We start from the raw sequence: 1,153,433 nt of genomic DNA on the forward strand, positions 1-1,153,433 counted from the left end.
AGGGGTACCGACTTTTTTCCAGGGCTATTTAAGCTCCCACATTAACCATTGGGAGCAATCATTTGGCAATTTGGGGCGCAGTGTCCTCCGTATGCTGGTGGAACAATTTATCTGTAACATCTGAATCAGAAGCAGCTGTGCAAACCTTGGACCAGTGGCTGGACTCAGCGATGGGTTGGACGAGGGCCAACAAACTGAATCTGAATCCTGGCAAGGCAGAGGTGCTGTGAGTGTCCAGTTCTCCAGCTGGGACAATTGCTTGCATACTCCCCTCTGAAAGAGTAAGTTTGTGAATCCAGGGATTTGCCTGCATCATCTGTGTCGCTAGAAGCCCAGCTGTCCTCAGTGGCCAGGAGTTCCTTTCACCAGCTGTGCTGGTAAACTGCCAGGCTGGATTACAGCAATGCTCTCTGTGTGGTTGGCCTGGAACCTGCAGCAGCAGTGCAAAAAGCAGCAGCTGGACTGCTCCCTGGGGGCAGAATATTGGCTTCATTGTTAGTTACACCAGTGCTGAAGGCCTTGAACCCGCTGCCAATTAGTTGCGGGACTAAGTTTAATGCGTTGCTCCTGGTATACGAAGCCCTATGCGGCTCAGTACCAGGATAATCTAAGAGAGCGTCTTGCCCCTTATATACTCAGGCTGGTAGCTCAGTAGAGCTTGAGGCAATCTCAAGGTTGTGGGTTCAAGGCCCACGTTGTGGTCCCCTTCCAACCGTACAATTCTATGAATCTATAACATGCTTTGCAGACTAGACTTTGTGTTGCAGATAGAAGATCTGTCTCCCCACATGATGCAGGAATCAGGCCTTTAGTGTGGCAGCGCCACAACCCTTCAGAGCTCCTTCCCATTTTTAGCTTCGCTTCTCAAGAAGTCTTTTAATTGGATCTTCCCCCTGCCCCCCCTCCACCGCAAGTCTGTGTACTGAAATTGCTTTGACTGTTGATCTTTTATTATTGTTAATTGCTATGAGGCGTTTCTTGGGAAGCAGTGCATAAATTAAGCAAATAAGCAAGTGGTGTTTGATTCTTTAAGAACCACAGGTTTGTATATATATATGTATTGCCTCTTATAAAAAGTATGGGGCAGGGGGACCTCAGAGCCCCGGGTGCAAACCCGTTTTTGGGTTCTGCCATCTGGGGCGGAAAAATAAATTACAAGCAAGGTTACCGGCGCCATCTGCTGGCAGAGTGCAATTATAAGCCTCCTCACTTGTAGTGTAAGCAATTTCAAGCCGAGCAATAGATTTCTGAAACAAATTTTAAAGTCAAGAGTACCCAAGTGGAGAGGGAAATTTGGGGCTGGCTTTGACCTTTCAAATTTCAGCGGCACCCTCTCTGCAAGGCCCAAATTTGACGCCTCTCCTGCCTCTCGCCTTCCATTCTATTCAATTCACTACATCAGTGGCTCCCAATTGGCCAAGTACTGCAGACCACCACCCCCCCTTTTCAAAAGCAAAGCCACTGACCCATTACTTTTGAAACTTTTATATCTCGGTGGTAGCTTTTGCTATGTGAATGGGTGCCAAGGACCCCTTAGGTGGCTTACGCAGACCCCCTGGGGACCAACAATTGGGAACCACTGCATTATGTCATAGTTGCGATACCAGCAAGTGGAACCTAAACATCTAGGCCGCAACATCTCCCCGTCTCCCCAAGAGTCGCTGCTCGTCTTGGGAGGCTGTGAGGACTGGGGCCTCCTTTTGGGGCAGCCTCTTCAATCTCTCCCATGAGGCCTGCCCTTGCCGGGGGCTGAGAGGGGACTCGGCTGTGAGGAGGCACCTCTTGCCTCATGCCAGACTTGTTTTCCCTCATGGTGAACGGAGCGGGGTGGGTTTTGGTTGTGAAATGCCAGCGTGCTGCTCGAAAAGGCTCCGCTTGGGCAGAAGGGGCCGTACGGGTCACCTGCCAGCCCAGCTGGGCTCCGTGCGAGAGAAGGCACTACAAAGAGCAATGTTTTGGCAGCTGGGAAAGAGTTTGGAGGCCTCTCTTAGGAGATGCTTGTATTGCCAAGGCAGGGCAGTTGTGTCTCCCCTCCCCTCGCTATATGTACGTGGTCCTAGAGTGGGATAATTTAGGGAAGAACCAGTGAGTCTTCATGGCGGCCCGGAGTGCAACCCCACTCCTGGCTTCTTGGCAGAGGTGGCATCAAATGGACGAAAGGGGAAGGCTGCTGCTTAGCGTGGCACTGGTGTTGCCCCAAAGTGGGCATCTGCCACCTATGCTCTCAAAAACTGTTCTGGACCTTATCCTGCTGTTATAAGAATTCTAAGGTCTCACGTATAAATTAAAATGTTCATAAATGTACAAGGCAAACACAACAACAACAACAACAACAACAACAACAACAACAACAACAACAACAACAACTTATTATTTATACCCCGCCCATCTGGCTGTGTTTCCCTAGCCACTCCGGGCGGCTTTCAACAAAACAGTAAAATACAATTTTATTTTGTGTCTGAAATAGTACAGGAGAGCAATCCTGAAGCCATTTTGACTCTCCCAAATTGACCTCAAATATTTCTCTGCAAGGAAGAAGGAAATGGGAAAGCCTCCCCATTGTCTTTTCCTTACAAATCTTGTCTTCAGGGCATATTTGTGTATGAATAGGGTGAGCCTGTGACCTGCATTCAGGAACTAAAGTATTAACCATCACAAAATAATGGCCAGGCTGCTTAGGTAAAGCAATCAGTGACCATTATCAGGTATCCTGGCAGGTAGGATTTCTGCTCTAGAACGCCTCCCCTGCTGTAGACTCCTCCTTCTGTGATGTATGCATGATGCTTTAGAGGGGTAGTCTTGGGCTACAGGGTGGGCAATTTCAAAAGTCTATATAAGGGCTTGCGCTCCATTGTTCAGGGTGCTCCTCCCTCCTGCGTGTGGTGAGCAGGGACCCTGTTGTAACAGTTTAAGAAAGATCTGGCTTACTAGCCGCTTTGCTTCTCAATATACTCTGGTTGGCCTCTGTTATTTTCTCCTACCAATAGGGGACCCACTTAAGGACTCTATACGGGCTCTTGGGTACCCCATAAGACAGGCACCCCCAAACTCAGCCCTCCAGATGTTTTGGAACTACAACTCCCACCATCCCTATCTAACAGGACCAGTGGTCAGGGATGATGGGAATTGTAGCCCCAAAACTTCTGGAGGGCCAAGTTTGGAGATGCCTGCCATAAGATAAAAGGAGCAGTTTTATTTTTCTTATAACACTGCCATTGTCGGAGATCTTCCCTCCATGTCCTCCGTCTCAACGCTTGGAGAAACTTCTTGGTTCATCTCCACACTGCTGCAGTGCCGACTGACGTCCGTTTGTGTCGGAAGATGCCACCGTCATGGGCCAAAGGCGATGAGCAGCCAAGGGGAAGGCAGGAGGGCACAGGCAACCCCCACTCACTGCTGCCAGCCTCTTCATGACGCACCTCTCCGGGCCGCACCTTCTCAAGAAGGTCTCCCTTCATTAGCTTTCCGCTGCGGCTCCTCCGAGTGCAGGTTGATGCTTTTGTCACTGGCAATTTGTTGAAGGAGAAGGAGAAGAAGGGTTTGTTGTGAGCAATGAGGTCGCGCCGTCTCCACACAGACCTAATTACTTTGCGCTAAAGCAAAATGAAATGAGGCCCATGAGTCACCGAGGAGGAGATGGAGGGAGCAGGCCGGAGGAGGCAGCAGGCTCCTCTCCCATCAAGAGAGAGCTGTCAATCTATTGGAGACCGGCATGCCGATTAATCACCCAACTTTCCGACTCCCGCAGCGATTAGAAGAAGCCTGTTGGGTGAGAGCAAAGGTGGCCCACCTAGCCTCTTCTTCTCACAGTGGGCAACATGGGAATCATGGAATTGTAGCGTTGGAAGGGACCCCAGGGGTCATCTAGTCCAGTGTTTCTCAACCTTTTTTGGGCCACGGCACACTTGTTCCGTGAAAAAAATCACGAGGCACACCACCATTAAAAAAGTTTTAAAAATTAACTCTGTGCCACCCTATATTATAATTATGACTGTAAGAAACACTTGCCAAATATTGCTTTCCGGCGGGTCAGCGCTGCCGAGTTCTTAAAAGATCCGGGTTTCTGATCCACCCCACCCGACCCCGCCGTCCCGTATCTTACCCTGTGCGTGTTCTCGGACTTGTGAGAGGACGATTTGGTCTTCATGCCTCCGTGAATTAGCAACAAACTACCTTTTGAATGATGGAGATTGAATATTTTAAAAGTAGCTACTTGAAGAGTAGCTACTTGAAGTCACCAGCAGATTTGGCTGGTGACTTATCTGGTCTCTGGTCAAACAGGCGTTTTGGATTTTTGAAATACTGTACTACAAAACCTACAAACCTGTTTGAACTGAGATGACAGCAGGCTGAAGGAATAAATGTATTGCACCCGAACACACACACTGACCATTCTGCCCTGGCCCTTTCCTCTCCCTAGAACAGCTTTCCCCAACCTGACGCCCCCGCATATGTTTTGGACTATAATTCCCAGCAGCAGCATCATACAGCTGTGCCGGCTGAGGTTGATGGGAGCTGTGATCCAAAACATCTGAAGGGCAGCAAGCCGGGGACACTCCCAGACCTTTGTGCTTTCTGAATATTTCAATGGGACTATTTTGACAGGTGGGGAGAATAAATGACCTGAATAATTAGAAGCACCTGCTTTGAAAGCAAAAGGTCCACGTTTCATCCTCAGAAGCCCAATCCCCAGGAGGTTGGTGCAAGGGGGCAATGCGCTCCACACAATTCATGACACTCACAGCACCTCCTCTGGGCCTTCCCTCCCTTTGCCTCAATCTTTGGACCTAGAGGAGGCCCAATCAGCCAGGCCGGCTCTCCCATGAGGCAAGATGAGGCACCCGCCTCAGGCAACAGAATCCACTGGGGCAGCAGATCCCAATATGGATCTTTTTTCCCACCCCACCCCTTCTTCCCTGGCAGAGAGGGAGGTGCCATTTTGGGGCCTGCTTCATGGGCCCAAATATCTTGGGCCAGCCATGCCAATCAGGGACTAAAAGTGGGTATCTTTAGTAGGAGGAAACTGAGAAACTGGACCAGTGGAGTTCATCACCAGGTGACCATTGAGGAATCGTACTTCTTTTCACATAACAGGCACTCGGCTATCTGTGGCAACCCCACAGTCCCTGCCTAGAGGGACTCCCCTTTTTTTTGCCTCTGCCCTTTTCTGGTCATACTCTCACCGGCCCTCAAGAGTGGGGCAAGCACGGCCAAATGACCGGCTCAGTGTCGTTGCCAACATCCCCACACAAGACCAACGTTGCTGGCATGGTGCACCTCAGCAGCCTGAGATGAACATATCACCCTTGTGCACTTTGGACATAGAATCATGGTTGTGTACATGTTGATATTTTATAATGCCGTGGCAGATCACCTATATCCCTCTTGCATGAGGCATCGGCAAGCGGGGAAAGGGAAGACGGCAAAAACGAAATGGGGAAAAGTCCACCGAGAACTTCATCTCAACTTTCCTTGATGCGAAGAAGTTGAAATCGGATCTGTCATTCCCTCCTCGTGCGCTTCACCCTTTTGGCGTGGCAGCTTCAAACATTCTCATTCTCATTCATCCATCTTCCCAAAGGATGGAGGGGGGAGAGGTGAGAAAAAGCGCAATCCGTTCAGTCCCAGATCCTTTGCGTCAGGCCTGCCCAGGTTCATAAATCAGCCATTTCAATACTCTGCCCATTTCAAATGACGTCCAGCTCTTTCATTAAGCTCATGATTTATCGCTGGAAGGTGCTCTCTTTTATTTTATGCCCGATTTATAAACTCCCCCCCCCTGCTCTTCCCCCACCCCACCCCACCCCTCGTCGGAGATCATGTTCACTTTGTCCACCGGGCAACGAGACAGTAAATTTATTGTCTGAGAACCGCTACTCTGAAAGATGACATCAATGCGAAAAGCGTGCTTGCGTTTCTACTTCCACGGACGAGACAGCCATTGGAGAATCCGCGCTGGGTGGAGCCGGGGGGCGTCATGAAGTCACTCACCATCACGGGTGGACCTGTGGCATAAAAGCACATGATGGGGGCAACAGCAGGAGAAGACACATCGGCCAGGAGGCATGATGGACAAGCTGGGCTGGATCTGCCTCTCCCTTGCCAGTCTGTCTGGCCCACTCTGGGCAATCCCTGTGGCCAGCGAAGGGTCCTACTGGCTCCCAGGTAAGTCCCCTCCCTTTCCATTCACTCAGTAAGACGTTGCTTTGTTGTGGAAGAATAGGTTTAGGAGAACCAGAAAAGCCAAGGGAGAGAGATTTGGGGAACTATCTCCCCCACTGTGGGGCAACCAGTCACACTGCTTCTTTTAGGGAACAGGTAAGACCAGGCATCCCCAAACTTGGCCCTCCAGATGTTTTGGGACTACAACTCCCATCATCCCTAGCTAACAGGACCAGTGGGCAAGGATGATGGGAATTGTAGTCCCAAAACATCTGGAGGGCCAAGATTGGGGATGCCTGGGTAAGACCATCGGTAGGCAAACTAAGGCCCGGGGGCCTTATCCAGTCCAATCGCCTTCTAAATCCGGCCCACGGATGGTTCAGGAATCAGTGTGTTTTTACATGAGTAGAATGTGTCCTTTTAATAAAATGCATCTCTGGGTTATTTGTGGGGCCTGCCTGGTGTTTTTACATGAGTACAATGTGTGCTTTTATTTAACATGCATCTCTGGGTTATTTGTGGGGCATAGGAATTCGTTCACCCCCCCAAAAAAATATAGTCTGCCCCCCCAATGTCTGAGGGACAGTGGACTGGCCCGCTGCTGAAAAGGTTTGCTGACCCCTGGGTAAGACACACCTCTTCCAGCAGGAGTTTGCCCTCATGCCTCAGTGGCAAAGCTTCTGCCTTGCATGCAGAAGGTCCCTGGTTCAATCCCCGCTGGCCTGAGACCTTGGAGAGCTGCTGTCAGCCAGTGTGGACAACACTAAGTCAGACGGTCCAACAGTCTGATACAGCGTAAGGCAGCTTCTCATGTTCACAATGAGAGGAACGGCCAATAAATTTATGAATGGGTCAACATTCCTGCTTTAAATAGGATTTGGGTTGATACAATTGTTTTAAGTTCTTGTGTTGGGTGGTTATTGCATCGTTTATTATTATGACAGGAACTGCCCTGAGGGCCTTTGGGCAAAGCATATCAATTTCCTAATATTAATAAATGGATAAAAATCCCAGTTCACAAAGGTGTGCCGATTGCTTGAGGACTAGAAGCTGGGTGTTGGCTTATGGGAGCCCCCTGGTGCCCTAAATAAACCTTCAAGGGATGATCAACAGGCCCATGGGGGAACTGGCAAGCCCTTTGCTGGGAACTTGTCAGGAAACAGAATCATAGAATCGTAAAATTGTAAAGTTCTCACCTGCCCCCCCCTAACCCACTGGAAATGGTTCCTGCACTTGGCACTGCCAAATAAGAAGATCTTTGAAAGAGCATCAATCCATCCATATACAGGATTTTCCTCCTGACGTTTAATAATGACAGAAGAAAATGAATCCCCATGAAAGCCATTGTAGCTGCCTTTGTAGGTTGCCAAGATCTGCTCTTTTTCTGCTCCTTGCCAAAGGACAAGGTGGGTGGTTGACGGTGCTGGAGCCCTGCGGAAAGAAACTTGGGGGGACTGTGGCTGCAGAGGAGTGCCAGACCCCGACACGATCCTTTCTGGCTGGGGTGTGGAGGGAGGCAAAGGTTTTGAGCCACAATTCTTCACTTGCAGCAGGACAGGTCTGACCCAAGGAAGCCTAATTAACTTACGGAACTCCTTGCCACAAGCAGCTTAGATGGCCTTTTAAAAAAGGCATGTCCGGAGGCAGGCTGAACCTCTCAGAGGCCCGGCTTTTGACTTCCCTACCCATAATGAAAATTAAAAACGGTGAGCCAGCACAGAAAAACAAAATAGGGCATTCAAAAACCAAAAGCTGCCTCCTTTTATTGCTCCAGACTCAGAGCAGTCAATAAAAATGATCTGCCTGAGAGCATGTCTGAGTACTAAATGCACAGACTGGATGGGAGAAATTGGCATTGGAAACTCCTGATTCTCAAATATTTTGGAAGCAATTCTAAGCCCACTCACCTGGGAGTAAGCCCCACTGAATTCAATAAAACTTACTTCTGAGTAGGTATGTTTAGGTTCATGCTTCAAATTGCTGTGCAAATGGCATTTTAAAAATATTGTGAAAAATTAAAGGAAGATACTACTGCCCAGGGGAATGTGATTATAATTTTTGTGTACAAAGCACATACCGCCGTTACCTCTCTGTGCATCTTCCTTGTGTGCACATAGGAGTTTTATAGTCAAGATTCACACATGAGGTGTATTGAAAGATTCACACACAGAGGTTTATAAAAAGTGAGGAATATATTTTCAAAAAACCACAAACAACAGGAACAACAACAAGCTACAGAGGTCCATAAATCCAGGGCCACAAGCCTGTGGGCTTCAGTTCACACACCCTTTTCAGTACAGGCAGGCAGACCCCATCAGAACCTGGAATTTCCCCCAATGTAAATAGGTATCAGTTAACAACAAAAAAATATCATTTTACTAGACCACATATCTTCTTTGCTTAAATTTGCAGTAATAAGCTCTCTCTCTCTCTCTCTCTCTCTCTCTCTCTCTCTCTCTCTCTCTCTCTCTCTCTCTCTGTGTGTGTGTGTGTGTGTGTGTGTGTGTGTGAGAGAGACAGACAGACAGACAGACAGACAGACAGACAGACAGACAGACAGACAGACAGACAGACAGACAGGTTTGGTCCGATGTGCATAAAAGTAAGTTTATCCAATGTCCAAAAATTGGCATCTAACTGAGGGGGCCCTTGAGGCCCTGGGTCCTAGATGCAGGGGCCCTCTGAAGAGCAGAGGGTGAGCCCACCAGGGTAGCAGGGGGCAAGCTGCCCAATAGACAGTGGAGGACTTTGGTCTGATCTTACACTCTTAAAGGTGACAGAATAATGCAGGGGGACTCCCTTTTGCAGGGAAAGAGAGAAGAGGGTGGGTGGATTGTGCAGAGCCCCTTTGGGGGGATCTACTACCACACGAGTCTCAATTGCCTCCCAACCAACCCGAGTCTCAATTGCCTCCCAACCAACCCACCACCCACTGTGCCTCAGTTGGTCCGTGGCAAGGCAGAGGGTCCCCCCTCAGGCTGTGTGATGCCTCCCTCTCGTGTCCTTCTCTTCTTACAGCCACTGATGAAGACGCTAGGATAGCTCTGGAGGCCCTGAGCAGCAGGAGCAGAGGGTCCTCCCTCATGCAGACCCCGCAGGGATTAGTGGGAGCGCAGGTGGAAGACACTCTGAGGAAAGCAGGTAAGACAGAGACACGCCCCCCCCAGCCTCTGGAAGAGCAAGCCAGACAAGGGCATTCTGCAGCACTTGCAACGCAGACAGCCAAACTGCTGCTGCTCTCTGGAGATGCCCCTGCTTCCCAGTGGATCCTGCTCCAAGGGTTGAAGCCGCCCACACCATACCTGCCCAGGGACCACCTGTTCACCTTCTTTCGCACTCCATGCAGCCTAGCCAACCAGGGAGCATTCGAAACAGAGCCAGGGGGGTCTTCTGACTGGTGGGTCAGGACCTATGGCCTGATCCAAGGCTGGGTGCAACTGCAGCAGGTGGATCTGAAAGGGCGGAAGACCCCCCCTGGTGTAGTGGTTAGGGGGCTAAACCAGGAATCGGGAGCCCAGGCTTCGAATCTCTGCTTGGCCACAAACTCTCACTGGGTGATCTTGGGCCAGTCCCTGCTTCTCAGTCTAACCTACCTCTTGACAGGGTTGTTTTTAGGACCAAGTGGGAAGAAAGTCACCTTGGGGGATAGAAAAGGTGAGATAAGGGAGTCCTGATAAGCAAGCTGCTGGGGAGGGGGGCAGAATAGGGAAATGCCTGGTATTCTGCAAGGCTGGGTTTCGTTACTTTTAATTTGGAAAACTCCCATCCAAAGAGTAGCAGCGTACAGCAGAGGCTCTTCTTCTTCCTCTCTAGGATTAAGAGAGCTGGCAAACTGGTTTGACTAGCACAAACCATGAGCTGAGAGCATGGGCACACCCACCCCCTTGCCCCCTTTGACTCTCTCTGCCCACTCCTGTCCTAGGAAGCAACATCCAAAAGCTCCCACCAAGGGCAGCTGGGGAAGGGGACCAAACCGAGGGCGGAAAATGGCCCACGACCCAAGCCGGCCTCACCTTTCCAAAGGAGAAAGCAATAATAATAATAATAATAATAATAATAATAATAATAATAATAATAATAATAATTTATTATTTATACCCCGCCCATCTGGCCGGGTTCCCCCAGCCACTCTGGGTGGCTTCCAACAAAACATTAAAATACAGAAATCAAACATTAAAAGCTTCCCTAAACAGGGCTGCCTTGAGATGCCTTCTAAAGGTCTGGTAATTGTTGTTCTCTTTGACCTCTGGTGGGAGGGCATTCCACAGGGTGGGTGCCACTACCGAGAAGGCCCTCTGCCTGGTTCCCTGTAACTTGGCTTCTCGTAGTGAGGGAACTGCCAGAAGACCCTCGGCGCTGGACCTCAGTGTCCGGGCAGAACAATGGCGGTGGACCAAATATACTGGACCGAAGCAAGACCTGAATGTATCTTCTTTTCTTTTTGTTCCAGGTCTCCAGCCCAGAGGCTTTATGCCATCGAGGGAAAATGTCAAAGAGGTGAGAGGCCCCCCACCCCCAAGGCCATTTGAAAGCTTTCCTCCTGGTTATGGGTGCTATGGCTCTGCTAGGTTCTCAGCGTGTGGCCAAGGCCTCCCCTTCCTTACATGACTCAACATGCCTTCCCCCATATTTCTGTTCGCTTTCTTAGGCACTCTTCAGAAACCTCCCCCAGAACACATTGCTGAGCCGCTTGCTAGCCACAGACAGGAAGCAGTACAAGAAGCGTGGCAACCTCTCCGAATGCTTCTGGAAATACTGTGTGTAACTGATGGTCAACTGGACAACCCCCCCCCCCCCAACTCTGGCTCCTTTATTTATGTCATCAAGAAAAATCCTCTAGACCCCACATATAGATTTGTGCATATTTAAAACATTAAAATAAAGAAATGTGAAGCTGGCAAAAACAAACCACACTCCAAATCACAACCTCTATGATCCCTGCTGTTCGCGAGAGGAATAAATCCTATCTGGTTTGCTAAGATCTTGTAAGCAAAGAATTGTTTTCTTCCTTCGGTGGTTCCTGTTTGCATTTCAGCAGGGAGCAAGGCCCCTGCGTGGAGAGTCTTTCTTTGTGTGTTATGCCAGCGGAAAGGAGGCAGGAAAAACACTTAGTAGTTTCTCTATGGGGGGGGAGCACTGGGAAAGGAAGGCCAGACATTTCTGTCCCAATTAAGGAAAGCAGTGGAGATGGCAGGCTTCAACTATGTCACTGAGTCTGCTGGCATTGAACTGGATGTCCCTAGACTGACCACTCCTTTATGACAATCAAACCCAATTAACTCTCTTTAAAAAGGCTCTCTACCCCCTGCAACCCCTGCTCTCATTTTTAGGCACAGACATGACAGCCTGTCCCTCGATCTCAGATGAAGTGTGGAGCTGGCAGTGATGAATGGGCGGCAGCTCTTGGGAAGATGCCCGTCATAAATCTCTGCCTCTCTAGCGGGAGCATCATGCTGCAATCAGATAAAATGCATGGAAAGTTGATGTGATTTAATAAGAAGAACCAGCTCCGCTGAAGGGAGCACTCCCACACTTCCTCTCTATGGCTTTGACATACCGGTACTTTGGGAAGATTTGCAGCGTCTCTCAAAGAGTAAACAAGCGCTGGCCTCAGATGGAACAGCGAGCAAATGCAAGGTCCTTCTTAGAATCAAAACAATTAAGTGTAGCCATCAACTTGGATGAAATTACGAGTTCTTCTCTGTTGCTGCTGCCAATTTCAGCATTTTACTTATTTTGAAGCAGGTTCTGCAATCCCTCATCCTGTGTTTTTCACTCAAAATATGTAAGCACTGAAACTAATTAAACTCCCCCCCCACCCCTGACAAGGCTCCCCTTCGCTTCCCCCAATGATGGGAAGGTCCAACAGCAGAAAGGCACCATGTTGTTGCTGGTGCTGGGGTTGATCTGTGCATTTTAAATCGCAAAATGACACTCAGGAGGAAGATTTTCACATTTTATTTTGTTTCCAAAAGAGAAAAATTCTCCCCATCTCACGCACAAACAGGTCACCTTTTAAAAATGCACATATTGAAAAGCATGATACAAGCAAGTTTATTGCCCCAAAGCCAGTTTATAAATCCCACTGATAACCAATTGGCAGTATATATTCTACATTGTGGCTTGCAATGGTGTGTGTGTGTGTGTGTGTGTGTGTGTGTGTGTGTGTGTGTGTGTGTCCCATTCCTAGAGCAAATCCTCCTGAGCTGCTGCAGGTGACATGGTCTCTATCAGCAGGATCAACATTATATATACTGGGTTGTAGCACATGAGTCCTACTCAGAAGGTCCACAGAAGTCAAAATGTCCTGGCTATGTTAGGTGCATGAATGGGTCTACTCTGAAGAATACTTAGTTGGTGACAACTTTTTCTTCTTTTAAAAAAGCGATTCCCAAGGAAGGGAAAAATTACTCTCCCTTCCTTTCCCGGCTAATTGCCAGGCACCGCACCAAGCCAAAAGAAGGCAGATCCAGGGTGTAATTCAAAGGCAGAAATAAGGGAACTCCAGGAGGAGAATTTTGTCAGTTTAAAATGCTATTTCTACTTCTGAAAAATCTGACAGCCCTCAATGACGATAACCCTAATATATTCCTTGGTGGGCCAAAATTGATTCAACAAAAGTAGTAGAGCATCGTCTACAAAGAGCTGCCTGAAAGTCCCACAGTTGGCTTCAAACAGAAAAGCATCACCTGACGCCACTATGACATCAAGTGGGCGGCCCTCCAGGGGTGGGAGAGAGGAAAATCTGGCTCTCTGCCATGAAAAGGAAGGACTAGACGAGATCTGGCCAGATGATCTCCAAGCTTTAATCCAGCTCCAATGGGGAAGCCCTATTGGTGAAAAGTGTGTGTGTGTATAATGAGCACCGGCGCACCTGACTACTAATGGATTCTGGGAACCAACTGGTCATTTATAGAGGGGCCCTTGCCGCTTCATCCCAAATAAGAACCAACTATTAGTTGCCATAATTTCAGAAATTTTGGGGTGGTGTGAGGGGTGAGCCTTTGGAAGCAGCATTTTGGACAGCCAGGGGGAAAGATGAGCTGGGCCAAGTGCACAGGAAGGGCTGACTTCTCTAGGGCGGTGCCTGTGGTGGAAGCAGCGTTGTCTCATCAAGGTTCTTGCTGTCCTCTTGGGGATCTCTGTCCTCCAGCCCAGCAACGACATTCAAGCCGGCATTCCTGTTGTCACACATGATGCAGCCCTAGCAAGGGAAGGAAGTTGGTGAGTAACGTGGAAGAATGGAGCCCTCCTGGGCAGGACGAAAGGTCCACCTGCTCCAGCTTAGAGATGTAAAATTTCCAGAAATTTTGAAGCCAAGAGAAAAAAAAAGTTCCCCCCATTTTTCCCCAGAAAAAATTAGAAGCTTTGAAAAAATTGAAAAAAAGTTCCGTGTGGAGTAGTTTTACAAATTGTGTGAATAGCAATAAAACAGGCAACCCCCCCTTTCCCTCAAAAGCAACAAAAAAAAGCAAAACCATCAACATAAAAAATAATCAGATTTGCCACTTAGCACCAACAGCAAAAACTGTAAAGTTAAGGTCCACCTCAATACTTTAGTTCCATAGGTCTACCCTTTGAGTAGCGCTTTAAAAAACAAACCCAGAAGACACAACATATACATGCAGTTCATTCTATCTCATTTTCTGAACTACTGCTATCATTTTCCATTTCTTTTTCCTCTTAATCATTTTTCTCATAGACTTCTAAAAAACTGCTTTGGGGAAAAATGGGGAAAACTGCCCCCCCCCATTATCCCGGTTTCCCCCCCAGGCCTTCCCATCTCTACTTGAGGACAGTTACTGAATAGTATGTTGCGCTAAGGCTCAAACTCTATTTGAAAGGAAAAGGAGTGTGTGTGTGTGTGTGTGTGTGTTTTTAAATTGAATTTGTTGTTAAATATTATAAACCATGTGATGGTAAGAGAGCTTCTAAACAGTTTACAAAAATATGCAACCGAACATTAAAATGACTGATAAAACACAGTTAAATGCAGGTATTTAAGAGTATTCAGAAGATGACTGAAGTCAGCAGTGGTTAAAAGGAAGTAAATCGCATGCAGCTTCTACGTGTTCAGATGGGCTGGCCCTAACAAAAATGTTTTGAGCAGCTGCCGGAAAGAGTACAGTGAGAGCACATGGATTTGAAACCCACAGTACCAGCTTCCATGCACCCAGGCTTCCTTACTTGGGTGTCAATTTCTTGGGGGACAGTCTGGGTGCGAATCCAGGGGTGGACCTCTGCCAGCTCCTCCTTCTGCGCTTCCGAGAAACAGGGCTGCTTGCTCTCCAGGGTGGCCAGCTTCTCCAGGTCCTCTTTCAGCACCTCCTCTGCAATTCTGCAAGAGATGAGAAGCTGGCTAGATAAAAAGGCACCAGTCCGACAAAGCCAAAATCCTGGCATCACCTCCTCCTCCTCCAATATTCTGCATAAAGTTCAGCTAGTTTTCACCACCCAGAGTCCTAGAGAGAAGGTGTGGCACCCTCCAAAATCTTAGAAGCCTTGAAACAACATTAGCTGCAAAAGCTATAAAAGAGCAGGCCTCTCGTACCCCAGCCATGCCTGGAGGGCAGCAACTCCCATTGCCGTTGTCCCTGGTCATTGATCCTGCTGGACGCTAGGGCGGAGTTTAGATCATCCAACATCTGGAGGCCCAACAGATCCCTTCTGAACTGAATCTTCCCTGCTTTCCAATCACAAGCTCTCTGCCACCTATATTTTGCACTTGGATGCAAAACCTAAGCCCCACCCAAAGCATTTCTCTTTTCTGTATAAGCCTTTCCTCAAATTGGTCCATCCCTTTAGGTTCCTGAAAACAACTCCAAAGACATTTCAGGGCTGCCTCTGCCTTCTCTTCAACAGCCTAAGGAATAGGCAGCAGAGTGATGAGAGGACCTCCCAACTGTAACTCCAAAGACTCTGCATGAAATGCAGATCTGCCCCTTGGCAACACATCCACCCACCCACCTGGGACTGGGCTGCACATGGCTCTCTTTTCCTCCATTTACCTCTCTTCCTGGCCCATTATTAAAAAAAGCAAAAACATTCTGCATTTCATCCATTGTGTTAAGATGCTCACAGAACATTCTCTTTCTTGATTGAGGTTGAATCCTGACAAGACAGAAGTACTGTTTGTGGGGGGCAGGAGGCAGGCAGGTGTGGAGGACTCCCTGGTCCTGAATGAGGTAACTGTGCCCCTGAAGGACCAGGTGCGCAGCCTGAGTCATTTTGGACTCACAGCTGTCTGTGGAGGCGCAGGTCAATTTTGTGTCCAGGGCAGCTGTCTATCAGCTCCATCTGGTACGCAGGCTGAGACCCTACCTGCCTGCAGACTGTCTCGCCAGAGTGGTGCATGCTCTAGTTATCTCTCGCTTGGACTACTGCAATGCGCTCTACGTGGGGCTACCTTTGAAGGTGACTCGGAAACTACAACTAATTCAGAATGTGACAGCTAGACTGGTCACTGGGAGCGGCCGCCGAGACCACATAACACCGGTCTTGAAAGATCTACATTGGGTCCCAGTATGTTTCCGAGCACAGTTCAAAGTGTTGGTGCTGACCTTTAAAGCCCTAAACGGCCTCGGTCCAGTATACCTGAAGGAGCGTCTCCACCTCCATCGTTCTGCCTGGACACTGAGGTCCAGCACCGAGGGCCTTCTGGTGGTTCCCTCATTGCGAGAAGCCAAGTTGCAGGGAACTAGGCAGAGGGCCTTTTCGGTAGTGGCGCCCGCCCTGTGGAACGTCCTCCCATCAGATGTCAAAGAGAAAAACAACTACCAGACTTTTAGAAGACATCTGAAGGCAGCCCTGTTTAGGGAGGCTTTTAATGTTTAATAGATCACTGTGTTTTATTTTTCTGTTGGAAGCCGCCCAGAGTGGCTGGGGTATAAATAATAAATTATTATTATTATTATTATTATTATTATTATTATTTCTGCTCCAGTGCAGAGACAGACCGGGATGGTGCCTGTGAGAGTTTCAGGAGATTTTCCTTAATGGAGAAGACTTCCATCAATAGCCACCACTCCCAGTAACAATAAAAACCTAATGTGTCCAGCACCTCACAAGGGGGCAAACATCATGGGGTCTGCTGGTGACTAAGCTACGGAAATCCTATTTTGCTCCCCTTCCTGAACCGCTTGCCCTTCCCCCTCCCAATTTTCCCAGCAGGAAAATTTTCTGGAAGGCAGGAGGACCTACCTACCGGTAGTTTGGAGAAGTAGCAATCAATCAATCAATCAATCAATCAATCAAAGCAAAGCAAAGGCATTTTCTCACCGCTTTGGCATTTGGTAGGTCATCTGGATTGGCTCAGGCAAACTATTCACTGTCCTCCACACCAACCTGGCTGGCCGCAGTGGCCGTTCCGCCTCTTCACCTCCTTCTTGGCTGTTCGTTCCCCTTTTTGAGACCTCGGAGGAATCATTGCTGGCAAAGTATTTGCTGCTGTTTCCGCTGCCTGTTTGGAGACAGGTGGGTGGACACGAATGAGATGTGGGTTTCTGCACAGGCCAATCTCAAGGCAGGGAGGAGGGTGGCTGTTCTCCTGCAAGCAAATCCCTCTGGGCTTCTCTTTGTGTGGAAGCCAACACACACAGCACTTCGTCTCCTTCTACGTTGTGGCCTAGTCGCTCGAGAAAAAGGGGCTGCAGAGATCCCAAGGCAAATTCTTTGCATCTGTCTTCACAGTGGGAGACACTGGGCAGATCCCTCCTGTTCCTGAACTACTTTCACAGGAAGGGAGTCTGAGGAACTGAAGCAAACAGCAGTGACAAGGGGCAGTTTTTATTGACAAATTAAAGACTGACAAATCACTGGGTCTGGATAACATGCACCCGAGAGCAAAAACATGGAATTGCTGTGGAGTGATCCTCCTGTAGATAAGGAACTTGTCAAGCAGCATGAAGCAGACAGCATGAATCAAGGACAGTCCTCCAAAAGGAGAGATTTAGAATTCTCCTAGGATTGGTACTGGGACCTGTGTTTTTAACTTGTTCACAAATGATCTAGAGTTGAGGTGAGCACTCAGGTAGACTTGTTTGCTGTTGATGCCAAAATTGTTCAAAGTGGTTAAAACGAAGAGGGATTTGTGAGGAGCTCCAATGTGGGGTCTCTCCCATAATACTAGCTACTGTGGACATCAGAAGAAGATGAATGTTGGAAGATTCAGGACAGGCAAAGGAAGTCCTCCTTCGCACAGCACATTGTAAGGCACTGGGCTTGCCCCATCCATGGACTAACACTTGCCACCATCAAATATTTCAGGGTCTCCCTCTCGTGCCCAGCCTGCCTTACCTGTGCCACAACCAGATGTTTCGTTGGAGCTGGAGCCATTGGACCCAGAGACCAAGGAGCTGGACTCAGCAGACCCACTAGCAGAGGCCGCTGAGCTACTTCCAGACTGGGAATCTTCCAGTAGCAAAAGGTCGAAGAGCTCCCTGGAGATGGAGGGAGATGGATTGTTCACGCTGTCCTCCCCATCCTCATCCTGCAAAGGAAATGGGACAAATCCATCCACACAAAGTCACTGCCGGGCTCAAGGAGAGATGGCGGTGCTTTCTGCAGGCACCCAGGTGGGGTCAGGATTAGCAACTGGTACCAGCTCAGCTGGTTCTGAAAGTAAAAGACTCCTGCCGTGAAGACCAATAATGTGGTCGCGCGAATACGGCCCGTGAGCCCTGCAAACTTCCTTAACCCGTCCTCCAGATTATTTGGATTACAACTCCCAGTGTACTACAGACAGGCTGGCAGGGGCTGATACGAACCCGAAACATCTGGAGGGCTGGGTGCCTTAAACCCAAGGATTTCTCCTGCCAACAGAGACCAAACAAGCTTCCTGCTGCTGCCTCATACGGCGCAATGCAGCCACAGATGCGAAGCACATGCTAGACGACAACACACAATACACACAAAGGGGGTCTCATTTCCACAGTCGGCTGTGCCCAACTCACAGCTACAGCAGCTGTATGCGCCTGGGACCCTCTGCCCATCCAAAGTGCAGCTGCCAATACATTTCCCCCCTCCTTGCCTGCGGAACTCAGATTCCCACCTCTGAGAACACAGCGGAACGGAAACCGACCCAACGCAGGAAGTCCCTGTTCTTCACTCTTCACTAGCTGCATCCCTGGGAGACAGAGGGCGTAATTAGAACAACCACCGCCTGCTGTTAGGAATGAATTGCCATGTTCGCAGCTGCCATGCCCCATATGCAGAGCACCACCCAAACCCATGTGGAATAAGCTGCATGGACTGCAAGGGACCTCTGGGTGGGATGCCCCACCGCCAGCTTCACAAGGCCCCACAGATCTGTGAGGGAGAAGCTCCTTCTGCGGCCCACGGAGCAAGAAAACAGCCGGGGTTGGGGGGGAGTGGCATTCCTTGTGCACTATGTTATTTCGCCCCTGAATCTGCCACCATCGGCAGCCAACCCTTCCCAAAACCTGACCCGGGATCCCCCTTGCAGGAACTTACACACATGGCCCCTGTGCCTGCCAGGGGGGTCTGTGCTGTGCCGGACAGCTCCAGTGGTTTCGGCAGCTCTTCTTGAAGCAGGTCCAGCTGCAGAGGGGAGCTGCTCCAGGAGTTGCTGAAGAGTCTCTGGTGGGGCGGGTCCCCCGAGGATGCAGGCTGCTCTTCCTCGGCAGCAGACACTGGGGTGGAGGGGGGCGAAGGGTGCTCCATGGGGCCTGGCGCTGCCATGGGGAGAGTGGAAGGAGGGCGCGGGGGCATCACAGGGCAGGGGTAGGAGGCAGCAGAGGGGCAGGGGAAGAGCTGAGCAGGGAAGGAAGGCGGAGGGGGGGAAAGAAGCGGTGGTGGCGGAGGATATGCTGGGAAATTCTGAAAGAGGACAGTCATGAAGCCGCCCATGTATGGAGCAGGGGATGCTGGGAGGGGCTGGATGCTGCAGGGCAGGTAAAGTGGGGTGGCTACAGTTGCTGCAGTGGCAGAAGGCGGCAAGACAGGGCTTCCTTCCAGAGAGGCAGCAGGGAAACCAGGCGTTGCTGCATAAGGATCGGCAGGGAGGGTGAAGCTTGGGGCCCCAGAGTGGGGTCCTTGGGAAGCGTCCACCTCCCAAGCACCGCTCCTGCTGTCGGGGGAGCCCAGTGGTTTCTGGCGCTTGAACTTCCCTGGCTTGGTCTTCCTTTTCCAGCCCACTGGCCTGGTCTGCTTTGGAGAGACGTCGTCTGCGGAGGAAGAAGCCAAAAGCGGGGAATTTGTGACGAGAGAGAGAGGCAGGCGGGAGCAGCACCCTTTGTTTAGGTGACCAAGTCCAAGACTGACCGCTCAAGGACGGGTTAAGCCAAGAGTGCTTTTGCCATAGACAGTAGGGGAGGCGCAGAAGCAGCACCGGTTCCCAGTTGTGGATGGAAAGCAGGCAGTCGCACTGTCCAGCCTGAAACCTGCCGGACCCTAAGGCCCTCTCCCATCCCCCTCTCCTGCAGTCCTTCCCCCAGCAGGTGCTCCCTACCCAGGGGAAGAGAGTTGGAGCCCAACAGCAACTAGAGGGTAACAGTTTGGCTGCTCTGGCAAGGTGGCACCACTTTGTGGTTTCAGGTACAGTCCTTTTGGCATTCTCTCTACTGCTCGGCTCTTGGGCCTGCAGAAGTCCTAGCTGGGAGCCTCTTTGCGCACCCCTGAACTGCTTCTCTCAAGGGGCTGTCAGGAGACGAATGCCAGGAGAGGCCTGGCTCTTTGGGGGGCCTCGTTCTGCCCTCAACAAAGCCTGCCTGCCAGAAGCCTCCTCTTGCCGCTGAAAGACCTTCGTTCCCCCACCCTTACCCCTTGACGTTTTTCTTAGATATAAGGAGGGAAACTCTCTCACTTTCCAGCCTCCTTTGCCTCATTGCTGCTCACTTCCTGTTCCCTTCCTCCCTTCTCAGAGACAGTCAATCCAAAAACTACCATTCATTTTACTCCCACAATAAAGATGTGCCTTTGGCTGTGCCTCTGCTGCTCCCTTATGAGCGCAATCTGCAACCTAGGCTACAATTGTAACGTGGCACAGGCTGTATTCTTGGGTACAGTAGCAAGCAAGCTGGCTTCTAGCAGACTCATAGCACCCTGTTCCCTAGCCAAATAGAGAGACCCCTCTAAGCCCCTAAGCTAAATTCTTCCCCAACACACACCGTTCAAGAATATGGGGAGGGCTATTTCCCTGAACACAGAGAAGCAGATTTCAGAGAGAGAGAGAGAGCGCACTATGGGGAGCTGCCACAGCTCTGCCTCCCCCATCATTGCTTCTCACTTGGTTCCTACCTTGGTCCTGGGAAGGAGGCTGGCTGCTCCTGGCCCCTCCATGCTGGAGGTAGGTTGGCCGGTATGAGGACAGCAGGGCCCTCTGGCGGAAGTGGTCCACATATTCCTGCTCCTCCTTCTGCGTGTGAGCCGACAAGACCTCTTTGGTCAGCCCCACTAGCCTGACTTCCTCCAAGGTGGCTCCGGCCCCAGTTGCGCTGGGCATGGGGTTGGCCAGCGATGGCTCCATCTGCTCGCCTTGCAGAGTGGCTTCTTCGAGTGCCATGGCTTCTGCGAGGGGGAGGAGGAGGACAGTCAACCACACTTTCCCGAGGAGGCAGCCGGCAACATTTGGGAACCTCCTTCTCTGCTACCCAAATATTCACCTAATTGTTGTGCAGGGCTACCGGAAGGGATTATTCAGGCTGCAAAAGGGGGAGCCACATGCCACATGGAAGGCAACTCAGATACCGTTTGATTGACAGCATCTGAATCAAAGTTATCCCGCCGAGAATCAGCTGCACACGAATGATATGGGGAAAAAGAGGAGGAGGAGGAAGTGGTGGTGGTGGTGAAGGCGTTTGGGACTCTCGGCTGGTTGGGCACTGGGCCTCCCTCTTCTACTTCTGCCCAAATTTCTAGCCAGGCAAAGAAAGGAAGGCTAGAGGAACTCTAAGCACTGCTGTGAGTAAGCGTGCTCCCTGGAACAGAACTGGAAGGTTCCTGCCTGAGAAGGCGGCTGGTGCTCATTGCAATGGATGTCTCCTATAAACAGGCAGCAATTTGTCCCCCACAATCACTGAGTGAGGTTCCGACACCGCTGCAGGAGGACAGGGACAGCATCCAGCTCCCATCCTCCCAAAGCCTTTGAGGAGGGCATGGCTCATTTGTTTGTGCTGAGACCCCAAGACGAGAGAGCAGAACGAGCAGCCCTGCCTGGAGCCTCATCCGTTCTAACTGGATGTGATTTATGTAGGCAAACACCGCTTGCTTGGGAGAGGAGGCAGGTGTGTAACCAAAGGAGCTCAGAGGTTTTTGTGTTTTTCTCAGGAGAGAAGCAAGATCCATCTGCCAACCTACCTGACTCCGGGTGTGGGAAGTGGACCAGGGTGCTGCTGTAGCTGCACTGGCTGGTTGTGGACACCACACTCAATGCTTTGGCAGTCAGCGCCAGGTCAGTCATTGCAGCAGCGCCGGCCACCACCCTCGCTGGGGACTGCTGCTCTATGTCGCCTTCCAGCTTGGGCGTCACAGGTGGCTGGGAATCAACCAAGGGCAGCTCAGCAGCATCTAGTAGGGGAAGAATCATAGAACTGCCAAGTTGGAAGGGACCCCCAAGCATCGTCTGGCCCACCCCCCCTTGCAATGCAGGGATCTCAACTACAACATCCATGACAGATGGCCACCCAACCTCCGCTTGAAAACCTCAAAGCAAATGCTTTCAAAGATACGACGTAACAGAAACACAGCCAAGACAAGCGAAGCTGATCAATTTAAATGTGGGGCTTTTGAATAGGAAAAATGGTATCTGGGTAGGAAGTCATTTCCAAAAAGCACATGAAGCTCTGGAGCATATTGGCAGAAACAGCCATTAGCACAGCCACGAGCAAACTGAAACCCCTTGAAAACCCTTCCTGCGCTCCCTCTCACCTTCCAAGATTTGCTTGTCATTCTGGCTTAGCTGAGCTTGCTTGTCGTCATCAGAGGATGAAGAGGATGCATTGGTAGAGGACTCACATTTCCTTTTCAGGGCGGGACTGTTGCAACTCTCCAGGTATCTGCAATCAGGAGCCTGGCATTAGCATCTTCCTATTCTAAGTCCATGAATATAAGCAGGGCTGTTCTCCCAACCAGTCAGAATGGGAGTGAAGCAGTAGGCAAGTTTCAGCTGCCTGAAGAGCCTTGTCAGGGCAGCTCAACCAAAGTGACCGCACTTAAATGCTCATTCATTTTAAAAAGTGTGTGTGTGTGTGTGTGTGTGTGTGTGTGTGTGTGACAAGTAGACATTTCAGAAGCCATTCATGCTATTGCATGCTTTATGGATACAGCTATAAATTACCGAAACATATAGCAGAAAGCTAAAGGAAACTGGTTTTAACAGCAAGGAAGACCCACCCCACACTTCTCATTTATTGACAGATGTCCTTAAAAGACTGGCTTTGGCTTCACCCCGTGCCCATTTCCCATCGTCACACAAACCTGTACAAAACCAGAAGGCTCAACAAAGATCAGGATCAATCCAACCCTCTGTTTCATTGTATTTATGCAGGTATTCCCACCCCCCCCATGGTCCTCTGACACTTTAGAAAGTGGGGGGAAAGAATTCTATCAAGCACTTCTATGCATAATACATTGGTCTGTTTGGGAGAACATAAAACACCACACTCAAAAATACAAACAGAATGGTCTAATGATGCCAACAGGAGAGCAAACTTTTCTATTTACAGCCGCACCTTGGAAGTCGAACGGAATCCGTTCCGGAAGTCCGTTCGACTTCCACAACGTTCAAAAACCAAAGCACTGCTTCTGATTGGCTGCAGGACGTTCGGCTTCTAAAAATAGTTTGCAAACCGGAACATTCGGGAGCCAAAACGTTCGAGAACTAAGCTGTTCGAAAACCAAGGTAGGACTGTATTTATGTCTCCCCCTGCCCCATCCTGCTTTGGGAGCCCTGAGGCTGTAGAGAGGAAAGCTAAGTAGTACAAAACAACAGAAAAAGGGGAAATAACATCCTTCACCAAAGAAAGCAGCACAACCTTACTCCGAGTGCCTCACAGACAAATCACTCTTTTCTTTTTACAATGAGGTACAGAAACTGAATTTTGCTGGCATAAGAAATGCCTAGCAGGGACTGAGGAGGAAGTCAGACTTCAGGAGCATCGACACCTGCTGAGAAGCCATGTTGTTATTACCTGATGATGCTGTCCATACAGTTAATTTGCTGATAGGACAGGACGTGGTTGGTGCTTCTCAAAGCATCACAAGATTCAGCTGGTGGGTCAATGATAGTCGAAGGGGGAGCACCTGGCTTCTTGTCTAGAAAATTGGGAGATGGGGAGGGGGAGAGAGAAAGTCCCTTACAACGGAGTGGGACAACCAACACCACATGGCCACTTGCCCCTGGTCTCAATTTCTTTCCCATTGGCTCCATTTTCCAGATTATAATGTTTGTTGTCCCCAAAGATCAATCTGTCTTGGACCATTTCCCCCGTCTTGAGGCAGGCACCCTCGATGATGCATCCCTTCCTCTCCCTGGCCATGGTCGCCCCCATGAACTCACCTCCTGGATGCTGTGCCCTGGGAGTCCCCTCTTGAGGCTTACTGTGGGATTCAATGTACACTTGCTGACCCACATTCTTGAGTCTGTTGGCATCCACAAAGATCTGCTGTAAGGACATCTGGGGCGGAGGGGGGGGGGAGACAAAGGATGAATGAGGCAAAGGTAGCAGTGTTGGTCCTTAAGAGAAACCTCCCAAAGCCACAGCTGGCCAAGACTTTCATTAGGACCAAGCAAGCCATTGCAAAGGTGTGTGGGGATTTCACGTTCTCTCCAGGCCTCTTCAACAGGCAAGATGTTACACAAAAGCAAGGGTGGGTGGGGAGGAAACAGTGGAACACAAACAGCAGTACAAAAAAATGGCAGGATGTTGTAGCCATGGTCAGGTTGTAGACTTGGCCCCGTTACTGGGTATATTTAATGGCAGAGGGCCTCTCTCTCTGACAAAGAGCAGTTTACAAATAACTTTAAAAATAAATAGAATAAAATACCCATAACTCAAACCCCTCAAAATCAATTTCCTTTATAAGCTTCCTTGCCGGTTAACAGGCAAGAGGCACCCCAGCAACCCCCACCCACCCACCCGCTGCCCACACTGCAGGCTGGTTGTGAATGACCAGAGACTCACCAGTTCTCTCTGTATTTCCTCCGCACAGTTCCCATTGGAGTCACTGGAAGATGCCACACTGATGTAGTGCTCGTAAGATCCATTGCTAATAAGGCTTCCGTAACCGCTAGAACCGTTGCTATAAACAGGCTGGAAATAAAGAAAAACAGAGGTCTTCCAAAGCCTGGGAAGGGTCGCAGCAATCGTTCCTGTCAGCTGCATGCCTCTGGATCACTCAGAGGGGGAAATGCTGACATGCACCCTGCCCCCATCCGGCAGAAGGCGTCCCTGCTTGGAGCTGCATTCCCCTCCTTACTTGCAGAAGCAGCTTATAGATCTGTCCTTGGAGCTCCCAGATCTCCTTGTCAACCCTGTCCATCCCCTTGCTTCTTGCTGCAAAGACATCTTCATTCAGAGGGCTCCTGCAAAGCATGAATGGAAGCAGAGCGTCATCTTGACACTAGATGAGGAAAGGTCTGTATCACAAGATTACAGGAGTGGGTTATTCAAGGAAAGGGATTAGCTCTGCAGCCGAGTTCTTCTGGCTCCCCAAGCTGGATAACGTTAGACAGACTGATGAAAGAGTAAACCCAGAGGTTTGTATCCAATGCTAGTCCTACTCAGAGTTGGACCACTGTAGTGAATGAACATGATTAACTTAGGGTAGACCTGAGTAGTACATACTTAGCTGGATACACAAAGAAATCTGTTCCTGCCCAGGGGGGGGGGGGGAGGAAACAACTAGCCTTATCTGCTGATGGCACAAATTGAAAATGAATTTTCAGAATATCTAAGAAACAAAACTCTTTTCCAAGTAAGGAGCTCTCCTACATAAGGCCTGAATTAAAGCAGAGCTTGAGAAATGTCTGTGAGCTTGGATTTCTCAGAGCTTGAGAAATCCAAGGAAGCCCAAGCAGGCTAGAGCAGGGCTAAGAACCCTGGCAGCAAGCGGAGGGGGCTCATGAGAAGACTTTATTTCAACAATGAACAATTTGCATACAAAACAGAAATTCTATGTAATAATATCTGGCATGGCATCCTTTCTTTTGCTGCAGCGAAGGCAAATTTTAACGAAGTGTCAGGATCTTGCCTAACCCAAACCCCACGAAAAGCTTTTCTGAGGAAGAAGCCTGGAGCCCAGCAGTCTTGAGGCAGCCTGAAGAGCTCCATCTCACAGATGCCTCACTTGAGCCCCCAATAGCCCCTCTGAGCCCCTCCCAAGCCCTGCCTGGATCCCTGATTCTTCACACTCTCCTCCCCCAGCCTCAGGAGTGAAGGAAGCAGCAGACTCAGTGTGAAGCTCAGAGTTGCTGGCCTGCTTCCCTGCCAGAAGGCTCCAGCACCAGGGTCTTTTTGGAAGGAAGGGTCTACTAAGAATGAAAAGATCCAACTGCAAACACCCAGCATGTGATCAGTCAGAAGTCAGCTGACAGCAAGAATCTGAGTCCCTCAGTCTCCTCTGCGCTCCCTGTCTAGCTCCAGCCTCCAGGTACTGGCCACAAGCATTTCGCTAGCCAGAATCTTCCTACGTTTGGACTTTGTGGCTTATAAAACAATGCAAGTCAGATCTGCTCTGGCCATAGCAAAGGGGAGGTGCACATGCTTTACAGACACATGATCCCAGGCTCAACGCTTGGCATCTCAACAGGTCCTGGAGAGCAGAGTCAGAATAAACAGCAGTGCCTTAGCTTAGCACTCCTGGGCAATTGCTACTGCTGCACCATGCAAGATGCTGACTGGACCTGCTCCGATAAATTGGCATCATCTTAATTTAAAGCCCTTTTAACATGCCACATGTCTCACCATCTTTGTTTTGTATTCACATCAGTCTTACTCAGAGGAGACCCGTTTAAAATGAACAGACCCAAGCTATCCACGGCCATTGATTTTAATGGTTGTACTCTGAGTAGGACTAACACAGGCCTTTGCTTTATTGGCACTCTTGACAAACCCAAATTATTACACCAGTTCTACAGGCTCTCACACACAGGAGCACAGTATCAATCCAATCTGAATTCTCCTTATTGGCTCTGGGTGTCAAGGGAAAGGGGGCAAACCCCAAACACGCTGGCTTCAAGAGGCTTACGTTCTGACTTTGTGCCGCCCAACGATGAAGACGACCTTCCGGCTCCATGGATTCACAAAACTGGACCAGCTGGTATCCAGGATGACGTAGTCCCCGTTCTGAGTACAAAATCGGATGGGCAAGTGCTCAAAGGGAGGGCGGCCCGCAAACTTCAGAACTGAGTAAAAGCCAGAGACAAAGACAAGGTTGGATTGGCAGCAGCCAATGGAAGCACACAAAGGCCTGCGCACACCTAGTTCCCCATAACTAGAACTGGAACTGGCTTAATGCAAAGTTCTATCATTCTTCTCAGCCAGAAGGAGAGAGGTTATGGGGGGTGGAACCAGTGGTAGAGTGTCTGCTTTGCATGTAGAATATCCCAAGTTCAATCCTCAGCATCTGGCATCCTGGATAGCTCAGTTGGATAAAGCCAAGGTTGCAGGTTCGATCCCTATGTGGGACAGCTACATATTCCTGCATTGCAGGGGGTTGGACTTAGATGATCCTCAGATGGTCGCTTCCAAATCTATGATTCTATGATTTCCAGGTAAGGTTGGGAGAGCCACTGCCGGTACAGAATACAGGTGTCTCCCCACTTACACATGTTCTACTCAAGTGTGGCCCGGAAATAATTAAATCAATTTAAACTGCCAAAAGGGCAAAAATGGCCCCAAAAGAGCAGGAAAATGCAAAATGGCATGAAAAGAGCAGGAAAACGGTTAGCAATCGCAGGAGCCTTTGCAGTTGCAATTGCAATCCCATGAGCCTTTGCTATGGGTTCTATATCATGAATGAAGTTAAGAAATAAATTGAAATAAAATCCAGAATGGGTTGAAGTTAATAAACATACAGAACAAATGGTCCCCAAAATAAGTCCCATAGATGAGGAAGTGGCTACCCCTACAGGCACTACCCCATGGGAGTGGAAGCCTCCACTCCTGTAAGGGAAAAGAAATTAAAGCCTCTGGGGTTTGATGGGAACCTCATCAAGTCCCTGCACTTTCTAATCAAACATGAGGAGGGGGAGAGAGAGAGGGAGCAAAGGCCTCATTGCTCCAAAACAGCAGAACCCTCTTTCCTGCATGCAGCTTGTCTGACCATGGAATGGGAGCTGAGCAGGGAACAATCTACTCCCTTCCTCTTGTGACATTGAGGACATTCCCTCCACCCACATCAGGTCCAAAGGAAGATGAGAGACCGAAACTTACCTTTACGATGAATGGCTACCATGATGGGTCGATCGTCCGGGTGAAGGTACCGCAAGATGGACGTCCCAAGCAAATCCTGGGGCAGGTATCCCAACAGAGGCACCGCCCTGAAATCGAGCAATGCAGCGGCCAATTGACAAAAGCACAGTGCAAATACCAGCCTTGTAAGGGAGCCTTTTGTGACATAGAAACTGAGGTGGGGAGGGGGCGGGCTTTTTAAACATCAATAAAGTGGCACTCTTAAGCACATGTTGACTATGATCTCGGTCAACCACCCAGAAAGGCCATTCCCATCACCACCGATTCATGAACGGCTCCACCCCAGGAGGGCTGTGTTTTTTCAGCTGTTCGCTGAACGTTTCATGAGTTCAGGGTGTTTTCAAAAGCCTTCAGGAGACAGCTATTTGGTTTACTATTAGGATAAGACAAAGCGATACATCCATTGAGTGGGGAACACCTGTGCCCTCCAGGTGTTGCTAGACTCCAACTCCCACCGCCATCTTGGACCCCTGACCACGCTGCCTGCTGCGACATTCACAGATGGAGTCCAACAAGCTCTGGAGGGCCACAGAGGGGCACACCCCATGCCTGCAGCAGACAAAGCATCAGCCTCTAATGGCATTTCTCTCCGGCATTGCCAGCAACACATCTCATATGTATGAGCAAGATAAAAGTCATCACCTGTCATCCACCTCCAGAAAGAGACAGCCTGGGGTATGGGTGGTGGTGAAAATCCTCTTTTCTACAGGAATTCGAGGAGCTAACAATTTTAAAGAAAGGAACACAAAGCATCAATGACAGCTCAAGATCCACTTAGAGGCTCATGTGAACCCAATCAACTTTCCTTTCTGACAGTGGACCCACAACACTCAACACTTTCAGGAACTCTCTCTCTGAGTTTCAGGAGCCCTTCCTTATCAAAAGAGGCTGAGAAAAGAGAAGAGATCCTGTTCCATCTAGAACCTCCCTTTGCTCACAAAATTAGATTCATGGCATTTTTATCCAGGGTTAGTGCCTTTCAGAGCAGACCCACTGCAGTTAACGGATATGACTAACTTTAAAGGTAAAGGGACCCCTGACCATTAGGTCCAGTCGTGACCGACTCTGGGGTTGCGTGCTCATCTCGCATTATTGGCCGAGGGAGCCGGCGTACAGCTTCCAGGTCATGTGGCCAGCATGACAAAGCCGCTTCTGCGAACCAGAGCAGCACACGGAAACGCCGTTTACCTTCCTGCTGTAGCGGTTCCTATTTATCTACTTGCACTTTGATGTGCTTTTGAATTGCTAGGTTGGCAGGAGCTGGGACCGAGCAACGGGAGCTCACCCCATCACAGGGATTCAAACCGCCGACCTTCTGATCAGCAAGCCCTAGGCTCTGTGGTTTAACCCACAGCACCAGTGGATCTACTTGGCTACAGTCCATATTCCCTTGCATGCTGACCAGGAAGTTGGAATGTTCTGTCAAACTGGCTGACACACACAAGAATTGAAAGCATCCGCCTTGTCTACATCCCCACACATCCACGAGACCCACACAGCCCATTTAACAGGGGTGCTGGGTGCAATCCAGTCCCAAAGTTAATCCCCAGAAGATGGGGTGGAAACATTACAGCAGGGGTCAGCAAACTGTTTCAGCCATCCCTCAGACCATGTGGTGGGCCGGACTATATTTTTTGGGGGGGAATGAACAAATTCCTATGCCCCACAAATAACCCAGAGATGCATTTTAAATAAAAGGACACATTCTACTCATGTAAAAACACGCTGATTTCTGGACCGTCTGCGGGCTGGATTGAGAAGGCGATTGGGCTGCATCCGGCCCACGGGGCTTAGGTTGCCTACCCCTGCATAACAGGATCTAGCATGATACACTTGGGTTTTAGCCCGGCCAATTTTAACTGGAGTTCCCCTTTTCTTGCCTTCATAGCCAGAGTGGATTTTTTCAGCTAGAGCCAAGCAACAAGACATCGTCCCACTGGCGTCAGAGACAGAGAAGTTGATCAAATAAGGGGTCATCCGGAATGGGTAGTAGTGTTTCCCTTTGCCTCCCCTGCAAACAAAACAACAAAAAACCATCGATTTGTCAGCTACAGGTGAAGTTTACTCCAAATGGCAAGGGATTGTCTGGGTTTCTGGCTAGAAGGAAGAGGAAGCTGCTGTCCTGTTAATTCACTGATGCTTCATTCCTTTGTCTCCTCTGAAGAGCAGCATTTTAGCATCAAAGTGTTATAACAGTAGGAACAGTCTACAACAAAAACGCTTCCTTTGAGTAGGAAACTGGATCACCTTGTAGTCACAGATTCTACTCCGTACTACTGGGGGGTGGGGGAGGACTATTTCCAGTTAATCTCATAAAATGAAGCAGGGTGGTGATAGGAAGAAATGGCACCACTACCATCCTAAAATGCTTGGGCATCAACATGCACACAGAAAAGTTGTGTTGAAAATAGCTTGTAACACCCCTCTTATGGATACCAGCCATAATCCTGCATAATACTCACCTTATTCTGCAGAAAAAGGACTTCACTTGTGCATATTCATAAAGTGAGTCTGTAAGGGCAAAAATACATGAAGAGACCAACATTTGTTTATTAATTCTCCTCGTTCTCAGCATGCTCAGCTTGGTGTCCTCTCACCCCCCCAGGTCCTACTTCAAAAACTAAGATGGCCTCCACCCCCCCCCCCCCAGACCAGAAAAGATGGGAGTGGAAGTATATTTCGCTCTAGGAGGCTTAGTTTGGTTAGAACGGAGTATACACCTCTAGAGTTAACGCTAAATACATTACTTCTGGTAAATGAGCCACCATAGCTGCGAAAATTTGTGCCCCAGACTTTTTAGACTCGTCTACCCATGTACTATCTGAACCCAAAGAGCTGTACTAGTTGCCAAATGTGAAATGTATTAGCATTATTTTCGGCTCTCCTATGCCACTAAAAGCTCACGCTCAGCTCCCATTCCATGGTCAGGTGAGCTGCATGCAAGGAAGACCAACTACTTCTTTGTGCCCTTGACCTACCCACCCCTCCACCCTCAGCCAATTTCTGCCAGGATTAGTCTCTGAACTTTCCGTGCTGCAAGAGTGTGCACAAGTTTTTAACGACATTATCTGTCCCCAACCCCACAGGCCAACTATGATAGGTGAGCGAGTCAAGTACCAGATGTCCTGTCAGATGACAGACAGGTTGTCATGCCCACCTGTCAAAGTCCTTCCCAACCACCCAGCAGCCAGCTGGTGAGGAACAACAGGAATCAGCTTCGTGATCAAGTTCCTTGAGCGGAACTCAAGTAAGTTGCCCGGCCCAGCAGGGGTAAACTCAGTGCCCTTCAGCCAATGCTTTCTGTCCTGTGAGCAACTTGGCTGCACAGCCAACTCAGTCACATCTCTACCTGTCCCATACAGATGTCACAGGTGACATCAGGTATGTGGAAGCTGAAACAGCCACTCAAAAATTGGGACACATGTCGGGTCAAATCTGGCCTGCAGATTGGAGGGTTCCCCCCTCCCCCCCATTGGGTTAGGTAGTGACTATGTGCTGCAATATTGTAATAGCAACACAAGAATTACTGGTAAACCAGATAATTCTCTGCATTTATCTGAAGCACAATATTTACAATTCATCCAAGTGTTTTGCATTTTATACAACCTTGCACATAAGATGAAATTTCCCCGGGCAGAGCAAGTCACCTTTGGGGGCCTCCAAGTTCCAAAGTGGCAGGTGAGCCTGGTTGGTGTGAGTGTAGAAGACGCCCACATCCTGGGGAGCCAACAGCTCTGCAAAGCGGCAGGACTCCAAGCATTTCCTTTTGCAATTCAGGACAGAGGCAGCTTGCTCAGAGACATGCACTGTCTGCCCGGAGAGCAATGAAAAGACAGCTACAAAGGTGTCCTGGAGAAAGAGAAGCACAATCCTCAAGCACAGCCAGAACATCAGGAGCCACTTGGCAAGCCAACAAGATCAGAGAGAGACACAGGAGTTCAGTCTTCACATTACAAATCGGGATCCAGTTGCCACCTGCCGCTTCTCAGCTACATGATATGTCCTAACACCAGAGGCAAAGGCCCTTAAGGTCCAAGGGTCAAATGTTGCCCTCCATGCCTCCCTCTCTCAGGACTCTCCTCAAGCCCTGCTCCTCTACCAGCAGCCCCACACCATGCTCTCCACCAAGTGCTTCTTGCCTAGAGGAATGAGTCCTGAAGTGTGAGAAGACTTCCTGGGGATGGGGATGGCGATATGCATGTTTAAGAAATTCTCTGGTTGACATGTAGCCAGCTGTATAAAGCCAAGGGACACATCTCTTGCTCTGCCTCGCTTTCAGCTTCTGGTCCCACCTACTAGGGAATGTGGCCGTGCTTCATCTTAAAGGTCCCCCCCCCACCTGATTCAGGATGGAGATAGGTTACTGACATCAACACAGAACTTTCGTGGCCTTGTGTTTTCCAGAGGCTGAGAAACGAAAGTGTCCCAGGGACCTGCACACAGATCCCCCCATTCCTGCTCACTGCTTTTATCACCCATTAGTACTTCTTGGGAGGTCTCTCTCATCCCTTCTCTAAGAGTGAAGCAGAGATGCAGCTTTACAGCGAAGGAAGACAACAGCCATTTTGTGGTGGTTACGTTTTAAGAAGCATCTTTGAGCTGCTGCTATCTCTTTGACCAGTACACCTGAAATGGGCAAAGACACCCCCCCCCATTAGCATTTGGGTCACTTACTGTGTTTTTGGGGGCGTGTTCAGACATGATGGCTGCCAGCTCTTCCACTCCATACACAGGAGCATCCGTCCGATGTGCTCCATGCTCACCAAAAGCCTTGGAAACTTTGTTGTCAGCTGGTGAGGAGGCAAGGGAAGCAAGAGGCAGAGGGGAGAAATCAGCAATGAGCAGGTGGCAAATCTGGATATTTCTTATGTAACCCTGTTTGTAAAATGACGATGCCAGATTCAAGATCTGTCACTGTACACCACGGGTGGCCAGTGGGCCCTTCCTGAAAGCCCAACATATTTTGTGTGCCCTCTCATAGTCCCTGCCTTGGCAGGTGCATCCTCCTGGGTTCCACTGCTTACTCATGTGAGAGAGCACAAGAGAGATGGAACCCAGGAAACTGCCATTGCATGCACTACCCTTCAGCACCCTCCAGAACACTAGACTCAATCCCCAGCATCATACAGCCATGCCAACGGATGGGAGTTGGAGCACAGGCCAACACGTGCAGTGCGGGGTTTCTTCAAATGCACCCACGTACCTTGGATCTGCTGGACACACTTGAGAGCGTAGTTCAGGGCACAGAGGGTGCTGGCCTTGCCGCAACTCTCCACCTGCTCTGCAGGGAGATATTGTTTCATTTCCTGGACTAGCAGCTTCAGCTTTCTATTATTACCTTGGTTCCAACAAAGCAGCTTGCTGCAGATGAATACAAAAAACCCCACAAAAAACACAATAGCACATTTTAGAAAGAAAGGCCTTTCTTAGGTGATATCTGCTTTGGATGGGCAGAAGCTGAAAGCCATGTTTGCTCCAGCACAAAGAAAGGTTGCTCCTTGTGCTGTAAAGAAGGATCTGGAGCTCTGTCATTTAACAGGACCAGCACATGTGGGCAAGGCTGGCACATGGAACCCTATTTGCTTATGGCACTTCGCACATTCCAGGCTCTATGTTTCTTGTCACGAGCCTCATAAACACTTCAGACTGCCTGGCCCTCAACTAATATACCTTAGGGCACTGAAGCATGCCTTTAAAAGCCATTATGGCCCAAGACAATAGTGCCCTCTGTATGGACTCCTATGCCCCCACTTTGAACCCTGCTCCATACCCTGCTTTCCAAGAGGCATGGTTAGGAGCATGGCCTTTTCTGCAACTGCCTCCAGAGCTGTAGAATGGCCTCTCTAGGAAGGCCAGGAACAGTTCTTTCTTTCCCCGGGGTTTTGAATTTTTTAAAAGTATGTATTCTGGTGGCTTTTGAAGTCTCCTATGGTTTAATTTACTTACTTGCTGTGCCTCACTAATGTGGTTTTAAATTTTTATTGCAACTGTGAAATGCTGTCCCAAGCAAGGTCTCCCCTAGCATCAAACTTTTCAGTGCCAAGTTAAGACTTACCTCTACCTGCAGACATTTGAGGAATGGATTCCTATTTATTTATCATCACGCTGGTCAGTGTTAAACTGTGCCAGTGAAGTTTCAGCAGATTTACAGGTCACAGTAGTTTGTTAATTTATGCTGCAATTCTATTTTAAATTATTCTGTTTGTACTTCTTGTAAGCCACTTAGACCCTTCATTTGTAGCTGGCAACTAAGAAATCAAGTTAAACAAATTTTAAATCAGTTTCTAGGCAAACTGCTTTGGGCCCACGGTAATAAAATATTCCACAAATCATGCACGAGTGTGCCTGTGGGGGACATGCTTGCTTAATGTATGTTTCATTTACAGGCCACATTGTTCAAACTTAATCTACTCCCTGCCCCCCCCATGCCAATCATATGCACAATTGCGGGAAGTCTGCTGCTGCATGAAAGGATCTGTGGATTAAGGGATTAACCCACTTTTACTCCAAGGCAACTGGCAGGCACTAGGCTGGCCAAGGCTGCATTAACCCAACACTGCCTTTAGAAGGGCATTTCTGCCCTGAGTGGAGGGAATCAGCTGGCAACTCTTTCGTATTTCACTCCTGCCAAATCTGGTTAATATGATGGGGATGCCTTCATCCCAAATCAAGCACAACATGGGTCAGTGAAGGTTACCCAATTTGGGGGGGGGGGATTGGGCCCACCCAATTCTTGGATGGTGGAGATGAAGGGAGGATGGAGTCACCTGCTCCTCCCTGGAACTTTGCATCTATTCATCCCCCAAGTGTCACTCTGTGACCACAATCTACTGGTCTATACTTGAATACCTCCAAATGTGCCCCAAAGATATGGTGCTTGGCTCCTAAATTCAGGCACAGCAGTTCCAGCAGCTCCTGGTTTCAACCCTGGGACATTACAAGCGCCAACTTTAGAATCAGAATGTGGCCAAGCTTTTCAGCAAACTGGCAAAAAGAGTTACCTGCTGCAGCTGCTGCTGCTACCACTGCCACCTACAGATCTGTCCTGCCCATCAGGATTTCTGGCCAAGCTGCTATTTGATTCAAGGCCGTGAGTGCTGGTCCCGATGGACTCATTTCCAATGGAGCTGCTTTCTGTACTTCCACCACAACGCATCTGTGCGGCAGCTTCTTCACAGGTAGCATTCTGCTCATCGAGAGTATCGCCTTCCCAGTTCTGAATTGCAGCCAAGTTGGCCGGCAACCAGCTTTCCTGCTGGTCCAAGAAGTCATCCTGGAGCAGGTCCTCATTCATAGTGACCGGACAAAGGGCTACAGTAAGGGGGCTTCTATTGCCATGGCCTGGTTCACTGTCAAATTCAAGTTCTCCCTTCTAAGCCACCTTGAAAACCGCATGAATCTGGCATTAGCAATCGGCCCCTTTTCATTTTACTGTTGAAAACAATGCGTGCGTGTGACGCCTCTGGATGGGCACGGTGTCCAGAATCACTGCATCCTCTCAGCCTGAAGGTGACCCAATGACCCCAGATTTTTGTGGGGAGTTAGCTTTAGACAGCTCTCCCAACTGAGAGCTGCAGAAGCCTTTGGTTGCAACGACTCCATCTCCCCTTCGCCTTCATCCCGCAGTGCCTTCATCCTGGTAAAACAGAAGCCAAGTGGAGAGAGAGTGAGAGAGAAAGACAAGCAAATGATGATGAACAGCTCGGCTAAGTGAGAAGAATAGCCCATAACCATGATGATGCCTCTTACTCGTTCTGAAATCTCAGCCCTGAAGCCAGACTGCTGCATTTCCATAACCACATTTGGGTCCATCAGAAGACCTGATTACCTCTGCAGCCATGGGAAGGGGAAGCCCAGCGCCCCGACACACAATTGTCCCCATATTTCTAGCACTCCTGGAGGCTCCTCCTGAGATATGGAACTTCGACTGTGCTCACTGCACAATCACAGGAGGGAAAAGAACAGCCAAAGAGAGATTTTGCTTGGTGGAATTCAGCAAACTTGCTTTTTCGAATATATCCTTGTGGTGAATAGCTGGCTGACCCCACACACAGAACTATCCCCAGAGTGTCACATGGGAGCAGGCGGAGCTTGGTTCTCAGTGCTGCTGCTGCTCCACCACACACTTGCAGGCGGTTCACCAATACTTGGTGAACAGAAACTGGAGTCAACCTGCTGAAAGGCTGCAGGCAACAGACTCCCTTTCTAATTAAATTGAGGGGTGTTGCCACCTTGTTAGGCAGCCTCCTCAAGAAAAATGCATCACAAGCCAAAGAAAAAGTAAGTGCCTTGATGATCATGTGTATCTAAGCTAGAACACCTGAACAGCACAACTTGAAAGGTATTCTTCAACAAAGAAAAGACGAGTTTACAGTAAGAACAATAAATTCTGCTATAACTGAAAGTAAAGGTACCATAAAAGGCTTTTTCACATAGACTGTCCGAGTTAATACATTGCAAGCTAAAAAAATCTGGGCAAAAAGCATGCAGTACAATCCTCAGCATGTTTACTGAAAAGGGAGCACAGTGGATTCTCTGCCTATCAACTGTGCTAGCACCCTTATAAATTAAGATGTGGCTTGTAGAGGAGAATCTCTCTCCTCTGCCTTCACCAACTTTGAGCTCTTCAGGCACATGAAGTGATGCCAACAGAAACTGAGAAACAGCCAATACCAACAAATCACATTTCCTAATAAAGGGGACCATCCTTATATAGAAGAATCCTTCATCAGCGTGTCATGTCTACTGTATCCCACATATGCCCCCTTTGATCTGCGGATTCAGCACTGTTGCAGCTGCCACATAGGTAATACTTGTTCCTCATTTGTAAGAAATCAGTCTGGCAGCACCCACACTTTGGAACTCTCCGCCTATTGACACCACACAGGACCTTCACTGTACTCTTTCGAGTACCTGCTCAAAACATTTTTGTTTAGACAACCCTACCCATGTAGAATGTTGGTTTGTGTTTTAATCTGGCTTTTAGCTTACCATTCACTTATTTACAGTTAGTTTTAAATAGTTTTGTAAAACTATTTTTTTTCCTGATCATGTCAGTATTTGATTCTTTTTGTAAACTACTTTGAATGGTCTGGGGTTGTTTTTTGTTTTTTTACATTTTAATAAATAAAATAATACACAGGTGGATTTAGAAGTTTTACTTTTGAAACTGCCACAGATTCCACTGCAAGATCTGTTCACAACAGCTCCCAGGACACTCCAGGAGACTCTGCCTCGAGTCTCATGCTCCTCTCCATGATTACATAATGCTTGTTGACACCCAACCTGAAATTCTTCTTATTGACACATGGCTTGCTTGCCAAACCCAAGCAGAGGGACATGATGTGCAAGAGTCCCAGCTTCACATTGTTTGCAGCTTCATCCTGGGACCAACAAAACAAATATTTGTGTAAGCAAGAAATAAAATTCAAACCAAAAACAGGACCATGTCATGTTTTAAATGGTTTGCTAAGAGTGCCTTTTGCCTGAGCTGCTTCCTCAGGTCACAACAATGACCGCTTATGGCAGGGGCAGGGAGCCTGTTGCTGCTGGATTTCGGCTCCCACCAGCCCCAGAAGCCAGGATGGTTGAAAATAGGAGCTGCAGGCCTGAAACGTTTGGAGGGGCACAGGTGCCCCACCCCAGAAAATGAGCTCAGGAGGATATTCCTGGACTTGAGACTCTCCCCACCCCACCCCACCCCACCCAAAGACTCTAGTGCAGTTGAGAGAGTGAAAGCATCCAAGGGAAGGGGGGGGGCAAGGAATCCACACCTTATTACAGGAGTACAGTGGAACCTCGGTTTATGAACACCTCGGTTTATGAATTTTCGGTTTATGAACGCTGCGGACCCATCCGGAACGGATTAATTCACTTTCCATTACTTTCAATGGGAAAGTTTGCTTCAGTTTATGAACGCTTCAGTTTATGAACAGACTTCCGGAACCAATTACACCCATGCTTCAGTTTATGAACGCTTCAGTTTAAGTACTCCGCGGACCCGTCTGGAACGGATTAATCCACTTTCCCTTACTTTCAATGGGAAAGTTTGCTTCAGTTTATGAACGCTTACTCCGCGGACCGTCTGGAACGGATTAATTCACTTTCCATTACTTTCAATGGGAAAGTTCGCTTCAGTTTATGAACGCTTCAGTTTATGAACAGACTTCCGGAACCAATTGTGTTCATAAACCGAGGTACCACTGTATAACCAAAGCAGGAGATCCAATCTGCAGATAAGTGCGTAGGTGTGGAGACGACCCCTCCTTTGGGCAAAGTTGGACCAGCAAAATGGTCTCAAATATGGCCACCCAGGTGTTGCTGGGCTACAACTTCCACCCTCCCTGACCATCGGTCACGTTGTCTGGAGCTGGAGGCGAACAACACTTGGGAGGGCCAGTCACTCCCCACCACTTTTCTACAATGTTGTACAACGCTAACATTGGGCATTAACTTCCGCCAAGGAAGCAACACGAAAAAGTAAGGGTAGCTGTGGTGGTGGTTAAGGGAAAAACAAACCCACAAATCCTCCATAGGGCATGACCTTTATTGGGGCAACCAAAATATCACAAAATAGTACGCAAGCTTTTGAGTGCTCCAGAACTCTTCACCAAGAGAGATGGTAAAGAGAGCTCCTCAGGTCTTCTCCCAGGCTGCAGGTTGGCCCACAAGGAGGCACGCCAATCAGGACTGACTTGCCACGTGCCGCCATAAATTCCTATGAATTACTTTCAGGCCATTTTTTCACTTGCTTATATAACACTAGATGAAGCAATGGAACAGTGAAATTTATTTGCTAATTGTTAATCTGGGGCCCAGGTGGCGCTGTGGTTAAACCACTGAGCCTAGGGCTTGCTGATCAGAAGGTCGGCGGTTTGAATCCCTGTGACGGGGTGAGCTCCCGTTGCTTGGTCCCAGCTCCTGCCAACCTAGCAGTTCGAAAGCACGTCAAAATGCAAGTAGATAAATAGGAGCCGCTACAGCGGGAAGGTAAACGGCGTTTCCATGTGCTGCTCTGGTTTGCCAGAAGCGGCTTAGTCATGCTGGCCACATGACCTGGAAGCTATACGGCGGCTCCCTCGGCCAATAATGCGAGATGAGCACGCAACCCCAGAGTCGGTCACGACTGGACCTAATGGTCAGGGGTCCCTTTACCTTACCTTAGTCTGGTACAGGACCATAAACACCAACAGCTCCACAGTCCAACTTCAGCGGCTTGTAATGTTTCATCAAAGTCCATACTGTGCATCAAGCCTCTTATTTTCCTCTAACAGGGTGGGCTTCCTCTTGGGAGGCAGGATTAATAATTTTTTTAAGCCAGTGCAACAGAGGAAAGCAAGCTTGAAAAGCACTCTCAGAAAAGCTTGTGGCCAGTGATGTCACAAAAGACGAGCGATCAACTCTAAGCAAGAAAATAATAAATCCAAGCTGAATTGGGAGGGGGAGTGATGGGGAGAAAAATTCACTGCACAACAGCCCTTTTCTGGCAATAGTCCTGAACAGGGTAACACAACTTGCATAGAAGTTTCACACCAGATCTGCCTGCAAGGGATCTTGTGCACTCCACATCTTATTAAAGGGGGACTCTTAAATGAGATGGGGCAGGAGGAGAGGCTTTTAAGTTTTCACCCAAACATGCTTGAAAGTCTCATATGAGGCAGGTTGGGGGTTGAGCGGCACCTAGTAACACTGGGGGCATGGAGACCTAGTATGAACAGGAGTGGGGGGGGGGAACAGGGCAGTGTGCCCCAGACATCAGTGTGTGTGTCTTAAAATTGAGGAACTGGAAATACAGTAGTCTGACATGGTAGCTAAGACCAAGCAAATTAGGCCTGCAGATTAGATAATGCAGATTATGCAGAGACCATTGCTTAATTTCAAAAGATGTTTTGCAGCCAACTGTTTAATTCTCTTCCTCTCCCCGCCCTGGAATTGATCAGAAACACATGTCTTCTTGTGACAGGTGAAGGACCATACCTGTAAAGAACTGTTAAAGATGAAGGGAACAAAGAGTGTGTGTGCGTACATACATACCAAATTATTTATCATTCCTGGGAAGTGGTTTGGGGGGAGAGAAAGAGGTGGAGACCTGGGAGGAGTTCTATACTGTACTTTTGATTGCAATGTTTAAATAATTAAATTTAAATAAATTAAATCTTTTCACCACCACCGCAAGGCACCGTGAGGCTGCTGTGCTGGTCTCTCCCAGCCCTTTCTCCGCCCCCCGCCCCCGAGGTTTGGAGGCTTTTAACGCAACCGAGCAGCAGAAAACGACTCCCGGCGAAGTTTCTCTCCGTCCTAGAGAAAGCAAAGCAGCCCCCGCCTCCCCCCAAAAAAACCCCCACAGAAGCAAAACAGATTTCTACTGCTCCCTATCCTGGAGGGTCGGGGCTCTGGGAGTAAACGCAATCTTCAGATGAACGACTGGGGAGAAAGAGCAAAAGCCAGGCAAGGAGAGAGACCTCAAGACAAAGGGGGCCACGGCTACAACCAGGTCGGAGAAACATTTGACTGCGATCATTACGGCAAACCCCGCTCTTTTATCTGTCCTAGAGTTGGAAGGTACCCCAGGGTCATCTAGTCCAACCCGCTACAATGCAGGTGGGGCTCGAACCCACGACCCTTATATTAATAGACCCTAGCGGCTCTGCCGACTGAGCTGAATTGAAATTCGTGTCTTTCAGCTTATTCCTCCTCAAAACAAACCAACTGGCAACTCTTTACCTCTACTCCTCCCCGCTCCCCCACAAAAACGATCGCGTCCAGCCAAACTGCTAGTCCTCAGGACGCACGTGGTGGAGGGGGGCAATCCGGGTCTGGGCGCCCCACTTCTCCCATTCACTCACCCGCCATCGGCATCAGCGCCCGACCTTCTCCTCCGTTCGCTCTTTCCCCTCACACTTTACACACATCTGCGCAACGTGACAGGAGCCCCGCCCCCAGGGCCCGTAGGAGGGCGCGCCTTCCGCATAAGTGCCCTGATTGGATCGGCGAGCGGAGGGGCGCGACCGAAAGGGCGGAGCCTTGAAGGTGGCCGTAGTTGCTATTGGTAGCGAGAGGGAGGAGCCCGCGGGAAGTCGCGCTTCCATGCCGCGTGCTTGAGGAGGGTGTCACGCCCACCACCGCCAGCTCTCGGAACACGGGGAGCCGAAAAGGGAGTTTTACGTGTGGTGTGCACATGCGCACTCACTCCTCCCCCGCGCGCATGCTCGGGAGTGAACGGTGGTTAAGCGGGTGAGGCGGCTGCCCTTTGCTGCGCATGCTCAGCAACGGCCGCTTCGCCGTAAACATGTTTGCGAGGCGCTCCCAGCTGCTGCCCGCACTCTTCCTTGCGAGCGCGTCCTCCTCAGGAGGGAAGCGGCTGTTCCTAGCGATCTCCTGCCCAGGCGGCTTTGGCTGCCCGTTGCCAATCTCTGTCGGTCTCCAAGGCCGTCTGCAAAACTCACGAGCATAGAAAGGCGATTAAAAACGAAAAAATAAAATTTTCAAAAGTTCGGGTCCCAAGTTCAGCAATTCCAAAAAGGGAGCTGGTTCCACTCCGCAGTTTCCTCCTTTTACAAGACAAAACTACTGTTGTTGTTTTACTAGTTTTCAATTGCAATCCAATAATAGCCCCATTATAACATTACCAAATTATAATACAATTACAAATCGTTCACAGAGTTATATAATTTAAATGCCCCCCACCCACATGGTAAAAGTGATGGTTTGATGATTTTATTTCTGTGTTCCAAAATCTTACTTATTTCAATTACATTCCAGGAAACTCTTGAGGTTGCGGTTCAGATATTCTTCAACTAATTCAGTGAACTTCACAAAACTAGTTTGCTCCAAGTGCTGAAAGTGTCTCACTGTCCGTGGGCATGCCAATGCCAGGATGTTTGCGTTATCGACCCATCTGGGCTGGTGTGTTGTGTTTTGTCAAAGAATATGCAATGTCTGTATTTTCCGGCCTCTTATTTTCATCCGACCTCAAACACTGACGCACACAGCTTTGCAACCCCATTTGCAGCCCTTCATGCATCTGGTCAAGGGGGCTGCAGCCCACAGAAGAGCTTCTGCCAGCCTTGCCCCTACATGGACCCCCTCCAGATGTTTTAAGCTCTCAGCTGCCATCCGCATCAGACCACTGTGCTTGGCTTGCATCTAAAACTCCTGGAGGGCACCATTTGGGGGGAAGAAGGGAAGGCTGGCCTGGGCCCTGAATGGAGAAAGCAACTGTGATCCCACAGCTGCTGCCATGCTTCCAACTCCCAGCCTGCCTAATGGTCAGGGGTGGCAGTGGGCAATATCTGGAGGGTGACAGGTGCCACACCAGCCCTTGGGGGGGGGGGGAGACCAGCAGTGCCTCCTATCCTCTGGTAGGCTGCTGTGAAGGTGGTATGGTGGTGCTGCCAAGGAGGCAGAAGATTTGGCCTCCAAGGAGCACCACACAACTGTTGCTTCCGCCTTTCTTGGAGGCCAGATCTGCTGCTCCTGTGGTCCTTCACCTTGCCCCATGGGTGCTCTCCAGCCTCTGCTTGCAGGCTGCCAGGAGCCGTCTGGTTGACCAACGTTGGGGTAGATGGACTTTTAGGTCTGTGGCAGGTGCAGGGCTCATTAGGTGGGTCCACAGCTGGTCTGTGCACATGGCAACCTTATGACAAGAGCATGCGCCAAGCCAGGATTGGCCAACAAAAAGAAGCTGAGGCTTACTGGCACAAAGTTAGCTATTAAAAAAGGGGGAGGGGAACCTTCAAAGGAAAAGTTGCTGCAGAATTTGAGACAAAGCTTTTCCTGGACAGTTAGTCTGTCACTTTCTGGAGTGACACAGCACTCTTCACTTGAGAACTTCAAAAGAGCTGGAGCAGGCTGTTACAAGAAAAAAAAAAACTTCTCCCTTTCCCTTATGGGGTACCCAAGAGCCCATATACAGGCCTTATGTAGGTTCTTTATCGGTAGGAGAAAATAACAGAGGCCAACCAGAGAATATTGAGAAGCAAAGCAGCTAGTAAGCCTGATCTTTATTAAACTGTTGCAACAGGGTGCTCATCCCCGCATGCAGGAGGAAGGAGAGGAAACCCGAACAATGGTGTGCCAGCCCTTATATAGACTTTTTGAAATTGCCCACTCTGGACCCCAAGACGCCCCAATACAGCATACATACATCACTGAAGGGGCGGTCTAAAGCAGAAATACATTACAGGCGGTCTACAGCGGAAATCCTGTCTGGCAGGAAACCTGTTGATGGGTTTACCTGTGGTGATAAATACTTAATTCCTGAGTCCAGGTCACAGGCTCACCCTATTCATATCTTAAATGTGCCCTTAAGGCAGGATTTGTGAGCAAAGAGACAACCTGGAGGTTTTCCCCCTTTCCTCCCTCCTTACAGAGAAAAATTTGGTCAGTTTGGGAGAGTCAAAATGGTTTCAGGACTGTCTTCCTGTACTGACATGTGGATTATATATTTATGTACATGTTTGCCTTGTACATTTATTTTATATCCAAGTCCTTATTGGGAACCTGCAAGAATGACCTGAGTGCAACAACAGCGGAGCTCTCCCCGCTCTTGAATCCCAGCAACTGCCCTCCAAAGTATACTGTCTCTGACAGTGGAATTGAAACCAACGGCATCATGACCAGCAGAAAGCAGAAGTGAAGGGAGCAGGAAAATCCTCTGCAGCTTCTCTTCCACTTTTACTTTACTCCTTTTTTTAAAAAAAAAAAGAATGCACACCAGAAGCGACTTATAATCCACTTTTTATTAAGCAGTTGCAAAGAAGGCTTCTCTTTGCCCTGTTAATAATGCCAGGAAGTTGTGTGAAGCTTTGTGCCCTGGCCAAGACATACACACACATACACAAAACAAGGCTGGATTTCAGTCAAGGCACTGGCAAGTCTTACAAGGCAAAATTCACATCCAGTGTTTGGTTAAGCTTGAAGTTTAAAGAAATGTTTTAATAACATTTTATACAGTAAGAGGATTGATAACACATGAATAATCAAACATTTTCGAAATCATTACCATAATTCTTATATTCCCGGCGTATATTCCACCTTCCCCTTAAAACTAGCAGGTTAATAACTATCGCAGGACAAGTTTCAAGAAAAAGACTCCTTATAAAGTGCCTGCCAATTTGGATTTTGCTTGGAGTTCTTTAAGGCAGACCAACCTATTCTTCATTCATCTTCACTACCCCTTTAAAACTCTAGTTTTCTAGCAATTTGCACAACAATTATGTAAAAAAAGGGGGGGGGATCAGCAAGGAACCGAGGACTACGTGTTTGGCAATGCTGGTAAACAGTACAGACCCGGTCTCATTCATATATGCAGTTTTCGCAGAGGGCCACAAGGAGAACAGAAGACCCAAAGGGGTGGGGTGTTGTGCGAAGGGTGCAAGGGGATGGGTGGGAAGCGAAAGTGAATCACCCAGAAGGCACGCAATCGGCATGGGCCACCCTAAGCAACATGAGATGCAAGTCAAAAGTACTTTCAAGGTTGCTTTTGATCCTCATTTCCCCAACAGATAATATATTCTGCTGGTATGTTGAGGAAGCCTTTCTTGCCGGTTTTAGTTTTGCCAGAACCTCCAATGCCGAAACGTTAGTTAAATTCAACCAGAAATAAGTTTTCAAAAATACTTTTATAATATTTGTTCGGGTCCAGGCAAAAGGGGAACAGCAGCTTACTATAAGAAGAGCAGAAAGCACAGTGTTTTGTCCCAAATACTGCAAAGGGTGTATTGGCACTTAAGTGCTTGGAGTGTGAAATTTTCATGGTTGCTCCCCACCAGATCAGGAGATATTATCTAATTAAGGCAACAATGACTCCAAAATGGCACAAGAGAAAAAAATTCCTCCAGAAAGCACAAATGAAAGCTAGTGTCCTTCCCTGTCCAGGTATAGGAGGTGAAACAGATTTAAAAAAATACCCATGATCTATGAAACCCCACACAGAAACTCACAGCTTCAGTATAGATCATGATGCCCCCAAGCCTTAAGATGTTTCGCCCTCACTCATACAGGTCTTAGCAGTCTCAGCCAACTGCAACAGCATTTACAAGTTGAAGCGCATCATTTGAATAAAGGCACATTTGTCTACAGGCTACAGAGTTAACATTTCTATCCAAAATAAACGTTTGATTTGTGCACCCGTAGGAAAGCTTGGTATGGAGGAGACTGGTGTCTCTTGTTGAAAACTGCTTCAAGTTCCAGGGTTTCCTCAAACGGCTCATGAGGACACACTCCAAACTATGTATTTAAAAAAAATAATAATCAAAGGTTTGGGAGGAGAAACATTATTTTATGCTTCAAATCAAAGAATGCCTGCAAAACTATTTATATTTGAGTGTTCCCTTAAGTGTTCCCTTTATAAAAAGTGGTCATTATCTGACACTGGGCAGCTAGAAAACTGGCCACCACAGAATGATTGCAAATCACTTGCGATTCACTTCCCGTTAAGAACAAACTCAACAAAAGGAATTGGGGCAGCTGTTTTACCCTCCAAAACTGCAAGTTGTTGGGACTTCAACCACATGAAGTCAACAGCCTTCAAACCAGCAAGTTATCTGCAGAATCTTGAGTCAATTCCTACATGAATCAGGGCACAGAGGCATTTGAGACAGCTGTTCCACAGTGCCAGGGAACTATTTCCCCTGAAAACAGAGGTGGCCCTCTGGAGGCTGCTGAATTGCTGCTTCAATCATCCTTGACCATTGGCCATGCTGGCTGAGGGCGATGAGAGTCCAGCAACATCTGGCAGCCCCTCCTCGCTCCTTAGCCTGGCGATTGAGAAGAGCTAAAAGATCTTCCTATTTGAGCAGTGTTACTACTAGATCATTGTACCTGGGGAAATACCATCTTGGAGCGCTTTTACACGCAACCTTTTAGAAGAGATCTCAGTCTGCAGTGGGTCCACTGGGATCGGAACAGAATATGTAATACCTGGCTCCTCTTTACTACAAATCCCACGAGAGATCATAGCTGCCAAGTTATCCCTTTTTAAAAGGGATTTTCCCTTATGCTGAATAGGCTTCCTCGCGAGAAAAGGGAAAACTTGGCAGCTATGCGAAAGACAGACAGAAGAAAGCCACCTGACTGCATTACCAGTGGCCTTCCAATGGAGACTCACAAGTTCTTTCTTTGAAGACATTTTTTAGGGGCCCAAATGGCAAATGAAGCAGAGAGGTCCAATATATCAGTGAGTCCCAGGCTAAGGAGCAAGGGGTCTCCAATTCCAAGGCCGCTATCTGATTATGGATGCCTTTGCTAACCTCCAGTTGTTTTGGACTACAACTCCCATCAGCCACAGCCATATTTGCAAGGTCTGATGGGAGTTGTAGTCCAAGGAAACTGCAGGGAAACATGTTGGTGAAGGTTGGGCGATGATATTCCATGCCTAACCAGGACTCAAAACACTTACTGATGATGATGATTAAGAGAACGACCACCACTGCAATCAGAATGGCCCACATCTGCCAAGAGAGAGAAACAGAGCAGAGCTATTAAATCTGCGAGCCACCACCATAATTTGCAAGTTTAATCTAGTATACTAGTTTTGTCTAATTGCAATCATTCAACAGATACTGCCATTTAACATCATTTGGGAACTGGGAATTTCTTTTAAAAGTAGCAGCCTACTAATACAAGGATTCCTGTCAATGTGATTTAGCAGTATATATTTTTACCAAAAAATAAAATAAAAACCATCCAGGACCAGGGAAATTGTGTGCATTGGTTAACAGGGAGTAAAACGCATAATTATAGAATTGTAGTTGGAAAGGAGCCCAAGGGTCATCCCTGCAATGCAGGAATCTCAACTGAAGAATCCATGACAAGTGGCCATCTGACCTCTACTTAAAGGAGAGTCCACCACCTTCCAAGGGAGTCCGTTCCACTGTCAAACAGCTCTTACTGTCAGAAAGTTCTTCCAGATATTTAGTTAGAATCCCCTTTCTTTTAATTGAAGCCATCGGGGCCAGTCCTACCCTCTGGAACCGGAGAAAATAAACTTTCCACTGGTGTCCCTTTCCTGACCCCCTACAGGTCTTCAGTTTCCAAGAGACTCCCTCAATCATCCTTTGCAGCTGTCCAAGGACCCAAGGGGAACCCCGTATCTTCTACCAACCTGGTTCCCTCCAGATGTTCTGGACCTCAGCTGTTCAGTGGTACCTCGGGTTAAGAACTTAATTCATTCTGGAGGTCCGTTCTTAACCTGAAACTGTTCTTAACCTGAGGTACCACTTTAGCTAATGGGGCCTCCTGCCGCTGCGGCGCGATTTCTGTTCTCATCCTGAAGTAAAGTTCTTAACCCGAGGTACTATTTCTGGGTTAGTGGAGTCTGTAACCTGAAGTGTCTGTAACCTGAAGCGTCTGTAACCCGAGGTACCACTGTATTCCAAAACACCTGGAGGGCCCCAGGCTGACGAAGGCTGCTGCAGCCCAGTCAGAGTTACCTTGCAATTCTTCCACCAGTACTTCCTCTTCAGCTTGGCAGCGTTTGTCTCAAACTGGGCAGCTCCGGCTTGCAGGGCATCCACGCGGTCATCCAGCACGGACAGCTTCTCATCCCTTTCCAAAACCTTGTCCACGTTGACTCTCATGATATCCACCACCTGAGAAGTCAGAATGATTCTTAGCATGCATGTGTATGCCTCTATCATTTCTTTATATATTCAGCAGTTGGCGTCTCTGTAGGGCATATACTTCCATGGACTAAGACCACTGGCAGAGGAAAGCTTGTGCCAGCCTTGCCCACAGCCTAGTGCCTTCCAGATGGTATTGGACCCCCAAACCCAGCAGCCAGTGATGAGTTGGGAGGTGACGAACATCTGGAAGGCTGGTTTGTGCCATAATAAATTGTAGTTGGCAACACAAGACCCTGTGTTGATTTCACGGGAGCAGATGGCCAAGCTGAACCCCCCTGGAAACAGAAAAACCACGACAGGGTGCCAAATTGCTTGGCACTTAGAAGCCACAGTAACTTTACACCAGCTAGACACCCCCCCTTGAACGTCACCCCCACACCGAGTAGGTAGTCTACAGCAGGCACCCCCAAACTCGACCTTCCGGATGTTTTGGGACTACAACTCCCATCACCCCTAGCTAACAGGACCAGTGGTCAGGGATGATGGGAATTGTAGTCCGAAAATATCTGAAAGGCCGAGTTTGGGGGTGCCTAGTCTACAGTATGCATCTTGCTGCAGCTCCATGCAATGTAGCCACAGAGAAGAGGAAGGAAGAGGGCAGATGATGGCCAGCTTTGCTCACATCTTGCAAGAGACAGATGAACCCCACCCCACCAGAATGCCCAGGTGCTCAGGGGAGCCACAATGGTGCCACACCTACCTCATCCACCTGGTTCTGGGTTTGGTGAAGCCGGTTGCTGCCTGGGGCAGAGGCAGCCCCTGAGGGGCCACTGGTTGACCTGCAAATCAGAGGCAACAAAGTCAGGTTATCACGGCCTGCTGTATGCTTGGTCAGGACAGAATTCCAGTGGTAAAGAATCCCCCCCCCCCCGCATGCGTTGCTTCTTAGATTCATGTCCATTGTACCAACTGGTGTCTTGAAAGCAGCTCAGAATGAGCATTTAGAGTTAAAAACACCTGATTTCATTTTTTAAAATAAAAAGAACCCCCATATCTTTACACCTTTAAAAATTAAAACCATGAAAGAAGAAGCTTCCAAAAGACAGAGACTGGGGGAAGGAGAAATGAAAACAAATGTCAGCGGCATTTGAGAGTGCAAAGTTTCAAACTGGAGGATTAGCTACTGAAAAAACAGTGATTTAAAGCAGGCATCCCCAAACTGCGGCCCTCCAGATGTTTTGGCCTACAACTCCCATGATCCCTAGCTAACAGGACCAGTGGTCAGGGAAGATGGGAATTGTAGTCCAAAACATCTGGAGGACCGAAGTTTGGGGATCTCTGATTTAAAGTTTAAGGAAGTGACCTTTAGCTCTCTTAGACCTCACTGTCTTTAGGATTTCAGCTCATGGCTGAATCATGTCTTCCTGCCAATTAAGTGTCAAGACACTTGCATGTTATTAAAATCTCAGTCTAGGTGCCATTTGTGATACTGAAGTGGAAGGCCAAGTGTCAGGAGGGGGGCACCAGCTGAAGCGCCCATCATGCTGGGTGTAGCTGATGGGTCTTGGGAGTCCAACAGGGCCCACCCCTCTAATAAGGGAAAGCCACCACAAGTTGCCAGGAGGCTGCCAACACAGTGACACCGCTGACCCATAATAGGCTCAAAGACTGGATGTGATGATTTGCCCATAACAGTTAAGTCCTTTAAAGTCTGCAGGTTTGTTTCTCTTGCATCAAATCCCCACCTGAAAACTAAATTATCAGGGCAACACTCTCCACAAAAAACTTCTGGAAGCAACCAGTTTTGAAAGGGCACGATCCATCACACTGATCACTCTCTTGTTAATGCCTTGCAGTTGACCAAGGAGGCTGCCCCAAACGTCCCTAGCACAAGTGTTACGTACACATGCAAGAAAGCCCTATTTTAAGTTTGATGGAGGTTTTACATTAAACTGCTAATATGTAAGTGTGGAACTTCCAGTGTTGTGTGGAGGTCTCTCTATGCCAAGACAGAATGGTGTAAAATCCTGTCCACGTCGACTGATAAACAACCTCCAAAAGTGTCCAATATGGCTAACCCTTCCTTTGTAACCATTTTGAACTGCAATGCTGGGACACAGTTTTTAGGGAGGAAAGCCCCATTAAGTCAGACTGTGGCTTTGCTTAGGAGTAGCATTTATGCGAGTTTTATACAGTGGTGCCTCGCTTAACGAATGCCCTGCTTAACGAAATTTTCGCTTAACGAAAGGTTTTTTCTAGCGGAGGTTGCCTCGCTAGACGAATTCGTTTTCGTCTAGCGAATCGCGGTTTCCCATAGGAATGCACTGAAATTCAATTAATGCATTCCTATGGGCAAAAATAAATCCAAAAAAATCAATGCATTCCTATGGGATTCGCTAGACGAATTTTTTCGTTATAAGAAAAGACCCGTGGAACGAATTAAATCCGTCTAGCGAGGCACCACTGTATTGCTTTTTCCACCTAATTAGGAGCAAAATGTAATTAAAGCCATCAACACAAACGAATTCACACCTCCATTAAAATACCTAAGGGCACAAGTTTCTAAAACAGCAGTCTAATGGCTGTACAATAGTTGGGTCCCTGGGGATTTAACCCCTAAAGGCCTGGGTGAATAAATATTTTGTCAGCATCTGAAGACTATCAGTGAAGAGAAACAATTCCATTTCCCAAGGGAGGGCCACAGTCAGGTGATGGGGCCATGCCACTGAGAATCCTGGTTAAACATATACATGGGATAGCACTGAAACCCTCTTTCACTTTCACAGCTGAACAGCCATCTCTTTCCGAAAGTGAGTTTTGGAAATTCACTGGGATGTTTCTGCCCGGCAGTATTGTTAAGAGAAGAGAAAGGACTTGCCAGGTTGGCAAGTCTAGCTGACTCTTCCTGCTGGTTGGTTGGTTTTCAATGGCACAGAGCCATCGTGCCAAGTTGGGCCCCAACAGCCCAGATGTGTGATTTTTTTCTAAACTCCTCCCAGCTGAATTCTGGTCCAGGTGGGTAAGAGAAACAGCTGTTTAACAGCTGGCACCAGAAGAAAAGGGAGAGAGCCTCATTTCATAGGGTGACCTGTATCCCACATGTTCACCCTGAACCACTTGAAATTCAACAGGGAACACTTTGTTTTTAAGAGAAAATTAGAATATACAACACACATTGCAAAGTGGCGACATTGCTCAAGTTCAGCCTGTGGTTGATTCTTCGAGAGAGGGCTCCTGACCGTGATTCACAGGGGCTGAGCCCCCAAAACAAATTAAGCACCAATTTCCCCCGCCACACTGAAAGCCTGAAAGATTATTCTTCGTTTGCCTTACAAGGAAACAGGCACGGTACTACATCCCTTTCCTTTAAGGCTTCCGCCCTAACCCAGCATTGAATTCAAGCGGATTTACTGCCAAACAGACATGGGGCTGCTTTCCAAAAAGTTTTCCTTGGAGCAAGCGCAGTGAAATTAATGTACTTAAGCCAGTCGCGTCTACTCCGAGGAGGACTAGCCTTGGAGAGGCGTTAGAAACCAGACCCAACTTCGGCAGTGCGCCACTTTAGGGCTGCAGCCGTTCTGTGCGTCGGTGGAGACGCGCCCCCGAAGGCACTCTGCCTATGCCCCAGAGGCCGCACTTCTGTCCACGCCACGCAAGCCCGGGAAAAGAAACGAGAGAGTGTCCGGCCGACTTTTACTACGCCCCGTGGCGGCCAGGAGCAACAGGACCCCGCTCCAGCCGAGCCAGCGCGCCGGGGGCAGCAAAAGCGAAAGGGAGGGAGAGCAACCAGGCTGCGGGCCGGGGCCTAAGGCCGGGGAGGCGCCGCCCCAAGCAGGGCAGCTAGCGGGGAGCCCTGACGCCCGCCCACCGCCCCCAGATCAGGACCGGTCGCCCGACGGGTCACGGGGCTTACATGGTGACGTTGGGGCTGGTGGTGGCGCAGCAGCGGCTCTCTCCGAAGAACTTCTCCTGATCTCCGGGCTGTTGCTGTTGCCGCTTCAGGCTGCAACTTTTGCAGGCGCGGCCGCTGGGTGGGGCCCTGGGAAGCTCCGCCCCGCCGGCCGGGGAAAGCCCCCAGCCCCAGGAGCAGGAGGCGGAGGAAGGGGAAGCTGCTACCGGTGGGCGCCTTCGAGAGCGTAACCCGCGGAGGGGGAAACCTGCCCGACGGCAAGGAGCAGCAGGGGAGCCTTGCAAGCGCTTGAGCGCGCTCAGCCGACGACTTCTGGGCTTCTGAACCCGCTGGCCGCGGCGCCCGACTGTCCCGGGTCTCTTCTAGGGCTTCTTCGGAAACTCTTGATTTGTGGCGTCTTCTTTCCCTGGACTGCAGTGACTGGAAGGCTGCTAGGCACGGTGGCCCTTCCCCGCTCCCAGACGCAGCAATGCATCTGAACGGCTGTTGTTGAAAGCTACAGGAAGGGACAAGGGCTGAGGGCTCTTGCGCTCGGGTCCTACTTGCGCGTTTTCCACTGCTCCGCTGGACAGTGCACTCGATAGATCACTGGCTTGATCCACCAGGGCTCTCCTTACTGTATGTTCTTTAGTGCATTGCGCTGGAGTGAGGCTGGTGAGCCTCTGGTGCTGCTCGTCCTACTCAGAGGAGATCCGCTCAAGTTAAGAACGGAGCAGTCCTTCACCAGCTGCATATGGGAGTACGCTTGATGTCAAATATGATGCCTGGTGCTGGGCAGGTGGGCATTGGGGGGGGGACACACCCTGCCTGCTTTTGATTTAGAAAAAGGCTGTGGCCACAAACAAGCTAACAAGGAATTCTCTGGAAGTAGTGATGGTCACCAACCTGGATGGCTTTATAAGAGGATTAGGCCCATTCATAATTCTTCTAAATGCTGGTTGCTGGAAGCCACAGGCAGGGAGAGTGCCCTTGTGCTTGTGTCCTGCTTGCAGGCTTCCCATGGGCATCTGGCCAGTCACTGTGAGAACAGGATGCTGGATCAGATGGTCCCCTTTTACCCTAATCCGGCAGGACTTGCCTTATGTTCTTAGAACAAGGCATGACAGACTATGCTCATCTCCTTTTGTTGATGAGTCCCTAGTCTGATAGATCAGGGGAATGCTGTGGACATTGGAGTACAGCAGTGCTTTTTGACAATTTCCCCCCATGGCACTCTTGTTATCTACTGGTATCTAAGGAACTGTATTTAAAGAGCATTTACAAATGCATCTTTGTTTACCTGGGGGAGAGTGCCGTGCAGGGTTTGATCCTGGGTCTGCTGTCGCTTAACACCTTTATAAATGACTGAGCAAAGAAATGGAAATGGAAATCTGCAGATGACACCGAACTGGGTGGAGTAGCTAAACGTTGGAAGACGGAAACAAGAAGACAGAGAAGTGGCCAAAACTATCAATAAGACTTGAAGAATGCAGCCAGCTTGTTAAAATGGAGTCGAAAAATAAACTGTGATCATATTCCACCCCACGTGACAAGTTTTGACCTTGGCAGGACTGAAATATGTCAACAAAAAAGTGTTCCCCTGAGTTCCAGCGGTCTGTTTTGACCTTAATGTGGGAAACAAGAATAGAGTTATGTCAAGAGGAGACACGACGGCAAGAGTTACAGGAAAAATTCCAGGAGGTGATGGCGGAATATGATTTTTTAGGAGATGAAGCTTTTGACGCTGAAAAAGATGAATGTGAGAATGACAATGATGGGGAAGGAAAAGAAGAAGATGAGGATTGTGATGATTCAACACAAAATGAAGCACACCACGAAAAAAATGATGACTTTACTCTACAAAAAGTTGGATGGAGTGCCCTGCTTTTGAGGGGGGCACGATTGGTATCATTGGAACTCCAGAACGCCCACAGGGAAGAAGGAAAAAATATGCAGAGAAGAGAAGAAATTCAGGGGTCCTGTATGGTGGCCTGGATGACAAAAGACTGTAAACAGGGGGTGGGGTGAAGGGAAAGTGATGTTGTGATTAAGGATGGATTAACAGGTTTATAACTGGTCTGCTGATTTTGGAATTTGCTGGATTGGGGGGGGAAGCCGGCAATCGGGGATGTAAGGTTAAATTGAGAATAGTTATAGTTTTAAAAGTGAATGGATTTTGGAAAATGTGAAAATATGGAGGCTTATAGAGGGAGAAAAAACAAAAAATTAGGCACGGGAAGAGAAAATGGGAGTTTGATTTCTCAGTGATTTGAATATTAGATGAAAATGTTAACAATTGATTTATAAGTTGTATAAGATGCAAAGGTGTATTTTTATAAAGTAAGAAACTGTTGCAGATGATAAAAAAGGGATGAAAACCGGGGAAGGGGGGGGGAGGGGAAGCCCACAAAATATGGTTTTACAACTATGAATGCAAGAAAAATTTTTTGTTTTGTATTGTTTTTTCTTTTTTCTTTTTTCGCCCTTTCTTTTTTTTCCCCTTTTTTCCTATTTCTATTTTTCTCTTTTTTTTTTTTTTGGTATGACAATAGATGGTTGGATGGATGTCCTCCTGCGTACTGCCCTGGTTTGCTGGAGCTCCCTGGTGGCAGGGGGGGGCTTTGGGGCCAGGGGAGGGGGGGGAGGACAGAAACCCAAGCATAAAATGGACCATCTCTGACTGTTCACATACATGGGATACTTCTGTGGCAGGGGAGGACCCATGTGGGTGGGTAGGAAGGAGGTGGAAAAGGGGTTTAAGTATGTACCTTTTTTTTTTGCTTTTTTGTATTTTGTAAAATTAATAAAAAGTATGTTCAAAAAAAAAAAAAACTATCAAAACAAATGTCAACAGAGATAAATGTAGAGTTCAGTATGGAAGGTAGGCAAAACCTGGGGCACATATGCAAGATGGCTGACTCACGGCACAACCTGTCACTCAGCCAGTCTTCCAAAGCCCAGAAAGTATTTCCACACAGAAGGCTTAGAAGCAGCTCTGACGTGGCCTTAGCATTGCTAATGGAAAGCTAGCCTAGACTGGGCAGAAAGTGCATTTGCATTGCAAAAGCCTTTCCTGTGATTCAGCATGGAAAAAGAGCACTGAGGGCAATTCAAGCCTGGCATGTACAAAATACTACTGAGAATCTTCATTGCTGGAGCCCTCTGTAATGCCAGAAGAACAGCACTGATTATTTTGAGAGGTATGGCCTGGAGAACAGGTCCTATGAGGAAAGGTGTTGGGTATGTCTAGCCAGGAAATGATATTAAAATGTTAAGAGGACAGAGTCAATTTGTTTTCTGTTGCTTCAGAGCTGGAGGATGGGGTGGGGGTCCTGCAGACCTCCAGATATTGTTGAACCACCACCACCACCAACCAACATGCCCAGAAATGATGGGAATAGTAGTGGAACCACATCATAGATTCTCCAACTGCTGCTCTAGAGGGAAGGCCATGAACCATGGGGCTTGAAACATTTTAAATGAAACATCACAAAATTTCCTGATGGTATGAGGACTTTGACAGGCCAACAGACTGCTGCCTTGCAGGGCCGGCTCACCGGCAGTTGCCTCAAGCGGCAGGCTGGGGAGCGTCAGCAGTCAGTTGATCACATGCACTTGTTGCCTGTATCTGCCACCTAGAAAGAACAGGGCTGCTGGCTTCTAGTTTCCTGTGTGCCAGGGGATGGATGCCTCTCCTGACACCATGGAGAGAGACAGATAATCTGCATTTTCTGCATTCTTCTTCAGTTGGAAGAGGAACCTGGCTCTCACCTGCAGTTTGCCTGGCACTTGCCTTCCCGATGGAATGCGAGGGCAGACAAAGGCACTGGCTACATGGAGCACTCCAGCTACCATGACCCCCCAATCGCATTCTAAGAAGCACAGCTTATCCTGCTAATTGGGTTTTTTAAAACTACAGGTGTGTGCTAGAGATGATGAGATAAGAAACTGCAAAAAGGAACCCAGCTACAAGGATTTAAAAGGTTTGGATTGAGAGCAGATTTCATTCGGATGATGGGGGGATGGGAGCCCACAGTTTGCTTATATCAAAGATTTTCTCTATGTTTATGATACAGTAACCCTTCACGGAATGCAAGTTTTTGCTTAAAAAGAAGTGAGGGAGGAAGAAATTGGAATATAAATATGAAATTTAACAAAACTGGAACTGCCTGTGTGAGAGAAAGGAACTGAGAGGGAAGAGGGCGGAACGCTACACTTTGAAAATATGGAGCAAAGCCTCCCTTAGCCACAAAGGAGTGTGTTTGAAATAAGGATTATTGGCCATAAATCAGCAGCAGGGAAGAAAGGAGTCTATCAGCTGTGGGAATAGAAGCTTTTGGATTACCTATTTGCAGTCTGGATTCAGACCGTTCTTCCTAGGCTGGAAAAACTCTGAAGGTGGCTTGTCGACTGGAAGCCAAATAACAGGACGAAGTGATGCAGTGACTTTTGGAAACTGAGAGATAACCGCTTCTCCTGAGGCATGACGGGAACCATTAACAGTTGTAGGAATGAAGGATATAACACCATATATGGACAGGAAAACGTCATGGGGAGGGAGAACTGTCACACGCAGGATTACAGTTAAGAGTTCCTCACTTGAAACTTTATAAATTACCTAATAAACCAACATGAACGAAAACAAAAGTTTGTAGCTGTTATATAAGGGATTATTATATCTGAATGGAATATACTGTAATGGAAATTATAAAGATTTTGGAACGCAGAAAAAATGTAGAAGAATGAAGAAGCAGTCAAATCCAGCACACAGGGAGGCCAGTTTGATTAAATGGTATAATTTGACATTGGATTAAGTGGAATTAATAATTGTATTTATTGGATAAAATTGGTATTGTTCTAATGAGGCTGCTATTGGAACGATATTGAAAACCAATACAAACATTTTTTTAAAAAAATTGAGCAGGGTTGCTGTCACTTACTCCTCTTTGGCCTCACTTTCTGTCTCCTGCCATGGCAGGGGGGCACCATTTTCTGTTTTGCCTCAAGGGACAAAATGTCGTGGGCCAGCCCTGCTGCTTGGAAAGTGGTGGCCCGCCCTTGTTCAGGGGTTTTGAGAGGTGGCTGGGCGGCCCACCTGTCAGGGAGGCTGTTGTTCGAGTGGGTTGCCTGCATTGGCAAAGGGGACTGAACTAGGTGACCTGAGAATATCCTTCCAACCTTATGAGTCTCTCCTAGGTTGCTTCTGCTCAAATGCTGCCATGAAAAAAAACCTTACCAACTGCTACTACCCAAGATTCCAGCTGTGCACGGCCTGTAAGAAAAGCCAGTGTCTGGAGGCATGTCCTGTGTTGTCACAGGGGCTCATGAGAAGCAAAAATGTCCCCCTCAATCATGGAAATGGGTATAGTTTTAATAACAACCCTTCTCACTTATGTCCATTTTGCACTCCTGAACAGGTGCCTGAACCTGACAGTGAGTTTTATCCAAGGCTAGCCTGACTTAAGAGTAAACCCACTGAAGTTAATGAACATGACTAACTTAGGTCCATTGATTTCAGTGGGTCTGCTCTGAGCAGGATCTAGTCAGTGGCAACCCTGTGCATTGAAATAGGAGTAGCTATATAAATACATGCATAGCTTAAAAAAGAACAGACTTCAAATGGGGAAATTTTCTTCATTTTTAATTTACAGCAGAAAGAATATAAAGCATTCAGAAAACATTTTCCATATTTTAAGGGCAATTCAAAACATTTTGCATGGTTCCAGCAGCTGAGTTCTTCAACAGATCCATTGATTCAGTGATGCTTTTAACATGCACAGTTACAAAAATAAAACTTACAAAAAGAGACATCTATACTAGGTTTACATGCAAGTCTCGGGGACCCCCCCTCCCCTCTGTTTGGGCGCCAACTGCTGTGTGGAACTGCCATTAAGCGTGCAACCATAGAGGGGGTTCATGTTATATTCTTTATTTCGTTCACACAGGATCGTTCGTTTCATACGTGATGTCACACAAAGGAGCAATTCTGGGTTTTGGGGAGACATACAAGAGGGTCCTGGACTCAGGCGCTCAGGCACCTCGATGATTCAGGAAGGTGGCCCGAGGGGGTCTTCCTGTTTCTAACTGAGTCGCGCAACCCAGGAAAGGGCAAGCAAAATATTTTTTTATTTATTTAAAAAAACCGATATACTGTCTTGGGAGCGTTCTCAAACCAAACATGCCCGAGGTCATTGATATGCCCAAAGGTGATGGCCCTGATTCAGCAAGGCCTTTTGGCACGTGTCAAACTGGAATAAACACACAGGTTGTTCCAATAAGGACCCCACCTGGAGCTCTCTGAGGAACAAGGGGAGGGGGGAAATGACAGCCATGACCCTCAACCTGCCTTGTAGGTCCCAAGCAAGGGCTTCTTGCTCCAGCCTGCGCAGCACCTTGAGAGCCAGGCTGACACTCGGTCAACGCAACACCAAGCCTGCGGATCTGGAAGGGTTGAAGCGGAAACACCTCAAGGTAGCCCTGACTTTGAAGAACCCCCTTTTAGGACAAACGGAGGGGACAGGCTTCAAAAACCGCTACTTGGGTCGTGACTGGTGAGGACGGAAAGCAACAAGGGTCAGCCCAAAATGAGACAACAAGCGCACCGTTTGAAAAACGGCAAGCAGAGGGTGCTGCCAAGTTGGCGCCCGCTTCTGGCTCCTTGCTCCTCTTTGCCCCCCTGTGCAAAGGGCCCAGGAAGCCCAGGGCCTGGCCTGAAAGGGCAGCAGCAGGAGCTGAGGTCTCCTCTGCCCGCCTGCCCTGCTTTGAGCTTTTCTGTGTTTCCCCCCCTTTACTGAACTGGGCCACAAAACAGCACTTAACAAACGTACAGAGGGGGTCTAAGCAGGAGCTTCAGCACACACACCGCATTATTTTTCAGTCTTGGCAGTGAAATAAAGGAATTAAAAAGAGAAAGAGAGATATACAATTTCAATGAGAGAAAAGGCACGGAGAGCTCTGACCCCAGGTTGGCTTTTGTCTTTTTTTGTTGCCACAATCTTTGTGTGTGTTAACTCTTCTTTTATAAAGACACCAGTTTAAAAGCTTCACAGAATTGTGAGTATTTTTAGGCTTCACAACAAGCCTCTGAGCAAAGACTACACATTGCATCTGGTGGCTGGGATCAAGCAAGAACAATTACTCTTCCATAAAGCAAAACGCCTAGAAAGGCCAGGCCAAGCGACCAACCCACTGGCAACGTTTCAACTGGCACTAGCAGGATACAGGGCATTGGGGGGGGGGAGGCGTGCGGGATGGACGGAGGTAGCCAGGCAGAGCTGGACGGGCAGGCTGGCGGCCCCCCACCGCCACCTCTGACCTGAGCTACACCCAGTCAAAAGCCAAAATAATCCATCTGACTTCAGGCGCAGCGGAGTGTAGTTCAAAATCAAGATTTGCCCACCCCCTCGCCCCTCGCCCCACTTCCCAGCGTCTACATTTCACATCAGCTTCCATATCGAAATGACTCTTCTAAAACAGATTTCTTTGGCTCCTGTCTATGTGGAAATAGCAATATACCATGACACCCCTACAAAACCTGCTTGCATCTTTTAAACTTTTACTCTTTTTTAAAATTTTGTGCAATTTTTAGTACATTGTCTGTCTTCCAGCAGGAAATATGGATATGTGAAACATATTTTTTTCTACTTTCATACTATTTCTTTTTCTTTTATTTTTATTTTTTTATTTTATGTTCATTCTAAGTGTTCTTTATTGGAGTGAGAGTGTATGGTGTTAAGCTAGATACAATTTTGTATTCTTATGATTATCTGCTTTGCAAAATAACTTAATTTTTCTTAAGCAATATTAGCATTCACTTTACTTGGCACCATTGGCAAAAAAAGGAGAAATTAAATAAAATATTAAAAAGGTAACCAAGAAGGTTAAAAGAAATTTAAATAAACTCCTGGTAGCCAAAATCAAATGTAAACATAACTCTTTTTTTAAAAGTAATGTTACTTTGCCGTTTTTTCCTAAGTCTAAATACATTTTAGCTCTTCTGCTTCTGCAGTTTAGTCATGCGTTAGCAAAATGTTCTTCTAAAGAACATTTAAAATAAAGTTTCTTATAGTGAAATAAAGTTTTTTTGTTTCATTTTACAGACCATAAGCCACTAATGCTTTGCTTTTTCATGTCTTCTTTTTGTCCTTGAATTCATGCACATCTGTTTTAGTATATACAATATGTACAAACATCCACACTCTTCTCGCTCATTCAGACAAAACTATACAAATACGCAAATTTCTCTTGCCAAGTTATTGACCCTTTGTGAATAAAATAGTTAGCAATTAATCAATATATTCCCTTTCAAATATTTATTTCTCATTTCCATTTCTACCTTCTCTCTATGTACAGAAACTGCCTAGGTTTTCTTCTTCTTCTTCTTTTGAGATGAAATAGCCAAAACAAGAGATTTACTGGCCGGAATGCAGCACCCGACTGCTCGCTCCCTTGGGTGGTAGAAATGTCCAGTCAGCTTATTTGCATGTGACTCTTCGGTCGAACAAGAGGTCTGCAGGTTACCAAAATGCTTTACAAATCATCATTGTTATTAAAGAAGTAAAAATCTTGCGTGAAGTAAGGCCAGAAAATAAAGTGCCAAATATGAGAAGTGCATATGGCAGCTGAGATACTTGAAGGCTCGAGAGAGAGAGAGAGAGAGAACAAGAGAGAAAGAGAGAGAGACAGAGAGAAAGAAAAAGGAAAACCACCGAACCAAAAGGATCTTTTTGCTTGAACTGCTCACCCATTCTCTCTCCCCCGCCCCGCACCCCACCCTCTTGCAAAATACCCGTTTGCCTTAAAAACACTGACAGCTTTCTGGGAAAAGTCCCACGGGATACATTTAAAACCAGCAGATCTAAAAAGTTGCAGAGAGAGATTCGATGAAGAACAAAAAGACACAGGTGTGCAAAGGAGGTGATGGAGGAGGGAAGATGGAGGCCCCGCGCAAGACGGAAGGAAGGTGAGCAGCGCCTTTCCACAGGAAATCCCAACGGTTCCGGGTCTTGGAGATGATTGACAGGTGCAGGAATAGCATTCTTGGGTTGTGGGGTTTTTGCTTTTTTTGGTATTATTATTTGTACAGTTCCACACATTGTTTGTTTTGTTTTAATACAGCCCTATATGAAAAGGATAATTAATTGCTTCTCTTTTTTTTCATATTTGAGAGGAACGAAGCAACTCATGAAAACGCCTTCCGGGTGTCACTTCCCCCCCCATGATCCAACCAAAGATTTGAGTTCCAAGATGTCTTGCTGAACAAATTAAAAGTTGTCCATGAAAGTGCAAATGTAATGACTAAACATTACCATTAAAATCCTGCAGCCGAAATTCTCGGCACTGCAGTCAGTTTCTTTTTTTTTTTTATAATTTTTTTTGTAGTTGTTGCATGTTTCTGCTAAAAACAGAAAATGAAAACAGTCTGAAAAGCAATGTCACATTGCTACGGGATGCTGCCGCCGCCGCCTCTTTCTTCAAGTTCCTTGGCCTTTTTCAATTCTTTCGCTCTGAAATGAGAGAAAAGGGAAAATGGGGAAAGGTATGACGTTTCTGCTTCCAAAACCCTTGGTGTGAAAAATGAAAAGGCATTCTGCATTTCTTTGTTGTTATTTTTTGGGAGAGGAAGTAACCACCTCATTTTTCTCCCATATTTCACTAATAATTTAAGAAAAGAAAGAAATTAACTGTATACAATAGTCCCAAAAGGCAAGTGTCATTTGAAGCAACTTCTAGGAAAAAGCTGGGGGGGGGGGGGAAAATAATAGCTTGAACTCTGAGAAGACAGAAGGCTGGTAGTTCCCATGTCTAGAATATATGCCAGTCACCTGTTCGGATGCTGCTATGCTTCTTCTGAAAGAACAGGTTTGCAGTTTGGGAGTGCTTATGAATCCACCTTTGTCCCTAGAAGCTCAGGAGGCCTCAGGAGCTAGGAATGCCTTTTACCAGCCTTGTTGGTATGTCAAATACAGGTGTTCTTGGACAGGGACAGTCTGGCTATGGTGATTTATGCACTGGAAACCTCAATACTTGATTACTGCAATGCATCTACATGAAGCTACCCTCAGGCCTTGTCCAGAGGCTGCAGCTGGTGCCAAACACTGTGGCTAGACTATCGTTGGGGATCTGACTGTCGCCAGCACGAACCTTTGGTGCTCAAGTTTGCACTGGCTGCCCATTCGCAACTGGGCCAGTTTCAAGGTTCTTGTATTAATTTACAAGGTGTTTTAAGAATTTGGCTGCAAGACACCTGAAGGATGACCTAATCCCTTATATCCTTGTTCGATCACTGAGGTCTTTGGGGGGCATCGCTGTTAGCAGTCCCATGTGGCTCAGATGCATGTAGCCGCACATTTAGCGTGGGCCCAATTTTATGGAACTCCTAATTGCAGTCAGACAGGTCCCCTGCCTACTGAACTTCTCGTACCGACTAAAAATATATATTTTTTTAATCCCAGCTGGTCTTTTAATTGAAGTTTGATTTTATAGTTTTAACTTTTTTATAGTTTTATACTTTTTGTACTGCATATTTATAAACTGCTTAGACTATTGTAGTTAAGTAGTATATAAATGAATTGTTTAAATAAGTAACATTTAAATGTACATTAAAAAAATAACAATCCAGAGGGGTTATGGTGCTTGATCCATAGCAGAATCCCAATAGGTAGCATGTATGAGCTGTGGTTAAACCACTGAGCCTAGGGCTTGCTGATCAGAAGGTCAGCTTTCCAATCGACATTACAGTCTCTCATTCCCGCCAAGGCCTCTGTCCCTCCGTTTTAGGCTGAGCAAAGATAGGAGAGAGAGATTGGGGTTATTGGGAGTAGGTAGGTGAGTGACCTAATGGTCAGGGACGCGGGTGGCGCTGTGGGTTAAACCACTGAGCCTAGGGCTTGCCGATCAGAAGGTCGGCGGTTTGAATCCCTGTGACGGGGTGAGCTCCCGTTGCTTGGTCCCAGCTCCTGCCAACCTAGCAGTTCAAAAGCTGGTTTGTGTACTTTTAACCCTTTGCCTTCTGCTGTGATCCCAATTAGGACCCCATACCTGCAGTTGGCATGCAGGAATAAAGCTCTTATCTAAGCAAACAGGTGTTTTCACCCAAATTCCCTGCTGCTCACCAAGCAAGGTTCCTGATCTGGATTGCCCCTTCAGACACATAGCATTGTGTGTAAAAAAAGACCAGCTACACGTAAAAGGTACAGCTACGCAGTGGCAGAAACATAGCAAGGGCTTCTTGTCTCTCCCTCAGCCCCACCTCTGGTCAACAGCTGGCCAAGATAAGTTCAACATAAAGACCAGCCTTTCTCTTGGACAACCTTCTGTTGCAATCAGCTGCTTATGTGGGAGCTCAAGGTATGCACAGGAACTCTCCATGAGACCAAGAATGATGCTCATTTCAAGGTGGGTTCAGACAACCTGCTCACAACCAGCTTGGCCATCTTTGCTGGACAGCGAGCATGCTGAAGAGATGAAAATATCATCTAGCAATGCACCCCCACTGGCTGAAGGAATGGGCAAGTTGTCCAGCGCCAACTGAAATTGTCAGACGAGTAACTCTTCCTTCTGACAGACTTATCCTGTCTTTTCTCTCTTTATGTGCCTCTGTTGGAGACAACACTGGTCTGCCAGGCTTCCCAACTGGCTCCTTGGCCAAGACAGAGGTTGGAATGACCTTTCCTTTTTTGCCCCATGAAGCTAGAAACCTTTCCCTCTCTTTTATAGTTCTTGTCACTGTCCACAAAGCCCTTTTGTCAAGCGTCTTCCCACCTCTCTCTTGACTTGCTACCTGGCTGGGTAGGCACACCATGTTCACAGTGAGTTGAGGTAATAGACATGTTAAATTCAGAAAGAGGAGATACATGTGTCAGGCCAGGCGTGCTTTTCCCATGCAAAGCCCACATTTTCCCATCGTGGACCCATTCACGGAGGTAGAAGACCCACCTGCTATGGGGTCTCATTGAGGACATGCATGATCAATCGAAGCTGGTAGCTCCTTTGCAGACATGCTGAGTCATGCAAAGTCTAGGCTAACAGAGCACTTCTGCTGGCGTGGAGGGGATGCAAGTCATGCTTTGGTGGCACCATCTGTCATCATCAGCATGCAGTGTCTGGACTGGTGGAGACCAGTTGCCATTGTCTGGAAAATGCATGCGGATTCTCGCCACATTCCACATTTGTGCGAGTACAGATGTCATCTAGAAATTTACACAATGCCTTTCTTGGGACCAAATCAGGTGGCCGACTTGCTTGAATGCTGAGATTTAAACACCAGACCAACTACTTAATGGATAGACAATTGTTGACTCTTGAGGTATTAAGAGCTTTGTGATGCTCCGTAGCTGAAATGGATGTAGACTTGAGAGCTGCAGTTTCTGATGTGACCACAAGATGTAACAATGGCCTTTAACGTGAGCCTCACCTCCATACACCTGATGCAGACTCAACTTGATGTAATGGATGTGTTGGTGATAAATGGGTGGCTCCTTGCTGTCTAGGCTTGCTGGCTGCGTGCAACCAGGTTGGGCTAGAGGTGGATCAGGCCCCTTTTCCTGTGTGGGTGCCAGGGCAGGGGAGTGATACTAACTTGCTTTGAGGAACTGTTTCAAACACAGGTAGGTTTAAAATAATTTTATGCTTTGTTGGAAACACTATATCCAGTTTTACAACTATGTGCAGAGTACTAAATCGATAATATATAGTGCTAATCGAACTGCAGGTTCAATACAACCATGACACCACCAGCCAAAATCACATCCTTACTCTCCTTCCTCCTCAATGCAAAGACACTTCTCCTCCCCATTTTGCAAAAGACTCAATATCGATTTATCTTATTCAGCAAATTGTATATACCACTTAGTCGAATCTCCTAACATTGCTCCCACTTTTGGTTTTGTTGCTATTTTCTCTTATTTTGCAAAAACATTAAGCTGAAAACATTTGAAGAGCACTTTGACTTTTCTGGCATATGTTCAGAAAAAGGCCTCCATTCCCAGCAGACCATGGCTATGTTCTTGAGCTATCCTACCGTTTCAGTGGAGATGGTGGTGAGGCTCAACAGGCCTAGCCAGCACTCCATGGAAGGGAATGCACATCCTCAAACTTATCCCCCAATCTTCTGCAGCAGTAGGAAGTAATTTTGGAGACCACTTAGGCCATTCTGAATAGGGGACACGGGCATGTTTCTCCTCCCAAATGTATAAGCATAAAAATATCCCTTCCATCCACTCCCCCCAATGTTTTATTGTGCAATCCTATTCACACTTACATCTGTGTACGCACCATGGAGAACACTGTGATTTACTGATGAAGAAGCATAGGAATCAACTACAAGATACATTAGCAAGAGAAATCTAGTTCAAATATACTGTAGTTGAAAACACCCTGATTAGTTGAAAAGTCTAAAGAAGTGGAGTGGGTTTTTGTACACTTAGTGGTCAAACCCTGAGGCATGAAGATTACACTACAACAGAGGCAGACATCTAGACACCATAGAGTTAAACAAGCCCCACATAGAGCAGAATACTGGGAGTGGGATCTTCCATCTCCTTTCCCCATTCTAATCTGATGAGGGTTGGGGGGTTGCCTCCAGTACCAGCCAGAACACCTTACTTGTGGGATAGAAGCTTCATTTACAATTTAGATGATATGGATGCAGCTGAGAACTTTAAACTAGAAACACTTTCACTGTGCATACTTTCAATAAAGGATGTTGTCACACCCCCACACCCCGCTGCCAAGTAGATGCCTCACTTCCCCTCCAAGCAGAGAATTTCCTTTGCTGCTTTCTTTGATGAATCACAACAAGGGGGTTGCATAACATATTGAAGAAGCAATGGCAGAAGCAGAAGCCCTGAAAAGCCACCTGCGGACAAAGCCCTCTGCCCATTTATCCACCTTCCCACCCCAACTTCAGATGGCGATATTGTGAGCAAAATGAGTTAGGTCTAGTTAGGCGGGGGAAATAACTTTGTAAGAGCAGAGAAATGGCTGAGTGAGTAAAAAGCACATTGCAAAGCTGTCTTGCATCACAGCGGACTCCAAAATGCCCAGCCAAAGAAATGCTGGATGAAGTGGACAGCAGAACTGGTTGGGGCAATGCAGAAGGTCAGAAACTGACCGGTGAAGGAAAAGGAGCAGAGGGTGGCAGTGGAGTGGGTGGAGCCCCAGGGTGGGACTTTAGAATCAGTTACCTGTTTCTCTTAGAGCAGTAATGGCTCGTGGGAAATTTGGGAAATGGGGGCTCCTCCCTTTTTCCAGATCTCTCATTTGGGTTGCAAAGCAAAAAGAGAGAGAAGGCCCAATAAGAGAGACACCCCAGAGCATGTGGCCTGCAACTTAACACACTGATTTGTACTTCGAAAGAATTCAGCTCCTGAAAGAGGCAAATGGAACAAGATTACTTTGGAAATGGTGGCTGTGGCTGCCTTGACGCAGACTGCATGTGATGCGTTATATCCCTGCTCTCTTGGACAAGTTTCAACAAATGGTGACGGGTGTCTTAAGTCACATGGACTTCTTGAGAACTGGGCGGCAGCAACCCTTTCTCCCTCCCTCCTTCCCCAGCCTAATTCCAAGCCAAACTTCCTCTTCCTATCCCTCTTCTTTGTGTAGTGAAAGGCATTTGTCTGCTGGCTGTTTCCCTCCCTCCCAGCCTTTCAGAGTTTCTCAAGAGTTCCTCCTACTGCTCCTATTACTGGCTTCTCTCTGTGCTCCCACCTGCCCTGCCTCCTTGGGTGGCTTTCTTGCACTTAACCCCAGGTTGGCTTTCCAACAACAAATCCACCATTCTCTTTAACTTCACTCTTGGCCTTTGAAAGTCTCTCCCTGGTGTTGTTTCCACCTCGCTGAAGGATCTCAGGCCCTGATGCTGCAGGGAGATGCTGGATTTGCCCAAGGCATGAGAATTCCAGGTTAAACAAGAAAGAAAGAAAGACACCGTCTAACTGTGCACCCTCAAGGTGGCACAAGAACTGGGAAGCTGATGAGACTTCAGAAGAAACCAAAAATCCAGTGTCACATATAAATGGCTAGTGGTTAATTCAGATTTCAAACATAGTAAGAGACATACTTACCAAAACACACTATTGACAGTACTCAATCACCCTTATTGAACACTGTATAGCAATGAATATACTACAACCTGTTTAAATACAGATGCTGCTATCAGTGGGACCACTCCCAGATCTGGAAAATTTATCTTTGCACCTGAGGAAGCTGCACAGCATAGGTAGCCAATCAGAAAATGTTGGACTCCAATTCCCACCAGCCCTAGCCAGCATGGCCAAAATCAATGGAGAACTGTGAAAAGAGCAGCTCTGAAAGGTTTGCCTGTGGGAACCCTTCAGACATGTGTCCTTTGTGGAGCTGTTAAGTTGTACACTTTGGCTAGAGAGGTATTTTTTTATTCAACAATATTCAAGAGAGGGCTGCACATATAAGGAAACTTACTCACTGAACTTAGAGAGTATATCTATCTTTTTGCCAATTGCCCATTTTTCTTCTTTAACATGAAAAGGCAGCAAGAACTAAGCCTGCTTTGATATGCAAAAGTGCAAGGAACCCCTTACACAGCTATGACAGAGGTACCCTGAGCAGCCCCCAAGGGCTTGTGTGGCCAAGACAGTGTTGCCTTGCCAGCAGGGAACCCCACACCTTTCCAAAACAATTAGAAATTCCTCACACAGCTGAGCTATATGCTTCCCTCCTCCACTGCTTCCAGGGAATGCCCTGTGTGTAAGTGCAGGGGCCAGGACCCCACTCCTGTGCAAAGCTCACAGGACAGTGCCAGAGCATCGTTGCACTAGGTATGGAGGGTCACCGCTGGCAGAGGACACATGAAACCCCATTGTAGGAGCTCTGGAAACAGCCATGCTGAACTACAGATCTGGTCCCAGCTAAGGCTTCTCCACTCCAGGTCAGAGCTGTGGACAGCCATTCCTGCATCCAGACCAGTGGTGCATATTCTCAAGCCCAAAGATGCCTCGGAGGTCAGTCACTGGAGCTGAGAGCTGGAGCAGGCAGACCATAGTGCTCTGCTGAGCAGGCAGAGGAAGAAAGCCCAGAGTCCCAGGACTTCTGTTACGTCTGTCCAATCCAGAGGCTTCATCTAGCCAGCCGATCACACTGACTCTGAGGCTTATGCATGGACACACATATACAGTACACACTCATGGATGGGTTATTAGGTTAGGCCCAGGTTTCAAACCTCAAAATCTTCCTATGCATTGTGACTCCTTGTCATGGCAAAAGCAGCTGCTGCAGCATTTGCCCACTCCTGAACCAGGACAGAGACCTGGACAAGAGAAGCCAGATGAGGCCTGCCTCAGAGCTTCTAACTAAAAGAGGCCAGCAGTGTGTGCTTTCTGTGAGGTGCAAGGGGGCTGTACAAATTCTCATAGCAACTGGGAAGGAGCAGCCGCAGCATTCAGAGATGTGAGCATGTTCCGCGCATGCACAGCAACGGCAGTCGCAGCCGCAGCAGGTGTGGCCTTGTATAGGAGGGCAGAGCAGCAGCAGCTCCCTCTTGTTTGCTCTTGTGTGGAAATCAAAGCAGCAGAGATGGTCAAGGCTGCCTGAAGCAGAAGCCCTGGGGGTTGCAATGTGAGGAGGTGGTGGAGGCACAGGAGTGGGTCTGGGCTGATATGAACCATGCTAAAAACAGGTGCCCAAAGCCACCTTAACATGCAACCATCCAATTCTCCCTGAAGGGATGGACCACGGCACAGGTGGCTCCTATTCCTCACTTCCACACACCTTTGCCCCTGGCTCAGAATACCCAGGCAGAGTAGAACCATTTGGAACAACAGACATGACTAAGTTAGGACCATTAATTTTCATTATTATATTTATTTATATCCCACCTTTCTCCCTGACAGGGACTCAAAGCAGCTTACAGAGAACTGGAAACAACTTAAAATATGTATTTTAAAAAAAGCAATGGGCCTATGCTGAGTAAAACTTATTTGATGGGTGGGGTATAAATAAAATCAGCACCACCACCCAACATTCTAGCGTAGTGTTTTTATCTCCATTTTGATCTGTATACTCACTCCCTATTTTATATATTCATTTTGCATAAAACTGCTGAATTCGATTACTGGGCTTTTCTGAATCCTGGATACCTTCAAGGGCGGGTGATCCATCCCCCGACATTGGACTATACAACTGTTGTTAAGGCACCTGGGAAAGCAGGAGGGGTGACAGTCTGAAGTTGTCAAGTAGGAGACGGGGGAGTTCATCTAGCTGTTTTCCTACTCCTGAAATCAACAGAGAGCAGTGGGAATCCTATACCCTGCCCCAAGTGACATACATGGTTTTCTTTTTTCAAATCCCAGCTCAGCAGCGCACAACTGTTCTAAAGGTATTGTATAAAAGGAAAGGCTCCCTCACCTTTACCAAATGTGCCAATAGATTTTGCAATGGGAGAGTCAAATGGCATCAAAATGGGTCCCACTGTCCAAAACCGGTGTCCACACAGCATTGAGCAGACCCTGCCATGCACACACACTTGTTACAAAGTGTGTTCACATAGGCGTGAGGCCATTCTCCAGCCCCCTTCAAAAACAATTCTTCTGCATCAGTCTAGCCTTGCATTTGTGAATGGGAGGCTTCCTTGCCCACAGTACTGAGGCAGTGGACAGACTCCCATGAAGCCATACACACACAATGGTGTCAGCCACAACCCAGATCTTTCCTGTAGTTTCTTGAGAAATACTGTATTTGGATGTATTGTTACCCAAACCAGCTTCAATCTGGAATCATAAGCTTTTTGAAGCCATCCCTGCCCAGGTGGGCAACTTGGAAGCACATCCCAGCTGTATTGATACATACAAGAAAGTACACAGCTGAAATGCAGCTGGGGGAACTGGGGTCAACCTTGCTGCATTTTAGGCCAGCAATGTGTTCACAGCCTGAAGTTCAGCTGGAAGAACTTGCTCTAGCACATTGCTCTTCCCACTGTTTCTGTATATGCACATCGACCCTATAAGCATGCATGGACCTTCTGTCAGTTTAACTATCACAAGTTCCTCAGCAAGGGATTCTGGGTATTGTTCTGATGGTGGCGTTGAGAAATTATCTTGCTGGGGAACTTTAGGATTCCAACACAGAACGACCTGCCAAATAGTTCCCTGAGCAGAGGGAACGGCTATTAATCCAATTAAAAAACTACCATGTAGCTAATAAGCTCCTGCTAGACAGCCACAGAAAGAAATGTGATAAGCTCAACACCTGCAACAACATAGGAATACATATTCAATTTTTGGGAAGATGTGGTCACCACTTGAGATGTAAGACTTTCACAACTGTTGTGGGGTGTGGGTTTTTTTTTGGGGGGGGGTTGAGGAGAGGGCTCTTTCTGGACAAACATCAGTGGGTTTGTTCACACCAGTTTGTGTGTTTGCAGCCGTTTGCTTTCCCATTTAATTTGCATTATCCACACGATGTTACCCTCAAACACCAATCTTGATGCTTTGCCCCTATATATTCGAGTTTTCCCGATACAGGGGGAATGTGACGTTGGGGAAAATTGGGCTCCAAACTACTGCACTTGGAATGGCAAACTATTTATTTAGGGATGGGCAGATCTATTATCACTTTCTGCTACTCACCTTTCCATGCTCAGTACTATCTCAATACCTTCATTTCTTTTCCAGTCATGTTCTTAATTATTTCCACTGCACTCCCGAAGGGTGTACAGCCTTGTGGTTTTTTCCCTTTTGATCTCTCAAATTTGCATAAAACCAGAAAACTGTACAAGCAAACCACACACACACACAAAATCTGCACCAAATACTGCACAGTATTAATGTCAAAGTATGTGCTGAAAAACATACAATTGCTTTTTCTTTTCTTTTCTGGCACACTCCCGAATGGAGGAGTGTAGCCTTCGATATTTTCTTTTGATCCTTCAGATTTGCATAAAGTCAGAAAACTACAAAAGTGTGTGCTAAGAATTAAAAATGGTCTGCCCAGTTATCTGTGCACATGCCCTGTCAGTATTTATGTGACAAAACTGAATCAGCAAATTAGAAGGCAGGGAAAAACACAAAAAGGAATGCCTACTGACATGAACAGGAAAGATAAAAGTTCTTCCTCATAGGCACATTCATGTATACGCAGCCGTGGACTCATTCAAATGTGGGGCGGGGGAAAAGTGCATTAACAGCTCAATTGTGGACAAACCCCATGATTAAGCCACTAAAGGACTCAGTAGAGAATGGAAAGAAAGCTATACAAAAAAATCTTAAGGATGATTTTCTTCATCACTGCTGTGAATTCTAGGTGGAATGTTGCCATTGAATCTTGCTGGCTACTCTGATATGGCCCACATTTTAAAATAATGATATAACTAAAAGAATGTATGAAATAAAATCTCATATCTGAGGCAGTCCCAAGAACAAGATGCCCAACAAACTGGAAGATTGGCTGGGTGGAGAACAGACCCCCCCCACAATAAATGAGGAACAAGAACGGTATATCCTGTAACTGTGCAGAAAACAGATAAGATGAGGTGCTTGGTCCTCCAGGTCTTCCCCAGCACTGCTGCTGCTGCTGGAGATGGACATTTTGCATGCAAAGCATGTGCTCTCCTGCTCCAGACATATGAAACTACCTGATTGTAAGACAGGCAGTGGATATTCCTTGCTGCTCAGTGCTGCCTGCTCTGATTGGCAGCAAGGGCTCTGCTGAGTCTCTTTCCCAGTCCTGCAATCCAGCAGCTCACATCCAGCCCTCCTCTCTTTAGCCCCTACATTTCCACTGACTTTCAGAAGTCATTCATGGAGCAAGACGTCGGCTTTGTAAGGACATGGAAGGAAAAAGAGAGCTTGCATGATGCCAATGCAGTTGTGTGTGTTGCTCTGAGGTCAGACCTGGGCTGCCTGATCCAGGCTGGGGGCTTCTTCCAGATCTTGAACTATAGTAGACAGCAGCTACGGTTAGGCTATCAGTATTCATCAAATCCATAGACTTCATACTACCTGCCACCAGCACCCCAGTTCCTGATTCTTGGCCTGAAGTGCTGAGAGCCAGCGCTTCCTAGGCTAGAGCAGGAAGCTCTCACTCCTTTCTTCTCTTCCAGGCAGAAGAGGAGAAAGTCTGTTGAACAAAGCACTGGGGTCTTGTGCTGGATGGAGCATCACTTTCAGGCTATGGGCAATTTTGTATAGACTGAAGCAGATACTGTCCACAGAGAATGTAGCTAGGTAGGCTCAGTACAGCTGCTACTGGGGGTGGGGGGCAATGGGACAGAGATTTCTGCCCCATTCCCTCTCATTGATCAGCATGCCCCATGATGGATGGACAGGAGTACTCCCTCCCCACCCCTGCTCTGTTCATGCATCTGTAACAGCTACTGCAGGTAGTACGAAGCAGCGGTGTTAGCAACCGCAACAGTTAGTTCTGGCATGGTCAGTTTCCCCGATTCAGAGAGAATTCAATGGATGTGAAACTTCATGGTCATCATCTCAGCTGCAGCCCCATGCAAGCAAGCAGAAAGCAAAGAGAGAGAGAGACATATATATGTGTGTGTATATATGTATATATATATAGTTAGATATATATAGATATATCATTTTAAATGGAAGAGAAACAGTCCAGCAGGCAGCTAAACTCACCCTTTTGTACCGCCTATGGTCCACCAGAGGGCTTCAGATGCGCAAAACGATAGCAAAGAGCTATTAGCATATAGATGGCAACAGGTAGACACCTTTTATTCAACAGCTTCAGATCAAGGAGGATAGGCAAGCTCCCTGCTCTGGGGAAGGGAGAGGAGAGGGTGGCCATGGTGGGGGTGTCAGATCTCAGGGGCCAGCTTGCAACAACCTACGTGCTGGGAGGGTGGGGCCGGTTGAGTAGCACCATACAATATTGAGCAAAACCCAAAGGCAGTTCTATTTTATTAGAGCTGGGTGGGAAGCAGCATTGAGGTTCCAAGACCCTCCTTCTCTGACTCAGAAGACTAGAACAAGTTTTCTTTGAAAGACTATGTGATAATCAGAAAGAATGTGTTCCTTAACTGTAACCCCAGGGATATGGTGGGCTACGAACGCAGCAAGAAGTATCTAAGCCATTGTCAAAACCTTGCAGCCTTCTTGGCTCACTGACCCAAACTTCACTTTCTTACCAAGGTTCAAATTAAGTACCTGTAATGAAAATCCATTAATCAGAATCAAAATTCTGATTAACATCAGATCCAGCAGAAGGGTGCTGGCCACTTTTCCAAAGGGCCCCCTTCCCTTTGCTTCTTGATCCCAATATGCTGTTGCCACCTGAGATGTTTTCTGCTGGAAAAAGCTAGTCATGCCTTATTACTTGTTTCAAAGCCAAACTAGTCATTTGCTGTGCATAGGATGTCAAGAAACACCAGCAGATGGGGCTACAGGTATGACATCTAGACTGCCAATTGGTAACCTGCTAGCCCCTGGTGTACACCCTTAAAAAGTGCTGTCAAGTTCAAAGCATATTCAGGGCTTTTCCAAACTTCCTCTTGTTCCGCTGCTTTCCTCTGGGGAAAACCGCTCTTTAGCACTCATTGGGAGTGCAATTTGGGTTTTCTCTGGATTGACGTTTGCTCTGACTTAGAGGTTTTCTGTAGGAAAGGAGTGAGACAAGTGGAAGTGTTGATGAGCCCTTGGAGGCAGGCTATCACAAGCTAAAGAGGCTACCACTTTGCTTTGTCATATCGCCATTTGTCCCTTCCATAAGAGGGTTTTTTGGGGTGGGGTGGGGTGGGGTAAGGTTTGCATCTTTCCCTCACATATGGTGGGAAGAATGGTACAAAATACACAAACAAACACAGAGGCCATTATGGGAGCAACTCCTATAAACCAGAATGTTGCCAACTAATATATGGGCAGTGGTTATTTTGAAGGTAGTATATACTTGGAGCTCCAAAATCTTTTAACAGAGTCTGTCAAACAAAGGTTCTTTGAGTAAATGGATCAGAGATGGCAATACAAGTGAATTAGTATCCAGTTAAAAAACAAAAGACACCAGATGAGAAGGGTCTGCTGGATCAGGCCAGTGGCCCATCTAGTCCAGCATCGTATTCTCACAGTGGCCAACTGGATGGTTATGGGAAGCCTACAAGCAGGACTTAAAAGCAGTCTCCCCTCTTGCAGTTTTCCAGCGACTTGTATTCAGAAGTATTACTGTCTCCAATTGGGGAGGCGGAGTATAACCACACTGGCTATTAGCCACTGATAGCCTTGTCACTGGTAGCCTTATCTTGAATTTGTCCTCTTTTTAAGCCATCCAAATTTGTGGCCCTCAATGCCTCCCATGGGAACAAATTCCATAGTTTAATTATACACTGTCTGAAGGAGCACTTTTGTTTGTCTGTCCTGGATCCTCTAACATCCAACATCCAACTTGATTGGATGTCCACGAATTCTAGTGTTACAAGAGATGGTTATTACATCAAGATAATATTGGGGTCTTTTGTTAGGACTAATCAGAATGGACCAAACAAACCTTAGAATTCTCCAGAACTCTCTGAACTATTCAGGGTAGACCCACTGAAGTTCATGGGCATGACTAACTAAGGTTCATTAACTTACACGGGCTTACTCTAAAAAGAGCTTAGTTGGAATATCCCAAAGGTTGTACTGTTTGGGGGCTTCTTAGTTTAGATAACAGAAGAGTAAGAAGTAAGTAGGGATGAGATGGGGTGAAATTAGGCAGAGGGTTTTCCTTCCTTCTCCTCTCACAACAGTATAATTTGGGGTCGCTCTGAACTTGGTGGGCAGTAGATTCAGGACAGACAAAAGAAATTACTTTTGACACAGCATGTAGTTAGCTTGTGGAATCTGATTCTACCAAATATGGCTTCTGTGCGTTTAAGAAGGGATCAGGCAAATTCATGGAGGATGAAGAGGCCTGCATTACTGATTTCAATACTGTAATGGGTTGTATCTAATGCTAGTCCAACTCGGAGTACACTCATTGAAATTAAGGCAACAAATTGAGCCATGGCTATTAATTTCAATGGGTCTATTATGAGTAGGGCACAACTCAATAGTTTTAAAACTCATTTCCTCGGTTGTATTTCCTGAAAAATGTGCACACTCATTAGTTGCTATAACCATTAAAGCATCTTGGTCTGTGACTGAAAAGTGCTTTTATGTACCACAAAGCCTGTTGCTCTCTCTGTGCGCGTGTAAAAAAACAAAAACATAGAATATGACTTACTTGAAGACTAAGGAGGCCCCATTTCAGCTAGAAGGAGCTGGTAACAATATGATTCTACAGATTCAGCCCCATTGAGTTCAATGGAGCTTCTTTATAAGTAAGTGGGTATAGGATTGCAGACTCATTGCCTTGAGCAGCTTTGAACTGTTGCTGGGAGCCATGAAGGCATCATACAGAGGCTTGTCAACCTAAGACAGCTTCTGCACTTAAGTGACTTCCCACCACCCCAGCCAAAGTGCAGGTGAAGTGCACAATTCCAGCCTAGCAGCAATTCTACTTGAAGCTTGGCTCCCCATTCAAACCCCACAATCTTTGTTGGTTGCACTCATTTGCACTCTGCAGTTTCCAGCATCACCCAACTAGTCCTAAATCTGAAATGGCATACTTCATCCTGGGTCATATGCAGAAAAGCTCTTAGTTCCCCTTTTGTTCCTTCTTAGCACATCCACCCAGCCACTTTCCTCTTGCCTCCCCTCCTCATGTGCCAAACTCTGAAATTTCAGATGGCCTTTCTTCTTCCTGAAGCAACAGGAGCACCCCCTCTATACCCACTGCTTGGACTGACACTACTCTAGGGATGGATCCCACAGAAGCATGTCCTGGGGGTACCACAGACTTACACTGTCCTGGGAGGGAAACACAGGGGGCATTTTTGAACCTAAGAAACAATTTCTGCAGACATTGAGCCTGTCAGGAAAGGTGCTGGGTTCCTATTGACCCATGCCCACATCATCAAAGCATCAACCACACAATAAACTGCCAGGGCAGTTTAGTATCTATTTTTTGAAACGATCCTTAATATTTTTATAAGGTAAAGGGAACCACTAATATAGATATACAGTATACATCTGTATATGTTTAAAGGCAGGCAGCTCCCCTGAAGCATGTAAGAGGATCCAAACCAAGAGCAGATCTAGCACTCAACAATGATGTTATAAAACCAGATTTACACTGCAGGCAAAGGTTCACATGGCTGCAGCCAAGAGTTGTTGTGCCTGCCTTTGCCCTCAGAGGCCCAAGTCAGCTTCCCATGGACAACATCCATGGGCAAACCAACACTCATGATCCAACCAGGCCCCAATCCTCTGGGGAGCACCTGAACTTTGTTTCTTGGCACAACCATTTGCAGCCCCCCATGTGATTGTCCCCACTACCTTCCAATCCTTGGTCTGTAGCCCCCAACTAGGAATCTTGGTGAGGGCACACCTAGAAACTGAACACTGGTGATGTCTCACCTGTGGCGGCAGCGTCGTAAAAAACGCATGATCTTGCGAGCAGCTTGGTCCTGCTTCTTGGTGAGCAAGCTGCTTCTGCAAGAAAGGAAGGAAGGAAGAGAACATCAGGGTCCAGGAGATACCAAGGAGGATGTGGGGAGGGGAAAAGGCCATCTAAGTAAGTGGTAGTAGAGCATCTGCTTTCAATGCTGAAGATCTCAAGTTCAATCCCAGACATCTCCAGTTAGGCTGGGAAAGACTCTCTCCCCCTTTCTGGAACCCTAGAGAGCCTCTGCCAGTCAGTGCAAACAAAACTGAGCTATATGGACCAACTGCCTGCCTGTGGTATATAGAGTAGCTTAATACTCCTATGAGGGGTACTCAAGTGCATAAGCACCAACCTCTGCCTTACACCCCCTTCCATCCATCCATCCACTCTGCCTGGTATTGGCTGGCAAGTCAATTTGGTTGGGGACTGCCCAAGATCAGTGAGGACTAGCCCCTTGCCCTGCCTACCTTCTCTAGCATGCCCACCTCACCTGAGCTTCTGCTGCACGAGAGCAGCCGTCCTGCGACTTTGTCTCCTCTTCCCACATTCCTTGTAGCTGCGGTAGAACTGCTGGATTAGGACAGCAGCTCTCCGGCTCTGCTGGAATTTCTTCTGTTCGTAGTAGCTTCGGAATTTGCTCTGGATGAGGATGGCAGCTTGTATCATCTTTTTATAAAGTGCATACTGCAAGGGGAAGAGAGAGAAAGAGAGAAAGAGGCTGAAGCACCCCCAAAGGCAAAAATAACAGTCACTCGAGGAAAATCCAGAGATGGGCACAGAAGAATTTCACTGCAATAACAGAAAAAGTACTCCTCCTGCCAAATACTTTTACTAAGCAGGGCACATAATAGGGGAAAAGATTGCATCTATAAATTCCATTCCTTGTTACCCTTAACCCCCTCCCTTGCACTAGTTCTCCACACAAAATAGCTCAATCCCTTGAGGATGGGCAGCTGAATGTGCAGAAAGGCTCTGCCCTGAAAATGCAGAAAGTATCTCAATGCAAGGTGGATCATCTGTGGCAGCCCTTCCACACCTGTGAGTCATCTCTCTGGATGGTGCACATGTATGTTCCACAAGCTGGAAGCTGACTGGACTAGGACTTTTAGGAAATATTAATCTTTCCCAATTAAGAGTGCTTTCTATGGACAATGACAAAAATATTTCAACTACTCCTCAGAGCATGGGGGAAATGTGTTTGTTTGTTTTTTAATTTAATCTGCTCTAAGACTTGGTTTCCATTTATTGTGTATGTGTAAGAGACAGAGAAAGCACACAAACCTGCACACTACCGGTAGGCCAAATACTTCACCAATTTTCAACCTGATAGTGTGCTGATTCAAACATCATGCTATGCGGTTGGTCATGTTTAACATGAATGAGCAGCATTCAATGCAAGGGTGGACAAGATTTCCAGCTCCGTGGGCCAGGCCCCCATGGACCAACTTTGACAGGTAGGTGAGGACAACCCACATGCCAATCAAATGATGTCATAATGATGTCATATGGGTTATCCCACTTGCACCGGGGAACCCCTGTACAAAGTGGTCTGCAAGCCCTGAGCAGCTGATCCAGCAGGCTTTCATTCTCTCACCGAACAGCTGATGCACAGGAAAGCTGGCACCTGTTTTCCCTTGGCATTGTACAATTAGGGTTTCCAACCTGCCTGGAGCCAAGAGGAGCAAGCTTTGTGCCTACTTGACACACAAGGGCTTTGTGCCTACTTGACACACAAGGCTTGCCACCATGCTAGACTGGGCCAATGGTTGATCTAGCCCCTACTGTCTGACACATGGGTCACTGAATGGGGAAACTGGCAAGATAAAGCTGCCACTCCTTGTTTCCTGGCCACGTAAGCTACCTCTTGGGGGTAGAGTCATAGCTGCCAAGTTTTCCCTTTTCTCGCGAGGAAGCCTATTCAGCATAAGGGAAAATCCCTGTAAAAAAGGGATAACTTGGCAGCTATGGGTAGAGTGCCTCTAAACCAGCAAAGCGTACAGAACAGTTGGTGTTTGAACCTCTCCTCCCAAATTGCCTAAACTGCACAGCTGCCAGATGATGTTCTCTCTCAATTATCCTTATCAAGGAAGGAAATTGGTACCTTCTCCATATGGGGAGCAGTTTAGGGGGCCACCACACTTGTAGGTGAAGGAAGAAGGTGCTGGGAAAGAGGGGTTAGAAGAGGACTCAGGCCCCCATTCTGGCCCATCCGTGGCAAATTTTGTGTGCCTGTGAAATGGTAGGAATGGAAGGCCAGTGTGCCAAACTGGAGGTGGGCTTCCAGGGACCAGACAACTTCCCTGAATTTTCAGCTTTCATTTTTAAATTAAAAAGCACCTAGCCCACTTCATTTATATAAGCTTAAAGGAAAATGGGCAGGCTGTCTTTGAGCCAGTTTCTTTCCCTGCCATCCAGAGCTTTGGCCATTGAGTGCAAAAACATACAAACAAAAAAGCTAAGGAAATTAAATTGGACTTCATGATCTTAACAACTTTAAATTTAACTATTTAGCTACTTGTAGAAGTCCTTCCTTGCTTTGCAGTGATTTGCAGTCTCTCCCTCCGGCATGCACCCCAAGTGTAACTCCCTCCCCAGCAAATTCTGTGGTGCCAGGCAAGGCCCTGAAGATGTGCCCCTTTCATAAGGGACAGGTTGCCATTCATAACAAAGCAGGACTGCTGGCATGCACACTCCACAGCAGGATGCGACCCTTGTGTGCTCTAGCAAAATGGACAGACCCTCTCCTTGGCTTGCAATGAAAGTGAAAAGCTCATGAGCCCAAATGCTGGGCGTTTTCAGTCATTACCTTCAAGGCTATCCAAGTAAGCTTGGGAGGGGGAGAAACAGAAAATACAAGATTAACGTTCAACGGCCTGCCATGTCAGTCATCATCAGCACAGAGTGAGGGGGCTCTGCCTCTTTAGGAGGCCTGGGTGCCCCCAGAAGAGATTCTCTCAAAGCAAGTGGGTGCTGCTGGAGGCCAACAGCCACATTCAGGTTCACCCACAACAGGGAGGGAGGAGGGTGTGCAGTTGCTGCTGCTGCTGCAGCAATTCCCTGGGGAGTCCTGCTGTGGGCTGAATGTAAGATGGCTGGGAAAGGGCTCTTTGCTTGGGACCTGCAGAGTTGAGCTTGACCAGTTTCCTCAGATAAAGCTCTGCCATTGGTGGTTGAGAACTCAACCTAAATATGTGGGCCATGGGCAAGCCTCTGAAGGAAGCCATTCCTCAGCTTTTTTTTTTTAAAAAAAGAGATTCTCTCTCTCTCTCTCTCCTGTCTTGAAAGTTAAACACCATAGCAATACCCCAGCTTTATTGGCTACTGGGGAGAGCTGCAGCAACATAACATGGAAATAAACTAGCTCTCACCCTCTCTCTGCGGTGAATCTCAAGCAAAACCAGTGGGTTGACAATGGCTAGGATCCAAAGTGCTGTGCACACTGAGTAGATATTGTCACAGTGGCCGGAGTGGGCTACTTCAGAGTAACGACTCTACACAGCTCTGCATTTTATCTTTTTATTGGTGCTGCGTATTTACAGTGCTAAAGGCAGTGCTATTTACAGAGACACATCTTAACTGCTTGAATCAGAACCTCCGAATGGCGTTTGGCGCGTTTTTCTCCAACATAATAACTTGGGGAGACCCATCCTCTTCCCCCTACGTTTTCTGCGCAATTCCGGAGTTGGGGGGACAGGTCTGCCCCCCTTGCTTCCCCCTTCCTGTCCCACCTGGGACGCTGGCTCCGCTACCCTGTCTGAGCCTCGGACACCACTTCCTGCTTCCCCACTTGAGACGGAGCTCTCCCTGCTTTCCCCTGCGCTCGGGGATGGGCTGGAACTCAGGAGGGGAGGGACTTCGCGATATCCCCTGTCCCTCACAGATATCTTTAGAGTCCTCCTCATAACCTCTGCTGTTCTACATGATGACACCAGAGCATGAAGCATGGCAGTTTGGAAACAAAAGCAGGGTGCTGGCAGCTACAGTAAATACAGCTACTTACTTGATGTATGCATCACCTCAAAAACTACCAGAATCTCAGGGCTTCAAGGCAAAAAAAAAGGCCATCAACGTGTGTTCAAAACTGTTCCTGGGCTGTTCAGATGGCAGGGTGGGGTGAAGATTGCTGAACTGAATGGGGTTGGGGACTAGCATGTCAGACAGATGGCTAGGACAGAATACTGTATTTCCCCCAATAGCAGATTTCCTAAAGTCCTGCTTATACATTCCTTTCCACATAAAGAGGGCCCTCCCCTCCCTCACAACCTATCTGGCCCATTAGCTCCCACACCTTGCCACCACCTTGAATATGTACGTTTACTCAAATACAGAAAAAAATGCAAGTTGAGCTTCCATGCACATATTTACAGAAGTTCGACTCAACACATTGATCTTGGGGATTACTCTGAGGCTTCAGGTGGAGAAGAAAGGATGAACAGGACTGAGGTCTAGTGAGCTTTTTTTTAAGGTGTCATGCTACTGATTCCCACCCCAACCTCTGGTCTGAAGTGGTGCTGAAACTGTTTGAGCATGCAATGAGCTGTTGGACCAGAGGGCCTCTCTCTTTGGGATGCTTAATTTTTTTCACAAGAGGTGTGAGGAAGCAGAAGTAACACAGGCTCCCTCACTTGTGGAGGCTGAAAATTGGACACACTCTGTCTTTGAAACTTCTGAAGTAGCTCTCTGCTGAGTTATAAGAAACAAAGCAGTCCAGGGTGCCTTCTCACACTTGCCTGGTGGTACCAATGTAAAGCCGTCTGCAGCTCACCTGTTTGTATTTCCGGTAACAACGCTGAATGACAGCAGCGGCCACTTCCTGTTGCTCCCGGAGGGGGCGTCCCTGCAAGGGAAGGGGACAAATGGTAGAGGGAATGGGACTGCAAGCAGGACCTGAGTGCCACAGCACATAAGTGCAACTGTGTCAAGGCTGTAGATTGTTCTCTGAATACCTCAGAGAAGCACCCTGTGAGAACTGGAACTCAAAGCATGGAAAGAAGATCAGGCTGCCCAATGCAGAAGCCTCTAGAGCACCACCTGACACAACCATGAAGTTCATTTTCCTGCTCCTGCCAGTGGCAGCTCATGTTTTGTAGAGGGGAAACAAACACTACAGGAGAACATAGAGCAAACTGAACAATATATTCGCAGCATCAGCAGGGGAGGAGGGCACCTCCTTGAATCTTCCTGGGCCATTTTCGTTGCTGCCTCCTTTAACAAATGCAGGGCAGATTGGACAATCATGTGCCAAACACCAGCCCTGGGCTTCCACTTCACTAGCCACTGTGCTCTAAAGTAACTTCTTTCTGTCAGCTGGCATCAGAGTGCCACTGATTCCCAAGGGCGGTTGGGAGACTTCCACACACCCTGATGCTATCCTATCTCCCTGCACCTACCCCTACCAACAGTGACTTCTGCCCTTCACCTTGTATTTCCTGAAGACCGTCTGGACCAGCTTGGCAGCCTCGTAGAGCTCTCTCTGCTCGTGGTCGGAGAGGGTCAGCTGCGCAAACTCGTTTTCGACTTTCTCGCTGGTGGAGGCGCTTAGGAATTCTGTCCAGTCTGTTGCCGAAGGGAGGCTGGGCTTCTCAAAAGCCATTTCATTGACTGGTGAGCTTGCGGGGCTCAGGCTGGTGTTGGAAGAAGGGGTCAGGGGTCCAATGTACAGGCTTCTGCAAAAAGAGGCACAGGGGGAAGAAGGTCATAGCTGCACAAACACCAAGACATGCTGGCTGGCTGGAGACAAAGAAGAAATCCAGGATTTGGTTCGGATTAAGGGTGCAGAGAGACAAGTGAGTTGGTCACATCTGAGCCATACAGTGAAAGCACATAGTTTCCCCAAAGAATCATCGGGCTGTAGTTTACCTCCTTACACAGCTATGATTCCCAGCACCGTTAAACTACACTTCACAGGGTTCTTTATTTGGGAGGCAGTGTTAACTCATTGACCAAAATACCATTCTTACTCATGGACTGGACCATGATGGTAGAGGTGCTTCAGCTGGCTGGTTCATGACTTAGTGCTGTGTTTCAGGTCAGGGAGAGGACCATCACCCTCTCTGAGGCAGGGGCTAGGTCTTGGTGACCCAGAATGTGCCAACCCTTGTTGAAACAGCATGAAAACATGCTGCAAGCTTACAATTTAGCATTCCAGCGATGTTTATTTCACAGTACTTGAGGATTAAGGGTTGAAACTTTGTTGTAACTACTTAACTTGCTCCACACCCAGCGAACCTGAATGGAACCTGTTTCGGGGGTGCTCTGAACCTTTATTGGCTTGACTCAGAAAAACAAAGTGGATTAATTTTATCTGCTGCAACCCAAAATTCAGAAATGAAGTAAAGCATCTAACGGCTGGGCACTGGTAGGTTCCCCCCCCCCATATAACAGCACCAGCAGCAACGAGGAGCCCCCCTCTTGCCTGGTGGGTTTTCAGTTTCGCAAGGTGAGGGGCAGAAAAGTTAATATGGGCCAGTGGGTATCACAAGCTCGACCAGTCCTAGTAATACAAGGCCACAGACCTTATTTGAGCAGCACTTGGTAAGTGGTCGACATCCGCGAGGTAACTGGCCAGCCAGCTCATTGAAGTGCTAATGGTGGCGCTCTCCGTCCTATCGGCTGGTGGCACCTCCATCGGCACAAAGTTTTCCCGCTTGATCCTCTCTGGGGTCGCCTCGATGATGTGCTCTGCCAGAGTCATCATGGTCACCTGTGAAGTGAGAAGGAAAGCTTTTCAGGGACACGTGGGTGGAAGCAAGGTGAGAACAGCACTTCACACCACCTCCCTTCCTGTCGGGTCCCAGAACCTGCTCCTGTCAGACCAAGGAGGAACGCTGTACAGTGGAACCTCGGTTTATGAACACCCCGGTTTACGAATTTTCAGTTTACGAACGCCGCGGACCCATCTGGAACGGATTAATCCACTTTCCATTACTTTCAATGGGAAAGTTCGCTTCAGTTTATGAACAGACTTCTGGAACCAATTGTGTTCATAAACCGAGGTATCACTGTACATAAAATGCTTGTGCTTGGGTTTTGAACATAAAAAGTATTCTGCAATTGGCCAAGGTCGAGGCCTTGTCCCATTACACAACATTACAAGCCTGTTTAGCAGTAGCTGGTGATAACAAGAGAATCTTATTATGCTTGGTTCAGGTAAATTCATTCTGATTGGTCTGTGTGGCTGACAGCAGACTCTGATTGGCTGGAGATTCTCATCAGTTGGGAGTTAAATGTCAGTTGGGCCCCATTTGCCCTCTACATTTAAACCATTTTAAACTGCCATGGCTTCACTCAAAGCATCATGGGAACTGCAGCTTGTGAAGGCTGCAGAGAGTTGTCAGAAGACCTATTCCTCGCACATGGCTATAATTCCCAGAATGGTTTAAGAATCAATTCCTCTTCCCAGGAAAACTCTGGGAATAGAAGCTCTCTGAAAGAGGGGGAAAGGGGTGTCCTAATAACTCTCTGCACTTTTATCAAACTTAACAGTTCTCGAGATTCTTTGGGGGAAGAAGCCATGCCTGTTTAAAGTCTTGAAGTTTTTTCTTAATGTTTAAATTATCTCTTGCATAGCTAGTCATTTTTATGATTGTTTTGTTTGCAGTGCTTTTTATATTGGACGGTTCACAGCCCTGGTGTGTGTTTTATGAAGGCTCACCTGCAGGTCATCCATGTGATGCAAGCAGTCCTCACTTTCTGTGCCGTCCCGGAAGGAGAGGAGCTCTGCGTCAGCCACCTCCCGCTCCGCCATCATCAGCACGCTCATCTGCTCCCGCGGATGGAGCCGCTGGGCCCCTGAGTCCTTCCCCAGCCCCTTGGGGCTGCCTGCCACCTGCATCGCAGGCACGCCAATATACGCCTCCTTTGGGCTCCACTTGGCCCCTGCCTGTGTGCCAGTGCCATGATAGCCAGCCACTTCGGAGACAAGCTCCCGCGCATAGTCCCGCACCCCATGCCTGGGGCTGATTGTCTCTGGGAGGGATTGCTTAGCACTGGAGCTTGGCTTCCGGGCACTCGGCTGCTCCAGGCTCAGGGCGGTGGAAAGAAGCTTCTCCTGCCGAGCACAGAAGTAGTCGGGGTTCAGTTTGTGTTTTTTGGGCGCGGGGTACTCCTTCTGGCTCTCGCTGCTGTAGTAACTGGAGGGCTCGGACCGGGGCCGCCTCAGCTCTGGAACCAAACAGAAGACAAGTCAGGACTCAGCCATGCGAGTGTGGATGTGCATGCGCTGCTCCTATGAAATGTGCCCTGCGTTCACTCTGCCAAAGGGACCATGAGGCTCTGGAGGCCTGGCAAGCAAGTGCCCAAGGTGGGGAACAGCAGAGCACCTCTGCATCAGCTCTGTATGGAGACGCACACAGGCCCCCTCCTTATGACAGAGGGAGCAGGCACCTTAGTTTCCCCACATATGTGAATAGCACCCTTGTGTAAAAGGGCACATTTGGTGGACACTGTTGGGAGGGAGCAAAACTGGTCTCTAAACTGGCCTCATCCTGAGTCTGTTTCTAGATCCTAACAGGAAGGCAAGGGTCTAGTTGTGATAAACCAAGAGGACTCAATCACCTGTGTAGCTGCACTAGATGGACAGAACTCATTAAGCTGGGGTTGTGCCTGTGTTCTGCTGTTGCCTCCTCAGTACCAGATGTCAGGGGTAAAGTAACCATAGCTTCCCATTCCATATAAACCAGGAAACCATGGTTGTCAGGCCTGGCACAAACCAGGATCTGAAACCACAGTAGAAGTTTGTCTCAAAACCTGGTGTGCCCCCACCCTACCAACCAGCATTTCCTGGTTTGGACAGAAAAGGAAACAATGGTTAACCCAGGAAGTCTTCGTGGTGTGCAGCAAGAGCAGAAGAGAGAAGTGGATGGAGCCAGCAGGTAGAAGGTTTATGCATAGCTCAGCTTATTGAGCCAGGATACTGACGTCCAAAGTTAGCCACTGTGTGATCGTCCTAAGTTTGTGGGAAACAAATGAAGGAGGAGGAGAATGGACCAAACCTTTCCTCCAAGGAATGTGATGGAGGCCTTTAAAACAAAACAAAACAAAACAAAACAAAACAAAACAACATCCTACCTGTATTGGAATTGGAAATCACGGTGACTCCCTTCTGGGGCTCCTGAGAGGCCACCATCTCACTGTGCCACTGGGCGATCCAGTTCTCACTGCTGGGTTCCTCATGCGAAGGACAGGGGATCCGGGGGGTTTGCCTGAGTTGGGCTTGCTCCTCCCGCTGCAGGTGCTCGAGGCACTCGGCCAGCTTCACGTGGCCCCGAGAACGAGCAATAGCCAAGGGGAGCCTCCCGAGGGAGTCGGGGATGGAGATAGCGCGGCGGTCCCACTTGTAAAGGACCACAGCTGCATCCACGTGGCCCAGCGCGCATGCCCACATCTGGAAGAAAAAAGAGGTTGGGTGGGCAAGGAAGAAAAGGAGAGGGGAATGTGGCAGAGTACAGGACCCACTCACAGAACTATCTGTTTGTAGGCTTGTCAAGTCTTGGTGTGTGCACCCCAGGATTTGACAGCTCCATTGTTTCACATTCAAGTCTCATGGGGTTGGACACAGCTGGTAAGCCTACTCCATCGCATATGCTCAGGGAAAGGGAGTGGCATGTTAAGGATGCAAAACTTGTGCAATGATCCCAATGGAAAACTCATGCCCCCCCTCTCCCTGGTTACCACAAGCTGCAAAGAAAAGCGACTTTGAGCACCTCGTGGGCAGGGCGTGGCTACTTACCAGCGGCGTGCAGGAGAAATGATCCACGTTCAAGGGGTCCACTTCCAGCTCTAGGTCGATGCTGTCGGCATGCTTGGTACTGGGGGCCCAAGAAGGAGAGTAGTCATTTGGGGCTGCTTACTGAGGGGAGGGGGGATTTTTGCCCCAAAGAGAATGTGGGTGGCAGCTCAACTGTGGTGTTTTTTAAAAATTAAGTTACTTACAATTTTTTTTGTACTTTTGAGTTACATATTGAAGAGGGGGAAATCGCAAACTAAACATCCTCCTTAGCACCCCCCTTTTACCCCACCTAAATATCTAAATAATAACAGCAAAGTTTGTATAAACAATGGAGTGGAGAGAGTCCAAAGGTTGCTAATGTCAATATAAAGAAAAATGTTTTTTTAATAGAAAGTGCCATTTCCCAAATTACACTGTACCATTTTAATACATTTAAACACTTTGTTTCTTTTCAATTTCTGGCTAGCAATGTTCTTGCTGCCATTTACTAAGCCTTAGTTCGTCTCTGCTGAATACACCTAACAATGCTATTTCTAGTGGTTTCTTTCTTCTTCTTTTTACAGGTTTCCCCAGTATTTTTGTTACTTCTACAAATATTTCATCCCAGAACTGGGCAGCTTTGGCACGTTACAACCACATGTGTGTGAAGGAACCATGAACTGGACGTCCCCTGCAGCAAGCAACTGAGCAGGATTTTAGTGCTTTTTTAAAAGGCATTAAATGCCATTTTTGTATTATTTTCAAAGAATTTTATTTTAGTCTTGCTGAATTTGTTTTACAAGGATTTTTTTTCTCCCATAGCTGCCCAATCTTCATCCAAAATAGTTCAATTCTAGACAGTTTCTCACATTCCAGACACTGTGACTTTCAATCGAGCTTCCCCAAGCGGCAAAGGCCACATACCCAGAGTGCTCAGGGATTTAAGAGTTTCTTTTTTCTTTTTGGCTTATTTGGACCCAATAAGAGATTGCACCCATGTACTGTGAAGATACAGCTACCACAGCAATGGGAGAAATCATTTGCATAGGGGGTAGTCAACTAGTCACTTGAAGCCTTCAACAGCCCTTAAGGGGTTCCTACCAAGTCCCCAGGACAGCCCTGAACCCCAGGACAGCTGCCTCCTCCTATGGAAGAGGGATAGCCAAGTGCGCATCCCCAGAGCCTGCCACTGCACCCCCCCCCGGGTTCTTACCGCCATTTAAGGAGAGTCTGGATGAGGGTCGCATAGCCCTGGGCTGCTGCCAGGTGCAGGAGGGTCATCCCCCGGAAGGTCTTGGAGTGGATGAGGTGCTTGGATTTGGCCCAGCAGGCCCTGCTCATCATCTTCTCACACACAACCACCACACGGCTCTCAAAGCAGTTCCCCAAGGTGGCTGCTCCCGAGACGCACTGCAAGGGAGAGATGCGCTGGGCTCAGGGGCTAGCTCTCAGGAGAGCAAGCCAAGCAGCGTGGGCAGAGAGGGAGCAAAGTCTAAGGCTTCTTAATGGATTTTGCCATGAACAAATGACAGCCTGAAGGGGGAAGAGTCTGTCCTCAAACAGCTGGGTGGGGCTTGTTGGCTCTGTGCTATGAATGGGTCATGTCCCTCAAACATGGGAAAACACAAGGAAGTGCAAGTCTGAGCTAGTAAGAAAGGACAGGCTGCCAGCTAGGACACTCCCTGTGCTTGTCTTCAGGACCATTGCAGCCTTCCCCAAGAATACAGCTGGGAAGGGCCCAGGGAGCTATTGCGGAAAAAACTCTTCTTCTTCTTCTTGTTGCTTTTTTTTTTTAAACTGTCTTTGCATTATTTTCCCTCTTCAGAATGAGCAACCAATTACACTAACTACAATATTAGTGGCTCTTATTTCTGAGCATTTTAGCTTCTTTAATTTCTACATAGTAGCACATCTCTCTCCTTACTCGTTGTCTTCAAGAGGCAACTGATAAACTGAAGACGGACTATAGCTCAATGCTGAAGCAGCTGCTTTGCATTGCATTCAATCCCTAATGGCATCTCCAAGAAAAAAACCCTCCCTGAAACTGTGGAGAGCCACCAACAGTCAAAACTGAGCTAAACGAACCAATGGCCTGCTTTTTGCACCCAAAATGGACTATGCATCTTCTTGATCAACACAGGCCATAGAAAATAAATAGGAAGCTGCCTTTTGCTGAGTCTGACCATTGGTCCATCTAGCTCAGTACTGTCTACACTGACTGGCAGCAACACTTCAGGGTTTCAAGCAGGAGACATTTCCAGTCCCACCTTGGAGATACCATGGGAGATTGAGCCTGGAACCTTCAGCATGAAAAGGAGGGGCTCTACCACTGACCTACAGTGGGTGGTCCAGCATCATGGAGCACAAAGCCTCTATCTTAAATGTTCCCCTCCTCCCAGTTGATGCTGGCGGGTTTTTTTGTTTAGCACCATCAGCAGCGACTTCAAAGTCAAGAGGGAGAAAGCCTCTCTATAAAATAATAATAATAATAATAATAATAATAATAATAATAATAATTTATTATTTATACCCCGCCCATCTGGCTGGGTTTCCCCAGCCACTCTGGGCATCTTCCAACAGAAAAATGAAATAAAATAATCTATTAAACATTAAAAGCCTTCCTAAACAGGGCTGCCTTCAGATGTCTTCTAAAAATCTGGTAGCTGTTTTTCTCTTTGACATCTGATGGGAGGGCGTTCCACAGGGTGGGCGCCACCACTGAGAAGGCCCTCTGCCTGCAACTCCCTGGTTCTCTAGAGTGGCACAAAAGACTGAAGAGACTGCAAAAGCCTCTTGAACGTAAAGTACTCCTGTGGGGCACCCAGGAACACAGCCAGGGGGCTCAGCATGTACCTGTGCTTGGCTACCTCCATTGCCGCTGCCGTTGCCCCCACCACCACCTACGCCTTGCTTGTGCTGCTGCTGCTGCTGGGACCCAGTCATTTCGGCCATCCTCCGCTCCATCTGCTCAAGTCGCTCCAGGATAGACATCCTGAACTGGTTCTCTGCGGCAACACAGGAGAGAAACAAAGAGAAAGAGTGTGAATCAGAGAGGTACCCCCATTCCCGCCATGGGGAGCAAAAGCAAGACAGGAGAGGCAAGCCACTGACAAAAGGGTCTCAAGTCTTCAGAAGTCTGTAACCACAAGGATGTGTGTGAAGGAATCTGGGGGAAATCAATATGCTAGGAATTCTTCTTCTGCTCTTTGGCATCACACTGTCCTGCTTCTGAGTGCTTTCTTGGCTTTTCTCAACCACCCAAAACAGAATCAGCTTCTGTATTTAAACATTCTCAAAAAGAAAGCAATGCATGCCCAGGGTCTTTGGCCCTCTTGGCATCTTCCAGTGGATAGACCCAACAACAGATAGCAGGCATGTAGGCTAAATGGGCCCTCCAGGTCGCAGGAGTTTATCTTTGGACATCAAGGCACTGAGGATGGCCAGCTTGCATCCTTCCGAAGGCCTCAGTGAAACAGTGAGGAACCTCAGGCCAGTGAGGAACCAATAGAGCCACGTAAGTCTCTTGCTTGCCCAGATTTCATGTAGAAACCCTTCAGCCAACCATGTTACTTTTGAGTCATTGACTCGGCTTCTCTCTTGGGTGGGGGAATAGTGAAGGAATTATATATAGGGTACTAATGCCTTCGGAAGACTGACACACAAATGCAGAATGCCGCTGCTGGATTGGTGGGCGGGGCAGCCCCAAGGGGCCAAGCATCACCATCCTGAAAGTGCTGCCCTGGCTGCCCAAAACAACCAGGACCCAAGTACCTCCCCTGCAAATATCAACCATCTCAAGCCCTACAATTGGTGCTGCCACTTCTGGTAGTTGCTCAACTGGCACTGACCACCAACAGGGCCCCTTTGGTGGTGGTTCCCCATCTGTAGTCCTCCCTGGTGAGATTCTTCTGTCTCTCTCAATACGTACTAACATTTAGGAAGAGTTTTGAAACATTTCTATTTGATAGCTGAGAAATTCTGATTCTAGCAAGCTTGAAATTATTAGCTGTTGTTTTCAGATGTCCTTAATCACTTTAAATAAGTTTTATTTTTAACTGCACTGTCTTCCTGTGCTTTGTTGTTTGCCTCCCTGGGATCTTGGTGGTGCTGGGGGGGGGAATTTGACAAGCAAATAAATATAACCTAGTTGGCCACTCCCCTACCCCAGATTCTTCCAGGCATCACCCACATGTTTGAGGGCCTAATATCTGCAGCCTGGAGGAAAAGGACCTTGCTGTACAGCACAATGATAGAATGACAGAGTTGCAGGACATCTAGCCCAACCTTGTGCAAGGCAGGGATCTGCAACTACAGCACCCAAGACAGTACCCGAACAGGATAGATAAAGCCCATCACCCCCAGAACTGCTTGTACCATGAGGCTATTCCTCCATTCCATTTGCACCCTTGGCCTTTGGGCCTGCCCTCTGGAGCAAGGGAGATAATCCACACCTTAGGTTGTGGTCATTAAGTGATGAACCTGCCTGGAGGAAAACCAGCTCTCCAATGCCCCATGATGAATCCAGCTGGGGACTGAGATCCCCGACACTGTCAGATTTCGAGGGGGGGGGCACTCCCTCTCTTGGGATTTCGCTCCACTTCCAGGGTGGCAAACCAAGACAGGCGGTTCCACAGGCCACCTCTTCAGGCCGAGTAGCCTATTTTGGGGGAGGACAGTTTGCAAAAATCACCCGCCCGCCAGCTGTATACTAATCACACTACTGTCTAAAAAGCAGCCCCAACCAGTTCAAGGAGGCCTGGCACTTCCTTGAGGCGGGGGGCGGGGGCGGGGCAGGCTTCACCACTTTCTTGCTCCAAATCGCTTTCTCTCCCCGTCCCCCGCATTTCAAAATACGTTTTCTTACATTTCGGACGCCCCGAGGGAGAGGTCGCCGCTGCTGCTGGCGGTGGGAGATCGGGAGCCTCTAGGCGGCTCTTCTGTGCCCCGTCCCGAAGTAGGGGATAGGGAGGAACTTCCGTGGGGCGGAGGGAGGGGGAGAAGAGGGCGCGTTCCTTCCCCCACGTGCGGCTGGGAACTTTCCCCGCTCCTCGTCCGCGCCTGGCGCTCCCCTGGAGTCCGCTCCCACCTTCCGCGCGGGCCCCGCGGTGGCGCAAAAAAGGTGGGCAGGGCGGGAGCGAGGCGCACTTATCGGCCAGCCAGCTCGCCCACCCGCGGGTCCCTTCGGACGCAGCCCGAGCGAGGGAGCGAGCGGCCGGTCAGCCCGCCGGGCTCTTTGGACAGCCCTCCTTTTCCTTCCCCGCCTCTGCGCGGCCAATCCGCAGCGCGGAAAGTGACATCAGCCCCCGCTGCCGCCGGGGAGCGCCCGCTCGCCACACGCGCGCCGGAGCCAATGAGGAGCCGTCGGGGCAGCGCAACAGGTGCCCGGCCCGGGACGCCCCGCGCCGCCGCCCACCTCGCCCGCGGAGCCCAGCCCAGCCCTGCCTTGCCTGCGCCGTCCGTCGCGGCCCCGCCATGCCCGGCCGGAGCGCACGAAAAGGAGGAGAAGGAGGATGCGCTCGCCCCGGAGAGCGAGCGACCTGGCCAGTCCCGCTCGGTCTTGCCGCCGCTCTGCGCCCGCAATGCAGCCGCCGGGGAGGGGGCGCTCCGCATTATGACAAAGCGCGGCTGGAGCCGCCTCCGCGCGGCAACGCCGCCCCCCTCCCGCCGGGCTGAGCCTCCCGCCTCGCCCCTTCGCCGGCCCTGGCTGGCTGTCGGCCGTCGCCCTCCAAGCTGCAAGTCGCTATGCCTTGCGCCGTCCTCCTCCCTTCTCCTCCGCGGGCTGAAAAGTGCCCCCCGCCACGGCTTGCCTTCGGGTTGCTCCTGCCCCCCCCCCAAATTCCTGCGGGTGGGCTTTGGCGGGAGTCTCCTCCAACTCTTGTGCCTGGGCACCCGTGAAGCAAAGGGAGGGTCTGCGCGGCAAGGACGCATGGCTAAACTGGGGTGGGATCGACGTTGGGACGGCCTTCCCTTGGACAGGCCCCCTTCAGCGTCCGGAGCAGAGCCGAGCCGGCAAGGCAATCCTTCCCCCTTTTCCTAGATCAGATATACCTTCCTCTCCTCCCACCCCCAAATCACACCAGAGCCATTATTCCCTGCCTTCCCCTCCCGCATGGCCGTGCCCCGCTCAGCCAAGCCAAGCCTGAGAAATGGCTTTGGGCATTCCTGCGTTTCAGGGTGTGAAACGCTCCCCATTTTGAAGGCTGCCTCAGGAGATGATGGGCTCTCCTTGGCTGGAGGTGGAATGGTCACCAGCAAAGGATGCTGCTGTTGCAGATCCTGCACTGAGCCAGGCATCACGTGTTTCCAAGCTCCCTCCCAAGTCTATAATACAACTTGTCTACATCATTCTTAAGAGTGTGGCACTCATACCTGGACACAGTCCTCCAGACCAGGCTGGACTACTGCCGAATAAATTAGAACTATTACTTCCCAGGACTTGGAAACTATGATCCTATTCATGTTGCTTAAAATTACCCACCCACCCCACTTTTTTTTGCAACCGTATCACAGTGCTGGCTCATGTTTAGGTTGTAGCTGATTACAATTCTGAGATCCTTTTTACATGTATTGCTGCCAAGGCAGGTTCCCCCCAAACGACAACAACAACAAAACCTCAGGGTGCACCTCACCAAATATAGAACTTTGCTGTAAAATTCTTTTTTAATTAGTTTTGGCCCAGTTTCCTGTTCTCTCAAGGTCTGCGGTGATAGTAGCTCTCCCTCACAGTTTTGCATCATCTGCAAATGCTCATTGTGTCTTTGAGCAACCCTCATGCTTGCAAGGATAGTGGCCTAGTTCTTGCTAAGGTATTACAGCCAAGCCTGGCTATAGTACATCAGATTGCATGATTAAATGTACCTGGGGGATCCTCTGATTAACTGATCCTTCCCCAAGAAGAAGAAATGTGTGCAGAAGGAGGCCAGAGCCCTTCTTCTCCCCAACAGTTTTCCACAGGAAGGGTTTGTTGTTTTGGCATGCAGGGACATTTAGTCACGTCTGGCGTGATGCAGCCCAGAGACAGCTCAGAGCCCCAAAGCAGAGCTGCTTTGCAGGAGCTGCACCTCCTCCCAGGTGTTTCCCTCCCCGGGCAGGTATTCCTCACTGCTCACTGCTAGCAAGTCGGGTTTCCTGGATTTGCTGGAAGTGTTTGAAAAGAAAGCTCCCTGGACTGTCTTTTACCTGCCTTGCTGTTTGGCAGACTTTTATGGCTTTGATTCTTGTTGCATTTGAATGGTAATCATTTCCTACCCCCCCACCACCATTCCTGTGCAAACGGAGCCCATAAAATTTGGAGAAAGGGGATCTCTGTAGCACCCTCCATCTCTCCCACTCACATCTTTTAGCTTGGTAAGCCTCAGTTCCTCCAGGAAACCTGAGCAGTGCAGTTTCATTTCACCCTGTAAGCTACAGAAAATCCAGGTTGCCTGAGTCAGCTGGAGGTAGAACTCTTTGAAGAGTCGCCTGGGAACAATCTGGGTCAGCTTCCCCACCTCCAAGGAAATTAATAGACCGAGCCTCTGGCAGAGCATGGCTTTTTCCACACAGGAGGTAGCACACAGATAGCAGGAGGAGCAGAGCCCCTGCCATCCTCCCGCTCATTTGCACAGCCTTCCTCAAGCTGGTGCCTTCTAAATGTTTGGGCTACAACCTTCCTCACATTCCCTAACCTTTGGTCATGCTGGCTGCTGGGTTGGAGGCCACAAAACTTTGGAAGGCTGGTGGATGTGGTGGCCTAGGGGAGGCACTGTTTTTGAATTCATAGAATCATGGAATTGTACAGTTGGAAGGGACCACTCAGATCATCTAGTGCAACCCCCCTGCAATGCAAGAATCTTTTGCTCAACATGGGGCTTGAACCCACAACCCTGAGATTAACAGTCTCATGTTCTACCAACTGAGCTATCTTAGAACTTGTGGCATCCCTGCTACTGATAGAGCACACCTGGGGTTGCAGAGTTCTGAAGTACCCCAGAAACACTTGTGATTGCCCTTGCAGCCACTTCTGGTTCTATACATCATTCTTGGATTCTGGGCTTGCTTTGGAAGGAGATTTATCACTCGGGAGTGCTCCAAAGTCACAGGGGCTGAGACCTGCAGGTGGATGGGCTGGTTAAGGTATCTTTTACAAGACAAAACCGAAGGCAACAGCTCTACTTGCAAGGAAGGGATTCGCCAGCGATGAAGCCTGATACTTTCCCCATCTTCAGGAGACTGGAGCCCCCACTGCACAGTCTGACCTCCTGCCCCCAAGACCACCCACCACTCTGGGAGCCATGTTTGCATTTCTCACCATCCAGGGACAGCCAGTCGTGCTGAGAGGAAGGCAAGGGTGGCAGTGCCCGTGCTTTGTACTCAAAGACCACCGAGTTGGAGATGATCTGGTTGTTGAAGGCCACTTGCAGAGTGACGAGCCCCGTGTCATGAGCTGAAAGGCAAAGGGAGATGGTGGCTTTTAAGAAAGTGATCCCAACACACGGAAGCCTTCACTGGGCACCTGCAAAACACACCTTTCTCAGTGTGTTGGGGACTATGGCGACCCCCTCTCCTCCCCACCACCTGCCCTTTCTGGAAGCAGAGGCTGGCTCTCTGTCTGCTGCAAGGTGGTAAGGTAAAGTACCCCCAGACAGTTAAGTCCAGTGAAACTTGACTATGGGATTCGGCACTCATCTCGCTTCAGGCCGAGGGAGCCTGCGTTTGTTCGCAGACAGCTTTTCAGGTCATGTGGCCAGCATGACTATTTAAACAACAAACTAGACAATAGGACAACTTAAACAATGCAATAAAACTGGGACGGCAGCAGCAGATGGGGAAAAAATCTATATGAAAAGCAACAGATCAGAAGACAGATCTACCGACACAACAGTCAAATTGAACCTCTATGCTCAGAGGCTGTGTACCTACAAATAACAGATGCTGGAAATGAATGTCGGGGAGGGCCTCTTTACTCCTCATAGGTTTCCAGGAACCTGGCATGCTGTGGTTGGAAGCCAAAGGCTTGCACTTTGCAGCAAAGTGGCTCCTGAATTCTGAAGCAAGGATTACAAGTGTGTAAAGGTGCCCCAGCTCTTTCTGATGCGATGCCTCCAGCACAGGGGCTTTAAACACACACACACACACACACACACACACTCCTGGATTTCTCACCTGGGCAATAACAGCGCAGCACCCCCGGCTGTATCAAGGAGGCCGGCACTGAGATCTGGTCAAACAGGCAGCTGTAGTTATTGCTGGCCTCCTGCCAGGGCCCTGTGATCAGCACCTTCACGCCCCCCTGCAGAGGAGAAAAGCAAGCAGAGCAGGGAATGGGTCAGGAGGCGTCAGTCTTGGACCACTCTTGGCTGCCTCCACTCCTCAGGGGGCTATCTTCTCCTCCTGCCCCACAAAGTGACTGACATTTGCCACAGAGAGATGAAATAAGAGCAGGAGTCATATGAATGTCAAGGGGCTCTCAGCCCTGGCGGCCAGCCAATGCCTGCTGCATGTGGGACAACCAAGACCAGGCAAGCAAGCAGGGCTCCATGGCGAGGTAGGGGGGGCTCCCCTATCTATGAGGTGGCTTTCAGTTGGGAACTGGAAGTGTGGAGCTGTGAGTGGTTCAAGGTGCCCAGCTGAGGCTTTGGGCTACAACTCCCATCATCCCCAGCTCTCACGGCCATATTGTAGCCCAAACATTGGAAAGGCACCACTCAGCAAAGGCTAGCTTCGTGGGAACCGGAGAACAACCATGTGCCGCTCCATCAGATACTGTCTTCCTTATTTTCTCCAACCAAGTCCTGTAACCAATGCCACCTAGTAGACAGGAAGCTACTGTATTTTTCGCTCCATAAGATGCATTTTTTCCCTCCTAAAAAGTAAGAGGAAATGTCTGTGCGTCTTATGGAGCGAATGCGTGGGCCCTGGAGCCGAATTGCCCAGGGGCGATCCATGTTTTTTTTTTTTAAAAAAGAAAGAGCTAAAGGCTAACAAGAGGGGAAGAGAGTGTTGAAAGGAACCCGCTCAGCAGCTGATTGCAAGAGATCGGGGAGGGAGATAAGAGGAAGGCTGTTTGTTTCCCCAGTGACATGTGACTGTCTGATTAGATTATCTGTCTGGAAACTGTAGAAATGGGTCCCTTTCCTTTCCTATAGAAGCTGCAGAACTGTGAGTTGAACCCCGTAAAAACAGGATTCCCCCCCCTTTGCAAGGTAAGCTCAACAACTTTGAGCTGATCCTAAAAAATGGAATTTTCCCCCTTTGCAAAAAAGATGCACAAATGTGAGCTCCCCCCCCAAAAAACGGGGCTTTTCCCATTTGCAAAAAAAAGCTGTACAACTTTGAGCTGCTCCTCAAAAAAATGGAGCTTTCCCCCTTTGCAAAAGAAGCTTCCTCAAATATTTAATGGGGGGGGGGCAAAGGCACCTAGGCCTCTAGGAGTTGGCTGCTATGCCTAGGACAATTCAAGAAAGCAAAAAATTTTTTCTTGTTTTCCTCCTCTAAAAACTAGGTGCGTCCTAGTTTTTACCGTGAAAAATACGGTAAATGTGGCAGATGTGAGCTGGTATTCAACTAAGACCTATGCAGAGCGTAGACCCACTGAAATTAATGAACCTAAGTTGCTCATGTCTGTTAACTTTGATGGGCCTACTCTGAGTAGGACTAGCATTGGACACCACCACCAGGGGTTCAAATACCACCCCCGGCTTCAGTTGACTCTGTGGCCTAGAGAAGTCGCTATTTGCCTCAGTTCCCCATCTGATGAATGTTATCAGGCATGTTCACCACCCAGCTTTCTCCCCAATAAGGACCTCAAAGCTTGTTGCCATTCCACCTGAAGGAAAGCCCCTTGAAGGAAGCAGGAGAAATAAAAACCAATCCATCAGTACTGGAACCACAACACAGGAGAGGGACATTCAGATTTCCTTTCCAATGCCTTTCCAGAAGAAGGGAGCTGCTGCTGAAAAGGTCCCTCTCCGTTCGCCTGCAGCTTCTGAGTCAGGCTGAGATTCTCAGGGCCCAGTTGACAGTATGAGAGAGAGAAGTGGATCACAGGCTCCTGATTTTGCTAAAAAATGTAAAAGACCCTGGAGGAGCGGCAACAGGGGAGGGTCACCTTAACCCACTCTCCCTCCGCCTGTTTTTCAGAACAATATTGTGCCCCAACTCACCATGAGGAAAAGATAAATATTTCCCGCTATGGGCATTTTCAGTGAGAAATAGCTCTGTGGGGAAAGCCATGGTAGCTTCCTACAGCTGCTACTTATTCTGCAAAGAAAACTGATGCGTGTGACCCTTGATTCCGAAGGGAGGACTTGTTTTAGCCTAAGTTGCCCGGGAGAGAGAATCAAATGTGGGCCGGGGGAAGGAGAGGCCTCTGTCCCACTGCTGCCTCTGTCCAAGCAAGTAGCACAAGAAGCATCTTCAGGTTGCAGAGCCGCCCTGCATTGGCTTCTGCTGTCACATTTGGGCAGGAGATCTAAAAACCTGGAGAGAATCTGAAATATGCTTCTCCTGTGCTGACCCCCAGTGGCAGAAAGGCAGAAAAACACTTTTCAAAAAAGCAATTTTACCAGCTTGGATTGGGAGGCCCTCGACACACACACATTGTTAGTACTTTTCAAATCTACTTCTCTAAAAAGTTAGAAGTGGGGCTGCTGTGAGCAGGTCTGGTTGCAGCACCTTGGCCAGTGCACATTTAGTGTCCAACCTGGGAGTCTTGGCGTGTAGTTGGAGAAAGGTAACACAGAGGGATGTGTTTCATGAAAGGCACGAAGGCACTTTGCTCTGGGGATGGACTGGTTTATTTCTGGGGTTAAGATGTATGGCTTTAGGAAACAGGGCAGAAATGTTCACCTGCCCACCTTGGTTTGGTTTTGTGATGTCACCATATGGCTAAAGCCGATTGGTTGCGTGGCACTGCCAGGAGGCCAGCTCTCTACTGCCTTTCATCCAAGGTGCACTTTGTACTTTTCTGCCCGAAGAAATGCTCTACACAGTTCTATATAGAGAAGCGGGTAGCAGGGCAGCATTCTGGCCGGTTCAAAATATTTCTAGGCTGAAGCTGGCGACTGTGTCACTCACCTAAAGGTAAAGGGACCCCTGACCATTAGGTCCAGTCTTGACCGACTCTGGGGTTGCAGCGCTCATCTCGTGTTATTGGCCGAGGGAGCTGGCGTACAGCTTCCAGGTCCCACTTCTGGCAAACCAGAGCAGCACACTGAAATGCCATTTACCTTCCCGCTGTAGCGGTACCTATTTATCTACTTGCACTTTGACGTGCTTTCAAACTGCTAGGTTGGCAGGAGCTGGGACCGAGCAACGGGAGCTCATCCCGTTGTGGGGATTCGAACCGCCAACCTTCTCATCGGCAAGCCCTAGGCTCAGTGGTTTAACCCACAGCGCCACCCACGTCCCTGACCATTAGGTCACTCACCCACCTACTCCCAATAACCCCAATCTCTCTCTCCCATCTTTGCTCAGCCTAAAACAGGGAGGGACAGAGGCCTTGGCGGGAATGAGAGACTGTAATGTCGATTGGAAAGGAGACTATAGGAGCACCAGAGAAGCCCAGCAGCAGCTCAATCAGGTCTTAGGGACCCAACGAGCCCAGAATCCTGTTCTCGCAGTGGTCAACCAGATGTTTCTTCTGGGAAGCCCACAAGCAGGACACGAGCCCAACAGCAGCAGCAGCAGCAGCAGCAGCAGCAGCAGCCTCCCTACTTGTGGCTCCCAGGACTGGCATTCAGAGGCTTACAACCTCTGACAGCAGAAGCTCCCTCTCCCTTGCATGCTGCGGTTTCAGTTTTCCTTCCTTTCCAACTTCCCTGGAGCACAGATGGGACAGTCAGGTAGAGAGGTGGGGCCCTCCCCTCCTTGGCAGGCCAAATTATCTCATTTCCAAAACCCAGGGCTCCCCCCCCCATTGGAACTCAGTTCTGGCATCTCTCAGGTGGGCGCCATTGCCATTCTAAGAGAACAAGGGAGGTGTTCATCATGGTGAGTTCCTGCACCTCTTTTTCTAGAAAAAAATAGCACTGCCAAAAGCCACCAAGGGCTGAAAAGCCAAACAGCTCACCTCTGGATAAGACCACTCGGGCGAGTAATCCGTCACCATGAAAAGGCGCCCGCTCTGCTGGAGCATGCCCAGGGTGCCCTGAGCAGCAGCAGCGGCTGCTGCTGCCGCCGACACCACCTCAGTCACGTGCATGTAGGCCAGAGTGCTTGCCCCGTTCTCTGTGCCGCTGCTGAGGTGCAGGCTGGCTTGCTGGGGGCTGCAGCAGGGGATACACATCTCTGCCTGGCTGTAGGAGGCCCGGTTGGCGTCCTCCGGCTGGGGCAGCCCACTGCTCTCGCCTGATACCAGCTGGTGCCCGTAGATGGTGTTGCTCCCACCTTCCACCGAGATGAAATCATTGATCAGGTCAGAGAACTGGTTGCTAAAGGAGATGTCAAAGTGGTCCAAGCTCAGCTCCATGTTGGAGGAGTTGTTCAAACCCGGGTGGGCTACTGGGTAGAGGCCTTGCACCATGTTCCCTTGGAGGATGGGAAGGCTGTTCCCATTCCGCAAGCTGCCCCCGTTGGTCTCGGGCTGCATGTAGTGCTCCGTCCCACCACAGGCCTGGAGCTCCCCCGTCTTCAGCAGGTTCTCATTCCCATCCGCCTGCGGCGAGGTCTCCATCGGGACCTCGCCTTCAGCCGACATAGCCTGGAAGTTTGCCTGGAACTGCATGAGCTGGAGCGAAGAGGTGGACTCGATGCGAGCTTCCACCGTGCCGTTGCAGTTGGAGGTGTTCTGGGAGGAAGCCTCCGTCTTCACGTTGGGGAGCCCTAAAGGGTTGACAAAGGAACTGCTTGCATCGTTCAGGTTGTTGTGGCTGTTTTGCTCCAGCGGCAGAGGTTTGCTGGCATCCTGCAGGAAGAAACTGGGGGAAGGGGTCTGGTGGACGTGGGGGCTCTGGACCGCTTGGTTGAAACCAGAGGAGTAATCTTTGTTGGAATCGATTGCACTAAAGTCCATTTGTTCCAAGGTGGTACTGGGGCTGAGGCCTCCGCCGGATGGGAGCAAACTGGAACCGGTCGTAAGGGTGAGCGAGTTGGACGAGGAAGAGGAGGAGAACGCTTCTTTCGACATCTGCTGCTCAAAGGACGTGTCCTCCGTCTTAATCTCCTTGGTGAGGGCTGCGCTGAAGTTGAACCCACGCTCTGTCGTTGGTGACTGCCTGATGTTGGGGCCCAGGCAATCTGCCTTGGGACCTCCTCCTCCATACGTCTGCCCCTGCTTGGGATTGTTAAGGAAGCAGTCCGGGTCGAAATTCATAGTGGTTTCTGGGATCTTCCGGCTACTGTCCAGAGTGGTGGAGAGCACCAGCTCTTCGGAGACGCTGGCGGGCAGCATGGACAGGCCCTCCGAGCTGCTGGCGGTGGGGAAGGTGAACTTGTGGCCATCCGAGCTCACGGCCAGGACCAGCCCTTGGGCAGCTGCGTCCGAGGAGAGGAGGTGCTGATTGGGACCCGCGGTGGGTGACATTGTGTAGACGGCCTCGCTGGTCACATCCGACATGAAGACTGTGGCGTTTTGTGACAGGTTGCCCATCACTGAGGCAACGGCCATGCTGGAGACCCCAGTGACAGCCGGGCTGTCCGCCACATCGGGGTCACTGTTCAACCCACTGCTGATGGACACGGGGGAGTTCTGCGTGGTGTCAGGGACTTCCACCTGATTGGTCGAGGAGACCTCTGTGCTGTTCTGATGCAGCAGGACCGGCTTGGCCACTTTGCCGTTCCTTTTCTCCCGGCTGGAGGACTTGCCATGGCTGTGCTCGTTCTTCCCTTCGGAGACATCGTTGTTCTGCACCTCGGAGTGGGCGCTGTACCCGCCTGACCTCGGCTCGACCTTTGGTGAGATGATGCGGTGTTTGGCACTGTTGCACTTGTGGTGCACACTGCTACCTGCGCCTGTCCAAAGCAGAAACAGAAGGTTAATCGTGGACTGGAACACAAGCCAGCTGGTCCTTATGCCAGAAGTTTCTCTGTATTACTTTCTATTGCAAAAGGGATGGCTGGGACTGAACAGCTGAAGCTTTCTACAGCCATCAGCCTTAGAGCAAGATCAAGATGGGCAAAAACACCATGAAAGGATCAACCTGTTGGGGGACTTCAGAGCTTCAGCCTGAACATGTTTTGCCTACAGCTAGATTTGTGCCTCTTGGACCAGAGGTAACTAAGCTTTCCGTTGATTTTGATATGAGACTATACTATGAGGCATCCTGTCTTTGTTGGTTGAAGGAATGGATGGTATTAGAGAATTCACATATTCTAGACTTAGAAGGTCATGATAATATTTTTGGTTGGCACACTTATTTATGGTATGAAGAGGTGAAAGTACATAAAGGATTTACAAATAATATAATTAGGAAAAATTTGTATAGAGTATGGGATAAATACAAACATTTATTAGAGGTAAAAACACCACTTTGGCTCTCACTGTTGGAAGCTATAGCAGTAAAGAAAAAGAATATGATAGAAGGGTGGACAACTTATAGAAATTTATTAAAACAAGAGGGAGGAGAGTATAAATTAAAAGAATTTAAGGAACCACAGAAAGAAGGTGAAGTCAAGTTTTGAAATGTTAAAATGACTAAAATGACTAAAATGTATAAATCTGAAAATCATAAAAAATTCATAGTTTAGGTTAAAATGCATTCAAAAATAAGTATTTTAAAATAAAATGTGTACAAAACACATATTTTAAGTTAGAATAGACAAAAATAATGCAATTCTTTGTATGATAATTTAAAAGAGGTTTGTAGCCTGAAGAAGAAACAGGACAGAACGTATGTCTGAAATTTGGGGGACATACAAAATGTCCCCTTTTATTGGTGGGGTAAGGATTCAGTCGTATCCTGGCAAGTGCAGGCCGTGCTATTATAGTCAATTTCCAGCTCTTGCACAGACCTGTTTCCTCAAAAGACTGGACTTTTTGCACTAAACAAAGTGACCAGCAAATATGCTGGGAAGCAAAATAATGTGACCTTCCCACCAGCAAATCAGGCTGAATGCTCAGTAAAGGGGCAAACTGGAAGTTACCTCCCCAAGTAGCCTAGGAATCAGCTGATCTGTCTGCCTCTGATGTCTAATGGAGGGTCCTGCTTAAGGTATTATGGCTAAGAGCCCTTCAACCCTCCTGGCCCATAGGGACATGGGTAGTGCAGGCAGGACTGGCCCAAGACATTTTGACACTCGAAATGAACTACAAAATGGTGTTCCCCTTTCCACCAGGGAAGAAGGGGAAAGTGAAGCTTGACATCAGGAACAAAGGAGGAATAACGGTCTGCTGCCCCTGTGGATTCTGCCACCTGAGGCAGTTGCTTCACTTTATCTCAGGAGTGGGCTGGCCCTGAGCACAGGAAGTCAGAGCATTGGTCCATCCATGTCAGTGTTGTCCACATGGACTGGCTGTGGCTCTTCAAGTTTTTCAGGCAGAGGACCTTCCTACCCCTGTGACCCTCTTGCATGCAAAGCAGGTGCCTTGCTTCCCGCCCCCCAGCTGCATCCCACCCTGATTCCGCCCTCCCACAAATCCAGCACTTTGTGGCATTCCAAAACTGGGAGAGTGCAGAACGCTTTTGCTCCACTTTGGGCCCTGCAAGCTCCTGCTCCTCACCCAAGTTGCCAGTGCAGAGGCAATTGTGCGTCCGAGGCTGCGGTTTGGTCTGGTGGCTGTCCAGGATCTGCTGCACCAGCTGCTCCACAGAGAAGCCCGAACTGCTGTTCCCATTGCTGCATGTCCACTTGATGCCGTGAACTGTGGAGAGAGAGAGAGAGAGAGAGAGAGAGAGAGAGAGAAAGGCAAGAGGTGAGGTGGAAGCAGCAGCAGCAGCAGCAGCCGGACGACCAGCAGTTGTCCTGGCAGATCCTTTGCTCTGGAGGACCTTTGGTTGGGGACAGACTATGTGGAACCACGTGCTTCGTCACCTCATTTCCCATTAGGGTAATTAGAGTTGGGAGTGAGAGGATGCCCCTTTCCCCCTTCCATGTTTCTCCAGGGGGCTTTGCCCTGCTTCCCGCTCCTCCTTTGCTGGAATAACTCCTAAAATAAATCCCAGGACAGGAGTATACACCCTTTGCCAAAGATTCAACTCCTTTCAGCTTCTTTGCATTGCCCCCACCCCTCTGTGTACCAACCTATAGAAATATGTGCAGGGATAATTCTTTTGTTTTTTTCCTTCTGTGCCCCCCACCCTGCAAAAGCGCTCTTGGCATGAATGTGCGCATGGTTTCCTGCAGGTGAGTTTTGCTGCGTTTCAGCCGGGCACAGAAGTGCAGAGACGCAACCTCTGGCCAAAGAGCATCTTGGGGCAATCAGGTCACACTGAAGCTGCTCTCTTGTGCAAGGTTTTCATAGCCAGTAGGCACCACACCCGTCCTTCAAACATCTGTGAAATATGTCTTTGTTTCCAGAAAAGTCTGGCAGTCTTTTAGGTGGAACTAAGCTTTGCATAGCCTGGGTGCAAGCAGATCAGAGCCAATGTTCAATCAGTGGTTGGCCTGGGGGACTACCGCCTCCTCCATAACTTTGCAGGGGCTCTGGAATCCTTGGGCTTGTGATAGCTTCTGGGCTGGGTGCAAAAGTGTGACGTCACAGATTCCAGAGCTATGTTTCTCTTGCGGTGCACGTACGGTTCTGCGTCCTGCTGTTGACGTAAACTTGGAAGGGACCCGTTTTTTGCTGCTCCAGAAGGTACGGCTGTGTTTTGTGAGGTGATTTGGGGGGGGGAGACTTGCAAGGCCTCTTCAATTTGGCTCTGAGTCTGTACAGAATAGGGAGAGGCCCCTCCGCTGGAGCATCCCCAGCTCTCTGAAGAAGAACAATGCTGGCCTTCAACTTTGCTGCTTTTGGGCCACAAATCCTGTACCCGTGCCCCACCTTTCCCTCACTGGGTCACCAAGCTAGGCTGCTGCTCCTCCTTCTCCAAATGAGCTTCTTTTTCTGCTGCTGCTCCCCCTTCTGTTGTGAAGGTTATACGATGAAAACCCACTGAAGGGTGACAGATTGCAAGGAGAGAATTTCAGGATGCTTAATGTAAATTACCGACTGTCTTGGCACATCCAATATGCAGATTGTCTCGCTTTCCTTGCGCAGCGCAACAAACCCCCCCCCCCCCGCTTTTTAAAGAAAACCTCCTCTGAGCCAGCGAGTTGTTAGCACTGAATATAAAATACTATCAAGATGGCTTTTAACATGTCACGCTTGGCTTCCTGACACATAATGAATCAGTGGGAAGGGGTGGGAGGGGGGGGGAAAAGAGAGCATTATGAAGGGAAGGTTAATAAAACAGCCCATTGCCACCTCCCTCCTAGAAAGGCTGGAAGATCAAAACTGCTTGGAAAGCACACCAGATCTCATTGGAGTTTGGGTAGAGAGGTGAATAAATAGAGAAACGAAAGCATCCCCCTGGATCCTTTGCTGTCACTTGAGGCTCAGGTGGCTCAGGTGGCTTCGGTGGCCCGGAGTGCCTTCCATCACCTTCAGCTGGTGGCCCAGCTACGCCCCTATCCGGACAGGGATAGCCTAACTACTGTTGTCTATGCTCTGGTAATCTCAAGGTTAGATTACCGCAATGCGTTATACGTAGGGCGGTTCGGAAACTTCAGCTAGTGCAGAATTCAGCAGCCAGGTTGCTCATCACAGCAAGACAGTTTGAGCATATTACACTGGTCTGACTGCACTGCCTACCAATTAGTTTCTGGGCCCAATTCAAAGTGCTAGGTTTGCAGGAAAAAAACCCAGCCAGAATTTTACTATCCCAAAGATGGAAAAGCGACAAAATACCAACGAAAGAACATTGGCAAGAAAAGTTGATGGAATACGCTGAAATGGTGAAGCTAACCGAGAGACTTAAAGATAAGGACAATCGCAACTTTAAAAAAAGATTGGGAACCTTTTGTGATGTATATACAGAAACAATGCACTGAAATGAACTCACTGGCAGGATTGGAGTAGTACACTTACAATGGACAAATACAAACAGAAAGTATAATTATGAGGTAAAAATGAGAAGAATAGATAAATGATGCAACCTTAATTTTAATATACAAGGAATACAAAATTATAATCAGAAGAAACAGGTATGCTATAAACCAGGAAGGGAAGTTGGGAGAATTCGTGGGGGGGGGGGGAAGTTAGCTGAAATTGAAAAATGTAATTTGAATGTTTGATTATGCTAAAATTTCTTCAATAAAATTAAAAATGTTAAAACAACAACAAAGTGCAGGGTTTGACCTGTAAAGCTTTAAATGGCTCAGGACTGCCTCTTTCCATATGAAACTACCTGGACCCTGAAATCATCTTCTGAGGCCCTTCTTTGTGTGCTTCCTCCTCAAGAGGTCTGGAGGGCGGCAACACGAGAACGGGCCTTTTCTGCAGTGGCTTCCCATCTGTGGAATGCTCTCCCCAGGGAAGTCCACCTGGCACCTTCATTTAGGCACCAGGCAAAAAAGTTCTTTTTTAACCAGGCCTTTGGTTGATTTGATTGACACCCAATGCCCTTTTTAAATGTTTTTTTGGGGGGGGTGAGTTTATTGGGTTGTTGTTTTTATTTTGATTATTTATTTTGTGGTCTTATATTTTGATTTTGCCCTGAGACCTCCGGGTATAGGGCAGTATATTAATAATAATAATAATAATAACAACAATAATATACTTTGCAGCTGCACCACACACATACCCTCTCATGCACACACATATAGACTAGACCCAAAGGCATCTATCTGAAGGCAGCCCTGTTTAGGGAAGTTTTATTGTTTGATGTTTTATTGTGTTTTTAATATTCTGTTGGGAGCCACACAGACTGGCTGGGGAAACCCAGCCAGATGGGCGGGGTATTATTATTATTATCATCATCATCATCATCATCATCATCATCATCATCTTTCACACAGATCCATTTCACCTATGCACAGCCATGCATACAACTTTCCCTCTGCCTCTCACAAACCACACACCCACAAAATATATAAGCAAAATAAAAACAACAACCCAATATCCCCCCACCCCCCAAAAACCCCACAACCACATTTTAAAAGGGCATAGGATATCAGCTGGGGAGAAACACATTTCTGTGCTACACACATATATGACTGCAGTAACACCTACAACAGCCCTGTAAAGTGGGGCAGCATTTTTTATCATCTCTGGGGCTGATGCTGAGAGAATATTGTTCTCATTGTTCCTTGCTCTGGGATTGAAAATAGTCAATACAGACCTGGTTACAACTATTTGGAAATAAATAAAATAAAATAAAATAACGGCTTACTTAAAACTCCCTGACCTTAAAACCAGGACTTTGTGGCTTACCCCATGACCCTTATGTAGCCATTCCTGTCTTTATGACTTCCATGGAAATATAAAACCACACATGTGAGAAGCAGGGCTCAGCTGCAGACTACGAGTTTTGCATGAAAAGGTCCCAGGTTCATCCCCTGGCATACCCCCTCAGGGAGGGCTGTGGAGAAACTCCTGTTCGAAATCCTAGGCAGCCACTGCTGGTCAGAAGTTGGATGGCCTGCTGGTCTCAGTATAAGGCAGCTTCCTCCATTTCTCCTGTGTTTCCAAGAAAAAAACCTACTACCCTGTCTCCAAAGCCCCTAACTGTGGACACACAACAGCCGGGGTCTCCTTGGCGACTGCCCATTTGAAAAAGTAGCATGTGCCTTTTCATTCCCGACTCCCCACAAGTTTTAATTGACAGAAATAAAGGGATCACTTCTGGTTTTTCTCAACTGGATTAAACTTTAATTAGATTTCTCTTTTCATACCTCCGAACACCTACACAATAACAACTTTCAAATCCTGGCATGTGGTGTCTCCCACCCTTTTGTGGGTTGTGAAAACCCACCTGGCTGTGCATTGCTGAGCGAGCAGACTTGAAACAATGTCCCTGTCTGGGGTTCCTTTTGCAATCCTTTCTTTTCCAGCAACCGCTGCTCATTCCAACATCTCCTTAGAAACCCGGCGAAGTCTGTCATTTGCTCCTTAATTGCAGCTGCGGGTCAAGCAAGGCAGAGCATTCTCTTTTAACTACAAAAAGGCAATTAGAAATGTAGCTGCCTCTTTGTGAAAGTCTGCGGTCTGCGGCTATAACTGCATCACGTTCGTCTCCCAAACCAAGTGCCTAAAGAGATTGCCCCTTCTGAGCCATGTGGTGCCTAGCTGAAAGCCCTCGGCTTCCCCAGGGTTAATCAAGGAGCTCTGAGCAAGTAATGGTGGGGACCAGGGACGGGAAGAAAGTCATCCTATGCATTTATCGCAGTGGACTGACCCAATTTGACCTGCTTGGAATGAAACGATCCCTTGGATTACACACTTCTCGAGTGCGGGATATACGGTAGTTCTGGTCTCCAAAAGGGGCACACAAATAACTATCGATCTATCTACAAAAGTTTTGCGTTAGGGGAGAATGCACCAAAAACAATGGGAGTAGGGTGCACTTTGCAGGAAGGAGGCTTCCATAACATGCAGATATTTTGCGTGTCAGAGGCAGGGAGGGCGAGAGGGAGAGAAACAAGCCTTTGGTGGAACGCCAGGTCCATCTCTGGAAGGGGCTGCAGTTATTAAACAGTAAATTCCCCAAAAGGGCCTGATTGTGCAGAAAAGACACGGTGAATGTTATGGGATAGTATGTAGAGGAACGAGAAGCTTGCCGTTTCCTTACATTTACAGGCCTCTCCCCACTTATGCGCATTTGACTTGCACGCGGCTGCGTATATGCGTGGCGCTGAGAAATAATGAAACAAATTGACTTAAACTGCAAAAAGGCGTGAAAAAGGCAAAGACGGCCAGAAAAAGAGCAGGAAAATTGCAAAAACATGGCAAAAAGAGAGGGAAAATGGCCACAACCAAGCCCTGCAGGGTATTGGTCTACCTTTGAATCACAGCCAGGCACTTACGGGGGACTGGTCTACCTGCCTTGTTTCCACATCGTCCTCCAGCAATGAAGAAGACAGTCACTATTGCCACCATTCATGCCAGTCTGGTAAGTGCTGCTGGTTTTTAAAAGGGGTTTTCGAGGGTTTCCAGAGGTTTAGAGGGCACTTACAGGTTTTTTGGATGGTGTTCCCGACTCTGCACATTTTCACTTACTCTGCACACTTTCACACGGCCCACCCGGAAACAAAACCCCACGTAAGTGGGGGAGATGCCTGTACTGTATTTAAAAGTTCTACTGTCAGGACCAAGGAGAGTGAAAAACTCAAGCAGCCCCTACTCCTTATTAAAGTTTCTCAGCTAATTTGCACTGCAGGACCAACCCAGCCTTTTCTGGTCGTAATTTTCCAAGAATATTAAAGTGTTGGAAACAATTTGTCCTCGCTTTGGAGACACAGCGCTTCAAGGGTTACTCTAGAGGGCTGTTTCCCAGATGGGCAACTGGAGTCCCTTTGGCACAACCTTGGCTAACCTGGTTCCCTCCAGGCTTTTCGGACTACAACACCCATCAGCCCCAACTGGCATGTGTCCTCTGGGGATCATGGGAGTTGTAGTCCAAAACAGCTTGAGCACACCAGGCTGGGGAGAGCTGCTATGGAGAAATAGACTTGGTCAGGAAGGTATGTGTGTGTGGTGTGCCTTTGAGACAGTGTGTGTACAGTATATTTTGTGTAGTGGCGTTGGGTGAGCTGCAGAAACAGAGGTGTTTTTTGTTGTTTGGCTGGGGTTGCCTGACCTGTTGTTTATTTCTGAGTCATCTAAACAATTCTATTCTGGAGAACGTGACATTGAGCTCACTGGGGTTTACTCCTAAGTAGGTGGGCCCAGGACTACACTCCCAAAGTCACAGGTTCTCAGTGATGCACAGAGGAGCAGCGGGCAGTGGCGATATCCACACCACAGCTGGTCCTCCTTAATCTCCAGCACATCAGAGCATAGCTGCCAAGTCCCGGTTAGAAAAATACGGGATCAGCACCACCGGCACCAGAAGTCGCTTCTACGCATGTCCAGACATGTGTAGAAGCAACTTCCGGTGCCAGCACTGCCCGATTTCCAGTGCCTAGACATGGGCAGAGCGGCACCGGAAGAAATCCGGGGGAATTACGGGATATTTTGCCATTTGGGATGACAGCGGGAAACAGCTTTAAAAACGGGGGTTTCCCGGGGGAAACGGGAGACTTGGCCGCTATGAATCAGAGGCCTTGCTCAGTTGCTCCTGGGCTGGCAAACAGGGGATTTTGTTGTGTGTGTGCAGAAGCTCCCCTCCTAGTTTGGTGCTCTCTCCTGAACCTCTATACCAGGTACACAAACTGGCAAAGTGCTGAGCGGCTGCCACACGGCTCCTTTATGACTCCTGCGGCAGGAGCCATTAATTCCTCTCTCCTCCTCCTCCTCCTCTGGTGCCCATTGCAAGGCCCCTTTATGGCTTCCCACAAACCCACAAGCTCGACATCAGCAAAAGCAAAGCACCGGCTTGGCTGTGGCACACCTGGGACACCTCTCCCCGCTTCCAGGCCAGACAGGCGGGCTCAGCCTGCAAAGCATCTCTAGACAAGAGAGGCCACCTCTGCCTGCCTGCCTATTGGCCGGTTTGCCTGTTATTTATAGGCTGCCCCACCACAAAATGGTTCTTTGAGTTGGGTCTCGAATTAAAAGAGCAAATTATAAAGCAAATGTCTCAGCAAGGAGCACTTTCCCTCTGTTTCAAAGTGGGTAGAAAGGTGGCATTTAAATGGGGGGGGGGGAATAAACAAATGGTTTTTCGAAAAATCAAATGTTATTAGCTGCTGGTTGCTTTTGATTCCCAGCATCAGCATCACACTTAAGAACAAGAAGTGTCCTGAAGCAGCAGCAGCAGCTGGATCAGGATCCGACCACAGGGGGCCCATCTCTTCCTCCAGCTTCTCCTCTTCCTCCAGCTTCTTGTTCTCACAGTAGCCAACCAGATGTCTCAACGGGAAGAAGATGAGAGAGGAATTGGCACCATTACAGGTGCCACATAATACCCGTTCCACATTTGTAAGAACTTGACCGTTGAGTGTGGCAGCACCTGAACTTTGGAACTCCCTGCCTATTGAGATCAAGCACTTGCCTTCACTATACTCTTCTGGTGCCTGCTAAAAAAAATTTCTTCTTTAGACAAGCCTACCCGGATACTTGGACCCAGGTGGCGCTGTGGGTTAAACCACTGAGTCTAGGGCTTGCTGATCAGAAGGTCAGCAGTTCGAATCCCTGTGACGGGGTGAGCTCCTGTTGCTAGGTCCCAGCTCCTGCCAACCTAGCAGTTCGAAAGCACGTCAAAATGCAAGTAGATAAATAGGAACCGCTACAGCGGGAAGGTAAACGGCGTTTCCATGTGCTGCTCTGGTTTGCCAGAAGCGGCTTTGTCATGCTGGCCACATGACCTGGAAGCTGTACGCCGGCTCCCTCGGCCAATAATGCGAGATGAGCGCGCAACCCCAGAGTCGGTCACGACTGGACCTAATGGTCAGGGGTCCCTTTACCTTTACCTTTACCTTTACCCGGATACTTAGAAAGTTGAGGTCATTTTAGTACGTACATTTTAGTATTTTAATTTTTGCGTGTTTTAAAGTATGGTTGTGATTTTACTTCTTTTTGATTTTCTTGTTTTGTCTTTTTGTAAATTGCTTTGAGGTTGCTGTTGGTTTCTTTTTCCAATCAAGCGGGTATATAAATTTTATGAAACAAACAGGAACATCAATAAATAAATAAATATCATGCAACCTCTTACATTTTCTCTAAACTACAGTTCACAAACACTGGCACATCCCTGGATTTCGCAACACGTCAGGGCATGTTGCTGAATGCATGACCTGACCGGGAAGATCTGCCTGTGGTGACTTGATCTCTGATAGCTCTTTGCTAAGCATCTGTATCCCTGCTATTTATACAAATACCCGAGTGTTGCCAATACAGAAGACCCGGAGGGAGGGAGGCGGATAAACAAAGAGGCATTTGTAATACAAATGAGCATTGTGGCCCATGCCAGGGTTCCACAGCGATTAGAAAGAAATGGAAGCCGGAACAGTTTTCAAGCCTTGCGTGCCCTGTGCAGATAATAAATCCTGATTTGGTTGGCTTGGGGCACTTGCAAGACGGTCATTATTTTCAGGGTAGGATTCAATTGCCTATTAGCAAATTCAGGCGGCAGTCAAGTGGGAGACTTTGAGCAAGAGATCCGCTCCCCCGTCCGCTCGACATGAATGCTATAAGAAAAGGGTCAGGAAAATGTGGGATAATTCTTGCAACATCGTCTCACCTCCCCACAAACAAATCAAGAGAGAATGAATCCTCGCTGGGTGAAGCTGTGCTGAAGCAGAGCAGCGTGGAAACAACCCCCCCTCCTCCAGCCCCAATTTTATAGGAAAAAAAAAGATTCATTCTTATTGCTAGCCACATGGTGGAGCTCCTTGACCAGGCTGTGATGAGGCTCTGCTTGCTTTGATACATAAATGAAAGCTTTTGCTGTTAGTGGTCAACCCCCCACCCTTTAAATATTCTATAATCACCAAGATTACAGACTTAAGAATTCCGTTGGCTGTTTCAGGTCTGTGCTTTGAATAATTAGGAGAAAACAAGAACACAGTGATTACGGATGACTGACATGGAGTAGCATTTGCTGGAGGTGCGAGCTCGGCCTTTGATGCACGGAAGTGCAACGTGGCAGGCGGACAGAGATTCAGTTGTCAAACCACACTGTGCAAAAGAGCAGACAACGTCGTGTGTGACAAGAGAGTTCCCTGAACATTCGACGTCACCGAGGGCTGAGATGGAGATGATCCCCTTGAGAGGAGGACGGGGAAGCCCTTTGGCCCAATGGATGCTATTGAGAACATAAGAAGAGCTTGCAGGATCTGGCCAAAGGGGGCCCATCCAGTCCAGCATCCTGTTCTCACAGTGGCCAACCACATGCTTCTTCTGGGAAGCTGACCCTGAGCACAAGAGCACACTTCTCTCCTGTGTTTCCCAGGAAATGGCGTTCAGAAGCATTTCTGCCACGGATAGCTGTGGGTGCAGAACGTAAGGGTTTGGGGTCTGCAAAGATCTGGCCTTGTAATAGGCTGGAGCACATTCAGCTCCTACATTCTTATATTCTCTCTTAGCGTGTAAAAAAGAAAGTAGGTGAAAGAACGGAGCATGTCATGTCAAAGGTTTTGACTTCAGCAAGGATGATTTCCCCACATTTCTCCTGTAAAGCTAGTTCCCTGTGGTTTCTTATTAACTAGTTGTGACAACTTTGTCATCCATATAAAAAGCTGTTAGCTCCATATGTAAGCAGAAAGCCCTATTGATCGGTTCAATAGAGATTCTGGCTGATAGGTGGTGGGGCATCACAAAATGCAATAGCCTTAAGAAACAAGAGTCTTAGTCAACGTGAAGGCTTGATTTCCTTCCACAGTGGAAGCATAGCATAGTCACCATGACTAGTAGCCACTGATAGACTTGTTCTCCTTCACGAATTTTTCCAATCCTCTTTTAACGCCATCCAAGTTGGTGGTCATCACTGCCTCCTGTGGGAACGGGTTCCATCATTTAAATCTGCTGCATGAAGAACTTTCTTTTATCTGTCCCGAGTCTTCCAACATTTAGCTGTCTGGAAGAACTTCCACCCCCTCACACCACACACTTCATCCAGCACCTCCAAGATCCAATCTCATGCAGGACCACTCCAGGTCTGTCCCATCCTGGGTCTCATCTTCTGACAGCTGCTGGACAGGTGCCTCTTCCATGCTTACAAGCAGGGCGTGGAGGTGATGTCATTTGTGCATTGGGTATCCAGAGCTGTACACTGCCCTTGAACATGGAGGTTCCACTTAGCTAGCACGGGTAGCAGTGGTTGGGAGCCTTCTCATCCATGAATTCATCTAGACTAGGGTGGTCCAACATACGGCCCTTGATGGTTTGCATTGTTTTAAACATCATCATCATCATCATCTTATTTGTATGCTGCTTTTCCACAGTTAAAAACAATGCTCAAGGCGGCTTACAACATGACAAGATTTACATAATTACAAAAGTCATGAACAATAAATAAACTACATCCAAAAAATACACAACCAAATGGAAAACAAATTCCACATAAATCAAAATCTAAAACTAAGAATACAGCATTAATATCACAGTTTGAATGACATACCGTAGGTAAAAAATAGCAGCAATTTAAACAAAAACCAAAAACAAAAATGGAGCCTTCTCTGCCCAGCAGCAGCAGCAGAAGTCCTTTATGGAGCCCGTCAGGCCCCACCCTAGGCCAGGTGGTAAGTGGCAGGACTGGGGCCCTCAGGTGTTCAGCAGGGGAGTCCTCTTGAGTAGCAACTTCATCTTCTTGTGAGTCTCCTTGAGGCTTTGGTAGAAGGCGACTAATACGTCTAATGAAGCACCATCATTATCAAAAGCTCCCCAAAGAACAATGAGTTTTAAAACTCAGTAGCAGTAGTAGGTGATATATATATATATATATATATATATATATATATATATATATATATAACCATCTGGTCTAGATACAAAAGATTAATAAAACATCACTCCACCGTGTACTGGAAATGCGAAAATGAGAGAGGTGATCCCCACCATCTGCTGGGAATGTGATGTTTCAAAACAGTATTGGAATCCCAGCATGTTGGATAATTATCCACTGGCTTCCAATAATCCATTTCTGGGCAAGGTACTGAAGCATGTGGTGGCGCCACATCTCCAGAGGTTTCTGGATGAGATGGATTTTCTAGATTCATTTCGACATGGTTTTAGGCCTGTTCTGGGACAGAGATGGCTTGGGGTCGCCTTGGTGAATGACTTGTGCCAGACATTGGACAAGGGGAGTGTGTCCCAGTTGGTTCAGCTGGACTTCTCAGTGGCTTTCGAAACCATGAATCATGATATTCGTCTGATCCACCTTGCTGGGATGGGAGCTGAAAGCACTTTTTTTACAGTGGCTCCATGCCTTCCTGGGTGAGCAAACCCAGAAGCTGGTGCTGAGGGACTCCTGTCTGATGCCTTGGCCGTTGGCCTGCAGGGTGCCACAGGGTTCTGTCCTGTCCCCCAGGTTATTTCACATTTACATGAAACCACTGGTAGAGGTCTTCCAGAGCTTTGGGGTTGGGTGGCACCGGTACAGTGGTACCTTGGGTTAAGTACTTAATTGGTTCCGGAAGTCCGTACTTAACCTGAAGCGTACTTAACCTGAAATGAACCTTCCCATTGAAAGTAATGGAAAGTGGATTAATCCGTTCCAGACGGGTCCGCAGAGTACTTAAACCGAAAGTATTCAAACCGAAGCTTACTTACACCGAGGTATGACTGTATGCTGATGACACCTAGCTCTATTTCACCTTTCCACCTAAATCCAAGGAAGCTGCCTTGGTTCTAAACCAACGTCTGTCATCAGCAACTGACAGGAGGAGGGTGAACAAATTGAAACTTTATCCAGGCAAGACAGAGGTACTCTTGGTCAGTCAGAAGGTGGAACAATAGGGCTCAGCCTGTAATGGATGGGGACACTCCTTGAAGGCAGTTTGGGCATGCCCAGATCTCTGTGGTGGCCAAGAGTGCATTTGTCTGATCTGGCCCCAGTGGCACACACCTTAGCTTCACCACATCTGGAATACTGTAATGTGCTGTATGTGGAACTGCCTTTGAAAAGTGCTTGAAACCTTCTGCTGGCCTAGAGAGCTGCAACCAGACTATTAGCTGGGGACAGCATAGGAATCCCTTCTTACAACAGCTCCACTGCCTTCCGGTCTGTTTCCGGACACAATTTGAAGTGCTGGTTATGACCTATAAAGCTCTTTACATACCCAGGCTATCTGTCAGGAATGCTTTGATGGTGTTTCCTGCTTGGCAGGGGGTTGGACTGGATGGCCCTTGTGGTCTCTTCCAACTCTATGATTCTATGATTCTATGAAGGACATTATTCTCCCATATGAACCCGCCCAGGCTCCGAGATCTCCTGGGAAGGCCCTGCTCTCAGTCCCACTCCCCTCACAGGCATGTTTGGTAGGGATGAAGGAGAGGACCTTTCTGGTGGCCACTCCAAGACTTTCTGTGTTTTATTTGTGTTTGTTTTAACTTTTGTGAGCTGTCTTGAGTTCCATTTCTGGTTATTCAGAAACAGAAGCAAAGGGACAAAAGCTGCTTTGGGAGAAAATGGAACAGTTTTGTTGAATACAGCAAAAATTAGTGGTTGTGGCCGAATGCAATGCCTCGGTTTGTATTTCACGAAGAATGATCCAGTTAGTGTATTTTAAGTTAGCAATGCTGAGTCTTCAGCAGGACAATATTTTTTCCTTCATAATAATAGTAAATTGTGTTCTGTTTAAGCTTGAAATTTTATAATGTATTACATAAATGCTGATATGTTGTGTTGATGATGATTCTTATGGAAAAAATACTTTAAACCAACCAACCAACCAAGCACAACCAACCAAATGATGGGTGAGTAATGCTATTTCAGAACTTCTGAATCCTGCTCCAGAAATGGCCACATTGAAAAGTTTGCCACAATTTCCATTAACTGCTATACGTATATATATATCATTGTCCTGGACTTAAATATCCTTGTTGCTGTTATCTCACTTCCATCAACCAAGTCTAGTGCATCTTCCGCATTCTCTTTCTGGCACTTCCCATCAACCCATTCCTTGCCTTCTCAACAAATCCATGTTATGCAAGCAAATACTTTGAAGGCCACCTTATGCTTGGATGCCAAAGCCCATGACAAGTGGAAAAAACGGCAGTGCTAAAGAAGAACTGTAGGAGATGCAGAGCGGCCGATTGTTTGTCTGTGGAAATCTGGGGCTTGGGGCTTTGGAAATTGAGACTGGAGCATGGAATTCCTCCTGCGGACGCCGTGCACTCCTCAGGACTAAACACCACATTTGCTGTGACAGTGGCAACTGGTCCTCAGGGCAAGGCAGAGGGAAAGCACAGGCCCTAAATTTTCACAATTCCATTATAAAACAACAACAACCTGTAAAGTCGGTAAAATTTGTGACAGCAGCACCCGAGGTATGAGACCCAGAGAAAAGCATGTGTGACTAAATCTCAGGGTCTGTGGCAGCCTGCTGTGAAAACCCAGCTGGCCTTTCCTTTATCTTCTGCCTTCCCTTGCATTCTTTTAATGTTCTGCCAGAGCAAGCCATCCAAATCTGCCTAACATTTTAGTTTAGGTGACTATTTCCACACATACCATCAAGCACCCTCGGCCAATATGGACTCCTTCCTGCCTGCCTGGGAGAGGCCCCATCACAGCTACAACTGCCGCAGAACCTGCAACCCTCTGGGGTCTTGCTTTACAGAACTGGAAAGACGGTGGCAGTGTCAAGGCCACCATCGCAGCTCTCCTGGCTCAGTTGCCTTGCAGTGCTGCTGATCAGATGGCCTGGCTGGAGCACATGGAGTTCTGCTTTGCTAATCTTGTTTCATCTACCAGATGCCTCCAAGGGCATCTGCAGATCAGCTTGGAGAGCTCTCAAAGCAAGGATAGCGGGGAGCAGGAGGGGAAACAATTAAGCACAACGGCAGGCTGAAGGCCGAGTGCTTGGAAGTAGCTGACAGGTGCCAACTGCCAGGGACTCGCACTGTTTCTAGCTCGTGATAGCAGCTCCCTCCACAACTCTCTGGAAGTGGGCTCCTCCTTTCCAAATACGGCCATTTTGCCTGACCCCAAGTGCCACCTGACCCAGGCTTCAAAATCTATCCCCTTCACAAACCCTGGGTGCCACCCAACAGCAACAGCCTAGCACAGTGCTACACGAACCCTCTAGTTCACTTGTCCTGTGCAAGGCTCAAGGGAACCTCCAATGTCTTGTCTCCTTCCGGCCATTACCATCCTCACTGCCTTCCCTTTGGCTGTTTGTGCAAGACATGACCCACCTTCTGATCGGAGAGCCAGGCTGCCTGGCCACCCAACCCTTGGTAGCCACACAAGTCTAGCCTTGAAGTCCGCAAAGAAACTTGGTACTCCTCCTGCTCTTCTCGGAAAAGGCCCATTTTGGCATTTTCTCTCTCTGATCATGTCTCTCTGGGTCTCTCTTCTCGCCTCCCCACCACATGTGCCTCTAGGGCTCGGTTGCCCCCTGCCAGACCTCTTTTGCCCTCTGCCCCTCTCCTTTCTCCTGGCTTTCCCTTTTCCACATGACACGTCCACTGAGCTGTCAGTTCAGGCCATGTCTGAGCTTCAGAAGCCTGCACATCTTCAGCTGTATCCACTCTGCAGACCTGCTAACCGATTCCTGTTTTGTAATACTATACATGCAGATTGGGTTGCTCACCAAGAGCTGCAGCTAGCCTGCATCCTATGGCTGATCTACCCCTGTTAATAACGTAGAATGTGCCTTCCTTCCCTGTGGCTTATTGTGACTCTTGGCTCAAGATTCTGAACGGCACACCTTCCCTGGTAGTGACATGTGTTGGCATCCATGTGTGGGTGTGCACATGTGATAATGGACATGCATCAACACGCCCTGTCTCTTTTTCCCTGCCTCCTGCTTTCAAAATCTAGACCAGCCTTCCCCAACCTCCCTTCTCCAGATGTTGCTGTTGGGCTCAGACTCCCAGCAGCCCTAGCAGCCGGCATGGTCAGTGGACAGGGAGGATTATGGGAGTTGTAGTCCAAGGTCAGGTGAGCACCATGGCTCTACCCTTGATGCAATTTGCTGCCCTCTTTGATGGCACTATATACAAATAGCGAAGTTGAGAGGCAGATTCCCTCTTGTATATAAATAAATCATCATCATCATCATCATCATCATCATCATCATCATCATCATCATCATGTGTTTCTACTACTGGCTAATTCCACTTCATTTTCAACAGATCAAAGCACCTGCATGATCTGCCCTGCCCTGCCCAGCGAGCTTCCTCTGTGGCCAGGACAGCAGGCACCCTTCCTTGCCAAGGGAAGTTTCCTTCTCCTGCCTGAAATTAAAAGCCATTTCTGGAGGGCCGATAAATTCTGCTTGAATCTGCCCCCAAGGAGGCAGCATCTGGACCCCGTAATTAAGTGGCTGGTGGCAGCGGAGGCTCGGCCAGGTCCAGGCACCAGAAGAGAGAGGGCTGACTCTGAGGCAGGGCAGGGAATCAAAGCTCACCTGCAGAAGTCTGTGCTTCAGAGGCCTGGAAGAATGAAGGTAATTGGGGTGGGAGGAAGGAGACTGAGCTGCATTATGCAACAGGTGAATGGCGGGGGGTTGGGGGCGGAGGAAGAAGAAGCCTCGCCAGTGAAAGCCTGCCCTGGACTCCTGGAGGAGAGGAGGAGGAGGAGGAGCAGGCAACACATTCAGATTCAATCACGGGCTAATCTCCTTCAGGGCAGAGAAATTTGGAAACATCAGGAAATCAAACTGTGAAGCCTGCGATAGAATGTGATTTATGTGGAAATGTGATGAAGCTAATGGGCTTGGCTCCTGGACTGAGCAGCAGGGCTCTGCTCTGGAACCCAATCGCAGGCCTGCCTGGCGAGGAGAGCGCTTGGCGCCCCCGGAATGTGCTCAGCCAAGCTCCACGCTCCCCCCTCCCCGCCGCACCGGAAGCCTGATCAGAATCTAAAGCTCCCACCCCGCAAATGCACACACACACACACACACACACACACACACACACATCCCCTTTCCAACCCGAGCTGCATTTCCACGGGAGACTCTCCCAGGATGCGCATCCATAAACAGGGACGTGCAGATGCCTAAGCAGGCCGAATAATTGGGCAGAACTTTGCGCTTCCCTCCCAAGGCATAAAAGAGATTTACAGCCGGCTTGGTGTCATCCGCACGTCGTTTTTCCTGACGCACTGCAGATTTTAAAGCCGGCTGCCACTTTCCCCCTCCTGAGGTGCCCGGCAGGCCTTGGATTGATATCAGAGATGCCCTCAAAAGTTTTCCAGCTCCACATCTCCAGCCCTGGGGGGCAGTTTGGCCCCTCTCTTTAAGGTCAGGGCTGCGCCGATGCCGCCTGTCACTCTGGCAGAGTGGAGCAGCAGCCCCAGCTGTTGTGTGCGCAGGAGCCAGGAAAAGGCAGAATCGGGGATTCTAGGGCCGCCCACCCAGTTTCTTGAGACTCTCGGCTTCTGTATGTTGTGGGGAGGGGAGCCTTCCGAGTGTAATAGCCCCTGATAGCTGCAGAATACACTTTCCATTGCACAGGCAATGCTGGAAACCGCAGAGCTTAAACAACACTACTGGGCGAGAACTGAGTCTGGGACCAGTCCTGTGAAGGAGCCTGAGTTGGGGATCAGAGAGGACAAAAAGACACCTGTGCCGTCAGCCACACACGTGTGAGAGACATTGTGGTGTAGTGGTTAGAGTGTCGGGCTAGGACCTGGGAGACCAGGGTTCAAACCCCCACCTTGGCCAAGTCACTGGCTCTCAGCCTACCTCACAGGGTTGTTGTAAGGAGCAAATGAGGATGTACACCACCTCGAGCTGCTTGGAGAAAAAGCGGAGATAGAAATGCAACAAATAAATAAGCTGTACTCCTGATCTCCCTTACTGGGACCTTCCAGAGTTTGCAAAGTTGCAGCTCCCCGCACCCCAAAGGCTCGCAGAGAGGACATGGCGGCCCAGGCTGATACATCCCCAGCTGGTTCACTGGACCAAGTTCCCTTGTGGGGAGGTGGCGCTGTGGTTGTAATGCAGCAAACTGGACAGCAAACTAGTAGTATCCTCGGTCTTTCTCTGTGGTCCATCACCATAAGCAGTCCCTTGATTGCAGAGATGATGTGGGTGGATCTTCTGGCAGAGGAGGTGGGGTTTTTATGGATAACTACAACCCACCATCTCTCCCCACCCTTCCGACTTCAAATGGTGTTGCAGCAAATACTCAGGTAGGTATACTGGATTAGCATGGGGCCATCCAGGTCTCAGTTATACACACCAGATTGCCCCCCCTCAACCACAATTGGATTGTGCATATACAGGTATACGATATCTGTATTCTGAAGATGCACCTCTTTACCCTGAGATACATATTTTAGAACCCACCCTATCCTTCTGATTTTGAAGTTAATCAATTTTAATATTGCATCTTTCTATTGTTGTAACCCCCACCCCAGGACCTTATACCATGAAGGCAGTTAAGAAATCAAATAAATAGTCTGTCTACGCTGACCGACAGTGATATTCTCCAGGGTTTCAGGCAGGATTCTCTCCCAGCCTTGGAGTTGATGAATCTTGGACCTTCTGCATGCAAAGCAGCTGCTCTTCCCATTATGGGCTCTGCCGCTTTCAGCCCAGCAAGGAAGCGGCCGCACTTTCTGGGTGTTCCGAAGCTGGGGTTGGCCGATGGATGGTGCTCCCTTCACTCTCCCCCGAAGTCCGCTTGCAATCTGTCCAGGCACTCCTTCTGCAAACACAGCCCTAGGCTCAGCAGGATTCAGAGGGGAAACACTTGCAATATCCTGGGAACGAGGCTCAGAAGCAATGAAGGGGACAACTTTGTCTTGGCCAGGGAGGTGGATCTGGCCTGGCTCATTCTCAGCACTTTATCCCGTTTCTGAGCCTTTTGCACAGGGGCGGAGATGCTGGAGGGCTAAAGCAAAGCAGCCGCTCTCTGTACGGGAGGAAGAGCTGCTCCAAAATGCTCTTTGCACTTCAATCAGTGGGCAGCCAGGAGGGGAAGGAGCCAAGGCAGCCCCCGCAGAGGGCAGCAGGAGGCAGGAGCCTAACAAGGAAATGCTTGTCAAGGCAACAAGTCAAACCTGCGTGGAACAGGCACATCTCTCTGTGTGAAGGCCAGGCGAGGGAGCCAGGCCCCGGGGCACAGAGGCCCTGGCTGTGTGGGCGCAGGTGTGGGTGCCTCCATTTGCCTCCCTGCATTTTGTCCTGCATGTGAGGAAGCCTCATCAGGAACCCGCTGCAGCATCCTTGGTTTGCTTTGAGGCAGCAGGCGACTGTTGTTATCGATGGCAGAATGGTTTTGATATCTGCAAGGCATGTAATGATTCTCACAAACGGCAAACGTAGGCAGCCTTTTGCTTTTCGGAGAAGGTGTTTCTTGGGCAAGTGCTGATTGCATCACCATGACTCCCAGGAGGCATAAAAAGGAGCCACTCAGACACGCTTTCCTTTTCCGTTCTTCAACGAGCAAAAAAGACTCACTAGGCCTTGAAATCTGGCTCTGAGAGGTGACATGATGGCCATCTTCAAATATCTGATGGGCTGCCATGTGGAAGATGGAGCAGGCTTGTTGTCTGCCGCTGCAGAGGGGAGGACCCAAGCCAATGGGTCCAAATGGCAAGGCAGTCCTAAACATTAGGAAGAACTTTCTGACAGTAAGAGCTGTTTTGACGGTGGGACCGACTCCCTTGGGAGGTGGTGGCCTCTCCTTCATTGGAGGTTTTTAAACAGAAGTGGGATGGCCATTTGCCAGGGATTCTTTAGTTGTGAATTCTGCATTGCAGGACTGGGTAACCCCCCCTGGGGTCCTTTCTCACTCTGCAATTCCATGAGTCTATCTCTTCTTCTTCTTGCACCCCTTGCACTGCTGAAATTGAGACAGGTATCTAATGGGACGGCAGCCAGCCAGTTTGTAGCTCAGTCGGTAGAGCAGGAGGCTCTTAATTTCAGGGTCGTGGGTTCGAGCCCCATGCTGGGCAAAAGATTCCTTCATTGCAGGGGGTTGGACTAGATGGCCCTTGTGGTAACTTCTGATTCTACTCTTCAATGATTCTATGACTCATAATTCTCCTCCTGCAAATTCTGCAGGGTGCAGGTTTGCAACTGAAGTGCATGCTGAGTGTATCAGCTACCTTATCCACGTGCAGGGGAAGCTCCCCTGTACCCACTCAGCAAGCAAACAAACAAACAAACAAACAAACAAACAAACAAAACCCCACAGGGTCCTACTGCTTCTGCGGCCCCAAGCACAGCAGGCCCTACTCACACATTGGCTTCAGCTGGCCAATCAGCTCCTCTTTCGTCCATTTCGCCCACTCCTTCTTGTCGGTGTTGATGGAGCACAGGATGGGGCCACAGGGCTTTCCACAGTCCTCGATGGCGGGTACATTCAAGTAGTGGACCAGCACAATGTCCGGGTTCTGCAGGAAGAATGGTAGAGAACACACATTGTCATCACCATCGCCAATATATTCTAAAAGACCTATTAGCATCATTATTTCTTAGCAAAATCATACCCGGCATCACCCGGGAATTCTAAGGCAAATTAAATAAACAAATCAGCGCAGTTTTGAAGCCAGCGGTTGAAATCAGCGCCGTTATGAGAAGTTAAAAGTCCATCATCTTAATTCAAAACAGCTGAGAATTGCACCTTGATCTCGGGAACCATCATACAAAATTTGGTCACAGTATATAAAGAAGTGTCCAAATACAGAATGAGCAGTCAAACCGCTTCCTGGAATATACAGCAGTTCTTCAACCTTTTTGAGTCCAAGACTCCCTACATTCTTCCTGCGGCACCCCTGCAGGGCTCAGGAGCCCAGTTATGTCACCCCTTGCCTGCAGAGCTGGCAGCCTCTCACCCCTTTTCAAACACCTTTCCCTTGTGGAATGTCCCCTCAGCCTCCTCTTCCTTTTCCTTGGGAGTCCTCTGGACAGATGCCACTGCTGGTCTCTGAGCTGGCCCCCCCTGCCCCCAAAAGAGATGTCTCATCACACTGCCCTACAAGGGCCAGGGACTTGTCTGTCCATTCCCAACAGCAAGGGCTGGTGGATTGGCTGGCTGGGCTCCCTTGCCCGCTTGCTTGCTTGCTTACTCCAAGGCCGCCTCAGCTCCTGGCAACGAGCACCCCCTGACCAGCCCCAGAGGCACCATTCATCTGGGCAGCTTGTAGCCAGGGCTGCTGCAACAAACAGCTGTGCAAGCCTTTGGGAGGCAGAGATGCAAGAGGCCATCAGAGAAGGGAGGGAAGGAAAGAGGGACAGAGGCCAGTGTTGCTCGCGGCACCCCTGACCATCATTCAAGGCACCCCAGGGTACCACAGCACACTGGCTGGAAACCACTAGATGATGATACCTTCCGGTCTATAAAAGCTCAAAAGGAGGTTTGCAACAAAAGCTGACAACATTAAACAACAAAACCGCTTCAGTTCCAGTTACAGGTAGGTAGCCGTGTTGGTCTGAGTCGAAGCAAAATAGAAAAATTCCTTCAGTAGCACCTTAAAGACCAACTAAGTTTTTATTTTGGTATGAGCTTTCGTGTGCATGCACACTTCTTCAGATACACACTTCTTCAGATACAGTGTGTATCTGAAGAAGTGTGCATGCACACGAAAGCTCATACCAAAATAAAAACTTAGTTGGTCTTTAAGGTGCTACTGAAGGAATTTTTCTATTTCGCTTCAGTTCCATTTCCCCCATTTCTGCATTAATTCGCAAACCATTCTTAGGAAAGAAGTTATGCACGCAAATTTACACACGCACACAAACTTATGTGCCATCTTGTACTCCTTTCCCTCATGAATGCATTTTGGCGAATATATACACACTTTTGCAAGAACACCCCCTAACATATAGTAGTTTTCTATGCTATTTTGGGGAGTATCTGCATTTCTGTGCTGCCTCGCAACATTCAACAAGGTTGCCAAAGGATGGTTGTGTGTCGGTTGGTGTATCTGTTTGGAAACTGTGGGAGCAGGAGGTTCGTGTAAAAATGCAAATGGGGCATGGATTTGCTCCCCAGCCCTGAGTTCCCTTTTCTCATCCCCAAACCGCTTCAAGGCTTACTCTGGGCTTGGCTCTATCCCAGGCTTTGGGCTCCACATTAAGAACTTTGCTGCCTGTATGGAAAGTTCCTTGGGGTTCTGCCCCAAGGAACCAGTGGACCCCCAGAAGGCATCTCCAGCTGGTGGTGCTTGGCTTCAAGCCAGGTGGCAATAATTTATTGCACCTGTGAGAGTAGTTTGGTCCCCGGGATGCAAATGGGAGCCCCAGAATGGGACGTCTACCCCTTTCCTCTGAGTTCAGTTTGTGCCCCTTCCCCCCAAGAAATAAACAATAAAGCAGCAGTATGAAAAACCAGGCTGCAATATAAAGAGCAGCAGGTTCAAGGACCCAGTAAAAAACAAAACAAAAAAGTTTTCGCCTGGCACTGGAAAGAGGTCAGAGGACATGACCAAGGGGGGGGGGTGAGGACCACAACTGGGCCCAATGCACAGTCATCACCTGCCCACCTCTAGACAAGGGGGTGGGCAGTCTGTAAGAGCACCCATGGGTGTGGTGGTGGGAAAGAGGTGCTGTTTTCCCTTAGGGGGATCCCTGCCTGAGGCAGACTAGGTGGGGCCCAAGATGTTTAAATGTAAGAGACGGCAAGTGGCAAACAGCTTATTTGTAGCAATCCACGTTTCATGCATCTTTGTTTTAAAATATATAAACTGCACAAAGGAAGAATCCAGGTTTTACCATTGTAACCAAGGTGACTCCATTTATATGTGACAAACCTGTTCTAGAGAGGCTGGGCATTTTCAAGAGGCACAAGAGGTGTTTTCAAGAGGCACAAGAGGCGTTTTGATGGGCTCTTCCCTTGTAAGGTGAAGCCAATGGAAAGTTTTTTTTTAAGCCTGAGAAGGTCAGCTTGGATGGGTGCGAAAAGGGCAACGGCCACTGAAATCTCAGAAGCTGGTGGGGTGGCCAGATTCTGGCTCTGAATTATGTAAAACAGGAAAAATGGCAGGATGAGTTATGCATGGGAAGAGAAATAAGAGGAATTGGGCAAATGGTTCTGTTTGTATATTCCAGGCAGGGTTGGTCATGCTCTGCTTTTCCTGGAGCAGAATCTGGATGTGTCTGAGCAGCCACCCAGCACCCCTAGCCCAGAGGGGAGAGGAGAACAGGACGGAAGACTGGCAGCCTCAGACATTTGCAGGACCTCAGCATACTCCTAGAACTGGGGGCCAGAGAGCTGGCAGCAACCACAGAAAGTCTGGTCCCGCCACAACAAACTTTCCGACAAAGAAACTTCTTCAACTTGGATGGTGGATAAATGAATAGTCTTAAGAACAACAAGGCAACCAGGAAAGAACCCCCACGACAGACAACAACGAGATTGAAAACTTGATTCCTCTCCCTGAAGTCATTTGCTCCTAAATTCCACAAACTTTAATGACTGTTCTGGAATTATTTATAAAAATAAATAGGATAATGGTGTAATTAAAACTCTAATGTTTCATTAATGTTGCTAGAGCAGGGCTTGGGAGGGGGATGGGGGGTCTGTGTCTGCACCAAGCAGCTCCCCCCCCCCGCCCGACCTCGCCAAAAGGGAGTCGCTTTGCTGCTGGTGGAAGGTAGCAGACCAGCAAATCAGCTCCCACACTAACGAGCATTTCTTCACTAATGAAAAAGATGCCGCCAGGCAATTAATTGCTTGTCCTTCAGATGGTTTAAACACACACCGGGGGCCTGAACTATAGGCTGAGACCAAGGACAGCAGGGAAACTGCCAAGGGGGCAAAACTGAAGCAGGGTGGTGGGGAAAGCCCTCTTTGCCACAAGTGAGTGGGGGCACAGGCAGGAACTGAGAGGTCGCCGGCCTTCCTCCCCGCAGAAGCTATCAAGGAAAAGCACACTCTGGGGTTGCTTCTCCACCCAGATGGGGGAGAGGACCTTGAAGGCAATCAATTAGAAAACAAATCACTTCATCTTCCTGCCCTGAAGAAGGGTGTCTTAAACATGCATTTGGGTGGTGTGATTCAACTCTCAATTCAGGACAAGGAGGGGGGCCTGATCCAGCCCCCTGCCCCAGTCAATTAGTTGCAGCCTGCAGAATGGCCAGGAGGACCAGGGAGCATTAGAAAGAACTTTCTGCTGGCGAGAGCTGTTTGACAGTGGAAGGACTGTCCTTCATGGGCTGTTAAGAAACCTAGTTTGTGTGGCCCCATTCTTTAGCTGTGATTCCTGCATTGCAGGGGGCTGGACTGGGTGACCCTCGGGGTTCCTTTTAGTTTGATAGTTCTATGATTCCATGATTCCCCTCTATAAGCTAGCCTGGTCCCCAGAGCAGGACCCTCCACCTGCTTCCAGCAACTGGCCTCAGATGCCGACTTTGGGATGCCTTGCGAGAAGGTGGTTTGAACTCCTCATGGCTCAGTCCCCTTTCCAAGCAGAGGCTTTAGATGTGAAATATCCGAGTGGGGTGGTAGAGGCCTCTTCTTCCGCAAGTGTGCTTGCAATCAGATGTGATGATGCAGGTGGGGCACTTAAGGCACACTGCAATGCACTCAGGCGGCAGTTGGACACACTGTAGATGCTGAGCTTCCAGATTCATAGAATCATAGAACTGGAGAGTTGGAAGTGACCCCTGCCGGTCATCTAGTCCAACCTCCTGCAAGGCAGGTATCTCAGCTAAAGCATCCATGACAGATGGCCATCCAGCCTCTACTTAAAAATGTCCAAGGAAGGAGAGTCCACCACCTCCCAAGGTTATAGGGCAATTATCTCCCCCCCCGCATCTTAATCCAAAGAGGAGGAACAACCTCTTGACCTTTCAATCAGTAGAGGAGGACAGCAAATCCAGCAGAGCCTGCAGCCATGCGTCCAGAGGGGGAAGGCAGTGTATGGCGGCCACAGGCAATTCAGCTTGCTTGAGGAACGGGAAGTGCCACCTATGGGTGTCCAACACTGACCTTAAGCTGGAGGAGAAGAGGACCTTTCAATCTGGACCCCCGAAGCTGCTGGGCACAGCCTCAGGAAGAGACCTGTTGCCTCTCCCGAGCCTCAGTTTCATGGATGTTTCATCCTCTGTAGTTTTTATCCAGCCCTTATTTGAAGGGCTTTGGAAGGGCATCTGGTGGGAATTTTGCCTCCTAACAGACCCATAAAGTGAGCAAATCAACCCAATGCTCGTGGGGCGGGGGGGGGGAGGCAATCACTAACCCAGCGTTTAGAAAAAGCAATCCTGAAAGTTCCCAAAGGCAAAGAGAGCTCCTCATCTCCTTTCTCGCCTCCATTCGTTTTACTATAATGGGAGTTATTAGAAATGTATCATATTTATTGTCCTGTTATTGTGAATTAATACTGCCCTGGATGCAGGTATTTCAAGGAGGCTGCGGAACGGCTCACCCCAATCGGCTTTTATGATCGCCGAAACGCATCCTCCCGCCTTCCTCATCATGCAGAGTCCTTCGCTCACCCCACCTTGATGACCTAGTAGGCAAACTTCATAAACGGCACCACGGTGCCCAATCAAAGCAAGCCCCATCATCTTTGAACTCTTTATTTACCTGATGCCGAGGGCTTGGAGCGGAGTACAGGTTTTTTTTTAAAAAAATAGAACTCACGACGGGTGTTAGTTAAATATCAAGCTATATAACATCTCCGTCTTGGGAGCAGCTCTGACTGCTAAATGCCAGTCCAGACAGAGAGGCTTCCAAGAGGCAAGAGTCACTGGGTAAGTTCAGTTTCCCTACACAACCTTGAGCGGAACACTTCTGCAGAAAATTGAGCTGCCGGTTCGGATTTCTGCTGCTTCCAAGACTGCATGTCAACCCCTCTCTTTCAGTTAAAGCTCTGCTCCCTTGTCAACCACCCTCATACTGAGGCAGCAACTCTGTTCCCAGTTACCTTAGGAGTAAGGCCCACTGATGTCACTGGGACACAAGAACATCAGAAGATCTTGCTGGATCAGGCCAATGGCCCATCAAGTCCAGCATCCTGTTCTCACGGTGGCCAACCAGGTGCCTATGGGAAACCAGGGAGCAGAACGTTGAGCAAAAGAGCCCTCTCTCTTCCTGTGGTTTCCAGCAACTGGTATTCGGAAGCATCGCTGTGGAGGCAGAGCATAGTCATTGTGGCTAGCAGCGTCTCAACACGACCTGCTCATGCTTGGGAAGTGTGTCTGTGCACATGCTCTCATTGGCCCAGGGGGAGAACATGGCTCAAGTAGGCAAGCGCTAGAGTTTCAGAGGAGAGATTTTCCTTAGGACCACCACCGGGGAGGGGAAGGCTGACCCCACTCCCCATAATTAGCAGCCAGGTGATGCTGCTTGCATGGAAAATTTTAAAAAAACTCCTGCATGTTACATTTAATGACACCTGCCATTTGTCCATGAGACACATCAGGGCAAACAAACAGCAGCTGGAGGCCAGAGGCCTTTGGAAATGTATGCTGAGGATTCGAGGCAGGTCCGAAAGCACTTTAAGAGCCATGCATAAAACAAAGGATTAATTTTATCTATTTATTTAAAGGGATTTATCGACCTGCCTAATCAAAAAAGATGACCCTCTAAACCGCTCACATAACGGAGCATAAAAATGCGGATCAAATCAACAAACTGTAAAAAAATAATAATATACATAATTAAATTATCCAAAAGCACAGAGGAAGTCAACAGAATTTAAAAACAAGCATACGTAATCAAATTACACGTCTGGGAAGTCTTCCCTAAACATAAAAAGTTTTTAGCAGGTGCTAGAAACAGCACAGAGAAGGTACCAGCCACCGGGTGTCAATGGACAGGGAGTCTTAGAGTGAGACCTGCTGTTGTCACACTGAGAGACTGATCCCTCATAGACACAGAGCAAGCATTCTGTGGCCCCTGGCAAAATGGTTGCAGATCAGCCATATATGTATTGAAGTATATCGCCATTCCTTTGAAAGAGAGGCCAAGAGAATAAAAACACAAAATATAAGAATAAAACCCGTATCAACAAAACATCCGTTACAACCACAGGGTACTACTAAGCGGCCAGGAAAATCCAGGGTGAAGAGGGGGTGCTTTCAGTTGCTGGTGGAAGCACCCAAATGTCAGCACCTGTCTGTCTGGCGACTGTCTCTTGGTCACACTGGGCTTCCTGTGCAGCACACTCTCCTCCAGGTAGTACACCTCAGAGGCAAGGGGAGTGAGAGGTTCCTGCTGCACAAGAGTTGGGGCACAAGGGGACAGGGTGAGGTGAAGAACCTGCTCTGTGCCTGATGCAGCTGGTGTTTGCTACTGGCAGGAACTGCCTGGGAATTGAGTGGCATTATTCACTAGGACTGGGAGGATATGGGGTGAGGAGGTAGGGAGCCTTTTTGGTGCTGTGGGCCAGATTACTATCAGATCCCAGCTGGCCAGATTTGACCCACCATTCAATCACCTGGTATCACAATGGCATCAGGTGACTGGGTGCTTTGACGTCCCGATTTGGAGACTTCAAAGGGCCCACGCTGGTCTTGCAAAGAGCCCTGTGTGGTGCTTAAAGCACCCAAGGCTTGGGCTTGACTGCCCATCAGCTGTTGGTGATACATCCAAAGCTGCTTTCGATTGCCAAGGCACCGTCGAGGCTGCACTTTAAGCTACAAGTCTGTGCTCAGAGGCACCTTTACATTTACCAAGACCCAACTCTGGCAAGGAAGCACACTTCTGTTTTTCTAAACCTGGTAGTTCCTGACACAAAGAAAACATTTGGCTCCACTTTTGTGCTCTTCCCCTTTAGCTTGGTTGTGCACGATAAGCAGAAACCAGCTCAAGACCTGGTTAAAAATGCAAAAAGCTGTTCCCTTTGATAAAGAGAAATGCAGTGGCAACAGCTGTTTGAGTCGTGGTTGCAGCTTCATCAATGCTAAGTGGTCAATAAATCAAGCTGGCGTGGCGTTACGTTTCTTCTGCGGCTGCGTCATTAATCTCGTGCCACTTCTTATGAAAAATGAAGGAGCAAGGGGCTGGGTGATAGTGAAAATGTATACATTATCCAGAAAGTAATAATGGCTTGTAATGGTGCTGTGGACCTCCTGGCACAGGCGCCGGCAGGAAGGCGCATGCGCTAGGCTCTCTTTCGGCTGTGCCAGCCTGTGAAAATTAGGGGAGTAAATCAGCCATTGTTTGTTCCACCAACCCATTTTATTTCCCACATTAACATTGGTTAAGGAGGAACTTTCTCCCCAGGCCCCAGAGCAAGCAAAGTGCTTCCCCCCTAAGTTTTGAAATAAGAAACATAAAACAGAGCAAGAGTCTCCAGGACACAAGGGCATCTTAGCAAGGCATAAATAAATAACCATGCCAAGGCCGGTGGATTTGACAGCTGCTGGCATGGAAGCAGCAGGGGCTGGGGGTGGGTGGGGGTGGCGGCCGGTAGCAAGGGACAGGCATAAGCTCCTGGGTCCCACCTCACCCCTGAGAATTTCAGCTGCAAGACCTTTAGGCAGGAAAGGTTCTCCAGTCATGCTTATCAATGGAGAGCTAGTAGGAGAGAAATTTATTGAGAAAAGAAGGAAGAAAATAGCGCTGCCAGCCTCTTTTGTGGGTAAACAAAGCTTGGAAACAGGGCCTGTGCTCACACCAACAGAACCTTTCCATTACATCAAGTAGACTTCTTCAGGGACCTAAAAAATAACCACTGTTATTATTACATTGATACTGCAAATAGCTGCTGTCCATCTCAAAATGTCTGCACAGCACCCATTTGTTTCAGGACCCTTATTATCACCACCTACAAGTGGAAAATAAAAAAGGGATAGGGCCCATTTTAGTATTTTCTCCTTTCAGGGAAATGCTGAGTCTTAATAATGGAGCAATTCCATCCTGGAATCAGGAAATACTATAAGTTATTGATATGTATGGGCACTCTTTGGGCATTTTGAACTCATCAGATTTTGAGATGGCATATTGCCACATAAACTTTTGTATTCTAAAACATGATTTTTGTGCTGATTGTACTTCTGCCTGCTTGTCTAAATATCCCCCTTGGTATACCAAACTACCCATTCAGACTCCTTGCCATCACAATGCCAAATGGAGAGATGCATTTGTGGCTCTGAAAATACCATCTATGCCAGGGGTCAGCAAACTTTTTCAGCAGGGGGGCGGTCCATTGTCCCTCAGACCTTGGGGGGGGCAGACTCTTTTTTTAAAAATATGAACGAATTCCTATGCCCCCCAAATAACCCAGAGATGCATTTTAAATACAAGGACACATTCTACTCATGTAAAAACACCAGCCAGGCCCCACAAATAACCCAGAGATGCATATTAAATAAAAGGACACATTCTACTCATGTAAAACATGCTGATTCCCGGACAATCCGTGGGCCAGATTTAGAAGGCTATTGCCCGATTCTGTACGAAGAGTTTCTGTCCACGTGGGGTCATCTGTCTTAAGATGTACCTAACTACTTCCTTGCTTGCAATCTGCGAGGACTTAAGAGCAGCCTTGCTCAAAGATTTAAAATCTCTCAGCGGAGAGATGGATTGGGTACTTGATTAACATTTTACTGAGCGACAGGCCCTCTCACACTTCTGAAAAGATATCCGGTTTCATCTTTTGGAGTGGAAATTTTAAGGAGAAAAGTCTGTAGCGATGATAAGCCAAATTCTTCAGGAGAGCAAATTCCTATCCGATGGAATGCCTGGTTTTAATAATTATCTTACCTGTGTAATGCGTTTCATTTTGTCTTGTGTATCTTGTTTTTCATAATGGCTTTGGCTACACAAATAAAGACTATTTGTATCACCCACCACCTTAAGAGCTGCATTTAGCTACAGCCAAGATCCACATTCCACCCTGGAACCATCCTGCACATGGGCATTGGAGGGAGGACACACAAGAAGCTGTCAGATCCTTGCTCCATCTAGTCCAGTATTGCATACCCTCCAACATTTATCCAATGGAAATAGGGGCGCCCTACCATTCCCTCCAACATTGCACCCATGAAAATATGGATGTCCTAAGTGGGAGATTCTGGGATCAAATCAGAAACCAGGACGGCTTCTGTAAATCCGGGACTGTCTTTGGAAAACAGCGATACCTTCTCCCTGCAGAGCAGGCGCCCTGTTGCTCCAGAGCTACTCCAGAGTGACTGATCATGTGTTTGGCTGACAAAAGCACCATGATAGAGCAGGAGGGGCAAATCCCAGCCCATCTTTTCTCTCCTCGTCCCAGAAGTCGAGCTCTTCTCCTCCCAGCCTGGATTTCAGGTGAGCCCGCCTCTCCCTGGAGCTGCCAGCAATGACAGCTTCCCAGGGCGATGTTTATGCCACCTCCGTGGTAATCGCAGAATTGCCCACATTTGTTTTCAAGAAAATGGGAGCTGTGTGGCTCCTTTTTAATACCTTTGTAGGACAAAAGGAAGCCTAATCACTGGAGTGAGGGTGGTGCTGTACATTTTATGACTAAGGGGTTAGAGAGCCGCTGCAGGGCAGGGCTTGGATTAGGAAATCAGAGTTCTGCCTTCTTGTTCACTGCCTCCTTAATCCTTCTTTATCTCCACGCTCCCTCCAGTCACTCCTGGCATTTGCTGATAACCTAGGAAGCTTCCTTCACATCGCAAGCCCCATTTGTGGCAATACCTGCTCACTAACACCATCTGAGCGTCCCAGATGACATGAGCTCCCCCTTCCCTTCCACAACCTCCCCGCAGGACAAGGCAGCAAATCTGCATCCTTGTGCGAAAGCCAAGACAGCTCAGAAGCTTCTCCTCCTTTAGATGCCAACAAGGGGACATGCCACTCATTTTCAGAGACCTGAAAAGGACGCCGGGGAGGCGGGGCAGGTCCCAAGATGGGTCTTCTGATTCAGCCATGGGGTGGGGATGTCAAGGCTCGCTGTTCTTATTTTTAAAATGCATATCCCATATTTCTTATAAAAGAACTGAAGGTGAGAACAACATACCGGTACCAGGATAATCAACGACACAACAGTCAGTCAATCAATAGTCCCCTAAAAGCATTCATAAAGACTGACTGACTCTCCAAAGGAGAGAAGAATTCAAAGACAGTTCTTCCTTCGCCTTGCAGGGAGGTTTTGGGCGGCCTGCCCTACTCAGACTCCTTTCCAGGCAGCATTGTTCAAACGTTTCTTACACAGGGGCAGGATTTTCAGGTGGCCTCCAAACAGACCTCAGTAGAAGTTTCCTTTCTTTCTTAACCTCTGTGGGACTGAGTAAAACAAAACAAAACCCAGTGCAGGGCCCTGAAGGACACGCTGAGGCAGAAGGGAGCAGGGGGTGGTCACCCTCTTTATTTATAGATGATGCTGAAGTCTGTAGTTATCTGTAGGCTTTGGGGAAGAATGGTGTTTTTTTTTCCTCATCAAGAAAACAGAGGCAAGGGGGGGGGGAGGACTGCAGCAAAGAACACATTTGGACTGGGATGTTTCTCAGAGTTTAGGGAGATGGCGTCTGGGATTGCCAGTTTCCTAGGGTTCCCGAGCTTCCTCCTGCTTCTTTAAAAAACAGGTGCAGCTTTGAGGGGTGGTTGAAAATAATAAGGTGTAGCGTAACATTATACAGTGGAACCTCAGTTTCTGAACTTAATCAGTTCCGGAAGACCATTCTGACTTCCGAAATGTTCGAAAACCGAAACCTACATTTCCGGAAGCATTTTCATCTGGAAAACACAATACGGAAGCCGCGTGGCATGTTTGGCTCCCGAAAAGCGTTTGAAAACGGAAGCATTTACTTCTGGGTTTTCGGCGTTCAAAAGCCGAAACGTTCGACTTCTGAGACGCTCAGAAACCGAGGTTCCACTGTAGTAGTCTTTTTAGGAATTTTGAAAGAAAGTCATAAAAAAGGAGTTTTCTCTGATGGTGCTCAGAGCTGCTGCCCCGATTCAGTCTATAACTGGAGTGTGTTGTTGCTGTTGTTAGGCTTTTGCTACTCAGAGCTCAGCCCTCCTGGGCTGCTTCAACCCACAGACAGGGCCATAGGTGCCTCTCTGCCCCCTTATCAGGATCTCTTGTGCCCCAGCTTCTCCCTTCCCCACTTCAGCCCATAAGAAGCTAGTAAAACTGGGGGTCAACTTAGCAACCCAAATGCCATTTTTATCAGTCAGCAATCTCTGCATGAGCAGAGAAGTCTGCTCTGTCATTGAAACCTCACGCTGGTGGTGTGGAGTGCCGTGGTCTTCCCTACCTAGCAGACCCTCGATGCTGACCACACTTGATGCCCCTCCACCAGCCTGGCAGCTCGCAGGGACCACCAAGGCCAGGCAGACCCCCTTGGCCCCTCGGCCTCATGCAAAAACACTGCCACCCTCTGCCCCCTAGCACAGAGCTGACTTTCATTCTTCACCTGGATAAAGAACCCAGGAGATAAGATGACAATGGGAACTCTTTGCCTTTTCTCCCTGTGCGCTAATTGAAAAAGGTCTCATTAATCTCTTTGGGGCCCCTCCACCAAATTTGCATAAGGAATCGCTCCAGCGCAAGCTGCTCCTAGATAATGCTGTGCATCGTTCCCCGGGAGCCTGCAGCAAAACAGTTTCTATGGGTTTGACTTTGCAATGTGCATGAGTCGAGCAGCAATAAACACAACTTTTGTGGAGGAAAGGCACTCCACCGAACGCTGACGAGGCTGAGCCAAAATGTTTCAGGGAAATAATTTCCTGATTAAAAGAATAACCAGACTCCCTATGCAGTTGCAGAGTTTCAGTCCCGCCCCCCCGCCCCCCAGACAATATTGGGTGGCATCTCATCTTGAACACCTTGAGCCCTTTTTTTTGATGAAGCCAAGCTCTGATGTTTCCAAAGACTGGCTGCATGGGTCCCTTCACCCAAAGACTTACAATTGAAAAAGAGTCCCAAGAGAGAGACAAAGGAAGTGGGATTGTGTGGCGGGGAGGGTGGAGAGGGGAAAGGAGAAAACATGCAATGGCTGCAGTTACATGCAGTGAGGCTGAGTTCCTGTGGGATGCCTTGGGCCTGAGGACAAGAGGCTCAGGCCAAAGATGAGTTTTAAGCAGGAATTTGAAGGGTCATGCAGAGGGGGTTCTGGCTGGCATCTCCAGCTATCAGGGAAGAAGGATGGGAAGATTTGAAGGGGCAGGAGAATTTGAACCATTGAGAGCAGTAGGCGAGTGTGGGTCACAGGCAGGGAAGTATGGGTGATATAAGGAGCAGGGGGCACAAGGCAAGAGAAGCAGAGATGTTTGTGCAGCATCTGGGAGCAGAGAGAAAGCCAGGGCAAGGATTTATGGCTGAGACAATCAGGGGGCTGATTTGGGCAGCAGGGTGTAGGATGGACACAAGAAGACTACAGCAAGGCTACGGAAGGCCAAAGAGAAGGAGACAGCAGTAGTCAAGGCAAGAGATGGCCCTGGGCAGCAACCGGATATTTTTCCTGAGGGGAAAGCGAGAAAGGGGCTCAGTTCGGCAATGTCAAAGCTGAAGGGAAGGGCAATGGAGATAGCCTGATGATGGACTGAGTGTGAGGGGCAAAGGAAAAAAGAGGATCTAAGAAAAAGAACAGGGCTGTCCATTGTAATTAGCCATAGCAGCTGAACTGACCCATGTTGAGAGGGTGAATATCTCCGAATATCACCTGGGAAGAAACAGCAAGGAGGGAACCTGTTACCTCCATGTCCTGGCTCTGGGCTTCTCAAGTCTCTCTTGGCTGCACTAGATGGGACTCAGAAAGGGTCTTCTTATGTTCTTACCTGGTTGCCAAATACCTGCCGCCCCCGCCCCATGCCTGCCTTAGCTCATGCCCCACTGGGCTGCTTCTCTAGGGTTGGCCGGCCTTTGCCCTGCCTAGTGTAGCTCCCAGGATGCAGCTGTGGCATTTCTCCATTTGGAGCAGAACACCGCCACTCCCCCCCCCCAACACACTCTGCCTTTCAAACAGATGGAGCTCCATTTACAACTCTCCCACCCCTTCCACCGCTTAGAAATGCCAGTATTATACCGCAAGCCCCCAAGTGGCTCTTCCCCTTCCTTCCCCAGCTAACTCGAGGTTGCGATGGAACAATAGACGCAACAAAACAGGAGATATTTTAATTTCAAAGCCGGGCTGACATTCACCGAGAGCTCTCAAGGTTTATATCAACAGCAGGCTCCGCTGGAAAATTTGGCTTTTCAATTCAGACACTTCCACCTCTTATCAGTCGCAAGCTGAGGGCTCAGCGGCTTCATTAGTGGTATTAATCTTGATTATTATTATTTTACCTTTTTTTTTTTTAAAAAAAGAAAGAAACCAAGACATTGCTAAGCGGAGAGAACAATAAAATAATAACCATAATAATTAAAAACTTGGAGCTAGAAGTTCAGCCAAGGAACAGAAAGTCAAAGGGACTTCGCCAGTTGTCCCTCTAAAGCAGCTTCTATGTCCCAGCCATGACGTGGCCATTAAAGAACCACAGAACTGTAGAGTTGGAAGGGACCACAAGGGTAATCTAGTTTATCCCCTGCAATGTAGGAAGACTTCCCATGCAGCAGTGGCTCCTTGCTGGACTTGGGAGTGTGTGTTAGAAGCAACAAGGCACCATCTGATATCCACCCATCTACTAATACCCAGCTGCCTTTGCGCCTGGATTTTCCATTGAGCCACTGGATCTAAAGCTTCCCACCTCCACTCTAAGGAGATGGTGGGCAGACCTCCTTTTTCTTAAGCACCCTGTCCCTCCAACTGGGGCTTGCAAATGACATGCTAATGAAGACCAGAGCCACATGCCTGCACCACCCCATCCATGGCAAGGCAGAACAAGACAGGACAGGACCCTGGACAGCTCCCATTGGCTCCTACTGTCTGTATTAGGGAAGATACGATCTCTCAAGCAGAGGGCAGAGTCACTTGAGAGCTTCAGGGGCTGTCAGGGCTTTCCCTCCCAGTGGCTCCTTAGCCCTTGGGAAGGTGGCAAGCTCTCTTTAACCAATGGCTGGATTACTGCAATGCACTCTATGTGGGACTACCCTCGAGGTTGGACCAGAGCCTACAGCTGCTGCAGGTTGTGGTGACTAGGTTGCTTGTGGAGGCAAACTTGCTTGAGGGATTTGCCCTGGCTGCCGATTTGCTACTGGGCCAAGTTCAAGGCTTTGGTGCTAACAACTTTGTCCCTATACAGCTCAGGTGACCAGGTTACTTTAGAGACAGCTTTATCCCTTATAGAATTCCCAGGAAATTGGTGCACTCTGCGGGAGAGTCTTTCCTACAAGCGCCAAAGATCGCTGAAGCCTGCTTCACGATAACTCAGAGCAGGGCCTTTAGAGTGACTGCCCCTGTTCTGCAGAGCAGAATTCCCATCGAGATACAACAGGCACCCACTATCTGTGCTTCCTGGAAACAATCAAAGGCATTTTCATTCTGATAGGATTTCCCAGCTGGATAAAGGGATCTTTTGCCACGTGTCTATTTTGGATGGCTTGGGTTATGTTTTGTTTCTTAAATATTACTGCTGGGGTTGTTTTTTGTTGTTGCAATTTTTATTTTAGATCACCTTGAGATGCTCGTGTGAAGTTAGTGAATGAATGCATGCATTACAGCAAACAACAACAGCCAACTCTGCAGTTGCATGCTTCCCTCATGAAAGTAAACCACCTTTTTAGCAATTTAGTAATAAGTCTAATCCAGGCACCCCCAAACTGCGGCCCTCCAGATGTTATGGCCTACAACTCCCATGATCCCTAGCTAACAGGACCAGTGGTCGGGGAAGATGGGAATTGTAGTCCAAAACATCTGGAGGGCCGAAGTTTGGGGATGCCTGGTCTAATCTAACCAACACCACCTGGTGCTGCTGGGCTCTCAACTCCCATCAGTCCCCCTCTCCCAGTGGTCAGGGATACGCTCCTTGTGCTGGAATCTGCAGCGCTATGCTAGATCTGATTCTCCACCGAGAGACCTGCTCTGTAGGCAGGCTAATGAGTGCCAGGACTGTGAGGGGATGGAGGAAGGATGAAATGGATTTCCAGTTCAAGCCACTGGCCCCAAAGGATCAGGACTAGATGCCACCAGCCTCCTTTTCCAGACCCAACCTCCACCGCACAGAGGGCCTGTCTACTTCCACGACTTGCAACCTCAAGCGCTGAAGACTCCCGTCATCAAAGACGGGCAAATCCTCCTTTTCATTCGACCATTCAGCTCCTTGAGGAGCCGAGTTGCCTGCTAACAGCTGAGATAACCCAGAAATGGAGCGGTAAGTGCCGAACCCAGAGCGGAATGGAGGGCTGATTAAAGTTTAACAAGGGAGCGTTTGAAGTTGGGAGGATGTAAGGGAGGCTGAGCGCAGATCAAAGGTTCCTTTAGGCTTCTGGCATCCACAGAATCTAAAGAAGCATCTGAGAAGGAGCAGGTAACACAGAGGAATAAACAGCTACCTGAAGTCTTTTAGCAAGCTGGGGGAAGAGGCATGTAGTCCAATGTGCAATGGGATAGCCCTTTTGCTGAGCAAACATTCCCCTCTCCAAGCAGGCAGGTAACCCAGAAAAACTCCATCCACCTGTGCCTGATTTCATAGTGCAGAAACAGGTGATAGGATGAAGCCCAGAACTGTCATGGTGGACCCATCTTGTTGAATACAGTTTCCAATAGATGCCATGCCTCTGAGGAAGGTTGCAAATGCTGGATGTCCAGGGGACAGTTTGTGGCTTGTCCCTCTCATCTAGACAATGCTGCTGCTTGGTGGAATTGCAGCTACTGGATGGACATAAGAACACAAGAAGAGCCCTGATGGATCAGGCTGGTGCTCCATCTATTCCAGCATCCTGTTCTCATAGTGGCCAACCAGATGCCTGTGGGAAACCAGCAAGCAGGATTCAAGCACAAGACCACTCTCCCCTTCTGCGGTTTCCAGCAATGGACTGTAACCAAGAGTTCTCACCAATGGCTCCTCATCCACCTGGTGACAAGCGACAAGGTGGAAGCTTTATGCTTCTGCCCTGGGCCTGAAAGGAGTGGAGGGGGATGCTGATAGGATTCTCAGATGACACCATGTTGGGTGGAGAAGCTAAATGGCATTTATGGGTTGATCAATCAGCTTGACAGCAGTGCCTTCAAAAAGGACCTTGTGGTTTTAGTGCACCCCCCCCCCACGCTAAGCATGAGTCAGCAGTGCTAGGGGGTGGCTAAAAAGGCTACTGCAATTCTAGGTTGTGTCAAGGAAAGCATAGCGACCAGAAAAGTCACAGCCAGTGTGGTGTAGTGGTTAAGAGCAGTAGACTCATAATCTGGGGAACCGGGTTCACTTCCCTGCTCCTCCACATGCAGCTGTTGGGTGACCTTGGGCTACTCACACGTCTCTGAAGTCTCTCAGCCCCACTCACCTCACAGAGTGTTTGTTGTGGGGGAGGAAGGGAAAGGAGAATGTTAGCCGCTTGGAGACTCCTTTGGGTCTCAAAAGCGGGATATCAAGTCCAAACTGTTCTTCTCCTTCTATAGTCTCCTTTGATGAGACCCCAATTGGTACATTGGGTCCCACCTCAGAGGAGCATGGCAAGGGTGAGTGGCAGTGGAGCTCCTGGGCTGTGTTATAGAAAAAAATAAGGGGGGGGAATTAGCTTTCGCAGCCCAACTCCCCAAGGGACTGAGTCCCCTAAGTCCATGACTGGTCAGACATGAATGGGTGGAGGCAAGATCCATAGAAAGCAAGGCAGATCTTTGTTTTTCTGTTGCAACAGAGTTCCCTCCCCTCCTGGCAAGGAGGTAAGAGAGACCCAGAACAATGAAGCTTTTGAAATTGCCCCCCAAGACCACCCCCAAGACCACCCCCCAAAGCATCATGCATACATCAGAGAAGGAGGTGGTCTCCAGCAGAAATTTGAGTCTTGCTTCTCTCCTGTCTGTCAGGATACCTGATAATGCCTTACTTGACTGCATTTGCTGGGTAGCCTGGCCATTCCTTTGAGATGGTAAATCCTGAATCTCTTACACATATTGATAGTTTGCTCAGCTTGATAGATACTTGCCAGACTGTATTTGCAGGGAGGTGTTAGACAGTCCAAAGAAAATTGGAAAGCTTTCCCTATTTCCTTCCTCCTTGCAGAGAAATATTTGAAGTCAATTTGCATAGCTGCCAAGTCTCCCGTTTTTTTGCGGGAAACCCCTGTATTTAAACCTGTGTCCCGCTGTTATCCCGAATAGAGAAAAATCCCGTAAATCCCCCGGATTTCCTACTTGCCAGGGAGGCTCCTTCTGCGCATGTCTGGACATGCGCAGAACCGATTTTGGGTGCCGTTCTGCCCATGTCTGGGCACTGGAAATCGGGCAGCGCCGGCACTGGAAGTCTGGACATGCGTAGAAGCGACTTCCGGTGCCGCGCCACTGCTGATCCCGCATTTTTCTTACAGGGAGTTGGAGGGTATGCAGTTTGGGAGAGTCAAAATGCCTTCAGGATTGCTCTCCTGTACCATTTAAAACACGTGGTTTATATACTTATGTATGTGTTTGCCTTGTGCATTTTATGAACATTTATTCTATATTTGAGACCTTAGAATTCTTGCAACAGTTGACTCCAACTAAGTCCTACTCAGACTAGACTGATGGAAATCAATGGACCCTATTTAGTTTTGACTATCGAGTTCAATGGGTCTACTCTTAGTAAGGCTAGCAGTGACTATAACCCCCTGTGATGAAAAGTGGAAGCAGCTGGGGTATTATCGCCAGGAGAAGAGGCATTTAAAAGGTATAGGAGTCATCTTCAAAGAACTGCCCCTTAGACAGTGGAGCAAATTTGTTTTCTGTTGCTTCAGAGGTTAGGACCCAAAACCATGAGCTTAACTTACATTAAGGTGGGTTCCATATGCATTGCTGCAAAAGATGGAGTCACAGTAACATCAGCAAACAAAGGAATCCAGTCCATAAAAGCTTATTATGCCATCATAAATTTGTCCCTGCTTTAATGACTCCTTGTTGATGTGACTCTGGAAGAGCAACCTGCCTAACCCCTCTGGATATTACTTACTTCCTCCAGCTGATTTCCAAACAAGGAGGCTGGAGAAAGACCTGAGGTCCACTAGGGGTCTTCTCCTAGGCTTCCAGCAGCTCCCTGCCCCCAGGCCAGGACAATTTAGATGCTTCCTATCATCTTGATGCAAATGAGGTATTTTGGGGACAGGATTAATGTTGACATCAACTTTCTTAACGGGCTTATTCACATGCAAAGCGCTGGAAAATATCTGAGCCTAGCGTTTTCTTTCCTCCCAAGACAAAAGGAAACAACATCTGTTGGTTTTTAAATCCTTGCCTTGACACCTCCCAGAGGGAAGAGCTGGGGAAGGACAAAAGAGCCCCTGCTCTTGGTGGGGGTAGAGCAGCACCTTAAGAAAATTTAGAGGGGTGGGTTGAAGCCACTGCCCTCTTTAAGAAGGATGCACCCACTTCTCATAATGAGGAGAGACAAATCATCCAGACTCTGCTCTCCATAAGTTTGGGATTGCAACTCCCACCAGCCCCAGTTAGCACTGCAGAGGACAATTGGAGCTGTAGTCCCAACAACTAGAAGGAACCATCCTGGGAGAATCTGACTTAAAATTCAGGTGAAGGGTTTTCTTGCCAACGAGATGAGGGAGAATTAGGGCAGGATAATGGCCATGCTGCAAAATCAGATGTGCCTGGCAGAATCTTCATGCCCATCTGCCACTTACCATGAACTCAACCGTGGCCCTGCAGGTGAGGATCTGATCTGGGACCAGCCAGGGCACCTGAAGGGCTGCCTACCGTAACTGTGCACAAACCTCTTAGTCTGCTGAGATGACTGGTGGAAGTTGAGTTCCAGAGGGGGAGTGGGCAGTGGCAGGACCTTTCCAGTTCCTGTGCCCCATTTCTGGTGCAGCCACCCTAGGGAAACTGGGTGAGCACCACTCCTTTTCCATTAGGGAGCAGCAGCTGGGAGATGTCTCCCTGGAATGACTGCTATCCTTTTGTCGCATGCTCCAAGTTCCAGTTCTTCTGATTTTATTCTGACACTGGTACTGGTTTGCTTGTTTGCTTAAATACCTTCACATGCGCTTCTGCTTTGTTAACGGTGAAATAACGTCTAAAATAAGAAACAATATAAGCCACCACCTCTCATTGTAATCTGCAATAAAAGGGGAGAATAATGCTGAACTGCTTTGCAGGGTTGTCGGCGTGATTACTGAAAGGAGGGGTGCAAAGCGGTTCGGGGATGCAAAAGCTCTGCATCATATGTGATGACATCGCTGGCCTAAAATACCCTCTTTTTTCCCTGGCTTGACACCCCTTCTTTGCTCAAGCACGCAGATATGAAAGGGAGCCTGTCTCTACCTTTCGTGGCATCTACCTGCATTGCTGCTCAGGTCTTCCTCAGCAGCCGTTTCAAATGAATGGAGGATGTTGAGGAGGTTGGAGAGGAAATTCCAGGGGGTGGAAGAAAGGAGCTGAACAGCTGCTGCTCAGATCTCTAACTTGCCAGTGGGGGCACATTTTGGGGGCACCGAGAGGAAGGCTGTTCCAGAAGCTTTCTCAAGCAGATAATACTTGGGATTCTGGCGAGTGGGGAAACTCTGGCCTGGGATTATTTTGTGCCTGCAATCAGCTGGCGTTGGGAAGCTGTGCAGGATATACATATATATTTTTCTCTTCCTTCTCCTCCCTGAGCAGCAAAAGAAGCACCAGCTCCCTGCCTGCCACATCAAAAGAAGGTAAAGGAGCTTTTCTGATGTGTGGGTCGGGTGGGAGTCAGAGGATGTTGTTCAGCCCCCCACAAACACAGGGAGTGACTTCAGGCATGATCTTGTTTAGGTGATGGCCCCCTGGACAGCAGTGCAGACCAGCCTTTGGAAAGCCAAGACTGGCTGAGGCAAGATGTCTCTTTACATGGCTCCATTTTTGCTGCAGAAGGGTACACTCTTGTAAGGAAAACATCACGCGAGAAAGTGCAACGGGGGACAAATTCAATTCAGTCCACATTTAAAGGGAAACCAACCCAATTCATACTTTTCAAAACAAACCATGAACCAAACCATGTTCGTCTTGCAAAGTTCACACTTCTCTGAATTTTACAATGTGGTTCCCTAGCCATGTTTAATGTATAAAAATGTATATACCGCAGTGCATAAGATTCATATGCTGGTGAAAAGATCGCACAAAAATGCATTGGGTTAAGGAAAAGAACTTGCAAAAATGTGTAGATTAGGCAAAATTGTGTACCGATATTAGAAGTTTTGAATTATGGTGCTGGAGGAGACTCTTGAGAGTCCCCCTGGACTGCAAGAAGATCAAACCTATCCATTCTTAAGGAAATCAGCCCTGAGTGCTCACTGGAAGGACAGATCCTGAAGCTGAGGCTCCAATACTTTGGCCACATCATGAGAAGAGAAGACTCCCTGGAAAAGACCCTGATGCTGGGAAAGATTGAGGGCACAAGGAGAAGGGGACGACAGAGGATGAGATGGTTGGACAGTGTTCTCGAAGCCACCAACATGAGTGACCAAACTGTGGAAGACAGGGGTGCCTGGCGTGCTCTGGTCCATGGGGTCACGAAGGGTCGGACACAACTAAACGACTAAACGACAACAATTAGAAGTTCACACTAAGATGCTGACAAATTTTCACAAGGAATTTTTCAAAAATTGCAAGCTGGTGTGGAAATGTGGAGAAAGCTATTTAAGATGGGGAAAATGAGAAACAGAGAGAAATCGACCGATCAGCCCATCCCTAGTGGGAAAAAGCCCTTGGAAGGGAGTCGCAGGAAGAGGGTGGTTGGAGACAGGAAGTCACCTTCTGCTTTTACCATTGCTTTCCACCAGAGGGAAACAGTCACACCGGTTCTACATGAACCACCTTGGTGCCTGCCCTGGTGAAAGGTATTTGCAATCTATATTTCAGCAGATAATGGGCAAGGGAGAGAAAAGGATGAGAGAGGCATGATGCCTCATGAAGACGAGCCACAGCTGAGAAGAGTTCCTGTCCTCCCTTGAAGGCCAGTTCCAGCATGTGAAGGGATCCTGCTTGGCTTCCTGGATTCCAGTGCCCCACAGGGACACAACTTGCCCACCCCATTGTTTAATGTCCCCATGGAGTTATTGGGAGAGATTTGGGCTGCATTGTCACCAGCATATCTTTTCATTCTACTTTGAGGAAGCTGTGGGTATTCTCAGGGCTGCACCTGGTCTTAAGAAACTGAGGCTATATCTGGATAAGACAGAACTTCTGGTCAGAAATGGGATGGACTTGAAAATAAGGATTAAAACTGTCCAGGGGGGAGCAGGACTCTGCCTGAAGGTTCTGGTGTGCAGTGCAGGGAGAGGTGAGCTCTCAGATTTAGATTTCACATCTGGATGCAAGAAGATCTGCTGCAATGAGATCAAAGTAGAAAGGGGAAAAAGACTCAGCAGAGCAGCAACCGTGTCCCTTGCAAATATGCAAAAAGGCTCCACAGATTTTGCAATTGCGCTTCATGCAATTTTCATGCATGCAAAATGCAAATGGCATCTTGCAGTCTGAAGGCTTTGAAAAGTTGTCCGTCAGGGCTTGCTGTTCAGCTGTGCCTCGACGTTATTTGCATTCTTCCTCTGGGATTGCTGAGTTCTTTTCGCACAGTCAGGACAGAGAATGGGGGATTGGGAAGGTGATTTATGGGAAATAAAAATGGCGCCTGGCATCTGCCTGGAGGAGCAGCAAGAGGAGCTGCTGCTGCAAAGCAGAAAAAAAGGGGGGGCATTTTCCGAAACATTCAGCTCAGTTGTGCAAAGAATGACAAGCTTGGAAAAAGATCTAATGAAAGTATTAATGACTGCCCTTAATGGCAAAATGTTGGATAGCCTTGGGGACAAAGGAGTGCCCTGCAGCATCCCACATCAGGGGCGAATGAGCATTCCCCCAGGGTTACACTCTGGACCTGATCCCGCAGGTAGGAATAGAGCCACCGCAGCATGTGCTACGGACACCCATTTTGCCGTCGGTCCAGAAAGATACCATGGTCGATAGTATCAAAAGGTGCTGAGACATTGAGCAGAAGGAACAGGGTTGCCCTCCCCCTGACCTTCCCTCTATAAAGGTCACCAATCAGGGTAATCAAGGCCGATTCAGCCCCAAATCTAGGCCTGAACCCAGACAGGCACAGATCTATAGCAGTTGTAATGTAAGTGCAGTTACAGTTAATGCCACCAGTTGGCGCTATGTAAGGTGTACCAAGAAAAGGAGTGCCTGCTCCTTCCTACACAGCACCCCCTGGGTCCAGGGTCCAGGCACGGCTGCCCATGGCTCTGTGGGTTCTCTGATTGACAGCACAACTGCAGCCGTGTCTCCGTAAAAGCCAGTCCTATTGAATTCAAAGGGGCTTCCTCCTGGATAATTGAGGTTAGGACGTCTCTCCTCTGCCTTGCTGCCCTTGCTCCTGCCGACAGAGGTCTAAGGAGGAGGTTCGGTGAAACAGAGCGCAAATCCCGCATCTCGCTCAGAGCAGGTACCACATCCTGCAAGGTAATGGAAGCACGTAGGCACTTGTGTCTTTAAATCCCAGCCTGGCCTAGTTTCAACACGGGGAAGAATAAAACGCCAACCCCACTCTCGCCATCGACGAATAAATATTTAATGGCGACAGAACTGCAGGTGTTAGCCAAAATCCTCTCTAAGATGCTGGGAATAGGATTGCTTGGCTGACGGGGGCATTTTCTCTTCCCCCTCCGTTTGCTGCATGGAGTTCATTTACTGATTTCAGTTTTTAAGCCCGGGTTTCGGAAGGAGGGGCTGGGCACCGTTTTCCTGCCCCCGGCACCCATTTTAGTGGGCCACTTGCACTAAACTCCAGTCAAAAGCAGGGAGATTGGGGTGGTGGTTATTTTTTTTTACTGTGAGGTCCCAACTATGTCCAAAAAAAGGTACCATTCCCCAAACTTTTCATCCCTGGGGAAGAAGGGTGTTATTTTTCCTGAACTAAAATGGGAGGGACACTCCACTCTTACACTCCAAAAGGCACTCAGGCATTTGTTTTTTCCTTGATCAACCACCCGACTTGCAATTGTGAGATGGCCCAGTTAATCTTCCCTCCTGGAGTCCTGTCCTCCTCTCTGCAAAGTGTCACAATCCTGTCCTCATGCCAAGTGGGGCTGCCCAAAGACCTGCCCCCTTCCCTGTCCTCATGGCACATTGTGGAAGGCTCCAATTTCCCAGCTGCCTGCCAGTCTGCTTGAAAACATAGCAGGGAAACACAACTGTCTTACAATGTGCTCTCAACAGATGCATCTCAAAATGCATCTCCTACAGCATCCCTGGTTGGTGGGCAATCCAGCCTCTGCTTTGAAATCTCTGAGGCAGACTGTGCCATTCTCACACAGCTTGGACCACCAGAATATTAGAATTGTAGAGTTGGAAGGGACCCCGAGAGTCATCTAGTCCAACCCCCTGCAATGCAGGCATCTCAGCTAAAGCATCCATGACAGATGGCCATCCAACCTCTGCTTTAAAACCTCCAAGGAAGGAGAGTTCACAACCTCCCGAGGGGGACCATTCAGCTGTTGAACAGCTCTTACTGTCAGAAAGTTTTTCTGTGTGCTTAGTCAGAATTTTCTTCCTTGTAAATTGAAGTAATTGGTTCAAGTCCTACCCTCCAGAGCAGGAGAAAACAAGCCTGATCCCTCTTCCATGTGACAGCCCTTAAGATATTTGAAGATGGCTATCATATCTCCTCTTAGTCTCCTCTTTTTCCAGGCTAAACATACCCAGCTCCTTCAAGCGCTCCCCATAAGGCTTGGTTTCAAGACCCTCGATCATCTTGGTTGCCCTCCTCTGCACACAGCTTGTCAACACCCTTCTTAAATTGTGGTGCCTAGAATTGGACACAGTATTCCAGGTGTGGCCTGACCAAGGCAGAATAGAGTGGTACTATTACTTCCCTAGATCTGGACACTGTTGTTGTTTAGTCGTTTAGTCATGTCCGACTCTTCGTGACCCCATGGACCATAGCACGCCATGCACTCCTGTCTTGCACTGCCTCCCACAGTTTGGTCAAACTCATGTTCGTCATGGTCAAAACTCTCCACTATGACCTGTCCATCTTGGGTGGCCCTGCATAGCATAGCTCATAGCTTCTCTGAGTTATTCAAGCCCCTTCGCCACGACAAGGCATTGATCCATGAAGGGGGATCTGGACACTAAACTTCTGTATCATCTCTCTCTCTCTCTCTCTCTCTCTCTCTCTCTCTCTCTCTCTCTCTCTCTCTCTCTCTCATCTATCTATCATCTATCTATCTATCTATCTATCTATCTATCTATCTATCTATCTATCATCTATCTATCATCTATCTATGCAGAAATTCTGAGTCCTAGGCAAAGAGTAAGTAGACTAACACATTGCTGCTATTATCATTATCATTGTCATAATCATTATCACCACCACCATCAACAATTAAATTTGTATATCGCCCTTCATCCAAAGATCCCAGGGTGGTTCACATCAGAAAAATACAAAATGAGAACAAAAAGGACATGATGAAACAAAAACAAAAATGAATCAAGAACTGCCCTTCCACAAACGCTTTGCAAACCAAGCAGGTTTGGCCGAGGTCTTAATGTAGGGGATCAGTTGCCAATCCACAGATTCACAGCAATTTTTATACTGCAATCCCTTCGTTTTCATTACAGCCCTTCAAATCACAACCTTCAGGTTCAACTCAAATAATCCTGGAGATCTCATCAGTTTATCCACTGTATCTGACTTAGCTTTAGCCTAGAGTGGCCAATATAACCAGCTGCACGGTTGTCTACGATGCTTGTGGACTAGTTACTTGCTAGGCTATTTTAGGAGTGCTTTCTGGAAGTGAAACAGTTTCATCTCACCTTGATTCCTTGACTCTCCCCCCCCCTCCAGCTGCAGGTAGGATGAGTCAAGCGTGCTGTGGCAGTTTGAGTGTTAGGTAGCTTTGTGCCAATCCCACTCCCTCCGACTAACTTTCCTTGCAGGGTTGTTGTGTGGATAACACAATGTGTGTTTGTGGAGGAGGGAGGGAAAATCCATACACTGCCTTAAATTCCTTGGAGGAGGGGCAAGATAAAAATGTGTGACATAGAAACAAAGGGATCCCAAGGGTAATCTAGTCCAACCCCCCTACTCCAACAGTGATCATCCAGAGATGGAACTGGATTCTGCTTTTGTTCAGGAGCGCTGTCTTCCTTATGACTCCCCAAGTCTTGCTGTAGTCCTGGGTGTGGGGAGGACATAGAAGGAGAACTTTGCGATACCACCTCGCCAGTTCCAGGAGGCCTCTGACGCTCCTCTCTCCCTCTTAGGAGCAGACACAAGCACCCAGAGATAGGGGCTGGCGGTGGAGAAATGGAATCTAAAAAGCACTGTCAACTTGAATGATTTTCCCGGCGCCTGTCACTAAACAACCATCACCCTTCAGAGCTGAAGCCAGGCAATAAAACCGATAGAACTAATAAAGGGGAAGGCAAGTGGCACTTGACAGATCTGAGCGGCCCTGGCAGCTGACACTCAATTTCACCCAGGGGCAGATTGAAGCTGCGACAGAACGTGTCTGCGGATGCAGCGACCCTGAGAAAGGCGGCACAGGCTGTTAATCCTCAAGAAGCCTCTCTCTCTCTCTCTCTCTCTCTCTCTCTCTTTCTCTGTGATGCTTGCTCTTTGGTAAGTTCCGCTTCAAGTTGGTGTTGATGATGATGAGGAAGCCTGACATTTGGACCAGGGACCCAGCACTAGAGTAAGCGAATTAATCATTCGCAAGAGCTGGTAGAGCCTAACGCTTAAGAGATGGGGTGGGGAACCTTCAACCCAGCAACGAAATGTGGCCTTCTGCACATCTCTACCAGTTCCTCAGGACTCTTCCCAGGCTCCCCCTCTCCCCAGCCACTTGCAGGTTCGATCCCCGTATGAGACAGCTGCCTATTCCTGCATTGCAGGGGGTTGCACTACTAGACAGTCCTCAGGGTCCCTTCCAACTCTACAATTCTATGTCCTCAATCATGCCTCTTGCTTGCTTGTTTGTAGGGTGGAGCAAGGGATGTGTGCATGAGTGTAAAGCTGACTTCTGCATGCCTGGAGTGCCAGGACGTCTGATGCTCCACCCACTTTTCCCTCTGGGCCCGCCCACCGCTGGTATGTGCACCCCAGAAAACTGCCCCTGGGGAAACACGGCTCTCACTCTGAGAAAGGTTCCCCACCCCTGGGTGAGGAGACACGTCTGCCCACGAGCCCAGAAAGCCTCTCTGCCTTCCTCACAATACAAGAATCATCACACTACCCCTACCTTAAAGGCTTGTTTAAGAAGGACAGTATATGTGAGGCTCTTCCAACATTCCAAAGAGTCTGTAAGAAGCAGGATTGGATTAGATACTGGACCTGGACTAAGGGACCAGTTATGTTCATTCTGTAATTTTATAAATTATGCAACTTTGTTGCTCCATTATTATTTTTTTAAACATTTTTTTTAAAAAAATGTATTGTGGCATTTCAGGGATTGCAACTTTGCTGTTCTTTTTATTGATTATAGCCTAGCAATGATTTATTGTAACCGGCGAGAGTGAATTACTGTTTAATTATGACTCGCTGACATTCTGAGAGTTAATTTAATTGTGTAGTATTATATTCTAAACGGCTTATTGAATATTACTTTATTTGATGTAAGTTGCTTATCTTAAAGCCAGTGTTTTATTATTCTGGCTTACTTGCGTTGGGTCGGATTGTTGTAGGATGTGTGATCTTGGTTACAATACCTTGTTGCTTCTATACTGCCCTGTGCATAGCAATGTAGAAAGGTTGCATACAAATTATTAGTGAAATGAAATGAAATGTTTCGTTTGTCCTCTTTTGCCTTCCTTGCCAAGGGTTTGCTCCTTGTAAGCTCCTTGCAGCAGGGACCCTTTATTAGATCCACCCCCCTTACCTGGCCAGCTTCTAGGTCAAAGGGCTGAGAGCTTTCAGGCGAGCACAAGCCCCAACACCTCTCCATTCACTAATTAAGCACTCCAGGTGGCTTCTTAAACCTTCAGCCACTTAACATACAACCCAGCCCTCGCTCACTAATTGCTCTTTAATTCCCTTTCGGAGAGCGATAATAAAGCAGACCCGAACATAGGCGCTGTGCTCTCTGTCCCACACCTGTGCTCCAGGAATGACACCTGTGCACAGTGATGCCTTGATTAGCCGCTGAGGCTTTGAAGTGCCTTTTTTTTAAAGGGAGGGCGGCAGGAGGCAAGAAAGGAGGCAGAGCAAGGGCCCACTGGAAACTTTCCAACTCACACCCCCCACCCTCCACGATGCAATGCAGAGGTGCCAACGGACAGGGCTAATTAACAGACAGTTTGCTGCTCTCCCCCCACTTTCTGGCTCTTGCAGATGGCGGCAAGAAGCTACACGTCTTCTTGCCCCATGCCAGCAGATTCACACGATCGTTTCTTCATTCTCCTCGACTGAAGAGCCACAAGGACTCCCAGGGAACATTTGGGGCCCCAGACCCTGGATCACCCTCTGCTGCAGGCGACTCATGGGGGCTCCAGACCCCAGGCGCTTGTACCACCCTCTTGAAGTGGTGGGGCTCAATTCCAGCCTACGCTCCTGGGAATGCCACCAGAGCTTAAGCCCTAGAGCAGGCATGTCAAACCTGCGGCCCTCCAGATGTTTTGGACTACAATTCCCATCTTCCCCAACCACTGGTCCTGCTAGCTGGGGATCATGGGAGTTGTAGGCCAAAACATCTGGAGGGCCACAGGTTTGACACGCCTGCCCTAGAGCAAGGGAAAGCCCTTCCCTCTTGCCACTCAAGGCCTGGGGGTGGATGCCATGTGGGGGTCTTGAGCAACGCAAGCCGCCAGCTCTGCCATGGAGCTATAAGCCCCCTCCACCCCCCCCAAAGCCTTGCAAAACTCACTCTGTTTTCACCTGCCTCGTCCCATCCACAAAACTGAAGACTTGCCCTTCCTTTAGCAGTTCAAAACCACCCCATAGCAAACACAAAGGAAAGAGAATTGCCACTGTTGAAGTCACTTGGGCAGAAAACAACAACAACAACAACAGCGGAGAGATTTCCTTGTCCATCCTAATCATCACGCCATGAAAAGTGAAGTGACTTCACTGCGTGGCTCCCAAACAGCATCCAGCAGAGAAACACCCTCAGCCCCCGCTTCCACCCCCCCCATGGGCCAAAACGGCACCTCCTCCCATCCACAACACATGTTACTAGAGTGGGGTGCCTAGCCACTGATGGCATAAACAGGGAGGCACAATGTGATTCCTGCTAAGAAGAAAGGGTTCCTTTAAACTGACCCAACACAAGAGCCGCCCCTCTCTTCATTTGCATTTCTTTAAAAAGCCCCAAAGAACTGATTAGAAGTTTTAATTGTTTCCAGAAACTTTGAAGCCGTCAAGCTGAGTGGCGGGGCCCTGCTTTAAACATGCCACGATAAAAGCTAGCTCCCAAAACCCTGGCCTTAATTTATCCGAGAACTTGTTAAGATTCCCCCTGTGCCGCTGCCGAACGAATGCACTTTTGAAGTCATTTACTTACTAATAAATTACAATGGTCTGAAATCATTAGCGGCAAAGTAAATTGTTTTAATTGATCTGAACTTCGTTACGACCCGGGAACCTCGTTTCTGCGCAACTGCACTTTCCAAAGGGCTGAAATAACAAATTAATCTCTCTTGAAGCTTGTCATTTTGAGACGGAGCCTTGCTCCGAGAGAGGAACAAAAGAGGCAGATCAGCAGCCAAAGGAGCGAGGGTGAAGGAGGGGGCTTTCGAAGCTGGAGATGACACCCTCACTTGAAAGGCTCTTTGGTCCAGGGCTAGGCAGTGGCCATGTAGGGCTCTTGGCAGGACAACCAGCTCCTTGACACCATTTGTTAATTACCTAATGCTCTCTCCATTTCGGCTTCCTTCCACCTCATACTCAGGAGATGAGGATGCTATACAGAATCACACACAACTCCATTGGATTCCCTTTCCAAACGGTACAGAAATGCGACTCGAACCACAATATTTCACCATCCACAGGGGTCCTAACCAGGGCAGAAGGAAAATTCAGGGGTGCTCTGGAGCCTCTCTCCACCCATCTGTTTGATGGACAGCTTCCAATGTTCTCTCTCTTGGATGCAAACTCCCCATCATTCCGTAACAGTCAAATATGGTGGCGCTGTGGTTAAACCACTGAGCCTAGGGCTTGCTGATCAGAAGGTCAGCGGTTCGAATCCCTGTGACGGGGTGAGCTCCCGTTGCTCGGTCCCAGCTCCTGCCAACCTAGCAGTTCGAAAGCACGTCAAAATGCAAGTAGATAAATAGGAACCGCTACAGCGGGAAGGTAAACGGCGTTTCCATGTGCCGCTCTGGCCACATGACCTGGAAGCTATACGCCGGCTCCCTCGGCCAATATTGCGAGATGAGCGCGCAACCCCAGAGTCGGTCACGACTGGAACTAATGGTCAGGGGTCCCTTTACCTTTACCTTTACAAATATGGCTAAGGAATGGGGCCCAGGGTGGGGCTATGCAGATGAAGGGGGAGGGGCTTGGTTTATTACTATCATTACCATTACCGAAGTTTCTATACTGCCCCTTCACATGAGGATCGCAGGGTGGTTTGCAATATAAAAACTCAAAAATAGCATATCACAATAACAAGCAAAAAGCAATGCACCCCATAAGGATTGACACTTCTCAGAGGAATGTGTTGAGTTCTGTAGGACAAATTAAGCAGGGAAATAGCTCTGGCAGGATCACTCAGAGGTTTCTGGCTAGCATGGGCAGTGCTTAGGATTGTGGGGTGAGGGACTGGCCTTGCTTTGGGGTTCAAAACACCTGCTTCAGCACCTGCTTGTAACTTGCACAGCCAGTGGGTTTGTTCATGGCAAAACATCTTTTCAGCTTCCACTATGCTCTTGTTGAAAAAGAAACCAGCTCTCAGCTGCCCTAGAACGTTCCAGCATCAGGATCAATCCAGGTGAGCAAAGAGAAGATTCATTTGTGAAGCATAAACGGAGATGAACAGATTTTCCCAGCTCAGATTGTTCCCCAGGTCCGCTCTGCCCTAGGTTCCACTCCTTCTGAATACCAATTTAATCTGGAGAACTTCTAAAATTAATTTCAGAAGCAGAGTGTGCACAGATTCCTCCCATCAATTTGCCTCCCTTCCCCCCCCCCTTTGAAAATTAGTGGTGCACAGGTACACGCTGATGGAAAGATGCCCAGAAAAAAAGAAGGGGAGGGGGGGGAAATGACAATATTTGGCTGTGAAATGCCCGATTGCCATTATTTTTGTGCAATGTTCCACTGATGTGCAGTTGCACACTGACAAAACGTGGCATCAAAGCATTAGATGTGGCAGGAAGCTGTGGCTCATGGAACATGTACAGCCCTTCATACAAAACTGCGATGTTCAAAAACGGGAAAATGGAGAATGCCCAATGCACTTTGGAAGCTCGGCTGGGTAAGCTTGAACTCCCAAGAGCTGGGGAGGAGATTGGTCAAAGAGACTTCTTTCAAGCATCTTCCAAAAGCAGCCTCACATAGCCTGCATTTCTCGTTGCTACTGATGAGATGGACAGGTACCCAGGATGCTTTGGGGGGCGGGTAATCTACTGTCTAAAAATTGTTCATTGTCTTAGCTGAAAACACACCAATTTTTGTCCCAGAGAGGTAAATCCAGCAAAGGGTCCAGAGCAGCTTCTGCCAGGTTTGATTTGGGAGCGAGTAACCATATTAAGAATGACAAGCAAGCACCAGTCTGTGCCTCTTTCTGAAGAGGGGAAAGGATCCCATCTAGTAATGGTCAGCCCCTTCCCACAGATACCCTCTTCCTAAACAGCATGAAAGGTGCTTACATCAGCTGGAGGAGCAGAAAGCTGCCTATGTGTCAAAGCCACTCATTTGGCCAAACCATGATTGATAGTGATGCTAAGCTGTTCCTGTGACAGGCTGGAACCTAGCTCAACTCAGTGCCACATCTTTCTTGCTAAAACAGAACTGTGCATGTGCTCGCATGCATGCATGCATGCACGCACACGCACGCACACACACACACACATACCAATGTTGCAGAAACACAAGTTGCAACACACACAGGGTGAATATATTCTCTCTCTTTGACAAGGAGGATGATTCCCTTCATTAGACTGCTTAGCTTTCCAAACACACACCATCCTAATTAGATTTTGCATTTAATTTCTTCGAGTAGCTTGTGATGAGGAGACGGCATTTGTCCTAGATAAATGTATTCATTAATAGAGTCTATTATAGTGTTTCCCCACTCTGATTCCTTCTGGTAGGAGAATGGCAATTAAACATGACCTTGGATGGAGATATATATGCATGCTGGCCATAGCTGGCTTGCTCTCGTCCTGCTAAGCCAGAAGCCCAACCACAGACCCGTGAATCTGGATGCAGGAGTTCTAGTGCATGGCCCCCTCGGTTGGATGATCACCTGGAATCTGACCCTTCGAACAGGAACCATTAACCCCAGGATTGTACAAGATATCCCTAGTGCAGGGGTAACCAATGCTGTGCCTTCTAAATGTTGTCCGACTACAACTCCCATCAGCGCCAGCCAGCTAATGATCAGGGATGATGGGAGCTGAAGTTCATCAACATCTGGAGGGCACAATGGGTAGTCTCAGTTGTCTAAGTCCTACTCGGAGTACACCTGTTGAAATCAACGGACCTAAGCTGGTCAGGCTGCTCATTAACTTCAATGTGCCTACTCTGAATAGGGCTAGTATGGTGGCTATCACAAGGAGAGGACAATTTCTCTGCTATCCCAGAACCAAATACTGTAGGGGAATATAGTGGAAGTAGGCCCATTTGCCTAGAAGCTCCATGGCCCAGGTTTCTTGGGCAGTGTAGGCTTGTGTTTTTCTGCCCCCAAGAAGCATGCTAGATACAACTGTCTGCACTCCAAGTAACAGATCTGTTATCCCAGGCTTCCTCAACCTCAGCCCTCCAGATGTTTTTGGCCTACAACTCCCATGATCCTTAGCTAGCAGGACCAGTGGTTAGGGATGATGGGAATTGTAGTCTCAAAACATCTGGAGGGCCGAGGTTGAGGAAACCTCTGTTATCCCCTCTGCAAACCTGATCCTATTCCTGTGCCATTCCTTTCAATGGGCTTAGGGGCGACTTGCTCTGCAAAGAGTTGTGGCTTCAGGCCTTAGGTACATCTCTCTTGGACACACATGAGATGAATGGATGAAATGTAACTTTAGGTGCCTATGCCCAAATCCATCATCCCCACAGCTCCCCCAAGCACCACCAATATTGCAGAGAAGAGAAAGGGTGCTTCTCCCTCCCTCCCTCCTCCTCTCAGTGTTTTGTCTGGAGTGGGACTTGTTCCATAGGCCCTTCGAACATCACCATGAGGAACTGCTGCTGCCATGCAGACCAAGGAATGCCCAGGAGTGCTGACGCTGGAGATGTGTTTTGTGGATGTCAGCCTTTCAGATAAACACAGTGGGTGGTTGTGGGGGTGGGGTGGGGTGGGAGGAGACCGGCCCCTTTGCCTCCTCTCCATGTAAACACAGAGTTGACGCCAAGTAAGCAACATTAGGCCTGATGTGCAGAGGCTGCAAGGCATTAGTCACCCTGATAAGTTTAATGTATAATTTAGAAACAGATCATCAAAATGGAAAGGAGAGGAGCTCTTAAATAACTCTGAAGGGTGTTCAGCTCAGGGTTTGCACACAACAGTTAATGTTTCAAGAGGAGCGCCTGAGCCCCGGGCGTGCATTTTAGCTGGGGAACAGAGTAATTTGATTTGGAAGGCAAGGACGCTTTCGGAAGAGAACTTGCTCATATCTGTCCACAGGCCTGGTGGGCACTCGGTGGCTCCATCCAACTTTGCCCAAGAGGCCTCCGGTTCTGAAATGCAAGGCCCTCAAAATGCATTGCTTGGGGAGAGACGAGTGCACAACTTCTCCCTGACCGTGGCCAAGCCAGCCATGCAAAATCTTGCCACAAGGGCCCTGCAAAGAACTATGTCAGCTCTAGAGAGTTACCCATCAGGGCTATATGAATGTTGTTCATCTGCTGATGGCTCTACTCTGTGCTTCTGTGGTCAGAGGCAGCAATGCTTCTGAATACCAGTTGTTGGAAACCACAGGTCTTGCGCTCAGGTCCTGCTTGTGAGTTTCCCACAGTGGACATCTGCTTGGCCACTGTGAGAACAGGATGCTGGACTAGATGGGCCATTGGCCGGACCCAGCAGGCTCTTCTTATGTTCTCATATTCTTGGGGGAGGGAGGGACACCAAAAAGTTGCAGAAATGTGGCATTGATAGGGTGGAAAATTCAACCTCCCAATGAACTCTCCTGGGTGCCTTGCAGTTGCCTGGCTAGGTCAACCCTTGACACCTGCTGGCCCCAAATACACCTGGCACCTTGGAAGTCGAATGCCTTGCCAGTTGAACGTTTTGGCTCCCGAACGTCGCACCCCCGGAAGTGATTGTTCCAGTTTGAGAATGTTATTTGGAACCCAAACGTCCATTGCGGCATTGGATTGGTTGCAGGAGCTTCCTGCAGCCAATCTGAAGTCGCGCCTTGGTTCCAGAACATTTTGGAAGTCAAATGAATTTCCGAAATGTATACTGTTCGACTTCAGAGGTACCACTGTACCTCTTTTCTTTCCCATAAATAATTATTTCCTTTCTGGGTACTGTGAGACATCACATTTTTCTTCCAGGAATCTGGAAGGAATTTCTTAGGGCAGAGAGAAAGTGCAAGAAGGACAGCTCCTCATGCTGCCAACTTTGTGAATGGCTTTATCACGTCTTTTTAGTCCTGACAAAACTCACTCTCCTACTTAAAAAAACAACAACAAACCCATTCTTCTTGCCTGTGCACCTCAGGCCTCCTGGCAGTTAATCTCCCTCAAACCCTAAAGCATTGGCGAGAATGAAAAATGGAGGTCCCAGCCTCGCCCAGCCTCAAAAGACTATTGTTAGAAATGAGATTGTGGCAGTTGTCAGCAAGGGAGGAAAGAGAGCAGGAGGGGAAGAGGAAAGGGACATTTAGGGCGATGCATCTCTGACACTCTGACAGCAACAGGAACCAGGATCAAGAGGAGCACATCCAAACTGTCAGGGCAGAGGTGTAAACTTCCCTGGAAGATAATGTGATTTGGATTGTTGGCTCTCGCCAAAAAGAAGAAGAAGAAGAAGAAGAAGAAGAAGAAGAAGAAGAAGAAGAAGAAGAAGAAGAAGAAGAAGAAGAAGAAGAAGGAAATTATGTGCATCCAGGTGATACTCTATTTCTCTACACTAATTCATGGGTGATTACTAACCATGCTGGCTATATTCTGTGCCTCCACGGTCAGAGGCAGCAATGCTTCTGAATATCAATTGCTAGAAACTGCAGGAGAGGGGAGTGCTCTTGTGCTTGGGTCTCGCTTGCCAATTCCCCTTTGGGCATCTGGCTGGCCAATGCGAGAACAGGATAATGGACTTAGATGGGTCCCCTTCAGCCTCATCAAAGCTGCAGGGTTCTTATTACATTCTGATGGCATCATGTTGACAAGGGCTTGGACTTGGATATGCCTTGATGCCTTTAAAGATCTTGCGATAGGCCTCTCTCCCATTGCCTCCCATCAACTGTGCCTTCTTTGGGTAGAATCTCTACTTGGGGCCTCTCCAAGACTGCCGTCTATGGCTGGTCCACCCCTTTCATGTACTGCCCCAACCATCAGCTGCAATGGAAAGGAAGGTCATTTGGGGGAGACACTGGGCATGCTGTCAGGAGAGCAGCTTCTGCCTGGGGTATTGTGTGTGTGAGAGAGAGAAGTGGAGGTAGGGAAAGAGAGAGAGATGGGCATGTCTTGACAGTGATCTTCACAGGACCATCTGTACCACATGAGGATCTTTAGATATGGGCAAGGGGCACAGAACAGGGAGCCTTGTAAGCTCTTTTCTCAGATGAACAAGAAGTGAGTGAGTGAGTGAGTGAGTGAGTGAGAGAGAGAGATTGGGGGTGGGGAACCAATTTATGGGAGGTAAAAATAGCCAGCCTTTGCGCAGGGAGGGCTTCTTTTTTTAGAAGAGCGGAAAACATGGAACTCTTCTCCAGCTGGAGCCAAAAGGCAGCATTCTGTGAATAACAAAGTGGGAATCTGCTCTGATCCACTAACCCACTTTAGGGCAGCTTGAGAACAAAAGAGGAGGGGAAATTCAAGCTGGATGGTGGCGATTCGGCACTCCTGGCATAAGCCCAGCTGGCCTGGCTCCCACCTGAAGCCATCAGGACTTTGGGTCCTCTTTAAAGAATCAGTAATGAAATAGAGCAGTTGAAGGAGAATAAACAATTACAGTTCACAAAGAAGAAGAAGAAGAAGAAGAAGAAGAAGAAGAAGAAGAAGAAGAAGAAGAAGAAGAAGAAGAAGAAGAAGAAGATTGTTTTTGATGTGCGGAGCTGTGTGCCTGCTCCCAGGATGCTTTGGGGGAAGCCATGGTGGTCAGAGTGATGTAAGGCTACTTTCCATGTACAGTACCACAGCTTGCATTGTGATATACTTCAGTTGAGAATTTGCAGGGTGTGTGTGTGAGAGAGAGCATCACTATTTAATTTTGATGAGTTTGCATGTTTTGAGTTCTGATGAAATTTGGCTAGCCCATAGACAGCATGGCAGAAGAGATGTGGGCTTATGGGGGGAGAGAGAGAGAAGAGATGGGGAAGGGGAGAAGGGGGCACATTCAGACTTGTGGGACAGATGAGGACCCCTTCACCTTTTTGTAAGTGTCTCCACAGAGATTCGAACTCCAGCATCATTAATTCCTGTTTTGGGTCTTGGGTACACCAGGTACCACATCAATGACGGGGAAGGCAGACATTTATTCTGGCCCACAGACATATTTTGGTATTGATTCTACATACATGAACAGTCGCTGCAGAGACACAAAAATGAGTGGGGAAATTGCTAATGGCGGTGTTGCTCTATCAAGCTCCACAAGCCATTGATAACTCTCGATATAATGAAAAGCGATCACAAGTCACACAATAGTGTGACCAACATTCCATTGCATGATAGCACATCTAAGAAACAGAAACCAGGCAGGGGCAGATGAACAGGGTAGATAGCTAGTGGTGAGAGGGGGGCAGGGGCCACCCCAGTGGTGTCCCTTCCAGCCGTGTAAGGGAAATTACACAGCTATTCTTTAGGGCCTTCTTGAAATAAGGGCAAAATCTGCCCCCCCTCTTTCTCTCTCTCTATCCTGTGTTTCACCAAGTAGGTCTCAGGTGGCTTACAGGGATGAAATTTACAATACGCAATATTAAAAGCATAAATTAAACCTCAATGTAAGATCTCAACAGGAGGGCCTGGATAGCTCAGTTGGTTAGAGTGTGGTGCTGATAGCGCCCCCCGTATGACACAGCTGCATTGCAGGGGGTTGGACTAGAAGATCCTCAGGGCCTCTTCCAACTCTACAATTCTATGATAAGCAAAGCATCTGAGAAGCATTTAGAGTGCCAAAGCCTCCTGAAAGGAAACTGTTTTGAGCAGGTGCCTGGAGCTCACTACGGACAGTGCCTGAGCGATGATGGGCAGGTGCAACAAACAGGGAGAGGAGTCCTCTCTTGCCAGGGTTTCTCCAGGTGCCATGATGTACTCCCTGCCCCCCCCCCCACTGCTCACAGAGACACTCTGCACATGCACACACCATACTGCCCTCTTGACAGTGTTCTAGGGTGCCAGCGGAGCAGCTCGTCAGGCCTGATGGAATGAAAGCCTTTCGTGCAACCATCCTGGCTCCCGCAGAGAATTTATGGGGCTGTGAAAGGTCCAAAGAGCTGCCGGCGGCTCGTCCTCAGCACCCTGCGCCTCCCTACCCCCTGCACATGCTCTTCGCTTCAGCACCATCGCCATTTTGAGCACATCCCTGCCCAGCCAGACCAAGCCTGTAAACAACCTCACACTTCATCATCCCTTCGATTCTGGCAGCTCGGCTGCCTTTGATGTAGCTGGCCTGAGCCCCCTCTATGCGGGGCTCCTTGCTCTAAGTGCGTTTTAATAATGCAGCTCCTCTGTGCAGTGGTGCCCGTGGAAGTGCAGCGCTGGAGAGCAGCTGGGATCTGTGGTGAAACCGGAGAGGTGATCTGGGGATGAGCCAGGCAGCCTCCCAAGTTTAGCAGTTATTAATTACGGAGACTTTCCTGGAGAACCATTGGAAGGAAAACAATAACTGCACTCGGAGTTTGGGCATAATAAGCAAAGACTCTTTGGGATAGGGGAGGTGTATGCACCGTAGCTGGCTTCTATTCAACCTTAAGTAGGTCTCCTCAGAGTGTAACAGATAATTTGAGGAATTCTAAGAAGTATTATGACTGTACTGTATGACCAAAGGGAAAATGAAAAAGTAAAAGTAAATTGTTTGTCAAATGTAGAGCTTCCATGTGCAGAAATTGTCTATCTGAGGTCAGGTTTTGAATTGGATTTATTTGGTTACAAGGCTTGATTTCCATAAGATCAGCCAAGATCCTCCGATTTCTCGTGTGTGTGTGTGTGTGTGTGTGTGTGTGTGTGTGTGTGTGTGTGTCTTTTTGCCCTATAACTGCAGGTCTCAGGACAGTTCACAAGATAAAATTACAATATACAAACACAAAATACAAAAAAAAGCAATCCAATAACCCGCTCCAACACATTTTAAAATGGCATTGGATCATTATTTTTTTATGTTTTTAAAAACTCTTTAGAAGTTGCAAGTCTCAAGTCCTTTCCCATTAATATAAGAAATTGTAAATAACACGATTAAAGCAGAAGGGGGAGTGAAATCTGAATCTGAAAAAGCCAAGGCACATTATTTACAACAACCTTATCACAGGTTCTCAAGACTCTAAAGCAGTCATGGGCAAACTTGGCCCTCCAGATGTTTTGGGGCTTCAATTCCCATCATCCTTGACCCCTGGTCCTGTTAGCTAGGGATGATGGGAGTTGTAGTCCCAAAACATCTGGAGGGCCAAGTTTGCCCATGCCTGCTCCAAAGAGAGAAGAAAGAGCCTCAGCACAGATATATATATATATAAAATGCTGTAATTATATTATAACAGATGTAAGATTAAAGCAGGGGGAATTTTGGCCAATGCAAATTCTCCGGTGTGGTGTAGTGGTTAAGAGTGGTAGACTCATGATCTGGTGAACCGGGTTCGCGTCTCCGCTCCTCCACATGCAGCTGCTGGGTGACCTTGGGCTAGTCACATTTCTCTGAAGTCTCTCAGCCCCACTCACCTCACAGAGTGTTTGTTGTGGGGGAGGAAGGGAAAGGAGAATGTTAGCCGCTTTGAGATTCCTTCGGGTAGTGATAAAGCAGGATATCAAATCCAAACTCTTCTTCTTCTTCTTCTCCCTCACACTCAAAGAACTCACCACTCAAAGAACTCTGGCATACCTCTCCTCAAGTCCTCCCTAGGTTGGGAATGATAGAGGTGCCTGTGAAGCCTGGTGTGAAGCCCTCCCTCTCACCTTCCCTACCACAGTGCCACAACCTTTTGGGCGGTTTTGGGGAGAGGAGAAAGGGGAGGAGATCTGGGGCCAATGCAAAAGACCTGGGGGGTGGGTGGGGGCGTCTGCAGCTGGGCCACCCCTTGACAACAGCCATGCATTGGACCAAAGCCTGAGAACCTTTGAGACTTTGGAGATACGCAAAACTTTCAAGAGAACTTCCTATTATCTTCTCACCACAACTCTTTTTCACTCCTCCCTTAAACTCCTACCAATGTTTTAATTGACTGGCCCTACCAAATCTACAGTAAATTCCCCTATAGGGGAAATTCAGTGGGGGAAGTGCTACCTGGCTGAGCAACTGTGGATTTTCCTACCTGTGAAACCGGAGGGAGTCACAGCACAGTTCTGGTGCTGCTACTGTCTTGTTTGTGAAATCACGGCTTTATGGTGCTTTATTGCATTGTTTTATATACATCACCTTGAACTTTGGAAAGGAAGGAGGGAAAGAGAAAGAGATAGATAGAGAGGGAGGGAGAGGTCTTGAGATCCAGCTACTGTCTGATGATAAGGGAGGGTAAAGTGAAATTATTACTAGGAGTATTTATTACCTGCCCTTCACCTCAAGGTCCCAGGGCGGGTTACAGTGATTAAAACACAGTATTAAAGACAGTTTAAATCTAACTGCAACAACAGAAATAAGATGGGTCCTAAACACACACATCTCAAGTGTCAAAAGCCAGGATGCATCTTCAGCGTTCAGCAAATGCTGTAGAGTGAAGGTGCCAGATGCACTTCAGTGGGGAGGGAGTCCCACAGTTTAGGGGCCACCACAGAGAAGGCCCTCTCCACAGCCGCCACCCCCAAGCTTCTGAGGGTGGGGGAATGACCAAGAGGTGCTCCTCTGCTGAGCTCAGCACCCAAGAGGGTCTGTAGGGAAGGAGGCGGCCTTTCAGGCATTTGGGGCCAAGCCGTTTAGGGCTTTGAACACTAACATGAGCACCATGAATTGGGGTTATATGAGATCTAAACAGAACCCCTGCCAGACATCTGGCAGCTGCATTTTGGACCAACTTATGTTCCCCAGTTGTCTTCAAAAGCAGCCCCGTATGGAGCACATTGCAATAATCGAATCTGGAAGTGATCAAAACACGGAGTGCAGTGGCAAAGTCATCGCTTTCCAAAAGGGGTGTTGCTGGCAAACCAGCTGGGGTTGAAAAAAGGCACTCCTAACCAACACAGTAGAGCAGTAGCAGCACAGCCCTGTTAGGGGGTCATCAGGTAGACCACACCTGTCCTGGAAGCAAAACATACTTCTTCCTAGCCTGCCTCCTTTGACCAGAGCTGGAGGAACACCCAGGCTGCATCCCTGCCTTGACAACCCTCAGGTCCCAGGTTTAGCATATTCTACACCAGTCTACCTGAATCTCACTTGGCCCCTACAGTGCAAGCATCTGCTTGGCTCAGGTTTGCTCTCACCAGCCCTGCCTTGACTACAAAAGCAGCCTTGCACAGCTCCTGATCTCATGCTTCCTTGTGCCCAGGTAAAACCCTCATCTTCTCTCTTTCTCTCTCACACACTGCTGCTGCCACTTCTGGCTCTTGCACAGGTTCACTGTTGCAAATTCCAGAGCTGCTTCTTGGGCAAAAAGAGTTAATTTCCAAGCCAAGCATGGGCGAGGGTCTCCCCATGGGATGCAGTAATGAAACCACTGGTGCCGGTTTCAAAACAAATAGATAAATCAATGTTTCAATTTGCTCCGTGTGAGTGAACGGACTGCAGTTGCTTAGTGATGCAAAGAAGAGCGTATTCCTCAGGAACTCTGTACTCAACCAAACTTACCAGGTTTGCGTGCATAATTTTTTTTTTGAGGAGGGGGGTGCTGGGGGAGCCTGCGCTCTAACAGCAACAGCAAAGTCAAACTTGCAAAAAAGGGGGGCTTTAAATCATCTCCCCCCCCCCCGCCCCTGTCCCGGCTTGCAACCAGCTGCATAACTAATTTGCAGCACAGCATGCTGGGAAATACCAGGAGACCCCAGCTTTGTGTACTAAAAGGTAAAGGGAGGTTTTAATCAATAATGCTTGGTATTTATGCAGCACTTCCTTTGAACGGCCAGACTGCTCTGTGGACATTTTCGGAGTAATCTGAAAGCCCCAAATGGGAGGCCAGTGTTATGATTCTTCTCTGTTATAGAGACAGAGTACAGTGGCTCAGTTCACATCTGAAATATGGACCAGCCTGCAACTAAAAGGGGAAGGAAAGTCACTCACATCTTCCTAGCCTTGTCGGCATTGGAGCAAGGCTGGCTTGAGAAATTTTGCTGCCAGAAGGGAAGGAAAAGGTTCCGAAATGGGCATCCAAGAGGAACAAAGGGATGGAGCAGCGTTTGGGACCTTCGAGTTTAGAGGAAAGGCAAGAGGTGACACAACTGATGCTTATAAAACTATGCACATTATGGAGAAAGTGGACCAATAAAACATTTTCTTCCTCTCTTATAGCTCCAGAATGTTTGATGAAGCTGAACGATGGAAGATTCAGGACAGATAAAAGCAACAGCACTTAGCTAAACTATGGAACCTGTTCCCACAGGGGGGAAGTGGTGGGCCCACCAACATAGGTGGAGGAGAATAAGGCCATTGATGGCTACTAGCTAGGATGGCTATGCTCTCCTCCGGAGGGAGAGCTTCTGAATGCCAGTTGCTGGAAGCCAGAGGGTGCTGTGGTGCTCAGATCCTGCTTCCTGCTTTCCCACTGGTTGGCTGCTGTGAGAACAGTCTGCTGGGCTAGATGGGCCACTGGCCTCACCCAGCATGCACTTCTTATATTCTTATGAAGGAAAAGATGGGGGCATTCCCCTGCACAAATCCCAGGTACAGAACCCGAATGGCATCTCAGTTCAGCACCAGTAAAAGGGGCAACATCCTCCCCTTTTCCTGAAGGCAGTAGAGGAGCTTATTTCCTGGGCATGCAGCATACCCAGCCCTGTCCTCCACAGCTGCCCTTCAGTGCCTGCTGCCTGAGGCAGCCAGCAGCCACCTCACTCTGCCAATGGGAGGGCCGGGCCCACCATCAGGAACCAGATGCTTTTGGCTGGCTTCAGCACCTGGCAAAATTTGTTTGGGACAGATGGAAACAGTGGCAATCAGAGACTGGGAAAAATAAGCAAGCAGAGGCTGGGTACTTTCTTTTCCTTTGACAGGATTCCTACTTGAAATGATGACACTTCTCTGCAAGTTTGTTTGCATTTTCTAATGAATATATAACAGCTGCATTTCAACCACTTGAGGATCTTTTGCTTAAACTCCATGTGTCTTACAAGTAATCATCACTGCGTTCAATGGAGCTTACTCTCCATGTTGCTATGCGATTGCGATTATGCTGATCCCAATAAACTGGGGTGCTGTGCTATACACAGTTGTTCTTCATGTGTGTGTGTGTGTGTGTGTGTGTGTGTGTGTGTGTGTGTGTAGTGTCAAGCTCTTGCACTTCAAAATCAACCATTGCACCACTGGAGGCAGAAACCATAGCCCCATCAATTGCATGGAAATGAACTAGAGATTACAACTAGATTGACTTTCATATAGTCATGTCTACACAACAGGCTTACATAAGTTTTGGGATGATGTACCTGGCCTGGGTTTCCTAAGGGAAAGCCATGGGAAGAGTGCTGAGAATGTTCTGTTCATGTTAACACTTCCCCTCCTCAAGAAACACATTCCACTGGAAAGGTAGACTGTTGGAACTCAAGGTTGCAATAGTCTTGAACTTGTGGGAGATCATTACAGCCAAACCAAGACTTCATGTTTTGCCAGATAGATGCATGAAGGGGCTGAGGATCACAGAGCTTTCCTGTAAATTTGCTAGAAAGAACTCAGTGAGGTCACTTCCTTTGTCTGCCTTGGCAGGAAGCTTTAACGCTACATCCTTTCTTTCTGACTGGGCAGCCTCATCTTTCTTCATCATGCTTCCAAGCTGACGACATGCACATGTCTGAGCTCTGTAGCTTAGACACCATTTTTAAACTTACATTTTGTACCATTTTGTAACTTAGTAGTTTTAAACCTGCCTTCATTTTGTTACCATAACTCCTGCTTCAAGACCTAGATTATGTAAGTAAATGTGACTTTTATTTCTTCACAAAACAATGTGTGTGTGATTGTTGTTTTCAAGAGGAAAAAAAGAGGCAATACTGGGGAAAACCCAGTCTGCCTTAAAGCAAACTGGAATATTGTTCTGAGAAGGTTAAATCAACCTTGCCTTAGCTTCCAAGTTTAAGCTGCAAAAGATGGTACTCTGCTGTTCTCACTAATGTGAGCAAGCAAGGATAACAAACCATATACCCACTCCTAGTGCCTAAATCCATTCCCACAGAACTGGCAACCTTAAGGATGCCAGTCAAAATTCCACCTGTGCCAGGAAGGCTCCCTGTCCCAACAGACCAGAGCCAGGCAAGGCAATCTTTCCCTGGCCTCTGTCAAAGGGTCCCAAGATGGTTGGAGCAATGTGGAGATGATGCCTGATCTTGGTGCATTTAGTCCAAGCCAACAGAAGCCCCCCAGGGGAAAATGTGCCAGGCCTCAATTGACCTGGGAGTCAAGGGGCCTGTGCAGGCAAAGCTCCTCTTGCCATGACTTTGCTCTCTCATCTCTGCCTGACGCCAAGCAAATGCCTGGATATGCTCGGCTATTGTTGCCCGGCTCTTGATTCTGCTCTCCTGGCCCTCATCGGCCGAGTGCCAATGTGGGCACCTGGCAGCTGGTGATGCCGCTGTGAGCCGGACGGAGATTCTCAGCCCCGACCAATGAGTGAGTCACTTCCTTTCCTTTGGACAAAAATAACACTCTGCATCGCCTTTGTATTCTCTGTTTTGATTACTGCCAGGGGTGTGTGTGTGTGTGTGTGTGTGCGTGCGTACGAGGAGAGCTGAGCAAGGTGGCTGATCTGGATTGTACCAAAATGGCACACCTTGAGGAAAGGGCAGCAGATAGCAAGGCTCAGACAAGGCTGCCGTGTGTGTGAAGCTGCTGCTTTCGTGACGGGATCCCCCTGCTAGAAATGCAATTCTGCAGCCTTGCCAAGCACAACGTTTCTGTCAAATGAGCACCAGAGGGCGCTGTGACTTTGGCTAGAACACAGCAGAGGATTCCTTAATTTCTGAATGCTCATGGCTGGGGCAGGATTGCACTCCCCCCCACCCTTGCCCCCAGCAAAGGGGTCCCTGGAACAAATCTGCCTGCATCATGTCACACAGCGGCCAAGTGGCTTCGTACCTGATTGCTGCTGCTGCTGCCATGATGTCACCTGGAATACCCAAGCACTGGGGTCCCCCCCCCATACCAAAGAGCATCCCTTCCCCTTTACCAAATGCTTGGGGGAAAATGCCGCGCAGCTGAAAGCGGAACCGATTTCGATTCTTGAAGCATACAGTCAAAAGGTGGGGCAGGAAAGGCGCAGAAGATTTTGCTGAGTCCAGAGGGAAATGTGGCCTGAGATACTTGGCAAGTTTTGGGACGGGTGAAAATGAAAGCAGAGGGTGAATTGCTCAGGTTATGTTCAGGAAAAAGAACAGCTGTGCCCAAACAGGCCTTTTTGGTCTTGAGGCCGTTGAGGTCTTATCAAGATAACCAGGCCTGGTTCACACAGACCTGCATGGGTGTCCCTCTGCATGTGTGAATGCACCACTGCAGATCAAAAGTGGATAGGAGTTCCTCATCGCCTTCCTCTACACAATCAAGTGGTGCCCTGAAGCCTGCCTTGCTTGATCTTGGAACGGCTCTGTTTGGAATAGGCTTCTGACATTTTCAAAGGGAACTCATGGAAATGCCTGCTTCTGCTCACAGACCTCTCTCCCAGACCTGATGCCCTTTTCAAAGCTTTTTTCTTCATCAGTGGTCAAAAAGCACCTCCATACTTCCGTGGGTTTTCAATTGTCCCTCACCCCCTCCTGCAAATTTCATCCGAGGCCCAAGCCTAATCACAAGCCTAATCATAGCTCAGAGAAGGGTGCTACCCATAAGCTAATGACTTACAAAAGGCATGGGCCTCTGGGAAGTTTCTTAGAAGTGAGGACACTCTGCAATCCTGGAGCTTTTCTAGCAAATCTCAGGAAAGTCCAAGCTCTTATGGAGGTATATCTTATGGAGAGCCCCTTTATCGGCATTCTGTGAATCCTCTAGTTAAAGCTGGCAGCTCTGACTGCAATTAACCCTTGTTTTAAAACAGCCACCCTGGTTGCCAGTGACTTTCTGGGCCTAATTTAAAATGCTCACCTTAGTGTTTAAAGCCCAAAATGACTTACTGCTGTAACTCAACCTGAGACTTTCTAGTGAAGGACATGTAACAAATCTAATTACTACTACTAATACAGTCACATGGTTGGGAGGAGGGTTTTACAGAGAGTATACAAAAGGGACTCAGCCTAAATGCCAGGCTGGGGGAGGGTGCATGAAAATTGCAAGCATTTTTTGGGGGGGTGTTTGCGCTTGCGTGAGTGTTGTTAGCATCACATTCCCCATAGGTCTGAAGGGGTCACAACTGCAGCCTTCTGGCATGCAGAAGTTTGCAGGTTTCGTCTCCAGAATCTCAAACTAAAAGGATCCTGGTCATCAGGGCTGCAGAAAAACGTTCCTTTCCAGTGACATAACAAAAGACTTTTGAATCAGGCCAGTGGGAGACTCATTTGTCTCAGCATCCTGTTCTCACAGTGGCCAACCAGATGCCCCAATGGGAAACCCACATGCAGGACCTGGGAACAAGAGCACCCTTTGCTCCTGTGGCTTCCGGCAGCTGGTATTCAGTAGCATGACTGTCTCCAACCGTGGAGGCCAAACACAGCTATCGTGGCAAGTAGCCATCTAGATCAGGCATCCCCAAACTTCGGCCCTCCAGATGTTTTGGCCTACAACTCCCATGATCCCCAGCTAAGAAGACCAGTGGTCAGGGATGATGGGAACTGTAGTCCAAAACATCTGGAGGGCCGAAGTTTGTGGATGCCTGATCTAGAGCAAGTATCCCCAAACTTGGGTCCTCCAGATGTTTTGGACTACAATTCCCATCTTCCCCGACCACTGGTCCTGTTAGCTAGGGATCATGGGAGTTGTAGGCCAAAACATCTGGAGGGCCACAGTTTGGGGATGCCTGATCTAGAGCTTCCATGAATTTGTCCACTCTTCTTTCAAAGCCATCCAGTTTGGTGGCCTTCACTGGCTCCTGTGGGAGGGGGTTCCATAGTTTAACTCTGTGCTTTGTGAATAAGTCCTTTTTTTGGTTTTGTTTTGCCTGTCCTGAATCTTCCAACAAGGTCCACAAGGTCTGATGTTATGAGAGAGGGAGAAAACCTTTTTCCTCTATCCACTTACTTCAGATGGTGCATCTTGTCTAAACTTCTTTCATGCCACCATTTCCCCAACCCCAAACTAAAAAGTCCAAAACGCTGTAACCTTCATGGACCACAAAGAGCTGCCAGCCGGTCAGATAAGACAAGATTGGGCAAAGGGTCTTCTTCCTATGCTTATTGGCTGGTTACGATCCAACATGGAAGAATGTGTTTATCTTTGCATGTGATCATTTGTCTTCCACCAACTAACCCCTGTGATTTCTCCCACCCCCTTTGGATGAGAAGTCCTCCCCCCTGCAAGCTCACAAGTCCTCAAGTCATCCTGTTTCTGCCACTCTCACTCAGATGCTGCTGCCGCCGCCTCTGCAGCTATCTGTTGCCTATACCCATGCCTTCACTAAAATGCAAATGTGTTTAAATCAACGAGAAAATGATTTAATCTGTTGGCGTTCCAGGTCTGAAACCACCAGGCTTCTCAAGTGATTCCTCACCTCTACAGTGGAGCCAATGTGCTAAAGTGAAGCCAGATAAGACATGGAGGAAACAGAGGGAAATGACACTGGGAATTGAAGGAAGCCTCTCCAAAAGGGAGGTGATAACAGTGCTGAGAATTGTGAGGAACATGACAGAGGAACAACAGCAGACTGTCAGGTAATATGCACATAATGCGGGGGGGAGGAGGGAGGTGTGGGAGGGAAAGGGGGGGCCTGAAGTATATGCAGCGCATAGGCAGGTTGGGATTCTGCGGTGTGGCAGGAAGCCTTTGGTCTCTGAAGCAACTAAAGCATCGATTATACCAACCGCGGCTGCGTCCCCCTTGCATTGCTGCCACAAAAGGAGCTGAAATCAAACAGAGCTAATCGAGCCCCTTTGTGCCTGTTCAAGCAGGTTGCTGAGACTCCCAAAGTTTAAAAAGCATTTGTCTGATGTACATAGAATCGTAGAGTTGGAAGGGACCACAAGGAGCATCTAGTAAAACCCCCTGCAATGCAGGAATCCTTCACCCAATGTGGGACTCAAACCCACGTCCCTGAGATTAAGTGTCATGTAATGCAGTGTTTCCCAACCAGTGTGCCTCCAGATGTTTTGGGACTACAACTCCCATCATTCCTGACCACTGGTCTTGCTAGCTAGGGATGATGGGAGTTGTAGTCCCAAAACATCTGGAGGCACACTGGTTGGGAAACACTGATGTAATGTACTGACTGAGCTATCCTCCCTACATTAAAGATATGAGCATACATTTTCCAACCTAGTGGTTGTAGCTAAGGCCGCAGAAACCAGGGCTATGTGACCCCCCCATTCCTTTTTTGTGGGGAGGGGGTTGAGTTTCTTGAAGAGATCTTGATCAACAAGACACGTGCACTGCAGGTTGTTTAAATAGGGTTCAGTGCAGCCTCCCTCACACCTGGCACCTTTCTCAATGTTGCCAGACTAGATTTCCCATCATCCCTGACTCTTGGCTGGGGCTGATGGGAGCTGTTGTCCAACAACAGCACCTGGCAGGCTGCTTTAGTAAATTATAATCCCAAATGCAGAAGCCTGTATGTCACAAACCACTTCATCCCACACAAGGCCTCCCTAGGGTCACAGGGATGCAAATTCTTGATAGGGCTGCTTTTGTCCTAAAGCCCCTGGAATTAAGAGTCATGCAAAAGCAGCAGCAGTGGCAGCAATGAACTTTTTGAGTGTTCCAACATGCGCGTACACACACACACACACACACACACACACACAATCTCATTCACCCAAACAACCACCCTGAAAGCTTCACCAGCATTACAATCACTCACATTTTGCAGGTGGGGGTGTGAAGCAGGGGTAATAACTTTTATTTCTATTATTATTATTTTTTTTAAAAGAAATCATATGGCTGATGTTCAAAGAAACTCAGGTTGGTACACAAACTAAAACACACGAGGAGATAATAGCGCTATAATAACCCCCCCATCCAATAAATCACAGCTATGGACGGAGGGCGGACGATCTGCAGTAGAGCTTTCTGCATATATCGGTGGCACTGAAACTCTGGGAAATGATGAGGCTGCCTGGGTGGGGGGGCAAGGCATCTAGGGAGAATTTGGAGGGAGAAATAATAGAGTCCAGAGGGGCCCCAGTGGTAGAGAGAGGGAAAGCCTCCCCTCTGTGGAGACACTGGAAGAGGCTGGAAGAGGGCAGCATAGTGGGGACCTTTGGCGCTCCATTCCTCAAGAATAGCAGAAGAGCCTTGCAGCAGGATCCGGCAAAAGGAGGCCCATCTAATGCAGCTTCTTGTTTTCACAGTGGCCAACCAGGCACCATTTTGGGGAAGCCCACAAGACTTGTGTGCAACAAGCGGCAGCCTCCCCACCTGTGATTTCCATGCTTCCTCCAACAGCGGTGGCTGAGCATAACTATGGTGGCCACTGGTAGCCTTCTCCTCCATGAATTTCTCAGCCATTAATTCACCACATGACCCAAGACAAGCCATGCTTGCCATCGCTCTCCTCTCTGCAATGCAAAGATGATCCCACTAGGCTATTGCACTAAGGAAACATGAACAAAGGCTCTAGACGTGCCAGTGACAATTTACCAACCTGGCAACCTCCAGAAAGTCTTGGACTACAACTCTTATCAGCCCCAGCCAGCACATCTGTCCAAAACATCTGTATGGCACCAGGTTTGCCAAGGTTGATTTAGTGGACTTGGTTCTTGGGGAAAACGAGGGCTATTTGACAATGACAGCAGGCCCTCTGCTAGCAAATGTTAATCAGCAGTAGGGATGCGGGTGGCACTGTGGTCTAAACCACTGAGCCTCTTGGGCTTGCTGATCAGAAGGTCGGCGGTTCGAATCCCCACGACGGGGTGAGCTCCCATTGCTCTGTCCCAGCTCCTGCCAACCTAGCAGTTCGAAAGCATGCCAGTGCAAGTAGATAAATAGGTACTGCTGCGGTAGGAAGGTAAACAGGGCTGTCTCGAGCAGGTCGGGTGCCCTGGCGCTGAGGCGCGGAGATCGCTCCGGCGCCTCTGCCCTCGCAGCACGCAGCACGGCTTTTGCGCGGCTTCGCCGTGCAGTGCCCCCCCTGCTGGCCCGCCGCCCCGCCGCCCCGCACCACCAGGACTGCACTTAGAGCCGGGCCTGAAGGTAAACAGCGTTTCTATGTGCTCTGGTTTCTGTCACGGTGTCCCATTGCACCAGAAGCAGTCTAGTCATGTTGGCCACATGACCCGGAAAGCTGTCTGTGGACAAACGCTGGCTCCCTCAGCCTGAAAGCAAGATGAGCGCTGCAATCCCATAGTCACCTTTGACTGGACTTAACCATCCAGGGGTCCTTTACCTTTTACCTAATCAGCAGTGCAATTCCCAAGTTGCAGTCCTTGGAAATCCCTTGATGTGGTGAGGATTTGCCTTCCAATTCGTGCAGGAATGCTCCATTGCAACCCACACAATCAACTTCCACGTCCCCACCCTGCATGATAGGAATGCAGAAGTTGCAAGACAGAATTTGGTCTCGGCATGGAGGGTTGTTGTCACCATGAATCGCCTGTCCCCAAGGAAGGGAAGGATACAAAGCACTCAGGGCCATGGTAGGATTGAAAACAAGCACCTTTCTGCCGCTGCCGTGCCAGTCCTTGCTCGCCTGCCTGCCTGGCTTGCCATAAATCATTTGTTCCCAGGCCAGGGAGGGAGTTTCAGCCACTGTGCTGGGGATGTATGAGTCCTGTTTGCTGCTCCCTGCAGGTGATGTGAGCATTGGTGCTATCCAGATGCTGAATTGCTCCCAGAAGGAGAACATTAACATTTCTCCCCCCCCCATCCCCCGGTTGCTCGCTGTCAAGCGTTCCTGGCGTCACAACCCCTTTCATCAAGCTGACATGTGGTTTTCTGGGAATCACTCACATTTAGTGTCAGAAGACACGCTCCCCCTCGGGGGGTCCCAGCCTGAGGCTTGCAAGGAGAGCAAATGGCAGAGGCTGGCAGGGACGGCAAAAGCACACATAGATCCCTACTGGAAGAAGAGGAGATGCGGCAATCCCAGCCGTGGAAGAACAGAGCTATGAGCAAGGGAAAGGGTTGGGCCAAGGGGCGAAAAGGGCGCCCAGAGGGTGTGTATGTGTGTTCCCCAGGTAGCAAACTGTGCCGAGGGAGAGAGGAGAGGAGAAATTTGGGGGAGCTGCCTAAGTTGCACTCCCACTCCCGAACAAAATGCAAACCTAAACATTCCCATCCTGAAAAATGCATCCGTCTTCAAATTTTGCAATGCCGTTCTCCAGCCAATGAATGTGTACAAAAAAAAAGACATTGGCCGAATGTGAATAAATAAAATAAAATAAATAAAACCTGTATATTAATGAAAATGCACGATATTGCAGGTAGTTTGTGACAGGCAGGCCTGTTTTATTCATTGATGATGGCTACATTGATTTGCAATCTTGTATTCATTTTTGGGAAATGCATGGAGGCTGTTTTAGTAGTAGTAGTAGTAGTAATAATAATAATAATAATAATAATAATAATAATGTTTCCCATTGAATGGTGTCTTCCCATTCCATGCTGACTTATTCTACTGGATTTTGCTCCCTTCCTGGGTGATTATGCTACTTTTGTCAGTGGATGGTTTTTAAACAGAGCATTCTCAGAGTATGAGCAGCTAAATAGTGGCAGCAAAACCCAGCGGCTCTGTAAAAGCCTCAAAAGGTGCTGGCAGAGGGGGTTGAGCAGGAGGTCAAGGGACACCTCTGGACCCACTGTGCTCCATAGAGGTGCTTTGCACACCCTAGTGGGATCCTTGTCACTGAAGCCCAGGTCACCCAAGATCAAGGCTAATGGATACTTGCCCCCTCTCCTACAATGTTGTCCCCAAGTGTGAATGAGGGGGCTGAATGGCAGCCATTTGCTTACAGGGCAGAAAGTAATGAGTTTGGTCAGGGACACTACCAACCCTGGTGTGTATGTTGAGGTTTAGTCTGCCCCTGGAGACCCTAAGAAACAGGAGACAGGCAGGTTTCAGGCTTGTTGGAGCTACTTTCCTCTCCCCCCCCAATCTTTTTCAACAGAACTCTGAGCTCTCCCAAGTGAGGCCGGGTGAAAAGACATAGAATTTAAGGACCAGGCAGCGCCTCTGAGCCTAGTATGAACTGAGTGATTTCTTTTCAGCAGAACTGAGCTCACCCTGCTTTTTCATAAAACATCCACACTCCTGGTTAGCTTCCTTTATTTTGGGAGCCGAATTTAATTTTGCTGTTGCTAGGTCAGAAACCTTTGCCGATTTGCTGCAAATCATTCCAAGGCCGAACTACCTGTTGCTTTGAAATAATAATAATAATTAATAATAATAATAATAATAATAATAATTTTTGTACCCTGCCCATCTGGCTGGGTTTCCTCAGCCACTCTGGGCGGACATGAACATGTCACACATTAAAAACTTCCCTAAACAGGGCTGCCTTCAGATGTCTTCTAAATGTCAGGTAGTTGTTTATCTCTTTGACATCTGATGGGAGGGTGTTCCACAGGGCGGGCGCCACTGTGGAAACCACCCTTCTGCAAAAAGTCTGCACTGAGGCTCAAGAGACCCCAGGCTGTGCATGCAGAATGTCTCAGGCTGAACCCCAGTGAGCTTAGGGATGGAGAAGACTTCTGCCTGAGACATAGGCAGTCACTGTCAAATGGTGTAGGCACCAGTGAAGTACATGGACCAATGGCCTAATGCTAAAAGACAGCTTCCTATGTTCTTATGACATAAAGGAGGGAGCGTTGGGCAGAATGATGGAAACTGGTTTTATAGGCTGCAATTATTTTATGCAATGCAGAAACACACATGCACACACCTCCCAGCAGTGGGGAGGTTGATGCCTCCAGCGCTTTGTGCTAGTCTTGGATGGGAAAATGCGGGAGGGTCTTTTTTTCCAAGGCCTGAATTTGTCATTTGCAGCTGCAGGGACAAAAGCCACCGTGAGTATTTGCATAAACACCTGGCACCAAGCAGCTGTCAACACCATAATTCTTCCAGTCCCACATTTCATTTCTCCTGAAGTAGAAAACAGTGGGGGAGTGATGGATGGCCTTCTGCCGCCGAATGGGGGCCTGTTTGCTGCGCAAGAAGCAGGGCAGGTGGGGGCCCTTCCTTCACTCCCCCCCTCCTTAGCTGGCCTGGAGGTTTTATTGCATCACCTTTGCTGGGCAAAAGGGAAGACCTTCCCTTCCTGCTTTGAGCTGAGAAGAGCCTTCTGTGGCTCCGGCCTCACTGGAACTTGACACTTGACACTTGAGTATCTGCCAGTCCCAGAGCCCAGAATAACACATGATCAGGGGTGATGGGAGCTGGGAGCCGAACCACACTTGAAGGACATTTTATTGGCCACCGAAGAAGAAGAAGAAGAAGAAGAAGAAGAAGAGGAGTTTGGATTTGATATCCTGCTTTATCATTACCCGAAGGAGTCTCAAAGCGGCTAACATTCCCCTTTCCCTTCCTCCCCCACAACAAACACTCTGTGAGGTGAGTGGGGCTGAGAGACAGCCAGCAGTTGCCATTGGGGAGGTTTGCTTCCCCAGGTCAGAAAGTCTGGATCCTGGAGCTTCAACAAGGAAGCTCAGGTTGGGACCTCAGCTAGAAGTTTGAGGCCCTGATCTAAGTATGTGTTTCCGCTTCCTCCTCACTGGCCTCATACACACCCAGCTGGGCACTTTGGCAGCAGCCCTGAAGCAATTTCCTCAATCAGCATCTCCTCCATTCCTGTGGCTGGTGGTGGTGGGGAGTTAAGGGGGCTCTGGGAGCTGGGCAGAAACCCAGGCAGTTGGTGTGAGGACCTCCAGTCCTCTTGGGCCAGGTATGTAGAGATCCAAGCACCCTTCATATTCATTGGCAGGGTGGAGATCTCCTGAGGTGTGATGGTGGTGACTCCTTCTCCGAGAGACCTCAGTTTCCAAGCAACTGGCCAGAGATGAGCCTTTTCTGCAGCTCACGACTGAACAAGGCTCATCTCTGGCCAGTGTTCAGTCGGCTTTGGAGCAAGACTTATGCCAATCAAGTGCTAGTCTTTGGTCTTCTTCACAGCCCAAAGCTTTTAGAATACCAGGAAACCACTTGGGCTCCACTATGCCAGAGAGGAGCCCATATCATCTCACCATCCCATAATGAGACCAGGGCTTCAACAGCACCATCTGCTTTCTCCCTTGGAAAATTCCCCCACCCTCGAGTGTTCAATGACACCTTTATAGATGCATGATCATTCTCAACTCACTACCTACGGTAGTCATCGTTCCTCCGCAGGAGTTGGTGCAAAGGTAACTATTGCTTAAAACAACTTGTTTTTGTTTTTTGTTTTGTTTTACTTATTGCATTTGACCACCCTGTTTCTTTTATTTTTGCATGGCTCGGGGAGGAGGGATGCAGAACCTTGAGCATCTGAGCTGCTAGTGACGGCTCTGCTTCCGCTTTTATCTTCTCCTGTCCGGAGCTGACACACTCCTCACTAACCTTCTCCCTCAAGCAAACCATTTATCTCCAAAGAAGATCTACTTGAAAGCTCCCTCCTGGGGCACCTGAGATGCAGGCAGGTGGTCCCTGGTTCAGCCTGTGACAGCTCCTCTTACAAGGATGTCAAGGGGGAACAGCAGCAGGAGAGTTGAGCTGTTTCTCAGGGCAAATGAATGGACAGCCATAGGCACCTATCCAGGTACAGTATCTGACAGGGTCCATGCTCCATGTGCTTGCACATCAGACAGAGAGAGCACAGGCTGGACCTGCAAAGCCTAGCAGCCAAAATAAGAGAACTTGATTATGACTGTTTTATGGAAGAATGGAAGCCTTTTCCGGGCTATTTAAAGAAATATTATAATATGATGAATATTGTAATATGATGATGATGAGCAGGATTTGAACTATAGAGCAATAGAAATAATTAGAGATTATTGTATTATAGTTATGACAAAAACGAGTGAAGACAGGGTAAAGCAAGGAGATAGAATAATAATAATAAAACCCCCACAGAAAATGAGATGGGAAGTCAGTAAAACAAAAGAAAAAAATATTATGTATTGGAATTTCATGTGAAATTTGTGGAATTTTTAAAAATAAAATAGAAAGAAAGAAAGAAAGAAAGAAAGAAAGAAAGAAAGAAAGAGTGAGCACAGGCTGGAAGTTTCCTCTGTGGAAGCAAACAAACATGTCTTGTCATCCCTGGTGAAATTTGCTTATTTTAGAGGTGCCTGGTGTTGATTCTGCGGAGATTTGTGTAAGGAAGGCTTCAGTGAACACAATGTGCAGGTTACTGTCCCCCTCGCCTCCTCCCCTCGCATTCCTGGGTTTTCTTTTCTGCTTTTAAATCCAATTAAATTAAGATACCAGAACCAAATAAGGATCTGTTGCTCATTAACGGGCCTTTTATCTTAATGACTACAGCGACCAAAATTACTCTCTAATTCTGACGGTATTGTTTTGCTGCCTGCCTCTATATCAGAGGACATTAATTTCAACCTGCGACAATAAGTGGGCAGGGTGGAAGGAAACTGCTTCAAATTAAGGGGGGGGGGAGAGCGAGTGAGCGAGCAAATGAACAGGTGGCCACCTCGTCCACCGGTCCTCGTCCAGGGGGCACTGGGCAACAAGCCTCCTCATCAGCTCCTCTCTCAGCCTGAGGGGATCCTCAGCCAGCCACTACCAGCCAAGGGAGTCCCGGGTCCCAGGGGCAGCGGAAGCCTTGCTGCAAAACCCAAGGCACAAAGCTGAAAAAAGACTGAACCACAGCTCCCATTGCAACTGTGTCACCTGCTTGGTGGTCCTTCAGCTTGCTAACTGGACGAGGAGGGTTTGGCATGTTCTTCATGCGGCCAGAGGTGCAGGGGCCTGGGGTGTGGTGGTGGTGTTCAAAAAGCCATTCTTATTTCTGCAGGTGAGTCCCTCCCCCAATCAACATGAAAGGGGATCTTTCTAGCCACTGAGAAGACGTCTTCTCCTTCCCTTGTGCTGTTTGGAGCCAATCAGAGCAAAAGGGGGTGAGGATTGGCTCCTAGGGCCACTCTCTGGAGGAGGCATGTGGGAAGAACAAATGAGGAATCAGACTGGATGGCTCAGTTGTTTTGAGCGTGATGCTGATAGCGCCGAGGTTGCAGGTTCAGTCCCCATCTGGGGGGCAGCTCTGCATCCTCCTGCATTGCAGGGGGGTTGGACTAGATCATCCTCAGGGTGCCTTCCAACTCTATGATTCTATGAATCATCGTTCTGTACTCTCCAAGAGCGAAGCATTTAGGCACGCTGAAAAAGCAAGGAGGGCTTCACAAGAGAGCGGTGCGCAAGTTCTGTCACGTGTAATGGGACTTTGGGGAAAGCGCAACTTAAGTCACTCGGAAAAAAGAAACTGGAGTAGTCCAAACCATTTGCCCGTGTATGTGCACAGGAAATTGTAGATGTAGTGGAAAGGGAACACGCGGAGATCTGTTGCAATGCATGCCTAATTATTATTATTGTGTTACTCTTAGAAGGTTGCATAATCTCAGAAGTGGGCATGGTTGTGAGGGTGTGTTGCTGTGAGTACCATGAATCTGCCACTCCCCTCCTGCATGTCACTCACATTCACACATGACGGGCAGTCCTAGTATGCCTGGCAGGATCAGAAACCCTCCAATCTCAGCAGCACGGATGGAGTTAATGTGCATGAATTTAGGAAGACACACACAAAAAATGTCCCTAAATACATTTTAATGAGTTTCCTTAGAGGAAGGGGATGGGAGTTAAAACTTCAAGGGACAGCGAGGGCTGAACTCATCCTTTGTGCCTTGGTGGGGGAAGTTAGTGCTGCTCATCACTCTTCTGCCTCTTGAAAGGGAAGGAAAAATCTCTCCCCTTACCCGACATTCAGGTGGAGGTGACTGTTTTCTCTCTCCCTCTTTTCAAACTCCACATGCGAGCCTAATAGAGCTGTCTAGGTCAAACTCCCCAGACGCGTTGCTTGTTTCTTCAATTTCTGAGCACTTCAGAAAAGAAAGGAAAAGGTGATCTGGGGAACCGAGAGCGCTCATCTCCGCAGAGCCCTCATTTGTAACTGCGCCACTGAAGGCACCACCAAATGGAGGGAATGGGGGGAGGGGGCTGCCTGGGACCCCAAACCAATGGCAGGTGCTTCTGGAAGGAATCGAGGAAGATGAAGGTGGAAGACACCCAGGGAACAAGAAAGCCAGGACAGAGTGTTTTCCTGTGATATGTGTGTTGCTCTGTTTATCTTTCTTTCTCTCTTTCTTTCTCTCTCACTCACTCTCTCACTCACACATTCCAGCAGGACTCTGCTGCCTGGAGATGGGCCTTGCACCCCCAGGCCCATTCAAATCCTCCCAGGAGAGGCGATAGCAAAGGTCATCTCATGGACCTCACAGCTCCCTGGCCTGTTTCCTGTTAAATGGACTTGAGAGAGTCCCTTCAGCATGAGGACCACTTTTGCAGCCACGGCTCAAGGCTGGTCAAGAGGAGGCAGGGGAATTTTCAAAGGTCTCCAGGGGGCTCAACCCCTCCCCCCATGTAAGGATGCCAACTTGAACAAAATAGGGGGGCAGGTAAGGCCCCACCCCACATAATTGATCACAAGACACGGTGCATGTACACCATTTGAATGTCAATGCCCATCAACTTTGAGGAGGGCCAGCCCTCTCAAATATTTTATTGGGGGGCGTGTGAAAGGACTTTGGTCCCTAGGAGATGGCTCCTATCCCCCATGTCTTCTGTATTCACCCCCAAATCTCCTACCTCATCTTTCCATTTTTCAGAATTCATTTTTTCCCCAACTAAAAACACCCCCCCCTTTAAAACCAATTTCTCCCTTTTTACTTTGTTCACCAAGGTGCCTGGGGGTCTGCAAAGCACTAGGCTGGTGAGTGCCCCCCCCTCACCCAATACCAGTCTATGCCATCCTCATTTGCCCCAAGGCACTCTTTACATGCACGTCATGGGCCTATGCTCAGAGGCCTCATAAGTACCTAGCAACACCCCCTATTCACAAGTTAGTCAGAGCAAATAAAGCAGTCAGTTCTCTTTGCAGCAATGTTCAACTTGAAAGCCATCTGGCTAAATAAAGCTGCCCTGAACCTGTTAAAGAGCCAATTGCAGGAGGGGGTCCACTTCTTGCCCTCCCCAAGAGCCTAGCAGCATCCCTCTCTGGACTTTCCTTGGGCTGTAATGGAAGGGAATGAAGAAAAGAGCTGCCTTCAGCAAGCTCCCCACCCCCATCCTCCAAAAAGAAAAGAAAAACATCTTCCATTGGTTGCCAGTAGCTACCACCTACAAGTGTTTGGATGACAGAAATACTGGAGCAGTTGCTCAGAAAAGCTTCAGAGAAATTATCTGGGATAACTTTCCTGCCGCGTGGGTGTGAAAACCGATACCTCATAGGGTGAAAAAAATATCCCACGACAACAAAAGACAAATGAAGCACAGAAATCTATTGGGCTGGCAGATCTGGGAATCACAGGAACGCACACAAAGCCAACTTATTCCAAAACAAACCAGACCAGCAGCAGTGGCTCTCTAGGATTTCAGATGAGGGTGTTTTCCAATCCTACCCGGAGATGTCGTTGGGGAATGTGGCTCTTTAGGAGGGAGAACTGTGGTTTGATTGGACTTAGGAGCATGTTCGCAGGAGAAACCTTGAAAATGTCAGGTTAAACAAACTCTGGAGTGTGCACAGTTACCTTTGATTTACATACCTTCGAGTTAGGAAGATAGAAAATAAATTGCAATGCATCCACGTCTCGTTAAGAGATCCAAAAAGCTTTGAAATATTGATTACATCTAATAGACAAGCCAAGGGAGTTCTGAGCGAGATATAAAAGCCATTCACTAATCTAGAACCTTCATGCTGTAAATATCAGGCAAACGGTAGCAAGGGTTGCTATTAGCAGTTCCAACAGGTAAGGTTTGAAGATAGGGTCCTACCTTACACATGTATCTCTAACGCTTTTAAAAAGAAAACAAACAAACAAACAAACAGATAGTACACAGCATCAGTTTGACCGAATGAAATATACCCAGAAGACAGCGACCACGGTAGGTACCAGTAATGTAAAATGCGCAGAGCAAATCTAGCTCACATTATGAGGACCGGTCCAAAAAGCCAAACACTTTGGAATTCTGTATTGATTGAACTGAGAAATATTTTAGATCATGACCTCCTGGGATATCCAACAGTAATATCATTTGGATATCTCAAGGATAAAACACCAGAGGAAGATCTAGAAATGATTCCTCGTTTGCTAACCAAGGCCAGGATAGCTGTGTATGTCGCAACTGGAGAACAAGTTCTCCTATAGAATCCTGGTTAGTTAAAATCTGGGGCATCACATAGATGACAAAGTTAATCAACTTGGTTAAAGTCAGAGAGGTTAAGAAAAGGAATTCTGGTGTTTGAAGAAGAAGAAGAAGAAGAAGAAGAAGAAGAAGAAGAAGAAGAAGAAGAAGAAGAAGAAGAAGAAGTTGTTTTTATTTGTATCCCGCCCTCCCTGGCTGGAGCCAGGCTCAGAGCAGCTTATCTCTTAATGGAACAATGAAGAACAAAGCCATATTCTTTCTTGGGAGAAGTTTAATGCTATATAACTAGCTGAAGTGTGGGAGTTTAGATCAGGCAGTATGAACTCAAGAAGCACAGAAAAATGGAGGAGAAATGACTAATATCTCTTTTTATATCTCTTTTGGTATATATTTGATTCATGTATATACTTGACTGATGGAATTCCTTATCGAACTATGAATATTCTATTTCCAACAACATTATAGAAACCTTAGTGCCTTAAATATCATTAACTGTATATTATCTGTATTTATATTTGTATTCGACTTCTTATATGCATTTCATAATTAGAAAAAAAATGCTAAAAAGAAGAGATAGAAAGGCAGGGTAGAATTCCTTTGCATAAATGACAAAATTATGGGGAGGAGGACTCAATTTTGGTTTCTCTCAATTTCATGTTTTTCCAGTCTTACGTTTTCATCATATCTCTGTATCAATTTGCTTTTTTTAAAAAAATAAAGAGATCCTCATAAAAATGCACCAGCATTTAATATGCATATTTTGTATGCAGTTATGCCCAATGTAAACATTTTTACAAGTACTTTCCCCTAATACAATGTTTGTCTGTATGATGTTTTCACTAACATTTGAAATTTTAATGTACATGTTCTCCAAATATATGCACATTTGTTGTTGTTGTTGTTGTTGTTGTTGTTGTTGTTTGTTACAATGTATTTCCTGCCTTTCACTCTAAGGTCCCATGGTGGGTAACAAGAGTTAGAATCATAGGATGATAGAATTGTAGAGCTGGAAGGGACCCCAAGGGCCATCTAGTCCAACCCCCTGCAATGCAGGAATCTAAACTAAGCATCTGTGACAGATGGCCATCCAACCTATGCTTGAAAACCTCCAATGAAGGAGAGTCTATCACCTCTCGTGGGAGTCTGTTCCATTGTCGAACAGCTCTTACCATCAGAAAGTTCTTCCTGTTGTTTATTCAGAAACTCCTTTCTTGTAACTTGGAGCCATTGGTTCAGGTCCTACCCCCACAGAGCAGGAGAAAACATCTTCCACGTGACAGCCCTTGAGATATTTGAAGACAGCAATCATATATCCTCTCGGTCTCCTGTTATCCAAGCATTTTCAAATATCTCAAGGGCTGTCACATGGAAGGTGGGGCAAGCTTGTTTTCTCCTGCTCTGGAGGGTTGGACCTGAATCAATGGCTTCAAGGAGATTCTGACTAAAGATCAGGAAGAACTTTCTGATGGTAGGAGTTGTCCGGCAGTGGAACCAACTCCCACAAGAGGTGGTGGACTCTCCTTCACTGGAGGTTTTTAAACAGAGGTTGGATGGTCACCTGTCATGGATGCTTTAGTTGAGATTCCTGCATTACAAGGGGTTGGACCAAAGGACCCTTGCAAGCCCTTCCAGCTCTACAATTCTATGATTCTATGAAACATGCACAAAAGAGTGTTGCTACCAAAAGCACTTTGACACGTGTTGGAAACATAACCAGGTTTTGCTGGTGGAGGGACACATCCATGGGTGCTAGGAGACCACCTGCACACCCCTAAACTTCCAGTTTGGCACTCAAGAGGTGAAACAGGAGCTGCAGCCTAAGCATGCCCCCTCCTTGTGCCTGCCTGGGCAGCTCCATCTCCTGCTTTTTGCCATCTGCAAACGGGCCTGTGCTTTCCACGCCCCGCATCTGAATAAAACTTGCAATTGGGAAAAATGTGTGAGCCTCTGAGCTACGTGATCAATAACATGCTACAATAATTCCAGCAAGGCAGGATTAGCTTTGTGCTGGCATCCGATCACAGTGACTTTATTCCCCCACTAATGTGCTCAGGACCGTCACAATGCACCTGTTTCACTTCAATCAATTTGTAGTTATTGAACAAACATCATGGCCTGACTGGTCCTTCTGAAAGGCCCTCCTCCTCCTCCTTCCAACTACCTTGGATGGCACCCAGGGATCATGGCTTCTCCTCTTTCACCCTGCTAAGACTGATAGCCACCAGGCCATGTTGAGGACATAATGACGCTTTAATCCAATGGCCAAACCATGGCCTGTCCAGGACGTTCTTAAGTGACATTTCCTTATGAGAAGCAAAGTACTCAGATATGGTGTTTGAAGGACTCTTTCTTCACCCACAGCCCCAGCCCAGCTTTGTAGCTGGTGTCACAAACCTGCAGAACTTCAGTTCAAACCTTTTCATTCAGTCCAGGCTCCCAGACATCTCTTTTTGTTTGGTCTCTTGAATGCTTTTCAATGCCCAGTTTTAACAGTCCTTTATTGATAATTTTAATGTTTTCTTTCTTTCTTTTTTGACAACCCCCTTCGAAGTTTTATTACAATCAAGCGGGATATGAAAATTGTTAAGTAAAATGAATGAAACAAGCACTCACAGGCTCAGTAAACTGCTTCCCATGGCCAAAGAAGTATGCTTGGAAATGTTTGGGCGCAGTGTGGAATAAATCCCATTTTTTTCTGTCCAAATTCTCACCATCCATTCCAGGAGTGCCAGTGGCCTTGGAGGGGACAAGACCCCTCCCTTGGCCACTTTCCTTTCAAGTTGTTCTTTTTCTTTAAACCACACTTGAGCCTGACAACCCTTCAAACTGTCCTCTGTTAGAGACTGGGAACTGGGTGAAACTATCAGTTTCAGTTTCTCCCACATTCTCACTTTCCTCATCTTAAGTTCAGTTTGCTACATCAGTTTTAAAGTCTTCATGGACTTTTTTTTTATTCAGTGCACATTTTCCCTAATACACGTAGGTCCCGCTTTCCAAACAGAACATCATTCAATAAGCAAGTGTTTGCATAGCAAGCAAGCTGATGGTTTCATTATTTCCTATGGGGCCATTTCTAATCTGTGCTTTGTCCGATCTCCCTCCCTCCCATCATGGTTTCTGCCCGAAACTGCTGCAGCCAACCAGCAAAAGCCAAGCAAAGGAAAAATCAATTTGTCTGATCTCCCTCCCACATTCCAGGGTTTCTGCCTGAAATGGCTTCTGCCAATCAGCCAACCTCAAACTAGTAAGGAAGTGGGCAAACTCTGGCTGTTTGGATATCTGAATCAGCCGTTCATGTAGTGAGGTTTGGATATAATTCTTTGTGTTCAGATAATTGAGATTTCAGATAACTAGCATTCTGATAGCAGGACTTGCCTGTATAAACATTATTATTGTATGCAATTTTGCATAATTTATACACACTCTGCAGACATTTTCTCCTAATGAAATGCATTTTGTAAATAATTTTCAGTAACATGTGGTACCCTGGATTCATGCATTCAGGTATACATTTCTCTGTTTGGGGAATGGCATTTCAAAATTCAGAGAAGCGCAAATTTCAAAGGCCAGCTGCTTTTCAGCCCATGCATTGTTTCGGGAAGTGAGGTTTAGCTAGGTTTGAATTAACATGCAAATTGAACCAAGTTTCTCCTTCTATCCCAGATGGGGTAGAAGCATTTAAGAAACAGGCCCCTGATCTTCTTTGTCCCCGGTGGGTTCTGGAGACCTTCCAGAAATACACGAGGCTTTGCACAAAATGTGAGGAATGTTCCCAGCCAAGATTCTAAATGGGGTGGAAGGTTCCCTGTCTCTGGAGTGGAGCTGGGGGAGGTGTGTTAGTGACAGCACAAGTACTGGACAGTAGGCACTAACCACAGACGTCCTTTCCTCTGCTCAAACCGAATCAAGCTGGAAACAACAAAGCCATTCCCTCCCACCCCAAACATGCCTAATATGGGACCCAGGTGGTGCTGTGGGTTAAACCACAGGGTCTAGGGCTTGCTGATCAGAAGATTGGCAGTTCGAATCCCTGCAACGGGGTGAGCTCCCGTTGCTCGGTCCCAGCTCCTGCCCACCTAGCAGTTCGAAAGCACATCAAAGTGCAAGTAGATAAATAGAAACCGCTACAGCGGGAAGGTAAACAGCGTTTCCGTGCGCTGCTCTGGTTCACCAGAAGCAGCTTTGTCATGCTGGCCACATGACCTGGAAGCTGTCTGCGGACAAACGCCGTCTCCCTTGGCCTATAGAGTGAGATGAGCGCCGCAACCCCAGAGTCGGACACGACTGGACCTGATGGTCAGGTGCCCCTTTACCTTTCTTTAAAGTGCTAATGCTCCTCTTCACCCTATAAATCACCTAGCAGGGACCACAGATTTGCTCTAATACACTAAAAGCAGAAGAACCAAAGAGAGAGGAGAAGCAGGGAATGAGGAGAAAACAAAACAAAACCCCAGAGAGCAAGAAAGGAATAAATTAACACGATGGTGACAGTGTAATGATGCTGCCATGCAAACCAAGGTTGAATGGCCCTTGAAGGTCACCTCGCATCCTCCTCGCTGTGCCTACGATAGAGTTGATGCTTTCCCTCCACTTCCAGGTTCTGAGGTTAACGCAAGCAGAACCAGTCGGGGCGCCGAGCCAAGCTGTTCCGTGCCCGGCTTGTTTTCGAGAGAGAGCAACGACCTTCTCGGAGTTTCTGCAGAGAAGCAACTTTCTGTAACTAATGAACTAATTCGTTAAACTTCCGAGAGGCCCTTCTGCAAAGAAGCTCGCAGGATCCCGTCAATTAATCATGCCGCTAAAGTTGAGCTCGGTGTTTAGGCCTTAACAATCGCTTATGTGACCTTTCTGACCGCTTACAGGTCCCTTGCCGGCCTTTAACCCGATGCATTATTCATGACCAACTGTCCAGCTGCTTGCCACCTGCACCAGGGACTGGGCGAAGAGGAGAAGGAAGGGGCCGTTTCGATGCAAGCCGATACACGCGAGGATTCGAACCACGGAGTGCAGAGAGTCCAGCTGCCTTTTCCAGACGCCACCACTTCTTTCTCCATCCCCAGGAAACTGGAGTTACTTCCTGCGTGGCAGGCCTGATAGGTCATGCCAGAAGTTCGCTGGTGATTGGGTTATAATTTATGGCTTTCCCGGGGATCATTCCTCTAACTATCAAGGTGGGGAAGGGGAGGAGCAGTGGAGCCCCTTTGCCTGTGCAGTTATCAAGTTAATGTGATGTGACTTCCTTCCAGAGCCATTAGCTTCTGCTGGCGGGAGAGGAGAGGTGGTGGTGATGGGGAACTGTGCTTCCTTGATTTGAGAGAGGGCTGTGCCACCCCCATGATAAACTTTGCCCAGTCTCAAAGAAACCATTTCCTCTGCCCTCAGAATTCCTCCTCCTCAGCCTCTGAACTCATCACCACTCAACAGGAGCCTCGAGTCACCCAGTGCTGGCAGAAAACAATTGGTGGGGTGATGGGTACCAACTCCATGGCGCAAAAAGTCCCAGCTTCTATCTGTAATGGCCTCTCCAGGTAGGGCTGAGAAAGACTCCCTGCCTGAAACCCCAAGAGCCGCAGCCAATCAGTGTCAACAACCCTGAGCTAAATGGACTCTTTAGCAAGGTAGCTTCCCATGTTCCTATTTTACTGCTTGAAGTGGGGCAGCCAAGGGGCAGAGGAGGCCTGCCAAGTTATTTTGAGCAATGGAGTAGGCAGAAAAACACATAGAATCATAGAATCATAGAGTTGGAAGAGACCACAAGGGCCATCCAGTCCAACCCCCTCCCCCCCGCTACCTCCCTCCCCCCCGCCATGAAAATGCAACTACAAATTAAATAATTAACCATTTGCTGTCTTTTCAGGACACCAAAAGGAGAAAGAGAAGGCATAGGAGGTATTTTGCTACCGAGCAGTGCTTCCCTTAATACTGACCTGAGCAAATTTTGGGCAGCCATGTGTCCTATTTTGCTGAGGACAGCCCCCTGGTTGAAAGGCTGTCAGATCAAGAACCTCCAGAAGGGACATCAGAGAGGGGCCTTGAAGTGAGCAAAACAAGCAGGCACAGCACAGTTGGCTTAGGAAACTTGGTTTGTTTCAATGATGACCCGGCATCACACCCTTCCTTAACCAAGCCTCCACTCCACCCCAGACATCGCCAAGCTACAAAGGCATGAGGCAAGAGCAGCGTGAAAGCAAGCCACATTTTTGAGAAGCGAGCCGTGGTTTGTTGGATCATCTGTGTGGTTAACTCATGGTTTGTTAAACCATGTTAGGTGCAAATCGGACCAACCTGTCTCCTGACTTGGGAAAAGGTCACTGGGCATGGGTGGTATCGAACTAAGTTCTACTTAAAGTAGACCCATTAAAATGAATGGGCCCATGTTAGTCATGCCTATTAATTTAAATGAATCTACTCTGAGTGTCATTAACATAGGAGACTCTGCATTTTGTTTGTTTGTTGCTGTGATGACCAATAGCCTTAACACTGAAGTCTGCTACGTAGCTAAGCTGGAGATGAACTCCTAGATTCAGGCTTCAATCATTGTGGGTAAAAAACAAAACAAAAAACCATTGCCACCTAACAGGATCCACACAGCCAGCAACAGTGATGGTGGGTTCCTCTGATCTGATCTGCCATCTCATGCTCTGTAAGGCTATGGAAGCCAGGGCCAAAAGGTAGAGAAGAGGAGGGAAACTCCCATTGAATTTTGCTATCCACAAACTCGCTCCCGTCACCTTCCCTAATTCTGTCTGTCTGACCAATTATGGAGGCATAAGCACATAATTACATTCAGAAAGGCCTGAAATTGCAGGTTAATGACATTTAGAAAAGTAAATTTAGGAAATGATTCAAGGACAGAGAAAGCAAACACACCGCTCTGATAAAAATTTGTCTTGATGGGGATGGAAATGAGGATGCAGAGGTGTTTAGATCACTGGTTGGTCACAGAAACATTCTCCTCCTCTCAGGAATTGCTACAGAAGCCAGGAATCTAGAGTTGATCCTCATGCTGCAAACCTGCCCCTTCTGATGTTCTGGACCAAAGTTCACATCAGCCCAGCGAACATCCAGAGGGCACCAGGTTGGGAGAAGGTGGTCTATACCCTCTGTTCTCAGGTTCCTTCTTATGCCCAGAAAGGAATGGAAGGAGGATCTTAAGCATCAGCCCCAGGGCATAGCTATGTTAAGGAACTGGCTCCCACAGGGGGAAGTGATGGCCACCAACTAGAGGGATCAGGCAAATCCATGGAGGAGAAGGCTACCAACAGCTCCTAGCCATGATGGCTATGCTTTGCCTCCACGGCTGGAGGCAGTAATGCTTCGGAATACCAATTGCTGGGAATCATAGAATTGTAGAGTTGGAAGGGACCTTGAGGGTCATCAACCCTCTGCAATGAAAGGATATGCAGCTGTCCCATATGGGGATAGAACCTGCAACCTTGGCGTTATCAGCACCAGGCTCAAACCGACTGAGCCATCTAGTGGAACCACAAGTGGGGAGTGTTGTTCTTGCACTCGGGCCCTGCTTGCAGACCTCCCACATGCACCTGGTTGGCCACCGTGACAACAGAATGCTGGACTAGATGGGCCCCCATTGGCCGATCCAGCAGAATCTTCTTATGTTCTTAGTGGCAAGCAGCACGATACTTCTGCATTGGACAGGCCTTGCATACATACCAGAAATTAGGCCATGGACCCTTTCCTGGTCCTCAGAGCAGGACCTTCTTCTCCATTTCAAACTCCAGTGTCTCCATTTCCAGAGAGGCCTCTGGGGGCCCCTGGATCCAGGAGCCCTGGGTTTAGTAATGACCACACCAGATCTTGCCCAAATTGCAAGCTGGTTTGGACTGTACACACGGAAGGTTTTTCTTATATAATACCAGCCAGCATGTCAAAAACAAAGATGAAAAAAGGCCACGTCTCTTTCAGGCAGGAAGGAGAAAGAAAGAAAGAAAAATGAAAAGCAACTCAGGGTCAGCTAGACAAGAAAATTAACTTTGGATCTACAAGGACCCTCCCCCGCCTGCAGGCCTGTGAGCCTGTTTCTGCAGCCACATCCCCCTGTATTTGTCTCAAAAATAGCTGCCAGCAGGCACTCCGGTAATTAATTACAGATTGTGGTGACTTGTGCCGCGGTGAGGGAAGCTCCAGGAAGGAGACACCCGAGAGAGAGAGAAAGAGAGAGCGCGCGCAAGACATACGATAATTAAGGGAAGAGGCCGGCATCCATCTCTCTGCCCTACAGCTTGGCACCCTTCAGTGAGAACAGCCTGACTTGAGTTGGCTTCATTAGGGATTGCCTAGGATGCAAACTGTCATTTGCTCATTATAAGACACTCTTAAGAGTTTGATCTAACTCGCTCCTCCAGCGAGAAAGAGCTCTGGCCGGGTGGAAAGGCTCCCGTCCCACTTCCCTGAATGTGGGAAGGAACATGATCAGATCCCAGCCTTGCAAAGCGGCTTGGGGAGGGCAGCATGAGAAGGATGCCATGCGCCCTTCAACCCCAGCTTTGCCCTCAAGGGACTGGGATCGAAGGGTGAATGGCTGCTGTGTCCTTCTTATGTCAACCTCCCCGAGCCACTTTGCAAGGCTGGGATCTGATCGGATCCCAGTCTCGCAAAGCGGTGCAGGGCTAGCTCGGGGAGGGTGGCATGAGCAGCGCTCCCCCCCATGCACCTGGGACGATCACCCGGGTCCCCCCTGCTTTCTTCTGCCCTCCATGCTGAGGTCTCCATGAATCTAAATGGCAGAGGAGGGACCTTCCTGCCGGAAGTGTTGGAAAGGCAAATGCGGAGAAGACAGTGCTCGCTAGCAAAACAGAGAAGGATCTGCTGGTCAATTTTATTCCTTACACTGATTGGCAGTGGCTGTCCAGGGTTTCAGGCAGGGGGCATTCTGGGTCCTACCTGGAGATGAAACCTGGGACCTTCTAAAAGGCAAGGGAGGTGTTCCATCAACAAGCCATGCCCTTTCCCCCATACAGTGCTGTTGAGCTCAGCATCTGAAGGCATAAGAATGCCAGCCACGTGTCCTATAGTAATGCTCACAGCATTCTACATCTGGTCTCAGCAATCCACGCAGCAGCCCTGCAAGGCATGTATCCCTATACTCTCTCTGTGCACAAGAGGCTAAGGTCAAAAGAATGATGTTTTTTCCTGATGGCCAGCTATCCAGCACATGGGAGGAAAACATGGCAAGTGTGCTCGGAGTGGGTAGGGGTGGGCCTGATCCACATTTCCATGATGCACTTAAGTATCTCTTGCTTGGATTGTTCAGTCTGGGTCTGTGGCGACTCAATTTCAGCCCTAGAGGAAAATTAAGGGCAAACATTTTATTCTGTCATTAAAAAGGGGGAAGTTTTAAAAGAGAGAGAAAAATACGTTCTGTCCATCATTCTTCAAGAAAGAGAAAAAATTAGTTTCCAATTATCGTATCTAAAATTCATGATTCCCCCTAAATTTCTGACTAATCAGGGATATCATAAGTCTAATCATTTAAGGTAATTATCTAAAAAAATGTAATTTGTTCTATATTTCAAAACATAATGAGCTCCCAGGCGTATCCAGAATGGAGAGATGGTGAAAGTTACAGATGTTACTGAGAGAGAGAGAGAGAGAGAGAGAGAGAGAGAGAGAGAGAGAGAGAGAGAGAGAGAGACCCCTCCTCTATCTTTTTCTCTATAACAATATGCTGTAGATAAAAATGGGTGCTCTAATTCCAGCTAATTTGATGCAGGGGGCCAGGAGAAGCATCTGTGGTTGTGTCCAACCCTTGACAGGCTGCTCTTCAGGCAAGAGTAGTTCTGACACCAAGCTGAGGGTGTCATCATCGGATAACTGACCACACATAATGAGGAACCTGATAAACATCAGACCATCACACTTAAATGCTGAAGAAGAAGGACCTCGGACTCAAGAGCAGTCAACTAGGGGGTAAATCTATTTTTAGATTGCACCACTTCAGACTGCAGGTGTGTGGGGGATGTCACAATACAGAATGCTCCTCCACAGAAGCAAAGTTCCCTGCACATAGAAAAACAGCATGTCTGGAGTGGGGGGGGGAGGGGAGAAGAAGGCAAGGCTAGAGCTGTTCTCCCGGTATACTAGTTTTCTACATGCAGGATTTAGAAAAGTTGAGGCGGGGGTATTGGAAAGCATTCAGCCATAGGAGCACCCACATGCAACGGAAGTAGTTTAGCCCCAAAAGTTTTGTTTCCTCGCCTGCTGTTTAAGGGTTTGTTTGCTGGTCCGGATGCCCCAATGGGAAGCCCCCAAGCAGGGCATGAGCACCACAGCAGCACTCTCCCCAACTGAGCAACTGGCATTCAGAGGCACACTGCCTCCAATGGAGGAGGGAGAATGTAGCCATTGAGACTAGCAGCCTGGCGGGAGCTTGTGAACGCAAGGCCCTCGAGTGCATTTTCCCTAGGAGTGGCTACAAATAGCCATCAACTCTCCATTCAAAACAGCTGCATTCTTGCCCAGGCAATTCCCACCCACCAGCCTTATTAAAATAATGTTTTCCCTAGAATTTCTCAGATGTTTCACCTATGCATAAGAAACTCCAAATCCACCTCTGTGTTCCCCTTCCCCCTTCCTTCCCTTCCCCCTTCCCTGGTCCTGAATGGGGTAACTGTGCCCCTGAAAGACCAGGTGCGCAGCCTGGGAGTCATTTTAGACTCACAGCTGTCCATGGAGGCACAGGTCAACTCCGTGTCCAAGGCAGCTGTTTATCAGCTCCATCTGGTACGCAGGCTGAGTCCCTACCTGCCCACTGACTGTCTCTCCAGAGTGGTGCATGCTCTAGTTATCTCTCGCTTGGACTACTGCAATGTGCTCTACGTGGGGCTACCTTTGAAGGTGACCCGGAAACTACAACTAATCCAGAATGCGGCAGCTAGACTGGTGACTGGGAGCGGCCGCTGAGACCACATAACACCGGTCCTGAAAGACCTACATTGGCTCCCAGTACGTTTCCGAGCACAATTCAAAGTGTTGGTGTTGACCTTTAAAGCCCTAAACGGCCTCGGCCCTGTATACCTGAAGGAGCGTCTCCACCCCCATTGCTCGGCCCGGACACTGAGGTCCAGCTCCGAGGGCCTTCTGGCGGTTCCCTCACTACGAGAAGCCAAGTTACAGGGAACCAGGCAGAGGGCCTTCTCGGTAGTGGCACCCACCCTGTGGAATGCCCTCCCACTAGAGGTCAAAGAGAACAACAACTACCAGACCTTTAGAAGGCACCTCAAGGCAGCCCTGTTTAGGGAAGCTTTTAATGTGTGATGGATTTCAGTATTTTAATGTTTGATGGATTTCTGTATTTTAGAATTTCTGTTTTGTTGGAAGCCGCCCAGAGTGGCTGGGGGAACCCGGCCAGATGGGTGGGGTATAAATAATAATTATTATTATTATTATTATTATTATTATTATTATTATTATTATTATTTCCTTTCATCTTCTGTACCCGCCAAAGGGGAGTGGAAGTCTTTCCTCACCAAGCCCCCAATTGCAAGTGGAGGATTGGAAGGAGACACAAAAGAGGACTGTGGAACTTTATACAAGCTGGGTCTGTGAGGTTGCCCTGATGAATGCTAAAACTCTCCTCCTCCTCCTCCTCCTCCTCCTCCTCCTCCTCCTCCTCCTCCTCCTCCTCCTCCTCCTCCTCCTCCTCCTCCTCCTCCTCCTCCTCCTCCTCCTCCTCCTCTTCTTCTTCTTCTTCTTCTTCTTCTTCTTCTTCTTCTTCTTCTTCTTCTTCTTCTTCTTCTTCTTCTTCTTCCAAGACAAAGCTGCAGAAAACTGTCCGCCACTGAGATCAATGCTGTGCCCGAAACCATTTAGAGGAGGCACATGTGCCCCTCAAAGCCTCTTCCACAAGTTCCTCACCCGCTTGACAGTTCATGTGTGCAAAATGTTGAGGTGTGTGTGTGTGTGTGTGTGTGTGTGTGTGTGTGTGTGTGTGTGTGGAAGCCGAGCTGATCGAGCCCTCTCTCCTCCTGAGCCCTTGGAGAGCCACTGCCCATCCAAAGGTGGGGCTGCCAGGCCGCAGGAGGGTCTGGGGGCCTGGCCGAGTCAGAGGCGGTTTCTGCTCACATAACCCCATTGACTCGAGGCTCCCATCCATCTTGCGTTTAGCTGATGTTATTATGATTCTCACGTAAAAGGAAGACTAATGGATTTCTTCCTTGAGGCAATTAAAAAGTGATTTGTCACCCGCCAAGATGTATGGCTTAGTATCGGCAGATATTACTTTGCTGTGCCACTGACTGAGGCGGGGGGGGGGTGGAGAAAGAGAGAGAGAGAGAGAGAGAGAGAGAGAGAGAGAGAGAGAGAGAGACGGAGAGCGAACACATTAGGGGGTGACAGGGAAGTTCAGCTTGTTGCTGACAAAACAGGAAAGGCCTCACTTGGCAACTTTCATCACCTTTGAGAACCAGCCACAGCTGGCACAGAGAACTTTTGCAAGGGCAGTGGCTGGGGGGGGGATGTTGCCAAGGAAAGAAGCAATCCAGCGGTTTGCAGATGTCCCATCTTGTGTCAAGGGGTCAGTGCTGTCCAGATCTCGAATCTGAAGTCTCCCCGGGGGTAGCAGGACACCCCCCTCAGTACATCCCCAGGCAGCCACTTGTGGTCCTGAGGAGACATTTGAGCTGGACATCCCCTGCTACAGTACCAGCGTTCCCCCCTGGTTGGGGGTTGAAGGATACCTAGAGGAGGCCCATAGAAGACACCTAACCCTGATTGACACTCCTTAATATTGGCTTTGGGTTCACTCTAAGAATAGTTTCAGGGTCAGGGTTTGCTTCTGTTTGCATCAGAAGCCGAGTATGTCAAATTCACACTTTCCAAAACAATTGTGCGAACCGAAATGTAGCCATCCTAAAAAACAAACAAACCCCAAAAAACCACACGCATCTGAATTTTGCGATGCGGCTCTCTGACCAACCGACGTTTACAAAAATGCACATGTTAAGGGAAACTGTGTACAGTATAAAGCTATTAGGGAAAATGACAACAAGAACAACAATAACAACAACAACAACAAAAATGCATTCCTTTAGGAGAAATTGCTTGGGGAGAAAAGTGTACATTAGTCAAAACATCAAAGAATAATGTGTTTGTAAGGTGAAAAGCCCTCTACAATGTTGATGAATTTTCATGAGGATTTTTTTTTAAATAACCCCCCCCCCCGAATTGCTGCAAAATGTAGAGAACTGAATTTAAGACGGGGGCGGGATTAGAGAGGAGTGAACTTGTCAGGTCCTTCCACCCCTAGTTGTAGAACACGACACCTATGAATGCTGGCTTTGGGTTTGTTTCGGCTGCAGAATCCAAGGTTGCCAGTTGGATCATCTGCATTTCAATGAATGGCTGCAGTTTGGCCATTTGGGGGCATCCTTCCCATTATTGGTTAGGGTAGCCACCAGTACTTCCGTCCTGTCTGCGAGAGGAGGCCTTGCACTTTCGTGGATCAAAAGGGCCCTTGTTAATGCACATGGTAACCTTCCCTTTCAAAATCCTTTGATCCCCTCAAGGCTCCCAGCTCATCAAACTTTAAAGGACTGGCATTATTTCTGAGCACACAACAATACCAAAGTTCAAGGCACATCTTTTTATCTCTCTTAAAGAAAAAAAAGAAAAGAAAAAAGAGAAAACCCTGGAACTTTAAGTCCAAAAACGGAGCTGTAAGCAAACGTTCTCCAGCTTTCACCCATTAATGGTTCATAGGGATATTTTCTTAAAAAGAAAGGAGACCCCCCCCCACCCCCAGCTTCCTTTTATTTGTAGCAAGTGACCTTGTGGTAACCTTGCAGCCTCGATGCCGCCACCCTCCCCTTTTCTCCATCTCCTTGGGGGGGAAATGGCTTGAAAGCTGATGAAAGACCCTCCTCCGCTCTTTGGGATTGTTTTATGGAACTTTCTGGGCCTTTTTTTTTTAAAAAAAAGAGGATGTCGCAGCACATCAAAACCCTTCCCTCACATAAAGGGAAGCAAGCGGAAATCACTTGATGTTAAAAAACCCCCACCAAAAAGCTTTGCTGAAGGTGTCTTTCCTTTACTGCCATCAAATACTGCTGGCGTCCAGGATGTTCCTCTTTCTCATTTTAAACACAGCTCTTGAACGTCACCCAGACACCCTTGAGTGATGTAACTCAGGGCCAGTTATGTTCCCCATGTAATGTTGCTTGGGAGTTGTGCTCATATACGCCACCCCAGAGACAAAAGGCATAATCTGTGAAGGACTTACACTTTGGCTTTCCTATAAATCACCCGAAGGAGCCCGCCTGGTATTTTCAGAGCGCCAGTGTATTAGCTGCAGATGGCTCCAAAATGTTGAATCCCTCTCCCAGGGGAGCCTGGGGTTCCAAAACTCCTAGTTCCCAAAGCGAAACTGACGGGATTAGGAATGCTCTGTGTGGTTCTGTTTGTTCTTATTTTTGGCTACCCAACAAAGCCTCGTGGATAGGCAGTTTGCCACACCCCACCTTCCGACAATTCATCTCTTCCAACACACAACTACCGATGAAAATGTGCAAATGACTCCATCAGGCAAGGCCTCCTTCCACCTGCCTTGCCTCGCCCCCTCCGGCCCTGGGACTCCTCATAAGGAAGCTGTGCCTGGAGGAAGAACTTGTGAGGGGAGAGACTCCATCAGGCAAGGCCTCTTTCCACCTGCCTTGCCTCACCCTCCAGTCTCTATTTTTCAATTTGTATTGTATTGTTTTATGCACTGTGGCTTGCTGTTGTTTTATTGATTATTGTTTTGAAATTATTTATTGTAAATGTTAAGAGTGGGTTTCTGTTTAATTTTCATATGCTGATATTACTCTATACTATTGTAATGATTGTTGAACGTTACATTATTTGATTGCTTATTTTAAAGCTATGTTTTGTTATCATATTTTTGTGTTGCATTGGATTGTTATAAGGCATAGCTGCCAAGTTTTCCCTTTTCTCGCGAGGAAGCCTATTCAGCATAAGGGAAAATCCCTTTAAAAAAGGGATAACTTGGCAGCTATGTTATAAGGTTGTTTTGTATTTTATGAGATTCTGTTTCTTCAGCTTGTAAACCGCTTTGAGTATTGTATGATAGAAAGGCGGTATACAAATTAAAAGTGATGATGATGATCGGCAACAACGCTGCAAAACTGTCGGTTTTTTTTGTGGTTGTACATACAGAGCTACTCTCCTGGTGTTTCCCAATGCAGAAGAGAGCACCGACAGATCAGTGAAACAATAGGCCCTGGTGCATTGGCCTGATCCAGCAATGGTCTTACATTCTTATGCCCCATTTCTGGCACTGTCCTGGCTCATGGGACTGTGGCTCTCAAAACCGCCTTTCACACCAGCTTTCTACATTACTTTAAGATCACTTTTCCAATCATACCTTGTTCATTAATTCAGAATCTACATCAAAAGTACTCCAACACCCTACAAGGCCCGGGCAAACTGGCTCGTCTTTGCTTGGCACCAGCAATCTAACAGTGTCTGCGCCAATCGTACTTCCAAGGGGAACATTGCACATTCCCACCACGGTCACTTTCACACTTGGGCCGCACTCAGCTCTGACAGGCAGCCCTGTGCAGTTTCGGTGGCTTTCAGCTGCTATTTCAGCTGCTCCTATTGTTTATGCCGATTTACAGTTTATGGCTGTTTTAATGGCTCTTATGTAATTTCTGATCTGCAGCCCACCCCCGGGGACCACGGCGATGGAGGGCGGGTAGTAAATCTGCACGACAGATAAATAAATAAAGCCGAGGGCGCCTCTCATGTTTGTTTTAGACACTCTCCTGCTCAAACTAACATCCAGGTGGCAGCCCACAAAACGGCAGCAGCAGAAGGACGAGAATGGAACTGGGGGGAAGTAAACCCACTTCATTGCATCACATGGAACTCTGTGTGACCAGAAGGCATTCCTTTGTCTTCCTCTAAAAATAAAAAAAGCAGCTTTGGTGCCATTGAGGATGCCATTTGGATCAGGGCCATAATGCAGGGCTTTGCCCCAGGGCCTCTTTTTGCAGGAGAAAGAGGAATGCCCGTCCGCACTGTCAGCACCTTTAAGGTGGCTATAAACCTTTGCAGAGATAACACATTTCCAAATGCAGCCAGTAGGGCGCCTTGGTAGCTCTCTGGGCCTGGAATTTATGGCCATTCCCCTTACAGGCCCAATGCCACAGCAAAACAAGACACTCAAAACAGGCACCAAAATGTGTTGCTCTCTCAGTTGCACCAATGGAATGTCCCTGCACCCCTTCTCCTGCAGCCTGATGAAATGACCGGCTTCTGCAGGTAGAATTGTGGGGAAGGGCCATAACTCAATAGCAGAACATTTGCCTTGCATGCAGGATGTTCCAAATTCAATCCCTAGCATCTCCAAGTAGGAAATAATGAAGATCGTGGGGAGCGGCTTTCATTCAGCATCGATAATGCTGCTCCTTAGGCTGGGAGAGGGCATTGCATTGCAAAGCATGCCCTCTGCTCCTGAGCACTGCATCCCCACCCCACCCAAAGTTGGCAAGCAGAAGCCCCCTCCCCTGACCAACTTCTCCTGGAAACCTGGCCTGACTTCCAGAGGCAGCGATGCAAATCATTCCTCCTCTCTCCCTCCTCCTGCCGCTCAGCTTATCGGTGTCCTTCGCCGCACTCCCAACACTTGCGCTCGAAGGGAAACTATTTGTAAGAAATATTTCTAATTTGCAGGCCTGTTTTTCACCAACTATTGTTTTCCTGAACAAGAGACATTTATTAAGATTAATGCCAGGAAAAATCAGATTCTTCTTTTCTCTGATTTCCCCCAGGCCCTCCTTGCACTTCCCAGTATATTGATGGAACAGAGGGCCTGCAGGAAACTCAGAGTTTTCTCATATAATAGATATGCTTTATATATAATGTACTAGCTAAGGGTCCATCAGTATGACAGGCAGTGAGGGGTGTTGAACCACCTTCCTCATGCCCCCAAGCGCCCCTCCTGCAGCATTTAAGCCAATTTATGCACCAATCTGAAACCTAACATACTTAGGAGTAAATCACTCTCTTTCTTGCAAACTCCTCCTGGCCTCTCTTCTTCCCTGCTTTTACTCTTGGTGTACCAGTGCCTAAATGGCTTTCATATTCTGATCCCATGCCTGCCTCAGTCCACAGCGTCATGTCCCTTCCAGCTGCCATTGGCTCAGTTGCTATGATGTCACAGAGGGTGCGGCTGCTTGAGCACTTGGGTGGGCGGAGGAACTTTAGAATATGGAGCACACGAATAAACATGATGACCTAGGATATGGAGTCACTGTGGAGGCCCCAGAGGTGAGCTGTGTGGCTCAAGGTGGGTATGGAAGATGCTCCAAGGGCAGCAGGCAAAGGGCCCAGGAGAACAAAATGTGCAAGAGATGACATCTCAGAAGAAGCCAAGGAAGGAGCTGGGTGGTGCCATTTGAAACAGAGTGGTGGAGGTGTTGTGCCAGGAAGGTCAGGTTCTACTAGACAGCTGTACCAAGCAAGGCCTCCTGGTGAGCAGGCAAGGTGAGCAAATTTTGAGGGCTTTACAGAGACAGGTGATGGAGGAGAGGTAGTGGTCCTACAGCATTTCTGAAGTCCATGGTTCCATCTGCCAGGCTCATGGATGAATGAGTAGCAATTGAAGGAAGGTGGAAGAGCTTTGTGCTGGGCTGGTGAGACTCACTACCCCAAGAAGCTTCCGTGGCTCCCCACGGAAAAAGCCATGCCTTCCCAAGCCATGACCAGGGGACAGTTGTCCATCAGAACAAGGCCTGTTTGAGAAGTCCAGCCATGCTCTTCTGCCTTGGGAGAAGAACCCCAAAGGAATGAAGTGTTCACCTTCGCCAGATTCGGACGCTCATTTGAATCTAGAGAGAGGTGGGTTGGGAGCAAAGCCCCTCACTCCTGGTTGCTTCGCCTGATGCATTGCCAGCTCTTTGAGAGCATCATGGACAGGCAACTGGTGCAGACCCAATGCTTTTCTCTGCCACTCCAGAGTGTCGTATGCCAACCACGGCGCTGCATTCATGGGCAACAAAAGAGTTTGGGGGTTTATTTCCCACCGCCGTTCTTGTCATCATCTCAGCTCCACGCCGAGCCGCTTGTTTCTCAACAAACAAAGCCCCAGCCTCAAAAGCAGTGGCACATTGCTGCAATTTGTCTCTTTTATTACATTTTGGAAGAAAGGCACTTCTGTATGAATCGGGAGTCGGCAGAATCAATGAATTCCCAGTCTGTTATTCTGTTTATGATTGAGCTCTTGAGTGAGATGCTCCCTGCCGTGCGTGGTGTGTGTGTGTGTGTGTGTTTGATTTTAAGATGAAGCCATTGAAAGGGAAGGCAGGTGTGAACTAGGCTGCTTTGTGTTCCTGCTCTGCCTGGTGGGGGTGAGCTGGACTTCATGGGAAACACTAAACCATGATATAGGGGAAGGACAATTGCAGATCAGTGGGCTGTGTGTGTCTGGCTTGCAAAAAAGAGGTTCCCAGGTTCAGTCCCCAATGGATTATCCAGGTAGGATTGGGTGAGACCCCTTGGCTGAAACCTTGGAGGGACACTGACAATTAGCACAGATAATACTAGATGGAAGAACGCTTTGAGCAACAGGCTGTGTCCATATCTTCTTAATCATTTCTTCCCCAGGTTTCTGCGCAACTCATTAATTGAACCCAAACCCCTCTGCGCAAGGGGTACGGGGCAGTTTGTGGCAACAACCCACCACAAAACTTCCTAGCCTGCATAACGCAGCAGAATAATTGAATGGTACAGTCCTGAACTGGCAGGGTGAAGTGTACCATTTCAGACAGCTGGTGGGGGGGGGGCTCTTTCTATAGCTTTTAGTAGTGTGCCCTGTTGAAAACAAAACAAAACACAAAACAAAACAAAACAAAAAACCCCAAACAAACCTGAAAGAAAACTAAGGCACTAGGGAGAAATGCCCTGGTTCAGCTCTATCTCCTTCTTGGAGAGTGCTTTTTCTTTAAATAAAAGTTGGCAAGCATTTTTTTTTTTAAAGGAGGGGGCTTCCTCTGGAGTGGCATAGCTCGGTTTCCCACATTTGGACTCTTGCCTGTCCTGATCTGGCTATCTCTTTGGGTCAAAAGTCAACTGGTCTACAGTGGAAACAAAAAACAATTCCTTCCAGTAGCACCTTAGAGACCAACTAAGTTTGTCATTGGTATGAGCTTTCGTGTGCATGCTACACTGAAGCAGAAGTCATCAGACCCTTATGTATCAACTGGTTTACCACTCGTCGTCAACAGGTTTACCACTCCTATCAGCCAATCACCCATTCCCACCACCCTTCTGAGTAATACCCTCCCACCCTCTGACTATACATAAGGGTCTGGTGACTTCTGTTTCAGTGTATCTGAAGAAGTGTGTATGCACACGAAAGCTCATGCCAATGACAAACTTAGTTGGTCTCTAAGGTGCTACTGGAAGGATTTTTTTTATTTTTTGTTTCGACTACGTCAGACCAACACGGCTACCTACCTGTAACTGGTCTACAATGGGCAGCACGATTTATAGTTTATGGCTGTTTTAATGGCTCTTATGTAATTTCTGATCTGCAGCCCACCCCGGGGACCACGGCGATGGAGGGCGGGCAGTAAATCTGCACGACAGATAAATAAATAAAGCCGAGTCCGCCTCTCATGTTTGTTTTAGACACTCTCCTGCTCAAACTAAAATCCAGGTGGCAGCCCACAAAAAATGCTGAGAGGCCCATGCCCTGTTGGTGGCTTCCCCAAATTTCCAAGTGATAAAGCAACCAACTGTACTTCCCCCTGCCATTTCAGAATGACATCCAATAATTCTCCATTTCTCAATGTAGCCTGAGAGATTCTCCTGATCACAGAGTAGGGAGCAGGTATATATATAATATCAGCTTCCTACAGTTCTCTCCTGCTCAGCTGAATGCCACCCCAGCACCTGACAGAAGGAGAAAAAACGTTGGAGGGGATGAATGCTGACAGCTCAATATGAAGAGCTATAGAGGTCTCGCGTGCAAGAAGGCTACAGGCTGACAGCAGATATTAAACACCAGGGATGGTGGCAAGGAGGGCTTCTTCCTGGTCTTCACCAGGAGGAGGGGGCTCATGTGGTGCCGGCGGGGAAGAAACTTACTTTGTCAAGAATGCTAGACAGCTCCAGCAGTCAAGGGCTGGGAAACCCTTTCAGCCCCAGAGCTGCATTCTCCCATGGTCACCCCCTTCTGGATGGTGGTGGTGGTGGAGGCTAGAGCAAAAATGGACAGAGGCCAAGAGGTACGACCCGGACCATGGTGCAAGAGGCTACGTCAACTGTGCAAAAGCCGGAGGTTTCTACAACCCATCCACACACTTTTCCATCCTGGCAAACAAGAGGTTTCATTTCAGTTCCAAGACATCCAATGAAGTCAAACGTTGGAAGATTCAGGGCAGATAAAAGAAATTACTTTATTCAGAACCATGAGGGCTTGCATCTTGCTTCATATTTTATAGGAAGGACTGCTGCCCAGTGGCAGAGCACTGGCTCTGCATGCAAAAGGTTCCAGCCTCCAGGCTCACCATCCTTGGCATCTACAGGTAGGACTGGGAAGGACCGCTGCCTGAAATCTTGGAGAGTCGCTAACAGTGAAGAAGAAAGGGTCTTCAACATTTGCTACCTTTCCTCATCTGCCAGGGTACTCCTGAAAACCACAGGGCACTCTCTGGACACATTCTGTTTTTTTGGGGGGGCACTGGACAGATTGGGGGGCAGCTTTTTATTATTTTTAAAAAACCCAATTCTTTGCAGACTCTTCTGCATGTTTACTCAAAACGAAGACTCACAGTGGAGTTCAGTGAGGCTTCCTCCCCTGGGGACTCCAGGACCCTTTCCCCCTTAGGAGTGTGCAAAGGATTACCCCTTTAAAGTGCTTTGAAGCGCTACCCTTTCCCATTTTTATCCAGCCCCTGCAAGCAAGCAAGAAGCTGAACTGGCCTTGTGAAGTTTTAATAATAAGTACAACCAGCTCCATTGTGAACCAAACAATCTAGTACACAGTCTTGTGTTCTGAAAGACAAGCACCCTTAAAACACACACACACACACACACACACACACACACACACACACACACCACAGCACATCTCTTTGAGAAGCCAATGCAGGGTCATTCTACAGAGGATTAGATGAATGCAAGCCATGCTGAGTGGCGAAATGTTTTGGCAGCGTGCAACATGGAGCGCACAATTTCACATGCTAGCAAGGTTATGCTTAAAATTCTACAAGGCAGGCTTAGGCAGTATGTGGACCGAGAACTCCCAGAAGAGCAAGCTGGATTTCGAAGGGGCAGAGGAACCATAGACCAAATAGCAAACATGCGCTGGATTATGGAGAAAGCTAGAGAGTTCCAGAAAAACATCTACTTCTGCTTCATCGACTATGCAAAAGCCTTTGACTGTGTCAACCACAGCAAACTATGGCAAGTTCTTAAAGAAAAGGGAGTGCCTGATCACCTCATCTGTCTCCTGAGAAATCTCTATGTGGGACAAGAAGCTACAGTTAGAACTGGATATGGAACAACTGACTGGTTCAAAATTGGGAAAGGAGTACGACAAGGCTGTATATTGTCTCCCTGCTTATTTAACTTATATGCAGAATTCATCATGCGAAAGGCTGGACTGGATTAATCCCAAACCGGAATTAAGATTGCCGGAAGAAATATCAACAACCTCAAATATGCAGATGACACAACCTTGATGGCAGAAAGTGAGGAGGAATTAAAGAACCTTTTAATGAGGGTGAAAGAGGAGAGCGCAAAATATGGTCTGAAGCTCAACATCAAAAAAACCAAGATCATGGCCACTGGTCCCATCACCTCCTGGCAAATAGAAGGGGAAGAAATGGAGGCAGTGAGAGATTTTACTTTCCTGGGCTCCTTGATCACTGCAGATGGTGACAGCAGTCACGGAATTAAAAGACGCCTGCTTCTTGGGAGAAAAGCAATGACAAACCTAGACAACATCTTAAAAAGCAGAGACATCACCTTGCCGACAAAGGTCCGTATAGTTAAAGCTATGGTTTTCCCAGTAGTGATGTATGGAAGTGAGAGCTAGAAGGCTGATCACTGAAGAATTGATGCTTTTGAACTATGGTGCTGGAGGAGACTCTTGAGAGTCCCATGGACTGCAAGAAGATCAAACCTATCCATTCTTAAGGAAATCAGCCCTGAGTGCTCACTGGAAGGACAGACCCTGAAGCTGAGGCTCCAATACTTTGGCCACCTCATGAGAAGAGAAGACTCCCTGGAAAAGACCCTGACGTTGGGAAAGATGGAGGGCACAAAGAGAAGGGGACGACAGAGGACGAGATGGTTGGATAGTGTTCTCGAAGCTACGAACATGAGTCTGACCAAACTGCGGGAGGCAGTGGAAGATAGGAGTGCCTGGCGTGCTCTGGTCCATGGGGTCACAAAGAGTCGGACACGACTAAACGACTAAACAAACAACAACAAACGTGGAGGTGTTACAAATCCACAAAAGTGTCTGGCTTCCATGTGAGAAATGCTGGGAGCCACGCCATTCTGGTCTGAAATAACCCGGGCCTTGTGGGGTTATTAGAGGACAAGGGACACCCCTCATCACCAGGCCTTGGCTGGTGTCACTAACACATGTTGGCACAATGGCCACAGGAAGGGGTGCCATGTGGGTGGAGCTTTCTGTAACACACACACCTCTGTGTGCTCTCAATATTCCACCTGGCCAGATTTTCCACCTTGCCAGATTCCAGAATCTGTGTCATTGGATTTGGGTTGCATCCTTATGCAAATGACTCAATGGTCTGGTAAATCCCCAACCCCTAAGGTGGGAGAAACACATCAAACTAACGGCTTCCTGGCAAGGTGTGGAGATGGAGATTTGGACATATTTGTCATTAGCTACCTGATCATCACCTCACCCAATCCCAAGCCGAGAATGAGCACAACTGGAGACGCAAAACTCTGAAAGCTGCTGACAGATCCCCCCCCATTTCATGCTTCTCTGACTGCTCTCCGCCTCAGAGGAATCCCGACAGCTGGCAAGGAAGCCTCCTGTGAAAAGCTTTGCAGGCCTGCAAGCAGTGGCCATGTCTCTCGGGCCTCCAGAGCTCCCACCCCATTAGTGCCGGTGAGGGGAATCTGGGAAGTGTCCAATCCACAGGGAGTCCAGGGTGCTCGGGCCTCTTGCTGGGGGGGGGGATTCCACATTCAACACCCGCCAGCATTTTGCTCTGTGGAAGAAGCTGAGCATTTAATAAGAGCAAACAGTCCTTCAGGAGTAAAAGAATCACAGGCATCCAGGCATCCAAAGTGCTTTCTCTCTCCCCGCCAAGCGATAAAACACCGAAGAAGAGACCTGCTGGGCCAGGCCAGTGGTCCATCTAGTACAGCATCCTGTTCTCACAGCAGCCAACCAGATGCCCCGGTGGGAAACCCACAAGCAGGATTCGAGCACAAGAACACTTTCCCTTCCTGTGGCTTCCAGCAACTGGTATTCAGAAGCATTGCTGCCTCCGACTGTGAAGGAAGAGCATAGCCATTGTGTCCAGCAGCCGTTGATAGCCTCCCCCTCCATGAATCGGTCTAATTCTCTAAGCCATCCAAGTTGGTGAGTAGCCCAGCCCATCGCAGTCAGCAGCCCCCTATTCAATGGAGGTTAGGGACACAGCTTCTAATGCAGAGGGAATGGCTTCCAGAACAGGCATGGACCTCCAAGGTTGTGGTGCTACCAATGAATCTGTGCTAATCTCAGCTTCTGGAGGGGCTTTGGGCAAGAAGAGCTCCCTCCCTTACTTAGTCCATCTGCTCTGGCCTATCACCTTCTCATCTGCCACACAGAGAACCAATGAGCAAACAGGCTGTGGTATCAACAGCTCCTCCTCCTCCTCCTTCCTGCCACTGGCGTCTCAGCCAAGCAGGCTGCACTGATGAATGGAGGAGTCAATGGGTCCCTTCCTGGGATGCATGCCTTTTTTGGGGGGGTGCCCAGATTTTCCCAAACTGGACAACTGCCCACCCTGGACAGGGTTGCACTCCCTTGGAAGGAGCTTGGTTGAGCAGCTCAGATCTGCCTCTCTCCATTCGCAACTCCCATGACCTCTGACCATGGGGCACGCTGGGTTGGAACTACAGTACTGGGAGCTGGACTCCCAATCACCTGGAAGAAAAAGAAGGAGAAGGAGAAGAAGAAGGAGAAGAAGAAGAAGAGGAGGAGTAGGAGTAGGAGTAGGAGTAGTAGTTTGGATTTGATATCCCGCTTTATCACTAACACTCTGTGAGGTGAGTGGGGCTGAGAGACTTCAAGGAAGTGTGACTAGCCCAAGGTCACCCAGCAGCTGCATGTGGAGGAGCGGAGACATGAACGATTACAAGTCTACCGCTCGTAACCACTACACCACACTGGCTCTCCGGAGGAGACCAGTTTGGGGGAAAGGCTGATGCACTGTGCAGAATGGCCCTGAGACCTTGTTGGGAGCCCCTTCCTTGTCAGTCCTCCGGAAAGAATGTTCTCCCTTCAGGACCTTTGCTGAGGAACCTGCCTCCCTGTTGCCTCTCTGATGATTAATGGAAAGCTGGCAGCCCCCCTCCCTCTGCTCAGCCCCCACTTTCTTCAGCTCTTGTGAGACAAGGCCTCACCTCACTGCCCAGGCCGCTAATTGGATGACAATCAGTTCCAATTTATTCCATTTGGCCCTTCATTTGGGCACAGCCAGCAGCACGGAGGCCGATTTCAGTCTTTTCTGAGAAAGAGGAAAGCAAAATAAAAAGCCGCAAAGCCAGAAGCTCATCAGGCTTCTGCTAAACAGAACCAAATACCTTCTCTCTCTCTCTCTCTCTCTCTCTCTCTCTCTCTCTCTCTCTCTCTCTCTCTCTCTCTCTCTCTCCCCAACTCCCCCCCCCCCCAAAGCTGATTGCTGTGTTAATGAAGACAACTGGCCTTGGCATTTAGGAGTTTGCAAGCTTGGTGGTTTGGCTTCTGTCTCCCAAGCATGAAGACACAATTTTAACAAGTGTCAAAACAGAGCTCAACAAACCAGCAACAGGACACAGGCACACCCCTATCGTGTGTGCAAGGATTACCAATGTCGTTATTCACGCCTTGCCAATGAGAAGGTTCCTTTCTGACTTCAATTCAAGATGCTGGCTGGCTGCAATCCTGGTCCTGCTTACCTGGGAGGAAACCCCATTGAAATCACTGGGTCTTACTTCTGAGGTGACGCAGGTTGCAATCCTAAGCACACAGACTAGTGAGAAAGATCTTTGGAGATGAGTGAGACTCACTTCCAAGTGAACAGGCGTGAAGGCCAGGCTTGCGTGCCTATAAAAATGTCATTTCTTATCTCTTAACTTGTTTTGCTGTTTCTTATCGCACTGCACTGCTGAAGGACTTATATTGCCTTGCTGGTGATTAGGAAGACGGATACTGCAGCTTTACAGGTTCCCCCCCCTCTCCTTTCAAACAAGATGACTAGGGAAGAAGAGAATTCTGCATTTCATCACTGGCAAAGTTAGATGTACCTCTAGCCCAGCCTTGCCCAACCCGGTGCCCTTTTGCAATACAACTCCCATCAGCCCCAGTAGTTCTGGCTGGGGCTGATGGGAGTTGTAAGCCAAAACATCTGGGGGAGGGAAACGACTTCTTTTGCACACCTGGAAGTTTTAGCCTCTCTTCTGTCTTCTAATTTATCCAGGGATTGCAAGAAAGGCATTTCGTACATGCTCAGGGAAGCATACACCATTCCGACATTACAAAGAATTGGGTCTCCCTATGTTTTACACTTGCTTCCATAACTTTCACCCAAGCAGGGAAAAAACTGAAGCTAGAAGGTGTCCCAATTTAGCACACGGCTTACATATATGATCTATTTTTTCCCTACTTCTCCCTGTCCTTGTAAAGCTTGCAGTACATTATGGTTATTTATTTATTTGTGCCATCCCACAAGGCACAAGAACGCTGGCAATGCTCAAGGTTTGGGAGCCGTCGCTGGAGACATCGCACTGCAATGCATTTCTGCACCGGGAGCCGGGGATCCAAACAATGGATTGTGCCGTTAAGGTTACACATCAAACTTAACCGCGAACTTGCAGCGCTCAAGGGAACAATCACATTATGGCATGTTTTATACGTTTCCCGACACTCTTGAAAATGGGTGCCGAGGCTGGACTTGAAATATAGAATTGTCGGTGTCTAATCTACCAACCTGGATGGCTTTAAAAGAGGGTTAGGAAAATTCACGGAGGATAAAGCTAGGAATGGCTCCTGACTCTCACGGCTATGTTCTGCTTCCACCACTGGAGGCTACCAGTTGGCTGGGAATCACAAATGGAGAGAACACTGCTGTTGTGCTCAATTCCAGCTTGGGGGCTTCCCATGGGGGCACCTGGTTGGCCACTGTGAGAACAGGATGCTGGACTAGGTGGGCTCCTGGCCTGCCTGATCCAGAAGCATTGCCTTACATTCTTATGTTCAGAAAGTGCAGCCAGGCACCAGGCAGATGATTTGCAGAACATGGACCACTTATAAATGCCACCTACAGCTCCTCGAAAGATTCCATCAACAGTGTCTCCGAAATTTTTTACGCATCACTTGGGAAGACAGGCAAACTAATGCTAGTGTACTGGAAGAAGCAAAGATCACCACTGTCAAAACAATGATTCTTCAACATCAATTTCGTTGGACTAGTCATGTTGTGCGGATGCCTGATGATCGTCTTCCAAAGCAACTACTCTATTCTGAACTTAAAAATGGAAAGCGCAACGCTGGTGGTCAACAAAAGAGGTTTAAAGACTCTCTCAAGGCAAATCTTAAAAAAATGTAGTATAAACACCAGCAACTGGGAAACACTGGCCTGCAAGTGCTCCAGTTGGAGAACAGTCTTTACCAAAGGTGTCATGGGCTTTGAAGACGGTTGAACTCAGGACGAAAGGGAGAAATGTGCTAGGAGGAAGGCACACTTGGCAAACCCTCACCATGATCATCTCCTGCCCAGAAACTTATGTCCCCACTGTGGAAGGACGTGTGGATCCAGAATTGCCCTTTGCAGTCACTTATGGACTCACTGTTAAAACTGTGTTTATGGAAGACAATGTTACTCGGGTACGAGTGATTGCAGAAGAAAGAAGAAGAAGAAGAAGAAGAAGAAGAAGAAGAAGAAGAAGACGACTCACAAAACCCGCTCAGTCACCTTGAAAGTAAGGTAGGCACAATAAAGGCCACAAACCCCCGCCCATTGAGATTTGACTGAAAATTTCTCTCCCCTTTTGCTAATTTTCAAGTGCAATTTCCTTTCTCATTAAAAATGGATGGAGAATAGTTGAATTAATCCCCCCCTTTTAAGAGCACCACAAAAAACACCCCTGCCCTGCATAAACATAAACATGAACTAAAATTGCATCACACACACACACACACACCATATCAATACAGCAAAGTCTAAACAGCAACAGTCTAAACATCAGCCTTGTGGCTGCCTTGATATTCTTGAGCACACTCTGAAGCCAAAGAGGCACAGCAGCAAGTGGAGAACTCCCTGAAGAGGGAGCCCCTCTCCTGGCAGCAAGGCGGGAGCATAGCTTTGTTTTTTGCTGATCTCCCTAAAGGAATTGACAGGCTGGGTTCCTCCTGCCTTTGCTGCTAAGAGAACTGACAGCCTGACTAGTCACAAGCTCTCTCTCGCGCGCGCACACACACACGGGCTCCATACCATTCCCAAACACCTTGTGAACACACACACCTTTCAAAGGTCAAGTGACTTCCTCACAGAAACCCTCCCCAAACGTCACATGGTTTCTCCCTGAGCTGTGTTCGGAAGAAAGATCCAGCAGAGAAGTGAGGGGTTGAGAAACTTTTGACCAGCCCTAGCAAAAAGCAGCCTTTCACTTTGCTTCCGGGAGTGAACTAGAAGCCAGCCACATTCTCCTGCCCTGACAAGAAGCCAGTCCACCGCTGCCCCCAAATACTGTGTCCCTCAAACAGTCGCCACTGCGGCTGAGCTGCATCTGCTCCAGGTGGGCCATTTCAGAATGGTCCCAATTCAAGCTAGTTCATTTAGTCCTTATTTAAGCTGGGGATCAGTTTGGATTGGGCCACACACACACACACACCCGTAATGGAGCCCTGGGGTCTCCCTTGTCCCATACATACCTTGGGCAAGGCAGCATGGTTGGAAGCACTTTGGAGCAGCCTCAGCCCTTAAGGTGAATGCCTGGGCATTGCGGTACACCCCATGGCAAGACCCAGGGTCATGGGGAAAGTGGGGCACTGCTTTCTGCAAACCCTCAAAAGCATATTGAGGAGCAGCAGGGCTCCTCTTCCCCCATAGCTGCTGGTGAGTAAGTCTGGGTCAAGCTGCGGTGGCACGGAGGGCTTGAAGCCGAGACCTCTCTTTGGAAGGGACAGGGTAAGTCCTGCTGGGCCCAAACTCTCAGGGGGTTTGTATGTCATTCAACGTAGGCTAAGGGGGAAGAACACAGGCATTCATGGGTTTAATCCACGAATTGCTCCCCCTAGTTCACAGTTGGTTAGTCAGGCTCAGCAGATTGGACAGCTTGGAGGGGAAGGAGAGGTCAGTCAAAGCTCCTTGACCCTTTGGACATCAGTGGGGCAGATGCAGGCAGGACTGGATCCTGCAATACAGTTGCCTGCACCTCAGTCTGAATGATCTTTGCCTGCCAGAATCTCTCCTCATCACCACCTAGCCTCCAATGTGGCACTTCTTCACCCGCAACTTGCAGGCTCGTTCCAGCTCCTCGGATGGCATAAAAATCAACAACATTAAAATGTCATGATTGTCCCACATTAATTATGCACCTAATGCATAATTAGCCGTGGACACCTTTGACACGTTTTGGTCACTACCTGCATTTGTGTGTGCATGCGAGAGGGAGAGAAAAATCCCTCCGTGGGGGTAGCAAACAAGGCCATCCACGCTGCTGTCTAACAGAGAGGGAGACAGAGAGAGAGAGTTCTGCATGCAGGCACCCTCGGCTGGAGAAGCACCGGTCTCAATTTCCCAGGCTCATCTTCTTTGCAAACAAGGTGGGGGTGAAGAGAAAGCAAACCCGCATGGTGATTGTGAAGAAAATTGCTTAGCCGGAGCGGCAGCAGCGGCAGAGCAAGCGCCTCTTGTCAAATTCATTAGAATTGCAGAAGTCCTGGAACGGCTGTGACAAGGCGGGGGGGGGGAGTGCAGCGGAGCCCCAGCTCTAAACTCCTCGCCTCGTCTCAGTGTCAACTGTTTAGCTTCCGTTGCTATAACGACAGGAAACATCTCTATATTGCTTTCGTGGCGCGCTCCATATTTCCGCACAATCTCTCTCTCTCTCTCTCCAACCCCCCTAGCTTTCTCACTTTCTGCCTCAAAGTATTATTTGATGTGATGTGGAAACAATGAGACCAGCTTTCCATTGGAGGGAGATTCGTAGCAGACAGGGCAAAGTAAACCTTTCGCTTTGCTTCCAGCAGACAAACTGGAAGACAAACGGCCACAGAGGCACTGAGAAGGAAGCCCGGGATGCTTTCAGGCACATTCAAGACCGGCCCTGTCATTGGGCACAGTGAAGGAGCCGCCTAGGGCAGCTGGTTCGGAGTCCCCTCAAAGGACAGCAAATTGTTACGCTATTTAATTGGCCATTACTGTGTTTTTACTATCAGATGCTCGTGGGCTTCTCTGCCTCTGGGGCTGGAATAACTTGGCTGCCCTTGGGTGTTAATCCTTGGGGAGAGCAATAGGGAGCCCTTGGCTGCTCACCTCAGGCAAGAAATGGTCTTGGGCACATCTGGGATCGAGAGAGAGGAAGGGCTTGCCTCCAGATCTTTGCAGAATGTAAGAGCCAGCTCTTGCCAGACTTTATTTTTCTGTCAATGGGTACATTCCTGGTGATCCGCAGGCAGGATAAAGTTTATTGGGGGGGGGGCAGGAATAAAGATGCTTAGCTTTGACAGGCTTGGGAAGAGATGCTGACCCACCTGCCTTTGGCAACTGAAGGTCTCCTCCAGCTGGCCAGGAAAGGCCAGAGTTCTAGGGTAGGCCATCCCATCCAGGCTGAATCAAAGCTTTCAGCACCATGGACAGCTCCCAGGCTCTGGACACTTCTGAAGGTTCACCATATCAATTCTCCTAAAAATCCTTCCAGTGCTGTTATCCCCATGTTGTGAGAGGTGGGGAAGGCAGCTGAAAGAAAACCAGCTGCTCTAGACCACAGAGGGTGGTGCCTGCATGCAGGGGTATGTGTGGCTATGGGCATGAGGTGGCCCATGTGGCATGCTGTTGAAAAGCATTTGTCATTGGTATTTGTCATGCAGCAAGCCAGACAGTAAAGCATACGGTTCAATGTTGAAGTTAACTCTTTGTTAGAGAAACACAAACTTCACAGGTTTGGCTGGGTTTCAGGCCTAATGAGCACAAGCAGTTCATGCCCTGTAGGCCCTACTCCATGAAATCAGTTCCTGCACTTGCCGCTACACCATTGCTCATTCCTCAGAATTAAAATGCCATCCGTTTCATAAGTATGAGCCTAAATAAGGAGTCCTTGCTGGTGATAAACCTATGAGCACCAGAAAGCCATTATTCTACCTGCCCACCCACCCTAGCCATCCCCTAGGAACAATCGTTCACAAAGATGTAGTATTGTTCCCAAGGGATTATGGGAAATAAAAATGGCAGCCGCCCAGAAATGCCTCATGGTGAAACCAGAGGCAGAAACAGCAGCAGCAAAACATGAGAAGGAAAGAAAAACACAACAGTATGCCAGGAATGGAGGGGTGTGTGTGTGGAGAGGCTCAGGTTTTTTGTTCCCCCAATTTTGAGCGGAAAGTTCTCACAGAGCAACTTTTGGCTCAGTTTCTACTTCCAGAAGCCGATCTGTTATTTCTTGGCACGAGAGAGAAAAGCCCCGATTTCTCCCTCGCTGGTCTTTGAGCTGCCTCTGCCAGAAGGTTGCAACATGATGGCAGTTAATGAACAAAACATGCCCTAATATTTAGAATAAGGGGACACATTAAAAAGGGTACAAAAGGCCAGAATTGCTGGCAGATTGAGCACTAAAACAAAGGCAGAAAGCAACAGATGTTTCTCGCTCCTAATTTAGTCCTCTAGGATCTCCTCCAGATAAAACACAACAGCGTTTTGCTTCTTAATGAAGCATTTTCATCTTTCTGTACAGCAACGGTTAAAAAAAAGAAAAGAAGGACAGAAGACTCCCCAAGGGCTAAAATGCACCAGAATCTGGCAGTCCTGAATCGCTGCCTTTGGATTTTGCAAAGAGAAGTTCTCTCTCCCTTAGTTGGAAATGAAAATGAGGATGGGAGAGTGTGAGAGATAAGTCTTTCCCCCAGATTCGGACCCTGGCCAATTCATGGTGGCTACAAAAAATGGAAACGCAGAAGGGAACCTAGGAGATCTGGTTCTCATATTTGCACCTGTGAGTAATATGAGTTTGAGCCTAATATCCTGACAGGTTAAACTTATATTTCCTTTTGAGGGTTGAAGAAGGGTTGAAATTCCTGCTGTAAGGAAAGCCTGCCATCCTCACCCCGCTGTTAGTAGACACAATTCACTATAAAGGATCTTAGTCAAATCCATTAGTTTCTGTAAGGTGTGGGGCCGTTCTTAAAGTTAGTAAAAGCAAAGTTATTCCCTTCTTCTTCTTCTTCTTCTTCTTCTTCTTCTTCTTCTTCTTCTTCTTCTTCTTCTTCTTCTTCTTCTTCTTCTTCAGGAGTTGACTCTCTTGCTAGAGCCTCTGAGAGTTGAACCTCAGGCTGGGGAACATCTAGTGCCAAAGTGTGAAGTTGACCAGTCTGCCATTTCATATGCAGTTATGGACCACCAGAAATTTGCACAAAACCTTCACTTGCTAATTTTATATGTATAGATGCAACTTTCAAAATTAATAAAAACAAAAGAGGTATACTGTACATCTCCCCATAGCAGGGAGGGAAGACTGTGGGTGGGCAATTTCTATTGATGAGACTCTCCTCCGTAAAGCTGGCCACGTGGCCACAAGGCTCACCTTGTTGCAACTGAGGTCTCTTTGGGCCGTCCATTGTAGGACAACTGGGACTTCCTGGTAATCTATAGCCAAGAGAAAAATTGCCCTTCCAGGCCTTTGAGTCAGCAGAAGAGAGGGGATGGCAGGCGGAGTGGAGGAATGTTTTACCTAACCCAAGCTCTTGAGATGGGTAGTTCATGGTGGCACCTTCAAAAACAAGCTTTCTGTTCTTGCCTCTTTCTGACACTCCCTTTTCAGATGCTCTCTGCTATTCTGCACTGATGTATCTTTTATCCTGGGTAAGGGTGGCAGTTCCACCATTTCCAGCCTCCAAGTTCCAGCCTGGCACCAAGTTCTCTATGTGGGAAAGAATCTGAAGATCCTGCACCAAGGGAGACAAGCTGGATCCTGTGAGCCAGTGAATTCCACAATAGCTCTAACTCTGTGTGATTTATTTATGATGTGATCTTTATGACTTTCCATAATTTATTCTGGCTTGGCTCCTGATGGACAGGGGCCTTGAGCAATTCTGGAACCAGTTTCCCCTCCTCTTGCTGTCCCCTCTTGCTTTCTCCCAACTAAAAAGCATGAGAAGGAAAGAGAAAAGAACGACAAGCAAAGCTAGGATCTTGGTGGGAAAATATTGACGTTTGGACCCAGGTGAAGTGAGATTAAAGGTGAGCCTTCCTTATAAAACCAGCATCATTACACCTGCCAAAATGTCTGCGGCAGTTACGTTATGCATTATGCATGTAAGAGTGGATTGTGCTGGTTCTTTTTTGTTGTTGTTGGGGGGGCAGGCCTTAGATTAGAAATAGTGGGCAGTACAAAGGATGGAAAGAAGAAGAAAGACGGTAAAAACATCCTCCCTAAAGGCTGTAATTCAATATGACTTACAAAACAACAGCAGCAAACCGCCCGCCCCCCATTTTAATGGATTCTTGTGGCGTTTGCAGCACCTGAAACGAAATTTTATAGGGTGTTCCTTACAAGGCAGCATTCTGGAGGCGAAATGAATGCAGCACTCTCTGTAATAAACTTAAGAGGAATGCATTTCCAAGGCACAAAGAGGGATGCAGAAGCAAAGGGAGGAGGGGACCCTCCCTGGACTCTTCCTTCCCTTCCTTCATGTACAGGGGTGGGAAGGGGAGGCAAAAGGAAGCAGCCCACCACCTTCCAGGCAGTGGACTCCCAATTTGCCTCCCTTTCATTTGCAAGCTGTGCCTTTCGAAGCAGAAACTTGGGCATCATACTCCAATACTGATCAGCATGGTGGAATGAGAACCCCACCCTGCCTCCAGGTTTGCCACTGAGTCTACACTGAACAGGAAGCAGAAGGCTAGCATAACTTCTTCACAGACCTTCCAAGTGTCCCTGTTTTCCAGAGACAGTTCTGGATTTACAGAGGCCATCCTGGTTTCTGATTTGGTCTCACTTTTCCTTAGGATGTCCCTATTTTCATCGAAGAAATGTTGAAGGGTATGGAGTTATGCAACCCCCGAGCAAAGACATCTGAAGGCAGCCCTGCATAGGGAAGTTTTATTTTAATGTTTAATGTTTTATTATGTTTTTAATATATCTTGGAAGCTGCCCAGAGTGGCTGGGGCAACCCAGTCAGATGGGCAGGGTATCAATAATATAATTATAATTGAATAAAGGTAAAGGGCCCCCTGACCGTCAGGTCCAGTCGTGTCCGACTCTGGGGTTGTGGCGCTCATCTCGCTCTATAGGCCAAGGGAACCGGCGTTTGTCCGCAGACAGCTTCCGGGTCATGTGGCCAGCATGACAAAGCTGCTTCTGGCGAACCAGAGCAGCACACGGAAACGCCGTTTACCTTCCCGCCGGAGCGGTCCCTATTTATCTACTTGCACTTTGATGTGCTTTCGAACTGCTAGGTGGGCAGGAGCTGGGACCGAGCAACGGGAGCTCACCCCATTGCAGGGATTCGAACCGCCGACCTTCTGATCAGCAAGCCCTAGACTCTGTGGTTTAACCCACAGCGCCACCTGGGTCCCTTTATAATTGAATAGGATGACCCAATTTTCATCTGAGAATTGTTGGGGTGTTTGCCTTCATGGTGAGTGGACCTGCATGATACTCAAGCACATATTTGCCCCATCGACATGTTACATTTTTAGGACTGTACTAAAAGTGCTCTGACGACTGAGTGGAACATTCCTACAACTTGCTTCCACTTTGCAGGTAAGCAAATGAGGTTTCATATCAAGATCACCTTGACGAACATTAATGATTGCTGCTTCCTGCCTGGCAGGGGCTACTCATGAACTGAGAAAGTGAAGAGCCCTCTCTGTCTTCACTTTGTACAACAATCAATATGCCCTGCTCCCAGTCTCACGCACAGAAACACCCCCATTATATGGCCAAAAGATTTTAATTCCCCTCCCTCTCCAAAGTGCAAGACGCAGTTGGTCTATTCTGGGTGTTGGCGCACAGTGAAAGTTTTATGGCCAAGTTATAAAGCTCTGAAAAATGGGGTTTATAATAGAAACTCTGACTCCATCTAAAAATATAGCTGCGCTGTTGGGTGCAGCTATAATACAGCCCTAATTTATAAAGCACTCAGGAATCCGTTGCTGTTTCCAAACTTATGGATAATAATCCAGCTAAAAAAGAGTAAACCAGAAGGGGGAGAAATGGCCCCAGTGCCTGCGAGTGACGACAACCAAGGCCAGTGAGCCATTTGGAATTTGTGCTGGATGCCTTGATCCACGGAATCTCGGACCATCATGCAATAAAAACAGGCTTTGCCAAGTATGTGGGCATATTTCACCCCCCATGACGGGTGATTTTACTTGCTTTGGTGCTGCTTTTCTATAGCAAGGGAGGAGGGGGCAGCAACATAGGATGCTTTCCACACATTTTGGGGGTTGACATAATAGATGTTACTGCAAGAAGGACTGCAATGTGGGGGAGGGAGTGAGTTGGGGATGGTGGTGTAGAATAAACCAATTGTTTACTCACTGGAGACTCCAGATTATCACTAAAAGCTAGCCAGGAGCTCTCCCTCTTAGAGGTCCTCCAGCTTTCCGCTAAGAGGTATTGGAAAGGCAATCACTCACTGACGCAGGTCCTCCATCTCCTCCATCAGGACCCAGGAGCAGGGATGGTCAGCATTGGTTTTCCTCCCTCAGCTCGGCCAGGAACTTGTTCCAAGAAATCTTTAAAAGGATGCTGAGATGCTAAGAGCACAAGCCACTGCCAGGGCTCCTCGGGGGTTAAGGCAGGTTGGGAGAAGAAGCTTCTCTCAGTCGCTCCTGAGGCCTTCCTTATTGCCACCATCTCAATGCAGCATTGTGGGTTACACACACACACACACACACACACACACACGTATCTGGGGGAAAGGAGACTAGCACACTTCTCTGGGCCTCAGCTCTGAAGAGGCCAGATTTTGCCCAAAGCGTCATTTCCTGGCCAACAGAATGAAACCCCAAGCAGGAGACCCTCCTCAGGCATTTCAAGATGTGGGTAGGGTTAGCCATGTTTTCTGGAGGCTGGTGGGAAGGTCGCCTCACCTGGGGAGGCTGCTTCATCAAGGTAAATGGGGCACTGCCCCAACAAACTCAGTCTGGCCTGAGGCAGCCCTCACCTGCCTGCCTTCTGACTTACAACTGGTTCATGAGGTGGACCTGCCTGTCACCTTCCTCTCAGGTGTTGTCCTTATGATCGTGGAGAAGAATGGGGACAAATCTAGAATAACTTGGCTCTGCCTGCCATTGGCTCTGGTGCCACCAACTCTTTGGGCTCTCCGACTTCCGTCTGACTGGTCCTAATGGGCACCAGCCACTGCTGGGTATCATCCCCCCCAAAATATTTACACTGGCTGTATCTGGAAATCTGATCTAATTCCAGGCAGCAAGACATTTAAGAAATAAGCACATACAGTAAAATATTGGGATTCTTCCATTTCCCGCCCCAGTGAAAAGCTTCTTTGAAAATCCTACAAGCGGCAGGAAAAAGTCTATCAAAACAACAGTAAACTACCAATGGGGCCCAGACATGGTTTGTTTGGAACAACACGACCCTGGCATTCATTTGGCAAAATGCACCCTCCTCGCAGCAAGTACCCAGGTGCCACTGGAGATAACCAGGCAAGGATGTCAGTCCCCTGCCAACTGACTCCAGTCTGGTTTCCAGAGGTAGACTGCCCCTGAGCTATGAAGTTCTACTTAGATATAATGGCTGGGAGTTGTCAAGTCAAGCTCGATCTCCTCTGTGAATTTGTCATAACTTCTCCTATGCAAGGCCTTTGCTGCTGCTCCGGCCACTGTTTAAGAAAATGTTGCACTGTAACCAGCAGAAGTGGGGAGAGAGAAAGGCCCGCCAACATGGCCATGGATGCTGGCTGGAGCCACACACCCTCAAGCGCTGCCTTAATCCCCTAAGTGGATTTGGGCAAAGGATTTCTGACAGATGACCCTGGCAAGTTTGAGACGACAGCATCGGCTGCTGAGCGAAAGGAGCATCCTTTTAGCTTTTTAATTGAAAATTACAGAAAAGAGGCACACGGCATTGGGCCTGGGATGTGCCTGTCCCAGGAAATGCTGGCAGGTGGTTCTGCTCAGCAAAGGGTTCCTAACCAGAAGTTAGGAATGGCTAAACAGCTGGTGCTGACTTCAGAGAAGTTTTGTGGCTCTCCAGAACGTGTCCCTGTTGCCAATCTAACAGTCAAAGGCGGAAGATAAAAACCACAATGCATAATGAGGCATTGGAGAGGTAGACATACACACAGATAGATGATAGATAGATAGATAGATAGATAGATAGATAGATAGATAGATAGAACCTGAAACCCAAGAAGGCACATGGGGAGTGGCTATTCTTCCATTTTTGAAATGTTGTTTGTCTGCATCTTAGCAGCACTTTGGAAATTAGCAGTTCACTTCCTGGAGGCTCCTGTGTCTTTAAGAGTGTGTGTATTGGGGGGGGGGAGTCAGCTGCATCCATAGGGACCTCGTGGCTTTGTTGCAATGTGCCTTACCAAGAGAGCACACAGAAAATCAGGCCACCCTCCTGAAGTCCGGGAAAACTAGTGCTGAACTAAAAGTTATATTCAGTTCAGAAGTACTGTAGGTGGCTCACCCCCCCCCCCTTTTTGCCACTACCTATTTCATGGTCACAAATGACAATTGGGCCCCTAGAAGTTCCAGTTGCTGAAAGGCAACTTTTTTTTTGCACACAAGGCTACAGAGTGAGGGCACGAAATCTCTGCCCTTTCTCCGAACTGGCTTTATGGTAATGCCTCACCCCTTCATGGCATCTCCACAAAACAATCATTCTTGCAGGGTAAAAGAAATGGCACCAGACATTCTGACTGGTTACTCCTTCATTCCTCTTATCGCCTTGCTCCCCAAGTCACTAAAATACCGCCACCCCACCCCACCCATCTCTGGCTGTGAACAGTGTGGCAATCTTTGGGTTGGCGGTGGCTTAGCACAGTGTTTCTCAACCTTTTTTGGGCCACGGCACACTTGTTCCGTGAAAAAAATCATGAGGCACACCACCATTAAAAAAGTTAAAACATTTAACTCTGTGCCGCCCTATATTATTATTATGACTGTAAGAAACACTTGCCAAATATTGCTTTCCGGCGGGTCAGCGCCGTGTATTGGTGGCCGCCAGGCTCGTTTGCACTGAGCTTTGGGAAAGAGGTGGAGAAATATTGCTTTCCGGCGGGTCGTGACAATGCAAATTGCCCTTCTCGCCGCCGCACATCGCGGCACACCAGCCAGCGTCTCGCGGCACACTAGTGTGCCGCGGAACAGTGGTTGAGAAACGCTGGCTTAGCAAGCAGACTACAGAGGCACTGCTTACAACCACATGAACGGCCTTTTTTTTGTGTGTGCTAGCATAACATAATAAATGTTTAAATGAGCAGGCAATCAACCTATTCAGGAGGGACCCAGTTCTTCTAGAAACAAATGGTTGCATGGGAGCTGCCACACTGAGCTCATTCCGGAGCGAGTGATTAGATCCTGTTCCTGTTCTTGATAAGTCTCTGCCTTGCTCTGATAAGAGCTCGAGTGGATGGGCAGCTGGGGTCCACTTCAAGCTGACCCAAATCACACAGGAAATGGCCACGTTCCTCTTCAGCTAAGGAAAAGCCCCCTGAAGGTCTAGTGGCAGCAAGGAAATCTGTCTGCAGAGCCTCCAGCCTCCCCCCCCCCAAAAAAAGCACTTGAGTATAGCAGGTCCACAGGAGAAGAGGAGGAGAATGTTGTTCCTTTTCCCACAGAAGCACTTCTCCAGTCAGTCTGGGCCATTTGCTGTGATGAATAAGAGGAAGCTGCCGGATAATGTCTCTGAGAGGACCAAGGTGCAGGCCTCATCGTTCTTGATGTGAAACAAACAAGCTACGCAGGTCTGAAGGAGGCAGAAGACTGGCTTCTGAACTCTCTGTGGTCTACTGGGGAGGGGGGATGGGTCGATTCTCCTCTCTGCCACCGAGCTAGGGTGCGGCAAGCATGTCACTGTTTGTTTCCAAAGCTCATTCCATCTTGTCAGAAGCTCAGGTTATGCACAGTGATGACGTTAACTGCAAAATCAGACATGGAAGAGCCGGACTGTCTTTCTACTTATTTAGCATCCCAGGGATTGAGATTTGCGATCTCCCAGGTGATGCTGCAGGGAAGGGCCATGTTTAACTGAGCACAGGGCAAGAGGAGCTTCCTGGCTTAACTGTACAACAGTTTCCATGTTGGCTCATTTTTATAGGGATCCAGTGTGGAACTAGGAAACCACAGGCCAGTAAACCGGATGTTAGTTGTGGGAGAAAGCCCCCTCTACTCAGTTCCAAATTGGGTTAGCAATTTCAGGAGCCATTAGAGAGCACCAAGGGGGTGAAAAGACCATCTATTTTTGAGATATCTAAAGTGACTCACAGCATTGGCCGGACTTTATTGTTTTCAGCTGCCCTTCAAAACTTTATTCTTTTGCCTTGATCGTGACACCAATTACAATTTGGTCAGAGCAGTGCAAATACCTCCAAGGAAGGATTGTGAAGATCTGTGGGGAAGCCTAAGGCAGCAATGAAGTCTTGGTGACAAGCAGCTGTGCAACCTCTGAACTTGTCAAACTGAATACCCCAGTCTGCAAGTCTTACGTGCAGCTTGTTATCCCTCCCTTTAAGCTCCATTTTCTTGCTTGTTTTAGCTGATGGTGAATTTCCCACAAGCCTCAGCAGTAATGCAAATTAGATGCTTTTAGCATTAGAACTGTAGCAAAAGCAATAGGCGACAAAAGGCATCCTTTTAAATGCAACTGCTGATTATTTTCCCACTCTGACCAAAAGCCCAAATGCAAACTCGATGCTTCCACTTGACCAGGTGTGAGGAACCTCTGGCCATCCAGATGTGGCTGAACTCATTATCCCTGACCTTAGGCCAGGCATCCCCAAACTTCGGCCCTCCAGATGTTTGGGACCACAATTCCCATCATCCCTGACAACTGGTCCTGTTAGCTAGGGATCATGGGAGTTGTAGGCCAAAACATCTGGAGGGCCGCAGTTTGGGGATGCCTGCCTTAGGCTATCCTTGCTGGGGCTGATGGGAGTTGTAGTTCAGCAGTAACTGGAGCGCCAAAGGTTCTCCGTCCCTCCACCAGACACTAGTGACTACAGAGACTTAGCTACAAATCTCTTGCAAACAAACTGTAGCAAAGTCAAGTCATTGTTATGACATTGTTGGGTTGCAGTGAAGATTAGTGGAGACACCACCTTCAGCTCACTGGAAGTGTGAGAGAGACAGCTAGATAGATAGGAAACAAACCATCAGCTTTTGTTTCATCTTACTTATCAGTAACAACTGAATCCTGCTTTTCCAATAGTGGACTTCTCGTCTCTCAACTAGAGAGGCAGGAACAAATATGGCAACTACTTGCCCTTGGCCACCCAAGGAGCTTTCCTCAACCTGGCTTTCAGACATCCATGCCCTGAGATCTAGGAGCTACTCTGAGAATCTCTCTCCACCCAGCCCTTGCAAGCAAACTGCAGCAAAGTCAAACCTTCATGGCGACATTCTCTGACTCCACTACAATTCCTGCTAATCTGGATTTTAGGGCACACCCAGGGAAAACCCGCACAGTCCCATCATGTCCACCATGAGAAGGATGCCCAAGATACATTGATGCCCTGAGGGTGGTGGACATCATGGAGAAAGACCCTACGAGCTGTAATAAGCCTTGTAGTTGTTGTTTCATAGGCCCATTCCTCAATCCTCCACATTCTTGTGCTCCCAAATGGCTTTGTTTTGCATGCTATGCCAATGTGAGCCTCAGAGGACGGGGAATCAAAATTTATTACACCCGCACTAAACGTGGCAAATGTATTTCTTTTTCTCAACAGACTTCACAACTTTATATCCACCAGGCACAATTGGCTTCTTGTCAGCTGCCCATTGGCTCAGGGGTGGCTTCCTCCCCGTTGGTATCATTCAGAGCCAACCTTGCGACTTCCATGTGGCATTTCACAAATGGAAGGAGATGGGAGAAGAAGCACTGATGATGTGAAGGAAAAGTCTCAAGATGAGGGCCGGCTGCACTAAGTCTGGCTCTGGAGTATGCTAAGGTTGCATAGTAGCAATTGCTGCAGACAGAAGGTTCATGCCAGAAGGTGAAAGGAGAAGCCTAGATCTCCTAGCCTTTATCCTAAGCCTCACCAGTTCAGATGCTTCCTCTTCCTGCTGAGAGCTGTTCTCCTGCCTGCCTGAAGAGGGCTCTACAGATGTTAGAGTAGACACATAGGAAAGAATTTACATAACTAACTTTGGGCCATTAATTTCAATGCATCTACTTGGAGCAAGGCTTAGTTGGATTCGGTGACTCGCCAAGCCAGTTCTCAGTGCCAGATCCAGAGCTCCCCACAGCAAGCCCCAGAGCCCCCGACACATAGAGAGAAACCTAAATATTGCTCAGGGAAATACTGGGATGAGACAATCTTCTCCTTCTTCCTCTTCCTCTTCCCCATAAACTGGTTAACAAGCTAAGAGTTCATTTGCAGTGCCAAAAAGAATGCACTAAAAATGGAATATACTCCAGAGGTGGAATCCTTAAAAAGATGATTCTGCTGAGCTATAGTGCCACATCAAATTTTTATTGAATGCGTTCCTGCTCAGAACTACTGCCCTAAACCTAGTCAGAATGCTGAGAGAAGGGAATAAATCCCATGCACAGCCTCCTCCTTGGTGATCCTGCAGAAGGGCAAAAGAGGCATCTTTTTTTCAGGAGGAGGGCAGGCCAAAGTCGGAATGGAGGAGAAATTTGGGGTGGTTCACATTTTGGAGCTTCCGCAAGCAAAGAAGCCTTTCAAAACCTGAGTGTGATTGCTGAAAGCGACACATTTTATTCAAGGTTCCAACTACCAAGAGAGCCAATAGATTGCTATGTCATTGTGTGACTTGTGATTTTGGCAACATAGCTGAGGAAGTGATTAGAGACGGCATTGTTATGAAAACCTCTTCATCGGAACGTCAAGAGACACTTCTACTGGAAATGAAGCTTCTTCTTCTTTTGGAGGGGGGGCAGCTGTTGGAATAACTAGCTGAGAATGCCATTCACAGCGCCGAATCCTTCTCCACATGTTTCTCGGGCTTCTCCACTAGAGCATCAGAACTTAAGAAGGGCCCCGTGGATCAGATCCATCTTTTCCAGCATCCTGTTCTCATATTGGCCAACCAGATGCCCATTATGGGAAACCTGCAAGCAGAACCCAAGCAGGATTCCTCTCTTGTGGTTTCCATGAACTGGTAGTCAGAAGTATTGCTGCCTCTGACCAGGGAGGCAGACTGTAGCCCTCCATGGCTAGTAGTCATCAATAGTAGTGATCAATAGCATTCTCCTTCATGAATTTGTATAAAAACAGAAGAAGAGCCATGCCAGGGAGGGGGAAAGGGAGTTGGAGACATCTTCTCCAAAGTGGCGGTGGTGGGGAGGGAATATGCTTCCGTTTTGCCTCGTAAGGCAAATGTGCAGGGCAAAGTTATTTCTGTTACCGCCGAGGGGATCCAAACAGCAAAGCTGATTTCCAAGAGCGTCTTGTTTGAAAGGTGACTTGTATCAAATGCCGCAAATAAAGGACATTTTGCCAAAAGTGTGCAAGTCTATTATGAAAGTGGTAGTGATTCAGGGGGGATTCTGATGGAAACGAGGATGAAATGCCTCAGGACAATTTCTTAAGTGTGACCATGACCCGTCGCACACTGTCAGGTGAAAATAAATAGGCATGAACAAAGAATGGCTCCAGGCCCCCTTAATCCACAATTCCAGCTCAGTTATTTTGGGTGCTATTTTGTAAGCTATGCTTTAACTTGGAAGCTCCAGAGGTAAACCCAAGGGTTTATGGAGGATCCCCTAGTGCAGGCATCCCCAAACTTTGAAGAGCAGAGGGGGCACAGCCATTCCCCTGTGTCCCACTCCAAGCCACAGGAGTGGGCAAGCAACCCTTCTCTGCTCATGCTGGCACAAAGGGTGATGCATCCTTGGAGATGGAGGGGGCCTTGATGCTGTCTGTACACTGTCTGACCGAGGCTCCAACACCTCCCTTCAGGTTGGGAGTGTCAGGTGGGCCAAGACAGGTGGCTCTCCCATGATGCTTGTGACATCTGATGCTACCGAGGCAAGGATTTCTCCCGATAGCCTGCTTGGACTCTCCTCAGCATCCAGCTCAACACTCTCTAAGCCAGGCATCCCCAAACTGTGGCCCTTCAGATGTTTTGGCCTACAACTCCCATGATCCCTAGCTAACAGGACCAGTGGCCAGGGATGATGGGAACTGTAGTCCAAAACATCTGGAGGGCCGAAGTTTGGGGATGCCTGCCCTAGTGTTATCAATTGATGTTTCAAAGCTGCTCTGGAGTAGAAGGACCCTATTTCAGAAGGTAAAATGTAGGTTGCAAATTTCCCAGAAAAGGATGGAATCAGCAGCAAGATCTGCACATGACTTTGGATGCTAATAGTGTGGCTGCTGCATTACAAAAGAACAATGAAGCATGCACAGACATAATCACCAATTTTTTTCACTGACACTCCATGTTATGCCAAGCATTTCAGACATAAGATTCAGCTGAACCTGGGTGTAACACCTGTAATAATACGTAACCAGATCTCATCAGAATGGGTTTCTTCCACTGCCTTGATACAGAAATAGAACGGAACTCTTCGCATGCTCATAGATTTGAGAGGTGTAAACTAAGGTTGTTGCAGATGGTCTCCCCTTACGTAACACTGACAAAACTTCTTTGATTATTAAATTTATATCCTGCTCTCCCTCCCAAAGTAGCCCAGGGAAGCGAACAGGAAGTGATAAAAGAATTTTTTAAAAAATACCTTTAAAACGATTCCAATACAGATGCAGCCTTGGAAAGATCTTAAATGGTTTGTTGAAAGAGAAAGATGGAGAAGAGGAAAGCAGGTGCAGAAAAGACAACAGAGAAGGGGAAGGAATTCCAAAGGGCAGAGGAGGCTTCGAGTCTTTATATCTTTGGCTATGACACCAGCATATCATCAGATTCCTTTGGCTACATGGCATTTAGCACCCCAGAAGGGCTGTTCCAGCATAAAGGGTGCTATTTGGATTAGTCTCATCACCCTTCAAAGAATAGTGCACCACACACAATTTTTGGCAATACCTCAGATGCCGTGGCAAAACTGCTGTGGAACATGGTGGCATTTTGAAAGTGGTGGAAGGAGAACGGCAACAAAATAGTCCTATGAAAGTGCTTGTTCTGTCCCACCTCAGTGATGTATTTGGGACACAGTATTTCAGAAGGGCATGCAACCTAAGCTGAACTTAGTGGAAGCTATAGAAGAATTGCCAGAACCGCAGAATAAAGACATGCTTCAGTCCTTCTTAGGGAATAAACACTATTTATACATCCTTATAATTAGTGCTTTTTTCTGGAAAAAACACAGATGTTTAGGGGTACTCTCATTTTCCTACTCATATTGAAAGACTGGCCCTCAATGAGGCCAAACTTAGATTCACAAAATGTTTAGGGGTATGCATACCCGTGCGTCGCCCCAGAAAAAAAAAGCACTGCTTATAATTGGATGTGAGAGGCATGTGACCAGGAGCCAAGAATGCGAAAAGAGCGGCCGGTGTCAGGAAGAGAGACCCACTGTCCCACCTCGTGTAACTGCGTGAGCATGAGATACCAAATAGGGTTTATAATGGTTTGAAATAGGACTAGACAAATTCACAAGTTATCAGCCAGCCAGTGATTATTGACAACCTTCGGTTATACTCCTAGGACTGATACCTGAGCAGAACCAATAATGTCAGAGTCACCTTCAGGCATAGGCAAACTCGGCCCTCCAGATGTTTTGGGACTACAACTCCCATGATCCCTACCTTAACAGGACCAGTGGTCAGGGATGATGGGAATTGTAGTCCCAAAACATATGGAGGGCTAAGTTTGCCTATGCCTGGTCACCTTGCTACTTCTTCCTGCCCCTCAGCATCTGCCGACTGAGGTCAGCCACCTTCACTCTGCCTCATGGAAGGGCTAGCCATCCTAGCAAGGGAGCACTCAGTGATGACTTATCTAGCCCCCCCCCCCCAAGATGATGATGATGCTTGGATTGAGCCTTGGACAGCAGGGGACCTTGACCCTCTGGGGTGGACCTTGAAGGCCCCAGACTGGATTCCGACTGCAGCCCAGTTTAGATAGAACTAGAGAAGACAAATTCTAGTGTGATGATGTGGAGTTCACACTGCTGGATCAGAGGCCTTGTGGTTAATTGATGCAGGGTTTTTTCACACCAGCGCCCTGGATCCGTCCGTTGTGCATTGAGAAGGGGGAGGAAGCAATCCGTGTAAGTGACCTTGAAAGATGTTGCATTCATTTTTCTTCTTACATTCCCTCTCCCTTCCCCCCTCCCTTGTGTGTGATGGATTTAATGTTCAATAAAACTGAAAGAGTAACAGCCACTGAATCTTGAGCTATTTGTATGGCCACCAAACTCTGCTGGGAAATTCAGGGCTGTTTGCTGTACCTTGTTGGGACATAAATGGAGAAGCTCATTCTGCCTTCCATGGTGCCAGGGAAAGGGAAGGGGTTGGTGGCCGTTGCACTTGACACATGCTCATGTGCTCTTTGTAAGCCTGACAGAGAGTCTATAGCACCTGGAACACAGAAAGAGGAAATGCTAGATGGGCTTCTGGTCTTGTTTGGGACACAACAGCTTTTCCATGATGGAAGGGTGGATCTCAATCTCTTTCTGATCTGTGTCACTTTCTCAAGTGATAAGCTGATTCCAGACCATTCCCACTTAAATTTTCATTATATATATATATTTTAAAAACAATCTCATCTCAATGCACCTCTAAGACTGGTGCCTTCCACAATATGTTTGCCACTCCAAAAGGGCAGAGGGTGCTCTAGGTCAGGGGTCAGCAACCTAAGGCCCATGGGCCACAAGCAGCCCATGGGGGTTGTTTAACCGGCCCATGGATCCCCACTGCCTGCTCGGTCGGCTTCCATGTGCTGCACTAAACTGGTGCGGAGCAGAGCGGGGACTGCCTTCTGCAATGCTGGCCAGCTTCCCATTGGCTGCAGGAAGCTCCTGTAGCCAATGGGAAGCTGCGCACGCCTCCTCCACGCCAGAAGGCGCACCGGAAATAGCTTTTGTGCATGCATGCATGTGCACGCACTCCAGCCCACCACGGCGTCTGCAGGACCGTGAACTGGCCCAAGCCACAAAAACTTTGCCAACCCCTGCTTTAGGTGGAAGGATGCCATGGTGGAAGGCAGGGGAAGGGTTGTTGTTCCTTGGAGAGATTCTCTAGTGCCAGGGATGGACAGACTGCTCAGTTCCAGTTCTCTCAGTTTCTGATTTTTTCCAATCTTAAATTCATTCCTCCACATTTCCACAGAAATTTGCACACACACACACACACCAGCATTTTAATGCAAGTTTCTCCTAATCAAGACACTTTTGTATGCAATATTGACACATACACATTTCACAAGCACTTTCCCTTAATATAACACACCTCTCTGTGTGTTTTTCACTTATATATACATTTCTTTGCACACTTCGCTCCTCTATGCATCTTTGTACACACTGCCTGTTGAATAGCAACATTTGGAGAAATGTGCATTTTGACGGATAGCTGTGTTTTGGTTTGCATATTAGTTCATGAAGTGCAAATGAGATAGTTTCTCCTTAAAATGTAAACAAAATTGAATTTCTTCCCTGGCACTTCTTATCCCTCCTTCAAAGAGTGCAGGGTGGAGGAGACGTGGGCAGGAGGCAGAAGTTCAAAATGCCTCTGGTCTCATCTCCCAACCCTTGTTGAATCAAGTTGCAGCCTTGGATCTCTCCATGGTGCTGAAACTGCCAAGCTGTTTTGCTCTGTAGGCTACTCCTCCGCCTGCACCATGGCTTTCAGATTTGGACTGTTTTGTTCTCTCTCTCTGTGAACTCTCTTTCCACAACTATTCCCACCCCCCACAATGAAATGGCTCCTCCCATTCTGTCAGAAAGACCACCATAGGTGGGACCGATTCGGATGGTCCGCCCCCGCTACTTAATGGATCCAATTGGCTTCCAAAGAGTGGTAGGGGATGTTTTATCCCATGTCGATGGCCTTTCAGCTGATTCCCTGGTGGCCCGCTGGAATGCGGAGTTAACCAGCGCTATTGACTGTCTGGCTCCGAAGCGCCCTCTCAGATTGCATGGAGCCCGGACAGCCCCGTGGTTTTCCCCGGCGCTGAGGGCAATGAAACAGTCGTTGAGACGGCTAGAGCGCCGGTGGCGGAAAACTCATTTTGAATCAGACCGGACACGGGCTAGAGCTCAACTTCGAGCCTACCAAGTGGCAATGGCGACGGCGAAGAGGACCTTCTTCACCGTCTCCATCGCATCTGCAGAAAACAGCAGCAGGAGACTCTTCCAGGTGGTTCGCAATTTAGCGGAACCACCTGCTCCATCCGGGCCCAGTACGGGCCACATGATCTCCTGCAATGATTTTGCAAAGTTTTTTGCAGATAAAGTCGCTCAGATTCGGGAAGAGGTAGACTCCACCGTGGGAGCAGGGCCGGGGCGGGGGAGTGCTAGAGTCCTGTCTAGTCAAGTTTTGTGGGATCAATTTCAATCTGTTACCTCCGAGGATGTGGACAGGCTGCTTAGACGAATGAAACCAACCACCTGTCTCCTTGATCCTTGCCCATCCTGGCTTATAAAAGCTAGCCAGGAAGGGCTGGGCGATGGGCTTCGCGGGTTGGTAAATGCTTCTCTCCATGAGGGAGCCTTCCCAGACCCGCTGAAAGAGGCGGTTATTAAACCGCTTCTTAAAAAACCATCTTTAGATCCGGCCAATATGGCCAACTATCGCCCAGTCTCAAATCTTCCATTCTTGGGCAAGGTGATTGAGCGAGTGGTTGCGGAACAACTCCAGGCACGCCTGGAAGAAGCGGACCATTTGGATCCCTTCCAGTCAGGATTCAGGCCTCATCATGGGACTGAAACTGCCTTGGTCGCACTGGTCGATGATCTCCGGCGGGCTAGGGACAAAGGTAAGAGCTGTTTCCTTGTTCTGCTGGATCTCTCAGCGGCTTTTGACACCATCGACCATAACATCCTTCTGGACCGTCTAGAGGACTTGGGAGCTGGGGGCACTGTCATGCAGTGGTTCCGCTCCTTCCTCCTGGGCCGTGTTCAGAAAGTGGTGGTGGGGGATGAGTGTTCAGACCCCTGGGCTCTCACTTGTGGGGTGCCTCAGGGTTCTGTCCTCTCCCCCATGCTTTTTAACATCTATATGCAGCCGCTGGGAGAGATCATCAGGGGGTTTGGGCTGGGTGTCCATCAGTATGCTGATGATACCCAGCTCTACCTCTCTTTTAAATCAGAACCAGTGAAGGCGGTGAAGGTCCTGTGTGAGTGCTTGGAGGCGGTTGGAGGATGGATGGCGGCTAACAGATTGAGATTGAATCCTGACAAGACAGAAGTACTGTTTGTGGGGGACAGGAGGCGGGCGGGTGTGGAGGACTCTCTGGTCCTGAATGGGGTAACTGTGCCCCTGAAAGACCAAGTGCGCAGCCTGGGAGTCATTTTAGACTCACAGCTGTCCATGGAGGCACAGGTCAACTCCATGTCCAGGGCAGCTGTTTATCAGCTCCATCTGGTACGCAGGCTGAGTCCCTACCTGCCCACTGACTGTCTCTCCAGAGTGGTGCATGCTCTAGTTATCTCTTGCTTGGACTACTGCAATGCGCTCTACGTGGGGCTACCTTTGAAGGTGACCCGGAAACTACAACTAATCCAGAATGCGGCAGCTAGACTGGTGACTGGGAGCGGCCGCCGAGATCACATAACACCGGTCCTAAAAGACCTACATTGGCTCCCAGTACGTTTCCGAGCACAATTCAAAGTGTTGGTGTTGACCTTTAAAGCCCTAAACGGCCTCGGTCCGGTATACCTGAAGGAGCGTCTCCACCCCCATCGTTCTGCCCGGACACTGAGGTCCAGCTCCGAGGGCCTTCTGGCGGTTCCCTCATTACGAGAAGCCAAGTTACAGGGAACCAGGCAGAGGGCCTTCTCGGTAGTGGCACCCACCCTGTGGAATGCCCTCCCACTAGAGGTCAAAGAGAACAATTACCAGACCTTTAGAAGGCATCTCAAGGCAGCCCTGTTTAGGGAAGCTTTTAATGTTTGATGGATTTCTGTATTTTAGAATTTCTGTTTTTTTGGAAGCCGCCCAGAGTGGCTGGGGGAACCCGGCCAGATGGGCGGGGTATAAATAATAAATTATTATTATTATTATTATGGCTGGGTGCAGCATTTAGCATCTTGGCCAACAGTTGTGCATTTCTGAGCCTTGGCTGAAGGTGCTCCCATCACCTTCTGTTACTTATCCTGGTTTCTTGAGCAAAGTTTCATCTGGATGGGCTGGAGAAGGAACCAGGATGCTGCTTACGTGCAATAGCCCAATCCCTGAGCCCAGTCCTGCCATCCCATAATTCCGCCACATTCCAATTGCTTTCTTTCTTTCTTTTCTTTAGGAACTGCAGGTGACTACCTAGGAGAGAAGCTGATACACCTGCGGAATATTAAACGCAGCGGCTTTTTCTTTGTTTTAATGTCTCCAGCTCATTAAACAGAGACAGATTTCCTGTTTCCTGCCTTAATTTGGTGGGGAAAGAGAATCGGGAGAGAGGGGAACACGAGAATGCCAAGTCTATGGCTACAGCTACAGTAGCAGCAAGATCACTGTCCTGGGAGGCAATTCTGACAAGGCAAGAGAGGAATCACTCGGACGATGAGAGACCCTCTCCACTGATTATTTATTTACACTCGGTGCTGAGAGCGTGAGCTGTGAGCCAAGCGGCTCCAAGTGCCTCATCCATACATTAAGTGGTGTTAGGCAATGTTTATCAACCTCAGGCACCGACCCCCATATGCTATTGGGGGGGGGGGCACGGACGACGACAACAACAACATTTGCATACCTTGCTGTAAATATTACTGCATTAATATAACTGAGGATCTATGAAGTACAGGACCTGTGCAATGTGCACAGCACTTTATTTATTTAACACAGTGGTATCACATCTTCCCCCCAGGCAACTCCAGGTAGCCTACTGGGTTCTTCTCTCCTCTTCTGCCACATTTCATCACCATAACAACCCTGTGAGGGTGGTACCACACAGCTGTGGGTCTTCCTCATATATCAAATACTCCACAGGGTTCTTGGAGTGGTTGTGGCAGCAGGGAGGACTTCCCCCCCCCACGGTCTAAATTTTCCATGCATCTAAATGTTGGGCTGACCCAGTATCAAAACAAATTTAAATGCCTCACCCAAGCCTCTCCAAAACTTGCCCTTTCTGCCCCAAAACAGCAACTTTCTGACCTGAGGAACTTCTCACATGGATGCTGGCTGCAGTGAGAGCTTACTAGGTCCAGAATTGGAAGACATGGCAGGACTTAAGCCTCTCATTGTGGCAAAAGAATATGTGCCCTCTGGCTATTGCGGAGAAAGTAACTCACAAATAATGGGTTTTAAAGGGTAGACCTGGAAGAAAGGAAAATCTTTAACATTTCTACACAATTTGGTGGGGGTTTAATTTCTTCCGTGTCAAATTCACATACTCAGAACTTTTGCCTGCCCACAAACCACAGAATTTGGATTGGTTTTTTTGCTGCTTTTATTTTTCACCTGCTCTCTCTTTTTTTGGAAAACGCAACCTCTGCTCTGCTCCAGTGTTTCATAACTTCGCTTAGGTTCCCCCCTCCCCAATTGCAGTGTTTATATATATATATATATATATAAATATTTTTTTATTAAGTTTCACAAATGAAATTTCCACCCAAACACATCATTCACCATTGCACACAGGATTATCTGAATCCCTTGGCTTCCCTCCCACCCACCCCCTCTGGTTTCCATTAATCTCCCTTTTTCCATACAGCTTATCCAATTTTATCTAAATTATTGTTAATATTAACTTCTTTTCCTTTATATTATTTTATATCACAAGTAGTAATCTAATCCTGCCAAAGTTTTTAATTGTTTGCAATGCTCTTTTAAATACATTATATTTTTCTCCCATTCTTTCTTAAATTTCCTCTCCTCTTGGTCTCTGAGTCTCCTGGTTAGCTTTGCCATTTCGGCATAGTCCATCATCTTCATCTGCCACTCTTCTCGTGTTGGAACTTTGTCTTCCTTCCATTTCAGGGCCAGTAATACTCTCGCTGCTATCGCTGCATACATAAAAAGTCAGCCAGTGTGGTGTAGTGGTTAAGAGCGGTAGACTCGTAATCTAGGGAACCGGGTTCGCGTCTCCGCTCCTCCACACGCAGCTGCTGGGTGACCTTGGGCTAGTCACACTTCTTTGAAGTCTCTCAGCCCCACCCACCTCACAGGGTGTCTGTTGTGGGGGAGGAGGGGAAAGGAGATTGTTAGCTGCTTTGAGACTCCTTCAAATCCAAACTCCTCCTCCTCCTCCTCCTCCTCCTCCTCCTCCTCCTCCTCCTCCTCCTCCTCCTCCTCCTCCTCCTCCTCCTCTTCTTCTTCTTCTTCTTCTTCTTCTTCTTCTTCTTCTTCTTCTTCTTCTTCTTCTTCTTCTTCTTCTTCTTCTTCTTCTTCTTCTTCTTCTTCTTCTTTTCTGCTCCCTTGTAATTTCTGTGCCTAAAATGCCTAACAAAAAAGCCTCTGGTTTTTTAAGCAAATGTTATTATAAACATCTTTTTCAACTCATTATATATCATTTCCCGGAAAGCTTTTATTTCCTTGCATATCCACCACATATGATAGAACATGCCCTCTTTTTCTTTACATTTCCAACAAACATTGGAAGCAGTTTGCTTAGGTTCTTTCTTTCTTGATTGGACTTTTGACTTTAATAAAAAAAAAGTTTACAAAAAGCAAACAACCCTGTTTGCCGATAGTCTGAGAGGCAGTGACAAGTCCAAAGCCACCCAGTGATTCTCAAGGCTGAGTGGACACTTGAATGCAAGACTTCGCATCCTAGTCTGAGAAGCACAATGGACAGTTGTCTGCATCAAAAGACCAGCATCATTTTGATGTCGACAATGATCACTGGCGGGTGAGGACTTGGCAGCAGGAGGGCATGGCCAAGTTCACAAGGGACAAAGGTGACACAAGGAAGCAGCATGTACATCAGGTTCATTTCGTTTGAGGAGGAGGAGGCAGACTCAAGGTTCCTGGTGAAGAGTTCATTTATTTATCCATCTATTGCATTTATATCCCTTCCTTTTACTTCAAGGATCTCGAGGTGACGTACGTGCTTCTCCCCCTCCCTGCTTTGTCCTCACAACAACCTTCTGAGGTAGGTTAGGCTGAGAGGCAGTGACTGGCCCAGGTTCACCCTGGTATCTCCCAGGTCCTAGTCTGAAACTCTAACCACTACACACCACACTGGCTCACTTCGCAGGGAAGGTGGCTTCTGGGGAGGAGTTTGAAGGAAGAGGTGGAGAGAACCTGAACACTGTAACAATGGTTGTTCTACTTCCTAGCCCCCCCCCATTGCCCTGTGAGAGGGAGCAAGCCGAACTCCTTGGCAGCCATGCCCAAATCCAAGTGGGGAGTGGGAGCCCTCCAGCCTGGTCCCTGCTGGAGCCAAGGCATTGGGCTGAGGGAACCAGAGGATTTTTTTAAAGGAGGGCTGGCTAAGGCAGAGGCCTTGCCAAAGTTCTACCTCAGGCATCCCCAAAATGTGGCCCTCCAGATGTTTTGGCCTACAACTCCCATGATCCCTAGCTAACAGGACCAGTTGTCAGGGATGATGGGAATTGTAGTCCCAAACATCTGGAGGGCCGAAGTTTGGGGATGCCTCTTCTACCTCAGACATAGGCAAACTCGGCCCTCCAGATGTTTTGGGACTACAATTCCCATCATCCCTGACCCCTGATCCTGTTAGCTGGGGATGATGGGAGTTGTAGTCCCAAAACATCTGGAGGGCCGAGTTTGCCTATGCCTGCTCTACCCCAACAACCCCTTCCTTACGGTGACTTTGGGAGGCTGAGTGTGCAGGCACCAGAGGGGTTTGGTTCAAGTTCACGAGCCCTTTGCTAGGCTTGCCCAGCGACCCTCCTCAGTTCTGTCGCCTGTCACCATCTCAGTTTCCTGTCCTCACAGACAAAGGGCAGAGAGAGAGAGAGAGAGAGAGAGAGAGAGAGAGAGAGAGAGGAGTGGGGAAGCAAAGGAGGCGTTGGGATCACAAGCCATAAATGCAGGAAGGCAAACCCTTCCTTTGTATGCCCAGAAATGCCTGGTATTTGGAGACCCAGCAGGGTCTTCTCGATATACTTACGAGTTTTGTCTCCCTACAAAGGGAGGAGGGAGGAGAGGCCTTTGAGGCAATCCCATTACTTTGCTCAGCCCCTTCAGGCACCACAAACAAATATCTGCCCATCATCTCGCAAGCTTTTGTACAGAAAATCACATGGGGTGACTTCTTCTAAAATGCTATTATCTGGCTTGAAAGCAAGAGATAAAAGGGGGCCAGAGCAGCAAAATTATATTTGCTTAAACTCTCTCTCAATCTCTCTCACTCTCAAAGCATTTCCCTTTAACTGGGTTCTTGTCCCTTCCAGAAATTCGTTCTTTTAAAAAACATACTCATTTTTTATATATATAAAAAAGACCTTCTTTGGTTTCACAAGTATCTAAAATTAATTACTCCATTTCCAATCCACCCCCCTCGCAGGTACGTTCATTAATGAGCCCCCCTCTACAAGCATCCAAGGGGAACTTGGAAACACTCAGAACTCAGAGAGCCTCTTGGAAACGTCCTTCCTTCTTAAGCTGCTTGCGTACCTCCTCCAAACAGTGACAGTTTTCTATGGATTTTAAAAGAAGCCCTGTAAGCAAACCGCAATGGATTGCAACCTGATCCTCTGACCTTTCGCTCCCTTGCTTGGGCTGACAATTACAGCCTCTCTTGCTGACCACGGCACTTCTCCAATCAGGTTAACTTACCTGCAGAGTATGGTGTGGGTGCTGCTGCCTTTATAGATCCCCCGACCCCAGGAAACAACACAAAACAAGTGGAAACCAGAATATCTCAATAGGAGGCTAAGTAAAACCTCCCAAATTAATTTTTCATGGAGATATCTGCTGAACGTTGGGAGAAAACTCCACACCAAAATTCGTGGAGGGGTGGGGATTCTCTGGCAGCAAATTCCTTCCTGTTTCCCAACTTCCAGTCTTCCCAGTTTCCTCCCCTTGGAACATGCACACCTAAAATTCTCCCCAACTGCAGTGGCCCTTTTCAGAAACCAAAAGGCATTACTAACCCTGACCCCTACCCCCACCCCTTGGGAGACGAGGAGCCACAGCCAGCCATCTCTTCAGTCTTTCAAAGCACGCAAGAGCGTTTGATTTATTCATTTGCTTTGCCGCACTCGGGAGCAAGCAGCCGATCTCCGAGCCCTGCCAGCGTGATGGCGTCGTTTCTCGAAAAGCAGAACCGTTTTAACGAGAATCTCCCCCGTTTCAGGCCAGGCCTAATTCCAGAATCTATTTTAAGGTGCCTTGGATGCCCGAGCCAGGATTTATTCCCTGGCCGTGCCTGTCAGAGGCGTGACAGGCTGGCTAATGAACTCTGCATGCCAGTAGCTGCCTGGCAAGCCGCCTGCCCTCACCTGCTCCCCCACACAGAGGCATCCTCTGCCCAGCACCAACTGCTTGGCTCATCCATGTCACCAGCCTGACAGCTGCCTCCTGCCCTCCATCGATAGTCAGGGTGAGCTTGCAGCTTGGCTGTGCGGAAGCCCCAGTCCGGGCTCATTGCGAACTCACCAGTAAGGTCTTCATGGTGCCTTCTGGAAGTCCTGCCACTCTCCAGATATAACATGGGACATTCAAACCTCTCCTTCACATTATATTCCGAGAGCACAAGGACTGCCCTGCTACATCAAAACAAAAGTCCGCCTTGTCCTTTCTGGACGAGAGGAGGTGAGGAGTCAACGGTTAAGTGTTTCTGCCATGTGGCCTGTTTGCACTTCAGTGATGCAAAAGCTGAATGCTCAACAATTTACCGGGGGGGGGGGGTGAACCTTAAATCAGCTTTCCGGGGAAGCAAACAATGCCAAAGCATTTGGGGATTTTTAATTTGTGAGGGATGGGGAGGCAGCTAACGGAGGAAATGATGGAGTTGCATAAAAGTTATGCACAATTTGGAGAAAGTGGAGGGAAAGGGACAGAAAAATATGGCTTGGGACCATCCAAGAAAACAGATTGGTGGGAAATTCCAGACAGACAGATGGAAGCAGTGGAGGCTGTTGCCCATTGGGACTAGTGTGGCAAAATGAGTAAGAAGTCTACGGATATTTTGTATCTTTAAGAATTCTGAGTTTTGAGACTGTGCTAATGTTGGCACCACTTACTGTGTGCTTGCTTTTTCACCCGCAATAATATCCGATCAACTTCCATACATTTCTAAACAGTTATTACAAAGGCAAAATCTGCTCTCTAAGGAAGCTTTCAGGACTATCTTATACATGCCTACTCAGATGTAAGCTCGCAGGTAAGGGTTTATAGGAATGCAGCCTTAAGGAAGGGGTGGGTGGGTAAAGGAGCACAAAAGAACCCCCACCTCCAATTCTTGTTTTAACAATCCTCAACAGAACGCAGCATTTGACTCCACGAAAACAGCACAATTTCATAAGTCATTTACCCGAGATCCGAGGTGGAGTCAATTTACCATGCACAATGTCTCAAAATAGCATTAGAATGCAATTTAAGCGCTGCCAAAAATGAGAGAGGCTAATCTTTGGTGTACAAGAACTCAATAAAAAATCGCATCGCCTTTAGTTTGATTTTGTTTCCCACTGAGCTGTGCTGTTGTCAGACTTTGGCTCTCGCGGCGAGGATAACTCATGGAAAGCATCAAAGATTCGGGTGGGATGGGACCAAGCGGTGCCTGAGCTGCAACGGCGGCGGCAGCGGCGAGGGGGCGGAAGCAGAGGAAGAATGAGTGAAGCACCCACAGTTCAGAACTGAGGAGTTTGGTTTATGAACTTAAGCTGTGCATGTGAACAGAGTGCCGTGAGCCACCCTAAGCTCCTCGGAGGATTTGTAGGACAAAAGTTTAGCAAGCAGATGCATCTAGCAAGCTAAGAGGTACACCTGCAGATGTGAAGGAATAAAAACCAGGGTCATTTTAAGGACTTCTGGGTGTAGGGGAACTCACATTAAACTGACCTACAGCTCATCTGGTCAGTTCAGTTGTCCCAGACAACCTGTTTTAGACAGCTATCAATTTGATCCCAATATCCAAGCGCAACAGCCTACAAAAGAAACCCTGGAACACAGACAAACCCTTCTTGCTGTCTTGCCAATGTAGTCAAATGTAAGCATCTCAGCTCTCCCATTTCATTCATACATGCCGTGGGGATTGTCCTCAGACTGCCACATCAGAACTTGCCCGTTGGAATGAGCCACCGCAGAGTCATTGCACTGAGCAGAACTCAGCTCAAACACACCAGACCTTTCTGTGAGCAAAGGGCTCCCAAATTTGCCTGGGCATTGTCATGAGATGAGAGATCTAGGGATGGATGGATGTGTGCCAGTAACATATATCAAACTACGGAACTTTCTCCTGTTATGGGCCAATAAATGTGGAACAAACTAAGGTCACCTCGATAAAGCCTTCTGGGGTGTGTGCAAGTTGGGGAATCACAATTGCTTTGAAGAAATATAAGAATAACCAATGGCCCAGAATCCTGTTCTTGCAGTCACCAGCCAGATCCCCGCAAGCAGGACCCAGGCACAAGAACACTTCCCCCACCAGTGGTTCCTAGCAACTGGCATTTAGAAGCACAGCTGCCAACTTGTCACATGTCCCAACCAGGCCAGATCTGCCCCCCCACCTCCACCCCCGGTTCTTGCTGGCAATTCTCAGGCTCTGCTGCTATTTTGTGTGGCACTGGCTGAGCCAGCAGTGAATGGCAGGAAAGCCGCAGCAATAAAAAGACAGGCCTCTCTCTCAGCCTCTTGAGTCTGGTGTAAAAGTGCAAACGATACCTCGGTTCCACACAGAGCCAGGAGCATTAAATCTGCTTTTTGGTCCCCTCACCCCCAGCCCAGCACGAGTCACCCCTGTTCAGTACTCTTCTTTTTTTTATGGGATTTCGATAATAAACCCCTAGCAATTAGCAACCCGGGCACATCCCAGGGCAGACTGGAAAATACATCTGATAGTTTATTTAAGCAGAGACTTGAGTTCCTGGCTGGCTCGCTGGCTTCATTTTGCACTTATGTCAGTTTTTTGGTATGCCCACTGAAGGAACCTTTATGGGTTTTGTCCCTCTGTGTGTGTGTGTGTGTGTGTCCAAGACAAAAGTGGCAGAAACCTCTGCAAAAATGAAGTTAGGTTGGAAATTTCATTTCTGCACCGTGCAGTCAGTAGAGGTGGCCCTTGATATATTACCACTTCCTATAAATTACACACACACACACACACACACACACACACACACACACACACACCTTTTTGGTGAAATGCTTCCCGTGTTCTTAAGAGCGGCTCATTTGTAAAGCACACATTCACTCTTCCTGAGCCAGAACATCAACAGAAGGTCAACGCAACCTTTGGATGCTACCCCTGGTTTTTACTCATCCTATAGGTCGGAGGCAGTGATGCTTCTGAATGCCAGTTGCTGGAAACTGCAGGATTTCGGGACACGGCTACTGCTCTTGGGTCCTGCCAATTGGGGGCATCTGGTTGGCCAGTTTGAGAACAGAATGATGGACTAAATGGACACCCTTTGGGCTGATCCTGCTGCACAGATCTTCTTATGCTCACATGTACAGGCACAGTGTCTTTTTTCAAGAAAAACAGGTGCCAGAACTCTCCATGAAGTTGCTCCAGTAAGTCACCAGGCAACTCAGATGCCGGTTTGACAACGTGTCCAGAGGAAGGCAACCAAAATGGTCAAAGGCCTGGAAACGATGCCTTATGAGGAACGGCTTAGGGAGTTGGGCATTAGGCCCGCCCTGTAGCTTGACCAGTCATGGCTAGGAGCTAGGTGGAGTCAGGAGTGGCAGACAAAAATGATGGACTATGCTGAACTGGCAAGGTTGACCTGTGGGATCCGAAACCAGGGAGAGACAAAGTTCCAGAGTGAGTGGAGTAAATTCATTGACTATATGGAGAAAAATTGTACAAGTTTTAAGACACTTGCAGGATTGAAAGAAATCCTACGAAGTGTGATTGAATGTATAAAAGGAACTGCGAGATAGGAGTGGAATAACAAAGCCGTATGAAGGGAGGGAGGGAGGTCATCATGTTTGTGTTTATTTGTGTGTATGTTTGTTGTTTGGTTTTTTGTTATGTTTAATTGGAAAAGTGAGTAAAAAGTATTTTTTTTTAGAAAAAGGAGCTAGGTGGAGTCACAGATCTAAGAAAAGTGCAGGCTCAGCACTTGAAATGTTCGTGTTGGGCTTCTCAGAAGAGCACGTAAAGGCAAGAAACGGGTGGAGGGACCACCAGCCCACAATGGCGCCCACATGAGAGGTGCCGGAACTGAGCTTTGATGCACTCCAGCTGGGAAAAAAAGCCCACTTCATCCTACAATAATCCTGCTACTCTGGGAAGAGACATGTAGCCTGAAAAGGGAGCATAATGCTGTTAGTCCCCCTCAGTCACCTCATCTGCAATACGGTGGGGGATGACAATGACAATACTGAGGCAATTACTGTATGTACGGGATTGCCACAAGGACTATGGAGTGCTTTGAACCCTCGAATGCATCACGCAAGTGTTGTTCCCTGCATTGCTTCCATCAGCAGGAGGGGACAAGAACTGCTTTCAAGGTTCCTCAACAAGAAGTTCTCCTTGCAAGCACAAAACTGTGTGTGTGTGTGTGTGAGAGAGAGAGAGAGAGAGAGAGAGAGAGAGAGAGAGAGAGAGAGAGAGAGAGAGAGAGAGAATCTTTTTCAGAGGTGCTAGGCTTGTTTGTCTGCTGGAAGAGGGAGCTTAAAAGGGGGAACCTGGGACTCACCACCTGTGTGTGTGTGTGTGTGTGTGTGTGTGGTTTTTTGGGGGGGGAAGAAATGCCCGCTCTACTACCTCAGCAACCCCTTTCCAACCTCACTCTGCCAGGGTTGCCTAGTGGTTAGGCTGTTGTACCTGGGGGACCAGAGTTCAAAACTCCACTCAGCCATAAAGCTTGCTGGGTGCCCTTAGGCCAGTCAGTCACTCTTGGCTTAACCTACCTCACAGGATTGTTGTGAGGATAAAATGGGGAAGAGGAGAATTATGTCTGCCACCTTGAGCTCCTTAGATGAAAGATGGGCATACAAAGACTATTGTTTTTCTTCTGCTACCCTCGTGGACCAACCCCATTCCCCTCCCCCGCCCCATGGATGGCAACTGACCTCTCTGGCTCTCAAAAGAAGCCCCTCCTAGACCCTCGCACAGAGGAAATGGGCACACAATGGAGCCCCTTCTTCCCCGCACCCGTTTGAAGCGAGCAAATGAGAACAAGGTTTCCGGCGGCAGCAAAATGAGCACGTTGGAACGAACAAGAGGAGCTGTCTCAGCAGGTGACACTCAACGCCCATCACAAGCAGCAGCCGAGACAGTTGCCTGCCACTCCACACGGCCGCAACCCCCTCCTGCGATCGAGACGCGCAGGGCCTGGCACGCCTGAGGCAGAGGCCAGGATGATCAAAAGAGGAGCTGACAAAGACCAGACCAGCAGCCGCTGAACTCTTGCAAAGCGGCTGCTGGAGCTTTCCTCTCGCACCTTCCTGACAGCTGCCTCGGAGCGGGTTGCCAATTGGACTGGACAGGTGGGGTCAAGCCTGCTCTGGATAGGCTGACCCTCCCTCTGAAGGGGCAGGTGTGCAGCCTGAGTGTGTGTGTGTGTGTGGGGGGGAAACAACACTTCTAGATCCACTACTGTTGCAGGAGGAACAGGAAACCTCAGTGGAAAGGAGAGCCTTCCATCAGCTTTGACTGGGGGCCCCAGCCATGGCTGCCTGGAGGCTAGATTACTGCAATGCATCATACGTGGGGCTGCCTTTGAAGGTGGTTCAGAAATTGTGGTTGGTGCAGAATTCAGCAACCAGACTGGGGCGAGACAATGTGAACGGGCAGCATCAATAGCGGAGTGTCTGCACTGGTTACCAGATAGCTTCTGGATTCAATTTTAAGTGGTGGTCTTGGCATATAAAGCCTAAGGATCCCAACACCTCTCCTCATCAAAACCAACCTGGATCCTGCCTTGATCATTTGAAGTCCTTCTCTGAGTGTCCCCTCTGAGGGAGGCACAGGGGGCGGCAACAGGAGACCGGGCCTTTTCAGTGGTGGCTCCCTTCTTGTGGAACCCGCTCCCCAGGGAAGAACACCAGGCACCACCTTCTTCTATCTTTAGGCAGCAGGCAAGAACAAGCCAGGTTTGGGGAGCTTAATTTGGATACTAATTTGATATTGTGCTCATGCTTTTAGTGGAGTGAGCAGGATTCATCCTTTTATCTAATGAAGACAACAACAACAACAGACAACACACAGGTAGCCGCCACGCTTTCTATGTCCATTCCAGTGCCTCGGGGTGCCTTTATCAGGCAGATTCCTCCACAAGATGAAAGAAAAATGTTATACAACTTGAGAAAGCAGAAGCCGCATCCTGCTTTGTGAGTACTCAGAGGCATATTGCTGGTGGACACTTGGGGATGCCGTTCCAGACAAAATGGGCCTTTGTCAGACCCAGCAATGAATTAACGCTTAGGAATAGGAAGAGTTCCCATTAGAGATGCTTGAGGAATTCAATATATCTCTGCTATTATCATTGATTTAATTTGTCAGCCGCTTTATTTTGCTCAAGGCAACACAAAACAACTTATTTTGTATCAAACCGACTACGCCTCCACTTTGCTGATTAGAATGTAGTAATCACTTGCCTTGGTTTAGTAACAATAAGAAAGTTGCGTGGAATTGAAGCCGATTTATTCTCACAAGCACACCTGCTCTTTTTGTCCTTTCATTCTGAATTCAGGTTCCAGTTTGGGGCTGGGGGACAGTTCCATATCTCCTATCTGTGGGCCTGGAGGTCACAGGCGGAGAAGGAAGGTCCAGGTTCGCAAAACCAAGCCTGCCTCCTTTCCTCTGCCCCAGGCCTCATCATAAGAGGGATCTCTGCCCCCATCTCTCCCCACTGCAGTGGACAGAGGGCCAGATTCAAGCCAACTTGGGAGCAGGAGTGGGTAAGGGGCCAAAAGGATCCACTTCTCCCCCTTCTCCTCCTCTCCCCATGGGAAACACCAAGCTTTGGCCGGTCTCTGGAAATGCAGCACTGGATTCTGTTGTCGCATCTTGCTTTCCAGGCCACTTTGCTTGTGGCATAGCCACGTACGAGGGGAAGAGAGGTGAGTGCTTGTTTGGTCTGACAAATAAAGACAGCAAGCAAAGCAGCCGGCTTAGTGCTTCTGATCGCAAAGCAATTCTTTCGCAAGGCTGACGGGACACAACCCTGGCAGCACAAAGCCCTGAGCATCACGAAGGATTAGTCGACTGACAAGCTCCGGATAATAAGTCTAATTAATAATTTCCATCTCTAAGGACTCCGCATCTCATTCAGCTTCCGTTTGTCTCTTCCCTTTATCTCTGGGCTTAACAGCCGCGGTCCTCTAAACTATGACGGGAGACTGGAGATTGGAAAGGAAGACTGGAGGAATCAACGGAGGCGTGGCTGGCCTCAGATAAAGCACGGGGGGCACGTGGAACACCCCGCCACCGCCTCCTTCCGGCACATGGGGTTCACATGCATGGGACGTCTGCTCAAAAACAGGGAGGGATTGCAGGTCTGTGTTAGAAAGTCTACTTGGCATGCAAAATGCCTCAGATCCGGTCCCCCTACACCTGTCCAGTGCCATCTCCAAGCAGGGCTTGGAGAGAACCCTGAGTCTGCAGTCCTGAAGAGTCGCAGGCAATACGGAGTGAAATGGAGCAATGGTCGGTATAAAGCAGTACCCAACGGTCCCCTTTCAGAGGCATAGGTGAGGAGTGCAGTGCAGCTCCCCCAGGCATGTGGGCTCCTGTTCTCCACTGTGGTCTCCACCATGCATCACTGGCAACATTGGGTGGCAGCCTTCCTGGGGGAAAGGGTGCAAGAAGCTCGTGGGCACTGAACCAGACACTCCAGAAGGAGCTGGTGGTCCTGTGTGCTTTCTTTTCTGCTGCTCTGGAGGGCCACTGACATTAGAAGGAGCCACCTTCCGACCTGCTCAAATGGGTGCTCACATGCCACAAGGGAACCCATGATGTCAGAAGTCTTCCTGATTTTATCCACCTCTCAGTCAGGCAGAGAATCCTGTGTGCATCTAACAGCTTGTCTGTTCTCTCACACCAACAAAAACAGTGAAAACCTCGCAAATCTTGCCTAACACTTTACAAAATGCTCTCTCTCTCTCTCTCTCTCTCTCTCTCTCTCTCTCTCTCTCTCTCTCTCTCTCTCTCTCTCTCGTCAGCCTTCTGCGCTGAACCCCAGCTGGGGTCTTTTCTTTCTTTAGCATTATGATGCCATCAAAGCACAGAGAACAGGAAAATAAAACCCACTGCAAGTCGGGCAACCTGAGTGGGCTGCCTACCTACAGAGCAGGTAAATAAAGAGGAAATGATGCAGAGAAAATGTCAACATTTCCACTAGAGGGGATCTTGCACTGGTACACCTTTCTGGTACCACAATAGATTTATCTACCATAATTATGTACACAGATCTGTCTGTCTACCTATCTTAGTGCTGATCCAAAAATAGGCACCAAATATGCTACTCCATTTGCAGGCAGAGAATTTGGGGTCCAAAACATGAAACAAGATTTAAAGAGGGGGCAGTCCATTTGAGGTGTGTGTGTGCAACAGATTATTCTTTTTAAAATCCTTTCCTGCCACCACCACTGTGTCATTCTAAGGCAGGCATCCCCAAACTGCGGCCCACCAGATGTTTTGGCCTACAACTCCCATGATCCCTAGCTAACAGGATCAGTGGTCAGGGATGATGGGAATTGTAGTCCAAAACATCTGGAGAGCCAAAGTTTGGGGATGCCTGTTCTAAGGCAATGGGGGAGTGGGTCGTAGCAGCTATGGCTCCGCAAATGTTGTGGGACTTCAACTCTAGCCAGCATGGCCAATGGTCGGGGATAATGGGAGATGGAGCCCAGCAATATCTGGGAGACCACAGGTTCCCTATCCCTGTTCTAAGGATGGAAGAGAATGGTGGTTGCCGTAAATGGATTCCTTACCCCCAGAGTTACATCGCATCCAGGATTGAGTGCAGTCAACAGGATGCCCTCCAGATCTTCCTGAACTATAGCTCCCATCACTGTGGACCATTGGCCATGCTGGAATCATTAGGAGCTCCTTGACAGAGTGGAGGTAAATGAGCTTGAGGAGATGGTGTTGTTTGATGAGCTCCTGAGCCAGTTCACTGCTTGAGAGAATCTGGGCAATGCAAGGCTTGATCCACACTGATCACGGCATTACTAGTCTGTTAGTGATGGCTATGCATGGGGAGGCCTCACTGTAGTTTGAGTGCAGCTGGTTGGAAACCTGGGCTAGCAAGTGCCTGGATATCCTGACCAAAAAGCCCAATGCATCCAGAAACTCCAAGCTCCTGAGATGTTGGCCCCAAACTACGCAGCAGGTCAGCAAAGATGCCTTCTGAACACCAATAAGCAGATCAAGGCCGGTGCTGTTGCCACCCTGGGCTCCTTCAGGCAGAAGGGCAGGGTACAACTTGGAGTTGCCTGACTCCTGCAAAAGCTTCCAGTGCAGGTCAAGAGCCCCATAGATGGTAAGGAGTTTAACACAAAAGATCTTTACAGGCTACTGCAAAGCAGCTCATCTGTTGAAGGTGAGCAAAGAGAAGAATAACCTCCTTCACCCATCCAAGCTGGAAGAGAAACTTGGGAGGAAGATCTGGAAAGCCGCCGAGCATCGTGAGCTGGGCAAATGAGTCTCTTGCCCCGGGGAACAATGCAGGTCAGTGCCATCATCACTCAGCGTGTTCCTAGATCCCAAAACAAGTTCCTTGGCCAGGCGTTTGGGTTGACTGGTGTGTGCTGAGGGCACTTGCAGGGCAAACACATCTCTGAGTCTTTCTTCACACACACACCCTCTCATGCACACACACACACACACTTGCAGCTGCAAACCTTGTCGCCTTGAAAATAAAGGATCCCCAACATGGTCAAATCAAATAACAAACATGCTCTCAGCAACTTGGTATCCCCCCCTCCCAGCCTAATCGGAACGAACATCCGGCAATTCATTTCCTCAGCCCGCCTGGCCCATGTTCTTGTCAAGGAAAAAGGTATTGCTGACCTCCCTTTGTTATGACTTTCCTTGTCACCTTATCGGCCCTGGCGCAGCAAGCGGGGAAGATAGTTTTGAAAAGACAAATAATTAAAGGGATGAAATGTGAAAGGGAACAAAAATCTACAGTTCAGCTCCATTTAAGATACTGTGAAGTCAACACTTACAGTCAAGGTGCCAATTTGAGACGCCTTTGCCACCTTGTTATGAAGCGATAATATGTAGCCTCTGGCTAAGTTCACAAGAGCTTTTAACACCCTCCTATACATCAGGCAGACATATATGATGGCGGGGGAGGGGGCAGAAGGGCTACTTACCAACCATGATTTCAAGGGGGGGCTGGGCGTGTTTGTGGAGATGGGTTAGAGTTATTGTAATGGGAGCTACCCAAGCGTACACACGTGCCTTTATTGTACATTTATGGGTAACAGAAGCAGGAGTTCACACTTAGGGCCTCTTTTATCACCCAGTAATGGTGCTTCTCTCCCAAGGTAGTGGTAAATTAACACGTGCCATCTACAGCATGAATTTACACCCCTTTATATAAAAGAAACCCAACACCCCAGCCTCTGGAGGACCAGCTATCTCAGAATGCCTTCGGGCAAATAAAACATTGCTATGCCTCCCAGCGCCATAGCGAGGAGAGGATTCTCCCCGCACAGCTCAAAGAAGCATGATTATCCCTTCCTTCTCCAAGGAGCTCAGAGTGGCTGCTATGAAACACAGAGCCCCCTCCTGCCACAGGTTTGCCTTCGCAACAACCCTGTGAGGAGCATTGGGATGAGAATCATAGAATCGTAGAGTTGGAAGAGACCACAAGGGCCATCCAGTCCAACCCCCTGCCGAGCAGGAAACACCATCAAAGCATTCTTGACATATGCCTGTCGAGTCTCTGCTTAAAGACCTCCAAAGAAGGAGACTCCACCACACTCCTTGGTAGCAAATTCCACTGCCTAACAGCTCTTACTGTCAGGAAGTTCTTCCTAATGTTTCGGTGGAATCTTCTTTCTTGTAGTTTGAATCCATTGCTCCGTGAAACGCCTGCAGCACCACGAACTGCTCCATTGCTCCGAGAACTGCCTGCTCCCCGCTTCAGCTACTTGCCTGCCAGCATGTTGCCTGCACCGTCAGGGAATGAATGGGACGAGAGTTTTTTGGGTGCTAACTATGAACCCCAGTTTGATGTATCTATCACTCAGTTTGTTTGTTTGTTTGTTTGTATGTGTGTTGCAAAACACGGGGTTGGCGCTGCAAAACCCCGAAAAAAACAACAGCAGAACTTTGCCACCAGTTTGGAAGGCGTCCAAAATGAAGCGGAAGAAGATTGCTCTCGAAACATACAGGGAAATTTTGCAGCAACTCCTTGAGCAACTTCCAGAGGACCAGACGTGCTGGTCTTTTGCCACAAAAGCAGCAGCGACTTGTTAAAGACTAACAGATTTATTGTGGCAGAAACGTTTCGTGGACCGGAGCCAGCTTTGTCGGAGGTGTGAAATGCTACCCTCCGTCAGCAAGCGCGCACAGAGTTGTACCCAGCAGTCGTTCTGCTCAGAGTAAACCTTGCAACAGGTCTTCTTTGAGGAGGTCTGACACCGGATGCAACTCAAGACGCACGCAGAAAAATGGCTATGAAGTGAAAGAGGGACAGGAGGCCCGTGACATTTCAGCGTGAAGCTCAAACACACCCAAGATGAACACGGTACCCCTTCACGACAGCAGAAACTGGCCACCAACCAGGACGACTTTAAAAAAAAGGATTGGACAAAAAAAATCATGGAGTGTAAGGCTACCAAAGGCTACTAGCCAGGATGGCTAAGCTCTGCCTCTGTAGTCTGAGGCAGTGATGCTCCAGTGTGTGGAGGCTGCTGGAGGGGAGAGAGCTGTTGTGCATGGATCCTGCCCACAGGCTTCCCATAGGCATCTGGGCAGCCATTGTGAGAACAGGATGCTGAACTAGATGGGCCCCCTTTGGCCTGACCCAGCAGGCCAGACTTATATCATACCCTCCAACATTTCTCCAATGAAAATAGGGATGTCCAATTCCATCATCATCATCATCATCATCATCATCATCATCATCTTATTATATTATTATTGTTGTTGTTATTATTATTATTATTATTATTATTATTATTATTATTATTATTATTATTATTATCCCACCCATTTGACTGGCTGCCTTCAGATACCGTATCTTCTAAAGGTTGTATAGCTACTTATCTGCTTGGCTTGGGGGTCACCTAACTGCATACCCTCCAACATATTTCTGATGAAAACAGGGACGCCCTAAGGAAACATTCCAGGATCAAATAAGAAATCAGGGTGGCATCTGTAAATCCAGGATTGTCCCTGGAAAACAGGCACACTTGGAGGGTTGGCTATTTTCTTATATACAGCACAATCTCCTCTGCTTTACCATGTTAATTTAAAAGCTCTCATGGGAATGGAAACCAAGGTCTTGATTGAGTCCTAAATGAACAGAGCCTAACACTGGTTTGTTTTTTTAGAGCCTAACACTGATGAATTCTAAATAAATCTGCCCCTTTCTTTTTGAACCAGCACTTATAGGTTGTTATCTAACTAAATCCTACTCAGAGTTGACCCATTGAAATCAACAGATATTAGCCAGGTTCATTCATTTCCACGGGCCTACTCTGAGTAGGACCAACATTGGCTCCAACCCCTATGCTATGCTATAGAAGTACTGTATATTCCTGCGTATAAGACTACTTTTTAACCCAGGGAAATCTTCTCAAAAGTCAGGGGTCGTCTTATACACCGGGTCGTATTTCTTATACGGCAAGTATATCCCAAACTCTATATTTTAACTGGAAAAGTTGGGGTCGTCTTATACGCCCAGTCGTCTTATACACCGGAATATACGGGTAATGTATGGTTTGAGTTTAAGACTGGGGACCGGAGCCTGCCAAGATCCCACAAATCTGCTGTGCAGTCGGTAAAAAAAAAAATATCAGCATCACAACGGTGAACACGACAGCAGGATGATGCTTGGCAAATGGCAGCCAGCCCTGCGATCTCACAACAGCCAGATGTGTTTGAGCCTCCCAAGCTACTAATTCTCAACAGCAGAAGGGAAACACTCCATTCTGCCATTCAGCTGGGCCAAAACTGACAGCAAAGCCAACTCGCATTCCTGGCAGTATTAATCGCTGTAAATACAGGCCTGTTTTCCATTGCTAGAAGTCTGGTGCTGTCTAAAATCTCTCTCTCTCTCTCTCTCTCACACACACACACACACACACACGTGTTTCTCTACACACAGAGAGAAGCCCTTCACTTTGTCAAACAAGTCTCTTAGCGCAGAAGCCTTTCCAAGGGTTTGAAAAGGAACTGGCAGAGATTGCATCCGAAGGAAAGACATTCCCTTTGCTGGTGAGGAGTGCGAGTCCTTCTAGAAAGCAGGGCTATTACTAAAATTTATTCTGCAGCCTGCAGTGGATCTCTTGGCACTACAGAATATGTGGAAGTACAAGAGGCAGCCTCATTACAAGATGCTTCCTTCCAGCCTACCTACCTACCAAGGTATAAATTAGGAGTGGTTCAAATCTCAGAGGTAAAGGCCAAGAAGCAATCTTCTCTGCTGGAAGAGTTGCAACCCAACAGCCAAGTGTTTTACCCTCCTAGCTAGACCCTGACCCCTTCCTCATCTCAAAGAAAGAAAGTGAAAATACTGAGATGCAACACAGGGCACCCTAGCCCAGGATAAAAGTCACCTGTGGATTCTCTCTCTCTGGGCTCAACTGCCTTTTATTAATTACTACTCTGTTCATCGCCAAGAGACATGGCACTTCCCAGAGAAAAGATAAAGAGGTCTGAGCTCCACAGAGCAAACCCTTTAAACACGGGCAAGAAAGGGGGACTGAGAGAGGGAAGGAAGGAAGGAGGACTGAGAGAGGGAAGGAGGGAAGGAAGAAAGGGGGACTGAGAAAGGGAAGGAGGGAAGAAAGAAATGGGGACTGAGAGAGGGAAGGAGGGAGGGAAGAAAGGAGGACTGAGAGAGGGAAGGAAGAAAGGAGGGAAGGAAGGAAGGAAGGAAGGATCATTTCCCAAGCATCCAAGAATGCTAAGAGACTACACAGATTTTCACTAAGGGATGCTGGCTGGGTCTGCCTCCCAACTCTCCATGCATCCATCCATCCTTTCTCTTCCCAAGAAGCCTGAGGTTGTGCACAACAATCAAAAGCATAAAATCATCAAGTTATTTAAAAATTAAAAACAGAACAGTAAAGAGACCAAAGAGAGAGAGAGAGATTAAAACAGGGGTCAGCAAGCTAAGGCCCATGGGCCAGACGTGGCATGCGGAGGTAATTTGACCGGCCCACGAGCCGCCCCCGAACTGAGTTGCCTGCTCGCATGCTGCTCTAAACCGGCACAGCGCGGCATGGGGACTCGCTTCTGTGGCGCCAAAATTTGTGTATGCACATGTGCATGCAGCAAAAACCACATGTGCGCACGCGCAGATGCTGAAAATCACAGGTGCATGTGCTCACGCATGTGCGCAATCCATCCCATGGAGGGAACTCCATGGGACCGATCCGGCTCAGGCAAGATAAACCTTGCTGACCCCTGGATTAAAACAACTCATATCTGTAGAAAGGTCAATTGGTTAGAGAATGGTGCTGATAATGCCAAGGTTGCAGGTTCAATTCCTGTATGGGACAGCTGTGCATTCTTGCACTGCAGGGGGTTGGACTAGATGACCCTCAGAGCCCCTTCCAACACTATAATGCTATGATTCTGTGAAATCACTTTGCAGCAGTACAGCTGCCCACAAATACCTGCTGGCTCTTGGTTTTTGGATTTCCACCTCAAAAGAATTAACTTGTGCCTCCCCTTTTAAAGCCATCTATCTTCGGGGCCATTGCCACACTTTGTGGCAGCAACTGTTGTCCTTAATGTGAACCACAGATCTGGAGGTGAGATAGCACAATTTTGTTTTTTCAAGAGTCTGTTGATGGAGGAAACTATTTAATGCCTATATTCTACCCAGAACATGGAAGCTGTTATCAAGAAGCACTGCCCCGATGAGATAACTTGCAAGGTTGGAGCAGAACATGCAGGGAGGAATCCACATCCAATGAGCAGGAGAACTTCTAAGTCCTGAACCAGATGATCAACGTTTGCTTATCAGATGCCTGGCTCTTTCTCTCTCTCTCTCTCTCTCTCTTCCGCGGAGGCTGGGAGAGTAGACCAATTCAGGCATTTTGTTTATCACCATTTGTCCTTTGAAAAGGCAAATCGTAGGGCTTAAAACATTAATCCGGAAAGATTAATTGATTGCCTCATTAATACAGATTAAGCTGGGGATTCTTAAATAGCAGTTTAATTGGTGCTCATCTTTTGTCAAAGAGGGTCCTGTTCTGATGGCATTGTCGAGTGCAATCTTTTGATTCCAACAGTAGGGCGCTTAGGATGGCTCGAGAAACAAGAAATGGCTTCTTTTGTTGTTTTGCTCAGGAGAAAACTACAATCTCCCTTAGCTTCTGATTTCAAATGTGACACCTTCTCGCTTTAGTGACGTGTTTTTGTACAATGGTTTTGGAAAATTATGGGTGGCATTCACCTGATGGGCCCTGTCAGTAAGAGCCCTGCATGTGGACTTTGGCTTGCAAAATAAGGCATGCCCTCCCCATCCCGCTGAAATGTCTTGGACGGGAGGGGTATCAAGGGAACCTCCAAAACAGTGCTGGTTGGGAGTGGAGGAGAGATTGTTCCATTTGGCAAGCTGAAAAGCTCATAGAGAAGGAACATCTGTAGCAGCTCAATGTTGAATCTCAACCTTTGCCCCCTCCCCTTTTATAGATCCTTCTTTTTGTATGCATTTTTAACATGGAGAGGATTGCTTTGCAAACAATGGAGGAGAGCAGCATCCAAAAGAGAAGCAGGTGTTCTGGTCCACGCATAGCTTCAGGAATTGCAGATGAGGGAGGTCTACATAGAAGCCACGGCCCAGCCCTACCTCACACTGATGGAGTGAGCCAATCTGATGTTTTGATATACTGTAAACCACTTTGAGATAATAATAAAAATCCTTCCAGTAGCACCTTAGAGACCAACTAAGTTTGTCATAGGTATGAGCTTTCGTGTGCATACACACTTCTTCTGAAGATTTTTTTTATTTTTTTATTTTGTTTTGACTGCGTCACACCAACACGGCTACCTACATGTAACTAGCACTTTGAGATGTTTTGCTTGTGGCCGTTGTGGTCTCTTACAACTCTATGATTCTATGCTTAAAAAAATATAAAACAACCTAGAAAGGAAATGAACAACAACAACAGCAATGGTAACAGTAACAACACCACCACTCTATCATAGACATCCTCAGTGCCTTTGGAGCAAGACAGATGCCTGGCCTGACCCTCTCTCCAAGGGTGAACTGACATAAACTATCTGTCTACCAGCATTAAAAGTAAGTATTTCACAGAAGAGAGCCTTTGTGGAGCAGAAGCGGGAGGTAGTGTTGAGAGCAGGCACAGCACAGCACACACACACACACACACACACACACACACACATCAATGGAGAAATGAATGTTGAGTTGCTTACAGGTCGTCAAAGGTAAAAACAGGCTTGAGAATAGCTCTGGCTTTAGAGAGCAAAAGGAACAGCAACGCAAAAGAGGCACATGAATTTTTAAAGCTATTTTCTAATTTTAACAAGCTGTTGCCATGAACTAGGAACCCAGTTCTGGACAGAGAGTCGAACTGCCACTGCGTGTATAAATAGTCTGGCTGGCATCGCTCTTGCGTCGGGGGTGGGGGGTGGGGAGAGACACACCAAAATGGGTAAAAAAAAAAAATCCTTAGGGAACCTAAACACAAATTTGCAAACTTGAAAGAAGCTCAGGTCAGGACACCAAAAGCTGCGTGCAAACTCCACATGCAGGCTCATAGAGGTGTTTTTTCAGCACTGAAGCCTGTTTGCCCTCTTCGGGTGGGTGGATTTGTGGACAGGCTGAATGTAGGCAGTGTTCCCCTGGACAGAGTGCCAAGTGACCAGCAGCAACACTTGGCGCCACGCCCAGGGGAAAGTTAAATACTCAGCCTGCAGGGCCTTTCGGCCTCTTGCTCTCTATACCGGCTGTCCTCCTCCCCACCAAACTGCAAGAGGATTTTCAGGTGGGGAGCCAGCCAGGTGCCTTTAAGAGTGAAGGCTGACATCCGCGGGGATTCCAAATTCCCAGCTTCAAAAACTCAAAGTGGCACAGAACAGCCTGTTTGGAATGACGTATGTCCAGGAGCTGCCCAAGAATCGCTTACACAGCCCTGAGCCCCAAATCCCTCCCTTGTTATGCTCTGATATAGAGGTATCAGCAAGGACTCTGATCATGGATGCTTCATTTGGCACTGTGAAGGCTTTCCATCTTCCTTATCCCAGCTTTCACCCCTGACGTGGAATGGATGCCTCATGGAGGTATCTGAAAGGGGATTAGCCATCTCTGCCCACTGCCTCCCCGTCCCGCTTTCTCTTTGCAAAGCTGACTGACCTTGGGGAGGTGATCGAAGGATGCCCATTTCCGCCAGGAAGATGCTCACATGAATCATGCGCTTGCACTTCAGCACAACAAAGGCACAACCTGTCCTTGGGGCTGATTAAGGCAATTTAGTTTCACGAGACAAGAGCTGCTCATGGGCGAGCTCACACCAGAAAAAAGGGGCTTTTGGTTGGCTCGCCCAAATCACCATCAATTCTCCAGGCAGAGGAGAGATTCACTGAGGAGCTGATTATTCCCACCAAGGAAAAGATCCATGGAATGGAGTCATGAGGCAGGAGTAAGGAAAGAGCTAGAGGCCCCTTCAAACGGCCATTTTCAACTGAGGCCAAAGCAATGACACTACAGCCATAATGTACAGTGGTACCTCGGTTTAAGAACAGCCCTGTTTAATAACTATTCGGTTTACGAACTCTGCAAAACTGGAAGTAGTTTCCCGGTTTGCGAACTTTACCTCGGTCTAATAACAGAATCCGAACGGTGGAAGGGCACTGGCGGTGGGAGGCCTCATTAGGAAAAGCATGCCTTGGTTTAAGAACGGTTTCGGTTTAAGAACGGACTTCCAGAACAGATTAAGTTCGTAAACCGAGGTACCACTGTATTTATTTTACTTTACTTATTTTCTTTACACCCCGCCTTTATCTCCAAAGAACTCATCACGCTTGTCAAGCACTCTGAAGGATGTTGCATGCATGCCTTTATCAATCTTAACAACAACACTGCCAGGAAATGATCCTCATTTTGCAATTGTGAGAGGAGGGCTGAAGCTGGCTAAGCAGCGGCTTCCTTAAGGCCAGCTGGACTCTGATGTCAATAAAACAAACTAAATTAAAAAACCCTGCCCGTGGAAAACCAGGTGTCAGAGAGAAGCAGCTTACTCTAACATTCTCCAAGATTTTGATAGCTGGTACTGATAACGCCAAGGTTGCAGGTTCAATCCCTCATATGGGGCAGCTGCATATTCCTGCATTGCAAGGGGTTGGATGAGAGAATGCTCAGGGTCCCATACAACTCTATGATTCTATGATATCCTAGCTTTCTGTGCTGAGAGAATATATGTTTGCAGCGGAACATTCAGTCTTGGGAGCCTTCCGTCTTCAAAGTGGCACAGTCCCGGACAGTTTTCCTACGCCATCCTGGCTATACCAAGTTAGTTGGTAGAGTCTGATACTGACCAGCTCAGCAGTCCCTCTCCCTGATGCAGGCAGGGAGCACCCAAGGGCCAAGAGTCCCTTCATGCTGGGAGGAGTGCAGGCTGTAGCTTCTGTACCTGGGACTAGTGGTTGAGCTCTCTCCTCCTCACCCCCACTCACTCCATCAGGAGGCAGATCCCCAGCCCCACAGCAGTGACCAGAGGAGAACCAGGCAAAAAGCAGGATTTAAAACCCTGCCATGCTGCCAGTGACACAAACTGGCATGCAACAGAATCTCCAAGGGTGTGTAACTGGAATTGTAAATAACTGAGCTGGTTTCGAGCCCAACAGTGAGTTGAGCTGCCGGCCCCTCCTTGCCACCCTTCAACCACCTCACACTCCCTTAAATGGTGACTTCTGCTTGGCTACAAATTCCTGGCTCTTTCACAACCCCAGAGTTCCTTTTGCCAACATCTCAAGCCTCAAAATGCACAAGGGTTCCTGCTTGCCCCCCCCCCCCAACTCCCAGGTCAGAAAGAAATAGCTGATCAGAGCAAAATGCTCCAGGTTTAATGGCCTCCCTTCTCAGTTTTCTTTCTTAAATAAGCTTTTCCAGGAGCTGGGCTGGGGAAGGTCTTTGCTGGGCACCTGCCTGCTGACCTAGACAGTGCCTAGGCAGAACAAGGGCCTGATTGCTGAGGTACGAAGTCTGGTCTCTGGTCCCCCAAGGTTCCTCAGAGGAGAAGGCCAAGACTCAACTCAGCTGAAGTTCACTCAGGGAGGCAGTGAGGGTAAAATGGACTCTGGATTCCAGAGCTTTGGAAAAACTCTCTTGTTCTTATGTCAGCCAAAAAAGGAAATGCTATCACTCTTAAGCACTGACACATTTATTTCTCCATTGATTATAGCAGAGCTGGAAATGAATATTCTGTCTGGCCTGATGGCCCTTTGGACTACTCTGGAAGATGAAAGGAGAGTAAATAAGGAGGGAGGGGCAAAGAAAGCTGCCCTCCCCCCAACCCATTTTGCAGCCCTATGTTGGAACTTCTCCCTGTCACCCGCCATTTTCCTCTGATTGACACAGAATTTCACACAACCGTTAGAAGCCAGTAGATCCCACTGATGGTCAAGGGACAGAGGGGTGGGACCATGAAGCCCATTTTCTCAGGATTACGTCCTTTAAAAAATAAAAATAAATAAATCAAACTAAACACTGAGCCGCAAACCTTAACCTGCGTCCCATGTGGAAATAATGTTCAAGTAGCTGATTTGTGGTTAGTAGACAGCAAGCAATCCTCAAAACAACTGACGGGAGATCGACCAACCAATGGATAGAGGCTAAGATACAAGTTTATTTTGCTATGCTTTACAAAATGGAGCAGGCTATTGGCACCCCCTGCCTCACCTTTCTCTAAAAGCATCCTCAGGTCTCCTCACAAACTTGCAGGGCCTCTCACATGGAAGCAACGGGAGACCCACAAACATTCCTATAGTGGCAGCACAATAAATCTTCCCTTTTACTCAGGATTGCAGGTCCCATTTCAAACTGACACACCGGCCAGATTTATTTTTTAAGAGAGATGCTGAACTCTCGAGCTCACAATTTCTGCACCACTTGCAGCCCAGGGATTCACAGTGGAAGGGGCGAGTGAGGGAAGAGCTTCCCCACCCTGGACTCAGTCACAAATCATCTCCACGCAACGGTAAGGCCTGAAGCTTTGCCAGTAAGTAACGCAGACATAACTGGAAAAAGAGGCAACAGCCATAAAACCCCTTCACCAGCAGGGCTCGACGGAGAAGGCTCCCAAGGCTCAGCTAGTATTCACCAAGCCTACAACTGAACTTCATAGCACAGAAGCCTACCAGAATCAGATGGGTGTCAAGGGGGTCTACAACTTTTTGGCTCAGGCAAAAAGAGGGGACCAGACAGACTTACAAGGGGGTCTTGTCGTAGGCCAGAGTGAGCCAGGGAGCACCCCTTGGGTGCTCACAAGTAATAAGGCTTTTCTGGTGAGGTCTGAGGTCTTGAACTGGCCGCCATTCACTTTCTCCGCCTTCTCGGCCTTGCATCCTTTCTGCCTCACCCACAACTTGACACCAAAGAAGATTGTTGACTTTGATGCCTCAGGTAAAGATACTATAAATAAAATTGCACTCCCCGCTCCTCCCAACTTCCTTCCTAATCCAATCGCTGTTGTTCACCGATTCCCACCTCTGTTCAAGGCCAGCCAGCTGTCTTTCACTCTGCTGGTGCAATTGGTGCAAATTGTTCCATTTCAAAGCCACCAGTCTTGGTTCCTCAGACTGGCCTTGCAATGCCTCTGCAGTTGTCCCTTCAACACACCACAAGAAACAGAAAACGCAGGTCTCCTCAGCAAATCCCTTCTCACAAACAACGACAATGGAATCCACCAACAGGAATTCTTCGAAAAAGAAGCAGCCATTTCATTCCCAACCACATAGCAAAGAAAACTTCTGTGACAACATTTGTGCGATGGAAACGCTTCCCCAAACGAGAGGCAGCTGGGATCCCTCCAGAATCCTTGGAGATCTGCGTCTAACCATAAGATACAAAGGCCATGTCTTACCTGAAGAAGCCAGTAGCACCTTCTGTGGAAAGTGGGGATGATTGAAGAATGGACGTAGCAACCATACAGGCACTAAAGACAGGGAGAAAGAAGAGAGAGAAAATTCCAGAGTTATAAGAGGGAAACCATAAATCTGCACCAAGCACAGCAGCTCTAACCGCCCCCACTTCCATGGCTGCCTCTTGGCAAATGAAGCCTGGTGACTTTCTGCCTCCGAACTGAGACATAGACTTTTCCTGCAAAGCAGTGCCTGCATTTCTGGGGAGGGGGCATATAGGGCAGAGTCCTCACTCAGGTGAAAGGTCTCCAGCTCACTCTCAGCTTTCCAAACATGCCTTCCTGGTGTACACCGGTTGCGCCAGCGAGGAGGAAGAAAGCACAGCCAGAAAGGCTCACAGATCTATGGGGCAGCATTATGTAAGCTTCCATTTCAGAAGGAGCCGCATTTGCTCCAAAATTGCATGGGAAGAAGAGAAGGGAAAAGGTGCCAAACTGATCTGGATTTCAAGTTATTACCACTGGAGCCTTTTTTTAAATACTGCCTCAGCAAGCAAGTTTAGCACCCTTCAGTGCCAAAGCATTTTAAAATATTAACGCTATTAAGAGCTATATGCACTGTAAATATTTTAAAACGAGCTGCTCTGTGTAAATATTAGCAGCACCCGGATGCCATAAAGCAGAGGATTAAGATAAAGCAGGTCTCGGATAAAGCAGAAACTTTTGCTTTCTGCCTCTCTGCTGCTGAAATAAATACCAAAACTAAATAAGTTATGAGATGCCACTTCTCCTTCTGAAGATATTAACTCCCCCACCCGAGTTATTTCTGGATTTCTTAAGGAGTTTTCCCAACGGCACAAAATGCCATTCAGGAATCATCCCAGGAGCTGGCGATAGCCAGAGGTCTCTTCCATCAGCTCTGGAGGGAGAGATTATTTGTGTCTGTTTTTATGAGGCCTGAGTTCTTTGGATTCCTCTGAACATTTCTGCAGTCTGCAGGCTAGCACTGGATCTTTGGGACCCTTGTCTACAAAAGAAGGCAGATGTGCTTTTTGCAAGGTGTTATCCTTTGTAGCTGGCTTAACTGTTCACCGTGTACCGCATATGTTGCCAACACGGTGCTCTCCATGTTTTATGGACTACAGCTCCCATCCATCCAAGCCATGCCGGCTGGGGCTGATGGGAGTTGTAGTCCAAACTATCTGGCAAGTACCAGGTTAACAAAGGACGATGTACCCCATTCCAGAAAGGGACCTCTTCAAGCACTGTCTAAGCACACAGAGGTGAATCGTTCTTATGTATCACAAACATTTCATTGCACTTCTCCTTCTGGCAACTCTTGCAGCCAAGTTGGTGCCAAACGTATTGCTCTGTTTTCCTTTGGACCGCATTAGTGAGGCCTAGAGGGGGGTTTTGTCATCTGGGTAGCCTAGGACCTCCATACACACTACCCAGGCTTACAGCTCAGGGAAGTCCCCCCCCCTCCGGAGGTACACTCCATTCTATCTCGAGACCAATGGATGCCAACTACAACAGAATATATATTATTGGGTGGCATTCAGCTAAGTTTTACTTACAGTAGACCTATAGAAATTAATGGACTTGACTTCCTCCATTTCAGCAGGTCAACTGTGAGTAAAGCTTACCTAAAGAATTGTTGCTTTCTGCATCATCATCATCAACAACAACAACAACAACAACACCATCAATACCATCAATACCGGCAGCTCCCCGGGCAGATTACAACAATGGAAATTGCAAACAGTTAGAACAGATCACAACCACAGCAATGGGGTGGGCCTTAAAAACACACATCACAGGTGCCAAAAGCCAGGATAAAGAGGTGCACCTCCGGCAAAAGATTTTGGGTATAATATAATGTCGTCAGATTGGGAAAAGCTTTGGAAGGAAGGAATGAAATTTACAATGTGTAATGCATAAAGAGAGAATATGCTTAAAATGATGTATAGACGGTACATTACACCAGTAAAATTAGCTAAAATGTATAAAGTTGATAATAAGTGTTGGAAATGCAAAGAAAAAGAAGGAACATTTTAACATATGTGGTGGGAGTGTAAAAAAGTGAAAGGTTTCTGGGTGATGATATACAATGAGAATATATAAAGGTTGAAATATACATTTGTTAAAAAATCAGAAGCATTTCTATTAGGAATATTAAGACAGGAGATTAAGAAGGCAGATGTAAAGCTTTTCCAATATGCAGTAACAGCAGCTAGAATATCATTAGCCCAAAAATGGAAACAAGAAGAATTACCGACGAAAGAGGAGTGGATTATAAAATTGATGGAGTACGCAGAAATGGACAAAATGACAGGAAGAATCCGAGAACAGCGGGACCAGAAGTTCATCAAAGACTGGATAAAATTTACAGAATATTTGAAAGACAGTGGTACAGAAACGAAAATGTTAGTAGGACTGAAAGAATCTTTGTAGATATAAGTAGTAAAAGACATTGCGAAAGGACAGTATAATATGAAATGACAATATAAGAATTTGGACAATGTTAGAATTTGTAAATATAGTATTTAGGAATAATGTTTGAAAGTCATTAGAAGGGTGTTGAAGGAAGTCAAGGCTTGGAAAACCCGCAATGGAAGAAAGATAAAGAAAATAGGATTTAATGTAAAATGTTTATGTATGTAAAGTAAATAAAAATGATTTGGCAAATAAAAGAGAGGTGCAGCTCCAGCATACGCTGGAAGCTGCATAGTGAAGAAGTAAGGTGTCCCTCTGTGGGGAGGGGGTTCCAGGTGCCTTCACAGAGAAGTCCCTCGCCCAGGCTGTAATTCCCACACTTCTGAGGGTGGCAAAACTACCCAGAGGGCCCTGAGAGGGTCTGTAGGGAAGGAGGCAGCATTTCAGATATTTCATGCATCTGATGATAACATTCTCAACCCCGCTGCCTGTTTGGGACACATATCTGTGACGCTGTACCTGTGGCCTTTCACACTGGCAGAGAAAATCACGGATATCCATCAAGCCCTGACTTTATGGTCAGCTACCAGCTGTCATGCCTTTATGCACTGCCTTGTCTCTACGCTACACCTTCCCGCTGCCGTAGGGCTCTCCTGGAAATCACCCTGCAGTCACTAACCCTGTTTCTGGGTGATGTTCTCCTTCCCATTTATTTTTCCCTGATAGCAGCAGGCTCAGAATCCAACATGCGGAAATGTCAAAAAAGAAAAGAAAAGAAAAAAAGGTTTGAAATGCTGGCACCTTTCTGCATAACAGGATCAAGTGAGAATGGGCAAGCGCAGAGATGTCTGCAACATACAGAACATACAAAGCATTATCAGAGATGATATTTGGGATACTCACGAACCCTAGCCCTAACCTCAACAGTGGTTGTGCTTGCACAGAACACCTGCACAATGATGCTTGGCTTGCATGCTTTCCCTTCCCTACCTCTGCCACAAGGCAGAGTTTAGGAGCTTCCGCTTCCATTTTTGACCTCATGGCATCTGAACACAAACAAGCCGCAGCTAAACTTCACAGTGGTTTGTCGAGACTAACCAACTTCAGCCTGAGGGTTACAAACCTGGTTTGTTTCAACAAAGGCTCACCACCGTTTAGAGTGTAATGCTAAACTGTGGTTCCTCAGAAATGGAAACAAGCTTCTTGAGCTCCTCTGAGCAGCTGTGCCAGCTGTGGACCCAAGGGTCGCCCTTGCATGGTTTAGCACCATGTGGAAATACAGCCAGTGCCATGAAGACCTATATCAAGAGGTGCAAGGGCCAGCATCGTCTCCTGACTCCACATGTTTGGCCAAGGAACATCTGTGGGAGAAGTGTGTACAGATCTCCATGACGTGGAGAGCTTGAGGTTGGTCCAGGACCCCAAAAGCTCCTGGAAGTGTACAGACTGCCGAGTGCCCTCCTATGTGGAGCCGACACTGGAGATGACAGTGATTAAGAAGGAATCTGTGGCTCCAAGCCAGACCTTGGAGCACCACACCATCGTCAGAGTCTGCACAGCAGAAGATAAAGGTTCTGTTGGGCTCTGCTGCTTGTTGGAGCAACTTTGTGCGGCCTTTGAGCTGTCCTTGGTCCTGGATGGTTTTCACTGTGGCCTGGCTATTTCTCAAGCCTGCACATCCCAAGTGTTATGCCACTTGCTCATACTTCTGGTTTCTACTGCCAGTGGGTGGCTTTATGCTTCTTCCCACGGTTGCCTTGGTCTTGCCCAGCACCCCGCAAACCATACCCCATCAGAACAGGATAAGAACCAAAAGCCTTAAACTCAATTGTTCATCCTCTCCTTGCCTTCATTTACAACCCTTGTGCCCATGCACACGGACCCCTATATCCTCCTTGATGCTGGAATCTGAGCTATTTCATCCCCACATATTTGCCTCCACCAGTTCAGATGTATAATTCTTCAGCACCAAAGATCCTTTTCGCAATGAAAAAAGAAGACGAAGAAGTATATCTTTTTTAAAAAACAACAATAAGAGCACTTCCTGGATTTACATCATTAGCTGGGCCCATAACGGGATTAGTGGGAGGGGGGAAATGTCAATTCAGGTGAGTCATTAAAAAGGACATGCTTTATCAGGGAGCACACTCAGAGGAAATGCCTCCTCTTGCCACCCAAGATAATCACTCACAAGGTTGGCTTGAATTAAGAAGGATTTTCAAGGCCGCCAGCTTCTGTCACGGAGTTATTTTTATGAACACAAAATGCCAGCGCTTAATAATATTTCCAAAACATGTCTAGGGGAAAAACATTGACACCCCCTGCTGAAAATAAGACTAAGAAGGGAGGGAGCAGATAATGTTAGCCAAAGGAAAGTGTAGCACGCTAATTCCACTATTGAAAGGGGAAAGGAAGTGAATTCAGCTTATCACATAGCAGGCAGAAGGGGGGGGGCATTGCAGGTTTTCACCTGCAGGCTCTGAAACTGGTCAGACCAATAGTCTTGTACGTTATGTGGGACCTCAGAGCTACAAAGGAGAATCAGGGTGTGCAACACCAGCCCTTGTAACTGGCTGGCAGCATGCCTCTGGGCTGTCCAGGGCTAGAATAAACACTGGGAGCTGAGTGCCTTGATCTTCCTTGGTCAACACAGCAGTAACCCTTTGGTTGGTGCGTAGCCAGCTCTAACCTTCCCTATAGTAGGGATGCAGGTGGCGCTGTGGTCTAAACCACTGAGCCTCTTGGGCTTGCCGATCAAAAGGTTGGCGGTTCGAATCCCAGCGACGGGGTGAGCTCCCGTTGCCCGGTCCCAGCTCCTCCCAACCTAGCAGTTTGAAAGCACGCCAAAAAGTGCAAGTAGATAAATAGGTACCCCTCCGGGAGGAAGGTAAATGGCGTTTCCGTGCGCTGCTCTGGTTTCGGTGTTCCATTGCGCCAGAAGTGGCTTAGTCATGCTGGCAACATGACCCGGAAAAACTGTCTGCGGAAAAACGCTGACTCCCTTGGCCTGTAAAGCGAGATGAGGGCCTCAACCCCAGAGTCGTCTGTGACTGGACTGTCAGGGGTCCTTTACCTTTAACCTTCCCTATAGAGCTCAAAATTCCTATAGAGCATGGGTAGCTCACCTCTGGCCTTCTAGATAATGTTGGTCTGTAACTCCCAACTCCCTTGACTACTGGCCATGCTGTCTGGGGCAGATGGGAATTGCATCCATTCAGATGCTACCTGCCCTGGCTCCCACTTGTGGGTGTGGCACTTGGACTCAATTATTGCCAAAAGCTTCATTCTAGAGTTCATTACAATGTCCAAACATAGATCAGGTGACAAGGTGTGTGAGTCACGTGGTCGCAACAGAGCTCTAGAGTTAACGGCTAGGTGTCAGCTTTGTCCCAACACTTGGCATGCCCCCCCTCCCGAGCGACCCTTTCGAAGAGCAGAGGGGGCACAGCCATTCCCCTGTGTCCCACTCCAAGCCACAGGACTGGGCAAGCAACCCTCTGCTCATGCTGGCACAAAGGGTGATGCATCCTTGGAGATGGAGGGGGCCTTGATGCTGTCTGTACACTGTCTGACCGAGGCTACAACACCTCCCTTCAGGTTGGGAGTGTCAGGTGGGCCAAGACAAGTGGCTCTCCCATGATGCTTGTGACATCTGATGCTACCGAGGCAAGGATTTCTCCCGATAGCCTGCTTAGACTCTCCTCAGCATCCAGCTCAACACTGTCTAAACTACTGGGCTTAGGTTCCACACTGCCACCCCATTCCTCCTCTGCATCTGACCTGCCTGGCCCTGTGACTCATGGCCCAACCTCTGATGTAGAGAAGATACAATCATGGACCCCAGGGAACTTGCACCGCCAACAGGCATCCAAGGTCTGAAGTTGGGCTGTGTGGTCCTTTGAGGTTTCCCTTTCTAGGATTCTTTGAAATGGGTGATGGGACCTTCTCCAGCTGTTGTTCAGCACCAACCCCAAGAAGCCAGCAATGCCAATGGTCAAGGATGGTGGGAGTTGGGAGTCCAGCAATGTCTGAAGAGCCAGTTCACAGAGGAACAGTCTATCAGTGGCTACAAGGCATCATGCTGGAAGTCATGGGGTGGCTCTTGAGTTCAGGTCCTGCTTGTGGGTTTCTCGCTGGCATCTGGTTGACTACTGTGAGGACAGGATGCTCTGGGTGGCCCTCTTTTGGCCTGATCCAGCAAAAAGCTGTCCTTATGCTCTGACATTAGGACCCCCCCCAGACTTTACGATGATCATTTTGTCTATTCTTACAAATTATCCGGAGGAGCAATATTCTGGGTTGTCTCAACTAGGCTCCTGCAAAGCTGTCGCCCACATTCTGAGGCTGTGGCTAGTGCAAGTCGTAGATCAGACCAGCCGATTAAAATCCCATTTGTCTCCCGACTGAGAGCGGAGAGCATGGAACTCGTTAACCAAGAGAGAATTGCTCCAAAATTAATTTTAACTAAATGGATTCCAATCTGATTCTGCCTCAGGTGCAAGGAGGATGGGAAACGGCTGGGCATTGGGCTAATGGGGGGTGGAACTGAGCTTTGTAGTAGACAAATGGCACCCCATGCCTGAAGCTGCAGAAGTGGCTAGCAGGCAAAGGTGCCAAAAATCTCTGGGTGGCGCTACGGCGCTGGATCCTTTTCACCTACCACAGTCCAAAGCTAGCAAAAGACACTTGCCCTATGAGCTTGCTCAAGGGTAGGGGGAGCTTGCAGGCTCCCTAGGGACTCCAGATACACCCTGCCTTCCTATGAAATGCGGGCAGCCCAGGCTGCTCTGCGCCTGGAACTTCTGAACAAACACTGTTGGAGGAGAAGGCTGAGGACCAGCTGCAGAGGAAACAAATCTTAATAAATCCAATTGCTGGAATGAAGACGGCATGAGTGAAGACTGCAATAAAAATTAAATGCATTTCCAGATAAAAAGACATAAAAATAATGTTGAAGACATAAATTTGTGAAAAGGAAAATATATATCTATATATCTATATCTATAGTGGGTGGATGGCCTCCTTTTTTTTTGGAGGGGCAGGAAGCAGGGTTTCCGAGATTAATAATATATTAAAGGGCTATAAAGTGAAATAACAGCTAAAAAATTGATAACATGCTACAATTGGATTGAAGGAAACCAGGAAGCATGTGTGGTGGTGATTTGGGGGTGGGGGTGGATTTAATTGGCAAGAGGCTCAAAGTGATGTTCTGGGGAAAGATGGGTTGGAAAGAGAGAGAGATACTCTATGGAAATGCTCACCCCAGTAGGGAGGAAGTGGAGTTTTTGTTTTAATGGATCTGTTGCCTCTAAACAGCTCCTAGGATATGAACTGGGGCATAACACTCTCAACAAGATGCTCTCAATTCTCACAGTCGGGTACAGCCATTAATGGTGTCTCCCCAGCCTGCTCCCATGGTGATAATGCACACCTCCCTCTCTCTCATTGCAGGTGAGTCTCACTTGGATTCCCTGTTAACCTGCCGGCATCAGCAGCTTCCTTTGGGGACTTTGAAGGGCAAAGTCTGAACTAAGCCTGATCTTCCAGGTTGGAAGGCACAAAAGCTTCCTGGAGGAATTTCACTACCGTAGTTGTGGCTTCCTGCTTTCAACACCCCACCCCCCCTCCCAGCCCTCATGCTTTGTCGGTGCAGGCAAGCATTATGATCAGCGGAGCAGAGCAACTATCCTATGAGGAAAGGTTACAATGCTCAGTGCTTATTAGTATGGGGGAGGCAAATGGCTGCTGCGCATAATGTTCTGCACAGTGTGGAGAAAGTGGGAAGAGACAAGTTTTCCTCACTCTCTCATAACACTTACCATAGAATTGTAGAGCTGGAAGGGACCCCAAGGGCCATTTTCTCTGAACCCAGGCAATGCGGGAATCACAGCTAAAGAATCCCTGGCAGGTGGCCATCCAATCTCTGCTTAGAAGCCTAGAGTCTACCACCTTCCAAGGGAGTCCACTCCACTGTCAAGCAGCTCTTACCCTAAGAAAGTTTATGTTTAGAACTCAAGGACATCCAAGAAGACGAGCACCAGGCAACCACATGGACTGGGTTGCATGGCTGAGTCTTCCCCACCCAATGGACTTTCCTGACATAACCACCAGAAATATCTACGTCAGAAAGTCACGTGGGGGTGCTGGTGAGATGTGCCACAGTGTGCAGGTATGCAAAGGTTGCCAGGTGGTGGTGGTGGTCGAGGAGGAGGACAACTTTCCATTCTTGACTGAACATTGCACCGAACACCAGAAAAGAGCCCCAACTTGTTTCCACCTGTTTTCAGTGACAAGTCAGAGAGGATGCCTTGAGTTCGTTCTCCTGCAATGGAAGTCGTAGCTTTTAGCTGCATTGCTTTTTATGACAGTCCCATTAATGCTAAACGAGTTGATTCTGATCAGTTTATCACAATGGATTAATGATAGGGAGATGAAAGCCTTCCTCTGTTTACAGCAGCACTGTCTTTGCATCTGGTGGACATCCAAAGGGTTCTCAGGAAGCATCTTCCAACAGGTGGAAAGTATGACCCATTGGGAGGTTCACATAAGGAAACAGAGCCCTGCAGCTGAATCAGGGTTTTTAAGCAGAGGTTGGGTGGCCATCTGTCAGGGATTCTTTAGCTGGGATTCCTGCACCGTAGGGGGCTGGACTACATGATCCTTTGGGGTCCCTCCCAACTCTACAATTCTATGATTCTATGAACCCTAAAAGGCAGCAAGGGGAAGTGGGCGGAGGAATTTGAGACAGCAGGAAATGAACAATGCAAAGGCAAGCAGGACATGCCTTTTTGTGTTTGCCAACTGGTATAATAAAATGAAGTATAACATTATAGGATTCTATTGATTGCTACAAAGCCCACCCCATTTTCACGCTGGATTGCTAATGACATTATCATCTCCTCAAATTGCTCAACAGAGTCTCCAGGTGGGGTGGTGGTGGTGGATTAGCCTCAGCCCATGAAAAGATCCTGTTTCAGGGCAAACATAGGCAAAGGCATTAAGCACAGACAATATAGGGCTAATTGGACCAGGAACCTGATTGCATCTAAGGCACAGCTTTCTGGGTTTCTAGGTTCCGAAGTTTAGAAGGATCCCCAATTGGGCAGCGGAGTGAGACAAGGAAGTGAGGAGGAAGCGTAAAGGAATAATAGGGTTCTGCCGACAACGTTGGATTGGGACCAAACAGGATCACCATTAAGCTGCGGAAGGTATCGGAATCTGGGCATTTCATGGGAAGCCAACAAGAATCTCTCAGAAGGTTGTGTACATCTCCATCGCCTTCTACCTGAGCATGGGCACACCTGCATGTCTCCAAAGATAGCAGGATAAGAACATAGGAAACTACCTTCTATTGAGTTGGATCCTTGGCCCATCTTACTCAGTGTTGTCCACAACACTCCAGGGTTTCAAGCAGAGTCTATCCCAGCCCTACCTGGAGATGCCAGGCATTGAACTTGGAATCTTCTGCATGCAGGCAGATGCTCTACCGCTGAGCTACAGTCTTCTCTTAGCCTCTTTGGTCCCCTTTGGCAGCCTGGGAGCCGCTACCGATCTGCCCTCCGCCCAGCCCAGGCTCCTTCTTCCCTCCCCAACAAAGAAGGTCCCTTCCTTCCCTTCAATCAATCCCCCGCGCAGGCAGGAACAGAGCAGGCACCCGGGCAGCCCTTCCTCTAATTAGAAAATCAATGCCTATTTGCTTGTGTGAAGCCTCCTGGCAAGGCTCCTGCTTACCATAATTTAATATTTCAATCAGCTCTCTCGCGCTCCCTTTTTGTTGATTTCTGTTTCACCAACGCCAGCAAAGTGGCCCAGCCCCTCTGCGATGGGGTGGAAATGCGTGCCGCTCCCTGAAGAGGATTTAATTATTCTCACAGTGGATTCCATCTCCGCCGGCCCCACGGCGCGTGCGTGTGCCAGCCTCCCTCCAGGGCAGACTCTCAAACAGACCAACTTCAAAGGATGTTAAAGAGCCACCTCTGAGAACGGGGACGTGTCCGCCATGCACCGCACTCCCTTTTTGCACGTCCCCATTGGTGTGTGTGTGTAGTGTGTGTGTGTGTGTGTGTGTGTGTGTCCATATCCTCCAGAGACACCTTCGTTGCTTTATCTCAGGCTGAAGCTGCGATATCCCAAGCATAAGTTATTTGGGAAGTCAAGTCTTCGAGAAATCCACAGAAAGTGCTGCAGAGTGTGATTCATGGTGCTTAAGAGATTCTATCCACCTCTTGATTCCCAGGCCCCTCAAATGCAAACTTACAAATGCATTTCTTAACATTCTCTGCCTTATCTGCCAGCAAGGGTATCCCCCATTGCCACGCCAGCTGCCTGTTTTAAGCAGAAGATTGACCTTAACAACAGATCAGTCTCTGCAAAGAACTTCTGTGTGGTTTTTTTTTTTTTTTTTTTGCCTAAGGATGGAGGCAGATCTGGGGAACAGCTGGGTTTTTATATTTTATACAGTATTTTAAAAGCTATTCAGCTCCTTCGGAAGGCAATGGACTCTCCTTCATTGGAGGTTTATAAGCTGCAGTTGGGTGGCCATCTGTCAGGGATTCTTCAGCTCTGATTCCTGCATTGCTGGGGGTTGGACTGGATGGCCCTTGAGGGTCCCCTCTAACTCTACAGTTAGATGATTCTGTGAAAAACGAAGCACAGTGTGTTTCTTCTTCCAATCAGTCTTAGGGGAAACCTGAAACCTGCATGTTACTTAGCAGAGTTGTGGGTTTCCCAGAAGAGGCATTAGGTCAGCCACTGTTGGGTACAGGATGCTATTGTCTTGATCAGGCATCCCCAAACTGCGGCCCTCCAGATGTTTTGGCCTACAACTCCCATGATCCCTAGCTAACAGGACCAGTGGTCAGGGAAGATGGGAATTGTAGTCCAAAACATCTGGAGGGCTGAAGTTTGGGGGTGCCTGGTCTTGATCCAGCAGGGTCTTTCTGCATTCTTATACTGAATATACTGCCTTGGCCCATGTAAGCGAGTACTATTCTCTACATGGATTGGGACCTTCTGCATGCAAAGCTGCAGCCCTTCCTGAGAGCGAGAAGCAGCAACTCACAATGTGAACACCACAAGTATAAACTGCGATATCCTTGGCATTCAAGGTTTCGCCTGCAGGTTTCCAACTGTGAGAACAGGATGCTGGACTAGATGGGCCACATCCAGGCTCTTGCATTAAGAAGGGGCCACTCTGCCCCTAAACCACCCCCCTCCGGAAAGAACAGGACTTGCAGTCAGCCTCCATATGTTGCTTGAGCCCTAACACAGCTGTTGGCTTTTAATACTCTTGCATTTCTAACAGAATTATGCATCTGTTGTGCTTCTAAGAGTGCCCGCTACCCATTTGCTGTACAGTGTTGCCTTCCTTGGCTAATCTTCCATCCAAGGAAGTGGAGGGCAAGGGGAAGAAGGGGGCGCTGCCCCTGCAAAGGCCGGAGCCACTATCAAGGGGCTTCTTTCAAGCGCATCCTTCATGTTGGACAAAAGCCCTGGAAGCTCTCCTGCTCTGTGCCCATTCCTGGCATGAGTCAAGCCACACAGCCAGGGCTACTGGGAGCCAGGGATAAGAGCTCCCCATTAGCCAGCCTTAGCCTGCTCACCTCTCCTTCACCACGGGGAGCCACCGAGTCATTTACAAATGCACAGAACAAAGACTGCCCTTCCGGCAGGGATGAGGCCTTTCACCTCCAGGTCTTGTCTTTCACATCTTGCTTGGCTGGAAGCTTCTCCCAGGGCAGCATGTTGTCATTCACAGGTCAGACCACAGGCCGTGTGTGTGTGTGTGTGTGTGTGTGTGTGTGTGTGTGTGTAAGGACATCATGCTAGGAGCCATTCTCAAAGCAACCTCTCCAGGAGCAGCTCTACACATCTGTGGCAGCAAAAACAACCAGCGATCCCGAAACACTTTAAAGCAGGCATCCCCAAACTATGGCCCTCCAGATGTTTTGGACTACAATTCCCATCATCCCTGACCACTGGTCCTCTTAGCTAGGGATCATGGGAGTTGTAGGCCAAAACATCTGGAGGGCCACATTTGGGGATGCCTGCTTTAAAGGTTACCAAATGGATTTGGGCAGGAAGACTCTGGTTTGACACATGCAGACAGACACTCTGATGCCACCAACATCTTCTGAGAAGCTTAGGAGCAAGAGAGAAAGTCCACCCCTCCATAATCCAATCGCTGCCCCCCACACACCAGGCAGGCCCTCTCCAGCCACTCTATGGGAGAGGGAAGGAAAGACAGCAATCTTTTATTGCAAAGGCTGCCTCCAGCTTTTCAATCAATATCTAAATAAGTTTGAAACAAAGAAGACCCACTTCCGCAAGACCAACAGGGAATACTTCAAAAGGTGCAACACAAGAAAGAGCCTTGTAGAGGGATGAAGTCCAGCAATCTGTTCTCACCATCGTCAATCAGATGCTTCTTCTAGGAAACCCTCAAGCAGCGCCTGAGTGCAAGATCGCTTCCCACTCCTGCAGTTCCCAGAAACTGGTATTCAGAAGCATTTACTGCCTCCAACTGCAGAGTCAGGGCATAGCTACCCAGGCTAGCAGCCATTGATAGCAGGAGGAACTACTTGCATGGAGAAGGCAGCTATCTATCCCTTTTCCAGATACTTGATCTGCTCTATCTAATCCTTAAACCACACGCCCTCCAGATGTTTGGGCAACAGATAGGTATGGGTGAATTGGCCAGTTCTGGCTTGTCTAAGTTTTGTTCCATTCCTACATCCATCCATCAATTCATCTATCCATCCATTGGAAGTTCTCCAGAAAATCCTCCTGCCCATCTGCATGCCATAATAAAATACACATTTTGTATGCAATTCTGCCTACTATGCACATTTTTGCAAGCCATTTGTGAATTTCGACAATATTTTCACAAATATATGCACTTCATGCGCCCTTTCCCCACAATATATGCATTTTTCTGGGCATTGCTTGTTGCTGTTGCAGAACTGCAGTGCTGAATTCAAAGATGTGCAAAGTGTGAAGGAAAGCTGTGTGTCCAATGGAAGTTTTTGTTCAAAGCATCTGGAGGGAACCAGGTGGAGGAAGGCTAATCTACTCTCTCGCCTTTGGCAAGGTACTCTACCCATTCTCAGGAGAACTTCACATGATTGCTGAGAGATAGAGACCACCTTCCTGTGGCCAGGAATTTCCTGGGTGCCCAGCAGAGGGAGTCAGCATGAGGAAGAAGCCAGATGGGGGCAAATGAGGGCAGGGACAGTAAGGGCAAAAGTAGGAGGAAGATGGTGCAAGGAAGCAGTAGTGGCCGAGAGAACCAAAGCAGCGTAAATCTTCGGCGAAGTGAGCATCCCATCCTGTCTTCAGCAGTAATTAGCTTGGCTGTGTCAAAGATGCTAATTTTGAAGCAAATTTCAAAATTAGCAAACATTTGGCATAGGCTGATGAGGCCTTCAAAAGCGCTGGCAACTCTCCTCCAAATGTCAGCACACTCCGGGCTCCATTCGGAGCATTCCAAGACTGCTTTCTCCTTGACAATCCTCCCCCCACCCCAGTTCCTGGGTGGCCTCCTTTGCAAGGCACAATGCCATACTGTTTGGAGGGGGGGGGGCACATGTCCCGCCACTGTCACAAGGGCTTTCTCTCTCTCCCTCCCCTTCCCTTTGCAACAGGAGGGAGGGAAACCTCACTTCCTTCTTCTTTTTTAATGCACTTTTTAAAAGGAGTTCTTAAAACAAATTCTTGCTTAAAACATACAAAGGGAGTTTCATTAGCTTGATTTTTTTTTAATTGAAGAGTTTAAAAAAAAAAGAACCCCCCCCCCACAACAACGAACAACAGAGAGAGAGAGAGGTTTGTGTATCTGTGGCTCTGTTAATGCTCTGCTGGGCTGGCTGCCAAGGCATTAAGTGAAATCGAATTCCTAAAACTAGCTTTAATCAGCAGATTTTTATGGTTAGAATTACTCTCTCCTCTAGAAAGCTTGCCAAGGTTAATTCTGTCCTGAGCATGCAGAATTAATGGGCTGGACAGAGACGGGTGGAATTCCATGCGCGCACGCACACACATACCGACCCATGATTTTCTTTTAACTTGACAAAAATAAAAGAAAAATTTCACAAGGGAGAAAAGAGCAGCAGCCTTTCCGAGGGGGAGGCAAGAGGGGGGGGGCTCTTCTCTTTCCAGGGCTTGGCTTGGAAACATCCAGCCTCTAACCCCAGGTAGCCCCATTGACGCTCCAAGCTATAAATAACTCCAAAGCTAGAGAATAGCTGCAGCGCCAGAGTCTGTGCTTCACTCCTCTGCCTGCCCTTTCTCCTTGCTCTCCTGCCAGCCTGAAAGGGCCCTGATCCCTTTGATTGAGCCCTCCTTCATGACCTACCCCTAGCCTGCCATAGTCTGGGCTGATTCCCTCCTGTGCAGCTGCCACTTGGGGATGTTTTGTGTGCATTAACGAAATAAACAGATACAACCCCGCTCAACATTGGCCATTGGCCATGCTGGCTGTGGCTGATGGGACAGCATATGACAGCTACAGGTACAGCTACAGGTACTACTTATTATGGGTTTTATCTAGTCCTAGTCCTACTCAGTCCTTTTCAATTCTGAAGGAAATCAGCCCTGAGTGCTCACTGGAAGGACAGATCCTGAAGCTGAGGCTCCAATACTTTGGCCACATCATGAGAAGAGAAGACTCCCTGGAAAAGACCCTGATGTTGGGGAAGATTGAGGGCACAAGGAGAAGGGGATGACAGAGGACGAGATGGTTGGACAGTGTTCTCAAAGCTACCAACATGAGTTTGACCAAACTGCGGGAGGCAGTGCAAGACAGGAGTGCCTGGCGTGCTCTGGTCCATGGGGTCACGAAGAGTCGGACATGACTAAACGACTAAACAACAACAACAACAAGTCCTACTCAGAGTGACTTAGGTTTCTTCATTGCAATGAGTCTGGTCGGATGCAACTCACAGCCCTCCAAAAGCATGGCAGACAAAGTGTGTCTTCACCTGCCTTCTAACCGGGTGCGATGTTGAGGTCAGACAGTGGGAGATCATTCAAGAATTCTGGAGCTGCCACTGAAACAGCCTTGCAGCCCCCTCTCCAATATGATTCCTATCCATCAAACAGACCAGCAGGAGGAAGGACCTCATTAAATGATCTTAAGAACCAGGAAGGATGGTAGTGGGGGTGAGTTTTCTCAGATAACGGTATTTGGGTTTCAGGCCACCCATGGCTTTAAATGTCACATCGGCACATTGAATTGGGATTGGGAGATATTTGGCAACCTGTGCAATTGCTTTTGTAATGGCAGGGGCATGCGCAAGCAGCCCGCCGCTTCCACAAGCATTCTGGCTGATAAATTTTGCACTATGTGCAACCTCTGAACAGTCTTCAAGGGCAGCCCCACATACAACGCATTGCAGTACTCCAACCTGGAGGTTACCCAACCATAGATAACCATGGCTGGCTACTCTAGCCACTGAGGCCACCTGGGCATCCGGTGACAAAGAGGTTCTTGGAGTAACCCCAAACTGCACACCTGCTCCTTCAAGGAGTGTGCAACCCTATCTGGAATGGGATGCTCTGCCAACTCCCACACCCAGGAACCACCCTCCCAAAACACCTACATTTTATTTGTGTCCAGCTTCAGTTTGTTGGCCCACATCCAGCCCAATAACTGCCTGATTTGTGTTTTTGCAAGCTGAAGAGCTGGTCATGCATACAGAGGAGGACCTGGCAAATGGAGCGTTCCCATTATTGGAAGCCCCTTCACCGTGTCTCCTCCAGATGTCGTTTCTGGATTCTAATTCCCAGCAGCCAGCCTGGCCAATGACCAGGGAGGATGATGGGAGTTGTAGTCTAGCAGCATTTTGCCGGCGGGGGGGGGGAGGGGAGAGATAGGGCAACCACCTCTACTTTCCGGAATTCAGTGCTCAGCTTTCAGATGCCAGGCTGGGGTGGAGCTGGCTGTGTGATGCTGGGGCCAGGTCTCACACTGATTTCAACACAAGAGTGGCCTGCATGCGTGTAAAATGTGAAGAGGACTATGGAGCAGGTTCATTTGAGATAGAGATGAGAGCCTGACACACACTGGTTTATACTATACAATGAGAGTCACTCCTCAAGGGCAATCCCATGAGACCCAAAGCAAGCACTGATTTATAGAATCTTAGAATACTGTAGAGTTGGAAGGGGCACCAAGGGTCATCTAGTCCAACCCCCCCACAATGCACAGCTAAATAATCCCTGACAGATGGCTGCTCAACCTCTGCTTAAAAACCTCCAAAGAAGAAGATGCCACCACCTTCCGAGGGAGTCCGTTCCACTATCAAACAACTCTTAGCGTCCTTCCTAATGTTTAATCGGAATCTCCTTCCTTGCAGTTTGAATCCAATCGTTCAGGTCCTGCCCTCTGGAGCAGCAGAAAACAAGCTTGCTCCGACTTCCATGTGGCAGCCCTTCAGATAGTTCAAGGTGTCTATGAAGGTTGCTGGTGACCCTCTCCAAAGTGTGCTCACTTTGATCCCTGCGTGATTATCATTTGTGAAAACGGGCAGAGAAGAGGATGCAAAGCAAGAGATGAATTCCCCCCCCCCACCTGCTGCCCCTCCGCGAAGCCCTCCAAGTTCCTGTGGCTTATTTAAAAATAATACAATAATGCTGAGGTGTTTTCCCTTTAATGAGACCACCTTGGGGGATGTGAACGGGAAAAGCAAAAGAAATCAGAAATTCAAGCTAAGGTTGGACAAGCTTTGAAATCTACTCCCTGCTGAATTGCACCAGTGGAGAGAGAGAAATATATATTTAAATAAAATCTATTTCCTCCTCCACCACCGTCACCCCCTTCAAACCCGCCCCCCCCGGATTAGGTTTAGTTTTCTCCATATGCAATTCCCCAATTCCCCTAACAAGAAGCTAAATCAATCTTTAGAGAGAACAAATCACATAAAAACCTCTGCTCTAAAAAGTTTATATATGCAGATGTGGGTAAATTATGATCCTGGACCTGGTGTGTTCCATAATGCGTCTTGTAACACTCTCAGCATTGACAGAATAGTGGGGCGTGGGGGGAGGTAAGTGACTATGGACTTCTGTCCTGATGTCCTTACATTGGGTGCAGAACTTTGGGAACCCTAAAGGTGGAGCTTCAGCCATTGGAGCAGTCTTAGCATTTGTGTACCGCACACCTGGGCTGTAGGTAAGGAGGCCACACTCTGAGGGATTTATCTTCTCGCTGGTGATCCCTTCCAGAGGGAAGGACCTCTGTATGTCACCCTCCCAGGCTGCCTCTTCCCATCTATTGCCTTCTCCTGAGTTGGAGTCAGGCGTCCGACTCTCACCTTCTCCGCCTTCCTGGTCTTTAAAAAGGCAGCGGTGGTGTAGTGGTTAGAGTCGTCCAATCAGAAGACCAGGGTTCAGAGCCCAACTCAGCCATGAAGAGCATTGGGTGAGTCACCGTATCACGGCCTACCTACCTCACAGGGTTGTGATGAGGATAAAATGGAGAACCACATACACCACCTTGAGATCCTCGGAGGGAAGAAAGTGGGATGTAAACATAATGATCGATTAAACAAGATGGTGATGATTGTATTCATTTATTCCCCGCCTTGTTCCCAGGCTGGGACTCAAAGGTGGCTTACAGATAAACAGACAAAAATAAGATAAAATAGGGGGGGAACGCTAGAAACATAGAAAATACAGTCATTGAAAAGTAAATGAACACTAATGGAATTAAAGCAATAGATAAAAAGATCTATTAGAAAGACATGCAATGACAACAATAAAAAATAAAATAATAATAAATAAATAAAAATAAATAAATAAAACAATAAAAAAACCATAGCACCAGCCCTTTCCTTGATAACTGTCAGTTCCCAGAGGCCTGTTGAAACAAGAAAGTCTTTGCCTGTCGACGGAAGGACAGCAAAGAGGGAGCCAGTCGGGCTTCTCTAGGGAGGGAGTTCCAGAGTCTAGGAGCAGCCACCAAGAAGGCCCTCTTCTGCGTCCCCACCAAGTGTGCTTTCGAAGGTGGCAGGACCATTGTCCATGCCGGCTAGGGGGAGCTGGAGTCTGACAGCAATGTATTAGGGACCACCGTGTCAGCGGTCCCCCTGACCTGTAATAATCAGACATGGGGGTGCTCCAGAGGGTTGGGGAGCAAGGTCCAAGGTTCGATCCCCAACATCTGCAGCTACAAGAGGAGCATTTGATAGCAAGTGATGTGGAAAACCCCCTCTCTCTTCCTGAGACCCTGGAGAGCCCCTGTCAGTCAAAGGAGAGCATCCCAAGCTCGATGGACCAGTGGTTTGGCCCATTCGACTCAGATCCCTATAGTATCCATCAGTGCTGGGAACAACCCGGCAGACAGTGGTGGCCGGCTCTCCTCTCTCCATAAGAAGTCCCCAACATGCTGACATGCACTTGGGGGGGGAGGCTTCTTTCTCCTGTCCCAGCTGAGCAGTCTTGGAGTCCCCCTCCAAGCAGTGTCTTATCAGCACATGATCCCCCCCTCTCCCTCAACAGGCAATTTCTTCCTTTCTCCCCCCCCTCCAAATCTTCCACTCTCCTCCTGACATCCAATTTCTCATACCTAACTCCCTTCTCTCCAAAAGGAGGCTAAGAGATAGAAGAATTAACCTGATAGCAAAAAGAGGGAGGAGAGGGGGTTGGGGAGGTTCGGGTTAACCATGCAGGACTGAAATCCTGACTCAAGATGGACTTCCCAATAAATACAGTCACAGCAACTTCTGAGCAAAAGAAGCTGGTTGGCAACAGGGTTTAAGCAACGGCCACAAACCCGAGGCAGTCTCATGAAGTCTACTTTGCAAAGATCTGTCAGCATCTGGGGAGTGGGGGGTGCGAAGGGGAAGGAACTACCTCCGCAATCAATCCAAAGGGAACAGCCAGGGACTGAGATGAGCGGCAAAGGGAAGGAGGGGACACACAGGGGAGGGAAGAGACATCAAGGACGTGCCTCCGACCCAGTTGTACTGGCCAATTTAGGCGCCACCGTCTTTTCAGCAGGGAAAACCAAATCAGGATGGAAAATGGCAAAGAGGAAGTAGGATTAAGAGGGAGGACAGGGCGGCCTCCCAGCAATGCAGGGCGGCTCATTGCAAGCCCAATCAAGACATCCAAAGGTGACAGGTCCTTTTGTGGGCGTAACTGTGTGTGGTGGGGGTGTGGGGTGGGGAATACTCCCACCCTCCCACCACCCTTACAAAGTGATGCATCCCTGCACATGGGCAGTTTGTAGGGTCATGCCAAAGTGGGGGCCATGAGAGACATTTATAAAATGATGCCTGACCTGCAGAGGCTGGGCATGCATGCATTTTGTTACTGTCTTTCAGCACTCTGGAACTGAAAGACCCAATGAAACAGATTGACAGGTGCTGACAAAGAGAGCAACCAGGAAGGCCTTGTCGTTTCCTTTTCCTTTTTGCAGTTTGACCACCTGAGTCAAGGGCTGATCCTTTGAGACTTGAGTTTAGCTCGATAGGAGCTCACTTCAGCTCTCTAGCAGTTCCTGACACCCACCCTTTTCTGTTTGGCCACTGCGAGAACAGAATGGGCCCCTGTGGGCCCAATCCAGCAGCCAGACTCTCCTTCGGTTGTCTTCTTATGTTCTAATGGCTAAAGACTTGAATGTATGGAACAAGGACTTCATGGCCATAACGACAAAAACTCATTTTTAAGAGAGAAAAGAACAGAGCAGTACAGAATAGAAGAGTTGGAAGGGACCACAAAGATCATCTATATCATGGGTAGCCAAACTAAGGCCCAGGGGCCGGATCCAGCCCAATCGCCTTCTAAATTCGGCCTGTGGACGGTCCAGGAATCAGCGTGTTTTTACATGAGTAGAATGTGTCCTTTTATTTAAAATGCATCTCTGGGTTATTTGTGGGGAATAGGAATTCATTCATTTTATTTTTTTTCCAAAATATAGTCCGGCCCCCCACAAGGTCTGAGGGACAGTGAACCGGCCCCCTGCTGAAAAAGTTTGCTGACCCCTGATCTATATTCTATCCCAACTCCCTCCAATGCAGGAATATGTAGCTGTCCCAAATGGGGATCAAACTTACAACCCTGGTGTTATCAGCACCACGCTCTAAGCAACTTCGCTATCGAAAGAGCGAGAGAGCGAGAGAGCGAGAGAGCGAGAGAGCGAGAGAGCGAGAGAGAGAGAGAGAGAGAGAGAGAGATGAGGAAACTGGATCCCTTGACAAATTCCAAGTCTTCTATGCTCTAGGGAAATTGCACTATAAACACAGCCCCACTTATCCCTCCGATTGTTCCAGGAGTTTTCCTTGGGGGAATAACAAAATCCTGTACAATAGCAGGAAACTTCCAGGGAGGAAGGGGAGCCAGGCCCTAACCTGAGCCACGAGATGCAGGTCCCTTAAATTAAAAGGCTGTCACCAGGTTTAATCAGGAGCTGCTCATAACCTTGGTCCTGGACCTTATTGGCTCCGTTATGGATGAGGCTTGGAGAAGATGGACCTGCTGTGTTTTAAAACATGTAATGGCGTGTCGGCTGCATGGGGTACACATTTCTTAGATGTATAACAGGGTTTCTGTCGCCTGCAACAAAATGCAGCTGCTTTAAAATATGAGCAGTCAGGCTTCAAATACAGCAGTATTGAATTTTGCAAGTGTAATGTAGGAACTGGTGGGCCTCCGAGCCCCCTAAGGCATGGACGGGTAATTTAGTCCCTCCTGTTTCCATGATGCTTACCAAGGCACCCCGGTGTTTTCTGGTGGGGAGGGGAGACACACACACATTTCAAATGCAGCTTATTTGTAAGGTCTTATAGCCTCCTCTCTACCCCACTCCCAGCCTTCTCTTAATGTGACAGCCTTCCAGAATTGTGTCTTAAGAAGTCAACAGGTTGATGTGCATCCTGGCTTCCTCTTTCACTGGAAGTCAAACCCTTCAAAGGCAGAAACTCCAAAATATAATAAAATATCTGCCTAGCAGGTTACTAAAGTGGTGTTTACTGCAGGTACTCTGCCACTACTTTGCACAACACCAACTACACGATTTGCAAGAAACACAGGCGCTTGGGGAGACAGCTGTGATCAGGGCAAGCCATGCCAATCCTGCTTCAGCCACCCATGTGTTGTTGTTGTTTAGTCGTTTAGTCGTGTCTGACTCTTCGTGACCCCATGGACCAGAGCACGCCAGGCACTCCTGTCTTCTATTGCCTCCCACAGTTTGGTCAGACTCATGTTGGTAGCTTCGAGAACACTGTCCAGCCATTTCGTCCTCTGTCGTCCCCTTCTCCTTGTGCCCTCCATGTTTCCCAACATCAGGGTCTTTTCCAGGGAGTCTTCTCTTCTCGTGAGGTGGCCAAAGTTTTGGAGTCTCAGCTTCAGGATCTGTCCTTCCAGTGAGCACTCGGGGCTGATTTCCTTCAGAATGGATAGGTTTGATCTTCTTGCAGTCCATGGGACTCTCAAGAGTCTCCTCCAGCATCATAATTCAAAAGCATAAATCCTTCGGCGATCAGCCTTCTTTATGGTCCAGCTCTCACTTCCGTACATCACTACTGGGAAAACCATAGCTTTAACTATACAGACCTTTGTCGGCAAGGTGATGTCTCTGCTTTTTAAGATGCTGTCTAGGTTTGTCATCACTTTTCTCCCAAGAAGAAATCCAGCTTGCACTTCTGTGAGTTCTCAGTCCACATACTGCTTAAGCCTGCCTTATAGAATTTTAAGCATAACCTTGCTAGCGTGTGAAATGAGCACAATTGTGCGGTAGTTGGAGCATTCTTTGGCACTTCCCTTCTTTGGGATTGGGATGTAGACTTATCTTTTCCAATCCTCTGGCCACTGCTGAGTTTTCCAAACCTGCTGGCATATTGGGTGTAGCACCCACTACAGCTGGGCAAAATCTGGTTTTCAACATTGTGATATATCATCAGCAAAACACTGAGATATACCGGTATCACGATGTCTGAAATAAAGATGGAGCTCTGGAACTCTGTAGAGGCATTGGCTGGCTTCACCCTGCATCGTGACTTTTGCCGGTGCCTGCCTTATGATCCGGCTCTCCCCTGCATGAGGCAGCAGAGAGCTGAGCCGGTGGAGTTAACAGGGGCTGAAGGAATCAAGAGAAGCATTGGCTGGCTTCACGGTTTTCCCCACATTGCGATGCTTGCAGAACACACACACACACACACACACACACACGGCTATACTGTATATTGCCAGGTCAAAAATGATGACACCCATATCACGATATGGACTTCAAACTGGTTTTGGACGATATATTGTCCAGCCCAACCACCCACTACAGATGGGTTGCCATTTCATCATGGCCCTCTCAGAGCTTTTTAGAAAGTGTCAGCATGCCCCGATGACTATGACTGTCATGTCCCGACAGTCACAGAGTGACATAGCCTCATTCTTCAGCTTCATCAGGAATGAGGGAAGCCACAGTTCATTAAAACCCAGAGGGACACAGGTTCCCCGTGAATTATTTAATGCATTTCCACCCTGCCTTTCCTTGGAAAAAGCCCAACCACCAGCCATGGGGAGCACAATGCAATTGTGAGTTGGGGATTGTCCAGCCACATGCAAAACGACCCTGTCAATTCGTGCTGTTTATAAAACCCAGGCTGAATGGGTTCATGCCATCTGCATGATGCTTGAGGACCCTCCTTTACTGCCTCCGTTGCACCTGTTTCTAAAAGGGCAAGGGAATGATGCGCTCAAAATCATCAAAATGCCAAACAGGTTGCTGGTGTGCAAAAGACATTACACTTAGGAGCAGGTTCCCCCCCCCAAATCTGTGTTTGCGAAAGAATCCCTCCAGGGGAACATGTATGGCTAACTGGTCCAGAAAGGAGAGGCTAGCATAGGGAGGGAGGGGACCAGAGGCCTTTGATCTGCAGCTTTCAGACTCTGCTCCAGCCAAATCGGAAAAATGTCTTTTAAAACAGAGCAGAACCCTAAGAATGCTGAGACACAGAACCTCCTGTTTTATAGACGTGTCATTGGTCTTTGGCAGACCTGAAATCCAGAGCCTCTGAGCCATGCAGAGCTTCCCTATCATGCAGCAGATGGCCATCCCTTCAGGACTCGGAGGCTAAAACCACAGACACATCCCCAAATCCATTTAAACACCAGATTACCCTCATTCCTGTCAGCTAAAGGAGCTGGGAGACATCAGCAGTTCCAGCCTGCTCCATTAATCAAAATTCAGTGAGAACAGCCAACGTGCCGCTATAAAGCCCCCCTGACTCCCAGCCAACGCCAGGCCAAAGCAAGCAGGCTCCATCAATCTTTATTTTTCAGGGGCCTGGCACTCAGGCCGAGGGGGAGGTAGGGAGGCCTGGTCCCCACAGGAGCAAGGCCATCCGACTCTGCCTTGGCTCCCAGGCACCCCCTTCCTCATCACCTTCGCTTCTTCCCTCCCTCGGCGCTTCCAACAGCCAGGTACTAGGATAGAAGCTCCCAGCGGGCAAGTGGTCTTTGCCAGGGCCATTCCGCACCATCTGGACTTTTTACTGAGTATGCCCTGGGCTGGAAGCTGCACCTCGCTAGTCCTGACCTTCTGGTGAGCGTGCAGCCAAGGGCTTTCCTGACATAGAAACACACTATCAGGCCAATGTCCCACCCAGTCCAGCTTCCTGTTCTCACAGTGGCCAACCAGCTGCTTGTGGGACAAAAGCTTCCCATTCATCTCCTGTGGCTTCCAGCAATTGGAATTCAGAAGCATTGCTGCCTCTGACTGTGGAGGCAGAGCATAGCCACCAGGGCTAGTAGCCTTTAATAGACATCTCCTTCATGAATTTGCAGACCCTCCAAGTGTCCCTGTTTTCCAGGGATAGTCACGGATTGACAAAAGCTGCCCCAAGTTTCTGATTTGATCCTGGAATGCCCCACTTTTCCTATGTTCATTGGAGAAATGCTGGAGGGTATGGAGTTATGCAACCCCGTTAGCAATTTCACTCCTCCAATGCTGCATTTGTGATTGGTGTAATTCACGTGCCAGTCTGAGAAGAGTGTGGGAAACAGAAGACAGTCTTATCTCTTTCGCTGTATGTTCTTTGTAACGCACTTTCACTTTTACTTGTGCCTGTTGTTTCTCTTGGAGCTGGAGAGAACGGACGCAATTATGCTTTTGCCTGTACATAGTGTGTGAAGATGAAGGGACCCCTGACCATTAGGTCCAGTCGTGACCGACTCTGGGGTCGCGCGCTCATCTCGCATTATTGGCTGAGGGAGCCGGTGTATAGCTTCCAGGTCATGTGGCCAGCATGACAAAGCCACTTCTGGCGAACCAGAGCAGCACACGGAAACGCCGTTTACCTTCCCGCTGTAGCTGTTCCTATTTATCTACTTGCATTTTGACGTGCTTTCAAACTGCTAGGTTGGCAGGAGCTGGGACCGAGCAATGGGAGCTCACCCCGTCACAGGGATTCGAACCGCCGACCTTCTGATCAGCAAGCCCTAGGCTCTGTGGTTTAACTCACAGCGCCACCTGGGTCTCTACTATGTCTCACACTTCTTGCTGTGTTCTGCCAGAAGCTTAGCGTGCATATATCATTATGATGTATGTCCCTAGAAGTGCACTGGAAGAGAAGGGAGCTACCTTTTCCAGAGCTGTGCGTACCAGAGGACGCTCAGAGTTCCGGGGGCTTGCAGGCAAGCCAAGGAGATAAGTAACTATCCAACCTTTAGAAGACATCTGAAGGCAGCCCTGTATAAGGGAACTTTTTAAATGTTCATTTTTTATGTTTTTATAGATGTTGGGAGCTGCCCAAGTGGCTGGGGCAACCCAATCATATGGGCGGGGTATAAATAATAAAATTATTGTGATGGACTAGAACACCCCTATTTGCACTGGAGAAATGTTGGAGGGTATGGAATTTGACCAATCCTCTTTGAAGGCCATCACTTTCAAACCTCAGGGAGGATGTTGAATTTTGGGAATGCACCAAACTCAAGGGCAGAAATGTAGCACATCAAGGACTTCTCTCCGTGCGGGGCTACCTTCATTGCTGCGTGGAGGAAGGGCCTGAGGTGGAGACATTGACAAGGCCAGAAGGGGGCGCTGTGCCAAGAAAGTACGGGCAGTTGAATTACAAGGGCGGTTGAAAGAAGGCCTGCAAAAGACAAAAACCTTCCTTTCCCACAAGCCTGACTTGCTCCCTCACCTCCAGAGCAGCCCCTTCCCACCGCTCCCGAAAGCACGAGAGCAACACCCAAGTTGGTTTTCATCTATCAAACACTTAAACTTTTACGACGGTAATTCTTTTAATAAGAGTTCTTTAAATATTTACGACTCAGAGGCATGCAGGCTGCACAGCGAGAAATGATAGCTTTAATCTCAGCAAGGCTCCCTCCACTTACTGACGTGCCCTCCAGAAGCTGGAGCTGAAGAGCAGAGCTGCCATTTATTCCCCAAGTGGGAGCGGGGAGCAGTGGAGATCCCGGGACTTGGGAATTCACCTAGTGGTCCGCCTGCAACTCTAGGCACTCCAACCCCCTGGGGGTCAGGGCAGGAGCAGCATTCATCCCTGTGGCTGTAGGCATTGTAAGCTCCCTGGGCAGGTCAGGTCTGGTATATCAATAGCTCATGGGGACCTGAACCTTCTGCCTTCGTCTAAGTCAACAGTGCAGACCTTTCTCGCCTGCCATACTTCAAACTCCAGCTTCTGCAGTTCAAGTTCTCAGAAATAGTGGGTGACTTCAGAGAAAGTGGACTGGAGAAACACAGCTTCTGCGGGCTCTAGCTCACCTCTCATTGCATTGCCTGGATAGGTAGCCTTAAAGCAGGCTTCCTCAACCTCGGCCCTCCAGATGTTTTGAGACTACGGTTCCCATCATCCCTCACCACTGGTACTGCTAGCTAGGGATCATGGGAGTTGTAGGCCAAAAACATCTGGAGGGCCGAGGTTGAGGAAGCCTGCCTTAAAGGTTTGAGATGCACATTTCATCCTGAGGTTCTATGGCAGCTCCATTTGAGGAAAGGCCATAGCTCAGTGGGAGGACATCTGCCTTATATGCAAAAGGTCTCAAGTTCAATCCCCAGTGGCATCTCCAGGTAGATCACAGATTTTGGAGTTGGAAGGGACCCTGAGGATCATCTAGTCCAACCCCCTGCAATGCAGGAATACACAGCTGCAACCTCGGCACTATCAGCACTATGCTCCAACCAACTGAGCTACCCAGCTGTGAGAGACTCCTGTCTGAAACCCTGGAGAGCTGCTGCCAGTCAGTGCATACAATACTGAGCAAGCTGGACCAATGGATGTACTCAGTATAAAGCAGCTTTTTGTAGCCCTATATGCCAATCAGAGTAGACCCGCTGAAGTCATAGCTGCCAAGTTATCCCTTTTTTAAAGGGATTTTCCCTTATGCTGAATAGGCTTCCTCGCGAGAAAAGGGAAAACTTGGCAGCTATGGCTGAAGTTAATAGGCATCACTAACTTAGGCTCTCTCGTCGAATGGGCTGGAAATGCTCTTTAAGACCTCTGGAGTTCATTAATGTGCTGCCTTAAAGCTTTGAGACGCACATTTTGCCAAGATGTGTCTACAGTGCCTCCATTCAGAGGCAGGGTGCTAAGGAAGATCAGCAATTGGAGGGTCACCAGTGAAGATGGTGGTGATGGTGGGGTGCCTGGAGACACCACACCCTGCTGGTGGCCCATCTAAAAGTGCCTGGCAGATCACCGCAGGAAGGATGGACTAGATCAGCCTTCCCACACCTGCTGCCCTTCAGATGTTGCTCATCATTGACATCCCAGATCACCGGCTCAATTGTTTATCATCTTCAATGCCTTCATCATTCAGTCACTCCTAAAACACATTGACATCCCAAGGCTGCAATGCAATGGCTGTGCCTTACAGCATATACTGTGATTGCTCTTCGGTTGAAAAAATAATAAAATTAGGAAGAAGAGGCACTTGCTACCTGCCTAGAACAACAGCGATAAGGTGAGCTACACGCAAAAAGTGTTCAACACCACAGCATGGAAGGCAAGGCTTTCTCTAATTGCAATGTTCTCCAATTGCAATATTCGCTTCAAAGAAAGCACATGAGATACACGGGGGGGGGGACACCTGACAAGTGTCAAGGATGCTATTGGGCTGCTGGCTCTCCTTAGCAACCTCCCCTCCTTCTGTATACTCCTCCCCTCCTTCTGTATACTCCTCGGTCTAATTGTTGTCCATAGCCCTTTATTCTCATTGGCTGTGGGAACTCATGTGATTCTGATTTGTGTCAGACCAAGTCAGCTGGGCCACCTCAGCCAATCGGATCCAGGAGCACTGTGGCCAAATGTGGGCAAAAGCAAAGCAAAACAAAACAGGAAGTGAAGCCCCATCTAGACAACACAAGAAATGCTGAAACAACAACAGCAACACCCAAACTGAGAGAAAGATAATACAAAACCAGAAGAAACAAATAACTCTCTGCAGTCTCAGCTGCTTTGTGGCACCCAGAAGGTTTGAGTCTTTGCATTTGCAAGCCCCTTCCAAGTTGGTTTTGAGACTTTGCACAGAGATGGAAGGAAGGGCAGAGAGGTGAGGCGTTTCCAACTGGGGGGGTCTCCTCCCCAGACCAAGTGCAGACATGGGCAAAGCAAGCCGTATCAATCCTTCCGTGAACTCCAAGCAGAAGCATGTGGAGTTCTACAGATCATGTCACCATCAGAGCTCCTGGCAGGACTGGGAGCCACCCACAATTTGCATGCATGCAAAAGCCACCGTGTATTTCTTTATTAAAATGACCTGGATCTGATTTAACATGTGGGGAAGAAGCTGCCTATAGCAAGAACCCACTGGATACACTGGGCCCATTTGTATTCAAGGTGACGCGCCGCATCTGTCAACACGTTTGCCGCTTATATCTACCACCTCTTATTTATAATCTAGCTCCGTTTAATGAATGACAGTGGTTCTCATTGCAGGAAATTTGATTAATCAATTTAAGTGCTTAATCACAACAGCCTTGGTGAGAGAACACTGGCGATGAAGGTACCTCTCACTTTGATGTGCGAGAATTGGGGAGGGGGAGAGGGGGTTGGAGGGAGGGAGGGAGGGGAAGAGATTAAAGTGACTCCTATAGAAGGAGTTGGCTCAGAGGAACAAATGAGAAACTATTACAATGTATGCCCTAATCCAAGTAAAAGGCTGACATTTTTTTCTGTTCAGAACATCATAAGCGCCTGCTGTCTCAGGAGCATCTTAGTCCAGCATCAAACCAGTTCTCAAACTAGCTAAACTGATGCCGCAAATGTAACCCACAGCCAGAACCTGAGTGCAATAGCAACTCCCCCCCACTTGTGATTCCCAGCACTGGGAATTCAGAGACAGCACCCAGCAAAACATCACCACAGGCAAGGCTTTTTTTGCAGCTCAAACTCACTGGAACTCAGTTCCAGCACCTCTCAGGTGGGTACAGTTGCCATTGTAAGTCAACAAGGCAGGTGTTTGTGGTGATTTCTGGCACATTTCCCCCCTTAGAAAAATAGCAGCAACCACAGGTACGCCAAAACAGCCAATATCCCAATTAAACAGGTCCCCCCCCCACAAACGGCGGCCAGGATGCACACCTGGCCAGGACGGTCTTCCTGTTATATACCTGCTGGGATTGGGCTGGACAAGGCATCTGATCCTCACCTGAGCCTACTCCAATTGAGGAATCACACACCTCCTCCCAGAGCTAAGGAGCCCCACCTGGACTGTCCTTCCTAGCCTGCCATCCCCCAGAGCTTGCAAGTTCTCACCTAAATCTCATGAGATCTTTTGTTCTCCTTGACATCTTGCAAGACTTTGATGAGATCTTGCAAGAAATCAGCAGGATACCAGCACCTATACTGGGTGGGCTGGCCTTGCACACTTGTATCTGTTTTCCTGTAAGCACACACCTTTATTAAAAAAATTACAAGTTTCTCAATCTACCAGATTTGCACAAAACAGCAGCCCTGTTTGTGTGTGTGTGTTTGTGTTGCTCCAAGCCAGGAAACCTGAAATCCATGGGTATTTGTTTACATGTGTAGACCTCTTGTGATCTACTACGCTTACACAAAAGAGAATTACAAAACTAAAAGTAAGTGATGTCGCACTCCAAACTAGGTAAGAATTTGGAGTTGTTCACATTAAAAATGCCTGTAGCTTCATTTCCTCCTGCTTTCCTCCCCATCTCCTGGACCCATGGGCATAGCCAAGTAGGGGCAGATCCACAAATATTATTGAAAAGCATGGAAAGTACTCAAATATCTGAATTTCTCGCCCCCCGCCCCCCTGCAGAAGCCTGCCCCCCCGCAATGTTCTATTTACAGGGTATTTCTAGCTGTAATTTCCCAACAAAAGCTCAATGTGATTTCCAAACAAACAAACACTTTGGCTCTCCACACAAAAATTCTGGCCATGCCCATAAGAGAAAGGATCATAGGTTCAAAGCAAAATCCCACCCAGTCTAGCAGCAACCAGTCAGATGTTCCTGAGGACGCCTGAGCATCCTCAGGGACTCCTGCAAATCCTCATGTATCTCAACACTCTTTGGCTGGGGTTTCTGAAGTGGTGAAAACAGAAAATCCAAAGTGTGCATAGTTGGGAGCTGGGTTGAAGCAGCAAAAATGGCAGGAGTGATGCAGCTGGATGTGCACTGGCTCCATGTGGCGGCTGTGTAGTGAAGTACATTAGAGAAATTCAAGGGGCTTTCCCCTGCTCCTGAGCTATTGTGCAAGGCCAATAAACCCTCTGGAGTTGCACCATCCACCTCCTCTTATTAGGCTCGGAGAGGCTGTCCAAAACACTGCCTGCACCCAGGAGAACTTGGGCTTATTGTTGCTATTGTTTTTGTTTGTCAAACCACAGCAGCAGTTGATTGGTTTTTTTTTTAAAAAAAACAACCTTCATTTTTTAAAAAATATGTTGCTTGGCTTTAACAACAACAAAGCAAGCAAGCAAGCAAGCAAACAAACAAACAAAAGCAGATGTCTTCAGAACTATGCAGGACACATTTAGGAGAGTCTATGTCAGGGTCCCTAAACTACGGCCCCCGGGCCGGCTGCGGCCCAATTGGCCTCCCAATCCGGCCCGCGGCGACCCCCGCCGCCCGCTCTTACGGCGCGCGGCGCGGCGACGATCTTCAAAATCGGCAAAAAATCACCGAAAATCCTTTGTGCGCATGCGTATGGGCCTCTCCTGACCCAGAAGAGGTCATTTCCGATGCACTTCCGGGTCGGGGGAGGCCCATACGCATGCGCACAAGCGATTTTCTGCGATTTTTTCCCGACCGTGTGCGTGTGCGCATGCGCACGGGCGCGCACTCCCCCGCCCTCCGGCCCGCTGCGCGCGCACTCCCCTACCCTCTGGCCCGCCGCGCGGTCGGTACGGCGGACACCGGCCCGAAGCCCGGTAAGTCTGGAGACCCCTGGTCTATGTTGTAAGGCAGGCTTCCTCAACCTCAGCCTTCCAGATAATCAGGTGGGGGGGGGGAGATTCATGTTCCCTTCCCATGCAGCGGTGCTTGCAGGGCCCAATAAAGGGCAAAAAGCGGGAGTCCCTGGCCCCAGAGCAGCGGGATGTAGGTCAAACTCCCAGGCCGAGGTTAGTGTAAGGGCATGCTGTGTAAGTTTGCGCTTTACAGTCCCCTCTCACTGTGCCTCATCCACCTGCATATCCTCAGCCAGACGGGCTGAGAGGGTTACCTGCCAAGGCCTATGCCAAGTTTCCCACTTCTGAAGCTGAATAACGTTGTGGCCAATTTGAACCCATACTCTGGTCTCTTGTCTCATTCTTTGGGGGGAAGGGGTAGGCACCACAGACAGGGCCAGATGATGTCTGTGTCAGAGCCAAGCTCCTTCCATTTGTGCTTGAAGGCAAAAAGGGTCACTAATTGAACTTGCCAAAATAATAATAATAATAATAATAATAATAATAATAATAATAATAGAACTTGCCTGAGTCTGAAGCTTCTTAACACTAGTCCTTTTGTGAAAGGAGAGCAAACAAACTCCTGATACTGTACTAGAAAGCTGTGGACTCTTATCCAAGTCTGCAAACTGCCTAATCCACACAAGGAACAATGAGAAGAGAAGGGAGGGGGGGAAGGAATCCCCCCCCCCCGAAAAACCCAACCCCAGCTTCCCTGCAGACCCAAAAAGAGTGGCGGCATTTTGGGGGGGGGCACAACAATGCAGATTACTGGCTGCTCCTTCGCTCTGCATCCTGCCAGTCGCATCAAAGGGAGGGGAAAGAATTGATGGCAGAATAAAAAGTCCCTCTTCTAATCCTGTTGTCTGTGGTTAGGGGAGAGATAAATTCTAATTAAAAAGGGAAATAATCATTAAAAGATGTATCCACGCTGAACAGTGCAATTAATCAAGGACTTTGTTAATACATATTCATATTTGTTGCCTCACTTTTTAGTCAGGAAATTGGATGTAGCACACAGGCACATAGCAGAAAGCTGCCGAGGCAGCAAGTGGACCGTGGCGGGGGCCACTTGGAATCTCTCCCCGTTCTCCCCACACTCCTCTCTACTGCCTAGAAACATGCAGAGTCCTTTGCTACCGTCTGCCACAGCTCTCAAGTCTTCTTAAAACTAAGGTCCTGTCAGTGCCAGGGGAGAGGCTGGTGGCCTGCAGAGAATGTGGGCCTAGAAACTGGGGGAATGTTATGGGGGCAACAAGATTCTCACCACGGAGGCTAGAGAGGATCCCTTAGAAGTCACCCTCCCGGAGGAAATTTAGACAATCAACGCAATAGGCACCAGGGACCTGAATCTCCATTCCATATACACGATAGAATGCCAGTGTTATGCTAATGAAGAAAGAATGGATTGCTAGGTTTCTTTGGACAGGTAGTCTTGCTGCGACTCCCGAACCAGATGACACTTGGGATCCCTTGGCAGAGACCTAAAGACACATGCAGTTAGGTGTGTGTATCTCAAACAAGAGAGCACCAGGGCCACGCTGTGGCAAACCAGTTTTTGAATAATAATAATAATAATTTATACCCCACCCATCTGGCTGGGGTTTCCGGGTCACCTTCAAAGGTAGCCCCACATAGAGCGCATTGCAGTAGTCCAAGCGGGAGATAACCAGCAAGCCCCCCGTCCAGCCTCCCACAACCTTGCGAAATGGCAAACCACTAATTTCTACATCTGAGTGCAGTGGTCTGACCGTGAATCAAAGTGGTCGTCTTGGAGAATCAGTATACAAGAGTGGTGGACTCTTGGTTCAGTCAGTCCTAAAGCTCATCATGCAACCTTGAGTGAATCGTTAGCCTACACTACCCCGCAATGTTGTTCTTGTGGGGGTACAGACAAAGGGGGACCTTGCACACTTCTTTGAGGGAGCGGCAGGTTTAAAACCCAACAGAAAATTAATCTCTGGTTTTGAAGAGGGCTTAGACAAACTTGCCACTAACATAAACAGTATATGGAAACTGCAGCAGCAGCAGCAGTCTACCTTTGAATACTAATTGTTGGTTGTTTTGGGAAAACAAGAAGGATGAATGCAATCATCCTCTGCTTGTGGGCTTCCAGAAACCAACTGGTTGGCCACTCTATGGAGCAGGATGCTGGACTAGATAGACCCTTGGCCTGATCCAGCCAGTTCGTCTGAAATTTTGTTTGGTTTATTATGTATTTTTTTGTTTTGTTTTTCCTTTATAGCCCATCTTTTCCTCCAAGCAGCTCAAGGTGCTGTGTATGGTTTCCCCCCTTCCTCATTTAGTCCCCACAACAACCCTGTGAGGTAGGTCAGGATGAGAGAGGCAGTGACTGGTTCTAGTCACCCTGGGAGTTTCATGGCCGAGCGGGAATTTGAACCTTGGCTTCCCAGGTCCTAATCCAACACTCTAAGCACTGTACCACACTGGCTTTCTGCTATTTTGTTCTTATGTCACCTCATTCTCTTGCCCGCTGCCCATCTGCATTGTATTGAGATGCTGAATTATAGTGCAAATAAGATACCTTAATAATAATAATAATAATAATATTGTTGCATTTGAAGCGGTTGCGATGCACACCAGAAAGGGCGCTTTCACAAGTTGCCTCATCACAGGGATTCATTAGGAAGAGAGACTCAGCTCGGCCTCCCGGGGGCCTCTGCAAAAACAGAACAGAATGAGCCCCGCAGCAAGAACACCAGACCGAAAGGCATCCTAGCAGTGTGGCTGGAACGGCGTTTGCCGCCCTGACAGGCAATATCCATCACTGCCAAGGCAAAAGGAATAATTAAGTCCAAGAGGAGTCGGGTAATTAGCAGCTGATGGGGAAACTTGGCAATAACTCTGATGGCGCTCAAATCACAACCTGGATATGACCACAACCAGTCTCCAACAGACAGAAAAAAATGGGATCCTTAGGACCTTTGCGGTGGAAAGAAAAGTAAGGCAGGGTCCGTCCCCCAGATCCAAACCTGGGACCTTCTGTTTGCACAACAGATGCTCAGCCCCTGAGCTATGGCTTTTGCTTCTTATATCTCAGGGAGAGAGGAACACCAAGACAGTGTATCTGTTTGCATTGCAGCCTGTCAGGGTTCAGCCCTGAGTTCTCCTTACAGGAACAGCAGATCACCCCACTGTCAGAGCTGTTGGATATGGGGTCCCTGGCTCTGGACGTCCCAAACTGGCTGCCTGGACTCCTAGATGGATATCGGGCCCTCCCACATCTCTGCCAGGGCCATGAGCAGAAAAATTGCTGAGCCAGGCAGGAGCATCATGGTTGCCATGAGAAGAGACCCCCATGTGAGGTTACTTGGAAGAAGGGAGCCATGCAGGAAGTCAGGGCCTGGCGGAGAGCCGGGAAGGTCTGGAGCCTCTAACTCCTGTTTAAGCTCTCAGCTTGAACTGCTTCGCTGTACCACAAATTCCTAATAACAGAATCATGGAATTGTAGAGTCGGAAGGGACCACGAGGGTCATCTAGTCCAACCCCCTGCAATGCAGGAATATTTTGCCCAGCGTAGGGCTCGAACCCAGGACTCTGAATTAAGAGCCTCATGTTTTACCAACACAAAAGATCCATGGAAAGCTTTATAGAGTTGTAGAGTTGGAAGGGTCATTTAGTACAACCCCTGCAATACAGGAATCACAATGCATCTGCAGGTAAATATGGGCACACCCCTGCATTGCTATAGCTGCAGGTCCCAGAAGGAGAATGGGACAGGTTAGGCCAGAGGCATTCAGTTGCTGACTCCTGGGGTTAGCTGCCAAGGACAATGCGCTGCTAACCTTTGAGAGAGTGAAACTGACTTAAGCCAGAGGCAAAAAGAGACAGGATAAAATGGCAAAGCAGGACAGGGAGACAAGAGATTCAAAACAAATATTCACAAATGTCTGATGACCACCAAAACCACCAGATTCACGCCACACATTGTGAAACTCCTCTGCATTGGAGGGTTTTGTTCTGCTGGCCTCTCTCGGTTGTTTTGGAAGACATAGGACCTGGTCTCTCCTGAGCTGCCAGGAAGCAAACACGGCTGAACGCTAAGGACCTCTGCATCCCATCGACCAAACGCCAGCAAATGGGAACACTGAGGCAGGGGAAGCGGCCTTGACCCAAATCAGCTAATGGGTCTGCCTAGCACAGTATGGTAGACACTGGTCGGCAGTGGTATCTCAGGGTTTCAGGCAGAGATGGGGATTGAGCCTAGGGCGTTTTGCAAGTGCTGTCCTGCTGAGCTACCATGGCGTGACTACATGCTGGCTTTCAGATGCTGAACTCGGTAGCAGGTCAGGATTAGATGCTAGTAAAAGCTGAAAACCAATGTGAAGGTCAAATATATCTAGCTATAGCTAAAGATAAACCCAAATATTTTGGATTGTCAAAAACAGGATGAGATAACCTGTCCCATCTGGCTGGGACTGACGGGATTTGTAGCGCAGAATATTTGGAGGGCACCAGGTGAAGGAAGCCTTCCTTAAACTACCTGACCCAGATTGGGGCCCGTTACCTGCCTCGGAGACCCACTGCACAGAATTGGCCAGGTACCCATCGCTTAGGGCTTCAGCAACCCGCCGGCACATTCACAGTTCATTACCGCAAGTTTATATCTGATTCCAACCCTGCTTCTGCTTTTTTTCTCTCTTTTTGCTGCCGATATGATGAAAACCTTCTAGTAAAATCTTCATTAACTCCTGTCACAGCTCAGCTCCAACATTATTTTTCCTCATATTAGGATTTCCAGCTCGACTCTGATGTATTTTTTTTTATTGTCAGGCTAGGAGGAAAACACTTGTCTAATTTGCAACATCCCCATTATATGCCTTTTATAACGGTTGCTAAAGGAGAATAAATATGAAATAGTTCTCTGCATCGCAGCCGTATTTCCATATGACTTTAATGCTCGGGATGATTTCTCTCCCTTCCTGCCGTCTGCTTGCAATTCTCCTAACCTTGTGACGACAGTCAAGACGTTGCCATACCTGGGAGGGCAAATGCACTTCTGGCCAGGTGATGGGACAAGACACAAGGGATGTCAGGAGATGGATTATAGGTGCAGCTACTGGAGTGTCCTAACCTTGCCAGCGTCACTTTTCTTGCACAAACAATTGTCAGAAACATAAGAAGCAGGATGGTATGGGTGCAGGTAGTCCAACATTTGAGGCTACTCAATACATTGCCTTGGGGAACGTCTTAAAAGATGGGGTAAGGTAAAGGGACCCCTGACCAACTGCTAGGTTGACAGGAGCTGGGACCAAGCAACAGGAGCTCACCCCGTCGCGGGGATTCGAACCGCCGACCTTCTGATAGGCAAGCCCTAGGCTCAATGGTTTAACCCACAGCACCACCCATGTCCTAAAATATGGGGTAGGAACTCCTAAAACAAACAGGCACATTGCCAGGAGCAAAGAGCTTGGCCCAGCTTGCTTGGTGACATGCATGCTTCCCAAGTGGAGTGAAGTTCGCTACACAGTCATAGGACTGTAGAGTTGGAAGGGACCCCAAAGGCCATCCAGTCCAACCCCCTGCAAAGCAGGAATCACAGCTAAAGAATCCCTGGGGTGCTGCCCCACCAACCTCAGCCAGCCCCAACTTGCTTGCCTTCTCACTTAAAACCAGTCCAACTGCCTTCCTGCTTCCTCCTCATTCTCAAGTTTCAGTCTTGTTCCTTGTGGAGCTCAGGATGGGATCAAAAGGAGCAAGGGTAGGCCCTGTCTGCCACTGGATCCTGCTTCATCTGTTGTTTGGACTCCTTGCCTTCTGTCCTACAAGCCATAGTGGCCACCAGCCTCCATCATACACAGAAGAATCATTAAACCATAATGACCAATCGAGCAGAGTGGAAGGGTTCAAATTCCCACAAAATTTCAAATTTCACAATTCGAAAGTGTCGCTGGGGCCAGACCTCCAAGACTTGACATTTGGGTTTCAAAGCTGGAATCTGGCATGGAACTAAAGATTTAACCTCAAAACCATTATTTTGAGGTTTGGGATCAGGGAGCAAATGGAATGAATGAGCAACCTCCCCACCCCCACCCCCCACCCCACCCCCATATTAAATGCTGCAGAAAGTCAGCTGACTTGGGGGCTGTCACATACGCTGAGGCCGCTGCTGTTGCCTAATGTGAAATATTGTCACGGGTTGACATGCGACATGTCAGATGCTGTCAAAGTCTGGCTGCGATTGCATATCAGCTGTCAAATGCTATCAGATACCAACTGGCAGGTCACATCAGCAGTGAAATATTGACACTAAATATCATTGGATGTCAAATGCTGACTCGGAATATTCGGGGCTGACTCAAAACGTTTTGCTGCCTGGAGGTGAAGGACAGGATCCATCCCCTCCCAGCAGTTTCACATAGATAAGTTGTTTAGGCTGGGGGCTGAACCTCACCAGCATTGGTGATAGGGCAGAAGATGAGCTTGAGGCCCAGACATGTGTGATACTTAGCCGCCATGTATGATACTGCTGCCCTTCAGCACCTGCCGCCTGAGGCAGCCACCTCACTCTGCCTAATGCAAGGGCCGGCCCTGAGCGTATTGAGTACCAGCCAAATATTTGCACATCTAGAGAACATATGGGAGTAACTTTCTTTCAGCTCTGGCTCTTGAGTCCAATGGGGCTCCCCTATCCTCTAGGATAAGAATATATAGGATTGCAACCGTGGTATACTTCTAGCACAGCATCACAACCGGGTGACCAGGATCCACAAGCCACATGGAGACTTGACTGCCAATCTTTCTGATGATCACTACTGAGCCAAGTGGTGGTGCAGAAATGGGTCATACTTTACGTTCACCAGTGACAATACCAGGGATTGCACAGGGTCTTCTTCATTACCTGCCTCCTCCTATGGCCCCTGAAAGTGGATCATGGCAGATGCTGTGTGGAAGTATGCATAAATCAAGATGTGCTCTCCTCCAGGAGTGGGTGGGACTTTGCTGGACACACAACACACTGGAAGGTGGTGGACCCTCCTTCATTTCAGATTTTTAAGCAAAGGTTGCTTGAACATCTGCCAGGGATTCTTTACTTGTGATTCCTGCATTGTAGGGAGTTGGGCTAGATGGCTTCTGGGGTCCCTTCCAACTCTACGATTCTAGGATCCCCTTGCTTCTTTCCCTGCCTACTAACATCAGGTGGGCCCCTGGTCTTTTCAGGCCAGCTCAGGGAGAGTCCTGCCCCTTCTTCCAGAGGCCTCAGCCTCATAGATCACATGTGGGGATGAAAGAAATTTAGGAGAATATTTTCTGGCCTAAAGCAAAATGGGAAGGACTCTTCTCCCAGCACCTTCAAGGAAGACACAGTTCCTACTGCCCACTCCTAGCAGACAGTCCTGGTTTTAGAAGATGCCGTTTCTGTCCTATTATAATGTCCTCTCTCTTTTTTGGTACAGAGAGCCCTGCTCAAAAAGGGACTTCTCCGAAATGCACCGTAAACTTCCACACCTGGCGCTTTGTTTGCTTCTCTCTGGCTCTTCTTCTACGGCTGCTTTTTTATCCTCCCCATTGTTAGCCCATGATGCAGAATGGAAAGGAATGGAAAGAAAAGAAGAGAAGAGAAAATGGAACGTTTCCAACTTTGCTGTGAGCCAATTCATTTGATGGCCCTTAGTTTCATCTTAGCCCTCGATTATCTTTAAAGATAAGAAGTCATTACGCTTTGGAGAATTAATAATTATCAGCATTCAAAGCCATCCACGGGCATGATCAATTTAAACTCCTGAGTGGGAGGGAGGGGCTGTTGTGGAGGAGGCAGGAGAGAGGGATTGAGCTTTGGATACTGTACATAGGCCATGCGCACACATGTACACACACACACAAGCTCTCACTTTTACATGGTTCCAACTGTTAAGGTTCCTCCTTGTGCCACGTCAGTTTAGGGTTTGGAGAAAGGCCTTGCAGAGGTTGAAGTAGAGATGACAGAGTAGAATGATGTTGGCAAAAGCTGGGGAGAGAATCCAACGCACTTAAGCTGTTCTTCACTTAGTGCCCATAAGTAATTCCCTTCTGAGAGAAACTGGCTAAAGATCAAAAATCAAAGTATAGTTAAGTTGGCAAGGGGGATCGTTCAGCTCCCCCTCTTTGGCCTACCCAGGCTGCACCTCTGCCCTCCTTTAGAAGCAGTTGATGGCCCCGGATCAGGTCCTTCCTGCTGCCACTTCTCGTAGCCCACCACTAAGTGTGCTCCAAACATGGAGAGATCTGACCTCCAAGCGTCCTCTGGACAACTCTCTGCTTGTTATGCTATTTATACAGCTAAAAGCAAATTATTGTGTATGCCTGTATTAAATCTTCCTGTTCCAATTTAAAAGCCTCCCAGCCTCCTGCTATAGCTCACCGGCCCTTGGCAGCCGTGACAGTAAGTAAGCCTTTAAGAAAGGCTTTTCTGGACAGGCCTCGGCGAAAATACCAAGTTTACATTGCCCACAATCAACCAATAAATTTTTCATGCCTCCCCCAAACCCAAACGGGGGCCCTTTAGTCTCTTCTGATTAGTCTGGAGAAATTTACCAAAGTTCAAAACAAGCCCATGGAGCTCAGCTTTCTTGACATTCAATAAGCAGAGAAAAAGGTCGACATTTACTTGTATTAATTTTTTATCAAAGCTGAGAAGCTCATTTTCATGGGAGATAATAAATGCTGTCCGAGAGCTGCTCTCGTAAGATATACAGCGCCGGTCAATTCCACCACATGAAAAATGGCAAGGCTTGGGAGCCCTTCTCCCTTGTCTTCTGCTCCGACCTTATCTCAAAAATCCCGTAAATTACGGCTGCTTTGTTTCATCAGGAGTTGTGGGAGTTTGAGACTCACTGGAGACTGCTGAGCAAGGGAAAAGAATCTTCCAGAGGGAGAAGCCGCAGATATACCTTGAGTTCTTATCCCAGGTGGGGAAGACTTAGGAAGGGGGAGCCCCTCCGGGATATCCCCAGCAACTTATTTACCTATCTAAATGAGTATTTCTCAACCTCGGATCCCCAGGTGTTGTTGGACTACAACTCCTATCATCCTTCGCTAGCAGGACCAGTGGTCAGGGATGATGGGAGTTGCAATCCAACAACATCTGGGGACCCAACGTTGAGAAAGGCCGATCTAAACAGGGTACACCCCACTTTTCATTCAAGCCTACTAGCAACACTGCCACCAAAACAATCAAAATTACATTAACTCTTAATTCCAATTATCAGTAGTAGGGTAATTCTTTTATTAGGTTAACCGAAGTATCACAAAATAGCGGAAGCTACCTTATATTGAGCCATACCATTATCATTAGTGTTGCCTACACTGGCTGGCAGCAGCTCTCCAGAGTTTCAAGCAGGTGTCTCTCCCAGCCCAACCTGGAGATGCCACTAGGGTTTGAACCTGGGACCTTCTGCATGCAAAGCAGATGCTCTGCCACTGAGCCAAGATGGCGCCTCCCCAAGCACTCTGAAATGTGCAAGCTTTAGAGTTCCCCAGCTAGATGGTAAAATACAGGCAGAGGGCCCGAGAGTAGCATAGAGAAAAAGATTGGGTGCTATGAACACTGCATCTGGAGAGAGTCTCAAGGCAGGAGTTGACAGACACTGGGTTACAGTTCCTATTAAGAGCAGTCCCACTGAAGCAAAGGAGCACCACCGACTTAGGTTTCATGAGTTTCAGTGACTCTGCTCTGAGAAGACCTTAGTTGGGTACCACCCAATCCAATGGAGCTCTCTGTGAGACACCATGCCGGGTTTCAGTGGTAGCAAGACCTGCTGGGAAGGAGAAACAGGTTGCTCAGGTCTTTCCTCCATCCTTGGTGGGTTCCTGGGTGGGTGGGAAGCAGAAGTCAAGAGAGGCTAGGAGGCGGGTTTTATATTAACAAAAGTGAAAACTAGTTACAGACTTAGGTGGCTCCAGCATCAGCTGTTCCCCCCCCCCCCCCGCACTCAACAACCCTTTGTTTACCTGATGAAGAGTTATGGAAAACTCAAATGTTTGCATACAATTTGATGCAGATTTTCGGGTTTTTTTTTCCTATGTGGCTGAAACGGCTACCATTGCTTTTTTCTGAAAATGCCCAGGACATCAAGAAGAAGAAGAGTTTGGATTTGATATCCCGCTTTATCACTACCCGGAAGAGTCTCCAAGCGACTAACATTCTCCTTTCCCTTCCTCCCCCACAACAAACACTCTGTGAGGTGAGTGGGGCTGAGGGACTTCAAAGAAGTGTGACTAGCCCAAGGTCACCCAGCAGCTGCATGTGGAGGAGCCAAAACATGAACCCAGTTCACCAGATTACGAGTCTACCGCTCTTAACCACTACACCACACTGGATCATTGAAGTACATTGGGGGGGGGGTGGATCCAGAGGCCCCAGCCCTAAACCTCATGTGTGGGATAACAATATGCTCTTCCTCTCTGCGCCTTTATTAATCCTCTAGTTTACTCTGCCTTCCCACATGTTCAGTGCTAAAGTATTGAAAAAACAACAACAACCCCCTACTCTTTAAAATAAAATACCGACCAGGGTTCAAGTTTGCATTTGGCTTTAAATCTCACTGCAGTGAGGGCCAGTCACTGCCTCTCAGCTTAACCTACCTCACAGGTTTGTTGTGGGGATTAAAAGAGGAGGAAGAACCATGTACACCATCTTAGGTTCCTTGGAAGAATTTTATATAGGTGATTGTGCACAGGAGCATGCAGAGATTTCTTTTATTCTGCCTTGTTTTATTCAAGGTGCACCCACATTTTGGGGGGTGTTCGGTTGCAGAGCAGAGATAAGAAGGAAATGAAGAAACTAAAAGTTGCTGCAAACTCCACAGGCAAAAGAAGTTCTCCGGTACAAAATCCAGGTAGGGGAAACACAATTCCTAATCTGCCGGTTCCACCTTGTAAACAGCATCATCCCCCACCAAATACAGGGGAGGAATGTGGATGATGAGGCAGGGGGAGTCAGAAACTTCCAGTCAGCCCAGGGCATTTTGCTGCCTGAGACATTTTCAATCCCTCTCAGGGATGGAGAGGAAATTCAATTAAGTTCACATTTAAAAGGAGAACAGGCCAAATCTGCACTTTCTGAAACAAGATGCAAACTGAAACACAACCGCCCGTCAAAATTCACACTTCTTCCAAGTTTTGCAATGCAGTTATCCTTGCCCCCTCCAAGTAAAGTGTGCAAAAGAATGCTTAAGTATGCATATATTAGCGAAAACAGCATTTGAAGATATATTATTATATGGGGGAACATTTTTTTAAAAAATGATATGTATGTTAGGCAAGACTGCACACAAAAATGTCTTTATTGGGGAGAAATTTGCACAGAGACACTGGCAAATCTGCACGAGGCTTTTCTTTGAAAAATAAATAAATTGAAAATTCATGCAGAAATACGGAGAACTGGATTTAAGATGGGGGGGGGAAATGAGGAACTGACAGGGACCCCTATGCAAGCCAGGATACACAGCACCCAAAGTCAGGCAAGTGGCTTTGCTACCTGCAGCAGGAAACTCCCCAAATGCTTCTGTCTTCCCCTTGCCTGGCAGAAGAAATAAAATCCTGACACATTAACTACCATAACAACTTGCTGCCCTTTTGCGACTCTCAGACTCAGCACCCTGAGGTGCCCACTTCTCTCTGCTGATGGTACGGCCAGACTTGGAGGGCTTCCTAAATGGATGCTGCCCATGGCCAGATCCTGATACTCCCATCTGGCAACTTTGCCTCTTCAGAGAGGGAACTGGGAAGTTCAGACAACCTGGTCTCATCCCCAGAGGGGTCTGGGGCTTGAGAAGGCTGGCTGGGGGTGGCTGGCTGGTTGGGATCCTTCCTCCCTTTTCTTAAAACTAGCTTTTCTCAAACTACCAACTCCAGGACATAACATCCACCTTTCATTAATTGCAGACTGCCAAAACCAGGATTCTCCCCCCCCCCCGCTGCCTCCATGCAACAAGCAAGTTAATCTCACAAATTCTATACATGAAAAGGCAGTGTGGGGAAGTGGGGGGGTGTCCACACCTGCCCCCCATCCAACAGCCTCTTATGTTTTATAATGAGACAGAAAACGCTAAGAAAAGAGTATCAATCCAATCAATACGGTTATTTAGGCGATAATAGAATCTCAGCCAGAAGGGCTGGCGTCGGCACTTTCCACACAAAACCATGGCTATTCCAGGCTGTCGTGCTCAGGTGGCGGATCGATGCTCTGAGACGGCAGCTGCCTGGTCTGGTTTCTCCAGGCTTCTGATTCCAGCTGAGGGCACCAAGAGATGCTTGGCTCTCCCTTGCAAGTGACCCAGCCACGCCAATTTCCTTGGAAGCCCATTCTTGGGGGTGAAGGAGGTAATTGGGATTGATTGGGAACTAGAGGGGAGCAACATCAGCCCCAGAGAAAGGACCAGGCAAGGACCTTCCGAGGGGTCAAACATAGTTTGCACAGAGTTGCAAGGGGGACCTGTATTCCCATCAATCCACAGACTGCAAAGCAACTTGAGGGGCCAAACAGGGAAAGAGGCTTCAAGGGTTGGAGAGGCTTGCCCTGCCCCCATGGGCAGCTCACCCCGCCTCCATGGGCACTTAGCCCCGCCCCCGGCTGCAGGACATGCCCTGCACCAGGCACCTGAGTGGATAGCTTACACCACTGGAAAAAGGGCAATGCATCCACAGGGGAGGGGAGGTCTATGGATGGCTATGATATCTGAGTGGAACTTCCATATATAGAAGCAGTCTACCTCCAAAAACCACAGGATGAGAACAAACCAACAGCAGAAGGGTATGGTTATCCTCTCCATAGGAGCTTCTATGGGGTCAGTGACTGCTCCCAGAAAGATGCCATTTATTTCTTTAACTAAGGTACATCACTGCGCCTCCAGGATCAATGTATGCACACAGAAAACAAGGCAGCGGGCATGATCCAGCCCAGCAAATCCTTACGGGATTCACCTAGAGTCAGAAGGCCCTTCTACCCACAGCAAGAAAAGTAAAGCTTCAGGGTGGAGATTGCCAGTACACCCTTCTCTGAAAGACCACCTGTTAGCAACTCTAGTACAATATGAGGTGCCCATCCCCTTCGTTAAGCCAGGGCTGATTACCAAACCCAATTAAGGCGGGAGGATCTTCTTCCGTCTGGAAGTTCCCCGCAGAGTCATTTCCGTCCATGTCTGCATTCTGATTACAGAGCCAGCATGGGGTGCTCATCAACATGTCTTCTGTGATTGGTTAACAGGCTCCTTCAAAGTGCCCTGGAACAGGAAAATTCCCACCCGCAAGGGAAGCTCACTGGGCTGGCAAATGGACCTCTACCGAATACCATACTGTCCTGCCTTGCTTTTCCTTTCGTGCGCCTCCAAATGTTCCCCTCGACCCCGTGTCTAAAACTGACATACCGCACAGCTTATCCCTCATACTTGGACTGGATTAAATTCTTTCTCACTGATGGGTTTTGTTTGGCTTCTGTTTTCTCTGTGCAATGGATGGTACGGGAGATCTATTTTTTTGGGAATGGATTAAACTTTTTTTTTAATGACCTGTGGGCTCAGGATGGTCCTAAAAGCCCCTGGAGAAGGCTAGGATACAGCCCAGTGCCTCCATGCTGACGGTCATGCTTCAGAAGTACAGCTCTACTCTTCTCTGCAGGACTTAAGCCACAGAGCGGTCCACTATTAACCTTTCTGTAGCTGGACTCAGAAATGTAAGTGAGCTGGAACTGTGTGGCTTAGCAGCCTTTCCCAGCTGCTGGCTGGAGGAGATGACGGGCTTCTCCTACTGCTCAAGCTCTTATTTGGGCCAGTGTGTGGATTGTCATACCTGTCACTATCCGGTGTGAAAACCAGTTTGCCTGCAACTCATAGAACTGCAGAAACATAGAATTGGAAAGGACCACATGGGCCCCTCTAGTTCCATCCCTGCAATGCAGGAACCACAACTCAAAAATCCCTGGCAAATGGTCATCCAACCTCTGTTTAAAAACCATCAGTGAAGGAGAGTTCACTGCCTTCTAAGGGAGTCCGTTCCACTGTTGAACAGTTCTTACTGTTAGAAACTCCTTCCTTGGGGATGCCAGGAAACAGGGAATTATGTTCACATGTGGTGGATGTGCAAATATGTACAATTTTTTTGGACAAAGGGTGTTTAAGGAGATAACAGAAATCACTGGGTTAAAGCTGACTGAAAGTGCAGAGCATTATTATAAAGTCATGATAAGGTGGAAGGTTCACAGGCTATGAAGGACTTGCTCACAAATTTATTGACAGCTGCATGAATTATTATAGCTAGGAAGTGGAAGGGGAAGAATGGTATAAAGAGGTGTGGGATATATAGCTATTAATGATAAATTAACACATGCCATTAAGGTAAGATGGGGAATATGCAGGCGAAATGATTTTGAGGAGATATGGAGGGTGTTTGTAAAATTTGTACTGTTAAAACAGAAAGGGGTCAAACCATCGTAAGAGGTGTTGAAATTTTGGGAGGTTGGGTAGTTACAATGGAGTGGTCTCGGTAGTGGGGTGCACATTTTTATTCTTATTTGTGTATGATTATTACTTTGTCAAAATAAATAAATAAATAAGATGTTAAAGAAAAGAAAGTACTTCCTTATGATAAGTCAGAATCTTCTTTTTGTGTAATTTGAATCTACTGGTTTGGGTCCTACCCTCTAGAGCAGCAGAAAACAAGCTGGCTTCATCTTCCATGTGAAAACCCATTAGATATTGGAATATGCACATTGGGTCACCTCTTAGACTTATTTTTGCCAGGCTGAACATACCCATCTCTCTCAACCATTCCTTGTAAGACTTGCTTTCCAGACCCTAAATCATCTTGGTCGCACTCCTTGGGACATGTCCCAGTGTGTCAATATCTTTCTCCAACTGTGGTGCCCAGAACTGAACATGGGACTCTAGGACTCACACATCAGGTTGTCTTAGCTGTGCTGAGTATGTCGATGGACCTATTGTGAGGTCAAGTATATGGCGGGTGGGAAGTGCGGAAGTTGGAGAAAACCAACAAAAAATGGGAGTGGGAGCTGCTATGATCTGCTTGTTCATCAAAGGCCAAGAATGGAAATCATCAAGTGTATATGAGCAGTATTCGCTATCATTTTTTTGAAGTCCACAAATATTATGTAAATAATTACATTTATTTCCTGTACTGTTTTTGATGTTTCCTTTCCATCAAAATTTATTGCATAATTAAATGCATAGTTATGTTCGTTTTGGCCATAGCGAATAGCGAGACCAACAATGTAGGTTTTAGCAGAAGCCGAAGTGGAGCAGAATGGAAACAGGGCTGGTTGCAATAAACAGAGGAGTTGATGGAGATCATTGCCTCCTTACATCCTTAGTGGGAAGGGCCAGTTTGAATCCATTAAATATTTTGGGTCACTAGCTAGAACAACTCCCCCTCCCCCATCACCACCACCATACTTTTTAAGGAATGAAGTGCTGTCTAAAGAATTGGTAGATGCTGGAACTAAATACCAAGCAAATGAAATTATTTGGGGTTTTTCCATTTCCATTTTTCCTCCCTCTGCAGGAGGATGAAATTTCAGACTACACTGCTTGGAGGGGTGAAATTCCAGCTGGCAAGCACCCCACTCCCACAGCCAGGATGCTCTCCTATCATCTCCCAATTTCGATCTGTTTATTTTTTTTGTAGGTCTTGATGGAAGCCGCTGAGAACGGAACCAATGATCAATCTAGTGAGTCAATCCCTGTCCAATGACTTGTAATGCCACACACAAGGCTCATAGGTCAAGAGGCAGTACTGCATGCAAAAGACCCAAGGCTCAATCCCCAAGAGAGCCATTGCCGCCATTCATTGTGGACAATAGTGAGCTAGATGAACCGGCGGCCTGATTCAGTAGAAGACAGTTTCCGATGTACCGATTCTGATTTATTTATCTGAATATATCTCTTTTTTGTGTGAAAGAATCTAAGCTTAGCAATCTCACTTGGAACAGCCATTTGTGAAGCATAAACATTGTGGCGTAATATTTAGGGTATAGGACCTGGGAGAGCAGGGGTCAGTTTCCCACTCAGCCATGAAGCTCACTGGGTGACCTTGGGTCAGTCACCATCTCTTAGCCTAACCGACCTGAAATCCTTGGAAGATTAACAGTGATATATCAATGTAATAAACAAAGAAACAAACGTTTTAAATTCTGTTTTCAAAAGATAAAAGTCAAACATCCTAACGCTGTCCCTTAAATATCAGCACCAGAGAGCACAGCAATCATCTGAGGGTAAAAACAAAAACTGTAGCTGCCTTCTGGGAAGCCAGCAAAGATGCCACCCGGCAGGCCTTTGCAGGGAGAGTGTCCACAATCGAGGGGCCACCACGGCAGGGTCCATGGCTCTCGTGCCACAGCCTTATTCATGATGGGACACAGAGCAGGCACTCTGAGACTGATCGGAGTACATTATAATTCAGGCAATCAGCATACATAATATAATATCTTGTTTGAGCAAATATTGACGGGGTGGGGAGAGCATGCTTGTGTGTTTGCAGGCAGGAATGAAAACACACACACACACACACACACACACACACACACACACACGTGTCTGTGCACATGCATGTACAAATGGTGTGGTTTGGGGCTCAAGTTGCCAGTATTTCTGCTCCTCTTCTGCACGAGAGGTGATATTTCAACAAGGGAAGCTTTCCCCAACCCTGCTGCATTACTGGCTGAATTTCTGCCCATCAAATGCACAGAAGTCCTGGTGGAAGGAAGCGGCTCCACGGATCACCCGTGCCACCCTCCCCTTCAAAAATATCTTCATGTGCTGCGGCAGCGTTTTCATCCCTGACGAGTCAAGGGGAGCAAAATGCTGCCAGAGCAGGTCAGGCATTGCAGGAGGGGAACAGAGCAGAGCCAGGCAGAGGCCGTTCCAAGCTGGGGCTGTTCATGATGCTCTGTGCATGGCGGCACCAGCAGCAGGAGACTGGAAAGCAAGGACGCAAACAGAGTCTTGGTGGATTGCGTGTGTGCGCTTGTGTGCTCCACACAGGTGGGGTGATGCATCAACCCACTTGGAGATGGCTCTAATTTGGACTGACACACTGGCTTCGCAGATAACCATGCTCTTGCATGCAATGGGCACCCAGAGGCTCCCACAGCCACGTGACTCCACGGAAGGAAGGGAGGCCTTTCTGGGAAAATGCTTTCCGCCAGCAGCCCAAGAAGGGGAGCGGCACTCAAGGGCCTCCCAATTGTAAGGTGGAAATACATGATGGAGGCCCGAGGGGGCCCTATTAATAGCAATAAATCAGGGGTGATATTTCCTCAGCCCTTGAAACTGACTCCTGTTTGTCTCTGGTTCAGGTGAAAGCCCAGATTGCCGTTTGCTTCTCCAAGTCAGAGATAAGCAGTATGCTAACAAACACACAGAAAAAGTATCATTAAAAATGAGCCTCTTGGGAGTGGAGACAGCCGTTCCCTCGGCCCTCCGATTCATCAATTTTCGCCAATACGTTCTCTGCAGTTTTTCAAGTCGCACAAAATTCACCAAGAGTTCTTTCATAAGTAATAGCCAACCATAGATCATCATCCTGAGGCTGCTTGGGCAATGTAAACAAGGGTTATTGCTATGCCACATTTAATTACTGGTAATTGGAAATAAATAATTCCTTTCTGAAAAGAACTCCAATCCACAGGGCACCAGAAAGCCCTCCTCTCTCATGCCTCTCTTGTTGACTGTGCCGGAGTGGCAGCTCTTCCTTAGCCAGGCTCAACTTCTTCCCACAATCCCCTGCAAAAGGAAGAAGGAAGTGGGAGCCTCTGCCTGGCATGGTGGTGGCCATTCCCCGCTCCTGTCACGCCATGCTGAAGGCCAGCTGGAGAAGGGGGAAGGGACCCCCTATGCAGAGGAAGCTGTTGCCTCCCCTGTCTCTTGGTCACAGTCACCCTGCAGAGGATGTTGCCAGCATGACCAACAGACATCTTCTGCAATCTCATATGTGAGTTGTAGAGCATCTAAAGGTATCTGCTACATCTCTGAAAGATAGAAATTAAAAAGCTCCCTGCCCTATACAAACTACAATCTAAAAGAGAAAGTATAAGAGAAGCAAATCAGGATAAGCCGATAGCTTTTGAATATTTTGTTACGTTTATTGAGTTATGTTTCAACCTCTTAACTCCAGGCTCAATCCTCTGACCATCATGGTCAATCCCTGGTCACCTTCCAAGAAACCAGATGCAAGTTGCTCGCCAGAGACCCAAAGAAGTGAGTTGTTGCCCCCTTTTAAACAGCTGCAGGCACAACAACTCTGATCAGTTTTTTTGAATGGGCCCATTTTTTTGAATGGGCAACTGTCCCTACCACCATACACATTATGGGATGGGTAACTGGTTTTCTCATCTGCCTGGGGAGAATTGCACTTTGTCTTTTTGTGGCTAAATGTCCTGCCTGGTTTGGAGGGAGTCAATCAATGCTGTCAATCAATGGGAGAGGGGCTGTTTCCTTCCACTCCCTGCTTGTGGCCTTCCAGGGCCTGTCTGCTGCCTGAAGGAGAATACTGGACTGGTTGCCCCTTGTTCTGACCCAGCAATGAACTTCCAAAGAGCAGGAGGACTTCAACTCATATCTTTGGCAACAGGGAACAGCTAGCAGCGCCTTTAACTTTACCTTTGCTCTACGGGGAAGCAAGTCCAAGCTGGAATCTTCTGCACAGAGGCAATACTGACACTTAATTCTGGGCACGCAGGCTGCTCAGAGTGTAGTGCCCCCACCCTTACGTTTGTGCTTAGCTTGCAAGTGGAACCCCGGGGACTATTCTGCACACAGTCTACTGGAGAATATGTACACAGCCTGCTTAGTCCAAATATTGGAACGTCTTTGTGCCTATATCTTCTTAACATATAAAGTTTTTGCTGGTCGTGGAACTGCCAGACCCAGAAAATATGAATCAATTCCACCCTGAGTTCCTTAGGAACTGCAAGTGAAATTTCCCCAAGCAATTCTCATCCATATGCATGGCAAAGAGGGGAAAGAGGGGCACGCACGCATGCGCACACACACGAGTCACCTTAATCTCCTTGGGAACAGAAAAGGATCCTGAGGGCAAAGTTGGATCTACTTCTTGACATGGCTCCAGAACAGGAATCTTTGGAGGCAGAGACCTCTAATAAAAGCAGCCCCAGAGAGGAAATGGACCCACTTCTCGACCCACTGAAGCCCACGTCTCCTCCACTAAAGAAAGAAGAGGCACTTCTGCCATCAGACTCTGAATAATTGGCCCACAGACTCCTGGGAGGATCAGAAGAGCCCCGAGGAAGTATCCCCACAACCCCTTCAGACCCCAGGGCCTAGGAATGTGGTGGGGGACTTCCAGAACAGGGGTCTACTTAGGCCCCTCACAAACCCTGCTGCTCCCCTCATTAGTCCAAACCATCACTTAGATAGCATTTGCAGTCAAATGCTCAGCAGAAGCTGAAGTTGATCCCTGCTAGAGCAGCACACTTTAGACTGGATATATTCACAACAAGGCTCAGAGTTTAGGGAGATAAGAAAGCCATGTTCGTGTCAGGAAACACATGTTGGATAGGAAAGATCCCAGTCCTATTTAAAGTGCAGATGCCTTGAACAGCTCATTCTTGCATCACAGGTGGAGAGAGTTCCAAGCATGTCTGGCTTCTAAAGGGACATGGAGAAGGAGGAGGAATTGAAGTCAGGCCAGCGACCCTGAGAGGTCATCCGAAGGACAGTCTAGGAAGGCTGAGGGCTCCTCTCTGTGTACCCTTCCTCATGCAGATACATCAGCCTACAGCACGGGTGGAGTTGAACCTGACACTTGCAGAATGCCTGGTGTCAAGCACAGAAGAAGGAAAACCTGCAGAACCAAACTGAAAAGAAAGGTACTGTGGGAGGGGCACACTGAGCGGGTTCCCAGTTCTTCTTTTTCCAGACACTAGGAGAATTTGGTGCTTTTTGAATGTGGTGCCTTTCTTCCTGTCAACTTGAGGCAAATGAAAATGGTGTCAAATTCAAGAACTGCCAAAAGAAAAAAGGAAAGCAAAAAAATCTGAAGGGACAGTGTGCACCCAAGTCTTTCTTGGCAGCTACAACTTAATAGAAGCCAATAGCTGCAAATGAAGGTACTAGTCTGTGAAATCAGCCAAAAAGGGTTATAAAAATCTGCCAGGTGTTTGTTCCATGGCAGTGCTAAGGCAACTTGTCCATTATGGCCTCTACAGCAGCGTCACTAGCCATGGTCCTGGAACCCATGCCTTGGCCTCTCTCCAAGGTGCTGACCCAATTCCTTGCTTCACATTCTTCCTCTGCATGAAACCCCGAGGTTCCTGGCCTTTCTCTTGCTTGGGCCATCACCTATCAGTGCTGGAGGGCATGACATCCCCATGACAATGTCATGCCATCTTGGCATGATGGTTAATGTGTTTGGTTGCTTTTACATTTCCATTTTATTGTTTCTTTGGTTCAATAGTAAAACAAAACAAAACCTCCAAACCCCCAGAGAAACCAGCCATCATTTATTTTCACAAATATTTAACTGTTGACTGCTGAAAAGGGAAGAAACACTCTAACATCCTCTTGCTTCTTTCAAAGTTTGACCCAAGTCCTCTGGTTGAAGGCATTATGGACTCCCATAGCCAGCAAAAAGTTAGATTTGCTTCCAATAAACCAGTCCCATCTACCTGTCATGGTGTGGCAGACAGGCACTGATATACTTCAAAGGGCAGCTGCTCATCTAAATCTATTTGTTGTCACTAAGTTTAGAACATGGAGATAAGAACACTAATCGCAGCCCAGTCCTGTGCTCCTTTGCTGACCTTGGGCAAATCATCTTTTTGGTTCAGTCTCCTAATCTGTAAAATAGGAATGATTGCTTTGTTGTCGGGAGGAATCTAGTGACAACTGTACACTCATTCAAAAATGTTGATAATTGAAATAACTAACACAGCCATGGAAAGTATGCACCACTTTCATTTCCTGCATCAAAACTGGGTGGATTTTGGGGGTTTTCAATTCAAATATTTAGAATACTTTAACTTGTTTTGTGCTCCTTTTTTAGCACTGTTATTTGCCTGGTGACCTCAAAGGAATATAAGATGCTGCTTTATTCTGAGCCAGGCCCCTGGTAAATCTGGATCATTATTGTCAGTACTGATATGCCTTTAGATTTTCAGGCTTTTCAGGCAGGGGGCACTTCTAGCCCTACTTCAGATGCCAGGGATAGAACCCAGAACCTTCAGCATGTGAGCCAGATGCCCTATGACTGAGCTGTGGTGCCTCCCTTAAAAAGAAAGTAAGATTCTAGTCCTCAAGTTCAGGAATAAAAGGCCATTTGATATAGAGAGCTGTCTTATACTGAGTTCGGCCACTGGTCCACATAACTCATTTTGCCAACACTGATAGTCCTTTGGCTTTCCAGGTTTTCAGACAGAAGGTGTTCCCAGCCCTACTTGGCGATGCTATCAGGGATTGAACCTGAAACCTGCATGCAAGGCAGGTGCTCTGCCAAGAAGCTACTACCTCACTTATTTGGGGTGGAGGGGGGGCGCTCCCCTATGCAATTATGTTGCTGGGGGCAAGCAAACACAAATTTGAATGAACCAGTGAATATTTTCATTAGGCAGGGCACAAAACACAGAGGAATGGAGGTGTTTGGGGGCTCTGGCAGAAAAAAAAAAATATTCTGAAAAACTGCAAGGTTTGTTTTCCTTTTTACTAATAAGTAATATCCTGCCAACCTAGCAGTTCGAAAGCACGTCAAAGTGCAAGTAGATAAACAGGTACCGCTACAGCGGGAAGGTAAACAGCGTTTCCGTGCGCTGCTCTGGTTCACCAGAAGCAGCTTTGTCATGCTGGCCACATGACCCAAAGGCGGGAGATCTTAGATGTGCTTATTTCTTCCTCCCCCTATTTTCTTTTTAAACTAACGTGTCCTTTTTCCATGTGCACAACATCAGTGGCAGGAGCAGTCACTGGACATGGATGAAAGCCACAAAACAACAAGCTGCCTGGCTGCTGCAGCACATTGCGGCGAATGAGCAATTATTAGATTCTGTGCAGCAGAATAGAGCAAATAAAGCGGAGATTCACCACCTCCCCGGCAGCCCCTGGCAGCCATTCAAGAAATGCACCCACCCTGCTGCAAAAGGGGCCAGATTTGTGCCACATCAGGAACCCTTTTCTGTTCCTAATTGGCAGGCAGAAGATGCGCCCCTGAGCCGCAGAAATCCCCTCGGAACCGCCGGCTGTTGTTTTGCCGTTGTTAGCGTGCCTCTCCCAAACTTTTGATAGATTCGCATGTGAAACTGCAATTAACACCTTTCACAGGTCGCCCCACAAGATTAATTTCCCGAACATAGATTAATGAAAAGGCACACGGAAATATTTTCTCTATTAATCTCAATCAGGAGCCGATTACGGCTGTGGGAGGCCGATGAAGATGTTGCCTATGCCAGGGAGGCGCCCAGGTGGAGGCAACACCCCCCAAAGACAGGGAAGCTCCCGCGAAACCCTCTGGGGAAAGAGTGCTTTTGATCCCATGGTGGCAGCGGGGAATGAGGCCCATGAAATGAAACTGGATTCAAAATGTACAAAGCAGCACTACGGCTACAGGGGGAAAAATATGGAACCAAACCTCAAAGACAAGGCAGGGACCCCGATTGCAGCCCACGCTGCCCAGTTCATAGATATCCAACCTAAGTCAATCTCCCACTTTTCCATGTCAATTTGCGATTTTGTTTTTCAAAGTCTGCATGAAGACACAGTTTTGCACGCATTAGTCCTGCTATACAGGTCTTTGTACACCTTTTCCCCCAATATATGCAATATTTGCAAGCATTTCCCTATACATTATGCATTTTTCAAGCCATTTGCCCCATACAACCATGCATTTTTGTGGGCACTTTCACTTTTCTTGTTGTTTACTTGTTTAGTCATGTCCGACTCTTTGTGACACCACGGACCATAGCACGCCAGGCACTCTTGTCTTCCACTGTCTCCCGCAGTTTGGTCAAACTCATGTTGGTAGCTTCGAGAACACTGTCCAACCATCTCATCCTCTGTTGTCCCCTTCTCCTAGTGCCCTCAATCTTTCCCAACATCAGGGTCTTTTCCAGGGAGTCTTCTCTTCTCATGAGGTGGGCAAAGTATTGGAGCCTCAGCTTCACGATCTGTCCTTCCAGTGAGCACTCAGGGCTGATCTCCTTCAGAATGGATAGGTTTGATCTTCTTGCAGTCCATGGGACTCTCAAGTGTCTCCTCCAGCACCATAATTCCAGCACCATAATTCATAATTTGCCCCATACAACCATGCATTTTTGTGGGCACTTTCTCTTAATACGCACTTTTTCATGTGTGTTTTTTTTCTTTTTAAATGGAGAACCGCATTGCCAAATTTCCACAGAGAATTTCGGTCTGGATAATGCAAATCTGGTAGGCTCGCATAAAAGTGCAAACTGGAGGCATTTCTCCCCCAGATATCATTATTAATATCACTGACACCAAAATGCAAAAGACTTTCAGAGCCTGTGGTCTGGAAGTCAAGTACACAATCCAAGAACAGAGCAGCTTGGGCTGGTCCCACACCAGCCGTTTGATGGTGCCCGATAGAGGCCAACTAGCCTCCTACATCCCCGCAAGCCTGCTGAGCAATCCCCCTCTTTGACCATCTGCAGTGGGGGTGCTGAAGCCCAGCAGAGGGCAATTCAGCACCTCCTCCTTCCCCTGACAAGTCCCTTCTTGGAGGCCCCTGGCATCTTTCAGAGAATCAGTCACTGATGATATACGATAGCCATTTTCAAACATTTCAAGGGCTGCCACATAGTCGATGGGCCAAATCTGCCTCCCCTATTGGGCTCAAATGACAAAGAGAAGAAAAAAAAGGATTTGGATGAAACGTGAGAGGATCATCCTGATGGTTATGAGTGTTATATGTAGGGCTGCCTCTGAAGACAGTTCTGAAACTTCAGCTAGTCAGAGGTTGGCAATCCCATCCGCCATTGAACCCTATATGGTTTGACTAGATGTGATTTTGGCTACATAACCCCAGCATAAGTTGAGAGTCCCCAGTATGCATTATGGGTTTGTGGGTGGGGTTTTTTTGGGGGGGGGGATGACAGCTTGCTATTGCAGAATTTGGGGGGGGGAGTATGAAAACTGGTGGGTGACACTCTTCCTGCTAACAAAATAAACAAATTCCTTCAGTAGCACCTTAAAGAGCAACTAAGTTTTTATTTTGGTATGAGCTTTCATGTGCATGCACACTTCATCTTCACTCTCCTGCTCTTTCTGTATTGGTTCCCAAAGTGAGAATCAGGCCAGTTTGCTTGAGAAATGCTAAGCAGACAAAATCCTTGAGCATCCTTAGTCAGAAGTCACAGAGTGGGAAGGCGTCAGTCCTGAAGAGGGAGGGGGGAGCAACTGAAGAGGTATTGTACCCTGAAAGCAACAGAGAGTCCCAGGCAGGAGCGGCAGCAGAGCGTCCTCCTCCTCCTCCCTCTCCAGCATGTCAAAAGTGAAGTATGGCTCACTTTCTTTAAAATGACTGAAATTACTGTCATGAGGTCAGTGGCTCTGCCCCTCACGAATGCTTATTGATTGCTCAGACAGCTCAGAATATGAAAGATCTCTTTTTAAGCAGGCCTGTCCCCTTTATCCCAACGACTAGAGCAAGATAAACTCCTTGGCAAACAGATTCCAGAACACCGGGACATATATCAACGATCCTCGACAAAATATAGGAAGAGAAAAGAAACTGGAGGAAGGGGGGGAACCAAAACTCCTGGGTTCTGTGCCCCCCCCGGCACAAAAAAGAGAGAAAATAAGCAAAATCCAGAATAAATTTTCTTCCTGAGTCACGGAGAGCAATGCGCTAACAAATGAGTCTCGGAGAAGCATTTTGTTATGTTCTCGACGTTTTCGTATAAGTCACGCAGAATCTATGTTGGGGTGACGTGAAGGAGTCGGGCAACCTTCAAGGAGCTTTTATTTATTGCGCCGCAAGCCGGGTCACTGAAATACAACTGCGTGCCACACAAAAAAACAGCGAACTAACTAGTCTGACGGTTGCCAGACAGGTCCTGGTGGAGGTATTGAAAAATCTCTGGAGCCAGATTTTAGGAATGGGGACCTTCCACCGGTCACCTTTCATCCTAAAGTCTACTGAATCTTTTCTGCATGCATCAGCCAGCATATTGCTGGGCAACCCTGAATCGTGTCACTCTCAAAGGCACGTCCTGCCCAAGCACCAGCCGTGGTGGCCATTTCTCAATATTTCCTTGTATAGTTATAGGCCACTTTTCTCTCCAAGTGCTTTGGACTACCTCTCTCAGCAGCTGTGCTGGCTGGGGCTATTGGGAGCTATACCCCAAAACATCTGGTAGGTACCAGATTGAAGAAGGCTCCCACAGAATGGCCAAACTTTAAACACCATTGCTTTGTGCTGGAGACACATTCAGAACATGACAGGAATTTTCCCCTCCCTCAGTGCATGGTGGGCTTAGGGCAAATTCAGCTGGCCAAGAGATTTATACCGCCTGCTTACTTGGAGGGGAGCAAGTTCGCACAGGGACAGGAACCTGAGGAAGGGGCAGAGCAAGAAGAGGGCCGGCAGGAGAGCAAACCGGAAAGTGGTGCAAGGGCTCCGAGCGAGGCGGAGGGGCTTAGGGATGCTACCAACATGCGCGCATGAGAGGAGGTGTCTGAAAGCACTGCAGGAGGGGAGGTTTCGGAGCTCAGGGCAACAAGGAGGCTGTTGAGCAGTTCAGGGGAGGGGTCTGGTGCCGCTGCCTCCCCTGAGGCCCGTAGACAGGAAAAGCGTCAGGAGCAAAGGAGGAAACGAGGCAGGCCAAAGTTGACCTGCTGGCATAGATCGAGACGTGCGCCAGTTCCGGATTCTGACTCAGAATAGGCGGCCATTTCTTTCTGAACTCTGAACTGTACATATGTATATAGCAATAAAGCTTGAAAACCCATCATCAAGCCTTGGTGGTCCTTGGTCGTGGGAAGCCGCACACCAGCCCTGACACTTACCGATGAATGAAAAGAAATCTGGTTGGGTTTTGGTACGATGAGTGGATCTCTGTTTTGAGTCGGTTCACACATTCAGCTCCAATTCATCAAATGGCAAAAAAAAATATAGGTGAGGACCAGCCCAAAGGGTGTCATTCCAGAGGAGAGCCTCTCAGGCTGCCAGAACTTATCAGCCTCATCCATCTTCTAAAGGATGTCTTTAACTTTGGCTCAACTGTAAAATTAGCCGAGAACTTACAGTTACACTAAAAAAAGGGGGGGGTTTATGCTGATCATTAATTAAGGCAGTTAATTTACACTGGAGGTTTGTTACCTTAGAGGCAATAAAAATGGCTTCTATCAATTATTTTGCTTTGCGTCAATGGATTCTGCATGAAATATCGGAAACTGTTTTGCACGTTAACCGAGCAGGGAAAGCACAGAGCCTCCAGTCACCTTGAGATGCCCATCAGAATTATCATCATCACCGCTATATTTATGTATACACCTCCTTTCCCCCAGACCAGGACTCAAGGCAATTTGCAGATACAAACAGCATTTAAAATATTAACAAAGCTAAAAACACAGACACCATTAAAAAGTAATTAAACACTAATAGAATTAAAACAGTATTTAAAAAACAACCCTATTAAAATAAAGAGAATAACAACAATAAATACATCATCAGCACCAGCCTTTTCCGTAAAAATTAGTCAGTTCCCAGAGGCCTGTTTGGAACAAGAAACCTTTCAAGGACAGCAAGAAGGGAGCCAGTCTAGCTTTTCTAGGGAGGGAGTTGCAGAGTCTGGGAGCAGCCACCAAGAAGGCCCTCTCCTGCATCCCCACCAAGCATGCCTGTGAGGGCGGCGGGGCTCCCCTAAAGATCCCCTGGGCAGGTTGGTATGAGAAGATATGGTCTTTCAGATAGTCAGAAAGTGGCTACTTTGGAGTCACGGCACAGGAAATGCCCATCACATCTAACAGAGCAGAAAAGGAGGCAGGATGACAGCACGGTACAGCCATATCCTGCCCCCCCTAACCAATGGGGGAAGAGGCACCTACAGTGGCAGCCACCACACTCGCCCCACACAGAGAAACTCTTTGCGCCTCTCCTCTCGTCAGAAAGGATGGGAGGGCAGGTGTCGAGTCCTGACATCCAGTAAAACATGGACAGGCTGAGACAGGCTCCAAACAGGCTCTGAGCAGGAAGAGCAAGGAATCTCTGGTGCACTTTGTATTTCCAAGGGGATATTAACAGAGACCTTTTGAAAGCACCATAGGTGGTACCAGCGGACAGACTGGTGCTCCCAGGCACTGCACTGGCAACCCCTAGACTAATATGCCCATTCCCAATAGGAAGCCAGCAAAGCTTATCCATTGCAGCACCGCAGTGGTTGTTGGAAGTCCTAGTTGGGTGGGTTGGAAGCAGAGCGCTTCCTTCCCTGGAGTAAATCAGCTCATCCCACCAAATCACTTTCGTTCTTCCCTAAAGATAAAATAACAATAGTCCTCAGATCCTTCCCCTGAAGCAGAAACCACCAAATTTGCCTCGGAAATTAGGTTTAGGTGAGATTTGGTGGCCACTCTTGATCTCCGTGCCCTCCTTCAAGGGTGGGTGGCTGGCTTTGGGGGACGAGTGAATGGGGCCATAGTACGCTGAAGCACTTTGAACACTAAAAGTTTCATAGAATCGACAGAAACAAAAGACACTCACATCCCCAGGAGGGCACAGCAGGATGAGAGGAAAGTGCTTGCTGCCAATTGAAACACAAAAGGACGAGGAGATGGGGCTGATACAGCCACTCTGCGTGGGGTGGAAGGAAGGGGAGGTTGGAGGCAGCTTAAAACGAATAAGCAGAGGGCTGGCTCCAGTTTTCTGCCCACCCCCAGAATGCCCAGACGGAGGGCATCCATGCCAAATGTGCTTGCTTAATAGGCTCAACTGCTACTTGTCTCAGGGACCCAGGTGGCGCTGTGGGCTAAACCACTGAGCCTAGGGCTTGCCGATCAGAAGGTTGGCAGTTCGAATCCCTGCGACGGGGTGAGCTCCCGTTGCTTGGTCCCAGCTCCTGCCAACCTAGCAGTTCGAAAGCACATCAAAATGCAAGTAGATAAATAGGAACCACTATAGCGGGAAGGTAAACGGTGTTTCCATGTGCTGCTCTGGTTTGCCAGAAGTGGCTTTGTCATGCTGGCCACATGACTTGGAAGCTATACACCGGCTCCCTCGGCCAATAATGCGAGATGAGCACGCAACCCCACAGTCGGTCACGACTAGACCTAATGGTCAGGGGTCCCTTTACCTTTACCTTTACCTACTTGTCTCAGTTTTGCAATTTTGCACTGATAATTGAACTGCATCACATGGAATGCTGGAAAAGGAGCAAATGGGGCTTTGATACCCACTTTAATAACTTTTCCAAGATAGGGTTTGTTTTTTTAAAAGATGCAAAGGACCTGAGATCTTGGGCTGTATGGCAAACTCAGGAAGATATAGATTTGTAGCATCCGAATTACTATTAGCCAATATGGCACCTTCCAGCTAATGTTGGACTACAATTCCTATCACCCCTGGCCATTGGCCAGGCTGAGTGCTGAGGCTGCTGGGAGTTGGAGTTGAAGCGCACCTGGAAGGCAGCACATTTGCTATCCATGAAGAAGTAAACCAACAGAGGAAGGGTTGTGGTTCGCTGGTATAGTATCTGCTTTGCATGCAGAAGGTCTGAGGTTCAGCCGTGCATCTCCAGGTAGAGTTAGGAGAGACTCTTACCTGGAGAACCATTGTCAGTCAATGGTGACAGTGCTGTGCTAGATGGGCCAACAGCTTGGTTTGCAAACATCACAGACAGTTCCTTGCCCCGAGGTGTCTACCGGGGGAAAAGGATGCCAGAGAAGGAAGGGAGGTAGGAAGCAAGGAAAGGATTATGAGGGGTGGATGTGAGCAAATGCAGCCTTTGGGTTTTCTCTTTTTGGTGGTGTTTGTGGGGAAAGAGAGACAGGTGAAAGCATGCAGGTGATCTGGGATAGACCTCCAGGCAGAGGACAGTGAGAGAGATTGGATGGAGCCCAAAGTGGCCTTACTCAACCCAGCAGGGTCCTCCTGAAAACCGAGCAAATATAAGACAGGTACAAATATCTGTTGGAAATGTAAAGAAAAAGCAGGCACCCTTTATCATATGTGGTGGAGATGTAAGGTAATAAAAGCATTCTGGGAAATGATATATAATGAACTGAAAAAATACGCGTGCGCACACACGCACACACACACACACACTCAGGTTTTTCTATTAGGAATTGTAGGTGCTGAAATTCCAAGGAAGCAGAAACGACTTTTTATATATGTGACGACAGCTGCATGAATGCTGTTAGCCCAGAGATGGAAAGAAGATAAAGTCCCTACCGGAGAGGAATGGCAGATTAAGTTGTTGGACTACGCCGAAATGGCAAAACTGACCGGAAAGATCAGAAACTAGGAAGACCAAAACTTTAATAAGGAATGGGGGGGAATCATAATTTACCTTGAAGACCACTGTAGGCAGCTGAAAACATTAGCAGGATTGCAATAACATTTCTAATGTAACAAGAACTATGGATGTAAAGGGTGTGTGTGTGTGTGTGTGTGTGTGTGATTATTATTTTTTAAATGCAGCATAAAAGGTTTAACAACAGAACCCATAGAAGGGAAGGTGGGATCTTGTAACTTTGGATGTGTTGTGGTGTGATTATAAACTTAAATATGTAAACCCAAATAAAAATTGCATGAAAAAAGAAAGAAAATTGAGCAAATAGCCAAGCTACCTCTTGCTTATTCCTAAACACATGCCCAAAGCCAAGATCAGCAAAGATTTAGCAGGCATAAGTGAGCTGTTAACAACAACAACAACAACAACAACAACAACAACAACAACAACAACAACAACACCCTGATGCCCACCAAGCCACCTTGAAGCAGAGTGCTGACAAGGTTGGAGGTGGGCGACCAGTGTCATGATGTGGGAGAATGGGCGATGCCTGTAGACTGGCAGCTGCCTTCGTCCCACTCCTGACTGCCTTACAGAGCAGGGCGTGGGCTGCTTGGCGGAGATGTCAAACTCAATAGTTCTAAACCCATCGATCCTAATGAGCGGGTTCTGCCAGCTCTTGAATGAAGCATCTCCTGCCTGGATCCGGAAGCGCTCAAGCAGCAAAGACTTCCGCTTCAATTGACTCAGCTCCTCTTTGGGACACTGGCATATGATGTGCGTCACGTTAGAACAGGAACAATAAGGAGAAAAATGCCCCCCCTGCAATGCATCTGGCTGCTTGACCTGTTCCTGGGGCAGCTTCCTCTCCCCAAATGCACCATCATCACCAGGCTAACGGGTCTGTCCGTGTTCTCCTTTTAATACCGGGTGCAGAGACTCAGTGCAAAGCAAATCGAAGAAAGGAGGATTGGATTTGCCCTGCTTTCAAAAGAGTCATTTTTTTGAAACCTCTCTTGCTACAAAAGAGCCAGTTTTCAACTGAGGCTTAGAAGACTTGGAAGGAAATTTTACTTAAAAACGTAATTTCAGATAATGGTCTGTGTATGTGTGTGGAGGGAAGCCTCCTCCTCCAGTGTGATTCTTGGAGGATTTCAAGGGGAAGCTAAAGAATTTCAGTAAGGCAGGGAGCTTTTCTCTGGTGTGGGGCTGGAGGGGCCCCTACCCCACCTCCCAAAGGCAGCACTGGATGCCACTTCCTGTAAACATCTAGCAGAGACATGGAGGCTCCTCCCCCAACAAAACACCTGAGCAGCTTGGAGAGGTACAAGCATCAGGCAGGCCCACTTCTCAAAAGAGGGACCCAGACACTGCAAGTCGGGATTCGAACCCGGCACCCTGTTGGGTAGGCAGGGCATGTGTTATCAGAACTCCAAACTTCCCTCAGCATCTGCGCGAAATAAAAGAGTTGACGGCAGAGCGGCAAAACGGGGGTTGTTACCTCTGCAGGCTGGAAGCAACGGATGTGTCCATAAAAGTTATTTAGCAGCCAATAAAAGAGCGAAGAGCAAGAAATGCAACCCAAAATGTTAATTCAATTCACTGTTCTATGAAGGAGGGGTAGGGGATGGGAGGCAGGAAGGGAATCCTGCCACGGCTATTTAAATCTCAGCAGTCTTTTTAACGACGGGGACTAATTTATTCCTGCTTCTATTTTTCAGCCTTCAGCCATGGGGAAAAGAGGCCTCAAAGTTAGGAGGGAGGGGGCGTTCCGTGGAGCACACCCCTTCACACTTCCTGTGCATTTTATTCAAAGAAGACCATTTTCCTCTATTATCAGTTGCAGAACCCTCAGTCTTGCCCAAAATAGATTGCTCTCTCCCAACTCCACTCTCCGAGAAGAGCACCTTCTCAAATGAGCAAAACCCAAAGTTTCAGACAGACGTCTGCTAACCTCTCAGGCTGCCCCTCCAGGAGCAGAGCACTCCCTGCCCCCACCCCCAAGTGCCTTCCTGCCAGGTAGAATAAACATGATAAATTGCATGGCATGCCACAGGAGCTACAGAGAGAACCCTCCACATCTCACTTCAAATACATCCCCCTTTGAAGCCACTGCCTGGTTCCTAATAGCAGCCACAGGTTGGAAAAGGACCAGTCAAGGTTGCTCCAGAAAGTGAGGTTATGCCCTTTTTATGTCATGGCGCTTAGTATTGCTATGGTATGAGTTTGGGGGCAGCAGGCTGTATGCAATACCCTTCTAACTCCTGGATCCAGAGCAGCACACGGAAACACCGTTTACCTTCCCGCTTGGAGCGGTACCTATTTATCTACTTGCATTTTGACGTGCTTTCGACCTGCTAGGTTGGCAGGAGCTGGGACCGAGCAACGGGGCAAGCCCTAGGCTCTGTGATTTAAACCAAATGGCTAGTAGAAAAGGACAAAAGGCAAGAGCTGAGGGTTCAGTGATATGAGCTAGAAGCAAAGCAGCAAAAAGGCAGAGAGAGCGTGCAAATGTTTGATTTCTGTTTGAATCCAAGGCTGCAGTGATGGGAGAAACAAGCCCCTCTTGGGGTGTTGATGCTGTGAGCCCATCCGTCGCTGGCTCAAGTTGAATATACATGAAATAAACCATATATCATAAAGGCGCCACAATCTCTGCCTAGCCTCATTCCCAAAGGAAGCACGAACCCTGGGACCCCTGAAATCTCGCCCTGCTCAGAGATTAGGGGGCCATGCAACACTATGTAGTAATGCAGGGTCTACATCTGAAGAAGATGGGGAAAAGTTATCTTTTCTCTGCCTAGTTTGAACCCCCACTCTTCACCCCTCCCTCCCTCCCTCCCTCCCTCACACACACACACACACAAATTTTGCAATGACAACAATGCATCAACTTCATGCAGTCAGGATTGTGAAGAAGTAGGCCTGCTTCCTCATCTCCTTTCCTTGCTTGACTTCTGAAGCTGCTGGCTGGGGCTGATGGGAGCTGGAGTCCAAAACAAGTGGAAGGCACCAGGTTGGAGGGGAGTTGCTGTAGTGGGAACCATCTGACCTCATGAATATCAGCTGTTGAGAGTCTTTCCTCCAAGGCCTGGCCAATCAGGAAGCCTGCCTCTGCCCTCCAAGGACAGTGGCTGATGTCACACAGGCTTTTCTCCTTCCATGGCTGAAGGAGGTACTCTTCGGTCCTGAGCATGCACAGCCCCAGGGAGCTGGCTCAGCAACGTCCCAAACTCCGGCTGCAAGACTCTCGGTTTGAGGTTCCCCAGAGCCCCTGACAAAAATGACAGAAATGGGAGGCATCCCTCTCTGCTCTTTCACACCACACAGGGAAGCTGGTTCAATCCTGGTTGAGTCCAGAGCATGCCGCTCTCCCCGCCCCCATCCTCTTGTCCCCCCCATCCACAGTGCCATTAGCCCTGCCAACGATCCTTGTCAAAGCAAATCTATTCCCACGGCATGGGGGGAAAGGTTAGAAATAATTGCCACGTTGAGTTAAATGTCCCACTTTCCAGACCATTTGTAAGAATAGTTAGAGATTGTCAAACGTCCGCTCAGGCATACATAATGAGCTTGCCTTCACGAAGGACGATGAGACCACCCTCTGCTGCCTTGCAGTCACGGCCATGGAGGCCAGGCGGTCAAGAGTGAGGGGCCTGGCCAAGCCCATCTGTGGTGGGTGCTGATCTTCAATTCTCTACCTGGCCACGATGGGCAGCATCCACAAAAACTGAGCTTGTCTAACCTAGAACTTCAGGAGGAAGATCCCCAGCAGCCAAGGATGTGTGTGTGTGGTGTGGGGGTGTATGTAATATATTCACAATTTGGGGCAAGTGTTCCCAAGCATGATGGGATGACATTTGGGGAAAGATACCTGTGTTAGGTGAAACATGTGGTCCTGCCTCCAGGGAAACGGAGATGCTTGCTTGCCCTCTGCTGTCCCTTCCAATCTATCACAGGTGGAGCCACCATGAGCTCATCTTTAAAGGATTTCTGGGGAGGGCAGAGTGGCAGAGCAGGGAGCATGTCTGGGCACACTGAAGGATTAGCTGAAGGATAGGCAGCTCTCCCCCATCCCAGGATGCTTCCATTGGTTGCTTCCTGTGGGCGTGAGTTCCACAGATTAACTATGCACTGCAGAAAGAAGTACTTTCTTTTATTCTGTCCTTAATCTTCCAATATTCAGCATCATTGCACGCCCACGAGTTCTGAGTGTTATGAGAGGGAGGAAAATGTTTCCCTATGGACTTTCCCCCTTGTTGTGCATATTTTTTTTGAATTTCTATGATGTTGTCTGCTACCTGCCTTTTCTCTGAACTACTAAGTCACAAACACTGCAACTTTTCTGCACAGGGGAGTAGCTTCCCCTCCTTGATGGTTTTGGTTAGGTGGGCCAATGGGTGTGATTCAGCCACCAGGGCCATTCAGGTAGCCTCATGTCCACCCACCCCCTCTACTCCCCTTGTCTCGCCGCAGCCTGGCATGTCTGGCTCTATGGTAGGGCTGGTTCTGCAGGTGCTCATTCATAGCTCCCTCGCCTTCCTCTTTCTGCGGCAGTCTGTCTCTGCATGTTTTCATCAAAGCCTCTATACCCAAACACACACTCATCTGTTCTGAGATTTGTATTCAAACGCACAGTGGCATGTTTTATCTCTATGTACGCATTTCTAACATTTCCACCCTAAAACGCACATTTGTTGCGATGCGAAACCTGGAGGGTAATTAGGTTCCAATCCGGACCATAGTTCGGGAAGTGTGGATCCGGAGGGATGGCAGGAGAATTCAGAGGAATCAGGTTGAACCTCCCTGCCGCCGCCTCTCCAAGCTTCCCTCTGTCCCATCTTCCCACCCTTCTTTTCTCAGAGAGATCCAGTTACCCTTTTGCATGCAAAGGGAGCTGGTCTTGTGAGCTATTCCCTGAGATGTCTCTTTCTGTTTCACTCTGTTTAACAGGCTTTGCTTATGACGGGGAAAATTAAACATTCACAACATCCCCCCAGAGAAGAGATGGATAGAAGAAGGTGCGGGGGGTGGGGGTGGGCCAGAAATAAATATATTCAAACTGGAAGTTAAGAGCCTGGAGCAAACATTGGAACAACCTTATTTGCCAGTGAAATATTGAGAGCTGCAGCTTCCCAGGGAAGATTAGCAGTGTAATCCGATGCATGTCTACTCAGAAGTAAGCCCTGCTGAGTTCACTGAGGCTCGCGTCTGGGTATAAATGGGAATCAGACTGCAGACTGCAAGAGCTGTAAGCAGTAAACACAGACAAGGGCAGCAAAGGCCAAAACATACCACCCAACAGTTACTCAGTCTGGGCTGTCCTTGGCCCTCTGACCTCAGCTTCCAAAGACCCTTTTAATCCTATGCAGGATGGTTCTGACAACCCTACTGTCAAATGCCAACATCAGCAAGCAATGGTACTTTCCATGACAGTGCAATACTCCTTCTGAAGTCTCACGGCTATCTGTATGCTCCTCTAATGCTTTTTACACAAAGACGTCAAATACCATGTTGCAGTGTGACTTTGAGCAAAGTGCTCTATAGCCCTGGAGCTGGCCTCTAAGCACCTTTTAATGATGGGCTGTATACACATTGTGAGACAATTTAAGGGTTCAGGGGAAAAGCTTGGCCCACAGGAGGTCTAACCTCCGGCCTCTCCAAGTGGGGCTGGGAAACACAGTAAGCCTGAAAACCTGGAAAGCTAATGTAGACGAGGAGTCGAAAACCTATTACAGCCTTGGGGCTGCATTCCCTCATGGGCAATCTTCCATGGTGGGCAGGGCCAGGTGCAAAAGAGGACAGAACAACACAGGTGACTTGCCTTTGTACAGGGAGATCAAAACCACACAAAAGCCAGGGGTTTCCTAGCCACCCCCATCTCTCTTCTCTTACCATCCAGGCAAGCAAGAGACCTAACACAGTTCACAAAGACATGCCAGCTCAGCCAAAAGGAAAGCAAAGTGTGTGTGTGTGTGTGTGTCACTGGGAAGAGGGTGTGTCCTGGGAGCAGTCTCAAGGGCCAAACAGAGGGACTCGGAGGCCACCTCTGGCCTCTGGGCCTGAGCGCCCCACCCCCTGCTGTGAGCGAAGCTCTTTCAAGGCTTATAGGACACTGTATAAATGTTTATGAGTCCAACTTTCCGGGGAAGCCAGAGGCCAGGGACCCTGTCTTCCTGGTGGGCGTTTCTACAAATATGTCTGGTCCTGCTGAGAAAAAGAAAGTGATGATTTTGGCCTCCAACTTGCATCAGCCCCAGAAACCATCATGGCCAATGGCCAAGGATGAAGGTGGGAGCTGGGCAGGGCAGTCTCCAGCAGGTCAGATCGCTCCGGCGCCCCCGCCCTCGCAGGGCGCAGCATGGTTTCCGCACGGCTTTGCCGCGCGGTGCCCTGCCTACCAGCCCAGCGCCCTGGCACACCGCGCCACCGGGGGTCTACCTAAAGCCGGCCCTGGAGCTGGGAGTCTGAAAGCACACCCCTCTCTAGGACTCTTTATCTCAACACCTGCCCACAACAGAGCAGGTTATTCCTGCAAAGGCACTCTTCTCTCTCTCTCTTCCCCCCCCCCCCCCCCGGCTTTTTGGATGTCCAATCCTTGAAGGCGATGCAGAACCCAGCCTTCGAGTAAAGAGACACAAAAGCATGAGAGGAGACGAGGCATTCTTGAAGCATTATTAAGCCGCCACAGTTCTGGAAGTGCAAAACAATTACAAGAAATTAATTTGGAGGTGGAAATAACAGAAGGGTTGATTGCCTGATAGCTGAGACTCCTCCCTCCAATCTGTCTCTTCCTCTCCTCAAATTAAATGTTCCAGCAAAGGCCTGAAACAGTTTGCATCTACCCTGGAAGAAAGTTTAGCAAGTTCCGGAGATCTCCTTGAAGTCACCTTGTATTTAAGTGAGACTCCAGGGGATGGAGTGACATTTTGGCAGATAACCCCCCCCACACACACACACACACCATGCTCTTCACCAACCCATTTCCCTTCATCTTATTGGTTGTTATGTCTCCCAATTGGCTTCAGACAAATCATGCACATTAACCCCCTTCCCTCTTCCTTAGGGCAAGGCATGCATATCCTCCAACATTTCTCTGATGAAAATAGGGACGTCCAGTGCTATTTTCCTAGAAATATGAACTCACCATGAACACCTCCCTCATTCTCTTAGAATGGCAATGGTGCCAATTCTAGTGAGCCCTGGCTGGGAGAAAAAGCCCTGGGGACGTCTCATTCCATGTCCCTCTGACATTTCTCCAATGAAAATAGGGACAACCTAAGGAAAAGTGGGACATTCCAGGATCAAATCAGAAACCGGGATGGTTTCTCTAAATCTGGGGCTGTCCCTGGAAAATAGGGACACTTGGAGGGTCTGGGCATGTGGACTGAAGCTTCATCAGCATCAGGCTGAGCTTCGGAAGAATGTCTTTTTAAAACAGGAGGCCTTGTGATTGCTTGCAAGCAGATGGACGAGAGCTCTGTCCATGTAAGGTAGCCACACACAGAGAAGGAACGCATGGGGTATTATCATTATCTTCCCTGCCCTTCACACTAAGGTCCCAGGGGCGATTATTAAGGTCCCATTAAAACACAGTATTAAAAGAAGTTTAAAACAACTTAAAATTACAGAAATAAGGTGGGTCCTAAAACTGTACACCTCAAGTGCCAAAGGCATCTTCAGCATTCACCAGAAGCTGTGTAGTGAAAGTGCCATGGGTTGGCTAAGACTAAGAGCTTTAATGGTGCTTCAGGTTGCAACTGACTCTCACTGAAAGCAAAGTTGGGGTGAATCTGTAAGTTCCCATTCATGCAGAATGTCTGATAGATGTGCCCAGAGCCCGAGAGCTCTCCCCAAACTGCAATGTCTCCATTTATAGAGAGAGTTGTCAAGATTTTCTATTGTTGCCAAATTCCATTAATGGAGCACAGCCCCCTTGCATTGGTATATGAAGAAAGAGTTGGACTGCCATGACCCCGAGACCACGCTGTAATCCCCTTGCAGAGCTCTCTCTGCTCCTTTCAGCTGAACCCCCCCCCCCACCGCAGAGTTCACACAGGGTCACCTCTCCAAATCACAATGCAAATCATAGAATCACAGAATTGTTGAGTTGGAAGGGACCACAATGGGTCCTCTAGTCCAATCCTCTGCAATGAGGGAATCTTTTCCCCTGCAAGTGTCTCTTAACCTTGAGATTAAGAGGCTCAAGCTCTACCAACTGAGCTATCCCAAGTCCTTCTAACATTTGCCCAAACAACTCCCTTGTTACACGTTTCCCTTGGCCAAATTTACATGGCAAGAGGCTTGGGGCAGAGACGGATTTGTTTGTTTGTTTGTTTGTTTGTTTCTCTTTTGTTTTGTTTTGTTTTTCGCTTAAACTCATCTGAACAACACTGTGCTGATTGAGAGCACACACTGGGTATCACCAGCAATGGAGAACTTGACTTCAGTGAGTTTTGGCTGCTTCTGTTGGGTTTGTTTTTGTCCTCATCACCAGCGCAGGAGGGTGCCTACTAGAAATGCAAGGAGGACTGCCAAGAGCCCCCTCCCTCTATGAGGGAGCTGCCTCCGCAGGGGAGGAAACGTGAACAGAAGCAGCTAATCTGCCCTTTTCCTTGCAAGCCTGTTCCCAAAGTCACAAGCCACATGTTGATTATCTCCCATTAACATATTGTGTCCTCTGCCTTTAACTTCCTTAATAAAGTTTATCTCCAAGGAAATTCTGCCGAAAAGACTGCATTTGCATATAAATAATAGACATGTCAAAACATAAGATGGTGGGATTTGGGATTCTTAACCGGATTGTGCAAAACAATTTGTTCCTTAAATTCCGGAGTTCCTTCCCCTCCAGTCAGTTGCCAGCAAAGGCACAGTCCAATTAATTGCACAACTGTGCTATTTACCTAAGTTGGGGCAGTTGATTAAGGATTGCCCTGCTTCCCAGCTAATGATCCCCTTCCATAATTGAACCATAGTTTTAATTTTGTGCTTCACAAGGTGGGGATTTTTGAGAGTTCAGCGAGAGTCTCAGCGCAGCTGGCATCAGGAAGGACACAATGGCAGCAACCAAAGGGAAAGGAAGTATTTCAGAGAAAACCAAGGGAGGTTTTGGGTATCAGGAAATGGGGGCTGTATCAGAGGCAGACCCACCCTCAAGGGTCCTAAATGCTGCTCCTGTTGCATCCTGTAGTTCAGTGGTCCTCAACCTTGGGCCCCCAGATGTTTTGAGACTACAATTCCCATCATCCCTGACCACTGGTCCTACTAGCTAGGGATCATGGGAGTTGTAGGCCAAAAACATCTGGAGGCCCAAGGTTGAGGACCACTGCTGTAGTTGATTCTCAGCCCAAAACTCCCTAGAGCTCTCACCTGGGTGGGATTCATGTATCCACCAGAATATTTAATCCTAGAAAGGCTTTTGTGGTGTGGAAACTGGCAAAGATCTGCTTCCGGGAAACAGTAAGGAAGCATTTTATTCACAAAAAATGGACAATGCCACCCCCTAGGACTGCTTGCCATGGGATGTCGTGTTTGCAACTTGTATAAACGGCTTTTAAAATGGATTACAGAGCAGTATTTACTAAACTTATGATAGCTGAAGCATTTTTTTAAATTAGGAAGCAAACTGTAGGCAGTGCTTTGCTCCTGGACCTGAAAGCCCCACCCCACCCCCCAATTTCTAGCGAGGGTGAAAGAGCAAGAAATCAGTGTCCACAGAGGAGTGCCCGTCTGTGTTTCTGCATGATTCACTGACCAGGGCACATCTCCAGACTGGAAGGAGGCAACCCAGAGCAATGAGTCATGACCAGAAGTCCTGATTCAATGTCAGGAGTCTCTTGCTGATCCAAGCTCACATGATGCACAGATGGAGGCAGGATGAGAGCCGGCCAGGTGGCCTCCTCTGTGGGTGGGCACATGTTCAGTTGAGTCTTTTATTTATTTCTGGTGGCACACATTTGCAGAATGGATAGCTTATATATGCAACATGCAAGGTAGGTCATTTGGAGTCCACCAGCCCTGGCAGCCAAAGAGCATAGCATCCCCACTTTTGGAGAGGACAGACATCAGACTACAATTGTAAATAGACACTCATATGCTTAAAACACCAGAACGTAAGGATCTAGTTCCATCTAGTCCACTGTCTTGTTTACCAGAGTGGTCAACTAGATGCCTCTTGGAAACTCACAAGTAGGGCATGTTGAGAGCCTTCCCCTCACCCAGTGTTCATGGTCAGGTGCCTCTGAACATGGAGGGTCAATTTTGGCTATTGCAGCTATTGGCTGTATCAGTGTTGGGCAGCAGGCAGCAATCTGGAGAGAGCCAAGAGTCATGCATTTGGAACCAGAATCAGCTCTGCCCCTGAATAACAGACTATGACAAACTGAAACAAGGTTGGAAGTCCAACTCCCAAGGGACTGTGATCTACTCACAGAATAAAAAACTGGCAATGATCTATCCCTTTTTGGGGGGGTGGTTCAGGTCAGATTTGTTGAGCTTTTTTTAGGCAGGAAAGTCAAAGTTGTTGAGCTTTCTTTAGGGGAAAATGGGAAACGTGGCTCACCAAAAGATTGATCAGGAAACAGGCAGCCTCACAGCGAAAACTCTGTCTTCCATTCCAGCGATCATGCGCGAATGGAGGGCAGGTTGAGGGGGCGAGGCGGAATTCATCACCCATGATCGACCCAAACCTCCCGGGGATTGACCATGGTCAACTGGTTGGACACCCCTGCTATACAGCTTGTGGATCTGGGAAATGCATGACAAGTATCACCCACCTGGGCAATCTATTGATTACACACACACACACACACACACAGTATCGACCACCAGCATCACATAAAATATCAAGGCAGTCTACAACAGTATGTACAAGATTGAACCTCTCATGAGGAGTTTGTTGGGGCTGGGCACAGGGAATCCAGACCAAAGAGCAGTCTGGATCACAGAGCGAACCAGGAGGCAGGACTGGAGATTCTGACCCGGTGTCAAAACTAAAGGCCAAGACCAGACACACTAACTAGTGCTCAGGAGACCTCTTATACACCCCATTATGCTCCTCCCTGCCTAGGAGGAGCCAACGGCCATCATAGACAGAGTCAGACCAGGAGGTTCTTCCCTAAGAAACTACAGTGATCATGCTCACCACACGGGGCAGTGGCGAGCTGACAGGCTGGTGATGATGTTGCCCTTGGAGAGTGTCATCATCTGGAATGATTTTGTAGCCAAAGCCAGGGAGGACTATGAGCCTTGCACAGCTAATATATTGTAAGAGTGTAGGAAGATTCCAGCTGGATTAGATGGATATATCTAGACCAGCAGCACTCTGCTTTTCATAGTAGTCAGCCAGGTCTCTGGGAAAGCCACAAGGAAGGGCAAAAACCAGCAGAGCTGGTCCTTTTGGGGGGACTTATTTTCAGAGCCGCTTCTGTGAGATACTGGGATTAAGAGCAGCGGATGGGGCCATTTTGGCCAGACTATGGACCTCAATAGAATGGTTGTCTTCACATCATCACATAATCAGGCCACTAGCTTGTCCAGGAGGACAGTTCTTAGGATTGCACCAATGATGGGGATGGGAGATGCAAACAGGTGTATTTCCTTTCCTTCCCCCACCCCTCCCCTCCCCATTTTTTTTTTAAATCTCTCAGTCTTTCCAATTACATCAGCAACACAGCAACCTCCCCAAGGAGAATTAATCTTTGAAGATCATCATCCTCAGCAATGGATTTCAAATCACAGCCATAAAAAGAAGTGGAGGGAAGAGGCTCCTGGATTATATATATTAAAAAGGTGAATTTCAATTAAGGATCTGTGGCACATTTTACTCCAGATCACAATAAAAAAACAAACACATGGTTGCCAAAAGCCCAAGTCTCCCCTTAAAAAGGGGCTGGCTTTTCCTTTTCTTAACCCCCCCTTTTTTTAAAAAAAAACTTAACTTTGACAACACACATTCTCCAGGGCATAAAGGGAGCAGCATTGTGTATAAAATGTAATTCTAAAGAGTAGATCTGAACATATTGACATTATAAAAACCAAGTAGCAATGGGAAATAATATTTTTACAAAGTCTGCAAACATAAATGCAGGACCTCAGGGCAGTTTTCGGCATGCTGACAAATACCATGAAATGGCGTGTTTCCACTGCACAGGGTTGAGATAGGAGCCTGGGTTGGGGAGTGGGGCAGGAAGGGGGCATAGAGACCCCATGAGCCTCTGTTGATTACATGACTTCTAACCACACTGTGGATACTAAGAAACAAAACAAAACTGGGGGGACTCACCTCCCTCAGGGATTACCTCACCTCCCAGGGCAACCAGGTGTTACTTTAATTCAGGCATAGGCAAACTCCGGCCCTCCAGATGTTTGGGACTACAATTCCCATCATCCCTAGCTAACAGGACCAGTGGTCAGGGATGATGGAAATTGTAGTCCCAAACATCTGGAGGGCCGGAGTTTGCCTATGCCTGCTTTCATTGCATGACTAGCAACCACAAGTATAGTTTTCAAAAAATGAAATACCAGGCACCCTCACCCTGATTTTCATTGGGGCCACAGCACATGAGGAGAGGTACAGTACTTCAACACTTATTTTTCTGGTTGTGATCCTGGCAAAAATCACCCCTCCCCAACAATTAGCGGGCGCATGCGGGGTGGTGGTGGAAGACTCCCACTGATATCAGAGGGAAGTATTTTCTTTTTAAGTGCTAACTGCTTTGGGGGGGGGAGGTGCACTATTTTTCAGGATCACAGTTTTTCCTATGTTCTCAATTCCTGGTGAAAACCAGTGCCTAGTATTTACGTTTGGTTGTTTTTTGTTTTTGTTTTAGCAGATCTGGCTGCCAAGCCTAGTAAGGTCCAGTTTGGCCCTTGGTTGGCCCCAAACTAAGGTTGAATGTTCCATGGTTCCCTCCTTGCTTCACTCTGAATCATGGCCCAGAGTGAGCTGTCTATGGTTCTGAATACCTGCTAACCAACTAGTGAGCTGTCCATGGTCCTGAATGCCTGCTAGCTAACACAAGATTCATGTGTGCCAAGGCCATTGCATCCTCAGAAACACATTGCTAGTTTCAACCAGAGAGAGAGAGAGAGAGAGAGAGAGAGAGAGAGAGAGAGAGAGAGAATAATTAAGGGAAGTGTGAGGGGTAGTATCAGAAGAGGTGCTGTGAGGGGCGAGAGCTGGGTACTTCCAGACCAAAGCAAGTGAATTCCTGGGCCTTTCAGTCACACAAGGCACCAGATTCTGCCTGGAAATGTGGGGGCATCCCCATGCCTGCACTTTAAAAGCTATTTCGAGGCGAACGGCAAGCACCGCCCAGATGGCTTTGTTGCTGCTCCCATGCTGATCCATCCAACACAGCCAACATATCCATATGGCCATGCCGAGGAATCCCATAACAATAATGGCCCTCACCTCGGCAAGCAAATGTTAATGAATCAGGACCCAAGCTGATAAAAAGCTGCTCCATAGTACATTAAGTCTGTTTAGATATTTTTACGTTTAGATTAGCATTTTTCAATGTGTGCACATGGAAGAGCAAAATGAGCTGATTTTTTAAGGATGGGGGGGGGAGGCAGTTTGCCTCTGGATACTAGTAACTGGGGAGCACAAATGGGGCAGAGAGTGGCTGCTGCCCGCTTGGTTGGTCATGGTGGGAAACAGGATATTGGACTAAATGGGCCCCCTTTGACCTAATCCAATGGGGCTCTTCATATGTTCTTCCAATGCAGAGACCACTGTAAGTCATCAGCATGTGGGGAGAAAATGGGGGCATTTCTTTGTGCCTTATCAGAGGAAGCTCACATAACCACACCCACCAAGAAGCAAGGGGGTTTGACAGTGTTGAACAGAGGCATGGTTGTGTCCAGATGCCACTGACAGCGAAAGAACATCTTGACCCAGGTAGGGAAGGGAGCAGCCAACACGGATGTGGCACAACCCTGAGGCTCAGGATTCTGCCTCCTATGCCTAAGATAATGAGCTTGGGACCGTGGTAGATGTCATGGATGCTGGATCTGTCCCTTTACTGGCCCCCACTAGCCCCCTCTCTGGCCTGCTCTTCTATCTCCTGACCAGCAAAACCTTTCCCATGTATCCATGTCCACAACAAATCCCACCAAATTCTTCTTAAAAATGCATCGAGTCCTTGATTGATTCCATCCTTACAGTGAGTGGGGGAGCAAAATTATGGAGCTAGAGATTTTCAGCTGTCCGTAGAAGAAGGATTGTGCCAGCCATGTGGGTTTATCCCAATGCCCATTTGGGCATGACTAAAGCAGCAATCATTGTACAGTATCAGTTTTTATTGCCAACATTCTAGGATTGCTTTCCCTGCTTTGAACAGCATAAGCATCACATTACAGAGGCTTGGAAAAAAGCGAAGGCAGGCCTCTGAGGAGCCTATCTATGACCTTAAATTATTTATCCAGCATTCCCTATTAACTTTCTTAAATGCCACACAAAGTGCTGACTCAGCCACTAAAAGAACAAGAGGAACAAAGAGAATAATAAAAAAAGATCTCTCTTCACCCTTGTCTTTCTCTCTCTACACGCACACAGAAATATGAGAAGAGACGTCAACCCACTCGGTGTCCTCCAAAGGTTTTTGACCGGCACTCCCATCAGCACCAGTGTCATACAGTCACACTGGCTGTGTCTGATGGGAGTTGTAGTCCAAAACATCTGGAAGGCAGCAGGAGGGTGAAGGCTGTGCAGGAAGAATAATCTCCTCTACATACATTCATTCATTCATTCATTCATTCATTCATTCATTCATTCATTCATTCATAATGTCTCTTCTCAAGACCCCCAATAATCTGTGAGAAAGTGGATATGGAAGTTTCTCTCTCTCTCTCTCTCTCTCTCTCTCTCTCTCTCTCTCTCTCTCTCTCTCTCTCTCTCTCTCATAGCACCAGAACAGCTGGACTCCAATGAAGCTGAATGTTGGAAGATTACGGACTGACAAAAGGAAGTCCTTCTTCACGCAGCTCATAGTTAAACCATGACACTCACTCCCACAGGAGGCAGGGATGGCCACCAACTTAGATGGCCATCTTACAAAAGAGTTGGGCAAATTCATGGAGGAGAAGGCAGTTAACGGCTGCTAGCTATGGCGGATGTGTTCTACCTTCACTGTCGGAGGCATTATGCTCTTGGAATCACAGGTGAGCAGAGTATTGTTGCAGTCATGTCCTGCTAGCGAGCTTCCTCTCCAGGCATCTGGCAGAGAACAGAATGCTGGACCAGATGGGCCACTAGCCTGATCTATTGGGCTTGCTTTCCATTCTGAACTCTGCAGCACTTACAGGGCAGTAACCCCCACTGAATGCAGAAGGACATATTTCTGAGGAGGCCTATTTTCATAGGGTCGCACTATGGAAGTGTCTTTGTTTACAATTACAGCTTGAGTAAGAATTACGATTGAGCAGCAATGAATGCTGGGACATCCAACATGCCAGTAAATCTGCAGGGCCCACTTGCCCCTGCTCCACCCAGACCATCCATCTGCTGAGCGATCTTGGCTGGGCAGATCATCCTGCCCAATGAAGTTTGGGGGTCTGTCTGTCTGTCTCTTTGTCTCTGCTGAGGAGCCCAGATCCTTATCGTCAGGAAAATAAACCTCGCCTTCCCTCCATCCTTTCTGTTTGCAGCTGATAAAAGTCTAGAGAGAGACGCTCTGCACACGCAGATAAAGGGTCTCCCTTTCTCTCTCCAGGATTACCTGCCAGGAACGTAATTACTTGGAGCATGTTTATAGCCTGTGTAGACAAGGGAAGGCTGCTGGCTATCTATAGGGGTGGGGGAGGGAGGGCCAGTGCACAACAGGAGATTTCAAAGGCAGGGCCAGCGTGGATGGTTGGCTATGGGAATTCAGCCCTGTCAGGTCTCCAGGTTATTCTCATTGACTACCACAGATGTCTGCCGGCCCAAGCAAAGAAGCTGGTATTGAGACACAGCTGAGAGAGGTACCTAACCCTCCACTGGGCTGATTTGGATTAGCCCCCAACCTGACAATATCTGCCAAAGAAGGGAATCACACTGCAAATGCTTTGGGTTTCAGTAACTTATTCCAGGAAGCTGCTCCTTAGCATCAGCAATGGTCATTTTTTTTCTTCAGTTCATACTACACATTGGGCTCACCCAGTTCTTCTGTTTTCTTACATTGCCCAGGACCTGCTGGTCCCAGTAACAAGCCAACTTTGTACAAGCCTGAAGAAGGGCCACAGCTCAGTGGCAGAGCACATGCTTAGCAGGGAAGACCCTGTCTAAATCCCCGGGGAGCCACTGCCAACCTGGATGTCTGTATTTTCACCAGTGAAATGTTGGAAGGTATGCAACCACTGTAGACACTGCTGAGCTCGATGGAGTAATGGCAAGACTCGACATCTTCCCATGTCCCAATTTTTTATTTTTTATTTTGCTCCAGCCCACTACCAGCTGTACCCTTAAGGCACCCCCCCCCAAATTTGGAAACAAATATCAGAAAGACCATGGGTCCCTCAGGCATCGGGCACAGTTTGGCAATGAAACCAGCTAACTCAGCACTCCAAAACCTGGAGAGAAAGAAAGAAACGCAGAGGATTTGGGCAGCTCCCTCCAGGCAAGCCCACCCTCTGGGACTTCTGCCCACCCTGCATTGTTTGGGATTGTTCTCTCCCCCTCTCTCCAGCAAGGGGAGAAACAGCCATTTTCTCCTCTTTCAGTGTGGGAGTTCTTTATTACCCAAGGAAACAGAGGATGTCCAATCGCGAGGGAAGAATACATCACTGTTCCCGGCTAAATGGAGTAGCGCAGATCTGCTAAGAAACCCAGCCTTTTATCAACAGTGCAAATAATGAAGATTCCATGCACTGAGGACAATGAAATGAGGCGCTGCGCTGCTGATGGGGTATTTGTACAACTCTATGAGTTATGCTGCAAAATTCAGCTCCATTACAGATGCCTCCTCCTTGCATTTAAGAGACAGGAAGGGGGGGGGGAGATACAATGATGCCACAAACAAAGAACTGAGGCTGATTTCCCAAACTGATTCTGAAAGTCCAGGTCCCCGTTCTTAAGGTAAAGTCAAGGCACAAATCCAGACCCACAAAGGAGGTGCTTTGTATGAACAACAACAAAAAAAATTAATTAATAACATTCAGGACGTCTTCCCACAACCAATAATGATTGCTACAGATTGCATTCAACTGCTCCGAGTAGACCCGATGGGATGTGCCCAATGCTAGTCCTACTCAAAGTAGACCCATTGAAATGAATAGACATGGATCACTTAGGCTTAACTTATTATTGGGTTTACTCTGAGCAGGATACAACCCACTGAAAGCAATGAACCAAAATCAGTCATGCCCAGCAGTTTCAATGGGTCTACTCTGAGTAGGGCTACAGCATGCAAAAAAATAAATAAAAAAAAAATAAAACCACATAACCAGGGAAAACCCAGCATTCCAACCAAAACATGACAATCTCCCTTCATCCCCCCCAGATGTTGTGTCCAAAAAGGAACTCCCAAATTTGCTTCATATGTTTGTTTGTGCCAAATCTGGTGTGAGTTATGTGGGGTTGGGGGGGGGGCATGTCTCAACCTTATTACTTGAATGATATCAGAAGGATTGCCTGAGCCTGCCTGAGCAGAGAAACTTGCTCCTGAGGCCCGGATTGCCAGCGTTTGTCAACAGCCAGCTTTCTGGGTCATGTGGCCAGCATGACTAAAGCGCTTCTGGCGCAATGGAAAACCGTGACGGAAACCAGAGCGCACGGAAATGCCGTTTACCTTCCCACCGCAGCAGTACCTATTTATCTACTTGCACTGGCATGCTTTCGAACTGTTAGGTTGGCAGAAGCTGCGACAGAGCAATGCAAGCTCATTCCGTGACAGGGATTTGAACTGCCGACCTTCCGATCAGCAAGCCCAAGAGGCTCAGCGGTTTAGACCACAGCACCAGCAGCATCCCTTTACCAAGAGTAGACCCATTGATGTTGATGAACATTACTAACTCGCCCAGCCCCTATTTGTTTTGGATTGCCATTTCTTAATTAAGGCTATATCTTAGATACCTATTCCTGAGTGGCTAACATTTCTATTGCACTGTTTTATCTATTTTTGCTGGCCTAGGTTTTTAGGCTTCCCTGGAAACCTAAAGGGAAGCAAGCCCTATAGGGGTGTGAGATAATGCTGTGAGCAACTCCAGCCTAGGCTCAGGTTGTATATAAAGACACCACAGTCTCCATTGACCTTCGTCCAAGGAAAAATGTGCCCTGAGTAAGCACTGGAACCCCTGAATCTCTCGCCGCTTGGTGATTGGGCTTATGTGCAACAAAATTAAATGGAATTGTGCATAAAAATGCATATATAAATAAAATAAAATAAACCCTCACGCTATATTAGGGGGACTTGCCAAAATGAATATATTAGGCCCAAAAAGTGCACACAAAAATGGCTATATTATGGATATCAAGATCTGACAAATTTCCATTAATAACTTTTTTTTTTTTTGCAAATAAGAAATTGCCTCCTGATGCTGAAGTGTGGCAAACGGAATTGGGAAACCAAGAGAAATGGAAGCTGACAGATTTGTCCGCCCTTCACCACAACTCACGAGGAACAGCCTAGAACACATTTATTGCAATATAAAAGAGTACTTTAAAACTTGTAGACATATGTAAACCACTCTTCCATTAACGGCAGGCACTAAAATGGAAAGCTAGGCACCCCAGTGCCAGGAGCAGCAGCTGAGCCTTCTCAGGATAGAAATGCAAAGCAATGTTGCGCTTTTATAAAGTGTGGCAGGGGGAGCCCAGGGCATCCCCCACTGCCTGCTGCCGTTAAAGGTGGCGGCAGTTCGTTGCTGAAGCTTCCCCCCTACCACACATTTAGCTAAAACAGAAATCTAATGGCTTCTTTTTTAAAAGTCATTTTGGGTATAAGAACCAACAAACAGAAATTACAGGAGTGAAACCTAGGTGGAGAGACGGCATTATTCTTCCTAACTCTGTAATATTTTCACAACACTTGCCAATAAATAATTCTTTGTCAAACACGCACCACTTAAAAGCTCCCTCTTCCCTCTTGAATTCTGCCTTCGCTGAAAATCGATATGTTCATTCTACTTCTTGCATCAATGTGTGTTTTTAAAAAATAAAATAAATAAACAAAACACCACGTATATTTAAAAACCCTTGGGTTCCAGTGCACCTTATTACATTTAAATCCTTCTGATTGTAGCAGCGAAAGGGTTCTGCTCAATAAAGCTTACAGCACACTGGATGTTTGATGGGTTCAGTTCTATTTTCTACCCCACAAAACACTTTTTCTAAATGCCATTAAAATTTAGCATACACCATAATATCCAAGCTGCATTTATGCCGTGCTGAAGCCAATTGCCTTCTCAGGATTTTTATCGTTCCCTACTTGAGGCCTTAAAGGACAGAATGTGGAAAGTGTCGTTTGGGAAGCTGCGTGACGACGTAAGAACATTTGGAGTTGCTCAAGGTGGGATGCAGAATGCGCACGTGGGGGGGTGGGATGTCAAGGATGAAGCGGAGCAGACCTAGAGCTTGATGCAAGGTGTCTACATAACAACAGCTGCAGTGGTTAGTGCAGAATTCTGGAATCCAATGGCTCAGGGTGAGAGCCACGGGCTCCCTTTACCGGGAATAACTATAAAAAAGATGTTCTGCAGTGTGGTGTGTCTTTAACTAGGCAACAACAGTCCTAGGAGGAATGGTTGAGGTCCAGATGTTGAGTCTGATCTGACCCCCACCCACCCCCAAAAAGCATCCCCATGTGGATTTCTAAGCCCCCAATGATTCTGACAGCAGCTAAAAAATGAGAGTGAGAGAGAGAGAATATATCATAGACACAGTTCTGGTGTGGGCATAGTGATTTCAGCCTCTTTGCCCAACTCAGCACACTGATGGGATAAGAACATAATTGCTGGATTAGTGCCCTTGTAGTCCAGCATCCTGTTCACAAAGAGGCCAACCAGATTCCTTTTTCAAACTGGATAAAAAGGTGAGTCCCTGATCAAATGACAGCCAAGCCAGGGAAGGTCGCATCTAGCCTGGAAGAAGGGCTGCCACCTTAGCTTGCCAAAAATAATACCGTGGAACCTCCGTTTTCGAGCATCTCAGAAACCGAACTTTTCAGAACCCAAACACCAAAAACCTGGAAGTAATTGCTTCCATTTTCGATGTGACTCAGAAGTTGAATGGCTTCCAAGGCGTGTTTTTTTCAATTTTCACCAAATACTTTGCCAACCGCCCATTGAGCCTTGGTTGTCAAACGTTTCGGAAGTTGAACGGTCTTCCAGAATGGATTACATTCGGCAACTGAGGTTCCACTGTAGTATGATGTAGCACATGAAGCCTCTGCTTGGACACCTAAAGGGAAAATGTTGGATGAGAGTGCTGGGAGCCCACCTAGTTCAGCATCCTGTTCTCACAGTGGCCAACCAGATGCCTCAATGAGACGTGTGCAAGGTGGACCTGAGACCATCAAATTGCTTCTTCCTAGTCATTGCTTTGATTGAACATTTGACAAGCAGGAGGGAAGTTATCAAACCCACTACAAGTACACCGTGAAGCGATTCAAGGAGTCCTCAAAGAAGAACCAGCATGGAATAATGTCCTCCCAGTGAGAGAGGGAGGGCAGGATCTATGCTGGGGCCTGAGCTTAACTGGGGGGAAAATTGAGATGGGGCTGAAAAGTGGAAACATACCTGGATGGTACTGTGCTACAGTTAGAAAATTGGGGGGGGGGCAGCAGGGGACAAAGAAGGGAGAGTGGTGGGTAGGTGGCGAAAGAATGGGAATAGGGTGAGGAGCAACAATGGGTTATTTTCTGATTGATTAAGATGGTCCAAAACTGGAACGTTTTATGGAGCTGGTTGATACATCTGGGAGATCCGGAGTCCAGGGGAAGGGGGGTAGAATTAGATAAAAGTGGTTAAAGGTTATTATGATAGAAGAAATAATATTTGAATGTATGGAAAATTTTGGGGGTATAAACTGTGAGGCTAAAGGAAGAATTAGAGATGGATGGGAAAATAAATTTAGATTTGGATTAATTAATGAATTATAGGTTGAGGATAGTCAATGTTGTTGTTGTTTTCTTTGTGTAGATTAGAATTGGTTGTGAAATAATGGAAAAATTGTGTTAGAATGATTTAAGATGATAAAGGAAAATTGCTTAATTTAGATTTAATAAATGGACCCAGTGGGGGGGGGAATCGAGGAAGTCCACAATGTCAAGTCAATGTAAGAATTGATATGTTTTTGCTTTTGCTTTTTTTGATTATGTTTTATTTTTGCTTTTTGTCTTTGTTTTTGTGTTGAAATGTTTGAAAATCAATAAATATTATTTGGGGGAAAAACACAAAAACAAGTACACTGTGAAGATGCATGATGAAAAATGGCCATCAGAGCACCCCTAATTTCTCCTGGCATCTAAAAGCAAGTAACAAAGAAGCGAGTGAGGAGGAAGCATCACAACCTCAGGATCACAGAAAGGAAGACCCTGCCTTGCACTGCTATGCACCAGAACTCCAGGTGTTCAGGGGACAAGACATGAGTCTTCCAAGGAGGATCCTGGCATATGGGGAGGCTCTTATGGAGAGAGGCAGTCCTTAAATCCGGTATGGTGAACCTCCATCTGGCATCTGGCCCACAAGCTGCTCCCAGCGGCTTTCCAGATCCCTCCTAAAATGCCCTCCCCTTCCTCTTGTCCCCAGCTTCCTTGCCACTATTGCCAGAATTTCTTAGCGCTCTGAAACCAGGTGTGTTCTTCCCTGTTTCCTAAACATGAACCTTGCAGCAATGGTGCCACATTGGAGGGCGAGAAGGCTCTCTTGCAATGAAGTCAAGGCCCTTTCTCCCTGTTGCGGTGCTGGGCTGAGTTGCTCCTCTCCTCCCAGGCCCAATGCAGTGGTGAGTGAGCCATGATGTGAAACTGATCTGAAGCAACATCAAGGCTTTTATTTGGAAGCACATCTCAGTCCCACCAGGAGAAAAGAGCACATGTGAGTTATGATCTAAAACTTACAGTCACGAGTGGCCCTGTTTTATACAGCTTCCAACTGTTGCACACAAGTGCGGACATTTGGTTACTGCTGTACCCTCCCTGCATGATGGGGGAAAAAATAGAACACATTCTACATGTCCAGGATATTTTTCTGCAAAATCAGCTCTGTGGTGTTTGCAGTGGAATTCTTGGCATTTTTTAATAGTAGGAGGCAAAGTGGGTGTCCGAGGGCAGCTTGATGCCCAGGGGTGTCATGTTGTGGACCCCCAGAAACCGAGTGATGTTGTCCTTTTCTACAGAGCTCATAATGGGCAGTATAGAGGGAGGGAGTCACTGGAGTTTTCTCATGAACAATGGCTGGTGTGAATGTGTGTGTGTTTGTGTTGTGTGTCAAATAGTTTTTCCCTGGTAGATAAATCATAGCAAAGCCACATTTGCCATACCAAACGGATTCAAAATAGTTGTTCAATTAAAAAAAAAAGACATTTGACGGCAGTTAAACTGACTCAGGAAACCAAGGACTCCGTTCTATCCATTGGTTTTGGAATACAGTGGTACCTTGGTTCTCAAACGCCTTGGTTCCCAAACACCCAAAACCCAGAAGTAAGTGTTCCGGTTTTCGAACGTTTTTCGGAAGCCAAACATCCAATACGGCTGTCGGCTATTGTTTCTGGGGTGCCTGCACCAATCAGAAGCTGCACCTTGGTTTTTGAACATTTCGGAAGTCAAACAGACTTCCGGAATGGATTACATTTGGCACTTTTGTTTTTGCTATTTATTTTGCGTTTTTGTTTTTGAGGCTTTTTCGGTTAATTTGTTTTTGTGACTGTGTGGAACCCAGTTCAGCTTCTGATTGATTGAGTAAGTGAGAAATGGATAAAAGCCCCCCATCCAAACAATGGCTATCATCAGTGCAGGTAATAGAAAATATAATTTTGATTTTTAATCATCTACAATACTGTCTTATTTATTTTATAGTACAGCACATTGATTATTGCTTTCATTTTATGGATCAATGGTCTCGTTAGATAGTAAATTTCATGTTAAAAGGGGTTGCTTTTAAAAGTCTGGAATGGATGGATCCATTTTGCATTACTTTCTATGGGAAAGTGCACCTTGGGTTGGGAACACTTTGGTTTTGGAACGGACTTCTGGAATGGATAAAGTTTGAGAACCAAGTTACAGAAGAGAGATAAATTCCCTCCTCTAGCACCTTCATAAACTGGCCCTCTTTTCCTTTTTCCCAGCACCCAGAGCCACAAAGGCAGCAGGGGAAGCAAAACACTTTGACGCAATTCCCATGTTGCATTTTTAAATGGGACCACTGAGGAAGGGGTGCGGGGCACGGACTACATGCAGAAGCCCCCAAGGTCAATGCACAGAGCCATAGAATTTTAGAGTTGGAAGAGACCCTCACCCTGTCCTCACATTGGCTGATCAGATGTCTCTCGGTGGGAAGCCTAGAAGCCCGAGCCCATCAGCAACGCTCTGCCCTCCTGTGATTCTCAGCAAGTGACCTCCAGAGGCACACAGCCTCCGACAATCTCTCCAAAGCCAATTTTGAGAAAGGGAAGGGTGTTTTGATGAGGGTCTTTGCCCTGATATTATCACTGCAATAACCTCGACTAGGAAAGAGCGCCCACATTTCCTAGCGTGTGCTTGTGCATTCCCACCCTGTGGCAACCCACGCTAAAGTGGAATGTGGAGACAAAACTTCCTAGCTGAGTGAAGAGTCTGAGAAATTTCACAGGAAGGAAAGGGGCCCATTTAGACTTCAGGCATTTGGGGTTTTCACGTACGCCTGCAAGTTGGTGCTCTTCGCCCTGTGATCTGTATGCCGAACCGAAGTGCCACCTGGGTGCTTTAATGGGACCTGGCAGGGAAAAAGCCACAGAGAGGAACGTAATAAGCCCCGCGCAATTGCCGGGGTGATGCAAAGTTCGGTTTCCTTGCCTCATTTTGTACCAGGGGAATCGGCTGGCAGGTTCCTCTCTCTCTCTCTCTCTCTCTCTCTCTCTCTCTCTCTCTCTCTCTCTCTCTCTCTCACCTGGGGCTCTGTTCTTTACAGCAAATTGGACCTTTCTTTCAGAAAGAAATAATTACTCTCCGAGGAGCGGGGAGCTGGTCATGAATGCTGATATGACAAACAATGTCACCTTGCCACTCAAAGGAGCGCTTCGGTGTGGAGCTTGGGCGACGTCCAAGACCGGGTTTCTTTCTCATAATGGAGGTCACCTCTCCATAGAATTTGTTGACAGTTTCCAAAATGACACAGGAGAAAGGCCCTGTCAGCGTTTTCCCCCCTTAAAAGAGGAAAAGATTGCCAAGGGAGGACAGGAGTGGGGAGCAGGGCAGAGAGAGAGAGAGAGGCAAGCAAAGGTTACATTTTGCATAAATTGGAAAAAAGGGGCCAAAGCGCAGCAGGGGTCTAGACAAGGAGAGAGATACCGGAGATCTGAGGCTCGGACTCCTCCGGATGCAGCCGGACACAAACACTGATATGTAAATAAGTAGCTGACAAAGGAGAGAATGACTTAAAGGCATTTTGACGTCTCCACCTCCACCTCTGTCAGAAAGGCTGTCGGAGGACATCGAGAGAAGAGCTTCACGAAGGCCACAGATGGAGAGAAGAATGGGACATCGAGGTAGAGGGGAGGTTTTGAGAAGAATCCAAAATGTAGGTTAAAGTTTAGCTACAGCAATCTAAAGACACAGTCACACCAACCACTTAAAGCACTATGATACCACTTTAAACAGTCATGCCTTCCACCAAAGAATTCTGGGAGCTGTGATTTCTTGACAGTGCTGAGACTTGTTAGGTGAAACCTATCCTGATCCCAGAGATACAGTTTCCGGAGTTCCCTATGGAGAGGGATTGATTGTTAAACTATTCTAGGAATTGTAGCTCTGGGAGGGGAATAGTGGGGTCTCCAAACAACTCTCATCCTCCTTAACCAAACTACAGCTCCCATAATTCTTTGGGGAAAACTAGGTCTGTTTAAAGTGGTCATTTAGTTGTCTAAATGGATGGTGTGAATGTGGCCTGAGTTAAGGCTGCACACTGGGCTTATGCCTGCTCGGTTTGAATATCCAGGTGTTTGTTTTTTAATTTAGAAATATTTCCAGGTCCAAAAGGTTTTGAGGTTAAAAGTTATCTTCTTTATTATAATGACATTCTGTAAAGGGAAGTTCGCAACTCATTGCATTAAACAAAATACCAACTACAAGCCAAACAACCTGTTGCCAGGTTTTTGAAATTCACATGTCCATGACATTAAATCAGGCATCCCCAAACTTCGGCCTTCCAGATGTTTTGGACTACAATTCCCATCATCCCTGACCACTGGTCCTGTTCGCTAGGGATCATGGGAGTTGCAGGCCAAAACATCTGGAGGGCTGCAGTTTGGGGATGCCTGCATTAAATGATACTAAGCCCTCCCCTCTCTCATCATTTATTGACATCTATCCATCCATGTCTGTTTTTATCGAGGGGATGGGGCTGTGGGAAGACTTGCGTTCTCTGGTTCAAGTGACTTCAGGTGCCTTGATTTCTAAATCAATAAGAACTCTACTCCAGAGGAGAATAATAATAATAATAATAATAATAATAATAATAATAATAATAATAATAATAATGGTTGCTGTGACACTGTTTAAGGAGGGGGGGAGACATTCTTTCTCCAAACAAAGCTCTTCTTCTTTTTCTTCCTAAAACCTTGTCGTTAGCTTTATGATGAAAGCTATCAAAACTGGAGTATCTCACTGGAGAGGACGGCACTAGAAATGTTGCCAGATGTCTTTCAACATTTCAATGCAACTGCAAATGTGGGGAGCTTTATGTATTGCAAAGCATCAAGAATTCTGCTAAGCAGTTAGGCGGTCGATTTTGCTGTGTTTGTGCTTTATAGCAGCAGCAGCAGCAGCAGCAGCTACAGTCAAAGGACCCTGCTTGTTTTTGAGACAGCAGCATCCTTAGCCCAACACAGAGCCCTGAGAAATATCTTACTCACCCTGCAAACTGAAACTGAAGTGGATTCCTCAGGTTGACCTGAGGCTGATTCACACATTCACTTGCATATGGGAGAACAGATGAGTTCCTTTCCTGCTTTTTAATTATTCCCAAACAACAGAACAGATTCCCCTCAATGAAGGAAGCTGTGCCTCTACATCTAGACCCACCCCCGCCTGCCTGGGGGGAGGAGGAAATGGTCGTCTTGAGAGCAGGAAATGATGGGGGTGGGTAGCAGAGCAGCTTTCCTTCTTGTTAAAACTTTTTAAATACATAATCTGATGGTGGCTGGTTGGGAATGTCCATGGTAAAAGATGCTCCTCACAGCACTATTTTTTATTTCAGAAACATATACAATCCCTTCCCACAACAAAATGGTGCTCAGACTCAGGTAGATGTGTTTAGTGAAGCAGCAGAAGCAAAGCCTATTTCATTCCTGCAGTCATGATAGCTTCAGTATGCTGATGGCAACGTAGTGTGCGCACGCTCAGAGGATGACCTCCAAATCATCCTAAATATCATTGCAGAAGCTTACAAAAAGCTTGGCTTATCACTCAACATCCAAAAAACCAAAGTGCTGCACCAACAAGTACAAAATAACTCCTCTGCAGCGCCACAAATCCAACTCAGTGGTGTAACGTTGGAAAATGTTGATCACTTCTCCTACCTAGGAAGTTACCTTTCCACAAGGGCCAACATTGATGCTGAAATCCAGCATTGCCTGAGCTCTGCGAGTGCGGCTTTCTCCCGATTGAAGTGCAGAGTGTTTGAGGACCGGGACATTCGCAGGGAAACAAAGTGCTTGTTTACAAAGCTATTGTACTACCAACCTTACTATATGCTTGTGAAACATGGACCACTTATAAACGCCATCTCCAGCTCCTCGAAAGATTCCATTAACGGTATCTCTGAAAATTTTTACACATCACTTGGGAAGACAGGTGAACTAATATCAGTGTCCTGGAAGAAGCAAAGATTACCAGTGTTGAAGCAATGATTCTTCAACATCAACTTCGTTGGACTGGTCATGTTGTGCGGATGCCTGATGATCGTATTCCAAAGCAACTACTCTATTCCGAACTTAAAAATGGAAAGCGTAATGCTGGTGGTCAACAAAAGAGGTTTTAAGACTGTCTCAAGGCAAATCTTTAAAAATGTAGTATAAACACTGACAACTGGGAGCGCTCCAGTTGGAGAACAGCCTTTACCAAAGGTGTCATGGGCTTTGAAGAAACTCGAACTCAGGACACAAGGGAGAAACATGCTAAGAGGAAGGCACGCCTGGCAAATCCACACCGTGATCAACTCCCGCCTGGAAACCAATGTCCCCACTGTGGAAGGACATGTGGATCCAGAATTGGCCTCCACAGTCACTTCGGACCCATTGTTAAAATCATGTTTATGGAAGACAATCTTACTCGGCCACGAGTGATCGAAGAAGAAGAAGAAGAAGAAGAAGATGGTGTTAGTGAATTTTTAAAATGCAAAATTGCACACATGCTCAGAGTGTTCCTTTTTCTTTCTTTCTTTTAAAAAAATGATTGTTTAATTTTTCTGTAATATATCAGAAATGAAGAAACACTTGTATAGAAAGGTTGTAATGGCGGCATGTGAAATGTTACTTGTGTGTTTCACAACTGAAGTAATTGGGGATAGGGAGAAATTCAATCCAGTTCACATTCAAATGTGAATTTCCCTCATTTGCACTCCCTGTAGGAACACAGGACCTGAAATGCAGCCCTGCATTTGAAACTTGCACATTTTGCAGTGCAGTTATCCATCCAAGTAATGTGTACATATATGCATAGACTAGGTATATAAATACACATATCTGTGGAAACAGCACAAAAAAGCATTATATATTTGCATTGCAGAAATATTTCTATGAGAAGAAATTGCATAAAAAAACGTATATGGAAAAATAAGGATGAATTAGGAAAAACTGAACTTAAGTTTGGGAAAATGAGAGATTCAGAGGCTCCAAATTTTCCCTTCTTTCCTCTTTTTCCTTTCCAGAAAGGAGCAAGCCACTTCTGAGGGCCTCTCCCTCTGGAGCCTCCTTTGTTATTCAGGACATCAACACAGGCAGTGGGTGGGTTCGGGGAGGACTTATTACCTTCATATGGATGATGAGGACTAGAAACACAGCTTTTTGGTTTAGAAAAAGCAAGCGCATCTGCACAATGGAACCCTCCGGGTTCTACCCCTCCAGTGGTGAATTAATGGATGCCTCTACTACTGCACCGAAAGCCTGCATTAAAGTTCTTGCGAGTTCAAGTCGAGGCACAGACAAAACCAGAAGTTACAGAAGCCTGAAGAGGAGCTAAAGAGAAGTCCAATTGCCACCCTTGGAAATGGGTGTTAAAGCGAAAGATCAAGCACAGCTCCCAGTGACAGACGGTGTTCTCCAAAAGGTCAACCCTTTGGCTCGTTCTGCAATTCATTATTTATTAACAACCTCTTCGACATTCACATTACATCAATCGTCTGGCTCTGTGCAGAAGATGAAATATGATTTCATAGTTCAAGGTCCCCTACAGGTGTAACCAGAAGTGGGGGGGGGGAGGAGAAGTGCTGACAACATAATCCCAGTGTGTAAGTGGTGCCAGGTGCCAGTTAAAATTTGCACTGGGGAGCAGAGGTGATGGGGCAGCTTATCATCCTAATCACACCTGCGTTTAGGAAGAAACCCCACAAAGAATGTGGTTGCGAAAATTGGGTGATCCCCCCCTCTCTGATGAGCAGTGGCAAGTGCCCATGGGGGTCACCCAGGGTCTGTGCTCCTTTGGAGAACTGAGACACGACGTAAACTGCCGTGGCTCTAATAAATGTGGTTTATGCACCTATTTGCAGCTTCAGTCTGCACGGAGGGAGTCCAAATCGTACAGCATGGTCATTTCAAGAGGGGCTTGTACCCCACAGAATTCAGTCAGCCTTCAGCCAGCCTGCCCTAGATGGTTTCCAGACCTCTTCTTCTTTCTCCTTCCCAGATCCCCTTCCACCAGACTCTCTGTTCCCGTCACAGTTTCCCTGGCAACTTTCCACACCCCTGTCTCTGTTCACACCTCAGGGCAAGGGGGGGGGAGACAGTTCTCTTGCATTGCCAATGGCCCCCAATGACCCTCTATTGACCCTAGCTTGGCCAGGTGGTTTTGCATAGGCTAGTCCAGGAACTCCTCTACAGCTTGTATTTCTCCCTTCACATCCCAAATAATCAAAATCCTTAGTTTATTAATTTCTAGGGTTTGAAGGGAGGGTCCGCCTCCCAAATCTATACCACAACAAAGGCACTGATGTCAGGCAGTGAAGTGACTGTGTGGGCCTAGTAGTCCACCACTGGTCAGCCTCAGGCAGTGGTGTAGCAAGGGTGTGATGGGGCGGGTCGCCCTGGGTGCCACCCTGGAGGGGGGTAGCACTCGGCGCCCCCCCCCCACTGGGGAACTTTTTCCCCCTGTTGCATGAGATTTTTCAACTGTTCTTATAGGCTCTTTCAATGCTGATTTCATATCTGAAGTGGGTTTTGTTCTTTAAGCTCTAGGGGTTTTGTGTGTTGTTATTTTTTGCAATTCATGTTTTTCACTTTTCGCCAGAGCCAGAGCCGTGTGGGGGGGTGACAAAAAAAAATTCCACACCGGGTACCACCTGGGCTTGCTACGCCTCTGGCCTCAGGCTCCCACCTTTGATACTGTGATTAAAACACTCATCAATATGTAACAGGGTTGCTGCAATGTTTCAAGAAACTGCCTGAAACTTAAGAAGGGTCATGGTGGCTCAGCCTTCTGGTCTGAAGAGACAAGGGCCTCCTGAACCAGCATCACCACGTGCCAGAGATCTTCTCTGATTGCTTCGAAATGGGCTCTTAAGACTTCCTTCCCCAATTGACCTTTTATGTTTTAAGCCTGTCTGGGCAGATCTCTATCACACAAACCTTCAGTTGTCGGCTTTACCTGATGTTTAGTTTCAGTCTGAATTTTCTATTTATATCATTAATTGCTTTTGCCTATTGCCAGAAGCTGCCTTTTGAGGACAGGATCCCAAAAGGCGGGGGGGCATATTTAAAATAAGGGGGCTTTGATTGTTTCTGACAGGTTGCACAAGAAGTGTGGAATTTTCCTCTTAACATAGTAAACTCAGACTTGCCCCAGATGCTGCAGACATTAAAATCAGGATCCACCAGGCTATCAAAGGTGAGAAGTAATCCAGTTATTTTTAGCTAACGTCTCATTGTTTTCCTGTAGCTGGTGAATTTTGATTTTTGAACAGTAAATCCACACAACTATGCACATTTGTATTAATTGGCTCTGCAGAACAACCACAACAAAATCAGAAAGTAAAAAAAGAATGGTATTTCTCAGCTCCTCCTTTGCCATGGCCAAGGCAAACTGAGAGATTAGGGGGTGACTTTCTCTCTCCTTGAGTATGCTGAAAAAAAGACAATGCCTGCTGGATCAGACCATGGCAGGGCTCTCAGGTCCAACAGATGCCCCCACAGCAGCCAACCAGATGTCCCAATGGGAAACCAACAAGCAGGGGGGAGGCAACAGCCACCCCTGACTCTGTGCCCCCTGGGAATGGGATGTTGAAAGGTAGACTGTTGCTGAACATAAAGGTTCTATGTGAGCCACCAGCACTGTTATTTTCAGCGACTGTTTTGAACTTGGTTTGATTGACATATTTTTATCTGTAAGCCACCCACAGTTTGACTTCAACACAGCCATGTGGGTTAGCGATGCCAAAATTAAAAAAAAGAAAAGAAAACAGTAGATATATGTACTGTGTGCTTTTTTTCCCTTCTGGCCTATTGGCTGCAATAAATTGATCGATCGATCGAAATAATAGATATTGATGGAACTTCCCCTCCGAAGCCACCGAAGCCAGAGGACATCGGAGTTCCTGTGGCACCAGGTCCATAAATTACTTACACATTGTGTACAGCTACAAAACACAATTCTGCACCTATATCAACCAGTCAATGGATCAACAGGAATATAGTGATATAGACAGATACAGGTAACTAGCATCTTACACTTATTAGAGTTACACAGTCACAGCTCTCTATGGGTGGGGGAAATACAGATAAATAAATGGAGAGCTGGGGAAACCCAACATCCCTCAGCTTCCATTTATTTGTTCCCCATTCTACTCCTGCACTCCAGTGGGGTTCCCTTGCTTGCTGGGCTCTGGGAAGGTCACAGGACAGCCCTGTGAAGCTACCCTAGCCCTCATGCTGCCTTCCCAAAGATTATTGTTTACCGTTCAGAAATGTGCCATCTGTACCCCCTAGGTTGCTTCTGGACAACTGCCTAGATTTACATATCCACAACATATCCTCCCACTGATCAGCTAAGCAGCAGAAAGGAAAAGGAGCATTCCAGATTTTAAATAAATGAGCTTTGTTTCTGCATCCCAGCCCCCTTTTCACCACTCTCGGTTGTTCCTTAGTCAGCTGAGCAGCAGAAGAGAGACCGCAAGAAGAGGAGTTTTAGACCTTTGCTCTCACAATTCTGATGGAAATTAAACACACATGCTTTCCCCTTGGCTGGCTGTCAAGTTTTCCCTTTTCTCGCGAGGAAGCCTATTCAGCATAAGGGAATTCCCCTTTAAAAAGGGAAAACTTGACAGCTATGGCTTTCCCCAAGGTCTGTTGGCTGTTATGTATATTAACTGGGAAATTTCCTGTTCCTGGAAGGATTATGTGCACATACTCCATGAGGCATGGTGAATGTGCACAATGACCAGTTGATATGCACATTAACTGCTACACTTAACATTCCCCTATACAGAGGGATAAAGAGAGATCACCTATGGCACATGCAGAGGAACATATATGAACGACCAGAGGCAGGGCCCACTACAATTCCCATCAGTGCTGGGAGATGCTGATGGGAGCTGTGGTCAGAAACATCTGGAGGGCGCCAGGTTGGGGAAGGCTGATGAACATTTAAGCTTCTGTCTTGGGTTTCTTATCTGCATGACCAAGAAACACAGAGCTGGGATGGGGGCTCTGCAGGCAGGAGCAGGCGTGGGTATTGATGCCTGGAATCACAGGGTCAGGGAAGAGAATTGATCACACACCCACGCCAAGGCCTTGTTGCTTGGGGGCCAAACCTGTCCTTTTACTCTTGACCCGAGCTGACTGACTGAGCCTTCACCAACAGGGTACCACTGTGGGGCACTGAGCACCCCAAAACCCCTTGAAGTGGCCAATGTGAAAATGGCTCCCGCACTCATAATTAAGCACAGGCATTTTAGTGGGATATAAGACCAGATGGACTTCTTCCTGCTCTTCACAGATGACAATGGTCCTTTCCCCTTTTTGTTTAGCACAGAGAAAAGTAAGGGCTCTTCTGCAGAGGGGAAAGAGTTCCTCTTTAAATTGCAACAGTCTGTAGGAAATGAGATGCAGGGACCAAGAGAAAGAGGAGAAACCAATTTGCCTCCCTCTATTATCGTAGGAAATGTTAATGGTCACACCTTTGGGTCATCTCTCGAGTCCTGGCTCAAGAAGACTGCGAAGGAAGAGCTTGGCAGATGGACGGGCGGCAAAGACTCCTCTCAGTCCCACCCCTCTGCTAAGCCATAATTGCAAAGCAGACAGGCAGAATCTGTCCCCCCTACCCCCAGCACCAAACACATGTCTTGAAAGAGGGCTCTGCATTTTTCAGTGGCTCAAGCCCATTAACTAAGGCCTCCACTCTTCCCATCCAGAAGCCACAGCAAACTACAGTCGGATTTATGGCCGCGGGAAAATGACCCTATTACTCGCAGCAGTAAACTTCCTTTTGCAAAAAGGAGTGGGGTGGGGAGGAGAGAGGAAATAACCGGCCTGTGGCCAGATTGCAAAAGAGATGAATGACGGCAGAAATGAAGACACAGAAATATCACCTTGGACACTGAGCCAGCTCTCGCTCTCGAGGCCTCAGCTGCCTTCTTGTAAAAAAAACACCCAAAAATCTTTCCTCACATGCCTGTGAGTGGCAGAGCTAGTACTCAATTCATCCCAGTTCTCTAGAGTCTCACTCCCTCCTCTCCTTTCCCTTACTCCCCAAGGAATCCCCTACCTGTAACTTTCCAGCTGCTCCCCCATATGCCCCATAAAAGATCTCAGTTTTAGATTCCCCAGGTTGTTCAATATTAATAATAATAATAATAATTTATTATTTATACCCCGCCCATCTGGCCGGGTTCCCCCAGCCACTCTGGGCGGCTTCCAACAAAACAGAATTTCTAAAATACAGAAATCCATCAAACATTAAAATACAGAAATCCATCAAACATTAAAAGCTTCCCTAAACAGGGCTGCCTTGAGATGCCTTCTAAAGGTCTGGTAATTGTTGTTCTCTTTGACCTCTAGTGGGAGGGCATTCCACAGGGTGGGTGCCACTACCGAGAAGGCCCTCTGCCTGGTTCCCTGTAACTTGGCTTCTCGTAGTGAGGGAACTGCCAGAAGGCCCTCGGAGCTGGACCTCAGTGTCCGGGCAGAACGATGGGGGTGGAGACGCTCCTTCAGGTATACCAGACCGAGGCCATTTAGGGCCTGCCAGCACCAAATGTGACATGCAGCCTCCTGAACCCCCAAGAAGGCACCTGGACCACTGATGGCCTTGAGGATAAAGAAAGTCCTGCCAAACTTCCATTGGCCAAGTCCCCGCAAACCCCCTCTGCCAAGAACAAGCCCTTGAACAGTCATGTTGCAACGCTCAGGAGACTGCCTGGATTCTCCTGACCAGTGGCATAGCGTGGGTTGCCAGCGCCCAGGGCCATGTGGAGGGTGGCGGTGGGAGGGAAATGGACAGAGTACGCATGCACATTCAACTGCCTAGCAGCATCTACATCACCCAGGAGACTGCAGCCACAGAGATAAGAAAAGAAAAGTTGTTCCATTGTCTGGAGAGGTCACTTCCTGGTTTGCATGGAGAAGCCATTTTCAATGGAGCCCAGCCACAGCTGTATTGAGGCAACACCAGGTGTTGAAATTTTGTTTCTCCAGACATTGTAGGACTCCAACTCCCATCATCCCCACCCAGCATGGCTAATGGGCAGGGATGATGAGCGCTTGGGCCCAGAAACCTCCCCACTATAATCCTCTGCAAGCAGCAACTTCCTGCTGCTGTGAAACGCTGGCTGCTCTTGCACTTTGACCCAGTACACATGCCCCTGTCCAGGGTCCTGATCTCCATCTGGTACTGGACATGCTTGGCTCATGCCATCAAAATGATTTTCATTTATTTTTTGCTTGCATTTATATCCCACCTTTTGGCCAAGGAGCTCAAGGTGGCACACATGGCTCTCCTCCTCCTCCTCCTCCTCCTCCTCCTCCTCATTTAATCCTCACAACAACCCTGTGAGGTAGGCTGAGAGTAAGTGAATGGTCCAAGGTCTCTCAGTTAGCTTTGTGGCTGAGTGCTTGGATTTGAACCTCAGCCTCCCAGGACCAAGTCTGACACACTAACCACTATACCACACTGGATCAGGAAAGTTACAGGTAGGTAGCCGTGTTGGTCTGAGTCGAAGCAAAATAAAAAAATTCCTTCAGTAGCACCTTAAAGACCAACTAAGTTTATATTTTGGTATGAGCTTTCGTGTGCATGCACACTTCTTCAGATACAGGAAAGTATGCTTGGACCTGCTCTCCAGACCTGCTCCCCAGAACAACTGTATGATATCACAATAACGCAAGAAGGGCCTGCTGAATCAGGCCAATGGCTCCTCTAATTCAACATCCTGTTCTTACAGCAGCCAATCAGATGCTCCAATGGGAAGCCCACAAGCAGGACCAGAGTACAAGATCACTCTCCCCTCCAAAACTATGGTTCCCAGTACAGTAACTGGTATTCAGAAGTTTTGCTGCCTCCAACTTCGGGACAGAGCATAGCCATCATGGCTTGCAACCACCGATTGCCTTCTCCTCCTTTATGAATTTGTCTAATCCTCCTTTATAGCCATCTAGGTTGGGGGCCATCCTGTGGGAGGGAGTTCCATAGTTTAACTATGTATGAAGCCTTTCTTTTATCTGTCCTGAATCTTCCAACACTGAGCTTCATTGCATGTCCACGGGTTCTAGCGTTACGAGGAACAAAAACTTTTCTCCACCCATATTCTTTCGGCAGCAGCTTCTAAAAGCTGCACCAACCACCACACTCCTCTGACGTGGGTATCTTGGGTAGCTCTTGAATTGAACCCCCACTCTGCTTGTTTTCAATGCTGCCCCACCCCTTGCAAACCAACCTTCAAACTTTGAACAAAAATCCACAGGCTGGAGAGTGAACCTTTCAAAATAAGGAATGATGCCTAAAAGGAAATAAAAAGGGTGGCGGAGGAGAAAACCAAAAGCAATAAACTAAAACAAGGAAAAGAGATATCAAAGGGCAAGCTCCATAGATTCAAAAACATCGCATAGTGACTCATCATTTGTTTTCACTCTTCACTGCCTTCTACAACATCAACAGCACAGTGAACACCACTCAGGAAGGAATACAGGAAGGGATAAGATTCAGGTAGGTAGCCGTGTTGGTCTGACACAGTTGAAATAAATAAAAAATAAATAAATTCTCCAGTAGCACCTCAGAGACCAACTAAGTTTGTTCTTGGTATAAGCTTTTGTGTGCATGCACACTTCTTCAGATACCATCATTGGATGGCGGCTAACAGATTGAGGTTGAATCCTGACAAGACAGAAGTACTATTTGTGGGGGACAGGAGGCGGGCAGGTGTGGAGGACTCCCTGGTCCTGAATGGGGTAACAGTGCCCCTGAAGGACCAGGTGCGCAGCCTGGGAGTCATTCTGGACTCACACCTGTCCATGGAGGCGCAGGTCAATTCTGTGTCCAGGGCAGCTGTCTATCAGCTCCATCTGGTACGCAGGCTGAGACCCTACCTGCCTGCAGACTGTCTCGCCAGAGTGGTGCATGCTCTAGTTATCTCCCACTTGGACTACTGCAATGTGCTCTATGTGGGGCTACCTTTGAAGGTGACCCAGAAACTACAACTAATCCAGAATGCGGCAGCTAGACTGGTGACTGGGAGCGGCCCCCGAGACCACATAACACCAGTCTTGAAATATCTACATTGGCTCCCAGTACGTTTCCGAGCACAGTTCAAAGTGTTGGTGCTGACCTTTAAAGCCCTAAATGGCCTTGGTCCAGTGTACCTGAAGGAGCATCTCCACCCCCTTCATTCTGCCTGGACACTGAGGTCCAGTACCGAGGGCCTTCTGGCGGTTCCCTCGTTGCGAGAAGCCAAGTTGCAGGGAACTAGGCAGAGGGCCTTCTCAGTGGTAGCGCCCGCCCTTTGGAACGCCCTCCCATCAGATGTCAAAGAGATAAACAGCTACCAGATTTTTAGAAGACATCTGAAGGCAGCCCTGCTTAGGGAGGCTTTTAATGTTTAATAGATTATTTTATTTCATTTCTCTGTTGGAAGCCGCCCAGAGTGGCTGGGGAAAATAAATAAATTGTTGTTGTTGTTGTTGTTGTTGTTGTTGTTGTTGTTGTTGTTACCATCTGAAGATACCATCTGGTATCTGAAGAAGTGTGCATGTACACAAAAGCTTATACCAAGAACAAACTTAGTTGGTCTCTAAGCTGCTACTAGACAATATATATACAGTACATACACACCCACCCACCCACCCCCACCCCCACCCATATATATATACACACACACACACACACACACACACACACACACACACACACACATACACACAGGTGGCGCTGTGGGCTAAACCACTGAGCCTAGGGCTTGCTGATCAGAAGGTCGGCGGTTCGAATCCCTGTGACGGGGTGAGCTCCCGTTGCTTGGTCCCAGCTCCTGCCAACCTAGCAGTTTGAAAGCACATCAAAATGCAAGTAGATAAATAGGAACCGCTATAGCGGGAAGGTAAACGGTGTTTCCATGTGCTGCTCTGGTTTGACAGAAGCGGCTTTGTCATCCTGGCCACATGACCTGGAAGCTATACGCTGGCTCCCTCGGCCAATAATGCGAGATGAGCGCGCAACCCCAGAGTCAGTCACGACTGGACCTAATGGTCAGGGGTCCCTTTACCTATATATATATATATATATATATATATATATATATATATATATATAGACTTGGAAGTGTTAAGGCTGGTTGCATGGCAAGATTCAGGACCCACAAAAAGAGTTAACCCCACCACCACCTCAGGTTTTTCTTACCAGAACTAGGGACGGGGTGGGGGAATCCATTTAGTTCATATCTTCATGTGAACCTACCTGATCCATATTTTCCAAATCAATTTATGAACCAAAATGCAGCCATCTTCAAAAGTAGAAAACTCACTACTTTGAATTTTGCGAAGCATTTCTCCGACCAATGCAAAACGCATACAAAAATGGATGTGCTGGGGGAAAAGTGTGTGCAGTGTGCACACAAAATCTGCTTACGTCAGTAAATATAATGTGCAAAAATGTATTGTATTGGGGCAAATTGTTTGCAAACATGGGTCCATTAAGCAAAAATGTGCATATTAGATCATAGGAGCCCACTCCTGAGGACCCTTTGGCCCCCGGCAATAAAATATTTTAGCGCTGTCTGATGTGATGGCTCAAATGGCTTTAAAAGTAGAACACAAGACAAACCATGGAGGCAGAAAGGTCAATCAATGGCTAGAAAAAGGCCAGCGCAAAGGAGCTTCCATTTGTCGAAGCAGTGTACCGGAATATTATAGAAGCAGGGACAGGAGGCAAGTAACAGGAAGAGGCCACAATCTTCATCCACTGCTCATAAGCTTTCCAGAGGTTGGCACCTCTTGGGAAGAAGAGACTGGGCTACATCTAGATCAAGGGAAGTAATAGTACCACTGTATTCTGCTCTGGTCAGACCTCACCTGGAGTACTGTGTCCAGTTCTGGGCACCACAGATCAAGAAGGATACTGTCAAGCTGGAACGTGTCCAGAGGAGGGCAACCAAAATGGTCAAAGGCCTGGAAACGATGCCTTATGAGAAACGGCTTAGGGAGCTGGGTATGTAAGAAAACATATTTTCCTTCTAGCTCCTCCGGCCCCTTTGGATTATTATTACGCCAATCACAAAACAAAGCCCCTATCTAATGAGGAGTGGTTGGCATGTCAATACCTGACCCCGGAAGAAATGGGCCCCCCAACACTTCCTTCAACACCAAAATTGACAACACACCAAGTTGAACTGGTGCAGCCTAGGCCTGGAAATGGTTCAGTCTTTGTGGACAAACTTGGCACTTTAGAAACCATTCAGGCAGAAGACTGACACAGGAACCCAGGGGACGGGTGCCTTGATGGACAAACTGTGCACTTTAATTTAATCCGGGATGTGGCGGGAGGGGCTATACTTATACCTACTGGAGATGTCTGTCCATCCGATTCTACATATCATCATTATATCCTTCCTATTCAAGAGACTGGGCCTAGGGCAGATCTGTTATTGAAGGGACATCACTCCTTTGGGGAGGACGCTGACACGGGGCTAGGGATCACCACTGTCGATGGGCGAGGGAGGTATGGTGGTGGGGGTAGATTTCACAGACGAAGGGTTTTGAGATGTGGTGATGCTCGAATCCCTTCCAATCTACGCCCCATCCCGAGGGACGAGGGTAGGGTGAGCAGGGATTATCCACCTCCGTCACTGGTGTTGTGCAATGCCAGGTCCATAGGCAATAAAACCGCCACTATGCGAGACTTTTTTATCTCACTGGGGGTTGACCTGGCTTGTGTGACGGAGACCTGGGTACGTGAAGGTGAAGTAGTTGCATTACATGAAATAACACCCCCTGGGTTCTCCGTCCTCCACCAGTCACGGACTGTGGGTCGGGGGGGAGGGGTGGCGTTGTTAATCCGGGAGGATTGCTCTTTCAGGGCTCTGCCATCACCATCAATCACCGGCATTGAATGTGTTGGCCTAGTGTGGGGCACCAAGGAGGGCTTGGCTGTCTGGCTGGTGTACCGACCACCCAGCGCACCAGCAGCCACCCTGTCGGTCCTGTTGGAGGTGGTGGCCGGCTGGGCCTTGGAGTTCCCTAACTTATTGGTTTTGGGGGACTTCAACATCCATGCCGATGCCACCCCCTCCTCACGGGTTCCGGACCTGGTGTCTTCCATGGCGACATTAGGGCTCTCCCAGTTTGTTTTGGGTCCCACACACCAAGCAGGCCACACGCTGGATTTGATTTTTGGTGCAGGTATAGATGTGATCATGTCCCCAATTATGGAAGTGCCATGGTCTGATCACTACGCTCTGAAAGCCAGGATTGACTTACCGCCTCTGCCCCGCTTGGGTGGTGAGCCGATTTGGGCTCGTCCGCGAAGGCTGATGGATCCTGATAGATTCCGTCAGGCTTTACGGGACCCTGCTCCCCCTGGTGGCTCGTTAAATGAGCTGGTCGAGAACTGGAATAACCGGCTCTTGGCGGCCATTGATGAGATCGCACCTAAGCGCCCTCTGCAACCCCGCCGAAACCGGGCCCCTTGGTTCACCGAGGAACTTCGGAAAATGAAGCGGGACCTCAGACGGCTTGAGCGAGTATGGCGGCATACTCGCGACGGAGCCTCAAGAACATCTTATAGGTCGCTTATGAAAACCTACGAGATGGCGGTGAAAGCCACAAAGAAGTCTTACTTCTCAGCTTCCATCGCACCCGCTAGCTCTCGCCCGGCACAACTTTTTCGAACAATCAGGTCTCTAACAACCCTTGAGGATCAGTCAAATTTAGGCACTAATTCGACCCATAGCTGTGAGGCATTTGCGAGCTTTTTTGCGGAGAAAGTCTTGACACTTCGCCGTGACCTTTCTGCCAATTTTGATACAATAGCGGAACTAGAGGCCCCTCGACTGTCTTCGAGTTTAGCATTGGACCATTTCGACCACATACTCCCCGCTGATGTAGACAGATTCCTCCAGGCTGGGAGGCCCACCACTTGCTCCCTAGACCCCTGCCCGTCCTGGCTGATTAGAGCGTGTCCAGACGAGGTACGGGGCCCCCTGGTTGAGATTATCAACTTGTCTCTCAGTTCAGGGACTTTCCCAGAGGAGTTGAAGGAAGCAGTGGTGCGTCCGCTCTTAAAGAAAGCATCGTCAGATCCGCTAGATCTATCCAATTATCGCCCTGTTTCAAATCTTCCATACTTGGGTAAGATAATTGAAAGAGCGGTTGCCGAACAGCTTGGTAGGTTTCTGGATGAAACATCGGCTTTAGATCCATTCCAGTCCGGCTTTCGTCCCGGCCACGGGACCGAGACAGCACTGGTCGCCCTAACAGATGACCTCCGTAAACAGCTGGATCAAGGCGGGTCGGGGCTGCTGATTCTTCTAGATCTGTCAGCCGCCTTCGACATGGTCGATTATGAGCTTTTAGACCACCGCCTTGCCGACGTGGGGATTCAGGGTACAGTCCAACAATGGCTGCGTTCCTTTATCTCAGGTCGGGGACAGAGGGTGGCGCTAGGGAGGGGGTTGTCACCGCGGCACTCCTTGGTGTGTGGATTCCGCAAGGTGCAATCCTTTCCCCAATGCTTTTTAATATCTTCATGCGCCCCCTTGCCCAGATTGTCCGGAGTTTTGGGCTGGGTTGTCATCAATATGCTGATGACACCCAGATTTATCTGTTGATGGATGACCGTCCTGCCTCGGCCCCGGACACATTGACCAAGTGCCTGGAAGCTGTTGCTGGATGGCTACGTGGGAGTCGGCTGAAGCTAAATCCTTCGAAGACAGAGGTCCTCTGGCTGGGTCGGGATGACATGGGGCGGGGGGGCCAACTTCCATCTTTCGCTGGGGCCCAATTAGTGTCAGCCCCTTCTGTCAAGAGCTTGGGGGTAACCTTGGATGCCTCCCTTTCCATGGAGGCACAGGTTGCAACCACAGCCAAGGTGGCATTTTTCCATCTCCGCCGCATTAAGCAGTTGGTCCCCTATCTCTCTCAACCTGATCTAGCCACAGTGATCCATGCGATGGTCACCTCTAGGCTTGATTATTGTAATTCGCTCTACGCGGGGCTGCCCTTCAAACTGACCCAGAAACTCCAGCGGGTGCAGAATGCCGCGGCGAGGCTCCTTACGGGGTCCCGGCTGCGGGATCATATTCATCCAGTGCTTTACCAACTGCACTGGCTCCCGGTGGAGTACAGGATCAGGTTCAAGGTGCTGGTTTTGACCTTTAAAGCCTTATGCGGCTTAGGACCCTCGTACCTACGGGACCGCCTCTCCCGGTATGACCCACAGAGGACATTACGGTCCACAAATAATAACATATTGGAGATCCCGAGTCACAAGGTGGCTAGGCTGGCCTCGACCAGGACCAGGGCCTTCTCAGTACTGGCCCCGACCTGGTGGAACGCTCTGTCCCAGGAGACTAGGGCCCTGCGGGATTTGTCATCTTTTCGTAGGGCCTGCAAGACAGAGCTGTTTCGTTTGGCCTTCGGACTGACGCAGTCTGACCCCACGGTTACCCTCCCCTAAGGTTTTATTTATAATGGTTTTATCTTATTCGTAGATTTTTAATTTTAAAATTGAATTTTAACATTGTATTATTCTGTTGTTTTAACTGAATTGTTTCTTTTATATTTGTGTTGATATTATTTGTTGTTAGCCGCCCTGAGCCCGGTCTTGACTGGGAAGGGCGGGGTATAAATAAAAATTATTATTATTAATTATTATTATTATTATGTTTAGCCTGGAGAAGAGAAGGTTAAGGGGTGATATGATAGCCATGTTCAAATATATGAAAGGATGTCATATGGAGGAGGGAGAAAGATTGTTTTCTGCTGCTCCAGAGAAGCGGACATGGAGCAATGGATTCAAACTACAAGAAAGAAGATTCCACCTAAACATTAGGAAGAACTTCCTGACAGTAAGAGCTGTTCGGCAGTGGAATTTGCTACCACGGAGTGTGGTGGAGTCTCCTTCTTTGGAGGTCTTTAAGCAGAGGCTTGACAGGCATATGTCAAGAATGCTTTGATGGTGTTTCCTGCTTGGCAGGGGGTTGGACTGGATGACCCTTGTGGTCTCTTCCAACTCTATGATTCTATGATTCTACATGGTATCTAGCTTGGCCTCATTATAGGCTGAAAACGATGGTTCCCAGGATTAGAATAATTTGGGATCAACAATTTAGTGTGTCTATTTATTTTGATGCAGCAAAGTTATGTCAGCAAGACAATGCAACCCAAAGTTGGGGGGGGGGGAACCCAGACATGTTAATCTTTACACTGTTTATTCATTTCATTCTCTCTTGGTTTTGACTCCAGCACAAATAAAAAGGTCTCGGGTGTCTTGTTAAAGAGACCCAAAGGAAGCAAAGCCAGTGTAGCAAACCTGTTTCAGACTGAGGGGCTTGGCCAATTGTATTTTATTTCACTTTGAGGAAACAAATTCTTTCACCTTTGTTTACCAGCTGCAAAAATGAGTTTTAACCGAGAGAGAGAGAGAGAGAGAGAGAGAGAGAGGGGAGAGGACTTTTGACTGGCAGCTATGATTAAAGATGGCTTGCGCTGAATGAAAGCCTACAAAATGGCACTAATTAGTTAAAGGACTTCCCCCATCTCTATCCCAAGTTGGGAGATGACTCGTTCTGTTATAAATGACCCCATTGCTGCCAATTGAGGATGACTGCCGCAGAAGCATGACGAGATCAATAAAAAAATACAAACAGTGTAAAAAGTAGTCAGGCAAAGATAAGTTTATTACTAATTATGAGCAGCTTGACATGCCCCGACTCCTCGTAAAATAAATGAAGTCCATTTTTAATATCTGCCGGCGTGACTTCAAGATAATAGACAAATTTACTTCAAGGTCACATCTCATTTGTCAAGTCAGGAGTTTTAACTACATGTACAGAAACCAACAAAGGCCTTCCACTTCATATTAAATTTAACCATGAATATATTAGCAAACCTGGCTGCGTTGCCACGATGCCTTTGTCTGTTCAGACAACTTATACAAGGCTCTGAGATCCTCCCTGACACGGACTCAGAGAGGATAAATCCCCCTGTGGGAAGAAACCTGGGAGCTGCTGCCTGGAGATCTCATTCACACTATAGACAGTGTGGTGTAGTGGTTAAGAGTGTTGAACTAGGACCTGGGAGACCTGGGTTCAAAACCCCAACTCAGTCACAAAGCTCACTGGGCAACCTTGGTCCAGTCACTGCCTCTCAGCCCAAACTACGTCATGGGGTGTTTTGGGGATTAAATGAGGAAGGGGAGAAACATGGATACCATCTTGAGATCCTTGGAGGAAAAAGGTGGGATATACAGATACACACACACACACTCTCACACACACACACACACACACACACACACACACACACACACATATATATATATATATATATATATATATATATATATATATATATATATACACAATAAGCAAAAAGCCCCTTGAAGACTAAATTAGAACAGGGTCAGGCACTGTTTCTGGTCTGTGGGGTTTGTTTCTGGTCAGTGGGGAATGTTGACTTGTGTTTTAATCTGTAAAATATGAAAATATTTATAGGCTCCCTTTCTGAGCCAAACTCCCCCAAAGTGGCTTTCACTGTAAGAAATTTCCAAAATAAAAATAAAAATAGCAAAAGAATATGTGAGATATGAGAGTGGGATATATATCTTCCTATATGCATAGAAATGTAAGGCTGTCATCATGCAGTTCCCATTGGAGTATTAGCAGTCCACATCCTGGATTTGCACAAAGAAATCAAGTTGGGAAGGTGAAAAGTGAGCTTAGTAGTTGCATGAGGTGGGAAGGAGATCATTGCATAATGTGGGGCAAATGATAGGGTTTGGTGAGCAGAATTTACAGGGACACGGCCCCTAGTGTGTGTTTGTATACACATGCACACCACACACACATGCACACCACACACACACACACACACACACCATCAACCCCAATCAGCATGGCTGTTTTAAAAGAGACCAATATATAACTGTTTATATTTAAAATTAACTATTCCACAGGGCAGGAGTTGAGCCATAAAAAATAATAATACAGGGCAACCTTGTAGAATGTCAAAGCCTACAACCAATTCCATCCCTAATCATAGCAGCTTTCTTCTCAGCCATCCATTTCAAAGAGCTATCAGTAGCTCACATACAGAGCTCTGCTTCACTCTAAGAAAAATAAACCTTCATTTCTACCCTGCTCCCCCCAGAAGCATTTAATTGGGAGAGAGAAATGGCCAATGGTGTCTGTGTGGATGGGGCTAGGGTGGCAAGGGAGACCCTTTGACTCACCCATTGTCCCACCAAACCCAAAGAATCACTGGGGGAAAACTTTGAAGGATTCCATGCCGGCATCACTTCCGCAGTCATGAAGGTTTCTGCCTCAGATGCCCCTGGACCTGACACTTTCATGATGGTTTCAATTTTCTGCTCTTCGCTTTTCTGTTTTATAGCTGGCAGTACGAAAAGCCAGAGTGCATCACTTTGCTCTCTTTTGTATAAAACCTCCTCTAGCTGCTGGCCGTTTCTCCTCCTGGCCTGAGCCTGATGATTTGGCAGGAATAACACACACTGTTTAGACTCGCCATAAATGTCAAGACCGAGTAATGTATTGCAAACTGCATCCGATCCTGCAATGTGTGTGTGTGTGTGTGCGCACACACAGGGAATTTATCTAGAACTCAAAAATGCAGAGAGAGAAAATGTTGGGGAGGGGTGGGGAGAGGTGGGCAACATGGCAGAGCTCTCAGGCTTCTCAAGGAGCTGTCCAAGGTGCTGTTCATAAAACTGAAATGTGCTCCTTTTCAGAAATAGGTAGGGACAGGTCAGTCAGCATTGGAGTAAATGAGACATTTGATTCAATACACACTTAAAAATGAACCTATCTGCACTTTCTGAAACAATAATGAAAACCAAAACACAGCTACCCTTCAAAATCTGCACTTTCTGAAACAATAATGAGAACCAAAACACAGTTACCCTTCAAAATTCACACTCGTTCTAAGTTTGCGATGCAGTTCTCCAGCCAACCAATGTTTAGAAAAATGGATATGTTAGGGTGTGCCTGGAAATGAAAATATTCGTGAGAATAACATACAAAAATGCATCACTTTAGAGGAAATTGCTTGCAAAAATAGGTACAAAACTGCATATAAAATGTGTTTATTAGGAGAAATATGCACCCAAACGCTGATTTTTCATGAGAATTGCTTTTTAACTGCAAATTGCTGCAAAATGCAGAGAACTGAATATAAGGTTGGAAAAAAAAAAAAGAAAACCTGAGATAATCGAAAATGATAGGTGTTTCCATCCTTGGTCAGCATCCATATATCAGGCTTCCATAACCTGGTGCCCTCTAGATGTTTTGGGCTGCAGATTCCACCATTCCCACAGCCACCCCAGGCAGCACCTGAGGTTGATAAAGCTGTAGTCCAAGACAACCCGGAGGGCACCAGGTTGGGGGAGCCTGCTGTGAATCTTCACAAGGAGGGTAAGTAGAAAGGGGGCCGGCCTTGGCACAGACTGGAGAAGGTGCAAAATGAGATTCAAGTTATCCTAGTGACAGTTACAAAAATCCTGTGAAATCACGTAAAAACCCTAACCCTCACTAGGGTTGCCAGACTCAATAGAGAACAGAACTTCTGTGCCTTTAATTGTCCTGCTCTCTTTTGAGCCTGGAAACCTTTAAGAGAAACCAGCAGACCCTTTGTTTAATTTCCAAGCAAAGGGTCTGCTGGTTCCTCTTTAAGGTTTCCAGACTCAAAAGAGAGCAGGGCAATTAAAGGCACAGAAGTCCTGTCCTCTATTGAGTCTGGCAACCCTAACCCTCACTAGTCATGATGACTATGCTCCCATCTCCACAGCTGGAGGAAATCATGCTTCCTGGTAAGCATTGCTGGAAACCACAGGAGGGGAAAATGCTCTTGTGCTTGGGTCCTGCTTGCAGGCTTCATATTTGGGACACTTAATTCCTGCTGCCCCCTCATTTGACAAAACACACTCTGCCCCTTGTTGGGATAGGTGCAGAGAGGCTCTAGGTGGTTACAGACAGGTAGAAACTGGTAGGATGGGGTGTGTGAGGATTTTGCTTTGTTCTTTAGTTTTTCCACAAGAGCTTCTGAGCAAGAGCAGTCTACCTGGGCAGGGAGAATTTGGAAACACTATAGCAGCAGTACTCATCCCTTCATTTGATCTGGTGCTGGCTCCCACCAGGGACAGTGTGTGAGAGAGAGGGGGGGGAAGGGAGAGAGAGAGGAATGTTGAGCCTTAGGCACAGAAACAGCCATTTCCAGCTTTGCCCCTGAACTCTGCTTACCAGATGCATGGAAAACGGAAGGGAGGGGAAAGCCATTTGCTCATTCAACTGAAATAAGAACAGCCTCTTAAAAGATAATGGATAATAACAGTAGTAAATTCATCTCTATAGAGTACGTGAGGGGCTCAAGGCACTTTACACACATTATCTCAATATCCCAACAACACTGTAAGGTAGGCCAGTATTATTTTATTTAGTATTTAGCTAAAGGAGAGATGGGGAAACTGTGCCCCTCCCAGATGTTGCTGGACTCTGTCTCCCATCAGCATTAGCCAGCAGGACCAATGGTCAGGGATGATGGTATTCTAATTTAGACTGTATTCTAAGGTTGGATTTCTCACTCTCTTCTCCCCCCTCAGGATTTGAAGCGACAATTGTTAAACCTGCAGATGAGGTGCCTTGTGAATAGAGCTGGCAGGAATTTGCAAATGATGACATTTGTGTCAAAATGTCAGCCGAAGTCGAAAACACAGAAATTCCCCCCTCCATTTCCGCCGCCTCTCAGGGAACAGCCGAGTCTCTTGCTCTGTTATTAAAGAGGAGGTCGTAAATAGAGAAACACCGAAAACCTTTCATATTCTCCCCACATCTGGTGAACTGAGCAATTTCTAAGCACTTAGGGATTCACGCCTGTGCGGGGTGGGTGGAGGGGGAAGTAATGAACTTTAAAGGGAACCCTCGGAAGGAGAAACGGGGAGAGGAGGAGGAGGAGGGTCTGTCCTGGAAGGAGCCATTTTCTGAAATTGCATTCATCTCTCATGCCAAATTCAAACAGTGAGTGAGGCGCGCTTGCTGCATGAGAAGCGCGAGACATGGGATGCTCCTGTGAGGATGTTGTGCAAGGGAAGGAGGCTGTTGTGCCAACATAGCAGGGCCTGTCTTTCGCCTGCAAGGATGCTGGGAATCTGACATCCTCCCTTCCAAGAATCTGTACGGCCCCATTCCAAGGGCAATTACAAACCTTGCAAGGCAGAGAGAGAGAGAGAGAAAGAGATAAAAATAGGAGAGACAAACGGAAGGTGGTATAGAGGCTGCTCTCAGAGGGGGGTGTCTTCTTCCCAAGGGGTGGCAAGGATGTCCTGAAGTGCAAGCAGACCTTGTTGCAACATCAGGCTTTGTTCTGATCATGTGTTTATGCCCTGCGCTGCCCTGGTGCCAGACCCCAGGACCCCAGAGAGCAAAGCAGACTCTCCACAGGTCTCTGGCTCCTAAGCTGAGTTCCCTCTCCTGGCTGTGCTCTTGACCTTGGCCTTTGGGGGTCTAGACTCAGAGGTTTGGCCTTGGCTTGGCTGGACAGCACTGAACTTTCAACCCTGCTCTCTTCATAGAACCATATAATTATAGAGTTGGAAGGGACAACGAGGAACATCTAGCCCAACCCCCTGCAAAGCAGGAATCTTTCACCCAACATGGGAGTCTCATGCTCTACCTACTGAGCTGTCCCGCCAGAGTCTTGTACTGTGACTGAACTGCCCTTGTCCCCGAGTCCCCACCGCCACACAACGTGATGCCATGAGATCAGTCTGAGCCAACTGTGTCTCCTTGTGTGCCTTCCATGCTTGTTCTGATATTGCTGTTCCATTGCACATCTCCTGAATGGCGCTCCCAGTTTTTGTCTCATATGTCTGAAGGGGTTCTGCTGGTGGGAAAACATTTCTAAGCATTCCAAAACCAGGATGGGGACTCAAGTCCCAACAGGTGGGAGCCAACAGCCTTCACAGAAGATACTGCTGGATGAGAATCTTTAGATTCCTTACAGCCATTCTCCTGCTGTCTGGATAAGCTGGGATTTGAACTTGGAGCCTCTCAGTGTAAGGCCTTGTGCCCCTTTGTGGTGCCCTAACTGGTCCATTAGGGAATGAGAGGTGGGGCCTTCCCATATCTGTACATGGGTTGGTCCATCTCTCACACACTTCCAAAAGCCAATTGGTTCTTCCTGACCTGAACTGACTAAAGATGCATTCAACTCAAGCCCTCCCAGTTTGCCCACAACCTCCCAATCTCCAACCAGCAACAACCAGGAAGAGAACTTTCCCTTCTCGGTGGTGGCCCCCTTCCCCCTGGAAATAAGGCACACATCAATGCTCTCGTAGTTTCAGGGCACAGTGAAAATCTTTCCATTCCTCATGGTCTTTTCTGATTCTGGGTGCCTGTTGCTGCGAGTTTGAATTTATTTGGATGGCAGATTGCCTTTTGATTTCATTGCCTTGCTTTCATGTTTCACAGTGTTGCCGTACAGTGCCTGGAGGTGTGGGCTGCAGCTCCCATCATCCTGTGCTGTCTTGGCTGAGGTTGAAGAGTGTTGTAGTCCAAAAAATCTGGAGGGCATCAGGTGAGTGAAGATCTCCCCCAGCCCCTTGGCCTGGTTCCAACCCTCCCAGAACCCATGCTGTTGCTGCTGCCACTGAGCTTTTTGCAGCTAAATAACCCCCTTCTCATTTGTCATCCTTCAGCTAGATTTTCCTCTCTGCACCGTGGCACAGCTTCACCACGGCCAGGCTCACTGCAGAAAATGACAATAAGAGCCGCAGCAGAGCCTTGACAGAAGAACAAGTGATGAATGAAAAGAATGGGGGTGGGGGGAGAGTGAAGGCCAGGGTCACTTCCCCAGATCCCTCTGCAAGCGGACAGTAATGCAATAAGGAGAATTATTACACAAATAAGCTGGCATAATTAACTAGCAGCCATGGGATATTTTCCTTATTGAACGCCATGGAGGGCTTCGATTTTGCTGACTTCGGAAGGGGGGGGGGCTTGTGGAATGATGTATAAATAAATGTAAAGTACACCGGCGATGATGTTAAATGATGCTTCATCTAATTATCGCTATTCCGCGGTGTCATTAACATGCGCAAGCATGGAATGCTAATGGCTTTTAAGTTGATATCACGGCTACAATTTGTTGTCTCAACCCCTCTGCACGGAATAAAATATTCCAACTGGTACAGCTGTTGAACATCAACAGAGAGATGACAGGGTCTCATCTTGGCAAGAGATAACCAAGTCAGGGGGGGGGAGATAAAGCAGGGGGGCCCTTTTCAAAAGGATGACTGCAAGCAAAAGCCTTCCCCCAAGTTCCGCTCGTCCCCCCCAAATATGCACCTCGCTCTTTCAGAATGACAGACGCTGAGGTCTCCTGTAGCCCATGTTAAAGGGGAAATGCTTAAGCGTAGGCTTAATTTTTGCTTCACTTGGGCTGGATCACGCACCCTTTTTTCATGAGTCAGACACTCCAGGAGAGATGTTATGGGTGCTTTAATCATTGCACAACCAGTGCAGCGGGTTGAGGAGAACAATGGCCAAGCACTTCAGGCCAACTAGCCGAAACCTCCAGCCTCAAAAGCCCTGTAGGCCTGAAGCCATCAGGAAGGTGGAAGTCAGGAAAGCCACCTTCCAACTTCCCGGCCTGCCTCTCCCCAGAGTCTCCTGCTGCCGCTAGTTCTTCCCAATCTTAGAGAAGGATCGCCTTCTTCGCTCTGTAAAGAATTGCTGCGTTTGAGTGGGAAGCTGGATGTCCCTTCCTGTTCAGGATCCACTCCCACCTCTTCTTACAGAACTTGCTCCTCGCTTTAAAGACAAGGCATTGAGGCAGCAGGTGAGCCACGGGGCAAAGGTGTTGTGTTGTGGTGATTCAGAGCCATAGCCAGAAATGGACAAGTCTCCTCTCCATTCTCCAGCTGCCTGTTTGCCACACACACACACACACACACACACACACACACACACAATCAGCATCTTAGTGCATTTATCTGAAAATATACACTTAAAAAAACCCACGTTTCTAAGATACCTATTTAAGCAAGCCATTTCCCCCGATAGAATATATTATTTTCACTAGTATATGTATTTTATACACACTTTCTCCTGACACCTACACTTTTCTGCACATACTGACTTGGCTGGAGGTGAATCTGATACTTAGTTTAAGAAGGTTAGTCCTGGGAAGAGAAGATGATGATGATTTGTGCATTCCCTACTTAAATCTCTTGGCAACTCACAACATAGGAAAGAAGAACTACGTCTCATATATAGAATACTCTGCCCCTCCGTTACAGAAAACTAGCCCAGCATCCTGTTCCCAGAGTGACCGACCAGTTACCCCAAAGGGAAGCAGGATGTGAGGCAGACAGCAGCAGCCCTGCCACCATTTGTGTCCCCCAGAAACCAATATCTGGAAGGCATCTACCTTCAGCAATGGTGGCAGTGGCCGTGGCTAGTTGCCAGTCAATTTGTCTAACCTCCTTCTCAAGCCACCCAAGCTGGTGGCCACCACTGTCTCCCGGGGCAGCAGTTTCTACTTCAAGAAGGACTTTAAGACTTGGGTAGACCCATTTGAGAAGAGGGGCATTTTGGGGGGCACTGCTGTCCCACATGATGCCAAGGTTTATAGGCCCTGATGCTACAAATACTATATTAGTGTTACCTTTGATTTATTCATTGCTTTCCAAACCACTGTCTCAAGGTGATTTGCATATAGAATAATTAAAAACAGCGCATACATTTAAAAACTACAAACTTTAACAAGTGGGCACTCGGGGTGAAGAATTTACAGTGCTTTTTTTCTAGAAAAAGAGGTGCCAGAGCTCACCATGAACTTCTCCCTTCTTAGAATGGTAATGGTGCCCACCTGAGAGGTGCTGGAGCTGAGCTCCGGTGAGCTCCAGCTGAAAAAAGAAAAGAAAAGCCCTGAGTATTTACTACTACTAATTTCTGGAGGGTTGACTGTGTTGCCAAAAAACCCCAGCAGAACACAGCTATGTCTATGAAAGCTCATCTCATAGCAAATTTTGCTAGCCTTTAAGGTGCCCCCAAGCTTATTTGTTGTCAAGAATATTGGCGATGATGCCTGATGATCTGCACAATGCCTGGCCTTCAGCTCGTCGCCCACCTAAGGCTTCCAAGAGCAGGGAGACGGGCTTCCACCCCTTGGCAATTTGCTGAGAAAGAAATGAAGGGCTGCCCGGCGTGGAGGAGTGCAACCATGCCTCTCACACCGCCACGTTTGCCAAACAATGCCACCAAACAAGCCCACGCGTCGCTGTCTCCTAGAGACACAGGAGCATCTCTTGATGGGCACAGCTGTCTCTCTTGTCACCCGCTCCCCTCTCCCCCCCCCACTCCTGTGACACTCTGAGCAACTTTCACTACAGCGAGACGCAGCTAGCGAGAGAGGGAGAGAAAGAGAGGGAGGGAGAAGAGCAGCCACTGCCTCGCCAGCCCGCCCGAGGTTCTGTCTCTGCCAACGTTATGGCCTGACCTTTTGTCCTTCAACAGCTCATCAGCCAGGAACTGAGCTGAAAAATGGCTCCCAGCCTCCCCTGTGCCAGCTTGGAAGCCAACTGCCCTGCAAAGCACGTACGTCTCTCTCCGAGCCATTCCCCCCACCAACCTCACGCAGTACAATGATAATGACACTCTCCCCCTCTTGCATCCCACAGGCCTGCGGGTGCAAACAGAAGCCTGTCATGGCGCCAACTTGGTGGGCCCAAATGGATAATGCCCGTTAATGGGCTTGTATCGATTTGAAGGACTCTTTAGGACTGGCCGGCCGGTGCATCCAGATGATGCAGACGACACCCATGTAAGAAAGTTTTGCTGGCGCGGAGGGGAAAGCTCGTCCAATCTGGAGTGGGAAGGGGCAGAGGAAGTAATTTCTGATTAGGGAAATGGAAAGCCTGCTGAATCATGGATGAGAATGAGTCTCTCTCTCTCTCTCTCTCTCTCTCTCTCTCTCTCTCACACACACACACACACACACACACACACACACACACACACACTGCCCTAAGCAGTCCATTCAGAGGGCACTTCTGTCACAGGTGCAGAATTGCCTGGGAAGGGAGAAGGGTTGAAAAGATGAGAACAAAGGGGGTTCAGCAGGGACCAGCAACTCCAAGCACCCCAACGAGTGTCCCAGGGCCCCTGCTTCCACCTTTGAGAAGATGACTGAGTGAAGACAAGCCAGAGGACTTGGGGGGGGGGCATAGCTCAGTGGCAGAGCATCTGCTTTGCATTCACAAGGATCCCTGGCATTTCCACATACGGCTGGGAATGCCCCCTCTCTGAAAGCATGGAGAGCTGCTGCCAGTCACTGTGAGCAATGCCGAGACAGATGAGCCAAGATTCTGCCTCGGTAGAAGGAAGCTTCCCATGCGACTGCCTCTGAGTTCTTTCCATGATCCTACGTGGAGAGGGGCCAGCCCTCACTATACCCTGCATAGGGATTCTGCAAGCTTTTTTGTTTCTGCCTCTCTGGGGAAAGGTCTCTGCTCAGCTTTGGCGCTGTCCCAGGTCCTGTAGGTTCTACAGATCCAGCACCCGACCTCAACTTGCCTAGGGAGCCCACCAGGGGTGGGTGCAAGAGGCACCTCTCCCTGGCACCCCAGGGCAGAAGTCACCAAGCACAGATGTCCCCCACTGTTTGCTCCCTTCCCACTCTTCTCACAAAGTTGCTTCTCTGCACATCAATCGATGCAATTGCCTGCATATTTATTACTAATGGTTGAAGGCAGATTGTGCGGCATTTGTCAACACTAAGAGTGGGAATGATTACTAAAACCTTAAAAATGCTTGGTGCATGGCAATGATCCTAGGGAGCTTTTCTTCTCTTTTCTTTTTTAAATGGTATCGCATGAGTTCTCTCTCCCTCTTCTAGGCAGAGCTAAGAGCAGCTTAACATAAGAGCATAAGAATGGCCCTGTTGGATCAGGCAAAGCATCCATCTAGTCCAGTTCTTGTGGTGGCAAAAGAAGATGCCTCCTTTGGGAAACCTGCAAGCAGGATCTGAGCACAATAACACTCTCCTCTCCTGTGGTTTCCAGCAACTGGTGCCTGGAAGCATTGCTGCCTCCAGTGCTTGCCTTATTTATTTAATAAAATTTCTACAGCACTTGATTGTAAAAAAACAAACCAACCCAAAAAACCCTGCCTTAAAAGGAACGAGGCTCCAGGTGGACCCTAGACAGTCAATTCTGGCCAATCCTTTCACAAGATGAGGCCTTGTGGTTGCTTTCTACCCGAGATGGATGAATCAGCTAAGTTTTGCAGTCAATATAATCTAGTTCAGCATCCTGTTCCCACAGTGGCCAACCAAATGCCCCAGTGGGAAGCTCTCAAACTGGTCCTGATCACAAGAACACTGTCCCACCCCCCTGTATTGTCCAGTAACTGGTATTCAGAAGCATTACTTCCTCCAACTGCAGAGGTGGAGCATAGCCATTGTGCCTACTAGATATTTATAGCCATCTATTAGACACAGAATGGATCAGGGGCCGCAACATTAGCCTCCGTGATGGTCAGGAAGTATAAGGTCTAACTGGACTGGTAAGGCCCTCTAGCAGTGCCACAGCCTGCCTTGACACCCTTTCCCAGTTCGGCACAGCAGGACCTGCTGCCCGTTTCCTCCTTCTCCTCCTCCCCACTCCATCTTCTGCCATCTTCTCAACACGCTGCAGGCCAGGCTGAAGATTCATTCCCAGTGGAAGCTGGTCCATGAGGACAAAAGGGGCACTGGACTTTCCCAACCTCCGGGCCTTCTTAGGTATCAACACAGTCTGCCAACTTCCATGCTAGGGATCATTAGAAAAGGAATTGAAAATATAGCTGCTGATATCACAATCCTGCTATACAAATTTATGGCACAAACACCTTTGGAATACTGTGTACCGTTCTGGTTGCTTCGAGAAAAGGGCAGGCAAAAGGATCACAGGGACGGAAGAGTTTGGATTTCATATCCCGCTTTATCACTACCCGAAGGAGTCTCAAAGCAGCTAACATTCTCCTTTCCCTTCCTCCCCCACAACAAACACTATGTGAGGTGAGTGGGGCTGAGAGACTTCAGAGAAGTGTGACTAGCCCAAGGTCACCCAGCAGCTGCATGTGGAGGAGCAGGGAATCGAACCCAGTTCACCAGATTACGAGTCTACCGCTCTTAACCACTACATCACACTGCCTCTCAGAGAGTGACTCTCCTATGAAGAATGGTTGCAGAGTTTGGGATTATTATTTTTTTAGTTTAGAGAAAATGTAAGAAAAGGCGACATGTCAGGAGTCTGTAAAATTATGCACGGCATGGGAAGTGTGGATGGAGAAAAGCTTTCCTCCCTCTCTCAGAAGACTAGAACTCATGGGCATCGAATGGAGCTGAATGTTGAAAGATACTGGACAGATAAGATGAAGTCCTTTCTCATGCAGCACATAGTGAAACTATGGAACTCTCTCCCACCTACCTAGATGGCTTTAAAAGGGGTGTGTGTGAAGGACAAGGCTATCAATGGCTACTAATCATGATGGCTATGCTCTGTCTCCATGGTCAGAGGCAGCCATGCTTCTGCATAACAGTTGCTGGAGGAGAGAGTGCTGTTGAATTTGGGGCCTGCTTGCAGGTATCTGGTTGGTCACTATGAGAACAGGATGCTGGACTAGATGGCCCATTGGCCTGATCCAGCAGGCTGTTCTGATGTTCCTCCTTTTACCCTCGTAGTATTTATTCAGCAGGGGGGAAGATGGGAGCAAAACTAGCTCGACTTGGTTCTGCTGCCATTGGCTCTGGGGCTCCTGCCTTCTGCCCCAACGAGGGCAGGCCAGCACTGTGTGATTCCTACCTGCCAAATGCCAATTTCCAAAGCCCCGCCCACTTCCCAAACTGTGCAGAGGGAGACATGGCCCTCTCCTCTCTGCCCCTCAAGTTCCGCGAAACCACCAGTCGCCTCCCTGCTGGGCTTGGAAAGTGAGCTGCGCTCAGCCAAATCAGATTTGCAAAGTGGCTTTCCTTCACTTATCGGAAAATGAGATGGTTGACGGGTCACCAGAAAGCAGAACAGCAATAAAACGGGGTCCCCATGGGAGAATTTCTCCCTGCTGGAGTGACTTGTTCCTGCCCTGCAGCTGAGATGGCCATCATTGAACGAACTGCATCAGGAGGCTAAAGCTTGCAAAGAAATTCTGGCATCTTGTTGAGAGTTTGCAGCTTCCTCAAGGGAAGGAGCAAATTTATACCAGCACAGAGTCCAAGAACTTCCAACACCTGCCTTTTCATTTATTTTTATTTTTTAACCACATGCACTATCCTCATGAGGTCCTCTGTGCATTTACAGACTTGTTACTAGAGATGCACAAGGAACTTGGTCGCTTTGTATTTTGAAGAGAGCCAGCCTGATCTGCAGCTTCCAGAATAAAAAGCAGTTGTGGTTTATCCATGGGAATTTTCCACCTCCCTTGGAGGAAGGGCTGTAGCTCATGGGTAGGGATTCTGCTCTGCATGCCTATGGTCCCAGGTTCAATTTTCCATGGCATCTCCAGGCAGAGCTGGGAATGTCCCCTGCCTGAAACCCAAGAGAGCCACTGCCTGTCAGTGTAGACAATACTGAGTGAGATGGACCAGTGGTCCAACTCAGTAAAAGGCAGCTTTCCATGCTCTATTAATTTTGCAGTGCAGTTCAAAATATCAAGATACCTATAGAAATGTGCATTTTAGAATTAATACACATTCAGAAATGCAGTTTTTCAGAGAAAACTCATCAGAAAATGCATGTGTTCAGAAATACATATTTAAATACAAAAAAAGAGTGGATTTTAAAAAACATTAAATACAGGTTCATTTGAAAACATGCCGGAAGTGTCTTATGGATGTAGACCAGGCATAGGCAAACTCGGTCCTCCAGATGTTTTGGGACTACAACTCCTGTCATCCCTAGCTAACAGGACCAGTGGTCAGGGCTTATGGGAATTGTAGTCTCAAAACATCTGGAGGGCCATGTTTGCCTATGCCTGATGTAGACACACAAAACTGGCAGGGACCAGATACAAGCAGGTCCATCCATCTCTACCAGTTACTGTTACTCTGGAATTGCACTCCAGCCAGAAGGCAAAGGGACTACTGGAGGGTTTCATCCTATGCCCCCCCTTCTATTTCCCAGGAAGACCATCATGGCAAACAGGAGGACGACCTGGCCCTGTCCAATGACCAGTGGACGATCAGCTGCTCCAATGCTTGCTTTCCTCTTCCCTCCCCATTCCTTTTTCCTTTTGTGTCATATCAGAGCCTGTCTTGTCTTTTAATGATGGACACATACCCCTAAACATTTAGGGGACACATAACCCTAAACATTTTGTGAATCTAAGTTTGGACTAATTGAGGGGTGGTGTTTCGAGTACCCCTAAAGCACTGACGACAACCCTATGAGGTAGGTTAGGCAGAGAGACAGTGACTACCCAAGGTCACCCAGTGAGCTTCATGGCCGAGTGGGGGGGTCTGAACTGTGTTCTCCCAGGTCCTAATCTGACACTCTAACCACTATGCAACACTGGCTCTTAGTGTGACAACCTGCATTTTCATTCTACCTCCGCCTTCCTCTTTCTTCTCCAAATCTTTTGACCCTATTCTGCTCCTCGGCTGCTATTTGCTGCCTGTTTTGAAACTGCAAAGGGTTTGTGCCAAAAATCGCACCTCTGCACTCTAGTTTGGAATGGCTAAGAGAGAAAGCAAGGAAGGATGGCAGACAAACTGACGGAATGACAGAGGAGGAAGACGAGGAGAGGCAGAACAGAACAGACCCAATCCCAAAGTCACTGGTGGAGCACAAAAAGTGGTGAAAATAAAACTTTTTTAGTTTCTGGTCTATGGTCTCTCCTAGCTTTGGAGGCGCCAACACATCTCCTTGCCAAGGGTGCAAGGGGGGGGCACATAGATACAGCTCCCTGCCAAGGGCGCAGAGGAGCCAGGTACATCTCTGGGTGGTGGACGTAAATGACACATGTCATGCAGAGGAGGAGGAGGAAGACCAGTCGGCACAGCCACCAGCCGCTCACTGCGAAACCAGACTAAACCCCCTCTGTCTCAGACTGGCAGCTTGTGGCACAATGCCTTCCCTGCCTTTTGTTACTGCACCATCCGGATTGGCGCTTGGCACACAGACCGCAGAGCTGGCGGCTTCCGCGTTCTTCTTTTGCCCCACAGAGAGAGGGGGAGAGAACGAGAGGCCAGACGGAGACAATGCCTCCTAGAAATTCTGCAAAGGCATCGCTGGACGCCAACCAAATGAGGGAGCCGAGGTGGTCGGAAGATAATGCACGCAGATGACGCTTATGAGAGGGGAGAACAATCCCACATTCATCACCAGCCTCTCTCTTGGTGCTGCAGCTGGCAAAGGTGGCCTTAAAAACAACAACACAACAACGCCATCACCCACACTCAGCAGTGGCCGCCTTTGGCAGGTCTCCCCTGTCCCCGGAGAGACCTGTCACTCTGGGCCACTGGCTCAGCTCCAGGTCAGAAATGCCTCTGGTCAGTAGTGCCCTGGGTCATTTGGCTCCCATCGCCTCTTTTCCAAGATTCAAAGAAGCAGCAAAAGTTATTGGATGCCACCACAATCTGGCCCGCACAGGAAGAAAGGTGCCGCTGTGGTAGGGACCAGAACACAACCCAAGCCAGATTGTCCCCAGGCTGGGCCAGGAGAGCTCCATTGTGCAGCTTTTTAAAAAGCGATCCCAGGAGCCAAATATCAGGATGGTTATTGCTTCCCCTGAGAGATGGATCTGGGACCATGTTTTGCAAAGACTCCTGGGAAGGCATGGGTGGTGTTTTTCACTGATGCACACTGCACATTTTAATAATATTTAAAACTAGGGCGTGTTTCTTTGTTTTTAAGCAGGAACTTGCAGGAACTCAGCGTCCTTACCTTTTATTATTATTAAATAATAATTATTTTTTGGTCTGGGGCTTGGGATGGAATGGATATACAGTACACCCAACGCCTGAGCCAAAAAAAGGCCACCTATATCCATAATCAATAAAGTTGTAGCCATTTCTAATCCAGATCATTATCTGCTTGAGTTTATTCATCACGCATTTAGCCATTGCCCAGGGTGTGTGGGTGGGTGCCACTGCGACTGGGCCTGCAACAAACAAACAAACTTTGTGGCAAGTTCCTCCACCTCCCCCCCCCGAAAAAGCACTGTTTAAAACCAAATGTGGAATTGAGGGTTGCTCAACCCTCCAAGCATCTTCTCACCAATAGCACATAAGCCCTTTAGTCTCTAAGAGGAGTAAGTCACATCGAATATAAAGTCTCCTGATTTTTCCTCATATAATACATACATTATCCACCAGCAGCAGTGATCTGTCTATCAGGGTTTACCAGCTCCAGCTCCTATCATCCATGATATGTTGGCCTGGGGCGGATGGGAGTTGAGAGTCCAGCAACATCTGCCAGGCACCACATTCCCTAGCTGCACCATTAGAGACGTCTTTTCAAATAAGACACTGAGGCCTGCAACCTCCCCATGTGCAGTTAGCATGCTGTACTTGCAATAGCTGTGTTCTTAACCTCCCTGCAAAGAGGTGCAGCTTATCAGGATATCATAATGGCGTTAATGGGAGCACATAATGGGAGCCTGCTTCTTGGGAGAAAAGCAATGACAAACCTAGACAGCATCTTAAAAAGCAGAGACATCACCTTGCCTACAAAGGTCCATATAGTTAAAGCTATGGTTTTCCCAGTAGTGATGTATGGAAGTGAGAGCTGGACCATAAAGAAGGCTGATCGCTGAAGAATTGATGCTTTTGAATTATGGTGCTGGAGGAGACTCTTGAGAGTCCCATGGACTGCAGGAAGATCAAACCTATCCATTCTGAAGGAAATCAGCCCTGAGTGCTCACTGGAAGGACAGATCGTGAAGCTGAGGCTCCAATACTTTGGCCACCTCATGAGAAGAGAAGACTCCCTGGAAAAGACCCTGATGTTGGGAAAGATTGAGGGCACTAGGAGAAGGGGACGACAGAGGACGAAATGGTTGGACAGTGTTCTCGAAGCTATGAACATGAGTTTGACCAAACTGCGGGAGGCAGTGCAAGACAGGAGTGCCTGGCGTGCTCTGGTCCATGGGGTCACGAAAAGTCGGACACGACTAAATGACTAAACAACAACAACATTAGCAATACTGTGTATGGTTCCGGTCGCCTCGCTTCAAAACGGACATTGAAGAATCGGAAAAGGCGAGAAAGGGATGCTAGCTTTCTAGACCTCTTTCAAATATTCATATCGCTTCACACAAATCATACTGTCATAACCTTCCCGGCAAACCTTGTAAGGCAGGAGTATTTTTGTTTATTGCCATATTGTGGGTGGGGGAACTGAGGCAGAGAGGGCAGCTTGCTGTACACCACACTGAGAGCACATAGCAGAGGATAGAAATGCCTGAGGGCTCCTTCCACCTCATGGCCACACACTAGAGGCCCCCAAACAGTGTTTCTCCACCAACTGCAGTAGCAGGGAAAGATGAATCTCTCCATTTTGGTTTCTCTGAGATTCCCATTTTCGCAGTCAGTCAGCTAGCCCCATTTACCACATCTGTTTGGAAGTTTTATTTTCCTTTTAAAGAAAGTTTTATGCATGATTTATTATAAAATCATTTTTGGGTGGATTTGTTCTAATATGCATATCTTTGAATACAATTTAGCCTAATATGTGGAATTTTCTTGCAAAAGCAACTTCCGTAATAAAATGCATGTCTGATTACGCTTTCCCCAATAAGGTTTGAGAACTGCATTGCAGTTGCAGAAGTATGGATTTTGACGGATAGCTGTGATTTGGCTCGCAAACTGCTTCCTGATGTGCAAATCAGGCTTGGTGGGATGTTTTAAAATGCAGATCAAATTTACGCCCTCCCCCCAACTTGTACCTTGTGACACAGCAGAGTTACAATTTAAGCTTCCTTGAAGGGGGAAAAAAAGGAACAATTCTATTGCCTTTTTTTTTAAAAAAAAAACATATATGCGGGGGGGGGATCCTTCCTTGCATCCTCCATAATTTTTTTTCCTCAAAAAACTAAAAGGGGGGGGGGACCTGGAGTGATTCATTCCCAGAACCAATTTATAAGTCTCTTAGGTGCGAGAAGCTGGATTTAATTCCAGATATGACACATTGATATATGTCATCCATGAGTGTGTGTGTGTGTGCGCGCATGCACACACAAAGGAATAATCCTGACCTCACATGGTTGGGAGCTCAGAGAGCTGCCCCGACGGAGGCTGCAAAAAATAGTTTGCGATCCTTAGATATTGACAGCTGGCTGCTAGTTTAACTGTAATTTAACCTCCATGTTTTCTTTGATAAATGTGCCAATAGACGTTTGTTGCCTATAAATTGTCGGTCCAAGGGAAAGCGAGAGTCAATTTGCTTTAAAAGAAATTGATTAAAGGGTGCTATATTCATCATCTCGCCGGAAAACAACAGGGACGGAATAGCAATTATATGTTCCACCAATAACTTTTGCTGAACTTTTCCTTTTGCTGCTGCCACCGCTGCTTCTGCTCTTGCTAAAGTATCAGATCAGGTTACTACAACTGCCCATCAGGTCCCCATCGTCTCTGTCCCTTTCCCTTTCTGGCCTGTTTTATTATCTTTGATCTGCGCCAAATAGGAAGTCCCGCGCCTTTGAGGGTGATGGCGCAGCAGAGGACGTAGCAAGGTCTGATTGGATTCTCTTGTGCTGAATTCTCCAGGACTTTGGACTCTTGGGATATGGCTGGACAGAAGGACTTAGGGACCGTGTAAGGGAGGAGCCAATTCTTTCATGAATTTTGCACTGAAAGCCAGGCAATGTTTGGAAGCCTCTAGTATATTAGCCAGGCCTGGCTAATTCAGAAGCCCCAGCGTGGTCCTGCCAGTGAGAGGGCTAGCCCAAGCTCAGCATCTGCAGGAGGGCTGGGAGCCATCCATAGCTGAGATCAATTCAAAGTGAGCTGTCTGCAATGGCAGCAGGAAGCAGGATTCCTGGGGCGAAGGAGATGTCTAGCAGTGGCAGGGAGGAGAGAGATTTTGTCTGTGCAATGGACCACCTCTTCATTTCAGCTTTAACATGTGAACATATGAGCACATGCTGGATCAGGCCAGTGGCCTCTCTAGTCCAGCATCCTCTTCTCACAGTGGACAACTAGATGTCCCAGTGGGATGGGCACAAGCAGGACCTGAGCTCAGCAGCGCTCTGTCCCCTTGTGTTTCAGTATTCAAAATAATTTACTGCCTCTGACCTCGAGCATAGCCATTGCGGCTGGTAGCCATCGACAGCCCTCTCTGACCCACGAATTTGTCCAATCCCTTTTTAAAAAGCCATCTGGGTCGGTGGCCATCACTGCCTCCTGTGGCAGTGAGTTCCACAGTTCATGTGCTGCGCGGCAAAGTACTTTGATTTGATGTTGATACAGGAGCAGGGAAGTCCAGTGGCGAGAGGAGCCCAAGCGGCGGGAGTGGCTTGGAGGCTAGTTTTAAAGGCAGCTATGGAGGCGGCAGTGCAAGGAAGGCGACTCCATCCCAGACCCCAAAAGGCCCCTCCCTCTTCCAAGTCCTTCTTCAGCTGACGTCACTGGCTGCAGGCAAGGACATCTGTCCGTCTCACCAGCCGCAGAGGGCATGGTTGCAGAGTCCTCTCAGTCATGCAGAGCTGGGCTCTCCTTCCAGCTTCATCTTGCTTGTGCTGGTGGCTCCAGATGCCAGGTGATAAGAATTACTGATGCGGCGCTCTCAGAAACCCATTTGCTTTATGGCTTAGTGGCCTGCTACTGAAATTCAGCTGGGCTTCATTAGCATACAGAATGGCGGCCTCCCCTCACTGCCCCACCACCACAAAATAAAAAATAAAGGTTGCATCATGCCATCAGATGCGTCCAGGGCCAGCACTTTCCTTTTCATCTTCCAGCACTGCTAGGTCATTTTAAGCAAACATCTGGCAAGCATTTTTTAAATAATAATAATAATAATAAGCCCAGCATCTGTAGTTTTAATTAGGTTATCTCCCGGGAATGTCAGGAGAGGAATAGAGAAAGCTTTCCCTAAGGGCAAAAGCTGGCATTTGGGCCTTTTCAATTGTACAGGAGCTGACTCAACTCATTTTCCTCTATTATGCAATCAACAGGGATGCAAGGAAGTCTCCTTTTTATGCTCAAGAAAGTTGCTATTAAACTTTTCCACGCAAAGGCGAGCTCAGACTTCCTGGCTCCGAGGCAACGGGGATCTTCCTCGTCGTGTCAACCTGCCCACCAGAAAGATGGTGGTTAGGCAATTTTTTGTTTTTGCCTGGAGGAATGGGCGGGGGGGGGGGTGAGCAAGAGCAGGAGGGGGGAACTACTGAGGAGCAGGATAGCTTGAAAGAAATTTCCAAGTGTGCATTCCCACAGATGTGAGCAGGCAACGGCTAGCTAAAAAGAGCCAGATGCATCAATTTAGCCAAGCAGCTTAGATGCAAAAGGAAGGTGGTCGGAATCGGTTGTGTTGAGAAACCTTGACGGGTTAAGTCCTGATATCTGTCCATCCTTCCGACCGCCAGGCAAGAGGGGTGAGCAGAGATGCTCAGACCCCTTTTCAGGTGTCTGCTTCTGATTAGCCTCTCTGGGAAAGTTCAGCTCTCATTTCCAAACGTCTCTTCCTTGGCATCTCTTTGATGAGCTAAAAATAGCCCTGGTGCTTTATCCGGAAGAGGCGGTTGTGGGGGTCAGTTGCTAAGAAGGATAATGGATCGGCTGCCAAGAAGCAGCTGGATCCCTGATGGTCTCCAGCACCCCTCCCCCACTTTAAAAGCGAGCAATAAAAAAAGGGGGAGGGAGACCTCTTTCTTCCAGCAGCATCCATTAACATGTAAACAAAGCAAGATAATTTTGAGCTGCTTTTAAACAGCAGGACCGGTGATTCATGCTGAGTACAGTATACTAATGCAGTAGAGATCAAGCCTACCGCCAGTGGTCAGCATTCAGGTTTTTGGCTTTTCCAGGAGCTCTTAAGATCTGTTGGATCAGACCACGGCAGGTCCGTGTACTTCATCAGCTGTTTTGGGGTTTGTAAAACCCCTCCCCCCAGAAATCTACAAACAAACCTTGCAGATTCCCCCTCATTCCATTGTCTCCCTTTCACAGAAGTAAAGCCAAAAATGAGCAAAAAACAACAACACCTCAACAACATTTGTGTCCGGATTTTCCTACCTTGCGGTCATCTCCCCGCAACTAAAAATGCTCATTCCTCTTTGTGCACCCCCCACCATCATTATGTTGCTATTCTTTCCTGTCCCCTCCCCACCTTTAGGACTTTCCTTTTTGAGGTGGGGCATGCCACCCCCTGGACTTGTTGCAAGTAAGAAGGCAGGCAAGTGGGGGCCATGGCCGTAGCCTAGGGGGGAGCAGGGGGACAACTGCCTCCCCTAAAACAATCAAAATCAATACAAATTAATACAAATCCGAGGTTCTGCCCCTCCCCCCTAACAAAAGCCTGCCCCCCCCACAACAGAAATCCTGACTACGCCCATGGTGGGAGCTAGCTGAGGACAGGCTTAGGTTGGTGGGGCAGTGCCCCATTGCCCCTAATGAACCAGCCTCCACTGCCTGGACTACAACTCCCCACAGCTGGCTGGGGCTCATGGGAGTTGTAGTCCAACAACAGCTGGAATGGCACCAGTTTTTGAAAGACTGTGTGGCCTATTCTTTTGGTACTTTAAGACATTGCCCAATGTTCACCCAGGAGCATCCTGAGGTTTTAAATTGCCACCAGGGAGAGATCAGGGTTGGGCCAAAGGAAGCATAGCCTGGTGGTCAAAGTATTCAGCAAGGACTAGGGGAGAGCTGGCCCAAATTCTTGCTGCTGGGATGTTCAGCTCGACTTGAGGGGGGGGAAAGCAAAACAAAACAGCCGTATATGCAGAAAATGCCAGCGACAATGAGAGGGTGGCACCAATCACCCTCCCCAGCCAGGATCCGCTGAGCTGCCAGTTAAATATATCCAGATTGTCAAGGTGGCACCTGGCAGATGAATTACCTGATTAACTGTTTTTTCATTGAACTAATAAAAGTGGAGTGCGGGGCGGGGGGTGTTGAGAAGTGACGGCACAATATGGATGATAGATACCAGAGCCAGCTCCCCAGGCAGCCTCCCCCCCCCCCCAGATCAAGTTTGGTGGGCTTTGCATTAAAAATAGAAGAGAGCTCTGCAAAACTGCTTGTATTTATATGGAGTGTTGTGACAACTGTCATCTTGTATTCATCAGGGTGATCCCAAAGGACCTGTGTGAGTATTAAACTTGCCTCTCTCTTTTTTTGGTTTGCTGACAAAATAGAATATGAGCCAGCCTCCCAGAGAGGATCCTGGTGGGGTTTATAATCCCCTCCCAGAAGTCATTCATAAAATAAATATGCCCTCTGATGTCGACTGGAATACCTGGATGCAAAAATGTGGAGCTAAAATGAGGTGAGAGATCAAGCTGAACTCCTTCTGCCTGGTAGCCAAGCCAGGGCACCCACTAGGTCTTTTCAGGGCATCTTAGCATTTAAGTTGATGCCCTCCAAGTGGCTCTCTGTGACCATCAACCACATCAGCCAACAACACCTGGAGGGCCATAAATCTTCCCCATTCCTGGCTGATATTTTGAGGGAAATTTGTAGGTTCCCAGTTAGGTAGAATCTCAGGGCAACGCTGAGGGTAGCAAAGCAAAAGTCACGCCAAAGCTACCCCAAATCTCTCCACTGTGTTCCTGTGTGTTTTTTGCTCTGTTACCTCACCCTGCCATGCAAAAACATTTCTCGGTTTTTCAGAAAGCATAGGAGAAACTATGGTTATTTTTCAGAAGTCACAAGCTGCACACACATACTGCTCCTTACTCCAGTTACTGTGCACTCTCACGGTGGGTATTTGAAGCCAAGAAAACACGGCACCATCCGCAATCCATCTGGATCCTGCCGTTCCTCGAGAAATGCTGCTGTTTGATGCATTTGCCCTCAAATCAGCTTCCGTCCAATTTGAAAATGTACCCCCACAGTTAAGCTGAGGTGTGTACAGTCATTGCACATGCTCAGATGACGGCTTCATTGAATAAGAGCACAGGGGTGGTTGCAGGCACAGGGAAGCGAATCAGGTAATGGTATGCACAGCAATGTAAAAGTCACCTTGAGACACAGCGGGGGGGAATGACCTTGCTGTGTTTTTAGCCGCTAATGTGTTCATGCCTGTAGTTCCTACAAGGAGCAGATATGCAATTCAGCCTTTGCTGCCGTGCCGGCACGCCAGTCGCTCTCATTGTTTCCCATCCATTGGCTCAAAGTGTGCCACTGACTGCACTGCGTGAAATATTCCCAGAATGCACTTTCCACTACCCACAGTGATCAAGAGGAGCTTCGTTTTCGGCCACTCTTCACAGTACTCTATGATGGCTGGAGGACCAGCCAAGGGAATCAAGGCACAAGGATATAGCTTATCAAATCACATTAAGGGGGAGATGGTGGTGGAGAGGGGGAATGTGCTGGCTGTATCCAAGAGGAAGCAGCGATGAAACTGCATTAACATCTATTGAGCACATTTGATCTTTACTATCCACTAGATGCCAAAACCACAGGGTTAGAGCCAGACATGATGTTTGGGTGGCATGCCAGCTGGTGTTGGCCTCCTTTGCTTATTGAAATGCCCAAAGCTGCCAACCTTTGCTGTGTCTTGTCAACTTCTATCAGGGCTGGCCCAAGGCATCTTAACACCCCAAAGGGCAACCTCACTTTAACTGAAGTGGGCAAAACCCACCAGGGACTCCTCCCGAGAGCAGAGTTAAAATGACTTACAGGATTGTTTGGGATTTTTGCAAACTTTTTTGGGTGGTGCCAAATTAAGCTCTCATCCGATTGTCCTTTTAAAAAAAAATATTTCCTCACATTTATATTCTACATGGATTATACCATGCAATTCAACGCAGAATACATGCGGTTCTCAAGCAGTCGCCCAATCAGACACTTTGTGATAGTGTCCACTTAGACATGCCTGCTGTGACATCATCAATTAGTCACATCTGATTGGCTATGATGATGATGATGCAGTGCTGTGCTAGTCAACTGTGTGTGATCCCTGACTGGGTGGCTCTAAGGTGTTTGGGTGGATTTCTCTTCCACCAAATCTTCCAAGTCTCTACTTGAAAATTGGAACTGGAAAATATGCATTGCACATCAACTTTTCCTGCAAAAAACCTCAGCAGAATGGAACAGGAGCTCCACCAGAGTCTACTGTACCTTTGCTTAGATCTTGGTTATTTCAATGGACTGATGCAAGAGAATAATCCCTTGTTTTGTGACCCAGAAATCCCATTTCTTTCTTCTCTCTCTGTCTCTCCCTGCTTCATGCAACTGCCATTCACAGCACCGAGCCTGCCACCTTAGCTTGGTATAGCATGGATCTGAGTAGCATGGTACCCTCTGCTTAGCCCATATAAATGGAGGACAATTCCCCCCCCGCCCCCTTGCAAATCAGAGAACAACGCCAAAAAACGGTCCTAACTTTCATGCTGATCAAAAACAGCCACAAGGAAATACCCGTAAATCACTTGCTGCTCTCGTGGCCCCAGTAGCCAAAACAACCAATTAGCACAAATCAACCTGATTAAATAATTGCTTCATATTTTCTGCAAATCCATACCCTTGTCCTGGGCGTGATTAAAGATGTCTTCATTTGTAATGCAGATTCAGCTGTGAGGAAAATGGAGCTGAAATCCACTGGAAGGCCCAGGGAGAACTATCGTTTGGGGAAAAGAACTGATTAAATGAGAGCGCTTGCTAGCCAGGACCTCCCACCGACAGAGGAGGGCAGAGCAAGAAGACACTTGCCACCTGCGGGGGCAAAAACAATGTGTTCTTTTTTTCTTTTCCAAATAATATTTATTCATTTTCAAACGCTACAAAATAGAAAAAAGAATCACACAAAAAAACAAAAAATTAAACATAAAAAAGAAAAACATATCAATTCTGACATTTTTGCTTAACATTGTGGACTTCCTCGATTCCCCCCACGTTGGGTCCATTTTTAAATCCAAATTAGACAGTTTTTCATATTACAATCTCTCAACATTTCCTATTCTAAAAAACATCAACTGTCCTTAACCTATAATTCATCGATTAATCCAGATCTAAATCTATTTCCCCATCCATCTATCATATATTTCGCCCCTTAGCCTGAAGTTTATTCCCAAAAACTTTTCCATAAATTCAAATATAACTTCTTATATCCTAATAACATTTAAACACTTAAATCTAATTCAGCCCCCCCCTTCTCCTGGACTCAGGCTCTCCCAGATGAGTCAGCCAGTTCCATAAGTCGTTCCAGTTTCAGACCATCTTAATCAGTCAAAAAATATTGTCCATTATTACTTTTCACCCCACTCCCACTCTATCACCACCTGTCCACCATTCTTCGTTCTTCATCCCCTGCTTCCTCCCCAATTCTCTGGCTGTTACACAACACCATCCTACTACGTTTCCACTTTTCAGCCCTATCTCAATGTTTAGTTCCCATAGACTCTGACCCCAATATGTATCCTGCCCCCCCCCCTCACTGGGAGGGCATTATTTCACACTGGTTCTTCTTTGAGAAATCTTTGAATCAAGCATGAATCTTGCCCACCCCCACCCCCCACAGGGGAAACAATGTGTTCTCTGTGTTTTATTTAATCTCTTAGAGAGTGAGGGCTGGAGGGCCCTGGAACGCACCGACCTCCACAAATAACAATGGCGCCTCAGATCCATTTGGGCTCTTGTGAAATCTATCACTTCCCACCTCACCTCACAACCCCATAAAACAATGAGTGGGTACTCATTTGTTTGAATTCCCCCCCAACACACACACACTTTTTGTTGTTGTTTTTAAAAAAGGTATGCTGTTTTTATGGTGTGCACATGCAAGAGTGATACTCACTCATGTTGTAGACTTGACTTGTGGCACACTTACCATAAGGCAGCGAGCCTTCGGAGTGAGGGCTATCTTCCCCCCGGATTATTTACAGAACCTCCACTTTTTGGCACTCCAGGAAGATGAACCCATTGTAATAACTCAGTTAACAGAGCATGGCTTCGGCTGATCTGCTCTGCCAGCGCTTATTGCCAGCGGACTTTGGCTGCCTCGGCCTCCATTTCTCAACTCAACATTCTGTTTGTTTAACAGAAGCAAAAGCATTGCCATTTCCACACCGAACGTCCTTTCCCCATTTAGATTCTGCTTGTGTTTCTGGATATCTAACAATTTCCACCCCTCTGGCATTAAAAAAAAAAGGGAATGGGGGGGGGAGATGAGTATCCCTTCCTATTTGCCTTTTGCCTCAACTCAGAGCTATGACATTTTTGCCCGCTCTCTCTCGGATGAAAAACATTTGTCCAAGAAATTCCATTAATGAAGCAGGAACCTTTCCCCTGGTTTCAGCTAATTAAATGCCATATGGTGGCAAAGAAATTAATTTATGCCTGCCCTGTCGCTGTGGTTGCTCTGCAAGTTTCCATCCTCGTGCCACATCCAAATGGCCTTAGAAATAACAGAGGGATCCCACCTCGCCTGGTTCCACCTACGAAGGCTGAGGAGATCCACATTTCCCTTCTTCTGAAAACAGAAGCCACCTATCCCCTTGGGTGCAGGGAAGAGTCCTGAGCAGGGAGCAAGTTGGAGGGTGTTATCAGGACTGTTCAGAAGGATGTGTAGCTAAGTCGATGGCACGGGCAATGCTCAACAGGGATGGAGGTCTGTATACGGGCTATAATGGTTAGAAACAACTTACTATCACCTGTAGTTTGAACTCCCAAGCTTTCTTGCAGAGACTAAAGGCTGCAGAAGAATTTGTCATAGCTGCCAAGTTTTCACTTTTCTCGGGAGGAAGCCTATTCAGCATAAGGGAAAATCCCTGTAAAAAAGGGATAACTTGGCAGCTATGGAATTTGTGCTAGGGTTGTCTCCTTGGGGTTCCTTAGAGGATTTGTGTATCCTCTCTGTGCCGTGCAAAGTTGTTTTCTTCGTGGTTCCAGTCTGGCCCTTCCCGCTTCCTCAGTTCAAAATCAGGACCAGCCCAGTATACCTGAGGGAGCGTCTCTACCCCCCATCGTTCTGCCCGGATACTGAGGTCCAGCTCCGAGGGCCTTCTGATGGCCCCCTCACTGTGAGAAGCAAAGCTACAGGAAACCACGCAGAGAGCCTTCACGGTTGTGACACCCGCCTTCCTATCAGATGTCAAGGAATAAACAACTATCTGACTTTTAGAAGACATCTGAAGGCAGCCTTATCTAGGGGAGTTTTTAATGTCTGATGTTTTATTGTATTTTTAATATTTTGTTGGAAGCCGCCCAGAGTGGCTGGGGAAGCCTAGCCAGATGGGCGGGGTATAAACAATAAATTATTATTATTATTATTATTATTATTATTATTATTATTATTATTATTATTATCCTGTTTCTTTAACTGTATGATGGGACAGTGTTCTTGGGGCATTCTGTGTAGTGACACACAGGGCGCTGCGCAACCAGTGCTGCTGCAGCTTCCCAGCAGCTCCCCACCCCCTATGGCTTGCAGAGGTGCAAAACTGTATGCATGGACCCACAGGACCTACAAAGAGCCAGATGCATCATGCTTTGTGCGACAGATGCACCGTGAAAGCCATACGACCCATTTTGAGGACGGCTGTCTGAAACTTGCGGCGCCAGCGTGTTTGAAAGTGGAATGGCTATATATGCTTTTGCTGGGGTCGTTGCTTTCAAAGCCCGTTGGAGACTCTGCAGGTTTTTTAAAGCCACCTGGTTATTTCTGGGAAGGAACTCTGGATGTGTGCCGTTTTTAAAAAAAATAAAATAAAATAAATTGGAGGTTCCCCAGAGTATGGAACCTAAGAACTCAACTGTGCCTTCTTCTCCACAGCGCTAACTCTGTGCGTTTGCACAAAACCCAGGGTGTTAAGTAAACTTGCTGAGAGCACAGGACACCTTGTTCCCCACTCTGCTTAATTGACAGCCTGTAACTGGTGATGAATGATGCTAAGAAGCCAACCACGTGGCTCCGCTGAACTTCTCTGGTCCCTCGACTTGCATGCATCCTTGAGACCTGCTGCTAGGAGGTTGTGAGCAAGATGAAGGAGGCTGGAGGACTCCTAAACCTGGTATATCGCCTGAAGCCACCCCCTCACTGAAGCTCTGAGGCTGCTCAGTGCCACATGAACCACTTTCATTGAAGAAAGGTACGGGACAAAGGAATTTTTCAAAAAATCAAAACACCGCGAGGGCACTGGTGCTTTTAAGGTTTCACAGAATCAGTCGCTTTCCCTTTGTTTTCTCTTCTGCATAGCCTTGCAAAGGTGCATTGCCGGGAAAGTTTTGCCTATGTGTTAATCAAAAATGCAAGAACATCTTGTTCAGGATGCCAGTGGACAAGACCACAGAGATTTAGGTCTAGGCAAAGGAGCTGCTATACAATCCTGACCTCTGAGCCTTTTACTGCTTAGCTTGGTGAGATCTCAATGAGATTTCATAGCAGAGGTGGCACCTGCAAGGACTTCCCTTCATCCAGGTAAAGAGGCTGCGCTCTTCCTCATAGTGGGATCACTGGGGGATCACGATTCTTCCCAGAGGATCTAGAGCTTTGGATATGCCGTATTTTTCTGTCTCTAAGACGCCCCCCTGTTTTGGGGACTCAAAATTGAGAAAATGGGATTGCCAAAAATCGCTCACCTGCCAGACCTACACTGCCACTTGCGCACGTCCCAAAAACCACCTATCATCTGTCCCCTTGCCGGCAGAAGCCGCCAATCGCCCGCCCAATTGGCGCAGCGGCAGAAAATCAACACCAGCCCTGGCCACAGCCACCGATAACACGTCCAATAGTCACTAACAATCTCTGGGTCGTGGCAGCAACCTGTCCCACGTCCCCCCTATGCACTATCCATGTATAAAACGACCCCCAATTTTCTGAATAATTTTAGAATTAAAAAATCCTCGTCTTATACACGGAAAAGTACGGTACTTCAGGAGACGTTGCGAGGCATCTCTGTTTCATGCCAGCTTATTCTAGAAGTAATGTCTCTTGTCATTTAAGTTCTCCCCCTCTCTTTTTAAACATTTGGCCCTTCTGTTAATTGTTCATTGTCAGGTTTTTAATTTGGCACAGGATGTCAAACATCAGAGTGACTGTTGAGCTGTGATCCAAACCTCTTTCAAAAGTGTGTGTTTTTGGTGTGTGTGTGTGTGTGTGTGTGTTTGTGTGTGTCAAAATCCTCCTCTGAAGGTCAGCCTCCTGCCCCAACATACGCTACTTGAGAGAGAAACTGGCCTCCCTTTGCTGTCTTCCCTCTTTCAGAATCATTAGGAGGGCGTTCAGATGAAAATTGGTGCTGGGTCTCTAGTTCTAGGTTTGCAACAGCATGGCAAATGCCTCTGAAGGATGGACGCACCTTTCAAGGTCTCTGCTCTCGTGAGTTCAAGCAATATAAACCGGCCTCTCTGAAAAGACCTTGGAGCCCGGCTGCAACTCACAGCAAGACATCCATAACACCAAAAAGCAAAGTGCGTAATCTCAACAGGCACGTAACTCCAAACACCCTCCTGCCACCAAAAGGCCATCGGAAATGTGTTCTAAATCCCCAGCATTTTATCAGCCCTTGGGGCGCCATCCCTCTTTCCCCCATCCACCTTTGCGAAGTTGCTTCCCTCGCATAAAGATTCCAGCCCCTTTGGAGCTCCCAGGCAGGCAGGAACAGAGGCAAACCAGAGCCAGATAGTAGGATAAATCATCAAAGAGGCTGGGAGGCTGAGAGGAGATGCTGGGGCAGGAGAGGAAAAGTAGGGGGAAAGGCATTCTGCAACAACAAAGAAGAACCTGCTGGATCAGGCCAATGGGATCCACCTGGTCCAGCATCTTGTCCTTGTGAGATGTAATCCACTGGGAGCAGTCAAATACAACATTCCTTGTTTTCCTAGAGTGGACATGCAAGGGGATGTTTGGTCCAGCCAGTCAAAACTTCCTGCTCCTCCTGGCCTGGAGCTTCCTTCCTTGCATGTGACTAGTGGGTTGGCGTGACCTTTCCAGACCTAGTAAAAGGATTAGGCATGCTGCCTCTCTTTTCCATCTTCCTTCCGTCCTGTGAACTGCTGGACTGCTAGCTTGCTGTCACTAGGTCAACCCACATATGGGGTTGACCTGCTTGTATATGCTTGTAACTTTAAGCCTGCCTCCAGGGATCACACTGTGCTCTGCCTGATCAAGGGGCCTTACCAGGAAAATATTAGAACACGGTTCAAGCTGGACAAGCCAGATTGAATTGCGTATTGTCTTAAGAAACTCACACGAGTTTGCAACTAGTTTTCTGCTGTGTAAAGGGGAATTCACTCTGCTAAGTAAAGAAACTAAGTAAAGAAACGCAAGTTAGGAAGGATATTAATAAACAATATATTCTCTCCTGCCACCCTTCACTGTGGCCAACCAGATGAAACAATGCTAAGCTTGTAAACAGGACATGAGCACAAGAGTCCTCTCCCCTCCTGTGGTTCCCAGCAATTGGTGTTCAGAAGCATGACTGCATCTCCTCCATGAGGCATAGAATCATAGAGTTGGAAGAGACCACAAGGGCCATCCAGTCCAACCCCCTGCCAAGCAGGAAACACCATCAAAGACCTCCAAAGAAGGAGACTCCATCACCCTCCATGGCAGCAAATTCCACTGTCGAACAGTTCTTACTGTCAGGAATTTCTTCCTAATGTTTAGGTGGAATCTTCTTTCTTGTAGCTTGAATCCATTGCTCCGTGTCTGCTTCTCTGGAGCAGCAGAAAACAACCTTTCACCCTCCTCTATATGACATCCTTTTATATATTTGAACATGGCTATCATATCACCCCTTAACCTTCTCTTCTCCAGGCTAAACATACCCAGCTCCCTAAGCTGTTCCTCATAAGGCATCCTTTCCAGGCCTTTGACCATTTTGGTTGCCCTCCTCTGGACACGTTCCAGCTTGTCATTATCCTTCTTGAACTGTGGTGCCCAGAACTGGACACAGTACTCCAGGTGAGGTCTGACCAGAGTGGAATACAGTGGTACTATTACTTCCCTTGATCTAGATGCAATACTCCTATTCATGCAGCCCAGAATTGCATTGGCTTTTTTAGCTGCTGCATCACACTGTTGACTCATGTCAAGTTTGTGGTCTACCAAAACTCCTAGATCCTTTTCACATGTACTGCTCTCAAGCCAGGTGTCACCCATCCTGTATTTGTGCCTTTCAATTTTTTTGCCCAAGTGTAGTACTTTACATTTCTCCCTGTTAAAATTCATCTTGTTTGCTTTGGCCCAGTTGTCTAATCTGTTAAGGTCATTTTGAAGTGTGATCCTGTCCTCTGGGGTATTAGCCACCCCTCTTCTGCAATCCTCTCCTGCTGAGGCCCTCACAGCACTCGTCCTCCAAAGAACTTTAAGGTGCCTAAAGAAGGTCTATGGGAAATTATGGATATGATGGAAGGGAGGAATGACAACACAGAAAGAGGGAAGTGGGAAAGAGCTAGGGCAAGAAAGAAAAAGGGAGGTGGATATTTGGGAAGGGAGATTCTCAGTTCTGGAGGCTGCCAAGAAGCTGGAAAAAGTTGCCGGGGGAGGGGGGGAATCTACACCATTTTTGGAAACAAGAAAAACTTAACTCAGCGCGTGAGCATATAATTTGTCATGTCGGAGCAACAGCAGAGAGGGGACCTTTCACACACCACATGGTAGCAACCGCCCCCCGTTCCCCGGTTGTACAATGAGTGTCCACTTGACAGGAAGCTGCAGCCAATCTTGGTTCCATGAGTTTGTGACATGGGTCCAGGGAGGCCTTAAAGGCAGGCCGCCGCCGCACCACCGCCTCCTTTAAGGGAGCGGCTGCTCTCCCTTCTCCACGGAAGCAGTAATCACCCCCTGGTCCCACCCAGTCAGCTCTCTATGGCTAGCTCTAAGAAGCCAAGGTAGGCAAGGGTCAAGGAGGCAGGTGGTCGGCCATACATTTTCAAGCAGCATCCAGCTTGGATATTTATTCATTTATATATTCATTTATTGTATTTATATCCCACCTTTTCTTCCAGCGAGCTCAATATGGCAAGCATGGTTCTTCCCCCCTCTCCATTTTATCCTCACAGCAACCTCGTTGAGGGAGGTTAGGCTGAGAAATGGTGACTGGCCCAAGTTCGCCCAGTGAGCTTCACAGCTGAGATGGGATGCTTGACCTGGGTCTTCAAGGTCATAGCCTGGCACTCTAGCCCAGGCATAGGCAAACTCGGCCCTCCAGATGTTTTGGGACTACAACCCCCCCATCATCTCTGACCACTGGTCCCGTTAGCTAGGGATGATGGGAGTTGTAGTCCCAAAATACCTGGAGGGCGGCCGAGTTTGCCTATGCCTGCTCTAACCACTGCACCACACTGGTTCTCTGTATCCTTTGGGTGATATTTATCAGCTCCTTTAGCTGATCCGAATCACAGGCCTTATCCGCAAGGTTTCAGCAGCAGGGTGAGATGTTTGCTAAGGATATCTAAGGAAGCCTGCGTCAAGCTGGAAATCCAGGCCTCTCCTCCACCTCCGCGAAACCTCCAGAGGCAAGCATGTCATCGGCTGACCCTCCATTTGCCAGCATTTGTTTCTGACTCGCCAGAGGGAGCACCGGGGGGGGGGGCACCGCCTCCTGCTAAACTCTGACACTTTTCAAATCCGAATCTCAAGCCCTGACAACGCTAAGACAGCCCATCAGCAGCCCTTTTGACATTCAGATTCCTCCCTCTTGCATTGCTCCAGTTTTGAGATGGGCTCAGCGGCATATTTGTACCAGAAAGACCATCATGGGTTGAGGGGGGGGGGAGTCCATGTCGAGCAACTCCTGATCCGGGACGGGAGGGGGGGCTGCTTGGCGATTTGCTCTGCAAAACACCCACCTTTCCTTTTTCGCCTTTCAGCCAGTCTGATGCGTGCGGCTATGTATTCCATTTGCCCTCTGCAGACCCTCCATCCCTCCTCCAGCAAAGACAGATAATCCATCTCTCTCAAACAATATTGCTGGCACCGGTCTTGTGGACTGCATGCTGACCTTCTTGAATCTGGAGCCTGTATAAAGTCGCCAGCTCTGCTCTTGACGTGGGATGTGGTGGTGGTGGTGGGGGGAGCAAGGAAGGGGAGAGGCAGAATCACCGAGAAAAAGTCTTCCCTACTTCCCCACCACAGAGATTATTTCTTCTCCTTCTCCAGCTATCCCCGGGGCAAGCGATACTCTAGGTGCGACTTAGCTGGATATCTGTTATTAATTCTTATTCTTTTTCATTTCATTTCTATACTGCTTTAGATTTTAAAGACGGGGGGGGGGGTATCTCAAAGCAGTTTATAGCACATTCAGACATCAAATAAAACAATAGTATTTATTGTTTCTAAAGTATTTCCTTTTTTAGTTTCATGTTTACTAAAAGCAAAAAGAGAAAAAGAAAATGTACTTCGAGTTGCATATTGCAAAGAGAAAAATATTGTTGTGCCAATGCCTGCTTTTATATTGAGATCAGCAACCTTCGGACTCTCTGCACTTCAGTGCAGATATGAACATTATTCTTATTATTATTTAGATCTGAACTCTGCCCTCAGGCTGGGTGAAAGGGAGGGAGGGGTGGTTAGTTTGACATTATTGTTTTCAGTTTCTTAGACACCTGCAACAAGGAACACTCTGAAGGCCACATCCGAAAAATATTTCCTTATCCCATCCATTGCGAAGTATATATTACTACAATCAAATACAAAACACACACACACACACACACAGTATAAAAGAGAGAGGTGTACCTACAGTGGCACCTCGACTTATGAATTTAATGCGTTCCGAACGCACATTCGTAAGTCGAAAAAAATCGTAAGTCGAATCCCATAGGAATACATTGGGAGAAATAATTCCCAAGTCGAAGCAACCCTATCTAAAAATTTGTAAGTAAAAAAATCCTATCTAAACCGCATCCAAGATGGCAGACGGAGCTCTGTTCATAAGTCGAAACATTTGTAAGTCGAGTCATTCATAAGTCGAGGTACCACTGTATTAGTGATAATAACTAAGATACGGTATTAGGATAGAGGACATCATAGAAGGAAAAAAGGGAGGAAGGGAAAAGGATAGGGGATAGAAGAAAGAAAGAAAAAGGAGAAGGGAATAATAAAAAAATAAGAGAAGAGAGGCAGGAAGGGGGGAAAGTGTGTGTGTGATGCAAAATAGAGGTTTTCAGAAGCTAGATAACTGAAAACAGTTTATAAGGTGAGATGCTATCTACAATTAACTGAGTAGGTAATCACATCTAACAAAAATGTATTATTTGTTTCCCACATTTACTTTCCCCTCTAAAAAAAACAACTACAATGACACCACTAAGATGTCTGAACTACATGACAGTACGAAAGCATTTATCTGAGCCTTAAACAAAACAAAAAACAAAAAAAAGGGTTTTGAGAAGAAGCTAAACATTTCTCCTTCCTCCTTCCCCTTCCCCTCCGCCTGCACTAGACACATGGTAAGCGAAAATGTACTATCCCAACATGGTCTTTCACAAGTTTCTACAAACTGCAGGCAGTCGAAAATCACACTCCTTTGACATTGCGCACAAAATAAAGTCTGACAGATAAAATTTAGAGGGTACAGGAAGCCCTCTTGGTAGTTCCTCTGCCCTCAGAGGCTGGGGGGGGGGGGAATCCAGGAGAGAGTCTTTTCTGTGGAGGCCCCTAAATTGTGGAACTCCTTCCCCACAGGGGTGTGTCTGGCACCTTCATTATACAGCTGAAGAAGCATCTCTTCACCCTGCCTTTTGACCCTGGAGGTGTATATTTATAGGACCCATCATATTTCCTGCAATTTTAAGTTGTTTTAATCTCTTTTTAATACGGTGCTTGAATACTGTCACCCACCCTGAGACCCGAGTATGAAGGGCAGGTAATCAATAAACCAATCAATATTTGGAATCAGATTAAGGGATTTTTTTGGGGGGGGAGAGGAGACCCTTCCCCTGACTTCTGACCTTCTGTTTCTGACCCTGGCCTGTATTCCTAGGGCGGACCAGGAACAGGATGCAGTCGGAGCACTTTGTTTAAACGATTTGGTGCACGCAGAGCTCCCATTAACAACTGGCAGACTGCAGACATCTGGACAATTTAGAGACAGTGAGTGGCACAAATTCTCCATGGCTGCCCGGACAGGTGACCACCTGTCTCCTCAGGTATCACCATGAATGGAAACCTACCTTTTTTTTAAAAAAAGGTCCCTGTGGCCACTCTAAGAACACTACAGGTGTGTGCTGTTTAAATTAGTTGTTGTTGTTTTTTGTAACCCTACTACTGGTTTCCCCAGTAGTGATGTATGGAAGTGAGAGCTGGACCATAAAGAAGGCTGATTGCCAAAGAATTGATGCTTTTGAATTATGGTGCTGGAGGAGACTCTTGAGAGTCCCATGGACTGCAAGAAGATCAAACCTATCCATTCTGAAGGAAATCAGCCCTGAGTGCTCACTGGAAGGACAGAACCTGAAGCTGAGGCTCCAATACTTTGCCACCTCATGAGAAGAGAAGACTCCCTGGAAAAGACCCTGATGTTGGGAAAGATTGAGGGCACTAGGAGAAGGGGATGACAGAGGACGAGATGGTTGGACAGTGTTCTCGAAGCTACGAACATGAGTTTGACCAATCTGCGGGAGGCAGTGCAAGACAGGAGTGCCTGGCGTGCTGTGGTCCATGGGGTCACAAAGAGTCGGACACGACTAAACGACTAAACAACAACAACAACCTGTTCTCCAAGGAGCTCAAGAAGCTGGAATCCCAGGGAGCGGAAAGCCAAAATTTAATGGGATTCCTGAAGCAGGGATATTGCTGAACGACAGCTCCCATCATCCCTGACTGTTGACCATGTTGGCTGGAGCTGGAGCAGGCCGGGGTCCCAGGGAGGTTGAAGCCCAACACCATCTGGAGGGCATTTCATCTGTTACCCATATTCTACAAGTTCATAGTCCTCAGAGGAAAGAGAGACTGTCTCTACCATCAGGGAATGGTCATTTGCACCTGCATTTCCACACCCTCCATCCCCAGGTGCCTTTAAAAGGGAGCCACTGGCAAAACCATGTGTGTGAGGGGCGTTTTCTGGCCAGTTGTGTCTAGCTGTAGAGATTTGGGGAAGGGGCCGTTGCTAGGCCCCAGTGCCATTGCCTTTGGGGGTCCTTTAGGATGTGAAGCTATTGGATACTGCTTATCATCTTTAGCCACACCTTCTGATGTATTTTGAATAGAGCGGTCCTGGAGCAATGTTAAGTTGCCTTAAAACTCAGCCACGTTGCTCTCACGGCAACGAGCCCACTGAGCCGCACATCTCCTTCCCATTGTTTCATGAGCATCGCAGCTCAGCCAAGCTCCTGCACCCTCAAAACCAATCCGTTTTGAACAGGGAGATCCGCCGTCCTCCAATTTTGTGCAATCAAAAGCTCAGCTAAGGATAAATCTCGTTCAGTTCTGAACAAGTTCTATATAATTGTCCGCTATTATGTCTCATTGTGACCTGGGATGTCGGGTGGGGGTGGGGGGAAGGAAGAGATGTTTCCCTTTGTTCATTTCAGACCCGTTGAATGTTAATTCCGCCACTCTTGGTATGGTATAGAAAAAGTCTACGCCAGCCTTCCAGGTTCTGTTCTGCCACCCTGCCCATCCACAATTATTCCCTTCTCTCTTTCCCAACTCTTTTCAAACCCACCTTGTGCCAGGAGAGATGTCTCCTGCCCTTGATCGTAATTGCTCCTCTTCATTGCACTTGCTCTATTATTTCCATTTTGGAACTGGGACAATGGAGGCTCCGCACACATTGGGCTGTGCCATTGATTTCTATTAAGGCGCTACAAAAGCAACCATCAAGGGTGCTTTGCAGCCACACAGGGTGAATGGGAGAAGCTGGCTGATGATTTCACAGTGGATTACGGAAGCCTCTGGTCCCAGCCCAGAGAAGTATGAGGCGGACTTTTAAAAAGCTCTGCTGGGATTGTTTTAAAACATTTAAATGAATAACCCTCCTGTTCTCTGCAAGCTGTTAGTTTAAAAGGCAAAACAAGTTCTGCAATTTTCCTGACCATCTAGAGGTGATCCGTGTGCTATTTGCAAACCTGGAGTTGTCTCTTCCCGTTCCCCCTCCAAGGCACTCAGCTGAGGGACGCACCATTTTACTATTGAGGATAATGTGAGACAAAAGAGGATCATGCAACTCAGCTCTCTGGCCCAATTCTGCACTGCAACCACTTCAAACGTGGGGCCCCATGGAGAGGGAGGAAGGCAATCCAGGATATGAGATGTTGGATTGTGTATCCCAGGCATCCCCAAACTGCGGCCCTCCAGATGTTTTGGCCTACAACTCCCATGATCCCTAGCTAACAGGACCAGTGGTCAATGGGAATTGTAGTCCAAAACATCTGGAGGGCCAAAGTTTGGGGATGCCTGGTGTATCTGGTGCTACTCCTACTCAGGGTAGACCAATTGAAGTTAATGGACATGGTGCACTTAGGCCCGTCAATTTCAACGTGTTTCACCTGAGCAGGACTTAGTTGGAGACAACACAATATGTCAAAGTTCTGACATTGTGGCAACCAGACCCCTTGTTCATGGAGACAGGAATAGCAGCTCCCTGAGTCTGGAGGGTGTGGGACAAACCCCGGCACTGGTCCAAATACAGGCTGCATTTTCCATTGACCTGTTTATTGTTTAATGCACTTACAAATCCTACCTTCTTCTCCAGGGAGCTGAAGGCGGTTCTTCCCCTCCTCATTTAATCCCGACAACAACCCTGTGAGGTGGGTTAGGTTCAGATGCAGCAACTGGACCCAGGTCACCCAGTCAACTGCATGACCAAGTGGGGATTCGGTCCAAAGCAGCATGCTTCTGAATACCAGGCCGGGGGGGGGGATCATAGGAATGGGGGCTTCATGTGCCTCTTGTGAACTTCCTAAAGGCATCTTGCTGTCTACCTGTGCAAAGGTGGAGCGGATCCAGTGCTGATGCACCTGCAAGACTTGGCTTTCGTTCTTTGGACCGAAAACCAGATCTCAAAGTGAAATCTCAAAATGAAAAGCTCTCGAGATCCACGTAACTTTGCCAGAAAGAGGCTTCTGAGGGGCCAATCGTGACACACTCACAGCTCCCCTGTAGGCGTGTGCCTTTCCTCTCCCAAGGCTGGCTGATCACCAAGCCGCCCGTTCACAAGTGCCGCCCTCTCCCTAAAGATCAGCTTTGCCATCTCCCGCTCAAACAGCAAGGAACAGAGCCTGCCAATCGGCACCAGACCCCCTCAGGCGCTTCAGAAAGGCCTTTCAGCAAAACAGAAAACACACAAACACAAACCGCGTGCCCTGGTTGATGGGGAGACGTACCAATTTTCCTAATCAGTTAGCAATTTCGTAACACAGAGGAGACGGGCAAAAACAGTAATTAGCTCCTAAGCTGTGGAGAGCAGGTAGCAATCAGGGCGAGTGGCATTCACAACTCCTTGGCAAGGGCGATAAACGCTGCTTTTGCCCGGGGCCCAACTCATCCGTAGCAAGTCAAGGGCCTCGGGAATCTCCACGGGCTTCGAGGCCTATCCACTTCCTGCTGCTCGGTGGGTTACGAAGGAGTAGAAGACATGACTTGGAAGGAAGTAAATCATGCCAAAGAACACACAACTCCATACTTTACATAGCTATTTGTAGTTTTATCCAATTCCTTTAAGGGGAAGGGGGTTTACAGTGTTAATTTATTATTTCCTACCCTTCTCCCAACATGCCTGGAGGGCCCCAAACACTCTCTCGCCCTGGTCCAGATCTGCTTAAGCCGTGGCTGCATTGAGAGCCTTGTGCTCTTGAACTGGGAACTTGACACTGCCAAGGCTTAAATATGTATTTCAATCTCTAGGCGTTTCTTTCCCCTTCCTCCTCGTTCGTCAACCTGGCGCCCCTCTTTCCCCACCCACTGACCAAGTTCTCTTCCTTCTCACTGAAGTGGGCCACCACCACCTCCGCCCTGTCTCGTGACACACGCTGTGATGCTTAAACCAGGAATTCACACGGGAAACAATCTGGAAGCCGGTGCAGATCTCGAAGAACTGGGAAGATATGTTTCCAACAGCTGGCTCTGCTCTGACAATGGAGTTTCGCTGTGTTTCGGACTGGCTGAAATTCCCGAGTCAACTTCAAGGGCATCGTCAATGTCTGCAGAGAGTGTTTTACTGCAATCTAGTAATAAGAAGTGCCTGCTGGATCAGGCCAGTGCCCAATGAGTCCAGCATCCTGTGGCCAACCAGATGCCCCAATGAGAAGCACATCCAAACGACAAAGAAGCAGCAGCAGCACTTCTCGCTCCCACCTGCAATTCCTAGCAACAGGTATTCACTGCCAACTGAGCCTCTGTATTGCAGGTGCTTTGTTAAAAAAATGTGCTCCTTCTCTCCTTCTCCTTGCTCTGGGGCAGACTTGAAGATTAACACAAGAACATAAGTAGAGACAGTCAGATCAAGCCAATGGGAACCTGCAGAAAACTTCAGTGTAAGTCATTTGCAATGTTGCCCTGCGGGGGGGGGGGGGGCCCGCTGCCTCTTACCTCTAGGTGCAGCCGAGGCATCGAATCATAGAGTTGGAAGGGACAGAGGAAGTGAAGCTGATAAGATTGGGGACTTGATTGGCCACCAGCTGTCACCTAAATCAGTGTTTCCTGACTGGGGCTCCCAGGATATTCCAAGGGGGCCCCAGGTGAAAATTGCATAAATGGGGGGGCACAGCATGAGGCTAGGGGGTCACAGAGGGAAGTAAGAAGTGAAGGGGGGAATCCTGGATTTTTTTTTAAAAAATCCTGAACGGCTGGCTATCTGCTTGGCCAATCACAACTGGGTAAGGGAGTGGTTCACTAGGGCCCAATCCTCCTTTTTGCCCTGTGCGTTTTCTTGGAGCAGTCCTGGTGGGAGAAGACGATCACTGAGGATCCTGTTTTGACCCGTAGATCCCACGATCCAGAACCCCCGGGTCAAGTAAGTGTGGTGGTGGGGTATCAATGGATAGGGCTGGGCAAGCCGGAGCTGCTTATTGCTGCCACCAGTGCTGGGCCCAGTGGCAGCCTGGGCCTGACTCTGCAAGGTGCATGGTGCAATCCACCCCAGCGCCTAGCGGATCAGGGCCTTTGGATGCTGCTGAGGGGCATAGGGCCCATCGGCAGCATCGCCCCGGGTCTCCACCCAGCGTCTAACCGAGCGGCGTCATCTGGTGCTGCTGACTTGCATCCAGTAAATAACTAAATGTCTACTCAGAAGAAAGCCACATTGAGTTCAGTGGGCCTTACTCCAGGGTAAGGGTGGGGGGAGCTATAAATGCTGTAACTAAATAATATGATCTTGAGGAGTTTGATGGGTGTGTGAGGGTGTGTATGGCTGTAATTGTGTAATTGTGTTTTTGTTTTGTGTTTATGGGATGGCATTCAATTTCATTGTACTATGTACAATGACAATAAAGTATCTATCTATCTATCTATCTATCATCTATCTATCTATCTATCTATCTATCTATCTATCTATCTATCTATCTATCTAGGCAGCCAGGGCTCCTCCAGATGACGAGATCTTTTTGCTGCAGGTTGGTGAGGACCACTTGCTGTTTAAAATTCTCCCATATATACAGAACTCCCTGGAACTGTATCTGCAGGTTTTCCCCCTCTGTGTCAAATAACTGGGGTCAAATAATTGTTGTTTAATCTTTATAATACATGGAAGACGGGTCTTCCTTGAGAGGTTCTGGCCTCTCCTTCCTTGAAGGTTTCTAAGCAGAGGTTGGATGGCCATCTGTCATGGACGCTTTAGCTGAGTTTCCTACACTGCAGAGGTTGCACTTGGGGTCCCTTCCAATTCTGTGATTCTACAATTCTATGTTTTTCTGCTTCAACAATATTCCATTATGTTCCTATCAGTTTATGTAATTGCATTTTGTATAAATTATATAAAAAAAACTATAAATAAAACATGTTCTATTTGCAAACAAAAATTTAAATAGCTACCTTTCTAGGACAGGGGAGTGCATGGACATAGCTGGGGTTTTTGTTAGGGGACAGGCTTTTGTTAGGGGGCAGAACCTCAGATTTGTATTGTTTTTGTAGATGTTTACTTAATGGGGGGGCAGCTGCCCTCCTGGCTACACCCGTAGGGGGGCACAGGAAGGAAAAAAGGTCAGAAGGGGGCCACGGTCGGGAAAAGGTTGGGAAACACTGACCTAAACTGATATTTGAAGGAGAACTGGGAGAGTGGAGGGTGGTTGGCTGAAGTAGCACCAAGGGAATTCTCAATAGCACTAGCAACATTCCCAAAAGGGGTCTTGAGAGGCAGTGTGGTGTAGTGGTTAAGAGCGGTAGACTCGTAATCTGGTGAAGCGGGTTCGTGTCCCCGCTCCTCCACATGCAGCTGCTGGGTGACCTTGGGCTAGTCACACTTCTCTGAAGTCTCTCAGCCCCACCCACCTCACAGAGTGTTTGTTGTGGGGGAGGAAGGGAAAGGAGAATGTTAGCTGCTTTGAGACTTCTTAAGGGGAGTGAAAGGCGGGGTATCAAGTCCAAGCTCTTCTTCTTCTTCTTCTTCTTGAGCTTCCTTGCTCTCACGCCAAACCTCTAAATTGCACTTTAAGCTTGAGGGGATTAAGAGAGCAGTTGGGGAAGGGACTGTCCCTGGAGAGGGGGACCTGCTGACCCTGGGAAATGGATGTGCTCAGATGAGCACAAGAAGAACCCTGTGGCTGGGTCAGAGCAAAGGCCCGTCTAGCCCAGTGTCCTGTCCTCATTTTGGCCACCCAGATATCCCAATGGGAAGTCCAATGGGAAGAGCCATCAACCGGACCCTCAACACCTTCCACATGTGCTTGGGTCACCCCTGGAGGAGGCCCCACATCAAGCATAAGCTAAGTTTGGAAGTTAGCTACAGAAATAGGAACAACAGCAAGGGTAGTGCGAGCCCCGGTGTATGGATTTCATGAGCCTCTTTCTATTTTTATGAAAGCCATCTTTTAGGAGGTGGGCCCTTTTTAACCCACTTTCCTTGTTTATGACAACAGGGATGCAAAAATTACAGCAAAAGCACTGCCGTAAACTCTTATTCCAGCACACTGCTGAGAAATGTACTTAGATGAGAAAGAGAGAAAGAGAGAAAGAGAGAAAGAGAGAAAGAGAGAAAGAGAGAGAGAGAGAGAGAGAGAGAGAGAGAGAGAAGTCATAATCCTCAAAAGCAGGTTTATAGTACTGCAAAATTGTGCAGTCCTTAACAACACAGGGTTCCTCCTTTCCATGGGAAAAAAATATTTGTTGCAGTGAGCAATTGTGGGGAGGGGGGATACAGGGATCCAATAAGGCAGCGGGGGGGATTGTGGGAACAGAACCTGTGGCACAGGAGTCCTAAGAGACTGCAGGAGGTTGGAGAAGGTCAGGAGAAGTTAAGTGCTCAATTTCATGACACCGTTATCCAGGCAAAATTACAGCCACGTGCGCAATTGTGTGGGCTCCAAGAGCTGCATCCAGAGGCACTCCTGCGTCCTTCCATCCCTAGCTTGCAAAAGAAAAAACTCATTTTGGGAGAAAAGCTGGCGGGGATGCAAGGCAATGATTTGCAATGATGGCCCTCCAGCAGAAGTGGCTCTCGCCTCATCCAAATTCACCCAAAGGTTAAGCAGGCACTGCTTTCAAACGACCACTGGAGCACCCAAGGGGTTTCCCTTCCCCTACGGACCACGCCATAAAATGCTCTTGTGGTTGTGAGATATGGGGACCCCTTATCCTCCATCCTCCATGGTGTGCAAGGCTGGAAAAGAGCCACAGTGTTCAGCCAGCACTTCCTGGCTCCTGCAACACAGGAGGCGAGGGAATGGGGAGGGCCAACCCATTATAGAAATGGGTGTGTGGTGGCAGTGGGGCTTGGACTGGGAGACCCAGGTTCATACCCCCAACGTAGCTATATTGTTTGCTGAGCAGCCTATCTCGTGGGGATACCGGGAAGATGCAACAAGCGCTGGCAAACCTCCCAGCCGTCACAAGCAATTTGGAGGATGGGCAAAATAAAAATGTACACAATAACTTATTATTCATTCATTAAGCAAGCACTGGTGCTGTACTGGAGGAAATAGGGGTGTTGTGGTCCCTGCACGATGGACATGGAATCTAAGGGCCTCTTCCCACATTAGGTTTTTGGGGTGTTCCACACCAAATGCATCTGCAATGAAGAGAACTCTGCCATCATTTAAATAAGGGCCTGTTCTAGACCGTAAACCAAGTTTATCTGCCCCTATCGAGTTTTCATCAGGAGATGGTGATTAGAAAGACCCGTTTCACTCCTAGGAACAGTGGGGCAGTGGAGATCAATTTCTAAGAGGCAGGTGCAGGCCCAGCCTGAACGCCACATCTCCCTGGGTTTTCTATCAAACATGTGCCATCTATAACTCAGTTGGTAGGAATGTGCTGCTAATAATGCCAAGGTTGCAGGTTCGATCCCTGTATGTGACAGCTGCCTATTCCTGCCTTTCAGGGGCTTGGACTGGATGATCCTCAGGGTCCCTTCCAACTCTACAATTTGATGCCTCGGCTGCACCAGAGTATATCCAGACACCACAGCTGCAGAGCTCTTACTGTTGGAGCCACCAGCTGCATTAGTCTGTTGGGTTAGTTCAGCTGAAGAAGTCCATTTGGGTGAGGGACAAGACACTTCCAGCTCTGGACTGCTGTCTGGAAGCAAAGCACCCCTGAGAGCCCAGAGGAAGTTTAAACTGGATCCCTGGACACACACACACACACACACACACACACACACACACCCTCAGCCATTAATACAATAGCACCAATAAAGAGCATATTGCATTGTGAAATATGTTTAAAATACAAAACAATAAAGCCCAGAGATTAAAACACCCAAATGTTAGGTCATCTCCAGTTGCTGGCACAGCCTTGACCTAGTTTTCACTGCAGCCAGAGTAAAACAGGCAGCCTTTGGCCACATCTTAGCAGCTGGGGCGAAGTCATAGCATCCAATGTGGTGATGGTGGTGGGAATGGAGGTGATGGAGAGAGAGAGAGAGAGAGAGAGAGAGAGAGAGAGAGAGAGAGAGAGAGAGAGAGAGTGTTTCCCTCCTGGAGCTGACAACACATAACAGGAAGGGCAATCCCAAAACTAAGCCACAGCTTGGAGGGATTTAAAAGAGATGGGAAGCTGGCTGGATTTGGAGACTGTTATTGCTAAAGCAGCCAGGCAAAGAGACAAAACGATTTTATGCCCAAACCTGTGGTAGATCCCACAGCATCTCCAGGTCTCGGCAATGGGGCCTGCAGCACTCAGAAGGCCCTTTCAATGGGGCCAGGTTTGCAACATCCCTGATGTGGGACCTACCCTGAGCCAGGGTTGTGCATGTGTGAGAATGTCATCCAAGCCCAGGGAAGTTGAAGAAAGCAAGGTGGCCTTGAGAGTTCAGCTCCAAAGTCTGAATTTGGCCACCACATTACGACAGAATATTTAAAGAAGGGTGGGATGATTTGCATTACTCTGGAGGAACAGCCTTCTCTCTCCCACAAACATGCCTAGATCCCAGACAGTATGTATTTTCAGAGCTGATTTCCATGTGGGATTTCTTTGTTTGAGTGAAGACCTTAATTCAACCCAACCTGAGCAGCAGCAGCATCCTTCTCTGGGATACAGGCAAAAAAGCCAACAACTGATGAACAATGGAGTGGGCGCATGTTAAACAGAGCAGACTAACGTGGGGAAGAGGTGAGAGAACCCAATTTCCAACTGGTGTAAACGTTCCATTTTCTAAAGTCCATAAAGCAGAAAGTGAGAACTCGGAATCGGCAGCAATGATTTTTGCAGGCACTGATCAGGGAAATTATCCTGTGCATGGCCCTAAATTCAATACCTGTTTATGCAGAAGAAAGTCCCACAATGTTCCACAGGGCTTCATTCCAGGTAGGGGTGGGTAGGAAATAATAAAGTGTAATTGAATACGTATTGCTTACTTATATTATTAGAGGGGTGTTTATTTCAAGAGCTGGTTCTAAAGTTCCTTTTGTTTCTGTTTGGCTTTCCTAACCACAGATAATCAAACCTTCCTTTTTGTTTATGGCTGTGATTCTGCTTTTGGTTTTCAGTTTTGATATCTTATTTAAGGACCTTAGGCAGTTCAGAGGACTCAACCAGAGGGCATATTTCAATAAGCAGAGGTTAGATAGGCCTCTGTCATGTATGATTTAGTTAAGATTCCTTTATTGCAGGGGGTTAGACTAGATGAGCCTGGGGGGGGCCTTTCCAACTCTACAATTCTATGAATCTATTATATGTATAGTTTAATTTTATTTGCCAAGTTATCAATAATCACTGAGTGCAAACCAATATATTGCACTTCCATGCAGCACGTTTACTCAGAGGTAAGCCCCACTGCAAGTGGGGTGCAGGAGTGCATCTTAACACAGGTAAAATCCATGTAAGAAACAAAACAAAAACATGCCAATTTCATTTTTCAAAAATGGGAAAGGGTAAATCCCCCCCCCCGGTCGTCTCCAGATTTCTTGCATTTCTATGCTGCATTAAAGACTCCATGCTACTTCATGGAATAGAGAAACCTCTAAATGACAAATCATATTCTTTCCTTTCAGCGGGAAGGGGAACACCCCCCCCCCAACACACACACACCAAAATGCTATTTTGAGCTGCTTGGCACGGCTGCAGTTACACCCGGGCGACCACAAGGTGGCAGTAGACACAAGATGAATATATATCACCAGGTGATTTGCTCTAGAGCGACCATAAACCTGCTAAGATGAAGAAGTGGCTGTGAAGGATCACGCCGAGTGAGGGTGAAGAGCTGCAAAAAAAGAAAAGAAAAAGGAATATCTCTACGGCAGAGTTTGTCTTGACAAGCCTCAGGCTTCTCCTGCATGAAAGCTATGAAAGGTGTAGGACCCACAGTCCGTACTCTCCTTTGCACCTGCTTGCACACCTGTAAAATCAGGATATCTGCAGAGCAATAAAGGGGGAGGGGTGCGCTCCTAACACTGTTTATTGGCAGGCCTGAGACATCTGCACATCTTTTTTTTAAATGAAACCTCCTCTCCCACCACACTTTTTAAAAATTCTCACACAAGGGAGCTTTCTGGGACTCACGTGTTTAAAGAGCAAGAGAGGGTTAGAGGGGCAATTCTGCCCTCGAGGCCCTTTCCCTTCTCAGGTGAACCTACGGATTTCAGGGAAGCATTTCAGAACCTAAGAAGAACCCCCTGGATCAGGCCAAACGGGACCCACCTAGTCCAGCATCCTGTTCTCAGATGCCCTGATGCAAAACCCCCAAGCAGGGCCCACGAGCACCACAGCAACTCTCTGCTCCTGCGCTTCCTCAGCAAACTGGTATTAAGAAGCATTTCTGCCCCTGACCGTGGATGCAGACAGAAACCACCACGGCCAGTGGCCATCAAGGGTCTTTCATCTTCCATGAAAGGAAGAGCATTTCTACGGCATGTGGCTGTGGCAGGATGGACCCTGCCCCTCCCTGGCTCCTACAGCCCATGGGGAGGAGGTCCTACAGCAACGCCTGGGATAGCTCAGTGGGTAGAGCACGAGGCTCTGAATCTCAGGGTTGTGGGTTCGAGCTCCACGTTGGGGAAAAGATTCCTGCATTGCAGGGGGCTGGACTAGATGACGCTCGGGGTCGCATCCAACTCTACAATTATATGATTCTGTGCGAAAACCCCATGGGACTAATTTCATTTCCTTTTAGTCTCACTGCCACTCAAGTCACAGGTCTGTCCTGCCCCGTTTTGTGCAGATCTTTGCACAGAAAAGCTCTGCATTCAAATTCCATGCATTTTGATTTTTTAAATAATAATAATAATAATAATAATAACGCACTTTTAAATCATAAAAGAGCGCATGGCATGTCCTCTCCCACCATCTTTATTAAGAGGCCTTTTGGTGTCCAGAAAAGCATCGCCTCTGGAATGTCCTGCCATGACTTAGGACCTGGACATAAACTCAGGAAGCTTGTCTGCAGAAGAGGGTCCTAAGACAAAGTCACTGCAGATCACAAAGGGGGAAGAGGCAGATCACCCAAGTAAACCTCTGCCCCACCCATTACCTTCTGGGCATCTTCAGACACCAGAGATCCCTCTCCAGGATCCTCTGCAAACCTCCCCACCTGTCCACATCCATGTCATACTCAGAGGGATCAGTGGACCCTCTGGGACACTTGGCAGAGGTGGCAGAGTGCAGGTTATTTCACCTATGACACAGGTTCCCAAACTGCTGCCTGTGGTCCACCACAGCTCTATGAGGGTCATTCAGGTGGTCCACGGCATGGATTTGTGGTTGAAGGACAGAGGCGGCGTTTATTTCTTTCATTGCATTTCGTTTATTTCTTTCATTGCATTTCATTGCGTTACAATTGGAACCCTACGGAATTCAAACTGTAACGCAGTATGATAGAATGCGTAAGGAATAAAAGCAGGGATTTTAAAAATGCAGCTAAAAACCATACAGCATCTAGCACAGCACACTGCAATGGCTAAAAGAGGCATTTTTTTTTAAAAAAAATCATTACATGGTCCGCTAAGATCCTCAGCAATTTTCAAGTGGTGCATTGGGGGTAGTTTGGGAATGACTGCTCTATTTAGTCTCCTTCCCGGGGATTGTGAGCCACACACCTTTCACTGGAGCAGGACCGCACTGGACCAGCACTGCATTGCAGGGGGCTGGACTAGATGAGCGCTGGGACCCCTTCCAACCCTACAGTTCTGTGAGTCTATAATTCTGTGAGGAGCAGGAGATTCCTGGCCTTCGCTTCGCCCTCCAACGGTGCATCTGCTGGGATCTATCCATGGTGCTGAAAACACGGGCAATTCATATAATCTATGTCAGAGGTTACCCATCTGACTCTCACTGGTACACGCGTCTTCCCCAACACCCACAGGGCCCCCGCCCCGCCCCCCTCATGGAGTTTTGGCTTGAAAGCAGAATTCTGTTGCAGCCGAGAGAAGTGATTGCATTGTGTGCTTGGCTGCAGAGCTGTGTGTGTGCAGCAGTTTGCCCGGCTTGCAAACGTGCCCCCGGAAAGGGTGGAAACCCCCACGACTCCAGCTCCCCCTTCCTTCCTAATTATCTGTCCCAAGTGGCTGCTTCAAGGGGGGGTGGCTGCTTTCACTTTCCTCAGTCAAAATGCTATTAGATCCACAAGTGGCGGAGAGGGGGGAGAGATGCAGGAAGATCTCTTTTGCTTTTGGGAAGGGGGAGCATTTAAGAGTGGCAAGAGGGGGGAATATATAAATCTACCTAACTCCACCCGGAGCGCCACTTCCTCAATTCGCAAAGCACAACCAAAACTGTGGCAGGCCCCCAAAGGCAGATCTCTGGCACCAACTTGCTCCCCACAGCTTCCAGATCCCCGGACCTCCTGGCCGGGTTCTTCTTCCTCCCTACTTCCTACTTCCTCTGCCCCTTCCTTCCTGGGCCTCGGCTGGCAGCTCCTCTTCAGATGGGCCACGCAGGGCAGCTTCTGCTTTGCACCAAAAAGGAGCAGGCCCACAACACGACAGCTGGGATAGCTCAGTTGGCAGAGCATGAGACTCAGGGTTGTGGGTTCGAGGCCCACGTTGGGCAAAACATTCCTGCGCTGCAGGGGGTTGGACTAGATGGCCCTCATGGTCCCTTCCAGGTCTTACAATTCTATGATCCTGAAGGCTGAAAAGAGTTCCCAGGCCCTGGGCTTCTCACTGGTGGCCTGATCCTGCCACGGAAGCCCGGCTGCTGTTGCAAGAGCTATGTGGTGAACAAGATGCTTGGGTTGCAGCTCCCAGAGGGAAAGGCTGTCCTCCTCCCTTCTTCTTTCCCTGTGACTCAGCTGGCTCAATATGCAAGGGCTGTAAAAAAAACAACCCTCCGCTCCTCACCCTGTCAGCCCTCATCTCGCCGCCACCAGTTCTGTCAACTTGGTTAAACTGGTCAAACAGCCCCATCATTAGACGCTTTGTGCTTAGGCTGCCTGAGAGTCACTTACAAAATAATAAAAATTAAAAACTTGCCGTAACATTTAAATGACTAAAGGGAGATTATGTTTTGAAGGGGGGAATTTCTCTGATACAACGACTGCAGTTTTGTCATCCTGCCCTCCTTTGAAATGCATTTCCCGGCTAGGGCTCTTTGAAAAGAAGGGGCCGGGGCAGGATTTGCAGAAGCATTTCCCCACCAGCAGCTGCTATCAGAAGAGGTTAGCCCAGAATTCAGTCCTGAGAAATCCAGCAGCAGCAGCAGCTGAACCACCAGAAGCACCTCACTTCCCCACTGCTGCTAAGCCAACGTACGTGCAATGGAAAGGAGTCTAAGATTCTCCCCCTGCCTGTCCACAGTCTCCGTTTTCCATCCCTTCCTCTGTTGCCCACTCTCTGTGTCAAGTTCTAGACTGCAAGCGCTTTGGGGCAGGGACCTGCCCGTAGAGAAACACTTACAGTGGTGGCTTCTATCTTCCCAGCAGGGAAGGGCAAATCTGTCCCTTTGCTTTTCTCTCGCTTTTCCAGCTGAGTTCTCCGCATTTCCATGTCAGGTTGCAACCTGACAAAAGAAAGTCATCAGCATTTTGTAGTGTGCAGTTCTCCTAAGATGTTCGATTTTACTGCAATGCTGGGTTTGACCTATAAAGCCTTAAAGGGCTCAGGACCGCAATACCTCAAGGACCGCCTCCTTCCATATGAACCTAACCAGATCATCTTCTGAGGCTCTTCTTTGTGTGCCTCCTCCTCAAGAGGTCCAGAGGGTGGCAACACGAGAATGGGCCTTCTCTGCAGTGGCTCCTTATCTGTGCAATGCTCTCTCCAGGGAAGTTCGCCTGGTGCCTTCATTATACACCTTTAGGTGCCAGGCAAAAACATTCATTTTTTTACCAGGCCTTTGGTTAATTTGATTGACATCCTATGCCGTTTTAAAATGTGGGGTTTGGGGGGGGGTGTTATTGGGTTGTTGTTTTTCTTTTGATTAAGCATTTTGTGGTTTTATATTTTGATTTTATTCTGTGAACCGCCCTGAGACCTCTGGGTATAGGTTGGTATATAAATTTTAAGAATAAGAATAATATACACCTTTGAATGCAATTATTGCCTTGCACTTTTTAGCAAGCAATTCTCCCTAACAAAATGTACCCTTTATTTTATTTTCACGACCAAACTTGTTTTCATGCACCCTTTCCTCCAGCAGTCACATTTCTGTACACTTAGCAACCCCCCCTTTAAGAGAAACACATTCCTAGCAGCAGATACAGGTTACAACACATCATACAGCTAACCGTCAGATTTTTCAAACAGGCTACGAGAGGCGCATGCTACAGACCGCACCTGAAGATCACGCACATTAAAATAACTTTGGAGCTCTGCTTTCGTGAGGGAATGTTTCTAAACAGCTTTTTGTGATAATGCATCCTGCATGCACTTAATTTCATGCAAACTTGTTTTTGCTTCATGATGCATGTGTTCGCAGGGTGGGGGTGGGGGGCGGGTGCAATGCGTTTGGCCTGGTTGGCCAAAGAACAATAAACTACTGCAACATTATCAAACACTTTTTCTGTTGGAAAATTGCATCGGATTGTGGTGAGCTGCTTCGAAGGGTGCCCGTGTTTCGGTTCATAGATTGCTTCAATAGGTTAGGTAGCTCTGCATTGATATGGGAGCCAAATCAAATCTCTTTTTCCCCCTTCCCAGTTTCCCAGGCAGACATTGTTGGCCTGGGGACCTTTGGAGGTTCTGAATCTGTAGCTGGAAGCTCATCAAGCCAGAATCCAGCCTGTTGAAAGGACATCAGCTCGCGCCCATCCGCACCCCTCACTGACTGTAAGCTCCCTGCAGGCCAGGGCCTTTCTCCATTGCTCATGGTGCTCTGCTAAGGATTGTACATGCTATGTACATAAATCAGAACAGACCATCCATGTAGCGTGTCCATGTCTGACGGGGGATTAATGTGCTCGCAAGAAAAGGAGGCAAAAGTTTAAAGGCTTCCTCCCTCCTCACCAAGAGCACCATAAGGCTCATATTTCAGATGTTCATAAATGTTCTTGGTGTGCAAGATTTTTTCCCCCCACAGAAAAAGCTATCTTTCTACCCAGCTGGACATTGGTAATATAGATGGCTACATGTTTTCTGACAAATTGCACAAAAATCACAGGCAGTGCATCATCTACTCGACGCATCGTTTTGAAGACAAAAAGATTTAAGAATATTTCCTAAATGCCAGCGAAGGCCTGCAAAGAGAACACATTGTCCCTATAAATCCTCCCCAGAGGCAAAAGGGAGAAAGGGGAAGGAGGAGGGGATGACAATCTTGGCAATGGCCAACACTGTTTTGTTGAAAGCTCCATTGGAATCAGATGCATGGAGCAAAGTCTGGGCAACCAGAGGCCTAACCCAGACCCTTCAGGGACTCTGGGAAGTTTTCTGCGTGAGTTTGTGGGGGGGGGTTGCATGTGAAAACCCACCCCACCCCCAAACACACACATGCACCAGTGCCAGCGGAACAGGCCTCCCCAAACTTTTTGACCCCGGGACAGGTTTGGAAAACTAAGAAACTATGTACCCATTTCACAGAAGAAAACTAGGCGATGTTCAGAACTCCAGAAATGGGCAAAACACTTAGGTACCCCAGAACAAATGAAACAAAGGTTTTTGTTTTAAAACAAAACAAAGGAAAGGAAAAAAAAACAGGCACCCTCCAAGAAAGCAGGTAGCTCCCGTCAAATAAAATGCATAAAAATAAAAACTGGGAGGGTTACAGGGGGTGGAAAACAAGCAGGGATGGTGGAAACTCACCATTTCAGCTTCTCTCACATTCTCATTTTCCAAGTCTTCACATTTCCACTTCAGTTTGTGATTAATTTTTTTTAAGTCCTCATCAAAATTCATCAGCATTTTTGTGCAAATGCACAATACACTTTTTTCCCTAAGCAGTTCTGCCCGATACACATTTGCAGAACAATCTTCCCTAATACGCTGTATTTTCACACGTCATTGGCACTAATGGATGCCTGTTCTTGCAAAGTTTAGTTTATGGATTTATTTATTTATTTTGTACAAGCTACTTGACTAGAGAGACCTGAGCCACAAAATTCAAAGAAGCCTGACTTTTGAAGGATCGTGGGTTGTTTATGAAAAGTGCAAATGAGGGAGTTTAGTATTAAAATGCCAGCTGGACCAAATTTCTTCCCCATTCTCCCTAGTGCCAGGAGGGGCTGGGCTTCCATGGTGCCTCTTGGAGAAGCCCAGTTCGTACTCCAGCCAGCCCAGCAGGACACGCCTGGTTAGTGGGAGTGATATGCTGGCGCTCTCAGGCCTGCTACTGCCCTGCTCTCTGCTCTTTGCATCTCACTCCTCCGGGACTCTGGAATTGGAAGTCTGCTCCAAACTGTTTGCTGCCACTTTTCTCCCCTCCTTTATTTCACCAGTGCACCCTTGTGTACTGACAAAACAATACTTGTAGGCATAGCTGCCAAGTTTTCCCTTTTCTCGTGAGGAAGCCTATTCAGCATAATGGAAAATCCCTTTAAAAAAGGGATAACTTGGCAGCTATGCTTGTAGGTCAGGGAGAGAGAATGAGGTTGCTCTGAGTACAGTCGTATCTTGGATGTCGAATGGCTTAGTTGCCAAACGTTTCAGCTCCCGAACGCCGAAAACCTGGATGCGAGTGTTTCGCTTTGCAAACGTTTTTTGGGAGCCAAATGTCCGACGTGGCTTCCGTGGCTTCCGCTTGAGTGCAGGAAGCTCCTGCAGCCAATCGGAAGCCGCACCTTGGTTTTTGAACGGTTCCGGGAGTCGAAAGCACTCCCAGAATGGATTAAGTTTGACAGCCAAGGTAACGGCTGTATATTACAATTGCATCAGTATTCTGTGTAATTTTGTTTATACGCTCCTTTCTTTTGGTAAAGCACAGCACAAAAGTAATCCCTTCTCAAAAATCGCATTCATCAATTTATTGTAGTGTTTCATCAAACGTGCAGGCTGATCATGCCAGAGAAGGGGGTGTCAAGGTATAAACTTTGCATACCCAGTGCTGGGCACAACACTTCAAGGAAAAATAATCGACCATAGTTTCTACTTTGAGAACAAGGCCGGATCCTTTGAAATCTCCAAATGCAGAGAGAGCAGAATTCCAGATGGGAATCATTTTGGGAGGATACCCATTAATCACGTAGACCAGCCATCTCCTCAGCCTGGCGCCATGCTGATGGTTCTGGACTAGAATTCCCATCAGGCCCAGCCAGCAGAGGGATTATGGGAGTTGTAGTCTGACAACATCTGGGGAGCACCAAGCTGGGGAAGGCTCCTCTAGAGCAGCCCCATGAGTTAAAAGCACATTTTCTGCCATAAAGGCCACAATTCAAGCCCCATAACCCTGGACACCAAAGCATTCTTCCATGTTTAAGTTGGAAGCAAATTCTAAAGCAGGCATCCCCAAACTTCGGCCCTCCAGATGTTTTGGACTACAATTCCCATCTTCCCCAACACTGGTCTTGTTAGCTAGGGATCATGGGAGTTGTAGGCCAAAACATCTGGAGGGCCGCAGTTTGGGGATGCCTGTTCTAAAGGAAACAGAAAAGACAGGGAACTCTCTTTAACTTTCCATATTTCACATACTTCAGGGCATTGTTTTCTTAAGGTATACACACAGAGATTGAGAGAGAGAGAGAGGTCCAGAATCCCACCCCACCCCCACTCCCATTTTTATTTCACAGGGAAAGAATCGCTTTTTAAATTGCCAAGTTGTGAAAAGCAGCTCACACAATTATCGAGAGGTTCGGCCAATAAACCTTGCTCCCCTTCATCCGATCCTTGGCTACAGATCCAACCGTCCAATCTCCATATCATTTATTCGTGAGATATTTCATTTCAGGCCCTCAATCTTTAGATCTGCAATTGGATTTTGTTTCTATGAAATGCGCCCCCCCCAGGCCCCTGCCAGCCCCTGGAGCGCCGGCAAGGAAAGGATATTCCATTTCCAATCCGTTCAAAGTGAAAAAGTCAATAGAGATGTTGGGGTGGTGTGTCGGTGCCCCTGCTGCTCTTGTCGTTGCAATCTGAAGTCAGCTAAGGTTGCGCTTCTCTTCCTTCTGCCCCCCAACCTGCTCCCCCCCCAATAGCTGGCCCTTTAGGTCTCTTTAGGGACATGTAACGAATTGTGGGGACCAAAGTTCTGCACCTACATACAAAGATGTCCGTCAAAACATCTGAGCCTGGAGCAGCCCTTCCCAGGCAGTTATATTTAAGTGATTCTTCAAATCAATACAGACCAAGTCCTAAAAACATATATCCCTGCAACCAACAGCAGCACGCTGGTCTGCCTCCTCACCCAGGCAAACTCTTGCCAATGTCTCTGTCAAATAAGACTACTGTCAAGGGTTGGAAGCTGCCCCTCGCCCACCACTGACGATGGATGACCTTTTCCAGCTGTAGCCTGTCTGAACTGTCCTAATAGGATTAATCTCTTGCAGCTTTATTTTATTTTATTTTTTGCTGCTAGGCTTTGGAATATCCCAACAATAATTTTTCTACAGTGCATGATATATAGAAGTTATGGTCAGTTTCACAAATGTGTTGGTTGCCCATGTGCACTTCTGATGCCACCCATGGCCAAGCCTTCCCTTAGGCTGGATAAAGGACAGGGCCAGGCTCCCTCGGGCTGATGGGAGTTGTAACCCAAAACACCCCTGAGTGGCTTTGTGGGTTTGCTCTGCTCTGTATCCTGTTCCTCCGGGGTTCTGGTTTGAGCAGCAGAATTTCCAAAATTAATGCCAGAATCGTGGAGGCTGACCAGATCCCTGTGGCAGAAGTCTGCAAGCTGGACGTGAGCACGGCAGCACTCTGCTCACCTGTGATTTCCTGCAACTTGTGCCCAGAGACGTAAATCTAGGACCTTGGATTGAGTCATAGAGCAAGAGACAACTCAACATAGTCAAGCCACAGAATCAAAGAATTGTAGAGTTAGAAGGGTGTCCCAGTGCTATGTTTTCTAGAAAAATGCTCTCTCCAGGGCTCAGGACCTCCCTTGTTCTCTCATAACGGCAATGACACCCGCCAGAGAGGGTGAAAAACTCTGGAAGGGACCCTGAGGATCATCTAGTTCAACCCCATACAGGGATCAAACTTAAACCTTGACATTACTAGCACCGTGCTCTAACCAACTGAACTACCCAGTATGACGTGGGCAGGAGTCCTGCAGCTAAACCCCTTGCACCAATTGCCACTCCCAACTCGTCTTCAAGATCAGTTGCACGTGGAGAGGATTACGGCGCTCCAGCCTAGGACTGACCGGGTCATGGGGTGAGGAAACTGTGGAAGCCACAGCCCTGGTCTCCAAGTGCAGAAACAGCTGCTCTGCCAGCTCAAGCCTGAGTGATGCTCAGAAGTGCCACCAGACGCTGTCCGGGTCCCTCGTTCTTAACAGAGTGCACTAATTTGTTCCCTGGTGTCTGCTGTAATCAGTCCCGATTGCCAAGAGACAAGCTGCAGACGTCTCTCTGGATTGCAAGTGACAGTGGCAGGCACACGGCTGGCCTGCCTTTCACAGTGCCACGTAGCTGAATGCCATCTTCCCGTTGCCTCCACATCCCTAATTGCAGAGTAATTCCAGGAGAAAATTGACTGGCGTTGGCCGGCGCAGCAGCAATTGCATAAAGGGCAGGCTTGAGCAAACTCGCCCGTAGGAAAATGTCTGTGGCTTCAGACACAGATGGGAGGGCAACAAGCAGCAAGCAGATTCTGCTTGGAGCAGGCCCATTAACTTTAATGGGATTACTCAAGTTCTGAAAATTACAGTCCCTATCCCCCCCCCCCATTTGCCTCTGAGGAAAAAAGAAAGAAAACGCTACCCGACCTGATTCAGATGGCATCAGAGAGGGATGTCTCAACATGGTAGCCTCAGTGGATGGGGAGAATGGATATCAGTGGCCCAAGAAAGCAGGCTCTTCCTAACCCTGGACTAATTGAAGAGGGTTGGCCACTTGGTATTGGGCAATTGGGACAGGATTGAGTATATGTCAGGCTGTTTACTATCCTGCTGCCTGTTCTTTTGCCTGAGCTCATCTCAGATATGGCATCGAGGACTCCTAGGATTGTAGACCTGAGGGGGTTCAATTTCCACACTAATTAGGTTGTAGCTCATTAATAAAATCTCTGCTTTGACATTATGGCGGCTTTGACCCCCTAGCATCTCCAGGTAAGGCTGGGAAAGACCCCTGTCTGGTACCTTGGAGAGCAGCCGGCAGTCAGTGTAGGAGATCAGTTCCCCCAGTATTTGGTGCCCTCCAAATGTTTTGGCCTCCAAAACCCACCATCCCTGACTGTTGGCCATATTGGGTGGAGCTGATGGGAATTAATAATCCAGAACACCCAGAGGGCACCAGGATGGCGCAGACCACACTGGTGGGCCAAGGGTACAATGGCACCAGCCAGCTTCCTAGATTCAGGATGCCTACGGCTCAGGGAATCACCACCCCTTCCTAAGCCACAGATCACATTGAGGTTGAATCCTAACAAGACAGAAGCACTGTTTTGGGGGGACAGGGGGCGGGCAGGTGTGGGGGACTCCCTGGTCCTGAATGGGATAACTGTGCCCTTGAAGGGCCAGGTGCACAGCCTGGGAGTCATTTTGGACTCACAGCTGTCCATGGAGGCACAGGTTAATTCTGTGTCCAGGGGGGCTGTCTGGTACGCAGGCTGAGACTCTACCTGCCCGCAGACTGTCTCACCAGGGTGGTGCATGCTCTAGTTATCTCCCGCTTGGACTACTGCAATGCGCTCTACGTGGGGCTACCTTTGAAGGTGACCCGGAAACTACAATTAATCCAGAATGCGACAGCTAGACTGGTAACTGGGAGCGGCTGCCGTGACCACATAACACCAGTTCTAAGAGACCTACATTGGCTCCCAGTACGTTTACGAGCACAATTCAAAGTGTTGGTGCTGACCCTAAACAGCCTCGGTCCTATATACCTGAAGGAGCGTCTCCTCCCCCATCGTTCTGCCCGGACACTGAGATCCAGCACCGAGGGCCTTCTAGCGGTTCCCTCACTGCAAGAAGCAAAGCTACAGGGAACCAGGCAGAGGGCCTTCTCGGTAGTGGCGCCCGCCCTGTGGAACGCCCCTCCATCGGAGGTCAAGGAGATAAACAACTACCTGACATTTAGAAAACACCTAAAAGCAGCCCTGTTTAGGGAAGTTTTTAATCTGTGATATTTTAATGTATTTTGGTATTTGTTGGAAGCCGCCCAGAGTGGCGGGGAAAACCCAGCCAGATAGGTGGGGTATAAATAAATAAATAAATAAATAAATAAATAAATAAATAAATAAAATACTTGTGGACACAACTGAAGCATTATGAAATCATTCCTCTTTAACTGCCGACGAAACAGGAACAGTTTGGGCGATTTCCCAAAAGGATAACCAATGCCACTGAGTTTGCTGCCAACCCTCTCCCCCATCACCATCTTTGCTGCACTGTTTCGTTTGGCTTAATGGGTTTATGAACCACTTTTTAATAAAACATTATTTGCCAAGTAGGGCACAATAAGGAAACGACCGATACAAATAGCATTTAGAAACAGCAACGTTTTATCATGATGATCTAAGGAGTCAGCACAGAAGCCATCAGCCCAGCCCAGAACAAACTCAGCACCCAAAGATACTCCACTGAAAGCTCTTGGAAACTATTGAGGGATGGAATCAGTCTAGCCTCCCAAGGAGTTGGATGCCATGTGATGTCCCCGTTGAGAAACCCCAAAGCAGCCAGGGACATAAATTGCTATGTGCAAGCAGACACTTGGTACAGGGGCAGAGGGCTACAGGTAACCTAGGCTCAACCCATTGAGGGATTTAAAGGTGACTACCACTGAACGCAGGTGGCGCTGTGGGTTAAACCACAGAGCCTAGGGCTTGCCGATCAGAAGGTCAGCGGTTCAAATCCCTGCGATGGGGTGAGCTCCCGTTGCTCAGTCCCAGCTCCTGCCAACCTAGCAGTTTGAAAACACTTCAAAGTGCAAGTAGATAAATAGGGACCGCTCTGGCGGGAAGCTAAACAGTGTTTCCATGCGCTGCTCTGGTTCGCCAGAAGCGGCTTTGTCATGCTGTCCACATGACCTGGAAGCTGTACGCCGGCTCCCTCGGCCAATAATGCGAGATGAGTGCGCAACCCCAGAGTCGGTCACGACTGGACCTAATGGTCAGGGGTCCCTTTACCTTTACCTACCACTGAACCACTGTGCCAAGCAGTGCCCTCTGTGGCTAGGAGTGCCTTTTACCAGCTGTGTCTGGTTTGCCAACTATGGCCATTCCTGGACAGGAATAGACTGACCACTGCAGTCCATGCATTCGAAACCTTGAGGCTGGATTACTGCAATGTGTTCTATGTGGGGGTGCCCTTGGTCTGGCTCAGAAGCTCCAACTGATGCAGAAGATGGTGGCCAGACTGATGGCGGACGCTTCTGCTTGAGAACGAGGGACACCATTGTTAAAGTGCCAGCATTTACTACAAGGCCAGTTTCAAGGTCCTTGTATACAAAGCACTGAATAATTTAGGTCGAGGGCCACCGGAAGCCTTGTATCCCAGCTCGATCACTGGCAGGAACATCGCTGGTCATTCTTCAAATTGGTGAGGCTTATTTGACAACAGCAAGAAACTGAGCTTTATGTCAGCAGTCCAGTCCTGTGGAACACCCTGCCAATAGAGATTCAGTTGGTGCCTTCTGTTATAACTTTTAAACTCCTGCTGAAATCTTTCCTACAATACCAGGCCTATGCAGGCAATTAAGGCTCCATTGTAAACTGTAATGTAAACTGATGTCTGTTTTTAACTTGATTTATGGTTTGCTTGTACAGTTTTATATTTTACTGTTGCAAACCACTTTGATATATTTCGGGGAGGGGGGGAGAGAGACGGGACTGCATACCAAAATTAGAATCTGCAGTTTCTCATGATGTACTGGTGTATAAACATTTTAACAAATAAATAAATTAAATAGTACAATCCTGGTGCAAATTCTTCTGGACGGCCGCATTTTGCAGCACGTGAAGTTTCCGAACTGTCTTCAGAGGCAGCCCCCCCTCCCCAGGGCTAAAGGCAGTGCTTTTGCTATCAGCCTATCCCTGGGCCGAGTCACGGACGTGAACTGCCTGCCATTTGGAGCATTAGCAATGAAGGAGACTTGTTGATTAATGTGAGCAATTCAAGCAGATTAAGGAGCCACTTCACCCTGAGCAAGGGAACCTTTTGAGTTGCCCGACTGCCTCTGGCCACATGGAAGCCATCGGTTTTTCCTGGCGTCAAACGCACAGCCTGGATCAAACAGGATTGAGGGAGAAATTCCGTTCTGTTTTTGCATCGAGCCAAACTGCCTAACTCGCTCTTCTAGAAGCAATAACGAACGGGACAGCACCGATCCTCTGGAATTCACGCTTCTCTGGATTTTGCAAAAAATCCAACCAGAATTGTGTCTATTTGGGGGGGGGGGCAAACTGCATACCAAACTAACTACATTAGGGGAGGAAATGCCCTAAAATGCTGGTTCCCCAGGCCACATGTGGCTTGGGTGGGGAAAACTCATTCAGCCCTGTTCTTCTTACTTGCTCATTCACCAACCCACAGCATCAAGCTTCTCTTCCACATGGGAAGAGAACCTTCTTTTAGGTTCTCCGCTGCCAATACCTCTTGCTCGTTACTTTGAAAGTTCAAGGAACTAATTGGGGGCCTCGGAACGCATAAGACACCATGAAGAGCAGCAGTTGCTCCCACTACCACGTGCTGAGTCCTGCTCACCTTCTCCAGACCACACCTATGTTCCCAAGCACTGCACTGCAAGGACACCCAGCTGCCCCCGCAAAAAAAACACACAACCATTAAGGCCAAAGTAATGCTCTCAGCAGCCTCTGTGTGGAGCAGTGTGGAGCCTCCACTTCTGCTCAATGTTGGAGTCACAGAATCATAGAACTGCAGAGTTGGAAGGGATCCCTAGAGCATGGTTACCAGATTTTTTCCAATGAATCCGGGGACAATTTTTATTTTTATTTTATTTATTTTTTTGGAGCTCAGGAGCAACAGGGAGTCAGTAGTGGGGATGGTGAGGGAAAAGACCCTGGGACTGAGCACACATGCATATTGTATAAAGGTGCAAAGCCCTTCTTTTGCATGCTGTGAAACATAAATGCACAGAGGTTTTTAAAAATTGGGCAATGGTGTGCCGCCCACCTGTGACTCCCAAGCCTTCCCCAATCTCCTGCCCCCTTCCCCCTTTGTTTTGACAGATCAGGGGAGGCTCAGGAGTCGTGGGCGGCTGTTGCCCAGGAGGGGTGCAAGGCGCGTGCAGTTTCTCTGCCAGGCAAGGTGCAAAGCCCTTCTTTCGCACCCTGTGAAACATAAATGCGCAGAATTTTTTTTAAAAAACTGGGCAACGGCCACCCACCCGCAACTCCCGAGCCTCCCCCGATCAGTCAAAACAAAAGGGGAAGGGGGCAGGAGATCTGTACTGCTGGACGTCCCCGGTTCCCGTTTTGCAGTGGCGGCGGCAGCGGCAGTCAGCAGCCCGGAGCCAGCCTGGTAGCACAGTTGGCTCTGGCGGGCTTCAGGAACTGCTCACTGCCCACTGTTGTGGCGCCCATCATTGTTCCTCACTAGAAGTACCCATATGATGTGTTGTGCACAAGACACATCATATGGGGACTTCTGGCGAGGAAAAATGGGAGGCGCCACAGGAGCGAGCTGCCACGTTTCCAGGGGACAGATTTGCAATTCTGGGGACTGTCCCCGGGAACCGGGGATGTCTGGTAACCCTACCCTAGAGTCATCTAGTCATCGCAACCCTCTACAATGCGGGAATAACAGCTAAAGGATGCCTGACAGATGGCCATCCAGCCTCTGTTTAAAAACCTCCAAGAAAGGAGAGTCCACCAATTTTATATCCCAGTCGTTCTGTTTTATAAACACTTCTCCGTAATCCCTACACTTTCCTGCCTTCACCCAGATCTTTGGGCCCAGAAATTATTGAGTTGCAAGGACAGAAAAAAAAACCCAACCCAGATATTAAAGGGGGGGGCAACCACCACCTGCGACCCAGTTTAGAACTCTTGTTCAGGGTGGGAGGTTTTTTTTTCTGATTGTTGTCAGAGGAGAGTCATAAACAGTAGCCCAAATAAGATGCGCCCTGAGCATTATGTGTGCGGCTGCCGTGCCAATAATTAACATGTAGTTTTGCTTCCAGAAATGAAGTTATTGCTCCCCCAAGTTAAAAAAAAAAAACCACCACTTTCCCCCCCCTTCAAAATAATCAGATAGAACGGAGCAGGAGTTTCCAGGCGAGATTGTGTCTAAAGGGACATGAGGAGGAGTAAGTAAGTATTTAATTGCACCGCAGTTTTGATTTCTACATTATCCCGCTGACAGGTTCTCAAGAGGCCGGAAAAGACGGGGGGTGGGGGTGGAGTTGCGGTGCATCTCTTAAGTGTGGCTGAGCTGCTTGCAGGAGGTTTCTTGAGCTGGTGACAATCCCAGGCGATTCCAGCTAGAGAGCTGCTCCTCCCCAGAGTGAGCAGGAGGAGAAGGAGAGAGCCATTCTCAAGGGGCAGCCTCCCTTTCCCCTCCTCCCTTCCCCTCCCTCCCAGAGGCTCCCACTTCCTGAAAAGATTGCTCAGGTTATTTTGATAGCTGCAGACAGGAGACGTCTGTGAAGAATGATAAACCGCTGAGATGAAAAGAGAAGCTGGCCTCAAAACGGATGCTCTTTTCGGGTAGGTTTAAACTGGGAGACAGAAGCCGAAGATGACCTCTTTGCATCGGGGTGCAGTGCCCCCTGCTGGCTGGGAGGGGGCCCTGGACACGGGGCCCTCTGAGGGGAGGGGGCGACCCCATCTCCTGGGCCACCCCTGCATGAATCAGGACCCTTCACTGTCTCTCCCTACCTGGACCAAGTGAAAAAGATGAGGTCCACCTGGACCTTCTTGGGCTGGGTAGACATGAGATGGAGGAGGCCTTGTATTCCTTGGAAGATCGCCTTGAATGGGAAACCACTCAGCTCAAACACTGCCAGGATCTGACATCCTCCCCCCCCCCACCCTGGACATCCAAAACCAGGCTCACAAGACCCTCCAAGTGTCCCTATTTTCTACGGACAGTCCTGGATTTACAGAAGCTGTTCTGGTTTCTGTGTTGATCCCAGAATGTCGCACTTTTCTTTAGGACGTCTCTATTTTCATTGGAGAAATGTTGGAGGGTGTGGAGTTATGCAACCCCTGAGCCAAGGAGATATATATAACCTTTAGAAGATGCCTGAAGGCAGCCCTGTATAGTTTTATTATGTTTATATATATATTGAAAGCCGCCCAGAGTGGCTGGGACAACCCAGTCAGGTGAGCAGAATATAAATAAAAGTATAATAATAATAATAATAATAATAATAATAATAATAATAATTAAATAGGACACCCCTTTTTTCATCACAGAAATGTTGGAAAGGATGGGCATGATGGAGGAAGCAGTCCTAGCTGAAAGGGGGAGGCTGAACTCTGGAAACAAAGTCTTATGAGGAACAGTTGAGGGAGTTTGGCATGTTTACCCTGGAGAAGAGAAGTCTGGTTTATGTGTGATGTGATATCCATTTTCAAAAATCTGAAGGGTTGGTAACATGGAAGATGGAGCAAGCTAGCTTTCTGCTGCTCCAGAGGTTAAGTCCCAAACCAATGCTTGAACATTAGGCGACTCTTCTAGACAAGAAAAGGCAGCTGAACAATGGTACCCATTCTCTAGAGCGGATGGGCTCTCCCTTTGCTGGTGGCCTGCAGGGCTTTCTTGGGGTAGCCCCAGAGCTCTGGAATCCCCACCCAAATCATATCCAACCTGCCCCACCCCACTGCTGAGATTTTCAAGCAACGAGCAGTTGCAGCGCGGTTCTATGCAGAATTTCATTGCTGCTGCTTTACGGTTGTGTTTTATTTTATTTGCTGGTTTTAAATTTTGGTTTATTATGATTATGCTGTTTTATTAACGCTGTTGTAACCCTTGTGATTCCCTTCCTCAGGAGGGGGGGTCAGGGTATAAATCTACCCCATACATAAATGTGCAAACACACATGCCTACAGGGGCCAAATCAACCCATTATTTACCTGGGCTTTTGTGAGAGTTTAAGTGACTGATTAATCAACTCAGCTTCTGGTTTTTAATCGGCTGGTGGCCATTCCCTTTTAACGTGGATGTTTGTTTATCCTGTTATCTTACTCGCTTTTTAATGTCCTCCGAAGCCACCTCGAGAACTACAGTTAGTAGGCAGGATATAAATATTTTAAACCATGGTAATAAATGATAATAATATTGCAGCAGCTCCTGGGGCTTGGCTGAGCATCTCTATGCTTTGCACACAAGACGGAGAGTCTCTCCCATGCTTGGGGGGGGGGAGTCCCCGTGAGGAGAGTCCCTGACTGCTTGCTCGAGGGGGGGAGGGTAGTTCCCCCCACCCCAACTCTCTACAATATGACCCAGGCGAGCTACCTGTTCACCTCCTCTCATAAGCAGGAGAGGGTGATGGCCTCCAACCTCAGAACACCTCCCCAAGTGTCCCTATTTTCCAGACTCCCAGATTTACAGAAGCTGTCCCGGTTTCTGATTTGATCCTGGATTGTCCCACTTTTCCTTAGGATGTCCCTATTTTCATGGGAGAAATGTTGAATGGTATGGTAGGACACCCCTACTTCTATCAGAGAAATGCTGGATGGTATGGGGTTATGCAAAAAAAGAAAAGAATAACACCTCCACGAGCCAATGAGATCAGTAATTATAAAACCTTTGTCCCTGGCAGCCCTGTATAGGGAAGTGTTTTAATGTTTAATGTTTTATTATGTTTTTATATATGTTGGAAATGGCCCAGAGTGGCTGGGGCAACCCAGTCAGATGGGTGGGGTATAAATAAAATTATTATTATTATTATTATTATTGACTAGGATGTCTCGATTTTCATTGGAGAAATGTTTGGGGAGATGCATTGGATGGCTTTAAGAAAGGACTGGGCAGATTCATGAAGGAGAAGGCTACTTGCTATGATGGTCATGTTCTCCCTCATTGGTCAGAGGAAGCAATGCTTCTGAATACCAGCTGTTGGGAGCCACGGGGCGGGGAGAGGGTTCTTATGCTCATATTCTGCTTGCCGGCCACTGTGAGAACACAAAGCAGGACTAGATGGGCCACTGGCCTGATCCAACAGGCTCTTCTTACTTTCTTAACGTTTTGCTGCCGATCCCACATGTAATCTTGTCACTTTTAGATGAACCCTGCGTCCTGTATGTTGCTGGAAAGGCCCTCTCCACCGAACCCATGCCTTGAGAGGCAATGGAATTCCCAAAGCCCCGCTTTCCATCTTTAAGAAGACTCTGTGTGGACCAGACCAAAGGCTTATCTTGTGCAACTTCCCATTGCCCTGGAACCCATAGGAAGAGGAGGATGCTCTTGTGTTCAGATCCTGCTTGCGGGCTCCCTAAAGACATCTGGTTGGTTGGCTACTGTGAAAACAGGATGGTGGATGAGATGGGCCACTGGTTTGATCCATCAGGGCCCTGATTATGTTCTTAGGTTAAGTTCGCTGCCCCAGCCACAGCTTTTCATCAGCTCATCGGTGCTCCTGAGACCTGGTTCTTGCTGTTTAGAGCTGCGGGGTCACTTCTGCATGTAGCAAAGGGGGCAACTGCCCCATACACCAGATCATTCCAGGCGGCTTCTGCTTTCTACTGCTTTTGCAGTCCGTCTGGTGAAAGCTGCTAAAACTTCTCTGTCCCCTGCACTTTCCTTTTCCACCCACTGTCTCCCGTCCCGCCCCTCCCGCCCCCACCCCGCAGCTACCGCCCTCGGCTCCTCGCACAGTTTGCAGCTGTGCTCCGGCATCAATTACTCAAACAACTTCAATCCATCCAGACACTAATGTCATTAGTCTAGCGAGATCCTTTTGGAATAATTTACATAGGAAACTCGCCTTTCCATGCTAAATGAAAAATGGTCCGCTTTTAGTGAATGGGATTTGAATTACAATCCCCACCACATGTGGTTCGGCTTTATTCGTGCTATTTATTAAATGGGGGGAGGGGGAGGGGGGAAAGGTGAAGCAGTCAATTACAAAGCAATTACCAATGCCTTTATTGCAAACTTGATACCGCACACGGAATATTACGCCTTGCAGCAGAGGAAGGAGGGAGGGCCATGGCCTTGATTCACGCAGAGCCTGTGCTCAGGAAGGTCAGCCAAGTAAACCAGAAACTTCATGGCAGGGGGCCTGTTGCGTGGAGATGGGGAGGGGGCGCCTGGGACTAGACAAGCACAAAAGGAAACTGAGATCTGCAGTGTCAGCATGCAGGGCAGAAGCCTCAGCATTGACCAGGCTGGCTGCAAAAGAAAGCTGCAAAATTTAGAGCTGGTCCAATATTTTCTGCAAGGGTGTTTGTTTGTGATGGAAGGGGTAAAAACAGCCCTGAAGACAGAGTAAGGTTGAAATTTCTTTAAACTTAGGAATTAACGGAAGGTGGCAGACCTTCATCGGAGGTTTTTAAAAAGAGGTTGGGTGGTCTTCTCTCAGAGATTCTTTAGCTGTGGTTTCTGCATTGCAGGGAGTTGGACTATATGACACATGGTTTCTCTTCCATTGCCCACAGTTCTGTGGTTCTACTATGGAAGCAACTCCAGACCCTCTAAGTGTCCCTATTTTCCAGGGACAGTCCCAGATTTACAGAAGCTATCCCAGTTTCTGATTTGATCCTGGGATGCCCTGCTTTTAGGACGTCCCTATTTTCATCAGAGGAATGTTGGAGGGTATGGAGTTATGCAACCCCCCAAACCAAGGAGATAAGTCACCATACAACTTATAGAAGGCATCTGAAGGCAGCCCTGTACAGTCATATCTTGGTTTAAGTATGCTTCGGTTTGAGTACTTTCAGTTTAAGTACTCCGCAGACCCGTCTGGAACAGATTAATCCACTTTCCATTACTTTCAATGGGAAAGTTCGCTTCAGGTTAAGTACGCTTCAGGTTAAGTACGGACTTCCAGAACCAATTACACTCATACTTCGGGTTAAGTACGCTTCAGGTTGAGTACTCCACGGACCCGCCTGTAATGGATTAATCCACTTTCCATTACTTTCAATGGGAAAGTTCGCTTCAGGTTAACTGCGCTTCAGGTTAAGTACAGACATCTGGAACCAATTGTGTACTTAAACCGAGGTACCACTGTACAGGGAAGTTTTTTAATGTTTAATGATTTACAGTATTGTGTTTTTATATATGTTGAAAGCTGCCCCCAAGTAATAGTACAGGTAGTATTGAATAGGATGTTCCTATTTTCATTGGAGAAATGTTGGAGGGTATGCAACTCTCCCCCCCACACCCACACGTTACAAGGTCCGTCTCGCTCAGTTTCATTTCCCAGATTTTCCTTCCAAAAGCCAGCCCCAAATTCCCCACGTTCATGGGAAATTGAAAGGGGTGTAATATGGAGGGGGAGGGTTATGCAGGACACCATGTACTGTACATGGTCAGTATCCCCACCAACTCTCCCCAAGACCACCCCAGAGAGCCATGATTGGAGGTCTATGTGGACCATGTGGCCTGACTTAAGAAAGCCCAGTGTGTTCTAAACCCGGACAAGATGGAGAGAGTGACTGGGAAACGGGACCAGGTGATGTGAAGGTCTTTAATGTGGGCCCCACTCCTGGAGCTAAGCAGGTCTGCGTCTGGTCAGCGCCCAAGTCAGAGACCTCCTGAGAACCACACATAGCATGACTCTGTGCAGAAAGATGAAAGGAAGTCAGGACAATGGGACATATCTGTATGATATCATAAATAAATAAAACCTTGCAAGGTGTCAAAGAACCAGGTTGCGGGGAGAAGAGTCTGCTGTAGTCCTACAGCAAGAAGCAGCCACGGTTCGGAAAGAAAATGCACCACAAGGCGAATGTGTGTTTGTTTGGCTTTGAGAAGGCGCAAACCTCAGAGCTGCAGCACTTCACCTTTCGCACAGCACAAAAGCATCCTTTGTATTCTGCCTGGGATGCTGCTGTAGCCCTGCCAGGAAGACGGGTGACAGGTTTAGGAGATGCAAAGCACCCTTGGCCTTGCCGATCTTGCAAAGAGGAGACCTGAGCCATCTGGGCAGAGTTGCTTTAGCAGCCCTCAGGCACTTCCGATTAAAGGACAGGCAGACAAAATGCTTTGCCGCCCGGAACAAGCACAAAGAGGAATTTAAAAAAAAACCTTCTTGTGTTAAAAAGAAAATGAGAGGGAGGGAGGAAGAGATGGTCAAAGGGGTTTGTGGGCCCAGTGAAAGACAGGTGCCCGGGTGAGCTAGCTTTCCTTCTTACAATGCAGCGCAGAATTGTTCCAATAACAAAGAAAACGGACATTAATTAAAAACAAGGTCAGGAGCATCCAGTTCCTGGTGTGGGTGCAGATGGTACACGTTCAATCTGTCCTCCTATGCTTGTCTTATAAACCTAGGTACTGAAAGGATAAGCCTGGGAACAGAAACAGCTGAATGAGACCTGAAGTTTTATGAATGGAAGATGTGGCTCTCTCAAGGGCTCCGGTGAGAATTTTCAGGTGACCAATCAAAGTAGAGTGAGGAGCCTATGGCTGGAGCAGATGTTGCCTGACACCCAGGAACACCTCAGAGCCTTCTGCCCAGACAAGGGAGGCACAAACCTTCCATTTTGATTTCTTTCACTTCCAGGTTTTTCCAAAATGTCATTGTTTTTTTTTTAGTTCATGTTTCTCCTAAAAGAGATATTTTTGCATACACCTTTGCCCAATAGACATATTTCGGCAATCCATGTTTCATAATATAATGCATTTTTTAAAAAATATTACTATTAAAATCATTATATATTTATGTATACCCCACCTTTCCCCCTGATGGGACTCAAGGTGGTTTACAGATAAAAACAAGAGCCAGTGAAAAAAGCAAGGGGGGGGGGTAAATCAATCATTTAAAAATAATTAAACACTGATAGAATCAAAACTATATACAAACATAGAGTATTTTGAAAACACACCAATGATTACAATAAAAACATCATGGCACCAGCCCTTTAACTAAAAGCAGTCAGTTCCCCAAAGCCTGCTGGAACAAGGTCTTCTTCTGCTGGTGGAAGGACAACAAGGAGGGAGCCAGTCTAGCTTCTCCGGGAAGGAATTCGCCAAATCCTGGGTGCAGCCACCAAGAAGGCCCTCTCCCACTTTCCCACCAAGCGTGTCTGTGAAGGTAGCAGGACCGAGAGAAGGGCTTCTCCAAAAGATCTCAAAACCCAGGCAGGGTCAAAATGAGGGAATATGGTGTTTCAGGTAACTTGGGCCTAAGCCATATGGGGCTTTATAGGTCATAACCAGCACTTTGAATTGTGCCCTGAAGCAAACTGGAAGCCAGCAGAGCTGTTCCAGCAAGGGAGTCATATTCTCCCAAGAACCAACTACGGTCAGCAATCTGGCTGCAGCTCTTTGAGCCAGATGAAGTTTCTGAGCCCTATTCAAAGGCAGCCCCGTGTAGTTACAGTAATCCAAACAGGATGTAACTAAGACATGCATCACTGTGGCCAAATCAGACATCACAAGGAACGGGCGCAGTTGATGCACTAGCTTTAATTGTGCAAATGCACTCCTTGCTGCTGCACTGCAGAGACCTGGGCATCCATGCTCAGGTATGAGCCCAGGAGAGCATGCCCAAACTGCAAACTTCAAGGGGAGTATTACCCCCCCCCTCCAGCACAGGCTGAATCCCAATTCCCTATTCCGCCCTCCAACTGACCAAATATTATGTCTTCTAATATATGCATTTTTTTATTCTCAAAAAGAAAGAAAACACATTTTCTTTTTTGAGAACTGCATCACAATTCAGAAAAAGTGTATTTCAGAGATTTTGCAATGGGTTATTTCAGGAGGTGCAAATTAGAGGGTGCACCTTAAAATTCAAAACAAATTTCTCTCCTCTTTCCTTGCCTGTCCTGTTGCAAAAGCCACAGGAAGCAGAGCAGGTTGATTCCGATTCGACCGCATTCTAATGAGATGCTAGGAGCCTCTCTTTCCCCTTGGGCTGGCTTCAAGCCATGCCAGAGGTGCTTTTGGAGCATCATATCCTTATCCTAGCCATATCTCAGAATTGGAAAATGAGATCTGTCGGGGGGATCAACATGTGGGGAGCATCTGCAGAGAAACTGCAAGGACTTCATTACTTCACCTGGGCAGGAAATCTCCAAAGTGGCCTCAAATGCTTTTTGCAAAACTCTGGGTGGGGGGGGGGCAAACCTGGAGAAATGAGTCAGGCACAGAGATGCAATGGGCACCCTCTCACTATCCAAACATTCATTTCCATCCCTGAAAATGCTGTGACGATTTCATCCAAGCTGGGTCTTTCAAATTCCCCTTGAGATTTTGCTTCGGGCAGAATTAGGCAGCCTCAAAGCCAGGCTGGAAAATCCATATTTTACACTCCCCGCAGATGACAAGGCTCCCAATTCTCATGTACCTGCTCTGCATTTGCAGCGCACGCAACGGAGCGCAAGCGAAGGCTAGCTTGCCGGAAGGCGGATTTGGAAGAGACACATGGCTGTGTTTCACGGGACACGCATTACTTCTGGCACGTGCGTCTAAAAAATCAAAAATCAAAGCCTCTTGTTGCACTTTAAAGGCCAACCCCTTTATTTTGGAATAAGCTTTTGCCGTTTAGAACCCACTTGTGAGTCTTCCTGGCACCACGAGATTCTGCCGCTTTTGCTGCAACCAATTTAACGCAGAACCCACCCCTCCGGAAAAGGTATTATTAACATGCTATGGGTTTTTTAATGTGGGCTGGAATCCATAAGCCTGTTTCAAACACCCCCAAGCTTCCTGTGTGAAGCACACTGGATTTTTGTATCTGGGTTTACACCCTGCACTTGACCAACAAATATCCTTGAATTTAAACTCCTCCTTTATTTCCGGAGGGAATTGCTATGTGGTGGGAGAGAGTGGAATTCTGGTTTGTTTGTATGTGTGAAGGGACCTAGGTGGCGCTGTGGTTAAACCACTGAGCCTAGGGCTGCCGATCAGAAGGTCGGCGGTTCAAATCCCTGTGACGGGGTGAGCTCCTGTTGCTTGGTCCCAGCTCCTGCCAACCTAGCAGTTCGAAAGCACGTCAAAATGCAAGTAGATAAATAGGAACCGCTACAGCGGGAAGGTAAACGGCGTTTCCATGTGCTGCTCTGGTTTGCCAGAAGCGGCTTTGTCATGCTGGCCACATGACCTGGAAGCTATACACCAGCTCCCTGGGCCAATAATGCGAGATGAGCGTGCAACCCCAGAGTCGGTCACGACTGGACCTAATGGTCAGGGGTCCCTTTACCTATACCTTTACCTTGTATGTGTGAGGTTGGCGTATTATGCTGAAGCAGCAGTGCCCGGGGTGTGTGAATAAATCCCAATGACGGTGATGGCATCCATCTACAAATGCAAACCGGGTAGGCAGCAATGCAAGGAGCTCAATCATCAAGGACTTAAAGGAGAATAAGAATAAGGAAGCATCCTTCAATCAAAATGGACCATCGGGCCCCTGCTACCAGGTGGTCCCAAGACCAAGGAAGTGATGTTTGAGCAGCGAACTCAATTCTAATTCGGAAAATAAATGTACACTGTGGCAATCAGATGGTGAGGGAAGGATGCATGAGGGGGTACCTCTTAAGTGCCCCCTTTCGCTGGCTTTCATTTGCAATCCACATCCATAGGAGTGGAGCAACACCCTCCCCACACACCAGGATTCCAGACCCACAAGGGGAGCAGAGCCCGAGGAGAAACCTTCCCCAAACAACTGCCGACCCCTAATCTATTCCTCCTGCTCCTTTAATGAGAGCAATTTCGTCTCTGCAGATCCATCACTATAACGTTCCTTACCGTTACAATTCATAATTAATCTCCACAATTATAAATAATGCAAGATTTGTTTATTGCCCTGCTGGTTGTGAGCGTGAGAGCCCCGTTGGTCTGGCTCCAGCTCTGAGCCACCAGCGGAAGGAGGCCGGCCGGAGATCCCGGCTCTGCCACACAGCTGCCAGATGCAACAGGCCCTGAGTTGCAACCCCTTGCTTGAGTCAGGGGATCCAGTGGTAAGAGCATCCTTGCAAGAGACGCCTCTGCTTCAAGATGCCCCCAGTGAGGCAGAGAGCCCACCCAACACCCCTCTGCCTTATCAGTTTTGTTGCCAACCTCTTGCCATCAATGCATTTCTTCTAATAGTCAACTGCAATCTACCTTCCTCTGATGAGCTCTAGGCCTGCCCCATTCTCAGGGGCAGCAGAAAACAAGCCTGCCTTCTTCTGTGTGGCTGCCTTTCAGGGGTCCACGTTCCCCCCCCCAAAAAAAATCTTCTCTTCTCCAGGCTCAATACACCTGCTTCCTTTGACTTCCCTTCATTTAGAGTTCTTTTCCACACAACTATTAGAGAGCGCACGAGGCTTTTACAGAACTTACAACTTACTTGCGCAGTGATTATCAGTGAGAGGACGAAGATGGAAGAAGGGGTGCATTTTGGATTTCCCCCCCAGCTTGCGGCATCCTGCAAGCAAACGAACTAGCAGACAGTTAAAAAAACTTCAAAAGCCAAAGGGTAACGCCCTTCGTCCTTCATTTTAAATATGCTACGTGGACTAGAGAAAGCAGCTCTGAAATATATGAAAAGCCACGTCGTGTGAGACTGAGGGGCTGCCTGGCCTCGAAGAAGCTCCAGGCTGGGTGTGGGCATTTCCTTGTGTTTCCCCCCTAACAATAGGTAGCCCTATGGCTGAACATGGAGGTCCCACTTTAGCTCTCTTGGCTAATGGCCACTAATAGGCTCTTCCCCTCCCGCGATTTCATTTAAACTCCTCCTAAGTGAGTGGCCATCATGGCAACTGACAGTGACAAATTCCACAAGACAGCTTGCACAAAACTGACAAGAGGACAACATCAGATGAAAGCACACAGGTAGAAAACAGGACAAAATTCAGTCCAAAAGCAAAACAAGGCAGGAGCCCTTTTTATTAAGCCATATAGTCCAATCTCAACTGAGGAATCTAAACCATTCTGAAAGGAGTAGAGGTAATATTTTAGGGTACGGAATCGTTTGCCAGCGGTGCCCCTTTGCATCTTCCACACAAAAGGGGCCAGCCTGATACAAAATAATGAAAGGACACGAATCTGACATCAGAAATGGTGGTATCCATATATAGGAGTTGGAGGGGGGGGAGGTACAGTATTTCAACTACCCAGAGTACCCTGAGACCCTGGCAGAGACCATCCTAGAGCAAAGGAAATTGAAAGGAAACAACTGGATGGAAAGACAGCAAGAAGTTTGATGCTGTCCTTTCTGGAATGAGCCAAGAGAAAGGATTTTTAGCACCCTATATGTGTGAATTGGTTTACCAATGGCAGGAGGTATGTGTCATTGACAATTGTCACATGACAATGTGTCACATGACAATTGACAAATGAGTTTGTGAATTAACCACTGTTAATGAGCAACTTTCACTGTCTGTACTTGTTTCCCTCTAATCTCACTTTCTACAACTGCATCTCTGATTAAAGAAAAAAAGGGGGGGATTTGTGTATAGCTATGAACTCAGCGTAACACTTCATGTGATTGATAAAGTGGACTGTAGTCTAGGAAAGCTCGCACTGTAATAAAATTTGTTATGCTTTAAGATGCCACAGAACTCTTTTGTTGCTTTTGCTACAATCCACCAGGAAAACTTTGCAGCAAAAAGGATGGACGGTTAACAGAAAAATCTAGCAGGCATGCTAGATTTGCAAAGAAACAACAACCCAACAATAAATAGAAAACAGCAGCAAAAGGATATTGAAGAATGAAGAATGAGCCACAGAGAGAGTCGTTCCACACTTAGTGCTAAAGAACAAAATAAAATAAAAAATGTGAGATTTCTCCCTAGGAAACAACCCTATTCCCAGAGATTTGAGCAACAGAGATGCAGTTCCTTGGGAATTAATACTGGAAAAGGTGAGTCAGTAATAAACTAAATTACAGGGAGCCTATCAGGAATTTCAGCATCTGAGAGCCAAAGTTTTGCTGGGGGTTTTCTATGCAAAGATAATGAGTTGTATAATTTATGCTGCTAAAACACTTGCTAGATGTAACATGAAAGTGCAATATTTATTTGAGATGCATTAGGGAGTAAAAAACGGGAGATACTCCTGTGTTCTTCTTTTCTACTTCCCCTTCTATTAATAATTTTCTTGCAATTCTGAAAACACAGATGGGAGACACATGGCGAGTATTTACCACAAAGAATGAAAATCCATTCAATATTGAGCTCACAAGTTTAAAAATGGATTTGCCAGAGAAATTACTTAAATTTACAAGACACAAATTACTAACAAAATATATATCGATCTCAGCACTGAAAAAAATTATTTCACAAATTTGCACATCTACTCATTGCATTATTTCATTGCTTAAAAATCCCTAAGTGGAAGAGGACAGTATTTCCCTTTTTGTCGTCTATAAACTTACGGTGACCTTTCGATTCAAAGGGTTATGCAAGTTCCCCCATTCCCTGAGATGATGCACAATGTATATACAGTACAGAGAGAAACAGAGAGAGAGAGAGATACAGATATATAATTTTTTTGCAAAGCCATGTTAGAGAAGCAATTTAATCACCTCATTCGGGATGTATTAGAAGGGGGCTCTAAGTATCTTGACACTGCAGTGCTTAACGTAACTGTATTAAAGGACATTAAAAATGCAAGGAGAGATAATTAAGCAAAATAAATTAAATGCGCTTCCTGAAATATTCTGCAAGACAAACACTTTTTTGCTGCTTAAATGTTTTCCAGCAGATGTTCGCCTCTTCGCTTGCTTATCCTTCAGTGAAATTCAGAAGGCAAAATGTTGAGCATCCCAAGCGCACTAGAGCTGGGTCTTAACATCCCTCCATAAATGTTACTGCAGCAAAAAAAAAAAAAAGCATCCCAAGAGCAAGGAGACAAATTCTTCCAGCGTGGGTGGCAGGGTGGGCGTGGGACTGGGGTGCAGAGGCTTCATTCCCACCCCCTGTTCTACTTTATTGCTGCAGAGAGAATGTTTTCCAGAGTGCTCAATTTTCTTGAGCCTCCATCCTGCATGCATAGCAGGAAATCAACACATTGGGGGGGGGGGTGTGCATAGATGAGGCCTGAGCCCAAGATCCATTTGTGTGCCACCACCGTGCTCTTATCAAAGTAGGGGACTGTAGCATCACCACCGAAACAGCTCCTGTGCAGGCAGCCCCATTATCAAAAAACAAAAAAACCCTCCAAGGTCACCAGGTGATTCTCCACCTTTATCACAATTTCAGCTGCAAGAAGCCCATGGACTGGAATGGTTGGGGGCCAGTTGAATCAAGCACTCCCCAGGACACACCAGGCAGGAATACCCTGAATACAAGATCCCCAAGACAGGATAGCCAAAGGGGGCCAGGGGGGCAGCTGCCCCCCCTAAATCAATACAAATCAATACAAAGCTGAGGATCTGCCCCCCCTAACAAAAGCCTGCCTCTCCCCACCACCACCACCAAAAATCCTGGCAACACCCATGGTACTCCATGCCCTTAAGAGCCACATTCCTTACACCCAGCACAATCAAAGTGCCTGGTGAAAACTTCCTGATTACATCATTATGTAGGACTCCAGATCTCATTGGAGCAAGATGCTAACTCAGAGATGCCCAAGGTCTCCAGCAACTGATGGTATCTGCATCTGGCTTCCACCCACCCCCTCAGGAGCCAACTCCCAGCAAAGTCCTGTTTTCAGTCAGGGCGAATCACTCACTCCTGGTGTTGACATCAGATGTATGTCGGCTTCACTATGTCCTCCTCTGCCTGCCTGCCTCAACCCACAGCAACTGGTGGGCAGATGAGGTTGTCAAGTTGCTACATGGGAGCTCAGCTACGGTAAGTAAAGAAGAAAACTTTCTGGAAAGAAACAGAATATGCAGAGAGAGAAAATGGGTGAGAACACATCTCCAAGGATCGGGAGAGAGAGAAGACGGTGCTTTCTAGTTTTCATTTACAAGACAAACAGGAACACTTGTACGGTTTGGCAAAGAAGGGATCAGCCAAGGTTTAGCAGTAGCAGTATTATTAAGAATTAAAGAAACACGCAAAAAAATAAATAAACACAAAACCACAACCTGGACCATTTGTTGGAAATGACTGTGTTTCTAGTCAACGGTGGTGGCACTGGAACTGGCCAATAGGTACTGGCAGGCATTCCACAGATCATCATCGACTACAACAACCCCACATTTAATAAGCCCCTACAATTTTCTAAGTGCTATACAGAGAACAAGACCATTCTTGCCAATCTAATAGACAAAAGGGGGGAAAGGAATGAGGAGGGAAGAGAAAAGAGACTCAACGGAATTGCCTGCCAGAAGACGCCGTGATGGTTGCTAACTTTGATGGGGATTCAACTAGTTCATGGAGGAGGACAAGGCAAAGAGTTCTGCTGGAATATCCATGCTGAGAAGCAGCATGGCTCTGGCATCAGTTCTTAGAGGGGACGAACAATGGGGCAGGATGCTGCCTTCATACCTGGCTCACGAGCATCTGGGGGAACCTGGCCAGATGCTGGACGTTAGAGCGATTCAGCAAGGCAGTTCAGAATATGAGAGCATAAGAAATGCCCTTTACTGCCTCTGACTGTGGAGGCAGAGCATAGCCACTGTGGCTAGCACCTGTTGATAGCCCTGCCCCTCCACAAATTGGTCCCATCCTCTTCCAAAGCCAGCTAAGTTGCTGGCTTATGCGGTCCTTATGTAGGTGTCTGTGACACGAATGCCTCTTTGGAACTCAACAGCTGTCGCCTCCTCCACCAACAGCAAAACCAACCCTACGCAAATGCCAAAAGCTCCAAAACTTGAGAATAGAAAGTCACCGGAAGGTTTCCTTAAAAAAGCTGGAAGGCAGCAACCACAGCGGGTAATTCATGCAATTTATTTCATCTCATCTCTCTTAATCATGTAAAAAGCAAACAGGGGGAAGAAGAAGAAGAAGAAAAAACCTTCTCCAGTCGAAGTTTGCACCCAGCACAGCGTGGAAACTAATTGAGTGTAAAAAGGGTGGGGGTGAGGGGAATGCAAAAAAAAAGAAGTCACTTTGCATCCTTCTCCCGGTTAAAGCCCATGTCTAGGCTGGTTCTGCCTGCCTCTCGGCTTCTCCCTCCGTGGCTTTTGTTATAACTCAGCCCATTCACAATATGTTTCAAGAGGAATTAGTTGAAGAGAGACAGACAAAGAAATAGACTCTTTACTTCTTTGCGGATTTATTGCCATCTCCGACCCTTCTGGGGCTGCTTAAAACCATCAAGCAATTCCATCTGGTATTGAAAGTATTTTCATTTTCTAAACAAACACAGAGCAGTCCCTCAAAGGCAATCCCTGCTCTGCAATAGAAATAAAATGGCCCATCTAGTTCAGCATTTCTCTCCACCCCCCACCCCCTGCCACTGTCACCGGGAAGATCTTTTGGGAACCTGAGAAGAACAGCACAAAGAAGAAGTGCCCTCCCCCTGCTGCTTGCGCCAAGCAGAGTTAGACTGCCCCTGTACCTGGAAGCTCCATTTACTGGCTCAAAGGGCCATCAGCTCCCAGGAATTTGTCTCCCTAAACGATATTATGAGTTCCGAAAAAAGGAAGTGAAGTGGTTTAAAACAGTTTGGGCATTATGTATTTGGCAAAGCTCAAAGACATTCTCCCTCAAGCACTTAGAGCATCAACCTGCCACAAGAGAAAAAGTGTTTGCTTTTAATTTATGTTTCAGTGTATGAATACATTAGGATCCCCAATACAGAAAAGGGGATTATTGATATGCACGTCCCCTTCTGAAGAGATCCTCCGGAGGCCCATTTGAGAATTAATAATAATCCATATTCCCCCTTCAGAAACTGTAAAAAGGAGCTCTCCGATTTCCCTGGTGTGCCCTTTGATGCGTGAATCGTTAAGGAGCCGTAATGACCGTAAGTTCAGTATATCACACGCCGTGGCAAATATTTTCTGAAATAAATCGCAAATAATCAATTTGTGAAGAGTCAACATTTTTTAAACACTCCTTGTAATAAACCCCTACCTCTCACATCCATCACCACCAAGGTTGCTGGATTTATGGCCACGCAGATTACAAAAAACAGACCGAGGCTTTTCTCCTACTGTCATGTAAATGCTTAAAACAGGAAAGACTAATATATGTGTCCTAAGGGGCAGGTGCTCTCTCCTTAATAAATGCACTGGCAAGCAAGGGACTTCTATCTTTCTCTCTCTCCCCTCTCAGCTCCAATCCTGGGAATTTTTATTCCCATCTTCACTTCAGAGGGCTCCTACAGGAGAGGGAAGATGATTTGGGGGCAGGGAGATGGCAGGGCCTCCCCATCAGCTGTTCAGAAATACGTGTGGCATTTTGCTCTTCCACTCCTGGAAAGCTTTCTATTTCAGCTGGTCTGGTCTCTACAAAAGGCTCTTTAGTTTCAAATAGCTTAATTTTCTCCTCCTCCCTCCCAATCCTCTTTCCTTTTGTGCCATGTCTGCAGGCTGGTGGGCAGGGAATGTCTTGCCACCAACACCTGACTGCCAGCCACTTCGGGAGCCTTTTGGGGCTGAAGAGTGGGAGGAAATGGTTTAAGTAAATAAAAATAATAATAACATTTCCCACCATTTCACCTCCCCTCAACTTCTCTCAAAAGCTGTTGACCAAAAACTTTGTCACTGTCACTGGTGCTTTAGCAATGTCCAGATTAGACATTGTTTTGGAATTGTAGTCCAAAACATCTGGAGGGGCGAAGTCTGGGGATGCCAGATTCAGAGCATAGGGCAATAACACCACCTAGCACAGGCATAGGCAAACTCGGCCCTCCAGATGTTTTGGGACTACAACTCCCATAATCCCTGACCACTGGTCATGTTAGCTAGGGATGGTGGGAGTTGTAGTCCCACAACATCTGGTGGGCCAAGTTTGCCTATGCCTGACCTAGCATTTAGACAGCACTTTAAGAGCTTCTACGTGCATTAACTCAGGAATCCTTACAAATAACCCTTTAAGGCAGGCCAGCAGTATTATCCTCACATTTTGCATAACTTGTCAGTATGTGTGTGGTGGGGGGAGAGAGGTCTTCTGTTCATGGTCTGAGACTCAGAATACATTGGGTGGTACTCAACTATTTTTTTTCTCAGAGTAGACCCTCTGCGATTAAGTAGCATAACTTAGCAAGGCCTGTTAATTTCAACAGGTCTACTCTCAGTAAAACTTAGTTGAATACCACCCACATACTTCACAAGAAACTGGGATGCCTGAATTTTGAGGAGCTGACCAGCACCCTGATTTCAACCGTCATGCCACAACTCTCCGCACAAGTTCAGGCACAGGCTCTAGCATTGCTGCTACCACAAAGGTACATTGGTTGTCATGTCTCTCAATCCCTCAGCTTCCTATGACAGTACCTTCAGAGTTGAAGGATCTCTCCAGATGAGGGAGAGCACTGACCCCAAACCAATATGAGACATTGCACTTGAAGCATCTTGAAGAGTCCTCTGGCAACTGGAATCAGGTGGGCTGCCATGTCCACACCTAGGCAAAGCTCCTGATGACTCCCTGCAGCTCTCAGAGGGCTCACCGGGAGACCACAACACCTTTCAGGTCAAGGCTGGCCTCTTTGCTTTAGTGCCTGGGTGCCTGCAGGAGGACAACACCTCCTTCCTCTGGGACCTGTCCTTGGTCCTGAAAGGGATGCCCCATCACTACCTGCACAAGGCCAGTATCCTCCAGTGCTTGGCCAGTGCCCCATGGATTATAGCCTACCTAGGACAGGATGACAGCAATCTATATTCTGCCATGATGGGGTGGCTAACTCCTAGTCCACAGGCATGATGCGCCCCCCCAAAAAAAAAATAAAACACAGAGCAGTTTTTTCCACACACCCACCCAATGCTTTTGTTGGTGGTGACAGAAAGGGGGATGTAGCGATAGCCAGAGAGGTTTAAAACTCTCCTGCTAGCTTGGCGCCCTTATAGGGATGCAAATCACCTCCTCCCCATCATTAGATTGATAATTCGATTAGCAGGGATCCTTATGAGCTAAGAATGGGGAAGAATATGGAGGGGGCACACATGGCCCCCAGAGGGATCATAGCCCCCCGGTCAAAAACGGCCAGTTACCACAGCCATAATGCCTGCAGCCGGGGGTGGGTGGGTGGTGGTGGCAGGAGATAGTCTTGGAATGAGACCAAGCTGTTCAGTTAACACAAAATCTTTTGGGTGTTGAGCCAAGCACTATCCCTCGCAAAGGCCAGCTCAGCGTGGCTGCATCAAAGCGCCCACCCGGCCTCCTCCTCTAAGTGGCCCTCATTCTATTTTGCTGAAATGCATTAAGCAGCCGGTCTGAACAACATGAACCTAATTAGTTTGCAAGCTACACAGCTCACCTCCGATGGAGAGAAAGACCCATGTTAAATTAAAGCAGATCAGAGCATCCTAGGAAAAGTTTTGCAAGATTAGCTCTGGTCTCACAAGTTGCTTCGTCCTCCGGTAATAACCCAGGAATGCGTTTTGCCGGCAGCTGCAAGGAACTGAGTAATGCCAGCATATATTCCTGCAATTTTGGATCCAGCTGGGGATCCTTTACATACAGAGTGCCAGAAAAGCCCCATTGGTCACTTGCGAACTGGGGGTGGCTTTGGAAAATAAATGGGGATGGTGTTCTCAGGCAGGGCTTCCTTTCCTCCCAAGCTGCGTTGGTAATAATAATATCCTATTATCACCAAGGTTATCCTGGCAATGTAACATCTAGCCTGCATGTAATAGTTAGACTGAAACACCACAAAAGCCTTTTGTGGGCTGGTTTCCTTCCTCCCCCCACTCACATTTTGACAGAAATATTCTAGCGCTTACCAAGTACGGTAATAATAAAATTTTATATATATATATTTTGCATCCATCCATACAGGGAGATCCGTATTGTAACAATAATAATGAAAGGTTTGCATGCAAAATTGACACTGTGCGGCCACTTTCCCCCCACCTCAGTGAATTTTTTTTTGTTTTAATGAAGTTCAAAACAGGTATGGCGCAGCTATAAAGAAAGCGGAATGTATTGAATGCACCACAAAATACTGACTCCAGAGCTCGTTTAAAGAAACATGGGTGCCCAGTTGCATTGGTGCCCTGAAGGCAGGCATAAGAAATTGGCAAACTGTCCCACTTGAGGTATGAAACACCCCCCCCCCCCGGGAGAATTTTCTGTTTAGACACTGGCAGAATCCATCAACATTTCTCGTTTATTTTGCCTGCCCTTCATCAATCAACGTTCCCAGGACAGGTCACAACACACACCCAGCAATTCAATTCAACAACCGCAAAAGCAATTACTACCTGAAAGTTCCTGGTCTGGCCTCTTTGGAGGAGATCAGATTCTAGTTCCAGATTCCAAAGAGATGCAAGAAGAGCTCTGCAGCTGGGTGAGGCCAAAAGGTTCAATTTTAGTCCAATATCTTCCTTCACGTGGCAATCAGCCTGATGCTTCCAGCAGGGGGGAAACTAGGCTTTATTTCACCTGGGTCAAAGACGCAGTTTGGTGCACACACCTTGCATACACACACACACACACACACACAGGCTGGGAGTCTCAATGGCACCCCTCTGGAGGTTTCACCCGGGTCAAGAAACCTGGCTACCCCACCCCTCGTAGCTACGGCACTCCCTCCAGGAAGCTCAGCAGCAGCACCAATTTTATGTTCACAGAACTGCTTACTATGTGGTACACTGCCTCTAAGCAAGGAGGTTACACACTGCCATTATGTTGTGTTCCTCCACCATCGTCTAGGCCAGGGGTAGGCAACCTAAGGCCCGTGGGCCAGATGCGGCCCCACCTCCTTCTCAACCCGGCCCGCGGACAGTCCGGGAATCAGCGTGTTTTTACATGAGTAGAATGTGTCCCTTTATTTAAAATGCATCTCTAGGTTATTTGTGGGACCTGCCTAATGTTTTTACATGAGTATAATGTGTGCTTTTATTTGGTCTAGGCTTTATCCTTAGCAAAACCTCCTTCGTCACCCCAGAATAGCTTCCCGACTCACAATCCCCAGCTACGGTAGTGCTGTGCTAAACCTGCCCTCCGGTTTCCCAAAAGCATTCTTTCTCTGCAGAATTGGCACCTGCTTCTCCAACTTTTGCCTGCCAGCAAAAGGAAAGCAGAGAGGGGTCCAGTCTAGCCTCCCGTGCAAGCGAGTTGCATAATTTGGGAGCTACCACCAAGAGGGCCCTCTCTCAGGCGGCAGGACTGGGAGAAAGCCTGCCGCAAAGATCTCAGAAGCCCAGGCAGGCTCATATAGCGAGGCAGGGTCCTTCAGAAAGCCTGGACCCAAATTAAATAACAAAATCCATCTTATTACTTTATTTCTTTAGTCGTTTTCTACATTAAAAGCATCTCTTACTGAGCATTAACATTTTTTTAAAGAAAACCCACCACTCAATGCTTTTATTCTTTCCCCCACCCCAAACAAGAAGGGGGAGGTCCATTCTGCATTCAAAACACATCATTCCTGGATATTTATAGAACTTTATGCACAAAGAATAAGGCAGGCCCATTAACTAAACCACCCAGCTGTAAATTCAGCGCCGTGTCAGCCCAGAAAGAAGACGGTGCGACTTCCAACATTCAGCTTTACCTCTATTTATTAGCTGAATTTTTTAATTATGGCAAATTGATTATGAACACACCACCAGGGATTCTAACTAATTAGAAGTTCAAGGAGGACGATGATTTGGGGGAATCTTCGGCAGCTTCTGCCAAGAGATATAAATACAGGAGGGCCAAGTGAAGCTTCACGGCTGGGGCTGCCACCCAGAATCTTCCCCCCCCCTCTTTCTCCCCCCCCCTTTTTGGGGGGTTTTGTTTTAAAGAACTGCAGGCCATGTAAGCTAGGAAAGCAACAGGGAGGCAGGGAGTGAAGAGGAACCCTTCCCGGGGAATCTCCCATTCTCCTGGGCCACAGCAACAAGCACTGGCTGAGCAGTGTCAAAACTCAAGGCTGAGCCCCTACTCTGAATGGAGAAGGTCCCAGGTTCACTCTCCAGCATCTCCTAGGTAAGGACTGGGAAGACTCCTGGTCTGAAACCTCGGAGAGCGGCTGCCAGCCAGTGTAGACAACACTAAGCTACATGGACCAGCAGCCGGGGCTCTGTATAAGGCAGCTTCCAACGCCTTAAGGGAAGGGGTAGAATGCTTACAGTACTTTGCAGGAAGAAGGCATCTCCAAGGAGGGATGGGAGAACCAGAGCCAATCAGTGTAGAGCAAGGATAAGGAATGAGGAATCGGGCAGCTCCGATCAGGCCTGGCCAGCACAGACAATGGTTCGGCATGATGGGAGTTGTGGTCCACGGACAAGGAGAGGGAAGCATGTTGGGTATTCCTGGTGTAGGCAAAACTGAAGAAGACGACCTGACTCAGTATAAGGCACCTCCACAGTGTTGTGAATTCGGGGGATCAGTCTGGAAGATACCTATGGGGCCCTTCCAAGCCTATGGTACTGTTTACGGGGGGGGGGGGGTAGAAGCTGTAACAGGAAAGAAGTCAAACAAGTTCCTTTGTCGGGGGAACAGTCTTCTCTGCTCAGCTAAGTACCTGGGCACTTGCATATCCAAGGAGGTTGCTCTGTTGCCATGGAGACAAATGGGTGGGCCTTTCCCCACCACACCTGGGAATAAGCCAAGGTGGGCTCTGTGTGTGTGTGTGTGTGTGTGTGTGTGTGTGTGTGTGTGAGAGAGAGAGAGAGAGAGAGAGAGAGAGAGAGAGAGAGAGAGAGAGGAGTTTGGCTGATACTGGAAGCTGGGGAGACACAAAGGCTTGTCTTGCTCCAAGTTGGACCCACAACTGTGACTTGGGGCTTTGCTGGAAACCAGATGGGGCAAAGCCATGCTGTGAGCCCCTCCACCCTATGCTCAGCTTGTATGTATGTGCAAATAAAACCATATATCCTAAAGACACCACAGTCTCCATTGACCTTCCTTCCAAGGAAACCAAACCCTGGGCAAGTACAGGCTCCCATGGAGCCTCTCACTGCTCAGAGATTGGGGTGTGTGCAGCCATTTGTTCCTTGTGGTAGAGTGCATGCTTTGCAACCACAGGAGACCCCAGGTTCATAGAATCATAGAATCATAGAGTTGGAAGAGACCACAAGGGCCATCCAGTCCAACCCCCTGCCAAGCAGGAAACACCATCAAAGCATTCTTGACATATGGCTGTCAAGCCTCTGCTTAAAGACCTCCAAAGAAGGAGACTCCACCACACTCCTTGGTAGCAAATTCCACTGCCGAACAGCTCTTACTGTCAGGAAGTTCTTCCTAATGTTTAGGTGGAATCTTCTTTCTTGTAGTTTGAATCCATTGCTCCGTGTCCGCTTCTCTGGAGCAGCAGAAAACAACCTTTCTCCCTCTTCTATATGACATCTTTTTATATATTTGAACATGGCTATCATATCACCCCTTAACCTTCTCTTCTCCAGGCTAAACATACCCAGCTCCCTAAGCCGTTCCTCATAAGGCATCGTTTCCAGGCCTTTGACCATTTTGGTTGCCCTCTTCTGGACACGTTCCAGCTTGTCAGTATCCTCCTTGAACTGTGGTGCCCAGAACTGGACACAGTACTCCAGGTGAGGTCTGACCAGAGCAGAATACAGTGGTACTATTAGTTCAATGCTTGGCAGCCTCAGAAAGGCTGGGAATCAGAAAGGTCCCCTCTTGAAACCCTGGAGAGCGCTTGCCAGTGTTAGACGGATCAATGGCCTGACTTGAAGAAGCCTCATCAAACTTCCTCTTGAGTGCCCACTTCACATTTTGGGGATCTTTGCTCCAGCTGTCTCTCCTGCCTCCAACAGCAAATCAAAATCTTTAAAGCGATCAGTGCAGCTTGGCCCTTTCTGTCCACGAGCAACTCCACCTCCCAACACACGGCTGACAACGCCACCATTGGAGCATTTCTTCACCAACGCAGAGATGTGGTTGTCAAAAGATTGATCCAGCTCCTCATGTATCACTTGAGCATAACCTGCACTTCGTTATTTGTAAAGCTTATGAATCACCTTTCTGTAATAATAATAATAATAGAAACCACCCGAGGCAATGTAAAACAACAGCAATTGTGTGTCATGTTCACAAACCCAACCATGCACACAAATGGTTGTTGTTCATCATGGCACAATTAATTATTTTAATTGCACATCGTGTTCCCCCATTCAAAGCAGCGCCGGTCTCAATCATTGTAACAGATCACATGTACAACTGGCTTGCATAGCTCCCCCACCCCCTGCAAATCTGGCATTACGGTAGTATTTGTGAACCTGCTGTCTTCTTGGGGCATTTATCCCACAGTATGAAATTCTTTGGGGACCTGCAACGAAGTCTCTAATAAAGGGTGGTTTTGTTCAGGGACATCCTCCTCCATTCCATGGGTTTTCTGTTTCCCACTGACACTTAACATTCCATGGCTACTGAGCATGCTCAGTCCTCATTGTAATGCTTTTTCTTGAGGGGACACACCTCAGATCTTTTTAGAAGAGAAGATACATTGTACTTCTGAAAGCTTTTGGGTCCCCTCAGATCAGCTGACACCTCTCCCATGTTCCTCATTGGCCTCCCTTCAGCACTGTGTTTTTTATGAGCCTTCTGTCAACCCCAATAAAGAGTTCCTCCTCTGGCAGCAAATCAGAGCCGGAGTTGTTTGTCAGAGCCATTATTTCTAGCCCTCTTAATACCTAATGTGGCAAGTGCCCTGCTGCAGATGGGAGCCCCTTCTCCCTGCTAGTCCTCCCTGTAAAAGTCCACATAAAGACCATCTCATTCAATTACAGTGAGAATGAAACCGTAAAAAGCGTAATGTCACTGCTGGGACAGCGTAAATGTGGGGAGGCAGACCAAGTTGCCAAGCAATTGAAGGCGTTGTTTCATTCAGGGTGTTTTTACCTTCAGGTAACCTATTCCACATCAAGGAAGCTGGACCTCTGACAAAGATCTATTGGGGCGTTCAAACAGCATGTGCAGAGTGACAACAGACAGTCTTCTTGGGTCTCCTTGCCACTGCTGCTGCCCCAAGTGCCCCAGGGAAAACTGCCAAGGTGGGGCTCTCCTCTCCTTGGTTCTTGTTTTGCCTAAATCCGGAGCTTTCCATTGGTCTCCCTTGAATTCCACTTGGTTAGTCCCAACCCACTTACCAGTCAGTCCAAGGTTATTCTGGATTTTATTCATTCTGCCTCCCAAAGAATCAGCTCGCTCGCTCGCTCTCCCTCTCCCCCTCACTGTCTCACTCACTTTCTGAAATCTGACAATGCCTCCCTCCACCCCTTCAAATATGTCAACTGATGCACATGCTTTAAAAACAGCCCATCTCACCATTAAATCTGGTTATATGTCAAACACTTAGACCAACCTTCTCCCATCCAGATGTTGTTGGGACGCCAGCTTCCAGCATCCCTAGCCAGCCATCCTGACAAGTGGTCAGGGATGACCTGGAGGGCACCAGGCTGGGAAAGGTTGGGCTAAGTGCAAAAACACTCTCCTCTGGTCTCACCAGTTCATGTCCCTCTTTGACTGAGAGGTTGACTGAGAGAAGAAGGAGCTGGCGGTTGAATCCGTCGCCAGTCTGCTCCTGTTGAATCGACAAGTAAACTTGATGCGGAAGGAACCGCAGCAATGCAAAATCCGTCTCTGCCTGATTTTTAATCTAATCCCTCAGAGTGTTTTCAGCTCCTTCGGGTTTGTACAATTCAATAAGCGTACCTCCGCTCCTTCATCTCAGACGTTTCAAGCGAGCTCTAATGGCAACCCAAAGTCGGAGCAAATTTCACCTGACAAGCACCGCTGGCACACAAGGATACTCCTCACTTTCCGAGTGATGCTCAGCTAACAGATATCCCACATGCAAATGCTTTTCTCCCCCCCCCCCGGGGGGGGTCATGTCTTTTCTGAATGGCATAGGAGCACTGAACAGCCTGGTTCCCCTGGCTTGGAGGCCCAGATGTGGTTGCTCAGAGGAGATGGGGGACTGAGAACCTGTGTGAGTGGCAGAGGGCCTGATTACCCTGAGAGTCTAGATCAGGGTTTCCCAAACTTGGGTCTCCAGCTGTTTTTTTGACTACAACTCCAACCATCCCTAGTTAGCAGGATTAGTGGTTGGGAATGATGGGAACTATAGTCCCCAAACAGCCGAAGACCCAAGTTTGGGAAACTCACCCCAAATGCCTCCTAAAAACGTTTAGCAAAAGATAATGATGTGACATCATCAGGGTCGGTATTTCTGTGCCCCCTGCATGGGGTGGCGAATCAATTGGAGGGTTGTCATTTTGTGTATTTTTGCAATGTTAATATGGTTTAATTTATTTATTCCTTTGTACTCCACTTCAGGATGCTACATAAAAACACCTGAACAAATGTAGAAGAATACCCAGTGGGCCCTACAGAGAGATGAGGTCACAATAGTCCATCTGAAGTTCAGATGAAGTCACAATAGTCCATCTGAAGTTGTTTCCCAACCTTTTGTCTCCAGCTGTTTTTCAGACTACAATTCCCATCATCCCTGACCACCGGTCTTGCTAGCTAGGGATCATGGGAGTTGTGGTTCAAAAACAGCTGGAGACCCAAGGCTGGGAAACACTGATCTGGACCAATACTCTGTACTGATAGTGGCCAACCAGATGCTCCTATGGGAAGCCCACAAGCAGAACTTGAATGAAATAGCGCTCTCCCCAGTTGCAATTCCCAGCAATTGGCATTCAGAAATATACTGCCTGCTACAGGTCAAATACAGCCACTGTATCTCACCCCTCCCTTAAGAACATAGGAAATACCTGTTGGATCAGGCCAGTGGCCCATCTGGTCGTCCAATGTCCTGTTTTGACAGTGGCCAACCAGATGCCCAGATGGGAAGCCCACAAGCAGGTCCTGACGACGACTGCAGACTTCGTAGCTTTGATCCACAGAAACTGGCATTCAGAGACACACTGCCTTCTACAGTGGAGGTAGAAGACAGCCTTATCCCCTCCATTAAGATCCTAAGAAGAGCCTGCTGGATGAGGCCAATGACTCATCTAGTCCAGCATCTTGTTCTCACCAGATGCTGGTAGGAAACCGGCAAGCGGGAGCTGAGCACAAGAACTCCCACCCCCACCCCCCATGGCTTCCTGCAAATGGTATTTGGAAGCATGACTGCAATTTGTCTAAACCCCTCTAAAAACCATCCAAGTCAGTAGCCAGCAATACAGCTTGCCACGGTGAATTTTGTAACTCAGATATGCATTGTGCAAAGAAGGCACTTGCTTCTCTTTTATGCACATTACTAGGGAAAAGGCTGGCAGCAGCCATGCACCCCACTGCAGTGGGGGCTGAGACCCTGGGGGAAGCAGTGGATCCAACCATGCATGTATGCGCTAATGATAGGTGGCCACTAGCCAGGGTAGTATCACGTACCACGCAACCACCCCCACTTCCTCAGGACATCCCGGAATTACAGAAGTGCCGTGTTTCTCCGAAAATAAGACATACCCCGAAAATAAGACATAGTGATAGGCAGTTTAACCTTGTAGGTTAAACTGTACCATACTTAATTTAAAAAATAAGGCATCCCCTGAAAATAAGCCATCGTGGGGTTTTTTGGGGGGGGAAATAAATATAAGACGGTGTCTTATTTTTGGAGAAACACGGTAGCAACAAAAGATGCACACCCCAATTTTAATCAGTGGAATGTTGGAGGGTATAATATCTGTCTGCCCCAGCACAAAAAATAAGAATATGTCAAGTAAGAAGTCCTTCTCCCACAAGATGAAGCAGCAATGGAAACCATAGCGAACAGGGAAATGGCTGATGGGCTACTGGTATGTCATGAAAGCAGACGCCCACAGCTCTGGCCTCAAGTGGGCTCTCTGCTTCTCTGCTTGGGTGTTGAATTTGCCTGGTTGACGCAGCCATCGCCTCGTTGCCCTGTGTCAGGAGGAACCGGCAAGTGACACACAGCTTTCAATATTCATGAGCAGCCTAATCAATGCCCAGCGTCTGGGAGCTGGGAGTCTGTGGCAACGAGGAGTCTCAGGATAATCTGCATCTTAATGTGCACCAAAACGAAGTGAATTGCAAGAGAGGGGGAAAGGCAGAAGAAAGGGTGCCCGGCAAGACTTTCCCATTGATTTGTCGCTGCACTGCCTTGTCATTAAGCAGAAAGACACAGAAAGCACTGTGCTTCTGCTGCTGAGAAAACCTACCCAACCGCTTCCCAAATGCCACTTTTGTCAAAGATGCAGAAACGGCCAGGCAGCATCTGCAACCCAAAAAGGACTTTGACTTCTTCGGGCCAAGATCCACAGCGGAGCAACATGCAAACAAGGCCACGGGGGTCAATGGAAATGCTTCCTCCAACGCCCCACAAACCACGGCAGCACCGAATCTGACTTGTACCATGGAAAGGGGCTACCCTCTTGCCGAATTAGATTCAGCTCTGTCATTAATCGCGTCACCAGCGGGGGTGGGGGATGAGTTAGAATTTAAGATGGTCTGATGGTGACACACACAGTGTTTCCACGGATCCCTCTAGGGGCGGTTTAATTATTAAGTATTGAGTGGGAAAAGCACATCTCTAATGGCTAATGGCCATTACAGCTCCTTAGCATTCTAGCAAGCAATTTCAGTGCGGATGAGAGGTACCACCAGGCATCCTATCCCTTTAAAATCCTGACATGTATTAGGCACATGTTTTATTTTATATTTATATCCTTTAAAAAAAGAAGAAGAAGAAGGAGTCAAAACTAGCTCGACGTAGCAGAAGCTCAAACTTTAAAATACAAGGAGAATCAATCACAACCAAGACATGCAGTCCCTTGTGAAGCAACTGAATAATAAAATACAGCAACGTATAAACTTCTGTTATATTGATGGGACGTTGTACACCCTCTTTTACATCTGAACAAATCTGCTTTGTTTTTTAAAGCCGTCGCTCTTCCCTGGTTCCAGAAACCATTTCTTCTCAAGCAACTTATTATGGAAACTGAGAGCAGGACGAATTGAAATTCGCTTGCATGCACAACTCTGGTATCACCAGTAACTCACTTGTGAAACTTTTTCGCCATTGATGTAATTCACAATTGCAATGATGATGATGTTGATGATGATAATGAAGAAGAAGAAGAAATGAACTCATTCACAATAAGGGGCTTTTTTTTTTAACCTGTCAAGCAATAAACAGCTTTCAAAAGCTTCCATTAAAAATAAAAATAAAACTGTGATCAGGGAGACAAGAATTCCCCCATGCATCACTCATCTTTCAAGATGCAAGGATAACACGCACACTCCCCTTACCCAAGTAAGAGAACTCAAAAAGCTCAGCAAGGGGAAAGCACTGAATCAAGTCCCTTCCAAACTGTCACAACTCCTTCCAACTCCAACCAGTTAGATTCCATTAGCCCCACAACTAAGTCACAAAGACTCTCCAGAGCAGTGTTAGAAACTCAGGTATGAAAGCTAGGAGCTAAATGGCACCTAAAACCTATGTTATGGGCACAACAAAGGAAGTCTAGGCCCACTTTTTTATATATAAGAAGAATGTTGTTGTTTAGTCATTTAGTCGTGTCCGAAGCTGAAAATGAGAGAACTATAACCAAAATATTATGTTCATTTTTCATATGGCCTAGTCCTTCCCCTGCCCACCTCCCAATATTCTTAAGAGATACTCTTCTCCAGCCTTCAGAGAGTAGCTGGAAGTGGGGAGGCAGAAGAAGGTCCTCCTTTCCTTCCACTCTGCATTTTTAATCTGAAATCTTAGGCGCAGTATTGCGCCCAGAGCTCAGAAACTGCTTGCACTAATGAAATTCCCTGTCGCAAAATGCGCCTAGAACAATGGGAGTTTCGAACACTGCTCCAGAGTGCTGGGTTTAGCCCTACACCAACAGAAACAACCTCTTGCTCACAAAAACAAACCAACAGCAATATGAGACTCTCCTACAATAACAGGGATTAGGGCAACACATGAAGGTAGCCTTTCACAAATAAGTGGAGCAGAGCATTTTAAAATACATATATATATATGTAACATTTTTATTAAAAACAACAACCATCCTACTTGGTCAGCTGATGCAATGAGACATGGCAGCCCCCGCAATGAAGCTCCCCTCGTCTTGTGCACCTACCTCCACCCCCTGAACCTTCAGCTTCATATGATCTTCTCGGGTGGTCTTCCCGTCTTTCCGCTTCTTCCAGCAATATCCATCTTTCCTGTATTTCACCTTCTTCCTGTTGTATAGGATCATAGAGCCATTCTGAGGCCTGGAAAACAAAAAGGAGGATGGCTCATCAGGGAGGCCGAGCAAATCTACGTTCACACCCAACACCTGGGAAGCTGCTGTCTCTAAGCTGTGAGTGAGCCCCATACACACACTTGCACAGAGAGAGGGAGGTTCAGCCGTCAATTAGCAGGGGTAGAGAACTCACTCCTATAAGGTGACCAACGGCAGTTACTGTGAAAAGGAAATATACTCCGTGCGGCAGAAAATTATCACCTACCTAGTATTCCTCCTCCCTGCAACTCTCCCAAAACCCACCTGGAAATTTTTCCCTAAAGAATGAAGCCAATCAAAGTTCTTGCAGTGCAACGGCTAAGAATGAGAATTCAGGGGAGGCAGCACACTAAGCCAGCATAGCATTGTGAGCTACAAGCTGGATGCCCTCGGTTCAAATCTCAGGACAGCCATGGAGATGCTCAGTGGCCTTTGTCAAGGCTAGCACCAGGGGTTGGGATCACTGAGCCCATGCCAGGCCCACACTCCTGCAAGGGTCCCACTGCCAATTCCCAGCCTCATGGTTGCCCTTTCTTGCTGTGGCTACCTGTTCCCCTTCCCGCTCCACAGCCAGAGAGATGGCGGCCTTTGACTTGCCTTGCCTCCCTTCTCCCCTTGGCCTGCATAGGACACCTTGGATACTGGAGCCAGCAATGGGCAAGCTTCTCTGTGTATGTGTTCCCCCCCCCCATACACACACAATCTACAAATAAGAGGACAGGCCGACCTGCCTGGATTGCCCAGTCAATGTACACAAAGGGCTTTTAACCAAAGTGCCACACTTTGTTTGGTTTTTTTACAAAGAGGTACCTGGGAGAACTTGCTGGAGGGATCCTGAAAGCCCAGGAAGCCAACACAGCAAAAGCTCCTTCCAAGGGGAGACCGAAGTTGTGCAGAACTTCTTCTCCCCTCCCCATAACCAGGAAGGAGCTGCAGAAGGTGTGAGAATTCTGGACTGCAGTGGGTCAGGGAGGTCATTTTTTGGAGGTGCTCCCTGCACCTATCAATGAAGTAGCACCAGCACTTAGTTATGTTCCCACGCTTGCCCAGCTTGTCTCAATAGCAATTTCGGCTGCTTGAGCATTCCCCAAAACTTCTGAAATATTCCAGGGGTTGCTTGCTTGTTTTTGAGCACCTGAAAGGGCTCAAAGGGCCCCAGTTGGTTTTGTGCATCCCACTCCTCTCCAACCAACCAACCTTCCAACTCACATTGAAAATCATGATTAGGAACATCATTTTCAACCCATTCATCCACAGGGGCACCTGCTTACCTGCTTGAAAGCTCTTCCTGCTGCTGGTGGTTACCTCCCCCTCCCACTATGCAAAGTCAAGAGATGGTTGGTTGGTTGGTTGGTTGGTTGGTTGGTTGGTGACTGATTGATGTCAAGGAAGGCAGGCACTGGCAGAGGAGCAGGCATGGAAGAATCTGCCCATTCTAGTTCCTCTCTCCACTTCTAATTTTTCTAGTCAGTTCATCCGAGTTTATTAAAAACAGTCCTCACAAAAACATGTCAGCATTTTGAAGTGCATCTCCCAAGTATCCATATTTTTGCATGCAATTTCCCCTCCTATGCTTTCCCCAGTAGTGATGTATGGAAGTGAGAGCTGGACCATAAAGAAGGCTGATCGCCAAAGAATTGATGCTTTTGAATTATGGTGCTGGAGGAGACCCTTGAGAGTCCCATGGACTGCAAGAAGATCAAACCTATCCATTCTGAAGGAAATCAGCCCTGAGTGCTCACTGGAAGGACAGGTTCTGAAGCTGAGGCTCCAGTACTTTGGCCACCTCATGAGAAGAGAAGACTTCCTGGAAAAGACCCTGATGTTGGGAAAGATGGAGGGCACAAGGAGAAGGGGACGACAGAGGACGAGATGGTTGGACAGTGTTCTCAAAGCCACCAACATGAGTCTGACCAAACTGCGGGAGGCAGTGGAAGACAGGAGTGCCTGGTGTGCTCTGATCCATGGGGTCATGAAGAGTCGGACACGACTAAACGACTAAACAACAATGTTCTTGGATGTTATTTTCACTAAAGGCATGCATTTTCATGCACACGTTTCTTGGCTGGAGCTGGCCACCACAAAACATGGGAGAAGAATGAACTTCAAAGTGCAACTGCTGTTTCCCCCCCTTCTGCATAGGTTTTTGGGAAGTGCGAATTAGGCAGGTTTGCATTAAATTAAGTAGATTTACAAGAAATTGTGGACCAAACCAAATTTGTCTCCCATCCCTACAGGAGAGAGAGAGAGAGAACAGCAGAAAATCTCACAGCCAGCAAAGAGCATTTCCAGTGATGTCTCAACAGGGTCTGCAGCCCATTCAAGAAGTGACACACATTTCCGAGTGGGGGAGTTTTGATCCGGAGCCTGACTGTTAGATCTGAGCAAAACCTCTCTCCCTAACATGCTAAGTACTGATTATATTTATGGTCCACAAAATATCTCATACTTTTCAAAAGTCTCTCTCTCTCTCTCTCTCTCTCTCTCTCTCTCTCTCTCTCTCTCTCTCTCTCTCTCTCTCCATCTTTTAACCCATCGTTCATGATTTAGGTAAAAAGCAAGTTTGGAATAAAGAAGTCAGATTTAAAAAACAAAACAAACCAGCATCGATTTCCCCCAGAACAGAAAGGAATCACTGCTGTTCCCCCAATACAGGTCAATGTCAGATCTGGCCTTTGCTCTGTCTTCATCAGCTCCAAGGAATCCCCCAGATCTTTTTCAGAACTGTCCTTCTTGGCATAGCTACAGGGGATGGTGCAGCCATTTGTCCAATAAACATCTGTCACCGTCCATTCAGCGCATGTTTATATCTCCACCACCCCCCCCATCGCTTTACCATATGGCAAATTGATATAATAGAAATACCACTCTTGCACTAGCCATCCTTCCCTCTCCCCCCACCCCCACCCCCACACAAAGAAAACAGCCCTCAGTAAACCCAGAATTCACAAAGAAGAGATTGTGCATCATTTTCAGACAGCAGCCATGGAGATGGCTGCAAAAAATTTATAGAAGTACATTAGTCACAGTAATTTGGCTTTGGAACACCAAGAACAGAAAGAAATACAACAACATTAGCAGCAGTTGCCGCCATAAACAACTTCTGGGGAAAAACCTGGAGTTGGCAGCATTTGAGCACGTAAATCTCTTGAAGTTGTGGAAGTGAAACAAAATCTACGCGAGGAACCGAGGGTGGAAGGAAGTCACTCTCTCCCTGCTCTGCACACCCCAAAACACACATATATTAACCAGAGTGTAAAATACCCCCAAACTTTCTCTGTGCTCAGGATCAGGTAGCTGTTTTCAGGGAGCAAAAAGTAGCAGGGTAAATACTTTGGGGGATGCTTGAAGGAGGAGCTACCAGTTTGGGGTTTGAGATCTGTCAGAGGGGTGGGGACTGCTTGTAGCTCCATCCATGGGGTATGGCTACTAGACATGATGGAGGAGGCTCTGCTCTCCACAGTAAAAGGAAGTGATGCTTCAGAATACCAGTTGGTGGAGGGGAGAGCGCTCTTGTGCTCAGATCCTGCTTGTGGGATTCCCCTTGAGGCATCTGGTTGGCCATTTTGAGAACGCAGTGGTGGACTAGATGGGCCACTGGTCTGATCTAGCTGCAGGACTCCTTAGATGTTCTTATCCATTTGTTTAGCACAGGCATCCCCAAACTTCGGCCCTCCAGAAGTTTTGGACTACAGTTCCCATCATCCCTGACCACTGGTCCTATTAGATAGGGATCATGGGAGTTGTAGGCCAAAACATCTGGAGGGCCGCAGTTTGGGGATGCCTGGTTTAGCATCTCAAAGCAGTGTTCAAAGGTATAAATAAACCCAGCAGTCTCTTCCCATGTTCTTATGACACCACCGTCCCATGAGATGTGGGTGGGGCTTGTCAGACACCGCACCCAACCTACACAATGCCCTTCCCAAGGAGGTCCAGAAGTTTACCGATCTGCATCGTCCTATGCCATCTGCCCCAGACCTTGCGGTCAGTGGGGGGGGGCTGCTCACACTGTCCCTACAAAGGTCTTGGCCCACCATCTGATGCCATGTGAGGTGGGGCTCCTCTGCCTCCCAATTCCTTTCCCCTGGAAGTCCAAATAGTGCAAAATAAAGCAACTGCTGTCTAAATAAAATGATTGCTGTATTGCTGCCTATCACAGGCACACATGCACTCTCTCAGTTTTGGTCAAACAAGTCCTCCAAACCCACTTGGCATGAGTGCCTAACTATCTCCCTACTGAGGAATTGGGTCTTCTTCTGTTACCCCTCCTGCAAGAGCTTCATGTGTCTGTTTCCCTGCTGCCTTGCTGATGATTGCTCAAGGTTTTTTTTTCTTTTTTTCCCTTTTTGATTTTTTTTTTTACAACAGGACATTTGAGAAAATTTTGTTGTTTTCTCTACTTTTTTTTTAATGGTCTTATAGATTGTAACTTTCACAGGCCTGAGTCATGACCATGACTTCAAAGCTGGCAGCTGCAAAGCAAGGGCTGGGAACACGGTTTCACCTTGGATCAGTAAGTGTGCTTCTCTGACCTTCACCTCCTAACACATATCTTGATGTTGTGCCAGTTGAAAGGTGCTTTCAGCATCATCAGCCTTGAGCCGCTCATTGCTGAGATCAAGGGGTCCTCAGAACCTCCAGGCAAAGCTGACCATCCCAGGCCCCCTTGAGTCAGTGCAGGGATGGGAGAATCTATCCATAACAGCATTTCTCCTAATTTTGGTGTGAATTTTTCCTAATTTTGTACACAATTTTGTCTAATACCGGTATATACATTTTGGAACTGCAATTATTTTTTCCAAATTGGAAAGCAATTTTGCATGTTATTTCCACTAACCAATGCATTTCTGCACACACTTTATTCTGAGATATGCAATTTTTTGCAGACAAGACTTGGCTGGAGAACTGCATTGCAAAAATCAGAGAAGCACAAAATGTGAAGGATGATTTATGTTTCTATTTACATACTGTTTTGGAAAGTACACACACAGTAGGTAGGTTTGCCTTAAAATGTGAACTGAATTGAATTTCTTCCCTATCCCTGGCATCCCTCTGGTGCTTCAAGGTGCTGCCCCACTGAGAAAGATGGTGGGGGGGGGTGATGACAGTCACCTAAAAGCAGCCCAGCTGTGCTGCCCTGCAGCTGGCAATGTGGGCAGGGCCTCCTTCGCCTCCCACTAAGACATAAGCTTAAGGACCTCACAGGCAGTTCCCCATCTTTCATCTCCTTAAGTAATTACACAGGTGTGGCAGCCCAAGTCTCGCTGTGAAGGCAGCAGGCGGGAAAGGGAGGCTGATCGCTTTACTCCACCACTGAGATCAAAATTGAGATTGAGAGAGAGAGAGAGATAACTCCATGTTTTCCCCAAGGCACCAAGCTACACAACAGGGGGCTGGGAAGGGGACCAATCCATAATCCATTTCCCTCTCAGAAATGGGAGTTGTCCTCCCTCTATCCTAACACTGGAACTCCTGAGCATCCAATGAAGCCAAATGCTGGAAGGTTCAGGACAGATAAAGAAAGTCCTCCTCCATGCAGCAAGCAGTTAAATTAGCAAATGCCTCTGAATGTCAATTGATGGGAATCACAAGTGGGGAGAGTGCTCTTGTGCTCAGGTCCTGCTTCCAGGCTTCCTTTGGGGGCATCTATCCGGTTGGCCACTGCAAGAACATGACGTTGGACTAGATGGGCTACTGGCCTGATCCTGCAGGTTATTCTTATCTTCTGAACAAGGGATGCATAGTGAGCATGCAGGACATAGTAGCTGAACACCCCATGGCACACGAGTGGAACACACCCCTGGCACACCTGTTCTGCTGTGAAGATGCACCAGCAGAGTGGCTTAAGTGTGGCAGAGTTGTGGGTGAAGTGGAGTGGGATGATCTGTATCCTTGATTCCTCCAGACCAGCAGCGCTCGACCTGTTGCATGAAATCCCCGTCGCAAAGGTCAACGGAAAGAGGGAGGTGAAAGACACACACATATCGGTGACCACCTTCCCTACGTCCCTACATCAGATATGGTGGACTTGGGGCTGCAACTCCTGTCAGCCCTGGCCAGCATGACCAATGGTCAGAGTTGATAGGGACCTATATTCCAAACATCCGGAGCCCACCAGAGAAATTTGGACCAGACAACGCTGGGCATGAGGGACCAATGGCTTGATGTAGACCACCCTTAGTATCGGGATGATCCTTCGCAAACTTGACTAGTCTGTACACCCTTTTCAGAGCTGCATGCCCTCTTGAGCAAACTTCTGGTGTCGGTGGTGGGCGAGGCCAGAGGCAAATGTGGGTGGAGCAACAGGTGCGACAGATCCTCCACGTGTCCCTATTTTCCCGGGACAGTTCCAGATTGACAGAAGCCACCCCAGTTTCTGATTTGATCCCAGAATGTCCTGCTTTTGACAATCCTATTTTCATCAGAGAAATGTTGGAGGGTACGGTATGGTGCTTAGCTTTGTACAACAGGCGCAAATCCAGCTACTCAAAAGCCAGAGGTTTCCAAACACAGACCTCCATCCAGCGAAGATAGAAGCATTTATCACAGTTCTGGGCCAAATCGCTTGCAGGAGGTACACTGAGTTGGGCACACCAACTCTCTTAGAGATGTGGGTTCAGGCCCCTTTCCTTGAGCAAGTCTCACTCCCTTTATCTTTTGCCAGCAGATTCCCTTCTCCTCACAGATGACCTTCATCTGTTCAGTAAAGAGTTTGAGCTGCCTGCGGCTGCTTAATAAGTATTTTTACATATTCCTGGGTCTCCTACTCAAGGCTTCCTGCAGGTGCTTTTCCCTGGCAATCAATGATGAACAAACTTTGACCAAACATCCTTCCTGTGTCTTGAAGGGTATTGAAGGCAACCATTTCCAGATATCAGCCCCATGGCCTATTTCAACAACAGCCCTCCAAGTCAGCCTGTTCCTCGCAGAAGCCAGCTAGTTCTTGGCGTCATAACAAACAAGGGTCAAATTCAACCTGCTGCAGAATTATTCCTACAGATTTTCTCTGTGCTTCGAAGGGGAGGCCGGGACAGGGGGAGAAAAGGGAGGCTGAGAAAATATGTCTCCCGCGCTTATCTCTCTCAAACACAAACATGGCCAGGAGTAATAAATTGATGGCGGAGGGAAGGCGAGATCAAGATCAGATACAAATCCTGCAAACAAACGGCTCCGTTGCTACATTACATTACCAAAAAGTAAAATAAAACACACACACACGAACAAACCCTGCAAACTAATCACACCGAAAGGTTCGGCCTGTAAACTTCCCTTTGGGGATTTCTCTCATCAAATTTATACCATGCACAGTCCAGATTGGGGTGGGGGAGCGCTGAGGCTCTCCTGCCTTTCCAAGCTGTGCTTTCCCCTAGTATTTCTCTGCTTATGCAATGGGCCGCTTATGCTCACTCAGAAAAAGGTCCTGGGTTTGCTAGCCCAGTGTTCTGTCACCAACAGTGGCAGCCAGCTGCCTCTGTAACTTGAGGTACATTACTTGAAGGTTCCACCATGAATCAACTATTTTGAGTAGACCTCTCCTATTTCATGAAATTTGTCCAAACCACTTAAGCCAGTGAACATCTCTACAATTTGTGCCAGAAAACCCCAGCTTGGGGGAGCAGAAAACATTTTATTGCCTGTCTACTGACATTCAGTTTAATTAGACAACCTTTGCCACCCAGTGCAGCCAAAGGAGGGAGAAAATCTTTATTGTCCAACTTCTTGTTAAACTTTTTATAAAAACCACCTCACGTGAACTTCCCCCAGGAAATGGGGTTTACAAACCACCTAATTCTGTTTGCTGAGTGATGCTGAGAACTGTCATTTCCCTTTGGCCACAGGATTATATTATCATCATCATCAACGTCATCAAGGAGTAGCCATTCCAGCAGTAAGAAAGCTGTGAAGCTGGGTTTCCTCCATGGGCTCTGCTGCGACAGGCCGGCTCTATCAGGCCTCCTATCAAGTGTCATTTGGGGGCAGCCTCAGTGGCAGAGATACAGCAAGGCCAATTGCATCAGCTTTGCTGGGGGCCCAACTCCATCAGGCACCTCCTGCCCCTGGATTGTGCTTGCTGGTCACTATAGGAACGACTGTTCAGAAATTGGCAATTGAGTTTTGATTTTTCTCTTCCCTCCCTGTCCCTTTTTCCTTGCTTGTCGTGTTTGTGTGTTAAGTCTTTGGGTAGGGACTGTCTCGTTTTGATTGTATGTAAACTTTTCTGGGAGCCTTTTTGGCTGAAAAGCAGGGCACAAATGCTCTAAACAAATAAAAGTAAAAACTGTTATTATTATTAATTGCTTGCCCTTCACCCGAAGGTCTCCCAGTGGGTTAGAACAATTAAAGCATAACATTAAAATCAGTTTGGAACAATCACAGAAGCAAGGCAGCTTCTACAAATATGCACCACAAGGGTCAAAAGCCAGGGCAAAGAGGTGTGTTCAGCATTCAACTAAAGCTGTATAATGAAGGTGCCAGGCGCATCTCTATGGGGAGGGAGTTCCACAACATAAGGCTCACAACTTCACTATTTTTTTTTTCTGTGGACAAGCATCTGGGCACATTGAGATATGCATATCAGAGGCGCCATCTTTGCAAGTTGATGGAGGGGGCCCCATGTGACATCCTGAAGTCACTCGTGCAATATCATCACAAGGAGCCATGGGGTGTAGCCAAATGTTCTCTGAACATGGAGGTTGCGGGCCCCCTCAAAAAAAAAATGTGTTGGGGAGGGGCCGAAAAGGCCTCGGCCCCTAGGAGTTGACGCATATGACACATATTGTTATAAAATGCAGTGAGATAATGAACCTTGCTGCAGCCACAGGATTGCACCAACATCCCCTTTTGCTTTGTGATTAAATCACTGTGGCAAACTAGACATACACCGATCCCGAACTTTCCACGTTCAACTGGAAACAGGTGGAGAACAATGCAGGCTGGGAATGCCGCTATGATGGAATGGAAGAGGGATGTCATCGCATCCTCCAAACCACTCATGAGTTTTCTAAACTTCTTCCGCCACCTCCAGACTCAGCAGACCTGAACATTTCCGCTTCTTCTCTCAGTAACAGGTGCCAAGAAGGAATGGTATGTATTATTGACTCATTGTTGCTATTGAATTATTAAATTGTTTATCATTGAATATTAAATGCTCTTTCTCCCCAATGTGCAGTTAATAAAAAAATGGGGAGGCTGGAGAAAACCTCTCCCCCCGCCCTTTCCTTGCCCCCGTCCTGGAACGGCTCATTAATCACCTTGAAGACAGGCCAAGAAAGAGACCAGCTTTTGCTTTTTCAACATCACAGCCAAAGACATTCATCAACCCCACAGATCCAAAAAGGGAAGGAGGTGAATCAGGTAATTTAATTGTGTCCCTTCAGGGGCAGAGCAGAAGTACCGAGGAAGCTGGACAGTATATGCAAATGGAGAGGCAGCCTGCAGAGTGTTATCAGAAGCAAAAATTATCTCAAATTATTACCCCGGGGACCCCCTCCAAGGGACACACGGGCCATTCGCTTTGAATATTGCAGGGAGGGGGTAAAGAAATATTATTCCATGGAATGGGGAAGCTTGGGTTGCGGGGGGCTTAGATACGGCACAGATTACAGAGGCACCCCTTTCCCTTTCATAACCCAAGCTGTGTCCCCCCGATCAAAATCGGGGGGGGGGGTATTCTAACTGCTAGAAATATATGTATATTTAACAAATAGATTTTTTTACAAATATAACCATTCACACTACTATTATTAATTCCTTGGTGTCCCTTCCAACTCTACAATTCTATGATAATGCACACAGACCTGTGAAAACATGCCACAATATTCTCCACCCACAATTGGAGGCAGTGATGCCTCTCTGAATACCAGATTGCTGGAGGGGAGAGTGCTGTTGCGTTTAGGTCCTGCTTGAGGTTCCCCATGGGGGGATCTGGACGGCCACGGTGAGGACAGGATGGTGGACTGGGCGGGCCACTGGCCTGATCCAGCGGAAGGACCCTTCTTAAGTCCTTAAATCAACTACAAGATGACACAACCTTCCAATAGATTTGGAGTGAATTTCTGGAACTCGAGTGACCTTAGCAAGCATGGAGAGACAGCACAGACTTTGGGACCAAAAAAGGGGGAGGAGGTTTTGCCTGTGAATGCAGGTGCTTACATCTCCAGTCACTTGATTTGCTAGTAAATATACTATGTGATATATAGACACAGATATTGCAGGGGGTTGGACTAGATGCCCCTTTGAGTTCCCTTCCAGTTTCACCATTCTATGATTCACCTCACTAGCCCTTTGACATCATATTCATTTTGCATCTTTTACTTCGTTGGTCTTCTGGAAAACCAAGAGCCAAACCTACAGATCTCGGCACTAGCCCCTTGTTTATCCTCATTATCCTCAGCATCTGTTCATTTGTATGTCTCACAGCATTTCAAATGAACAATAAGTGCAACAGTTCAAAAGCTTGGAACGGGCTCCTCCAGGAGCAATTTGAAAACATTCCTGTTTACCCAGGGATTTGGTGATTGAAGAACACTGCTCCTGGCAACCCTGAGATCACTGGATGGAAGAATGTTTTATTAACTGTGACTGTTTTTGGAATGTTTTAACTGTTTTAGAATGATTCTTTTTTTTTTTTTTTTGGAAAAAATGGGGATGCGTTTGGCACCCTGAGGTCCTTTTAGAGTAAGTGTGGGGTGTAAATATTATTAATAATGATGATAATAATAATAATTAGAGGAAGAGGAAGTAGTCATTGCATGTAACAAGTTGGCATGCGAAATGAAAATCATGAAAAAGTAATAGTTCCACTCTGTCCAGTGCTCTATGGGCTTCATCTAGAGTGCTGTGTCCAATTCTGGATGCTACACTTTAAGGAGGGCATTTTCAAATGGGAGCATGTCCAGAAAAGAGTGACCAGGGTTGTGTGATGGGCATTCATGGAGGATAAGGCTACCAGTGACTGCTAGCAATGCCTCTGTCAGCAATGCTGTCATTGTCTCCTGGACTGCAGACACTGCCTTGAACCAGGGGTTCAGAATGGATGGCCTCTAACTACTCCATAGGAGAAAGAGAGAAGAACCACCAAGTTGTGGCAATAATAATAATAATAATAATAATAATAATAATAATAATAATAATGGAAGGACCACCCATGGAAGATCTCTTCCCATCAATGAAGTTCCCCACTGGCCTCCTAGCCATGGCCAGTCAGCTGGCCTGGGTGTGAGCTCCATCTCTCCATCCGCTATTGAATAGCTTTCCCTATTGAAGACAGCACAGGGTATTTCCAGGGCAAGCTTCAACTTCCAAAGCAACTTTGAATTTCCTCCCTTTTATGGCTCTGTGGCATTTAGGGAAAACTGCTTGCTCCTATCTCCCGGTGTCTTATTTGGGGCCTGGGGGAAGGACACACACACACACACACACACACACAGAGAGAGAGAGAGAGAGAGAGAGAGAGAGAGAGAGAGAGAGAGAGAGAGAGATTTCAAACAGAGGGATTGTTTGTCCTGCCTGGGCACAACTGAGAGGGGAGGGTGTTCCGTGGGCCGATACGCTCAACCTCCCCTCTCCTGGGCACTGCGTTTAGCACCATGATGATGTGCCTGGCGATGACTTCATCTGCAGAAATTACACTCACGTCCTGCACCTGACAAAATATCACGAGACGGATTGCAGAATTTGCTTCCAGAAGATGCAGTAGTGGCCACCAACTTGGGTGGCTTTAAAAGGGGATTCTTCATTGGTTATTTGTGCTTTATTTTTAACTGTGCATCCGCTCCACTCTTCTGCATTCAACACCCCTGGCAGACTAGACGAGACAAATTCACAGATCGAGGAAAGACATTCCGATGACCATCGCAAAGTCTCCACTCCTGGAGGCACTTGTGCTACAGAAGGCCACATGCCAGTGAGCCACAGCAGAGAAGGCGGATGGTCTCAAAGCCCTGCTTGCACCTCTGAGCGACTGCCATGGGCAAGAAGCAGGATGCTGGATTCCATGCGCCCGCCTGATGCTGATTCAGCAGGGCTGCTCCAGTGCGTGAAAAGCCATGGGGTGATCTGGGAGTGGCCACCACCACCACCTCCAATGCATGGTTGGAACTAAGCAGCTGTGAACAGGACCAGTGCTTAATTGGACAACTCAGTCACTGGGAACCTCTAGAACAGGTTTCCCAGACCTGGGTCACCAGCTGTTGTTGGACTACAACTCCCATCATCCCTAGCTAGCAAGATGGTGGGAATTGTAGTCCTAGACCAGTTGGAGACCCACATTTGGGAAACCCTGCTCTAGAAGCTGCTCTGAGATTTCCAGAGTAAAGGCCAGGCGTCTGTGTATTAAGAAGCAAATGGCACACACTAATAATGATCAGACTGAACCAGAAAAGGTAGACCCTATTTCCCTCAGCCCACCAGCCCTTGCAGAAATTCTATTTTGGTCAAGAGGCATCTTGCTAGCCAAGGCCATAAATTACAAGCCCCTTTGGTCTAAATGACCGTGATATTCCCCCTAATCACATTACTGCAATATTAATAAGGCTGTTTAACGCAACCAGTTTCTTCTAAATTGTCACATAAAAATTTGGTAAATGTCAGGCGTATAATTTAATCGGGATCTATGCTTTACAGCCAAGGGAGCTCTGAGTCCGCAGTAAATATTGCAAAGCTAACAGTGACTCAAAGTTTTCTAGAACAAAGGAGTAAGGTCATCCAAAAGCCTGCCTGGAGAAGGTCCTTTTTTCTAAAATTGATTTCTGCCCCCCCCTCGCCTTTTTACTATTCCACCCTTCTAATTATTTCAGATGTCTGCAGAGAAGGAAACTCAGAACGCCTCAGCCCCCATTGCCATAAAATCGAGAAATTAGCTTCTGAAAGGGAGATGTGGAGGCCAAGGTCAGCAGACATTAGTGATCATTTCCTCATATGGAGAAAAAACATTGCAGGCTTTTCAAAAATAAGCCCAGGCCATGAGCTAGGATCCCCCTTTCCCATCCAGTCTTTGGAGGAAAGAGCATTTCTGAATATCTAAAGCAGGATCAGATGCCCTGGATCTTAGACCCATTACAAACAAAGAGGTCTTCTGAATGCAAACACAGGAAAGAGCAAAATAAAAAAATTCCTTCAGTAGCACCTTAAAGACCAACTAAGTTTATATTTTGGTATGAGCTTTCGTGTGCATGCACACTTCTTCAGATACCAAGAGCAAAATGCTACACTGGGCCAGATCTCTCCGACATCAGGCCAGACACAATCACTGTATTGGTTTTGGCACCTGCTAAAACCCTTTTGTATTTCAGCAAGTCCATTATTTAACTTGTTTTTAATGCATGTTTTTATTGGTACTTTTAATGAACATTTTAGGGCTTTCTACTGTCAGCAGCATAGGGGGATTTTTCATTCTGATAATCTGTTTATACATTTTGTTAAATAAGTGAATGCAACAACCTTGCAAATTAGTCCACAGAGTTATTGGCCGATACATCAGCCTTCCTAAGTCTGGAACACCACCCCTCCCCACCAATGTATTGGACTACAAATCCCATCAGCCTCAATCAGCATGGTCACATGACACCGGGGTATAGTTTGAAACCTACTAACTTGGCCATACTGTTGTTAAGCTGCTTCTGCTGTTTAAAAGGAGCTGATGTGGCTAAATGTCCCTTGTCTGGAGGCCTGGAGCAAAGTCAACAGGCCACCGGCTATTTCTGCCCTCCAATTTTACAGTAGTTTAGAGCTTTCAAAGCACACCATGCAAATGGCAGGGGAAGCAGCAACATGAATGTTTCCCCACCACCCATACACACACACAGCAAGAGTGACGGCATCCCCTCGCTTTGGCAAATGAATGAGGTGGTAATGAGTTGTTCGGGCTTGCTTATGATGGCACAGCATAGACCAGGCATCCCCAAACTGCGGCCCTCCAGATGTTTTGGCCTACAAATCCCATGATCCCTAGCTAACAGGACCAGTGGTCGGGGAAGATGGGAATTGTAGTCCAAAACATCTGGAGGGTCGAAGTTTGGGGATGCCTGGCATAGACAATGTCAGAAAATGAGGGAAAGAATCAAGCACAGGCTGGGTACTTCCTTGCTTTTCTTTGATGGGGTCCTTGCTTCAAGTTGATGGCGCTAGTCTCCAAGCCCCATCATTCCTGACAATTGGCCATGCTAGCTGGAGCTGATGGGAGTTGGAGTGTCACAGGCTTCCCAGCCCCACAGGAAAGCCTTCCATCCGCTAGGAGAACAGGATGCTGGACTAGACAGGCTATTGGCCCAATCCAGCAGGCTCCTCTTATGTTCTGACTTTTGTGACTGCAAGTTGCTTTAAATTGTTTTTAGCATTGTAATTTAATGCTGGGACCTAAGGGTGAAGGTTGGGTAATGAAGAAAGGCTGGCCACATCTTTCTGCAGCAGAAGACACCTGAGATCCAGGTTGAGGCCCCTTGCGAGTCTTGTTCCTGCTCCTCCATGCCTCAGGCTCCTTGCCTACAGACTGCTGGAGGAGCCTTTAATCCAGTCAAGCCAAGCTGCACCAAACAAGCCTCAAGGAGACCTCCAAGTTTCCTGTGTATCGAGACCTGAGGACAACCTCTTGGCAGGCAACCTGCCAAGCTTGAGAAAAGATCCATGCTTCAGAGACCTGTTGCTTTCTCCTTCCGCTCTGCCTGATCACCCAACACCCAACACACCCTTCTTCTCATGTGCAGCCTAGGAGGAAGGAAGCTTCTGATCATTATCAGGCCCTCCAAGTGTCCCTATTTTCCAGGGACAGTCCTGGATTAACAGAAGTCATTCCCAGTTTCTGATTTGATCCCAGAATGTCCCGCTTTTCCTTAAGATGTCCTTATTTTTTATCAGAGAAATGTTGGAGGGTATGGAGTTATGCAACCACCATGCCAAGGAGGTAAGTAACTATACAACCTTTAGAAGGCATTTAAAGGCAGCCCTGAAATGCTGAAGAGTATGAAATTTGTGTCCTTGAGTGCCTGCAAAATTGTTGAAAGTCCACCCTTCTGTTTTCCGGCAGAAAAGCAGGGCGATAAGGAGCGCAGCAGGAGACACTCAAGACGACACAGAGGCAGCTGTGTGCCTCATCTGGGCACAGAGCCAGCTCACCAGCTCACAACAACTGGTGAAGTCCAAGCACTTCGGAAAGGCACTCCACACAGCATCACATTGGTGCAAAACTACTCCTTTGAACTGATGCACTCAGTACAGGTCACAACAATTAAAACTACATTGAAACCAATGGAATAAACATTAAAACAGAAATCTTACTATTCTGGGCGCTAACCTTTCCTCCTCCCTCCACCCCATGGGGCCAGTGTCCCTATAAGGCAAAGGTGTTGTCCTCTGAGTGGGTCTGTAAAGGGAAAGAGGGAGGAAGCAGATTCCCCCTTTCACCTGAACTCTTGGCTTTAGAACATAAAGGAAATTACATTTCCATTCCCAGGGGCCAGAGCTTGTGGTGCACAGCCTGGCAGCTGGAATCTCCACAGGAGGGCTCGATAGGGAGAAATGGGTTTTGTAACATAATCATTGCACTGAATTATCCTCTTCGAATGCCATCTGAAGCAGTTGGGGGGGGGAGGGAGGCCTTGAGGAAGGAAGAGTTTGGGGCCCCTTGCTTCCCTTTGATTCCATTGACTTATTTAGATTTAGATTTATGCCAATGCAGTTGACTAATTAAAATAATTTTAGTTGAGTCATCACCTGACAGTCAATTGGCTGATCACTTGATTAAATTTAAACTAAATACACATATTATCGAAACCTCAACACAGGACCCCTTTTTCCGAGATACTGAAGTGCAATATAATTTGGAATTAATAATTCAGAATTTAATAAACCAACTTAAGATATTTTCCTGTTTTCCTTCCCAATTACAGAAACACACCAGTGTTAGAGCCTCAAAAAATATAAACACGTATGCGTTTAACTCACAGTCGCATCAAATAAAGACGCATCCCGCACTTTAAGATCTTGGTTAATTAAAATAAATTAAAGTTTGCATCCCTTATTTGTGCGCAACATCCCTAAACAACACGGCAGGTGCTTTAATCTCCCTTTGCAAAGTGGAGGGGCCGTCCTGTTAGCTGCCATCCTTGATGCCTTCTGGAAAAAGGCACCCAGCCTGCTGCGGCCTGAAACTGGCTGTGTAGTAGAGAGCAGACGAAAAGGACCTGGCTAGCCTTGAAATGCTCCATCCCATCTGGGCGCCAGCCCATAATAACAACTCTGGGGGGAGAGACTAAGGTGATGCCAGTGGTTTCCAGGAACCCTATTCTCTGTGAGATTTGGGGGGGGGCGAGCAGTGAGTTTGTATGAGCCCTGGGTGGGAGCAGTCCTGGGTGAGAGCCAGGAGGCAGAGAGATGTTGGGCATTACTGTATATGTTAGAAGAATCTCTCTCCCTCTCTCTCTCCTTTCTGTAAATTGTATTAATGCAACATTTGTTTTCTGTTGCTGTTCCTTTAGTTTTCTGTGCCCTACTTATGTAAAGATTTCTTTACATTAAGTGGGATAGAAATGATCTAACCCAGGCACCCCCCAAACTTCGACCCTCCAGATGTTTTGGACTACAATTCCCATCTTCCCCGACCACTGGTCCTGTTAGCTAGGGATCATGGGACTTGTAGGCCAAAACATCTGGAGGGCCGCAGTCTGGGGGTGCCTGATCTAACCAAACGAATAACTGGCTCTGCTGTTATTTCCATTTCAGAGAAGGAAAAGTCAAAGGCTAAGAAAGCCGCCCCTCTCTGAGGGAGCATGAATATCATTATGGTAACAAACAAGTAGGGTTGACTCCAGGTAAGGAGTTGACAAATAGGGTTGACTCCTTCTTTGGAGGTCTTTAAGCAGAGGCTTGACAGGCATATGTCAAGAATGCTTTGATGGTGTTTCCTGCTTGGCAGGGGGTTGGACTGGATGGCCCTTGTGGTCTCTTCCAACTCTATGATTCTATGATTCTAGGTTCGGGAGCCTTGAGCTGCCAGGAAGAGGTTAAAAAGCCAAAGGAGAGGGGGGTTTTTACTGGGAAGGGGGGTTTTTACTGGGAAGGGGCTACATTCTTCTCCCAACTTAAACCCAACACTTGGGTGGCTCTCACCTATCAGCCAAAAAGTGAACAAAATACGATGCAGACTCGTGTATGCTAATTTACACACACCAAATGCTAGTTTTGAAACAACAGCCCTGGGTTGTATCCCTACGCATAGTAAACACACTGAAATTAACAGACCAAAGTTAGTCATGTCCATTATTTTTATGGGTCTACTCTGAGGAGGGCTAATGTTGGACATGATTCTATGATATTAAACAACATTGCAGTGCATCTCAATATAGTGGCAGGTGACCTGTGTGCCTCTTTTAAGCCTCCTGTGCAGGGGGTGGTGATGGGTGACTTCAAGACCTACCCCCAATTCTCCCTTCTTCTTGGGGTTCATTATCTTAAACCAGAACATGGACTGGCGACCTTCAAATAAAGAATTCCCTCTGTAAAGTGAAGGCACATGGCCAACCTAAACACCAGCACAAATGGATAAATGTGTTGGCTTTGCAGTCTTAAGTTCACTACATTTCTGCATCAGTTCATGATAATTATCTTTTTCCCAAAGGTCCTCCCCCCCCCCAAAAAAAAAACATCTCCCATTGTCTTGTGTGGATTTCTCTGGATATGCATATTTTTGCATGCAATTTCCCCCATAAATATATACCTATTTATGCACACTTTCCTCCAATGTAATGTATTTTTGGAGATATATTTCTGGCTGGAGAAGAGCAGCACAAAATTCAAAGAAGTGTGAATTTTGAAGGACCGCAGATTCAAAGAACTGTTCAGTTGGAAGGGACCCCCAAGGGTCCTCTAGTCCAACCCCAACCCCACAATGCGGGAACCACAGTTAAAAGAACATCCCTGACAGATGGCCATCCAACAACCTCTGCATAAAAACCTCCAGGGAAGAATGGGCCACCAGTAGCTGCTTTGGGGCCTGCTTTCTGTTTGAGGAAGTGAAAATTAGAGAGCTTTGCACTAAAATGTGATCCAAACTGATTCTCCAACCAGCTCCAAACCTCACGCAACGCAACTCTCATTCAGCTACAAGTCATGTTTCCAAGTGATGAAATCCTGGTGACCGCTGGGGCCGCTCCGGAGGCTGCAGAGAGCAATCTTCAGGCCCCTGGTTTTCATGTTAAGCATTTGTCAGAGAAGAGGGAGGGTGGCTCCCCGGTGCTTCCTAAATTTGTGCATATCATTAATGTCCAAAGCTGCTCAGTGGCAGAAAAACTCCCAGAGAACATCCCGCATGGATATTAGCACAATGCAAATGTCAGCGCCCATCATGCAGTCGGGGAGATTTACAACGGCAAGAGCTCCCGAGCTCCCAGAGAAGAAAGGAAGGGGAGCCTGCTTCTGCTTTTGGAAACAAGGCGCATTTACGAGACAGCACAATAGCGGCCCCTTTTTTTTCTTTTCTTTTTTTGCCGGCAGAACAAATGAAACCGGCATTATTTCCAGAGCTGAATCAATCTTTTGAGGATTGGCTGTAAATTAAAAATTAAAAACCAAATGCACGAGCCATTCTTGCCTCACCAAGTGCTCTGCCTTGATTTCCCCACCGCTGTGGTTAAGAATGGCTTTAGGAAGACAGGGAGAGGAGGAGGGGAGAGATTCCCAACCATGGAACTTGGGACCCCCGGCTCTAACTCTTTATTAATCTGTTTACTCATTTGATTTGCTATTTCACCTTTCCTCCAAGAAACTCAAGGAGGCATATCCTCGACATTTTATCCTCTGCGAGGGATTGGCCTCTCTCTGCTTCTTCCAAGGCTTTGTCAGCCTGGAGGGGTCCCGCCAATTGCAACCACAGACCAACCTTCCTTTGGGAACTGTGCCAGAAGCAGGGGCTTAAGGGACTATTGTGGCACCTGTAACTTGGAGCAAATTTGCAGGAGTGAAGGGAAGAGGGAAGTGGAGCATAAATGGGCCTGGATTACTGACATGGACCGTAGGAGGTGTAGGCTCAAGAGTCCTCAGGATAACTACATCTCCCACGACCCCCCAGGATTCTGCTTCTAGATGTTGATATTGGACGTCAGGATGAGGGAAAAGGCTGGAAAATGCATCCCTCTGATCCTCTTCCAGTATTTGGAAATACTGGGTATGGGGAGGACAAGTTTCAAAGGATTGGATTCAAAGGATTATGCTTTTATCAGCATAAAACTGATGTGAGTGCCTGGGACTCTTCCTCGAGCCAGGAAGCCATTAAAAGCTCACCTCTGGTTCAGAGTTTGGCTCAGTAAAACTTTCCTGACATTGCTGTTTGGAAGACCAGGACAAAAGCTCTCCTGTCCATGTTCAACAGAAGGCACTCCTGGAATTCTCCTCAGGCAAATCTCTCCCTGGAGTTTGGACTTTGCAGTGACTTGGTCTCATTCTGAAGAGGCAGAAATATTCCAAATTTTGAGCACAGAGTGGTATCTCTCTCTCTCTCTCTCTCTCTCTCTCTCTCTCTCTCTCTCTCTCTCTCTCTGTGTGTGTGTGTGTGTGTGTGTTAGCAGTTTCCCACAGCTTGAGCCTTGGCAAAACACTGTAGAAAAGCCATTTGGATGTGATTGTGCATAGGAATCTGCCTTATACTGAGTCAGGCCATTGGTCCACCCAGCTCAGTATACCCGACACTGACTGGCAGCCGCTCTCCAGGTTTCCAGACAGGGGTGGCCTCTCCCAGCCCTATATTGAAATGCTGCTGGGGACTGAACCTGCCTGCAAAGCAGATGCTCTCCCACTGAGCTATGGCCCACATCCCCAAAGGGTCATATCATGCTAATTTTTCTAGAGTCTGCCAATGTGTAAGAAGACATGAATGGAGCTCTGCACCAAAGAGGCAGCTGCCTGGAAAATCACATCAAGGTTGTTTTCTGATGACCCCTTAGGTCCCTTCCAGCTCTCCAATTCTGTGTTTCTATACATCTATTCTAGTAAGTAATAGTACCACTGTATTCCGCTCTGGTCAGACCTCACCTGGAGTACTGTGTCCAGTTCTGGGCACCACATTTCAAGAAGGATACTGACAAGCTGGAACCTGTCCAGAGGAAGGCAACCAAAATGGTCAAAGGCCTGGAAACAATGCCTTATGAGGAACGGCTTAGGGAGCTGGGCATGTTTAGCCTGGAGAAGAGGAGGTTCAGGGGTGATATGATAGCCATGTTCAAATATATAAAAGGATGTCATATAGAAGAGGGTGAAAGGTTGTTTTCTGCTGCTCCAGAGAAGCGGACACGGAGCAATGGATTCAACCTACAAGAAAGAAGATTCCACCTAAGAACTTCCTGACAGTAAGAGCTGTTCGGCAGTGGACTTTGCTACCAATGAGTGTGGTGGAGTCTCCTTTTTTGGAGGTCTTTAGGCAGAGGCTTGACAGCCATATGTCAAGAATGCTTTGATGGTTTTTTCTGCTTGGCAGGGGGTTGGACTGGATGGCCCTTGTGGTCTCTTCCAACTCCATGATTCTATGATTCTATTTAAATAGGAGTTCAGTCAGTGGCCAGTATGTTTTGCTTTGTGTTTTAATCCGTATCTCTAATTCAGCTATGTTTGTTACCAACAAGCTGCCATTTTTACCTGCTGGTGGGTTAGTTGAATAGTACTGGTGTTGTCTACCTTGGATAGCTTTAAAATAAAAATAAGAATTATGGAAAGTCAGGGTGCGAATGTAAGCAAGAAACCCACAAAGCTAAATAACACAGGGAGTGGAATTACAAGAAGGAACTGAAAGCAAACTGCATCCTGGCTTAAACCAGGATTCAGAAAGAGTGAAACACAGGTCAAAGTGAACTAAAGGAACTCAGCTGCGAAAAGGGCAAATTCCATGCTAGGGATCATTAAGAAAAGGGTTGAAAATAAGAAGTGCCAATATCCTAATGCCGTTATACAAATCTATGGTGCCACTGTACATGGAGCACTGTCCACAAATCTGGTCGCCTCGACTCAAAAAGGATATTGTAGAGTTCAGAAAAGGGCACCCAAAATGATCAAGGAGATAAAGCAACTCCCTTGTTTGGAAAGGTTGCAGCATATGAAACTTTTTTAGTTTAGAGAAAAGGTGAGTAAGAGGTGACAAGATATAAGTTTATAACTTTGGGGGGAAAGTTTTTTTTCCCCTCCCTCTCTCATAGCACTAGAACTCGCAAGCATCCAATGAAGCCAAATGCTGCAAGATTCAGGACAGATAAAAGGAGAAGGAGGCAGTTCAAGTCCCTGTTTTGCTGTCTCGGCAACCTCACTCAGCTCAGAACAAGGGGCAATTAACAAACAGTATAGTGAAATTGCTAAGAAACAGTGGAGTTTGTTCGTTTTATAGAATTTATATCTCACTGTTGCTCGCAAGCGATCTCAGAACGGGTTGCAAAATGTTTACAGCATGCAAAGCAAAGACACGTGTAAGATCATTGACCTGTTTCACTCACCTGTGATGCATCTAATCTTCAAGGCTATGTAGCTAAAATCTCTAGAAGCTTCAGACAAAAAGAAAACTCCCCTTGTTGTGTCTGAAAGTAAAACTTGGCGGTGGTGCCAAGATGACCTTCCCATCTAGCCTGAAATCCCAGACTGCAGGGTGGGTAGTTAACACTATGAATGTTGTATTTTGTATCAGCTGCAGTCTCCAAGGGCAGCCCCACAATACAGTGAATTGCAGAAGTCCAGCTGGAAGGTTATGGGGTCACTGTAGGCAGGCTATCACACCTATTACACTACTGTTGCTTGCTGTTCCCCTCCCTCAACACATCAGCATGGCTACCTGCCATTTCTATCTACTGAAAACTCAACGCAGGCAATTGGTTCTGGCCACCCCTGTCCAGCTCACCGTGTCCCACACAGCCTGCAGTCAGTTTGAACACATACACATACGCCACTATCTGAAAAGATTTCTGCTTGCAACTTGTGGCATTGCAGGCTAGCATGCAATCCATCACTTCTCGGCTGTCTGTTTGTTTTGCAAAATAAGCACTTGCCTTTAGGCCTTGAGATATGGTTTGTGTTCAAGCTGCTAGCGGAAGTGGTGGGGGCAGGGAGCGGAGAAATATCTTAGTTTACGTTCAGCTTCTTGTAGCAAAGCTACAAAACAAAAGCACACCACCTGCTCCGGCAACAGAACACAAATCCACCGAATTTGACGCCTGAGCTGGAGCCCTAGCGGTGCTTCATCTTACGCGGGGAGCTGAGTTATATGCCTCTCTCTCTCTCGCTTTCTTAAAGACTCCTCTCCCTTTCGTTAGCACGCTGCCTGCGTTGGGGTTGAAGGAAGCTTGAGTTATGCCTGCCTGCCGCTCACCTGGCTCCTTGGGCTCCCCGTACAATGAAATTAAGATTCTAGCGATGAGATCCTCTTCCACTCATGCAGGGACCGACATAAATCCCGCACGCGGGCACATCACGGAAATGTAAATACGCCAACCCTTCCCGAGTCGCCAATATTAAAACCAATTTGCATTTCAGATGAAAGCCGGGGCGCCTCTATCGCATCTGCAATATTTTAGAGAAAGTTAAAGCCTAAAAGTAACAGACGTGGCAATTTTTATCCAGAGTCGCAGTCGAGGCAGTGACTAATCCCATCAAGGACACATTAATTGGAGCCTGGATGTGTCTTGGCGGAGCAGCGGTGGGCCACGGCACTTAATCCTCACCTACTCCTTCCAGCAAACCCCCAGGGCTGCTTCATCAACACCACGGTGGCCATTCATTGGGGCCAGCACAATTACAGACAGAAGGGTGCCAAAATAAGTGGGGCATCCTGGCAACCTCTGCCTCGGGCCGAGCAGAGGGGCCTGCTCCGGATCCGCTTCCAGATAAGAAGGGCGGGAAGCTACAACACGTGGCAGATGGCTTTAAAAGAGGATTGGACAAATTTGTGGAGAAAGCTATCAGTAGTCACTAGTCATGATAGCTATGCTCTGTTTCCCTGGTCAGAGGCAGCAATGCTTCTGAATACCAGTTGTCGGGAACCACAGGAGGGGAGAGGGTTCTCGAGCCAGGGTCCTGCTTGGGGCGGGGGTTCCCACTGGGGCAGCTAGGTGAGAAGAGGATGCTGGACTCAGGCAAGTCAAATTTGTCAACTTTCAAATTCCCAAAATGAGCGGTTGCTTAAAAGTTGCAACATGCCCTGGGAATTCAAAATATATTTTGGTTATATTGATATCGTTTATTTTTGCTTGGTAAGTGAAATGTGCGTAAAGAATTGCATAGAAATGATTAAAAATACTTTCTAAGTACTTGCAGCTATATCATATATTATTCATTTATTGAGCATTATCTGATACTTTCAGAAGGCAAAATTAAAAATTCTTTGGTTTTTCCGACAGCAGTTTAGGTGCTTCTTCATCAAATGTAGACGTACCAAGCTGAATGTTGTCCTGGCACAAAAATGATAGATCTGAATTTCTTACATCCAAAGGCACATTTTAAAGACCAACCTCACCGGGGGCAAGGGGAAAGATGCAAAAAATTAGTTTCACCTCCTAAAATGGCATGCCCTAATCTGCTGGATTGATGCTTTTGAATTATGGTGCTGGAGGAGACTCTTGAGAGTCCCATGGACTGCAAGAAGATCAAACCTATCTATTCTGAAGGAAATCAGCCCTGAGTGCTCACTGGAAGGACAGATCCTGAAGCTGAGGCTCCAATACTTTGGCCACCTCATGAGAAGAGAAGACTCCCTGGAAAAGACCCTGATGTTGGGAAAGATGGAGGGCACAAGGAGAAGGGGACGACAGAGGACGAAATGGTTGGACAGTGTTCTCGAAGCTACGAACATGAGTTTGACCAAACTGCAGGAGGCAGTGGAAGACAGGAGTGCCTGGTGTGCTATGGTCCATGGGGTCACGAAGAGTCGGACACGACTAAACGACTAAACAACAACAACAGTCTGCTGGATTAGATGGGCTATTGACTTGATTCTGCAAGCTCTTCCTAAATCCTTCACACATAATTAAACTATATCCTTTTCTCCCATAGGGATGGTCACCAACTGGGATGGCTTTGAAAGAGGACTTGGAGAGATCCGTGGAGGGAAAGTTCATTGACACCCACTAGCCCTGAGGGCTATGCAACTACCTCCCGTGCCAAGGCAGTCTGCCTCTGAAAACCAGTCGCTGGGAATCTCAAGTGGGAGCCTTCCTGTACCTTCCCTACAAGCATCTGCTTGGCTGCTTCAAGAACAAGTTGCTGGATATGGTGGGCCCCTATGCCCTGATCCAGCAGGTTCTTCTTAGGTTCTCATGCCAATGGGGACATGGACCCAGCTCAGCTCTTTGCAGCAGCATCACTAACCGCCCGACACAAGGTAACACCAGCGCTCCCCATCCATCAGCCCGGAGGACGCAGTTGGCAGTGACCCCACCGATACCATTCCCCAGGCTTCCCTATAGGCAGGGGTTCAAATACCCTTACGTGTCAACTCAGAAGCACAGTACACAAAGGATAACTCCCACAACACCCGAACATCTCTTGGTCTTCACTATACACAGAATGAGGAAGGCAATTCTTTCCAGTTTGGCCAAAGCATGGTGTTCATTTTATAATGCTTAGATTCATTTTGCAGTGCAAGATAGAATGCCAACGACACATTATTCTAGAAGGAAGAAGGAAGAAGGAAGAAGGAAGAAGGAAGAAGGAAGAAGGAAGAAGGAAGAAGGAAGAAGGAAGAAGGAGAAGAAGAAGAAGAAGAAGAAGAAGAAGAAGAAGAAGAAGAAGAAGAAGAAGAAGAAGAAGAAGAATTGTGCTACTGCTCTTTTAAAAAATAAAAAAGAAGGGGATGAGGAGGAGGGAGAGGAATAAGGGGGGGGTGAAGAAGAGGAAGAGGCCACTGGCTCTCCTGAACAGGAAGGGCTATAAAGCTTTCCTAGACAGGCAAGGATTTGGGCTGGTCCTGGGTGGCCTTTGCGGGCTCTTGGCTTACTCAAACCATCAGCTTCTTCACTTCTGGCCCTAACCTCTGGTCCCCACTCAGCTGGCTTCCTCCGGCTCAGCTCGGACAGTCGCCTGCCACAGTGGGCCAACCACTCCCACTGAGGAAGGATGGGGTTCAACTCTCATTTTAACTGTGATTGTTATAAATATCAAATCGTTCACCCACTGCAGGGATATTTAACTTCTGGGTTATATAGATTTTACTGCCACCAGCAAACACACAATAAAAGGCCTCTTCTCTACCCCCCCCTCCCAAACCCCCTTTCCCGTTTTCAAACAACCAGATAATATCAGATGTTGACAATTCTATCTTTGCCACTCAATTTGAAAAATTTTCCTGAAAGAATTTTATGGGCTGCTCCATATACCAAGCAATTTGAATCCTCTCCATAACGATTTAGGGCCGAAGATGGGAATATTAAAATTGCCATTAAGTAGAATGCATACGAAATACTAAAAGTCGGCTGATGAATAATTTCTGGTTCTAATGACGTGCTATAGACCTAAATCTTGGTACTAGACACGAGAAAAGACAGTTAAATCAACTTTGTCCATTTAAATATAATTTTAAGGGAACTCGGAGCCATCTCTTTATTGCAGAACAACCTTCAGCAATTTCTCCTGCCCTCATTTATTTCACACTCCTATGGGGAATGCAGTTTGATTTATTGAAAATTAGTCCTTACAGCAAGTGAATGTTTTAAACTGTTTTCGTATAAATCACTCACATATCTGTTAGTGCACCTAGGAGAGGGCCTGCTTGATCTATATTTTCAAATATAGCTACAGGATTTCTGTTCTTTGTGTTAACTGTCGTTTTGAGTTATTGATTGCTCTCTCCACGGAAACAAGTCATTATCTTGAGAACCCGAAGTTCCAATTTAAAGGGGGGGGAATAAACCCTCCAAAAAGAAAAAAGAAAAAGAAAAAACCAAATCTTATTTTAAACACAGCTTAAATGTTGCATATCATCTTGGCTTTGTGGGATTCCAAATAAATGCTTTATTTATTGGTGAAAACAAAGGTTCTCCCCTTTTTGGACAGCACATGTGAAGAACTCAAGAGAATAACACACCTGCCTTTAAAACAAAAAAAATCCTTCAGAAAATGACAGCTAAGATTTAATCTTTAAAAGAACACTTCTGTTCTGAGCAAACGGTGCAAAGGTCAATCTGCAACGTCAAGACTTCACTTGTAGTACCCGAGTTTTTAGCTGCCACAACCATGGAAAGAAAAAACACAGCTTTTATATAAAACCCTGCCAGGCTGATCCCTTTAGGCAGACTAAATGTAATGTTGGAAAAACTTTTTTAAAAAATTGGTGTGGGAAAGAAGAGAAAACAGGGAGAGGCGACAAGGTAAAGGAGCACATTTTCTGCACACATCCGCATTGTGAAATTTGGATTTGGCCATACAAATCTGCCTTCCAGAACTTTATCACCATGCAGTGCACAGATGAGTTGAACCCACATTGTAAAATTACATTTGTGTCCTTTTACATCATCATGTGACCTGTATTAAATAACACTCAGGCCCTGGATTATGTGTGAGTGTGTGCAGGGGAATGCACAATCCGATCGCTGTCGTGAGAAAAGTATCTGGGGTCTTAGGGTGAACATGAGTCAATTCTGTGATGCAGCAGCAGCAGCAAAACAAAAAACAAAACCTAATGCAAATATGGTGTGCATTAACAAAAGTATAGTGTTCAGATCAAGGGAAGTAAGAGTGCCACTCTAATCTGCCTTGGTCAGACCACACCTGGGGAACCGTGTCCACTTCTGGGCACTACAGTTGTGCCTCTCCACTCTGCCTTGGAGTGGCTAGGAGGGAAAGCAGTGAGGGGAGGGGAGGGGAGGGAGGGAGGGAAGAAGGCAGACAGACAGACAGATGGAGGAGGAGGAAGAGGAAGAGGGGAGGTGGAACAGAGCACAGCAGACCCCAATGACCACAGAGGAAGTCACTGGCAGAGTGTGACAAAAGGCAACAAAATGCAAACCTTTTCAGATTCTGGTCCACGGTCTCTCCTGGTTTCAGAGCCTAGGTATGCCTCTGCCTGCTTGCTCAATGACTCTCTCATTGATGAGCATCAATGAGGAAGGGGAACAGAAGCAGCAGCAGCAGAAGAAGAAGATGCATGGTGCTGAGGGTGAAGTCTCACTAAGGGAGCAGGGTGTAGAGGGTGCCCCCTTCACAAGATCCCCATACCTAAGAGCTGGCTCTGCATTGGGGGGGGGCTGAAGAAGATGGCAACTTGTCCTCTCTCCTCTGATCCTCTGGGGCATGCCTCTGCTTGACATAGATTTCATTAGCCCAATTTGGTGGCGGGCAAATCCACAGAAGGGCTCCAAGGAGAGCTGGCAGGGAGAGGCACTCCCTTCTCTTTATGGCCTTTTAATGTTCCACGAGTAAAATGAAATGCAGCAGGTGCTCTTTTGCCTGCTGTCTTCTCCTTTCTCACATTTCATTCTGGAGAGGAAAAAAGGAAAAAATCCCTGGGTTTGTTTTTGGAGAGGTATCCTCCAGACGCCACTCTCGGGGAACAATGCCTGCCACACTAATAAATGTCTATGAAGGATCATATACAGAAATCATTTTTAAATTTGTGACAGCAGCGGCATATGCTGTGAAAGACAACGGCCATTCATCTTCCCGAGAAATAATGGGCTAAGATTTTACCCCCGCCCATATATCTATATCTATATATAGATATACACACACATACACCAGAGAGACAATGTGGTGCAGTGGTTAGAGTGTTGGACCAGGGTCTGGGAGATGAATGTTCAAATCCCTACTCATACAAGGAGATGCCTACTACTCAAGGTAGACCCACTGCAGGTTACAGGCATGACTAACTCAGGTCCATTCATTTTAGTGGGTCTATTCTGAGCGGAACTTCATTGGAAACAACCCATCATTAAGAACATCACAAATATTTAGCAGGAGGGAGTTATTCAGGGTGCATCAAAATATTTACATTTGGATATTGGTTTTGAAAATAGCACATTAGACAAATCCAAACCACTTGCAATGGTTGCGAGGGCAGGGGGTTTCCAAGCCCACTGCAAAACACTGGTTCTATTCTTTGAAACCTTGAGTGGTTTGGGCTAGAGTTATTTGAAGAACCTGCCTGAGTTGCCCACATGTGAATATCATGGCCCCTCTTATCAGTTCAGCACCTCAGTGAGTGGCTTTTGCTCATGCATGAGGGGCAGGGTCCTCTTTGTGGTGGCCCCACAGCACAGGAACTCAGACGCTTTGGAAAAACACTACCACACTCCAGACATGTAAAAAAGGCTCTGGAGACTTATTTACTTGAGATGGCTTGTGCATGAGGGACATGCCTTCCATTGTGGATGTGTTAAAAGAGGTTAATTCTGGGCTAGAGAGAAATGCAATGCACTCCTGTTGCCTGCCAATGGACAGAGAGTCAGGTGGCCTTTTTCGCTTAACAGTAAAGTTGTCGTTTTTCCTCAGTGAACTGGAATCTCAGGACCAGGGGACCCAAATGCAGCCATGTAGGCTTCTCTATCTCCCCAGGTTATACTCTGCACATCAGCCCTGCCTAGCTGGAATGTGTCCTTGAACTGAGATAATGCATCTTGCCTGGGTTCAGGACAAAAAGGGGGTGGTGGGGTGGTTGGGTGGTTGTGCATTTGCACATCCGGAATGCAAATCAGCAGCACAAAAGGTTACAGCTGGACCCATGGCTCCACCCACTTTTGGCACTGATAAAAAATGCCATATACAGGCCTGGGGCAAATGCCTCCAGAATAAAGAGCACATTAACTCCAGGGAAGCCCCAACCTATCATACTGGGGGGGGGGGAACCCGTAAGCCTCCAATTCTTATCCCTTACGTTTTGCAGCAGATGTGAAGAAAATTACATGTTCCCTGAAACTTAACAACCAAGTTTAACCCAATTTGGAGCTAATGAGAGCTGTGAGAGGTTTATTATTAATCTAATTGGTTTTTTGGGTTGTGTGTGTGTGTGTGTGTTTTTAAAGGAGTTTAGCACACAATGCACTTAGAATTGCTTTTGCTTCTGGAGTTCCTCGCTGGAAAAAGGAGAGATGCAAGCTCGGGGGGGGGCAATGGCTTCAACTAACCTGATTAAAGGTCTCATCAATTCCTGACTTGCCTTGACCACTTTGTCTCCCAGAAGATGAGAGGAGAACCAGGGAAGGGAACCAGCTATCCCAGCTTTGATGCTCACCCGTCCTCGGGGGGGGGGGGTGGCCCAATGGGGTGGAAGTGGCTAGGAGCCTGGGTGGAAGCAACCGCATCATTCTGGAGATTTGCTACTGAGGAAAAATAAAGCTGAACAGTTGGACATGCACTGCTCCGGACTTCAGCAGGGAAAGGATCTGGACTAAATATTACGAAGCACATTCTGTCAATTCTGACTGTTTGGCAACTGACCAGATGGTGGAAGAAACTGCCATGACAGTTGGTGGATTCTCCTTCATTAAAACAGAGGCTGGATAACTACCCACTGAGGATGCAACAACAATGGGTTTCCTGCATCAAGGGTGTGTGTGTGTTAAGCAGAAGAACATTAGAAGACCCCAGTGGCTGCTGGATCAGGACAGAGCTTCATCCTGTTCTCATAGTGGACAACTAGGTAAGTGTTGGACTACGTAAGAACATAAAGGGAGCTTGCTGGATCAGACAAAAGGAGAACCATCTAGACCAACATCCTGTTCTCACAGTGGCTGACCAAGATGCCTGTCCTGGTCTCTACCAGTCATGGCAATTTCACAGGACCCAGCAAGCAGGACCCAGGCCCCAAAGTCCTCTCCCCTCCTGTGTCTTCCAGCGACTGGTGTTCAGAAGCATTGCTGCCTCCAACTGTAGAGGCACAGCATAGCCAGCATGGTTGGTAGCCATCCATAGCCCTCTTTTTCACGAGTTTGTCTAATCCTCCTTGAAAGCCATCCAAGTTGGTGGCCATGACTGCCTCCTCTTTTGTCTGTCCAGCATCTTCCCAGGTGTTCGTTTTGGGGGCCCTTCCGCAAGTCAGTCATTATGTGAAATTGCTATAGCCACGACAGGAAATTGGAGGCTAGAGCGTCAACAACAGTTCCTGGATCTGAAGCTGATGTAGGTAATCAGTGGCCCCTGGAAATGAAGATGCCATAGTTCCGTGGTCCACAGAACCTGGGCCAGGACCCTTGTGGGTGCCTCTCCTGGGGCCTGAGAAACTGAATCTCCTGCAGTACCTTTCCAGCTGCAGGGATTGCACCTTGTGGGGAGGCAATGAAAAGCAGGAGAAGTACTCATCTTCAAGCCACAGTATTAGTTGTGTTCAAGGGACCCCAGGAGGAGACAAGGAGAAGTGGGCTGGGAGCAAAGGCTCACCCAGGAGTGCTGCAAGAACCAGTTTGCCTCTGCAGAACCAGAACAGATCATAGCATGAAGAAACAAAATAATGTACACACACCACTAAAGGACAGAGGCACCTAATAGAACCATTGACCACAAATTGCCATGAGATTTTGCTGGCCATCTAGCTCATCTGGTCAGAACATGGTGCTATGAATCTGAGCCCCAGTTCAGAACTGGGTGAGGCCCCAGGCTTCCTTCTTTTGGGGGAGAAGCATTGCTCTTTGCATGCAGAAGGTCCCAGACTCAATATGCAGCACCTTCAGGTAGGCCTGCTGCTAGTCAGTGTAGACCAGGGGTTGTCAACCTGGTCCCTAGCACCCACTAGTGGGCGTTTCAGGATTCTAGGTGCGTGGTAGGGGGTTCTACGGCAGAAGCTGAATCTTCCTTTCATCGAGCACTGGTGAGCGGTAAGGAAATTTTACCATCAAGAAAGATGCATTAGTGGGTGGTAGGTATTAAAAGGTTGACTACCCCTGGTGTAGACAATGCTATACGAGATAGACCAGTGATCTGACTCAGTTTTCCTGCATTCTGATGAAAAGGAGTCTGTGTTCTCACATTCACAAATGCCAGAATCATTGCCACAGTAGCAATGTAGGCAAAATACGTGCGGGGGGCGGGGGGGGACCAACAACCACAAGGATAGGGACAGAGAGGTGTGTGACATGAGCTAATTTTGAAGGGGGAAAACAGCCCCAGCGCCACACTTTCAGACACCTTCCATGCTTAGCAACCGCGGGAGCGCTGTCATCGCCAGGTCCCTGGATCTCCCTCTAACAAAGTGTCGTGCCTGGCAGATGATTTGAGATATTATAAAGTCAGTAAATATTTGAAAATGGAATAATAACTTGTTAATTATAAATTTTAATTGAGAAGCACTTCAAGCCAATATTACATTTTTGACAGTCTGCAAACTCCTTCCTGCATGACACCCAGGAAAAGAAAGGAAAAGTGGCTGGATGGATCGAGATTACAGACCTCAATCTGCCCCTGAGCATCACAGAGGCCTCAGAAGGAATCCAGGCCTGCCACCCCACCCCACCCCCCCACTCCTCTCTTTCACTCTGGGAAGATTAAAGAGTGAAAACTCAGGAACTGCCACTCAGACCACCACTTAAAGACCCTGCATGGCTGCTTTCATCCAGACATCCACAGCACTGTACCCCATGATAGGGTGAAGAAGAAAAAGACTCACTTCAGTGCTACTATACCCTATTATGGGAAGGTTGTAGGTGGAGGGCCTGCCACTACTCATTGATTTTGGGGGAGGTGTTTATTTCCTGCCAAGCTAGACAAGGGCAGTACAGCTCACACATCCTTCCAGGGTGTTCCTTTAGAGCAGAAAAAGAAATCCTCAGGCCCAGAGGTGAAATGCAGCCCTCGTTAATTTTGCCCATGGCCACACCCATCACTTGTCCTGTTCCATAGGCTCTTCCCAGGCTGGAAAGTTTTCTTGCATTGTGATAGTGCCTCTTGCTTGCCCAGATAGAGGATAGATAGAAACCTCTGGCTGGAATGTAGCCTACTGCAGAAAGGTAGGATCCTCCCCCCCCCCGGCTGCCCAGTCAACCTTTGCCTCTGGTGCCACCCACTGCTGGCAGGTGGCCACAGGAATGCCCTCCATGATGAAATGAGGCCCCCCAGGCTGAAAAGAGCTCTCTATCCTTGATTTAGAACTACTACCTAGACCACAGAGCCTCCCCAGAAGTATCCCTTTGAGGCCTGTATCTAGGAACATCACAGCCCCACATCTCAGAAGCTGCTCTCTCAAAACTACCTTGAGTACATTTTCACAAAGGCTGCCTGCTCAACTGATTCCATCATGCAATGGGCCTCACGGCCACAAGATATAGTGAGGCCTGCTGGCTTAGGTGGGCTTTAGATTGGACTACACTTTCAAGTGGGTTTGGCAAACTCATATGCAGCTGGAGGAGGAGAGGTCTATCTGTGCCCATGTCCTGATCCCTGAGGTGGTGATGGCCCAGGCAAGATAGCTGAAACGGGTTCAGCGCTTCCCAAGTCAGTTCCGCGCTAAGGCACAAAGTCAGGACCCTGGACAGCGTCAGCAGTGCATACTTTAAGAGCAGGCGTTTCAGAACCATGGACAGTGACTGTCTGGGCACCAGCTTTGGAGAATTTTGAGCACTGCAGCCTGCTGCTTATGAAAGCAAAGGGTCCCTCTCTAGACACTAGGGCTTGGAGCAGTGGAGAACAGAGCTGTTGGTGCTCTGCAAGGCTTTTGTTATCCTTGGAGCAATTAGGAGTCCATTCCTCAGAGTCCACAGCCAAGCATACGTTCTCAGGTTTGAGGATTGGGGGTTTGTTTGTTCTGGAATCGGATGCCAATAGCAGAATGGCTCAGTGAGTAGGTGGGTTCATCTCCTTTGTGAAGCTTCTACTGCTTGGGGATTCTGAGGGCTCAAGACCATGACAACTGCGATGAGCATAATCCTAGAAGGATCATTGGTTCTGATCCAGTAGGAGTCTTTTTTTTATCCAGGCTCTCTGGCAGCTCTGAGATCAATGAAAAACTCCCTCTACTCCATTTGCTAATGGTTTGCCTGAGCCCCATAGTTTTATATTCACCTGCTGATGTTTCAACATTCAGCTGTTGGGAATCCTGCTTCGGAGAGCGAGAAACTCCACTCCAGGCTGTCCCAGAATGCAACTGCTAGCCTGGCAGAGCCACCAAAAGCCCCTGATTAGCAGAAGCTGAGAGCGGTTGCAAACATGTGAGCCCCCAGCACTAATGAAGAGGGCACGGCGGAGGAGCTCCAGCGGGCTCCCTTTCTCCACGCAGTCAGAAAATATTTTACGCAACATAGCAATCTAATTAAAAAACGTTGATTTACTCAAGAGCTCTCATTTGATTGTTGATTAATACTAATTATATACATAAATCCAAGCTGACCCAGGGCTGAGAGATGTTCAGTGCATCATGTAAATCAGCCCTGGTGGGGTGGGCCAACAGCCTCTCCTCTCTCCCCTCTCCATCATATTCTAGCAATTTATCGCTCTTTGAAATTCAGCGAGAAGTTTCTCAGATGAAATGGGAAGCCACATTTCTGAGAGTCTGTGCATGGGTGCGTTGGAAGGGTTGTGCATGGCGGCTTTGCACATTACAAAGCAGGCGGGGCTGCCACCTCCAGCCCAAGACAGTCGCCTCCCATTGAGCTGAGCTACTCTGCTACACCCAACTTCCCTATGTCTTGGTCCGAGCCCATGACACCCTGTGCCTAAGCCAGGACTGTTGACCCAGTGTGTGGCAGGTGTGAGAAAGGTAAAGTCCATGCTAGGGATCATTAGGAAAGGAATTAAACATGAAACTACCAACCTCCTATTGCCAACAATACAAGCCTATGGTGTGGACGCATTTGCAATAATATGTACGGTTCTGGTCACCTCGTGTCAAAAAGGATATTGTAGAGTCGGGGGAAAGTTCGGAAAAGAGCAACCGAAATTATCAAGGGGGTGGAGCAACTCCCCTATGAGGAAAAGCTGCAGCATTGAGTACTGTTTAGTGAGTAGGGCAGGAGACATGACAGAGAAATCTAAGACTAAAAGTCACAGGCCTCCAATGAAGCTGAATGTTAGAAGATTCAGGGCAGATAAAAGAATGCATTTCTTCTTGCAGTGCATAGTTAAAACTATGGAATCCACTCCTGCATGAGGCAGTGATGCCCACCAACTTTAAAAGCAGATTAGACAAACACAAAGCTCTCCATGGCTACGAGCCACAATGGTTATGTTCTTCCTCTGCTGTGAAGCAGTATGCCTCTGAATGCCGGTTGCTGGGAATCAGAGGTGGGGAGAGTGCTGCTCTTGCACTGTTCTATAGGTTCTACTTATGGGGCTTCCCATTGGGGCTGGCCATTGTGAGAACAGCATTCTGGACTAGATGGCTTTCCTGTGGCCTGATCCAGCAACCAGGCTTTCCTTGTGTCCTTACGTTGGCATCAGTCTGGAGCTAATGAGAGTTGCGGTCCAAAACTTCTGGAAGGCAACAGGTTGGCAAAGGCTAGTCAGTTAGTCACACTGGCAGGAACTCCCAGCATCTTGGGTGGAAAGAGACTTTTTCCCAGTCCTGATATCCAAGAGATATCAGGAGATGCCCTGATATGTGAGATATGTGCAGAGGAGGGCGATCAAGGTGATCAAGTGTCTGGAAACCAAGCCCTATGAGGAATGGTTGAGGGAGTTGGGTATGTTTATCCTGGACAAGAGAAGACTGAGAGGAGATAGGAAAGCCATCTGAAGAGCTGTCACATGGAAGATGAAGCAAGCTTGTTTTCTCCTCCTCCAGAGGGTAGGAACCAAACCAATGGCTTCAAGTTACAAGGAAGGAGATTCCAACTAAATATCAGGAATAACTTTCTGACTATAAGAGCTGTTCCAACTTTGGAACAGACTACCTTGGAAGGTGGTGGACTCTCCTTCCTTGGAGGTTTTAAAGCAGAGCTTGGATGCCCATCTGTCAATGGTGCTTTAGCCGAGATTCCTGCATTGCAGGGGGTTGGACTAGATGACAATACTATGATTCTGTCATTTGAACTAGAGGTGTCAGGGTTGGAACCTGGGACCTTCTGCCTGCTCTGCCCCTCTGCTCTGGCCCTGCGTGCTACCTACAGATCACAACCATCATGCGCCCATCATGCCTTTGTTGTATCTCACCCTCCCTCGCCAACCCCTACCCCAGGAGATGTGTGAGCTCAGTATGCAGCCAGGGTGGTGAGCTCTACATTTAGCACTGTTGTGCCTCCCTTTGTCACCCTCCCTTCTAAAATACAAATGGATTCAAAGGAGAGCAGGAGCAGTAATAAGACCAGGTTACCTCCCTTGAGCCCCGTTTCCTGGCCTCTGGGCTACTTCTGCTTTTGCATCCAGGCTCCAAAGAGGGCCCTTTCCTCCTCTCTGCCCCAGGCTCCAAAGGAACCTCAGGAATGCCATTTATTTATTTATATCACTTCTGAGGCATCAATTAATGATGACAAGGCAATTAAAGTGGGACACCAGGCAGGGAGAGCAAGCAGGAGGCGGCTTTCCCCCCCCCTTCCTTTCCTTTGGGCGGAAATCTATTCTATCTTCCCAATCAGATTTCATTAGTGCAAAACACCCCAGCAAAATGTAGCAATCAAGCTGTACGCAAAGGTCGCTGGAATGAGCCCGGACATGACACTCAGTTTAGGACTAAGAGAGGTGCAGAAATTAATTCTATTTGTCTTCCAGAGCAGCAGTGCCACCAAAGGAGGGACTGACAAGCGGGGGAGGGAGTTAAGCTGCCAGCTTGGATGCTTCCCAGCAGTCCACATAGTTATAATGGGGAGGCTCTGGGTAGCATACATTTCCCCCCCCCCAACCACAAACATCCACATGCAGGTAGTGTCATCAGGAATCCCAGAGGCATCACCATTCCCCAGAAAGCCCACTCCCATCCCTAAAGCAAGTGAGTCAAGATGGGAGATCAGGAATAATATTGTTGTATGTTTTGGGGGGGGGGCAATTTGGATTATCTCCTTGGAACATTTCCAGGTCTGTGATGCTGTATCCAGTGAAGATTCGAATCTAGTAGAAGAGCCTTCTGAACTGGCCACTTTTCCTAAGCTTAGCTGGCCACTCAAGTGTTCCCATCCGAATCTCAAAGAATGAGCTAGGTTGCAGCAAGAGCTACAACTAAGTGATGGCACTCTTCAGGAAGGAGGCAGGAAATTTCCCCAACCACCTCACCTAGCTGGATGACACCTCATCCTAGGAAAGAGAACCATCAGCCAAAAGGGGCTGTTTAGTTGTGTGTTCCAACAGCATTAGGAAGGCACCGGTTTGAACCCCCCTGGCTGACAGCTACTTTAACAATTTTGGAGGGGGGAGAATAATTTACAAGGCAGAAGGTAGCTTGTTTCTAGACCTATCTCTCAAAATCAGAAACCCTAGGCACCCAACAAGGTATGTACTTTAAAGCTTCAAGTATCTTGACCAGGGATAGCCACACAGTTGTTCGCCTATCAATGCCAGCAGCGGGAGGCATTCCACCTATACAGAATGAAGCGGAAGGCATTCCTCAAATCTCTTTTGAAGGAAGCAATTCCACAGGGTGGGTGTCACAATGGAGAGGATGTCTGTACAGGATTCAAGGGAACCTTGTGAGATGAAACAGGTTAACTTTTCCCCCGCCCCGCACCTGCTTGGTCCAGTTCCTGCCACTGAGTTGGAGAGCATCATGCTTCTCCCTGCTCCATTTGTCATCCGTGTGTGGCTGAAGTCATGCTCAGGAGCAACCCTTCAGCCTGTCTCAGGCCCTGGCACATCCACTGACAGATTGTACAATATCTCCAGCTTGTTCTAAAGTTATTTCACATCAGAAATGGCTTTATCTTCCCTCCCTTTGCTTCTCCTCGCACTCGGATAGGAGTAAGATAAAACACATTGCCACCATCAAAATATTCCAATTTGAAGCCAGGATATTTATTCAGGATGTCCAGCATTTTTAATAGTGATTTATTCTGCATACTTCCAGTGCTGAAAAGATACTGAAAATGTAACCTTCATTGGCATGGCTTGGGGGGGGGGGGAGAGACCCAGCTGACAAAACTTCTGAATGCCGCATCAATCACCGCTGACATTTGCGAAAGCAGCGTCCCAGGAAATAAACACTTTCAAATATTCTCTCCCCCTGCATTTTTTATTCCGATTATGCTCTGCCACAATACCAGCCCTATTTTACAAGTCGCCTTTTTATGATAAAGATAGGAGCGTCTTAATGGAATTGTGTTATCAGGCACAGCCCGTCCAACTGTTCAAATAAGATACTGTCTACGGGCTGCTTACCTGGAGCAGGCGGCAAGAAATCCCATGCAAAAGAGAGAGATGGCATATTTCACCCCGACAGTTAAGCTGGCAGGCTCCTTCAGGCAAGGAACATTCCTGGCTTTTCTGGCTTTTCACAAGGAGTTGCAAGGAGAGTTTCCGGGCCTCTCTGCTCCCTGATGGCACAGTGCAGCTGCACTCTCCTTAAATCCTGAGGGATTCTCTGCCAGGGTTCCTGCAGCTGTTTCCCCTCAACAGGCTGTTTTGCCCCAAGTAGTAGTTCTACCCAAGGAGGCTGGGGGAGGCAAGGTTTCTAGCCAAAGATTCTAGACCATGTACAAGTCAGGAGCCAAGAGGCAAAGTAAGGATAAGCAATGGTCCCATTGCTTAAGGGTCCTTACTGAGCACATTGGTAACGGAGGGGGGGGCACACAAAACCGACCGAAGTCCCTGAAACTGTGCATGCACTGCTCTCACAGCATGATGTTTGGAAATAATAATGAACAGGAGACTGGGGGATTCCAAATAGATCTGTCTGCCTTCAAAAACAAGAGAGAGCAGGTGACTCAGGACTCTGGGAGTCTGGTGGCCTGTAAGGTGAACATGGCATGAGATGGGCACCAAGAAAGGAGATGCCTGGCGTATTTGGATCATGAGTGGCACTTATGGAAGGCATGAAAGTGGTGATTTAACACAGCCAGGCTTTATCGCTGTCTCCCTCTTACTTTTGTCAGTAATTTGCACGCAGGACAACCAGGGAATTCATTCTGCTGGTGGTTACTGCCATCTGCTATAAATAACTCCCTTTATGATTATTTTTAAAGCAGATACTTTGCATTTCCATGCAAAAGTGAGGAGGGGGAACCCACATCAGAAGAGGATGTTCTTGTAGACAAAGGCACAGTGGAAAGGAGAGACTGGGGGGGAGCGGGGGGGCTGTGGAGGAGTGGGGAAGCCTTATCCTTGGTCACAGCCAGCATCTCATCAGAGGGTGGGGCAAATTTGGGGACCCGTCCTCCTCCACCACCCCTCAATAAGATGAGAGACTTCTGCACAGAGGTGAGTTTGAGTAGCTCTCCTCTCCCCAAAAATCCCCCTTAGCTGAACTCCAAATTCATTTTGACTCCAGCTTAAAAATGCCAAGCAGCATTTTCGGACTTTATCATCATTCAGCAAGCTGAGTCACAATCAGAACAGTGGAGGGTACAGTGGTCGGTGAGCTGGACTAGGATGTGGGTGAGATGGGGGTTCAAATCCCCACATGGCCATGAAAAAGCTCACTGAGGGACCTTGGGCCTCTCAGTCTAACCCAAGCATCCCCAAACTGCGGCCCACCAGATGTTTTGGTCTACAATTCCCATGATCCCTAGCTAACAAGACCAGTGGTCAGGGATGATGGGAATTGTAGTCCAAAACATCTGGAGGGCCGAAGTTTGGGGATGCCTGGTCTAACCTCACATGCTTGGTGTGGGCATTAAATGGGGAAGGGGAGAACCATGGAAGTCATCTTGAACTCTGGGGGGAGGGGGGAGGTTCTCCCCAAAACATGGTTCCTTGTTGGCTTGCAAGATTTTATTTATTTATGATATAGGGCACATATATCATTGTCTGGAAGAAGAGAAGGGGAAGAGGAAGAGGAGGAAGAGGAGGAGGAGGAGGAGGAGGAGGAGGAGGAGGAGGAGGAGGAGGAGGAGGAGGAGGAGGAGGAGGAGGAGGAGGAATGAGTGGTGGTTGCAGTGGTGTGTTTGGGGGTTGGCCCACAACCAAATCTGACCAATGGCCTCCAAGGCTAGTTGGTGGAACAGGAAGATTGCAAAGCTACAATCTGGAGCCTTCAAGTTCAGGAGGCAGAAGGTACAGTCAACAAGCTTAGGCAGAAGGCGAGGCTCTTTGCATTTATGCCAGGGCGGACCATTCCAGAGACTCCATCCTGCTTGCCAATCACAGGCACCAATATTCCTTGTTCCCTTGGTGCACTCACCATCCTGGGTAGTTCATTCAGTAGGTTCCCAGCTGCAGGCCTCACCATGAGGCTGGCAACGTCTGTCCTGAGAGGTTTCCTCTGTGGGAAATTCAGAAGCGGAACAAGTTACCTTGTCCCTAGCGGAGTGCAGAAGGAGCGGCCCCGAGCTTGCCCCCTCCCTCACCCTGGCGATTTTGTAAATGTGAGCCAAGAGCAGATCAGGACAGCCAAATCCAATGGGAGCACTTTTGAGTCACCGCTTCCTTCTCCTCGTTTAGCCCAGGCTTGAATCCGCTTGTCCCATTTCTGACAGCAGAACGCAGACAGGCAGAGTCAGCACAAAAAGCTGACAAAATGATTCATGGCCCTGAGTTGGGCAGATAACCCTTTTTAGCAAAAAATAATAATAATATTAAATTAAATTAAACTGATGGCATGATACTTGATCCGAGAACATACCGGGTTGATTGCACTGGTCAGGCGCCAGCATCTAAGAAACCCAGAGATCTGGACCAGGGGGGGGGAACTGCAGAGCCCCCGCGGCTCCTGTCAAAAAACCACCCTGCCACTTCCAAGGTTATGGCAAGAACTTTCTTTAACCACTTGCGCATTTCCTTCCCCGGAATTCTCCATATCGAAGCTTCGCATCAGCCCCGTCATCCAGGAGGCAACAGTTAAGAAAACACCTGTCAGAGGAAGGACATGTTCCCCCTGTAATTTCCTTCATAAATTGCATCGCTCTTACAGCAGAAGCTGATATATTGTAAAAGAATCTCTGGAAAACATCAATCAGCTCAAGAAAAGGAAGGCGGCAGTGGGGTGGGAGGGAGGGAGGGAAGCCACGCAGCCTTATGTTGTAAGACCAACTGGTCAGGCTAACCCAGTCTCTTGTTTCCGGCATACGTCACAATATTGCAGGTGATTTATGCAAGGTCCAAGGCGTCCTGGTCATTCATCCTGAATTCCATGGCTACAAAATTGTACCATGGAAATGGACTCTCAGAACACTTGTTCAGCAACTCAAGATTCACAAATTTCATTAAAAAAAACAACAGCGGGTTTCTAGCCCTTATAAAGGCAATTCACAAACTAGGCTGGGCTGTGAGGTGTTAGCCTGGATAGCTCAGTTGGATAGAATGTGGGTTATTGCATGTGCCTTGAAAGAGTAAGCCACTCGGAGGGGTCATTCAGCAATCCTGACCCCTCCGAGTGGGACAGCTCCATTATTATTATTATTATTATTATTATTATTATTATTATTATTACTAATACTACCATTACTATCATCATCATCATTAAAATTTGCATACTGTCCTATAGGCACAGGGCAGTTCACAAAATAAATCACAATATAAAAGCAAAACAACCCAATAATCCCCCCTCCCCAATACGTTTGTCAATCAGCCAAAGGCCTTGTTAAAGAGGAATGTTTTTGCTTGGTGCCTAAAGGTTTATAATGAAGGCGCCAAGTGAACCTCCCTGGGGAGAGCATTCCACAGATAGGAAGCCACTGCAGAAAAGGCCCGTTCTCATGTTGCCACCCTCCACCCCTATCGTGGAGGAGGCACACAAAGAAGGGCACATTGGACATTGGTTCTCCCCCACCCCCTTTGCCTCAGTGTGGCACTGACCACAAAATCCAGCTTCTTCAGATTTAATTTTTATTCATTTTTTTTAAAGCAAGTGTTTCAGAGGTGTGCTTGGGAGCCAAAGTAAACCTTGACTAAGATTTCCAGAGGTCGGGATGGGAGGAAGAAAGCTTTAGTGCCCTCTTCCATCCTCATCGGTGGAACTCATGTCGCAAGAGGTGGTGATAATTAGGGGCTTAGCTCCAGCTCACAGCTGCCTTGAAGAGCTGGACGACTAATAATAATAATAATAATAATAATAATAATAATAATAATAATGGGCAATTTCTTGACAGACTCCTGTTCATTAACACCACACCCATGAAGCCTCCAAATTCATAGGACGCTCCCAGAACAGCTTGCAAATATCACTGATGACAGCCACAGTTCACGACACAAAAGGAAAAGGAGATTGGGAGGGGGAGGGTGGAAAGCAAACTTAGGCAACAGTTCTTGGTTGCAAAGTTCTTGCGATGGGCGGTTGGAATGGAAAGACTGCAGAAGGAAAGGAGGAGCCAAAAGCTGCTGGTCTTTCAGCAGAAGGGATGGAGGGGGCCTGCAGCCCCCCCACTTCCCTCCCTCCCCTTGAGCCTGATGAAACCATTGCCGCGGCTGCCTCCCCACCCACCCCCCGATCAACTTCGCAACTCAAAATTTCATTATCTATCCAGAAATGATACATTTCAAGCATATATTAGAGAGACCTTTGAGCTCAGGAGGGTTCCTTCTCCACTCTTCTTTTACATCAAGCAACCGGCTTTTCAAAATAGATTATTTTTCCCCCCCAAAAAACCCAAACATAAATCAGTAGCATCACGATTCCGAGCCTTATCAAAATGTCAAAATCCATTTTGCTGTTAAGCTTTGCTCCAGACTAGGGAGGCAACACCATTTATGGCAACAACAACAAAGAATACCCCCCCCCCCCGCAAAAAAAACTATGCAAAGGACAAAAATATTGTATGAATTCCACTCACACGCAGAAAAGCAAAAGACAGTTTTGGCAAGCCAGAGCCTCTTTTGATTTTGTGAGCATGCCTAGAAGTCTCTGCGGAGCAAACAAACAACCCTTTGGGGTGGGGGGGGAAGAAACTGAGAAGGGCCATTTGGCCCCAGAGGATGAAAGAGATTATTCCTTCCTTTTGTTTCAAGAGTTTCTGGACTCAGTTCAGGCAATACTGTTTCACAACATGGTTTACAATCAAAGAAGCCCAGAAATAAACCATTCAAAAAACAAAAACAATTAACACACCAAATTGCCTCCAAGAATATAAAAAAGCAGAATAAGACAAAATAGCCCATCTAAATCTTCTGCATGCCATTGTTGTAGGTCAGGTTATCTTCAAACTTTGCAGAGCCAGGACCTACTTTTAACCCACAGATCCATTTGGGGGATCCATTTCATAACCTTTTACCATTTATCTTCATGGAGCAAGTGCTCCTGTTGTGACCCACCTGGGATCAGGCCACAAGCCACTAGTGGGTCCCAGACCACAAGTTGAAGCCCAGTGGTCTAGGTGAATCCCCAAAGGCCACAAGTCATGCCTTCACCTTAAGAACACAAGAAGAGTCTGCTGGATCAGGCAGATGCCCCATCTAGAACAGCATCCTGTTCTCACAGTGGCCAGCCAGATGCCTCCATGGGAAACCCGCAAGCAGGACCTGAGCACAACAGCACTCCCCGCCCCTGCAGTTTTCAGCAACAGGTATTCAGAGGCACACTCCCTTTGACAGTGGACGTAAAACACAGCAATTGTGGCTAATAGCAACAATCCTCTTTGTCCTCAGTGAAGCTGTCCAATCCTCTTTTAAAGCCATCCAAGTTGGTGGTCTTCACTGCTTCCTGTGGGAGGGAGTTCCCCAGTTTAACTAGATGTTTCTTGAAACTTAATCCTTTCCAGGAATTGCACCAATAAAGGGGAGATCAAATCATTGCGGTTCAAACCAGTGAGGCGTACATAGAAAGGTACCACAGTTTCACCAATGGCAGTGACCTCAGACATGGGGCTTCAAGGATCTGGTCCTCTATCTGGGGATGAGCAGCCATTGCTCCTCTGCCGTGCAGGGACAAAGGTACCCAGACCACCCAAGCAGCCAGGCTAAGCCCTCCGTGGAGGTATGTCACCAGTTGTCCACTCCGCCCAGCCTTGGCCCCACCACATCCCCCACAAGGAAACGGGGTGCCAAGGAGCTCTGGACTCCAAAGCAAAGACAAGGCCTCTTTACGAGATCCACTCCTCCTTAAGTGTCATAAATTGACAACAGGGAGGAGGAAGAGGATCCTGGTAAGGGGTGTAGCCGGGACTGGGACACACTGGGGCAAGCTGGGGATGGGGAAGGAGAGGTTGGTGTAGGAAGTACCCACGGGTTGATGGGAGGATGGAGAGGGGATGGGGGTCAGTGCACAGGAACCAGAACTGTAGGACTCATCACCTGAGCCAGAGGAGCTCCTTTCTCCCCAAACACGGCAGGCTCAGAGGCATAGGGAGCAGCAGGAGGGAAGCTCTAGGACAGGCATCCCCAAACTGCGGCCCTCCAGATGTTTTGGCCTACAAGTCCCATGATCCCTAGCTAACAGGGCCAGTGGTTGGGGAAGATGGGAATTGTAGTCCAAAACATCTGGAGGGCCGAAGTTTGGGGATGCCTGCTCTAGGAGGCTGAGGCAGGCAAGGGTAGCTGGCCAGGTGGGGCTTGTTAGCTCTGGGAGGAGGGGTGTGATTCCTCAGCTGCAGTAGGCTCAGGACAGGTGAGGGTCACCTGCCTCGCCAAGCCCAGATGCTGCCATCAGCAGGCAAAGTACACAAGGGAAGCAGAGCTGAGCTGCTGTGTCTGTTCAATTTCCCACATTGGTTGGGTCATGGCTTGGATGGTCCAGGGAGCTCTTCAGGACTGTGCTTGTGCCGGACTAATCTCCATGCACCCTGGCCCTTGGATTGGCTGCAGAGGCAGGAACCTGGTCTCACTGGACACATTGGCCTGCTGGACTGCATGCAAGCATCTGCTGTGGGATCGCACCCTCCTGCAGGACTGGCCGCCAGGTACCCTGTGGTTCAGAACATTAAGGTGTGCATCAGTTGAGTTACAGCCTCTGTAACTCAAGTTCTCTGCAGAGCTTAGACCTGGCTAACTCCTGGCCACCCTGTTGCCAAACATCTACCTGCCACCACCTGCTCCTTCCCGTTTTGTCCCTACACCTCACCCCACAGCTTCAACTGGTCAAAGGATGCTGAACGCCTGAAGCCAGCCACTGACTATGATGCAGTGGCTCCAAGCGGGTGATGGGGAGGACGACCACACCTCCATAGGTCCTCCTAGCATCCCCCTGACCTGGGACTGAAGCCAGGTGGTCCTTCCACAGATGCAAGAAGCCCGTCCACCCACCCTTCCCACAAGTCCCCGATTTCCTTTGTCCTTGTGTGTTGTTTATTCCCCTTTGTTTACTTGTCTGCACAGCTCAAGCTGGAGGGAAAGCACTACTGCTAAGAAATATAGTCAGAAAGCCCACCTTAGCCAAGGTGCAGCTCCAATTCCAGCTTGACGGAGATGTAATCAAAGCAGCTGCAGGATATCTGCAGGAATTGCAACCCGGAGGGGGTGGAGGGGGGGCTCCTAGCAGGAAATCTTCGCAATCTCCCAGAGAGCGCCAAGCTTATCTTGAGGTCACAGCTAATTATGGAGACTAATTTTTTTTCCTCTCCCCTCCTCTCACTCCAAACTGAATCATAACACTCTTAAGATCGAATACATTTATTACAGTGACTCTCAACCAGAGAGTATTAAAAGGAGGTGGGGGGGACTTGTGAAAGTGACTTTGCAAATTGCCAAACAGTCACCAACCTAATGAAGCAGGTCTTCTGGAGTGACTGAGAAATAATTCCTTGTATTATCAGGATAGCTACCGAGTGCACAGGAGCGAGGTTCGGTGGAAAGAGAGCGGAGAAACAGCCACAATCTGCAAAATGTTAATCCGTGGCCTGAATCGCACCAGAGCTCTCTGGGAAAGATTAAACTTTGCTGCTGCATGGCGAAGGAGGCTTTGGCCATTAGCAATGAAACACAGCATCTGCAGAAATGGTCCTACTGGTTGTGAGATCACTGGATATGCCAATCACGCGCTCTAGCTTTTCGAAGTGCTTCCGTGGCCTTTGATGACTGGTGGCTACTTACACGCCTACATCGAAGTGAGGTCATCATTTGTCACTGTCAAAAATGGGGTTTGTGAATATGTGGGATGTTGCTGCAGGGCAGGTGTGAGTGAACTCCAAACTCCCATCAGCCCCAGCCAGGAGGGACAATGGTCAAAGATTATTGGAGCTGTTCTCCCAACAACATTTGGAGTAAGAGCTCATTGGCAGAGCATCTGCTTCCTAGGCAGAAGGTCCCAATCCCCGGCATCTCCAGGGGGACTTTGGAACACCTGTCTTCAAACTCGGAGAGCTGCTGCCAAATGGATAGATAGACCAAATGGTCTGATTCAGCAAAAGGCTACTTCCTATGCTTTTATGGAGGGACACGGGTTCCCTGTCCCAGCTGGAACCTGGAAAATGAGTGACTCTGTCTGACTTGCGGTTTTGGCTCAGCATCGCCTCGCTGAAGCAGCTGATGGCAGTCAATGAAGCGAAACCTCTTTTTGCCTTGATAACCAGGCCAGCCACTGGCACCCCTTTCTTACCGAGCCTCAGTGCCAGGCCCGCTCGGCAGGAAACGGTTCCAGGGTAAACAAACCCGGTAATTGAGGCAAATCATTTAGATGGCTTGATCCATAGAAGCAATTTTTTATCAAACAAAAATCTGCATTCCAAATTCATTCAACCTGCTGTGCTGCCCTGCTGGGCAAAACGACCTGGAAATGAGAGTTCAATGTTAGTGTGAAGGATAAAGCAAAGTCGTCCAAGCCCAAATGATGTCAAGGAGAGAGAGAGAGAGAGAGAGAGAGAGAGAGTTGGAGTCTCATTTCTGGGAGGGGGAAGTGCAACTGTCAGCTTCACCATGCAAGTGTGAAAACAACTTACCAAAAGTGGCATTCCACCTTGTAAAAGTAGAAGCAGTAACAAGAATAATAAGATTGATTGATTGATTAGTCCAGCAGGGCTGCTATTATCAAACGAAGTGAATGCATCTTGCCCAGCACTTTTTTTGCTATTAGTGGGGTAGTCAGGGTCTCCTGGGAAGCCCCCCAGCAGCTCACAGCAGCACGATTCCTTCCCTAGTTGGGTCCTCTTCCCGCCCCATAATGTATAATTAAAGGTAAAGGTACCCCTGACAACCAGGTCCAGTCGTGTCCGACTCTGGGGTTGCGGCACTCATCTCGCTCTATAGGCAAGGGAGCCGGTGTTAGTCCGCAGACAGCTTCCAGGTCATGTGGCCATCATGACAAAGTTGCTTCTTACAAACCAGAGCAGCACACGGAAACGCCGTTTACCTTCCTGCTGTAGCGGTACCTATTTATCTGCTTTCACTTTTGATGTGCTTTCGAACTGCTAGGTGGGCAGGAGCTGGGACCGAGCAAGGGGAGCTCATCCCGTTGCAGGGATTCGAACCGCCAACCTTCTGATCAGCAAGCCCTAGACTCTGTGGTTTAACCCACAGCGCCACCTGGGTCCCAATGTATAATAATTAAACATACAAAAATACTTGCAAGCGGGGGGGGGAGGTGTTTTTGACAGCATGACACAGCATAGTTGCTCTATACTGGGGTACCACTGCCAGGAATTGGGGATACACACTGCCAGGAGCAGCGATGTTGCCCTGGTTCCCACCCAAGCCCAAACCACAGAAGTGTTTACGTGTAAGCAAAGAAGAAAACTTTTATTACAGCAGTCCGCCAGTGCAAATGCAGTGGGCTAGAAAAGAGCAGAATCTAGTCCAGGAGCTCTCAAGAGGCATGATAATGGACCCAAATCCTGGAACTGGAAGTTGAGAAAACTGGATAGTGTCACAAGTAAGGCGCTTGTGGGAATTCTGAGGGATGTTCAACAGATTTTGACAAGATCACCAGGAGAGAGAGAGAGAGGGGGGGGGGGACTTCACATCTCTGCAGCCAAGGGCTTTGTCACAGGAGCAGCCCCCCCCCCACACACACACACACAAAGACTCCATTTCCCAGGGTGTCCTACAGATTGCAAAAGCCTTTACATGTCTCACCTGCTTTACACACTCCACTTGCAGCTGAGTTCTCCCATAATCTGCCTCCTGGGCAGATGGCTAATCACAAGCCAGAGCACATACCTCTCTCTGCTTGCACAGGAGTTGAGTGCCACAGGACCTCCTCAAAAGAGCTTGCTGGGAGGGGAGTTACTGCAGCAGAGAACACAGAAGATGAGCTCTCCTTTAAAGGCCAGTGTCCCCTGCTCTGCTCCTTCCAGAGAGCCACCTGAGTGACGCACATAACCCGTTTTGACATCCGGCTCTATAATATGGCTCCACTCAGCTTAGCGCTGTCGGGGCATATTAGCAGCACCATCCCCAGTTTGTTCTCTCAATTATAACTCTATGAATTTTCCCCGGGAGCTGGTGACAAGGGATGGCAGCTCTTTGCTGGTGTATCCCGTGAAGGAAGAGAAATTGGTTTTGAAAAGAGCCCGATGCACGCACCAAACCGCCACCGCCGCCCCCCGCTCACCCGTCCAGTCTGATGTACCACGTTTCCCCGTCAAAAAGCAGATGCCACTTCCCGGAGCGGAAAAAAAACAGAGGAGGATGCCTGCATCATGTCATCCCTGAAGTAGCAAAGCACCAAGAGGACTTTGTGGGGTCAAGAAAGGAAATGACACAGTCTCTCAAAGCTGGAAGACGGGAATAGCAGCCTAATGCAATGCACCTGTTTTTGGACAGTAACACCAAAGATTGCAGGTGGGGGTGAATATCTGAATACTTGCCCAGGTATCTTTCAATCTAGAAATACGGTTGCACAGTCAGCACTGTTGTGACACCTGTGCAGGTCAGCGATGTCGCATTTCTTGACGGCTTTTTGAGATTTGCACCGAAGAGGTTCTACATCCAGGTGAGCAAACTTCAAGCTTGCGAGATCTACTCTGGGGTTTCCCCCGCAGAACACTGAGGTCTACCATCGGAAAAATGCAGAACTGAAAGAATTCCCTGCGCATCAGCTGTTTCAATCCTGCTTGGTTCAAGTACATGAGATAATTCCCCGTAGGTAACTTGCCGGTGCACCCAAACCTTGCAGAAAGCAAGATTAAGCTCCCTGCACATCAGGTGATAAGCAAAAGAATTCATAGGTCAACTCTGAAAGGTGGTCACGCCCATCCCTAATATATAAAAGTAATACGGAATTTTCCCCACTGGGGTGAATGGTAACAACCATTCACTTATATGGGAGATAACAACCAGTTTTCTGGAGATGTTGCTGAGGCTGAGAGTGAATTTGTCCCCAGGAGCATTGTTACAGGGTGACCTGGGAATGGCATTTCACACACACACACACACACACACACACACACACACACACACACACACACTGCATTTGTAACTTTACTTATAGAGCAACTTTCCCTCTTAAAGTTGGCCTAAATTTGCATCAGTACATACAGGAGAGCCAGTGTGATGCAGTGATTAGAATTTCAGGCTAGAACCTGGGTTCAAATCTCCACTCACTGGGTGACCTTGCACCAGTCGTTCACTCTCGGCCTAACCTACCTCATGGGGTTGTTGTGAAGAAAACAATGAGGTGAGGGAGAACCATCTATCTCACTTTGAGCTCCTTGAAGAAGAAAGTGGGACATCAATGCAATTAAAATAAACAAAATTAGCACATGCATATCATATCCCCACCTGGTCTTTTAAAGTTCTGGGACTGGCCCTGCTCTCTCCTGTCCTTAAATGACCCAGGCACCTGTACAAAGGGTAGGAGAGGTTGAGCCCCCTTGGCCTCAGGAGGCAGCCCTTACACCTTGTCCCATAGAACTTAACCGGAGCCATCCTCTTAAAAACCAGCTCCTGAATTTCTACCTGGACTCTCTGCTCGAGAGACTCAGGGCCTGAAAGTTCCGCTCCACCGAAAGAGCTATTTTTGGCTCCTCTCTTGCAGAGGATCCATACTGTGTGCCATTTTCGGCTGCAGGCTCTCCACTGGAGGCTCATTCCAAACCAAGGGCAGGAGATGAATGGGCCATTCCTATGGTAATCTCCTCCTTGCTCTCGGCCATTACTGCAGCCTGCAGAGGCAGAAAATGTTTTCTCTGAAGACAGACAACTGCAAGAAGGTGTGTGTGTGTGTGTGTGTGTGTGTGTGTGTGTGTGTGTGGCAGCCGATTGCTAGGATTCAGCTGCATAAGTACACCAGCAGCATCATGACCATTTGCTGGATTTCACCAGAAGAGGAAGAACTGAGGTTGAATCTTTGGGAAGACCAACTTAAAGACCGACTCGTCGGCTGAGCTACAGCCAGTTGTCAAAGGTCATTTCCACCAAGCCAACACAGTCATGTTTGGGGCAGGCCAAGTCCAGCTGAAATATCCCTGTAGAGGAAGAAGCACGGCTTGCACACGGCTCTCCTCCCCTGCCTCTCATAGAACTCAAATCTCAAAGCGTTTTTCCTAGCAGCAGGGTGAAAGGCCAGGACCCCGCTTCCACTTTTGATGGGCAGGGAATGGAATGACTCAAGAGCACTTCACCCTGAAATACGCTTTCCAATAAACCACAGTCCAAACCGATAAGGACATTGGCAGGATTATTGTAATAGCCTGCAGTTTCATAAGAGTAAATAATTAAAGTAGATTAATAAAAGAATAAGTTAACTTAGAATATGCAGGAAATTTAAATTTAAGGAACTTCAGAAAGAGGAGGGAGGAAGTTGAGTTTTGAAATGTTAAAATGACTGTAAAACTATTGAAATGCATATAACTGAAAATTACAAATAAAAAATAAAAATAAACAACAGTCCAATTGGGAGGCTGACACTCTCTGCTTGTCGGGTGCAGCGACAGTCTTTAGAGGGAAAGGACTTTTAAAGTGTGGTCTGCACATCCACAGAACACATGGGGGATCTCAGGCCTAGGGGCCAAATGTGGACCCCAGGAACTCTCTATAGGGCCCCTTGGGACTATCCCAGGATGCACCCCTTTCCCCAGCCCACGCCTCTCACAATCAGTGAATGTTGGTGCCTGGCTGAAGTGGGCCCTAGATCTGTCAGAAGACCTCTCTTGCTCTCCTGGGTAGAGGATGTGTGTGTGGAAACCTCTGGCACGCACCCTACTGTAGAAAGGCAAGAATCACATCCAATGCTCTGCCTGCCTTGGTATCTGGCTCTGCCCACAGCTAGTTGGGGCACTTGGGCTGAAAAGGTATATTCACACCTGCAGAAAAGCATCCTTCAGACCAACCAGATCTGTCCTTGCATCTAGCAGGCAGCTAGGCAATCAGGGAGAAGAGCTCTGGCTTAGCGCTCTCTCTGTCCCTAATTTCCCATAGAAAGGAAGATGTTGTTTGTTTTCATTCCTGTATGTTTCTCTCTCTCTCTCTCTCTCTCTCTCTCTCTCTCTCTCTCTCTCTCTCATGTGTGTGTGTTGCACCTGTGCTGTACAACAGAAAATGTTTGCAGATGATGCCGCCTTGACAGCACACTCCAAGGAAGCTCCACAGAGATTCATCAACTGCTTTTGCCCAAGGCTGCAAAGGAATTCAGCCTCACCACCAGCCTGAGGAAGCGCTCCACACATCAGCATTGGTGGCCACACGCTTGAGGCGATAGACAAATTTGTCTACCTGGGCTCCACCATAACCAGCCACCTTTCCACTGACACCAGACTGGATAAGTGTATTGGGCAAGGCAGCTACAGCAATGGCTAGCCTCTCCAAAAGGATTTGAGAGAATGTGATGCTAATGACCAATATCAAGATGAAGGTCTGCCAGGTTTGCGCACTGAACATGCTGCTTTATGGAAGTGAGTTTTGGGCAACTTTCACCTGCAGGAAGCAATGTATATCATTTGTGTATATCATAGTGCACACAGACATCCACATCTCGGCCATCAACAGGTATTTACAAAGCAATCTCCTTCTCTGTGTGCTCCCTTTCAAAGTTAATGAATTTCCAGAGGTTTTGCTCTGTTGGCCTTTTGCAGCAAAAACCCCAAAAGTCTTGTGTAGCATCTTAAAGGCAAAGTTAATGAAATAGCTAATGACCCATCACAAAGCTGCAACCCCGACCATGTCTACTCAAAAGTAAATCCCAATGAATTCAGCTGGGCTTACTCCCAGGTAAGTGCAGTGGTAGGTGGCGCGGTGGTCTAAACCACTGAGCCTTGGGCTTGCCGATTGAAAGGTTGGCGGTTCGAATCCCCGCGACGGGATGAGCTCCCATGGCTCGGTCCCTGCTCCTGCTAACCTAGCAGTTCGAAAGCACATCAAAAGTGCAAGTAGATAAATAGGTACCACTACAGCAGGAAGGTAAACGGCGTTTCCGTATATATCATTAAGAAAGGAATAGGGGAGGGGGGAGGGGGGAAGGTCACCATCATAATGCCATTATACAAATCTTCTGTGTGTACAGCTCAGTGGGTTAGAGTGTGGTGCTGATAAAGCCCAGGTTGCAGATTCGATCCCCGTATGTGACAGTTGCCTATTCCTGCATCGCAGGGGCTTGGACTAGATGATCCTCAGGGTCCCTTCCAACTCTAAAATTCTGGGATTCTATGGCCACATTTGTAAAGGCATCTGGTTAGCATAGCTGCCAAGTTTTCCCTTTTCTCGCGAGGAAGCCTATTCAGCATAAGGGAAAATCCCTTTAAAAAGGGGATAACTTGGCAGCTATGCTGGTTAGCCACTGTGTGAACACGATGGGCAACTGGCCTGATCCAGCAGGCTCTTCATATGTTCTTCCCTATCCCTAACCCTCCAGAGTGGATTTGGGGGAGACACACCAGGTGCGTTAGGGAGAGGGGGAAGGAAGTCCCACTGCATTAGCATGACTCCTTCTGCCAGCTTCTACTAATGCAAGCTTCCTCAACTTTGGCCCTCCAGATGTTTTGGGCCTACAACTCCCATGATCCCTAGCTAACAGGACCAGTGGTCAGGGATGATGGGAATTGTAGTCTCAAAACATCTGGAGGCCCGAGGTTAAGGAAGCCTGTACTAATGGAACCAGATACCCCTGATTACGAACTTAATTCGTTCCAGAAATCCGTTCTTAACCTGAAAACATTCTTAAACTGAGGTACCACTTTAGCTAAGGAGGCCTCCCACTGCCGCCACGCCGCCAGCGCACAATTTCTGTTCTCATCCTGAGTTAAAGTTCTTAACCCGAGGTACTACTTCCGGGTTAGCAGAGTCTGTAACCTGAAGTGTTTGTAACCCGAGGTACCACTGTAGCTGAATCCAACCCAGAGCTTCCAAGTACCCTGGCCACATTTATGTCTTTAAAAAATAAAATCAAAAAGCCTTGCATTTTGCGTTGTGGCCCTGGAAAGCGATGAGCAGCCAGAATAGTTCTTTCCAAAAAAAATTTTCATTTTTTTATTTCTCCGCTGGTTCATTAGCTTTTTGTTGGGCACCCTCCGAATCTAGTAGGATGTGGGGGGGGGGAGAGATAGCAGACATCTCTTTTCCATTCCTATCTTCCAAAAGGTTCATTATAAGCAGAGACGTCGGGGGGGGGGGCTGCCCTGACGCTTAGCCATCACTTTCCGAGTTAAAGAATCCCAAATCTTTTTAGCCTCTCGTTGTGTAATTCTTCTTTTTGCCACACTCAGCAGCAAGTATTTTTTATTTTTATTTTTTAAAAAAAGAAGAATATACAGTAACCTTCCTCAGCAGTTGAGCCACCAGGCAAACACTGCAAAGATATCATTAAATAGCATACAGAAACAAATACTTGGGAGATTAAATTGTTCTTCTCTGCTGACTGACTTGGCTCCTGTGCATCTGCTTTCACTTAATTTCCCCCTTTCAACATACCCCACACAACTGCAGGGTCTAGTTTTAAGAAGCTGAGGCACTCAAAACTGGAGACACTTAGAACTGGGTCTGTTCTTTTGACTCTACAATTCAATGCTCCTGCCAAGAAAGCCACGGATAGGAATCAATGTGAGATTTTGCATCAAGTTCCTTTTTTTGCGTGCTCTCTGAACGGATATGCACATGGGCACCTCGACGGCCAAACCCAACACAGACACAAAAAGATTTTGAAACAGCCATACGCACCATCACATCAAAATAGTTTTTTCCCACCCCACACCTGCTCTTTCCCCCAATGCTCAGTGATGCTTGGGAGGGGGCAAGAGCCAAATGCTGTAAGGAATCTATCCATGCTCACCACTCTGTAGGAATAAATAAATAAACAAGATACTAAGCAATGAAGAATTACTACATAGAATCATAGAGTTGGAAGAGACCACAAGGGCCATCCAGTCCAACCCCCTGCCAAGCAGGAAACACCATCAAAGCATTCTTGACATATGCCTGTCAAGCCTCTGCTTAAAGACCTCCAAAGAAGGAGACTCCACCACACTCCTTGGTAGCAAAGTCCACTGCCGGACAGCTGTTACTGTCAGGAAGTTCTTCCTAATGATTTTAAAACTGCTTTCTTCTCCCAATTCTGACTCTTGGAACCAACTCTCATTTCTGAGCCCTGGCTCCAAGTGGCTCAGCATGAAGTGGCTCAGCATGAAGACAGTGGAGCACAAATTCAGGCACCACACTGCACAGAAATAACAATAATTTTTTTTATTTCTATGCCACCCATCTAACCTGGATTGCCCCAGCCACTGTGTGCAGCTTCCAGCAAAATATATATTTAAAAAACGCAACAGAACTTCAAAACGTTTTGTAATGTAGACATTTCCAGATTGCGCACGTGTACAAAATTAAACGGAAGGTTGAAGTACAGTAACTGTTACGATGCCCCTATCTGCAACGGCTTGAAATTACCGTTCTTCTCCTCTGAAAGGCAGATGGTGGACAAACCTCAAACAGGCCTCAATTAAAAATTTTGTAAGACCACCCAAGAGACAGAAACATTGCTTTTGGGAGAGACATCCAGCCTACAAGCTGGTCCCTGGTCACTCTGGCCCTGAAACAAGAGTGTTTCCAAGGGTTGAAAGGACCCAATATGAGGAGAATGCAAAAGGTCAGCAAGATATTAATTCAGCAAAGTCTGCATCCAGCTGGTACATCAACTTGTACAGAATTCGGGGGAGGGGGGAGAGCCCTTCTCCCCGTGCCAATAGGAAGGCCGAACACCAGGCTACAAATCATCGCTGGGAATCCTACTTTCTCTGCCTGACCCACAGACTCTGATTCATTGGCCAGTCACTTGTATTTACAGTAGGGCTTAAAATATACAACCTCATTTCCCTTGTAAACACTCCATCCTCCTGCCATCTGTATCACTCAGTGTCACTTTCCCTACTAGCAGATAGAGAAAGCCTTGCCGCCGCCGCCGCTGCTGCTGCTTACTTTACTGTTGCTTCTCTGGACTGACAGCAATCAAAGAGCAATCAGAATGGAGAGGAAGAAAGGGGCAGCCAACATCAGGCTGAAGTCAACATACAGATGTGTGTTGATTTCTCCAGATCTGGGTCCCAGAGGTCAGGAGCTGGAGGCATAAGCTCAGTTCACCCATCAAGGTCTATGAGATCACTTTAACTCCCATATGCCCACTTGGCTTCTTTGATATGCAGAACCGACGCTGTTACAAGTGTCATATAATATTCACTCCCCATCTTTAAGAAATCAATGTTTTAGTGTGGTGGCAGCGACACTTTGGAACTCCCTGCCTATTGAGACCAGGCAGGCAACGTGGCTGTACTCTTTCCGATGTCTGCTAAAAACATCTTTGTTTAGTCAAACCTATCCAAACACATGGATGATGGCACATGTCTGAATCTGTTTGTAGTTTACCGTTGAATTTAATTATTTTTGAGTGTTTTAAACAGTTGTTTTTAACTGCTTTTACAGACAACTTCATTCTATTATTAGTATTATTATTTGAATTTATATACTTCCCTATACCCAGAGGTCTCAGGGAGGTTCACAGAACAAAATCAAAATATAAAACCACTAAATAAATAATCAAAGTAAAAACAACAACCCAATAACTCACCCACCCACCCACCCCAAAAAACCACATTTTAAAAGGGCATAGGATGTCAATCAAATCAACCAAAGGCCTGGTTAAAAAGGAACATTTTTGCCTGGCACCTAAAGGTGTATAATGAAGGCGCCAGGTGAATTTCCCTGGGGAGAGCATTCCACAGATGGGGAGCCACTGCAGAAAAGGCCCGTTCTCATGTTGCCACCCTCTGGACCTCTCGAGGTTTATTCTTTTATTCCCATTTGGAGAGCTCGCAGAATCCAGAGAAACTGAGAGTGATGCACTTTGGTTGATCATACACATAGACACCAAGGTCTAGGCCTCCCCAGGATGCAGAGCCAAGAGCATGTCTGAGCAGAAGTCCTGGCAATGTCCCAAGGATGGGGTTGGATCAGTTATTTAAAATGCTCAGTTGGTGGTCCAGCATTTGTGAGCACAAGCATCTCCTATGCGGTTTCCAGATCCATGTGACCCTTTGGCTGGACAGTTCCTCTATGACTAGGGGATCTAGGGGTCTTAGTAGACCACAAACGTAATATACTGCAAGTCAACAGTGTGATGCAGCAGCAAAAAAAAGCTAATGCTACTCTAGGTTACTTAAATAGAAGCATAGGGTCCAGAGCAAGGGAAGTTCTGGAGTGCCACTCTAGTCTGCCTTGGTCAGAACCCACCTGGAGTCCTGTGTCCAGTTTTGGGTACCACAGTTTAAGAAGGATATTGACAAGCTGGAATGTGTGCAGAGGAGGGTGAGCAAGAGGATCAAGGCTGTGGGAACCTAGCCTTATGGGGAATGGGTCAGGGAGCTGGGAAAGTTTAGCCTGGAAAAGAGGAGACTGAGAAGGAGATACGATAGCCACCTTCAAATATCTACAGGTCTGTGTGTGGGAGATGGAGCCAGCTTGTCTCTGCTGCTCCAAATGGTGGGACCTAAATCAATGGCTTCAAATTGCAAGAAAGGAGATGAAACATTAGGAAGAATTTTCTGATGCTGGAAAATTGGAGCCTCGGAAGGCGGTGGACTCTCCTCCCTTGGAGGTTTTTAAGCAGAGGTTGGATCACCATCTATCAGGGGTTCTTGAGCTGTGGTTCCTGCACTGCACGGGGTTGGACTAGATGACTTTCGGAATCCCTTCGAACTCTGCAGTTCTTTGATGATATGATTCTGTGACTTCAGCTACCTTGCTGCAGACCATGCTGGACAGCTCTGCAGCAGCAACCACTCAAATGGGCAGCTCCAAGCAATCTCTTAGCGAGAGCCTGAGTTTAGAGGACAACAGCTGGTGGGTGGGAACAGGGTTGCTGCTCATCAATACATATTGATGGGAATGGAAGGTGCTGTCACTAGATCTCCTCTGTGTCCTTGGGTGGGCAAATCTGGAAGTTGGGGGAAGGGGACACAATTTCCAGAGCCATCATCTTGGCAGGCTGTACTTTCCGCAAACTTTTCCCACCCTAAAGGAGGCCCTTCGTGGTTGAGAAAGCCATCTCCTCGCACCTTCCTGGATCTCGTCCCGACCCAGCCTGTGGCAGAGGAAAAGATCCTCTCTGGTGGCTTCCGGCACTAGCTGAGGTCGCCTCCTGCACCCTGGGCTTGTCACTCATGGCCGCTGCCGTCAGAATCTCGCCTCTCCCTCTGTGCATTTCGAAGATAGTCACTGACATTCAGGTTGCTTCTTCATAACATTTGCGCCTGCTGCCAGGAGGTTAATTAAAATGTGGAAATGTCACAAAGGTTCTCTGGGTGTTCATTCGCAAACCCCTTTGGCAAATCCTAAACCCATCAAACAACAGCTCAGGAGAATTAATGCGCCAAACTATCAGCATTACTTGTGGCGCGTGGGGAGAAGTCACTAGCCCTTGTTTCTTCGAAGGAGGGGGGAGGCTTGCAAAGTTTTGTAACAGGACAGGGTGAACCCACTTTCAAAAAGTGTTGTGGTTTTTTTTGGGGGGGGGGAGGCAGCAGTGAGAGGGAATTGCCCCAGTTTTTCCAATGCAAATGGAAAGCCGAGGATGTAATGGATCCCACTGCACAGCTTTGAGGTTTAAAATAATTCAGGTTTCGAAGTATGTGACTCAGAACATTGAAACCATCAGGTCTAAGATAACTCGGGTTTTTAAGTATGTGACTCAGAACATTGAAACCGTCAGGTCCTCTGTCTCCCACCCTGAATGGAACAATACCCTTTTATCTTGCCAGCTTAAGGACTACAAACATAACCAAATACAGAGCAACCATAAGCCAGAAGTCCACGAAAACAAACCATCCGTGATACCTGTCAAACCAACCCACTGCTGGTTCCTTGGCAACAAGGAATATGTTGAAGGATAAATAAATGATTGCAAGTCAGCGGTTGCTAGTTGAGAGGGCCCCTCCCTCATGGCTTGTTCTTCTCCTGCCCTCGCCTTGATCTGCTTCCTTCCCTCTTCTGCCTTCAGCTTCATCTTTCTGCTGCATTGTTGCTGTCTCCTCTTCTTCCTGCCCAGCTCCAACCAGCCTCCATTAACTAACTTCCCTCTTTCCTTTGCACACCTAAGGTCTGATAAGGTTCTTCCAAAGCAGGATGTGACTGTCCAGCCCATCACACACACACACACACACACACACACACACACACACACACACACGAAACAACTACTCTATTCTCTTTTCTGATCTGACAGACCACAGGAATAACCACAAGGCAAAGCAAAGTGGATGCTCTACGGCACTAGCCGATCCTCGAGCTGTTTCCCCCGTGGGGATGCATATGGGATGGCACAGGCTGCCCCATACCAAGGGGTGGGGCAGGGTTCAGAGGCCAAGCTGGCAAGAAGCATTAGGAAAGGAATCATTAGGAAACGACTTGAAAATAAAAAAAAGCTAGCATGATCATACCATTAGACAAGTCTACGGTGCAACAGCATTTTGGAATAGCCCTCGTTATTTCAGGGTGGTTGCTGAACTTAGTCTGTTTTAGCTCAGCTTATTAAATTTATATATCACCTCATGTAACCCAAAGAAGCCCCAAGTCAATTTTAGAAAGAGAGAGAAAGAGAGAGAATTGTGTCGTAAGATATCCATAAAAACAAAATAATGGATATACTAAAAGCTTTCTTCCAAAACCATTGAACACAAGAATTATCTATATCTACTGACCCAACCAGCAGAAACAGCTACTAGAAGCCTAGCCATTTATACAGTTCAAATGCCAGCAAATATATACAGGATATATACGGTATATTGCCTGGTACTGAAAAGATGACAGTACTCTCAGGCAGGTGAGCTCTGGGGGGCTAACACAAAAAAGACCCGTTCTTTCTTTTGCACATCCAGAATCCCTGGCCAGTGAAGTAGTCTATGGCCTTGTACCAGTGAGATACGATACGATCATCTTTATTGTCATTGTCCCATACAGAACAATGAAATTGAAAATCTACATCAAACTTACAACCATCAGCCTACTATCCGAAAATACATATCAACTCACTTCCATACATAATTAACCCCCTAAAAACTCTTAATACCCCTCCTGATTTGCCCCCTAAAACTGAACTGAGATGATGGAACACAGGAAGATGCTATCAAGGTCATTTCCCAGCCAGCCAAAGGAATGCACATGCAGAGGGTAAACCCTTCTTACTGTCAAAAATAACACTCACAGTCACTTCTACAGCTCTGGGTATCTAAGGACACCAATCTGGCATCTAGGCAGCTATTCCCAGATCAGCGCTCTACGGAGCAATTGCAGCAACAGGCAACAACTCTCCTGCCACCAGTTTATGCACTTTCCCTCGATGGGCTGCACTCACATAGCCAGAGACTGTGCCTGCATGGAAACGTCCTCTGCTCTTCCCGCTTTAGCTCTCTCCTGGTTCAGGGACACAGTGGTGCAGGAGAGGGTGGGGGAGCAGCCAGCCCTTCACTTGCGGGCCTGCCTCTTCCTCCAGCTCCAAGCTTTCCCTGCCTCTGATTCTTGCCTCTTGGCTGGTACAGTACCCCACAAACCGCTGCTCCCCTCTCCTGAGTCAGACTCCAACCCCCCTTCTTCCAGTGCACACTCATCAATGTCCTGCCAGTCAATGACAGATGCCATTGGTCCATCTCGCTGAGTGCTGCCTGCACTGGCTGGCAGTGGCTCTCTGGGATTTCAGGCCAGGTTCTCTCCTTAGCACTACCCAGGGGTGTCACCAGGGATTGAATCTGGGACCTTCTGCATGCAAAGCAGGTGTTCTCCTGAGTCTTTCTCCAAATATGGTGATAATGATGGTGATTTTACTTGTACCCTGCCCATCTGATCCCAGTCCTCCTGGTTTTGAACAAAGGCAATGTGGGCACTCAGCCAATCAGCTTCCAGAATAGGAACACAGGAAGCTGGCTTTACACCAAGTCAATCCATTGGTCAGTTTAGCTCACTATGGTCCACTCTGACTGGAAGTGGCTCTCCAGAGTGTCAGGAAGGATTGGCTCCCAGCCCTACCTGGAGATGCTCCTGGGGGGGGGGGGGTTTGAACACTTTCTGAACTACGGCCTGGCTGGGAGCTAGTGCTGTGTGGGCCACCCCCTGCACCATTCACTGCCCCCGCCATGCCCCTCCCACTGGAAAGAGCTCACTGGGGCCTCCTCCTCTTCTGTCCCCACTTGGCAAGAGGCCACATCAACAACCTCGCTCCCTAGCGCCTGCCGTTCGTTCCCACACTGCGGCTCCTGGGATGGGACACCTACCTCTCAGTTCCAAGAAGAAACAAGCATAGGGGAGTGGGTGAGGGGGGTTGAAGGGAAGGAGGGAGGGGTGGTGGGAGTTACCGTCAAGCCAGCCTGTGTGGTTGTTAGACTTTAAAGGTATATTTTTTAATTAAAAGGGGGGGGGAGACCAAAGCTGTGATGCACCGTCATAAAGCAGATAATTTTACAGCTGGATGGTCTCCCTCTGATGTACTTGAAAACCATTTTCAAGCGACATAAAGTTTAACATACCAGTACATCTGCCTACCCACTAGATTCTACATGGAATTTTAAATTTAATTATATTAAAGTATTGTTACAGAGTGCCTAGCAAGAATGCTAACCAACTGGAACTCGGGAGAAAGCCGTCCTTTCCTTTCCTTTCCGTTCCTTTTTGTTCCTTTCCTTTCTTTTTTTTCTTTGGGTCAATCTCTCTTTTGAAATCCGTTTCTCTCACAGGGGCTGAAAAATCATTTTGACACGTGGATTTATGCTACGGCTCCCTCTCCATCTATCGATTAGCGAGCAACCCAGCCTGGGCCTGAAAATGTTTATCCACTTGTATGCCATTTGCTGGCATGAGCCCTCCCTGCTCCCGGATCTTATCTTTGCCCACAAATTCAAAAACCCTCAGCTTAGAGATTGCGCAAAAAACAAGGCCAAAAGGCGGGGGGGGAGAGAGAAAAGGAACATAATCTCATTAGCAGCACAAAGGGCAGGGACTAGACAGGGGTGTTCATGGGAGCTGAAGGCAAGCAAAATATTGCCAAGACATGCAAAAGAGAGAGACCACAATCAATATTAAGAGCCAGAAGTTAGTCAAGACATGCAAAACAATATGTAAAGCAAAGCCCCACAAATTATGATTATTAATATTATTTGTGGCTAAGAGCACACATTCCAGCTGTCCCGGTTCAATCATGCTCCCTATTCTGCCTCAGCAGAGCCAACCCAAGACCTTTTGCTGCCTGAGGCCTCAATGGCTCACTCTGTCCAATGGTAGGTATAGTATGATTTTCTAGCATTGTTGTCTTCTGGGATTTCCTTGGCTTCACCAAGGACACATTTCATTGAGGAGTTTTGAACTGCTTGTGCTCTGTGCTCCTTTCTGATCCCCCTTCTCACCTCCATATGACTGGGGCCCTATCCACTGTGCTGTTGCTGAATGCCAATGGCATGTAACAACTACCGGCAAAATGATTTCTGCATTGCAAGGGGGTTGGACTAGATGGTCCTTGTGGTCGATTCCAACACTACAATTATATGATCAGTTGCTGATTTTTTGGGGGGGGAAGTAAGATGGTGGAGAGGGCTGTGGAGTTTCGGGAGAATACTGATTTCCTATATCCATTTCAATCTGTGTTCAGACCCAAGCTTGGGACTGAATCAGTCCTGGTTTCCCTGAAATACGACCTTTATCAGGAGAGAAACAGGAAGAGAACACACCTGCTTCTTCTCTTCAGTGTCTTGTCACACTTCAATACCAAATCCAAGTACACTATGTCAACCGGGTCACCTCCATCTATATGCTTGTTGACACTCCCAAATGATTCTGAAAGGTTAGTGAGACAAGACTTGTCCTTGCAGAAGCCATGCTGGTTCTGCTTCAGCAAGGCTTGTTCTTCTATATACTAGTTAATCCTATCTTTAACAATACTTCCTAACAGTTTTCCAAGAGCAGACAATAATCTGCCTAGAATCTCCAGGATCCCTCCTAAATCTGGTGGTGGTGGTGGTGGTGGTGGTTGTTGTTGTTGTTGTTGTTGTTGTTGTTTTTAATGGTGCTACATTGGCCACTTTCCAGTCCTCAGGTATTTTAGGGACAAGTAACACATTTTTTGGTAAGAAGATTACCAATTTCACAGAGTTCCTTTAGGACTCTGGGGTAGCGAACATTCAGACCCAGTGATTTGCTGGTTTTCGGAGGCAGCAAAAAAAAACAAAAAACAAACTCCTCCCCCTTTTTTCAGGACATTCAGAAAAGAAATAAAATAAAATAGGGGAGAAATCATAGGTCACTGCCTCAACCTGCCTCAAGGCTGTTGCAACCTAAAATTAATCACTGGGGACAGATAACAGCAAGAGAGGATTAGAAAGAGAAAATGCAAGATTAAGAAAGGGTGTTCAGATTCACTAAGAACTGAGGAGGAGGAGGGGGGGAAAGAGTTACAGCAGGTTGTAAAATAAAAGTAGCCAGGAGCATGTAAATGCAGCTGCCCAAGGCATCTGATTTCGATGGTGGCTGCCTGGTTCTAGTGAGCAGGAGGAAGCTAAATCGTTTCGACAGAGGCTTGACACTCTCACTGTCCACAGATGAGGAGGGCAAGGTGTTTTTTATGTTCTTTAGCAAACAGCCTGGGACTGTGCCAGTGCCAGCAGCGGCGAAAGAAACCTAAAGATGGGGTCGGGGAATTTTTACACATCCCAGCCCTTGGCATTCCTGTTCAGTTGATCATTTCGAGGCTCTGCTGTAAAACAAGGGCCTTGTTGCAGAGGAGCTGACCTGCTTACCATCCGCAGGAAGGGAGGGAGGGAGGCAAGCAGGCAGGCAGGCAGGCAGGCACTGTAAAGCTTTCCAAATTACCTTCACGCTTGAGGGTTTGGCAGGGACCTGAAGGAGGCCTTCGCCCTCAATTAAAGCAGCCCGATTAGCAATGCCAACGCCACGTCTCCGGACAGGCCCACCTTCTTCCACCTTTGGTGTCCTCCAAACCCCTCCTCTAATAATAAGCATCGGAAATAACCCTAAAGGTTTGGGGCTCCAAAGAATCAGCAGGTGCAGAGATCATTAATAGCAGCACTGTTGATCCCCCTCCATTATTATTGATTGTTCTAAAAATCCAGCTTGGGCAAGCAGAGGGCAAATTGTAAAGGAGGAGAGAATAGGGGGTGCTGCAGATTGCAGAGCGTACCATGTGGCTCTGAGCTAGCCAGAGCCTAGGTCCTGGAGCGCTCAGATCCCTGCTCAACAGCAGGCTGCTTGGGTGGGCTGGGCATGGCACCCTGACTCAGTTCCCCAACTGCAAAATGGGAACAGGCACAAATAGATCTATCTCTCTCTGGTTTGTATGGCTGGCAAAATGTTTTGATGAAGATGCAACAGGAAAGAGAGCCAGTGCAGTGGAGTAGATAGGTGAAGACCAGGAAACCTGGGTTTGAATCCTGACTCATTCATGAAGCTCTCTCGCTAAGCCACCACGCAGGGCTGATGCCCAGGGGAAAAGGGGGCATTTATACCGCCTTGTTAGGAATGGAAGAATCAGTCCATTTCTCGTTTGCCAAAACTTTGGTTTAGTTCACCGCATTCCTGCATCAGTTTGTGATTTCAGTAAATGAATGAATGAATAAATATACCCAATAATTTGTATGAATGTCCATGTACATTTCTCTAAATGTTCACATTTTTGTGCACAGTTTAGCCCTGAAATATGAATTTGAATAAGCTGATTTCCCCAGAATAATGCACTGTGCATGTTTTGTAATCTCCCCCTCCCTTCCCATATATATGTAATTTTGTATGCATTTCTGTCTGGGAAACTGATAAGGTGTTGACTCAACACTTGAAACCCACCCACCACCACCCCCCGTGCACTCCTTTTGAAGAGCCAGGTGCGCACAGCTTATTTCCACAGCTGACGCACTGAGGCTCAAGGCCTGGCAAGCAAATGGGGACTCCTCCATGGAGGCTGGGCATACAGTCTGCTCCAGCTGGGCGCTGCTGCCTCTGCATCCCTGGAGATGAAGTTGGTGTTGGCATAGCCATCTCACTGTCCCACTTATCCCCAGGTGCTCCCCCAAAAGGGGTCTCGGGGTTGTGGTGGACAGAGAAGTCAACTTCGCAACCCCAGGATTCTCTGATACGGCCACTAACTCTCTGGAAAAGCAAAGTAAAAGGAGACTTCTGAATCCAGAGGAGGTCGGAGCCCAGAAGGCAGCTGCTGCCATTGCCACAAGAGCAGCTTGTCAGTGCGGTATAAGGTACCAGCCCGGCAAAAGCTTCCGCCTCATCAGTCATTGTCCATTAAGCGGAACAATTAAACTCTTAGTTGATGCTTACTTTACCAATTGTGCTCACAATTGCCTGGAACAAATAGAGGTGGTGGGAAAATTGGAAGTGAACTGTTCAAAAAAGAGAAGAGCCACGCCTGTGAATTCTCAAACAGCCAAGGCTGTATCCAAAAGGAAATGTCAGGTCCTTTTGGGTCAGCTCTTAGGGGAGCCACAACAAATCCACAAGGCACCTAGATTTTTCCTCCTCCTTCTTACAGGTAGGTTTTGGCCAATCTTCGAGGTGGTGTAGGGTTCGGAGGTGCAGAAGACACACCAGACTAGGCCCGCTTGCTCCAATTGGAGAAGGCCAGCCAAAGCAAACAGGCCATTGCAGAGGATTGTGTTCGACTAAATCCTACTGAGAAAGTAGACCCATTGGAAGGAATGAAGTTAGTCATGTCCGTCAACATCCATGAATCTACACTGAGTCGGACTAGCATCGACTAGTACGCATGCCATCCAATTTGTGCCATTTAAGGCTTCAGGTTGGGTGGGGGGGCACGTTCCACTCCTCAACCAAGGTAGGAGGAAATTCTCACGCAAAGAGGATCAGGACAGGAGAGATGAAGAAAAGAGGCCTTCAAAGTAGAGCTTGGAAATGGATGTGGAATACGATAGATGACACCATCAAGATGGCCACATACTGAGCCTAATGCTTCATCTGACCTTCCGGCTACCCAAGGCAGCGCACAGTCAGAGGTCTCAGATATATATAGACTTCCCAAAAAGATTGAGCAGCCTGCCCCTCCCCGTGACCTCCGAGCAGCAGCCACCCCACTGAGCTTCCCTGTCTGTTTACTCACTGCACTTTAAGAAATGCTTAAGTCCAACGTGGAGTATTAAAAACATTGGTGGGGGGGGGGGGTTGGAGAGAATATTTCCATTTAAATGCAAAGTGGATGTGATAAGTTAAGAGGCCGAGATAAAGGGATGCACGAATGATTTCTCTCCAGGTAAACTCAGTAGGCGACATCTCGCTCCCCACTTTCCCATCAGCTGCTCTCGCAAGTTGTTTGCTTATGGGTCTCGAAAATTACCTTGCCGGCTTTTCCCCCTCACCGCTTAAATTGGCTTTGGATCTCCAGCCGGGAGCATTCCGGTAACAAGTTCCCAAGTATCAGATGCTTAAAATAAAGAGGGGAGGGAGAGAGGGGAGGCAGAACTCCCAACAAGGAGCAGGAAGACTTTTATGTGCACAGGTGATCCTGCGGCAGCAAAGGCGGCTGGTGGAAACCACCGAGGAAGGCCTTTATTAAACATTCATCTCCCCAGCAGGAGCCAAAGAGCACATGCCATTAGAACTCGGAGCATCAAATGCCCCGCCGAGATCCCCAGCACAGCAGCTAAAAAACTCACAGCAAGGAGGAACAACGAGAGGACACACCTCAACGGTGGAACAAGCTGCTCCAAGTGGGGGATCAGAGAGGCCGGCAGCCTCACAGGGCAATGCCATCAACGCTTTGCCATGAATTGAAACCTCAGCAATGTCCCAAGAGTGAGACCCCCAAGCATGGGGCACAGGACCATGTGCACCAGCCAACCACAGGGGCACTCTGAATTCAATACAAGCACGGTGGTCATTCGCTGCTAGGCCTCCAGGTTGACCAGGGATAGTGTTGGCTCCTGAGGAAGTGGCGGCAGCATCCCATTCTCTTCTGAGTTCTCCCTCCAGCTTGTCCCTTGTTCCTCCAGCTCTCTGAAAGTGATCTGCCAAAAGGTCTCCTGCTTCCTTCAGTGACCCACATGCTCTCTCTCTCCTTCCCCTCATGCTTGGACCTCCATGCCAAAACACCTGGGCTGTGCCAACTCCTTCAGACATCCTTCCACACAGATCTTAGCTTAGCCCAGCTTTCCCCAACCTGGGGTCCTCCAGCCTTTGGGGGGATTGGAGTCCAAAACATCATAGAATCATAGAGTTGGAAGAGACCACAAGGGCCATCCAGTCCAACCCCCTGCCAAGCAGGAAACACCAACAAAGCATTCATGGCAGATGGCTGTCAAGCCTCCGCTTAAAGACCTCCAAAGAAGGAAACTCCACCACACTCCTTGGCAGCAAATTCCACTGTCGAGCAGCTCTTACTGTCAGGAAGTTCTTCCTAATGTTTAGGTGGAATCTTCTTTCCTGTAGTTTGAATCCATTGCTCCGTGTCTGCTTCTCTGGAGCAGCAGAAAACAACCTTTCTCCCTCCTCTATATGGCATCCTTTAATATATTTGAACATGGCTATCATATCACCCCTTAACTTTCTCTTCTCCAGGCTAAACATGCCCAGCTCCCTAAGCCGTTCCTCATAAGGCATCGTTTCCAGGCCTTTGACCATTTTGGTTGCCCTCCTCTGGACACGTTCCATCTTGTCAACATCCTTCTTGAACTGTGGTGCCCAGAACTGGACACAGTACTCCAGGTGAGGTCTGACCAGAGCGGAATACAGTGGTACTATTACTTCCCTTGATCTAGATCAATGTTTCTCAACCACTGTTCCGCGGCACACTAGTGTGCCGCGAGACGCTGGCTGGTGTGCCGCGACGTGCGGTGACGAGAAGGGCGATTTGCATTGTCACGTGCCTGGCGGCCGCCAATACACAGCACTGACCCGCCGGAAAGCAATATTTCTCCTCCTCTTTCCCAAAGCTCAGTGCAAACGAGCCTGGCGGCCGCCAATACTAAACACTTACCCGCCGGAAAGCAATATTTGGCAAGTGTTTCTTACAGTCATAATTATAATATAGGGCGGCACAGAGTTAATTTTTTTAACTTTTTCATGGTGGTGTGCCTCATGATTTTTTTCACGGAACAAGTGTGCCGTGGCCCAAAAAAGGTTGAGAAACACTGATCTAGATGCTATACTCCTATTGATGCAGCCCAGAATTGCATTGGTTTTTTTAGCTGCTACATCACACTGTTGACTCATGTCAAGTTTGTGGTCTACCAAGACTCCTAGATCTTTTTCACATGTACTGCTCAATCTGCAAGGTGCCAGACTGGGCCCTGCTGGCTTTCTAGGTCCATCCAACTGACACTTGATCAAATTCTACCCGTCACTCGCAGCTCTCATTTTCCCCTCTCCATCTTCCATCCACTGTGAAACCAAAACAGAAAGGACTGTAAACTCCTTGAGACAGGGAGCTGCCTTCTTCTGATAGGGCTCTGTCCAATTCAGAGGCCCGCTGAAGGTGGTGCATAAATAATAACAAATGGGTTGGATGCAAAGAAGCTTGAGCAGCAGGAATATGGGATTCCAGAGAGAGTACGTAGGGCATGTTCTTGCAACTGAGCAGAAGGAGAACACCGAGGGGATGTTCTTTTTATGATTTTTGCTCAAAAGAAGGGGACGTGATTTCCACATTCTGGAACAGGACCTTTGGGCCCAGCTCACAAATAATCAGGACTGACACCCAATTAAACATTCCTTAATGGATCACATGAGCTTTAGGCAATTAATCAATTGATTGGTTAAGTTTGTACAGGTAAATTGCACGTGTGTAAAAAACAGTCCGGTGAGAGGGCTTAAGAGACTTGGTGGTTTATGATCAGATTTAAGGCTGCCCCATGTTGCTCCACGAAACCAGGAAACTGGAAAGTAAGGCTGGTGCCTCAACAGACATGCCCCGTGATCAGAAGTGATATTGTTTAACATCGTCAGTTGTGCTTGCTTACAACTTACCCTCCATGCAACAACACTTTTCCTTGGTCTTTTAGCTCCAATTCCAGGTGGGGAGTGGTCCTGGCCCTGTATTGCCTTATGAAGTGTTTGAACTATCCCAGAGGAGCCTTCCTGGGAGTTGAGCCAGGCCTATTCTCTGCTGACCATGCTCCTATGCTACTTTGAGAAACACAGGATTCCTCTGATGGCTGCCAACAAGGCATGCATCACCAGAGGAGGCATTTTAGAAACATCATTTCCTCTTGTGAGACACCATAGTGCCATAGTGAATGAATGAATTTATTAATACAGTCGCAGACCAGCATCAACACGCACAATATCACAGATCATAAAACATATCAAAAATACAATGGACAGTATGAATATAACAAGGATTTAAATATAAAAATTAAAATTAATTACTAGCGTACCCCCTGTAGTTAACATTTAGGGGTTTGATCATTATGGGATACCACTTGCTTCCTGCGATTGATTGCAGACACACAGAATTTGGCTACATTTAATGTAGTCTTGGGATTCTTGTCCTCTAGCAGTAGTTTTAAACTATGGTGTTCGGATTCTTTCATGGACTTTTGCAAAACAGGTGTAATAAAAGTCAAACGTATATCCTCATAAAAACGACAACGTAGTAGTACATGTGAAGCAGTTTCTACTTCCATCGAGCCACAAGGATCTTTGCTGCAAAAATACTATCACAATTGTTATATGGATCCCAGATCTGCAGCTTTAAAAACCTTACTCTCTTAGAGGCATTTCAAACTAAGTTTTTTCGTTGCCTGCTGGGGATCCCCTCTTGTGTATCTAACATAGTGTCATAGTGGCTAGAGCAGAACTTTCCCAACTTTTCATGTTGGTGACGCACTTCTTGGACATGCATCATTTTTATGACACAGTAATTCAGTTTGGGTAGCAAAACGGAGGTTAAACTAACCCCTTATCAGCCCCAGGAAGAGTGCTGGGAGTGTTTGCGTGACACACGTACGCAATGCAGCTGACACACTAACATATAGTGACGCACAGTTTGGAAGGTTCTGGGTTAGAATGTTGAACTAAGACCAGGGAGGCCAAGGGTCAAATCTCCATTCGGCCATGAAGCCCACTGGTTGACCTTTTGTCGATCACTCTCTCACAGCCAGAGTCACAGGGCTGTTGTGAGGATAGAATGGAGTGAATCACATATGTTACCTTGACCTCCTTGGATGATAGGGCTGAGTGGGATATAATTAAAAAGTAAAAAAAAAGTAACATTATGTAGGTGAGAAGGGAAAATGCCTCTTACGGCTGCACTCGACACCCGCAGTTTGTGCGAGGGCTTTCGCTGCAAACGTCGGGTCTCATCCATCCTGCTGAGAGTAGACCCACTAAAATAAATGGGCCTGAGTTAGTCATGCCCATTAACTTCAGTTGGGTCTGCTCTGAGCAGGGCTAACTTTGGATACAAGTCAACAAAATAAACAAACATTAAATGCACGCACAAAAGTGCTCCCAGACTAATCAGGTTTTTTGTTTATTTAAGTCAATTAAAATGTTTTTCCGTTTGTTTTTTGTAAATGGCCTGACCGATTTCTATATTTAAATGTTGTAGCTCTAACGCATTCTGAAACAGGGCTCGAATAATGGGTTTATGAAAAGACACTGGGTGTTATTATTTGGATGGGGGGGGTGGGCTACAAGGGAGCGAGGCAGGAAAGGAGGAGGAAAATGTCACCCCCAATGACAGTTTTAAAAGGTGCAGTGAAATTAGTTGTCTCTTTTAGCCCGAGTCCATTCCTGTGCACTGTCGTCTTGAAGCACCTGGGCCCAGCCTTTCCTCCACCTGTTGCAATTCGGCTTCAGTCATGTCGAGGGCAAAGGCACCCCACTCTGTCCCTTGGAAAGCCGGCCTGGCTTCTCTGAAACCCCCAACCTCCGCCAGGAAGTCTTTGCAGTTAATGAAGCTCTTTGCAATTGCGGAGAAGGCTCAGACTGGCATGGAGGGACTTTGGGGAGTGTGAGAGCCTCCTCCCAGCAGAAGAAGCTGTCCTTGGCTTTGGCTGACACCTCTCCCCAAGCCGGTCACCTTGTGTTTGTAAGTAACACCAGGCACAGCTCACAGTAGAGTTTATCAGGCACCTTAATGGGGCACAGAGAGGTGGGTGTTGTTGTTCAGGGGTCCCCAAACTAAGGCCCGGGGGCCAGATGCGGCCCAATCGCCTTCTAAATCCGGCCCGCAGACGATCCGGGAATCAGCATGTTTTTACATTAGTAGAATGTGTCCTTTTATTTAAAAAGCATCTCTGGGTTAATTGTGGGGCATAGGAATTCGTTCATATTTTTTTAAAAAATATAGTCCGGCCCCCCACAAGGTCTGAGGGACAGTAGACCGCCCCCTGCTGAAAAAGTTTGCTGACCCCTGTTGTTGTTGCTGCTGCTGCTGCTGCGGGGGGGGGGGGCAAGTCTCTCTCTCTCAGAGATGTTAATGTGCCTACAGATAACATCAAAAAGACTCTGGAATCAATGAAGCCTTTTCTTGGTCATGAAATATATTCAATCCAATTAAAAACGCCCTGTTTTGCCTGACTTACAAGTGTCATAACTGGAAGCGGATCAAATGTTACATCCATCTCCGGCAGAGGCATTCAGCATCCCAACCTTCCCTGGTAGCTTAAAGAATGCATGATGGGGTGGGGGGCGGGGGGGGCACAGCAGGAAGGCAGCAGAGGAAATGACATAACAGTCAGCATTGCAGAAGGTTACAGGGCGATAATTTAAAATACTTACTTCTTAATTTTTTTATTTTAAAAAACCATTCTTTTCTGTCCTTTCACTCCCTCGTTTTACCAGATTTCCTGTAACTCTATGCTTCCAATGATTCCAACCCCAACTACTCTGAGTCCTGGTGACACTGGGCCTTCCTCTCTCGTAACACTGGAACTCACGGGCATCTCATGAAGCTGAATGTCAGAAGATTCAGGACAGATAAACATAGTTCTTTTTCCATGCAGAGCTTAGTTAAACTATGGAACTCGCTCCCACAAGAGGTAGTGATTGTCACCAACGCAGAGGGCTTTTAAAGGTGGCGCTGTGGTCTAAGCCACTGAGCCACTTGGGCATGCCGATCAGAAGATCAGCGGTTCAAATCCCTGTGACAGAGTGAGCTCCTGTTGCTCTGTCCCAGCTCCTGCCAACCTAGCAGTTCGAAAGCACACCAGTGCAAGTAGATAATAGGTACCGCTGTGGCGGGAAGGTAAGCAGCGTTTCTGTGCGCTCTGGTTTCCATCACGGTGTTCCGTTGCGCCAGAAGCGGTTTAGTCATGCTGGCCACAAGACCCGGAAAGCTGTCTGTAGGGAAACGCCGGCTCCCTTGGCCTAAAAGCGAGATGAGCGCCGCCAAACCATAGTCGCCTTTGACTGGACTTAACCGTCCAGGGGTCCTTTACCTTTGCCTTTAGAGGGCTTTAAAAGAGGATTGTACAAATTCAGGCAGGATAAGGCCAATGATGGCTACTAGCTCTCACACTCAGTTGTGCTTCTGAATACCAGTTGCTAGAAACAGAAGGAAGGAGGGAGTGCTGTTGTGCTCGGATCCTGCTTGCAAGTTTCTCATTGGGCCTTTGGGTTGGCCGCTGTAAGAAAGGATGCTGGGCTAGATGGGCCACTGGCCTGTTCCATTGTGTTATCCCAGAAATGTAGCGTTGGAAGGGACCACAAGGGTCATCTAGTCCAACCCCCTGCATTGCAGGAATCTTCTGTCCAAGATAGGGCTCGAACCCACAACCATGAGATTAAGAGTCTCTTGCTCCACCAACTGAGCTATCCCAGGTTCCTGTGCATATGAAGCTGGCTTATGAGTCAGGCATAGCTGCTAAGTCTCCCAATGAAAAATCCGGGATCAGCAGTAAGAAAGGATGTCTGGACACGCGTAGAAGCAACTTCTGGTGCCGGTGTTCCCGATTTCCGGTGCCCAGACATGGGCAGAGTGGTACCCGAAATGGGTTCTGCGCATGTCCAGACATGTGCAGAAGGAGCCTCCCTGGCAGGTAGGAAATCAGTGGATTTTCAGGATTTTTTTTCTATTCGGGATAACAGCGGGAAACGGATTAAAATCCGGGGGTTTCCTGCGAAAAACGGGAGACTTGGCAGCTATGGAGTCAGGCCTCTGGTCCATGTAACTGAGCATAGTCTATTGTGGCGGACACCAGCTCACCAGAGACCCAGGTGGGTTTTAAAGTCGGCTACACTGAAAAACATCCTTACAGCAATTCAAAGCATCCTTCTATGCAATGATCTTACGGTTGCTGGGAAGAGTCTCCCTCCAGCCACCAAATGCCTGGTTAAAGAGAAATGTTTCCAGATTCCTCCTGAGAGTTGACAATGATGGGAACAGGCACACCTCACTAGGGAGGGCATTCGGCAACCAGGGAGCCACGACCAAAAAGGCCCTGCCGCGGGGAAGCGGCACCCGGGAAGTCTCCGGTGACAGTGGCATCTACTGCTCAGTTGCTGTTGTCCACTGGTCTCAGGGACGCCACTAATCCTATCTGTTTTACTGTCCATCTTCTCCTCCCCCCGCCCCCCCCAAAAAAACCTGCAGAGAAAGAGAGGCAGGGGGAGAGAAAGTTAATTTAGTCACCATTTCATGCCTACTATCTCTGTCAATAATTATCTTCCTCAGAAGAGAGAGATTGGAAGGAAACTGAGAAAGCTGCCCCTGATCTTCAGCATTCCCACTTTTGGTGCCAGGTTTCATGTAGGAAGAAACTGTGCAAACAAATACTGTAACCCCTAAACAAAAGATTTTTAAAAAAAAAACCTAGAAAAAGAAAATGCCATGCTCTGCTGGCTGCAGAGAGGGGTGACCAGCTTCTTACATTTCACTTCCTGATGTGCGGAAAAACAAAACTGGTAAAGTGGAGGGAATATCATTAAAGGTTAATTATGAGCAACTTAAAGGTTATTTTTGCATATCTCACCTCCTGGACAAAAGCTGGCTCTTCATTAGCATGCCAGAATATAAATTAAGCTGTAAGGCATTTAAAATGCCACAAAGTCTTTAATTTTATTACCCCTGTTAAATATCATGAATAAATATGAGTTTGCTGGGTCCCCCTGAAATGCTCCAACTTTTCACCAGGAAGAAGAGGTGCCCCCATCAATTCCAAACACAGATCAAAATACCAAAATAAAAACAAAGCTGAATTATTTTATTTAACGTTTAATGTTTTGTGATGTTTTTATGTATGTTGGAAGCCACCCAGAGGGGCTGGGGCAAGCCAGTCAGAAGGGTGGGGTACAAAATAATAATAATAATAATAATAATAATAATAATAATAATAATAATAATAGGGTTGTGGACAATTCTCCTGTCTCCATAATACATTAATAAAAGAGCACAGACACAGAGGGTAGCCAGCGTGGCTAGTAGCCTTTGAAAGCCTTCGCCTCCATTTCTTTGCCAACAGGGTTGAAACGGTGATGGAAATATGAATTGCCTGCTACCCAACTGAAATGGTACACCTGTAGAGATGGTGGTAGAGAGGGGGCTATGTAAGACTATTAAGTCCAGACCCTTCAAGTGTCCTTATTTTCCAGGAACATTCTTGGATTTACAGAAACTGCCCTTGTTTCTGATTTGATCCTCTTTTCCTTAGGGCGTCCCTATTTTCATCAGAGAAATGTTGGAGGGTATGGAGTTATCCAACCCTCAAACCATCTCAAGGAAGCCCTGTATAGGGAAGAGGTTTTTTTTGTTTAATGTTTAATTGTGTTTTTATACATGTTGGAAGCCGCCCAGAATAGCTGAGGCAACCCAGTCAGAAATGTGGGGTATAAATAGGATGATGATGATGATGATGATGATGATGATGATGATGATGATGATGGAGGAACAAGATGTCCTTATTTTCATCGGATAAATGTTGAAGGGTATGGAGTATCAAATTACCCACCTGAGCAGAAGGCAGGGCAGAGCCAACTCAAAAGTTAAATGACTGGAAATGGGAAGAGGCAACCAACAGCTGCTCCAGAAATATGTAGTAACTTCCTACTTCCTAAATAACTCTTTCTCTCTCGTGCACAAACCAAGACAACCTATGCATATACCTTTTCAAAAAACAAAAACCACAGCAATTCAGAAATCCCCCCCTCCTTTGCCAGCCTCCTAAGTTCAACAAACTGTCTTACACAGCATAACCGAAATATCAACATCTGTACCAATTAAATCCCCATATGAGGATACACGGATATCTCCTTCCACGCCGAAATTAGCAGATCTCTTGTCTATCACCGCGACGCTGTTCTCCTCCTCGGTTACCAGCCAGATATTAAATAAAACAAGCCGTCCGGGGGAGCCCGTTCTCACCTGACGCCTGGCTGAATAATTCATCGGAAACACAGTCAAAATGAAATCGTCTAAGACAATGAACGGATCTCGGCTGCTCTGGAGTGCCTGCTCTAAGGGCATTTTTAAAACAAAGTGGTAAGAGGGTTGAGCTGCTGAAAGGATTCATTGTTGGCTTTCCAAATCTACTGGACTTCCATGCAACAGGAATCTTTTCATTCCATGGCCATTATACCACTTCCATCCAGTTCATCCTCTTCTGGAAACAAAGCTATAAGGGGTATTGGACCGACAGACCAACAGGAATCAGGCTCCTTCTGGGGAGCCTTCAATGAGCCATTTGCTACTTAGCCCCAGAAGCCCATAAACGTGAGGATTTTTCTGGCTATTATTAGGAAAGTATGGTTATAATGATAATAATAATTTTATTATTTATACCCCGCCCATCTGGCTGGGTTTCCCCAGCCACTCTGGACAGCTAACAGCATATATCAGAACATACTAAAACATCAAACATTAAAAACTTCCGGATACAGGGCTGCCTTCAGGTGTCGTTGAAAAGGCAGAGAGTTGTTTATTTCCTTGACATCTGAAGGGAAGGTGTTCCACAGAGAGGGTGCCACTATCAAGAAGGCCCTCTGCCTAGTTCCCTGCAACTTGGCTTCTCACAACGAGGGAACCGCCAGAAGGCCCTCGGTGCTGGACCTCAGTGTCCTGGCTGAACAATGGGGGTAGAAACGCTCCTTCAGGTATACTGGGCTGAGGCCATTTAGGGCTTTAAAGGTCAGCACCAACACTTTGAATTGTGCTCGGAAACGTACTGGGAACCAATGAAGATTCTTTAGGACTGGCGTTATATGGTCTCGGCAGCCACTCCTGGTCACCAGTCTAGCTGCCGCTAGTTAGCAGCTATACTCAACTTTTCTCCACTCAGAAAGAAAAAACTTGTTAATACAGGAGCGAACGTGGAAGAGAAATATATTTTAGCCAGTCTAATACAGTCCAAGAAGTTGGATTTGCAACAGCACCCTACTGCTCACCCAAGATTGTTAGCACAAGCGGCCCACTTTTTTGAAAGGGATTTCAAATCATGGAATTGTAGGTTTGGAAGGGACCTAAAAGGTTGTCTTGTCCGACCCCCTGCAATGCCAGGATGTGTGCGCTGCACTTCAGCAAACAATCTCAGTGGTTCTCTCCCCCTTCCACAGTTTCTGGCCTGTTCAAGTGGCCGCATTTGCCTCGTCTACTGATTAAGGCAGAATTGCATCTGGAAACACACAAAGAATTGCAAAATGCTCCATAGGTCCTCACAGTGCTCTCTTTCCCCACCTCCAATATTACTAATCCTGTCAAGGGGAGGGGAATCTCTCCAATGCAAGGAGTTATGATCACGGCATAATGGCCTTAACACTGTAAATTAATTCAGCAGCACAATTGTTTTCAATCTTCATTTAAAACCAACTTTTGGTTAATCTCTCTTTAATGACACAGGAAATGGAAAGTCCCTTAATAAATAAAAAAAATTAATAATATTTATTGCTCCTATTTTTACATGGGGGGAAATGAATAATTCATCAATTAACTTTACTATTAATTATATACTGCAAAATTAATATACTGCAAAGGTTCTAGAATACCAGTAGACACCAATATCTCCAAAAGGCATTGAGTCAATGTCCATATGGGGTTCCCATAAGGGTGATGATTCTACAACAAACTTTGGTCATGGGTGGCGAAGACACTGGTAGTGTTCGGCTGTTTTCTCAGCTGGCTGTTAACCAGAAGGTTGGTGGTTCGAGCCCACCCAGGGACAGCTGTGGGCAGGATTCCTGTATTGCAGGGGGTTGGACTGGATGATCTTTGGGGTCCCTTCAAATCCTACAATTCCATGACTATCTCAAAGAGGCTGCTGATTAAATAATATTTCAACAGATACAGGGTGTTTTGCTGCATGAGGAGAAAGGCAAGACGCTCCATCTAGGGATGGGGGAGAAATTTAATTCAGTTCACCTTTAAAACCAAATTTATCAAATTTGTACTTTACGAAACAATTATGTGAATTGAAAAAAACAGTTAAGTGCATTAAAAGAAATGCACTTATCTGAACTTTGTGATGCAGTTCTACAACCAAATAAAGTTTACAAAAAGGCACGTATTCGAGGGATGCGTGCATTACAATGAATAAAAAATGCATTATATTGAGAGAAATTGTTTCAAAAATGTGTCTGTTTGTCAAAACTGTGTTTGTTAGGAGAAATCTGCACAGAAATTCTGAAGAATTTTTAATGGTGATTTAAAAATAATAATAATAATAATAATAATAATAATAATAATAATAATAATAACAACAACAACAACTTGTAACTTCCTACAGAAATATGAACTAAATTTAACACTGGAAAACTGAGAAAGTGGAACAAAGCAACACAGACAAATCCTTCCATCCCTACTCTCATCCAATCAACAAAAAAATAGAGGAATTAAAAAGCAACATTTATTATACAGCCAAGAGACTTAGGCTGCACTAAGATGGTACTTTATTCCATCTTCACAGCGTTTCCTTACCTGTTAAATATGTGATGTTTCACACAATATAAAAGCCATTTCTATAGGTCTACTGGAGTCTGGTGGAAGTTTAGCAATAATTTCTGTGTTCATTGTTGCCAGGAAAAAAAAATCCATCTGCAACCCTGTTGACTCAGAAAATCATGGGAGTTTTGCACTGTAATTTCACGTGACGATGGAGCATACAGTTCTTTCCTGACATTTTAAATTTAGTGTAGCATTTTGGCATGTCAGTCCAAAAGCCGCGGTTCCCTAATGCAACAGATAGGTAAAGATAGGTCCAGTCGCGGACCACTCTGGGGTTGCGGTGCTCATTTCGCTTTACTGGCCGAGGGAGCCGGCGTACAGCTTCTGGGTCATGTGGCCATTTACCTTCCCACCGGAGCGGTACCTGTTTATCTACTCGCACTGTGTGCTTTCAAACTGCTAGGTTGGCAGGAGCAAGGACTGAGCAATGGGAGCTCACCCTGTCGTGAGGATTTGAACCGCTGACCTTCTGATCAGCAAGCCCTAGGCTCTGTGGTTTAACCCACAGCAGCACCCGCAACAGATACCACTGTGCAAAAGGAACACTTAGACATCAGGACAGAAGTGCTGGCATTATAGACTGCAAAATTAAAACTGTTGTCTGTGGGTTCCTGGCTCACCTGGATGTTACAACTACCACCAAACACTGAAAACGAAATTCATGAATAGTGCTTCTTCAGTGTTTTTAGACAACACTCCAGGTATCACACAAGCTGAGCCTCTGACTCAACTTCCTGCCTCCAGGATCCAGTTCACATTTGTCTGCCTCCTCCTCACACCCATACAGCCCTAAAATGCCACCCCCTCCACCTCACAAAACCTCTTTTCTTTCTTTCCTTTCTTTCTTTCTTTCTTTCTTTCCTTCTTTCTTTCTTTCTTGCATTTATATCCCACTTTTTTCTCCAATGAGCTTTAGGTGGTGTACGTGGTTCCCCCCTTCCTCATTTAATCCCCACACCACCTGAGGTAGCTCAGCATGAGATTCTTAATCTCAGGGTTGTGGGTTCAAGACCCACGTTGGGCAAGAGATTCCTGCATTGCAGGGGGTTGGAGTAGATGACCCTCATGGTCCCTTCCAACACCATGATTCTATGACCATCTACGAACCCTGAGGTTAGGCTGAGAGGCAGGGACTTGTTATAAAATCATATTGGGGGGGGGGTTTGCAGGACACCATTATTAATGAACAGAGAGGGGTGACAGAATTTGACAGCTGCAATACCCAGAATCCTGTTCAATGCCATCTTCCCTGTCTCCCCACCCCTCCTGCTAGGACGCGACCCTGCCTGAAGGAAGGCTTAAGGATCTGCATATGCACAACAGTTAGCATAAACTCACACATTTCCCCTCTCCACCTCCCCTCCGCCCAGAACAAAACAATGTTTCCAGAAGAAGGGGGGGGGGGAAACCGCCCAAATCCAAAGTTAAACTTTTCTACTCAAGTTAATAATACAGCCTATTATATGTTCTCTTACCATGAAATCTCTATCCGCTGCCTCTGTATTAGAATTGCTGTTTTATATCTTAGAACTGTATATGTCAGGACTGCTACCTTTTAATTAGAAATCCCTGTATTAGGTATGTTTTCCAGGTATATTTTCTGTATGAACCCTGTATGATCCCAACCCACCTGAACCTTGCCCTACTACCACCCTATACCCATTCAAGGACACACGGACAATAGAGGGATTAGCTGGAACAACTTTATTCAAATAAATTGCCATCCTCAACGTAGCCCACCCTTCCATGGCCTGGAGGAAAACACCTGCCGGGCGGACTTCCACCCCATGGAAATCGCCAGGAACTGCCCCACCTCTGCACCCATCTCGACTGATTGCCCTTCCTGCCAAACAACAGGGAGCACCATCAGCGACAGGAGAAGAGCAATTGACATCTCTCCATCTGAAAGGAAAAGTCATCTCCGCACCCAGCTAATCCGATCCCCCACCCGTCGCCCTTGTCTCCCCCTCCCTCCCAGTCCAGAGATTTCCACGCAGGGACAGGAGGGCATAAAAAGGGACTTTACCATTTCCCGGGGTTCCTTCCTTCTTTCCAGAGGCAGGGACCCTACAGCTGTAGCTTTGCATTCTGCAATAAAGGGATCAGTTTGTTTTTCCTGACAGCATCGTGTGGTCTCTGTCATTTTCCCGGCGGAGCTGAACTTAGTGCAATTTTTGGAGCTTCCGACCCGCGTCTGTCCTTCTTAAAAGGCAACGCATTTTGGGGTACATTTTTCATAACAGACTCAACCAGTGAGCTTCATGATTGAGTGTGGATTTGAACCCAGGTCTTATTCTGACACTCGGACCACCAAACCACAGCGGCTCTCTTCCATCTCTTTTCTACATCTCTTCCTTGCCGGCAAAGCCACCGCCCCACTTCCCACAATCAAACAGGATCAGTCTCCAAGTTGCCCAGGGCAAAATAAAAGGAAGGGGATTAGGGGAGAGATCAAAATTCCAGGAGGGCTCATGTACCTGTCCCTGTAACTATTTCAGAATGGCCTTCCTTTTTTTCCACCAGTTGGAGAAAAGACACAAAAGGGAAATGTCTCCCCTGAGACCACCAACAAAGGAGGCCAGTTGTTTTTTGGAGGTGGGGGGAGGCACACATTTGCTTTCTTAGGAATCGGGCCATTCGAAAAGCTTCATGATTTATTAGGTGAGAATTTATCACAGGAAGAAAGGCGGCTCCCCCATCCAGTAGCCCTTGTCTGCCTACGAGGGGGGGGGGAGAAAGTGACTCTTGTTTTCCTAAAAGCTGGCAGAGGGAAATTAAAATGCTAAAAATAAAACCAGGAGGTAGCCGAAGTAAAACTAAATTACCACAAATAGATACTGACACCGCATGTAAATTGCTATTGATTCGCCAGAGTACAGTGCTGCAGAACTTTGGGGTTTCAGAAATATTAATCATTGCCAACTCCTGCTGCCTAGAAATGTTACACAGCAACTTCCTTGGTGCAGACTCTCCAAACACACGGGTATGTTTTAGAGGAAGAAAGGACAGGAGCCAGTTGTGTGGGTCTAAATGAATGAATGGCAAGGGGGCAAATGTGAATTGCGAAGGAAATCTCTTCTAGTCCCCCGCATGTCTACCTTTCTTTCTAGCCAAACAGCCAGCTGTGCCCTGCCTGACCTGAAGTTTTGCAAGGTGGAGACAAGACAAGCCCAAAAGGTGGGTGTGGACAGAGTGGCTAGGAGGGTTTGCCTGTAGCAACGTGGGTGCAACAAGTGGTGTCAGAAGTGGCATCCCACAGTGGAAAGCCCATAATTGCTTCCCCAATGGGATGAAGTGAGGGTAAACAAAAGCCCAGCTCCGATTACTAATGTGCCCGTGGAACCATCTGCATGAGTTGGCACACAGTTGGCATGATTAACTCCCGGGTGTCACCCCCTCAAAAGAAGAGAGCCTGCCCCACACAGAGCCCCTAGTGCATGCCGGGACCAGGAAGAGCCAGCAGACACTACTGGGGAGCTCTAGGGCAGCACCCAGGGAGGGTGTCTGCCCTTAGACTAAGAACAGAGACTCAGAAATGCACCCCACCCTGAGCTTCCACTATGCCACAAGACTCTGTCTCTCTCACACACATGCTCACCCCCAGGGCCACAAGAACAAAGGTGGCAGCAGATGCAGATTAAAAGCTGTGTCAAAGGGGCAACACAGGGGCTCCCTTCACCCACGGAGAGCAAGACCTAGGCTTAAGTACCTCCAGGATCCCATACTCTCCAACATTCCTCAGATGAATATAGGGACATTCTATTCCACATCAGTATCACTGTTTGAGCATTTCCTCCTGGTCAAGTACAAAAGTTATTTTCAGACTTTCTTTGGATCAATACAATGACATTTGGAATGGGTTTACACGGAATATATTAGGTTACTGACAATCCTATGTGTATTAGGAAAATAAGAATATAAACACCTGCATATTAATGTATGGTAATGTAACAGTGTTTTTTCTCTTGTTTTTCATTATCTCTCTCTCACTCACTCACTCACTTTCTTTTATCCTCACTCTACCATTTTAAATATGAAATTCTCTTAATAAAATATTAATTTTTAAAAAATGCAAAAGTTAATACTGTAGAGGAAACATACAAAACTGAGGTATTTTAAGCACAACAGTCTTTGAATTTATGTTCTGCATTTAGGGAAGCCCGGGTTGGGGGAGAGAGGTCAAAAAATACAACTAGCTAGCCATGATACTGTCATAGAATAGAATATCCCTATTTCCATCTGAGGAACGTTGGAGGGTGTGGGATCACGGCCTTCCACTGGTGTACCAGGAATTTGCTGGGGATGCAAGTTTGGCTCTAGGAATTGCTGGCAGGCTGGTGTCAGTGCAACACTGATCTTGCCTGGCCCCTAAAAGGAGCATCAGAAAATCTCTGCGGCAGATGGATCATTACTCCAGCATCCTGTCCTCACGCCAGCCAACCAGATGCTGCAAAGGGGAGCCCACCCCATTCAGGACATGAGCGCAACAACAGGACTTTCCCCACTCATATATCCCCCTGTAACTGGTACTCAGAGGCATTTGCTGCCTTCAGCAGAGGAGGCAGTACACAGGTTAAAAGAAAAAGGTAAAGGACCCCTGTCAAAGGCGACTATGGGGTTGTGGAACTCATCTCGCTTCAGGCGTTTGTCCACAGACAGCTTTTTCAGGTCCTGTGGCCAGCATGACTAAACCGCTTCTAGCGCAACCGAACACCGTGATGGAAAGCAGTTTACCTTCCCGCCACATCGATACCTATTTATCTACTTGCACTGGTGTGCTTTCAAACTGCTAGGTTGGCAGGAGCTGGGACAGAGCAATGGGAGCTCACCCCGTCGCGGGGATTCGAACCACCGACCTTCCGATCGGCAAGCCCAAGAGGCTCAGTGGCTTAGACATCCTGGCTGGTAGGTGTTGGTAGTCAGATTCATGGAGGAGCAGACTCAGTTTGCTCGGTGGAGCTTATTCCAAGAGGAAGTGCATGGCGGGGGGTGGCAGATTTCATAATATTATGGCCTTTTAAGTAATGCCATGCATGGCACAAGGCTTATACAAGTGGCTCGTCTTATTGGATGTTACAAGTGGGTGCATACACAAAATTCAGACACAGACACACACTTAATTCCCCTCCCCCCCAAAAAATAACCAGAAGGCCTTATTGTTTGTTTCCTTGAAGAATATACACCATGGAAACTGGAGAATGAGGAGCTGTCTGATGTTTCCCAAAATTAGTCATGACAAGGAACCTGGTGGGGCCCGCAGCACATCTCCACCACCCCCCACATGGCTCCCCCCACCAACCTCATTTTTGTTCACTGCAAGAACGCCTAATTAATTTCCACGATTTTGTGTAGAAACTGCAAAGTATTCCAGATTCCTGTGATGCTACTGTACTTCTCGACCATTTCATGTATTCATTTATTTCCTTGCTGCTGCTGCTGCTGCTGCTGCTGCCGCCGCCGCCCCCACCCACCCACCACCCACCCCAGCCATGCTAATGACTGCCAGCTCTGCTGTAGATTAGCTGGCCAATTAAAAAACAACCACAACAACAAGCAAACAAATGAGATTACAAGGGAGGGAACATCAAGGAGAACGCATCGCGAAATGTACTTTGTTGATCTATCTTGATGTGGCATTTAGTTTTTAATTAGTTTTAATAATACTCAAGTTGATGCATTAGCATATTTTCTAACCACAACCAAAAGGAAAACCCCAAAGGAACAACCATGGGAATTTCTGGCACTACAATCCTCCCAAATCTAGGTGGAAAACCCATAGCCTGTTGAGTGGGTTTTGTGATTATGATTATGATTATTATTACAGCTGCAGACCCGATCCGTTCTGGGGTGCCGTTCGCACCCTGAAAAGTCCGCAACCCGAGCGGTGTTTTTGTGCATGCGCAAAAGCGCAATAGAGCACTGTTGCGCACAAGCAAAAGCGCACAGAACGTTTCTGTGCATGCACGAAGCGTGCAGAACGCTTCTGCACATGCACAAGCGGCAAAACCCAGAAGTAAACACTTCCGGGTCCGCCGCATTCGTAACCTGGAAAAACGCAACCTGCAGCGAACGCAACATGAGGTATGACTGTACCCTGATGATATCAACATATATCCCAATGGCTGTCAGTGTGGGGCTGGATGCCTTGCGCCATTCATTTTCATGGAGGTAGCTTTGCACATGATAATGGTCCTAACACCAGTTAAATTAGCCAAAATGTATAGAATGAGTGACAAAACTTGCTGGAAATGTAAAGAGAGAGATGGTGAATTTTATCATATGTGGTGGACATGCGATAAGGTAAAAAGATTTTGGGAGATGTTATATAATGAGCTGAAAAAGATGTTTAGATATACTTTCCCAAAAAAACCTGAAGCATTTTTACTAGGAATAATGGGAGGAGAGATTAGAAAAGAAGATCAAGTATTGTTTATGTATGCGACAACCGCGGCTAGGACTTTGTTAGCCCAAAAATGGAAATTACAAGAAATTCCAACGATTGAGGAGTGGCAGATTAAAATGATGGACTATGCTGAACTCGCAAGGATGACTTGCAAGATCCGCGACCAGGGGGAGACAAGGTTTCAAAAAGACTGGAGTAAATATGTGGATTATATGGAGAAAAATTGTAGATCTTTAAAAACACTTGCAGGATTGAAATAAATCCTACGAATTGACCAAACAGTTAAAAAGGAACTGCAAAAATGTAGTAAACAAGAAACCCGCATGAAGGGAGGGGGGGAAGTCGTAGCTCGGCAGAGCAAAATGTTAGATGAAAATTTATAATGTTGTGTATAAAAGAATGTTTTTTTATTATTTTAATTGGATAAATTGGAAATTGAATAAAAATTTATTTTAAAAAAAAAAAAAGATAATGGTCCTAGCACTGTCACGTGACCTTGTTTGCCTGCAGTTATTCTCATAGATTCCCCCCCCCCCGGAAAAAAAAGTTATCACTTCCCGAGCAGAGCAGGTCTCACTCCAGCAATAAGCTGATGCAATCAGAAGCAAGGATTTAAGATAGCAGATCTTGGATAGCAATCTCATAATACCAGTCATTTATCACTGAAATATGGTTGGGCTTTTGGCACAAGATCTGCAGCCCAAGATCCGGCCTGTCACGTTTCAGATCAATTTCCTCTGCAGAACCTTCCTGAGGAATGTCACCTGCCTACCCTCTAAGCCTGTTGGTCTTGTGCTCTAATAATGCTCTCCTGAGCCAACCATAGGAGGGCCCTGCAGCAGGATCACACTAAAGAATCAGGTATATGTTGAAAATGCAAATAAATAGAAAGTACATTTGATCGCCGAAGAATTGATGCTTTTGAATTATGGTGCTGGAGGAGACTCTTGAGAGTCCCATGGACTACAAGAAGATCACACCTATCCATTCTGAAGGAAATCAGCCCCGAGTGCTCACTGGAAGGACAGATTCTGAAGCTGAGGCTCCAATATTTTGGCCACCTCATGAGAAGAGAAGACTCCCTGGAAAATACCCTGATGTTGGGAAAGATTGAGGGCACTAGGAGAAGGGGACGTCAGAAGACAAGATGGTTGGACAGTGTTCTCGAAGCTACGAACATGAGTTTGACCAAACTGCGGGAGGCAGTGCAAGACAGGAGTGCCTGGCGTGCTATGGTCCATGGGGTCACGAAGAGTCGGACACGACTAAACGACTAAACAACAACAACAACAAGCTACGCAGACAGGGTTTGGTAGATGTTTCTGCCGCCACGATCATTTTCTCTGCTGATTGGTGTTGTGTTGATTTATAAATCATTTTAATAGATTGTGTTTTTAATTGTCTCCTGAGCCACCCCAACAGCAAGAGGGTGGGGTGGCGAATGTTTGGTTTTTAATAATAATAATAATAATAATAATAATAATAATATCAGAACCTACAGCGGCTGCAAGAGGGATCCTTCCAGCTCACATTATGCATCATTTTATTAAGAAACTCTATGAAACTGTCACGGCCGTGCAATTCATTTTTATTAATTTTCTCAAACAGAATTAGTAGTGGGGGCAGGGAGAGGGGGAGAGAAACAACCCAAAAGAATGTTCCAGTCCAGTGCAGGATCAATGTCATTAATTCTTTAATACCAAGAGGCCTGTTTGTATGAACTCAGCACTAAACTGCAGCAATTAATTTCAATATATTATATAAATTCCAAAGCAAATTCAAACAAGTAATTTAAGGTCCTTGAACAGCAATTGTGCGCACAACACACACACACATTCAGCCTTTTTTTTTCTCCTTCTCCCGGGACAGCAAGGCTTTCAAGTAGAATCGCACAGGAGCAGGATATTGTAATATTAATAGAAACCCTGCTATTTTTGTGCCTTGCCTTCAGCAGACTAAACAAACCCTCAAAGTTTTATGGGGTGCTGCAGGGAGGAGGGGGAGTAACTCTTTCTGCAAATACGTCCATAATCAGACATTTTAATGGTGCGGCTGTTTTTTTTTCCCCCTCTGACTATGCACAAGAGAACTTTGGATCGTTCAAAAGGTTGACTTGGCACCAGGTCGGGATGATCGGCTGTTGCTTTCAGGAGACCTCTCAAGTCAGGAAACGGCATTTCCCACCCTTGGCTGCTGTTCAGCAGAAAGGAAGGGAAGGGGAGAGAGGAGACAGAAAGAGGGTGGAAATCCTCCACCAGTCAGAGGGAAAACGGCAAGGCAGCCTTGAGTTGCACGAAGCCCAGGCCATCCAATACTTGCACGGAAAGCTTCCTCCCTTGTATTCTGGTTCTCCGGCGCAACTCAAGGCTGCAGAGTGGAGAATTAAGGGCTATGCTGAAAATCTATTTATTTACAATTTGCCTTCCTTGCTTGCACTCCACTCCAAGGTCCCAGGGCAGGGAGCACCAGCGGCAGTTGAGTTTTTCCAAACAGCCAAGGGGAGAGGTTGTGGTTTAGTGTTAGAGAACCTGCTTTGCCAGCAGAATATCCACAGAGTCCCCAGTTAAAGTCTCCCAGGTAGCAAGACCGGAGAACCCATCTCCCTGCCTGCCATGGTCCCCAAGCATGAGCTCAGCACATTCCTGCAGATTCTAACAGGGGGTCGGCGCCACTTCATAACCTTCTTATCAACACAATGGGAAATAAACTTATATACAAGCTATAACCTTTTTTGTTTTTTTAAGTGAATGGCCAATGAGGCCATTTTGCCTACTGGAAGGAACTGTGCCAAGGTTCCTATGGATGGGTCTCCTTTTATTTTTTGCATCATTGCAACCTTAGGAATGTCAGTCTGTACCACGTGTTACTCCCAAAAGCAGTTCTTGAGTCTTGCTAAAATTTGGTCCTCCCTCTAACTGATTGCCAAGGAATTAGATGTCAAACCAAGCAACAGGCAAGTAAGGAGAATGGAATTTGACTTGTGTAGCTTTTGCATGTCATGGGGTCGGGAGTGGAGAGAGATAAAGATGTGGAGAGAGAAAAAGAATTGGAGGGGGGACCCCAACATCATATTTTCATAGTGGCCAACCAGGTGCCGAAATGGGAAACCCACAAGCAGGACTCCAGCGCAGGTTTGCCTACAAGTTGGGATCTTCTGCATCAATCCCAGAATTTAGGAATATACTGTTTTGCTCTGTACAAAAACCCAACAAATGAAACAGAGAAACCAGTAGGAGAACACTTCAATCTCCCAGGGCATTCTATACAAGATCTCAAAGTAGCTGTCTTATTACAAAAGAATTTCAGAAATAGACTGGAAAGAGAAGTTGCTGAACTGCAATTTATCGCCAAACTTAAAACCGTGGAGAAACCTGGTCTGAATAAAGACATTGGATTCTTATCTCATTATACATGATAAAGCTATCTTTAGCCATCTCACCCCTCGCTTTTCCTGTGGGACCAATTGCAGTCATAAACAGTCGTAAATTCTTCCTGTAAGACCAAATGCAGTCATAAACAGTCCGGTTTCCCACCACCCTTCTGAGTGGTACCCCTCCCCACCCTCTCACTATATGTGGGGATCTGGTGACTTCTCTTTCAATGTATCTGAAGAAGTGTATATGCACACGAAAGCTCATATCAATGACAAACTTAGTTGGTCTCTAAGGTGCTACTGGAAGGAATTTCCAGCTGAAATTAATCTATCCCTTGCAAAGGAATCCAATGTTCCCCACTGCAAATTCTGACACTTAATATGCAACAAATCATGTTGACCGTATTCACTGATTATTTGACAGAAGATTTCCAGTTTCAATACCTGAAAACACTTCAAGAGTTTGGAATGCAGTTGTGCTTGGCCCCTTGCGATAGCTGGAGTGCCGCAGAACTTCTGAATCTGACATACACTCAGAGATGTCCCTCTAAAATGACACTCTTATTACATGCTTACTTGGCTGTAAGACCCCCTGAACGTAGCAGAATGTACTTTAGGGAAAGGATACGCATTTTGAGATGAAAGCGTCATATTCAAAATGGTACTTAAATTCCACATTTTGAATGGCAACGTCTGCTGAAATGTCAGCTATTTGCAAATGTTAATCGCATTGCAATTCCTTACAGCGCGAAAAGAAACGGAAGGGGAGATGTTCCACCCTCGCCTCCCAAATTGTGTCATTATTGTTGTTGTTATTTCAATCTCTTGCTGGCCCTTTACCGCAAAGCACTAGGGCAGGTTACAACAATTTAAAAAATACAGGTTATGATTAAGAGAATGGGATGGGTCCTAAAATACATATCTCAGGTGTCCTAAGCCAGGGTGAAGAGATGCCTCTTCAGCATAACACGTGAAGGACAGAGCGACATAGTCAGGCGCACCTCTGGGGGGGAGGGAGTTCCACAACTTAGGGGCTGCTGCAGAGAAGGCCCTTTCCTAAGCCACCATCACGCCTGGACTTCTGAAGGTGGTGGAGCTATCAAGAGGAGCTCTCAAGTCACCTTTAATTCCAATAAACCCCTGTCCCTTTCTGAGGAAGAGCTGTAATTCAGTAACATCTGCAGCCCGAAGAAAATGACTCCAAACAGCTTTCCCGAAACACAAACCTTTGCAGAGAACAGAGTTAAGAAAAATGAGAACAACCAGACTTTTAAAAAACCAACCCAACATACTTCTCAACCCTACTTAAAATGTCCACAATTTTTGCGCAGCACGAAAGCACACCTTCTGTTCTCATTTGTTGTACCTGAGGCTGAGCAAAATTACTACAATTCTAAAAGCTGGAAGACCTTGTAGCAATTAAGACCTAAAGTGTATACAACGGGTCTTCAAGTTGCAGCCTTTCCTGGGAAAGTGCGCTGGGTTCTGATGGCGGTAGGGTCTCATCGCAGCAAGCGCTTAATCCAACAGGACAACAGACAATCTCAGATTCACCCGCACAACTTTCCCTTCAGTTCTGGTTCCCTTTGCTGTCTGTATAAAATGGTTTGCAGCAATTGGGAACGCCATGGACTTGAGTAGACGACACCCCTTCGCTCAGCCAAGCCTTCAAAATCCATCCCTCTCAACAGAAACAATTAAACGTTAAGCCATCAGGTTTCAGCCTTCCCCCCTCCCCACCTGTCAAGCCTGCAGATGGCCTGGTTTTAATCAGTCTGATTTCATTCAATAAAATACTCATTAAGTCAATTAATGAGACTTTGGTGTCACAAGCTATCAAGCATGACTTGGTGGGCTGCTGGTTCTTCTGCAGCCTGGCCCCCACCCCATTGAGCCCCTCCCTGCCTTTTTTGCCTTCACTGGATGACCAATGAATTGATTTAGCCAGTCAAGTAAAATCAGGAGCAAAATAGATCAATGGGCATTTTCACAAGAAGGAGGGCTTTCTTGGGAATCTTACCTGGTTTTAGGGGAGGTTGTTAGCCATTCTTCATGTTTCTCAAATGTTATTAGATATGCAGCAATTTCCTGAAAGAGGGGAAAAAACAGGGGAGGGTTAGATTATGAATGAGTGAATGAAGCTTATTAATTGCACCGCACAAGCATCTCACAAATGGCGAGAAAATGAAAAGAAAAAGCATTAAAAATCAGTGCTTTCATGTCTCTAAAAGCCATTTCACTTGATGAGAGCAGGGATTGTGGCAAATCATCAGGTGTCAGGGGACTCTGACATCACCAAAGAGTGGGGCATCATGACTATGCATCTTGATCATTCACCAGGCCTTACACACACACACACACACACACACACACACACACACACACACACACACACACACCAATCCAGTCCAATGCCTCCGCAGCCCCTTCTGCCCCCCCCCCCCTCCAGAGAGCAGAGCCCCAAACTGGGGACTGGGACATCAACAACCAGACACCAGAAGGGTTGGCCACACTTTCACTGTGAGCTCCTTTGGGGGCCAATCAGGCTATAAAGTATTCAAAATACATATTCAAAATAACTTCTGAACAGACAACCTTTGGCTCCTCCTGTCCTTGAAGTCTATCTTGCTCCAGCTGGTCACAACAGGAACAGAAGCAAAGAATTATTTATCACATTCACAGACCAATAAAATTCTGTGCAGGAAATAAAATAATCCTGCCAACCAAGAAATGGCGCCCAAGTTTGCAGTCTTTCCTCCTGCTTCCCAACCCCTTTTCCTTTCATGTCAGGTCTTTTATATTGTGAGCCTGGTGGCATACGCGATGGTCTAATCGCTGACATTTGTCAACTGTTCTGGGAAACCTGGTACTTTTGTTTGTTTGTTTGTTTGTTTGTTTCACCCAAAGAGCAGGCTAAGAATACTTAATAAAAGTGTGTGTGTGTGTGTGTGTGTGTGTGTGTGTGTGTGTGTGTGTGTGTGTAACGTGCATGTCGTGGTCTCCAACTAAAATTCTTATATTGGTTTCTCCCAGGATTATCTGATCATAGAATCATAGAATCATAGAGTTGGAAGAGACCACAAGGGTCATCCAGTCCAACCCCCTGCCAAGCATTCCAAAGTGGAACTGAGGCCTCGGTCATTTCAGTTGCTATTTCCAAATTTTGTACAAAGCGCACTGCAGGTGTGTGGTTTGTCACGACTGAACAGGCTCCTTTCTTTCCTCTACATCTTTCCCCTCGCTGCCAGGTGAGCAGCCTGCAGGTAAGGTGCTGCCATGATGTCAAGCGGGGAAGACGATGTGGTGCCCTGAAAATGTTGCTGGACACCTTCGGGGGGGGGCAACACCTTGGCTATCATTGGTAAAGAGGACAGGAGGAACAGAGAGCAGTGGCGAAACGGGCACTCCAATTCTGGAACTGAATCCAAGGGGCCCCCTCTGAAGCAAGTCATGCGACCCCCTTTTGATCCCTTGGGGACTCTGCCCTCCCTCTGCCTGCCTGGCCCCCCACCCTCCCCATAAATCAAGCCCCAGATGACATTTAAACTGTGCAATCCCCTGCTCTGTACACTTCCTTTGTCCTGCTCAGAAATGAAAAGCCCTTTTTGTTTAGAGAGAATAATTAACAGCCAGAAGAAGCAAAATACTGCAAGGACGGGGAAAGGTTTACAGTAAGACAAATGGTTTCTTTGCAGGGTTCCTAACTCTAACGAGCAGCTTAATCAACTGAAACTTCAGTTGACTGAGTGAGCGGTGCCATTTTTAATCAATGGGCTGAAAGAGCTAACGGAAAGCCGCCCTCGATAGTAAGTGAGCTTTGGCGGCTGCCGTTCCTGGGGGCTTACTGTAACTGGGAACAAAAAGGGAAGCTGTGAGAGGGGCCTCTGCGCTAAGCTTTCCTCCGACATCTCAATAAAGGGGCAGGCACTGAGACTTTTGGATAATGTGCAGGTCTAAACGGCTTGGTTAAAACGCCGGTGATCCATCAATTATGCTGATGGACATCTCTGGTTCTCTGAAGCCACAGACACATTTTCATGTCAACAGGCATGAGAACAAAATACAAATCGCCACCGGTAAGCGTTGTAAGAGATTTAATCCTTCATCTTTGCAAGGCAAGAGGCGACTCTTCCCCTCCCCTACCACACACAGAGATAACGATCCCAGTCAGGACACCCAAAATGAGAAGCAACAACCCACGGCCCCCTTTCTGAAGCTAACTGGGTATCTGTTTGCCGACTTGGATGACATACAGATAGAATTGCCAGAATTGTCATGTTGTTTACTCGTTTTATTAAAATAGTTCTATAGGGCCAGCTGTGCAATGGGGTGGCAGCTATACACACACCACAGTCGGGGGCTGCCTTATGTGCACAGGGAGCATGTTCCACAAGGTGGACCCCAAGACAGGTTGCCTGGCCCCCTGTCCTGTGTAATACAGGATTGTCCCTTATTTCAGTATAAAATGCTGTATCCTGTATTGATTCAATACAGGACACAATTTGATCTGCATTTCCCCTATTCCTACTCTGCTGCTGAACTCTCTCTTTCTTTGATTCTCACTTCTTTCCTTTTCTTTTTCCTCCTTGCTCCCTCTCTCTTTATCCTGCCCCCAAGGAAAAGCCAACCAGGGTAAGCCTTTCAAGTTGTGCCTTCCACTTCCTGTAGGCTGTAGCTATGCAGGCGGGGGGGGGGGAGAGAGAGCCAGGTTTTTTGCCCTGGGTGAAGCCTCCAGAGGGGTGCCACTGGGGTTCTCAGCCTGTGTGTGTGAGCATGCAAATGCAGGGGAGGGGTGTCTTTGACCCGGGTGAAACAAAGCCTAGTTTCACCCCTGCCCTGCAGCTTTGGCTAGGTTAAGAGGACCGCCCGCAGGGCTGCAGCCTGGGAATGCCGGGCCCCATCCCTCAACGAGCAACAGAGTCCGAGTCTCTGGAAACAAGCGGTTTCATGTCAGTATAGCTCAGAAGCTCCAGTTCGGAACATAGTTATCTGCATAATATTTGAGAGAGGCGGGTGGAGGAAGAGAAGCTCCCCAGAAGACTTGCCCTCCACCCCCCCCACCCCAGTATTTTCCCTCTCCTTTATAAATTTGACACGTGGAACAAAACTCATCCCATCATCAGAATATGCCCTCCTATTTATTTATTTATTTATTTATTTGCCGGTATTTGCCCAGGCCTGCATGTATTGTATGGCACAGTATTGAATGAGTGTGAAAGGTCATCTATTTCAGTTCTGAATAGCAAAGCACAAAGAGATTTACAAATTCTTGTGTGTGTGTGTGTGTGCATGTGCGTGTCAAATTCTGGAGGGGCCATCCATTCAGGCTGCAATAGATTGTATTGGATTGCTCTGAAGTCATTTCAGCACCAGGTGAAATGCACACACACACACACACAGAGAGAGAGAGAGAGAGAGAGAGAGAGAGAGAGAGAGAGAGAGAGAGAGAGAGCGTCCTTTTTTCCTAGGAGGATGCAGGGGTACGCATAGCCCTGAACATGTTGTGAATCTAAGTTTGGCCTCATTGAGGGGCAGTATTTCAATAGGAGTAGGAAAATGAGAATACCCCTAAACATTATTTTAGGGGGGGGAAGCACTGCACGCACCCCTCGATCGCTCAGATCTCCTGCTTCTAACAGCTCCCAGTTCGTCCCTTCCACTGACTGCTCCTCAGTGTCCCACCACCAGGCTCCAAGCTCTAAGGTAGCTGTGGAGCCCTCTGGGGGGGGGGGAATTTTGGGAGGCAGGCTCCCACTGCTCTTCTTCATCCAGCCAGTCTGAGCTCTCCCTGGGGGGGGGGTCTCTTGCATACTGTCAGGGTTGTTACGACTACTCCTGAGTAACGACTTTCCACATGCTTGTCTTTCAAAAGTCTTTATTAGTGCACATTATTTACAGTGTAAAGAGCTGCTGGTTTCATGTCTCCTCATTCCGAATCAGAATCCAGCACTGCCCCTTTTCGTGACTTTGACCAACATAAAAGCCTCGGGACAGTGAATCTCCTCCCCTTCCTCCTCCTCCTCAATACCAGTGTCGGGGGGAAGGCTCTACGGTCTGCCTTCTGCCTGTCCCCCCTTCCCGCCTCTCTCTCTTCCTGCCTGTGGAGCAGGGGCTCTCCAATGCTGCCAGAGCCCTGGCACTCCTTCTCCGTCTCCTGACTCACCCCTTCAGACCCTGTACTTTCATGACTGCTTGGAGACGGGCTGCTACTGATGAGAGGGGGGGGGTTCTCTGAATCCCTCCCTCTTACACATACCCTCCAACATTTCCCCGATGAAAATAGAAACATCCCATTCCATAATGGTAATTTTACTATTGATACCCCGCACATCTGACTGGGTTTCCCCAGCCACTCTGGGCAGCTTCCAACATATATAAAAACATAATAAAACATTAAACTTTTTTAAAAAACAAAAACAAAAAAACCTGCCCTATACCGGATTGCCTTCAGACGGCTCAGGGGTCGGATAACTCCATACTCTCCAACATTCCTCCAGTGAAAATAGAGGCACCCTAAGGAAAAGTGGGACATTCCGGGATCAAATCAGAAACCGGGACGGCTGCTCTAAATCAGGGACACCCCTGGAAAATAGGGACACTTGGAGGGTCTGTTCTTGGGCTGGCGGATCCTCGCTCTCTTCCTCAGCCAACTGGGCCCTGACACAAGCACTGCTACACCCTAACACAGTCTAGTGCAGGCTTCTCCAAACTTCGGCCCTCCAGATGTTTTGGACTACAATTCGCATCAGCCCTGACCACTGGTCCTATTAGCTAGGGATCATGGGAGTTGTAGGCCAAAACATCTGGAGGGCCGCAGTTTGGGGATGCCTGGTCTTGTGCATTCAGCAGTGGGATAACTTCTGGAGTGAGGGAGCAGGGACAGACACAGGCCAAACGTGCCTGACACCAGTAGCAGCTTCAACCCAGGAACAGTTTGTGCCATGAGAACCTTGCCTTTTAAGATCCACATCTCTTCTTCTCACATCCCAGTGTAGGTTCTGGAGAGAGTCTGACCTGGGTGTAGAAACAGCATCCCTCCCTTCCCTTGCAACTATCACCTGGAGTCTCCTTTGAGCCCACCCAAAAGCTTCTGAACCTGCCTAACAGAAACATGAGAACAGGTTTGTTTCAAAAGCAAGGGTGTTTCTCAAACAAAAAATCCCAGATCCTTCCTATATGGTACCAACTCTAGACAGAGAGAACCCTACACTTTTTTCTCCAACCAGCTGGCCCAGGCATCTGCCAGAGCCACAAAATACAATTAGAGTATTCCCAAACGAGACACAAAAAATATCTTGTTTCCAATAGTCTTAGTGTTAAGGCTCATACTTCATATCCTCTGGGCATTTCCGTGGGGCCAGATCTCTGTGTTGTGTGCTTTATTAGGGCTGTGCGGATGCCGTAATGAATGGCTTCTGAGCAACATGGTTACCCAGCAGAGACGTCCTCCCATTCTGCAAACGTCTATTGAAAAAATTACAAGAATCGCGTATCCAAAGGGTGCAGCCTTAACCCTACCTCCAGCAGCAGCAGAAACTACGTCTTGAGTTCTGCCACCTTCCCAGGGGAATGTGTCACCAGATACTGAAGGGGACCTGCAGATGGCTTCTTTACTGCACATTCACAAGGTTTTCTGCCCATGATGCTATCGGGGCAGTCACACGCGACCCCACGCTCAACACTGCTTGTGTCTGCAAATGCTTTTGAGATGGTCACACTGCTGCACTGCCAATCAGTGCACATTCCTCAATACCCTCCGACATTTCTCCAATGAAAATAGGAGAAAACAACAATTTTGTTCTTTATACCCTGCACATCTGACTGGGTTTCCCCAGCCACTCTGAGTGGCTTCCAATAATAATAATAATAATAATAATAATAATAATAATAATAATAATAATAATGGTAAAGGGGCCCCTGACCATCAGGTCCAGTCGTGTCCAACTCTGGGGTTGAGGCGCTCATCTCACTCTATAGGCCGAGGGAGCCGGCGTTTGTCCGCAGACAGCTTCCGGGTCATGTGGCCAGCATGACAAAGCTGCTTCTGGCGAACCAGAGCAGCGCACGGAAACGCCGTTTACCTTCCCGCCGGAGCGGTCCCTATTTATCTACTTGCACTTTGATGTGCTTTCAAACTGCTAGGTGGGCAGGAGCTGGGACCAAGCAACGGGAGCTCACCCCATTGCAGGGATTCGAACCGCCGACCTTCTGATCAGCAAGCCCTAGACTCTGGTTTAACCCACAGCTCCACCTGGGTCCCTATTAATTATGAATAATAATACTAATAACAAAGCATTAAACATTAAAGAACTTCCCTATACAGGGCTGCTTTCAGATATCTCCTAAAGGTTGTACAGTTACTTGACTCCTTGGCTCAGGGCCTAAGGGAAAGTGGGACATTCTGGGATCAAATCAGAAACCGGGATGGCTTGACAGGCATATGTCAAGAATGCTTTGATGGTGTTTCCTGCTCGGCAGGGGGTTGGACTGGATGGCCCTTGTGGTCTCTTACAACTCTACAATTCTATGATTCTGTAAATCCAGGACCGTCCCTGGAAAATAGGGACACTTGGAGTGTCTGACCATAATCTCCTGCTGAAATCCCATCATTTTTGATGCTACAAATGTTCCAGCTTGTTTTTGTCCCGATTTTGTTGTTCTACAGCCTCTCCAGACAGCAGTAATGTGGTAGTAATTTGCAAAGCATTGCAGCACAGCAATTTGGGCAGAATAAAAAAAAAACATGTTGCAGGAGATGCCCACAACAAAAGACTGGCCCAGAGGGGTCCCAAGCCAGATGAACCAAAACCAACTCATCTTAAGTTGATCCTGGAGCTGGACTCTGGCAGGAAACCCCAAAATTCAGACCTAAACATCTGCAGAAGTGACCCAGGAAATTCAAGGAGAGTTTCGTGAAATGGTACACCCCCACACCCGTTCCACTTTGCTTTTTCCAAGTCATTCCGCCAATTCGTCAGCACATTTATTTCGGCGCCTCCCAAGTTCGGTAAAGCCTAAAGGCATCACGACGTCCCATTTTCTTAAAGAGATAATCCTCTTAAAGGCTCACTGACCTAGCAGCTCCGCAGTTATGCAATCAATAACAATACAACTTAAAAATACCAGACGGTGGCAAAGCCATTTCCCTCTTCCAACATGGCATCATGATTTAGCTCCATCAATTAAAACAACGGTTAAAGATATCATTCCACCCGTTCTTCAGCAAGCCCACCTGGGAGGTAAGTGGATGGTGAGCCCAAATAGTCACAAATGACAGAAATAGTTTCTGACGTCTTGACACTGAGACATAATGGGAAAGTTAGGACCATTAAAAAAAAAGACCCTACCATTTTCCCCACCCCCAATAATAATAATTAACTCACGTTTGACACCTGACAACAAAATAAAACATTTCATAGAGGACAAGAGTATGTTCAAAAGCAGCATGAGGTGGATAAACAATACCCCAGAGCCAGTGTGGTGTGGTGGTTGGAGCGTCAGAGACCAGGACCTGGGAGGGACCAGGTTCAAATCCCCACTCAGTCATGAAGCTCACTGCAGCAACCTTGGGCCCCTCACTCACTCTCGGCAAGGTCGTTGTGGGGATTAAATGAGGAGAGGGAGGGAGAACCATGTATACCACCAGGAGCTCCTTGGGGAGAAAAGGTGAGCTAAAAATAAAAATAAATTGCTAAACAAATTTCAACTGTATGGTTGCCTTAAAAAAAAAAACCTGTGTTGTCTCATTAGAATTTGCATTTCCAGAGATGGGGGAATCAGGCCATTGTTATTTCTCCTTTCCGTCAGGCCTTGGAGAAACCTGGACCCTGCAAGGCACCATCCCTTCCTTTTCCATTCTCCCTGAAAATGTTCACAAGGGGCAGATGCAGGGCTTGACCAGGAGCCCATGGTTTGTTCTGCCACTCCCAGGCAGAGGCGGAGGAAGGGGGTGCAGTGGGGCGGTTCGCCCCAGGTGTCAGCACAGAGGGGGGTGACAAAACGCCACGCAGCAGTCACCACGGGGCCTGCAGTGCACCCAGGCCATGCATCTCTCCTGGGAGTGACACGGTGGCTTGGGCGCCCGCAAGCTCCACCCCACCCCAAACATTCCTCCCACTGCCTCCCCCTCAGCTGTAGGGTGGCTGAGTGAGAGGAGGCAGGCAAACTCCTCGGAAGCCCTGCGGAGCGTCCTGCCCCGGCTCACCCCGCCCCCATGGGCAGCTGGCCTCGCCCCTGGGCCCAGGGCACGCCCGCGGCCCTAGGCACTCAATTGGCTTGCTCCACTGCTGCTCCCACTCCTCCCACTTTATTGACCACCTAGCCTGACGAAGAGTTCCGGGTGGCTCTAAAGTTCCCACACTGTTTTGTGACATTTTGGTTGACCTAATCAAGAAATCACCTTAAGAACGGATTTTCAAAATAGTAATAAGCAGGTTTATCTGCTCCAGAGTGGACATTTTTTCACACTTGTTTACTTCAGGGTTCTTGGGGAAATGACATTGATTTACATGAAAATCTTACTTATGCTTTTGCTCTGTAGTGTTTGGGAAACGTATTCCAGGTGGAACTCACCATATGGTTGAAGAAAATACTGTGTATTAGGTGGAAGGGAGGAATCCCTCTAGTTAACAGCTTACTGGGGCCTGGAGAGATTTTCCAACAGTCCACTTCAAATTTGTTAAGATGTAGATTCAGCAAAGTTAGTCTAATGAACGCAGATTATTTTCTTTAATTGCCATCCACGTAGGAACAAAATGGGTCTACCGTCTGTCGTATCTAAACCCATCCTGGAGAAACTCAAACTTGAAAAGTTACAGGATAAGAGAGATCACACTGACTGGAAAGAAAGACATGTGTCCACCCTGACATTTTTGCAAACGCAAACAGTATTGAACGCCGTATTGCCTATAAGCACCCCGATGGCATCATGAACACAAATCACCCTGAAAAGGACGTCTGGAGATGCCTCGGAATTTAAAGAGCCTAAGTTCATTAAGGCTAAGCCTGTATTTTCTTAAAGGAGATGGTCCTCTAGAAGATTATTGACCTAGCAGTTCAAATTACACAGTAATACGACTAAAAACAGCACACTATGACAGCGCAGGTTTCCTCTTCCAATATGACTTCATTATTTCATACTCGATAAAACGTGGAAACAGCATAATTGTGCTTTATTGCACCCCAACCTTTTAACAAAATATTGCAAGGCGGCTTACAGAAATGTCAAGATACAGAAAAGACAAGATAGAGTCCGGCGTTGAATAATACCAATTCACAGCAATTTAAAACAGCAGCAGAGAAGATACGTTCTCTTAAATCCACCCACTTGAATAAAATGGTGAAGAAACTGGGAAGACTTCCCTGGAAATCTCCATCCTGATGGGGGAGGCTTGAGTTGTGGCCTGGAGGGAAACAACCCTCTCAGAGCCTTTGCAGCCACCTTCTGGACCAGGGCAGTCTTCAAGGGCAGCCCCCCACAAAGCGCATTGGAGTAATCAATCTAGAGGTAAAGAGCAGGAATAACCCAAGCCAGGCCTGTTTCCCCACTCCTCTATGAACGAATGCAGTACATGATAAGAGTTGATGAAAAACACTCCTGGCTTCTCATTAGACTTTTATGTGAAAGGTTAAATTTAAAAGTTTCACAGCGGTGATAGATGCTGCTTGAAGAATTGCTGGTGGAGGTGGCGATTCCGAGCCAGTTGGAGAGGCTCAGCAGCAAGGTCTGACATATAAGCCATAAGACACGTCCGCACACACCTAATTACAGTATCTAATGGAATTTCCTGTACGTAGGACATGGTGATGTACATGGGCTTTAAAGGGAGGGAAGAAAGAGTCAGGTCAGCACTGTAATCTAGGAGGGCTATATAGAGCCTCTACTTTCAGGGGCAGTCTACCTCTGGATATCAGACGTTCAATTCAAGGGCAAACAAGCAGGAGAGGGCTGTTGCCCTCGGGCTCTGCTGGCCCATCGGGAGAAGCAAGATGGTGGACTGGATGGGCTTTTGGTCTGATCCAGCAGCTGGGGTCCTCCTCTTAAGGCAGAGAAGGATGGGGCAGCCCCCCCTGCACTGATACAAAGGTGTGAGCAGAGCCTACCTTGCACCCGTCCCCTGCACAGCTTGGCTTGCGAAAAATAGTGTGTGATCCCCTCTCCCTCCCCACCACCACTTCCTCCCTTGCCAAGCAAAGCTCTGCTGGAGAATATAAAAACCGAGCAATGCGTAATGGCCTTATTACGGCGCTGGGACCGCTGCGTCCGCTCCTGGTGCCGTAGTCAATCACAGAAATCCTACAGAGCTGCTTCCGATGCAATTTATATATTCTATCAAACTCGTATAAAGGGATCCCGCTCTTGGAGAGGTTACCATAAAGGGATATCAATGTTATGAGAGAGAAATTTATGTTCTTTTTTGCCACATTAGAAAAAAGCACACACCAAGGGAGGGGGGACGGCAAGGGGAACAGGGCGGGGGGAGAGAAATGAACTGCTTAGAGAGATTAATGGCTGTGAAAGCCCCTCTGAAGCCTGGCTTTATGGGGGCCTTTTGATTAACGCTTGGCCAATTGATGGTCAGCCTTGGAAGTCATTAACTCCAATGTGGTTTTTCTACCTTATTTGTTCAATCAGGATGGCTTTTTATTATTCAAAACCAGGAAATCGAGACAAGAGGCCCCTCGATCAAGCACATTCAACACGCTGTATACATTTACAGCCTAATCCCAAATTATTAATACTGTTGGGATTTCAGTGGCTATACACAGATTCTTCTCCAAATGTAATAAGGGTCCCTACCCTTAGTGAACTTCTTTCTTTTCTTTTTTTTTAAAAAAGTGTAATCTTTTTTGGCATGAGCCATGTAGCCTGAATAGCTCAGTTGGCTAGAGCATGGTGCTGATAAGGCCGAGGTTGCAGGTTCGATCCCCGTATGGGACAGCTGCCTATTCCTGCATTGCAGGGGGTTGGACTAGATGATCCTCAGGTTCCCTTCCAACTCTACAATTCTATGATTCTGTGTTTGGGGACTAGCTGTTCATTCTTCCATAGGACCACCTCCTTCCCACTTCCATGAGTCAACAAGGCCATTGTGATGGCCAGTGCTGAGTGCAAGAGGGGATCACCTGCAAGGATCCTACTAAGTGTTCTAAGCAGAAAATTAAAAGTGGCCAGCAAAGTTTCCCAAGGGAAGGTCTGCTTTGCAAGGTCTATGGTGCAATCCTCCATTTGCCCTTGAGACAGTCATTGCAGGAGGATTGTGGGAAGCAGTTTACTTTCCAGCCTTCAAATGCAGAACAAGGTCCAACAAAGAAATAGTGCGTAAATTTTCTTTTCTTTCCCCCCCCCCTCCTCCATCCATATCCCTTTTCCTTTTGTGTTGTGTGTTTTACGGGGTTGTCTTAACACTGGCATCTTGAGAAGGGTTGTGAATGTCCTCTCTTTCACTTGACAAATCAAATCTCTGGCTGTCTGCATTCCTGGAGGCTTTAAAAAAGAAAAAGAGAGAGTGGGATAAAAAAATACTTTAACAGCAATGGTGGCTTCCAGGCTTCCGCTATTTTGAAGGCAGGGGGTGTCAGTCCTATACCAGCAAACTCATGTTGCACAATTAAAGTAGATTTGGAAGTCTTGTGAAACCAAATCCCCCCCTCTCTCTCTCACACACACACACAACATTTTGCAGTAAGGAAAGTACAGTCGTACCTTGGAAGTCGAACGGAATCCGTTCCGGAAGTCCATTCGACTTCCAAAGCGTTCGGAAACCAAAGCACGGCTCCTACAGCCAATCGGAAGCTATGGAAGCCCCGTCAGACATTCAGCTTCCAAAAAGAGTTTGCAAACCGAAACAGTCACTTCCAAGTTTGCAGCGTTTGGGAGCCAAAATGTTCGAGAACTAAGCTGTTCAAAAACCATGGTATGACTGCAATGCATAAATGCACTGGAAAGTGTGGGATCACAATTGCTTGATGCTACATTGCATTATTACTGTCATCATCATCATCATCATCATCATCAATTAGTTGCTTTTTGACCCAGGTAACTCAAAGTGACCTAAAATAAACAAGCACATGCATTTAAACCAGCATCAAGTAAAACAAAGAAAAAGCTAAAACACAGCCCTTTTCAAAAAAGAAAAAGGCAGGTATTGGAACATCCCACCCACTAATGGAGACCACAGATAATTAAAACCCACTTAGGCCTAAGGGAAAGAAATGGCTTTGCCTGGCACTTAAAGCTATGTAATGATGGTGTCAAGTGAGCCTTCCTGGGGAGAGCATTCTATATGCCACCACAGAAAAGACCCGTTCTCATGTTGCCACATTCCAGACCTTCACAGCCACTGTCTACTCACTGCAAAGACTCAGCTGCTGTCCCCCTTCTGGTAGCCAGTGTGGTGTAGTGGCTAGAGTGCTGGACTAGAACCTGGAGGACCAGGGTTCAAATCCCCCCTCATCCATGAAGCTCACTGGGTGGCCTTGGGGTAATCACTCATTCTCGGGCTAACCTACCTCACAGGATTGTTGTGAAGATAAAATGGGTAGGAGAAGTACGTAGGCCACCTTGAGCTTCCTGGAGGAAAGGTGGGACATGAATGCAACATCCTATATAATAAAGTCCCTGTGTCCCTGCGTCCAAGTTATCCCGTGTGTCCCTGGGTCACTGCGCATGGGCCCCAGGGCCACAGGGATTGGACAGCAGAGACTGCACGCGCTCTCTCCCCCCCCCTCTGCCTCCTCCAACCGCCGCTCCCGGCCGGACACCGCCTCACTGCAGGGCACGTCAGGGAAGCGAGGGTGGAGGCCGGCGGAGGCCTCCTCCTCACAACCCTCCCTGGCCCATAAGAGGAGCGGCAGGAGGCCGCGAAGCAGCGGCGGCGAGGTAGGCATTTGTGTCCCCCATCCTTCCTGTCGGCGGCTGGAGGAGAGGAAGGAAGGAGGAGAAAGCAGCGCTTTCTCTTCCTCCGTTCCTGTCCCCCTGCCGCCGACAGCAAGGACAGGTCCCAGGCTTCGGAGAAGCACTGCGCAAGCGCTTCTCCGAACCCTGGGATGTCTCCTTGCTGTCGGCGGCTGCGGGAGAGGAACGGAGCAGGAGAAAACAGCGCTTTCTCCTCCTCCGTTCCTGCCCCCCTGCCGCCGACAACAAGGACAAGTCCCAGGCTTCGGAGAAGCGCTGCGCAAGCGCTTCTCCGAACCCCAGGATTCTAGCGCCCGTTATTGAATGGGCTGAAATCCACTAGTATAAAATAAGTTTCAGCAAACAGTGCCCCTCAACATGCATGAAGATATTTATTTCCATAAGGACTAGAAACTTGTAGAAAGTGAAGATTATAGGACCATAGGAAGCTGCCTTTTACAGAGCAATCTAGCTTTGTATTGTTTACACCAGGCATCCCCAAACTGCAGCCCTCCAGATGTTTTGGCCTACAACTCCCATGATTCCTAGCTAGCAGGACCAGTGGTCAGGGAAGATGGGAATTGTAGTCCAAAACATCTGGAGGGCCGAAGTTTGGGGATGCCTGGTTTACACTGACTGACAGTGTCTCTCCAAGGTTTCAGGCAGGAAGTCTTTTGCAGCCCTGCCTGGAAACGCCTTCTAGGATTGAACCTGGGACTTTCTACACTCAAAGCAGATACTCTGCAACTGTGCTCCAGCCCTTCCCTAAGTTATCTGGGTTTTCTGTGCAAAACCCGACCCATCCTCGTTATTTTACGTGTTTCGCAACTATAAATGCAATTGGATGTTTGCATGCTTTATCAATTGTTATCTTTGGGGATTTTGTGCTTTTGAATATATATATATATATATATATATATATATATATATATATATATATATATCATTGTGCACCTCTGAGGGTGTTTTCATTCTCACAAACCGCACACAGGGTAGAAACAGTAAAATAATGAAATGAAATTTCCCGCCGGCTTTAGAGCTGCAGTGGCGGCTCTTATCGTTTAGCTGCGCCACCCTCAACTTCCCCAGTCTCCAAAAATGTCCCAGAGCTTATGGTGCTTATTGGGGGGGGGGGCGGCAAGGGAGAGAGAACTGAGCTAGCAGAGGAGGAGGGGAAGAAGAAGGAGAAAGATTTTGCAGACCTGGAGATAACAAAGATGTCATTAAAATAATAATTAAAAGACAAAGCTGCCACGTGTGCAGTCAGGGTTTTTGCGATAATAAACCACATTTCGATGTGCATTAAGCCCCCTAATGATCGGCTCTCTGTGTGTCTTACAGGGTCAAATCAATGTCTTCGCAGAAAAAGGGAAAAGAAGAAAAGGAAAATCAATTAAGCCCCATCCATTGTCCCTTCCAGGAGAGGCTCATTGTTTGCGTTTGTCTCCTATCTCCCCATTTGTCACTTGCATTCTGCCCAATTTTGCAAACAAAAGCCAGGATGTCAGTACCAAGGTCACCAGAGTCGGATCTAATTCCTGCACAATGTGGCTATACCCCCCCTTCCTTCCTTCCTTCCTCTCTCTCTCTGTGAAGATTGCACTGAAACTGCAGCATGAAAGGAAGAATGAAAGAAAATAAGAAACAGAGGGCAAAAAAAAAGAAGTCTTAGTGCCGCCTCAGAAATCAGTATTGCAGGATTCCTCTCTCCCCTCTCCCCTGGGTCTCTAACCACTACAGGGTTCCAGAAGGGTGCCACTGCCACCTCTCTTGTTCCCAGAATCACAGGATTGCAGAGTTGGAAGGGATCACAGGGCTCATCTAGTCCAACCCCCTGCAATGCAGAACTCACAAATGAAGAATCCCTGACAGATGGCCATCCAACCTCCATTAAAAAACTTCCAAGGAGAGCCTACCGCTTTCCGGGGGATCCCTTCAAATTTCTTTTTTCTTTAGGGTTGCGGCACAACATCCAGGTCCTTATCCACAAACACAGTCAAACAGTGTTTACATTTTGCTACGAGAAGCCTCCCTAGGCAGGCAGTATACTCCTGAATACCACTTGCAGCCAACCATCAGGTAGGAGGCAATCCTGGCCCAGAGGGGCAACTCCTTTGACGTGCATATCCCTGGGGGAAGATATGGGCAGCACTAGGGGCCGGGATAGGGGACCCAGGTGGCGCTGTGGTTAAACCACTGAGCCTAGGGCTTGACGATCAGAAGGTCAGCGGTTCGAATCCCTGTGACGGGGTGAGCTTCCGTTGCTTGGTCCCAGCTCCTGCCAACCTAGCAGTTCGAAAGCACGTCAAAATGTAAGTAGATAAATAGGAACCGCTACAGCGGGAAGGTAAACGGCGTTTCCATGTGCTGCTCTGGTTTGCCAGAAGCGGCTTTGTCATGCTGGCCACATGACCTGGAAGCTATACGCCGGCTCCCTCGGCCAATAATGCAAGATGAGCGCGCAACCCCAGAGTCGGTCACGACTGGACCTAATGGTCAGGAGTCCCTTTACCTTTTTAGGGGCCGGGATAAGCCTTCTATGTTATGGAGAAGAGAGTGCAGAATGAACGTGCTTGCTCATTCTGTTATTTCAGGGTTCTGGAGATGCAGTCTATGCTGTGTCCCACTCCTGCTGAGTTCATAGGAATGCCAAAAGCTGGATTATGCCCAGTCAAGGCACTGACCCTCCAAACACATGGACTGGTAGTGACTCTTCAGGGTTTGCGGTAGAAGCCTCTCCCAGGGCTTCCTGGAGATGCCAGGGACCTGGGGCCTTTAGCACCAATCACAGCAGATGCTCTACAACTGACCCACGGCCCTTTCCCCAGTTGAGCCAGGAGGACTTCTGAATTTACTGCAAGAATGCAGTGGCCCATGTACACTTCCCTCCAACTTCCAGTCCCATCACATAGAATCATAGAATCATGGAGTTGGAAGAGACCACAAGGGCCATCCAGTCCAACCCCCTCCCAAGCAGGAAACACCATCAAAGCATTCCTGACAGATGGCTGTCAAGCCTCCTCTTAAAGACCTCCAAAGAAGGAGACTCCACCACACTCCTTGGCAGTAAATTCCACTGCCAAACAGCTCTTACTGTCAGGAAGTTCTTCCTAATGTTTAGGTGGAATCTTCTTTCTTGTAGTTTGAATCCATTGCTCCGTGTCCACTTCTCTGGAGCAGCAGAAAACAACCTTTCTCCCTCTTCTATATGACATCCTTTTATATATTTGAACATGGCTATCATATCACCCCTTAACCTTCTCTTCTCCAGGCTAAACATACCCAGCTCCCTAAGCCGTTCCTCATAAGGCATTGTTTCCAGGCCTTTGACCATTTTGATTGCCCTCCTCTGGACACTTTCCAGCTTGTCAATATCCTTCATGAACTGTGGTGCCCAGAACTGGACACAGTACTCCAGGTGAGGTCTGACCAGAGCAGAATACAGTGGTACTATTACTTCCCTTGATCTAGATGCTATACTCCTATTGATGCAGCCCAGAATTGCATTGGCTTTTTTAGCTGCTGCATCACACTGTTGACTCATGTCAAGTTTGTGGTTTACCAAGACTCCTAGATCCTTTTCACATGTACTGCTCTCAAGCCAGGTGTCACCCATCCTGTATTTGTGCCTTTCATTATTATTTTTGCCCAAGTGTAGTACTTTACATTTCTCCCTGTTAAAATTGCCCCTTCTCAGTGTTATCGGGGTGCACACTTCCACATATTATCCCTCCCCAAAAGAAGCCACTTTGATGTATATATATTGGTATGTGCACCCCCAATCTCTGAGCAGCAGGAGAACCCAAGAGGTTCCATCACTTACCCAGGGGTTTGTTTTCCCTGGAAGGAAGGTGGATGGGGGCTGTGGCACCTTTGGAATATATGGTTTTATTCGCACATATATACAACTTGAAAATAGGATGGAGCGCCTCACAGCATTAACACGACCCCTAACCACAGATCTTGAGTCCGGCCATAGAGCAAGGCAAGCCTCTGTCTCTCCAACTTCCAGCATCAGCCAAATCTCTGGGTATTATCCTTCCAACTTACAAGGTTATGTGGCTTCCAACTAGGTGGAGGGGGGATTACACCCCCCCATTTGTCTCTATGGCAACCTCTTAGGCATGCAAATAGTAGTACTGCCAAGGCCATTCCCTTCAGAAGGACTGGTTCGGGCTTCCTCTCATAGAATCTATCTCCACATACAGGATCACAGGTTTAAAAGGGACCCCCAGGTGTCATCCAGACTGTCCCTCCAAAACCCATTGCACAAAGATCCTTTTGTCTGAGCGTGCTGAGCGTTTTCTTTCCCTTTTGTGATCCCCTTCCCCCTGTTATTTTAGCAATGCCTGCAGGCTCCTCCACACACCTGGCTGTAGGAGAGGGAGGCAAACATGAATGAACGAAGCAAAGCCTGTGGCCAACTAAGCATGCACAGCACAGAATGAAACAACAAAGGATTCCTAATGCATCGCTTCCGCTTCAGAAACAAGCCCAGGCCATTCAGAACTGCAAACTCCAGGGGAGAAGTGACTAGGGAGGAGGATTAAGGAAGCATCCACCCCCTAGCAACCAAGAGGAGAGTGGGCAGAGAGGAGCTATGGGCTGGAATCTTGGATGTCTGAGATCCAAGTACGCTGACAATTGAATGCAAGTGCACAGATCAATCCTTTGGCAATGATCATTTGGGGGGGAGCAGCAGCAGCAGCATCACTGGGCTGAGAATAAGGCTCCCCCCACCCCTCTCGCGATTCCCTCCAGCCACACTGGGTGGTATTTCGGTGTGCAGACAAGAATCCCCCGGCGAATAGCAAGAGGCCGAGGGTGGTCATGCAACAGGTTGTAATAAATTGCATCCTTTCATCTCGGCTCCAAGCGCTGATGGGTTCTGACAGCTGAAAGGATTGTGCAGGTATATATGACTGAACACAGCACGACGTAATTCGCCTCTTGCCATCGCCGCCGTTTCCATTAGTCATTAAAAATGAGGAGTTCAGGAGGCTGTCTTTGCAGGTGTTCTCTCGGCCCGTTTTCGGAGCAGCTTGAGGTTAGTCATCTGCCATTTTTTGCCCTCATTCCAGGCAATCAAAATGCAGCCGGCAGATGGATCCGTCCGAGCCCCCGATATGCACAGCGCAGATTGTGTTGTTGTTATTGTTTCTAAGCATCAGCTGAAGAGGACCCGCTCTCTCGCTCGCTATTCAGGGCATCAGCGTTAAAGCAAGGCTGGCTGATGATTCAAGGCCACTGAGCCCTCTTGCCGCTGCTGTCGAGGAGGCGTGTGAGGGGCGTTGACGGATGGAGGGGCCGGCTGCACCTGCATCTTCTCTGCCAGTTGGCACCCCTTGCCAAGCACTTTACTGAAACAAGAGCCCTGAAAGTGCCAACGAAGCAATTCCACATCACCCCCAAGCCCCCCAAAAAGCTCTACCACGTTTCAAAGCTGGTAGATGGCACCTGCCCATCTCATTCTGGGTGCTTACTCCGATTGAATGCGACTTGGGAGCTTCTGGGTCCAGGACCACCCAACACAGATGGTACAACATAAATTCAAAGAGAAGCCCCTCCCTCCCTCTGTGGCTCTCTCCACATATTGCCACCAGACAGCTCCATTTAATTGGCTAATAGCAACTCAGTATAAAGCAATTAGATAATTTATGTTGAAAAACCTCGCTTACGGTGCTCGGGGGCCCCCCGCTTCCTTCCCCAGCGGACCCCGTTTAGTGCAATAATTTACACTTTGTCACTGCGGGTGAGATGCACTTTAGACAGCGGAGCTGTTGCTTTTTATTATTTCTGCATTCCTTACATTTGTTGATTGGTCTGGATGCACCAAAGAGAATTAATAACCACAAGCTGCTAAGTGACGAACAGGAGACGACATTGTTTGGCTTGTGGACAGCCCATGAAGCAGAATGTTGAACCTGAATGCTGAACTCATAAATGGAAGGACTTTTTTGACACAGCACATAGCTAAAATGTGGAACTCACTTCCACAGGAGTCAGTGATGGCCAGCAACTCAGATGGCTTTAAAAGAGGGTTGGACAAATTCATGGAGGGTAAGGTTATTGATGGCTATTAAAGCAATGACAAACCTAGACAGCATCTTAAAAAGCAGAGACATCACCTTGCCAACAAAGGTTTGTATAGTTAAAACTATGGTTTTCCCAGTAGTGATGTATGGAAGTGAGAGCTGGACCATAAAGAAGGCTGATCGCCAAAGAATTGATGCTTTTGAATTACGGTGCTGGAGGAGACTCTTGAGAGTCCCATGGATTTCAAGAAGATCAAACCTATCCATTCTGAAGGAAATCAGCCCCGAGTGCTCACTGGAAGGGCAGATCGTGAAGCTGAGGCTCCAATACTTTGGCCACCTCATGAGAAGAGAAGACTCCCTGGAAAAGACCCTGATGTTGGGAAAGATTGAGGGCACTAGGAGAAGGGGATGACAGAGGATGAGATGTTTGGACAGTGTTCTCGAAGCTACCAACATGAGTCTGACCAAACTGCGGGAGGCAGTGCAAGACAGGGGTGCCTGGCGTGCTCTGGTCCATGGGGTCACGAAGAGTCAGACACGACTAAACGACTAAACAACAACAGCAATGATGGAGTCAATGTGAGATTATGGTTGGTTTTTCTCAAGGTCATGAATAATCCTTTGGCTGCCATCACCACTCTCCCACTGCTGCTGCCCTTGGTGGGTTTCAGCTACACTCACCACCCAAGCACAGCAGAAAATCCCCAAAAGAAGAAGGGAACACTCATCCCTAAACACTGTCCCAATAAAGAAGCAACTGCAGAGTTGGACAGGGATTCCAAGCCAGAAACAGAGCAGCCTCTCCAGAAACCACCTCCCTCTGCTCTACAGAGGAGATCTTGGAAACCACTCTGAGCTCCACGTCTTATTAATTTCACCTTTATGAGCAATAAAAAGCCTTTTTCAGAAGGAGAACTGTGGCCGCATTGGCATTGCTTTTCCGCTGCAGCTTTAATGACATGCAGGCCCCCCTCCCCCTTTCCTAATTCTCTTAATTAAATTCCCCATTTTTAATAACCGCAACATAGGAAGAGGAGGAAAATCTTCACCTGTGTCTCTCATCTGCATCTGGGAAATCCGAGTTTGAAATATAAATACTGATGCGAAGAGACATCATCCAGCTCACCTCCAATTAATGGAGACGTCTTTATCCAGCGTTTGTGCTGGGGGGCAAGTGGGTGTCATCCCCTCCCCTCCCCCTCCCCCCGCATCTGAACATTTCTTTCTCAAACTCATCTGTGATAACCAGCAATACAGGTCCTTCACATCAGCAGGGACATTATTTGAACATACATTGTGTCATTATTGCACGGTTCTAATTGCGTTATTGGTTGTATTTCTTCTTCTGTTTGTAAACTGCATTGGACATTTACAATATAAAGCAGCACAGGAGTGCTTTGGAATGAAACACACACACACACACACACACACACACACACACACACACACACACACATGAACCGTGATTCCGAAGCTGGAAGGAAGCTTTCTTTCCCTTGGGGTAAAAGGTGCCAAGTGGAAAATATGCAAAACTGATCTAGCACCAAGCTTCCAAAAACCCTTCAGTTCTGACAGGGCGGGTAGACTTTGGCCTTCCAGATGTTGGCATACCCCTCAACTGCCCCGAGTTAATTGGGACATGCCTTTGCAATGCATTATCCTGAAGATACGGCCTGGCTTCCAAAGACCTCCTGAGTGGATGCCGCACAAGCTTGCAGACCCCGCGATGGCCAAGGAACTGTGCCTGCTCGGCATTTGCAGGCGATAACACTCCCTCCGTCACTGTCCTGGAGGTGTCTTCACAGGTTGGCATGGCACACGTGCCTCCTGGCTAAGCTGACAGTCATTTATGCCAGATGCAAGACCGACTTTTAATATCCCCAACAAATCCAGCTCCATCAGCCCAAACACGGGGCTCCCATCACAGCCAACCTCGTGAGCAAGCCCAGGCAATTACCGCCATCCCTTTCCCCTGTTGTGACTGAATTAAAGGCACAAATAAATTAAAACTACATTTAAAATGTATTTTTTTCCTAATTGAAGAAGGATACACCGACTAATGTCCTACCTAATTAGACAGAAGCGGGATTTTTATTATCAACATGTGAAACCATCCCTAATTGACTCATTTAGAGGCTCTGCGGCGGCATCCGGAACCGGCCCACACTGCCAGCAAAGAGAGAGAGAGAGAGAGAGCCACAGGTGGGCAAAGGGAAGCTCAGCACAGACCTTGGTCCACTGCCTTGCAAATGGAAAGCAATCCAGGTGCAAACAGCCCCACGGTGCACAAACACACACACATTCTCCGCAGCCACATTTCCCCTCCCAAACATCATGGCTCACAGCCAGCTCAGTTTATGGCCATGCATCAGCATGCATGCAGAAAGAGCAGATGCCAACTGCATTGTGGAAATAACACATTTCATTAAAACAAAGAAAAATAAAAGGGCAAGTACTGACAGCCAAAGTGATTGCCAGTCATCCCAGAGTCTTTCTGGTCATTGGCCTGGATTCTGGAAGGTGGGACTAGGTATTTATTTATTGCATTCTTACACCCACCTTTTACTCCAAGGGGCTCGAGGTGGTGTGCGTAGTTTTCCCTCCTCACCATTTAATACCCACCACAGCCCTGCGAGGTAGTTTAGGCTGAGATGCAATGACTAGCACCCCAGGTCACACACTGAGCTTTGTACCTGAGTGGGGATTCGAACCCATCTTAAAGAATCTTCACTGGCTCCCAATACGTTTCCGAGGACCATTCAAAGTGTTGGTGCTGACATTTAAAGCCTGAAACAGCCTCGGTTCAGTATACCTGAAGGAGCGTCTCTGCCCCCATTGAATCAGCCCAGACACTGAGGTCCTCCTCCGAGAGTCTTCTGCTGGTTCCCTCACTGCGAGAAGCAAAGTTACAGGGAACCATGCAGAGGGCCTTCTCGGTAGTGGCACCCTCTCTTCAAATGTCAATGAAATAAACAACTGACTTTTAGAAGACATCTGAAGGCAGCCCTGTTTAGGGAAATTTTTAAGGATTGGTGCTTTTTAGATATGTTATAAGCCTTCCAGAGTGTTTCCCCAGCCAGATGGGTGGGGTATAAATAATAAAGTTGTTGTTGTTGTTGTTGTTGTTAAGCTTTGTCTCCCAGGTCCTAGCCTGGCACTCTAACCCTCCCAGCCCTCAAGACTGGTTAGCCCAGGGGTAGGCAACCTAAGGCCCGTGGGCCGGATGCGGCCCAATCGCCTTCTCAATCCGGCCCACGGATGGTCTGGAAATCAGTGTGTTTTTACATGAGTAGAATGTGTCCTTTTATTTAAAATGCATCTCTAGATCATTTGCGGGGCCTGCCTGGTGTTTTTACATGAGTAGAATGTGTGGTTTTATTTAAAATGCATCTCTGGGTTATTTGTGGGGCATAAGAATTCGTTCTCCCCCCCCCCCCAAAAAAAATAGTCCAGCCCACCACATGGTCTGAGGGATGGTGGACCGGCTCACAGCTTTAAAAGGTTGCTGACCCCTGGGTTAGCCTGCATAAGACTTCAGGGGCTCCAGCTCCTTCCTACAGCTTCCCTGGGCAGCAGGGCCTAGTGTGCTGTCCAAGGTCCTGATCTGCTTCCATTAGATGCCTCAAACTCCCACAGAGTTTCCTCTGTTTGCTAGCAAGACCTGCAGGCAAGTTTGAACACACTTTCATGAGAAGCATCCTGGTGGATCAGACTAAGGCGCCACCTTTCTCCAGGTGCTTTTGGGGAGCTCCCAGAAAGCTTTGAAAGGAAATAGCTTTCTCTCGCCATAGTCCCACCCACCCTACCCCCCTTATTGAGTTTCTCCTTTTTAACCCCATTTAGAATGTGTCTAAGCCAGTTGCCATGTTATTGTTAGAATATATAAAGCAGCAGCAGTAACTTGGGTCTCTATAAGCAAATTTCCTAAGGCAGAGAGATCTCAAGTCCTGCTTGTGGGCTTCCCAGAATTTGCATCTAATTGGAAACTGCCCTCTTTGGCCTGGTTCTGCTGCTGCTGTGGGGTTCTTCTGATGTTCTTATGAAAGCTGAAAATTCACACGTTTACATTTCTAACCCAACCCAAAGTCGGGGCAGCACACATAGCTTCATGCTCTACAACAGCCCTGTGACATAAGGTAGGCTGAGAGATAGAACAAGAGGCCCACTTTATTTCCATGATTTTGTGTTGTTGTAAAGTGTTTTTAATGTGTTTTGATGCTGCAGCCTGACCTGGGTGAAGGGTGGGTAAATAACAACAACAAACGAACAACTGGGTTGGGGTCATCTCACAAGGCAGGAGATGGACCTGGTTATAGGGACTGCATTACTGAAAATATATTTTACCTTTCCCTGATTCTCTTTCTTATTTTTTCCTTCCCTACCCCCACTAACTTTCCGTTTCTCTCCCTCGTTTGGGCTTTCCTCTTTATTTGATTATATTTCTTTGTTCTGTGCATGTCATTATGAATCGTTGCTGGAAGTGCCAACGGCTCATAAAAATCCATCATTTTGAATTAGGAGGTATTTCTTTTCTTTTCTTTTTTTACACAGAGGATTTGCAATCTCAATAGGTGTGTGTTGGAAGGAAAGGGGAGGCTGGAGAATTTTAAAAAGACCAAAAGAAAAAGAAAGAAAAAAGAAAAATTAATTTATCCATGTATAGGAGTGATTCTATTGTTTGACAAGTTTCTATTAAAATGAATATTTAAAAAATAAATAAATCAAGATTTTAATCCGGTAATAAGAACATAAAAGGAGTCCTGAGGCTGGATCTATCCAAAGGTCCAGCAAGCCCTGCAAGGAGGTCATGAGGACAATAGAAGCCTCCATGTTCTTTGTCTCCAGCACCAAATATTCAGAGACCTCCTGCCATTACACCACACAGGGCACATACAGTCGTACCTAGGTTCTCGAATGCAATCTGTTCCAGAAGTCCAGTCAACTCCCAAAACCGTTTGAAAACCAAGGCGCAACTTCCAATTGGCTGCAGGAGCTTCCTGCACTCAAGCGCTAGCCGTGTTGGACATTCAGCTTCCGAAAAACGTTTGGAAAGCAGAACACTTACTTCCGGGTTTTTGGCGTTTAGGAGCCAAAAAGTATGAGTACCAAGGAGTTCAAGAACCAAGGTTTTAATGCACTTCTATCCCACATTTTCCTCCAAGGAGCTCAAGGTGGCATTTATGGTTCTCCCCCCTCTCCCCATAACAACCTTGCGAGGTGGCTTGGGCTGAGAGTGAGTAAGTGGTCCAAGATCACTGCAGTGAGCTTCATAGCCAAGCGGGGATTTGAACCCTGCTCCTCCCAAGTCCTAGTAGTCTGACATTCTAACCCAGACATCCCAAACTTCAGCCCTCCAGATGTTTTGGACTACAATTCCTATCTTTCCCGACCACTGGTCCTGTTAGCTAGGGACCATGGGAGTTGTAGGCCAAAACATCTGGAGGGCCGCAGTTTGGGGTGCCTGTTAACCACCCTGGTCTAGATCTTCTCAAGGAGATAGGACACCAGCTCCAGAGTCCACCAACCACCTTCCACTGAGGACTACATACTCGTAGGTGGCTCCTTCCACCCACTTCCATTTATGTAACAGGGCAAGTCATTAGATTTTTCCCACAGCAGGAAGTTTCCATTAATAACAAAGTCCTATTAAGTATCTGTTAAAAGGTCTGTACCGCTAATTTAGCTGGAAAAATTGAACAGATTACTCTTACCGGTTTCAATTAAAATAACATGATGCCTTCAAACTGATACCTTAATTGGACATTATAAAATGACATTTAGGAATCTGGAGCTCCGATTAGCCAATGAAGTCATCTGACTGTGAAGACACTTCCCCGCGGCCTCATCAAGTCCTCGGCTGACCCTCCTGACATTGAGAGAGACCCCATTTTTCATGACGGGGGAGTTACAAGGGCTTCCCCATCCTTCGTAACCAAGGCTGGAGTGAGAGGGCCTACCTTTGAGGAGGAGAGCCATTGTTTCCTCATGGTACCTTCACTCGTCACTCATAACTTGTGGTCCCCTCTGACCAAATCAGGTTTCTGAAGGACTATAAGAACCTGGAAGATGAAAGCTAGATGCCTGGGTTCACCACCAAAGGTTAAATGTGCAGACAGAGTCAACATGCATGTTGGCTAGAAACTTCATATCAGTTGCTGAGGAGCACAGGGAGGAGCAAAGACAGCTCACTTCTGCACCACAAGTAGCCATCTGGCAGGAATTTTCTGCACGACTTGTCTTTCCCGATGTACTTTTTCTTTTCTGTCCTAAAACATATTAAATTCTTATGCTTTATGCCACCTTTTCCTCCAAGGAGCTCATGATTCTCCTCCTCCACAGCTCATGCGCATAACAACCCTGCGAGATTCGTTAGGTTGAGAGATGATGATCGTCCCAAAGTCACCCAGTGAGACCTCATTGGCTGAGTGGGGAGACAAACCCTTGTCTCCCAGCCTAGTCCAACACTCTAACCCATAGGAAAACTAAGGCCCGGGGGCCGGATCCGGCCCAATCACCTTCTAAATCTGGCCCGTGGACAGTCCAGGAATCAGTGTGTTTTTACTTGAGTAGAATGTGTCCTTTTATTTAAAATGCATCTCTGGGTTATTTGTGGGGCATAGGAATTCGTTCATTATTTTTTTCCAAAATATAGTCTGGCCCCCCACAAGGTCTGAGGGACAGTGTACCGGCCCTCTGCTGAAAAAGTTTGCTGACCCCTGCTAACCATTATGCCACACTAGTTATTTCTAACTTCCAACACTCAACTTAAATGGGCCATCCCTTTGGATTCTGGTACTGGGAGAGAGGATGTTCTCCTTAACTATCCTCTCCACCCCATGCAGAATTTTATATGCCTCTTCCACACACCCTATTCAATTGCCCTTTTCCTAAACTTAAGGATCACGAATGCTACCACCTTTCCTCATTTTGCCTTCCTTTTCCTGCAGCTTTCCCCCCTACACTATCTTTTTTGTGTTAAGGATGTTACCTTACCAAGGAGTTACCCAGCTTCTGTGGCTCCCCAGCTCACTCTTTTACCCCACTAAAGTCCTCGGAATCTTGCTGCGACTCTCCTGGAGGTAAATCTTTATCTGTCTTGGGCAAATTGCAAAACAGGGTAAGAGCACCTGGCTTCCACCTGACTTGGGCCGAGGCACAGACCTCCGCAGCACGTTGCAAGCAACTTCCAGTGTCTGGAAACACAAGGAAGGATGGAGAGGTGGGAATAGCCCGTTTGCTGTTATTGCTGCCTCGCAAGCTGTCGCTGAATCCATTTGGCTAAGAAATCGCAGAAATTCTTCCACTCAGAGAATGAAATTTAATACATCCCCTCCTCACCCCCAGCACACACACACAAAAAAAGCTTCCAATTCAAAAATGCTGGCTAATGAAAAGCCAAAGCAGAGCAAAAGGCAGCCCCTTGCTCAGCTCAGAAAGCAGCAGAAACGGCCCCCTGGAGGACGTGGCAAGGCAGTCACCTTTCTGCAAGGACCATCTGTCCAAAATCACTTTCAGTGTGTAATACAAGCGAGTGACTCTAAATTAGTCGAATCGAGATACTGCGCGGTGGCTGTAATTATCTTTTTTTCTCTAATTGCTAATTTCACAATCTTAATTTACAGCTCAGCAGCAGGGTGTGTGTGTGTGTGTGTGTGTGTGTGTGTGTGTGTGTGTTCTAAATAACAAGCTTGGGTGGGAGGGAGGTCATATTTTCACCTGAAAACTGGAGTTTGCAACTTGGCTAGAATGTATTAGATGAGTTCTGAATTTATTTAATTATGTATGTATGTTTGTTTGTGAAATGTTGGCGTCGATAAAGTTATAAATGCTTGTGATGCCCAGAATGTATTTGGCTTGCTGGGTATCCGTAACGCAGACCATGATCTGAACCCAGCACCCAGATATTACTGTAGCTCTTCCTCCTCCCCTTGCTATGCTTTGTACACTTTGGAAACAGTTATGGGTAGCCATGACACTGATGGAATTTATCTGCAAAGTAAAGACACTCCCCGGAGTGTCCATTGTTCGGAGGCTATATCTAGATTATTTTCAGTTTCTGCCTTCCTTGATTTTTCTGTGTTGATTTTAGGAGGCAGCAATGGCCACCATCTTGGATGGGTTTAAAAGAGGATCGGACAAGGTCATGGAGCAGAAAGATGCCAATGGCTACCAGCCACGATGGCTATGCTCTGCCTTCATGGTCGGAGGCTGCAATGCTTCTGAATACCAATTGCTGGAAACCACAGGAGGGGAGATGGCTCTTGTGCTTGAATCCTGCTCACAGGTTTCCTACAGGCATCTGGATGCTGAGATAGATGGACCATTGTTCTTCCTATACCCTTTTCTTTGAAATGTGTGAAATGCCCAGTCCTGTCTGACTCCCGTCCTCACCATCAGCTACATCACTAACGACTGTGTTTTCAATATAGGGGAAACTCCGAATTATTCCCCCTGCCTACTCCTCCTTTTTTGCTTAAAAAGAAAGCAGTATTTCAATAAATGGCGAAATGGCCCTTAGATGGCATTGGAAGCTCTGAAGCCTATCCCAGGGCATGTTTATTCAGGAACACCCATTAAGTTCAATGGGAGTTACTACCACCTTGCATGGGATTGCACTCTTCATCAGACTAGTACGGTAATGAGATCTATCAGAGACTAGCGAGGCTCCCGCTACGAGGATTTTCCCCGTAACGCACCTGTGCGGCAAAAGGAAAGTAATCCCAGATGCAGGAAGAATTGGATGAATTCCATGATTTAAGGCTGCTGGCCTCCCAACACATCCCAGCACTCTGGGATGAATCACTAATAAACCTCTGTGGAGGGTTCTATCCCAGACCACCTCCCAGCAGAGCCTTCAAGGGCTTCCACTCATTCCAGTGAAGAACCAAGGACTGGAGGCATGTGGAGGAAATATCATCATAGGGGGCAAAATCCGTGCCTTTCTCCAATCCCAAAACAACAAGAGTGTGGGCGGACGCAGAGGCAAAGGGGGATGCGGCAACCCACATTAATACATTAGGTCACATTCCAACCATGTGACAGCCAGAAATGCCTATGCACATCTCGGTCCCCATCCTGACATGCAAAAGGCTTTATCCCAAGTCAAAAGGACACATTCAAGCTAGGCAAACACATCCAGGGAAGGTGGAACACAGGAGTGTTAAGGGGTGTGGCCTGTGGAGAGGGGGTGTGGCCTGAGAAGGCCTGTTGTCCATCCTTGCCATAAGAGATCCTTGCATATTGCAGACAGGGAGGAGAGAAGGTAGAGAGGTAGTGTGTCTTAATGGTTAGAGCATCAGACTAGGGCCTGGGAAATCTGGGTTCAAATCCCCGTTCAGCCATGAAGCCCACAGGGTGACCTTGGGAGCCAGTCACTGTCTCTCAGCCTCACCTACCTCACAGGGTTGTTATGGGGATTAAGAGAGGGAGGGGGGAGAGAACAGCATATGCCAGCTTGAGCTCCCTAGAGAAAAAGGTGGGATGTGAAGACAATAAATAAGCAAAGGTTAGGCCACTATTCAGCTTCCAAGTCGATCCTCACTTGCATCTGGCATTCTTCCAAAGAATGCTGGAGAAACATATTTAAAATAATGTAAAAACCGGATCCGGCAAGGCACTTCCTCCATCTGCCGAAGCAAGAATGCAGACTCAGGATCCCTCAGCGCAGATTAGCTCTGCCTCAACTGTCAAGACAGCCTTGTAAACTCGAGATGTACGAGCGACTCATGCCACTCACGTCAACCCATCCCTGGTCCAGGGAACAAACATTCATCCAACTGGTTGAGCTCATCACACAAGTCTTGCTCTGCTCGATGCCCTCCTCTTTGTTCGGACACCGTTTGGGGCCAGTCTGATCACTCCCTCAATTTTCCTTTATCTATAACGAGGCATCAGCAAACCTTTCTGCCAAAGAATTGTACAAGGATCATTAAAAGGAAAATGTCCATGGTAATTGTTCTTTTTTGCATATCCTTCCTCCAATATCCCTGAAACATAATAACGTTCCACATTTCTGAAGAACTGTCTCTTCAGCATGTTTCCGCATTACGCCTAATTTTCTACGAGGTTTTTTTTCAGGCCCTCATAACGACACAGTTCAATGCAAAATCAGATATAAATCTGGCTTAAGAGACTCTCGGCAGGAATTCATTTAAAACTGTAAATGTTAAAAGATTCAGCCTCTGATTTATGGTGGAGAGGGATCCCCTCCCCTCCCCATTTCAAACAGGGAATTAAAATGCTTTCTGGAAAAAAGAAAAAAGAAAAGAAGAAGATGCACATTAAATCATTGCCAAAATTATGTTAAGAGTGATTGTGCTGGGACCTATCAGAGCTTCAGGAGACCAAAACTCAGTTCCTTTGAAGGTGGGCAGCTCTGTGAAATGCCCCCCTCTATTGCCCCTGCCATTCATGATGTTGTTGTTGTTGTTGTTGTTGTTGTTGTTGTTGTTGTTGTTGTTGTCCCACCCTTAGCCATAAGGTCCCAGGCCTGGTTACAATATTAAAACACAATAAAGATAAACTTGACACACTATGATGGCCCTTTATCTCACATGTCAACAACTTGGGGCCAGTTTGCCTATGAGACCGCCTTAGCCCACATGTGGCCACTCGACCACTTCAACTAGTGGAATTTGCACTACTACCGGCGCCGCATGATACCCATTCTGCATTTGTAATAACTTGATCTCCTTCAGCATCCCACCCGTACTTGCAGTGGCTAACCGGATGCCCATGGGAAGCCTGCAAGTAGGAGGATGAGTCCACAAGCATTCATCCTGCTTGTGATCTCTGGCAGCAAAGAGGCTCACCAACCCTAGAGATGGAACACAGCCATCGGGGCTGGCCTCATCCTTCTTGAATTTGCCTTCTAAAGCCATCCAAGTTGGTGGCCATCGCTGCATCTTGTGTCAGCAAATCCTGCAAATTCATGATGGGTTGTGTGAAGAAGTTGGGTTGTGTCTTAACTCAGCATGAAGCACTAAAGACAGTCTCCTTTTTTCTGTAAGAATATAGACGTACATGTTGGAAGAACTCAAGTCTTTTAGTATGGCAGCAGCAGCACTTTGGAACTCCCTGCCTATTGATATCAGACAGGCACCTCCGCTGCACTCTTTTTGGCACCTGTTAAAAGCATTTCTGTTTGGACAAGCCCACCCAAATGCTTAGAAAGTTGATGTGGAACTTTAACCTGTTTTACTGGTACTTTAACTTTTTGTATGTTTTAAACTCTTCTTTGTCCATTTCTCTTGCTTTTGTTGCTTTAACATTTTCATAAAGCACTCTGAGGGTTCTTTTTATAAAGCTTGCAGAGGGACCTTGGGCCAGGCACCATCTCTCAGCCTAACCTACCTCACAGGGCTGTTGTAAGGACGAAAAGGAGGAGGAGAACCATGTTACACCACCTTGGGTTCCTTGGGGGGAAAGGTAGTATAGTCTATCAGTGTAATAAATAAATAATAAATATAAATAATAGATTGTCCTTCGGCCTCATCCAGCTGCAGGGATCTCGCCTTAAGCTCACACTCCGCACACAAAATAAGGGTCTTGTAACAAACAGGAAATGGAGGAGAGAGGGAGGTGAAGGCTTCATTTTGAGAACTTCCATTAGATCAGCTGGACCTGGCTCTGCCCCATGTCCAGAAGAACTGACCCCTCTGAAATCCAAACAAGATGCTGGAAAAGCACCATCTGCTCTCTCTGCTGTGACGGAAACCAGCCTCTTCCTTTGCTGTTCTCGTCCCCAGCTCTCTGCCTGCAAAGCCACAAGCATTAGCTTCCCTCCTAATGTGCCCTAATGCACTGGCTTGTTCCAAGGGAAGGGTGGTAAAAGGCAGGAAGGAGGCGGCCTGGGTGGAGCCTGACCACAAGGGCTACAAAACCTCGGTGTTAACAGTTTTTACGCTTGTTTTCAAAAGAAAACTATTACATGAAGCTCTTGGTAGATTTAATGAATATGGAGGGCCCATTAGCGGCCGTTGTATAAGCACATATTAAAGCAGCTCTTAAAATGTATGCTGTTTACAAGGCTAAACCATAATGGCGCCGAAGGGGCCATTATAACCAGACACTCATATAATCCCGGATCCATGCAATTCCGCCAGCTACCATCTCTCCTGAGAAGATGCCATTTGAAAACCGGCAAGGAGTCACAAGGAAGGCCAAGCCATTGAGTCCGAGAGAGGACCTTCATGGTCTAGATCCTGATGTGTCCAGCGCATGAAGCCTCCTGGTACGGCGGCACATGGGATGGTTTGAGGGACAGCAGGAGTGGGCCCATCACACCACAGCCAGGTGGATAAAGCACACTTAGCTATTGACCAGGTAAGTACCTAAGAACACAAAAAGAGCCATGCTGGATCACCCATCGGCCCATCTAGCCCAGGCATAGGCAAACCCTGGCCCTCTAGATGTTTGGGACTACAATTCCCACAATCCCTAGCTAACAGGACCAATGGTCAGGGATGATGGGAATTGTAGTCCCAAACATCTGGAGAGCTGGAGTTTGCCCGTGCCCAATCGAGCCTAACATTCTGTCCTCACAGTGGCCATCTAGATGCCCCAGGAGGAAACCTTCAAGCAGGGCTCAAGCACAAGAGCCGTCTCCCCTCCTGTGGTTTCCAGCAACTGGTATTTAGAAGCACTATGGCCTCGGACCATGGAGGCAGAGCAAAGCCATCATGGCAACGGATCAGCATTAGCGAGAAGGCTAGTGTTGACTCCCACAGTTGGGCAACAGCTTTCCATAGTGAGCAAGTTGCTTCAAAGCCTAGCCCAAAATTGCAACTCTCGGCAAGAGAGCCTCATGATTTAGGGGAGGGGTGTGTGTAAGAAAAATAAACAGAACCTTGCTGGATGGAGAGGGGTGCCTGGGCAAAACCAGCCACTGGGTGCTCGAAGATCAGCAGACGAGTCTGGATGCCGGATCAGGGTTATATAGGGTAAACCCTCGAAGTAGGAGAAGAGAGAGCTCTTGTGCTCGGGTCCTCCTTGAGGCTTTCCCAGAAGAGGCATCTGGTTGGCTACTGTGAGAACAGGATGCTGGGCTAGATGGGCTCCCCTCTGACCTGATCCAGCAGGACTCAGATCTCACCTCCTTCCACTCCCTTTCCCTCCAAATGCCTCAAAATTAAGCAGAGCATCCCCCCCTCCTTTCTACAGCTTCATCAGGAGAGATCAAAGCCTTTCACATACATTATCTCCATAATCTTTTGACCCTTGGCTGCCCTCTCGGTGGAATAATATGAGCCAACAACCTCGCAAAATCCTTCTTCATAACCTCCCCCCCATCCCCAACACACACAGAGTATAAATAAGTCCATTACAAAGGCAATTAAATACATCTTGCTTTCAGCATAAAGGATAAAAGTCGGGTGGGGGGGGGAATTCAACCAAGTTGCAGAGCGGCAACAGGGAGTGGGGGGGGGGTTGCGGGAGGGAGGCTCACAAAACAAGAAAGAGCTTTTCTTGAAGAAAAGGCGCAAAAGCCAAAATTCCCTGTGAATACTAAGGCGACGAAGGAAAACCTCCGCGTTCCCGTAATGACGACACACCACACTTTATGGCTCAGAGTTGAACCCAGAGGCCTTTTTGCTGCTGAGCCTTGTGTCAGGAAACAACCAGACAGTCCCAAATGGGGAAGCAAAACTAAAAACTAAAAAGTCCAACCGTGCCCTTCTCTCTGCAGTTTTCCCAGGGAATGCAGAGCCAAGCACCAGCCTGCAAGAATATTCTCAAGATCTGCGCTCAAGTGCCTGCAGCTTCCCTGAAAAGCATCCAGCAGGTCTCTCTTGCCCTTTGCAAAACCCTTTTGGGTCTTCTTCTGATCCCACCCCTCTCTCTCCTCCACACACACACACACACACACACACACACACACACACACGTCACCACAACTTTCCCAATGGTGAAAAAAGGCTACAGAGAGAGGGGGGGGAGAGAGAGAGAGCTTCAAATTCATTGGCTAGTCTCTGGGCAAGGAGGGCAGCCAGGAATGCCAGCTGACACAATGCCCCCTCAGCACAGGAGCCATTTGTTATTTCATTTATTTATTGGTGGGCCATTCCATAACCTTAAGTTTTCTGGGAAACTTGCAATAATTATGTATTTTTTAAAAAACTGAAATGCAAAGTAAGGCATAAAGCCATGAGCACAGATGCAAAGAAAGCAAAACACTGCACCCTCAAATCGAAGAGGCAGATCTGTTCATTCAGAGCTGCCCAGACTTTGACCAACGATGTCCAAGGCCTGGTAGGATGTCCAAGCCACTGAAAGGATGACAAAGATGCTGCCAGGTGAGCCTCCCTGGGGAGGCTGTTCTTTACCCAGGCTGCCACAACTGAAATGCCCCACTTATGCCCAGGTGACAATCTTGCAGGCCTACGCACACCAAGGAACTTAGGCGGAACACAAGAGGAAGATAGACTCATGGGAGGATAAATGGCAAACTCCATCCTTGAGCCTAAGAAAAGAGCAAGCCGTCTTCTTTTGTTTTGTTTTTTTAAAGGCAGGGAGAGCTCTTCTGGGTCAGGTTGGGAGAAGGTGGCTAACAAATGCTGATTAATGTACAAGATCAGGCTCCTCTGCAACTCATTACGCCCACGGCTGCCATGAAATCGCCCTCTCCTTTACAATTTCATGCAGGACATAAAAGCGAAAATATTTTTGGCTTGCGTAAGTAGCAGGCTATGAATATTAAAGCAGGCCCCTATTACTAATTCAATGCCATTCATTTTAAGGAGACACGGAGGAGCCAACGCCTTCCCCACACTCCCTGGAAGGAACGCTGTTTGCGGACACACACGCTAAACCCTGTCTGGGGTGCCTACCCCTTCCCCAAAGAATGAGACAGGAGACCAGAGTATGGGTTCAAATTGGCCACAACTTTATTGAGCCTCAGAAGTGGGAAACTTGGCATAGGCCTTGGCAGGTAACCTTCTCAGCCCGTCTGGCTGAGGATATGCAGGTGGATGAGGCACAGTGAGAAGGGACTGTAAAGCGCAAACTTACACAGCATGCCTTTCCACTAACCTCGGCCTGGGAGTTGGATCTACATGCCGCCGCTCTAGGGCCAGGGACTCCCGGTTTTGCCCTTTAATGCGCCCTGCAAGCACCGCCGCATGGGAAGGAAGCATGAATGCATCCCCCCAAACCTCATGATAGACTAAAGGATACCTTGCCAAGGCCTAAAAACCCCAAAGTTGTGACGAAATGCTATGGGGAAGGTGAAACCTGCCAATGCAGGGGAAATTCCATCCTGGTTCTGAATACAGCAACCATCTTACGAATGCAGCAACGCCCACTGACCTCGAACACGAAATATTAGTCTGTAAGGGGAAATATCATTAACTTGATGACCGCTGACCTAGGATGAAATTATTTGGAGGCAAGAATTATTATTTATTGAGGGAGGGTTGGGTGGGTGATCCTGGAGAGAAGAACCAAGTGAGGCCTGGCCAAAAGCTCAGCCTCTTTTCTTTGGTCTTAGACCCACCCCTAGCTGGCCGTCCGTTGTCCTACCTGGCCAGGGGCGGGTCAAAGGCCAACCTGAGCCAGTGGGAGGCACCCGCCCAGGTAAGCCCCACTCGGTGCCGCAAAACCCGCCCACCTGTGGGGAAGGGAGGGCGGAAATTACCAGCCCTTCCCCACCTGGAATTCCCCAATCCGAAAGCTCACCCTACTAACCTGTGAATGGTTTCGAGATTTTGCAAACAAAACGCCGCAACATCCGCACACAAGCAACAACGGCGGAAGCCTGGGGGCAGGGGCGTGCGTGGATTCGCTCTCTTATTGAGCTGAATGTTATGGGAAGGTGCATGGAGGAGTAGCCTTGGTTCAGCTCTGCCTGTGTGACCCCTCAGTTCCCTAAAATTGAAGCTGGATCCTAAAAAGACAGAGGTGTTCCAAGTTGTCACATCTGAGAGATAGGAAGACAGCCTGTTCTGGAAGGAGCAGGTCTCTAGCTTGCGGGTGCTACCGTACCCAACACTCTCATGGGAGCCTCAGGCGGCTCAGAGATGTGGGACGGGTGGGGGCGAGGGGGGGTTATTGGTTTGTGTTTGTTCTTGTTCTTATTATGTATTTTTGCATTTTTATGTTGTGAACCGCCCTGAGATCTATGGATGAAGAGCGGTATACAAATGTAATAAATAAAACATAATAAACCAACAAACAAAACAAAACGAGTAAATAAAGAAGACTTGGCCATTGTTCTCCATGCCTCCAGACAGGATTACTGCAAAGGGGGGCTGCCCTTGAAGATGAATCGGAAACTTCGGACCCAGCTACCTTAGTCAAAAAGCAATGTTTTGAATGCGCTATAAACATGCAACACCAGATAGCGCTGGAGAGCAAAAAAAAAAAAAAACGATGAGATTTTTATGTAGCCTTTTTTAATAACAATTTAATTTCTGACCTATTTATAGCATTTTTCCTGGTGTAGATCCACCCTTCAACCACTCCAAATTGCAGCAACCAGATTACCAACCAACTGCGTAATCGTATAAACCTAGTTTAAAAACAGTTCCACTGGTTGCCAGATTATCTCCAGGGCTTAATTCAAGGTGTTTACAGCCTTATATGCCTTAGGCCCCAAATACCTGAAAGATCACCTCCTTCCCTACAGATCCCCTTGGGTGATAACAGCAGCGGAAGGTGCCCTCTTGGAGGTTCCACTGCCCTCAGAGATTGGGTGGGGTGACCCAGGACAGCAGCATCTCTGGGGCAGCCCCTCCTCTCCACAGAGGTGTGCCTGGCAATTTCATTATACAGTCTTTTTGCAAATGACGAAGATGCACCTCGTTACCCTGCCCTTTGACACATGAGATTTTATATATATATATATATATATATATATATATATATATATATATATATATATATATATATGACCCAGGTGGCGTTGTGGGTTGAACCACTGAGCCTAGGGCTTGCTGATCGGTCAGCGGTTCGAATCCCTGTGACGGGGTGAGCTCCTGTTGCTCGGTCCCAGCTCCTGCCAACCTAGCAGTCTGAAAGCACATCAAAGTGCAAGTAGATAAATAGGGACCGCTACAGCGGGAAGGTAAACGGCGTTTCTATGTGCTGCTCTGGTTTGCCAGAAGTGGCTTTGTCATGCTGGCCACATGACCTGGAAGCTATACGCCGGCTCCCTTGGCCAATAATGCGAGATGAGCGTGCAACCCCAAAGTCGGTCACGACTGGACTTAATGGTCAGGGGTCCCTTTACCTTTACCTTTATATGGACCCACTCTAGTTGTTCTTGTGATTTGTTTCAAACTGGTCTTAATGCTGTCTTTTGTATGGCTGTAACCTGCCCTGGAGCCTTTTGGTGAAGGGCACATTAATAATAATAATAATAATAATAATAATAATAATAATAATAATAATAGCAGCTGCAGAACTCTAATTCTGCAGGTAAGTGTCCCCAGCATACATTGCCAGCATGTGGGAAGGCACCAAGTTCTACTTCCCTCTATTTGCTATGGGCTTTATTCCTGGTCCTGTTCAGCCTGCCCTCCTTCCTGGCAACAGACACTACGGGATAATCATCGGCCTTGCTTCCAGCTTTCTGCTGTCACAGTATATCCCCAACACAACAGCTCATGCAAGAGGAAGAGTTTCCAAAGGTTAAGCACTAGATAAATGTTCTGAGGTTCTCTACACTCCGTAAACGGTTGCTTTTGATTATTGCAAAGAGGGGAGAGGGAGGGGGGAGCCAAGCCTGCCTCCAACATCTGTCCACCAGTGCTTCTGGCAAGACTCAAAGAGGTGCCCATGGCGAGAGACGTCTCCAAATCAGCTGATCTGGTTCCAGTTCAGCGGGGACCCCGGCTCCATCCTGCTAGATTCTGCTGTCACATTTTTCACTGTCGCGGCCGGGCTGAAACACCATTCATCATTACCATTACCAAAAAGAGGACGAGGGGGTGGGGGAAAAGAGAGCGAGAGAAAGAAAGAAGGAAATCCACTAGCAATGTACATATCAGATCTCTGTTCCATCCAGCTGTGGCTTTTTAACTCTGGGCAGCCCAGCAGGGAGGTGGCCAAAGGGTGGCTCATTGGAAGGGCTGTTTCTGAATGGAAATCAGTCATTACTGAGGGGAACCAGATATCTCAAACTGGGGGTACGGAATGTGTGCAGCCCCTCTGAGACCAAAGCACGTATCATTACATTAGGCAGGGGGTCAGTGGGAATATCTGTACCCTAGAAGGTGTTCACATGTGTCCAAGCACAAGCAATGTCTCTCTATGGGTCCTGGGCAACTTTCCCCATACCAGCCAGCTGTTTCAGGGTGCCCTCCATGGGCATAGCCAAGGGGGGCAGGGAGGGGCAGCTGCCCCCCAAAAAAAACAAAAGGCCTGCCCACCCCCAACACGAATCCAGGCTATGACCATTGGTACCCTCCATGTGTCACAACTCCAACTAGCGATGGGGGACTTGCTGCTGCTCATGCATTGATGGTGGTTGAGAGGGGACTATGTGTGTTCTCTGCTTTCATGCATTCACCAAGCAAACAAGTCTTTTCAAGACTGAGGAATCAGTGTGGTTAGAGAGTTAGACTGGGCCCCTGGGGAAAACCAGGTTTTAGATCTCTCCAGCTCAGTCAGTTGCACTCTCTCTCTCAGTCTAACCTACCTCACAGGGTTGTTGTGAGGATAAAACAAGGAGGAAAAGAGCCATGAGCTCCTTGGAGAAAAGGTGGGGTATAAATCAAATAAATGGGTGGCCTCAGAATGGATTTGGGTGCCATGTTCCCAACACAGCCATACTGAGGCATGAGGTTCTTGAACACGGGTTCCATGTTGTTGGAGCACAGGTTAGGTTGTTGTCTTGTTGGGTTGTCTGGGAAATAAAGGGGAGCCACGCCGGGGTGAAGGCATCTTCTTTTGTTTGCCTCCACGTTAGTTTCAATTTGTGGCATAGCTTTTCTAGTAGGGCCGTTTCTTGATTTGACCCAACCACCCCGCATCCCCTCACACCCAAAAATGAAACTCACTGCAGTCTACTGAATGCAACCCACCCTGCTCTGGGCTCTGCCATCTCTCGCCCCACCGACAAAAACAACTAGGCAAATAAAGAACCTACCCCAGTGGGGCTGACTCAAAAACTCTGTACATAACATAGCAAAAGAATGAAAGATCATTACCCACCCTTTTTTCACCGTGACTCTCTCTCCCACCCCACCCACCCCAACCTCACAATGTCTATGACAGCAGCATCTCACATAACTGACCTGTAGAAAGGACTCTATGAATCGAAAACAGAGAAGTTGTAGGTTATTCCTTGTTATCCATGAAAATCTTTCCCAAAAAAACAGGCTCCATGCATGTTCCCCGTAAAGCCCAAAGGGGAACTTGCAGTACGAGCAGCCTTTGGATATGCTCATGCCGCCTGAGCATCTTTCTGCACATGAGTTCCCCTAAGGGGAGAATTACATGGATGAGGCATGGCCACGCTGGACCCATGACTCTTGCAGCTTCCGCATTGTCTGCACTGCGGAGGCAAACAGCCATTTCCGTAGCATAACAACTGTGTGAGACTGCATGCTCTTTGGGGTAGAATTTCTTGTTTTAACTGTGTACAGAGCCGTATACGTTGATGGCACTATATAAATAAACGATAACAACAGCGATAGCTGTGAGCAGAAGTGGAAAGCATCTAATGCAGGGTTGGGGAGTCACAGAGGCAGGGGCCAGATGCGGCCTCCCTTCCCAATCTCTCTGTTCAGCTCCCTTGCCAGGCCAGGCCTGGCACCAGCCCTGCTCCGCACCAGCTCAGAATGCGCCCCTGAGTTGTGATCATGCCTATTGCTGGGCTGGATGGAGAGAGGAGGTGGTAGCAACCTCTTGGTTTCCACATGGGTGGGATGCAGTGTACCACCAAAAAATAAGAGTCTAACCCTGTCCACTTTTGCCTCTGCCCCTTCTCACTGCTGGCATGCTCCCCAAAGGTTGACCGTTCCTCACCCATTAATCAGGCACCCCCAAACTGTGGCCCTCCAGATGTTTTGGCCTACAACTCCCATGATCCCTAGCTAACAGGACCAAGTGGTCAGGGATGATGGGAATTGTAGTCCAAAACATCTGGAGAGCCGAAGTTTGGGGATGCCTGCATTAGATGGATAATTCTTGGCAACTACACACAAAAGTACAGTTCCCAGGGTCCTTTGGGGGGGGTGTAAGCCATGCCTGCTAAAATCAGCGCCGCAGACGGGTGCTTAGAAAAATGCCAGGCTTCCTTAAGCCCCTCTCACTGCTATTTTTGAGATTCCATTAGAACAAGCTAAGGAAGGCTGAAGCATTTCTGACGGAGCCTTCACGTCATTCATCTTAAAGTCTTCACTCACATGATCCCTCTTTACATACAGTTCACTGGGTCTGAACCTTTAAGCTCTTGGTGTTTGAAGAGGGGGAGAGAGAGGCTTTGAAAGGGCTTCTTTGGGGGAAGGTTGCCTTAACCGCCTTCCATTTAAGCCGCCAGTCCCAGAATGGATGACTTTAAGAATTCAGAGAGTGCATTCCCAACAAATGCAAATAATAATAATAATAATAATAATAATAATAATAATAATGCCATAACAAAAAGGAAATGAGGATCGTTTTAAGCAATAGATTTTTTTATGCATCTTTTAAACACACATAAACAAACAGGCAACTTCCTGCAGAGTATCCCCACCATTTGCAAGCTTAACTGCTTACATGTTCATATGCAACACAAATAAAAATCCTCATTGAGCAGGGCAGTGGGTAGACAACGCTAAGAACAGTTATATGTATTATCAGCATCATATAATAGCTCGGTTCTCCCTCCACTGTTGGAGGCAGTAGAATCATTGAATTGCAGAACTGTAGAGTTGGGAGGGACCACGAGGGTCGTCTGTTCCAACCCATCTTTGGCCCAAACCACTAAGTACAGACTTTACGTTAACGCCTTGGAATTGCCAGTGAGCCTTCCACAAATGTGGCAATAAATCATTCCAACAATGAAAAGAAGAGCTGACTCAGCTTTCCCCAGAAGTCCACAGGAACAGCCGGATCTTCTGCAGATGCTGCAATGGCATCAGCAAATGGAGACAGTTGTGGCTCCAGTGGATGGGAGTTCCACAAGCAAGACACCATTAACAGAGAAGGCCCAATCCCATGGCATGGCAGAATGGCCCATGGTCATCAATGGAAGCTCCAGCAAGAGCTCCCTGGTAGATGTCAAGGCAGATGATGGACCGGGAGCTACTTCAGACACTTGGCGGGCAGGGCAGGGGTCCCCAGCAGGTGTACAGCTTCACACACTAAGGTCAACACCTTGAATTTGGCCGGGGAAGCCAAAGAAGCTCTTTTACAATCAATGTGAAATGATCCCACGTAGCCTGACAGCTGCATCCTCCATCAGCTGCAGTTTCCAGACTGTCATCAAGGACTCACGGAGTGCATTGCAATCATCTAAGCAGGAGGTTAGCAGAGCATTTAGAGTGGCGTCCAGTTGGCCACTGTGGGAGCAGGGTGCTGGACAAGATGGGCCACTGGCCTGATTCAGTGTGCTAGGTTATCCTAGTCCAGGAAGAGCTGTAGCTGGCAAACCAGCTGGAGAGGGAACTAGGTATGCCATGCCCCATCGGCCATCTGGGCCTCTAGTGGCTATGTTTGCTGAAGAAGCTTCCTAAGATGACAAACTCTGTTCAGAACAGGCCACCTAGCTACCTCTCAGATCTGGGAACAACCCAACCATCAGTGCCTTCATATTCAGTCTCAGATTATTAGCTGTCACCTGGCCAATGGCTGCTTCCAGACACTTGCCCCCAAACAGAACAGCCTCTCCTGATTCAGATGGGATGGAGAGACAGGGCTGGGCAGTGAGCTGGTGAATCCTAGTTCCTTGAAGGCTATGCCTTCAGCTACGTGCTTGCTGGAAGCATCACTGTAGGAAACAGAGTTCTGGACTAGGGAGACCTTTCCTCTAATCCAGCAAGGCAACTTCTTATGTCCTTAAGCTCTGTCTGACCAGCCTGTTCCATTGTAGAATATACCCGAGGAAACACAGTTGTTTCTCCCCAAACCTACCTGCTTTGGAAAGGGAAAACGTCACACACACACCAAAAAAAATAACAAGACCACCTTCTGTGGTCCACATCTGAAGCTAAGGAGGTTGAAGATCTGGCTAACACCTGCCTACAAGCCAAACATTTTGAAAGCCCCATACTCTGAATTCCCTGATAGGACGGCAAAACAGAGGAGGCTGCTGAGGCCCTCCAAATGTTGCCAGACTACAGTGCCCATCATCCCTGACTACTGAGGCTACTGGGAGTTGGAGGAGAAAATGCAGCCATGAAACATCCTGGGGCACTTGTTAATTCTGAAGACAACGAGGCAGATCAAATGCAGAACAACCTCCCACCCCCTCCCAAGTTTTCTGAGCTCATATCTTTTCTGTGTCTCAAAGAATAGAATCATTTTGCATCGAAAAATGTCGTGTGTTTCCAAGCAAGATGAATAGGGCTCTAGCTGTTTACCTCTGATCACTATTAAGCCGGGTCATTCTTCTTCATCTATCGGATAAGGATGATGCCAATTTAATATCCATGCTCCAACCGCTTGCAATTCATCAATTGCTTCCATCAGTAACTGTCCTGGATTTCGTTCTGTTTTATTGTGGTTACTTGTTCAGCTTGAAAAACAGAATTAAATCAGAAAGCCTCGCTCCTGAAAACAGCAGAGAAGCTGAAAATTAGCAGATTCCCGCTCCAACTGGAAAGTTCTTTGTAGGGCTGGTCCTTGATTGGCTTTTCTTTTAATGTGTTAATGTTGAAATCCCGGACCCTCCAAGCATCCCTGTTTTCCAGGGACAGTCCTGGATTTACAGAAGTCGTCCCGGTTTCTGATTTGATCCCAGAATGCCCTGCTATTCCTTAGGATGTCCCTATTTTTATCGGAGAAATGTTGGAGGGTCTGGAGTTATGCAACCCCTGAGCCAATGAGATAAGTAACTAGACAACCTTTAGAAGACATCTGAAGGCAGCCCTGCATAGGGAAGCTGCTTAATGTTTAATGTTCTGTTATGTTTTTATATATGTTGGGAGCCACCCAGAGTGGCTGGGACAATCCAGTCAAATGGGTGGGATATAAATAATAAAATTGTTGTTGTTGTTGTTGTTAAATAGGACATCCCTATTTTCATCAGAGAAATGTTGGAGAGTATGAAATCACCCACCCTATGAGGGAGTGGGCCCATCAAGTTTATGTGTGGTGCAAAACTGGGAGGGACTGCAAACATTTTAGAGGATATGTTCTGAACTCAAAATCAAGTCGAAACCAGAGAGCCAATTTTTTGCAACTAAAGGCCCCAGTGTAAGAACGAGAGGTGACTGTCTCCCCTCTTTAAAAAGGTACGGTAAAGGTAAAGGACCCCTAGATGGTTAAGTCCAGTCAAAGGTGACTATGGAGTTGCAGCGCTCATCTCGTTTCAGGCCGAGGGAGCTGGCGTTTGTCCACAGACATTTTGTCCGGGTTATGTGGCCAGCATGACTAAACTACTACTGTAGCAATGGGGCACCATGACAGAAACCTTCCCTACACACCGGTACCTATTTATCTCCTTGCACTGGTGTGCTTTCAAGCTGCTAGGTTGGCAGAAGCTGGGGCAGAGGAACGGGAGCTCACCCCACCACGCAGATTCAAACCACCGACCTTCCGATCAGCAAGCCCAAGAGGCTCAGTGGTTTAGAGCACAGCGCCACCCGCATCCCTTTTTTTTTACCCCTGTTTACAGATTCACACACAGGTAGTGCAATGGGCCATTAAGTTGATTAGGAGATCCGTATGCACCTCCCGTATCCTCCCTCGCATCCCGATACAAATGGCTTGTGCTCAGGAAAACAGATGGAGGTATCCGTGCTCCTAAGATCACATTCTACTGCATGGCTTCTCAGGAACCAGCAAGTTGGTTTATGGATCAATCAAAATGTCTGCTAAGAATACAGGCGCAATCTGGCTCGGAAATACCTTCGGATGCTTTATGGTGGCGTTAAAAAAAGATCTTTGGTTTAAGAAGAGACCAGCTGCATTGTATATCTAACAGAGCTGCTACTTAATGCTTTCTTGCTCAATTGGGCTAAAGTTAAGGGAGAACCAGCCTCGGACATTATGCCATGAACTCCAACCCGACATTTTACTACCGATATCCAGCGCCCAGCGCCAAAACAGCAGCTGCACCCACATGAAAATGGGGAGGGGGTCACCAGGCTCAGGAGGATCCCAACATTTGCTGGATTACAGAAAAATTAAGGGGGGGGTGCAAGAATTACCGAAATCAACCCAATGAAGACTGAGCAGACCCAGTGGGAACTAAAGGGGCTGGAAGGAAGAGACAAGTCAGCATATAAAGTGTAGAGAGGACCATCTCATTGTCTGGATAAGACATTTCCTGTTTCACACTGGGAAGCTGTTTTTAAGCATCCTGCAAGACAGAAGTGTAAACTGCTCACAGAAACTAATGGAGAAATCCAGCATTTTAATAAAGCTGGGACTGGACAGAGGGGTTCCCACCACACCCCAACAAATCCCAAACGTAGCAGAAGGAGAACTGCACATGCAGTTCATCCCCCCCCCCCCAAAAAAACTGCTAATCCAAAAGGGCTGGTGCTGAGAAAGAGTGGCTTATCACAGCCCTGCAGTGTAGCTCACACTATACAGTGCTATGAAACCACTGTTGGGCTGAAATTGGGCTTAATTCCGGCTTGGGATTCATCCAGTCCAGCCTTTCGCATGATGAATTCTGCATTTAAGTTAAATAAGCAGGGAGACAATATACAGCCTTGTCGTACTCCTTTCCCAATTTTGAACCAATCAAAGGACCATTATCAGGGATGGTGGAAGATGTAGCCCAACAATATCTGGAAACCCAAGTTTGAGGCAGGCTGGAAGACCGCAACATAGTCCACTGTTAACAGAGTGGAGCTGAGGCTGATTTGGATTCCCAGTATAAAACCCTCAGTATCTCTCAGGCTGCAGCAAAGGCTAGCCCAATTGTCCCCTCAATGTCCTCTGTGATCATAGCAAACACTCAGGGGCATGCCTTGTGCTCCACAGACCTGTGTGCAGACTGGCTGCACTTTTAAATTTCAAAACCTTTGATGATGATGATGATGATGATGATGATGGAATTGAAATGGGAGACCCTTTCCTGCAGAGATTTCTCTCTCTGATGCTGACTCCCCATCCACTAAAGCACAGGCTCTGGCAACACAAGCGCTCCAAGTGCTAAACCACTTTTTTGCCGGGGGGTGGGGAGGAGATTCCCTTGTATATACAGTGGAACCTCGGTTTATGAACACCTTGGTTTACAAATTTTCGGTTTACGAATGCCGCGGAACCATCTGGAACAGATTAATTCACTTTCCATTACTTTCAATGGGAAAGTTCACTTCAGTTTATAAACGCTTCAGTTTATGAACAGACTTCCGGAACCAATTGTGTTCATAAACCGAGGAACCACTGTACTGAAAGCAATCTCAGTTGGGAGAAGTTCCCAACGCAGCCCAATGGAGACAGAACTTACTCTGTGTCAGGGACCGTAACCAGATTTCCTGGGCTCTCGCATCACATAACATTTATTGGCAAGAACTGCTGTTTATATTCATACACCAACAGCAGAATCGTCAAAAGCCACCAGTACCTATTTAAGAAAACATCTAGCTACAAATACCCACCAAGAAAACACCTTTAGCTTTAGGGTTAAAAAAGTGAGGGGGCATTTCCTTCCCGATGGCCATCAGAAGATGTTAGGAAGATATATTCAATTTTAAAACAAGCTTATTATTTTTTAAATTGTTTCCAGAGGTGGGAAGTCACTTCGGAGAAGGCCACAAATTTGTGCTGATCACAGCGTGTCGACTGCATAAAAGAAACAAAAGGAGTTTTAAGTATTTTTAATATCTCAAATCGGATTTTTGGGGACATTCAAAATTTAAAAGTCTGCTTTGCCACAAGGCAAGCAAGCAAAATGTTTCTCTCATCCCCCTCCACCCCCTGCTTGTGTCCAGCTCGAAAGGTGACACAACCATTGATTTTGAAAGCAATAAAGTCAGCACAAGTTACCCTGGGTACCTGAGGATTCTCTCCCCAGTTCCAGATGGCACTTTGCAAAGAAGCAGAAGGGACATCAAAATCAACCAGCTTTCTATCCCGAGGCAAGATCTGGTGACAAACCAGCCCCACACATCATCTAAATTGCACAGAGAGATCCAGGTGCATTACAAAGTAATGGCCGCAGATGATTCAAGAGATATGGCCATTAACATTCTACAGAACACAGCTGAGATGGCATTGAAATAAGATTAGACAAACTTATGGAAGAGAGGGCTATAGAGGGCTAAATAGCTAAAATGGCATACCCTCCAACATCTTGAGCCCCCAAACCAGGATGAGTCATGTGACCTTTGTGAGGTTAAAGGGACCCCTGACCATTAGGTCCAGTCGTGACCGACTCTGGGGTTATGGCATTCATCTCGCATTATTGGCCGAGGGAGCCGGCGTACAGCTTCCGGGTCATATGGCCAGCATGACAAAGCCGCTTCTGGCGAACCAGAGCAGCACACGGAAACGCCGTTTACCTTCCCGCCGGAGCGGTACCTATTTATCTACTTGCACTTTGATGTGCTTTCGAACTGCTAGGTTGGCAGGAGCGGGGACCGGGCAACAGGAGCTCACCCCGGCCGTCGTGGGGACCTTCTGATCGGCAAGCCCTAGGCTCTGTGGTTTAACCCACAGCGCCACCCGCTGTGAGGTTGCAGAGCCCAAAAGACACGCTTTTTTGAGGGGAGGGGCTGTGCTCTCACGGTGCCCCCCAAACTTCCATGCTCAAATATGAAATTGCACCGTCAGGGTAATAGTTGTAAAGAGCCGGTAGAAAAGCAGACCTCCTCCTGAGTTTGAATGGATTGACGAGATCTAGCCCATTGTAATGTTTATCAAGCTCCCTTGTCATAAAAGAGCATGTGCAAATCAAACCAATAATTCTACAGAAAAAATGGGTGGGTTTTGGTAAGATTTTGCCATAAACATAAGTCTACTGTTAATAGTCAACACTATGCTGTCTTTAATCTACTAGAACCCTTTCAGTTTCCATTCATTGTATTTGTATGTCACTGAAGAGAAGACTGAGAGGCGATACGATGGCCGTATTTGAATGCCTGGGCTGCCCCATGGGAAGGGGAGCAAGCCTGCTTCCTGACGCTCAAGAGTGGAGGACCTGAACCAATGGATTCAAATTGCAAGAAAGGAAATCCCAGCTAAGCATTAGAAAGAGCTTTAAGGGCTGTTTGACAGCGGTATGGGCTCCTTTGGAAGGCGGTGGACTCTCCTTCATTGGAGGTTACCAAGCTGAGGTTGGATGGCCACCTGTCAGGGATTCTTCACCTGAGATTCCTGGACTAGATGACCCTTGAAGTCTTTCCCAATGCTGCAATTCTATGGTTCCATTAGGCAGGGTTCTCATTTTTTGATGCGCTAATGTTTCAATAAATAAGGTAATTTTTAACAATTGAAGTTGCAGGTTCAGCATTTGGGAAAATGAGAAATGTTGGCGTGTTTCAAACACCTGCACGTCTCTCTTTCAGCTCTTACTCCCCACAGTTAGAAGCATAGATCCATTTCAGCAAGCAGCAGCCTTTCCTGTCAGCCAACACCCACATGTCCTTCCCCCTTTCTAGCTCTGCATCCAAGCTATCAGGAGGTTAAAAGCCTTTCTTGTCCCCACCCCCACCCCCACCAGGCACCAAATGCTGGAAAGCCACATTCATTTTCCTCCCAGGCATTCTTTTAATTTCAGGATATGATTTGCAAAGAGCTGGTTATAGATAGATGAAAGAAAGAAAGAAAGAAAGAAAGAAAGAAAGAAAGAAAGAAAGAAAGAAAGAAAGAAAGAAAGAGTATAATGAATTGCTAAAATGCATTTCACTCAGAACTAGGGGATGGGGAGGATCTCGTGTTAATTGGGCCTAATTGACAATCCAGCCTGGCCACTGTTTTGATGATGAACCGCAATTTATAAGTACCGGTAGAAACAAAACAGCATTTCTAGAAACCTGTTGAGAACCACTTGCACAGTGACTATCTGCTTGTTAACGCTGACCTTATATTTGCCTCCTGGATTTCACACACACAGCTCTTTCTGAGGCTCCTAGCACTAATTCCAGTTGGTTGAGTTGTACTAGGCACCCCTATGTTCCTGGGGCCCTAAGAACAGAAGAAGAGCCTGCTGGATTAGGCCAATGGCCCACCAGGACCATAGCTCAGCACTAGAGCATCTGCTTTGCATGCAGAAGGTCCCGGGGGTTCAATCCCCAGCCGCATCTCCAGGCGGGCCAGGGAGAGACATCCTGCCTGAAACGCTGAGGAGTGACTGCTGGCAGTCAGGGTAGGCAATACTCTGCCAAGATGGACTGACTCAGAGTAAACTAGCTTCCCCTTCTCTTATCCTGATCGCGCAGTGCCCAGGCAGATGCCTCTATTGGGAAACCCACAAGAAGACTCCAAGGCCAAGAGCCCTCTCCCCTCCTCTGGCTTCCAGCAACTGGTATTCAGAAGCACTGCTGCCTCCATGAATAGCCATCATGGCTAGGAGCCGTCTCCTCAATGAATGTAAGCCCAACTGAAGTGCTGGTTATTGCCTCTCAAGCTCAGCATACATTGAGGGGAAGGGGTGGGGAATCTTTGGCACCCTTCAGATGCTGTCCAACTCCAGCTAACACAGTCAAGGTCAGGGATGAATGGAGTTGGAGTACAGTAACAACCGGAGGGCATCAAGTTCCCCAGATTTGCCTTAGGGAAAAGAGAAGGCCTCTGTGTTCCTCCCTGGGCTCATAGATTTGGGGGGACGAGAACCTGTGACATGTTTTTGGTGTAGGACAGCCCACTGATGCACTGAGCGGGGCCTTCTTGGTTACAGCACCAACAGTGTAGAACAATCGCTCAAAGGACCAGACACAGTCGCTGCCTGCATTCCTCTGGAGCAGCCTTTCCTCAGCCTGACGCCAGCCCAACATTCTTGATGGCAGCTCCCATCCGCCCCAGCCACCATGGCTGTGCTCCCACCAACCTCATGCTTGCTGGGAAGGAGGGACTTGGATGGTGGACCCTTGTGGTTGGATCCTCATTCCAACTTAAGACCTGGAGGAACCTACAGCTCCAGCTCCAGGAGCTCTCTGACTTTACCATGAGCCCTGCCTTGATTCCCAATCCTTCCCCAGGCCTCAGAAGCAAAGGTGCAGTGGCCTAACGGGAGCCGAGAGTTGCTGGGCAGAGGTCTACTCAGGAGGAAGGGAGAAGACCCAGTGATGGTCTACCTTGAGAGAAGGGGGAATGCCCAGCTGCAAGCAACAACTCAGCAGAGGAGGAGATGGCAGAGACTCCAGCTGCAGACTCCTTTGCGTTTTTGCTGGGTGTGTTAACAGCTCCATTTTCCTAGCTGTGGAAAATCCTTCAGGCTCAAATTCACCTATAGCCTCCCAGCAAAGTGCTGGTCATCAGGTTGGGATATATCAGGGGTAGCCAACAAGGCACCCTCCATATTTTGCTGGATTCCATCACCCCTGATCGTTGGCCAGCTTCCCACACGTTGGTTAGAATCTGCTTTGAAAACTCCATAAAAGAGATTTGACAACCTGTTTTGTTGGCGCTTGTTCTGGTGGCTGAGATGTGCCCCCCTCCCTCCCCGGCCAAAGCACACACATGCAGAGTGTTTCCTAATCCTGCCTTCCTGAAATATAAGCCTCTTTGCTTGATTATCTGTGGCAGCAGAGAACAATTGAGTTGCAACTATATTGCAGCAGACTTTTGACTATTTGAAGATTGTTATCAAGTTCCTCCCTTAATCTTCTTTCCTCTTGGCTTCCTTTAACAGCCAGGCTTTCTCAGAAACAGCCCCATTTGTCTCTCCAGGAGCACAAACTGTCCCGAGGGAAGGAAAGAGGCCCTTTCACAACACCTCCTGCCTCACTCGAGTAAGCTGCACCCTTGGAGCAAACATTCCCAATTCTTACCAGCCACCAATCACTTTCATCCGAGCACGTCTGTGGTATCTCTTGCCCTTGCCCCATGGTGAAGCAGAGCAATAAACCACTTGGGGTCTCCGGGTGGGGGGGGGATGGCAGCAGGCAGAAAGGCTTGGCAAAGGACTTCTTTGCGGCCTTTGTTCTGAGATGGCATTGCCAGTGGAGAAAACATCTTGCTCCAGCACCTGGGCAGTCAACAGAAATGCACCCCGGTTTTGAAGAGGAGAATGATCCTGGACTTTCTGAACTGAGGGAGCACCACTCAGAAATTTTGAATATTAGGCAGTATCTAAGTACCGGAAATAAAATAAATAAAGAATACCTTCTTCAGCAGAGGAAAAACAAACAAACCGAGGGGCCACCGCAATGAACCTTCTGAATGAGATAAATAATTCCCGATTATTTATGGGAACTAGTAACGTTCAGAGCCAAACGAGAAAATATGCTAGGGGGATTGAGACTGGGTCTTCTGCATTTCATTCTTAGTTCAAAGCACCCTCATTAGATTGGAGGGCGGCACCTGGTTGGTTGGCTGGTGTATGCATGTGTGTTTAATCCCATTAGGCCACACAGTGGTACCTTGGTTTTGGCTTAGTTGTTAAACAGATCGGCTCCCGAATGCCACAAACCCAGAAGTAAGTGTTCCGGTTTGTGAACTTTTTTCGGAAGCCGAACGCCCAACGCAGCTTCCACTTGAGTGCAGGAAGCTCCTGCAGCCAATCAGAAGCCGCGCCTTGGTTTTTGAATGGTTTCGGGAGTCGAACAGACTCCTGGAATGGATTAAGTTCAAGAACCAAGGTACCACGGTACTGTTTCCCCAGTCTAAACCCCTCTGCCGCCTTGTTGCTATTTCAATGGGACTAGGGAGCATCACTGGGCAATGGCTGCTCCTGGCGAGGGATGCCTTACAGGGGGTTGTACTAAATAGCCCTTCAAACTCTACAGTTCTATGATTCTAAAGTCCTTGCATGTGCAACAAGGCTGTTCTCCAACTGCAACCCCTAACTCCTCCCCACCAAGAAAAAGCTTTTTAAAAGATTTGATGGTGGAGTGGGATTGGGTGTGTTTAATCTTCCCTCCATGTTGTTCCCCACCACCACCCATGCTCCCTTAAAGCTAGGGAATGTATTTCAATACACAAGCAAACTGTCAGGATTACAGACAAACCCCGAATGTGCCCGCTAAGATGGAGAGGCACCAGCTTCTCATAGAGATGCACGGGCATTTTTCAGGAGCAGAAGGCAAGCGCCCTTCCTTCCTTCCACCTGCTGGTAGCCAGATTGGTTGAGATCTAACCCACACTTGTGGGTTGCCAAGTTTTGTTTTGTTTTTTAAATACCAGGATGAAGGAGGCTGGGCAGGGCTCACGGATGGGGCGCAAACAGAATCTAATAAATAAGGAGCACAGAATCTAAAGAACTGTTGCTTGCTGGTTTTCCAGGCCTCAGTACTGGGAGAATAAAGTCAAGACTAATGAGCTCAGTAAAATACAGATGGCTTGCAATGCTGTCTGCTTTGGGCTAGAGGCCAGTTCATTCATCCCTCTGTTAGATCATCTCTTAACTGGTTGCAAAGAACAGTCAGTCGTATGTGACCCTGGCTATCTTAAGAAAGTCTGGTTGGGTAGTGAGTGATGCACAGTTGGCCAAACAGCCAGGCCCAAAGGAATGATGACTGAGCCAGTTTAAGCCTGTGGAGGAACTACCCAACCCCCTGAGTTTCAGCTAATCCCCAGCAACGGGGAGAAAGCAACAGGATTTCAGAAGGGCTAAGAAGCCCTTGCCATGGTGGCTACTGTGAGCCTAGAAAATGTTATTCTTAGCTGAGCAAGGTCTGAAATGTTGCATAATTTCTTCTTTGAATGTTGAGTTTGGTTTTATATAATGACCAAGACTGAACCTCTGAAATGGGGCAGCTTAGATATCTTTGGGGGGAAATGAAGGTTCTCTCCTACCTACTCAGACTTAAAGCTCTCTCTCTCTCTCTCTCTCTCTCTCTCTCTCTCTCTCTCTCTCTCTCTCTCTCTCTCTCTCCTGTATGTGCATGTGTGTAAGATTTGCACCCCACAGGGAGTGGGGAGGACCGGGGCTCATTAGATTTCCGAAAATATATTTAGTATGAAGTATTTACCATGAAATTCCCTTTGCTCTTAGGCAGCTAAAGAAAGGTATCGTGCTAAGAGGAGGAGAAGACACCAGGGAAATTTCCAAAGCAAAGCAAAGCTGAGCTCCCTCTCCCTCTCTTTTACACACACATATATAGCTGCAGAAGACAGCAGCTAAAGGCAGGAGGGCAAAGGCAATCAGTGCCAGAAAGCCAATTATTGAAGGATGAAGTTTTTTAAGGAATTCCCAGTGCATTTCAAACATGTGGGCATTCTTCTTCGAAGGGGGTGTGTGTGTGAGAGAAACTGGCCCCAGCAGCCAGTTAAGCTGCATAACAAGAACATAAGCAGAACATGCTGGAAAAGGCCAGTGGCTCATATAGTCCAGCATCCTGTTCTCACAGAGGCCAACCAGGTGCCTATGGGAAGCCTGGAAGCAGGATCCAAGCACAAGAGCCCTCTCCACTCCTGCGGTTTCCAGCAACTGGTATTCAGAAGCATTAACCACCTCAGACTATGGAGGTGTAGCCATTAATAGCTTTATTCTTTCCCATTAATTTCTCCAGTCCTCTTTTAAAACCATCCAAGTTGGTGGTCATCACTGCCTCCTGCAGGAGGGAGTTCCATAGTTTAACTATGCCCTACATAGTGTAGCTGAAGGAGAGTTCAATTATGGGTGGGTTTCTTTGCTTATTTGTATTGTAAGTGGAACAGTGTGTGTATGTTTACATTGCAATGTAGCCAAAACTAATTCCAAGTATGTTGGAAAATGTACTTGGCCAATAATAAATTATTCTATTCTATTCTATTCTATTCTATTCTATTCTATTCATCAAGCATCCTCAACCTCGGCCCTCCAGATGTTTTGAGACTACAATTCCCATCATCCCTGACCACTGGTCCTCCTAGCTAGGGATCATGGGAGTTGTAGGCCAAAAACATATGGAGGGCCGAGGTTGAGGAAGCCTGCCCTACATGAAGGACTTTCTTTGAATCTTCCAACATTCAACTTCATTAAATGTTCACCAGGTTCCAGTGTTAAGAGGGAGAAGAAATTCCCTACCCCCTTTCTCTGTGCCACACGTAGTTTTATGAACTTCTATTGTGTGACCTCTTGCTCACTTTTTCTCTGAGCTAAAGCGTCCCAAACGCTGCAACCTTTCCTCATAGGGAGATTCATAATGGATCCCGTCCATTACTAGGATTCAACGAAAGCACACCCTCTGCACCAATTTCCCAGAACACCAATTTATACTGCCTCTGCTGCCGAAAGAGGGTGGCCGTGACACTCTTTATGGGCCTCAGAAAGGGGCAGCACTCACAAGCCCTCTTTCAACCACCCGCCGTGGCATCCCTAGGGAGAGGCACAGATCCGCTGCCTTATGCAAGACTCACTGGAAATGCCATGGAAATGCTCCTCCTCCACTTGTGTAGCAAAGCCATCTTGTGTTGGGAGCCCACCCAACGGGAATGTCTTCTTCCACCCAATGTGGCTCAATCCACCCGGATGGCTCAGTTGGTTAGAGCATGGTGCTGATAACGCCAAGGTTTCAGGTTCAATCCCCGCATGGGACAGCTACATATTCCTGCGTTGCAGGGGGTTGGAAGAGATGATTCTCAGGGTCCCTTCCAACTCTACAAAGATTTGTAAATTTGTGGTTTGCTCCCCATCTCTGCAATGCCTTGCTCACCAACCCTCCTGGTGCTTATTTTCTTCCCAGACCCTGGAAAAGGCCGCAGCTCAGGAGCAGCGCATGCTCTGAGCGCAAAAGGCCCAAGGTTCAATCCTCAGCATCTCCAGGAAAGAATGAAACCTGGAGAGCCTCTGCCAGCCAGCATAGAGTCCAGGGATAGTCAATGTGGTGCCATTCAGATACTATTGAACTACCATTTCCATCACCCGTTTGCTACACTGGCAAGGGCTGATGGCAGTTGTAGTCCCAAAACAACTGCAGCCCCCACTTTCTCTACCCCTGCTGTAGGCAATGCTGAACGAGATGGACCAAAGGTCTAGCATGGTACAAGGCATCTCCCTGCATCTTCCTTTGCCGGAGGGAGAAGTTCTAGAAAGAGCTTCGGCTAACTCTCTTTCTGGAATGAATGCCATTGTTGCCAAGAAAGGAAGCCACTTTTTTTCTGCAGGTAATTTCGTATTTATCCCTCTGGGTTTTTATCCTTTCATTCTGGCGATGCATCAGTTAGATTCCAGTATTCCGCCATTTAATGTATGCAAATTATGTTAAATATTTCATCCATTTAAAAGCTTCGGTTATTATTGAATCGTACCTTAAGCAGTAGGAAAAGTTAATTCCTTTCTTTGCACTTATCTGGTAATGGGAAATCACCACCTTAAATTAATATTTTACAGTTCGCCCGAGACAAGGGGGCGCTTATTAGGCCCTCATGCCCCCCCTCCAACCACATCGGGTTTTTCCAGAGTCGTCTTTTAAGTGGGCTGCTAATCTGCATTTTTCTTTTCAAACCTGGGCTCCAAAAAGCCCCTGCCTCAATGCTAACGTGTTGGCAATTAACTTCTACATTCACAGACCACCAAGGTGTGCTTTTTAAGTTTTAAATTTCACAGGGTGGTTTTTATCTGTATTTAGACTTGCTGTGCCCCCCTGCCTTGAGGTCTTGGGATGAAGGGTGAGAGACAAGCCTGGAAAACAGAGACAAATGAATGAAGTTTAAGTGGCTAAGCAAAAGTGAGAGGCTGCTTGCTGCTTGTTTTGCGTAGCTCTTTGAATGGCACAGGCGCCTTTTCACTAACTTCCGATATCCAGTTTAAGACATAAGAAGAGCCTGCTGGATCAGGCCAATGACCCAACATCCTGTTCTCACAGTGGCCAACCAGATGCCCCAATAGGAGTAGCATTAAAAACTTCCCGAGACAGGGCTGCCTTCAGATGTCTTCTGAAAGTTGTGCAATTCTTTATCTCCTTGACATCTGAAGGCCCTCTGCCTGGTTCCCTGTTGCTTCTTGCAATGAGGGAACCAGGAGAAGACCCTCGGAGGAGGACCTCAGTGTCTGGGCTGAGCAATGGGGGTGGAGACGCTCCTTCAGGTATACCGGGCTGGGGCTGTTTAGGGCTTTAAAGGTCAGCACCCAACACTTTGAATTGTGCTCGGAAACGTACTGGGAGCCAGTGAAGATGGTTATATGGTCCCGGCGGCCACTCTCAGTAAGCAGTCTAGCTGCCGCATTCTGGAGAGCCTTCTCTTCCTCCATGAATTTGTCCTACCCTCTTCCTAAAGCCATCCAAATTGGTGGCTGTTGCTGGCTCGTGTGAGCGAGTTCTGTAATTTAACTCTTGCCGCATGAAGAAGTATGTTCTTTTTACAAAAGTAAGGAGTGAATCATCTCCAAGGTGTAGCAGAGCAAAAAGAAAGAAAGAAACCCAGGAGGTCAGACGTGAAACCAATTGCCAGAGGAAGCAGTTTCTATAGAGAACTGCCTTCTGGATAACAGTTTATTCACTTGTGTATCCTATTTCTGTCAATGTGCTGTTGTTGCTTTCAAATTCATTTCTGTCAGCCCAGGAATCGGGGAAAATCTGTCCATTTTGTGCTGATCATTTTTCCAATCCTAAATTTGGTCCTCTCCATTTCCACACTAGTTTGCAATTAAGCAAACACCCTGCATAGAAATCCACCTGCATTTTGAATGTGCATTTTTGGATGCAATCTACCCTAATATACACATTTTACAAGAAATTTCATCTAACATAATGCATACCTGTGCATTGTCTTTGCCAGTAACAATGTGTACACCTCTCCCTAAAATACTTTTCCCCCCTTTTTTTGCATGGACATTTTGGTTAGAGAACAGCCTTGCAAAACTCAAAGCAGTGTGAATTTCCAAGGGTAGCTGTGTTTTGGCTCAGGTGTTGGTTCAGTAAGTCCAAAATTAAAAGGCAAATGGGAATGAATTTGTTCTCCAGAACAACTTTTTCCAACCTGGAGCCCTCAATACATTTTGGGCTGAAACTTCCATCAGCCCCAGCATCAGATGGCTGCACCAATTGGGTCCAAAACATCTCAACAGCTCCAGCTCCGTATGTTTTCACCCACATTCCGACATTGGTATGAAGTATTGTGATGTTTTGGCCTTAACACTGCAGAAATGACAGGACATTTTTGCCACTGTCACACTGCATCATGGGTTGCTCACAGTCACATTGCATCATGGGTTTAAATGCATGTTCTAGTTTAAATGCATGTTCTCTCCTGATTGGAACACACGTCTCATCTAGATTTCTGTTCTTGCTATGGCCAGCCTATGGGAAGCCCACAAGCAGGACATGAGCATAACAGAGCTCTCCTCTTCATGTTCCCTAACAAATGGGTTTTAGACGATGGTGCCTCTGATCCAGGAGGCAGAATTACTAGTCATCGACAGCCTTCTCCTCCATGAATTTGTCTAATCCCCTTTCAAAGCTGTCCAAGTTGGAAGCCATATTGAGAGGGCAATTGTAACACCTGGCTTCTGTCCCTAGGTGTCGGTATTTCCATAAGACAAACCAGTTGTTCATTCTCTGTTTTGAAATTTCAAGAGCCTGAGGCTGTTGCAGCCCAGTGAGCTCATATGAATTATGCGTCTAGCCCTCTTTGGTTGAGTAAAAGGGCCGCACCACTTTGTCCTCTATGATGTTGGCAAATGTCAGGAAGCCTCTGGGTTGGCCAGGCCTGCATGTAATCAATCAGAGACTGGATTTCTGCCTTTGCCTGAGCTGGATTCAGGTACGGCCGCCCTGCGGCCTGCCCTAGGAGGCAGTTACAGTACTGGGGTTGGGCGTGGCGGTCGAGCAGATTTATCTCACCAGAACCTGTCTCTGTTGAGCTCCAGAGAAAGGATCACGCTGCTGCAACCCCCTTTCTCCGCTTCTCGAAAATCACGCTGCAAGCGGAGGACCAAGTGCTTGCCATTTCAACGCAGCCGCCTCCTAATCCCTTGTAAACATGCCGAGCAAATGCTTCTCTCGTCAACGTGACACTTGAAACATCCCTACATTTGCTGGTGGGTGAAGGTTATGTCAAATGTGTTTCGCAACAGCAGAATGCAGGCTCCGTGCCATTCAGAGACATGAGATGTCACAGCAAAAGAAGAGTCCAAGGCTACATATTCTCCTGTGCTGATCAAAGGCAAAGCATGCTGCTCCGATAATGCCCTCCCGTGGGCTCGGCAAGTTTCTCGAGCTCCTCACCAACCACCCCTAGGTCTCGTTCCTGGCCAGCCACCCCCAGTTCAGACCCTATTATAAAATATGTGAAATTAAGAACCTTTCTGCATCAACGTGCATCACTTAACGGCTTGTTTGCTTGGAATCGCATTTGCCATTTTACTGCCCGTTCACTCCGTTTGGAAAGCTCGTGGAATCATATAATTGTGGAGTTGGAGTGGGACCCAGGGGTCATCTAGTCCAACCCCCTACAATGCAGGAATCACATCCCCGACAGATGGCCATTCAACCTCTGTTTAAAAACCTCCCATGAAGGAGAGCCCACCATCTTCTGAGGAAGTCCATTCCGCTGTTAAGGACATCAGAAAGTTCTTTCTTTTGGAGCTACTTGTGTTTCCTTTTTTAATTGTGACCCGCTCAACAGCAGGCTCAGGTGTAAATATGTGTAAATAAATCGTATTTCACAAAGACACTACAGCCTCCATTGCACCTCATTTCTGAAGGAAACACAAACTCCTAGTTAAATGCAAAGAGCCCTGGAATCTTGTGCACCGCTTGGCAGAGATTGGGGTGTCCAATAACACTTGACTTAAACTTAAAGACATGTAAATGAAGCCATCTGAAGGAGAAATGGCACTGCTGGTCCATTTCACCTTGAAGGAAGTGCTTTGCGACTGGAAACACAATTTTCTCCATCCTGCCTAGGGTGAACCTCATCTAGCAAAAATCAAATGGTTTCACCTCAAGCAAAAACACAGAGCAGCAAAACAAAACCACTACTTCCTTCCTACAGGGGAAAGGCTTTGAGAATTAAACCCCTCCCCAACACACACACACACATTTTCTCAGCAGACGCAGTTTGCATTCCTGTATCCTGCCTCCCACAACGTTCATTGTCAGGGTGGTGCCGTCAAGATGCCTTTGCCACACTTCCAAAGGTAATTCTGCCTTCGCCCTCCACCCTTCTCTGCAGGGAACGCCAGCAAGCATAGCTTGAGAGGTACGTAGTCAAGAGCTCTAACAGCTGAAGAGAGGTATTAATCAAGAACGTGAACATTTGCGGGGAAACAGGGCCTTGCTCTCGAATTAGGAGAAGTTCACCAAAAGAAAAACACACTTCATGGAAAGGCAGGTGACAGTCACCCAAAACTTCACAGCTATGGGCTTCTGTGGGCTGAAACCAGCCCTTTCCAGCAATTGGCTCAGCTGTTGGGATGTTATAGAATATTCATGGAAACCCCAACTGCTCAGAAGTGAGCAGACCCTCCAAGTATCCCTATTTTCCAGGGACAGCCCCTGATTTAGAGAAGCTGTCCCAGTTTCTGATTTGATCTTGGAATGTTCCGCTTTTCCTTAGGACGTCCCTATTTTCATTGGAGAAACGTTGGGAGGGTGTGGAGTTATTCAACTCCTGAGCTGACTGAAGGCCGTCTTGTATTGGAACGGTTGTATTTTTCCTTTAATGTTTTATTATGTTTTTATATATGTTGGGAGCTGCCCAAAGTGGCTGGGGCAACCAGGTAAGATGTGTGGGGTATAAATAGTAAAATGATCATTATGGAATGGGACGTCCCTATTTTCATTGGAGAAATGTTGGAGGGTATGACCCTGTAAACACATAAGTCTTCCAGGTCGGAAGGAGTTGTTGGAGGAAAGGGCTGTTGAGAAAGCTGTATTATCACCAGTGAATTGTGCCTGTTTACCAGGCAACAAATGGGGAATGGTCATGGGAGGTGCTGCAACACAGGTGAATTTCTGCAACTCTTATTAAATAATAATAATAATAATAATAATAATAATAATAATAATAATAATAATAAACACCAAAAAATACATTGGTACCAGGTGGCAGTGGAAGATGAGTTAAGTTAAGCCGGGCAAAGTTCCGAAGAGACCTGCCTACTTGGTTAATTTCTTTCTTTCTAAAACGACTAATCCATTTCCCCCTTTGTCATTATCTGGAGCAACAGAACGCCGTTTCATAATGCGATTCTTTTGAAAATTAATGTATTTTCTGCTAGCCAATTACAAGAATCCCTGACTTCCATTTTTTAATATCAACAATAACAAAACAATGCTTGGCCATTTTCAAGTTAAGTGGAAGCGGGGCAGAGGGGGAGGGGGAGGGTGGGGTGGGGTGGGGGGAGGACAACGGAAACCGGTAATTCTGTGTAATTTGTGTCTGTATAACCTAAGGACAGCTTAGCTGTTAAAAATGAAATTATGCCTGCTCAAGTCCGTAACTAAGCGCCCTGGGTCCCATTGGAATTTAATCAAAATAAGGGCAATGATAACACCAATAATAATAGCACCAATAATAATTAATAATTTGGAACAGCAGGGAGCATGTCCTGAAAGTGCTCCCTCCTGTGCAGCCTGTTATCATCTGCTGCTTAAGCAAGATGGATTTCTTTTTTAAAGTGGTCAATTGCCGAGCAAGCTCCAGATACTCCTTTATGCTGAGATAACAGATTGGCCTCCTCTCAGCTCCCGCAATGTCAGGACTGCCTGCTGAGGACAAGAGAGGTTCTGGGTGACGTGGCAGTTCCACTAGGCCCACTCATCACATTTTAGAAAGCAGAGAGATCGGGTGTTGGGTTAGATCAGGAATCCCCAAATAAGGGAAGGCTCCCGGGGAGACCGACATGCCCATCTACAAAGGAGGGCACTTGTCGTGTCTCTGTGTGAGTTGCCAATCTGGCCTTGCCGCTTTCCATGTGACTTAATCTCCCCCCAAAGCAGGACAGGCTCATTCAACCAATCCGGATGGGAAGGTCCTCTGCAACCACTTGCATTCAAAGGAGCTTGCCTGTTGTGCTTCTGCACAGTCTTTGCTCCGAGCATCCCAGAACTCATGAGGCTGCAAAGCTGCAGGGTTGGTTACTTCTTCACACTCAACATGTAGCCCTTTGGGCTGAAAAAGCAAAGTGGGGGGTTCCCGTTTTAGTACCTCAGCTATCAGAGACCTTGGAAATGATGGTTGAAGCCTTCTCGTGTTGAAGAACACGGTTGAAGAACTGCAAAAGACCCCTTCCCCAAATATATTTGCACCCCATCAGAGTTGTCTGCACCCGACATCTCACAAATTGGAGCTTCTATGGCAGGGGTCAGCAACCTAAGGCCCATGGGCCACAAGTGGCCCACAACGGTCATTTAACCGGCCCACGAGCCACCCCCAAACCAAGCCACCTGCTCGGCGAGTCCCCGTGCGCTGCGCTAAACTGGCGCAGTCACAGGAAATCGCAGGCGCGGGCAATCTGACCCACAGAGGAATCTCCGCTGGAGTGAACCAGCCCAGGTGAGGTAAACCTTGCCGACCCCTGTTCTATGGGTACATTCAAGGGGCTCAAGAGGATACAAAAATCTGCCCTTATTTCCCATTGCGTGGATTCCCAAACCTGCACCGGGCTTCAATGCCCTCCAATGCTTCCTGCTGTTTTTAAATAAATGCATATATTGATTTAAAAGCATGTCTAAATGGTGTAATTTTGTTATATTTTTTTAAAAAATCTCTTAGTGGTATGCAAGATAAAAAGCAAACAATATCATTAAAGCAAACATTACAACCTAAAGCCAATAAAACAGCAGAATAAAAACATGTAAAAGTAATCAAATAAGACAAAAATCCAGCTTATCCAAACACATAAAGCAGAGTCTTGTATTCTGGGTCAGGGAAGCCCCAGGCATTACGGTATGGCTCTGCTCCTTCTCCCTCTCTGCCCCATGCCTGTCACTCCAGTGTGTCGCCCCCATTCTCTGCCCTCTTCCCAACCTCACCTTTCCTGTCCAGCTTTTGGCTTAATCCTTTGACCTCATCCCAAGGCAAGGCAAAGCCTCAGGCTACAATCCTACCCACACCCCTTGCAAATCCCATTGAACTTCTGTGGGGGGGGGAAACAGATCATATGAAGTTGAATCTGCAATTCTCATTAATGGTTACCTTGGACTTTCCCTTCCTACTTTTCAATATGCCGGGTCTCCCCACCCTATATAGATTTTAAAGACCTTCAAATACCACCCGTGCCATTTTTCCCCCCATTTAATTTGGTATGCTGTTGGTGCTGGATAAATAGTCTATCACACGCATAAACACAGGTACAGAACGACTTCCCACACTGCTCTGTTCTGAAAGCGGACACATTTTTTTTAGCATCTGAGCTCCATTCTCCACATTTTCCTGCATCCAAGAGGTTTCTTGGGAGCATTATGGACCCCTGCTGCACCCCCAGCTGATTCCACATAAATACTCATGCAATTGTAGAGTTGCATAGTTCAAAGGGACCCTCTTGACACCTCCAGAGAAAGAGGGTCCACCAGCTTATGAGGGAGTCCGTTCCACTGTCAAACAACTCTTACCATCAGAAAGTTCTTCCTAACATTTAGTTGCAACCTCCTTTCTTGTGATTTCAATCCATTGGTTCGGGTCCTCACTTCTGGAGCAGCAGAAAGCAAGCTTGCTCCACCTTCCATGGAAGATGCCTATCTTATCACACACAGCCCTTCAGTCTTCTCTTCTCCAGGCTAAACATACCCAACTCCCTCAACTGTTCCACACAAGGCTTGGCTTCCAGACGTTGATCATCTTGGTTACTCTCCTCTGCATGTGTTCCATGTGCTATCAATGGCACATTGAGAACCTGTACCCAGGCCTGTAAACCAGGGGTCCCCAAACTAAGGTGCAGCGGCCGGATGCGGCCCAGTCACCTTCTAAATCCGGCCCACGGACGGTCCGGGAATCAGCATATTTTTACACAAGTAGAATGTGCCCTTTTATTTAAAATGCATCTCTGGGTTATTTGTGGGGCATAGGAATTTGTTCATATTTTTTTCCAAAATATAGTCCGGCCCCCCACAGGGTCTGAGGGACAGTGGACCGGCCCCCTGCTGAAAAAGTTTGCTGACCCCTGCTGTAAACAGTCATGCCATTGGTCAGCCATGGCAGGTAATACTCACCTCCAGATGAACAGACACAGTAATCTTACTGTCAAGACTTTTTACGAAGGCTACAAACAGCTAGGCTAGAGACTGTGGCAATAGGCTAGCTGAAGACATTAATCTGCAGCAAATAAGGCCCATCCACTCAGGCATATATATTTTTTGTAGCCAAAAACGAATTAGAGCACATTTTCAATACGGAGAGTGTTTCGACCCATTGATCTCACTCCATCGAGTGATTCCATCAGCATCCTAAAATTGCTATTATTATCTTTCAAAAATTTGATTCGCAATCAAAACCACAAATCAGTGACTGGAAGATAAAGCAGGCGTCTTTTTGCCTCGTGAAATTCTCTTAGCTTTGCCCAATTTGTGCATTCCAGCTGTGCTGTTCTAGGCCGAAACATCTGGTGGGCACCAGGTTGGGGGGAGCTGGTCTGTGCAAACAGAGCCTAGGGCTTGCCGATCAGAAGGTCGGCGGTTCGAATCCCCGTGACGGCGTGAGCTCCCGTTGCCCGGTCCCAGCTCCTGGCAACCTAGCAGTTCGAAAGCATGTCAAAGTGCAAGTAGATAAATAGGTACCGCTCTGGCGGGAAAGTAAAAGACGTTTCCGTGTGCTGCTCTGGTTTGCCAGAAAGCAGCTTAGTCATGCTGGCCTAATAATAATAATAATAATAATAATAATAATAATAATAATAATAATTTATTTATACCCCACTCATCTGGCTGGGTTTCCCCAGCCACTCTGGGCAGCTTCCAACAGAACATTAAAATACAATAATCTATTAAACATTAAAAGCTTCCCTAAACAGGGCTGCCTGACCCAGAAGCTGTACGCCAGCTTCCTCTGCCAGTAAAGCGAGATGAGCGCTGCAACCCGAGTCGTCCGCAACTGGACCCAACGGTCAGGGGTCCCTTTACCTTTACCCTTTACAGCCTCACTGCTGAGTAATCACAGAGCAAGGTCCCTTTTGCTAGGGGGTTCCCATAAATCTTGTCCGGGGGGTGGGGTGGGGTGGGGGGTTAGAGCACTCTTGCTTTCCGAAGGAAATATGCAAAAGAGGTTCCACGCTGTAAATCTCCCTTCTTGGCTCTAAGGAGATAAGTAGGACCTATTAACCTTCCATGTTATTTTCAACTTCATTATTTGAGCTGACACGAGGAGAGAGCACAGTGACGGCTCTTTTGGGCAGAGAGCATGCAAATCGCTTTCCTCAAAGGAAATTACTTCTTCGGGCTGAATGTTATTAATCTAAATTCTCCCTTCGCCAAATTGTGGCTCATAATAAATACAGAACAGGTGGTGATGCTCATCTCCAGTGGCAGCTGATGCCGGGGGCAATTCATCAACCCAAGCACCCCACCCCCCTTGGAGGAAACTTTGCTTCCGGGTCAGCTCCACCTTGGGGGGGCATGAACAAGGCACCTCGGTGTCCCCACTCCCTCACTGAGCCTGCCTTCACATGGCCACACAGCACCTCCGAGGCCCAAGATATTTGCCAGTGCTCTAGGGGTGCAGGTTACATTGAGATCTCCGGCCGTTTCCTTTTCTCTTTTCCCTTTTTTGCACGTGCTTCATTGACCTGAGTCCCTCATGGGGTGGAGCAGCCAGTTTTTTGCTCTGCCAATTTGCTCTGGAAAGCTGGATGACGACTGTCACAGATGGGGTGTTGGCTACTCCCGAGTAAGCACTCCACACATCCTCTGGATTTTCATAGTTTTATTGTGCATGCTATATACAGTGGTGAGATGTCTCAAATCATGTCTGCTCTGCATGGGGCAGAAGCCCACAATGGCGTCTCGTGGGCTCTGACCCCCCTTTTAAGACTCCAAACGCCCCTCCTCCTTGCTCTATGGGTCCTCCGTGGTCCCAAACCAGGCTCCTGAGGTGCCGTTCCCTCTCCTCCCTCCTTTCCAGCCCCTGCTGAAGCTAGCTCCTCCCCTGCTTCCCTGCTACCAACCTGGAGCTGAGCCACCAGGACTCTGCAGAGCCCTGGACCCGTCTTAACCCTTCCTGTTCCTGATTTGAACTCCCAGACTTGCTGCTGCTCTCCCATCTGATGGAAGTAAGCAGAGTGGGCTGCTCTCTGCAAGCCCTCTCTCTTACATCCACCCCCCCTCCAGGCTCCCCCCCCTTTCTGAGGCCTGGTTTGCCTGGTCTGATGTCTGTAAAGAGGGCTGGAAGCCTGACAGGTCTTCCTCCTCTGTAGTGTGTGTAAAATCCTGTTCCCAGTCGGTGCTGGGTGGCTGGTCCGTGTAGTTCCTTCCGTTGTCATCCTCCTCCTCCCTCTGGAAAATTGCTTCCTATTCCCGGAGGGCTCCTTGGGTCTGCGTCTCCCCTGCTCCCCACCTGGGATCGCCCTCCCCCTCTGTGTTCCCTGTGCTACTGACGTGTGGTGGTTTGGGTCTGTGGGAGAAAGGAGCGTGCAGTTCCAGTGTGCGGTCCTCCCCTTGCATGGTGTGCGTGGTTGCCTCCGCGTTTTGGGAAGCAGGAGTGCCCTGCCTGGCCATCAGACATTTTAACCCCCCCTCCCCCCACCGGGAGCCCGGGCTCGCTGTGGCACTGTAGACCTCCTCCTCTTCCTTTCTTTCTGGAACCTCTTGGCTGCCTTCTCCCTCCACCCTTCTGTCTAGTGTCTTTTGTGTGATTTCCTCCCCCTCCCTCCTGTCAGCGTCTTGTGTTGGATGTGTGTCACGTCCTCTGAACCTTGGGCTTTCCCTAAAGTGTGAGAGCAAAGACCTGTGACCCAGGGGATGGACCTTTCTCGCTGTAGGTACTTCCCCCCTGAAGGTGACAGGGTTGATCTGTGTCAGAACCTTGAAGGGCCCCAGCCTTCTGGGTGCCAGCTTCTTCCCCCTTCCCCCCATGGGAAGGCCTTCTGACCACAGCCAGACCCTGTCCCCTCCGTGGAAGACCTTCTCCAGTCCCCCGTGATGGTCTGCCCCCTCCTTGTAAGCCTCATTGCTCCTTGCCACGTCTCCATCCAGTTGTTGGTGTACTGTCTCCCTCCTCTCACCCCATGCCTCAATAGGTGGTCCCCCAATCTCCCCCTCCCCCTGCTCTGGGAAGGCTCTGGGGTTTCGCCCAAGACTGGCCTTACTGGGTGTGAGCCTCGTGAAGACATGTACTGCATGCCCCTCCGTGGGGTTGTCCTGATATTGCCTGAGAATCTTCCCTCTGAGGGAGTCCTGGGGCATATACCGGGCATCATTGCTAAAGAGTAACCCCTCTTTCTCTGCAAGCCCTTCCCCTGCCCCTTCTCCCTCCCTCAAGTCCCTCCGTATGTTCTGGGTAAAAGTGTCCTCTTTGGTGAGTTGGCTCAGTTTCTCTTCCTGCATCCCCGCCTCGGCGTCGTTCCATCCGCCTGGGGAGCTGATGTGGTGCGATCCTGAGGATTCTCCTTCTTTCCTGCAGTGCTCCTTGCCGTCTGCATCTCCAAAGGTGAGATCTCCCCGGCGCTGGCTGCCCACAGGGTCATTGTCCATTAAGTCCAAAGCTAGCACTTCTGCGTGCTTGTTCACTGTCATCTTCCGAGAGGGGGTCTGTTGCGTGACCTCACCCTCCTGCAATTCCCTGCCGTCTATGGCCGAGACGCTCATGGGAAGCTTCCTTGGGAAAAGGGGAATCTGATTCTGCCTAGCAAAGTCCACCGATAGGAAATCATTGCTGCTGCCCCTGCAGAGAAGCCCGACTGTCTCCTGGGTCTGGCCTCTTGGCAGCTGCAGACTTACTTCCATCTCTTTGTCGTGCTGTGGGGTGTTACAGGAGGGCTCAGTTGTTGGTGCTCTGCCTGGCCCCTCCCCTCCTGATCTGGCATCCAGGCTTGTGTCTGTGCCTGCCTGCTCTCGCCATTCCTTCCTCTGGGGGCAGTGTTCCACCCAGTGGCTGGGTGCATTGTAAAGGCATCTCCCGCCTTTCTCTTCCCTCTGTTTTCCCGCGTCAGCGTTTGAAAGTACCCGCGCGCGGGCTTTGTCCCTCTGCATCACATCTGGCTGGAGGGGTCTGTGCTGAGCTGTAGCTGCCTTCCAGGGACTGTATGGGAGCTTGTGGCCGCTGCCTTTCCCCTCCGTCTGTCCCCTCTGCCCGGACTCGCCTCTCAGCCTCCTGCACTTCCACGCCACCATGCCTCTCAGCCTTAGAGCCAGCTTGTGCTGAGGGTCGCCCTACAAAGTGCTGGCCCGTCCCGAGTGTCCTCTCTGCTTGTCCAGCCTCCACTCCTCCGGCTTGGCTGTGTTCAGAGCTGCTCGGTTCACTAAGCCTGGCTTCCCCTGTGCCCGGGTGCCTACCTGGTGCTTGAGCCGTTCCATAGTTGCAGGGTGCTGGCTGCAGCTTGCTCTCTGCTACACCCCTCACGCATGCCAATCCTCCCTTGGCATCTCTCTCTTCTGCTTTAGATGCTGCCAACTTCATGCCGGCTGCTACATTTGCAGCCCTCTTCCCTCGGGGTAGCCATCAAAAGATTGTGGGCTTGCTGTCACAGATGGGGTGTTGGCTACTCCCGAGTAAGCACTCCACACATCCTCTGGATTTTCATAGTTTTATTGTGCATGCTATATACAGTGGTGAGATGTCTCAAATCATGTCTGCTCTGCATGGGGCAGAAGCCCACAATGGCGTCTCGTGGGCTCTGACCCCCCTTTTAAGACTCCAAACGCCCCTCCTCCTTGCTCTATGGGTCCTCCGTGGTCCCAAACCAGGCTCCTGAGGTGCCGTTCCCTCTCCTCCCTCCTTTCCAGCCCCTGCTGAAGCTAGCTCCTCCCCTGCTTCCCTGCTACCAACCTGGAGCTGAGCCACCAGGACTCTGCAGAGCCCTGGACCCGTCTTAACCCTTCCTGTTCCTGATTTGAACTCCCAGACTTGCTGCTGCTCTCCCATCTGATGGAAGTAAGCAGAGTGGGCTGCTCTCTGCAAGCCCTCTCTCTTACAACGACTGTCTTGGAAGAGGAGTCCAGAAGGCTCTAAAGGCCGAGGGAGGCATCATCCAGAGGTTGGCATACTTTAATTAAGTAATGATTCTATGAATTATGAGTGAATGTGGTCCAAGTGTCCCCATTTTCCAAGGACAGTCCTGGATTTACAGAAGGTGTCCCGGTGTCTGATTTGATCCTGGAATGTCCAGCTTTTCCTTAGGATGTCCCTAACATTGGAGGGTATGGAGTTATGTGACCCCCTGAGCCAAGGAGATATAACTATACAACCTTTAGAACAGGCATCCCCAAACTGCGGCCCTCCAGATGTTTTGGCCTACAACTCCCATGATCCCTAGCTAACAGGACCAGTGGTTGGGGAAGATGGGAATTGTAGTCCAAAACATCTGGAGGGCCGAAGTTTGGGGATGCCTGCTTTAGAAGATATCTAAAGGCAACCCTGCATAGGGAAGTTTTTATGTTTAATGTTTTATTATGTTTTGATATATGTTGGAAGCAGCCCAGAGTGGCTTTGCACAATCCCAGAATTGTTACTGCACTCAAGTCAAGATTTTTTTTTTTAGTTTGCAGAAAGCAGAGCTAGGGGAAATGTTGCAACGAAGAAACTATTCTGAGTCCTGGCCGAAGGCTCTTGAACCACACATTTAGTGGGGCCAGTATGTGTCACAGTCTGCCCCTCCTGGAGTATCACTGGTGTCATTTCACGGACAGGTGTGCATTCAAGCAACTTAGCGGACAGCTCCTGACACATACGAGAAACCTCCTGCCATTCACTATTAAAATAATGACACTGGCAAGAGAGAAACAGCTCTCTCTCTCAGGTGCTAAAATACCAAAGCGATTTAAAGTCATCTAGAGATGAATGCAAGAGAGACCCAGGAGGTGAGATGAAGCTAGAGAGAGAGAGAGAGAGAGAGAGAGAGAGAGAGAGAGAGAGAGAGAGAGAGAGAGAGATGCCCCGGTGGGAAACCTACAAGCAGGACCTGAGCACAAGAGCCCTCTCCCCTCCTGTGGCTTCCAGAAGCTGGTTTTCAGAAGCACCGCTGCCCCTGACAGTGCAGGCAAAGCATAGACTTCATTGTGCTAGCGGCCATTCGTAGCCCCCCCCCTGTCCTCCTCTTCCTAGATAGCTTTTAGGAGTCTCAGGTGAGAGCTGAGTGCAAAGGTGAAAGAGCTAGCTATCCCAGGAGGAGCACGATGTACCTCCCACCAGAGGCACTACCCCTCCCCTCACACCCCATGGGGGTTGTAGTCCAGCAACCTCTGGAGAGCAGCAGGAAATCGTAGTCGCAGCATTACAAAAGCATCACCTCTCATCCCTCCATGCAACTCCTTGCTATGGTCCAGGGTCAAGGCAGTGCTGAGGAGGCACACTGGATCCAGGGGGGTGGTGGTTCACACACGTACACCCAAGATTTATGGACTGCCGCAAGCGCCATAAAGCGATCTCGGGCTGGTGCAAGAGCAGTTAAACAGTACCTGTGCATCCAGGGGCTCAGACTCGTGAGAGGCAGCTGAATCAAGGGGCTGGGAAGGGCTTTGCCGAGGGAACCACTCATTCCCCAAAAGGGGGGCATTCAAGGCCGCAGTCACCCACCCTAAAGGACTTTCGAAAGTGGCAGGCAACTTGGTGGGAAGTGTCCTTCACTAAGAGGTGCTGGAAATTGCAGGAGAAACTACAGTTCCTGGGATTCTTGCAGTGTGTGTGTGTATGTGTGTCATTTTAATGTGGTGTTCAGTATGCTTTCAATGTAGAGTGTGGATCTTGCTCAGAAGGCTCAGCAGAGAGAGAGTTAATCCCCGGCAGCTCCAGGTTAGGGGAGATTAAAGTCTGGCACACACAGGAGGAGAGAGAGCATTTGAAGCATTATAAATCTACCAGTACAGAGAGGCCTTCTCCTCGTTTGTTAGCCAGCGAGGTGTGAAAATGTTAATGAAGGAAGCGATAATCTATGAGAATCCCACTATTAAAATGTAGCCCACGTCTAGAGACGCCTGTTTCCGCGTGGCCCACAGTACATCAACCCCTCCAACGTCCTCCTAATAATAGGTGTAATTGCCTGAGCCTGTCTAGCCAACCTCCACCCTGGAATGCCCAAGATTCGCTAGAACTGGGGTGATGGAATTTATTTTCGTTCCGCTAAGCTGGCATTTATATTGCAAGAGTTCTGAAAAGGAAAGCGTGTGTGGGTGGTGGTGGTGGGGATAGAAACACAAAAGGGACCTCGTATAACAGCAGGCAAGGAAAAGAGGGGAGGCCTGCAATCGCCTGCCCCTCTCGCTGAACATCACAAATAGCCAGCATCCCAACCTTTCAAAGTTCCAAAAAAATGCCTTAGCAAAGATTTATGCCCATCCGATTTTCTTCCTCCTTTTGTAAAGAAAGAGTAGTCCACTGTTTTGAAGCCAGCTGAAAGCTTTGGGGGTTATGGCATTCAGAGTAAAGAGGTCCGATGAACTGTGGTTCCTCCCCCCCACCCCACCCCAACTAATCTCCCTATTCTGGACTGCTACTTGAAACAGCACGGCAGCCTCTCATCTGCCTTTCAGCTGCTGCGCCTGCGATGTTGGAACGTCAAGCAAACAGTTGGGGTCGATTCAAACATTTGTGAGAAAACACTAATTGAACCAAAAATGGCTGTGCAATGAATGCTTTCATGCGCTCCTTTGCCAAGAGAATTCCCCACGCCTAGTTGACTCTGTTTCCCAACACAGAGAGAGACACACTCACTCACAGAGATGCCTGGTTCTCTTGGCACGGTGTCAAATTTGTTTCTCCCTGTTACTCAGTTCCCAAGAGTGAGTCAATGTTGGCTCACGGCATAGGATTAGGGTGCTGTCTGCCTGACTGTACTGTCATCTGCAGTGATGGAAACTGTTGTGTCATGGAAATTAAGCCATGCCAAGCTACTTCTCCAGGTGGGAAAAGCTGTGTGAGCTGGAAGCTAAGTCCCCCCTCCAAATACTGCAGCCGTCCTGAACATAAGAAAATAAGAGTCTGTTGGATCAGGCCAATGGCTCACATTGTCCAGCATCCTGTTCTCACAGTGGCTAACCAGATGCTCCAAAGGGAAGCCTGCAAGCAGGAGCCAAGCACAAGAGCAGCCCTCTCCCCTCCTGTGGTTTCCAACAACTAATCTTCAGAAGCATTTGCTGCCTCTGACCGTGGAGGCAGAGCATCGCCATCCTGGCTAGCGGCCACTGAGAGACTGGTCTTCCATGAATTTCTCTTATCCTCGTTTAAAACCATCTGAGTTGGTAGCCATCACTGGCCTCTTGTGGGAGAGAGTTCCATCGTCTATGTTCCACATGAAGACATCATTTCCATCCTCCGTCCCAAGAGTTCTAGTGTTACAAGAGGGAGAAAAACTTTCCTCTGTCCACTTTCCCCATGCCACGCATCATTTTGTAAATTTCTACCATGTCCCCCGTTGATCACCATTTCTCTAAACCAAAGCTTCCCAAACGCCGCAACCTTTCCTCCTAGGCAAGTCACTCCACTCCCTTTCTGAACCATTCCAAACTCTCCAATATCCTTTTGGAGGTGAGGCGACCACAGCTGTGCACAGTAGCCTAAGCACAGTTGCTCCATTGGAATATATAACGGTATCATGAAACAATCAGTTTAACTTTCATTTCCTTTTCCTAATGATCTCAGGCATGGAATCCCTATCCTTCCCCAAGCTGGTCCCTTCCTGATGCTTGGCACTGCAAATTGCCCTCTATGCCCAAGAGTCCAGCCTCCCCAAATACCCCATCAACGAGCAGAATTCCAGCACCGTTTGCTAGTACTACCGGTATAAGGTCCACATATCTGAGAATCTGCATTTTCAGTGTGGTGTATATAAAGGGGATCAACTCAACCACCACCACCACCACCCCACCTAGATATTTGTGGAAACCCTCAAGTCATCTGTAAGCTGTTGCAAGTCATGGTGCAGGTGGAGGGGGCCAGAATGGAACCCCCCACCCCACACACAAGGGCAGGGCTTGAAGATGGAGCCAGAACGTCATTGGGTGACTCCAGCAACGGCAACTTGTCAAGAGACGGAGGACGCTTCCCTTCTCAGCACAAGAGTGGAAGTTAGCAGATGCAAGAGGGACCCTAATAAAAATCAAGGCAGGCTCTCAAAAAATTACCGGTGCTCCCTCAGCCTTGTGATTTTTAATTTTCCTCTAATTTCAGGACTGCAGTGCCGATATAAAAAACCCCTTAGAAGTGTTTTAGGGAGATGGTAATGGTCCCACACTAAAATAATTCAACCAACACTATAATTTTACTACCACCATCAAAATGAAATAATGGCTGTTTACTGTGTTACACCTTTCAGATGACCTTCATCTGAATACAAATTGTGGGCTCCAAAGCTGGGGGTGGTGGTGGTGGCGGCGGGAGGAACAACTCTTGTTTTCCAGAGGCTGCAAAACAGAGGCTGTTTACTCAGGACTTGCTCCCCCGCTGCAGAAGTGCACTGCTCCAATAGGATCTCTCTTTCTGTCTCCCTGGAGATGCCCATGTAAAGCCACCCACTGTAAAGATAGCTAGAAGAGCTGCAGTTTTCCCCGAAAACAGAGAAAGCAGAAAGTGGCAGGGAACACCTTTTATAATAGGGCTGCCATACGTCCAGATTTTCCTGGATATTACTGGGAATTGAAGTCTGGGGGGAAATTTCTGAAAGGCTGTGCTTTGTCATGGATTTTAGGCAAGTCAGTCGAAAAAAATCGTGCACGCACACATACATACATACATAATCTGAACAACTTGTTGGTTTGTCTAAAAAAAGGCTCAGCAACTTCTTTCAGGGTTTTTATAATGCCGAAGGATGAAGGGCAGAGCAAAAGGCTTCGAAGAAAAGAGAGTCAACAGGGAAAATTTGGAGACATCTTAGGGGAAGCCTTTCTCAGACGGGTTTGCAGGTGTTCTTGAACTACAACTCCCATCACCCCTGACCACTGGCCATGCTAGCTGGGAATGATGGGAGATGTAGTCCGACAACGTCTGGGAACCCAAGGCTGAGAAAGACTGCCTGATGGAAAGGACAACACAGGCCTGCGCCATGGAACATAGCAGCCCCATCTTGGGATTCCCCCCAGCCCCTTTTCCCGTTTGAGTTTTACCAATAGCAATCTATCCAGGGGTCTTCTTGAATGCCGCCCCTTTCTGGGGTCATGGGAGGGTAGCAGTGCCTTCTCTGCAGTGGCACCCAAACGATGAAACCCAGCCTCATTCTAGATGTGTGGGCTTGGCGCCATCACTTGTCCCCTTTTAAGAGCCAGAAGAGATCCGTCCTGTTCTCTTAAGACCCTTTTGAGGGCCTTTGGCTGCCATTTTTATATACCAGCCTAGCTCTTCTTTTTCTCCATGGCTTTACTATTGGGAGTTTGGGGGCTTTGCATTCCGTTACTTCTGCCGATTATTGTAAGTCACCTTGAGGGCAGCCCCATGAAAGGCTGGGCACAAAATCCTAATGAATTACTCTGGCGCAGAGGAAACTGCCTTGGGTACACTGGTCCAGCTAGCTCAGGGCTGCCCACACTAACTGGCAGCAGCTCCCCAGGGTTTTAAGATGGGGACATTTCCCAGTCTTACCTGGAGGTGCTGGGTATTGAACCTGCCACCTTCTGCATGCAAAGCAGATGCTCTACCACTAAGCCTTCCCAAGCCATTATTTAGCAGACCCCAAGACTGGCTGGGTGGTTGCTATGCAGCTCAACCCTTTTGCAAACCTGAGCTGGCGTGCCGCTGGTCCTTCTAGCAGAGCTCCTTCAGATTCCTATTACTGCATCAGAAGAGGGCTAGGAATCCAGCTAAAAGACTTCTGCCAGGGCAGAATGTGACCCTTACAGGCAAAAGGAAAACTGTAGAGCGAGATCTTTATCCCCAGGCAGCTGGGCTCTAAAGTCACAGGAGTCTAAGGGTACCACCATCTGCAGCTCCTTGGACCTCCTGAGATGGTTAAGAGCCTAGGATCTAGCCCCCAGGCAGGTGAACCTGACGGGATGAGGCCTGCCTAAACCTCCTTCAGTGGAAGGCAAACAAGACATGCAAAGAGAAGAAGCCTGGGCTGGGACATAAACTGCTGATTTAGAAGGATGCAGACTTCCAAGGTCACACAGAATTCACAGAAGGCATTTCTTTCAACCCCCATAATTGTACTAGCATAGTTGCCTTTGGGAGTGACCTAACCCCGAGTGAGATCCATGAGGCAGAGAAAGCAAGTGGCAGATTGCAGAGAAAAATACAAATTAAGAGATTACAGCCAAGGGGGCCTGAGTCACCAGTGGCTGTCCTTCCACAGAGGCGAATCCCTGTGTTGTCAGGAAACATGCAAGCTTGTTCATTTACAGATGGCGAAAGGACAAGTATTGTGGGGTTAGGAATCCCACCCTGAATGCAATATTTAGGGTGGTCACTGAAGTAGCCTCCGTAGCCAGGATGCAGAGGCCTTAGCCAAGCCAGCTCAAAAGGACTCTAAATGTGACACAGCTTTCCCAACCAACCTGCTGCCCTTCAGATGTTGTTGGACTACAACTCCCATCATCCCTGGCCATTGGGAGTGCTGCTTGCAAGGGCTGATGGGAGCTGGAGTCCAACAGGCTGGGGCCATCTGTAATTGTAACAGTTCCGAAAACTATTTGCGAGTTGGCACTGCGGAGAGAGGAAGCCTACAGTGCAAAAGGGGCAGAGAGCTGGTGGAACTGCACTGGGCCAGTGCAAACTCCTCTCAAGTGGCCCAGTGCAGCTTTTTAAGAACATAAAGAAGTGACATAGCAGAGCGGCCGAGCACCTGCACTGCATGCAGAAGGTCCCGAGTTCAATTCCAGACAGCATCCCCAGGCAGGGCAGGAAGGGTCATGTGCTGGAAACCCCAGAACGCTGCCATTCAGTGTTGGATGGCCATCTCTCATGGAAGCTTTAGCTGAAATTCTTGCCTTGCAAGGGGTTGGACTGGGTGACCCTCGGGGGTATAGAATCATAGAATCATAGAGTTGGAAGAGACCACGAGGGCCATCCAGTCCAACCCCCTGCCAAGCAGGAAACACCATCAAAGCATTCTTGACATATGCCTGTCAAGCCTCTGATTAAAGACCTCCAAAGAAGGAGACTCCACCACACTCCCTGGTAGCAAATTCCACTGCCAAACAGCTCTTACTGTCAGGAAGTTCTTCCTAATGTTTAGGTGGAATCTTCTTTCTTGAAGTTTTAATCCATTGCTCCGTGTCTGCTTCTCTGGAGCAACAGAAAACAATCCTTCTCCTTCCTCCATATGACATCCTTTCATATATTTGAACATGGCTATCATATCACCCCTTAACCTTCTCTTCTCCAGGCTAAACATACCCAGCTCCCTAAGCCGTTCCTCATAAGGCATCGTTTCCAGGCCTTTGACCATTTTGGTTGCCCTCTTCTGGACACGTTCCAGCTTGTCAGTATCCTTCTTGAAATGTGGTGCCCAGAACTGGACACAGTACTCCAGGTGAGGTCTGACCAGAGCAGAATACAGTGGGTACTTTCCAGCTCTACAATTCTATGATTCTATGACAATACTAAGTGGATCAATGGCCTGATTCATCAGTATAAGGCAGCTTCCTATGTTCCTCTGAGAGCTCTGCAGCTGGATCAGGCCAAAGACCCCTCTTGCCCAGCCCTAGATCTCTCACAGTGGCCAACCAGCAAAGGGTGGGTTAAAAACCTGTGGAGATCCTAAGCATGGACAAGATTATGGTGCTCCCCAGTGCTATTTTTCTAGGAAAAAAGATGTGCCGGAACTCACCATCAATGGCTCCCTTGTTTTCTTAGAATGGCAATGGTGCCTACCTGACAGGTGCCGGAACTGAGTTCCAGTGAGTTTTGGCTGAGAGGGGGAAAAAACCCTGGTGCTCCCATATCTAACTCAGAATAACAACAATTAAAAAAACACTAAATTACACAGCACGCTATTTATATGTATATGTGTCACACACCTACGAAAGAAGGGAGGAAAAACAAATCCAGTACACACGATCATTATCTCAGTAACGCAGAAGAGATTTATGGCAGCACATGGCAGGATCCGATTTCCGTGCATTATTTCGATCTACTTGAGTACCACGGTGCTTGGTTGTGGTGGGGATAAGCAATAAAAAGAGGGAGAGGACATTAAGAGGGGAAGCCCACAAAGAGGCCCTGAGTGCAAAGTAAGAGAAGACACCCAAAGGAAAGGAGTAAGTTGATGGAGGAACAGCTGCATTTGACATCAATGTCTGGTGCATGTTCAAAGCATGTCGCCTGCACTTCGCCATTCATCCTCCCCGCAAGGTGGCAAACACTCATTTACTAAGGACATTTTAAACTTCCCCGTCATAGGATACTCAATGTCAACGTTTAAAAATGAAAGCAACCAAATGCGTCATCATTAAGTACGTTCTAAAAAACCCGACAAAACAAAAAGCCCTTCCAAACGAAAGCACGGAAATAGCAACAAAGCACAAAACTGGCAGCAGCCAAAACAACTACGGAGGGGAGGGAGGGGGGAAAGCCTTCTTCCTTTTCCCCCTGAAGATTCTCCAGCCAATGAATAATTCCAAAAAAATGCCCATTTGAAAACTAGCAAAAGGAAGAAGAAAGTGCTTAGTGAACTTCCCTTGGGTGGGATTCAGGGTTTGGTTGTGCTTACCTTACTTTCAAGGAGGATGGCTGTGGGTGCCCTTCCTTTCAATCTACAAATAATCCCTCCAGTCCTTTGCATCCTGCAGCCCTCCCAGGTGCCCCTTGTTTCCTGAAAATCCCATAGTACCCTCAGCTGGGCTTGCTTGTAATCACAGAGAGGCTGGGAGGCTGCCTCTTATGCTCCCGACAGCTGCTTGTTGCTAGTTTTAAAAAGTGAGGACTAAAAAAAAAAGTGGGGAAGTGCTTTAAAAGGTAGAAAGGAACACTTCCCTTAAAAACAAAATCAGCAAGCGCCCTGATTGAAGGATCCCCATAGCCAAGTGTCCTGGTTTCCCCAACTTCAAGTGAAGCCCATAGGAAGATGTCACGAGGCAACTCCTCTTGGGGAAGAAGCTGCCTATGAACTGGGCTATGGACATCAAAGGATTTTCTCAGAAGTGAAATTACTTTCTCCCCCCCCTGTGAAACGGGATGCCCCAGGGGCTGCGAAACAACTCCAGTCTCCTGGGAGGGAGTCAAGGGACAAAGCAGCAGCGTGGAAGCTTCTCCCAGGCACCAAGGAAAAGAAATAGGCATCCTTTCCTGTGTGGTGCTTTCTCAGCTTGCAAGAACCAGCTGAGGAGGAAGCGGGGGAGCATGGAGACCCCAGCACAAAAGGGGTCCTACTGCATCTTCGGAGGAGGAGAAAGGTGGAGCCACCTCCTTACCCACTTTGGGGCTTCGCAGAGACCCTTCGCCGGCCACTCTCTGATTAAGCCAGCCTCCCCTAAGCTGGTGCCCGGCAGATGCTTTGTACAACAATTCCCTAGTCCAGGCATCCTCAAACTTCGGCCCTCCAGATGTTTTGGACTACAATTCCCATCATCCCTGACCACTGGTCCTGTTAGCTAGGGATCATGGGAGTTGTAGGCCAAAACATCTGGAGGGCCGCAGTTTGGGGATGCCTGCCCTCGTCCTAGGAAACTGAGGTTGGTGGGAGTTGTAGTCCAAAACATCTGGACAGCACCAGCTTAGAAAAGTCTGGATTCTATGCACCCCTGGTTCTGCATAGTGTCTTAAATTCATACAAATATACTCTCTGTGCATTGGGAAGTGGGGTGGGCAGAATGTTCCATGATAGTCCAGGAAGGCATTTAGGAACACAGGGCAATTTTGCCTGATTTTGCACCCAAAATAATTCCCACCTTTTTTTAACCATTTCCCACCAATTAATGAAAAATGAAATTGCATTTCCTTATTAAAGGGATAAGAATGTTTCAGTGGAATTTTCATGGGTGGGGTGCCCCTTATTGGCCAAGGGTTGCTTCTGGGTCTCTGTTCTTTCATTCTACAAATCATCTCTTTGGTGGGCTACACTTCACAGCCCCCCTTCCCCAGGGGTTACCCAGGGGGAGGCATGGTGAGGTGAACTCCTCCCCTATGGGGCTTTTTCAAGCCACAAAATGCAGACAGGGAGGGAGGCTGCAGAAAAGAGTTCTGGAAAGAAGCACATACACTCCACCCACAGCCACCTCCCAAGGTCAAACCCTTCAACATTTCTCCAATGAAATAGGGACATCCCATTACATAATGATAATTTCACTATTTATACTATACTATACTATACTATAGGGACCCAGGTGGCGCTGTGGTTAAACCACTGAGCCTAGGGCTTGCTGATCAGAAGGTCGGCGGTTCGAATCCCTGTGACGGGGTGAGCTCCTGTTGCTTGGTCCCAGCTCCTGCCAACCTAGCAGTTCGAAAGCACGTCAAAATGCAAGTAGATAAATAGGAACCGCTACAGCGGGAAGGTAAACGGCGTTTCCATGTGCTGCTCTGGTTTGCCAGAAGCGGCTTTGTCATGCTGGCCACATGACCTGGAAGCTATACGCCGGCTCCCTCGGCCAATAATGTGAGATGAGCGCGCAACCCCAGAGTCGGTCACGACTGGACCTAATGGTCAGGGGTCCCTTTACCTTTTTTTTTTATACTATACTATACTATACTATACTATACTATACTATACTATACTATACTATTTATATGGTACATAGGTGGCGCTGTGGGTTAAACCACAGAGCCTAGGGCTTGCTGATCAGAAGGTCAGCGGTTCAAATCCCTGCAATGGGGTGAGCTTTCGTTGCTCGGTCCCAGCTCCTGCCAACCTAGCAGTTCGAAAACACCTCAAAGTGCAAGTAGATAAATAGGTACCGCTACAGCGGGAAGGTAAACGGTGTTTCCATGCGCTGCTCTGGTTCGCCAGAAGCGGCTTTGTCATGCTGGCCACGTGACCTGGAAGCTGTACGCCGGCTCCCTCGGCCAATAACGCGAGATGAGCGCCGCAACCCCAGAGTCAGTCATGACTGGACCTAATGGTCAGGGGTCCCTTTACCTTTATACTATTTATGCTATTTCACTATTTATACTAATTTCACTACCGTATTTCCCTATTTCCCTATTTATACCCCACACATCATACATATATAAAAGCATAAGAAAACATTAAACATTAATAATAATAATAGTAATAAACTTCCCTCTACAGGATTGCCGTCATACGGCTGGGGGGTTGGATAATTCCATACCCTCCAACATTTCTCCAGTGAAAATAGGGACAGCCTAAGGAAAAATGGGACATTCCAGGATCAAATAAAAAACTGGGATGGTTTCTCTAAATCAGGGACGTCCCTGGAAAATAGGGACACTTGGAGGGTCTGCAAGTCCCTCCAAACTCTCTGAAATTCCCAAGGAATTCTGATGTGCCCTGAAAACAAGCAGGAAAATGGAAGAAACATCTTTCCTGGAAGGAGCAAACTTCTGAAAAACCAGAGGACAGAATTTGGCACAAAACCCATTTAATCCTGGCCTAAGTTTGAAACTTGACATCACCTTTCCCTCGGTTAGTTTTTCCTATTTCAAGTGATGGAATGGGAGGAAAGCAAAGGAACTTCTATTACACTCACAGAATGAAGGAGGAGGGAGGAAATTGGGGGGGGGGCACCAGTGTGCTATTATTCTCCTGGAGACCCACTACCCGCCCCCAGTTCCATTAATTACTTCCAAGGTTTTTCCCCCACTCCCTCCCTTCACTCCTTGACACTCCCTGGAACAAGAAGTGTTACAAGCTGTGCTTGCCTCTATGACTAAAGCAGCAGCAGCCATGCATTTGACCGTTCTTAAAGGGGAAATGCATGAAAAAAGGGACACGGACACACACAAAGGGGGGGGGACTTCATATGGCAGCAGAGGGAGGGAGACATGAAGAGCACCTCAAGCACTTCACTACATCTTTGATGTTGGTGATGAAAAGATATACAGAAAGCAGAAGAGCATCCCCAAAGGAGATCTGTCAGGACTCGAACCAGGAGCCCTGTAGCCAAGGCCTGATTCCCCAGGCCACCCCAGACAACTGAGCAAAGGAGAGGATTGGTAAGGTGACTGACAAGTGTCCTTAGACCAGAGTTCCCACCAGCCAACAATAGCAGCCCTGCCCCCGGACTGGGCACTGGGCCCCACCCCCAAGGGCCAGATCCTGCCCACCAGATGCTAAGTTAAATAGAACAATGCTAGATCCTGTTTTCAGCAGTGGCCAAGCAGATGCCTCTGGGAAGCGCACGAGGAAGGCACAAAGGCACCAGCCCTCTTCGGCCACTGGTGGGTGAGCCTGTGCAGAAACCGGTCCACAGAGCAAAGGTACAATTTGCTGCTCCACCCACTTTTGCCTCTGGCCCCACACACTGCTGGCATGTGACCCTCGGAAGGCTGCCCAGGAAGGAAATGCAGGGCTCTGGCTGAAAAATATATATACTTAGCTGGCAACCTGAATTTTAAATGTGTAAAGGTAAAAGTAAAGGGACCCCTGACCATTAGGTCCAGTTGTGACCGACTCTGGGGTTGCGGCGCTCATCTCGCATTATTGGCCAAGGGAGCCGACGTACAGCTTCCAGGTCATGTGGCCAGCATGACAAACCCGCTTCTGGCGAACCAGAGCAGCGCATGGAAACACCGTTTACCTTCCTGCTGTAGCGGTACCTATTTATCTACTTGCACTTTAACATGCTTTCGAATAGGTTGGCAGGAGCTGGGACCGAGCAACAGGAGCTCACCCCATCGCAGGGATTCGAACTGCCGACCTTCTGATCAGCAAGCCCTAGGCTCTGTGGTTTAACCCACAGCGCCACCTGCGTCCCCAATGTATGTGGGTTTTATTGTGTATATGTAATTATTGCTGGACTTTTTAAAAAATGAAACTTCGGTGTGCAAGCATTTTTATCAATAAAAAAAAGTCCACATTACCACCACCAATATCTGGGTATTTGGGTGGGTGTTCTGCACTTCGGGGGGGGGGGGTAGGGCAGAGAGGAAAGTGGTGATGCATTAAAGAGACCAGGGATTCAGCTACATACATAAGTCAAAACCCAGTGTTTAAAACGTGTTACAAACATGCAACACCAGATGGCGCTGTGGAGCAGAAAACTTTTATATGCAATTTTACATAGAGGTTCCCCCCTTTTGTTAAAACAATTTATGATTTATTTATAGCTCCCCCCCCCCCGTGTGTAGATCAACCCCTAGGGACAGACCTGATGCTGGGATCAGCAGCCACACAGGTAAGAAGATAATGAAATTGATTGTTGTAGGAAATACATAACTTGGATACAAAAGTTTCTAGTTCTAGTCTAGAGGAGAGGAAAGCAGCCACACTTTCTCTTTTGTTCTCTTGGGGATAGTTGAAGATGACATCTCATTTTGCAGCCAACCCAAGAGAGAGAGAGAGAGAGAGATGTGAGACGGAGAAGGAATTCGTAAAACAGGATGCAATCTAGAAGGTACCCCTCTGAACAACAAAGGGATAGAAATCTCAGGTCAAGAGGTTAAAGATACAGGGACAGTCAGAAAAACTGGAGGTTCCTCACTCTATTGCTTTAATCCATGCAAATTCCACTTCTGCAAGTACCGGTAGAGCTGCATGCAAACTTCCAGTACAACAGAGCTGGAGGATTGGAGCTCACTGGTTGCAAGCAGGAAATCAAGACAGAGGAAAGCGGGCAGGTAAGTCCATGGAGATGTATTTGATGGGCAGGAAAGGCAAGAAGCTGGGCGCAGGAGAGTCTGGGAAGGCAGCAGAAGGATCTGCGGAAAGGCAGGCCACGAGAGGAAAGAAGTTGGGGCATAAAACTGCTGGGGGGCACTTCAGGGTGAGCGCCTCTCCGAGACGATCCATCAGGCTCCCTTTTCATTCCCACTGCTTGCTTAACAGCTGCCTGGCATTTCATTACAGGCAATTCCTGCCTGCCTGTCCATTAGCCACTGGCTGCTCAATGCAAAGATCTTGAAATTTATTGGTGCTCTTTGGGTTAACGTAAGAGTACTCCGCATATATTTAAGCCTGCATTTGTAATTAATAGCCGTGCAATGTCACCCGGATGCCGCAAGCGATGTTTACATATTTACATTGGGGGGAAAGGGCCATGAGTCATCTTGGCGGGACTGTCGGCTCTGGCTTTATCTCTCGGATGTACTTTCTGGTCAATTTCACATCCCAGCAAAGGATTATGCCTGGCTCCCAGATTAGCATCGCCAGCAGTCAATTAACTCCACAGGAAAAGGGGGCTGCATGGATGGGCTAGAAACGCCTCCGCAACACAGGACAGAAGGCTCTGTGGCCAGCGCTGACGGTCTGGGGTTGCCTCAGCACACTCCAAAAAGGAGCCTTGTCCACCAAGGCAGTCCACCTGCACTGGCAAAGTCAGGTTTCAGGGGCTGGAACAGTTGACAGGGAGATGGAACAAGAGGCTGAGACTTGGGATGAAGCTTGCAGCCCAGTGGCAGGAAATGTCAACTCCTGGAGGCCGAGTCTGATGAACATAGGAAGCTGCCTTATACTGAGTCAAAATTTTGGTGCATCGGTCTCAGTACTGTCTACACTGACTGGCAGCAGGGGTTTCAGGGAGGGAGTCTTTCGTCTAGGGATGCTGAGCTACAGTCCTTTGAGATGGAACCTTCTCAAAAGAGGAGCCCACTGCAGACTCCAGAACCAGAAGGGAATTCACTTTCCTCTTATTGATGTGCTCTGCCGGTTGTGCTAAGTACACCCCTTAGCACCCTGACTCCTGAAGCTTCACAGTGCATGGGATTGGCTGCAAACACCATTGGAGAAAGTGGATCAGGCTTCCTCAACCTCGGCCCTTCAGATGTTTGGAGACTACAATTCACATCATCCCTGACCACTGGTCCTGCTAGCTAGGGATCATGGGAGTTGTAGGCCAAAAACATCTGGAGGGCCGAGGTTGAGAAATGGATAGTGCTGTAGTGGCTGTCTTCTTTAAGATGAGATAGACTGACCCTTGTTGCCTATGGAGGTGCTTCCTTATGCTGAAGGGGGAGACCTTTTTGGCTTTGTGAGCCAGAACCTTATTAGGTACTAGCCTCATAGGTAAAATTGGACAGGTGGGTGGGGTGGCCCGCTTATCAGTCAACTGATGTCAGATTGGCACTATGTGATTGGGCGCTTTGAAGACCCAGAGGACTTCAGAGCACACCCCACAGGGCTTGCAAAGAGCAGCACAGTGCTTTGGAGTGCCTGCGGCACTGGCTCTACTGCCCATCAGCACATTTCAGGTGCATAAGTCTGCTCTGAGCAGACATGAGAAGTGATATTTTCCTGAAAAGATGCAGCAGGATGACCCTCCCAGACTCTTGTATCCTTGTGATCAGTTGAGTGTGACTGTTTTGTCCCATATTCATGGGGCTTTGAATGCCACTTCTGAGGCAGTGGGGGCTTTGAGGGATGTAAGTCAACTGGAGTCTCCCTGAAAGATCGCACAGGCTCCATGTCCCAAGGAAGAGGCCAGGGAGAGAGCTTGACCCTTGACTCTGTCCTTTGGACTGGGGACTCAGACTCTTCCACCAAGGAAGGCTTCACCACTCTGCAGCTGCCCAAGGAGTGCCCTGGGAGTGCCAAGCAGCCAAGTCAGGGGAGGCAACCAGGTAATCAGTCAGGGCTGCAAAGCCCTCAAGTACCAGACAGGGCTTGGCTTCTGAGGTGCTGAGTGTTGGCAAAGCAGCATCCTTGGGAGACTATCGAGGGAGCTGTCCAGGGTCCTGTTGCTGTTCGCAGAAGCCTGTGAACTCTCCTCCTAGGCCAGTCTATCGCACAGACTCACAGCCCAGGCATGATCAGCTGGTCACTTCCTTTAAATAAATGAGGTGGTGTGTGTGTGTGTGTGGCCTTTTCCCTTCCATCTAAGTGAGGAGAGCCCATTTGCTTATGTCACAAAGGGAGCGTTGCTGTTTCAGTGCCCATGTTTGCACTTGTCATTTTGCAAGGGCCCTTTCGTAACCACTTTCTATTTAATTGTGACTGGCAATTATTCTGCAGCTTAAAGTCTTTTGCGAGCGGGATGAGAAGGAGATCGACAGCCTGCCTGCCTTTACTGGGAGATCCTGAGATAATCCGATTCTCCTTCAGGATGACATTGTGGAGAGAGGAAAGCACTGCTTTAAAAACGAGAAGATGTTTTCTGAAATGTTTGGGGGGGAAACAAGACAAATTAGCCATTAAAAATTAATTTGGAAAATTACGACGCTTCGCTAATGGAGGCCACTTCGCACTCCCAATTCCTGCTTCTTCGGAGGCAGAAGCAAGGGTGGCCATTTCAAGCATGTCTTCTTCCATTTCATCAAAGCCTGGAAAGAGGGAGATGAGTATGTGCATGTGTTTCTGCTCGGCATCGATTCGCGCCCTGGCTAGATGCAAAGCTTGGGATCCATAACAAGCATGGAAGGTGATGGATGAACAGGAGATGTTGCATTAGCTGGTCTTGTCAACTTGTCACAGGCTGACCCTTTAAGTCCCATCGCACCCCTCACCCCCCGGCACAGCAGCCACCTTTATTTTTAATGCATTTCTGTTACTTAGTACAATGTCATTCCTGGTTGTCTAAAGCTCCTGTCTTCTAATTGCTTGCTCAAACCTTCCCAATTTACAGGGCACAGCCATCCTCCTTCCTTCCCTCCAAACCTCACAGAGCTGCAATTCCCAAAGGAGTTTAACAATGGATCCCTCTTTCCAGGGAACTGTAGCTCTGTGAGGGGAACAGTGGTCTGCTAACAACTCTCAGCATGCTTAACAAACTACAGTTCCCTGGATTATTTGGGGGAAAACCCTGACTGTGTAAAGTGGCAGGATACTGCTTTAAACGTAAGGGGTGGGTGTGGCCACAGACTCAAACCCCTCAGTCCACCTCTGGCTTTGTCAGAGCAAAGGGTTCGCTCGGAGCTGACCGTGGTGCTGCAATTGCTGCCTTGCTGTGGTAAGTGGGCTCCTTTGCCAAACCAGACACCAGTGCCCAAAAACAAATTCCTTGGCTCAGAATGTGCTCCGAGGCACCCAGTTCCTTAATTCAGTGTTTCTCAACCTTTTTTGGGCCACGGCACACTTGTTCTATGAAAAAAAATCCCGCGGCACACCAACTCTGTGCCGCCCTATATTTAGTTTAGTTTGGAGGGGAGACGTAAAGCATGCCACTGAAGAACTGCTGCGCGGTAGCCAGGCGGACCCACCAGGCGCTCTCACCTGGGTTGGGGGGTGGTGAGGGGCCCTCTCCTCCCTATCTTTCCCTTTTTCCCTCACCTGGGGGGGGGGCCTCCCACCTTTTCCTCTTCTCCTGGGGCGGCTGCGGCGACGACGGCTGCGGTGACGAGGCAGGGCCGTCGCGTGGTGGGAGGTCCCGGGCTTCGGAGCTCTTCCCGGCCGCAGGCGGGCTCGCTGGGGGGCTTTAGCGGCTCCCCGCTTGATCCGCCGGGCAATTCCGAAGCCCACGCGGCTGCCGTGGAGCCCAGGGGTCCGTCGATCCTCCAGCCGGGCGCTTTCGGTGTCGCTCCGGTGGGGTCACGGGGGGGGAGCCTCCAGCGGCTCCCCGGTCGATCCGCCGGGCTCACTTGGCGCCCGCGTACCGGCGGCGGCAGTTCCGGCGGTCCGGAGGCTAGGCTGGCGGCACGGGCACGCTGGTCGCTCTCAGGAGCTTCACGCTGCCGTGCCGCGCGCCATCTTGCCTCGCCGGAGGTCCGTCAGCAATGCAAAGCGCCCTTTTCCTCGCCGTACATCGCGGCACACCAGCCGGTGTCTCGCGGCACACTACTGTGCCGCGGAACACCGGTTGAGAAACGCTGCCTTAATTGTATCTTCGTGTCTTTTGCAAACTGGCTCTGGTGAGCAGATCTTAGGGTTCTAGTATAAGAGCAAAGTAGACCTGATGAGCCTAAACTCTGCTCACCTCTTTTATATATTGAAAAGAGCAAAGCCCACTTGTAGCAATTGCATCAGGAACCAGCCTCGCTTATGCTTACCTGACTGCAAACCGGGTCCTCCGCACAATTGCTGCAAATGTTTCCCCAGCTCTCATTATTTTCAGAAAAGCTTCTAGACGCAGGACCAAGTTTGTGGAGTGAAGAGGGAGGGAAGGTGATTTTTCTCAGAGAGCTTGGATGTCTTACAGAGGAATCCTCAGAAGAGCCCAATTTCCTGCCAATCTGTTCTCTCAGCTGCCCCTCAGTACATTGCTGGCTGGGCAGAGCAGCATCTTTAGAATTCCACATTTGTTACGATTCCATGTTTTCAGTTGAAACACCAGGTTGAACCCCACCACTACCAATTCCCAACACCCATTTTCAATTAAAGATGCAAAATACATTGTCCAGGGCTGTCTGTCCTGGACTGAAAAAAACAGAATGGAGGTTGGTGTGCTTGTTAGGTATCCAGTTTCACAGAACAAATTTGAACACCAGCTTGACACCACCACCCGTATCCATTTTCCTGGAGGCTGGGAAAGGTGCAATGCAGGCTGTGACATGATTTCATGAGCACTGAGATCACAATCTGACTTGGTGCAAATTGATGGCATTAATCTTTGGTTTAAGTTGATTCCCAAAGTACCCAGTGTGGGAACAGAGTGGAGAAAAGATGTGAAGCACATAGTTGTGCAATATATTTTGCAGAAAAGCAGGGATATTTGCTCATTACTTATAACATAACACCTTTATCTTATATTTGTAAAACAATATATTCAGCGAGACCTCTTGATCATTGCCGTTTGCTTCTGGTAATACTTCTAGTATTGGAGAACCTTTCTGCTGAAAATATCTGGAGCAGCTTTTACAGCCAGATGCCTTCCAGATGTTTCAGGCTGCCACCCCCCTCCCCATCAGGCCCAGCCAGCACCACCATATGATGTTGAAGCTGAGGCGAGCAGGGGCTGATGGGAGTTGTAGTCCAAAAACGTCTAAGGACGCACCAGGTTGGAAACACTGCTCTAGAGGCCCTCCTGAGATGAATGAACGTTGTGCAATTGCAAGTCTTAACAGCAAGTTCTTTTATGCAACCAATGACATTTTAAAAGTTCATACAGTAACCACCCTATTCAGAGATCTCATAGGATTTGCCAAATGGGTAGTGTCAGTGTTCTCATCGAAGAGATGTAAAGATGTCAACATTTCCAAACATAAATACTGAGCTGGGCTGTCCTTGAGAGATATGTCCCACCACCAAGCGCACAATCTCTCCTATGGGCATCATCTGCCCAGGGAATAGCTGTGTTTCCTCAACATCTTATGGCATCGCTGTGAAGGACAATCCCGTTAGAACATGTCCAACCTCTACAAAGCTTAAACCTGAAGACAAATGGGCAATGAAATGTTTGGTGGATCTGCTCTGCCACCACAATTGGAGGCAGCAATGCTTCTGAATACCAGTTGCCAGAAACCAGAGGGTCCGTGGGAAATGCTGCTCTTGTGCCTGAATCCTGTTTATGGGTCTTCCATGGAAGAAGCTGTTGGCCATGATGAGAACAGGAGGCTGGATGAGATGGGCCACTGGCACGATCCAGCAGCCTTTTCTTAGGTTCTCATGAAAAAACCAACAAGGGACAGATGTGACCAGTCTCAGAGGTCACTGCCCAGCAGATGCTACTTCAAGCACCCCAAACAGCAGAATGCCAAACCTGGGGGGGATACATTTTCAGAAGGAAGAAGCAATGTAGGTCAGTCACAAGCCGTGCCATAGAGCCTTCTCCTTCTCAAAACAGAGACATTCCTTCAGTCAGTCATGTCTCAGGGTAGAAACTATTTCTAGCTTCTGCTGACGCACCATGCCGGGCATGTGAGCAAAATCCATTAGGCAAACAGCGGCTCTCTGTGCAGCTATGCCACCCAAGGAGGTAGTCCAAGGTGTGCGCCTGCCAGAGAGCTCCCTTGGCCTCTACAAAATGGCAATCGGGCAGATGTGCAACTGAAACAAAAGCAACAAGCTCAGAGCAGGACCAGTTTCCAAAGGGCACAGTAGACTTATCTCCCTCCTGGGGATGGAAGCAGAATCAGCTGATTCCGGTAACAGATGTGGCGATGTGCCTCACAGCTTTGAATCAACGGATGGAGCTGGCAGCCAGTGGAACAGCTTTCCCTCGCATCTGCGTGTGGGTGTTTCCTCTGACTAATTGTATCACTAATGCCCAAACTGACACAGAAAGAACCAAGCCTGGCTGGTTCAGATCAAATCCACCGCCTTGACTCCAACAATGGCAGGTCCTTCCAGGTATCTTGTAAACAAGGCATGAAAGCAAACACACACACACACACACACACACACACACATTACAGAGGCTCACTGCTTCTAAACCAGGAGGTTCTATTTAGAGGTGATGGCTCATATTGATCAACCTACTCCCTTCAATTGTCATGGACTGGCTAGATACCCAGGAGTGGTGGGAGGCGCCAGCTGGGGAACCCCAAAGAGAACCTGCAGGGAAAGAAGACTCAGAGCCAGGCGGCTGGTGGTGGGATGATGATGAGTGGCCAGAGGGAGAAGACCAGTCGGGAGGGGAGCTGGTCACAGTCGGAGGGGAAGACCCCCTGGCTTCTTCACCAGCCAGACTCTGCCTCTTGGCCCCTTCTCCTCTCCTGCCTCTCTTCTGGACTGCTCTCTGCCATAGCCTCTTCCTGCTCACTAAACCCTATTACCTCTCCAGCTTCAGAGACCTCCTTCTCCCAGTCTGTTCCCTCTTCTCCCTCTGGCATGAAGCGGGAGGAGCAAAGACAGGCACGGCAATGGAGTCTCAGATTTATTCCACTCTTCAGTCAAGGAGGCGAGGGAAGGCTCCCCAAACAGCTTGCAAATGTCAGTTGAAAAGACATGACACAAAAGGAAAAGGAATTGGATGGGTGGAGGAGAAAAGCAAACTCAGGCACTATTTTGTAGTTACAGAATTCTTGTAAAGCCCGGCTGGAATGGAAAGATTTCAAGTATAAGAGGCACCAAAAGTTGATGATCTGCAGTTGCATCTCTTCCCTGCTCTCCAGCAGCCTGATGGAACAACTGTTCCCTTTTGTCTAATAACCTCTTTCAAAGCCACATAAACACCATTGGCATCAGCAATACATAGTAAAGAGTTTGCAGTACTTAGGGAAATACTGTAAGTGGTTTCGGTAGGTTGGGAAAACAAGATTTATGGCATCTCCCCACCATAGAGTTTAACAGGCATAATGAGGTGAGACAAAGAACGCTGTCTATTTGAGAGAGGAAGCCCTTTAAAAGAACTGCTCAAACTTCATTAGATTTGTGGTTATAATTTCCTTGTGTCCTTGCAATCACGCTTCTAATCTGTAAATATTGGAAGAAAAGTACATGCCGGTGTTGATGCAAACAAAATGGAAGAGGAATTAGGGGAAGAGATCTCCAAACTGCAATCCCAGTTTCATGCGGCAAACAGGCCTGTAAAATGGGCCCAAGGCTTTCTTCAGCAATGGCCTTGAAAGACAGCAGTTGTAAGATACTGTGTTAAGCACCACCTTGGGTTTATTTTTCTTTCTTTAATGTACCCACACAACTCTGGAAGATGCTGCTTTTGTTGTTATGAGGCAAACACATACTCTTGTGGAACTGAAAATCGTCTTTAAAAAATATTGTCAAAATATATGAGGACACCCAGGGGCAGTAAGGTATCATTCCATGCACAAGTAAGTAACTTGGGCTCTTTTGAGAATGGTGTGGAAGGAGGCACGGACAAGAGACAGGGAAGTTGAAATGCTGCTTGCGAAATATTGAAAAGGTGACGCCTGCCGTGGAGGGATGGCTATGGCAGCCTTCTGCAACCGAGCGCCCTCTAGAGATTCTGGACTGCAACTCCCATCAGCCCCTACATCACACAGCCATGCTGCCTAGGCCTGCTGGGAGTTGTAGTCCAAAACATCCAGGTGAAGTAAAGCTTGGCCCAGACTGCCCTCCACCCTGGGAACGTTGAGACACAAACTCTTCATTCAAGTCAGCTGTTTCCTGCAACGTGGAGGCTCTTTGCTGATTACTGGAATAATACCAAGCCAATTGGCGAGGGGGTGGGGGTGGAAACAGCAGCCTCACTTTAATCATTAAAGTGCTCTTTACGTAATGTCTAGAATGAGCTATTTTTCTGGGTCATATTTTAAGAGCCGTGCACGGAGTCTTCACTTTCGTTTCAGTAAGTTGCTCTACAGCCTGCCAGTGGCGATGCGCTCCTGACACTCGTCAGAAACATGCTTGCTTGCTTTGGCTTTTGGGGTCCATTAGCCCATCTCACTGCCCTTTAGCCAGTTATGGGGGCGCTGCTGCCACCATTATTGATTGCTGCTTGATTGTATTGATTTTAATCAACTTGCATTTTAGTGGGTTGCAAACCGCCTCAATGTTGTTTTTTGGCGAGGACAGGTGGTTTATAATTTGCTTCAAATGAAATTAAAACTATTTTAAATAATAATAATAATAATAATTTTATATACTGTATATTTAAAAATGGGGGGAAGGGGAATCTAAGCTACGTGGCACTCACAGGAGGTGCGAGAACTTTGGCTGCAGCAAAAGTCATTAGATTCCAGGGCTCCCCAGCCCTCTTTGAGGTAGTCATGGAAAAGCGCAGCAACGTAATTATTTGTTTAACAAAATTTATATACCGCTGGATTGCAATAAAAGCTCTAAGTGGTTTACAAGGAATAAGTACCTAAAATAAAGCCGCAGAAAGGTATGCAAAGGCAAGGCAGGTGAGAACATTATTCCAGCCATTCCTGTCTCATCTGGGCTTTCAAGGTCGCCTTTGCAGTCATCTTTGGACACCACCTTCTAAAGCAAGCCAGTGTTTGGAGGCAAGGATATCCGAGGCCAGCAGCCCCCAAACAGAAATAGGCAAGGAATCTTCTTACATGCCCAGCTCGAATCCTGTGGTGACAGATGATAAAGACTTACTTTGCATGGCAAAGGTCCCAGGTTCAACCCCTGGATTCCCCAGGTAAGGCTGGGAATGTCCCCTGCCCCAAACCCTGGAGAGTTGCTGCCAGTCAGTGCAGACAATAGTGCGCTAAATGGACCAATGGTCTGACATTAGAAGGCAGATTTCTATATTCCCATGTTCCTTTGCTTGTCCCTTTAAGATAGAAGAAAGAAAGGAGGTGCTGTGAAGGAAGCCATGGTGGGTACCAAAAGCCAAAAGGGGCTTTTCTTAGGTGTGCTAGTTTAGCAATTTTTGAGAGCCATAGGGAGCTGCCTTAAATACTGAGTCAGATAGCTGGTTCACCAAGCACATCTACTGGCAGCAGCAGATCTCCAGGGGTCCTGGCAGGAATCTTCCCCAGCACGGCTTGGAGATTTTGCAACCTTCTGCATGCCCAACAGATCGTCTGCCACTGAGGGACATGGGCCCTTCTACAGCACCTTTCAACCAGAAGACCCCAGACCCCTTCCCAAACAAAACAATGTGATAGACGCAGAACACATCAATAAAAAGCACACAGCTGTGTGGACCCAACACCACAATGATTAGAAGACAACATCAATCAGGGGAGGACCACAGCACAGTGGCGCAGCACAAATCCAGCATGGTTTGCACCCTAGCACCTTCCAGCTAAAAGGATCTCATGTAGCAAGGCTGGAAAAGCCCTCCGAGAGCCACGCTCACTGCACATTACAGTAGCATCCTCCAGATATTTTGGACTAGAACTCCCGTCAGTCCCAGGCAATGCCACAACGGTGTGTGTTTGGAAGACCTCTTCGGAGCCCCTTGATCCGGGGCAGAGGAAACCGCCAAGGGATTTCTCTGGGTTTTATGCTGTGGCCAGCACATTTCATATTCAAGCCAACCTCAAGCACCTCTCTTCCTGGGATCCTCAACCCCTTAAGATTAATTCCCTGCCCCCTACGTCCACCACCACCGCCCAGTCTATAAACCATGTCACATCTCCCAACCCTCAAGTCTCTTGGAAAGCTGGAAAGCCGCTTTGATCAATTTCACTGACCAGCCTGAAATGCTAAAATTGTGAATAGCGTCAGCCCCAAAGTGCTCCCTTTCCTGGAACAGGGAGAGGAGGGGTTGAAGCTTCTCCGCTCTCTGGACACTTTGGCTCGTTCGAGGCAGTGTTTTCTGACATCGCTGCAAGCAAACCCAGCCAAGTTCACTCCTACACACACACACACACACACACACACACACACACACACGGCACTCCTCAAAGGTCCACGTGGACTTGAGGGCTCAACAGATGCTCTTGCCCGCCTCCCACAATCACAGCAGTCACCTTCAGGGACATTTTCTGCAGCAGCTGGAGACTGTGTGTGCGTGGAAAGGGGCAAAGAAAGCAAACAAGTAGTTTAGTAATAAATGCAAATGATTTTAATTGACTGCTGTGGCCAAAACTGCATTGCCAATTGAGTTTAATATGGATCATATTTAGATTTCTAATGAAAGTAATGTCTCGGGTGCTCATGGACCGTGCCGTGCAGCGAGAGGGTGACCTAGAGGGAAAGCTCAGAGTCCGGCACCAATTGAGGGGGAGGCCACAGATTTCAGAGAGCAATTCTCTCCCCTTTCTCCGAAGACCTTGGGAAGCTGGAAACGCAGCACCCACCAAGTGGCTCCCCCCCCCCCAAAAAAAGAAGGCAGCCCACACCCTTGGGCCCTTTGGACAAAACGCCGCTCAGCCCTTCCCCTGCCGTGATGGTCACAGTATGGATTTCAGCAAGTCGCAAATCCAGCCAGACAATTAGTCCTCGTCCCCTTGCCGCTAGCTCCAAATTGCCTTCCATATCAAATTCAAGCTCCTTGACTTCACCTCCAATGCTCGGCTCCTGCTACCTTGCTTTGCAGATAAACAGGACAGGGGCCGCCACGTCCTCCAACGTTGTAGGAAGACAGAGGAAGAATTTGGGGCATCCTCTCCCCAGGGGGTGTCCGCCGTGCACCATCTTTATATTCTTTCCACAAGCTAGCAAAAAAAAGCCCACAAGCTCTTCCCCCTTACCCCCAACCCACCCAAGGATTTTAACGACTGCTTACATCGGCTTGAGATTATTTGCCGCCGCCAGAATGATTTCTTGCAGTGTTTTTTATGAAATTATCATTTTATCGAGTTTTTAAGAGCATGTTTAGCTTTTTGTGGCATCCGGAGCAAAATAATGAAAGGGTGGCCCGCTTTAAAACAAAACACTGCATAAGCCATCTTTACAACAGCCAGCAATAGCTCTGGAAAAGCTGGCAGCCTGAGCAACCAGGCTGGGAGCGGAACAGGGACTCAGGGGTGCAGGGGAAATGGGAGAGTCTGGTCTTGTTCTCTGCCCAAGAAGCCAGGCTAAGAGAGTCCCAGAGAGCCTGGGGAATTCCAGTGGGAGACATCTAAATCCTCTGTGTGTAAATAACTGCAATATCTCCTTTTGGCCACCTGAAGAGGAGGCACTGACAAGCTCTCCTTCTGCCAACTAGGTTGCACAGCAGTGTGGAAATAGACGTACACACTGACAAACACTTCACCTATAAACTCCCTGGTCCCACCTTGAAAGGTTTATAGAATTGTAGAGTTGGAAGGGACCCCAAGGGTCATCTAGCCCAACCCCCTGCAATGCAGGGATCTTTTGTCCAGTGTGGGGTTCGAACTCATGACCCTGACAGCAAGAGTCTCGTGCACAAACAGCCAGGCTCATTTTCCTAACAAGCACCTTTTTCTTTCCATTCAGGTATCGGGCATTTGTAAATATTACGTTACCATGCAACACCTCACTTAACAGCTATCTCTAGAATCTAGAATCCCAGCATCACAGAAGCATAGGAATCTGAGTCAGGTCTTTGGCTCATCTAACTCAGTGTTGTCTACAGCAGCAGCCCTGCTGGGTTACAGGTGGGGGACATTCCCAGACTCACCTGGAGATGCTGGGAATTGAATTGGGGACCCTCAACAGGCAAAGAAGATGCCCTCCCACTGAGCTAGGGTCTCCCCCCTCCACTACAGCCCAGAACACTAAGGAGAGCAGCAGTATGGCAGCCTCATGAGCAATGGGTTAAGTGCCACCATTGGCTACCCTCCCACAAGCATGGTCCACAGACTTGCCAGAGGTTGGTGGTCAGGAGTGCCAGCTTGGCCCTGCAGCCATGCATGACCCTGGTGCCAAAATTTGTGGTTGCCCAGCCTCTTCATGGGGAATTTTGTGGGTGCCCCAGAGAGTCGGCATCTATGTTGTTTGCTTAGAGATCCATCCACTCGCTTCATCCCAGAAGCACATTTGAAAAGAGAGTTCCCAGTTGTCTGCTCCCAAGCAGAGGCAAGCAACCCTCCCCGCCCCCCTGCCCAAATACCTGACCTCACCAAATGGCCATGTGAATTCACTCCAGGCTACATCCCTTTCCCTTCCCCCCCTCCTCAAAAAAAGGAGGGGGTAAATACAATCCAGCTACTGAGACGGGAGCTTTCATTGGCTGTTTCATCTTACATTGCATTCAAATATTCTCCACCCCACCCCACCCCACGGCACCCCCAGAAATCCTCGCGTAAAATTGCCAGCATTCATTTTGAATTCTGACAGCCACGACAGTGCGGGAGACATCAAGGTCAGGAGACCAGCGTGATTCGAGGCAATCCGTACCTCTTAAAACAGTGACAAATATGTTATTTAATTTTAATGAGCTTTTTTGCATCTCAAATCTAATTACAGCATTATCAAGTACTGCTTTGAACTGCAGGTGGCTTCTCGTTACTTCCATGGCGGCTGCTACAAGCCGTTTTTCGTGAATACTAATAACTGCTTAATTTTACTATAATTTTTTTAAAGAGAAAGAAACAAAGGATTACTGGGGGTTTGAGGGGGGAGAAGGACGCTTCCTTGAGCTTTCAAAAACAATGCCAGGATTCCTTAAGGGGTTAAATCCTGCCACTGAGCTGAAGGACAAGAATGTAATGCCTGGTTGCCCAAGAGGGTCCAATAGAAGGGAACTGGAGTTATGGGGTACAGCATTCCCCAAAGGTTGCAAAGGAGCTACCTGGCTCCCTTCCTTCTCAATAGCTTACTATTCTATGTATAGAGTCCTCCACCCTTGTGCTGATGGAGAACTGTGTAGCTGACAGATCTTCTAAGTGAGAGTTCTGTAGGATGTAATCCATGGCAGCAGTCAAGTACATATTCCTTGTTTGCCTAGAGTGGACACAGACAGGGGAATGTTGATCCAGTCAGTTGAACTTCCTGTTACACCTCGTCTGGAGCATCCTCCCCCTGCATGTGACCAGGTAGGTGGGCGTGACACTTGCAGACCCCACAAAAGGTCCAGTCACACAGCCACCTTCCTTCTCTTGACTCTTCTTCTTCCTCTTGATGCCATGCTCTCCTGATACTGATGTATTCTGCTGTCTGCTGACTCTCAGCCACCAGGACATGGACTCATTCCCACATGGGATGAACGCAAACCCTCTTCTGTAACTCTAAGCTAAAGCCGGCCTTCAGGGGATCCAAATGTGAACTAAATGTGAGTAAACTGTACAACTGATGCTGTGTTGTTTTTAATATTCGGTTGGAAGCCGCCCAGAGTGGCTGGGGAAACCCAGCCAGATGGGCAGGGTATAAATAATAAATTATTATTATTATTAACTTCTTATTACTTTTAAAAGAAGCTTCTTGTGTCTTTATTCTTTTTAGGAGGGATAAAAGGGGTCTTACCAGGAATATACTCCAATCTGACCAATACCAGATTGGATTGTTTAAGTAAAGAGATTCAAACAAATCTACCAACTAGCTTCCTGCTATATATCGGGGAATGTCACTCTGCTGCTGACTCACAAGCGTGAGTGAGGAAGGGTAATATTAAATCAATCTATCCTCTCCTAGTATCTACAACATTCCCACAAGATCTTCTGAGAAATGCATGAAGCCATTTATGCTGTCTCCTCGGACTGGCAAGTAGTTCTCCAGTTTCTTGGGCGGGAGTCTTACCCAGCCCAACTACAACAGGAATCCCAGGGAATTTTTCTTACACTGTCCCACTGAGCTGTGGCCCTCCTAGCTGGGGAGAATGGAGTGTCAAGCTCCAGTATGACAATCCGCTGGAGACAAATTGCCTACAGGGAAGGGCAGGCTGGTGTCAGGGACCAAGTCCCAAGACTCAAGGAAGCAGGACAAGTACTCTCTGCTTGTTGGCTACTTGGTTTTGAAATTCCTAGTGTTATAGGTTTGAGAGGAGGGGTCAGTCTGGACGGTATCTATGGGTCCCTTCTAGGTCTGGATCTGGTGATGCTTTGAATGTAGTAGAAGAGGCTGCTGAACCAGCGGATCCAGTTCTTTTGTTAAGGCGATGGCCTTGGTGGGCCGGTGAAGTACTCCCATTTATATGCTGAAAAGGGTTGCCGTGGAGACAAATGGGCGGGCCTTTTCCCACCTCCTCTGGCTGGATGCCACATCATTCTAGGATGGAGAACAATAGGCCAAGGGTGCGTGCGCTGCGTGCGAGAGTTTGGCTGATGCCGGAAGCGTCAAAAACAGAGACACATCTTCCTCTACGCTAGACCGAAAGCTGTGAGTTGGGGCTCCCCTGGACTCCTAATGGGGAACCCATATCTGTTGAAGTGTTAATGCTGTGAGCCCCTCCATCCTCTGCTTAAGTTGTATATATTCGCAGATAAAAACATATATCCGTAAGTCACCACAGTCTCTGTGTACCTTCATTCCAACAAAACCAAACCCCAGGTAAGTGCTGGGACCCCAGGAGTCTCTCAAAGATTGGGGTTACATGTACCGGTAGCAATATTCTCTTTGTATTAAACACATTCATGGGGTGTGTGCGTGTGTCTCAATACAGCAAATGACATCGATTCATCTCTCAACCTGGTGTAACCCACAGTTGAGCATCATGTTAGCTCTGTGGGAGAGTTGAGGCAGGCACCATTATGGGCAGCTAGATCATAAAAAGGTGGCGCTGTGGGTTAAACCACAGAGCCTAGGGCTTGCCGATCAGAAGGTTGGCGGTTCGAATCCCCACGACGGGGTGAGCTCCCGTTGCTTGGTCCCTACTCCTGCCAACCTAGCAGTTTGAAAGCACGTCAAAGTGCAAGTAGATAAATAGGTACCGCTCCAAGCAGGAAGGTAAACGGTGTTTCCGTGCGCTGCTCTGGTTCGCCAGAAGTGACTTGGTCATGCTGGCCACATGATGTGGAAGCTGTACGCCGGCTCCCTCGGCCAGTAAAGCGAGATGAGCGCCACAACCCCAGACTCGTCCAAGACTGGATCTAACGGTCAGGGGTCCCTTTACCTTTACCTTTAGATCATAAAAACATGAGAAGAGCCTGCTGGATTATCCCATCTAATCCTGCATCCTGTTTCCACAGTGACCAACCACGTTACTCAATGGGGGAGACATAAGAAGAGCCTGCTGGATCAGGCCAGTAGCCCATCTGGATCAGCATCAGTGGACAAACAGAAACTCTCAAGCAGAAGCTGAGCACAAGAGCAACCCTTTCCCTCACATGTGATTCCAAGAAACTGGTACTCAAGAGATATGCCCTGCTGTTATGAGGCCCTGGTCATTAATTTCCAGGAATCCATTTGAAGACCACAGTGGAAGATCCAGCAAGACCCAGGTGAACAGAGACCAGGTGGCTTTAGCCAAGAACTGCCCTGAAATCAACAGGTGAAGGGCAGTATAGAAATACTAAAAAATAATAATGTGCCCACTGGCTTTACTTCAGGGTTGTTGTTTTTTTGACAGTGGTGCCAACTGGGCTATGCATCAAAAAATCCCTGTACCAGGGATTTAGATAAAACATTCTTAATGGTTTATGTTTAAGAATCATATGTTATCTGTCTCTGCCAATAGTAGCTCCTTCGGGGACCCTTAATAAATACCTTTGGCATGCAAAACAATGTTCGGAATCATACCAAAATAATTGCACTGGCACATGCTCCTCGAACGTTCAGTTTCCAAAGCTTGGCACCTTTACCCCCAAGCTCTCCTGGGCATTATATTCAAGCATGCACAGAGTTTCACATTTATCTCTATAACCCCAATCCCTAGCAAGAGGACCAGTAAACCATAAGCTGACATGATCAGGTTCTGAACAGCACCTTAGAACAGGGGAAGCTGCCACACCCTGATTCAGGCTTATTATTATTAATCAGTTGCCTATCAACCTGGTTCACACCACTTGATATTACTGCAGTTTCAAAATAAAATGCAATGGTCATGGTCATTATCAAAGAAGACAAGGGACTGGGCTGCAACACCAGAGTCCAAAAGGAAAGCCAGGCAGATCCCACAGACCTCCTCTCAAACATTGCAAAGTTTCGTGCAAAGCAGGAAGACCATTGTGTGTTTCCCTTGCCCCTTGCCTTTTTCTTTCTTTCTTTTTTCAATTCACTTGGTTCTGGGAAAGGAAGGCGGGGAGAGAGGTTGTGGGAAAGAATTATCACTGCTCCATAGACGCCCTCTTAATTCTTCATTCCCTGAGATTTAAGTGGATTATCTCCAAACGCAGAAGAGAACTTTTCTCGTGTTGTTTCTTTTGAGTTATGCTCCCATAAATTAGCATCCTGCCAGCAATCAGGTGGCTCCGAGGGGAAGTCCGGAGCAATATATGGCGGGACGTGGAGAGCTTTCTCTTTCCGAGAGCAGACAAGCGAGCCTGATTGCAGGTGCCATATTTTTCTGGCCTCGCTATTTACAGCCTGAATCTTTCCGTGGGGAGCTGCAGAGCCCCATTAATAACCAGGACTTAGAAAGACAGTGGCGGAACAGTGGCAGCAAAAGCCAATCCATTTCGGAGCCTGGATCAGGAACAGGCAGCGCCTGCCCACAGCTCCACAAAAGCCGAGCTCCTCCTGAACCACGAAACGCTGTAGAAAATCTCGATTTAGCAAAATAAAAAGGGAATAAATCTGGGCAAACGCATCGCTGGGCAATTTATTCCAAGAAGCAAACAGGAGCTCTCTCACCGGAGAATGCGGGGGGTGAAAATGGCCATGATGAGTGGATGACAAACCAAACAGGGACAGATGCCCCCAAGTAAACTCAGATCATACCTGGGTAGGGAGAAGGAAGGTTATGCGGGGTTTCAATCAGCAAGTGTATTTGCCCGTAAGAAAAAGGGAAGAGCCTGAGCTCAACGGTTTGCATGCAGAAGGTCCCCTGTTCAACCCTGAATGGTATCTCCAGGTCGGGCTGGGAAAGACTCTCGGTCTGAAATTCTGGAGGCAGTGCAGGCAATACTGAGATGATCCTCCATTCAGAACCATGATGACTGGAATCTTGCTTTATTTATAAGAAAAGGCTTGTACCTAGGTGGCGGAGCATCTCCTTTGCATGCAGAAGGCCCTGGCATCTCCAGGTAGGACCAGGTAGGACTCCTAGTCTAAAATCCCAGAGTGCCACTGCCGGTCAGTAAAAAGCTGGAAGAAGGATCAATGGGTCTGATTTGGCAAAGAAGGCAACTTTCTGTGTTCCAGTCTGTCAATGCCAGTCTCAGTTTCCTGACACCTCTCCTACAATCCACTTGGCATGTGGGAAAGAGCAAAGAAAACTAAGCACCCCCAGGTTGGAGAGACAGGTGGATTGGGCCATTAGCCTTGCACCTGACTTAAGAGATTTGATTAATTTCACCCTTCTTTGCTCTGGTCTGCAACTTACAAACAGAAACAAAAATTATTAAACATTTGACAAGAAAATGCAGTGCATTGCAAACAAAAAACAAAACCCCACACATCGCATAAAAATGCAGATTAATGAAATGTACTCGGATTTTGCAACATTTCCCGAGCTCAATGAAAAGAGGCACTCTGATCAAAAGCACAAGAGATTTCCAAACTAAGTGCTTTCACAGGGAAATTGCCGTTTGAGTTTGACATGTCCGTCTTCATCATCTTCCATTGTTCAACCACAGGTCACGGCAATCAGAATGTGTGTACACACATACACACACAATTCAGTACATCAGGAGGTTTTCAATAAAACTTTCAGCAAAACTGTTGAATCAGCAAAGCCACTTGAAAATTCAGCACACGCTCACACACACACACACACACACAAAATATCTTCGTTCAGGAAAGGCTACACCCTCAGGGGACACCCCCACCGTTTCACCATCTCCGGTTTCTCTAATGTGCTTCTACATCCATTCACAAAAAACCCTAAGAAACAGACAGCCATCAGATAACTTGAATGAAAGAGCTACAAGGAGCAGCTGGGCGGGGGTGGGGGGGAAAGGAAATTCAGCTTATGACCAAACCCAATTCCATTCCGTTCTGCCAATACATTTTCAGCCCCTCCTTACTACAGGGATCAGAGTAACTGGAATTGAAAACAGCAGCTTTCCAAGAAAGATAGCAATATCCATAAGTTAAGAAACGGCACGCTAATGCAAAAACCAGCGTGCTCCAGGGCACTTGAGAACGGCTCCCTCTAACAACATGGGGATCTGACCAGCAGCCCAATCTACTAGTCCAGCATCCTGTTCTCATAGTGGCCAAGCAGATCCATCAATGGGAAACCCGAAAGCAGGACCCGTGCAAAAGAGAAAACTCTGCCCGCTGGTGTTCCTAGCAACATATATCCGTAAGTCACCAGAGTCTCCACGGACCTTCCAACAAAACCAAATCCTGGTTAAGTGCTAGGATCCCAGGAGTCTCTCAGAGATTGGGATTGCATGCACCAATATTCTCTTTGTACAAAACACATTCATGGGGAGAGAGGGTGGGTGTGTCTCAATACAACATGGATCTTCATTCCAACAAAACAAAACCCCAAGTAAGTTCTAGGATCCCAGGAGTCTCTCAGAGATTGGGGTTGCATGTAGCAATATTCTCTTTGTATTAAACCAGGCATGTCCAAAGTCCATTTCGGGGGCCTAATCCACAGTGACCAACCACGTTACTCAATGCAGGGGACATATAAGAAGAGCCTGCTGGATCAGGCCAGCATCAGTGGACAACCAGATGCCTCAATGGGAAACCCTTAAGCAGAACCTAAGCACATGAGCAACCCTTTCCATCACATGTGATTCAGCAATGCTATTCAGAGGCATTACTACCACTGTGGCGGCAGAGCATAGCAATCATGGCTGGAAGCCACAGATAGCCTCCTCCTCCTCCATGAATTTGCTAACCGTCTTTTATATCCATCCAAGTTACCGTAGTGCCCATCGCTGCCTCTCATGGGAGTGAGTTCCTTAGTTCGGTTGTGTGTGGAAGCGAGTTTCTTTTATCTGTCCTGAATCTTCTTCCAACACTCAGCTTCTGGCCAGGAGCGATGTGCGCTGAAAAGACTCCTTTGAAGATGTTGCAACTGGAGTGGCAATGCAGAGCAATGTCCTGCACTCTTGCCCAAAGCGCTTCCGCAATGAAGCCACTCAGATAAGGAGCTTTCAGAGGACCTGGAGCCTCGGCCTTCCTGGCTCTCAGCCGGGTCCTGATCTGAGCGAGTGCTTTCATGTACTGCAGGGCGCAGGGCTCTGAATCTCCTGCCTGGCTCTCCATATTCTCTATTCCTGTGCATAGCTGCCAAGTTATCCCTTTTTTTAAGGGATTTTCCCTTATGCTGAATAGGCTTCCTCGTGAGAAAAGGGAAAACTTGGCAGCTATGCTCCTGTGGTCCTGGGTGAGAGCCAGCCAGGAAGTCAGGTAGCTGGTATGGGGACACCCCACCACCACCCTGGGGCAAGGATGTCCAGCTCCAAGGGCTCCTTAGCAATGGGGAGATTTGCTGCCCCCTCTGGGAAGAGCCCCAATTTGGGGCCTGCTTAGGACTGCCAATGCCACACTCACTTCATTTCACCTACTTGAAAAGAGGAGACTGGGGGGAGATATGATAGCCATCTTCAAATATCTCAAGGGCTGTCGCATGGAAGATGGAGCAAGCTTATTTTCTCCTGCTCTGGAGGGTAGGACTTGAACCAGTGGCCTCAAGTTGCAAGAAAGGAGATTCCGACTAAACATTCAGAAAAACTTTCTGACAGTAAGAGCTGTTCAGCAGTGGAACAGACTCCCATGAAAGGTGGTGGACTCTCCCTCCTTGGAGGTTCATAAGAGGTTGGATGCCCATCTGTCATGGATGCTTTAGCTGAGATTCCAACATTGCAGGGGGTTGATCTAGATGATCCTTGTGGTCCCTTTCAATTCATAAGATTCTATGAATCTACAATTCTACGCTTCTATGATGCGATGATGCGGTTGCACCTATACCCTGCTTGCAAGCTTCAGAGAAAGAGACTCCAGGACAGCAGTGATGGGCTGATGAGTGATATAACACAGAAGACTATCTTCTGTAGGCAGTGCTAAGCCAGAGTGCAGGGGTGGAAACCTGAACCCGAGAAAGCAGCCCTGACTACAGCCACCCATCACCCTCTCCGCCCTCATGGTCTTACCCTTGTCTGCTTCAGACTAGAAAAGATACAGGAAGCTAGTCTTGGACGGCTGTTATTTTCCAAACATGAGAAATACAGCTTTGAAGCTCCCTAACTGCTGCCTGAAATGCAGTCTAATTCAAACCGAAGCAGCTTCTTTTTAATTAGCAAAATACACATCAATACAGGGAGTGCAGCGGAAACTCGTCTCTTTGCACTGCTTGATCATTTTGGCTTTTGCCTCACAGCTTCAAGAGACGATCAGACGAAGGCAGTTGCCCACGTGGAATTTGGCACCGACACAAACCCAGTGCAAGGCCGCCTTTCTCTCTCCCAACTTCCCTTCTGCCATCTGTAGAGAGAACCTGTGTCGGGACGGAAACCGGGCTTTGAAGCAAATATCACACTGGAGAGAGCCAGACGGAGAGAAGGGGAAACTCTTGGCTTTCTCTGTTGTCCCACAACAAAAGCGTGGAAAGTAACCGGGCCAGGTGATTTTGCTTTCCGGAGAGAGCAAGTTGGTTTGCAGCAGAGAAACCAAAGTTTCCCCTCTCTCCCCTTCTTTTCTCCTGCGATTCACGGGGCTCCATCGCCGATCCCATTAAGCCTAGTTATCTCTTCCAAAGCACTGCCACCCAGGTACCATTGGCAGAGACAAGTTCATTTAAGAGAATTTATAGCCTAATTGTACAGCTGTTGCCTTCCGAGCCCGTTCAAAGAGATTGTTACACAAGCGCTGTCATAATTTAGTCATGTTTTCATCTCACAACTATACGGTAATTACCGTTGTTAACAGCCAACAGTAAACAAAAAAGTAAATACGACACAGCCAAAGTCTGTGCCAACAAACCGTGAATCAGATGGCCGTCCCTGGCAAGTCCGCTGTGTCACCGCTTCAGAGGCCAATGGACCAGGCTCAAGGCTTCCTCAGCGTGGACGGGGCAGAACATTGCTAGCCAGAGGCCAAGAGTAGCCAAGTCCCAAGTGTATGGACCCCAGAACTTCTTCCCACCCTATTTTCAAACTCTCTCTCTCTCATGTATTAAATTAGAAAGCCAGGGTGGCCTAGTGGTTAGAGTGGCAGATTAGGACCTGGGACAGATCAGGGTTCAAATCCCCACTTGGCTCAGCTTACTGCAGTGACCTTTGGCCAGTCTCTCAGCTTGGCCTAACCTACCTTGCAGGGTTGTTGCGAGGATTAAAAAAACAGGGAAGGGTACGCTGCCTTGAGATCCTTGGAGGAAAACGCAGGCTATAAATGCAATAAATGAGTAATAAAATGTCCGCTTCCTTGCAGGGCTGGGTGCAGAGTTTGCGAAACACAGCACCGGTGAGATTCCCCAGGCCCAACTGCCATCTTCATTCGCCCAAAGGCACCTATAAACGAGCACGTGCCGATTTTGTGCGAATTTGTAGCTGCGGCTGTCTGCCCTGCAAGCCACTTGAGCACCATTCTTGGAATGTTGGCAGAAGGAAGGACTTCTTCACACGGGCATGGTAAAAATGTGGGACTTGTTGCCTCGGGATGTATAGTAATGGCCACCAACTTGCTCATGGTGTCGTGAGTCCCATGGAGACACAGTGGAGACGATGGTCAGATGACAAGGAAGGAGGGAAGGAGCTTGGAGGAGGTGGAGGAGGTGGACCCCAGGGAAGGTACCAGTGGGCTGGGACCCCTGGAAGAGCTCGATCTGGGGTAGGGTCCCAGCGGATTGGGAGGTGGAGGTCTGGACACATAGGAAGGTGAGTGGGGGGGGGGTATGTGTCAATGGTTGGATCAACATCTTAGCTAAGCCTACCCTTATCTTGTAGTTCTCTCCCTGTTTGTAACCTGTAACCCAATGCTGGGATGCTGTGCTCATTTCATCAGGGAAGCTCTCAAAAGCTCCAGTCGCAGTAATGAGTCCTGAGTCCAAGGGGTAAATAGGAAGCTTTAAAAGGGAGTGAGTTCATAGATGAGGGTAGGGCTTCTCTTACACATCACCTGCTCCTTCCTGGTCCCTTTTGGACTGAGGATGCCAAGGACTGGATCCGGGCCCTCCTTCCTGCAATGTGGGTGGTCCCTCCCACTGCTGCTTTCTTACCAAGCCATTTCAGTTTCAGTGGCTGGTGGGAGATTTCTTCCTAAGAACATAGGAAGGCACCTTCTACTGAGTCAGACCAATGGTCCATCTAGCTCAGCACTGTCTGCACTGACTGGCAGCAGCAGCGGCTCTCCAGGATTTCGGACCAGGGTTCTTTTCCCAGAACTCCCTGGAGAGGCCTTTGGGCGTTGACCCTGGGACCTTGTGCATGCAGAGAAGATGCTCTGCCCTGGGGCTCCAATGGCCCTTCAACTCACCCCGTCTCCCCCTGGTCCCCACTTGCAAAAGGAAGCAAGGACAGGAGCCAAGCTAGGGAAGAAGACAGATGACAGAAGCTGCAGCCCTCATCAGAATCATCAGCTCGCCGCCCGCATGAGCGCCACTCTGCTGCTCTGGGACGCATCCCCGCAGCAGAGCAACAGTGATTTTACGGTGTGGTGCTGTATTTTAATAGTCAATTGAGGCAGTGATTAAAATTCAGCTTCATACATTAAAAAATCCCTACTGCAGATGTACGAACACGAGGCGCTGTTGTACAACACAGGAGCCCAGAAAGCTTTCCGAAAGCTGCATAGAGCCACCCGCTGCCCCCCTATCCCGGCTTGGGGGAGGGCTGCCGGCTTGGGTCAGTAGAGAAGCAGCCAGAGGCTCCACCAAAATACCTTCACACTGCAAACGAAGCCACAGCTCTCCTACTGTCCCAAATCCATTTTGCATTCACCCTGCAAATTTGCATAATTTATTCTGCTAGTCAGAGGGAGGGGCAAAGAGCCACATGAGCCACTCACGTTCGACACTCTTATTTGGCCACCTGTTTTGGAGATTTTGTCTGACCCTTGTTCACACTTTAAGATCTAAGTCCAGCATCCTGTTCTCACAGTGGCATGCCCCAATGGGAAGCCCAGAAGCAAGACCCAAACCTGTGGTTTCTAGAAAGTGGTACTCAGAAGCCTTTCTGCATCCAACTCTGGAGGCAGAGCAGAGCCATCGTGGCTAGGAATCATAGACAGCCTTCTCCTCCAGGTTGGTGGCCGTCCCTGCCTCCTGTGGGAGTGAGTTCCATAGTTTATGCTGCAGGAAGAAGGATTTTCTTTTAGCTGCCCTGTACCTTCCAACATTCAGCTTCACTGGATGCCCACTTTCTCAGAAAGCAGAATGCTGCACTACAAGCACACATGCATGGAGCAGCATCAAACTGCAGCAGACCTGCAGACCTCACCTTTTGCCAGTGGGGAAAAAGGAAGGCTCCAAGCATCAGCCAGAGGCAGGAGACCACAGTGAGGCCAAAGGGCTTGATGTCATCAACCAGCAGCAGCAACCAGGCCGGCCCTATCATTAGGCAGGTTGAGGCAACTGCCTCAGGCGGTGGATGTTGGGGAGTAGTTCCAGGGCATTGGAGGATAGGGGTGTTACTATGCCAAGGGCTTGCCTTGAACCCCCTCAAGCTAGTTCCAGGGCCAGCAGAGGACTCTGACTTAGTGGTATAGCATGGAGAGGCCCACAGGGGCAGTTGTCCCAGGTGCAGAATTTGTAGGCAGTGCAAAATTTCAACACCCAGTGTTGCCTCAATACAGCTGTGGGCTTCCGTTGCTGGACTCCATTGAAAAGGACTTCTCCATGCAAACCAGGAAGTGACATTTCCAGACAATGGAACAACTCCTTTTCTTGTCTCTGCAGCTGGCATCTCCTGGGTGACTTGGATGCCATTAAGCAGTTGAATGTTCATGCGTACTCTGTTCTTTTTCCTCCTGCTAGGCCCCAGGCACTGGCAACCCATGCTACACCACTGCCCTAGTTCATCTCCAGTGCTGGAGACTGTTCCAGCTACCAGCCAGGTCAGCTTCTGTATGTGGAATGGGGTGTGGGGTTGGGCCCCGTCATCTTCTCCTTTGCTTCATTCAGCAGAAATGCCCTGGGATGGCCTGACCCAGAAGCACCATAATTCTGTGGCAGAGCTGCTGTTTATCCAGACTGGGGACTCCCCCTCTGGAGAAGAAATAAGCCACTATTTGAACAGCCACTACCAAAAACAATCTTTAGAACGTGTTTTCAAATCACCATAAGTTCTGGTGATTTATTTTTTTAATATATATATATATATATATATATATATATATATATATATATTGTGGAACACAGCATTGTTGGACACACACACATGTAATTAGGGGTTTTCCATTCAGCCAAAAGGCCTTTATTGCTGCATCGCTTGGAGAGAGAGAAACTTCCCCAACCCAACCCAACAGTACAGATAACCCAAAACCAGGAAAAGGAGATAAGCACGTTTGTTGTCAGAAAAACAGCATGAGAACCTGAGCCATTCCCTGATGGGGGCCAGGGTTGTCTGTGCCCCATCCTGCACCAGGAGTTGGGAAAATAAAGGACAAGGTGGGGAGACTTGGGGAGAGAGCTTTGCTGCTGGGCAAACACAGAGACTTGCTCTTTGGAAAAAAGGATGTGTCTATATTTCACTTGGATCCAATGCTTGATAGAGGGAACAGCCTCTATTCATGAGGATTATTCTTCCTTTCCACCAGTCAGCAGACGGCCTTGAAATAGCAGCTTATGGTCTGTGGACAGAAGGCAGTGTTGCAGTGCAACCCACCCAGCCTGTCTTATTTGCACTCCTGTTTTTCTGGGCCGCCCGTGCGTCCGCTTCTCCTAGACGCTCCTTCTAGAATCCTGGCTGGCTGCTCCTCCACTCTCTGACGTCAGGACAACTCAGCCAATAGTGGCTCAGTACAGCTTCCAGTACAAATCTCCGTCTCCCTGCCTCCGTGGGAAAAAAAGCCTATCGGCAGGTAAGATCGTGGCACCTTAACCACCAACTGCGTTTAGAGGTCAAGGAGCGAGTCAGCCCTTCTTGAGGGCGTTTGGCTTCGTGCGGTGCTAAATCTCACATTTCCACTAAGCGAAACCTTCGCCGAAATATATGGCACGTAGAAAGCGTACAAGGCTCGGAGAACGCAGTGAGGATGCTTTGTATTAAAACATAAAACGCTTAATAAAAATTAATGCAGGAGAGCTGTGTACGTGGTGCGTTCCCCCAGAAAAAAAAGACGTGTTAATTCTTTCATGGCGCGGCTCCTCTGATGAGCATCGTAACGGCGCTGCCATCTCTTCCTGACCTTGATGCAATCTGTAAGGCTCCTTCTAAAAAAACTGGTTCTGTGCCTCTCTTTTTTAAGCAGCTCCAGTCAATTATTGCCACATGATTGTTTAATTATATTTGCCTCCACATCATCACAATTGCTGTTGGTATTACTCGGATGTCACGCGATGATTACCAGATAAAAGGGGGATGTTTCTCGAGATAATTGGAGCTGAGTAGCTGTTTTGTTTTCCTTGACAGGGCCTGGGACTCTCAAGCACAAAAGGAGGAGACGGAGCAGGCAGGGCCTAGTTCTGCTCCGTAAAGGGCTCCCCGTTCCGGATGAGGGAAGCGAAGGAAGAAGTGGACACCTGTGCGGACAGCAGAGTGATCCAGGGGCCAGGACTGCCCTTCTTCTCATCATCTCAAAGTCTGGAGGCAAGCTGGCTGCGCAAGTGGGCAGCAGCAAAGGTCAAGATGGGCAGCCTTTGCCTGAGAAACAAGCTGCTGAGAGCCCAGGAGCCAGGCCAGAGTCAGCAGTGATATAACACTCAAAACTTGTGGACATCCAATGAAGAATTTGAGACAGATTTTTAGATGATGCTCAGAGTGCCTTCCAACTCTACAGTTCTATGATTCCCCTGCCCGAGTGGTGCAGGTGACCAGGCATTTGGGCCTCCCTGTTAAAGATTTTCTGGTCCGGGACTCTCAATGCTTGACACTTTATGGGCAGCCAGGTTTCTGGAATCAAATTCCTGGTGAGCAGGGAACTGGATGTTGAGAGACGCGGTGAGACTCAGTGGAAAGGCTAAGACCAACAGGAAGAGGCTTTGCATTGGAAGTGGGGACCATTGGGTGGAAATGGCAAGGAAGTAGATTTCAGCTCAACATTAGCAGGAAGATCCTAAAGGTAAGGAGCAGTTTGGACGTGGGTAGAGACAGCTTCTGGAGGAGTTGGGCTTTCCTTTGCAAGAGGTAATTATGCAAGGGGAGGGGGGGGACTAGGTGGCCTGTAAGATCCCTTCCAACTTCAGGATTCCCTTGCAAAGAGAGAGGGAAGGCTGTTGCCCTCATGTCCTGCTTGCGAGCTTCCTCAGGGGATCTGGCCAAGCGCTGTGGGTGGCACAGGGTGCAGGCCTGATCCAGTGGAGGCTCTTCATCCACTCCGAAAAACACATCCTCTGCGGCCCACTCCACCGCCCCTTGCCAACAGAATCCCAAATTCAACCAAACAAATGTGTTTTATCACAGCAGCAGCGCACGTCAGCGGAGAAGGCAGCCACAACGCAAGCAAACTTACATAAATCTTATTTATTCAGAGAATGCATTTTGTGCCGTGGGGGGGGAGAGAGGCGGGGATAGCAGCAAAGAGGGGGGGGAGGAATCTGGCACGGAGTCTCCTCTGCAAAGCAATTTGGTCGTAGGTGTTTGATTTGGTGTCCCCACAAATGTTTTATTTACAGAAGCCGGTGGCGGCGGGGAGGGGGGGGTAAGTTGCTGGGAAGTCAAACGGATCAGACAATTAAGAGGAGCAAACGCAGCCCCAAATCTGCATTTGCTCAGCTGCCGCTGCTCCTGCCTCGCTGCCGCCTGCGCCATTTCCCCCGTCTCCCACAAGTCAATTTGCCCAGGGAGATCAGCCTCTCCTCCAGATAAGCACATTGGCTTTAAAATAAAGTGCGCGCCAACAGCTGCAGCGCCCGAGACGAGAGCAGACAGGGACGTGGCACGGAATGATAATTAAAAGCATTTTCTTCATCCGTCATTTTCCCACTGCAGGTGCCGGCGTCGTAAATCGCCTCCTTCGTGGCACCCGGCAGCTGAATGCAGGGTCTCCGGGGCGGAATTAAGAGGGCGAAGACCGCAACAGGCCTCGCAGTAGGGGGAGGGGGGGACTGCCAGGCTGCTAATATTTGCTGAACCTGCTAAAGAGGGGAGCCACGTGGCAACTAGGTTCTTAAGACTTTATCCCGCGGCTGACCCATCTTTCGGCTCAGGGCCCTGGCTCAGCACGCAGAAGGTCTCGAGGTTCAGCAGCTGTTGGTATCTGTAGTTGCAGCTGGGAGAGATGTGGAGGCAGAGCATAGCCATCTGGGTTAGTAGCCATTGGTAGCTTTGTCCCCCCCCATCCTCTCTGAACGCCAGCAAAACCTACAGCGAAATGAATCTACCTTATACCCATTCAAACCGCACGACCATCTGCAAGTATATTCTCCGCTTAGACTGGGAGTACCTTCTACAGGGGCTAATTTAGAGAAAAGGTGAGTCAGAGAGGACATGAGAGGAGTTTATAAAATGAAGCTCGGCAGGGAAAAAGTAGACAGGGGGGATTTTTCCTCCCTCTCCCGTAACCAGAGAACTCGTGGACAGCCAATGATGCTGAGTGTTGGGAGAATCAGTACAGATAAAAGAAAGGCCTTTTTCATGCAGCGCTGAGTTAATCTGTGAGACTCACTCCCGCAGGAGGCGGTGATTGGCACCAACTTAGATGGATTTAAAAGAGGATGGGGCCAACTTATGGAGAAGGCCATCAATGGCTACTCCCACGGTGGGTATCCTCTGCCTCCACAATCAGAAGAAAGTAATGTTTCTGAATACCAGTTGCTGGAAGCTGCAGGAGGGGAGAGATGCTCTTGCATTTGGATCCTACTTGTGGGATTCCCATTGCGGCATCTGGCTGGCCACTAGAAGAACCGGGATGCTGGACTAGATGGCCATGTTCTGAAATGTGTGGATGTACATTAGCCCTTTCCATTTATTTCAATGGGTCTACTCTGAGTAAGACCAACTGTGCAGAAAACCCAGAGCCCGGGATCTTTGAGAAGTGTCCCTATTTTCCCGGGACGGTCTATTCCTGGGTTCTGATTTCATCCCGGAATATCCCACTTTCCCCTACGCTAGGACTTTTCATCTGAGAAATATTGGAGGGTATGGAGCTATGCACCCCCCAGGAGATAAGTAACTATACAACATCTTGAAGGCAGCCCTGTATAGGGAAGTTGTTGGGTTTTTTTAATGTGTAATGTTTTATTATGTTTTTATATATGTTGGAAGCTGCCCAGAGTGGCTGGGGCTACCCAGTCCAGATGGGTGGGGTATTATAATAATAATAATAATAATAATAATAATAATAATAATAATAATAATAATAATAGATCAGGACATCCCTATTTTCATCGGAGAAACGTTCGAGGTTATGGACTTTGCATGAAAGACTGCTTCCCTTGCCGCCGACACCGCCGAGTGTTTCATTGTTGGAACTCCTTGCAAGACTGCATTGGATTAACATGGCAGAGCTTTATAATTAGAAATTGCAGGTTGAAAAAGCTGCCGAAGCAAACGACGACGACTCCGTCGCTGCCGCTTTCACCTCCGAGGTTCCCGGTTTACTTTATCACTAATCATAGCGTCAGGGTTTCCTCAAATAACTGCGCTCATGAATACTTCAAAGTAAAGCGAAGGCAGCAGAAAGCTGAGCTAGGGGTGAAATTTAAATTTCAAAGAGAGGGCAACAGCACAGAGGAAGCCCAGCACACTCCTATTTGGGAGGGAGCGGGGAGCGCAGGAGGCACATTTCAAAGCGGAGGAGTAAGAGGGGAAGCCAAGAACATGCAAAAATCTCCTTTAAAAAAAGAGAGAAAGACAAGTATCAAACATTTAGAGACCCAGAAACTCAAAAGGAAGAACAGCTGATAGTCTGATGGTCTGAAGAGAGGAGTGTGTTTTGAGCAGCAAGTGGAAGCAGAAAGGGACCTTCCTGCAGTTTTGTGTTTTAGGCAAAAGCAAATTCAGGTTATGGGACGTGGGTGGCGCTGTGGGTTAAACCACAGAGCCTAGGGGTTGCCGATCAGAAGGTCGGCAGTTCGAATCCATGTGATGGGATGAGCTCCCGTTGCTCGGTCCCTGCTCCTGCCAACCTAGCAGTTTGAAAGCACAAAGTGCAAGTAGATAAATAGGTACCACTCCGGCGGGAAGGTAAACGGCGTTTCCGTCCACTGCTCTGGTTTGCCAGAAGCTGCTTAGTCATGCTGGCCACATGACCCGGAAGCTGTATGCCGGCTCCCTCGGTCAATAAAGCGATATGAGCGGCGCAACCCCAGAGTCGTCCGCAACTGAACCTAATGGTCAGGGGTCCCTTTACCTTTTTAAATTCAGGTTTGGACACATGCAAAGAGCAAACTGCCCTGTCTTTTTGACCTGGTGTTAAGATTAGAACTCATGGGCAGCCAATGAAACTGAATACTGGGCAATTAATCGTACAATTGTAGAGTCAGAAAGGACCCTGACGATCATTTAAGCCCTAATAATAACAATAATAATAATAATAAACAATGGTGTTTCCGTGTGCTGCTCTGGTTCGCCAGAAGCGGCTTTGTCATGCTGGCCACATAACCTGGAAGCTGTACGCCGGCTCCCTCGGCCAATAACGAGAGATGAGCGCCGCAACCCCAGAGTCGGTCACGACTGGACCTAATGGTCAGGGGTCCCTTTACCTTTACCTAATAATAATAATTTATTTATACCCCGCCGATCTGCCTGGGTTCCAGACCCGGGGATCGAACCTGCAACCTTGGTGCTATCAGCACCATGCTCTAACCAACTGAGCTATCCAGGCTGATTTAGAACAGATAAAAAGAAAATACTTCACACAGCGCATAGACTATGGAACTCCCTTCCACAGGAGGCAGTGATGGCCACCAACTTAGAATCATAGAATTGTAGCGTTGGAAGGGACCACAAGAGTCATCCATTCCAACCCCCTGCAACATAGGGCTAGAACCCATGACCCTGACATTAAGAGTCTCATGCTCGACTGAGCTATCCTTGGATGGGTTTGAAAGAGGATTGGACAAAATTCACGGAGGAGAAAGCTATCAGTGGCTACTAGCCATGATGACTATGCTCTGCCTCCAGGGTCAGAAAAGGCAATAAATCAAATGAGTTTAAATAAATCAAAGATGGTGAAATAAGAGTTGGCTGCCAGAGGTTTAAATCTAGGTTTGGATTCCTAGCAAGAGGAGCCTTGGCGTTTCAGAATACCAGTTGCTGAAAGACCAACAGTGTGGGGTGGGTGCTTTGCGCTCAGGTCCTGCTTCCAGGTTTATCACAGGAATCTGGCTGGCCACCGTGAGAACAGGGGGCTGGGCTAGATGGGCCGTTGGGCTGCTCCAAAAGGCTCTTCTTATGTCAGGTTACAGACCTCAGAATCACAGTCAGAGCTGTTTGTACACTGCGTGCTCTTTCCTCTCTCTCTAAGTGCCAACAACTTGTATACACTATGCAAACTAAATGCATTTGCTTATAATTATTCAGTTTGTGTAACTTACTGGATTCCTGCTAGCCGTAGAGCAGGCACCCCCAAATTCGGCCCTCCAGATGTTTTGGGACTACAACTCCCATCATCCCTAGCTGACAGGACCAGTGGTCAGGGATGATGGGAATTGTAGTCCCAAAACATCTGGAGGGCCGGGTTTGGGGGTGGCTGCCATAGAGCATGGCCATGAGGTTTTGCAGAACACAATGGTTCAGTTAATGACCCCTCTTGCCAGCTTCAGGGACTGCAGCAGGCACACACACGCACACGCACATTCAAGCCCATGAGGACTAGAAGATTGCCTGATTCTTTCACATCTTACTGACAGCTGAGATACGCAGCATTCTGAATCCTGAAGCCAAAACGGATTATAGGCACAGACTTGATTGTACCTGTGTTCTCTCTTTCTTCATTGTAAACAAACGTCCTTATGCTGTGATGAAGGAGATCTTGAACAAACATCACAGGGGGTTGGACTAGATGACTCTCAGGATCCCATCCAACTCTACAGTTCTATGATTTACTGGAAGGCAATTCTCATGGCTACAGGCTACCAGGCCAGGGGGTGTTTATACCCAATTACAAACGCCCCCTCCTCTTGTTTAGAGAAGACCAGCTCCTGCCCTGCCCCAGCTGTTCTCTTTGAACACCTTTCCTGGCTCCTCCCTTCAGCATCAGAACTGGCGCTGACCCATTTTCCTTCCTCTGCAGGAGAAATGTGCAGCTGCTACTCCTCGAAAGTACCAAAAGCACATCTCACATGGAGAAAGATGGGGAGGGGGAGGGAGCTTGCCGTACTTTATTTTTTGAGAAACACTTGCTATATATATACAAACGGCGCCTGTTCTTTTCAGTCTCTTTTTAAATATATATATTTTTGGAGGGATTTTTTATTCTTTTTAATTTTGTTAAACTCCAGCACTTGCCTAAATAAAGCCAGGCTGGTTGTCTCACCATATGTTACTCCTGCAAGCTGTAAAAATAGTATCTGGGCAATAACTTTAATTATTTCGAGCTAAAATATCCAGGGAAATGTGGAGGAGGGGAGAGAGAAGGGCTGCCAGGATGTGATTACATTTCCATTGTGAAATATTACTTAACTTTCCCATCTCCCTCCCTCCTCCAGCCAACCCCACCCCCTCCTCCCTCCCACTGTGGTACCTGAGATAATTCTCCTAGCTGACAATTGATGGGCTGGCTCCCTCTCTCCTATGAGGTCAGCTGCTTGTAATGGGAGACGTTCCTCCTCCAAGCTAGCTTAGCCTTTTGCCTGACCTGGCAGAATGGAGTTTGTAGCCTTTTGCAAAGGAAATGTCTGCCACGCAAGTTAATATAGCAGCAGGACGCCAGATGAGCCTGCCCTTATCAGAGTAACCTCGCTGGATCTCAAGGATATAGGAAGTTTTTTTGGCGAGGGGGTATTTTTCCAGAGGTCTTTTTTTTCCCCAGCTATGTAATTCACAGTCAAGCATCGGTTTTGAGAATGCAAGAAACCGTCTTGCTCCGTCACATGAAGGGGCTAGGCTGGGAGATGCAGCAGGCCCAGATCAAGGTGTTAAAGGAGCATCCAAAATGGTGTGACATTTTGCAATGCATTCATTTAAAACCCAAAGGAAGTCCTCCTTCGCTCAGCACCTAGTTAAACTATGAGTGGCTGTCTACTGGCGGTGCAGGACAGCTGTCTACCAGCTCCATCTGGTATGCCGACTGAGACCCTACCTGCCTGAGCACTGTCTCACCAGAGTGGTACATGCTCTGGTTATCTCCTGCTTGGACTACTGCAATATACTCTCCGTGGGGCTACCTTTGAAGGTGACTCGGAAACTACAACTAATCCAGAATGCCTGATTGAGGACTGGGAGGGGCTGCCAGGATCACATAAAACTGGTCCTAATGGATCTACATTGGATGTACATGTCTGAGCACAATTCCAAGTGTTGGCGCTGATCTTTAAAGCCCTAAATGGTCTTGGCCCTGTATACCTGAAGGAGCATCTCCACCCTCATCGTTCAGCCCAGACATGGTGATTCAGCACCGAGGACCTTCACTGCAAGAGGTGAAATATGTCAAGAATGCTTTGATGGTGTTTCCTTCTTGGCAGGGGGTTGGACTGGATGGCCCTTGTGGTCTCTTCCAACTCTATGATTCTATGATTCTACACAGAGAACCAGGCAGAGGGCCTTCTCAGTAGCGGTGCCCTCCCTGTAGAATGCCCTCCCATCAGATGTCAAGAAGAAAAATAACTACGTATCTGGCTTTTAGAAGACATCTGAAGGCAGCCCTGTATAGATAGAGAAGTTTTTAATGTCTGGTGTTTTATTGTGGTTTTTAATACATTACTCTGTTTGGGAGCCGCTCAGAGTGGCTGAGGCAACCCAGTCAGATGGCCGGTGCATAAATATTATTATTATTATTATTATTATTATTATTATTATTATTATTAGGCCAGCATGACTAAGCTGCTTTCTGGCAAACCAGAGCAGCGCACGGAAACGTCGTTTACTTTCCCGCCAGCGTGGTACCTATTTATCTACTTGCACTTTGTGCTTTCAAACTGCTAGGTTGGCAGGAGCAGGGACCGAGCAACGGGAGCTCATCCCATCACATGGATTCGAACTGCCGACCTTCTGATGGCCACCAGCTTAGATGACTTTAAGAGGTTTGCACAGATTCACAGAGGAAAGAGCTATTTAATGGCTAGTACCCATGTTGGTCATGTTCCACCTCCACAATCAGATGCAGTAATGCTGTGAAATGCCAGTTGCTAGAAATCACAGGAGGGAAGAGTTCTCTTGTGCTCCGGTCCTGCTTGCAAGCTTCCCACTGGGGCATCTGGTGTGAGAGCAGGATGCTGGACCAGATGGGCCTCTGGCCTGATCCAGCAACCTCTTCTTACACTCTTAAGTTTAATTGTGGCATGGGGTTGTATCAAATGCTAGTCGTAGTCAAAGTTGATCCATTGAAATTAATGAACTTGAGCATGCCTTAATTGGGCTGCTAATCCAATGGTTTCTCTTCAGTTTGGGGGGGGGGCAGGAATTTGATGCATTTTCAGGATGGTACATTTATTAGCCCACTCAGAGGCTTGATGGCAAAGGCGTGGTTTTGTTTTGTTTTGTATTTCTGCCTGGCAAGAGTTCTTAGCCTAGGCATCCCCAAACTACGGGCCTCCAGATGTTTTGGCCTACAACTCCCATGATCCCTAGCTAACAGGACCAGTGGTCGGGGAAGATGGGAACTGTAGTCCAAAACATCTGGAGTGCCGAAGTTTGGGGGTGCCTGTCTTAACCCTACTTGGAGATACCATTGGAGATTCAACCATGAACCAAGGAAACCGATGACACTTTTTGCCACTGAGCTAAGACGTTTCCTGAAGTTGGGAGTTTTGTGCCTAAAGACAATCTCAGCTTTATTCCACCTGAGAAAAGAGTGCCATGAACGTGTTGCACCAAAGTTAAACATGTGCGGTAGGAGAGTCCAGCAACACCTTAGGCTGAAGCAGCACACCAGAAAAAAATCAGCCAAGGGCACAGGCTCAGAGGCTGGGGATACACCATAAACACAGGAAGAATCAAGTTGCCTGCACCTCTCTTGGGAAAAGAGACCAGTCTACATGAAGGCTTCACTGTGATTTATAGCGGTTCCAGCATTCCTTGGATGGTGTCTTCCTTCCAAGGTAAGACAACAAATGGATTAGAGTGCTGCACTAGCAAGAGACCAGGGTTCAAATCCCCACTCATCTACAGAGCCCACTGGGGGACCTTGGGCAAGTCACTGTCTCTTAGCCTGACTTAGCTCATAAGGTTGTTTTGAATATAAAATGGGGAGTGGAAGAAGCTCATGAGCCACCTTGTGCTCCTTGGGAGGAAAGGTGGGATATAAATGCAATGATAAGATAAATATAAGTAAGTCAATTCCCCGCCACACATTTACAGGCGCTGGTGAAACTTGGGAAACGGGGAGATTTAATTCATCTGTGAACTTCATTTGAAGCAAACAATCAACATGATTTAATAATAATAATAATAATAATAATAATAATAATAATAATAATTTATTTATTTATACTCCACCCTCCCCAGTGAGAACCGGGCTCAGGGCGGCTGACATCAATAAAATTACAATAAAACGTAAAAGAAAGAAAAACAATGGATTAAAATGTGGATTAAAATACAATTTAGATTTAATTTTTTTTTAAATGCAGCCTCATTTTAAAATGGCTCAAATCAAAACCATGAGGGAGGAAAAAACATAGTGGTCAGACTAAGTCCAGCCCAAAGGTCAGGCGGAACAGCTCTGTCTTGCAGGCCCTGCGGAAAGAAGTCAAATCTCGCAGGGCCCTGGTCTCCTGTGGGAGAGAGTTCCACCAAGTCGGGGCCAATACTGAAAAGGCCCTGGCCCTAGTTGAGACCAATCTAACCACCTCCAAAATGTTGTTATTTGTGGACCTTAAGGTCCTCCGCGGGGCATACCAGGAGAGGTGGTCCCGTAGGTACGAGATTCCCAAGCCGCATAGGGCTTTAAAGGTCAAAACCAGCACCTTAAATCTGATCCTGTACTCCACCGGGAGCCAGTGCAGCTGGCAAAGCACTGGATGAATGTGGTCCCGCGGCAGGTACCCCGTAAGGAACCTCGCCGCGGGATTCTGCACCCGCTGGAGTTTCTGGGGCAGCTTCAGGGGCAGCCCTGCATAAAGCGAGTTACAATAATCAAGCCTGGAGGCGACCGTCGCATGGATCACTGTGGCCAGATCAGGGCAAGACAGGTAAGGGACCAACTGCTTGATTTGGCGGAGGTGGAAAAATGCCACCTTAGCTGTGGCTGCAACCTGCGCCTCGCTGGAAAGGGAGGCGTCGAAGGTTATACCCAAACTTTTGACAGAAGGCGCTGGCACTAGTTGAGCCCCCGCAAAAGATGGGAGTTGGCCCCCCAACCCCATGTTGTCCTGACCCAACCAGAGGACCTCTGCCTTCGAAGGATTGAACTTCAAGCGGCTCCCATGTAGCCAGCCACCCAGCCACAGCTTCCAAGCACCTGGTCAGTGTGTCCGGGGCCGAGGCAGGACGGCCGTCCATCAGCAGATAAATCTGGGTGTCATCGGCATATTGATGACAACCCAGCCCAAAACTCCAGGCAATCTGGGCAAGAGGACGCATAAAGATATTAAAAAAGCATCGGGGAAAGGGTTGTGCCCTGCGGGACTCCACACACCAAGGATTGCCACGGCGACAACTCCTTCCCTAGCGTCACCCTCTGTCCCCGACCTGAGATAAAGGAGCGCAGCCATTGTCGGACTGTTTACAAAATATTACCCCTATAATATTATCTGGCGGGCAGCTAATTGCTTACCCGTAACACACACACACACACACACAAACGCTTCTTGCCTCAACATTGCCTGCCCCAGGGAGGGCGAAAGCTGCCCACTTAAAAGCTGGCAGGCAAGCAGTTAAGAGCCTATGTCAATAGAATAGAACAATTGTGTCAGGATAATGGTCTCCGGGTGCCAGGTAAGTGCCATTGTGAAGCCAGGGCATTTTTCAAACATTGAAAACACCACAGGACAAAAAAAAGCGCAAAGCATTTATTTGCAGTGGGGAGACATTCATTCCCCCTACCCCAACCCCTCCGCCCTGAGCAATTCTCTCTTGGTGCTTTCTGCATTTTTGTTGTGGCAGCCGGAGATTAACGATGCAAATTTTTGTCATTTTCCCCTGATGGATGGTAGTAGACCAGAGTGGCAACTGGGCTCGTTAATTTTAAAACGGCACATTTTTATTGGCTTGTTTGGGGGGGGGGGGGAGAGAGAGAATTGGCATGCCCAGTGCCTCAGTCAAAAATCACTGTACAACCAGGAGTAAGCAAATCTGATTGGCTGGAGAATTATTCATTTATCAGTCGATTGGGGTAATTCATCCAGCAGCAAAGCTGGCTGACACCAGTTTCATTGGCGAAATGACACAAAGGCATTTGGGCTCAGAGTACAATTGTGAGCAGCAGAAATGCCATCTCTTTTTGGTGGAACCCCCCCCCCCATCCCGCCCCGCCCCAATCAGGCAGAAATGCCTTTTGACAAGTTAGCAAAAGCCAGGCCTATCAGCTGATTAAAGAGCTGCATTGATTTATCCGTTACGTACATTGGGCGATACCCAACTAAGTGGTGTTCAGAGTAGACCCACTGGGATTCATGGACCTAAGTTAGCCACGCCTGTAAATTTCAACTGGCCTGCTCTGAGTAAGACTGACACGGGATACAATTTCAGTGAGATGGGTTTTTTTTTAAAAAAAAAGAAAAAGAATGTTGCATAGCAGCAAAACACCAATACATAAGATTTTGGAGGTTGTGGGGGTGGTGTAGAATTTTAGGGGTCACTAAGGTGCTGGTACCCAGCCGGTGCCAGGATGCCCTATGATGCCTGCAAAGCGCCTCTGCATATATTCCCTCAAAAATCGCATGGTTTTTTTATCTTTTTGTAAATGATTTAGTGGTATGTAAATATTTTTTATAAATAAATAAAACATGTGCGAGGCTGTTTGCTCTTCTAGCTCGATTCCCATTTGCACTGCCCCAGCCTCTCCTTTTTTTGAAACACACACACACACACACACACACACACACACACACACACACAACCACAATGTGGACCACACATCAATACTTCCATCCATACTGAACAGACGAGAGCTTCTCTCTCTGAGCAAGTGCAGCGGTGACTGATGAAGGCGCCTTTTCACATCTCTCAAAAATTTTAAATGTGCCCATTAACTCCTAAAAATGCTAGGGGACCCTGGTGTAGATTGTTTATGATTTGATCGGGGGTGGGGGGTTTAATGCTAATGCTCCTAGTTAGAAGGAAAGGTCTCGTTCTAGAAATACACCAGTGGTTCTCAAAGGGTGCGGCAGGAGAGGGTGGCAAATGTGGCAGGAAGATTCAAGGGCAATCGAAGAAACATCTCAACATTTCAGTCTAGTATAGTATAGTAATATAGTATCAAAATAATGCTTTATATTTGCAGAATTGTAGGGACCCAGGTGGCGCTGTGGTTAAACCACAGAGCCTAGAGCTTGCTGATCAGAAGGTCGGCGGTTCGAATCCCTGTGATGGGGTGAGCTCCCGTTGCTTGGTCCCAGCTCCTGCCAACCTAGCAGTTCGAAAGCACGTCAAAATGCAAGTAGATAAATAGGAACCGCTACAGCGGGAAGGTAAACGGCGTTTCCATGTGCTGCTCTGGTTTGCCAGAAGCGGCTTTGTCATGCTGGCCACATGACCTGGAAGCTATACGCCGGCTCTCTCGGCCAATAATGCGAGATGAGCGCGCAACCCCAGAGTCGGTCACGACTGGACCTAATGGTCAGGGGTCCCTTTACCTTACTTTACCTTTATTTGCAGAATATGGGTAGATATCTTTTTGAAATGAGAGCAAGAGCCTTGGCTGGCCTTCTACAGTTCTCCAAGACATTGCTGAGAACAGAGATTTTTCAACTCTGACCAGTACAAAGGATCAAAAGATAAAGGCTTCTTTGCATTGATGAGAGAGATGAGAGTTGGTTTGTCTCAAATTAGACCTAATATAAATATAAATGAGATTACCCGGCAAAACCAAGCTCACACCTCTCATTGTGTTGGGATACATACTTAAGGCACATATGCTTATAATTATATCTTGGGAATGATTGATGGTCTTATGTAGCGGCATTTTTTTATACTTTCTGGATGCCCCATGATCATATTATAGTTGCATTCCTTGTTGTAAATCAAGCGCAACTAGGAGTTGTTGGGGGGGGGGGTTTGCAGCGTATTTATGCCTGGCAAGAGTTCTTAGCCCTATTTGGAGATACCATTGGAGATTCAGCCATGAACCAAGGAAACTGATGGCACTTAGCCACGGAGCTACAGCAAGATCTCAGTCCTCATGGTTCTGAGCTAAGGGCTGATTTAAATAGGGACAGAGGAAGCAGCCTTAAACCAAATCAGAAAGTTTGGTCCATCTTGCTCAGTACTGTCCACACTGACTGGCAGCAGCTCTGCAGGGTTTCAGTGAGATTTTACCCCAGCCCTACCTTGAGCTGTCATTGGGGATTGAACCTGCGACCTTCTGCATGCAAAGCTGATGCTCACCCACTGAGCTACAGCTCCTTTGCCCAAATTAGAGGTTGCAACCCCAGCAAACAGCATTGTTGACAATGGTTGTATTAAATTTGTAAATCTGATAAATAACAACTAATAATGATCGTGCAAGAGCCTCAAAAAGCTGTTGTTGTTGTTGTTGTTGTTGTTGTTGTTGTTGTTGTTATCGCCCTATACCCGGAGATCTCAGGGCAGTTAATTATAGGGATATATATATATATATATATATATATATATATATATATACACACACACACACACACACACACACACACACACACACACACACACTGGGGCATCTAGTAAGTTTCACTCACCAGTAAACAAAAAATAATTGCTACTGGATCGATTGTGTAGCAAATTAGCTTAATTTTTTCCCCCAGCACAGTTGTATGCAAATTGTTTGCAATTTGTGTGATACAAGGAGGGGAAAAACCTCTTGTGACATCCCTCCTCACAGGGGCAACAAGTTCCTGGCATCTGGTGTTATCTTAATCTGATCATCTTTATGAGGGCCCTTTCCTGGCAAATATAAAAATTTAATCTAAAGGATATTTCAGGACCAACAGCAGGAGAGAGAGAGGGAGAGTCCCCAAAGCCAACGCAGCACTTGATTTACACTCCTCTAATATCTCAGGACTCCTACTCAATGTGGCTAATAACTATTAGTGGGTGTGAGAGAGAAAGAGAGAGAATGCCATTTGACACATTAAATACTTTGTAATCTTTATCTTTCAGCTCAGCTATGCATTCTTGAGCGGACCAGAGGTTTTCAGCGATGGGCACCCCATCCTCAAAGAAGGCTTCTCCCTCTACATCTTCTCCAAGAACTTGCTCCACCTGGTACTCCAGCCTACAGCTATTTCTTCTCCAGCTCTGCTCCTGCTCCTTCAAAAGTCTCCGCCCTTCCTTTGTTGCTTTCCAATGGATGCCTGGAATGCCCATCCCAGAACCCTGACATGATGCCATGCCTCTCTCACATATGAGCGTCACTCATCCTTTAAGATCAGCCAAAAAGGCTTTCCTGCAGACTCTCCCAGGCGCATGTCCGGCAGGAACACCATAGCAAGCCTTCTCTGCAGTCACATCTAGCAGAAATGTGTGAACAGGCTTCAAGGGCAGCCCAACACAGAGGCATTGCAGTACTCTAACAAGGCAAGGGTGGGTTCACCTGGTTGTCTTGGAGGCTTGTTTGATGCAGCTGTGAGCCCCAACCAATGGGTTCGGCATCAAATACAAATGAGTCACTTGTGGAAATCTCTGCCAGAATGTGGCAAATTCGTAGAGGAGGGGGACTATCAGCAGCTATAAGCCACAGAAGTCGAATGGAACCTCTCTTTATGGAAGCAGTAGATCCCTGAATACAAGATGCTGCGGAGAAGCAAAGACATCCTTTTCATGCCTTGCTTGGAAGCACCAGGCTGCCTAGTGCTGGAAACAGAATACAGGGCTAAGAGACCTGGTCAGGCATTTCTCACCTATCAATGATGAGAAAAGTACAAAAGGAGAAGCCACTCAGATAAGACCCCAAACAAAGAAGCACGTTTTTAATCCAAAGCCCTTTGAAAAGCTGTTCTGCAAAGACGACCTGACCCACCCATTTAACGCTATTCACACAAAGTCGCCACTTCCCAGAACTTTATGGCTCGCCTCGCAATTGCCGCTCAGCCGAAAATTCACATTTTACAAATGCGAGGCGACATTTGCAAAGTTACATTTCCAGCAGCTGTATGGGTTACATACCTTGACCTTAAACAAAACAGCAGCACAGAGCCACTGAAGCAAGGACCAGCCAAAGAGGAGGGTTGGTAATCTGCAGTTTGCATCCAAGCCTGGAGTGTAACACTTTGCCAGGGGGCAATGTTCTAGGCCTTTTGAGTGCAAGCTTGGAGGGGCACTGGCTTATTGGTGAGGAAAGCAGAAGAAGCAGCTTCAGCAGAATGCCATGTGGATGCCACTTGCCACACAGGAACAGACAGCAGCCGTGCACCCTCGACCTTGCCAGCGATCCAGGTTCCAGTGAAGGACTTCCTTTTAACCACAGCCCCCAGACTACTTTCAGCATCCAAAAGAATTCTGCAACCTGCGTGAAAACTGCTCATTTGGCACAGTATGTTTCGCTCCTCGGAGAACAGTTGTACAGGTTGTACAGTTCTTGAAACCTCGCCTCCAAAAAGGATATTGTAGAGTTGGGAAAGGTTGGGGGGGGAAGAGCAACGAAAAATAATCAAGCGAGTGGAGCAAGTCCCCCGTGAAGAAAGGTTCCTTCTTCACGCAAGGCATTGTTAAACTATGGAACTCGCTGCCACTGGGTGGTCACCAACCTTGGATGGCTTTAAAAAAGGATTAGACAGTTGAAGGCAGCAACACTTCTGAAAAACAGTTGTTGGAAACTACAGGAGGGGAGAGCATGCCACTCCATGAAATTGGGAAGCCCTGTGCATGTGTAGATCCTAAACAAATGCTGAATGGACAGCCCACCAAGGTGTGTGGCCAACCTTGGCTTATGGCAGGGGTCACCAAACGTTTTCAGCAGGGGGCCGGTCCACTGTCCCTCAGACCTTGTGGGGGGCCGGACTATATTTTGGGGGGGGGGGAAATGAACAAATTCCTATGCCCCACAAATAACTCAGAGATGCATTTTAAATAACAGCACACATTCTAATCATGTAAAAACACCAGGCAGGCCCCACAAACAACCCAGAGATGCATTTTAAATAAAAGGACACATTCTGCTCATGTAAAAATATGCTGATTCCCAGACCATCTGCGGGCCAGATTGAAAAGGCAATTGGGTGGCCCCCGGGCCTTAGTTTGGGAACCCCTGGCTTATGGTGCATGGCACTGGGCAAAACCTGTTTGCTCATACAGTCACTGAATGCAACAGTGAAGACTGGGGACAAATAAAATATAAGTCCTTCACACAGTGAAACTATGGCACTTGCTCCCACAGAAGTCAGGGGTGGCCACTGAAATGGATGGCTTTAACACAGGGGTAGGCAACCTAAGGCCCGTGGGCCGGATGCATAGCTGCCAAGTTTTCCCTTTTCTCGCGAGGAAGCCTATTCAGCATAAGGGAAAATCCCTTTAAAAAGGGGATAACTTGGCAGCTATGGCCGGATGCGGCCCAATCGCATTCTCAATCTGGCCCACGGATGGTCCAGGAATCAGTGTGTTTTTACATGAGTAGAATGTGTCCTTTTATTTAAAATGCATCTCTGGGTTATTTGTGGGGCCTGCCTAGTGTTTTTACATGAGTAGAATGTGTGCTTTTATTTAAAATGCATCTCTGGGTTATTTGTGGGGCATAGGAATTAGTTCATTTTTTTTTTTCAAAATATAGTCCGGCCCACCACATGGTCTGAGGGACAGTGGACCGGCCCAAAGCTGAAAAAGGTTGCTGACCCCTGCTTTAACAGACGGACTGGACTAATTCATGGAGGAAGAGAAGTCTATCGCTGGTTACTAATCCCAATGCCTATGCTCTGCACCCACGATTAGAGGGGGTATGATTGGCCACTGTGAGAACAGGATGTTGAACTAGATGGGGTCCCCTTTGGCCTGATCCAGGAGGCTGCTCTAATGTTCTTCTGATCCTACAGAAATCTTAACCAGCATCTCCCTCCTGCAGCTTCTGAGGTTTCAGCAGGCACCACCCTTCACATGCTTTTGGCATTTCTTTGCTGCCATAAGGCCTGGAAGCTATAACCTTGGAGTCTTGAGAAGATGAACTCTGCAGCCCAAAGGGTTGGGACCCAGGTAGCAGTTTCGCCCTGCGGCATTGGAATAAGAAGGGACGGTACAAGCTTTGGGGAAAGAGAAATGTTCTTAAAAGCGCTGAGTCTACCAAGTCCACAACAGGCAGCAAGATTGCAAGTAAGTCTGGCTTGGCATGTCCAGCATCCACTGTCACATGTGGTGGTGGTGGTGGGAATCTCTTCCCACCCCTCCCTCCCGTGGAGGGTTCAGGGTCTATTAGCAGAGCCAAAGTTACCTGGAGCTCATATGGCCATGCTGGGGGCTGATGGAAATTGCAGTTTGAAGCATCCGGAGGGCATAAAGTCAGTTTTCTAAAAATGGTTGAGAAAGAAGACCAGCAATGTTTATTTTAGCAAACGCACCTAAAACAGATACCTTTTTGGACAGCTGGCAACTTCTTTCTCTTTCCACATTGCACAGGAGCAATGCAAATGAGCTGCAGAATCCTTCCTTCCAAGCTTCTGGTGTCTTCTGGGAAGGGGGGGGGGCTCACACCTGTCCTCAGAAGCATGACTCATCCATGTAGCCTTTGCCACATGTCTGAGTCACTCACGCAAGAAAAGCCACCTTCAGAAAGCTGGGGCCTTCACAGGTGAAAATGGTCCACAGAAGGAGGAGGAGTGTTGGGTGGAGGGGGGGGCATCTTTTGCAGTGGGTGGGCAGCACTACACCTACTCTGGTCTTTTGTCAGGAATACAAGGGTATAAAAGCTCAGAATCCTTTGGTGGGTGAGCGAGTCAATGTCAGTATTAAAATATTCCATCTGGGTTTATGACCCTGTTTTGCAGCATTTTGCAAAACACAGATAGCATGAGACGGATTGAGGGAATGGTGTGACCTTTCTTGACAGTGACAAGTTTCCAATAAAAAAAGAGAGACAGAGAGAGAGGACTCGCACAAAGAAGTTTCATTGCACCGCTTGGTGCTAGTTCAGAACAGATTTCGATTACACACACACACACACACACACACACACACACACACACACACACCATCCCACCATATATCAATCCCGGCTTTGACGCCATTTAAACATATGTTTGATTCCCCAAATGGATTTTCGAAAGATGTCACAACAGATCAGGTGTTTCAGCACCATTAGAGGTAAACATTGCAGAAGCCATGCTCTGTAGCTTCCGCATATTGCAGAGCCGAACCCTTTTCTTATACCCAAATGCACACACGTGTCTCCTCTACAGCAAGGGTGGCAAACCTCCGACCCAGGGGCTGAATGCAGCCCTCTGGGCCTGCCTTACAACATGCATTTCACCTGGAAACAGCTCCCTGCAACACAACCATTTGTGCAGGTGGAGGTAGGGAGCAAGAAGGCAAAGCAACAAAGACAGGGGTTGGGTGAATCCTGTGCTACGACCCTCACTTCCTTTCTGCTTCCTCCAAAACCAGCTGAGATGGGAGCAGCTGCCAAACGGTTCAGGCTCCAAGCATGCTGTGGGTAGCCCATTCCCACTGCTCCATTCAACTGTCCTTCAGTGAGGTTCAGATCCGAATCACTCATCGTTATGCATCGATCCCCATACCCTGGGCTATTATTGGGCTTCGCTATGTTATCCTTTGATCTGACGCCTTTTAAATTAAATTGAAATTGACCGAGCCTTCTTGGCATTGACTTCAATAGTTGGGCTATTTTTAAGAAGGCTGAACACGGCCGAATTAGTACTGCACGTTCAGCTGTCAATATAAAAGCTTACAATGAAAAATAAGGAGGGTGGGAGTTGAGGGATTTGGGAAACTAATGATCCAGGCAGCTCAGAGGCCAGGAGAAGATAGGAAGTGAGGAATGGGTGACCAAGGATCGTCGACCCCTCCAAAAAAAACCCCAGCACAGCACTCCCTTGGTGCTCCAGAAAAATTCCTAAGCAGGGCAGGAAAGTAAGTGGAAGAGGGGGCATTTTAAAGTGGAGAGAGACATATGAGCAGGACGCAGGTAGTGCCTCTTGGGCTTGCCAATCAGAAAGTCAGCAGTTGAAATCTGCACAATGGGGTGAGCTCCCATTGCTCTGTCCCAGCTTCTGCCAACCTAGCAGTTCGAAAGCACACCAGTGCAAGTAGATAAAGAGGTACCACAGTGGCTGGAAGGTAAACGGCATTTCCATGTGCTCTGGCTTCTGTCATGGTGTTCCGTTGCGCCAAAAGCAGTTTAGACATGCTGGCCACATGACCTGGAAAGCCGTCTGTGGACATATGCTGGCTCCCTCGGCCTGAAGCGAGATGAGCACCACACCCCATAGTCGCCTTTGACTAGATTTAACTGTCCAGGGGTCCTTTTCCTTTCGGACACTGAGCCATGCTAGAGCCACTGTGGCATCAGTTCTGAGGCTGGTGGGGCCAGGATCTCAACAATTCATTGAGATCCCTTGCTGGTCTCGCTAAGCAGCTAAGTTGGCACAAGCTCCTCCTCTATGCCAGTTCAGCACAAAAACATTTTGGGGCCCAAAGTGGGCAATCCAAACAGCACAGCTCCAAATATTTGTAAGCACTTTGTCTGGGTCCCTTTCAACTGGCAGTTACATCCCTGCCATCTGCAGTAGGGTAGCACATCATCTTTCCTGATGCCCAGAAGCTAAAGACTGTGAAATAAGCAGAGAGCACTTCAGCCAGCCAGGCAGCTACTCCAGGGATGAAGCCCCTGCCACTCCAGAGGCCTGGTCAGCCTGCATAAGACTTCAGGCAGCTCTAGTTTCTTCCTATAGGACTGCAGGGCCTCTAGAGCTGTCCAAGGTGCTGGTCCTCTCTGCTTCCATTTGGGCACTGCCTGCTTCCCTTGTGAGCCTCAAGCTGCCCTGGATCTACCAGGGCATCCCAACACTCCACCCAAAATATTTTGGCCCTACTCTCTGTCACACTGACATTGGAATCCAACAACATCTTCAGGGCCACAAGTTCCCCACCCCTCTTCTAAAGTCCCCCCTGGCCACAAGGCGAGAGGGAAAGCATGACCAAGGCCTTCTCTGCATATGCCTTGGAACAAAAGGCTTGCCACCACCGTGTTTCCCCCTTTTTAAGGCGTAGTCATAAAATAAGCCATAGCAGCATTTCTAAGCATTTGAGAAATATAAACCGTACCCGGAAAATAAGCCATAGTGATAGTCGCTGTGCAGAAGAGAGCACTGAGCTCCCCGAGTCAGCAGCAGCAACGCCGGCCGCAGCAGTGTTTGCTGAGTCCTTTCTTGCTTTTGGGACTTGGTTACTGTGCTGGCTTGGGATGGTGTGTGTGCAATTGCTGTTGCTGCTTCGTGTTTTTCAGCTGGATTCTCTGGGTTCTAAGCACTTTCCCCCGTTTGTTTGCGAAGCAGCACTCGGGCTGCAGGAGGCTGCAGTTGATCGCTATCTCCTTTTCCATTTCTTTTGTCTTTGAGCACCCGGCCCCGCCCCCTCTCCCCTTCGTGGAATGAAGAACGGAGTTTTAGCAGCATTTCCTCATTATAAAAAAAAGGTCAGGAACTTTTACTTTAACCTCAAAAATGGGATATTTCCTCTCTCTAAAAACAACTCTGACCTGAACACCAATAAAACAGGGGTAGATCACCTCCAGTTTATAAATCCGCAAGTAGATCGCAGTCTCCTGGAAGTTGGGCTCTATACTTTGGCTGATTGCAAGCCTTTGCATCTTTAAAAAACAAAAACCATGCGCCTCTCAGTCTTAATTTTCCTTTACTTCATCCCCCTATACCCTCCTCCAACCATTGCCTCCTTCCATTCCTTACCCCCCTCCCTCTCTCCCCACTTCCCTCACTCCTGTGCGATCTCATTTAGTCATATACTTGCTTTTTCTGTTGTGTTGTCTATTTTATATTTAATATTATTACCCTTTATGATGTTATTTTTTCCCTTGCGATAATTATTTATTTTTTATCTTTAACTAACTTTCCTTTCCATATTTTTCCATATATAACTCAACACTTTCCCATTCCTTCTTAACTCTTTGGATAGAGTGCCCCCCCATTATTGTTGTTGATTTTACAGTTCCTGGATTTTTTATGGAACCGAACAGCTCGGGTGCTTCAGAATGTGCCTTCTGTTGCTACAGGGCTATGGGGCTTCACTATTTGACCCCCCCCCCCAGGTTGGGATTTTTAAAGTAGTTCTGTGGGTCCCAGGGCGCAGAATCACCCCCGATCCTTTCCTTTGTCTAAACAGACCTCTTCCCCCCTGACTTTGGAAGGCTGTGCTTCAAGGGTGATACCAGGGGTTTTTTTAAGACCTGCGCCTCTTAAGGATTGTTACGGTCCATAACTTCCATTGCTTTCTAAAGGGTTGGGGGTTTAAAGCACTGCCACCCCCCACCCCACCCTGCAGGCGCTCGGAACTGGCAGCGCCAACAACACGCCCAGCAGCGCGCAGAAGAGAGCACTGAGCGTCCTGAGCCAGTGGGTCCCAGTTGTACCAGCACTTTTTTAAAAAAAGACACCCCCTGAAAATAAGCCACTGTGTGTTTTTTTGAGGGGAAAAAGTTATAAGACGGTGTCTTAAAAAAGGGGAAACACGGCATCTCTGTGGTTGCTGCAAGGTGCAGCTTGAGCTTTTATCACATAGTTGGGCTTCTGTGACAGTTTACGCAGCACACAAGCAATCCTGGAGGAGCTCTCGAGAAGAGCCTGAAGCCAACACTACAGCGGCATTGTTGCCCCTGCACCCATTAGAGGTATATTGCATCTTGGCAAGGAGGCTGTGTTTCACAAGCATGGCAACAGCTGTTTATTGAGTAGCCCTTCTCGTATGAAAGTTCTGGTCCTTCCCAAGCTACCTCAAGGAAGAGCCACTGTGGTGCAGTGGTTAGAGTGTTGCAATAAGATAAAGGTAAAGGGACCCCTGACCCTAATGGGTGCAGTCCAGAGTGTTGCAATAGAACCTGCCAAACCAAAGTTCAGATTCTCACTCGCTCACAAAGTTCACTGGGTGACGTTGGGCCAGGCACTGGCTCTTTCAGCCTAATCTACCTCGTAGGGTTGTTGTGTGGATTAAATGAGAAGGCAGAGAACCATAAGTGCCACCTTGAGCTCTTTGGATTAAAAAAAAGGTGGGGTGCCATAAATTGAATAAATAACCTTTGAAATGCCAACATTGTTTTGGTCGCACATGCTTTTGGGGGCCTCGCATGCTTATTCAGTTTTCTACTTGGAAGCACCATCAGAATCATATACGCAAAGATATTTGCCGATTTATCTTCCTTCAATCCCACCATGAGAGACCATCATGACTGCGTGGGAAAGACTGGGAAAACACCTCCCCAGTGGTGGAGTCAGCACCCAAGACCCCCCCACGAGAAAAGCAACTCTTTTGCTTCCTCCTTGGTCGCTTGTTCGGTTATCCCTCATGCTCATCAGCCTTGGAAACAAACCTCTTCTCTGTTTGTTAGCTGCATATGCTCAGGTTGTTGTTGTTTTCCCCGGGCAAAATATTCAGGCTACCTCCATGCAATTATTTTTTAAACGACCAAACACAAAGAGTCCTGATTAATGTGAACCCTTAACTTGATATGGTCCTGGTGGACATTTTCATATCCATCGAAAAAGAGAGAGGGAAAACACCTGTGCTTTATAACCATGGCCAGTTCATTATTTGTTTGTTTTTGTTTGCTTGCTTTTAATGAGGGAAAGAGCACAGGAGGCTGCTTTGGGCTTGTTAAATTAAAAGCTGAAGGCATCTGAATATTTATGTCACAAGTTGATGAACTGCAAGAAATCCCCAAAGAGAATCGCCCTGTGTCCCTTAATGTATGATGAAATGTTCCCCTCCTCCTCCTCCTCCTCCTCCTCCTCCTCCTCCTCCTCCTCCTCCTCCTCCTCCTCCTCCTCTTCTCTCTCTCTCTTTTTAAATAATCATCTTGTTTTACCTGCCTCCATTTAAAGTATATCAATTAAAAATGCATAACCTCTTAATGTATATATGACAAAGATTACCGGCAAGGTTATTTCACCGCCCGCAGTAACTCCAGCCTAACCTCATTTTCTGTATCAGTGGGGTAGAACAAGTCTAAAATTGAACCATTTTATTTTGTTCTCTGAGCTGCACCCTACAGCTACGTGTCATTTTATTTAAGGTGTGTGTATGTGGGAGAGAGAGAGAGAGAGAGAGAACCCACAGGATTTCACCTGTTACATGGCAGTAATGAAAAGCAAGCTGAAAATAAAAGAATTCCCCACGCACCAATCACCGACTTTCCCAACCATTCCTGCGGACTGCGCACCCAAATTAGCAACAGGCCGGACCGCAAGGACAGATATGTCACATTTATACCTAGAAAGTGTGTTACCTGGTTGATTGACCTTCTGGGACTTCATATACCAGAGTAAAATTGGTTTCTCAGATTACAGGGAGTTGCACTCTGACTGCTGCAATAGCTGCTTGTTCACTCGCTCGCTCTCATGCACACACACAAGAGCCCTGCTGCATCAGGCGAAAGGGAGCTCATCTAGGCCAGAGTCCTGTTCTTACTGCGGGCAGCCAGATGCCCATTGGAAACCCGCAAGCAAGATTCAAGCAGCAGAGCACTCTCCCCTTGTGCAGTTTCCAGCAATTTGTAATCAGAAGTATTACTGCTTCCAAGCCTGAAGGCAAAGCACTGATAGCCTTCTCTTCCTTACTGGTCTCCACCCGTCAATCAGCCGGGACATTGAGGTCCAGCTCCGGGGGGGCCTTGCTGGTGGTTCCCTCACTGCAAGAAGTATGGTTACAGGGAACCGGGCAGAGGGCCTTCGTGTTGATGGTGCCCTATGGAACGACCTCCCAGCAGATGTCAAGGAGATATCTAACTACCCAAACTTTAGAAGACATCTGAAGTCCTGTATTGGGAAGTTTTTAATGTTTCATGTTTTATTATGTTTTTATATGCATCGGAAGCCGCCCAGAGTGACTGGAGGACCCGGTCAGATGAGTGGGATACAAATATATTATCATCATCATTGCCTCCAGTGGAAGTGAGTTCCATAGTTTAACTATGTGTGAAGAAGTACTTTCTTTGACCTGTTCTGAATCTTCCAGCGTTCAGCTTCCTTGAATTTCCAAGAGGTCTAGTGCTATGAGAAGGGAAGGAACAACTTTCCTCTATCCACTTTCATGCAAAGTTTTCTAAAGCTCCATCATGTCATCTCTTACTCACCTTTTCTTTAAACTAAAAAGTCCCAAATGTTCCCCCTTCCTTCCTAGGGAAGTGGCCTCACCCGCTTGATGATTTTGGCTGCCCTTTATGTGTGTGGATAGACATCATACAAATAAATTGATGGTGGTATCTGCTTCTCTTTCCCCATCCTGTTTCCCTGTGACTATTAGCAACAAATAAGTTGTCTCATATGCAGTCAGACCATTGCTCTATCTATCATATTGCCTCTTTCTCAACTTTTCTCTAAACTAACATGTCCCAAAAGCTGCAACCTGCAAATGTTGAACAGAAAGAGGCAGTAATGCTTCTTGAATACCAGTTGCTGGAAACCACAAGAAGGGAAACCAAGCCTTATGAGGAGCAGTTGAAGGAGCTGTGTATGCTTAGCCTGGAAAAGAGGAGAGTGAGAGAAGATATGATAGCCATCTTTAAATATCTCAAGGGCTGCCACATGGAAGAGAGAACAAGCTTGTTTTCTCCTGCTCTGGAGGGTAGGACTCAAACCAATGGCTTCCAAGTTACATGAAAGGAGATTCCAGCTAAACATCAGGAATAACTTGTTGACGGTAAGAGCTGTTTGACAGTAGAAGGATCTCCCTCAGGAGGTTGTGGGCTCTCCTTCCTTGGAGGTTTTTAAGCAGAGGTTGGATGGCCATCTGTCATGGATGCTTTAGCTGAGATTCCTGCATTGCAAGGGGTTGGACTAGATGACTCTCAGGGTCCCTTCCAACTCTACAATTGTATGATTCTATGTGCTAAAACACCCTTATCCCAGTTCAGCCCACAAGTTTTAACATTGAATCTATTGGCATAGCCATAGACTTTTATTTCAGCGGATTGGCACCACAGTCTCTCTTTGAAGTTACTTCAGCCTACAGCCTAAGTTGGCCATTTTAAGGTCCATGGCAAAGCACCATTGGCAGTCAATTTTCCTCTGGCCTCACTTTCTACAATCCCTCCACACACACACACACACAAAAAAAAAACTCAGGTAACACTCCATGCATCTGATGAAGGGGACTGCTGCCCACAAATGTTTATGCCTTCATAAATTCCCTAGTCATTTCAAGTGCCACAAGATCCTTTGATCTTTTTGCTGCAAGACACAAGCATGGCTAACTCTTTGGACGTTGTCAAGTCTAAAATCTATCCAGCCATCCCTCCTTGCCACATAATTAGCAAAGCTATTAATCAAAAGGCAGAGGAAAATGTAGCTGCTGTACATCAGATTGGAAAACAATTAACTTGGAAATAGGTGTGCAAAGCTTAAATTGCAAAGTTCTCTGTTTTCCTCCTTAACAGACTTTGGGGATTTGTTGTTTGCCCAGCAGTGTTCAGACTTGGAGGCCGAAGGGGGTGGGCAGGCTCAGAAAAAGATCTCAATTATAGCTAAGCAGCCATTGCTTGGAGCCTCCCTCAAAATGAAAACAAAAGGAAGGGAAGCCCACATTTGAGATTTAAATGAATTAACTAAAAAAAAAATCTTCATTTGAAACAGTGATATTACGAACTTCACCAAGTTTATGATTCAATTACTGAAGCCTCGAGAGTGGGCGGGGGGGGGGAGAGAAAGGCCAGTCAATTTGTCACATGGCTTTGACAGGTGCTTTGGTTTAAAAATAAAACTGCTGATTTCGGCTTTCTCCCCAGCCCGCCCGCCCCCCCACAGCCCCTTGCCCCAGCAGCCACTGCAGAGTTTGCCTCACAACCAGCCCCTCCACGAAAGAGACAGGAAGCAGAGATGGTGGCTGCTTTTACAGATCAGGATGGAAGAAGCCCAAGGAAGAACTGGAGAATCCCTGAAGGGAAAGTCCCTGGCCCAAGGAGGGAACGGCTCTGGCATAGCAGAAACTGCTCCCCCCCCCCACTCTTTCTCTCCATTCAGTTATATGCAATTCAGACACACTTTCCACCAAGCATCTGTAAGTTGGGAGGGTAGCAAAATCCCTGCTTGGCCCTGGCTCACACCATGAGCAAGGAGACTTCCCTTGCACAAACAAACAGGAAATAAAGAGCACAAACAAATAAATAAATAGCAAATAATGAGCATACAAATAGTAAATAAATACAGTAGTACCTCTGGTTGCGAACTTAATTCGTTCCGGAGGTCTGTTCTTAACCTGAAACAGCTCTAAACCTGAGGTACCACTAATGGGGACTGCTGCGCCTCTGGCACACGATTCCTGTTCTCATCCTGAGGTAAAGTTCTCAACCCGAGGTACTACTTCCAGGTTAGCAGAGTCTGTAACCCGAAGTGTTTGTAACCCGAAGTGTTTGTAACCCAAGGTACCACTGTAGTACAAACCAAGGAGAAAACCCTTCACAAATCCAAAGTGGAATCCCTAAGATGGCACCTTGTACGCCTCCTTCCGGCAATTCCTGCAGCCAAGCTGGTGTCAAATGTATTGCTCTGTTTTCCTTTGGACGACATCAGCAAGGCCAAGATGGGGCTCTTGTTGTGTGGGCAGCCCAAGACTTCCACACACACTGCGCCCAGGCTTGTGCCCCGGGGAGGTCACTTCAGTGTTGTTAACACAATGGTTTGACTTCACCCCAGGAGACACACTCCATTGTCTCTTGAGACAGATGGATGCCAACTACAGTACAAACTATTGTGAATGAATAGTAAATAATTTGGAAACGAATAGTGCAAACTATTGCAAGCCTTGTAAATAAATAGTACAAATGTGGGCAGAGTGGGTGCTTGTGTCAAGGGACAGGTAGGTGGGTGGGTGGACCTCAAAAGAGACTGGCACCTTGAACCGCCCTCCACCTCAGTCTGGCCAGATACTTCAATGGGCTACACAAGAACAACCAACAAGCTTAACAAAGAACAGGTTGGAACAAGTGTGTAGCAAGTCACAGGGGATGTCTGCATTCCGCTCCTTCAAAGCACAGAATTAGCATGTTGCAACCAACATTTCCAAAAGTAGAGGATATCAGAAGTGACACAGAACCATGGACCCATAGAGATATCCCCTGAAGAAGTTGTTGCCACCAGAAGCATCAGTAAGGGCTTGGTTCAGAATATTTTGCACTCGGACCCAGATCTCCTGCCCCTCCCATTTTCAAAGCTTAAAAAGCTTTTTCAAAAAATGCTCATATTTGCAACCATACATTTGCAGCACATTAATACATTAAATATTGAAACTCAGTATATGTCAAGTTTCTTTTTATTTTCCAGGAACAGGTAAGCTCTATTAGAATGTTCAAACAGTAAAATGTTGTTATGACTTTCTCTTCTTTTCCTTTACAGGTAAGGCATGAGTTGCATGTGAATGGGTCAGAGGCATGGTCTTGGCCAACATGCATGGTTGCAATTCTCACCCTATTTTTTTTTCTTTATTTGTGGTCACATTTTTAAAATAAAGCCAGGGCTATTGAGACCCCATCAACAAGCAACTTAATTTGCCCAGAGGGAAATTCTGTTTGCACCCCATAGACTACACACAGTAAGCCCTGACAGCAAGAGGCACAATTTGTTTTCCCCCTGTAAAAGTCAGTCTAAATTTACATCTGCCTTAGCATATGCAAATGTTATGCAAATGTGTGCCATGGGCCTGTGCCCAGTCTTTTTAAGCACCTAGCTAGCAACACTCCTGGTTACTACACTCAAGAAAGAGAGGGAAATGAGCTCTCTTTGCATCTCCAGATATTTCAGCAATTTATACAGTGCTAGAAGTCCAGTCTCCTCTAACAACATTGACCTCAATGTCAACTGGAGAATCACTACATGCTAACATTTAGTTTTACAATGTATATATATGTCACTTGGAAAGGTGACACACACACACACACACACAGGCATACTTCGGGTGGGGGGATAAAACCCTAAATGGGTCAAGTATCATTGAGAGTTTCCAATAATGGCTGAACAATTTCAAGGAGCACCAGAAAAATTCGAGAGGAGGAGTCACAGATTTCCACGGACTCTGAACCAATTTTTGCACTTCTATAAAGTTAGGCAAAATGTTTCCCAGAAGTATTTATGTATACAAAAAAAAAAGTTTCCTAAATCATCTGGGGAAGGAAACAAGGGCAAAGAAAAATCACTTCCAGCTGCAATCTTTGTTGGGTCATTTAAAATGTGCCTGCAGGGTAATCCCAGCAGGTTGGGGGGGATCTGCATGTTATTTGACAACATCCACAGGAGGGGAGTAAAGAACCTAATCACTCTGCTCAGATAACAAGAGCGGATTTAGGCAGGGAGGTGGGAGGCAGATTTGGAAAGAACAGCATCAAGAAAACTTGGGTTAAGCCAACCTGAAGCAGAGGGGTGGGGGAATCGGAGGGGGGCAACTTCACAGTGCTGCAAACTCAAGGCTGCAGAGGGGCAACTTCAACCCAGAAAACTCGCAAGGAAGGATGTCTGAGTGCTGCTTATCATTTCCCATGGCAGACCAGTGCTCACCAGAGTAAAGGCGGGCAGTGTGACTGGGAATGTCCACCCCCAGCCAAGGTCATGCCAAGGCTTGGGAGGTCTTGGGAGGTTTAAGGGTGGTGCAGAAGGCTGAATTGACAGCACTGACTGGTGCAGTGGTAGAGGAATCTTAGGTATGGGGCGCCCCGAGACCTTTTGGCCCCAGAACACTCCGCTCTCTGGACCTGCTTCAGACCCTGAGCACCTTTGCCTGGCTGGAATATGTCCTTGAACTGTGAATACGCCTCTTGCTTTTCTAGGTGAAGGATACCAAAGGGTGTGAGCGGGTGCCTACTGTGCAAAAGTAAATTTTAAATTCACTGCTCCACCCACTTTTTTTCCTACGGCCCCACCCACCCACCACCGGCCTTATGAACCTCACCCAGAAGGGAACGTGGCATTCCGGCCAAATAAGGTTTCCCCATTGCCAGCCCAGAGAAGCGTAAGGTTTGAAACTGCCAGGCCTCAAGCTGGTTGCCTTTGGATCGTACTGCAGTTGCTCACATGTGCCAAGCCAAGATGCAGCAACCGAATGGTTCTCTCCTTTCATATTTGCCTATGCCCTATGGGATCCTCCAGAACCCAAGAAGAGCCAGTGTGGTGTAGTGGTTGGAGTGCCGGACTAAGACATGGGAGACCAGGGTTCAAATCCCTACTCAGTCATGAAACTCGCTGGGTGACCTTGGGCCAATCACGCTGCCTCTCAGCCTAACCTACCTCACAGGGTTGCTGTGGGGATTAAAGGAGGAAAGAACCAAGTGCACCACCTTGAGCTCCTTGGAAAAAAATGCAAGGCTATGCTCCTTTAGTCCAGCATCTTGTTTTGCACAGTGGTCAGCCAGTTGCTGCACAGGAAAGCCCCCAAGCAGGACCTGAGTGCAATAGCACTCTCCCCTCTTGCCTCCCCCAGCAAGTGGTATTTATGACAAACTGCCTCCAACACTAAGGGACACGGGTGGCGCTGTGGTCTAAACCACAGAGCCGAGGGCTTATCGATCAGAAGGTCGGCGGTTCGAATCTCCGCGACGGGGTGAGCTCCCGTTCTTCGGTCCCAGCTCCTGCCCACCTACCGGTAGCAGTTTGAAAGCACATCAAAGTGCAAGTAGATAAATAGGTACCGCTCCGGCAGGAAGGTAAACAGCATTTCCATGCGCTGCTCTGGTTCACCAGAAGCAGCTTAGTCATGCTGGCCACATGACCCGGAAGCTGTCTGCAGACAAATGCCAGCTCTCTCGGCCTATAGAGCGAGATGAGTGCCACAACTCCAGTCATCTGGGACTGGACCTAATGGTCAGGGGTACCTTTACCTCCAACACTGGGAGGTACAACTTAGCCATTCTATGTGGACTGAATAGCCCAGTCCTAAAACCCAGTGTGTTGTTCCCTCCCTGCGCAAACCTTCCTGCTGGGGCTGATGGGAGTTGTAGTCTGAAGCACCTAGAAGTCACCAAACTGGGGGAAGCTGCTTTGGAAGAAACTTTCTGAACATTTGAGCTTCTCATGAAGGCCTGTGGAGCTCAGTTTACAGCTGGCCAATTCACCCAATCCAGCCATGAACTGCATGTAATTAATGCATGTCCAGCGAAGTATTGGAGTAATCCAAGATGGTTTGAGTGCCTGATCAATCATCTTTCGGCAGAGAAGAGAAAAACAGCAGTACTTCTTTTTTTTCTCAGGCAATATCCAGAGCCCGAGCACTTTGCAACTTCAACAGCAAATGCAATAAATGCTGAAGAGAGATTTTGCCTTCAGTAATGAATCTAAAACCGCTGCTATATAGGGAATATTTGGAATTCTCCTATGAGCATGACAAATCATTGAAATCCTTAAGTATTCTCTGCAGAGCAACTCTAAACCTTCCAGACAAAACGTGCCATTTTCTGGAGGCCAGCAAGGCCATGTGGTGCTGATGTGTCTGGGTTGGGCATACCTAAGAGATTGCCTCCTTCCCTTTATCCCATTGTGGTACCTCAAAGGCACTGGGAATTCCTGAGTGCTTCATCCATATGGTGAACACGAGCAGAGAAAAGGTTCAGAGAGGTGTTTCTGATGGCTACTACAACTCTGAAGCCTCCTTCCCACCTGCAGACTTCCCCCCCCCAAAAAAACCAAGCTGGATGAAGAGCTTGTACCATAGGGCTGCAGTTCTACGTTTATTCATTGGCTAGAAAAGGTATTGCTGATTAACTGGATTTAAAAAACAACAACAACAATGAAGAAGGCAAAGAGTGTGTGCTAACTTAGAAGAGCCATCCCCTTTCCTCTACAGAAATGACCCTTCTAAGATGGTACAGTGGTGCCTTGCTAGACGAATTTAATTCGTTCCACGGGTCTTTTCTTATAACAAAAAATTCGTCTAGCGAATCCCATAGGAATGCATTGAATTTTTTTCTGAATTTTTTTTTTGCCCATAAGAACGCATTAATTGAATTTCAATGCATTCCTGTGGGAAACCGCGATTCGCTAGATGAATTTTTCGTAAAACGAATTTGTCTAGCGAGGCAACCTCCGCTAGAAAAAAACCTTTCGTTAAGCGGAAATTACGTCTTACAGGGCGTTCGTTAAGCGAGGCACCACTGTACCTGCGGAGGCAGACAACTAGACCCCCTAAACACAAAGTAAGTTTTGTGGGGGGTTTTGCCCTCCTTCTTGCAGAATTCTTGTTTCATTCAAAAGCAAAATGCGTGCAGATTCCAAATCACTTAATCATCATATAAGCAGCCGGCTAAGATTTCATCCATCAGATGACTGTCCTGATTACATGTTTTCTTTCCCTTTAGTTTGGCAAGGAGGGGGGGGGGATTTTCACCCGCCGTCTTGTTCTCCCTTATTTTAAGCTTTTTGTATCAGCAGCATAAGAAGCTTCTGGGGTTTCATGTGAAGGATCCCTAGCCTGTGAGCTGGATCCAGACTGAGTTATTACTTGAATTTAGGTCTCGTTGAAATCAATGGGACTAGCTTGGCATGCCATTCCTTTCGATGGGAACGAAGTTCAACCTGCTGGAGTCAACATAGTGTATATTAAAACTGGGAATTGGGGGAGTGCACAACTTCAAGGAATTATAAATCTGTATACACTAAAGGCTGTGAGAGTGTCCGTCAGTAGATCACCACTCAAACTGGAGGTGAAGGTGGTTTGGCATTTCATCTCCACATTCCAGATGCCAGAAAGGGCCACTTTCCATTAGGAACCATGGCCCTCAGCAGAACATGATGGTCCATGGGGTGGGCAACAGATGGGAGAGACAGAAGGAAGGGAATGAGACCTACCGGTACAGGCATGATTTCATGCATTGCCATTTCACAGGTGGGTCATGCCCCAATTCAAATGGATCTTGTCCATGGCTCCATCGCCAGGGGAGAGATGGGGAAACAAAAGGCCCAGGAGCAAAATGAAGTAATTTACTGCTCTCTCCCTGGCCCTCAGGACTTTTCTCAGGCCACACCCATACTTTGAGCCCACCTTGAGCAGTTTCACCTGGGTGAGGTATGTCCTTGCTCTAAAAACCCTTCTTGCTTGCCATGATCTTTATTTACTTAACAAAAGTAATATACTACTTGATGGTAGCAGAACCTCTTGAGCAGTTTACTAGAATATTAAAATATTTTTTTAAAAAAAACATTTTAAAATAATTAAAAGGGATTAAAGCATCTGTGTTTCTAAATGGAGGATAGATAGGAGTGTGTGTGTGTACCTAGAAATTGGCCCCCCTGTACAAAAATAAAATTTGCAATCGCTGTTCTGCCCACTTTTCTCTCTGGCCCCATCCACCATTGCAATGGGACTCGCAGGAAGCAAACGCAGCCTTCGGGGCTGAAAAGTCCACACACACACACACACACACACACACACACATACACATACCCCAGCCCTGTTCCTTGGGAAGAGAGGGAAAGATGAACGTTTGCTTTTAAAAAGTGGGTTCCCTGTGGCAAGTTAAGGCAGAGGTGGGGAGCCATCAGCTTCAGCCACCATGTGTCACGGCACTGCCAGAGCGAACAATTGACTCTTTATTGTCAAAAGTACTCTTACAACTTAGGAAAAGGCATGCCCACCGACTACTCCTAGGTGTGCATCCGATGAGGCAGTTGTTGCAACAGAGGCCCTGCCCCTGACCTCGGCTTATATACCTCCCCCACCCAAGCTGTGCCTCCATGCAACCTGTTTCTACTCCTGCGGCTCCAATCCTCACCTGTTCCTGGAAGACAGTGGAGCAGGAGAGGTGGAGAGGTGAAAGTCATTGACTCTACGCCAGCCTGATCTCTCTCTCTCTCTCCCCTTCTGCATCTGTTCTTCACTCTCCAATCCTGCAGGTTCTCCTGCCTCTGACTCTCATCTCCTGGCTGCTACAGGCTACCCCAGATCACTAATCGCTTCTTCCAAGTCAGCCTCAAGCCCCACTTCTCCTGGCACTGACCCATCGGCATCCAGTCATCACTGTTCAGCGTCCAGCCAGTACCTGACACCACGGCTCCAAACTCCAGTCGACCCCAGCCAATATGTCAAAGGGTCGGGTATGATGGGAGTCCAATCACATCTGGAGGGACGCAGGCTCCCCATTCCTGGCTTAAGGTTAAAAATGGGTTACAGGCTTTAAAAATCTGCAGATTATAATGATGGCATTAGGCTTCCCAGGAAGCCCAACATTTTGTCCATTGTTACCAAATATTTCTTATAGTGGATAGCCAAAGGATGTGTGTCAGGCAAATTCTAGAGTAGCCTTTGTCACTCTGGTGGCTTCCCAAGATGTTTTGGATTACAACAGCCCCATTTGACAACACCAAGCTAGCAGAGGCTGTTCTGGAGGGTGTTCTAACAGGCTTGGTCAGAACCCAGCATCTGCTAAAGGTGCACTTTGGATAAATGACTTCAGAAACTCCGGGGTCTGACACGGAGTGTCCATGGTAGATTCACAAAGGAAAAAGGATAGTAAGGACCAACTGAACACAGGAAGTTTGAAAACTCCAAGAGGATCAACTCTTTAAGGAGATACTGGGCAAGCTGAACGGGCCAAGAAATCCAGTTCGTCACTCTTTGCCCCAGTTCACAAATATACTACTAAATTGCCATATATAAGCCATCAGTTAAAATTATAGGAAGTGTGTAAATGCAAGCTGTCATTTCTATTAAAAACAGTAACCCTGCTTGGAATTTATTATATTCCAAGACACTTAAAACAGCTAGTCCAGCAAATAACATATTTCTATTCAGTTTCATTCTTTCTCTCTCTCCCTCCCTCTAATAATTTTCTTGTGGATTAAACTCAGGTTCAGCAGCAACCAAAAGCAAGTTAAACATTTCCTTTCTATTAACACATCTAAATCAGAAGATTAAAAACCTACTTTGCATTTTTACAGAAAGGAACAGTCAAATCAGCAAGGCGGCTGCTTAGTTTGTATTTAATGCCAAAGAGTTCTGATGTTGAGAGGTAATCAATTTAGGAAGGGAGGGGATTTCTTTAAACTCCTCAGAAGGTGGGGGAGAAAACCCTACATTTAAACAAAGCTTTTAATTATAATATCTCTCAAAGAACTCCTTCCAAAGCTGCCTTTCCTGCCAAGACTAATAGTCTCCCTATAAAGGCAGTTCTTGCCCTAGATTTCCTAGTCAAACATTTTCACACCATAGTGAGACTCTTAATATATGGTATACCAGTTTTGGACGTCAACCCTTTAATTCACAGGGGAGTTCTATAGGTAAAATTGTTATAATGGCTTATTATTCTACACCATAAATCAAATATATATTGTACAATCAGATGTTTGTTGAGACAATGATGCACCATGATTAAGGGATCAAGAGTAGGCAGTGATGTAATGCCCTTCCCCCTTTAGATTGGCACACACAATAACCAAGGTTGACATTAATGCAAATCATGGTTTGATAAACCAGCAGTTGAAACTATGGCACAGGCACTAAACCACACACAAACATGCAGGCTGCCAGAGAGATCACTCTCACTTTGCTCTTCCTAAACCTGTTGCTGCTGTGTGAGCTTTTGTGAGCTAGTAAGTTGTCCAAACCCAGGCTTATGGTTTGTTCCCTCTACTGAAATTACAAGCTGAAAAACCATGGTTACAGTTCATGGTTTGTCTGGAGGAACGCCAAAGCACCAGCCTGCATTCAGTCAACACACTAAGCCAAACCATGGGTCATAGTAGTGCAGCAGCACCAGAGGAGCACGTGTCCACTATTTCCTCCCTGGGAACCCATGCGTTCAAACTGTGCCATGGTATGGTTTAGTGTGTCAGCTGAACCGGGTTTGTGAGTCTAATGCTGGTTGCAAAACCCCGGCGATTAGTTACCTGCTTAATGTTAACCATGGAGCTTAAGGTTGCATTGAAGCATATCATAACCATGGCTAAGGCAGTGAGGGATATTTTTGCAGGGAAGGAGAAACCAGAGAGGGTGTATTACATGCCCACAGATCCTTGGAAACATTGCATACTGAAGTTCTATATCCAGTAAACATGGGAGGAAGGTTGAACTCATAGGATTTACCCCTGCCTAAATATATAAAGGATTGTTTTATCTTTGGCACAACTCCAAGTTCTGTATGGGGCCCTGTTCTTTTTCATTTTTATTTACAAAACGGAGTGTACCACCCAATTCTACAGCAGAGGCTCAGGAATTTAATGGATGTTTTAAAAGCTTATAATTATCAAATTATTAAATATTAAAACTGTTTGTGAATAATAGCAATGCAATTATTTATACCCTCATAGTGTTTCACAGCAGAAGCACAGAACTGAAGAAGTTCAATAGATGTGATCCATACTTTATCCTCGGGTTTTCAGATCATTTTTAAATTGAAGCTGAATAAATCTCAGGTCTAAATTATTGATCGTGCTTTAGATTGGGCAGTAATTTATCTGTGCCTTGACATAGTAGAGTTCCAGAAACGCAGGAGCATCAATTGATTTGCGCAACGTATTATAATAATAATACTTAGCATTTATATAGCAAGTTTTCATCTTCAAAGGCAGTCACACGCATCAATTAATGACTTTTAAGAGCCAGCGCTTCTGTAGGAAGAGAACAAGTTTGAAGCAATTTATTCCTTCCTCAGTTCACTGAAGTTTCTAGTTCTCATCAATACAGGATAATTTACAGAACTAATTTCCTTCAGTACTTATGTGCGAGTCTGTGATGCTGCCGATAACACAGAGTTAGAACCACTAAGATCAAGCAAACCCAGCACTGTCTACTAGAAGCAGCAGCTCTCCAAGGTTAAATCTGCCATCTCAGATCTTTCTGTCTGCATTTCCAGAGGATGGAAATTAGGCTCCTCGAAGTACAAAGCATATGCTCTACCACTACGTGAGGGCTCCTCTCACAGTTGCACTTTTGGTTCTACTTTTCAGTTCCGGATTCCACTGTAGCAACTCACGGATGGAGATAACCTTGCCACAATCATCCATGCCCTGGTAACATCCAGACTGAGGCAACAGCTGTCCCTTATACATGGGGCTGACTTTCAAAAGACCAAGGACAAGCTACAATCACCTCAAAAGCTAGATTTCTGTGTGGGACTGGCCATTCAAAACACAATGCATCCGTTTTAAAGTGGGCTACCTGTTTCAGGGCATAATTCAAAGTAGCTTTTAACCTTTGGATATGATGCAGGTATGTAAGATTATACATGCTTGGAGAAAGTGGATACAGAATTTTTTCCTCTCTCTCTCTCAAAATACTAGAACCTGGAGTCAATCAATGAAGCAAGTTGCTGGACAGACAAAAATAAAACTTCTTCACCCAGTTAAATTCTGGAATTTGCTTTGACCAGCGGTAGTTGAGGACCACCGACTTGGACGGATTTGTCTCAGGGCCATGGGTTCAAGCCTCACATTGGGCAAAAGATTCCTGCATTACAAGGGACTAAAAGACCCTCGTAATCCCTTCCAACTCTTCAATTCTATGAAAAGATTAGACCAATCCACTGAGGATAAGGCTGTCCATGGCTGTGCAGAACCTCCAGAGAAAGAGGTGGTATCTAATTGATGGGAATTACAAAAGGGAAGAGTCCTGCTTTGGGGGCTTCCCATTTGGGCATCTGGCTGGCCACTGTGAGAACTGGATGCTGGAGTAGATGGGCCCCCTTTGGCCTGAATCAGCTGCAAGGCTCTTCTGGTGTTCATCTCCTTTCCCCAAGGTAATTCCCAGGAAGAAGCCTATGCCAGAGAAGAGAGAAATTATATGGCTTTGCCAACACACAAAACACATCCAGCCTCGGTAAAATGAGCCATCATCCTGTCAGCCTCCGGTTACAAATGACAAGTATGACTCAAGTGTGAAACTAGATTCTGAAACTGCCTTTCTAATGTGGGTACAAGTTCTCCCCCACTTCCCACCACCCATAATAGTTAAACCTTCATTAGGATTTTTTTTTAAGAGGGGGGAAAAAAACCTCCAGCAATAAAGCTATTGCCATTTTAATTCCTCATTTGATTTTCGGTGTATTATGTTACTTCCTCCACATCAGATAATTAGAATTGTGAAAGAATGAGGAAATCAGCCTAACGAGCACGCTTTTTGAAATTGTTTATTGGATTTTTGCTTATATGGATATATCAAAAGGCCCCGTGAAACAAAAACAGTGAATTCGGAAGCAGTAGTAGTGAGAGAAGAGGAAGGCACCTCCTTTTGGTGCTGTTTGCTCTGGAGAAAAGCTCACTCTGGGCAGATCAGAGTTTCATCACCATTTCCCCACAGGAAGAGATGGTGAAAAAGGAACTGTTAGCAGGCTCCTTCCAAATAAAGCACAGGTAAACACAGGTGAGGCTGCTCCCTAACATTTTTCCTATCCATGGTCACCCCCGTCAACGTCCCCTACATATTTGTTTAAAACAAGTGGGACACCACTACAGAGAAGGCCCTTTCCTGAAGACAAGGGTCATCTCTAGAGGACCTCAGGCAACATTTTCAATGAATGTGCAGATTCGCGTGGGGTAGTTTACCAGTAATTCCTAAGCCCAACTGTGTGTGTCAGCCAATGCAATGAACCAGTGGGCAACCGAGTAGGGGAAGATGCCCAGTTGTTTACCCCCAACAGAGGCACCTACTTCGCCCCAACTCTGCATCATTCCACGTGTCACTGAGACCACAGTCCCCAGGCAGTACGCAAGATGGGGGCTGATTCTGCAAACTTCAGCTTCTGCTGTATCGGTCCTAAACCGATGCCTCTAGGAAAGGCATCCCCAAACTGTGGCCCTCCAGATGTTTTGGACTAGAAGTCCCATCTTCCCCGACCACTGGTCCTGTTAGCTAGGGATCATGGGAGTTGTAGGCCAAAACATCTGGAGGGCCACAGTTTGGGGATGCCTGCTCTAGGCCCTGAGGTTAGGGGAAAAAGCTCTTCCCTCTGTTCAGAATCTCTATATCAGTGGTCAGCAAAGTTTTCGTGGCTTGGGCCGGTTCACGGTCCCACAGATGCCGCGGTGCAGCCAATGGGAAGCCGGACAGCGTCGCGGAAGGCATCCCATGGGCCTTAGGTTGCCGACCCCTGCTCCATATGGTTGCCTAAAACATGTGCATATGAATCTGTGTGAGGTCTGCAGATATGTGTATTGTGTGTATGAACACCAGCTCCTTGGAAACACAAGCTTTCAAACAGGGCAATTTCTCCACTAAATGCAGTCTCTGACGTTGTTTTCAAGTGTAGTACTCTACTCCCTGCTGTATAATTGAATGGTTCTCATTCAGCAGCTGTAACAGCAATGCACTCAAGAGACCCGTGCCCAGGGTGAAGGCTGTAACGGTGACCCCTACCCACAATGACCCTGCATGGAATTTCATGAGGGACAGAATCTTAAATGCAACTGACAGGGAGAAGTTACTTAGCATTTCCCACCACACAAGGAACAGGAGACTTAGGAGCATTGTCTGAAAACTTGTACACAAGTGAGCTGTATTCTTGGGTTTCTCCCAATACCTCCCCAAGAACTACAATAAGCTTTTTTTCAACAAGTGATCCAAGGTGACTAAGATGGCTAAAAAGTTTGGCTGAACTACTGTCTTGACTTTTGCAGTGCTCGAGAAGCTGCTACCGTACCATATTTAGTGGGCGGGAATCTCTCTCTCTCACCCATCAACAAAGTATTTAAAATACAGAAGAACAGTGCTAAAAAAAAAGTCTGTATTTCTATATGACACTACCCAAATTCCTCACTTCACAGAGCCCCTGGGGGTTGAGTTTGTACCCTTCATTTTTTGTATGCTTGTTTCTGTCCCCTAGGAACTCATTCCATGCACTGACATTTCATATCATTGCTTGAGCTAACTGCATTGTAAAAGCACACTCTTCCCCATTCTGATGCAACTTGTGGGTGCGGTAAAGCCTGGCACAGAGATTTACACATGCCGAGCATCCAAAATAGCAGTGGCCATGCGTCCCACAAGTGCTACCATCTTGCATTCAGCATGGCTCATATCCACTGCCATGGGGGGGGGGGGGGGCTATGCATCCACAGCCTGGTTCCTGAAAACACAGCGCCATACTCAACATGGTGCCACTCATGCTGCCTTCCTGTGTCTTCTTCTTCGGGAAGCAAAATGTTGTTCCACACGGGGCCCCAAATAGACCAGCCTACTGATTGCTTGACTTGGATTTCATCTGCGGTCATTCCAACTGGCTGCACCAGAGAAAGAAGACATGCATTGAAGGCCCATCTAGCCTAGCATCCTGGGACCAACTGTGATTTGGGGTTCTTCACTCCCAGAACTGTCTCCAGGCATGAACATTGCACCCAATCCTTCTGGAACCAACCATGTGAAAGACTTGGCACCTGAACATGCTTATTTTCTTCCTCCTGTCTCAATACCCTTTCTTTTCGTATCATGGCTCGTCTGAAATTGCAAGCCCTTTATTATAAATTATAAACTGCCTGGGGAAAGACAGTATATAAAAATGTTGTGAGGCAAAAACATTCACACCCCATTAAATATATATGCAGTAAGCCCGCAACTTATGGCACATTTAACTTGTGCGCATTGAGCTTAATGCGCTTGGCAAAAAAAAAAAAAAAGTAAAAAGGGGAGCGGGTGCCCATGAAAAAAAATACTTCAGCATCCGGCCCACCATTGTCCCCAATGTGTTTTGATGATTCTGGCTTTAGGCGCGATTGCCGGAACGTAATCTCTGCGCAGGTTGCAGGCTTATGTAATGTAATGATATAATGCCATGTGGAGTTGCTATTAGTTTGTTTGTTTGTTTGTTTATTTATTTATTTATTGAATTTGTATACCACCCTTCATCTGAAGATCTCAGGGCAGTTCACAGCATAAGAATATGTGAAGACACTTACTTTACAAAGGAGCCACAGAAGTAAAAAGCTTGTGACAGGAGCTGGAAGTGGATGCAGAAGATGTAGCCCCCTCCTGAAAAAACACTGGGATACGATGTGCCACGACAACATGGTGCTGATGCAGGCAGACCTTATGACTATGCGGAGGCATGTATGAACAGCAGCCTACAATGGCCATTTGTTACCTCATAATGGCTTTCTCAAAACTGGCTTGGAGGGAAAGAGCTCTTCATTTATGCTCCCACCCATTTTAATACTGCATTAGTGAAGAAAATAGTTTTCCCCACCCCCTTAATATTGATACCCAAGGCGAAGGCTCAAAGCTTATTAGCTGAATGAATCTTGTTGATGTGGCATTTTAAACCCTAGAGCTATTGTGGCTAACCAGTTCCCTTTTGGTGCAAGCAAGAATGATGGTGCAGTTATTGCACACAATGCAAGGCAAGAATTCCCAATCTCTCCTCCCAATTTCGCCCCAATCTCCCGTGTGAGACCAGCTAATTAGGATTTCTAAACACAGTGAGAACTGATCAGCTTCCAAACCAAGAGCAGAACCTTAACCATATGCTGGTTGCAGCAAAGATTCAAAGCTGGTAGGAAAGGATGAAGGAACAAGGGTAGAAGCATAACAAGGTATTGGTAGAGGGTCTAAGGCAGGCATCCCCAAACTGCGGCCTGCCAGATGTTTTGGCCTACAGCTCCCATGATCCCTAACTAACAGGACCAGTGGTCAGGGATGATGGGAATTGTAGTCCAAAACATCTGGAGGGCCGAAGTTTGGGGATGCCTGGTCTAAGGGTTCCCAAAGCAACCTTTAACAGCTGGCCCTAGGGCAAAGCTTCTGGCCAAGCAAGGTGTCCAAACACTGAGGCAAGCATCAAGCTAGAAGAAAACTGGACAATAATGGCCATCACCCAGTTGCAACCACTTGGGTCACCAGTCCCATGAAGAGCTAAGGACACACTTCTAGATATTTGGGGCCAACCTGAAAATTTTCCATCTCAAGGAAAGAAAATGAGGGTCTTGGCTTTAAATTTATAGCCTGCATTAAAACCTGGCATCGAAGCTGATGCCAAGTATGGGCAATAAATGAAATTGTAAGAGCAGCCTTTCAAGACTCACACACAATTCAGTCTCTGTTCTTGGTGTTTTCTTAACTATGGCAGAGAGAGAAAGCAAAAAAATTTCTATGGAGATTAATACCCTATGCTTACTTCGTTTTAACTGTTAATTTATGTAGCATTATGGACTGCACACAGTGTTCTCAGTAGAGATCCAGTATGCTGCAGTGCAGGCTTGAGGTGGGGAGAGAAGGTAGACCAAGATCTACCAGAATATTTCTTAGTGAGCTGAAGTAGGTTAGCAACAGCTTTCAACTATGACAGGTGTGGGGAACCTTTGGATCTCCAAATGTTGCAGAACCACAACTTCCATCAGTCCCATCAAGTATGGTCTATGGCCAAGGATGATGGGAGTTGTAGTTCTGTAACATTTGAAGAGTCATAAACAAGTTCCCTATGCATGAACCATAGCAATGAAAAAATAGGACTTTTCCTCCTTAAATGAGAATTTTGAAAACTTGTGAGTAATCAGGAATGCATTTTTGGGTGAAAGGACTCTAGGCTCACTTCATTTCTCTGGTTCAAGAAACAAATGTCTTGGCGAAGAATGCACATAGAGGCAGCCTGTTTCTTAATTGGTTATGTATTTACAAGCTGGATCTGGTTGGTAGATCTTGCAGTTCTAGTTCAACACCACCACCACCTAAGTAGACCCTGATGTGGTGGATAAAATATTGATTGCAAGCAACTGTGAAGACTTAGGTTCAAATCCCCACTCAGTGATCTGAGTGACCTTGGGCCAGTCACTGCCTCTCAGCCTAACCCACCTCACAGGAAAAAACGATGTTAAGGTCCTCTGGCACTTAAAAGACCAACACATTTTATTACACCACAAGCTTTAGTCCACAAAAAACTTATGCCATCATAAAATTTGTTAGTCTTTAAGGTGGCAGAATACACTTGGATGTTTTCCTGCAAAAGACTAACACAGCTACTCCTTTGGAAAGTAAATCAGCAGAGCTGAGCACATGATAAAATGGGTAGAGGGACAGAAGGCCCACCCCAAGCCCCTTGAAGGAAGGAGGGGATAAAAATGTAATCGTCCAAGTTATTGTACAAACGGAGGGATCTAAGAGCCATTCAACCCTGGTTTCCTGGAGAGAATATGAGGTTCAGCAGAGAGTTCAACTACTGTAAACATTATTATGGTATGGAGTAAGGGAAGCCAATGTGGTGCCCTACAAATATTATTGGACTAAAACTCCCATCATTCCCGATCACTAACTATGCTGGCTGGTGCTACCCTGGATATGGAAATGGCAAACATGTCAGTTTTTGCACGGTGCGTGGGGAGGGAGATGAAGAAGAAGCAATGAATTTCCAAACCTGCTGCCATATAGCTTCATCAGCCATATGTTGCCGAGGCCAGGTGTCACTGAAATGAACTAGCACATGGAGTTTTTGCTCATGTACTACAATCACAGCCACTGTGGTGTAGTGCTTAAGACTAGGACCTGGGAGACCAGGGTTCAAATTCCCGCTTGGCCACGAAGCTCACTGGATGACCGTGAGCCAGTCATCCATCTCTCAGCCTAACCTACTTCACAGGATTGTCGTGAGGATAAAATGGGGAGGGGGAAAATCATGCATACCACTTTGAGCTCCTTAGAGGAAAGGTGAAATATAAATCAAATAAATTAATTTGTATATAATAGTAATAATTTTAGCAGGATTCACTTCCCTAGGCTGATCCCAACAAGAGTGCCAACTTTGCCCTGCAAGGGACCTACAATATGCCCCTCTGAAACAGGAATGTCAGCTCTCTCCAAGCATCCTATTACATTTTGCCATTTATTAAATCTCTTCAGCAAACTTCCAGAGAGCACTAGGTGAAAAATCTGGTGTACTTCTGTGTCCTCCATTACTTATTTCGATTGTCTTCCCACACAATTATTTGAAGTAGGATGGAGGGGGCTTACAGAGACAATCCGCTTTATTTTACAAGCAAGCTTTTAATGCTGTCATGTTAGCAGCAACCTAAAAGAAGAAAAATGTGTTTTAAAAGGTTCCATTTCAAATGCATAACATCTGCTTTTATGTTATGACTCCTAAAGGAAAGAGGGAGGGGGTATATTCAAGTCATGTTTAAATGAGGTTCTGCTACTAGAACTGTTGGTCTTTCTTGTTGGTATGTTCATAATTAGGAGCTCCTGGTAGCCAAGAGTTTGCCAAGAGCTGAAAACGGAGCAAAAGCTCTTAATCAGTTTGAGTTTTTAAAAGTACTGACAAACTCCAGCTACAGCAGCATCTGGAAAGGAGGCAGGAAACCCAGACGACTTTCAAGACCTTGAGCTGGGGGGGGGGCTGGGGGTGACACAGCTGCTCAATAACAAATGTCCCCTAAAACAGCAGAATGCACTTCTGAACCCTGCCTTTTAAAAGTGCTGCAAACAAGAAAATCAAGACCTCTCATTTGCAAGTAAAAACAACCCTTTGGACCTATAGTGTTTGCAAGCTCATTCTGCACCTTGAAAAGCATGACTATCTCCTTGCTTGCCACGCCACAAGGCTTGTTTAAAAACTGTTCTAAAATATTGAAACCCTTTCAGACTTCTAGCAAATCTGACGATGAGAACCTGCAAAAGCATGTGCCCCCATCATGCAGCATGCCTGCATTTCCCCAGCTACATGCCTCCAGGATTCATCCTTTGGCTCCCTGCTCGGACAGTCCCTTCAACTCCAATTAGGGCTCTTGAACAGCTAACTGAGGCAGGTTCACAGCCCGATACTCTGCTCCTAAGCACATTTACTTAAGGAAACTCTGCTGACTTCAAAGAAGCCAACTCACAAAGTGCTTAGGGCTGCAGCTGGCAGCTCAAGTCAATGGGGTTGCTTTGGCAGGACAAAGTACTCAGCTATAACCACTAAAGGGGGGGCGAAATTGTGCTAGGTTCAAATGCAGAAAACCCACTTCATTTACGCAGCAGTGGAATCCACTGGGATGTATACATAATGCTCCCTGGAGGTAAGTGAATGGAATATGGTCATGGTTCTTCTGTCAGGTGGATTCTAACTTGCATTTTAAACCAATGGTAACAGCATGCTTTGTCCTCTGTGCTGTTCCATGGCGAGTATGATATATCACCCTCTGGCAAACATGACGAGCTTGCACCCACTTTTGAAGCTACAGAGTGGGGCTAGGACTGTCACAGCAACTTCACTGCAATTCCGACCCACCCCAATCCTGGAAGAAAAGCTGGCTGAGAGTTAGAAGCTCGCTCCTCACCTCTCTTCACGGGGAAGAGGAAAACAGGTAGGGAATCTCTCTTAGCCTCTGCTCAGCAGCAAGACTCCAAACCACATTGCCAAGCGCCAGCTGAAGCCATAATGCTTCTTCCCTCCTGCTTTTCCCACGAGAAATGTTGGGGAGGGGGGTGGGTTCTTTGCCATTTGGCAGAGGTGCCAAAGTCTACCAGCCAGTGCGGGGAGGAACCTGACAACCAGAATTTGGGCGTTAGCCAGCAAAAATTGTAGACCCTGATTACGGTAACAGCCAGATGTAATGGTGAGTAAAATTAGCACATGGGTTGAGGAGGAGGTGGTCTATGCAATACAGCCAACTCCTGACTCCTTAACTTCAAGCAGCAAGGCCTCAGGAGCCTTGGGCACATTTTCACAGCCTCGCATGGCTTCCATAACTCCTAGGGGGAAGGGCCCTGTCTGCACTATCCATTTAAAACAGCATCGTATCACCTGGCTTCCCCAAAACTATCCTGGAGCCTGCAGTTTGTTAATAGTGCTAAGAGGGTAAAGATATTATCCTAAATGAGGGAGAGGTGGACAGCAAGAGGTCAAGATATCTAGTACCAAACCCAAAGTGTAATTTGTGACTGTAATGAACAAAACAGTTTCACAGACAAAGGCAGCTCCAAGAGGCCCTAAACCCATTTCAGCATTAATTTAGCAGCTTCAGCTGTGTGCAATTAAAACTTCAGTATTAAATGTTAGAGAATAAAATAATGAGGCACTTAAAAAATAATCTGTGCTCCACTGGGCCATGCTCAGCACAGATTTCATCAGATCATTTGTAAGACAAAAATAGATTCCTATCAAAGTCAGTCATTGTCCTAAGTTAGCTGACTGCTTTAAGTGTCAACACCTTTTCCTTTTTATATACAAAAAACACACACTGGAGCTCTACAGTCAAATGATACTCACTCTTGAGGTGAATTATTCCAATAGCATTAGATCGTAACAGTGCCACTGGTGCCATAATTCTTATGCAGTCTTACTGGGGGGGGGGGGGGGACTTCACTGAATTTGTAAGCATGCTCCAACCTTCTAAAACTACCTGTTTCAGAAGAATCTGCAAGCTCAGTTCCTTTTAGATTTTAACATGTCATCTCTTCTGTGAAGTCTGACCCAGTGCATGCCAAGAATGTTGCTGCTAAACATATTCCCTTGCAATTAAAACAGGAATATGGGGGACAAGCGATTGTCCATCCACTTCAGTTATGAGGGAGAGAAGTAGTCATTTGAATCTGTACTGATCACATCATTTTGTCCAACAAATCTGCTTTCTAGTGATAGTAATTTTGTTACATCAGATTTTAGTTAAGAGTGGAGCGTTTGCATGTATCTGATGCCTTCCGGATGTTTTGGGCTGCAATTAAATGCAACTGGAACATGGTGTTGTGCTGGCTAGGCCGATGGGAGTTGTAGTCCAAAACATCCACAGGGCTCCAGGTTGATGAAGGTTGCACTATACCAACAACAATTTGAAGTGCAAGTCCCAAAAACACCAAGTAGGGACAAGTCAACTAGCAAGACATGGGCATCATCATCAGACAAAACAACAATTATGGAGTCTTCATAAAAGAAACAAATATTCTCCAGTACAGGAAAAAAAGGAGAATTAACTTAACTGAACAAAAAATAAAAGGTTCATCTTTACATACATTTAAATGAAACTACACTTGCAAAGGAGGCTTGTGAAGTAAGCTGTGTAACAGACAGATAGATTTAAAATTCAGCCCTACAATACTCTTATGATCTCAAAACTGCTAACATATGACTTGGGCAAGAAAAATGTTTTAAGAATATGCAAGCTTAAAACTTGCATATTATTATTTTAAAAAAAGAATGTTAGTTTATAAGTGCTCTAAACACATGGCTAGAAAACATACTGTATAAAAAACATGCACACTGTTACACATCAAAAGAAAAACAATGAGAACTGCATATTTTTAAAACTGAAATGAATTTTAATACAGAAAATGAAACTAACATTTTACAACATTTACAGGTAAACATAATACTTATATTTAGAGAAATCAAAGAATGTTACAATTTAAGAAGGTGAAATGTTACAAGCTTGCACACCAAAAATCAAAAAATGAAAATTAAATTAAAAATGAAATGGTTACCAAGATAATGCAGGTCAAGGGATCAAAGGTGAAGGGTCACACATTATTAAAAAGAAATCCAAAATGGCGCTGCATCAAGATCTCTGCAAAACAAAGGAGCTACAGTAAGTAAAAAACTAAGTATGTTGCACAGATTCACATTTACTGAAATGAATCAAACACATTGCAATCAGTTATGACAAATCAACATTTACAGTCACCTTCACTTCAAAACATATTTCTACTACTTTTTTTGGGGGGGTGGCTCTGCACAGCCTTAGCAGTTAGTTTTGTAGTTGCTTATTTATTAAAATCCAAGAAAAAGAATGCATCACATATCCAGTGATGACTCAAGTAGCTTAATTTTTTAAATAAAAAAGTTAAAACCACACTATATTTTTGTGATAGATGAAATGCATGAACAATTTATTTGGAAATAATATTGTTAACTGTACTGCAAAAAATAATAATGCTTCCCCCCATATATTTTTAAAGAAGCAGAGTCCAATTTCAACCCAGTTACCCCACTATATTGACCTCAGTTGGTCTATTGATCTGGCTGCTCTTGATTTAGCAAACATTATAAAAGCCAACATATGTTTAAAGTTAGTACTTAAGTAGCTCTTTAACTCAATAAAAAGGTCTTCTAAAGTAAGTTTACTACTAAAGACATCTAAAGTGATTGAAATTCCGCTACATAAAGTGAATATTTGATATACATTCTAACACATCTCAGAGGAGTTCCCAAGTAATTCTGAAATAAGAATGTTATGTTGATTCTTCTCATTTTGCTAAATTTTATTCTCCACAAAAAGCAAGTTGTTAAGACTTAATATTTTTTATTTTGCCGGGGGGGGGGGGGGGCATGGCCGAGAGGACTCCTCAAGAGTTCAGCTGGTCTCATATGGTAAACAAACACTGCATAACCCTCAACCACCAAGCACAACACATCTTACTACTTCAAGTTCAATCTGTTTTTTTTAAATGTACAGATTAACATTATATTAAAAGGCAACATCCGAATCAACCTAGAGCTGCATTTAAAAAGCAAATGTTAGGGCTTCCTGGCTTATTGGTAATGATATTTGAACAGGGCAAAGAGGGTAAAAAAAAAGTATAAGTTCAGGACAACAAGCCACAGGCTACAGACTTCTCAGAACTGAGGCTCTACCCAAAGTAATCTGATTACCAATACGAAAGGGAATGAATTTATATATTACATTATATCCTGTCTTTTCTCCAAGGAGCTCAAGACTACCCACATGGTCCCTCACTTTCCGTTCTCTTCCTGCCCACCTCCTATTTTACCCTCACAACCAGCTAGGTTTGACTAGGAGACAATGACTGGCCCAAGATCACCCAGTGGGCATCATCGGTGAGTGGGGATTTGAACCATCTCCCCAGTCCCAGTCCGAACCACTACACCACACAGATTAAAGAGAGTTAAGTCTCAAACGGGGAAGAAACTCAATCACTTTCTTGTCATGGTAAGCACCCCCACCCCTTTGGTGAGCACAACAAACCTCTACCTCCCCACATACACACCAAAAAATGGGGGTTGCCCCTGAAGTCACAATTCACTGTAGAGGCACCTCAAACTCCCAACTTCAAGTTTGGAAATGACTGCAGCTCTGTGATAGAACATCTGTTTTGCATGAATAAGATCTCAGTCTTAATCCCCAGAATTGTCAGATAATGCTGGGAAAGACCTCTCTGCCTGAAAGCCTGGAGAGCCCACTGCCAGTCAGCGTAGACATTATTGAACTAGATGGACCAATGTTCTGACTCATTATATAAGACAGCATCCTATGTTTCTATAACACAACACAGAAAATCCCCACCACCAAGGCTTGGAGCAGGCAGGGGGATCATCCCTGACGTCATGCTGCATGCTGACCACCAAAGTTCAGCATGACATCAGAGACCAGTCTTTAGTGTTGGGATGGAGCAAGGTCACAGTGACCCACAAACAGGCAACCGGAAATTGTGACAGCTGGTCTTAGATACAATGTATTTGCATACTGTTTCTGCTAACCCCCTTAGGTGATGTCAGTGTAGCCGTTTGCTCCTGGTTGGGCTAAGGCATAGAGAAACGAATTCGTTAGTCTCTGCCACACAGCCAGTTACATTAAATGGTACTAATTTTAGGACACAGACTAGTACCAGTTTAAAAGGTTTTTGGCATTCATGTTTCAGAAGCATCACAGGCCAGTTTCCCAGATCCAGCTCAGTTTAGATACAACTCTGAGCAGCTGACCAACCATGGTTGGGAGGCGAAAAGGAGAGAGGAAGATCTGTGCAGAGAGGTGGCATGAAAGTCTGCAACATGATTAGGAAACTGGACAGCACTACATCTGCACAGGACCTGAAAGCTGAGCCAGAGTTTTTAAGTTTCTCACTGCAATTCATCTATTGCTTTTTCTATCTTCATCCTACTCACATCCTCTACATCCAGCTGTTAACCCTGGAATTACCTGGGAAATAAAGTGAGCCAAAATAAGAATATGTTCTGGGAATATGATCCTGCAGCAACGAAAACACGTGCACACAAACAAAAGCAGAGTCAGCCCAATCCTCTCCTTAAATTAGTTTTTTTATTAAAATCACTTGCAGGACTGGAAACTAATGTCTTAGTTCCTTGGGGCTGCCTGCCTACAAAAAGAACAAAAGATAAACCCAACCCATCTCTCCCCTCCCCACTCAGCAAAGCCACTGGAACAGGAAAATAAACCCTACATCATTTCATTTCTACCAGAATTCTCATCTCATATTGCATCTGTCATATGTATTCACTGCTGGGAGGCATGCACGCCATTTTAAATGTTACAGCAAGAATCAATATCCCATCACAATGTCAGTATGAGGCACACAATCCTTCAGAGGCACTGTTGTTTGTATTGTTCTAGTCTTTGAAAGGAGAGGGGGGAGGAAGAGCTAAGAAGCCTGATAACTAGTATATAAGCAAGGTGAAATCAGATTCATCTGAGTAAACACCGTATTTATTTGGGGAGGGGAGAAATGATCACATACTTCAGATAAAACCGTATGATTAAGTTGGCACCATTTCCTCAGTAACCCTAAGCCCAGTTCAAAGCCGAAGTATAACTTCTGGGATAAAACATTAAGAAAGTAACATGGGTAACTCCAGACTGAAGCAGCTGCATGGCTCCAAGAACAAGAGGCCTTGCAGAACTGAGCTGAAAAGTATCCCTAACTACCGGTATTCTAATAGAGCATTTAGGTGACATTTCAGCAATACATTGTTTTTATCCAATCCTATCAAGAATCCTTCAAGGAGACAGAAATCCAGACCCAAGAACTAAACATTACATTCTATGTAACTAAATTCATGCTAAACATAAAAGGCATTTTTAACATTTCCCTATTTAAATCCAAGTAATAAAAAGCATGTAAGCTACATAGGAAACACTCGTCACTTAGTTCAGGCAGCTAATGAAACAGCACCCACTCTGAATTTATCTACATTTGCCCACAAACCAAACTGAAAATTCATACCATACCTGATTAACAATACTGTGTATCTCATTCCTGGAAAGGTCTACAACCTAAGAGATGGAAAATAGGCGGCAGACCTGCAGGCATCATGCAGCTGGTGTGTGATCATTACTTAAATTATGCAGAAAGGTGAAGCGATCTGGTTATGGAATTACAACAGTCAGAGGGCTTTGCAAAGTCACCCACATCTCCAGTGCAGCATCTTCTACAGTTTGCCACAGAATCACATCCAACCCAATGCTTTGTTAAGCAACAAACATAGTCAAGCTATACTGCACTGCCAGTAACAGCAAAAAATATGTATACATTAATAGGGAACTAGGTTTTGCAGCCCACAGTAAACTTTGGGCCCCTTGTAAACACAAACTAAACTCTACCAGATACCACAGCCTCTTGTCCAAGCCAACACTTTGTTGGTGCACAAGACATTCAAATGCTGCACTCACTTGCTAAAAGTACCCAACATGCACAAACACATTAATGAAGGAATTGGGGTATGCACCCCACAGTAAGCTTTGAGTTACCCAAATCATACATATGTATACAATACACTGAGGGTGTACTTGGTCATCTAGCCTACGGCTGCATCAATGAGCCAAAATGTGTCTGCCAGAAAAATGGATTTGTGTCCATTGATATGTGCACAGTCCAAAACTGGCACTGGGTTCAGAAGACAGTGAACATCTAGCTGGTGAAGGGCTGGGTGATTATTGTGATGACTCATTTGAAGATGAATATCTTAAGGCCAAATTCACACAGGACAAATTAAATCTTTTGACAACTGAAACGGCAAGGTTTCTTGTGAAACTGCCGCAAATGCTTTTAACATATGCCTACGTGGGGTGTTTCAGAACAAGTATATCAAAGCATATATAGAACATTTCTTTATTAATGTCTTAACATCTGAGCTACAAGGCAATGTCTAAGAACAATATGCACCCATTTTTAAGGAGCTTCAGAGTAAAACGGAAAGCCTTCTATAGTTCTTATAAAAATGACAACTTATATTTTCAACCTTCACTAAATTAAACTCCCCCCCCCAATTTGCCCTAATGTAAGGTATAGGACACGGCTGGTTGCCTTCTGACAAAAATTCATCTCCAAAACTTTGCAAAATATTAAATATTTCACATATAAGATTACACTGAACTAAGTTTCACTCAGAATACACCAATTGAAATTAGTGGACCTGAGTTAGGCATGTCCATTGATTTCAATTAGTCTCCTTAGAGTGATAACACTTGATACTTGATACATGTTTCTTCTTGTTTGTGAGAGTTCTGAACCATTGTAGATCATTGCGGCTTTCTATTTGGACCTCTCACACTATAACAAAAATCAATTAACTTAATAGGGCCCAGTGTCAACCTCACATGAGGGGAGGGGGTCCTAAACCATAATGGTTAGGGCAGAGTCAGAAGATAAAGTGAGAACATATTCTGTCCTTATGATTTCTGATGGACAATGACAGCCAGGGGTGGGCTGACCAAGTGGGTGAGGAGAGTGATAAACACTTCCTTATTAAATGAGGTAGCAGTTAAGAACTTTCCTAACATAGTCCTTACTGAATCTCACCATATTCCAGGTAATCACTAATATTCCTTTTCTGAGCAAGGTGTTTGAAAATGTGGTGGTGACATCAGTCCACATTCTCCCAGGTGAAATAGATTAAGGTCCTGTTATGGCTGTTGTTACCCAGTTGGGCAAACCACACTGGGAAAAGAACAGTAAGAGTGCCACCTGCTGGTTCTACTGGACCATTCAATGGCATTTGCTGTCATTGAACACGGCACCATTCTGGACCATCCAACTGGAATGGGACTCCTGTTTCAGCCCTTCCTGGACAGACAGTTCCAGAAGGCTGGGCTGGGGAATTCCTATTTGACAATTTGGCTGCTGGCAAACCCACTGGGTGAGATCATCTGCGGATGTGGAGTGTGGTGCAACTCATATGAGGATGGCGCCCAAGACTTTTTCTTTCTCATCAAACTCCAGGGTGGGTGATGAACATTTGAGTGGCACTTGGTTGGAACATTGCGGGGGGGGGGGGTGTGCCCAGCACTAGAGCTTTCCACCCTTGCCTCATCTTTGACATCCTCCCATTGTTGTGTAGTTTTTAAACCACTGAATTATTGTATTTGTCATCTCATCTTTATCTGTTGTAGACAATCTATTTTATTGTGATACACACACACACACATAGACACCATGAATTGCTTTTTTATGGCAATACGAGTTACAAATATTTATGATGAGTGTAACTCATTTCACCATTATGCCAGCACATGTAAAGACTGTGTCCTTTTCCATGAGGGGGGAGATGAGATGAAAAGGAATGTATGGGCCAAGTTTACTCACTCTAAAGTGTGCAGAAACTGAACAGTTTGAATTTTTTAAATAGGTTGTCCTTGAAACGCAAACTGCAAACTTTGGGTGGTATCCGACATTAGACTAACAGGCAGTAGACCCACTGAATTTAACTGACCATGTCTATTAATTTAAATGGGTCTACTCCGAGTAGAACCAATGTTGAATACAACCCCCCTCTGAAGTTAATACACTTGAGCTACAACTACAACATTCTGTTTTTAAATTGTTGATTGAATACAAGATTTTTTTAAAAGATGCATATTCACTTTTCTTGGCTCTAAAGCATTTATTACATTTTTTCCAACACCCAGAGGTATCTTGACATCAGACAGCCATGTTCTTACCACACCCATAGAGAAGATTGGCCTTAAGCAGGTCCAAGGATACAAACCATTCCATGGTTGCCAGAGAGCCCATGGGCAGCCATGGCCAATAAAGTTTTGAGGGGTGGTGGTCTGCCCAGCAATGAACATACCCTGGGTGGGGGGGTTTCCATCCTTCCCATTGCTTCAAATTTCTGGAAATAATTCCCAATATTTATTTATTTCTGAAAAAGTAATCACAAATTACCCATGATTCCATTCCTCCTGCAATAACCAAACATCTCAAAACATGCTAGCAAAAAATTACACGCACACACAAAACCCTGGCAGAGATGCAGTAATTTGTTCAATTTTATCAAAGTGTTTATCCTGCTTATCTGGAGGGCAGAAGCGGCAATTAGCTGCTGCTGCATCACAAAACACTCAGCCTCTGGAAATCAGCATTCAAGGAAATGTTCTACAATATGTATTGCAGGTCCTGGTACTTCTACAGAGCATTTTACAAAGAAACTATTTTCCAAAGTCGATTTAAACATCTTTGTGCAAGGCACTAGAATAAAAGAGGCAGATGAACTGGCTCACTTATCAAATGAATTGGGAATGAAGAATATTACATTTTCTAAGTTGCTGAAATGCTGCCTTTTCAATCTCGCTTTCTATGCTTCCAAGGGGGGGTTATTTCACATGGAAAACAAAAGCAACATGAGAAGTAGCGGGGGCGGGGCATAGAGATGCACAAATAGAAAAAGCCTATACAAGAAAATACTCAATAATTGATTTCAGTGAGAAAAGCTGAATGTTCTAAATATATTTCAGATACAGAATGCTGTACATAAAATGACTGGCCACTGCTGAAAGGGGGAGAAGAGGAAAGAAGGAAGCAGAAATACTACCTGCTTACCATTACCTGCTGTAAATAGCACCTGGAAAAATACTAATGCTTACGGAATGGGCATGGGTCAGAGAGCGGCAAAGGAGAAGTCCGGACAGGTCCCCAGGGCAACAAGAGACAAGCTGGTTTACTTGGAAGCTGAAAAAACACTACCTGCATCCTTAAAAGCATAAGGGGATTGAATTAGTCCTAAAGGAAGAGGCCACAGGAAAATGTGCAAAACTCTTTCTTAACATTTAATACAACCCTTGATGCTTCACATATAACCACTAGTCAGCACCAGATTCACTATTACATGACTGGGGCAGGGGGTGAATGTTAAAGGGCAAACATTCCTACTGAGACAAGGAATTTGGCATAGCATTAAAAAGACTGCTGATCATATTTCATTTACTGCAGGGGAGAAATTTGCAATGTATCGGATGCATACAATGTTAGGGTGCTTTTTAGAATGCTTTTATTCACATTTTTTTCAAAATACAAACAAACAATCAGCAAACAATGAAAAAACCGCTAATGGAGGTATACGAAAGCTCAAATAAAGTATTTTGATATACAGTGGTACCTCGGGTTACAAACGCGATCCGTTCCGGGTCGCAGTTCGTAACCCAAAAAGTTCGTAACCCGAAATCGCCATTTTGCGCATGCGCAAAGCGCTATTTTCACGCTTTGCACATGCGCAAATGCGTGCGGCGCTTCTGCGCACGCACGCACAGCGAAAATACTTCCGGGTTTGCGCAGTTCGTAACCCGAGTTGTTCGTAACCCGAGGTGTTCGCAACCCGAGGTACGACTGTATTCATTTTTGTCAGGTTCTATACAATGCTAATCTGACTTAGAGTAGACCCAATGAAATTCATGGCCATGACACACTTAGATGCATTCATCCCATTAGGTCTACTTAAGTATTACTTAGTAGAATACAACACTCCAACTTATGGCTGCCCTCAAAACAGTTGGGAAGGCTGTAGCCCCAGGCACACCTACTAGAAAATCTCATTGAACTCAGTAGGTTACAGTCCTGAGGATAAAGGACACACATGTATTAAGTGCTTGGAGGGGGGGGGGATAAGGAATACAGCAGCTTAGCCCTAAGAACACTAGCCACTTTTATGAACTTTGGCTGGTGTGGACCATTATTTACAACATAATGGCATTTGGAGAACAAAGTTCCTGACCTCTACAGTAGGAAGGCAGCACAGAAACTCCATGGGGGTGGGGATAAGAGTGGTGGAAGGGAAGAGAAGCTAAGACTTCGAAAGAGTCTTTGGTAGAGAATATGGGGGAAGATGATGCAGCCTGCAAAACAAGGAGGGAGAAAATATAATAAGTGAAAAAAAATGTACAGCAGGAAATTAAGACTGAAGGAAACTATGTTGGTGGGCAGAAATAACTCCTTGGGGGAAATGGGCAGCATAAAAGACAGGTAGGGGTGAAAGATACCTGTGAAGCAAAGCAGGAGCTATATTCAGGCACCTGAAGAGCAAATTCGCCTTCTTAGCAAGCATCTTTAAAGGCCCCTCTCCAATTTATTTATTTATTTATTCATTCATTCATTCATTCATTCATTCATTCATTCATTTATTTGAGGCAGCTAGCCTCTAGTATAGAGACTCTTCACCGTTTCAGTACATTAATGACCCTCCCTTTCTAGAACTGAATAGGAATATAATAATGGGTAGAACGGTCAGATTCTGTGCTCTGACATTCAGCAGAGATAGGTCAATTTTCTACCTGGCCTGTTCAGGAAAAGGTACATTGAATTGGGGAAAGAGATGTCTAAAGCACCAGAGTTGGTGAACTATATGGTGGAACACATATATTATGCACAAAGTGCTTAAAAGATCATACGGGCACAATTAAAAGCTTGGTGGAGAAATTGTTGGAACCAAATAAATGGATATAACAGACTATAGCAATGCCAGTTGAAAAGAAGGGAGAAACCTGTTTAGAAGGATACAGTCAGGGAAATATACTGTTCAAGAGGTGCCATTCAGGACAGAGAACCCTCTCCAAAGTGAGCAAATGGGTAGTGTGACATGAATTTTAAGGTGCACACATACCAGACACACACTCCACAGAAAACAAATCCTTCACCCTTCAAAATCTAGAAAATATTCCCTGAAAAAATAGATACTTTATCCAAGTTCACAAAGCAATCCTGAAGCCATCTTGACTCTCTTAATGACCTCTGACTCTAATCAGTCCCAATCAACATGCCCCTGGAGGTTGTGTTCCAAAACATCTAGAAGCCACCAAGTGGGCTATTGCACCATACAGTTCATCAGATACTGCAAAACCAAAATCATAGTTGAAAATTTTCTGCACAGAATCCTATTGCTCAATAATTATTCTTTCCCGTCAACTTATTTGGAATGCAAGGCTACAATTTTAGAGTCTGTGGTGCAAACACCAGCAAGCTTTCTTATCACAACATATTTGACACATACAAATGGCAGATACTGCTAGTGAAAGGACTGGCAGAGGATGACAATCAAATGCCTATGCTTCCAGAGATCAGTCACATTTTTATGTTATGTTGTTGTTGCTGTTATTGATATCATTCTTGTATCTTTAGTTTTAGATCTTATGATTTATGTGGAAATTGTTTCTATTTGGTTGTGTACATTTTGATGTGTTTTATCTATTGTTTATGGCTTCTGCTATATTTGTAATTATGTAATTTTGTAATTATGCAAATCTTGTCATGTTGTAAGCTGCCTTGAGCATAGTTGCAACTATGGAAAGGTGGCATACAAATAAAATGATGATGATGATGATGATGATGATGATGTTAATCAGTAGACACAAATATCTCTTCACTCTTCTATTCAACGTTTACAAGGATTTTAATGAACTGGAATAATGTAACAAAGAAGGAAAAATCTCTTTCCCCCCCCCCCCCACACACACAAAAAAAATCATAAGTGTCCCTCAAAAGGTCTTGGTATTACAAAGTCACAAATTACTGGAAACCATGGGTATATGATATGGTGTCATTTTCCCAAGACTAAAGAGATGGTAGTAACCCATCAATGGGACACCCATGGTATAGAAACCCAGTGGAATGAAGCAGTTTAACCTTGAGCCTCAAAAAAGTAAAGGAGGAAGTCCTTTGCAGCAGCTATGGAGCAATGTTAACACAAATAGATAGGCCAGTTTCCACATGCGCTCTCTCTCTCTCTCTCTCTCTCTCTCTCTCTCTCTCTCTCTCTGGCTATCCAGGCAGACCTACGAGCCAGTTATTTCTGAGTTCTGTTCCAAGAACCCCAGGGCCACAGAAAAGAGAACCAAGGGGCATATTGTCACTGCATAGAGCAACCATGAACAGACAACCATCAGCCCAAAGCTGCAGTCCCAAACTTTTGTGTAAATTGTACTAAATTTACAATGATGTGGGGCAGGAGTGTGCACACACCACATGCACTTTATGGTGCCGTTGTTAATAACACTTCTTTTTTCATGTACGTAAAGGCAAAGTGTCCTGAACTTAATCATCTCTCACTTCTGAGTCCAGGCCACTGGCAAGTCTAAAATTAGTCTTAGTTTTTCCAGAAAGAGAAAGTGATGAAAGCCTATCACAGTAGACTGATTGGAAGATTTATTGGCCCCATCAGCTAAGGAATCTGCACTTCAAATGGTAACCTTGGCTACTTTTTGTAAACTATGCTATTAATTGGCTTTAAGCACAATAGAGGAGTCCATTAGGATCTGCCAGTCACTCCCTACTGCCCTTTCAATGAAAGGGCCCAGAAGTGTTTCCAAAGTTGCTTAAGGGTTTGTTTGCTCACTTCAAACCCTGCCTATTTCCTGCTGGGTTAGGGGGAGATACGGTAATTCAGACATGGCCTGGCATGTTTTTCCTCTCTCTTCTTCACCGACTCTGCATGGCACAAATTCCTTTTCACTGAAATAATGATGAACTGAAGGTCTGTCTAGGGGCATTTTTCATGGTTCTCAACAATATAGTTTCATCCCAAACTCCTCTGAAATATTCATTTATAACAATTAGGTAGTGTGCATTTCAAATTTATTCATTCGTTCAACAGCTCCTTTAAATATTTTTCAAAAACATTTAAAGATCGGCAGAAGTAGTAAGTTATATGGGAACTGTAACTAGGTGATATTACCTATATCTAAATTAATAATAAAGACTGGAAAAAAGCAGCAAAAAAGAAAGCTACTTCCATGCAGCAGTTTAAGGAAAACACAGCACTGCTTTGATCACCTTCTTTGGAAGCCCAACGGTTAGTACGATGTGTTTGTTTAAAAATCAGCCAGAATTATAACCTTTCAATCGTGTGAAATTACTGTGCCTACTCAGAACGTTTGCTAATTTGGTAAACATTAGCAGAAACATACAGCAGGGCAACATTAACAGCAAATTCTGCACTATGTAAATTTAACACAGCACGAAGAAATTTCAATTCTGCCTCAAGGTTCTTTTAAAGGCAAAATGTGGAGTAGCCAAGTCAGTTTTGCACAATGCAGGGGACAGAGTATGGGGCGGAGGGAGCTTGTGGAGTGGGTGCTAAATGACTCAGCAGAATTTCAGGAAAGAGGAGAAGAGCACCGCAGCCATGATTGAAACTGTCTGCTTTCATTACAGATGCACCTACTGCACCTCCACGCTGGACATATACACATAGTTGTCTGTTATGGGCTAGTCAACATCACATCAATATTCACAAGCATGACTCAAGCTTCCCTGCACATCAAGAAGTCAGGAAGAAGTCAGGAAGAAGTCAGGAAGAAGTCAGGAAGAAGTCAGGAAGAAGTCAGGAGTGGGCCATCAAAACACGTTCTGGTTCCCCTCATGTGTCCCATTACTTAGATGACTTTCTGATAATGGGGGCCCCTAATACCCCCACCTGCGCCCGGGTCCTAGACGTTTTCATGCGCCTGGCGGCGGACTTTGGCATACCGTTGGCCGCCGATAAGACGGAAGGCCCTTCTACGGTTCTCACCTACTTGGGAATTGAACTCGACACTCAGCAGCAGTCATCACGTCTCCCCCAGGCAAAACTTGATTCCTTGAAAGTGCTATTGGAATCAATGTTGCGGGCCAGAAAGACCACCCTTCGCCAGGTCCAATCGCTAATGGGCCATCTCAATTTCGCTTGTAGGGTGGTCGCACCGGGCCGAGCCTTTTGTGCTCGTCTGGCACGTTTAACAGCCGGGGGGGTTGCCCCCCACCATCACATAAGGGTGACGAGGCAGATAAAGGAAGATATAAAGATTTGGCTCGCTTTCCTGCGGGACTATAATGGGGTCTCATTCTGGCAAGAGGTCGTCGACCCAGGCATTGAACTCCAGGTCCATTCGGATGCCTCTGGCCGCCATGGGTTTGGCGTATTCTTCAGGGGCCGCTGGTGCGCACACCCGTGGCCGCCCGCCTGGCATACAGCAGGCATCACTCGCGATCTAACCTTTCTTGAGTTCTTCCCTATTCTAGTTGCCATACGCCTCTGGGGAACCTGTTTCGCAAATTCCAGGGTATGTTTCTGGTCTGACAATCAAGCGGTGGTAAGAATCATTTCCAGATTGTCCCCTAAGTCCGCCCGGGTTATCAGGGTGATGCGCCTGTTCGTACTGGCGTGCCTGAAGTACAATATTTCCTTCACAGCCCGTTTCATACCTGGTCTCAATAACAATATTGCTGACGCATTATCTCGTTTCCAGATGGAGCGTTTCCGCCAACTAGCGCCGGATGCAGCCCAGACCCCGGACGCTTTTCCAGACGAGCTGTGGGAGATTGGAAGCGAGAAGTGAATCAGGGAGTATTGTCAGCCTTAGCCCCCTCCACCAGGCGTTCCTATTCCAGGGCCTGGGACGCCTTTGGCCGTTTCCGTGGCTCAACGACACGGCGCGCAACTGAAGGGGAGGTTCTTCAGTTCCTAGTTCTTTTGAAGCGCAAGGGCCTGGCCATAAAAACTCTGCTGCTTTACAGGGCAGCTATATCCTTCTTTTGCAAATTCTTTCGTTGGCCGGATCCATGCGACACGTTTCACGTCAAAAAGTTGTTGGCGGGATGGCGTCGCATTATCCCTCCGCGTCAGGATGGCAGAAAGCCCATTACCGTTGACATCTTGAATTTAATTTGGAAAAAGTTGCCAGAAATTTGCTGGTCAAATTTTGAGACACGTCTCTTCCGAGCTGCATTCTCTCTGGCCTTCTTTGGGGCTCTGCGTATCGGAGAGTGTCTGGCAGCTGGGGCATCTCAAGCAGGCTTGAGTGATTCAGATGTCAAGTTCTCCGGGGACGCTGTCAACGTCAAAATTCGGTCATCCAAAACAGATCAGCTGCAGAGGGGTGTCACACTGACGCTTGCCTCAACAGGGCGAGAGGGCGCCTGCCCCTATAGGGACTCACGCAGTTTTTTCAGGGTCCGGCCAAAATGCAGGGGGCCTTTCCTTATACACGCTAACATGCGGCCTTTATCACGGTTTCAATTTACAGCAGTCTTGCGCAAAGTCTTAGCAGCTTGTGGAGCGGATCCCCAAGGATACTCGGGGCATTCCTTCCGAATTGGGGCCGCCACCTCAGCAGCAATCCAGGGGTGGGACCCAGCACGCATCAAGACATTAGGGCGCTGGCGCTCAGCGGCATACAAAAGCTACATTCGCCCCGGCTCCTCTTCCTTAACGCTTGCAATTTAATTTTTCTTGCAGGTTTGCCCTTCATGAAGATCTGGGTGGTAGGGCACAGCTTTGTACATTGGGCAGCGGAGCATGCCCGGAAAAAAGCAGGGGGTCATCACCTCAACATTCACCCCAAGGTACGCGTTTATTGGATGGGCCACCGGGGCATGCGGTGGTCTGCCTTGATGCCCACGCTTAGTAAGGCTGCAGCGATGTATGGCCCCCCGGGAGTTCTGGTGGTACATCTGGGAGAAAATGACTTGGTCGAGCAAAAAGGAATTGCCCTTACCCTTGCGGCAAGGGCCGATATTGAGAGGCTGCACACCTTGTACCCATCGATGGCAATAGGCTGGTCCTATCTAATCCCCCGTCTGTCTTGGAGGGGGGTTTCCAATCCCTCTCGCATTAATTATGCGGTCCAAAAAATCAACAGGGCAATGCGCAACACCATGCAAAAAATTGGGGGGTTCTCTATCCCACACCCCGCCATTAGGCTGGACGCGAAGGACATTTTCAGGGCCGATGGGGTGCATCTGACACCGCGTGGGAATGACCTCTGGCTAGATGACTTACGGCAGGCCATCATGGAACGGGTAGGCGTTAGGCTCGGATGTCAGGGTACGGGTCATGGTCACTCGGTCGTGGGACTTGGCGGCGAGGCCCCTTAAGGGCCTCGGGTGGCGGTTTTTAGGCCTTGGCAAGGTTTCCTCTATGTCTATCTCCATGCGGCGGCGTTGCAGGGGCCCATCTAAAAGGGCTAAAATCGGGAGTCCCTGGCCCTGGAGCAGCGGCTTGTAGGTCAAACTCCCAGATGGGGTCAGAGGAGGGCATGCTGTGTAAGTTTGCGCTTTACAGTCCCCTCTCTCTGGCCTCGTCAACCTGCATATCCTCAGCCAAAGGGGCTGAGAGGGTTACCTGCCAAGGCCTGAGCCAAGTTTCCCACTTTTGAATTCAATAAAGTTGTGGCCAATTTTAATCCATACTCCTGACTCCTGCCTCTTTACTGGGGATGAGGGTAGGCACCACAGACAGGATTTAGCGCGTGTGTACGCAATATCCGCCCTCACCCCTCCCCTCAGGTGGGCGAGGTTTGCGACACCACGCGGGGCTTACCTGGCTGGTGACGCCTACCTTGCTGCGTTGGCCTATGACCTGCCACCTGGCCAGCGAGGACAAAGGACACCTGGCCAGTGGGGGCGGGAGTGAGGCCAAAGAAAAGGGACAGGAGCACACTTGCGAAGCCTCTTTGTCCTTCTTCCTGCTCCAGTCACCCACCCTCCCTCCCTCATTTAATTGCCTAATTTGTAATTTCCTTCCTAGGTCAGCTACCACCGGGTTAACAGTGTTCCCGTTGACTTTCTTCTTTCAAATAATAGTAACAATATTAATTAAAAATTCCTTCCTAAGGCAACGATCACCGGGTTAACAGTGTTTTTCCTTACAGCATAACGTTTTGTGTTGCAGGTGTGCGGGCGCTGCTGCGGCATAGTTGGTTGCTGTATTCAGGACCGGGAAGGAATTTCCCTGCATTGGCAGGTTTCGCCTTCCCCGCAGCAATTCGTCACAACTTTGGCGGTTTTTAGGCCTTGGCAAGGTTTCCTCTATGTCTATCTCCATGCGGCGGCGTTGCAGGGGCCCATCTAAAAGGGCTAAAATCGGGAGTCCCTGGCCCTGGAGCAGCGGCTTGTAGGTCAAACTCCCAGATGGGGTCAGAGGAGGGCATGCTGTGTAAGTTTGCGCTTTACAGTCCCCTCTCTCTGGCCTCGTCAACCTGCATATCCTCAGCCAAAGGGGCTGAGAGGGTTACCTGCCAAGGCCTGAGCCAAGTTTCCCACTTTTGAATTCAATAAAGTTGTGGCCAATTTTAATCCATACTCCTGACTCCTGCCTCTTTACTGGGGATGAGGGTAGGCACCACAGACAGGATTTAGCGCGTGTGTACGCAATTTTCAAAAACATTTAAAGATCGGCAGAAGTAGTAAGTTATATGGGAACTGTAACTAGGTGATATTACCTATATCTAAATTAATAATAAAGACTGGAAAAAAGCAGCAAAAAAGAAAGCTACTTCCATGCAGCAGTTTAAGGAAAACACAGCACTGCTTTGATCACCTTCTTTGGAAGCCCAACGGTTAGTACGATGTGTTTGTTTAAAAATCAGCCAGAATTATAACCTTTCAATCGTGTGAAATTACTGTGCCTACTCAGAACGTTTGCTAATTTGGTAAACATTAGCAGAAACATACAGCAGGGCAACATTAACAGCAAATTCTGCACTATGTAAATTTAACACAGCACGAAGAAATTTCAATTCTGCCTCAAGGTTCTTTTAAAGGCAAAATGTGGAGTAGCCAAGTCAGTTTTGCACAATGCAGGGGACAGAGTATGGGGCGGAGGGAGCTTGTGGAGTGGGTGCTAAATGACTCAGCAGAATTTCAGGAAAGAGGAGAAGAGCACCGCAGCCATGATTGAAACTGTCTGCTTTCATTACAGATGCACCTACTGCACCTCCACGCTGGACATATACACATAGTTGTCTGTTATGGGCTAGTCAACATCACATCAATATTCACAAGCATGACTCAAGCTTCCCTGCACATCAAGAATGACTTGCTATAACATCACAGAGAGAACCTTCGCTTTTCTCAAAAGCAGAAACGTTTCTCAACAAAGCCGCCAGGCATTAAATGCAGCGTAAATGAAATACATGAACAGGTGAACAAACTCTCAAAAAAAAAATTTTAAGGCATCTCCCTAATGCACCCATTTTCTGGAATATTTTATGTTGCCGATCTGCCATATATAAGCTGCTTCCAGCAGTGGAAAATCTCTTAAAATTAAACTCATAGGCTTATAAACAAAAACTGAGATAACCAGAGCAAAATACCTGAATTTTAAGGTCAAGAATTAGACATAATCTCTAAGGTGTTGCATACATGGCATTTATTATTGTGTAAACTATTAACTGTTAACCATTAAGTATCAACATTTACACTCCTTGACATGTTACAGAACGTTCCACTGTGCCCAACTATGCAGACACAGACTTTCTCCCGAGTCCGTCTGAATTTCCCAACATATGGTACCTGAGCGAGTTAGGCTCAGTTTTCTGCAGCTTCTATTTTAAGGTTTAAACTTTCTGCATTGTAAATATAATTAACAATGTATTTTAAATGTTCCACAAAGTGTCATATATACGTTATGCTCCCTGAAACTGTTCTTTGAAAAGGGACTCACAGTATTTTATTTTTATTTTTATCTGTATTTTATATTCTTCTATGAACTGGTCCTCGGCCGTAATAATAAATAAATAAATAAACTCCTTGACATGTTACAGAACGTTCCACTGAATAACTGCTAGCCTTTGCTTCTGGGAAGTTCTGACCATTTAGTCTTCGACTAAGTGATCTTGCTTTGTCTTATTCTATGTGTATAGAATCAAACAAAAAGTTCACCACTGTCGCTCTTTCCCTACACATATATAGAATCTGAAGGCTCAAAGGCATGTGACCTGCATGATCTGAGTTTGGGACAACACTTCTACTTTGCTCCTGGGTGATTTCAGCATTCACATTATCAGCCCTGACTCAGCTGCTTCTTGGCCTCTTCTTTCTTCAGCTTTGGACAGACTCCCCATTCACTGCCTTGGGCACTCTTGAGTTTCTCTTCACCAAAAACCATTCAATCTCAAATGCTTCTGTAGTGAAATTTCCTGTCAGGTCGATACCTCATCTCTTTCATCCACCTCCCCACATTTTGCCTCTTGCTCCTCCCTAGAACTCCAATCCACTGATCTTCTCCATCTGCTGTCTTTGCCTCCTTCTCAGACTCTGCAGTTTTCACTTTCAATTCATTCTATCCTGCCCGCAGCTAGACATATCTGCCCACTTTCCCAGGAGACTACTAACTCCTCTCATTCCCAGACCTGGCCCACTGCTGTCTCCATTCATGTTCTCACATGGCTGAACACCTCTGGAGGAGAACAAAAGACTTGGCCAATTTCATCCACAACCAATTCATCCTTGCACCTTCTCATCTGTTTTATAGTGTAGTCAAAAAAGACTCCAGGACCAGGAATTCTTGAAGCATCTTCTCCAACTTTGATACCCTCCTCAGTCCTGTCCCACCCTCTTGTCTCCCTTTATGCCCCAGCTCTCCATGATTCGGTCCTCAACCAGTTCTCTTGCCTGTTCTTTCAATGTTGCTACAAGGGGAAGCTCTTCCTCTGCTTTCCTGCTGTTTGTTGGGGGTCCCTTCATGTTTATTCTTACCATCCTGCTATTCTTTCCCTTCCTTAGGTATCCTTGCTACATTCCAGAAGAGATTTCAGTATCAGCTATATGTTGATGACACCCAGATCCTGGTATTTACTGTAGTCTGAATTTATGAATATGTTCTCCTATACTGGTAGATAGGTTCATCTCCTTCAGACCACTATAGTCTACTGGACTAACAGTGATTCTTAATATCCCCAAGCCCAAATTGTAGGACTCTGTTGTCTTTTAATTAGCTATGCAAGAATTTGAACATACATAGTGTAAACTCTACCTCTAAGCTTTGGCTGACATTTCAGGTGAAAGATGAGGTGTTCAGGGGTACAGTGCCAGTTTGTGAGGCTGAGGTTCACACATTCATTGACTGTGAAAACAGGCCTACCAGCTTTGGCAAAGTTAATGGTCCTCCTGACTTTGGGGGGGGGGGTTGAAAATTACCCCTGCTGTTGGGATGAGCTTCAGAGGCATCCAAAGCTCAACATTATCTCGGAAACAAAACCCCAGATTAGTGAAATACTGAGAACAGCAAAACACAGGATTTGAACCTATTACCTCAACAGTCCATTCCAAGCAAAAGTATTATGTTCAAGCTAGAGTGCTATGCTTTCAATGGCAGTTTGACCCTCATAATGTCTGCACAGCACTTTGTAATACAAAGGCTCAGGCCCAAGAGGAAAATGTATTTTGATGACCTCCTTATATAGGCTGCCAAAACATTACAAGCAACTTACTTGACCACAAAGCACTCAACTCATTGCATTTACATTCCATACAAAGGACATCAGAGGATTGTTCACAACATATTTTTGTACTGTGGCCTAAGAAGTTATAGCTACTTTCACATTTTGGGGGGTGGGGACAAGCCCAGCAAATTCGGCCAAGTAGAAGTAGTTGATTTTGATACTACAGAGAATAGCAAATTAGTTTCACTAAGATTAGTAGTCAAGCATGACAGCCTGGCCCTATTGCTTCTCTTTCCACTCACCCACCCTTCTATGTGAAAAATACTTTATTTACCTGACTCATTGAGGGGCAATTGGAACACATCAGCGTTGGCAGCATTTAAAAAAATGGACTGATGTTTCATAGCCAGCCGACCTTCTAGGATAGCTTAGGGGGAGAAAGCCACTCTGCCAGTAGCTTTCTGTAACAGGGAGGTTGCTACTGATTAATACCTAAAGCTACTGTGACAGGCTGGCTGCAAGGTGCTCACAAACAGAAGAATTGCAGTAGGCAGATATTGACCTTCACTTGTGATTCTCTGTATTGCTGCAGAATTCTCCTCCTGAATTCCTCTGGGGTTCCTGATCTATCAGTATCTTGGCTCCTCGCACAAGGTGGCTGCTGCATAGCTGCTTAGAAAGCAGAATGGCATTCACAGTCATCAGGGTAGGGGAGACTGGCACAGTAACTTTGGATTTAGATGCAACTGACTTCATCAGCCTAGATTCCTAGAAAAGCACATGCACTTTTTTTTGGGGGGGGGGACCGCCAAGATTTCTACACTATGCCAGGTGCTTTGTCTTCATCCCTCCCCTATACTCTTTCCTCTGGTGACAGCCGTAGCAAAGGAAAGAACTTTCTCCCTATTACCAGCACAAACAATTTACCAAAATATCAGACCGGGGACATTAAGCCTGAGATCAAGTGTGAACGTTGCTACAAGACAGGGCAATGGAAAACTACAGAGAGACTTATAGGTCATAACTAAGGTGCTCTCATGAAGAAAACTAAAAGGAGAAAATGAACTTGGCAGTCAAATGCTTCTCTGAATATTGAAGCTATGTATTTTTACCTAAACATTTTCTATCATGTGCAGTACAAATTGGCTTGGTGTTCAGCCCACCGATAGGAGGGTGTCTTTTTGTACTGCTGAACTAAAGATGTGCAAATGTGCCTGCTTACACGACCTATTCCTAAAACACATAAGTCTGTGGCTTTGATGTTTCTTGGAGAACAGAGATTGCTACAGTACATTCCGTAACTCCAGCTCTAAACTTCACAACAGACAGCTGCGCCTGTGATTAACAGCAGGTAACCTCAGTTTCTGTCAATTTAATGAACTCTGCCAAGACAGAAAGGCACTGTGGAAGCCAAGAGGCATGAAGTCCCTGTGTAAAGAGATTTCGGAAACTTCACCAGGGAAGAGTTTGCTCTGTATAACTTCATGAGAGTAATTCCTTCCAATATAAAATAATGTGTGGACTACATTGCAAATAAAAACAATAATGTTGGGACCCAATTAAACTGACAGCTTCTGGCACTAACGTTCTGTATCTTTTTATCACAAGGGCATTACATTATACAACACTTAGAGGGAGCAAACCATGAAGGCTGCTAGAATGGAATAGGCATCTGCTCGTTCTAGTGAGGACAGGGAAAGCAACATTGAAATCAACAGGCACCTTGCTTGTATCCACCTTGCTTGCTGGCTTCCCTTATAAAGGCCAGCTTATGGGCATAAAGGTAAAGGGACCCCTGACCATTATGTCCAGTCGCAGACGACTCTGGGGTTCCAGTGCTCATCTCACTTTACTGGCCGAGGGAGCTGGCTTACTGCTTCCGGGTCATGTGGCCAGCATGACCAAGCCGCTTCTGGCAAACCAGGGCAGCACACAGAAACGCTGTTTACCTTCCCACCGGAGCAGGACCTATTTATCTACTTGCACTTTGACGTGGTTTCAAACTGCTAGGTTGATCGCCGAAGAATTGATGCTTTTGAATTGTGGTGCTGGAGGAGACTCTTGAGAGTCCCATGGACTGCAAGAAGATCAAACCTATCCATTCTTAAGGAAATCAGCCCTGAGTGCTCCCTGGAAGGACAGATCGTGAAGCTGAGGCTCCAATACTTTGGCCACCTCATGAGAAGAGAAGAATCCTTGGAAAAGACCCTGATGTTGGGAAAGATTGAGGGCACTAGGAGAAGGGGACGTCAGAGGACAAGATGGTTGGACAGTGTTCTCGAAGCTACGAACCTGAGTTTGACCAAACTGCGGGAGGCAGTGCAAGACAGGAGTGCCTGGCGTGCTATGGTCCATGGGGTCACGAAGAGTCGGACACGACTAAACGACTAAACAACAACAACAACAGGTTGGCAGGAGCTGGGACCGAGCAATGGGAGCTCACCCCGTCGCGGAGATTCGAACCGCAGACCTTCTGATCGGCAAGCCCTAGGCTCAGTGGTTTAAACCACAGCGCCACCTGCATCCCACACATAGCCCTTCATAAATATTGGCTAGGAGATCACTGCAAAGCTTGTCTTGCTGCTCCCACAAAAAGGGCATTTCAGAAATGTTAGCATTTGGTTCCTGAAAAGAGTGAGCTATGTCTATGCAGCCTGAAAGCTTGTTAGCCAACCTGGCCAGGACAGATTCATGAACCAATCAAATCATCCAACGCTCTTGTAACTATCATTAACTATATTACAAGTTAACTATAGGTAAGGGTGAAGCCTTGTGTCTTGTAAACATTCCAAAAACCAAATCTCTTGCTTGTTACAATTAAGAACAACATTGTAAACCTTGCAATTTACAGGGGTCAGGTTCCTGACTGATGTTGTCCTGTGAAACAGGCATCATTTTCACTTGCTACCAATACCCTGCAAGGAAATTATTATTATTATTATTATTATTATTATTATTATTATTATTAAATTTGTTTACCAGAATTGGAGATATGGAAGGGATTCCCCAAGGGTCCATTCCAAGCCTCTGCAATGCAGAAATCTAAACTAAAGAATCCATGACAGATGGCCATCCAACAGCAACATCATCTAGCCCACAGTTCACCAGCTTCTATGCAAGAATATTGTGTGAGACTTTATCAAAAGCCTTACTGAAATCAAGATACACTACATCCATAGCATTCCACTGATCCAACATGCTTGTATGTCAAAAAGTAAATCAAATCAAAAATAATTAATAAAAAAGTAGTAAGATTAGTCTGGCATGACTTATTTTTAAGAAACCCATGCTGACTCTTAGTATTCACTGCATGCTTTTCTAAGTGCTAACAGACCAGCTGTTTAATACAGTAATCTGTTCTAGAACCTTTCCTGGTATTAATGTCAAGTTTTCTCTTTCTGAACAGGGGCAACATTTGCCTACTTCAGGTTTGCAGGGACCTCACCTGTTCTCAAAGAATTCTCAAGGATATCAGTGAAATCAGTGAAACAGCCACTGCTGTCTTTTAATCAAGCAAAGAATCCAAATTCCTCCAAATCTTATTTTCCTTACCCTAACTTCCAATTTAAGTCCATCCCATCTGCCCAAGCCCAAACATTCTCCAGTAGCTGGCAAACACCTGTGCTTGCACAGAGCTGCAGGGACTCTACAAATACAATTTGATGCAAAGGAAAGCTTCAGCTAGTAAAGTGAAGGTGTCTGGCCATTTCATTTTCCCTTCCTAGCTAGTAGCTACCAAACTGAATCCTTGGCATTAGTGATAGGGCTTTCCCAGGATTTTATTTTATTTTATTGAAGATTGGGGTAATTTGCATCTGAATTTTTTTTCTGATGCCCTAGGGCAATCTCATTTAGCATATCCGCTTTAGTTTAGTGAACAAAGCTTAAAAAGTGCCCCAAGTTAATCTTCTGTCCCAACACACCACAAGTATTTGACTTCAAATATATATATTCTCTCACATACTTACTAGGGATAATCACCTCAAAGACATTAAATATAGCTTTGAAACAGCTATGTTTGCCTAATATTGTATTTGCTATTAACACTTATTCATTGTTACTTAATGAACTTATGCAATGGAAATTTTTCCATGGAGGAATAAAGTTCTGTCCCACATCATTGTTTACCACTACAGCTTTGATGGTCAAATGGGAATAGTTCCTTTCAACATCTTCTCCAGAGATGTGCATATATCGCAAGTTGCTTTAAGCACAATTTTTAACGTAAAGGCAGCATAAAAATTAAATCAAAATTGAATCCAATCTCAAACACTCAATAGAAGCCAATCACAACTCCAAGAAAAAGACTGCATGTACAGACAAAAATCACACCGCAGTATGAACAAGTGTTCGGGAATCCCAAGAATGTGGTATGAGTAGTTTGTAATTTCAACCCCAAGTAATGGAGCGACCACCCTCTTCCTTTGCTGAAAAAGCCAGAGGCGGCGCTGCCATATAAAAGCAGTATTAGCCTGAGTATAACAGAAATTCTTTAAAAGGCATATAAATTGATATGCACCATATACTGCTGGAGAAGTTAATTGGTAGCGAACTTAAGCACTGACGGCTGTACAAACCCTTAACTTTTATCCCCCCCAACCATCAAATGTATATTAGTCTGTCTCAACCACATGAAGCCACAATGACATTATCAGACTAACTTCTGATAATTTACCTTCTCCAATTTGAAAGGGGGGAAAATGAACAAGTAGTGTTTCTTTTCTGAGAAGAACAGACACCATGACTTTTATTTTAAAAGAGACAGCATTTGGGCAACTGTGTATCTACATATTTCCAAACACTTTAAGTGAATCTCCACAAACTAATAGCAAATCCCTCATCAGGAGGCTGTATACTTTCCCCATCACCCACAACTTCAGATGCTACTTTACTAAATGAAATGTTTGAGACTGTCCTTCCTCCAAGCTTCCCTCTTCCTTCCAGGACTTGACCTGAACCACCCTGTGCTACAGCTGTCCTAACTATTTTACAGATAAGGAAATGTGCTCTATGGTCATAGAATCTTACTAACTGGATCTAGTCCATAGAATCTAGTCCAACCCCTGCAATGCAGGAATCTCAGCTAAAGCATCCATGACAGATGGACACCCAACCTCTTCTTAAAAACCTCCAAGGAAGGAGAGTCCACCACCTCTCGTGGGAGTCTGTTTCACTGCTGAAGAAATCTTACTGTCAGAAAGTTTTTCTGAATGTTTCATTGGAATCTTCTTTCTTGCAACTTGAAGCCTTGTTCAACCCACATTTTACCAGCTTCTTCACAAGTATATCATGAGGCACTTTGTCAAAAAGCCTTACTGAAATCAAGATACACTATGTCCACAGCATTTCCCTGATCCACCAAACTTGCAATTCCATCTAAAAAGGAAACCAGATTGGTCTGGCATGACTTATTTTTGAGAAACCAATGCTGGGTCTTAATATTCAAAGCATCCTTTTCTAAATGCTCACAGGCTGACTGTTGAATTAACTAGGACTTTCCCTTGTATCGATGTCAAGCTCACTGGCCAGTAGTTACCTGGGTCTTCCTTTCCCCCCTTTCTGAAGATGGGAACAACATTTGCCCACTTCCAGCCTGTAGGGACCCCACCTGTTCTCCAAAAATTCTCAGAGATAAAAGAGGAACTGCTCTTTTTTTTGAGAAAGTGTGCAGTAAAAATGAAACTGCAGCTCTGAAGAACTTGAAACCATTTGCTTTAATCTCTCCATAAAGACGCATCTTCAACTTCAAGAGCACCATCTGCAAAGTCAACAATTTATTTCGTGCCTGATCATACAACTGTTTATGCTGCATAACTCAAAGTAGAACACACACTTGTGATCAACACTATTCTAAGAACAAAGAAAGTTGCTGCATAGGTCACAACTGCAATTTGTTCTATGGCTTACACAGAGAATACAGTATGCCATCTTTCCCACACAGCTGCTAATACAACTCCTGTCCACAGGCTCTTGGAGGCCTTCTTCAGCCCTCCCGACCGGCAGTACACAAGCCAATAGAGGCTTGTTCTGCCATCATGCCCCACCCTCCAGGAATGAATGGAAGCCATTCTTCAAACTGATTGACATGGACCATGCTGTATCTCAGAGCTACAGCTGGCAATGTATCCGGGCACCTTTCATTTCTATGATTATTCCAAACATACCCACACTCTTTAAAAAGGATTTAGAATCATTAAGGGCTCCATTTGTTACAGAACCACCTTTCAGAAATCTTTAACCTGCAAGGGCATTTCTGTATCTTACTCGGGGGGGGGGGGTTCCCCTCATTGGTATCCTGTATGGATAACAGTAAGATCAGCCCTTACATTAGGGACAGGGAGGCTGTGACCCTTCAGGTGTTCTTGGTCTACAACACCCACTATGCCATGCTGGCTGATGCTCATGTGGGGAAAGAGTCCAGCAACATTGAGGACCACAGGCCCATTCCCATCCCTGCCCTATATCTAACTGTACTGAGGAGGTACTATTGTTGCTTCTCACTCAGCTGCTTCTTGCCTAAACCCAAACAGGAATTCAAATCTCCAGTCTATGTAGAAGTTCTAGGCCTAAGGAATCAACATATCATGAATAACTAATCTGTGGCAGCCAGTCCCACAAGTTTTTATGAATGGCACTTGGCTATTTTCATATCCTTCAAAGCAGAAACGGAAAAGACCAGAGATTTGGTTAAAATCAGAGAAAACGCTTTTGAAAAAGACCAAAGGGTATTGGCCCACAGGCTTGATACTCCCTTTAGAAGGAATTGACTTTTCTCTTTCTTATTCACTAAAAGCTGCAGAACTTTCTAATTATATTCAAAATGGTTTGCAAACGGCATCACAGTACTACGTGGAAAAGCTTTACTAATTACAGAGACAGAGCCCAATTGTGCATGGCTGCAAGACAAATAGCCAAGAAAAGCTACAACAAAGCCAACAGAAGTTATCGCCTAAGATGTTAGAACTCAGGAACCACAAAAAGCTTTTTTTAAAATCCATGAAATACTAAACAAGTAGGCAGTGGGAAATCAAGCATAATATAACTTTGTTATCAACACTTTTCCCCACCTGTGAAGGTGCATGTTCTACACCACAGATACAATCCTGCCAAAGGTAAGTAAATTCCATTGACTGCACACATGCTTAAAATTTTCCAATGAAATAAATGGAATGTTAAGAGCATTGAACTTAAGCTAGATGGTGCCCCCAATTTGTGATGAAACCTTCTGAAATAAGTTACCAGATGAAGGTATTGAAGCAACTCTGGCAACTAGCAAATTAACCAACAAATATACATTTCCCTCGCAGATTGTTAGTTACAAGCCACTTATTCTTGACTAACCTATACTTTTCTACAAGCTGCAAGTAGAAGCTTTGCAGAGTGTGACTGCTTAAACACAGTGTCCAGCCCAAAGTTACACCGAAATACTTGATATGCAGGGAACAATCCAAACAAAGATTATGCTCTTTAAAGACCCACCCATTTCATCAGGAGATTTAAGCCTGTGCTTAAAACTCTGCAGAAGTCAGCAAAGAACTTAGAAGAGCTTGAATAGAGTTCACATCTCTTCACATATTTTGCATTATAACAAACCACACTTGACCACTATATCTTGGAATTTAAAAGGCTTGATTTTTAAAAATTGACATGAGAATGCTACATTCCTCAGAGTCTAAATATTTCTGAAAGCCTTTATGCACATTACCAAATGTTTCATACGTGGCTAGATTTCATTATTTATACCCCCAAGAGGATGCTATATTAAAGCAATTTGAAAAGCTTGGGGGGGGGGGTATTGTGCAAGCAGGGTCAAGAGCAGTTCTGTTGTTGGGAAGTTTTATCATCTTCCTCCTGCCTTTATCAATTTAACACTTGAGACAAAGATGCACCATAGCTACATCTTCATTAATTCCTGACAAGTGTAAGAGAATGTACATCAGATGCACACAGATCTTAACTATACCTTGGAGAGAAGCAAAATGCAAGACATGCAAACAAATGCCAACACCTGCCACATGCAGCAGAGCCCACAAATTCTGCCTCTTTGTTTTTAAAAACACAAACAATTCAAACTTCGTGCTAAGTTTCCAATGACTTGATTGACAATTCTTGCCGGGGGAGGGGGAGTGGGCTTTACACTGATGGTGGCAGAGCCTTTCTGAACAGGATTTTGATTCCAATGTGCTATGATTTAAACAATCCAGCCAGTGAAAAACACAGAAATTGGATGTAGCTACCTCGTTAGTGTTCCAACGGTGCCTCTCTTTTGGTAAACTGGAACATTTTGGTAGACATTCAAGCAGCTTTTTCGGTAAAAAGATTTTTACATGACTTCCATTGCTGTTTCCATGATCATCTACAAAGAGGGAAAAAAGTAAATGCAATACATCAGAAACAAGACTTAGAACTTATTCCTCCTTTCTGATGCAAAGATCTCTCTCTCTCTCTCACGCACACACACACACACACACACACACACAGAGAGAGAATGAATTCATCTTCATAACTTGTCACATTATGAATACCACTTGTGACCATAAGGAAGCCAAGACTATGAGCCACTACAAATCTAAGGTTGTACCACAGACATAATAGTCCCTTGATCTCACATGCAGAGACTAAGTTTATGAGCTGACATCTTTCCAATCCAACCACACAAGCTGCCAGCAGCTTTGTTCCCAAGTGGTACTAAATGAAGTGTCAGAACAGCAAAACCAATCTCTGCTGCCACTTCTACAGAAGACATTCCCAGTAACCCAGTATGCCTTCTATACAAGGGAGAGCTAAAGAGGTAATTTTAAACTACAATGCCTTAGGGGATTTTTAAAAAATCATGAATAGTCCTAGATTGCAGCAATAGAGCCCTGGGTTTGATGTAGGGTTGACCACAAACCAGAAAGAGTGAATAGAAGTTCTCTATTCACTATCTCCACACACACACACACACACACACAAAAAAAAAATCAGGTATGACAGCTGAAGGGCAAGTTCAATAGTGCTGAGAGTGTCAGGTCAGTATAAGAGACCATGTACGGTTCAGTAATACCACAACAACTCTTGAAGCTTCTGCAAATGATTGGAGCAGTCATAGGCTACTTGAAAAACGGAATCTGAATTGGAAAATTCAACTGGAATCTCATTAGCTAAGGTTTGCTCTTGGCTTACTGCTTGTGGTGTGTTTTGAGAGAAACAGATCATGAGCGCTTGTTTGCAAGTAACACTGAGCCAGCTTCTCAGCTCCCGATGCAACGAAGGCAGGAATAGGGGAGGAGTAAATGCACCAGCACATTGCTTGCCTTCGTTAAGCAACAGCTTGTTTTTAACTATGCTTTAAAGTGGCATGTGACCTAGGCCACTGTGCTACCGATTCATTTTAGTCAACACATTTTGAGAAATGAATGTTTCCATGGGAAAGCATAGTACCAGATTTTTTTTCCTGCTCTGGATCACTGCATGAGCCATATGACCATAGCATCCCAATCCTCACATACAAAAGGGCAGAGGCCTGGCCATTGCAAACTGCTATAGTCTCCTGAAGCAACATGGCAGCTATTGAACAGCTGCTAAACCACAAAGTCTCCCAGATGTCTAGTGTGCTGGAGTATGGCTACCTACATGGATACGTGGAAACCAAACCCAAGTCATGATGGACAGGAAGACTGCACAGCTGCGGGGAGGGTTTGTTCTTAAGTTGTTTGTTCAACTTAAATTCCTATGATTACTCTACAGCATGTACTCTCCAAGGTGCTGTAGGAAAAAAAGCTTATACCAGTTAAAAATAAAAATGGCCCTCTCTCCAGATTTTTCAGCATGAATGTTTGTATAATCAAAGATCTGAAAACAAAAGCAAAATAAGTTTGGATAACAAAAAGGCAAACATAAATGCAGTACAAGCAACCTAGCAATGAATTCTACTACTATCAGCCTTAGTTGTGTGGATTGAGCACATTTGAGGATTTGTTAGAATACCACATCCGAGCCTAGAATAAGGTGTAGGTAACAAGCGGCTATTCAAATAAACTGCATTTAATTTGCAGAAAAGAGGGGGCAGACAGACATAGAAATAACATCTTATCCCATTGCAAGGCAGATTATCCTCCACTGACATTTCCAAATGTTTTTCTACTTTCAGTCTTACACAGGGAAAAATGTGAATGGTATAAAATACAGTCCTCAAGAAAGTCTTGTATTATAAGCATCTATCAGCTTCACCAGACAAAAAAGTACTATAACATGTTTAAGCTCAGGCACGAAGCAGAGCCAGGTCAAGACAGACAGGGAAGCTTTACTCAGGGATCAGTGTGGTATAGCGGTTGTCTGACTAGAACTGGGGAGACCCAAGTTGAAATCCCCTTTAAGCCATGAAAGCTCACTGGGTGACTCGGACCAGTCACCAACTCTAAGCCTAACCTACCTCAGAGGGTTGTTAGGAGGATAAAATAGGGGTGGGGAGGGAGAGAGGACTATGCATGCTGCCTTGATGAACTAAGTCTACAGTGAACACCAAAATTACAGATATGAAGCCTCTCGGTTTTATCATTCTCCTTATTTAAAGCAGAGATCTGGCATTCAGATCTAAACTGTCTTTTCATTCTTTCAAATTCACACTAAGTTGCTGCTTGCATGACAGAACATCAAGCAAAGCTGCTCCCCTTTGAAGCATCTATGTAACATAAAAAGGGAGAGAAAAGGAAGTACTGTTGGGTTACACATGTTCTGATGCCAGAGCAAAGAAACTGTTAAGAACAAAATGAGGCACGATTTTCATGTCTTATCAACTTTCAGCAACTGGAGTCACTCCTTAGTACAAACCAAACTATGGAACCATTGGTCTGGATATATAGGCATTATACACAGCACCTTTATCAGTAGGTAGTTAATGGTGGTATGGATGCATACTTTGAGTGCAAACAACAGTAGAGTGAGATAATAAATAATATTTACATCCTACTCTGTTTATGCAACAGGAGGAAAGAGGGGGAAAGTTAAGTGAATTGCTCAGCTGGGGATTTTAGAGGTGGAGAATAGGCAATATTTTTAAATGGAGTTTCAAGAGTGCAGGTGGGAGGTAATGGCAAAACACTACAATTGTACCTTTCCTCAGTCTGCTGCCCTTCACATACTACAACTCCCATGAGCATGGGATGAAGGAAGGTGTAGTTTGACAATATCTGAAGGGTGCCAGATCAGGGAAAGTTGACTCTGATGAAGCTTGAGATTTCTTTATTATTACAGGCATATTAAGTCTCAAGTGTTCTCCTCAAGAGGAACATGTCCCTACAAGAACTTTCAACTTTTTATCACTTCAGGAAGGGGCAGGGAACCTCCAGCTTGCAGAATTAATTAGGCCAGCTAGGCTTCCTCATCTGACCCACAAGGTCATTTTGAAAAAGCCATGTGCATCAGGTGTGGGCAGCTGAAGTTGCACTAGGTCAAAAGGGGGGTTGCAGGCACTGCTGATCAACTGATTGTCAGAGCTTCAAAGCTTATCACAGGGCTTCCAGCAAGAACCAATGGCTCAGCTGGTGAATCCTGAGAAGAGAGTCCTTCACAGCCAACAACCCTCATGAAGGACCAAACCGGTGAAGGCCTCTTATCCATTTCTTGAACCATACAAACTTCACATTGACTGGAAGGGTAAAATAGAGTTAAGAACCAAACTGTCACACTGAACTATTCATTTCATGTGTACAATGGACAAATGCAAAAATTGGGGCAAAGGAGGCAAAAACACAGAGCAGCAAGTGGCAGACCATAACTGAATTCAGTATTAGAAACAAGAGCTCCATGTCATTTTTTAAAAAAATCAATACAGCTCAAGCAGAAAAAAAATTCCCCATGACAAAATAAGAAAGTGGCTACATATTCAGGTAAGGCATCGTTCCTAAGTGTCTTGGGTGTAGTACACTAAGCCAAAACTTAGGAATTACTAACTGAACTCAGTGGGGCTCAAAAATTGAAAAATCAGACTGGACAGCAGTCCACGTTCTGTGAAGCAATCATCTAAACTCCATGGTACAAAAGTCTTAAAAGTCTAAAAGGTAAGTGAGGGAAGGAAGAGAAGGCCAACCAATAAAAGTCCATAAAGGATTCTGAATTAATTACACTCTATAAAGTCTTGGTGGTTTTATAGCCTCATTCACATTCCTTGCATTTCATCCTCCCAAAGGAGGCAACATAGACAATTAAAATTTGAAACATACAACAGCAAACAAATCATGCCTCCCTCCCTTCCTCTACATACACATACCCCTCTCTTTCTTTTACCAGTTCTTAAATATTTGGTGATCCAATAGATTTGGAACTGTAGGCCTTTAACTATCAAAGCTTTGGTGCAAAGAACTTATTACTGTTTGGAATGTACATCCCCCACCAAAGGGTCCCATAAAACAGACCTTCCATTTGGGTTCAAAATACTTCATTTAACATACTGTATTTATATTCCACCTCTCCATCCTACGAAGAGCCAAGGACACAAGAACAAATCCCTAAGAGTATTATACTGGCCACTGTGACTGCAGATATTTACACATTTTTATAATATCATCATTTATTAATTTATATACCACTTATATGCCAAAATGACTTCTAACTGGTTTACAAATATAAAACAAATGCACAGAACATGCAGTCTTGTTCTACCTACAGCCTATTCCAACTATACAAAAGCAACATGCTTGCACTACTTGGCTGTTCTTCCCAACACTGACGAACAGCTGTGACAGGTCAAGTCTTTTCCTGCCCCTGTAATTTCAACACACTCAAGATTAGGTCACAAAAAGGTACCAGGTAATCGTTATGTTTTAGAACAGTAGTTCTCAAACTTTTTTCTCCACTTAAAAATTGCTGATTGTATTGGAGGACTACTTAAATGATTTTTCTGCCTATTGCAGCAATTGGAATGCACTGCGCTGGATTATTTCCAAGTGTATTTTACTGCTTCTTTTATTTCTTATGTTGTATTTTATTGTATACCTTCCGTAGAATACATATTGTAATACAATCATATACACAATAGAATTAAAAGCAGCAATAAAAATACAATTAAAGCTCAGTACAATTATTTAATACGGGCATACTGTGAACCACCAGAATGAGGTTTGCAGGGAACCTCTGTTTTAGAACTAAACAATCTGCCACACATGATCAGGCGGTGGGCAGGAAGCCACTGCATGGGCAGGTATACTCCCTACAAATTCAACAGCCAGGATATGAATGCAAACAGTGAAAAGTATTTAATGATGTTGCTGCTCTTTGGCAGAATCACTAGATTATGCCTCTAAGCAATTTTAGAGTTGAGGGAAGTATTTTTGAGAGAGGAAATAAAGATGTCATTGGAGACATACTGCAGCATGATTATCCAATTCAAGACATTTTTCCTGAAGCTTGGGAAAGTAATATTTTGGACTGAACATCTTGTCATTTATTTACCTTGCACACAGTTCTTCTGGATCACAAACAAGCTGATTACTCCCACCAAGTTCTCACTACATAATAATGTGGTGACAGAACTCCTCAATGCAATTACTCTCATGCAGCTAACTGCTACTACCTATTCAAACTATGCTACTTCTCTGTTCACTTTCATCTCCCAGCTGACTTAGGTGGATATGTACGAGGTGCGGAGCGAGGTGGGGAGCGGGGCGGGAGAGAGAGAGAGAACACAGCAGCACTGAGGCCATACATCACCAAACACTACAGGCCACAAATATCTGAATAGGCCACCTCCTTTCCCATATAGACCATCTCGAGAGTGTGGGCCCTCTTGGGTAGTCGTACCACCCACAAATGTTTGAGGGGTGGTGGCCCAAGAGAGAACATCCCCTGTGGCATCCCCTAAGTTGTAGAATTCCCTCCCCACAGAGGTGCAACTTGCACCTTCAGTATATAGTTTTTATTGTATGCTGAAAATTCACCTCTTTGCCCCAGACTTCGACATATATATCTCACCAAATTCTTTTGATATTAAGCTGTTTTAACTGCTTTTAATGTTGCATTGCCATAACCAACCCTGAGACCTCAGGGAGAAGGGTGTGTACGAAATCCAGATGATGATGATGATGAACATTCTCAACATTCTCAAGCTGCTATGTCTTAAGTTCCATTCAGTTTATGCATGAGAAAGCAGAGTGAAGAAGAAATGCATAAAATGAACTGCACAGGTTTGAAGCCAGGCTCAAGTCGCCAAGTAAGATCAAATACATCTAAGAATATTATTTAACAAGAAGGTTTAGTGGAAAGGGGGGAGGGAGGGAGAAATTCTGAAAGCAGCAGTAGTAGTGCTAAAAATAGCCATCTGGGTGACAGACTGCAAGCTCAACATGTGCTTGAAAACTGAACAAAGCAGCAATACACGCCAGGGCAGTTTCCAGCTCAACGCAGCCTAGCTGGCCTTTTTTGTACAAGCCCTGGAGCGGCTGCATTTGTACCATTTAGGTTTGCTTCTAGGCAGGAGCTTCCTGCAGCCAATCAGAAGCCGCACTTTGGTTTCTGAACGTTTTAGAAGTTGAATGACTCCGTTCAACTTTCAAGGTATGACTGTATTAAAAAATACATATTCCAAATTACAACTTTTACACTGTAAGGTAGTAGACGCCCTACCAAGAAACTCTGCCAATGCTTCCCCAAGCTGGTGCCCATAGATGTTTTGGACTACAACTCCCTGGCCTCAGGCAGCATGACTTCTTCATAACCAAGATATAAACAGCAGCAGTAGTCAATTTCAAGAAAAGAGCAGGAAGAAGATAACTACACATAGCATGAAAAGACAGTTGAAAAGAAGATGTGAGGGGGAGAAGCCCAGGGACAACACCCTCATTCCCCACTTGCTTTCCCTCCAGCAAATCAACCTTCTGCTTCCAGGAAGTCACCAAACAACACACAAGATCAACTACAATATTATGTATCTTCCGTAACTGGTATTCAGAAGTCCATTGCTTCCAATCCTGGAGACTCCATTCAACAGAGAGAATAACCAGTGAAGCAGAGCAGGAAAATGGCCTTTTCTATTTCCACATAATTTTTCCCCAGTTCTAAAAATGCATAGTTTCTTAATGATTAATCTAATGAGTAGATAGAATGCCACTGCATTTGGGCAATTTCAACATTTTAATTACTTTCTCAGATGACTTTACCTGGAAAATATTCAATATGTGGGTCTTTGGGCAGACTGAAACTAGTTTATTAATAGGTTTAAATGCCTTGTTATTTTCTTCTTAAATGATACAAGGGAAGTGAATGCTGTTGAATAGTCGTGTCTTTACAAGAATGGCAATAAAAATAATTTCCAGGGAAAGCTTTGTATTTGTTTAAACACTGAAACCACATTAAGGCTGCAAACCCATACATACTTAGCTTGGACTAAGTCCCAAGAATTCAGTGAGGCTTCTGTCCAAGTACACTTGTCTAGGATTGCACCATAATTGTGCTTCAAATGTTTTTCCTAATCAAATATTTCACTTCAAATGTATTTAGCTATAGGAAACTTTAGATTATTATAGAACAGATAAAATTTAGATTGCACATCTACCGGTATATTTAGTAAACAAAACTTTAAAAAGCAATGAAGATGGGAAACCAGGTGCCAATTAATTCAAGGTATTTGACGCATTTTTGGTAGATTATATGATTCAAAATTTCACTCTGAAGAACCATTAAGACCATCTTTCTCATCTCCCAGTATTTCTCTAACCCCATGCCTTTTTCTACTATGATGTCCATGGCCATCACCACATCTTGTGGCTCACACAACTGAATTTCATACCATTATTATGCCTTCCTGTGTGTGTGTGAACCGCTTTTCTTGTGACTGTTTTGAATCTCCTGCCATTGAGTTATTAGGTAACCCAAAGCTCTAGTATTACAAGTTAGGACAAAAATATATCTGCACTTTCTCTACATTTTACATAGTTTTAAAAACCACTATTCCCCTTTAGTCATTTTTCTTCTAAACTAAAAAGCTGCAGATATTTTGCCCACAGTAAAGGTGCTTGAAACCTTTTGATTGCACTGGTTGCCTTTTGAAAAAAGCGGAAAGAGCAGCTATCATTTTTGAGATGAAGCAACCAAAACAGTAACCCATATTCCAAATGCAGTTGCACTAGGCCAAATACGGTAGTATCGGTCTCAGGAGAGAATAGCCTAACAGACCTATACCCTCTTATTTTCATTCCCATTTGATTCCTGATAATCACTAGCAAAGAACTTGTCCTTTCCACCCCCACCCCACACACTTGCAGTTATTTCAAAATGATATATTGGAATAAATCAATGGGTCGCAGAAATTCTCCAGTTCTTTTCCCTACAGTGACCTTTTGGAACCAAGAAGCTTCCTTGCATCTTTGTCGGGGCCTGGAGCCAAAAGACAAAACCTGACTGGACTATCAACTACAGTATTTCCCGGTTTCCTAGGTATCAAAATGCAAAGTGAAAGTCACATTCCGTTAAAAAAAACCTGGGGAAAAGTTGCCAATCCAAGTTTCCAATCCTATTTACTGAAACCTTTAATTTTGTAACATTTCTAAATATACTCAAAAATTGATCTGTGTCCACTTCTAGATGAAGCCATCAGTTGAAAGTTAGATGTTACTTAATATTTCTACAAGTGACGAAAATATGTGAATTTAACAGGGGGCACAATTTCATTTTTAAAGTGAACCCTATTCCAGAACAGCCATTTGTTGCTTAAACGCTGAAAGCCCTGCTCCCATTCCAGTCATGTATGAAAACCTCAGGGGCAGCTAAGGCTTCCAGCTGAACTAACAGCAAATTCCACAGCAGAGATCTTTCTGTTGATGATTTGCTGCCCCCAGCCTAGGGTTGGTCAATAAAACCAGAACAGTTCTTCAACAGCAGCCGTCGTCATCGTGCAGTGCATTTTACAAGCAAGAGAATCAAAGTAGATGGCCACAGGAAATGCCCTTCAAACTCCACTCTCCAACATGAGCAAGACCTTTGGACAGAGAGGAGGGTTTTTTAAAGCAACAACAACAACATGATTTTCTTTAAAACCAGATCACAACATGTCTATGTTCTGCAAGAGACATCATCAGAGGCCGTTCCAATCCCCAGCCCTCTGAAGATTAAGTTTTATAACTGCCAGTCCTAAACTATAGGCACAGGCTACATTTTCCCTTAGCTTTAACACTCCACAAAGGTCTTCATTTTTCAAATTAAATGCTCGATTTTACCAAGAAGCAGCTCAGCAAGAAGCTATTTCAAATCTATACAATAGAGAATCCACTTAGCACAGCTATCTGCATTCACCTGTTAACTAATCTGTTCATGGTCCCCTCCAACCCCATTCTATGCCTTGCTATAAATATTCACTTGAATACTTAACACTTCAAAATCCACACACACTTTTTTGACTCCAGAAATATGGCTGGCAGTTTGAGAAATGAGTTTTAAATGCTGAATTATCTGCCCTGGTGGAGACGACTGCTTCTCCCTGCTTGTGTTCTGGTAACATTATCGCCCCCAGGAAGTACATCACCACCCCAAGTGAGCCACCAGGCCATACAGTACAGCACTCCAGACAGAAATACTAAGGGGAGAAAACAATTTAACAACCATACTTGCAAACCATTCTCACAACAGGGGCAAGACTCTTGTACTACAAGAACATCCCTAAAACCCTCCACTGAGAATGACACCCCTTCCCTTGTCATTTATTACCCCTGCTGTGGGTGGCAGAGACCAGTTAAGAGGCAGCCACCCTTCAATACAAATGGATAAACATGACTTCCTTCTTAGCACCAGCGCTTTCCACTTCATCCATGGTGCCTTAGGGCTTACAAAATACAGTGGTGGCTTTAAAAGAGGATTGGACAAAGAGAAGGCAATCAGTGGCCAAGATGGCTGTGCTTTGCTTCCAGGGCTGGAGGCAGCCGTGCTTCTGAGTATCAGTCGCTGGAAGCTACAGGAAGGGGAGTTTGCTCTCCTGCTCAGGTCAGATTCTCAGACCTGAGAATGGTCAGCCTACTTGATTTCACACACAGTTAAGTCCAGAGATTATTAAACATTAAGTTTTATAAGTTAACCGGAACAGCATCTCCAATTATAAACCACTAGTGAAATACTCGTCTTTGTACAATCATTAGAGGAGAGAAATGGCTCCCTTTATACTTTTGACAGAGGTTAAGTATCATGTGATTAAGCAAAGCAAAAAAGAATTTTTGCCATCCCCCCCCCACCAAGAAAGAGGGAGAAAGGCCACCCACAGGCCAGCTCACTAAAATTACAATAAATATTTACTAAGTGGAAAACAAATTAATGCCAGGATTTCTAGAACAGTCTGAGCTACTGTAAAGGACAGTGTAACCCATTTTAAAATTATGTAATAATTTACAGACAAAGTAAACACAAATGAAGGTAAAATGTTCTTTTTGGGTGGGGATCAAGCAGTTTGGAATATGGCAATGTCAGAGAGCTCACAGGAGTTTCATGATGAGCAAGAGTTTTCTGAATATTAATTTAAATGCCAGCATTCACATCTACTATCTACAAGGACCAAGAATGTAGCTGAGGAAGGGCAATACATGAAGAGACATTTCTAAACACCAATGCATGACTATCACATGACAACACTACTATCACATGGCATGGCAAGACTACATGACACCTTCCTGCTTAAACAGGGTGCATGTCAAGGCTTACAGCAGACCTTCTGCAGCAAAGAAACAAGTGACCTTGCAGGTTAATCATCTCAACACACTAACAGCTGTTGCAGTCCCAAAAGAACTAGACTTCCTGAACATTGTACAAGAATGAAGCTTTAAGCACTACTCAAGCAACTTTATGGCTTATAACTACAAGCCCACATGAAATTCATTCACCTCAAGTAATGCCTGTACCAAAACAGGACATCAAGACAACCTTTTACGTAAGGAAAATGCTTATGCGCATCTTAGAAGGCAAAGCCAGCATCTTCCTCTCCATTTCCTCACCTACGCAAGCTCGATTATCCCGAAACTTCCACAGCGCACAGCAAATGGACGTGCAGAAGCCATGAATTTGGGAGCTCAAGTCAGTGATTTTGTGAATGGGGGGGAAAGATGTGGGTCATTGTATAACTACATGTTTAGCTGAATATGTGCAGTTGCAAATGAGGTATTTTAAAGCACAAGAGTTATAAAACTGGTGGAAGAGTTTGAATGGCATCCTTTTACCTATTATGTTAAAAAAACATTCTTCACCTTCTCTATTATTAAGGCAAACACATATTACCATTACATTCTATACTGTTTCAGCAGCATCTCCATAAGGAAAGAGAACATGTGCCATTTCACTCCCTCAGACCTCCAAAGTCCATTCCAGCATGCAGGGCCCCATGTACCCTGCCACAACAGTTTGACTGGGTGCAAGTCCTCCTCTGTGACATTTGATACTACCGTACAACCGACTGAAAACCCATTGACTACATCTAGAGATTTCAAGTTGCTTTCCAGCCCTGCTAGCAATGTACAAATAAAGGCGATGTTGCATGTTTCTGACAAAGTTATGCAAATGAATGAAAACCTTGAACAAAAGAAAACAATTCACATATGGTTTATTTTTTTGCTGTTTGGAACCTGCTTTTTAATCTCAAGAGTAAACATCCCCTACTTGTCATATCCATATGGTTAAGGTTTGGGCACAGCTTCCCACCTCACCTCATGCCACCTTAGTACTTTTGAAGTTCTAAATGCAATATGCAAAACAACAACTTTGATTGCAACCGATGCCTTGGCAAGTGTACACAGGTATGACTACAGAAGCACAGAAAAGAACATTTAACCATCCAGCATTACACAGCCTATATAAAGACAGGACGTGTTTAACCCTTTAAAACCTTTACTTGCAAAACACAGAGTTAGCATTCATATATATTAGCCCAATGTGTATATTTAAAACATTCTTAAAGGGATCAGCCAATACACTACAAATTTCTTTGACAGTACATCACTACCCCCTTGTGGCTATGCAATAAAAGCCTCGTGTTCCGATTTTCAAAACCGTATTCTGTTCATGCAACTTCACCAAAAAGTTACAGGCTTTACCTCTTCCCCTCACAAGTCATATTTTTTTTTACCTATTAAGCTCCAATTAATTCCAAGACCAAGGTGACATCTCAATAAGACTTTTGTACATTACACAAAAGGTTCAAACACTTGTGGAGAATTCATTAACAAAATCAATTTGATTTTAATATAAAATTTATTTCTTTAAAATGCTGTAAACAACAAACAATTTGATCCCTCATTTTATGCCTGGCTAGAGTCCTTGATTACTACTGCCACCATTTCAAATACTACACCTCTCCCATTGTGCAGTAATGTTTAAAGCATGAACATGCACCATACCAACTTTATTTTAGTTCCGCTAAAAGTTTTAGCTCTCGATCAAAAAGAAGTTGAATGCTAATTTGTAATACATAAAATGAGCCACCTGAGAATGAGTCGGAGCAACTCAGATACCATATCCCAAGCACAGGTGTGTTGTTGTTTTTCATTCTCATTTTTAGACTACTTTGAATATTAGGCCTTTGACACCAGTATCTCACCTGCACCAACATACCCCAAAGCAAACCCTAAACCCATTGACTCAAAACAAGGGAAACTCCTCTGCTTACTGGACATTCCAAATATTTTGTGGGACCGAAATAATTTAGCCCACACCAAGAAAATGGCATGCACATGGATTATTGCCTAAATATTTAACAGACAGACACACAAGGACATATGCAAGGAAGATATGTGTTGAGCAATTCCTTCTGATGGAGACATGTAGACACAAGTTATGCACATTTATATATTTGAAGCATTAGAACAGATTGATTGATTTGCAAAGTACATACATCACACATATATGATTGCAAAGTACATACATAACACATGTAAACAGCCCTGGGATCTTCAGCTGAAGCCCAGTATACAAATTTAATAAACAACAACAGGGAGGGAGGGAGGGAGGGAGGGAGGGAGGGAGGGAGGGAGGTCGTGCCACTAAGGCAAAATACTGCACTGCTGGAAAAGAATTTGAATGTAACATGTGGTTAATTCCACCACTTTCTACTAGCTCTGAGTGATCTTTTGAAAGAACCTGCTTATTAATTAGCTCATGACAGGGGCACAAGACATAGGAGTCTCCCAGTTCTGCCTGGTCTCTTAAACTGAATAGGCACACACAAAAGTGGGGGGTGTTTGATAACATCACACATTGGGTATGTTTATTGAGTGGGCATATTATTATGAATGGCAATTCCCACATCTCAAACTGCCTTACACTGAGCCACAGCCCACTGGTCCATCTAGCTCAATATGATCTACACCATTTCCAACTGACAAGAGCTCTCCAAGGTCTCCAACAGACAGAGGTTTCCCCCAAACCTTCTTACTTAAGATTATTTAATCAGAGGTGCCTGCTGCAAAGCATGTGCTTTACTAATGCGCTAGTACTACTCCGTAGTAGATGGTAACCAATCCCCATTTTGAAAAGTTACCCAGAATGCCTAGCCCCTTTCCCTAAGAAACACTGGTACAGTTGGATGCATGTGCCCCAGCTTTAACTTTGCATGGACTACTGTGGTTGTCTGTCCTATAATGAACACACACTGGCAGGATCAGTCCTTCCCATAAGGCAAGACACACAAAAAAGCCGTAGCTCAGTGCTTTGCATGTGAAAGGTCCCATGTTTAATCTCTAGCATCTCCAGGCATGGAGAGCCCCTGCCAGTCAGTGTAGACAAGTGAGTTCAATGGATCATGTGTCTGATTCAATAGAAGGCAGTTTCCAATGTTCCTAAATGGATAGCACCAACACACCTGCCTACAGGTGAGGGAGGCATATTAAGATTCTTATGGCTCAGCATCAATTAGGCCATATTGCACCTGTGACTGAAGTATATACAGGAGGAAAAAAATGGTGCCAAGAGGTGAAAGTAAATTGAAAGCAGTCAATCAACCCCATTAAAAACATGTCCCCTCTCAGATGTCTCACAGCGTGACGCAGAAGAGGTAGTAAACCAAGGGTTGAATAGCCAGCCCATACCCCACTAGGCTCACATGTCTAGCCATAACACAGAGAGAGGAAGCAACAAGGGGAAGCATCATAAGGAAACAAGCGGATATGGGTCAATTACAAACCTAAGCATAAAGTTGGGTAAATGCCATCAAATTTATTTACTTCTCTATATGGAGAGGGGGAGAGGAATGTCCATCCACATAGGTGTGCCTGTGCTACCCAGAGATGGCCCATGGAGCACACATTTAAATCACACATATTCATTCTTCTGTACAAACGGCTGCGTCTCTACTTGTGCATGCCAAATACCTACGTGCATGACACTGCTGTAGCCTCCACTTGCACCTCTAAGCAGCAATACCGTACCTTCTCCTTGAACAGCAGCAATAGATGGACTATTTGGAGCAATATGGTAATGCCTCAGCTGCCATGAGAGGCAAGGCCCTGTCCTCCACTTAATTTATCCAGTTTCCCACCCACACCCACCAACAGAAAGGATGGTCTGGCCTCCAGCTTACCTTTTAAGGCATGCCCTTGGCTGCCCAGAACATTGCCTCTTTCTCTGGTCCACAACATTGATGTTTTTTTCTCGCGCATATTAATCATGCATGTACCAGAGCACTTTTCTCTGCCCATGCTAGCTACCAAGGATCAACAGGGTCATATTTTTTAATGTTCCAAGGCCTTGCCCTTGTCAGTGACAACAGCAAACTGGATCCCCACATAAAAAGGCTGGATGCATATATTTCCCCTGCCCCTTACTCCACCACATCTTACACAGCCCAGCATGAGAGCTGGCACAATTATGCCTCTCTTTCCCTACATTTGGAGAAGTCAGACATCCCTTCCCTCCAATTGCACAAATAGCAACGTCTGCTGTGACCTCACTATGGCTCAAACCTTACCCTGCCTTCAGTAAGCAGGCCTGTCCCACCAACACCATACAGCAGAGTGTCTGTGTCCTTGTCTGCAATCAGGCACAGATCTCCCAAACTGACAAGTAAATACCCACTTTCATCTGCATTTGCCATTGGCAAATTACTGTGGGTCAGCAATATCCCAACACGAAAAGGCACCAATCCCATGTCCTGCTTAAATATACGAAAGGAAGTCAGGGCAATCACAACCTTCCAGTGCCAGAGACTGGAGAGAAAAGTGCCAGTGCTCTTTCCCCAGTACGCAAAGAGTGACTTTCACAGACCTTTCCACTGACAAGGAGAACAGGTGGCTCTGTCGCTCCTTTGCCTGGCAAACCCTGGCAGGTGAACCATGTGTTCAAAGGCAGGGCTTGTCCGCTTGCAATCCTCACACAGAGAAAGATGCTGCTTATGCCTTTAGTGTGCACAGGGGTGTATGAGCATGTCACAGCTGCCAGACAGCCACTCTCTTAGCACACAGGACCTTAACCCACCCGACCCTCCCCACTTGCACGTCATCACAGTGCACTGACAGAACTGGCCGGCCAGCCCAAATCGCGGGACATGCCAACTCCAACACGCTCCACGGAGCAGGCAGACGTCACCTCTAGGGGTTTCTTTTCTTTCTTTTAGGTATTCAGCATCTAAAGGCAAATCTTTCTGATTTCTGCCTTAAAGTGCTTCTTCCTACCCCACCCCCCAGCCTAACAAACAAGAGGCACAGATGTATGTATGTATATATGCTTTGTGTTCCCACGCCGAACTCTTCTCTTTTTGCGCCCCTCCAGCTTTCTCCTTGCAGCTCAAGGCGGACACCCACTCCATCACCATCACCCCAGGGACAAACCCCCGTTCGCCTAGGGAAGACCCCCGATTCTCTATCTTCCCACCCCACCCCCGCCTCACTTGTCATGCAAGGCAATGAGAGGCGGAATCCTATTCCGGAGGGTCGCCAGGAGCAGAGGCGGGGGAGAGGTTTGCGCGCGCGCGCGCGCGCCCCCTCTCTCCTCGCCCCCCCTCCCATTGGCCGGCCATTCCCCGCCCCCAGGCTGCCCCCTCCGCCGACCCCTCCCCTCAGCAGCGGCAAGAGCTCCTCGAAACTTTCGGGCCGGGAGACCGACCCGAGACGCCGAGCCGAGACAGGGCTGGTTTGGAAGAAATTTGGAGGAAGCGCGCGCGAGGCGGCGGGAGCGGAATTCGAGGGAGGGGGCTCCCCCCCCCTACGCGCGCGCGTTCCCGCCTGCGCGCCACCGCCGCGTGTCCCCTCAGCCCTCCCGGCCACCCGCCCGCCGTCCCCTCCATCAGTCAGTGAAGCCAGCCGGGTCGGTCCTGCCGGCGCTTCGGTTCCGTCCCTCCCATCCCTCACAGCTCACCTTCCGGCTTGTTTTCGGCGGCCATTTCCCCTCCGCGCGCCACATCCTCCTCCGCCGCCTCCTCCTCGCGACCGGGATCCAGGCAGGCGCGCGCGCCGCTGCCGTTGCCGCCACCGCCTGCTGCCCCCGCCCCTTCCTCCTGCCGACCTATTTCCGGTTCCGCTCCCTCTCTCTCAGGCCCCCCCACCTCTTTCCCCTGCTGCCGCCACTGTTGTTACCCCCCTGCCGTCCACCTCCAGCCCCTGCCGCCGTTGTTGCCTGCCTGCCTGTGTCCCCTCGCCGCCGCCGCCGCCTCCGATACCGGGCCAGCCAACCGACCCCCCGAGCCGCCGCCTCACAGGCAGTGCGACACTCCCATTGGGCCTTTCGCGGACTGATGCCTGTCTCCACCAACCCTCGCTGAGCAGAGGCGAGCCGGAAGGGAGGATGGGCCTGACTGGCACCGGCACCGGCCTATGGGCGACTAAGTCGGCGAGTGGGTGGGAGAAGAGGAGGGAAGCGCATCAGAGGCGCTAGTGCGGCCATGATGAAAGGAGCGGGGAGAGGCAGAGGGACTCTCTAGAGTGGGGAGAGTAGCCAATAGGACTCTAGAAAGGTGCGGAGGGGGTTGATGGCAGGTGGTTCAGCCAATAGCCGTGCCAAATGAGGACGTTAGGAAAGATGCACCGGGGAAAAACCGTGACGCAAATGCGAGGCAGCGAATAGGGCGAGGAAGCGCGACGCCGGAGGGAGGGAGGGAGCAGCGTCCCAAAGGGAGCAGAGAGGGAGAATGAAGGCGGGGGCTGGAATCCGATGCGCGCTCCTATTGGACAGCTGGCATTGACAGGCAGCCACGCCCCTGCTCGCCTTGTTAACCCTAAACAAAGCCGCTGATTGGCGGAGGCGCAAAAGGGGCACTGTGACCAATTGGGGGGCGGGTTGCGGAGCGAATCCTCAGTTCTGATTGACCAAGGGTTCCTCTCAGTGGTTTACTTCAATGGTTGAAAGTGTCTAGATCTCTGTCCGATTGGAGGATCTCCCATGGTCCCTGCCATCATTGGCTGTTCTGCTCTGTTCTGGAGGGGCTGGTGTCTGCATGGGTCCTTATTTGCAAAAAGCAAATAAAATTATCGTTATTAATACATTAATTAATTAATTGTGCTTTGTGTTAATTGCATTATCTGTTTATTACTGTGCCTGTTTTTCTTATTACTGTGCTGATTAATTTCATTGTTGCAATTATAATTTTTTACTGATGCAATTATAATTTTTTATTGTTATAACAACTACTGTACCGGTATTCCATTTAAAAATGATAATGTTAGGACGGCTGTTAGTATTATCACCATTATAATTGTTGCAATGATTAATTTAATTTTAAAACATACATTTAGGACTGAAAGTGGTAGTGGTAATACAACCATGATTAATTTCAGGAGCCCTCCACCCCTCAGCCAAGCACCTCCTGGTCCTGCAAGCTTTATACTGTACAGGAAACTTTCAAACTAAAGTTTTGGGTTTTATTAACCCAAGTACCTTTTTAGTGGCTCAAAACATATTTTAATAGATAAAATCTGCCCTATTTATTAAAGTTGCAGCCCTAATATGTTTATATTTTATGCCACAGGAATGGATGCATAGTTGCAACAGATGTTTTTCAGTTTTCTGTACTTCAAAAGCTGGGAAATCGTATTCATTGTAACATCCATCTTGCGTAGGGAACTCCATCTGCAATTTGTGAATAAGTCCTTCTTTTTGTCTTTCCTCATTCAGCTTCATTGCATGAGCCCACTGGGTTCTATGGAAGAGTGAAAGAAACTTATCACTATCCCAGGGGTCCCTGCCATTTTCTCCTATGGTGCTTGTGAAAGGTCTCAGTGAATATCCCCTCCAAAATCCAAGTGCACCAGAGGCCTTTTTTTGTTTTTCCTGCTCAGTTTGACCTGGCTCAGTCCCTCCTACATTGAACATGCCTACATTTTGTTGCATGCCAGGAGAAATCCAAGGCACGCCTCCACAGATGCACCCCTGCCAGAGAAGCAGCTGTGGTGAGATTGTGCAAGAGCCTCACTTACTGGGGTCTCAGGAATGGTGTGCAAGACCTCCGTACAGGACTCTCACAAGATATCACCAGAACCTGGAAGCCAAAGCCATGTGACCCCAGAAAGTGGGACCAAGCAGTGTGCATGCTAAGTGGTACCTTCCTGTTTTGCTGTTTTGTGATTGCCACAGCACTTGCTCAAAATTCCACATATACTCGCAGGCCCAGAAACCGTATTTTTTATTATTTATTGGTTGCATTTCTGTCCCACCTTTTCCTCCAAGGAGCTCAAGATGGTGTACATGGTTCTCCCCTTTCTCAATGAAATAACACTACAAGAACCCTGTGAGGTGCGTTAGGCTAAGAGGCTGGGACCAGCCCAAGGTCACCCCGGGAACCTCATGGCCAAATGGGGATTTATATATATACTGATGAGCTCTGCTGTATCCCCTCGCTCGACATACACTCTAGTTGCTTCTTGGTTTACTCTTCTCTCACAGGCTGATTCCCCCCCCTCATAATAGTCTTAACTGCATGGCCAAAGAGGGAGGGAGAGGGAGAGCCTTATGAGTAAGAAAGGAAATATTATCGTTACGAGTTTGGAGGGGTCAGTATAGATGATACCATGGGTTCCTTCCAAACCTGCAGTCTTGAAGCTGCCAACAGAGAATGTATAAGAGGAAGCCTGCCAAACCAATTCCTTTGTCAAGGTAATTTAGGTTTTGGCTGGCAAGTTAAGTACAGCAATTGAATATAGCCAAAGAGGTTGCTCTGTTTCTATAGAGATAAATGGGCGGGTCTGGGTGGGATGCCACCTTATCCTAGAATGGGAAAAAAGAAAAACCCAAGGGGCTGTGCATGAGAATATGTGAGAGAGAGCTGGGCTGATGCTGGAAGCCGGAGACAGAGCCCGATCTTGCTCCGTGCTGGATCCAAAGCTGGGTTTGGTTTAGGTCTGGAAACCTAAAAGAAAAGCAAGTTCTGCTGTAGCATTAATGCTGTGAGCCCCTCCATCCTCTGCACAGGTTGTGCAAATAAATCCATACATTCTAAAAACACCACAGACTCCATTGACCAGAAGGAAACCAAAGGAAACCAAACCCTGGGAAAAACCACTTGGAACCCCTGGAATCTCTCATTCCCCAGAAATTGGGGTGGCACCTAACATTATAAAGCCCCAGTTTCCTCTCCTCACCAGGAAGGTGACTGTGAAAGTAGGGAACCTGGAGCGATATCATCTCCCTGCTGAAGAACCCTGTGTAATACCATAGCTTGCACCTTTATACACAAACAGAAATTTGCCTAATAACATCTCCATATACTTTAGTAGTTTATTTCATAAATTTAGGAACAGCTTGGCTAGGCACCAGCAGAATACTCTTCATTGCAAAGCTGATGTGATTTTAACAACTTGCTTTCATAACATATTCATGTATTTAGAACTAGCCGTCAGACTCCGGATACTTGGAGTACCTCATTATTAATCTCTTCCTTTTGCTGCCCATCGAAGATTTATTCCTGCTTTGTTTCCTAGCGATCTCCTAGCCAGTTTCTAATCCATAACAGATCTTTACCTCTCACCCCATGACTACCTAGTTTTCTTAATAGCCTCTTGTGAGGAACTTTATCAAAGACTTTTGAAAAGTCTAATAAATTTTATCTGCCAGCAGCCCTTTATCCGCTGTGTTGTTGGCTCCCTCAAAGAATCTTATTAGGCTGGAGAGGCAAAGCTTTTCCCTTTGCAGAAGCCCTGCTGCTTTGCCCCTATCATACCATGCCATCTTTAATTATTTTTTGCAGCTAATTTACCTGGTTCTAAAGTCAGGCTTACTGGTCTGCCATTCCCAAGATTACCCTCAGGCCTTTTTCAAACAGATCAGCAAAGCCCTGGCTACACTCCAGGATGAGAACTGATTTTAATGATAGATTAACTTTCTACTTTTTTTCCCTTCAAGCCGCGCAGCTGTTTAATTCTTAAAATCTTGCTGAATTCTTGAATGCATACAATCTAGCGCAGGTGATTAATTGCAGTTTACTGTATTAATTTGTTCTACAGCCTCCTCTTTGACATCTTAGTTTCTAATAGGGCTAAAAAAAATTAAAAGAATAGGGAAGCTGGTCATGTCTCTTGTGAGGAAGTAAGTTTTAATCTCTTTGCCATTCCTGCTTTGTCTGAATCTCTTTGCTGGGAAAGTTGAGAAGGCTGGGGAATCTATTTAATCATGAACCTTCTCTTTCAAAGCTTTCAAAGTTCATGGTGCTCAGTGTCTCTTGTATTAAGGGGCATCTTTAACTGGGGTTCCCTGAGAGATCACTAATGATAGACCAGCTGACAAAAGTTCAGCTGTTCTGCCATGATGGCTTTACACCTCCAGTGCAGGGCATGGAAGTTCCTGCTGAGTTCCATACCCTCCAAGTGTCTCGATTTTCCAGGGACATCCTAACTTTACAGAAGCTGTAAAGTTTCTTATTTGATCCCAGAAGGACCCACTTTTCCTTAGGACGTCCCTGTTTCCACTGGAGAAATGTTGGAGGGTATGGTGGGACATCCCTATTGTCATCGGAGAAATGTTGGAAGGTATGGAGTTCTGTGACCCCTGAGCCAAGGAGATAAGTAACTATGCAACCCTTAGAAGACATCTGAAGGCAGCCTTATATAGTTTTATTACGTTTTTATATGTGTTGGAAACCGCCCATATATTTATTATTATTATTATCATCATCATCATGGAATAGGACATTCCTATTTTCTTTGGAGAAATGTTGGAGGGTATGGAGTTCTTCTGGGGCACATTCTTTTCAGAGGGGGTCGTGGTGAAGTCAACACCTCACCTGAAGAGGTTGCGTGTGCTTAGATAAGGCACCCCCAAACTGTGGCCCTCCAGATGTTTTGGCCTGCAACTCCCATGATCCCTAGCTAACAGGGCCAGTGGGAATTGTAGTCCAAAACATCTGGAGGGCCGAAGTTTGGGGATGCCTGGCTTAGATTAACAACACTTCCCAGAATCCCGAGCATGTACATGTGCCACACATCTTGCCATGGTCCTTCTCCTCTGCCTAAGACTGAACCAACCAGTTGGGGGCATGTGGGACTTCAAAAGAATGTAAGAAGAGACCTATTGGACCAAAGACCCATTTGGTCCAACCCTCCTTTTCTCACGTGGCCAACCAGATGCTTCTTCCGGGAAGAACACAAGCAGGAGCTGAGCCCGAACCCTCTCCCCTCCTGCAGTTTCCAGCAACTGGCATTCAGGACCATTATAGCCTCTGACCATGGCTAGCAGCCATCAACAGCCCTCTCGTCCATGAATTTGTCCAGTCCTCTTTAAAAGCCACCCAAGTTGGTGGCCATCACTGCCTCCTGTGGGAGCGAGTTCCATGGTTTCACTATGTGCTGTGTGAAGAATGGCTTTCTTTCATCTATCCTATTTTTTTATATATAATAATAATAATTTAAAAAACCCAACATGCCAGCGTTCCCTAGTAAGGAGCCACGTTTTCCAGAGCTTTTTCCAGAGTAGAAAACAGTCAATGCATTTTTATTTTATTTTTTAGGACAGCGATTAAAACTGCCTTCATTTCAAGAGCTGAAGAATCCGGGGATCAGTGCCAATCCAGCACTCCCATCGCAGATGTCAAGGAATCCGTGCTTCGATGAGTCCCCCCACCCCTGGTAAGGAAGCAAATTGCTCTGTCCTTTTCTGGCGATGCAGAGTGCCTTGGCACTACTGGGCCATCTCCCACTTCTCCTTCTCCTTCTCCTTGCCTGGCTGCTTTTTGCTCCCCAGCGCCGTCAAAGGCACTTGCTGCCTCCTCAAGCGGCACCTTTGGAACTGGACCACATCAAATGCCTTCACAATGCAAATGAAGATGGAAACGCTTGTTTCCTTTGATGTGTGTGACTAAACGCTCAAAAGGGATCGCTTCCCTTCTGTGCCTCTGGAGAATGAGCTTCCCTTTCTCAACGACCTGTTGGTTTTCATGGCTTTTTTCTTTATTTGTGCTGATGACTGAAGCAAATTTGGGGAGGGGTGCAGAGGGGAGGGAAGACAGACAGTCAGAGATGGAAATCGTCCAGCTTGTTTGTCAGATCAAATGAGAATTCGCTTCCCCTGTTTGAAGTGACAGTCAGAAGTGCACCCAGAGACGGCGGTGGACTGAGTCTGGAAAATCTGCTCACAAAGCAATTGGGAGCTCAGTGAGTTGAACTCAGGAGGAGGTAGTGGTAGGAAAAATGAGACCATATAAATTTTCTTTGCAAAAATAAATACCTTGCCAGTAGAGAACTAACATTAAAAACTGCCCTTTGACTTCTATATTCGCTTTCGTTTTGCAGGGAGTCACCCACAGTTTGTTTTTATTTATTTCTCGAGAGGTGTGCTGTCTCCATGGGGCCAAGATCAAAGATGTAACAGAACGGCTGCAAGGAATCATAAAACCCACTGACAAATACCCCTTCTTTTTGGTCCATGTGGGAACCAATGACACTGCAAGCCATAGCCTCCAGAAGATCAAAAGTGATTATGAGGCTCTGGGCAGGAAGTTGAAGCAATTAAATGCACAAATTGTCATCTCATCTGTCCTCCCAGTTGAACGACATGGCCCAGGGAGAGAGGGAAAAATAGGGGAAATGAACAACTGGCTTCACAAATGGTGCAGACAGGAACGGTTTGGATTCTTAGATCACGGTCTGCAGTTTCTTGAAGATGAACTTCTGGCAAGTGATGGGCTGCACTTCACAAAGGTTGGGAGGAATGTTTTTGCCATGAATCTCAAAAACCTCATCAGGAGGGCTTTAAACTGACTTATGTGGGGGAGGTAGACAGTGGTCCTGAAGGTAGGAGTCTATCAAGTGCTGAAGATGATCATCCAAATGTCAAGGACCAAATGGAGCAAACAGCACACAGACCTAGTGGTGGGAGGAAAATATCCTTAAATAAGAGACAATGGTCTTCAATGTCTGTATACTAATGCACAGAGCATGGGAAATAAACAGGATGAACTTGAGCTCTTGGTACAGCAAACTAAATACGACATAATAGGCATCACTGAAACCTGGTGGGATGAGTCTCATGATTGGAATGTAGTAATAGAGGGATACAATCTATTTCAGAGAAACAGACCAAACAGGAAAGGAGGAGGAGTAGCGTTATATGTCAGGGATGTGTATACCTATGAAGAGATCCAGGATTTAAAACTTCAAAGCCAATTTGAGACTATCTGGGTCAAAATTAAGGGAGAGAGAAATAACAGTGATCTCATTGTGGGAGTTTACTATAGATCCCCAAGCCAAACTGAGGACACAGATGATGCCTTCCTGGAACAGATGACCAAGCATTCAAAAGGAAGTGAGATAGTAGTAATGGGGGATTTCAACTATCCTGATATTTGTTGGATGTCAAACTCAGCCAAGAGCATAAGGTCGAACAGATTCCTCACTGGCCTTGCAGACAATTTCATTGTCCAGAAAGTGGAAAAAGCAACAAGAGGATCAGCCATTTTAGATCTGGTCCTAACCAATAGTGATGACCTGGTTAGTGGGGTAGAAGTGGCAGGATCATTAGGTGGGAGTGATCATGCTCTTCTGGAGTTTATTATTCAGCAGAAAGGAGCAACCAAGCATACTAAGACTCAAATCCTAGACTTTAAGAAAGCCGACTTCAGAAAACTTAGGGAAACGCTAGGTGAGATCCCATGGACAGTAATACTAAAGGGAAGGGAGTTCATGATGGTTGGGAGTTTGTTAAAAGGGAGATATTAAAAGCACAACGTCAGGCAATACCAATGAGACGGAAACATGGAAGGTGCCTAAAGAAGCCAGGGTGGCTATCTAAAGAACTTTTAACTGAGTTAAGATTTAAAAGTACAAAAAATGGAAAAAGGGAGAAATCACCAGAGAGGATTTCAAACAAATAGCCAGCATGTGTAGAGACAAAGTCAGCAAAGCTAAAGCACAGAATGAACTCAGGCTTGCTAGAGAGGTTAAAAGCAACAAAAAGGGCTTCCACAGCAAAAGGAAGAACAAGGAAACAATGGGGTCACTTAGAGGAGAAGATGGTGAAATGCGAACAGGGGACAGAGAAAGGGCAGAACTCCTCAATGCCTTCTTTGCCTCAGTCTTCTCCAAAAAAGAAAACAATGCCCAACCTGAAGAATATGGAGCAGATAATTCAGCAGGGGAAACACAGCCCAGAATAAGTAAGGAGGTAGTACAAGAATACTTGGCTAGTTTAGATGTATTCAAGGCCAGATGAACTACATCCAAGAGTATTAAAAGAACTGGCAGAAGTGATTTCAGAACAACTTGCAGTAATCTTTGAAAATTCCTGGAGAACAGGCGAAGTCACAGCAGACAAATGTTGTCCCTATTTTCAAAAGGGGGGAAAGAGAGGACCCAAACAATTACCGCCCAGTCAGCCTGACATCAATACCAGGAAAGATTCTAAAGCAGATCATTAAGCAAACGGTCTGTGAGCACAGGATACAGGATGGGTGACACCTGGCTTGAGAGCAGTACATGTGAAAAGGATCTAGGAGTCTTGGTAGATCACAAACTTGACATGAGTCAACAGTGTGATGCAGCAGCTAAAAAGCCAATGCAATTCTGGGCTGCATCAATAGGAGTATAGCATCTAGATCAAGGGAAGTAATAGTACCACTGTATTCTGCTCTGGTCAGACCTCACCTGGAGTACTCTGTCCAGTTCTGGGCACCACAGTTCAAGAAGAATACTGACAAGCTGGAATGTGTCCAGAGGAGGGCAACCAAAATGATCAAAGGCCTGGAAACGATGCCTTAGGAACGGCTTAGGGAGCTGGGTATGTTTAGCCTGGAGAAGAGAAGGTTAAGGGGTGATATGATACCCATGTTCAAATATATAAAAGCAGTGTTTCTCAACCTTTTTTGGGCCACGGCACACTTGTTCCGTGAAAAAAATCACGAGGCACACCACCATTAAAAAAGTTTAAAAAATTAACTCTTTGCCGCCCTATATTATAATTATGACTGTAAGAAACACTTGCCAAATATTGCTTTCCGGCGGGTCAAGCTCATTGCAGCCACGGGCAGGGCGGGAGAAAGCGAGGCAAAGATGGGGGTGTGGGATAAATCGCCCTTCTCACGTCACGGCACACCAGCCAGCGTCTCGCGGCACAGTAGTGTGCCGGGGAACAGCGGTTGAGAAACGCTGTATAAAAGGATGTCATATAGAGGAGGGAGAAAGGTTGTTTTCTGCTGCTCCAGAGAAGCGGACCCGGAGCAATGGATTCAAACTACAAGAAAGAAGATTCCACCTAAACATTAGGAAGAACTTCCTGACAGTAAGAGCTGTTCAGCAGTGGAATTTGCTGCCAAGGAGTGTGGTGGTGTCTCTTTCTTTGGAGGTCTTTAAGCAGAGGCTTGACAGCCATATGTCAGAATGCTTTGATGGTGTTTCCTGCTTGACAGGGGGTTGGACTGGATGGCCCTTGTGGTCTCTTCCAACTCTATGATTCTATGATTTTATCACATTTATATCCCACCTTTTTCTCCAAGGGGCTCAATGTGGCATATATGGATCTCCCCCCTCCTTGTTTAATCATCACAATAACCCTGTGAGGTACCGTAGGTCAAGCTGAGAGAGACAGCGACTGGCCCAAGGACACCCAGTGTGCTTCATGGCCGCTTGAGGACTTGAGCCCTGGCCCTTCCCTGGTCCTAGCTCAGCTCATTGGCCCTTTTACTGCTGAGGTCTGGAGAGAGAGGATCTAGAGTGGGGGGGGGTGAGACCAATTTGGGGGCAGGCACCAGATTTCTTACCTCTGCAAACTCTCTAAATGGGCTGCATTGGGGGGCCTGCCCCAGCATGTGCTGAGGTTCTTCTTCAAGGGCGGTAGAGAAGGTCTTGTTTCATTCTGGTTCCATGCATGGACTGGTTTAGACCAGGATCCAGTGGTTTTCATTGGGCCAGAGGGGCTGCAGACCAGACAACTGCCTTGCATGCGAACCTGGGAGGCCTGACACTGCATCTCTAGAATTTGCCTGCATGTATGTGATGGCTCCACTTTGTCTTGAGCTTATGCAGGCAACGGGTTAAATACCTGCCTGCTTCCTGGTGCCCAAAAAGGAAGGACTCTGGTGTTTCATCAGATGAGGGGGGGTGGGGGAGGGTTTTTGTGTTAGTTTCCTTGCTCGGTTTCTTTTCTTGGAAAGGTTAAAATGTTTAAAGATATCCCCCCCCAGTCCGCCCCCTGTTCCTCATTGTCATTCCATGGCAGCTGTAGGATAAGCTTGGTTAATTGGGTTAATGTGATGATATGGCAGAAATGAGAGGGGAAGAGTAGGTGCTTCTCAGAGACTTGCTTTGGAGGTTTAGTAAACTGAACATCCACGAGGAAAACAAAATAAAAAGGATTCCATTTAAAAGGGTCAATGACAAAGTTGGGAATATCCATTCACACTTTTTGGCTTATCCATCTGTTGCGGTTTGCACAACAAATCCCTCCCCCAAGGCAGGCATGTCGGACTTGTGGGGGGATGTGGGTGCCATCTCAAAGGAGCTGCAGTTGGGGGGGGGCAGTTCGGATGTTACTTTCAAAAAAAGCACGTTTCCCTCTCACCGCTCAAAAGCAAGATTTTTAGTGCCAACATTGAATGCTTTCAGCTGCTCCTCACATTCCATTCTTAGTCCAAATAAGTGCAGGCTTGCTGCTCATTTTCAGCACAGCCCAGAGAACATGCTTCCCTTTGAGGTGATAGTTTTGTGGGAAGGATGCCTGTCGAGCCGTGTTGGTGGGTGGCAGGGAGGCAGGAGATATGGCCATTCAGGCAACAGCAGATAATCAGCGGTTTGCATTGGGCTTAAAAACAAGTGCTGGTATGTCCATATACAGTACTGTAAAAGGCCACCCTATCACTCAAAGCAGAGTGGCAAACAGCAAGTGCTTTTTTCATATATCACAGGGTGCTGGGGACAAGCCTTTGTGAACTCTCAAGGTCCCCAAGTCTGCACTGTGTTCTTAATCTTTCATAGGAGACATCTCCAGACCTTCCAAGTGTCCCTATTTTCCAGGGACAGTCCCAGATTTACAGAAGCTGTCCCGGTTTCTGATTTGATCCTGATTTGATCTCTTCCTTAAGATGTCTCTGTTTTCATCGGAGAAACGTTGGAAGATATGGAGTTATGCTACCCCCCGAGCCGAGAAGATAAGTACCTATACAACCTTTAAATCAGGGGTCAGCAACCTTTTTCAGCCGTGGGCTGGTCCACTGTCCCTCAGACCATGTGGTGGGCCAGACTATTTTTTTGGGGGGGGGGGGAATGAATGAGATGCATTTTAAATAAAAGGACACATTCTACTCATGTAAAAACACGCTGATTCCCAGACTGTCCGTGAGCCAGAATGAGAAGGCAATTGGGCCGCATCCGGCCCACAGGTCTTAGGTTGCCTACCTCTGCTTTAGATGACATCTGAGGGCAGCCCTGCACAGTGTATAGGGAAGGTTTTTAAAAGTTTGGTGTTTTATTATGTTTTTAGATATGTTGGAAGCCGCCCAGAGTGGCTGGGTCAACCCAATCAGATGGGTGGGGTATAGTAATAATAATAGAATAGGACACCCCTATTTTAATCAGAGAAATGTTGATGGGTATGCATCTCTATCTTCGAGGGGGGAACGGGATGGGGCCAGGGCAGAAAGTGATGGCAAATAGAGAGAGACCCCTTGGTATATGCCCAAGCCCCACACTCCTTTGCAACTGCTTCTCTGCCTCCCAGTAATGAATTACAGTAAAGGTTTTGAATGGAGGAATCTGTATCACACTGGTATCAGCCCGGGCACAAACAGAAGAAGCCTGCTTGTTTGCTCTCTGCCTGCTCTTCAGCGCCACAGTCGAAAGTGGCCAGAGAGGAGTACAGCAGGCTGCTCATAGGATTCTGCTTTGCACTACAGATCTGCTGATTCCTCAAGGCTCATTGCTCAGGTGTGGGCCGAGCTCCTCCCCTCTCCACCTGCTGGGCTGCCCACCTGCTTCTCCTCTTGTGTTACCTCCAGGGCCAGGCACTCATCCTTCCGGCACCCACGTCTCCCAGAGCTGGGGCAGCCAGGTGTGTGGCCTTGGGATCCAGGAAGAGATGCTCTCATATATCCAGAGACCCAAAGTTCATATGTAACAAACAGTTAAGGACAGCAGGAGAACATTTCCCTGTTGTCAACAATAAAGCCGGCTGCTGATCTGAGGTTGCTGAGACAAGCGCATCAATTATTTACCGAATAAAGATGGTTAAATATTAAATATCGCAGCCTGGGACAGAGCAAGGGTAGAAAACCTTGTCGGAGCGGCAGATGTGGGGGTTGTTTGCAAAGACATGGAGGGGCCTGCATGGGGCAGGTGGATTGGTCAACTATTAGCCGCGGAGAGGAAGAGGCAATACCTTGGCAAGAATCTCCTTCCCCATGATCTTTCTTTGTATGCAGCATGTACTCTCCTACACAGCTGACATTTCAGTAAACACGGCATCTTGGACTTCTCCTCCTCACTCTATGTGCTCCTTCCACCCAATAGTTCTTGACCAGGCATCCCCAAACTTCGGCCCTCCAGATGTTTTAGACTACAATTCCCATCATCCCTGAGCACTGGTCCTGTTAGCTAGGGATCATGGGAGTTGTAGGCCAAAACAACTGGAGGGCCGCAGTTTGGGGATGCCTGTTCTTGACCATTCCATTGAGGCTAGACCTTCACAACCTGGTGCCCTCTAGATCATTTGACAGAAGTTTTCGCCAGGGGCCAGTGGGAGTTTTAGTCCAAAACATCCGGAGGGCACCCCGTTGGAGAAGGCTGATGTAGGCTGTGAGTCATCCAAGGCAAACCTGTGTTATTTCCTAGCCAGAAGGCTAAAAAGTCCCAGAAACAGGAAGCAACTGAGACTAGGTCAAGAACATCCCACTCATCCTGGTAAAGGTAAAGGGCCCCTGGACAGTTAAGTCAAAAGCGACTATGGGGTTGGGGCGCTCATCTGGCTTTCAGGCCGAGGGAGCTGGCATTTGTCCACAGACAGCTTTCCAGGTCATGTGGCCAGCATGACTAAACTGCTTCTGGCGCAACAGAAACACTGTGACGGAAGCCAGAGTGCACAGAAACGCCGTTTACCTTCCCGCCGCAGCAGTACCTATTTATCTACTTGCACTGGTATGCTTTCGAACAGCTAGGTTGACAGAAGCTGGGGCAGAGCAACGAGAGGTCACCCCATTGCGCAGATTCGAACCGCCAACCTTCTGAATGGCAAGCCCAAGAGGCTCAGTAGTTTAGACCAGAGCGCCACTTACCCACCCATCCTGGACTCACTCCTAACACTGTGTTCTCTTCAGAGTTCTGGAGCTCCCGGATCATAGAATTGCAAAAGGTAAAGGTAAAGGACACCTGGACAGTTAGGTCCAGTCGAATTCTACTATGGGATGCAGTGCTCATCTCCGCCAAGGGAGCCAGAACTAGTCCACAGAAATCTTTCCGGGTCATGTGGTCAGCATGACTAAGCCTCTTCTGGCACACAGAGCACTGTGACAACTGCTAGAGCCCATGAAAATGCCATTTACCTTCCTGCCACAGCGGTACATATTTATCTACTCCTACTGGTATGCTTTCAAACTGTTAGGTTGGCAGGAGCTGGGACAAAACAATGGGAGCTCACACCATCATGCAGATTCGAACTGCCAACCTTACAATGGGCAAGCCCAAGAAGCTTGGTGGTTCCATAATTGATCATTTGATTGTGAGCCCCTTCGAAGGCTTCAACCAAGCAGCAGAGTTAAAATCGAAGAAATGGATGGAGTGTTGTTGTTCCTTTGCAAGCTGACCAGCCCTGACAGGCCATCCTGCTGCGATAAGTTGCACCACGAATTGGAATGTTCTTGTGCAGCTGAAGGGGCTGGAGGAAACAGTTGGAATTCTGCAAAAGGAAGTGGGGGGGGGAGGGAGGTCCTTTTAAGAACAACAGGACTTCACCCTAGTGGCTGTTTAAGGGTTACAGCCTTGGCAAAGGAAGTTTCTCAGTTACCAAGCTAGCACCAGAATTGAGTCTCCCTCAAGAGCGGAAGCTGTGCTGACTTCCTAGTCAAGAGAAGCATAAAAAAACTTCTGCCTAGCCCATGTGCCAATGTTGATGTGAGAGTCAGCTACCAGCCCAGCCAGCTTCTGTATGGAAGGGGGCAAAGTGTCCTAAGTCGGCCCCCTGGCAAAGCAGCCAGCCCCAAGTTGAGACCCCAGGCATCTCTTGAACTAGGTGTGCATGATCTGAGTGTAATGCCTGGAGAATTGGGGGGGTCCCTCCAAGAACCCCAAAGTTCAGCCACCCACCACCACCCCCCAACCACTACACAACTGGCTCCTAATTAGTTTCCTTTTTATTGACAGATCTGTACACAACTTTAAAAAAATTTCCCGTGCACAAATCTGCAATGTAGACAGCATATGCAGAAAGAATGCATTCCTTTTACTGTGCAGCTGTTTGAATCTGTCTGTCTACCTACCTACCTAGTCTTTGGCACTGCAAAAAAAGAAAAACCTCAAAAGAACCACACCAGGTGCCTTAGCAGAAAGATGGTCTATAAATGCAGCAAATAAGCAAAAGGAGAAAGTCTGAAATGGAACCGAAGAACGGGGGGGTGAGGAAACGTTTCAAAGGAGCCCCACATTTTGAGCAGAAATGTGAGCAGGTTCCTTTCCAAAGTCCCTCCGTCGTTCCATGCAGAGGGTCACGGTCCAAGTACTTGGTGCAATTCATCTGCTTAGATAGGAGAAACGAGAGTGATGGGCGGGGGGGGGGATTTCTTCCCCACGTTGCTAAAAGACCTTGAAAATACAGACTGTTTAGTGGAGGGGCCTTGTTTATGCATCAGCCGTGCCAAGAGACCGAGGCTCTGCGATGGTGAGCTCTGCGGCTCTCAGCGCTCTCCTGCATCTCTTATTTAAGATATATGTCAGCCCATTAGGAGAGGCTGCAAGATGCAATGGGCTCTGATGACAGGTAATACTCTGACACCCATTTTTACAGCTTCCGCTTGCCCACATTACATGGGGGACCATTACTCAACTGCCCTGGAGCCTGGCAGGAAGAAACAGTAATGCAGAAAAAAGAAGCTGGGCCATGCTGAGGAGCCCAGCAGGCAGCTGGCGGAGCAGGGCACGGAATCATGTTATAGAACTGCAAGAGACATCTGGAGATCATCACGACCAACCCCGGCTCAAAGTAGAGTCCTCAATGCAGCATACAATGAAAGCATCAAGGAAGCGGATATAAAAAGTTTCCCTCCCCTCTTTTGCTGCACTACAACTCATGCGCATCCAATGATCTTGGATTTTGGGAGATTCAGGACAGATCATAGAAGGGTAGAGTTGGAAGGTTCCCCCAAGGGTCATCTAGTCCAACTCCCTGCAATGCAGGAATCTCAGCTAAAGCATCGATGACAGATGGACATCCAACCTCTTCTTAAAAACCTCCAAAGAAACAAAATAAAAAAATTCCTTCAGTAGCACCTTAAAGACCAACTAAGTTTATATTTTGGTATGAGCTTTCGTGTGCATGCACACTTCTTCAGATACACAGATGTATCTTCAGATCTTCAGATGTATCTGAAGAAGTGTGCATGCACACGAAAGCTCATACCAAAATATAAACTTAGTTGGTCTTTAAGGTGCTACTGAAGGAATTTTTTTATTTTGCTTCGACTCAGACCAACACGGCTACCTACCTGTACCTCCAAAGAAAGAAAGTCCACAACCTCCCAAGAGAGACTGTTCCACTGTTGAACAGCTCTTACTGTCAGAAAGTTTTCCCGGAATCTCCTTTCTTGTAACTTGAAGCCGTTGATTCGAGTCCTACCCTCCAGAGCAGGAGAAAACAAGCATGCTCTCTCCTCCATGTGACAGCCCTGAAGATATTTGAAGATGGCTATCATATCTCCTCTCAGTCTCCTCTTTTCCAGGCTAAACATACCCAGCCCCTTCAAGCACTCCTCATAAGGCTTAGTTTCCAGACCCTTGATCATCTTGGCTGCCCTCCTCTGCGCACGTTCCAGCTTATCAACATCCTTCTTAAATTGTGTTGCCCAGAATTGGAAACAGTATTCCAGGTGTGGTCTGACCAAGGCAGAATAGAGTGGCATATAAAAGAAAGTCCATGCAACGCATAGTATGGAATTTACGTCTCGGATGGCTTTAAAAGAGAATTGGACAGATTCACAGAGGAGGAGGCTATCAACAGCTAGTAGTCATGATGCCTGCGGGATGCCTCCAGAGGCAATAAATACTCCTGAATACCAGTTGCTGGGAGTCACTGGAGGAGAGAGTACTGTTGTGTTTGGATCCTCTTTACAGGCTTCCCACAGGCATCTGGCTGGCCACTGTAAGAACAGGATGCCATCAGCCTGATCCTGCAGACTCTTCTTATGTTCTTAGGCTTTGACTCAATCCCCTAGTGAGAGAGAGAGAGCAGGTAGATTGTCCCGCTGCTGATTAGTTCCTGCCTTATTACCGACAAGATTCTGTTGCTTAGCTGAAATCTGCTTCCCTGCAGTTCCCGAACATCCATTCTAGTCCTCCTGCCCTCTGGAGCAAAGAGAATATCATCTCCATCTCCCCTGTAACAGATATTTGAAGGCTGCTATCATGTCTCCCCTTAATTGTCTCTTCTCCAAACGCTTTCAACCATTGCTCATATTCTAATTTGGTTCCCAGACCCCAGTCCATCCTTGTCACCCTTCCTTGGGTGCAGTCCAATTTGTCAATGTCCTTCTTGAAATGTGGCACGCAGAACTGGACACAGGACTCTTAAGGGCACCCTGCTGACCGGTGCAGAAGAGAGCGGTCACTTCTTGTGTTCTCTGTTCCTGCTCAAGCAGCCTAAGATCCTACTCACAGGTACTACTGAACCCCATCCAATGTTCATCATGCCTTTGTTTTTTTGTTTGTTTTATATATAATTTTTTTTATTAAAAAAACTTTCCATTTATCCAGGACTTTTTTTTCAGCCAGAGTTCAGCTCAGGTGGGTGCCATTGCCACTGTAAGAGAGCGAGGGAGAAGTTAACCAGAGAGCTCCAGCACCGCTTTTTCTAGAAAAAAAAAATGTGCTGCATTTATCTCTGCTGAATTTCATCTTGTAGGTTTCGGCCCAGCTCTCCAGCCTGTCAAGATAATCTTGAATCCTGAGTCTGTCTAGTGTGGTGTTCATCAGCCCCAGTTTCACATCACCTGCAAATTGGATAAGCACCCCACATTTATAAAATGTTGAACAGCGCAGGGCTTATGATGGATCCCTATGGCCCTCCCTTCAAGACCTCCATCAAGGCTGATGCAGAGCCATTCATGATCATTTGCTGGAAACAGTTCTTCAGCCGACTGCGGATCCACCAAGCAGTTGCTCCGTTCAGCCCGCATTTTGTCTTCTTGTCAATGGCATAATAGGGCAGCTTGCAAAATGCTTCGCTGAAATCAAGATGCACGATGTCTGCAGCATTCCCATGATCCATCAGACGAGCAAGTCTGTCAAAAAAGAAAAAAAAACGGGACAAGAATTCTCTGGCATAACCTACTTTTGATATCTCCAGGCTGGCTACTCCTAGTAAGCATTCTTCTCTAGAGGCTCACGCACCGACCACTTAATAATCTGCTCAATAATTTTGCCTAGTATCAATGTCAAGTTGCCTGGTTTAAAGTTTCCCAGATCTGCCTCTCCTGCCAGTGTGGTGAAGTGGTTAAGAGCGGTAGATTCGTAATCTGGGGAACCGGGTTCGCATCTCCGCTCCTCCACATGCAGCTGCTGGGTGACCTTGGGCTAGTCACACTTCTTTGAAGTCTCTCAGCCCCACTCACCTCACAGAGTGTTTGTTGTGGGGGAGGAAGGGAAAGGAGAATGTTAGCCGCTTTGAGACTCCTTCGGGTAGTGATAAAGCGGGATATCAAATCCAAACTCTTCTTCTTCTTCCTTTTGAAGACAGGGGCGGTGTTTGCCCACCTCTGGTCTTTCAGCATCTCACCCTTTCCTGCAGACAGCAGCTCTGAAGCAACGTCCAAAAGCCAGAGACCTATCCTGGCCTGCAAGTCTCTCATATCAATTGCTCTATTTTCCCCAGGAAAAACACAATTCTCCTGATGCAAGAGACCAAGGTCAGGTAGGAGCTGAGTATTTCTGCCTTTCTTCCCCCCTCCCTACCTGGTTCGCATTAGTTTATAGGGGCTGATAATTCTGTGGAGTAACCTCATTTGTAGACAGGGCTTTTTTTTCAGCTCGAACTTGCTGAAACCTCTCAGGTGGGCACCATTTCCATACTAAGGGAACAAGAGAGCTGTTCATGGTGAGTTCCGGCACCTCTTTTTCCAGAAAAATAGCACTGCTTGTAGATATTGCAAATGTTAAAACATTGTACAGTACGTGCAAAAAATTGGCAAGGGGAGTCCCGACAAAAGAGGAATGGCTACAGAAATGAATGGACTTACGCAGAAATGGCAAAGCTTACCGGAAGAATAAGAAATCAAGACAACAAACTTTTTATTAAGGAATGGGAATCCTGTATTGAATATTTACAAACAGTTTGTAAACAAATTAAGACATTAGCAGGATTATTGTAAAAACTTGCAGTTTCTAAAACATATATGGAATAGATGAGGAAAAGAATAGAGTTAATTGGGATATGCAGAAGAAGAAGAAGAAGAAAAAGAGGGTAAATTCATGGAACCGCTGAAAGAGGGGGAGGGATGTCGAGGTTTGATATGTGAGAATTGTCTAAATCCCTTTTTTATTGTTGGAATGTTTATTTGTTATGAACAAAAATTACGAATAAAGTTATTTTAAAAAATAAGGAAACAACTGGTAAGGGGATAGCTGATGGTTAAGGATAAATAAGTTTTTTTTAAAAAGAAACTATTGTGATATAAGGTGAACTACAAGGAATGGGAGGGGACCCAGGTGGCGCTGTGGGTTAAACCACAGAGCCTAGGGCTTGCTGATCAGAAGGTCAGCGGTTCGAATCCCTGTGACGGGGTGAGCTCCCGTTGCTCGGTCCCAGCTCCTGCCAACCTAGCAGTTCGAAAGCACGTCAAAATGCAAGTAGATAAATAGGAACTGCTCCAGCGGGAAGGTAAACGGCGCTTCCATGTGCTGCTCTGGTTCGCCAGAAGCAGATTTGTCATGCTGGCCACATGACCTGGCCATACGCCGGCTCCCTCGGCCAATAATGCGAGATGAGCATGCAACCCCAGAGTCGATCACGGCTGGACCTAATGGTCAGGGGTCCCTTTACCTTTACCTTTATAAGGAATGGGAACATCTAGGAAGCAGACAGAAGATTTACCTCAGGCAGACTGGGTTGTTGGAGAGGCAAGAAATACTTTCACACACCCTTGGTGTGGGGAGGAGAGGAGGAGAGAGGCCCTCCATTGTTCCTCCTTGATCTTTCCCTTCAGCCGCCCAGAGGTGTCACTGACATTTTCCAGGTTCCTCTCTGCCTCTCTTTTCAGGGTCCGCCCCCCCCCCCGGCCTGCCTCTCATGTTCTTCCCTCTGGAAAAATATTTCCATTACAACATGGCCCCCTCTCAGAGTTCAACATTCCAATTTAGGAAGAAATATATCCCAATCAAATATTGATGGGGAGGAAGCAAATGGGGTCCTTTAGAAAATATCCTCCTCCTAAAAGTAGGCATGGGGAGCTTTTTTCTGGATCCCTTCTCCAGTGAGAGAAAAGTAACAAAAACCAAAGCTGCTTTGATTCTTTTTCTCTTCTTCTACAATTACTTGGCAAAGCAAGAAACTGTGGCAGGTCTCTGTCTCCCGCCATGAGCCCCCTGTACAGAAGGAAAATGTGCTGTTGATTGATGAATGGTAATAACCACCCGTCGCCTCCCAGAATGAAGGAGTTCATTTCTCCCTCCTCCCTTTGCTAAGACAATTAAAGGGTTGAAACCAGAGATTTGAAACCTACAGCCCTGAAGATGCTGTTGGACTACTATCACTGGCCATGCTGGTGCAGGTTGATGGGAGCTGGAGCAACAGACATGTGCAGCCACAGGTTCCCCTGTTTAAAATAAACTGAAAGCTAATTTTGTAGCATCCTTATACATGATTATTTGAAAAGCGATACGTAACCACTAAATAGTAAGGTAAAGGGGCCCCTGACCATCAGGTCCAGTCGTGTCCGACTCTGGGGTTGTGGCGCTCATCTCGCTCTATAGGCCGAGGGAGCCGGCGTTTGTCCATAGACAGCTTCTGGATCATGTGACCAGCATGACAAAGCTCCTTTTGGCGAACCAGAGCAGCGCACAGAAACGCCGTTTACCTTCCCGCCGGAGCGGTCCCTATTTATCTACTTGCACTTTGATGTGCTTTCGAACTGCTAGGTGGGCAGGAGCTGGGACCGAGCAACGGGAGCTCACCCCGTTGCAGGGATTCGAACCGCCAACCTTCTGATCAGCAAGCCCTAGACTCTGTGGTTTAACCCACAGCGCCACCTGGGTCCCTAAATAGCAGAGGCAAAAGGGCCGTCCAAAATGTTGCCGTAATAATTAGGTCAGCCTTGGCCAAACTGGCACCCTCCTGATGTTTGGAGCTACAGCTCCCATCATCGCCGGGACGACAACCAGACATGAATATTAAAAAGCAATAAAATTAAGCAGCAGAAGACAACAGGATGTGGATAACTACTCAGGTGCAGCAGCAGCAGCAGCATTAACCAACAGGAACAGCAAAGCGACAGAATGTGAAATTCAGAGTTCTGTGAGTTCGATAACTTTGGTGCCACCTCTAAGAAGGCCTTGTTCCCTCAGGTATGCCCTCCACTGTCACCCCAATGACATAGGGAGGGCCCTCCCTGCCAGCCTTTGTTCCAGGGGGCATATACCACTGCCATTGCCACTTCACAGTGAGGATGGATGGTACTGGACCACCCAATAGCCAGACTGTTTAGGGCACCAGCAAAGCAGAGACCCTTCCCCAAAACACACATTCAAAAGAGGGAGCTAGGTTCTGTTTTTCTGAAAGATTTCAACATTTGATTCTTTTATTTTTTTTAAAAAAAATCAACCAACTTATCCAGAATTTTGCAATCAGGATACCAAGTTAAAAACACACCCACTCACCCAAAATTTTATTTGATGGTTTAATGTTGCCATGGTTTTGAATCACATATGGGGCAAGCGCCCCACAACCTTTTCAGCCCTTGGGAGTCTAAAGGTCTTAATCTGGCCCTGAGGGTAGGCGAAAAGTTTGGGACTTTGTTCTTGGGGTAGGGCAGAGCTGGGCAACATCCTGTAGGATGCAGGGCTCCTCCAGCCTGACCCAGGATGCTCTTAGGGTATTTCCAGACACTCTAATCCATACCCCCAAAAAGGAGCAGGCCAGGGTCTGCTTGGGACCGGCTTGTAACTAGATTCTCTAAGCGGCGTATGTCTGAGAGCCGCGTCTGGAGCGACGGCGCTTGTGTAGCATTAAACGCCTCGTTCACTCCAAAGATGTGCATAACTCTCCTCCTCGGAGCCATGCGGATAATAGACTTGACTTTTTCCACCGTACACCCACTAAAATGCATAAAGGGAAAGGTTACGCCGGCGAGCAGAAAGCAGAGAGTTTAATTAATCCCAGAGTGTGCTCTTCGTCAGGAAAGCGCAAGGCAACCACAACCCTCTGTTTACGGAACTCAAATCGCGGGGCCATTATCCCGACACCAAAGGAAGGGCTTCCCGCCCCCTCCGCCATCCCCAAAGCTCATGTCTGCACTCCCATTAAAAGCAAGATCTACACCACGATTAACAAACGCTGAAGAGGCTGCGGGTCCCCTGGCAGGAATAATTGGTGCTGTGGCATTTGCGGGGAAGTGCCTGACTTTTCCGCACTGTGGGCTCCTATCTTTCCTGCTCTCAAGCCCTTGTCTCACAGCCTCCTGCCCCAGGCGCTCTGGGATGGCATGGGAAGGGGAGGTGCCTGGTGCACTGGGGAGATGCCCCCATCTCCCACCTTGGAGTCAGGGCCTCTCGGGGGAAGAAGGGCATGTCAGCTGGAGGTTTGGAGGCAAGCCGGGCATGAAGCAAGGCAGGGCACAGGAAAGGTCTCTGATGAAGGTGGGGTCTCTAATGAGGATGATGCTCAGGCGGCCTCCCCCCCCCACAGGGATAACCTTTAGGACCTTGGGGGGGTCCTCCCTCCCTCAGTCTCCATGTCAGGGACCGTGCTGGGGAGGGCTGCACTGAGGAGGAATGGTGGGAGCCTCCCCTGAACCCTGCTCTTGATCAGGATCCTGAATCTTCACAGAAGCAGGAGGACAGTATAGATTTGGAACAGTGGTTTGCAGAGGGACATAGTTCAGAAGGCAGAAGCTGGGAAGTAATGGATGGGGAACAGCTAGGAGAGAGACGGAGTTAACAGACTCACTGTCACTGGAAAGCGTTCATCCATTCAGCCCAAGGTCAAGAAGAGCAGGTAAGGAGGCAGCACAGAAAGCACAGTGGTTGCGAGATCAGGCTAGAAGATGTGGAAGTGAAGTGGGTAACTAGGGATGAGGTGGGTGGGACCCTTAATTGGGAGCACCTTCATTCCTAGGAAATGGATTATTATTTGTTCTCTCGCTGTGATCATTAAAGGTTCTAACTGGTAAGAGACTCCTTTCTCTTTGTTCTGCTTATCTACTGCCCGGGGGGGGGAGGAAACCGAGTCCCTGAAGCCTGACACTCCAACAGGATGCTGATTTCCTCAGACGTCAGAGACTGCCACGTACAGCAAATACGTTTCAACCAGCCAGTCAGCTCCTTCAGGGACTCGACCCCACCGACACACTCTAGACCCGATCCCCCTTGTGAATTCTCACTCCCTACAATGGAAATAGCCAGCTGAGCACCCATGCATGCCACGGCACCTGCAAAGGCCTTTCCTGGCACCCCCAGGCCCCATGGTTAGTGATCCTCAATAGTTTAACTCCCCCTACCCCCTCAAAAGGCAGAAGGTTGCAGAGCAGCTGATAGAACTCTAGGAGCATGGCCTCCTCACATTCTGGTTGCTTTAGAATCATTTTTGTGTGTGTGGGTGTGTACCTGTCCCTAGAAAAACAGAATCACTCTCTTTTTGGACAAAAGTGTCCCTTGTCCTGTTTGGACTACAAACGGGATGCCTTTCCCCCCTATAATCGAACTCATCCAGCACAAAGTGGGGGTTTGTGTCGCTGTTGGTGTGGCTGACAAGGAGCCTGGCCCGGCACGAGCAGCAATAGAGAGAAGGGGGGAGGAGAGACCTCCTCTTTCTCCTTTGCCCCCTCCTTCCTTCCCTCTTGCTGGGAAACACCCCTCCAAAAAGCGGGGAGGATTTGGTGTCATGAAAGTGTGTGTGCCCCCCAATCCTGACCTGTCCTTTATTTTGCCCGACCCAGTGTAGCAACCCTAGAGGAGAAGCAGCACAAATGGCTTTCCCCCTCTCCTGTTTGTTTGTTTGTTTGTTTGTTTGTTTGTTTGTTTCTTGCCCGCTGGCTATGTGCAGCTGATGGTGGGCACTTGTTTCTCCTCATGAAGGGCATTTGGGTGTGGTGGAGAAAGATGCACTTGGGCAGAGAGAGAGAGAGGTTTGTGTGTATCTCTGTACAGTTCAAACCTGCAACCTCGGCAGTGGCGTGCGGGAAAAACTTTTCGTAGGGGAACAGTTAGGGCCAGAGGTGCCAGCTTGTGAGGGTGATTGGATGGGCTGATGTCATGGGTGGGACCTCACAACGTCCCAGCATCACACTCATGAGCATTGTCCTTCCCTTCCTGAGTTGGGCAGAAGCTTCCTGGGCTTTGGGAACAAGGCACCAGGTTATAATATTGTACTTTACTGGGAGGATTTAGGGGACTAGCTTAGCCTAATAGTCCCCCTAGTCCACTGACCGCATGCCACTGTTTCTGGATCCTGCACTTCCTGTTCAACCTGTACCGTTATCAGCCTGAAGAAAGAGCTTTCCCTTACTCTCAACTAAGAGATGCTGTCATCGCGCTTCAAGACAGGAGCATGGTACAGCCGCACAATTTCTGTTTGCATGCAAAAGTGCAAACCCATTGTCAAGCACTGTGAAACAGGAACTAGATGGACCACTGGCCTCATCCTGCACCCTATTCTTATGTTCTTATGCTCAACAAATGCCTGGCATTTCTGCTTTTTATTGGGGTGGGGAAACCTCCAAAAGCACTTGCAAGTCACGAATTATCTCTTGCCCACTCTGATAAGAATGCCGAGTGCTAAATTTTTGTGAAGTCATGATTTGGTCATATCTGCTGGTCTTAGAAGTCTGCGGAGATGATGTCTCTTCCCACATAAAAGATACTATTGATTTCCTGTTACAGTTATGCGGAGCAAAGACAATCTTCCATCACTGGCTTTATGGGGGGAAAATGGTTATTGAATCCTTTCCCATAAAATATAATCTCTTTTTCTCTTCCAAAATTTGCTAAGCCTCTCAGGAATCTCCCACAATAAATCGGTCTGAACAAATGGACCTCCCTACCTCATGCTCATGGATTTATTTTCTTCTTTTGTATTCAATGTTATTTTTAATTGTGTGTCATCTATACTGAGCAATGGAATCTTTTCTCACATTTAAGCCTGGCTTTCAGAGTTATTCTTAGAGCTCCTGCCTTGGTTAAAAATAAAGCGGTGATTTTCACATATTAGGGCCTTTTTTCTATTCTTTTTTTAAAAGACATTTGTGTGACTCCTGATGTCATTTAATGGCACAGTGTCACAAGGCTTGATGTTGTCCCAGAATGATCTCATAGGATTTTCATCACGCTTTTCCGGCTGCTGGTAAAATACAGGCGAATATGGGGAAATCTGCCCAGTGGAGGGTTATCAGAAAGCGCTGCTGAACTCTCAGGTGAGGGGCTACACTAGGAGTGGAGATTCTCAGGCGCTGGGGGCAAATTTGGCCTGCCAGACCTCTGTATCAGGACCTCAGGGCTCTCCCCAAGCCATACACCCTCTTCCTAGGCCACACCTCAACCTACTCGAAACTTCCCTCAAGTGCCTGGCTGGAACATACAGCAGCTAAAAAAGCCAATGCAATTCTGGGCTGCATCAATAGGAGTATAGCATCTAGATCTAGGGAAGTAATAGTACCACTGTATTCTGCTCTGGTCAGACCTCACCTGGAGTACTATGTCCAGTTCTGGGCACCACAGTTCAAGAAGGATACTGACAAGCTGGAACGTGTCCAGAAGAGGGCAACCAAAATGGTCAAAGGCCTGGAAACGATGCCTTATGAGGAACGGCTTAGGTAGCTGGGTATGTTTAGCCTGGAGAAGAGAAGGTTAAGGGGTGATATGATAGCCATGTTCAAATATATGAAAGGATGTCATATGGAGGAGGGAGAAAGATTGTTTTCTGCTGCTCCAGAGAAGCGGACACGGAGCAATGGATTCAAACTTCAAGAAAGAAGATTCCACCTAAACATTAGGAAGAACTTCCTGACAGTAAGAGCTGTTCGGCAGTGGAATTTGCTACCAAGGAGTGTGGTGGAGTCTCCTACTTTGGAGGTCTTTACGCAGAGGCTTGACAGCCATATGTCAAGAATGCTTTGATGGTGTTTCCTGCTTGGCAGGGGGTTGGACTGGATGGCCCTTGTGGTCTCTTCCAACTCTATGATTCTATGATTCTATGTCCTTGCACTTGTTTGCCTGGGTGTCATAGGCTGCTTGGGCGCAGAGGAATGGTGGGAGGAACCAGCTGGGGCAGCCCTGAGGGAAGAAGGTTCAGAGCCCGGGGACTGGTGATGGGACGACGATGAGTGGTCAGAGAGAGAAGAGGGAGAAGACTGTGAGGAAGTGGTGTCGGAAGTTGTGAGTCAAAGAGGTAACAGGGTTTAGTGAGCGGGGAGAGTCTGTGGGAGAGAGAAGTTCAGAATCAGAGGCAGAAGCGGAGGCTGGAGTTGAGGGGGACCAAGAGGCAGAGACGAGTTAGGCTGGTGAAGAAGCATTGATGTCTCCCCCTCCTGCTGCAACAAGCTCCCCTCCCCTTGGTCCCCCAGGACCAGCAGAGGCATGAAGTGCGAAGAGCAGGAAAAAGGACACTGGCACAGTCTCAGATTGCTTGGGAAAGACCTGGCAGAGGAGACTTAAGCAGCTGTGGGAAGGCTGGGACCTTCAGTCTCTCTCATAGGGGCAAGACCTACCGGAGAAGAGTTGCTGTGCTCATGAGGCCTGGAGCTCCTGTGTAGATCCTGTTTCTTCACCTAGTCTGTGTGATTTATTTCTGGCTTGCTCCTGACACTAAGGGCTGGAATGCAACCCACTGTACAAAAGTCAGAGTTCCAGCCCCTCCCAATTTGGCCTCTGGCCTTGCCCATTGCTTTGCCATTTACCTCCGGCCCTAACGCGCACATACATTCCTGGCACGTGGCCCCCAGAAGGCTCCCCCTGAGGAAATGTGGCTCTCTTGGACGATGCAATAGCCAAAGCAGGGCCAGGAGAATGAGGCGGAATGGGAGGGAGACAAAGAGTTTGCGTTTGAAAATTTCCTTTCTGAAGATCTGCGGGTTGTTGTTGGTTTTTTCCTGCCGATTGAAAATGAGGAGGCCTTTGGACTCCAGCAATAAAGCAGCAGCCTCATTTCCTATGCAGTGAGCAAGGTTATAAAAATCAGCAGCAGCATGCAGGGAAAACATTAAAAAGGAAGAGCAAAAATGTTTTTTTTCCTTTGGAGCTCTGGAGTATTCCAGCCCAACCCCCTCTCTGCTCCAGAAGAGGAAGGGGCATCCTTCTGTGTGGACTTAATACAGGAGGGGCCTTAATGGCTGTGTGCAACCCCCTTGCTAGGAAGGAAGGAAGGAAGGAAGGAAGGAAGGAAGGAAGGAAGGAAGGAAGGAAGGAAGGAAGGAACTAAAACATATCTGCACCCACAAAAACTCCAAAATCAGTGTGTGCATGTTTTTAAGTAAATCATCAAAATACACCCTCAGCACAATATTCCCTGTGCTATGAGATTGGCCAGAGGAGCCCTATTAGTTGCCCACTCAGTGTTACATAAGCCTGACCGGTGCAACTGGCCTCAGCTGCTCTGATTAAATCGGGACATCTTGTTTTGGGGTGCCACAGCCCCAAAATATATTCAGGGTGCAATTTCATGAGAGATTGTGGCACCCAAGAAAGTGAGGTTTGGGGCACTGCGATCTCACACAGGTCACACGACTCGTACGGGAGTGTGTCCTGGAAGACGCATACCCCGTTTTTCCATGGCAACATGTTGGAGGGTATGCTGGAAGCCGGGCATCGATGGTCACTGGTCCCATGCCATGGGAAACTCTTCCAACAGAGGTGCCACGGTCATCCTCCCTCATAGACTTCCAGGCATCTCTTGAAGACTTGTCTATGCAGACAGACCTCTCCTCTTCTTTCAAGCCTTTCAATTGGTCACTCGTAATGATTACTTTGTTCTGCTTTTAGGGGTTTCTATGTTTTATAAAAGCATATAAATAGGTCTAAAATAGAAGTCTGCTCCTTTGCACAACAGCCCACACTATGTCAAGCGCTCAAAGCAATAAGCCAAATGATGTCAAAGTTTCACAAAATTTTTAAAGCCTGACCTTTTTTTTGCCATCCTATTCTCTCACTGCCACCAGGCAGTCACCAAAGGCATCTGAGAACTGTGCCACCATGTCACTGCTCCCAGAGGAAGCTCACGGATGAGATTCCCTGCATTTCAGGGAGGTTTGCCTAGATGCCCCTTGGAGAAGCCTTCCAACTCTACAATTCTGTGATTCTATGAGATGATCTCTCAGTCTTCCCCTTTGCAACCCTATGGTGGTGTTCATTTCTGTTGACCAAATAAATAAATAAACAACCCCAGGCTGTGAGTAGGGGTGGAAGGACCTTTCCACTTTGGTTTTCTCTGTTTCTCGTTCCCCAGGCTGTGAGTAGGGGTGGAAGGACCTTTCCACTTTGGTTTTCTCTGTTTCTCATTGCTTTACCATCTAAAATTCACTTCTCCACACTTCTGCACCAGTTTGCAATTTTTTCTTTTAAAAAAATCCTCCTGAAAATTCAGCAGCATTTCACTGCAGATTCCTCCTTGTAAATTTATTTTTGCAGGCCATTTTTACTAATGTACACATTTTTAGAAGCAGTATCTCCTAACAGAATCCATTTATTGTTTGTTGGTTTTGTATATTGTATGATGTAATAGCCTGATACTGCACTTTTGGGTTGTTAATAATGTTAATGAAGTTTTTTGTTTGTTTGTTTGTTTTAAAGAGGGGAAATTTAAAAATTTAAAGAGGGGGAAGCGCAGCCAGATGGGCGGGGTATAAATAATAATAATAATATGTTGTTGTTGTTGTTGTTATAAAAAGCAAAAAATACCCCATTGCTGATGTAGGCTTCGGCTACCAGCTTGTTGGGCTTCTGTACACAGTCCTGGGGGTGCATCCTCTCAACCTTTGCTCAGGACACCCAAAGATCTTCAGCCAGCTACCATGTTGTTACCTCCTGGGCTGATGTTACAACCATATCCCTTCATCCCATGTTGTCCCCTGTTCCAGGAAATAGCATCCTAGAGAAATAATCAGCTAGCTAACGATCCCAGGCTGCTATCCCCCTTTTAGTTCCTGGAGGTAGAAGGATTAGATGTCAAGGAGATAAGTAGCTATAAAACCTTTAGAAGACACCTGAAGGCAGCCCTGCATAGGGAATCTTTTAATGTTTAATGCTTTATTATGTTTTTATATATGTTGGAAGCCGCCCAGAGAGGCTGGGGCAACCCAGTCAGATGGGGGGAGGGGGTTACAAATAATACAATTACAATTATATCATTATTATAGCACCTGATTCTGTTATATTGCAACCCGAGAGTTAGAACGGGCTGGCTTGCAAGCTTTTATGTTCAAGACTCCTCTCTCTCTCTCTCTCTCTCTCTCTCTCTCTCCCTCCCTCCCTCCCTCCCTCCCTCCCTCTTTCTCTTTAACATTTTGCATAAACACTTTATATCCACCCAAGGGACTCGTTTCTTATTGGCAGTTTCATTCACAGAAATTATCTTTATAATGAAGGCAAGATTGTCCATTTGGGGACGGCAGGAAGTATGAGGCAGGAGGCACCATCCTGTTTACAGTCAGCTGTGGCAGGGAAAGTCAAGGAATCCCAAAGGTAGGTATTCTGCATAGGAACGAACAGGAAACCCTACTTGTGTGGATCACCAGGGGCAGGTGTGGAGAACCATTTCCAGCTCGGCCCGAGGGCCACATCGTCTCCCAGGCCACCTCCTGAGGGCCATGTGGCAGTGATGGGCGGGGCTGGAAGCCAAAGTGGGTGGGGCAATGGATGTACGTAGAGTTTACTGTACAGAGGGAATGACTGTCCTGTCCCTCTGTCCATCTTCCGTCCAGGCAAGCAAGGGGCAAATGTCAGCCGTACTGGAAGGCTCCTTGGGCATCAGAATGTCAGAAGAGCCTGCTGGATCAGGCCAAAGGGACCCCAGCATCCTGTTCACAGAGAGGCCAACCAGATGCCCCAAGGGGAAGACCGCAAGCAGGACCAGAGTGCAAGAGCAATACAATACACCCTTCTTGTGGCTTCCAGCAACTAGTATGCAGAAGCATTGCTGCCTCCGACTGTGGTAAATCATGCATTTCTTGCCCATGGCTGCAAATATTCCAAGAACCAGTCTTTGCAAGCGTCACAATCTCTCTGTCTCCTAGAGCAACCAAGCAGTTGTGTGTTTGTGGGTCTGCTTCACCGTCGCTTAATTGCAACACACGTGTGTGTGTTGGGGGGGGTATCTGGAGGGCGAGGGGACGTGCTGTGATTTTTTTGCTACCTCTTGCCAGGGGACGACGCAGCCCCCCCACCCCACCCCACTGCAGAAGGGATGGTATGTCCTTTCACACTGCAGGCTTCCTGGGAAATCTAGGACACATTGCCATGGCAATTCCAGACCTCTGAACTCTCATCCCTGTCTTTTTCTTCAGTTATCTCGCAAAGAGTCGAGTATCACACTGCAGTGGCAGGTGGAAGAGAAGAGTCTTGGCATGGCGGAGCAGTTGGCACTGAGACGGGGGCTGGTGAGAAACATCTGGAAGGCACCTGGGCAGCCCTCCAGATGTTGCCAGGCAGAGGTAGAGGAAGGCTGGGTCAGAATGAGGAGTGGGTCTGCAAGCCACGTTGCAAACGTCTGCTCTGCAAGGAAAGAGGCATTGGCATCATAGATGCCCAGAACCGTAGAGTCGGAAAGGACCCCTAAGGGTCATCTGGTCCAACCCCCTGCAATGCAGCTTCTCCCCACCACCCCACCACAAACAGCCACCCCCCTGAGTTTCTGCCCAGCTCAAGATTTGGGTGGCCCCTTCAAGAAGGCTGACGTCCCATTGCTCCCTTGTTTCAGAGGGGTGCAGCGAGGAGGATCCAGACCTTCTGTGTCCCTTAACCCACCATGTGATCAAGATTTGAGGACCATTTAAAGGGCTGCACATCTGCTGCTGAATGTACGAAGCCTCCTCCTGTTGAGTTTGGCCCTCCTAGCCCAGAGCCTTCCTCAACCGGACGGCTTCCAGGCTCTGCTGAACTTCAGGTCCCTGCATTATCCCTGAATACTAGAGTCCAGAGCACTGGGAGAGCACTAAGGGAGAGGCTGCTGTGACTGACTGGCAGCAGCTCTTCAAGGATTCAGAGGGAGGCCTTTCCTGGTCTAGCTACGTGAAATCTCTCAAGGGGCAATAGATGGAATCTGAGACGCTCTACTTGCAAAGCAGGTACTCATCAGTTGATCTACGCCTGCTTCTGGATCAGGGCTGCTGGAGACACCACCACCATCATCTCCATGACAGAAAAAATAATAATATAATAACTAGCTTCTTATAGGAGAATGGTTTGAGATGGGCCTGCAGAGCTTCTCCACCAGCTGTGCTAAAATCCAGCAATGTTTGGGGCTTCCTCTTCTTGAAACCTTCCCAAGTACAAGAAGTGACTAAACACTACTGCCGGAGCTTGCCTTTTTCCTTCTCCTTCCCAGTCCCTTTTCCTTTTGTGCCATGCCTTTCAGATTTTAAGACTGAAGGCAAAGACTGTCTTAGTCTTAAGCTAACATTTCTAAGCAGCTCTGGGAGCCTTGGGGGGGCTGAAGGGCAAGGGAAAAATGTTTTTGGTAAATGCAAACCAGGAGGCAGGACCAACACACACACACAGAAGCCGAGAAGGCACAAATCCCAACAGGAAGCTCTTGACAGCTTTTCCTGTCTAGGAGGGCCCAATGGTCAGCTTGAGTGGGCGGAGCCAGGCCTGAAGACATGTTGGCGTTCAGAAAGATGCTCCAAACTGTGGTTCAGGAAAGGCAGCTGCTCCCAGAGCTGGTTGAAAGCTGCCAGTCCTATCCTCATTGCACCTTGCTGAGCCTGCATTGGGCAGCAAAGCATGCCCATCTATTTGCATAAAAAAAAGCGGTTATTAGGCCCGCATTGCTAATGTTGGTAGCTAGTTATTTAGAGGCATAAAGCAGCAGCAGAAGAAGAAGATTCAGGGGCAGCAAAAAGAAAGCCCTTCTTCACACAGCACACAGTTAAACTGCAGAACTCCCTCCCTCAGGAGGCAGGGTTGGCCACCAATTCGGATTGCTTTAAAAGAGGATGGGACAAATTCGTGGAGGAGGCAGCTACCAATGGCTGCTAGCCATGAGGGCTACCGGTATGTTGTGTCTCCACAGTCAGAAAAGGTGATGCTTCTGAATACCAGATGTTAGATGGGAGAGGGCTCTTGTGCTCAAACCCTGCTTGCAGATTTCCCACTGAGACATCTGATTGGTTGCTGCACTGAATGTCATAGAATCATAGAGTTGGAAGAGACCACAAGGGCCAAGTCCAGTCCAACCCCCTGCCAAGCAAGAAACACCATCAAAGCATTCCTGACATATGGCTGTCAAGCCTTTGCTTAAAAACCTCCAAAGAAGGAGACTCCACCACACTCCTTGGCAGCAAATTCCACTGCCGAACAGCTCTTACTGTCAGGAAGTTCTTCCTAATGTTTAGGTGGAGTCTTCTCTCTTGTAGTTTGAATCCATTGCTAAATAGGCCAGTGGCCTGATCCGGCGGGTTCTGCTTCTGTTCTTGTGTTTTGTTCCTATTCCTAGCTCAGCCACCTCGGGGGTGTCATGGAGACAAGTGTCGCTTCAGCCTGGTTGTGTGTTTCCCACTGAATCTTGAATAAACCCAAGAGCCAGCCTCTGGTGAAAGGCTGCTGAGCACTTTGGGTGCGCCTTGCTCGAATATCTTTCTGGAGAGTTTGCTGTTGCTTCTTTTTCTCCCTCTGCATCCTAAACCGGGACCCCTGCTTCACCCCTCCACGGTTAATATCCTACAAGCTGCATGATTATCCAGGACACCCCTGAGGTGGCTGAACTGGAAAGATCCCTGTTCTGCAGTTTCCAGCTTGCAGGGAGTGGGATCCTCGACTCCCTCCTAACTCAGCCTGCTTTCCAAGTGTGCGGAGGCAAAGCAGTGGAGAAAACGACAAAAATAGCCTTAAATCCCCATCCCGGCTCAATGACAAGAGAATAATAAAAAGATTATAGGTAATTTCTCCTTATGAATTATAGAGGGCAGCTTAGATTCGGCAGTGGCACTCTGCAACGTTCCTCTCCCGGCTAGCGCAGCCCTCGTTCAAATGGAGACGGGTGGTGACCTTTGTTTGGGGCCAACATCTATCCCCTGGGAAAGCACCCCGGGGGGGGGGAGAGGTCCCACGCAAAATGCAAGAGCACCCACAGCTTCTCCTGCCCTAGATGAGCATGCAGCCCAGATCTATTGCAGAGGAGGGGGTGGGGGAACAGCTGGGATAAATTGACTTCTGTTTTGAAGATAAGCGCCGGCAATAATGGATTTCAGACTTCACTGCTGCAGTATAAATTGTTTTGCCACTTCACTTTGGGTGGGGAGGAAAGTGCGCAGGCACCGGGGAAAGTCGGGCAAGGCGAGGGCCCTCCCCCTCTGAAATATGCGGCTGGCCGTCCCCACGAAGGTGCATGACAAAATTGTATATGGCCAGCTCTTTCCTCCCTCATTTAATGATACGGTTCGCTTTTTCTCTTTCTGCAGGAGATAAAGGAAGCAAAGAAACATGTCTTGGGCCCCGGCTGTGCTCAGGAGGGGATGCAGTTCCCGGATCACAGAAAGTTTCACAATCCCCTTACCCAAACCTGCCTGTAAGGGGGAAAATCAGAGTCCCAGAGTTGGATCGTAACCAATAGGGTCATCTAGTCCAACCCCCTGCAATGCAGGAATCTCAACTAAAGCACCCATGACAGATGGCCATCCAACCTCTGCTTGAAAACCTCCAAGGAAGGAGAGTCCACAACCTCCCAAGGGAGACTGTTCCCCCATCAAACAGCTTTTACTGTCAGAAAGTTCTTCCTGGTGTTTCCTCGGAATTTCCTTTCTTGTATTATGAATCCATTGGTTGGGGTCCTCCGCTCTGGAGCAGGAAAAAGCATGCTTGGTACATCTTCCTTGTGACAGCCCTGTAGATATTTGAAGATGGCTATCATATCTCCTCTCAGTCTCCTCTTTTCCAGGCTAAACATACCCAGCTCCTTCAACTGTTCTTCATAAGGCTTGGTTTCCAGACCCGTGATCATCCTCCTCTGCACATGTTCCAGCTTGTCAATATCCTTCTTAAACTGTGGCGCCCAGAACTGGACACAGTATTCCAGGTGGGGTCTGACCAAGCAAAATATCGATTTTTTTACGAATGCGGAACTTACGATGCCTTTAAAACAAAACAAAACAAAAACCTGTTTTGTTATAACTAGAAAGATAGGGATCTTGGGAAGGAAATATCTCAGAGACCGAATTGGGATCCAGTGTCAAGAAACCACAAGGGGAATCCTCAGCGGTGGGGATAAATCCAAGTACCTGTCGGGGGGGGGGACACTCTGCAGGCCACATTATGAGATGCCCTATGCCTCAAAAAGGGGGCGCGGGTGGCGCTGTGGTCTAAACCGCTGAGCCTCTTGGGCTTGCCGATCAGAAGGTTGGCAGTTCGAATCCCCACGATGGGGTGAGCTCCTGTTAATCGGTCCCAGCTCCTGCCAACCTAACAGTTCGAAAGCACACCAGTGCAAGTAGATAAATAGGTACCGCTCTGGTGGCAAGGTAAACGGTGTTTCCGTGCACTGCTCTGGCTTCAGTGTTCCGTTGCGCCAGAAGTGGCTTAGTCATGCTGGCTACATGACCCGGACAAACTGTCTGCGGACAAACGCCGGCTCCCTTGGCCTGTAAAGTGAGATGAGCTTTACCAGAGTAAACCCCAGAGTCGTCCGCCACTGGACTTAACTGTCAGGGATCCTTTCCCTTTACCTTTTGATGCCTCAAAAAGTGCCGAAGCAAGGATGCCCTGGAGACACAGGTATGGAGATAGAAGCCCAGGCTGGAGGTAGAAGAGAAGGAAGAGACTTTCCCCTGTGGAATCCCTTTATGAGGATTTGTGCATGGAAAACAGATGTGGAAGGGGGCAGGAACGGTGCCGATCTCCTTTCAAAAACGCCAGGTTTTGGAACGTGCCTACCTGGGCGTACGTCCCCCTGAAACTTACTACTGTGCTTCTGTAGGGTCAGGCTGTTGGCCCAGCCCTGCCAACCCCGCCCCCCTTCTTCAGAACTCTGCAATTTCCCCGAACATTTAAATTATAGAACAGACAGATTTTTAAGTAATCTTCCCGAGGAAGGGCAGCCAATCTAATTAATTAGATCTCGCAATGCAATATATACCAGAGGCAGAAATTTACATGAAAATTACCTTTCCAAATATAGGACTGTAGGTACGTCGATGTACGCCAAGCAATTAAGGAAGGGAGACAAAACGGGTGCTGCCTCAGCATGCACAACTAACGAGAAAGGTGCTTGTAAAAATGCACAGTGGTAATGAGGAGGACCTTTCACCATTGGCAGAGAAAGGAGATGGGGGGGCTGGAAATGAGGAATGGTAGGGTCAAGCCTGAAGGGGAGCGGAGGATGTTATGAGCTACAGTACATAATTGTGGTGGCTGCAAGCAGTTGTTTACACAGCCACGTCCCTTTCAATGCTTGTTGGCTCAGGGTTTCTGTTGCCGGGAGGTAACAACTCTTCTCTACTCAACCTTTGTTCTGTGAACTGCCCAGAGACCTCCGGGTATAGGGCGGTATATAAAATCAATTAATAATAATAATAATAATAATAATAATAATTGTTGTGACGTGGGGTTCGTAATTTCAGCTCTCTTGACATAATACGCTGGAGACAGTTCTCTAGTAACACTTCTTTATTAAAGCAAACAAGACTAAGCTCTGAGGAGAGGAAAACCACATTTATAGGGACCGGGGGACTAGCTAGAAATGGATACAATATCAGACAATCACAGTGCTGCCTTTTGGAGGAAACCAGTAAGACAGAGGATCCAAATACAGCAGCTTAAATGAACCAATAGTAGCTGTACCTTCTGGAACCAAAAGGCAGTTACTTTACCCTAATGCAAATACAGACAATAGTAATACAGATATAAAATCCTTTGACTCAATACACAACAATAATAATGATAAAAGGGCAGTGAAAGGTTTGCAAGTACACATGATACTTAAAAGCACATTTGAAACACATTCCCTCCCCGCTCAAAGAATTCTGGGCTCTGTCGTTTACCTCTAACAGCTTGCTGGATCAGGCCAATTTTTATTTATTTTTTATTTGCAAAATCTCAAAAATAAATGAAGTTTCGGAGCTATTTTTAAGGAAATGTGCCAAAATCTAGACTTCCAACATCGATTGTCATATGTCTAGATTTCCCCGGATGTTTCAGCAATTTCTGCCCAGACACCGCTTCCGACTGCAGTATTCCGGTTACATCTGAGAAATTCCGGACGTATGGCAACCTTACAATAGCCCATCTAGTCTGGTACCCTGTCCTCATAGTAGCCACCCAGGTGCCTCTTCTGGAAAGTCAGCAAGCAGGACCAGAGCAGGAGAGCAAACTCCCCTTCGTGTCGCTTCCAGCGACTGATACTCAGAAGCACGGCTGCCTCCAGCCCTGGAAGCAAAGCACAGCCATCTTGGCCACTGATCGCCTTCTCTTTGTCCAATCCTCTTTTAAAGCCACCACTGCCCCCTGTGGGAGTGAGTTCCATAGTTTAACTATGCACTGCGTGAGGAAGTACTTTATTTCTTCCGTTTTGAATCTTCCAATGTTCAGCTTCGTTGGGTGTCCACGTCGAGTTCTGGTGTTATGAGAGAAGGAGGAAAAAACAATAATTCTCCAGTCATTTTCTCCAAGCCCTGGATAATTTCATGAACTTCTCTCGTGTCTTCTTTTACTCACCTTTTCTCTAAGCTAAAAAGTCCTAGTTGATGCAACCTTTCCACGCAGGTGAGTCTGTCTATCCCATAATTCTCTGAGGGCGGGGGAATGTGCTTCAAAGGTGCAGTGTGTATAGAGGTAGCAATGGGGAAACTGTGGCCCTCCAGATGTTGCTGGGCTCCAGCTCCCATCAGCTCCAGCCAATGTGGGCAATGGCCAGAGATGAATGGAGTTCCAGACCAATTGGAGGACTGCTATGTTCTGTTGCCTTGCTCTAGGAATCTAGGCACATGTAACATGCTATCAATTTGCACTGGCTTCCTAGCAGCTTCATGCCTCCTGGGAATTCTGGGAACAGTAGACATTTGAAACTGATTAGCAGCAACAAACAGACAACACGGTAATGTTAGCAAAACAATGAAAAGGTAAACCACCGTGAAGTGCAAATATTTAAAAATATATGCACCAACAACCTTCACATATACAAGGAGTTTCAAAAATGTGTACAAAATCTGATGCTCGAAGTCTTAAAAGTCCAGTATAAAGTGCAATAATCAAGTCCGATAGTAAAGTGCTATGATGTATCATGCATTCTTATCTCTTCCCATGCGTTCTTATCTCATCCGACGGGTGGCCAGCTTCTTCCCCGTTTCACAGGAATGGTTTCCCCAGGGGCCGGACTCTTTCAAAGGTTCATGTGCAAAAGCTTAACAAGACTACCGAAGCTCACAATTCTCAAAGAATGATGAGTGCTTAGTTTGTGGTGGTCTCTTCCACCAGGTGGGCAGGAGCTTAGCTGACTTTAACAGGAGACTAGGCTGCTACCAGATTGGTGATCTCTTGCAAATGATATTCAAGCATGAGGCAATAAATCCAGGTTTTGCAATTAGAACAGATTTGCCGCTCTTGCCCAACAAACCTGCTTCCAAAATAAATAATAATAATAATAATAATAATAATAATAATAATAATACCGAGAGGACAAAAAAACCCCACACCCATGGGCTTTTGCAGTAAGGAAAGTAACAGGGAAATGAAGTGAAAAATACGGGATAGCAATCACTTGAAGCAAAGTTAAGAACATAATACAAGCCTGCTGGATTACACCAATGGCCCATTGAGTCCAGCATCCTGTTCCCACCATGTGGCTGTGACTTCTAGCAACTGATATTCAGAAACATGGCTGCCTCTAACCCTGGAAGCAAAGCACAGCCATCCTGGCTAGTAGCTGCTGATAGCCTTCTCCTCCAAGAATTTGTCCAATCCTCTTTTAAAGCCATCACAATGGCCTCTTCCGGGAAGTCTGCGAGCAGGGCATGTGCACAACAGCACTCTCCTCTGTTGTGATTCCCAGCCAGCAGTATTCAGAGGATGCCTCTGACCCATGGAGGCAGAAGACAGCAATTGTCGCTAAGAGCCTGATAGTTCTTTTATTCCTTTTCGGCTTCTCTGCAGTCTGCTTTTCCTACTTCAGCACACCTTTGAATCCCGTCATCCAAAGCTCCTACTGCCGCCCAAGCTACTTTCCTGCTAGTAATGTATTTAAATAATTTTAGGTGGCATGGAGCTAAGGAGTTCATTAGCAGAAGCTTGTGGGTTTCTGCTTGTGTAACAGGGTTTCCCCTCCCTCTCCTCCTCCCTGCAACACAACCCTTGTTGTATAACCTTTGCACAAACCAATCAGAATAAAAGTTGCCTGAAAGTGTCCAACAGTGGGGATGGCAAGCCAAAAGACTTCCCTGAGCCATGGGAGTTTACAATGCCCAACACTGAGGGACAACAGCCAGACTTGCTTGCAGGCATCCTGGACTCTACCCACTCCTGGTAACAGGATTGATGCTTGGTAGATGGGCTCCCTTTAGTCTGATCCTGGTCCATCACATATCTTCTTCCGACGGGATCTTCAAAAGATCTATATCACGGATCTCAACAAAATTCAGGACTCTTTACAGCAAGCCATAACAGTGAAATTGATATAAACCTGGTCAGTTTGCAGTGTAGATATACCCTAAAACACTATAACCACCTTTTGAAATGTATACGATATTCAGCATTTAAAAGGATGGCAAAGAGACGGATTTATGCTGCCACCCCCCCCCCACTTAGACATGTGAAGTGGCGATTGTAGAAGGTGTAAATTATTAGGGATGTGTATAGAACAGGCACGGGTAGTTTCAAGGGATTTATCAATACGGATCAAAGTGTGCGGGTTTCTTGAGTATGTTACAACATTGTGCACACCAGACTATCCTCTCCCCAACACAGGGCTGCATCTTACCACCAAAGTGGAAAGGAACCTGATTATAATTACAATTATTATTACCGAATATTTAAATCTTTTAAATCATGAATATTATTATTCACATTAATTAACTGCTACAGAAGAGATCCCCGGTTACTGACTGGGCTGTATCACTGATGCTTCATTTTCCATAGCCGATTAATGTATTTTGTTAGAATGTTTTCCCAAACTGCTTAATACTATACTTAACACCCTCCCTGCAGTTTGAGTCTGAGGGAGGTGGGGCTACAAATATCCCCGCCCACCAGAGGGCGGTACGTCGCTTTCCAATAAAAGCCATAGAGCAATAGGGGCGATGCGCATGCGCGCCGAGATCCACGCGGGGGTCTCTTCAAAAGCTCTCTCAGGAGCCGCTGATTCCCCCCCCCCCCCGTTTCCCTCTTCTGCGCACATGCGGTCCTCCTCGTCGCCCGACCTTGTGCCCTCCCGCCGCTGTCTTGCGTTTTCCCCCTTTCCATTCCCTGCCACCTTTTTCTAAAGGCGTGTCTGCAGGGGGCGCTGCAGCCAAGAGGACTCCTTAGCTTTCCTCTTTCCTAGAGCGGGCAGGATGGCGGGCGGGCGGCTGCAGCCGCCACGTCAGCGCATGCGCGAGTGCGGGTGAGAGGTCGGCAAGATGGCGGCGGCCTCGTCAGTGGATGAGGCGCCGGACAACGAGGACTATTACTCGCTGCTGAACGTGCGGCGGGAGGTGAGGCGCCGGCGGTGGGGGCGGTGGTGTCGGTGACGGAGGCGGCCGGCCTTCACAAGCCGCTCGGGGGGGGGGGAGGAGAGGCCTGGGTAGGAGAGGCGGAGCCGGCGAATCACTGAGGGGAGAAGCGGGGGAGGGGCGGGACACAGAATGGGCACCTGCGAAGGACGCAGGACAGGCCCAGCAGCAGGAGCGCCAGGCTAGGGCGGCTTAGGGCCGGCCACATTGTAGCCCATCGTCTTGTTCCCGCAGTGGGCAACCAGGTGCCTCAGTGGGAAACCTGCCAGCAGGACCTGAATGCAACAGGAGCAACTCTCCCCTCTCCTGTGGCTTCCAGCAACTGGTATTCAGAAGCATTGCAGCTCCACAAAGGCAGAGCATAGCCATCGTGGCTAGTAGCCAGTGACAGCCCTCTCCTCCATGCATTTGTCGGATCCTCTGTGAAATCCATCCAAGTTGGCCATTATCCCCTCCTGCGGGAGGCAGCTCCATAGTAAAACTATGCACTGCATAAAGAAGTCATTTATTGTATCTGTCGCGCATCTTCTTCCCACATTCAGCTTCATTGGAAGTTCTCGTGTTCTAGTGTCATGAGAGAGGAGGGAAAACTTTTATCTACTTTCTCCAAAATTTTATAAATGTCTCCTCTTACTTGCCTTTTCTCTAAGCTGAAGTTTCCCAACCACTGCAAGCTTTCCTCATAAGAGAGACAAAAATGCAATTTCTACATTTGGTTGCTATTAAAATTTATTTTTAAAAACAACAGCAAGGAGAGGTTGTTAATATGAGTTATGAATTCAAACAGTGTGCATTGTATTGTATTAACATAGTTGTTCAAAGCAGCTTCAGCAGCATTCTCGGCACTTGTGATTCCCATAAAGTGGTATTAAGAAGTATTACTGCTTCTGACCATGAAGGCTGAGCATAGTCATTGTGCCTAGTAGCCATTGATAGCCTTAGCCTCCATCAGTTTCTCAGTCATGAAGTCACTATGTGACCCAAGACAAGCCATGCTTGTCCACAGTCACCTCACTGCAACATGGGAATAATCACACCAGCCTATTTTACAAAGCTGCTGTGTGGATTTATAGGGGAAAATGTATGGCAAGGACTCTGAATGCTCCAAAATCACACAATGGCCCATGTAGTCTAGCATCCTGTTCTCACCAATGGCAACCAGATGAATGTGAGAAGCCCATAAGCAGGACCTGAGCACAAGAAAACTCTTTCTGCCTGTGGTTTCCAGCAATTGGTACTCAGAAGCATTACTGCCTCCAACAGTGGAGGTAGAACATAACCGTCAGGGTTAGTAACTCATACCATACCATGCCTATAGCAAGGTCACAAGCAAGACCTGAGTACAATGAGAGCACTCTCCTTTGTAATTCCCAGCATGCTACATCCAACCATAGAGGCAGAGTAGAACCATCCTGTCTAATATCCAATTTCCACCCCTTGGTTCTAGTCCTGGCCTCTAAAGGTAACAGTAAGCAAGCCTGCTCCATCTGCTGTATGATAGATATGCGAAGCACTGTCATGTCTCATCTTCTGTTCTCCAGTCTTTAAACTTCCTCATAGGATTTGTTTCCCTGACATCCCTCCACCTGGCAGTCACTTCCTCCACTTTGTTAAGTCCTTCTTAAAATGGATCAGGCCCATTGAGTCCAGCATCCTGTTCTCACAGTGACCAACCAGATTCCCCAATGGGAAGCCATCAAGCAGGACTCCAGCACAAGAGCATTCTCACCTCCTGTGGTTTTCAGCCTTCCATCTGAGAAGGCAAAGTATAGACATCATGGCTAGTAGCCATTGATAGTCTTCTCCTCAATGAATTTGTCCAATCCTCTTTTAAAGCCATCCAAATTGGTGGCCATCACTTTCTCCTCTGAAAGCCAATTGCATACTTTAACTATGTGCTGCATGAAGAAGTACTTTATTTTATCTTTCCCGAATCTTCCAGCAGTCAGCTTCAATGGCTATTCATGAGTTCTAGTGTTATGAGAGAGGAATAGTTTATTTTTCTCTCTGTTCTTTTACACCTCTATCATGTTCCCTCTTACTCACATTTTTTCACCAGACCAAATGTTCCAAATGTCTCCACCTTTGTGATGGAGTTACTGCAGCTCCTTCATTTGGTTACCCTATTTGCCATTTTCATTGTGTTCCACGCTATGACTTTAGATCTGTTAATTATCACATGTGCTTGCTGGTGTTAAGATTTGTATTTATTTACGGTAAATAGAAATGATCCAATAGCCAGGGATTTCCCATTTCTAACTCACCCAATAGAGAATATGAGGGTGAGGTGGAGATCAACCAGGCAGGAAATTACAAGGCAAACAGCCTGAGATAACAAGAAAAATACCGTAAGAGGAATGGGGTAACAGGAACTGCTGCCACTGAAGGCATCCCAGGTAACACTAGGAATCTCTGCTTCCCACTGGGGAATGGGACTTCATTTGGGCAATTCAGAAATACTTCTCCAGTTGAAATACGTGTGAACATGTCTAGGATTTCTTGCTAATTTTAAGCATTCCCCACCTTAGCACAAACATTCATTATATCACTGCAGAGGCTTCAACACCTTTAGTTTGTCATCAACAGCATTGAGGGATGGTTCATATTCTGGGGATTTAAATTAAGGGCTCGTTATAGCTGAGCCATAAACAGCTGAAAAGCTTCATAGAGGTTTGTAAAACTAGTAAAAATCTTACAGAGAATTTCCTTCAAAGAGAAGGAAATATGCCTGTCCATCCCCTCCCTCTCCTCCCTACACAGTGGGGAGGCAACTTCATGTCATTTGCATTTTCACCACAATAAAGATTATAATGGCAGCCATCTTGACTTTGAGAAATATTCCCCAAAGACCACTGCATTCTTTTGGAAAGAAGAAAGAAGTGATGAAAAGCCCAAGCTTGTGGCTCCCTTTCATCATTGCCCCTTTGTTATTGAGAACATAAATGGGAACCTCATCTCTCAGAACCCAGTCTATGTGTCAGCTTGCTTCTCTGGGAAAGCTATAAGGGTCAGCTTCTACAGAGCTCTGGAAAGTTTACATTGCCATGAATGCACTACCTTGGAAAGAGGATAGAATGTAGAAATGCATGGGCCAGACAGAAATGGCCTGAGGTTGGGTTCGCTGGATGCAATAAAACCATGGTCTTTCAGCCATCCAGATATTATCACAGGCAGTGTTCCAGAAAACCATAGGAGAAGGTAATAAACATTTTATGAACTGAGCAGTTCAAGCAAACTGTCTAAACGGCCACTTTCAATGAATTTCCTTTGACCATCTGCTGCATGCTCAAGCCCCAGCAAGCCTCTACAGCAACCATTTCCTACACTGGCTCTTGTACAAGGGATGCTTTTGTTTCCTTCATATTTTATGGCAACTCCTCACAATTTGAAGAGTACAGTGCTGGTGTGACCTTGGGCTGCTAGGTCGTACGACCATACGTGTTCAGTGCCACCACCTCTATTCAGTCTCACTAGGAAAATTGGAGGAATACTTCAGCACCCATACACTGTGGTTTATAGCATACTTTGCCTTTGGGTTTGGCATGAGCCTAGCTATATTGTCCCAGAATATCTCTGTGATTTCTGTTGTTGTGCATAACTTACATTATTTTATTTTTAGTACTTTGTGTGCTTCCATATTCTCTGCCATGAGACTGCTACCAGAGTAAAAGGTTTGCAGGATTTACATAGAATGGGGACAAGAGAGAGATGGATGTTGGCATCTCCCTCCTAAGCTATCAGCATTTCCTTGTGGACGGGGCCTTTAACGCTGTAGAGGGACAGTGCTGGTAGGGCAATGTACCATGCCAGTGTGGTGTCCTTTAGTAGCTGCTTGTATCCATCCCTCAGTATCATTTATGAGATTTTGCCAGGTGAGGAAATGGTCAAGAAACAACAGGTGCTTATGCTGAGCACATGGAAGTTGGAGTGGGGAAAGGGGTTGGTTGGAGACTCCAGTGCCACAGACCAGATTGACTCCCTGGTGCTATGGAAGCAGAAATGAAATGAAAACAATCACAGAGTTGAGTGTGTAAGACGGCTGTTAGGCTGCTTTCCTCTTTTTTTTTTTGTAAGATTGCTTTCTTCTCTCTCAAGCTATTTTGATAGTAGCGTACCCATCTAATATGGGTTGATTCTAAAGTTGTACCCAGATTGCAAGAAAAATTGCAGCCATAGCACTTTAAAGACTGACACAATGTGATGCTGTGGTTCATAGGTCAAATCCAACTTAATCATGTTTTTGATAAAAATGCACTAGATTAGAAGCTTGTTTTAAAGGAGAACTTAATGTTGTTGGAATCTCTGGCAATGGTTTTGTTCTTGTGCCATTATTATTCCATGGTGCCTATTAGCTACCAGTTCTTTTCTTGGGTATATATTGATAGGTTTCAGTGGCAGTAGGAAAAACTCCCTCCTCCCTGCCTAAACTTTGGCAATTGTTTTTTTGTTTTGTTTTTATGCTTAACTTGCATTGAGACTAAAACAGTGCATGGCAAGGGTGCTGCCTATTACATACATTTCTTAAACTGCTTTCTACTTTGCTTTCACAACAGCAGTCATTATTAGGGCTAGTTACAGGTAGGTAGCCATGTTGGTCTGATGTAGTCAAAACAAAATAAAAAAAAAATTCCTTCCAGCAGCACCTTAGAGACCAACTAAGTTTGTCATTGGTATGAGCTTTCATGTGCATGCACACTTCTTCAGATACACTGAAACAGAAGTCACCAGATGCTTATATATAGTGAGAAGGTGGGGAGGGCTGTCATGCAAGTTAAGTGAGGCCATAAGACTCTGTCCTAGGCATTGTTCTGTTGAACATTTTTTTATAAACAGCTTGGCTGAAGGAGCAGAGAATGCTTATCATATTTGCAAGTGACACAAAAACAGGAGGAATAGATAACGCTGCAGGAGACAAAATCAAGATTCAAAATTATCTTGGCAGGCTGGAACACTTGTGCAGAAACCAGCAAGATGAAACTCAACAGAGATAAATGTCAAGTCCTGCAACTAGGTGCAAAGTATCAAAGGCAAAGGTACAGAATAGGGGGACTTGGCTTTGCAGTGGTATACGTGAAAAGCATCTTAATGTCTTTAGTTGATCACAAGCTGAACATGAATCAGCAGTGAAGCATGGCTGCTGAAATAGCTAATGCATCCTTAAGCTGTGATAACAGAAGCAGAGTGTCCAGATCATGAAAAATAATAGTTCAGCTCTGTTTTGCACTTGACAAAGTAGAGGATGTCAGAAGGAGGGTGAACTGGATGCTGATGGGTTTGGATGAAAGAGCTTTGGGAAGAGAAGATGAAGGGCAGGGAGAGGTGATAGTGGTCTTCACGACTTGTTCTCCATTGCTTCAGGCGACAGGGCTAGCGCTTCCTTGAACTTTACTTGCTCATTAACTGGTGAATAGCTTGGTATACAAACAAAAGGTGATTTTTATGAACGAATCTTTCTGATACACTTTAGAAGGACTATACTGTACCCTAAAAGGCCAGTTTAAAAACCTTTATATAAATACCAAGAAAAAATGCCAGTTCCCAGAATGCTATCTGTGTTCCTGATGATTTATAGGCAAAACGTTTTGTCAATGTGATGTTTCGTATAGTTGTTAATTTTGTTTCCATTTAGAACACAAGAAAAACAAACCACATTTATTAAATGGAAAAGGCAGTGGTGGTGGTGGTGGTAGCGAAGCGGGGAGGACTCATTTCCATGATTCCCAGGTGATTTGCCAACAGAGATGAAAACGTGAAATATATGTGAACTGAGAAATGGGACTTGTCATTGTCCTTTCAAAATGTAAGAGTATTATGACAGATCATTTAATTGGGTAGCTCATAAATCAAGGCCGAACCAAGGTACAACTTCCAGGCGATTCCAGCTCAGAAGGATGACTTTGGGGAAGGGATTTAAGAAGGTAATTGCTTCTCTTTCCCTGAAAGCCTTAAAAAGAAAACAGTCCACATTCCAAGTGATCATTTTGTTAATCTGTAGCATTTTTGCAAACCAGTTATTCGACATCAGCCTCTCAAGTAACTTCTGGGGTCTTAATAAGCCTCAGTTTAGGAGCCATCATGCTCTTTTGTAGTCTAAGGAATGTAGTGGGCGCAGGTGTTGCTTTAATCAGTGGGAGAAATTATTGTGTCTCACTGGTCAGCTACTGCCCACCCAGCATTCAAAACTCCCATTGTTCTAGGTGCAGTTTGCGATGGAATTTCAATAGCGCGAGCAGTTTCTGAGCTCTGGGTGCAATACTGCGCCTAAGATTTCAGATTAAAACTGCAGAGTGGAGTTCCAGCTACTCTTTGAAGACTGGAGAAGAGACCCTCTTAAGAATATTAGGGGGGTGGGCAGGGGAAGGACTAGATAGGCCATGTAAAAAATGAGCATAATATTTTAGCTGCAGTTCATTCATTTTCAGCTTTGTATTCTTGTTAGAGACCAACCAAGGGACCCAGGTGGTGCTGTGGTTAAACCACTGAGCCTAGGGCTTGCTGATCAGAAGGTCGGCGGTTCGAATCCCTGTGACGGGGTGAGCTCCCGTTGCTCGGTCCCAGCTCCTGCCAACCTAGCAGTTCGAAAGCACGTCAAAATGCAAGTAGATAAATAGGAACCGCTACAGCGGGAAGGTAAACGGCGTTTCCATGTGCTGCTCTGGTTTGCCAGAAGCGGCTTTGTCATGCTGGCCACATGACCTAGAAGCTATACGCCGGCTCCCTCGGCCAATAATGCGAGATGAGCGCGCAACCCCAGAGTCGGTCATGACTGGACCTAATGGTCAGGGGTCCCTTTACCTTTATTCTTGTTATAAAAAAGTGCGCCAAGAGATTCTGTTGTTACGCCCATGACCTAGGTTTAAGGTACCATTTAGCTCCTAGCTTTCATATCTCGGTTTCTAACACTTTTCTAACATCTAACACTTCTAACATCTTAAGCCAGGCAGCCTCCAGTCAATAAGGTGCTGACCCACCACTGTCTGCCTGCATCAATGGGTGCTTAGAGCTCAGAGTATCACTTGGTGAGTGGATCAAACCACTGCACCAGACAACAAACAAAAGAAACTCCCCTTACACCTAGGAAGCTGGAACATCATGGCCATGTGTCCTGGCTTGCCCACTGGTCTGCTGCAAGTCAGTGACTCATGGAAGATGACCATCATTGACTGTGAGCTGAAAACACTCAACAATGACATTGTCACTCTACAGGAGCCCAGACTCATGTTTAATGGCAGAGAAGAAACACACCTTCTGGCAAGGAGGCCTCAGAAGAACCACAAATTCAAGCTACAGTGGTATCTCGGTTTAAGTACACAATTGGTTCCGGAAGTCTGTACTTAACCTGAAGCGTACTTAACCTGAAGCGAACTTTCTCATTGAAAGTAGTGGATTAATCCGTTCCAGACGGTCCGCTGAGTACTTAACCTGAAGTGTACTTAGCCTGAAGCCAACTTTCCCATTGAAAGTAATGGAGAGTGGATTAATCCGTTCCAGACGGTTCCGCGGAGTACTTAAACTGAAAGTAGTCAAACCGAAGCGTACTTAAACCGAGGTATGACTGTATAAGCATTGCTGTGAGAAACTCACTTTTGTCTATGATAGAATTGCCGACTGAGGACTTCCTCTCTGTCTCTCAACCACCCTGGTCCAGTTAACTTCTCAAGCATTTACACTTCCACTTTATGCTCTGATATACAGATCAAGTTCCAGTTCTATAAGGCACTAGACCAGACATGGCCAAACTCGACCCTCCAGATGTTTTGGGGCTACAATTCCCATCATCCCTGACCACTGGTACTGTTAGCCAGGGATGATGGGAGTTGTTCTCCCAAAACATCAAGAGGGCCAAGTTTGGGCATGCCTGCACTAGACCCAAGCTGCCAGGCGGGTCCCAGCCTGATAACACCTATTTCTGCTGGGAGATTTTAATGCCAGAATCGGAAACGAAGGTCACACATGGGACAACTGCATAGACCACTTTGGTATTGGCAGCATGAATATGAACTGTCAAAGGCTGCTCGAGCTGTGCTCATACCATAGCCTCTGCTTCACAAGCAAATTCTTCTCTACCAAGGCAAAACAGCCAGTGTCCTGGAGACCTCCAAGGTCAGGCCACTGGCACCAGCTGGACTTGATTGTCACCAGGCAATTGACATTGAGCTATGTTGGTGTCACATGGAGCACCAGAGTGTCGACAGTGGCACGGAACACTCCCTGGTGGTGAGAAGATTCTTATTAAGCCGAAGAGGACCTATACAGCATTGCCAGAACAGTCATACCCAAACTTTGTGAGTGCTGCTCTGATTCTGTTGAACAAGCACTACTGAACTACTCTAGAGACAGCATTGACGTAAGGTGAAACCACATCAAAGAGGCAACCTACAACACAGCTATTCCTCTTGGCAAAAGAGAGCAGCAGATCCCTGACTGGCTTGAGGCTGGCATTAAGGACATGGAGCCTGTTATTGCTGCAAAGCACGAGGCTCTTGTGAACTACAGTAGACGCTCAGGTTGTGAACGTGATCCATGCGGGAGGCAACCCGCAGTGCCGTGTCTGCGCACGTGGGGGTTGTGATTCGGCGCTCATGCGCAAAGCGCAATTTAGTGCTTTTGCTCATGCGTGAGTGCCGAAACCTGGAAGTAACCCGTTCTGGTACTTGAGTTCGGTGTGGTGCGCAACCCGAAAACGCGCAACCTGAAGTGTCTGTAACCCGAGGTATGACTACAAGCATGCGCCCTGCGAGAAGATGCTTGCTGCACTGAGAAAGGCAAGGAGCAATGCCCAGTGATTTGCCAGACAGTGTGCCAATGACTGTTGGCTAAAGCTGTGTCAGGGCATTCAACTTGCTGCTGATAGCTAATAAAATGACCTTCAGAGGTGCTTGTTGTGATGTATGACTCCCTCTACAACGGAGTACCTGTGATTTGATTCCCCTCCTGTCCTATAACAGTGTTTCTAAGTAGTATAGCACTTTATTTCCTCTCTTATGATTGCATGATGTGGATGTGCTTGAGATGCCATTGTCGTTGAAGCTGTGTTTGTTCCAGTGCTCTGTTTTGACTATGTCTAAGAATGCAACCATTTTCTCCATAGATCCCACTGTGAGCCACTTAGGTGGCCCAGACTCAGCATAGCCCTGCTTCTTCCTCCCTCAAATCTTGCCCTAGTGGAACAGATAAACTGGCTGATACATATACTTCTAAAAAGTCTTCCTCAACCTGAAGTCAATCAGATGCTTTGGACTACAACTCCCATCAGCCCTAGGTAGCAAGGCCATGCTTATTGAAGTTGTTTTCCAAAAGGTTTGGAAAGGTGCAGGGTGATTGTAAGTTGCAGGGTGATTGTAGTTGCAGCAAGCCGTGCCCAGGTGTCCTTTTCCTGTCCCCTTAAGTGCTTGAGGGACTCTTAGCAGAGCTCTCTGGAGGCTTTCAAAAGCCAGTTCTGCTAGAAAACTAAATTTACTTTGGGGCTGAAATTGAGAAATTCTCCATTGCCTTTGTAGGCCTTTGTCTCCATATTTTGTACCCAGCTTCTTATAGGGCAAATTCAGCTCTTCAGAGCACTGGCTAATCTGAGAATAATAGGTCACTAAACTTTATGGGCCTGGGGAAGAGGAAGAGAAGGACGTCTAAAACCTGTCTCTGGCAATTTGCTAGTATATGGCCATTTAATCTGTAATAGATTTACATGCTGCGAAGATGTAACTGGATGATTGAGATGTGAAATGAATGAGTTTAATCCCCCGAATAGCATGATGGCGTGCCTCTTAATTTTGCCCCAAGTTTAAGTAATAAGAATGTAACTTAAAATATCATTATTAGTGACATGTATCTCATTAGAATTTGAAATGTTGTCAGTATTTTCTGCGGTGGCTGGAGAGGGGTTATCACTCTTGAAATATTGAACCAGTGACCTTAGTGATTCACTTATGATGAAAGGCCCAATCTAACATTTTATTGAACATGATATTTGTGAAAAATGGAACTGCTCATTTCTATTACTTAATCAATAGCACATTAAGCCATTTATCACTAATTTGATTAAGGAAGGTCATTGCCGAGCTCGAAATTCCACTCCCTTCTCATCTACTTTAATTCTAATAACCAAGAGAGTGGAAAGAGACAGCAGTTGCTCAGGAAGGATGACTCCTTCACCAGGCAATGCATTCTCAGTAGCCAGGCAGGTCTGTCCAATTCCTTTGTCATTGAACCAAGTCGTATGAATAAGAAACAGAAGAAATCTCTCAATTCCTGTTTGTCACCAGAAATGACTCAAATCCCACTTTATGTATTAAAAACTGCAGTTTTTTGCTGATGCTCTGTGTTTGTTCTTGAGCGAGAGGATTAGCCTTATATGTGAAGCACCCTGACCTTCTGTTTCCGAGCTAAACAGCTGGGGAAACCTCTGCATTGATCAAAAGGAGCAGGCAGAAGGCCTTTGGAAGTATATTGTTAGAATGCATTTGTGTGTTGAAAAAAGATCTGCCCCCATCTTTGCAAGTTAATCATTCAACCTCGTAAGCCTCTTTTTTGCTCCTGTACCTCCATGTGGGTAATCATGGTGAATTTCAAGGAATTTGGCTTGGTCTTTTGTAACAAATAGGCATTCTTTAGTTCCAGAGTTTGCACCCTTGCCTTCACCTTGAAGCAAATCTGGCTTCTGCTGTGTTCCTCCCATCCCTGTAGCGCAGTGTTTCTCAACCTTTTTTGGCCCACGGCACACTTGTTCCGTGAAAAAAATCACGCGGCACACCACCATTAAAAAAGTTAAAAAATTTAACTCTGTGCCGCCCTATATTGACTATAATTATGACTGTAAGAAACACTTGCCAATTGCTGTGTTGGTTGCAATCTCCTGTAATAAGGCTTCACAAGCCGCTGATTTCTCTGCCAGCACGTGCTCCTCGCCGAAGAGGCCGCTCACTCCCTGACAGAGTGACAGTTTGTATGCTGGCTGGACAAAAGAGGCTCTTCTCTTTGCACCTATGGAGTCCCTGTGTGATTTTTATGCATTACAAAATGCATCGTTTCATTTCCACGTGGCTCCGCTCCTCCCGTCGAACCCGGCTGGGCCGTCCCGAGGTTGCGGTGCATGTTGGGATACTGGGGGTTCTGCTGCTTTTTCCTCTCTGGGGGGTCTGGGCTGAGGTTGCGGCTGCAGAGATGGTGAGTAGGGGAGGGGGAGTGCTCGGCGGCTTTCGATTGGGTGCGGAAGACCATAGACAACTAAGTCAAAGGGACGCTCGAGGAGGAACCATAGAGATAAAAGAGAGAGCGGAGAGTGGTGGTGGTGCGGGCGGGGCAGGCAGGCAGGCGGGTTATGACAGGAATCGCCGCCATCTTGTGAAGGGCGCGCTCAAACGCAGCCATGCTGAGAAGGTTCTCTGCACATAGGTACGGTAGTTCTGCAAATCGCCCTTCTCGTCGCCGCACGTCGCGGCACACCAGCCAGCGTCTCGCAGCACAGTAGTGTGCCGCGGAACAGCGGTTGAGAAACGCTGCTGTAGCGCCTTAGATGTTATTGTTGTTGCAACTCTAATTGAAGTGTCCAATGCAGTGCCTTCACCGAGGAATCAGTGTCACTTTACTTGGCCTTATAATGTAAGCAGCGTTCTTGCAATGATGTGACCGGCTTCTTGCTCTCTTGACCCCTGCCTATCCTGACGAGTGAAAGCGAATCAGGAAGGGTTGACCAGATGGGCCCAGGATTTGGTGATGGCTTATTGACATGGGGGAATGGTGCCACTCCCCTTAAGGAGGTGGTGGGTGGTGCACCCACTTCTGAAGAAACCCACCCTGGATCCTGTGGTTTATAACAATTACTACCCATAATAAATACCCCTTTCTTGGGTAAGGTGGTGGCCTAGCAATGAGTTCCTGGAGGCATTACCGTATTTTTTTGTGTATAAGACGGCCCCATGTATAAGTCGACCCCTTTTTAAAACCCAAAATTAAGAAGTTAAGTTTTTTAGCTCTTTTGGGGAGTAGGAGAGGTCCCTTCTGCCAATCGCTCACCCGCCTGCCCGCCACTGCTGATCACTTGCCACAGCCACTGCCAATCACACACCTCGCTGCAGCCGCCAATTGTCTGCCCGCTCACTGCCACCAACAGCCCACTTGCTGCAGCTGCCAATCACCTGCCCGCCTCACCACAACCTCCAATCGCCTGTCCAATTGCCACAGCCAATTGCCAGCAGGCGTTGCCACAGCCACCAATCAGCTGCCCAATCACCGCTGCCAATCTCCTGCTTGCTGCTGCCATTAATTGCACGTCCTACCTCTGCATTCACTATCCGTGTATAAGATGACACACAATTTTTGCATGATTTTTTTTTATAGCAAAAAGCATTGTCTTATACACGGAAAAATACGGTACTTGAATCCACTTCATTCTGCATTCAGGTGCTGTTTTGGAATTAAATCAGCCTTGGTCACGTGGATGGGTAACCTGTATAGAGAGTAGGACAGGGGGAATGCATTTCTGCTTCTGCTTCTTTGTATCACTCCACGGGTTTTGATACTAGACCAGGGCATCCTCCTGGACTAGCTCTGTGGGATGGGTATCAGGTGACACTGTTTTACACTGGTTCCACTCCTACCTAGAGGGTCTTTTCCAGAGAGTAGCACTGAGAGACTGTGTTTCAGCTCCACAGTCTTCATGCTGTGATGCACTACAAGGTATAATCTTGTCCCCGTGTCCCCAATGCTGTTTTACATTTATATGAAGCCTCTTGGGTGCATCCATTAGGAGTTTTGGAGGTTAATCTTAGTTGCCACAAGCAAGAGACTGTTCACAAGCATGTCTCAAACAGGGCCCTTACCCCTCCAGTGTCCTCTTCTGTGGTACAAGGACCATAAAGGTTATGAGGCCCCTGAACCAGCACAACTTCTGAATCTCCATTGCCACTTGGAACAAAACCTTAAATACGTGCAACTGAAGCAAAGGCACATTTTTCTCCTGTTTACCTTTGCCTTCATTCCTCTCTTATTCAAATTATTATAAAATAATAATAATAATAATAATAATAATAATAATATATCATTGTTAATTATAGCCTGCAAGGTGCATGCAAAATGGCTTGCAAAGATATAAAACCAGCTTTAAATTATAAACTAGAATAAAACAAAAGAACAGCATTATAGTAGCACAATTATTTTAGATTTTATGTTTCCCGGGGCAGAGCCCAGTTGCCTTGTGTTTGTAAAGCCCCATGCATGTTGATGGCACTTTTATCCAGAGTACTGGCTGGCTGAGCTTCTAGGAGGCTGTTGTAAGGAATACTGAGATAATTGTAAGTGCTTTGAATGCTCGAACTGTGCTACATAAATTATGATTATTAATGCCCCAGACTGGTGGTTTCTTGCACCATGCCAAGAGAAGCGGTCCTAGCAAATCACAGCTTCATTATGCTTCCCGATCTGCAGAACAGAACGCGCCGGAGTGCGTCTGATGGGTTCCCGTTTCTGGGCAGATTTTTGAGATGATAGCAGCTTAACTGCATTGATTGTGCTATAATTGGATTTCTTTTCTTCTCGCAGGCCTCTCAGGAAGAGCTGAAAGCCGCGTACCGTAGGCTGTGTATGCTTTACCATCCTGACAAGCACAGGGACCCAGAGCTCAAGAGGCAGGCCGAGCAGCTCTTCAACCTTCTCCATCAGGCTTATGAAGGTCAGTGGATGCTGGAGATTCACAGCCATCCTCGGCTCAGCAGCTGCCAATGGATTTTCTAGCTTGGAATCCAGACAGCGAGTCTTTTTGCTGTTAAAGGCAGTAGCTGGTTTTTGCCATTTTCATATGAGGGAATCAATACCTGGACTATCAGTTTTTGACAAATGAGTCGTTGGAAGGGCTGTAGCTCAGTGGCAGAGCATCTACTACATGTGGAGGGTCTCCGGTTCGGATCCTGGCATCTCCAAGTCGGGCTGGGAGAGAAACCTGCCTGAAACCCCAGAGAGCTGCTGCCAGTCAGTGTAGTGTAGTCCATACTGAGGTAGATGAAGCATTGGCCCAATTAAGTATGTTCCTATGAGTGAACATATATGTGGTTTTGGGGGGGGGGGTGTCCCAAGGATATACACTAACAAGCTAATAAAGATTCTGACCACGGAATCTCATTCTATGAGAAGGGTTTTGAAGGAACCACCTTTTAATGTGAGCAGGCCAATCCTCTTTTCTAGTAGCAAACTAGACTAGAAAGCCAGGAGTAAGACTGAAGAAGCATGCTTCTCTAGGCAACTTCCAGTCTAACTTCTCTGTGCAGCAGCCGACACCATATTTTAGCTTTCAGCTTGGTGGGGCCATGCAGTGCTCGAACAGAGATGCTGCTAACTTGCACAGTCAGCTGCCTTCCTCATACCACTCGCCAATCCAGCAGCTCTGAGGCTTCCATATGTAGGATCAGTGATCCTCTACAGCACATGAGCCAGCATTTGGTCATTATGGGGCAGAATCTCAACACACATGGTTGGTAGGAGGCAGGCTGTGTCAGAATGCATCAAGTTGGTGGAGGACTTTTTGCTCTGTGGGCCAGGGAGCAGCATTTCCCAGGAGATCGATCTTCAGCTGAATCTCAAGAGCGTGGAGTAAGCAGGGTGAGGAAACACCAACTTTCCCCAGAGATCTTTCAGCCATGTTCCCTTGCTATATGGTCAACTCCCCATTTGCACAGGGGTTTTATTCTGGGTCTTTGCGCACGTTGGTGGAGCGCGCATAAGCCCACCCCCTTCTGCCCCCTTCAAGGGCTGGAAAAAGCATGAACACTGGCGGTCACGTGCCAATCGAACACACACAAAATAGTCGCTGCCCGTACTAATCCCTCTGTTGCTTGACAGATTCCTAGGGACACCACCCTTCGAATCATGTGGTTTTCTCTTGACCACCCAGAACTGTGTGTTTATACACCAAAAGTATATCTCCCTGGTCCAAGGGAGGCTTCATCTCCCAAGCCCCCTTCTGAGGTCCTGGGACAGTTTTTATGAAGCCGAAAGCACTGTTTAAAGATTATAACCCTGGACAAGTATAGTCCAAAGACAGGTATATTTATATATTCTCTGGCACCCCACCTTCCTTCCAGCAGCTTGGTGCAGGGAACATAAATGTCATACTATAGGGCTATTGCAAGGTTAAAGTCCAGTGCTTTTGTCAGCTGCACCACACTGTTTTTCTTGTTACACCCTTCCATGTCTTCACACCAATTGGAGTTCAGTGCAATAGGTGCTGATAGCAGCCTTGCGTGGGCAAGCAGACTCTAGTCCACAAAAGCTGGTGCCTCAGCGGATCTCTTTAAGGTGCTGCAGAATTCATCTTTGTGCTGACTGTAACAGGACTAGCACGTCTGCTCTTCTGGGATTTGCTGCAAGCCACGGGCAGGGAGGCTCTGGTCTGCAAATCGAACATGGCCCATGAGGTTCTTCTGGCTGAATGACTGCCACCTGCCCTAAACTCTGCAACCTGTGTGATTTCTGGCAGGTGGGCTAGAAAGGGGATTGCAGGCACTGCCTGTTATCAGCACTCACTATCACACACAGTATTTTGAAGGCTCTGGCGATCTGATTATGGTCAGGGCTTGCAGAGTGCAATGGTTTGATTTCAAACCACATGAGCTAAAATGGGCCACCTGATGTCATGCCAGTGGTTACCAACTGGGTGACTGCACCCTCCTGCTGAAGTGTGGGCTGCAAGAGGATAGGGGACATAATGCTCTGGTAGCCTGCTCAGATCCAATTCCACACCCCTGTTGTAAGCAGTCAGCCAAGCATGCTCAGCAAGGACCTTGGAACCCTTTGCAAGGTGAGATCTTTCTGTTAGACAGGCAGCAGAACTGAGGTTGGGAGAGCCCTCCAAGGCTACCCAGATTTCCACTTGGCATTAGAACATAATCTTCCCACCCCACCGATTCCCAGTTGTGTGCAACTGTATCCTTTTTTCCTTTCTAGAGCTGCCTTGTGAGTACCAGATTCCTTGGTGAGCTTTTTTGGTGGCAGATGCAGGGATGATGTGTAATTGCAGAATAGGGGAATTGGGGGGGGGGGTTCTTTAGTTTTTGTTTCTTATTTTGCTCTGCACAAAAAATAGACAGAAGTTCATGATGTGGAAAGGAAATGTAAAAAAAATCCAACTGTGTCAGCACTGAAATAGTCATCTGAAGCAGTCGTAACTGTAAGTGCTTCTCATCAGGCTGGTTTTGCTTCCCATGAAGGATTACAGGGGAGATGAGAATTTCTTCCACCAGCGAAAGTATGGGCTATAATTCACTCGAGATGCTGTTTGCTATGCTTGGCATGCAATTCTCCTATAATTAGACTTAACTAAGTATAGAAGAAGATGTTCCTCTCCGAAATAAAGACTTTCCCCAATCTGCTGTAAAAGCTTATCTCTTATCTCAGTTTGCCGGGGGTGGGGGTTGTTGCCAAAAAAATTAGATGTTAATAGCCATCAGGAAACTCTGGAGTGTGTTGGGTGATAAATCTGCATAGTCAAGATAATGCAATCTCTCCAGATTCTCAGCTCTGCAGTCACAGGCAGATGGGCTGTGTGTGTTTCCGCTCTGTCTTTCATTGAAACTGTTGCCCTTTTGATTATATTCTGTTATCTGGGTTTGGTTGAATGAATCTTGCATGCGTCTGAATTATTGATAGTTTGTTTGCAGCATTTTTTGAAATTTGGGGAGAAGTAACTGAAACTTAAGTGAATTAGGAGCTTGCAGGATTCTACCCCCACCCCAGTAGAAAAACTGCAGCACCAGCAGTCCGCATCGCCCAGCGGTTTGGCCCAAAGGGAAGCTAAAGTGAAATGGTGAATAAATGATTTCTTATTAAATCCCAGAGATTAGCTAAAGAAATTTGGTTCTGGTGTTTTCTGAATGGTCAGCATTCCTTTCCTCCCATTAGGCTTGGACGTGGGCGGAATCGTTTACAGCCGTTCTTAATTAGGCCTTGTGATGCATGGGAACACGCTTGAAGAGCGGGAGGGAAATCCAGCAGAGACCTTGAAATGGGTGATGTTTGTGTAGGGGGAAATCCTCAACCCTTTGCATTCCAAGAGTTGTGCTTTGAAAAATCTGTTCTAGAAACGCGCTTGGCATTCTCCTGCGAAGAGGTTCTGCCTCCCAACTTGTTTTCTAGGTGCATGCATTTAAAAATGTAAATCTAGGTTTGCAAAGAGGTGTGTCACATAGGCATATTTGGCAGTGAGCTTGAGGTGGCCACGTTGTCTTTGTGGAATGTGTGCTTGGTGGCTTGGTTTTAGGTTTACTGAAAATGTATTTGGAAGGTGCTGGAGAGTATGTATATTTGTGCATGTGTGCACGTGCATGTACTTCTGTCTGAACTCTGCTTTGACTGCTGCATGCTCTGAATATGTTTTGGTTTTGATTTTCAGTGCTCAGTGACCCACAGACGAGAGCCATCTATGACATATATGGAAAGAGAGGCCTCGAAATGGAAGGATGGGAGGTAAGACCATTGCAGCCAGATAGGACCTGCAAGTTGTTCAGTCTCGGAGCCACTTTCATTGGTGTTGTCTGGGCTATAAGTGACAAACTGCAGGTGCATGCAAAGACTCCTGTGCCCATGTTACTCAGGACAAGCTCAGGCTTTCACCTCTGACAGTTGATGACCTTCTCCATCCAGTGGAAAATCCTTTCCTGCTCTTCAACTTGGACATCAAGCTGATCCAACATTAACTGAGAAGTGACTTTTGAGTTTCTTCAGTGTGGCAATGCTGTGGTGTTTAAACAACAGAAGAAATCAAAACTCGCCACTGCTCAATTGGTCATTCTTTCCCTCTGCCCCACTGAGTGTGTTGAAGCAACTTTCATTTTACCCTTGGTTTGGGGGTGCAGTCACTCTGAGCCTGGAAATGCGGTGCTGTGGATAGAGAGGCTCCCAACTCCCCGAAGAGGAGCTTGGCCACAGAGAGTGCATCATTCCCCCACACCCCCTGTTATCCTAGGAAGTTGGCCATTGGTTAGGAGTGCAAAGAGGCAACTTTACACACCTACGTGCAAATGCATCCTAAACAGCCTATATTCCCTCAGCTGTGTGATGGAAAGTGGATACGAAAACAAGCATTTTAAGAAACTGAAAGCATGGTTAAAGGCAGAGTTGGCTGCTCAGGTTCTCATTCATCAGGGTCGTAGCCTAACATCTAATGGTGATAAAAAAACACCTGTTGACTTCACTGTCTTCATTGTTAGGTACACAAAGCACCCCCCCTCCCTCCATATTCACTCAGATATGTTATACTGTTATAGTGCCCCATAGATAAAAACAAGCTTCATCGCATGACTCATACTCTAATGCCAAACCTAACCAGCAGAGCTTGTTTTATGGAGCCACCATCAAGGCTGGTTCTGTGTTCCTGCAGCTGCAGGATGAATTGTGTAATATAGATCCTGCCCTGCTTCAGTAATAGCTTTCACTCTGGGGAGGCAGTTGGTGTTACTTTTTAAAACATCTGCCAGTATTCTCTGTGGGGAGGGGATGGAGCTCAGGGGTAGAGAATCTGCCTTGCAGGCAGAAGGGCCCAAGTTCAATCCCTGGCATCTCCAGATAGGGCTGGGAGAGACTGCTGCCTGAAACTTTGGAGAACCGCTGCCAATTGGTGTAGACCATGGGTAGGCAAACTAAGGCCCGGGGGCTGGATCCGGCCCAATTGCCTTCTAAATCTGGCCCGCGGACGGTCAGGAATCAGCGTGTTTTTACATGAGTAGAATGTGTCCTTTTATTTAAAATGTATCTCTGGGTTATTTGTGGAATTTGTTCATTTTTTTCCTCTTCAAAATATAGTCTGGCCCCCCACAAGGTCTGAGGGACTGGGCCGCCCCCTGCTGAAAAAGTTGGCTGACCCCTGGTGTAGACAGTACTGAGTTAGGTGGACCAGTGATCTGATTCAGTATAAGGCAGCTTCCTGTGCTCAGAGCCCTCAAGCTTTCTTGCCTTTTGCTTCTTTCCTGTCAATGTTGGTATAGTTGCTAGTGAAAGGGAAGTGGTGAGGAAGGGGTCTGCGTGGGAGTGTGTGAGGGGCCTGGGGTGGTGGTCTCTATTATGGCTTATTTGTTATGCGGTGCTTAGCCACTCACCTTTGAGAGCATTTGGGCTGGTACCTATCATTATTATCGACTAAGTTCCTGAAATTGCTAAGTGTTGTACAGAATTTGAAAGTTCACTATTTAAAAATAGCAGCTTTGGGGGAGGAAAGGGAGGGAGCATCAATCAGGGAGAGAGAAAAGGGCACAGGGGAAGTCCAGTTGAGAGTGCTGGTTTAGTCTGGTCAAGAAGTTTGGGCCCTGTATAGCAAAGGCCCCAGAGAGGAACCAATAGAGAAAGAAGGTTGCTCTAGACCAGGGGTCCCCAAACTTACCCGGCTTTGGGCCGGATGCCCGTCGCGCCGATTGCGTGGCGGGCCGGAGGGTGGGGGAGCGGGCGCGGGAGTGTGCGGCTGTGCGTGCCCATGCGCATATGCTATTTCTGGCACACTCCCGACCTGGAAAGCATCGGAAATAGCTTGTGTGCATGTGCAGAAGCCTCCTCTGACCTGGAAGTACACCGGAAATGACGCGCGTGCGCACAAGCGATTTCTGTCGCTTTTCCAGGTTGGAAGTCGGCAGCCGCACCGCACCGCGCCGGTAAGAGCGGGCGGCGGGGGTCCCCGGGGGCTGCATAAAAGAGCCTCGGGGGCCATATGTGGCCCCCGGGCCGTAGTCTGGGGACCCCTGCTCTAGACGAGCATTGGATGTGGAGACACTGGAAAGTACATAAAAGGAGCTTAAAGTGAAGGCGTGAAGAGAAGGGAATGTAGTTGCTGGAACAGAACTTGGGTGGCGATACCACCTGAACAATGAGCAGGAAATGTCATGAGAACCTAAGAAGAGCCTTGCTGCTGAATCAGGCCAAGGGCCCATCTAGTCCTTATCCTCCACAGATTTGTCCAACCCCCTTTTAAGAGCATCCATGTTTGCAGCTAGCACTGCATATTGTGGGAGCGAATTCTGGGTCTTATTATTTCCAAAGAATTCTATTTATCCTTCCATTTTATTTGAAGCATTTGCAATCTACCCTTCACCTCAAGGTCCCAGAATAGAGAATACGTATGCATGGGGGAAAATTGCAACAATAATACACCAAAAAGAATGCTACAGTGATAATATGATTTATCATAAAATGACAGCACAGTAGCAGCAGCAAAAATAGCCACACTCAGAATGCTGGAAGTGTTTCTTAAATATTGCATGTAACAGTTTCAAAGCTTTGTTAAGTTGTCTTTACATTTCCTCACCCTTTAAAAACTTGCAATTTTAATCTGGCATTTTCCCCTCGCTAGTTTTCAGTAGCATACTAACAGCCCCCGCTCCCAGTCTGTTGCCGTTTAGATTGTAAGCTAGTGGACAGACTTGAATCTATGCCTAGCTGTTGAGGCAGTAAACAATGGTGATGATAGACAAAGGATGTGGCCCCTGGTTTGTGTGCAGATAACCCAGGTTGTGTCTGTTTGTCTAATAGCAAACCTCCCTCCCAGGCTTGCTTAGCTCACATGGTGTCTGAGAGGTGAAAAAGCCACTTTTTGAGAACAGATACAACATGTAACAAATAAGAACAAATCGAAAACCTGTTTTTAAAAAGTATCCAGTAAAACCACTGCAGTGAACACAGAAGACAGATCAAGCTCTTGCTGGCCTCATTGGGATGCCAAGGGGCAGGTGTTCTTGACCTTGCAGTTAGCCCTGTCAGATGTGTTTGGAATGCGCAACTTGCTCTATAATCTGATGCCTAGAAATTGAGTGAATGGAGACCCTTGGAGCCATTTTTTTGCTTCCTCCTGCCACAAGGAATGTCAGAGATAAAGTAATTTAAAGTCATTAATTCAGGTTTGCAGAGGTTAAGCGGTTTGGATTCTCCACAACAAATCTCACCCCTTCTGGCCTTGCTAGACTCAGCTGATTTAATCCCCTCGTTTCCATCAAATAGTTTTAGAACCTGGTATTGGGGGGGTAGGGAGAGTGAATGTGATTTCTTCCCCAAACTCAGGCCTCTTAAACTTTCTGCTACAACCTGTGCTCAGAGTTGGGGCCTCTGCAGCGAAGGAAATGTTTCTGTTCTGGGGGAAATTACATTTCCATGGCACTCAGAATGCAGCGCCTTCCTTAGGAAAGGCAAATCTCCACCTGTCAAATAAAGCTGTTGTGGTCTTGGTTGCCGCCTTAAGAAACAGCTGTCTTAAGAAACAGCTAGGTTAGGCAGTCTTATAGGTACATGTTTGGAGAATTACTCTTGTGTAGTGACTAAGGGTTGTATCCAACCAAATTCTACTCAGAGTAGGGCATTGAAATTAATGGACCTAAGCTTAGTTGTCTACAATGGGCCTACTCTCTGTAGGGCTAGCCTTGGATACAACCCAAAGACTGAGCCCAGAAGTCACCGCTTCAAATTTAAACTTTGCCATGAACTCACTTAGTCCCTTTAGACAAGCCCTACTACCAGCAGCAGCCGCAGGCATGCCACATTTGCAATATGGGGGAAGATAGTATTGATGTCACTTGTGGGGTTGTACAGATTCCTGAGAAAATGTAGATGAAGCACTTTGAACACCAGAAACTGCCTTAGACAGTATGTATATGTAGCTCAGTATTGTCTACACCAACTAGCAGCAGCTCTCCAGAGTTTCAGGCAGGGTTTTCCCCTCAGCCCTACCTGCAGATGCTAGGGGTTAAACCTGGGACATTCTGCATGCAAAGCAGATGCTCTGCCACTGAGTTATTTAAAATACTCTATAAAAAGTGAAGATTGTTACCACAAGTGCAAAAACCCTGGTGCCTGTGAAATTGGCCTTGTGCTGCTGGCCTTAGATTCACTTACATTTACACCCCACCTTCCTTCCATGGTGGAACATGGGGTGGTGCATTTGGGGACATGTGGTGGTTTCCCATCCAGGAACTGGCTGGATCCAAACCTGCTGAGCTTCAGCAAAGTAACCTCATGTTTGAATGCACTGGTGTGCTGCCATTATTGTAATTTGTGCCTGCTTTGCCATTTATGGGCTGAAAGACACACACACACACACACACACACACACACACACACACACACAAAGTTGTGGTGTAAGATGGATTCTCGGGAAACTAAAGAACCTCAACTTACTGCTTGAAATTCATTTATTTGGGTGCCTGGCATATCCTGCACTGAGCAGTTGTCTCTCTTTGGAATGACACTCCTTGTTTTGTTATATTATGCTGGTACACTTTCAGTTCAAGGGACGTCATGTTTTGTGTGGGCTCCCTGCTAGGGTTGCCAGGGTCTCATATTGCATGCATTCGTTTTTACAAAGTCAGGTGCCAGGAGTGTAACTGGTAACTCTAAATAAAACAATAAAAGCTCTGTGCCTTTGTCTAGGAGGGAACAACACAGAAAGAGAGAGAATGTTGCAGCGTGAAGAAAGGAAACAGAAAGCCCTTCTGAGCCTGCCCGTCTATAGAGAATTAAAAGCCCTTGAGCGTTTCCAGTTGCATCTCTGATTAAACGCCCCACAGTTGTTCGTTTGTTTGTTTGCTGGCTGTCCTGCTGCCAAATAACCTCTAAATGCTTGATTCCCTCTCCCGCAGGTGGTGGAAAGGAGGAGGACACCTGCTGAGATCAGGGAGGAATTTGAGCGTTTGCAGAGAGAGAGGGAAGAGAGGAGGCTTCAGCAGCGGACTAACCCCAAGGTAAAAGGCTAGAGTGCCCTCTTGGCATGGAGGAAGTGTTCATGAGATAGCAGGTGCTGGGAGCCTGTCTGTGTGTGCGTGTGTGCGTGTGTGTGTGTCTAGGTTGATGTTGTGGTCATCGTTATTGTACTTCCTTAATGGAGAAATGCATGAAATGTGAGATGAGGCTTCCAGAAGGGCACACACTTGGTCCTGGAGAAGCGCAACCGTCATGATGTGAATGCTGCCTCCTGACACTGCAATGTGGCCTTCGTATTCCTCCCCAAGTAGCACCACATGCCTGCTTTCTAGTAAGTGTCCAGAAGCAAAGGAAAAGGGTTGGGTTGGGAAGGGAGGGTTGGGAGCACGAAGGTTTAAATGTGAGTAAGCCAATGCATTTTTGGTTGGGGATAAGGATGAAGCAATTAGACAACAACAACAAAAAAGGTTCAAATCAAATCAAATTTCAAGGTTAAGTTACATACAATGTAGGTTTTGAGACTGTGAGATGGGGGATCACACCATGCAGTTAGGTGTTGAGGGGCGGAGTTCCAGGTGTAGGAGCCAGAACTGTATGAAGAGGGGCAGAGCTGGAAGCATAGAGGCCACAGACAGGAATGGTTGGGTATTAAGGGTGGAGGACAGAATGATGCATGTGCATTGAGAGCTTTTGAGTGAAACCTCACGGTTCTTGGATCACCATTCTCCACTGCCTGCTGCAGCCCAGGATGCCCCCCAAGTTGAGCTAGGAGGTGTCGAAGCAGGAGAAGTACCCAGCCGTGCCAAGTCACAGGAACCTTCCAGCAGCAACTCAAAATTTCAAAACAAGTGCAGAAACTTTGGAATCTCTCCAGAGGCACAGCGAGGGCCTGTTTTCGAAATAACTTAATCATGCTCTCAGGCAAACAGCCGTCATCGATGAAACTGCTCCCAGCTCAAGAACCAATAAACCCAGGCACTTTCGTGTTTCAGGCTTGTGTGTTTTAAAGCTGTCCAAATGTCAGCCAGAAGCAGCAATGCAGGGAGACCCTTTCCCAGGTGTGCCATGGATTTGTGTAGGTGCAGTGTTGGTTTGTAAAACTCCTACTTACAGCCACCTGCCAATCTTCTTGCTCTTCCCTCTGCCCCGGATCAAATGCAGCCCCTAGTCACATGCTGCAGAGCTGCAGTTGCATCCCTTGGGCCAGTGCGCCCAGTCTCTTGGCATACTGGCTTATTTGGATCTTGGATGGCACCTAGCTTGGTGACGGAGGACCTGCTTTCCATGCCAGAAGCCCCAAATTCATTCCTTAGCATCTTCAGCAGAGCACACCAGACCTCTGGAGGGCTGCTGCCAATTAGAATAGACAGTAGTGGTGTGGGTGTGGTACAGAGCTGGGGCTTGCATCCCCATCACCCCAGTCCTTGTGGTATGTAGGGTCATGGTTGGAACTACGTATTGAGATGGCGGGGGGCATGCAGCTTTCAGTTCAGGACTTCCAAGTCCAGTGGCATGAGCTGGATCGTGGCACACAGCACACATGAAGAAACTCCTATGTTGCCCAAGGAAGAGCAGAGAGTCAGGCTCCCAGGCCCACAATGGTTCACTGAGCCAGATCTAGTCTCAAACCCTGATATGCCCTTGTTTCAAGGCCCAGATTCCTTTATCTAGCCTCCCAGCTGTGCTCGCAATTAGTTGCAGCGTCTAGGTGCACTAACGTGTCTTGAACTGCTCCAGCATTAAGACTCAAATTGGTGCCAAACATCTCTAAACTTCTAAAGCCCCTGGGCTGAGCTTTACCTTGACCCTCCTTGGATCAAGATGAGCTACAGATCAGTAACTGCCTGGCTTTTTAAACAATTGTCACATGCTTTGGACAGTGGCATGGTGCAGAGATTCCTGAGCTTTCTCAGGCGGGTGAAGTCAGCTAGGGCTGATGAACACAGCGGCATTTCCTCTCTTCAAAGTCTTCTCTCAAACTATGGAATGTATTTTTATGTTCATATTTGGTCGTATCTTCAAGTCAGAGCATTGTACAGCATCCTAAAAGATAACAGTTGTATAAAATGCCAAATATATTGCAGATATAAACACACAGCTGAAATAACACAACACCAATGCGGATTCCCTGCGGCTAAAAGCTTGCCCAAATAAAAAGTGTCTTTCAGATGTGGCTTTCCTTTCCTTTTCATTATCTGCCCCCCTCTTCCCCCCTGAACAGCTGGTGCTTTATATCCATCATTGTCGTAAGCGTTCTGCTCTTTTATTTTTATTTTTTTAAACTCCAGTTTTGGTGTGGTGAATTGGTTATGAACTTCTTGCGCATTGTTTTTGTGCACACTAAAATGATGTGTTGGGTTGTTTTCCCCATTAGGTACTTAAAAGCACTTCCAAACCTGCTCCATTGTTGCTGTCCAATAGAACAGATATGCCTTATCTTAGCACCCAGACCTTGCAGTGCCAAGAGGCTGTCTGGATTCTAGGGCAGCCTAAAGGCCATTTCCTTTTGGGCCTAAGGAATCCGGCATCAAGACTGATGGTAGGGTCGTCAGATCTACCCTGGGTTTGGCTGATGGAGGTGGAACCTTTGCAGAGGAATTCTTGCCCTACTGTTTTTGACAACTTTTCTTCATCCTTGGCTGAGCTGGATATGCTTGTCCTTTTACCTCTAGCCCCACCCCTCTCTAGTGGTATAAATCACATGCAGGGAGCATTTGTTTCTGGCCAATATGAATGAGCACACCTTCTCTTCTGTAAATAGAGTAAGACAGCACTCCTTGATTGGGAGTTGGCATCCTTGAAAAGGTACCCTGTCCTTGGGGGGGGGGCGCGGCAGTCATAATTCAGTTGTAGGACACATGCTTTGGATGCAGAAGGGCTTGGGCTAGATGGCTCTGGGTAGCAAGTCTGGTAAAGATGCCCACTGCCAGTCAGAGGAGGAGAAAAAGCTAATGCTGGGACCATCGTATTTGGGTAAACTGCAAGGCAACTGTTAGTATTGGGACCCACACATGGTTTCCCTTTTCCTGGATGATCCCTGCCCCAAAGGATCTGAAGTGCATTTTTGCCTGTGTCACACACGTGCCCTTTCCCCCCTGGCATTCTGAACCATGGAGCAGGCAGGTGCTGGCAGTGACTCTGTGATTTTGGACACTGCAACATATCCTTGTTTTTTCTTTTCCTCCTTGTGCTCTCTCTCCCTTGGGTGTTGAAGATGGGTAAACATTATTCAAACAAACAAAAAGTAACATGTGTGCTGTTGACCCCAAATTTTGGATTCTGTGACCCACATAAATCACGCCACTTAATTTTGCATATTGGTTTCTGCTAGTTTGTGTGCAGAAGCAATGAGGTCTTGGCTGGAATCCCTGGGGACCACCTTTGGCCTCTGCTCCACTGGCTTTTGAGGTTTTAGCATGCAGTTCTCCCTTGTTTCCCAAGCTGTCTTTGTAATTTCCTTTCCTTACGATAAAAGCTGAGATTCCCAGGTAGCTGAAAACTCCTTACTTTCCCACATTCATCATATTCTTAAACTCTTATGTGGAATTGTAGAAGGGTGAAAGGCCTGAGGGCATCTAATTCACCAGGTGGTGTGCTCTGCAAGTGTCTGGTTTTAACTCTGCAACTAAATAGAAGGCACCTTTGATGGGCTGCACTAGTGCATGAGTCCCAGGCCATGTCTTGGGGTTCCAGGGTTTGTAGAGAGCAAGGGGCCTTACTTGTCTCAGGTTCCAAGCAATTCCAACAAAGAAACAGCTCGGTGTTTTATTCCCCCCCCTGACTCCAAAAATAAAACATATCCCAAAATACCTTTGTCACCTAGCCCAGCATGGGGTAGCTGCGCTTTCATCTTCCTGTCTGACTCGTTGCACAATTAGAGGTGGGGATATGATGCTGAGTTTTCTAGGTGCTGTTCCAACTAAGAACTTGCCAGGCTCTGCTTGTGTCATGCTAGAGGTGGGCAAGGAGAGCCCAAGGAGCCAGTACACCTCTGACTCAAGGACGTCACATTGCCCACCTCTGACTCAGAGCAGTCCACCTCAGAAGGCTCCATGCAACTAGAGTCTCCCCTCTACTGGAGTAAATAACCACTGGAAGAGAGAGACTGGTGCCCTTTCAGCAAAGAGTACCTCTAAGTCAGGCATCCCCAAACTCTGCCCTCCAGATATTTTGGTACTAAACTCCCATCATCCCTAGCTAACAGGACCAGTGGTCAGGGATGATGGGAATTGTAGCCCCAAAACATCTGGAGGGCCGAGTTTGGGGATGCCTGCTCTAAGTGAAGGAGGAACAGAGCTGCAAGTTGAGAATTAACTGCAGCTGGAGCTCTGCTCTCATGCAGAACTCAAGGAGCTGTCCAGGGTACCTCTTGTCTTGCCTCTGCTGAGGTCAGCATCAGAAGGCAACCAAACATTTAACCAAAGCAATGGTTCGGTTCAGCCAAACCATGGTGCTTTGGGGGAAAGCCCCATGAGCATGCCCTTCCCCTCCCCTCCTCTTCATGAGTGTTCAACTTCTGCTGCTTTCTGGTACGATCAGACTCTAGCTGCACATTCCACCTTCACCATCAAGCAAGATTTGTGCTTGCCTCCTGAGCAAGGTGGCCCAGCCAGCTTCAAACCACGGTTTGCATTCTGGTTTGGAGGACAGTTTCAAAAAAATGTTTCAGATGTAGCAAGAAACGGTGGTTTGATCAAACCAGGACGTAGGTAGTAGAAGTAGATGAAGGTAGATGATGTCTCTGTGAACCAGAGGCTTGTCCTCTTAACACCAAGCTGTATTTTGGCTGATGTGGGCAAAGCTGATATTGGCCATCATCAGCCTGGTGCCTTCCAGATGGTTTTGGACTGGGAATCCCATCAGCTGCCACTGCCACCAGTGCTTCCATCAGCCCCAATGGACTGCCTCATGGCCTCCAGACCTTCCTCAAAGCCCAGGTTTAAATATTTTTTTCCCTTCCTGTGTCCACAGCACAGTGATGATAATGAGAGGCTACTCGCTCTAAGAATACAAAGGTTTATCTATCGACATCTCTCTTTCTTCCGAACAACTGTTTGTTCCCTGCTCGCTCCCCGGGGATGCAAACCGTTTTACAGTATATAATTTAATTCTTTTCTTTTATGGCAGCCTTTCTCTCTTCTGCTCCAACAGTGTTATCGCTGGAAAATTAAATTAAAACTGTTAAGGGAGCAATCCACCAGGCTCTGCCGAGGAGGCACGAGAACAATTGAAAGGAACGCAGCCGCGGAACTGCCACGCTGGGTGGATTCCTCCCTTTTTCTTGCGTACAGGCTGTTTTGTGAAGTGGGGGGGGGGGTTCAGGAAGCAGCCATGTACAGGTCACATGTGTGGCTTAATACTGTGGTTTTATTCTTGATATGGGTGCTGCTGATATTTCACTGTTATCTTAACTGTATTATGTGATTTGTAATATTATTTATTTATTTTTATTTTTAAAACTGCTTTGATGCCACTTCTGACAAAAAGCGGCGTATAAGCCTGTTAAACAGTAATCCTCATAATATATGGATGTGACGTGTAATTGTGTGTTTTTGCCTTTAGTACTATGCCTGGTTATAAATGCTCCAAAATGGCATAGTACCTTACCAACTATTTAATGGAGACTAACCACTTGTGGTGGTGGTGGTGGTGGTGGTGGTGGTGGTGGTTGTTGTTGTTGTTTTGAGGGGGAAGTGGTCCCAGTGCACTCCACCAAATACACCTCCTCTTGGGATATGAGAGTTGGCCATCTGAGGCTATGGAGATGAGTGGAAGCTGAAAGACAAGAGTTTGTGTGAGGGAGGGAGGGCAGGATGAAGCAGACAGGCAGGTGCAGTGAAGTCCCGGCTTCCTTGCCTCAACCAAACATTCTACTCACTTTCCATGTTTCTAAATTACATATTAAAATGGACATGGAGGTGGGGGTGTCTCTTGGAAGTGACTCCTTGTGTATCATCCTGCTTTGTCTGAGGTCAGTTGCCTCTCCTTCACGCCTACTTTGAACCCATTTCATGGAGATTTGCGGGTGGGGTGAGGTGGATAGTAGAGCATGCATCTTAAGCTTGAGGTTTGATGTCAGAAAGCTCTCAGGGCCCTGGTGTTCTGTGCACAAAGGCAGAGATGTTATCCTGTCCCTGCATCTCCATTGTGTAAGCCCTGTATGTCTGGAATGGCAACAAAGAGTTCAGTGCATTGGCAAAAGGGACCCATCTTGGCCTGTTTAGTTTTTCTTTTCAGCCGTGTGCACTCTTTCCTGCTCCTGCTGTCTCTTGCATGTGTACATAGAATCACAGAATTGTAAAGTTGAAAGGATCCCACAAGGATCATCTTGTTCACCCTATGCATCAGTTTACACATACATAGGGTCATGGCACATGAAAACCTAGATGTTTTGTAATTTGCATTATCCCTGGGACTGGGTCATGTGAATTTGTAGGGAGAGGACAGCCCAGGGAAGAGGGTAGGTAAGCAAGTGAGGGGCGGCACTTGTCACCCTGCACTCCTTCCCCTTGACTTCAGGAGCCTGACATTTCCAGTGAGGAGGCGGCTGCGTTTTGCCGCGGCTGTTGAGCGATAAAGAGGAGAGCCGCATTGTGAGCCGAAGCCTCTGCATCCGGTGATAAAAATCAGCCATCTGGGTGTTTACAGCAATTGCTTATTGGCATTCTATGGAAATGTCTCTCCAGGCAGCGTCCTGTGGAATTAGGTAGCACAGCTGTGATCGTTTCATACAAGAACGCGAGTTATTTTAAAATTTCCGACGGTTTATTAGTTCTATAAAATGGGCTTCAAATAAGTAAGCATTTCTAACCAGAAATAGGGAGCAATAAGCAGATGCGGGCAGCTTGGCAGGCTGCAAGTTGTCTGGTTGTGTGTTTTTTCTTTCTTTTTCTTTCTCTGTTTCAAGACACTGCGCTGGAGCGTTGGAGGATGTCAGTGACCTGCTGTGAGTAGAATGGTAATTCCAGCATATGAGAGGAAGGGTACTTCTGCCTCCCTTTGCAGGAGCAGGAGCATCACAGCCAGCATCTGAGAAGGCAGGGGGCTTGCAGACTGTCCAGTGGTTTGTGCCTGTTCTCCATTTGGCTTGATGACTGTAGGTGGGGGTTTCCCAGAGCAGTTTTTGTGGGCTGCAGGTAGCAGCCATGTGCAGAAGCGGAACAACTTTGCTAAGGGATGAGCTGAGGTGGTGCCTTTGGAGGGGCAGGCTATGGGGGAGGAAACTAGTCGTTTTTGCAATTATTACTTTTACCAGCTGTAGGGCAGCTCCATCTCAGCTGGTGAAATACCGTGAGGTCACAGGATATTGCACCCCCACCCCCACCCCAGTACATGGAAATAGGAGTGTGCCAGATATAAACCTGGAGTCCTCCTGGTGCTGTTTGGACTACAACTCCCATCAACCCCTGTGAGTGGTAAGGGATTATAGTAGCTGGACTCCAGCAACATCTGGAGAACACCAAATACTGCTCTAGTGGGAATCATGGAATTAGAGTTGGAAGGGACCCAAAGGGTTATCTAGTCCAACCTCCTGAAATTCAGGAATGGGTTGGAGCCAAAGGTGGGTCACAGCCAAAGCTGCAGGTCTCAGTTCAAAATATGGTCTTTGTGAAGCACTGGTTGCTGGTAGCTCTTTTTATTAGAACATGGCCTGAAGATGCAGCAGGAGCAGCATGGAAGCCCAGCTGTTCTGAGTCTAGTCAGCATCTAAACGGGAAGGCACCTGGGGACCTCCTGAGGGCCACCATATGCGTTCTCAGGTGGGAGGTGGACCACAGCATAAATGAAGTGCAAGAGCAAAAGAAAAGCAAAACACCATAATTGTTAAATATCTGGGATGAGTTGCAGATTGCCTCCCATGCCCTGATGATCAAGAGATTGTGTGGCCGCTTGTTTGAGTTTTTAGTTCATTTGGCCTTCTTCAGAACATATGCTTCCATGCCTGGCATTTAAAATGAGAAGAGGAGAGCAACAACAGAGTACATGCGTTTAGTTTCACGCTCTCTGGCCCCATTTGCATCAGTAGCTCAAATTGTTTCTTCTTGAAATGCCACAAAGTGGCTGAGGGTGTCATCTGAGCATTGGACTGTGTCCTCCTCCTTTTCCCTAGAGCTGCTGTTGCCGAAAATCTCATGAGGTTCTGAAAGCCTCTAACACTTGCACACAGCTCATTGTGGTTGCACAGCTGTGAGCATCTCCACTTGGCAAAAAGGCGCCTATTGCAACCTTGTTTATTTCCACTCCATGCTTCTGTGAACATAGTTATGCTCAGTGGTGTGCCGTCGGCAGCCCGTGTTATATTCTGGATGCAAGCACAGCCTCTCTCTCCTCCTCGTGTGCCAGGACCCGTCTTGGGTAACACCGCACATTCTCAGTTTCAGGCTGGTGCAAATGAAAGGGGAGTTGTGACGAGCAGAGCTATATTTCCCAAAAGAGAGAATTCTAAAATAAGATTGCAGGGTGCACACGGAAAGGTTGGCCCAGGGGTTCTGAAAGCACGTCTTCGACTGCCACCTCGAAGCGGCAGAAGATTGCACAGTGACCTTGTTCTATATCGGTGTGAAAAATATGCCCTGACCTGCCTTTCTCATATCACCTTTGCCATGAATGGTGGATTTAGTTTAGCAGAAAGATGTTCTTCTTCTGAATTAAGTTTCCCAGAGGCGCCTCTCTGGTGTTGCTTGCTGGCTGCACTCCATCAGGCTCTGTCCTACAGAAATTAATTGTGTGTACCTTTGCATGCTTTTCAGCCTCTCTCTGAGTTGCAGCCGTGGGTTCTGTTCTGCTAGTTGAGGCAGGCTCCTTTTGTCGCTGGATGACTCTCTACTGGATGTGTGAACCGACTCTTGAAAAGCAGTGCTTTTGAAATGGTAGGAGGCAATGCAAGGCAGCCCATTCTCTCAGGCAAGGCATCAGCCCCCCCCCCAATTTTGGCAATCATCAAATGATCAACACACATGTGCGAACTTGCCTTTAGCCATGGTAGAAATTCTCTTGTGTATTTTGGGCAATACAGGGGGGATGATCCTTCGGACCAGTTGTGATCCAAGGGCCATGGCTCAGGAGCAAAGCACAAGGTTTTGCATAAGAAAGGTCCCAAATTCAATCCCTGCCTTCTCCAGGAAGGGCTGGGAGGGACTTCTGCCTGAACCGCTGGAGAACAGCTGCCAGTCAGTATAGATCAGGGGTGGCCAGAAGATGGATCAGGATCTACTGGTGGATATCTGGGTACTGTGATGTAAATCAGCAAGGATTTCTGATTCTCAGTTGTTCAGCAGTACCAACAAAACTAACTTCAGGAAACTCTAACAAAAGAAAATAAAAAAAGTAAGGGGGACAGTTTCCAGGAGAGTAAAACTTGTGAGCTCTGTTTAGTTTTGGAACTCAAAATAAATTCCTGGGCTCTGAAAGATATTTATCTTTTGTACCGGGTGAAACACACTAGATCTCTCAAGCCTGTCTACAATAGACAATACATTGGTACCTCGGGTTACAGACACTTCAGGTTACAGACTCCGCTAACCCAGAAATAGTACCTTGGGTTGAGAACTTTGCTTCAGGATGAGAACAGAAATCATGCGGCGGTGGCACGGCAGCAGCGGGAGGCCCCATTAACTAAAGTGGTACCTCAGGTTAAGAACAGTTTCAGGTTAAGAACGGACCTCCAGAACAAATTAAGTTCTTAACCCGAGGTACCACTGTACTGATCCATAGAATCATAGAGTTGGAAGGAACTCTGAGGATTATGCAGCCCAACTCCTGTAATGCAGGAATATGCAGTCCCATACAGGGATCGAACCTGAAACCTTTACGTTTTCAGCACCATGCTCTAACCAGCTGAGCTATCTAGGTGGGCCAGTCGTCTGACTCAGTGTAAGGCAACATCCTATGTTCCTATGCATTGCATTGCCCCAAGACCTGTTGACTGGTCATTCTGAAGGGTGATAGAATGTGACAGCATCCTATGTTCCAAACAGGTTCCTCCTAGTATAATTAGACGCTGGAACGCAGATTAAGCCCCCGTTGGAATCAGTGGTAGAAGTTAGTCATTGGGATGTAAGTGCAGCTAACTTAGACAGCTCCCTCTGCTTCCTGGGTTTAGCTTATTCCAGGAGTCCCCCAAGCTTCACCCTGCTATTGCCCCCCACAAACCTCCTCCTGAACATTGTCAAGCAGTCCACTTAATGTCTTCTGCCTGCTGCATTGATTACAATGTGCTGTGCTAAATGCTGTACAGTATTTAGGTGTATTTTTATTTCTTATTTTGTTTATTATATGTTGCATTTTATTGTATTTCATAGAATTCACATGGTAGCACAATAACATGCACTGTAAGAAATAAAAGAAGCAATGAAAATACAGTTAAAAATCAATATGGATATTTAATGTGATGAATATCGCACCACCTGTCTTCACCCCACACATCCACATACATGCCACAGGCCACCTGGATGGACCCCTTGGTGATTCACAAACCACAGTTTGGGAACCCCTTGCCTATTCTGATAATATTTCACCTATGGAGATACTTAATTTTGCTTTTAATTTAGACCATATGGCTAAACCTGGCGTGGAGTCACTGTTGCTTAAGCTTAGGGTCCTTCAATTTTATCACTCTGTTCATAATTACGCTGCTCTTGGCCCTTGAGGAATAATGTGTTTAATTTAGGGCTGCTTTCTTTCTGCTTTGATTTTTCCTCCACCAACCCAGCCACTGCTGCCGCTGCCGCCTCTCTCCAGCATGTCTCCGCTGTACGTCTGTGACCTTGGAGCAAAGACTGTCCCCCTCTCTGCCTGTGTTTCAGCGCTAGCTGTCTGGTTCTTTCTTGACTTTCCTCCACGATTAGCCTGGTCCGTGGCCTTCCACTTTATCCCTAGCCAGGGCTTGTCTGGGTTGCTTGACTGTCATCTTGTATTCTACAGAGGGAGAGAAAACGTAGAAACCAGTTGTTTCATGTTTGAAATCTGTGTTCTTTGTAAACAGGTTTATTTTTTAAAGAAATTGTCATTAGATAGAACAAAACTTCTGAAAACCATAGCAAGCAGTCTTATTTGAAAATATTTACTGTTTGGTTTTTCGATGGGTGGGACACTGATCACAGTAAAGACCTTCCCTTTGGGTTATGATCTCAAAGCCTGTGTCTCTGGAAAATGCCTTTGATGGTCATGGGATGTGCTTTCTGGCTTTCTTGAGGCTGGGGAAGTATAGAGCCCATGGCTGCCAGAACACCTGAAGAGAGATCATTCACCAAGCCAAATGGCAAGATGCCCACCTTCCTCCTGACTACCCCAGACCTGCTGCGCTGGACAACTTTATACTTCGGAAGCCAGCTTTTCTAATGTGCTAAAGGCAGCCTCTTTGCTGTAGTGCATGTATTCCAATCGAACGGTTGTTTAGCTTGAGAGATGTCCAGGGCATGAGAAGCCCATTTACTGCATACATTACATTGCTTGAAAGTATCTGGGCGTCTTCCCCCTTCAGCAACAAAAAGGACGCCTCGCCATTTGCCACCCTGGAATGATCTCCTTCCTTTGGTGTAATAAATTGCTTTACTTGCTTGCGAAGGTTGTAGTTCTTGTGCTGGCATTTTTCAGTCTCCAGCAACCCGTAAAACGAGACACCAGTTCCAAGTCTTTCTGGAGTCCTTTAGATTCTGAACCAGAGGGATTCTGAATCCTATGTGCACTCATGGTTCAAGAGATAGGTTAAAGGAAATGCATCTCAAAACAGTGTTTGGCACTCTGGTGACCTGGTTTTTTTAAATATAGCTCCAGGTAACTATACCTGCACTTGTCTTTCTTCAGGTTGGCACTTCAGCGTTCCATAGTATTCTGCAGGAGCTATGCCAGGCTAGTTATCTTTCATGGTTTGTTTCCCTATTGCTGGTCCATAACCTCCTCACCACCACCACCCTCTCTCATCCCCCCATGTTTCTTCCCGAACCCCCAATTTTGAGTTTGCTCTATTTGGAGTGGCTAGCAAGAGCCAGCACCCCCCCCCCCACCGTGTCTCATACAGTGACAGGAGGTGTGTTCTCATCTTCCGGGTGCTATATTTAACCACCTACCATCTGCTATTCTGACCCCCACCCACCAACTCCTTCCATTTAAGCCAGATTCCCTTGCCAGTGCGGCATGGGCTCTGACAAGTGACCTCACCGGTTTGCTCAGTGCTGCACCTCCCTTAGAGTAGATGGGTTTGCCCAGCCTGTAGCTGGCAAAAGGCATCCTTGTGGAGGAAGGCAAGCAAATAAAGCAGGGCTTACAAAATAGCCTGCCACCGGGTTATTTCCTACTTGTCCCAGAGGAGCTGGTAGAATGAGATCGGCGGGACTTTTTATGCTTTCGTTCAGATTTGTTGGTGAAGGTTGTTCAGTCCTGGAGAATTTGTGCTTTTTCTCTGAGGAGCAACAAGCAGCCATCTATTGCGCCCAGAAATACTGGGCAAAAAGCAGCCACCCTCCTTGATGGCCTTTGAATATAATCAAACAGTGTGAGGTCGAGCTTGGGTTAAAACAAATAATAATCTATGTTAACTCTGCAAAGTCAAAGCCATGCTGGACAATTCTTTGGCCAATGAGAGATTAATGAGATATCTAATAAACCCATACAGATTATCTGGGTGTGCAGGGAAACAGTAGTGCTGCTATTATTATTATTATTATTAGCCCCCAAATCAAAGAAACACAACTGGAGAGAAATACTAAAGTAAAAACACACTTCATCTTTCAGAAACCCCTGTAAAATTGGGTGGTTCGAACCCTGGCTTCTGTGGATTGAAATTAGCACTTCCTCGCTACTGACTCCACTGCTGGAGGAACTGCGGAATATCTATGAATATTCCCGCTGCTCAGACACTTAATCTGTGCCAGCACCCAAGGCCATGGGAAGGCTGGATAATAGCCATTTCCCAGGAAGCCTGCGGTGAGTGAGAATTGGTTCCAGAAGACCAAGCATGGAGATTTTTTAATCATTTGGGGAGGGAAATTGTTCTTTTTTCCCCTTCCAATTTCAGACCAACTTGTGGATGTATCTGTGGGTCTTTTGTCCGGGTTGGAAAAAGAGCTCTGGGAGTGGGTGGGTGAAGCTGGTCTTCCTCCAAGAAAAAAAAAAAGCCCAGCCCTTCTGGTTGGTTTGTTTTTAAGAAAGAAAGAAAAGGGATTTAATGTAATTTTGTGTGTGTGAGAGAGAGAGAGAGAGGGAGAGAGAAAGAAAGAGAGAGAGAGAGGGAGAGAGAGATGCCTTTCCTGCATAAACAGGGCTTGCTGCTGATCTTATTTATTATGCTTATAACAGTACCTGCTTTTTATCCTCACAATAGTCCTTTGTGGTAGGTTAGGCCGAGAGATGGCCCAAAGTCACCCAGTGAGCTTCATGCCTGAGTGGGGATTTTGAACCTGGGACTCCACACTAGTCACTATACCACACTGGCCTGTGATGATATTCTTATTCTTATTTATTAAATTTATATCCCATCTTTCCTCCAAGGAAAAGGTGACGTACCAAATTCTCCCTCTTCTCATTTCATCCTCAAAACAGCCCCGTGAGGAAGGTTAGGCTGAGAGAGATAGCCCAGGGTCAATGAGCAAGCTTCGTGGCTGAATGGGGATTTGAACCCCAGTCTCCCAAGTCCTAGTCCAGCACTCTAACCACTACACCACACTGGCTCTCTTTTAATTTTCTGCTGAAGATCACAAAGAAATGTAGTTTGGGGTTTGTTTGGTTTGGTTGGTTTTTTTGCAAGTTGTAAGGTTGAGTCAACCTTGCAGAGGTGTCTGTAGCCCACTAAGACTCATTAAAATCAGAGAGAAGGGGGAGCATGTAGATTGCAAATTTTAAAGCAATTTGCTTCCATCCATGCAAATGAGTGTTACTTATTTATTTGAAGCATTTTTTACCTTGCTCTTCGGCACCCGTTCCTGCAAGAAAAGGGCTTCCAGAGGAGCTTGAAAGTATCAACAAGATGGTCTCAGTCCTGAGAATTTTCAAAGTGATGAATTTGCTCGACCACAGAAGAGATTTCTGAGTTCTCCTTTTATCCCTTTCCTCCCTTTGTGGCAAGAAATAAAGCATTTATAGTGAATTACTTTCTGAAGGCTCAGGCTTACACACACACAAACAAACACACCCCACTCCGTAAGGGAGCTTTCTTGAGCAAGCGGGCTGGGGCTGGGGGGAAGCAAACGAGGATCTAAGCTCCGCCGGCCGTCTGAGTATATAGCGACCTGAATAGCGGACAGGACTGACTGAGGCAGCGAAAAACATGTCTCGTTTGGCAAGCGCCAGGGCTTAATTTATGGCATCTCACTTTGTGTTCTCCCTCTGCAGGGACTGCAGCTTTCAGCCTTCATTCCCAATCAGCAGCCAAGAGCGTTTCTGTTTGCTCATTACTGGAGTTTGGGGTGGGGTGCTTCCTGGTTTGGTTCTCTCCCATTTAAATATCACCAGAGCATCTTCAGGTGAAGGGGAAAGTGGCTCACATACCCCTCGCAAAGTCACTCTGGGTAGAATTGGCCAGTTTTGCTGGGGGCTGGTGCCAAGGAGAGCTGAATTCCGTTCAATTCGGTTATTTTTGCATAAGCATCTCTTATCTCATATCATTTATTCTGGCTTGCCAGTTGCTTGGGGGGCGGGGCGGGGAGTAGGGAGCAGTCCACACAAGGCAGAGAAGCACCATTGCCTCCAGCCGTTTGACCATCACAATCTATTCCTTCTGGTGTTTCTTTACAGCTTTGTTTAACTTGCATACTTGCTTAGTTTAAAAAAGAATAGCAAGTGAAACCCAGACTGAGACTCTCAGGGAAATGGATGTGGCTGTGATATTATGTGCTCCCTTAGGATTATGATGTGCCATCAAGAGGTGGCTGGCATCTTTCTCCTCCACAGAGGAGCACAGTGGTAAAGCCTCTAGACCTGCTAAAAAAGAGTGATCCCTCTTATCCCTGGATCAGTTGCTCTCCAACAAACATCTGCTTAACTCCCATCAAGTGTCTTTGGCACCTAAGAGCAGGTTTCAGGCTCAGTGGCCTCCTAACTCCTCCTTTCCTCTTCAGTTGCTTCTCAGAGGCATGGATTTGGGAGCGCCACACTGCAAGTGCTCTGGCACACTCCCAGGGAGCAACGTAGCGAATAAAATGTTGGCACATCATAGGTTTTTTGCAGCACTAAACAGCACCCTGTTGGAGGTGGACATTCCTAAGCAGTGGGGGAAAGTTATTATTTATTCAATTGATATACCACCTTTTATCAAAAGATCCCAGGGTGGTGAACAACATTTTAGAACACATTTTACAGAGCACAATAGCATAATAATAGACAGCATAATAATAAAATAAATTAACAGGCCATAGAATATTTAATGGCCAAGGACCTGGGTAAAGAGGAATGTGTTTGCCTGGCACCTGAAGACATTTAATAATGATGCCAAGTGAGCCTCTCTGGGGAGAGCATTCCACAGATGGGGAGCCACCACAGAAAAGGCCAGTTCTCTTGTTGCAGCCTTCCGAACCTTTCTGGGAGGGAGGACATAGAGAAGGGCCTTGGGCACCAAGCGCAGGGTCTGGGTCGAGCCAAATGTCCCTGGTGTCTTTTGATAGCTTTGGACTTGAAGCTGCAAAAATGCTTTGATAGGGTCCCACTACCCTTTCTGTGCAGTGGCTGGTTGGGATGGAGGCACCATTAACACAGGCTCCCTTCCTGTCCCAGAATTTGGTACTATCAGTAAAAATCGGTTGCCTCATTGTTCACCCCTAGACTTGTCTTCCTTCTCCCGCCCCTCTTTTAGTTTTGCACTGTGTCTCTTAGATTGTAGGCCAGGCTTCCTCAACCTTGGCCCTCCAGATGTTTTGAGACTACAATTCCCATCATCCCTGACCACTGGTCCTGCTAGCTAGAGATCATGGGAGTTGTAGGCAAAAAACATCTGGAAGGCCGAGGTTGAGGAAGCCTGTTGTAGGCCTGCTAGTGAAGACTGTTATGTCTTCATTTTTCCCACAGCCCTTACTAAGAGCTTTAAAAATGCATCACTTTTTCCAGGGCTGAAAAGCTGAATGGACTCCCAAGCTCATGCGAGCAGACCCCCCCCCCAGTTATAAAGATCAGCCCCTCCCGTTCCAAGTGGTTCTGTTTGCCTCTCGTTAACGTCTTCCATTTTGTAGTGCAGTATTTCTGCAGGTGGTGGTTGGCATGGTGGGGGAGAGGAGCCTTAAGGAGGATTTTGTTTTATTTTTGGTCTCTCAAGGGTCAGATGCAAATCAGTCTTCCCTTGCGCGCATTCTGACAGTGGTGCCATGTGCAGGGTTTAATTTTATCCAGGCCTTGCCTACATCCTGAGATCCTAATTGACGCTTTGATTGCCCACCAGCATTAGGGGTGCAGCTGCACAAATCAGCCATCTCTGAGCTTTTCTGGATTCCCCCTAGATATCAGAGTGAGCAGGTCTTTCTGAGATGTTTAAAAATGGGATGGAGGGACGGGGTTTGTCTCTTAATCTGCACAGGCCACTCTCTGAAATAGATGGTGGTACAGGAGCATGCAGCTCATGCATTCATAATAGTGAACATCATTTGCACTTTCCTATCCGGTATAGTTCTAGAGCAACGTAGCAAGGAGGCAAAACTTTCCTGCTTGGAGTTTACAGGCTGAATTTGGCAGAGAAGATGGGGTGGGCACGTAGTTAGACCAAGGAACTCACTGCCACAGGAGTCAGCAACAGCCACCAGCTGGGATGCCTTGGAAAGAGGGTTGGATGAATACTTAAGGCTATCAGTAGCAACTGGCTGTGATGGCTATGCCGTACCGCCACAGCTGGAAGCAGTAGTGCTTCTGAATGCTAGTTGCTGGAAGCCATGGGAGAAGACAGGGTTTCTTGTAGGGGCATCTGATTGGCCTCTGTGACAACAAGATGCTGGACATGGATGGGATGGGCCACCAGCCTGATCCAGTAGGCTTCCCGTACATGGGGTAAACAAAGGCAGGGATGACCATTTGAAGGTGCTTAAAACTGGCCCATGTCTTTCAGCGCTAAGGTCTCCGGTAACAAACTGAGGTTTTCCCCAACAAGGGATAGGGATGAATGTAAGGAACTGCAGCTGCGAGTGAGCATTGGGAGGTTAAGCCAAATATCTTGTTGGCTAGAGGAGTGGGTTTTCAGAAGGGCTTGTGAAGGAAATGGCAGAGCAAAGGTTTTTCTTGCTGTTCCAGGCAGAAGAAGACTGGGCGCTGAAGAGAGCAAGGCACTGAAACAGCTGAGCACAATGCCATTTAACACCAAGGGCTTGTTTCTTTGTTTCTCCAGGGGACAATTAGCGTTGGAATAGACGCCACTGACCTCTTTGATCGGTACGATGAGGAGTACGAAGAAGTGCCAGGGAGCAGCTTTCCCCATGTTGAAATCAACAAAATGCACATATCGCAGTCCATTGAGGTAAAGTACGTGTGTGTGTGTGTGGGGGGGAGAGAGAGAGAGAGAGAGAGAGAGAGAGAGAGAGAGAGAGAGAGAGAGAGAGAGAGAGAGAAATTAAAAAGGGTTTCTCTGTTAATGAGGCACCTCAGCACAGAGCAACGGGAAATGAAATCTGGCTCAGGGATGCAATTATCTGTTTCGAAATGGCACCGGAGGAAGTGGGGAAGGGAAGGTTCACTTGCGGCTGAGCCCATGTGCTGTCAGAGTCTCTCATGCGCTCAAGTGCTGTGCTCGGGCACCCCATTTGTATGCCACACACCTCCCATCTCTGGAAGCAGAGAGTCTTCACAGGCTCTGCGAGTGTTGCTCAAAAGCTGTTTCCCAGGCAGAGGGTGTTAATAGTAGTAACAAAAGGTATGGTAAAGGACCCCTGGATGGTTAAGTCCAGTCAAAGGTGACTATGGGGTATGGCGCTCATCTCACATTTCAGGCTGAGGGAGCCAGTGTTTGTCCACAGACAGCTTTCGTGGCCAGCATGACTAAACCGCTTCAGGCGCAACAGAACACCGTGACAGAAGAAACCAGAGTGCACGGAAACGCCGTTTACCTTCCCACCGCAGCAGTACCTATTTATCTACTTGCACTGGTATGCTTTCGAACAGCTAGGTTGACAGAAGCTGGGACAGAGCAACGAGAGCTCACCCCATCGCGCAGATTCAAACCGCCAACCTTCTGAATGGCAAGCCCAAGAGGCTCAGTGGTTTAGACCACAGCGCCACCTGCGCCCCGCTATTAGTAGTAGTGGGGAAGCCCAAAGACTCTTCCCTGCTTCTTCTGCACACTTGGTCAGCATCCCCTGCCCACTGTTAGTTGAGCTGCAATATGATGGAGCATTCCAGGACACGCCAAGGACAGCAAGCGGCGGAGGGGCATTCATAAAACTAGTCAACAGCACAGCTCCTGAAAGGGGTCAAATGCCAGGAGGCTGAGTGTACAGAGAGCATACGGTGGACTTATTCAGTGGTTTGGTTGAATCATCACACCTCAAGTCTTGTCTTAAGTGTGTATCTGCAGCAGATGATTGGCCTCAAATTCACCGGTTAATCTGATTCCACGTCTTGGGCATGTATGTCCACCCCTCCTACGTGCAGAGAGCATCTGTGCACCACACATTCTACCCACGTAGATGAGGCCACACAGTATTGGGGCATAGAGTGTAGTTCTCACTGTGGCCAACAAAATGCCTGCAGGAAACCTGCAAGCAGGAACCAAGCGCAAGAACACTCTCCTGTCCTGTGGTTTCCAACAACTGGTATTCAGAAGCAATGCTGCCTCTTTAGTGTGGAGGCGGAGCACAGCTGTCATGGCTTGCCACCAATAGCTTTCTCCTCCATGAACTTGTCTCCTGTGTGCAGAGAGCATTAGTGCACAGAGAGTTACGTTACGCTCTCCCTGTACCCACTCGGGTGAGGCCACCTTGTGTTAAGGCAGCATTTTAAGCATTTATATGGGAGATTGTAAAATTGTGCCATCTAGGTGTGTCTGCTTTTGGTGACACCTGCCACTGAGAGTCAGGCCTGCTGTAGATTGTGCAGGATTCCTATGAGCTGCAACAAGACAGCTGCCTTTCTCTTGCAGGCTCCACTGACGGCCACAGACACTGCGATATTGTCAGGAAACCTCTCAACGCAGAACGGGAATGGAGGCGGCTCTGTGAACTTGGCTCTGAGGCGTGTGACATCTGCCAAAGGCTGGGGAGAGGTAAGAGGACTGGTTTCTCCCAGTTTTCACCCTATTTCTTGCTTTGTTTTGAGCCTTCTGGACTGCTCCTGCACCTATTTCTCTGCCTTCCTTGTTGGTGGGAGATCACTGATTTTCCTGTTTTAGGGCACCCAGAGCCCTCTTTTTTCACTCTCTCAAAGCTGGGCGATGTCACTGTGCTGGACTAGGCTACCATGTGGACTTGCACAGCTAACTTCCTGCTGTGAGCACTGCCGTGTTCCAGGGGAGGAAGCACCACCTGCCTCCTCTCCCTGGCCATGCACTCCAGTGCCTATCCAGGCATCCGAGTAGCTGCCATAAAGGAATAGTTAAAGCCAGCTTGTACCGGTGAAGGGCTGTGGGCAGCTCACGACAGTCACGCTGATCTCACCTCTGTAGCTGTTGCTTCCTAACTCTTGTCCGTCTTCTTTTTGTGCAGATAGAGTTCGGAGCTGGAGACCTCCAGGGGCCTTTGTTTGGCCTGAAGGTGTTTCGGAATCTTACACAAAGATGGTAAGACTTAGAAAGGGGTGGAGGACAACCTCCCACCCCCTAGAAGGAACAGGACTTATTTGTGATGTTGTTATTTTTATTTTATTTTTATCCCACCCATCTGGCTGGGTTTTCCCAGCCACTTTGGGGGGCTTACAGCATATATAAAAATACAACCGAACATCAAACCTTAAAAAACAGAATATGCAACCAATTATGTATCACTATCTCTATGTGTCTATTGCATCTACAGGCAACCAGCCAACATACACAGTGGCACTGATATTAACCACCCACAGTGCCATTCAGAGTTTGAAACCAGTAGGAAGCCAGTTTTCGATTATATGGTTACCTTTTCTTTCAGGGTCCTGGTGTCTCTCTCAGAAAATACATGGCAGGCTGAAATGTAAATTATGTAACCATGCCAAACCTAGGGATTCAGAGATGTAGAATCGTTTGCTGCATTAAGTTCTTTCTCATGAAAAAGGCCAATGGTGGATCCAAGGTCCGTATAGCATCTCCATATGAAAGTGCTTTTCAGCTGATGCCGCATGGTCTTGAAACAGGAGCAGGTGCCTGCAAAGTGTCCCTGGCCTTCCAGTGAGACAGACAGCTGCCTCTCATAGGCCCTACAGTTTGGAAAAGGCAGGAAAGAGGATCGAGTGTCTATCCTTCTTCTTTCATTCTCTCTTTCTCAAAAGGACATGTCATTATAAGTAGGGAAATGCTGCATGAACTCTCCCCATGCACAAATTGAACTTGGGAGAGACAGCAGGGGTCACCATGTCACCCCTTGTGTTGCTTGAGCCCCAGCCCCATTTCCCCTGCCAGGTGTAAGGGATCTACTCTAGCAACCCCCGGGAGTTAGCACCAACTACCAAAGAGACAGATCCCTGAATTTCTCACCCTCCAGTTGTCATTTTGTTTGTTAGAGGTGAGAGAGAGGAAAATGCAAAAAGAAGGGAGTAGAGTATGGGAAAGAGAAAAGCTTACACAGGAAGTTTAAAATATTCAAAGTGGGTTGCAAGTTAGGACTAAACTTGGATCGATGGCTCTGCTCTGCCTTCACAGTTGGAGACAATAAATGCTTTTGAATGCCAGTTGCTGGAAACGGCAGAAGGGGAGAGTGTGCTTGCCCTTGAGTCCTGCTTGTCTGTGGTCATGAGCCTCTTCTTTACTGGGGTGCAATATTCCTCGGTGGCCAGAAGATGGCCTTTGCTTCTGGCTTAGCTCAGATCTTTCCAAAAGGAAATATTGGAAAGGTTGCCACTTTTGACAGCTTCCAGATCAGTTCCTAGTGGGCAGCAAGGGCAGGCCCAGCTATCACACTGATCCAAAGCTGCCCAGTGCTGTCATCATTGATGGGCAGCAGCTGTCTGGGGTATTTGGCCTGGAGCTGCCAGTGTTATAAGAAAATACCTCTTAATTCCCTTATGGGGTATCTAGAGCCCGTAGAGAGTCCCTCAGGAGATCTCTATTGGTCAGAGAGAAAGCAGAGGCCAACCAGAGTATATTGAAAGCAAAGCCTGCTAGTAAGTCTGATCTTTATTAAAAGAAATAAACTGTTGCAACGGGTTCCCCACTCACCACACGAAGGAGGGAGGAGAACCCTGAACAGTGGTGTGCAAGCCCCTGTAAAGACTTTTGAAAGTCTCTTGAAAGCCCAAGACCACCCTCCTAAACATCATACATACATCACAGAAAGAAGCAGTCTCCAGCAGAAATTTGAGAGTGTTGCTTCACTCCTGTCTGCCAGGATACCTGATAATGTCTTACTTGATTGCATTTTCTGAGTAGCCTGCCCATTCCTTTAAGATAGTAAATACTTAAGTTCCTGAATCTCTTATACATATTGAATCCTGAATCTCTTACACATACAGTTTGCTCAGCCTAACAGATACTTGCCAGACACTATTTGCAGGGAAGTGTAAGCCCCTACAGTCCAAAGACAATTGGAAAGCTTTTCCCATTTCCTTCCTCCTTGCAGAGAAATATATGAGGTTAATTTGGGAGAGTCAAAATGGCTTCAGGATTGCTCTCCTATACTATTTCAGACACATGGTTTATATACTTATGTATGTCTGTTTGCCTTGTACATTTATGAATATGTATTCTATATTTGAGACCTTAGAATTCTTATAACACCAGGGAGTGGCCTGCAACACCTGTGCTCTGCCACGGACCAGTGGCAGTTAATAACTGACTCCACGCATTTCCTAGATCTACAAGTGTAATCAGAGATGACACTACATGCCTGAGCTAGCAGAAGGAAGGGCAGTGCAATAGTGAACTGCAACACGGGGACCAGTAACTGCTGCTCATTCCTGTTTCATTCCTGGCATCTGTTGTGTGGGCATGCAGCAGTTGGAATGGATAGGGCCCAGTTGCCCTGTGGGTTGACTCTGGCAGAGCCGACCCATACCCTTGAGCTGGCCCCTGTGTTGATTTGTCCTTGGCATAGCATGCAGCTGATTCCATTCTTCAGGCCCAGCACATTTCCTAGAGAGCAGAGGCAGAGAGTGTGCTGTTGGCTGACGTTTTGCCCCTGAAGAGAACAGGGCAGCTTGGTTTGGTGTGTGGAGCTCCATGTACACATCGGAGCGTGACGGAGCTTTGAGCAGCTTCCAGAATCCCGAGTTGATAATCCTCCTCTTCCCCTTTCCCAACTCCCAAGAGATATTGCTGGAGGAGGAGGAGGTGTGCATGTCCATCTGTAAGTCGAAGGCTCTGATTGAAGCTGGGATAACTTGCCTGCTGCACACCTCAAGCTCTCCTGGCCTTAAAAGGGGAATGGATGTGGCTGTAGCTAGGGAGCAGGGTGTAGCTGGGGAGAGGCTCCTCGTGAGCAGCAGTTGCCTAAACAGGAGAGGGAAAACATTTCGGTTTCACTAAGAGGATTTTCCTTCTAAGCCTCTTCCTGCCATCCCCTTGTTTGCAGCTTTGTCACGACAAACTGTGCGCTGCAGTTCTCCTCCCGAGGGATCCGCCCGGGCCTTACAACTGTCCTGGCAAGGAACCTGGACAAGAACACCATGGGCTACTTGCAGTGGCGCTGGGGCATTCAGTCGGCAATGAATACAAGCATCGTCCGGGACACCAAAACCAGCCACTTCACGATGGCGTTTCAGGTAGGGCAGCCCTCCTTCCTTTGGCTCCAAATGTTCTTTGCAATTACTGTCTGCTCTTTGAGGGGGGGGGACCTGTGCTGGCAACTCTTTTGAGTTGAAGTGGAGCGACTTGAATTGATAAGTCGCCTCTTTGGATCTAGTGGCTGGCCTGTGACTCTGGGGGTTAAGAAGAGGATGAGGCTTCATCCACTCCCAGGAATCTGTGTGGGCCACCCAACTGTTATACCTGAGCCATGCTCCACAGTGTGGTCTCTGAACTTGCCCATGTATAGGTATTGTGAACAACCCTACCCTACTGCATGAAATGGACCAGTCTGCCTATAAAGTTACCTAAACCACGACTGCGTCTCTTGACAGTGAGTTGCATGAATGAATTAGGATTGTGTGGAGAAGTGGCTCCCTTTCGTCCGTCTGGGATCTACCGCCAGTAGGCAAGGGACATGAAGTGTGTTGGCATATGTGTGTGAATGGGAGGGACACAGAAGCGAAGGAAGGAAGAGGGTTGGCTGACCTTCCTGTTTCTCTCATGCCACAGCTGGGCATCCCTCACTCCTTCATGATGGTCAGTTACCAGCACAAGTTTCAGGATGAGGATCAGACGCGAGTGAAAGGATCTCTCAAGTAAGTCCCAGCCCAGAAGGTTGCCCCTGGCAGGTATAACTAGCCGGCAGGAGGCAATAGGGGTTTGTGCAAGGGAGTCAGCCTCTTGCAACGATTGCTTTAAGGATGCATGGGCAAGAGGTTGGCATCCTTCTGCAGCTGCAGTGCTCACCATCTGGAAACCAGATGTAGCAGGCATGCCAGGTGCTGCCTCAGTGCCTCTTCCTTTCTGGAGGGAAAGGGAGAGACCCATCAGGCAAGGGGGTGAGTTGGCGAGGTATGTAGAAGATGAGACTTGGTGATCCCGAGAGGCAGAGCCTGTCCCTCTGCTTAATGTTCCCAAATGCTTTTGTTTCAGAGCTGGTTTCTTTGGGACCATTGTGGAATATGGGGCAGAGCGGAAAATCTCCAGGCACAGCGTCCTTGGAGCCACCGTCAGTGTTGGCGTACCCCAGGGAGTCTCTCTGAAAATCAAGTGAGTTGGCAGCCTGAGTTCTGGGGCTACTTTCCACAGACTGGTGCCCTCTGGCTGCCCTGGACAGCAGCAGTCATCAGCACCAGGTTGGGGAAGGTTGCTCTAGGGAGTGGCTCCTCCTGCCTCTGGTCTTGCATTTTGCTGCTGGTACTTGCCAAGGGACTCGATGGAAAGCCACTGGACTGAGCTGCATGCAATAGTTGGCATGCTTGGGCCCCCTTGCCAAGTCCCACTTCTCAGCACAATGCCCACTGTCAGCTCCTTCAGCCCCTGGGCCTTGCCCCTCCACGGGACTAGTAGTTCAGAATGAACACATTATGTTTGTGTTGACCTGCACCCAGGCTGTAGAGCCAGAAGAGGGCTCTAGGAGTTCAAGATTTGCGGAAGTGCCATCGAAGATCAGTTCTAATGCTTTATTAAAGAAGAGAAATAGACCTACAGCGAGAAGCAGCCTGTCAGTTCCCTTACCTTTGCAGATGTGGGATGGACACTACAGCAAGGAGGTGGCTTGTCCAATGATGGACTGTCTGCACCCAGCCTAATGCACTTACATTGTTTATACACCAAGGCAGGTTACATCAGCCAACTGACCAGGGGTGCAGGTGGCAGGCATCCAGAACATTACAGGGTTCCTCTTCTGGGCTTTGAGCCAAACATCCCAGTTCCCCCAGATAGGGGTACCCTGAAAGCTAGGCCAACTGCTTCTGGAGCAGTTCACCTTCAGGGTAACACAGTATGTCTAACAACCAGACACCTGTTAAAGCTGTGTCCACTGGAGACACTTATCAACGTGTGCTGCTGTCATTCTGGGTGGCATGTTTCGGTTTTGCCAGCAGAGGGCTCCAGAACACAGCAGAACGGCCTGGGAAAAGTGGGAAGATAAAAGAGCTCAGCAGGCTTGAGTAATGAAACATGGTGGAGGGATTGCCTTAAATTTGTATGCCTGGGCAGACGTATGTCATCTAGGTGGGCCCCAGCAGGTTTGGGGCCCTCCTCTTCCTGCTCTAGAGTTCTGGCTGTGGGCCTCCCTCCGCTCAGGGCATCCTTTGCCACACCAGGGTCACCAAAGTCCCATTACCATGTGGCAGCAAATGATTGAGCAGGACAAGGAACCAGAGAGTTGGGCATGTGCGCTCTCTCCCTCCCCTGGCCCCTTGTGTATTTGAAACTGGTTCCTGCAGGTTCTCTGTGCCTGCCTTGCCAGCTAACTGCTCTTCTTTCCCCTGCATCTCAGGCTGAACCGAGCCAGCCAGACCTACTTCTTCCCCATCCACTTGACGGACCAGCTGCTGCCTAGCGCGGTCTTCTACGCCACGGCGGGGCCTCTCGTCATCTACTTTGCCATGCACAGGCTCATCATCAGGCCCTACCTGAAGGCACAGAAGGAGAAGTGAGTGCCCCGAAAGCATTCCCAGCATGCACTGGGGGAGGATAGAGGTGGGACTGACCTGCAGGGCACAGCACAGCAAAGGCAGCTAGTGATGGAGGAGCGGGCTGCCCAGTGTGTACATCAGAAGCAGTACATCTCTGGAAACAAGCTGCTGGGGGGGGGGGCAGCAAGCGAGGTTTGTAGCATTCCAGGCCTGTTTGTGGTCCTCCTGGAAGTTTCTGGCCGGCCACTGTGGGGGAAGCAGGGGTGGTGGTTTGGCAGAGGGTGGGAGAAGACCCTCCTGCTCTTTTCCACAGAACTCTCCTGTGAGGGTGGAGAGATTTGTGGAGCGAGAAGAAGGAGCCAGACTCTGGGCTGCAAAGGGGGTACTGTATTTCTGTGACTTGCCTAGAAAACCGTCCAAAGGATACCTCCCTGCTCTCGCCAATTAACAGGTGGTGCAATCCATCACCATTGGGAAGCCCTCCTGCTTTGGGGGCCCTTGAAACTGGCAAGAGCAGCAGAGAAGTAAGCAGCGTTCCTGTCTAGGTCCTGCTCGTTTCCCTGGGCTTGACTTTCATGAGTCAGGTCGTTCTCTCTCTCTGCCATCCTTGATGTACTAGCTGGCCCAGCCTTCGTGCAGCATGGCTGCTTCTCTCAGGGAATTGGTTGGAGGAAAGTGGGAAGGGAGGCCAGAAACCTTAGGCAGGTACCCAGACTACAATGAAACCCTCTTCCTTCCTCTCCCCCGTCCGAACATTAGAGAATTGGAGAAGCAGCGGGAGAGCACGGCCAGCGACACTTTGCAGAAGAAGCAGGAAGCAGAAGCTGCAGTGAGTCTCAATTCTTGCTTCCTTCCCCATTCCTGGATAATTTAGGGTTCTCCGCGCACTTCCTCCTTGGAATAATTGATCTGGGCTGCATCTCAAGGGCTTTTCTTCCCTTCAGAAATCACCCTGACAGCTGAGAATACAATGTGGGTGGGTGCTTGAGGAGGTCTGGTGAGTTGCTGCTTCCCAACTCACCCTTGTGAGTTTTGTGTAACCCTCTCACAATTTTTCACGGTCTCTCTTGGCTGTCTTCATTTTTGATGTTTTTAATCAGGTTTACATAACTGGGTTTGTTTTAATTGCCTCATCACCTGCCTTTACTGGAGAATAGAGAGTATGTGTGTGTTTTCAAAAATAGAACACATGCAAGAGTGTGATTGGAGCCAGTTTTGGGGGCCAGGGCCACGTCTCTGATAGATCATATGCTTTACGTGTCCCAGGTTTAGTACCTGACATCTTTTTATTCGTCATTTGCCTCCTTCACACCTGGCATGTGCGCTTCCAAGCAATGTCTTTGGAGATGCACAGTACTGGGCTAGATGTTTCCACCTTGGTCTCATTCAGCGTCTAAGGTTCTCACTTATTTTAGATATTTTGACCCTGCCTCTTGATGACCAGCATTCACAAGGCCACTAGTAAATCTAGCCCTTGCTAATGTATTTCTTGTTACAACAAATCTTCATTATCGAGGCAGAGAGAGAGAGAGAGAGAGAGAGAGAGAGAGAGAGAGAGAGAGAGAGAGAGAGAGAGAGAGACTGACTTTGCGACTTTGCCTGGTCACCTCTGGGCAGTGCCAGCATCCAGACAGGAGTACAGGGAGAATTGCTCCAAGTGCCTCTGGGCAGAGTGCGCATCCCTCCTGGCTGAGTTACAATGACAGGCTCCAATTGCATATGGTAAGGAGGCCTTCCAGATCAGAGGCAGGCGAGAGAACCTGGCAGTGCTTTTTGGAGAACACCTCGTCCTGCAACCCTGGAGAGACGAGTGTGGCGCAATTCCACACACAAGTGCAGAAATTAACCTCTCTCTGTGAAACATGTTTCTAGTGCTTGCAAAGTTATGCTTGGGAGCATGTAGGCAGCAAAACCTCTGCAGCTGCTGAGCATGGCTTACTCTTACTTACATCCTATTCCTCCTCGTGCCCCTTGCAGCGTAGTGTGTTGAAGGAGAACACCCCCCCCCCAAGCCTTGGCCCTTCCCTCCGGACTTGTTTTTATGAGGTTCCCAGAGAGGAGTTGGGTCTTGCGCTTGATTGTCCTACTGCTGCAGCTCCCACTTTGCCTCTGTGCCTCTGAGCAACACAGTCTAGGGGCTCCCCTCTGAGGTGTTCTCACACATAAAACCAGCCCCAGAATGCCCAAAGGTCTGTCATCCCTGTTGCTTTCTGCGAGTTGGAGGGCAACCTTCTGCAGCCTCCTGTGATGGAAGAGGCAGAGCTTAGCCCATTCCTGGCTCACATGTTTGTTTTACACAAGTGCACTCCCTATAAAGGCCTCCTCCTCCTCCTCCTTTTTCCCTTTAAGAATATTTGCAAACACAATAAATAAGCCTTCTTTGGATGCCGAATCCTGGTCTGTCCCCTTGCTTAGGTGCGGCTGATGCAGGAATCTGTCCGGAGAATTATTGAGACGGAAGAAGCCAGGATGGGTAAGGAGTGCTGATTTCCCTTTTCTTCTACCCAAGTCTGCCCTGCAGGCATTTGAGGTGGTTGCACACTTCTGTTTGGGTTCGTAAATGCTACTGTGTTGCTTACTGCTCTTATGGGGCTTCAGTCATCAAGTTAGAACAGGAAACACTAAGTGGGAAGAGGTTTTGCCCCAGAACGTTTGCTTTAACGATTCTGGGGTACCCAGTTGGTTCTAGTTTATCTGCAAGGGCATATGCATCCCATATGGGTGGCGGGTGAGCCGTAGCTCCGTGGTGGAGCACCTGCTTTGCATGCAGAAGGTCTCAGGTTCATACTTTGACATCTCTGGGATACGGCCAGAAAAAAGACCAACGTCTGACTCCCTGGAGAGCCAATTCCCATTGGCATGGATGAAGCTGAGCTAGAGCTTGCTCAGTGTAAGGCACCTCCTATTATTGTACTGTGTGAGCTCAGGGTTTGGTACTAGTTGCAGAAATCAGCAACCCAAGAACCTTAGTAGCTCTTTTAAGAATAAATCAAGGTGGAAGAATATATGGAATCTTAAAAGGGGAGCCTCTATCCCAGTGGAGGGATTTGTGTGCTCATCTGTTTTGATTTTATGTAGTGAGAGGCCTGGGCAGACTTCTGGTTTTTTCTCTCTCTCTCTACTTGCCTGGAGGGGGAGAGGAGGGGCGGTCCCTTGTTTCCTGAAAGTGTCCTCTGCGCCAACAGCTTCTTCTCGTTAACAATGCAGGCCTGATTGTGGTGAATGCCTGGTACGGGAAATTCGTCAATGACCAGAGCAGAAGGAACGAGAAGGTGAAGGTCATAGACGTGACTGTGCCCTTGCAGTGCCTGGTGAAAGACTCCAAGCTCATCCTTACAGAAGCATCCAAGGTAAGGAGGAGGCCAGTGTGCAGGGAGGTGGGGAAACAGATTAGCTCACACAACTCACCTGTTTCATTTCTGAGGCCGCCTTGGGGTGGTTGTCAGCCCAAGACGTGCAATCATGAGGTGAGATTTGTAAACCTTTGCTTGGACTTCCAGTGGGTACAGAAGCCAAGCTTTACAATGGTTCTGTGGTGTGTGTGCACGCACACAAGTGCACTAGCCCTTACACACTGTGTATACTTATGCACAACCACCATCATCTCCTTTTTTGTAATTGCATTTTTATTGGAATTTTTAACATAAAGGGGTTTAAAACAGCACCAAACACAGCAAATACCAAGTAGAGGAAGAACTGCCAACTAAACTGCATCAAAAGAATCAACTGAACTCAAGGAATTAGATGATTCGGTGATTAGATGGCAGTAAAATTGATGTATTGTTAAGGTTTCTAGAAAAGATAAACTGGCAGCAGACTGCTGCAAAGTTGCCTTCATGTGTTTCTCCCCTCGCCCTCTTGCATTCCTGAGTCAATTTATCATTTAAAGCTGGTGGCCATATCTGAGCGTTAAACTTTTCCATCCAGAGTTTTCCAATGGCAGGAGGCTAACGGCCCTTCTCCTTGACTCAGTGTGTGACTGTTCCTTTCTTGTAGGCCGGCCTGCCTGGGTTCTACGACCCTTGTGTCGGGGAAGATAAGAGCCTGAAAGTCCTCTACCAGTTCCGAGGAGTCCTGCATCAAGTGATGTCTGGCGACAACGAGGCCCTTCGGATACCAAAGCAGTGTAAGTAGCAAAGCCCTGGTCTGCGGCTTCTGCTTACAGCCCATCTGCAGGCCTGGTAAAGACATCTGCTGCCCTTCCACTGAGGAGCTTCCACATGGGCAGGGGATGGGAAGATTGCATTTGCAAGGACTCAAGGGGTCAGGGGGATGACGACGACACACACATCTCCAAATTTCACTCCCGCCTCCTTTGCCTTCATGTTCCTTCATCCCGCTGACAGAGGCTGTGAGTTTGACAGGATTGTGTCTACAGCACACACTGCTGCATGGAGCCAAGGCATGAATCTCAAGACTTTCATCCAACAATTTAAGCATGACTATGAGGATGCACAGAGAACCCCTTAAACCTGACTTCATTGTCAAATGATCCACCTCTTGTACCTCAGTCTTTGACACTGGAGATATTCCTGGGACCGATTAAATTGTTTTTAAAAACTGAAATCGTTGTAACTCACCCTGGGGCCTGCTGGTGGAAGACAAGTAGTAGCTTGAGTAGCAAATTAAAGTTAATAATAATTTAAAGTTGATAAAATCAACAGAGAGGAAGCTTCCATTCCCCAAGTTGGCAGAAATATTGCACATCTTCGGGATGAGGCCTATCCCGAGTGCTCAGAGATGGCTGGCCAGCTCGATGCAGTGTGACTCCTGCTGGTTTGGAGAGCAGCTTCCGGCTCCTAAAGGAATGGCAGAATTTCCCTGCCCTGCCCCTCTGGAGGCTCCTTCATGCCTCTGTGTACACAGCTGCAGCAGGGCAGGGTAAACCCAGATTTTCAGAATCCCCAACTTTGCAGCTATTATACCTTAGAGCCATGGCTCACAAAATTGATTTCCATGTCAGGATTTGGATTGGGAGCCTCCTTGCCAGTTTCCCCCGTGGATGGTGGCATGCTGCGTAGGGCTGGAGGCAGGCTGCTTCCTGCTCTCCTTTGCCATTTTGCAGGAGGTGCTTTACAGGGGTGGGAGGAGCACAATGTGGGTCTCCTGGGGGTGAACACACTGTTGCCCACTGCTTATTTTTAAAAAGTGCCTTTACACCTCCCTCAGTGGTGACTCTTTTGCAAGTTTGCCTTGACCTCACTCTCTATAAAACAGTCTCTCCTCTCCCTGCCCCCCCCTTTTTTTGCTACCCCCACAGCTCACCGGATTGATGCAGACAGCTAATCTGGTGGGGAAGAGGGCAGGTGCTGAGTTCTGTGCCCAGGGACCAGCAGATATGGCACCATCTTTCCTCCCTGGATTTGATGACATCTTCAGACGGGTGGGGATGCGACTTATTTCCTGATCGGCGCGAAAGAAGGTGGTTTGGCACCCAACGTAACATTGTGGGACAAAATGAGTGGAATCTGCTCTAACGAGACAGTGGCACCCAGACCCTGCAGCTTGACTGGCACAGCTGACGATGGCCAGCATTTCCAGACTGCCCCTGTCAACGCAAGGGGGTGGGCTGCAGACTAGGAGCCCCTCTTTCCCCTGCAGCAACCAGTGTCCTCTTCAGCAGGGGGAGCCTTGGGGCAGGTGGGCAATGGGGGGGGGCGGGGCGGGTGAGGTGTCACTCTTATTCTTGCAGGAAGTGGAGGGGGTGGGGGCTACTTCAGGTGAAGGAGTGACCGGCCGCATTTGCGGCCTCCTCCGCACAGACCCTTGTGGCTGCTCGGCAATGCAAAGAACACGGTGCTCATATCCACGTTCCAAAATCAAAATGCACTTTGGGAAATTTGTTTGTAAGCTTTTCTTTTAACATATTTGAATCTTCCTGTCCATCATCATCTCTCTCTCTAGCAGCTGATATAATATGATACATTAAGAGGAACTGTTTCCCTGTCAGCTTGTCTTTGTTCCAAGCACAGCAAGAAGCTGGCCCGGAAAAGGAGTTAAAGTCACCATAAGCGTTTTGATGTACACAAAAGACGCCGTGCAGATGGAGGCAGGGTGGGGAGATGGGAGGGCCAAGTGAGTGCCAAATCAGAGGCAATAGCATTCTCGATGGAAGATTGCTCCCACCGCAGACCAGGGGTGCTCTTGTGCTGCAAGAAAGCAACAGAGAGGTTGGAGGAGTCCCATTTTTGGCCCTCTGTCCCTGGTGGCAATGTAGAGCTCCTTTTACAGACACGAAGAGGGGAGGCTGGAGTTGCCTCTCTGTTAGTTCTTGGAACACCTTCCTTCATGACATTTATGAAGGATCCCTGGGGGTGTTGAATGCCAAAACAAGCTTTTCGTCATAACTGCTGGTTCCTGAAACACACACAGTGTGGTGCATCCCCTGCGCCACTTTATTTGTTTATATAACTGGGTTCGCCCCACTCATTTGGATCCAGATCATACCCCCCCAATCTGTCCCCACCTCAGCTCTTACCCTAAGTAAAATGATAACTGATTCCATGAAGCCTGTTACATCCCTCCTGCCCCCCTTTCCTCTTGAAATTAGGTGTTGCTGCTCCTCAGTTGTTTTGTTGGACAAATATTTTTCTCTCGCATCTTCCATTGAACCAAGTTCTGGTCTAATAATATCCATCTCCTTGGTTAACCCTTGGTACCTTCAAGTAAATATCTTTATTCCTGTTGACACCCCTACCCGACTGCCCCATTCATTTTTCCATATGTCAGTTATCCCTGCTTCCTTCAGAGCTGATGGAGTGAGAAATACACTGTATGGTCATAGTATTTATTCCTGGATCGCAGCGAGTTCTGGTTTCAGAAATCTGTGACCTGGTCTCTTCAAGAACCAGAATCAGGCTAGAATTAACACTGGTAAGGAGCACCCTGGAAGCAGGCTTGCTTCGGCGCCTTTCAGACAATAACCACTTGAACCTTCTGCTTTTTGAACCAGCTCAGCCTGAGCCCCCCTCCACTTCAATCCTTCCCTGCTTTCCAAAGCCCCTGCCTTGTGTGACTGGGAATTTTGCAAAGTGCATGAGCCGCTGATGAGGTCAAGAGCCTCTGGTTTCTCCTGTAACAAATAAGGACAATAAAAGAGACCCATTTTCTCCGGACTGTTGGCTACTTAAAACAGGGGCACAGAAGCCTCCCAACGGGCAAGGAGGCAAAGGATACAGCCAGACATGCTTACTCTGATCCTTCAGGGAGGCTAAATGTAGTGCCTTCTGGTGACTTAATCGGTCATTCTATCTTGCAACAAGGGATCAATCTTCCCTAACCTGTTACTCTCCAGCTGCTGTTAGGTTCTCAGCTCCCATCAGCCAGCATGGCCAGGGGTAAGGGATGATGGGAGTTGGAGTCCAACAGCAGCTACAGGGTGCTGGAGGGTGATGGAGCCATGGTTGGTGTCTGGAAATGTGTGCATTTTCTATTTCCTCTGCTCCTTCCACTCCCGTAGACTAGAAGGGAAGTGGCTGCAAGAGCCACCTAGGTGCTTGATGCTCTTCCCATTCATGTTCCAGGTGCTCATAGCTCTTAGCTGGCATACCAGTGCTCTCTCCCTCTGCAGCCGTCCTAAGCTCCATTTCAACTGAATTTGGTGACAAGCTTAACCTAATAGCTATTGGCATTCATGACGATGCCCATAAGTAGAGCCAGTTACATAAAGGAATCCTTTAGTCATGTCCCCCATCCCATCAGGCTCAAGAAAGATGATGGCAGCTGTGGGGGATGTTGCCCTTTGGCTTGGAGATGACCCCTCTCTTACCTAACTGCGGTGGGTCTCTGCCCTTCCCATCCCCTTACTCCCAAGCCCCCTTGTTGGAGGTTTCTGAGCCTCCAAGGTGAGTTCTTGCCTCAAGAGTGGCTTCGCTACAAATAATGCTTTTAAGAAACTCAAGATTGGGGGCTTCCGGCATTCTGCAGATGCAGTTTCACTTCGTCCATATTCTGTTACCTTCTCAACAACCTCTCTGGTGGGATATTATTCTCATATGTATTTTATATGGGTGAGAGGGAGTGTGTGTATGTGTGTGTTAGGGAAATACCAAAACAATAAGGACTCCTCTCAGGCCACTAGAAGTTCTGAGGCTGAAGTGTGATCTGAGTGGAGACTACTGTCCTCTTCCACAAACAGCTCTGGCTGTAATCACATTAAAATCAAGCAGAAATATTAACAGTGTTTGGAATGAAGTGTTTGCGGGGGGGGGGGCTGATTCCTACTGGCACTGACCAAACATCCCTCCCTAAACCTACGAAGCTGCATTCTGTCATCAGACAGTTGGCGCACCTTCATCAGCCATGACTGTGACTTTGGCAGACTGGTCCTTTTGTTACTGGAGATGAAGCCCCAAAGTTGGGGCCTTAAGCACTAAAATGAGATCCTGGTTGCAGGATTAGACCAAGGGGGCATCTTGTCCAGGAGCCCATTTGCCAACAGGGTGTTCATGACCCCCAGACATTCCTGATCCTCTGCATTCAAAGCTCTCTGCTGGTTTGAGCATTCTAGTGGAAAACTGGATGGGCTAAATCAATAGAAATTTAATGGTGTTGATGTAGAATTGCTCCTCCAGACTCAGAAAACAAGAAGCAACCGTGTGCCCAGTCAGAACCTTGGTCCAGCTTTCTCAGTATTGTCTGCACCCAGCCCTACCTGAGATGCCAGGGATTGAACTGAGGACTTTCTACATGCAAAGCAAGCACTCTACCACTGAACTACCACCCATCCCCAATAAAGGGAAGTGCATTTTCGCATGTATTACACAAATCACGCCCAAAGGATGCTATCTATGTTCAAGCTACCGCCACCACCCCATCACCTCCCAGCTCCTTCTCCCAGTGCTTTGCAGTGGTTTTGCCTCCACTCTTACTGAGCAGCGAAACAGGTCACCCATACACTATTTAAAGATTTTACTTCTTTTCTAGAAAGACAGACAAGGAACATCATCCAATAATACAAATAATTTTAATTAAAAAAATAAAGCTCTCAAACTGAGATTGCACAAAGATGAACTCGCAGACATGCAAGATGTTTATTCTTCTGCCGAAAAATTCAATTAACTGGGCTTGCCAGACACCACCTGATTGCAGAATGGTTGAAACTGGGTCCTAGAGCTCAATGCCAAAATACAAGTGAAAACTTGCTCAACAGGAAACTTCTTCCTCGGCTGTTTCCTCCACCACAAGATGTCCTACACAGATTTGTCTTGCTCTGCAGACACTTAAAACAAAAAACAAAAAACCAACAACAACCAATATGGTAGCTGAGGCTGCCAAGTGATCACAGTATCAGCCTGGGGCATTCTGTAGAATAACTGTCTTTGGCAAATGGGGGAGCCTGAGGGAAAGCAGACCCTGCTGTGTGAAGGAATCAAGTTCTTCATACTTGCTTCTGATAAATGGACAAAGTTTTGCAGTCATGACAGAAGAATGCAGTATGGGAACCCTACCAAACCAATTGGGTAAAACACTTAAGGGGTTTCAATCCCTCATCCATTACCACTTGCAACACAAGTCCACCATACGAGAACCCGGGCCATCGCACATTAAGTGCCCAAAGGAATACGTGTCCATGCTGAGACTCGGGCAAGACGACTGTCTATCTTGGTACGGTCCTCACTCCGCTGAGCCTGCTGCTCTTCCCTCCCCACAAAAACTACATTTCCTTGCTGTCGACAGCTTGGAGCAATGCAAAGGGAGAATCCACTTGAGGATTCACATCTGTGCTTGAAGCCAGTTTGGTCACTGCAAAGGAGACATCAGCTCTCTGGTGGCAGGAATCCACTGGGCTTGTTAAACCTGAGGTCTCTGTGCCCATTTCCCAGCTCACAAGACTTCTGTACTGGATGCATAGAAGCATCCCCAGGTACCAAGGCTTACCACCCCCATCAGCTCAGAAGCAGCATTTTTACATGCTTCCCACTTTACAAACACAGCCAGCCAACTTAAAGGAAAGCCCATCCTGGACCTGAGAGAAGGAAGAGCCCATCGGAATAGGAATTGAGCCCATTCTCCAAAGGGAGAGAAATGGCTGTCCTTCCGTCTCCCTGCCTGCACGAGCAGATGGCTTCCTCCAGTGAAGGTGGTTTTGAAAGAAGCAGCCATGGGCTGTCTCACTTTGAGGCAACCTCGGATTGGCTCTCCACGGGATGGGGAAGGCGACCCTTTTTCACACAACCCTTAAGACAGATCTTGGACCTGCTGCTGCAGCACGGTGGAGGTGCAACAGCTGCTGGCACCTCCAACTCTCCAAACTGCTGCATCCCCTTCCCTGATAGTGGAGTCGCTCAGCACCCATCAGGCAGTTCATCCTGCCATACTTTCATACCTGGGACAACAGAAAGAAAGGAAAGTGATGTGCACACCAGGGAGCACCCCCCTACTTCCTCTTATCATCCTAATGATGCCTTTTCCCCCCCGGCTCGATTTGGGGCACGGAATCAGGTCCTTCTCCAGTGGCGATTTAGGCCCTTGAGGGTGCTTCGAGACGCTTCCCTTCACCACAGAGAGGATGTTCCCTGCTTGTGGCTGGGTTTGTCCCCCACCAACCAGAGCCTCATGTTTCACATCACAAGTCTGCTTGTGTCAAACGCGTTGCGAGGAAAATCCCACCCCGCTAATCCAGGAAGTGTCGGCGCGACCCCATCCGGGAGCGGCTGGAGCGGCGGATGTTGAACTTGGAGTCCCGACACTTCTGGCAGACATAGATCTCTGGGACGTTGGACTTGCGGATCTTTGCGCAGGAGAGGTGGATCCAGGTATGGCATTCGTTGCACTCGATCATGGGGCGCCCGGCAAAGGGTTTCATGCAGAAACAAGTCACAAGGTCCCAGGAATCGTCATCTGTGCGGCAGGGAGGAAGAGAGAGAAACAAGTTCCAGGTAAGAAACCCTCATCAGATACACCTCCAGTCCTCAAATACAACCACATTCATCTACCTGGGAAGCCTGTTTGTAGGTGGATGCTCCCTCCAAGGAGCAAGTCTTTATTTTCAGCCCAACACTCTTGCCGCTGGTGACGCAGAAAAGGGCTTGCCTACCCTTCTGCTGCTCTCCAGCTGTTCTAGACTACAATTCCCATCATCCCTTGCTGCTTCTTTGATGATGGAGGCCAGCAATAACTGTGGGGCCCCCAAAGGCTCCCCAAGGAGTTCATTTGTTGTGGCAAGAGAATTCGTTGCCTTCAACTGGTCACATCACAATAATGATTTCAAAATACTGGTTTGGGTTTTTTTATGAGCGGTGAGAGTTCTGTCAATAATGGATTGTTAATACACTGACCTTTTAATATATATTCTTATTTAAAATTATACCCCTGCTTCCCCCTCCACAAGCGTGTTGCTCTTGTGGCCATTAAAAACTCAAATGATTGAAGTAGTTAAAAGGCAATATTTACAATCAGGTAGTGAAACAGCAAGAGAATAAAAAAGCTCATTTAAAAAGTTTTCAATTGCTGGTAGAACACAAATCAAGAGGGGAACAGGGCAAAGCGTTCCACGTAAAGGGAGCCACCACCAAGAAAGCTCTCCCATGTGGTGCCACCAGTATTCCGATCACTAGCCTGGTGCCCTTTAGATTTTTTCTGCAAGTTTTGGCTGGAGCTGTCAGCAGCTCTGGCCGGCACATGCCACCCAACCTTCAAGGCTCCCCTGCTTTTAACCTTCTGCCTGATGCAGAAAAACAGTGCTTTGTTTGAGAGGCTCTCTGCTCCATACCTGAATCCACCATGATGTCCTCATCATCTGCACTGCCGTCCTCGTCGCGGAACACCACCTGCTTGCCCTGCCGGATGATGGTGCGCTTGCCCACCGTCTGAACCAGGCGCGGAGCCTCTGGTGGGGCCGCTGGTGGGCACGAGGCACTGGAGAGCGAGTCCGAGTCCCATCCTGAGCAGCGCCCTGTGGAGGAGTGGGTATCGCCTTCCAAAGAGGGGCTTGTGGGCGCCTGCGCATAGGACTCCTCCCCTCCCAGCAGCTCCCGGCTGTCTTCCTCTTCTGGTGGTGGAGGCGCCAGCACCTCCCTCCGCTTCAGCTTCCTCTTCCTCCTGAGCCCCATTTTCTTCCTGCCCAGCAGGAAGCCCTGTGGCTTTGCCCACTGGTAGAGGGAGGTGTAAGCTCTCTGATGTGTCAGCTGGCTGAAGCTCTTCTGTGCTTTCCCTGACAAGGAGAGGGCAGAGGGGAGCCTCGCTTCACCCACATCCCCACTGTCGCTGTCGATGGTGCCCCCGGTGCTGTTTGGGGGGCTAGGCGCGCTCCGCACAGAAGGGTCCTGCAGAAAGAGAAATCATTTTCACAGAGGCTGCAAGCTTTTTAAGTGGAAGGTGCGACTGGGCCCAGCACCCAAACAATTGTTTTAAATTACACCTGTACCATTTCACAAAACTGTAAATTTGGAAGGGGCCCCCCAAGGGCCATCTAGTTCAGCCCCCTGCAATGCAGGAATCCCCACTGTTTTGCCTGCATTTTGACACTACAGCTGGTCACTGGACATTCACGGTGGACAGAACAGAAGGGCTGTAGATCAGCCTTTCCCACTTCCCTATCAATGCAAGTATAGACAACATGGGTCTATCCAGGGGTTTCGGACCACAACTCCCATCAGCACGGCTACATGATGGCCCATGGGGGCTGATGGGAATTGTAGTCCGAAATGCCTGGAGGGCACCAGGTTGGCAAAGGCTGCCAATCTGCATAAGAACAAAAAAGCACGTCCTGACATTTCATCCCACAAACGCATCCTAATCCCCAGGCAGCATTTGCAAAGGCATTAAACACACACACAAACAAAATTACCTTTTCCTGACTCACTACTTCCTCCCCCCCCCCATCGTCGCCCTCCGGAGACGATCCCCCCCCCGCCTTCCCCCATCAATGAACCGGAGCCTGCCAGGGCTCCGAATCGCAGAAAGCCTTTGGGGGAGAGAATACCCACTCTTTAGCACAGCAGGGTAGCCACTTGGGAAGCAGAGCCCGCCCCTCCCCTACCCCACCCCACCCCGATTATCCAGCTGCACCGAAGGCAGCCTCCACCCCGCACTCCGACGTCCATACTGTACCTCTTGCGGGTAGGGGATGTACCCTGCGTAGGCCAAGACGAATGTGCAAAACTTGTTGAAATCCTCCACCGTGCGGCATCGTTTGGATCCGGGAGAAAAATCCTGCAAGGAGGGAGGAAGAGGCGGGCGTAACCACTAGGGGCGTCAGCCATGGACTCGAAGAGGGCAGGGCCAGCGAGGTGCCACTCGGAGAGCGAAAAAGCGGGGGGGGGGTTGAGAAAAACTTTGCTAAAGGGAGGGGTCACTGGCTGAGGAGCTGCAGGGGAGGGGATCCCCACTTTTGCAAGCACCCCCTTAAAGCGCCGCTCCACATTGCAGACTTTTGTCCATTCCCCACCCCCTGCCATCACAGTAAGTGGGCAATGCCCGGTGGAGGGGGGGGGCGGGGAGGTTTCTTCTGGAGGGGAGCCGAGCCTGCTTCTTTGTTGGGATTAGGAGTGAGGGTCAGGCATGGGGAGGGGGCAACCGGCTGCCCAGTAAGCCGGATCCCAACCGGCCCTGCGCGGCGGGGGCAATTACACCCCAGGGTGCTGCTGAAAGACCAGAGAAGGATCGCACCCTTAAAAGAAGGGAGGGGAGGGGACAACAGTGGCCGAGGAAGGCTTGAAAAGGTGTGCTGGAGGAGGGTGGGGTGAGATTTAAATGGAGAAAAAAGAAGCTCCGGACACCCCCTCAACTCTGCCACGCCTTCCCCCTCTCCCACCCACGTACATCCAACCTCAAGCAAGAGACCCAGTTCTGCGCAGAGGGGGGGCGGTGGATGGGGGTGTCCTGAACTGGGGCTGGAGGCGGGTAGAAGGCTTGGAGAAGGATGAAAAGAAAGCCGGGGGGGACGAAACTGAGAAGGGGGGGAGAGGAGAAAGTGGGGCTTCTGGGGGGTATACATGCCGTAGGGGTTTTTTGGGAGGGGCGGGACTCCTTGTACCCCATCACTGGGGGGAGGGCAAGGGAGGCTCTTCTCACCTCGGGGGGCGGCGGGGAAGAGCAGGAGTCCGAATCCATGGCTGGCAGGCTGGGTGGGATCAGAGGACCGAGCGAGGAGGTGGAGGAGGAGGCGGCAGCAAGCCAACAGCGGCGGCGGCGCCTCCCGGGACCGGCAACGGGGGAGTGAGCCGAAGCCCCGCCCCGCCCGCCCGCGTGGGGAGGAGCCTTCTGGTCTGGCGGCAGCACTGCGCCTGCGCCGCTCGCATGGCAAGCCGGGAATCGTAGTCCTTGAGCTCCACCGAGAGATCACCCAGTGGAGAGGAAGGAGGCGGAGAAGAAGGGAGAGAACGGGCACACGTGCGTCAGTCTCTTGGCTCGCTTCTGCCTTGTGACACTCACCCGGAAGCTTGGCACCTTTTTAGGGATCCCGATGGGCAATTTCCCGTCCGGGGTTTGGGAGGCACTGGAAGTTCACAGGAAATCTTGCAAGGTTTTTGTTATTTACAATTGAGGTCGCAATTCATTAAGCTTCAGGACACTCCGCAATAACGCGAAACCCTTTCAGAGGTCCCTGTAATTCTTGTGTGCGTGTGTGTGTGTGCGCGCGCGTGTGTCTATAAACTTTTAAAAACAAGATTTGCAAATGTAGCAAACAAAACAAACTAAATAATAAAAACAGTCATAAAAACAAAAGGGGTAAAAATGCAAGGTAAAATTTAAAAAACGTTTTACAAAGATCAAATAGCATAAAATATGTTCCATGGCAGGTTGCACGGTTCATGCAGTATTTATACCAAAATATATCAGCTGTTCATAGACGTTGCCAGATAAAATCATATTTAGTATTAATGTGCCAACCATGAGATTGTTTGGTCATAAAAAAAAATCGCAGAACAGTTCCCAGACTGATGCAAAGTCCGAGGGGGTTGCATAGCCTCTGGTGGCACACAAGGCGGTTCACTTTTTCAGAAGTAGCAATAAACATGCCTTTTAAAAGCATGAATCCAAAGAATAACAATATGGGCCCTTCCATCCTTGAGAGATCAGTAGAGGAGACCAGCAGATATAGAGTTAATTGAACCTTATGCTTTTATGGGTTTTTGATGGTGTCAATGCAAGTCCTACCTGCCAACAGACTCCTGATTGTTATTTACAGTAATGGGACCCAGCAGCAGTGCTAGGGATTGCCTTAAAGGCCCTGGCAGTGTGGCCAAGCACCTTCCCTTTGTTAGGGAGATTCCTCTCAATCCCTGGACCACTGGATTTAATTCCCCCCTCCCCTCTCCCAGTGGGAGACTACAGATCCAGAGTCTGCTATGTAAATGCCAGCCATTGGGGAATCTGTAAATAAATGCAGATATTGCAAAAAAGCAGCCTCTGCCTATCCATGGGTCTCCTCTGAGTGTGAGTGACATTGGATACTGCCCAATTAAAAAATAAAACAAATATTTTAGAATAAGTTAATTTAGAATATGCTGGAAATAATAAAAATAAATAAAATAAAAATAAATTTAAGGAACCGCAGAAAGAAGAGGAAGTCGAGGTTTGAAATGTTACAACTATTGAAATGTATATAAATGAAAACTATAAATAAAATTATTAAAAAACCAAATATTTCTTTTGGTGGGGGGGGCAGGGAGGGAAATACTGGTAGTACTAACAGCACAGCAAATGGAAACTGCCCAGCTGAGGAAAGCAAACGTCTCTGCTGCAAAGTTTTTCTGGGATGTTTACAGCCACGGGATCTGGCCTGGTGTGCTTTATATAAGCAGCTGACACGATTATGTGCTGATCAGCAGTTGCAGATCCGAGAGAAGCAGTGTCCTTGCAACAGAGGAGGCCTTTGTGAGAGAAAACACTTAAGCTACGACTTCAGCCCCAACTCGAACCAGGCATCTTCGGAAGCTCCATGGCAAAGGCGTGCCCTGCTTAGGACCAAGAGGTCACCAAGTTTGTGTAACTGAAATAAGTCATGTTTTGCCATTTATCCCATTGCAATCTCTTTATACTTGCTGGAGTGAATTTTAGATTGTAACCCCATATTTGGTGCTGGGAAAAAAAAGGTACCTATCTTAATAAAGCAGTGTTGTTGCAGTGGGTGGGGGTATTGGGAAAACCCATTAATAATTTGTATTTGTTTTTAGTTCTGAGGAGAGGGGTTTCACAGCTTCTGTAAGTATGCGAGTGTCCTAGTCCGTCAAATAATAATGGATGCATGCATGTGAACAGGAGTTGTTTAACCCCCTTTCTTTTGGCACTATAAAGAAGTACTTGACTGCTTAAGTTGTTGCTTTTTGGAGAGGGCCCGCCTGAGTGCACCTAGAATGAGATGCACTTGAGTTATTGCACCACCAGACTATGGAGCTGTGAAGTCCTAAGCTTAGGAGCCAGATCCACTAATTTCCCATGACGGGGGATATCCAGCTAAGTCACTCTCTAGGTATGACTTACTTGGCGTCACCCACTATATTTAGAACAGGGGTGTTAGTGACTACTTCTTTATTGCATCACAATCTGCATGCATCAGAATGTGAAACTGCGGTGAAACGGGCCCTTTCCTAGGAAAGTCCCCGAAGCCTTGCCTCACATTTATTTGGGAGTCGGCCTCACTGAGTTCAAAGGGAGTTACTCCCAAAACAAGACTGGCCCAACCCCTGCTCACTCAGTGGCTTGTTTGTTTAGAACGTTTATAAGCAACTTTGTACTCAAAAAAATCTCAAAGGAGCATACAAAAACTAAATTTATTAAAAATCTACAATATATAAAATAAAATACAGTAAAATAAATTCAACAGAATTAAATGCCACGCGGGAATTGTAGCTGTTACCACGGAGCCTGACCTTATGCACGTTCACTAGGGAGTGAGTTGTGCAGACTGTGAACATAATATTAAAGAAGCCAGCTGGATGAGGCCAGTGGCCCATCTAGTCCAGGATTCTGTTCTGGCAGGGGCCACCAAGATGCCACCTTCTTGGAAACCCCAGCACAAAGTCACTCTCTCCTCCTGCAGTTTCCAGCAAGCAGCATTCAGAGACATTACAGCCTTAGAGTATTAGAGCCATCGTGACTAGTAGCCACGCAGCGGGTAGCTATGATCATGTCCCAAGAAGTGCTGTCGCCAGGCGCATCCCGGTAGCCTTTCCCCTGGGCCTTCTTCCTGCTGCGCACCCACGAGCCTTTCAGAGTTTGTTGGCAAAGAGTTAGTGAAGGTTCAGAAGGAGGCTGAAAGGCCCCGCCACTGTCATGGGAAGGCTCCAAGCAATTTGCCTTTTACATCCAGCCGAGCGTCTGTGGCCTTTCGCTTGGTGTTAGCGGACGCTTCCTCTCCAGTGCCCAGGCTTGCCCTTTTCCCGATGCTGAAGCGAGAGCCGCCGCCGTCCCCCCCCCGGCCCCCCTTGGAGGCAGGAGGGCGGCAGCGAGGAGCCTGGTGTTCTCTGAAGCTGCTTGGCGACTGAAAGCGGCGCCCCTGCAGCCAGCCAGCCAGGCGCGCCGTCGTCGCCCTTCGGAGGAGGCGGAGCGCGCGCGGGACCGGCGCCAGCCCAGGCGAGGGAGGAGCCGGCCGAGGGGTGCGCGGAGGCGTCGGGCAGCAGTCAGACTCAGCGGCGGGCGAGAATGGAGCCGACGACGGGCGAAGAGGCGACGGCGGAGGAGGCGGCGCACGCGTCGGCGCTGCTCCGGGGCCTGTGCGCGCTACGGGCGGAGCGGGCGCTGCTGGACGTGACGCTGCTGGCGGGCGGCGGGGAGTTCGGGGCGCACCGGGCGGTGCTGGCGGCGGCCTCGGGCTACTTCCGCGCCATGTTCGCCGGCGGGCTGCGGGAGGCGCGCGCGGCGCGGGTGCGGCTGCACGGCGTGGAGCCAGAGTGCCTGGCCCTGCTGCTCGACTTCGCCTACACGGGCCGGGTGGCGTCTCCCGGCGGGCCGGAGCTGGCCGAGCGCCTGCTGCGCGCCGCCGACCTGCTCCAGTTCCCGGCCGTCAAGGCGGCGTGCGGGGCCTGGCTGGCGGCGCGCCTGGAGCCGGCCGCCGCCCTGGAGATGCAGGAGTTCGGCGAGGCCTTCGCGTGCGCCCCGCTGGCCGCTGCTGCCCGCCGCTGCGTCCTGCGCCACGCCGCCGAGAGCGAGGGCGAGCTGGCCGCGCAGCTGGAGCGCCTCCCGCTGCCGCGGCTGCTCTCATACCTGCGCGACGACGCGCTCCGCGTGCCCAAGGAGGAGGCGGCCTTCGCGCTGGCGCTGCGCTGGGTGCGCGCCGAGCCGGCAGTCCGCGCTCCGCTCCTGCCCCAGCTCCTGGCGCACGTCCGGCTGCCCTTCGTGCGCCGCTTCGCCCTCCTGGCCCACGTCGAGGGCGAGCCGTTGGTGGCGCGCTCCGATGCCTGCCTGCGCCTGGTGGCCGAGGCGCGCCTCTTCCAGGCCGGCCGCCTGGACCGCCACGACCGCGCGCCCTGCGCCCGCCTCCGCCCGCGCCCTTCCACCGGCCTGGCCGAGATCCTCGTCCTCCTCGGCGGCTGCGACCGCGACTGCGACGAGCTCGTCACCGTCGACTGCTTCAACCCCCGCACGGGACACTGGCGCTACCTGGCCGAGTTTCCCGAGCACCTCGGAGGAGGCTACAGCGCCGCCGCCCTCGGAAACGACATCTATGTCACCGGTGAGCCGGGACGGGAGGGCTGCCAGTTGCTGGAGGGCCCCTAGCCCTGCTTGAAGGGTTTTGCCACAGGGGTGCCCTCTAAAAGGCGCGCGAACAGCACCTAAACCACGGGACTCCCGCAGGAGGCGGTGATGGCCACCAACTTGAACTGCTTTAAAAAGAGAGTTGGACTGGTTCATGGGGAAACAAGGGTATCCATGGCTACTAGCAACCCTGGCTAGGCTCTGCCTTCAGGGATGGAGGCAGCAATTCTTCTGAATTCCAGTCGCTGGCCAATAACAAGTTGGGAGAGTGGCAGTTTTCGCTTGGGTCCTGCTTGTGGGTTCCCCTTGGGGCATCTGGTCGGCCTCTGTGAAAACAGGAAGTGCAACTAGATAGGCCATTGATCAGATACAGCTGTATTGTTCAGTTCTTTTTATCTTAAGGGGACCCATGCATGTCAGCACCTGCCAATTTGTGGCATGGGTTTGTGCCCTAAAGACCTAGCTACCTTCCTGCCCAAACCCTACAGGCAGCTCTTCTCCAGGGTAAGAGGCCCCATCCACTCTCTCCTTTCCCTCTTGTCAATAATGCCCAACGGCTGAATGTGTTGTACTGTGTTAGGCTGCAGACATATCACTCTTGGGAAGCTTGCGGCTTCCTATAAGCATCTGGCTGGTCACTGTGCTGGGCTCAGTGGGCCTGATCCAGCTGCAGGGCTCTTCTTTAGCTCCAGCGTGTGTGGCTGATGCTCAGAGATGATGATATGTGTCACCAGCAGCATCTGCCTTTGAGCTTGTGGGGAGCTTCCAGTTTGTTTTGACCTTCCTCCTGGGAAGCCAGAGAGAGGAGGCTGAACAAGGGGCTCTGTGTGAGTCTCCACGCCCCCTTCCTGTTCATTGCTTTGCAAGTTATTTATAGAGCGGGTGCTAGGAGGCAGCGAGGGAGACACCTGAGCTGAGATGCCTCTGTGCTCTGCCCCAGCACCAGCCGCCCTCCTGGGAATCTTCCCTGTGGGAGTTCTCCATACAGCTGTCAAAAGACATTAGGAGGATTTTCTCTCATTCCCACCCAGTGGCTGCCGTTGGGACAGACGTTTTCTCCCTTGGCAAAGCCTCACCATCACAACCCTGCAAACACACATGTGCAGGGCCAAGAAAGGAGCTTTTCTAAGGGTAGCTGACGGCCCCAGTCCCATGCCCACAGCTAATCACTGTGATGTGCAGAGGAGCACATCTTCCTCTTGGTGGGGAGAAGCCATGAAGTCTGCCCCATCAGCCAGGCTGAGGTTCTGCGACCATACCGGTAGTTAAGCCCTGTAGACTTCAGACTAAGGATGCTGCTGAAGTCTGTGTACAGCACAGGTGGGTAGCCTATACTCCCACCCCAGCTATTCCTATCTACCCCAACCAAAACAGCTAAAGGTGAGGGATTGATGGGTGCTCTACAAACACCTGGCCAAACACATCTCCATCATAGAATAGAATTGTAGAGTTGGAAGGGATCATGACGGTCATCTGGTCCAAATCCTGCCCACAGCCATCCCTGGGTGGTCTCGAACCACCAACCTTCTGGTTAACGGCCAGACGCACTGACCCATTGTGCCACAGGAGGGCCATCGGCTTTCCCCAAGCTACAGGTTGGTTCCTGTTAGAGACTGAGAGCATCTTTGCCACAGATGATAGTGGCCGTGTACCCCATTTCCCCTAAGGAAATCAGCGCACCCCTTTTTTGTTTCTGGGTTTGATCTGAGCCTGGTCTTGCTTGAAGGGATGTTGAGGCATCTCAGCGAGGGGCATTTGGGCATGCAAGCAAACATGGGACGCGGGCAGTTCTCACCCAATTAAGAAATGCATTCGTTGGTGTGTAGCAGAGGGCCTTCACGGATCAAAGTCATGTTCTGCATTCTCCAGGGGAAATACTCTGCCCCAAATCTTAGGAAATTTGCTGCTGTTTGTAAGAAGGCACGGTTTAAGGCAGTACGAAGGAGCTCAATTAGATGGAGCTGTTGCCTTATGTAAGTGAACCGTTAGGGTGAACCATGTGTCCTGAGCCACAGTCTTGTGTGTGAGTCCTGCATTCTGGGGGGGGGGGTGTCTATGATTCCGTGCTAATGGGACGCGGTGCTCTGCCCCTAGGAGGTTCCGACGGCTCGAGGCTCTACGACTGCGTCTGGCGCTACAATTCCAGCGTGAACGAGTGGACGGAGGTGTCTCCCATGCTGAAGGCCCGCGAGTACCACAGCTCCGTGGTCCTGGATGGGCTGCTTTACGTGGTAGCCTCCGACAGCACCGAGCGCTACGACCACACGCTGGACTCCTGGGAGCCCCTGCAGCCCATGCTCTACCCCATGGACAATTGCTCCACCACTGCCTGCCGTGGAAAGCTCTACGCCACCGGCTCCTTATCCGGCAAGGAGTCCATGGTCATGCAGTGCTACGACCCCGAGTCAGACCTGTGGTCCCTGGTGAACTGCGGGCAGCTGCCCCCCTGGTCGTTCGCACCCAAGACCGTCACTCTCGGCGGGCTGATGTATTTTGTCAGGTAAGGGCAGCCTTAGCCGCTGCCATCTCCTCAAGATGGGGTAAGGGTGGGAGCATGCAACCTAGAATTGTAAAAAAGCCACTCGTCCCACCCACACAATAGCCCCGCTAGTCCACAAACAGGGGGATGTTTCTGCGTAGGAGTTTTTACAAGCTTCTTTTATGAATGTGTTTGATCTGCCTGGAGTTTTTGAAGGGTTGTGGGATGCTGGTCCAGTTATGCAACATCCCAGACTGGGCAGGGGATGGGAAGGAACTCTTGCCCCCCCCATCCCCCTAGAAGGAGCTTTGCTTCATACCTCCAAAGCTCTTTCTGCAGATTAAGTTGGCAAAGCTTAGGGAAGGGAGCTTCCAAGTGCCTGTTGCTTCCCAAAGGCGGCTCCCTGGTGCCCTTCATCGAGAGGGGCTGTCGTAGGTCAGGTTCCTGAAAGGCACTCGAGCCCTTCAGCCAGTAACGGGCTGAGCTCGTGATCGAGCGAGGTCTGAAAATAGTTCGGATAAGCTTGTTATCTTTCAAGTTGGCCGAGGGAGTGGCGAGGAAGGGGGAGGAAGGAGAAGGGGTCAGCTGCCCCTTTCCTTGTTGGGATTTGGGCACCTGCTCTGTTCCGGTTGCAGCTCACACTCTGTAGACTTCAGAAATGGGTTCCAGAACCAGCTTAAGGCCTGTTCATGGGGTGACTATCTTCGCTGTGCCAGGAATCTCCCATTGGTTGAGGAGCCTCCATGTGACTGTAGCTGCCACAGCCCACTCACAGCCATCAGTCACCCATTCACTTGCCCAGGCAGGGCCAGGGACTGCTGCAACTGTGGCCCCTACAGTCACCAAGAGGCTTCCTCTGGTGTGGAGGCTCATTCATTTCCTTTTGTGTGAACAGGGGCTGTGGGGAGCTTCCTTGTGACCTTTAGTCTCATTCTTCATCTAGAAGCCATATAATCTTTTTTTGTGGGGGGGGGGGGGTACAGCATGCTCTTCCCAATGAATGAACTGCTTCATCCTGTTTTAATAAATTGTATGCTTGAAGCATCTGAAAGATAGATTTGCTTGCCGCCCTTTCAGCTGCCCTAAGCCAACATTACTCTCTTTGTATTGCGGTTGGGTCAGGGAGCTGTTGCATGGGGACCCAGTGACTTTATGGCTCTGGGGTCCAAATAGGGACTTTCCTGATTCTCAGCTCAATCAGGGCGTAGTACAAAACCCTCAGGGGGTGCCAGGATGGTGAAACTCGCTCTCGCACCCCTGTTCGGCTTACTATAACCAGTTGGTCCCTGCAGGGCTCTTTTCTCTCCTGCAGTGCTAGCGTCTGCCTAATTTGGGGGCAGGATATGCACCCCGTTTCCCCAGACGTTAAGAAAATCATTTTTTGAAAGCAGAAATTGCCCCCTGATCCTGATGCCTTAAATGAATCTTCGATCTGCTGGTGCAGGCAAGGAACGGGAAGCTTGGAATTCCTGCTGCCAGCTCCACTGAGATTTAACAGTTGCTTGCTGAAGAGCTTGGCTCCTCTGCTCCCCAGCAGCAATTGTGCATTCTGCAACCCTCCAGAGCTTGGCTTGAGAAATAGTTCAGATTCCTGCAGAGGCTCCAGAAACATTTTGCAGCTCCCAAAGCCGACAGGACAGTGACCCCCCCCCTCACACTCACTCTGCACCCACCTTCCCAAACTTTTCTGCTAAGTGCCACATTTCATTGTAAACACAGTTGCCCAACGAAGTTAACGAATGCAATTGGCATTTGGCATTTGCTGGGAAGGGAGGAGGAAGCAGCCCAGGAGGAGGTTCTGAGCCTTTCCCTTTCATTTCGGCTGGGAGTTTTGTGGCAGCCTTGACAGGCTTGCAGCCTGCCATTCTAAGGGTCAGAAAAGCGCATTTCTTTTGCCATCGACACCCCTCACCTGTTGCTGTCAGGCTCCCTGTTTGATGAACAGAGCAAGGAGATGGGCATTACGCAATGGCTGGAGCACAGCTCGGGAAGCTTCTAGGGTTTCTCCTTTTATCTCCTTCTCCTCCTCCAAAAAAAGATGGGTGGAAACTGCAGGCAGCTCCTCCCCTTCCAAAGTCTAGCTCAGTGGTTCAGGCCACCAATGCCTTGGCTCCATAAACTCATCCCCTGTACGCCCCACCCTATAAAAAGCATTATTTATGCTCCACTAAGGAAGGTGATATTGTACAATAGCATTCAAAACAGTAGCCATTAATTCCACATTTATTCATGTTCCTGTTAAAAAATATTGAGCTTCATTAATTCCACATAACTGATCGACTTGATCCAGTGATATCAGCTTTTCAAAGTCTTGATAGTCTAAAACATCTGGAGGTCCACAGGCTGCTTTTAGAGAGTCTATGAAAAGAGCAGATTGCAAATCTCTGGAAGGGAGGGGGCAAGCAGAGAACAGAGAAAGGAACACTTTTTGCAGGTTTGGTGTGTTTGCACAAAGACCTCCTCCTCCTCCTCACCTTCCTTTCCACCAACCCTACTAACCAGAATCTTTATTTTCTAAGCTGCTCACAAAAGGCCCTGGAAATCTTGAGACTTTGCATGTGTGTGCCAGGCGCTATGAGGTCTGAGTGGATTGGGTCCCCATGCCCCGTTAAGGAATAAAGTAGACGCTCGGGGACCGTGCCTTCCCTCCCATCCGAACCACAAGGCTAGGGGGTGTTTGGATCTTCTTCTCGGTCACCTCTACTTGATTTCCTTCTGCAGGGACGACTCTGCTGAAGTCGACGTCTACAACCCAGCAAAGAACGAATGGGACAAAATCCCTCCAATGCTCCAGGTGAGGGTCTCGGATCTTTAAAGAGCAGCAATTGGAATTGAAGGGGGAGGAGATTGAAGAGTCCAGACCAAAGATGGCAGTGGAGAAAAGTTAGCGAGAGAGGGTTGGATTACGGCAATGTGCTTTTTGTGGGGAATCCCTTGCACTTGATCTGGGAGCTGCAGTTAGTGCAGATATGTGCAGCATGGTTGCTGTCAGGAGAGAGACCCTGTCCGCATGTTACGCCTGTGCCCATCTGCTGCCAGCTCAAGGTGTCGCTATTAGAATAGAAAAGCCTTTTTTAAAAGTCCAGCCCACCATTTCAGTTTGAAAGGGCATCCAATTGCATCCGAACACAGACAAAAAACCGGCTCCTTGATCTCGGGAACGATGCTGCACAATTTGGTTTATGATACCTTAAAAGGCTTCTGGGAGCATAGCAAGCAGGCGACCAACCTTCCAAAATGCAGAGTAGATAAGAGATTGCTTGGTTTGTACATTGCTCTTCTTTTCTTAAAGGTGCACGTTGGAGGGAGCTTGGCTGTCCTTGGAGGGAAGCTCTACGTCTCCGGCGGCTACGACAACACCTTTGAACTCTCGGCGATGCTGGAGTCCTACGATCCGGAGGCCCGCAAATGGAGCTTGGCTGGCCAGCTGCCCGAGCCGATTTTCTGGCACAGCAGTGTCAGCATTTTCCGCCAGTTCATGCCCGAGACGCTGGAAGAGAGTGAGGAGCGGCCCTTGGACAACGCCATCAGCCTGAACCGCCAGCGCCAGAACCTCCACAACCTGAACCTGAACGAGTTGCGCTAACAGTCGGACAGCTTGTCTCTGGGGCCTGTAGGAAATCTGTGGTGCCACTTCTTGGGGAGGCAAGCTGGGAGAGGATTTGGAGACGGGTGTCCTCGGCTGCGAGGGCTGTGTGGGTGGCGAGGAGGGCAAGGAGCGGGCTCTTTGAGATCAACAGTGCTGTCCCTGAAAAGGGAGGTGTCCAGTTCTCCTCCTGTTTCTTCCTGGCAGTTCCCAAGGAGTTTGAAAATCGCTGATCAGAAAACTTTCCCTTAGGCTAACATGATCTGGTGCTGTTTTGCTTAAAAATAGCCAAATGAAGGCATGGGCACAATTCACGTAAAGTCATTATGCATGGAGAGGAGAACACAGGTAGTAGAGCAAAGGCTTTCCTTCCCCTCACTCAAGACTAGAATTTGAGGTCTCCCCATGAAATCGAAAGACAGTAGGTTCAGGAGAGACACACCACACTGAATTTATTTATGGTACTCCTTGCCACAAGATGTGACCCACCCCCCCTTGTAGCGTTTTTGCAGGAGACACCCAGCAGCCGTTTTTATTCAGGTTAGCTCAGTGAAACCTCCACATATGGGAGACTAGAGTGCCACTAAATGCTAGTTTGCAAGGGAGCAGCAACTCAAGAGAGCTTTTGTGCTTGCCAGAAGCTTCTGGCTAACCACTGTCGGAAATGGGGGTGTTGGGTTTTAGACGGACCCTTTGCTGCATCCAGCAAGGTTTTTCCTGTGTGCCGAAGAACAAGCCGGACATCTTTGCTGTCACTAGCTGGTGCATTGGGTCTTCCACCAAGTCCTACTAGGGAAAAAGTCCTATTTGGCTGGCAAAACCAGAGCTTGGGCATGGGGCTGCTCTTCCTCCCCCCCTTCCTCCCGCAACCTGAATGATGCCCATTTCTTCAGTTGCATGTCGCTGCTGGAATATCATCCATTGGTTCCTGTTGCAGGAGGTCCCTCCAGAATCATTGTTTCTATCAGCACAGAGTTCTTCAACCTTGGTTCCCCGGATGTAGGTGAACAGCAACACCCATCATCCTTGACCCCTGGACTAAGCTAGCTGTGGATGATGGGAGTTGTAGTCCTTCCAAATCTGGGGGACCCAAGACAGAAGAGCTCTTTTCTACTCAATCTTAGTATCCTTAGTCTGAGTGGCCAGCTTTGGGCAGGGGAGCATCACCAGTTTAGTGACCATGGGGGGGCTGCTCTCCAGTAGGACCTGCTCTTCACGGTCGGTGCCTTATCACAGTGCAATTTGGAAGGAGACTCTGTTGCTGTCAAGGCACAGCACTAGCAAAGATGGAAACAAGAGGTTTTCTTAGAGGGCTTTGCCCACAGTGGCTGCCTCTGCTGCTGTATGGTTGCCCTATGCATGGCAAAGCATGGCTGTTTCTGGATTGTGCAGGTAGAATGGCTGCTAATTTATAGGATTCGGTTGGTACCCCACCCCTGGGGGGGGGAATCTGCCGCAGGAACGGCGGGTGAGGTCCTCCATCAGAGCTGCCTGGGGGAAGTGGGGGCATCATTGCTTGTGGGGTGTGTGTGTGTGTGTGTGTGTGTGTGTGTGTGTGTGTGTGTGTGTGTCATGTTCCAGATTCTGTGATGCTGTTTCAGTTTCTCATTTCTTAACCTTTCCCTCCCCTTTTCCAACTAAGGTCAGCTGTTGTTTTCTCTTCCTTCAGACTTGGTCAGGGGTTCTTTTGCAACACCCTGCTTTCCACAAATAAACACTGAAATCCCCCCCCCAAATATACACCCTCCTTCCTCTAAGCCGGAAAAAGACACACTTGCAAAAGAGGCTCCTTTTCAAGTCTGCCAGCTGTTTACAGACCTGCTGCTGCTGCTGCTGCTTCCGCTTACGACATCTTGTTTTGGTCTCACTTGATGAGTAAGGTTTAAGTATTTTGTGCCGGGCTGTTTTAAACTCTATTAATAGATTTCATGATACCTTGCCATACTCACAGCCAAGATCTCTGTGCCATCTCTAGAACCAGATGAATTTGCCTTCATCCTATTTATTTTTAACTTTATTGTAGATACTTGTGTTTAACCTTGAGTACTGTATGATAATGCTCTCGGAAGCAAAGATATTTCTTATATTTTTTATTGTTTTCTTTTAAACTTGAAAGCTGAATGTTAAGTAAAGGTGTGTGTTAAGGAGACTTGTTCATATAGGGTGCTGTTTTGCTGGATTACACACTTCTTAGCCATAAAATTGGAAATAATACCAGTTCAGGCTTCCTCAAACTCGGCCCTCCATATGTTTTTGGCCTACAACTCCCATGATCCCTAGCTAGCAGGACCAGTGGTCAGGGATGATGGGAATTGTAGTCTCAAAACATCTGGAGGGCCGAAGGTTGGGGATGCCTGAGTTATAGAATTACAGAGCTGGAAGGTGCCACAAAGTGTCATCTAGTTAAACTCCCTGCAATGCAGGAATCATTTGCCCAGCATGGGGCTCGAACCCGCGGCCTTGAGATTAAGAGCCTCATGCTCTTGCTGGCTGAGCTATCCCAGCCAGGTGCCTCCAGCTGTTTAGATTACCACTCCCATCAACCCCAGGCAGCATTGCTGTTCCAGTGATTTTTTTCATAGTAGCAGTGGCCTGAGCAACAACCTGAAATCGACGTTGAAGGAAAAGGCAGCCTGACTCTGAACCACTACAGACAAACAGTTCCTGCGTCACATTGGTCAAAATAAGCATGAGCTGGATATTCACCTCTACACTTCACATGCCATTGCAGGAGTTTTGGCAGTCGCAATTGCTTTTTCGCCTCTTGTGATCCTACATCTGCAGCTGAAGTTAGGATATGCACGGGAGGTTAATGCATGGTACCCAACTGAGTAGGTCTGCTGAAATGAGTTGTGTCCATTTACTTTTTGAGTAGGATTAGCATTTAATACAAGCCAAATTGACCATGGGGCATAACTGGCCAGCCCAATAAAATAGTGTGGCTCTTGCTAAGGTAGGGGTGAAGAGACATTTTCAGACCTAGGGATGAATTCTGGCTCGTGGGCAACCTTCCAAGGTCCGCAAGCTGCAGGTGCACTTCTTAACCTTAGTACAACAGTGGGGGACAGGCTGCCCAGCGCCCCCTGCATTCTGGCGCCCTAGGCAGCTGCCTAGTCCGCCTATATGGACACGCCGGCCCCGAGTACAAGGAGGCTATATTCCAGCTATGGGAAAGACAAATGTTTTCATACTCACTTCTGCATCCATCCAAGCAAGTATGGGTGATGCAACATCAGTTCAAGGACATGTTTCAGCCAGGCAGAAGCACTGGCACCAAGGTTCCCTAGCCTGCGATATAGACCATGAGTCTATGCACCATACCAAAGCAAGCAAGAACAGCCCAACTCCTTTGTTCAAAAACAAGGGTGTCCATATTAGCAGCAGCAGCAACTGTGACACTTGGCGGGGTGAGGAGGGGACATAGTGTCTTGCTGGAGCAGCCCATAACAGGCTTTGCAAGTGGACAAGCTCCATAAAAAGTTATTGCTTTTATTGCTCTATCCACAGAGATCAGTGATTCCCAATTCTGGGTCACATCCACTGAAGCACGCAGATGTGTTATTTACATACCAAAAAAGCCATAGCATTAAATCAGGGAGTTCGTCACAGCTTATGAAGGGGGATTGTTTTCCTTATGTGGAAATCGGAAGTGGCTTCCTACTAGACCTTGATCAAAGCAGGAAATCTTTATTGACTAGTTTCAGACATTTTACACCCCACCTTCCGCCAGAGGAAGCTCCAGATGGCCAAGTCTTGAGAGTGTCCGCATGCCACTGCTCAAGAATCTGAGCTGGCCCCCACCCAGCTGACCAGCCGTAAAGGCCAGCTGATTGCCTCTTTCCCAAGAAGAACATAAAAACAGACGGGCAAAAGATGGGCTTGTAATGGAATAGGTTGGTGTTCTTAGGTGTGTTAATCTTAATACAGAACAGGGATCAGACTCTGGTAGAACAAAAAGTTAGTCCTTGGCATCCCACAGTATTGCCTCCACACTGACTGGCAGGGCTTCTGATGGGGGGGGGGTCACATAGGTCTTTCCCAGCCCCACCTGGAAAACTTCCACAGCTGCACTAAAAAGACAAGAGACCATACATATGAACCAATCTGGACCTTGCAATCGTAATCCAAGGCCCTTCTTCATGTGCACAGGAGATCCAGAGAGTGGCAACATGAGAATGGGCCTTTTCAGTGGTGGCTCTATGTTCTTTGAAACAAAGAACAAAAGCATACCTTAACAACAACAACAACAAAAGTATTAAAACATTGCACCCCCTCACAAAGGCCATAGGTAGTAGTTCAAAGCCAAAGGCCTGGTTAAAATTGAATGCTTTTACTTGTACTGTAATGATGACATCAGGTGAGCCTCCCCGGGGAGAGCAAGTTTTCTGAAGGACGATGTGAACCCTGCTGCTTGGATCCAGTTGAGAAGGGTGGTGCAATCAACTCGAGGGAATTGCAATTAAGGTTTTGTTACAGAGGGTGTGACTGTAGCAGTTTGTGGTCCTCTGCACCGGGTATTCAGAGGCATTCCTTACACAAGTAACCTCCATTCCTTCAGGTCCATGCCACCTCCTCATCTGTTGCTTGGGTGGAATTATTATTACAGGATACTGTATATACAGGAAGCAGCCTTCTACCAAGTCAGACCATTGTTCCCATCTAGCTCAGTATTGCCCACACAGACTGGCAGCAGCTGGTTTTCTGATGGGGGAGATTCTCAGCCCCACCCTCAGCATTAAAAGCAGATCTTGTAATACTGTGCTACACACACCACTGAACCCTCAACTTGGGATGTACGAGTTTTCTACAGTACTGTATTTAAAAGGAGGAGGAGATGGTCTCCCTTTGCAAACGGGGCTTTATGGAGAATAACCTGATTCATGAGAGAAACGGAAAGATGAACCTGAAGAGAGAGGTGTGTTTGAGCCAGGCGGCAGAGAGAGCAGCAGGTGCCTCGACATTCTGACGGAACATCAAGAATAAGGAGGAGCAACGCCCAGAGACCAGGTAGGTGGGTTGCCAAGGAAGCAACGCCCCACCCCTCACTTAAATGTCACAAATCAGAGGTATTTTTTAAAAACAGTCAAACGGTATATAATACACTTTGTTAAATGAATAAAATGGGGCTCCCAGGGGAGGACCCCATCCCACCAAGCTTCAGACACAGCCTTATATGGGGGAGGGGGAAGGGGAGTCCCTGCTTCACACATTGCGGGAGGGAATCCCTGGCTCAGCAAGGACCTCCTTGCTCGATAATTTACAGCCTCCACAGTTTGCCATTCTCAAAGCTGCAACGCTTAGCCTCATTTTTAACTTTCGAGCTATTGCTTGTTTTTCTCCTTCACCTCAACTTTGCTTTGTGGGACTTCACCTGCCCTGTTGTTGAAGAGCTATGTGGCACCCGAAAGCTTGCACACTAATAACAACCAAGGCTAACGTGCAATTATTATTCATTAGAAACTGGGGGGCTACCCCTCATTTTTTTTGCAAGGCACAATCTTACAGCAGTAAATTTAAAATTGTAAGGTATTCCTTCTACAATAGACCCAAGATTTTTCTTCACTGAATATGGAAAACAGTGCCATTTGTGGGCTTGGCATAATCTGTTGGTTTGCTCTTGCCCTGGCTGCTTTTTTCTAATACGTTGGAAACTCAGTACCAGCGACTGCGGTCTCTTGATTTGATGGGACGGCTGACAGCAGGAAGGAAGGCATGTGATGGTGCTAGTGGGACTGACAGTTTTGCTGTGGGCTAGGGCAGCTTTGTTAATCCTGCTGCTGCAAGAAACTTCATTGCCAACTGCCTGCTTTGCACCCATTACTGTACAGGACTTTCCTATTGCAAACAAAGGCGCCTACCGTAAGTGGGACCTGAGTGTGGTTTGCTCACCGCTATTGCTGCATTTGCTTTACACGGTATAATTAAATTATGATTATTATTTAAATAGTACTGATCTACAGTAACCAGCTGATAACAGTCTCGATTTCCAAAAGAAAGCAGCCAAGTGTAGCAATAAAACTGTTAGCACGTTTGCTAAACTAAACAGGGTCCGGTATGGTTTCAAGTTGGGTGAGGGACCGCGCCTTGAGATCCCTCCCAGCTCTATAGCTCTGTGATCCGATGAAACCCCCTTAATTCGATTCGGGTCCTGCGCCGGATGAACCGCTTGGGCAGCGTCGCTTTGGAGCTGAACGAGAGGGGCGGGGCGTCACCGGTCGCCCCGCCTTCTTTATCAGCATATCTTCCGCCCGCCCCATCCCGCAGCCGCCGTGCTGACGTCACGACGTCCCTGCTCGGTCCAAGATGGCGGCGCTTTGGCTCCTCTCTTCCCCTCCTGTGCCTGGGCTGGGCGCGCTATAAGAGGGGAGGGAGGAGGGCAGAGCCGAGGTAAGCGGGTGAGGGGCGTTTAAAAGTGCGCGTTGTTGGCGGGGTGGGGGAAAGTAGTGCCCCCCAGCTTGTGGGTTGTTTCCCCAAGTTTCCACTATCCCGTAATAAGAGGGAGACCACCGGCTATTGGGGGTGGGGGGAAGAGACAGTGAAATCCCCCTTCCTTGTTGGTCGCTTGCTTATTAATTAAACTGAACTGGCAGTTCGCCACCTGCAGCCTTCCTTTAACCTGAATGGTAATACCGCGCCCCCCCCCGCCTTCCTTTCATTTCAGTCATTAACCCTCCAAAACAGCTCATTCCTCCCGCCCAACCATGACTTGGGGTGTGTGTGCGCCCTGCAGTTGTTGGACTCCAACTCCCATCAGCACCAGCACAGCCAATGGATAAGGATGATGGGAGCTGTAGTCTGACAGCCCCCCAGCCCACCCCTGCATTAGTTCATCTCCAAGCATTTTTACACAGAAGGGAGTGGGGGGGGGTTACTCCTGCTCAGAGATGTTGCTTTTTTTGTTTTTCTTATGATCAGGCTTGCAGGGACCTTTTCGTTTGGGGAGTGATTTGGCTTTGCAATTTGCATTTTGCTCCCTGGTGTTTCGAGAGAGGGGAGTGTTAATAATTGGTATAATATTAACACTGGTTGGGCTCTGCTCACCAATTATCTTCCCTGGGGGACACTGCACATGAACACTCAGGTTTTGCTGTGGACACATAATTTGCTTTTTCATTTTTAGCTGAAAAGTTATAAGAGGAAAGAAAGACAGTCACAGTCCTGCTCATTCCATCTATTTTTTATGCTGCTGTTGTTTGGGTCTGGGGTATGAAGGAACCAATTTTTTTCAGATGTTAATGCAGTTGACTAAATAATTCAGTTTGTGCCCAGAGCCCATACCCTCTTAATTATTATTTTTATCATTATTATATTTATTTCCCACCCTTTTCCCAGACCAGGACTCGAGGCTTCTTATACAATTAAAGCAACACCCCATAGCATTATTATTTGTTATTTTTTTTTAATAAATAAATATTATTGCTCTTTATTACATTCATATACTGACCCAGCCCTTCATCAGAAGACCACAGGGCTGTTTACAATGTACAACACAAATGTCATAAAGCAGTATCTGTGCAACTTGGAAATAAAAGCAATTATATAAATACAGTTATAATAAGGAATACATAAGAGTTTTGTTCTCCACCCCTGCCTGATTGCCAAGAAGAGGAGCCTATCTCACATTGTACTTAGCTTGAATTTCAATGTTTCCATCCACTTACAATCACAGAATGTTACAATTACCCAAAGGGTTCATCTGGTCCAGTTTCCCAAACTTGCCTCTCCAGCTGTTTTGGACTACAGTTCCCATCACCCCTGACCACTGATCCTACTAGGTAGGGTTGATGTGAGCTACAGTCCAAAAAACAGCTGGAGACCCAAGTTCTGATCGAGTCCAACCCTCTGCAATGTAGGAATCCTAGCTAAAGAATCCCTGACCCTTCTTCTCCTGCACTTTGTTTCTCTCCTGCAGCAGACCATGGAGGGCTCCTTTGTCCAGCACAGTGTGCGTGTCCTGCAGGAACTTAACAAGCAGCGGGAGAGTGGGCAGTACTGCGATGCCACCCTGGCAGTGGGCAGCTTGGTGTTCAAGGCACACTGGAGTGTCTTGGCGTGCTGCAGCTCCTTCTTCCGGAGCATGTACGACGGAGCTTCCAGCAGAATCATCCTGCCAGAGACCTTTGTGGAGATCTTCACGCCCCTCCTCGACTTCTTCTATACAGGCCACCTGGCCATCACCGCGGAAAACTGGGAGAAACTTCTCGAGGCGGCCAAGGAGCTCTGTATCCCAGAGGCAGTCAGGCTTTGCCAGGAGTTCAAGCCTGAGCGCTTGGACGACGGCAACCAGAATGGCCCGTTTTCGCTCGCAAAGGACCTTGGGGATCACTCCGAAGCGCTAGCCGAGATGCAGGGAGAGCCGGCCCTTGGTGGTGCTGTGCCCTCAGGTGACTCTGCCCGAGAAGTCAGCCCGAGCCCCTGCATCCGGGGCAGCAAAGTGGCCCAGGGCCAAAGAGAGAGCCCCTGTCTCCTTCGGGGAAGGCTGAAAAGGTCCCCCAAAACAATAGCGCTAAGCAATGCAGGTGAAGTAAAGAGCACCCCGGAATGTAAGGAGCTCCTAAAAAGGCCACTGAAAAGAGGAGCCGCCGAGGATGCGGGCGCCAATCATGAGGTGGCGTGTGGAGTCATGTGCTAACAGAAAGGGGTTGCCTTTGTCCGCGACAAGCCCCGTCCCTGTTTGAGAATAAAGGCGCCTTAAAGCAGCGAGCATTGTTGGCGGGGACAAAGCAGCAGAACGCCTTTGCTGCTTGTCTTAATGTGGGAGCATGGGTGGGGACCTGCACCAAGGGGCTGGGTGTCTCAGGGATGGGGGTGGGGAATTCAAGATCTCTGGGGTTACTGCATGTTCTGGCATTTAGGGACTCGCAGCTGTGGGGAAGCAACTTGGGGTCTTTGGGGAAGCTTTTTCTGGTGTGCAGAACAACTTTGCAGAGGATGCTGGGATACGCCCTGGCATACATGTTCAGTTTTCAGAGGGCCTTAAGGCAAGAGTATGTTCAGGAAGGTAGTCAAGCCTGTCTTGCACTTGTACATGTTGCAGGAGGATTGGGAAACTGTGTTCCAGTCAGTTTGTTCATCATTGCCAATTTTTAAGGCATGGAACTGCTAATAAGCTTCCATAGATGTTTCCCGTAATTCAAACTGGCAAGCTTCTGCACCTCCAGAAAGCAGATGAGGAATCTGGTTTATGCTGCAGTGAACCCAAATGTACGTATGTGGTTACTCAGATCAGAAATGCCTATGGTGGTAGGGCTTGTCAGTTTAGGGAGTGTTTCTTCAATTATTGCAAATTTCTTCAGTGAGGGGTCTTAAAAATACGTTTTTGGGTGTGAGGAATTCAAATCTGGTGTTTTTGTGATTGGACAACATTTAGCTTGGTAAGTCCATGCCTGATGAAGAAGCACATAAACTGCTTTTTGGAAAACTAAAGAAGTTTAATTCTACCTTCTGAAAATGTCAGGTAATGCTAAATGAAAAAATTAATATATAATGTAACTGCAAGATGCGGGTGGCGCAAGATGCCTACGGCTTGCCGATCAGAAGGTTGGCAGTTTGGATCCCCGTGATGTGGTGAGCTCCTGTTGCTCGGTCCCAGCTCCTGCCCACCTAGCAGTTCGAAAGCATGTCAAAGTGCAAGTAGATAAATAGGTACTGCTCTGGTGGGAAGGCAAACGGCGTTTCCGTGCGCTGCTCTGATTCGCCAGAAGTGGCTTCGTCATGCTGGCCACATGACCCAGAAGTTGTCTGCGGACAAACGCTGGCTCCCTCGGCCTATAGAGCGAAATGAGCGCCGCAATCCCAGAGTCGTTCGCGACTGGACCTAACGGTCAGGGGTACCTTTACCTTTAACTGCAAGTACTTGGCAGTCATTTTTAATGATTTCCTTGCAGTTTTACACACATTTTACTTAACAAGCAAAACTAAATTGTATTTACGGTAACCAAAACATATTGATGTTACAACTTTTTGGCACCCCTCATTTTTGGAATTCGAAAGTTGAAAAATTCAAGTCGCTTTACTATGGTGGACTATCTTCCAACAACCTGGAATGGCTCAAGAAGTTTGTAGTTAGTAACCACAGGTGTTCAGTTAATCTGGTCCATAGCTGTCAAGTTTTCCCTTTTCTCGCGAGGAAGCCTATTCAGCATAAGGGAATTTCCCCTAAAAAAAAGGGAGAACTTGAGAACTATGGTCTGGTCTTTGTGCAGCTCTCCAGCTTATCTGAGAAATTACGAGGACTAGAGACTTAACTATTCGAAAATGCAAGTTTTTGAGATTTACAAGAGTCTGAAAGTTGTGTACATTAAACAGCCTTGACCTGATTTGTGGGGATTTTGAATAGGGCTATACACAGTGTTTCTGGGTAGGTGGGATCTTTCATAGTATTTTTTTCTGCACAGTTGTACCTCTGGATACGAACGGGATCCGTTCTGGAGCCCCGTATGCATCCAGAGCAGTACTTACCCTGAAGCGCCAAATCTGCGCATGCTCCCCACGCAATTCGGCGCACCTGCGCAACCCGTTCTGTTACTTCTGGGTTCGGCACGTACGTATCCTGTGTCGTATGCCACCTGAAGCACACGTAACTAGAGGTACGACTGTATGTGTAAATAGGTATAGTGGCTGTAGGAAAACTATTATTTCATTGTTTCCCAGCTGCCTAATTTTAATAATACTGAACAATGACAAAAACACGCTAGATGGATGAGTCACAAATTCATCCCAGCTTGTACTTAGAGCTTTGTTAGAATCAGCAATTCGTGCATGTTGCAGTTTTTGTGATGCAGAATTTAAAGTGCAGAATCCTCATTTCATTTACCTTTCTTTTTGTTAAAGCACCAAATAAATACAATGAGGCATGGTGCAGACTCACATGTTTTAACAGCAGGTCTACGCAGGCCTGTTGTTTCCAAAGCAGCACACATCCATGTACTGTACAGCAAATCCAGGCGATGCAGAAATATCACACATGTCAACAGGCATCAACAAAACTGTGCACTTTGTCCCAGTACAGCACGGACTAATAAAAGCAACTCAGAAATAACTAACAGCTCTGATTTCAAGGCCTGGCTGCTGTTAGTGCTCCAAAACCTGCAGATGGGGGTCATACTGCAGTAGCAAGCTCCCTCTCTCTCACATACACACAGTGCAGGTTTGAGCTGTGAGTCTATGTAAACAAGGAGATTCTGAATCTTCTAAGTCCAATTTGCTTTCTTGTTTGTCCCAAAGGCCAGGTCTCTCTAACAAAATGCTAAAAATGTTTTACTGCAGCTGAAAGTCACAATGGGTTGTGAGATATCAGAGAAGAAACCTAACTGTAGTTCCATGTAGAATTGTGGAGGGATTGGTTTGGCCTACTCAATCAAGCTGCCTCTGCAAGATTGAGAGCTGCCTGTTGGGGTTCTAGGTTCAGGCAGCTGCTGTTCTGAGAAACTGAACAGAATAAGCATCTCAGGAAATGGGGAGGGACTGCCTTGGATTTTGGGGGAGGCCAGGGGAGACAAAGGCCAGTTCATCCATCCCATAATAGTTTGGTTGTGTGTTGTGTTCTTGAAAAAGGTGGCGCTTAGTCTAAATATTAGGAAACTCAGAGGTCACTCCTCAAATACTGTCAGTTAACAGTCCACAGCCTAATAGTAACACAGTCCAGATAATTCCAGGGATGGTGAAAATGTATTTGTGTGGGTGGCAGCCAGTCTATTTAATGGAACCGATAGAGCTGGTGATATGAGGACTGTGTGCTCACAGGGGTCTTGGGGACCCCTCTGCATATTTTATCTTTAGTTGAATACCAAAGGTTTTAAGTGCACACCTGAAAATGTGTAAGGGGCCACGATCAACTTCAGCAGCTCCTTCTCAAGTTTACACTCCATTGTTAAACCAGGTTTGACCTGTTTAAAGGGTAAAATAGTCTAGCTATGTATGTATAGAAGCTTCCTCCAGCCTCATGCCCTCCAGAATATTTGGGCTACAGCTCCCATCCGTCCCAGTGTTGTGGTCCAAAACACCCATAGAGCATCAAAGTACCTTTGTCTTAGAGCTGCTGTGTGAGTTTAAAATTTCATTTTAAACAACATTTACAATGGTTTGGGCCATTCCTCAGGTACTGGGATAAAGTAAAGGAGAATGGTTGAATCTCCTGAACTTGTTTCACCCACATCTCTTATTTGCACTATGTGATTAGGCTACAAATAACACTTGATGACAACAGAACTTTTAATTGGAACGCTTAACTAATTGGCAGGATTGAAATTAGCATATAGTTAGTTCCTTTCTTGCAGTTGTACTAAATGAATGTTTTAAATACTTGACCATCATATATGGCCAAGTATTATTATTTTTTAACTGGTCAAGTGGCTAGCCTTTGTGGAGGATTCTGTTTATCATAGTACACGAAGTTGTGTTTGGGTGGATGTGTAGAAGTTACTGTCCTGTTTTCTCACAGCAGGAAATGCAAGAGGCTCCAGGCTCGAATGACCTGACCGCTGAAGAAGATGTAGGAGGGAGCAAGGAAAGGGATGAGGATTACATTCCCGGGAAGAAGAGCGTGAGGACCAAAAGGAGAACTCACCTGTCCAGGAAGCCCAGCAGCTCCAAGACTGCTGGGAACAGCGGCCTGCTGGAAGCCGGGGTGCTGGGAAGCCGCAGGGGTGCGACGGGACCAGTTGAATGCCCCACTTGCCACAAGTCCTTTCTCAGCAAGTACTATCTCAAGGTGCACAACAGGCAAGTTCGCATGCCTTGCGCTGGGGAGGGTGTCACGCTCACAAAGATACGGGCTGCCTCATTTGCCCCAAGAACCAGCTTGTGAATTGAGGCATGGTTGGCTCCTTGCCCAGCATTTGGAGCAGGGATGGGCAGACTCCAAACTTGGCTTCTTATTAGAAGCCAGAGAGCCCAGGTGCAAAACTTAGGAGTCCAGGACAGGTGCCTTTGAGCACATTCTGCGTGGAGGGATTTGTTTTCAGGACCAGAACTGGACTGATCTCATTCTTCTCAGACAGTTGTCTACTTCTGGTTACTCCAGACTTCCTTTGTTTCAGCAGCCAGATTTAGCTCTGGAGTGGGGAAGGAAGGTGTCGGTTGGTATTGTTAAACAATAGGGAGTCACAAACTCCTGACAGTCAACTGCTGTGGTTGTTCTTGCTGTTGCTGATGTTTTATGTTATTTTATTTTAATGTATTTATATCCTGCCATTCTGAAGGCAGCTTCTACCATTCAAAAGCATCGTTGTAAAATACAAAGTAATAAAAACTAACTAGTTAAAAGCGGTAGCTAAAATACATCAAAACACATTTAGAACCAGCAATTGAAAATGCAGTTTGCCTGATAGCAGGCCAAATCACCCAGATCGGAGGACCCTGATCTACCTTCTACTGGTCCCTGGTTTTTTTATAATAATTTTTATTCAATTTTTCCAAATTAACAAACAAAACAACATTTTTAACACAATTCTTCTTAAATTCACCCATCTCAGTTTGCTCTGCCGAGCTTTGACTTCCCTCCCTCCCTTCCCATGGTTTTCTTGTTCACTCCTGTCTCGCAGTTTACCGTTGTCCTTACTTTCTCCATATAATCCACAAATTTACTCCAGTCTTTTCGGAACTTTGTCTCTCCCTGGTTTCGGATCCTGCATGTCAGTTTTGCTGATTCAGCATAGTCTATCAGTTTCATCTGCCACTCATCAATCGTTGGTATTTCCTGATTTTTCCATTTCTACTGGTCCCTGGTTTAAGGTGAGTCCCCTTGAGTGACCAGAGCACAACAATGCCCCCCATCTGCCTTGCTTGCAGTGCGTCACTTTGTTCTTTTTTATTAAAAAAATCCTTGTAACCTGCAGGAAGCACACTGGTGAGAAGCCCTTTGAATGTTCCAAGTGCGGGAAATGCTACTTCCGGAAGGAGAACCTGCTGGAGCACGAAGCCAGGAACTGCATGAACCGTTCAGAGCAGGTATGTGAAGGAGGGGGTTACAGCTGGAAAGCACACACAGACACTCTTGCAGTGCTGTTGAAGGAACAGCCCTGATGTACTGGGTGGGTGGAGGCTGTTGTGGTGTCCAAGAGGGCTGACTTGAGTTGAGATGTGGAAGACCCGGGTTCAAATCCTGTCTCACCCACCAGGGAGCTGACACTGACACAGCCTGTCAGCATAATCATCATCATTTATTATTTCTACCCCATCCATCTGGCTGGGTTTCCCTAGCCACTCTGGGCAGCTTCCAACAGAAAAATAAAACACAGTAATCTATTAAACATTAAAAGGCTCCCTAAACAGGGCTGCCTTCAGATGTCTTCAGGGCTGCCTTCAGAAGCATTGAGCTGCAAACACACCAGCCGCAGAGATGGCAGCACTAGGCCCCGTCCGGAGAGGGGTGACTTAAGGATTTGTGCCTGCATGGAGTCAGGACAAAAAGGGGCTGTTTGGGGTTGGGTGATGTCTAGAAGAGGAGCAATGCGACCTTCTCCTTCTACCGTGCGGCCTCATGTGGCTTTTCGCCAGTCAAAACACATAGAGGCTGGAAGCCACAGGAGGGGAGAGTGCTGCCCTTGGGCTTGAATCCTGCTTGCGGGTTTCCCTCTGGGATATCTGGTTGTTCCCTGTGAAAACAGGATGCTGGACTAGATGGGTGAGTGGCCTGATCCAGTAGGGCTGTTCTTAAATTTCTCTGCCTGCTTCCTGAAGCAGCAGAGTCTCTGGGTGCGTTTCTTGAAAATGTAGGTTTGCTCGCTCTCCTTGGAAGTGGCAGTTCTGTGCAGGGCTTCCCCACCCCCCACCCCAGCTCCCTGAATGTCACTTTCCCTTTTCTGTCCAGGTTTACACCTGCTCTGTCTGTCAAGAGATGTTCAAGAGGCGGATGGAGCTCCGTGTGCACATGGTGTCCCATACGGGAGAGATGCCCTATAAGGTCAGCCTGCCTTGCCCCCGAGTCTTTCTGGCTGCCTTGTGACAGGCCACTTTACTTCAGGGAAGAGGAGCGATTCACATATCTCCAACCTTCCCTTTGAAGCTACAAAGCAGCCCTGCCAGTTGGGGCTGATGGGAGTTGTGGTCCAAAACTTTGGGAGGGCCCCATGTTTTGGTGGGAGGGGAAGGCTAGCATCAGGAACAGAAGCTGTACCTGAGCTCCCTGGCCAGGTGCACAGCTAAGCACAGATGCTTGGAGCTGAGGTTCCTCTCGCCCTTCTAGGCTCAGGTCTGCTCTATGGATGGTGCTGTATCCTTTGTTACCAATGGCTACTGTAGGACTTCCAGGAACAGCCCTAATGAAGGAGTAGCCCATAAAAGGGTTAACAGAATACTTGAAGGTTACAGGGGTGATTATTAGAAAGATTTGGAAGCATTTTGAGGGGGTTCCTAAAGAAGAATGGTCTAACCAAGTAACGGAAAAGTTGGTTTAAGTAGAGGCCAAATGAAAAAAAGTCTTTATTGAGCGCACAGCAAGACTTTGTTTTATACATTAAAATTGACAGACAGGTGCTTGCAGTACAATGTGTAACTATGCAGAATTGTAGAGTTGGAAGGGACCCTGCGGGCCATTGTGTTCCTGCAATGCCTCTTGATCAGATTCCCACCAAACCTTAAGGATCCTACAGTAATGAATTTGGGAAGCCTCCCACTTTGATGAAAGGGGAAAAGAGAAGAAAGTAGACCTTCAAAATTATTCTAGCTCAGCTCTACGCCTCACCCTATAAATATGAGGGATTATCCTTTGCTTTCAGAATCTCCATTTTTGTTTTTAACATCCTTTGTAATATGTGGGACGTTATTCAGATAACTGTATGGAGGGAAGGTTAGTTTTGTAAGGTGTGGTTCAGTGTGAGAAATGGCTTTTCTTTTCAAATGAAAACAAAAAAAAAATTATAGCAACCCTCATCCGCCAATGACCTGCAGCTCTTGTGTCCCTTTGTGTTCCAGTGCTCTTCCTGCATCCAGCAGTTCATGCAGAAGAAGGACCTGCAGAGCCACCTCATCAAGCTACACGGGGCCCCCAAGCCACACGCGGTGAGTATCGGTGTTTGCCGAGACTTGGCAAATCGCCTTTCTTGGGAAAATCTCACCTAAGCTGAAAATGTCCAGGGGACAAAGTGCTTGAGATGGCTTCTTCGCCATTGAGTTTAATTTTTATTTTATATGGAAACACAGCAGCTCAGGAGAATCAGGCCTCACAGGGAGTATGTAAGTGTCTGGGTTTAGTACACTCCAAGGTTACTTTTTAATCTTCTTTGTTAAAACAAAAACTTGCAATTGCTTTGATTCTGTCATCACAACCCACACTTCCTTTCCCTTTTGCTACGCTTGTATTACTGACCCAGTTAATCGCACAGCTTCATACAATACTTCGTTACTGGCGATTATGACAACTTTTCATCTTTTTTTCTTTTTAAGAACACCTTATTTTTTTTTTCTGAAACCTGTTTGTTACGGTAAGCCCAGTGGAGACAGGGAATATGGTTTGTTTGGGAGATGGCACCTTTCCTAACATGCGAGAATGAAGGGAAGTCCGAGCTCCAGGGATGTTAATGGGGGGAAAGGGGCAGTCTGCGAGGAAGTTGGTTGAGCCTGAGGCCTCCTCCGCAAGGCCGCTTGGTCCGCAAGAGGCACGTCCCTGACCCCAGTCCATCCTTCCTCCTCTTCCTTCTTCAGTGCTCTGCCTGCTCCAAGTGCTTCCTGTCACGGACGGAGCTACACCTCCACGAGGCCTTCAAGCACCGCGGGGAGAAGCTGTTTGTCTGCGAGGAGTGTGGCCACAGGGCTTCGAGTCGCAACGGGTTGCAGATGCACATCAAAGCTAAGCATAGGTGTGCAGAAGTGGCCTGCTTTGTCCCTTTCCACGGGGAGCTTCCATGCCCCAGTATGCTCAAGCATTGCCCTTCCTCCTCCTGTCTCTGCAGGAACGAGCGCCCCTATGTCTGCGAGTTCTGCCAGCACGCCTTCACCCAGAAGGCCAACCTCAACATGCACCTGCGCACCCACACCGGGGAGAAGCCCTTCCAGTGCCACCTCTGTGGCAAAACCTTCCGCACACAAGGTATGGGTACAGCCTGGCCCTTGGGGTCATTCCCACTGAAGGGCAGTGTTGCCATAGAGCATCTGTTCAGGACTTGCAGGCCTGTCCCACCCGGGCTCTCTGGGAACCCAGAGAACCTCCAGTCAACAGGAGGCCTGGGCAATATCAGGTTTTCAGCACTGTGATGTATCACCAGCCAAACAACGCGATCTGGCGATGCACCACGATGTTGAAACGGGGAGGAACAAGCTGCAGGCAGACTGCAGTGAGGTGCGCTGTGTTGGCTGGAGCCGGGGAGCCGTGATGTATCACCAGCTCAAAAAGTCTGAAACGGGTTGTCAGGGGGCCTTCCTACAGGGAGCCGCCTCCCCTCTTGCTTCGCCCAGTGAGAGCAGCAGCAGTGGGTCAGGTGAGGGGAATCAGGAGGTGTCAGGGCTCAGCGATGTTGGAGAGCCCCTGCGCCGCCAGGACCAAGAGGCGCGCCACCAAACGTAAGGTTGGGAGGAGGCGTTTCGGGGTGCCCAAACTCTTATGCTGGTCCCGTAGCTGGAAACATCCACTCCCGGATTCTGCGATTGACTGAGAGGTTATCTCTGCACTGTAAATACTCTGCACAATAAAACTCTTAAAGAGAGAGTGTACTTGGGCGTCTTTACTCAAGAGTAGCCGCAACAACACCCTTACGGTGTGAACTTCATACCGGTTGCAGACAAATTACCGATACATCTTGCACCTCTAGTCATTAGTCAGGAAGGAATAGTGGGTGCTTTTAAAGCTATGTTTCCATTCCTATCACTTTTGTAATACAGTCTGGTGTGTGTATATAGAAATCTTTATAAGGCCTCTCCTCCTGTTTGACTGGTTTTCTCATCTGTGTGTGCACATCAGCAAGCCTGGACAAGCACAACCGGACCCACACAGGCGAGCGTCCCTTCAGCTGCGAGTTTTGTGACCAAAAGTTCACCGAGAGAGGCCCCCTGCTGAGGCACATTGCCAGCCGGCACCAGGAAGGGAGGCCCCACTTCTGCCAGATCTGTGGGAAGACTTTCAAAGGTAATGACTGGGGAGGGAGGGCCGAAACAACTGAGTGAATGAGTGGAATGCTTGTTATGAGGGGCAAACCCTTACTGTCTAAAAATGCGCAGTGTGAAGGCTTTTGTGTAAGATGGAAGTACATAGTTGAGGAGCACAGATCCTGAAGTTTGGCTTTCGCCAACCTGGTGCCCTCCAGGTGCTGTTGGACTACAACTCCCACCAGCCCCAGGGTCTGGTGGGGTCAGGGTCAGGGATTAGGGTCGGGGCACCAGATTGTCTGCACCTGGCTTAGTGGCAGAGGACTGAGCTTTTGTATTTAGGGAGATGCCAGACTTAAGCCAAGTTAAAAGAGGCTACCTAGAATGGGACAGCTGGGCATAAATCTTGGTAGAGCTACTGTCCAAGTTGGCCAGGCTTGTGCCCTCCAGATGTTTTGGACATGGCCAGCACAGCCCCTGGGAGAAGTTGCCAGAAACATCTGGAGGAGTGGGCAGCGCTGGGCTGGATGCTGTCCTTAGGCAGCCACTTAATGGGCCCCTGGTTTTGCTTTTCCAGCTGTGGAGCAACTGCGTGTCCATGTCCGTCGGCACAAAGGGGTGAGGAAGTTCGAATGCACGGAATGTGGCTACAAGTTCACACGGCAGGTACGATGAGGCACTCATGGTCTGGCTTATGGCACATTTAAGAAATAGGAATTGTGTGTGTGTGTGTGTGTGTGTGTGTGTGTGTGTGTGTGTGTGCATAGGCTGACTCCCAAGCTTTTCAAATACCCTCTCAATGTCTTTTCTTTCTCCTCCTTGCAATTCTTTTTCCCTCTCCCTACAGTATCTGTATTGATTCCCCCCTTCATCTGAGGAAAGGGGTGGCCAACCTGTGGCCCTCTGTCTATTTTCATGTGGCCCCCACCTTCTGCAAGTGCCTAGCAGAGGGGAAACTTGGGGTGGGAACTGGGGCAGAAGGTGAGAGAGACAAGAGGGTGGCTCTGTTTACTTTTCTCTTGGGTCCCTGCCCAACACTTATATGCGGCCCCCAAGAGATTATCCTTCATGGAGTGTGGCCCTCGACAGGAAGAAGAAAAGAGAATTCTTCCCTGCCTTAGGATGACTAAACACTTTCAAAAGTGACCCCCGTGAGAACCATTGGCCCTCCATAAAGCACTCTGTTGACCAGAGACCTTCACACATCCTCACCCCAAACCCATAAAGTCTCCCTCAGTTGCAGATGCACGGCTGAGGCAGACCTGCCTGAGGCAACTCAACTCAGCTCAGCCCCTGCTTTTCCTCGTTGCCCAGCAGTGCATCTGATACCACCGGAAAGGGCCCTTAGCTGCTCTTCCCCGCTTCCGTTTGTGGGCTCTGGGTTCTGACATGCCAACCATCTCTCCTCTTGCTCTCTCGAAGGCCCACTTGAGGCGCCACATGGAGATCCACGACCGGGTGGAGAACTACAACCCCCGCCAGAGGAAGCTGCGGAACCTGATCATCGAGGACGAGAAGGCCGTGGTGGTGGCCCTGAAGCCCCCTCACGATCTGGAGGGGGGCTCTGCCGAGGAAGTCGCGGCGGAGTCACTCGCCCACGGCTCCCTGAGCGAGGAGCTCCCTGTACAGAGACTCTCTTCGAACGAGAACTTTGGTCCCCCGGATGTGATCGAACAGTCGCTGATCATTACCATCCCAGAGGACTGTGAGACGTAGCATTGTGCCCCTATTGTAAAGCCCCATCCCCAATAAAGGAGAGTAATTAAAAAAGAAAACCCGAACTTAAATTACATCCATACTCCGAACATAATGCAGTGTGTAATAGTGGCCCAGGTGCCGCTAAAATTTCTACGCTAGAGCCTTCCCTTGCTCAGCTGACAGAATCTCTACTCCCTTCTTTTGCTGGAGCAGAGTGAAAAAGAATCAGTCACCCCCATAGCTCGAACCATTGTTGATCCAATTGCCTGGGATGGGGAAATGGTGTGTGTGTGTGGGGGGTGTTATTTCCTCATCAGCCATGAGCCCCTGAAGTTCTTTGTGTGTGGATTAGGTTTCTCTGGCCTTACTCCCATCAAGGGATGGGGGAGAAACTTGATTCAGTTCACACTAATCGGATCTGTACTTTATGAAACGATACAGAAACTGAAACCCAGCTGGCCTCGGATGTTCCCACTTCTCCAAATCTTGCAATGCAGTTCTCCAGCCAAGCAGTGTGTTCAAAAATGCATATAAGTGCGTATATCAATGAAAATAACTTGCAAAATGCATTATATTAGGGAAATCGTTTTGCAGGAAATCTTAGCAAAATTGCATACAAAGAAGTGTACACGGTATGAATCATAGAACAGAATCATAGAATTTGTAGTGTTTTGCGTCGTCATGCCAGGGTTACATTCTGGGGATAGTTTTCATGTGCAAAAACACGTACAGTGGAACTTTGGTTCTCTAACATAATCTGTTCAACTCCCGAAACGTTCTAAACCAAGGCGCGGCTTCCGATTGGCACGGGTGTCCTGGAAACAATAGCCGACAGCCGCATTGGACGTTCAGCTTCCAAAAACGTTTGGAAACCGGAACACTTTGTTCATCAACTAAGCTGTACAAGAACCAAGGTTCCATTGTATGCCCAAGCCACCCTCATGCAACTGTCTTTATCTTTCAAGCAAAGCAGAGAACTCTGGGATGTTCCTGTGGGGCCAATCTCCTGAGAGCATCCCAGAGCCTGGTAAGCAAGGCTTAAAAAAACTCTCTGCTTCAAGAAAAACCTGGTGCAAGGGGAGCTTTTAAGCTCTCCGCCTTCCCTGTGCTTAATCTGCGGGATTTCAACCAGCCGGCTTTCAAATTGCGCAAGTTAATTGCACACAATTGTACCATATGAAGGCAAATTCCACTAGAATTCCTTTGGTAAAAAGAAGAAGAAGAAATGGCTGTGGAATTGTACAGAACGGAACATAAGACCGGAAAAATGTGAAACCGAGACGGCAAAGCCCATCTCGCCTTGGCCGCCTGACCATCTCGCCGCTCAGCCTGCTGCGTTCACCCTCTTTGTGTAGCTCTGAATGGACATCTGGAAGTGTTGGTTGGTGTTGAGATGGGAGTGGAAGAGGATGACGTAGGCCTTGGGGGTGAAGTAGCCCCCAAAGATCCCGGCGAGGGTGGAGAGGAGGGTGGCGATGTGGATAGCCGGCAGGTACTTGCCCTTGTAGATGCTTGCGGCGGTAGTGTACGTGATGAAGGAGACGAAGTAGATGAGGTTGCTGAACGTGATGCACTTGGCTTCGTTGTAACTGTTGGGAAGGTCCTTCCCCATGTAGCTGATGGTGAAGCAAGCCACACCCAGCAGGCTGTTGAAGATCGTCCAGAAAACGGGGATCACTGTGTTGCCCTGGCCGCACTCCAGGAGAATCATCTCCTCAAAGGCCTCGTAGTTCTTGTAGGGGGCCGATGGGCTGATGCTGAGGGAGGTGAGGACCATTGTGCCTTGCAGCCCAGTGATGGCTCCTATGAGCAGGCCGGAGCCGTGGTACCTCCGCCAGGCCCCATACAGGCCTGGAGCCCTGGCCGCCATCTTGAAGACGATGACTATCTGCACCGAGCGCGCTGCCATGCACGAGAGGCACCCGGTGAGGCAGGTGTTGTACACAGACAACCTCAGAAGGCAGGCAAAGTGCCCTGGGGCCCCGAAGAAGCAGTAGAGGCTGAGGCAGGCGCAGGCCAGGGAGCCCAACATGGCGAAGCACATCCAACCGCCGGCCGACTTCACGACGGGCGTGTGGCGGTTCCGCGTGAAGATGCCCGCGGTTGCGGCCACGAGTAGCAGCAGGAGGGTGTTGGCTGCCAACAGGGCCGCGGAGATGGGGTCGTCCCACAGCAGGAAGACGACAGTGCGGTCGAAGCAGGCTTCGCTTCTGCCAGGCGACCACTGGTCCTTCTGGCACTTCTGGCAGGTGTACGGATCTGTGGGGCGGCAGGGCAAGTCAGCAGAGGCAACCGGAGGCCACATTCCACCTTCACCAGGGGATCTCGGGGGGGGGGGGCAGCCAACAGGAGGAGCTGCTGCAGTGTAGTGGTTAGAAAGTTGGACTACGAGGACCTGTGAGACCAGGGTTCAAATCTCAGCTGGGCGCGACTTTGGGCCCAGCCTCTGCCTCTCAGCCTAACCTCCCTCACAGGGTAGTTGTGGGGGTTAAAGGAGGAGGAGGAGGAGCAGAATAATGTGTATACCACCTTGAGGTGCTCGGAGTAAGCCTAGGATACAAATGCAATAACCAACTGGGATAGCTCAGCTGGAAGAACACGAGACTCTTAATCTCAGCGTCATGGGTCTGAGCTCCATGCCGGGCAAAAGATTCCTGCATTGCAGGGGGCCGGACTAGATGACCCTCGTGGCACCTTCCAGTTCTATGATTCTGTGAAATAATTAACCCTGGATTCCCTGCTATAAGAACGTTGCCTTTCCTCCCATTAACACAGCTCAGCTTTAGTGCACCTACGGTATATGCTGCAGTGCCTCGCCATCTGTGTGTGTTGCACCCTGGAAGTGCTCTCCTAATATCACAGCGTGCCAAAGTGTTATTAGGGGGTGTCCCTGGGTCTTTGGCACTCATCCCTGCATCTCTTGAACTCCCCCCTTCCCCCCCAACTTCTAGACCTCGCCTACCCACCGTCTTAGTTTGCTCAGGGTCCTAAAAGTGCACCTGCGCCTACAAATTGGCGGCAAATGGGTGGACCATTTAAAACAAGAAAGCAGTGATATTTATCAGTGATGGGCAACCTTTTGAGCTTGGTGTGTCAAAATTCGCCAACCTCTACTGTCTTTGGAATGCTTTAATCATATATGATTAAAGCATTCCAAAGACAGTTAAAAGCATCTAAAACCAGTCACAATTAGAAATAAATTGAAAAGCAAATAAAAACGCAGGTGAAACACATTCTTTCCCTGAGGCCTGTAGTTTTTTGTTTTTGTTTTAGGTCTGCTGGACATTGTATCTTTGTGATGGGGTGAACTATGGTGCCCAGAATTCCCCGAGGGAAAGAATGTGCTTTAAAAGTATACCGTGTACAAAACTCTTAATCCTCTGTGGCTCCAGCACATTTCCATGTGTCTCCATCCCTCCGAGTGCTTTGCAAGAGAGCTTCCTGCTTCTGGTCACGGGCCGCTTGGCCAAGCCTTCCTCCTAGAGGATGCAGGTGAGACCACAAACCCTGGCCCCAAACCGCAAAAGCTCAGGAACATCATGCAAGGTTTGGGCTTCGGGTTTAGGAAGCCATGTGACAGAGCCAGCCTAACCCAACGGAGGACATGGTTTTAAGAGGCAGGAGTCAGAAGAGTTGAATAGCCTCTGCCTGCCTGCTTCTGACTCTGGTGCTGCCCTGCCTGCTGACAATTCACTCACCGCTTCTGTTCAGGAAGGTTCCTGGAGAGCAGCCCACGCAGTGGAAACAGCAGTGGTGCATGCCCTGCTGCACCTTTTGCTCCCCCATGCCGCATTCCTTGGAGCAAACGGAGACAGGGACCTGGGCGGGAGGAAGAGCGTTGGTGTCAAGGGGTGTAGGTAGACCCAAAGTGCCCCCGTGAGCCAATGCTACAATCCCTCTGTAGTAGAATGGGTTGCTTGCTCCCATTTTTCCCTGGCAAGGGGAATTCCAGGCAGACCAACATCATGGGTGGTGGCTAAGAATCTTCCCTGGGTGTACGAGCCTCCCACTCCTCCATGTGTGCCTCCTTACCTGGTTATCCTCTGTGTGCCACAGGAGCCTGTCCTTGTGGATGCTCAGGCGGTCCGGGTTCCTGTCAAAGGAGCCCACCACAGTGTAGTTCCACTCCTGCCCAGCCCATGTCCACAAGACCAGGTTGTAGCCAACCAAGGGGTCCCCATTGGCATCAAAATAAATCTGTCTGTGGTTCAGGCTGAAGTTCACCCTCTTCACTTCCTTCAGGAGCTGCAGCAGACAGACAGAGAGAATAATAATCCAGCCAACCCTAACCTGATGCCCTTCAGATGTTCTGGACTACAACTCATGTCAGCCCCAGTACATCTCGTCTGGTGAAGCGCTCTGGAGGACTCTAGAGCTTGCCACATTCTTGTGGGTTGGTCCAATGGTATTACCAAACTCTGGGCTTGGGGGTATTTTCCAGAGTTTCTCTGGGGAGAAGGAATTAACTACTAAACCAGTTTTAAGTCTGCAGTGTGGAAACAGCCCATGTTTAAAATCAAATGCACGGGGCCTTGTTTTGCTGGAAGACCCCCAAGGTGGCTGAACCAAATGGTCCCATTCCCTGGAGGACCCCCCCCCTTCCATTTTTTGATTCTGAAAACTCCCCATGGATTCTGCAAACCTCCACACCCCAAACCCGAACTCTTTCATTAGGCAGGGTTTGTGAGCAGGAAAAGGGAGGTGAAAGGGCAAGAGATCCAGGGCCTAGTGCAAGCAACTTGGGGGCTGCTGACTCCTGGGTCACCCTCTAACAAGATGAATCATAGAGTTGGAAGGGACTCTTGAGGTTCATCTAGTCCAACCCCCTCTAGTGAAGGAATCTTTAGCCCAACATGAGGCTCAAACCCATGCCCCCGAGATTAAGAGTCTCATGTTCTACTAAGTGAGCTATCCCAGCTCACATACCCCCGATGCTCATCACAGCATGCTGAGAGAGAGAGAGAGAGAGATGGGGAGATCTACCTGCCACGGATAGACGGTGCCCTTTTGGCACACACCAGTTTGGCAGCCCAGCAGACGGTGGAGGGCATGCGCCATGACATACACCGCTGAGTACACATTAAACGCCCCTTGTGTGTCGTAGGGCGACGGCTCCTGCCTGTCGGGCAGCTTGCGGAACCGGGAGAATCGCTGGCCGCACCTTTCCTTACAATTCCGACACGAGGCAGCGTCGCCCCCGTGCTCTGGGTGTGCACCCGCTTCCTCTGATGCAGCAAAAGCTGCTTCAAAAGCCTTCATCCCTGAGAGGTGTGCCTGATGGACAGTTAACCCGAGGACCGTGCCGATGCCCTGAACGCCGGGGATCTCCCAGATTTCCGTGGCCAAGGACCAGTCCTCCGTGCCCAGCCACACCTTCCCGGTCACGTTCTGCCGGGTGGCCTCCCGGAGGAACAGGAGGGCGTTGCGCTTGTTGGCGAAGATGGCCACCACGTTGGCGCCAGAGGCCACCACCTCCAGGACCATGCGGGCCACCTCTGCGCTGCTGGCGGGGATGACTCCCTGGTAGGCGAAGCAGATGCCCTCCTGGGGGGCCGCTTCATGCAGCATCTGCAGGCCCTGGAGCCCGTAGTTGTTGTCGCTGCCCACCAGCGCGACCCAGGTCCACCCGAAAGCCTTCAGCAGGCGCACCATGGCGTCCACCTGCAGCTGGTCGCTGGGAATGGTGCGCAGGAAGGAAGGGAAGACCCGCTTGTTGCTGAGCATCTTACTGGAGGCTTCGTAGCTGGCCTGGGAAGAGAGAGGGCAAGGCAGGAAGGAGGCAACTGCTCTTGATATACATTGGGTCCTCCAGATGTTGCTGAAGTTTAACTCCCAACAGCAACCCCTTCCCTGTTTCCAGCATGGCCAGAGATGATGGGAGCAACAGCTGCAAGGCCACGGACATCCCCTCACCCCTGATGCAGCTGGAAACAGTTCTGTGAGTTCGAAGGGACCCCCAAAGCTCATCTAGTCCAATCCCCTGCAAACCAGGAGCAGCAGCTAAAGAATCCCTTGACAACTGGAGCATCCACCTTCTGTTTGAAAATCTACAAGGAAGGAGAGTCTGCCACCTTCCGAGGGAGTCCGTTCCTTGGTCAAACAGCTCTCGCCCTTGGAAAGTTCTTCCTAATTTTTAGCTGGCACCTCCTTCCTTGTCATTTGAATCCATGAGTTCGGGTCCTGCCCTCTGGAGCAGCAGAAAACAAGCCTGCTCCAGCTACATCCCTGACGGAAACAGAGCCACCGATGGGACGTGTGTCTCCTAGCTAGCAGCCACCAGTCATACAGGGCTCCTCAGATGTCTTTTATCGTCAGTCCGAGGCTCCCTCTGCTTAAATTCACTGCCCTTGCCTTCCCCAACATTCCCTGAAGGCTCTCTTCCGCCTAATCTACGCTTTCACGGACATGATCCGGCAGGAACCTCTCCCCAACACAACTTCCAAATGGACTGCATTGCTTTTACTTTGCAGCGATCTCTCCTGCACCAGCAAAGAGGGTAATTTGCTTTGGGGGAAGATGCGTGAGAAAAATAAGAAAAATAAGAAGAAAAATCACAGAATTGGAAGGGACTTAAAAGGCTCATCTGGCCCAACCCCCTGCGATGCAGGAACCTCAACCAGATAGTTGTGAAACATGCTATCAACAACCTAAAAAAGAGACCAGGAAGTGCAGTCTGGCACCAACCCCCTGATATGTCTGGGCAGCTGCTGGTGCCTGTTCTGCCCACCCCCCCCAATAATTTTCTTCATTCCTGGGCCTGGCTCTGCTGACTGTGGCTGGTGGGGAAGCTGTAGTCCAACCATGCCTGGAAAAAGCACAGAATGGGAGATGGCTCTCCTAATCCATGAAGTCCCACCGCCCCTCGGGTGCTTACCTCTGGCATGCAGAAGACGCCCAGCAGACTGGCTGTCGTGAAAGCATTCTCGCTGGTGTCTGGCCCGATGACGCCCACAACCTTGGGCAGGAAGTGGGTGTAGTTGGCAGCCACCACCAGCTGCCGGGCATCGCAGCAGCCCTCTCCGCCACCCTGGGAGAGGAGGCTCAGCGTGGCGTACATGTTGGACGATGGCGAGCAGGTGTCGTAGATCTCGTACCCCAGCGTGACGTTGGGCAGGAGGCGGCTGGAGTTGTTGATTTCCTCCACCCCGAGCCGCATGGCCTGGACCAGGTAGTAGCCGTGGGGACTCGTGTCGTACATGCTGCAGAAACAGAGAAAAGCCACAGGAGAACTTGGAACTAAAGGACCTTGGGGGGAGGGGAATCCCAAGTGGGACAGCAGCAAAATATTGCATGGTAGACTGCTCCTATGCAACAGGCTCCATTATGATACTCCATTCCATGCCCTCTCCCCTGGTTTCCTGCCCTGCAACCCTGAATTTGTCAGCATCTTCTTCTTCTTTTTATTTCTCTCTCTTTATCTTTCTTCTTTATTATTTCTTTTTAGTTTATATGAGGATCTCCCATGGTGGGAGGCTGGAGAAGAAGGGGAAGAGCCCAGGTGAGAGCTGGGATGATTGTACTGTACTGTACAGTACTGTAAACATATAACCTTCATATAGGTTTCTTCTTCTCCTTCTTCTCCTTCTTCTCCTTCTTCTCCTTCTTCTTCTTCTCCTTCTTCTTCTTCTTCTTCTTCTTCTTCTTCTTCTTCTTCTTCTTCTTCTTCTTCTTCTTCTTCTTCTTCTCATCCTCCTCCTTCGTTTTTTCTTTTCTTATGCTCTTTCTTTCTTATTTTTACACTGTTTTGCTTTTACTGCATTCTAAAACTTTTAATAATGATGATAAAAACACAAACTATAAAAACAATACTGAACCGTAAAATAAAATGGTCAAACAAATAAATCGAAACATGGATTGGTTGCAAAAAAGAAAGAAAAGTGTTCAGTTCTCACTGGGCTACCCAAACACAGATACCTGCATCCAGATAGGAAGATGACTTATCAGACCACCTAGCTCAGCGTGGTTTACACTGACTGGCAGAAACTCTCCAGGGTTTCAGGCAGGGGTCTCTCCCAGCCCTACCTGGAGATGCCAGTGTAGAGACCCTCTACACGCAAAGCACTGAGCTATGGCACCTGCAATATTTCTGGCTCCTCTCACCTATCACAGATGGCAACTTCTGGCTTAGTTTTCTGGTGTTTGGTGATGTTACTCCGGTGAATTTGAAACAGGCCCGCAAGGGTATAATCTCCATCCAGCCTCAGCGGGGAAGAAATCCCCTGGTTTAGGCTCCCGCTGGCACAGCAACAGAAGCCCCAAAGCAGCAAATACGAAAAGGGTGGGGGAGAGAGACTCATCCTGAACGGACCAGGGGAAGTCACTGTCGCAGCCACAAGGACACTTTGCTTTTTGGGGAAGAGGAATACTGAATCACCCGGGATCATTTGCATAACCCTGCACACCTGTAAAATGCCTCCGAGCAGAGGGCAAGATATACATACACAGGAAACTTTCCTGGAGCGGGGAGGCAGCAGGATGCAAGCTGAAAACCAAATTGTGGGGTTTAATTTTCCTAACAGATTCTGCAGGAGAGTTGAAGTAAAATGTGCTCTCCCCCTGGGTTCCTTGTGGAATAAAATTAGACCCAATAAACACTTGCAACACTCCTCGTGCTCCCCTGTGTTATGATCACGTTGACTACATCATGTAGGAATGGATGCACTAGCGGCCTGTGCAAGTCTCTAGTCCTCATCTGCTAAAAAAAAACCCCAAAGCACCCAAAATGAATATATCATGAAAGAAAAAGATTGAAATCTTTTGAAAGATTGAAATGAAAGAAGAGGAAGCAGCTGTGTTTTGACATCTCCACTGCCACGCTGTTACAATGCCTGGCTTTTTGGAAATAACTGGCACTTCCACCATGCACAGGTCTATCACTGGACTCTATGCTGCTCTATGTCTGTATGATAACATCCTCATCCAAATGCCAGCCTGTATTATTTCCCCATTTAATCCAGATTATGGCTTCCATGGAAAATCCGACAAGGAAAGAAAATATGAATCTTTATTAAAAGAGGAGAAAATGGGGATTCCCATGGTGGGGGAGAACATGGGATAGTATTTTTGATGATGACACTGTGCAGAATTTCTAATGGTATGTTTTGTTAAACACATAATACAGGTGAACGGTTAACCTTGCTCAGTATTGTCCACATTGACTTCCAGCAACACTCTGGGGTTTCAGGCAGGGTTCATTCTCAGCACTACCTGGAGATGCTAATGGTGAACCTGGGATCTCCTGGATGCAAGGCAGATGCTCTGCCACTGAGTTTTGGCCCTTTCCTTTAATTCTAAAACTCTAAAATCAGGACAAATATTTGTAGAAATGAACCAAACCAGTGGGCTGTTACCAATGCTGGTGATACTCCAAATAGACCCATTGGAACGAATGGATGTGGCATTGATTTCAGTGGGTCTGCTCTGAGTAAAATTCAGCTGGATGAAATCCCAGTATTGGGGAGAGTGCAATGATTTCCATTGCTCTGCCCATTACCATCATGTGTAAACCCCATCACACTTTCCTTCCTTCCCTGGAAAAACAGCTTTGGGAAGGAGGAAAGTTTCAGCAGAGAATGAAGAGATGTGCTTAACCCTTGTCCCACCTGACACTGGGCGGTCAATTGGTGGCGAATTCACAGGGTAATCCCATTATTATTTCTTGGATCCAACTTCTGCATTGCAATGAGGTTGGAGTAGATGACCCTTGGTGGTCCCTCCCAACTCTGCAATTCTATGTGGCCATTTGCCTTCGTTTATTTTATTTTATTGTGTTTTGCTTTTATTACGTACCTATTTTATTACACTATCGCGTTTCTACTGTTAGCTGCCTCGAGCCCGTTTGTGGAAAGGCTGGAAATACATTTAAACACAACAACACTACACAACACAACACAACTGGGGGGAAACCTTACAACGTCTCCCACGATTTGCCTAGCTACCTTTCAATTCCAACCTCAAACAAAAAGTCTATTGCCCCGGAAATCTAAATGATGGGCTTCTCTAATTTTCGGCACTCCTTATCTCTGCGAGGCAACCACATGACGTCACGACGTTCCGAAACACGAAGCCGCTCTACCCGTTCCTGTCTCTATCATCGTTTCCCGGCTCGCGAAAGGACGCGCATGCGCGCTAGCGGTCGCTTTGGAGACGCGGGCCGCCGCCGAGGTTAGGTGTGGGAATGGCGAACCGCCGCTTGAACCCGGCTAGCCTCCTCCGGCGGCAGAGGAGCCGGCGCCGGCGCCGAAAAGCGGGTTTGCAGTCTCCGCCTGCCCCGCCGGCGAAGAAGGCCCACGGGGGGCCCGACGCCCTGCAGCGCTACGCCCGCGGCCTCCTCTCCGCGCAGCCATCGCAACCGCCGCCGACGGACGAAGAAGCTACGGCAATGGGAGAGATGCTGACGGCCGTCGAGGCCAAGGAAGGCAGAGCCTTTCTGCTTCTGCCTCAAGGCCAGGTGAGCGCGGAGAGGGCGTGGCTATGCAAATACAGGACGCGCGTGGGTCCCTCCCGCTGTTGGAGGCGTTACCAAATAAGGGAAGGGCGTGGCTTGGGAGTAGAAGGGGCGTGCTTATGCAAATAATGCCCGTCGACTCCACTTTATGGGTTTGGACTACCGTAGCTGTTCGAGGTGCTGCCGCTCGGAAAGGGCGTGGCCAGTAAACACAAAATCCGTGGTTATGCAAATACAGAGAATGGACTCCAACTCAATGGGTTCGCCATTGGGGGGAATACCGGTAGCTGTACGGTATAGGCCTGCAACTTACACGGAGTTTGCGCCTAAAGCCCAAATCACCACTGATCGAAACCCATTTGGTTTCATGGTGGGTGAGATTGCCAAAGTCATTTGTCCTGGAACCCTGCCCCCTTTCTGCCCCCTTTTAATCTTTTTATTAAAGAAATTCTGAATGTGCACACGTTAAATGTGCATAAGTTGTGGGCTTATTGTACAAGGAACGATGTGCCTTTGTGGGGGTGTGACCAGGTAGCAGAAGGGGCAGGGGAAAGTGGGCAGGTAGATATGGAAGGGCTGTAGTGGTAGACCAATGGAGTGAGTCATTATAACTAAACTTCATATTTCAGTCAGGCCTTCCGTATATTCAGAACCATGCAGAATAGAATCTAACTTTGATTTTAGCAGAAGGATTGTAGCTCAATGATAGATTAACTGCTTTTCATGCAGAAGGTCCTCGCTTCAGTCCCATGTGGCGTATCCAGATAGGGCTGAGCGAGACTCCCTGTCAGAAACTTTGGAGAGCTTTGTCATTGCAGACGGTACCGGTAATAATCTAGCTGGACCAATGGTCTGACTTGGTGTAAGGCAATTTCTAATGTTCCTAGAACATCCTCTGTGACCCTACATCTCTTCCCATCAGCTGGCCAATGATGGAAGTCCAGCAGTACGTGGAGGACTGTGTCCAGCAGATGGTTATGATATAATTCACCCTGAGACCCCAGAGTGGGTTACACCATTAAAATGTAATATTAAAAACAGTCTAGGACAACTTCTCAGGGTAATGTTAAAAAGGGGCAGCCAACATTTAGGTATTAGTTTGCTTATTTACAGTAGTTATTTTCTACCTGTCAGGCACTGACATTCACTGGCAAGTGTTCCCTGACGTGCCTGTATGGCTCTGTACGGGTGTTTGGGTTCAACATCGTTCCAGATCAGCCCCCGTATCAACTCTTCTCCCCCTACTCCCATTGTGCTCTCACCATTGAAGCAGTGGCTTATAAGGAGCCAGAAAAATCTGGGAAGGAAATGAAAGTAGAGGCAAAGTCCATCCTCCGAGCACACCTTGTGCCCCGAGGTAAGTAGGAATGGAGGGTGGGTCCTGAACTTGTTGTTCCTATGAGAGGGGGATCTGGGATGTTTGAAGAATATGATGTGCTTTATGCTCACACAGATCAGATTGTGAAAAATGGCTTTTGTGGACAGGCTGTCTAGTGTGTGTTTATATATACCCATGTGCATCTCTTGAAATGCTTCTGTGTTTCTGTGTGCAGAATGGATATCTTTTATGGGTATGATTTTGACCTGTGGCCCTTTGCCACAGACAGGTAATTTTGCTGTTCTCTGTTGCTAAGTCTAGTTAGAGAGAAAGGCTGAATACAAATAAATAAAATAAAAATTCTCATCCAGCAGCTCTCTCTTTCAGCCTAACGCTGTTCACAGGGTGGTTTTGTTTGTTACCTGAAATATTTTATATTGCTTTTTCACAAGCAGTGTTTAGTATTTTACACTAAAAGAAATGCAACATGTACACAAAAACCAGCCGTTTATAAATCACGATAAATACACATTTAAGACAAAGCAGCCACAGAAAATTTAAGTCCTCATTGAAAACATGCAGAATTTGTAGACTTCTCAAAAAGACAGCTGTGCCAATAAAGGCCAATCCCAGGCTGCTAATGTCCGAAACTGTTGAATAGTAGGAACAGAGAACAAGACTGAGTAAACCACAGTTGAGTAGCTGCCTTATTGTGAGAATAGCTCTGTGTTTGTTTGTTTGTTTGCTTCGCTTCCCTGTGCTCTGTAGAAAAAGCTCATGTGCAAATGTGAAGGCTGAGACAGACTCCACTGGAGAACCACTGCAATTATTATGATTTTCTGTCCTTATCACCATGGCCTTGAAGCATTATGAGGGCCAAGCAGGAGGCTTACTGTCTCATTTGTGGTTTCATCCTTTGTCTTTCCAGATGCAAGATGCAAACTGATGAAAGACTTCATTCCTCAGTGTTCCATAATTTTGTTGGAGCGTCTGGATACTCCAGCGACTAGGTTCATTCACAGCTACTCCAATTTCTCCCACATATTCATAGCAAAGGTATGTTCCTTCTGTCCTCCGAATTTTTGCAAAACTGATTCAGGATGGTCAGGATACACTGCAAGACCTGGTGTCATGTGTTCAGTCCCCATAAGCAGGGCCTCTACTTAATCCTCTTTAATTTGAGTAGAACCCTCTGTGTGATGGGGGACCCTGATAAAGCAAGATTACACAAGGGCAGGTCAAGGACTTGGTGGGGGTGTGATGCATGCGAGAACATGCCTTTCTCTACAGTTTGAGCATTCACAGCTGAAGTCGCCCACTAATGAAAAATGCTGACTATGTGGCCAATATCAAATTTTTGTTTGGGTTAATTAATTGAGCTGCCTTGGTCCTGGGACTTGGGTATCCTTTCGTAGATCCTTGGATTTCCTTTTAGGCCTCTTGTGGGGATGAAGTTGCTCTGCCGAGCGATCAAGGCTTCCTTTGTGTTAACGTTTCCTGGATTTGGGGCCTTTTAACTTATCCTACTCTTAGGCCTGAATTCCACACTTCATTGGCAATGGATAGCTCTGCTTTTTAGGTGTTTGTTAATTAGCCAAATACTTGCTTGCTAAGGCCAATTTGCAATGAACATTAAGAGCCCTGGTGGATTCATCCTAAAGTCCATCTGATCCATCATCCTGCTCTCCACAGATGCCTCTGTGAAGCTCACAAACTAGTTATGAAACCAAGTGCCCCTTGAACCTGGTATTCCCTAGCTGTTAGTATTCAGAGGGATGCTGCCTCTGAAGTTGGGGGTTCTTAATACCTGCTAATAGCCATACAGTCTAGTCTGCCCTTTTTTTAAATGGATGAAACCACCTTCAGACAAATGCCTTCTCATTCCTAGAGACAGAAGGCTCCCAGTTTCACTCCAGAGGATACAGTGCTCGCTTCTGTTGGTGCTGGGAAGCAAGACCCCAAGAGTGGCCTGCTGATGTCGGAAAGCACATTGTCAGCAGTTGAAGTGTTAGTCCAAGCGTGCCAAGGTGAGTAGCTTAAAGCTAAAGTGGGCAAGAGTAAAGTGCAGCTGTAACCTAAATGGAGCAGTGCTTGTATCTGAAGACTTGTTAAATTAAAATGAAGCCAGAGAAAGAACTGGGCCAAGCTGTATTCTCTGATTCTAAGCTTGGAGGGAGAATCTGTTTCTGCTTGGTCTTTTTTATTGAAAAAAGATGTTGGTCATGTTAACCTCCTGTGAGATTTCATATAGCTGTGCCAGTTGTGTATGTAAGTCCTTATTCTCGAATAATCATTTGAGATTGTAACTTCACTGGGGCAGTTATGTTCAGATACTGTGTTTGTGTTTCAGATGAGGATGAAGGCTGCCCTATAGTCTTGGTTTGTGGCCCCAAAAGTGTTGGCAAGTCAACTTTTAACAGATACCTGATTAATATTTTGCTCAACAGGTGAGTTCTCCAGTGAAGGCTGCTATGACTGTTTGCAATGAGAGAGCTTCTTTCTCCCAACTCCTTTCCTATTTTCCTTGGGTCAGGGGTGGCGGGTGCTGTTTTATCGCCTCCCCACTGTGGGCTGTCAGCTCTCTGATCCTTGTCTGGCTATCCTGCCTTTGTTCCTTTCGCCAAAGCAGTCTCTAGGCTTCCAGTTTTGAAGGCCTAGCACCTGTAAGCATGTATCTCTTAGATTTTGCAATGCTTCTTAATACCAGCTTCTGGAAACCACAGGAAGGGAGAGTACCCTCCCTTGGTCCTGCATTCTGGTTTGCCACAGGCATCTGGATGGCCACAGTCAGAGAAGGATGCAGGATCAGATGAGCTATTCTGATCCAGCTCAACTCTTCTGATGTTCTTAAAACCATCCTGGTTGCTGACAAGAACAGGTGGGGGGGGCGGGGGCTGCTGATCAGAATATTCAAATTTTTCTTCGGACTGGGTTTTCCAGTAATGGCAGTCAAAGGCATTCTGTTAACATTTATATCATTTTCCTCTTCTTAATTGTAGCCTTCCCTGCATTGAATTCTTGGACTGTGATCTGGGGCAGCCAGAGTTCACGCCTCCTGGGTGCGTTTCCCTAATTAACGTAACAGAGCCGCTTCTGGGTATGTGCTTTGGAGGCATTTTCAGAGTGATGTGAAATGTCTGGATGCCTGTTCTGAGTGGCTTTATTTGTTTTATTTATTTAACAATAAATGTCTGTAAGAAAACCTCTAAGCGGTTTACAGAAATATAAAACAAAATATTAAAGTTATCATTGAAGACAGGTGTTGTAAATTATACCAGTGATGATTAAAATCAACAGTAGCTAAAAGTAAATAAAATGCATGTCAACCTACTATGAACGTGAGCAGGCTGGCCTAAACAAAAATTTTTTTAGCAGGCGCCTAAAAGAGTGCAGTGAAGGTGCCTGCCTGACGTCAATAGGCAGGGGGTTCCAGAGTATAGATGCTGTCAGAAGATCAGTTTCTTACAAGTGCAGAATGAGCATTATTTGGCACTTGTAACAGTGTCAGATCTGCAGATTGAAGCGGCCGACTGGGCATATACAGGTGAAACTTGGAAAATTAGAATATCGTCGAAAAGTACATTTATTTCAGTAACGCAATTTAAAAGGTGAAACCAACATATGAGATAGATGTATGACATGCAAAGCGAGATATGCCAAGCCTTTTTTTTGTTGTAATTGTAATTATTTGTCGTTAGGCAGGTCAATTATAAATGGAATGGAATTAATGAAATGTAATAGCAGTGTTTATTTTTGTATTATTGTAACTATTTGTTTCATTACTGTGGAATTTCCAAAAGAAAGCATTTGTAAAAATTAAAATAAAAAAAAAATTAATAAGTTGCATTACTGAAATAAATGCACTCTTCGACAATATTCTAATTTTCCGAGTTTCACCTGTATGTGGGGTAAACTGATCCTGCAAGTAAACTGGTCCCAACTTTAAGGACTTTGTAATAGTAATAATAATTTCTTGAATTTGGCCTTGGAGCAGATTGACAGCCAAGGCACATCTCTGATTTGTTACGTGCTGTTTTATGCTGACAGGGTCTCACTCCCATCAGAAACCATGCTGCAGCATTCTGTGCTAACAGCAGTTTTGGGATCAAGCTCAAAGGACAGAATTTACTTCCTGGTGTGAGTGGAGCTCTTCTTGGAGCACCCGCCTTTCCAAAGGCATCAAAACCAAACTGGAGCAATGACCTGCTTTCCCATTAGAGGTTGTGTATAGGGAGAAAGGTCAATTACTTTCTGCACCCCCACCACCCCGTTGGGTGGATAAAGTGTTGTTGCAGCTCTTTTGAATATGTGCAGTTCTGTCAATTTCTTCTCCCCTTTTAGGTCCACCGTTCACTCACCAGTGTACACCTCGCAAAATGGTTTACTTTGGGGCAACCAGTTGTGAGCAGGACACTGAAAGATACATTGACACGCTGAAATACGTGTTCAGTGCCTGCGAGAGAGACGTTCCTCTGGTCATCAACACAATGGGATGGGTGAAAGGTAAGGCTATGTGACTTCTGCTGTGGGGTCAACTGGGCGCAAGTTTGAGATCCTATGTTGGTCCAAGGCGACGAAGGTGGGGATGTGGCGACTGTCACTGAGGCCCATCTCTCAAACACTTTCTTACCTGGCCTTATCCTATATAATAAAGTGCAAGTGTCTCTGCATCCAGATTCCCTGTGTCCCTGGGTTTGTGCTACTGCACATGTGCCCCACGGACACAGGGATTGGATGCAGAGACTGGACGCACACGCACGCTCCCCCCCCCAACCGCTCTGCCTACCGTTTCCCTACCGGGGCAGTAGCGGCGACCTGAGGTGAAGGTGGAAGATGGGTCCGTGTGGCGGCAGCCTCCAGCAGCAGCGCTGCCCCTGCCTGCCTTAGAGACCCGCGAGCAAGCGAGGGAGGAGGAGCAGGAGGCGGCGGTTGAGGAGGCGCCAGCCCGGACAAGCCCCATGCGGAGGAGTCGGTGCGGAGGGGGCAGCTGCGGCTGCTGAGAGAGGCTGAGAGCGAGCGAGAGAGAAAAAGATTCTCCTTTCGGTCGGGGTCCCTTCAGTCCTATAAGACGATGCTGAGCTCAAGGGGCACAATGAGGGGTCCAAGGCAGCTGCTGCTTCGCAATGGAGGTTGCATGTAGTCGCCCACTGATCAGTGGCGTACTTGGGGCTTTTGCCACCCCTCTCCCTGTCCCTCATCAGGGAGCCCCGTCCTCTTCCACGGTCCTCCCTCCGCTCCGACTGTCCTTCCCTCTCGCCTGCTTCTGCCTCCCTGCGGTGGCTGCAAGGGCGATGAGTGGGTTCAGGGGGCGGCAGCACAGGCACAAGCTCACGCTCTCCCACCGGCGGAGAGGGAAGGCAAGGCAGGGGAGAAAGGAAGAGCAGTGCAGCAGGGAAGTGCCCCTCTCACTCTGCAGCCCTGTGGCACCCTTTGCAGGCCACTACTCTGCCCCCCTTTCCTCTGCCAGTGCCATTGATAAACCTATAAGCCACCACCATCACCGCATCTTTTCATCACCTCTACGAATGTCCCCGAGGTTGCTAGAGCAACAGGTCTGCTCTAGCACCCGTTATTTTAACGGGCTTCAAGATACTAGTCAGTTGATATATCTCTTGCTTACTCTGCTTCTAGAAGCCTAAGCTGTCCAGGGTACTGGTAGCCAATGTTATTGCTATTCAGAGTAGACCCATTGAATTTAGTGGACATGGCTAACTTTGACCCATTAATTTCAATGCGTCTACTCTGCATAGAACCCTTGACTCTGTGCATCTCCCAAACCCTCAGCTTCTGGCTCTGGGGACCTCACCATTTTTGGAACATGGCTGCAGAGGCAGCACTGGGAATCCAGCAAGGCTAGAACCGTGCTTGAAGGGAAGTTGGCATCTGCCCTTCTGTAAAGATCTCAGCAAAGTGCACAGTGGGGGGTGGGGAAGCAAAGTCTTCAGTTGCTTTAATACAATATCCCTTCTCTTCTGGAATCTATGCTCAGTTTGGTATTTCTGTTTTTGTTTGCAAAGTCAGCATTTTCTGTGCTTGTTTGGAATTGCAGTACCAAAACTGACTGGCAGAGAGGGAATATGAGGTTGTCTCTGGCCAACTGATATGTTCTTTTCTTTATATCGTCAAGTATATTCATGTAATTCTGGTTCTAAGCTTCAGATTTCATTAGAATGTCAGATATGTTTCAAAGGTTAGGAATGGCAGGTGGAAGACACAAGGTACTGAAAGTTGGGAAGAAGGAGCTATGCAGGGAACTCATGCCTTGAGCTATGAGAGTGCAGGATGTGTGTGCATTCCTTTAAGAAGGACCCAAGCTGCTCTCTCTTAATGGCCATAAAAATTGTGACCATGGAGGCAAAGCCTGCTGAAATTGCAGAAGTGTTTGAATCAGGTGGACTTGGGTGCCCTGCAAAACCTTTTTCTCTTTCTCCCTCTGGCTCAGCAGCTACAGAGGCCTGAAATGATGCGCTCTCGTTTGATGCAGCAGCTTCATTTTGCACCCTATAACATGTGTTCCGTCCTTTTCGTTGAATGCCCACATTCCTGCCCTGTTCAGACATGCTCTTGTTTTGTTCCCTGGTTCAAAGGTGCCGGATTGCTCCTTTTGATTGACATAATTCGGCTGCTGGCGCCTAGTCACATCATTCAGATTAGTGCGGAAGACTTCAGGGACATGCCTCAGCTATCCCCAGAGTATATCCATTGCACTGCTGGCCTGCACACAAGAGGCAAAGCACTCCTCCGGCGCAAGAGCCTGAATGAGATGGAGGATTCAGGGCAGCAGGGCTTGGCCCAAGCAGGCTTCCACCCTCCACATCCTGGCCATCAGCTGCTGTGTGTCCAGCCAGAGTTCCCAGGAGCAGGGAACGCTGGCACTGGGTAAGTGCCACGCAATGGCATGTGGGGATGGGGTGGGTGGGGTGGAGAGCAGGACAGGGTAAGGTGATACTTTAAGGCCTTTCCATGACTAGCTAGCCTCACTTCGCTGGCACCTCTGCTTGCCTTTGGGAGTCCTTGACCCACTCTTTCTGCATCCCTTCCTGTTGGTCTTGTAATGTAAAGTAGTGGTATCTCTACTTACGAATAACTCTACTTACGAATGTTTCTACTTACGAACGGAGCTCCGCCCACCATCTTGGATGCGGTTTAGATAGGATTTTTTCTACTTACGAATTTTTAGATAGGGGTTGCTTCGACTTGCGATTTTTTTCTTCCAATGCATTCCTATGGGATTCGACTTACAATTTTTTTCGACTTATGAATGTGCGTTCGGAATGCATTAAATTAGTAAGTAGAGGTACCACTGTATATTACAAGCAGGTCACTAGCAAACTATTGGCTAATAGTGTTCTTGCAATAACAGCAAAAGAGTATTGTGGCATTTTAAATACTATTTTTTTTGTGTGTGTGACACTAGTGGGACTGGAGGTTCTGCCTCCCTTCTTGCTCTGCTTGTCAACCCCCACCATATTAACTTCCTAGAGTTTCCTCTTCCCATCCCATGCACCTACAAAACTCACTTTTCACCTTCCCAACCCCATTTATGTGGCCACTTCTCTTTTCTATTCTGCAGCCCTCCTTTAACGCTGTTGCTCTCACCTTCAGTCCCATGTCCCTCCCCTCCTTCCCCCTCGTAAGGCTGGCCAGAGAGTGTGCTTCCCAACCAGTCTCTGATCTATTTCTCATTTTGCTCCTCTAGACGCACCCACAGCAGTGTCCTACGAGACATGGCAATCTTGGCGTACTTAGGCCAGTTGCAGCCCTCAGACGTGGAATCTGTGTTTCCTTTACACAGCCTGATACCCTATCAGGTAAATGTGCCTATGCAGCAGAGCTATGTGTTAGTATTGTCATTACAGAGGCTTTGTGTAAGCAGCCAAGATGCGGTTACCACTTGGGAATTGTTACCCTAAAGACCTTCGGAGGATTCTCTCTGTCCTGCTCTTTCAGCCCAGGCTGCTTTCAGTCCATCCAGCCTGGCACTGTTTTCTCTGGCAGGCAGCAGCTCCCCAAGGTCTCAAGCAGAAGTCTTTTTTCCAGCTTGGCTTCCTGACACCCTTTTGAACTTTGAAGATGTGAAGTATCTTGCATGTGCAGAGTATATACTTTGTCGCAGAGCTCTGCCCCCTTCTCCCTCAAGTATCCCCAGTAGCTCGTCCCCAGGATTTGGCATCCAGAGGTATTCTTCTGTATAAACAGGAATTCCATTCCTGCCTGGTGATGCCAGGTGGTCATTAGCAGATGTAGCCCACATGAATTTGTATAACTGAAACAAAGCAAATTGCTGGTTGAGTTTACACTCTTGCTTTTTGTTTCTCAGGTACCTTTCAATGCCATCGCCCTCAGAGTCATACACACAGATGTTGCTCCTGCCCACATCTTGTATTCTGTCAATGCCAGCTGGGTTGGCCTCTGCCAAGTGCCAGATCAGGTGCCGTGTAACGCAAACGGGCCAGTCTTGTTGACGCACACCCCCATCTGCAATTGCCTGGGCTTTGGTAAGTGTCTTGCATTTGTAGCACCCCTCTCTTCCTGCCCCATCCTAAATCCTTAGTCTTTTGTAAAATGAAAACTGTCCATGATAGTGGGAGTGCTTACCCTTTCCACTGGGAACTGTTCAGAGTCAAAAGGGGCAGGAATCCACAGACTTCAGCTGACCTTGGTAGATAGCCAAAATGTATACTTCCCTTCCCCTTGGGAAGGGAGGGCCTTGTCTAGCCAGGGCAGGTGATGCAGGACTACACAGATAAATCCCCCCCTTTTGCTTGTAAGAAGCAGCATCCCCTCTTGCTAAGCTATGTGGGTTGGCTTCCACTGTCTGGCTCATGTGCTCTGCCCCCAAAGTGCTCCAAATATTCCAGTGAAATTATATATTGATGTTTCTGAGGGCAATTTGCACTATTTGGATTTTTTAAATAAAAAATACGCTATGTAATGAAAATAAACACCGGTTAAAAAAATAAAATAAAAACCAAAGCAGCAGCAGATAAATATGAACTAAAATATTGTGATTAAAAACCAACTCATGATTTCTCTTTAGCCCTGAAGTAGGTGTCTAGATATTTGCAGAATGTTGCTAAAACATCCAGTGGTAACCTTAGTTGTGCCAGCCTGCTAAGTGGTTCCGGAATACTCAAGGCTGGTTCCTCTATGCCCCTTTCTACAGGAATTGTCCGAGGGGTGGACACAGACAAGAAGCTGTACCACATTCTGACACCAGTAGCGCCACAGAACTTGCGATTTGTGAATTGCTTACTGATTGGAAGTATCCCTATTCCTAATTGCATCTTCCTGAACCAAGTAAGGACTCTTCCTTCTATTTATCGTGAACCTACTGCCAGCCAGAGCTATTGGATAATCTGAGATTTAATATTCAGAGGGAGAAAGCAATTTCTCACCCTCCCTCCATTTCTTTCCACGGTTCACAAATTCAGACTGGGTAATGCTCACTCTGCTCCTAGTGTCCTATTAGCCTTAAAACTTGATAGTCTGATAGATATGTTTGGCGTTTTGTTTTTTAAACCCAGTGAATCTTTTGCTGGCATTTGCTCTGTGTGTGTGTGTGTGTGTGTCAGACACAAGCTGTCCTATAACACCGTCTTTTCTTTGTCAGGTGGGGATTGAAGGGGAGATACCCTATGTCACGTCGGAGTATAACTATGACATTTCAGGTGCTGGGAAATTGAAATTGAAAAAGCATCTCAAGAGGAGAGAACATATGCAGCCATGAGCTCCAATCTAAATCCTCCTCTGCAAGAACTGATCAGCTCAGGAGACATGGCATGTTCTCAAGGGACCTTCCACAGGAGACCAGTTACAATTTTCACAGCTGAGAGTGTCATGCTGATCCACTATCATGTTTTATTCATTTGTGAGTTTTCTTTGCATCCTGAAAAAATTAAACTTTTGATATAAACTGCCTTTTTGCCACATTCCTTTAGGTCCTTGGTGCAGGATTCACCAAGCAGTGGCCCTTCTGAGTGTGGGTGAAATGATGCTTCTTTGCTGTTCCATCATCACTCTTGTTGTCATGTGCTGGCATGTGTTTCAGTTTTCAAGAGTCTGCAACAATTTGGTATTTACTGTTCCTCTCTTTTTTGTGAAATTTGGCTTAGGCTACCAAAGATGTGGTGGTGGTGGTGAGTATCTGGTTTCAGACAAGAAATGACCAGGCTGCAGTTGCTGCCTGCAGAGGGAGCTATATCGCTCCTGCAGTGCAGTGGGCTTGAATGTTCTGGGTGCAGCCTTAACAGCCTTTTACTAAACAGCTCCATGCTGAGAGGACTCTTGGCACAGAGTACCTGGCTTCCTGAAGATGCTGTAGCTGCTGCCGCTGCTTTTGAATCCCTTATTGTATTTGGAGAAGATTCAAGGGAGGCAGGCTATTTTCATTTAAGCAATTGCTTGGCTCAGGCCAGAGACTCTATTGATCCAAAGCTGCACTGCAGGAAAGGGATCTACTGCTGACTCAGCTTGGCTTTTTTCAGAGTGTGTAACATCCTTTGCCTACCTGGGCTCCTTTGGTCGTTTTGGACTACAATTCCCATCAGCCCCAGCCAGCACACCCATGAGACTTGTCCATCCTAGTCTCTGTTTTTCTCTCTTAAGATCTAGCGATTTAGTCTCATTTCAGTTCTCATCCTTTGGGCCAGGGAACTATGCCTCACACAAGCTACTTTGATTTTTCTAATCTAATGGTTTTAAGGAGCTAGCTGCAGATGAAATGTGGTTGAGATTATGTTGCTCAAGCTGCTTGATCGACTTATCTAAAGTCCTCTGGTTCTTGAACTTGCAGTTTTGAAATCGTAGATTTTGATCAAGAAGTTGGCCTTTGTGTGAACAGGCATCAGTGCACAGCTGGATGCAGTCCTCTTAATGTATACCTTTTGGATAGGGACGAGGAACTTGCAGTTTTTCAGATGTTGTTGCATTAGCCAAAGGCCAATGATAATAGGATGCAGAGGACTCAGCAGCAGCAGCATTATTATTTATTAAATTTATGTTGTCATCCACTTTTGACTAGAGCATATTCATTCCTCTGATAACATGGGCTCTAATCTGTGAAAGCTTAGGCTACAATAAATCTGCTACTCTTCAAAACAAACCCTCTGGAAAGCACTGATTCTGGATCCCGTATGATGCGAAATGAAGAGTCTTGTTGCAGCTTAAGTACCAATAAATCTATTAGAGTGTTAGAAACTGAGATATGAAAGCTAGGAGCTAAATGGCACCTTCAACCTAGGTTATGGGTGCAGCAACGGAATGTCTAGGCCCACATTTTTTATATAACAAGAATGCAAGGCTGAAAATGAATGAACTGCAGCTAAAATATTATGTTCATTTTTCATATGGTCTAGTCCTTCCCCTGCCCACCTCCCTAATATTCTTAAAAGGGTCTCTTCCCTAGTCTTTAGAGAATAGCTAGAAGTGGAGAGGCAGAAAGATCTCCTCCTTTCCTTCCACTCTGCTGTTTTTAATCTGAAATCTTAGGTGCAATACTTCACCCAGAACTCAGGAACTACTCGTGCTAATGAAATTCTCTGTCGCAGAATGCACCTAGAACAATGGTTTCTAGCACTGATCTATGATTTTGAGCACTGATCTATCATGGCTCAAGCTTGCATGCAACAGGGTGTGCTTCCTCAGATGCCTAAATTGAAAGGCATATGTGTAGCATATGGGCAGGTGGGGGAATGGAAGGAAGTTAGGTCAGAGAGGAATGAAATGTGAAACAAGTCAGAGATAGAAGGAAATTACATTGATGATGGGCATAAACGTCAATTTCTGTTGAAAGTTTCTTATCTCCCCCCCCCCCCAAGTGTTAAATTCACTTCTCCACATTTCTTCAGCAGTTGTTTTTTAATTATTATTTTTAAAGATCCTCATGAAAATTCATCAGCATTTTAGTGCAGATTTCTTCTAGTAAAGTCATATTTGTTTGTGGTTTTGACTAAATGCACACTTTTGCAAACTGTTTCCCTGATACCATTTGTGAATGTAATTTTCACTAGTATATGCTTTTTAAAACACACATTCCCCCCTAAGATATATACATTTTTGTTCATATTGTTTGGAAAACTGCAAACTGAAAAATTTGGAGAAGTGCAGCTTTCATGGTGCAAATTAAGCTGTTTCTCATTAAAGTGCAATTTCCCCCCTTCATTTCTGGTGACAGCAGATAAACCCTGGTGATTGATAAGTTAATTGACACATGAAGTGTAGTGATAAAAACAAACACCCTTTTGGGTTGTATCCAGCTAAGTTCTAGTCGGAGTAAACCCATTGACATCAACAGCCATAATGTTAGCCATGTCGATTAATTCCAATAGGTCTACTTGGCAGTATGGCTTCAACCCTTCATCCTGATTTGGTTCACAAGCTGATAGCCTATGACCTCTTGACGACTTGCAATCCAGCTGTTTTCTGCTGCCGTCTCCCAATTTGAAGTTCTGCCGATAGAAAATTATTTTGTACTGCCTGCCTTAAGATTGGTAACAGAGTGTCCTGGAATTGCTGCTTTTCCTGTTCAATACGTTCTATGTGAAACAGCATCTTATGTATTCCATTTATAAATTTTCCCAGCTCAGATCTTGGGGTGGGAGAATTTACTATTCGTCTACAGACAGCTACCTTAAAGCCACTTTTAAGTAATCCAGAGAGACCCCAGGAAATCCACTCCTCCGTCCCCATTTAACTATTCCTTTTTGTGCGAGAGCAACCTACGGGGAAAAAGATGAACTTTACTAGTTTTTGTTTTCTTGAAATGGGAGGGCTTTGTGTTTGGGTTCGCAAGCCGGGACGTTCTCATTGGCTGAGGCCTGTATACGTCATGCTGTTGGCAGCCGAAAGAGTTAAAGTGTTAGCTTAATGTGTTCTTAATTCTCCCCATATGGCCAAGTCTGGCTGCACAGGAAAAGCTTTGGCTGACAATCTACCCTGAACAGTGGCTAGGGTAAATATGGACGCCATCTGTGCAGTGCTTTAGACGGGTGGGGAGGGGGTTGGAAATCACATGAAATATCAGGGACTGAGGCAGCCAAAGTTTTAAATGTACAGTATCTTATCAGAGACAGGAAAGCACAGATGTCCATAGGCAAAAGGCAGGCACCCCTCTGCCTGTGGAACAAGCTGCACAAGCCTTTGAATCTGAAATAATCGGGCACCGGGGTGGGGGGTGGGAGATGGAATAAGGGGTGCGGTGGTGCTTCCCTTAGTTGGTTCTGAGTAGCTGGTTGCTGTAGCAACCGGCCCTGCCTGCCTGATGCTCAGTGGCCTGTGCCTTGAGCTTTTCTAAGGGACTTTGCTTCGCTGGCTGATTTGTTTGCATGGCGGGTTGTGGGTAAGAGAGAGAGAGAGAGAGCTAAACCCAGTGCAATAAAATAAACCGGGCAGGCTCGGAGGAGTAGCAAAGCTGAGCCGTGGAATAACGCTTTGGAAGTTCTCCCCCCACCTGGTGGGCGCCAAGGCTGGAGAGACGGCTTGGTTGCCGAGTTCGTTTTCGGTGGGGGTGGAGGTGGGTGGCCGCCTGCCAGGAAGGGGGAAGGCCCAGAAGCGGGAATCCAGACGGTGAAGGCACATGAAACGGGACAACCCTAGGAAGCTGGTGGTAAAATATACAACGCCCAAGGGAGGCTCTCGGCTCTGGAAAGAAAGAAACGTGGAGGAGGCCAAGAGGCGCATACTTTGCTCTCGCCGTCCGAGTGGAAAAGCTTTAGCGGGAGTCTGGCTGCCGAGCACCAGGGCTTTCTCACTCCCTTCCTGAAGGGTGCAGAGCAGCGCTGAGCCCCTTTCTGTTTCGATCTCTTCGCTTTGTGGTGCTGTGACTGCTTCTGCTCTCTGGCCTGCTGTCTGCCCACTCACCCGCTGCGCCCCCTGGGACTCTGGCTCCACGAGAGGCAAGGGGATGAACTCTGTCCTGACCAAGTATGGCTCCCCCCCTCGCACCTGGCTCAACCTGCGCTTGGGAACAAGTAAGTGCTAACAGTCATGAAATAGGCTTGAGGTGGGGGGAGATCTGCCGCTTTGGGGCAGTTAGCTGCAGCCTTTTGATTTGTGACTGTAAGGTCTCTGCAACCTGGAATGGGTCTTCCATGTTCAGGCTCTTCCTTTCATGCCTGGCTGGTGAGTTTTAGTGAGATATCTTGGTGGCCCCTGCAGGAAATGGGTTGTGGGGCTCCACGGGGCCTTTCGTCTTATCCATCAGGGTTACCCCTTGAGTTCATTAATGCCAGTTCGGGTTTTCTTCTGCCATGTACGCCACATCACTAACATTCACAAAGGGGCATAGTGCCATAGTTTAAAAGTGCCTTGAGTTCCTTGCAGATGATGATATAGCTTCTTGGACCCCAAACGGAGCAGTGAGAGACTCTAGAGGTGCCTGTGCTTACCCAGGGTTCGGTTTCCTTGGCATGAAGGTCAACAGAGACTGGTGTCATTAGGATGTATGGTTTTATTTGCACATATTTACAACCTGAGCAAGGGAGGGTCGCGGGTGGCGCTGTGGGTTAAACTACAGAGCCTAGGGCTTGCCAATCAGAAGGTGGGTGGTTCGAATTCCCGCGACTGGGTGAGCTCCCGTTGCTTGGTCCCTGCTCCTGCCCACCTAGCAGTTCGAAAGCACGCAGTGCAAGTAGATAAATAGTTACCGCTCCTGCGGGAAGGTAAACGGCATTTCCATGCGCTGCTCTGGTTTGCCAGAAGCGGCTTAGTCATGCTGGCCACATGACCCAGAAGCTGTACGCTGGCTCTCTCGGCCAGTAAAGCGAGATAAGCGCCGCATCCCCAGAGTTGTCTGCGACTGAACCTAATGGTCAGGGGTCCCTTTACCCTTTACATCCCGAGCATAGGATGAAGGGGCTCACAGCATTAACCCCCAAACAGATCTTGCTTCCCCATTAGGGTCCCCATTTGGGTCAAGCACAGAGCAAGGCATATGCCTCTGCATCTCCAGCTTACAGCACAGCCAAAAAAACACAACCTCTTGTCTCTTGTTCTTCTACCTTACAAGGTGATGTCACTTCCAGCTAGGTGATGGAGCTTGTCCCCATTTGTCTTTATGACAGCAGAACAACCTCTTTCTAATATAAATGGCAGGACTTAATCTTTGCCTTAACAATGAATCGGGTCGGGCTGTTTTCCTCTTATAGATTCTAGCCTCACCTATACAGGATCACAGGTTTGGAAGGGGCGCATGGATATCATACAGACTGACCCCTCTAAACCTGTAGCAATATGCTTTGGGACCCGTCCAAAGGCCTAGCTGTCCAGCATCCATCCTCTCTTACACTGTGGCCAAACATGATTCTGGAAAGCCTGCAAGCCTGAGTGTAACAGCAGACTCCTCATTTGCGGTATTCACGGGTATTCCGCCCCCTGCCCTGGAGGAAGCATAGGGCATTTTTGACTAGCCTTTGATAGCCCCATCCCTCAGGTATTTGTGTAATCACCTTAATAAAGCCGTCCAAGTTGGTGGTACTTCATGTTGCCCTGAATATTCATCTTCCTCAGATGACCCTGCAGGGTTCTAGTAGTATTAGAGAGGAAGAAAAACTCTGTTCATTTTCCCCACCTCGTGTCTTAATTTTATACACCTCTATCATGGGTCCCTCCTTTACTCATCCTGTGTTCCTAAGACGAAAGTTGTGGCCAAAATCAGTTCCTTTTCCCACTGGAGGGGAGAGGGCTAAAGAGCCCTTTGCCTGGGTTTCTGCTTGGGCAGGCCAGTGGCAAGCTTATCTCGCTAGCCCTCCAGCCCTTGCTCTGGACAAACAACAGTGTACAGCGGCCAATGAAAACTATAGACTCTGCTGAGATCCCCGTAACTCCCAAGAATGCAGCCACCCTATTTAGCACTGGGCCTGTCAAGTTCAATACCCCAGGGGTCCAGATGACCCCTTTACGTAGGAAACCAAGTATGTGGCTTTTGATAATGCAGCAATTCTGAGCCAGAAGTGGGAGAGAACTGGTGATTTTATAACCCTGGCTACCTCTTTGGCAACTAGGACAGACAAAACAAACTGTTCTGAGCATTCCCCCCCCTCTATTAAAATAAGCAAAGGAGACACTGATAAATTAGCCAGCTGGAAAAGGGTTCACCCTGCCCGCTTTATTCTCCCAAAATCGTTTCCTTCCCTATTATAGGGAAATGCTGCTCATTTTTGTGCCTCTCAGGAATGAAGCAGTCCTTAAATGTTTTCATTAGCTGTTTTCTTCTTCTTCTTCTTCTTCTTCTTCTTCTTCTTCTTCTTCTTCTTCTTCTTCTTCTTCTTCTTCTTCTTCTTCTTCTTCTTCTCCTCCTCCTCCTCCTCCTCCTCCTCCTCCTCCTCCTCCTCCTCCTCTCTCTACCCACTGCCTTCTTCTCTCAGACCCAAGAAATGTTGGTGATCAAGGGAGGGAACTAAGCTGGCATACCCCCCTCCTCTTGCACTGGTGAACCCAGGGCAAAAGCAAGAGGCAACTTCTCCCCATTTTGAGATGCCAGGGAACGTCTCAAGAGCATCTTTCTCCGCCAAGGGCTGCATTCAGTCATGGGGGAAATTCCCTTAGTTTTCCTGATTATAGTGGTAGAGCTTCTGTCCCGTTTTCTAACAATCCTTTCACGCTGCAGTACCCATCGTGTTCTGCAACGGTGGCTTTCGGACCAAATATACCAGCATGCTGTGCTAAATTTCGTTCACGCCAGTGGGCATGGTGTGGCACAGTGATGACTCTGCCATTGGACAATGTCCCTCCCCACTTTTCACACATGCCTGCTTCTCTCCCCCCCCCAGATTCCCACCCCACCTCCACCCCCGCGAAAATTGCAGGAAAGAAATGTATAACCTCCCCAAATCTCGTCACTTTACTCTCATGATTTTTTCCAAGGTTCAAGGCGCTGCAGACAGATTAATTTTTTTCCTGGAACCAAATCGCACGGAAATTAGCACTAGACATGCCCTAGGTTCCATTAGTTTTCTGGGAAAGGCTTTTTACCTTGTGTGAAAGCTGCAATATAATGCAGACATTTTGGACGAGAAATGGAAATAGAACACACTGCAGCCCAGACCTGCCTCGGCTAGGCGAACGTCCCAAGGACTGACCCTACATTGGCCAGAGAACCCCCCCTCCCCCTGTCTTACTAGTTGGAGGCAGGAGCAGCACAGCCATTCCCTTGAACGAAGCAGCTCCCTCAAGCAAGTAGATCCTGTGGGCTGAGGAGCCTGCCCTCTCCAAGCTATTGAAGGAGCTGTGGCCCTGCTGCCTTCAAGAGGGGTGGAGGATGCCATCCTATTGCCAGTGCTGAGAAAATACTGAATTCCTTTCCTACGTGGAATGCAGGGACACCATCTTTCTTTTCCTCAGGACAGTCCTGATTGGTGGTCCCTTTGTAAAGAGCTTGCAGCTCATGGGAAGCTTACAAGGCGAACCGGTGGTTCACCTAGCTTAATACTGTTTGCACAGACTGGCAGCTACTCTCCAGGGTTTCAGGGCAGCGAGCCTTTGCCGTCCTAACTGGAGATGCCATTGGGGAACGAATCACAGAATTGTAGTGTTGGGAGGACCCCAAAAAGTCATCTAGCCCAGACCCCTGCAATGAGCCTGGGACCACCTACATTTTTAAACAGGTGCTCCACTCGCAAGCTAAGGCCCTTCCCTAAATTCTCCTTCCAGGCCGAAATGAGTTTAACATTCCTGCCATTTTGAGTTGCTTAGAATAGAAAAGGTGTTGCCACCAAGGGGGGGGGGTTTAAGATGGACCTGATCCGGTGCCGATGTCAGGACTTGGGTGGGTTTTAAGTGGGGTAGGACGAACCTAAGAAACATTGTTGTTGGTAGGTTCATGGCATCATAGAATGGCAGGGCTGGAAAGGAACGCCAAGGGTCATCTAGTCCAACCCCCTTTCGATGCCAGAGCCGCAGATACGAATGTGTGCGTGGGGATGGGGGGGCCTGTGTTTTGCTTTTTGCTCTGAGAATTTAATCCACACCAGGGCAAAGCCAAGGGCCTGTGTGGTGCTCATCACAACCGCAAGAAACATTTTTTTAAAAAAAAAACCTCCCCCTTTTTCTTTTTAATAGGCTGAAAAAGCTTAAGGTTTTTTGCGGTGCGGCTTCTCACGCAAGTTTCCCAGGACCTGGCACTGTTCAGGCAAGCTCTCATTGCCAACAGGCTCCGCCTTGTTTTTCCCCCCCCCGCCGCCCCTTGCACACAGACACACTGGTTTTAGCACAGCTGGCTTTCTGCTTTTTTCTCTGCAAGTGGGAAAAAAATAGCAGGAGATATAGAGCAAGTGCTGTGTCCTCCCGAGGAGACGGCTGCCTTAAGGAGGAGCAGAAGAGAGCCAGTGCAGTCGGGTATACAGAGTGTTATCGGATCTGGACTGGGGAAACACACTGAAAGCTCCTGAGGTTATTGAGGCTAAAATATTATCATTCCATGTATGTGTCCCCCACACCACCCCCTTTCAGGGTGTTGCTAAGTACTTAAAGGAATCAGAGATGCAGGCCCGTTATGCAATAGATGCCTTGGGAACCCCTTGCCATTTGATATCGCCATATTCTTTTTTGGAACCTGCTAGAAACATTTTTTTTAAGAACTTAGAAATTTAGAAAGTTGATGTGAGTTTTCATTTGTTTTCAGTTTATTTTAGCTTTTTAAAAGTCTTTAATTATTCTTACTGATAACTTTATCTTTTTTGTAAACTTGGAGGTTGTTGGTTTTTTTACAATCATGTGGTGTATGAATCTAAATAAATAAATATGATAATGGGTGGCTTTTCATACAATTGTAGAGTTGGAAGGGATCTCAGGGTCATCTAGTCCAACCCCCTCCAATACAGGAATCCTTGACAGATGGCCATCTAACCTATAGTGGATGAGACTCCACCACCTTCTGAAGTTGCCTGTTCCATTCTCCAACAGTTCTATCAACAGAAAGTTATTCCTAATGTTTAGTCTGAATCTCCTTTCTTGTCATCTGAATCTATTGGCTCAGGTCCTACCCTCTGGAGGAGCAGAAAACAAATTTGCTCCATCTTCCATGTGGCAGCCCTTCATATATTTGAAGATGGCTCTCATGTCACCTCTCAGTCTTCTCTTCTCCAGGCTAAAAATACCCAACTCCCTCAACTGTTCCTCATAGGCCTTGGTTTCCAGACCCTTGATCATCCCAGTCGCCCTGCTTGTCAGTATCCATCTTAAACAGGGGTGCCCAGAACCTCCAAGTGGACTCTGAACAAAGCAGAATAAAGCGGCACTATAACTTCCCTTGATCTGGACATTAGAGTTCAGCCAATGCAGCCTAGAATAGCATTAGGCTTTTTTTTTTTTTTGGCTGTTGCATCACACTGTCAACTCACGTTAAGACCCCTATATCCTTTTCACCAGCCCTGGGATTTGAGGCTCATCCCTATAAGCTGAATTGAGCAAGATTAAGTTTAAAAAGGGGACAGGGGTGAGGAGGTCTTGAAATCCCCGCCCCCACCAAAACAACAACAACAGGCTATTATTTAATTAGCATCTTCTTCCAGCACCCTAGTTTCTTCCTTATTGCCATTGAAGGTTTGCCACTGAACAGCCCATCTCTGTGTTCCATCTCTTGATCATGCTTAAAAGTGATGAAATGCCGAGGAGCTGGGTTTTAACATCTGTCTCACACACTTGTGTTCAAGGTCAATCAAGTTTGACAGGCAGAGAAAAGAGAGAGAGTGGATTCTAGGAGAAAGAGAGAGAGAATGAGAATACAGCAAGGAGCAATGCTTGTGGCTCTTTTTCAGTCCTCACAGCGGCAAAAAACGTGCCCCAGTTGACATCGACAACCCTCTCCCCATGAATTTGTCCAATCGTCTTTTAAAGCCATCTAGTTTGGTGTGGCCATCCCTGTCTCCAGTGGGAGTGAGTTCCACAGTTTAACTGCATGAAAAAGTCATTCCTCTTGTCTGCCCCAAACCTTCCAATGTTCAGTTTCATTGGACATCCATGAGGGGCTCTCTGCCTAACTTATTTGTGGCTAGCTCCACACCCCTTTCCTTCTGATCAGGGCCCCCCAAAAAACCCAAAGCCAGCTGAGAATTGTCACCACCCCACACTGAGCCCCTTGGAGAGAAAGGTGGGGTAGAAATTGTAAAGAAATAAATGGTGTGCTTTTGGGCTGCGAAACTTCACCTCTTAAGTGTGGGCCAACGAGGCTGGGAGTAGGGGTTCAGCGTGAGGCCAGAGAAGGTGGCTCAGACTGGCTCCCAAAGCATCCTTTACCTTGGACACAACCTTGGACAAGATGACATTTGGGGTCCCTTCCAACTCTACAGTTCTGTGATTCCAGCCCCCACTTCTGGCTTTGCAAGCCATTTGGCTCCATGGACCATTTTCCTCTGTGAGTTCACCCCTCTCCCCTTCTCTATCTTCCTTCGCTGCTTGATGAGGAATGCTGGGGCCTTGTCAGAGTTTCCATCCATCCAGGCCGAGGTGTTTTAAAAGGCAGGATGGCTGCAGCTTGTTCGTTCCAGGCTACAGTCTGGTGCTCTTGCCTGCCAGGAGGTTCTCCTTCCAGAAACCTTTGCTGAAAGGGGGAGTGGCTGAGAGGGAACAGTAAGAATCTGCTTCTCAACGAAGCCCAGCAAAGGACACTGCTGCACACAATCCCGATTTCCGTGCTGTGAATTGTACAGAAAGAAGGGGATATCAGCTTCCAACACATATAAAAACATAATAAAACATCAAACATTAAAAAACTTCCCGATACAGGACTGCCTTCGGATGTCTTCTAAAAGTTGTGTAGTTCTTTACCTCCTTGACATCTGATGGGAGGGGCGTTCCGCAGGGTGGGTGCCACTGCCAAGAAGGCCCTCTGCCTGGCTCACCATAGCTTCACTTCTCACAGCGAGGAAACAGGCAGAAGGTCTTCGGAGGAGGACCTCAGTGTCCGGGCTGAGCGATGGTGGGTTGGAGACCCTTCTCATGTGTACAGCCTGAAGGCCAGCCTGGGCAATCACGGGACCTCCATGTTGTGAGGCAGTCTACCTGTACAGGGCAGGTGCTGGAGGCAAGCAGTGTGTGTGTGTGTGTGTGTGTGTGTGTTTGTGTGTGCTGTTGCCTCCACAAAGCCCATAAGATCAGGGGATGCGCAAAGCCACCTTTGCTTGCCAGTGTGGAAGGACAGGATGCCGAGGTAGATGGACCTTCAAGGCTACTTAGTTTTTGTGATGGGTAAGAAGCCTTGGGTGTAAGCTGCTCCTCTGCTTCTGCCTAGCAGTTTATCTTCTATGAGCCAAAAATAAGTTCTGGGTCCATTTTCAAGGGAAAGAAAGAAAGAAAGAAAGAAAGAAAGAAAGAAAGAAAGAAAGAAAGAAAGAAAGAAAGAAAGAAAGAGGGCTATCGGAGACAGGTTGGAGACAGGTTGGCCTTTCAGAACAAACACCCGCCTCTGATGCCAAAGAGCACTGTGATTCCTCTGATAGATGAGCTTTGTTTCCAGTGACCTTTGCAAGTTAAATAGAAAAAAAGGGATTTAATTAGGCTTGCGGTACAAGAGGGGGACTTGGTTGTGCCCAGTCTGTTTGCACAGATCCTTCTCTTTACCTCCCACCTGGGCAGGTAAGTGTGGGCTAGAATAAAAGGAAAGCAACTCGGTGCATGCAGCCTTTCCTCCAGGCTTCTCAACCCTTAGCAAAAGCCCTGCTGCCCCTTTCCTCTCTCCTTCTGCACATTTCCCCATGCCACCCCACTGCCCAGTTTTGCACCCCCCCTTCCCTTTGCACATGGATGCTGCCTGTATTTCTGGGCGTGCTGAAGCATCAGGTTGAAAAGGAAAACCAGCTGTAGAATCCAAGTCTGTGCAAAACCAGCAAAGGCGAGTTCAATTGCCAAAAACTCATTTGGGGCGGCTGAGTCAACAGATGGAAAAAAAATGTGGCTGACTTGGAGGAGCATGTCAAATTGTCTGGTGGGCAGCAAGCCAGGTCCATAGAAGAGGACAGGTCTGTGGGGCAGCCAGCTAGGGTAGGAAGTGTTCTTTCTTTCTTTCTTTCTTTCTTTCTTTCTTTCTTTCTTTCTTTCTTTCTTTCTTTCTTTCTTTCTTTCTTTCCTTTTCTTTTCTTTTCTTTTCTTTTCTTTTCTTTCCTGGAAGTGGGACGGAAGCCCCCAACCCAGGCCTATGATGGGAAGCTGGCAGAGGTATAATTTCAAGGAATGGGATGAGACTCCTGCAGTTCCACCTTCCTGAAATCCTTCCCTTTAATCTTGACTTTTGAGGATTTATCAGAGCAAGCTTCAAAAAGCCCTTAAACCACATGCCACCTGCAAACCCTGCAGTGTGCTATAAGGCCATTCTGCCCCGCAAAAGGGAAGGGAGGAATCTGGAGAGGGGGGGTGGAGTGTGTGTAGCATATTCCTTGGGAGAAGAAGCTTTGTAAAAGTTAAAAAGATGTTTGCCTCAATGGGCATTCCTGCTTCAAAGAAGGGTGTGTGTGAGAGCTGACAAAACCTTTTTACTAAAAACAAAACAAAACCTCACCCCCACGAGTGTTTAAAATCTAACCTGGGTTGAATTTACCCAGAAGCAGACCTGCGACATTGGTCCCCGTGGGCATTGTGAACTGCATCATAGCAAAGAGTGTTGCCAAATTTCAACCACTTACTATTTACATTTAAGTTTTCTGCATCTGGTGTGCTTTGTTTTTACCGCTGCCAGTAGTTACATGCTGAGCGAGGGCAAACATTTTCTAATAAAACTGATCCAGAGAAGCAGATTTAAGGACCTGCCTAGATTTTTCTTTCTCAAAACAAAAAAAAAAAAAGATGAAGAAGCAGCATGATGGAGTGAGATAAAAATATGCTCCAAGGAATTCTCTACTGAGTCCTGTATTTGGGGGTACCTTTTATCCCAGCCAATGGGGAGAAAATGTCCCATGAGGTTTTTCAAGCGAAAACTGAGCTAAGGAAACAGAATTCAGTTATTTTCATCTCTCTCCCTCTATCACATGCACACACAATTCATTTGGGGGCCATTTACTTATGCTAGGATACATCGGAATTTTAGCTTGGGGTAGTAAATTGTCACCCCCCACCCCCCAAACCCCTTCTATGTAATATTTCTGGTTTCTGATGAAGAACATTAATGTCCTCAAAGAAACTAGGCTGACGATCACACCAGGTTTCCAATTAGACTAGATTGCAATTGTTACATTCCTTGTTATATACCAGGGGTCCCCAAACTAAGGCCTGGGGGCCGGATGTGGCCCAATCGCCTTCTAAATCTGGCCCGTGGACAGTCTGGGAATGAGCATGTTTTTACATGAGTAGAATGTGTGCTTTTATTTAAAATGCACCTCTGGGTTTTTTTTTCAAAATATAGTCCGGCCCCCCACAAGGTCTGAGGGACAGTGGACTGGCCCCCCGCTGAAAAAGTTTGCTGACCCCTGTTATATACCAAACTGAAGGGCACTTGCACTATGAGGAAACACACTGCTAAAGTGTTTTGGGCGTTGTGGTGGTGGGAATGGCTAAGCACAGGTGGAATATGAAGAAAGATTTATAAAACTGTACATACTAGAAAAAGAAGCACTACTTCTTGACACCGTGTAACTCTCTGCCACAAGATGTGATGGCCATTGCCCTAGGTTTAGGAGGAAGAGACCTCACCTTGCCGACAAAGGTCCGTATAGTTAAAGCTATGGTTTTCCCAGTAGTGATATATGGAAGTGTGAGCTGGACCATAAAGAAGGCTGATCGCCGAAGAATTGATGCTTTTGAATTATGGTGCTGGAGGAGACTCTTGAGAGTCCCATGGACTGCAAGAAGATCAAACCCATCCATTCTGAAGGAAATTAGCCCTGAGTGCTCACTGGAAGGACAGATCCTGAAGCTGAGGCTCCAATACTTTGGCCACCTCATGAGAAGAGAAGACTCCCTGGAAAAGACCCTGATGTTGGGAAAGATTGAGGGCACTAGGAGAAGGGGACGACAGAGGATGAGATGGTTGGACAGTGTTCTCGAAGCCACCAACATGAGTCTGACCAAACTGCGGGAGGCAGTGGAAGACAGGAGTGCCTGGCGTGCTCTGGTCCATGGAGTCACGAAGAGTCAGACACAACTAAACGACTAAACAACAACAACAACATGGTCGATCAACAGCCATGATGTCCTAGGTGGAACCTCCATGTTCAGAGGCAGTCTACCTCTAAATGAGAGCTCTTGAGGTTAATGGCAAGGGAGGACTCTTGCAATCATGCCTGGCTTGTGGCTCTCCACAAAGCTTCCCTGCAGCCCACCATCTTGCCTGAGGCTGCAGGTACAGGTGACAGCTTTTGGCAAGAGGTCGGAAGCATGGCTGATGCAAATCCTGCGGTTTTCTTCATGGTTTCGTTCCCAACAACCCAGTGAGGTAGATAGGTAGGTTATGCTGAGAGATGCTGATTGGTCTGTGGTCACATAGTGAGCTACGGGAACCCGTCACCAATTATGCTTGGTCTTGGGTCAGCTTTTCTGTTCAGCACTAGACTTATCACTCTTCTCGTAAACAGGTTTTTGTGTGTGTGACAAAATATTCTGTCCTCTCGAATTGGGAGATAAGAAATTGGGGTTCTCATAGGACGTAATGATGCTCCTTTCTCTCGTTATCCCCTGCATCAAATTTAAAACCAGCTGACTCCCACCTTGGAGACAATGGTTCTCTTCCCATGTATGATTTCGACACTCCTTGTTTCTTTCAAAATCTCATTGTAGGGGCAAGACCGCCTTATTTTGGTTGCTTTCCAGCAAGATTTTTTTCTTTTTTCTTTTTTTAAAAATGCCCACCATAAGTCTGTCTTGTATCCTTGGCTGAGATCTCTTTCATAAATGATGGAAAGCGAAATTTGTAAAATGTCTGTAGGAGGCACGAGAAAAAGGCCCTTTGTCCGGTTGGGTGCGCAGAACATTGGTCAGTTTCTTAGAAGCTCTTGGCTCTCCCAGAAACCTCCCGTTTCACCAGGATGAATGAGCCACTTGTCTGTACATCTGCCGGAACCTGCTCCTTAAGGTGCAATCCTGACTGGCTACGGCTCAGGCCACAGATGGAACTTGGGCTAAAAAATGTTGCACTCGCCATCATCCCAGGCTGGTGAGACAGAGGGAGAGAGGATCTCCCTTTGGGACACTGAACTTTAAGGACAAGCCACGCTTCTGGGCTTCCTCTATGCAAGATGTTTCTATACTGGAAGAAAAGAGGGGCGTACGAACTGGAGACCCTCCCTGCGGACTTGACGGAGCTGGAATGTGCAACAGTGGAGCGCTTTTCGTGGAGTTCAACTCTGGATATCACGAAGGATCTGGAGGGTAGGTCAGGCGCCCTGCATGCCGAAAGCTCGAGGGATGAGATCACTCAGCCTGGCACTCGCTTTGCAGAACCAACCCAAAATTATGCAAACAGTTTTAAGAGTCTTAGGCAATTTATTTCCACAATAAGAAGTTGCTTTCTTTCCCCCCTTCCTTTACCTCCCCCTGCCAGGATGCGCTGGAGCTGTTTTATTGCAGGGCAAAAGAGTTTTACAGTTTTAAACAAAAGTGTTAGGTTTAGTAAACAGGCGGCTGAAAATCAAAGTTTGGGTGCTGCTGGGTCCTGCCGACTGTCCAAATATTTGGACAGCAGCTGAAGAAAGGATGAGGATTAGTTCAGAGGCTTGTACACTTTCGGGACTCAGTGCCTGTCTAAATAATAGCAGGAAAAGAGGAAAACTAAACTTTGAAGAACAATGTCTCTCAGTGAACAGAGGAGGAGAATCTTGCCAATCTTGCAGTTTGCTTTTGGGGGCTGAGCTGATGGCCTCAGAGTTGGGACCAAGTTGGATGGCTTTAAAAGAGGGTTGGGCAAATTCATGGAGGGTAAGGCTACAAGCCATGATGGCCGTGCTCTGTCTCCATGGTTGGAGGCAGTAATTCTTCTGAAAACCAGTTGTTGGGAAGAATTGCCGTTGCATTCAGGTCCTGCTTGTGGGTTTCTCTAGGGGGCATCCGGTTGGCCACTGTGAGAAGAGGATGCTGGACTTTGATTGGCCACTGGCCTGATCCAGACAGGCTCTTCTTGTGTTCTTATAGCTGCTGTTGGACTCCTGTCAGCATGGCCAAGGGCGATGAGAGATTTAATTATGTATTTTGTTTGCGGATTGCATCTACATCAAAAAGAATTTCAAGTCCAGCACAGATGTAGACTGAGATTCAAATTTTCTATAGGTGTTTCGATGGGTGCTCTGAGGACAATAGAGATGCCGTCTGGCTGATATAGTGATGGGAAGGAGTTCCAGAGGGCAGGTGCTGCCACACTAAAAGCCTGATTCCTATGTCCTGTGGAAAGGACCTCCTGATGAGACGGTATCTGCCAAGGTCTCCTTGCAGAGTTCAGTGATCGGTTGGCTCTATCAGGAGTGAGATGATCTGTTTGGTATCTTGACCCCAAGCTCTAGAGCAGGGTTTCCCAAACTTGGGTCTCCAGCTCTTTTTGGACTACATTTCCCATCATCCCAGACCATAGGGATGATGGGAGTTGTAGTCCAAAAACAGCTGGAGACCCAAGTTTGGGACACCCTGATCTGGAGAGCTTTGCATTACCAGTACCTTGAACCTGGCGTACTACTTAATGGTGGTCCACCAACACCTAGAAGGGACACCATGCTCGACCTTGCACAATCCTTTTAAAATGTGGTTCTGTGGACCCCTGGTTGGTACCTGAAATAGAGTGCTAGCTGTATGTCCTACTTGCATAGGGCAGTCCTCTGTTTTGAAGGGCTGCAGCAGGAGGAGAGTCCTCTACCTGAAGGTGTCCTCTATTTGAAGGCTGTTCTTTCAAAGTCTGGGTTTAAAGATAAGGAGCCATCAAAAGGGAGAGAAGGGAGGGGGCCCTCTTTGAAGTTGCTCATCCTCAGTGAATAGCACCTGATCACACCTCTCTCTCTCTCCCCTGGTATCTGCTTTGTTTAAAGGCATTGCATTTCTTTATTAGATAGCAGTAATATGTTTGTCCCCAATGCTGGTCCTACTCAGAGTACTCCCAATGGCATTAGTGGGCATAACTATTGTAATTTCAGGAGCTCAACTCAATAGTTAGCATGATTTCAGGAGATCTACTCTGAGTAGCTAGATGCAGTCTATTATTTGGATGTTTGCTGCTGTACACATAACCTACGGTGTGCAAATTGTCATTCTCTTTTACCTTATTGTATTGTCCTTATTAGTAGTAATATTGAATTTGAACCCCGCCCTTTCGCCCCAAGGAGCCTAGGGCAGCAAAGAGGTACACAATTTAAGAAGCAAAAACAAAAACAAAGCAAAAGCATTCTTAAAACAGATCAAAACATTCCAGAATCAATTACAATTAAAAACATGTAAAATCATGTATATCTGATGGTATTGGTTTTCATTTATGTATAGTATAGAAGTTTCCTTTTCCTTTTTGTTTGTCGGTTTTTGGTATGTATGTTCGTTGTTTTTTTGTAATTTGTGCAATCTTCAGATAAAGAATAAAGTGTTAAAGATTAAAGTGTTTAAAAACACATGTAAAATCAGTTGCAGTTTTTTTTTATTTTTTTAAAAAAACATTCTAAAAGGAGTTAAAAATAATCTTCCATCCAAGGATCTTCATGTTGCCTGGAACAAGCAATTTAGGGTTCAAGTAGATAAATAGGTACCGCTCCGGTGGGAAGGTAAATGGTGCTCTGCTCTGTTTTCACCAGAAGTGGCTTAGTCATGCTGGCCACATGACCTGGAAAAACTGTCTGTGGACAAACGCCGGCTCCCTCGGCCAGTAAAGCGAGATGAGCGCCGCAACCCCAGAGTCATTCGCGACTGGACTTAACTGTCAGGGGTCCTTTACCTTTAACTTTTTTTACCAAGATGTAATGGGCCATCCTATCTGAAACCATAACAGTGAAACCCTCCGGCTTCCTTTTGAAGCTTCCATTGCATGCTGAAGAGGCAATCCACATATCCCACCCTTGACTAGCAGCTTGCCTCTTCAGCAGCCACAGTGGACGCTTCAAAGAACACATTCCCCAATCCTGGGCATCTTTGCCCAGTTCGCCCCCATGCATGCTTGTCGCTGTGAAGCAGATGTGTGTTAATAATGAAGGCTTTCATCCACCCTCCTCTCTCTCTCTCTCTCTCTCTCTCTCTCTGCAATTTAATACATACAAAGGAGACGAAAGCTAGACCAGTAATCTTCAATGTACAGCAAGAGCTTTTAAGAATGGCTGCCTTAGAAACTGCAGGCCTGATTTCACTTGAAACGAGATACCTCTGGAAGAACTGCAGGTCAGGTACTGAGCAGGTGCAGCATAGAAGGTCGGAGCTGCAGGTTGTCCTGGGACGGGAAGCTCTGGAAACCAGCATGGGGTCCTGGGAGGCTTGCTAGAAGGCTGTCCGATGTTTTGCAAAGCTCCACCTCTGTAAACCGGCTGAAAACAGGCTTGGGAAAACCCCTGCAGCTAATAATAATAATAATAATAATAATAATAATAATAATAATAATAATAATTTATTTATACCCCGCCCTCCCCAGTCAAAAACGAGCTCAGGGCGGCTAACACCAATAAAATTACAATAAGACATAAAAGAAAAGAGAACAATTAATTAAAATACAGATTAAAATACACTATTAAAATTTAAAACTTAATATGCAGCCTCATTTTAAGGAGTCCATAAATCCAAACCATGAGGGAGGAAAACACAGGGGTCAGGCTGAATCCAACCCAAAGGCTAGGCGGAACAGCTCTGTCTTGCAGGCCCTGCGGAAAGATGACAAATCCCGCATGGCCCTGGTCTCCTGTGAAAGAGCGTTTCACCAAGTTGGGGCCAATACTGAAAAGGCCGCGGCCCTAGTTGAGGCCAATCTAGCCACCTTATGGCTCGGGATCTCCAGAGTATTGTTGTTTGTGGACCTTAAGGTCCTCCGCGGGGCATACCAGGAGAGGCGGTGAGATTCCCAAGCCGCATAGGGCTTTAAAGGTCAAAACCAGCACCTTAAACCTGATCCTGTACTCCACCGGGAGCCAGTGGAGCTGGTAAAGCACTGGATGAATGTGATCCCGCGGCCAATGTGAGTGAGCAGGCACCGCCTGTAAGTTTATGTATGGAAGAAGAGATTTGGAGCTGAGCATGGGGAATCCTGTGCATAGTTCTGGCCGCCTCACCTGAAAAAGGATGTTGTAGAGTTGTAGGTTCCGGAAAGGGCAGCCAAAATGCTCAAGCAGATGGGGGCATGTCATCCTCATTCTGACCTATTTTAAAACGTTTCAACATTAAGAGGAAAGTGCACCTCTCAGTTTTATTCTCGGGGAGGTGGGAGTGATGTAGAACAAATCTTTTGGGTAAGACTTGGGGGTTTTTTTTGCAGCTCTGAAAATCTCACCCCTGCTTTGATCCCTTTTAAAGTGTGAGTGTGAGTGTGCAAACTGCTGTTTGCATAGGAGGCCGGACACTTTGCCACACAAAGTTAACCCCCCCCCTTTGACTTCACACAAATATTTAGCTCTGGTGCTGCTTTTAGATGTAAACATCTCCCCCTTTGCTGTGACGGATGCCTTCCCTTGGCTGACAGCTGGCACCGCTAGGGAGTTGGTCCTGCGGCAGACCTCCCACCAGCAGGCCACGGACTGGGATGTATGGTACACGATGGGTAGATGAAAAAATCAGAGAGCTCCACCGCCTCTTTCTAACCTGCCAAGGCAGTGGAATTCCTGATCACTGCTGCAATTTCCCTTGTGGGAATTGTTATGAAAAATGTACCCCAAAATGCGTTGCCTTTTAAGAAGGACAGACGCAGGTCGGAAGCTCCAAAATTTGCACTAAGTTCAGCTCCGCCGGGAAAATGACAGAGACCACACGATGCTGTCAGGAAAAACAAACTGATCCCTTTATTGCAGAATGCAAAGCTACAGCTGTAGGGTCCCTGCCTCTGGAAAGAAGGAAGGAACCCCGGGAAATGGTGAAGTCCCCCTATATACCCTCCTGTTCATGCATGGAAATCTCTGGACTAGGAGGGAGGGGGAGACAAGGGCGACGGGTGGGAGATCGGATTAGCTGGGTGCGGAGATGACTTCTCCTTTCAGATGGAGAGATGTCAATCTCTCTTCTCCTGTCGTTGATGGTGCTCCCTGTTGTTTGGCAGGAAGGGCAATCAGTCGAGATGGGTGCAGAGGTGGGGCAGTTCCTGGCGATTTCCATGGGGTGGAAGTCCGCCCGGCAGTGTTTTCCTCCAGGCCATGGAAGGGTGGGCTACGTTGAGGATGGCAATTTATTTGAATAAAGTTGTTCCAGCTAATCCCTCTATTGTCCGTGTGTCCTTGAATGGGTATAGGGTGGTAGTAGGGCAAGGTTCAGGTGGGTTGGGATCATACAGGGTTCATACAGAAAATATACCTGGAAAACATACCTAATGCAGGGATTTCTAATTAAAAGGTAGCAGTCCTGACATATACAGTTCTAAGATATAAAACAGCAATTCTAATACAGAGGCAGCGGATAGAGATTTCATGGTAAGAGAACATATAATAGGCTGTATTATTAACTTGAGTAGAAAAGTTTAACTTTGGATTTGGGCGGTTTCCCCCCCCCCCTTCTTCTGGAAACATTGTTTTGTTCTGGGCGGAGGGGAGGTGGAGAGGGGAAATGTGTGAGTTTATGCTAACTGTTGTGCATATGCAGATCCTTAAGCCTTCCTTCAGGCAGGGTCGAGTCCTAGCTGGAGGGGTGGGGAGACAGGGAAGATGGCATTGAACAGGATTCTGGGTATTGCAGCTGTCAAATTCTGTCACCCCTCTCTGTTCATTAATAATGGTGTCCTGCAAACCCCCCCTTAATATGATTTTATAACAATTTTATAACAGCCCCCTCTCTGAGGCAATATTGTTGTGTAACAACCAATCATTGCCTCACATAATCGACAGTGACGTATTCTCCATTTCCCAGGTGGTACATTGGCACAACCTAGGGGTATGTGGTGGCGGCTCAAAGGGGGGCTTGGGAGAAGCATTTTATAAGAAATGGTATATGCCTTACATTTACCGGAAGGTCCACCAATGACTGAAAAATGCAGTTTCCTTGGAGTTTGCCTTTTGTGTGTTCTCAGGTGTAAAAGTTAGCTTTCTGGTCCCACACCTCCATCATGGCACAGCAGCAACAATCCCTGGTGAATCCCCTTAGGGCTTTCATATCGACCATGTCACCTGGCACTCACCATAGCTGCCACAGGTTTGGGCATGTCATGAGAGAGATGCCTTTGCCTTGGGCTTTCTATGGGATTTTTTTATTATAGGCTCTGGTCTTGCACTGTAGTAGGGAGTTGCTCAGTTACTCTTAAAGGGAGAAAGCTACTTGCACCTTGGATACACTTGCCCAATTAGAACTGACCCAATTATAATTTATACAGCCCCATAAAAACCATTCTGAAAAGGGCACATGTCCAAATTGGTCAATTTAATTCTATAAGGAATCATTCCAGGTAAATCAAGGCATATACACCTTCTTGTATCTGCTGGTTTCATGAATCCTGAAACTGCTTCTTGGTAAAAAGAAGGCTGGCACACTACAAAGTGCCAGGTGAGATAAGGAAATGTGGTCATAAATTGATCTAAATCTCAATAATGGACTATGCAATAGCCTGATCTATTAGAAAACATGAGTCCTCCATTGGGCGTATAAGGAATAATACCACCATACAATAACTTACTATACATTAAACATGAAAACAATTACACACAAAAATGCCCCCCCCCCTTTGTGGAAATAACATATACTTGTCAGGCATAGGTCAACGTTTCTGCATAATATCACGTAACATAAAACATAATTATATATCAGTTGCATATCTTGAGGCCAACTCTTAACAGGGCACAGAGTCCTGAAGTCAAAAGAGAGCATATGTCCTTGCAATTCACTTTCCCCCCTTTGTCAGCCCATATCCTTTTGGAATGAGATAGTTGTGGCCAGTTTGAAAACTCTGGTGTCTGTTGTTGCAGGTAAAAGTCTTGTGGTCCGGAGGATTTGGGTTCAAGGTTTTTTCCATCATTGCGTCTGTAGTAACATCTGTAGAAGGAGTATGCTGTAAGGGGCAGGGTTTGGGGTACTTAAGGGCACAGTTAGAAGAAGGAAAGGGCAAAAGCCAAAGGGAAGAAGAGGGAAAAAGGGGGTGGAAATATCTCCTGGAGTTTTTTTGGGAAGCTGCAAACAATAAAATCTTGATGCATTAAGTATTTTATTCATCACATTTCTATATAATTACTACTGCTGTTAGCTGCTAAGTCCGTTTTCCTTTACCTAGGGGATTATTATTATTATTATTATTATTATTATTATTATTATTATTATTACTACTACTACTACTACTGAAAGAATGACTTAGATGTTACATTCACATGTACAGAAATAAAAAGTAGAAATGCAAAATAATGCAAAAATAAGAACAAAATAATATTTAGATTACCACTCAAACAACATTTTTTTCAGATGGACTTGACACAAAAATCTCAGATTAAAAAAAAGAATTATTATCAAATAATATGAAGACATTATAAAGACCATACAGGTTAATATTGGACTGTAACCTAAAGATTTGAAGGTGAATGGTAAAATAATGGGAAAAAAACCTTAAAAGTCATCATGTGCTATCTGAGAAAAGAGAACTCTATGGGGAAAAACACAGATGGTACCTGAATAAACATCAGTAATAAGTTTTGGAGACGCAGTGAATGAAAGACCTCATTCCACGTGATGGACTGATGGACATGCCCCAAAATATAACAAAACAAAACACTGACATATGAGAAACCAAAATAAATAAATAAATGCTAAAACACACAATTTCTAATAATGAGCATCTCAAATGAAAATAAAGAGTAGCAATCTAAAGTTGTACAAGTATGGTTAGATTAATTTCATAGACATAATGGAAAAACTGATTTAATAAATGAAAGCAGATTATTTGCAACCTAAAGAGAAGCATCAAAGTAAAGGAAATATATAAAACTATAGCGGGAAGTAAACTAATACAGCAGGGATTTAAGCTCGTTTTGCAGACTGTAAGGAAAGAAATTACTGTTTGTATCTCTTCACTACCCCCCCCTTTTTTTTTTGCTGTGGGAGAAAGGAAAAAATAAACACTTGTTACTGGGGTTTAGTCTTCTTAAAGGTTCACATATCCTTTAGAAATGTTCTTCCTGGGAAAGCTGTGAGAATAATTTTTGCATGTTAGGTTGGAACTTTGCAAGGGGGGAGGTTATGCAGGAGTTAATGCTTGGGGTGAAATGCAAATGCGAGATAAGTATCTGAAGGTGCTTCCTGAATACCCATTGGAAAGGGGGAGCAGACCCTTGGTTTGCATAGTCTGGAGTTTTTTCTAAGCCCTTGACTAAAATCACAATCAGTATCCTGTTGAAAGGGGAAACAAACAACAACAAAAAGTACTCAAGCGATGAAAGTACTCAAGCGATGAACTCAAAGTGGGAGTGCTGAGATATTTACCTCTGGAAAGAATTTTGCATATTAGATTTGGAATGATGGTCCAACACTTGACCCTTTTGTTTTCTCAAGTGACCCCCTGGAGTCAAAGAGACATAAGGAAATTTAAACAAATTTTCCCCTGCATGGCACAGGCCCTTCAGCATTTGGTTGCTGTTTTTGTTTTGTTTTGTTTTTAACCTCCTTTTTCTCTCTATTTTTTCTCTTCAAGCTGGCATAGCCTCTGTGCATGTACAAAGTTCATGATTCAGAAATCCATTGTACCATTTGAAAGTGTTGCTGGTGTTGGCTAAATTACCATTTGAATAGAGGAAGGGAAGGGTGAATAGGTTAGATTTTACACAGAAACCCAACAATTTACACTTCCACCAAACCAGCAACAAAAAGTGGTCAAATTAAATTATTTTTGGTCAGTTTAAATCCATTTCTATAGCTTTTGTGTCCTGAGATATTTCTGACACCTCTTACTTCCTGTTCCTTGCTGCTTAGGAAGCAGGCTTATAAATCTTAAACTTTAAATATATAAAACTTCAACATCCAGACAACCCAATATTTTCACAGACAACCCAACCCAATATTTTCACAAGAAAGCTGCAATAAAAGTTTGGTCAAATTAAACTCCTTAATGAAGTCATGGCACTAATTAGCCATGTTTACTGTACTATATAAACATCTCATACCCCAGGCAAAAGAAATCTAGATTTGCCCCCTTTATCTACAGGGTTTTTGGGGTGCAGACTTTTATTCAAAATATTTCACAAATGTGGATTATTATTATTAGTGTGCTTTCCCTCTAGTCATTAGCGGAACAATGACCCGCCCCCTTATGTACGGGTAAATGACCAGTCAGAATTCATAAATTGCAAATGTTTGGTTTTTTTTTAAATAACTTCAGCCATGGGCAGACTAAAATTCCCTGCCCCCTCATATATGGGAAAATGGCTACAGGGTCACAATTCATAAGATATTTTCTGCCATTTATTTACAAGGGAAAATGGTCAAGACTTTCATATGTGCTTAAACTTTAAACCTTAATAGACAAAATGGTAAAAACTTATATAATCACTCCTTAAAAACCAACGACACTCTTGTTCTAACTCTGAAAACCAATAATCTTTCCTTGCCAGAAAGCAGAGCTGGGCTGAATTTCAACCCATCACCACATCAGACACATTGCCTTTCACATAGCTCTAAAATGGAAGTTAGAAGGGACCCTGAGGTCATTTAGTCTAACCCTCTAAGATGCAGGATTCAGAAGATTTGACTGAGAATACCAACCCTATACAGAACCCTTTAGCAGATGAGTTTTTTCCTTAAGAGACTGATATCAGGAGCCCAACAAGAACCCTTCTGTCCAACACAATCAAAGTTAAAACTAGACTCAGATAGACAATTCCTGGCTATGGAAGCTCTACTTTTGACAAACAAATCGCCTTTATAGGAATAGCTGTTCAATTTTCCTTTAGTCAATATTCCTCTAGTCACTTGGAGAAAGACTCCCCTTTGTAGCCTCTCTCAATAACAACATTTGCACACCTCATTCTCATATTTATCATGTTTAAGATTGATTGGTTCAACATTGTTTCTTTATACTAGAAATTTAAAACAAGTTGGCAGTTTTAACTATGCACACTTAAGAAGGCAGTCTATGGATGTTGTGGCCAATTTAAACACAACCCCATAACATTTCTAAACATTGAGTACATCTCTTATCCACTTATAGCTGGAGTTTATGAAGTGAACATTTTCAAGTTTCGAAATATTTTCAAAGCATTGAGCAAGCATTTTCAAAGTTACAACTCTTTATTTTCCTTCATCCTGCCCCTCTTTTTACTTTTGGAGAGGAAAAAATGGCCTTCTACAGCCTCTTTAAAATAAACCTTTACACACTACGTCCACTCTTTTTAATATTTGCCATGTTTTTGGGTTGATCAAGCCCTTACATAAAAATTATTTAAGCAAGCTTGCATTTTGTTTTGGTTTTTTTCTTTTGTTTTTTTAGACCCTGAAACATTTCTTAAATACAATTGGAGGCGTCTATCAGAGTTCAGACGGGAAGTAAGCTCTCCTTGGGCTTATTTCTCCCCTGAAGCCTGCAGAGTTGTCTCTTTGGACAGGGGTGCACCCATTTTTGCCCTGGTCAGTCTCCGAAGGGGCACTTGCGCAAGTTCTAGCCCTGGGCAGTCTCCGACGGGGCTGTGGGGTCTCTCGGGGTTCTGGGGACTCCTTGGGAACCTGGGGCACGTCTAAGGAAAGTGGACAGACTCTGATAGGAAAGTGGACCGACTCCGATAGGAAAGTGGGCTTGGGAAGGTTTGCTAAAGGGCTCTCTAAGGGAAAATGGGGTTTGGAAAGTCTCCTTAGGAAAACGTTCTAGGAAAGTGGACACACTCCGAGGAGGACTCCTATTCCCACCCACAATTTAATAGTGCCACAGCAATCTCCCTGCCTCTTGCTCTCTAGACTCAGGTCCTACTGAACGCTTGCCTACGCAATGCCAGATCGGACCTGAGGAATGCAAAGTAGGAAAAGGGAACGGGCGCACTTGCAATCTCTGGTCATGGGTCATACCTAACAAAAGGTCGCCATGGCAGAGGGGCGTCTTCACCCGGGATAGCTAAGCGAGAGAAGGAAGAGTTGCCAAGGCTCGCTATCTGGGCAAAACTCCGACGGACAACAAGCCTTGGGGAGGAAAAGGGCAGCCGCAAAACCTCCAGCCTGGGCAGACTCCGACGGGCTTTGGGCTTTTTGGCTATGAAAAATAGGAAAGAGTTTGATTGCTGTGACAATTCCCACCCCGAAAAGCCAATTTCCCTATTGATACTCACGTCGCAGCGCGCTGCCTTCTTTTCCTGAAGCTTGATCACCTCGCGACAACAGGAGAAGAAAATCTTGGAAAACAACCCCCACGGCTGTCTGGATCCTGTTTGTTTTCCCTGTGTGGTCCCGCTAAGGATCCCAGTTAGGCCAGAACTCCAGGGACAGTCGGGGAAGGGGATCCCCCCTGCAAATGGCTGGGTGCGCTTGGGCTCCCCAACCACGGCGCCCCAAGAGTACGGCTAAACGGAGTCTCCTGCCCTGGCTCGCCATATTGTTATGAAAAATGTACCCCAAAATGCGTTGCCTTTTAAGAAGGACAGACGCAGGTCGGAAGCTCCAAAATTTGCACTAAGTTCAGCTCCGCCGGGAAAATGACAGAGACCACACGATGCTGTCAGGAAAAACAAACTGATCCCTTTATTGCAGAATGCAAAGCTACAGCTGTAGGGTCCCTGCCTCTGGAAAGAAGGAAGGAACCCCGGGAAATGGTGAAGTCCCCCTATATACCCTCCTGTTCATGCATGGAAATCTCTGGACTAGGAGGGAGGGGGAGACAAGGGCGATGGGTGGGAGATCGGATTAGCTGGGTGCGGAGATGACTTCTCCTTTCAGATGGAGAGATGTCAATCTCTCTTCTCCTGTCGTTGATGGTGCTCCCTGTTGTTTGGCAGGAAGGGCAATCAGTCGAGATGGGTGCAGAGGTGGGGCAGTTCCTGGCGATTTCCATGGGGTGGAAGTCCGCCCGGCAGTGTTTTCCTCCAGGCCATGGAAGGGTGGGCTACGTTGAGGATGGCAATTTATTTGAATAAAGTTGTTCCAGCTAATCCCTCTATTGTCCGTGTGTCCTTGAATGGGTATAGGGTGGTAGTAGGGCAAGGTTCAGGTGGGTTGGGATCATACAGGGTTCATACAGAAAATATACCTGGAAAACATACCTAATGCAGGGATTTCTAATTAAAAGGTAGCAGTCCTGACATATACAGTTCTAAGATATAAAACAGCAATTCTAATACAGAGGCAGCGGATAGAGATTTCATGGTAAGAGAACATATAATAGGCTGTATTATTAACTTGAGTAGAAAAGTTTAACTTTGGATTTGGGCGGTTTCCCCCCCCTTCTTCTGGAAACATTGTTTTGTTCTGGGCGGAGGGGAGGTGGAGAGGGGAAATGTGTGAGTTTATGCTAACTGTTGTGCATATGCAGATCCTTAAGCCTTCCTTCAGGCAGGGTCGAGTCCTAGCTGGAGGGGTGGGGAGACAGGGAAGATGGCATTGAACAGGATTCTGGGTATTGCAGCTGTCAAATTCTGTCACCCCTCTCTGTTCATTAATAATGGTGTCCTGCAAACCCCCCCCTTAATATGATTTTATAACAATTTTATAACAGAATGTAGGAGGAGGAGCTCCACCAAGAAGAAAGGCTGGTTTGTAAGAGGGACATGGCAGAAGTTGAAACTCTTGTACACGGCATGGAGAAAGCTCAAATCTCTTCACACACTGAGCTTTTCAGGTAGACTGGAAGGGAACAATAGGCTTGATTGCCTTTTTCCTGCCAGGTAAGGGAAGTGGACATAGCTAAGCCTGGCAGGACAGCTTACTCTATGGTATTAACCCCTTCATGCATTGATTAGACTTGTTGGTTATATGAGGCTGGTTATCCCACAGTTGGCTGTGCAGAAGGCCAACTCCAAAGAGGATGCTGCAGGCAGACACACATTTCCCTGCTTAGTTCTGTTGCCTCCAGCTCTGTCTTCCTGCCCACTTCCTCTCTGCACCCCCCCCCCAGCTTGCTCCCAGTTCTGCAACTGGATTTCCTTATTTTCTGCTCCTCCTGTGTGTTTTAAAAAGCTTCCCCTTTTCTTGCGCTGAAAGGATTCCCTTCTTCGCTCCCATGATTATTCATAATAGGTCAACGGCAATCATAATTCCGCCTGGCGGGGCAGCCAATAGGGAGGCTGTTACTAAGTGGTCAGGGCCAAGAGTGACCCCACCAGTGACAGAGGCTGCATTGTTCTGTGGGGCTTCAGGGTGGTAGTGGGGAGAGAGTAATTTCAAAGTGTGGGCAGCCCAGTCTCTCGAGCAGAAGCACATTTCTCTCACACAACTTGGGCATTAAAGCAAAGAGGACAGCCCGTCCTCCACTGCTGTGCTTGATACCGAGGTGCCGTCACTGTTCATAGGATCATAGAACTGTAGAGTTGGAACGGGAGCCTGAGGGTCATCCAGTCCAACCCCCTGCAATGCAGGAATCCCTTACAGATGACCATCCAACCTCTGTTGAAAAACCTCCAATGGATGAGAGGTTCTCCATTCCACCCTCATCTTCCTAATGTTTAGTTGGAATCTCCTTCTTTGTCACTTAAATCCATTGTTTCAGATCCTCCCCTCTGGAGTAGCATAAAACAAGCTTGCTCCGTCTTCCATGGGGCAGCTCTTAAGATCTTTGAAGATGGCTATCCTATCCCCTCTCGGTCTCTTCTTATTCAAGATAAACATACCCAGCTCCCTCCATGAGCCTTCTCCTCCATGAATATGTCCAATCCAAGTTCAGGACTGTCACTGCCTCCAGTGGGAGGGAGTCCCACGGGTTAACTATGCGCTGTGTGAAGAATGACCCTTTATATCTGAATCTCCCAAAGATCAGCTTCGTTGGATTTCCACAAGTTCTACTGCTAGGACAGTGATAGAGAGAAAAACTTTTATCTGCTTTCTGCATGCCGTGTGTAAATTTTATAAACTTCCATCATGTCACCTCTTACTTGCCTTTTCTCTAAACTAAAAATTCCCCATAATAATAATTTATTATTTATACCCCGCTCATCTGGCTGGGTTCCCCCAGCCACTCTGGGCGGCTTCCAAAAGAAAAATAAAACACAGTAATCTATTAAAAATTAAAAGCCTCCCTGAACAGGGCTGCTTTCAGATGTCTTCTAAAAGTCTGGTAGTTGTTTTCCTCTTTGGCATCTGTTGGGAGGGTGTTCCACAGGGCAGGCGCCACCACCGAGAAGGCCCTCTGCCTAGTTCCCTGCAACTTGGCTTCTCGCAACGAGGGAACCGCCAGAACCCTTGGTGCTGGACCTCAGTGTCCGGGCAGAGTGATGGAGGTGGAGACGCTCCTTCAGTGCTGCAACCTTTCATTTGGGGGGGGGGGTTGTCACTCTACCCACTTGATCTTTTTGTTTGCTCTTTCCTGATTTTGTTGGAGATGGTGGTCTCAAAGTGCAACGCAGCAGATTCAGAACCAGCCTCTATCCTTCCCCCTGATTCTACACATATGAAGTAGCCCTGTGTCTGTTCTCTGAAAACGTTTCCCTTGCCCACAATTTACAGGGCCTTTTCTGTGGGTAGTGGACGGGTATGGAACTTCTGGGCCCATGGACCAATCTTAGTCTGCAGGACCCCATCCACTGACAGCAGCCGGAGGAGACGGTTTAATCCTACATTGGCTGTGCTGCCCTATTCCCAGCAGGGAAAAGGATCATGCAGAGAGGCCACAGGATTTAATCTTCGCTTATCTGCTGGAGGAGCTGAGATTAAAGCCCTTTTACCTGCTTCTTTAAGTGGGCTCTGGAGGGAGGCGCCAAGGCTGCCACCCTCCTTCTTAAAGGACAAGCAGAGCAAAGCACCCTTTGAAACAGCTCCCAGCCTCCTTTAATGGGGGCGGGGGAAGAAGCTGCTTCAAAAGGCACTTTTGTCACTTTAAAACAACAAATGGCAAAATCTTCAGAGGATGGGGGAAATTAGGATCTAGTAAGGGCCAGGTCACTTCTTGGCCTAGGGATACTGGGTGCAGGATTGGTATAAAATATCTGTTTATCATCTATCCTGTTTGCAGAGAGGGTAGTAGCTTTGTTAGCAGGCCGGTGCCAACTGCCTGGGGTGCCCTTGCAGCATTGTAGAGCAGGTCACATGTAGCATTTCAGCCCTTGGAATCATTCGAGTTGGAAGGGATCCCCAAGGGTCCTCTAGTCCATCCTCATCGCAATGCAGGAATCACAACTAAATAATCCTTCCTGCCCCTGTTTGGTCTCTCTCTCTCTCTCTCTAGACATGTCCAATGCCCTTTTGACAAATGTGCCACCCTCTCCCAAGGCTCCTTAAAAAGGCAAAGGCCCAAAACTTTGAGCTTCTCCCCCCCATCCCACTTCTGAAAAATAAGAAATAAAACTCCAGCTGTGAGTCAGTTTGCTGGCAGCCTGCGCCATACTGGGTCGAAGGGAACCCGCCGATGCCGTCAAGACGAGCATGGCCTCTGTTGTTGTTGGCTGCATCTGGGGCAGGGTGAGCTGTAATTCACTCGGTCCGCTTCTAAATATAAACCCTGTTGAACCACCTTGGCCAGAAGCTGCAGCTGTGTTAAAGCCATCCGTCTCTGAAAGCACCACTTATTTTCCTTTGGCTCGAGGTAGAAAAGAGTGTGCTCGTCGCTGCTCTGCACACTCCCTGCCCCTCACTCCCTGCGTCTGACATTGGCTTTCCTGCGTCTTGTCTTGAAAACGGCCACTGTCCTGTGCTGCTAAACAATTTTGGTGCTGCTTTGTTTGGTAATTGTCCAAGACTGAAATTTTAAATATTGGAAGTGGGGGAGGGGTCTTTTTAGCCTGCGCAGGGAGGAGAGGTGGCTAGAACCAAGCTGGTTTGGTTTAAAGCCCTGACCTTTGCATCTGGTCAAAAATTCATTTTTGTTGTTGATAGGGATGGAAGAATCAGTCCATTTCAGTTTCTTTCTATTTATCATCTTCCCAGTCTTGTTTAGTTTGCCCCATCTCTGTATCAGTTTGGATATTTTTTTAAAAAAAATCTCAGTGAAAATGAATATGCGTTTTTGTTCAGTTATCACTCCTAATATGCATGCTTCTGTACACAATTTTGCTTGATAGACTGTGTGTTTTTTGCAAGCCATTCCCATGAATACAGTGCTTTTTGGCACGAACCTACCCCCCAAATTGCATCCTTTCCCCCTGCTAATACCTGCATTTTGGAGGGCTGGCAAACTGCCTTGCACAGTTCAGAGAAGTGCAGATTTCAAAGGCTAGATGTGTTCACAAAGTGGTTCAGCAAAGGCAAATTGGGCCCTGAAGTGCGAGAATCAAAAAGGAGTCTCTCCACTGTCCTTGTATATAATCTCAGAAGGGGCATGGTTGCCACAAAGCCTTTAAAGTTGCCACAAAGATTGCCACCAGTTGCTGGAAACCACAGGAGGGGAGAGTGCCTTTATCCTTGGATCCTGCTTGCTGGTTTCCCACAGGCATCTAGTTGGTCACTGTGAAAAGAGGATGCTGGCTGCGATGGGCCATTGGCCTGATCCAGCAAGACTCAATAGGAGTATAGCATCTAGATCAAGGGAAGTAATAGTACCACTGTATTCTGCTCTGGTCAGACCTCACCTGGAGTACTGTGTCCAGTTCTGGGCACCACAGTTCAAGAAGGATACTGACAAGCTGGAACGTGTCCAGAAGAGGGCAACCAAAATGGTCAAAGGCCTGGAAACAATGCCTTATGAGGAACGGCTTAGGGAGCTGGGTATGTTTAGCCTGGAGAAGAGAAGGTTAAGGGGTGATATGATAGCCATGTTCAAATATATAAAAGGATGTCATATAGAGGAGGGAGAAAGGTTGTTTTCTGCTGCTCCAGAGAAGCGGACACAGAGCAATGGATTCAAACTACAAGAAAGAATATTCCACCTAAACATTAGAAAGAACTTCCTGACAGTAAGAGCTGTTCGGCAGTGGAATTTGCTACCAAGGAGTGTGGTGGAGTCTCCTTCTTTGGAGGTCTTTAAGCAGAGGCTTGACAGGCATATGTCAAGAATGCTTTGATGGTGTTTCCTGCTCAGCAGGGGGTTGGACTGGATGGCCCTTGTGGTCTCTTCCAACTCTACGATTCTATGATTCTTTTTGGGTTCTTATTGCCATGAAGAACACCAGCACTTCAGAATCCACCACTGCAGCAAGACTTGGGATGGGGAAACTTCATTGGGACTGAATCAGAGTTCAGCAGTTGGAGGGTAGAACCTGCAAAAAAGAAAAAAAGAAAACTCCCAACCCCCTTTTTCTGCACTTGTTTGGAAGGGGGTCCCCATGTGGCTCTGAGTTTAATGTCTCTGGACTCTTTCCAGCTTCCTCTTTGCTCACCATGTATATTTGTAAACAAGCATTTTTTTAGCAAAAAATGCCCTCATTCTCTCCCACACTCCCTGGTTGAAATACTGGCGCATTTCACCATTCGGGGAAGTGAGGAACTGCATGCACAAATTTGTATTTTCAAACCCCCCCGCTGCCGCCAAGAAGAGAGAGAAAAATTTAAACAGCTGGTATGAAAACATTGCCTGGCGAAACCGTTGCCAAGAGCGGTTCTGCGGCGAAGAGCAAAAATAAAAAGGCTAGATTTAGACAAACTCAAAGGGGTTTGCTTCAAGCTGCTTTGGGAAAGGATATGTGAAACTCTGAAGAGATGGTGGGCACCAGCAGAAGTTCCGAAGAGAATTTATCTCTGGGGCATCACTGAAGGAAAAACCTGCCTGCTGCCCGGAGATTTGGGCAACGGGGTCTTGTCTGGCATGCCCAGGTGCGTGCTGTTGTTCCCAAGGGCAGATGTGCCTACCTTAAATGGGAGTCCCTTGGAAAGGCAGCTGTGCAGTTGGGTGGGTGTGGGTGGGTGTCCCCTGGGCTCAGCCTTGAGCCCGGATGTCCCTGTGGTAGCTGTGGCAAGGGTGCCTTCACCCAACTTCGGCTTCCGCATGATGAGCCATGTCCATTCCTAGAGAAGGCAGCTCTAGGCTCTAGGAGATGTGCTTTGTTTCATCACAGTTGGACTCCTGGGATGCACTCTGCATGGGGCTGCCTTTGAAGAGCCTCCGGGAACTTCCGGAAAGCCACAAAGTGCCCTCCGTGGCGACCTTTAAAACAAACACTGTACATAAATAAATTGCTTTCTTTCGAAAAATTTCCCTCTACACAATGCGAATAAAGACCAGAAATACAAACGTTTTGCGGCAGCTTTAAAGACCAACCTGTTTTTTATTAGAGCATAATTTTTCCGTGGGCTGGAATCCACTTTGTTAGATGCATGATTGAGATGTTGCCCTGGCTCCAAGATTTTAGACCATAGCAGCAAATAGTCACCAGCAGTACAAAGTTCTAGAGATCCTGAGAGATGGAGCTGAACCCTGCAGAACAAAGACTCCAGCAGTTTGCTCTGCAAATTTGAACCAGGCACCGCCGAAAGGAAAACAAACAAACAGGAAATGATTTCTCAGGGACCACACATGGAGGCTCTTATTTATTTGCCACTCTGATATGCCGCTTGACAAGCAACGTTCTGCGTTCCCAGACAATATGAAAACATGACAACCAAACCACAGAACAGTAGATTTGGATAGAATTCAAAACGGCTGAGATATTTAAGGGAACTTCACAGATGTGGGGAAATGAAGGGCTATTTCTTTCTTCATTTTCCTTTCTTCCTGGATGACTTCCCATTTGATCAACACAGGAAGGATCATGGCCCTGCCTCTCTTAGCAACATGATTCTCTGAGATCATGGCTCTGCAGTATTTTGAAACCTGGAGCCTCATCCATAGGCCCTCTTGGATTGCTGCAAGGCATCCTGCTAGCCCTCTGACCCTGATGGTACCAGCTCCCTTTCACCTCCGATGGGAGTCCGTTTGGATTCCTGTGCAGGCCCTGTGCCTGACAGATGCTCCGTCCCTGCAACTGAGGGGTGTCTGCCAAGAACAGCATGTAATGGCCTTTTAAATGCTCTTTGTTGACGGGAACTTTTCCCCGCATAATCAGGGGCTTAGGACTGGAGCCAGCTGAAAACTGAAGTTCGCCAGCAACGGAACCCAAGGCTTTCGAGCAGAATTCTCCCTCTGGGCTGAGAGGTGAGCAGCATGCACTGAGCCCAGTAGCTTGCTCTGACTTTACCCTTTTTTACAGCACGTGGCTCATTTCTTTGCAGTGCAGCTGACAGACAGACAAGTAACTTCAGGACTTGATGTGAGCCAGCACTTAACAGTGATTAACCCTGCAACTTGTGCTGGGCCTAGAATCGGTCAAGCCACGCAAGAATAACAAGAGCCTCCAAAGCACATGCAGAGTGCACTTTGCTTTGCCCTAAGTATCAGTCTGTCCCAGAATGGGGGAAGGTGCTTGTTCCACGCTAGCTATGGCTCACAAGTTAAAACTGTTCTACATTTTTATTTACTGCTCACTAGTGTTGGCTGTTGGGTGATATCTGGTTTTCACAACATTGCAATAGAACACCAGCTAAACATTGCAATATACCAATATACAGTGCTACCTTGGTTTTTGAACATCTCTGTTGACGGACATTTTGGTTTTCAAATGCTGTAAACCTGGAAGTAAATAATTCAGTTTTCGAACTTGCCTTGGAAGTTGAACATGCCATGCAGCTTCCATATTGAGTTTTCCATATTGAGGCTTCCTTACTAGCTTTCAGTTTTTGAATGTTTCGGAATTCAAATGGTCTTCCAGAACAGATTATGTTTGAAAACCAAGATACTGTACAACGACATCACGATGTCTGAAATAAGGATGGAGCTCAGTAGAGGCATCGGCTGGCTTCATGGTTTTTCCCACACTGCAATTTTTGCATGGCACGCACACACACACACACATCATTATTTGAAATACATATAGCCAGCTCAAAAATGATGAAATTGTTATCATGATATGGACTTCAAACCAGTTTTGGATGATGTATCAATATATCCCCCAGTCCTACATTTCACAAAGGGCAGCAAACATATCTCTGATGCCATTAAAAATAAAAGCAAAACATTTTAAAACAGTTAAAACAGCAAAACATTAAAACAGAGTGCAAATGGACCATTGCATGATCAAATGCTTCTCAACCCCCCCCCGCCCCTGATTCCTACATATAAAAGAGCCTCATGCTTGTTGATCAAGGGCCAGAGAAGCTTTGGGTTCAAATCCCCAATCAGTCTTGAAGCTTCCTGGGAGACTTTGGAGCAGTCACTAACTCTCAGCCTAATCTCCATCACCAGGTTACTGGGGGATATAAAATAGGAATAGCGGGGGAGAGCTGTGTCTGTGGGCCTTGAACTTATTGAATTGCAACAGGGAAAAAATGACTTATTAAATGAGTTGCGCTGTGGGTTATTAAGTTGAACAGACATCCTTTGGCAGAAGGACCGACAGGCGGCTCCTGCAACGTGGCCACTGGGGATGAACACGTGTTGGGGTGTTTGCCAGAGTTCCCATCATGTCAGGCCTGGTAGGCTGAACTCTGTGGCAGCAATGAGTTGCATGGTGTTTAAAAAAAATAATTAAAAATCCCGGAATATCTTGCCTATCTTACTTATACCCGAAAGGGAACTGCAGGTCTTTTCTGCCTTTTTGACCTGAGCTTCACAATTGCATACCCTCCAACTTTCCTCAGATGAAAACAGGGACATTTCTCACTGCCCCACAACTGACTCTCCTAGACCCCCTATTTTTTGTTGTCCCCACCACAGAGCATTTCCTATTTGAAGAAGGGCAAATGCCACCCCCCACAAGACCAGTGGGATACAGCACACTTGTCCTCCACCATCCTGAGAAAACCCCTTCATCCCAATTTTATTTTATTTTTATCCTTTGGTAGATTTACAGAAAGAGGAACACACTGCAAGAAATAAATTTTAGAAAGAGGCAAGATTAGATGCAGGCACATTTTTTTTAAAATAAAAAAGTCAAGACTCCTTGCTCTCCTCTCCGCAAGGGTGCTGCTAGAGGGTTCCTGTTTACTTTTAAGCAAAGTGCAATGACAGTGACCATCCACCCGCCCTCTTCATTTGCTCAGAACCTAAATTTTGCATCTATAGCAGATGCAAAATGTGTGTCGTGGGCCTGTGCTTGAGTTGCTTGAGTCCCGATCTGCTCCTGTGATCACTAAGCCTTTCCTTTGCCTACAAACCACTCCTTTTAAAAAAATTTGGCCACTGAGTCTAGCAGGTCCCCCATTAGGACCACAAGCTGGCTATCGATCTGAAGTTTTGCAAGCTAGGCGCTGTGAAGCTGTTTGCTCCTGACCTGCTGCCTTCTTTTTCTTCTTCTTTTTTTTAAAGCAAACTTTTGAACGCTTTCTCTTCCAGATGAGCGGACCGTGACGGAGGAGAAGGAGAAAGTATCGTACTGCCAAAATCCCAACTGCGTGGAGAAGCGGCGAGCCGCAAAGGTACTGTATTATGATTTTGCATGTGTTTGTATTCAGGGGGCTTCTGGGAAAGGGGATATTCTTAGATCTTGAGGAAGTTGCCACAAAGGCCACCGTTTCCTCCCAAGTGCCTTGATCTGAGAAATCCAAAGGCTGTGGGGCTCAGTTAACCAAGCCAAGGAGGATGAGGTCACAAAAACAGAATCAGTTGTTGGCATTAGGCTGCGACAGGCTCCATCTGCACAATAAGCGGTGCTTTGCCATTCCTGTCAACTGCCCCCGTTAAATCGGGACATCCCATTTTTGGGGTGCTGCGCACACCCCAGACACACGTTTTTGGGCTCTGTGATCTCATGCAGGTCATGTGAGCAGGGCCAGGAAGATGCACACCCCAATTTCTGGAGTCAACATGTTGGAAGGTATGCTATACAACTTTGTAAACAGTCGTGGCTTCCCTCAAAGAATCCCAGGAGCTGTAGTTTGTTTGTTAATGTTGTTGAGAGTTGTTAGGAGACCTCTTTCCCCCACAACAGAGGTGCAATTTCCAGAGTGGTTTAACAATCAGTTCCCCTTCACAGGGTGTTCTGGGAGTGAAATAAAGGGCCTCCTAACAGCTCTCAGCATCCCCAACAAACTTCAGTTCCCAGAATTCTTTGGGGGAAACCATGACTGTTTAAAGTGGTATGATGCTGCTTTCAAGGCATAGTGCAGACAGGGCCATAGGGATCCAGACACAGCGAGCCTCTAATCCACTGTGTAACAAGCACCTGCAATGAGGAGTCATTTTTATAAAAGAAGCTTTATTCAGAGGAGCCTCTAAGACAGGGGTCAGCAAACTTTTTCAGCAGGGGGCCAGTCCACTGTCCCTCAGACCTATATTTTGGAGAGAGAAAATGAATGAATTCCTATGCCCCACAAATAACCTAGAGATGCATTTTAAATAAAAGCACACATTCTACTCATGTAAAAACACGCAGGCCGGATTTAGAAGGCGATTGTGCCGGATCCGGCCCCCGGGCCTTAGTTTACCTACCCATGCTCTAAGACCATACCCTCCAACATTTCTCCAATGAAAATAGGGACATCCTAAGGAAAAGTAGAATATTCCGGGATCAAATCAGAAACTGGAACGGCTTCTCTAAATCGGGCGTCCCTGGAAAATAGGGACACTCAGAGGTTCTGCTAGAACTGAAACAAGACCTAAGGAACTGCCGAGGTCATGTGACTCCAGGGCAAGTCCTTAAACTGCCAAGCCCTTAACAGTAAAGGCATGCCAACAAATTGCAAGCTCTATCATTACACGCGGTAACCGGAGTAAGTGGATGAGACCCCAAGTGGCAGCCCAGCATCAAGATTCCCCTCTCGCCCACCTTCCGTCCCTACATCTGCCGCATGGTGCCAATATATTGAGTGCTCCCCGCCTGCCACTCCTGGCCACTCAATCTGCTCCACATCATCACTGCCTGGTGCTGGCATCATTCAACACATTGATGTCCGGACTGGGGGAGGATGGAGCGGGTATATCACACTCTTCTTTAATTGGCTGCCAGCCCATCTGAAAAGTTTTGCCCAATGCCTGACTTCGAGAACTAAAAACGACGCGAGTCCCAAAAAAGTGGCGGGAGCTGCTTATTGTTACATGTGTGAATTTATCCTAAACGTGCACGCTTTATTGATTTTTTTTTTAAAGAAGCTTAATACCTACCATAGGGACTAACCAGAATATTTAACACGTGTGTGTGTGAGAGAGAGAAGGGTAAGGGGTAAAGAAAATAAGAACCCGGCTGCTTTTTCCCAGCTGGGTTTTAGAACTGAATGTGGGTACCCCAAGTTCCTTTGTGCCCCTTCATGTGTGTGGCTGATGGTGCGGCTTGCGCAGGCCATCACGAAAAGATGCCAGCAGCAGGGAGGAGATGGAGCCATTCGGGCCCGATGTTTGGCTCTGTCCTTCCCTTCCCCTCTGCTCTTTCTGCCTCTCCGCCCTTCCTCGGATCTCCCCCTTACCTCACCGCCTTTCCCCTCCCTGCTAACAAACCGCAAAGACTTTTCCAGACAGAGTGGCAGCCTCAAAAAGCCTCAGCAGCTGGAGAAATGCTCAGCTCTCTCCCCCCCCACTAAAGGATCAGTGCGTTGCCATTCCAACAAGAAGATTGAAGAGAGAGAGAGAGAGAGAGAGAGAGAGAGAGAGAGAGAGAGAGAGAGAGAGAGAGAGAGAGAGAGAGAGAGAGAGGACAGCTGTTCTCCCTCCTCCGCTTTGCTTTCAATTCACAACGATTCGCTGGAGCTGCTCCCCCTGTTCTCTGCTGCTCAGGAGTAGGAAAGGAGCCCAGCAACATGATCTGTGTGTGAGGAGTTGGAGGAGGAAGGGTCAGTTTCCTTGAGAATGTGGGGTGCAAGGCAGCCTCAGCTTGTTTACAAGGTTGCAGGTTGAACAGGTGGGGAGGGAGGGAGGGAGGGAAGTAGGCAGGCTGACTAGCACCACTAAAATAAATTAAGAACATAAGAAGAAAGCCTGTTGGATCAGGGCATCTATCCCAGCATCGTGTTCTTGCAGGAGCCAATCAGATGCTTGCGGGAAACCTTCAGGTGCTCTCCCCCCCCCCAAGTTTTCCAGCAACTGGCATACAGAAGCATTGCTGCCTTTGACCGTGGAGGCAGAGCATAGCCATCCTGGCTAGTAGCCACCAATGGCCTTCTCCTCTGTGAATTTGTCTAATCTTCTTTCAAAGCCATCACTGCCTCCTGCGGGAGTGAGTTTCGTAGTTTAACTTTGTGCTGCATGAATAAGTTCGAGTTCCGGTGTTATTAGAGAGGGAGAAAAAACTTTTCTCTAGAGGCTTCCTCCATGCTGTGCATAATTCTATAAACTTCTATCATGCCACTTCAGTCCAACCTGACAATTAAGGTGAAGAAAAATTTCGTGGGTTTTTCTTCAGATGGGCAGGGTGGGGAAGAATCAGTTCTGGGGCCATCCTTTAATTCAACTCAGACTTTGCTTTTTTTTTGGTCTTCTGACTTGAGCTCTGGAGGGGGTGGGTGGGAAATGGCACCACTGTTGTTCTGCAGCTTGGTTTGGACTGGGGGCAGGAGGAAGCTAGAAGTGGACAGGACCAATTGGCTAGCACCTGTGACGCCATCAATATGCCTTCTACCTATCTCTGGGACAGTTCTGCAACTGGTTTGTGTGTGTGTGTGTGTAAAGTAAGGCTTGAGGATGGGCATATAAATGAATAAAAATAGATGTGATCTGAAAAAAAGAAGAAAAAGCAGGCAGCTTTCTTGAAGCACCTGAGTGTTGTTTTGACATCACATATTAGGCTGCAGAGCCCTGTTGGGCCTAATCTGAGTCTGCCTTTCTGGAATGTGTGAACCCCTCACTCACTAAGCCAGCCTTAGGGTCCAGCTTGGGCTGTGCTGTTGCCAAAAGCACAGATGGGCTGCCCCTGCTTCCACTCCCAGGTTATAATTTGTGTGTCTGCGTGCAAACTAGCCCTGCAGAATCTCCCGCTCTCTGCCTTGTCCTCTTAGCCTAATTGCTTGTTAATGTAAAGCTGCGATGGATTTAGAGCCTCTCATCATTCCCCTCTCCCCCATCTGTGGAGTAGCTGACTTGCTTACTCATTCTCTCTCCTCTGGGATAGCTTCCCTTACTTTTCTTTGGGACTGAAGTCTGGGCAGGAAAAAGAAATCCCTTTGGGGTCCCGTCCCCCCCTAATGCCACCTGGGTTTATCTCTGGGGCTATCTTGAAGTGAAGGTAAGTGCTTGCTAATGGTAGTCAACCCATATTCCTGGACCTCCCCCCCCCCCATTTCCTAAACCTTCATTATCTCTTTGGATGTTTTGCTGCTATGGGGAGCATTTTTTTTTTTTTTGCTATTGAGATGAGTTTATTTTCTGGGTGTGTGTGTGTGTCTTGAGGATTATCCACAAAGGGGGATGCTCCATGGACTTCATTCAGTCCCTGAGGTTGAATATGTGGTGTCCACCCTCCCCCCTCCCCCCGCCACCACCCTTGCCGCTGCTACTACCAAGTCTTTGAACAAACTTCCGTTTCAGGTTGGTTAAAATTGAACCTGGAAAAACGCCCATTCCTTTTCTTGAAAAGGGAAGTGAGTACCGATTTCAACATCTAGTTTTTACGGCAGCAGTAGGAGCCTATTGGCTAATACATGTGACGTCATTGTCAACAACACCCCCCCTCCACCTCCAATTCCTTGGAGCAGAATAATCTGTTTGGGAAAACTCTTTAGAAGCTATTTAAAAGACTAACAAATTCATGATGACATAAAGTCTTGCGGACCCTAAGCCTATTTCATTGGTTGCTTCTTTGGCATGTAGTTAAAGGAAAAGATGGGTGCTGAATGGTCATGAGATGCAAAAATTGGAGTCGCTGATGACCAGAACTTAAATATATGCTAAATAGGTGCACTTTTTACACTAACAAGCTGGTGATAATTTACTTACCATAGCAGTATTAAGATGAATGTACTAACACTTGGAGTGTGGCAGGGAACATTCACAAGCTTGGGTCGTCCCCCCCTCTTGCTGCTATTCAGCTTTTCCTTTGGGTCCCTCCAAGTGAGATGGCTTTAAAGCGGCTTGAAAATAATTTTAAAATGTCAGTTAAAAATGCAACCTTCAATTAGAGGACTTCAGGGTTGCTTCTACATTAGGCCCAACTGAGGCCTTAGTCTTCTTGTGGAACTGAGAGATGCTGAGGGCCATGTAAACAACTGCTCCTATTATACAGGACGAAATACCTAAGAAAGTACTTGGTGCTCTTTCTATACGCAACGGCAGCAACCAGAAGAATTTATGCTCCAAGGTGGAAGGACAAAAGTAGTCCTACAGAAGAAGAGTGGCAGAATAAGTTGGCAGAATATGCGGAATTAGCAATGCTGACTGCAAAGATAAGGAATCAGGATGAGGCAGATATAAGAGAGGCGTGGGGACACTTTGGATAATATTTAAAGATATACAATAACCAGATAAATTTCCAAGTAGGGTTAGACATGTGAGCAGCAGTTAAAAACAACCAGAAGAGGGGTGGTAATTAAGGAAATGCAGGTCAACAAGGACTAAACAAGAACCCATGAAGGGATGTGTGGGGAAAGTTCAGAATATAAGATAATTGTATAATGGATGTATCAAACTATGAATGAATATAGTTGCTCCTGAGAGCCCTCTCCAGAGCATATTTGGCCCCTGGGATACTGGGTAGCTATGAAACAGACTGGACAATAGCTCGAGTGTAGGTGTTGAAAGCCCCGACTGGACGTGAGTTCAGGCTAGCTGGGGAAACCAGCACAGAGGGCCTCCTTTGTTGCCTCCACTGCTTCCTTGAGTAATTGCCCAGGCTAGTGGTGGCCTGAGCCCTCCTGACATCTACACCAGTGGACGGAGCCTGCAACCTCTTGGAGATCCACTGTGATTTGCTTGGCAAACGGTTCGAGGACAAGGTTCCCCACCCATGTAGCCTGCTTGATGCCGTGGCTGATGTGGCTCCGAGTAAGGTTTGCAATGTTCCATCAAGCCTTGTTTTGTGGGACTGGTCTTTGTGGCCTGAACGGGCCACTTTGTGCCCAACCAGGTGCCCTCTCAACCCTTCGATCTCCAGGGTGTGTTGAGCGCATCTTTGCAGGTGGTGCCTGCCACTTGGAAGGAGGTGATAATGTGGTCATTCCTGACGAAACCCAACCCTGGTATTAAACAACTACCACCCCGTTGCTGAAATTCTTCCTTTTTTTTTTATTATTTTTTATTTTTTTTAAATGCTTTATTGGTTTTAAAAACAAAACAAGTACAAAACAAGTACAATATGCAACGATCAACAAAAGACAATCCAAGATCAACACTCATTACAAAAAAGAAGAAGATTGAATTCACACGTCACGAAATCCGACATGACTTCCAATCCCCCCATTGTGGTTCCTAAATTACATTACAACTGTGCATTTAATATCTCTCACAGGTTGTTCAGTCGTGTTAATTTTGTAAAGTTCTCCTTTTTCATGCAGAAGTTAATCCAGGCCTGCCAAAGAATGTGGATTATTACAGTGCTCTTTTAGATATCCTCTGTAAATATTCCACTCTTTATTAAATATTTGATCTGTAAGGTCTCGGAATCTTGCTGTCAATCTTGCTGTCAAGATGGATAGATTAGCAAGAAAGAGGTCCCTGCCTTCTTTTTTTTTTTTTTTTTAAATTCATTTTTATTACTTTTTTCTGTACATACATCAACGGGGATGGGGAAGAAATACGAAATTCTTCCTTTTGGGACAGGGACTCAAGAAGGTTTGTTGGCAGTGCAGTTGCAGGTGTTTTTGGAGGAAACTGATTATACAAACCTATCCCAGGGTGGGATCAGTCCTGAGTCTAGTTTCCCTGGTGAGATAGGACAAATGCCCACTCTACGAGTTTTCCAGAAACAATGGAAAACATTCTTCTTTCAGCAAGCTGTTCCGACGGGATGAATGTATATATTTTCAGGGGTCCGCCTTGGGTGTTTCATTGTATCATTTAAAAGCTACATTTAGTCATGTTTTTTAAACTCATTTTTATTGTGTGGCTGTCAACCGTCTTGAATTGTACATTTTTTCAAATAAAGGATCAAATGATGAGTGGTTCAGAGAAAGAGGATGGAGAGATGATGGTTTGCTGTTTCTCTTGAAACACTAGAATTGGCGTGCGGGTGTCTATCCATGTGAGTTTGTGGTGGATATCCCTATAGAAAAACTGTCTGCCAGCACATTTTGTTAGGCAGTGTACCCAGGTAACTTTTCGTTTTAGAAGGCAATCATATATTGAATGCCTACACTAAAAGACATTGTTTTTATTCATTGATCTTTGAACAAAAATAAACTTTGCTTAAAGAATATAAACTTTTAAAACGAGTCGCAAAATACGACGTGTTTGCTGTAATGAGGCATTTACAAAGATGCAGTCAGTTTTCATGAGCGTTATCTTTAACCAGATAATGAGCTAACCTAAATGGACTGAAACAGATTAAGGTTTCTTCATCTTCCTGTCCTAGACAATGAGAAGTCGCTCAATGGGTGTGAGGAAAAGGTGGCGAGGGGACCTTGGATGGGGGCAAAGCAGTGAGACAGAGGCAGATAGATGCAGGCAGGAGAAAAAGGCTGGAATGGATCTGTAGCTTCTCCCTGTGCCCTTTCCAGGGACAGACTCAGGCAGAAGCTGCAGTTCAATTCCAGCCTGTTTCTTCTGCCTGCATCTCTCTCTGCTTCCCTTCCTTCTCCCCCTTCTGCCTTTGCCTCCCCTCACTCCGCAGCTGGGTTACTGCTCTTTACCATCTCCTCTTTACCAGGACCCCTGGTTTTTTGAATCACTCGGTGTGCCTGGACCTATGACTGCCAGTATCCAGAAGCTGCCCTACCTCAGCCTTCGCCCAAGGCATAATTAACTTATGGGATTCATCGCCACAAATTGTTCTTAGGGAGAACAGCACAGGTGGCCTCTTAAAATGGATTAGGCAAATTAATGCAAGAGAGATTTGAAGCAGCAACCTTCATATTTAGAGCCCCACTGCCATGCCTCTCTTGTCTGGAGTCCTCTTGCTAGACTTTTGCACAGCTGTGAATTAGCTCTCCTAACTTTAAGCTGAGGCCTGATTGGATGGAGGAAGCACAACAGATTTCAGAGTGTGGGGTGAACGAGAGGAGACGAGGGATAGTAGAAGTTGTTGGAGGAATATTTGTTCATTTACAACTGTACAAGGTGAGCGTGGTGGTGAAGAGAGAGAGAGAGAGAGAGAGAGAGAGAGAGAGAGAGAGAGAAGGCAGGTAGTGGAACTCTTTTTTTAAAAAAATCATTAAGCACCTTCTCCCAAGACCAGCTGTGTCTGACCAGGCAGCTGCAAAATCTCAGGCTTACCTCCTAGATGTGAAACGGCTCACCCCAAATCACGTGCATGCTAAAATGCTCTGGATTTGTGTCGTGCGCGAGTGTGGAACCCTGGGAGGCAAGGCCTGAAAGAAGCTGTAATGTTGTAATGTGGAAAGTTTGTTTTACACCAAGACAAACACAAATTTGTCCTCCTGTTGTTATGTGTTGTTGTAGCCAAAGCTGGTCCTGCTTAGAGTAGACCCACTAAAATCAACGCACATGTCTAACTTAGGTCCAATTGCTTTCAGTGGAGCTACTCTTGAGTAAAACTTAGTTGAATAAAGTCTATCATCATCATCATTTACATTTGTTCATCACGTACTATGTCTCATTGCAACTCATGTTTATAAAAATACACGTGATTACAAAATTTTAAATTCATCAGAAAGATGAAAGAACATTAACTGGCTAAAAGTGCTCATCCTGCAATATCAATGGTCATCAGCTACATGGCAGGGGGTTGAACCAGTTGGCCCTTGAGGTCTCTTCCAACTTCCTATGAGTCTATGGTTTCCTTCAACCTCTCCATAAAAGCAGGTAATACTTGTGCAGCTCTGGGTTTTTTTAGCAGCTGATAGCCACCAGCCACCAAAAGCCATTAAGCAAAAGCCACTAGTACCATGGAAAGAAGCTATTCTGTAGATCCCAGAAAGCCCCTTTGTGGCCATCGACTCGTCCTCGTTCACCCTTCCCAGCAGGAAGGGTTAGGGTTAAGAGTTTTCTCTGAGCTGTTATGTAAGAAGCTGCAGAGAGCCTCTGTGGTCCACAGCTGCCCGGAACAACAGGTTCCTACTCCCAGTCTGTGGCCTCTCTGTTGGCGCCTGTGTGTATGAAACTGAGGGGGGGGGAGAGGGGGGGGAAGGACTTGTTGGAGGGTTACAGGAGGTGCTCGGACATCAAGTAGATTTTGGCTGGGATGAAGGCTGCTTCCATCTCTCTGCCTCCCAAACTTCACTCTGTGCCAAGATAGATGCATGAGGTGCAGATTCCGATGAGGATCTGACTATGGAATTCTCTCTCCCTGGGGAAAATCCAGCAACTCCCCCTGCACCCTATAGAATTGTAGAGTTGGAAGGGACTGTGAGGGTCATCTAGTCCAGCCCCTTCAAAGCAGGAATATTTTGCCCAACACAGGAGTCTCGTGCTCTCCTGATGCAGCTATCCATGCCTTTAAGAATGCTTTGAAAATGCTTCTATTTGCAGAGGAGGTTTTTTTAAAATTAAAAAACCAGAGTTTGGCATGGTTTTTGAGAAGACTTTTCTGTGGAGCTTACTCTGTATTATGTTGCTGTGTCATCATGAATTATTACGTGGTGGTTTTTATTGCTTCTGAATTTTGTAGGCTGCTTGGAAGAGGATAATTAACAAGCAGTGGGGAAATCCGTGTCTGCTGTGAAATAACGTTTTGGCTCCCGTTTACTTTCGACAGTCTGTTAACGTCTAGCACAGTTGTTTCTCAGCTGTCAAGATTAAGAGTCACTCCCATGGCTCTCCCCCCCCCCCTGTCCTCCCAGCAGGTCTGAAAAAGTTGACCTTCCTCATCAGGCCCTATGTCAGGCATCCCCAAACCGCGGCCCTCCAGATGTTTTGGCCTACAACTCCCATGATCCCGAGCTAACAGGACCAGTGGTCAGGGATGATGGGAATTGTAGTCCAGAACATCTGGAGGGCCGAAGTTTGGGGATGCCTGCCCTATGTTGTGTATAGAGATGGTTTTGATAACAACTATTCCGCAGTCTGCCAGCAGGTGGCAGGGTTTGCTTAGAGCTGCCCAGCTCAGGCATCACAAGGCCCATGGAATTGTGGGAGAATCTGGCATGATGTTTAACAACATAAGAATAGCCCTGCTAGACCAGGCCAATTGGGCATCTAGCTCAGCATCCTGTTCTCACAGTAGCCAACCAGATACCCCCTATGGGAAGCTCACAAGCAGGCTCCAGTAGCAACTCTTCCCACTTAGGATTCCCGACAGGTGGTACTGAGAGGCATACTGTCTCTGACAGTGGAGGGAGAATGGGTCAATGGCTACTAGTCACAACCAGTCCTAGAAATCCAAACCATGAACCTCAAAAAAGAGAGAGAGAAGTTTTAATATCTTGTTTTATTTTTTTTTCTTTTGCGAAGAAATTATCTAACAGCAATCAGACACCATGTGAAAGTGCGAAATTAGCGATGAAGCTAATTCAAAATCACTTGTCCTGGTACATAAGCTGAGTGCAAGTCTGTAGTGGAACTTGCCAAAAAGAGACTTACCGACATGTCTAATAACATGATCTACTCTAGTATAAACTTTATTCTTCATTGTAAAGCACGTATAATCCTTTATTCATGGATGATCAAAGCTCAATGCATCAACCAAATTGCTTTTTCAATTATATTTTATTCGGTTTCAACGTTTTTAACGAACATGGTCAAAACACAATTTTGTCTTTTCTCTTATTTTTGTCAACTTCCCCCTTCTGCTACACCCTATCTACATCAACCAAAATATGTTTAGAGAGTAAGCTTCCCAATTTATTCCCATGTAAATGCATTTCCCTTGCTTAAAAAAACCAAACTATTTTCCCCACCCAAATATGGGTCAGGTGCAATTTTTAACCCCCCCCTCCCGTGATAATCTCATGTCCTTTAAACAGTCCCAGGGCTGTTAAGGTATTTCTGAGGAAGGCAATTTGTTTGAATTAAGAATTGAGTTCATTTTGTTTTATTACTTCAATGTGCTTCATTTTACATTTCCTTACACTGTACATCTTGGTGATTGTTCATTCCAGTTTGAAGAGATCCTTTTGGAATCCTTTCCAATCCCCTATTGATCAGCAGGCAATACTTGCAAGCAGAAAGCTTTTAACAAAAGGCACACGAGTCCCGAATACACATCAACAGCAATGGATAAGCAGGTGTTGTGCATGGTCTTTTATTGGAGTGGGAAAGCGGGGGAAGCACAGATTAGGTCTGAAAAAAACCACTGGGCTGCAGTGACATGAAAATGGTGCCATCTGGATTCTCCATGAAAACTGAGTGAACAAAGGAGAGAAAAGGGTGACTGTGGGAGCAAGCTATATCTGTAACACATTCCAAATCTCAAAACCTCCTTTATTCTGTGACACGGAGGAAGGAAGGGTAGGCTTTGGTTCATCTTGCTTGTTATTTTTAGGTATGAATGATATTGTAATGCACTTTGTCCTTTCAGTGCTTGGCTTCCTGAACTTCTGGCAGCTGAGGTATATTTTTGTTTCTGAATTTAAAATGAAGTCACCCTCGCTAGTCCCAGAAAGCATACTGTATAAGAGAGGAAGTGTGAAGACCCTCCCTTTGAAGAGCTCAGCCCTCAGGGTTTTTGCATGAGCCACTGATCTCAATGTAACTCATAATTAGCAGGATGCAGACCCAGAGCAGGGTCATCATCATGCAGGGATGCAACAAGGAACCTCCATTAAAGTCTGAGCAATTTCCTCCCGTATCTTTGCACTGTGAGTGTCTGGATGCACCAGCCACATCGGATGTCTAGATGTGGCAGAATTACGCCCCCCCCGAAACTGACCGGAAGGAGGCAGGGCCTCATGCAGAGATGCAGTGGGCAGCCTCCTTTGCAGATAGGCTTGCCTTATCAGATTACTTTCATCTTTGGGCAGCACAATTTGGGGAATGGCTTCATTGTTTTGCTCCTGGTTCTCTGGTGTCACCCTACGTCTTCTTTCGAGGGGCTCCAGACACCTTGCCTGTTGGACCCTCATCATGAGTTCTCATGCACTCTTGTGCTTCTGTACCAGCCAAGCTGTCCTTTGGCATCCGCTCCGTGCTTCCATCTCCCTTGACATGAATGACGCTGTCTGTGCAGGCTGCCACATGTCTGCCCTGCTTGCAAGTGGCCAAGTATGTGAGGGGGCGCAGAACTGCAGAAAGAGGAAATACACGCAGGATGAAAAGCAGCCTGTGTTCGAGGAAACTGCTAGCCAGGCAGACATAGGGCTTTGATGGCTGGAGAGGGAGCATAGGGGCCAGGTGGGGGTGGGGGTGGAGGCGTAGTGAAGCCTTTTCAAAACAGCTCTTGAAGCTGAAAGCTTCATCCAAATTCTAATTTGGTTGTGATTTAGATGCATCCACCCCACCAAGAAAATGTGTTGCTGCTTGCTGGTGCTGCTTCCAGGCAACAATTCAAAGCACTGGTGCTGACCTATAAAGCCCTATACGTATAGCTTGGGCCCAGGCTATCTATTTATCAGCTGGATAGCTCAGTTGGTTAGAGTGTGGTGCTGATAACACCGAGGTCGCAAGTTCAGTCCCTGCAAGGGACAGCTGCTTATTCATGCATTGCAGGTGAGTGGACTGGGTGAGTCTCATGGGACCTTCCAACTTGATGATTCTATATTCTATATATGAAATACCATATTCCCCCATGCAAAGCTGCTTGGGATCTGAGATCATCAAAGGAGGCCCTTATCTCATTCTTGCCATCCTCACAGCCACACTTGGTAGGGAGACAGGAGAGAGCCTTCTCAGTGGTTGCTCCCAGACTCTGCAACTCCTTTCCTGGAGAAGCCAGACTGGCTCCCTCCTTGTTGTCCTTCCACCAGCAGGTGCATATATTCTTCTTATAGGAGCTGACTGTTTTTTATCTGTATTTTAATAGAATTCTTATTTATATTGTTTCAATCCTATTAGAGTTGAATGACTTTGTATTGATTATCTTTTCTATGTGTTTAGCTTTTATGTATTGCAGCGGTGCTGTTTTAATTTGTGTAAGTTGCTTTGAGGCCCAGTCTGGAGAAAAGGTGAAATAATAATATTAAGTACCAATTATGCATTTGGACACTTTGCCGAACCATGTGAGCAAAAAAGGGAGCCAGATCCCTGCCCCCAATATCTTGCAGTTGAAATAATCCAATGGGCACAAAGGGGTCTGAATCTTCCCTTTCTGTTCATCTTCTTGCAGATGTGCACCAAACCTTTGCAATCTTAGAATTATAAAATCAGAATTGTAGAGTACCTGGAAGGGACCCCCAAGAGTCATTGAGTCCAACCCCCTGCAATCCAGGAATCTCAAGATCTCAGCTATCCTAATCATGGTGGAAAGGAGCTGGGCAAGGGAAAAACCACTTGGACCCATGTCTAGAAAGCATGAGTCAATCAGAAAACTACTCTGACCTGTGCTTTCAAGGCTTGGGACAAACAGAAGTGTGGATGAGCCCATTGTTATAAGTGCTACATAATATCCGTTCTGCATTTGCAAAAAACCAGTCTTTTAGTGTGGCAGCACCTACACTTTGGAACTCCCTGCCTCTTGACAGGAGGCATGTGCTTTCTAAAAACATTTTTGTTTGGACAAGCGTACCCAGATATTTAGAAGGCAGTTTCGTTTTCTGTTGTTGTCTTCAACCTTTTTTATTTATTGAATTTATATACCGCCCTATACCCTCAGGTCTCAATCTTTTCACGGTTTTAACTAACAATAGGCTATTTTTCGTCTTGTTAACCGCTTGGAGAGGGGCGGCTTTCCTTTAACAGTCAAGCCGCATATAAATTTTATGAAATAAATAAATGAGGCACCCCCACTCCAAGTTTGGAGGGGGTCAACAAGCGAAGAGTTTCGTCCAGAGACCCCCACCTCGGCCGATGGACTTTTCGGGCTCCTGCTTCTTGAAACAAGAGGAGGAAGAGCGCACAACCTCTTTTTCTCCGCTGTGCGCTCCGGTGCCTGCTTCTGCCTTGGCGCCTGCGACTGGACAGGAATGGTACGCTCCAGCCGGAGACACTCTCCTCGGCAGGGGAATGGTAGGTCCCGCCAGTCTTCCTCCTCCTCCTCCTCCTCCTCCTCCTCCTCCTCCTCCTGTCGGGCTTGAACGTGGCTTTGTCTCGGTGGAGCCTCTAGGCAGGTCTGCCTGTCTGGCTCTTCCGCAGGAGGGAGAGAGACGAGAGGCGCAGCAGCAGCAGCAGCTTTGTGCGCCATGAAGGCAGCGGCGGCAGCTGGGACTTTGGACGGAGCCCCCTCCTGTATCTGAGGCTGCAGACAGCCCCCACCTCCTCAGCCCCATTTTGGAGGCTCTCACAATGAGACAGCGGCTGGGGGACTTGAAAGCCGCCGGTGACGGTAGAGGGACCCCCGAGGAGCTGCCCGCCAGGGGCGCCATCAAATTGGTGAGTGGCTGGACCGGAATCCAAAAGGAAGGGACAGAAGGGGGATTTCGGGGAGGGGGCGCAAAACGGGGCACACGATGGTGTTTTTTTATGTATTGGTTGGCTGGCTGCAGACGGGGACCTGGCGCCTCTTGGGCAGACGTGCGGCTCCTTTTCCACCAGGACTAGAAACGTGAAGGCGTTTTAACTTACCAAGGCTGCGCGTTAGCAGGGCGCGTTGGGTAGATCCAGACGCTAATTGTTGTTTTCGGGACCAGAGATAATAGCGGAGTGTTGAGAGGCGATGGAAAGCCAGCTCGGTTTAGACTGCAGTGCGAAACAACCACCCCTCTCTCTCGGCTTCTTGGCTGTGGTGGGTTGGAGAGGGGTGAGCTTTGGATTTTTGAAAGCTGGGAGATCTTCCAGACCCAAAAGGAAGACGCTTGAGTTGTGGCTGGAGAGCAGAGAAATGGACGCCATGAGTCCATCTCTGGTGGGATCTGCCCCTGCTGGGTGTCAAGGTAACCGCTGGGCAGGTGTGCTGCCCGTGTTTGTAGAGGAGGGAGACCAGGTTGGACTCTTGGGAGTGACTGGCAGGACGGGAGTGGGTCCTGTACAGAGGAGCAGCAGATGCCCCCCATCTCCCACTCCATCAAGCGTAAAATTCAGGCCAACCAGTGAGCAGTTTCTTTGGTTTCCAGGGGTACAGTTATGGTCTTGGTGGAAGCCAAAGCATTGGATCGGGTCCCCACTTTGGTCGGCTTTGGTTGTTGGGATTGTGCCATTTCCCTAAGGCAATAGTGGGGTTTATTGTGTGGGTCGTCTCCAAAATTATAATTGCCAAACCTTTATTAGGCGATACAAATATAGGCCATCTTATATAAAAAATTTAAATATATACAAATAAGCAGCTGTGTAAAAATACGTAATCAGCATTTTCATTGGAGTTCCTTCCCGCTAAATAGTGCCATTCACCACTCTGAGAGATATAAAAATTCAGCCACTTCCGGGTTAATGTCAGACAGGTAGAATCTGATATTTTCATTGGTGATGTTAGACTACCCAAAAAGGGGGATAGCATGCTTTTGCGTAGCTGGCTGTACAATGGACAGTAGAAAAGAATATGTTCTACTGTGTCCGGCAAATTCAAAAAACAGCCACACATCTCCAGAATTTCCGTGGCCTGTGGCAATTATTTGCAGCCTGACTTTGGTGGGGGAGGGGCTCACCCTGTAAGAACCATTAATCCCCACCAAAAGCCCAGTCTCCCTTTCTCTTCTGCAATGGGATACCTCCGGTTTAACGAATGCTGTAATTTGAACAATTTGAAAACAGAAGTGCCAGGAGGGCCCCTCTGAAACTCTCAGCTGAGGTGTATGTAGGTTCAGTAAATTTCACTTGGGGGGCGGGGGGCGGGAGGCAGGGTACAAAGCCTACTTTTGCTCCAGTTTCAGTTGCAGGATGAAGAAAACAAAACCATGTATTTTCATTTTTTTTTGGGGGGGGGGGTAGTTGTGCATTGGCACAAACCTGATTCATGGGCCCATTTCGCTGCAGGAAAAGAAATGAAAACTGCTTTGTCCTTCTGTGTGCTGGACCAGATAGCCAGCCAAGGACAAAAGTGTGCCTGAGAAATTCAGGAGCTCAAGGTGCTGCACATAGTTCCAATCCTATTTTAATCTCCATAACAGCCCTGTGAAGTAGGTTAGTCTGAAAGGCAGTGACTGGCCCCAAGGTCACCCAGTAGGGGTGATTTGAACCTTGGTCTCTCCCAGGTCCGAGTCTGACACTCTAAACGCTACCCCACACTGACCTAACCCCCCCACATCTTGTGGGGCCCGGAACAATACCTTGGAGGCAGTAAGTAAGACCCCTTATTTTATTTTTATTCCATAAAATTTATACAAAAGTTGATGGGGGGGGAGGGGAAAAACCACCTCAAAGCGGTTTACAAAAAAGATAGGACAATAAAATGATCGACAAGAAAGATCAGCAACAATAATTAAAAACTTTTAAAAAGTTAAAATAACAATAGACCAAAAACATATTTAAACACATACCAGCTTTCTAGACATTTCATCTAAACAAAAATGTTTTCAGCAGGCGCCGAAAAGGGTACAGTGAATGGGGGCTGCCTGATGTCAATAGGCAGGGAGTTCCAGAGTTCCACACTAAAAGATGGATTTCTTACAAATAGTGTAAGAGTGCCAATTCCACCAGTCAAAGTGGTTGAGTGGGCACATGTGGAGCAAGGCGATCTCGTAGGTAAGCTGGTCCCAAGCTGTTAAGGACTTTATATCCTAATAGTAACACCTTGAACTTGGCCTAGTAGCAAACTGGCAACCAGTGCAGATCTCTGAGCACAGGTGTTACGTACTGCCAAGGTTTCCCTCCTGCCAGCATTCTGCACTAGCTGCAGCTTCTGGACCAAGTGCAAGGCATGCCCCGCATAGAGCGCATTGCAGTAATCCAGCCTTGAAGCAGGGCATGAGCTACTGTGGCCAGCCTTTCCTGCTGCTTCTCCCACAGTGTGTGTATGAATTGGTGCATTTCTTCATTTGGCAGCTGTTTCTCAAATGTTTTGGACTTTTGAAAATGACTTCCTCCTCAAAACACGTGCCATGCGCTGACTGTCAGAGGCCGAGGCACACGGGGACACACCTGCACTAGGCATGGGGATGTGAGCATGAGCAGCTGTGGACTGGGGTGAATGTGTGTCTTGTTTGTGTGCATGAAAGATTATAAAGTGCTGTGGCACTCATGCCCTGCATGCAGGCTTTGCACAGGCAACTGCTTTGCCACGGTGAGAACAGCATGCACAACGAGACGGGCTACTGGCCTGATCCAGCAGGCTCTTTTTATCTTCTTATGATTGGGTTTTTTTTAGCAGAAGCACCAGCTCCTCTCTTCTCAGACTGGTCCTGGTGAACAAAGTTACTCTGTTCAGATCTGGGCAGAAGGCGATTGACCTCAGCAAGCACAGGTGTCCTCTGGAAACCCAGTTCTGTGTCGTGTCTGAAATCGACCTTCACAGGTGAATTGGACGTGTCCTGGAATAGGGCACCAGAATCTCAGATGCAAGGCTCTCTTGAGAAGTAAAGCTTGGAATAAACGTCTTGCTGAGAATCCAAAGCTAGAGAGTCACTTCCAGGCACTTTAGACCAGGGGTAGGCAACCTCAGACCCGTGGGCTGGATGCGACCCAATCGCCTTCCCCATCCGGCCTGTGGACGGTCCAGGAATCAGCGTGTTTTTACATGAGTAGAATGTGTCCTTTTATTTAAAATGCATCTCTGGATTATTTATAGGGCATAGGAATTCGTTCATTATTTTTTTCCCCAAAATATAGTCCAGCCCACCACATGGTCTGAGGGACCCATGGCTGAAAAAGGTTGCTGACCCCTGCTTTAGACCATCCTTCTCCAACCTGCCACCCTCCAGATGTTTTGAACCACAACTCCTATCAGCCCCTGTGTAGTCCAAAATGCAAGAGAGCCTGATCTTATCAGGCCAGCCTCCTATTCTTACTCTGACCCTTAAGGGAAACCCACAAACAGGACCTGAGCACAAGAGCCTTCCTGCTGTTTCCAGCAACTGGTATTCAGAAGCATGACTGCCTCCAACAGTGGAGGGCGCCAGGTTAGGGAAGACTGCCTTAGCCTGTTTTGCCAGATGAAGCCTGTGGGTCTGCACTGTAAAACAGCACCAAGGAGCAGAAACTGGGGGTGGGGGATAGATGGGCAAAAGGAGACTCAAATTTGCACCTGCTATTCTATATGTTCCAGGTGTCAATCTGGGAACAATTCCTATAGCTGCCTGCTCAGCTTGCTGTCTAGGTGATGCTCAACTTCACGGTCACCCATTCCTGGCCTGTTTTTCCCCTTCTTAGCACTGTTTAAACTGGGCAGCTCCAAAACAAGAGGATGGGTTCTATTCAATGAGCTCAGAGTGGACCTATTGAAGTGAATAGCAACAACCCGTTCGTTTCAACGGGTCTGAAAGTTAGTTGAATGCCACCCATTGTCTCCAAATAGAGAACTGGCCTCTGCCAAGGTAGGCACCAGGACACCCTGGCCAATATGGAACTCACTCCCATGAGAGGCAGCGATGGCTGCAAAATGAGAAGGCTTTAAAAGAGGATAATAAAAAAAATCAGGGAGGAGAGCTATTGGCTATGCTCTTCATCCAAGGATGAAAGCAGTAATGCTTCTGAAGGCCACTTGCTGGAAACACCAGGAGTGGTCTTGTGTTCGAATCCTGATTCTAGGCTTCCTAACAGGGCATATGGTTGGCCACTGGGAGAACAGGGTGCTGGACTTGATGGCCCATAGGCCTGATCCAGCAGGCCTCTTCTTATGTCCTTATTTTCACCTGCTTTTCCTTGTTGCACGCAAGTGGAGAGAGTGAAGGGAAGCAGCCTCCCCGCCCCTCGCCATTCTCTAGCCCCTAAGCTAGCTTGCTCTGTGCCTCTTTATGGCAGCCTGCTGCCCTTGGCTATATTGGAGGATACAGTCGCCTTAGCCAGTGTGGAAGTAAGATGAAACTGCCTCTCAAGTCGGATTCTGTGCATGGAATGAGAGGGTAGCAAACTGTCTTGGGATGGCTTGGACAAAGAGATTTGGCTGGAGTGTGGCAGAAGAAGGAGATGCTGATTCTGATACAAGCAGAAAGCTTTGGGTTCGCTGGAGCTCAGGGTGGGCTTTGAGATATCCCTTTGCAAGGTGGAGCCTGTTCCGTTGCAGAGGAGAGGGACCTCAGTGTGCTCCTCTTTCACCTCCTCCATCCCCTGGCACTCAAGAGTGTGCAGGAGGCCAGCTGCTGCACTGTTCGGTCTGGGACCATGGCAGCGGCCTGCGATGTCCCTTTGGCTCCCTGCCTGGCTCAGTCACATGGAACAGCCATGACGCAACAGCCGTCTGTGCTGAGCCACTCGCTTTGGGGCTGAGCCGGCCAGCGTTGCTGTCTGGGACTCTTGGCTGCCTTGAAGCCAGGGCTTCTCCACTGCCCCCACCTCATCCCAGCCTAGTGGAAGTGATTGAAGTAGCAGCCTGGGAAGGCCTGGCTTTTTCTCTTTTCTTTTTTTTGTTCTATTTGCGGTGTGAGCAAAAAGGCAGCCTGAGCCCCCACATCCTCTCTCCCTTTTGTCGGGGCTGGCTGGCTTCCAGCCGACAGCTGCAGCCACTTGGCCCTCTGGCCTCTCGGAGACGCCCTTTCTCTCTTTCCGCTTCTCTTTCTCTCTGCCAAAACATGGCTTGCTTACTACCTGAATGGCCGTGTGTGTGTTTTTTAAATGTGTGAATTCCAACATTATTCCAAACCCATGAAAATCTAGGGATGATTTAGCGGGATGGTAAAGTCTTTTTTATTTGGGGGTTGTTAATTTCCTTTTGCGTTATGTTTATATCCCACCCTCCCTCCAAGGAACTCAAGGTGGCATACGCACTTCCTATTTTTTCTTAACAACAACCCTGCGAGGTAGGGCAGTCTCAAGGCCGCCCAGCGAACTTCATGACTGCGTGAATTTCCAATTCTAACACCGGAACTGCTAGAGCACACTTCTGTTGCTCAGTGGCAGAGACATAGGGAGGTGGCAAGTGGTGCAGGCATGTCTGGGGAATTGCTTCCTTTTGATATTAGAATCATGAGGACTACAGCCTTACTTTTTAGGAGGAAGGGCCATAGCTGCTGTGCATGCAGAAGGTCCCAGGTTCCACCCCCAATGGCATTTCCGGGTAGGGCTGGCAGAGTTCCCTGCCTGAAACCCCAGAGAGTGTTCTGCTAGTCGGTGTGGGCATTGCTGATCTAGATGAGCCAATTTTCTGACTCGGCGGAAGGCAGCTTTCCAGGTTCCTGTGATTCCGTTGAAGCGGCTTGCACCTTGCTTGGTGATGGCAGGCAGGCAGGCAGGCCAGCACCTCCTCTGCCCTAAGCCTCGCCAGTACAGACTGCGAGTGCCGCAGAGGTCAACAGAGCCCCGAGGCTGCCCTTCTGGAGGCCGTCCCATGGATGAGAGGCACGCTGGAACTTGTCCTGTCCAGGTGCACAACCTTCCTGGCTGCGTGCTGTCCCCCTGAGCCACTCCTCCTGAACTTTAGACACACAAACACATTGAAAGAGCACTCGTTCCTGACGGGGTTGGTTTTTGTTGTGGCGGCAGCGGCAGTCGCGGAGGATCCCACTGCTGACTCTGGAAAGCTTGGCTCCTGGAGAGCGGCGACGAGGAGGAGGAGGAGGGAGAGATGGCCCTTCCAGCGACAGGCAGTCCTGCCGCAGGCGAGGTATGGAAGCTGCTTTTTGGATGCCTTTCTAGGACCGCAGGATTGTGGAGTTTTGGAAGGGACCCAAAGGATCGTCTCATTCACCTCCCTGCAATGCAGGAATTGCAGCTAAAGGGCCCAGAAAGCACAACCTGCTCTTGTGCAGGAGGGCTTGGTGGCTGTCAGAGACATTTGGGTTTTCTGCTTGGGTACCAAGCCTCGCTGGTTGGCTCAGGTCCATCTGGGGTGTCAAAGGGGGTTTGTGTGGATGGGGGGGGTTGTCAGAACTGTTTGCCCCTGCATGAAGAAGGAGATGGTGCAGAGGAGTGCTTGATTCTGGATGCCTGCTGAATTCGTCTCCCCAAGGGGGAAAAGGCATGTGTTCAAAAACAGTGTTCCTGGGCAGGTGCAGAGTGTGTTTCCTTTGGGGAGAGGTGCTTCCTTGTCTACTTGGTGTGCTGCAGGATCGGGTGCCGGCTTGTCTTTGGCCAGAGTAGACCCTCCACTGCTGCTGCTTTGACCAAGAGGTGGTCCAGTGGCAGAGGACATGAAGTGACCTTAATGAAAGATAGTGTGGTGCAGTGGTTAGAGTTTTGAACTAGTTTGGGGGCTAGCCACTGCTGTTCGGCCTAACCTACCTTACAGGGTTGTTGTGGGGATTAAAGGAAGGGGAGGAGAAAACCATGGATGCCACCTTCAGCTCCTTGGAGAAAAAGGTGGGATACTAATGCAAGAAATAGAATCACAGAGTCATGGAATTGTAGGGTTGGAAGGGACACCAAAGGTCATCTAGTCCAACCCCCCTGATATGCAGGAAACTCAGCTTGAAGCATCCATGACAATGGCCATCCAACCTCTGCTTAAAAACCTCCAAGGAAGGAGAGTGCACAACCTCCCGAGGGAGTGTGTTCCACTTTTTAAATAAATATTAAACAGTAATTCACATGAACGTGTTATTTGCAATTTATCCCTTTCTCGGTGCAATTTGCAAAGGAGGGGGTGAGGCAGCCTCTGCTAAGTAAACTGGTCCTGAGTTGCTTTGGGCCTTATTGTGCTTAGTGCTCGAACCTTGAACCGGGCCCGGTAGCAAGGCATTGCACTCTGGCAACCCTCGCAAGCAGCTGCCTTCTGCACCAGCTGCAGCCTCCGGACTGAGCCCCACCCAACTAGGCTGCCACGTGCGTTGGCAGCAGAAAAACATGGCCGAGCGTCATTCTGGTGTTGCAACCGCCCGTTCCAGCCACAGGCCAAGTGGAAACATTGCTCTGCAGTGGGCAAGAGGGGTCAGCCTGTCGGAAAGGCCCACACCCTTCTTGTTCCCAGGGTGGAATGCCGCAGTTACTTGGGGGTGAGGGGGTAGCCTTCTGCACGAGCTCTGAGCTGGTCTTCTCTGCATCATTGTTTTGCTTATTCTCGCGGTAATGTGGACTTCGGGTAGGAGGTGTGTTGTCAGGTTCAGTCCTCCTCAAATAGCTTGGCTTTTGCCTGTCAGAGTTTGATGCTGGAGCAGTTTTGCCATTGGAGGGGGATGTCTTTCTGTATTGACCTTGCCAAGCCCCCCACCCCCCAGTGATGGACAGCACTGACCTGGGGGAGGAAAAACAATTGAATTGTAGAGTTGGAAGGGACCTCGAGGGTCATCTAATCCAAACCCCTGCAATGCAGGAATTGCAGTTAGGAGGAGAGTTTCCCCATTATTTAGTCACATGGTAGAGCCATGCCAACTTGGCCCCGCGACTGTGGGTGCCTGGAGCCATGGGTGCCATGCAGCATGCAAGGCTCTGGCACTGAAATTTGTGGGTGCTCATGCACCAAGGGCCCCAGGCAATTGGCGCCTATGTAGTGGAATCACTGTCACCTTTTTGTCCTGGTTTAAGTGAAATGATGAGCTTATATACCACACTATTCTCTGAGGGGCTTGAGATGGCATACATAGTTCTCTCCCCCCCCTCATTTAATTCCCGCAACAACCTTGTGAGGTTAGTTAGGCAGTGACTGGCCCAAAGTCACACCCAGTGAGCTTCATGGCCAAGTGGGAATTCTAATCTAATCACTAATCAATTAGTGGGACACTAATCACTACACCACGCTGCTTCTCAACAGATGTGGCACATATTACTTCTGGAAGGAACACACTGATGGCTATTGGCAGGCAGAAACAGCCAGTGTTCTTTGCTGCACCTGTAGCTAAAACGGCTACCTGGATGCCACAGTTTTACTAACCACTTGGCCAGTGACAGCACAGGAAAAAAGGCGTATGAGGAAAGATGCGACCGAGGTTTGCAAAATTCTGCACGGTGTGTTGGAAGTGGGGCAGCGGGAGAAGCTTCCCCCCCCACTCCTCTTTGGATGCCAGAGCTTGGGTCCATCCATTGCAACTGAATGGCAGGAGATATTCGAAAGGAGGTGCTCCCTCGCACCTGTGGAACTCATCACCACAAGATGCGGCAAGGGCTCCTGGTTTCGGTGGCTCCTAAAAGGCAGCTAAGCCAGTGCACGGAGAGAGGCCCATCAGCAGCCAAGAGAGCTAAATGGAACTTCCATGTGCAGAGAAAGTCTACCAGATTCTGGGGAGCAGCTGTAGGAGAGGCTTCGTTCCTTCAAGTCTTTCCGGCAGGCTTCACAGAACGCATCTTATTGGCGACTGGAGTGGATGTTTGCCTTCATCCGGCAGTCAGGCTCCTCTTTTGTCAAGAGAAAAGTCCCAGCTGAGCTGTTCTGCCATCTACTACACATAGGGAAGTGGCAGCTGATGCAGTGATATGTGCCCATGTGCCCAGGGATGCCAATCCAGGCATGCTGCCACCAGGAACTTCACTTCGCACCTGGATGGTGGCACCGGCCAACCTCGTTTCCCGGCATGGCTCTGGCGTGTCCCCTCTTCTACCTCTCTGTTAAGTGACCCCCTCTCCCTTGCCATCTCCCCCCACTGCCAGTCCAGGATTGCATCAAGGTTTGGCATGCCTGGGCATCGCCTGCTGTTTGGTCCTGACTAAGATGAGCCTCCTGAACTAATTTCAAGGAGGAGTAAACTTGCTGGAGAGGGAATACTCCATTGAAGGTGTCTTGCCCCAAACCTCACTGATGGCGGAGGGCACCAATGCAGAAGGGAGAGAGAGCAGTGCAGTGCAGTGGTTAGAGTGCTGGACTAGGGCCTGGGAGACGTGTGTTCAAATTCTCGCTCAGCCATGAAGCTCACTGGGTGTGACCTTGAGCCAGTCACCTGTATCTCAGCATTGTTTTGAGTATTAAATGAGATGGGGGAGAACTATGCACCACCTTGAGCTCCTTGGGGGGTGGGGTGGGGGAGAAATTCAATAAATAATACCCAGAGAAGCAAGCCAGTCTTGTCTGCTGAAAGCGGGCAGGGGGAGAATGAAACAAAACTCTGGATATGCTCAGAGGCACCTGGCTAAGGACAGCATAATCTGTTGGTTACAAAGGCTGTGTCATTGTAGTAGGCCATTTGCCTGCTGTGAGCTCCCCTCCCCCCAATGTCAAGCACAGGTAACCTCCCTGCCTTGCAGCAGAGCAGATTTCAACTGATGCAGCTCCCCCCCCCGCTTATAAAGACAAACTTGACTTGCTCACCTCCGCCTCCCCCTTCTCCCTACCTGTTGTAAGAATGACTGTCTGCGAAGTCATTCTACCTGTTGTAAGAATGACTGTGCTGCGTGCGACTTGCTCTGTGTCAAAACAGTGTGAGACACATTTGTTTACAATCCCATGCCCGGCCGTGGAGATTTCCCTTGACTCATCACCAGACAGAGTGCTTCCTGTGAGTTAGCCGGGATGTGCGGCTGGCTGGCGGGTGAATGGCTGAGGAGGTGGTTCCAGGCCTGCCTTGACTCAACCGGAGTCTTGCCTGGGCTGGCAAGATCCCAGAGGCACCCACTCCAGGATATATATATATATATATATATATATATATATATATATATATGATTTATGTCCCAGCTTTTTCTCCAACAACCCTGCATGGTAGGCTAGGCTGAGAGGCAGTGGACAGCTTACATTTTTATATATATAGATAATCACATTTTTATACAGGTAGGTAGCCGTGTGGGTCTGACGTAGTCGAAACAAAATTTAAAAAATTCCTTCCAGCAGCACCTTAAAGACCAACTAAGTTTTTATTTTGGTATGAGCTTGTATCTGAAGAAGTGTGCATGCACACGAAAGCTCATATCAAAACAAAAACTTAGTTGGTCTTTAAGGTGCTGCTGGAAGGATTTTTTTTTTTACATTTTTATATCTATAGATAACTATCTGGATGGCAGAACATCAGATTACTTGGCTCTCAGGATTTTTGACTGGAGACATTTTGAGTCTCACTTGCAGATACTGGGATGTTTTGCATGTAAAGCAGATGCTGTACCTTCCAAATCTGGGGCAACAGCTCCCCACTCTTCTGCCACATGTCAGCCCAAGACATTTTGCTGCCTGAAGATGCTCCACCTCTCATTCCATGCACAGAATCCGACTTGAGAGGCAGTTTAATCTTACTTTCACACTGGCTAAGGCGATGGCATCCTCCAGTATACCCGAGGGCAGCAGGCTAGCCTAAGAGGCACTGAGCAAGCTAGTTTAGGGGGCACAGAGAGAATACGGTAGGGGAAGGCCACTGACTCATGAGGTGGCTGCTTCCCTCTTTCTAATGATAGGGCTGGCCATGCCCTTCCCTTCGCTCTCTTCACTTGCGTGCAACAAGGAAAAGCAGCTGGAAGTAAGGACATAAAAAGAGGCCTGCTGGATCAGGCCAAAGGAGGCCATGTAATCCAGCATCCTGTTCTCAGCGTGGCTAACCAGATGCCCCGATGGGAAGCCCCAACGCAGGATTTGAACACAGGACTGCTCTCCTTCCCTGTGGTCTCTAGCACCTGGTATTCAGAAGCATTTGGACCTTCCAGGTGTTCCTATTTTCCAGGGACAGTCCTGGATTAACAGAAGCTGCCCTGGTTTGCGATTTGATCCGGGAATGTTCCGCTTTTCCTTCGGGTGTACCTATTCACATCGGAGAAATGGAGGGGATGTCTCTATTTTCATCGGGGAAACGTTGGGAGGGTAAATTATTAAACTTGCCCAGGAGGCAGTGATAACCACCAGTCTGGATGGCTTTAAAAGAGGAGAGGCGGAGAGGGCTATCGATAGCTATTGGCCCAGAGGCAGCAATGCTTCTGAATACCAGCTGATGAAAACCGCAGGGACTGGATTGGTTCTCAAATCCTGCAGGCATCTGGTTGGCCACTGTGAGAACAAGATGCTGGACTAGATAGGCCTCTGGCTTGATCCAGCAAGTCCCCTTTTTATGTTCTTTGATGCTCGTAAGGCAGCTTGCTATGTAGCTTGACATAGATGGAAAATGAGCGAGGTCCCAACCAAAGAAGGATGGCAACTTAAACTGATGGAATATGCGCACCTTGCGGACCTAACATATGGAATAAGAGAACAAGAAGAACATACGTTTAAAGAAGATTGGGAAATGTTTATTGAATATAGGGGGGGAAATGTGTACACTTGAAAACGTTGGCAGAATTAAGATAAATTCAACAGTGTAAATAAGCTTTGATGGCTGTGTTAATGGAATACTGAATGGTTTAGTTTATGTAAAATATGCAGGGATTTATGCTTTGTAAAATGAATCATGGAAAGAGAAGGGGGGAAGACGTTGATATTTTAAGGTTGTTTAAATGAATATTTTAAAATGTAAAACAGAAAATTTAATAAAAATTATACCAAGAACGAAAGAAAGAGAGAGAGGGGGGGAGGGGCCTTTTTTTGGAAACTTAATGCCCTGCTGGTTACTGCTGCTCCTGCTCACCTGGGGTGGGAGGGAGGGAGTGTCTCCTTCCCCGCCCCTCAATGCTGCCGGCTTAGGTTCCAGCTGGGAGCGTTTCCTGGCAGAGGCAGGCGATGAAAGGAGGGGAAAGCCAGACCCAGCCGCTGCAGAGGCAAGTACCAGCAAGCCGGACGGCTCCTGCGCTGGCAGCGGATTGCGGCCTGTCTGGGCCCAGCCTGGCAGGAGCGGCTTTCGAGCCCTTACTCACTGCAAGCCCCAGAGATGCCCCACCTGCTTAGTCAAGGCTTTGTCATGGCTGAGATGCCTCCTTTAAATCCTCCCGGAGCCATGAATCAGCCAGCCAGCCAGCCAGCTGGGGACAGGCTCTCTCTGTCCTGCCCCGGTCTGCAAGAAGTGGGGCCTTAGGGGTGAGTTTCTGGTGCTGGAGCGGCTGGCAGCCTCCTGCTGCCCTCCCTGCGGTTGCGTTTCCTCCGGGGAGGCTCCCCTGTCGCACCTGAGACTTCTAGGTCCAGCCAGGAGAGTGGCATTCGCTTTCAAGATGGCCGTTGAAAAAGCCAGCAGCTGCTGATCCCTCCCTCTTTCTCCTCCTCCTCCACTGTCTCCGGCCCTTTCTGTGCATTTGCCACCGATGTCCGGTTGCCAGCGGGTGCTGGGTCAAATGTGTTGCATCTCCCGTCTGAGCCACCTGCTGATTCCGCCTCCCCATATCTCAGGGGCTTCCTGCCCCACTCGATGCTGTTGCTTCAGCTGCTGGCTCTGTGGCCCTTCCCCTCCCTCTCAGCTTCGAGTGCAGAGAAGGAAAAGCCTTGCAGGAGACTGCGGACGTTTTCAGCAAGGCTCGGACTTGGGGGTTGCCACATGGCCTGCTGGCTTTTCAGCCAGGAGCTTGCCTGGTTGCCTTGGTTTGTTTATGAGGGGTCCCACTCTAGGAACAGTGCGATGGGAGGGTGGCCTGGCTGTTGCACCTGGTAAGAGAGACAAGCGTGGTGCTGCACCGGGTAGACCCCCGGCTGCCTGTTTGGGTTTATGGTGGGAAGTTTTTAAATGGCCGCAGTACAGTAACTCCTGCACTGGGAAAACCTTTTGCGGAAAACGTTATCAACAGGGCATCGGAATGATAATAATTGGGGCGATAAAGTTGAATCTTAAAGATGCAAATAGAGATCATTTGCATATGTCTAGTTACTTTCCGTACACTTCCTTTTGCTTGACCAAGACCCTGAGGTGGTTTTTTGCTGTCCCCCTTCCACTTCCCGGGCTGCCTTCTGGTAGGAAATTCTCCTCAGACCCTCTCTGACTTTTCATATTTTGTCTAAGGAATTGCCCGCCTGTTTTTGAAGGTATCTCTAAGGCTGGACCCCAAGGTTGTTGGTAAAAGATGGATACTGGTGGACTCGGGTCACTGAACGCTGATTTCTGCCTTTGCTTTGTACAACTGCGGAGTGGCTGAATTGTCTGGCCTGCACCACGATTGCAGTACATTTTGCCCGCTCGTGTCTGAGCATGGAAATCTGTATGGCTTCCAATGCAATAGCACTTCTCTCTTCGGATATCATAGAGTTGTAGAGTTGGAAGGGACTCTGGGGGTCATCTAGTCCAACCCCCTGCAAGGCAGGAATCTCAACTGGATCATAAATGACAGATGGTCATCCAACCTCTACGTAAAAACTTCCCACGAAGGAGAGTCCATCACCTCTCGTGGGAGCCTGTTTCTCTGTCGAACAGCTCTACTGTCAGAAAGCTCTTCCTTTCTTGTAACTTAAATCCATTGGGTTGGGTCCTATCCTCCACAGAAAGAAAAAAACAACAACCACAAGGAGAAATGTGGGCACTATTTACAGTCAGGGGGAAATCCAGGAGACCCCAGTTCAAATCCCTACCCAGCAATGAAGCTTTCTAGGTGACCTTGAGCCAGTCATTATTCTCCCAGTCTAACCTACCTCAGAGGGTTGTTGTAAAGATTAAATGTGGGTGCAGGGGGGGAGAATCACTCTTGGAGAGAAAGCAGGATAGAGACAAAATAGAAACACAGAATTGTAGAGTTGGAAGGGACCCTGAGGCTCATCTATTCCAAGCTCCTTGCAATCCAGGAATATGCACTGCCCCAAACAGGGATTGAACCTGCAACATTGGTGTTACCATCCCCATGCTCTAACCAACTGAGCTATCCAGGCTGACATGAATAGCATACTGCAAAACGTCTATGATTGCAGCTTGCCAGTACAAAGTTTGGCATGCACAGCATTTGGATGAAATCAGGTAGGAGCATAGGAAGGTGCCTTATATACCGAGTCAGGCCATTGGTCCATCTAGCTCAATATTGTCTTCACTGACTGGCAGCAGTGGCTCTCCAGGATTTTCAGGCATTTTCCTGGCTCTAGTTGAAGATGGTGTCGGGGATAGAACCTGGGACCTTATGCATGCAAAGCAGACACCCTACCGCTGACCTATGGCCTTTCCCATGAGGGCGGCTGGAATATGAACTCTGATGTGGTCCAAACTGTGTTGGGGCAGATGGAAGAGAGGCCCTGCAAGGTACTTTCCTTCCAGAAAAGATCTGGGAAGTTTGGCTGTGAGCAGAGACTGGCAGCGAAATGAAGTGTGGGCGAGCCTTTCTCATCCCTTAACTGTTCTTGGTGACAAGCCACAGGAAACTGGCTGGTTCCCAAATGCTGGAGTTGAAATGATTGTGCCCTGAAAGAGGGTTTCTTTCAAGCTCCCCTTTGTCGATTTTGAGGGTGAATATTCTGTGGGCTTTTGTCTGGTCAGAGTCCTTGTTTGTCGCACAGAGATTATGCAATGCTTCAGGCCAAACCTTCAAATATTTGCTGCATATCCTCTGTATTTCAATAAATCAAATGCTGCTTTCAACATTTGCCAGTGTAGGAAAGGTAGGCATGGCTTGGTGTTGAGTAATTCGACTGAATTGAAAGTTGACCTGCAGTGGCATATTTGTTATTTGACATGCAATGGTGTTCAGTAGTTTGCTGAAAGCTTATGAGGTTTCATATTTGAACTGCTAAGAAGGGCCAAAGCGCTCAGATTTTAGCCTGGGACACCGACATTTCCCCTTCAAAACAGGGATGAGAACAGAAATGTGAAGCATTTTTAAATATTGGTTTTAGGTTTCAGCAGAGGCAATTCCAGTAGACTGGGCTGCACTGCCCCCTCCTGGATCAATCTGTCATCTCCGGCTCCCTAAGGTGCCGGATTCAATTCCTGCCTGCTGTACTGTGGTTACAACTTCTGAGATAAGCTCATTTGGGACAGAGGAGGCTGTAGCCCAGACATACCCAAACTTCAGCCCTCCAGATGTTTTGGACTACAATTCCCATCATCCCTGACCACTGGTCCTGTTAGCTAGGGATCGTGGGAGTTGTAGGCCAAAACATCTGGAGGGCCGCAGTTTGGGGATGCCTGCTGTAGCCCGTCAGAGGCAGCAATGCTTCTGCATCCCCAGGAGGGGAGAGGGCTCTTTTGCTCAGATCCTGCCTGATGGCATCCCAGTGCGATAACAGGATGCTGCACTGATCCAGTAGGTCCTCTTTTTCTGTGCTTGTGCCATTGTTGTACGTGAGGTCACAGGGCATCAGGCAGCCCTCAGCCCATCTCGGATGTGTGCTTAAAAATAGCTCTCTGGGGTTGCTGAGCAGCCGCAGGCTTCCAGGGGGTCCCTCACAATTGGAGGAAACCTTGTAGCTGCTCTTGCATTGTTCTGCTGCAGACACTTGCTTCCGTCGTAGGCCAGGGCCACCGGCAGCCTCCTCTGTGAGCCCGGGGGTTGGGGTGGGGCGCACGTTACTTCAGGCACGAAGAACCCGGGTACCCCTCCTGTGACAGGGCGTGAAAGGCTGGCTTTTTCCGAACGGTGAGCTAATGAGGGAGCGAAAACAGCCTGGGGGTTTGCACAGAGGAGATCCATCCCGCAGTGGAATGGAAGAGAAGGCAGAACGGAGAGATGCACCGACAAGCTGGATTGCAAACAAATTTGCGAAAGAAAGAGAGCCGCAAAGGGAGCTGTTTCCCTGTAACGTGTACACCTGAACGATGTGGAAGGAGAATCCATCTGCAGTTGGAAAGTGGTGCAATGCCACACTCCCACCTCATTCATGCCTTTAAACCTTGAAATTAACGTGGGGTGGGGAGAAGTAAATGAATCAAAGAGAAACGAATTTGGGGTGATCCTGGTTGGAAATGAATTGGAGAAATCTGGAATGGCTGGGAAGGGGAATGAAGCTGGCTTGCTTCTGCTGATACATTTGCATCTACAGGCAAAAACCATCATTTTGCAAAAGGTTCTGCCTTTTTGCAGCGTCAATCAAGGGAGGGCCCAGGAAAGAGCGAGCAGGGAATCAGCTGTGGACTCACATCACTGCTGGCTGTTGGCCCTGCTGCCAGTCTGCCTGCAGGTGATGGATGTTGAAAATCCAAACCTTGCATCCTCTTGGTCCTGGAATTAGCCCCTGGCTTGACCCTGCTGCTTCTCTCTCCCCTCCCTCCCTCTCCTTCTGCCAGGTATGCCACCACACCGAGTGCCAGCAGCTGAACCAGAACAGCCCCCTCCACTTGTGTGAAGCGTGTGACGGACGCTTCCACGGTGCCATGCATTTTGATGGGCACATCCGCTTCGACCTGCCACCGCAAGGTGAGGGGGAAGGCCTAAGCCACGCGGCTGGGTCGAGGGCAGCTTGGCACGGCTTCCTTTTCACAGGCCTTGTCTGAAGTTCCTAGGCAGAGGTTGGATGGCCACCTGTCAGGGATTCTTTAGCAGTGATTCCTGCATTGCAGGGGATGACCTGGGGCGGAGGTACCTTCCAACTCTATGCAATTCTATGATCTCTTTCCAAATGGCTTAGCTGGTGTGCTCTTCAGTGGGCTGTTCCCCCCCCCCCCGGCAACACAGTGAGGGCTGGATCCTTCATGGGCTGTGTCTTCAGTGCTTTTCTCCCTTCCAGGTTCTATCCTGGCCCGGAACGTCTCCACACGATCGTGCCCACCACGCACCAGCCCCGCCTCAGATGTGGAGGAGGAAGATGAAGGGCTGATTGACGGGAAAGGGTGAGTGGAGGGGAGGGCTGGCTGGCCCAGGAGAGGCTCACACCAGGAGAACTCCCCTCACTTGGAAAGCTAGTGTCTCAGGGAGGAAGGGTCCAGTCTAGCCTTTTCCCTCCTGCACTGTTTTACACGCATACATGCCGCTAGCGGTTCATAAAAAGGGGGTGGGGATAGCAGGGTGATTTACAGTTATACAAAAAACGAAACAAAACCCCACACCATAAAAACCATACTTAAAAAGTTGAAATCAAAAATCAGCTAACTGTTGTGGAATTTGCTGGACGGAACAAAAACTTTCCCAGCAGGCGTTTAAAAGTTGAGACAGAAGGCGCTTGCAATTTGTGTTCATTTGGCTTTCTTTCTTAGTGTGGGGTGTCTGATGGGGAATTTGTGCCATTTAAAAATCTACTTTGAACAAAAAACAAAAAAACCCTGGTAGAGTCCACCAGGAGCAGTACTGCACCCCCCTGCTCAACACGTCGGTCAGCTTGATAGAAATTCTGCAAAGGCATTTATAAACCGTATGGGAGCTGGAGGGGCAGAACATTTCCTGCATCAGAGGGGAAAGTTGTGCCTGCCTTCCCTTGCTGTTGTGGGGCAATATGAGGGGGACCTTCTAACGCTTTTCTGTCTGCTGGCTGGTCTGTTTCAGGGACAGGAAGAGCTCGGCCTTGAAGCTGCCAAAGAAGAAGGCTCGGAGGAGGCACACCGACGTAAGGAGGCCACTTGCGCTCATTCCGTGACCACACCTTGCTGTCACTCCGAAACTCTGGGAATTGGGTCTGGCCTCATCCTGCGCAGGACCCTAGAAGTCACAGAGGCCTCTTTGGATGCCCTGCAGAGGGCAGGAGGGGTGGGAATGTCCCCTGGTGGTCCTCCTCCATGTGCTAAGAAATTGGGGTGGGATAGAGGCCTGGCGACTGTTTTGAATTCTGGCCGACATGCTCCTGCGTTTCTCCCGCAGGACCCTAGCAAGGAATGCTTCACCTTGAAGTTTGATCTGAACGTGGACATTGAGACAGAGATCGTGCCAGCCATGAAGAAGAAGTCCCTGGGGTAAGGAGGGCAGAGAGCAGCTTAGTCTGGGTTACAAGCTGGGCGGGGGCTTCACTCGTGTTTGGGAGCCCAGGAAAGCACAAGGTGGGACGCTGTGGGTCCGAGGCCTCATCTGGAAGCAGCTCCAGCACTCCTGAGCCCATCAGTTCAGTGCAGGACTCACACCTGCTCCCAGCACCTGATGTTCAGAGGGCAAAGGCCTGACTAGTTCTGCTGCTGAAATTCTCACTGCTCTGATTTGCAGCTCCTGCTTAGAAACGGGTGTGGGAAAACAAAGGTAGGTTAGGCTGAGAGTGAGTAACTGGCCCCAAGGTCACACCTATCTGAACAGGAAGGTCTTTGTAGCCTGTCAACAGAAGGATAACAAGGAGGGAGGGAGCCAGTCCGCCCTGTTTGAGGAGGGAATCCCACAATTTGGGAGCCACCACAAAAAAGGCACTTTCTCATCTCACTGCCAATTCCTAGTTCCAATACAATGATTAATTGGCAGCGCCACCTACTGGTTCTCTCTCTTTTCTTTTAAAACCCAGTGAAGTGCTGCTGCCGGTTTTTGAGAGGAAGGGAATCGACCTGTCTAAAGTGGATATTTACCTGGACCAGTCCAACACCCCCCTCTCGCTCAACTTCGAGGCATACCGGTTTGGAGGACATTACCTTCGTGTGAAAGGTAGGCTGCTGCGTGTCTCTCCTGAGGCTGGTGGGAGATGTCGTCCAACCCATCTGGAGGGTCAGCTCCAGGTTGGGAAAGCCTCTTTGGCAATAGGAGAGGGACCTCTCTGTCCGGAATTGCCCTCCAGACCTGCCCCATGGCCTTTTCTTCTGCATTGCAGCCAAACCTGGGGATGAACTCAAAGTGGAGCAGGCGGTGAAGGACTTCAAGTCGCTGAGTTTGCCCATCCTCCGTCCTGCGGGCACTGGCCCGTCCTTCCCCAGCACCCCCTCTCTCGACCGCCTGGAGCAGCTGTCGCTTCGAAGGGAGAGTTCCGACATCCTGGTGAGTAGGGGGAAAGGGATTGGGTGGGCAGGAGTAGGGACGCTGCTCTTGAGATCGAGGAAGCCTGTGGGTTTGCAACTTGCGTTATTTCTCTGATTGTGCTAATGTTTGTGCTAAGGCAAAAACCCGAGGAATACAAAACCAAGCCACATTTCTTGTTTGTTTGTTTGTTTGTCAGCAAAAATTTGTTTATCGGTAGTAATGCAGAGTCAAAAGGGCAAACAAGAAAGAACATCAATTGAAATCAACGAAACGTAGGAGTTATGCAAAGGATGTAAATGCCAAATAATCAAAAGCGGGGAACTCATTAATTTTTTTTAAAAAAAGATAGTTTAGCACATCAATGAAAGCCACACTAAACAATTGATTTCTTATGAAACTATACAAATATGCCTAGAGAGGGCCATAGCTAAGGGGTGGTGAGGGGCACAGGCTAGGGGGCACAATCTGGATGGTTCTGCCAGGGGCGCAAGACCCCCTAGCTACTGCTGTGTGCCTACCGTAGATGCAAATTTAGAAAAGAGCACTATCATTTAAGTAGAAATGCAATCCATTTCACTGTTGCAGGGAAGATTGTGACCCCGTGACCTCCTTTGCTGCCTGTTGCCCCAGGTACAGCAAAGACACCTGGCTGTACCCAGCAGGGAGTTCCCAATTGATTTCTGACAAATGTACATTTTGGTTTTATGATATTCTGGAAACTGACCCTGGGCAGGAGTAATGGTCTTGCACTGCCACCCTCCCAACAGGGCAGTAGGGGGCAGCAGTGAGGTTAGGCCTTTTCGGGTGCATTCCAGTAGCTAGTCTGGTGCTTTGGCTAATATCTGGTAAGCACCATTGTGGGGCTGGAGGCGCAACTCCATTCCCAAGGGCAAGGGGCTGCTCTTGGCCCTGGGATCATTCTCATCGATGGAGGGCAGTCTGCAAATCGAGATACCAAGTAAAGAAGTAGCAAGAGGTGCCTGGCTTGGCTACTGCTGCCTAGGAGGTTCTGTTTTCAGCCTTCCTGTGCTTCTTCTCGCTTCCTTTGGCAGTCTGACGCTGCTGAGATTTTTTTCTGCGGCACATGTGTGTTTGTGTTGACGGCACATCACAGCAGAGGGGCAGTCTGGCTTGTGTCAGGAGGGAATGAGTTGTTTGCCGTTCGTGCCCAGATGTGCCATGAGTGTGTCAGGGATGCCTGGGCAAGGAGGCAGATACGAGGCATGCCCGCCTCTCGTGCACATCTGAGCCTTTGTCTGTTTTTGCACGAGAGAGTCGTGTGTCATTCAGCGTGACAAATTGCCTTCCATGCCTCATACGGCGTTGGAGCAAGGCTCTAGGCGCGGCTCTGCTCTGTGGGAGGAGTGGGTGGATCTGTCAAAATGGATATATTTATAGTTACAGGTAGGTAGCCGTGTTGGTCTGCTGTAGTCGAAACAAAATAAAAAAATTCCTTCCAGTAGCACCTTAGAGACCAACTAAGTTTGTCATTGGTATGAGCTTTTCGCGTGCATCTGAAGAAGTGTGCATGCACACGAAAGCTCATACCAATTACAAACTTAGTTGATCTCTAAGGTGCTACTGGAAGGAATTTTTTTATTTGGATATATTTATGCAAGCCGTTTCCCCTAACGTAATGCATTTCTGTATGCTGCTTTTCAACACACCTGCTCCTGACACATAATATGTGTCGTTTGGAGTGCCATGAAATTTGGAGAAGTGCAAATTTCGAAGGGCGGCTGTGTTTTGCTTTTGAGTAGCGCTTCAGGAAGTCTCGATTGCGGAGGGTCGCCTTCAAATGTCAGCCGAGCTGAACTTCCCCGGTATGTTTCTGGGGTGCCTTAGTGTGCATGTGGAGGGATTTTGCTGATTCACCCCCTTGCTGTGGTTCCTGTATTCGTTAGGACCTAAGAAAAGCCTGCTGGATCAGGCCTATGATCCATCTTGTCTAGCACCCTGTTTTCACAGTGGCCAACCAGATGCCCCTGCCGGGAAGCCTGCAATCAGGATATGAGCTCAACAGCACTCTTCCTTTCCTGTGGCTTCCAGAAACTGGTATTCAGTAGCATTTCTGCCTCTGACTGCGAAGGCACAGCTTATCAATCATTGCTTGTTGCCATCAGTAGCCTCCACCCCCTTCCCACTTCCTCAATAGCCTTTCCTCTTATAATTTGGTTGTAATTACCCTCATTGTAACCTGTCTGCTTCGTGGCAGTCCAAACCACCCCATTCCCATCAATGGTCTTTCTTAGGTTCTCATCCAGCAATGTTGGGACTTGTCTCTGGGTGGAAATACTAAGGCTGGGGTTCCCTACATGGCTGCATCGTCCCATATCCACTTGTCTGTTGTTTGCTTGGCGTCTGAGAGAGGGGTCCTCCTTCACATCCCATCAGTGACAGAGGACAGTGGTGTAGTGTGGGTTGCCAGCGCCCAGCGCCGTGTGGAATATAGGGGAAATGGACAGAGTCCACATGTGCATTCAACTGCATCACCCAGGAGATCGCACCCACGGAGATAAGAAAAGAAGAGCCATTCTGTTATATGGAGAGGTCACTTCCTGGTTCACATGGAGAAGCTGTTTTCAATGGAGCCCAGTGATGGAAGCTCACAGCTGTATTGAGGCAGCACTGGGTGTTCAAATTTTGCACCTGTTAGGGCAAAATCTGGGTGCAAAGCAGCCGGACACCCAGCACGTCAGGCGAGGGCCTGCGGTGATTGCGGACAGCAAAGGAAGGAGGCCAGCCAGAGGTAGAAGCAAAAACACCAAGGTTTATTGCTGCGCAGCAGGTTCAATGCAGAGAATGAACCCCGAACAAAAGGTTACAACAACTTTTAAAAGTTCTCAACATTTCCCATAGAACACTGCAGAAAGTGTAATACATACATCATTGATACATCATGGACACGTCACGAAAGGGGAAGGTACAGAACACATTTCCATATGGGTAAACAAGTTTTATGGCCAAGGGGTTGACAGACGACCCCTTGATGGGTTACTCGATGGCCCAGGCATTGAAATCTCCAGGAAGATGAGTATTGGTGGATGTTCCAGATATGCACAGACAGGAGGTAACAAAGGAACCCTGGAGGGGAGGATATTCAGGGATTATACCTGATGGGTTTGTGTACAAGGTGGAGGGGACATTTTCCTGTGTACGTGACTCCGCGCTTTGGGGATTATGTCGGAGCCTGGGGTCTTGGAAAGGCCTTGGTGTCTGTATCAAAATATCGTTGGTTCCGAAGGAATCCATGTTTGCAGTGATTTTATATGATTTAATAAAGATTCTTGAGTTCCCCTATCTGGACTTGCTGTCTCGTTCATTGCCTGGGTAGCTTGGATACATTGTAGCAAGTTCTAATTGGATTACCAGCTTCCGAAGGTTCGAAGAACTGTCAGTGATTGTTCTCCTGTCATCGCCTTGTCAGAGGCTTACTCAAGCGTGCAGAGCTAGCTGAGCTAGGCTCTGCAGAGAGATTGCAATCATCTGATTGGCCAAGACGCAGCGGACAGGAGAAGGGGGTTTCATTCATAATTTTCGCTACACTCATAACTTGGTTTCATTCATGGGTTTGTGACAGTGTTACTATCATATAGAAAGGGTTATACAGGGGAGAGGGAGAAGCGGGAATGGAGAGAAGCCTTTATTTTGACAGGGCTCATTCCCATGGGTTGTGGGTTTACTTGTGGTGTGCCTGTGGGGATGTGGCCTAGCCTGGCGGGGTCATCTTGGGGTCCACTTTGGGGTCCAAACTAATCCTCGTTTGGTTGCCCCCCCCCCCGTAAAATTCCCTAACAGTCGCCCACTCGGAGATAGATTCGTGACGAGTTCTAAAAGAACCACGAATCTTTTCTCCGCACCCCCCTTGCATCCCCTCTGGCTATATTTCAGTGATTTGGTATTCACCTTCCCCAAGATGTCGCATTTGGACATATTCAGGGAAAAGACTGGTATTTGGTGAATAGGCTCTCAGTGGGAACAGTTGAGGGGGATTTTTCTCGGGAAGGCAGTGGAGTAGGGCACAACAAGGATTAGCACAATGTAAGGCACAGCAACACATAGACACACACAAAACACTAATAACTAATATTGAAATAATCACCTTAAGTATAGACCTTACCCATCCTAAGTTGGGGAGCCAGCCCCATAGGTCAAAGTCTGAGAGTCCCTCATGTTGAATCGCTTCAAGTTGTCCTGCCAGTTTGTGGATGTTGTTTAGGTGTCCGGTTATGTTTAGGGTTTGGTCTGTCACGAACGTGCAGCATTCAGAGCCAATCAGAGCACAGGTCCCACCCTCACTGGACAACAAGAAGTCCGTTGCAATTCTGTTCTGAATCGAGAGTTGGCGTACCTGTGACAGTTCTGTGGTGAGGGAGTCCGTGATTTGTTCTGCTTCCTGCATGAATTTCAGAAGTACATCAGTAAGTTTAAGGATGTCCACATGGTTGGAGCCCGCTCCATATGCAGGGAATAATGCCCTGCCCCATGTTTCACCGTTGGCTGCCACATCGGAGAGATCTGAGAGGGATTTCTGCCCTCTCCTGTTCCTTTGCCTTCCAGCTGGTAAGTTGTAAGTGACTCGGATTCCAGGCACGATGTATCCGATGAAACAGGAACCAGACATGTGGGGGCTCACCCAGCTGTATGCGCGATGCCCACATACCCAGAATAACCCTGAGAGGTAGGATTCCATCCTTCCGGAAGCGAAGGGCCGCAGGAGCAAGGGGTTCGGGTTGTATGTAGAGTTTTTAGAAGGGCGGCCAATCACCGCGACCCATGCCATTGAAAGATTGGGGTAAATGTGGGAACCTAGATGTGAGGAGATTGTCACCTGTCCAGAAGCATGGAGCTCGAGGTTGGTGGTGCAGGTGCTGGTACCTATGTGGGCCCCGCCACCGGCGAAAAGTCGGCAGAGGGGGCCCTTAGTTGGACCCGTGAGGTACAGGTACTGATGAGTCAGGTTCATAGCGGTAAGATTCCAGGATGTCATGTCCCCGGAGCGGAATTGTTCTAGGGTGACAGGCACTGGTACCAGGGGTAGCCCTTGCCGCATGTGGCTTGGAGCATGGGCGCAAATCCAACAGTCTTGTGGAGGGGCCTCCTTAGCTACCTGGCTAAGGAGTTGGAGGTAAGAGTTCTTGCCCCAGGAGGAGAGCAGATCAGGCTCCTCAAGAGTGGAGTATTCACCGAGCTGTCTAGGAGCCGTTCCGATAGGATGGAGGGGGTCGGAGGTGCTTAGGAGGGTCGTATTCTTGGCGATTCCCCCACATCGCTGCGGTCCATCGTGGTCCCACACTGGGGAATTGTTTGAAGATCCTACAGGGTGGTACCAGCCTTCAAGGTATTCCCCTCCTTTCCAACCCTTTGTGTAGCCCAAGTTCCATAGGCAACAGAAACGCCTTAAACAAACTCCCTGTAGCTGTGGTTTCTCCGGCTTCGGGGTCAAGAGGAGGCATTGGAACCCAAATATCAACCTTTCTGATGGATGGTGGTTGTCGGTGTAAACGGGTCGGGCACCTCCCTTTTCCATCTCGGTCCAATTAGGGTAGCGGAGGATGTCCCTTTGCCCGTAGAGGAAGTATGATCCGTTGGTACAGTGAAGTCGGTAGTACTGCTGTTCCATGGTGAGATTTGCAGATCCAATGCGCTGGTAGTTCCGGTCCCGTATGAAAAGTTCCCAGTATTGGGTCCCACTGAGCCTTGGGACCAAGGAGTGACGAAGGAGGGTTCGGGATTCCGGGAGGCAAAAGTTGAAGTCGCCCACTCGGTCCGGGTTCTGGTTGCCTCCAAGGTCTGCAGTATGGTAGTCAAGAAAGCGATAGTCCGTCTGCAGACCGGAGCACTGGTCTGATAAAGGCATGGTAGGTGGGGCAAAGAGGAGGAGGATGAATAAGTGAAGGGTAGGTTCCATGTCCAGTTCACGAGTGTTTGGCCTGCGTAGGGGTTGTTTAACAGAAGGAAAAATAAGTGGTTGTTGGGTGCCCGAGACGGGAGTTGTCAGACTAGTCAGAGGAGAACAAGCTGTCAAACTGTGGCGGAGAAGAACGAGCGGCTGAGAGCTGTCAAACAGGAGCTGTCAAAAACGTGGCGGAGAAAACAGGAGCTGTCAAAACGTGGCGGAGAAGAACGAGCGGTTGACAGCTGTCAAACAGGAGCTGTCAAAACGTGGCGGAGAAGAACGAGCGGTTGACAGCTGTCAAACAGGAGCTGTCAAAACGTGGCGGAGAAGAACGAGCGGTTGACAGCTGTCAAACCGGAGCTGTGCGTCGGCAGGAAGCAGGAACGAAGAGAAGCGAAGCGATGGCTGGAAGCAGGAACGAAGAGAAGCGAAGCGATGGCAGGAAGCAGGAACGAAGCGAAGCGAAGCGATGGCAGGAAGCAGGAACGAAGCGAAGCGAAGCGATGGCAGGAAGCAGGAACGAAGCGAAGCGAAGCGATGGCAGGAAGCAGGAACGAAGCGAAGCGAAGCGATGGCAGGAAACAGGAACGATGGCGTCGTCGAGGGGGTATCACTGGCGTTTCAGGCGCAGCTTGATTGCGGTGGGGTCTGGGACAATTTCCGAAGTCCAATTGTCCCACAAAGGCGTAGCGGCAAGGTCTTCCTCAGGTCCGGTCTGTAGAGCCCGATCTTGGCCCCGATCGTCAGGTCCGGTCTGTAGAGCCCGATCTTGGCCCCGATCGTCAGGTCCGGTCTGTAGAGCCCGATCTTGGCCCCGATCCGGGTCCGGAGTTGGGAGCAAGGGAGGCGGGTCAGGCTCGTTGTCCTCTAGGTCAGCAGCTGGGAGGGTTGGAGGTTTGTCAAAGGTACAGTCCTCCCCCTCCCCGCCCCCAGAGTCTGACGGTGGCTCGGCTTTCTTGCACCTGGTGTGGTGCACCCAGGAGCTCTTCTCCCCTATTTTTAAAGCGGTAGGTGAGGTGAGGAGAATTTGAAAGGGTCCCTCCCAGGAGGGTTGAAGTGTCTGCTTGTGGTAAACTTTCACTAAGATCCAATCCCCTGGATGGAAGGAATGGGCCGGAACATCTATAGGCAGATTCTGACCCTCTACAGCAGCGTAGGCATGGAGTCGCCGTAATTGCTTCTGGAGTTGGACGACATATGCCGTGAGTTCCGCTTCCCCGGTATCCAACTCAGCAAGCGGGAATTGTGTGGTATAGACTGGTGGCGGTCTCCCGAATAGGAGCTCGTATGGGGATAGTTTTAGAGCTCTTGTGGGAGCACATCTAATGTTATGTAGAACTAGAGGTAGTGCGTTCACCCATTTCAGCCCCGTTTCACTGCAGAGTTTTCCAAGTTGCAACTTGACTTCTTGGTTTATACGCTCTACTTGGCCAGAAGACTGAGGGTGGTAAGGGGTGTGTAGTTCCCACTTGATTCCGAGTGCCTGGGCAACATGTTGGGCCACCTCTGCAGTGAAATGGGTTCCTTGATCGCTGTCCAATTTACGGGGGATCCCATATCTAGGTATAATTTCGTGGATGAGAGTTCTAGCGACTACAGAGGCCGTCGCCCGTCGGGTAGGAAATCCCTCTACCCAATGGGAGAACTTGTCTACAATGATTAATGCGTGCTTGAATCCCTGGCATGGTGGTAGATCGATGAAGTCTAATTGCAGGGTCTCAAAGGGGACGAAAGCCCACGGTCTAGCTCCTGGGGGCCGTTTAGGTTCCCGTTTCGGGTTAAAGTTTTGGCAAGTGATACAATTCTTGGTAGCTGCTGCGGCCGCGGCTGCAGTCCCCGGCGCATAGCAGTACCTTTGTATGAAGTCCGTTATCTTTCCCTTTCCCCAGTGGGTCTGTTGGTGAAGTGTCCTTGCGAACTTAGGCGTCCAAGCCTTGGGTAGAACTATTCTACCATCCGGCAAAGTCCAAATCCCTTCGATTTCGGACGCACCGATAGAGATCCACTTTGCCAGTTCTTCATCAGTTATGGCCTGATAGATATCTTTCAGGTTTAAATCAGCTGGGAGTTGGATGCACTGAAAGTCCATTCCCTCTGAGGGAGGTTGGAGTGCAGCCATTTGGGCCGCTTTATCCGCCCGGCTATTCCCTTTGGAGATGGGATCCCTCCCTCTCGTGTGCGCTTTGCAGTGAACAACAGCTATTGCCTCGGGTAGGTGGATAGCATTCAGGAGCCTCTCTACCAGGGCAGCGTGCGATATTTGGGAACCCGCCGCTGTCAAGAAGCCCCTTTGGAGCCAGATTTGCCCCGTGGTGTGCACCAATCCGAAGCAATACTTGCTGTCTGTGTAGATGGTGGCCCGTTTGCCTTCACTAATTTCACAGGCCCTGATGAGGGCTACAAGTTCAGCCGCTTGGGCACTATACTGCGGACTTATTGGGTTGGCTTCTATTATTTCAAAATCCGTGACCACTGCATACCCCGACTTCCTTTCCCCGTCTACAATTTTGGAGCTGCCATCGGTATACAGAATTAAGTCCGGATTTGGCAGGGGAAGATGATCTAAATCTTCTCGGGGTTTCTCTGCCTGACGGACTATCTGGGCGCAATCATGGTGTGGGGTGCCATCATCTGGTAGTGGTAAGAGGGTGGCAGGATTGAGGGAGGTAACTCGTTTGATAGTTACATTCGAAGGGGTCAGAAGTAAGGCCTCATAGCGGTTTAGTCGCGAGTTTGAGAAGTGGTGCGAACCCTTCATTGTTAGGAGAATGGACACCGCGTGCGGAACATGTATGGTGATTTCATGTCCTAATACAGTTTCCTGAGCTTTCTCAAGGAGTGCGGCTGTTGCAGCTATAGCACGGAGACAGTTGACAGTTCCCTTAGCTGTGTTATCCAGCTGAAGACTGTAGTAGGCTACTGGTCTTTCCCTATCACGAAAGGGTTGTGTGAGGACCCCTGATGCAACTCCCATTTGTTCGTGGACATAGAGATTGAAAGGGATACGGTAGTCTGGGAGTCCCAAAGCGGGAGCTGAGCGGAGTTCCCGTTTTATTCGTTCAAAGGAGGCATAGGCTTCCTCATTCCATTGGAGTTTATCGGGGTGGTCCTGTCGGGTCATGGCTGTCAGGGGCTTGGTGAGTTCAGCGTAACCCGCTATCCATGATCGGCAAAATCCAGCCATCCCTAGGAACCCCCTGAGCTGTCTTTTCGTTTGAGGTAATGGGATCTTTGTGACTGCCTCAATCCTGTCAGTAGCTAGGCTTCTAGTGCCAACCCCCAGGATGTGGCCTAGGTATTTCACCTCTTGTTTGCAGAATTGCAATTTCTTAGGTGACACCTTGTGTCCCTTATGTGCCAATTCCATGAGCAGGTACTTGGTGTCCAATCTGCATGCTTCCTCACTAGTAGAACACAATAAAATATCATCTACGTATAAGAGATAGGTGGATCCCCCAGGAAGGTTCACATCCTGCAGATCTTGGTGGAGGACCGCAGAGAAGATTGCGGGTGATTCAACATATCCCTGGGGTAGCCGAGTCCAGGTTAGTTGACCCGGTCCCCATGTAAACGCAAATAAGAACTGACTTTCTGGGGCCACCGGGATGCTAAAAAAAGCTGAGCACAAATCCGCTGCACTATACCAGGTCGTGTCGGGCGGGATGGCGTTTAGGAGCGAGTTCGGGTTGCCTACGACGGGGTGGCGAGGGATCACGAACTGGTTCACCAAGCGGAGGTCCTGAACAAAGCGATAACGGACAGGTGCGCCTTCCCCTCCCGGTTTTTTGATTGGGAGTACCGGGGTGTTACAAGGGGAGGCGGTGTGCACCAGTATTCCTTGGTCTAGAAAGTCCTGTATCATTGGCGTGAGGCCGTCTATAGCCTCTTTAGGGAGCGGGTATTGCTTTGTGCAGGGGAAAGGTACGTCAGTGCGGTAGGTAATTCTGACAGGTGTAGCTGACTTTAGGAGTCCGACCGAGGTAGATTCGGTGCCCCAGAGCCAAGGGGGCATTTCTAGCTCGAGTTCAAGGGGTAAGTCCGGGAATTGGTGGCCCATTTTCGCCTCCTCCACGATGCCTTGGAAGGCTAGGAGGGACTCTTCAGGGAGGTGTAGATAAATCCCTTCCTTATTACACTGAATGGTAGCTCTCAACTTGCAGAGAAGGTCCCTGCCTAACATGTTCACCGGGCTGTTAGTCAAAAGGAAGGTATGTTCTGCCAGCAGGGGTCCCAACCTTACTTTAGCTGGCTCAGAAAGGGGACAGGTTCGGGGTATCCCATCTAATCCAAACACTTTGCGAGTTTCCCTTCCCGGTTTGAGGTGACTGTCCGACAAGGTAGAAAAGGTGGCTCCCGTGTCCAGCAGGCAATCATAGGATTGTCCGTCTATGTTAAGGGTACAGACTGGGTCCTCAGGTGATAAGGCGAGGACCGGGCAAAGTGCGGAGGCTTGAGTGGGATACCCGGCTGATTGTCAATAATTCTGCCCTCCGGGTAGCAAGGATTGGGTTGAAGGAGCTGGATTAGGCTGGTACGAGCTTCCATACTGTGGAGCCTGTGTCTGATACCCTGAGAGGGGCCGGGGGTTGGTGGCCTGAACGTTTTGTCGGTTCCCAGAATTAGGGGGGTACCGCTGTCCTGAGGCCATAGGTCCGGGTGCCGGTTGGTGTGGGAAGGTGCTGGTAGGGGGGTTTCCGTAGGGAACTTGTGACGGGTAGTAACCCGAGCCAGAGAGGTACGGACAGAACTTTTTGATGTGGCTTTCTTCCCCGCAATTGTAGCACCCCCCGGTGTTGGGTCCCCACGGCCTGGGAATTACTGGTGGTGCGCCTCCTCTACCTCTTCCCCGGGCCATGCCTCTTCCCCGGAACCCCCTAGGTTCCATGTTGAGGGCCAATACCTTCTCCTCCTCAGCTGACCCTTCTCGCTTGGTTTTCTCATCTCGTGAGTTGAAAATGGTCTTTGCAATGGACAGAATTTCGCCAATGGGCTTTCCATCATATCCTATCTGGAGGTTCAGGGCCTTCCTTATGTCTGGGGTGGCCTGGTCCTTGAAGAATCCTTTAACTATAATTTCATGCTCGGGACTTTCTGGGTTTATTCCACCCCATGTTTTTATCGCAGTTGTTAGTCTACTGAAATAGTCGGAGGGGTGTTCGTTTTGTCCTTGCTGGACCGCTTGGACCTTGGTCCAATTGACTACCCGTTTCCCGGCCGCCCGGATCCCTTCTAGGATTGCCCTGGTGAAAACCTCTAGACACCAGGTATGATCTGGATTGTTATAATTCCATGAGGGGTCATTTCGCAGCACGGTGGCTGTGAGAGGTGCGACGCCTCCGGGTCGGTTAGGTTGAAAGTCAGGGAGATTCAAGGCTTCACCTGCCTTGGCTAAGATGTCTGCCTTCTCAGCCTCGTTAAAGAGGGAGTTCAGGAGTACCTGAACATCTGCCCAGGTAGGGTTATATGAAGAGAAGATGGCGCTGACTTGCCGGTGGCATTTATCGGGGTCATCTCTCAGGGAAGGCATCAAATTAGACCAGGTAACAAGATCAGTGGTGGCGAATGGTCGGTGAGCGTACACCATCCTAGGTGGACCGTCAGGGGCGGAAGGAGGGATGGGTAACCCTCGTAGGGGCATCTGTGCGTCCCCTTGGCTGCTAGGACCGGCCCCATCATTTACTGACGTTAGCTTGGACTTTGCCTTTAACTCTTTCTTAGTCTTTTCCCTTTGCGCCAAGGTCGAAGCCCTGGCTGTTCTTCCTTGCCCTTCGCTGCCACTCATTCCATCATCAATTTCACCCTCACTGCTAGTATCTTCTGAGGTGGCCGTTGGGTAGTAAAAGGGCAAAAGGGACTGATCGAAGGAGTCACTGTCATCTGCTGGGTCCTCATAAGGAGGGGGTGGCGGCAGATTCCTTTGGGACCTAGGTCGGCGGGCTTTGGATTTCAAGACCGCTAGGTGTCTCGGATTTCCTCGTCCTGAGCAATCCGGGACCGTTCTCTCGGCGGCTTCAAAGAGACTTAAATATTGCAGCTGCTGGGGCTTTTCTTCCCTTAAGTGCTTCTTTAAAATCTTAATTCGATCCACGTTAAAGGATCCCTCCGGTGGCCAACGGAGTTCAGGTCTTGTAGTCGTAGTTAACTTTGGCCAGGAAGCCTGACAGAGGTCTTCCAATTTTCGCTTTGAAAGGGTTGCATGTCCTGGAAGTTGACTCCAGCGGGCTAGCACGAATTCAAGGGGAGAGTCGGGGTCCCGCTGGGATAGAGAAGGCGTCCTCGAAGCCTTCTTCCCAGAGGGAGTCCGCTCTGGCTTCGAAGCACAAGTGCCCATTTTAAAGGGTTTTCTGGTGAAAGAAAGGAGGACGGATAAAGGGTAAGGGCTGGGTCACTCTAACGTCTAGATTTTTAACAGGAAACAATCTATCCTATCAAGTTATACTTTTCCCAAAGCTCCTGCGGGTTTTTCCTTCCCACTCTGCCGTGTCCCCCTAGGCTTCCGCTAGGCTCTTCCCTCCTGGCAACCTCCTACCTATCTCTACAATCTGAAGAAAGAAGAGAGTCCTACTGAACGCCCGCGAGATGCGGTGCCAGATCGGGTGCTCTCCGGATAGAGTTTGCGATCCGGAATACCCCCCTTGCTTTCAGAAGCGAGTTCACGCACGACACGCGTGTTACGTGACTCGACTGGTGCGGCTGGGGTAGAGACAGTGCAGGAAGGCTCCAACCAGGTGGTTGGAGGGTGGAAAAAGAGCTCTGGCCCCTTGCTTTCGCTGGAGATCGTGCCCCAACGGTGCGGCTGGTCAGAGTCCCCCACTCTCACCTGGTCCCTTGCTTTCACTGGAGATCGCGCTCCAGCGGGGCGGCTGACCAGCTGAGGGGGGTTCGAGGAAACAGGGATAGAGCTCAGGACTCCCGTTCGAGTCGAGCGCGGCACTCGGTCCGAAGAGAAAGGCAGAAGGTAAGATAGGTAAGAGGGCAGAGAATTCAGTTGCCAGGAGATACCACCCGCTTCCCACCAGTGCACTGGATTTAACCTTATACTCACACACCTCCTCCTGAGAAGATCCCGGGATCGATGAGGTTGTCCGGCCGGTCCCTGGTTTTGCTCCCTGGCTGGGTCCTTCGGGGACCTGTAGATTACCGCCCGGTTGGTGGCTGGAGGTCCGGAAGATCCCCACAGGCAAAAGGTGCCTGATGCCGGCTTGAAGACCTCAGGGCCCCCGGTCAGCAACTCGGGAGAACCGCAAGTCCCTGTTCGGGCGCCAAATGTTAGGGCAAAATCTGGGTGCAAAGCAGCCGGACACCCAGCACGTCAGGCGAGGGCCTGCGGTGATTGCGGACAGCAAAGGAAGGAGGCCAGCCAGAGGTAGAAGCAAAAACACCAAGGTTTATTGCTGCGCAGCAGGTTCAATGCAGAGAATGAACCCCGAACAAAAGGTTACAACAACTTTTAAAAGTTCTCAACATTTCCCATAGAACACTGCAGAAAGTGTAATACATACATCATTGATACATCATGGACACGTCACGAAAGGGGAAGGTACAGAACACATTTCCATATGGGTAAACAAGTTTTATGGCCAAGGGGTTGACAGACGACCCCTTGATGGGTTACTCGATGGCCCAGGCATTGAAATCTCCAGGAAGATGAGTATTGGTGGATGTTCCAGATATGCACAGACAGGAGGTAACAAAGGAACCCTGGAGGGGAGGATATTCAGGGATTATACCTGATGGGTTTGTGTACAAGGTGGAGGGGACATTTTCCTGTGTACGTGACTCCGCGCTTTGGGGATTATGTCGGAGCCTGGGGTCTTGGAAAGGCCTTGGTGTCTGTATCAAAATATCGTTGGTTCCGAAGGAATCCATGTTTGCAGTGATTTTATATGATTTAATAAAGATTCTTGAGTTCCCCTATCTGGACTTGCTGTCTCGTTCATTGCCTGGGTAGCTTGGATACATTGTAGCAAGTTCTAATTGGATTACCAGCTTCCGAAGGTTCGAAGAACTGTCAGTGATTGTTCTCCTGTCATCGCCTTGTCAGAGGCTTACTCAAGCGTGCAGAGCTAGCTGAGCTAGGCTCTGCAGAGAGATTGCAATCATCTGATTGGCCAAGACGCAGCGGACAGGAGAAGGGGGTTTCATTCATAATTTTCGCTACACTCATAACTTGGTTTCATTCATGGGTTTGTGACAGTGTTACTATCATATAGAAAGGGTTATACAGGGGAGAGGGAGAAGCGGGAATGGAGAGAAGCCTTTATTTTGACAGGGCTCATTCCCATGGGTTGTGGGTTTACTTGTGGTGTGCCTGTGGGGATGTGGCCTAGCCTGGCGGGGTCATCTTGGGGTCCACTTTGGGGTCCAAACTAATCCTCGTTTGGTTGCCCCCCCCCCCCGTAAAATTCCCTAACAGCACCCCTAACAATTTTTGTGCCTGGGGCAACTGCCCCTGTGCCTCCCTCCACTCTACACCACTGGCAGAGGATGTGAGCTAGGGGAGGGGGCTTCTCTGGTCACTCAGCATCCCTCCTGGCTTGCTGTGGTGGCTGGTACCAGGGGCAGAGCAAGAGGGGTGTGGTAGGGGCGCTCTGGCCTGGGTGCCACCACTAAGGTGGGTGACAGATCCCAGGTGGTACTCACCATGGGGCCTGCAGTGCGCCCGACCCACACATCTCTCCTGGGAGTGACGTGGTGGCTTGGGCACACGCAGGCTCTGCTGCCGAAAAGATCTGCCTGCTGCCCCCCCCCTCAGCTGTAGGGCGGCAGAGGGGGAGGAGGCAGGCAGGCTCCTCGGAGCCCTGCAGGTGGCTGGCCCCGCCCCCGCCCCTGCTGACCCGCCCCCCTCTGCCCAGGCACCCAGTTGGCTTGCTCCACCACTGGCTGGTACCCTTTCCGACAAGCAGGGCAGAGGGCAGGGAGAGATCCACAGTATGTGCAGACATGTCTAATGCCAGGCAGAACTGCAGAAGAGCTTAGAGCAAGTGTTGGGTGTGTGCGCAGGGCATTTATTTGCTCCTCTCAACAGCAGGTAGCCAAGGCAAGCAACTGTGTGTGCTAATGAGTGCTAATGGGATCAGCGCCTTTGCTACGCAGGGAGCTCACCAGACTCCAGATTACCACGTCATGTGGCTGATCTTGATTAGATTGAAGGTAGCAGAGACACCTTGTGTCTCAAGCCCTGCGCCCAGGCGCCAACAGAGCCCCAGATGGGTGCAGCATTTGCTACCTGAACCCTAGGTTTGCTACCTGAAGCCTAGGTTTGCCCCATCCCGTATTAAATGGGGAGGTGGTGCACTCTGGTTTAAAACAAGCAAACAGACAAACAAACCAGGACAATTGTCCCTCAACAGGAAAGGACTGAAGATCCTTCTCTCACCACCCAAACCGCTTTGCTTCTAAGTCTATCCATAGGTTTTATTTATTTATTGGATTTATATCCCACATTTTTCTCCAAGGACACACATTGTTCAACCTTCCTTACTGAATCTCCACAATAGTCCTGTGAGGTTGGTTGGGCTGAGAGGCAATGAGTTGCCCAATATCACCTACTGAGCTTCCTGGCCGAGTGGGGATTTGAACCCTGGTCTCCCAGGTCCAAGTCTGGCATTCTAGGCACTACACCAAGTTGGCTGTCTATCCTTTCTGCTCTCTCTCTCCCCCCCCCTTACATCCTTCTACGCTGGAGCCACTCAAGCAGGCTCAGGAAAAGAAGAATAACAATTAAATACAGTTATATCCTGCCATAAAACCAGCTTAAAAATTAACAGTGAAAGGAAAACAGAGATGACAGATAGCCATTCTCAAACACTGACTCCCTGGCAGTCCTGGGAAAGGGAAGACTTGAGTGTGAACCATAGTTGGGGAAGAATTTGTGCCCCCTCCTCATTGCCCCCTTTTGTTGAAAAAAAATCAGCCCTCCCACGTTACATGAAACGGGGCAGGTGCACATCAAAATAAGCAGTTCTGTCCCAAACCCATCATGCCCTTCAACTGTCTGAAGGGTTGTCACATAGAAGATGGAGCAAGCTTGTTTTCTACTGCTCCAGAGGGGAGGAACTGAACCAATGGATTCAAATAGCAAGGAAAGAGATTCCGACTAAATGTTAGGGGAAACATTCTGAGGGTAAGAGCCATTTGAGAGTGCCACGGGTGACCTCAGGAAGTTCATTTGAAATCTTTAAAAGAGAGGTTTGCTGCCAAGGATCCTTTAGTTGCAATTCCTGCACCCCAAGGACCCTTAGGGATCCCTTCCAGCTCTGTGATCCCACCTCCTTTCTTGCCTGCTGCTCCAGCGTCCAGAAATAATATATGCCACTGCATTGGTGGGCCAGCCAGCCAGCTATATCCTACAAACTGTCAAGAGACTCAGCCATGACACCTCTATCTCCCCCCCTTTTCTGTTTTACCTTTCCAACTGACAGTCAATACTCTGCGACTTTCAAGGACTCTCAATCCTCATAGGGCTGCTTTTTTGGGGGTGGGGTGTATACCGCCTTAGGCTTTTTATTTATTTTTTGCTACTTCTGCAAACCTGGGAATTCTGAGGTAGACTGCCTCTGAACACAGAGGTTCCATCTAGCTATCATGTCTAGCAGCCATCGATCAGTCTTCTTAAAGCTGCGTTTTAGGGACACGAAAGGAGTCCTGCCGGATTGGAACAAAATGTCCCTCTAGTCCGAGGCCAGCTTCCCACAGCGGGCAGCCAAATATCTCTACAAAGTCCACAAGCAAGCCTCAGTCTCCTGTCTCGGCTTCAATGATACGGAAATCTGTTCCCGTTTCAAACATTTCCCTTACTTCAGCTCCTCCCCACTCCTGCTCCATAAGCAAATGCATGTTAGGGGAAGGGGTTCCAGTTAGGACCCACACCGTCCCTGATGCACTCCCTCTTTCCCCAAAGTTTCAGGGGGAGGCTGGGTGGTGCTGCTCAGGTTTTAGCAGAGCAGCTTGCGGCTGCTTCTTGCACTCTGAACCCCATCCAGCCACCCCGCCCTGCCAGCTGCCTGGCCTGCCTATTGGGCTGGCCCGGCCCCTATAGCTCCTTCCCTGATCTTTGGATTTCTGTGTGCGGCTGCGCCAAGCTGCCTGCCAGCCTGTCTCAGAGGTGAGCTTGAAAACCTCGCCCCCATCCAGCTTGTGGGTCGAGGGCAGCCTCTCAAGTAGGATGCGGTTTCTCTCCCTGACTTGGAAACCTTTGGAGCAGATCTACTGCCTGTTTTGGCCTCTGTGCTGGGATTGAAGAGCTGGAGCAGCCCTTGGAATTGATCTCAGGGGGAAAGGGCTCCTTTGGTCCCTGACCCCATCCTCTCTCGGCCTGACATGGTTCGGAGGCAGCAACGGCCTTGCAGCAGAGCCTTGTGGACATGCTGAGCCCCAGGTGGACCACATGGCATGTCCCCACCCATCTCAGCCCACCCAGGACCTCCCATCTGATCCGCTTTTTCCATTTCCCTAATGAGCCCCCTGGCAGAGAGCCGCAGAGAGACAGCCAGCCAGCCGTGGCCCCAGGATTTGTTGCCTCCAGGATCCAGATATATAATTCTCAGCTGGCTGATCCTCCACTCTGTCAAGAGGCGGTGAGGTCTGGAGGGGCCCCAGGCGCCAAGGAGGAAGAGGGCCCCAGCTTGCAAGCACACTCCCTGAAAAGACAGCGACGGGGTCCAGCAGAATCTGGGGATGGGCCTGGCACTGGAGAGAAACGGCGGCCGAGTGTGAGTTCTCTCGTCCTGGGCAGAAAGGAGGGATCTGAAAGGAACAGCTAGGAGTGAGAGAGGAGGAAGGGTGGTTCTGAAAGGAACAGGGCAGCTGATTCTTAAGTGGAGGATGTGGACAGAGAAAAGTTTTCTCTCCCTCTCTCAACATTAGAACTTGTGGGCGTTCGGGTGCAGCAGGATGTTGGGAGCAATTATTTGTACGGTGAACGCTTAAAACTATGGGAGGAGGCAGGAATGGCCACCAGCTAAGATGGCTTTAAAAGAGGATTGGACAAATACAGGGAGGAGAAGGCTGTCGAAGGCTATTAGCCATGATGGCTGTACTCTGCGTCCACAGTTGGAGGCAGGAATGCTTCTGATTGCCAGCTGCTGGAAGCAACAGGAGGGGAGAGGGTGCTCTTGTGCTCGGGTCCTGCTTGCAGGTTCCCCACAGGCACCTGGTTGGCTATTGCGAGAAGATGATGCTGGGCTCAATGAGCCTCCTTTGTCCTGTTCCTGCAGACTTTTCTTATGTTCTTAGTGGTGCTGGCAGCTCCTCTGATAGAATGGGCGGCTGTCAATTTCATATTTCCCATAGTTCATGAATCTTCTTCCTCCTCTTCATGTGCATGCACCTCAAAAATTGGATCCTCTCTGCCTATAAAAATAGGAGCTTTTGGATCTACAGGGTTGCTTTGAAATTGAAAGAGTTAGAAACCATGCCCTGGATTTGGGCTCCAGCTGGAGCCAGTCACTAGCCAGTCTACCTTGAACACTAGAAATTTAGTCAGTACCAGGAATCCTTGGTGGCAGGAAGATCTTTCCAAGCTGGCAGGAGTGCGGACCTTTGACCGCCAGTTTTGATTATTTCTTGCTATTCGGGGAAAGAAGGGGGAAAACCAGGTTGACTTTCCCGGCCTCCTCTTCTTTCCTTTGTTATATAATGGCCTTGGGCAGCAGCCAGTTTTGTGTTTCTGGGGTGGTGGAGGGAGCGAAGGAGATCCTTCCTCTTTCCTCTTATCCTGGGTGGACTAATTTGTTCTTCACACTTTCAGTTTCTTTAAGGGTAAACATGCAGAGCATTCAAACTTTGTACTGTGTGTGTGTGTGTGTGTCTATAAGTTTGTATGAAATGTGTATATTCTCTGCGCATAATACTTGTATGCACACTTCATTGTAATCCTTGCAACAACCCTGTAAGACTTTTCTTTTCTTTTCATTATTTTGTTTATCATTAAGGTTTATCTCCTTTCGGGATAAAGATTGACAACTTGATAATAAAACAATATGTGAAACTGTCAGCCCAAAACGACTTAGCCAAATTCATGGAGGAGAGGGCTATCAACTGCTACTATCCACAAGGGCTATGCTCTGCCTCCACAGTCAGAGACAGCCGTGCTTCTGAATTCAGGCCTCATCATGGGACTGAAACTGCCTTGGTCGCACTGGTCAATGATCTCCGGCGGGCTAGGGACAAAGGTGAGAGCTGTTTCCTAGTTCTGCTGGATCTCTCAGTGGCTTTCGACACCATCAACCACAACATCCTTCTGGACCGTCTAGAAGGGTTGGGAGCTGGGGGCACTGTCATACAGTGGTTCCGCTCCTTCCTCCTGGGCCGTGTTCAGAAAATGGTGGTGGGGGATGAGTGTTCAGACCCTGGGCTCTCACTTCTAGGGTGCCTCAGGGTTCTGTCCTCTCCCCCATGCTTTTTAACATTTACATGCAGCTGATGGGAGAGATCATCAGGGGGTTTGGGCTGGGTATTCATCATTATGCGGATGATACCCAGCTCTACCTCTCTTTTAAATCAGAACCAGTGAAGGCGGTGAAGGTCCTGTGTGAGTGCCTGGAGGCGGTTGGAGGATGGATGGCGGCTAACAGATTGAGGTTGAATCCTGACAAGACAGAAGTACTGTTTGTGGGGGACTCCCTGGTCCTGAATGGGGTAACTGTGCCCCTGAAGGACCAGGTGCGCAGCATGGGAGTCATTTTGGACTCACAGCTGTCCATGGAGGCGCAGGTCAATTCTGTGTCTAGGGCAGCTGTCTATCAGCTCCATCTGGTACACAGGCTAAGACCCTACCTGCCCGCAGACTGTCTCGTCAGAGTGGTGCATGCTCTAGTTATCTCTCGCTTGGACTACTGCAATGCGCTCTACGTGGGGCTACCTTTGAAGGTGACCTGGAAACTACAATTAATCCAGAATGCGGCAGCTAGACTGGTGACTGGGAGCGGCCACCGAGACCACATAACACCGGTCCTAAGAGACCTACATTGGCTCCCAGTATGTTTCCAAGCACAATTAAAAGTGTTGGTGCTGACCTTTAAAGCCCTAAATGGCCTTGGTCCAGTATACCTGAAGGAGAGTCTTCACCCCCATTGTACTGCCTGGACACTGAGGTCCAGCACCGAGGGCCTTCTGGCGGTTCCCTCATTGCGAGAAGCCAAGTTACAGGGAACCAGGCAGAGGGCCTTCTCGGTGGTGGCGCCCGCCCTGTGGAACGCCCTCCCATCAGATGTCAAAGAGAAAAACAACTACCAGACTTAGAAGACATCTGAAGGCAGCCCTGTTTGGGGAGGCTTTTAATGTTTAATAGATTATTGTATTTTAATATTCTGTTGGAAGCCACCCAGAGTGGCTGGGGAAACCTAGCCAGATGGCCTGGGTACTGTATAAGTAATAATAATAATAATAATAATAATAATAATAATAATAATAATAATATAATGCAAGTTGCTGGAGACTGCTAGAATAGCATGAGACTCTTAAACTCAGGATCATCGCTACAAGCCCCACATTGGGGGAAAGAAGGAGGATAATAATAATAATAATAATAATAATAATAATAATAATAATAATAATAATAATAATAGCCTGCCCATCTGGCTGGGTTTCCCCAGCCACTCTGGGTGGTTATTCCTGCACTGCAGGGGGTTGGACTAGATAACCCTCAGGGTCCCTTCCAACTCAAGCATTCTATGATTCTGTGAAGCCACAGAAGGAATCCAGCTCTTCTGCCTGCTTATGGAGTTCCCAGGAGAGGTATCTGGTTGGCTGTTGTCAGTACAGGATGCCTTTTGCCAGATCCAGCAAGCTCTCCTTATGTTCCTAAGCTGAGTTGCTTTTGTAAAAAGAAGCAAAAGTGACTAATAATAAACGTAACTAAGAATAATAATAGGGCAGCCATGCCCATTCATTTCAGTGGGTCCGCTCTAATTCACATTGGATTGAACCACCTGCCATGCATCTCTTGAATGTGCTCAAAGCATCCGGATCCCGTGTTTGCCTTTGCGTCCAAACTGCTCTGCTTCCGAGCACCGGAGGCAGCTTCACAGCGGAGGAGGGGGGGTCCCCATTTGGGGAAAACAGCCCTCCCACCCCCACAGGGCCTGGAACAAAGAGAGGAGAGGGGCTGTGGGGGGACCGGCTGGGAAAGGCCTCCAGCTTTTGAGGCGCATTGTCTCCCTGTCAGCTGCCGGGCTCAGCTGGCCCTGAGGGCAGGCACCCTGTCACCCGGGATGAGCTGCATCGAGCAGTAAGGTGACCTTGGGGATCCAGTTGTTTGTCCCAGCTGCTCCGTGGGCCCGGAGGAGGGGGAGTGTGCTGGAGCCTCTCTCCTCCTCCTCCTCCTCCTCCCCAGTGAGGCACTGGGGGGGGGCAACGGTGCCACCCCCTACAGGTCTGCAGAACTGCTGCTGCAAAGGCTGCAGCAGCTTGGAGATGAGCAGTGTTGGGTCTCTGCATGCTGGACGCCTTTCTGCTTTGAGCTGCAAGGCCCTGATCCTGGGAGTTGGTGCTGCACCCTTGGGGTAAGGCTTGGCATTCTCTCTCTCTCTCTCTCTCTCTCTCTCTCTCTCTCTCTCTCTCTCTCTCTCTCTCTCTCTTCCCACCGCAACCCTGGGGCAATGCTTCTCCCTGCACCCAAACTGGCCTGATCCATTTGCATATTTCAGGGGAGGAATGAGGATGGAGGCAGAGAGACCTTCCTAGAGGTGAGGCAGGAAACTGGGGGAGGAGGGCACCTGGTCTGGTGTGAAACCCCATGTTCATGGGGGTTCTTCCTGGGGAGTCTCAGCTGGTGCTCTTGTGGCTAAGTTCTTGGTGGCGAAGGGGAAGACCTTTACTGGAACCTTTTCCTCCGGTTTTTAATCTGGTTGTTTTGAGGTTTTGCTGCTTTAGTCTCTGCTGAGGGGCCTGCCTCAGCAGCTGCCTTCTCTGCTCTCGGCATTTTGCCGCTCTGTTGCTTTGATTGTCACACATCGATGTTTCTCCCGCCCGATGTCAGCCGCAGCCCAATAAATGTGACTAAATAAATGTGGCGCTCTTCAAGATGCCACGCGACTCAGTCTGCGGCCCTTGCCTCCGTTGGGGTTTGTTTCCTGTTGTTGTATTGGTTTTGTTGCAAAATCAATACAACACACTTTTTTTGTGTGTGTGTGGATGCCACAGGACTATGTTTAACGTTTCAAATTAAAGATCTGGCATTAGCATATGCGATGCTTACACGTTATCCAAAAAGATGGTACCTATCTGCATAACGTTTGGCGTACGCTAGTACAGTTGTTCCAAAAGTGGGTGGTACCACCCCTGGGGGGCACCTAGGGGCACCAAAAGGCAAGGGGGAAGCAGAGGGGGCACTGGAGGTGTAAATGACTATCAGGCTTTGAAAAGCGGGACTCGCTGGATCAAGTTCATCAGTCTTGTAGAATTAATTAAACTAAACAGTTTTAATTGGATTTTGAATAAACATGCAGTTGTTGCTGCTTTGCATTTTATTCTTATCTTCCTTCTGCAATGATTGCTTTGCATTATTCAGAATGCAAACTGCCATTCTGAAAAATGCTTCTTGTAGGGTAGATGTAAATGCATAGGTACGTATAGATGCAAATTTAGAAATGGTTACTGTGATTTAAATAGAAGAGCAATCCATCTCACTCTCAGAAGGAAGACAATGACCGTGTGCTCCAGTTATCCATGCCCTGGTGACATCCAGGCTGGGTTACTGTAATGCGCTCTGCGTGGGGCTGCCTTTGAAGACGACTCAGAAACATCAGCCGGAGCAGAGTGTGGCTGCCGGGCAACTGGTTGAGCCCAGCTGGTTGGAATCTAAGCGAGACTATTCCAATTGCACTGGACCCAATTTACAGTGCTGGTGATGACCTTTCATGACCTGACTGCGGGTTAGGGAACTGGGTTACTTGAACCTTTGCTTGCACATACAACCTGCCTGCAACTTTCGATCTTTTCCACAGATGATGCTTAGATAGCCATCTGAAAAGGCAGTTAGGTTGAAGGGCACAGGAAACAGGGCCTTCACAGTGGTGACCCACTTTTTGTGGAATTCAGTGCCATGAAGCATCAGGAAGGCTAGATCTTTAAAAATGGGAAACTTAATTCTAACTTTTTCAGTGGCTAATCATAAGCTGTGGAAACATGGTAGAGAATTCCTTCTGATCTGATCTGCCGGTTAATATTGCTTGATTTGTGCTGGTGGGGTGAATTATGAAATGGACGCTTTTAACGGGCTAGAAATTTTGCTTTGCTTGCTGCTGCTTCGGCAATTATTTTGTATCCGGTTTTGCGACAGATTCTCCTTGCGAAGGGCCCCCTAAAATACGTAAAAAGCAAACCAAATAACTGCCTTGGAGTGAAGTGATTGGAGGGTGGAGAGAAAGTGGGTTCGTTTGCAGCTCGGAAAGCAGCAAATCCACCTCCAGCTCTCCTGTAAAGAAAATGACTGCCTGGTTCCACCTGGAGGGAACATTTGCAGTGTCTCAAAAAGCCTGCGGGAGCTGGCCTCCTCACCAGAGATATTTTATCCTGTGCTATCCTCCAAGCCAAGAGGGCTGTGTGTGATGGAGAAGAGGAGAAATGTTCAGAACTGGCCGATCTCTGGAGGGGGGGGGAATAGGGAGAGGCGCCGAGGGAGCCCAGGAATGTCCCATCTCCAGGGTGCCCAGCAAGCTCCTCTCAGCGATGCAATTAATGCGAACGAAGGGAAAGGCGGGCGGCGAACAGAGTGTTGATTCAAGGCGAGCAGCCTTCTCCTCGCCTCCCTGCTCACCAGCCAGCTGGAGAGAGCCAGGCTCTTGGCCCTTCCTTGTCTGCCTTTGTGCTTTCGTTCCTTGGGATTCTTCCCAGGGCAGAGAGCAAGAGGCTTTGGCTATAAGGTGAGTCTGGCAGACACAAGGATCCTTTTCTGCTCTGGCGGCAGGGGGAAAGGTTTTGGGGTGGCAGCATGGCACGCCTGCAGATGGTTTGGCCCTTGCAGGATTTGTGGGTTTAAGTCCTATTCTCCTTTCTGCCCAGGGGAGAGCCAGAGTCTGGACCTTAGGACATTTTGGGGGGGGGATGGAGGGAGGAAACCACTTGCGTATTTGCGCAAAATTTGGGTCATTCGGTTCACAATCCCTGGAAAAGATAATACTTATTATTCGTGTTGGGCAGTAGTAATGTTTTTTTTTTAAAAAAAGATTTGGTTTTATTGAGGTTTTAAGCAGAGATTGGATGGTCATCTGTCAGGGATTCTGTAGCTGTGATCCCTGCATTACGCAGTGTTGGGCTGGGGGACCATTCCAACTGTACAATTCTATGATTTTGTGATTTATAATTACCAGGATCTTGTCCTTCTGGTTTTATGATATTCTCATCCGAAACTTGAAACGTCAGTAAGAATTCCAAATAGTAGCAAATTTCACAGCAGGCTTTTGAACATGACAGACCCTCCGAGTTTCCCTATTTTCCAGGGACAGTCCTGGATTTACAGAAGCTGTCCCTGATTTGACCCTGGAATGTCCCACTTTTCCTTAGGATGTCCCTATTTTCATCAGGGTATAAATAAAATAATAATAATAATTGCTGTTGCTGTTGGAGGGTATGGAGTTATGCAACCAAGGAGATAAGTAACTATACAACCTTTAGAAGACATCTGAAGGCAGCCCTGCAAGGGAAGTTTTTAAATGTTTAATGTTTTATTATGTTTTTATATATGTTGGAAGCTGCCCAGAGTGGCAGGGGTAACCCAGTCAAATGGGTGGGGTATAAATAATAAAATTATTATTGTTATTATTATTGCTGCTACTGCTGTTGCTATGGAATAGGATGTCCCTATTTTCATTGGAGAAATATTGGAGCGTATGTGGTTATAATTATTTGTATATAAAACATTTTTTTGCCGTGTAGTTGAAAATGAATCATTTTGGGGGGTTTTTTTGGACTGTCCCCTAGTTTACCTTAATTTTGAACTAGTTTTTTCAGCAGTAGATGTGGACAATGTTACACAGGAAAAGTGTATGTATGTATGTGTGTGTGTGTGTGTGTGTGTGTGTGTGTGTGTGTGTATATATATATATATATATATATATATATATATATATATATATACACACACACACATACTGTATATATGTTTCTTTAGATGCGGCAACCATGACTGGTGTATTTGTTCAAGCTCAGGGAGTTCAGCGTTCTGTCTTCCCTACAGCTTTTGCTGCTCTTCTGCCAGCTTAGATACAAACGCCAGGCTAGAATCTCTATGGGCCAAACAGGATCTCTATGGGCTGAAAGGCCAACTCAGATTACCGTCCTAGCAGCCAATCAGCTGCCTCCACTTCCCACATCCAAAGGAAGAAGAGATAGAATCTCAGAATTGTAGGGGGAACGCCGAGGCTCATCTACCCCAATCCCCGTGCACTGCAGAAATCTCAAACATCTTTAAAAGGAGATGTTAAATGAATAGAGATCTAGAGATGATCTCACCTGCTCCAGATCCTGGCCTGGGGGCGCTGTAGAGCACCTGTGGCTGGGTAGAGGGCATGCTGGGTGATTGCGGAGGTCCTTACCAGGCTTAGAATAGCATGGAGATTAGCCAAGAGGCTTTGAGATTTGTGCTCTTTTGCCCGGGTCACGAGAAGGCAGCTGGCCATTAGCTTGCGCACCAAGAACTGGGCAAGATGTTCCTCTGTACTCTCCTCCAGCTCTCTTTTCTCCTCAAGGTATGGGCGGCCGCTGTGCCCCTGTGGGTTTGGGGACAGGCTCCATCATCCCCAGGATCCTATCTGCCTCTCCTGATAACCAGAGGCTTTCCTTTCGGAGGCAGCGATGGTTCTGAACAGGGTCAATTTGATTTCAATCAAATCGATTTAAATCACAATTTAAATCACTAGTCAGGAAGACTTGATTTAAATTACTAGTCAGGAAGACTTGATTTAAATCATCATTATTATTATTTTACAGAAAGGCTCATTCTTGCTGGTATAATCTTAATATTTACAACCAGATAAAGGTTTCATTTTCGGAATAATAAATTTTCAGAGTAGTTTTTCAGTTATATCAAAAATTACTGATTTGGTTATGCTATTAGAAATACATTGACAGATAATTATGAAATTTTGTACTGTACTTGATTGGAAGGAGGAAAAAATAATCATTTCCTTAATAACCATTTAAACAATTTATTTAACTAAAACAAATAAAATTATAGCATATGTATCCATGTTTGTTAACTGATGTGGTTATTTTTTCTTTTAAAAAAACTTAGACTGAGTTTTAGCACACATGAAAAACTTAAAACAAATCATAGCCTTAAATAGAATGTAACTCAAATGTAACTTAATGTAACTTAAATAGAAAACTATGTTTAGATTTTTCCTCCAAAAGCATTTTATTTTAAAAATCCAATTTAAATAAAAAAACTGATTTAAATAAAAAAATCCAATTTAAATTTAAAAAATCCGATTTTTAAAATTTATTTTTTAAAAAATCATTGATTTTTTAATTATTTTAAAAACATCTTTATTTCTTCTTTTAAAAAAGAAAATCCATATAAATACAAAAAATAACAGAAACAGTACATAAGATAACAAAAATAAAAACTGAACGTAAAATACAAAACACACAAAATACAAACAAAGAGTTAGAATAAAAAGACAGTACAATAAAATAAAAAGAACTTCCAGATAATGAAATCGGTTCCCTATCACCAATCCTATACCCTTATGTTTCTTCCTTATTATACCAGTATTTCTTCACTATTTTTTGATATTCCTCGGATATGTTAATATATATATGTACAAGTTATTAGACAGATAATTAAAATCAAGGAAGATAGATGCTAATACTAATACACTAATATAAAAAATCATTGATTTTTATCCACCCTGCTTCTGAATACCTGTTGCGGGAAACGGAAGGAGGTGAGAATTTCTCAGGCCCTGCTTCTTTCTTTCCCTTGCGGTTGGCCAGTGCGAGAACAAGACTCTGGGCTCCCTTTGGCCTGTTCCGGCATGCTAATCTTATGTTCTCCAGCTCTCTCACCTCTCTCTCCTCTCCCTGTTTGTCCCTCGCAGGCCCCTGGAAGACAAAGGAAGAACATGAACGAGTTTTTGGGGGACGCCAACATCCCGAGCCACGATCCCCTGCAGCCCTCCAGCGCCTCCTTGCCCAGCAATGGCATCGACACGTGGAAGAACCGGGCTGCCAGCCGCTTCAGCGGGTTCTTTGGTTCCGGCAACAGCGCCAGCCCCTTCACGCGGGTACGTTGCCAGTGCCCAGCACTGCCGCCTGTGGGTTCCTGCAGGCCCTTTTCTTTTGCAGGTGTTTGCAGCTGGGAAGGGTGTCCTGGAGAGGTAGGGAGTCCCCCCCCCCTGCAAAATCAAGTGTTGTCAGATCACGAGGAAGGGTAGCCAGAGACCAAGGAGGAGACACATTCATAGAGGAGGCCATTTGTGATGAGTAGATGGAGCTTCCATGTCCAGAGGTAGTTTGCAGCAGCAGCGGTTGGTCCTTGTTGTCTTACTCTGCTTGTGGGCTTTTGGGGAAGGGCTGGAGCTCAGTGGGTAGAGCAATCTGCTTTGCATCTGGCATCTCCAGCTCGGCCTGAGACCCTGGAGAGCTACCGCCAGCCAGTGTCGACAATACTGAGCTAGATGGACCAATGTCCTGACTCAACAGAAGGCAGCTTCCTAGGTTCCTATCTGGTTTTCCACTATGGGAAGCAGAATGTCTGAGCACAGGCAGTTGTGGCTCATCTCTTTGGGCTGGTTCACCCTTGACCATCCCTCTGGTGCGTGAGGGCGGAGCATGTCGGGGTGGGTGTGGCCTCCTCAAGTCTTGCATGCACACATTTATAGGATGCGCGCACACACAAAAGCAGACAGTCACGCTCTCGCAAGCACACAACCCCCCTTTTCATTGGCTGATCCATGCAGATCAACTAAGGAGGGCAGTTCTTGCCCCCTCAGCGGTTCGTTAGGATGGCCCGCAAAGGTTGCTCTCTGAAAGACACAGCACAAAAGGAAAAGGGCTTGGGAGGGAGGAGGAAAGAAATAAACTCAAGGCCCATCCATACTTAACTTTTCACTTTCTACGGTAGGTGCAAGTCCATGTTTTCCTGCTCCGCACTTTCCCCCCACTCATGAAAACCCACTCTTTTGCGCTGAATTTGGAGAAAACAGCCATTTTTGTTTCCCTCAGATTGCTGTTTGCTCTGATTCAGCAGTGAAGAGTGGGTTTTTGAGGAGAAGGCAGCAGGGCAAAAATAAAAAGCTGTTGGGCACAGTTCCAGAAGGCCCAGGCCATTGCCTAGAAATGTGGAGCAAAGGTAATTGTGGATGAATCTTCAGGCGCTAGTTACCAAGTTCAGTAGGTCATGGAACTGGGTCTAAGTGCAAGGAAAGAGCTGTAGCTTCCTTGCCTTCCGGTGGCCTCAGTTACGGCAGTTGGAGGGAGGCCTGATATCTGTGATATCAGGGGGTCATGTGCCACTAAATACTCTTTTCTGGGAAGCATCGATGGGAGCAGGCTGGTTCCTTCATACCCTATTTTGGCAGGGGACAGAATAGCTCAGCATTAGATGAACAAGTCTTCAAGATTCTATCCTGGCATCACCAGACAGTTCTGGGAAAGACTATTGTCTGAATCCTTGGAGAACCACAGACAGTCATTGTAGACAATACTAAGCTAGATTATTATTATTATTAACAATTATTTAAATTTATTCAGTTATTTTACAAAAGGAACTCAAAATGACGCCGTAATAAACAAACCCATAGGTTTAAAACCAGTAGGCGAGAAAACTCTAGAAGGCAATCCTGTTTTTAATAGGCAGGATTGAAACATCCCAACCTTAACATCTCAAGGTTAATTAATGGCCAAAGGCCTGAAGAAGAACAGGTGGTTTGCCTGGTGCTTAATGATATTTTATTATTCTTTATTATTATAAATTAAATTTATATACAATTTTCATCTGAAGATCACAGAGCGGTTTACAGCATAAAAACACAAAATACACATGACTATAACAAAAACCAACAACCCCCGTCCACAAACATATTTAAAAGGCCATAGATTGCTTAATCAGCCAAAGGCCTGGTTATAGATTTACTACATAACACAGATGAGAGACAAATACACTAAACAGGCACCCGGTGAGTCTCCTTGGGGAGAACATTCCACACGCAGGGAGCCACCACTGAAAAGGCCTGTTCTTGTGTTGCCACTCTCCAGACCTTCTGTGAGGCGGCACACGGAGAAGGGCCTCAGGTGATGTTTGCAAGGCCTGGATCGGTTCATATGGAGAGCATGGACCAGTAGTAGCCTGTTTGGGGAGTAGAAGGCAGATTCCTATACTATTTTGGTCTGGTCTGAGAAGGCTTCTTTTAGGTCCTTGTCCATCCATGATGGGGGGGACCCAGGTGGCGCTGTGGTTAAACCACTGAGCCTAGGGCTTGCTGATCAGAAGGTCGGCGGTTCGAATCCCTGTGACGGGGTGAGCTCCCGTTGCTCGGTCCCAGCTCCTGCCAACCTAGCAGTTCGAAAGCATGTCAAAATGCAAGTAGATAAATAGGAACCGCTACAGCAGGAAGGTAAACGGCGTTTCCATGTGCTGCTCTGGTTTGCCAGAAGCGGCTTTGTCATGCTGGCCACATGACCTGGAAGCTATACGCCGGCTCCCTCGGCCAATAATGCGAGATGAGCGCGCAACCCCAGAGTCGGTCACGACTGGACCTAATGGTCAGGGGTCCCTTTACCATCCATGATACCTACCTCAGGGAACCAGCTGCCAAAGGACAGGAAGCTAGGAGAGGATGTTCCCTTCATTCATTCAGCAGGCCATTATGGGAAACAGGATTCGTACCCTCCTCCTTTCCCCCTCCCCACGTGGTCCCGCACAACACCCCTGTGAGGAAGGCTCGGTTGAGAGGCAGTGGCTGGCCCCAGGTGAGCTTCATGACTCAGCGGGGATTTGAACCTTGGTCTCTCCCAGGCACTACAACCAGGGCACCACCCCTGGCACCGCACAGCAGCACCCCCAGGCTTCCTTTTTCAGCCCTCCTTTCTGTGCCCCTCTAGGAGATGGACAAGATGGAGCAGCTGGAAAGCAGGCTCAACTCCTACAGCCACTTTGGCCTCCCCAAGTTCCCCCAGCAGCTCCGCTTCGATCAGGATTCCTGGGAAGAGGAGGAGGAGGATGACGATGCCGCCTTGTGCCTGGAGGACAGCTGGCAGGAGATCATTGAGGGCACAGAGGTGAGGTCTGATCAGCTGGCACTTCAGAATACACACAACTAAATTTGTGGAAATCTGCACGCCTGGATGAGGTGTAGGCTGGCTGCTGCTAGTTTAGGTGGCTTTTTATTTCTTTAAAGGGATTGGACAGATTCAGGTCTGCCCGTGGAACCTCCACTTTTAGGAACAGTATGCCTGTATGCTGGGGTCAACCAATAGGGCAGGGGTTTGCTTTCAATAATAATAATTTTATTATCCATACCCCACCATTCTGGGCGGCATATCTAAAAACATCAAGCATTAAAAACATCCTGATACAGGGCTGCCTTCAGATGTCTTCTAGAAGTTGTGTACAGTAGTTCTTTATCTCCTTGACATCTGAAGGGAGGGCATTCCACAGGTAGGGTGCCACTACCAAGAAGGCCCTCTGCCTGGTTCCCTGTAGCTTTGCTTCTCGCAGTGAGGGAACCGCCAGAAGGACCTCGGAGCTGGACCTCAGTGTCCGGGCTGAGCAATGGGGGTGGAGATGCTCCTTCAGGTATACAGGGCCGAGGCCGTTTAGGGCTTTAAAGGTCAGCGCCAACAATTTGAATTGTGCTCGGAAACATACTGGGAGCCCTGCTTGTGGGCTCCCCAGAAGCTTTGAGCCTGCCAATTCACTGCGCTACTGACTCTTTGGAGGAAGCAGGGCTGTCAGCTGATGGACGGTCCCTTTGAGCCTTTCTTGGCCTTGGTTTTCCTTTGGTGTCAGGTGATTGACAGGTGGCTGGGGCCCCAAGCACTCTTCAGATCGGTCCTCTGGGGGTGGGGAAACCCAGGATGTAGTTGGCTGGGTTCATTTCCCCACCCTTGGGAGGAATGGATTCAGAAGGGGGCTTGTCATATTCTTAGGGAAGTAATGGTAAAAAGAAGAACCTCCTAACCTTGCTTCTGCCTCTTAACCCTCCTAGGTTTTGACACGCCGGCAATGCCACCAGCAGGAAGCTATTTGGGAACTGCTGCACACAGAAGCCTCCTACATAAGGAAACTGAAGGTCATCACAGATGTAAGCGTTTTAGATGAAGGGATGTGTTTCATAATAATAATGATGATGATGATGATAATAATAATAATAATAATAACAACAACAATAATAATATTTATTTATTATTTATACCCTGCTCATCTGGCTGGGTTTGAGGACACAGAAGTCTTGAAGCATATTCATTCATAAAAAATATTTAAATACTGCTCTTCATTAATACACACACACACACACACACACACACACACACACACACCAGTGTGGTTTATAAAAAAAAAATACAGGCAGCCCCCTGTCGAAACATGTTCAGTATGTGTGTGACCATGTACAACCACATCGTGCCGAACCTGGAAGTTACCCGGAAACATCATAAAGATGCCACTGAAACGTCACTAAAAGGGCGGAATGGGGGGGATGGGGCAGAACGGGGAGTTTGCAGGCTTTTTCAGTGAGTTTCAATTATACACCATACGTGCGGTGTCTCAGAATGTAACCCCTGCATAAAACCATACAATGCAAACGATATATAAAAAAGTTTAAACCAGAAATGTAGTACCTTTATTCATGGAACAATGTGCTCTCAATTGCCTGCATAAATGCCTGATGGAATAGAAAAGTTTTCAGCAGGTGTTTAAAAGTTGAAAGACAAGGTGCCTGCTGAAACTCTAGTGGCAGGGAGTTCCACAGAACAGAACAGACACTGAAGACTCCGTTCCTTGCTTTTGTCAAATGAGCGGCACCTGCTCGGGGAACGACCGACGATGCTCCTGCCGAGGATCTTGGTGGCCCAGCTGAGATAGAAGGGTTCAGGTGGTCCCTGGGATACCCTGGGGCTGAAGCTGTTCAAGGCTTTGTCAATTAATGCAAGGACCTTGAACCAGGCTGCATAGTAGATGGGCAGGCAGGGCTGGTGCTTTAACTAAGGCGTCACATGTTCTCAGCCAGATGCCCCCATCAACAATCTGGCCACCACATTCTGCACCAGCTGGAGTTTTCAAACCAAGACCAAGAGCAGCCCCACAGAGAGTGCATTGCAGTCATCCAGCCTTGAGGTTGCCAATGCATGAAATACAGTGGTCATTCTATCCTTGCCCAGGAAGCCTCCCTTTCCCTTCGCTTAAAGCAGTGTCAGATCCAAACCCCTGGATCATGCCCAACATCATGTTTGCTGGCTCTCTAACCAAATGGCGACCCCCCACAACCGAGCCCCATGGCAATAGCTCATTTTTCTCTCTCTCTCTCTCTCTTTCCTCCTCAGCTGTTCCTGTGTTGCCTGTTGAACTTACAGGAATCGGGGCTGCTTTGTGAGGTAAGCATCCTCTCCCGTTGAACATGGCTGTTGCCCCAGAAACGTCAGGTGTCACCCTCCGGGGCCAAACCTCACTTTCCTGTGCCAGTAGTGGTCTGCCTCCTGTTCCCGGTGGCTTTGTAGCAGAACACCATCTCTGCAGCACCCTCCCCTGTGCCATCTCTGCAGCACCCTCCCCTGTGCCCCGCTGGTCTCTTATCTGCTCTGAGGAAGTGGCCCAGTTTTTCTCTCTCCCCCCCACCCCCATTTCTGACAAGAAACCGTCTTGCGATCTTTCACTGTTTGGAGAAATACCTTAACCACACGACGCTCTGGCAGGCTTGTGGCACACAGAAGCTATTTAAAGAGATGAAAGAGATATATGCCCAAGGCAACTCTTGCATCATTCAAATGCTTCTCTTGGGTCCCAGCGGTGCGTTGATCAGGTTTCCCCAACAAAAGCACACTCAACCTGTTTGATCAAGAAGGAATGCCGGATAAATTGTAGTTGCATCAGGCTGCAGAGCAGAGCTCCATCCTTTAGATGCCTTTAGGATTCCCCTATTCTGGAAGTTTTTCCATCCCAGCTATCACTTTAAGAACTGTCGCCTGAGTTTTCAACAGTTTGGGATGACTTTGATTGATTGATTGATTGCATTTCTATCAGGCCTTCTTTCCTCTAAGGCAGGCATGTCAAACTTGCGGCCCTCCAGATGTTTTGGCCTACAACTCCCATGATCCCTAGCTAGCAGGACCAGTGGTTGGGGAAGATGGGAATTGTAGTCCAAAACATCTGGAGGGCCGCAAGTTTGACATGCCTGCTCTTAAGGAGTTCAAAGTGGCATACATAGTTTCCCCCCCCCCTCATTTCTTCCCCACAACAACCCTGTGAGTTAGGTTAGGCTGATAGTCAGTGACAGGCCCCAGGTCATCCAATGCGGTTTGGGACACAGCAGGGTGAGGTGATTTGAACCCTGGTCTCTCCCGGGTCCTGCTCTAACTGCCACACCACCCTGCCACCTCTTGTGTTATGGAATAACAGAATCATAGAACCGTTGAGTTGGAGGGGTTACCCCAGGTGTCATCTAGTCCAACCCCCCCCACAATGCAGGAATCTCACCTAAAGCATCCATGGCAGATGGCCATCCAACCTTTGCTTAAAAACCTCCAAGGAAGGAGAGTTTTCCCGAGGGAGACCATTGTACTTCCGAACAGCTCTTACCGTCTGAAAGCTGAAATAATCTGGTGGTGGATCGGAAGGAGATTCGGGACAGATGAGAGGCACTGTAGACTTTCATGCCCTTTGCACTTTCTTTGTGGGACACCGCGTGTTGGAAGCTGCTGGAGTGGGTGGCTTTGAAAGGGTGTTGACCAAATTCATGGTCGAGTCTGGGTGCTGGGTGCATGTGTGCATCTCTCGATGGCTCCTGCCATGGTGCCTGCGTGGCATCTCTGTTCTGAGAGAACGGTGTGCACTGAATGACAGTAGCAAGTGATAGTCTGACCTGGGGGGGGGGGGCTCTTCTTGGAAGGTGACTCAAGTGCAGGGCCAGATTTAGGTTTGATGAGGCCCTAAGCTACTGAAGGTAATGGGGCCCTTTATATGTCCAGCTGTCCTTTGTCAACAAATTGCAGCTGTTTTTTGTGTTGAATATATGCTATATGGTAATTTATGGACCTAATAGGTATCTAAAGCCATTTGCACATGTTGCCATGCAACCGGTCCATGCAGAATGTAGGCACCCTATATATAGAAATGAGCAAACCAGTGATATTTTAGGGAGCAGGCTAGCAGGCGGGGCCCATTACTCACATCATAGGAGCCTACACAACACAAAACACTGTTGCTGTATGTAGGTCTTATTTTATTTGTTTTTTTCATCTTATATTTTGGAAATGTACATCCAGGTTTTTTTTTCTTTAGGTTTTTTGGGGGTCCCCAAGAGAGTGGGGCCCTAAGCTACAGCTTGTTTAGCTTATACGTAAATCCAGCACTGCTCGAGGGTGTAAGAAGGGTCTCAGAGTCTGCTTCCCCCCACTCTGCAGGTGGAAGCTGAGCGTCTTTTCAGCAACATCCAGGAAATCATCCAGTTGCACCGTGCTCTCTGGAGAAGCGTCATGGCCCCTGTTTTGGACAAGGCCAGGACCAGCCGGGCTCTGCTAGACCCCACAGACTTCTTCAAGGGCTTCAAGATGGTAGGTGTGCATGCAGTGAGTGTGCCAAATGTGGGTGCAGCCAGGAGAGGGTGGTGCGTTGTTCCTGAAAATGAGCAACAGCTGGAGACCATTCCATTGTCCCAGAACTGCAGCAGCAGAGTTGCGGGAAAGGCCTCCTACCCCAGCTCTGAAGCACGTTCTGTTTTATTATACCAACACGTTGTAATGAAGGTTGAAATCTGGCTGTTGAAGGTGCCACAAGCGAGGCAAGTCGCCCGGCAGGGGGCACTGAGAGGCCGAGAAAGAGGGCCGGGCAATCTGGTGTCAGCTTGGTTTTGATCCAATAGTTGGACCTGAACCAGAGCGAGCAGCTTTTCCAGGACCAAATGCAACCCAACAGACTCCTCGTAAAAAGTGGTCTCTGCTGAGCTGGTAGCTGCAGTACCATCTCTGGCCATCAACAGGGGTGGTGCTAGAGAGCAGAAGGGAGAAGGGAGTCTAGCTCCTAGAATCTGCCGTTTTGGACCACTGCACAGGGCCAGTTGGGTTGCTCAGGGGGCTCTTGCTCTCCTCTGCTGCTCCTGCCTCCCTGCACCCATGTCTTCAGTCTGATGCTTTTCTCTTGCAGTTTGGCTCCCACTTCAAGCCTTACATCCGCTACTGCATGGAGGAGGAAGGCTGCATGGAGTACATGAGGAACTTGTTGCGGGACAATGAACTATTTCGCATCTACGTCACGGTAAGGAGGCTGTTTCCAACCCACCCACCCCTCTCTTTGTGACCATCCTACAAATCCCACACCTGCCATTGTCCTCAAAGTTGAGTCCTACATTCAGAAAAGCTGAAGGCATCCATCACCAGCAAGTCAAATGCTGGCTAGGTAGACGTGCCAGCGCCCAATGCTCACCTCTCCTAGTCATGCGGGGCTGTTTAAGCCCCACACTTTAGCAGTGCTATGTGGTTAGCTCAGTTGGTTGGAGCATGGTGCTGATAGCTCCAAGGTTGTGGGTTTGATCCCTGTACAGGCCAGCTGTATCTTCCTGCACTGCTGGGAATTGGACAAAGTGACCCTGGTGGTCCCTGCCAATGATACAATTCTATAATTAATCCTCTCTGATTATTGCTTGGCTAAAAGAGGGGAACAATCTTAAAAGCAGCTTCAAAACGGCTCCGGAGGTTCTGTGGAAGCGGCGGGTTGGTGATGGCAGAGGTACTAGCCAATAGGTGCTTTTCCTTTTCCTCGATTGGTCCGAACCAGGCAGACAGTCTGCAGAGTGGACTGTTGCTGTTTTTACAGAGTTTTGTCTGGAGGCCGAGACAGAACTATTGAAAACACCAAGAATTGCCCATTCTTTAGAATATGAGTCTGTCTTTCACCTAGGGCTCCTTTTGGAAACTGTCCGTTCCTAGGCTGGTTGTGGCTTGCAGCATGGGCGTTTTTCCAGGGCTGGCTTGTGTTCCTGATGGGAGCTAAGACCCTGGCTAGTAGTGACGGACTGGCTAGTGGCCTGTTTCTTGGCTCCAGGAACTGACGCTTCCCTTCTTCCACTTGCAGTGGGCCGAGAAGCACAAACAGTGCAATCGGCTCAAGCTGAGCGACATGCTAGTGAAACCTCACCAGCGCCTCACCAAATACCCTCTGCTGCTGAAGTCGGTGCTTAAGAAGACGGAAGACCCCCACACCCGAGAGGCCATCATCACCATGGTAAAGTGTTGCCAGTGAGCTTTGGTACACCTGCTAGCGTAGGTGATGGTGTGTTGGGAGATGCAAGGAATTCAGCAAACGCTTGCACCCAAATCCATCTCAGGAAGGGCTGGGATTCCGTTGGGATGGGGAGAAACACACTTCAGTTTGCATTTGAAGGTGAACCTACCTAACGCTGGCAAAGTCTAGCCAAGATGGAACCTCCACCACCCGAAGCAGTCTACCTCTAAGGATTTGATTCAAGGGGAGGACTACAGCAAGAGAGGGCTGTTGCATTCACACCCTGGTTTGGGGGCTTCCTGGAGACATCTGGCCTGAGCCAGCCTCCCCAAACCGTGTGACTTCCCGATGTTGCTGGATACCCATCACCCTCCATCAGCGCTGAACCACTGGCTGCTGGGAGTTGTAGATCAGCACAGCTGGAAGGCAACCGATTTGGGGGAGCCAGGTGCCGCCCTCGCCTTATTGCTGCCTTCCCCTGGGTATAACCTCTGGCGGGCTTCCCTCCTCCCAGATCAACTCGGTGGAGCGCTTCATCAACCACATCAACTCGCGCATGCGCCAGAGGCAGGAGCAGCAGCGCCTGGCCAGCATCTTGAGCCACATCGATGCCTACGAGGTGGTGGAGGGAAGCAATGATGAAGTGGACAAGGTGGGTGGCGAGGCTGTGAGTGCGACGTGGGGGAGAAGGGTGGGCAAAGGGTGCCCGAGATGGCAGTCTGGGCTGGGTGGGTGGAGGGAAGAAGAAGAGTTTGAATTTGATATCCCGCTTTATCACTACCCGAAGGAGTCTCAAAGCGGCTAACATTCTCCTTTCCCTTCCTCCCCCACCACAAACACTCTGTGAGGTGAGTGGGGCTGAGAGACTTCAAAGAAGTGTGACTAGCCCAAGGTCACCCAGCAGCTGCATGTGGAGGAGCGGAGACGTGAACCCAGTTCCCCAGATTACGAGTCTACCGCTCTTAACCACTACACCACACTGGCACCTGAACTCTTTTGGCTTTAACCCCCTTTCCTCAGATCCTGAAGGAGTTCTTGCGCCTGGACCTGACAGCCCCCATCCCAGGGACCTCCGCCGAGGAGACGCGGCAGCTTCTGCTGGAGGGAAGCCTTAAAATGAAAGAAGGCAAAGACAGCAAGGTAAGCCCTGATGGGCAAGGGAAACGTTCTTCTTGATAGTACTATTGCAACTCAGACTAGGGGATCTCATGTGATTCAGTCCGGAACTTCCACCCGCAAAGCCAGAGGCTGAGACACTGCCTTTGCATGCAGAAAGCTAGGCAGAAAGGCATTTTCCCTGACATGCTAGCTTCACATGTGCAGAGAGGGGTGGAGAGGATTTTTTTTTGGGGGGGGGGGTTACGTTTCACTTGCAGACTGATGTTGTGCACAGCATCCCTCTTCCTCTCTAGAAAGGGTCCCCATTCCTGCCCCCTTCTCTCTCCCCCGCCCCTGCATGCTCCATACAGGATGCTCTGATCGTTTGGGGTCTTTTTCTTCTCCAGATGGATGTTTACTGCTTTCTCTTCACGGACCTCTTCCTCATCACCAAACCAGTGAAGAAGGCCGAACGCACAAAGGTCATCCGCCAGCCATTGCTGGTTGACAAGCTGGTGTGCCGTGCACTCAAGGATCCTGGTGAGGGGTGTTTGTGAGTTGGGTAATTTTTCACAGGCAACTGGTATATGTCTGCACTGTAGGATCAACCCCTTGAGCTGTGCCACAGCCATGGCCTCGATCCTGATCCCCCTGCAACTGCTTTTTTGTAAACAAAGCACTCATCCACTTGTTGTTGTTATTTGTATACTGCGTTATACCCACATAAAAACACATAATAATAATAATAATAAAGGTAAAGGGACCCCTGACCATTAGGTCCAGTCGTGACCGACTCTGGGGTTGCGCGCTCATCTCGCATTATTGGCCGAGGGAGCCGGCGTATAGCTTCCAGGTCATGTGGCCAGCATGACAAAGCTGCTTCTGGCAAACCAGAGCAGCACATGGAAACGCCGTTTACCTTCATTTTAAAAGGGCATTGGAATGTCAATCAGCCAAAGGCCTGGTTAAAGAGGAATGTTTTTGCCTGGCGTTTATAATGAACCTCCCTGCGGAGAGCATTTCACAAATGGAAGTTTAGTGTGGATTTTTGTGGTGCCATCCACGCTATGTTCTCCCTATCCAGCCGGCAGCCCAGTTTCTCGACAGTAAACTCGGATATTCCCAATCCAGGGAAAATCTGCGGGCATAAGTTGCCCTGTGATAAGGGCTGTGTGATCCTGGCCCTGCAGAATGTCGAAACCTGCTCCAAAGGAATCCAGATTTTTGTTTCTGCCATCGATGAAGATAAATCATAGAAAGGGAGGAGGGGATGGAATGCCTCTTAGTTTGCACAATCCCTTAGCAGTCCTAAGGAGCCTGATCTTGGGAGGCTGAACATCAGAAGAGCCTGCTGGATCAGGCCAATGGCCCATCTAGTCCAGCATCCTGTTCTCGCAGTGGCCAAACAGATGCCTGTGGGAAACCACCCAGCAGGATTCAAGCGCAGGATACCAGCAACTGGTATTCAGAAGCATTGCTTCTGGAATTTTTTTTTTACTTCTGTTTGCCTGTTCTGAGCCTCCCAACATTCGGCTTCCTTGGATATCCATGAGTTTTAGTGTTAGGAGAGGGGAACTGTGGAGAGTTAAGCATTGCCCCTCCTGCAGGAGGCGGCCGCCGACTTGGGTGGCTTCAGAATGGATTTGGTCAAATTCGTGGAGGATAAAGCTATATCAATGACTACCAGCCATGATGGCCATGTGCTGCTTCCATGGTCAGAGGCAGCAATGCTTCTGAACACCAGTTGCTGGAAACCACAGGAGGGGGACAGTCCTCCCTTGGGTCCTCTTTGTGGGCTCCCCATTGGGCCACCTGCTGCTGCGAGACCAGGATGCTGGACTAGGTGGGCCACTGGCCTGATCCAGTAGGCTCATCGACCTGTCCTGAATCTTCCACCATTCAGCTTCCGGAAGCCGAGCTTGTGCCGGCGGCAGCTTTCCCTTGTCACCTGCACACAGGAGTAACCACTAACCTAACTCCAGACTCCCTCCCTTGTCTTCTTCATCAGGTTCCTTCCTGCTGATCTACCTGAATGAGTTCCGGAGCGCGGTGGGAGCCTACACCTTCCAGACCAGTGGGCAGTCTCTGTGCCGGAGCTGGATCGAGGCTGTCTGCAATGCCCAGGTGGGTGCTGTGGGAACCAAGAGGATTTCCCCGAAAGGTGGAGGTTGTGGGCACTCTGTTGCCTCTGCAGACTTTGCTGGACTACAACTCCCATCATCCTTGACCACGCTGGATGTGTTTGATGGGAACAAGTCCAGCAATACTTGGAGGGATGCACATTCCCCATTCCTACCCAAGGAGGACCTCCTCCTCTCCTTCATTTGAGGTTTTTTAAGAGAGGTCAGATGGCCGCCTGCCAGGGATTCTTGAGCAGCGATTACTGCATTGCAGTGGGATGGACTGGATGATCATCGGGACCCATTCGAACTCTACCATACTGTGATTCTATGAATAGATTTCTTTTGCTGCAGATAAATTTCCTTATACCCCAGCTATAGTGATTGACTTAAATTGGTATTAACACATTTAAAGGTATCCCTGACTGTGAGGTCCAGTCATGGACGACTCTGGGTTTGTGGCGCTCATCTTGCTCTATAGGCTGAGGGAGCCAGCATTTGCCCGCAGACAGCTTCTGGGTCATGTGGCCAGCATGACAAAGCCGCTTCTGGCGAACCAGAGTAGCGCGCAGAAACGCCGTTTACCTTCCCGCTTGGAGCGGTACCTATTTATCTACTTGCACTCTGATGTGCTTTCGAACTGCTAGGGTGGCAGGAGCTGGGATCGAGCAACGGGAGCTCACCCTGTCGCGGGGATTCGAACCGCCGACCTTCCGATCGGCAAGCCCTAGGCTCTCTGGTTTAACCCACAGTGCCACCCGCATCCCTATTAATACATTTAGTAATTTCTAAATTTGCAAGTGAAGTTCTCTTTCCTTCTTCCTGTGTGAGGTTTTAATTTTCATCTATTGTTCCTTTATTTCTTTATCCGGTCCGGTATACCTGAAGGAGCGTCTCCACCCCCATCGTTCTGCCCGGACACTGAGGTCCAGCTCCGAGGGCCTTCTGGCGGTTCCCTCATTACGAGAAGCCAAGTTACAGGGAACCAGGCAGAGGGCCTTCTCGGTAGTGGCACCCACCCTGTGGAATGCCCTCCCACTAGAGGTCAAAGAGAACAATTACCAGACCTTTAGAAGGCATCTCAAGGCAGCCCTGTTTAGGGAAGCTTTTAATGTTTGATGGATTTCTGTATTTTAGAATTTCTGTTTTTTTTTTTGGAAGCCGCCCAGAGTGGCTGGGGGAACCCGGCCAGATGGGCGGGGTATAAATAATAAATTATTATTATTATATTATTATTATTATGTCCGTAATAATTATTCCTGGTCTCCTTTGTGCCGCCTTACCCATGGTTTGTTCAACAAACCACAAATTGTCTCACAGAGGAGCAAAGAAGCCATGGTTTGTTTTCTAGATGCTCTCTCTCTCTCTTCTTGCACCCTTTCAGTTTGGGGAGTGCCTGGCATGGGGTGGGTTCAAACCGAACACCAAGCCATTAAAGCAAGCCATGGTTTGCAAGCTAATGACAAACCATGTTTGTTATCACAGAATCATAGACTTGTAGACTTGGGAGGAACCCAAAGGCTCATCTAAGTCCAACCCCCAGCATTGCAGGAAAACAAGCCATGGTTAATCTTGCTGGGCTAATTTGGATGTTCAAACCAAACCATGGTTTGGTGCAGTCTGCAGTCTGCTGCAGTCTGCTTCTGGGGATGTTTCTCTGCAGCTTCTAGTCCAGCCGTTGGGAGTTCTCTGTTTTCTTGTGTCTCTGGAGTCACTGCGAAGTATTAAAAAGTGCTGATCGTTGGCCTATACTATAGCAACTTGCATAAAAACTGCATATGCTCATTCATATGCCTAGATGCATCTTGAGCAAATTGAGACGGCGAGTGCTTGGTGCAAACCGTGCTGTAATGACACCCCTCCGCTGTAGTATCTGCTGGGTCTTCCTACTTACCTGATCCCTCCTGTGCCTTCTTGCAGAACAAGTTGCAGCACCTCCGCCTGCAGGAGCACCAGCGCAGCCAGCATCAGCTGCAAAGCCTCGAGGAAGAAGAGGAGGAGGAAGAAGAAGAAGAGGAGGAGGAAGAGGAGGAAGAGGACGGAGAGAGTGGCACCTCGGGAGCCAGCTCCCCCACCATCCTCCGCAAGAGCACCAACAGCTTGGACTCACAGCAGTGGTATGCAGGGAGACAGGCAGGAGCAGAGGGGGCTTTGTTTTTGGTCTGAGGGCCACATGTCCTCCTGCACAGCTTTCCAGGGGCCACATGCCAGTGCCGAGTGTGGCCGGAAGGAAAAGTAATGCTTATTGTGTAAAGAAGGCCATTTTCCAGCCATGCACGAACAAGAGGCTTCCCCTCTACACCCACCCACACCACAGTTTAGATCTACCTGGATAGCTCAGCTGATTAGAGCATGGGGCTGCTAATGCCAAGGTTGCAGGTTTGATCCCCTTGTGGGACAGCTGCCTATTCCTGCATTGCAGGGGGATTGGACAAGATGATCCTCAGGGACCCTTTCATTGAGGTGTGTGAAGCAGGGTTCCTGAGAGGCATGGCCTGGGGAGCAGGGATATTCTTTAGGGAGAATCGTGAGCGCCATATACAGAGGGCCGCATGTGGCCCCTGAGCCACAGGCTCCGGTATTGACATAAGGCAGTGGTTTTCATGCAGTATGCTGTAGCACCCTGGGGTGCCTTGAATGATGGTCAGGGGTGCCACGGGCAATGCTGGCCTCTGTCCCACTTCCCTTCCTCCCCTTCCTCCGACGCCCTCTCGCGTCTCTGCTTTTGTAGCATTCAGTGCAGAAGAACTGAATGCTACAAAATCCATGTTAAGAACTGTGCCAAAAATATGTTTTTAAATATATATATATATATATATATATATATATATATATATATATATATTAAAAAAACTACTTGCTCACCTCTGGTGGAGGAGGGTCCATCTTATCCCCTCACACTTCTCCCCATACCTGGTGAACAGTTGAAGTGCACTTTCGGTCTCTTAATTCAGAAATGAAAGAGCCAGCCTCACCTGTCAGAAGTTTTGGAAACATTCCGATTACAAAATATCCTCATTCATGTGCCACAAACCTCCGATAGGGGCAGCAAGAACCTCGATTCTCCCTCAGTCCCCAAAATGCCTGGTGGAGTAAAAGTAGTCCAGGAATTAGATTTAGGGAATCATGTGTCCTCAAAGGAAAAGGGTGGTCCATCGCGGAGGGGTCACCATAGGAAGGCCCTTACCTTGTTTTTTCCGAACATTTAGTCAAATTGGCTCCCAGTATGTTTCCGAGCACAATTCAAAGTGTTGGTGCTGACCTTTAAAGCCCTAAATGGCCTCAGTCCAGTATACCTGAAGGAGCGTGTCCACCCCCATTGTTCTGCCCGGACACTGAGGACCAGTGCCGAGGGTCTTCTGGCGGTTCCCTTGTTGCGAGAAGCCAAGTTGCAGGGAACTAGGCAGAGGGCCTTCTCGGTAGTGGCACCCACCCTGTCGAACGCCCTCCCATCAGATGTCAAAGAGAACGCCCCCCTCATTCAGCCTGGACACTGAGGTCCAGGGCTGAGGGCCTTCTGGCGGTTCCCTCATAGCGAGAAGCCAAGTTACAGGGAACCAGGCAGAGGGCCTTCTCGGTAGTGGCACCCACCCTGTGGAACGCCCTCCCATCAGATGTCAAAGAGAAAAACAGCTACCAGAGTTTTAGAAGACACCTGAAGGCCGCCCTGTTTAGGGAGGCTTTTTAATGTTTAATCGATTATTTTATTTTATTTTTCTGTTGGAAGCCACCTAGAGTGGCTGGGGAAACCCAGCCAGATGGGCAGGGTATAAATAATAAATTATAATAATAATTATATATATATATATATATATATATATATATATATATATATATATATATATATATAAGTCTCCTCTCTTGAAATCAAGCCCAATTTGATCTTAAAAGCTAATGCAACCAGCATTATGATGTCTCCCTGCCTCTTCTTTGCAGCCTCTCTGATGGGTCCACTGAGACCATCTCCGTTGTGGTGGTAGATGCCAGCGAAGGCCCCCCTTCCCCCGACTTCGAGGTGGGTCCCTTCAGCTCCCAGTCCGACGAAGCATCCATCAGCACCACAGCTTCCTCCACAACACCCACCATGGAACTGGGCGAGGCCCTCCCTGCCAGCACCGCCAACCACTGCCTCAAACCGGAGTCCGGGTCGTGCCGCTCGGCCTCCATCGACAGCGCCTATGGCACCCTGTCGCCCACTTCCTTCCAGGAATTTGCAGATCAACAGCAGCGTCAGCAGCAACAGCAGCAGCGGCAACAGCAGGAGGAGACTGGTGGGTCTACAGAGCAGGAGGACGGCGCCCCCACCTCCTCACAACGGAACGGCTCGCCGAAACTGCGGCGGCAGGTGCCAGTCCAGCTGCTGCCTGCCAAGACCAAGGTGCTCAAGTCCAAATCGGAGGCAAACCTCTTGCAGATGCTGCCAGCGTCCCTGCAGCTGGCCCAGAGCAAGAGCCTCTCTGAACTCTGCCCGGCCATGTTCCTGCTGGGCTCCCCGCGGACTAATGGGCCCCAGGGCCACAGACTGGGCAAAGCAGGGCGGGGGGCCGGCGGGGGCGGCAGCAGCAGCAGCAACAGCAGCACCTCGGAGCTGTCTGAGGCCGAGGAGGGTTCGCCAGCCGGGCTCTGCGTTTCCCCCGAGTTGCCCGCCGCCTCTGCGGGGCTGCAAGCGCCTTGCTGGCTGGGCAGAGAGTGCCGGGGAGAGGAGCTGCCTGCCGCCCGCCGGACTCTGTCGGACCCGCAGGCGAGCCAGCACCGCAAGCTGACGCTGGCGCAGCTCTACCGGATCCGAACCACGCTGCTGCTCAACTCCACGCTCACTGCCTCGTGAGTGCTGCTGGGGAGACTGGGCAGGGCTGGGGGGAGTGGGGGGGAGAGAAGTGGAATTATATGCTACTGTGGTTAAACTACAGAACTCCCTTCCACAGGAGGCAGGGGTGGCCACCAATTTGGGTGGCTTTAAAAGAGGATTGAATAAATTCGTGGAGGGGAAGGCTGGCGATGGCTGCTAGCCATGAGGGCCCTCCAACATTTTCCAGCAGAAAGTCAGGACATGTGTCAGCTGGCTTGCTCGGGAGCATGACACCAAATGATGCGCATGTCGGCTGATCGCCTCCCCTGCTGCAGCCCCTACCTGGTAGCTGCTCTCTTCCCTCCTCACTCACTTCTTCCACCCATGCTGCATCTCATGCCCCCATAACGGGGCAACAGCTTTGGCGGTGGCAGAGAGGGGCCAGCAATAGCATTGTGCGAGTCCGTCGCCTCCCCTTGAGTGCGGAAATGCCTTCCCCATGCACAAGGGTTCAACTTCCTGAAGTGCAAGCCCTGGCCCATCATACTCCCGTGTTTGTCAGTAGCGCTGGAGCGGGGAGATGGGACATTCCTGAATGAAAGCAGAAGCCAGGGTTTCTTCTGCAATTCCGTGAAGTTCCCGGGAAAACAGGGACACTTGACGGTTATGTGCCCATTCTCTGGGGTCAGAGGCAGTGCTGCTTCTGAATACCAGTTGCTGGAAGCCGCAGGAGGGGAGAATGTTACTCTTGTGCTCAGGTCCTACTTAAGGGTTTCCCAATAAAGGCATCTGGTTGGCCCCTATGAGAACGGGAAGCTGGACTGAATGGGCCTGATCCAGCAAGGCTCCTCTTATGTAGAGGCTTCAGCTCTCTTCCTGATCCTCTCTCACCCACTTTGTTCCGCTACCTCCAGCTTCACACTCTCCTTTTGCAAGAACTTAGCTAACAGTAGAAACAGGGCTTGTTTTTCCAGTTGGAGCTCACTGGAGTTCAGCTCCGGCACCTCCCAGGCAGGCGCCATTGCCATTCTAAGAGAAGAAGGGAGAAGTTTGTGGCGAGCTCCAGCATCTCTTCCCCCCTCCCCCCCTAGAAAAATAGAACCGTCTAAATAACCTGTTTTGTCTGGTGGTCTGCTTGCTGCAGGGAAGTATGAAAACATCAGAAGAGAAGCGCAAACCACGATTGGGAGATGCCGTGCCCAGCACCGGGAGTTCCACATCATCCTTAAGTTATGCAGCGTCACCAGCCTTCGCCATCGGAACCCCTTGCACGCTCCTTGGGTGGTGGTGGTGCCCTGCTGACCCGGCAGGACACAGGCGCGAGGGCGAGGGGCTCCATCCTGCGAGCAGTCCATGCCACACGGGACGAGGCAGTTGCGTGTGTCGATGTGTGTCCGTGTCCGGGGTCCATGCATATGTAGCAACTGTTGGGTTTGAGTGTGCGAGAAGCAGCCTGGCGGTGGAGACAAGAGACAGCCACACCTGCTTGGTGGATGCACGGACCTCCCAGGACCACATTTCCTGCTTCCTTGCCCTCTCCTGCTTCACCCAGGTTCTGGGTGGGCGGAGTAAGAGGCAGACGGAGTGCACTCCCTTTGACAAGGACCTTTGGGGGGGCAGTGGGGAGGGGTCTTTCCCAAACAATGCACTTAGGACTGTTATCTCGTACCATGCCCAGATCCTTGGGCATTAACACTATTGTGGGATGCTTCCAACCTAATGCCCTCCCTCTGTCCCGCTAATTAACGGAGAAGTTCTCCCTGTGCAAAACTCCTTGAAAGAGCGAGAGTTTATGCCTGCTGTGCTGGTACAGCCCTGCTGTTAGATGGTGGTGGGGGGTATTGTCCCATTGCCCGTGTTGAAATAAGATTCGACTGCTAGCAGCCAACTGACTTTGTCTGGCCCTGGGGGGGTCAGATGAATCTCTGCCTCTCACTTTGCTTCTGCCCCCTGTGGGTGCCTTCCCTTGCCTCTTGGTCTGGACATGTGCAGAATGGCCAGATCAAGGAAGCAAATCCAGGTGCCGAAGGTGGCCAGTCTTCTGCTCTGTCTCCGTTGCTGCAGACAAGTCTTTGTTTCCATACTGTGGAGACCTCTGCAGCGAGGCCACAATCCCAGGTGTGCAGTTGTAGGGTGTGGGGAAGGGGGTATTCTGTGGGGATCTGTCCTAATGAGAAGGTCCTCCTGCCTTGACAACATGGCTTGTCTGATGGGTGAAGTGGCGTGCATGGCTGCTATCTCCTGCAAGGGCGCCCAGGATGCTTTTCCTGGTTAGGGCACGTAAATGGTTGGAGTCCTGCCAACCTGCTGGCAATAGCCCACATTGGTTCCGAGGCCCCATCATGTCCTGTGCCCGCTGCAACATTTGTCCTGGCTTTGCACCCGAGTGTCCTGATTCCACCCGAGGGGGGAGCTGCCCAGCAGGGGAACAAAGAGGGAAGCAGAATGTCGGGAAGGAGCAGAGAAGTGGGAGGTCTGGAGGATGTGCTGGGAAATCCAGGTTCTGGAGTAAGGGGGGGAATTGCTGGGAGAGGGCAAAGTGATGAGGAATGGCAGTGCAAAGTGGGCAGCAGGATGGGTGGCGGCCGAGTGGCCCACATAGACAGGTGGCAGAGCCAGAGGCAGGCCAGGAAGTTGGGAATACGAGAGAGTGGGGATGGAGCAGATGGTTCGGGGCCTGTAGAAGAAGAAGAAGAGTTTGGATTTGATATCCCGCTTTAACACTACCCGAAGGAGTCTCAAAGCGGCTAACATTCTCCTTTCCCTTCCTCCCCCACCACAAACACTCTGTGAAGTGAGTGGGGCTGAGAGACTTCAGAGAAGTGTGAGTAGCCCAAGGTCACCCAGCAGCTGCATGTGAAGGAGCGGAGATGCAAACCCGGTTCCCCAGATTACGAGTCTACTGCTCTTAACCACTACACCACACTGGCTCCCTTGCCATTCTCAAAAGATGGTCCTGCTTGCCATTCTCAAAAGAGGCTGTGCTGTCTCTGCAGGGATGTTGGCTTAAGGACTCTGGGCATAGGAGACCCCTAGGCAAATGATGAGGGCAGCAGACTGGGGTCCCACCACCCCTGCACTTTGCAACCCTGCTCTCCTTTATTGGGAAACGTGGAGGCGAAAGGACCCCTTCTCCCCCCCAAAGTGAATCCCCGCTGTGCTGAGCTCTCTTCCTTTGCCCTGGTGGCAAATTGGGGCACCTGCCCCGTCCTTCCCTTCCTTTCCTTTCACCTCCCTCTGGCAATAATAAGCTTGCAGACCTCCCAGTTTGATGGGGACGCTGCTTGCTTTGCTCTCTACGGGGAAAACCCAAAGCACAGATTGCCGTTCTCCTTTTCTGGGAGCGGGGGGGTGGGTGTCTGTCAAGAGATTCCTGCCTTTTATACCCGTAATAAGTTGGCATTGGGGGCTACATAAGTAGAGCAGAGACTGCAAGGGGGAACTTAGGGAGACCTTCCTCCCCCCAGTCCATTTCCCTGTGCATGATTTAGCCAGCTGGTGTATTGTTTTTTTTCTCTGCGTGTGTGTTTTCAAGTTGCCTATTTATTAAGCTTAACTCTTTCCCTAGCCTCCACCTCAACCTGCCCCCCAGCGAGGCATTCCCAAGGCCAGTTCCTTTTATACCACTTTACGTATGTATTGACGGTCGTGACCCCACCCCTCTGCCCTTGTATTTCCTGATATTGGGCAGATATGTTGGTTTCGGCCGTCCCTCTAATGCTAATGTCCCTCGCTCAGTGCCGTCAGTGTCACAGATAAACCATTAAACATAACCCAGATCTCTGACTTGGTGTTTTTCTGTTTTATGGTGTGTGTGTGTGTGCGCGCACGCGCAATGGAGGGTGGGGGTGGAGGAGAGAAATGCTCTGTGTGGAGTTGTTATTGGTACTGTTAATTATTAAATTTATATTCCGCCCTTCATGAAGAGCTGTTTGGCGGTGGGATGGACTCCCTCCTTGGGGAGGTTTTTAAGCAGAGGTTGGATGGCCACCTGTCATCGACGCTTTGAGATTCCTGCATTGCAGGGGGTTGGACTAGATGGCCCTTGGGGGTACCAACTCTATGATTGGACCTTCATGGGGCAGTTTACAACATGGAGCACATACTAAAAAAAAGACAATAACTTCAAACAAAGGCCTGTTTGAAGAAGAACGTTTTTGCCCTGCGCCTAAAGATGCGTAAGGAAGGTGCCAGGCGAGCCTCCCTGGGGAGCGTATTCCACAAATGAGGAGTCACTGCAGATAAGGCCCTGCTGTCGTGTTGCCACTCTCTATCCTCACATGCATACCCTCCAACATTTCTCTGAAGAAAATTCCAGAATGATAATGTTACTATTTATACCCCACACATCTTACTGGGTTGCCCCAGCCACTCTGGGCAGCTTTCAACATTGTAGAGCAGTCTCACGCTCTACTTTGGTGGCCAGACTTAAGCGGCCAGCTGCCTGTTTTTTTCTAAAGGTTGGGGGTTAAAGTAGCAGGAGGGGCAGGTGCCCATTTTTCTGTGCCTGACAAAACTGTGGATGAAGTCCTTTACACACACATGCACATTGATTCTGCTCTGTTTGAAATGCCGTGACAGAAACAGCACACTCCCTGCAACCCTACAGGCTGACTCAGCTGCTCGCCGAGTCACTATTTCCAGGCCAGATCGATAATGCACTAATTTGCATAACAGCGTCTTTCAAGGAAGCCCATTCGCGACAACCTCCTTTGCAGTTCGCAGAAGATACTCATAATGGAAATGAGAAGTGCTTTCCCTTTTATTTCCCCTTTGCTCTACACCGCAGAGCTCTTGAAGCACTGCCCTAAATTGGGCAATGAATCAGGGCCCCTATCCACAGGGCTCCAGCCTGGCAGCATTGGGGGAGGCCTCGAATCGAGTCCTGATGCTGCCCAGCTCCCGTTTTGCTGCCCCTCTCGCTCTGGTCTTGGATTTCCCGCGGGCTTCTGAACAGTTCCTCTGAACAGCCACGCTCTTAAACAGACATTTCCTTCCTCCCACGGTGGTTTTGCCTGAAGAGCTTCCTTGCGATGGCTCTGCCCTCATTTCCCACCTGTCGGCTGGGTGAAATGCTGAGGACACACTCTGCCCTCATCGCTTTCCCCAGGGCCTCCTTCTTGCCAGGCTGCATCCTGGGGATCTCCGGTGGCCCCTGACGGCAGTTCCTCTGGGGATCCCTGCAGATGATGGGCTCCTGATCCCGGACTTGAATGATGAGGTGGCAGCAACTCGCTGCTGCTGTGGTAAGTAGGCAAAGGCAGGGAGGGCACAATTTGCAGGGGGTCGACAAGGAAACTGGCAATATCCTAATGCAGCCCTACAAATCTACGGGGTCTGGCTGCCACTTGGAAATCTGAGTGCTGTTCTGGGGCCCCACGCCTGTGGAAGGAGATTGTGGAGCTGGGTTAAGGTTCAGAAACGCTGCCATGAAAATGTTCCAGGGGCTACATTGACTAATGCTGTAGCATGATTAGTCATAGAAGCATAGATTTGTGGAGTCGTCAAAGGGGTTCTTGCTAGCAGGGAGCTGCTGCGCTATGTGGAAAGGTTACAGCATTTGCGGCTTTCGAGTTTAGAGGAAAGGTAAGAGGCGATTTGATGGAAGCGAATGAATTACGCCTGGCATGGAGAAAACGGAGAGAGGAAAGTTTTTCTCCCTCTTTCACAACACGAGAACTTGTGGATATTGAAGCTGAATGCCGGAAGATTCGGGACGGAGAAAAGAAAGTCCTTCATTCAGCGCATAGTTAAACTGTGGAACTCGCTGCCTCATGAAGCAGTGATGGCCATCAACTTGGATGGAGTCAGCCGTGCTTCTGAATACCAGTTGCTGGAAGCTTTCAGGCTTCCCAAATAGGCATCTGGCTGGCCACTGGGAGAACAGGACACTGGGCCAGGCGAGCTATTTGCCTGATCCTCTTCTTAAGTTCTGGGATGGCCCTGTTGTTAGGCAGAACGAGGCAGCTGCCTCAGGCAGGACATGATGGAGAGTAGCCCGGAGGTGTTGGAGGATGAAGGTATAGAGAGGCTCATTTGCTAGGGTAAGTGGGTCACTGCTCCACCAACCTCAGTCAACCTGCATCTACCTGCCTTCTAGCATCCAGTCTGCACTGTGGCCCTGTCTGCCAGCTTCCTCAACCTCAGGGTTGCGCCCCCCCCCCGCCCCGTACAACTCAGCAGGAAGGAGGATAGGGACAAAACCAGAATGAGTTGGTTCTGTTTATCATGGGCTCTGGTGCCCCCTACTGTTGGGCTGCAAGCAAGTCAGTTTCTGCATGTGGAAGGGGGGGACTGCCATTTTATTCCCCCCCCCCAGCAAAGCGATGGCTCTCTTGCTAGTGACATGCCCCATGATTTTCATTAGTTTGGGTGGAGATGTCAGCACTGTGGAGGGGAAGGTTTATTAAATGATCTGCCAGGATCCCCTACAATTGTCAAGTGGTCCAAGAAATAATTGAAGATCTATTATTTAAAGGTGAGGATAAGAGGGAAAGCTTGTAATGGTTTGTGGTGTGTGTGTGTGCGCACGTGTGTGTGTGTGTGTGCGCGCGTGCGTAATGTAAAGATTGTTCCACCTTCAAGGCGATGTGACTTTTTCTGAGGGTGAGGAGCAAAGGATGCAAAACTTGGAGGACGTTTCCAATTGTGCTATGTGGGTTTTGGTTTTTTTAATACTGAGATGCTCATCTCCAAATTCACGGTCTGAGTTTTGGAACTTAAATTTGACAAGCAAAAACACAATGGATTGTATATAGAACTAGTCCTACTCAGAGTAATGATAACTGCTAAGGCTAGAAGAGTTGCTTGGAGCAGGTTACAGGTAAAAAGTGACATCAAAATTGCAGAGAGCAGTACCCACCACCAATACATTAACCAGCAGCAAGAGAATCAAACTCCTGCATTAAAAAAAGGAAACTTTTTCTCCATTGCCTTCAGGAGGACACAAATAAAGACTGCATGCCCTCTACTGGTCACAAGAGATTGTGATGGAGGCTTTTTAGACGGATACATTCTGAAATGTTTGATTGCCAGGTGTGGATTTGCTGATGTTGGCACAACGCAAGTGGGGAACGTTTGACGTCGTCACAATTCTCAGAGGAGAAGTTGGAGGAACAGATCTCAGGGTGGGGTGGGGATATTCATTTCACCTTTGCTCTCGCCCACAAAGATGCGCAATCTCTCCCGCTTTGTGTAGGAGGGCTTTACAAGAATAGGGCCGGTGGAACCACAACAAGAACTCTTCTGAGGTCATGGGGTTTTTAAGGATGGCAGACTTAAGAGAGAGGAAGGAGGTGGGGAAGGAGGAGGAGGTAGGCTGATGGACCTGATATTTCTATATACTACCAGCATCTCATCTGCTGCGTTTGTATGTGTTGGGATGCAAGGATCTGTAAATTTCAGGTACCCCAATTTCTCATCTCCCCCATCATTAATTCAGATCTTTGCATTTTGCGGCCATCTGTGGTGTGTTTCTTTTAATCCTCATGAAAACTCACCAATGTTTTATTGCTAATTTCTCCCAGCAAACTCTTCTTCTTCTTCTTCATTTCTACGCACCCTTTCCTCATATATTTATTTTCATAAACACTGGCTGGAGAGCCACATTGCAAAATTCAGATCAGTGCAGATTTCAAAAAGGAGAGTTGTGTCCCATCAGTTCATGTTTGATTTCACCCCCAGCAAATGCAAGCCTGATATATTTGGCTTTAAAGCCAAGTGGAATTGAATTTTCCCCTCCATCTCTAGTAGGGGATGGAATACATAAAGATCAAGGCAAAGACTGCACTGCACATTGTTGTTGTTGTTTAGTCATTTAGTCGTGTCTGACTCTTCGTGACCCCATGGACCAAAGCACGCCAGGCACTCCTGTCTTCCACTGCCTCCCGCAGTTTGGTCAAACTCATGTTCGTAGCTTCGAGAACACTGTCCAACCATCTCATCCTCTGTCGTCCCCTTCTCCTTGTGCCCTCAATCTTTCCCAACATGAGGGTCTTTTCCAGGGAGTCTTCTCTTCTCATGAGGTGGCCAAAGTATTGGAGCCTAAGCTTCACGATCTGTCCTTCCAGTGAGCACTCAGGGCTGATTTCCTTAAGAATGGATAGGTTTGATCTTCTTGCAGTCCATGGGAGTCTCCTCCAGCACCATAATTCAAAAGCATCAATTCTTCGGCGATCAGCCTTCTTTATGGTCCAGCTCTCACTTCCATATATCACTACTGGGAAAACCAAAGCTTTAACTATACAGACCTTTGTTGGCAAGGTGATGTCTCTGCTTTTTAAGATGCTGTCTAGGTTTGTCATTGCTTTTCTCCCAAGAAGCAGGCATCTCTTAATTTCAGGACTGCTGTCACCATCTGCAGTGATCATGGAACCCAAGAAAGTAAAATCTCTCAATCTGACATCATAACATTATGGCCCAAATCTTTGGCTCAATCAATTATAACCGATTTTGTTTGCTCATCTTTCAAATGCCACTCTAACAATAAATTGTACATTCTGGACAAATTCTTGCTGTTTGCCTCTATTAATTCTGTTTCTAATTTTGATTTCTCTGCTTGAAATCCATTTTTTTTATCTATTTTAAATGCTTCATTTATCTGTACATACTGAAACTGATCACTTAACTTATCCTTCAATTGTTCATATGGCTTTAACTTAAATTGATTTTCCACCTCAATCAAAATGTCTTTATACTTCAGCCTATTCTCATCCATATTTGTCCTTTTAAATAAATTACATCCAAAGTGTGCTTGGGGGGTCTGTGTTGCTCTGAGGCCTGCTATCAGCTGGGCTCGCTGTTGGGGCTGTTGTGGTGACAGGGCGAGTCATTGACCTCAAACGTCTCAAGGGGGTTCTGGTGAGGAGTCATTTGGATTGCGACCGGCAAGAGGTCGGTGGGCAGGCAGCCCTCGGCTGTCTCATCACAGACACATGGCCTTTTCCCCTTTCTCTTTTGCAAACTTTATCAGAGTATCCTGGCAAACACCCACACCGCCAGGATGATGCTGAACGGGGCCTTATCGGCGCTACGTGGTGGGGGTGAGTGGGAGGCTGCCTTTGCGGGCAACTCACGGTGTTTCCCCTGTCATATCAGATAAGGTCAACCCAAGGAGCTTTGAAAAATTACCAGCCCTTAGAAAACCATCACCAGAGCAGCAGCAGCAAGAGGAAGCACGATTCCGATCTCTTCTTCTGCCTGTGAGATGAGCGAGAGCAGATGCTCAAAAGGCCTCACGGGTGAAAATAAGGGGGCTTCCTTGCAAGAACCCCTGTTCTTGTACCAAAAAGCATTCCTCATCATCATACATTTCCCCTGTAGCAGCTCTGCCCTGCTTTATAAATACCAGCTGCTGAAAATTGTGTGTGTGTGTACATACACTTTTGAGCTTAGGTATACAGACCCTCCAAGTGTCCCTATTTTCCAGGGAAAGTCCCAGATTTACAGAAATCTGTAAATCTGATTTGATCCCGCAATGTCCAGCTTTTCTTAGGACATCCCTAATTTCATTGGAGAAATGTTGGAGGGTGTGGCGTTATGCAACCCCCAAACCAAGGAGATAAGTAACTATACAACCTTTAGTAGACATATGTATAGGGAAGGTTTTTTTAAATGTTTAATGTTTTGTCATATTTTTATATATGTTGGAAGCTGCCCAGAGTGGCTGGGGCAACCCAGTCAGATGGGGAGGGTATAAATACAGTAATAACATTTTTATTTACCACACCTATCAGCCAATCCCCCATTCCCACCACCCTTCTGAGTAATACCCCTCCCCACCCTCTCACTATATATAAGGGTCTGGTGACTTCTGTTTCAGTGTATCTGAAAAAGTGTGCATGCACACGAAAGCTCATACCAATAACATACTTAGTTGGTCTCTAAGGTGCTACTGGAAGGAATTCCCCCCCCAACATTTTTATCATTATAGAATAGGACGTCCCTATTTTCATTGGAGAAATGTTGAAGGGTATGGGTGTTTCTTGTGGGCTTCCCAACAGGGCACCTGATTGGCCACTGTGACACTCAAACCCCTCCTCTGCCACATCTTCATGCAAATCCAGGATTCTGATGAGGCACTACAAATCCTCCAATGGGGACAGGGTGATGACAGCCTTACATTTTTATGTATATAGGGAGATATTGCTGAAGGTTCTGCCCCAACAGTGGTGGACCTGGTTCCTGTGTGCTTCTGAACGCCATTTTCCAGAAGCCACAAAAGAGGAGGTTGCTCTTGTGTTTGGGTCCTGTCTGCAGGCATCCCACAAGCATCTGGTTGGCCAGCTGTAAGAACAGCATGCTGGACTAGATGGGACGCTGGTGTAATCCAGCAGGCTCGTCTGATGTTCTTACGCCCTCCATGGTGGTGGTCTTCAGCTCTCATTAGCCCCAATTAGCATGGCCTATAGCAGGCTTCCTCAACCTCGGCCCTCCAGATATTTTGAGACTACAATTCCCACCATCCCTGACAACTGGTCCTGCTGGCTAGGGATCATGGGAGTTGTAGGCCAAAAAACATCTGGAGGGCCGAGGTTGAGGAAGCCTGGCCTATAGCTAAGGAGGCTAATGGGAGCTGAGCACCTGGACGACAGAATCATAGAGTTGGAAGGGACCACAAAGGTCATCTTGTCCAACCCCCCTGCAATGCCCACCGTGGGGCTCGAACCCACAACCCTGAGATTAAGAGTCTTGTGCTCTACTGGCTGAGCTATTTATGGTGATTCCAGCATTCCTGCTCTACCCAGAATTCAACCCTGCAATTCCCAGAATACAACCCTACAATTCCCCAGTCAATCCCTCCTTGGAGGGAACTCTCGGCACTTTTAACACATGACAGTTCTCAGGATTCTTTGGGGGAAAGTCATGACTGTTTAATGTGGTATGATACTGCTTTATAGAGCAGATTTGGTCGTAGGTTCCAGGCAAAATAGACATCAGCGCCACCTGCTGGGCATAGCCTTCCTTCACATAATGCAGGTTTCAGTGACTGCTGTCACTGCTGCAAAATTTGGGATTTGTGGGTTGGGATTGCAGCCTACCTCGCTAGTTTGATTCCACGTGTCCGTATAAACTCTGGTCAATCTCATTTCCCTCACTGAGGCATCAGGGAAGGGACAGTTTAGCATGCTGTTGACATTTTGCTCTTTGTCTCCCGGGCTGAAGAAATTCCTGTGGACACACTGAACGTTTTACAGGCTCCCCTCTAATGCTACTTGCATAGGTTATTTGTGCAATGCAGCATTTTATTTCGTAAATGGATATTTTATATAGAATATTGTCACATGTGTGCCTCTGCTGGAATGTAACACTCCAGCTAATTTATGCTTTAAATGTTTGCGATCAACATGACTTTGGGGTTGTCAACTTGAAATCCTAGGACATTAACACGTAAATTCCATGTGTGTGTGGGGGGGGGGAAGAAACTGCAGTGACGAGTGATGGCATCCCTTTGTTCTTTAACATGCACAATACAAAGTGGGACATGGCTGAAAGCCTAACCCAGGGGTAGGCAACCTCAGGTCCGGGGGCCGGATGCGGCCCAGTCGCCTTCTCAATCCAGCCCATGGACGGTCCAGGAATCAGCGTGTTTTTACATAAGTAGAAAGAGTCCTTTTATTTAAAATGCATCTCTGGGCTATTTGTGGGGCATAGGAATTCGTTCACATATTTTTTCAAAATATAGTCCAGCCCACCACATGGTCTGAAGGACGGTGGACTGGCCCATGGCTGGAAAAGGTTGCTGACCCCTGGCCCTAACCCCACTTAATTTAGCCCCATTGAATTGAATGGGACTTGCCTCTGAGCAGATCTGGTTTGGAATGCAACCTGTAGCAGCCAAACCTGAAGTCTGTCACCCAAGGTCAACAGCAGCACTTCAGACAAAACACGTAAGAACCTAAGCCTGCAGGATCAGGCCATGGGCTCATCCAGTCCAGCATCCTGTTCTCACAGTGGCCAACCAGCTGCCTCTTTGGGAAGCTCACAAGCAGGACCCAAGCACAGGAGCCCTCTCCTTTCTTGCAGTTTCCAGCATTGGGTCTTCAGAAGTACCGCTGCCTCCGACGGTTAGTAGCCATGGATAGTCCTCTCCTCCATTGTCTAATCCTCTTTTAAAGCCATCTGGGTTGGTGGGCATCGCTGCCTCCCGTGGAAGGGAGTTCCATAGTTTAACTATGCATTGCGTGAAGAAGAAAAGACTGAGGTCCCTGTCAGGAGAGCAGCAATTTTACACCAATGAATATGTAAATATAAGACTATGTATAGTGGTACCTTGGTTCTCAAACGCCTTGGTACTCAAATAACTTGGAACCCAAACACTGCAAACCTGCAAGTAAGTGTTCCAGTTTGAGAACCCTTTTGGAAGCCGAACATGCTCCGTTTTGAGTGTTACGCTTCCGATTTGAGTGCCACACTTTCATTTTGAGTGGCACAGTTCCGTGTTGAGTGTCTGTTTTTGCTATTTATTTTGCGTTTTTGTGGCTTTTTTGTTTTGTTTTTGTGACTGTGTGGAACCCAGTTCAGCTACTCATTGATGGAGTGATTGATTGATTGATTGTGTGACTGCAGTACATTGTTTATTGCTTTCATTTTATGGATCAATGCTCTCGTTAGATAGTAAAATTCATGTTAAATTGCTGCTTTAGGGGTTGTTTGTAAAAGTCTGGAACAGATGAATTCATTTTGTATGACTTTCTATGGGAAAGCGTGCCTTGGTTTTGGAATGCTTTGGTTTTGGAGCAGACTTCTGGAATGGATTAAGTTTGAGAACCAAGGTACCACTGTATGGAGATTTTTAATATGTCAATATTAAAATATAGCAGCAGCAGCAGCAGCAGCAGCAGCAGCAGCAGCAGCAGCAGCAGCAGCAGCAGCAAAGTCCATTGTAGAGAACTAAGTAATTGCAGCAAGATTCTGTTCTGTGATGCAGCTGAATGGGCAGACAGGAGAAAATGTGCATGAAAATGTGCTCTTCAAAGGATTCCCCAGGCATCCCTTCCATAGCAGTCAGGCCTCCAGAGCTGCTGCACAGGCTCTTTCTCTCCATATTTCCTCTTTCAGGCCTTTCTGATGACTCTCTTGACCTCAGCCTGCAGCTCCAGAAATCTGGGTAATGAATCTGAGGGTGAGCTCATAAGGACGCTCCAGAAACAAGGGACCCCAAGGAACCGGTGGAGTTTGGAACAAGAGACGCTGATTCGCAACAGGCGGGAGAAGCCGCACCCCTCCATACCTCCACGAAGGTGCCCACATGGTAAGTGAGGGTAGCTGCAGTCCCTCTGCAGGGATGGAGCACTTTCAGTCTGGCTGGGGTTCCTCCTGAATCTTGTGGGCCTTGACAATGTGGGGCGGGTGAGAGCTGGTAAAAAAATCCTACAGGGCCTGGAGGTCCAGAAGGGGCCCCTGGCCCTAACTATTTTGCATATGTGTTGTTGTTTTTTGTAATTATTAACAAAATATGTATGTTTCATAGCTCAGTTCATAGAGCGCAAGACTCATGCTCTCAGGGTCATGAGTTCGAGTCCCATGTTGGGCCAAAGATCCCTGCATTGCAGGGGGTTGGACTAGATGGCCGGCGTGGTCCCTTCCAACTCTACGATTCTGTGTTCAACCCATACACAGTGCTGAATGATGGCTTGCAAGCGTATGTCATGAACAGAGTATTTCTGAGGCTTTCTTACTACAGAGGTTAGAGACCGTTGGATCAGGCCAATGGCCCATCTGGTCCAGCATCCTGTTGTCACAGTGGCCACCCAGACGCCCATTGTGGGAAACTGGCAAGTAGGACCCATGCAGAAGAGCCCTCTCCCCTCCTGTGGCTTCCAGCAACTGGTATTCAGAAGCATTGCTGCCTTCAACTCTGGAGGCAGAATGTAACAGTAGCTATCATTGTGGCTAGTAGCCATCCACCAGTAGCCTTCTCCTCCATGAGTTTTGTCCAATCCTCTTTTAAACCCACTCAAGTTGGTGGCTATCACGGCCTCCAGTGGTAGAGAGTTCCATAGTTTAACTTTGAAGTTTAACTTTGAAGAAGGACTTCATCTTTTATCTGTCCCGAATCTTCAAACATTGAGCTTCGGGGGACATCTCTTGAGTTTTAGCGTTATGAGAGAGGGAGAAAAAATTCCACCCACTTTCTCAATAATACCGTGTCTAATTTTATAAACTTCTATCATGCCGCCTCTTCCTCGCCTTTCCTCTAATCTAAAAAGTCCCAAACGCTGCAATCTTTCCTTGCAAGTTTTCAAAAAAGAAAGCTGGGCTTTCCAGGAAAGGCTTGACGGTTTGGCAATCTGCGACCTTCGGCTCCAAAAGTAATTTATATCTCACACGATGGATGATTCTCTTAAGGTATCCAAGTATCTTAAGGTATCTTAAGGCGCTTTCTGGAACATGGTTGTGGGTTGTTGTTTTTTAAATAGAAAATGTACAAAGGGGCGTGCTTATTTTGCAGAGAATATGTACTGGAAATCACAAGCATGCGAAAAACCTGCAGACAGATGCTGTTCTAGTTGTGCATTTTGTGATGGTAAGAATCCAGAGTGGGGTAGTTTGGGAGGGTTGGGCAGAGCTGGGGCAAGGCTGGGATGGAAGCCCCCCCCCCACATGGAAGAAACAGGGAGGAGAGGAAAAGGGTGCCGACTCCAGCATCCTCTACTCATGCTTCCTTCCTGGACAAAACCGCCCAAAGATGTTTGATTTAATGTACAGTAAAAGCAAACTGATTAATCCAGATGGGGACAACCAAGTCGTCGTGACGCCCTGCAGAGCCTTCCAGAACACAGAGTGCGGATGTAAATCGGGCTACTTTGATAAGCCGGATTATACTGGGCATGTGAATTGCCTGAAGTGCACGGACTGCTTGTCTATGAATCGGCAAATGCAGCAGAATTGTGAGTATCCCAAAGTGCTCAATATCTGCCTTTGGGTCACTATTTCCCAAGAGATTTATCTCAAGAGATAAATTAGGTACATGGTTTTTCTTTTCTGTTTTTCTGCCTCTCTTTTCTTGATAATTTTTATAGCATCAACCAGGTTACTAAAAAGAAACAGAAATGAATGAAATCAGAACTCATTTTGTGGGTGTGTGTGTATGTGTGGAAGTAAGTTGTCACAATTGCCATTGAAGAATACAGCTACATGATGCCTGCATTGCAGGAGGCTGGATTAAATGGCCCTTGGGGTCCCTTCCAACTCTACAATGATTCTACGCGAGATTTTGTCAAGGCTTTGTCAAGAAATTTAGGAGAAATGTGTGTCAAATGCTGAAGAATTAATAATAAAAATAATAATAATGGCAAGCCGATGCAGAAATGTGATGAACTCAACATAAGATTGGAGAAATGGGAAACTGAGAGAATCCAAAACTGATAGCTTTGTCCAGGCATCCCCAAACTTCGGCCCTCCAGATGTTTTGGACTACAATTCCCATCTTCCCCAACCACTGGTCCTGTTAGCTAGGGATCATGGGAGTTGTAGGCCAAAACATCTGGAGGGCCGCAGTTTGGGGTTGCCTGGCTTTGTCCATCCCTCCGAGAGAGAGGAGACTAGTTGAGCTGCATTCAAATGGCTGGCTGCATTGCAATCCTAAACTGGTCCTAAAACCTACAGTATTACCACGAGGTTCCTCTTTCCTGCAGGCTCCCGAAAGGTGAACACGGAGTGTGGAGGCTGCCTGCCTGGCTTCTGCGCATCTGGAGAAGAAAGCTGCCAGCCATGCCCAACGTGAGATCTCCTTGGTCGTTCTTGACTTCCTTCCTCCATGGGGAATTCTGAGGGAGGGGTGGATACTAGAAGTGAGGCCTGGTTTTCCCTTTGGCTGAAGGTCTCCCAAGAGGGTTGCCACGTTCTCGGCCATATTTTATTTAAAGACCCACACCAAAATAGGGCAAGGGATATTCTCTCTATTGTTCCTTGCTTATCAGAATCAGCCTCAGTTTCATGGTTCCCTTGCTAAAAAATTGTGAGTGTGAGATTTGCTAGCTGTGTTCAGCACCTTCCCCTGAGGATCTCTGAAAGTTAAATGTTTGAGCACAGAACAGACCCATTCTGGACTCTTCCAGGCAACTTTTTATCGAGCTTTCATCCTGACATGTTTTCCTGTATATGAAATCGGCTGCTTATCGAGTATTCACTCTGATTTGTTTGCATTGCATCAATGGATTGTGATCCTGCACTTTCCATTCCATTTCCCACCACTTTCCTTACTGCAAGAAGTCCAGGGTTGGTTTTTTTTAATAAAAAAATGAGGTTAGTTGCAGCTAACACCATCAACATCCCCCCCAGCCCCGCACCTCCACAGAAACCCCCACCCCAACACCAGTCCAGACAACCTCAACCACATTCCCCATCACCCAACAACTCACAACCCACACCCTCAGCACCCCCCTACTCCATACTAAGGAAAAACAACTCCTCCAACCTTCATAACACATCACATAATCAGGCTAAAATCTGATACCCAACCAGCACAAAGGTGGCAACCAGAGCATACCAACACCAACACCCACACCTCCACCCTAACATACCACCATCTCTCACCCAGGCATCGGAAGCTCACAATCCCGCCTCCTGCTTAGTTGACCCCAGGAAGCATTTCTGTAAGGACTGCCTTTGGATTTCAACAGACTACCTAGAAACTTATTTTATCTTTTCCCTCCAGAGCAAGATTGCAGTCTAACTCTGACGCCTCACCACCTCCGGTACCCACCACCCCAAGCAGGCAAGTCCCCACGCGATCACCTGCCCTTCACAAAGTGATCTCTCCGAATCGCTTTGTCATCACCCAATAAACAGGTTGCTGTGGTGAAGGCAGGGGTGCGCCAAAGAAGCCTCTTCCCACCCCTTCCTTTTCCAACTGTAACACAACAGCCCTGCAGTGCGGCCTGGGAGAATTGTCTGGGAGAATGGGCTGTCTTTGTGGCCTATTTTTACATAAAGGACTTAACTCTTTTTGTCTTTCAGCACGAGCCCCGGAACTGAAATCTGCAGCAAGGACTGTAAATTTGGTAGGTCTTTGTAATCTTGGGATATGTCACTCCTAGTGTTATGAGCTCAGTTTAGCGTTTATTGGAAGGGTGTGGGTAACCTCAGGGTCAGGGGCCAAATGCAGCACTCTGCCTGGCCCTTGGGAGTTTCCCCTGGTCGTGCCTCACAGTAGCCTGACTTTGCACTTTCCTGGAGTACTTTGGCTTGACTGCAATGCGACTATGGCTTGTAATTGTGCCTTTTGCTTGCCTGGATGATGGAGAAAGTGGTGTTTATGTGCATGGAAACCTGTTTCTTGTGCAACTGAAACATAGCCTATGATAGGGCAGCCATATTTCAAGAAGTGAAAATACAGACACAAATTGTTGACTTTTTTTTTTTTTAAATCCCCTCCAAAATGCAATTTTTGCAGTTATGTTGCTGAAAATCCAGGACAAACTGCCCCTTTTCAGACATTCCCCTTAGATATCACTTCTGCCATTGAGATTCCGGGAAAATCTGGACATATGGCAGCCCTAGGCCCTAGGATACTAAGGTATCCTTACTTTACTTTACTTTACTTGCCCCAGGTTCAGTCCTCAATGACATCTTCAGGTGGGACCGTAATAGCTCAAAAACAACTATCTTCTTCTTCTTCTTCTTCTTCTTCTTCTTCTTCCTCTTCTTCTTCTTCTTCTTCTTCTTCTTCTTCTTCTTCTTCTTCTTCTTCTTCTTCTTCTTCTTCTTCTTCTTCTTCTTCTTCTTCTTCTTCTTCTTCTTCTCTCCTCCTCCTCCTCCTCCTCCTCCTCCTCCTCCTCCTCCTCCTCCTCCTCCTCCTCCTCCTCCTCCTCCTCCATCTCTCAACAACTGTTGCATCCGGATTTTCACTTTCGGAAATATGGCAACCCTAGGTTAAATGGGACCTCCATGCCACTTTTGTTCAGGTTGAGCCAGTACAGTACAGTACAGAGGTTAGAGTGCTCAGCTAAGACCTGGGAGAGACCAGGGTTCAAATCCCCACTCAGCCATGAGTCACTGGGTGACTTTGGGTCTGCCACTGCTTCTCAGTCTAACCCACCTCACAGGGTTGTTGTGCGGGAGGGGGGGAATGGGACAAGGGAGGAAGAATCATGTATGCCACCTTGAGCTTGAATAATAGTGAGACTGGAGAAGCCAGTGTAAGTTGCAATTTCAGTTGCATTGGGGAAACGGCTTGAGGCATCCATTGTGTTGAGCTACTTCAATTGCTTCTGTTTGATTTTCTCATTGTGGATAGCTGGAAGTTTGTAATTTTGTGACAATAAACCTGCTTTTCAATGGGGGGGGGAGGGTTTGAATAATTTCGATTTTAACTCTATGTGCCCATGTGCTGCACTTGTACAATGTCTGGGGAGCTTGGCCAAGACGAGGTGTTTGATTCCTCACTTTTTGGTCTCCTCCTGCGTATCTTCTAAGCTATAGGTGTCTGCGGATGCTTGATGCTTCTGGCGGCGGCCGTCATTGTGTATTGTATAAGGAGATTTGCCCCCCGTGCTGCGGAGAGCTGCTCCACATCTCCATGCATCCAGACTGGCCAGTCTACCAAACTCCTTTGCAATGGTAATCCTAAGGTGGAAACAGGACCGGTTCTGCCATTTGGGTAGAGTGTTTAGGGGCTGTGGCTTCAGACCCTCCTCCAGTCCATTCACCTCTGTTGGGGATCAGAGCTGTATGCCCTACAAGCCAACCATTTGCCCTCTCAGCTGATTCACCGAAGTTCGGAAGCTCCAGGCTGTTGCTGAAGTAAGATTCAGTCAGTCAGCCTAAACAGCTTCTACACATGGAACACGGCAGGATGGGATCCTATCCTTTGCCTCAGGCAGAAAAATGTCTTGGGCTGGCTCTGAGTACCGTAGGAAAGTCCTCCCATGGGGTGGTCACATTCCACACACATGCAAAGTGCTTCAGACAGATTTCAATATAGAGATCAATCCATATAAGGCCAGCTGTTGCACTTATACCCATTTTGCAGATAAAGAACTGAGGCTGAAAGAGTAACAGCTCGCCTAAGCTGGCTAGGGAGTTCATGAAAAAAGTTCCCTGCAGAGAGGAATTGACTAATTGACTGTTAAACCACTTGGATAATTGTAGTTCTGTGACTGGGGGGGGGGGGGTTTCGTCTTACAGACTCCCAGCACTCTCCACAAATTACAGTTCCCAGGATTCTTCTTCTCTTTCCAGTCATTTAACGTATTTTTCCGTGTATAACACCCCCCGTGTATAAGACGCCCCCTATTTTTGGGGACTCAAAATTAAGAAAATGGGGGGAGATTGCCCCGTGTATGATGACTACCCCCCCCCTTAACATTATTTTTAAGTGGGGAAAAAACCCTAGTCTTATACACGGAAAAGTATGGTATATTAAATATTCCAGAACATTATGGTGTTTTTTTTAAAATGTATAGTTTCTTCTTGACTTCCTACCCCTCTTTCCTGATGTTTTGGTTTTTTACTCCATTTTATTAGCTGTTTTACAACACATGCGTTTTTACTATCTAAACTCCAGCACCGTTAATTCTTTCATTAATCCACCGCTTATATTTCAAATCCTGCCAGCGACTTCACATACGGGTGATACTTTTAATAGATAGTCCATCGGTGGTCTCCAATCCTCCTTGGACACTTCATCATTATGTCCTCTTAATCTGGCAGTTAATTTTGCCATTTCAGCACAGTCCATCATTTTCATAAGCCATTCTTCCTTCCTTGGTAATCCTTCCTCTTTCCACCTCTGTGCCTATAAAGTTCTAGCTCCTATTACACTTCCCATAATTCTTTTGAGGGATGCCATGACAATCTCAAATGCTTTAAATGTTCCGTGCAGATGGGCCCCTTTCCTAGCAACCTAACCACGAAAGGTGTAGCAGATATCATGTCCAGCTCATGCAGAAGCTCTCCAAGAATTTCGACGTGCCCATTGCTCTCAGAGACCAGTGTCTACGCCCCTTGAGACCTTCTGCTGCAGCTGGAAGATGCCCCCAGAGCCTGGTGGTTGGTAAAGCCAAGCCTTTGTTTTTGCAGGCACGGTGCAGATGCCCCCCCCGTTTCTCCACTCAGAGCCTCCTGCCGCATCCCTCACCGAGAAAGAGAGGCTGGTGAGCGGAGCGGCCCCGATCTGCGGTTTGCTGCGAGGCAGAAACATGTATGCCGTGATTGACGCCGTGCCAGTCCGGCGCTGGAAAGAGTTTGTGCGGGGTCTGGGCCTGCGCGACAGGGAGATCGAGCTGGTGGAGCAGGAGCACTCGCAATTCCGCGAGCAACAGTATGAGATGCTCAAGCGCTGGTGCCAGCAGCAGGGGCCCTCGACGGACGCCATCTTCGCCGTCCTGGAGAGCATGCAGCTGGGCGGCTGTGCCCAGGAACTGAGGGAGCAGCTGCATGCCAACAGCTAGCAGGGGAGGCCCTGAGTTGGGGTGGGGGCAAAGATCTAGGCTATGCCATTCCCCCCCACCCCATCTCAGACAGACTTGCGCTGGGGCAAAGGAAACAGAGAACTCCAACCTCATGGAAGGGGCACCGCAGTTACAGAACTTTGCAGTGGTATTGAAATCCTATTCCAGGTATTCTGGAACATGTGTAGTGCCTAAGACACTGAGCTGCGCCCCAAGGATACTGCAGTTCCAATCTCGCCACACAGCCATGGACATTGCAGGTGGCCTCTGAGATAGGGAGATAATACTTCATCTACCTTACATGCCGGTGGATGTAAAGTTTGCTGAGATTATGTATGTGAAATGCTTTGCACACACTAAAATGCTCTAAGGTACTATTAGTGATTCAGCAGGACGCCTTGCTACAAATTATGGCCAAGACTTGGCTGCCCACAGGAAGGATGAGACAACCAGAATACTTCTTTCCCACAGCCCCTTGTCCACCCGCCACTCACCCTCTGTATTTCTCAGCCCTTCTGCAAGTTTCCTCTCAGCCAAACCACCCTTCCGATTTCTTCAGTGTCCAGCAGGGTTGAGCATTCCGTGACTGAGCCTCCCCCCCCTCAGGAGCTGAAATGTTCAGAAACATTCTGTGACCTCACAAGAGGTCACCCAATGGCTGGCAAGAATGCCAGGAGCCTGTTTTTAAAAATGTATTTATGTGTTTTCATTACGTCAATTCTAATGCACTTTAACAATCAGGGGCTTGTAATTCTGAACCTGATTGAGCCCTGTGATGGTCCCAGGAGCTCCCAGTTTTCCCACCCCAGGAAGTCTGCAATTGGCTTTCGCTGTTTTTTAATTTGTTAAGTGGCCAAACACAGGGCAATCTCCAGGCGTCTTGCAATCTAGTTTAATCATGTTCCAAATCCCATCAAATGCCCGAGTGAAGAGGAGGGCTTAATCAGGTTGTAAGAAAATGTCAGGGTCAGCACCAGGCAGGGCTCACTTGGGAGAGAATTCTGCAGGCGGGGTGGGGTGAGGGGGTCACCACAGAAAAGGCCCCTTTCCTCACTGCCATGCTTTGAACCTCTCTCTGAGCCAGCCCACAGAGAAGGACCTCAGGTGATGCTCATAAGGATTGTCAAGAGAAGTGGTGGTCTACCTGCAGACTAAATAGTGTGTCTGTAGGGCAGAGGGAGATCAGCACAAGAACTTTAGTACAGTCTTCAGGGTGATGCCAGTGCCCATCTAGTCCAGCGTCCTGTACACACCAGATGCCCTGGTGGGAAACGCTCAAACACATATTTTGCATTGGGGGGGGGCTCAGGTGCCGTTCCTCCCATCTCTTGGGGTTTTGGGGAAGACCCTTGCTGGAGACCCTCCTGCCCATCAGCTAGGTGGACCCAAAGGTTTGGCTTCCTGTGTTTTTATGCATAGAAAGAAGAGAATAGACAGCTAGCTGTTGGAGATCCTCCAGCTTTCAAATTTCAGGTCTCGAGCAGCGAATTGGGATTTGAGGGCCGCCATCCAAATCCAGGATGCTGCAGTATTGCTATTTATGAAACATCCAGTTCTCTGCCATTTTTCTGGTGCTACATTTCCAAGGCCATTTTCAGAATTCCCCGCTAGTTGCAGCAACCGGGCACTGCAGGCGCGTGAAGCTGAGTTGTGAATATTGTCATTCAAATTTGAACTCGAGACTACCAGCTCTCGCACTCACTGCCATCGCCACTCCTTCGAAGCAAACACTGGAGTTGGGTGCTGGTTGAATGCTAAACTTCCTGGGCTTAGAGTTTTGTTTTGAACAATTGAGCAGTATATACATTTTGCCTAGGACTCCTTTCCTCTCCCCCTCTGTTCAGAAACCCTTTCCATCATGGCATCGTTATTTCAGTTTCAAGAAATAAAACAAAAAAGAAATGATACACTCTGCATTATTAAATATTACTTCTGTGTCCAGAATAACAGCTGCCTGTTTTGTCTGTGGTTAATATGCCCTTGATGGCTGATCCAGAGAAGGTTAGTTATCCCTAGGTCCCATTGAATTCAATGGAGGCAAAGTGAGTCACACAACAGGGGCATGGGGAGGAATTCTGGCTGGTTCATATATGCACACACATCTACCCAGTCCGGCCCCTCCTAATTGCCACCCTTCAACAACCAGGATGGCATAAAAATGTTCTTGCAGTTATATCAGTGAAAGCAGAAGGGAATCTGTGTAGAAGCAATTCCATCCCGAGGGGGAGGTCAAAAGCGAGAAAAAATGAAGGAAAGACCAGCTTGGAGAGGGACTTGCTTTTTAACAGCTGATAAGGTCAACATTCTGGGTCCGAAAGAATCCCCAACCTTCAGAGGCCTCGAAGGTGGGCAGGACCCAAACTCATATAGGAAAGAAGAGTTTGAAGAAAATCTACAGAGCGCTGCTGGAGCTGCTGTGATTTTAATGAAAATATGGCAGCTAAAGGAACCTCTTGCTTCAACTCGTCCAAATTATTGAGATGTACATTTCAAACTGTAACCCTTTTATTTAAAAATGCCCCTTTCCCTTTGCAAAATAAAATGTGCACTAGCAGAACCTTTTGTCTGCAAGGTTCTATTACGAAAAGGGCAGGGTGCTTGAGGAACGCTGCTCTGCGTGATACTTGAAGCCCTGGGACTTTCTACATATAGCTACCCGGCAGACAGAATACCTTGGCAGAGAAAGGGTGAAGGCAGGCATGAAACGAGGGCTGTGGCCCATCCATTCTGGAGAAGGGTGTCTGAGCACTGTTTTGCAAAAAGAAAAAACAAACACCAAAACAACAACACCTATCCTTTGCCAATAAAATAAGTACTCATGAAGACAATGGGAATTCCTTTCAAGTAAACATGCACAGGATACACAGAGCTTAAAAAAATTCTTCATCCAGTTTCTCCATCAAGGATCACCAGATTCAGCAACCTGTTTAACCTATGCAAATGCAGCAAGCTTGAGTAATCTCTCGTTTCCTCTTTTTTCAGTGGTTATTCTTTTTCTTCTGCAAGAGCGAGAGGTCAAAGAGCTTGACGGGATGCTGAAGCTCTAGGAACCTTGTTCAGCCATGCCCACGTTTGGAATAGAAATGAATCATAGAGTTGGAAGAGGGTCATCTAGTCCAGCCCTCTTAAGCCTTAGGGTTAGCCAAGACAGCAGCAAAGGACAAATCTGGAGAAATTATTTTATTGCACAGATGGACATTTGGACATTAAGCAGTTGATATCATACCAGCCAAGTGGGTGTGGAGGGTGTTGGAAGTTGCTAAGGTTGCCATGTGGCTAGATTTCATATTCAACTTAGCCTTAGGGTGAAGACAGACATAACACTCCGGACAGCCGGTTCTCCCCCTCCCCCAAGGTGTGGCATCAGCTTCGGCTTGACTTACACACAAGTGAATTTATGTACATTCTTCCCCACCTTTCAGCACGTCACCCACCTCCCCGCTTCAAATGCTTCTTAAAAAGGCATCATGAGCATTAATTCAATTCAGAAATACTAACAAGTTGCAAAACTTTTCTCAGGGTTGGTGAAGTCCCAGGTGCTAGCCAGTCAGTGCTCATCCCTGGTGCTTCCTGACACACTGAAAACTGGTACATGGGCGTTCTTGTCTTTCCTTTCTTTCTTTTCATTCCAGGACAGAAAACGGTACATCATATTTTAGGGTATAGTTTCACATCACTTCCAGCAAAACTTAAGAATGTTATGCCTGTCCTCACATTGGGGGGGGGGGGCTGGTCTGAAAACGGGCACAAAATGAATAAGAAGAATCGGGGGGACGAGTAATTGGAGAGAGATGGCATAGGTAAAGGAGGTGTGTGTGTGTGGTTTTGCTGAGAGGAGAGAGAAGCCCAGAAACAGGAAGTGGGGTAGGGGTGGGCAGGAACATCCCTCCTCCTCCTCCTCTGAAACAGCTCACAGGGTCTGAGATCTACAGGATGGAAGCATCTCCAAGCACAGCGGAACCAGGCAGGTGGGCAGATTGAAGGACGCCCGGGTCCTAGTGCTTCGCTATGTCTCCTTTTTTGAGGATGATCTGCCTTTGCCAAGGCGCCAATTTTGATTCATCATACCCAAGAGTCCTTAGCTTTTCTGACTGCTCTTTCTCCTTCTCTTCCTCTTCTCGCCGCAGCTTTTCTTCCTCTTTTCTGTTGGGAAGGAAAAGGGAGGGGAGGCTCAGCTGGTTACCAAAGGCTTGGGAGGCACAAAAGCTAAAATGCCTGTTCATTCAGCACATAGGTGAACTGCGGAACTCCCTCCCACAGAAGGCAGTGACGGCCACCAACCTGGATGGCTTTAAAAGAGGAGTGGGCAAGCTCATGGAAGAAGGCGACCAATGGCTGCTAGCCATGATGGCTATCCTCTGCTTCCATGGCCAGAGGGCAGCAATGCTTCTGAATGCCAGTTTCTGGTTATCAAGAGGCCCCAAAGTTAATGAATACAGAACAAGTGAGTAACTATGGCTTACTATCCTAATAATGGATGTTCGGTTGTTATTTTAGATAAAGTCGACATACCAAACTGTGGGAAGACTATTTTTGACACTGAGCGATAATAAGAACTGGAGAGCCCCTTTTGGAATTTTTATGTGGAAAGGAGAATGAATGAAACTTGGGATGTCTGGGTTTGAAGTTTGGGGAAACATCACCTAGCAGAACAAGGAACAGCTAGATATTATATTGGAATACAGCTGGATCCTTTGAATAACTTTTAATATACATAATTGAAAACTGAAGAACCACAAGCCCTCCTTATTTCTTTGTCACCTCTCTCTCTCTTTATTTTTTGTGATTTTTTTTATCCCCCCCTTTTTTCTTTTATCTCCCATGCTATTGCTTTTGTTTTATTTTTTGATGTTCTCTACTCTGGGTTAATGAGGGTATACACAGGGATGGTTAGCAGGTGAAAGGCCCTGTGTGAGAGGCAGGGAAGGGAAGATCTCCCAGGGTGGGAGACTGGGGGAAGAAAGGAAAGCACCCAAATGGGAGCTGGGCGGGTCTGACCCCCTCTGTGTGAGACAAGGGTTAAGGTCTACCTTTGGGAGAGGGCTTTGTATTTTATTTTATTTTATTCCCCCTTTCTCTTTTCTTTCTTCTTCTTCTTGTTGTTTTTGTTTATTTAGACTAGTTCGATTAGTTCATTTTTTATTATATTGTATGTGGAATAGTTTTTATATTTTTTAAAAAAATAAAAACAAAACAAATCCGAGCACTCTTTTTTGGCAATCCTTAAGCCGCCACCCTTCCGAACCGGTCACGAAAGTAATGACTCACCGCTTTTGCTCTCTGCAGAAGAAAAGGAAGAAGAAAAAGAAAATGCACCCGTTAGACCCCAAATTTATAAAAGCGTCTACTCAAAAACAAGCACGGATAAATCTCTTCATTTCTGGTTTGTTCCACTTTTAAGAGGAACCATATCACTGTTGTCATTAATATACCAGAGGCATGTACAGAATCCACCCGCTTCCAATGGCTGAGAACCTGCCTGCTGCCATATATTGTCTCCAACTTTCTCATTTTTTACCTATAGTATGGATAATAAATAAAAACAGATAGGGCCAGTGAGAAGCTGCAGGAGGGATTGGCCTTGCCTAGCTTGCTACCTTCCCCTCCTGCCGTCTTTCCCCGACTACCGTCTCCAAAAAGTGGCTAACCGTCCCATGCTGAAAACATGGCACAACCTAATTTAGCACCAATTTAACAACAGCCCGTATAGGATACAGTCTTTGATGCCCAATTTGCAACTCCAGCTAGGCTGCAGCCTCTATTGGTACTCCTGTTAAGCTGCTGCTTGCTCAGTGCTGCAGTTAGAGTGGTGGACTACTAGGAGCTGGGAGAGATCAGGGTTCGAATCCTCCCTCGGCCATGAAGCTCACTTGGGTGACCCGGTGTGTGTGTGTGTGTGTGTGTGTGTGTGTGTGTGTGTGTGTGTGTGCAGTCCCTGCCTCTCAGGGTAGCCGACCTCACAGGGTAGAGCTCCTTGGAGGAAATCAATTTACGAATCAATAAAGGATGCCCTTGCCGACAGCATCCCTTGAGCTGTGTTTCCTCCCCCTGGAGCCTGTGCTCACCTTTCCTCCTCCATCTTCTTGCGCAGGATATCCCTCCGCCAGGCGGGCATGGTGGCCAGTCGAGCTTCTTCCTCTCGCTCCTGCAAGGCAAAAGAAGTGGCTGAGGGTTTCCCTTCTGCTCAAGCCTGCGAGAAGGGCTGGAAGAAAGGGAAACGGAGGCCAGAGAGAGAGAGAGAGAGAGAGAGCGCAGAGAAGGCAGGTGTGTCCGTTCCAGAGCTCCAAGCTTGGCTGGAAGAGCTTTGTGGCCCCAGAAAGGAGGAAGGGGACATGGAAGCTGAATTTGTCCTGGAGCATTTGCAGGGGAAAGCAGGGATTGGTGGGGGCAGCAGGACATTAGAACCGCCTTTATGGCAACGGGCAAAACAGGTGAACTTCTTTGCCACCCATTCTCCAACGAATATCTGCTCTGGGTGCTGATATCTGGCACCCAACAGGGCGATAGACTTACTTAACTACAGCATGAAGACCCTCTGCCCTCAAAAATCTGCTACAGAAACCATGAAATGGGCTTGCGGGTCGGGGCAGAAAAAGCACCGAAGATCTATTCAATCTATTCGATCCTCTTTCACTTTTCTGTTGATTAGGAAGCTCTCTTGAGGCTGAAGAACAAATCTGGTGGTTAACCTCTCTACTAGGTAGGAGAGAAGAAAGATGAAAGCATAACATCGCTTGTCCCCCGCACTCAGAAAACCAGCTCAGGCTGGGAAAGGGAATTATATGCCTTGCTGCTGCCTTGGAGATGCTACTGAACGTCGCTTCACCTTAGGACAGAACTCTGCCAAGTTCCGCCAGAGATCTGGAACGTATTAGCTGTGCCTTGGACTTCTCTGCCCCGTTGCCAACGCTTCCTGCATTCTGAAACGTTTGTGGCTAAACTCAGGGCCACCGGAAAGGGGAATGGAATCTCAGAAAGGAAGTAGGTGGGGGAAAGTTCAAGAAGGATCTAAACAGGGAGTTTTGCCCATCTCTCCACACCGCAAAACCTCCTTGCTGCTGGAACTTTGTGCACAGACCTTATCTGCAAAGGTTTGCAAACCGAAGTAATTTCTCCAGGATAAGTTGGTCAGAGCAACTTCCCCTTATGGCCAGGAGCTGTTGTAGGTATGGCAGCCTTTCCAGGAAGATTTCACAGTGGGGAATCAGCCAGCTAGGTAACACTGCCTTTGCATGCTTTCCCACAGTGAGAGAACCACCAGAAAGCATTAGACGTCCCTGTAGAACAAACACCAATTTTTGCTCCAACAAATGGAAGGAATCAGGCTGAATTTGCTGTTAAGGATGTGGCCTGCTCTATGGTCAGCACAGTGCCTGGAACGTCCCTGCCCAGGTTCTTTGACTGCTTATCCATACCTCCACCTCCCAGTCTTGTAAACTCTCTGTTGTTGTTGTTTTGTTTTTAAAATTATTTGGAGACTTTGCACTTCGTTTGACTGGGGCAGGTGCAGGTGACTATGGAATCCTATGCTCTCTTAAAAAGTGCCTGATTTGTTTCCATTCTGTAGGTATGGCTAGCACTGGCTAGTCAATGAAGTAAATGTTCCTTCTGGATGGTGCCCCAAGGGGGCCCTTGGTCCTTCTTTTAAAAAGCTTTAAAAAAAATAAAAATAAAATCCTTCGTTTACAAGGCAGGCACCCCTCTAAGTCAAAATTTGCATCTGCACATATAAATCAGCATAGGCAAATGTTATGCAAATTTGTGTCACGGGTCAGGATGGGCAAATCTTGGTTTCTCTTAGTTTCTCATTTTTTCTAATCTGAAGTTCAGTCAGTTTGTGATTCCCCCCCCCCCTAACCGTCATGAAAACTCGTGAGCTTTTTAGTGCGAATTCCTCCTAATATACATTTTTTGTGTGTGTACAGCTTGGCCTAATATACACGATTTGGAGGAAAAAAATCATCCCTATATCATGCATTTTTTTAAAAAAAGTTCTTTTCTCTACCTAGCTATTCATTGTTAAACACCCTACCCTAGCATGTGCAATTTTGCACACATTACTTGGCTGGAGAAATGCATTGCAAAATTCGGAGAAGTGAGAATTCCAAAGGATGGCTGTGTTTCAGAAAGGGTGAATTAGGCTTTTACATACAACCCCCCCACCCCTACTCTTAGTTCTGGGCCTGTGCCCCAAGTCCTTTATGGACTGAGACTTGTTCCAAATGCCCTTTCCCTCTTAAAAAATCCCACCTAGTTTCTCAGCCTTTTTCGACAATATTCTGTGCTGGTGTAGTAGTGTTCAGCCCTCAATAACTAGGGGAAGGTGAGTGGGGATTGTCAAGAGGTCTAGGATGAATTGGCAAATGTAAATGTGTGTGTAAGTAGGAGGGAGTGATGTACCTTTCTAGAGAATCAGGGATCACATCCAAGCTTTTTTCCTCCCGACACTACAAGTTGTCGTTCCTTAGCTTCCTTAAAACAACATGATTCTCTGACTACAGCAGATCCTCTACAGTAGTACGGGGTGTTGGGTTTTTTTTTGCATGGGTGGGTGTGAAGAAAGAGTAAGAGACCAGTTAAGACGAGACTGGGGATCAGTTTTGACAGTGGGGTCAGGGATCATGGTAACAAGACCACAGCGAAAGAGCAGAAGATGGAGATGGATCAGGAATCCCACCAGGGCAAGCCGCTTAGGTGGAAGAGCCCAGCGAGCACGAGGGGGTTTAGCGCTCAGCCCCCACAGAGAGGTGGGACCTAAATTCCTGGGAGATTTACTGCTGAGAGGATAAAGGGGCTTATACGTGTGTAGGAACTGGAGGTCGTGCGAGGCTATGGCTGGACTCAGGTGCAGAGCCAAGATTGGCTGGTGAAGTTGCAAGTCCAGGGGGCAGCCGAGGCCAGTGTCGCTTGGAGGGGCTGGGGGGGGGGAGAGGCTACTCTTACAGAGCATTTCCAGGGAAGCGACAGAGGACATGCTCGGCACACTGCAGAGTCCAGCTTCCCTGGGAAAGGCTCCTGTCTGGAACCCTGGACAGAAGAAGAAGAGCTCTGCTGGATCCGGCCCATCCTAGTTCAGCATCCTTTTCTCACATCGGTAACTGTTCTGAAATGCAGGCCCAAAGGAAGGCTTGTGGTTGGGTGCAGGGCTACCAAAGAAGGATGTCAAAACCATCACAGACCCTCCAACATTTCACCAATGAAAATAGGGACATCCTATTCCATAATAAAATAATAATTATTATTATTTATACCCCAGCCACTCTGGGAGGCTTCCAACATATATAAAAACATTGTAAAACATTAAACATTTAAAAAGTTCCCTATACAGGGCTGCCTTCAGATGTCTTCTAAAGGTTGCATAGTTACTTATCTCATTAGCTTGGTGTGTGTGTGTGTGTGTGTGTGAGTGACATAACCCCATACCCTCCAACATTTCTCCAATGAAAATAGGGGCCATCCTAAGGAAAAGCGGGACATTCTGGGATCAAATCAGAAACCAGGACAGCTTTGTAAATCTAGGACTGTCCCTGGAAAATTGGAGGGTCTGCCAGCAAGGTCTCCTGGGCTTTACAGACCTGGGACGGTCAACCCATCTCCTTGCTGCAGGGTCCATCCTATGTCTCTTAATGCCGGGAGACCTGGCAAGCTGATTTGCTGTAAGTCTATGCCTTCCTTTAACAAACCACTAGAACTGACCACTATGGTGTTTGGGCCATCCTTCTTTAGTATCCCTGCACCCAACCACAAGCCCTCCTTTGGGCCTGCGGTTCAGAACACCAGCCAGGTACCTTCTCCCAATTCGGTGCCTGCTCCAGAAGCTGTTCTCTACTTCCCCTCATCCCAGACCGCAGCAGGGACTGATGGAAATTCAGAAATATATGTAGGGCCAATGCTCAGGGGAAGGCTGCCTGCAGAGGCCCTTTCAGCCAGAGGAGGCAATACAGAGCTTGACAAATCAACTTAGTAGAAGGCAGTTTTCTATGTTCCTATCCAAAAGGGAATTCTTTCCAGGCAATCCTCTCTGGGCTGGAGAACGGCAGATCAGTAGGAGTAGAAAACAGCAAGAGCCAGTGGACTCAACAGCCGTCCTCCTGCCTGGAGGAATGGGCAAACAGGTCAATTTCAGTTTCTCTCTAACTCCCCCCCCCCAATCTTAAGTTCAGTTCTTCACATTTCTACATCAGTTTGGGATTCGTTTTATTTTGAATGTCCTCATCGGCATTTGAGTGCAGGTTTCTCTTTATACATGTTTGCAAAGCAATTTTCTCTCATAAAATGCATTGAGATTGAATCCTGACAAAACAGAAATACTGTTTGTGGGGGACAGGAGGCGGGCAGGTGTGGAGGACTCCCTGGTCCTGAATGGGGTAACTGTGCCCCTGAAGGACCAGGTGCGCAGCCTGAGAGTCATTTTGGACTCACAGCTGTCCATGGAGGCGCAGGTCAATTCTGTGTCCAGGGCAGCTGTCTATCAGCTCCATCTGCTACACAGGCTGAGACCCTACCTGCCTGCAGACTGTCTCGCCAGAGTGGTGCATGCTCTAGTTATCTCTCGCTTGGACTACTGCAATGCGCTCTACGTGGGGCTACCTTTGAAGGTGACCTGGAAACTACAATTAATCCAGAATGCGGCAGCTAAACTGGTGACTGGGAGCGGCCGCCGAGACCACATAACACCGGTCTTGAAATACCTACATTGGCTCCCAGTACGTTTCTGAGCACAATTTAAAGTGTTGGTGCTGACCTTTAAAGCCCTAAACGGCCTCGGTCCAGTATACCTGAAGGAGTGTCTCCACCTCCATCGTTCTGCCCGGACACTGAGGACCAGCGCCGAGGGTCTTCTGGCAGTTCCCTCGTTGCGAGAAGCCAAGTTGCAGGGAACTAGACAGAGGGCCTTCTCGGTAGTGGCGCCTGCCCTGTGTAACACCCTCCCATCAGATGTCAAAGAGAAAAACAACTACCAGACGTTAGAAGACATCTGAAGGCAGCCCTGTTTAGGGAGACTTTTAATGTTTAATCAATTATTTTATTCTTTTGTTGGAAGCCGCCCAGAGTGGCTGGGGAAACTCAGCCAGATGGGCGGGGTATAAATAATAATAAATTATTATTATTATTATTATTATTATTATTATTATTATTATTATTATATTTTTGTGTGTAGCTTTCACTAATCTATTAATTTTTGTGCACACAACTCCCCCCCCCCAAGCATATGCATCTTTTTTTGTTCGCATGGCTGGGAAAACTGCACTGCGACTTTGTCCATATCTGGAAAAATGGGCACATTTCAGCAGGTGCATCATTTCAGGAAGGCAAATGCAAACTTCTCCCTCATCTCTATGTGGCCTTGGGATCGAATCCAGCCAGTGCTTCTTTCTGCATATTCAAGTGAGGCAAATTCACATTTTCTTAGCAATTATGGGTTTTTCTGCATGCAAAGCCATCTCTTCCCTCTGCAGCAGTATCTGTGCTGCAGATGCAAGAAGAGAGGTTTAGGCAAAACAAAACTCTTTGCCTGCTAAAAGCTAAGCATTCAGGGTTCTAGCCTTTGAATTGCTGGTTTTCTACATGCAGGGGTTCCCCTGCAAAACACGGACAGGAATCACTTATGTCTCAGGAGAGCCTTGTGTTACTAACTAGTTGCATTTCACAGCAGACAACCGGGGACAGGCAGAAGGTGGTTCAGTTAAGACCAAACTAGACTAGGACCAAAGAGATCTGGGATCAAATATATATGTCTGCTTTTCCCTTAGTGGATTATTTGGAGGCATGAAGAAACTATAGAATGGGTGTGGGGAGACCACCATCACATGACACTGGTAAAATAGATATTCAGGTGATCTGGATCTTGTCTCTGTTGCATTCCATCCAAGTAATTGCCTTATACTTTCTGCTCTCCTCTCATCACTGTACTGCATGGGTAAGGTCTTTCATCCACTCACATTTTGAAACTATTAGAATTCCATTCCTTGGTTTGCAAACGCCTTGGTATTCAAACAACTTGGAACCCAAAGACTGCAAACCCGGAAGTAAGTGTTCCGGTTTGCGGACTTTTTTTGGAAGCCAAAAATGCTCCGTTTTGAGTTTTACGCTTCTGATTTGAGCGCCACACTTCAGTTTTGAGTGTTACACTGAGGTCTGTCTGTTTTTGCTAGTTTATTTTGTGTTTTGTGGCTCTTTTTTGTTTGTTTTTATGGCTGTGTGGAACCCAGTTCAGCAACCGACTGCAGTGTGACTGCAGTACATTGTTTATTGCTTTCATTTTATGGATCAATGGCCTCGTTAGATAGAAAAATTCATGTTAAATTGCTGTTTTGGGGATTGTTTTTAAAAGTCTGGAATGGATTAATCCATTTTGCATTACTTTCTATGGGAATGTGCGCTTTGGTTTTGGAAAGCTTTGGTTTTGGAACGGACTTCTGGAACGAATTAAGTTTGAGAACCAAGGTACCACTGTACTTGAACAGTCTTCCTCCAGAGAGGTCCTAAGACCTGGGAGGGAACAGAGTTCAAATCCCCACTTGGCCATGATGAAGGGTGACTCTGGGCCAGTCACTGTCTCTCAGCCAAACCTACCTCACAGGGCTGTTGTGAGGATTTAAATGAGGGAGGGGATAACCATCTATGCCATCTTGAGCTCCTTGGAGACAAAGCTGGGATATGAATGCAATAAATAAATCTCAATGAAATAAACCCACCTGTCCCCCTAAATGCTTTGCACTGCAGTTCCAGCCAACACAGCTGTGCTAAAAACATCTGGAGAGTCCTAGGCTGCGGAAGGCTGAACTAAATGGATCTTTGGACCAATCCAGGAGAGCTGCTGTCATTGTTGTCATTGGCAGAAATCTGGATTCTGCACTTTTAACCCATTTATTAAAAATGTGGAGACACTGATTATGCTTACTATGAATTAATTTCAATTTCTTGTGAGGCCTGGTCTCATGTAGAGAGGCAGGGAATATTTAGATATGTTAAACAAACACGTGCAAAGATCCAGCACATGGTCTGAGAAAGTCTTCCGCCAAGATGAATGAATATGCTCAATTCCTTCCATGCAAGAGAGAACTTTATTTCTTAACTTCAGCATCAGAGAAAACAACACTGCCCCCCCCCACCCATGAACAACAGGCACACTAATCCTAAAATCTCTCCACACATGCCCCCCAACCCTCAACCCCCCTCTTTCCCCCCCATTGCACTAGCTGGAGCTAACGGAGACAAGCAGGAGGTGGGGGTGAAGGTGGAACATTTGCAGATCAACACACTGATCTAATCAGAAGATCCCACTTCTGCCACAAGTCAAAATCACACAGCTCAAAGTTCACGCAAGCAGAACGAGAGGTTGAGGCATCTGTTTGTGTTTCGATTGCCCAAACTTCCCCGAGTGATGATTTGGTTATTTGCAATGTGCTCTGAGACATACGGTAAATAAATTCCTGCGGGGAAAATGAGGACACCATCACACACTCAATGATTTTGTGTGTGTGTGTGTGTGGTTGGAAATTCTAGGACCCTGTTTCCAGGTGAATTCAAGGGCTGAGAGCGATCTGCTGCTACTGTACTACAAACCACAGACAGAGGCCAAATAGATGCGATGTTATTTGTTCACATGACTGTGGGTATTTTTACTTTTTATTTTAATAAAGAATGCAAATAGCTGCGGGAAGGTCCGATTTGGATTGGGACCGTGGTTGGAGGCAAAGGGTTAAAGGCCCCCTCCTGATCCGCATCACACACCTCCATGGAATGAATGCTACTTACTTTAAAACAAACCATCACACTATTGCTAACTGAATAATGAAAACATTGCAAACGGTACAGACTGCAATGTTTGAAGCGTGTCGAATGAAACATGCTACTCGGGAGTTGCTTTTTCCTTCTTCTCGTGGAGTGAGAGCAAGAGCCAGGCTCAGCCTAGGGCCCGATCTCTGCACCATGCATTTAAAGCGGTCTCACACCACTTTAAGCAGTCTTGGCTTCCGGCAAAGAATCCCGGGGACTGTAATTTGCAAAGGGTGCGGAGAGTCGTGAGAGCTACGACTCGCAGAGTGGCTGAACAATCAAACGCTCTCCTTAGGGAGCTCTGGGTGAACAGGGGTCTCCTAACATCTCTCAGCACCCTCAGCAAACTACAGTTCCCAAGATACTCATGGCTGTTTAAAGCGCTACTGCTTTAAATGTACAGTGCAGGTGGAAAATAGGTTGCTTTAGGGCAGGTAGTAGATTTGAGATCTAAAGGGAGGTCTCTGAGTGATTCGCAGGAGATCAGCAAGGACTCCGACTCCCAGATGCTTAATAATAGCAAATTTATACTAAATTAGGCTGCTGAGATGAAGAACGCTTTTTGGAGCGAGATGGAGAGAATCAGGGGTGTTGTGTGACCGGAAGACTGTGTGTTCCAGCACTGAAATCCATGCTCAGGGATATCCCGTTCCTTAATTCTAAGAGTATATTTGTACCTGGCTTTGCCTGATGGCTCTCATGGCTTGAGTAAAACTCAGAATAGATCACCAAAGCCTAAAATCTGTCCTTCCTTGGCTTACTGCAACTACTCAGTTTCCCAAAGGAGCAGCCTACCAAATCTCTTACGCTCAAAAGAATGAAAGATAACCATGCCCTAGTGAAGGCCTCAGCCTGAGACCCTGGGAAGCAACTGATGGTTGACAACAGGGCCGGCCCTGTCGTTGGGCAAAGCACAAGGCAGCTGCCTCGGTCGGCAGATGCTGAGGGGCAGTAGTTCTTCCTCCCCACTGGACACTCCTCCTGAGCCCTCGCATTGCGAATAGATCAAACTGCACATGTAATCGTTCACGTGGCCCCTCCATGAGAGGCCTGGAGGGCGGCAACATGGAGTCTTTTCTGCAGTGGCTCCCTGTTTGTGGAGTGCTTTCCCCAGGGAGGTTTGCCCGGCACCGACATTACATATCTTTAGGTGCCAGGCAAAAAAACATTTTTCTGTAACTAGACCTTTGGCTGATTATCACTCTAGAATCATAGAACTGTAGAGTTGGAAGCGACCACAAGGGACATCTGGTCCAACTCCCTGTAATCCAGGAATCTTGCCCGATGTGGGGCTCAGACTTACAACCCTGAAATTAAGAGTCTCATGCTCTACCACCTTTTTGCAAGAGGGGAGTTATTGATTTGTGTTTGCTTTGTTGTGTACTTTACGTTCTCATTTTTATTTCTATGTTGTGAACTGCCCTGTGATCTTTGGTTGATATGCGGCATATAAATTTAATTCATAATAATATTCTCATTCATAAATGCACCAAAGGGGAAAATAAACCATGAATAAAGGTGTAGATATCCTGTGAAACCAATTCTGCACAGGTTCAGGGGTACTGTGTACTGACCGTGACCATGTGTGTGACCCCACCGTTGCTAGTCCGCCTTGGGTACCAACATGTTGACGTTCCAGGCGGACCAAAGGTCTGGTGCATGAAAGGATTGTAGGGGCAGGTCAGCTAGACCAGCGAATGGTCCACAGGGGACATAATTTTGTTTGCCATGATGGCCAATCAGGTGTCTCTGGGAAGCTGAGAGCTCTAGGAATGTGACTAGAAGCACTATGGCTCAGTGGCAGAGCACCTTCAGGTTGCGAAACAGACCCCTCTCTGAAACTGGAGATGCTGCCAGTCAGTGTCAACAACACTGAGCTAGTTGGACAAAAGACCTGATTTGGTGTTTAACTAATGTGATCAGCAGAGGTTGGCAGACCTACCACCCTCTCTCTGTAAAAATTGGTCTGGTCCTTTCCCCAAGATTGGCCACCACCAACCTCACGGTGGTATAAATTACGTGATGGGTCAAGGAGACATTCTTTACGCCTGCCCTGAATAATGCAACTCAATGGGTTCTCAACGAATTGGAGATGTTCTCCCAATAGAAGTAAGGCGAAGTGCACCTCTGGCCCTACGCCTCTGTTCGCCAAGACCTTCGCTGAGGGCCCCCGTGTTCTCAGCCCCCTCCCCACTCCCACCACCGGCTTGAATAAAGTTGTTGCCTTTGAGAGCAGGCCCAAGATCACTTTCCACAAAGGTGGGTTGGGCCGCAGTGGCGCTGGTAGTCTGCACTGTGTTTGCCTGAGTTTGCATGGAAAAAACCGGGGCCGGATCTCTCTGCACATGCCCTCTCTCCACCCTCCCAGGAAGCACCCTCAGATATCAAACATTTCGGCCTCCTTCTCCTTCCAGAAAGAGAAGCTGCGGTCTATATAGCGGCAAATGTCTTCGTTGCTGAACTCCCCAAGCTCCGAAACGAGCTGGACCGAGTTCTTCCTGCTCTTGGGGTCGAGGGAGGCTGGGGTCAGTTCGTCTGTGGTCATGCTGGGCTCTTGGATGCTGCTGACCAATGTTTGGGACGACGCTTGGTGGGAGAGAATGGAGGGTGGGCGGGGCGACGACACCGCCGACCGCTCTGCGGAAGCCCCAGACGCCACCTGGTTAGGCTGCAAGTTGTCACCAAAGAACTCCTGCTTGAGGTCCTCGAAGCCATCCAGCCAGTCCCTCTTGCCGGCCTCTACCTCCTCCATCACCACCTTGTAGAAGTGGCGGATGAGCTCCCAGCTGTGGCTGCCCAGCCGGTCGAACATCTCGTAGCAGAGGAGGTGGCGGAACTTGCGCTCTGCACGGCTCATGCTCATCTCCAACAGCTGGAAGTAACCCAGCATGAAGAGGTCCAAAGTGAGGCTGTCATAGGCCACAGGCGTGCCGCTGATGTGGGGCAGGAAGTGCTCGGGCCAGTAGAGCATGTTGGTGCGGCTCAGGCGGCGGATCTGCCTGGTGGGCACCTGGCTGATGATGCTCCTCCAGTGGGCAATCAGCTTCCCGACCACTTGCCGCTGCTTCATGAAATACAGCAGCCGGTCGTCCTCGCTGGGCTTCCTCCCCAAGGGCACCAGGCCAGGGCATTCCATCTTCCGAGCTCCATCTGAGTTGGCGCTTGCAGCATCAGAGGCGGCCATCTTCCTCTTGGGCGTGGCCTGTCTGTCCGACTCCGTGAAGGTCCACTTCTTCCAGTGCTCCAGGAAGAGGTAGACGATCCTCTCCTTCCGCATGTCGATGTAATCCTGGACGCAGCTCAACTCTGTCTGGACCGGGAGGCTACGGGTCATGTGGTCGGGGCTGAACAGTGCCTCCCCGAAGGGGTCTCCCGCCACGCATGGGATGTCAGCCTGCTTCGGGAAAAGGACCCCCGCTTCGCCGTAAAGCAGAGGTGCATGAGAGAGAGGGATGGGCGGCTCCAGGCCCATGGTGGAGATCTCCTCTTCCCCGAGCCCACCAAATGGCTCGATGCCGGTGATGTAGTCTTCTTCCAAGATGGGCTCCCGGCCAAGAGTGAACTGAGCTGTCCCCACTGGCAAGGACCGCTTCCTCTTGTACACCCGGCTGGGCATGGCGTTGGGCACCTGTGCCTGCATGTGCAGTTCATAATTGGCCTTGAGGTTCTTCACCGACACCCCCCACTGCATGATCTCCTTCTCCACCTCCTCCCGGGTGCAGCTGAAGGACTGCGACCGAGTGATGTTGGAGAGGCCTTCTTTGAGAGGTGGTGCGGCCCCCACGGCAGCAATGCTGCCCGCCTGCTCCGGCCCTTGCGGGGTGACCATGTCCGCCAGGGTAATGGCCTTCCCACCCAGGGTGGCCAGGAGGAGTGCCATGCTCTTCAGGAGGGTGGAGATCTTGCTGCACCAGGCTGGGAGGTCTTCGGCCTGGCCTTGCATGCGCTTGGGGTTGACGGTGAAGTGCTCCTTCGCCAAGGCGGCTGAGACGGGCAGCAGCTGCTGCAGCTCCTGCTCCAGCTGCTCCAGCTGGGTCTCCACCTTCTGCACCTTGTGCATCACCTGGAGGTTCTCGATCTGCCTCTCCAGGTAGAGGATGTCCTCCTCGGTCATGAGCTCCCCGAAGGGCCCCAGGATAGCCTTGTGGGCATGGGAGTAGCGCCAGCCTTCCTGGTGGCTGGAGGGAAGCTACGGCAGGGCAGAAAAGAACAGAGGGCAAAGGGGCTCCCTCAGGACCGTCCTCTACATTTGCCCGGGTTTCGCACACGCCACAAGGCCTTACATGTCCCTTCGTGGTGTAATGGTGGCGCAACACGTTGGCGCTCCCAGGGAGTTGCGCAGGCCGGGGTGGGGAGGGTGGGGTGCAGCGGGGCAGGGGAAACTGGAAAGTGGTTTGGAGGGGGGAGGAGATAGAGACACTTACAGTTTCCAGCTCACGTGGCGGGCAGCGAGAGAACCACAAGGAACACAAGGGCGTGATCGACTCAACGGCAGAGGCCGCAGGTATGATGCTCACACATTACACCACTGAGTGATCATGTAAGGCATTTAACACTGCAGTATCATGCTTCGTTGTGAACGGAGTGTGTGCTGTCTGTTAGGGGGTCCTTTTTCAGGAAAAGCAGGTTGGTTGGTTGGTTAGACAGATGGACCAAATTGAAGACACGGCAGCAAAGGGTGGAGCTTGGTGGGCCACCATCAGATGCTGGGAACCCGAGCCTTGAGCTAAGGACCCTTGGCACCTACTGCAGGTTAAATGCACTTCAGAGTCAGCCACACCAAGGCAAAGGATGCAGGACCATGCCAACCACATGCCAGCTGCATGCCCCTCACCTCTCCGCCTCCCCCCAGCCGCAGCACACAGAAAACTCTCAGGTGACCAAACGAGGTGGGAAAGAAGAACCCCGAGCCCTGGAGGCTCAATGAACTTGATTTGCAAAAGGGGCCACGGAACCAGGCTGCTCATGTTGGAGACTGAAGGTCAAGGAAGGAAGATGGATCATACGACTCACAGAATTCCAGGGTTGGAAAGGACCCCAAGGGTCCTCTAGTCCAACTCCCTGCAATGCAGCTAAGGAGGGGTGGAGAGATGGATAGGATTGATAGGTAGATAGATTCAGGTGACCATGGGAACCATCTGCTAGGGGGGTTGATATAACTGTATCTCATCATACAACACTGGAGTCCGAACCCTGGTTATGGAGGGGTACAGCAACTAGTGCATTCACGGCTCATACTGGCCCGGCGGGGATGGGCAGGGAAATCAAACTGGTGCAGTAATTGTCCCTAGGCCCCTGCAGGTAGCACACGAATCTGCCCAGCTGGCTCCACAATGGAGGAGGGCATCTGCTCATCACACACACACACACCCCTTAGCTGGTGCAACAGATTGGATTGCAGCCTGCATTGCTTGTCTTTGACAGAGTGTCCAAGCCAGATGGATGGCGGTCCAGTGGGCCAAATCTGGCCACTGAAGCAAGTTATTCCGGTGAATGTAGTGATCATAATCAGAGTCCTTTCTGTTATCTAGAGCCAATGGTGGTGTAGGGGTTAGTGCGTTGGACTAGGACCTGGGAGAGACCAGGGTTCAAATCCCCACTCAACCACGAAGCTCGCTGGGTGACCGTGGGCCAGTCGCTGTCTCTCAGCCTAACCTACCTCACAGGGTTGCTGTGGGGATATAATAATAATAATAATAATAATAATAATAATAATAATAATAATAATATATTATTTATACCCCGCCCATCTGGCCGGGTTCCCCCAGCCACTCTGGGCGGCTTCCAACAAAATATTAAAATACAGAAATCCATCAAACATTAAAAGCTTCCCTAAACAGGGCTGCCTTGAGATGCCTTCTAAAGGTCTGGTAATTGTTGTTCTCTTTGACCTCTGGTGGGAGGGCATTCCACAGGGTGGGTGCCACTACCGAGAAGGCCCTCTGCCTGGTTCCCTGTAACTTGGCTTCTTGTAGCGAGGGAACCGCCAGAAGGCCCTCGGCGCTGGACCTCAGTGTCTGGGCAGAACGATGGGGGTGGAGATTTAATGAGGAAGGGGGAAACAATCTTTGTCACCTTGAGCTCCTTGGAGAAAATGCTGGGATATAAATACAACAAAGAAATCATAATAAAATAAAACCGCCCCCCCCAACATTTTAAATTGCAGTTCCAGCCAGCATAACTGTGTTAAAAATATTTAAAGAGCATTAGGTTGTGAAAGACTAAACCAGATTGATCTTTGGACCAACCCAGTAGAATTTTTGTTACGGTTGTTATTGGCAGAAACCCAGACTTCTTCACGTTCTTTGGAGGAAAGGTGGGATAAATAAATAGAAATGATAATAATAGTAGTAACAACAATTGCATTTTAATCCATTTCTAGTTTATCATTGATTTCATTTTCTGAACAGTTTAGATAGCTGTTCTTCTGTGCTTTGCCTTATTCTTCCTGTAAAGCCCTTTTGAGATTTCCCCCTCACAATCAAGCGATGCACAAACCTTGTGAAATAAAACAAATTTAGAAAACCCAAATGGTTATGAATAGTAAACGACAATACCGTATTGGAAGGGCTACAGGCAAGCCTCTCCTTGTCCTAAAGTAATGTTAGGGCATCTTCCTAAGTAATTTTCAAGGGTTCCTGCCAGCTAGCAGAGGCAATACAGAGCTTGGTGGATCAAAATGATCTGACCCAGGAGAAGGCAGTCCCCAGGAGTGGGTGGGGGTGGTTCCTCCCAGGAAACCCACTGGGCTGGAGAACAGTAGATCGGGAAGGGGAGGAGAATCCAGAAAGAGCTAGTGGACTGAGCAGCCTTCCTCAGCCTGGTGTCCATGCTGTTGAGACTCTCATCAAGCCCCGGGCAGTCTAGCCCAATGGTCAGGGGCGAGTTCAGCAGCACTTGAAGGGGGTGTTGAGGCCATGGGGCCAAGGGTTGATGCTTTCCTCAGAGGGAGCCTCACAGCAAACACAGGTGACAAGACCAGGGCACGCAGCACCACACCATGCTGACCAGCCCCCCCCCCACGCTTCCTACCTTGCGCCTCTGCTCTTCCTCTTCCTGGATCTTCACCTGCAGCTTGCGGACCATCACCTGGCGCTTCCACTCCGGGATGGGTCTCCCCTGCTCATCGTGGGTGGGGATCAGGGCCTCAATGTCCACCTGGCCAGCCGCGGCTGACGAGGAGGGTGACAGCGAGGAGCCGTTGACCACCGGCTCCGGGGAGGCCGCCGGTCTGGGCGCGGGAGGCGCATCCGGGGTGGACGGAGGGGTCGGTGTCCTGGTAGGGGAAGGGGAAGATGCAGGCGCCTCGACCTGGAGTTGGGTGGGGTGAAAAGGAGCCGAGAGTTAGGGACAGGGAAGGACCTCGATCCAGTTTGCACTTACTTATTTCATAAAACGGATACACCGCTTGTGTGCAAAACAGCGGTCTACCAAAAAAAGATAAAGCAGGAACATTATCACTAAGAAAAATGGGCAACGGCCCTGTTTTGAAACCCGTAAGTGACAAAGCCTGTTTGCTGTTGCTAACCACCTCCTTGAATGGCTCACCGGACCAATTTCAAGTAGGGCCAGATCCATGGGAGGTTCCCCTGTCCTTAGGGCCTCTGCGATCCAACACCCATACACTTGGGCAGTAGACAGATTCTTTATGACACTGTCACTCAGCAAAGTGAGAGTTTGGTGAAGGATCAATGCCAAGTTCTGTAGCTGCATTCCGTAGCATCTTGTTCTGTAGCATCTTGCCAATGCTACCCGTCCCCTCGCTGTTAGACAAGGTCTTCCCATCAAGGGCTGTGATCAAGCGTCAAAGGGGTAACTCCTTGGTGTGGAGGGTGCAAACCAACCAGATCATCTGACGACCCAGCTTGACCCATGGTACCACCCTCCCGGCCAGTGGTTCTGCCCCATTCCCCAGAAAGCTCTTCTTGATGTTTTGTCAGGATCTCCTTTAGTGTAATTTGGATCCATCGGTTTGGCCTCCCAGCCAAGTCTTAACTTTTGTTGAATCATCTCCAATGGCCTGCAGGCCCTTCTTCATGAAACCTACAAGATGATTAGCAATAACTTCAATTGGTTTTTCTCCCTTAAACCTTTCTCCGGAGCGAAGTGGTAGTTATTCTCTTCCACCCAGTTCACTGCACACAGAATAATGCTGTTCTGTGATGATGCTAGGGAACTACTTATCTGAGTGATCTGCCTCCTCCTCCTCCTCGTTTATATACTGCCCTATCCTCGCAGGTCTCAGGGCAGGCCACAGAATAAAATCAGAACATAAAACATATGCATATATATGCATAACAGACAAGTAAACAAGCGGAAGTGGCAAAATGAGATATATATCTCATTTATATATAGACTGCAGGCACTTGGCAATCATTATTAATCATTTCCATGCCATTTTACACACATTTACACACACACAATAATAATAATAATAATAATAATAATAATAATAATAATAATAATAATAATAGGACGAATCAATATTTTTATGTAGTTATTTACCAAGCAAAACCAAATTATGTCAATTTAACCAAAATATCTTTTGAATTCCCAAGTCATGTTACAACTACTTTGCCCATCCGCATTTTTGGAATTTGGAAGTTGAAAAATTCAGCACGCCCGAATATATGTGGCACGAAGTGCCCATGTGCCTCCAATATTTGTATATAAGAAATAAAAGCATGCCATACTTGGGGGGCGGGGCTCACACCTGCAGCCATTTGAGCTCTTCTCTTTAGATACTCACTGTTTGGGGACATTTTGGCAGGCTTGAGGTATTGCCTCAAGATGGATTTTGGAATATGCTTTCTGGCCGGAGTGGCTGGGGAAACTCAGCCAGATGGGCAGGGTATAAATAATAAATTGTTGTTGTTGTTGTTGTTACTGCTGGGAACTCCGGAACTGTTTGCAAGAGTGCAGCCGTGTGGGGCAGAGTTCCCCCCAGCTGGAGTGAGGAATCCCCCCCCAAAAAACCAGCCTTGTTTTCACATTAGTAAAAACTTAAGGACCCCACTGATAAGCCCCCATCTGCTGCTCGCCCCCACAGCCTCTTCACTTCTTAAACAAGGAAGACGATGCTGTTGAACTGAGCTCCAGAAGACTCCTCTCTCTCTCTCTCTCTCTCTCTCTCTCTCTCTCTCTCTCTCTCTCTCTCTCTCTCTCACACACACACACACACACACACACACACACACACACACAATCAGCTTCCCTGCTTCTAATTACAAAGAGTTAATCCTGCTCCAAAAGCCTCTTTGGGGCCTCTGCCCTCCCCCCACTCCCACTTCTAAGGAGGATAAGGAGGAAAGTGGTTGGCAAACAGGCAGGCAACCCAGTCCATCACCTACGTTGGTGGCTGTCTGGCCAGAGCCCGAGAAGATGGTGGTGAAGCCCTTGCTCTGGGGTGTAGGTTTCAGGCTCTTCCCAGCTTTGATTTCTGCCAGCAGCTCTGCGTTGTCACCGGTCGGGGACATCATGTTGAACGACTTGGTGCCTGAAACAGAGAATGAAGGGGAGGGCATGTCAATTTCAGCCCCTCTCACTTTCTCGTTTCTTAAATTCAGTTTGTCCAATTTCCGCATCAGTTTTTTAAAAAATAGGGATCACGGGATTGTGGAGTTGGAAGGGGAACCCAAGGATCATCTAGTCTGACCCCATGCAATGCAGGAATTTCAGCTAAAGAATCCCTGACAGGTGGCCACCCCACCTCTTCTTGAAAAAACTGCATTGAAGGAGAGTCCTCGACCTTCCACTCACTGTCCATCAGCTCTCTTTGACAGAACATTCTTCCTAATGTTAACTTGGAATCTCTTTTCTTGTCATTTGAATCAGCTCCTACCCTCTGGAGCAGCAGAAAGCCAGCTGGCTCCATCTTCTATGTGACACTCCTTCAGGCATTTGAAGGTGACTGAAAGCTTCTTCGGGAAAATTCTTAGGCATTTCTGTGTGCGTCCCTGCTCATTTTGGGATGCTATAAAATCCGATATACACATCCTCCCCCACCCCCACACAAGCAGCATTGCCAAATATAGAAGAACAAGCCTTGCTGAAGCAGAACCAGCATGGCTTCTGCAACCTTGGCAGCCCTGTCCCATAAACACATTTGAGTTCTTTGAGGATGTCCACAAGTGTATAGGCAGAGGTGATCCGGCTGAGATAGCATACTTGGATTTCTTATGTTATTAAATATAATGCCACTTTTTGTGCATTGCTTTTACCCATACCTGCTTTTTTGATAGCACTTCCCCTGAACGGGTGTTTTTTGTCACATGCATATTCTATTTTATTTTTTTGCTGGAGAACTACATTGCCGGTTTTGAAGGATAAGTTTGTGTACTGGCTTGGAAAGTTCGAATTAGGTAAATTTGTATCAAACTGTGCACCACAGGAATTTCTCCTCCATGGCTGGATCTAGTCACATCAAAAACCGTTTCAGAAAAAAAAAAGCATTGTAAAGCTCAAAGTGGGAAATTACATTGGCGAAAGACCGAACTCCACAGCGCCATCTGGTGTCACGGTGTTATATTGCACATGAAACACCTTTTCTTTACTAATGTAGCTGAGTCCCATCTCTACTTTAACAGGTGATAGGGAAGACTGAAACTGGGGTACCGCACACAAAGAGCAAAACCTCATCTCTGCCGCAAAACTTCTGGAAGGCAAGTGACTCTGCTGTGTCCAGCAGGCTCATCAAATCAGATAATTAATAGGATGGCCTAATTCTAGATGAGGCAGAGAGGAAGGTTTTATGTCCTGAGCAGTGACTCACACAGAGACACATCAGCAGCCCTCAGTTGCAGGTGAGAGGTTTTTAAGCCTACTTTTACATTTATTTTGCATGACACGCCAATGTTCTCTATACAGAATTTTGGAGTTCCTGTTCTAGCAGGAGATGAGCAAACGTTTGGAAGAGCAAACATGGTATTCTACGCTCTCAACTCACAGATAACAGCAAATGAGGCTTTGGTCATGCCAAGAAGTCCAAAATCACCCTGGTTGCTTCCCCACTCATTCTAGCAGCACCCTCTTTCAGGATATTCCCAAATTTTGTTTTGAATAGAGCCTGTTTTGTAAAAACTTGAGGGATCTCCCAGACCTAGATAAAAGAGCGCTTAAGGACTCGTGGGCAACTTTGCTGCAATGCCCTGTAGCTCTTTCCTTCTTCTGGAAACTAGCTAAGAGATTATCCACATTGTTCAAAACCCATCCTGAGACTCTGTTACTTAAGAAAGTAGGGTACATGGAAGACATGGCTTACATGAAACCCAGGCCACTTCTAAGCGGTGGTTGATCGTGACCTTGCTGCTGTTCATGCATTTGCAAGGTTTCTGTGCAGCATCTACGCCACAATGCCACCACACAATATTTCCCCATTTAATCCGGATTTACTCTTTCCGAGGAAAATCCGATCAGTAAAACAAACCAATAAACCCCAGAAAGATTTGATCCAGATTAAACGTGGGGGTAGAAAATACAGGGTGGCATTTTGATGAGGACGCTGTCATGCGGATTCTTCCCCTCCAAACCTGTCTGCAATAAACTGCCCACATCTCCTCCTCTCTGACTTGCTAGTTTTCCATGTGGATGGATTTGTAAAAAACAACAACAGGGGAGCATTCATCCTAGGAATGATAGGTCCTTTTAATTTCGGTTTCTCATTCTTCCAACTCAGCTCATATTTCCACAGCAATTTGCATTAAAACAACAATAACAATACCCCACAAACAATTATCAGCATTTTGCTGCGGATTTCTTCTAACAAAACCCTTTTTTTGTATGCAGCTTTGGCTAGCATACACATCATTGCAAGCCATTTCCCCAGATATGTTGCATTCTTGTATGTATGTTATTTTCCCTAACACGTGCATTTTTGCATGTATCACCTGGTCAGATAAATGCATCGCAAAATTCGGTGGAGTGGAAATTTCAGTTCGCATTTGGGTTGAGGGAAGGAGGGAGTTTCTCCTGCAGACAGAAACAAAATCTAACCTCTCCTCCACCTCTTCATGCATACAATTTCCCTGCCTGCAGTCTCTGGCAAGGTTTTGAAGATAATGGGGAGGAGGGCATTTTATCCAGAAAAAGTACATGGCCAGAAAAAAGATCCCCATCCTATTCCACCCCCACATTGCTGCTACTACTACTACTACTTATATAAAACACCTGGAGATCTGTGACCTGTTGCCTCACCTAACTGCAACCTCACCAGAGAGACATTTTTCACATTATCTCTATAAGAAAGAGGATCAATGGTTGGAGCTGGAAGATCAAACAGTTCTGCCAATCAAGAGCTCTCTGGGTAATTGCTCAAGCCCATGCCTCCCCCTCCCCCAATTAGGCTGCCTCAGAGTTAATCATGATCCACAGCAAGTGAGTCTAGCATTTCCAGTCACTGGCAGGAGAATCTGGCGTCTTCATTTGTGTTACATCGCTCACCAGACAGACCTCCACTGCTTCCACCGGGCTTCTTAAGGAGCTCTACCAAGTCACGTTCTGCAAATGATCCCTCCTTACCCCCCTCAAAAAAACCCCCCAAACCCCTGGTGACAAGAGGACCACACCTACGCTCTGTGTATTTGAAGGAACCACCTTGGAACACAAAAAATATGCAATGCGGGGGCGGTGATGTCCTTAAGAGCCCCGGTGAGCCTGGGACGCACATGGTAATCCCATCTCGGTGGAAGCTGGAAACATTAAAAGCAACGGCAAGCTAATCACTACACCATGTTCAAAGCCAGCGGGGAAAAGTTGAGTGGGCAGAAGTGTCCCACGACATCACCGCAAAAAGCCAGCTTTGCTGTTGTTCGGGGAAGAACCAAAACATGCCGACACCTCCAACCAGATCCACGGCATCCCAAACTGAGACGATTCACATGGAAAAGGAAGCCCACAGACTGAAGCGTGCAGGATGCAAATGGGGTACCCAGGCGGATAGACTCGTGCAGTTGGAAAGGGTCCAAGGGTCATCTAGTCCAACCCCCCTTCAAGTGTAGGAACCACAGCTAAGGAATCCCTGACAAATGGCTACCCAACCTCTGCTTGAAAACCTCCAACCGCCTTCCGAGGGAGTCCCTTCCACTGTCCAACAGCTCTCACCATCAGGGAGTTCTTCCTAACGTTTAGGCAGAATATCCTCTTGATTGGGTCCTCCCAGCAGACCACGCACCCCTCCTCTGAAGCCCGCAATGGCGCCTCACCTTTTCCTGACGCGACCCATCCAGCGCCCAGGTGCAAGGAATCAGACAGGTAGCGGTTAAGAAGGGATAAAGGAGGCCAGGGGAAGGCCAGGGCTGCGTTAGCCAGGTGCCAGCCCCTCCCATCTTCCCAGGGGGACCCGGAATAGCGCTGATCTGGGCTAATGAAAATCCCATTTCGGGAGCTATTTAGTCTCCCTTTGGTTACATCGCCTCCCCACCTGGCTTGCAGTATGCATAGTTCTGATTCTGGAGCACAAGACTAGATGCTTGCTCCAGCCGTCGCCTGACCTCACACACCTGGCACCAACCACAGAGGAGCAGGAAAATAAACCACTAACATTGCACCGGGTGTTCTGACCCACTTGGGGAGGGGGCATTCGCCAAAGCTGGTCTACTGCAAGGAGGATACTTGCCCTGTTTGGTGTCTGTCAGCATAGCACGCAGGGCGCAGCCCCAGCGCTCCTGAGCAGACGGCGCGGCAAGACAAGACCCAGGCTCCTCGCGCCACCATCTGTCTTCCTGCGCCATGCAGCTCCGCTGCTCCTAATTCCCTAGCAGGCCATGGTGCCACCAGAAAGGGGCGGAAGAAAAGGCTCCGGCGTCAGCCTCCCTCCTCCGGGCAGGAGGAATGAATGGACGGGGTCTCGGGAGCGCCTTTCCCCTCGGGGAGCAAAGACAAAAAGGCTGCTGGCATTAATGGCCCGCTTTGAGAAAACGACATGCTATTAAGAGCCGGCTTGAGACCCCAAATCCTCCTGGATTCAGGGCTAATAAGCGCCATGTGTTGAGCGGCTGCCAAATTGGAAGCGCTAATAAGCCCCCGGGGGCCCCTGATAGATGTCCACGTGGCTCGGCTAATGCGGAGCATATGAGCACAAACAAAAGGAGCCCTGTGTGCCTCCTCGAGCAGAGGGGCGGCGGGCACAGGACAATCGGGGTTGGGGAGGGGTGAACTAGTGAGAGAGACTGCAGAGGGGACAATGCATTCCCAGGAGAATGAGCACTGCTCTGATCCACAGCGAGCTTCTGCCCTCGGCTCTGATGGAAACTTAGCCCCTGAGTTTTGGGGCTGAGGTCTGGGGACTCGCAGCCCAAGGGCCCCCAGGAAGTGGCAGCAGATGAGGGCAGCAGGTGAAAAGGCCTAGTATTGTGCAAATAATGGGGAACACTGTGGCTGACGCTGGTTGCCACAGCACCCTGTCCTCCTCCTTATCTTTGAACACACTTTATAGCCAGGGGACATGTATATATAGTTGGCTATCCAATGTCTCTTTAAAAATCTCTAAGGGAGGGCAGGGTGTGTCTATTTCAGTCCCTCTCTTCTCCCCCCCCCCTCATTTCTAATGTTCAGGTTCATCCCATTTCCACATAAGCTTTTTTAAAAAAATATGGACCGCAGGATTGTGGAGTTGGAAGGGAAACCCAAGGATCATCTAGTCCAACCACATGCAATGAAGGAATCACGGCTAAAGCACCCCTGGCAGGTGGTCATCCAACCTCTGCTTAAAAACCTCCAACAAAGGAGAATCCAGCGGCTTCCAAGGGAGTCCGTTCCACGGTCAAGCAGCTCTGACCACCAGAAAGTTCTTCCTAATATTTAGTTGCCATATTATCCTTGCTTGTCATTCAAAGCCATGTTCTGGGTCTTCCCCTCTGGAGCAGCAGACAACAAGCTTGCTCCACCTTCCCTGTGACAGCCCACCAGATATTTGAAGATAGCTATTACATCAATAGTGATTTATCATATCCTTGCATCATGGAAAGCCACCGTGACTTTTTCCCTGCACCAGGATTTTGCAAGGAGGCACACGGTTGGAAATTTCCTAAAACATTTTTAAACAGAGTGAAGCTGTGCAGATTCTGGGAGGCACACTGAGGCAAAACAAAAACTGCAGTTGCTAAGTTGCTTTCGGGAGGCAAATTAATTGGGCTTGGCCATTTCTGCAGAGGAAGAAAATGAGCAATTGTTTCTGAGGCGCGATCTGTTACTCCGAGGACTGCGCTTCTGTGTGAAGCCTCTGGGGATCAGCAGTGTTTGCCGAGAGACTTGTATGATGTGCATAGCATGGTTTGAAATGCAAACCAGCTTCCTCCCTGTTTCATAGCTGTTCTGGGTGCTGAGCAAAGCATTCTGGGAACAGTGGTTGTAGGCTCTCATAGCAACAATTCCCAGTACCCTTCCTGCCCACACTTGGGCTTTGGAGGAAAGGCCACAGTTTGGTAGTAGAGCATCTCTACCTGAATGATTGAAGCAACGAGGCAGAGAGAAGGCAACCATTTGCCTTGAGGAGGTTGCCTGTTGTGTCTCTGCGCGAGTCAGGGAAGCAGAAGCATATGAGTTTCCTAGAAGCATTTGGCAGGCTGCTGTAAGGAACGGCTCAGCCTGATGGAGCAAAATAGTCTTTTAGAAACAAGCTTCCGTGTGTGTTTCCCAGTCAGAGATTCGGTGTGTACGTCCGTAAGCTGAGGCTCTAACGCCCTTATTGCCATTTGCATCCCACAATCCGGACGCATTGCCAGACTCAATTTGTACTAAATAATGTAGGCTTGGCATGGGGTGTGGTGACAGGTAAGCACCCAACACAAAAGCCTGAGGATTAAGCCTCCATCAATATTTCAAGGAGCTAAAGCCTTTGCTAAGGGAGGCAACTGCAGATGTATTTAAAAGCAGAGAGTGGGAGGGAGAACCTTTCTGAACTACAAGACAGCGCTTGAGTTTTGCATTAGTTCAGCCCTCAAGACTTGCCCCAAGGAATCCTGGGAATTGTAGTTTTGCAAGAGTGCGAACAATCTAGTTCAACAGCCAGTTCTTTCCCCTCCCCCTCTTGGAAGAAGTGAATAGCTCCTTCCATTTAAGTTTACAACTGGCCATTTCCAAGGGAAAGCAACCACTTTCCCAGGGGCCCATACTTTCCCAAGACATTCTAGTTTTTCTAAAAAAGAGTTTGCTCCCAAAATGTCCAAATATAAGACACTGAGCCTGAGTTCTTCATCAGCATAACACGGGATTCCCAAAACCCTGTCAAAGAGTATGCCTCGAGACTTGCAAGGAGGACAGAGGGAAAAGGGTGCCTCTGAGCAAGTTTAGAGTGCTACCCACACACCGAAGTCCATGAAAATTATTAAAATAATGCACCTATACAAGTTACTATCCTTCCTTCCTACAGTATACCTGCACCAGCCATGCTCTGATTACCCTCTTTTGGGGGGGGGGATCCCTGTCTGTCTGTCTTCCTTAGAGTCTCCCCTGACCTAAAAGGGTGTTTAGAGAATTATTGTGAGAATGTAACTGATATAAATGCTCAAAATTATGATAATGACTGTTTCTTCACCATCTGGGACACTTCCTTATACATGTGTATAAGATGTCTTATGGACATCTAACTACTCAAATATTAACCGCTTGTAGTCAGAGTGCGAGATCCACCCTCCAATAAGCTGGGAAGCCTCCAGCCAGGGCTGGCTCTAAGGCAAGGCTGGGTGGCGCAGGGCCACCAGGGGGGCGCCGTGCGGCTGTGCCCGCTGCAGCAGCGCTTGCGCCCGCCAGACAGCCGTGGTGGGAAACGGGGTGGGGCTCCGGAGCGTTCTTCGCATCACGGCGCCCGGGCGCCCGATATGTTTAAGACGGCCCTGCCTCCAGCCTGCCCAAAATATGTCCGGCAAGGGGCACAATTCTGCAGAAGCGCAGAAAAACAACAACCCCTTAGCATTCAAATTCATATTTTTTTGCCAAGTTTCTAGTCCCTTGGGTTGTGGAGCTGTACAGTTACAGATGCTTCAAGTTACAGGCACTTCAAGATACAGACTCTGCTAACCCAGAAATAGTACCTCGGGTTAAAAACTTTGCTTCAGGATGAGAACAGAAATCGTGCTGCAGTGGCAGCGGGGCGCCCCATTAGCTAAAGTGGTACCTCAGGTTAAGAACGGACCTCCAGAACAAATTAAGTTCTTAACCCGAGGTACCACTGTACTCGGACGTATGTGGCGAACTTCGGAAACCTCAGAATCCAGAGGCAAGCAGCTGAATAAGATTCCTTGGGGTCGCAGATACAGAATCAGGGCCCTGAGAGCCTCTTAGCCACACCCCATGGCAGGAAAACAATCGTCTTATTTTATGTAAAATTAGACAAATCATATGCACATTTCGTAGGCTCAGTATGGGTCCCCAGAATTTTTTCAACTGTAGTCTGGCATGCACACAGCAAGTGCGACTAGTCCTCAAGAAATCTCAACCCCACACAAATTAGGGCTCTGAAGCAAGGAAGCTACACAACACAAGCATACTAAATAGGTACAGTCAGAGATATGGCAAAATGGCTCACTGGACTTACTCTTCATGGCTTCCAAGTGGAGAAATCCTTCCTGGGAAAGGCACCCATTGCTCACTGCACAGGCTGGTGCAAAGCTCTGGGGTGGGGTGGGGGTGGGGGGTGGGGACGGCCAACACAGCAGGTCCTTGGGGGTGGGAGTCAGAAATCTGTCACCCGGGCCAAGTGAGAGCAAAAGGCAGGGCTAAGTCGGAGGGGTGGAGTTTGGATAAAGGTAAGTCAAGATAACTGCTTCCTTCTGCCTCCCCCTACCCCCAAAATAACAATCTACCTGCAGCCCCCAAAGGAGATATATATTTGCCTCAACACCCTCTGTTTTCAGACAGTTCCAGGTCTTCTTGGAATTCTAGGCAAGAACACGAAACATCCAAGTCACGCTGACATTTTTAAAGCTGCAATTTGCTTCCATTTGACAGTTCGGTGTAGAATCTGGTGGACTTTGAGATTGCAGGGAGAGGACAGGGAAAGTGGGGAAGCTGTAAAATACGCACTAGCCTGTGACCCAGTCACCGTGAAGCAGAAGCAGTAGAACTCTGAGCTCTGGGTGTTCCCAAGCCTGTTTGGACCCATAAAAACATTGGGGGGTTGTTGTTGTTGTTGTTGTTGTTGTTGTATGGTCAAACAGGGCTTTTGACTTGCTGGACTTTGTTCTTGTTGATCAACTACTCTGATTTACGCTTATATCTCCTGCATCCCAATTTGGCTTTAAATTATTATTATTTTAAATAATTTATTCTTGTGGCTGTTACGTGGATCTTTTGTTTCCCGTACTGTCCAACCAGGTGTTTCTGGGAAGCTCAGAAACAGGGCAATACCCACTTTTGCTCCATGGCAACTTTGGTTCAGAGGCAAACGTGGAAGCTTCACAGAACCGTCACAGCCAACAGTGGCTGATACGCCTGTCGGCCGGGAAGAGCCGCTGCCTGACTTACTTCCGGTGGAGGAAGATGATCGCCGCTGGCTGGTGGATGCAGGGTGGTTCTCTGTTGGCAATGGAGGGGGTGGCGGTGGGGGGCAGACGCCCTCGGGGAGGGGTGGGGGAGGAGGAGGGGGAGGCATCTCCCCGGAAGGCTTGTTCTCCGCTGGGCTCCCGTTTTGCACGTTGTCGTTGGACAGAAGGGAAGCCTGAGAAGGAAAGCGACAACAATAGCAGCAACAGCAGCAGCAGCAACAGAAGTATGAGAAGGGGGAATGAGAGACAGATAAAACCAGTGCCCTCACCAAGAAGTGCTGCAACTACTAGCTAAAACAACTCTGCTCTGCCTCCAGAACACCAGTTTCTGGAAGCCACAGGAGGGGAAAGGGCTGTTGTGCTCTGGGCCTGCCATAGTGGGCACCTGGTTGGCCACTGTGAGAACAGGGTGCTGGAGTGGATGGGCCATTGGCCTGACCTTCTTAGGTTTTAGGACTCAACCCCCACTCAGAGGATGGCCCTCCTGGAGGGGAGGATCAAAGCCTGGATTTCAACAGAGAGAAGCCAGCACCTACTGGCTAGTATGTGTGTCCTCACCAACACACCTTTCTCTACTTCCACAGAAGTGGGGCAGACAAGCTGGTACAGAGATATGCAGCTTAAGTCCCACCTTGACCCACCTGCAGCCAAGATGCAGGTGGATACATCATCTGAGAGCAGTGGCGGTGACTTCCCCGCAAATGCAGGCATCTTCTTCCAGAGAGGGGCAGTGAGGTGGGGTAGAAAGCAGAAAACAGCCACTGTGATCAAAAGGGAGGCAGGTGTCTGCCAGAGGCAGCTGGGGAGGAGGGCAGCTGGTCTTTTGCTCTGCCTGCTTACTGTTTCCTGCTCAACCTCACCAGCTGCTGCGCCATGAAAGGGGGAGAGGCTGATTTTGCATGTTTGCAGCCTATCAGGGAGAAGCCAGCACCTACTGGCTAGCATGTGTGACTTCACCAACACACCTTGGTCTTGAAGCAATCGCGGGGAACAGTTTTGCAACTATGCTAGAAAATATCTGTGAATTTGGGGGAGCTGGTTGTATATGCCTGTAAGTGTGTAAAAAAAATGTTATTAAAAGTGGATGAACTATCTGAAGCAACAGAGGAGGGGTCAGGCAGATTGGACCTAGTGTTTGAATCATGGTTTGTCACATAAACCTACTGTGATCAGACGGACAGCATGGTGTAGTGGTTAGTGTGTCGGACCAGGTCCTGGGAGAGACCAGGGTTCAAATCCTCATTTGGACATGAAGTTCACTGGAAGTGACCTTGGGGGCCTTAAACTGACTCTTAGCCTCACCTACATCACAGGGTTGTTGTGGGGATTAAACAAGGAGAGAGAGAGGACCATGTATGCTACTTTGAGCTCCTTGGAGAGAAAGGTGGGCTATAAATGCAGTCAACATATAAACCATTTTTGAGAAGGCTGTGTCTGTTTTCAGTCTGGGGCAACCCACTTTCTCTACCTCTGACTGTTGTCGGAAGGCCTATGCTCTGGAAAGAGCCTTCACACACTCTCCCCCTGTCCCCAAACAGCAATTGGCCATTACTTAGAATGGCTAGAGAGGAACAGCAGCTGGCCAGAAGGAAGCAGTGTTCCCTAGTGGCTCACCTCCTCGCTGTGTGCCATCCTGCAGTTGTTCCCAGTTTGCTCTCCCACGCAACCACCGCTGCCCAGGTGCTTGTAGTAATCCCCGGTGCTGGGCTGCTTGTTGAAGTTCCTTGATTTCCTGCTAGAGTCGACACGTCGCAGTTCTGGGCTGCTCTCAAGCGAGGTGAGCTGGAAAACCAAGATGCCGGATCTCTTTTATTACAGCAAAAAGCACGAGGACAGAGCCCCTCAGATCTCCATGTTGCAGAGAAGGCGCCCGCACCACTCAAAGCCCAGAGTCTCATTTGAAAGGATCTGAAGAGCTAGGCTCATTAGACCCATTTTATAGAGCCCCAAACTAGTTGGCACACTCAGTTCCCAAGATCCATTGAGGGAACCATGAGACATAAATTAGCTGAAACACCCTGGCCAGTTGCGTTGCCCTGGATTGCTTTGGCTTCTGTCTACACAACACGGATAGCCTGCTACTATCTAGGACCATTGGCATGTAGGGTTGCCTGACCACGAGATGTGACCTGAAGTCTCCAGGTTTGCCTGGCCCACTCTTGGTGACAGATGGGGGCTTGAATCTCCAGCTGGATATCTCTATCTATCTATCTATCTATCTATCTATCTATCTATCTATCTAATCTGGAAGACCTGCAACTTGCAGGCTTCATCCTAGCACGAGCCAGCTGCAAATTAGAGCATATAGTCTCTGGCCCTCTCCCAATTAACCTCCGTCTCCAGGGCTCTGTGGTGGAAGGGAGTACAGAGAAAGAAAAAGACCGGGGTTGGACTCAAGAGGAGGAGAGGACTATGAGTATGTGTGTGCCTACCTGTCAATCACCTGGTGTCACCATGACAAATAGCTGATTCAGTTTCAAAAGGGGTGGGGAGGAACTTGTGAGTGTGTTCCATGAGCACTCCCAATTTTCCCTTTCTTCCTTTGCAGGTGCAGTGTGACATCACGCCTATCTCTTTGATTAAAAACTATTGCCTTTGTTTCCCCCCCTTTTCTCCTCCCCCCTCCCAATCACTTTTCCTTTATGTCATGTCTTTCAGGTACTAAGCTTGAGGGTAGGTAGGGACTGCTTAAATCTAACAGCTGCCTATTACCATAGCAAGAATTACTCCCCCCCCGCCGCCTTTTTTAAAGCAGTGATAAAACTGACAAGGCTGTCGTCATCTCTGCAGCAAATAAAAACAAAAAAACCTGGTGAAATGGATAAGCTGTGTCAGTTTTACTGAGCAGAAGAGAACCTCTGCCACTTTCACTATGGTTTTCACCCTTCTCTTCTTCTTCTTCTAAATCAGGGGTTCCCAAACTAAGGCCCGGGGGCCAGATGTGGCCCAATTGCCTTTTCAATCCGGCCCGCAGATGGTCTGGGAATCAGCATGTTTTTACATGAGCAGAATGTGTCCTTTTATTTAAAATGCATCTCTGGGTTGTTTGTGGGGCCAGCCTGGTGTTCTTACATGATTAGAATGTGTGCTTTTATTTAAAATGCATCTCTGAGTTATTTGTGGGGCATAGGAATTAGTTCATTTCCCCCCCAAAATATAGTCCGGCCCCCCACAAGGTCTGAGGGACAGTGGACCGGCCCCCTGCTGAAAAAGGTTGGTGACCCCTGTTCTAAATGATTGGCAGTGAGGAACAGGCCTTCACTTCTCCTGCTGCGATGATAAATTCATTTGCCACTCCAGTAGAGCACTAGCACACCGAATCCCTGGCAGGTGGCCATCCAAACTCTGTTTAAAAAACCCTAATGAAGGCCACCCCCTTTAGAGGGAGTCTGTTCCACTGTCAAACAGCTTTTACCATCTGAAAGCATTTCCTAATATTTAGTCAGACTCTCCCTTCTTGTAATTTTAATCCCTTGGTTTGGGTCCTACCCAGAGGAGAAGCAGAAAACAAGCTTGCTCCGTCATACCAATTTTTTTTGGGGGGGGGGCTTCCTCCCAAGAAGCCTGGGAACTGTCCTTTGTTAAGGGTGCTGGGAATTGTTACAATTCCCGAAGCTACAATTCCCGGAGAGTGACTTAACAATCATACACCCTTGTGCAAATTAATTGAAACAAAGCATGTTTTCTATTTTACTCGTAATCCTGTACTCAAAACAAACACGAAAAGTCGGTTGATCATTATGGTGTCGGATGCCTACAGCCAATAGAAGGAATGATAGCGCTCGCCACAATATATTGAGGTTCTACGAAAGAGAGTTATTCCAGAGCTGGAAAAGAGGTATCCTGATGGTACTGGGATATTGCAGCAGGACCTAGCCCCCTGTCACACATCGAAAGTGGTGAAGAAATTCATGACAGAGCAGCAAATACAGGTCCTTGATTAGCCAGGGAATTCCCCGGACGTAAATCCCATTGAGAATTTGTGGGGCTATATGCAAAAATCACCTCCGTGTTGTAGACTGTACGACCATGGAGAAGCTCATTCAGGTGCTGATTCAAGTGTGGTACAGGGATCCGAAAATCAACAGTGATTGTTTGAAACTAGTAGACTCCATGCCAAACCGTGTTCAAATGCTGCTTAAAAATAGCGGAGGTCATATCCGTTACTAACGTACGCATATGTGAGTTTTGTACATATATATGTGAGTTTTGTACAATAAACTACTAAATTCATTGTTTGTTTCAATTAATTTGCACAAGGGTGTAGAACCATAGAACTGCGGAGTTGGAAGGTACCCCCAAGAGTCATCTAGTCCAGCCCCCTTGCAATGCAGGCATCACGACTAAAGAATCTCTGACTGATGGGCCATCCAACCTCTGCTTTAAAAACCTCCCAAGAAGGAGAGTCCACCACCTTGGGAGGAAGAGATGAGCTATTCAGAAGCACTCAGGAGATATCTCTTGTGACTTTTCTGGATGGCAAAAGTGTGGGCAGTGGAGTTTTGGGGACCAGGGTGTGTGGGGAATGCCCAGCTGCACCACATTTCTTGATCTGATGGTTCCCGGTTACCAAAACTTATTGGGGTGCCCCCTGCACGTAAAGTAAGAAAACAAGACAGGCAGGTCACAGAAACCTTCCTCTCTCGCCCTTTGCCCGGTGTATTTATTTATTTATTGAAGTATTTAGATACACCACCCTCTCGTCAAATATCAGGCTGATGTACAGTGATATAGAACAATGCTCCCAAAGCCAGAGTCACTCTCCTTTTGGTATAGCCTCTCTACCGCTAGAAATTGTATAGCCAGCAGAAACACAGCAGCTGAAGTTCTCCCCAGAGCATCAACGCAGTCCTAGGAAGCATCTCTTTTGATGAATTTCTGCTTGCAACATGGGAGTTTAAAGGCGCAGAGGTCTTATTAAAAAAGCAAACTCGTCAGAATGAGCTCCACTAGATCGGTCCAAAGATCTAGCTAGTCTTGCCTTCCCCAGTCTGGTGCTCTCCAGATGTTTTGGGACTACAGCTCGCTCCAGCCCCAACCAGTGTGACCACATGACAACAGCTACTAACCCAAATGGGTCAGCCTTCACAGTCAGAGGCAGCAAGGCTTCTGAATATCAGTTGCTGGAAACCACAGGAGGGGAAAATGCTTGAGACTTGCTTGTGGGCTTCTGTGAGAACAGAATGCTGTACCGAATTGGCCCCCCTTTGGCCTGATCCAGCAGGCTAGTGCCAAACATCGGGGGTGGGGTGGGGGGCTGATCTAGTTCATCCAGATCAGTGTTTCCCAAACTTGGGCCTCCAGCTGTTTTTAGACTACAATTCCCATCATCCTTGACTACTGGTCCTGCAAGCTAGGAATCATGGGGGGTTGTAGTCCAGTAACAGCTGGGGACCAAAGTTTGGGAAACACTGATCCAGGTGCTTCTACAAAGTGCAAAATCAGGGCAGGATGACAACAGCCTTATTGGTTTGTTTCAGTTCTTTAAAATGTCTACCTCCTTCCCTTCGTCGCCACTGTTTCAGGGTTGGGTACAATAAAAGTTCACTTGAAACGCAATAGCGACACAATCAACAGAGCGGCTGAAATTCAGTAAATGTGATCAACAGCAGAGGGAAGACTTATATCTGTCCGAGCTGGCAATTAATAACCTGCAAATGGCTGATCATCCCTCGCATTCAGAGACACAAACGCCTTCGGAAACTTGATTCAAGAGAGTTTATATCCCACCAGCATACAAGTCTCAAGGAAAGCCCTTAAAGGGCAATATAAACAAACCACAAAGCAAAACGCCCCATCTAAAATCAGCACAGGACACATGAAAATGCCCGACTTGCCAGAAGAGGCATCTTGTTGGTCACTATGAAAACAGGCGGCAGGCCAGATGGGCTCCCTTTGATCCAGCTGTGGGCCTCTTCTGACATTCTTAATTTGAAGGAGGATATCCATACAAAAGTGCACAATAGATTGCAATTGAAAAGCTGCATTCTTAGCTATCACCCTGACTAGCTGCCAATACGCATTTGTTTTATTTTTTTCAGGTGCATCTTCCTGTTGTTAGCCATCCATTTATCTACTCCTTTATATTGGGATGGGGAGTGTTTGTATTCAGCACCATCCCTGGCCATTGGCCATGCCGGCCAGGCCTGAAGGGGCTTGGAATCCAACAGTATCTGGAAGTCCATAGATAAGAACATAAGTAGAGCCTGCTGGGTCAGGCCAGTGGCTCATCTAGTCCAACATCCTGTCTTCACAGGATGCCTCAATGGGAAACCGCAAGCAAGACCAAGGAACAAGAGCCCTCTCCTCCCCCCAATGCTTTCCAGCAACTGGCATTCAAAAGCATTGTTGTCTCCGATCGTGGAGGCCAAACATAGCCATTGCAGCTAGCAGCCATCAATAGCCTTATCACCTATGAATTTGCCCAATCCCCTTTTTTAAAGGTCTCCAAGTTCCCCATGTCCCAGATTTAAACAAATGCAAGAGCAGCCCTGCTGGATCGGGCGAGAGGTCCAGCTGGTCCAGCAGCCTGTTTTCTGCAGAGGCTGACTAGATGCCTCTAGGAAGCCCACAAGCAGCAGGGCACAAGCACAAATGGTGTGCGAGAGAACACCCTCGGAAATGGTCTGTTTGATAGCTGCCCATTATCCCCCATTGTGCCCAGATTCCGCATTTGCAGGGGGGTTGGACAAGATGACCCCCAGGGTCCCTTCTAATTCTACTATTCTAAGATTCGTTTGCCCCTCCCAGCAAGAGACTGCCTCTGACATATTCAGTGGCAGGGCCACGAGGGGCAAGACATTAGAAAGGAGAAGTAGTGGCCACCCTCCCCCTCTGGAGCCAAGGGCAAACTCCACTCGTCGTTATCATGGGGCAAAGCTTTGACTTCCCCGTCAACTTTGGAGTTTGCTCCCTCTGCGCAACACAGAGCCCTTTTGCTTTCCTGCCAATATCGGACGCCGCTCTTTCTTGACCCCGCTTCTTTTATTACAGGCTTAGGGCAGCCTGCATGGTTCCTCTCCCTCCCGCCCCCTTATTATCCTCCCCATGACAAAGCTCAGCAGCTTGCATTTCAGGAACAAACGGAAAAGAGGGAAGTGGATGAATTTCCCTCTTTTGCACAACCAGCCAGGCACTAGAGAGCCTTCCCCGGTTCCGTATCTGGGCAACCCTGCTCAGAGCAGAACCGAGGGAAGGGACTTGTGAATAATCCTCTCCAAAGAAGACCAGCAGCCTGCCAACAGCCCTATCCTGCCTTTCTTGTCCTAAAGATTTCTGAACTCCCCCAAGCCCTGAAGATTAATTGAACCAGCTCTCTGAGCCTTGTTCTAAGCCTGCATAGGCATTACCAGCTTGAAAGGCAGAGCTGTTGCTCTCCCCTGGCCCCATTGTCAGAAAACACATAATCAAAACAAAGTATATCGGAAGAAACAACAGGATGGATATGGGTCGGGGCTAATGCCATGTACCGGTGCAGAGCATAGTTAAACTATGGAACTCACTGCCACAGGAGGCAGTGATGGCCGCCAGCTTTAAAAGAGGATTGGAGAAATGGCTCGTAGCAGTCAAAGGCAGTAATGTTTCTGAATAGCAGTTGGTGGAAGTCGCAGGAGGCGAGAGAGCTCCTGTGCGTGGGTCCTGCTTGCTGGTTTCCCAGGGGCATCTGGCTGGCCACTGTGAGAACAGGAGGCTGGACTGGATGCTCTTATATTCAGTGTATTTATTACTTTCCAAACCAGAGCTTGGGAACACACGGGACACAGCGTAAACAGGAGGCCATGTACGGCCTTAAATGCACCAACAAACTGACTTGGGGTAAAGGCAGCTTCCTATGTCTGCATGACCTTGGGCCAGTCACTGCCTCTCTTGGTCTCACCTACTTCAAAGGGTTGTTGTGGGGATTGACCGAGGAGCAGGAGAACTTGTGGGCCTTGGAGGAAAAGGAAGGATATAAAGGGGCAATCAATCCATAACTAAAACAAATAATGTGAGCTTAGAACCTGTTGTTTCCCTTGTCTCTTAAAGCGCCCGATTTTGTGGCGAGCACAGAAGGCATAGATGATACCAACTCTGGCTTCTTGGCTATCATTTACTCCAGCAAACAGGAGTGTGCGTGTGCATGTGTGTGTGTGCGCACACACACACGCACACACACACACACACAGCCTTAAAGAGGCAGGAATCAGCCTCTCATTAGCTGCAGCTGGTTAATCTTTAACTGGGGTCCATTCAGGAGAGAGGACACAGGAGACGGTTTGCTTGCACTCACTACTTGAGGCTTCTTGCTGCTCAGCCTAAGAGGAGCAGCGTAAACGTGTGGCAGAAGAGGCGGGGGCAGGAATGACCCCATGGAAAAGGGAACCGTGTTCAAGAGCTGGGGGAAAGGACTTAGGAACACGGGAAGCTACCTTAGAAATGATTCAATCCCCTGGTCCCATCAAGCTTAATATTGCCAACACAGACTTGGGAGCAACTCTTCAGGGTTTTTGGTATATGTCGACCACGGACAAACTTTTTCCTCTCAGTGCCTCTTCTCTAATCCTAAAGCTGCCTCGCTTTCACCCATCTGCATCTGAGCTCCTTTCCCCATCAGATTTAAAGCTGCCTGTAGCCTCACCTGTAGCCTTTTCCTTATTTCTTCTTCTGCCTCTGCTCCTGACTCTTACCATCCTGCTGGTACCGGTACCTAATAATTTGGGCAGCCAAAATGATCAAGGATGGATAGAGCAACTCCCCTATTTGGAAAGGTTGCAGCGTTTGTATTGAGAAACGGCGAGTAAGTGGCAACATGATGGAAGTGGGATAGTTTAGTTGGTAAGAGCATGAGACTCTTAATCTCAGGGTCATGGGTTTGAGCCCCACGTTGGGCAAAAAGATTCCTGCATTGCAGGGGGTTGGACTAGATGACCCTAGTTGTCCCTTCCACATGGGGCATCTGGTTGGCCACTGTGGGAACAGATGCTAGGCTAGTTGGGCCATTGACCTGGTCCAGCAAGGCTCTGCTGATATTTTTAACGCAGCCACCTTGGTAAGCAGGTCTGGGTCTGCTCAGCACCTGGATGGCAGGCTGTCCAGGGAACCTCAAGTGACACGCCTTGAATTCTGCCATGGAAGAAAGGCAGGATGTGATGATGATAACAAATGGAATTTGGGGCTTTCCCAAGATATTTGGCCACCTGAGGTGGCGCAGCAAATGGCATCACACACAGTCACAGGGCACAGTACCCCTGAGCATGCACAGAATTGGCTTCAAAGGCTCAGATAGGTAGTGGGGGCAAACATAATCTGTATACTGCATGCGCCCTTCCTCCTTGGGCCAAAGATAGATGGCAGGACGTGAGCTGGAAATTTGCTCGAAGGCACAGTACAACCCTTAGGATTACGCTGGCTTTGTTGTCCTCTTCCCTTTTTGCTGCATTGATCCATGAGGAATCACTTGTGCAGCCTGATCTGTTCATGTTGGGGAGACTCGGGAGGAGGGGCTGGGTGTGTTTGTGTGGCTGCCTCACTATGCCTCACAACAGGGCCAGCTCTGATAGAATCCACTACCCTGGGGTTGCTGGGTTACTCCACTCCAAGCCTCCTTGTTACAAATAATAGGTTCTTTTCAGATCCGTTTTTAGTTGGTCCTTGCTGCTATTTCGTTTTCTCACATTGTGGAATCCGAAGCCGCATACCTTTTTCCCAGGTGGATGTTATGCCTTGAACTCCCAAACACCTCTGTGATACCATCTCCCTTCTCTCTGTCTCTCTATGAACACCCAAAAACATTCCTTTCCATCAACAACTACCAGTCACAATAGTTATACCATGGACCCTCCACATTCAGAGGAAGTCTACCACTGAATATTAATTGCAGGAGGGCAACAGCAGGAGGAGGTAATTCCATTCAAAGCTTTCCTGGAGGCCCCTGACTGGTCACTTCAAGGAGCAGGGATGCTCCACCTGGAGTCCCTTGCAATGTGTTTTGTTTTAGTGTGTTTTTCTTTGTGTCAATGTGTTTTTCTTTGTTAAAATGCTGACAGCCTGCCTTTGGGTGGAGTAGTCCCTGCCAAAAGCCTAGCAGTATACAATAAAATTAAAAAGGATAGTAAAATTCAAACAGTCTTAAAGCACAGAGCCAAGACACAAACACACACACCCCTCCAAGATAACCACAACATTACTGGCAATTGAAGAGCCAACAAGCCATGCTACCAGCTAGAATTAAGCCTCAAATAGCTGCTCAAAGAGCCCGGCTTTGTTACCCACCAGAAAAATGGGCAGTGAAGGAGCCAAATGGGCCTACCAAGAGAGGGCATTCCAAAGTGTAGACTCTCCTTCAACTGGAACTAGCCATTCCATCAGGCTGCAGAGAAGAAGGCGAGAAGGGAAGCAGGGCCAGTCCATTGGCTGTGGATTCCAACAGACACTCAGCATTTGGTACCCATGATCATGCTCGCCCTTCATTGGACTGTTTTTGGTGTTCCCACCTCCCTGACATTTGTTTCGTACTTCTGCAAGGGGATGCCCTAAGAAAGTTAATGCCTCTCTCTCTCGAAACGCAGAGGGTTCCGTTTGGCCACATAAAGAAAGGGGCAGGTTGGAGGAATTCAATTCACTTTGCATTTCAAGACAAAAATCTACCAAATTCAGCGCTTCCTGAAACAACACACAAACCGAAATACAGCAATGATTCGAAATCTGCACTTATCTGAATTTTGCGAAGCAGTTCTCCAAACCAAAAAGTGTTTTAAAAAAATGTGTGTCTTGTGCATAAATTGGATATATTGGTCGAAATAATGTGCAAAAAAAGTATTACATTTTAGGGGGGAAATTGCTTGCAAACACACCTCCATTAGTGAAATCTGCCTACAAAAATGACTTTACTAGGAGAAATTCACACTAAAATGCTGGTGAATTTTCATGAGGATTGAAGGGGGGGGGAAATGCTAATTGCTGCAAAAATTTGGAAAATGAAATCTAAGGTTGGAAATGTCAGAAGCTGAGAGAACTTAGCTTCAGTGGCACATTTTGAATATTTGAGAACAACTGTTTCACTTCCAATCCAGTCCACAGGTTTTCTTATGTTACTGTGTGATATCCAAGTTGGTGCAAAATGCACTGAAGAAACGAGAGTTGTCCTAAATAGCTCTCATGGCACTAATTTTACCAATGAAGTTTTGGGGGAGGAGAACAATCACCCTGGCCCGGGAAATTTACCCCAAAGGGTAAATTACTCTCTAACCATTGTAATGGAAGTCAAAGTTGTTAAACAACATACTAAATGTGAAAGTGTCCACCCTCACTCTAAACTTTCCCTGTTCCAAGTAAGAATTGAAGATTTCATTGGGTTTTATATAGTAACTTTACATTTTGGTAGTCCAAGAAGAAAGGGGAGTTGGAACTTGTTGTAAAACATTGCAGATTGTAGACCATGTCCTGCCTGAATACCATTGATTGATTGTTTTATGAAAAGTACCTTTAATAAAGCTGGATATTGATAGGATACTTTATCTCTTAAGCTCCCCTGTGTCCCCTTCTTCTGCAACCCCCTCAAAAGACACACAGCCCAGTCAATGCTCTTGAAAAGCAGATTTGCCAACGGAAGAACCTTATTGCCGAAATCAACTTCTTTGCAGTTTCCTAGCAAATCTCCCATAAAATTGCAACTGGTGAATTTCACTCCTATTTCCCTTTTCTCTTTATGGTTACACCCCCTTGTGTCATTTACAACCCATCCTCCCCCCTCCCCCAAAAATAATCATTGGGGGGGGAGTTTTTCTTCCTGCTACCCAGGGGCAGAGGAAGGGGGGTGCGGGCCACCCTGGGTGCCATCACTGAGGGTTTTTTGTTTTACAAAATGACAAAAATATGAGTTTTAAAAAATAATTTTTTAAAAAAATTGGGCTTATGAAACTTTTTAGATCAGAAAACAAATGTAACGAAACATGGCTGGCACTGGGCGCCATACCACGGGGGCCGGAACTTACCGCGGGGCCCGAGCCATGCGTCTCTCCTGGGAGTGACATGGTGGCTTGAGTGCCTGCAGGCTCCGCGCTGCCTGAAACAGCAGCATGGGGCTTGCATCTGCCCACCGCCTCTCCCTCAGCTGCCCTACAGCTGAGTCACACCAGGCACCCGCGCTGTGAGCTACATCGCCGCTGCTACCCCCCTACACTGCCCAGGTATCCTTGCATGATCCGTCAACAAGCAAAATCAGCTGCAAATGTGCATCCCAGTGAAGACAGAAGCTCCATACCTGTCCCACATTGCTTACAGAGCAAACACTGGAACACAAAGAGCTGCCTTTAACTGAGTCACACTCTTCATCTATCTGGCTCAGTCATGTCTGCACTGACTGGCAGCAGCTCTGCAGGGTTTCAAGTAAGGGACATTTCCAGCTCAGCCTGGAATGCTTCTGCATGCCAAGCAGGTGCTCTACCACTGAGCTACAGTAGCCCTTCTCTTAAGACACAATAACATTGGAAGCTGCCTTATAAGGAGCGAGACCATCGGTACACCTAGCTTAGTATTGCCCGCACTGACTGGCAGCAATAGCTTGCCAGGGTTTCAAGTAAGGGCTATTCCCAGCCCAGTAGGGAGAAACCATTGGGGGCTGAACCTGGAACAGGGAGGGGCTGTATCACCAAGTATCAATGCACAACCAATGTCCCCCAAGGTCTCTTAAAATAGAAATGAGCATCCCAGCCTCCACCCCCCCCCACTCCCTGACAAGATATCTTCTCTGCCTGCATGCATATGCCAGTTTATTCCATTTTCACTATGTTTCCCTAACCGTTAATTTCCACACTGTCTCTGAGCTTTCACACAATGTACAATCCACTTCCGGAACTGTAGTGAAACACTCTGAAAAGCTTAGCACTCATTTCCATACCATTTGCAAACAGATTGTTTCTGGAAGCAAATAACACGGGGATGAACGCCGTAAACTTTCACTATATTCCCCTATAGTTCCAGAAGCGGCTTTTTATCACAGAATTGTAGAGTTGGAAGCGACTAGTCCAACCTCTTGCAATGCAGAGATCTTTTCCCCAAATCAGGGCTCGAATGTCGTGAGAAAGCTCAACTATAATGTGGAACTCTGCTGTTAGGGGGAAGTCACGAAATCGGAATAAACCGCCACCAAGTGGACGCAATCTCTGGGTGTGTGCGGCGCTGGGAGCTGTGCTTGGGTGCTGGTCATCAACCCTTCCAATGGCACAGAGTCCTTAGCTCTGTGAGAATCTGTTGATATTTCGAGCACCAGAATCTGGAACGAGACATTTGCTGTTTCGGCTGAGCAGTTGGCCCATTTATACCTAACAAGCACAGAAACCGATATACCTGACTCGGATATATTTGTGATTGGAGACAGAAAACATTATCCGCCCAGGCCGCTGTAATAAAGCCTGACAGGGAAGCATAAGCTCCAATGGGGAAGCTGAGAAAGTGGAGGTCTCCTTTCGACCAGGGCACTAATTGGGGCTGGTTTAGGCTTTAAGGCAAATTGGGTTTCCTCCCACAGAAAAATATGAGAATACATCAAAAGGACAGGGAAGATGTTTATGAAATTACCAAGGCCTCTGAGGGCAGGGAATGAATACTACAATAATGAGCTGGGAATTGAAGAAAAACACACATCCGGCATTTTCAATTTCTGCATTTATTTTGTTTTCTCATCATAGAATTGTAGAGTTTGAAGGGACCCCCCAGGGCCATCTAGTCTCAACCAGCCCCTGCACCACCCTGGTTGAGAGTTCACATGGTCTGCTGCTCTCCGAATCGCCAAGCTTCACTGACAGAATGTGGTCAGTAGATACAAACAGACAGCAACCTGTCTCTGCTGGGTTGAGAAATTCTTTTTTAAGTAAAGATGTTGCCCATTTCTTTAAGAGCCTCCCCTCCACCCCATTGGTGTGTCTGTCCCCAACACTCCAAGCATCCCCCAAGCGATTACTGCATCAGCCCTTCCAACAGCCCTGCAGTGTAGGGTAGTAGTATCTTTCCCCCCTCCTATCAGCAGGACAGAGGACATACAAGCTTGCCTGACTGCCCTGTTGAAGTGAGAGTTTGAACCGAGGGCTTCAAAGGTACGCTAGCTTTTGACTCGTTTCATTGCCTGTCGCTCCTGGTTCTAATCTTCTCCCCAAAGTTCTAGGCGGAGAACAATTTCAGCCCAGCTCAACGCAACGCAAGAAAACAGGGAGCTGCCTGCCTTGTACCAAGTGAAACCAAATTCTCCCAGATTCACTGGCTGGGATCTGCTCTCCAGGTTTCCAGGCTGGGAGCCTTTCTCGGGTCTCCCTTGAAATCCTGCCAGGAACTGAACCTGGGACCTGCCGCATGCAAAACCGATGCTCTGTCACTGGCCCCTGGGCAGCCACTTCCATTCCTGGACAGCAAAAAATAGAGGATGGTCACACCGTGTTCTGTGCCCGGGGAATAGGAGAATCTGCAGCAAATTGCCAAGAGCTGTGGGGAAAGCTTCCTTAGCTCTGGTACCAAGCTACCCCAGATAAAAATACCCCCCCCCCCGGTTGCCCACCTCTCCGCTGTCTCAATTTAATGAAGCAATACAGATATATACATCTATGTCTTTTTAATTTTTCTCTTACCTGAGCAGAGAAGCACTAAGTCCCACCAAACCTGCCCAGCTGCCTGAAACATCGGTGTCACCTGACACCTGCCCTCTGCACACCTGTGATACTGAAGCTGGCCTCTCTGGTTACAGAAGCCTTCTAATGAATTAGCTACACCTATCAGCTCACCCACCAGTGACATCACCCGGGCGCAGCAGCCAATCGCCACCCGGCAGGATCTCTTGCTCCTCTCTTCACGGAGCCGTAAGTAAAGATCAACCTGGGAGCCCGGCAACTCTAGAGATGAAGTGGGAGGTGGCAACAGGTTCCTGGGCTGAAGGATCCCATGCCCCCCCCCACCTCCATTCCCAAATTGCCAATTCGTTAAAGATCAGTAGGGAAATTGGCCCTGCTTGGGAAATGTGCACCCTTCAACATTTCTCTGATGAACATAGGGATGTCCTGTGTATATGTATATTTATATATTTATACTGCACCCATCTGACTGGGTTGCCCCACGCTAGGTGGCTTCCAACATATATAAAAACAAAAGAAAACATTAAACTTTTTTTTTTAAAAAAACCTCCCTATACAGAGCTGCCTTCAGATATCTTCTAAAGCTTGTATAGCAGGGGTGCCCAAACTTTTTCCGAAGAGGGCCAGATTTGATGAAGTGAACATGCGTGAGGGCCAACCAAAGTTGTTGAGCTTTTTTAGGATTGAAGTTGTTGAGCTGTTTTTGTTTTTGTTGTTGTTTTTACAATTTTACCCCAAAGTTGTTGAGCTTATTGGAGCCTGTTCTATATATTTTTGGTATTTGTGTGTTATACCATCTATACAACATTTCAGAGCTTTTAAAAGGATTTTATCCCAGGATATATACTGCCACAGGGGCCGGATAAAATCGACCAGCGAGCCGGATTAGGCCCCCAAAAACGGACAAAACTATGCCTGTTGTATAGTTACTTATCTCCTTGGCTCAGGAGTCACATAACACCATACCCTCTAACATTTCTCTGATGAAAATAGGAACGTCCTAAGGAAAACCGGGACATTCCAGGATTAAATCAGAAACAGCTTCTGTAAATTTGGGACTGTCCCTGGAAAATACGGACACTTGGAGGGTCTGGAAATGTCCCTGCCCTGTGGTGAGATTGGGGGCAAAGCCATTTTATTATTACCCTTCAAAAGTCACGCTTCTCTGAATTTTGTGCTCCTGTTCCCTAGCCAAACAAAATGCCCCGAAATGGATGTGCTAGGGGAAAGTGTACATCCAAAATGCTAACACTGGTGAAAATATCGAACAAAAACACAGTATATCAAGGGAAACAGCTTTCAAAGATTTGCATGTAATTATTATTCTTATTGTTACAATTTATTACCTGCCCTTCATCCTAAGGTCCCAGGGTGGGTTACAACAATTGAAGCACAACATTATACAATGTTTAAAAAACAAAACAAACAAAAAACAGTTTAAAACAATTTAAAATTACAAAAACAGGAGACGGGTCTGAAAAAGCCAGGATAAACATTCTCCAAGCTGTATAACGAAAGTGCCATTTGCACTTCTGTGAGGAGGGAATTACACAATTTAGGGGCTGCCAAAGAGAAGGCCCCTCTCTTGAGCCACCACGCATCCCAAGACCCTGGGGGCAGAGGAACTACCAAGGGGGTGCCCCTGCTAATCTCAACACCTTAGGGGGTCATCAGGAATGGAGGTGACTTTCAGGTATTTGAGGCCTGAGTCATTTAGGGCTTGAAACACTAATGGGCGCACCCTGAACTGGGCCCTAACTGGCAACCAGTGCTGCTGTTTTAAAACATAGGTTATATGCAGGGCTTTTTTCTTTACCAGCCACGACTCAACAGAACTCAGTTCTCAGCATTTGCCATTCTAAGAGAATGAGGGAGGTGTCCGTGGCGAGTTCTGGCACCTCTTTTTCTAGAAAAATAGCACAGGCTATGTGATTTCTAAGGGGAGGCCTGGCTAGCAATTTGGCCACTGCATTTTGGCCCAAGTGACGTTTCTGTCTTCAAAGGAATCGCTCAGCTACCACCCCATTACCTATATTAAAATACAGTGGTACCTCGGTTTAAGTACACAATTGGTTCCAGAAGTCTGTACTTAACCTGAAGCGAACTTTCCCATTGAAATTAATGGAAAGTGCATTAATACGTTCCAGACAATCCACGGAGTACTTAAACTGAAGCGTACTTAACCTGAAGCGAACTTTCCCATTGAAAGTAACGGAAAGTGGATTAATCCGTTCCAGATGGGTCCGCAGAGTACTTAAACTGAAAGTACTCAAACCGAGGCATACTTAAACCGAGGTATGACTGTATTCCCTAACTGCCCTTCACCAGAAGATTCCAGGGGGGTGTAGGAAAGCGTGAGAAGATTCATGCAACACAGAAACCAGAGTCATGGCACATACAGGAGAACCACCATTTTCAAGAGAAGCCCAGCAGATCTGGAACTCTACTTGATCTGAGAAAGTTGATGGGTCTTTAGTTGGACTTCGCTATTTCAACTCATTGCATGTGCCTATTTTAAAGTCTCGCTTTAATTTTTCTCCATTGTAACTGTTCCCTCTGCTTTACATACATTCTGCAATAAAATAATAACAAAAAAGCTTCGCAAAAAATATTAAACAGAACACCAATGTTAAAAAAAAAGATAGCCTAAAACCAAAGATAAAATAAACGAGAGGAACAGAAAAAAGCAGTTCAGCCTAAAAACCCCAGATAAAACACCTGCATTATAAGAAAGGTTGTAAACTGGTGCCAAAAAGATTGAGATGCCAGCATCAGTTGGGTTTCCTTGGAGACGGCATTCCAAAATTGGGGACTCCCTGCAGAAAAGGGTTCGTTTTTGCTTTAAACAGCTAGATGATTAAACCAACGAAAGGATTTTAGAATCATAGAATTGTAGAGTTTAGTTGCAATGTAGGAATCTCAACTAAAGCATCCCTGACAGATGGCCGTGCAATCTCTGCTTTAAGAACTCCAATGAAGGAGAGTCCACCACCTTCCGAGGGAGTCCGTTCCACCATCAAACACCTCTGACCATCAGAAACATGAGCATGACTTTTGGTGAATACGAGCCTTAACTGCTTCACCAAATTCTGGCCCAGCTAAATTACCAGCCAGTAGTGGATGCTTTGTGTGTGTGTGTGTGTGTGTGTGCGCGTTGCTGTGGCTCAGTCTGTTAAATGGAGACTCAGAGTCCCCCTTCAGACTCCCCTCACCTTCAGAGCCCCCTGTTTTATGTGTGTTCTGTTTACGCAGGCGCATCCCTGTGACTCCCCCCACCCTGTGCCGATCCATGACATATCCCACCCCCTCCTCCCCCACCCCGGCTTATCCCTGTGATTCCCCCACCCCTGTCCCAACCCATGACCTATCAGGCCCCCTCTTCCCCCCACCCCCGGTTCATCCCTATGACTGGTCCCACTGTGTCCTGACCTATCCCATCCCCTCCTCCCCCCACCCAGGCGAGTCAGTACCTCCATTTGGCCTAGTCTGTAAAGGCTTCGGCCTAGTATGTAAACAGGAGCCGAGGTGCTGTTGAGAGGGAAGGTTTTATAGGTGCAGTACCAGTGTAGCCGCCGCTAGAGGGCGATGGTTTGCAACCTGGTTTTTTCCCCCAGAATGCAATTTTGTCTGAGTGGTATGTTTTGAAACACAGAGTTTTGGGTTTTTTACCAGGCACAGGTGTGACATCTGTCTTTGAAAACAGTACGGGGTTACTCTCATATTCGCATGCAGCATTGTGTCAAAATTTGAAGGCAATCGGTCAAGCGGTTTTGGTGAAACGTGGATACTAACGGACACGGCCAGTTTACTTACACACACACACACACTGCTTAATAACAATCTCTTAAGAGTTTTACATAAAAACACAGCATTCAATAAAAATGAGACCAGAATTACATTGTGAGTGGATCTCAGTAATAAAACTCAGCTGTGTACAAAACAGAGAATTAATAACAAGAGTCAATGGCTACTAAGCCACGATGGCTCAGCAATGTCACCAAGATCAGAGGCAGAAAAACTTCTGAACATCAGTTGCTGGAAGCCACAGGAGCAGTGAGTACTCTTGTGCTCAGGTCCTGCTTGTAGGTTTCCAATGATGCACATCTGGTTGGCCACTGTGAGAACAGGATGCTGGACCGGATGGGACACTGGCCTGATCCAGGAGGACTCCTGATGTTCTTATGTTGGTCCAGGAAAGCCTGAGGTATTTATAAGTCATGACTGTCCCTAGGAATCTAGAAGGACAATCCGCAGGGTGGCTGCTATCACCGAGATGGCCATGTCTGTGCCATCCCAAGGCAACAATCTGCTTGTTGTGGAATGATGGCCAGAGGTCTCCTCAGAAGAACTTAAAAACTGGTTATGCCTGGACTGAGAGACGCAGTCTACTAGGTATCCAGGAATCACAGAATTGTAGAGTTGGATGGTACTCCCAAGGGTCATCCAGTCCAACCTGCTGAAATGCTGATCTGAAGGTGCTTAGGGTTTTAAAAACGTCAATGTTGAAACATTGCTATTTGGTTGCAAATAGGCTTTGAGGTGGGCACCTTCATGCACACAGGCAGCCCCCAACTCTAGCCAGCCAAAGGGATGGATTGAGTTATCTGAGAGAGACGTCTCTCTGGACAGAGAGCAGCCAGGATTTTACTACGGTGATGAGATACACCCTGGAAGTGAAACCCTCTCCAGGGCATGAGTCAGGAAGCAGCTTTGGGGCTGCCCCTTCTACGTGCGAGTCGGTTGTAAACGGAGTGTGCAAACGCGCACATCTTCCGTGCACCTGGAAACGTGGCAAAGGAGGGTGTCGGGGGAACTGGACACCGGCCGCTGTGTCCAGGGAGGTAACCTCATCCGGAGGTGCAATCTGCTAATGAGAAGTTATGCAGGGGGGGAAGCGAGCAAGTTCACACCTTTCCTCTGCTTCTGCAGGACCCAGCGGAGCCCAGATGATGCAAATGTGCTTTGCATAAGTACAACCAGCTGGAAGAAGCAGGACTACACCTGTGAGGGAGAGGAGGTGCTTTGCTTATGTCTGGGCCGGAACTTGTCCAAAGGCCAGGAGCCTACCCTGGCAGGTTGTTAGGCAACAAGGCCTCAGAGCATGTGTGAAAAGCACCCTTTCTGCCCCCTGGGCTACTGGCATCCCAGATCACAAGACTGGCATTATATGTAAGGCTGCGGGTCAAAAAACCAATGAGGAGCTAAAACTGTTACTCTTGCCTGGCCTGCTGCCCTCACTAAGCCCCAGAGCAAGTCCTTCTGCCCACCACCTTGAAAAACATGCTTATTGTTATTTATTTAAAGCCTGTCTACCCTACTCTTTAGTCTGCCAAAATCAGAACAGTGGTACCTCAGTTTTTGAACGTAATCCGCTCCGCAAGACCGTTCGAGTTACGAGGCATGTTCGAAAATGGAAGTATTTATCCAGAAGCCTTTTTGTTAGGCATTTCAGGCCAAGATTTAGCAAAAGAGAAGAAAAAACTTTTCATGCAGGCTACAGCTGCTGCTAGGATATTGCTAGCACAAAGATGGAAAAGTCTTGAAATACCAACTAAAGAAGAATGGCAAGGAAACCGGATGGAATACGCTGAAATGGCAAAATTAATGGAAAGACTTTGAGACAAAGACAATAAAGACTTTAAGAGACTGGGAAACATTTATGTTATATTGACAGAATCAATGTAAAGAAATGGACTCACTTGCAGGGTTTGAATAAACACTTGCAATTAAAAAAACAAATGTAGAAATAGAAACGGGATGTTAACATGATAAGAGAATAATTATTTTAAAGAATAAGAAATAACCAATAAGCAGGGAGAGATAATGTGCCAAAAAAACAGAAAAGGATGTTGAGGGACGTCACGGGGGGGGGGGAGGAATAATGTACGGTATTTTGTTTTTGAAATACAGTGGGACCTCAACTTACGAGCTCCTTGACATCCGACGTTTTTGACATATGAGCAGGAAAAGTGGCCGCGCTCTTACGTTTCTTCCAACATCCGAACGGAAAACCCGTTCGCGGCTAGATGCGGTTTCCTCGACTTACGAGTTTTTCCGTTTCCAATGCATTCCTATGGGAAACCGCTTTTCCTATGGGAAACTCGACATATGAAGTTTTCGACCTACGAGTGTGCATTCGGAACGGAAAATAAAAAAATTCCTTCAGTAGCACCTTAAACTAAGTTTTTATTTTGGTATGAGCTTTCATGTGCATGCACACTTCTTCAGATACACTTGATACAGCATTCGGAACGGATTAAATTTGTACATCGAGGTCCCACTGTAATGGTCGTGATGATGATAAAATTGTAAAAGGTCAATAAAATTATCTTTAAAAAAGAAACAAAATGGAAGCATTTACTTCCAGGTTTACGGTGTTCAAGTTCTGAAATGTTCCATCAACGGAAGCGTTCAAAAACCGAAGTACCACTGTAGCAGGGAGCATTACTTTAATACGTGCCTTCTTTAATACCTTGCACTTTTAATACCTTGCACTTTTGATTTGGTTTCATATTTGCATGCTGGTTTCCCAGGAAGGTTGAGCTCCTAGTTGATCACACAAAGAAAACAAAGAATTGGAAAAATAGCAGTACTGTCCATCTTGGTAACCAAAAAAGGGGGGGAGCAGTATTCAATTAAGTTTTACTCAGAGGCGATCCACTGAAATTAAGAAACACAATAAATATACACATTTATTTCAGTGAGTAAAACTTAGTGGAATGCCACCTAAACCATGCAAGAAATTAACACAGGTCGATGTCAACCCATGGGCCTCGGGGACTTTGTAGTCCTACCACTGCTTCTGCATTCTGCAGTGCAAAACCGGATCCCAAAGAGGAGTCAAACTGGAGTCACAACCCCAATACAAACAAGGGGGTACTTCCAGACTGTTGCCATTTTCCGGTGGGGGTCTCATCACATATCAGCAAAATTAGGTTGGGGTAATATAGTTGCCTGGGAGGTTTCGCACAACAAGCCCACTTCCCCCAAAGATCAGACTACTTCTTCTTCTTCTTCTTCTTCTTCTTCTTCTTCTTCTTCTTCTTCTTCTTCTTCTTCTTCTTCTTCTTCTTCTTCTTCTTCTTCTTCTTCTTTACAAAAAGAAAAGTTATGGGATAGTGTGGGAAAGACTCAACACAAGGCCATCTAACCTCCTGGCCAATATATAAGGATGGCTGCTCAATAAACAGGTCATCTGGGAAAAAGCTCAATGGCTCCCCTAAGGGAAATTCAGCTTCCCTTGTTGCGAGATTTGACTTCTCTGCTCCACATTTGTCCTCCTCCATCTCCCCTCTTTTCTGCTTAGGAGGTTTCCTCTTCCCGCTAAGCCACAATGAAAGGAGAGGTATTCAATAGTTAATGCACCTCCAGCTGCTGGGTTAATTCAGGCATTGTTTGTGGAGTGATTCGGCCAGGATTCTGTTGAATCCCCCTTGAAGACTGGAGCGGAGGCAGCTTTCTCTCTTTTCCCCCCAGGAAGACTGAAGACAGCTTGATCACAGCCTGCGACGGGTCCTTTCAGCCTGAAGGCATGCCTGGCCAAACTCTCTCTCTCTCTATGTATGTGTATATGTATGTGTATATATACAGGGGGGTACCTCTGGATGCGAACGGGATCTGTTCCGGAGCCCCATACGCATCCAGAGCAATACAGAACCTGAAGCGCTGAATCTGTGCATGCTAGCTGCACGATTCGGCACTTCTGCGCATGTGTGTGACATCATTCGGCGCGTCTGCACATGCGTGAATTGCCGAACCCAGAAGTAACCTGTTCCGGCACTTCTGGGTTTGGCGAGTTCGTAACCTGTGATGTACACAACCCGCAGCGAACGTAACTAGAGGTATGACTCTCTCTGTGTGTGTGTACTAATCTCAAAACCAAAAGCAATGCAAACCCGAGCAGCATATACTGACAAAACAGCAACAATCGTATACTCACAAGGCAGCACAAAATATATCAACCATCCGAACGGATATAACTCAAGACCATTACGAAACCCAAATGCATTGATGGCTACTAGGTTGGAGGCAATAAATGTATATGAATACCAGTTGTTGGAAGCCACAGAGAGGGTGGGTGACATTGTGCTCAGGTCCTGCTTGCGGGCTTCCCAATTGGGGCATCTGGGTGGCCACTGTGAGGACAGGATGCTGGACTAGATGGGCCCCTGGCCTGATCCAGCAGGCTCTTCTGGTGTTCTGATGCATTTTGACCTTGGTCTTCATCAGGGGTCTCTGTACTAACGTACCTAAAAGCTGTTTGGCACAACGTCAAATATAATGGTACAAATAACAAGCCAATTGTTATGCATACATCTGGGGCCATGCCCGGAGTCCAGGGGTGGTTCATTAGTGGGAAAAAATAAGATTCTTCCTCCGTTTGGGAAGGGCAGCTTCCATTGAGAGGCAACTTGCCTGGATCACATATTAATTGACTTGTGTGGGGCACTCAAAGGCTAGATAAGCATTACGTCAGGGGTAGGCAACTTAAGGCCCGTGGGCTGGATGCAGCCCAATCACCTTCTCAATCTGGCCCACAGATGGTCTGGGAATAAGCATGTTTGTACATGAGTAGAATGTGTGCTTTTATTTAAAATGCATCTCTGGGTTATTTGTGGGGCATAGGAATTAGTTTATTTTTTCCCCTTCAAAATATAGTCCAGCCCACCATATGGTTTGAGGAACGGTGGACAGACTCACGGTTGAAAAAGGTTGCTGACCCCTGCATTACGTGGTTAATAGCCCCAATTGGTAGTGTTATTTCCATTTGTATATATTACAATTGGTTTAATGTTTTACATTTGCTTCTCTGCCAAACTGCTCTTATGCCGCAGAGCACAGAGGAAGATGCATTTGGTCAAAATCCCTTTGGGTTTCTGTTCTAATCTGGAGTTACATCTGTTCAGATTATCAGGATTTTGTCAGAGTACATTGACTGCATTTGAATTATTTTGCTTTCGATATTAGCAGATACACACTTGTTTGTTTTTACCTGTTACGGGAGTCCATAGAATTCTATTTAGTTTTCCATATGTCTTCATGCTACTTTGTAACTATTTCTATCCCAATTGGTTTTTTTAAAATCACACCTTCAGTTTGTTCGGATTTATTTCCCTTTTTATTTTGGTACTGCTAGGTTTTCGTACTGTGTCAGAAAACCCAATAAAAAGTGTTTCACCAGATGGGGACAGCCTATTGCTTGCTCTGGCTATTCATATGCTACTTTAAAAAAACAAAAAACTTTTTCTGCATTACAGCATATTTCTTGTACAACGCTTAGAGCTGACTGCAGTTCCAGCGGTATATAAATTGTTTAAATAAAGAAAATAAGTAAAAGAGGCACGCACACTCTGGGAAGCAAACCTCTTCCCAAACCATTTTCATTTTAAAATCAAATCAAACGATTTGGGGAATTTTGCAGCGGTATCAATGACAGGGGCTTCAAACTGCATGCCACAGGGTCTTAAGCAGTCTCATGAAAAGCGCTTTGTTCCTGCTCAGTTCCCAACTCGCAAGCAAGCAAATTGTTATCAAGGCACAGGTGGCTGTGCAAGAAAAGCATTTTGCAGTATGGTAGGCGGTAGGATAGCTGTGCATGCTTTAGCTGAGATTCCTGCATTGCAGGGGGTTGGACTAGATGACCCTTGGGATCCCTTCCAACTCTAAGAGTCTATGATTCTATGGATCTTGGAACACACAATCCACCCTCAAAGCAGCTTCACTGTAAAATTTGTCCCTGGCTAAGGTTTTATAGTCCGTATTTATTTATTTATTTTATACTTTTCATCAAATTTTTCTGCCCTGTTTTCCCCTCTGAAAGGGAGAGGCTCAAAAGCAGTTAGCAAGTAAATGCATTTATTTTATTTATGGCACTTATATCCCACCTCCCCCCCCCCCAAGGAGCTTATGGTGGCACACATGGTTCCTCATTTTAACCCCCCCCCCACAACAACCCTGTGAGGTAGGTTGGGCCGAGAGGCAGCATCTGGTCCAAGGTCACCCACTGAACTTCACGATGGTTGAGTGGGGGGATTCGAACCCTGGTCTCCCAGCTTCTACTCTGACGCTCTAACCCCTACACTGCATACATGCAAACCTGCCCTGCCTCCCGCTGCCGTTTGATTCAACTGGGCTGCAGCGACCCAAGTAAATGTTTGCTCATGGCGTCATTAGGGTATGCAGCACTTAACAATGGCAGGGGGGGAAATCACTTGGGTCACCTCAGCCAATCAGATTAAATCTTCAGCACCTGGTCCTGCTGGTTGCGTAAACCAGCCCTAAGACGCCAACACTCCCCCCCCCCCCACCATGCAATATGCTAAAAGAGGGGAATGAGCTGCTGCCAAAGCGGATGATTTAAGGAATTTTTGCCTAAGCCCGATGCTGCGGGTTTAAGGCCTTTGTGCCGCTAGCTGTGCAGGGGGAAGAGGGGTCACATTGCAGAGAAACTGGAGACTTGTGTATTTATTTCCCAGCAAAGGTATCTGTGCCACACAATCCAGCCGCCAACAATAGACCCTCGGCCTTGGATGCACTTCCTCAAGCAGGGCCTGACACTGTATCTTCACCCTACACATGTGTACACACACACACACACACACACACACACACACACACACCCCTGCATGTCAGAGGCAGAGGATGGATCTGGCCCTGTCTTCCTAAGGATTTGGTTAGGACCCCCCCCCCCCCAGTGCTTGGCGAAGGCGAGAGTCGAATGCTTTGCATGCAGAAGATCATTGGCTCAACTCCCAACATCTCCAGGTAGAAATGGGAAGAGACACCCGAGTCTGAAAACCTGGAGAGCCGCTGCCCATCAGTGTAGGTACTCTGGAACTAGATTCCAAGAACACAGCAAACAGCCTTCTACCGAATCAGACCATTGGCCCACTTAGCTCAACATTGTCTCCATTAACTGGCAGCAGCTCTCCAGGGTCTCAGGCCTAGAATCTTCCCCAGCCCGACCTGGCCGTGTTGGGAATTGAACCTGGTGCATTCTTCCTGCAAGGCAGGCACTCTACCACCAAGCGACAATGGCCCTTGCCAAAGGCTCCGGCTCAGGATTGGTTCCCTAGGTTTCCAAGTGTGGGGAGTAGCCTGAGAGAACAGTCGATTGCAGAGCAGGAAGGGACTCCGAGGGTCATCTAGTCCAAACAACTGCAATCCAGGGATTACAGCTAAAGAATCCCTGGCAGATGGACAACCAATATCTGCTTTAAACCTCCAGGTCTACCATTTTCTGAGACCCCTGACTGTTCGCAGACAACTCTGGGTTTGCGGTGCTCATCTCGCTTTACTGGCCGAGGGAGCCGGCGTACAGCTTCCGGGTCATGTGGCCAGCGTGACTAAGCCGCTTCTGGCGAACCAGAGCAGTGCACGGAAACGCCATTTACCTTCCTGCCGGAGCGGTACCTATTTATCTACTTGACTTTGACATGCTTTTGAACTGCTAGGTTGGCAGGAGCAGCGGCCGAGCAACGGGAGCTCACCCTGTTGCAGGGATTCGAACTGCTGACCTTCTGATCGGCAAGCCCTAGGCTCTGTGGTTTAACCAACAGCACCACTGACAAAAGCACACCTTGAATCTTGTAGCTACGCAATGAGGCCGCAAGAAAGCAAATGTCTGTTTTCAAACCGGGGGCCTGTTTCCTTTTGCACCCGTGTTTCTGCAGGCATCAGAGAAACACACAGCCCCTCTTGCTGTGTTTCAGCAGCTACTTACCCAGGGAGAGGGCCTTCTTGGCAATGGCGCCCTCCCTGCGGAGTACATTTCCGAGCACAATTCAAAGTGTTGGTGCTGACCTTTAAAGCCCTAAATGGCTTCGGCCCAGTATACCTGAAGGAGCGTCTCCACCCCCATCATTCAGCCCGGACACTGAGGTCCAGCGCTGAGGGTCTTCTGGCAGTTCCCTCATTGTGAGAAGTGAGGTTACAGGGAACCAGGCAGAGGGCCTTCTTGGTAGTGGCACCCGCCCTGTGGAACACTCTCCCAGCAGATGTCAAAGAGATAAACAACTATTTGACTTTTAGAAGACATGGAGGCTGTCCTGTTTAGGGAACTTTTAAAATATTTGATGAATTGTTGTATTTTAATATTTTGCTGGAAGCTACCCAGAGTGGCTGGGGAAACCCAGCCACATGGGAGGGTATAAAAAATAAGTTGTTGTTGTTGTTGTTGTTGTTGTTGTTGTTGTTGTTGTTGTTGTTGTTGTTGTTGTTAAGGTTTGACATCTTGCTATGTTTTTATATGTGCTGGAGGCTGTCCAGAGTGGCTGGGGAAAGCCAGCTGGAAGGGTGGTGTATTAATAATAAAATTATTATTAATAATATTAATATTTCAGGGGTGCCCACAGCCCACCACCAAAACAAACACAACAAATGCTTGAGGACTTTATATGGTCTGCGTTTTAAAGTGAGCTGACCAGATTTGCAGCTCCATGACCAGCACATGGCTTGAAATACAGGCTGCCCTTCACTTTTTGCACTGCTCCAAATTTTGCAGGATAGTTCTTGGTTCAAAAACACACTGAAATGCATAGGTTAGGTTAACACACACACACACAAATCCACATTTTAAGGTAAAATATTAAAGCACGTTTTCATGCTTTCCTTAAAAAAAAAAATACAGTGGTACCTCGGGTTACAAACACCTTGGTTTACAAACACTTCAGGTTACAGACTCCGCTAACCTTGAAGTAGTACCTCGGGTTAAGAACTTTACCTCAGGATCGCGTGCCGGCGGCATGGCGGCAGTGGGAGGCCCCATTAGGTAAAGTGGTACACCTCAGGTTAAGAATGGTTTCAAGTTAAGAACGGACCTCCGGAACGAATTAAGTTTGTAACCAGAGGTACCACTGTATAAGCAGATTGGTGTGGAAAAAGAATGAGTTGGGTTCGTGAATAAATAAATGAAGCGGACAAAGGCCTGAGACAGATCTGTCCAACCTTTAACACAGGCACCCCCAAACTCCGGTCCTCCAGATGTTTTGGCCTACAACTCCCATGATCCCCAGCTAACAGGACCAGTGGTCAGGGATGATGGGAATTGTAGTGCAAAACATCTGGAGGGCCGAAGTTTTGGGATGCCTGCTTTAACACATGCCAGCATTAAAGAATTTGTGTGATTGTGAAAAAAAGGATTTCTGTAAATTTCAATTCATTTAGTCCTTTTGCATATATATTTTTAAACCAAGATGCTGGATCCCCCTGTCCTTATTACCTAGATTGTGGGAGTTAGTGAAAAACTTTACCAGTATCAGAAAGCCTGTATACTGCACGGGGAAAGTGTAGAATGTGGGGCAAAGAAAATGTGGTTTTCTTTGAACTTTAGGTTCCATTTTAAGTAGCAAGTTTTGAGCCCTCTCACAATAAAAATCTGCTTGTTGAAATCTTAGCAGGCAGAGAAGAGGAAGAATCAGATATTCCAGTGATCTGGGAGCCATTGCTGGCTTCCCTTCCCATAACCAGCAGCAGCACCACGGAATAAATTGTGCAAAGCAGCAGGATACATGACGCAAAACCAGAGGAAAATATTAACATGTGCGGAAATTATGTAGGTCTCAGAGTGCAGCTTTACTTGTCACAGTGTTCAAATTGCACATAGTTTTAGCAGGCTGGGCTCGCTCAACCCTTGCGGGGGTATCTGATTTGGGATATGTGCATTACACCTGCCAACTATTTGGCAGCCAGAGGTCCTCACATGGCAACATCCACCAGCTGTGTCCCCGTTTGGGGGGAAGTGCCTCAGTTACACATGCATGGCTCTCATCTAGCCTAGACTGCTGCAACGCTTTCTACATGGGGTCACCCTTGGAGAGGGAAACAGACCCACTGAAATTCATGGACATGATTAACTTAGGTCCCTTCATTCCACTGGGTCTGCTCTAAATCTCAGTTGTCAACAACTTTCTTAATTGACCAGGCTTGGCATGAATATCTGGGGATCCAGCATTCTACAGTGCAGAGTGTTCTGCTTATTGTGCCTTCCAGACATAGCCGCTGATCTCAGAGACTCCATGCGCCAAGGGACACCCATCATGGCTCAATTCTTCCCCTATCCCTGCATTCAGTCACTTGCCACTCAGGAGCCAGCCTTCCAAATCCTTCAGCAGCCAGCAAGAGACCTCAAGGGGCTCAATGAACCATTTATTTCCCTTTATTTTATTTTTTAAAGCCTTCCCCTGTCCCTCAGTCTGCCAGAAAGTGACCTGGTTGTGGGTCTAAAAGTCACAGCAGCAGCCAGGCCCCTTGCAAGCTGCTGAGTCTGCAAACCGAACTGCATTCCTGAGCCCCAAACCAGGGCTAAGGGGGAATGAAAGGGCCGGTGCAATTAACCAAATTACAAATGGAGCCATCAATTTTTCCTAACTGCAGCCTGTTGTGGTGAGTCAGCCAGGAGGAGTGGGGCCAACAAGCCAGCTATTGTTCCTGACAGCCCCTCTGTCGCTTCACATCATAGACAGGCAAGAAGCGGGGACCAAGACCGCTTGCACTCCACCACAATCCCAAGACAAGAGAGAGGAATGGGAAAGGACAGGATTGTGTCAGGCAGGCGTGGGGTGTTCTATCTGCAGATAGAAGGTCGAAGCTGCCCTGTGAGGGTAGGACTTGAACCAATAGGCTTTAAGTTACAAGAAGAGAGATTAGGACTAAACATCAGGAAGAACTTTCTGGCAGTAACAGCTGTTCAACAGTGGGAGGTGGGAGGTTGTGGACTCTCCTTCCTTGGAGGTTTTTAAGCAGATGTTGGATGGCCACCTGTCATGGATGCTTTAGCTGAGATTCCTGCATTGCAGGGGGTTGGACTAGATGGCCCTCGAGGTCCCTTCCAACTCTACAATCCTATGATTCCTATGAGCTTTGGAAAGTTTATTTAATTATTACGTATACTTTCACCCCACCCACAATCTCTATCATCGTTTTATTACCTACCCTTCACCCTGAGGTGGGTCACAACTACTTAAAATATCGTGACTATTCAAATATCCGAAGGGCTGTCATGTGGAAGGTGGAGCCAGCTAGTTTTCTGCGGCTCCAGAGGTGAAGACCCAAACCAACAGATTCAAATGGCAAGAAAGGAGATTCCGAGTAGACATTGGGAAGAAGTTTCTGACAGTGAGAGCTGCCCAGAAGAACAGACTCCCTCAGAAGGTGGTGGGTTATCCTTCATGGGAGGTTTTCAAAAGAATCCCATCTGTCAAGGATTCTTTAGCTGTGATTCCTGCATTGCAAGGGGTTGGAAGAGATGACCCTTGGCACCCCTACCAACTCTACAATTATATGATTCTATAATCCATGAATATTCAGAATTAAAAACAGTTGAAACATATTCCATTCATAAGAATGGAATATGTCACACACAGGTCAGGGTGCATATTCAGCATTTGCCAGAAGCTGTGTAGTGAAGGGGCCAGGAACACCAATGTGTGTGTGTGGAGTTCCACACTTTAGGGGCTGCCACAGAGAAGACCCTCTGCTGGGCCACTGCCACCACCCCTTGAACATCTGAGGGAGGTGGAACCACCAAGAGGAACCTCTCTGTTTGCCTTAACACCTGGGAAAGACTGTAGGGAATGAGGTGGTCTTTCAGGTATGATTTCAGAGGATGTTACAAATCAGTTAAAATACAAACACCTAAAACAAAAAAGCCCAAGTCAGACGGAGCAGATAAAACGTACCTAAAACCAACTGGAGATCAGCCTTAAGATCATCTTGAGGAACAGACCTTACAACAAGAGACACTAATGCTGGCAACCCAGAAGAAAAGCACAGGCAAACGGATACAGTAGGCCTTAACCTGGTGCCATGCTGCCAGCAGAGTCAGTTCCAGGAATTCATTCCAGGAGAGCAATGCTTCTGAACACCAGTAGCTGGAAACCACAGGAGGGAGTGTTTTTGTGCTTGGATCCTGCTTGCTGGTTACCTGAAAGCATCTGGCTGCCCACTGTGAGAACAGGATACAGTGGTACCTCAGGTTACAGACGCTTCAGGTTACAGACTCCGCTAACCCAGAAATAGTACCTCGGGTTAAGAACTTTGCTTCAGGGTGAGAACAGAAATCAAGCGGCGGCTGCGCGGCAGCAGTGGGAGGCCCCATTAGCTAAAGTGGTACCTCAGGTTAAGAACAGTTTCAGGTTAAGAATGGACCTCCAGAACGAATTAAGTTATTAACCTGAGGTACCACTGTACTAGAGTGGAAGGGCCATTGGCCTGAACCAGCAGGATTGTTCTTATGTTCAAAGCTGTGGGGCCACCACAGAGAAGGCCCCGTCTCATGTCACACACCCACACACCCCTGATGCATCTCCCTCAATTGGACTTGGAAGGAAGGGATACTTAGAAAGCAAAGCATTGACTCAGCATGGGAGACACAGCAAGGACCAATGGGAAACTCTTTCCGGTGGCAACGAGCCAAGAAAGCAAAGTCTGTGTGAAGGGAGGAAGGAACAGAGGAAGACATTTGCCCAGTAACCCTAGGGAAAGCTCAGCATTGAGAAGAGTCTCAACCCTCCATACTTGGAGCTAGAGCAGGCATCCCCAAACTTCGGCCTTCCAGATGTTTTGGACTACAATTCCCATCTTCCCCGACCACTGGTCCTGTTAGCTAGGGGTCATGGGAGTTGTAGGCCAAAACATCTTGAGGGCCTCAGTTTGGGGATGCCTGAGCTAGAGGCTCACAAAGATCTTTCCGATCAAAGGATGAAGTTTTGAGGGTTCTGAGAGCACCCACAAGTTGGGGAGATTTCAGAGCAAGGAGGCCACTGTGCCAAGGTGCAGAGTCATACCACAACCTGAGACTGTGTCCATTTCTGGGGTCACGAGGTTCTCAGGGGAGGCAGTCAATGTCCCAGTTAAGCAGAGAGCATTCAGCACCTTAGAGAGCTCCAGGAGCCCTGCTGAGGTGCCTATAGGACAGGGGTCCCCAAACTTTTTCAGCCGGGGGCCGGTCCACCGCCCCCAGACCCTGTGCTGGGCCGGACTATATATTTTTTTTGGCGCAAGGACCCCTGCTGCGCCCCACCCCACCCCATGTTTCTCTCAGGGTGGGCAGCAGAGAGAGAGAGTCCGGAGGGACAGAGACTCCATTTTCCAGAGTTGTTAAGAGGCGGCTCAGCCCCCCACGGGCACACCTCTCCCTCGGGTGTGGGGTCAAGGAGGGAGATGCTGCCTTCACTGAGCGAAGACTGGGGGTGTGGGGTCAGGGAGGGAGATGCTGCCACATTCATTCAAAGCAGTCCAAAGTGACACCATTAATTCTTTATAATACAGTATTGCTCTAAAAACAGATGGCAAAAAACTCTAACTGTACTGGTCTTTGGCGTCTGGAGAGGGGAAGGGGGAACTTTGTATCTGAAAGTTTTAAACTGAATTTCATCATCATAAAAAACATTGGAAGAGACAAATGGCTTTAGCCACGTTTCATGGGCAGCCCTACCTGATTCCCGTTGAACTTACTGCAAAGTAACTGAGCTCTTAGCCTGGCAGTGAGAGAGGGGGGAGACCCAGCTGCCTTAAGAGATGAATGAGATAAACACCGGGATGAAAAAACACACAAAAAGCGGGAGATTGATATTTTGGGGTCCTAGGGCAGATTAGGCAGGTCTCCTTTGTCAGTTGCTGCCCAGGGCTGCGGAGCCAGGAGGAGAAAAGTCAGTGGAGCTGCCTTTTGGACTCGGCTCTGGGGCTGAGGAGCTGACTGAAGCAGCCGAGCGAGCGGAAGCAGCCAAGCGGAGGCAGGAGGGGCGAGCCAGGAGCTCCGTTCAGAGCCTCTTAAAGGCGCAGCGCCGCTTTTTCCCACCGCCTTCCTGGGCACCCCCTGGGCTCCTCTGCCTGCTCTTGCAAGCCCGAAAAGGCTCCTGTCCTGCTGCTGCCTCTCGCAAGCGCAGGCACAGGAGCCGCAGTTGGGGGAGGCAGCAAAGGGGTGGGGAGGAACGAGCAGCCCGGCTCCTGCCCAGCTTCGCTGCTTTAAAGCGAGCTGCGGAGGAGGGAAGGTTTCTCCTCCGGGCTGAGAAGCTGCGCTGCGTCTCTCTTCTTCTTCGAGGACTCCGCACCGCGTCTCCTTTTTCTTTCCCCAGCCCTGGGTTCCGCTCAGTCAAGCTTCGCCATCAGCGCACACACCGCGGGACCAGCAAGAGCTGTGCGCGCGCTGGTGGGTGAAGCTCGACTGAGCGGAACCCAGCACGGGGGAAAGGAGAAGGAGGTGCGGCGCGGAGTCCTCGGAGAAGGAGAGAGACGCTGCGCCACTAGGAGGAGGAGCAGCCACAGGCGGCGCCCAGGAGGAGCCCGTGCCATGCTTCCCTTCCTTGGCGCTGCTGCTGCGCTCAGGACAGGCGCAGGCTCCTGGCGGCGAAGAAGAGGCGACGCAGGGGGGTAAAATGGCTCTCGCTGGGAAATTTTTTAAAAAGTGCATAATGACCATGCCGATCCCCAGACCTTTCGCGGGCCGGATTGGGAGGCCAATTGGGCCGCATCCGGCCCCCGGGCCGTAGTTTGGGGATGCCTGCTATAGGAGATGTTGTTTCTGTAGGGAGCTGGAGTCAACTCAAGTATTACTTAGGCCAGCCAGTCCCATCCCTGGAGTCCCAGACGGTTAAGATTAGCAAAAACATCCCATGGAGGAAAAGCAGAGCAGCGCTCATCATCCAACCAGCAGAGCAGACAGAAATCCCTTTGCAAAGTGGGGAGAAGAGAACAGTGGAATGCTGGCCAAGCCATGGGCCTGCTGCAACGACCAACATTTTCCCCTAAGGAAGAGTCAGCCAGATCGTCTGGGAACTAAGGTGGGGAAGGGTCTCTGCCTAGTACATGCAGGTCTGATGGGAAATGCGGCAAGGCCTCCCCTGACGTCCCAAGTGCTAAGGCGTTCAGAAACAGAAAGTCCTTTACGGATCCTGGTCCTGAGCTGGTTTGCGATGCTTTAAATGTAGTGGTCCGTCCTACGAACTGGGCTCACAGACTGGTAAAATTGGTACAGCATCACAGGCAGAAAGTGTGCCTTATATTTGAGAAATACGGTATATACAAAAACATAATAAAGCACTGCAAAACAGTAGTTGCAAAACCTTATTGGGCCAACATAAACTCATCCCCATTGCCCCTTGCCCTAATATATTAAAAAAGCATCATTCAGAATCATCGTTTGCAGAACCCAATGTAACAGTGCAATAACATTTAAAAACAGTAACCATTTATTTAAGATCCAATTAAAACTATGTAGTTTAATTAAGTCAACAACACTGATGAACTTGATCTGGTGATACCAGCTTCCCAAAGTCATTTACACCTTCTGTGCCCCCCTTGCCTGTTAGTGCCCCCCTAAGTAATCCCACCGCCAGCTTTGGGACCCACTGCTCTATAGACACCTACAGCAGCCTTCGTCAACCTGGTGCCCTCCAGCTGTGGTTCAAAATATCTGGAGGGTCCCAGGTTTATAGCAGGGTGACTGAGGTGGCTTCCTATGTTTGAAAACCATGACCCCGGAGGAATCCTATGCACCCTTTATGTCGCTGCTGGGCTTCCCACCTACTCAAGGTGAGTTTGGGATCTCCTCCACAGCACCAAGAAACTGCAAGAGAAAGCCAAGACAGCTTCCGGCACAAAGTTTAGCATTTCTCAAAAGGGTCCTGCGGCATCCTGGGCCTTACCTCCCTCTTGAGGGCTTCGCTCTCCACATGGCGGAGATTGTTCTTCGCCTGCACATAGATCTCGGCCGTGTGCTGAACCTCTGGGGGGTTTGGCGCCGGGTAGCCAGGAGGAGGAGGGAGCACCTTGGTGTCGGGGGGCGGGGGAGGCGCCGGGAAGTTTGGAGGTGGGGGTGGGGAGGCCTCACCCCCCTTCTTGCTGTGCCCGGGGGCAAGGTCAGGGTTCAGCATGTCCATGTAGGTTTGCATATCTGTGATTGTCGTACCGGGAACTCCTGGAACAAGGAGTCGGAGGAGAGAGAAAGAGAGAGAGAGAGAGAGAGAGAGAGAGAGAGAGAGAGAGAGAGAGAGCACAGACTGAAATATTCTTTGAAATTTGCAAAAAACAGCCTTTGAAAATACCCTTTGACATTTGCAGTCCTTTGAAATATCCTCGGAAATTTGCACTTCTCCACATTTTGTAGCAGAGGTCTCCAAAAATGGGTGCACAACATATGGGAGCACAAGACGAGCCCTGTTGGGTCCACCTAACTCCAGCATCCCTGCAGTTTTCTACAGTGTCCAAACAGAAATATCCAGGAAGCCTACAAAGCCTGAAGGCAAGAACCCTCCCCAGCAGGTGCAATTAGTGCAAGATTGCTTAGGCTCACCCTGAGCCTGTGGGGCTTTAAAAGGGAGGACCAACTAACTCTTCGCAATGTCCTTATTTGAAATTATTTTCAAAAGAAACCATAGCTGTTTTTGGAAATGCGGGCATTGCTTGCAGCTGTGAGCTGGTAACGTTCTCTAGTAGGCTGGCAATGAAGCACTAATCTGTGCCACAAGGTGGCACTCTTCCCTTGGCCCTGGTGTGTATGTGTGGCCAAGATGATAAAAAGGTCTGGGGAAACTGAGCCTTATGAGGACAGGCTGAGGGAGTTGGGGATGTTTCACCTAGAGAAGAGAAGACTAAATATCTAAAGAGCCGTCACACGGAAGATGGAGAAAGCTTGTTTTCTGCTGCTGCTCCACAGGGAAGAATCAGAATCGGTGGATTCAAATGACAGGAAAGGAGATTCCAACTAAACCTTTGGAATAACTTTCTGACTGTAAGAGGCATTCAACAGTGGAACAGACTCCCTTCGAAGGAGGCGGATTCCCCTCCATGGGAGGTTTTTAAACAAAAGTTGAACGGCCGTCTGCCAGGGATTCTTTAGCTGTGATCCCTGTATTGCAGGAGTGGGTTTGGATGACCCTTGGAGTCCCACCCAACTCTACGATTCTACGATTCATTGGAGGTTTTTAAGTGGAGGTTGGGTTTTCCCCCCACCTTTTGTCATAAGATTTTGTTGAAGCTTTTTCGTGGTGAAATAAGATCAAAGAAAACTAATCTAAAATTTAAAAACAGAGAAAGAAGAGCAGAGGTTGGATGCTCATCTGTCAGATAAGATCTAGTTGAGATTCCTACATTGGAATAGATGATCCTCCAGGTCCCTTTTCTGTAGTGGCTCCCCGTTTGTAGAATGCTCTCCCCAGGGAAGTTTGACTGGCGCCTTCATTACTGTATATATATTTTAGGCACCAGGCAAATACGTTCCTCTTCAACCAGGCCTTTGGTGGATTAATATTCTACAACCTTTTAAATATGTCTGTGAGACACGGAGGTTATTGCTTCGTGATTTCGGTTTGATCGTTTACTTGTGTTTCATCTTTCATTTTATTCTGCGAGCTCTTTAGATGAAAGGCGGTGTGCAAGTTTGATGAATAAAAAACAAATAGATCAAACTCTGCAATTAGATGGTGCTATGAATTAACTCCCCCCACCCCTGGCACCACCTCCCACTTCTTCCCAAGAGCAACTTTGCAACAGATGGCAAGTGGGGAAGGGCAAACAGACCCCAACACATACACCCACACCCATGTGTGTAAGGGATACTTACTGCAGCCTTGACTGTTCCTTTTCTCCCCGGTGCTAGACTGGCTGGAGTTGCAGGAGTCGTAATTGGAGAGGGTGCTGCTGGGGGACCCGAGGTCAAAGTGGGCCTGCGGGGCAGACATGGTGGTGTTGGGCGACGACATCCCAGAGTCTGGCTGCTTGAACTCCAGGTCCGTTGAAGGATCCCGCGAAAGGACCCTGTGCTCCACGCTCTGCAAGCCACAGGCCAGAAGTGTCAGTTAAAAGGTGAATAGGAAGCTCAGAGAAAGGGGCCACTCCGCACCAGGCCATGCTCAGGTGGCCCCCTCCTCGAAAATGGGTCCGCCTGGCTGATTGGGTGGTTGCCCTTCTATCCCCATCTTCTGTCCTGCAAGGAAGTCTAGGGGGGGTGCGTTGTTCTCCCCATCCTCATTTGTTCCTTGCAACAACCCTGCAGGGTAGGTTAGTCTGAGAGGCAGTGACTGGCCCAAGGTTGCTCTGTGAGCTTTGTGGCCGAGTTGAGGTTTTGAACCCTGGTCTCTCCCAGGTTCTACTCTATTGCTCTAACCACTAGTCTACCCTCCCTGTGTCTGCGTGCAAAGCAGGGGGCTCTGCCCCTGATTTCAGGGTCCTCCCTGGCCCAGACAGGGGACAGGCCAACTCTTGCCAAATTGGAGAGGCCTTCCCTGGCAAATCATGGGTAAGAATCCCAAGAAAAAACGATTTTTATACAGCAACACAAAGTTGAAATTTCCCCAATTTACTTATTCATCTTATTGCGTTTATATCCCACCTTCTCTCAAGGTGGTGTACACAGTTCTTCTCCTCATTTTTATTCTCGCAACAACCCTGTGAGGTCGGTCTTCTTCATGGCTGAGTGGGGATTTGAACCCTGGTCTGCCCAGTTCCTAGCCTGACCCTCTAACCACTACACCACACTGACTCACTTGCAACAGTCCCTGACAGTGAAAAGGCAGGCATCACCACAAAGATGGTGATGATAAAAATAAGAAGCCAAGACCAAAAGCCTTGAGAGCTGACGCCGAGGCAAATTTTGGAGAACAGAAGGATGGCTTCAGCTGGGGATTAGGGGGTTAAAGCCAACATGGAAAAGTGGCTTTCGAAAGTGGGAGGGGGGAGAGGGAGGTGGCATCAAGTGGGGATTCCTGGAGGGTGTTTCAAGAGGCCCCTTGATTTAGGCAGGCCGGCTCCCCTACCCCACTCACAGGTTTTCCTCCAGGCTATAATTCTGCATCACATCTTTTCCAGATGCGACGCTCCAGGCTAACACTTGCCCTGGAGACTCCTTGACACATCCCACAACAGGCACACACACACACACACACCAGGACCCCCCCCTTGCTTACGTTGCCCATGATCCCGGGAAAGCCCCTGGTCCCCTTGCTCGGCTCTTGTGCGGCCCAACCCAGAGGTCCGACCTTCTTGGCACGAAGGAAAGCATAACACAACAGCGCTGGATGAGTCCCCAGGGGGGCTGCTGAGTGACAGCAGCCCTTCTGTGAGCCCTGCTTGGCATCATTAGCCTGGCTGCCCTGGGTAACACACCAGCTGCCAACCTCCCATTGGCCTCCTCCGCCAGCTCGAGAAATATTTTTGTCCTCCCAATGGGGAGGCAGGGGAGTTGTGAGAGTGCAGCTGTAGGAAGGGAGAGCCTGTGGGGAGGGAGGGATGTTCCATGCACCAGAAGACACCCCCATGCAACACACACACACACACAAAATGGCCCAGAAAGGCAGAACGATGATCTGGTGTAAACTTGGCTGGCAGAGTCCGTATCAGAGGAGTGCAAGTTTTGCCCCCCCCTAAAATATTTGAGGGTGCTGCCCCTCTCCAAGTTGACGGGCATTGTCATTCAAATGGTATGCGTGTACAGCGTCATGTGATCAACTAAATGGGGCAACGCTATTGAATATTTTATTCAAGTTGGCAACATGCAGTAGTGGTTAGAGAATGGGTAGGCAAACTAAGGCCCAGGGGCCGGATCTGGCCCAATCACCTTCTAAATCTGGCCCATGGACGGTCCGTGAATCAGCATGTTTTTACATGAGTAGAATGTGTCCTTTTATTTAAAATGCATCTCTGGGTTATTTGTGGGGCATAGGAATTCATCCATTCCCCCCCCCAATATAGTCTGGCCCTCCACAAGGTCTGAGGGACAGTTGACTGTCCCCCTGCTGAAAAAGTTTGCTGACCCCTGGGTCAGCAGTTGGAAGACCAGGGTTCAAATCCCCACTCAGTCATGAAGCTTACTGGGTGACCTTGGACTAAATAGACTACCCCACCTCGCAGGGTTGTTATGAAGATAAAACACAAGCCACTTCAAAAAGAAAAAAGAACTCTGTGCAATGCCTTGAGCTCCTTGGAAGAAAGGTAGGATATAAATGTAAAAAAAAAAATGAAATAAAGAAATTAACGGGTGAAACAGCAATCCCTGTTTAAACATGTCGTTGTTCCATGTTCATCCCTTGCCATGCCAAGAGAGCCCATTCACACAGCCAGCTGCAACTCGTGAAAAGAAATATGGAATCAAGTGTTGCCTAAACTGGCCCTAAAAACAGCTCCACATCTGCGCTGAATACACCAGGGTCTGGTGACACATCTACCCATCAGGAACTTTTGAAAACCTTCAGCATCCGAAGAAAAAACCCATTCCCCCATAGCCACACACACACACACACAATCTGACTAATAGAGTTCAACAGGTGGCATCCTTCTTTTTTAAACTATTATTCCCCTCCAAAGTCAGCTACATCCCAGAGTTAACTGTCCCTTTCCCCGGCTCCTTCCACACTAAATCCCTTTAGCGTTGCTTGGGTGCTGTTTTACGGAAATAAGGAGCAAAGCTGAAACGTGGGTTCCACACTTAACATAATCCAGCAGTATCCTTCCCTCTGGTGAAGATTCTTCCATGATGATTGCACAGGAAGAGCTTAGAAACCTTAGGTCCCATGCAATGTTAAGTGGTAGCTTCCTCCTTGCAACTTAGACCCTATTTATTGCCTCCTGTTCAGTGTGATGGGGGGATTTTTAATGCTCTGTGATCCAGCAATGTCCTTCCGTCTAGCAAAGGTCCTTCCATGATGACTTGACTACACAGTAAGTACTTGGCACCTCAGGTCCCCTACAGTGTTAATTCAGAGCTTCTTTCTTCCAGCTTGGACCCCTTTTTACTGCCTCCCATTGTGTGTGATTGGGGAGTTACGGACAGAGAGCCAGTTAACTGTTCCTTGAATAATCTCTCTCAATGGCCCTTATCATCACTGCCTCTTCCTTTTCTCTCTGGTCTCACTCTTCCCCATCAAAGCAAGCCAGCCGCCCGCATGACATGATGCTCACCATGTTCTCCACCGTGCGCAGGTACTTGGCGCAATGCAGGTGCCCGTTGTAGTCTGCAAGGTCGGCCGCCGTGTAGCCGTCCTGGTCGCGGATGCCCAAGTTTACGCCGTTCACAACGAGGATTTGACAGCACTGAGAGGAGAAGAGAAAGGCAGTCAGCCCACAGGAGGAAGGACCACATCAAGGCTCGAAAGGAACAAGGCTGCCTTATTCTCAAGCTATGGCACGCCTGAGAATCATTTGTTCTAGCCCAGTGCTACCTCCTTTTGCAGCAAACCTCCAAAACTGGATGCCTGTTCCCTTTTATGCATTGTAGGGAGTTGGACTAGATGACTCTTGGGGTCCCTTCAATTTTACCTGGAGATACAGGGAGACTTGCATATCCCTACCCAGCATTCTGGGGCCCAGTCAAGCACCCATATATCTCCAGCTCACTGCCCCGGCCTCACAGAGTCCTGTTTCTATAAAGGACAACTCTATTCTTCTTGCTTTGGTGTCTGCAACGAAATGTTGCAGCGTGTCTTCCTCACCTCTAAGCAGGTGCACTCATCCTCAGGAACGGCTGCAAGCTGAGCGGTAGGGCACCTGCTTTGCATGCAGAAGGTCCCAGGTTCAATCCCCAGCTGCATCTCCAGATAGGGCTTAGAGAGGCTACTGCCTGGAGCTCTGGAGAGAGCTCTGCTGCCAGTCAGTGTGGACAATACTGAACCAGGTGAACCTCCCTATAGTCCACCTGTTTAGGGTTCCAGCCACTTAGCCACGTTGCCTCTTGTATAAGCTGTATTTAGACCTAGCAAGTCTATGTGTCTTGGGGTGGTTTGCCCTCTTAAGGCAAAGAAGAACCTCTTACACCAATAGCTCAGTTGGTTAGAGCGTGGTGCTGATATTGCCAAGGTTGCAGGTTCAATCTCTGTTTGGGACAGTTGCATATTCCTGCATTGCAGGGGGTTGGACTAGATGATCCTCAGGGTCCCATCCAACACTACAATTCTATGATTCTAAGAGGTTTTGTCGTTTTATATTTTTAAAAACCCTGTACTTCTGCAAACCTCATGAACGCGGCCCCCCACCCCAGCATGTTGATATCTCCCTCTAGTTTCTCCATAGCCTTGCTTGGGCTTGATCAGTACTCATCAGCTGTTTTTGCCATTAAAGCTTTTTTTAAAGAAAAGTGCCATAATTATGCATTTCACATACATTATTCAGAAATCTTTCCAACAACTCTGCAAGGTAGGCCAGACTTAGCCTTGTTTCACGGACATGGTTTCTGCACGTCAAGGCAGGGAGATAGCGAGCAGCTAACAATGTTTCGTGAGTTTATAGCTGTACGAGGGACTTCTGGCTGAACTGAGGCCCCACTCAGAGCATCCAATTTGAAGCATTATGCTGCTAATTTAAGCAGTCATTTCTTCACCCAAAAAATCCTGAGAGCTTTGGTTTGGTAAGGGCTGAGAGCTGTTAGGAGAGCCCCATACCCCCCTTCAGCGACCTACAATTCCCAGAGCGCTTTAACGATCAATCTCTTTTGACAGGGAACTCTGGGAACTGTAGCGCAAGGAGGGAAACAGGAGACGCCTCCTAACAACTCTCAGAACCCATAATAAACTACAGCTCCCAGGATTCTTTGGGGTTGTTGCAAGAGGTATTATAAATGTTTCAAATGCATACTGCAAATGTGGCCTGAGAAGCAACCCCGGATAAATTCCATGCACTTATGGGATAGGACAGACCCTATTCTCTGCCCCTACAGTCCACACAGCAACTGCACAGCAGCTCTTCCTATTTCTCTTCCTGGCCATCAAATTGCTTTGCGTCCCGTCCCGTCCCTCCCTACAAGACACTTGCGAGGCCGACCGGTTGTGGACTCACCTCCAGCTCCCCATTTTCAGCCGCGTCGTGCAAGGGGGTCCCGCCCCAGTGATCCGTGGTGATCTCCCCTCCGTGCAAAAGCAGCCAGCTGAGAACTTTGGCGTGGCCTCGGCTGGCAGCGAAGTGCATGGCGGTAGCACCGTCGTCGTCTTGCTCGGAGAGGCTGATATCCGTGAAGCTCATCTGAGGAATGAGAGATAAATGGCAGGATATATATTATATAAATATGGTAAAGTGTCTTATAGGTCTCTCCCCCCCCCCCCGCCTTGCTTGCTTTTTTCACTATTCTTTTTCTGTAGACTAGTTTCATTCTTATTATATTTTATGTTGAACATTTTCCCCCAATTTTTTTTTTAACGGAATCGGGGGGGGGAGAGATGGCAGGATAAAAAGCCCCCCCCCCTGAAATAAAACAGGCTTAGAAGCTCCATTGCAGCAAGCGCCACGGGAGAGGATTGAGATACAAACGCAAACAAATGCAATTTGCTTTTAGGTGACCACTTGAATGTTGCTTGGGCAGCCTTACTGGGCCCCGAGTTCTGATCCCCCTCACACCCAGCCTTCGCTGCAGCCCCGAGCAGCCCTCACCAGCCAGACGATGACGGTGTTGTGGCCCATCTGGGCGGCGGCGTGGAGAGGGGTCATCCCGTCGTTGGCGCGTAGGTGAGGGTCCGCTCCGCAGTCCTTGACCAAGTACTGGATGATTTCCAGGTGGCCCTCCTGGCAAGCTAAATAGAGAGGTGTGGCACCATTCTTGGTTTGGGCACTGACCGAACTGCAGGGGCGAGAAGACGGAAAGGAAGAGTGGGTGGGAGGGAAGGTTGGGTACTCAGGCAGCAGCCCTTTCCAAAGTCTCTCTGGATGGGCTCTCTGTGCCCTTTCTCATAGGAGTGCAGAGTTGGAAGGCACCCCAGGTGTCATCTAGACCAACCCCATTTCTGTTTCATGAGCAACTTGTAGGCAGGACTATGTTCCTCTCTCCCTCCCTCCCTCCCTCTCTCAACTTGCTATCGTAATACAGTCGTACCTTGGATCCCAAACACCTTACAAGTCTAACGTTTTGGCTCCCAAACGCTGCAAACCTGGAAGTGAGTGTTCCGGTTTGCTAACGTTCTTTGGAACCCGAACATCCGACGCGGCTTCTGCAGCTTCCGATTGGCTGCAGGAGCTTCCTGCAGGCAATCGGAAGCCGCGTCTTGGTTTCCGAACGTTTTGGAAGTCGGACAGACTTCCGGAACGGATTCCATTTGACTTCCGAGGTACCACTGTAGGTTTGAGATGGACTGAATCGATTTTGGGGGGGTCCTCTCCAAACCTGTGATTTTTTCCCGTCAAGGGAAAAGGGCAGGATGTAAATAAGAATAAGAGTAAGAATCTTATGAATAGAAAAGGAGACTACTGAAATGATCAAACCAGTTTCTTTGTTAGGTATATAGCCCTAGCCATGTCTGCTTGGTCATGTAAAGATAAAGGGACCCCTGACCATTAGGTCCAGTCATGACTGACTCTGGGGTTGCGGCGCTCATCTTGCATTATTGGCCAAGGGAGCCGGCGTATAGCTTCCAGGTCACGTGGCCAGCATGACAAAGCCGCTTCTGGAAACTAGAGCAGCGCACAGAAACACCATTTACCTTCCCGCTGGAACGGTACCTATTTATCTACTTGCACTTTGACGTGCTTTCGAACTGCTAGGTTGGCAGAAACTGGGACTGAGCAACGGGAGCTCACCCCATCGCAGGGATTCAAACCGCCGACCTTCTGATCGGCAAGCCTTAGGCTCAGTGGTTTAACCTACAGTGCCCCTATATCCCGCTTGGTCATGTACGCTTGGGCTAAAGTGTTGCCTTGGAAATTAAACAGCTGGAAGGTGATTGGGAGAGCGTGTGTCTCTCGTCCAGCTTCCCTAGGTCTCTCTTGTTCTCTCTCACACAGAGAGACCTATAAGATAGCCCTTTGGACCAGGTGACTTGAAAGAGCTACTTCATTCCTATTGGCCTGTTTGAGCATTATGATTAGCAGGCTAAGCCCCATTGGTAGCCTGAGTCTGCTTAGTGGCAACCACACAAGGGTCCCTGTAACAAATTATTTCTGTTCCAGCAGTGCTGCCAGGAGATACCTGGAAATTGAGCCAGGGAGCTTTTCAATGCAGGGCAGATGCTCCAAGACTAAGCCATAGACCACCTCTCTCTGCTCAGTGCTGCCACTTCTTTACCCCATGCTGCATGCAGAGAGGAGCTCTCCATTGGTGCTCTCTCTCTCTCTCTCTCTCTCTCTCTCTCTCTCTCTCTCTCTCTCTCTCTCTCTCTCTCTCTCTCTCTCTCTCTCTCGCTCCCCCCCCCCCTGCTCCAGGCAGGGCCATCCCATCCTTCTGGGTCATTAAGTTAATCAGCCTGCTTAGGCTAAGCTCCTTCCACCGGCTGTTTTTGGATGCTGCAGTTTCGTATCATGTCTAAATAAGCAGATTAGGCGAGTAGTAAACACAGGAGGGAAAGGCTAACAACACAGAGATGAAAATGGGAGGGTGGGGAAAGAGAGGATAGCAACCCACTTTGAAGCAGAAGCTCTAGAACTTGTGGGCACCCAAGGAAGCTGAATGCTGGAAGACTCAGGGTGGATAAAAACAAGTCCTCCTTCACCCAGTGCAACGTTAAACGGTGGAACTCCCTTCCACAGGAGGCAGTGATGGCCACTGACTTGGATGGCTTAAAAGAGAATTAGACAAATTCATGGAGGAGAGGGCTAGCCAAGATGGCTATGCTCTGCCTCCATTGTCAGAGGCAGCAATGCTTATAAATACCAGTTTTGGGAAACCACGGGAGGAGAGAGGGCTCTTGTGTTTAAGTCCTGCTTACTGTTTTCCCGCAGCCAAAGGATAAGAGGCAAGCTGAGCCAGGATCGTGATCCAGCAGGGCTCTTTTTATGTTCTTCATTTTTATGGGCTGGATGAATTCTATATAGCAAATCCAGATAGAGGCAGCAACAGAAGCAGATTCCGGGCTGATCATCACACACCTCATTCCCATGAGACAGGGTCTTTTTGTTGTTTGAGGCAGAGCAACAAATGACTCTCCCCAAGAGTCTGAATTCCCCCAAACATGCACAGGATTTGCTTTAAAAGAGCATTTTGTTTCAGATCAGTAGGTAGACCAAACAAATTTGACTATACTGCCCAGAGGGTGGCAACACAAAAACATTCCACATCTGTGGAATGCTCTCCTGAAGGAGATTCGCCTGGCGCCTTCATTATACACCAGGCATGTCCAACAGGTAGATCGTGATCTACCGGTAGATCACTGGACGTCTGTGGTAGATCACCGGTAGATCAGTGGCTCCCCCACAGAAGCTAAAAAACGTTGGCTTCCCTAAAAAAAAAGCTCAACATCTTTGCCCTGCACCCCTAAAATGACCTGAACCACCCAAAACAGGGCTTTCCTTCCTAAAAAAAGAGCTCAATGTCGCTTTCCTCTTCCCTAAAGGTTCAATAACTTTTACGTGAACCCCCCAAAACAAGGCTTTCCTTCCTAAAAAAAACTCAACAACTTTGACCTGAACCCCCCAAAAGGGGGTAGATCACTGCCAGTTTTTAACTCTGAGTAGATCGTAGTCTCTTGGAAGTTGGCCACCCCTGTTATACACCATTAGGCGCCAGGCAAAAACGTTCCTCTTTAACCAGGCCTTGGGCTGATTGACATCCAATGCCCTCTTAAAATGTTTTGTGGAACATTATTGAGTTGTCTTTGTTTTTATTATATATTTTGTGGCTTTTTAATTGTGGTTTTATGTTGTGACCTGCCCTGAGATCTATGGAAATAGTGTGGTATAATAATGACAATGATGACGACGACAACAACAACAGAGTAAATAGGTGCATCTACATCATCCTCTGAAAGCTGTGCAATGAGGGTGCCAGGCACACTGCTTTGGGGAGGGAGTTCCACAGGTTAGGGGCCACCACAGAGAAGACCCTCTATTCCCAGGCCACCCCCACCCCTGAGCCTCTGAGGACAGAGGAACTAGCAAGAGGGCTCCCTTTGCCGAACTCAGCACCCAAGAGGGTCTTTAAGGAAGAAAGTGGTCTTTCAGGTCTTTGGGGCCTGAGTCATTTAGGGCTGAAGGCTACTGCACCTCCTAAGTACCAGCTTCAGTGTAGTTTTGTCCCATGAGGTGGGGGCATAGGAACTCAGATTCATGAAGGGAGGTTGAATTATATAATAAAAATTAAAATACATATTTGGCTGTGACTTCCCTCCCCCCCCCAACTGATGGTTTTCATACTTGTTCTCTAATCCTGCCATTGATTATATTTATTATTATTAAATCAATTCTTTTTATGCATAGATTATAAATTACTCCTAATAGTAAATAATACTTTTATCCTTACAAAACTTCTTGCAACCGTACTAACACTGTCAGTTGTTGACAGTTGTCTTTCAAATACAACATGAATTTATTCCAGTCTTTCAGAAACGTCTGGTCCTGCTGGTTCCTAATTTTTCCAGTCAATTTTGCCAATTTGGCATGGTACAATAATTTCATCTGCCACTCTTCTTTCTATGGTAATTCTTCCTGCTTCCATCTTTGGGCTAAAAATTTTCTCGCTGCTGTGGTTGCATATAAAAACAATGTTTTGTCCAGCTTTTGTATTTCTCTTCCTACGATACCTAAAAGAAAGGCTTCTGGTTTCTTTGTAAATGTATAGTTTTTTAAAGTTCATTATATATCATTTCCCAGAACACCTTAGCTGGAAGCAGCCATTCCAACACTAGAAAACACAAAAACAGCTGCTTTCAGAAAAAAGAGGGAATGGGGTTGAATTCTTGGCATGGGCAATTGGTTGGACTCCTCAGAGCTGGGAGCCAGAGCTACTTTGCTAGTCAATTGCCTCTTCTTCCCTTCATTGTCTGTTGCATTATGGAATGGGAGTCGTAGCAGAGTGGCAGAGCACCTGCTTTGCATGCAGAAGGTCCCATGTTCAAGGTCCCATGTTCATATCCAGGTAGGAATAGGAATATTCCCTGTCTGGTAAACTGGGCAGCTGCTGCCAATCAGTGTAGGCAATGCTGAGCCAAATGGGCCAATGCCCCGACCTGGCATAAGGCAGTGGAACAGAATTTGCAGAATAAGTGGACTGCCAGCTCAGCAGTGAAAATGCTCATTCAGGAGTCTAGCAGTGATGTGCCAGTGATTTCATATAACATTTGCTTCTCTAGGAAGCTCTTGTCATGCATTTATTCTGGGCAATGCAAGCTATCTTCACCCTGCATTTCCCCAATGAGATCAACCACCCTGTATCTTCCAAGCTGGATCCCAAGCTTTGGCTGGGTTCAGATTTGCCCAAAAGATTTGCAAATGCCTGGGCTGCGGCATCACGAAGACCGTTTTATTACGCTCCCAATAAACACCTGTTTAATATTTTAGAGAGGAGATGCAATAAATACTCGGCTCTGCTATCAAAATAGATGCCGGGGCTTTCAATAATTCATTGCTGTAACTCTGAGAAGGGCGGTGGCAGAGCGGGCTCTCAGGAGGCAGGGAAGCGGAGGGCTGGCCCAGGGTGGCCCGGTGCCCTACTTCGCAGAGGGCAGTCCTCTAGGTTGAAGGCACCTTCCTCCGAGCCTCGTTGAAAGAGAACGGGTTGCAAACAACTCAAGTTTTACTCTGAGTAGACCCACTGAAACTCATGGGCGGAAGAAAGGCCACCCTGTCAGACCAGAATCTCCAGACTAGTCCCACTGTGTTTGATGGGATTGCTGTTGGGTGATGGGGAGAGAGCCAAGAGATCTCTCTGGAGAAACCTGGCCACTCTGACCCTCTTTGGGGCATGTTGGGATGCACTCTGCTGCTGCGGCGGTCAATGGAAGTCACTGTAAACAGAACCAAGCTGGCGTATGGGTAGCAGGCTGTGTCCCCAAAATGGGTCCAGCTCTTTGTGTTTGGCTAACAGCTGCAAAGGATGTTGTTTCATGAGCAGGTGTGAGCCACGGTTCAAAAGAAAAGGCCCTGTGCTATGCTTCCAGATGTTTATTCAGCCATAGGAGAGGTGCAGCAGGTGGGCCTTTTGTTCCCAAATGTGTGTGTGTGTGTGTGTGTGTGTGTCTGTCTGTCTGTCTGTCTGTCTGTTCATCCAAACCAGCTTCTTTCGGGTCTCAGCTGTCCTAAACTATTTTTGCTTACTTGAAAAACCTCAGTAAAAAAAAAAGGGAAAAAAGATTCACAGAACTGCAGAGTTGGAAGGTACCCCAAGGGTAATCCATCCTAACCCCCCGCATTGCAGGAATCACAGCTAAATAACCACCGGCAGGTCGCCACCCAACCCAATGAAGGAAAGCCCACTGCCATCAGAGGGAGTCTGGTCCAGCTGTCAAACAGCTCGCTGTCAGGAAGTTCTTCCTGATGCTAAGTCATCAGAATCTTCCTTCCTGTCATTTGAATACATGCATACATCCTGCAAGGGGCCGGGGACTAGGGCCACCCCAAAAGCATCCATTCAGCTGCACCCAGAAAATAAGTTGGGGCGGAGATAAAACCTAAGGCTGGTGGCTTTCTGGTATCTTACAGGCTCAGAACACCATGATGAATCTTTGAATCGGGGGTATCCACTGCCTGCAGACCACGTTTGGCCACCCAAAAGGTTTTTGATGACCCCCAAGAACCCAAATAATTTGGTGGTAGCTTTTGATGTTTCTACTATGAGCCAAAGGTCCGTATAGTTAAAGCTATGGTTTTCCCAGTAGTAATGTGTGGAAGTGAGAGCTGGACCATCAAGAAGGCTGATCATCGAAGAATTGATGCTTTTGAATTATGGTGCTGGAGGAGACTCTTGAGAGCCCCATGGACTGCAAGAAGATCAAACCTATCCATTCTGAAGGAAATTAGCCCTGAGTGCTCACTGGAAGGACAGATCGTGAAGCTGAGGCTCCAATACTTTGGCCACCTCAAGAGAAGAGAAGAATCCTTGGGAAAGACCCTGATGTTGGGAAAGATTGAGGGCACTAGGAGAAGGGGATGACAGAGGACGAGATGGTTGGACAGTGTTTTCGAAGCTACGAACATGAGTTTGACCAAACTGCGGGAGGCAGTGCAAGACAGGAGTGCCTGGCGTGCTATGGTCCATGGGGTCACGAAGAGTCGGACACGACTAAACGACTAAACAACAACTATGAGCCAATGTGGGTGGCCCTCTAGCCCCACCCAAAAGGGTGGCCACTTCCTATATAGGCCCAGTTTTTAAGAAACCCCCACATTTTTAGCTGTTATGGCTGAGGTGATGCCTTTGGGCCAAGATCTCCTGAACCTGGAGTCTGGAGTTAATGTCCTTTTACTTGGCTTCCAGCCGCATGGTGGAACTGTGGCAAATTTATTTCCCCGGCGCAAGCACTCAGCCCTGAAATATGTGAAGAATCCCTCAGGTTTCATTATTCTGGCCTGTGGCCAGTACACATGAACCAAACAGATCATGGCTAGATCAGATTTTATTCATGAACGTATGAAGCTCCCTTATACAAGTGAGAGCACAGTCCCATCTAAACCAAGACAACAGTCTGAGCTTATCATCTTACTCAGAATAACATGGCTTCATAGGTTTACTTTGACTAGCAGTGATTCTTCAGGGCAGCCTTGTGCCCCCACCAGATGTTTGAAGATTCAGGACAGATAAAAGAAAGGACATCATCACCCCACAGCACATAGTTAAACCATGGAACTCTCTCCTGCAGGAGGCCACCAACTTGGATGGCTTTTTAAAAAGGACAAGGCGAATTCATGTAGGAGAGGGCAGTAGTGCTTCTGAATACCAGTTTCTGGAAGCCACAGGAGGGGAGATTGCTCTTGTGCTTGTGGGTTTCCCACAGACATCTGGTCAGCCACTGTGAGACCATGATGCTGGACTAGATTGTCCCTTGGCCATTGGGATTAATGGAAACTGTAGTGCAAAACATCTGGAGGGTACCAGGCTGGGGGAGGCTGCTCAGGTAGAAAGCATCTTGATTTCTGAGAGCCTTTAACTCAGTCGTGGGAAACATGTGGGCTTCCAGATGTTGCTGGCTGGACTCCCAACTCCCATCAGCCTCAGCCAGACAGCATGGCCAGGCATGATGGGAAATGTGGCCACCAACATTCTAGAGGACCAGAGGTTCCCCATCCTTACTTGAACTGGAGACAGGACCTTGGCCTTTCTCCATGAACTACCACAGAAAACTACGCAGGCCCTCCTGACACATGAAATGGCCTTGGTTCGCCATCACACTATTGGAGCACCTGGCCCAGGCTTTCCCCTTTGATTGACAGCGGCTCTCCAAGTTTTCCAGTAAAGGTCGTTCCCTTTATGGAGACACCTGGGACTATGTCCACACACAGCATGTGCTATCTCAGTGAGCTAAGGCTGCTCCCCCTGGTGGGCAGAAAGCAGAGCTTTGATGCTTTTTCTCACGAGTAGCATAGCAACATAAATCATGCAACTTACAAAAGGAATAGAATCATAGAGCTGGAAGGAACTCCATGGATCATCTAATCCAACCCCCTGCAATGCAGAAATATGCATCTATATGGGGATCAAACCCGTGACCTTGGAGTTATCAGCACCATGCTCTAACCAACTGAGCTCACCAGCAAAGGCAATAATAATTTACACAGGGGCTCCCAATATGCTACCAGGCCAATTTCAATGTGCTGGTGACAACTTAGAAGGACGAGAGATTCAAAAGAACTGTCGCCCCCTAGATTGGTCTTTTTATATCATCGCGGGAGGCCTTACTGGGTGTTCCATCAACAGGTGATATCTATTATATGGCAGCATACAGAAAGGCCTGCTTTGATGGCTCCACTTGGATGTGGAATGTCCTCCCTTCTGTTGGTTGGCTGGCATAGCCTCACTTTGCTTTTCGAAGCCAGCTGAAAATATTGTTGTTGACGCAGGCATTTCTAGGAGACTGTTAAGTGTCTAGAGATCAGGCACCAGGATGGCTCTCCAAATTTTCTTGCACCACAACTCCCATGAGCCCTACCCAGGAAGGCCTATAGTCCAGCAACACCCGGAATACTACAAGTTCCCCATTCCAGCACCAAGGTATAGCTTTCAGAGGCTACCGCTGTACCAATCTTATTTGTACGATGGTTTCCCTTAAAACTTTGCCAGAGCTGTCCCCTGCAATGAACAGTGGGCTAGAAATTTTGTGCAATAAATAAATAAAAATGAAGCAGGTTTTGCAGGCTCCCAAGCGAAGTTCCTTTGCTAAGCGAAGCCGGAGAATGAAGCTGTTATCTTTTGCACCGTGAACGGACTATAAATTCTTCCCCTAAACGCAACCCCTAGAGAGGCAGAACAGGGATCGGGGACAGGTTGGGAGGGAGGGAGGGAGAATTAACCCCCTGCACGTCTACATTTTAATATTTTTAATCTATTTAATTAACAGTAATAGGGCTGAGGCCTCTTAGCTGCTAATCAGGGTGACGGACCCTCATCCTAAACCCATCACGGTCAATTTCAGTCTCATCTACCATCCGGCAAATTAATCTGCCCTTCCAGGTCTCAGTCATATGCTGCAGAGCCAGCAAGTGCTTTAGGTCCCCTGGTAATGCTGTGCTGGTGGGTTAAGGGCTTTGCCATCTGGCTTCCACAAGCCACAGGGGAGAAATAATGTTGAGATAGCAGATGCTTGGAGTGGGGGGTTGTGTGTGCGAGGGAGAGGGGCAGCGTAACATTCCTTTGCTCTGCAAAAGCCCATCCCATCTGGGCTAAATTCCAGAAGGGCCAGCAGCTGCTTATGTCATGGCGACATACGCCGGGGAAGGATTCTCCAGCATCTTGAAAGCTAACACCTTTAGAGCAGCATCCTCTTTGGGTGGGGTCCCATCATCAAATGCAGGAGAGATAACAGCTCCTGAAAATTGGCAACCTGGCTGTCAGCTGGTCCAGCTGTCACCTGGTCTACACCCCTTCCCTCCACAGGGACTGCAGCGCCAACAGCCTCAGGTCAGAAGAGGCAACTCAACACATACATGATTCAAAATGCATCCCTGACTGAGCCATTCCTTTCCATGCCTTTTAACTCAAGGAACAAAAAAATCAAGCCTCTGAGTTGTGATTAAGGTAAAAGTCTGCTCAAGACTAGGGCTGGGCGATAGCTGGTTTTCAACAACATGATATCTCACCAACTACTGTAAACATTGTGATATACCGATATATCACAATGTCTGAAATAAGGATGGAACTATGGAGAGGTGAACAGTGGGGGCTGGACGGTATCTGGTTTTCAGCATCGCGATATACTGATACTGTATATCATGATGTCTGAAGTAAGCATGAGTTACGTAGAAATATTGCCTAGCTTCACAGTTTCTCCCGCATTGTGATTTTTGCATAGCACACAAACACACACACGTGTCATGATTCGCAATATATTGCCAGGTCAAAATTTTTGAAACTGATATCATTATATGGACTTCAAACCAGTTCTGGATAATATTTTGCCCAGCTATGCAAAAATCGCATAGCTATGCTATGCAAAAACCACAATGTGGGGAAAACCATGAAGCCAGCCAATGCCTTTACATAGCTCTACCCTTATTTCAGACATTGTGATATATCGGTATATCACAATGTTTAGCTGGTGATATACAGTGGTACCTCAGGTTATGAACTTAATTCATTCTGGAGGTCCGTTCTTAACCTGAAACTGTTCTTAAACTGAGGTACCACTTTAGCTAATGGGGCCTCCCACTGCTGCCGCACTGCCGCAGTGCGATTTCTGTTCTCATCCTGAAGCAAAGTTCTTAACCCGAGGTACTATTTCTGGGTTAGCGGAGTCTGTAACCTGAAGTGTCTGTAACCCGAGGTACCACTGTATTGTGGTGTTGAAAACCAGATATTGCCCAGCCCTAATGCACACAGTGTTAGAAACTCAGAGATATAAGCTAGGTGCCAAATGGCTCTTTAAACCAAAGTTACAGTCGCCAAAATGTAATGTCTCGTTGCCATTTTGGGGCAAGACAGCTCTAAAGTCTTATTTTTGCCAAACGATGGGTTGACTGTGATTGATTCTCAGTTAAACATCTGGCTAGTTCGGATGACAACCTTGAGCTAGGTTAAGAGCTTTGAGAACTTAAAGTAGAAAAGTCACCAGATCCACCTATATACAGTATACAGTCCACCTATATATTGGCCTATTCCAACCTCCCAGAAGGTGCTGGTGGCTCTGCTGTTTGATTCCCTCCTGCTCAACCTGTACGGATTATTCTGAAAACGCTGCAGATCCCAGGAATGGTCTCTTTCAAAGGGAACCAACTCTGACACTCATAAGGAAGGGTTAGTGGGTGCAGCAACCCTGGGAATGGCAGCTTGCCTCTTGTTATGAAGTTTGGCAGGTGGCAGGAATGCGGAGAATGCAGCTGTTTTGTGAACTAAACTTTGTTGCTCTTTTCAAAGACCACAGAGTTATCCCACAGGCTTGGAGAGCTCCTGTTTCTCAGAGGGTGCATGAGCAAAGCAGGTGGGGTCCAAGGTCAGGGAAGCTCCAGGAGCAGGCTCTGCTGCTACCAATGCTGCAAAGGTTCTTTCTCAAACAGCACATCCTCCAATGGAAAAGAAAAGGTGGGAAACTTTGATGCAGAGAAAGAAGCAGAGAGGCAGCGCTTCTTCCTCTCCTAACACCAGAAATCGCACAACACTGATGAGCATCAGAACATAAGAAGGCATGCTCAGAGACGGAAGGAAGAAACAACCCCGACCGGAGAAGAACGGCAAACCAAGTTGATGGACTATGCTGAATTGGCAAAATTAACTGGGAAGCTCAGAAATCAAGAAGACAAGAACTTTAAAAAAGAATGGGAAAAGTTTGTGATTTACTTACGAGACCGCTGCAAGCAAGTTAAAACATTGGCAGGATTTTCACCACATTTGTAAAGTAATAGAAACTATGGACAATTTAGTAGGATAAAAATTCCCAGTGGCTGGGAATCACAGTGTAACACCCAGCGCTGCAGGAATCTCAAGTAAAGCATTGGGTATTCTTTGGGGCTAAAATCCTCCTTAAGGGTTTCCCACTGGGGCATCTGGTTGGCCCCCAAGAGAACAGGAAGCTGGACTAGATGGGTCCCCTTTGGCCTGATCCAGGAGACTCTTCTTATGTTCTCAAGGACCTGCCTGCATTTCTGAGCACTCTTCACCAGAAGCAGGACAAGCCCACGTCCCTTAAAGCTGTAGCTGCTCTGATAAGCTCGATCACCATAATTCACAAGTGTCCAGGCAGACCAAAGCTGCGCCAAGATTTACAGCTGGGCATTGATTGCAGGCAGCCCCATAAATCAGCACTCTGGAGAGACCTGCGCCATTGTGCCAGGTCCCAGATAGCTTCACGGCAAAGGTCGTAAAGGCATTGCAGGCATAGCAAGCGATAAAAGCCAGCCCCCACCCCCACCCCCAAATCCAAAGCACACAATGGGCTGCAGCCTCCTCCTTCTTCCCACTCCCTGGAAGGTTTCATTAGTTCCGGTAAGGAATGCTTCTGCAAAGAACAATCCGCAAGCCATTTTGGGAGGCTCAGCAGATCTGTGGAACTCTGAGCCACTTGACCAATGCACGGATCCATGGCAATGCTGAACAAATGGGCAAGAAGAGGAGACTCTGGTAGCAACTGGTGGTTGTGGGTGTTCTGGTGATCCTGGGTGTAAGAACAAGGGCAGAAGAGTGGTTTCACCTGTGTAATGGTGGGGCAGGGGTGCAAAAAGTCTGTAGGAAGGGGCGCAAGTTTTCCGCCCACCTGCCTGGATTCCCCCCCCCCATTAGGAGAGGGATTAGCTGCTTGCTGGTTACCCGGGCAACTGCAGCAAACAACCCGATGGAAACCGGCCCTCCTCTCCCCTCATTGATCGCCACCAGCCAAGCTGATTAAGAATTAACAAGGCAAAGCCTACAGATTGAAGGGCTGGCACTGATCAGGTTTAAAAGCCCCGGCCGCTGATTAGGGACAAGATTAAACAGACGCAAAGCAAAGAGAGCCCTCCCCCCCCTTAAACATGCTTCAGCCCCAGGAGCGGCAAAGACCACAGCCTCACTATGAATATAGGGCCAGTTATAGTTGCTGCCGATGACACTCCAATTATTTTAGTCATTAGGATGAGATACACCTATATCTGGCTGCCTACCTCATGGAGCATCAAAGGGTTATCTGACCATATCTGCACAACCCACTAGAGTTACTCCCTTGACTGCATCACCCCATTTTTCATTGCACTCTCACACAAGCTTTTGAGCAGAGTTTGCTGTGGTGCCAGTTCCAAGGTTCTAGTCCCTGGTGTTACTGCTCTGCACATCTTTACTCCCTCTCGTGGGCCAATTCCACATCAGCCTTTTTTTCCCTGATAAAGAGATGGCGGGGGCAGCTGTAGCAATTTTGCATGAGATTCCCCACCCCCACCCCCGGAAAATGCACCTGCGCATATGACGATATTTCGGTACTCAAAAAGCACTCTCTGTCTCTGGATACATTGAAGAGAAGATGCACTGCAACCTGAAAAGAGCAATCCCAATAAATATTCAATATAGGACACGGGGGGATGGGATGGAAAACCACACTTGAGCCATGCATTTATAATATATTCCATACTTTTGATAGCTAGGTCGTAAGGTTCCTTGGTTGGGTTCTTGAATAAAATGGCAAGCATTCTTCAATTCAGTCTCTCCCCCTCACATTTCTGTGTATAAAAGCATTTTTAGCACGGAGAAACCTTATTTTGGGGGTGGCATATAAATGCTGTTTATTTTTATTTGTTGTTGTTGTTTAGTCGTTTAGTCGTGTCCAACTCTTCGTGACCCCATGGACCATAGCACGCCAGGCACTCCTGTCTTGCACTGCCTCCCGCAGTTTGGTCAAACTCATGTTCGTAGCTTCGAGAACACTGTTCAACCATCTTGTCCTCTGACGTCCCCTTCTCCTAGTGCCCTCAATCTTTCCCAACATCAGGGTCTTTTCCAAGGATTCTTCTCTTCTCATGAGGTGGCCAAAGTATTGGAGCCTCAGCTTCACGATCTGTCCTTCCAGGGAGCACTCAGGGCTGATTTCCTTAAGAATGGATAGGTTTGATCTTCTTGCAGTCCATGGGACTCTCAAGAGTCTCCTCCAGCACCACAATTCAAAAGCATCAATTCTTCGGCGATCAGCCTTCTTTATGGTCCAGCTCTCACTTCCATACATCACTACTGGGAAAACCATAGCTTTAACTATACGGACCTTTGTCGGCAAGGTGATGTCTCTGCTTTTTAAGATGCTGTCTAGGTTTGTCATTGCTTTTCTCCCAAGAAGCAGGCGTCTTTTAATTTCGTGACTGCTGTCACCATCTGCAGTGATCAAGGAGCCCAAGAAAGTAAAATCTCTCACTGCCTCCATTTCTTCCCCTTCTATTTGCCAGGAGGTGATGGGACCAGTGGCCATGATCTTGGTTTTTTTTTATGTTGAGCTTCAGACCATATTTTGCGCTCTCCTCTTTCACCCTCATTAAAAGGTTCTTTAATTCCTCCTCGCTTTCTGCCATCAAGGTTGTGTCATCTGCATATCTGAGGTTGTTGATATTTCTTCCGGCAATCTTAATTCCGGCTAGGGATTCATCTAGTCCAGCCTTTCACATGATGAATTCTGCATATACGTTATTTATTTGCAAATAATTTAAATTCCCCAGTGGATATCAGATGCAGCTCTTTTTAGTTATGTGATGCTTCTTCAAACTCAATGTAGTGAGGATTTCCCCCCTCCTTTTTGCCAGTTTCACCACTATTCTAATTTCTTTTAGTTGATGTGCAGGTGTGCCTAGGAAGGGGGTGGGTGCTGAGGTGGGACCAGAATGTCCACAATTGCACTGCGGACAATTCACCCCTGAAAGGACAGCACTGAATCTGTGATGTGAGCTCTTGAAAACCACAAATCATAACTTGGCAGGTGCTGGGGAATCGCAATGTCTGGATCGTCCAGAATAAGCGAGTGAGCAGAGAAGGAATCGGTATCAGAGAAAATAACTAGTGTAGGAACATCCAGCATGAGACACTGCCTTATAATTGATTCAGCCCACTAGTCCATCTGGTTCAGTATTGCCTACACGGACTGGCAGTAGCTCCCCAGAATTTCAGGCAAGATTCTCTCCTAGTGCTATGTGGAGGTGACAGGCATCATATCTAGAACTTAATGCATGGAAAGCAGGTATTTTGCTGATGAGCTGCAGCCACTCCCCTTTCTGGAGCGGTGAAATACAATAAACAGGAATGCATAAAATTATGCTTCTTATAGATTGACATATCTAGTCACACCCACGCAGAAAACTGCAACTTTCATAAATAAGCAGACAGGCAAAACAATTAATAGAAATGATGCAGAGCAGGACTGAAGCATCCTATGCTACTCCTACTCAGAGTAAACCCATTGAAGTTAATGGACATGATTAACTTGGATCCAATGGGCCTCCAAGTAGAACTTAGCTGGATGCAACTCTAACTATTGAAACCATTGGGGCAGGTTATTATTATTATTGATTAAATTTTACTAATTGCTTCATCTTCCCCAGGGCGACCCAAAGTGACTTACAACCAACCAACCAACCAACCAACCAAAAATAAAAATAAAATGAATCCACATAGATACATTAAAATAAATACTTTTAAAAAATCCTGCCCACTTCTAAAAGGCCACAGACAACCTCATTTGGCCTTTAACTGTCTCAGTCTGGCAATCGGAGAGTTTAATAGCAGCAGCAGGCTCTGTTCTTTGGAAATTCCAAAATCACAGCACCAGCATCACCAAAAGGGCTCTCTCTCCTTTCTACATAGACTGCAAACTTCCACAAGGGAAAGCCGTGCGGAGAAGGGCCTCATCCAAAAACCTTGCAATACGGGCACGTGGTGTGGGAATTCCTGTATTTGTGAAAATGGGCTTCATAGAATTTACTCACAAGTACAATGTCAGTGTGGTGTAATGGTTAGAGGGTTCGTCTATGACCTGGGAGACCAGGGTTCAGATCCCCACTCTGTCATGAAGCTCATTGCAGTGACCTTGGACCAGTCACTGTATCTGAGCCGAACCTACCTCACAGGGTTGTTGTGAGGATGGAATGGGGAGGAGGAGAACCATCTAGAGCCTTCTCGGTAGTGGCGCTCACCCTGTGGAATGCCCTCCCACCAGAGGTCAAAGAGAATAACAATTACCAGACCTTTAGAAGGCATCTTAAGGCAGCCCTGTTTAGGGAAGCTTTTAATGTTTGATGGATTTCTGTATTTTAATGTTTTGTTGGAAGCCGCCCAGAGTGGCTGGGGGAACCCAGCCAGATGGGCGGGGTATAAATTAATAGTAATAATAATAATAATTATTATTATTATTATTATTATTATCTACACCACCTTGAGTTCCTTAGAAGAAAAGGAGATCTTTAAATGTAATCATCACCCTAAAATAAACAGAGCTTTAGAAATGATGCGTTTCAAAAGGCGCAGAGGGAGGAGAGAAGGGCCACAGCTCAATGTTGGTGCATTTGTAGAAGGTCCCGGGTTCAAATCCCTGACTGACACTTCTACATAGGACTGGGAAACGCTGGAGAGCTGCTGCCAGCCAGTGTAGGCCATATTGAGCTATATGCACTTAAAACGGCAAAGGCTCCTGTGAGCTGCATTAAACTACTCAGCTCGGCTTTTCTTGGTAGCTGGTGGGAAAACACAGGTTCACTTTTTCAGGGGATGATTTGCCCCTTATCCAAATATCATCCTTATCTGCAGAAAGAACAAGAAAACCCTCAGATAGAACCAATCATTTGCTTCCTGCAACAATCCACTTAGCCACCTTCCTTAACCTTTGTGAGTGCACAAAGGGGGGAGGGAGGGAAAGAGTCCTGTTTGGGCAGAATAAAGCCCTACCTCTTAGCCAACACGCAAGGTGACAAGTCCCTCCCCAAATGAGCCCCTGGCCATGTTGCTCACAGCCCCTGGAGATCCAGTTGCAGAGACCTGTAACAGAGACCAGCGTCACACTGTCTCCGGGAGGTGCAGCGAACAGAGAGTCCTCACCCGGCAGTGAATAATTCATGCCCTTTCTTAACTAAGGAAGACAGGTGATCCCAGTAAAAAGCCAGCATGAAAGACAAGGACATTAAAACAAGGAAGGTCTACCAGGGGTAATCCACAGCTAATCGAAAACCTATTTAAAGCCGGGAGCTCCTCTGGTGGGGTTCCCAAGCAGGCAAGAGGGCTCAAGAGGAAATCGAGATTCTGAGCCAAGCTTAGCGCTGGATAAATGATGCACACTGCATCGTTTATTTTTGGGAGGGGAGATTTCCCTGCTTCCACCCCACTGTTTTTCTTGAGTTGACTCATCCACACTTCTGATTCTCCCCTTCTTAGAAAGTGTGGGTCTGAGTGGCATGTTCCGTACTTTTGAGCCACAGGTCCGAGTGGCTTCCCATTTGCCCCACCTGCCTTCCCCAGGAAAACCTGCTCTTTAGCGCTGAATCAGAGCAAACATCCATCTGCAGAAAGCATGGCTGACATTTGTTCCAATTCAGGGGTAAAGAATCGGTTTTCTCTGCGGGAAAGCAGCAAATCCTTCGTCCAGCATCCCACTTCACCTTCTTTCAGATTAACCTGGAAAGTTAATTCATTTCATGACTGGTATCTCCATGGTTTCTGAAGTATTTGTTTCTTGAATTCCCCTGCCGCTGCCCCAATGTGGATGAGCGATCATGGATGATGGACAGATCAAGATCCTTTCTTTCTTTCTTTCTTTCTTTCTTTCTTTCTTTCTTTCTTTCTTTCTTTCTTTCTTTCTTTCTTTCTTTCTCTTTTTTGCAGTCCTGTTTTTATAGTGCAAATGACTGCAATAATTGGTAAGGTGAGCATGAAGGAGAGGGCAGGGAAGCTGTAGCAAACTGAGCCTACAAGAAGTTTAATGGAGTCCAGAAATCAAAATGACATTGGTGACATAGGTAATTTGGGTCCCAAATATCCAGAGAAATGGGGAGAGGAAATTCATAAACATCTTATTTTTGCTTTTGCATCTTTTCCTGCCATTCTGTTAACCAGGAGAGGCATGAATCAAAACTACTTTCAGTTTTAAATAAATAGTCACCCATATACATAGCTCTGATGTGGGGGGGGGGAGCCTTTATGGAGATTCCATTTTGTGTTGCATTTATTATTCCTTACGGAAATGTTTGTTCATTTGCATTCTCTTCACTGGCCTTCACCTGCCCTCTGTGATGTCATCACACGACTACATCTGATTGGCCATGGAGTTTTATGATATCAGAAAGCAACAAATGGCAGGGAGCAGGAATCCCTGACCAAAGGAGAATTAAAAACAAATGCATACGTCAGGAAAAGCAACGCTACAAAATAATCCAAAATGTTTCACTTAACTTCACTGACACATAAACAAATAGCAACCTATTTAAAAAAAACCAAACTGAAATATCTAAATATGCTTTACACAGTCTGGTTTCGAGACAGAGGATGTGCTAAGAAATACTGGCATCTTCAATGTTTTAATTTGGCTTTAAAACGCTCCATTCAGTGTTTATATCCACAGGTTTGGGTAGTAACCCATTTACTTTGAAATATCAGCCCGGTGACCATAGCTGCCAAGTATCCCGTATCCGCCGGGAAAACCCCTTTTTTCTCACCGTTTCCCGGCGGTCTCCCGTTTGGCAGAAAATCCTGGCATTGTCCCTTAAATTCGATTCTTCCCGGCGGCCATTTTTCTGGTGCCGCTTTGCCCTTCTATGGGCACCAGAAAATGGTGGCGCCAGCGCCGGAAGTCGCTTCCGCGCATGACCGGAAGTTGCGTGACGCGACTTCCGGTGGTGCTTCGCCCTTCTATGGGCATCAGAAAATGGCGGCGCCGGCAGTCGCTTTTACGTGTTTTCGGTCATGCGCGGAAGCGACTTCCAGCGCTGGCGCCGCCATTTTCTGGTGCCCATAGAAGGGCGAAGCGCCACCGGAAGTTGCGTCACGCAACTTCCGGTCGTGCGCGAGCTGCCGATCCCGGATCTTTACGATCCGGACTTGGCAGCTATGCCGGTAACTCATCTGAGAAAGAACCGGTGGTGCCAAATCCTGTTGGGAAAAGTTATCTATGGAATGCAAATACTTCCCAGAAAATAAAAAGTCCACAACCTGGCAACTGCAGTAATTCCTGTGTCCTGTCCCAATTCTATTTAAATATGTGGCCTTTCAAGAGGTAAAATTTAGCACCTCTTGCACAGAGGCCCCATTTCAGCTTGGAAATGAGGTTCGCTTGCCATTTGCCAAATTCCAGCCCTCCAGCTCCAAGCTGTGACCAAGCATGTGTTCCCAGGCCACCTGCCTGCTTTATCATAATCCACTTAAGTTTACTTGTATTTACCTGTATGGATCATAAGCTGTGGAGGAGGGCGAGGAGGTCTGGTGCAAATTCCCTTTGATAGGTAGGTATCAGCTTGTAACAGCAGCCTTGACAAGGTGCATAGCTAAACTATGGAACTCACTCCTGCAGGAGGCAGTGACGGCCACCAACCCAGATGGCTTTAAAAGAGGATTCAACAAATTTGTGGAGGTAAAGGCTGTATCAGTGGCTACTGGTCATGATGGCTACGCTCTGCCTCCAAAGTCAGAGGCAGAAATGCTTCTAGCTACCAGTTTCTGGGAACTACAGGAGGGGAGAAGACTCTTGTGCTCAAATCTTGCTTGCAAGGTTTCCCACTGGGGCATCTGGTTGGCCACTGTGAGAACAGGATGCTGAGCTAAATGGGACACTGGCCTGATCCAGAAGATTTTTATGCTCTTCATCAGGGGTAGGCAACCTAAGGCCCGGGGGGCTGGGTGCGGCCCAATCACCTTCTCAATCCGGCCCGCGGACGGTCCGGGAATCAGCGTGTTTTTACATGAGTAGAATGTGTCCTTTTATTTAAAATGCATCTCTGGGTTATTTGTGGGGCCTGCCTGGTGTATACTTTACCCTTGCTGGACCTAGGTGATCCCGGTATGCCACAATTCCATAATATGGCAGAAAAGAATGTGGACCACGGTAGTGGGATAGTTCAGCTATTTTCTTTCCTTTTTTGGATCTCAACTTTCATTTAATAATTTAAAAAAGAAGAAGATCCAGTTCCCAGCTGATGACCGGGAAGACGCACTGTGGCAATGGCTGCTGAAATCCTTCAAAAAAGAGGCTAAATAAAACCCTGCAAATAAAATCTCCTGCAGTCATGTGTCTGTGCCTTGAAAAAGTTCTTGCTTCTCCATGCAAGTAGCAAAATTATTATCCCTATATAAACTTATATCCCACCCTTCCCCTCAAAGGAACCCAGCGTATTAAACACACCAGTAATAAAACAATACCAAAAAAATCAAAATCAAAGAGGCATAGAATTGTAGAAGGGAACTCCAAAGGTCATCCAGTCCAACCCCTAGCAAGGCAGGAATCACAGCTCAAGGATCCCTGACAGGAGGCCATTTAACACCATGCGAGGGAGTCCATTCCACTGTCTTATGGTCAGAAGGTTCCTCCTAATGTTTAGTTGGAATCTCCTTTCAAAAACAATCCCACCTTTTGAAACAACAAAACACAGTTCCATGACAGATGCAGACTCAGAACTGTGGAGGTTATGCAAAGAAAGAAGCTGTGAACACCTGTTGGGTTTGTATAGTTGGCAGAGCAGGAGACTCTTAATCTCAGGGTCGTGGGTTCGAGCCCCACATGGGGCAAAATGATTCCTGCATTGCAGGGGGCAGACTAGATGACCCTCAGGGTCCTTCCAGCTCTGTGATTCTGTGATTACGATCTAACGCCAGTTACATATTAGGCAAGTACATTGATTGGGTTTACATTGTTTCCAGTCTCCACTTCAATTCGACCAAGTTCCATTTCCTATGGTGTAGCAATGAAACAGCCTGGCCACAGAATTTTAACTTAACAAACAAGGGGGTTGCATACAAAACACTGAGCTGATTTTTTGTTTTGTTTCTCTTTTTTTTTTTGAAATAATAATAATGATAATGATATTAATGTTAGCCCTACCCAGAGTAGACCTATTGAAATTAACGGGCATGGCTAACATGGCTCCATTGATTTCAATGGGTCTACAACTGAATTGGATACAACCTCAACTTCTGGATGCTAATCCCTTCAGCGCTCCTTCCAATAGGGCCTCAACATTTCAGCCCTCCCCACTGCAGGGGCAGGCCATTTAAAATTATTTACCCAGGGTGTAAAAATAAACACATCTCCGAATTATAGTAATAATAAATATAATAATATCTGCCTCTGTTGAGAATCTTAACATCCTAATGACTAATATCAATAATATGAGCACCCACCAGACCGTTGCTGAATGAACCAGGCAATCGAAAAATTACAAGTTGCGCGCGCAATACAACACAATGTGTATCACACCGCAACTTTGCTGTGTTCGCACGGGGTTCGCTTACGAAAAGCTACAAGTGTGACTGCACATAACAAGAGGAGGCTGGAACGTCACATACTGTCAAAACACTGGAGTGAATGTTTGTATAGAGTTGCAAATATTAAGAAATGCACAAATTCACAAGCTGCTATTCAGAACTCTCCCTATATTTTGTTAAGAACTGCATCAAAGAGACGCAAGATGCTCAGGCCCCAGGAATATGTACCTACTTCCTGGTACACATTTTGCCCGAGGTGTTTGCAAAACAGCTTCCTTGGCACGAGACCCAAAGCATGGGCAGGTTTTTAATTACCACGCCAGGTTCCTTCTCTCCATCCAGGTTATTTATAGGTCTATCACACTCGCTCATCATGGAAAATGAGATTAAACGGCCCGTAATCTGCAAAGCACGGATCCAGCCGACCTGCTTCAATGTCGGGCAGTGATTTTGCCATCAACTCCTTGCTTCAACAGTATTTCTGAACCGGCACCTCAACACCACATTGCTGGCACTGAGCTCGGCGCTGTGGCAGACCTGCAGAGATCTTGGGGATCTCAGCAGCCAGCCCCAAAGGGGGTATGGTTCAATTTGGGGGCAGAGAAGGCTAAGGATTTGACCCCAGTCAGGTGACTGTTTAATCTAGGGACAGGTTTGTGGACCTACAGAACACAGAAGCACATATCTAGCAGGAAATCTGCAGCTTGTGTGAGGACGACACTAGGACCCAGCTGGATCTTAAGATATCAGTGGATCTTTAATTATTTTTTAATTATGCCTAACAGTGCAAACCCCGTAAGGCAAGGGCCGGGGGATGCTTTACAAGGGGGAATCCCTTTGTTGTTGGGAGGAGAAGAGGGACATTCAGTGCATTGATCTCCTTGCTGGAAAGATGTGATCTAAACCAGGCATCCCCAAACTGCAGCCCTCCAGATGTTTTGGCCTACAACTCCCATGATCCCTAGCTAACAGGACCAGTGGTCAGGGAAGATGGGAATTGTAGTCCAAAACATCTGGAGGCCTGAAGTTTGGGGATGCCTGATCTAAACAGCCAGTGTGGTGTAGCGGTTTAGGTGCTGGACTAGGACCTGGAGAGACCAGGGTTCGAATCCCTAGGCAGTCATGAAACCCACTAGGTGGCCTTGGGCCAGTCCATCTCTCTCAGCCTAACCTACCTCACAGGGTTGTTGGGTGGGTAAAATGGAGATAAGAAGAATGAAAATGAGAACAACTTGTTATTTGTACCCCACCCATCTGACTGGGTTGCCCCAGCCACTCTGGGCGGCTTCCAACATATACAAAAGCATAATAAGACATTAAACCTTAAAAAGCTTCCCTATACAGGGCTCCCTTCAGGTGCCTTCTAAACGTTGTATAGTTGTTACTCATCTCCTTGACATCTGATAGGAGGGTGATCCACAGGGTGGGTGCCACTACCAAAAAGGCCCTCTACCTGACTATGTATGCTGCCATGAACTTCTTTCAGAAAGTGGGATGATGATGATGATGGTGTAAACTGGCGCAAACATGAATATTCCATCTAGCAGGTATTTTTCAGGATCCTGTGGTGCTGTTACGACGCCTGAAACCTGCACTCTGTGCATGTTCTACGCACTTGCTTCCCACCAGCACAAGTTGTAAATGCAGAGAGGATGAGTCTGCTAGTGGCTATTTGCCACAATACCTAAATCACAGAACCTCCAGCTATAGGGGGAGTCTATCTCTGAATACAAACTGCAAGGCCCAGGCAACAGGGGATAGTCATTATGTGAACATAACAGATTTGCTGATTTACAAGGTACCACCATGAGACGCAACTCCATAAAACTCACCATAAAACATTGCTTTCAACCAGTTTTACTGTGTCATGGGTACAAGAAACCACAATATTTATTTTTATTTTTAAAGGAAACTCTCCCCACCCTGGTGGCTGAATACCGTCCTCTGGGAAATTATGCTCTAACATTCAGCAGAATCAAGCAAAGATTTTCCAATGCAGTATTCCATGCCAGAAGCGAAAAGAAGAACGATGAATCCTCACCTGCCCCTGCAAAAAAAAAAAACTACCCTTCCCCACATGGGCAGATTTCTCCTAGAGATTTTCCTTGGCAAACTGGAGAGGTAGCACGTCCAAATTTGTCAAAAAAATAAATATCCACCTGCAGGTGGAAGTGGTATGGTCCAAGAAAGCTCTATCCCTTCTTGGTTATTTAGGGTGTTTGAGACCCTCGCTAAATATCTGATTGTTGAGGAACACTCCCCCTCCATTAAAATTAGAGGAATGCTTCACTCTTTAAGTAGCAGGTTCCAGTTTTCAGGGTGACCTCAGTTAAGTGTCCTCTGTGGGACCCTCTTCTGCATTGCCTCCTCCAGAAAGTCAGAGTATTGGACTAGGGCCTGGGAGAGACAAGGGTTCAAATCCCCACTCAGCCATGAAGCTCACTGCATGTGACTTTTGGGCCAGTCATTACATCTCTCAGCCTAACCTACCTCACAGGGTTGTTGTGGGGAATTAAATGAGAAAGGGGTGAACCATGTGTGTGACCTTGTGCTCCTTGGCAAAAAAAAAGGTGGGACAGAAAAGCAATAAGCACAAAAATAATAATAGAATAATACAGGCTTATCTGGCAACTCACAGCCGTAAAAAAAACAAAACTCCCATTAGCCCCTGCCCCTGATGGAGCATTGTGGGAGATTTAAAATGTTAGCACACAGCATGAGGTCCTGGCAGGTGCCCCCAAGGCATCTATCTAGTGGTGACACCAGACCCAACACTTACAGAAGTTTCACTTATGGAGCATGAAAGATTTGCATGTGGTCAGAGAAGTTACAGATCAGAGCATGCCTCTTGACTAAAGGAAGCCAACACAGAGCAGAGAGAAACTCACAGAGATTCAAGGAGCAGCAGCCTCTGAGACAGGCAATCCTGCTGCATCCGAAGCGATTGCTCAATTGCCCCCCATGCAGAGAGGCAACAGAAAAAAAGGAGCAGAGACTCACTCAGAGATGCATTGATCCTCCTCCTCTGTGGATGGACACTTTGGGCTTACAGGACCTCTGAATGTTGTAACGTATTTCCCACGGTGCCTGTTTTGGAGGATTACTGGCTTAATCAATTGGACTCCTCACATGACTTTGGGCTAGGGGCCAAATGTCGACTTCCAGACCTCAGGACTCTCCTTAGGCCAGGGGTTGCCAACCTGCGGCCACAACAGACTCTGAGCTTTCATTGGGGATGGGGGGGTGAGGTGGGAAGTAAAACTCTAGGTCTCTTAGAAAAAAAGGTTGTGCAGCAAAATTGTGCTGGTATCCTTCTAAGTGATATCCACATGGTTTTGGCCATTGAGCAAAGTCAGAGCTGTGATTGGTAAGTTTAGACATCAGGCAACAGGAATCCTAAACAACTGCTGTTCCCCCCTCCCCTTTAGTGTGTTATTCCCTTACCCCACATGGTAGCCGTGTTGTGATTGATGCCCTCAGCACTGCCTCCAAATTTAAAAGGTGTCCACTGGTCCAAAAAGGCCGGCGAACCCTGTCCTATGCCATGCCCCATCTTCCCTGAACACAGCCCCCACCAGCCCTACTTTACCCCCCTCCTGAAGCAGCTTTGCCTGCCCAGAATGTGCTCTTGAACTGTGATCATGTTTCTTGTCTGCCGGGATAAAGGGGTGGGTTTGAGGAGGACCTGGCTTGAATAGAGCCTAGCGCAGGCATTGGCAACCTCCAGCCCATGGGCCGGATACGGCCCACGGGCCACCCATGAACTGAGCCACCCGCTCAGCAAGCACCCCCCCCCCCGCGCGCGCTGCAGTAAACCGGCGCAACGTGGCACGGGGACTCGCCGAGTGGCGCTGGAAATCGCGTCTACACAGCCACAAAAGCGATTTCTGGCTGCGCAGAAGCGATTTCTGGTGCTGCGCTGCCCATTTCCAAAATGTCCGCAGCACCAGAAATCGCTTCTGCGCAGCCGCGGACATGCGCAGAAGCCATTTCCGGTGTTCCGGACATGGGCAGCGCGGCACTGGAAATCGCTTCTGCGCCTGTGCGGCCCATGTCCGGCCCAGGGACGATAGTCTGTGGGAATCCTCAGGCCCACAGGCTGAAAAGGTTGCCTAGCATGTACAGGCAAGGGTCACACTCAATGCTCTGCCCACTTTAGCACCCATTCCTGCCCACCATTAACATGTGACCCACAGGAAGTTTGCTCTGAGGGAATGCGGCCAAACCCCACCCCCCAACCACCCCCAAATGTGACCACATACACCCAGCGGCAAAAATATGTCTTCCTATATACAATGAAGGCAAGGCTGTCATCACGCAGCCCCTGTTGGAGGATCTGTAGCGCTGCATCACAATCCTGGATTTGCATGGGTTTAAGAGACCAAAGGAGAAGGCAGGTTGCACCGCTCCAGTGAGAATGGGGGACACTGACGGGGGGGGGGGAGAGGTGGTTTAAACAACAGCAGAAGTCTGAGTAAAGCAGGGATGGAAGGAACTGAAAAGGGGATGGTGATTTTAGCAGGGGTTAAGTAAAGGACATAAATATAGTTGGGGTGATAAAGCATCCCTGATCCCACTTTGAGAGCCATTGTTATCACGATTGTCGCCGTCATATTGTCGTGGAAGAGCTGCAAGATGTTCACAAATTTATCCGGGCAGCTGATTTTCAGAAGGACAGTATGATTTAGTGTCAAAGGCCTTAGTTGGGTCAATAAACGCCATATACAGGAGTTGGTTGTGCTCCCTGCATTTTTCTTGAAGCTGTCAAGCAGTGAATATCATATCCACCTCCCCCCTAGAACAGACATCTCCAAACTCCAGATATTTTGGGACTACAACTCCCATCATCCCTAGCTAGCAGGACCAGTGGTCAGGGATGCTGGGTGTTGTAGTCCCAAAACATCTGGAGGGCCGAGTTTGGGAGTGCCTGCCCTAGAAGGTTGAAAACCATTTTGGGATTCAGGAAGGGTATTCTCGGATATAGTTAGGAGACAGTTTGCTAAGATCCTTTCAAGAATTTTGTCAGCTGCAGCGAAGAGAGAGATGCCTCGATAGTTTCTGCAATCCGTTCTATCACCTTTTTTTTTAAAGGGACTGATAATTGTGGCATCCCTAAAGTCTGCTGGGATCTCCTCTCCCCCCCAATGAGCTTGTGAAGTTGTTGCAAAGGTTCAATTCTGCCCACATTGAAGACTTCGGCAGGTATCCCATTAGGTCCACTGGCTTTGTTGTTGTTCATTTGGTTAATGGCTGTGCACATCACTGTGCATGAACACACCCAACAAACCTTGACGGTGATAGACCATTGGAGGGTTTTTAAATTTGTGATTCCTGCATTTGCCGGGGGTTGGACTACATGACCCTTGGGACCCCCCCCCAAGTTCACAACTGAAAGATTCTGTGTTTCTGCTTGGAAATACACAGAAGAGTCACACCATCCACATGGCTCCCCATTCTTTCCTCTGCATTTACTGCACATGGAAGGGTTCCCCATCCTCCACCCCAGTTCTTCACATTTGGCTAACCATCCTTCCCTTTGCAGGCGGCTTAATCCATTTACATAACCTCCGGCAGAGACAAAGGCTGCTGTGTTATCGCCCCTTTGCAAAAGCACCATGTGCAAATCCTCGGCTGCACCACGGCTGCACAAGGGAGCAATATTTCCATCAAGATCTAAACCTGGCTTTGTTGGTACCCTGTCAAAAGAGCAAGCACATTTTACTTCCTGCCATGATAAAGCTGTCATCGGAGGAGAAAGGCAAGCAGGGCTTAACAAACAGGAACAAATCTTCACAGCAGTCAAGACGGACAAGCAGCCTCCTCCCCGGCTGTTTGCTGAAACCGGGTTTCGCTGTTATCGTAGGACAAGGCGTGGGGTGGGGGTGGGGGTCAGATCTCACTGAAACACCGGCAAGCCAATAAGTGTAGTTACAGGCTGTTACCTACATTTACCACAAAAAGGGCCATTTCACGGGGCCTAAAAGGAGGATGAATTTCTTTAGACCTGCAGCTCAGGGGTGGGGAACTGCCAGCCCACAAGTAAAATCTGACCTGGCACAGGTCCCAATTTGGCCCATGAGGCTATTTTCTTCAAACCGTGCCCATCTGCTCCACACAAGATGCCGTATACATACAGGGCAGGCAGAGACAATGTTAGAAACTCAAATAAATAAGCTAGGCACCAGCTAGCTCCTTAAAACCAAGGTTACAGTCGCCAAAACGGAATGTCTAGTTGTCATTTTTGGGAAAGACAGCTCTAAAGTCTTACTGTATTTTCCAAAGAAGGACTGACTGTGATAGATTATCAGTTAGACATCTGGCTAGTTCAGATGACAGCCTTGAGCTTGGTTAAGAGCTCTGAGAACTTAGAGAAGAAAAGTCACTTTATTCAGGGGTAGTCTGCATATATATATTGGCCTATTCCTGCAGGGTGTGGCATGAGTGTGTGAAAACAGTCTGTATCCAGTGATCCCCAGGCATGCGACTCCAGATTGTGGAGATGTCAGGCGCCATCGTGGCTCCCAGGCATCTTCACTTGGTCGCAAGTGGCTGATAGCCAGGTGCAAAATGCGCCTACAGCCTGGCTAATTTTGAACACTGGGCAGAGATGTAGCTGGCTTGGTTGTGCAACTGAATTTCCTGTGGGGAACTAGATTGCACAACTGATCCTTGCAGAAAGCATGCCGGAAGTCACCACTTGTCAGCTGACGGGTGGTGATTTCCATCTTGTTGGATTGGCTGTGCAAGATTTCAGCTGATGGGAAGTAACTTCAAGCATGCCGATCTGCAGCACTCCAAAGCAAAGCCCTGCAAGGTGCTTTGAAGTCCCCTGGTGTCATTGTAATGTCTGGTGATTTGCAGGCTTCGCCCACCTATCAAATTTAGCCCATGAGGGTTAAGGGAGATAAGGACCTGGACCCACAGCCAAATTCACCTTAGAGACATATTTTTGCAAAGCAATATTGCTGCATGCAACACATTTCTGTATGCTACCTCCACCAATTAATGCATCTTTATGCATACTTCAACCTAGATGTGGGTCAGTAACAGCACCAGGAGCCTGTCTTGTGGACCAGCCTGAAAAGAAATGGCTCGATGAGCCACTCGGAGGAAGTAGACTTGATGCTCAGACCTGCTCCCAAGGCTGGGAACTTGAACTTGCCCTTCTGCTATGCCATCATTCTGCCAGGGTCCCTCCCTGCCTTGTGAAGCTCTACCCAGAGGCAGCAGGCTTGCTCCAAACCTGGGTCCTTAAAAAACTCCAAATAGCTCCCCGTGGCCTTGCTTGCTTTGGGGACCAAACCAGATAAAGAAATAGAAAACTAGGTCTGCAGGTTAATAGGATAGGATGTTTCTTTCTGCATTCTCCTTATTTTATTTGCAAGAAGTTGTTTTTTTACAATGAGATTTCATCTCCCCTGCCCGCCCGCCTGCCCCACCCAAAACAACCACACAACCACACTCATTACACACCCCTGCAGTTCAAAATGGTGCAGCCCATTCTATCACCAAGATCTGCAGCAAATGGAGGCCAGCCTAAACCAATGAGGAATGTGGGGGAGGGTTGTCATTTCTGTGAGAACCAGCTGCCCCTAGCCAGACAAAACTGTTTCATTGCTGAAGACCTCATGCAGAGAATACAGACCAGCCTCTCAAACACAAAGAGGCAGCAGCACAATTTCGGCCGCTGAGACAGTTTGGGTCATTTTGTGCAGCCTGCAGTTTTTCATACTGCAGACTTGGGGTGGGTCTTGCCATTTCAAATTCTGGCCACAACAAGGGTCGCTAGCTCTCTCTAGCATGCACACTCCTAGTGACGTCTCCTTCTGTAGTTCAGAACCCAAAACCATGTCGCTTTCCAAATTAAAACATGCAGTTTGGACATCACAACCAAAGGAGAATTCATCACACAGCAGATTGTCAGCCTTAAACTGCTAGTGGGAGCGAGCCAAAGAATGCCGCAGTCCCACCAATGGGCCAAAAGAAACCTAAGCAACTCACTAGTCCCTATTGAGGAACAAACTTGCTCTTGATCTCTTACCTGGGGCAATGCCCAATGAGGAGTCGCAAGGAAGGGAAGTCTCCTTTGGCTGCTGCATAGTGAACAGGTAAAGCACCCGTGTCTGTGGCTGCCAGCGGGTCGCTGCTCCCGAAGCGCAAAAGCCAGTCGATCACTTCGTGGTGCCCAAAGCGGGCAGCCAGATGCAAGACGGTGGCACCAGAGTTGTCTGTGTCCTGCAAGTCGGGGAAACACAACCAACAGGGTCAAGCATCACCTCCATTGAATGCACAGGATTTTCAAGCTTTGGAGCACTGTGTGAGTGTTGGAAACCTGGGACACATTACCCAGGACGGCAAGGATTTAAAGCAGGAGCGGAAAGACCCAAAGGGACCCAAAAGATTATCTGATCCAATCCCCTGCAATGAAGGAAGCACAACTGAACATCTTGCAAATGACAGGGCCGGCCCCTGACATTTTTGCTGCCTGAGGCAGAGGAAAGATGCCTCTTCCCCTCACCAATACCATGCACAGAAACTAAGTGGATGACAATCCTGGTCATGGAACACTGCAGACCTTCCAAGTGTCCCTATTTTCCAGGGACACTCCTGAATTTCCAGAAGCTGCCCTGGTTTCTGATTTGATTCTGGAATGTCCCGCTTTCCCTTAGGACATCCCTATTTTCATCAGAGAAGTGTGGCAGGGTATGGAGTTAGGTCAGCAGTTTGAATCTGCGCAAAAGGGTGAGCGTCTGTCGCTTTGTCCCAGCTCCTGCCAACCTAGCAGTTCTAAAGCACACTAGCGCAAGTAGATAAATAGGTACCACTACAGCGGGAAGGTAAATGGCATTTCCGTGCCCTTTGGTTTCCATCATGGTGTCCAGTTGTGCTAGAAGCGGTTTAGTCATGCTGGCCACATGACCCAAAAAGCTGTCTGTGGACAAATGCCGGCTCCCTCAGCCTCAAAGCAGAGATGAGTACCACACCCCATAGTCAAATTCGACTGGATTAACAAAGGGGTCCTGATGGAGTTATGTCACATACACATCCCGAACCAAGAATATAAGTAACTATACACCCTTCTAAAGACATCTGAAGGTATCCAGTACAGTATTACATATTTATTTATACCCTGCCTTTTTCCCTGATGGGACTCAAGGCGGCTGTGCTAGATGTTGTATGGTTTTACAGGTGTGCTGTGGACCACCCAAATGAAGCTTGTAGACCACAGTTTGGGCACCCCTGGATCAACCAGTGGAGGAATCCCTAAAAGGGGGGGATTTCAACCCCATAGGAATACATGAGCAACAAGGCCAATCCTTTCTGGGTTATCACAGTTCCCTGCCTGGACTAGAACACCTTACACTTCAGTTCCATTCAAAAATTGCACCAAACCATGGAAACAAAAGACAAACTGTGGTACTGTAAATAGGATGCTTTCGCATTAACAACCACAGTCTGTGGTCACCTGGCAAATTGGCATCAGAAACTAGGGTCTGATGTGGCTTTTCAAACCACGGTTTGTGACAACTACCGTTTGGCATATGTCTGAATTGACAATCCACAGAGGCACTTTTCTGTTGGAGGGTGGGGTGGGAGAGATGGAAAACAAAACCAGCTCCAAAGCCTGGTTTGCCCATTGTACATTTGGAAGCCCAAACCAACTTTCTGGGTTCTAAATTACATTCTGTGCAAACCATGGTTAGGTGTGTTGCCTGAACTGAGCAAACCATGGCAGAGGCTCCCTCCAAAGAATGGCTCTGTATCCTTCCTGCTTTAACTCTGGTCTACTCTTCTCTAACCAATGCACATGCATAACCTTTCAGTCCAAAAATCACATAATTTCAAAATGATCAGGAGTAGGCTTGTGAGATCCACTTTGGTGGTTTTTTTTTTTTTACTAGAAACCAGTTCCACCAACCACATGCAAAAGACATTCACTGAAGAGTTCTGAGCCCAGCCATTTGTTTGGAGCACCAGAAATGAACAGAGCTCACAATTCTCCCATGCAAAAATCCACGCCAAGCTTCCTTCATATCTAGGAAAGGCCATATCTGGGAAAGAGCATCTGCCTTGCATATAGAAGGACTCGCCTCCCCAGCATCTCAAAGTAGGGCTGGGGGAGAGCCTTGCCTGAAACCCTGGAGAGCTGCTGCCCATCAGCGAGAAGGACCAATCTGTCAAAGTTCACATAAAACAGCTTTCTATGTTGGGGTGGAGCTATTGTTTTGTGCCCAAGCGTATGCAGAAGGTCCCAGTTTTGGCTCCCAGCATTCACGGAGGAGGAGGAGGAGGAGGAGGAGGAGGAGGAGGAGGAGGAGGAGGAGAAGGAGGAGGAGGAGGAGGAGGAGGAGGAGGAGGAGGAGGAGGAGGAGGAGTTTGGATTTGATATCCCGCTTTATCACTACCCGAAGGAGTCTCAAAGCGGCTAACAATCTCCTTTCCCCTCCTCCCCCACAACAGACACCCTGTGAGGTGGGTGGGGCTGAGAGACTTCAGAGAAGTGTGACTAGCCCAAGGTCACCCAGCAGCTGCATGTGGAGGAGCGGAGACACGAACCCGGTTCCCCAGATTACAAGTCTACCGCTCTTAACCACTACACCACACTTTCCACAAGTGGAAAGACCTTCCACTTGGAATCCTGAGGAGCCTTCACTTTTGTTTCTGGCCCTCCCCAGCCCTGGCATGAGAAAAGATTGCCCACCCTTTGCTTTAATGGGTGAAGATGCCTTCATGAATTGAACCCAGAACCTCCTGCATCCGAAGCAGGTGTTCTAGGCTTCAGCTGTTCTCCTGATGCCCCAGCCTACTCACGCCGACGTTGGAATAACTTATCAACCTTCATTGGAAAGATGTACAAGACAAAAAACCACAGTCCTCCTTGGTGAAAACCATTTCCATTTCTTGCAAACTTTAGACATTTCTAACCTGCTTCTATATTTTAACTTGGGCATGTTTTTAAGGTAGGGTTGCAAACAGGGCCGGATTTAGGGTTGATGAGGCCCTAAGCTACTGAAGGTAATGGGACCCGTTATATGTCCAGCTGTCCTTTGTCAACAACAAATTGTCACTGTTTTTTGTGTTGAATATATGCTACATGGTAATTAAGGGACCTAATAGGTATCTAAAGCCATTTGCACATAACAAAAAATGTGATATTTTAGGGAGCAGGCTAGCAGGGGGGCCCATTACTTACATCATAGGAGCCTACACAACACAAAACACTGTTGCTGTATGTAGGTTTTATTTTATTTGCTTTTTTATCTTATATTTTGGAAATGTACATCCAGTGGGTTTTATTCTTTATTTGGGGGGGGGCAAGAGAGTGGGGCCCTAAGCTATTCTTCTTCTTTGGCGATCACTCGTAGCCAAGTAAGATTGTTTTCCATAAACACAGTTTTAACAATGGGTCCATAAGTGACTGTGGAGGCCAATTCTGGATCCACACGTCCTTCCACAGTGGGGACATTGGTTTCCAGGCAGGAGCTTGTTTAGCTTATACGTAAATCCAGCACTGGTCACAAATCTTTCTTGATTTTACAGTTTTGTAAATGCTCTGAGGAGGACTTGTAAAACAAGTGGTGTGTAAATTTTTACGGAAGAAATAAATAACAAATGCACTTAGCATTTTAATGCAAATCAAGCAGTGCAATCGAAACATGCCAATTGCCTACCATACAGTAAATATCATTTTACAGCATGGCTGGATTTTAGCATGTACTGTACTCGGAGATGTAAGGAGCAGTCTTAAGAGTCTTTCCTAGTACTACATGGAGATGCCTTCAGGGGTTAAGGGTGGGACCTTCTGCATGCACAGCATCTATAGCTCCATCCCTGAGCTATAGATGCTCCAGCTGAACAATAAAAATTGCCTTATACCAAACCAGAATATTGACCCACGTAGCTCAGTGCTGTGTATGGCCTGGTGCCTGCCAGATACTTTGACCTACAATTACCATAAGCCCAAGCCAGCGGTACCTGGGCTGGGGCTGATAGGGGTTGCAGTGCAAAACATCTAGAAGGCACCAGACTGCAAAGGCTACTGCTGTACACTGACTGGCAGCAGCTCCCAGGGTTTCAGGCAGGGCTCTATCCCAGCCCTACCTGGAGATGCAGAAGAATTGGACCTGGGACCTTCTACATGCAAAGCGAGTGCTCTACTGCTGAGAAGCTGCCCCTTCCCCAGGTCTTGCAGAAATACTCTGGCAGGGAGCCAGACTGCATTTCCCTGTCAATCAAGCATTCAGAGGTCAACACAGGTTTCCTTCAGTATCTAGGGTGACTTCTACTAGTCTACTTTTAAAGAAATTCTTCCACGTGGGCGGGGATAGTCTCTCCCCACAGTGCTTCTAACCATATGCAACAGGGCATTGTGAATGTCTTGCCTAAACAACATCCCCACACACCAAGTGGCTGAATTTTGCGTCCTCGTCTCCTCCCAAAGAGGGGGGAGGGAACCTAAACATTTTGCTCTGGCTAACAAGAGCTTAGCCCTGCAAAGTATTTAAGACTCTCTTACTTAGAAACTCTGCTGGCCCTGAACACCTGCCTTCACATAAAGGGAGCTTCCCAGTCAAGCACAGAATAAGCAGAAGACAGGGATGCAGACTTCACACATGCTCAGAGGAACTCCTGCCCTCCTTTACAAGCACCACTCCTGTAATCAACACTTGCTTTTGCTGTAACTACTGTATTTGGTTATGGAGCAGCCAAGAAACTGTTCCCTGTTCTTTCCTTTTCGGTACTGACTTCTGAATTATGTATTTGTTGTTCCAATTCTAAATACGAAGGCATGATCAACTTTGGGGGAGGAAAGGACACCTGTGTGCTATCTTTGCAAATGAATCTGCACAGAAGAAGTGCTGGGGCTTAAAGGTAGGCTGCAAAAATGCTGCCTCCAACCAGCAGGTCCCTCTTCTTCCTAGAGTGGACAGTGCTTATGGTGGGGGAACAGAGCTCTCCTGGACCAGGCCAATGGCCCATCTAGTCCTGCATTCTCTTCTCACAGTGGCCAACCAGATGCCTGTAGGAAACCTGCAAGCAGGAATCAAGCACAATAGTCCTCTCCCTTCTTGTGGCTTCCAGCAAGTGATATTTCGAAACATTTCTGCCTTTGACCACAGAGGCAAAGTACAGCCATCATCTTGCTTAGTAGCCACCGACAGCCCTCTCCTCCACGAATTTGCCTCATCCTCTTTTAAAGGCAGTCAAGATTGATGGCCATCACCAACCTTTTGTGGATGAAAGTTCCATAGGAAATCTAAGAGGACAAAAATGGAATTCAGAGGCAACACACACATACACATAACCCTCCAATTTTGGCCAAATTGTTCACCCACCAACTTTCTAAAAACCCTAGCTATGGGTATCAACAAGAAAAAAATAGATTGCTGCGCGCCCCCGCAAGAAAATAATCCTGTACTGGGTTGAGGGAAACGAACTCTGCGCGCAATCAGAGGCATTCCCATCTTGACCCTTTCTGTTCCCAGCTCTGCTGGCCTTTCCTAAATACATTAAGTAAATATGAATTCCAAACAGGTGTCCTTTAAAAGATAACGCCCCTGAAGGTCTACGTCAACGAAGCCGCTTGGAACACTGTCCCCCTCGGTGCGCCCAAGGCGCAAAACCCTTCAAGGCGCGCAAGGGCGTCCCCTCGCTCCACCGGCGCTCACCTGGACTCGGCAGCCTCCCTGGGTGAGCAGCCACTGGAGGCAGGCCAGGTTGCCGGTGGCGGCGGCATCGTGGCCCGGCGTGGCCCCATTGCGAGCCCGCCCGTTGCCGGCCAGCGCCACTTCCTCCACCAGGTAGCGCAGGCAGTTCAGCTTCCCGGCTCGAGCGGCGTGGTGAGCAGGAGAGGCGCCCAGCGCGTCGCGGAGCTGCGCGGGCGGCAGCAGCTGCCCGTCGGCCTGCAGCGCCTTGAGTGTGTCTACATCCCCCTGGCGGGCGGCCTGCAGCGCCCGCTCCAGGGCCATAGCCTGCGCCTCCGACGGCAGCCTGGCTGGCCGGCTGGCCCTTAACACCTGGAGGGAGCCATACGGGGGCCGCCCGCCTCGCCCCGACGGCCTCCCGAGAGTCTCCGGCGTCTCTCGGCGGTCCGCTCCGTCGGGTGCCTTGCAAAGGAAAGGTGGGCGGCCCGCGAGGTGCTGTGAGGGTTCTTCTCTACTTTTCCGTCCCCTCTAACTTCGCCTGAGCATCCGGACGCGAGGAGCCATCGCGCCCCGTCGAGGTTTGCTAGAAGTCTCGCCCGCGGTCCTTTCCTCGGCTGCGGAGCTCTGCGCGACAGAAGGGCCGGCCTCCCGCCCCGGCTGCCGGCTCCAGCTCCTCCCTCCCTCCCTCCAGCACCAGCAAGAGCCTCCGGGGCGCCCTCCTGCCCCGCCCCAAGCGGGCCGGCTCCTCCCCTTCGCCGGCAGCGCTGAGCCTGGAGGCGGGAAAGGGTTAAACGCGAGATTTAAAAGGGAGCGGCGTCGCCTTTCTCTCTTGCTGCTGATCCCCGCACAGGCGCTGCAAAGCTATAATAGCCCCCCGGGCTTTGGACTCTGAGAATGATCTCTGAGCATGTGCAGTGTGGTTTTCATAACACCTCCCCTATCCGGAATGATGGAGCTCTTCACCATCTACTTTGAAAAAAAACATCACGGTCGTCGATTAATCAGGGGGGCTGATCTGAAGCATTCAGATCAGTGTTTCCCAAACTTGGGTCTCCAGCTGTTTTGGGACTATAACTCCCATCATCCCTGACCATTGGTCCTGCTAGCCAGGGATGGTGGCAGTTGTAGTCCCAAAACAACTGAAGATTCAAGTTTGGGAAACCCTGATCATCTATGGACAAGTTAAAAAGCATAGGTCCCAGTACCAATTCTTGGGGGACACCCAATTTTTACTTCTCTCCATTTGGAGAACTGTCCATTTATTCCTGCTTTGCTTCGCTTAACCGATTCCTGATCTACAATACAGCCTCTCTTCTTTTTCTTTGACTGCTAAAGCTTACTCAGGAGTCTTTGGGGAGGCACCTTGCGGAAAGCATTCAGAAAGTCCAAGGCTTTGGCCACTTGAGCACACTCTAGACTGGCTTTTTGTTGTTACGTTGTCTTCATCCTGCTTGGTTTCAGAATCGGTCCTAACATTAGGCAAAATGAAGCAGCTGCCTCAGGTGGCAGATGTTGAAGGGCAGCAGCACCAGCTCCACTCCTCCCATCACTTGGTCCTTCTTCCTGAGCCTTCTCAGCCAGATTGCACAATCCTTTACGGGGAGTGGGCAGCAAGAAGGGAAATCAACCACAACAGAAACCCTACACTACACATTGTGCTTTAGGTTCCCAAACCTCTCCACCTCATTCAGAGCAGTCGAAAATTGTTGAGGGTGTTGATGGTATTTTCTGCCTGTTGTGTGAATTGTAATGCACCATGCTGGGTGTTGTGCCATTTCCCCATTCGATGCAATAAAATTAAGGCTGTCAACCAATAAAATACAATGTGAGGCATAAGAAAGCAATGGAAACACAATTCAGTTGGGAATATTTAATGCAATGGTTGTGCCGTCTTCCACCTGCAGCCACAAATTCATGGATGCACCACGGACCACCTGAATGAAGCTCGTGAACCACAGTTTGAGGGTGCCAACCTTAGAGCTTTGACCCTATGAGTAGAGGAGGCAGGTGGCACACAGTGTCAATTATGGGTTGTACCCAACATTAGAGGATGCCCATAAAAATGGCTATCTTGAGTCTGCTCTGAGTAGGACTTCGCTGGATGAACAGAAAGAAAATGTTCCTGCCCATGCTCAGGGGTGCTGTGCACTTTGTCTGTGGGGGTAGGCCCCGTCTGCCATTCGAAGGGGCTTTTTCATTTCTGTTCTTCAACCTCTCGCTAAAGTTAGCCTCGCAACTCGCCACATTTATTTATTTATTTATTTATAATTAAGCTTGCCTAAAACGTATCGCTAGACGCTACAAAACACAGAAAGATAAAATCAACAAAAGTATCCATCAAAACATTGTTTTAAACGTCAGCAAATACTGGTTGCCTAAAAAAAAGGATAAAATTCTTGTTGCAAAGGCTTTCAAAAGACACCTGAAAGAAGGGAGGGGCAGTTCTGCCAAAACCTCTACCTGCAAGGAGCTCCACGGGGCATGTGCAACCAATCAGTATTTGCTGATGTTTTAAACACTGTTTTTTATGGATTATTTTGTTGATTTTATCTTTCTGTGTTTCTTGTAAGGACAGCCTGTTTCCTTATGCACCGCCTTGATCGTTGAGCTCCTCAGATGGGTCGCAATCAAGGAATCAGATGGTCCTCCTTAAGAAACACCTGCGAGAAACATCTTATTTTGTACTAAACGCCACTATCAGAAGATGCTCTTGGGTCCCTCCCTCCCTCAGACGTACGTCCAAGTACTCCCAGTGGCATCTCCAGCAGGCATCTCCTTGGCCGGACTCATGCTGAGGGTCTTAAGAAGCATCCCTTCGTAGTACGATGTGACAGCTGCGGCCATGGCTGCCAGGCCACCTGCTACAGCCATCCACAGGGAATAGCCATACTCAAAGCTGGGGAATCCAGGGATGCTCAGGGACACCTAGAAGGCAAATGGGAAAGAGCTGGTTGGTCAAGGATTTGGCATGGAGGGGGATCCCAGGTATTGCCATTGTGGGATGCTGTGGGGCATATTGTGTGGGAATGCTGTGAATAGTAAAGGTAAAGGGACCCCCGACCATTAGGTCCAGTCGTGACCGACTCTGGGGTTGCGGCGCTCATCTCTCTTTATTGGCCGAGGGAGCTGGCATACAGCTTCCAGGTCATGTGGAAAGCCGCTTCTGACGAACCAGAGCAGCGCATGGAAACACCATTTACCTACCCGCAGGAGCGGTACCTATTTATCTACTTGCACTTTGATGTGCTTTCAAACTGCTAGGTTGGCAGGAGCTGGGACCGAGCAACGGGAGCTCACCCCGTTGCGGGGATTCGAACTGCCGACCTTCTGATCAGCAAGCCCTAGGCTCTGTGGTTTAACCCACAGCGCCACCCCTGTCCCTCATTGTGGATAGTAGGGGAGGATATATTGATTAAATATGATCCTTCCTCACTCATGCTAGTGAGTCAGTAGCAGAGTACATTCCCCAGTATATAGCAGGAAGCTAGTTGGTACGTAGATTCGTCTGAATCTCTTTATGTAAACAGTCCAATCTGGCTTTGTCCAGATCGTGTTTGTTACTGGTAAATCCCCTTTGTTCCCTCTTAAAAAGAATAAAGACACAACAGTCTTCTTTTAAAAGTAATGAATAGAAGTTTACTCACATTCAGTTCACCGTAGGTTCCCTGAAGGCAAGCTTTAGCTTGTACGGTAGTTACAGAAGAGAGGTTTATCCCATATGGGGATTGAGCCCATTGGCTGAGAGCCAGCACACAGCAAAAGCAGCAAAAGAAAATGGTCAAGAGAGAAAGATGGCTGTGTGACCAGCCCTTTTATGGGGTCTCACAGGCTCACTGGACACCTGGACACACGCAGGGGGAGGATGCTCCAGACAGGTGTGACAGGAAGTCCTCCTGGCTGCGGTAACATCCCCCTGTGTGTCCACTTTTGGCAAACAGGAAGTGTTGTACAGGAGTGCTTATGTTACATCCCACACATTGTCAGTTGGGACTGCCGTGTTGGAAACTGCAACTAGGCAGATTTTATCGACGGCACTGATTACGAGAGCCGGTGTGATGTTGTGGTTAGAGTGTTGGGCTAGGACCCAGGAGAGACCAGGGTTCGAATCTCCACTCAGACAAGATGATGCCCACTCGGTGACCTTAGGGGACTAACCTACCTCACAGTGAGGGAGAAAGAAGGAGGCTGAAGAAGAGGCCTATGGCATGTGTGGAGGAGGAGGAATATTCAGTTGCAGTGGGGGGGGGCGGTTGGAGAAAGAAGAGACAATGAGCAGCAAGTGCAGGAGGCAGTGAGTGGTGCTCTCCTAGCAAACCTGGATGTATCTGTCCAAGCTGCTGCCTGAGGCAACTGCTTTAGCATGTCTCATGGGTGGGCCAGCCCTGGACAGGAGCCTTGCAAATGCTCTTCAGCACTATTTGAAAGCAAGATGTGACCAAAGCCCATGGGAATCTCACTGAAACGTTCTTGTCCTTTAGGTAATTTTGAAATGCAATTTATTTTCTCATTAAGGGATGGGACACTGTTTAAAAAAGAGGGAGGGCATTTTGGCACAATGGTGCCCTAGGCTAGCCCTCTGCCTTCAGGCATTTCCCCATTGTCCGTGTTGGAGTAAGAGTCAGTTGCCAGCGCTATTTCTCTGTGTGATGTACAATACAACCACCACAAGGAGGGTAGGTAAAAAAGGACACAGAGCCATAGCAGACAGGGGAAATACCTCATACTGGTGCTGGAAGTAGACATACAGGCAATATCGGATCACGCCAATGCAGGACAAAAAGCCTAAAAGGAAAGGGAGAGAGGTGTGAGCTCTTATGATGATGATGGTGATGATGATAATAATAATAATAATAATAATTTAATATTTATACCCCGCCCATCTGGCCGGGTTCCCCCAGCCACTCTGGGCGGCTTCCAACAAAATCCATCAAACATTAAAAGCTTTCCTAAACAGGGCTGCCTTGAGATGCCTTCTAAAGGTCTGGTAATTGTTATTCTCTTTGACCTCTGGTGGGAGGGCATTCCACAGGGTGGGTGCCACTACCGAGAAGGCCCTCTGCCTGGTTCCCTGTAACTTGGCTTCTCGTAGCGAGGGAACTGCCAGAAGGCCCTCGGCGCTGGACCTCAGTGTCCGGGCAGAACGATGGGGGAGGAGACGCTCCTTCAGGTATACTGGACCGAGGCCATTTAGGGCTTTAAAGGTCAGCACCAACACTTTTAATTGTGCTCGGAAATGTACTGGGAGCCAATGTAGGTCTTTCAGGACCGGTGTTATGTGGTCTCGGTGGCCAGTCACCAGTCTAGCTGCCGCATTCTGAATTAATTGCAGTTTCCGGGTCACCTTCAAAGGTAGCCCCACATAGAGTGCATTGCAGTAGTCCAAGCGGGAGATAACCAGAGCATGCACTACTCTGGTGAGACAGTCCGTGGTCAGGTAGGGTCTGATAAACAGCTGCCCTGGACACAGAATTGACCTGCGCCTCCATGGACAGCTGTGAGTCCAAAATGACTCCCAGGCTGCGCACCTGGTCCTTCAGGGGCACAGTTACCCCATTCAGGACCAGGGAGTCCTCCACGCCTGCCCGCCTCCTATCCCCCACAAACAGTACTTCTGTCTTGTCAGGATTCAACCTCAATCTTATGAAAAGGAGTGCAGAACTTATTTACTTTCTCTCCCCCCCCCCACATGGGCGTAGCCAGGATTTTTTTTGGGGGGGGAGAACCTCAGTTAGCTATGTATTTTTATTATTTTTTATTGATTTAGGGGGGTTAGCTGTCCCTCCCAGTCCCCCCCCTTTGGCTATGCCCATGCCCCCCCTACCTCCTCCCCTGCAAGTCTTTAGCTTGGGAATTCCCAAATTGGGTGCCAGACATGGGCGTAGCCAGGATTCATGTTGCGGGGGGAGCAGGACACCCACCTGCCTTCATCCTCTGTCTAGCATGTTTAGAATGAATTGTCTCTACAACAGTTGTTTTAAATTATTTTCTTTTGACCCTAAGTGCTCAGAAAAAAATCTGTCGAAGTCTTTCTACAATTTCTACTTTTAGTTAATTGTTTTTATTTAATTTGATTTGGAAGGGAAATTGCCCCCTCCCCAGCTATACCCATGGTGCCAGACCCACTGGTATGCTGCAAGGAATACATGTACAGAAATCCAGTAATTTAACACTCTTGTGAATCATGGAATTATAGAAATGTAGAATCACAGCTAAAGAATCCATGGCAGATGGCCATCTGACCTCTGTTTAAAAAACCCCAAGGAAGCCCACCACCTTCCCAAACAGTCAGAAAGTTCTTCCCAAAGTGCCTGTCCAAAGAAGAGGCTGCCCGTTGATTCTCTGCTCGAGTCACTGCTCTGGGCTGACCTCCTTCCAACCCAGAAAAGAGAACCATGAAACGTGAGCTGCTCTGAAGCTGTAAAAATCCTACTCTTACATACACAGGGCTGTGTAAGCAAGTATGTTTGTGTGTTTTGGCTGATACTGGAAGCTGGAGACATAGAGGCATGTCTTGCTCTGTGCTGGACCCATGAGTTGTGGCGTGGGGCTTCCCTGGAACCCTAATGTGGAAGCAAGACCTGCTAGAGTGTCCAAGCCACAAGCTCCTCTATCCTTTGCTCATATGTTTAAATAAAACTCTAAAGACGCCACAGTCTCCATTGTCCTTCATTCTAAGGAAACCAAACCCTGGGTGAATGCTGGAATCTCTCGCCACTCAGAGAGTGGGGTCACATACAGCAATATCCCATGGGTCTAGGCATGCTGGATTCTCTCGCTACTCAGAGAGTGGGGTCACATACAGCAATATCCCATGCTTCCCCACTTTTTCTTGCAATAAGGAATTTCGCAGCCTGGTCTAAGGTATGTATCATGGGAAGGCTCAAGGGGAGTGACTAAGGCAGAGGACCTGTGGCTCATCAGATTCTGCCGACTGAGGCAGGTGCCTCTCTTTGCCCAATGGCAGGGCACATTAATGACATTGCAACCAAAAAGAGGCACGAGCCAGCTTGCATGGGTTTTACCTGTCCCTCGGCACTGTGGGGAATTGCTTTTGTCTCATGGAGAGGGCTCTTGTGTTGGAAGCCTCTGGTCTTTGGCGGCGGACATACCTGCAAAGAGATAGCATCCCGTGGAGAGACAAAGGCAGCGCCACTTGGCCGTGGCCTCTTGGAAGCAGCGGAAATATCGACATCCTGAGAGGAGGCAGAGAAAGGCTGCAGCCCCTGCGATGGCGGATGTGATGAGCGAGGCTCTTGCAATGATAATAGCCCCTGCAAGAGGATACATAGGTTAAGCCCCAGCGACCAGGAACACACCAGCTTGGTTTTGAGTGGGGACAAGATCGTTATGGAACTGTTAAATATGGAACTGCAGGGTCTGCTTTGTATTGGGGGGGGGAGGCCAGGGGTTCTTTGTCCCAGTATCCTGTCTCTGACCGTGAGGCAGCAAATCATACAGGAGTCTTCCTCCAACCTGGTGCTTCCACATGTTTTGGACTACAAAAAGCAGAAAGAAACATATAGTCCAAAACATGTGGAAGCACCAGGTTGGAGATGATATATAATGAAATTGGGGGAGGGGGTTGCTTAAAATAACTTTGGTTAAGAAACCAGAAGCATTTTTTATTAGGAATTACAGGTACCAACATACCAAAGGAGCAGAAAATACTTTTTACGTATGGAACAACAGCTGCCCAGATGTTATTAGCCCAGAGCTGGAAATAATAATAATAATAATAATAATAATAATAATAATAATAATAATAATAATAATAATTTATTATTCATACCCCGCCCATCTGGCTGGGTTTCTCCAGCCACTCTGGGCGGCTTCCAACAGAAAAATAAAACACAGTGATCTATTAAACATTAAAAGCCTCCCTAAACAGGGCTGCCTTCTAAAAGTCTGGTAGTTGTTTTTCTCTTTGACATCTGATGGGAGGGCATTCCACAGGGCGGGTGCCACTACCGAGAAGGCCCTCTGTCTAGAAGACAAAGTCCCTACCAGAGAAGAATGGCAAACCAAGCTGATGGACTAAGATGGCAAAGCTGACTGCAAAACTTTGAAACCAAGAGGATAAAACCTTTATAAAAGAATGGGAAAAATTTATAAGTTACTTAGGAGACCATTGTAAGCAAATGGAAACAAGAGCAGGATTTTGATTCACTTGCAGTGTAAAAATTACTATGGACAATATGGTTTGATATAAAAAATGGAGAATGGATGAATATGCAGTTGTAGATATTTAAAATGAGACCCCATGGAGGGGGTGTGGGGAAATCTTGAGATTCAGAGAATCTCTTTATATTGATATGTTTTTACTAGTGTGTATATATTTGTACTTTGTATTTGTAAAACCAATAAAAATGATTTTAAAAAGAAAAAAGACATCAGCCCTGGTGAGTCATCATTGAAAGCACCTGCCTTAGAGCAAACACAATGCAGTTCTGGACTAGAGCTTCATCCTCTTAATTACTCTCAACACCCCATGGCTAAAATGTGGAGTGATCTTACGGACAAAGCCTTCTCAAATCTGACCAGGAGCTCCTTTTTCTAGCATTTTGCCTCCAACGGCAGACAACCTATGGATGCTCCGGACCAGAGTATAAAGGCACAGTCACCTGAAAGTCAAAGGTAGACTGTCCTGAATGTGGAGGCTCCATTCCAAACTAGCATGGTTCCAGGTAGATTTTTTTTTAAAAAAAAGCCATATAAGCTAATGGCCATCCCCAGAGCCTGTGCTAATAAAGCCCCAAATTCTTAATATTTAGAAAAATAAATAAAACACACAAATATTCTGTTGACCTTCCAATCACCCTGTGGCAGTGAGTTCCACAGACTGTTCACAATGCTGATTTGTAGTGACTGGCAGCCCCTTTGTCCCATAGAGAAATGATGCCAGTAAACTGAAAACCCAAAAAGCAGGAGAAGAACTGAAAAAACCAGGAATTCTGTTTGTGGGTGTGAAATAATGGATTTCTAGAGCCCCAGAGATCTCCTGGGGCCGTGGCAAGTTATGAATGAAGAAGAGGAAGTGAAAGGGAGGTACCGTATCAGTTTACCAACCAACAGCATCCTGTGGTCAGAAGCCAGCCACTTGGCACAGACCAGTAATTATCTTTTTTTCACACAGCCTTGGTTGCCCCCTGTGGGAAAGTCATAGTACTGCATGTGCACAGCCAAGAAAAACCAATTTAGTGATTCTGCAGCAGCAGAACCAGTTTGCTGCACTCAGTGCAGACATCCCAGCGTTTGGACAATGCCTCCCATTCGCTTCCCTGCCCAACCATGTCAAGGTCCATTGCCTGCCACTGCTGCTGTGCCAACCAGGGAGCTGTCTTTAAAAGGGGGTTGTCCTTGACAGCAGCTTGGTCAGGCTCGAGGGTCGGATTTGGGACATGAAATTTACCGGGATGAGGGTTCAGGTAAGAGCTGAAGACGTCGCAGGTCCAGATTTTGACAAACTTGTCCCAAACGCACTCTCCCCATAGGCCTCGGCAACGCATGCTGAGGACCACAGAACCTTTGCTGTTCACCTGGAAGAGATGGGAGGAAGGGGAGGCAGGGGCAAAGGACCTTCAGTTCAGTTACTGGTCCTCAATAGATGGACCACTCAGGGCTAAAACACTTAAGACACCAGTTCAGTTGAAGAGGTGCACAGGGCCGTCTCAAGCATGTCGGGCGCCCACCGTGGTGCAGAGATCGCTCAGGCGCCCCCGCCCTAGTAGGCAGGCGCAGCGCACAGCACAGCTTCCACACGGCTTTGCCGCGCGGCACCCACCTGCCTGCCCAGCCCCCTGGCGCCTCACGCCACCCAGCCTTCCCCTAGAGCCGGCCCTGGCGATGCAGCAGCTAAGATAGGGCAATCTGTTGGCAGCTAAATCATAGCAGAGGCTGTGCATGCACCATGCATCTTAAGCATTTGCTTCCCACAAAGAATTCTGGGAACTGTGGTTTACAGTTCTTAACAAACTACAGTTCCCAGGCTTATTTCTTTTGAGAGGAAGATACATGTGCTTTAAATGTATGCTGCCAATGCCACGGCCTCAGTAATAGGTACTAGTAGATGGATAACATCTGGAGGGATGAGTTGTGATTTTAATAAAGTAACTATGATAATATTGGCTCATCTGTACATCATTCTGGGAATTTTATGAGGAAGTTCTCAAGGTTTTATGAGCTTTTTTTAAAAAAAACAAACAAACTCGTACCACTTACTTACAAAGCACAGCAATGACAAAATTCCTCCACCACCACCCTTCCAATTACATGCCCTCATAAATTGCCCAAAGACTTTTATAAATGAGCATATGAAAATCTGATGCAAATCTGGGCCATGGGCCTGTGCCTCAATTTCAAATGCTTTAAAATACCTAGCAGCACCCCTGGAAGCAACTAACCCCTTTAAGATTCCCACCAACTCTGCTTAAACCCTTAGAAACTAACACATACCCCAACTCTCTGATCCCTAAGGGAACGAAAAGCCCAATTATGCACAAGGCAATGAAATCGTAGACCTACATTAACCCCTAGCCCTTCCCATTCCCTTCTATTCCCCTCCAGTATTCTATAGACGAAATTAGGGACCAGCAGTTGTCCCTCCCCATTCTAGAAACCCCTTGGAGAGGAAGCTGAACCCTGAAGCATGGCCACAAGCAGAGTTTTAACAAGACATCTGTAAAAGGCAAGAATCAGGGGCAGTGATTTCCCTCTCTGAGCCCTCATCCCGAGAAAAGGGACAAAGAAATATGGCAAACAGGGACATTTGGAGCACATGTCTTATTCCTGGCACCCAACCAACCAACCAATCAGGAGCCCCCTCCCAGACCCTTTCTGAAGAGTGGCAAGGTCTTCTTACCTGCCAGCAGTCTGTGCACATGGCGCCCACGGTGCAGACAAAGGAAAAGGCCCCCAAGAAAATGGAGAGCAGGCTCGTGGTCAGCCCCATGGAAGAGACTTTGTGGAAGGAGTAAAGGGCCCTGCAGCCAGCCCCACTGGGCTCCAGAGCTCTGTCCTTCTGCCCTAAGGGGTTCTTCCACCTAGTCCAGATGAGGGAACACTAGGCATTGGAAAGCACACAAAACCTGGATGCTTGGAGACCTCCTCATTGGGCCTGGCTTAGGGGCCGAACATGCAGCGCCGGTGCCTTTTAATGAAATGGGAGGCTTTGGCTATGGAGATTAATGGGGAACAGAGAAGCTTAAATGTCAGGCGGAACGGAAAAGGCAGCCAGCCAGCTCTGGGACCAGTTGGCAGGGCCAAATTTAGATGAAGAGAGGCCCTATGCTACCCCGCTTGTGAGGCCCCTCCCCACCCCCCACCCTCACAACTAGAAGAAAATGGAAGAGTGTTATAAACAAAATTGAGAGAAGCCAAGGATGATGACGGGTATTTAAAATTCTACAATTCACAATTTCTCCTCTAAAGGACATAAGATATTATTGTTAAATACCATGGTGATTTTAAAAAATGCGTAAAATTAACATTGAAAAACTTCTTGCAATAACTGAACTTTGTAAATCTTTTGTGGCCTGGGCAGGCCTGGAACTACCGGTAGTTCCCATGTCTTGTTCCTCTCTAAGGAATCAAGTTCAGCCTTCATGGCATTTAACCATGACTCGGCATCCTCTGAGGTTAAACTTTGGACCTCTTGGAAGCTTGAAGGTTCCCAAACCCTCTCTGAGTTACTAACAACAGCTGTATCTGTTGAGATTTCCAATCCACCTTAAAGGCAGGCGTGAGACTGGTGTGTGTCACATGTCTGTCATACACACCAGTACTGTATGCTGGTGTATAGCTTTTACTTTTGCATTTGGCACGAAGAAGATCAGACATGTTCCTGGGCAGGCCGCAGGCCTGGGCAGGTGTGAGGGTGCTCAGGGTGCTTTCTCACGAGTAACGATTCACGGCTGCCTTGAGTAATTTTTACAAGGCTTTATTTACAACTACAGTATGTACAAACGGAGCGAAAAAGTCCATGACTGTTCAGTCCGAGTCAGAATCCGGAAGTGGCACTCGCTGGGACCGCCTCCAGCAAAGTAGCCTTGGCGCCCTAAGTCTCCTCCTCTGCTCTCAGAGCTTTTCTCCCCTGCGTTCCTGCGGAGAGGGGGCAGGGATATTACCCTTCCCTCCTGAACTGCTCAACTGCTGAGCAGGTCCTTTGGCCACAGACACCTCCCCTTCCACAGCACTCTGGTCTGACCCTCCAGACCTTCCCTCTTGGCGCCCTGAGCTGTCAGCGTCCCCAACCTCCTGCACTGCCTCTCCTGGCTCAACACCACCTTCTGAGCGATGCTCTGAACCGCCAGCAACCCTGATTCGGCCAGCCTCCCTAAGCCCTGGCACTACCTTGTCAGACTCCCTGCTGACCCCTGGCGGACCCCTGACCTGGGAGAATTTTCAACAGTTTCACCCCATTTTTGAGTGAATTGGATAACGTCAGATTTTTAGTGAAATTGTGATCGTACGGAAAAACATTTTTTTAAAAAAAATCACTAACCCGCACAGTCGCAATTTCAGCAAAAATCTGACATTATCCAATTCACTCAAAAATGGTGCCAAACTGTAGCAAATCCAGCACTCTCCCCTCCTGTGGCTTCCAGCAACTGGTATTCAGAAGCATGGCTGTGGGGGGGGGGGGGGCAGAGCATAGCCATCGTGACTAGTAGCCATTGATTTTCTTCCTGAAATTCTCCAATCCTCTTTTTAAGCCATCTAAACTGTCAGGGCCCCTTACTGCCACCAGTGGGAGTGAGTTCCATAGTTTAACCATGTGGTGCGTGAAGAAGTACTTTCTTTTATCTGTCCTAAATCTTCCACTATTCAGCTTTATTGGATGTCCAAGGGTTCTTGTGTTATGAGAGAGAGAGAGGGAAACAAACTTGTCTCAATCCACTTTCCCCCTTGCCATGCATAGTTGTATATTTCTCTTGTCATGTCTCCACTGACTCACCTTTTCTCTAAACTAAAAAGCCCCAAATGCTACCAATCAGGGCTGTCTCGAGCAGGTCAGGCGCCCTGGCGCTGAGGCGCGGAGATCGCTCCGGTGCCCCCGCCCTCGCAGTGTGCAGCATGGCTTCCGCACGGCTTTGCCGCGCAGCGCCCCGCCTGCCAGCCTGGAGCCCTGGAGCCCCGCACCACCAGGACTATACCTAGAGCCGGCCCTGCTGCCAATGTGTAACATATCATTCATGCAACAGTAGTCAAATAGGGGTGGGTTTATATTTGTCCTTCCACGCACCGTTCTTTATGGGTGAGGCGGAAATTCTACAAAAACCCATCATCAGGGAGGCCAGCAGCACATATATGCAAAAGTGTGGCTTGACCACAATACTGGTAAGGACCAGTTTAGGAGGAGCCTCATGTTGACTGTTAAAGTAAGAAAAAGCTCCAGATAAGGAAGGTTGTTGTTGTTTAGTCATTCAGTCGTGTCCGACTCTTCGTGACCCCATGGACCAGAGCACGCCAGGCACTCCTGTCTTCCACTGCCTCCCGCAGGAAGGCACAAGGAGGGTTATGCATATACCAGTGGGGGGGGGAGAGGAATTAGGTTGGGTAAGTTTTTCCAAATACTGTGGTTGAATGAGGGGTGGTGAGGCGATGGGGTGGCAGAAGATGGCTGCTAAGATAGTGAAAGAGCCAAGTTGAGATTTATCTTGCTTATATAGTGTGCGTCCTAATGGAGATCTCGCGCAGGCTCTATGAACTATCCTGTAACACATTACTGAATAAAGTCTGACCAGTTGGAAACTTGTTGTGAGTATCTGGCCCATCTGGCAGCAGGCCTTTCCCCTCAGAACTCTTGGTTTGATCCATATATGCAAATGTCTGCAGGTTTATTCCAGGAGCTCATCAGGTAAAGCTTGATCTGCAACATTTTCTGTCACTGCCCTAATTGTTTGGTGATGCAAGCATTTCCTTTCAATGAGCTTTCATTGCTCTTGTGGCCAGAAGGGGGAGCTGAATACCATCATTTAAACCAGTGGAAAAGGCTCATGCCTGCAGAACAGTTCCTTGCTCCCAGGATCCTGTGGCCTGAGTTTGGCTAGGTGGTGCTTTGCAGGATTCAGTGACTGATTTGCCCCTCTGAAAGGCTAACAGCTAGGCTTCTCCCAAATATACTACTTTCTCTTGCCTCCTGCTCTACCAGTCCCAATGGGCACTGACCATGCCTGTTCTTGTTGTACTTTTCCACCCCAGCTGGTTGTTAGAAGAGCTGGTAACTAAGGGCTTGTACACAAATTTGCTTGTTCCCTTCTCCAGCCCAATACGTTTTCCTTTTGTGTCTTGATACCTGCAGGAAGGAGCTGTAAGCTGTTTCAGAAGCAGGATTTTTTAAAACACACACATACACACACTTAAATAAACAACAATCTCCCACAAGCTGGCCGTGTATTCCTCTCTGCCACTGGAGAGAAAACACAGAGTGCATATTCTCCAGCATGGAAGAGCTACGAAAGACGTCAGCTAGAGCTTAGGAAAGCTGGGCACCAGCACCCATTTTATATGTTCTCAGGATAAGCCCAGTACTTCTGAGCATGTGTAGATTTCACTTCCTCTGGATGCCTTCAGCTATCGGGATTGTCCCCTTGCCACATGACTTTACCTGAACATTGAGGCTACTAGGGGAGATTCTTATACACCTTCCTCTGAGCCTCCTTGTTAGCCTGGATTATGGATCTCACTTAAGAATGCCCTTCAAGGTTGTTCTGAAGCACCCCTAAAAAGATCCAGGTTTTGCTATGACAGCCTGCTGCACCTCAGAAGGAAGTTTTTATTGTGGCCTAGAGGCATCTCAAGAGAGACTCAATTATAGGAAGGCAGGTTTGCAGGTTCCAAGCCAGCTGAATTGCAAGACACACACACAGAGAACAACTGGCAAGTTTGGCCTTGGAGTTCAAAATGAAGCAGGGCAAAGGCTAATAGAGTTCTGTCAAGAGAACAAGCTGGTCATCACAAACACTCTCTTCCAACAACACAAGAGACGACTCTACACATGGATATCACCAAATGGACAACATCGAAATCAGATTGATTATATTCTCTGCAGCCAAAGATGGAGAAGCTCTATACAGTCAGCAAAAACAAGACCTGGAGCTGACTGTAACTCAGATCATCAGCTTCTTATAGCAAAATTCCAGCTTAAACTGAAGAAAGTAGGAAAAACCACTGGGCCAGTAAGATACAATCTGAATCAAATCCCTTATGAATACACAGTGGAAGTGAGGAACAGGTTTAAGGATTTAGATTTGGTGGACAGAGTGCCTGAAGAACTATGGATGGAGGCTCGTAACATTATACAGGAGGCAGCAATGAAAACCATCCCAAGGAAAAGGAAATGCAAGAAAGCAAAATGGCTGTCCAACGAGGCCTTACAAACAGCGGAGGAGAGGAGGCAAGCAAAATGCAAGGGAGATAGGGAAAGATACAGGAAACTGAATGCAGATTTCCAAAAAACAGCAAGGAGAGACAAGAGGGTCTTCTTAAATGAGCAATGCAAAGAAATAGAGGAAAACAATAGAATGGGAAAACCAGAGATCTGTTCAAGAAAATTGGAAATATGAAAGGAACATTTCGTACAAAGATTACCATAATCAAGGACAAAAGTGGTAAGGACCTAACAGAAGCAGAAGACATCAAGAAGAGGTGGCAAGAATACACAGAGGAATTATACCAGAAAGATATGGAGGTCTCGTACACCTCAGGTAGTGTGGTTGCTGGCCTTGAGCCAGACATCTTGGAGAGTGAAGTCAAATGGGCCTTAGAAAGCATTGCTAATAACAAGGCCAGTGGAAGTGATGATATTCCAGCTGAACTGTTTAAAATTTTAAAAGATGATGCTGTTAAGGTGCTACACCCAATATGCCAGCAAGTTTGGAAAACTCAGCAATGGCCAGAGGATTGGAGAAGATCAGTCTACATCCCGATTCCAAAGAAGGGCAGTGCCAAAGAATGCTCCAACTACCGCACAATTGCGCTCATTTCACACGCTAGCAAGGTTATGCTTAAAATTCTACAAGGCAGGCTTAGGCAGTATGTGGACCGAGAACTCCCAGAAGTGCAAGCTGGATTTCGAAGGGGCAGAGGAACCAGAGACCAAATAGCAAACATGCGCTGGATTATGGAGAAAGCTAGAGAGTTCCAGAAAAACGTCTACTTCTGCTTCATTGACTATGCAAAAGCCTTTGACTGTGTCGACCACAGCAAACTATGGCAAGTTCTTAAAGAAATGGGAGTGCCTGATCACCTCATCTGTCTCCTGAGAAATCTCTATGTGGGACAAGAAGCTACAGTTAGAACTGGATATGGAACAACTGATTGGTTCAAAATTGGGAAAGGAGTACGACAAGGTTGTATATTGTCTCCCTGCTTATTTAACTTATATGCAGAATTCATCATGCGAAAGGCTGGACTAGATGAATCCCAAGCCGGAATTAAGATTGCTGGAAGAAATATCAACAACCTCAGATATGCAGATGACAGAACCTTGATGGCAGAAAGCGAGGAGGAATTAAAGAACCTTTTAATGAGGGTGAAAGAGGAGAGCGCAAAATATGGTCTGAAGCTCAACATCAAAAAAACCAAGATCATGGCCACTGGTCCCATCACCTCCTGGCAAATAGAAGGGAAAGAAATGGAGGCAGTGAGAGATTTTACTTTCTTGGGCTCCTTGATCACTGCAGATGGTGACAGCAGTCACGAAATTAAAAGACGCCTGCTTCTTGGGAGAAAAGCAATGACAAACCTAGACAGCATCTTAAAAAGCAGAGACATCACCTTGCCGACAAAGGTCCGTATAGTTAAAGCTATGGTTTTCCCAGTAGTGATGTATGGAAGTGAGAGTTGGACCATAAAGAAGGCTGATCGCCGAAGAATTGATGCTTTTGAATTATGGTGCTGGAGGAGACTCTTGAGAGTCCCATGGACTGCAAGAAGATCAAACCTATCCATTCTTAAGGAAATCAGCCCTGAGTGCTCCCTGGAAGGACAGATCGCGAAGCTGAGGCTCCAATACTTTGGCCACCTCATGAGAAGAGAAGAATCCTTGGAAAAGACCCTGATGTTGGGAAAGATTGAGGGCACTAGGAGAAGGGGACGACAGAGGACAAGATGGTTGGACAGTGTTCTCGAAGCTACGAACATGAGTTTGACCAAACTGCGGGAGGCAGTGCGAGACAGGAGTGCCTGGCGTGCTATGGTCCATGGGGTCACGAAGAGTCGGACACGACTAAACGACTAAACAACAACAACAACAACAACAACACACAGAGAGACACACACACACACACACACACACACACACACACAGCGCTAATGGATGATCTCTTTCCTTTGTCAATCTCTGCCATCCCTTCCTTATCATTCCCGCATCAAACTCCTGGAGATTTTTCAATAGCCCTAAGGCTCTGGCGAGCAAAGCCCCAAAGAAATGCTAATCTCTTTTTCCCATCTTATCTCACAGCAGAACAAGTTTTTTTTTCAGAAGCCATTTCCCCCAACACTTTTTAAAGAAATTTCCTTCCAGTAGCACCTTAGATTAAGATAAACTCTTCCAGATTGATGCCATTTAAGAACTGATAACACCCACCCACTGTCTAGTCTTTGTTTCTTTCTCTTTTTTATATAAATTTAAACTTTATTAAGATTAAAACATAAAATACATCAAAATTAAATCATAATAAACATATAACACAATAATAATGATATATACAATATTTCAAATCATATAACACAAATAACACATCAATCTCTCCACTCTGTTACTTCCCCTTGTCTGCACCTTGGTTACCATAATTTCTTCTTAACTACTGCTTCTCTTTACATTCTATGCTTTCTTTTCCTTTTACCTTCTATATACCTTATCTTCAGTGTCGATCTCTAGAAGTGAATCCAAGATTTTATTGTGGGGCATTGTAATTTCATATAATTTCCATTTCCCCCCCAATTTCATTCAAAAAATTTTTTGTTACCTCCCCTTATAGCATTTGTCATTCTAGCTAAATCTATAAATCCAAATAGTTTTCCCCACCATTCATTTATTTCTAGTACATCATGCTTTTTCCAATATGATGCTATTAACAGTCTTGCCGCACCTGTGGCGTACCAGATTATTTTTTGCACTTGTTTTTCAACTTCTTTATCTGCCATTCCCAATAAAAAAAATTCGGGGCATTTCTTAATATAGGATTTTATTGTTTTTTTAATTTCTTCAATAACCAAATTCCAAAAGGGTTTAATTTTATCACAATGCCACCACATGTGTAAGAATGTTCCTATTTCCTTCTGACACCTCCAGCATTGATTACTTTTAGTTTTGTACATTTTCTTGATCTTTACCGGTGTCATGTACCATCTATGAAACATTTTGACCATGTTCTCTTTAATATTTTCCGCTGCTGTAAATTCCCAGGCAACTTCCCACAACTCTTCCCATTGTTCAACTTGTATTGTTTTCCCCAAGTCAACAGCCCAATTTATCATGGTTTCCTTAAGTTAACTCATCCTTTACCTCCCACTCCAATAAAACATTGTACATTTTCGAAATAACTTTGTTGTTATTTTTAAGTAGATTTTCTTCTCGCAGTGAAGGTTTTTCCATAAATCCTTTCTGCATTTTATCTTTATTAAATTTGCTATGTATTTGGTGGTATTGTATCCACCCCGTTAATAGATGTTTTACTTCCTCATATTCTTTCATCTTTAACTTTCCTCCTCTTTCTACTAGCAAGTCTTTATACTTTGCCCACTTTCCTTCTGAATTCCTTTTTTTCACTGCTAGAATTTCAGCTGGTGACAGCCATCTGGGGGTCTTTGGTTCTAGTAGATCTTTGTAGTTTTCCCAAATTTTAATTAACGATCTCTTAATAACATGGTTATTAAATTCCTTGTTCACTTTCACCTTATCCTCCCCCAGATAGGCATGCCATCCAAACTTATTCTGAAATCCTTCTAGATCTAATAATTTATGATCTTCAAATATAATCCACTCCTTTAACCACAGGAATCCCACCACATCATGATATAAATTCATGTCTGGTACCGCCAGTCCTCCCCTTTTTTTGGTCAATCATTATCTTATATTTAATTCTTGCGGGTTTATTATTCCAAATGAATGTTAAGATGTCCTTTTTCCATTGTTTGAATATTTCTCTTTTAGTACCTAGGACTGGAAGGATTTTTTATTGTACAATTTGTCACCATATTCCATCACTTTTATTATCTTTTTTAAAAACAACCAAGACACCCTGTCAAATGCTTTTTCTGCATCCAATAACATAAGTATTGTTTTTTTGTCTATTTTCAAACTTAAATACTCCAAAATGTTGATCACATTTCTCATATTATTATGCATGTATCTGCTGGGGAGAAAACCCGCTTGGTCTTTTTTAAAATCAAATCTTTCAATACCTTTTTCATTCTACTCGCAAAGATCCAGGTTTTGCTATGACAGCCTGCTGCACCTCAGAAGGAAGCTTTTATTGTGGCCTAGAGGCATCTCAAGAGAGACTCCATTATAGGAGTCCAGGTTTGCAGGTTCCAAGCCAGCCGAATTGCAACACATACAAACACACACACACACACAGCGCTAATGGATGATCTCTTTCCTTTTGTCAATCTCTGCCATCCCTTCCTTATCATTCCCGCTTCAGACTCCTTCTGGAGATTTTTCAATAGCCCTAAGGCTCTGGCCAGCAGAGCCCCAAATATATGCAATATCCACCCTCACCCCTCCCCTCAGGTGGGCGAGGTTTGCGACACCGCGCGGGGCTTACCTGGCTGGTGACACCCACCTGGGCGAGTTGGCCTATGTCCTGCCACCTGGCCAGCCAGGACAAAGGACACCTGGCCGGAGGGGGGCGGAGTAAGGCCAAAGAAAAGAGGCTGGAGCACCTTGGAGAAGCCTCTTTGTGCATACCAGTTTCCAGTTCACCAGTATCCAGAACCCCTCCCAATCAGAAGGCGGTAAGAGAAATGCCCCTGGTTGCATCCAACAAAATTGAGAAGGAGCTGCGTCTGGGCAGAATAGCTGGCCCTTTTCCTGCCCCCCCCGTTTAAGAAGTTTATAGTTTCCCCGCTTGGCATAGTGCCCAAGAAAATCCCGGGCGAGTTCCGCCTGATTCACAATCTGTCTTATCCTAAGGGTAGGTCTGTAAACGCTGCCATACCACGGGAACACTGCTCGGTGAGATATGCCTCCCTAGATGTGGCTATTAAAATGATTAGGGAACTGGGCCCGGGGGCCTTATTAGCAAAATGTGACATTGAGTCAGCCTTTCGGCTGCTCCCAGTCCACCCCGAGGATTTTTGGCTCTTGGGATTTAAATTCAATAACAGTTGGTACTTTGATAAGGCCATGCCTATGGGTTGTTCCGTGGCCTGTGCAGCCTTCGAGGCTTTCAGCACATTCATTGAGTGGGCCATGAAGACAACATCTGGTTCTCCTTACGTGTGTCATTACTTAGATGACTTCTTGATAATGGGGGGCCCCGATACCCCCTCCTGCGCTCTAGCCTTAGCTAGTTTCATGCGCCTGGCGGGTGACTTTGGTATTCCATTGGCCGCCGATAAGACGGAGGGTCCTTCTACGGTTCTCACCTACTTGGGCATTGAACTCGACACTCAGCTGCAGTCATCACGTCTCCCCCAGTCAAAACTTGATTCCTTGAAAGTGCTACTGGAATCAATGTTGCGGGCCAAGAAGACCACCCTTCGCCAGGTCCAATCACTAATGGGCCATCTCAATTTTGCTTGTAGGGTGGTTGCACCAGGTCGGGCCTTTTGTGCTCGCCTAGCACGCCTAACAGCCGGGGGGGTTGCCCCCCACCATCACATAAGGGTGACACGTCAGATAAAGGAAGATATAAAGATTTGGCTCGCATTCCTACGGGATTATAATGGGGTTTCTTTCTGGCAAGAAATTGTCGACCCAGGCGTTGAACTCCAGGTCCATTCGGATGCCTCCGGCCGCCATGGGTTTGCTGTATTCTTCAGGGGCCGTTGGTACGCACACCCGTGGCCGCCCGCCTGGCATACTGCAGGCATCACTCGCGATCTAACCTTTCTTGAGTTCTTCCCTATTCTAGTTGCCATACGCCTCTGGGGTTCCTGTTTCGAAAATTCCAGGGTATGTTTCTGGTCTGACAATCAAGCGGTGGTAAGAATTATATCCAGGCTGTCCCCTAAGTCCGCCCGGGTTATCAGGGTGATGCGCTTATTTGTTCTGGAGTGTCTGAAGTACAATATTTCCTTCACAGCCCGCTTCATACCTGGTCTCAATAACAATATTGCTGACGCATTATCTCGTTTCCAGATGGAGCGTTTCCGCCAGCTAGCACCGGACGCAGCCCAGACTCCGGACACTTTTCCAGACGAGCTGTGGGAGATTGGAAGCGAGAAATGAACCAGGGAGTATTGTCAGCCTTAGCCCCCTCCACTAGGCGTTCCTATTCCAGGGCCTGGGACGCCTTTGGGCGTTTTCGTGGCTCCAAGACACAGCACGCAACGGAAGGGGAAGTTCTTCAATTCCTAGTTCTCCTGAAGCACAGGGGCCTGGCCATAAAAACTCTGCTGCTTTACAGGGCAGCTATATCCTTCTTTTGCAAATTCTTTCGTTGGCCGGATCCATGCGACACATTTCACGTCAAAAAGTTGTTGGCGGGCTGGCGTCGCATCATCCCTCCGCGCCGGGATGGCAGGAAGCCCATTACTATTGACATCCTGAATCTAATTTGGAAAAAATTACCGGAGGTTTGCTGGTCAAATTTTGAGACACGTCTCTTTCGAGCAGCATTCTCTCTGGCCTTCTTTGGGGCGATGCGTATCGGAGAGTGTCTGGCAGCTGGGGCAACTCAAGCAGGCTTGAGTGATTCCGATGTCAAGTTCTCCGGGGACACTGTCAACGTCAAAATTAGGTCTTCCAAAACAGATCAGCTGCAGAGGGGCGTCACACTGATGCTTGCCACAACAGGGAGAGAGGGCGCCTGCCCCTATAGGGACTCACGCAGTTTTTTCAGGGTCCGGCCAAAATGCAGGGGGCCTTTCTTTATACATGCTAACCTTTATCGCGGTTTCAATTTACAGCAGTCCTGCGAAAAGTCCTAGCAGCATGTGGAGCAGATCCCCAAGGGTACTCTGGGCATTCCTTTCACATCGGGGCCGCCACCTCAGCAGCAATTCAGGGTTGGGACCCGGCCCGCATCAAGGCATTAGGGCGTTGGCGCTCAGCAGCATACAAGAGTTACATTCGCCCTGGCTCCTCTTCCTTGACGTTTGCTATTTAATTTTCTTGCAGGTTTGCCCGTCACGAAGATCTGGGTGGTAGGGCACAGCTTTGTGCATTGGGCAGCGGAGCATGCCCAGCTAAAAAAAGGGGGTCTTCACCTCGACATTCACCCCAAGGTACGCGTTTATTGGATGGGCCACCGGGGCATGCGGTGGTCTGACTTGATGCCCACATTTAGTAAGGCTGCAGCGATGTATGGCCCCCCGGGAGTTCTGGTGGTACACCTGGGGGAAAATGATTTGGTCGAGCAGAAAGGCATTGCCCTTACCCTTGCGGCAAGGGCTGATATTGAGAGGCTGCACACCTTGTACCCCTCAATGGCAATAGGCTGGTCCAATCTAATCCCCCGCCTATGTTGGAGAGGGGCTTCCAATCCTTCTCGCATTAACTATGCAGCCCAAAAAATCAACAGAGCGATGCGCAACACCATGCGAAAAATTGGGGGGTTCTCTATCCCACACCCCGCCATTAGGGTGGATGTGATCGACATTTTCAGGGCCGATGGGGTGCATCTGACACCACGGGGGAATGACCTCTGGCTAAATGACTTGCAGCGGGCCCTCTTGGACCGGATAGGCCTTAGGCTCTGATGTCAGGGTATGGGTCATGGCCACTCGGTTGTGGGACTTGGCGGTGAGGCCCTTAAGGGCCTCGGGTGGCGGTTTTAGGCCTTGGCAAGGTTTCCTTTATCTATCTCCATGCGGCGGCGTTGCAGGGGCCCATCTAAAAAGGGGCAAAAATTCGGGAGTCCCTGGCCCTGGAGCAGCGGCTCGTAGGTCAAACTCCCGGACGGGGTTAGAGGAGGGCATGCTGTGTAAGTTTGCGCTTTACAGTCCCCTCTTTCTGCCTCGTCAACCTGCATATCCTCAGCCAGAGGGGCTGAGAGGGTTACCTGCCAAGGCCTGGGCCAAGTTTCCCACTTCTTGAATTCAATAAAGTTGTGGCCAATTTTAATCCATACTCTTGACTCCTGCCTCTTTACTGGGGAAGAGGGTAGGCACCACAGACAGGATTTAGCGCGTGTGTACGCAAATCTCTTTTTCCCATCTTATCTCACAGCAGAACAAGTTTTTTTCCAGAAGCCTTTCCCCCCAACACTTTTAAAAGAAAATTCCTTCCAGTAGCACCTTAGATTAAGATAAACTCTTCCAGATTGGTGCCATTTAAGAACTGTTAACACCCACCCACTGTCTAGTCTTTGTTTCTGTGTTAATTTTCAAGCCCAAGTTACAGGTAGGTAGCCGTGCTGGTCTGACGTGGTAGAAACAAAATTTAAAAATTCCTTCCAGCAGCACCTTAGAGACCAACTAAGTTTGTCATTGGTATGAGCTTTCGTGTGCATGCACACTTCTTCAGATACACTGAAACAGAAGTCACCAGATGCTTATATATGTTTAATTTTTTGGTTTCAAGCCCAAGTTAGAGATAAGTGGCAGCGTTCTTCACCTTGCTAGACCTCATCTGCCTTTGCCAGGCATGTTTTCAGAATAACTCTTGCATAACTCTGTTATGTTTTCAGAATAACTCTGAAGAAGTGTGCATGCACAGAAAGCTCACACCAATGACAAACTTTGTTGGTCTCTAAGGTGCTACTGGAAGGATTTTTATTTTTATTTTGTGCCATTTATTGTAATTGTTTTAATGTTTTTAGTAAAAATGTGCTGATGCCCTTTCAATATAATAAAATGTACTTCATCCATGTGACCTGTGTTAACTCTTTAGGTATCAAACTCTAGAGTGCATTGGATCTCAGCATCAAGCAATCCCTAGAATTCAGTGCCAGAGCTGCATGTGAGAATGGCAGGCTTGCATGTAAACACCAGGCTTCTTAACAAAGGGGCCTGCCCCCTTCGGCAACATTTTCCCCAGGCTGATGGTGTGCAGGACATCTGGGAACATTATATGCGACAATACTAAATGATTTGGCTCTACAGAACCACCCAAGATTCCTAAGATTGGAAGGTCTGCGGTGGATTTTGGTCTGTGGTGTTTGTATACTGGCTCAGACTTTCTGCAGTTTTTCCCCCCTTTGCCCAATGATTTGGGATGGTTCAGGGAACAGGGAGCCAGACCTGGCCTGCTGCAGGACTCTTTAATTCTGAGTTACAGAGGAGCTGAACAAATGTTGTCCTAGTTCCTAAGTAGAGCCTGCTGGCCCTTCAAGTCCAGCATCCTGTTCTCACAGTGACCAAGCTGATCCCTGAAAGAGAAGCCCACAAGCAGGACTCAGGCACAAGAGCTCTCTCCCCTCCTGTGGCTTCCAGCAACTGGTATTCAGAATCATTGCTCCCTCCAGCTGTGGAGGCTGAACATATCCATCATGGCTAGTAGCCATTGATAAACATCTCCTTCTTCTGCACAAGGTGGGAGTGTGGTATTCCAAGTAAGGGGCAGAAATATGGTGTGCTAGAAGCTACAAACATTACTAAATTGCAGAAGTTGGCAGGCTGGTGTGGGGCTGTATTCAAGGGGGTCCCTGATCAGTCACGCTGCTCCAGCTACCAAGATGCAGACACAAATCTATTTTTTTTATCTTGCTATAAGAAAAAAACTGCTCCTTTTCCCTTGTGGGTTACCCAAGAGCCCATATAGAGTCCTTATGTAGGTTCTCTATTGGTAGGAGGAAAATAACAGAGGCCAACCAAAGAATATTGAGAAGCAAAGAAGCTAGTACGGCTGATCCTTATTAAACTGTTGCAACAGGGTGCTCACACACCCCACGCAGGAGGGAGGAGGAACCCAGAACATTGGTGTACAAGCTCTTATATAGACTTTTGAAATTGCCACCCTATAGCTCAAGACCACCCCCAAAACATCATACACACATCACTGAATGGGTAGTCTGCAGCAGAAAACCTGTCTGCCAGGATACCTGGGCATCCTGGCTATTCTTTTGTCATGGTCATGAAGGTACCCCTGACCGTTAGGTCTAGTCACAAACAACTCTGGGGTTGTGGCGCTTATCTCACTCTATAGGCCAAGGGAGCTGGCGTTTGTCCGCAGACCAGCATGACTAAGCCGCTTCTGGCAAACCAGAGCAGCACACAGAAACACCGTTTACCTTCCTGCCGGAGTGGTACCTATGTACTTGCACTTTGACGTGCTTTCGAACTGCTACCGTAGGTGGGCAGGAGCTGGGACTGAACAACGGGAGCTCACCCCGTTGCAGGGATTTGTGAGCAAAGAGACAATGGGGAGGTTTTCCCATGTCCTTCCTCCTTGCAGAGAAATATTTGAGGTCAATTTGGGAGAGTCAAAATAGCTTCAGGATTGTTCTCCTGTTCTATTTCAGACATGTGGTTTATATACTTATGTACTGTATGTGTTTGCCTTGTACATTTATGAACATTTATTATATATAAAAGACCTCAGAATTCCTATAACAATCTGAAGAAGACTGTGATCTGCTACATTGCTGCCATTACTTACTTATCAGGCACACACACACAGCTCCTCTCTCTTGTTGAGGAGGCCGTTGGGCAAGCAGACGGGGCAAGCGGCACGTGCCACTTAAAGGCATCGCATGGTTTCATGTCATATTAACCAGAGGCCTGCTGTCAAGGCTGGGAGAGTGGCACGGGCCTCTATTGTAACCACACAAAGATTAAACCGATAATGGTTCTCCAGGGGGAGATGAACAGCTGTCCCTGAACAAGCATTAATGAGCGCTTAGCTTGCAGGAAGGGGGGGAGAAGATCCAGATTTTAGCTCGTTCTTCCATTCACTAAAACGAGACCTGCCAGGCGGTCCAACTCCAAAGGGAAGCCTGGGTTCTGCAAAATGAAAAAAGAAACCGTTATCCTTCTGATTTGCTGCTATATTATGACGCACAGTTAAACAGACGGGTGGGGATTCTCGTTGCCCCAAAACAAAGCCATTTTCCCTTTTAGAAAATTCAAAAAACAGCCTGATGCTATCTACGCCTGCTAATATTATGTCCAATTGTTATCTCAGACAGTTCTAGAAGCTTGCATGGGACTTAGTCAAGACCCCGTTGTTTGGCAGTTTGAACTCTGCTTCGTCTACAGGTTTTGGCACCCAAAACGTTGGATTTTGGTATGCAGTGTGGCTTGTGAATTTGGCTAGAGAGTAGAAGTTACCAAAGAGATGTTGGTAGTAGAAGGAAAATATATAGTTGTGTATTATAAGAAGTACTGTGTATCCAACTTGGATAGAAAAGGCTTCGAGTTCTAAGCTAGCTAACAAAATCATGCTTGCTCATTTGTTCTCAGAGGATAAATCGAAGGTGACCTTTCATCTTGAGGTCTGAGAGAGAAGTGTGAAGAGGAAGTTGTAAACAGGATGTAACCTAAGATGTATCAGTCTAAACATCAAAGAGATTGTGGGGTCAGCACAGAGGTCAAAGGTACAGGGATAGACTCCCTTGCTC

General features: G+C 47.7%; 15 protein-coding genes and 1 non-coding gene across 27 annotated transcripts; 7 read left to right on the forward strand and 9 right to left on the reverse strand.

Annotated features, from left to right (window-relative positions):
* The first annotated feature begins 5,587 nt into the window (after positions 1 to 5,587).
* UTS2 (urotensin 2) lies at positions 5,588 to 11,139 on the forward strand. Its single transcript, XM_035118484.3, has 4 exons — positions 5,588 to 6,165; positions 9,181 to 9,303; positions 10,613 to 10,659; positions 10,811 to 11,139. The coding sequence occupies exons 1-4, from the start codon at positions 6,066 to 6,068 to the stop codon at positions 10,925 to 10,927; spliced, it is 387 nt and encodes a 128-aa protein (XP_034974375.3). The 5' UTR covers positions 5,588 to 6,065; the 3' UTR covers positions 10,928 to 11,139.
* Positions 11,140 to 12,105: 966 nt separating this feature from the next.
* Positions 12,106 to 40,539, reverse strand: PER3 (period circadian regulator 3). 4 transcript variants are annotated; one of them, XM_088671771.1, is made up of 24 exons: positions 40,439 to 40,500; positions 38,753 to 38,994; positions 36,755 to 36,976; positions 34,595 to 35,229; positions 32,797 to 32,954; positions 32,268 to 32,383; positions 31,241 to 31,442; positions 30,056 to 30,104; positions 29,474 to 29,604; positions 28,236 to 28,314; positions 27,555 to 27,661; positions 26,368 to 26,524; positions 24,598 to 24,703; positions 24,303 to 24,431; positions 23,678 to 23,795; positions 23,310 to 23,433; positions 22,048 to 22,175; positions 21,478 to 21,687; positions 20,419 to 20,688; positions 18,634 to 19,346; positions 17,458 to 17,650; positions 16,441 to 16,621; positions 14,350 to 14,500; positions 12,106 to 13,366 (listed from the first exon to the last, which is right to left on the reverse strand). In XM_088671771.1, the coding sequence occupies exons 4-24, from the start codon at positions 34,885 to 34,887 to the stop codon at positions 13,238 to 13,240; spliced, it is 3,744 nt and encodes a 1,247-aa protein (XP_088527897.1). In that variant the 5' UTR covers positions 34,888 to 35,229; positions 36,755 to 36,976; positions 38,753 to 38,994; positions 40,439 to 40,500; the 3' UTR covers positions 12,106 to 13,237. The 4 variants fall into 4 exon arrangements, 3 of the variants coding, with proteins under 3 accessions (XP_088527897.1, XP_060132116.2, XP_034974366.3); XR_015950484.1 differs by lacking the exons at positions 36,755 to 36,976; positions 38,753 to 38,994 and adding an exon at positions 18,212 to 18,286 and having other exon boundaries at positions 16,507 to 16,621; positions 40,439 to 40,539; XM_060276133.2 differs by lacking the exons at positions 36,755 to 36,976; positions 38,753 to 38,994 and having other exon boundaries at positions 16,507 to 16,621; positions 40,439 to 40,539.
* Positions 40,540 to 43,315: 2,776 nt separating this feature from the next.
* Positions 43,316 to 54,902, reverse strand: VAMP3 (vesicle associated membrane protein 3). Its single transcript, XM_088671078.1, has 7 exons — positions 54,819 to 54,902; positions 51,611 to 51,745; positions 51,072 to 51,430; positions 47,919 to 47,997; positions 47,027 to 47,185; positions 45,994 to 46,045; positions 43,316 to 44,822 (listed from the first exon to the last, which is right to left on the reverse strand). Exons 1-7 carry the CDS (start codon positions 54,900 to 54,902, stop codon positions 44,803 to 44,805), a joined length of 888 nt encoding a protein of 295 aa, XP_088527204.1. The 3' UTR covers positions 43,316 to 44,802.
* A 3,832-nt stretch (positions 54,903 to 58,734) lies between these two features.
* Positions 58,735 to 730,534, reverse strand: CAMTA1 (calmodulin binding transcription activator 1). Of its 2 annotated transcripts, XM_088671772.1 has the most exons (22): positions 730,409 to 730,534; positions 714,355 to 714,473; positions 535,342 to 535,409; positions 447,279 to 447,414; positions 254,756 to 254,827; positions 121,064 to 121,217; positions 101,846 to 101,986; positions 98,258 to 100,137; positions 94,351 to 94,477; positions 93,497 to 93,631; positions 88,060 to 88,211; positions 86,420 to 86,616; positions 85,228 to 85,306; positions 84,567 to 84,882; positions 83,152 to 83,660; positions 82,013 to 82,200; positions 80,917 to 81,163; positions 80,263 to 80,334; positions 78,304 to 78,324; positions 75,988 to 76,181; positions 75,470 to 75,544; positions 58,735 to 60,553 (listed from the first exon to the last, which is right to left on the reverse strand). In XM_088671772.1, the coding sequence occupies exons 1-22, from the start codon at positions 730,431 to 730,433 to the stop codon at positions 60,490 to 60,492; spliced, it is 4,971 nt and encodes a 1,656-aa protein (XP_088527898.1). In that variant the 5' UTR covers positions 730,434 to 730,534; the 3' UTR covers positions 58,735 to 60,489. The 2 variants fall into 2 exon arrangements, with proteins under 2 accessions (XP_088527898.1, XP_060132112.2); XM_060276129.2 differs by lacking the exon at positions 78,304 to 78,324.
* Positions 730,535 to 769,596: 39,062 nt separating this feature from the next.
* On the forward strand, positions 769,597 to 825,775 carry DNAJC11 (DnaJ heat shock protein family (Hsp40) member C11). The gene is made up of 16 exons (XM_035120202.3): positions 769,597 to 769,691; positions 783,246 to 783,375; positions 787,087 to 787,160; positions 792,305 to 792,406; positions 809,662 to 809,790; positions 811,408 to 811,530; positions 811,970 to 812,043; positions 814,961 to 815,150; positions 815,686 to 815,771; positions 816,109 to 816,225; positions 817,460 to 817,615; positions 818,358 to 818,427; positions 820,014 to 820,071; positions 820,806 to 820,948; positions 821,595 to 821,724; positions 822,859 to 825,775. The coding sequence occupies exons 1-16, from the start codon at positions 769,617 to 769,619 to the stop codon at positions 822,882 to 822,884; spliced, it is 1,683 nt and encodes a 560-aa protein (XP_034976093.2). The 5' UTR covers positions 769,597 to 769,616; the 3' UTR covers positions 822,885 to 825,775.
* Positions 825,776 to 826,544: 769 nt separating this feature from the next.
* Positions 826,545 to 831,781, reverse strand: PHF13 (PHD finger protein 13). Its single transcript, XM_035120203.3, has 4 exons — positions 831,615 to 831,781; positions 830,652 to 830,753; positions 829,312 to 829,864; positions 826,545 to 828,440 (listed from the first exon to the last, which is right to left on the reverse strand). Exons 1-4 carry the CDS (start codon positions 831,651 to 831,653, stop codon positions 828,214 to 828,216), a joined length of 921 nt encoding a protein of 306 aa, XP_034976094.3. The 5' UTR covers positions 831,654 to 831,781; the 3' UTR covers positions 826,545 to 828,213.
* Positions 831,782 to 834,303: 2,522 nt separating this feature from the next.
* On the forward strand, positions 834,304 to 844,454 carry KLHL21 (kelch like family member 21). Its single transcript, XM_035118804.3, has 4 exons — positions 834,304 to 836,217; positions 838,335 to 838,740; positions 841,441 to 841,513; positions 842,012 to 844,454. Exons 1-4 carry the CDS (start codon positions 835,188 to 835,190, stop codon positions 842,303 to 842,305), a joined length of 1,803 nt encoding a protein of 600 aa, XP_034974695.3. The 5' UTR covers positions 834,304 to 835,187; the 3' UTR covers positions 842,306 to 844,454.
* Positions 844,455 to 848,579: 4,125 nt separating this feature from the next.
* Positions 848,580 to 862,101, forward strand: ZBTB48 (zinc finger and BTB domain containing 48). Of its 2 annotated transcripts, none has more exons than XM_088671776.1 (11): positions 848,580 to 848,692; positions 850,218 to 850,913; positions 854,748 to 855,032; positions 856,148 to 856,255; positions 857,118 to 857,210; positions 858,221 to 858,307; positions 858,950 to 859,104; positions 859,198 to 859,334; positions 860,202 to 860,366; positions 860,904 to 860,992; positions 861,749 to 862,101. In XM_088671776.1, the coding sequence occupies exons 2-11, from the start codon at positions 850,224 to 850,226 to the stop codon at positions 862,040 to 862,042; spliced, it is 2,103 nt and encodes a 700-aa protein (XP_088527902.1). In that variant the 5' UTR covers positions 848,580 to 848,692; positions 850,218 to 850,223; the 3' UTR covers positions 862,043 to 862,101. The 2 variants fall into 2 exon arrangements, with proteins under 2 accessions (XP_088527902.1, XP_088527903.1); XM_088671777.1 differs by having other exon boundaries at positions 854,751 to 855,032.
* A 336-nt stretch (positions 862,102 to 862,437) lies between these two features.
* TAS1R1 (taste 1 receptor member 1) lies at positions 862,438 to 872,461 on the reverse strand. The gene is made up of 6 exons (XM_035120197.3): positions 871,963 to 872,461; positions 868,899 to 869,223; positions 867,008 to 867,772; positions 866,057 to 866,269; positions 865,723 to 865,843; positions 862,438 to 864,283 (listed from the first exon to the last, which is right to left on the reverse strand). The coding sequence occupies exons 2-6, from the start codon at positions 869,220 to 869,222 to the stop codon at positions 863,349 to 863,351; spliced, it is 2,358 nt and encodes a 785-aa protein (XP_034976088.3). The 5' UTR covers position 869,223; positions 871,963 to 872,461; the 3' UTR covers positions 862,438 to 863,348.
* NOL9 (nucleolar protein 9) lies at positions 872,162 to 883,705 on the forward strand. Of its 2 annotated transcripts, none has more exons than XM_035120200.3 (12): positions 872,162 to 872,474; positions 873,606 to 873,828; positions 874,718 to 874,845; positions 875,678 to 875,816; positions 876,140 to 876,236; positions 876,789 to 876,886; positions 878,131 to 878,292; positions 880,377 to 880,668; positions 881,489 to 881,600; positions 882,110 to 882,287; positions 882,956 to 883,089; positions 883,403 to 883,705. In XM_035120200.3, the coding sequence occupies exons 1-12, from the start codon at positions 872,202 to 872,204 to the stop codon at positions 883,517 to 883,519; spliced, it is 1,953 nt and encodes a 650-aa protein (XP_034976091.3). In that variant the 5' UTR covers positions 872,162 to 872,201; the 3' UTR covers positions 883,520 to 883,705. The 2 variants fall into 2 exon arrangements, with proteins under 2 accessions (XP_034976091.3, XP_034976092.3); XM_035120201.3 differs by having other exon boundaries at positions 875,684 to 875,816.
* Positions 883,706 to 887,553: 3,848 nt separating this feature from the next.
* On the forward strand, positions 887,554 to 1,001,484 carry PLEKHG5 (pleckstrin homology and RhoGEF domain containing G5). Of its 6 annotated transcripts, XM_035117805.3 has the most exons (22): positions 887,554 to 887,759; positions 920,189 to 920,271; positions 950,842 to 950,971; positions 951,282 to 951,384; positions 952,034 to 952,094; positions 952,346 to 952,437; positions 952,968 to 953,104; positions 953,268 to 953,431; positions 980,357 to 980,542; positions 983,361 to 983,537; positions 984,467 to 984,562; positions 985,800 to 985,850; positions 987,876 to 988,025; positions 988,615 to 988,725; positions 989,542 to 989,691; positions 990,206 to 990,343; positions 990,712 to 990,831; positions 991,197 to 991,329; positions 992,798 to 992,913; positions 994,830 to 995,026; positions 996,846 to 997,733; positions 998,843 to 1,001,484. In XM_035117805.3, the coding sequence occupies exons 1-22, from the start codon at positions 887,693 to 887,695 to the stop codon at positions 998,850 to 998,852; spliced, it is 3,360 nt and encodes a 1,119-aa protein (XP_034973696.3). In that variant the 5' UTR covers positions 887,554 to 887,692; the 3' UTR covers positions 998,853 to 1,001,484. The 6 variants fall into 6 exon arrangements, with proteins under 6 accessions (XP_034973696.3, XP_034973698.3, XP_034973701.3 ...); XM_035117807.3 differs by lacking the exons at positions 887,554 to 887,759; positions 920,189 to 920,271 and adding an exon at positions 934,009 to 934,291; XM_035117810.3 differs by lacking the exons at positions 887,554 to 887,759; positions 920,189 to 920,271 and adding an exon at positions 940,402 to 940,547.
* TRNAT-GGU (transfer RNA threonine (anticodon GGU)) lies at positions 948,427 to 948,500 on the reverse strand. The gene has a single exon. It is a non-coding gene; the product is annotated as a tRNA-Thr (tRNA).
* A 14,640-nt stretch (positions 1,001,485 to 1,016,124) lies between the features above and the next one.
* On the forward strand, positions 1,016,125 to 1,018,413 carry TNFRSF25 (TNF receptor superfamily member 25). Its single transcript, XM_088671779.1, has 2 exons — positions 1,016,125 to 1,016,262; positions 1,017,724 to 1,018,413. The coding sequence occupies exons 1-2, from the start codon at positions 1,016,142 to 1,016,144 to the stop codon at positions 1,018,092 to 1,018,094; spliced, it is 492 nt and encodes a 163-aa protein (XP_088527905.1). The 5' UTR covers positions 1,016,125 to 1,016,141; the 3' UTR covers positions 1,018,095 to 1,018,413.
* Positions 1,018,380 to 1,127,418, reverse strand: ESPN (espin). Its single transcript, XM_088671780.1, has 14 exons — positions 1,126,786 to 1,127,418; positions 1,121,157 to 1,121,350; positions 1,092,301 to 1,092,487; positions 1,091,713 to 1,091,895; positions 1,089,844 to 1,089,975; positions 1,086,512 to 1,086,719; positions 1,084,596 to 1,084,867; positions 1,051,970 to 1,052,137; positions 1,050,336 to 1,050,528; positions 1,041,227 to 1,041,372; positions 1,038,909 to 1,039,187; positions 1,024,160 to 1,024,239; positions 1,023,363 to 1,023,374; positions 1,018,380 to 1,022,237 (listed from the first exon to the last, which is right to left on the reverse strand). Exons 1-14 carry the CDS (start codon positions 1,127,083 to 1,127,085, stop codon positions 1,022,090 to 1,022,092), a joined length of 2,502 nt encoding a protein of 833 aa, XP_088527906.1. The 5' UTR covers positions 1,127,086 to 1,127,418; the 3' UTR covers positions 1,018,380 to 1,022,089.
* Positions 1,024,264 to 1,038,902, reverse strand: LOC148685278 (espin-like protein). The gene has a single exon (XM_088671778.1). It carries the CDS (start codon positions 1,035,988 to 1,035,990, stop codon positions 1,034,254 to 1,034,256), a length of 1,737 nt encoding a protein of 578 aa, XP_088527904.1. The 5' UTR covers positions 1,035,991 to 1,038,902; the 3' UTR covers positions 1,024,264 to 1,034,253.
* A 2,070-nt stretch (positions 1,127,419 to 1,129,488) lies between the features above and the next one.
* LOC148685279 (claudin-16-like) lies at positions 1,129,489 to 1,137,709 on the reverse strand. Its single transcript, XM_088671290.1, has 5 exons — positions 1,137,620 to 1,137,709; positions 1,136,171 to 1,136,297; positions 1,133,871 to 1,134,032; positions 1,131,479 to 1,131,543; positions 1,129,489 to 1,129,686 (listed from the first exon to the last, which is right to left on the reverse strand). Exons 1-5 carry the CDS (start codon positions 1,137,707 to 1,137,709, stop codon positions 1,129,489 to 1,129,491), a joined length of 642 nt encoding a protein of 213 aa, XP_088527416.1.
* Positions 1,137,710 to 1,153,433: the final 15,724 nt, after the last annotated feature.

Source organism: Zootoca vivipara, chromosome 6 (assembly GCF_965207765.1).
Source record: "Zootoca vivipara chromosome 6, rZooViv2.hap1.1, whole genome shotgun sequence".
Classification (NCBI taxonomy): Eukaryota; Metazoa; Chordata; class Lepidosauria; order Squamata; family Lacertidae; genus Zootoca; species Zootoca vivipara.

Excerpts from the sequence above, each read along its gene's own strand:
- TNFRSF25 (XM_088671779.1), top strand. The coding sequence starts at position 1,016,142 with ATGCTTCTGGCGGCGGCCGTCATTGTGTATTGTATAAGGAGATTTGCC. Across the intron at positions 1,016,263-1,017,723 it reads TACCAAACTCCTTTGCAATG|GCACGGTGCAGATGCCCCCC; the intron begins GTAATCCTAAGG and ends TTGTTTTTGCAG.
- PHF13 (XM_035120203.3), bottom strand. The coding sequence starts at position 831,653 with ATGGATTCGGACTCCTGCTCTTCCCCGCCGCCCCCCGAG. Across the intron at positions 830,754-831,614 it reads CTTCCCCGCCGCCCCCCGAG|GATTTTTCTCCCGGATCCAA; the intron begins GTGAGAAGAGCC and ends CCCTCCTTGCAG. Across the intron at positions 828,441-829,311 it reads GGACATCATGGTGGATTCAG|ATGACGATTCCTGGGACCTT; the intron begins GTATGGAGCAGA and ends CCTGCCGCACAG.
- PER3 (XM_035118475.3), bottom strand. The coding sequence starts at position 34,887 with ATGAATGAGGACCTGCTCCAGGATGACTTCTTGGACCAGCAGGAAAGC. Across the intron at positions 27,662-28,235 it reads TTTCTGGAGGTGGATGACAG|GGCGGTGCCTCTGTTGGGAT; the intron begins GTGATGACTTTT and ends GCTCGATTTCAG. Across the intron at positions 19,347-20,418 it reads GCCTCCTTCCCAGGACCAAG|ACGACGTCTCTCCAAAGCAG; the intron begins GTAGGAACCAAG and ends CTTCCTCCGCAG.
- TAS1R1 (XM_035120197.3), bottom strand. The coding sequence starts at position 869,222 with ATGTACGACACGAGTCCCCACGGCTACTACCTGGTCCAGGCCATGCGG. Across the intron at positions 866,270-867,007 it reads GCACCGTCTATCCGTGGCAG|CTCCTGAAGGAAGTGAAGAG; the intron begins GTAGATCTCCCC and ends TGTCTGCTGCAG. Across the intron at positions 864,284-865,722 it reads AACCTTCCTGAACAGAAGCG|ATCCGTACACCTGCCAGAAG; the intron begins GTGAGTGAATTG and ends GCCGCCCCACAG.
- ZBTB48 (XM_088671776.1), top strand. The coding sequence starts at position 850,224 with ATGGAGGGCTCCTTTGTCCAGCACAGTGTGCGTGTCCTGCAGGAACTT. Across the intron at positions 855,033-856,147 it reads TCAAGGTGCACAACAGGCAA|CACACTGGTGAGAAGCCCTT; the intron begins GTTCGCATGCCT and ends ACCTGCAGGAAG. Across the intron at positions 856,256-857,117 it reads GCATGAACCGTTCAGAGCAG|GTTTACACCTGCTCTGTCTG; the intron begins GTATGTGAAGGA and ends TTTTCTGTCCAG.
- PLEKHG5 (XM_035117805.3), top strand. The coding sequence starts at position 887,693 with ATGAACTCTGTCCTGACCAAGTATGGCTCCCCCCCTCGCACCTGGCTC. Across the intron at positions 953,105-953,267 it reads ACATTACCTTCGTGTGAAAG|CCAAACCTGGGGATGAACTC; the intron begins GTAGGCTGCTGC and ends TCTGCATTGCAG. Across the intron at positions 988,726-989,541 it reads TATTTCGCATCTACGTCACG|TGGGCCGAGAAGCACAAACA; the intron begins GTAAGGAGGCTG and ends TTCCACTTGCAG.
- LOC148685279 (XM_088671290.1), bottom strand. The coding sequence starts at position 1,137,709 with ATGGGGCTGACCACGAGCCTGCTCTCCATTTTCTTGGGGGCCTTTTCC. Across the intron at positions 1,136,298-1,137,619 it reads TGTGCACAGACTGCTGGCAG|GTGAACAGCAAAGGTTCTGT; the intron begins GTAAGAAGACCT and ends CATCTCTTCCAG. Across the intron at positions 1,129,687-1,131,478 it reads ACTTCCAGCACCAGTATGAG|GTGTCCCTGAGCATCCCTGG; the intron begins GTATTTCCCCTG and ends TTTGCCTTCTAG.
- ESPN (XM_088671780.1), bottom strand. The coding sequence starts at position 1,127,085 with ATGGCCCTGGAGCGGGCGCTGCAGGCCGCCCGCCAGGGGGATGTAGAC. Across the intron at positions 1,086,720-1,089,843 it reads TGCGCACGGTGGAGAACATG|AGCGTGGAGCACAGGGTCCT; the intron begins GTGAGCATCATG and ends TGTGGCTTGCAG. Across the intron at positions 1,024,240-1,038,908 it reads AGGAAGAGCAGAGGCGCAAG|GAGCGAGAGGAAGAAGCTCG; the intron begins GTAGGAAGCGTG and ends TTTGCCTTGCAG.
- NOL9 (XM_035120200.3), top strand. The coding sequence starts at position 872,202 with ATGGCGAACCGCCGCTTGAACCCGGCTAGCCTCCTCCGGCGGCAGAGG. Across the intron at positions 876,887-878,130 it reads CGTAACAGAGCCGCTTCTGG|GTCCACCGTTCACTCACCAG; the intron begins GTATGTGCTTTG and ends CTCCCCTTTTAG. Across the intron at positions 880,669-881,488 it reads GCAGGGAACGCTGGCACTGG|ACGCACCCACAGCAGTGTCC; the intron begins GTAAGTGCCACG and ends TTGCTCCTCTAG.
- KLHL21 (XM_035118804.3), top strand. The coding sequence starts at position 835,188 with ATGGAGCCGACGACGGGCGAAGAGGCGACGGCGGAGGAGGCGGCGCAC. Across the intron at positions 838,741-841,440 it reads GGGCTGATGTATTTTGTCAG|GGACGACTCTGCTGAAGTCG; the intron begins GTAAGGGCAGCC and ends TTCCTTCTGCAG. Across the intron at positions 841,514-842,011 it reads AAATCCCTCCAATGCTCCAG|GTGCACGTTGGAGGGAGCTT; the intron begins GTGAGGGTCTCG and ends CTTTTCTTAAAG.
- LOC148685278 (XM_088671778.1), bottom strand. The coding sequence starts at position 1,035,990 with ATGACCGAGGAGGACATCCTCTACCTGGAGAGGCAGATCGAGAACCTC.
- UTS2 (XM_035118484.3), top strand. The coding sequence starts at position 6,066 with ATGATGGACAAGCTGGGCTGGATCTGCCTCTCCCTTGCCAGTCTGTCT. Across the intron at positions 6,166-9,180 it reads AGGGTCCTACTGGCTCCCAG|CCACTGATGAAGACGCTAGG; the intron begins GTAAGTCCCCTC and ends CTCTTCTTACAG. Across the intron at positions 10,660-10,810 it reads CGAGGGAAAATGTCAAAGAG|GCACTCTTCAGAAACCTCCC; the intron begins GTGAGAGGCCCC and ends TCGCTTTCTTAG.
- VAMP3 (XM_088671078.1), bottom strand. The coding sequence starts at position 54,902 with ATGGTAGCTGGAGTGCTCCATGTAGCCAGTGCCTTTGTCTGCCCTCGC. Across the intron at positions 47,186-47,918 it reads CCCAGAACCAGGTGGATGAG|GTGGTGGATATCATGAGAGT; the intron begins GTAGGTGTGGCA and ends CTGACTTCTCAG. Across the intron at positions 46,046-47,026 it reads ACTGGTGGAAGAATTGCAAG|ATGTGGGCCATTCTGATTGC; the intron begins GTAACTCTGACT and ends CTCTCTTGGCAG.
- CAMTA1 (XM_088671772.1), bottom strand. The coding sequence starts at position 730,433 with ATGGCCGCCGAAAACAAGCCGGAAG. Across the intron at positions 101,987-121,063 it reads TGGCCAGCTGAAGCCAATGT|TTCACGGCATCAAGTGGACA; the intron begins GTGAGTAGGGCC and ends CTCTCTCCACAG. Across the intron at positions 94,478-98,257 it reads CCGAGTGGTCTTATCCAGAG|GGGGGCGTGAAGGTGCTGAT; the intron begins GTGAGCTGTTTG and ends TCTCCTCTGCAG.
- DNAJC11 (XM_035120202.3), top strand. The coding sequence starts at position 769,617 with ATGGCGGCGGCCTCGTCAGTGGATGAGGCGCCGGACAACGAGGACTAT. Across the intron at positions 818,428-820,013 it reads AGCAGGAAGCAGAAGCTGCA|GTGCGGCTGATGCAGGAATC; the intron begins GTGAGTCTCAAT and ends CCCCTTGCTTAG. Across the intron at positions 820,949-821,594 it reads TCCTTACAGAAGCATCCAAG|GCCGGCCTGCCTGGGTTCTA; the intron begins GTAAGGAGGAGG and ends CCTTTCTTGTAG.